General features: G+C 40.6%; 69 protein-coding genes, 11 long non-coding RNA genes and 1 pseudogene across 190 annotated transcripts; 45 read left to right on the plus strand and 36 right to left on the minus strand.

Annotated features, from left to right (window-relative positions):
• Positions 1 to 9,730: 9,730 nt before the first annotated feature.
• Positions 9,731 to 12,583, minus strand: LOC117246417 (C-type isolectin Sp-CL4-like). 7 transcript variants are annotated; one of them, XM_033610285.2, is made up of 7 exons: positions 12,445 to 12,583; positions 12,226 to 12,346; positions 11,745 to 11,860; positions 11,540 to 11,664; positions 10,340 to 10,495; positions 10,146 to 10,251; positions 9,731 to 9,936 (listed from the first exon to the last, which is right to left on the minus strand). In XM_033610285.2, the coding sequence occupies exons 3-7, from the start codon at positions 11,812 to 11,814 to the stop codon at positions 9,869 to 9,871; spliced, it is 525 nt and encodes a 174-aa protein (XP_033466176.2). In that variant the 5' UTR covers positions 11,815 to 11,860; positions 12,226 to 12,346; positions 12,445 to 12,583; the 3' UTR covers positions 9,731 to 9,868. The 7 variants fall into 7 exon arrangements, with proteins under 7 accessions (XP_033466176.2, XP_033466177.2, XP_078020156.1 ...); XM_033610286.2 differs by having other exon boundaries at positions 12,152 to 12,346; positions 12,445 to 12,582; XM_078164030.1 differs by having other exon boundaries at positions 12,152 to 12,365; positions 12,445 to 12,492.
• Positions 12,584 to 17,793: 5,210 nt separating this feature from the next.
• LOC117245797 (uncharacterized) lies at positions 17,794 to 35,073 on the minus strand. Its single transcript, XM_078163965.1, has 11 exons — positions 35,030 to 35,073; positions 34,146 to 34,209; positions 29,762 to 29,806; positions 29,233 to 29,466; positions 26,321 to 26,566; positions 25,603 to 25,734; positions 24,770 to 24,826; positions 24,373 to 24,447; positions 22,613 to 22,678; positions 22,382 to 22,479; positions 17,794 to 20,292 (listed from the first exon to the last, which is right to left on the minus strand). Coding segments are annotated over exons 2-11 (966 nt in total). The 5' UTR covers positions 34,147 to 34,209; positions 35,030 to 35,073; the 3' UTR covers positions 17,794 to 20,280.
• Positions 35,074 to 35,524: 451 nt separating this feature from the next.
• On the minus strand, positions 35,525 to 36,551 carry LOC117245798 (low affinity immunoglobulin gamma Fc region receptor II-like). Its single transcript, XM_078164735.1, has 4 exons — positions 36,521 to 36,551; positions 36,282 to 36,326; positions 35,879 to 36,112; positions 35,525 to 35,793 (listed from the first exon to the last, which is right to left on the minus strand). The coding sequence occupies exons 1-4, from the start codon at positions 36,549 to 36,551 to the stop codon at positions 35,525 to 35,527; spliced, it is 579 nt and encodes a 192-aa protein (XP_078020861.1).
• A 1,517-nt stretch (positions 36,552 to 38,068) lies between these two features.
• Positions 38,069 to 55,080, plus strand: LOC117245742 (butyrophilin subfamily 3 member A2-like). Of its 5 annotated transcripts, none has more exons than XR_013488468.1 (10): positions 38,069 to 38,301; positions 38,616 to 38,725; positions 39,586 to 39,927; positions 40,771 to 41,058; positions 47,658 to 47,753; positions 48,364 to 48,988; positions 50,546 to 50,656; positions 51,740 to 51,811; positions 52,874 to 52,903; positions 53,029 to 54,898. XR_013488468.1 is itself a non-coding variant. In XM_078163891.1 (6 exons), the coding sequence occupies exons 2-6, from the start codon at positions 38,617 to 38,619 to the stop codon at positions 42,145 to 42,147; spliced, it is 1,464 nt and encodes a 487-aa protein (XP_078020017.1). In that variant the 5' UTR covers positions 38,070 to 38,301; position 38,616; the 3' UTR covers positions 42,148 to 44,033. The 5 variants fall into 5 exon arrangements, 2 of the variants coding, with proteins under 2 accessions (XP_078020017.1, XP_078020018.1); XR_013488469.1 differs by having other exon boundaries at positions 48,364 to 48,509; XR_013488467.1 differs by lacking the exon at positions 48,364 to 48,988 and having other exon boundaries at positions 38,071 to 38,301.
• On the minus strand, positions 41,098 to 46,803 carry LOC144459657 (uncharacterized). Its single transcript, XR_013488498.1, has 3 exons — positions 46,552 to 46,803; positions 45,807 to 45,897; positions 41,098 to 41,234 (listed from the first exon to the last, which is right to left on the minus strand). It is a non-coding gene; the product is annotated as an uncharacterized LOC144459657 (long non-coding RNA).
• Positions 44,744 to 46,699, plus strand: LOC144459649 (uncharacterized). The gene is made up of 3 exons (XR_013488488.1): positions 44,744 to 44,791; positions 45,810 to 45,907; positions 46,562 to 46,699. It is a non-coding gene; the product is annotated as an uncharacterized LOC144459649 (long non-coding RNA).
• A 543-nt stretch (positions 55,081 to 55,623) lies between the features above and the next one.
• LOC117245799 (putative high affinity immunoglobulin gamma Fc receptor IB) lies at positions 55,624 to 64,670 on the minus strand. 3 transcript variants are annotated; one of them, XM_078163968.1, is made up of 9 exons: positions 64,468 to 64,529; positions 64,134 to 64,193; positions 63,001 to 63,261; positions 62,105 to 62,350; positions 61,450 to 61,602; positions 61,323 to 61,373; positions 58,049 to 58,123; positions 56,738 to 56,817; positions 55,624 to 55,992 (listed from the first exon to the last, which is right to left on the minus strand). In XM_078163968.1, the coding sequence occupies exons 1-8, from the start codon at positions 64,496 to 64,498 to the stop codon at positions 56,759 to 56,761; spliced, it is 936 nt and encodes a 311-aa protein (XP_078020094.1). In that variant the 5' UTR covers positions 64,499 to 64,529; the 3' UTR covers positions 55,624 to 55,992; positions 56,738 to 56,758. The 3 variants fall into 3 exon arrangements, with proteins under 3 accessions (XP_078020094.1, XP_078020093.1, XP_078020095.1); XM_078163967.1 differs by having other exon boundaries at positions 55,627 to 55,992; positions 63,001 to 63,267; positions 64,468 to 64,670; XM_078163969.1 differs by having other exon boundaries at positions 55,630 to 55,992; positions 61,450 to 61,581; positions 63,001 to 63,267; positions 64,468 to 64,665.
• A 3,098-nt stretch (positions 64,671 to 67,768) lies between these two features.
• On the plus strand, positions 67,769 to 80,398 carry LOC117245796 (butyrophilin subfamily 3 member A2-like). Of its 4 annotated transcripts, none has more exons than XM_078163900.1 (6): positions 67,769 to 67,856; positions 71,323 to 71,440; positions 74,529 to 74,870; positions 76,347 to 76,625; positions 76,721 to 76,837; positions 78,895 to 80,398. In XM_078163900.1, exons 2-6 carry the CDS (start codon positions 71,332 to 71,334, stop codon positions 79,443 to 79,445), a joined length of 1,398 nt encoding a protein of 465 aa, XP_078020026.1. In that variant the 5' UTR covers positions 67,769 to 67,856; positions 71,323 to 71,331; the 3' UTR covers positions 79,446 to 80,398. The 4 variants fall into 4 exon arrangements, with proteins under 4 accessions (XP_078020026.1, XP_078020027.1, XP_033465217.2 ...); XM_033609326.2 differs by lacking the exon at positions 67,769 to 67,856 and adding an exon at positions 71,040 to 71,060; XM_078163901.1 differs by lacking the exon at positions 74,529 to 74,870.
• A 13,238-nt stretch (positions 80,399 to 93,636) lies between these two features.
• Positions 93,637 to 149,071, minus strand: LOC117245824 (protein NLRC3-like). Of its 23 annotated transcripts, XM_078163844.1 has the most exons (12): positions 148,926 to 149,071; positions 143,302 to 143,451; positions 141,657 to 141,761; positions 141,409 to 141,455; positions 139,403 to 141,197; positions 137,845 to 138,018; positions 133,798 to 133,971; positions 131,329 to 131,505; positions 109,639 to 109,874; positions 107,633 to 109,424; positions 99,136 to 99,309; positions 93,817 to 95,274 (listed from the first exon to the last, which is right to left on the minus strand). In XM_078163844.1, the coding sequence occupies exons 1-12, from the start codon at positions 149,054 to 149,056 to the stop codon at positions 95,049 to 95,051; spliced, it is 5,181 nt and encodes a 1,726-aa protein (XP_078019970.1). In that variant the 5' UTR covers positions 149,057 to 149,071; the 3' UTR covers positions 93,817 to 95,048. The 23 variants fall into 23 exon arrangements, 22 of the variants coding, with proteins under 22 accessions (XP_078019951.1, XP_078019952.1, XP_078019958.1 ...); XM_078163825.1 differs by lacking the exons at positions 99,136 to 99,309; positions 107,633 to 109,424; positions 109,639 to 109,874 and adding an exon at positions 93,637 to 93,800 and having other exon boundaries at positions 95,101 to 95,274; XM_078163826.1 differs by lacking the exons at positions 93,817 to 95,274; positions 99,136 to 99,309; positions 107,633 to 109,424; positions 109,639 to 109,874 and adding exons at positions 93,637 to 93,800; positions 121,961 to 122,134.
• Positions 149,072 to 154,796: 5,725 nt separating this feature from the next.
• Positions 154,797 to 159,054, minus strand: LOC117245880 (uncharacterized). The gene is made up of 3 exons (XR_013488486.1): positions 158,404 to 159,054; positions 158,184 to 158,306; positions 154,797 to 156,715 (listed from the first exon to the last, which is right to left on the minus strand). It is a non-coding gene; the product is annotated as an uncharacterized LOC117245880 (long non-coding RNA).
• A 7,215-nt stretch (positions 159,055 to 166,269) lies between these two features.
• LOC117245894 (uncharacterized) lies at positions 166,270 to 171,277 on the minus strand. Its single transcript, XM_078163920.1, has 2 exons — positions 170,674 to 171,277; positions 166,270 to 168,648 (listed from the first exon to the last, which is right to left on the minus strand). The coding sequence occupies exons 1-2, from the start codon at positions 170,864 to 170,866 to the stop codon at positions 167,579 to 167,581; spliced, it is 1,263 nt and encodes a 420-aa protein (XP_078020046.1). The 5' UTR covers positions 170,867 to 171,277; the 3' UTR covers positions 166,270 to 167,578.
• Positions 171,278 to 172,385: 1,108 nt separating this feature from the next.
• Positions 172,386 to 195,402, minus strand: LOC117245955 (uncharacterized). The gene is made up of 4 exons (XM_033609587.2): positions 195,139 to 195,402; positions 182,396 to 183,792; positions 176,992 to 177,187; positions 172,386 to 174,836 (listed from the first exon to the last, which is right to left on the minus strand). Exons 1-4 carry the CDS (start codon positions 195,329 to 195,331, stop codon positions 173,104 to 173,106), a joined length of 3,519 nt encoding a protein of 1,172 aa, XP_033465478.2. The 5' UTR covers positions 195,332 to 195,402; the 3' UTR covers positions 172,386 to 173,103.
• A 1,235-nt stretch (positions 195,403 to 196,637) lies between these two features.
• Positions 196,638 to 205,304, minus strand: LOC117245716 (uncharacterized). The gene is made up of 2 exons (XM_078164737.1): positions 205,212 to 205,304; positions 196,638 to 200,194 (listed from the first exon to the last, which is right to left on the minus strand). Exons 1-2 carry the CDS (start codon positions 205,302 to 205,304, stop codon positions 198,731 to 198,733), a joined length of 1,557 nt encoding a protein of 518 aa, XP_078020863.1. The 3' UTR covers positions 196,638 to 198,730.
• A 6,577-nt stretch (positions 205,305 to 211,881) lies between these two features.
• Positions 211,882 to 214,886, minus strand: LOC117245957 (sialoadhesin-like). Its single transcript, XM_078164738.1, has 5 exons — positions 214,802 to 214,886; positions 213,339 to 213,602; positions 212,504 to 212,752; positions 212,140 to 212,241; positions 211,882 to 211,901 (listed from the first exon to the last, which is right to left on the minus strand). The coding sequence occupies exons 1-5, from the start codon at positions 214,830 to 214,832 to the stop codon at positions 211,882 to 211,884; spliced, it is 666 nt and encodes a 221-aa protein (XP_078020864.1). The 5' UTR covers positions 214,833 to 214,886.
• A 1,191-nt stretch (positions 214,887 to 216,077) lies between these two features.
• On the plus strand, positions 216,078 to 223,032 carry LOC117245714 (butyrophilin subfamily 1 member A1-like). The gene is made up of 5 exons (XM_078164002.1): positions 216,078 to 216,258; positions 217,444 to 217,821; positions 218,026 to 218,118; positions 218,299 to 218,402; positions 219,730 to 223,032. The coding sequence occupies exons 1-5, from the start codon at positions 216,150 to 216,152 to the stop codon at positions 219,769 to 219,771; spliced, it is 726 nt and encodes a 241-aa protein (XP_078020128.1). The 5' UTR covers positions 216,078 to 216,149; the 3' UTR covers positions 219,772 to 223,032.
• Positions 223,033 to 224,552: 1,520 nt separating this feature from the next.
• On the plus strand, positions 224,553 to 237,726 carry LOC117245986 (low affinity immunoglobulin gamma Fc region receptor III-A-like). Of its 10 annotated transcripts, XM_078163978.1 has the most exons (11): positions 224,553 to 224,678; positions 225,418 to 225,669; positions 226,734 to 226,982; positions 227,232 to 227,297; positions 227,495 to 227,620; positions 230,170 to 230,263; positions 231,302 to 231,637; positions 232,747 to 233,821; positions 233,931 to 234,024; positions 236,398 to 236,612; positions 236,809 to 237,726. In XM_078163978.1, exons 1-7 carry the CDS (start codon positions 224,648 to 224,650, stop codon positions 231,345 to 231,347), a joined length of 864 nt encoding a protein of 287 aa, XP_078020104.1. In that variant the 5' UTR covers positions 224,553 to 224,647; the 3' UTR covers positions 231,348 to 231,637; positions 232,747 to 233,821; positions 233,931 to 234,024; positions 236,398 to 236,612; positions 236,809 to 237,726. The 10 variants fall into 10 exon arrangements, with proteins under 10 accessions (XP_078020104.1, XP_078020108.1, XP_078020103.1 ...); XM_078163982.1 differs by having other exon boundaries at positions 231,280 to 231,637; positions 232,747 to 234,024; XM_078163977.1 differs by having other exon boundaries at positions 232,747 to 234,024.
• A 1,093-nt stretch (positions 237,727 to 238,819) lies between these two features.
• Positions 238,820 to 246,616, plus strand: LOC144459918 (butyrophilin subfamily 3 member A1-like). Its single transcript, XM_078164739.1, has 4 exons — positions 238,820 to 238,933; positions 239,046 to 239,151; positions 241,353 to 241,703; positions 246,495 to 246,616. Exons 2-4 carry the CDS (start codon positions 239,055 to 239,057, stop codon positions 246,614 to 246,616), a joined length of 570 nt encoding a protein of 189 aa, XP_078020865.1. The 5' UTR covers positions 238,820 to 238,933; positions 239,046 to 239,054.
• Positions 246,617 to 250,341: 3,725 nt separating this feature from the next.
• On the plus strand, positions 250,342 to 262,348 carry LOC117245997 (butyrophilin subfamily 3 member A2-like). Of its 2 annotated transcripts, XM_033609644.2 has the most exons (10): positions 250,345 to 250,499; positions 252,298 to 252,400; positions 254,355 to 254,693; positions 255,013 to 255,294; positions 259,540 to 259,620; positions 260,375 to 260,474; positions 260,565 to 260,692; positions 260,795 to 260,932; positions 261,745 to 261,847; positions 262,197 to 262,348. In XM_033609644.2, the coding sequence occupies exons 2-6, from the start codon at positions 252,304 to 252,306 to the stop codon at positions 260,392 to 260,394; spliced, it is 819 nt and encodes a 272-aa protein (XP_033465535.2). In that variant the 5' UTR covers positions 250,345 to 250,499; positions 252,298 to 252,303; the 3' UTR covers positions 260,395 to 260,474; positions 260,565 to 260,692; positions 260,795 to 260,932; positions 261,745 to 261,847; positions 262,197 to 262,348. The 2 variants fall into 2 exon arrangements, with proteins under 2 accessions (XP_078020118.1, XP_033465535.2); XM_078163992.1 differs by lacking the exons at positions 259,540 to 259,620; positions 260,375 to 260,474; positions 260,565 to 260,692; ... (1 more) ...; positions 261,745 to 261,847; positions 262,197 to 262,348 and adding an exon at positions 255,402 to 256,513 and having other exon boundaries at positions 250,342 to 250,499.
• A 2,712-nt stretch (positions 262,349 to 265,060) lies between these two features.
• Positions 265,061 to 267,349, minus strand: LOC117246023 (uncharacterized). Its single transcript, XR_004500672.2, has 4 exons — positions 267,278 to 267,349; positions 267,027 to 267,075; positions 265,735 to 265,881; positions 265,061 to 265,198 (listed from the first exon to the last, which is right to left on the minus strand). It is a non-coding gene; the product is annotated as an uncharacterized LOC117246023 (long non-coding RNA).
• A 2,181-nt stretch (positions 267,350 to 269,530) lies between these two features.
• On the plus strand, positions 269,531 to 278,510 carry LOC117245712 (uncharacterized). Of its 3 annotated transcripts, none has more exons than XM_078163988.1 (7): positions 269,531 to 269,673; positions 269,782 to 269,844; positions 270,959 to 271,222; positions 272,624 to 272,881; positions 272,977 to 273,096; positions 273,877 to 273,952; positions 274,371 to 278,510. In XM_078163988.1, exons 1-7 carry the CDS (start codon positions 269,643 to 269,645, stop codon positions 274,399 to 274,401), a joined length of 843 nt encoding a protein of 280 aa, XP_078020114.1. In that variant the 5' UTR covers positions 269,531 to 269,642; the 3' UTR covers positions 274,402 to 278,510. The 3 variants fall into 3 exon arrangements, with proteins under 3 accessions (XP_078020114.1, XP_078020113.1, XP_078020115.1); XM_078163987.1 differs by having other exon boundaries at positions 269,532 to 269,673; positions 272,977 to 273,111; XM_078163989.1 differs by lacking the exon at positions 269,782 to 269,844 and having other exon boundaries at positions 269,538 to 269,673; positions 272,977 to 273,111.
• Positions 278,511 to 278,651: 141 nt separating this feature from the next.
• On the minus strand, positions 278,652 to 293,389 carry LOC117245892 (butyrophilin subfamily 3 member A2-like). 2 transcript variants are annotated; one of them, XM_033609494.2, is made up of 7 exons: positions 293,268 to 293,334; positions 290,307 to 290,429; positions 290,084 to 290,198; positions 289,461 to 289,802; positions 288,687 to 288,974; positions 279,987 to 280,106; positions 278,652 to 279,779 (listed from the first exon to the last, which is right to left on the minus strand). In XM_033609494.2, exons 2-7 carry the CDS (start codon positions 290,349 to 290,351, stop codon positions 279,379 to 279,381), a joined length of 1,311 nt encoding a protein of 436 aa, XP_033465385.2. In that variant the 5' UTR covers positions 290,352 to 290,429; positions 293,268 to 293,334; the 3' UTR covers positions 278,652 to 279,378. The 2 variants fall into 2 exon arrangements, with proteins under 2 accessions (XP_033465385.2, XP_033465386.2); XM_033609495.2 differs by lacking the exon at positions 290,307 to 290,429 and having other exon boundaries at positions 293,268 to 293,389.
• Positions 293,390 to 294,590: 1,201 nt separating this feature from the next.
• On the minus strand, positions 294,591 to 304,397 carry LOC117245949 (uncharacterized). The gene is made up of 8 exons (XM_078163951.1): positions 304,355 to 304,397; positions 303,573 to 303,710; positions 302,027 to 302,134; positions 301,307 to 301,399; positions 299,800 to 299,892; positions 299,339 to 299,431; positions 295,368 to 295,460; positions 294,591 to 295,282 (listed from the first exon to the last, which is right to left on the minus strand). Exons 1-8 carry the CDS (start codon positions 304,371 to 304,373, stop codon positions 294,915 to 294,917), a joined length of 1,005 nt encoding a protein of 334 aa, XP_078020077.1. The 5' UTR covers positions 304,374 to 304,397; the 3' UTR covers positions 294,591 to 294,914.
• Positions 304,398 to 306,621: 2,224 nt separating this feature from the next.
• Positions 306,622 to 324,868, minus strand: LOC117245952 (uncharacterized). 3 transcript variants are annotated; one of them, XM_078163917.1, is made up of 12 exons: positions 324,751 to 324,868; positions 322,360 to 322,458; positions 321,045 to 321,118; positions 320,162 to 320,276; positions 316,687 to 316,743; positions 315,800 to 315,865; positions 314,729 to 314,794; positions 314,358 to 314,432; positions 313,874 to 313,930; positions 310,360 to 310,464; positions 309,839 to 309,904; positions 306,622 to 309,640 (listed from the first exon to the last, which is right to left on the minus strand). In XM_078163917.1, exons 2-12 carry the CDS (start codon positions 322,415 to 322,417, stop codon positions 309,117 to 309,119), a joined length of 1,263 nt encoding a protein of 420 aa, XP_078020043.1. In that variant the 5' UTR covers positions 322,418 to 322,458; positions 324,751 to 324,868; the 3' UTR covers positions 306,622 to 309,116. The 3 variants fall into 3 exon arrangements, with proteins under 3 accessions (XP_078020043.1, XP_078020045.1, XP_078020044.1); XM_078163919.1 differs by lacking the exon at positions 315,800 to 315,865; XM_078163918.1 differs by lacking the exon at positions 309,839 to 309,904.
• Positions 324,869 to 326,614: 1,746 nt separating this feature from the next.
• LOC117245711 (uncharacterized) lies at positions 326,615 to 343,587 on the plus strand. The gene is made up of 12 exons (XM_078163939.1): positions 326,615 to 326,646; positions 326,986 to 327,048; positions 327,557 to 327,786; positions 329,542 to 329,787; positions 331,215 to 331,412; positions 333,126 to 333,200; positions 333,397 to 333,471; positions 333,603 to 333,665; positions 336,249 to 336,329; positions 337,380 to 337,460; positions 338,511 to 338,591; positions 340,094 to 343,587. Exons 3-12 carry the CDS (start codon positions 327,627 to 327,629, stop codon positions 340,135 to 340,137), a joined length of 1,104 nt encoding a protein of 367 aa, XP_078020065.1. The 5' UTR covers positions 326,615 to 326,646; positions 326,986 to 327,048; positions 327,557 to 327,626; the 3' UTR covers positions 340,138 to 343,587.
• Positions 343,588 to 344,432: 845 nt separating this feature from the next.
• Positions 344,433 to 346,768, plus strand: LOC144459652 (uncharacterized). Its single transcript, XR_013488492.1, has 3 exons — positions 344,433 to 344,480; positions 344,893 to 344,962; positions 346,574 to 346,768. It is a non-coding gene; the product is annotated as an uncharacterized LOC144459652 (long non-coding RNA).
• Positions 346,769 to 346,889: 121 nt separating this feature from the next.
• Positions 346,890 to 401,115, plus strand: LOC117246012 (uncharacterized). The gene is made up of 3 exons (XM_078164008.1): positions 346,890 to 347,051; positions 397,028 to 397,147; positions 399,601 to 401,115. Exons 2-3 carry the CDS (start codon positions 397,039 to 397,041, stop codon positions 400,104 to 400,106), a joined length of 615 nt encoding a protein of 204 aa, XP_078020134.1. The 5' UTR covers positions 346,890 to 347,051; positions 397,028 to 397,038; the 3' UTR covers positions 400,107 to 401,115.
• Positions 347,169 to 360,090, minus strand: LOC117245916 (high affinity immunoglobulin epsilon receptor subunit alpha-like). Of its 7 annotated transcripts, XM_078163942.1 has the most exons (12): positions 359,923 to 360,081; positions 359,295 to 359,397; positions 359,124 to 359,186; positions 358,533 to 358,796; positions 356,972 to 357,226; positions 356,740 to 356,880; positions 355,685 to 355,747; positions 354,945 to 355,016; positions 354,769 to 354,837; positions 353,839 to 353,914; positions 352,187 to 352,242; positions 347,169 to 347,218 (listed from the first exon to the last, which is right to left on the minus strand). In XM_078163942.1, exons 2-11 carry the CDS (start codon positions 359,323 to 359,325, stop codon positions 352,224 to 352,226), a joined length of 1,053 nt encoding a protein of 350 aa, XP_078020068.1. In that variant the 5' UTR covers positions 359,326 to 359,397; positions 359,923 to 360,081; the 3' UTR covers positions 347,169 to 347,218; positions 352,187 to 352,223. The 7 variants fall into 7 exon arrangements, with proteins under 7 accessions (XP_078020068.1, XP_078020069.1, XP_033465417.2 ...); XM_078163943.1 differs by lacking the exon at positions 347,169 to 347,218 and having other exon boundaries at positions 351,056 to 352,242; positions 356,740 to 356,868; positions 359,923 to 360,084; XM_033609526.2 differs by lacking the exon at positions 347,169 to 347,218 and having other exon boundaries at positions 351,056 to 352,242; positions 359,295 to 359,345; positions 359,923 to 360,082.
• LOC117245895 (uncharacterized) lies at positions 360,864 to 378,687 on the plus strand. Of its 2 annotated transcripts, XM_033609499.2 has the most exons (11): positions 360,864 to 361,684; positions 363,828 to 363,882; positions 364,137 to 364,283; positions 364,410 to 368,388; positions 369,031 to 369,082; positions 372,300 to 372,446; positions 372,574 to 372,659; positions 373,596 to 373,635; positions 373,863 to 374,006; positions 374,098 to 374,244; positions 374,372 to 378,687. In XM_033609499.2, exons 5-11 carry the CDS (start codon positions 369,052 to 369,054, stop codon positions 375,025 to 375,027), a joined length of 1,251 nt encoding a protein of 416 aa, XP_033465390.2. In that variant the 5' UTR covers positions 360,864 to 361,684; positions 363,828 to 363,882; positions 364,137 to 364,283; positions 364,410 to 368,388; positions 369,031 to 369,051; the 3' UTR covers positions 375,028 to 378,687. The 2 variants fall into 2 exon arrangements, with proteins under 2 accessions (XP_033465390.2, XP_078020047.1); XM_078163921.1 differs by lacking the exons at positions 363,828 to 363,882; positions 364,137 to 364,283; positions 364,410 to 368,388.
• LOC117246008 (uncharacterized) lies at positions 379,557 to 383,962 on the plus strand. The gene is made up of 4 exons (XR_004500655.2): positions 379,557 to 379,877; positions 380,141 to 380,214; positions 382,110 to 382,256; positions 382,442 to 383,962. It is a non-coding gene; the product is annotated as an uncharacterized LOC117246008 (long non-coding RNA).
• Positions 385,593 to 393,204, plus strand: LOC117245945 (uncharacterized). Of its 2 annotated transcripts, none has more exons than XM_033609571.2 (6): positions 385,593 to 385,720; positions 385,903 to 386,065; positions 386,251 to 386,411; positions 388,422 to 388,536; positions 388,812 to 388,925; positions 390,125 to 393,204. In XM_033609571.2, exons 2-6 carry the CDS (start codon positions 386,005 to 386,007, stop codon positions 390,526 to 390,528), a joined length of 855 nt encoding a protein of 284 aa, XP_033465462.1. In that variant the 5' UTR covers positions 385,593 to 385,720; positions 385,903 to 386,004; the 3' UTR covers positions 390,529 to 393,204. The 2 variants fall into 2 exon arrangements, with proteins under 2 accessions (XP_033465462.1, XP_033465461.1); XM_033609570.2 differs by having other exon boundaries at positions 385,595 to 385,720; positions 385,965 to 386,065.
• LOC117245898 (uncharacterized) lies at positions 394,125 to 507,076 on the plus strand. Of its 8 annotated transcripts, XM_078163806.1 has the most exons (35): positions 394,125 to 394,223; positions 395,213 to 395,309; positions 396,109 to 396,450; positions 448,395 to 448,682; positions 448,790 to 448,918; positions 449,164 to 449,270; positions 449,897 to 449,980; positions 450,644 to 450,739; positions 450,869 to 450,952; positions 455,102 to 455,218; positions 455,937 to 455,999; positions 456,139 to 456,222; positions 456,341 to 456,424; positions 456,665 to 456,748; positions 457,156 to 457,239; positions 457,979 to 458,041; positions 458,197 to 458,280; positions 472,709 to 472,825; positions 474,104 to 474,187; positions 474,451 to 474,534; positions 474,653 to 474,736; positions 487,521 to 487,637; positions 488,916 to 488,999; positions 489,263 to 489,346; positions 489,465 to 489,548; positions 490,079 to 490,162; positions 490,864 to 490,926; positions 491,166 to 491,249; positions 501,875 to 501,958; positions 502,332 to 502,415; positions 503,231 to 503,347; positions 503,938 to 504,000; positions 504,264 to 504,347; positions 504,588 to 504,671; positions 505,139 to 507,076. In XM_078163806.1, the coding sequence occupies exons 2-35, from the start codon at positions 395,222 to 395,224 to the stop codon at positions 505,157 to 505,159; spliced, it is 3,387 nt and encodes a 1,128-aa protein (XP_078019932.1). In that variant the 5' UTR covers positions 394,125 to 394,223; positions 395,213 to 395,221; the 3' UTR covers positions 505,160 to 507,076. The 8 variants fall into 8 exon arrangements, with proteins under 8 accessions (XP_078019932.1, XP_078019940.1, XP_078019939.1 ...); XM_078163807.1 differs by lacking the exons at positions 394,125 to 394,223; positions 395,213 to 395,309; positions 396,109 to 396,450; ... (4 more) ...; positions 487,521 to 487,637; positions 488,916 to 488,999 and adding exons at positions 444,186 to 444,358; positions 445,716 to 445,818; positions 447,312 to 447,653; positions 458,868 to 458,951; positions 476,052 to 476,114; XM_078163812.1 differs by lacking the exons at positions 394,125 to 394,223; positions 395,213 to 395,309; positions 396,109 to 396,450; ... (5 more) ...; positions 487,521 to 487,637; positions 488,916 to 488,999 and adding exons at positions 444,185 to 444,358; positions 445,716 to 445,818; positions 447,312 to 447,653; positions 458,868 to 458,951; positions 476,052 to 476,114.
• On the plus strand, positions 401,857 to 412,349 carry LOC117245882 (butyrophilin subfamily 3 member A2-like). Of its 2 annotated transcripts, XM_078163902.1 has the most exons (11): positions 401,857 to 401,903; positions 402,372 to 402,448; positions 405,168 to 405,509; positions 405,637 to 405,924; positions 406,034 to 406,150; positions 406,363 to 406,520; positions 408,866 to 408,907; positions 409,034 to 409,138; positions 411,325 to 411,429; positions 411,530 to 411,643; positions 411,768 to 412,349. In XM_078163902.1, exons 2-11 carry the CDS (start codon positions 402,379 to 402,381, stop codon positions 411,798 to 411,800), a joined length of 1,374 nt encoding a protein of 457 aa, XP_078020028.1. In that variant the 5' UTR covers positions 401,857 to 401,903; positions 402,372 to 402,378; the 3' UTR covers positions 411,801 to 412,349. The 2 variants fall into 2 exon arrangements, with proteins under 2 accessions (XP_078020028.1, XP_078020029.1); XM_078163903.1 differs by lacking the exon at positions 408,866 to 408,907.
• Positions 413,191 to 422,911, minus strand: LOC117245710 (high affinity immunoglobulin gamma Fc receptor I-like). 2 transcript variants are annotated; one of them, XM_078163960.1, is made up of 7 exons: positions 422,868 to 422,911; positions 422,518 to 422,577; positions 418,869 to 419,123; positions 418,503 to 418,748; positions 417,959 to 418,204; positions 414,347 to 414,447; positions 413,191 to 413,738 (listed from the first exon to the last, which is right to left on the minus strand). In XM_078163960.1, the coding sequence occupies exons 1-7, from the start codon at positions 422,896 to 422,898 to the stop codon at positions 413,718 to 413,720; spliced, it is 960 nt and encodes a 319-aa protein (XP_078020086.1). In that variant the 5' UTR covers positions 422,899 to 422,911; the 3' UTR covers positions 413,191 to 413,717. The 2 variants fall into 2 exon arrangements, with proteins under 2 accessions (XP_078020086.1, XP_033465086.2); XM_033609195.2 differs by having other exon boundaries at positions 413,191 to 414,447.
• Positions 431,847 to 441,189, minus strand: LOC117245881 (low affinity immunoglobulin gamma Fc region receptor II-like). Of its 3 annotated transcripts, XM_078163933.1 has the most exons (11): positions 441,139 to 441,189; positions 441,001 to 441,045; positions 440,454 to 440,714; positions 439,420 to 439,665; positions 438,912 to 439,097; positions 438,362 to 438,397; positions 438,146 to 438,223; positions 437,757 to 437,825; positions 436,692 to 436,766; positions 435,900 to 435,994; positions 431,847 to 432,930 (listed from the first exon to the last, which is right to left on the minus strand). In XM_078163933.1, exons 1-11 carry the CDS (start codon positions 441,167 to 441,169, stop codon positions 432,907 to 432,909), a joined length of 1,146 nt encoding a protein of 381 aa, XP_078020059.1. In that variant the 5' UTR covers positions 441,170 to 441,189; the 3' UTR covers positions 431,847 to 432,906. The 3 variants fall into 3 exon arrangements, with proteins under 3 accessions (XP_078020059.1, XP_078020060.1, XP_033465361.1); XM_078163934.1 differs by lacking the exon at positions 431,847 to 432,930 and having other exon boundaries at positions 434,016 to 435,994; positions 438,912 to 439,034; XM_033609470.2 differs by lacking the exon at positions 431,847 to 432,930 and having other exon boundaries at positions 434,018 to 435,994.
• LOC144459635 (cell adhesion molecule CEACAM20-like) lies at positions 460,279 to 466,523 on the minus strand. The gene is made up of 6 exons (XM_078163959.1): positions 466,356 to 466,523; positions 466,228 to 466,272; positions 465,629 to 465,892; positions 465,211 to 465,456; positions 462,734 to 462,979; positions 460,279 to 462,633 (listed from the first exon to the last, which is right to left on the minus strand). Exons 1-6 carry the CDS (start codon positions 466,384 to 466,386, stop codon positions 462,479 to 462,481), a joined length of 987 nt encoding a protein of 328 aa, XP_078020085.1. The 5' UTR covers positions 466,387 to 466,523; the 3' UTR covers positions 460,279 to 462,478.
• LOC144459893 (Fc receptor-like protein 5) lies at positions 479,362 to 481,198 on the minus strand. The gene is made up of 5 exons (XM_078164696.1): positions 481,168 to 481,198; positions 481,040 to 481,084; positions 480,582 to 480,737; positions 480,164 to 480,409; positions 479,362 to 480,054 (listed from the first exon to the last, which is right to left on the minus strand). Exons 1-5 carry the CDS (start codon positions 481,196 to 481,198, stop codon positions 479,900 to 479,902), a joined length of 633 nt encoding a protein of 210 aa, XP_078020822.1. The 3' UTR covers positions 479,362 to 479,899.
• LOC144459654 (uncharacterized) lies at positions 494,178 to 495,630 on the minus strand. Its single transcript, XR_013488495.1, has 3 exons — positions 495,398 to 495,630; positions 494,980 to 495,225; positions 494,178 to 494,870 (listed from the first exon to the last, which is right to left on the minus strand). It is a non-coding gene; the product is annotated as an uncharacterized LOC144459654 (long non-coding RNA).
• A 1,768-nt stretch (positions 507,077 to 508,844) lies between the features above and the next one.
• LOC144459919 (low affinity immunoglobulin gamma Fc region receptor II-like) lies at positions 508,845 to 510,436 on the minus strand. The gene is made up of 5 exons (XM_078164740.1): positions 510,397 to 510,436; positions 510,255 to 510,299; positions 509,546 to 509,800; positions 509,100 to 509,345; positions 508,845 to 508,999 (listed from the first exon to the last, which is right to left on the minus strand). The coding sequence occupies exons 1-5, from the start codon at positions 510,425 to 510,427 to the stop codon at positions 508,845 to 508,847; spliced, it is 732 nt and encodes a 243-aa protein (XP_078020866.1). The 5' UTR covers positions 510,428 to 510,436.
• A 6,569-nt stretch (positions 510,437 to 517,005) lies between these two features.
• LOC144459632 (CD276 antigen homolog) lies at positions 517,006 to 535,593 on the plus strand. Its single transcript, XM_078163946.1, has 8 exons — positions 517,006 to 517,103; positions 518,241 to 518,582; positions 521,860 to 522,153; positions 522,258 to 522,389; positions 523,096 to 523,235; positions 527,590 to 527,703; positions 527,850 to 527,933; positions 533,654 to 535,593. The coding sequence occupies exons 2-8, from the start codon at positions 518,327 to 518,329 to the stop codon at positions 533,675 to 533,677; spliced, it is 1,044 nt and encodes a 347-aa protein (XP_078020072.1). The 5' UTR covers positions 517,006 to 517,103; positions 518,241 to 518,326; the 3' UTR covers positions 533,678 to 535,593.
• A 2,051-nt stretch (positions 535,594 to 537,644) lies between these two features.
• Positions 537,645 to 543,459, minus strand: LOC144459920 (butyrophilin subfamily 3 member A2-like). Its single transcript, XM_078164741.1, has 3 exons — positions 543,453 to 543,459; positions 542,934 to 543,275; positions 537,645 to 537,937 (listed from the first exon to the last, which is right to left on the minus strand). Exons 1-3 carry the CDS (start codon positions 543,457 to 543,459, stop codon positions 537,645 to 537,647), a joined length of 642 nt encoding a protein of 213 aa, XP_078020867.1.
• Positions 543,460 to 549,977: 6,518 nt separating this feature from the next.
• Positions 549,978 to 553,284, plus strand: LOC117245709 (cell adhesion molecule CEACAM20-like). Of its 2 annotated transcripts, XM_078163962.1 has the most exons (6): positions 549,979 to 550,326; positions 550,429 to 550,467; positions 550,775 to 551,038; positions 551,181 to 551,426; positions 552,021 to 552,266; positions 552,393 to 553,284. In XM_078163962.1, the coding sequence occupies exons 1-6, from the start codon at positions 550,296 to 550,298 to the stop codon at positions 552,545 to 552,547; spliced, it is 981 nt and encodes a 326-aa protein (XP_078020088.1). In that variant the 5' UTR covers positions 549,979 to 550,295; the 3' UTR covers positions 552,548 to 553,284. The 2 variants fall into 2 exon arrangements, with proteins under 2 accessions (XP_078020089.1, XP_078020088.1); XM_078163963.1 differs by lacking the exon at positions 550,429 to 550,467 and having other exon boundaries at positions 549,978 to 550,326.
• Positions 553,285 to 555,508: 2,224 nt separating this feature from the next.
• On the minus strand, positions 555,509 to 571,264 carry LOC117245829 (uncharacterized). Of its 3 annotated transcripts, none has more exons than XM_078163865.1 (21): positions 570,837 to 571,264; positions 569,520 to 569,622; positions 568,893 to 569,234; positions 568,384 to 568,671; positions 568,151 to 568,279; positions 567,774 to 567,844; positions 566,037 to 566,114; positions 565,662 to 565,736; positions 565,357 to 565,392; positions 564,896 to 565,009; positions 563,996 to 564,148; positions 563,548 to 563,649; positions 563,004 to 563,087; positions 562,290 to 562,355; positions 561,736 to 561,846; positions 561,352 to 561,459; positions 561,004 to 561,123; positions 560,237 to 560,392; positions 559,837 to 559,944; positions 557,874 to 557,993; positions 555,509 to 557,252 (listed from the first exon to the last, which is right to left on the minus strand). In XM_078163865.1, exons 2-21 carry the CDS (start codon positions 569,614 to 569,616, stop codon positions 557,211 to 557,213), a joined length of 2,400 nt encoding a protein of 799 aa, XP_078019991.1. In that variant the 5' UTR covers positions 569,617 to 569,622; positions 570,837 to 571,264; the 3' UTR covers positions 555,509 to 557,210. The 3 variants fall into 3 exon arrangements, with proteins under 3 accessions (XP_078019991.1, XP_033465277.2, XP_078019992.1); XM_033609386.2 differs by lacking the exon at positions 570,837 to 571,264 and adding an exon at positions 570,218 to 570,713; XM_078163866.1 differs by lacking the exons at positions 562,290 to 562,355; positions 570,837 to 571,264 and adding an exon at positions 570,218 to 570,714.
• Positions 571,265 to 573,404: 2,140 nt separating this feature from the next.
• On the plus strand, positions 573,405 to 579,353 carry LOC144459626 (Fc receptor-like protein 5). 2 transcript variants are annotated; one of them, XM_078163924.1, is made up of 7 exons: positions 573,405 to 575,284; positions 575,390 to 575,434; positions 575,672 to 575,935; positions 576,116 to 576,322; positions 576,914 to 577,159; positions 577,748 to 577,993; positions 578,120 to 579,353. In XM_078163924.1, exons 1-7 carry the CDS (start codon positions 575,254 to 575,256, stop codon positions 578,272 to 578,274), a joined length of 1,194 nt encoding a protein of 397 aa, XP_078020050.1. In that variant the 5' UTR covers positions 573,405 to 575,253; the 3' UTR covers positions 578,275 to 579,353. The 2 variants fall into 2 exon arrangements, with proteins under 2 accessions (XP_078020050.1, XP_078020049.1); XM_078163923.1 differs by having other exon boundaries at positions 573,410 to 575,284; positions 576,077 to 576,322.
• A 142-nt stretch (positions 579,354 to 579,495) lies between these two features.
• Positions 579,496 to 597,459, minus strand: LOC117245828 (uncharacterized). Its single transcript, XM_078163820.1, has 24 exons — positions 597,379 to 597,459; positions 595,275 to 595,377; positions 594,648 to 594,989; positions 594,222 to 594,509; positions 593,996 to 594,124; positions 593,663 to 593,790; positions 593,126 to 593,245; positions 591,287 to 591,385; positions 591,045 to 591,119; positions 590,725 to 590,772; positions 590,265 to 590,378; positions 589,608 to 589,760; positions 589,118 to 589,207; positions 588,720 to 588,803; positions 588,118 to 588,222; positions 587,711 to 587,818; positions 587,175 to 587,294; positions 585,961 to 586,119; positions 585,562 to 585,669; positions 585,216 to 585,335; positions 582,813 to 582,971; positions 582,412 to 582,519; positions 582,148 to 582,267; positions 579,496 to 581,066 (listed from the first exon to the last, which is right to left on the minus strand). The coding sequence occupies exons 1-24, from the start codon at positions 597,442 to 597,444 to the stop codon at positions 581,022 to 581,024; spliced, it is 2,991 nt and encodes a 996-aa protein (XP_078019946.1). The 5' UTR covers positions 597,445 to 597,459; the 3' UTR covers positions 579,496 to 581,021.
• A 2,919-nt stretch (positions 597,460 to 600,378) lies between these two features.
• Positions 600,379 to 623,091, minus strand: LOC117245708 (uncharacterized). Its single transcript, XM_078163878.1, has 17 exons — positions 623,039 to 623,091; positions 622,113 to 622,215; positions 619,975 to 620,316; positions 619,119 to 619,406; positions 618,890 to 619,021; positions 618,430 to 618,602; positions 618,029 to 618,139; positions 617,673 to 617,777; positions 616,646 to 616,684; positions 615,126 to 615,221; positions 613,617 to 613,715; positions 611,281 to 611,337; positions 610,861 to 610,974; positions 608,893 to 608,955; positions 605,726 to 605,809; positions 602,488 to 602,568; positions 600,379 to 602,235 (listed from the first exon to the last, which is right to left on the minus strand). Exons 2-16 carry the CDS (start codon positions 622,204 to 622,206, stop codon positions 602,533 to 602,535), a joined length of 1,833 nt encoding a protein of 610 aa, XP_078020004.1. The 5' UTR covers positions 622,207 to 622,215; positions 623,039 to 623,091; the 3' UTR covers positions 600,379 to 602,235; positions 602,488 to 602,532.
• A 2,286-nt stretch (positions 623,092 to 625,377) lies between these two features.
• On the plus strand, positions 625,378 to 631,148 carry LOC117245707 (high affinity immunoglobulin gamma Fc receptor I-like). Its single transcript, XM_078163941.1, has 7 exons — positions 625,378 to 625,412; positions 625,515 to 625,559; positions 625,680 to 625,943; positions 626,283 to 626,528; positions 627,000 to 627,101; positions 628,638 to 628,883; positions 629,010 to 631,148. Exons 1-7 carry the CDS (start codon positions 625,382 to 625,384, stop codon positions 629,156 to 629,158), a joined length of 1,083 nt encoding a protein of 360 aa, XP_078020067.1. The 5' UTR covers positions 625,378 to 625,381; the 3' UTR covers positions 629,159 to 631,148.
• On the minus strand, positions 630,947 to 648,372 carry LOC117245887 (uncharacterized). 9 transcript variants are annotated; one of them, XM_078163860.1, is made up of 20 exons: positions 648,225 to 648,252; positions 647,585 to 647,613; positions 646,390 to 646,492; positions 645,941 to 646,043; positions 644,023 to 644,364; positions 643,343 to 643,630; positions 643,122 to 643,253; positions 642,752 to 642,924; positions 642,351 to 642,461; positions 642,009 to 642,113; positions 641,225 to 641,272; positions 638,836 to 638,937; positions 638,155 to 638,199; positions 637,728 to 637,841; positions 634,615 to 634,722; positions 633,963 to 634,046; positions 633,063 to 633,149; positions 632,714 to 632,833; positions 631,803 to 631,910; positions 630,947 to 631,556 (listed from the first exon to the last, which is right to left on the minus strand). In XM_078163860.1, exons 3-20 carry the CDS (start codon positions 646,441 to 646,443, stop codon positions 631,416 to 631,418), a joined length of 2,265 nt encoding a protein of 754 aa, XP_078019986.1. In that variant the 5' UTR covers positions 646,444 to 646,492; positions 647,585 to 647,613; positions 648,225 to 648,252; the 3' UTR covers positions 630,947 to 631,415. The 9 variants fall into 9 exon arrangements, with proteins under 9 accessions (XP_078019986.1, XP_078019987.1, XP_078019984.1 ...); XM_078163861.1 differs by having other exon boundaries at positions 646,390 to 646,432; positions 648,225 to 648,246; XM_078163858.1 differs by lacking the exon at positions 647,585 to 647,613 and having other exon boundaries at positions 646,390 to 646,432; positions 648,225 to 648,358.
• Positions 646,958 to 661,548, plus strand: LOC117245910 (low affinity immunoglobulin gamma Fc region receptor III-A-like). Of its 2 annotated transcripts, none has more exons than XM_033609516.2 (12): positions 646,958 to 647,036; positions 655,206 to 655,351; positions 655,454 to 655,498; positions 655,823 to 656,086; positions 656,710 to 656,955; positions 657,296 to 657,430; positions 657,790 to 657,864; positions 658,006 to 658,083; positions 658,393 to 658,461; positions 658,569 to 658,643; positions 659,349 to 659,431; positions 660,761 to 661,548. In XM_033609516.2, exons 2-12 carry the CDS (start codon positions 655,321 to 655,323, stop codon positions 660,782 to 660,784), a joined length of 1,125 nt encoding a protein of 374 aa, XP_033465407.1. In that variant the 5' UTR covers positions 646,958 to 647,036; positions 655,206 to 655,320; the 3' UTR covers positions 660,785 to 661,548. The 2 variants fall into 2 exon arrangements, with proteins under 2 accessions (XP_033465407.1, XP_078020063.1); XM_078163937.1 differs by having other exon boundaries at positions 657,811 to 657,864.
• Positions 661,549 to 665,430: 3,882 nt separating this feature from the next.
• Positions 665,431 to 754,894, plus strand: LOC117245912 (high affinity immunoglobulin gamma Fc receptor I-like). Of its 5 annotated transcripts, XM_078163909.1 has the most exons (11): positions 665,431 to 665,509; positions 665,596 to 665,634; positions 666,000 to 666,263; positions 666,433 to 666,678; positions 671,363 to 671,608; positions 749,445 to 749,690; positions 750,781 to 750,888; positions 751,346 to 751,426; positions 751,531 to 751,593; positions 751,761 to 751,835; positions 753,541 to 754,894. In XM_078163909.1, exons 1-10 carry the CDS (start codon positions 665,479 to 665,481, stop codon positions 751,781 to 751,783), a joined length of 1,347 nt encoding a protein of 448 aa, XP_078020035.1. In that variant the 5' UTR covers positions 665,431 to 665,478; the 3' UTR covers positions 751,784 to 751,835; positions 753,541 to 754,894. The 5 variants fall into 5 exon arrangements, with proteins under 5 accessions (XP_078020035.1, XP_078020037.1, XP_078020036.1 ...); XM_078163911.1 differs by lacking the exons at positions 665,596 to 665,634; positions 666,000 to 666,263; positions 666,433 to 666,678; ... (5 more) ...; positions 751,761 to 751,835; positions 753,541 to 754,894 and adding exons at positions 709,346 to 709,369; positions 709,626 to 709,889; positions 711,105 to 711,350; ... (4 more) ...; positions 713,688 to 713,785; positions 714,787 to 715,471 and having other exon boundaries at positions 665,473 to 665,509; XM_078163910.1 differs by lacking the exons at positions 665,431 to 665,509; positions 665,596 to 665,634; positions 666,000 to 666,263; ... (6 more) ...; positions 751,761 to 751,835; positions 753,541 to 754,894 and adding exons at positions 709,205 to 709,241; positions 709,346 to 709,369; positions 709,626 to 709,889; ... (5 more) ...; positions 713,688 to 713,785; positions 714,787 to 715,471.
• On the minus strand, positions 680,364 to 699,286 carry LOC117245705 (uncharacterized). The gene is made up of 16 exons (XM_078163875.1): positions 699,247 to 699,286; positions 698,319 to 698,421; positions 696,972 to 697,313; positions 694,193 to 694,486; positions 693,982 to 694,104; positions 693,525 to 693,664; positions 691,008 to 691,085; positions 690,576 to 690,650; positions 690,241 to 690,276; positions 687,627 to 687,737; positions 687,274 to 687,381; positions 684,927 to 685,046; positions 684,101 to 684,259; positions 683,331 to 683,438; positions 683,056 to 683,175; positions 680,364 to 682,393 (listed from the first exon to the last, which is right to left on the minus strand). Exons 1-16 carry the CDS (start codon positions 699,253 to 699,255, stop codon positions 682,349 to 682,351), a joined length of 1,971 nt encoding a protein of 656 aa, XP_078020001.1. The 5' UTR covers positions 699,256 to 699,286; the 3' UTR covers positions 680,364 to 682,348.
• LOC144459659 (uncharacterized) lies at positions 715,976 to 719,190 on the plus strand. The gene is made up of 2 exons (XR_013488500.1): positions 715,976 to 717,616; positions 717,717 to 719,190. It is a non-coding gene; the product is annotated as an uncharacterized LOC144459659 (long non-coding RNA).
• Positions 718,415 to 722,860, minus strand: LOC117245959 (low affinity immunoglobulin gamma Fc region receptor II-like). Of its 2 annotated transcripts, none has more exons than XM_078164001.1 (5): positions 722,688 to 722,860; positions 722,517 to 722,558; positions 722,050 to 722,316; positions 721,670 to 721,915; positions 718,415 to 720,328 (listed from the first exon to the last, which is right to left on the minus strand). In XM_078164001.1, exons 1-5 carry the CDS (start codon positions 722,716 to 722,718, stop codon positions 720,180 to 720,182), a joined length of 735 nt encoding a protein of 244 aa, XP_078020127.1. In that variant the 5' UTR covers positions 722,719 to 722,860; the 3' UTR covers positions 718,415 to 720,179. The 2 variants fall into 2 exon arrangements, with proteins under 2 accessions (XP_078020127.1, XP_033465488.1); XM_033609597.2 differs by having other exon boundaries at positions 722,499 to 722,558; positions 722,688 to 722,859.
• Positions 728,985 to 745,677, minus strand: LOC117245850 (uncharacterized). Its single transcript, XM_033609424.2, has 6 exons — positions 745,419 to 745,677; positions 744,996 to 745,113; positions 737,749 to 738,090; positions 732,209 to 732,478; positions 731,989 to 732,108; positions 728,985 to 731,693 (listed from the first exon to the last, which is right to left on the minus strand). Exons 2-6 carry the CDS (start codon positions 745,105 to 745,107, stop codon positions 730,687 to 730,689), a joined length of 1,851 nt encoding a protein of 616 aa, XP_033465315.2. The 5' UTR covers positions 745,108 to 745,113; positions 745,419 to 745,677; the 3' UTR covers positions 728,985 to 730,686.
• Positions 754,895 to 763,333: 8,439 nt separating the features above from the next.
• Positions 763,334 to 766,809, minus strand: LOC144459894 (butyrophilin subfamily 3 member A2-like). Its single transcript, XM_078164697.1, has 6 exons — positions 766,777 to 766,809; positions 766,361 to 766,460; positions 765,655 to 765,993; positions 765,034 to 765,315; positions 763,684 to 763,829; positions 763,334 to 763,478 (listed from the first exon to the last, which is right to left on the minus strand). Exons 1-6 carry the CDS (start codon positions 766,807 to 766,809, stop codon positions 763,353 to 763,355), a joined length of 1,026 nt encoding a protein of 341 aa, XP_078020823.1. The 3' UTR covers positions 763,334 to 763,352.
• Positions 766,810 to 768,563: 1,754 nt separating this feature from the next.
• Positions 768,564 to 773,376, plus strand: LOC117246016 (uncharacterized). Its single transcript, XR_004500666.2, has 3 exons — positions 768,564 to 768,916; positions 769,148 to 769,249; positions 773,261 to 773,376. It is a non-coding gene; the product is annotated as an uncharacterized LOC117246016 (long non-coding RNA).
• Positions 770,911 to 776,520, minus strand: LOC117245943 (Fc receptor-like protein 5). Of its 6 annotated transcripts, none has more exons than XM_078163991.1 (11): positions 776,478 to 776,520; positions 776,280 to 776,336; positions 775,868 to 775,933; positions 775,230 to 775,348; positions 774,882 to 774,941; positions 774,116 to 774,376; positions 773,640 to 773,885; positions 773,227 to 773,358; positions 772,949 to 772,999; positions 772,098 to 772,137; positions 770,911 to 771,530 (listed from the first exon to the last, which is right to left on the minus strand). In XM_078163991.1, exons 4-11 carry the CDS (start codon positions 775,258 to 775,260, stop codon positions 771,503 to 771,505), a joined length of 849 nt encoding a protein of 282 aa, XP_078020117.1. In that variant the 5' UTR covers positions 775,261 to 775,348; positions 775,868 to 775,933; positions 776,280 to 776,336; positions 776,478 to 776,520; the 3' UTR covers positions 770,911 to 771,502. The 6 variants fall into 6 exon arrangements, with proteins under 6 accessions (XP_078020117.1, XP_033465460.2, XP_033465459.2 ...); XM_033609567.2 differs by having other exon boundaries at positions 770,913 to 771,530; positions 773,227 to 773,355; positions 774,116 to 774,382; XM_033609566.2 differs by having other exon boundaries at positions 770,914 to 771,530; positions 774,116 to 774,382.
• A 1,248-nt stretch (positions 776,521 to 777,768) lies between these two features.
• LOC117245702 (uncharacterized) lies at positions 777,769 to 782,561 on the minus strand. Its single transcript, XM_033609186.2, has 7 exons — positions 782,470 to 782,561; positions 781,995 to 782,054; positions 780,430 to 780,684; positions 780,087 to 780,329; positions 779,877 to 779,999; positions 779,699 to 779,740; positions 777,769 to 777,962 (listed from the first exon to the last, which is right to left on the minus strand). The coding sequence occupies exons 1-7, from the start codon at positions 782,498 to 782,500 to the stop codon at positions 777,922 to 777,924; spliced, it is 795 nt and encodes a 264-aa protein (XP_033465077.2). The 5' UTR covers positions 782,501 to 782,561; the 3' UTR covers positions 777,769 to 777,921.
• Positions 782,562 to 783,270: 709 nt separating this feature from the next.
• Positions 783,271 to 787,197, plus strand: LOC117245886 (butyrophilin subfamily 3 member A2-like). Its single transcript, XM_033609481.2, has 6 exons — positions 783,271 to 783,322; positions 784,697 to 784,827; positions 785,125 to 785,466; positions 785,666 to 785,947; positions 786,056 to 786,169; positions 786,321 to 787,197. Exons 2-6 carry the CDS (start codon positions 784,713 to 784,715, stop codon positions 786,821 to 786,823), a joined length of 1,356 nt encoding a protein of 451 aa, XP_033465372.2. The 5' UTR covers positions 783,271 to 783,322; positions 784,697 to 784,712; the 3' UTR covers positions 786,824 to 787,197.
• A 1,754-nt stretch (positions 787,198 to 788,951) lies between these two features.
• Positions 788,952 to 792,054, plus strand: LOC117245961 (uncharacterized). The gene is made up of 4 exons (XR_013488480.1): positions 788,952 to 789,075; positions 789,425 to 789,506; positions 790,586 to 790,717; positions 791,430 to 792,054. It is a non-coding gene; the product is annotated as an uncharacterized LOC117245961 (long non-coding RNA).
• Positions 792,055 to 792,238: 184 nt separating this feature from the next.
• On the plus strand, positions 792,239 to 798,437 carry LOC117245701 (uncharacterized). 5 transcript variants are annotated; one of them, XR_013488482.1, is made up of 5 exons: positions 792,239 to 792,774; positions 793,194 to 793,925; positions 794,090 to 794,388; positions 795,812 to 796,093; positions 796,191 to 798,437. It is a non-coding gene; the product is annotated as an uncharacterized LOC117245701 (long non-coding RNA). The 5 variants fall into 5 exon arrangements; XR_013488485.1 differs by having other exon boundaries at positions 793,789 to 793,925; XR_013488483.1 differs by having other exon boundaries at positions 793,792 to 793,925.
• Positions 798,438 to 811,285: 12,848 nt separating this feature from the next.
• LOC144459895 (protein NLRC3-like) lies at positions 811,286 to 836,499 on the plus strand. Its single transcript, XM_078164698.1, has 9 exons — positions 811,286 to 811,323; positions 813,020 to 813,169; positions 814,178 to 814,282; positions 814,962 to 815,008; positions 823,724 to 825,524; positions 826,438 to 826,614; positions 832,437 to 832,610; positions 833,602 to 833,775; positions 835,872 to 836,499. The coding sequence occupies exons 2-9, from the start codon at positions 813,039 to 813,041 to the stop codon at positions 835,879 to 835,881; spliced, it is 2,619 nt and encodes an 872-aa protein (XP_078020824.1). The 5' UTR covers positions 811,286 to 811,323; positions 813,020 to 813,038; the 3' UTR covers positions 835,882 to 836,499.
• A 1,545-nt stretch (positions 836,500 to 838,044) lies between these two features.
• On the minus strand, positions 838,045 to 844,872 carry LOC144459640 (uncharacterized). Of its 5 annotated transcripts, none has more exons than XR_013488472.1 (5): positions 844,783 to 844,872; positions 841,679 to 841,796; positions 840,489 to 840,742; positions 840,277 to 840,399; positions 838,045 to 839,697 (listed from the first exon to the last, which is right to left on the minus strand). XR_013488472.1 is itself a non-coding variant. In XM_078163993.1 (4 exons), the coding sequence occupies exons 2-4, from the start codon at positions 840,817 to 840,819 to the stop codon at positions 839,318 to 839,320; spliced, it is 834 nt and encodes a 277-aa protein (XP_078020119.1). In that variant the 5' UTR covers positions 840,820 to 841,796; positions 844,783 to 844,829; the 3' UTR covers positions 838,045 to 839,317. The 5 variants fall into 5 exon arrangements, 3 of the variants coding, with proteins under 3 accessions (XP_078020119.1, XP_078020120.1, XP_078020121.1); XR_013488473.1 differs by lacking the exon at positions 844,783 to 844,872 and adding an exon at positions 843,285 to 844,772 and having other exon boundaries at positions 840,489 to 840,784; XM_078163993.1 differs by having other exon boundaries at positions 840,489 to 841,796; positions 844,783 to 844,829.
• Positions 844,873 to 845,590: 718 nt separating this feature from the next.
• Positions 845,591 to 855,820, plus strand: LOC144459637 (putative high affinity immunoglobulin gamma Fc receptor IB). 4 transcript variants are annotated; one of them, XM_078163971.1, is made up of 9 exons: positions 845,591 to 847,757; positions 848,032 to 848,091; positions 848,909 to 849,169; positions 849,820 to 850,065; positions 850,568 to 850,720; positions 850,797 to 850,847; positions 852,616 to 852,690; positions 853,764 to 853,843; positions 855,210 to 855,820. In XM_078163971.1, the coding sequence occupies exons 1-8, from the start codon at positions 847,727 to 847,729 to the stop codon at positions 853,820 to 853,822; spliced, it is 936 nt and encodes a 311-aa protein (XP_078020097.1). In that variant the 5' UTR covers positions 845,591 to 847,726; the 3' UTR covers positions 853,823 to 853,843; positions 855,210 to 855,820. The 4 variants fall into 4 exon arrangements, with proteins under 4 accessions (XP_078020097.1, XP_078020100.1, XP_078020096.1 ...); XM_078163974.1 differs by having other exon boundaries at positions 846,506 to 847,757; positions 848,903 to 849,169; positions 850,592 to 850,720; positions 855,210 to 855,818; XM_078163970.1 differs by having other exon boundaries at positions 846,509 to 847,757; positions 848,903 to 849,169; positions 855,210 to 855,817.
• Positions 855,821 to 865,939: 10,119 nt separating this feature from the next.
• Positions 865,940 to 883,954, plus strand: LOC117245700 (uncharacterized). Of its 3 annotated transcripts, XM_078163958.1 has the most exons (16): positions 865,940 to 866,070; positions 866,265 to 866,309; positions 866,605 to 866,838; positions 867,418 to 867,663; positions 868,201 to 868,332; positions 869,124 to 869,180; positions 869,503 to 869,577; positions 871,295 to 871,360; positions 871,494 to 871,591; positions 880,487 to 881,233; positions 881,332 to 881,526; positions 881,818 to 881,933; positions 882,014 to 882,138; positions 883,190 to 883,345; positions 883,434 to 883,539; positions 883,749 to 883,954. In XM_078163958.1, exons 1-10 carry the CDS (start codon positions 866,040 to 866,042, stop codon positions 880,490 to 880,492), a joined length of 990 nt encoding a protein of 329 aa, XP_078020084.1. In that variant the 5' UTR covers positions 865,940 to 866,039; the 3' UTR covers positions 880,493 to 881,233; positions 881,332 to 881,526; positions 881,818 to 881,933; positions 882,014 to 882,138; positions 883,190 to 883,345; positions 883,434 to 883,539; positions 883,749 to 883,954. The 3 variants fall into 3 exon arrangements, with proteins under 3 accessions (XP_078020084.1, XP_078020082.1, XP_078020083.1); XM_078163956.1 differs by lacking the exons at positions 880,487 to 881,233; positions 881,332 to 881,526; positions 881,818 to 881,933; ... (2 more) ...; positions 883,434 to 883,539; positions 883,749 to 883,954 and adding an exon at positions 873,683 to 875,605; XM_078163957.1 differs by lacking the exons at positions 880,487 to 881,233; positions 881,332 to 881,526; positions 881,818 to 881,933; ... (2 more) ...; positions 883,434 to 883,539; positions 883,749 to 883,954 and adding an exon at positions 873,683 to 875,605 and having other exon boundaries at positions 871,497 to 871,591.
• Positions 881,864 to 883,816, plus strand: LOC144459921 (C-type isolectin Sp-CL4-like). The gene is made up of 4 exons (XM_078164742.1): positions 881,864 to 881,923; positions 883,190 to 883,345; positions 883,434 to 883,539; positions 883,749 to 883,816. Exons 1-4 carry the CDS (start codon positions 881,864 to 881,866, stop codon positions 883,814 to 883,816), a joined length of 390 nt encoding a protein of 129 aa, XP_078020868.1.
• Positions 883,955 to 899,177: 15,223 nt separating the features above from the next.
• On the plus strand, positions 899,178 to 907,829 carry LOC117245991 (ladderlectin-like). The gene is made up of 7 exons (XM_033609634.2): positions 899,178 to 899,310; positions 899,413 to 899,484; positions 899,563 to 899,598; positions 900,974 to 901,080; positions 901,231 to 901,365; positions 906,722 to 906,833; positions 907,431 to 907,829. The coding sequence occupies exons 2-7, from the start codon at positions 899,424 to 899,426 to the stop codon at positions 907,499 to 907,501; spliced, it is 522 nt and encodes a 173-aa protein (XP_033465525.1). The 5' UTR covers positions 899,178 to 899,310; positions 899,413 to 899,423; the 3' UTR covers positions 907,502 to 907,829.
• A 6,821-nt stretch (positions 907,830 to 914,650) lies between these two features.
• Positions 914,651 to 918,069, plus strand: LOC117245725 (ladderlectin-like). Its single transcript, XM_033609211.2, has 7 exons — positions 914,651 to 914,726; positions 915,320 to 915,416; positions 915,530 to 915,580; positions 915,658 to 915,767; positions 915,937 to 916,071; positions 917,264 to 917,372; positions 917,651 to 918,069. The coding sequence occupies exons 2-7, from the start codon at positions 915,356 to 915,358 to the stop codon at positions 917,716 to 917,718; spliced, it is 534 nt and encodes a 177-aa protein (XP_033465102.2). The 5' UTR covers positions 914,651 to 914,726; positions 915,320 to 915,355; the 3' UTR covers positions 917,719 to 918,069.
• Positions 918,070 to 922,892: 4,823 nt separating this feature from the next.
• Positions 922,893 to 931,073, plus strand: LOC117245992 (ladderlectin-like). Of its 2 annotated transcripts, none has more exons than XM_033609635.2 (8): positions 922,893 to 922,979; positions 924,805 to 924,858; positions 925,308 to 925,379; positions 925,458 to 925,490; positions 925,954 to 926,060; positions 928,619 to 928,753; positions 929,331 to 929,442; positions 930,697 to 931,073. In XM_033609635.2, the coding sequence occupies exons 3-8, from the start codon at positions 925,319 to 925,321 to the stop codon at positions 930,765 to 930,767; spliced, it is 519 nt and encodes a 172-aa protein (XP_033465526.2). In that variant the 5' UTR covers positions 922,893 to 922,979; positions 924,805 to 924,858; positions 925,308 to 925,318; the 3' UTR covers positions 930,768 to 931,073. The 2 variants fall into 2 exon arrangements, with proteins under 2 accessions (XP_033465526.2, XP_078020159.1); XM_078164033.1 differs by having other exon boundaries at positions 922,942 to 922,979; positions 924,762 to 924,858.
• A 15,586-nt stretch (positions 931,074 to 946,659) lies between these two features.
• Positions 946,660 to 957,301, plus strand: LOC144459638 (ubiquitin-conjugating enzyme E2 E3-like). Its single transcript, XM_078163975.1, has 9 exons — positions 946,660 to 946,772; positions 947,474 to 947,595; positions 947,712 to 947,809; positions 949,170 to 949,306; positions 951,402 to 951,526; positions 951,854 to 951,999; positions 953,160 to 953,262; positions 953,926 to 954,062; positions 956,391 to 957,301. The coding sequence occupies exons 2-9, from the start codon at positions 947,551 to 947,553 to the stop codon at positions 956,512 to 956,514; spliced, it is 915 nt and encodes a 304-aa protein (XP_078020101.1). The 5' UTR covers positions 946,660 to 946,772; positions 947,474 to 947,550; the 3' UTR covers positions 956,515 to 957,301.
• Positions 957,302 to 960,557: 3,256 nt separating this feature from the next.
• Positions 960,558 to 979,869, minus strand: LOC117245724 (butyrophilin-like protein 2). Its single transcript, XM_078164743.1, has 12 exons — positions 979,651 to 979,869; positions 977,882 to 978,208; positions 974,778 to 974,858; positions 973,836 to 973,985; positions 966,958 to 967,293; positions 966,620 to 966,679; positions 966,466 to 966,489; positions 965,796 to 965,888; positions 965,411 to 965,434; positions 965,024 to 965,071; positions 964,607 to 964,867; positions 960,558 to 963,928 (listed from the first exon to the last, which is right to left on the minus strand). Exons 1-12 carry the CDS (start codon positions 979,724 to 979,726, stop codon positions 963,819 to 963,821), a joined length of 1,590 nt encoding a protein of 529 aa, XP_078020869.1. The 5' UTR covers positions 979,727 to 979,869; the 3' UTR covers positions 960,558 to 963,818.
• Positions 979,870 to 980,461: 592 nt separating this feature from the next.
• On the plus strand, positions 980,462 to 991,636 carry LOC117245963 (low affinity immunoglobulin gamma Fc region receptor III-A-like). Of its 2 annotated transcripts, XM_033609601.2 has the most exons (6): positions 980,462 to 982,421; positions 982,548 to 982,810; positions 984,185 to 984,427; positions 985,541 to 985,801; positions 988,353 to 988,484; positions 990,040 to 991,636. In XM_033609601.2, exons 2-6 carry the CDS (start codon positions 982,780 to 982,782, stop codon positions 990,075 to 990,077), a joined length of 705 nt encoding a protein of 234 aa, XP_033465492.1. In that variant the 5' UTR covers positions 980,462 to 982,421; positions 982,548 to 982,779; the 3' UTR covers positions 990,078 to 991,636. The 2 variants fall into 2 exon arrangements, with proteins under 2 accessions (XP_033465492.1, XP_078020129.1); XM_078164003.1 differs by lacking the exon at positions 990,040 to 991,636 and adding an exon at positions 989,809 to 989,904 and having other exon boundaries at positions 980,462 to 982,810.
• A 2,639-nt stretch (positions 991,637 to 994,275) lies between these two features.
• On the plus strand, positions 994,276 to 1,095,178 carry LOC144459639 (uncharacterized). Of its 2 annotated transcripts, XR_013488471.1 has the most exons (2): positions 994,276 to 997,435; positions 1,094,764 to 1,095,178. XR_013488471.1 is itself a non-coding variant. In XM_078163976.1 (1 exon), the coding sequence occupies exon 1, from the start codon at positions 996,120 to 996,122 to the stop codon at positions 997,023 to 997,025; it is 906 nt and encodes a 301-aa protein (XP_078020102.1). In that variant the 5' UTR covers positions 994,276 to 996,119; the 3' UTR covers positions 997,026 to 998,421. The 2 variants fall into 2 exon arrangements, 1 of the variants encoding a protein (XP_078020102.1); XM_078163976.1 differs by lacking the exon at positions 1,094,764 to 1,095,178 and having other exon boundaries at positions 994,276 to 998,421.
• LOC117245872 (uncharacterized) lies at positions 1,000,678 to 1,008,879 on the plus strand. Its single transcript, XM_078163890.1, has 2 exons — positions 1,000,678 to 1,000,930; positions 1,005,942 to 1,008,879. Exons 1-2 carry the CDS (start codon positions 1,000,738 to 1,000,740, stop codon positions 1,007,231 to 1,007,233), a joined length of 1,485 nt encoding a protein of 494 aa, XP_078020016.1. The 5' UTR covers positions 1,000,678 to 1,000,737; the 3' UTR covers positions 1,007,234 to 1,008,879.
• LOC144459624 (uncharacterized) lies at positions 1,009,012 to 1,013,378 on the plus strand. Its single transcript, XM_078163915.1, has 2 exons — positions 1,009,012 to 1,009,302; positions 1,010,999 to 1,013,378. The coding sequence occupies exons 1-2, from the start codon at positions 1,009,110 to 1,009,112 to the stop codon at positions 1,012,084 to 1,012,086; spliced, it is 1,281 nt and encodes a 426-aa protein (XP_078020041.1). The 5' UTR covers positions 1,009,012 to 1,009,109; the 3' UTR covers positions 1,012,087 to 1,013,378.
• Positions 1,014,430 to 1,016,095, minus strand: LOC144459629 (uncharacterized; annotated as a pseudogene).
• Positions 1,046,186 to 1,060,531, plus strand: LOC144459922 (uncharacterized). The gene is made up of 2 exons (XM_078164744.1): positions 1,046,186 to 1,049,536; positions 1,058,799 to 1,060,531. The coding sequence occupies exons 1-2, from the start codon at positions 1,047,470 to 1,047,472 to the stop codon at positions 1,060,212 to 1,060,214; spliced, it is 3,483 nt and encodes a 1,160-aa protein (XP_078020870.1). The 5' UTR covers positions 1,046,186 to 1,047,469; the 3' UTR covers positions 1,060,215 to 1,060,531.
• On the plus strand, positions 1,061,159 to 1,064,910 carry LOC144459622 (uncharacterized). The gene is made up of 2 exons (XM_078163905.1): positions 1,061,159 to 1,061,466; positions 1,063,401 to 1,064,910. The coding sequence occupies exons 1-2, from the start codon at positions 1,061,274 to 1,061,276 to the stop codon at positions 1,064,573 to 1,064,575; spliced, it is 1,368 nt and encodes a 455-aa protein (XP_078020031.1). The 5' UTR covers positions 1,061,159 to 1,061,273; the 3' UTR covers positions 1,064,576 to 1,064,910.
• LOC117245849 (uncharacterized) lies at positions 1,066,777 to 1,072,694 on the plus strand. Its single transcript, XM_033609423.2, has 2 exons — positions 1,066,777 to 1,067,059; positions 1,070,379 to 1,072,694. The coding sequence occupies exons 1-2, from the start codon at positions 1,066,867 to 1,066,869 to the stop codon at positions 1,072,085 to 1,072,087; spliced, it is 1,902 nt and encodes a 633-aa protein (XP_033465314.2). The 5' UTR covers positions 1,066,777 to 1,066,866; the 3' UTR covers positions 1,072,088 to 1,072,694.
• Positions 1,078,432 to 1,088,054, plus strand: LOC117245884 (uncharacterized). The gene is made up of 4 exons (XM_078164745.1): positions 1,078,432 to 1,078,686; positions 1,080,542 to 1,082,135; positions 1,083,932 to 1,083,941; positions 1,084,800 to 1,088,054. Exons 1-4 carry the CDS (start codon positions 1,078,494 to 1,078,496, stop codon positions 1,086,084 to 1,086,086), a joined length of 3,084 nt encoding a protein of 1,027 aa, XP_078020871.1. The 5' UTR covers positions 1,078,432 to 1,078,493; the 3' UTR covers positions 1,086,087 to 1,088,054.
• LOC117245841 (uncharacterized) lies at positions 1,088,481 to 1,094,765 on the plus strand. Its single transcript, XM_033609407.2, has 2 exons — positions 1,088,481 to 1,088,739; positions 1,091,303 to 1,094,765. Exons 1-2 carry the CDS (start codon positions 1,088,547 to 1,088,549, stop codon positions 1,093,090 to 1,093,092), a joined length of 1,983 nt encoding a protein of 660 aa, XP_033465298.2. The 5' UTR covers positions 1,088,481 to 1,088,546; the 3' UTR covers positions 1,093,093 to 1,094,765.
• Positions 1,095,179 to 1,098,448: 3,270 nt separating the features above from the next.
• LOC117245918 (uncharacterized) lies at positions 1,098,449 to 1,106,588 on the plus strand. Its single transcript, XM_078164746.1, has 4 exons — positions 1,098,449 to 1,098,461; positions 1,102,216 to 1,103,329; positions 1,104,286 to 1,104,485; positions 1,105,082 to 1,106,588. Exons 1-4 carry the CDS (start codon positions 1,098,449 to 1,098,451, stop codon positions 1,105,969 to 1,105,971), a joined length of 2,217 nt encoding a protein of 738 aa, XP_078020872.1. The 3' UTR covers positions 1,105,972 to 1,106,588.
• The last annotated feature ends 955 nt before the right edge of the window (positions 1,106,589 to 1,107,543 follow it).

Here is a 1,107,543-nt window from a genome sequence, read left to right on the forward strand (position 1 = left end):
AGAAACACACTGCAAATAGCCTACAACCAAGGGGTAACCTCCGAAGCTGAAACATATAGCCCAATCCCATTTCTACCCCTTAAATCTTCCATTTGGTATTGAGTGCCCTCATTTGCTAGATAACCCTTGATGAGGGAAGTGAGAAATATCAGGGCAGAGATCTTTCCCTGAGATGAATTAACGGAGAACAACTGCTGAAAACAGGAGGTGCCTACAACTTCATCTAGTTCTGATCGGTTTTGTTCGGATAAGTTGATTTGTTTAAATATTTTGATGCTGTGTTCAACTGAGTTGCTCATGACTTTACGCTAGTCCAACCATCTGTTGTTTGTATAGTCTACATTTGGTAACAAATTGTAGTTCGCAAGGTGTTTCGTGAAATTTCATCTTCCACTTTGTTGAAAGTGTGGGTCGGGGCTCCCTTGGAATCTAGGGCGGGTTTTAAGTGTTGGAAACCACTTCCATTACCTCAGTTTTGTTTTGGGACACCACTAGCCTAAACGTGAACACGCACGACCAAGTGCAAGTGGGTATTTATAGGGGAAGTGTGGGTATTGGGACAGGCCCTTTGGTCAATGTGGAAGTGCTAAAAGCTGCAGTGACTCCAAGAGTGAGTCAATCCCCATAGACCCCCATGTTAAAATCAGGCCCCCAAGAAAGCCAATCAGCCTTACAGCAAATTTTTCCCAGTGGTCACTCATGGTATTGCAGCAAAAAATAAAAATAAAATCGCCTGCAGCCCAGAAGGCATTTTCCCCATAGACTGCCATCATAAAAGAAACATCTGTAAAACTGCTGACAGGACACCTCCAACTGCAAACCAGGTCAAATACAAATCTTTCTATGCTGAATTTTTGATCCATGGTGGTTTTATATTCGTAAAACATTTCTCAAGCCGAGAAAAGCAATTTAAAAACCTTGAAAATCTTCACCGACAATTAAAAAACCTGTGACATCATCACAATGTAAAGTCTGTGAGCCGAGCAGGAACTTGTGGTGGGGCCAGTGACCAAAACACTACTGCGTGTATTCAGTGGGCAGCATACTGCGCAAGTAAACCAAGAATTTAGAAAACCTTTTGGGCGTATGCACTATGTGAGCAGCTCCATTGCAATGAATAGGTGCTATCTTTGTTCCAGTGTCTATATTATTGAAATCTAACTGCCCAACTCTACAATAAAAACAAAAATCATATTTACAGCCTAGTGCAAAAAGCAGCTTTGGGTTCTATAGCTCATCTCTCCATTCATCATAACTGTAAGGGGGTGAATTTTTATACAACTCACAAGTTTGAATGTAATTAAGTCTTAAAGTTACACACAATTAAGGGAGTGGACACTTTGACTAAAGCTGAAAACTCACCAGTGCCACCACAGTGCCGCTCGTCAAGTGCTGCCCCTTGTACACACCTGAGGCATCGTGCTGCAGCTCATTCACAGACATATGCAACGTTATTACTACATTTACTGAAAGATCTGTACTTCTTCCACCTCTGCGATAGCTTAAAACCAGGTGTGGACACCCTTAATAAAAGTCCAAGACTGAAGAGCCGATCTCCAGAGCTATGACTCACCAGTGAGTATCTTTTTGGCCATTGTCTTTATGATGACAGGATTGTAGGTCGTATAGCTCTGGATATTTCTTGACCTCAACAACGTGTCTGTCCTCATCCATTCTTTATCACAGACAAGACACAGCAACAGCTTTAGAGTTCTCTTTATACATCAGTGGTGAGGAGAGGAGTCAAGCTGCCACAGGAGCAGAGAAACTGAGCTGCTATATGAGCTGGTATGTACAAGCAGAGAGTGAGTGGGGAAAAAGTGCAGTTAATTCAGGGGGCGGCGAGGCTGGAAATAGGACAGTAGTGTGAAGTACATTTGTAAGGAACATGCATTTGTGGGATGAGCAGCAGAGCCGAGTATATGGGTTGCGCCCATGAAAAATTTGCCAAACAGCTTTTTTATTGCTGTTGCTATCGACTCTTGTTTTGAGCTCCTGGTACCCCCCAGGTGCTGACAATCAGGTGCCTGATCTTTTTGTGCTTAGTTTATTATTCATGCTGGGAAATGGCAACTTGACTTGTTATAACTCAGTAAGTAAAGGTTCAGGGTCTAAGATTTAGGGAGATTTAGTGGCATGCGGTGGTGAGAACTGCAGATTGTGACCAGCTGAAACTTCTCCTGGTTAGAATTCCTTCATTGTTCAGTTCTATACAGGGAGCTGTATTACCCACAGACGAAAGAAACAGACCAGGTGATTTAGAGGTGTTTAACATTACGAATCAGTGTTTCACTGGTGCTGTTTGACAAGTTGGACACAGGCAGCTTGGCCACAAGGTGCTACTGTGTGCTCACTTATTTTCTCTGATAATTTAATGTGTGCTCACTTTTTCTGATCTGGGAGGTAAATTACCCGCAGAAGTCTCTTCCTCGACAAAACAAATGGACCCGGTCAGGCCCCCACATCAGGGGGTTCAAAGGGTACGGATGGTCCTGGCCCAAGGCCGAAGGGGGCCCATGTAAAGGTCTATGGTTGACCGTTTAATGGGATCAAGTGCAAGACCATACTTACTGACTTATATCACTGACAGTACAAGTTAGATGTATTTACATGCTAAATAAATGTATAGTCATCATGACAACACATTTCAACATCAGTGTGATGCTCCCACCCTGCAGCAGGTATTGTGAAATAGTGCAGACTGTCTGACAGAGAGGGTCAGATTATTCTTAAAGGAAAAGGAACAGAGAGAACAAGGACATTAAAGGAAAGGAGAGGCAATGGCCAAATGTCTGGCAAAAAATGTCAAGAAGCAACAGGTTATTATTAAAATCTATGGGTATGACAGGTGGAGCTGATGGTAAGAAGTGAGGCAGACTAATGTTAGCAAATAAAACTTGCTGTAGCAGGCTTAGTTTTATTTGCAGCTGTTTGCAGCTGTGTGTTGTCACACTTTAAATGTTAACCTTAATTTGCTTGTGTTGTGTCTTTATGCATGTGTTTTTCTTTTTTTTTTAATTTGCAGTGCAGTGTGTGACTAATTAACATCAGAAGATACATTTATCATTGTAACTGAATCAAATTGAAAAACTGGGGCTGACAAACTAAACTGCTCAGAAGTTGGAAGCTACAGTTCATATCAGTAGTGTTTGTTTTTCCATTAATATCACATTAATAAAACATCAGCAGAGTACTGTAAAACACATGCTGGTACACTGACTGGATTTAAAGAGCTTCCTCATATTTTTCTGTTGTTCAGTATAATATAGAAGAAAAGAGGACCTTCGAGGATGACTATGCAACATGCAAAACCTTCTTAAGTGACACAGTGCACTTTTATAAGATCATAAGAGAATTATGACTCTTATGCAACACTGCTACTTCTCTTTAAACACTCTGCTCATAAAGAATGAGGGTAGATTCAGTAGATAACCATTATAAGAACAGGACGCGTGACTTTGTTTTATACCTAATGTCATAATATCTATAAATGCTTTATAGAAACCTGACGTTCTTTTCAGACAGACATTGCTCCTGAAAATGTGAAGGAGATAAAGAGATATATCCATTGTGATTTATTTGTATTTAGGTGTGTTCATTAATTACACTGGATCTTGAGGAGCTGATGTAATTACACCAGTCTGCCAAAAAAATTAGAACGACTGTCTGGTGAAGTGAGTAACATTGATTATCTTGTTACTGTACAATGCAATGTTCCCCTGGGGAGCTTTTGGTCCAGAAATTCATGAGGTGCAGTTTTGCTCCTGATGGCAGCAGCACTCCCCAATGGCAGTGCCCCCCCAGCAGGAAAATGCACCAAGCTACACTGCAGAAACTCCTCAGGAATGGCCCAAGGAATGTGACAAAAAGCTAAAGGCATTGACCTGGCCTCCAAATTCCCCAGATCCAAATTTGATAGAGCATCCATGGGACGTGCTGGTACCCCAGAGGTACCCCTAATCCGTGGTGGGGCCTCCCTGGATCCAACTTGTCTCTGATATGTCAAGGCATGGACACATGACCTCTGGAAGGTGTCCTGTGGTGTCTGGCTTCTGATCATTTGAGACCTGTCAGTTGTGAGGTGGGGCACCAGCACTTCCCAAAGATGCTCAATCAGATTGTGGTGTGGGAGATTTGAGGCCACCTTGAGCTTTTTGTCACGTTCCTCAGGCCATTCCTGAGCACGTTTTGTGGTGTGGCATGGCACATTTTTCTGCTGGGGGGCCACTGCCATCAGGGAATACCATTGCCTTGAGGGGGGTTACTTAGCCCACAGCAGTGTTTGAGTGGGTGGAGGGTGTCAAGTGGCATCCACATGAATGCCATGACCAGTGGTCTCCCAGCAGAACATTGCATTGTAACAAAATGATCAATGTTACTCACTTCACCAACCACTGGTTTTAATGTTTTGGCTGACTGGTGTATATAGAGTCTATTGCAGCTACCAGACAGGTTTGGACTTACTGCCCTTTAACCTCAGTGTTTGTCATTAAGCCTTATGGTGTGTTTGGATGTCAGATGTGTCTTTTTCTTCTGCAATAATGACTTGGCATTAACAGAGACCTTTGTTTCACACAAAGCTGACACAGTAAAAATGAGGTGTTGAAGATAAAATGACAACAGTGATGAAGAAATACCTCAACTTCTCCACTGAAAGTTTTTTCAGAGGCTTCTACTTCTTCAAATGTCCTCAAGCAGCAAGAAGACCACAGCTGTTGGTTAACTGATAGTCATGAAAGTATCTGCAAGTCATGTTGGAAAACACATGATACAGCAGAGTTTTATACTGACCACCTCTTTTTAGCGATCTACAACATTAAAGCATTCACATTACCTTATTTGTCTGTTCTCACAGTAAACCACTGCCATGTGACAATATATTCCTGAGGTTTTGTTGTTGTTGGTGTTACGGTGCAGTTGCCAGATTTGGTTCCACTGTGCCTGCACAGAGACAATAACCAGAACCTGTGCTCACAGTCTGATCCCACAGAAGTGTTGTAACTTTACTGTCTGAGCCTTTCTCTGCAAATATGTATCATAGAGAATGCTTAACATATTGGAAACACAAAAGAATAATAAAGGATCACAAAAGCAGTTCATAGAAATAGTCCCTCCATAACCTTTCAGGGGCTCTGTGCTTTGTTGTATCTTTGACCATCCTGTTCTCACTCCCAAGTCATCAAATACCGCCGCTCTGTCAGTGGACCTCAGGGTCAGACACTGATGCACAGAGGCACCCTTTGCAGCAGTCCACATAGAGCAGTTGGGAGTGGAGGTGGATGGGTCAAACAGACTCTGGACTTTCACACAAAGACAGTTATTAGTTTCCCATGTAGACCAAAAGTCAATCGAGGTATTTCAATAGCAACATAGTGCAGTAGTCTGTGTAGCATGTTACGCTTGTGACTTATGTCACATGAAGTATTTCATGTGTTGCATTACTTTTGTAACAACCATACTTATTTTAAGCCAAACCTTGATTTGTTTTCCCCTAAACCAAACCACGTGCTTTTGTTGCCTAAACCTAAGGAAGTGAACCTAAAAACAACGTTTTTACCAATGTTGTAAGTTTATTTTGAAAGGGACTGTTTCATGTAATAAGCAGAAACTGTACATTTCCTGTGGAAACTGAGGTGTATTAATAATTATGTGTATAATAATAGTAAATGTATCCATCCATCCATCCGTCTGTCCGTTCATTGTCATCCCCATGTATAGGGCCGGGTCGCAGGGCAGCAGGCCAAGCAAAGCACCCCAGATGTCCCTCTACCCAGCCAACACAGTATCCCCCCGACCTTGTCACATATTGACGTTTGGTCATTGACTTTCCACATGCACATACAACGTCCAAGGTACCCTGTGTGCGTTGGTTGTTGACACTCTGGGACATCATGTCATGTTCTGCCTGTTACATGCATTGTCCTCTTTCAAGATGACAGTTTCCTGTCTTCACAGGAAATGTACAGTTTACATACAGTCTCTTTCAAAATAAACTCATTATGCCGGTACAACACTGCAAATTGACGTTTCTTTTCCTTCAACAACAAAAGCATGTGGTGTGGTTTAGGAAAAAAGAACAGGGTTTGGCTTTCGAATCTTACGGGACGTGAACACTGCCCTCTCTGGTGAAAATCAAACCCAGGATTCCTCCAGCATGTTCTGGGACCTCTCACCAGTGGGACATGCCCAGAACATCCTTCACGGGAGGCATCCAGAGGGCATCCTAATCAGGTGCCTGTACCGCCTCAGCTGACGACCAACAACCCAGGCGTAGCCATGATCTGATGGAACCTGCGAAAAATGGGAGCCCAAAGGCTCTGGGGAAGAAGCCAAGTTAGTAACATGTATTAATGGGGCAAGAATGTTAGTACATGGAGAGAGAGAGAGAAGAAAGAAGCTTAGTGTATCATAGGATGTTCCCCAGCAGAAGCTTATATCAGCCTAACTAGGGGCTGGTTCAGTGTATCATGCCAACGTTAACGGACGGCTATTTTCGGCAGGGTCGGACGCCACAAGTCACTGCCCAGGGCTGACCCTGTCACTGTAAGAAGAACGCTTCTTTTAACCAGTTGGATGTTAGCTCAGACAGCTAGCAACATGCACTACGGAACATGTACAAGAGAGCAAAACACAAACCATCAATTAATTTATCAATTACATCACATTGTATTTAACCCATATTATATATTCAAACTAAACAATCATGGTCAATGGTCAAACACAAAATGTCACAAAAATAAAATTCTGAATACAGTTCTAAAAATCAAATGTCATTCAGTAAATAAATCACATGAGAAAACCAGATAAACATCTCAGCTTCATTCAGTTCAGTGTACGTTTGTCAGAGGAGGAGATATGTAACTGAGAGATGAAGGGTAAAAATACATTATCTGGGAGAGCAGTCAAAGGTCCAGTGTGTAGGACTTGTGAGGGTGTACTGAAAGAAGTTCAATATAATTTATTAAGTATGTTTTTTCAGTGTAAAATCACCTGAAAATAAGAATCACTGTGATTTTGTTTCCTTAGCATGAGCCATTCATATCTACATAGGGAGCTATTTCGACTTGAAAACCTCCTGAACAATGAACACTTAAAGAATTCTAACCAGGAAAAGTTTCAGCTGGTTTCAATTTGCAATCCTCGCAACTAGATGCCACCAAATCCCCCCTAAATTCTCCACACTGGATCTTTAAAGGAGACTTATCTTAATGTCTGAACCACAGCCAGGAAGTTCACAGGTGTATCCAAACCGGTCTGAGATGTAGATGGAAGGTTTAATTCATCCCATCTGCTCCAGCAATCAGCCTTGGTGTCCAGGAAAGGTCACAAAATCCAGCTGGTTCCTGGATTAACTGCTGCTCTATTTACTTTTATCTTGCGTTCATATGTAGGCTACATTTATGTGTGTGTGTGTTTTTAGAGCATAGATGTACAGAAACTGAGGCAAACTTTGAATTCAGTCACTTTCACTCCTCTCTGTTCTCTCTGTGCTGCTTTTGTTTGTAGGGTTTCCCTTCCCCCGGCGCACAGGTGTGTCTCATTTCTCAGTCCCTGCCTGTCAGAGTTTAAGAAGGGCTGTTCTGTTTTTTTTCCCCTTTTCCTCTTTCTGCTACATCACCACAAGATGGTGCTCTTGCTTTAACGAGAAGGCTCAAGGAATGCAGTGTGCTTTCTACCCCTTGTTGAGCAGAGATCACCATCTGGTGGGCTCATTAAACAGAGACTGGTTCATGAGGCCTCATTTGGCGTATAATTTAGTATGTCCCAATACATAGTGTGTCAAATGCAGTATGCCACAAATACCAGGATGTTCTACTATATGTGGTTGAATATAATATGTTAGAATCTAGACTGTATGCAGCAGAGTTCTCTGGGTTGACCGCAAGCTTGGAGAATGGTTTTGTTTTATCTCCACAGTAACAGATATATGAACAAGAAGGTCAAAGTTCAAGGCACAGTGTTATGAAGAAGTAGTATGTCCCAACAGAACATATTGTGTGGGGTGCCCCAAGGGTCAATTTTAGGTCCAATTCTTTTTAATCTGTACATGCTTCCCCTTGGGGATGTCATCAGGAGGCATGGCATCAGCTTCCACAGTTACACAGATGACACACAGCTGTACATCGCCGTGTCTCCTGATGACACAGGGCCAATTGATGCCCTTTTTAACTGTATTTTAGATATCAAGTCATGGATGGCAGTGGATTTCCTACAGCTCAACCAGGACAAAACAGAGGTTGAAATTATTGGTCCTGAAGGCAAGAGAGAGAAACTTTTACCAAAACGACAAGATTTTAAACCCTCACAATGTGTGAAGAACCTGGGTGCCATTTTTGACTCTGAGCTTAGTTTTATTCCACACATAAAAAATGTAACAAAGACAGGTTTTTATCATCTTAAGAATATAGCCAGAGTCCGCCCGTTTCTCTCTCAGGCTAACACGGAGGTGCTGATGCATGCTTTTATCTTTTGTTGTTTAGACTATTGTAATGCCCTGCTCTCTGGTCTTCCCAAAAAGACCATCTCTAACCTGCAGTTACTCCAAAACTCAGCCACACGAGTGCTGACGAGGAACAGAGGGCGGGCGCACATTCCACCAGTTTTAAAATCGCTGCATTGGCTCCCCGTGTGTTTCAGGATCGATTTTAAGGTTCTTTTATTAGTTTTTAAATGTCTTAACAGTCTTGGGCCATCTTATGTATCTGACCTGCTTTTATCATATCAACCCTCACGGATCCTTTTAATTGTTCCAAGAGTCAGAACAAAAACCCACGGGGAGGCTGCATTCAGCCATTATGGCCCTCACTTATGGAACAGCCTGCCGGAGTGCATCAGGACTGCAGAGACTGTTGATGTTTTTAAAAGGAGGCTCAAGACTCACCTTTTTAGTTTGGCTTTTAACCGATTTCTTTTACTCTTTAAATTCTTCTATTATATGTTATTTTAATATCTAATGCTTTTAAATGATTTATTTTTAAATCTTTATGCATTTTATTATTATTAAATGTCTAAATCTTCATTTTTTTAATCTTTAAATCTTTAATTTCTCTAAATCCTTAAATTTTTATGCATTTTCTTATTATTTTATCTCATACTTGTTTTACCCTATCCTATTGCCTTTTAGTCTTTTAGTTTTTAGCTCCCTCATGGGGGGCCTCCACACTGGGAGGTGTGTCCGGTCTGCCTGCGGGGACGTCGTCCTGCACCATGTGTGGAGTCTACCCCAGTCTATCTGGGTCAGGGTGGTCTCTGTGGCGGCGCTCCCTGTGGCCGTAGTCTGTGACAATTCTCGGTGTGGATGGCTCCCCATAGGTGGATTTTTCCTCACCTGGTGCCTCAGTGTGTGTGTGTGTGTGTTCATATGTGGGGGTGGGAGGGGCTGGTTTTCAATATTTGTAGTATTTTTGTTGTATGTTTTTATTTTGTGAAGCACTTTGTGTTGCATTTTTAATGTATGACAAGCGCTATATAAATAAAGTTTGATTTGATTTGAAACGCAGCTGCAGAACCTTCTAAAAGTTAAAAGAAAAAGTATGCGGCTCAGAACACACACACATAGTAGATAATAAGTCATATCTCATAAAGACTTTAGTGCACACAGATCGCTGTCACGATCAAATCTGTTGCAGAATCTTTCTTAGATGTTTAAAAGAAATGCATCTGGAAGAGCTTAAACATTTCCACACTGATATTGCTAATCATAACCATAAATAAATGAGACACTGGAACATGAATGCTGAAGCGTTTATTGCAGTAAATTTAAAAGCTTGTGTTTGCAGTGTTATCATGAAACAAACTGGTCCCACTGCAAGACAGCTGATCAGCTGTCGATGTCGACACTGACTGAAAATGTGAAATCAGCTGATGATCACATATTCTTGGCGCACACAAAGTATTTCTTGTCTGAGCAGCGTATATCATTCCAGTATCCCCTGTCTGGAAAACACAACAGAAAACATCACATTCAGTGACATCAGGAGTTGAAGTGGAAACCATTATTTCAGTGGTTCATTAAACACAATGTCAGCATTCACAGACAGTTGGTTCTTGCACGAGGCCCAATGTTCTTCGGATTCACTAATAACTTTTTGGCGTCCATTCATTCTTAAAACTACAATCTTTCTTTCTCCTCTATTTTTCCTTACTTTTATAGTTCGACTCGACGCAGTGCTCCTTTCCATCGCTGTTGTTTGGCTCACCACGATGCCACCTAGTGTACTTGAATTCAGATCCATCAGTGTATCCAAACCTCTGAAAAACACAAAGATGAGGATCAGTGATGTGACACACACACTCCTCTATGTATCATAGAGTATCATCCATCAGTGAGGTTACGTACCCAGCCCACGTGTTGGTTCCCTGTTTTTCTGAGTCCAATCCAAAAAGAATTGCGAAGATAACGCATGGCACGTGAGGTCAAACAACGCACGTTCATCATCTCAGCCTCATTGTGGATTGAAACCAGATGACCCCCCTGGCTGTTGCGGCAGTAGTCCTGAATTCAACAGACAGGTGAGAAGTGTGAGTCTTCACCAGCACTTTATCTTAACTGTATGCACAAGATGAGGATACATTTACTATCTTTTTTTTCTGCTGATGCCTGTGTGTGCTGAGTTCCTGTAGATGAAGTGACAGCCTCATGAGCCATTTTCTTTATTTTCTAGGCCCACTAGATGGCGCTCTCTGTTCAACAAAGGGTTCAAATTACACTGGATTTTCATTCCTGGTGGGGTTGTAGCAATCCCTCACTGTTTGGTACGTACTGTTTTTTAAAGTTCACTTTTGGCTGAATGTCACAGTCTCCCTGGACGGTAATTCAGGTCCACCTGTTGCGCAGGGTGTGGGCACTGACTCCTGATTAAGAATGGAGAGCAGCTTGGTGCATTTCCCCTCTGGACCAATCAGGGTGTGATGACGCCCTCCCTTAAGGCACCTCTTTCATCTGTGATAATAATTCTATTTAATACCCCCATACATATTTTTGTGTATTTAATGATGCTCTGCCGCTCTGCACTGACTTTCTGTTGCCATTTTAAGCTCCTCCTCTCCAAAGCTCTAAAGCTCTAGGACCAGGCTACGTTGCTGACTCAATTAACTATTTGCCTCCAAGAAAACTGTGATCATCCAGTGTTGGTTTATGGGAGGTTCCCAGAAATAGCTGAAAGAAAATTTGAGGATGTGGCCTTTGTTAATTACACCCCAGAGTTAAGGAACACATCTTATTTGATTTTATGATTTATGGGATTTACAATTCATTTTATGATGTCATGATTTATTTCCTCTTTTGATTTTTTATGAATTTAGATCTGTTTCGTTATGTCTGTTTTCATGTGAAGCACTCGGTGCTTATACTGCCCTCATTGTAAAGCACTTTGTGCTGTATTTCTTGTATGAACGGTGCTAGATAAATAAAGTTTGTAATAATAATACTACTAATAATAATAATTGTTATTAGTATTAGTTGTGGTATATTGTGTCCTCGTTTTAATTGTGTGTGTGTGTGTGTGTGTGTGTGTGTGTGTGTGCACGCGCGCATCACCTGTGCATCATTGAAAGTTTTTTTACTCCAGACGAATTTAGCACAGTGTTTCGCACCAATGCGGCTCCATCCTCCACCGCATGGCTTGTCAGGATAGGATTTACATTTAAAGGCAGGATAAAACCCTTATGGAAGACAAGTACTTTAATCAACAACTCTCCTGGGTTTCAGTTCAGTAATATGGTGACAATGGCATGGTACTTGCTAAATCTGGCTGTCACAGTGTCCAGGATGCACACCAACAGCAGGACAGCAGTTACCACAGCTAGACGCATGGCTCAGGCCTCAATAACTCTCAGTGATCCACAGCAGAAATATCACCTGTAAAGATGAAGTTCAAAATGTAAATATTTGCCAGACTGTTTCTTGACCAGGTACAGTCACTTCCTGGAGTTTCTGCTCATGATGACAAGCAGAGTAATGGAAACAGTCTGGCACATAACTCCCTATAAAACCACAATTTATTTTGTGCAAACAAGATCTGAAGTTTTAGTTCTACATAGCTGATAACACTCTAACAACTACATTCAGGCAGAAATGTGTGTCAGTGCTAATTTGGTTTGCTTGTTACCCAAAGAAACTTTACTTCTCTGTGTCTTGTGGGAACTGTACCTCAAGAAAGGCTGATATAGTGTGTGGAGACACTCTTCATCTTCAGTCAGTGACTATTGCATTACCCTCCTTACCCGCCGTCTTTAAAATCCTGCTGGCTGATCACATCTTATTCAAAATGCTGAGGCCAGATTTGAGTTGGAAAAAGGAAACTTGATCACATCAAACCAATCCTCAGGTCTTTGCAGTAGCTGTCTGTCAATGTGAAAATGAGCTATAAAATAATTCAGGTCATATTTTGCATTGCATCAACTCTTCTGATATCCTAAAACATACAGAGAGAAGAAACTCACCACAGATGTCCTCTGGTTTCTAGTTGCTCCTCTGTCTGTCTGTCAGGTGGCTCTTCCTCTCACTGAAAAACTCACCACTCATGGTCTGTGGGCAGCAGTGTTCTACCAGTGTCAACACTGGCTTGGCTTCACATGATTAATTATAAGAACAAACATGGAATGAAGGCGTTGTCGTATGCCTCAAGAAAAACACACTCTTTTTTGTGGGTAAGAAAAGAAATCATAAAAAGAGGTGGTGAGACGCACATCCCAAATAAAATTTCATTTGGGTGCTGGATCAAAAAACTCAAGTGAAGACGAAAAAGAAAAAGATGATCCGCGCACCAAATAGAGCTCCCATTTCTTTATATTTTTTTAATTTGTCATTCGTGACGTTTCGAGCACGCAGGATCTTCCTCAGACTTGTTGAAAAAAAAATCAAAACTGTCTGATGTTAAAACTGTCACTTTCAGCGTGCTTGCAGCAACAATATTCTCTCAATACATACAATTATTAAGTCTTTTAAATATTTTCTGGACTGTCCTCAAGGTTATGTAGCAAGGTGATAGCTTCTTGTATTGGTGAGAAGCGTAAGTTGAAATCGAGAGTTGTGATTTGGCCTGAGCTCTGCGGTCAGTGAAGCCTCTGGCTGCACCACAGAGCTGCTGCTCAGAGGGTCTTTGAAGGGACCATATGTGAGCACCCTTGAGCAGTCTTCCCTGGTCCCACGTGCTCTAAAAAATGTCCAAGCTCTTGTGGAGTCAAATCTGGAACAGGCAAAAAGGACACAGGCTCATCACAAAGATGGAGACAGGGTCTGGACCAAGGCTATAATAATAATAATAATTATAGTTACAAAATAATAATAATCATTAATATAAGAATATTTAGAAAATACTTAGATTTAAAAAAAAAAAAAGATAGGGGAAAAACTACAACAATTGTAATATTACTATATATATATTAATATATTTTAAAATTATGTTACAAAATTATAATTTTTTAGCATTCTCTCTTCATTATTCTTTTTATTTTATTCATTCATATTTATTTTATTTTTTAGTCTATTCATTGTATTTATTTTACTTTTTTTTTTTATTAATTCTTTATCTAAATTTTCCTGTTTTCAATTGTTTTTTTTAATAATTTTTTGCTATTTTTTTTTCTTATTTTGGGTCATTTTGTCTTTTGTTGCTCAGTGCCTTCTTCCCATGTTTGTTGAAAGAAATAAAGCCAAGCTCAGGTCTTAAAGGGTTAATGTCAGAAACGTCTTTCTTGTAATCAGCTTGTAATCAGCTTGTAATCATCATTAAACACTGTGTAATATAACGTTAGCATACGTTACGTGTGCTGACGTTTGCAAGCTAGCAGCGTGACATTTAATCATTATGGACAGGCTACGTGGTTGTCTAAAAGGCAGTGTAAAATTTGCCTGACCCATCTGGAGCTCAGGTAATTTTGACCCTCAATCAGAGACCTGTAATTGCCGTTTTTCTGGTCATCGGAGGCCAGGCAATCAATAAAATATTCTTGAATACCTAAAACAAAACACAAACACGTGTTGTTGTTTTTAGTCACGTAGTCTGTCCATAATGATTAAATGTCACGCTGCTAGCTTGCTAACGTCAGCACACGTAACGTATGCTAACGTTATATTACACAGTGTTTAATGATACAGTCTATTATCTCCCTATTACTCTAATCTTTCCTGCTTATCGCTCAAACAAATGATTAATTTATAAATTAATATGGGTACTCATTTAAGATACCTTCATCAGTTACCGGAGGCCACTGTCTAACATCATCAGTCCAGCTATTCATGATGCTGTCATTGTAGAGAGTTCCACTGTGGCTTTTTTATTTGCATTGTTGCTTTTTTTTATTTGCGTCATTGCTTTTTTTATTTGCATCATGGCGTTTCTTTTTATTTGCAGCGTTTTTTTTATTTGCAGCGATGGTGTGTCTCGGCCACCGTATGGTAGAGATATTCATGGTTAAAAGAAAAACTCTGAATTTCCTTAAGTCTTACAATTAGCAGGATAAACTTGAATATTCACTGAGATTACAAAGTCACAAATTTGTGAGAAAAAAAAAGCAAAAATTTTTGGAAATTAGAATCAGAAATTTACGAGAACAAACTGGGAAAATAGAGTTCTATATTTTTTGTCAAGTAACTAAATCGCTTCACCTTGCAATGTTAGACTGACCTCATCTCAACACAATATTCAAATGTTAAATGAACATTTGACTTCTTCACTTTATTTGTCAGGAGCACATTCACACAGAGGAGGGAGTTCACCTTAAAGAAGGTTAGCTCCAACAACACTGAATATTTAAAGTTGGAGAGTGGGGGTGCCAAACTTGAGTCAACAGACTTAAGTCCCTGAGGGAACTTTTGCATAAAACCTTAGTATTTATACTAAGGTTATAACCTCAAAGCTTACATGAACCAAAGGATTATTCAAAAGTTCCCTCAGGGACTTCAGTCTGTTGACTCAAGTTTGGCATCCCCACCCTTAAAAAAATGTGTATGTAAATTTACACATTGAAATAACAGCTATAGTCTTATTAATCTGACAATTTATTTTTCACTGCCACCTGAAATTACTAATTTAAAGCCTAACTTATTGATTTGAATGTTGAATCTTTGAAGCGTGGAGAATGTGTCCTAAAATTGATGTGACAAGATGGTTAATTGTTGACAGCTCATAGCATCTTGGTTAGGTATGAAAGGGGCATCTTCAAAACTCTCAGTCACTCTGTTTTTCTCAAAGGGTACGTAAGGACATCAACAAAGGGTACGTAAGGACAACTTTGTGCCTCAATGCTGCATACAAACAATTTAGTAGAAATCAATATCTCATATCTCATATCAATATTCTTTTACTGATGTTATTGTTAATTTGTAGCCAACTGGTTAATTGGTTTAATTTAATAGGTATGCAGGGTGAATAAAAGATTCTGATCTGATCTGTGTTGTCCAAAAAAAGACAATAATGTTGGAATCGTTTATGCTGGTGACAAGCTATATATTCTGTCTAAACTATGAGATTCTCAGCCTTTTGAAGCAGTTTGAAATCACATGATATTGGAATTTATAAGTGTGCACACTCACTACTTTGCAGGGGTTTCTGTTTTTGTCATTTATAATATTTCTTTTTGTCTCTAGTGGGAATAGACTTCCATTCATATTTTTGCATGGATCTTATAGAAGTCTTTGATGGTATAATGACTTACTTTGCATGTGATACATCAGAGTTTTTATCATAGTTGTATATAATAGTAATATGCTATGAATATATCGTGGCATTCCGTTGGCCGAGACCCACCATAGCTGCAAATAAAAAGAAACGTTGCGATGCAAATAAAAAAAAAAAAGCAATGACGCATATAAAAAAAGCAACAATGCAAATAAAAAAGCCACAACAGAAGTGAATTACCGGGGACTATTTTTGCTGATGCACATGTTTTTTATGTGAAAGAAGAAGAAGAAGACGAAGAGAGAAAAGTAAGAAGAAGATGAAAAATAAGAAGAAAAACGAATGAAAAAGTAAGTGTGTTATATATGGTTAGGCCATGTAGCCCCAGGTTTGATATGAAGCTGAACTGGAGGATGCTGGTGTTCCTCCATCTGAATAGTACTGACGAATTCGGTGAGCGATTTGTGTATGCTGCCATCTTGCGGCGGCGCCATTGCTGCGGTGACGTGTCAGTCATCAGTTCATTATGCTGTCATTGTGAACCGACTCTCTACAATGACAGCATCATGAATAGCTGGACTGATGATGTTAGACAGTGGCCTCCGGTAACTGATGAAGGTATCTTAAATGAGTACCCATATTAATTTATAAATTAATCATTTGTTTGAGCGATAAGCAGGAAAGATTAGAGTAATAGGGAGATAATAGACTGTATCATTAAACACTGTGTAATATAACGTTAGCATACGTTACGTGTGCTGACGTTAGCAACCTAGCAGCGTGACATTTAATCATTATGGACTTTATTCAAATGTTATGGACAAAGTTCTTTGGTTTCGTATGGTTCCAAATGCCAGTGTCCTGGCGGAAAGTCCTATGTTTGTTTGACCCATCCACCACCCCAGCCTTCCTCCTTACATGGACTTTCACTCTTCATATTACTTCCTTGTTTACCCTCATCAGCACATTGATCACGTAATCACAGCCTTCACAGCAGTCATATTAATCCAACAGCATCACATATAATACCAAGACACTGATATGGAACATTTCATTGCACAACTATTACATTGTAAAAGTTAATATACTTAAATAGATATGTGTATATATATAAATACTAGTCCATACCCATTGAGTGCACAGTTGCCAACGTACAGTTTGACATGGTGTGTGTTTGGGATACAGGTCATAGGAAATTGCAGATGAAATAGTCAACTGAAGCCATTAAGAAGAGCAATGTATTCAGACAGAGTTTTGTGAATTTGATAGTACGTTTTCTTTATTGAAAGTACAGTAGTACCATTGCCAATAGTGGGATAGTTAGTGGGCTAAAACTGTACATTAGTAGTTGAGGTAGCACGTTGAAAGGCAGATAGTTAAAGTGTTTATATGTTGTATTGACTTAAAAGTGGGGCGCACTGGTAGAATGACTGACTGACAGAATGACACACTGACAGTTTCCATGTTTATGTACAGCATATCATACCATGACTTAGTCATACCAAAAATTAGAAAGAAGAAACAACAACATTGGTCCACAGGGGGAGCCACAGCGATCGGTCACATTTTAGCCATTTTGAAGCATTTTTCTGTTGTTATAGCGCCACCCAGTTGCCAATTAGAGTTAAATTTCTCCAGTCACCTTGAGGCATCCTGTTCTACATATCTACCAAGTTTAGTAAAAATCCATATGGCGGTTAGGCCTAGATAAGAAATGAGCTCTCTAGCGACCCCTTTTGTTTGATGGGGTCAATAATGGAGGGGTCCCCTCAGATAATGTGTGGTCATATGCCTACAAAGTTGCGTGGTGATGGGTGAAACCCTTGAGATGTTATACACCTTTATGTGATGAGCCACGCCCTCCGCAATATTCATTGCCTTATAGAAGCTCAGTTTTAGTAAGTTTTCCAACTTTTGCCAAGAGGGAACTTTAGATATTGGTCCCTAGATTATGTTCACCCAGTTTCATGCAGATCGCTCAAACTTCCTAGGAAGAGATCCATTTGAAGTGTTTTTCAAAAAATTCAAAATGGTGGAAAATCTATATAAGCAGAAGTTATGGGTTCTTGAGGCAAATGTGTTCCTCATGAGGAGAGGCATCTCTGTGCAAAGTTTCATGTCTCTACGTCATACAGGGCATGAGATGTGCCCATTCAAAGTTTGACATTTCAAGCGGTTGCTGTAGCGCCCCCCTTTGGCCAATTGATGTAATATTGCTTCATTGGCATCCTCCCATGACCCTCTACCACTGTGCCAAATTTCACATGGATTGACCAAGTCAGTGAGGAGAAAAACATGGAACAGACACAGAGTTTTCGTCATTATAAAGTAAGATATACACACATGTACTATGGAAATGCATACATATACACACACACACACACACACACACACACACACACACAGACACACACACACACACGAAGCATTGCTACCACTTCTGCTGTTTTTCAATGATGGTAGTGATATTATTAATCATTTTAGGGACAGCGTGTATACACACTGGCGATGAGATCAACAATAATTGCCAGTCTGCTGCTTTTCTCTGGAAAATGTGTGCTTGCGTCAACTTGTGTGATGTTTGCCAAAACATTGAGCAATCATTCAAAATGTAATACTGTAACACTAATACTGGACCACAGCACAACAACTATCTAAACAAACACTGACACTCCTAAAGGGAAAGGCACAACTGAGCCTGAGGGAGGCATGGGAATAACCCTATTCACTGACAGTTTTCCACAAGCCAATAAACTCCACTGCACCACTATCAGGTTGGCTGGGCCGAAATTGAAGAGGCTTTGCTATAATTTGTACAATACTTACATGGTGAAATGATTCATCTCTTAACCGAGGCACATGCAGCTTAAACCCTTCAACCATTAATGCAAGAATAGATTCTGTTAATACATCTGTACATCTATCAGCCCGGTCAAAATGAGTCAGTCAGTAACCTTTTCTCAAGACTGTGAAGATAGTACACTGTTAACCACAAACTGTGCTTCAGATAAAAATGACACCGTTAAGATAGCAGCTGACCACAGCGAGTGCATTTGAAAGCTGCAACAGACCAGTTCCTGTGAACAGAGTTCTCACGCAGAGATGGAGCGAGTTGGTTTAACTGTCAGACCATAATGAACTGATACTCTTTAAAAACAGACACAGAAATTCAGACGACTGCATGACAACATAAGTCCATGTTAAAATGCTTTGAGCTTCACATGAACTTACAACCATATCATTCCAGCTGATTAAAGTACACTGTTATTAAAATATGAACACAATGTTAACTGATAATAAAAATGTTCAGATGGCTGTCCTATCTAAGTGAATGTACTGTACACAAGCCGCACCATTTTTATCAACATGCTTATTAAAGAAACTGCATTGTCTCTCAACTCAGTTTGTTCCTCCATTATTTTGCTTTATTTATACATTATTTGTACAGAAATATATAATACTAATTTGTAATACAGTACAGTGCTAATTTCATTAACAAAAACTATGACAAAAATAATTCAAAAACCTTTTGTTTGCGGTGACAGAGACAAGAACCTGACAAGCTAAAAATAGATCTTGATAATAAAAGCTATGACAAAATCAGTGTTTCATATTTGTTGATGAGACAAGACAGGGTGAAAATGTCAGTGGTGGACTAACTTACATCTAAAATGTGAGGAGAGGAGAACAGATTGCTCAACAACTGCCACGCTAATGTCACATGAGTAGTATGAGCTCGGAGCGCCAACAGGCTGCTAAACTCCAGTAAATAGTCTGCACCAGGAGCAGCGTCAGCCATTGGTGCGAGTTGTGAGCTGAAATTCAGCAGTAAATAATCAGCCGTGTGTGGTGGAGCTGCTGAATGGATTTGTGGAGTCTGTTAGTTGCAGCGGTGGCTGTTAGCAGCTAACTAACTGCTTGTTAGCCGCTGAATGGCAGCAGAGCAAGCAGCCAGCCACCTGTCTTCAAATCTCTTCCCTGCACGTCTCCACTCAGTTCTGCACTGTCTAGAGAAGGTCAGCATTTGATTGCTGCATACAGGCACAAAGGCTAATTTATATGTGTTAACAGTGTGAACTCAGATCATTTGGAAGGTTTAGTTTGAAGTTTAAACCTCCAGACTGACATGTTGCAGATGAAGAAGGAAGTTATGTTTCTGCTTCTTAACAGTCACATGGATAAGTCAGAGTTTACACTGAACTTGGGGACAAATCCTAGTTGGCTCACATTAGTTATTTGTTGAGAGCATAAATAGAGAGATGTTGAGCTTTTCAAATGATTATCAGTAAGTGTGTGTTCGTAAATCAGCCCTTAAACCTGTCACACACTGCTGGAGACATGACACACACATTATTTTATACAACCTGTCACCTTGAGTCTGATTTATGATTCATCTATTAGCCTAATTGAATAAGTTTAAATAGAAAAATAAACTGAAAAATTCACTAAAATGTTTGTCGACTAAAACCATTAAAGATAAAAATGACTTAAAACATATAAGCATTTTTTGTCTCAAGACTGAGGCTAAACTTAGCTGCTAAAATGAACACTGATACAGTAACATATGGGGGATGTGTTAGTTCCTTGTTGTCACTCTGCACTCTGCACTGTGTGAAACCATGAACACACCTTTTTAAGCTCCGCCTTTAATTAGCAGTCACTCAGCAGGCTGTAAGACACATCCAACAACACAGAACAAACAGAAACAACATGTACACAAAGTATGTCAGGGTGGTGCAGACATTTTAAATTAAAAAATATAAAACATTTAAAGACTTTTTTTTCAAGACTTGAAATTGTCATTAATAAAATCAGAAAAATTAAAGATAAAACAAAAAACTTTTCTCACTGAAATAACTGAATGAAATGAGTAGGTTCATGACACAAATTTGACTATAAAGCTTTTTCCAAACTAAAAGGTGATGATTATATTTAGGTTACTTTCAGTGACGTGCCATCAGGTAGCCAAGGTAGGCAGTTCTTCCCCTGTCTCCTTTGTAAATTACATTTTCTAAACCAATAATATTTCCTGATATAAACTTTTATTAGTGATATAATTGTTTTTCTTTGGAATTCTACACTTCACTTGTGTATTTAATAGTTTTGATGTTACCATGAGAAATATAGCCGTTGCGCATCACTGAGTATAAAAATAATTGGGAGAACAGCAGTACCTTAACTTCCCATTCAGTGTGAATGCAGGCCAAAAAAAGAAAATGTGCATGTGCACGTCCATGCTGTGTTCTACACATTAATGTCACAAAGCAGAACTCTCCTGTGCCTTTTACATAACTATGCCAGAAATGACATTTGTCCATTTGTCATACTGGAAATATGGGCAGTTGGTTTTGGGTGTCACTATGTCAGAGCTAACTGTAGCTAACATATGTCAACATCAATGTTGTCATGGCGCAGACATCTCCAAACTGAACAATCAGTCATAGCAAGAGGGAGGACAACCTCGTTCTCTGTTCTCTGCCCCAGAGAGAGCAAGCCCTCCAACCACTCTCTGTATGGGGACCCCCGTCCCATGGGCCCCAGTATTGCCTGGTGTGAGCGTCCCTGCGCATGTGTGTGCATGCATAAAGTGCACAAAGATAAAAAATACTTTATAAGGTTTAAATGGCCTTCATAACTCCATGCTTACCCTGTTACTGACCTCATGGGACTGGTTACATTTAGAAATATTGATTTTATACTAAAATTCCCAAATTATTGTGAAACATTTTGTATACGACACATTAGTCTTCTCATTTTGAAAAGCTTGAAAATTAAAGTTGTGACAAATATGTACACGGGAATGCTGCTGGAATTGGGGCCGCATTCAGGTTATATTTAAGTTTACTACATTTATAAAATTCCAACCTAATCACCAGAAAAAAATATTTGATACTTTTGCAAACCATGGATATGTTACGTATGCACATTATGTATTAGATACATAGAAACTTCACATTTTAACAACACTGTAGTTGATGTATGGTGAGGTTTAGGTGCAAAAACAACTTAGCTAAAATTAGGAAAAGACCATGTCTTTGGCTTAAAATGCCCATTTTTTGGGCACAGTCCAGGCAGAAAATGCAGCAATATCTTTGTAACAAACAAAATTCTTTTCTTAGCACTATCTCTGCTGGAAAAACAGCAACAAATTGCAACAAAACACCCTATTTTGGTGCATAAAAAGCATCTGGAAGCACTCTGACTCACTAAATCACAACCAGGTTCATTATTTGTTGGTCTTAAACAGCGGTCTGCAGGTTGGCAGGGGTCTGGCAGGTGACACACCATCCACCATCCCCTCCACCTCAACATGACAAAGATTCACTTAAACATACCGTCGTTGATATAATATGTGAGAAATGTGCAAATGTAACATATTTATGGTCTGCAGAAACATATAATGCCACATTTTCTTCTGGCAAATGGGAGTTTCTGACTTGTAAACAGAGTTCACATCAGAATCTGAGTCATGATTACATCTCCGGAGCTTTGAAAACTGCAAATTAATTCAACTTGCCTGAAATTCAGACAGGCATGGCTGCCTATTTCCAGCAAAGTTTCTTATTTAAAATTGAATCAAACCTAAATTCATATATGTTGTAGTTTTACACAATCAAGGTACAGTATTTTACAACCCTCATATACGACCAAATTTGCATCATAAGTTTTCCAATGATGTAAGTTGTAAATATAGGAATCTTTCCAACCTCTACATCCATCCCATACAGTATGCTATGAATGTGAAAGAGAAGTCTTACCAGCTGGACTGTAGAATATAAGGCAATCCTCATTAAAGATGGGTTGGCACCTGCTGAGGGAACAGAAATTGCTGTGATGGTGGATACTCCTGGTTCTGCTTTGAAAACAAATAAAATGATGTCAGTATGTTGGTAAAATATTGACTTACTAGAACATTCAGTGACTTTTTTCTTTACAGTATTGGTGTTGTCTCTGATATTGGTTTAATCCCAACATCAGTTATGTCTCACCCAGTTGTTGAGTATCATCCGGGCCCAAGGTGTAGTAAATGGGTGTAGACACCAATGTATCCTCATCTGACAGAGAGAGACAGTGTTAGGCAGCTGATGAATGGATATATTTACATCTGTGATGATGCTGTGGATCAATTCAGAGTTAAACTGGAAATTGTGTTTGTTCCCTTGAATGGTTTTCATTGTATCCGGACTAGTTTCACATTTTGGGAAATGTGGGTATTTACCGTCTTGAGTTACCTTAGTGTTAAGTACTGATCTGGAACCAGGAGGAAATTATCTTAGATTATCTATATCTTGTTTGTTTTATTCATACACAAACAAAATCATAAAAATTCAAAATGTGGACTTCCTGAAGTCTTTGGTTGGCTTTTATTAGCTTACATTGGCTTAGCTTTGTGTTCTTGGTTATACTAAGCATTATGCCAACATCACGTCCTCGTTCCAGCTTCACGCTTAAAACACAGATATATGAAAGGTATCAATCAAACTCAGGAAGAAAGCAAATTAAAAAAAAAATTCAGAATATTCCTTTAAAATTCATTCAATATTATCAGTCTTGGACCTCACTCATCTTGCACTTCTCTGTCTTGTGGGGTACCCCAGGGCTCAATTCTGGATCTTATTTTGCTTTTGCTGTGCTCTGATTGTATTTTTTCTCATTACTAGGATTTTGTTTTCCCTTATTATGCAGATGACACCCAAATTTATATGTTAATTGAAATATCCACAAACCCAATGGTTGAATTCGGCCAGTGCTTTGTACTTCTCCTCTCTCATTATGATTTTTCAGTAAAAACAACCACTTTTCATAGCACTATCCCAGCTGGAAATGCAGTGATTCCACTGTAAAAAATAACTGCCTTTTTTGGCAGTATCACCCCTGGAAACACAACAACAAAAAGACCCACATTTGGTGGTAAAAAAAAGCTGCTGAAAAGGCTGCAATGACTCACTAAAATATAACCAGTTTTGTTATTTGTTGGTCTCAAACAGTGTTCTGCAGCTTGGAGGTGTCTCACCTCGGTGTCACAACATCCACAGTTGCCTTCACCTCAGGATGAAAAAGTCAGCTCACATACTGCATGACATTAAAGACGTTGATATGATGCGTATGAAATGAACAAATGTATCGTATTCGTGGTTTGCGGAAGTGCACAATGCCAACATGATCCTCTCGTGCCTGGGCTGCTGTGTTATGGCTGTGATTATTGCTTGTAAACTGAAATGTTTATACTGTTAAATCTCAAACATTCCCAAACTTGAGAAAACGTGTAATATTACAGAAATGTTAACTTTAAATTGAATGCACGTCTAAAGTGACCATTTTGTTCTGTGTAAAGCCAACTCATAACCTCTACTCCACATACACTGAGGGGCCCTTGTTTTCTCTGTGGTTGTCTTTTGTGGTTTGAAACCAGGAAGCTCAAATTACCACCAGCACATACACATTTATCACCAGCACCCAGCATCTCACAAAGACTGAGACAATGGCAAACATTTTTACTGTATACTTATAATGAAACTTTTAACGCTTGTTACACCATAGTCATATTTTTGCACTACAACTCTTATTAGTACTAAAGGGTGAGGCAGTGACTTTGTAAACCAGTCGATACATTCTAAAACAAAACTGAGCTTTTCACTAAACTAAATATACAATGTAGATACTGCTTGCTGTGGCAGGTATTTGACATGAGGTAGAAAAGTGTGTCAAGTAAGACATAAAGGAAAAATAACAATGTCTTTTGGAGTACCTTTCTTCTTCCTGTTTTTTGTTACAGCAGCATACATCACTTTGTCCTCATCAGCTGCACTGGCCTCTACAGAGACTGAAACAAATAACATATCACTTCACATAGCAGATACTGTAGACGGACAAATACCTAGACAGAATACAAACAGGAAATTCATGTTGCCTGTTACCTATTTTGTTTTCATATCACAACTGACATAACAATTATCAACAGTAATGACACCAGACAGGATGATTTCACTTTAGTTTTTTCAAACCCACTCTGTGGTTAAATAGGTTGTTGACATTGGCATTTAATACTTGATATTGAATTGTATAATTTAATTTGCTGCCTTGTTTGAAGTGCTTTGTTGTATGGGTTGTTGAAAGTGCTCTTGATTCGTAGTTCGTGTTCTTACCTGTTTGGTTCTCAGCTGAGCTTGAACGAAGAGTCACTGTGGACAGATAGTCCAATACTGCAGTACAAGAAAGGAAAAATAACAACATCAACAGGGAAAAAAGGAGGAGAAGATGAAGGTATTTGAGACATGATAGAGAAAATATTATTATTATTTTGTGCTTTATTTTATGACTGCAATTATCCAGGGTGCTCTTACACACTTGGTCCATTTTCCTGTGAAAAGTAATGCACCAAAGTTCATACATATCCCACATATTGGTTCATAACCCACATCTTTTGGAAGGCTGTGATCATGTGACCAGTGCACTGATGGGAGTAAAGAAGGAAGCAGTCCAGTTAGGAGGCAGGTTGGAGCGGTGGATGGGTTGCAAAACAAAGGACTTTCCCCCAGGACTTTGCTTGGAGACCAGCGCTTGTAACCGTGTGAACTTTGAGTCATTTTAAGGTACGTCCTCACCATGTTTCTTTTCCTTTACTTGCCTAAACCTAACCTCCATAACTTTACGTTAATTATGTAAATTTATGTCAGGAACATAACATCATTTATGGGCCTCTAAATTCATAGGAACATTTGAACTGTTGTGTGCATTTTCTTAGGAAATCATACAGGCCTTTGTATGAGAATATCTTGAATATAATAATGAATAGATTCATTTAAAAATGGGTAGAAATAGCCGACTATATAAACTAAATAAATAAATAGAAATAACACATTTTCAGAGTAAAAGCACAAACGTTACAAAAATTACATTAAGGGGATGTGCACCTTTCAGGACAACAACAACTATGAGTGCTTCAAGCAACAAAGTTATTGGAGGGATGTATCTGTACCTCTGTGCCCATACCCTTTGCAGAGGTGAAGTAGTCCCACCACCAACAGCAGAACCATCAATAAGAGAGTCGTAACAATCCATGGGGTAGGACCGGAGGAGGTGGGATTGGATGAGGTTGGAGTAGTCTCTTCTGGAATAACAATATAAGGCATTTTAACTTAGAATGTGCTGGGATATGGCTCCTGTAAGGACACTGATAGAGGCAGCAGCCTTGTAAACCATGTCCCTTGGTACTCTGAGTGCTCTCTCTCTTCATGCTCTTTCTTTAATTAAAGGTTTTCTGCCAAAAAGGTTTTGTCACAGCTCTTTGACAACAAAAGAGACACGGAGGAGAATGTGTCTGAGGCTTATAATAATGCATCCTTCTGTGAAGCTTGGGTTGGACCCTCCTGTTGGCTCCAAACCACAAGCAGATTCTGTTCTCTCTCAGCCTCCAAGAGTGGACACATTACCATCCAAAGAAGGGAAGTTAACATGGTTCCTCCCCCTACTTGGAACAACTGAGTAAAATCAAAACCCCACACTTTTTTCAGATATTTAAATCAGCCATTTAAACTTTGCATGATGGGAATCTGAAAGTATTTTAACAGGGGAATCATATTCAACAACTTTGCCTCAAGTACTGATTTGTAGTTTGTGTTCTCACCTGTTTGGTTCTCTTTGCCTCAAGTCTTTGGAGCTGCAGCAGTAATTTCTATCACATTGCAGTGACTCACCTCTGACAGCCATCCAGCTCTCTGGTGATCCTCCAGCTCCAGAGATGTGACACTTGTAGAGTCCTTCATCAGACTTGGAAACACTGTGGATGGGCATCTTTCCTGTAGAGCTGCTCCTGATGAAGAGGCCATCTTTGTAGAAACCAGCTGTCAGGTGTGAGGAAGTCGTTTTGTTTCTGCAGGTCAGAGTCACATCGTTGCCTTCTTCCACAGGGAGGACAGGACTCTCCAGGATCACTGAACCATCTGAACAAAAACATGTGTTTGATTTTTATCTCAAGTATAGCTGATGATAAATTTATGACAAAATCATGTTGTCTTAATGCAAACCTCCCCTGAAGTACTCCATGTCCTGTGTTTCAGATCTCTCCGAGTCTGTTTAGACCTGGAATTAACATGCATTTTGGGTGATCCAATCACAAGTAGGCTTCACTAAATATAATAACAAACAACCAGCAAGATGCAATGTAATCCGATCACTCAAACCACTTGCTGAGGTGGTCTGGGACACATTTGACCCGAAAAGATGCAGAAAAATTGGTCCACGCTTTTGTTAACTCAAGGCTGGATTATTGTAACTCTCTATTATCAGGTAGCTCTAGTAAGTCCTTAAAAACTCTCCAGCTAATTCAGAATGCAGCAGCACGTGTACTAACAGGAACTAAGAAACGAGATCATATTTCTCCTGTTTTAGCTTCTCTGCACTGGCTCACTGTAAAATCCAGAATTGAATTTAAAATCCTACTGTTAACTTATAAAGCTCTAAATGGTCAAGCTCCGTCATATCTTAGAGAGCTCATAGTGCCATATTATCCCACCAGAACACTGCGCTCTGAGAACGCAGGGTTACTCGTGGTCCCTAAAGTCTCCAAAAGTAGATCAGGAGCCAGAGCCTTCAGCTATCTGGCTCCTCTCCTGTGGAATCATCTTCCTGTTACGGTCCGGGAGGCAGACACCGTCTCCACATTTAAGACTAGACTTAAGACTTTCCTCTTTGATAAAGCTTATAGTTAGGGCTGGCTCAGGCTTGCCCTGTACCAGCCCCTAGTTAGGCTGACTTAGGCCTAGTCTGCCGGAGGACCCCCTATAATACACCAGGCTCCCTCTCTCTCCCTCTCTCTCTCTCTCTCTCTCTCTCTCTCTCTCATCCTATTACTGCATCTTGCTAACTCGGCCATTCTGGATGTCACTAACTCGGCTTCTTCTCCGGAGTCTTTGTGCTCCACTGTCTCTCAGATTAACTCATATCACAGCGGTGCCTGGACAGCGTGACGTGTGTGGTTGTGCTGCTGCCGTGGTCCTGCCAGATGCCTCCTGCTGCTGCTGCCATCATTAGTCATTAGTCATACTTCTACTGTTATTATACACATATGACTATTGTCACACAAGTATACTGTCAGATATTAATACATACTTTCAACATATTGTACCACAGTAGCCAGAACTATAACTATAATATTATTACTTTCATTAATGTTGTTGTAAGCTACTGTCATTACCTGCATCTCTCTCTCTCTCTCTCTCTCTCTCTCTCTCTTTCTCTCTTTCTGTCTCATTGTGTCATACGGATTACTGTTAATTTATCATGTTGATCTGTTCTGTACGACATCTATTGCACGTCTGTCCGTCCTGGAAGAGGGATCCCTCCTCAGTTGCTCTTCCTGAGGTTTCTACCGTTTTTTTTCCCCGTTAAAGGGGTTTTTTGGGGAGTTTTTCCTTATCCGCTGTGAGGGTCATAAGGACAGAGGGATGTCGTATGCTGTAAAGCCCTGTGAGGCAAATTGTGATTTGTGATATTGGGCTTTATAAATAAAATTGAATTGAATTGAATTTGACCACATATCTTATGTAGTATAAACACTAACGCTGTCCTGATGCATCCCTAACAAGGACTGCGCCATTGGTGCAGGATGTGGTGGTTCTTTTAGTGACATTGCGCCAATGCTCTACAACTTACCCATCTAATGTTAAGTTAAACAAAGTGTTGCGTGACCATCCTTAACATACTGTCACAGAGCAGTTCATGATATCCCCTGAAAAATATATGTACAACAGTGTGTATGATATCCTATGAATTTGCGCCCCATGAATGACGTTACAACCTTGATGTACAGTTATGTAATTAATGTAAAGTTATGTAGGTTAGTCTTGGGCAATAAAAATTACCATGGTTAGGTTTAAGAAAAGAAACATGGTGAGGACGTATCTAAATATGACTCAAAATTCACACAGATGCAAACACAGGTCTCCAGGGTTCCGGGCAGATTGTCATGTTTTTGTGACCCATCGACCAACCCAACCTCCCTCCTTACAAGCACTCAGGACTGCTTCCTTGTTTACTGCTATCAGCACATTGGTCACACGATCGCAGCGTTTCAAAATTCATGTGATATGCAAGAATTTGGGTGCACTGCATTTTGTAGGAAAACTTGTGATAAATTTGTGAGAACAGCATGTTATCCCTGATTTTGCCTTGTGGGAGGAGACATTTTGAGTTCTGCTGACAGCGATTTTTCCAGCTGTACTGACACAACCACTAACGTGAGTAGCAAGCATGCTACTGTATAGAGCAACTAGCAAAAGTGTAGACAGCATGGTGAGCAGGGCAGCGACAAAATCTGGACAAAATGTGAATCTGGAGATGCATGAAAGGGACAGGTGTGACCAGCATTGTGTCTTGGCTGTCCACGAGTGTCTGGATCACTGACACGGATGTTAGTACCAGGTCTAAATAGGGCCTCCCTGCTCCAACACAGCTGATTTTAATGATGAGCTTGTTTTCAAGCAGCTTCAGGACTTCACAATGAGTTGATCATTTGAATCAGCAGTGTTGGGGCAGGGAGAGATCTAAAACATGAAGGACATGGGGCACTCCAGGAGAGGTTTGAGAAATGCTGCTAATTCAAACGTACCAGTGACAGTGATGTTGACGCTGTTGCTCTTCTTCCCCCCTTTACCCTCACACCAGTACTCTCCACTGTCTTCCAGAAAAGCATTTCTAATGGCACAGGATGACCCTGATGATGGCAGCCTGCTAGAAGATTTACATGAGAGCTCCTCCTCTTTGAGCCCCTCACAGTGGAAAGTTACATTTTCATATTCAAAGAACTGCAGTCTGTTTGGTTCAATATGAAGAACTGCTGAATCTGAAAACAAAAAGAAGAGATTTGCTCTCAAATCACATCTGAACTACTGGAATATAGTTCTCCAGTAATAGAACCAAAATAAATCAAATGAATGTGTCTGCACATAAAAAGTAATGGAAACATCCTATCTTTTTCAAAAAGTCTTATACATTGAATGTCAGCTCACCAAAGTCACAGCAGAACATATTTTCCTCCTTTTCTTTCATACTCTACCACAAACACCTCCCAGCAGAAACTGTATCGTTACAACAGTTGATGATTTAAAAACATAAAGGAACATCTAACTGGTTCTTACCAACTTTCTGATCACGTGCACACAGCAGGAACAACACAGTCATCACTGAGGAGACAAAGAAGAACAGCTAAACATACAGAGACATGCTTATGAAGTCCATATGCTTTTTGCCTACAGCTGCTCCTCACAGTCTACGTATTATCTGTTAAATCTCATAACTGATACAGAAACATTAAGAGATCACAGAATTTCTGAACTTCTTTCTCATTTAGTTTTAATCAAACAGACTCAGTACTCACACAGTGTGATGCAGAGAGCTGTGACCTCCATGTTGTCTTGCTGCTGACTGACTGAACATCACACTGAAGTATAGGAAGCAGGTGAGAACTGGCCTCTTCCTGTGTGGCTTTTTTTCTGCTCTTGATGCAACACTAAATTTGGTCTTAAGACTAATAACCTTTGTCTCAGAGACAGAATTGCTGTCGTGGTAGAAATAACCTCAGTGGTTAAGTTAAATATCAGTGGGTGGAGCCAAAGAACAAAGACTTACATATGAGAAGGAGCTCAACTCTGAGAATCAGGAACTTTATTATATGTGACCACACTCAGGCCTGTGTAATCACTCTATTAACACGTAAAAATTACAAATAAAAAGCAAAGGGATCATCATCACTGTAATATCCTGAGCAACATATTTCCCCCAGTTTGAATAATTTCTCATTTTATTCTAATGCATGTGTAACAGAGTTAAAAAACGCACTTAATTCTCAATACATATTTCCAATCTATATTTGAGAATTTGTAATTATTTTATTTGAATATTTTATTGGGTATTTGTGAATTTTATCTCAATTAGTTGTTTTTATTTGTGGTTATTTTAATTTTCCTGTGGAAACTGCTTTTTTGCCCTTCATGGCTCCTGTACCTCCTGGGTTTCCGTAGCTCCCCCTTCTCTGTCCCTCACAGTGCTGTTTCGCATTGCTGAGGGAGCTGAGGTGCAGACAGTGGAACAGAGGGCAAATTATGTGATTTGTGTCTTCTGCAGACCAAAATAAATGTTGAAAACCAGTCCCAGTGTCGGTCCCCATACGTGCCTAGCTACATCTGTTACACATGCTTGCTAACATTTCCAGTTGCTGCTCTGTCGGCTCTGCTAAATCTGTGCTAAACTGATGCTCCTTTGTCTCTTTTGCAAGTGTTGGTAGTGCTTTTTGTGGTTGGCTTTGGAAGGTGGTGGTGTGTGACTGTGAATCACCCATCAGAATGAGTAAATCAACTCACTAGTCTGTAAACTCTCCTCCTCCCTCATCTGCTAGCTAGCCAGGTCGAGGTTTTCAAATGTAAACATCAGTTAACTTGAAGGAAAAGTAGTCTACACAATAGAGAGGATGGACACGACCAAATTAGCATCCTCCTAGCCATTATGCAGGCGTTGGACAATAAACTGCATGAACTGCAATATCCCTCGATTCACTGAAACTTGGCTAAATCCTAGATGGCGCTGTGCTTCACTGTGATTGGTCTGACAGTGTGAATGTGAGCTGCTGTCCTGTTCCTGCTGTAGATCACTGCTATACACCGTTTAGAGGTGGCTGCAGAGCGGCACTGCCTGTGTTCAAGAGGAATGACCATGCAGTTCTCTTGTTGGGGTTGGGATGTGGGGGCAGTTAAATCATTCAACCAGAAACTATGGATCACAAAGCCATGTGGATTCATGGACAATTATAAAGCAGCAGCCAACAATGTCAGAAGATGACAGTGAACAAGTTAAAGGAGCTGAAGGTATCACATTTCACTGTACCTTGTCTAATTCCATGTGACAAATAAATGGTTGATTGATGTTTAAAATTAGTCATGATCTTGTACCCACATCCTCCTGGAGGATGCTCAGTCTAACCCAGTAGTGCCCGTGGGACGAGAGCTTCTGCTCGGGGTGACTGGGTACAGCAGCAATGAAAGACAGGCTTAAATATTTGGTTGAAGTGAGGAAGTGAAATCATGACTATGTAGAACTGTCAGTTACAATTTGTGAACATCTCCAACCTGCCATTTCTCTCTAAAATACTGGAAAAAGCAGTGGCATCACAGGTTCAGGCTCATCTCTCCAACAATAACCTCTACGAACAGTTCTAGTCCGGTTTTCGCCCCCGCCACAGCACAGACATGGCCCTCCTTAAAAATCACAAATGACCTCCTAATGGCAGCTGATTCCGGACTATTACCCATCCTCATCCTCTTTGACTTGAGTCGACACCATATCACACTCCATCCTCCTTGACAGACTAGCTTCCATTGATATAACTGACACACCCCTAGACTGGTTTCACTCATATCTCTCTGGCCGTACTCAGTTCATCCAGTTGAAATCTTACACATCCCATCCATCCCCCCTCTCCTCCGGTGTTCCCCAGGGCTCTGTCTTTGGCCCTATCCTATTTATTATTTACCTCCTCCCACTTGGACTGATATTCCGTAAACATAATATCCATTTCCACTGGTACGCGGACGACACCCAGCTCTACATTTCCTCCAAACCAACTTCCACCTGCCTGCCATCCTGCCTCTGTGCCTGCCTGCAGGAAATCAAAGTCTGGTTCTCCTCAAATTTCCTCAAACTCAATACTGATAAAGCTGAGGTAGTCCTCATTGGCTCAAAGTCCACCCTCACCAAACATCCCAGTTTCACCCTCACCACAGACAACTCCTCGGTTTCCCCTTCCCCTCAGGTTAAGAGTCTGGGTGTCGTCCTCGACAGCACCCTATCATTCCACACCCACATCAACAACACCATCTGGTCCGCCTACTTCCACCCCCGCAACATCAACCGCCTCCGCCCTTCACTCACTCCCAACAGCGCCGCAATCCTGGTTCATTCTCTGGTCACTTCCCGCCTGGATTACTGCAGTTCCCTTCTCTCTGGTCTCCCACACAAACTCCTCCATAAACTTCAACTGGTCCAGAACGCTGCTGCCCGTATCATCACCAGAACACCATCCATCAGTCACATCACCCTCGTTCTACATCAGCTCCACTGGCTTCCCATCAAACACCGTATTAACTATAAAATCCTCCTCCATACATTTAAGGCCATCCATAACCTCGCTCCCTCATACCTCTCTGCCCTCCTACACATCAATACCCCCACCAGGGCTCTCAGGTCTGCCTCCTCCATCAACCTGACTGAACATTGACACTATTTTAGTTTTCAAGTCCCACCTCAAAACCTACCTGTTTAGGCAGGCGTATGAGTGTTAATGTTTCCTCTGTCTTTTAATGTTCTGCTGCAAACTTTGCACTGTTTTTCTGTTGTATTTTAGATGTATTTTAATTGTATTACCTGTATTTTTTGATTGTTGTACGGCGACCTTGAGTGCCATCAAAGGCGCCATATAAATAAAATGTACAATTATTATTAGAATGGAATAGAATAGAATAGAATAGAATGTCTTTATTGTTATTATTAACACTAAGGCCAAAAGTCAACTTTTGTGGTTATTGGGTGGTGTCAGTTTTTAATGGGGCCAGACATAACCTTTCGCAGTGTTATGATATGCCACCAGTTGGCCGGACAGCACCAGTTGCGGCAGTATAATATGTGGACGGGCAGCATTAGTTCATAACACGGACTGACAGCACTTATTGTGGCAGTATGATATGCCGCGGGAGTTTGATATGCTGCTGGATGATGTCAAGTTGAAAACACTGGGGATGATGGACAGACTTTCACCCAGGAGTCTGGTGATCACCTCCCATATGAATGAAGAGCCAGACCTTGATATTTTTTAACAAAACCTGACCTGACCTCGCCTGAGCACTCTTGGCGTACACACACATAAATATCGCAAAACATAGAATATAAGTAGTATAAGTGTTTTGTGCTTTTTAATGTGATGTATTTGTTGCTCTGTTTTATTTGTTTATTTATGTATTTACCTGCCCAGCAACAACAGATGCAAAATAGCTGCTAGCTAACTCTGGCGCAATAACTTTTGACTGAGCACTGTCCCTGCATAATAATTAAAATAGAATTAATGGCACCATGTTGGCAAGTGGCCATGTTATAAGCCAGATAAGACACTATAGGTTTGTTCATTCCATGATGGTAATGGTTTGCACTGACGGAAAGAAGCATTGTCATCCATTTCAGTTGTCAGGTAATACATATACATGTTTTTTTTAGGTGGTCCTCTTTTTCTTTTTAATCCAAATAGCAATACAGTCATCATACAGTTTCAGTTTTGTTTCTTTTTGCTGGTGGAAAATACAAGCAGGATTGAGACTTGGTGCATTTTAAAGCATTTTACAGCATTACACATTTCATATAGAGGTGTGGAGACGCCGTGGTGAATCTGGAAGGGTGTCATGAAGGTGGATTGTTAAACGTAGACAGACGTGAAAAAAACAAAACAAAAAAAAAATCTGCCCCCTGTTTGTATTTCCTTACTTGATTTCTGAGAATCTTCAAGTCTTGGTACAGTCACAGCACATGACACATCTGCTCCTGGACCCTTAGAAACAACAGAAATGTATCAGTCAGTCACTGAAAAACACGTCATAGAGCAGCAGGAGATTAAATTAACATTATCCATCAACATACTGTTAATTTCCTTTTCTAAATTGTGCTTTATTCAACTCAATCGGCAGAAAAAAGTTAACACTGCACATATCTGCAAACCACAGATGTTACATTTGTACATTATTATGTAGCAGATACAATGAAATTCAAAGTTTCTTTATGAATACCCAGCTCTAGTGGCACAATCCTCGCTGGAGAAGCTGTCAATGTCTTATTTTTAAAAAAAAACAAGTGCTCCTCATTGGCACTATCCTCACTGGAAAAACAGCAATGAGTTGCGAAAATATAACCAGGTTTTGTTGTTTGTTGGTCTTGAACAGTGGTCTCCACCATCCCCTCCACATCCACATGACAAAGTCAGCTTATCTACAATGTCGTTTTAAAAATGTTGATATGATACCAATGAAACATGCAAGTGTAACATATTTGTGGTTTGCAGGAATGTACAGAGCCAACATTGTCTTCTGGAGACTGGGCTGTTCATTGCTGAAGCAAAAAGTACTTTATGACCACTCGTTAGCACAATATGCACTGCACACAAACAAGACATTAGATCAAATGTATAAAATAAGATTTGTAAAGATGAAGAAGAAGGTTGTTGAGCACTCAGATCAAGCAAAGATGTTTACTGCATCAGCATCTTAACAACACAACCACCTTTAATATACTCTGTACTTTTCATTTACCCCATTGTATTCTTTCTTTTGGCAGTTAATTTCACCGCTGAGTGGACATGAGTTATTGTTGTTTACCTCCGAGTTTCCCACAGTGAAGAAGTCCCACCAGCAGCAGCAGCGGGGCCATCAACACAAGAGGGATTATGGTTCTTAAAATGAGGAACGTGTGATCCGAGGGAGGATTAGTCTCTGTGTGAAGTGCTGCAAAGATGTCATGAGACACTGGGGTGACTTAGTGTGTTACATGTGATCTAATAATCATTTTATGATTTAATTTCATGCAGATTGGCCGGATGCACAATGCTTCCTTGAAATATAACACACAATCTGTCAATATTGGTGGCCCCTGGCAACAAAAGCAGTGATTTTCCATTATCACAATTGCCTCATGTCATAACGATCTTAATCTGGCTGGTGGATGAATTTGTTTTGAACAAGGAACAACTACAAGGACCAAAAGTCCCCTGAAGCTGCTTTAACTAGATTCTACCTCCTTTAAAACAAACACACTCCATTCATCTGCCAAACATCAAATAGTTGTAATAACGTCAAAATACAATTTGAATTGGTTTAATAACCTTTCATAGTCTCACCTCTGACAGCCATCCAGCTCTCTGGTGATCCTCCAGCTCCAGAGATGTGACACTTGTAGAGTCCTTCATCAGACTTGGAAACACTGTGGATGGTCATCTCTCCTGTAGAGCTGCTCCTGATGAGGAGGCCATCTTTGTAGAAACCAGCTGTCAGGTGTAAAGAAGACATCTTCTTCCTGCAGGTCAGAGTCACGTTGTTGCCTTCTTCCACAGGGAGGACAGGACTCTCCAGGATCACTGAACCATCTGAACAACATGTGTTTGATATTTATTTCATGCTAAACCCAAGATTATTTCATGACAAAATCATGTTGTCTTAATGCAAACCTACTAATGACAGTGATGTTGACGCTGTTGCTCCTCTTCCCACCTTTACCCTCACACCAGTACTCTCCACTGTCTTCCAGAAAAATATTTTTAATGGCACAGGATGACCCTGTTGATGTCAGCCTGCTAGAAGATTTACATGAGAGCTCCTCCTCTTTGAGCCCCTCACAGTGGAAAGTTACAGTTTCATATTCAAAGAACTGCAGTCTGTTTGGTTCAATATGAAGAACTGCTGAATCTGAAAACAAAAAAAGAGAGATTTGTTCTCAAATAACATCAAAAGTCACAGCAGAACATATTTTCCTCCTTTTCTTTCATACTCTACCACAAACACCTCCCAGCAGAAACTGTATCGTTACAACAGTTGATGATTTAAAAACATAAAGGAACATCTAACTGGTTCTTACCAACTTTCTGATCACGTGCACACAGCAGGAACAACACAGTCATCACTGAGGAGACAAAGAAGAACAGCTAAACATACAGAGACATGCTTATGAAGTCCATATGCTTTTTGCCTACAGCTGCTCCTCACAGTCTACGTATTATCTGTTAAATCTCATAACTGATACAGAAACATTAAGAGATCACAGAATTTCTGAACTTCTTTCTCATTTAGTTTTAATCAAACAGACTCAGTACTCACACAGTGTGATGCAGAGAGCTGTGACCTCCATGTTGTCTTGCTGCTGACTGACTGAACATCACACTGAAGTATAGGAAGCAGGTGAGAACTGGCCTCTTCCTGTGTGGCTTTTTTCTGCTCTTGATGCAACACTAAATTTGGTCTTAAGACTGAAAACCTTTGTCTCAGAGACAGAGTTGCTGTCGTGGTAGAAATAACCTCAGTGGTTAAGTTAAATATCAGTGGGTGGAGCCAAAGAACAAAGACTTATATATACAAAACTAAAATAACTAATACTACTTTTTTCAGTGTCACCGAGGCTTGCAGAAGAGTTTCCACCCACACTAGCAGTTTAGTAAGACATATATAGGCACAAAAGTGCAAAAGGGGGCATAATTTTAACTGTATTCACCATCTTAGTTCAGCATGTTAGCATGCTAGCACGTGCTAATTGGCATTTAATTCAAAGTGCAGCTGAGGCTGGTGGGACTGCCTGTAGTAAAGCAGAAATGTTAACCTCATGGTGCTGGTACAGGGAGGTCAGGGTGTTATTCAAGTCATTAAGACTCATCATCTGGGAGTCATGAATATATGTTCACAGTTTTGTAAAATATATCCTCCCCAGAGACAAAAGACGTCATTATTGACTTCAGGAGACACTGTGAGGACCATTCTTCCCTAACAATCAGCAGACAGGAAGTGGACAGGGTCACCAGCTTTAAGTTTCTGGGGACTTACATCAGTGAGGACCTCACATGGATGATCAACTCCTCTGTCCTGGTTAAAAAGGCTCAACAGCGGTTCTACTTCTTAGAGACACTGAAAAAGAACAACCTGTCTGCAGAGCTGCTCAGAGCCTTTTACCACTATTTCATCGAGTGTTCTAGCATACTGTCTAACATCCTGGCAATCTAACCAATAACTGTCAAGACATTTTCTTTAAACCATAAATGTCTTGGTCAGAGACAGGGTGACAGCCCCCCTCTCCGTCAACATGTTCAAAAAATGTGAGGGTAACATTGCATAAGTGCCCCCTCGATGCCCCAGTGGTAGATAAAACATCATAAAGTGTCCTCTAGGCTGCCCTTCAAATGATGAAGTGCCCTTTAAAGTGCCCTTCAAGTAAAGAAACTTGATGCAGTGCCCTCTAGTGCAGTGGTTCCCAACTGGTCCGGAAACAGTGTCCAAATTTCTCCTTAGTCATTAATTCAGGGTCCACACAATTTAATACATTCAGTATCATACTTATATTTGGCCATGATGTTGAACTAGTGTGCTGTCTCTGTCAAGTAGCTCTCTGTTAATCACTCACTGCACAGCAGGAAACAACACTTCCAAATAAAAGCTCTGTGCCAGAAATGAACTGTACTTTAAAATAAAGTGTGTTTTTGACAAATGTGACATGTTTGCTACTCACATGTGGTCCATTTGGAAGGGACCGGCGCCCCACTTTTGGACCGCTACCCACCAGTTGGTAACTACTGCTCTGCAGTGCTCTTTGAGTGAAGAAAATGTCATGCAGTGCCCTCTAGTGAGCACTTTAAGTGAGGAAAACACAATGCAGTGCCCTTTAGAGTGTGCTTCAAGTGAAGAAAATGTCATGCAGTGCCCTTAACTTCAGTTAGTACTGTATGTTTCTGGCTGATGAAATGTATAGTTACAGTAGCTAACAATACACACAGAGTGCTGCTCATTAAAGATTAACAGATTACAGTTTACTAGAGCACATGTGATTTTAGAGGACTTTGAACATGACACTACTTCACTGACAACAAGGAGGTTACTGCCTGAACTGCTAAAAGGTAGGCTTAAAAATATATATATATATATGATTAATGCAAAACCAACAGTGCTCTAAATGTCTTATTTTAAAGTTAGATACCTGCCCTTCATATTAGTGAATAAAGACTGAGACTAAAACTCACTATTGATAGCTCTAAGACAGAATATATGTGTCATATGATCATGTGACTGACACCACAAGACTTGTGGTGTGGCTTAAACTAACCCAAATTAATGAAATCCAGTCAATCTGAGTATCGTGTTTAAGTGATATCAGGGTGCCTCAAATCTGATGCATAAATTAAAATTAAAATTTTAACTTTCAAAACTCTAGGATGCCTCTCATGATGGATGGATGGCCCTCTAAACCTCGACTCAATGCCATCTGCACAATGATTTACCATTTCACTGCTGCTGTCCTCTTCCTAACATGTCCTTGCAGAGGTAAAGACATCACTATAAACTATGACAGACTTAAAATGAAAACAAAACAAAACAATACATTTAATGGGCCAAACACAAATTCACTTGAATCGCTTGCCCACGAAACCATGGCTTTATAGTAGGTTAGTAAATTCACTATATCTCATGAGGAGGAGTCTCTCAAACTGTCTGTTAGACAATCCCTTTCTCCTCTGAGTCAGCAGAAGACTGCCCAAGATGGAGAGTGTTTTCCATGGGCACACTAGATGGCACGGCTGTTGTAGATAGATAAATATTTTTATTTGTGCCTGTTGGAAATTTGACTTGTAATATTGTGAATGTTGTGAACACAACATTAAAAGATCATCCTCTCATAAGTTTATATCATGAACTCAATAGCAATCAGTTTCTCATTTAGACATCCAGCAGTTGCAGAGCAATATGATCATTTATGTGGAATTGTGTTTGTGTCTTCATGATGAATGATGAATAATCCAAGTGTAAAACTAAATTTTATATTCAGATGTGAATCTATGTTGTCTGGTGAAATGCGGGATACCACAGGGTTCGATTCTGGGACCTATTTTTTTTTCTCTGCTGTGACACACCATCCACAGCTCTGGTTTGATTGTGTATTGTGTTTCTTTATGTGTCATTACATGCAGATGACATCCAACTTAACATTTTAGCTACAGACAATAAACTCAACTCCATTAAAATATTGCCTGGCACATTCATTTCCTATCGCATACACTTTAAATCGATAAAGCCACCTATTTTCTTAATCCTCTGAACCTTGACACATTTTCTGGCTGTTGAGCCTGATTATAAAGACATCAAATATATCAATCTGTGTTTGAACATTTTTATTCCCCTTTCAGGTCAGTCTCAGATGGTCAGTCCTTCACAGCCAATTGTGGCAACAGCCGGTCAAGACATCATGTTACCATGCCATCTGGAACCTGCTGTTAATGTCACTGACATGACTGTGGAGTGGACGAGACCTGACCTGAATCCTAGATTTGTTTATGTGTGGCGTGACGGTGTGGAACTAGAGATGAAAAAACATCAGTCCTATGTAGGGAGAACATCAGTGTCCATCACCAAACTGAAACATGGAGACATTTCACTGAAACTCTGCAAAGTAAAAATCTCTGATAAGGGGAAATACAGGTGCTTTATTCCCACACTGAGCAGAGAATCTACTGTTGAGCTTGTTGTTGGTGAGTGAATAAATTATTTTGGCTTTATAGGGCCGAACCACAATGTGACAGTTAATCAGTGGAAACACATTTATCTACAGCAGGAAAGTGAGATCTGACTTGTTGAAGAGCAGTTGATTGGTAGCTGTTCAGGAATGAGACAGCATTTGTTTTTAACTTTTCCTGCCTGGATTATACAAGCTGGTTTGAATTTCCACCCTGTTCTCATTCTGAAGTCGTCAAATACTGCAGCTTTGTCAGTGAGTTTGGTGTCAGATAGGATTGCCAAAGTAACCTATTGCAGCAGTATGATACACCGCCAGTAGGCCAGACAGCACCTATCGTGGCAGTATGATATGCAGATGCGTGGTGTCATTTCATAAGACAGCCAGATGGCACTGGTTGTGTTGGTATGATACACTGCTGGATGGTCAAAAGCGCTGTCAGTAACAATGTAATATAAGGAGCTGAAAAGTCTGTATAGCATGGGCAGCAGGGGTGGTGGATAGGTCCTACAAACCCCGGACTTTCACCCGGGAAGCCAGTGTTTGCTTCCGGTATGAAGGTAGAGCCAAACTATGATGTTTTTTCTAGACCTAACCACACATTTTTGTTGATGTTTGGTTGCTGGTTGCCATGTCCTTTTCTTGCCTAAACTTAACCACGTGATTTTGTTGACGTCCTGTCTGAGAAAATCAGCAGCAGACATTGATAGATATTGAGCAGGTTATATGCAGACATGAAAATCCATTGACAAAGTGGTGATATTTGATGACTTGAGGTGACAAATCGTTGGTATTTCCAATAATTTCAATCAAGACTTTTTAGTTCCAACTATTATGTGCAGTTTTCCTCTCTCATCAGGTGCAGTCTCCTCACTCACTGTTAGCTTTATGAGGACTGACAATGACCTCAGAGGAGCAGTGTTACAGTGTGAGTCTGCAGGCTGGTATCCAGAGCCTGAGGTGTTGTGGCTGGACGGTGAGGGAAAGCTCCTCTCTGCTGGACCTACAGAGACAGTCAGAGGTCCTGATGACCTCTATACTGTCAGCAGCAGAGTGACTGTGGAGAAGAGACACAGCAACAGCTTCACCTGTAGAGTCCAACAGAGGAACATCAACCAGACCAGAGAGACACACATCCAGGTTCCAGGTAGATAATGAGTTCTGTATTCATATGCTCACTGTTTTAGTGTCAAATATCTGTTGTTGAGTTGTTGATTTCCTTTGTTTTATCATTACAGATGATGTCTTCAATGCTGTGTGTAGTTCTGCTGCTCCTGTCGCCATCGGCTTGGCTGTGGTCTCCATGGTTATTCTTGCACTTGTCTTTGTTGTATGGAAATGGAGACAGAAACAAAATAGTAAGTGTAATTCATTAGCATACTCTGTCTGTAGTGATGGCCAAATGAAGCCTCATGAAACACTTTTCTTAATTTCCTGACCAGATGGCGATCTTGGTTTAAAGATAAAGGCTGAAGGAATGGCAGTGAAATGTGCTTTCAAACCTTTGTTGAACAGACAATGCCATCTAGTGGCTTCAGAAAATAAAGACAGTGGTTCATGAGGCCTCATTTGGCCATCACTATCTGTCTGTACTCCTCAATTTTACACTTTCTGTTTTTGTTTGACAACAGGCAACAACTTTATGAGAAAAAAAACAAAAGCAACAACATCAACTTTACGTAACGACACAGAACTTCAATCGCTTAATGTGGAGAAAAGAGAAACACTTCCAGTCATGGCTGAGAGCATGACAGTCAAGGATTTGGATCAGGAAAAGCTCGATGTAAAATTAAAGGAAGTTGAAGAAGAATGCAAAGATGTCGAAGGGCTGCATAAATTCTTAGTGGATCACAAAAATAATCTGTATGACCAGATGCATCACCTGGCATTACAACTGCATGATATAGAGATGCAAAGGGATGAGATTATGTCAGAGGTAGAGAAAATTAAACAGAAAGGAGTAAATAATGATAAAAATGACTCAGAAGAGAAACGGGTTGAAAAACAGTGCCTATATAAGAATACAAATCTTGAAACAGCAAAGAAAGAACTTGAGAAACGTAACCAGGAAACAGACGTATTTTTAAGGTCAATATTTTGTGGTGTAACCATGGTTACAGAGAAGAAGAAAGTGTTAGATAATCTCAGGGAGCAAATCAAAAAGCAACTGGAGGAGATAGAAGATCAGAGAGAAGAACCTGAAATAAAATTCCAGTCAAACCATTACGAAACATAAACACAAAAGAGGATTCGTTCATCTCTTTATAGATCTTAAACCGCTGCAGTAAGTTTTTCTGATGGATTATAAAACAGTGACAGGATGAGCTGTAAAATAGCATTTCTGACTGAGCATTTCTTTAACGGAAGGGAGCCTTTCATCACCAGAAGAAGGACTAGATTGGTCATTTGTTCATTAAAAGCCCATGGTAAATTTACATTTACCTGACAGGGACCTCTAATGGCCATGTGATGTATGACTGACTGTCAGGAGCATATGTAAAAGTAGTGCGGGTATAGGAGGCCACTCTTTGTTTCTTAATTTTCTTCCAGTAGTCAATGCTTGTCTCTTTAAACCCCGGCAATGATCTTAACAATTTTTAACACCTCAGGGCCCTGTTGTGTAAAAGAACTCTGGCAGGATTATTCCGACCTTTCAAAGGAAAAACAGGATTTTGTGATCAGATAAGATCAGGTAATTCAATCCAGTTTTTTATATGGGTCAAACCTCCAGTTTGTGTTGCTCAAAACATTTGAATAGGATAAGGATTACTCTGATCCAGAATATCAGGATTACCCTGATCCCAGCAGAAGGCTGGATTCAGACTGGATTACAGGGAGAAAATGAAAAAGAACTTGAGTTTTTTATTCATTAAAGTCAAGACATTAATTTAAAAGAAGGATATGAATTAAGAACGTTAAGGGTGATGACAGTAGATAAAAATGAAATCATTAAAAACTTAAATCTATGCATATGTTCTTATTGTTTGCTGCCATCTGCTGGTCATTTTTTAGTTTCTTCCTCAGTTACAAGTTAGACCCAGTCGTGTAAAGGCATAAAGACAAACAGTGCAGAAAATGTGTAACATTTCTTTTGAATGTTGAAATAAAAATGAATAATTTACCCCATGTCATGAATACTAGAGAAATGCTTCAATATGTTCAACTTGAATTATTGCATCTGTATCATTACAAAGTGGGTGAGGCAAACACGGCTGTGGATAAAATAATGAATTTATTGCTAATTGAATATTCAATGAAATAGCTGTTAATATCAAACACAATATAATTAATTAAGGATCTTTAAGTCCTGGTAATCCGAGAGTGATCCTATCCAGTTTTTTTTGAACAACCGGGACAAAAGTGAGTTGGATTACGTGATCCATGGAAGAAAAACAAAAAGTATTACCAAAACCAAATCATTTTTGTCTGGATTACAACATTTGAACAACCTTGCCATGATGTCTAGTTTTTCTAGACTAGTTATTCATTCTTTTATTACCTCTCAGCTAGACTATTGCAATTCTTTGTATGTGGGTGTAGATCAGTCGCCACTTTGTCATCTGCAGTTAGCACACACTACTGCTCGTCTTATAACTATTAAAAGAAAATAGGACCACGTAACACCAGTACTGGCCTCCCTCCACTGGCTCCCTGTCTGTTTTAGGATTGATTTTAAGAGTTTATTACTTGTTCTTAAGGTCTGGTCTGATCTTATCCAGCAGAACTACTGTATCTTAATGCTCAAGTTAGAACACTAAGGTCAACCGATCAGATGCTCCGAGCAGTAGACACAAAAACACTGGTAACCAAGCCTTCGCAGTGGCTCGCCCTAAACTCTGAAACAGCTTACCAATTGGTATAAAACTGCTGAGAGTACAGACACTCTGCCGCTGAAGGCCCACCTCTTCTCATTGGCATATGATTGATTTGAGCCCGACACCTTCACTGACTTCATCATCTGTTGTGCTGCAATTTTTTCTCTTTTATGTTTCTTATTTTCTATTGTTCTGATTTTTGTTTGCTTTTGTATTTATCTGTTTTGGTATTTCATGCCTGTTCAGCTCTTTGGTCAATTGCAGTTGTTTGTAAATGTGTTCTGCAAATAAAGTTTTACATGACTTACCTTTATGAGTATTATCTTGGTTCAACCCAACCCTACCATTTTGGTCCAGAATGAAATATCTCTAAAAGTACTGAGAGGACTAAACTGAAATGAAGTGCAGACATTCATGGTTACCAGAGGATAAATCCCGATGACTTTTCCTCCAGTACCACCATGAGGACAACATTTGTGATTATTAGTGACATGTCTACATGACTATCAGGTGGATTGCCATTGATTATATTTCTGTTTTTTTTCTATATATATATATATTTTTTTATCAAATTTATCTGACACAGATTCAACAGAAACAATAAGATTGACATGATAGCATATTCTGATTTTTTTTCTTTTTAAATTCAATTATGTTTTTCATAAGACCATAAACATACACAATACTGTACTTGATGAGGCCTGGCTATAAGTTGCCACGAGCAAAACTGATCCTTAAGAGGGCAGCATAGAGCTATAAAGAATCAGTGTGTTTGTGTTTCTATGGATTTAGATGTTTACCTCTTTGAAAAGCAAAAATAAAGTTTGTTTTTAGTTTGAGAACAGCAGTCTTAACAGAAACAATAAAAACAAAGCTGTCACCGCCATCAGGTATTTTTACAATACAGCATTTATATTCTTTGTAGGCTACTATACAAGTGCTAGTTGTATGTGTGTGTAAATTATTAACCATATATTGTAAGTTCATGGTGTGTTCAATAAAATAACACCAGTCCAAAGGTCAATTACATTGCTGTTAGGACAGCAGAGACATCTTTCTTTTCAAGTAAGTAAACATGAACTGACTTCTCAATCACAAATACAAAGGAATTGCTACAAAATTGTTGGGAGAAATATTGATATTAGTACTACCTAATATTTTTGCTTATAATGTTAAATACCACCAATCTTTGTTGCCATTTAATCAGCAGCTGATACGGTGTCACAGCTCTGTCTAATCAGGGGAGAAATGAGATACTTCTTTTGATTTTATTAACAGTTACATTGGGAAGTGAGTTAATATCTGTGCAAGTGAGAGCAAACAGAGCAGTTTGATCATGGTAGCTGTCACCTTTTCTATATAAGAATCACATAATTATAGCCTTTTATGGCATTTTGTTGTTCATGATACATAAGATCATCAACAATGTGATGTCATCTGCTACCACCACAACAAAGGCTGTTTGTGGGGCATCTACATGGCTTAATCACAAGAGGGGTCGACTAGTTTAGTCGCCCATGTACAGTGAAAAGAACCAGAAAAAGTCACAGAAGACAATTCATGAAAGACACTCTGTCCCAACGTTTGTGACACTTATGCAAACTAACCACGCTGCTGACTTGACAATTCCACTGACAGAAGAAAATACAGCTGTTGGATTGGTGGATGAGTCACAAGACACAGGACTTTCCACAGGTGACTAGTATTCAGAATTGTGTGAACTTTGAGTCTATGAAGAGCAAGAGTCATGATTCTCTCTGGATGAATAAACAGACTGCAGTGTTTCTAGCTCCAGAGGGGTGACGAAAACATAGGACGGAACTGAGCGGTTCTGTTGGTTTCATCCCCAACTTTTGATTGGAAATGCAAAAATAACCATTAGGATTAGGTGTGGCCTCTTGGCTGTAACTTTGAAAAATTGTTTAAAAGATATTTTTGGTCTTTTATATTTTTACTTTTTAACTTTAAAAGCCAGTGATACAAAAACTGACAAGGAAATGGAAAACATGTGAAGCTGCTCTGCAGCGTTACTTTGTGACGTGCAGAATTAATTTAATCTTAAATTGATGATGTTTCTCACCAGCCTGTTAGTACTCCACATTGGTCCACAGAAGAAAATGAGTCCGTGCAGCTGCTTTGGCATCTGGCTGTTTGTGCTCCACAGTCTCCCCCTTAACACAGGTAAACAGACACACTATAGATTAATATACTTGCATAATATAAGCTTTTGTGTCTTACTGTTTAGTCATTCAAAATAAATAAAACTAAACATAATGCAAAGGTCATTGAGAAACCACACAATGTTAAAGACAAATCAGTGCAAACCACATACTACTTTGTAGAGTAAAAAAACAGTCAGCTAGAAAAACAGTCATCACTCTGTTGTTTAGCCTTTTGCAGAGCGGTCTCAGCTGATTTGTTCACCTCAACCAATCATAGCCTTGGCGGGCGGTGATGTCGTTCTACCATGTCGTTTTCAACCTGCGACCAACGCCATGACAGTAGAGTGGACCAGACTTGTTCTAGTCCAAAGGTACATCCATGTTCGCCAGAAGGGACACCTTATTTTGCATTAGCGAATTCAAATAAAAACTGCATGGTTCTGTTTGGGGATCAGATCAAACCGGAAATGTCTGACTTAAAATATTCAGAGTGAAACCCTCTAAAACAGGAAAATACAAATGCTTTGATTGGAATAGGACGGGAACATTGATGCTCATTTGGCAGAAGGATCTAGATTGTCTGTTCTGCAACGGTGATCTACCCTGAAGCAGGTATGCAAAATCATGTGTGGTCTCTGTCATCACCGGGTGCCATCTCCTCACCTGTCATCAGTTTAGCAGGGATCGACAGAGACAAGGGGGGAGTGGTGTTACAGTGTGAGTCTGCAGGCTGGTATCCAGAGCCTGAGGTGTTGTGGCTGGACGGTGAGGGAAAGCTCCTCTCTGCTGGACCTACAGAGACAGTCAGAGGTCCTGATGACCTCTATACTGTCAGCAGCAGAGTGACTGTGGAGAAGAGACACAGCAACAGCTTCACCTGTAGAGTCCAACAGAGGAACATCAACCAGACCAGAGAGACACACATCCAGATTCCAGGTAGAAACATTATCTAGGGTGACGCATATAGCAGTCGAGTGTGGTTGCATAATTAACTGAAGGCATGTCAACACAATTTCATGTTTTTGTTAATTCCCTGACCAGGTTCATTCACGTGTATCTCGGATAGTCCCATTTCCTGAGTTATTACAATTTTGGTGTATTCATGAGCTTTTCGTTTTTATGTGGAAACAACATGGATGCTACAAAGATCTGCTCAAAGCATTTAAACAACATAATGAAAACTGATTGAAGGTTTATGTTAGTAATTTTGTCCCAGACATTACTACATTCCCAAAAACTATTAGATTATTACTTTTCCTGTATTTTTTTTAGGGTTACTGCTAATAAATAACAATTCTAAATAATCTAGGTGACTCTATGTAGACAGGAACTAACAGTTATAACCTAATACCATATTACAAATTACAAGTGATCAAATAATCACATGCTATATTTAAATTAATAAAGCATTTTTGGATTTGCTTAGTTGAGAGCTCACTTTTCTGATTAATATATGTGGCGCTAAAAAATTCCCCAGGTTTGATGACACAAATGCAGCTGGACATGCCTTGATGTGTCGCTAATGAAAAACTAGTTTTGCCATTTGTTGGTTCTGAATAGTGATCTACAGCTTGGCAGGTGTCTCGCCAAGGTATCACGCCATCGACCAACCCCCCCTCCCCACCTCCTTATGTCAAAGTCAGGTCACACATGTAATCGGAACTACGTCACTTAAGAGACACTTATTCGTAGAAAACATACAAACATAATGTGTCCATGGTTTGAAGACGTATACAATGCCTGAATAACAGAGTTTTTTATGATTTCAGCTGATTTCTTCATGGTCCCATCATGTCCTGCTGTTTCCCTCTTATCTATTGCCGCAGTTGTCTTTGTTGTGTTCAAGTGGAGACAACATAAAAAAGGTAAGTAAAAAGCTCCTTGTATATAACAGTTATATTAAAATTGTATTTTTTAAATTACATTTCATTGGTTTACATACTGTAAAACTTGACAGCTTCAGAAGAAGGGAGTCACCACTTCTTTTTCTTAATGCCAGTAAATCTGAATGAATTACGATACAGTTGTCTCTGGTGCTCATGGTTTCAGTAACATGAACTAAAGGATGTTACTGTGGAGAATCTATCTGAGCTGACCATGTGCAGCATCTCCATACTCACAAAAGTTTTAACATTTTTATGTGCGAGCTATCTAACATTAGCTCAAGTAGGAAGCCCAAAACCCACTTTTGTACATCCAAAGAACTTCTATAACACAGAACTGCTTGGCAACCAGACCAGGCCTCTAATTGAGACAGGCTTTTGTTTGTCAAAATGTGAAGTCACACCAGGCTAGGAAAAGGGATTGGGTGTTTTATCGGAACTAAACTTTTAATCGAAGTTTTACAGTATTTTGGTATTTTATTGGTGGTGAAAGAGCAATGTAATTAGACTGCAATGCCTCACATTCTGCCGTACCTTCTGAAAGCTCAACGTCCTACTTGCAGTAACTTCCATGCTTTAAGTTTTTACACAGAGAGTGAGAAAAAATAGGCAGATAAAATTGAGGGAGGAGAAAAGAAGAAGAACCAATCCAACAAACCTCTTTCTGAAACATTAACGGAGATAGAGACGCTCTTCGACACTTTGGAAAAGGGAGACAGAAAAGAAACACCTAAAAAGGCAAGTTAAGAAAGAGGACATTCATTTCCAGTAGAGATAGAGAGAAACAATAGCAGCTCATGGAAGAAGAGAAAGTAAAGTCTGATCTGAGCAAGAGCTCACCAGCCACTTTATTAGGTACACCTTGCTACTGCCAGGTTGGACCCCCTTGTAAATTCTTGGTGTCATAGACTCAACAAGGTGCTGGAAACATTCCTCAGAGATGACGGTCCATATTGACATGATGACATCGCACAGTTGCTGCAGATTTGTCGGCTGCACATCCATGATGAGAATCTCCCGTTCCAGCACATCCCAAAGGTGCTCTATTGGACTGAGATCTGGTGACTGTGGAGGCCATTGGAGTACAGTGAACTCATTGTCATGTTTGAGATGATGTGAGCTTTGTGACATGGTGCGTTATCCTGCTGGAAGTAGCCATCAGAAGATGGGTACACTGTGGTCATAAAGGGATGGACACGCTCAGCAACAATACTCAGGTAGGCTGTGGTGTTTAAACCATGCTCAGTTGGTACTAAGAAAATCTCCCCCACACCATTACACCAGCAGCAGCAGCCTGAAGCGTTGATACAAGGCAGGATGGATCCATGCTTCCATCTGAATGTGGTTTTTCCAATCTTCTATTGTCCAGTTTTGGTGAGAAAACCCGTGTGAATTGTAGCCTCAGTTTCCTGTTCTTAGCTGACAGGAGTGGCACCTGGTGTGGTCTTCTGCTGCTGTAGCCCATCTGCTTCAAGGTTGGACAAGGTGTTGTTGCTTCAGAGATGGTCTTCTGCACACCTTGGTTGGAACCAGTGCATATTTGACTTCCTGTTGCCTTTGTATCATCTTGAACCAGTCTGGCCATTCTCCTCTGACCTCTGGCATCAACAAGGCATTTTTGTAAAGGGTTTGGTTTGGACCCAATAGCAGCACAAAGACAGGCAGGTATCGTTGGTAACAAACTTTATTAGCACACGTCCAGGAAACAATGGCAGTAGGCAAAACAGTCTGTCTTCTGGCCACTGGCCTTTAACAGTCTCTAGTGGGGATTGGAGGTTAGGCTCAGCCGAACCAAACCAGGAAACTGGTGAGTAATGTCCGTGAAACTCAGTCTCGTACTCACTCAATGAAGGAATAATCAGAGTCACAGAACTACAGGAAGCCACAGAGGAGACGGGAGTAACACTCGCTCTGTAGAGCTGAATCAGGTAATCACCGGATAGCCAAGGGAGCAGACAGGCAGAATCCAGAAAGGGACAGGCAAGGATCGTGGTCGGGGACGGAAGGCTGAGATGATTTCCAGGAGATCGTTGAGGCAGGATAGTCGGAGGCAAGCAGAGTCAAAACCAGGAGATCAGGCAGAGGAACGCTGGAGAGTCCGGTGCAAGCATCGAGAACAATCTGGCAATGAATGAGTGTGGAGCTGGGTCTTAAATGCAGTCAGAGCAGAGCAGAGCAGGGAGCACAGGGGAGTGGAGTTGGCTTGATGAGAGGGGTGTGTCTGATTGGCAGATTGAAGCAGGCAGGTGCAGAGTGGTGAGGCAGAGATGAACTGTGACAATTTTGGCTCACTGGATATTTTCTCTTTTTGGGACCATCCTCTGTAAACCCTAGAGATGGTTGTGCTGAAAATCCCAGTAAATACTCAGACCAGCCCGTCTGGCACCAACAACCATGCCACATTCAAAGTCACTTAAATCACCTTTCTTCATCATTCTGATGCTCAGTTTGAACTTCAGCAGCTCGTCTTCACCATGTCTACATGACTAAATGCATTGAGCTGTTGCCACGTGATTGGCTAAGCTATTTGCCCTAATGACAGGTACAGGAGTACCTAATAAAGTGGCTGGTGAGTGTTTAATAAGTTAATGTGACGAAGCAAGAGTTTTGTTTCCAAAGAGGATAAAACAACAAGACTAGCTTATGATAATAAGGTATCAAATCAAACAAAAAAATCTGGACAAAGTGAAAGGAAAGTGATTTTTTGTGCTGGTAATATTTGTCAGCGTGTGTATTGCAGGAACTTAACTCTATAACTCTTTCTCTTCTCACAGTTTGTGTGGTGGCATGCCAAACAGCAGCTCAGGGAAGAGCAGCAAAGGAGGGAAGCAGCTGAGAGGGAAGTGGAGACCCTGAAGGAGCAGCTGGATGCTAAGAGGAATAAGGTTCTTATTTGTACTTGCAATGAAATGACAAGCCTTGACAAACTGTTCTTGGCATGCAGAGTGAAGCCAAGTTTAACTTTGGCAGCCCCATACTTCATCATATCCTCATATACTAAAGTGACATAGTTTTGACATAGACTTTGTCACTTAGAGGACGAGGGGATGACATTGGTGAGATACCTGCCCAGCTTCAGACCACTGCTTGAGACCAACTAAGAACAAAACTGATTGTTTTTAACGAGACATTGCTTTGTTTCCATTAGCTTTCTAGAAGCAGAAAAATAACTTGATTAAAGCCTGAATTCTTTCCTCATCTGCAACATGTTAGTCTGGAGGTTAAAACGCAATTAGACTGTTTACTTACAGCACAGCTACAGCACAACACAGCTTCTCCAGTCCGGACTGAGTGGAGTCCTGCAGGGTAAAGCTGTGAAGTCCGGCTGCCACTGGCTGCAAGCGGAGCTAGCTGCTAACAGCCACCGCTGCAACTAACAAACTCCACAAATCCATTCAGCAGCTTCACCATCCACAGTCAGACACACACAGCTAATTATTTACTGCTGAATTACAGCTCACAACTCGCACCAACGGAAACATCCTGGTGCAGACTATTTACTAGAGTTTACCAGCCTGTCGCTTATCAGGCATCTGAAGATAATTACATTCACGGTGATGTTCCATAGTCCACCACTAACATTATCGTCATGTCTCCAAAATGAAAATGAAACCTAGATTTTGTTGTTTTCATTGTCAAGATCTGTTTATAGCTCGTTGTCGTATTGTTTTCATCATGTAAAAAAGGTTGTTGATGAAAAATTTTCACCATAGTTTTTGTTAACGAAATTAATACTGCAGGAGACCCAAATGTTGTGTTTTTCAAATGAAAACAAAACAACTGTATGAGTTATTTAACCATCAGAGATCAGTTAGCAACAGCTGTATGTAAATTTAACAGCCATACAAATGGTTCTTGACATACCAAATACCAATTTTTTTTTACTTTGTTCATCCACACACCATAATCAGTAAACATATGCCTTGGCTTGTGTCTCATTTTCTCTTTTTCCATCCCTTTAACTGCAGAACCTGAAGGAGAAAAAGCACAAGTTGAAGAACAACCTGCAGGACCTGCACCAAGAGATCAAGGAAACAAAGGTTCGTATCTTCATCTTAAACCCATCTATGAGGTGCCGCCAGAGACATTATCCAGAATTACCTCTCTCACACACACACACATGTGAAATGCTCTTACATACACTACTTAAACACTCCCACACAAACAACTGAAAAATTATTTGTTCACATACACTACTGAAATGCTCTCACACACACTACTGAAACACTCTCACACACACTAACGCTTTTACATACACTACTGAAACGCTCTCTCACACACTACTGAAACACTCTTACATACACTACTGAAATGCTCTCACACACACACTACTGAAACGCTCTTACATACACTACTGAAACACTCTCACACACACTACTGAAACACTCTTACATACACTACTGAAACGCTCTCTCACACACACTACTGAAACGCTCTTACATACACTACTGAAACTCTCTTACACACTACTGAAACGCTATTACATACACTACTAAAACGCCGCAGCCGTTCACCTGTATGAATTGCGTATTTTATTCGAACTGGGAGCCCTTCTGGTTTTACTGAAACACCTTCCATTTTCACTGAAATGCTCTCACACATCATACTAAAATGCTTTCATATAATATACTGAAACACTCTCACACATCATACTGAAATGCTCTCATATAATAAACTGAAATGCTCTCAGTAGTGTGTGAGAGTGTTTCAGTAGTGTGTGTGAGAGTATTTCACGAGTATGTGTGAAAGCATTTCAGTAGTGTATGTAAGAGCATTCTACTTGTATGCATGAGAGCGTTTCAGTTGTTTGTGTGAGACTATTTCAGGTGTGTATGTAAAAGCATTTCACTGGTGTGTGTGAGAGCATTTCAGTAGTGTATGTGAACAAATAATTTTTCAGTTGTTTGTGTATATAAGAGCATTTCACATGTGTGTGTGAGAGGTAATTCTGAATAATGTCCCTGGCGGCAACCCATACAAACATCATCTCTTCCACTTTCTCTCTTCTGTTTAGCAAAGCTTTTATTTTTTCGCAGCCAATATGTGTGTTTAAGGAATTTTATTCATTTTATGAAATTACTTGAATATGTGCTTTTTTCCAGGTGGAAGGAACCAGGAACTTTTTAGATAAAGTAAGTTGTCATTGTATAAGGGCAGAAATAAGGTTTCCTCTGAATTTACTTACTTACAGACATTTTTAGATATTGCTTCCATATTTGGTGTTTTCACCTATCTCTCTCTCCTTTGTAAATTCAAGTTTCGGAAACCCAACTGACAGCAGCAGCTCCAGAACACAGAAGACAAGGATTAATTTTGAGACCAAGATGAGAAAAAGGAGCCACAACATAAAATCTGAGACACTAGTAATTATTTTCTAAACTGGATTGTTGTTGAATGCCACTGCTACACTGCTATCACCTACAGACATTGTAACTGCATGGTGGTGATGAAGTTGTAAATTGCTATACATGATGGTCCACATACCCCAGAGTTACACTCACACTGGAGCTTTCTGGCATAATGTAAATGCTTTGTCCAGTTGGTAGTGTACTGTCACTAAAAGGTGACAGACATTACCTCAGCTGGAATCACTCATGGACACTTTTAAAGAAATGTTGGTCAATCCTTGGGTTAGTACAGTGGCACAACACTGGGTAAACTCTAACCAGTTCTTATGGGTAGGAAACCATTGGGTCACCAATTAAAGCCGGGGTAGGCAGAAATCTGGAAAAGGGAAAAAACAAACAAACAAAAAAAAAAACGACATATGAAAATACCTTTGGTCAGCGGCTGCAGCAGCTCAAATTCAGCCAGCGCAGAATCCCTTAAAGTAAGTGTCAAGGAGAGCTACTGGCACTTCCTCTGAGCTGTGGTTTGCACTGGCTGATATATTGCTACTGCAGCTGCTGACAGGGGGCCAAAGTATCCCATCACAGGCAAGATTTTCTAAAGCCTGAAAACAGAGTCAAGAGGAGGTGCAGTAGTCTAGTTTTTTCTCAGTCCATTTAAAATCCAAAATACTCAAGGTTTATGGGATGTTCACCCACTGATGCCAAAGTCAAACTGCCTAACCCAGCTTGGCAATGGGTTGCTTTGACCCACTGTTAGCATTATTTCTTTATGTAACTACTGCGTTATTTACCTGTACCTAAGTTTTGTTGACTCGGTGTTCTAACTTAGAACCATCACAAATTTATTGTTAGTTGTACAAAACAACATGCATATGACATTCAAAATGGCAAAGGATATATTATTTAAGATTAGCAATAAAAGTGAGCAAAAATAGATTGACAATTTGCAACCATATTAGTTAGTAAGTAAATAACTCAACAGTAATGTAAAAAAATAACACTAGCTAGGGCCAGTCCTTTTGATACAGGGGCACATACAGATGATTTATCCTGGCTTCATATGAGCAGAGGAAATCTCCATTCATCACCAGGCTAATTTATAGTACAATGTAAAATGCCATAGGCTTCTGCTAACAAGCATGTCATATTTGGAAAAAGGGTTTAGTGTTTTGTCAGTGAACCTTGTGAGCTGTAATGGAGCCAAATTGTGTGCCGTTACCTTTGTTAAATGTAGCTGTTGTCCCTGGCTTCATATGAGTAGAGAGAAGTCTGCTAGCCAGTAGGCTAATTTATACAATGTAAAATGCCATAGGCTTGTGCTAAGAACATTAGCATGTTGTATTTGTGGGGAAAATGTGTCCAGATAAAGACAAGTGTTTGTCTGTGAATGCTGCGAGTTATAGTGAAGCTGATTTGTGTACTTGTGTTTGAAAATGACACTATTTAGCCATGTTTAATATGTGTTTAATGTGTGTTTTGAATAAACAAAATTTTACAGCACTTCACAGAAACCCCGCTACTGACTCGTGTTTTGGAGGTGTAACTGCAGAGTGACACAGACACACCACCGCCCAAGTATAAATCCTCATAACAGCTTAGGCTCTGCATACAGCTGCCGCACAAGTTTAAATCCTTTACATGTCATGTCCGTCACGCCTCTTAATTGTGTAATGCTGGCATGCTGTCTAAAATCACACACTGGAGCAGAATGGTACCTGTTGTTTTTTCTGTGTAAAAATGCAAAGGAGGCATAAAAAAGGGATGTCAGCTCTGTGTAAAAAGGTCTATAGTAGAAACTGGTCTCTTTTGGGGTTCAATTTACTTGTATCTCTGTTTGTTTCCTTGACATGATTAAAAAACATTATTTAACTGTAACTGTGTATATATAACAGTGACACAACCATCTCAGTTGTTATAATAAAGGGTGCCACTGAGTGGCAGCACAATACTTGAAATGTTTTTCAGTCTGTTTGTTGCCATAATCTTACTGGAAATCATATGCAGGCCAAACACTATAACAAACACTGTAACAACTCCACTGCCTTATTCTGTAACACAATCAGAAAGTTCAGAGACGTTGCTCTTTTAAGCGCTAAGAATACTGTCTGTCTGTGACTGAGTTGTTGCTTCTCTCAACCTTAACAATTGGTAAGCTTTATATTTGGTAAAGGTCTTGTGTTGACAGTATTTTTACATTCTTACTTAAAACTTGACAACATGATGGTTAACAACAGAAATGTTCAAACCAACTTTCAGATCAGCATTAGATCAAAATAAGTCGTGCAGTGTGACCACAGAAGTCACAGTGAGTGCATTTAAAGGCTGCAGCAGCTCTCTTCTTTTAAACAATGTCTCCAGATGTGAGAACAGAGCAGACAGAGCAATGTGGTTTGACTGTTAGAGACTCATATCTCTTAAAATAGACAATGAGGTGTTAGTTAGCCGAAGCTCTGACTCTCATGTGATGATGATGATGATGATGATGATGAGGACTCATGTGTTTTTAGGTTGTTTTTACTTCATACAAGTCAGTGATTGTCTGTAATTAAGAATCAACACATGCACTCCCTTTGCAAATGTACATAACCTAAATATCTTTAACTTTTTTTCTTAATACATTTCTTAACAGCACATAAATATGTCATTGTCTTTTGTCATGAACAAACACAACTCCCCAACCAATGCACTTAAGTGCATACAATTTGAAAACAGTTATGTTTAGAAAACAGACATAAAACCTTCATTCTGCAGTTGAGGTGATTAAAATTTGTAACAAAACAGCTTTGTGTGGTCACACGACCTGCACGCATTACAAAGCTTTAAATAGACTCTCCTTCCTTCTTCAGACATTAGTCTCTGCTCTCTGTAACCTGCAAGACACACAGGAGACAAAGACTACAGCTGTCAAGATGGTTAAGATATTAATACTCATGACTCTTTCTTGCATTTCACACGGCACTTAGAAAAAGTTTGAACATCAACTCCCACCTCCCTCCAAAGTCCCAACCCCCCCTCCTGCAACTCCACCTCCCTCCAAAGGCCTACTCCCCCCTCCTCCATTACATCCTCATTACGTCTATGATAGACGTAGGTGGTAACATTGGATACACGGAAGAGGAGAGTGAGTGGAACACGCCAAGAGTAGAGGAGAAGAGGAATCATATATAGCGTTATAGCCTATGTTACATTACAGACAAACTAAAAATAGCTAGCCAACAGAAAATCTGCTACCATCTTGTCCCTTTTTAGCTCAGGATGAAGCTGCATCAGTCCTCGCCATCGCTCGAAGGAGAGCCGATGTTGACCCGAGTTTTAACTCTTGCAGCATGGAGTTCTCTCATAGTGTTAGTTTTTTCTGCAATATTATTTCTTTTGCCAACTGATTTCCCTGTTGGAGCAGCTGGAGGTGGAAGCAGTGGTCCGCATTTGTCTGCCATTGTTACGGAGGAAAGTTTATATCCACAAACTAGCCTATTTGTTGTCTCACAGACTCACTCTTCCTGGTCGGAGGCGGGGGCATTTTAGTGTGCCATCAGCTTATTAATAGCATTTTAATCTAAACAAAGAAAAGCGTAAAATTTCCAGAACGGGAAGTGTTGCATTAAGTGATATTACCTTTCCATAGTGGACTGTGTGTCAAGCTGTCCCCAGGCTTAAGGTGTGGTAAACAGGCATAAATAAGGGCTCTTCATTATCTGACAGAGACACAGTTTCAGAAAGCTTGAGACATACATAAATACATATTTGAACAATAATTCAGATACAGTAATTATACCACTATTATGACTGTCCATGTCACTTAAATGTGGGGTACAATAAGCCTTGATAATTGGCCCATTTCTTTATCTATAAAATGCTTTTTTCCCCCTGTTACACAACTTCCATTGTGTTTTAAAATCATTTTTATGCAGACGATAACTGACTTAATACTTGTGTTAAACCTTTGTAATTTCTCATTTTTTTAAAATTCAATTTCATTTATAAAGCCTGTTATCACAAAGCACAATTAGCCTCAGAGCACTTTTCAACATATGACAAGCCCTCTGGCCTTGCACCCTCAGAAAATCAATTCAACAACTGCCTTCGCAGAGTTAAGGCAGATGGTAAAGCAAATCCTAAAAGAATATTGACACTTTTTGACCCTGTTCTCCACATTTTAAGGATGAATGAATGCTTTACCATTTGACTTTGACAAAACAAGTCAACATCTTCACTATCTTGTCATTAGACTTGCGAGTTAGAGTCAAATCTTTGATTTAAATGTAATTCCTTTCATAAAATATTAATATTTTTCATCACAACACATACAATTGTTTCCCTATTTGATCTGTTGGACTGATACACTTGTTTTCCGTCTGTGTTATTTATGGCAATGCAGGTGTATCTTGATCAAAAATGTCTGAAAACAGATTCACTACAGAATATGAGTGCTCTGATTAATGGCCTCTTTGTGTATTTATGAAATACTGACCACCCATTCACTTACCCATACAGCACATGGAGCTGCAAGGTGACATACTGTAAAATACTTGATGTCCTGCTATAAATAAACCTAAAGCATGCATTGCCTATTTAAATGGCAGCTACTTGACTTAACTTGACCTCTCCTGTGACTGTAAGTGCAACCAAAATAGGAGCTGCTACATGATGAACTGAGGGGCCCATCTACCTTTTTCTGTCTGTGGGTTTCTCGTGTGGTTTTTGTCTGGGTCGCTATAAAAGAATGATCACTGGGGCCTACAGCTCCTGAAGCAGGTGCAGTGTAACACAGTCTAAAATTGAATGTACATTCAAACAGAGTTTATAAACGTCAGACTAGTAATTCAGTGTCATTTTATAGTTGTGACACCAAAGTAATGTCTGCTCAGAGGCACTGCTGCAAACTTTAATCTAAAGGTCAACTTAAATACCACTATATTTAATTACCATACACCCTCCTGAGGTTTGTAATGACAGCATATGTTTCCCGGTTCGGAGCAGCTTCACTTTCCACTTCAGCCACTGAAACATAATAAAGTAGCAGGTAGGTATATGGGCAGACAAAAATAAAAACTGGCACATAATAAAATAATTTGTTTCCAAAGCGAACTAGCTAACTTACAAAAAAACTCTATAAATATATTCCTATAAATATTATGATATAAGTGAATGGATCCATATTTTTTAATACACTAACAACTGTTTTAACTTCCATGTTGTGTTTGTGGTTCTCGAGACCTTGGACTATGTTATAAACACAGTATTCATTGCTTTTTAAAAAAACAAAAAATGAACAATGTGTTTATTGTTGCTTTGGTAAAATTTAGTATGTTTCATGATGACAACCCTCCATCCTGAAAATGGTATGAGAAATTTCTGTGTATGCAACATCATAAAAAAAAAAAAAGAAATTTACTGATCTAATCTAGGAGAGAGGGAAGGGGGAAGTCCCACTTACTGGACCTTTTCAGAGTCCCAGTTATTTCTGTGTGGGCCTGACTGTATGTAAAGGTCAACAGGGGACTATGTCAGAGTGCAGATGGAGTCTAAAATGACTTAAATGATAAAGAGTTCACAGAATAAACATGTTCCTGCTCAGTAAGAGCTTTATACTGTATATAGCAGAATCTTTTTGGAATCAACTGGGGCTGGGTAGAACTGGACTGATAAACTCGCTCTCTCTTCTTGGTTAGTCTGTCTATGGTGCGTTTTGGAAGGCCTGAGGACAATGAATAACATTAGGCTAATATATTGTTTCTATAGGGCCTAACACCAGGGCTGCACAGCCTGCATGAGCGATGTGTGACAGCTACCTCACTGAACTGCTGTGGCTTGCACATGTGTGGTGTTCACACAGGCAAAGCTGCTGCAGAGCTGCCTGCTACTCTATCAGCTGTATTTGCACAATTTAAAGTCAGTAATTCACTCAGTTATGAACCTGAATGTTGAAGGGATTCTGTCGACAGAAACATTGTCAGAGGGATTTTATTTATTTCATTAAGAAAGGGTGAGTTAAAAATAAATATTTGTATTTTGTCATATCTTTGGCAAATAGTTAAAGGCCATTTTTACTATCTACCTTTACTGAAACTGTGCCTCATTAAGTAGAGCAGGCAACGCTCTTATTCCACAGATGTTCTGCAGCTGAGCAGCACTGCTCACACAGGCAGTGTGGCTGCTCTAAGGCCTGGGCCGCACTGCTTGCATGAGCTCCCCATGTGCACCACAGAACCTGTTTTTATTTCTGTGCCTGTGTTATACCTCCTTTCACTACAATGTCGAAATCACTCACAGACCTGAAGAAATATAAATAATTATGTTTTACTCAACCTTCCCTGTTTTCGTTTCAAAATTATAGCACCCTGACAAAGTTTCTGTGAAAAGAATCCCCTCTTTTGTTGACATGAGGCTTTTTACTGTGAAATATTTACATGACCATGTTGTTGACAATGCATTGGCTTGTGGAATTGTGTAAATGTATTGTGAAAATACAGTGGACCACACATATATATAGACCGCACATATACAGTACAGGCCAAAAGTTTGGACACACCTTCTCATTCAATGCGTTTTCTTTATTTTCATGACTATTTACATTGTAGATTCTCACTGAAGGCATCAAAACTATGAATGAACACATGTGGAGTTATGTACTTAACAAAAAAAGGTGAAATAACTGAAAACATGTTTATATTCTAGTTTCTTCAAAATAGCCACCCTTTGCTCTGATTACTGCTTTGCACACTCTTGGCATTCTCTCCATGAGCTTCAAGAGGTAGTCACCTGAAATGGTTTTCCAACAGTCTTGAAGGAGTTCCCAGAGGTGTTTAGCACTTGTTGGCCCCTTTGCCTTCACTCTGCGGTCCAGCTCACCCCAAACCATCTCGATTGGGTTCAGGTCCGGTGCCTGTGGAGGCCAGGTCATCTGCCGCAGCACTCCATCACTCTCCTTCTTGGTCAAATAGCCCTTACACTGCCCGGAGGTGTGTTTGGGGTCATTGTCCTGTTGAAAAATAAATGATCATCCAACTAAACGCAAACCGGATGGGATGGCATGTCGCTGCAGGATGCTGTGGTAGCCATGCTGGTTCAGTGTGCCTTCAATTTTGAATAAATCCCCAACAGTGTCACCAGCAAAACACCCCCACACCATCACACCTCCTCCTCCATGCTTCACAGTGGGAACCAGGCATGTGGAATCCATCCGTTCACCTTTTCTGCATCTCACAAAGACACGGCGGTTGGAACCAAAGATCTCAAATTTGGACTCATCAGACCAAAGCACAGATTTCCACTGGTCTAATGTCCATTCCTTGTGTTTCTTGGCCCAAACAAATCTCTTCTGCTTGTTGCCTCTCCTTAGCAGTGGTTTCCTAGCAGCTATTTGACCATCAAGGCCTGATTCGCGCAGTCTCCTCTTAACAGTTGTTCTAGAGATGGGTCTGCTGCTAGAACTCTGTGTGGCATTCATCTGGTCTCTGATCTGAGCTGCTGTTAACTTGCCATTTCTGAGGCTGGTGACTCGGATGAACTTATCCTCAGAAGCAGAGGTGACTCTTGGTCTTCCTTTCCTGGGTCGGTCCTCATGTGTGCCAGTTTCGTTGTAGCGCTTGATGGTTTTTGCGACTCCACTTGGGGACACATTTAAAGTTTTTGCAATTTTCCGGACTGACTGACCTTCATTTCTTAAAGTAATGATGGCCACTCGTTTTTCTTTAGTTAGCTGATTGGTTCTTGCCATAATATGAATTTTAACAGTTGTCCAATAGGGCTGTCGGCTGTGTATTAACCTGACTTCTGCACAACACAACTGATGGTCCCAACCCCATTGATAAAGCAAGAAATTCCACTAATTAACCCTGATAAGGCACACCTGTGAAGTGGAAACCATTTCAGGTGACTACCTCTTGAAGCTCATGGAGAGAATGCCAAGAGTGTGCAAAGCAGTAATCAGAGCAAAGGGTGGCTATTTTGAAGAAACTAGAATATAAACATGTTTTCAGTTATTTCACCTTTTTTTGTTAAGTACATAACTCCACATGTGTTCATTCATAGTTTTGATGCCTTCAGTGAGAATCTACAATGTAAATAGTCATGAAAATAAAGAAAACGCATTGAATGAGAAGGTGTGTCCAAACTTTTGGCCTGTACTGTATATGTGCGGTATATATATATATGAATGAAAATATATACCTACATATGAATGAAAGGTAATTCTCACCTGTTAGTGGAGAACAGAAAGACTGGATGGAGGGAGGAGAGGTTGGGATATCTGGAATTTAAAAGAAGCCCTCCTTTAGTATTTTGTCACAGTACTTAAAATGGTATCTTTATTTTATTCTCTGTACCTATTGTGATTGTTTGATGTTTCCAACATTGCAGTAATCCCATCAACAGCAGCAGAACCACCAAGAAAAAACTGACAGTAATGCAGAGCAGCAGAGGGAGCTGAAGGCCACGATGAGGCACCTTGTCAGCTGCTGGAGAGGTAACGGTATGTTCTGTACATGAGACATGATCCTAATGCTGTAAAATGCACTCTGTGATATCAATGTGATGGGATAATTTGCTGATTTTCAACCAGGTCTGTGTCTCCATGGTGTGGGCAGTGTGTGCAGATGAGTGGTGTTACTGTAAGGTGGCCCCTGTGTTGCCACCGATTTTCTGCTCACTGCCTGCACCATGGTGTCATAGAGCTGGTTTAATATTAGTATTTCTTTAAAATGAAACTTATTCCATACAGTTACTGTGTCCATTCCTTAATTTAATATTTTTCTGAAATTGTAAAGTTTAGGACATCCTCACACCTCAGCTTTACTTCTCAGACCAACAGGTCTTCTTGACTATTCTCAGTTGTAATACATATTAAGCTAGACTGCAGAGCAGGTTACAGTGAGTCACAAGAGTCATTTGTGATGAGCCTATCAAGCTTTAAACATGGAACTAGACATAGGTAAGGTACAAAGCATTGTCAGATTTATTTTAAACACTGGTATGTCTTACCTCTGACAATCAGCCAGCTCGCTGATGATTGTCCATCTTCAGGGATGCTGCACGTGTAGAGTCCTTCATCAGACTTGGAAACACTGTTGATGGTCAGGTTTGCCATAGAGCTGTTCTCCATTAAGTGGCCATCTTTAAAAAATGCAGCTGTGAGGTTGGAGGACATCTGCTTGTTTCTGCAGTGCAGAGTTACATCATCTCCCACCATCACAGGAAAAGCAGGACTCTCCAGGATCACAGAGCCACCTGAAGAATATGTGAATTAGACTGTTTGAAAGTCTCTGCTATGCAATGAAAAAGCCGCTCAATGTGGCAGACAGTTCTTGTGTTTTGATATGTTAACGTAGCCAACGTTTATGTGGGGGGCCCATGTGAGTAGCTAATGGGTGTTAAAATGGGCCTTATGTGGGATTGTCCATGGGATCCATTTGCCTACATGGATGGGTTAACCCAGATAAGATGCCCATTTTTGGCCCATACCCATTTGTTACCGAGGTAGTCCTACTATTACCTATGTGGGGCCCACTTGGGTAAACCCACCTATGTAGGCAACTGGCATGTGGCCAATAAGGAACCCATGGACAATATCACATATGGTCCATTTTCAGCACATTCACAAGTCACATGGGCCCCACACACAAACGTTGTCTGGGAACAAGTAATGTTTTATTGAGCATATTAGGTCATGCTATGTTGTGTCAGCACATATTGAGCAGTAGGTAAGGCAAAAGTGTACTTCCAAATCTGATACCAATATGGACACCAATACTTGATTATATTACATGGAATTTTATATAACATACTAGACACATAAATGAATAAATCTTCAAACTGAGATGTCCACAGACTAAAACTGTGACAACTTTGCACTACTTAGCGTTTTAGTATTTGCATACCAGTGACAGTGATGTTGACAGTGTTGCTTTTCTTTGCTCCTCCCATTTCACACCAGTATTCTCCACTGTCAACTGCCGCTAAGGCATTCTTTATTTTACAGGGTCCTGTTGACGTTGACCAGGAAGCAGCACATGTTTTAACATCACCTCCGATCCTCCTCACCACTCTCCATCCAGTCAGTCCCTCCAGACCCTCACAGGTGACAGTAATGGGCTCATATTCAAAGAACTGCTGTCGGTTTGGAACAACCTGAGGGAAACCTGCATCTGACACAGAGACACAAAGGATGAGATGCATTAAAGAGATAGTTCCGTGTTTTAAATGGGGTTGTATAAGGTCATTATGCATAGTCAGTGTATTACACAGTAGATGTCAGTCAGCACAGCCCCAGTTTGGAGAAGCAGGCAGGAGTCCGACACGAAAGCTAAGCAATGTACTGCTGTGGAGGGGGTTGGCAATAAAATAATATTTTAGCCATCTTGAAATCCATCATTTTCGTACTCGAAATAACTGTCTGACATGAAGGTAAACCTGTGAAAATACTCTTAATATAGCAAACACTTACAAAGATATTGATTTTTTTAGGTGGCTAAAATATGTGTTGTTGCTGACCCCTCCACAGCAGCACACAGCAGTATCTTACATGTCGCAGTCCAGCCTGCTCCTCCAAACTGGGGGCCTGTGGACTACCATCTACCTTACGTAATACACTGACTATCGATAAATATCTCATACATCGCACTTCCATAATATTTTTTAGGCATACATTTAAAAACATGTATTTCTCCTTGACAGCTTAAATGTAGCAACATTAAAATGTGCGCAGTTGGATTTGGACAAGCATGGCACGATGATGCACTCTTCAGATGCTTAAAAAGTTATCCTTAAACACAAATTCTGGCTCATGTTAACTTGAAACATAAGAAGCTGTAATATATTATATTTGTTATATATTTATTTCTATATTCAGGTATTATCAATTGTGAACACTAGATGAAATTTAAGTTTTTGTAGCCCGTGACAACTTGGGGATTATATGATGTATTGAAGCCTAAGATGATGTCAGAATGATGCCAGCTATGCATACATTTTTGTACTGTAAAGTATGTCTGATTATCAAAATGCTACTCACCAGCTCTTTGACAATCACTGAGGTCAACATGTGCAACCAGAAGCAACAACACAGTCATCACTGAAAAGATAAGAGAGCTGTTATAGCAGATGTAATGTTTAACACGTACGGTATAACATAACTGTAACATGTGAACATATCTAATATTTGGTCAATCATCAGAAAGTAGATTACAGCTCCCTTTATTATCTGTGCTTTAGTTCTTTCCAGAGAATACATGCAAAGAGTATCAGTGTATTTTAGATAAATCATATCTATTTGCCCTCAAACCCAAGAAACAAACAATTATTGTCTCAATATATTTGTGTGAACACTGGACAGACTCAGTACTCACACAGTCTGATGCAGAGCGCTGTGACCTCCATGTCGTCTTGCTGCTGACTGTCTGAACATCAGACTGAATTTGAAATATAATTGAAGTCAGAACTTCCTCTTCCTGTTGCTCTGCTGATGAGGAAACAGCAGACAGAGCTGCTCTGAGTTCAGAAAAATAATGTACAGTCTTAACAGGTGGCGCCACAGAGCTTAATTTTTGGAGTATATGAGAGGAATGCCAAAGACGAGACTCTAATGGACAGAAAAGAAAAAAATATACATATTGAGTTTGGAGATGAGCTGACTTTTTTAGTTTATTTTTTTAGCTTCACCACTTACAAACACTATCAGGACATCTCATTGGACATCAGGATGTTTTTCGTGCTGCAGTGAAATAATATTATACAACTACTAATAGTAGCCTCATGGTGGTGTAGTGGTCAGCACTGTCGCCTCACAGCAAGAGGGTTCCAGGTTCGAACCCCCCACCCTGAGTTTGAACCTGGAACCCTCTTGCTGTGAGGGGTGTGGAGTTTGCATGTTCTCCCCGTGTCAGCGTGGGTTTCCTCCAGGTGCTCCAGCTTCCTCCCACAGTCCAAAGACATGCAGGTTAACTGGTGACTCTAAATTGTCCGTAGGTGTGAATGTGAGTGTGAATGGTTGTCTGTCTCTATGTATCAGCCCTGTGATAGTCTGGTGACCTGTCCAGGGTGAAGCCTGCCTCTCGCCCGATGTCAGCTGGGATAGGCTCCAGCAAACCCCCCTTTCGTGGTGGTATGATACACCGTCAGGTGGTGTCAGGATGTAATGCGACAGTTATCAAGATCATAACATCCACATCTTACAAACTGTCTCTATTAAAATGACCTTTATAGCACTTAAAGCTCCAATAGGCAACATTGTTTTGGTATAACTGAGTAAAAATTTTATAATATCCTCTAAGCATAATGTAAATCAAGTGGTCTGAGACAAACAATAGGTTTCTGCACCTCACCATGGCTCTGTGTTCAGCCTCTAAAGAATCAGTATCATGCCGATGTGCATCAACCAATCAAAGGTCAGCTCAGACCACTGCGTTCCTATTGGCTGTTGTACTGCATATGCGCGTTCCTGTGCCGCCAGCAGAAGGGGAGAGCAAGTGGCAATGGCGAACAGTGCACCAGGTAAAATAGCTATTCCAGCATTGGCTACAACTGCCTACACGGCTAAACAACCCAAAAAAAGGAAGACAGAACTCAGTTCCCCGGAGCCCTGGAGGGAGGGGAAGGGTGAGGTGGGGCTGGGCCTGGCTGGAGGGCGTGAGGGTCGGCCGTGGGAGTGGAGCAAGGGCTCTCCATGGAGAGCGAGAGCCAAGGCTTGGGAGTACGTGCGGGTCCGCGGGGAGAGGGATGGATCAGGCTGCTGCTCCATGAGGGAGAGCCGAGGCTCCAAGAGAGGGAGAAATAGAACCAAGTAGGATAAAATACTCGCGTGCTCGTCTGGTAGGAGGGGCTCAGTGCGGAGACTAACGAAACCTAACTCAGATGAGACTCAAAAATCAACCGTTTTCAGGCTTTCTACCTACTGCAGCTTTAACAAAGCAGTTTTTACTATTCTGTACGTAGTGGGGTCTGACAGCACCTGTCGCAGTGGTATGATACAGCATCAGGTTGAAAGGCTACCATAATATAAGGAGCTGAAGGTCCCTATATAGGGTGGTGGATAGGTCCAACAAACCCAGGACTTTCACCCTGGAAGACGGTGTTTACTTCCTGTATGAATATAATAAGCTAAACCATGATTTAAAAAAACAAAAAACAAATCATGTTTTTTGTTCTTTATTAAGACAAATAAAATACACAACATATAGCAACACACAGAACAGTACACATATACATATCTGAGGATCATGTAGTCATGGCTCAGCCTCCCTCTGGCCACCAATTTAGACTTGCTGATTCCCCCAAACGAGTACCATAACATTTACACATATTCAGTACATACACACACCCACACACATCTCTGAAAATGATGTAATACTTAAACAGCCAAACACATGCTGACACACAACCTCACAAGCACACACCCAAATGTGCTTTACATAGGAGTATGTACAGAGGTGGGTGAGCGGGCAAGTAACAGCATAAAGTTTAGGATAATAAAATCATAATATTAATAGTTGTATTGATCGCAATAGTAATGAAAGAAAATATTCATATTCATCATTCTTCATCAGCATGATAATGTGGTCCAGTCTAGGCCAAATCTGATTCACTGGGAATAGGACCATGTGTTCCTGTTGACATCTGAGCGTTGGTTGCGGCGTCCAGGAAAGTTAACAGCGGACACATGAGGAAACCTAGTGCATAATAGTAGACGTGAAAGTCCACTGGCAAAGTGGGGATATATGACAGCTTGGGGTGAGAACCAGTGATGGCCAAATGAAGCCTCAGGAACCACTTTCTGTATTTTCAGGCACTCTTGGTTTAAAGATAAAGGCTGAAGGACTGGCAGTGAAATGTGCTTTCAAACCTTTGTTGAACAGACAGCGCCATTTAGTAGCTTCAGAAAATAAAGACAGTGATTCATGAGGCCTCATTTGGCCATCACTAGTGAGGACGTGTTGACAGAAAACATAAAGGTAACATATTTTCTCTCCTCTCAACCCATGTCACAACACCCCCACACTTTTTGACTCACACTAACTCACTCACACACAATATGGTTAAAAACAAGTCCCACTCTGCCCTCTGCTGTCAGTCAGCCTCATATCACACCATGTGCATGTTTACTTGAGCTGCCGAGCCACTTTGACAGAGAGATCTATTACTACTGTTCACATTTTCCTCTGACACAACTTCCTTGTTTCATCCACTTATGTGTCACTGTAGATAACAACAGATAACAGGTCCAAAGTTCAGGTCATAAGTACACAGACTGAAAGAAAACAAAAGTGCAATGCAAGGACACACAAACACACACATTTTTTATTCTCCATATATCAAACCAACATTGACCTTTGACATCAGACAGTAAAAATAAGTTATTGATGATCAGAAGTTGCTTTGATTGGCCCAATTTCACCCGATACGTCTTGGCTAGAAGGCAGGATGCAGATACTGACCGTGAATTTTAAACACTCTGTTTCTTATTTACAGTAGCTTAAAAGAAAACAGCTGTATCAATACAAAATAGTCTCATTCATAAAACAAATCATTTTAGGTTTGTAAAATTAATATGACTCTAAATGACACAAATGGCAACTTAAGTTTGATGGAAAGAAACACAAAGCCAAAGCACACGTTATCTATTTACAGAGGGTGTGGGGTAAAAGCACTGATGGTTTAGATTCAGGCTGTTTCATTGTGGACTTTGACCGTGCAGCCTGCTTTTCATTGCGTTGAAGCAGCTCTGAAACACACCGAAAAGGTACGTAGGATTCTAACATGAAAAAAATACGCTTTAATGGATTATTTTGTGATTTATTTTTTTACCATGCTATTACTGTTACTATTTATGGCCTGTTTTTAGATTGGTAGCCAAACTGCAATCTTTGTCTGCAATCATTTGATACCTATCTGTTTGTTCAGTCGCACCAATCAGTTGCTTATGACTTTAAACGAGGTTGATGTCTGTCATTATGTACAGTTATGAACTTGCCTATAGAAAGCAAATGTGATTTACAAAAACACATTAATGAATAACTGTATGATGAATATAAGGGCAAAATCAAATGAGACATAATGTTTTTGAGAATAAAGGAAAGAGTCCATATGATTTAGATTTTACACCAAATAAGCTGGACGATAGATTTAAACTCTGGATAAACATCCCCATCTAGTATTATACAGACAGATGACATTAGAAGCTAGTAAAGCAGCCGGTAAATATTTTATTTAACTATTTATGAATGCATTTAAATAACATATTAAAAGAGGGGTCATCTCTTGACTCTATAAATCTCTCCACAGTCTAAAAGTTTACTCAACAAAATATGTAACGGACAGATGGGGAAAGGAAGGAGACAGAGGAGTGGCAAGATACTGTGTATTTCAATGCAAGGGCACTTAATCTCATGCGTGATAAGAATTTCGCTGCACAAATGTTGTTCAGTTTTTAATCACTCCTTTTATAGACTCACAAGTCAGTCTTTAGACGCTTTGCTTAACTAAAGACTGATGGCTTCCTCCCTGATTTTGTGTTTGGATGGGCGGATACAATTTCAGAGTTTAAAAAAACTCCCTGAGTTGCAGAACCAATAGTAAATCCGCAGGGCGGTCCTTCGTTGGCTCACTGAACATAAACATAGTCCGACTGCATTAAAAGATTTAAAAAAAGTCCATTTCTATTTCCACAGTCTTGTGGAAATGGACACGTTTGATAAAATGGAGTTAAATCTCTTGGCATCCATTTTCAAGCTCTCTGTGTGTTTGTTTCCTTGCGGGCGAGAAAACTGGGAGCGCACATTTCCGGGAGGGCGTGTCCTTTTCAAAAATGCAAGAGGCGTTGCTTTGTTGCTGGCCATTTTCTCTGGTGTGTTAAACACACTTTAGAAAGGAGTGTCCCCAGACTATCGATAATGGTAGTTCTCAATGCTGGAGGAACGGTGGCTGTCAAACTGCAAACCACTACCATGTGCTCTGGGATTGCCAAAATATGTAGAATTACTGGTAAATAATGCACAAAGCAATACAATCCATCTTTAGTATTCATATACCATTAGATTTCAAAGTTCTATATTTAGGCAATATTCCCCCTTCAGTAAAAGGTATTGGCAAATACTTAATGAGTATATTGCTGGCAGTAAGGAAAAAGGCTCTGACCAGGAAATGGATGATGCACGTTGGCAACTTGGCCGTACTGTAAATGACTGAGTAGATGTAACAATGGAGATTTACATGATGGAGAAAGTTACTTTCTTTGGACACCTAAAGATGGACATCGCCATAACATCGGCAGTGACGGCACTGTCGTTGTTTACTCGCCTTTTTTATTTTTGTGCGAGTCGTAAGCAAATGGTGATCAATAAATACAAAGCAGACAAAGACTACTTACCTATTTGTAGTGCTAAATATTAATTATTGGAATAAATTTGTTGGAATAATCACTGGCGCACGAACCTGTCCAACCTGGGCTTTGGGTCCAAACTCACGTCTTCTTCTTTGGGGTTTATTTGGAGATTTGCAAACACGGTGCACTACTGCCACCAACTGTTCAGGTGTGGTCTGTATTTTGATGGGAGAGCTGCGACTGTTGCACGACGCGTCTGTTCAGTTTTGGTTGTGGTATCTCCAGCAGCGATTTTCATCCATTGCGCTACTTCACATTGAGAGCAACATCAAAACACAGCTGTCACCTGAGACCATAGTGGACGTATACGCAGGGCGCAAACACAGACATTTACTTCTCCACTTGGACATTTCGCAATGTAAGTTAAAATCTGCTTTGCAATTTAATGTCTGTGGTGTTTATTTAGCATTTATGAGTTTTAATGCACTGTTGTATGTAAAATTGTTATGCTTCACCCAGTGCGGCAGGGTCAGATCTCGAAACTGTCTCGGCCTGTAGTCGGATTTTTTTGCCCCCCCCGGCACCAGGGACGATTGCTCTGAGACAACAAGGGAGGCTGAACTTCCCCTAAAATTTCATAGAAGAAATGGTCAAATATGCACTATTGAATTTACATTAAAATAAGAATTTACATTGCATTAAACATGCGCTGGATGATGTTCAAACGTCAGCTGTTAATCACCAGTTTTCAAACGCAACCTCCCTGTCATACATTCTCGTGTCAGCACGGTGGACGCGGAGCCTTCAAGCATTCCTATGAGACAGCGCTGAGCAGGTTTTTTCATGCAGCAAAGCGAGACGGTCATTGGATAAATGCGACAAAATCGTCACTTCCAGGGAGGCTCAGCTTCCCTGGGACCTAATGGAGCGGTAGGCATTAGAGGATGCTCGGTGTCTGCATGATGATTGGAGGAACTGTCTAAAAGGCTGAACTCCCTTGTGATTGACAGCACTTTGGAAATACACACCGGCATCGTCGCATTTCGAGCTCAGTCCCATGCGGATATTTGCGAGTGGAGTCTCCTGACAGAGTGCCGTCCAGAGTTCCTTATTTCCATAAGCCATATAGCTCATTTTCACCATTTTAAACCCATCTTAAAATCTTTGAGGTGTGTGTTGCTGTGCTTCTATGGCATGAGTGTGGTTGAAAAATGGCTTCAACTAAATGTTCCTTTTATAAGTTACTGCCTCGCTACAATATGACACATTTTATGATGTAAACTTAAAGTGAGCTTCCCCTGTTTGAAAGTCCAGCAGCCGCCACTACCTGGCACCAATCTCAAACTCTGCCTATGCTCTGAAACCTGACTTTGTTAAGATAACTAAAGGAACATATTTAACTTTTTATTTATTAACTTTTCTTTTTTCTCTTCTGTGTCCTCTTCCATGTCCAGATATTGCATTGTAAATGCAATTTGCGAAGCCAAACTGCTACGAGCATTTTATTTCAGCCTTTATCTCTACTTCACTGGTTGTGTGTAGTTTTATTATGGCCCTTTTTTCACAGTCATCCTTTGAAAATGGACAGAAATAGTGAATGAGTAAATCTACATAAAAATGAGGGTGAGGGGCTTTTATTTATTTATTTATTATTTAATTTAATTTGATCTAATTTAATTTATTTACAAATCATTTGTTGGTTTTCTCTCTCTTTTTCTCTTAACTGCATGTTCATGCTGTTTTGCTTGCTTAAGTTACCAATACAATATTATATCACATTGTTAAGGAGTTAAAAAAAAAAAACACCACTGTGCTCACAGACAGAGAGATATTTTAGTTTAAACTGGTCCCACATACTTTACAGTTGCCTTATTTTCATTTCCAGCACTCCAAGATGATTCACATGAAGGACAGACTCCTTGTGACATCTCAGCTCATTGACTTCAGGAGATTGATCATGCATCCTGCTGTGGTCTTCTTTCTCCTAACACACTCTGGTGGAGGTAAATTACACACAAACAGACAGGAAATCATGATCAGAGTTTCAATATAATACCGTAAGAAATCATACAGTAAAAATAATGGTAATGTGATGCACTAAAATGTGAGATGCACCACAGAGCATGACAAGAAGTCATTCCTGCCTGTGGCCATCTTGATTTACTGGATATAGACTCGGGCTATAAGCCTTTCAGTGGCTGGTTATTTAAGCTGACAGTCAATCTTTTCTTTCTCTGCATGTGACCATCTTCAAAATGCATTTTGGTGATTCCAGAACATTCTCAAGCACTAACACAGCAGTGGAGACACACTGTAAACCTCAATCCATCCATGATGCTAAATTTTAATGCAAAGTCTACGCCAATGCCTGGATTGTCAAAATGACACAAACTTTATGATCACTTGACACAAAAACTCAAACCTTGTGAGCTTGACTTTTTTTTTATGTTAAGTGAACAATTTAACGTTAATTTGACAAAAATATATAAAGCTGATTTCACCTAATTAGTTTATGGCCAATAAACAAAACTATCATGGTGCATTTAACATATTGTGGTGTGTTGGGGATTAATAGGTGGAGTTTCCCAGCATGCCATGAGACAATGTGTTTAAGGGCATAAGCCGAAGAAAACTGTGTTTAAATATGTTCTAGATCACTCATGTTACCCATTAACCCACTGTGCAGTGATGTATTTCCCAGTGATTCTAATAGGTTATAGCTAATGTTGTGGTGAAAGTTATCGTGCGCCATGAATAAGTTGTGTACACAATCAGTGACCTCCCAAGGTCCAACTGCACTAGTGGCCATCAAACATTTCAGCTCCTCTCTCAGAGCAACACATCCTCACTCTGACCTTGTCAAATGTGGATGTTTGGTCGTGGACTTTCTATGTCAAGATATGATGTGCAATGAACCCTGGCTGACATTGAAAAAGTTAGCAGCAGGCAGTGACATTTAGCTTGTTTAAACAGATATGTTTTGAGGTTGGATTTGAAAGTGTCCAGGGATTGAATATTTCGGATATCAGGTGGGAGGGAGTTTGAGAGGTGGGGGGCTGAGCAGCTGAAGGCTCTGGACCCCATGGTGGTCAGGCGGGCTGGAGGGACAGTGTGGCTGATTGAAGAGGAGGATCTGAGAGACCTGCTGGGTGTGTGGATGTGGAGGAGGTCAGTAAGGTATAGAGGAGTGAGGTTATGGATGGCCTTGAATGTGAGCAGTAGGGTTTTGAATTGGATGCGGTATTGTGTGGGAAGCCAGTGGAGTTGATGGAGGACAGGAGTGATGTGCTGGATGGATGGTGTTCTGGTGATGATCCGGGCAGCAGCACATTTGCATTTTCCATGGTTAGGGTTAGAAAAACAAAGCACATGGTTGAGTTTAGATAAAAAGATAAAAAGATAAAAAATCCAACAACCACCGATTTATTATGTGATAAATCGGTGGTTGTTGGATCCATCCACCAGACCTCCTGATCACCTTAACCTTCGTTGATGTCCCATCACCATTAAACAGCTGCAACCGGCTGCATATCATGCCGATGGGAAAAGACAGCTTAGACAGCTTTTTTCGTCACTACTGAGCACGGTTACATGCGCACAATAATCAGATAACTGGGAATAATCAGGTAATGGTAATAATCCGATTTGATGCGTTTGTGTGCACTTCAATAATCTGATAATCAGAAAAACCTGGTTTACATGATTCAGTCCTTCAGTTGGATTTCTCCCCAAGTACATGACATAAAACTCAAACTTCCTGTTACAGTAGGTACTCATATCCTTGAAAAACCTCAAAAAGTACGCAAGTCATATATTTGCAGAATAAAGCACTCATCATGCTGAGAGCTTATATTCTTACAGTACTGTTTTTTGTTATCATTAACAAATACATGTGAGAGCATTCTAATGTGTAGTTTATCAATGTGGAGCCAATTTTACATACTTTGAGTAGATTCAGAGTAAAGGTACTGTAAAGCGCAATATACAAGTGTATTGTATATAAACTTGTCAAACAAAGTGCATAACATATACGTAAGATAAAATAAAACACTGAGAATATAAAAATATATTATTTGATGTAAAATCTTTATCTGAAAGGAAACAAAAGCTGTCAGATTAACGTAGTGGAGGAGAAAGTACAACATTTCCCTCTAAAATGTTGTGGAGTGGGAGTGTAAAATAGCAAAACCCAAAAGAAACCAGATTAAAGGGTATACATGCACCGAATAATCTGACTATTGGGGAAAAAGCTAGGTGTGTTTATCCGATTTCTCATAATCAGATAATGGCTTTTATCTGATAAAGCCCATCAGATTATGCTGTTTACATGACCACTTGAATAATCAGGTACCTCCAGAAATCAGATAATAATCGGTTTATTAGTGTGCATGTAAACGCGCTCAGTGTCTGACACTGGAAGTCACTGACCAAGCACCGGATTTCGACGATATCAGAGTGAGACCGGGCTGCTTAGAGTGTCACTCTGAATCAATAGATTTTGGGCCTTGGACTTATTTTACCCCTCAGCAGTAGCTAAAACAGCTACCATAGAGTTTTTTATGTGTAGCTCTATCCAGTCATGCTACTTAACATGTTTTTTCTGTTGCGCATTTTCCCTTTCCATCAAAGTGGCGAAATGGCTTGAAGATTTTACCCACCACTGCCAACAATTTACCCACATTTGGTGGGTGGCTGGTGCTAATATCAGACCCTGGCAGTAGTTACTGGTAATGCTGCCTACAGAAAATAGCCACACACTCGCACTCTCAAGTTGGATATGACAAATATGTAGAGTAATGGTTGTGGAATATAACAAAAATAGAGTATTGAGAAATAATGGGAAATTCAGTGTGCTGTTTCCTGTCATTTCTACCTGTGGCCACAGTGGCTAATGTACAAGGCAGTTAGTCAAAGCAAAAGCCAGTTACGTACTGTCTCACTTTTATATAGTTGTGTTAATCCATCAGTACTCACTGATTTAAAGAACACTGAGAGAAAGCTATTGCTGTACTAATGTTATATTGAACTCACAACTTTAAAAAGCAGTATACGTGGGAGTTAACAAAACAGAAATGTTTTTTGTCTCCTTAGGTCAGTCTCAGGTGATCGGTACATATCAGCCAATAGTGGCAATGGTTGGTGATGACGCCATTTTGCCATGTCATCTCAACACTGCTGTAGATGCTACTAACCTGACTGTAGGGTGGGTGAGACCTGACTTTGAACCAAGAATTGTCCATTTGAGGCATGACGGTGTGGAGCACCAGCTTGAGAAGCATAAACTATACATGGGGAGAATATCACTGTCTACCAATGAACTGAAGTGTGGAGACATTTCACTGAAACTCTCCAAAGTAGAACCTTCAGATGCTGGGACATACAGATGCTTTGTTCCCAAATTTAAAATAGAATCTGTGGTCGTGCATGCTGTCGGTAAGTTAACATATATTCATTGTGCACAACAAAAAGCTACAATGATCCATGAAAGGTATAAATGTGTTATACAGTGATGCAGTCAATGCTGGGGTAGGCAGAAATCTGGAAAATGCAAAAAATAAGGCAGAATTGTGGTGGGGAATTGAGGCTGCCCTGTACCCTTGCACTGGGGTTGTGCTGGCAGGATTGGTGCTGCTACAACAGCTGATTGGGAGTCGGCGTGATGCAGTGTGATTCAAGGCTCTCGCTAACTTTAGCTACAAAAAGAAGCCAAAGAAAAAAATAATATTGTATGGAGGGTTCAGAATGCCTGACAAATGCATATGTGGTAGATTGTAACCAGAAAGGAATAAAGAATGACAGCTGAAAAGAGATTATCTTGGTGTTTTTAAGCCCTCAGACAATGATGAAGTCGAAATCCTGGATCAGTAACTGCGCTAAATCAGATGCCAGCAGAAATTTGCATGGACGCTACTATTCACGTGATCAGAGAGAAGGTTATGTGCAGGTTTAGTTCTCACTGTGTATTGTTCCAGTGACACGAGTCGCCCAGATGCTATCCAGACCTAACAAGTTGTGTTGACTTCAGGGCCATATGTAGCAACCAGAATGGCACTTGGGTGGACCCCAAAGGGTGCTTGTGCTGATCAGAGAAATACTTGTCCTTACTAAAGGGATACTTGGAGTGACCACAGGATTATTGGTGATCACCAATCACTTGGACTGACGGCAGTGGCACCTGGATCGACCACACGGGTATTTGGGTCAAACAGAAAGGGAACTGGGTCAGCAAGAATAGCACTTTAGCTGACCAGAGCAATTGGGCCAAGAAGACTGACCAGAGGGACATTTTGACTGACAATAGAGTACTTTGATAGACCACAGGGACATTTATGCCCAAAGAAAAGTATTTTGGCCAATTGGTGCTGACCAGATGTGTACATGACCTGAACAGAATAGTCCAATGGCTGACCAGAGGAGAACTTGACCATAAGGGCCTTTGACCGATCAAGGCCAACCAGAAGGTTCTTGGACTGACAAGAAGGGTACTGTTTATGGCTGATCAGAGGGACATTTGGGCCAAACACAGTGGTACTCATGCCAAGCAGAGGGTACAGATTGGCACTTGAACAGACATGAGGAGGGGGGCTTGAAATGATTACAGAGGCATTCTGGTTCACCAGAAACCAGTACTTCAGCTGATCAAGGGGCATTTGGGCAGAGTATAGAGTCAGGGTACCATTGTAAAGCACTTGGGCTGTTATTTTAGGGGGAAATGGATGATTGCTGTGCCTTATCGGGGTATAAAGATCTTGGTTCAAAGATTCAACAAGGGCATTACCAATCAGCTGAGAATGGTACACATTTATCCTCACTAAGAATTATTTTTAGGTTGAAAAAGGTGTATAGACTGTATATTGAGTGACAGAAGCGTATCTTTATTGTTGTGACTTAACTTTTATTCTTTCTAAGGTTCTGTCTCCTCACCTGATGTAAGGATTTCCAAAGTCAGCAATGGATTGGTGTTACAGTGTGAGTCTGCAGGCTGGCATCCAGAGCCTGAGGTGTTGTGGCTGGACGGTGAGGGAAAGCTCCTCTCTCCTGGACCTACAGAGACAGTCAGAGGTCCTGATGACCTCTATACTGTCAGCAGCAGAGTGACTGTGGAGAGGAGACACGGCAACAGCTTCACCTGTAGAGTCCAACAGAGGAACATCAACCAGACCAGAGAGACACACATCCAGGTTCCAGGTAGAAAACATGACGTGTGAGTTACTAATGTTACCACTTTGTTACAGACAGTTAAAGTCTTCTTTTATAAACGTATCTGTGTTTTATGATTTCAGAGTATCTCTTCATGGCCCAGTCTAATGCTGCTCGCATCATCATCTGCTTGATTGTGTGCATCCTGTCTGTTGTTGCAGTTGTATTCATTGTTTGGAAAATGGGACAAATAGAAAAAAGTAAGTAACAAATGTATTCCTTTTTTCCATACCTCTAACTACGCAAATCTCTTTTATGGCATTTTTACATGAATTACAATTAGAGGCAACAAAAGCGTGTGGTTGGGTTTAGTACAAAGAACAGGGTTTGGCATTACAATCTCACGGGAAATGAATACCTGCCCCTCAGGTGAAAATCGGTGGTTGTTGGATCCGTCCACCACCTCTCCCACCTGCCCTATTCAGACTTCTGCTGCCTTAACTTTGGTTGTTGTCCGGCTGCATTCCCCCCTGATGCCACTGGGCACCATTAAACAATAACGGTGACCGGCATGCTAATGTGAAAAGACAGCTTTATTTGTCGGTGTCAAACGCCGGAAGTCACTGACCGGTGCCAGAGTTCTACAAATTTAGAGTGGGACTGGGTTAATTTGGTCATCCAGTTTCATTTATCAAACGCCTTTCAAATAAAACTTGGGTGGTTATCAGGTTAGCAGCTTCATTGTTGTTGGTGATTAAAACAATAATCCTTGCTCCAAGCCAAAAAAAAAAAAAAGAAAAATCAGAGGAAGCCCCCCATTAGCCCCCCATTGTTGTTGTTTTTGTTGTTGTTTTAATTTTGCTATTTATTTCTGCTGTGCTTCCCTGTTAAATTCAAATGGCAACCTATGCGGCTGAAAAATGAAGCCATCATGGAAGTGCCAAAACCTGCAGTTCCTCTAATGGCCACTGGAGGCTGGCTCCAACAGCAAGTCAATCCATAGACGCCATGTTAAAATGACTAACTAAATAGCAGAAATAAACATGTTTACATCCTGGTACAAAAGAAAAGATTTCAGTCTCTATAGCTAATTTCAGTGTCCATGATAAATCAACTCTGCCTCACTCCGAAGTCGTCAAAATCTGGTGCTTATATCATATCTTGATGTGCAAAGTACATGACCAAACATCAATACGCGATGAGGTTAGAGTTAGAATTGGTTGGACAAGTGTATGGGGGTGAACTTTAATATAACTCACCATATTACATTTTATTAAGGCTCAAAGTTACACATAATTCGGGGCGACACAGTTTCGAGTCTGCAAGGCGCTACCACAGTCTGTAGCCCCTTTTACACTGCCAGATTTCTGGCGAATGTTGGGCTGTTTTGCCGACAAGCTGTGAGCATTTAGACAGACAGAGCTGGATTGACGAGTTGATCCGAGGCGCCCAATTTTCCGCCTCGTAGGGTAGACATATTGGAGGAACCTTTTTGGTTTTAAAAGAACGAGGCGGCCTTTCCGCAACAAGAGAGAAGCTGTTGATGACTTGTGGGAGGAGCTGTTGATGACTTGTGGGAGGAGCTGTTGATGACACCGCACGTACGAGCCACTGGCGGTGGATAAACAGGAAACAGCTGATAGCAGGAATTAGTGAGCAGCTAGTAGCAAGAGGGAAACACAAACCTGACAGACACTGTAAAGATGAGCAACTGGGGAGACAAGGAATTGCGCGCCCTCCTTGTCCTCGCAAACGAAGAGGCCATTAACCGTCAAATGACGGGGACGGTGAAGAACGGGCCGACTTACGAGAGAATCGCTGAAGGACTGACCAGCCGCAGCTTCCCTTCCAAGTCACACGCTGAGCTACACGTTTTGTTACTTGCTCACGCCCCCCATTGCCCCGAAAAAGGCACATTCTGTATAAACAAAAGTAGGTAGGCGGCATTTTGCTGCACTCCCCGATTTTGTTTTCTACTGCCAATGCTGAAAAAAGACTGATTGGGCTTTCCTCCAAATTTGCACAACTCCTATTTACAAAGGGCTTATGAGTCAGATTCAACCCTCGCTCCTCCACAGCTCCATGCTCTCGTCCAAATTTGGTCACTTCTGGTTCCAAAAAACCAAGACGTCAACAATGCCAAACATGCCAAACTTTAAAACAGCAGTCCATAAACCAATGGACTGTGTAAAGGTGGTTATGTCCATTATGTTTATGCAGTCTATGGTTACAATCTTTGTCTCAGCAAAGGGAAACACTGCAAGAACAAAACAGGTTTTAACTTCAAACTTAATACATGTATCTTCTTTTCACACAGAAACCTCAGACGGCAGCACAGAACTTCAGCATCTGATGGGGGGAGGATTCAGAGAGAAGCTCATGACAGGAAGGGACAACGCAAAGGCAAAACTTGATGAAGAGTTACAAAAGAACAAGGGAGAACTGCAACATGTACAACAGGTGATTACAACACTGATGGGCCAGAAGGAAGATCTGAAGAACCAGAGAGAGAAACTCATCTCACTACTGCGGGAGGACAATGCAGAGAAAGAGGAGAATGAGAAGGACCAGGAAAATATAGGATTCATGGAGAAAAAGACAGAAAAAAAGAAGAAACTTGAAAAGATCAAAGACGATGTGGAGAAGAGAATGAAAGAACATGGTGACCTGTTAAAGAAAACACAAACACTACTAAAGATAACAAAGGAGATGAATATTCAAATGTCGGAAAGGAAGGAAAAACTACAGGCTAATAGGGAGCAAATAAATGAAAACCTGACAGAGAGAGAGAAACAGAGAGAACTTCAGTCAGAGCAGCCAGAGAGAGAAGAGGAAAGGAAAGATACAGTATCTGCTGATCAATCATGACATCATTTCCTGTTCAAATCACACAAAGTGTAAACATTCAGAAAATCCGAGACATTCTTTTTAGATCTGTAGTGTCATCAGTTTAAGCATCTACCTGGTTATTCCAAAGCAGATATAAACCCCATGCACTTCGGTCCATCTATTCTCTGAACACATCCTCCAGGTCATGTGACAAAAGAAACAGTAACATGTGTCAAAGATGAGCAGAGCAGGTTGCTGAACTTTTCTAAATTTTAGCTCAGCACTCAAAGTCTCTTTATAGGTATTATTGTCTTTCTCATTGTTGGGTTGCATGTTGTTGTCTTTTTTATTACACTGTGCTATAATCTTACTTTGGTATATTTGTTGTAACTCCACAGGAGGCTGTCCTTTACTGACGTAAATAAAACTAGAATTATACTTTGCAATTTTTTGTTCTACTAATTTTTTTTTCTGATGATTGCTGCTATACTATTATTTTTACTGCATTTGTTGTAAATTAATTTGTTGCTGTCCAGAAATAATGGGTTTGTACAACATGTGTAAACAATACTGAATAATTTATGAAACTTTAGATCAGTATTCTCCAAGAGTTTTTCTTTTATTAATGGCCCAAGTTAAGTGTTTTATTCTTAAAAAACATAGTTTGAGAGGACTTGGGACATTAAGGAATTTAATTAAAGCTGTGTTACCTAAGTTTTGTTGTTCAGTTTCCTTTGGATTAGTGTAAACTCTGCCCTCTGGTGGTGAGATCAGCTCACAGCTGAAACAGGAAGAAACCTGTTGACCTGCAGCATAATCAGTCAGTCAATCAGTCGTTTCTTATCAACATTCCCAAGACAACGGAAAATCAAATCAAATGTGCATATACTTTTTTTTCTTTTTGCAGACACAGGTGCTTGTGTTTTATAGTCTAGAAATATTTAATTTTATTATCCTGAAATTGTATTTAATAAAGAATTAGGTTAACTTTTTCTGTTTTGTGATGTTTTGTGTCTAAAGGAGGTTGATTAGACCTCATTGAATACATTACATTATAATGTTTGAAGATAATTTGGAATGAAGGGTCTGAATTATTGAATGTGATTTATTATTAAATTCTAGGCTGGCAAGAGTAATGCAACAACAACAACAAATAAATAGTAGGTGACACAAATGTGAGGTCAAGTGAATAAAGTGCTGCATAATGTAACAACATTATTTGATGTGGTTTAAGGCTTCAAGCCACTGAATAGTGTTCAGACAGATAGAGGGATGCTCTTATTGCCCAGTGCATTATATATCAAATACCCACCTCAATCAAATCTAGTGTACAACATACAGGTGCATCACCATCATTTAGAATATCATAATAAGTTCAATAGTTTTTGTCATATATATATATATATATATATATATATATATATATATATAGCCTGTATATATATATAGTTTCTACACCACCTAACCTCTTTGTAACTTTATTGGGTCATGAAACAGCCACCTGCATAACGTTAAATAACGTTACCTTGGGGAGCATGGCACTGACTTAATGAGCTCACATCATGCATGATTAGCCAGTAGCTTTCAACCCATTGTGTCACAGCTAAAGCTTCTAACATGAATGTTACTTAGCAACAACTTAACTTTTTTTTTCTAAAAAAATAATTAAAAAAAACTGTCATTCACACATCTCGTCTGTCAGCTAGCAGTATCGTCGTCTTCCTGTTAACTGAATTCAAGTTTTCTGTGTTCCGCTGATACATCAGATAACTTCCTGCGTGTCGTTTCAAAATAAAAGCTGTCCGGTGTGTTAATATGTTTACCATGCTGTTTGGGGCTTGTTCTGTTTTTTTCTCTTTGAAATTTTTACCGAGGTCTGGACCTCGGTGACCTCATAGCTGGCCATGAGAGCAAACTGCTTATAAAAGTAGCTTCTGTTCTTGCAGTTCCAACACTGTGTTTAATCCTTTAATATTTGATGTCTTCAAGCTTTGATACTTTTCACATGTAGTTAAGTTTATTTGTCTGTTTTACTAACTGTTTGAACTAAAACATTATTTTTCAATGAGCTATGTAAACAGTATAAACTGTGGTTGATCTACTCTCAGTGACCAGTAACCTCAGTTTATGTTAATACTTAGTCTATGTGCAATATTCTGAAGTCCACATCAGTGGTTGTTAAATGTTTGTGACTACACTGAACAAAATCACAGGATTTCAGAGGAAATTTAATTTGGGGAGACTGACTGTGTTGATAAAGCTTTGTGCGTCCTCTGTTTTGATTGGTTGCTAACATATTTTGACCATGTCATTTTTGTCATGAAACACAAAAAATAAATAAAATAAAATACAAAATATTATATTGATTATTTTGATTATATCTGAAACTTTTTTCCCCTAGAACTCCAAGATGATTTGCCAGACTCTGACTGATGGACTGCTCCTTAACAAGCTCAGTACTTTGGTTTCTCAGCGCACTGTGATCCTTCTTCTACTGACAGTCTTTTACAGAGGTAACAGACACATTTACAGCAGGACTGGATGAAGCCTGTATGAAAGAGGAAAAACGGCAAAAAAAAAAGTCGGGGAGTCAGGTGTGATTGCAAGATTTAAAGGGACAATTCATCCCAAATCAAAAACATATTTTGTCTTACTTTAAAGTGGAATTTATTGTTTTGGTGTGAGTGGTCGAGTATTGGAGATATCAACTGCAGAGACGTCTGCCTCCTCTCCAATAAAATGTAAATTGAAAGAAACTTGGGTATGTGCTCAAAATATATATATATACTAGTCCATACCCGTTGGTAGCTTTGTCACCTTCTACCTATGCCAATCCTCAATGCCTGTGTGCAGTTTCACATAGATTGACCACGTCAGTGAGTAGAAAAACGTGGGACAGACAGAATGACCTATTAAATCAAGCCTCACTATATACATTGTACTGTTCCTTCATACTTCCATACATCAGTTACTGTGTGGAGGTATGGGGGAACACTTACAAAACAAACACACATCCAGTATTCATCCTGCAAAAAAGAGCAATTCAAATCATTAACAAAACCACATACAGAGAACCTACAAATTCACTTTTTATCAAATTAAGAACACTAAAATTCCAAGATCTGGTTGATTATAAAATTATTCAAATCATGCACAAAGCAAGAAATCATCAATTACCTGTCAGTGTCCAAGAGTTGTTCCGACTGAGAGAAAGTAAACATAACATCAGAGGAATCCACATATTCAAGAAACCACCAATCAGAACAACTGCAAAACTTCATTGTCTTTCAACCAAGGGTATAAACTTATGGAACAGCAGTAACAATGAGATAAAAACATGTGAAACCTTAACTAAACTAAAAAACATTTTCAGAAAGAAAGTATTGCGTAAATATGAGATGGAACAGTGATATTTTTTTGTCTTGTTTTGTAAATTGCGTTTTGTATTGCTGTAGGTTGTTTGTTTGAAAATTCTAGTGTATTTGTCTGTTATTGTATTATATCTTGAAAATCGAACTTTAAGGTTGTTGTTTTTTGTGTTGTTTTGTATATATATATATTTTTTTTAACTTAAATTGCACATATAAAATATGAGGGGGTAGAACTAGAAAAGTTTTTTTTTACTTCTTCTTACCCCTTTTGAACATGACCAATATCATTTAAGTTGTTTATTATTTGATTCTGCTTTGCTTGTTTTGTTTTGTTTTATGTCGTATGCTTTATTTTGTTTGACTTTTTGTTCCTTTTAACATGTTCAATAAAATCGTTCAATTCAATGGCTGACTGACAGAATGACACACTGACAGAATGACACACTGACAGTTTCCGTGATTATGTACAGCATACCATACCATGACTTAGTCATACCAAACATTGGTCCACAGGGGGAGCCACAGCGATCGGTCGCATTTTAGCCATTTTGAAGCATTTTTCTGTTGTTATAGCGCCACCCAGTTGCCAATTAGAGTTAAATTTCTCCAGTCACCTTGAGGCGTCCTGTTCTACATATCTACCAAGTTTAGTAAAAATCCATATGGCGGTTAGGCCTAGATAAGAAATGAGCTCTCTAGCGCCCCCATTTTGTTTGATGGGGTCAATAATGGAGGGGTCCCCTCAGATTATGTGTGGTCATATGCCTACAAAGTTGCGTGGTGATGGGTGAAACCCTTGAGATGTTATACACCTTTATGTGATGAGCCACGCCCTCCGCAATATTCATTGCCTTATAGAAGCTCAGTTTTAGTAAGTTTTCCAACTTTTGCCAAGAGGGAACTTTAGATATTGGTCCCTAGATTATGTTCACCCAGTTTCATGCAGATCGCTCAAACTTCCTAGGAAGAGATCCATTTGAAGTGTTTTTCAAAACATTCAAAATGGCAGAAAATCTATATAAGCGGAAGTTATGGGTTCTTGAGGCAAATGTGTTCCTCATGAGGAGAGGCATCTCTGTGCAAAGTTTCATGTCTCTACGACATATGGGGCATGAGATATGCCCATTCAAAGTTTGACATTTCAATGGGTTGCTATAGCGCCCCCCTTTGGCCAATTGATGTAATATTGCTTCATTGGCATCCTCCCATGACCCTCTACCACTGTGCCAAATTTCACATGGATTGACCAAGTCAGTGAGGAGAAAAACGTGGAACACACACACACACACACACAGAGTTTTCGGCATCATATAGTAAGATATATAAAGTTAAAAGTAAAAAAATAACATAAAAAAGAATATCTCAACAGCAGAAATCATGAGCTGGTTACACAAGATAATCTGCAGACCTTGTTTTCTTTCTACTGAACAACACCTACCAACTGAATCACTGTGCAGAAGGAAGTGTATATCTAACCTGTAATGATTGCTAGGTAAGATGAGCTAGCAGTACCAATTTATTGGGAGGATGGACAATGAAATATAGGTAATCTGCATTTGTTTTTATTGAGTAACCGTGTCATGATGAGACATTGCTGTTGAGGGTATTTTTGTTTGTTTGTTTGTTTTTTGGCACTTTTAACACAACAAGCCAAGTGCCATCTAGTTAAACAGAATTATATAGCGCTTCTCTGGCCTTCCGACCATTCAAAGTGCTTTTTACACTACATTCACCCATTCGACCATACAAGGTGCTACCTCCTACTCAGTAACCATTTAGTGGCATTCACACACCGATTGAACAGCTATAGGGAGCAATTTGGACGCTTTGACCTGCAGGCTGGAGGAGCCGGGGACTGAACTTGTGATCATCGGATTAGTGGATGACCTGCTCTACCTCTAAGCAACAGCTGCCCCAAGATCCATTATATTAGAGAGAAGGCACACATCTTTACAGCTGATATCTCTAACACTCGGCAGCTCACACCAAAACAATCTAGACTGATACATAACGCTACAGGTAAAAGGAAAAATGTGTAAATCTGATTTTGGGGAGAACGGTCCCTTTAAAATGTTCCATGTGTCTCTGCAGGCCAGTCTCAGGGGGCTAGACCTTCTCGAACAATAGTGACATTAGTTGGTGAAGACGTTATCCTGCGGAGTGGGGGAGACTTGACCTGGAACCAAGATTTGTCCATGTGTGGCATGAAGGTCAAAACATTCTCAGGAACCAAAACCCGTCTTACAGAGGAAGAACATCAGTGTCCATTGAGAAACTGAAGCATGGAGACCTTTCACTGACACTGTCTGCAGCCAAACTCTCCGATAATGGAATCTATAGATGCTACTTTCCCCCACAGAGTAAAGAATCTACTGTTGAGCTTATTGTTGGTGAGTGAGCGGAAGTTTTTGTGGTGCACATTTTGCATCGTACTCCTACATATCTTTGTATTCCAGTGGCTACACTGGTGCAGGTTTAATGTCTTGTTTTAAGCCCAGAGGTGTAGAATTTCTATGCTCTATGCTACAGTGTCATGTTGTTGGCAGGACAGTGTCCGTTTCCTTCAATTTGAAGGCGTAAACACTTTGTATCCAATTAAGTGATGATGCAGTTCAGGGTTTTTTCTTAAAAACTGAGAGCCATTCTGCTCTGCCTGACCCACAAACACATATGTGTTAATCACTGACACAAAAGTGACCCATAAACCTGCAAACCAGACCTGAAAGTTCTGCTAATGACCATCGCTAATCAAATTGCCTCAACAGCTTCTGGCCAGCTGACTGGCAGTGTATCATAACACTGCAAAAGGTTATGTCCTGCCGCATTACAAACTGATGCTGCAATGGTGGCTTTTAGCATTGGTGTATGATGCCAGAATCACTGACAAAGAGGCGGTGTTTGATGACTTTGGACTGAGAATGGGCTGGAACGAGAGGGACAGAGAGAAAGCGATAAACCTAGGGGAAGAGAAGGTGGAAGGTGAAAAATTGCACAATATTTCTATAGGTTACTAATTACTTTTTTAACTTTTAATAACGCTGCTTTGCCCTCCTGAAATCTGCAATATTTTCCAACAAGCTTACCCAAACACTCGACCCGTGCATCAGTAATCCAATTAGTTGCCAATCTAGGACATAAAGATTTTCACTGGTCCCCGTGGCTCCTCACAGAGACATCCCAAACCAATTCAAAGAATGAGTAGGCTACAGGGGCCATTGCAGGCAAATACCTTAGTCTGCTGGTACCCCTCTTCTTCACCACAGGAGGACTCTACAGTGCAGAATTTTGCTGCATATATGAGTGAAAATGCATACTCATTAGCTCCACCTACTTAGTTCCTGCTTGGTCTACCATGTCTACCAACTGTTTGATAGTCCTGCCATCGTGATGTGAATGATAGTTGCTAAACAACCTTGCTTGATTAACCAAAATTGTGTGGCAGGTCACATACATTATATTTTGAAAGATGAGCTGTGGCCTTTCGGCCCTTGGGCCACGATTGGCCCCAGGCCTGGACTTTGGACATGCCTGAAGTAAGCTGAAAACAGGTCAAAATGAAACCAGTAATACCAGTAATTTAAGTCAAGGTGTTTAGACATAAATTTGATTAAAGATTTAGCTGAATACAAATATTGGGTCAGTCATGGCAAAGGTAATTTGTTTTACAGGGTTTGGATTAAGAACTAAGAAAAACATATTTGATCGGGACTTCTGTAGTCTCTACAGTGGTAACAAAGACCTGACCAAGGACCAAGTCTGGCTGGATTTAAATTCTATGCAACACAGTCAGGTGTGGTTGAGTCCTGTTGTTTTGCTGCAGGTCAAAGGTCACTCTTTGGGAAAAAAAACAAAAAACCAACAAGTAACAAACAGACAAAAACTAATTCTTTAATATCAGATTTAGGGATTTTCTAAGACCTCTAGTTTACTGTCACCACTGGAGTATTGGTGAGCCTTGTAACAGCTGTTAGATATGTTATCAGGAGAGGACATCTAACACTGGTTTTATACACCAGAATGGCATTGTGAGTTTTTATCTGTATGATGTAGAATTGTCCCTATGTAGTGCATTGTATATACACGTGTTAACATTATTTTTACTTTTCTTTCCTATTGTCAGGTTCTGCTCCCTCACCAATCATAGCAGGCACTAAATCAAACAGCAGTGTTGTGGTGTTACAGTGTGAGTCTGCAGGCTGGTATCCAGAGCCTGAGGTGTTGTGGCTGGACGGTGAGGGAAAGCTCCTCTCTGCTGGACCTACAGAGACAGTCAGAGGTCCTGATGACCTCTATACTGTCAGCAGCAGAGTGACTGTGGAGAAGAGACACAGCAACAGCTTCACCTGTAGAGTCCAGCAGAGGAACATCAATCAGATCAGAGAGACACATATTCAGATGTCAGGTGATATTTTTTCCCCTGAATATCCTAATTTTTCAGCCTGATATGTGTTTTTCTTTAACTCCTCTGTTGTGTGTTTTATCATTTCAGCTGATTGCTTCGGGGCCTCGTCTTGTTCTGCTGCTCGTGTCAGCATTCCCGTGGTTGTGTTCCTCATTTTTATTTTTGCAGCGGCCTTTGTCGTGTGTAAATGGAGACAACACAAAATCAAAGGTAAAATACTGCTGCTCTGTGACTGTGATGTGAACAGTCAAACACAAGATGTCACTGGTGACTACATGTTAACAAACTCATATTTGTAAGAGGAGAAAGTAAAGTCAGGTTGTGTTTCATGGGAAAATCAACATATTTCATACAATAATTAATACAGAAGTTAAATTATTAGTATTTAAGTATGAGTACACACTGGTGACCTGTGCTAGGATTAGCTTCAGCCCCCTGCAGGGTGAATGGAAGTACGTATATATGGTTAAGACAAAGTCTGACTGGCTTTGAGAATTTTGTCATGAAACACTGTTTATGTCAGTGTCAATGTCAAGTTTATTTATATAGCACATTTAAAAGCCTAAGGCCAAACCAAAGTGCTTTACAAGATGAAATCATCAGCACCAATAAACAATACAAGCAGAAACAATGCAGTAAAATCTTCATCTCTTATTTTAACAAATTATTGCTTTAAGTTTTAACTTCACTTATCTGTTCTTTCTATGTGTGTTGTTCACTTTCACACCTTCTCTCTACAAATTCAACTCTGCCTAAAACAACATTTAACACATTTTTATGTTCACACAGAGACAAAGATGAACCGTGATGCTGAGAGAGCAAAGACAGAGACAGAGCAGCTCATGGCAGAACGCAAGAAAATGGAGGATTTGGGGGAGAAAAAGGCAAAACTTGTAGAAATGTTACAGAAGAATGAAGAAGAAGAGAAAGACTTGGAGCTGGTGGTTAAAACACTGATGGAACAGGAGGAGCAACTGAAAGAACAGAGAGATCAAACAGAGCATCAAAAGAACCACATGGAGAGAAACATTACAGATATTGAGAACAAGCTTCAGTCAGTGGAGAAGATGGCAGAGAGTGACCGATACCATGAGATGAAGAGCATTGTGTTAACGGCCAAAAATCAGTTGAAGGGTAGGAAACAAGAAGATGAAAAACTTCACGTGGAAACACAGAGACTACTGACTAAAACACAAAGTGTGATAAATAGAATGACAGACAGGAAGAAGGCAGCAGAAAACTACAAGGAGAAAATCAGTGAGCAGCTGGAGGAGATAGAGAAACAAAAAGAGGAGATTCAGAGGAAATTGTAGTTTAGTTCATAGTTTATTTGATAAGGACATCACAGCAGCATTAGAAATGTATATTTATGTAACCCTCAGCCTTTAGAAAATACATGCACACAGAACAAACAAACAAAAACTAAACTGTAAATCTATTTACAAAATACATCCACCAATACTTTGCCAAAGATACAGCCAAAAAAAACACATACAATACATCCCCATATCCATACATAGAAGTACATCCACAAAAAATACAAAATACAAATGTTACTGCAGTATTTACTGTTGTTTTTCTTAACCATAATCTAATACCTCTATGACGAACATTAAAATTGGGCTGCACTTTTAATTCAGTTGGTACACTTTCACAGTTTTGCTCCTTGAACAGAAAAGACTGATTGTCCAAATGTAACGCAAACAGTTAGCGTTTGTTGAAGCTGTTGTGTTGACTCTGCTGGTGTGCTGGTGTCTTGTGTCAAATTCATGACGCAGAGAGGGAGCATGTTCATGGAGGCATTTCAAAATAAGCTTTAATTTGGAACAGATTATGAAACTTTCAGAGCTTAACATATTGTGTTTTTTAAAGATGCGACAATGGTGCCATCTTATTTTTTAGTCCATATTTTTTATTGTCTGAAAAACATTGGTATGAGGGGTTATATAGTTGATTGTGAGGCTTGTGATCAGGTGGTGATGCAGTATGATATATGTGAGGATATCATGGCATGCATACAGAGCTGGGCTGTGCTGAGGGAAAAATACTGACCTGTGAGTGTAAAAAAGTTTTGATTTGCTTTAACTTTTTTTTTTTTTTTTACTTTTTGAGCTAATTGATAAACAACTGGGGCGGCACGGTGGTGTGGTGGTTAGCACTCTTGCCTCACAGCAAGAGGGTTGCTGGTTCGATCCCGGGCGTGGGAGCCCTTCTGTGCGGAGTTTGCATGTTCTCCCCGTGTCAGTGTGGGTTTCCTCCAGGTGCTCCAGCTTCCTCCCACAGTCCAAAGACATGCAGGTTAATTGGTGACTCTAAATTGTCCGTAGGTGTGAATGTGAGCGTGAATGGTTGTTTGTCTCTATGTGTCAGCCCTGTGATAGTCTGGTGACCTGTCCAGGGTGAACCCTGCCTCTCACCCAGTGTCAGCTGGGATAGGCTCCAGCCCCCCCGCGACCCTCAAAGGGATGAAGCGGTTAGAAAATGAAGATAAACATCAGACAACAACTAATCTGATAAGGCTTTGTTTGTATTTTATGACATGAGTAAGAATAAGAGTAAAAAATCTTCATGCCAGTGAAGGTGGCAATGCTAAACATTGTAATGAAATTATTAAAATTATTATTTAAGATCATAACAATACCTATAAAGCTGCAATTTCTTTCTGATGAAATTACTCTCTTTTCAATAATGTGAGTATTGCCACTGATGTACTGTAATATTGGGATTTTTGTGTACATTTTGGGTATTCTTGTTTTTTGTCATTGATACAAGAATTAACAGTTTCTCATGCTAGATGTCCAGAAACCAAATAAATGTGAAATTCTGACTTTGGAGGTCTTTATTATTATTATTATTATTATTATTATTATTTTGTTTAACTTGACCTGAAACAGTTAATTTATTAAACAACGGCAACGGAAGTTATTTGAATTTCAGTAAATGGAAGAATATGAGTAATTAACTGATTTTATTTTTCATATTTATTTATACACATACCAATGGAGAGAGAGATGGACTCATTCCTTACTTAGTTTGGTGCAGAGAGATGTGACCTCCATGTTTTCTTGCTGCTGACTGAACACGAGACTGAAATACAACCGAAGTACGAAGCTAAGAGCCTCCCCTTCCTGGTGAGTGTCTAGAGATGAAGCCACAGCAGATACATTATCTTTGTCTTTTACAGAGTTTTCTTTTTATTCCTTTTACAGAATTACGTAAATAAATCACCACATTAACACACATAACAAAGAAAGAAGCTACTATAATCTTGTCAAAAGTCAATTGTGCCAACCTATCATATGTGTAGGCTTGCAGAGACAATGAACTTTAAGATGATTATTGCAGGGAAAACAGAGCTGCAGATTTGTAATGACGAACTAACGAAACGACGAAATGAACTAACACCAACATATCCTTATGCAGTGATTGCACACACAATGGTTTGTAAAGAACATAGCAACCCGCTGATGACATTATGTACATAAAGAAGTTACATAGGTTAGGTTAAGGCAGGTAAAGTTGATAGTTAAGGAAGAAACAAAACAAAAACATGGCAACGATATACCTTAAAATAACTCAAAGCTGACTTGATTTCACAAAGTACCGAACACTGGTCTCTTAAGGGAAAGTCATGTGATGAATAGTCTTGTGTTTCCTGATACATCTACCACCATGTCAAACATTTCCTTCCCATAGAATGCAAAATAGACTAAGAGATTAATAGTTTCTGAACTGATAAAGACAAAGCTTCATGAGGCTTCATTTGATCATCACTACTTGTCGCCTACTTTACTTGAGTATTTTCATTTTCTGATACTTTATAGGTCACTTTTTACTCCACTACATCTCAGAGGGAAATATTGGACTTTTTACTCCACTATATTTATTTGATAACTTCAGTTACTTTGTAGATTATTAATACAAAATACCATCAACTAATAAATGATATTATTATAGATTAAACTACGCAGCAGTTTATAAAGTCATTAAAATGAGCTCCATCTTTACCAGCTGCAACATTAAAGTGATGAACACATGAATGCATCAATAATTATACATCTACCACCATGTCAAACATTTCCTTCCCATAGAATGCAAAACAGACTAAGAGATTAATAGTTCCTGAACTGAACTGAAATGTTTAATTTCAACACGTCTGCAAGACAGCTACACAATGATGTACAAATGTAACATATGCAAACAGTTTTTCTTGTGACTGAGTCGATGACTACTAACCAGTTACAGTTAGTGACAATTAAAAAGGTCAAGTGAAGTTAAATGTGAAAAAAATAGCTCAATGATTTCTCTGCCATGGTGAAAATAAAGTTAAAGCACATAAACATTTTTTAGATAAGAAATCACATGTTTAAGTACGTTATCACTGAATAGTGAACCAGTGAAAGAACGTTTAAACTGCAAATTTGCCCTCTTTTTCAACTACATGTTTTGATCAAGTTATACTTCAGAATCAATGTAACTAAGGAAAAAGACATAGTCACTGATAGTATATAGACTTCATACTGATTAATTGTTATTATAGGATAAAAAGTTAAATGACATACACACACAGTTGCACTTCCTATGTAAAATTGCACATGCTTAAAAAAGAAAAAGAAAAAAAGATCACTCTACATTCTCTCTGTTCACCTCACAGTGGCAGGACTATCATACAGTTTGTAGACATGCACCAAGCAAGGAAAATATAAAAGAAGCAAAGGTCATGATGTCAGTGACAGCGTTCAATGAGCCAGACTTTGGTGTCAGTTCTACAGAGCGGGCACTGCAAATTAGGGGTGGTGGAAAAAAATCGATACAGCAGAGTATCGTGATATTTAGCGTGGCTTAGGGCTGGGCGATATGACCAAAATCTCATATCACGATATAGGTCATTTCATATCCCGATAACGATATATCCCAATATAGCAAATTTTAATCCAATGAATAAAAAGAAAGCTGGTGAATCAGATTAATAAAATGTTATTTTCTTATTGCTTCACAGCAGTTATGTTCTGCTCTTTCTCAGTGCTGTGGGGCTGAGCCCTCAGTGTGTGCAGCGCAGCAGAGACAGACAGCGGTGGAGCTGACAGCAACTAAACTCGTTATGTTACTGTAAGTGCCGTAAAAGCTTCACGAATTAAAAAGCCAAGAAGAGTAATTTATCAATGTGATCTGTGCAAAAGATGGACAGACTCCAAATGATGAAAAATATTGCCATAAAAAGTGTAATTTGCATCACAACGATAAAAACGATAGAGCAAAATATGAAACGGTAGACATTTTTCTCTCATCAAACGATATATATCGTCAAAGCATTGCATAGCATATCTTTACTTATATATATCATTAATTTTTGCAGATACACGTTTTAATACAACTTTTGATACTAGAATGATAGAATCAGTTGCTTTTTCGGTCCACTAGATGTGCTGATGTTTTTTTCCTGGTGAGGTCAGCAGAGGTTAATCAAGTTCATCAAAAAAAAAGATGGAGGCAGCAGAAAAATAAATTAGAAATATCTTTCAATGATTTTTACTAATTCCAAGACTTTTCCAGGCCTGGAAAATCTGAATGTCCACATACTTTTGTCCAGATAGAGAAGTTATGAATTGTTGAAATGTACTGATTTATTTTCTGAGCCCACTAGATGGCGCTCTTGGTTTAAAGGAAACAGCTCAAGGACAGACAGTCCAGTGTGCCTGTAACCCTTTGTTGAACAGAGAGCGCCATCTAGTGGGCTCAGAAGATAAAGACAAAGCTTCATGAGGCTTCATTTGCTCATCACTACTTGTCGCCTACTTTACTTGAATATTTCCATTTTCTGATACTTTATAGGTCACTTTTTACTCCACTACATCTCAGAGGGAAATATTGGACTTTTTACTCCACTATATTTATTTGATAACTTCAGTTACTTTGTAGATTATTAATACAAAATACCATCAACTAATAAATGATATTATTATAGATTAAACTACGCAGCAGTTTATAAAGTCATTAAAATGAGCTCCATCTTTACCAGCTGCAACATTAAAGTGATGAACACATGAATGCATCAATAATTATAATCCATAATATAAATGGACCATTCTGCATAATGAGCACTTTAACTTTTGGTACTTTAAGTGTATTTTGATGCTGATACTTTTGTACTTTTACTCTAGTAACATTTTGAATAAAGAACCAGTAATGGAGTATTTTTATAGTGTGGATATACTATTTTCACTTACAGTAAAAGATGTGAATACTGTGACCACTGGAAATATGGAACAGTATTCTGATGATTTAATGCTAAAATGTGGGTGCACCGTCATGAAACCAAAAAATATAAAGTTCTTCCTTTTGGATTGGAACGTCAATTAATGTTTAAGGAGCATCAAATTATCTCCATCTACTGGTGATTAAAAGTAACTACAACAACACTGTGTTTAAAACACACAATAACAACAAAGTACAGCAGTTGACAAAAGTCCTTTTGTAGCATTTATTTGAATCACCTCACTATTATACAGTATACACACACACACACACACACACACACAAAATGATGCTGCTGCTTCAACATCTCTGGATCATCAGGACACAGCTGATCCTCTCAACAGACCCATGAAAGTTTACCTCCATCTGATGAGAGAAGAAGACAAGAGAAGTTATAAAGCAGCTGTCAGTCAGTGATGCAGCACATCCAGTATAAAGACCAGTAGGGACTTCCTGTTCAGAGCAGAGTGGAGCGGCTGTGTAGCGTAGTCGGCTTCCTTCCAGCTCTCATGTTAACGTGTTGGAGTGAACACACTGAGCTGGAAGCTCACAGACCTGCAGAGACTTTGGGCATCAAGTCTGTTTACTCTGCAGATTTCACTCAAGTACAGTGTAAATAAACTGCTGAGAGTCCTGAACGCATCATGGCTGCACAAACAGAGGGATTCACTTTAATGATGGATTTACTGAGTCTGTTAGAACAAATGACTGATGGACAGATATATCATGTTAAATGTTCTACATGTTCATCCAAAGACTGAACAGCAACACATCAGCTGTGATTACTGGACTTCAGCAGAGCTTCTGCTCTGTATAAAGAACACATGGTTACTAAATGTAATGATGGTTCTATAAAATAAGAGCCAGTGATTTGTAGGCTTCAGTCAGACTGATCTCAGAGCTGTGACAAAGATGAAGACAACAAACACTTTAAAGAGGACATATTATGCTCATTAACAGCTTCATATTTGGATTCTGGGTTTCTACTAGAACCTGTTTACATGCTTTAATGTTCAAACTAGAATTACTGCCTCATAGTTGTATGCCTTATAAAGAAATCTTAGCTTCAGTAGAAAAAGCCGTTGAACACAGGGTATTCACAACAGTCTGAAGTCTGAGGTTTTTGTTCACAGGGATTACTTTTACATACATTTACCTCATTATCTGAAACTTTGGCCACATTTAATACCAACATCCTTCATTGTAACACTATAGGCTATATAAAACACACACACACACACACACACACACACACACACACACACACACACACACAGAAACAGCACAGAAAGCATAACAGGTCCCCTGTTATCAAGGTCAGATTTGATGGTGTGACAGTTCGATGAAGGAGGACAGCTGTCTCTATACATGTTGTGATGCTGTCAGCTGTAATCCAGCTTCACTTCCTGTAGACATGAAGACAACAACAGTCGTCTTCACATCAACTTAAACACATGATCTCAACAAGCTTCTTTCTGATCTGATTGGCTGACTGTTCTCTCTGTCTGTCTCTCTGTCCTCTCCTGAAGACTGTCACCATTCCCCTCTTTGAGCCACTGAGAAGGTCTGAGGTTTACAGGAAGTACTGGATCTTTGCTCTGATACTAACTGTGTTTAATATAATACTGCTGAAACCAGCATGGACCCACTCCAACCCTCTACTGACCTCAGAGTCTCCAGTTTACAGTGTGGACTCTCCTTCAGCTCACACAGCAGCTTCACATCTGAATCCTGCAGCTTGTTTTGACTCAGGTCCAGCTCTCTCAGATGGGAGGGGTTGGACTTCAGAGCTGAGGCCAGAGAAACACAGCTGATCTCTGACAAACTGCACCACCACAGTCTGAATGAAGAATAAATGATGTAGATAAAAATCATTAATAAAACAATCAGATGTGTTCAGGTGTTAAATGTGTAGCTCAACATTACTATGTCCTGATCAATGAGCTTTGCCCTAAACTGAGTAGAGTGACTTTGTCATTGTGTTATTGTGCTGATCCCAACAGGATGCAGGTTAAAGACTGGAAAATACAAAAAGTGAAAAACAGCTCTCATAAATATCATTGACAACGTGCTGCTACTTCAATAAAGATGTAGTGACTTCACCTCTTAAACTCTGCCAGCTCCACCAGTGGCTCCATCATCACTAACTCATGTTGTGCAGCCAAACACAAATCACTTATTTAAAGAATCATGAGGGTAAATTTAAGTTGAAATCAAGTGTTTAAAGCAGGGCTGTTCAATTACAAATTCATCTGGGCCGGATTTTAAACCAGAAAATGTTGATGGGCCAGACATTTTCAGCAGCAGGCAACCTATTGGAAACTTTTTTATGTTTTAGCTATCGGTGATGACAAATTTCTAAACAGGTGCAAATTACTGCAGTAAAAGTAGCAATGTTTTTAGTGTCACATTAGAAATAAACAAAAAGTAGTCACATATCTGACAGAGGAACATCACACAGTCACTATAAAAACTCAATCATATCTCACTGGAAACAAACCTAACATGTCAATAAAATAAATATTACTCCTGACATCACAACACTGAGTTACGTTATATAAGCATGAAGAACAGACATCAGTATCAGTCATTCATCCTGCTCTCTGTCCCACCTCTACTGAGGACACTCACTGTCCACAGGTAGGCTGTCTCAGGTACATTTTAAGATAAGTGACAAACTAAGTTAAACAGACTACATACACACAGCTTTCATTTTAGTTTGCTTTAACTATTTGCTATTGGTCCCACTATTGGTCCCAATAGTGTGATTGTAAACCATAACGGCGGTGAATGAGGGACAGAGCAGATTGAAATATGTCTTTCTACATGCTGAACACGTGTATTGATAAAGCACTGGCTTTTTACTGCTCAAGGTTTTATTGAGTCTGCAGCATGATGATACATGAAACCAAAACTTTACAAAGTAACAATGAAAGAGACGATAACAGCGGAGCTTATTAGTACTACAGTCTTGATTCATTTTGCCCCGGGCTGTTTAATACAGAGTCTCCACACCAATCCCTACCCAGCCACTCTGAGGTTGCTTCTGGTCCTGATATAGCCTGCAGGCCGCCAACTGAATAGGCCTGCTTTAAAGGTTAGGAGTGAATTTGTAACTCAGTTTTTCTACTTAAATCAAAGTTATACTATGCAGGATTGTTGGTTACAGTTTGTAAACACACTTGCCAGTGAAAGTGAAAGTAAAAGCCAACCCCAGATTCATTCTTGTTTGGCATTTCTTCTTGCTAAATTTGCATTTCTTTCAGTGTTGTATCTCTTTGATTCCTGCTGCTTACAGTCTGGCATCTGGTCCCCACCTTTTTATAAAGCCCTGAGCTCACCTGAGCGCTGTGGGGGTACACGCCCTGAAACTTCCCAAACACTGACAATAAGAAGAAAGTAAGAAAACACAGGCAGAGGGCAGAGTCTCTGCAGATAAATACACCAGCACACACTGAGAGTGGCTCATAAGTGATGATTGAGAGGGATTATTTCTGTATGAGTCTATACACTGTTTTTAAGGAAGATCCTGCAGAGTTTATCTTTAAGGTTTTAGCTCCACATTGCTCTGCCACAGTCAATGGATTAAACCACTGAACAAGACAAATAGACTTCATTGTGGATCAGTATAATATCTGATGTCTGTAGTTTAGTGTCAACTAGGGATGTCAGTTTTGGCTAATTTTGCTTTCGGTAACCGACACCCATTAACCGACGACTAACCAGTTAAAAAAAATGCAAAATGACGTGAAATACGCTCTAGTCCGGCACTCCCTTATCTCAGTGAGCTCTACTGCATTTCGAAGTGCTGTCCTTTAATGTTTTGCGTTGGAAATGTTCTCTCTCTAACAGGAACTAAGAAACGAGATCATATTTCTCCTGTTTTAGCTTCTCTGCACTGGCTCCCTGTAAAATCCAGAATTGAATTTAAAATCCTACTGTTAACTTATAAAGCTCTAAATGGTCAAGCTCCGTCATATCTTAGAGAGCTCATAGTGCCATATTATCCCACCAGAACACTGCGCTCTGAGAACACAGGGTTACTCCCCCCCATAATACACCGATCTCTCTCTCTCTCTCTCTCTCTCTCTCTCTCTCTTGCTCTCTCTTTGACCTTTGACCTTTTGGATATAAAATGTCATCATTCATTATTTTATCCTGTTAGACATTAGTGTGAACTTTTGTCATAATTAGTGAATGAATTCTTAAGTTATGGCCAAAAACATATTTTTGTGAGGTCAAAGTGATCTTGACCTTTAATCTTTGACCACCAAAATCTAATAATTTGATTTTTGAGTCCAGGTGGACGTTTGTGCCAAATTTGAAGAAAGTCCCTTGAGGCATTCTTGAGATACCACTTTCACTAAAATGGGACGGACAGACGGACGGACAACCTGAAAACATAATGTCTCCAGTCACGGCTATCTCCGGCACAGAGGCATAAAACATAGAATGTAGTTTCAGCTTTAGAATAAATAACACACACTGACCATTATATGACGCTTGTCTTGAGTTATGCGGCTGTAAAACAGTGGACGTGTCGTTTCCTATAAATTCTTCACAATAAAAGTCCCATGTTGTTTTGTTATTTTAGCTTTGTTTAGCTTTTATTGTGAAGCAGCCAAAGCAGAAAATATTGGCTTTTCATCTGCAGTGACTTCATACAAATCTTATCCGTCTGACAGCGAACATGAAACGGTAAAATAAGGCAGATATCTGAAAGTACAAACAGCAACGCAGGAGAAAAACTAAACTTCAAACACAGAGATTCAGTTAAAAGATACAAAACTTGTGAACACACAGACACTTTGAAAACTCTGGGCTGCTGCACAGACACCAGTTGAGCCTCAACACACGCTTGTTGGAGGGGGCGGAGCCTGTCAGCTTCAGCTCCACTAGTTTGGAGTCCACATGTGTCTGTCTTTGCTTTTAGGTGGATTACAATAAGAAATGACACGTTTGGAAGATTTTATTCCACTTACAGTGATGTAACCAGAGGCTGTTAACTCAAGTAACGTCACCTGTGTGGGTCGAGGAGGAGGGAGAGAAACGCAGCCCAGCGACAGGAAAACACAGTAAAGACTCTCACACTGAGCTCAAATCAAAGCAGTGCACATAAACAAGGTAAATAACATCAATAAAATATTTGCTTTCTTTCAGGGGGGTGGGGGATCCCACTGATAGAGGAAACACTTGATAGCAACTGGCATTGTTCCACAGCACATCAGTCAACACATGGATGCATAGGGAAACAGGAGCCAGTGAATGCTTGTCATTTAGAAATGAGATCACATAGACGTATGAATCCAGATCATTAATGGTGCAGTCCTAATGGGCGTGTGAGTGTGAAAGAATATCAACCTGTCCTTAAAGTCCAAGATGTTTCCAGTGCAGACTATTTATTTGCTTATTGTTGCAGTCTAAAGGTCTGTGACTTCAAATGATTATGTGACGTTAACATGAAAACAAAGAAACCTCAGAACCTCAGGAATCTTAAATTCTGTTTGGATAAATCTCAAACTTGATGGTGTCTAAATGTTCTAAATCATCATTTCTCTGCCTTTCATAACCAACTGTTCAGCCATTTGGAAAGACACAACATTTCTGAAAACACTGAAAGCTTTATAACCTCAGTCAAGGATTTATATTATATATATCCAAAAACAAACAAACAAACACCTACATAAGCAAGTGAACTGACCTCAGAGTCTCCAGTCTACAGTGTGGACTCTCCAGTCCAGCACACAGCTGCTTCACTCCTGAATCCTGCAGGTTGTTTCCACTCAGGTCCAGCTCTCTCAGATGGGAGGGGTTGGACTTCAGAGCTGAGGCCACGACTTCACAGTGAGTCTCTGAGAGTCCACACCAAGTAAATCTGACATGACAGATATATGAGAAAATCTGTTATTGTCAAAGAGACACTTTATATTTACTTTATGGATCTGATGATAAAACAGTTTGAAATATCCTGTTTTGATGGACTGAAAATAGTTAAGAATAAAAAAAGAACACAAAGAATTCAAACTAATTAAAAGCTGATTCATGACCAGAATTACTGCCTCGTGGTCGTATGCTTCACCAGTCAAGTTACACTTACAGTTTACATCCATGTCTGTCCAGACTCATATGTGTCCATGACAGCAGACAATGATTCAAACATGGCGGCGTGAGGAGGACGCCGTGAGCCAGAGCTCCGCCAAACTAAATCATTTCCCTGAACCAGTAAGCCACGGGGCTGTTTAATAGTGGTGAAATAGCGTGACGTGCCGCATTTTGAAAGAGGAGCTTGATGCCACCGCGCAGGAAAAAACAAATCAACCCTCGAATAAACAACACTTTACTAGAGCAGCAGCAGGCAAGTGCGGTGACACTGAGACAGAATCACACAGCATGGACAAAGATCCAATAACCATCGCAGCCCTGGATGCTCGGCTTGCAACCTTAACATACATTCTAACCCAAACCATCAAAGACTCTATTCGCGACGCTATTTTAGAGGAACTTAATACTAAAGTGGAGGAGTGTGTCGCGCTGGTGAGATGTGTGGCTGAGAACGCCGCCAGCAAGCCTGCAGCTCTGGAGATACGAGTGGCGAACAATGAGGCAAAGGTGGGGGAAAACTTCACCAAAATCAATGATGTAACGCCCAAAGTGACAAAACTGCAAGGAAAGATAGAGAGGATGGAGGAACAGTTGGAGGCTTTCTCCAGACGCGCTAACCTGAGAGTGTTTGGCATACCGGAGGGAGCTGAGACCCACATGGGTCCGGTGGCTTTCATGTCCAAGCTACTGAGGGACTTGTCTGGCACCGAGTTGTTCGAGATGGAACCAGAGCTGGAGAGAGCGCATCGTGTCGGCGACGGGCTGGAGGACAGGGGACCTCGCGCCTTCATAATGAAGTTCTTGCGGTACCAGGACAAGACCCGCTTTGAGAAGTGGGCCAAGGGTAAAGACCTCCAGTTCTCTGGGCGCCGGCTCAGATTTGTCCAGGATCTGACGAGAAGTAAGGCCAAGAGTCGAGCCGCCTACAAGGAGGTGAAACATCTCCTCTATGAAAAGAATATTAAATTCTTTCACCCAGAACCGGGGAAACGGCGTGTGATTTTTGAACAATGTGAGTAGACAATAATCAAATCAACCATTATGATTAATGTAATGTAGGTTACCTAAGGTTGACACTGGAATACAAACAGAATTTGCAAATTGACATGTATCTAGCCTATTTTGTGTTTGCCATTTTTTTTCTTTTCTTTTAACATATGCTATTATTTGTTGTGTGTGTTTTGTTTTTTTTTCTCCCTTAATTTGCCCTGGCCTACTGGTTGCTATAGACCATAATTAGGAGCAATAACAGCTCAAAGGCCTGCACTGGGAGCTATGCAGGTTTTTTGGTTGCCCCGCGTGATGCGGGGAGAGGGAGAGGGGTACATGTTTAAGTGTATTTGTATATTTTTATGTTTCACAACCACTGAGCTTCATATCTTATTTTTACTTTATGGGCATTCTCTCCATGTGTTGTCTGAAACGTATAATGTACCATGACTAGTCTTAACTTATCAGAAGGGCATTCAGTATGCTGCGCATCTTGGAACGTAAAGGGGCTGTATAAGCCTGAAAAAAGGGCCCGTGTTTTATCACATCTCAAACATTTACAGGTTGACACTGCATTTATTTAGGAATCGCATCTGGTTGATAAGGACCATTTTTTCATTCGGAAAGACTGGGTAGGACAAATATTTCACTCAAACTTTACACAGAAATCATGAGGGGCAGCTATTTTAATCAATAAAAAACTCCAGTTTAGCCCTTTATACATCAACGCAGACCCCTTTGGCAGATATGTAGTGGTTGCTGGTCATTTGTACGACATCCCAGTGATTTTGGCGAGTTTATATGCTCCTAACTTTGATGATGAGAAATTCTTTACCACATTTTTCTCATCTCTACCAGACTTGAATAAATATTATCTCATCGTAGGCGGGGACTTTAATTGTGTTTTGAATTCCAGCCTGGATAGATCAGCTACCTCTACCCAGCCTCTGACGAGGTCGGGCAAATGCATTAAGGCATTTCTCTCTACTTACAAAATCACGGACCCTTGGCGGTTTAAAAACCCTTCAGACCGAACCGACTCATTTTTTTCCCCAGTCCACCAATCATTTAGCCGTATAGATTACTTTTTGGTTGATTGTAAACTGCTTCCTCTAATTCAGGAATGCAAATATGAGGCCATTGTCATCTCGGATCATGCTCCCCATGTGATGAAAATGGCGTTCACCAATTTCAATAGAACCAGAACATGGCGCTTTAGTAATCTCCTGTTATCAAATAATTCATTTTCTGAGTTTATTAAAACACAATCAAAACAGAATATTTTATGTTGACAAATGATGTGGGTGGAGTCTCAAGCAGTGTACTGTGGGAATGTTTAAAATGTTTTATACGTGGTCAGATAATATATTATTCTTCCATGGATAACAAACGTAGACGGGAGCGCATTTCTAACATTACAGACCAAATTATTGGACTTGACAGCTGCTATTCAATTATGCCCAGCTCAGATCTTGCTGAGCAAAGGCTTGTACTCCAAACTGAGTTCGACCTTCTCCACAAGAGACACTGCCCAGCAGCCGTTGCGCTCCCGTCATAAATCGTATGAATATGACGACAAGACAGGGAAACTCCTGGCTTTGCAGATATGACAATCCGCCGCTTCTAAAATGATAACTGAAATTAAAACCAGCAATGGAGCAACCACTTTAGACCCAAGGGAAATAAACACTGTATTTACATTTACAATATTACTCTCAAATATATTTTTCATAATCTGTGGTAGACACCACTCAGGCGGAATCTTTTCTTAGCAAATTACCTATCCCACAAGTCTCAAACGGAAATAAGGCCATGCTGGATGAACCCTTTAGCATGGAAGAATTAAATCATTCATTTTCATGCATGCAGAGCTCTAAAGCCCCAGGTCCAGCTTTTCTTGACCAGATCTCTGCCCTATTGTTGGACGTTTTCAATGAATCATTTTCAGGGGCTGATAAGACACTCCCCCCCACCTTCTATATGGCCTCCATTTCTTTGATACTCAAGCAGGACAAAGACCCACTCAAACCAGGTTCATACAGACCCATCAGCCTTCTCAATGTTGACTCCAAGCTATTGGCAAAGACACCGGCCCTCAGGCTGGAGAGAGTTCTCTCGTCAGTGATCTCACAAGAGACAAACCGGATTTATTAAAAACAGGTTTTTATTTTCAAATATCCGTAAACTTTTCAATATCATTCACTCCCCTAGCCCAGACTCAACAATCCCAGAGATAGTGATATCAATGGATGCCGAGAAGGCTTTTGATAGGGTTGAGTGGGTTTTTTTTGTTTACTGCAATGAAAAAGTTTGGTTTTGGTGAACAATTCATTTCCTGGGACAAACTCCCGTATAAGGCTCCCCAAGCATATGTCTGGTCAATTTCAGGGTGTACACAGGGGAGGTAGAGAACATAGGGCTTCCCTATACGCAGATGATCTGCTCTTATATGTTCAAAGTCCGGTTGAGTCAATCCCACACATCTTGTCCCTACTGAAGGAATTTGGTAGAGTTTCTGGATATAAGCTCAACCTCTCTAAGAGTGAGCTATTTCCAATCAACATGCCTGCTCAGAGAATATTCTACTCCCAATTTCCATTCAAGGTGGTACAGGGCTCATTTAAACACCTTGGGGTGACGGTTGACAGAACATACTCAGACCTGTTCAAGATGAACTTTAAGACACTCTTGGAATGTACAGTTAGAGACCTTGGGAGATGGTCTCACCTCTCACTGACCCTGGAAGGAAAAGTGAATATTGTAAAATTGAATGTCCTTCCAAGGTTTATGTTTCTGTTCCAATGTATTCCCATTGTGCTAAACAATTTATTCTTTGGACAACTGGACAGTGAAATCTCAAAGTTTGTGTGGAACAAAAGAAAGCCAAGGATCAGGAAGGCTTTCCTGCAGTGCCCAAAATGTGTTGGTGGGTTGGGCCTCCCTAACTTTTGTAGGAGCATATTGATAAGTCCATCATCAGCAAGGCCAGATGTTTATTGCCCTGCCCCCGGACTGACCCCGGTCAGGAGCGATGCATCCTGCCTGTCTCCAAGAAGATCATGTGAGATAATTCAAATGACTTTGTAAGTCATTAACTTATGAAGGGGGTTCCCTTTTACACCCGGACGTAACGCTTTGATTACCAGCTCTACTTTGAAAAACAATGCACCCTTTGATAACCGCATCCTGTCACTTCATGTGACCCCAGGGGGGCCACAACGCTGCCGCTCGCTGAACAAATGTTTCATTGTAATAAGACTGAAATGTATGTTGCAAGTGATTATTCTTACTGTCCCTCTTTGTTGACCGTTTGACATGTCCTGACTTGTACATGCACATGATCATGTTTTTATATGAATGGTACTTTGCTTCAACCCTGTTAAAACAAAGTTTTGATATGTGTAGAATTCAATATTAGTTTCAACTCTCTAACATGGAGCCATACTGCCATTTTGTGGCGGAGTTAAGAAGAGTTACCATAAGGAAGTCAACTTTATATATTTTTAGTGAAGATATAATTAAGGATTATTAATCAACTTGTTGCATGACTATGTGCTCCTTCATTCTGCTTCTCATTATACATTGTCATTGAATTAATCAGAGTGTGTGTATTTGACGTAGGCTACCTGATATCATGGCATAATAAGTGTATTCTGATTTAATGTTAATCTGTATGTTTAATTGGATGTTAAGAAACAATGTTGACAATAGTGGGAAGAGTATACGTCCCTCGCGCGTAACATATCAAAGTATATGACCTCGTATCAGGAAAGCATTAAAGTTTCCTCTGATTATATCTCATGGGGATATATTTTTCATCACGAGGGAAACCCCCTTATCAGGGCCGCCGCCCACTTTTTGGGCCAGTCAAATACCCGTGTGCTTGACGCGGCTCGCCCTCTACTCTTTACTTGCCACAGTGGTCCTCCTGCCAGCCAACAGGCCTTCTGCAGCATGAACCGGCCCAGTGGGCACCCACAGGACATCGCAAATTCAACCGCTCTCCCTGCTGTGAAACAGCCATGCCAGTCTGCTGGAAAACCCAGGAGCAGCGGAGCGTCAGTCCAGGGGCCCTCAAGGAGCTTCACCTGTGATCCCCGCTGTTCAAAGGAGGGCAGAACTTCCATAACTTGAGTTAGCTGCTGTGCGGTGAAGAGGGAGGTCGAACACGAGGCTTAGTTAATTATCCTGATTTAATTTAGGTTTCATTAGGTCTAAGTGAATGGTTTTGCGCATTCCTGCGGTCCCCGTTTATCATATAGGCTGTCTCAGTGTTACTCTCCCACTATCGCCAAACTAAGTAAATCACACGAGTGTTACTTCTCATTTCATTCATATATATACTGTTCATTTTGTGTTGTGTCATATAATCATCATTTGCTATTCATTTATTCAGTGTTACCTATTTAGTCAAATAAATCTTCATTTATCGCCAAGTCATTGTCTGTGTATATCTTGTGGAGAGCAGCTGAGATAGAGAATCCATAACCCAGATATTGAGATTGATTCATTATTGATAAGCGTGCTTACGGAGTTATTAATTTGATTAGTCGCTTCCTGCGTTAGGAGGGTGGTGCCCCAAAATTTATTATTACAAGTGCAAATATTCTAAAAGAGCTATTTCCCCTACACTTTCAATATTATTATTGGGCTTGTAACATAAGAACCCTCTCGTTCTGGAACAGGTCCAGAGAGTTAGATGACCGGCCCGTTTGGCTCCTTATTGAGGAGGACTCATGTCGACCCACATCGTTGGGTACCCTGTTGTTCTCCCCCCTCCCTATACCTCACGACTATACCCAACAGAACCCCGTAGTGGCTCAGTTGCTGCAGATCTGGACCAAGATGAGACACAGTCTTGGTTGGCGGGAGGGATCCCTTTTGGCTCCCCTGTCTCCAAACCATCACTTTATCCCATCGCTGGAAAGTAACACGTTCCAACGATGGTCTGGTAATGGGATCAGTAGAATGAGAGACTTGTACATGGATGGTTTATTTCCCACCTTTGATCAGTTATGTAAAAGATTTAACCTACCACCATCACATTTCTTTGCTTATCTTCAGATCCGGAGCTACATCCAGTCCAACACAGTCACATTCCCAAATATTCCTGATCCTATTCAATTGGATGTATTGTTTTCTGTTGACCCCACGACTAGAGGAGTGATATCGTTTATTTATAACCAATTATCTGCACAGGCAGAGATCACTTTAGACCATCTAAAAACTGCTTGGGAGATTTGGGTTTAGAATTGTCAAACGACCAATGGAAGACAGAGGAATGTCCATACCTCCTCCATATGTGCTAGACATGGCCTTATACAGTTTAAGGTGCTGCATAGAGCCCATCTCTCCAAAGTAAAAATTAGTAAAATGTACCCCGATACAGATCCACTATGCGACCAATGCAAGGTCCACCCAGCCACATTGGCACACATGTTTTGGTCATGCCCAAAGCTGTCAGAGTTCTGGACCTCAATTTTCAAGATCTTTTCAGACTGCTTTGGTCATGCACTAGACCCAGACCCGGTGTTGGCTATCTTTGGAGTGGCAGGGGAGAACAGTCCCCTCAGGGGGTCTAATCTAATTGTGGCCAGATTTACAACCTTATTAGCCCGTAGGCTGATTATGTTAAACTGGAAACAGGCAAACCCACCATCTTACACAGTGTGGAGGAGAGATGCTGTGCAACACCTTGCACTGGGAAAGCTCAGATTTACCCTTCGAGGCTCTGAAGAGAGTTTCCACAAGACTTGGCGATCCTTATAGAGCTAGTTGCTGGGTAGCCTACGAACACTTATTGCCTTTTTTCAACTATTTCCTACCATGTAAACTGTACGGTTCTACTCTTACAAATGAATGAATGACCCATAGTAAAGAAATCATGTATAGGTAAAACTGTGGTTATTTTTATAAATAGCTCTTTTTTTTGGTTTGTTGATTATTTTTTATTTATTTATTTCTTCTTTTTTTTTTGTTTATATTTCTTGTCCGTGTGCTGTTTTTTTTTTTTTTTTTACTTTGTTACGTTCTTGTGGATTGTCATGTGAATCACACACATCTTCAACCCGACAGCACAGAAGATCTATACAATCAGCACAGTTTCAAGATCAGTGTCACCAACTCAGTCTCTGACCAAATGTCTCCCCTTCTGTTCCTGAGATATGACGTTTAATAATGACCAGAGAAGTGTTTTATGCAGAACATGATGATGTCACAGTGAAGGTGACCTTTGACCTTTTGGATATAAAATTTCATCACTTCATTATTTTATCCTGTTAGACATTAGTGTGAAGTTTTGTCATAATTAGTGAATGAATTCTTGAGTTATGGCCAAAAACATATTTTGTGAGGTCACAGTGATCTTGACCTTTGACCACCGAAATCTAATCAGTTCATTCTTAAGTCCAACTGGACGTTTGTGCCAAATTTAAAGAAATCCTCTCAAGGTGTTCTTGAGATGTCGTGGACAGACTGACAACCCAAAAACATGATGCCTCTGGCCACGACTGTCGCCGGCGCGGAGGCATGAAAAAAGAGATAGCAACAACTGGATGAAAGCAGTTTTTAGGACTTCAGAAATCTCCTTTGGCAAATGATACAGATCTTATTTTAAATGTTTAAGCATAGTGGTGAATAAACTCAGGTATTATCTGCATGTCTGATTCTATAAAACACCTTACACAATCTGTTTATGGAGTAATAACTTTACTGCTTTCACTCAGAACCATCAAATACTGCCATACTGTGATGAAATGCTGCTGTGATAAAACCTCAACAACAACCTCTGAAGTCCATCATTTGTTTTATCAGGTTCACATGGCGCCTCCATCACATAAAGCTGAAAAACTGTAAACTGGAACAATTATTAGAAATCAATAGAAAAACTGTGTTCATTAACTCAACACCTATAAACACAACCAACTGAAACATTTACATGTTTTGCACTCACAGCATTTGAAACAGCTCAAGAACATCTGTGACAAAATACAACAGACACATCATTTGAACATTTTATGAATAATAAGAATTTCATAGTGTGTATATTTGAAGAATTAAACTACTAATCTACAATGATTTATGATGTTAATCACATCTGGACTTACCGAGCCTTTCTGCAGTTCCTCACAGCTGGAATCAGTCTCCGTCGTCCAGCGTGTGATGTGTTGTATTTCTTCAGGTCCAACTCATCCAGAACGTCCTCTGACATCTGCAGCATGTAGGCCAGAGCTGAGCAGTGGATCTCTGAGAGTTCCTTCTTTGATCTGTTCTCTGACTTCAGGAACTCTTGGATCTCCTGATGTACTGAGAGGTCGTTCATCTCCAGCAGACAGTGGAAGATGTTGATGCTTCTGTCAGGAGAGATCTTGTTTGTGTTCATCTCCTTCAGGTTGTTGATGGCTCTCTGGATGATTTCTGGACTGTTGTCTGTCCGACCCAAAAGGCCTCCTAACAGTCTGTGGTTGGACTCCAGAGAGAGGCCATGAAGGAAGCGGACAAACAGATCCAGGTGACCATTTTTACTTTGGAGGGATTTCTTCATGGCTCTCTGTAAGAAGACATCCAGGGATCTGTAATTATCTTTGTTTCTCCCCAGGAAGTCCTCCAGTACCTTTGTGTTCCTGTTGGTGAAACAGTGGAACAGGTAGACTGCAGCCAGAAACTCCTGAACGCTCAGATGAACGAAGCAGTAGACTGTTTTCTGGAAGATCACAGACTCTCTTTTGAAGATCTCTGTACAAACTCCTGAGTACACCGAGGCCTCTGTGACATCAAGACCACAGCGCTCCAGGTCTTCTTGGTAGAACATGATGTTTCCTTTCTCCAGATGTTCAAACGCCAGCCTCCCCAGCTTCAGAAGAACGTCCCTGTCAGCCTCCGTCAGCTCCTGTGGACTGGTCTCATGTCCCTCATCATACTTGTGCTTCTTCCTCTTTGTCTGAACCAGCAGGAAGTGTGAGTACAGGTCAGTCAGGGTCTTGGGCAGCTCTCCTCTCTGCTCTGTAGTCAACATGTGATCCAGAACTGTAGCAGTGATCCAGCAGAAGACTGGGATTAGACACATGATGTGGAGGCTCCTGGATGTCTTCATGTGTGAGATGATTCTGCTGGACCGCTCTTCATCACTGACTCTCCTCCTGAAGTACTCCTCCTTCTGGGCGTCAGTGAAGCCTCGTACTTCTGTTACCCTGTCAACACATGCAGGAGGGATCTGATTGGCTGCTGCAGGTCGGGAAGTTATCCAGACCAGAGCCGAGGGAAGCAGCTTCCCCTCCATGAGGTTTGTCAACAGCACGTTGACTGATGACTTGTGTGTGACATCAGTCACAACCTCATTGTTGTGGAAATCCAGAGACAGTCTGCTTTCATCCAGGCCGTCAAAGATGAACAGAACTTTACAGACAGCGAGCTCCTCTGCTGTGACCTTCTGTAATGTTGGATGGAAAACACGGAGCAGAGTGAGAAGACTCAACTTCTCATCTCTGATCAAGTTCAGCTCCCTGAACGAAAGCAGAATCACCAGACTGACATCTTGGTTTTCCAAACCCTCGGCCCAGTCCAGAGTGAACTTCTGCGCTGTGAAGGTTTTTCCAACGCCAGCGACGCCGTTGGTCAGAACCACTCTGATGTGTTTCTGTTGGTCAGGTAAGGCTTTAAAGATGTGCTGACACTTGATTGGAGTTTCATGGAGGGTCTTCATCTTAGAAGCTCTCTCAAGCTGCTTCACCTCATGTTGGGTATTAACGTCTTCACTCTGTCCCTCTGTGATGTAGAGCTCAGTGTAGATCCTGTTGAGGAGGGTTTCACTTCCTGTTTCATCACTTCCTTCAGTCACACGTTCACATCTCCTCCTCAGACTGATCTTATGTTCATCTAAAACCTCCTGCAGACCACTGTCTGCTGAAAGAGAAGGAAACATGTCAGACTAAAGAAATAAATCTGGACTCTGATTATTTTCATGACCAACATTAAAACAAGTAACACAAACAAATGAAGGTTTTATACATTAGTTTTATAAAATCTTTCATGTCTACACTTTACAACACAAATAAACCAAGAAGAATCCTGTTTTCAGACATGATGACATCAGCAGACAGATGTACAGTCTTACTTTGTACAGTGCTGGTCTGACTGGCTGTCTGCAGTCCAGCTCTTGTTCTGGATCTTTTTCCACACTGGGGACAGGAGGAGTCTCCTGATGAAGCAGACTGGTCCCAGTATGAGCTGATGCACTGTCTGCAGAACCAGTGTCCACAGCTGGTAGAGACTGGATCCTTCAGGACGTCCTGACACAAACTACAGCAGGACGGCTGCTCCTCCACAGAAACATGACTCCTCTTCTTCTCTCTGTGGAGATGTACACATTATTTAGATCTCGTCCTGCAAACTGTGCTGAAAATTATTTGCTTTATTCACACACTCAGTCACAGGCAGTTCAAATATCTCATGGTGGAGCTTCATGAAAACCTCCTGAGTAATGTTGTGCTCCACTGTGAGACGACTTTCAAAAGGCAAAAAGCTCCCTCGTGTTTTTCAACAGTCTCTTACTTTGTGTCTGAGGGTCCAGGTTCATTACTGAAGTCTGGAACGTCACCTTTACTGCGGTCACTCTTCATAGACAGACAGCTGGACACTGGAGACTCTGCTCTCTGTCTGTGGAAACAACAAATGTTTGACACATATTATTAGTCCTTGTAAAGACCAGGTTCAAACAGTATCATCGTTGGCGCTGCCTGTGTTTTACCCACCAGCAGCTACGTGTCTCCTCTATCTGAACACCCTTGTAAATATAAAGGTAATTTAGTTTCCTTCTTATTTCTTCTCTCAGTGCTGCTCTTATATACTGTGTTCTATTTAACTGCACATTTTATTGTTATATTCTATTTTCAGTAGATAGCCAAATTTAAAGGACTCTGATCAGGGCCAAATAACTTGATCAGGACATCCCCGATGACTGAATAAAACAATACCTCATGTCATTATAAAAACAGTGTTGTGGTGCAGATTATCAGATAATAATAAAAACAGAATCATCTTCAGGTCAGTTTACAGTAGAAACAGTCTCTTACTTTGTGTCTGAGGGTCCAGGTTCAATACTGAAGTCTGGAACATCACCTTTACTGCGGTCACTCTTCAAAGACAGCTGACAGCTGGACACTGGAGACTCTGATCTGTCCCCGTCTGCCTCCAAATCATCCATCTTCCCAAATCTGAGAAAACTGTAACACACATACACAGTGTGATGAAGTCAGTAACTTCTTATTTATAGGACATGATTACATATTGGCTGGGTATTGTTATGACATACAGTAGGGGAGAGCGGGGTCAGTTGGGACACTTTTGTATTGACACTAAATAACCTTTGATTACTCACAGATAGGGATGGGAATCGAGAACCGGTTCCAACTGGTTCAATTCATCGACACCATTAGCCTTTATGCTGAACGATTCCCATATCGATTCTTTTCATTACGCCGAATCTATGCTCGTCAGTCAGCAGCACGTTCAACAACAAAGAAGACGTAATGTCGGAGAGACAGAAGCTGCCAAAGCCATGGCTTCACTTCACGCTGTTGTTAGCCTCCCTGGAGCTGCTAGCCCGCTGTGGAGCCTCGCCGCGTCCCCGCTCCAGGTAGACGGCGGCCAGCACGCTGTTGTCGGATTTCATGGGAACACCAAGAATGGTAAGATGAGGGCAGTTGAGTTGATTTGCATGCCATTTGTTGTTATAATATGCTGGGCTAGCTGCGTTAGCTGCCTCACCTGAGTTAGCTGTACTAGCTGCGTGGTGGTGACACACTCAGGCTGTGGGCCAGGATTTATCTCTAGATCACCAGCTAGCAGTAACATTAATGACAACTCACTGTGGCTGTTGTTGTGACACAGATAAGTGTATGCCAGTGCTGGCTTATGACTGTGAAAGCTGCTGTTAGTTTTTTGTGTGGTTAGACGGCGTCTAAACATTTCTATGCAGGTGGAGGTGTGTCGTTAGGAGGCTCCGAGCGGAGAGGGACACGAGCTCAGAGGGGAGGATCATGGAGCACAGAGGGAGGGGTGTGTGTGTGTGTGTGCTGGGGGGGGGGTGCTTTTTTTAAAAATCTTTCTCATCGTCCTCCTAAACTAGACCATGGCTTTAAGGTTCACAATAAAACGTTATGAAAGCAGATGTCTTGGGTTACAAACAACAAGAGGTGATATCATTAATTCACAGGAGGAATTGATAAGGGAATCGATAAAGAATCAGATCGATAAGCAGAATCGATAATGGCATTGATATCAATAAAATCCTATCAATTCCCATCCCTACTCACAGACTACTTGAACAGTAATGAAAATAATTTGATCTCTGAACAGATACAGGCGTCTGCTAACTATTGATCAGGTTTTTAGAGCCCAACCCAAACGTGAAAGGCACAGTTTTGTTAAATGTACAAGGAGTGCATTTTCCCAAAGTTCTGACTCCCTGGGACAGTTGGGACACCGTGTTCTGGGCTGGGCTTTAAATATATATAAGCTGGACTTACAGTTTACATCCATGTCTGTGAAAACATGGAAGCTTCACACACAGAAGATCTATACAATCAGCACAGTTTCAAGATCAGTGTCACCAACTCAGTCTCTGACCAAATGTCTCCCCTTCTGTTCCTGAGATATGACGTTTAATAATGACCAGAGATGTGTTTTATGCAGAACATGATGATGTCACAGTGAAGTTGACCTTTGACCTTTTGGATATAAGATGTCTTCAGGAAACTGTCAGACTTGACCGCAGCTTTTGTCAATAGGTTCGTTGGAGATGAAGTACGCCTCGCCTGGAGAGTAGACGAGATCAGAGCTGCAGCAGGAGGCGGTGACAAAAAGCTGCGGTCAAGTCTGACAGTTTCCAGCAGCCTTCAGTCTGTACAGGAAGTCACAGAAACACTCACATCCTGTCAGATATGATGGTGATTTATTCAAATATAATCAGACTCATATATCAGTTTGTTCTCAGTCTCCAGTTGTTTTAATTCTGATAGATTGATTTATTAAAATCTAACCAAAACTCAGTGTAACAAAGAGCAGGGAGAGCTGACTGTACACTCAACATCTTCCTATCCAACAAAACTGCGCCACAATCCCTCGGCAGAGTCCCCCTTTTCTCTCTGTGTGTCTATAAAGTGCCGCTGCTCGCGGTTCTAGAGCTTTTCACTGTGACGCACATTCAAAGAGTTGACACAAGAGCGCGCCCAAAGCACCGGAGCGCGCAGATCCGTAGCTGCGCGCAGGCCTCGTGTTTAACAGGAAAAGCCTGGTTGTAAAAACAGCGTCAGATGATGGTGGTGGTAAAAGCAAGTGTGATGATGAAGCTGTGAAGATGTGGCACTGACCCAACCAACCCTACTCTCCCCTAGAACACACTAAACAATGAATAAACATCAACACTCACCGTGTCTCACACGACCTGTCTTCCTCTCACTGCTCTGTGCACTTTCAAATGGAGTCTGAACACACTGACTTTAGACTTTCACTTTCGCTCTTCCTCTCTGTTGGCACCTCCCCCCCTTTGACTCGTGAAGTTATTTATTGAGAGTAACACAGAGACTTAGAGTCGAGCTTTGGGACTCCTCAACAGTCTCTGTTATTAGGATTATTATTATTTTGGTGCATTAACATCAGAAATCAACACAACAACAGCCAGGCTGCCTCTGTTCTCTTCTCTGTGACGCTGACTGTTTGCAGGGGGGCGGGGCTGTGCTGCACACACACACACACACACACATCATACGAGTTATTGCAAAAGATCACAAACACATGAGACAAACACAACTGTTTCATCTGACAGTAAAAAGTATTTAACTTAGAGTAGAATAAGACAGAATATCTTTATTGTCATTGTGCATGTACAACCACATTTAATGCAGCCTCCTCAGAGCAAACTCTCCATGGCTCCTGAAAGTGGTGGCCTTTGCTCTTGACTTGACTGTTCTTCACACAGCACAGTTGGGATGGGGGCGACCAAACACCGGGAACGTTGTGGAATGCTCAGAAAACATCTGTTTGGAACATCCATCATTTTTCGGACAGTTGATACGGACACTTTAGAGTCACCAGTTAACCTGCATGTCTTTGGACTGTGGGAGGAAGCTGGAGCACCTGGAGGAAACCCACGCTGACACGGGGAGAACATGCAAACTCCACACAGAAGGGCCCCCCCACCCTGGGTTCAAACCAGGATGGCTCCAGACGAACTGTTTCTTCAGTCGCAGCACTGTCGCCTCTGACTGGACATTTTAGGAGCACATTTTAAATCATCCTGCAATGCAGTTATTCACATTTTTGGCCATTTTAACTGCATCATAAAGGGTTAGTTCACATTCACCAAAGTCACACATGAACACAATAACGGCTTCAGTCCCCCGTAGGAAATCGCTGCTTGACAGCAAGCTAAAGTGGTTCAAGTTTACACACATATTGGTTTTATTTCTAGGTGGCTAAAATATATTTTGCCGCTGCCCCCGTCCGTACACGTCCCGTGTGTTGACCGCCATCTACTGCAGGTAATACACTGACTGTGGCTATGTGTTTCATACAGCCTCACTTCAAAAGATCCAAACTGTCCCTTTAATAGAAACTGTGTGTCACAGAAATGCTTTTTCTTTTTCTCTTATGGGTTCCATACCATTCATTTATCTTTAGTATTTATTCAGGGCAGTTTGGCTCCATGTTCTTTCACAGCAAAGCTCCAGAAACACAAACACACAGAATCAATACAACAAACAAGGTGCAGTTATTATAGGCAGGTTTTACCTTGGCTTTTATTTCTTCATGTGTTATTTATCATCTGTGTTTCATCTGCTTTACTTGTGACATAAAATTGGCCATTTTCAACATCAGTAAGTTTCACTCAAAGGGCTAAAAATGTTTAGCATTTGATGTGATATGATGAAGCAAAGTGACATTTCAGTGACATGGTTCTTTTTGTTTGGAACAAAATAAACCCACATTTATCACCTCTGTAAAAAACACATCAAATCCACTCTGACCTCAAAACTCAAAAAACAAAACTTCCTGACAAGTCGACATTTTGGACATTTCAAATGGGACTGGGCGAACTGTCAGTGTGACAGAAATACAGGAGGGATGTTAAATGTTTTGTCTAAACACGGATTGACAAACAACACTGCGACAAACCTCTCTGTATGTACAACATATTAATTTACATCCTATGTACACGACTGACGAGCTGACACACACATTAATACTACAGTCAACTCTAAAGCTCTGAAGTTACTGTGGATTCTCCGCTGGGTGTTGTCAGATGAATTCAGGGGGTTAAAAAATGTTTGTGTCCTTGAAGTCAACTTCATGGTGTTGGCTATAAAGCTCTGTGGTGTTTTTTTTTTTTTTTTATGTGTGTGTGAGTTTCTGCTGATGCTGTAGACGACGGTGGAGCTCTGATGTTTCCCCCAGGCTCTGAAAGGGACAACGATGATGGTGGCGTTGTCCTCTGAGCCGTACTGCAACGCCTGAAAAGAATTAAATCCTCTCTGGTTCTTCCGTGCTCAGCCTTATTTTTTTCTTCTTAGTTATTTATCAGTGGCGTTTGGATTCAGTTATGGCAGACGGACGGCAATTTGAAATAGAATGAAGCCCACAGACGGCAGACAGTAGCTACAAAACAGTAGTGGAACACGCCCCATCCGCCCACAGCACAACGCTCTTAAAGCCCTACGCTATCAAAAGCTGGCAAAATACATTGATTTTATTTCATGGCCTTGACATTAACCTGTCATATTGTTGAGTTATCAAGGACACTTTCATGTTTTTGTGTGTATACAGGAATGTTAAAGATATCACTGAGGAAAACCAGGTTGACGTGTCGTTGTTGAATCAGGGAATCCGTGTGTCCACCACAACAATGGATCCTAACTGACTTTACATTGGCATTGTTTCTGTGGTACCAGCACATAATTTCAACCCATTACGTGCTGCCGCCACGGAATGTGGTGTTAAGAGGTCGTGGTCATTTCACGTATTTCTGTGAGATCAGGTTGAGATAACAGGATAGAAACTAAACCCAGGATCATGACACTGTTTGGTCCAAGATAGCTAAATGCTACCTGCTGTTAGCGGCTACATGTATTTGCTTATCAATAACTAACTAAACTTTAAACTGTTAATGATATTTAATAATATTCAGGAGGGCTGACGTTAGATAATGTTTCCTAATATTGTCAGGAGGTGGCGCTAATCGCCAAATTATTATAAATCTGTACATAAATATTGTATTATGCATATATATGTGTTGTAAATTCAACAGTCTGAGTCTGAGCTTTAGTTAGTGCAGCTGTTCTCACCTCTTGCTCTGTCTCTGTAAATGAGTCCCAGTAAGATGGTGGACAGCAGGTAAGGAGCTCCAGCCACCAGGTGGCGCAGCAGAGCGGAGACAGACAGCAGAGGAGGTGGAGGATCACGGCCTGCAGGAGGCGCTGCAGAGAGAAACTGAATCTGAGAGACTTCCTGGTGCTCGTCAGCAGTCGCAGCTTTTTGGACTCGACTTTAAATCCCCTGAAAACTTGGGTATTTCTCTATAACAGTAAATATTCATGACTAAAACAACAGAGTTACATTTTATGAAACATTCTCAAGTTTTCTGCAGTGGTGAAAGAAGTACTCAGATTCTTTGACTTGAGTAAAAGTAGAAATACTACATTGTACAAAGTGTTATTTATGAGACATCTATGTCAAAGTGTTACTTTATTTCACAGTTACCAGTAAAACTTTTCTAAAATACTGATAACAGACTTAAATATTCTTCATTCAAAGATAAAAGTTGTAAAGTAAACTAGACTCAACTTAAAAAAAACAATCACACACATTTTCTTCTCTGGACTTTAAATTTGAAACGTCAGGATTTCTTCTTCTTTGTGTTTTCGTCACATTGCACTGCTGGTTTTATGTATGAAGAGCATGCAAACATTCAAAATCAGACTCAAATGATCAGATGACTCAAGATGAGGGAACAAAGCACTGTTAGATTTAAATATTAAAGTAAAGCTCATCAAAAACCTGAGAAGATGTACAGATGGTGAAAGGTACGTGGAATAAAAGTATAAAGTCAATGGAAAGTACAAGGAGCTCAAAATGTTGCTCAAGTACAGTACTTAGTTACATCCCACCACTGCTGTGTGAGGATGTCCACATACTTTTGTCCAGATAGAGAAGTTATGAGTTTTTGAAATGTAATGATTTATTGTCTGAGCCCACTAGATGGTGCTCTTGCTTTAAAGGAAACAGCTCAAGGACAGACAGTCCAGTGTACCTGTAACCCTTTGTTGAACAGAGAGCGCCATCTAGTGGGCTCAGAAGATAAAGACAAAGCTTCATGAGGCTTCATTTGCTCATCACTACTTGTCGCCTACTTTACTTGAGTATTTCCATTTTCTGATACTTTATAGGTCACTTTTTACTCCACTACATCTCAGAGGGAAATATTGGACTTTTTACTCCACTATATTTATTTGATAACTTCAGTTACTTTGTAGATTATTAATACAAAATACCATCAACTAATAAATGATATTATTATAGATTAAACTACGCAGCAGTTTATAAAGTCATTAAAATGAGCTCCATCTTTACCAGCTGCAACATTAAAGTGATGAACACATGAATGCATCAATAATTATAATCCATAATATAAATGGACCATTCTGCATAATGAGCACTTTAACTTTTGCTACTTTAAGTGTATTTTGATGCTGATACTTTTGTACTTTTACTCTAGTAACATTTTGAATAAAGAACCAGTAATGGAGTATTTTTAAAGTAAAGACCTGAACACTTTCACCACTGGAAATAAGTAACAGTGTTCTGATGTCAAAATTTGGGTTCACCGTCATGAAGCCAAAAATATTCTAAACATAGTGTCAACTGATTTTGATTTCTTGAGGTGGCTTAAAAACATTTTGTCTCTGACCGGTCCACCGCAGTACATCGCTTAGCTTTTGTGTCGGTACTCCTGCTGATTCTCCAAACTGGGAACGTGCCAACCGCCATCTACTGAAGGTAATACACTGACTGTGGAGAAGTAACTGATACAAACCCCACTTCCAAAAATCTGAACTATTCCTTTAACTGTCAAACTGTCACAGAACAGTTAGGAGTCGGTGGAGAACACTTTGAAATAGAGTCAGTCTGTGAAGCTGTAAAAGGTTCATTTCATGGTCACATTTACTCACTGTCTAATTGTTTGGATAGAAAGCTGCCTTCAGACTGTACAACAGAAACTGACTGACCTTTAGGTGAGCTCACTTAAACCTTATTAACTTGGCTCTTTATCATTGACACGGCCAGATGTACGACCTGCAGCAGCTGACTGACTGTGAGCAGGTCTTCAGAGTCCTCTGGATTGAATCAACTGAGAAACGTGTGGAATAATAAAAACATTGTTATTCATCATTTCTCTTCATGACACAACAAAGAAGCATTTCACTCACAATTTCATGCAGGTGGAGGCTCTGACATTTTATTACAGCCCCCACTCATTGATTTATTGTGTCAACACACTGGTTTCTGCTGCAGTCAGTTACAGAATAGAATGATTCATATGAAATAACCTGAACATACAGAAGAATAAAGAAGACGTTTACAGAAATATAATCTGACTCTGATGAGAATGATTCAACGTACATGCAGACTTGTGCACTCTGACATCAACCTCTGAGATACAGGAGAACAATAAAATGAACATCAGTTCTCCATCTTTCCAATAGGGATGTCACGATACCAAAAATTCAGTAGTCGGTGCTGATATCAGTAAAATTAGCTACATGATTCTCGATACCAAATTCGATACCACGGTAAAAAAAAAAAAAAAAAAAGATCCCATGTACTTAAACAAGAAATACTTTGTTAAAATGTTTGCATATAAAATAACATTTCTATCAACAGATTGATATTACTTATATTTTTTCTTTTTCTCTTTTCATCTTTACCTATTTTTTGTTGTAAAAACATTGATCAACGTCTGCAATAAACTCAATAAATATTTACTATTTAAATCAGCTGACAGCGTTTGAGCCAACCACAAGAATGCGTGGAATTTTTTGGTTTCATTAATTGTTTGTTCTGTCCCGGTGCAAACGGCGTTTTTTGATGTCCATGGTCCAGTTGTGGAAAAATCAAACGTCCCAGTACAATAAATCAAAAGCACCCCAACCGCTGTGTTTCGGAAGTAGACACGCATGCGCAGTCACGTCCTGCTGAGAGTGAAATCCCTGATCGTTAGCTCACATGCAGCTTGAAGCTGTTCTCTGTGTTGTTGAAATTAAACACAATAACATGGAACATATCTGCTTATTAGGCTACTGATTTTAATTGGGATATTTCTGATGAGCTGAATGACATTTAACGGAGTGTTGCCCGTCTTGAAGGCTGGGCTCATAGGAGACCACCGGACTCTCACCCAGGGGAGGGGCTGGGGGAGAGAGGGAGATGTCAGGAGTCCAGGCAAGGCTCCGCACGGAGCACGGACGGTTCAGAAGCAACTCGGAACGAGTTGAAAGCAATTTATAAACAGACAAAGTGGTGTTTAAAACTGCATATATTGCTAGCAGATCTATTTTCTGGCCTAAAGTGCATCCGAGACGGTGGGCTTTAGCAGGCAGCTGTTCTCTCCTCTTCCTCGTCACCCCCTCACTCTGAATGTAGGCAAGGACTGTAACGCTATATGGCGTATACTGCCCCCATCAGTTCCGGAAGAGTCATAGCACTGATTCTTACGCTGGTATCGGTTCTTCCGGTTTTTCAAAAAAAAAAGAGTATCGCCAGATTTTTTTCATCATGGTATCGAAAGGTATCGAGTATCAGTTCTCATGACATAACTACTTTCCACAGTGTGGCAGTCTCACAGAGTCACAGCGCTGTGTCAGCACCAGAGAAAGGTCTGGAATCATCCATTACATTTCTGATATATGGGAGGAAAACACTCCGGATTGCTTTTGTTTTTTTAAACCAATCACAGTCGTCCTGGGCAGACCTAAGCCCAGGATGCAGCGACGATGGTGTTCTTGTAAAATAGTGCTGGGGTGAACTTGTTCTGGTGGAACAATTGTACGTGAGAAGGAAAGCTCTGTCATTAAAATGGCCCCACAAAAATAAAAACATTAATACAGTACAGGAATATTTTGCGTAGCAATATTGTCAGGTGTCTCTGATGTAAAGACTAAAGAATTATAAGTAAAAATAGGAGTATGAAATAGAAGAATGTGAATATAAAGTAATACAATCCAATAAAATAGAAATAACAATGTTTAACACAAGTACTTAAAATAGTAAGAATAAAATATCTTCAGTGTGCTGAGTCTGTGAGTGTGTAAAAATATACAGATATGTGCACTGTGCTACATTACACTGTATAAACTAGTGTTACATTCAGAAATATAAAATACGTATTGTGCTATAATGGTTACTACAATATATACATCCATAGAATAAAGACAAGAATAAGAATAAGAGCTGTGGAGGTGAAGCCTGACGATATTCAGCTCTGGAGGAGCTCAGCGGTTAAAACCACAAATGATTTGCTGTATGTGGCTCCAGCAGATCGTCATGACAACAGTAGTCACGGTGACTGGAGCATGCTGCTACCAGAGTTACAAGACGTGACATATCAACTCTGACTGGCCGAGTCAGGAAACAGTTGTTAGAAAGTACAGCTGTTGTTTGATGAGTTGTAGATTTTTACAACAATTCCCTGAAACAACAAAGCAGACACGCCTTATTGCACAATCAAATCTTTGACACAACTCAACATCTTCAGTGTGTAAGTTGTTAGCTCGCAGGTTGTTGTTGTTTCCTGTAGTGAAGGGGATGTGGAAACGCTAACACGCAGATAGTTAAAGGAAGGGAGAATGATGGCTATAATCAGCGGCCTCATGGCAGGCTTGTAGTCAGGCTTTCTGGATGTAGACTGTGGCTAACAGTGTGGAGGCAGGCTCAGACTGGTAATCTGGCAATTCTGGCAAATGCCAAATGGACTGGACCACCAGCAAAGTGGGGAAAAACACTGTGGTGAAAAAATGGACGTGCTGGCCTCGGTCAACCTGCTGTTGGAACAGCTCATCTGATTAGAGGTTACATGGCCCCAAAATTGTCAGAAGGCTACCTATTCTGAAAGGCAGGTGCAGTGGTTCACACTGTTGTCATCTCCCCCCACCCTTTCAAGTGGTTCTGTCCATGTGGTGTCAGAGGTCAAGGAGAAATAAACAAATGAAATAAAGACAGAAAGAGCAGAGTTGAATCTAAAATACAAATTAAATGGATAAAGGAGAAAACTGCAAATGGTGGAAATTGCCAGGGCCGAATTTTGTTCCCAGTTCGACCCCATGTCGTCATTAACAGTAAAAATCTGCACTCAGATTCAGGTGAGGTCCAGGTGGAGGGTGGAGGAGGTGGTTGAGTGCAGAGCAGGAGGAGTGGAGGAGTTTCAGTGTAGGAGGACAGAGCAGTCATTGATACACTGATGATGATACTGTCAGATCAGAGGAACACACAGGGATGATGGTGGACTTCACATTGTGTCTGATAGTGGAGCTGATCTCAGAGCAGTTCAGGCTGCAGCACTGAGAGTCATCTCCACCTGTGATTCCTGTCAGTCACTGCTGGATGAAGCTCTCCTCTCCACTCTACCTCCCAGTAACACGGTCCAGTCAGAGTCTTCCTCTGGATCATCAGGACACAGCTGATCCTCTCAACACGTCCACCGTCCTGTTTATCAAACTGCAGTTTACTTCCAGCTGATGAGAGAAGAAGACAAGAGAAGTTATAACCCAGCTGTCAGTCAGTGATGCAGCACATCCAGTATAAAGACCAGTAGGGACTTCCTGTTCAGAGCAGAGTGGAGTGGCTGTGTAGCGTAGTCGGCTTCCTTCCAGCTCTCATGTTCACTTTAAAGAGGACATATTATGCTCATTAACAGCTTCATATTTGGATTCTGGGTTTCTACTAGAACCTGTTTACATGCTTTAATGTTCAAACTAGAATTACTGCCTCATAGTTGTATACCAGAAACAGGAAAGCATAACAGGTCCCTGATATCAAGGTCAGATTTGATGGTGTGACAGTTTGATGAAGGAGGACAGCTGTCTCTATACATGTTGTGATGCTGTCAGCTGTAATCCAGCTTCACTTCCTGTAGACATGAACACAACAACAGTCGTCTTCACATCAACTTAAACACATGATCTCAACAAGCTTCTTTCTGATCTGATTGGCTGACTGTTCTCTCTGTCTGTCTCTCTGTCCTCTCCTGAAGACTGTCACCATTCCCCTCTTTGAGCCACTGAGAAGGTCTGAGGTTTACAGGAAGTACTGGATCTTTGCTCTGATACTAACTGTCTTAATATAATACTGCTAAAACCAGCATGGACCCACTCCAACCCTCTACTTACTCCAGAGTCTCCAGTTTACAGTGTGGACTCTCCTTCAGATCACACAGCAGCTTCACATCTGAATCCTGCAGGTTGTTTACACTCAGGTCCAGCTCTCTCAGATGAGAGGGGTTGGACTTCAGAGCTGAGGCCAGAGAAACACAGCTGATCTCTGACAAACTGCACTTCTTCAGTCTGAATGAAGAATAAATGATGTAGATAAAAATCATTAATAAAACAATCAGATGTGTTCAGGTGTTAAATGTGTAGCTCAACATTACTATGTCCTGATCAATGAGCTTTGCCCTGAACTGAGTAGAGTGACTTTGTCATTGTGTTATTGTGGATCATCATGATGTCATTGTGTTATTGTGGATCATCATGATGTCAGCCTTCTACAGACATCATCCAAATGTCACCACAACATTCATTCACCTATTCATATCATAACAGATTAACAACATGCTGCTGATCTCAGTCAAGTCTGTATTTAGAGGATCAATATATCAAATCAGACACGTTGGACTAAAAACTGTTCATTCATTCATTTCTTACATGACCTTCACACTGTATTTGTATATGGAATAAAAAGGAGAGGGACACATTTGTTCAAGTTTGTTCAACAGCCACATGCACATTAAAAGAGTTATTGGTGGCAGTAAATATTCCTCCTGTCCATACTGAGTGTGAAGTGGTCTCTTCTTAACTCAGCTACACTGTAAGAAATGTCTTCATCAGTTCAGATGAAACTAATATGAAGCTTCAGCAGTCTGAGTTATCCAAATCAAGAGGGTGTGGACCAAAGTTACAGACTGTTTAGCACCAAACTCCCTCTTTGAGTTACTGTTCCTCCTCTGCAGCTCAACAAGAAAAACACTGTCAAACACTAAATACTGACTGTAACTCAAACATCAAAGTGGTCAAAGTGACCTTGACCTTAAATCTTTGAACACCAAAATCTAATAATATGATCTTTGAGTCGAAGTTAACATTTGTGCCTAATCCGAAGAAATTCCCTTGAGGCATTCTTGAGTTACCACTTTCACTAAAATGGGACGGACAGACAGACGGACAACCTGAAAACATAAGGGGCTCTAGTTTTCCGGCGCAGCGCAGGTGGCGCAGGGTGGCGAACCCCACGCAGAGCTAGTTTCGAGCAGTGCAACCCGAGGCGCGCTCAGTTTGGTAGTTTGGCAGACCGAGGTGTGCTGAGATGGGTGTGGCAGCGCAGCAGGGGGAGGTGTCGACAGATCCAGCTTGGCGCAGTGACAGTTTCGTGCCAAAAGGCTTCGCCGAAGGTGCGCTAAAAGTTCGCCAGCTGAAACCAGGTCTACTGTCAGCACAGGTGGAGCGCAGCCGGTGTAAGCCGAAGTTTGGCTGACTGGCGGACAGTGCGCACACGTCACCAAAACCTCACAGGCAGGTTTCCAGAATATCAGGCACATTAACAATGCAATAAATACCCACAAAAACCACGATTCAATGCAACTATCTGCAATCAGCACATAAATGTATCTCTATATCGACTGTCCCGTCACATCTGATGTCAGATCAAAGGGGATTGGCACCGTTTGGCACGTTTGGCACGCGTAATGGAAACCCAACCTGATTTAATAAACACAGCCTGCAAACTAATGAGTTCACATCCCTCTCAGCCAACCACAAACAGCCACAGCATCAGATAGGGAGTATATATTCAGCATCTGTCATCTTAGAAAAGTCAAAAGAAAAGAAACAGAGTGAGACTGTGAGAGAAAAAGAGAGAAACGCAACATTAATTTCCAATTGTGGTGACCTCCTCCCAGGCTACCTTTGCATCATCAGCCCGTGGAGGTCTGCTCGCAGTTCCGTATATTCGGACACTGCGAGCTTGGACCTCCCGGACCAAAACATCAGTTTCCTCCTGGGAGGAGTTTGGCCGTCTGACGCTGCTGCTCTCTTCTGCCATGGCGAATTGAGTAAACTCTCATTACGCCTTTGCGCGGCGCATTTAAGGGCGAGGAGAGGGGCTCATTTGATTGGTGTGATGTGTGTAAAACCCACTCCACGCCTTCTCTCCTCCCTCTTTCCGACTTGCGCTGGTAGGAGGGACGGAGGTGGGAAAGAGGAGTAGCTGCGCCAGGGCACACGGTGTGCCAAACTTCCAAAATCCGCCTGGCTACACCCAGTTGGCGAAGCGCAGGTGCGCTGCGCCTCCACCGCGCCCAGTCTGCGAAACTAGAGCCCAGTGTCTCCAGTCACGGCTATCTCCGGCACAGAGGCATAAAACATAGAATATAAAGTTTCAGCTTTAGAATAAATAACACACACTGACCATTATATGATACTTGACGTGTCACTTCCTATAAATTCTTCACAATAAAAGTCCCATGTTGTTTTGTTATTTTAGCTTTGTTTAGCTTTTATTGTGAAGCAGCCAAAGCAGAAAATATTGGCTTTTCATCTGCAGTGACTTCATACGAATCTTATCCGTCTGACAGCGAACATGAAACGGTAAAATAAGACAGATATCTGAAAGTACAAACAGCAACGCAGGAGAGAAACTAAACTTCAGACCACAGAGATTCAGTTCAAAGATACAAAACTTGTGAACACACAGACACTTTGAAAACTCTGGGCTGCTGCACAGACACCAGTTGAGCCTCAACACACGCTTGTTGGAGGGGGCGGAGCCTGTCAGCTTCAGCTCCACTAGTTTGGAGTCCACATGTGTCTGTCTTTGCTTTTAGGTGGATTACAATAAGAAATGACACGTTTGGAAGATTTTATTCCACTTACAGTGATGTAACCAGAGGCTGTTAACTCAAGTAACGTCACCTGTGTGGGTCGAGGAGGAGGGAGAGAAACGCAGCCCAGCGACAGGAAAACACAGTAAAGACTCTCACACTGAGCTCAAATCAAAGCAGTGCACATAAACAAGGTAAATAACATCAATAAAATATTTGCTTTCTTTCAGGGGGGTGGGGGATCCCACTGATAGAGGAAACACTTGATAGCAACTGGCATTGTTCCACAGCACATCAGTCAACACATGGATGCATAGGGAAACAGGAGCCAGTGAATGCTTGTCATTTAGAAATGAGATCACATAGACGTATGAATCCAGATCATTAATGGTGCAGTCCTAATGGGCGTGTGAGTGTGAAAGAATATCAACCTGTCCTTAAAGTCCAAGATGTTTCCAGTGCAGACTATTTATTTGCTTATTGTTGCAGTCTAAAGGTCTGTGACTTCCAATGATTATGTGACGTTAACATGAAAACAAAGAAACCTCAGAACCTCAGGAATCTTAAATTCTGTTTGGATAAATCTCAAACTTGATGGTGTCTAAATGTTCTAAATCATCATTTCTCTGCCTTTCATAACCAACTGTTCAGCCATTTGGAAAGACACAACATTTCTGAAAACACTGAAAGCTTTATAACCTCAGTCAAGGATTTATATTATATACAATACCGGCCAAAAGTTTGGACACACCTTCTCATTCAATGCGTTTTCTTTATTTTCATGACTATTTACATTGTAGATTCTCACTGAAGGCATCAAAACTATGAATGAACACATGTGGAGTTATGTACTTAACAAAAAAAGGTGAAATAACTGAAAACATGTTTTATATTCTAGTTTCTTCAAAATAGCCACCCTTTGCTCTGATTACTGCTTTGCACACTCTTGGCATTCTCTCCATGAGCTTCAAGAGGTAGTCACCTGAAATGGTTTCCACTTCACAGGTGTGCCTTATCAGGGTTAATTAGTGGAATTTCTTGCTTTATCAATGGGGTTGGGACCATCAGTTGTGTTGTGCAGAAGTCAGGTTAATACACAGCCGACAGCCCTATTGGACAACTGTTAAAATTCATATTATGGCAAGAACCAATCAGCTAACTAAAGAAAAACGAGTGGCCATCATTACTTTAAGAAATGAAGGTCAGTCAGTCCGGAAAATTGCAGAAACTTTAAATGTGTCCCCAAGTGGAGTCGCAAAAACCATCAAGCGCTACAACGAAACTGGCACACATGAGGACCGACCCAGGAAAGGAAGACCAAGAGTCACCTCTGCTTCTGAGGATAAGTTCATCCGAGTCACCAGCCTCAGAAATCGCAAGTTAACAGCAGCTCAGATCAGAGACCAGATGAATGCCACACAGAGTTCTAGCAGCAGACCCATCTCTAGAACAACTGTTAAGAGGAGACTGCGCCAATCAGGCCTTCATGGTCAAATAGCTGCTAGGAAACCACTGCTAAGGAGAGGCAACAAGCAGAAGAGATTTGTTTGGGCCAAGAAACACAAGGAATGGACATTAGACCAGTGGAAATCTGTGCTTTGGTCTGATGAGTCCAAATTTGAGATCTTTGGTTCCAACCGCCGTGTCTTTGTGAGACGCAGAAAAGGTGAACGGATGGATTCCACATGCCTGGTTCCCACTGTGAAGCATGGAGGAGGAGGTGTGATGGTGTGGGGGTGTTTTGCTGGTGACACTGTTGGGGATTTATTCAAAATTGAAGGCACACTGAACCAGCATGGCTACCACAGCATCCTGCAGCGACATGCCATCCCATCCGGTTTGCGTTTAGTTGGACGATCATTTATTTTTCAACAGGACAATGACCCCAAACACACCTCCAGGCTGTGTAAGGGCTATTTGACCAAGAAGGAGAGTGATGGAGCGCTGCGGCAGATGACCTGGCCTCCACAGTCACCGGACCTGAACCCAATCCAGATGGTTTGGGGTGAGCTGGACCGCAGAGTGAAGGCAAAGGGGCCGACAAGTGCTAAACACCTCTGGGAACTCCTTCAAGACTGTTGGAAAACCATTTCAGGTGACTACCTCTTGAAGCTCATCAAGAGAATGCCAAGAGTGTGCAAAGCAGTAATCAGAGCAAAGGGTGGCTATTTTGAAGAAACTAGAATATAAAACATGTTTTCAGTTATTTCACCTTTTTTTGTTAAGTACATAACTCCACATGTGTTCATTCATAGTTTTGATGCCTTCAGTGAGAATCTACAATGTAAATAGTCATGAAAATAAAGAAAACGCATTGAATGAGAAGGTGTGTCCAAACTTTTGGCCTGTACTGTATGTCAAAGTGTTACTTTATTTCACAGTTACCAGTAAAACTTTTCTAAAATACTGATAACAGACTTAAATATTCTTCATTCAAAGATAAAAGTTGTATAGTAAACTAGACTCAACTTAAAAAACAATCACACACATTTTCTCCTCTGGACTTTAAATTTGAAACGTCAGGATTTCTTCTTCTTTGTGTTTTCGTCACATTGCACTGCTGGTTTTATGTATGAAGAGCATGCAAACATTCAAAATCAGACTCAAATGATCAGATGACTCAAGATGAGGGAACAAAGCACTGTTAGATTTAAATATTAAAGTAAAGCTCATCAAAAACCTAAGATGTACAGATGGTGAAAGGTACGTGGAATAAAAGTATAAAGTCAATGGAAAGTACAAGGAGCTCAAAATGTTGCTCAAGTACAGTACTTAGTTACATCCCACCACTGCTGTGTGAGGATGTCCACATACTTTTGTCCAGATAGAGAAGTTATGAGTTTTTGAAATGTAATGATTTATTGTCTGGGCCCACTAGATGGCGCTCTTGCTTTAAAGGAAACAGCTCAAGGACAGACAGTCCAGTGTGCCTGTAACCCTTTGTTGAACAGAGAGCGCCATCTAGTGGGCTCAGAAGATAAAGACAAAGCTTCATGAGGCTTCATTTGCTCATCACTACTTGTCGCCTACTTTACTTGAGTATTTCCATTTTCTGATACTTTATAGGTCACTTTTTACTCCACTACATCTCAGAGGGAAATATTGGACTTTTTACTCCACTATATTTATTTGATAACTTCAGTTACTTTGTAGATTATTAATACAAAATACCATCAACTAATAAATGATATTATTATAGATTAAACTACGCAGCAGTTTATAAAGTCATTAAAATGAGCTCCATCTTTACCAGCTGCAACATTAAAGTGATGAACACATGAATGCATCAATAATTATAATCCATAATATAAATGGACCATTCTGCATAATGAGCACTTTAACTTTTGCTACTTTAAGTGTATTTTGATGCTGATACTTTTGTACTTTTACTCTAGTAACATTTTGAATAAAGAACCAGTAATGGAGTATTTTTAAAGTAAAGACCTGAACACTTTCACCACTGGAAATAAGTAACAGTGTTCTGATGTCAAAATTTGGGTTCACCGTCATGAAGCCAAAAATATTCTAAACATAGTGTCAACTGATTTTGATTTCTTGAGGTGGCTTAAAAACATTTTGTCTCTGACCGGTCCACCGCAGTACATCGCTTAGCTTTTGTGTCGGTACTCCTGCTGATTCTCCAAACTGGGAACGTGCCAACCGCCATCTACTGAAGGTAATACACTGACTGTGGAGAAGTAACTGATACAAACCCCACTTCCAAAAATCTGAACTATTCCTTTAACTGTCAAACTGTCACAGAACAGTCAGGAGTCGGTGGAGAAACTGACTGACCTTTAGGTGAGCTCACTTAAACCTCATTAACTTGTCTCTTTATCATTGACACGGCCAGATGTACGACCTGCAGCAGCTGACTGACTGTGAGCAGGTCTTCAGAGTCCTCTGGATTGAATCAACTGAGAAACATGTGGAATAATAAAAACATTGTTATTCATCATTTCTCTTCATGACACAACAAAGAAGCATTTCACTTACAATTTCATGCAGGTGGAGGCTCTGACATTTTATTACAGCCCCCACTCATTGATTTATTGTGTCAACACACTGGTTTCTGCTGCAGTCAGTTACAGAATAGAATGATTCATATGAAATAACCTGAACATACAGAAGAATAAAGAAGACGTTTACAGAAATATAATCTGACTCTGATGAGAATGATTCAACGTACATGCAGACTTGTGCACTCTGACATCAACCTCTGAGATACAGGAGAACAAGAAAATGAACATCAGTTCTCCATCTTTCCACAGTGTGGCAGTCTCACAGAGCCAGATCTATCTACACAGTGCTGTGTCAGCACCAGAGAAAGGTCTGCAATCATCTATTATGTTTCTGATATATATATATGTATATATATGGGAGGAAAACACTCCGGATTGCTTTTGTTTCTTTAAACCAATCACAGTCTTCCTGGTACGGACTTTCATCATCTCCCCCCACCCCTTCAAGTGGTTCTGTCCATGTGGTGTCAGAGGTCAAGCAGAAAGAAACAAATGAAATGGATAAAGGACAAAAACTGCAAACGGTGGAACACCCAGATGAAAATTGCCAGGGCCGAATTTTATTCCCAGTTCGACCCCATGTCGTCGTTAACAGTAAAAATCTGCACTCAGATTCAGGTAACGTCCAGGTGGAGGGTGGAGGAGGTGGTTGAGTGCAGAGCAGGAGGAGAGGAGGAGTTTCAGTGTAGGAGGACAGAGCAGTCATTGATACACTGATGATGATACTGTCAGATCAGAGGAACACACAGGGATGATGGTGGACTTCACATTGTGTCTGATAGTGGAGTTGATCTCAGAGCAGTTCAGGCTGCAGCACTGAGAGTCATCTCCACCTGTGATTCCTGTCAGTCACTGCTGGATGAAGCTCTCCTCTCCACTCTACCTCCCAGTAACATGGTCCAGTCAGAGTCTTCCTCTGGATCATCAGGACACAGCTGTTCCTCTCAACACATCCACCGTCCTGTTTATCAAACTGCAGTTTACTCCCATCTGATGAGAGAAGAAGACAAGAGAAGTTATAACCCAGCTGTCAGTCAGTGGTGCAGCACATCCAGTATAAAGACCAGTAGGGACTTCCTGTTCAGAGCAGAGTGGAGCGGCTGTGTAGCGTAGTCAGCTTCCTTCCAGCTCTCATGTTAACGTGTTGGAGTGAACACACTGAGCTGGAAGCTCACAGACCTGCAGAGACTTTGGGCATCAAGTCTGTTTACTCTGCAGATTTCACTCAAGTACACAGTGGAAATAAACTGCTGAGAGTCCTGAACGCATCATGGCTGCACAAACAGAGGGATTCACTTTAATGATGGATTTGCTGAGTCTGTTAGAACAAATGACTCATGGACAGATATATCATGTTAAATGTTCTACATGTTCATCCAAAGACTGAACAGCAACACATCAGCTGTGATTACTGGACTTCAGCAGAGCTTCTGCTCTGTATAAAGAACACATACTAAATGTTATCATGGTTATGTGCCGAGAGCAGTTGACCATATGAGGAAATTTTAGCTTAAGTAGAAAGAGCCGTTCATCTTCACATCAACTTAAACACATGATCTCAACAAGCTTCTTTCTGATCTGATTGGCTGACTGTTCTCTCTGTCTGTCTCTCTGTCCTCTCCTGAAGACTGTCACCATTCCCCTCTTTGAGCCACTGAGAAGGTCTGAGGTTTACAGGAAGTACTGGATCTTTGCTCTGATGCTAACTGTGTTTAATATAATACTGCTGAAACCAGCATGGACCCACTCCAACCCTCTACTGACCTCAGAGTCTCCAGTTTATAGTGTGGACTCTGCTTCAGATCACACAGCAGCTTCACATCTGAATCCTGCAGCTTGTTGCCACTCAGCTCCAGCTCTCTCAGATGGGAGGGGTTGGACTTCAGAGCTGAGGCCAGAGAAACACAGCTGATCTCTGACAAACTGCAGCCCCACAGTCTGAATAAAGAATAAATGATGTGGATAAAAATCATTAATAAAACAATCAGATGTGTTCAGGTGTTAAATGTGTAGCTCAACATTACTATGTCCTGATCAATGAAATTTGCCCTAAACTGAGTAGAGTGACTTTGTCATTGAGTTATTGTGGATCATCATGATGTCAGCCTTCTACAGATAATCCAGTTATTTTTCTGCTGAAATTAAAGTTATGTTATGCAGGATTGTTGGTTACCGTTTGTAAACATGTTCAACAGCTCCGGTGAAGGTAAAAGCCAACCCCAGATTCATTCTTGTTTGGCATTTCTTCTTGCCAAATTTGCATTTCTTTCAGTGTTGTATCTCTTTGATTCCTGCTGCTTACAGTCTGGCATCTGGTCCCCAAGTAAGAAAACACAGGCAGAGGGCAGAGTCTCTGCAGATAAATACACCAGCACACACTGAGAGTGGCTCATAAGTGATGATTGAGAGGGATTATTTCTGTATGAGTCTATACACTGTTTTTAAGGAAGATCCTGCAGAGTTTATCTTTAAGATTTTAGCTCCACATTGCTCTGCCACAGTCAATGGATTAAACCACTGAACAAGACAAACAGACTTCATTGTGGATCAGTATAATATCAGCCTGATGTCTGCAGTTTAGTGTCAACACAACTTTCACATCATAATAATCTCAGCACAGGTGTAAAAAATGGTGTCTGACCTCAGAGTCTCCAGTTTACAGTGTGGACTCTCCAGAAAATCACACAGCTGCTTCACTCCTGAATCCTGCAGCTTCTTGTTGTCACTCAGGTCCAGCTCTCTCAGATGGGAGGGGTTGGACTTCAGAGCTGAGGCCAGAGAAACACAGCTGATCTCTGACAAACTGCAGCCCCTCAGTCTGAATAAAGAATAAATGATGTAGATAAAAATCATTAATAAAACAATCAGATGTGTTCAGGTGGTAAATGTGTAGCTCAACATTACTATGTCCTGATCAATGAGCTTTGCCCTAAACTGAGTAGAGTGACTTTGTCATTGTGTTATTGTGCTGATCCCAACAGGATGCAGGTTAAAGACTGGAAAATACAAAAAGTGAAAAACAGCTCTCATAAATATCATTGACAACGTGCTGCTACTTCAATAAAGATGTAGTGACTTCACCTCTTAAACTCTGCCAGCTCCACCAGTGGCTCCATCATCACTAACTCATGTTGTGCAGCCAAACACAAATCACTTATTTAAAGAATCATCAGGGTAAATTTAAGTTGAAATCAAGTGTTTAAAGCAGGGCTGTTAATGTACTTTGATGCAGTAGAGATGCTTGATTATCAGGAATGGTGTCGTGTGAAATGTCCTGAACACAAGTATTTCAGATATTGTCAGGAATTATAGAGCAACTTTTCTTCTTTTTCTTTGTTTTTGATGGCACTTCCAGTTGTTTAGATTTTCAAGGTAGAAATGTGGGACTTTTACTCTGGAATATCTCAAAAATACTGATACAGGAAAAATACTTGAGTTCTGTGTCTGTATGTTGTCAGACATGTCCTCAACATCAGGAATAATCTTTTTCATTTTCATTTCCAACACAAAAAATCAAAGAATAAAGACATTTCCCTCACAAGTTAGTGGTATTTACTTTTTAATTTATAAGGGACACTGGTAATTAATTTGACTCTTATTCTGAATATAATTCAATTCATTGTATTTCTATAATATTTTGTATTTTATAACACCTTAATTTGAAAATCTAAAGTCATCATTCTGCTAACTTTGCTAAGTCTGTCACTAGCTCCCCCCATCAGCTCGATCTGGGCTGTTTGAAGGCATTATTCAATGTAACACATATTAATGTCAGTACATGGATGCACTACAGTTGTAGCATTAGCTGATGTCACCATGGAGATTAGAGTGACTGCCAGCTTGACTGTAGTTCACTCTGCTACATTATTAACTGTACTGACTAGCTGTAGCTGGGTAGCTACCTCGCTAACACTGCAAACAGATATGATAAACATGAGTAACATGACAGCTGTCAGCGGCAGGATTATATTTGACTTTTAATAAAACTTAACCAGTGTTTAACTTTTCAGCAATGTACCTCATAGTTTGCAACTATTACTGTGAGCACACCGCCTGACTCTGCTCCACCTTTTTAACTGTGATGCCTACCTTGGTGTCGGTGCTGAGAGTCTAGAAACAATGGGAGCGCCCTCATTTCCCATCATGCCTGTCTAGTGCTGATCTAGTGTTTATTTAGAAGTATTGTGTTTTCTGTTAGGCCTATATGCTCCAGAATGCAAATGTGACTGTGTATTAATACAAAGTCACAGTGTTTATAATGTGTCTGTTCAGAACATGGTGGCTTATGTTGCTAATTGTCATTTTTGTGCTGGTTTAGAGTTTCAACCAATAGAGAGGTGGCTGTTACATTTCTTGAGACCAGCTGTACTTTCTAACATAATCTGAACAAATGTAATGTTGGGACTTATAAAGAGCAACTATTGCATTAAGTATCAAATAAAACCCTGTAAGAATATTATGATGGGATATAAACAGCTGTTGACATTAGCTGACAAGAATATTGAAGGTATGATTGTCTCTTTCATTCAGCCAGCTGGAGAACCAGATGAGCTCCTCTGGTGTGTCGGTTTCAGCCCACGGGCAGTACGTTTGACACCCCTGGTTTACAGGTTAGGAGTGAATAATCCAGTCATTTTTCTGCTGAAATTAAAGTTATGTTATGCAGTATTGTTGATTGCTGGTTACCGTTTGTAAACACGTTCAACAGCTCAGGTGAAGGTAAAAGCCAACCCCAGATTCATTCTTGTTTGGCATTTCTTCTTGCTAAATTTGCATTTCTTTCAGTGTTGTATCTCTTTGATTCCTACTGCTTACAGTCTGGCATCTGGTCACCACCTTTTTATAAAGCCCTGAGCTCACCTGAGCGCTGTGGGGGTACACGCCCTGAAACTTCCCAAACACAGAAAATAAGAAGAAAGTAAGAAAACAGCTTATCTTTAAGGTTTTAGCTCCACATTGCTCTGCCACAGTCAATGGATTAAACCACTGAACAAGACAAATAGACGTCATTGTGGATCAGTATAATATCAGCTTGATGTCTGCAGTTGATTGTCAACACAACTTTCACATCATAATAATCTCAGCACAGGAGTAAAAAATGGTGTCTGACCTCAGAGTCTCCAGTTTACAGTGTGGACTCTCCAGAAAATCACACAGCTGCTTCACTCCTGAATCCTGCAGGTTGTTGTAGCTCAGCTCCAGCTCTCTCAGATGGGAGGGGTTGGACTTCAGAGCTGAGGCCAGTGAAACACAGCTGATCTCTGACAACCTGCAGCCACTCAGTCTGAATAAAGAATAAATGATGTGGATAAAAATCATTAATAAAACAATCAGATGTGTTCAGGTGTTAAATGTGTAGCTCAACATTACTATGTCCTGATCAATGAGCTTTGCCCTAAACTGAGTAGAGTGACTTTGTCATTGTGTTATTGTGGATCATCATGATGTCAGCCTTCTACAGACATCATCCAAATGTCACCACAACATTCATTCACCTATTCATATCAACACAGATTAACATGCTCAATATCTTTTAATGATAGTGAGCGCTTGATTCATGCTTTTATCTCGACCCGTTTGGACGACTGTAACACACTTTACACTGGCATTGACCAGGCCGCCCTCACATGATTACAGCTCGTCCAAAATGCAGTAGCTCGTCTTTTAGCAGGAACTTGCAAGCATGACCACATTATTCCCGTCCTCGCCTTCCTCCACTGGCTCACTGTTCATTTTAGAATTAATTTTAAGATTTTACTGTTTGTTTTTAAGTCGTAAAATGGGTTGGCACCTCAGTACATTGCGGACCTCATACATGTCTACACCCCCTCAAGAGCAGTGAGGTCTGCCGATCAGCTGTGTCTTGTCGTCCTGAAAACCAGACAAAAAAATTAGGGGCGACCGTGCCTTTTCAGTGGTAGCTCCTAAATTATGGAATGAGCTACCCCCCATGTCAAAATGGCCCCCACCCTAGAAACTTTTAAATCCCATCTTAAAACTTTTATTCCTTGGCTTTTAATCCAGCACGAGAGTTGTGTGGTCTCTGTCCTTGTTTGTCTTCTATTGTTTCTGAATCACTGGTTGGTTCCCTTGTGTTTTATGTATTTTAGTGCTTTTATTTACTTTTCATTTTATTGTGTTATTTATTTATATATTTATATTTTTTAACATATGATTTTTAGTTTAGTACCTGAACAGCCGAGCCTTGGCGGCACACAGGTTTGTGACGTGTCAGAGGAGAAATGAGCCGTTCACATTTCTCTCTTTGTGGCAGGTAACGGTTCACAAACCTCACCGTATCACCGGAGCCTCCTTTATCAGCTCACCTGGAGGGACGTCAGCTTACAGGCCTTAACTACAAAATGCAGCCCAAGGTTAGACAGCCAGCTGGCGGCAGACACTTCTACCATTTTCAGTGTTTGTCAGTGCTCCACAGTGACTGTTAGCACCCAGCCCACTGTGGGTCTATTAGGGAATGGACTAAAATATACCAACCGGGCTGCATGATGTGTCTGGTTTATGCACTGAAGGGACTGTTCTTAACTTATCAGAGGAGGAGGGTGGCTGGTTGATGTTTATGTTTTTATTTTATTTTGATCCCCCATGTAGCCACGAATATTTTTCCTTGAGCTTTTTGAAGTGACTGGCGGAAAATGCATGACCCTTCACCACGAATTAGATTTTTAAAACTTGGGTTCATCTGATGAACTCAGCTAAACGTGCCAGGCGACCCAACTACAAAAGCAAGTGGACTAAAGACATCCTTTGTGTCTAATAGTAGAGCAGTAGGCCCAGTGTAGCCTGTGCGTGTGTGTGTGTGTGCTGGGCCCTTACCACACACATGATGGAGGAGAGGGTGGCTCCAGAGGAGCCTTTGTATTTTGTTGTTTTCCTATTAAATGTGTTTATTTTAACTGTTTATTTTAATTTTCACTGCCCTCCCAAATTTCTTTCTGCGCTCCTAAATTTCTTTCTGTGCTGCTAACCTTTTTTGCTCCTAGTGTCCTGTCCTGTTTGAGCTCTGTTTTTAGCCTCATTGTGTCCTGTAGCTCTAACTGCCTCTCTGGGCACCGCGTTCACATGTGTGTGCTTGCTTTCGCTGGTCTCGCGCTGGCTGGTTGGTGCAGCCTGGACCCAAATGTTTTTGTTGCCATTTGCGGAGCCTGGGCTGCCTACAGAGACGGGACTTTTTCACAGCATATTCAGAGGACATGTAGCTAGCGGATCATCAGGAGATGTTTGCTGTATGTGACATATGACTTGACTTTTGACTTGCTTGACTTATAGCAGGGACTTGACTTGCTTGATTCCCACCACAGCTAACTTGAGACTTGCTTGTGACTTGCACATGTGTGACTTTCCCCCATGTCTGCTCCTGACTAAGATAACAAAACAAGGACTAAATCATCTCGTATTGTGCCAAACTTTAGTGGATCATAAGACATTATGTATGGAATTAATCTGTAGATGCTCCATTTTAAAATGAGACCAAAGTTTCCTATCAACCACAAGAGATCATTGAGCATACAGTCATAAATGTCACACAAAATATGAGGCCTTTAATTGATCGGACAGTCAAGCATGAAAGAGGGAGTGACATGCAACAAAGGGCCACAGGCTGGAGTCAAACCTAGGCCGCTGCAGCAACAGCCTTGTACATGGGGCGCCTGCTCTATCCACTAATCCACCGACGCCCCATGATCTTGACCTTTAATCTCTGACCACCAAAATCTAATCCGTTCATTGTTGAGTTGAACTAAACATTTGTGCAAAACTTGAAAAAATCCCCTTGCGGCTTTCTTGAGAAATCATTTTCACTAAAATGGGACGGACAGACGGACGGACAACCTGAAAACATAATGTCTCCAGTCACGGCTATCTCCGGCACAGAGGCATAAAACATAGAATATAAAGTTTCAGCTTTAGAATAAATAACACACACTGACCATTATATGACACTTGTCTTCAGTTATGCGGCTGTAAAACAGTGGACGTGTCATTTCCTATAAATTCTTCACAATAAAAGTCCCATGTTGTTTTGTTATTTTAGCTTTGTTTAGCTTTTATTGTGAAGCAGCCAAAGCAGAAAATATTGGCTTTTCATCTGCAGTGACTTCATACGAATCTTATCCGTCTGACAGCGAACATGAAACGGTAAAATAAGGCAGATATCTGAAAGTACAAACAGCAACGCAGGAGAAAAACTAAACTTCAAACACAGAGATTCAGTTCAAAGATACAAAACTTGTGAACACACAGACACTTTGAAAACTCTGGGCTGCTGCACAGACACCAGTTGAGCCTCAACACACGCTTGTTGGAGGGGGCGGAGCCTGTCAGCTTCAGCTCCACTAGTTTGGAGTCCACATGTGTCTGTCTTTGGTTTTAGGTGGATTACAATAAGAAATGACACGTTTGGAAGATTTTATTCCACTTACAGTGATGTAACCAGAGGCTGTTAACTCAAGTAACGTCACCTGTGTGGGTCGAGGAGGAGGGAGAGAAACGCAGCCCAGCGACAGGAAAACACAGTAAAGACTCTCACACTGAGCTCAAATCAAAGCAGTGCACATAAACAAGGTAAATAACATCAATAAAATATTTGCTTTCTTTCAGGGGGGTGGGGGATCCCACTGATAGAGGAAACACTTGATAGCAACTGGGATTGTTCCACAGCACATCAGTCAACACATGGATGCATAGGGAAACAGGAGCCAGTGAATGCTTGTCATTTACAAATGAGATCACATAGACGTATGAATCCAGATCATTAATGGTGCAGTCCTAATGGGCGTGTGAGTGTGAAAGAATATCAACCTGTCCTTAAAGTCCAAGATGTTTCCAGTGCAGACTATTTATTTGCTTATTGTTGCAGTCTAAAGGTCTGTGACTTCAAATGATTATGTGACGTTAACATGAAAACAAAGAAACCTCAGAACCTCAGGAATCTTAAATTCTGTTTGGATAAATCTCAAACTTGATGGTGTCTAAATGTTCTAAATCATCATTTCTCTGCCTTTCATAACCAACTGTTCAGCCATTTGGAAAGACACAACATTTCTGAAAACACTGAAAGCTTTATAACCTCAGTCAAGGATTTATATTATATATATCCAAAAACAAACAAACAAACACCTACATAAGCAAGTGAACTGACCTCAGAGTCTCCAGTCTACAGTTTGGACTCTCCAGTCCAGCACACAGCTGCTTCACTCCTGAATCCTGCAGGTCATTGTGACTCAGGTCCAGCTCTCTCAGATGGGAGGGGTTGGACTTCAGAGCTGAGGCCACGACTTCACAGTGAGTCTCTGAGAGTCCACATGAAGTAAATCTGACATGACACATATATTAGAAAATCTGTTATTGTCAAAGAGACACTTTATATTTACTTTATGGATTTGATAATAAAACAGTTTGAAATATCCTGTTTTGATGGACTGAAAATAGTTAAGAATAAAAAAAGAACACAAAGAATTCAAACTAATTAAAAGCTGATTCATGACCAGAATTACTGCCTCGTGGTCGTATGCTTCACCAGTCAAGTTACACTTACAGTTTACATCCATGTCTGTCCAGACTCATATGTGTCCATGACAGCAGACAATGATTCAAATATGGATGTTGCTGCAAAGAAGCTACTTATTCTAAAACACAGACGCTTCACACACATCTTCAACCCGACAGCACAGAAGATCTATACAATCAGCACAGTTTCAAGATCAGTGTCACCAACTCAGTCTCTGACCAAATGTCTCCCCTTCTGTTCCTGAGATATGACGTTTAATAATGACCAGAGAAGTGTTTTATGCAGAACATGATGATGTCACAGTGAAGTTGACCTTTGACCTTTTGGATATAAAATCTCATCACTTCATTATTTTATCCTGTTAGACATTAGTGTGAAGTTTTGTCATAATTAGTGAATGAATTCTTGAGTTATGGCCAAAAACATATTCTGTGAGGTCACAGTGATCTTGACCTTTGACCACCAAAATCTAATCAGTTCATTCTTAAGTCCAACTGGACGTTTGTGCCAAATTTAAAGAAATCCTCTCAAGGTGTTCTTGAGATGTCGTGGACAGACTGACAACCCAAAAACATGATGCCTCTGGCCACGACTGTCGCCGGCGCCGAGGCATGAAAAAAGAGATAGCAACAACTGGATAAAAGCCGTTTTTAGGACTTCAGAAATCTCCTTTGGCAAATAATACAGATCTTATTTTAAATTTTTAAGCATAGTGGTGAATAAACTCAGGTATTATCTGCATGTCTGATTCTATAAAACACCTTACACAATCTGTTTATGGAGTAATAACTTTACTGATTTCACTCAGAACCATCAAATACTGCCATACTGTGATGAAATGCTGCTGTGATAAAACCTCAACAACAACCTCTGAAGTCCATCATTTGTTTTATCAGGTTCACATGGCGCCTCCATCACATAAAGGTGAAAAACTGTAAACTGGAACAATTATTAGAAATCAATAGAAAAACTGTGTTCATTAACTCAACAGCTATAAACACAACCAACTGAAACATCTACATGTTTTGCACTCACAGCATTTGAAACAGCTCAAGAACATCTGTGACAAAATACAACAGACACATCATTTGAACATTTTATGAATAATAAGAATTTCATAGTGTGTATATTTGAAGAATTGAACTACTAATCTACAATGATTTATGATGTTAATCACATCTGGACTTACCCAGCCTTTCTGCAGTTCCTCACAGCTGGAATCAGTCTCCGTCGTCCAGCGTGTGATGTGTTGTATTTCTCCACATCGAACTCATCCAGAACCTCCTCTGACATCTGCAGCATGTAGGCCAGAGCTGAGCAATGGATCTGTGAGAGTTTCTTCTCTGATCTGTTCTCTGACTTCAAGAACTCTTGGATCTCCTGATGTACTGAGAGGTCGTTCATCTCCAGCAGACAGTGGAAGATGTTGATGCTTCTGTCAGGAGAGATCTTGTTTGTGTTCATCTTCTTCAGGTTGTTGATGGCTCTCTGGATGATTTCTGGACTGTTGTCTGTCCGACCCAAAAGGCCTCCTAACAGTCTGTGGTTGGACTCCAGAGAGAGGCCATGAAGGAAGCGGACAAACAGATCCAGGTGACCATTTTTACTTTGGAGGGATGTCTCCATGGCTCTTCTTAAGAAGACATCCAGGGATCTGTAATTATTCCAGTCTCTCCCCAGGAAGTCCTCCAGTACCTTTGTGTTCCTGTTGGTGAAACAGTGGAACAGGTAGACTGCAGCCAGAAACTCCTGAACGCTCAGATGAACGAAGCAGTAGACTGTTTTCTGGAAGATCACAGACTCTCTTTTGAAGATCTCTGTACAAACTCCTGAGTACACCGAGGCCTCTGTGACATCAAGACCACAGCGCTCCAGGTCTTCTTGGTAGAACATGATGTTTCCTTTCTCCAGATGTTCAAACGCCAGCCTCCCCAGCTTCAGAAGAACGTCCCTGTCAGCCTCCGTCAGCTCCTGCGGATTCGTCTTGCATCCCTCATCATACTTGTGCTTCTTCCTCTTTGTCTGAACCAGCAGGAAGTGTGAGTACAGGTCAGTCAGGGTCTTGGGCAGCTCTCCTCTCTGCTCTGTAGTCAACATGTGATCCAGAACTGTAGCAGTGATCCAGCAGAAGACTGGGATTAGACACATGATGTGGAGGCTCCTGGATGTCTTCATGTGTGAGATGATTCTGCTGGACCGCTCTTCATCACTGACTCTCCTCCTGAAGTACTCCTCCTTCTGGGCGTCAGTGAAGCCTCGTACTTCTGTTACCCTGTCAACACATGCAGGAGGGATCTGATTGGCTGCTGCAGGTCGGGAAGTTATCCAGACCAGAGCCGAGGGAAGCAGCTTCCCCTCCATGAGGTTTGTCAACAGCACGTTGACTGATGACTTGTGTGTGACATCAGTCACAACCTCATTGTTGTGGAAATCCAGAGACAGTCTGCTTTCATCCAGGCCGTCAAGGATGAACAGAACTTTACAGACAGCGAGCTCCTCTGCTGTGACCTTCTGTAATGTTGGATGGAAAACACGGAGCAGAGTGAGAAGACTCAACTTTTCATCTCTGATCAAGTTCAGCTCCCTGAACGAAAGCAGAATCACCAGACTGACATCTTGGTTTTCCAAACCCTCGGCCCAGTCCAGAGTGAACTTCTGCACTGTGAAGGTTTTTCCAACGCCAGCGACGCCGTTGGTCAGAACCACTCTGATGTGTTTCTGTTGGTCAGGTGAGGCTTTAAAGATGTGGTGACACTCGATTGGAGTTTCATGGAGGGTCTTCATCTTAGAAGCTCTCTCAAGCTGCTTCACCTCATGTTGGGTATTAACCTCTTCACTCTGTCCCTCTGTGATGTAGAGCTCAGTGTAGATCCTGTTGAGGAGGGTTTCACTTCCTGTTTCATCACTTCCTTCAGTCACACGTTCACATCTCCTCCTCAGACTGATCTTATGTTCATCTAAAACCTCCTGCAGACCACTGTCTGCTGAAAGAGAAGGAAACATGTCAGACTAAAGAAATAAATCTGGACTCTGATTATTTTCATGACCAACATTAAAACAAGTAACACAAACAAATGAAGGTTTTATACATTAGTTTTATAAAATCTTTCATGTCTACACTTTACAACACAAATAAACTAAGAAGAATCCTGTTTTCAGACATGATGACATCAGCAGACAGATGTACAGTCTTACAGCAGGACGGCTGCTCCTCCACAGAAACATGACTCCTCTTCTTCTCTCTGTGGAGATGAACACATTATTTAGATCTCGTCCTGCAAACTGTGCTGAAAATTATTTGCTTTATTCACACACTCAGTCACAGGCAGTTCAAATATCTCATGGTGGAGCTTCATGAAAACCTCCTGAGTAATGTTGTGCTCCACTGTGAGACGACTTTCAAAAGGCAAAAAGCTGCCTCATGTTTTTCAACAGTCTCTTACTTTTTGTCTGAGGGTCCAGGTTCATGACTGAAGTCTGGAGGCTGTTCTTTGGACCAGTCACTCTTCATAGACAGACAGCTGGACACTGGAGACTCTGCTCTCTGTCTGTGGAAACAACAAATGTTTGACACATATTATTAGTCCTTGTAAAGACCAGGTTCAAACAGTATCATCGTTGGCGCTGCCTGTGTTTTACCCACCAGCAACTACGTGTCTCCTTTATCTGAACACCCTTGTAAATATACAGGTAATTTAGTTTCCTTCTTATTTCTTCTCTCAGTGCTGCTCTTATATACTGTGTTCTATTTAAAGCAGCATTGCGGAACTTTTTACCATAAAACTGTCCCTAGTTCGTATCACCCCCCCTTGAAGATCCGCATATTTATTTGAACCCAACAGCGACAAAAAAGCCTTTCTCTATACGGCTATTTAGCGTAGCCTGTCTCGGGTCGGGCACAGCAGAAGTCAGCAAACCAGAATACGCCACCCAGAGGCGGAAGTAAGTCTGCACACCTGCAGCGGCCCGCAGCCATTAAACCACAGAAGAAGAAGGAGCCGTGTTTACGAGTAGGATTTAAGAAACAGGCTAAATGACATGTAGTAGGGAGTAGTGAATGATTTCGGACACATTGCACACTCTTGTACAGTAGGTGGTGGTATGCACTTGGAAGTTGTTTGCGATGCGCCAATAAATTGAGAGAAGAACAAGAGCCATGTTTACAGAGAGCTTTCTTCGAGTAAGCGGTACGCAGCGGGCATTGCTGAACACATAACAGTTTTACCAGATGTATCTATAGGGACTTGGTTGTACTTTCGATATCATGGCGGATAACGAAGGAGCACCATCTAAAAGAAAAAGAACAGAAGAAGGCTAAACGGGACAGTGACAGGGCTCGAGCCCAAACGTGTGTAAACCTCGGTCGGGCATTCACCAAGTGGAGAGAGCTGAGAGATTTGAAAGGTTTTAAAACTGATCCCGAGTTGGCCCTTTTCCTAATCCACAGGTATGTAATTTTTGTTTTTATTTAGAGAATATACCGCAACTTGTTAGACGTTGTTTCACTTCAATATATGACGACATGGAAGTTATAAGCAAGCTAAATGTAACGTTAGCTGATGTGAACCGCTTTTGTCTAGTAACGTTACAACAAACGCCACAAAATTATCTGTGACTGTGACCATGAACACAAATATACAGCAGGCAGTTGTCCTCAGTTTATAAGAAATTCAGAGCTACACCAGAACATTTATGATTTTCCTCTCGCTCTCCAAAACAAATGCATGCGGTAATTGCCAGTTGCAGTCGAGATTTTACGAATGAAGCTGAAGGCTGCAGTCGGAAATTTATGACACCAGGCTGTGGGTGTCATACCGCTTCGACCAAAACGGGCGCTATAATCAACGAAAACGGAAAGTTCCGCACAGCTGCTTTAACTGCATATTTTATTGTTATATTCTATTTTCAGTAGATAGCCAAATTTAAAGGACTCTGATCAGGGCCAAATAACTTGATCAGGACATCCCCGATGACTGAATAAAACAATACCTCATGTCATTATAAAAACAGTGTTGTGGTGCAGATTATCAGATAATAATAAAAACAGAATCATCTTCAGGTCAGTTTACAGTAGAAACAGTCTCTCACTTTGTGTCTGAGGGTCCAGGTTCATTACTGAAGTTTAGAGAAAGAGGTTTACTGCGGTCACTCTTCAAAGACAGCTGACAGCTGGACACTGGAGACTCTGATCTGTCCCCGTCTGCCTCCAAATCATCCATCTTCCCAAATCTGAGAGAACTGTAACACACATACACAGTGTGATGAAGTCAGTAACTTCTTATTTATAGGACATGATTACATATTGGCTGGGTATTGTTATGACATACAGTAGGGGAGAGCGGGGTCAGTTGGGACACTTTTGTATTGACACTAAATAACCTTTGATTACTCACAGACTACTTGAACAGTAATGAAAATAATTTGATCTCTGAACAGATACAGGCGTCTGCTAACTATTGATCAGGTGTTTAGAGCCCAACCCAAACGTGAAAGGCACAGTTTTGTTAAATGTACAAGGAGTGCATTTTCCCAAAGTTCTGACTCCCTGGGACAGTTGGGACACCAGCCGTGAGAACATATCATTTATATTGAAAAAAGAAATCAGTCTAAATTTGAACACCTTATATTCACAGCATCATTTGTTCACACATTTCTTTGAGAGAAAGAAAACATTTGTAAAACTAGAATTTCTGTCTCAAAGTTGTATGCCTTCAAACACCAGTTGAGTTTCTCTTACAACATCAGTTTAGTTAGTTTAGTTTATTTACTTTTATTAATCCCCCTGAGGGGAAATTCAATGTTTTCACTCTTGCTTGTCCGAAAGACACACACATGCACAAACAGGACCTATACATGCACAAAGTGGAGAGATCTCAGAGTGAGGGGGCTGCCCTTGGTCATGCGCCCCGAGCGGTTGGGGGGTTCAGTGCCTTGCTCAAGGGCACCTCGACAGTGCCCAGGAGGTGAACTGGCACCTCTCCAGCCACCAGTCCACGCTCCATATTTTGGTCCGGACGGGGACTCGAACAGGCGACCCTCCGGTTCCCAACCCAAGTCCCTATGGACTGAGCCACTGCCGCCCAATGTCAGATCAGATCGCCCAGATCAGTGTCACCAACTCAGTCTCTGACCAAATGTCTCCCCTTCTGCTCCTGATATATTATGTTTAATAATGACCAGAGAAGTGTTTTATGCAGAACATGATAATGTCACAGTGAAGCTGACCTTTGACCTTTTTGATATAAAATGTCATCACTTCATCATTTTATCCTGTGAGACACCTGTATGAATTTTTTTTCATAATTAGCTAATGAATTCTTGAGTGAATGACAAAAACTTCTTTTGCCAGATTGACCTTGAGCTTTGACCACCAAATTTTAATTAGCTCATCCTCTAGTCCAAGTAAACGTTTGTGCCAAATATGAGTAAAGTCCCTAAAGGCCTTCTTGAGATTTTGTGTTCATAAAAATGAGACAGATGCAAGGTCATAGTGACCTTGACCTTTGACTAGTGATGGCCAAATGAAGCCTCATGAACCACTTTCTTTATTTTCTGACCCCACCAGATGGCGCTCTTGGTTTAAAGATAAAGGCTGAAGGAATGGCAGTGAAATGTGCTTTCAAACCTTTGTTGAACAGACAGCACCATCTACTGGCTTCAGAGAATAAAGACAGTGGTCCGTGAGGCTTCATTTGGCCATTACTACCTTTGACCACCAAAATCTATGCATACGAATACGAATATGAAAACTTTATTGTCCACAGAGTGGAAATTTGTCTTTGGTTCCACCATTAACATGTCTCAAGGCAAGAGGACACACAAAACATAATAAAACACTGCAGAGCAGAGGATATAAAATATGAAAAAATTATGACTGCCTTTGCAATACAGTGTACAGTCAACACACATTTGTCCACATTCAAAACATACCAGTTCATAAAAGTACACAACGCAATATGAGTTAAATTAAAACACATAGGTCTAGGATAGGGCTGTGACAATAACCGCATCACCGCAATACCGCGGTCACGTGATGCCTACCGTGGTGAAGAGGTCATCACCGCACAAAAAAAAAAATAAATAAAAAAAGATGATTCATCATGCCAAGCCAAATGTTAAAAGAATACTCCGACGATTTGGGAGTTATGCCCTTTCGCTATCATTTTCATATTGAGACAACATGATGGATATCGTTTTTGTGTCTGTACGTCCAGTGGCTGGGTCTCCTAGCATACCTGTCCCAGAGCCAGCTGCAGCTATTGCTCACCGGTGTATCCCTCCGCGCAGGACGTAAACACACTATAGTTCTGTGTATCAAACTTCTTCTAAAACAACTAAAACTGACTCTCGGTTTTTGAATTAATGTTTAAACACGTTTATTTTAAATGCACATGCAGAAATGTGACGTATCACCGCCATACCGGGGTGATACGTCACTCTGTCACCGCTGTGAGAAAAAATACATACCGTCACAGAAACCCTCAGCAAGAGTAAAAAGTAGGAGTAAAGGTAAATATCTACCGCATTCTAGTTTTATTTATTGTATTGACAGCTTCTGGGACAAAGGACTTTTTATAGAGATTTTTCCTTGCCATCGGTAGTCTGTAATGCTTCCCTGAAGGTAAAAGTTCAAATTCACTGTACAAAGGATGAGAAGGGTCGTTAATGATCTTCTCAGCTTTGCGTCTGATTAATTCATCGTACAGACTACTCAGCTGCTTCTGTGGCTTCCCTAAGATCTTGGAGGCCATGTTCACTATTTTCTGCAGTTTGTTTCTCCATTTAATGTTCAGATTTCCATACCACATAATCATATTAAATGATAAGATACTTTTCACCAGGCTCTTATATACTGTTTCTAAAATAGTTTGACTCACTCCAAAAGTATTGAGCTTGCATAGCAGGTGGAGGCATTGTGAACATTTTTTAAAAATGTGATCCATATTTATTTGAAATGTAAGACTGCTGTCATTGTATGTGCCCAAATATTCAAAATCATCAACCATCTCGAACATTTGTCCATTGATGATTATTGGCTTCATTATATTTTTGTTATTTTGTAAGATTAGCTCCTTGGTCTTTGAGACATTTATTTCTAAGGAGCTGGTTGAACACCAATCTTGAAAGCTCAGTGCATGGTTAAAATACAAATTCTCTCTTTCAGTATCGCCCTCCTGCAGGAGAGCAATCAACACCATATCATCTGCGTACTTAAATAAACTAAAGTATGCATGATCAATATTAAACTCATTTGCGTACACAGAGAAAAGAGAGGGTGAAAAAATGGCAGCCTGTGGTGCTCCTGTGTTCAATACGATCTCATGTGAGACAATACCATTTACAAGGATTCTTTGTGGGCGGTCAGAGAGGGAGTCTCTGATCCAATGAAAAATGCCACCGTTAACCCCTAGATTGATGAGTCGCTGCAAAAGGATATGTATTTGCATGGTGTTAAAAGCAGATGTGAAATCAATAAAAATAATTCTAACATAGTGTATGGGGACTTGTAAATGTTTTGTTATGGTGTTGAGCAAGGTTACAGTCGCATCATCTGTGTCCCTCTTACTTTTATATGCGAACTGCAGGTGGTCAAGGCCGTTTGATATAGAAGCTGTCATATATGTCTACTTAAAACTCTCTCCGTGCACTTACCTAAAATGGAGGTGAGTGCAATGGGCCTATAATCGTTTCATTCTGAAGTCCCTGGCTTTTTAGGAATGAGCACAATGTTCGACATTTTCCAAATTTGGGGTACTGTACACAAGTCAAGCAGGAGCTGAAATAGTTTAGGCAAAACTCCTTTTAATTGTATAGTTCAATCTTTTAACACTCTCCCTCTGAGGCCATCAGGCCCTGGTGCCTTTTTGGGTTTTATTCATGCCAGACTTGAGGCAATTTCATGTACAGAAATTTGTCTTATCAAATTGGCTATAAAATAATTTTAATTCATTAGCCCAGGATGGAGAAAGGTGGATCACAGGGGCATGTTTCTGCTCCCTCCCCATCATTTGATTTAGACCTTCCCATGCTCTTTTAGCACTGCCAGAATAAAAGTGTTTCTCTACTTTATCCTTGTACTCTATTTTTGCTTTTTTCAATTTAGCTCTTAATTCACATGTCTTCTCTTTGACAAGTTCTGTATTCCCGTTAACAAAAGCAAGTTTTTTCTGATTTATACAATCCTTTAAGTCACTGGTTATCTATAACTTATTATTTGGAAATATTCTAACTGTTTTTGTGCGGATAATGTTACTTGCACAGAACATTATATAAGATGTGATAGTGTCTGTCAAATCATGTGGGTTATCACAGGAGTCAAAGAAGATCTGCCAGTCCGTATTGTCCTGACAGTCTCTCAGTTCCTCCTTACAATCATGTGACCATATCTGTATATCCTTAGTCACTGGCTTTTCCCATTTCAGCTTCGCCCTGTAACATGGGAGCAGATGTATGACGTTATATTCAGACTTTCCCAGGACTGGCCGACAGATGGATTTGTAGGCATCGGGTAAATCACCATAGCACCTATCCAGGGTGCACGTCAGACGGGTCGGGCAATCTACATACTGTTGTAATGCAGGTTGAAAAGATACCACCAGAATTTCATAATCGCGGGTGCAGACTTTGTCCCGAACAGTGTACTGTGTGGCCCATCGATTGTCAACAAAAAGACACATGCCACCACCAGCTGATTTCTGTGATAGTGTATTGTCCCTGTCCGCCCTTATCAATGTATAACCGGACAGGTTTGGATTCATCATCCCCTCTTTTAGCCAGCTCTCAGTGAGAGAGATGAGATTGCTTTGTCTAAAATCACTGTCATATTGGACTTTCGCCATCAGTTCATTAATTTTGTTCTTCAAGGAGCGGACATTAGAGAGAGTTATTACTGGCAGGTGATGTTTGCAGCCACGTTTCCTTAGTCTTTGTTTCACTCCTCCTCTCGAACTTCTTTTCTTTGCTTTAGACTTTCCTCTTGTCCAGATCTTCTTTTATTCAGGATAGGTATCCAGTGTGTCCAAGTTAAAAGCTCCCCCTGACTTTGCTGGGGGTTTGAGCGACAGCAGGCACTCACGTGTGTGAGTGACGACGCCGTGATTTTCTCCGGAGAAACCTCATCCTTCAACAAACAGCCATCCAAGAAGGCACACAGCCAGAGCCACAAAATCATACCAAGCATAATCTTCATTTTGCCTGCACAAATATCCACCTCCAATCACTTAAAAACTGAGCTGTGAAGATGTCCCTCAGACGTAGACAAACACTCCCGTTCTAAATTATTGCTGCCAGTGCCCCCCAACATTCTCTGAACACCCCTGTGTTAGCTCCCAACAAACATTCAGCTAACACTAGCACAGCCTGATAGGCCTGAAAATCAACTTTCCAACCATATGTTTTTGTATGTGGCACAACTAAAAACAGTATGGTAGAAGACAAATGACAAAAGAGCCAAAACATTTACTTACATGCTGTAGATTTCAAAACTGTGAATAAATTGTGAGCAATAGTCAGACGGTCTCCATTTTGAGGTTGAAAGTGAACAGGATGTGGCTGAGCATGGTGGATGACACAGTTTCTTTCTACCTTGCTAAATAGGCGGCACTGTCCGACCCCACTCTCCCCTATAACAGACTAAACAATGAATCAGAATAAAAATCAGCTGATTAATCAATAATGACAGTAATCATTATTTTTATAGTATTAACACTCACCGTGTCTCAGACGACCTGTATTCCTCTGACTGCTCTGTCCAGTTTAAAATGGAGTCTGAACACACTGACTTTAGACTCTCAGTGTTCCCTCCTGTTGGCACCTCCTCCCTTTTATTCATAGGAATTTTCATTTCGTCACACAGAGTTGCCTGAGATTCGTTCTCAAGACTTGAGACTGTATTTGGAGTCAAGACTTGGGACACGTGAACAATCTTTATCACTATTATTCTTATTATTAGAATTATTACTTTGATGCATTAAACTTTGGTCGGTGTGTTGCCTCTGTTCTTTTCTCTGTCGCTGACTGTTTGCAGGAGGGCAGGGCTGTACTACACACACACACACACACACACACACACACTCCCTGGTCCAGGTGTGTCCAAAGTCCCAGGGAGCGGTCTTTGCTCGCAGCTTATCATTCCTAATATAAATATACGTGGTCCACCTGTTTAACAAACAAGATCACTCTACATTCTCTCTGTTCACCTCACAGTGGCAGGACTATCATACAGTTTGTAGACATGCACCAAGCAAGGAAAATATAAAAGAAGCAAAGGTCATGATGTCAGTGACAGCGTTCAATGAGCCAGACTTTGGTGTCAGTTCTACAGAGCGGGCACTGCAAATTAGGGGTGGTGGAAAAAAATCGATACAGCATTGTATCGCGATATTTTGCGTGGCGATATTGTGTCTATACACAGACGCCACGTATCAATCTTTTATTATGTGCATCATACAATCAATCAATCAGTCAACTTTACTCAGGTCAAAGGTCCAGTAAAAAATATACAACATAATAAAATAAACAAAACAAAACAAAAACAATACATCACAGACCCCAATCCTTATTTGCATTTTTGCAGATACACATTTTAATACAGCTTTTGGTGCTAGAATAATAAAGCCAGTTGCTTTTTTGGTCCACTAGATGGTGCTGATGTTTTTTTCCTGGTGAGGTCAGCTGTAGACAAGATGGCGGACATGGGCGCCGCCATATATCCAATCCATACCGGAAGTTGGTCTGTGTGTGTATTATTCGCCAAAGAAGAAGAAGAGGAAGAAGACGACAGAGAAGACGAAGAGAAGAATGCGAACAATACACGCACGACTAAGAGAAAGAGCGGTAAGGGAACGAGTCTTTTAATTATTAGAATTAGACAACTTTATTGTCATTGTACATTGTACAACGAAATTCTATTCGGCACTTAGCACTAGCAGTACTAGCTAGTAGCTAGCACTAGCATAGAGTACCAAGCCGCTGCGTTTATACGCGCCGTCATCTTCATTATATTTTAACACGTGTGTTATGTTCTCTAAGATGCAATTCTACGTAATGTATCGAATCATTAGGGGGACGTCTATGTGAGGAATCTCGGCATGCACAAATTACTACCACCGTATGGTGGGTTTAGCTGCATTTGTTGTGTAAAAACGAGGGTATGATTGGAATTAACTTAACGTTAGCTGCTCAAGGTCTGTTGTGCTCCCTTTCATCAATGTCTGTGTGTGAACAGTGTTAATGTTGGCCAGAGACTATTACTGCCCTCTCTTGATGTGTTGGTTAATTTAGATGTGTAGTTTGCAGCGGGGTTAATATGTGTTCCTCTGCTTGTTGTGGTATAAAACATCTGTGCACACACTCACTGCACACAAGACATTTTTACCCCAATTTTTGGTTCGCCTGGTCTCCTTGTGTATTAATGCTTGTATAACCTCAACCCTGCGCTGCTCAATCAAGTTATATACAGCTTTTTTTTCCAGAGATATTCTAAAAATAGTAACGAGAGTTGTCTCATGTGGTATACGACATGAGCGACCCCCGAGGGTTAACAGGGTCAGATATCTAACGTATACATAGCCCCGGGTGTCTGCAAAAAATACATTTGTATTATGTTTTAGTAATGCAGAGCACTAATACACATACACATGTGGATGCATAAATAGCTGTAGTGCCTCCTCCACCATGAGTCCTTTAGATCGGTAAAATATGGTTGATGTTCAGTATGTTTTCCAGCTACCAATGTTGATTGACTTCTCCTTTTTTCAGATGCACCCCTTTATTGTGAGTGACGAAGCCAGTCTGGGGCACACTACCCTTTCACCATCCGAGTTTGGGTGTCCTCTCTGCCCCACATTTAAAACCAAAAATGAGAGCGCAATCCAGAGGCACCTGAAAAACCATACTCAGCGGCAGTCACCAGATTATTTCTCCAGAGACCCTGAGGGATGGAGCACTGTTAATAAATAAAGTTCCCGTTGCCCCACGTGTGCAGTGGCCCAGTACCCTCAGATTTGATCCAATACTTTAAATTATTGCAGTGTTCATGGGGCTCTTCCAACCCCTGTAAGGGCTCAGAGCGCTGCGTTTTAACCCCAACCTAACCTTAAAGGGGAACACCAACTAAATTAAGAATTCCAATATGTTATTTCCACGGCCTTGGAAAGTTCAATCAGTGTTTGTGAACATGAGCTGCTCTCTCTCAAAGCCTGAAACCAGAGGAATACATCTCAAACTTGTGATGTCATCAAGTATAAAGTCTGGAGCTGCTCCATAGACAATGACTGGGAGCCTGATTTGATTTGTTGCCTTTGTTTTAGACCCAAATGATCTTTATTCTGTTGTAGTGTTCTCAGATCTGGAACAGAAAATGTACCCATACAGGCCGAATCACTGTGACATTGTACAAACAACAACAATCACTTCCAGGTAGAAAACTGTAAATAGTTTACATCTGCAGAGATCTGTGACATCAGCAGACTTGTTGATTTCTGTTGTCATTTTCAGCTGAAACTGTAACGTTTAAAGATATATAGTTAAACACAGTGGTCTGACCCTTCTGATGTTTCTGCTCTGCTTATCTTATTGACTCTGTTGCTTTGCTTTCATCTTTAATAAACCAAATCTACCGGCACAGAAGCTCAACAATGTGCTGATGTGGACGGGGCCACTTTAAAGAATCACTATCAGTGTAAGTGTAGGTTATATCTGAATATTTGCTCTGCTTTACCTCACACATGAACCAATCGACTCTGCAGCAGAGCAGCAGCTCAGTGATCTGCTCAGTTAGATTTCTGTTTTTGTCAGTGGAGTCTGGTGGCTTTGATATAATGGCTTCAGTTCCACATGTCTGTGTGACAGCAGGGTAAAGTGGTGAAAACACTCTAAATATAACGCACACTTAAACTGCTATAGATGTATTGTGAGCCTTTCAAGGTGGTTAAAAACTAAAAACTAGCTCAGTCAGTTTGATTCATGGGTGTGACATGCCTGGAGGTTATTGTAAATAAACAGTGTGCTCAGAACATTCCTCTGGGTGCTCTCACTGTCATTTATAAGCTCCAGACTTTATACTACAGGTGGGAAAATCTGACACAGCATCGTATTGATCTTTTATACAAAATTAATTTTTTGCAATTTCACATTTTAATACAACTTTAGGTGCTGGAATTATAAAATCAGTTGCTTTTTCAGTCCACTAGATGGTGCTGATGTTTTGTTGTTTCTTTCCTGGTGAGGTCAGCAGAAGTCTCAGTCAGCAGCATTTGGCAGGAAGTTCATCACAACAAAGATGGAGGCAATGGAGAAAGAAGTAAGGAGCATGGTGTCAGTGTTAAAATCAAACGTCTGGACTTTTTTGGATTTTTTTAACACAGAGGGAAAGGAGGAAACTTCAGGAAGTTCAAAGGAGGGAACTGAGTGAAAACCTGGGGACAAAACTACAATGTGTATTCTAACTAACTCCGATACAAAAATGTACACTATGTTTCAATTGAGCACAGGCTCACCCAATTATTATTATTATTATTATTATTATTATTATTATTATTATTATTATTATTTTTTTTTTTTTTTTTTTTTTTTTTTTAGGTGTATAAGGTAGATTTTCTTAATTTTCTTTATGATGTATCTTCATAGTGCAATAAGGAAACAAAGGGCAGGACACTGCTCATTAATAAAATGTATTGTACAGATATTTATTTATGTATTGTCCTGGGGACAAACTCGGCACCGATTTAGCAGAATGGCCCCTCACATCAAAAGCCTACAAGAATAGATTATCCATATTAGATGGAATAATTAATGAACTTACTGATTTCCTGATGTTTCCATGTTCATGTAAAGACACTTACTGCAATGACGCTGACACTGACAGTCGCAGGAGAAGATCTTGACAAGAACATGATGATAAAATCTGATAAGATAGACACAAAATGCAGGACCACTTATATTTATATCCAGTGCAGTGCACTGAAAACTGTATCTACAGTAGATCTCTGTATATGTACAGTATTTCCCTGGAGATAGATTTATACACACATCAGGCAGACGGCTGCAGAAACACATTATGCCAGCAGCCAAGTAAAGATGGCGGTCTAGATATGGTTGATAGCGCGATTTTGCAGCCTATCTCCTCTTTTATTTCATGACCACTGTAATCAATAATTTGGTGCACAGAAAATATGAATTTTTGCATTCTTACTAGTTGCACGTTGAATGTAATATAATAACGTATGAATATAAAGTGTGAACTAAGTAGTTGTGACTGACAGACCACCTTTTGTTCAAGAAATGATTCATAAACCTTGTACAAAAAACTTCCAAGTAACAACAAAAATGGTCCATGAAATGTATAAACTCCCACACACCTGTAAATCACACCAAAGAGTGCAACATGCAGTCCAGTCACAGTCACACGTCCTCATTTGCCCTTATCAGCCCTGTAGTATATTTACCAGCCCATTTCCACCATTCTCTGCCAGGTTGTTCACTTTGCTTACACCTTAACTTTCCAGCCTTTAGTTCCACCCACCTGGCCTAAACTGCATGAAGTCCTGTCTGACTCTTAGACTCCTCCCTCTGTGCATAAATTCTTTTTGGATAAGTTTAACAGTTTCTGTTTGTCTGCCTGGTTTTACTTTTGCAGGCTTTTGACGACAAATAAATGTGAAGCCAACCTGCTCGTGTCATCTGGGTTCAAACATGGTTATCTACTGAGCCTTTACACAAATAACACTCTCTCACGGTAGCTGGCAGTTATCAGACAGTGTGTGTGTGTGTGTGTGTGTTTTCAAGTCTCAAGTATTAAGCACATGTTAGATTTCCAATGAAGAAGAGCAATTGTGTTTGCATGTCAGTTAACCTTGAGCCCTGTTTATATCTAAAAGTTGTATCTTTATATGTATATATTTATATATATATTTAAACACAGCATTTTAACACTTTGACCTCTGCAATGGAAATGGTCCAGCAGTGCTAACAGTTGTATTTGTTGCTCATTGTGATGTCAATTCTTGGAGTGTTTTCAGATTCTTCATATTCCTAACACACTAAAGTAAAAACACCAAACACAATGATCCAAAATGTTTTTAAATGTACAAACAGAAACTAAATATTTCTTCACACTTCCTAAGTTATTTGATCCATGTACAGTATGTAGCATTCATTCATTCCTCTGGCACCATGTGTGTGTGGTGCAGTGTTGTTATTATGAACATATGTACTGAAGACACACAAGACAGAAGCCTGAGTTTTCTACTGCAGAAAAAAGAAAGTCGTAGCTATTATGATTATTATTTTAGATTGATTTAAACGGTATCATTCAAACAACAAGCCCTGTGGCCCTCTGCAGGAAGTCAGTGTTTAAAGGGTTAATGCTCATGTTGTGAGTCACTTTGGATAAAAGCATTATCTAAGTAAATGTAATCTTATCAGTAACAAAGTCTTTTGCTTTGATGCTTTAACCCACCATGTGATGCTATAACTTCCCTCTAAACCCACTTTGTTATCAGCTGAATCATTTCCACAACTTTGGAATAAGTTTTAAGTAAAGTGTTATTTCCACTCTGAATAAAGGAAGAACTCCAAAGTGAAAGAATTTCAAGTTTATTCTGTTTCTGGACATCCAGCATGAAAAACTGTTCATTTTAACATTTATGGTACATCACACGTAAAATAAAGAGCTGAACATTTCTGTATCGTCTCAACCAAAACAGGAAAAGAAATATTAAAATAGACCTAAAGCAGGCAACTGTTATACAAGTGTATAAACAAGCACACACACACACACACACACACACACATACACACAATCTCATAAATCTGTATACAGCAAATATCTACAGTCACCCAGTGATCCAGGCAGGCCCGGCGCCACGAGGGGGCGAGGGGGGGCACTGCCCCCTCAGTTTGATTTTTTGCCCCTTCAGTTTAAGTTTTGTGTGCCATAGTAAATCTGCAAAAACAACAAAAATACTGGTCCAACCGACCAGTATTTTTGTTGTTGTTTTTTAACATAGGGTTATGGTGTTTGAGAGGAGAGTGAAACACCATAACCCCCTGTTATTTGCAGTAATTTCAGAACCATGGACAGCACGTTTGTTGTGTGTTGTATTAGGTTTGGCCTCACGGCGCACCGTACTATATGATTTAAGCTAGCTTGTTTGCGAAATAGTTTGGTCAACTTACTTTGCCATCACGTTAGTTTGTTCTTTGCCCAAAAAGCAGTTCAAGCCAAAGATGGATATAGGAACATGGTTTTGTAAAAAAAAAAAAAAAAAAAAAAAAAAACACTACAGCAGAGACTGCAGCTGAGGCCAGTGGCTCCTCGCTTACTCAGAGAGTTTAACAAACAAACAAGAAGGCTGCGACTCTACTGAGGAAAAGTAAGACAGAATCTAGCTGGTTTATTTTTCTATGTTCTATGTGACACACGTTTTTTTCTGCTGGATATGTCAGACATGCATCCAGACAGCAGGATGACTGATGATGAATGAGTTTTGAAATCGGGGGCATCCATCTTTGGATGACAGATTAGGCTAGTGGAAAAACTGAAACCTGAACCAGCTTTCATACCAATTTGCCGCTTGCTCCACCTGTCTGTCTGTCTGTCTGTCTGTCTGTCTGTCTGTCAGCTCCATCTGTCAGGAGACAAACTTGAAAGACGGCGACGAGCTGTCATTACGTGCGACAATTACGCACGGCTGCGCGCTCTTTATAACTCACTGTGAACCTATGTTGCATAATAAATATTTCCCCCTTTGTAATTTTTAACCGCCCCCTCAGTAACTTCATGGCGCCGGGCCTGGATCCAGGCAAAAGTCATGTAAAAGTTGTTCTGCATCATTAATGAGAGCTCTCAGATGATGATTCATAAATGAAGATGGGTTTTTAGTGCATTCGTATTACTGCTATAAACAAATCTGTATCAACACCAGAATAAGACTTTGATTAGCTGTTGTCTTTTAATAATCTAAAGTCTGCTCTGACTGAAGTTTCCTTTGAATCTCTTTTTTTTGTTTCTCTATCTCCTCCAGCTGCTCACTGAGTGTCTCCTTGTAGTTTTCTGCTGCCTTCTTCCTGTCTGTCATTCTATTTATCACACTTTGTGTTTTAGTCAGTAGTCTCTGTGTTTCCACGTGAAGTTTTTCATCTTCTTGTTTCCTACCCTTCAACTGATTTTTGGCCGTTAACACAATGCTCTTCATCTCATGGTATCGGTCACTCTCTGCCATCTTCTCCACTGACTGAAGCTTGTTCTCAATATCTGTAATGTTTCTCTCCATGTGGTTCTTTTGATGCTCTGTTTGATCTCTCTGTTCTTTCAGTTGCTCCTCCTGTTCCATCAGTGTTTTAACCACCTGCTCCAAGTCTTTCTCTTCTTCTTCATTCTTCTGTAACATTTCTACAAGTTTTGCCTTTTTCTCCCCCAAATCCTCCATTTTCTTGATTTCTGCCATGAGCTGCTCTGTCTCTGTCTTTGCTCTCTCACCATCACGGTTCATCTTTGTGTCTGTGTGAACATAAAAATGTGCTGAATTTAGTTTCAACTTGTTTATGTAGTGTTGCATTTTGGTTGTTTACTATTACAGTGCTTTAATCTCTGAAACAATGAAAAATCACAGTGGCATATATTTTTAGATACAATATATGAATAAAATTAGATATATGCTATTTAAAACAGTGAATGTATATTTTTTTAATTTAATCAAAATTGTGAATTTATTTTCTTATTTAACCATTCATGGCTTTAGACAGTTAAAAAAAATCATACTTATTATTTTCAGCATTTATATAATGGATAATGATGATGCTGAGCCTCACTGCCTTTACTATTAAAGGACAAATGAACCCTTTTGCCGAGCCTGTTTTTAAAAAAAATATTTGACCCTCATCAGATTAAATTTTTTTTTGTATGATGCTACATAAATCTGAGACCTCTGAAACTATCTTACTGAGTCATCATGTCTGGAGTGACTTTCTTTGTTACTAACTTCCTGAAGGAGGCAAACTGAAAAGGCACAGCAACATCTAGTGTTTTTTTTTTTTTTGTTGTTGTTGTTGTTGTTGTTTTTTAGCGTAACATTCCTAAACCAAGTGGTGAGCTCAATCAGGTTAAGTTCAACATATTTTTCATTGAGATAGTAACTAAAAATGTGCTCTCATGGTTGAGCAGGATGTCAAAGGGTAAAAAAAAGGTTAAAAAGCATATGCAGTAATTCATTATAAAAGTTTACATAATATATTTGTAACAGAAATTCATTTCTCAGAAACTGCCTAAAATTCAGTTGACCTTTGTATTCACTTTAAACTTTCATCCGTCCCTCCAGAGTCACAGGAGGCTGGAACCAATCACAGCACAGGTCACCAGCGTTTACTTATATTTCAGTTCTAATATTTTAACCCCTATGTTGACATTTTTAAGCATGAAATATAACCTTTACTTACATTATTTGTTGAAACAAATAAGATGTAGCAAGTTGTCACATATTGCCACTTTGTCAGTGGCCTTTCACATCTACATATTACATGCTAGGTATCCTCCTGTGTCTGTCGTTGATGTACCAGGACATGCTACCAACGCCGGAAAGTCAACAAAAGCACATTACTTGGGTTTAGGCAAGAAAAACACTCATCTTGATTTCGCATTTGGGACACAAACACTGGGCTCCCAGGTGAAAGTTCAGGGTTTGTTAGACGCATCCAGTACCCCTCCTGCTAGCCCTATAGGGCTTTTCCAGCTCCTTACATCACGTCAGTACTGGAAGCGTTTCAACCTGACACTGTCCAGCAGCGTATCATCCCACTATACCAACAGGTGCTATCCCAGCCAACCAGCAGCATTACTGACACTGCCTGGCTGCCAATCACTCTGCAAAAGGTGACTCTTAGTGTCAGGCATCTGACAACAAAATCACTGACAAAGCGGCAGTGTTTTACGACTTCAGAATGAGTATGATCACAGAGCTGTACTATTTTACCTTTGGTTTTGTGCTGTCTCCATTTCCACACAACATAGGCTGCTGCAAAAACAAAAATGAGGAAAATAAACACTAAAATGCCGACACGAGCAGCAGAACAAGATGGAGCCTCGAAGCAATCAGCTGAAATGATAAAACACACAACAGAATATGAGTTACATAAAACTGTCCATCAGCTGTTAGAAGAAACAAAAGTGATGTTAGAGGGGATAAAAATTACCTGAAAATTGAATCTCTGTCTCTTTGGTCTGGTTGATGTTCCTCTGTTGGACTCTACAGGTGAAGCTGTTGCTGTGTCTCTTCTCCACAGTCACTCTGCTGCTGACAGTATAGAGGTCATCAGGACCTCTGACTGTCTCTGTAGGTCCAGCAGAGAGGAGCTTTCCCTCACCGTCCAGCCACAACACCTCAGGCTCTGGATGCCAGCCTGCAGACTCACACTGTAACACCACTGCGCTGCTGTTTAAGTAAATTCCAGCTATGACCGCTGAGGAGACAGAACCTGATGATGAGAGAGAGGAGAAATGTGCGTGACATCATACTAAAGGTCTTCACAGAATAAAACCTAATTTACATAAATCTGATGTGAATACATTTGTTTGGGGGAAAAAAAGTGACCCACAGTGTTGAAGACATGAACAGGCCGAACAGAGAGAAGGCAGCGTGATGAGCTGCTTCCAAACTAGTTTTTAAACTTAAATTATTGATATTACATGAGTGACAGTTTAACTGGAAGAACACAACTCCTGAGACTGATGTGACTTGATCAGGAGACAAGCTGAAGAACAGTATCTTCTAAAGTGAGAAACACTGAAATCACAAGACAGCTTTCTTGCTTCACTGAACTTAACCACTAAATTCTTGGCTACACCTGCAAAGACATAATTACAACTCGTCTGCCACCAGTATACAGGCACATTTTGTCATTCCAAGTCGTCACATATCGCTGCTTAGTCAGTGGCCTTTCTCACTTGTCACATATCATTTTTGGTCATGAACTTTCCACGTTTAGATACAACTTTGAAGGTTAGCTGGTTGCGTTGGTTGTTGACGCTGTTCATGATGTCGTCTGTTAAAGCACTGCTAGTTGTACGGCATTGGTCTTGGTATATATTTTAAAATACACTGCTTTTCACAGGATGCATGTTGTGCAGTTTGCAGTCGTCTCTAGTTAATAGCACTAGATGCATGTACTGGATGGTTCTGTTATCGGTGTCTGTGTATGTGCCAATGCTACTATGGCTTGGATTCTGGCGCTTTGGAGCGTGTGCACAGGTCACTGCTAGCTAGGCAAGCCTGGATTTGGGCGACTTTATAGGAGCGAGGACCAGGTTAGGCATGGAAGGTAGGTTTAGAGAAAACATCATGTGTTTGGGTCTGAGTCATCATACGGAAGGGAACACCGAAGTCTGGTGGTCAAAGGTACAGGGTTGTTTAGAACCACTTATGACTGTAGATTGATGGTAATCTTAACAGTGACAAGTAGCATACAGTGCCAAAAGAATAATAATAAAACAAGACATCAAGCCGCTAAAAATCTGAAAATATGTAGGAGTAGAGTATGATGCAAAATGTGCATAAAATCTTATGCCTACTCACCAACAATTAGACTCAACAGTTGGATTCTTTATTCTGTGTGGAGTAGGATCTTGATCTATGTAGATTATTATGGCTGAGAGTTTGGCTGCAGACAGTGTCAGTGGTCATGATGAGTTCTCATGGACACTGTGTTCGTCTCTGTAAAGGGGACGGTTTTGGTACTGAGATGTTTTGCCTTTCATGCCACACAGTTGGACAATCTTGAGTTCCAGGTCAAGTCTCCCCCACTCCACACTCTTAGAAACAACATCCACTGCAGGTTCCAGGTGGCACGGCAGGATAACGTCTTCACCAACTAATGTCACTATTGTTCGAGAAGGTCTAGCCCCCTGAGACTGGCCTGCAGAGACACATGGAACATTTTAATCCTGCATTTGGAACTATTGCACAGAATTACTGCTTGCTTTGATCGGTGATATTTTAATTCAACAAAAACACCATGCTTTTATTATTTAGATTTATCCCCTTTCATGCTCTCCCTGCTGCTGTTTGTGTGTCAGTTACCTCTAAAGGAGTCTGCAAGTAGAAGAACGATCACGGTGTGCTGTAAAACCAAAGCACTGACGTATCCAAGGTTAAGTTTAAAGAGCAGTTCATCATTCAGGCAAAGCATCCTGGAGCTCTGGGGAAATAAAACACTTCTGAAATGTAAGTTGCCAGAAAGAAAAGGCTGTATGGATGTAAAAAGGATACATCTGCAAAAAGAAGTAATTCATAATTCATTCAAATCTCACTTAATAGAGACGATGCAAAACACTGTATAGGCAAAGGCAACAACAGTCTATATAGATTTTCATTATGTTGATGCTCAAAACTGATGCCAGAGAGTTGCAAGGACACTCCTGTCCAAAATATTCTTATGTGCTGAATCATAAAGATTTTCCCTCACTGGGATCAAGAGGCTAAACCAGGAAAACAGCAGCAGACCACTGTTCCTCCTTCAGTAAACGTTACAGTTTGTATAGCTGGAAGTTTGGTATTCACTAAGCCACATTTCTAGATAGCAAAGCATGATTCATCACTGCTCCAAAGCCCGATAGCAGCCATATTCTGTATCTGTCAGAAACTCATTTTCTAGACACATTTTGAAGTTATACATGGTTGATTAAAAGGCTTTACAAATATTTGACATGTTAGCAAAGAAAAAAAAACATGAAGTAGAAATGATGGTTTGAGATTCTGACTTTTAGGAGAAAAATAGTCAAAAGATTTTACACCTTGCAAAGCTTGATCAAAGGCTGACATTCAAATAAACAATGATGTGCAAATAATAACAACATGAAAACCATCTCTTCAGCCACTTGTACTTGCTTCAGTGTCACGCCCTTGTCACTGTGTGTTGGTGAACTGAAAATGCTGCAAATTAAAAGAGCTGGTTTCACTTACAGAGCAACAGCCACAATCGGGACAGTAGAACAGTTAGTTGTAAAGTCGGACTGCAGTCCAGCTTTTTCATGTAGATCATTTGGGCAATAAAGATAACTGAGATTAATTGATTTGATTGTATATATGTATGTGTATGCTGACCCCTAGCTCCAAGTCAAATTTCTCTAAGGAGACCAATAAACAAACTGAACTGAACTGAATTTCTTTTACATCATTTAGTAGAAGAAACTGACGGCATGTAATTTAACCATGAATGAATATGTGAAAAGCATCCAAGCTTGAAAACATAACAAATAAAGGAGCCAGCCTACTGGAAGAAATAACTGACAATTGACAGTGAAAGCACCAATACAATTAAAATATAAATATTAACAAAAGAAAACACATACCTGTTGTACCTCTGAGTCAGTTCTCCCCTGAGACTAAAAAAGCTGTGTGGGCAAGGTCCTTTGAAAATGTCGTTGGTTCCCATTCTAATGTCAATAATCAGCCTGCTGTGTTGGTGAGTTAATGAGTAACTGGGGAAAATTCAAGTGTTTGATATCAGAACATCCTCATATGTACAGACTTCACAGCAATGCCAAAAACATAATTTGTAATCACTTTATTTAAAGTTTAATAAAGAGGACAGACAGTTAGGCTACTTTGATTTACTTTCCATAGTTGTTAATAGAGTCTATAATTTTACATCGACTGTCATTTTTCCTTTTACTGTTTTCATAAAATACAAAAGTAAAAGCCTAAATTGGATTTACTGCTTTAATTCTGATGGAAAAAAGTATTCTGGACAGATAAAATCAGAGATTGAGATCACATTAATCTCTCTCTCTCTCACACACACACACACACACAATCATGTGATTTTTATTTTTTACAGAGGAATAAAGCAAATCACCATAGTATTACATTAATTCATTTTCCGTAACCACTTATCCTCTTGAGTGTTGCAGGGGGCTGGAGCCTATCCCAGCTGACACTGGGCAAGAGGCAGGGTTCACCCTGGACAGGTCACCAGACTATCACAGGGCTGACACATAGAGACAGACAACCATTCACACCTACAGATAATTGAATGGAATGGAGGATGTCCGTTGTAGCAGGAAAACCCTGAAAAAGAATCTAGACTACATGCAGCAGAGTTCTCTGGGTTGACCGCCGTCTCTGGCAAGCTTGGAGAATGGTTTTGTTTTATCTCCACGGTAACAGATATACAGTCAGGTCCATAATTATTTGGACAATGATACAGTTGTCGTCATTTTGGCTCTGTACACCACCACAGTGGGTTTTAAATGAAACAATGAATACCTGCTTAAAGTGCAGACTCTCAGCTTTCATTTAAGGCTTTTTTCCAAAAATGTAGTATGAACCGTGTAGGAATGACAACCATTTCTTCACACAGTCCCCCGACTTTAAGGGCTCATAAGTATTTGGACAAACTAACATAATCATCAATTAAACAGTCAGTTTTAATACTTGGTTGCAAATCCTTTACAGTCAATGACTGCCTGAAGTGTTGGACACATAGGCATCATCAGATGCTGGGTTTCTTCCCTGGTGATGCTCTGCCAGCCCTTTACTGCAGCCGTCTGCACTTCCTGCTTGTGTTTTGGGTGTTTTGCCCTCAGTTTTGGCTTCAGCAAGAGAAACGCATGCTCAGTTGGATTCAGGTCAGATGATATGACTTGGCCATTGCAGAACATTCCACTTCTTTGCCTTAAAAATGTCTTTGGTTGCTTTTGCAGTATGTTTCAGGTCAATGTCCAACTGCACTGTGAAGCATCGTCCAATGAGTTTTGAAGCATTTGGTTGAATCTGAGCAGATAATGGTGCCCCAAACACTTCAGCTTTCATCCTGCTGCTCTTGTCAGCAGTCACATCATCAATAAATACAAGAGAACCAGTTCCACTGGCAGCCATACATGGCCATGACATAACAGTACCTCCACCATGCTTCACTGATGAGGTGGTGTGCTTTGGATCATGAGCAGTTCCTTCCCTTCTTCCTTCTCTTCTCTTCCCATCATTCTGGTAGTTGATCTTTGTTTTATCTGTCCATAGTATGCTGTTCCACAACTGTACAGGCTTTTTAGATGGTTTTTGACAAACTCTAATCTGGCCTTCCATTTTTAAGGCTAACCAGTGGTTTGCATCTTGTGATAAACCCTCTGTATTTATTCTAGTGAAGTCTTGTCTTGCAGACAAGAGCAGCAGGATGAAAGCTGAAGTGTTTGGGGCACCATTATCTGCTCAGATTCAACCAAATGCTTCAAAACTCATTGGACGATGCTTCACAGTGCAAATGGACATTGACCTGAAGCATACTGCAAAAGCAACCAAAGACATTTTTAAGGCAAAGAAGTGGAATGTTCTGCAATGGCCAAGTCATATCATCTGACCTGAATCCAATTGAACATGCGTTTCTCTTGCTGAAGCCAAAACTGAGGGCAAAACATCCAAAACACAAGCAGGAAGTGCAGACGGCTGCAGTAAAGGGCTGGCAGAGCATCACCAGGGAAGAAACCCAGCATCTGATGATGCCTATGTGTCCAACACTTCAGGCAGTCATTGACTGTAAAGGATTTGCAACCAAGTATTAAAACTGACTGTTTAATTGATGATTATGTTAGTTTGTCCAAATACATATGAGCCCTTAAAGTCGGGGGACTGTGTGAAGAAATGGTTGTAATTCCTACATGGTTCATACTACATTTTTGAAAAAAGCCTTAAATGAAAGCTGAGAGTCTGCACTTTAAGCAGGTATTCATTGTTTCATTTAAAACCCATTGTGGTGGTGTACAGAGCCAAAATGACGACAACTGTAGTATTATTGTCCAAATAATTATGGACCTGACTGTATGAACAAGAAGGTCAAAGTTCAAGGCACAGTGTTATGAAAAATAGTATGTCCCAACAGAACATATCGTGTAAAAGCAGCTGGAGAACCTTCTAAAAGTTAAAAGAAAAAGTATGCGGCTCAGAACACACACCCATAGCAGATGATAAGTCATATCTCATAAAGACTTTAGTGCACACAGATCGCTGTCACTATCAAATCTGTTGCAGAATCTTTCTTAGATGTTTAAAAGAAATGCATCTGGAAGAGCTTAAACATTTCCACACTGATATTGCTAATCATAACCATAAATAAATGAGACACTGGAACATGAATGCTGAAGCGTTTACTGCAGTAAATTTAAAAGCTTGTGTTTGCAGTGTTATCATGAAACAAACTGGTCCAACTGTAACACAGCTGATCAGCTGTCGATGTCGACACTGACTGAAAATGTGAAATCAGCTGATGATCACATATTCTTGGCGCACACAAAGTATTTCTTGTCTGAGCAGCGTGTATCATTCCAGTATCCCCAGTCTGGAAAACACAACAGAAAACATCACATTCAGTGACATCAGGAGTTGAAGTGGAAACCATTCTTTCAGTGGTTCATTAAACACAATATCAGCATTCAGACAGAATCATCTTGTTACTTTACAGAGGTAGTCACATTACATGCTGTGAGCAGGCAGATCATGGGCCTCATCACTAAGCAGCCTTACACATCCGCTGATTAGCCGACCACATGCATTTTAAAGACAAGCCTACAGACCTGACGGCAACAGCCAGCAAAATAACAGAATACAATATAATACACTGAATATAGCTAAGAGAAATGTACAGGCGTTGAGCAGACAACAGATTCCCTCATTTTGCACAGTATCACATCAACATCAACAGTTAGGTATAAAAAATATACGGCAACAATATGTGACACAAAGCCCAACAAGCTGCTCCAATAAACAATAAAAAGGCGACATGAGCAAATTAAGTGGTATTCCTACCTATCTGAAGTTCATTCTGCGTCTCCCTGTTGCATCGGCCTCCGCATCAGATCCAATATCATGATGATCCCGGGGCTCATCACTTTGCAAAGAGGCTGGATCCTGAACATGTAGCTGGCTGCTAGCCTCTGTTGTATCGTTAATGCTAGCAGCAGTAACGTTAGCAGACTCGGTGCTCGTACTTTTACTCTCTGCATATTCTTCGCTGCTGAGGTTTGTTTGCTTTATTTCAAAAGCCTGAAAAATGCCTAGTTGTTTTCGTTCTCTCATTTCTAACTAGTTTTGCTTGCTAACACACAAGATAAATAACACAGTATTGCTAGCATCGTGATTGAGCCCCAGAAATGTTAGTTGTACACTGACCTCTGGCCCATGACGTGCACTAATCATCAGCATCCAAATGTATTTGCTTCATAGTGATTGGACACAGCCACAAAATGTATCTCAGGCACATTCAGTAAAAAAGAACCCAAAGACACGATCTACCGCTTTTGTCACAATTTTGTTTTTCAAGACAGGATGATAAATTGTTGGAAAAATCATACGCACAGTGCCTACAAGATTACAGCTGCTGGCACCACTGGCTACACGTACATGAGCTCAGTATGATTAGAAGCCCCATGACTGCAGTAACACACTGCTGGGAACCTCTGAGGCTTTGAAGCCAGTGCACAAGTGCCTAAAACTGCAGTTCCCCTAATGGCCACTTGAGGCTGGCTCCGAAACAGAGCAAGTCCCCATAGCAGAGTCCTGCACGGGGTCGGGTACCTGGTGGGTAACCCGCAAAAAGCTCTGTAATGAGTAAAAATATATATATATACACATGTAGATACATATATAAATATAAATGTACAGGTAAAATGAACTACACGCGGCGGGCAGTGGGTGAGAACAAAAATCTGTTTTGTTTTTCAGAATAAAACAAAGTAAAAAGACGTGCAGTACCTGTGTAATATTTTGACATCTAAATCACTATTATCAAGCTGCCTTTGACCCCCGTGGTCACCGACGTGGAGGACTCCAGCCATGAAACTTTGCAGCCGAGGACGAAGTGGCAGCCTACATGGAGTTCAAGACACCCAAGGAGGATCCTTTGGAGGTTTGATGGTGGTGGAAGGAGCATGCTAAAGGTTGCTGCAGTTAATTGTACGAACGATCATTGAAGAAGTCTGTCCTCCATTTTTTTGGTGAGTTCACTTGTTAATTTGTGTATTAGCCACCTGGGAATTAGCCTTGGGTTAGCACGATAATAAAAAAAATAGTGTACTGGCACGCACCAAAGAATTTATTCAACAATACATGAAACAAACACAAATGTCATGTTTTCCATGTGGTTTTTCAGATTTTGAAACCAAGTGAAACTTTGGTCACAAACACAGCAGCTGAAAGGTTTCTCTCCTGTGTGGGTTCTCATGTGATGAACTAAGGCTTGCTTGTGCGTAAATCTTATTTTCTTAAATTATTTTTTTTAAAGGGTAACTACACATCCTACAGAATTACAATACTTTTCCTTCCATTTTTCTTTTCTTTAACAGATCCATCTCCCACCCATCCCCCCACCCCTACCTTGAAACTCCATGGAGGTAAAGGTTCAACACATGAGTTTAATTCCATATAGAAAATAAAGCACAGTAGAATAATGGGGAACAAGTACATAAAAGAAAGGAAAGAGAAAAGAGGAATAGGTCTTTTAAACAACAGTGCACGAGAGTGAATAGTAATATTGTACAATGTACCTTTCGCTAAGCCCCGCCCCTTTGTGATGGTCCATCAAGCTACTGGAGTAAGCATGGAGCCCACTCTGTAACTAACTGCACTCTTCTCAAGTTTGAGATAAAATATAAAAGGTCTTTAATCCAGACAGAGGCCGATGGGGAATAGTGGACTTCCATTCTAGCAAAATGCTGCAACAACCTGATGGAGCCGTATACGCCACTGTATTGGCTTGTCAGGCGGTCAGAGTGGCGGAGTCTTCTGGAACCCTAAACAGTGCCATGAGAGTGCTGGGTTACAGGGGTTTAAGATTTCAGACAGGGTAGCAAAAATGTACCCTATGTTTTCCAACAGAGCAATTAAATGGTGTCTCTCCTGTGTGAATCATCAAGTGTAAGTGTTCACTCTCTGTAAAAGATTCCTTCCAGACTGAGTAGCTGAAATGGTGTGTGTGTGTGTGTGTGTGTGTGTGTGAGAGAGAGAGAGAGAGAGAGAGAGAGAGAATGAATGTCTGCTCTGTGTAAAGAAATTCATATGAGTTGAGTGTGAATGTTGCATTACGCTCATATTTTCCCCACACTCAGAGCAACTATATGGTTTCTCTCCTGCATGAGTTCCCACGTGTCCTCAGATTCCTGCACTGACCAAATCTTTTCACAAACTGGTTTCTCACCAGCACTACATCTCAAACCACTGACAAGGACTTAGTAATTTTCAGAGTTCATCCTGATTGAAAGGAGGCCAGAGAACCTCAATCATCATCAGTGTTCAGTCTCAGATTCACAGAGACTCTCCAGTCTGCTCATCAGAATGTGTGTCTGGATCTGAGTTCCTGCCTGGTTCTGGTCCTCCCCAGTCCTCTACTTCAACTGCTGTTTCCAGCTGTTCAGTGTCTCTTTGATGAAGCTGTGAGGACTGAGGTTGCTCTTCATCATCTTCACTCTCCAGCTGCTGGCTGGAGGCTCTGCCTCTGTGCTCTCCTCAGGCACAGTTTGATGAGGCTGTGGGGACTGACAACTAACACACTGATGGTTTCTGAGCTGGTGAAGCCAAGTGAATCTTTGGTTACAAACTGAGCAGCTGAAGGGTTTCTCTCCTGTGTGGATCATCATGTGTGTCTGTAAATGTCCACGTGATGTAAAAGATTTCTTACAAACTGAGCAGCTGTGAGGTTTCTCTCCTGAATGAGTTCTCATGTGTTTGTATAAATTTCCACTCTCTGTAAAAGATTTCTTACAAACGGAGCAGCTGTAGGGTTTCTCTCCTGTATGAGTTCTCATGTGTTTGTGTAAATTTCCACTCCTTGTAAAAGATTTCTTACAAACTGAGCAGCTGAAACGTTTTTCTTCTGAGTGAGTTCTTATGTGTTTCCTCAGATGCTGCCACAAGCTGAAATATTTCCCACACTCAGAGCAGCGAAATGGTTTTTTACCACCATTCAAGTCACTGACAGGGACTTGATCATTTTTAAGAGAGTTTAAACCTGACTGAGGTTCTCTGGTCTCTTTCCAGTCATCACTGTCATCAGTCTCAGGTTCAGAGGACTTTCCAGTCTTGTCATCAGACTCAAGTTGTAGATGTGTATCTGGTTCTGGTCCTCCCCAGTCCTCTACTTCAACTTCTATTTCCATATGTTCAGTGTGTCTTTGATGAAGCTGTGAGGACTGAGGTTTCTCTTCATCATCTTCACTCTTTACAGAGACAGGAGTGAAAGGGAACTTGATGATATCAACATCCTCCAGCCCTTGAAGCTGCTCTCCCTCCTGACTGATCCAGAGTTCCTCCTGTTCCTCTTTAATGTGTGGAGGCTCTGGGTCCTCCTGGTCCTCTTTAATATGTGGAGGCTCTGGGTCCTCCTGGTCCACACTGGAGCTCCACTCCTGCTGCTCAGGGGGAACCTCTTCTTTAACCACCAACAGCTGCTGGACGTCTGCAGGAAACAGGAAACACACAGATGTTACAGAGAAATGTTGTCGGCCCGGCGATGAATAAGGTTTTCAAGTATCGAGGATAAAACAGTACGTGCTCTTGGCGCTTATTTTTAAGGTGATTTAAGCTTCAAAGTGTTTGAATCTTTTACAGTGCTTTACATCATGCTCTCATTGTTTTCTCGACTCCATAAAATGAAACTTTGACTTAAGAGAAAAAAACATAATCCTGAGTGAAATTGTTATTTAAACACAATTGGTGTTCATAAATAGGCAATCACACTGATTTTTTTTTTTTTTTTTTACAAATTAATTAGGCTACACTGTGAAGAAATCACCAAAGAAATCATTCAGTGTAATTTCTTTCCTTGATTTAACAAGAAAGACATTTACCAATATTTTTTTTATCATTGTAAGATTTTTTAAGTTTGTTACTTTTTTTTTTTACCATTTATAGTACTTTTAAAGGTTCTTTTTTATTTCTATTTTTTATTTAAAAAGTCTATTTTTTTTATTATTTATCATATTTTCAAAGGTTATGTTTTTTACCATTTATATGTTTGTAAAGGTTCTATTTTTTTTAATTATTTAAAATTATTTTCAAGGTTCTGTTATTTTTTATCATTTATAATATTTCTTAAGGGTCTTACTTTTTTTTAACCATCTGTAATACTTTTAAAGGTTATTTTTTATTTATAATATTTTTTAAAGGTTCTGTTATTTTTTATCATTTATAATATTTTTGTTTTTTTCACCATTTATAATATTTTTGAAGGTTTTGTTATTTCTATAATAATAATAATAATAATAACAATAATAATAATAATAATAATAATAATTTAGGAACATGTCATCAATCTGATGTCGACTTTTCTTAAAACCTTCCACAAGTACAAACTGAAGAAAATGTATAAAATGCTGATTAAGGCCCGTCAGAAACTTAATGAGCAGTGCAATGGGACGTTGGAAAATAATATGCATCCTCTGAAACAAAACTGAAAAATATCTAGAAAATGTAGCGAAAGAGCCAAATGATGCTTTTTTTTAACCAATATGAAGACATAGCCTCATAATAATAAAAAAAATAGTTAGACTGAAAGCCATCACAATATGTGAAGACCCCTCTTCAAACACTGAAACATACTTATATTATTATCAATATATAATGTTACTATTGAACAACAACGTTCATAATAATGTGTTGTTATCAAACAGTAAGAACAGAATTAATACAAATAAAAGCTGAAAACTATGAAAATTAAATGTGTCATCCTTTATGACAAAAGTTTATCCAGGATGATAAAACTATTTTATTGACAATTGTGAATCACCACAACCACGAGAGGTCCTTGAACATGCTGTCATTAGTGTGAAGAAGATATGAGGCTGATTGGTCCAGTAGTTTGCTAAAGTAATGATATAAAACAAGTGTGACAACAAGTGTGTAAGATTTAAGGGATATCTGGTGGTGTCACTGAGAATTGCAGATTGCAACCAGCTGAAAACTTCTGCCAGCTAGAATTTCTTGCGTGTTCACTGTTCAGGAGGTTTTTACCAGGAGCTAAATCATCTACAGAGGTCTCTTCCTCTCCAAAACAAATAGACCAGATGATTAATGCCACTGAAAACACTGAATAAAGCCGCTTCATGTGACAAATCAAGACATCTCCGACCCCATTTAGCATCTCAGAGCCTGCCCACACCTTGCTATTGTGTGCTCACAATTTTTCTCTCATAAGTTAATGTGTGCTCACTTTTGTCTGATCTAGAGTTTCCGGACGATTTTACCTGAGCCAAATTATTCATTTCCTCTCCAAAAAAACCTGCCCCGGTGATAAAACCAGTAAAAACACCAGATAACAGAGTTTCTCTTTACAAATCTATGTCTTTCAGGCCGGGAGGAAGAATAGCTAACGGCGACACCAGAGGAGCTAACGCGGCGTATAAACGTCGACAGACCGAATATTTATTGAACAAACCTGCAGTTATGTTATTAATAATGAACTTGTAATGTGTAATGAACAAACCTGCTCCGTTTAACTGAAGCTGAGGGTTGAAAACAGCGTCCAGTAGTTTCCGTTGTCGCTCGTTCTCCTCTTTTGATCGACAAAGTTCCTCCTCATACTCTGCTATCGTTCTTTCAAACAGCCCAAATATCTCTTCAGCAGCCGCAGTTAGTCGCTGCTTCACCAACGATCTCAGCATTTGGACTTTAGACATGTTCACACTTTAAAAACACAACAAACACACTCTGCTAACACTTAGTTCTGCCAGACGCCATCTTGTCCAAGCTGCGGTGACGTTGGCCTGTGACAAACACAGCTTCCGGGTAAGATGAGTTGCAGAGCTTCAAAATAAAAGCCCAGAAGTTTGACAGAAATTACAGGACTAATTGGAAAAAACACAGGAAGACAAATGATGAAAAATACACGTTTAGAAGAAAAACTTTCACTGAGCTTGAAGGTTCATTGTTGAACTTAACAAAAGCTTTCAAACATTTCTCAACACAAGTCCCAAATAGGGACATAAAGGTCCCCTTAAAGACACAGACCTTCTCTTTTAAAATATGTTGCCCTGTTGCTCCAAAAGTTAAAGAAGCCCATTTTAAAATAGTATTAGCAATATACCCAGTCAGTGACTTTCTGTACAAAAGATTCAGTTTTTCTGTTGATCTTAGTGTCTTTTCTACACAAAGGCTGAAACGCTGAACTTCTTCTTTTTTTATATAAATGTTAACATGTCACTTTGTTCTGAAAGCCATAATTGGTCTTTGAAATCTTTGTACCTCCATTTACCAACAATGGTTTTATTTATTTTATGGACAACTTAACAACAAACATTTCTGATACTATCATTCTTGTGATTATTATGGGTAAATATCATATTCATACTTGTTAATGGAACAGAAGCTCTCTCTCATTCACAGTGTTCTTGAGTGATTTTACCATTTATTTTAGGCTGCTGGAAATTATGGAAAATGGCTGTTAACCCTTACACGTCTGCTGCTTGATCCTTGCTTTTCTATTTTTTTTTGTTCTTTTTTGTCTCTTTTTGTTTACTTTGCTTAAACCCTGTTTTTTGCAGTTTGACTTCTCTTTTGTTTTATGTTTATACTCGGTTGCTGCAATATCATTTCCACCATTGTTGTTTGATTTTTGTGTTTAAGTTTTCTATCACTGTCCCCATAATGATATGTACATTCTGAATAAAAGTGAAAAAAAAAAAGAAGTCCTAAATAGGGAACGCTAATTGTGGGGCATGCTGGGAGCGATGCCACCATCTTAGAGGGATAAGTAGTGATGGCCAAATGAAGCTTCATGAACCAATTTCTTTATTTTCTGACCCCACCAGATGGCGCTCTTGGTTTAAAGATAAAGGCTGAAGAAATGGCAATGAAATGTGTTTTCAAACCTTTGTTGAACAGACAGTGCCATTCAGTGGATTTAGAGAATAAAGACAGTGGTTCATGAGGCTTCATTTGGCCATCACTAAGGCTAAGTGTCTGCAGGTACCATTCTATGTGTGTTGCTCCGAGGGAATCGACTGAGAGGAAACAGAATGTTTTTACTAGAACTCCTGTTCCCTGAAGGAGAGAAACGAGGTACAACACTTTGTTACCCCGCTGTGCAGCTGGGCACGGTGAAGAGTGGCTAAAAATTCTGTCCATCCAGGGCTGCTTGAATCTCATCACAGTTCAATGAACATTCATAAACATACATATAAATAAAAATATAGGAAGTGTAAGAAATAACATTCATTTTTCTTTCTTGTAAATATAACCAAAATAGATTGATATACACAATATGCAAAGCCTATAAAAATACATCATATTATCATATAGAATCAGATCAGTCTGTGAAAACATTAACTTATCATCATTCAAACTTCAGCAACCAAGTCAACTGTATCATTCAGTTAGCATCTCATGCCTACAGAAAATAAAACCAAGCAAAACTATAAATAAGTTATGAGACATCAATAAAAACCAGGATCAGAACTCTAAATGCTGTTTGCTCACAAGAAAACTGTTCTCGTTTTAGACATGTCAACAACTGTTTCAGCTCTTTGTTACTCCAGAGTTTCATCAAAGCTAAAAGTTTCATCTGAACCAGCAGTTTTACCGCTGCTGCTGTCAAAGACACATTTATGACCTTTGACATGTGACTGCCTGGTGAAAACTATTGTGTAAAAATTTTCCCACACAGTAAGCAGCTGAAGGGTTTCTCCTGTGTTGATTCTCATGAGTGTAACAGTGTGGGCACTCAGTGTGAAATGTGTTTTACAAAATGAGCAGCAAAAGGGTTTCTCCTGAACGAGCCAAAATCTCATGTGACTCAATTTTTCTTCCAGAGGAATCTTGTATCAAAAACTGAGCAACTTAATGTATGAATCCTCAGATGCCTCTTCAGACCATAGTGGACAAATGTGTTGTCATACTCAGCACCTTTTTCCACTCATCACCAGTGTTCAGTCTCAGGTTGTAAATGTGTATCTGGTTTTGAGTTCCTGGCTGGTTCTGGTCCTCCACAGTTCTCTCCATCAGAGTCTATTTCCATCTGTTGAGCTGAGCTGCTGGCTGGAGGCTCTGCCTCTCTGTTCTCCTCCATTTCACTTTGATGAGGCTGTGAGGACTGACACCCAACACACTGATGGTTTCTGAGTTGGTGAGGCCAAGTGAATCTTTGCTGACAGACACTGCAGCTGTAAGGTTTCTCTCCTGTATGAGTTCTCATGTGTTCATGTAAATTTCCACTCTTTGAAAAACTTTTTTGACAAACGGAGCAACTGAAGGGTTTCTCTCCAGTGTGGATTCTCATGTGTGAGTGTAAATTTCCACTCTCTGAAAAATGTTTTTTACAAACTGAGCAGGTGTAAGGTTTCTCTCCAGTGTGGGTTCTCATGTGATGTTCTAAGGTTTCCTTGCGAAGGAATCTTTTATCACACTCAGAGCAGCTGAAAGTTTTCTCTCCTGTGTGGGTTCTCATGTGATGTTCTAAGGTTTGCTTGCGAAGGAATCTTTTATCACACTCAGAGCAGCTGAAGGATTTCTCTCCAGTGTGGATTCTCATGTGTGAGTGTAAATTTCCACTCCTTGAAAAATGTTTTTTACAAACTGAGCAGGTGTAAGGTTTCTCTCCTGTGTGGGTTCTCATGTGATGTTCTAAGGTTTGCTTGCGAAGGAATCTTTTATCACACTCAGAGCAGCTGAAAGGTTTCTCTCCTGTATGAATTCTCATGTGTGACTGTAAAGTTCCACTCTCCATAAAATATCTCGCACAAACCGGGCAACTAAAAGGCTTTTCTCCTGTATGATATTTTCTGTGGTCCTGCAGATGTGTCTTGCGGTAAAATCTTTGCCCACACTCAGAGCAGCTGAATGGTTTCTCTCCTGTATGAGATCTCAAATGTCGCTGCAGATTACCTCTTTGACTAAATCTTTTCCCACACTCAGAGCAGCTGAATGGTTTCTCTCCAGTATGAATTCTCATGTGTACTTTCAGAATTTGAAGATTGCCAAATCCTTTCCCACACTCAAAGCAGCTAAGTGGTTTCTCACCAGTTCTGCCACTGACAGTGTCCTCAACACTTTTCAGAGATTTTAAACCTGACTGAGGTTCTCTGGTCTCTGTCCACTGATCATCACTGTCATCAGTCTCAGGTTGTAAATGTGTATCTGGATCTGAGCTCCTGGCTGGTTCTGGTCCTCCACAGTCCTCTCCATCAGTTTCTGTTTCCACCTGTTCAGTGTGTCTTTGATGAAGCTGTGAGGACTGAGGTTTCTCTTCATCATCTTCACTCTTCACAGGGACAGGAGTGGATGTGAACTCCTGTTCCTCTTTAATGTGTGGAGGCTCTGGGTCCTCCTGTTCCTCTTTAATGTGTGGAGGCTCTGGGTCCTCCTGGTCCTCTTTCATGTGTGGAGGTTCTGGGTCCTCATGGTCCTCTTTAATGTGTGGAGGCTCTGGGTCCTCCTGGTCCTCTTTAATGTGTGGAGGCTCTGGGTCCTCCTGGTCCTCTTTCATGTGTGGAGGCTCTGGGTCCTCCTGGTCCTCTTTCATGTGTGGAGGCTCTGGGTCCTCCTGGTCCTCTTTAATGTGTGGAGGCTCTGGGTCCTCCTGGTCCACACTGGAGCTCCACTCCTGCTGCTCAGGGGGAACCTCTTCTTTAACCACCAACAGCTGCTGGACGTCTGCAGGAAACAGGAAACACACAGATGTTACACAGAAATGTTGTCGTTCATTCACATCACAGCAAGCGTCCAGCCTGTATGGGAGTAGCAACATAAGGGGGAGGTGAAGTGCTCCGCTGTGTTGTTTTAATGCCTCCAGCAGTAAAGAGCAACTTCTCTCTCGTCGAGTATCTGCGTAGATGATTTTGTTGCTCTCTATACTCTAAATGTGACACTTGCATAGTGTTTTATTCACAGACTGTACATAAACACACTTATAGCATGTTTTTTTAAATTATACTATTAATTATTATTCATATATTATGGAAAAATTATGCAACTTTCTTCCCCCACACCTCTGACTGAACAAACCTTTTAATCTGTATGCTCCGTATTTTGTGTTTTCATTTATGGCCTGCTTATGTAATGCTTTGGTTTAATACCATGTATTTGCGTTTGCATTGTGTCATATTATTATTTCATTGTCTGGAGAACATTTACTTTAAAATTTAAAAAAGAAAATAACAAAATAATAATAATAATTTACAACCTTTTGTTGTCAAAGGCTGTTTTACTTTGTGGTGTTTTAAGAAATGTGTAAAACAGATGTAAAATCTGTTTTTTAAAGCCCTGACGAAGACCTGCAGCAGCTGAAATATGTTGGCTCCATGACAATAAAGGCAATTTAATACTTCCCTCCTTGTTTTCCATATTTATGGAGTGTGTGGAACGCCTTCCTGTGTATCCTGCTTAGCGACCAATCTTCGGGGTTTTGTACCTTTTACTGTTGTGAAAGCATTTTAGACATTTTAGGTAAAGCCTCAATGATGTATGAAACCCACTTTCGAATGTGTGACACCTTTATTCCACCTTTTAAAATGCAAAAAGGGCATTTCACTACATGTGTCACATGTAGACCACATGAGAACAGTTCCATAACAAAAACCATTACACTTAGGCCACATCAGGACACTGTGTTGTAATATTAAGTCTCTCTGGGATCATCTAGTCCAGACAAGTCTAAGTATAGTGTTTTTTGATCTGGACCTGGTCCAGTGTGGTCTACATGTAAAAAATGCAGTGAAATGTCCCTTTCAAATGTTTCACAAATCTGAAACTGTGTTTTAAATAATATTTGGTCTTATACTGTAGATGACCTGACATGTGTCTGACCAAATTTGTTTATGTGAAGAGAAGCAATTGTTCCCAGAGCTGCTTATCTGAATAACAGGAAGCAGACGTCTATGTGACAGGAAGCCCCTCTGAATGGGAAGGCTTGAAGGACTGTCACATATCAGTGAGCTGATGCTTGTTTGTCAGACACTATAAAACATCATGATGTATCACTTCCACCCTCAAATGTCCAATCCTGTGTGTTTTCAGTCTCTCTGGGATCATCTCGTCCAGATATGACCAGTCTCAGTGAAGCAGTTTTTGATCTGGACGTGTCCAAATCAGTCTGTATGTGGATAAACACAGTGAAATGTCCCTTTATTTGCATATTCACAAATAGAATAAAGGTTTCACAGATCTGAAAGTGTTTCAGACAGAGCTGAGGCTTCACCCGAAATGTCTAACATGCGTTCACAAGAGTAAGACGTACAAAAATCTGAAGATCGGACGTTAAGCAAAGCAAGTTACTTTTCCCTTCTGCCACGTGGGAATCTGCAAACTTCTAGGCTATTCAGCGTCATTTAAAAAAGTAAGTTCTAACATTAATACAGAGTGAGGGTAGGGGCCCACGACGAATATCTACACATCATCGGTACTGGCTGATATTGTCTTTAAAATGAAATATCATAAATGCTGGTTTCTGCCGATATGACAATCCAGTATTTTTAGTAAAACAGAGATTACTCTGTGTGATCAAACACAGATCTAAACCTTGTGTCACGTGCTCATGGAGAGACGAGAAACAACAGCACACACAGGAAGGAACTGCAGAAGAATTAAAAAGCCTTTATTGTAGTAGCTAAATCATTGAAAGAGCCAACATGTTTCCACCCCTGCAGGTCTTCATCAGGGCTTTAAAAACAAGTTGATGTGAAAGGATCTGTCGCCCAGTAAGGTAATTTACATTTCCCCTTAACTATCGAATCGGAAGCAAACTTCAGCGTCTGAAGGTCTTTTGTGTTTTCCTTCAGTATGCCCGCTGTATAATGTTTAATGAACAAACCTGCTCTGTGTAACCGAAGCTGAGGGTTGAAAACAGCGTCCAGTAGTTTCCGTTGTCGCTCGTTCTCCTCTTTTGATCGACAAAGTTCCTCCTCGTACTCTGCTATCGTTCTTTCAAACAGCCCAAATATCTCTTCAGCAGCCGCAGTTAGTCGCTGCTTCACCAACGATCTCAGCATTTGGACTTTAGACATGTTCACACTTTAAAAACACAACAAAGACACTCTGCTAACACTTGTTTCTGCTGGACGCCATCTTGTTCAAGCTGTGGAGATAGTTTCCGGCAGCCTTCAGTGTGTACAGGAAGTCACAGAAACACTCCCTTCCTGTTTCCTGGTTTATTAAAATGCTATCAGACTCATATATCAGTTTGTTCTCAATTCACAGTTATTATGAACAACCATAAAAAAAAGTATTTCAATATGTCTTAGTATCTGTGTGTATAACAATGTATTAATATCTAAAAAAGAATTTATTCATTTATGGGTATGTGGGTGCAAACACAAGTATATATTGGTAGAAGAACATATATTCATACTGTGTAATTCATATGATCACTTATTTAAACCTAAAAAAGATAGCAAGACAAGTTGATGAAGATATATGTGTATTATGAATATTTATTTTTTCAGTAAGGCAAAGACAATTGGTAATATATCAATCATAAATTTGGTTTATACTTCATGGTTAATTTGTAATTTATATATACACTAAGATAGGTTTTTGTAAGATTGATATTTGGTACTCACTATCATATACATACACATTTTGTGTGACAAAGTTAAATGGCAACAACAATAGTATATTTAGGGAAGTCTTAGGTGTAAGTTTGTCTATATGAGAAAGCTGTCTGTTTCATTTCACTCCATGACTTATGGAGAAGGGGTGAGATTTCATAAGTTGTCGAATGTATTAAATCAAAGTAACTACACAGTGACAATTGCTTTTCATAATCTGGTCGAGGGCACTCCAGGTCGGGGGGGAGGTCCTGCCTCAGGTGGAGGAGTTTAAGTACCTTGGGATCTTGTTCACGAGTGAGGGTAGGATGGAGCAGGAGATTGACGGGCGGATTGGGGCGGCGTCAGCAGTGATGCAGGCGCTTAACCGGTCCGTTGTGGTGAAGAGGGAGCTTAGCCAGAAAGCGAAGCTCTCGATTTACCGGTCGACCTAGGTTCCAACCCTCACCTATGGTCATGAGCTCTGGGTAGTGACCGAAAGAACGAGACCGCGAGTACAAGCAGCCGAAATGAGTTTCCTCCGCAGGGTGGCTGGGCTCAGCCTTAGAGATAGGGTGAGGAGCTCGAACATCTGGGAGGGACTCGGAGTAGAGCCGCTGCTCCTCCACATTGAGAGGAGCCAGTTGAGGTGGTTCGGGCATCTGGTAAGGATGCCTTCCGGACGCCTCCCCTGGGAGGTATTTCGGGCATGTCCTAACGGGAGGAGACCTCGGGGCCACCCCAGGACACGCTGGAGGGACTACATCACCCGGCTGGCCTGGGAACGCCTCGGGATTCCCTCGGAAGAGCTGATGGAAGTGGCTGGGGAGAGGACTGTCTGGGCTTCTTTGCTGAGGCTGCTGCCCCCGCGACCCGGACCCGGATAAGAGGAGGACGATGAGACGAGACAAGACGAGACAAGACGAGACGAGACGAGACGAGAATTCGTAAATATTACTTTTTTCTGTTTCTGCTTGTTTGTATGCTCATGTCTTTTTTTTACATGTTCAAAATAAATATCAATATCAAATACATGGAATAACAAGGATATTTAATATAAACATGCACCCCTTTCTACAGAATACTGGTTTCACAATGATATTATGCATGTAGCTCAGTTCTTTAATAAGGACGGCCATCTTTATTCTCATGAGTTTTTGTAGAATATACTATCCCTGTTTCACGAGTCAAGAGTCTTTGATGCAACACCCTCTGGAGTCTGTCTGCCAGTGATGGCCAAATGAAGCCTCATGAACCACTTTCTTTATTTTCTCAGCCAAGGGTTAATATCCAACAATTATCCTTAGTTACCTCCATCACACACTCCAATAGGTAAAATCTGTTTTCCCAGTAATTCTAGTAACAACAACACATCAACAAGAGCTCTGCTCCAAAGAGATATTATTACTTTTCCATATGTGATCTCAGACTGGAATAAATCTGAAAGTCTGGTTTCTACCTAATCGATACTTAATCACCAATAAAGTTAAAGAAATGAGTATTAAACCATTAATAATAATAAATGCTCTCCTGCTAATGTTTGTGTTAAAAAAAAAAAAAAGATTTAAGAGACGCTGATGTGAACTGTAGCTTCTGCTTTAACTGTGCCGAGACTGTGGTGCATTTATTTTGATATTGTTCCTCTGTTAAGTTCTTCTGGCTGAACATTTGTTGTTATAAAAATTATGATCACAAGATGTAAACATGCCACTGTGTTGTGCAAGTGCTGGAATTTCCTGTTTAATGCTATAGCAACTGCAAGATCAGCAGGTGGTTAAGAGCAAAGGGAAGTCTGTCATTATATATGTAAGAGGAAGCGAGAAAAACAGAGGGTCAGAGACAGGACAAGGACAAGGTCACCCGGAGGACCGTGAGACAAGACGTCACACCAACTGACAACCATTGTTATCTAAGAAGTATGTACTTGATAGATTAGGGGAACTGAAACCTCCAAACTCCAACGCCCAAATATACTGTATAAAAGCTTGCAGTAGGTGCTCCTCAGGGAGCCTTTTCTCTGTAACCTCATCTTGTGTGTTGCACTGTGAAACGCTCCTCTTGTACAAGATAATAAATTCTGTTAAACTTTGATATTTCGGCTCCGGTCTCTATTTTCTTTAAAGGTCATTACAAAGAAATTCTTATGACATTTGTGATTTTATTTCTCATCATATTGATGAAGGTTTTGTCTTGCTTTGGAGGAATGTGCTGTTTGGTCTGCTGGAAAGTAACACACATGAGGAAAAACCTCACACGATTACTCTATTATCATTATAATGGGCAAATTCCATATTCATAAGTGTAAATTCACTGGTGGAAAAACAAGCTTTATTGCTTCTAACAAGTTCAAGCGATACATTCTCAGTTCAGCATGCTCAAAAATAAAAAGCTATCAAGCTTGCTCTGAGGTGGTGTCAAAAACACTATGACCTTTGACATGTGACTGCCTGGTGAATCTGAAACTTAAAACTTTTCCCACACACTGAGCAGCTGTAGGGTTTCTCCCCTGTGTGAATTCTCATGAGCGTCACAGTGTGGTGACTCTGTGTGACATGTGTCCTATAAAACGAGCAGTAAAAAGGTTTTCCTCCTGAACGAGCCTGAATCTCATCTGACTAACGATTATTTTCATTGTCGACTAAACTGTCGATTATTTTTCGACTAATCATTTTACCGAAAAATGTGTTAAAATGTCGGTCTGTCTCTCCCAAACCCCAAATTTATGTCATCTAATGTCTTCTTTCGTACTCACGTCAAAGGGTTTCAGTTCACCGTCATGGGAGAGTGTGTAAAGCTGCCAGTATTTGAACGTAAGAAGTAGGGCTGCACCCAAATAATTGGATATTCAAATATTCGTTTCTATGGGTAGGTATTCGTTATGAAAATTTGGTATTCTTTATTAATTTTTTTGGTGCTAAATGTAGTCTTTTTGTTGTTGGTAAATGTAGGTTATCAACAAAAATCAAAACTTTTAAATTGCATTGTTAAAAATGTGAAAATATAGTATAGCCTGCTAAGTTTGTGCACGGCAGGCTTGAGCGCATCCGTCTGAGGCTGTGGATCAATGTCAAGTTTTACCACTTTATCACTATTCCCTCTAACTTGTAGCTGTTTTTTCGTTATCTTTTGAATTTAATATGAATTATGGAACCGTTTTTGTCAACATTTGTTTCCCCCGTTTTGTACAATAAATTATTGTTTAAAGTTTCAACAAGTTTCTTTTGGAGTGCGTGACACAAGTGTGTTTTGAAAACGACCGCGGACTGTCACCTGCTCAACGCATCAGTACCTTCGGATGCCATGACAGTAATAGCCAATAATGTCAAAATATCATTTACAGACTGATTTAACAGACGATCACTGCCGCCCAACCCGCAGGTCCATTTGCGGGTCCCGCGGGTTACGGGTCGACCCGCACATCACTACTCAGCTCAGTCTATAAGGCTGTACACAAAAGTAAGGCTATAGACATTATATTCTATTCAGGCCGGCAGAACCAGCAGTGCATCGGCTCTACAGTGCACGGCACTGCTGATTAACCATTTCATTGCAGCACAGAGTGTCTGCCACCAACCAGTTACTTGCAGAGGCTTCCTACAACTTGTTTCAATGGTTCCGATTTAATCAGAAGACAAATTCAACAGGATGAAAGAAAATCTTGGGCGAAATCTTGAAATTGGCCTTTTTAGGTACACTTGTGTGCCTTGTTTGGCCCCCAAATAACGGAAAATTAATCTGATGTCACTTAAATGTCATTAGAAGTATTACATCATGTAAAAACAACAGTACTTGGCTTTATTTTGAAAACTCAATCAATCTGACCTCTGTATGTTTCCGCTCATAGAACCCCAGAATAAATACTGCAGCATAGTTTCGTGATATTTTTGACACCACGTGTCATTCTTTTATTATATAAATTAACATTACAAATACAGATTAGCATACTACAGCATACTAGAATAATATAAGCAGATGCTTTTTCAGGTACTGAATACATTTTGCTACAGCTGCTGCTGCAAAAAAAAAAGACTGAGGGAAGATGAACAGACGAACTACATGATTTTATTCGATAAAACTGTTGATGTTGACAAAGTTTTCCTCTGGGGACATAATTTGCAGCTGAAAAAAGGTAATAAATGGCAATAGATTTTACTGCAGTACTCAGCATATCGCAACGCCTTTTAAATCGCAAGATTGTACCATGACTTATTTACCATTACAATATTAGGCCCGTTTCCACCGCAGGAACTTTGGGGTAATTTTACAGGGCTGGGCCGTTGGTGCGTGTCTCCACCGCAGGAACCACCTCAGAAGGACAGAGTTCCGGAACTTTTACTGGGGCTAAACAAGGACCTACCTCGGGGTAGGTACTCAGAACGGCCCTGAAAGACTCCTGGCTGGGGCTTGGGGATTACTTGGTGCTGATTGGATATACTCAAGGCGGGATGTGTAGATTAGATGCCCTAGATGGCATCGTGGTAACCCCCCCCCCACCCCCCAGCGTTGGCTCTTGGGAAGAAGAGTATAATGTATGAATCCTTGTGTCTCTTCAGACTCCAGCAGCCAAATCTTTTAGCACACTCAAAACATCTAACTACTTTTCGTTAGTAATAAGTGTTATATGTAATACAGAGACTTCCAGAGTTTCAACAAGACTGAGATTCTCTGGTCTCCTTCCAGTCATCATCAGTCATCAGTCTCAGAAGACTCTCCAGTCTTGTCATCAGTCTCAGGTTGTAAATGTGTATCTGGATCTGAGTTCCTGGCTGGTTCTGGTCCTCCACAGTCCTCTCCATCAGAGTCTGTTTCCATCTGTTGAGCTGAGCTGCTGGCTGGAGGCTCTGCCTCTCTGTTCTCCTCAGTCTGACTGTGATGAGGCTGTGAGGACTGACACCCAACACACTGATGGTTTCTGAACTGTGTAGGCCAAGAGAATCTCTGCTCACAAACATTGCAGCTGAAAAGTTTCTCTCCTGTGTGGATTATCATGTGTGTCTGTAAGTTTCCACTCTCTGTAAAAGATTTCTTACAAACGGGGCAGCTGAAAGGTTTCGCTGCTGAATGAGTTCTCATGTGTTTCTGTAAATTTCCACGCTCTGTAAAAGGTTTTTCACAAACTGAGCAGCTGAACGGTTTCTCTCCTGTATGAGTCATCATGTGTCTCTTTAGATGTTGCCTTAGGCTGAATCTTTTCCCACACTCAGGGCATCTGAAAGGTTTCTCTCCTGTGTGGGTTCTCATGTGGTGAACTAAGGTTTGCTTGCGAAGGAATCTTTTCCCACACTCAGAGCAGCTGAAAGGTTGCTCTCCTGTGTGGATTATCATATGTTTCTGTAAATACCCACTCTCTATAAACGATTTCTTACAAACGGGGCAGCTGAAAGGTTTCTCTCCTGTATGAGTTCTCATGTGTGTCTGTAAATTTCCACGATGTGTAAAAGATTTCTTACAAACTGGGCAGCTGAACGGTCTCTCTCCTGTATGAGTCATCATGTGTCTCTTCAGATGTTGCCCTGAGCTCAATCTTTTCCCACACTCAGCACAGCTGAATGATTTCTCACCAGCACTACACCTCCAATCACTGACAGGGTCTTCATCATTTTTCAAAGCGTTTAAACCTGACTGATATTCTCTGGTCTCCTTCCAGTCATAATTACTGTCATCAGTCTCAGGCTCAGAAAACTCTCCAGTCTTGTCAACAGTCTCAGGCTGTAAATGTGTATCTGGATCTGAGTTCCCGGCTGGTTCTGGTCCTCCACAGTCCTCTCCATCAGCTCCAGTTTCCACCTGTTCAGTGTGTCTTTGATGAAACTGTGAGGACTGAGGTTTCTCTTCATCATCTTCACTCTTCACAGGGACAGGAGTGGATGTGAACTTGGTGATATCATCCTCCTCCAGCCCTTGAAGCTGCTCTCCCTCCTGACTGATCCAGAGTTCCTCCTGTTCCTCTTTAATGTGTGGAGGCTCTGGGTCCTCCTGGTCCTCTTTAATGTGTGGAGGCTCTGGGTCCTCCTGGTCCACACTGGAGCTCCACTCCTGCTGCTCAGGGGGAACCTCTTCTTTAACCACCAACAGCTGCTGGACGTCTGCAGGAAACAGGAAACACACAGATGTTACAGAGAAATGTTGTCGTTCATTCACATCACAGCTCAAAAACTCCTTACTGAACTTCTACAGATCTCTGAGCATCAAACAGCTTCACAGTGTTCACTCAGCTGTATATCAAATTCAGTGCTTCCTAAACTAAAAAACACCAGAGAAGCTAAAAACACTACAGAAGCTAACGACTCCAGAGTAGCTAACAACTCCTGAGAAGCTAACGGCACCACAGAAGCTAACGACACCTGAGAAGCTAAAAACACCACAGAAGCTAACAACACCTGAAAAGCTAACGACTCCAGAGTAGCTAACAACTCCTGAGAAGCTAACGGCACCACAGAAGCTAACGACACCAGAGAAGCTAACGGCACCACAGAAGCTAACGACACCAGAGAAGCTAACGGCACCACAGAAGCTAACGGCACCAGAGAAGCTAACGACACCAGAGAAGCTAACAACACCACAGAAGCTAACGACACCACAGAAGCTAACGTGGCTTTAAACGTCGACAGACTGAATATTTATTGAACAAAGCTGCAGTTATATTATTAATAATGAACTTGAGATGTTTATGAAACAAACCTCCTTCGTTTAACTGAGGTTGAGGGTTGAAAACAGCGTCCAGTAGTTTCCGTTGTCGCTCGTTCTCCTCTTTTGATCGACAAAGTTCCTCCTCGTACTCTGCTATCGTTCTTTCAAACAGCCCAAAAATCTCTTCAGCAGCCGCAGTTAGTCGCTGCTTCACCAACGATCTCAGCATTTGGACTTTAGACATGTTCACACTTTAAAAACACAACAAAGACACTCTGCTAACACCTGGTTCTGCTGGACGCCATCTTGTTCAAACAGTGTGAAGGTAGCCACAGTAAAGAATACAACTTCCGGGTCAGATAATTAATGGCGCTTCAAAATAAAACTACAGAAGTGATCCTGAAATTAGAGGTTAACTCAGAAAAACAAACTCAGGAAGACAAATGATTCAGACACAACCAAACACACCTTAAAGATTCATTCTTGAACTTTGAATCAAAAGCTTCAAAACATTTCTCAACACAAGGTCCAAATACGTTTGTGTTTCTGAAGCTTGCAAGCACAATCTGAGCCGTCCTCAGGTAATCCATTGCTCAGATGTCATGGAGGTGTCACGAAATGAAATGCCTCACCCCGCACTGGCCAAACTTAACGCGTGGTCACACACACACACACACACACACACACCGAATTTATCGTTCCCAAGATACAACTGTCTGCCATCTCCTCTTGGTTTAGATTTGTTGATAATTTGAATTGGAACAATATTTGTAATCTTCCATACCAATATCTCCTCATCAATATTATCCTGAAAGCCATTGTCTTAGATTAAATTAAGACATATTACTGTTTAATCTAACTCTGTTTACTGTTCATTTTGTGAGATGTTTCCAGAAACAATGCTGCATCTGTCCCTACACTAACCAAGTTTAGAAAGTTGTGTACCGGTGTGGTGTTGATAACACTGACTCAGGGCTTTGCCTTTACTGGGAGAATGTACTGTTTGGCATCTACTATAGCAATAATATAGAACTTAAAGAATTACATACATTACGTCCATGATCATTCTCGCAAAGTATCACTTATAAATCTAAATTAAGCCCTTTAAAACCGTTATTTTTAACATTTTTAAATAAAACTAAACAGCACATTCAGAAAAATAAAGGAGCAAAAATCATTTATTTGTGCTCCTTGTTTAATGTTTTCTTTAATGATTACCCTTGGCTCTGATGTTGTTTTCTCTGTATTAATGACTTGTTTATTTGTATGTTTTCTCTATTGACAATCCCGATTTCATTTAAAAAAAAAAAGAAAAAAAAAGCCCATCACTCCCACCTCCTGTGATCGGAGGTAGTGATGGCCAAATGAAGCCTCATGAACCACTTTCTTTATTTTCTGACCCCACCATATGGTGCTCTTGGTTTAAAGATAAAGGCTGAAGGACTGGCAAATTGAATGTGCTTTTAAACCTTTGTGGAACAGATAGTGCCATCTGGTGGCTTCAGAAAATAGAGACAGTGATTCACATGGCCTCATTTGGCCATCACATAGTCATAGTTCTGCAGAGCTATGAATAACATGGCAGTAGCACTCGGTTCTGAGTCTCTACGCCCACGTCCGAGGGAGTTATTCAGGAAAACACATTCAGGATGTTCATTATTCTCACTACCTGTGGTCGGGGGCGATGAGGGCTGTTACCATTGGATGTGATATCATGGATAATATGGGAGCAGGACTTCATTCCAAGTCTACACAACCTTCAGAACTTAAGTAGCTAATAAGCAAAAAAAAAAGCACAAATAAATGCAGCAATGCATTCTGGGAAATGGGCCATCTCATCAAGTATTATATATTTTGCTTGATTCTCTAAATCTGGGCTAGAGGATAAGACAAATGATGAACAGAGGAATGTATGAAAGAAATGAACTTCAATGTGTTCTATGCCTAGACTGATTTTAAAGGTTATTGATTAAAGACACCTAATTCAGGATCTTTTAGTTGTTATCATATGTAGTCCTAGTAGTCATACGTAGATTTCTTCGCATCACTGAAAGACTAATAAAACGAGACACTGGAACATGAATGCTGAAGCGTTTACTGCAGTAAATTTAAAAGCTTGTGTTTGCAGTGTTTACATGAAACAGACTGGTCCAACTGCAGCACAGCTGATCAGCCGTCGATGTCGACACTGACTGAAAATGTGAAATCAGCTGATGATCACATTTTCTTGGCGCACATAAAGTATTCCCATTCTTGGCAGCGTGCATCATTCCAGTTAGCCCCAGTCTGGAAAACACAACAAGAAACATCACATTCAGTGGTTTATTAAACATAATGTCAGCATTCAGACAGAATCATCTTCTAACTTTAGAGATTTTGGCACATTTTCTGCTTTGAGCTTCATGCAGGAAATTTCTGTCTTCAAGTTTTTGTTTCAACTGGATGAAGGCCACCTGTTCAGGAGTAGGTACACGTTCATGATAGACTATCATTAACATAGTCAACGCCCCTAAACTGCTATATAAAGCTACATGTTCCACTCTTTGAGCGAGATTCAATCCCTAAAATGTCACAGAATAGTAAAAACTGACTGATATAGAATCAGACAGGACATTGTCAAATCAACATGAGAAACATAAATAGACGGTATAATCCTTTACATTACAGGTGATGTTTGATGATGAGCCGATGATCTCACCTGGACAGTGACCTGCATAAAGACCCTGATGCAGCTCTCAGAGCAAGTAGTCATGTCATCTATTGTTAATTTAAAAATATTGATCACCTGTTCATAATTACAACAAAAATCTCAACAGAAACTGCTTGACGCAACAACTCCTCTTAAGTACTGTTTACACAGAAATCTGCTGATGCGACTGGTTCTTGCATGAGGCCCAATGTTCTTCAGATTCACTCATACGACTTTTTCATAATCAGAAGTAAATCTCTGGCATCCACCCGTTCTTAAAACTACAATCTTTCTTTCTCCTCTATTTTTTCTTACCAACAAAGTTCGACTCGACGCAGTGCTCCCGTCCATGATAGTTGCTCGGCTCACCACGATGCCATCTAGTGTACTTGAACTCAGATCCATCATTCTGATAAACACAAAGGTGGGGGTCAGTAATGACATCTGACACACATACTCCTCTATGTATCATGCATCAGAGTGTTTCCTCCAAATCATCCATCAGTGAGTTTACTAAGCCAGCCAAATCTGCGATGTGCCCCCACTACCTGGGCTCCAATCCAAAACTTATGGCGAACACCACCCATGGCACGTGCAGATATACAAGGCACGTTCATCATCTCAGCCTCATTGTGGATTGAAACCAGATGACCCCCTTCTTGTCTGACGCAGTAGTTCTGAATTCAACAGAAAGGTGAGAAGTGAGAGTCTTCACCAGCACTTTATCATAACTGTATGCACAAGATGAGGATACATTCATTATCTTTTTTTTTTCTGATGCCTGTGTGTGCTGAGTTCCTGTAGAAGAAGCGACAGCCGTGATGGCCAAAGATGCCTCATGAGCCATTTTCTTTATTTTCTGGGCCCACTAGATGGCGCTCTCTGTTCAACAAAGGGTTCAAAGTATACTGGATTCCAAATTCTTAAGCTTTTTCCGAGAGTGCAACCTAGTGGGATCAGAAAATGAAGAAAATGGTGGTGTGACTCCGTGTGAAGTTCAATGGAGTTCTGCTGGTGTTTAACGGGTGTTCACACCCAGCTTGTGTGTGTGTGTGTTTGCATCACCTTTGCATCCAAGTAATTTTTGTACACGTCGAAGAATTTGGCACAGCACTGTGCATCAGTGCGGCTCCATCCTCCACCACATGGCTTGTCAGGATATTTTTCACAGACATCTATGGAACACACATCCTTTAAGGAACAAGTTTCTTGAGTTTTAGTTCAATAATGTGTTGGTGATGGTGATGTATGATAGTTACCGCAGGCTGTCACAGTGTCCGGGATGCACACCAACAGCTAGACGCATGGCTCAGGCCTGAATAACTCTCAGTGATCCATGGTAGAAATATCACCTGTAAAGGTGAAGTTCAAAGTGTGAATATTTGCCTCACTAATTCTTGACAAAGTCACTTCCTTGAGTCTCTGCTCATGATGAGAGAAAGACATCAGGAAATAGTCTGGCACATAACTCCCCATAAAAAGAACAATATGTTGTTTTCACAATTGGGGTCTTCTGTGAATTAAACAAACAATATTTAATGTGTTAATTAGTTGTCAGTTCAACATCGTTGATGACATTCAAACATTTGAGAATTGTGTCTCAGTTCTAAATTGGTTTGCATCTTAACCAAAGGACCATTATTTGTCTGTGCTTCTTGGGAATTGTACCTACATTAAGGTTGATACAGTATGTGGAGGCCCCCAGGGTTCAATGCTTGGACCCGTGTTGTTTAGTGTGAGGGAACTGCCACTAAGGCACATCATGAAAACATAGCCACATCAAACACTATACATGTTATAGTGTACATATCTCTGACTCCTGGAAAACAATGTCCTTGTTAAAGACTAAAAGATATTTAGGGAAATTCAAGCACCTTATATCTCACTAATTAACACATCATGTCTTGTTTGGCACATAACTCCCGAAAAAAGTTTAGAAAAAGGAAATGTGATCACATCACACCATGCCTCAGATCAATTTCAGATTTCGGATCAAATATAATTTCTTGTATTCACGTCTTACTGTGTACAGCCTTGCATTAACTATGAGCCTGTCAGACTTAAGTCTTTACCATTCACCCAACCAGCTGTGAAATGACAAGCCACTTTCATAAACAGCAACCTTTCCCCGGACATAGAGGACAGATTGCTATATACAGCAGGTGCCCAGCCCAAGCAGCCACACATCAGCTCCAGAATCTCACTGTAACTCAGCTGTCTACTCCAAAGACCTCAGACTGCTGCCCTGTTCTGATACCCTAAAACATACAGAGATGAAGAAGCTCACCAAAGATGTCTTCTGGTCTCTCATTGCTCCTCCGTCTGATTGTCAGGGGGCTCTTCCCCTCACTTTTAAACTCACCACTCATGGCCTGTGGACATGTCAGTGTTTTACCTGTGTCACCAAATGACTCATTTTCATATACACATGATGAAATATAAGGACAAACACAGCAAGAAAGCATCTGCACGCCTCTGAGAGACAGACTCTTGTTTCAGGTGTGTGGGTGAAAAAAATTCAACCATAACGCACTTCAGCTGAGTTGAGTTGTATTTTATCCCTCAGTGACTTGATATCAATAAATCTTAACTGTCACTTAAAGCATATGTGCAGCATCAACATTCTCAATATAACTACACTATTACACTGGATGTCTACACACTTACTCACAACATAGTTCTATGCTGATGTTCTTGCACTTTGCACTTTACCTTTGTTACATGCCTCATCACTGTTTACATCCCTGGCACACTGTGAGAAACCTTTTTTAAGTGCAATACTTTGTCTGTCAGTGTCTATCTACATGTCTGTGTGTATGTAGTAATGCCTACTGTCTGTCTATGTTGTGTTTAGGTGAACTTGTTGCTGTCTGTGTGCACTACTTTTTATGTTCAATGTTGTTTTGTTTTAACAAACCAGCACATTGGAGTGTGGAGAAACGCAATTTCATTCTACTGTGCAATTGCTTCTGAATGACAATAAAGTTCACTTTGACTCTGACATCACCAAAAGTATGTCAATAACATTGAATACACAAAATTCACTCTAATGCACATTTTCTGACGACATAGAGCTGGTTCGGTTCTGGTTTCTGCACCTACTTATGAATCAAATATAAATTGGTTCAGAACCTAAAAAGTTGGGTCCCTGCTGGAACCAACTTTAAAGTTTAAACTTCAAAGAAGCTAAACTTACTGCAGAGTTAATGATATGCTGTATGAATGTGAATAATGTGAAAAGGAGAAGAAGATATATTTTATTAATCGCTGATGATTGTAATCGTGCCTAAACAAGCAGCAACAGCGGGAAGGCAGAACCGGACAGTAGCCTGAACGGAGGAGGAGAGAGAGAGAGGCGCAACAGGTAGAGGACGAGAGAGGAGGAATGGCTGCTGCGAGGCTGCGTAGCTCTGGAGATTGGTGGTGTACCTGTGAATGGTGTGCCCCAGTGCCCACAGAAGAGGAATGTCTCTGTTGCAAAGAATGGGACCGGTTGCAGCCTTATTTTCAAGGTCTGGATGTGACTGAGGATGAGACACCTCCACCTGGAGTAGTATCCAGCTGGGCTTTATCTAGAGCTCGCGAGACAAATGATTGCCCACATGGACAATTATGTTTACGATGTGATTCTATGTAAGCCTGAAAGACATTTATCAGTTCGCTGTCTTATCAACAGTCCATGTTGTCCTGTTGACGTAAACACTGGTCTTGCCACTGAAATTTTATGGCCGGTCCATTGGATCTGCCAGCCAGTGATGGCCAAATGAAGCCTCATGAGCCACTGTCTTCATTTTCTGAAGCCACTAGATAGCACTGTCTGTTCAACAAAGGTTTGAAAGCACATTTCACTGCCATTCCTTCGGCCTCTATCTTTAAACCAAGAGCACAGTCTGGTGGAGTGAGAAAACAAAGAAAATGGTTCATGACACAGGCGCAGTAATGGTGCAGACCTTGTGTTAAAGATTTCTACGAACTGAGCAAACAGGAACATTCTTCTCTTGTGTGAAGTGTAATGTGTCTCTTCAGATGCTGCCCGAAGCTGAATCTTTTCCCACAGTCAGAGCACATAAATGGTTTCTCTCCTGTATGAGTGATCACGTGTGTCTTCAGATTCCCACTATGAATAGATATTTTACTGCACTCAGAGCAACTAAATGGTTTCTCACCAGCAATGCATCCCGAATCGGTGGGTCACTAGGCACTATGCTTTTGGGTGGACCAAGTAGCGGAGACTGCACACCATCTGACAGTTCTCATAGCCGGCAGATCAGCTGGATCCGCTGCTGAATTTCAGTGGCAAGATCGGCATTTATGTCACCACGACCAAATGGCCCGTACAAACACAAACAAGTCAAGGGAGACTGAAGACCAATGACTGATGAATGTCATTCAGACTGACAGATTACACTCCTTTTTGACAGCTTTCCTGGCCCGCGCCGTTACATGTTAAGTGGTGCATCGGCGCATTGAAAATGGAGCAGACCCACTGACATGGCCTTCATTTTCAGAGTTTCATCCTGACTGAGTTCCTCTGGTCTCTTTCCAATCATTACTGTTCAGTCTCAGGATCATAACAGGAACCTGATCCAGTCTTGTCATCAGTCTCAGGTTGTAAATGTGTATCTGGATCTGAGTTCCTGGCTGGTTCTGGTCCTCCACAGTCCTCTCCATCAGAGTCTGTTTCCATCTGTTGAGCTGAGCTGCTGGCTGGAGGCTCTGCCTCTCTGTTCTCCTCAGTTTGACTGTGATGAGGCTGTGAGGACTGACACCCAACACACTGATGGTTTTTGAGCTGTGTAGGCCAAGAGAATTTTTGTTCACAAACACTGCAACTGAAAGGTTTCTCTCCGGTGTGGATTCTTAAATGACGGACTAAAGTTTGCTTGTGAGAGAATCTTTTAACACACACTGAGCAGCTGACAGGTTTCTCTCCCGTTTGGATTAACATTTGTGTCTGTAAATTTCCTCTCTCTGTAAAAACATTGTTACAAACTGAGCAGCTAAAAGGTTTCTCTCCTGTGTGTGTTCTCATGTGGCGGACTAAGGTTTGCTTGTGAGAGAAGGTTCTACCACACACTGAACAGTCAAATGGTTTTTCTCCTGTATGAGTTCTCATGTGTCTTTTCAGATCTGTCTTGGTGCCAAATATTTTTCCACACTCAGAGCAGTTAAAAGGTTTGTTTCCTGTGTGGATCGTCATGTGTTTCTGTAAATGTCCACTCTGTGTGAAAGAGTTCTTACAAATGGAGCAGCTGAAAGGTTTCTCTCCTCTATGAGATCTTATGTGTTGCTTCAGAATTGTCTTGCGGCCGAATCTTTTTCCACAATCGGAGCAGCTAAATGGTTTCTCTCCTGTGTGGGTTTTCATGTGTGTGTGTAAATGTCCACTCTGTCTAAATGATTTCTCACAAACTGAGCAGCTAAAACGTTTTTCTCCTGTATGCGTTGTCATGTGTCTCTTCAGAAGTGTCTTGCGGTCAAATCTTTTCCCACACTTTGAGCAGATAAATGGTTTCTCACCAGCACTACATTTAAAATCACTAACAGGGACTTCATCATTTTTCAGAGAGTTTAAACCTGACTGATATTCTCTGGTCTCTGTCCAATCATCACTGACATCAGTCTCAGGTTCAGAGCAGTCTTCATACTTGTCAAAAGTCTCAGGTTGTAGGTATGTATCTGGATCTGAGTTCCTAGCTGGTTCTGCTCCGTCAGATTCTGTTTCCATCTGTTGAGCTGAGCTGCTGGCTGGAGGCTCTTCCTCTTCGTTCTCCTCAGTTTGAGTTTGATGAGGCTGTGAGGACTGACACCCAGCACACTGATGGTTTATGAGCTGTGTAGGCCAAGAGAATCTCTGCTCACAAACAGTGCAGCTGTATGGTTTCTCTCCTGTGTGGATTATCATGTGTGTCTGTAAGTTTCCACCATGTGTAAAATATTTGTTACAAACAAAGCAGCTGTAAGGTCTCTCTCCTGTATGAGTCATCATGTGTTTCTTCAGATGTTGCCCTGAGCCGAATCTTTTCCCACACTCAGAGCAGCTGAATGGTTTCTCACCAGCACTCCATCTCCAGTTACAAACAGGGACTTCATCATTTTTCAGAGAGTTTAAACCTGACTGAGGTTCTCTAGTTTCTGTCCAATCATCACTGTCATCAGTCTCAGGTTGTAAATGTATATCTGGATCTGAGTTCCTGGTTGGTTCTGGTCCTCCACAGTCCTCTCCATCAGCCTCTGTTCCCATCTGCTCAGTGAGTCCTTGATGAAGCTGTGAGGACTGAGGTTTCTCTTCATCATCTTCACTCTTCACAGGGACAGGAGTGAAAGGGAACTTCTCATCCTCCTCCAGCCCTTGAAGCTGCTCTCCCTCCTGACTGAACCAGAGTTCTTCCTGCTCCTCTTTAATGTGTGGAGGCTCTGGGTCCTCCTGGTCCTCTTTAATGTGTGGAGGCTCTGGGTCCTCCTGGTCCTCTTTAATGTGTGGAGGCTCTGGGTCCTCCTGGTCCACACTGGAGCTCCACTCCTGCTGCTCAGGGGAAACCTCTTCTTTAACCACCAACAGCTGCTGGACGTCTGCAGGAAACAGGAAACACACAGATCTTACAGAGAAATGTTGTCGTTCATTCACATCACAGCTCAATGTGTATGTATATATATATATGTATATATATATATATGTATATATATATATATATATATATATATATATATATATATATATATATATATATATGTGTATGTATGTGTGTGTATATATATACACATACATACATACATACACACACACATATATATATATATATATATATATATATATATATATATATATATATATACATATATGCATATACATGTATACAGTGGTGGAAAAAAGTTTTCGGACACCCCATGCATTTGTGAAATATTGCATTAAGAATCACTCTTAGGTCTTCAAGTGCAATTTCTTTTAGTACAGTCACAGCCAAAATACTAAATAAATCCTAAAAAAGCCATTAAAAACTTAAAATTGATTGGTTCCATAAAAATACATAAGAAATTTTGAGTATTGGGTCATTTTGGCACCAGTGATGAAGATCGTTCTTTTTATTAAAAGACACAATTTTTGTTGTCAAGCTTCGTGTCTACATAAAGCCAGCACATTTGAATGTTCTTCAGACACAAAAATGGCTAAAACAAGGAACCTAACGCAGGAAACACGCCTGAAGATAAACATTCTCAGCCAGGAAGGGTACAGCTGCTGCCAGATAGCCAGGAAGTGCAGATGCAGTCCTTCAGCAGTTGGATACACTCTGCAGAAATACAGACGAACCAACAGCTTGGAGACAAACCAAGATCTGGGCGTCCAAGGGTTTCTTCAGCAAGAAATGACCGCATCCTGATCCGCATGTGCAGGCAAAACCGCCGAATGACATCACAGGAGCTTCAGCAGCAGTGGTCAAACCAAACTGGTGTCCAGTGTTCCACCCGCACTGTACGTGGCCGACTTTTAGATCATGGCTTAAGGTCCTACAAGGCTATCAAGAAGCCCCTGATCAATGAGAGACAGAGGTTAGCCCGGCGTCGTTGGGCCCAGGCACACAAGAACTGGACAGCCAGGAATTGGAAGAAGATTTTGTGGTCAGATGAGTCCAGTTTCCAGCTTTATCTTCCTCCTACTAATGTGAGGGGACGCAGAAGGCCAGGCGAAGCATTATCTCCAGCATGTACAGTACCTACTGTGTGTATGTATGTGTGTGTACACACACACACACACATATACATAAATATATATCTATCTATATACACAAATTTGCAATTTTGCTCCACATTTACCTGTTGCAACATAATAATGAACACATTAATGCATCAATAATTTTGATTCGAAATATATAACCGCTTAACCCTATATTATATTGACCTTTAGCATGAAGCTAACTGCACCAGAGAAGCTAACGACACCACAGAAGCTAACGACACCAGAAAAGCTAACGACACCACATAAGCTAACGACACCAGAGAAGCTAACAACACTAGAGAAGCTAACGTGGCTTTAAACGTCGACAGACTGAATATTTATTGAACAAAGCTGCAGTTATATTATTAATAATGAACTTGTAATGTTCAATGAACAAACCTGCTCTGTGTAACCGAAGCTGAGGGTTGAAAACAGCGTCCAGTAGTTTCCGTTGTCGCTCGTTCTCCTCTTTTGATCGACAAAGTTCCTCCTCGTACTCTGCTATCGTTCTTTCAAACAGCCCAAATATCTCTTCAGCAGCCGCAGTTAGTCGCTGCTTCAACAACGATCTCAGCATTTGGACTTTAGACATGTTCACACTTTAAAAACACAACAAAGTCACTCTGCTAACACTTGTTTCTGCTGGACGCCATCTTTGTTCATTGTGAAGTTAGCCACAGTAAATAATACAACTTCCGGGTCGATCAGTTACTGAGCTTCAAAATAAAAGTCAAAAAGTTCATGTTCAAACTGTTGGTTATATTTACAGTGCTGTTTATTTAATACAAAATATTGTAGCATGTGTCACAAGGTCCTCAAAGTGAAAGCTGTAAATATATTAGTATAACCTCTATGCTGCTATTGTTGTCATCCTAAACCAGAACCACTGAGAGCTTTTTGAGGTTTAGCAGGCGTTTAAAAATCAGTGATGGTAAAAGATGTTCAGAAAAGGTTCAAAAAGTTTTTTCACCGGTTATTGGAAGACGTTGATTGAACGGTTACATGTAGACCATATTTCACTGAAATTAGCAATACTGACTTTCAACTTAACAATCTGGATGTGATTTATACATTAGGCTCCAAAATGATGATAGGGCATCATTTGCACATTGCAGAGGTGAAAAACCCCACCATTGCAAGTCCCAGTGAGACACCTTCCCCTGAAAGTCCACTCTGAGATTACAATCAGAGGCTTGTCATGTGTCATGTTCAGTTGTTGAGGCGATTTGTCCCAATTCTCATCTCTCCATTTCCTCCTCATTTGTATTTACTTACGTCACTGTGATCAAAGGGATTCACCTTAGTTTCCTTATTGCAGGGGAAAGGACAGGTATTTACACTGGCGTTTTCCATAAGGCTCTCCAGACAGGCTCATAACATCATGAACCAGGGGTCGCGTTAACCGGATATTCTCGGTCATTGACCGTTTTTTTTACAACAATGACCGGACAATCTGAAGGCCGTCGGTCATTTTGACCGGTTGCAATTACCACCCCTGCCCACTTGGCGGCGGAGTGCACAGTCAGTGGTTTAAGTGGCTGCCGTTTTCACACTGTCTGCAGAGAAAAAGTCATTCATCTGCTTCATGTAGCGTTGTTGACATAACGCCCTGGACACACCGGACACGGAACCGAAGCACGGCGCCCAGCAGCGGAGGCAGTTTTCAGTCAGCGCCCATGTTAACCTATCTGACTGTCCACACAGGCCGCTGAGCAGAGCGGAGCGCCTGCGGAGGCAGCGCTTCAGTTCGGCGTCTGGTCTATTTTTCATGCGAGCCGCGAGCGCTTCTGTCAAGCTGGATCGAGCGGATCGTACCAAACAGGAAGTCGGACACAGAAAAGACGAGAGAATCCGGCCAATTTTCAAAATAAAATAACAACAGCACACACTGAGGAACGTGAGGAGAAAATACCGTGTTTATCATTTAAAATAACACAACAGTGCATAACCGAACACATTTTTCAATACCCTAATCACTTCATTACAATTTTAATTTTGTGTCACCGAGCCTACAGACATAACTACATAACGCCCTGGACACACCGGACGCGTTAGTGACGCATTAGTCCAAATAGTTGCTGAAAAAACTTGAACTTGGAAAGAAAAGCTTAAAAACATTTCTCAACACAAGATCCAAATAAAGTTGCTGTTTCTGAAGCTTTCAACCACAACCTGAGCCATCCTCAGGGAATCTATTACTCGGTTGTCATGGAGATGTCACTATATGATAGTGTTGTCACGATACCAAAATCTTTGTTTCAGTACCAATACCAATATGAATTTCGATACTTTGATACTCTTCGGTACTTTTCCTAAGGAAAAATCCTTTTGGATACAAACCTTTAGAACAATAAATAGTAGGGGTGTAACGGTACCAAAAAAATCATGGTTCGGTAAGTACCTCGGTACGGACGTCACGGTTTGGTTGCTCAAATGTTTCACCAAGTTGGTGTTGTCTCGTGTTGTCTCACTTTGCGAGGCAGACTTTCTCTTGTCTTTTTTCACGTGCGCCAGCTGCGAATGTTGATACAGGTGTTGTCATACACACCACTCGGGCAATCTGTGCTCCAATAGGAACAAGAAAGGCGTTTGTGTGCATAAATGAGTAAAATAAATTAACTAAATTAATGAATTGAATCAATTTCAAAGTACCGGTATTTTCCAAATGCAGTATAGTACCGTTTGGAATACTCTAGTACCGCGGTACTATTTTAGTACCGGTATACCGTGCAACACTACTATATGACATGTTATTAATGTTGTGGGACGGTTGAAGGCAACGTTAATGTTATGATTTTATTAGACAGTTTAATGTTGTGAAAGAGCGCCACCACCTGTGGACATCTGCACATACAGGGCTCCTTATATCTCACCACATTTCATAAACACTCATGGACATACAAATATATATATATATATATATATATATATATATATATATATATATATATATATATATACAGAAAAAGCATCTGTGTAGGGAAGGCTAACATTACTGTTGGAAATAAGCCCAAACCAGATCAATATACACAATATGTAAAGCTTATAAAAGTATATCACACGATCGTATAAAAATAAACAATCTACAGAAACCAGGTCAAATGTATCATTCAATTATCATCACACACCTCAAAAGAAAATAAAGCAGTTCAGTAAATGCTGTGAACGGCAAGATTCTTCTCAATTCAATCTATAAAAGAAGAGTTGTTTTGAAGAACTAATATGAGACATCAAGAAAAACCAGGATCATAATTCTAACAGTGAAATAATACCCAACCCTAAATGTTGTTTGCTTACAGCAGAAACTCTTCTCATCTCAAACATGTCAACAACTGTTTCAACTCTCTGTTGCTCCAGAGTTTCATCTGAAGCAGTAGTTTTAATGCCGCTGCTACTGATGACACACTTACGGCCGATGACACGTGACTGCCTGATTAATCTTAAATTTAAATATTTTCCCACACTGAGCAGCTGAAGGGTTTCTCTCCTGTGTGGTCACTGTGTCTTACAAAATCAGCAGCAAAAAGATTTTTCTCCAACTCAAAATCTCATGTGAAAGTCTCAATTTTTCATCCAAGGATTCTTGTATTAAAAACTGAACAATTACATGGTTTCTCTCAGTGTGACTTCCCATCTGATAGAGACCTGATGAATGTCATTCTGGCTGACAGATTACACTCCACTGACACAGACTTTATTTTTCAGAATTTTACCCTGATTGAGATTCTCAGGGGTTTCTCCTGAACGAGCCTAAATCTCATGTTACAAACTAATTTTTTCTTCCAAGGGAATATTGTATCAAAAACTGAACAATGTAATGTATGAATCCTCAGGTGCATTCTCAGACAATAGTGGACAAATATTTTACCATACTTAAAATGTTTTTCCAATGATCATCAGTGTTCAGTCTCAAGTTCAGAAGACTCTCCAGTCTTGTCAACAGTCTCAGGTTGTAAATGAGTATCTGGATCTGAGTTCCTGGCTGGTTTCATCAGCTTCTTGTTTCTATCTGTTGAGCTGAGCTGCTGGCTGGAGGCTCTGCCTCTCTGTTCTCCTCAGTCTCAGTTTGATGAGTCTGTGAAGAATGACACTGATGGTTTATGAGCTGGTAACGCCAGGTGAAACTTTGGTGACAAACACTGCAGCTAAAAGGTTTCTGTCCTGTGTGGGTTCTCATGTGATTATTTAAGGTTTGTTTGTGAGGGAAACTTTTACTACACACTGAGCAGTTGAACGGTCTTTCTCCTGTGTGGGTTCTCATGTGTTTCCTTAAGTTTCCTCTTTCTGTAAAAGACCTCTTACAAACCGAGCAGCTGAAAGGTTTCTCTCCTGTGTGATATCTTGTGTGATCCTCCAATTCTATCTTACGATAGAATCTTTTCCAACACTGAGAGCAGCTAAATGGTTTCTCTCCTGTGTGAAATCTCATGTGTCGCCTCAGTGTTCCACTCTGACAATATCTTTTCCCACACTCAGTGCAGCTAAAAGGTTTCTCTCCTGTATGAAATCTCATGTGGTCACTGAAATCTTTCTTACGGGAAAATTTTTTATCACACACAGAGCAACTCAATGTATTTTCTCCTGTATGAGATCTCATGTGTTCCCCCGGACCTGTCCGACTGTAATTTCTTTTCCCACACTCAGAGCCGCTTGGTGGTTTCTCTCCTGAATGAGTTCTCATGTGTGCCTTCAGATTTCGCCGTTCACTATATCTTTTCCCACACTCAGAGCAGCTAAATGGTTTTTCTCCTGTATGAGTTTTCATGTGCATCTTCAGAGACCCACTTTGACTGAATCCTTTCCCACACTCAGCGCAATTGAATGGTTTCTCTCCTGTGTGGGTTCTCATATGTGTCCTCAGATTTCCACCTACACCAAAACTTTTTCCACATACAGAGCAATTAAATGGTTTCTCTCCTGTATGAGGTCTCATGTGTGCCTTCAGATTTCCACGTTCACTAAATTTCTTCCCACACTCAGTGCAGCTGAACGGTTTTTCTCCTGTATGAGTTCTCCTATGTAGCTGCAGGTGTAGTTTGCGTTCAAATCTTTTCCCACACTCAGAGCAGCTGAATGGTTTCTCACAACCACGAAATCTCAAATCACTGACAGGGTCTTCATCATTTTTCAGGGACTTTGAACCAGACTGAGGTTCTCTGGTCTCTGTCCAATCATCACTGTCATCAGTCTCAGGCTGTAAATGTGTATCTGGATCTGAGTTCCTGGCTGGTTCTGGTCCTCCACAGTCCTCTCCATCAGCTCCAGTTTCCATCTGCTCAGCTGAGCTGCTGGCTGGAGGCTCTGCCTCTCTGTTCTCCTCAATTTGACTTTGATGAAGCTGTGAGGACTGAGGTTCTTCCTCTTCATCTTCAGCCTTCAAAGGGACAACAGCGAATGTGAAGGTGATATCATCCTCCTCCAGCCCTTGAAGCTGCTCTCCCTCCTGACTGTTTTCCTGTTGAAAACAGCGTCCAGTAGTTTCCGTTGTCGCTCGTTCTCCTCTTTTGATCGACAAAGTTCCTCCTCGTACTCTGCTATCGTTCTTTCAAACAGCCCAAATATCTCTTCAGCAGCCGCAGTTAGTCGCTGCTTCACCAACGATCTCAGCATTTGGACTTTAGACATGTTTAAAAACACAACAAACACACTCTGCTAACACTTGTTTACACCGGTGTTTCGGATTTACTCGCGACCCTGTTAACTGGCGACCTTCAGCCGAATGCGTCTGTGGTTGTCGTAGTGACAACAGCTGTTTTCAACCAGGAAGAGAACACGTAGCTGTCCTCGCGAATGCCTCTGTCTTCAATGTTTCATTACAGTGTCAAAACAGAACATACCTGAGTCGACTGTGGAGTTTTGTTGGAGGAACCCAGTCACGGACCGACACTCAGTCGCGGTTTGAATCACACTTGTTATGACGGAATGTTGAAAACAGGAAGAGGCCAAGTTGCATTTCCTGTAGGAATCTAACTCCTATCTCGAATAAATGTTCTAAATAGGCCTACACAGTTTCGTCTCTGGTGCCTACCTAAAGAAACATGTGCCATATTAAAGAACTGTTCAGCCCTGTGAAACGTAAAAAAGAATATTTTCACGGGATTCGAAGCTGCTTCATTATGAACAAACAAACTACAGGCGCACAATAAACAAGATGCACCACTATGACAACATCATTTTATAGACAGATACAATAAAAATCCGACAACATACAGCCAGTTGTGTCTTCAAATTGGGAGGTAGCCAGATCAACTTGTGACCTCACTGTCCATGCACTGAGGAACATTTTACAAACTCACTGCTTTCCAATACAAAAACCAGCAGTTTAAACACACTCAATTCATAAACCTAACGTTTATTGTTGTGCTACAGGTCGATAAAGCCAATATTCATATACTCACGTGGACATACTTTATTTTAAATTAAGCAATAAAGCAGCAGCTGTATAATAGATTTATCTCTAAGATAAATTATCTATTTATGTTGTAGCTTTAAGGCGATCAAAAGCGTACAAATATGACAAACACTAGGCTGTAGGAGGCTATGTGGTATGAAAGTCCATTAACTCCTGCAAAGCGTTATAGAGTGATGTACGATTAACGTTACCCACTCGCGTGTTGTAAGGATGTGATTTGCTGACAACAGGAAGAAAGCAAGTAGCATTTCCACTCCTTTGGAGTGTGATGTGTGAGTGTGAGTGTATATATATATACATATATATATATATATATATATATATATATATATATATATATATATATGTGCACTGCAGTGTTATCATCCTGAATAAAATAAACTTGACTAACCTGAACTGTGTTCTTTACTGACTTGTGAGCAGTGGAGGGACCTTAATGTTATGCAGTTTTGGTGTGCAATACTTAAACAAATTTTGAGGTATTTGCAAACAATGTATTTAAAGGGGGTGCACTTTTGGTTACATTACATTGAAACACTGAAGCAACACAGTAACAATTGTGGAAAAATGAGGTGGAATAAAACTTACTTGGCTAAATTATTTATACTTATTGAATATATTTCAAAACATGCAAGTTTAAAATCCTAATTGAGGATATATTGTGTGAGTGTAAACGGGGCAAAAAATGAGTACTATGTTACGTATAGGCAACACAAAACCGCAGAGGGTTAAGTGCACAGACGTTGTGGTCACAAGTTGATCCAACCACCTTTGTATGTGACTCAGCTGACTGTGTACCCCATTACAGTACAATACCTCAATGCTGGAGTTTGTAAAGAGGTGTTTTTAGTGTAGTGGTTAACGTGTTGGTTTCTTGTATCTCTTTCCCTTCGCGGAGTGAGTTCGAATCTCCGCCAAGACGTGTTTTAATATGTTGAGCTTAAAAAACAGGCTGAATTTAACGCATGTAGATTCAATCACACTCCAAAGGAGTGGAAATGCTACTTGCTTTCTTCCTGTTGTCAGCAAATCACATCCTTACAACACGCGAGTGGGTAACGTTAATCGTACATCACTCTATAACGCTTTGCAGGAGTTAATGGACTTTCATACCACATAGCCTCCTACAGCCTAGTGTTTGTCATATTTGTACGCTTTTGATCGCCTTAAAGCTACAACATAAATAGATAATTTATCTTAGAGATAAATCTATTATACAGCTGCTGCTTTATTGCTTAATTTAAAATAAAGTATGTCCACGTGAGTATATGAATATTGGCTTTATCGACCTGTAGCACAACAATAAACGTTAGGTTTATGAATTGAGTGTGTTTAAACTGCTGGTTTTTGTATTGGAAAGCAATGAGTTTGTAAAATGTTCCTCAGTGCATGGACAGTGTGGTCACAAGTTGATCTGGCTACCTCCCAATTTGAAGACACAACTGGCTGTATGTTGTCGGATTTTTATTGTATCTGTCTATAAAATGATGCTGTCATAGTGGCGCATCTTGTTTATTGTGCGCCTGTAGTTTGTTTATTCATAATGAAGCAGCTTCGAATCCCGTGAAAATATTCTTTTTTACGTTTCACAGGGCTGAACAGTTCTTTAATATGGCACATGTTTCTTTAGGTAGGCACCAGAGACGAAACTGTGTAGGCCTATTTAGAACATTTATTCGAGATAGGAGTTAGATTCCTACAGGAAATGCAACTTGGCCTCTTCCTGTTTTCAACATTCCGTCATAACAAGTGTGATTCAAACCGCGACTGAGTGTCGGTCCGTGACTGGGTTCCTCCAACAAAACTCCACAGTCGACTCAGGTATGTTCTGTTTTGACACTGTAATGAAACATTGAAGACAGAGGCATTCGCGAGGACAGCTACGTGTTCTCTTCCTGGTTGAAAACAGCTGTTGTCACTACGACAACCACAGACGCATTCGGCTGAAGGTCGCCAGTTAACAGGGTCGCGAGTAAATCCGAAACACCGGACGCCATCTTTGTTCAAACACTGTGAAGTTAGCCACAGTGAAGAATACAGCTTCCAGGTCTGATGAGTTGCTGAACTTCAAAATAAAAGTCTTTAAATGTGTCCGAAATTAGGCTTACTCAAAAAAACATAGAGGAAAGTATAACAAAGAATGACATCTATTGAGCTCAGGACTCAGGAAGAGGAGTGTTGATTGTGAAGTTGTACTGTAGTAGTTATGATCATCCAGATCATCTAAATCACTACCTCTTTTATTGGATATTTTTCCTCCCACTATTGAAGGCTCTTCTGTAGTCACACAGTTTATTTTTTTTTAAAAAAAGTATAAAGCTTTAGGAAAGCTATGGAACCTTCTTCCCCCAGATCCTCTGACTGAATATGATTGTTTTTCTTTCTCTGTATGTTTTTACCCCTGTAATGATAACAAAAAAACAGGTACTATTAAAAATAATATTTTTTATTGAATGTTAGATATATAACCCGTTCAAATATCTTCCATGCATCGGTTGGATGCATTTTTTTTTTTCAAATATATGCACTTCCATCTGTGTATGTATGGGCTGTTTAGTGCTTAGAGGGGTTTTTGATTTTTGTAAAATTCTGTCAATCATTTAAACTAGATTAAATGGTGCTATATCATTATTATTATCATTATTATTGAAAAGAACATGGAGAACATCTAATGGCAGAAAGAGATACACTGAATTAACTTGACAAAGAAAAGGAAAAATTTAAGAAGAAGCTTAAAGGGATAGTGCACCCAAAAATGAAAATTCAGCCATTATCTACTCACCCATATGCCGATGGAGGCTCAGGTGAAGTTTTAGAGTCCTCACAACACTTGCGGAGATCCAAGAGGAGAGTGGGTAGCAACACAACTCCACCTAATGGAGGCTGACGGTGCCCCAGATTCAAACGTCCAAGAACACATACAATCGCAATAGAAAATTATTCAACCCCCATTGCATATTAGGCTTATTGGCAAAATGTACAATTTTTTCAGCTGTTTGCAATAAACAAAGTAGACAAGAACAGTTGAAATAGTTTAATAAAACTATTATTACCATGGTTTTTATCCAAATTCAACACAAAATGCTACTTTTAATCACTACTGCAGTCTCAAAATTATTCAACCCCCTGTTTCAAGCACACCTGATGCAACTAATCAAGGGCTTCATTAGTTCAGGTGTGCTTGAGACAGAACACATAAATACCTGGACTGGCTAGGGTTTTGTTGAGAGTGACGTTTGATCGCATGTTAGAAATATGGCTAAGTCAAAAGAATTGTCCAAAAAGTTCAGAGAAGAAATCATTGCCTTGCACAAACAAGGAAAAGGATACAAAACGATAGCAAAAGCTCTGAATGTACCAAGAGATACAGCTGGAAGCATAGTTCGCATGTTCAAAGTTAAAGGAACAGTGGCTACACTACCTGGACGTGGCAGAAAGAGGAAACTATCAGCGGCTGCCACCAGATTCCTGAGAAGGCAAGTGGTCAAAAACCCTTGAGTGACTGCAAAACACCTGCAGCAAGACTTGGTGGCAGCAGGCACTGAGTTTTCAGTTTGCACAATAAGGCGCATACTAAACACTGAAGGGCTTCATGCCCAGACTCCAAGACGTACACTACTGACCCAAAAGCACAAGAAAAGTCAGCTCCAATATGCTCAAAACCATATAAATAAGCCACAGAAGTTTTGGAATTCTGTTCTGTGGAGTGATGAAACAAAACTGGAACTTTTCGGGCCTATGGAACAGCGGTATGTCTGGAGGATGAAGAATGAAGCATATGCTGAAAAGAACACCCTGCCTTCAGTGAAGCATGGCGGTGGCTCAGTGATGCTCTGGGGCTGCTTTGCTGCCTGTGGCACTGGAAACCTGCAGCGTGTGGAGGGCACGATGGATTCAGTCAAGTATCAGGAAATCTTAGGTGAAAACGTCGTGCTGTCTGTGAGGAAGCTGAAGCTTCTAGAGTGGCCGTCACAGTCGCCTGACTTGAACCCCAAAGAAAATCTCTGGTGGGATTTGAAGAAGGCGGTTGCAAAATGCACACCCAAGAATATTACTGAACTGCATAGCCAGACACCAGCATCAGACAGCGTTCCTGAGGAATCTCAGCCCATTCCTCAGGAACGCTCTCTGATGCTGGTGTCTGGCTATGCATCACGTTTGCAGCAGGTCATAACAGCAAAATGGTGCTCTACTAAGTACTGAAGATGCTTGTCATGAAGGGGTTGAATAATTTTGAGACTGCAGTAGTGATTAAAAGTAGCATTTTGTGTTGAATTTGGATCAAAACCCTTGTAATATTAGTTTCATTGAACTACTTAAACAGTTCTTGTGTAATTTGTTTATTGCAAACAGCTGAGAAATTGTATATTTTGCCAATAAGCCTAATATGCAATGGGGGTTGAATAAATTTGATTGCAACTGTAATTGAAACCACAAAATATCTCCATACTGCTCGTCCGTAGTGATCCAAGTGTCCTGAAGCCCCAACATAAAAAGTTGTTTAGAAAAACGTAATTTGAACTCTCATTGTAGCCTGTAGCTCTGACTGCTTCTGTGTACACCGAGCTCACGAGACCAGCGAAAGCACGTGATGTGACGAGCAGTGTGGAGATATTTTGTGGTTTCAATTATGTGTTTTTGGACATTTTAATCTGGGGCGCCGTCAGCCTCCATTAGGTGGAGCTGTGTTACTACCTCCTCTCCCCTTGGATCTCTGCAAGTGATGTGAGGACTCTAAAACTTCACCTGAGCCTCCCTCGGCATATGGGTGAGTAGATAATGGCTGAATTTACATTTTTGGGTGCATTATCCCTTTAAGATAAAAGACAGAGAATGGAAAATATCTGAAAAACATTTTTTCTAGACTTGAGGGGCAGATAAAGGATAAAGAGAATCAGATAAAGCAACTCAAACTGGAGCTGGAGGAGGTGAAGAGACAGAGGGAGGACACTGAGAGGAAGCTCCAGTCAGTGAACAGGAAGAAGACAAGATGGACCCCGACACACAGAAAGCAGCAGCAGAGAAAGATGAAGCCATCAAACTTCTTTTCAATGCCATGAATGATCTTGAGAAGAAGAGGGCAGAATGTCAGAAAAAGCTGGAGAGGAGTGAGACCTTACTGGAGAGCATGAAGAAGGAAGAGATTATTTTTGAAGAAAAGAAAACCAAAGTAGGGCTACAGCCGACCTCCATGGCTAAGGAGTGCTCACCTTTGGTGGGGTGTATTTCCTGGAGCTTCACGCTGTTGTGTTGTTGGTCGTAGTAGGTGTTTCAGACCGGAGGTTTGGGGATGTGTTTTCTTGCAGTGGAAAGTGTTTCAGTACAACTACCTGCAGAAACAGTGCTCTTATTGTCATCTTTTTTAAGATTTCAAGGTTGCCATCACCAAGTTTGTAAACCTGGTCTCGTCCTGTAGTGTCAGAGGCAAGACAATTTACCACAGACATAGGTATATGGTGAAATAAAATAAATATATGCACCTTTATTAAAGATACAAATTCATTACAACTATTAACTGACACCCCAAAACAGAAAATCCCCACAGAGGACAACTCTTAATGGGTACAGGAATCCATCCCAAGACTAAGCACCACACATCACAGCAAATGGGTATGGTCAATCACACCATAGAAGCTCATGTGATTTTTTTAATCCACTACCAATGAAGTGTGATCGAGTCCAACACTTCACAGGAAAGGAAAAAATAAGCAAGAATCACTCTTATGTTGTTCTTATTGTCTGCCGTTAGTGTTCTGGTAAGTGATGTTGTGTCAGTGCATGCTGATCATGGATTGTGCCTCTTGATTAGAACAATTAAAGTGTCTCAGAGGTCAAACAGGCTGCTGAGTCTCCTGGCTCCTCTTGATCAGTGGTCCAGTCTCAGGCTTTGTAAGTCCACACAGGGCTTGGTGTGTATTTACGCCTAACAGGGTAAGGTCTGTATACTGCGACAGAGAAGAGCATCGAGGAGTCCTTCCTCAGTGGCTCCCCTGAAAAAAAGCAAATCATCAGTGTCAAGAGATTCAGAATGTCTCATGTCTGAGTATGAGCTCATGTATTTCACTTGCTGAATCTAAAGTTAATTATTGATCCTTGGAAAAGTTTTCTGTTGAGTCAAAGTCTCACCAGCTTTTTCTGGAACTTTCAGGCACATCTCACAGTCCGTCACAGCAGATGGACTTTTCTACGTTATGTGATGTTATTATTAGAAGCCAACAGATACTGACACTGTCTGTTTTCAGTGAGTCTTCCATTAAACTTCAAGAGACTTATGCTCATTTCTTTCTACACCACATCCTGTTTGCTTCAGCAACCACAGACAAGAAGAGTGTCGTCACGAGGACCACAGTTTGATTCGAAATGTGTCACAAGTAACTGAATTACGCAGCTAGTTTTAGCTGCTCTGTTGACACTGTGTTTCCACTTTGATGCTGAATAATAAATTATGATCACAACGCAGCTTAGCTAGTTAGCCAGCGGGGAGGTACTGAGACAAAGACATGATAAAACCAGTTGTTTTCTAGTGAGACACTGATGTGTCTCCAGCGGTGATTGTGGCTCCAGAACCAGGACATGATCATGTCCTTACCAATGTATCCACTACATATTAACGTATAAATATAATGTATCTGTGGTTTGCAGAAACGTACAATGTCAACATTTATTCTGGCATTTAGTTTAGTTAGTTTCTGTGTTTGTGTTGTGTGTTTTTTGCACGTGTGTGTTTACCTTTGTGCTTGCACCTCTGCATGCTGGTGACATCAATGTACAATACAACTGAAGTATCAGTTTTACCTGCAGCACAACATGCAATACCGTTACCAGCTGGGTTTAAAAAATTGAACTGAGATACTTTTAGGAAAATTGAATTCTTTCTCATTTTTTATGGTTATCACAACAACCTCAATGCCGTGACCAAACCTGCGATTTAAAGGTCCAGTGTGTAGGATTTAAGAGGTGTTTTGACAGAAGTGGAAAATAATATAACTATTGTTGTTTTCATGAGTGTACAGTCACCTGAAGTTAAGAATGTTTTTGTTACCTCAGAATGAGCCGTTAATGTCTATGTACAGAAGAGTCCACAATATTGTTTCTACAGTAGCCCAAAAGGGACAAAGCAATCATTGGCTCTAGTTCGGGCCATTTGCCTTTTCATGTTGGCCACCAATGCCAAAAGCCACCTTTCATGGCGGTATGACACTAGGCTGACCAAACGTCCTCTTTTGCCCGGACATGTCCACTTTTCACGTCCCGTCCGGGGCGTCCGGGGGTTTTTATAAACTGATGATAATGTCCGGTTTTCCGTGTGTTTGTGTGTGTGTGTGTGTGTTAGAGTGCGGCACGGGCCGCATATTTCTGTCCAAACCCGAACCGAGCCCGACATTATTTAATGACCAAAGGACTGAGTTTGTGTCACACAGTGGTTACAGGCTATTTAACAGGCCGGGCGTGCTCTGCGGAGAGGGAGACCTCCGTGTTTGAGACGGGAGCGGGAGGCGGGAGGTCCGACGCTTCTAGCGAGAGGAGAGGGAGACATAAAACAAAATAAGATAAAATAGGAAAAACCCATCTCCCTCTTTTATTTTATTTTCAGCGTTTAATCAAGGCGGAGGCGGGCGGCTGGAGGTCCGAGACTTCCAGCGAGGGGAGTGGTAGAAACAAACAGCCAATGTGTGTCTGTGTGTGTTATGTTCAGGTGTTGTCACGTAAATAACAGCGCCCAAGCAATAAACAGGACAGACAATAGGATTTTATTTATTTTTACACTACATTTTCACTGAAAGCTGACCGAATCCGACCCGAGCCCGAATACTATTTATAGCTACATTTTTGACAAACCCGCCCAACCTGTCGGGACCCGTCGGGCTCAGATCGCCACACTCTAGTGTGTGTATGTGTCCCCTATTGGGGCCTATCTGAGTTTCTGTCTTTGAGAGATATTATTTTGTAATATAACTGAATTTTCTATCCATACATACAGTACAGGCCAAAAGTTTGGACACACCTTCTCATTTAATGCGTTTTCTTTATTTTCATGACTATTTACATTGTAGATTCTCACTGAAGGCATCAAAACTATGAATGAACACATGTGGAGTTATGTACTTAACAAAAAAAGGTGAAATAACTGAAAACATGTTTTATATTCTAGTTTCTTCAAAATAGCCACCCTTTGCTCTGATTACTGCTTTGCACACTCTTGGCATTCTCTCCATGAGCTTCAAGAGGTAGTCACCTGAAATGGTTTTCCAACAGTCTTGAAGGAGTTCCCAGAGGTGTTTAGCACTTGTTGGCCCCTTTGCCTTCACTCTGCGGTCCAGCTCACCCCAAACCATCTCGATTGGGTTCAGGTCCGGTGACTGTGGAGGCCAGGTCATCTGCCGCAGCACTCCATCACTCTCCTTCTTGGTCAAATAGCCCTTACACAGCCTGGAGGTGTGTTTGGGGTCATTGTCCTGTTGAAAAATAAATGATCGTCCAACTAAACGCAAACCGGATGGGATGGCATGTCGCTGCAGGATGCTGTGGTAGCCATGCTGGTTCAGTGTGCCTTCAATTTTGAATAAATCCCCAACAGTGTCACCAGCAAAACACCCCCACACCATCACACCTCCTCCTCCATGCTTCACAGTGGGAACCAGGCATGTGGAATCCATCCGTTCACCTTTTCTGTGTCTCACAAAGACACGGCGGTTGGAAGCAAAGATCTTAAATTTGGACTCATCAGACCAAAGCACAGATTTCCACTGGTCTAATGTCCATTCCTTGTGTTTCTTGGCCCAAACAAATCTCTTCTGCTTGTTGCCTCTCCTTAGCAGTGGTTTCCTAGCAGCTATTTGACCATGAAGGCCTGATTGGCGCAGTCTCCTCTTAACAGTTGTTCTAGAGATGGGTCTGCTGCTAGAACTCTGTGTGGCATTCATCTGGTCTCTGATCTGAGCTGCTGTTAACTTGCGATTTCTGAGGCTGGTGACTCGGATGAACTTATCCTCAGAAGCAGAGGTGACTCTTGGTCTTCCTTTCCTAGGTCGGTCCTCATGTGTGCCAGTTTCGTTGTAGCGCTTGATGGTTTTTGCGACTCCACTTGGGGACACATTTAAAGTTTTTGCAATTTTCCGGACTGACTGACCTTCATTTCTTAAAGTAATGATGGCCACTCGTTTTTCTTTAGTTAGCTGATTGGTTCTTGCCATAATATGAATTTTAACAGTTGTCCAATAGGGCTGTCGGCTGTGTATTAACCTGACTTCTGCACAGCACAACTGATGGTCCCAACCCCATTGATAAAGCAAGAAATTCCACTAATTAACCCTGATAAGGCACACCTGTGAAGTGGAAACCATTTCAGGTGACTACCTCTTGAAGCTCATCAAGAGAATGCCAAGAGTGTGCAAAGCAGTAATCAGAGCAAAGGGTGGCTATTTTGAAGAAACTAGAATATAAAACATGTTTTCAGTTATTTCACCTTTTTTTGTTAAGTACATAACTCCACATGTGTTCATTCATAGTTTTGATGCCTTCAGTGAGAATCTACAATGTAAATAGTCATGAAAATAAAGAAAACGCATTGAATGAGAAGGTGTGTCCAAACTTTTGGCCTGTACTGTATAAATTTTAAATATATTAAAATCATAAGGCATCTTTGAGTAAACTGCGAGTATCATTTAAGTAGGCTATGTCGTGGCCGGCCGAGTGTCCTCTTTTTTGGAAATCAAAATATGGTCACCCTATATGACACACTCAGTGTGTAACACGGTCGGACAAAACCTTTTGCGATGTTATGATTCAATGCTGGTCGGCTGGACGGCACCTGTCTTGGTGGATATGCCGGTGGACAGCAGAAATGCTACCAATAATGACAAAAAGAATTTTTTATTTTATATACTTTTCACTCCGTTGTCAATCAATTACACAAAGGTCTGAACACACGCACTAAGTACGATGCCTTGCTCAGGGGCACCTCGGCGGTGCCCAGGAGGTGAACTGGCACCTCTCCAGCTACCAGTCCACACTCCATATTTGGTCTGGATGGGACCTTCGGTTCCTAACCCAAGTCCCTATGGACTGAGCCGCCCGAGCAGGAAAGTCCATGTAGAGTGGGTGGGATGGGTCAAACAAACCCCAGACTTTTACCTGGGAGGCCGGTGTTCACTTCCTGTATGGATGTAGAATCAAACCATGGTGTTTTTTTTCCTAAAACCTAGCCATGTTTTTGTTGATGTCATGGTGTTGGTTTGGTCATTGTGGAACATAAACAGCAGACGCAGAAGGGTACCTACTGCAAAGCGGCTACATGTGACGACTTTGGAATGAGACCAGGTTGGTCACCACCACGGAAACAGGGCCAGTGTAAAGTTAGGATTCAGTGTCATGGTGTACACACAAATGACCACGAAATCAGCAATGGTTGATATTACGACCCTACTAGTAGAATAAAGAGCAAGAAAATCAGCATAGGGAGGAGGTCAGGGAGCAGAATGGATCAACAAGCACCAGACTTTGATCCAGGATGCCACTGTTTCTGTCCTGTGTGAAGCAAAAAGTCAATGTGGCCCTCTATTAACTTAACGTAGTTACATCCTCTATGAAGTAACATGTTATGTGACATATGTCACTTTAGTGTGACATATGCTTAGGCATAGTTATTTTATCCAAAGACATGATCTTTTTCAAACCTAACCAAGTAGTTTTTATGCCTCAATTTATTCCTGTGACATAATGTGAAGACATCACATGTGGTCGAAACCTCCTGCACAAAGAACACTGTTTCACCTGGGAGTTAAAAGTTTCAGCTGTTTGAAATCCACTAAATCCCTAAATTATACACACTGTTAAAGAACTACAGTCTGCTTGAACTCAGAGTTCATCTGGGACTGTGTTTTAATTGTTCTACTCCTTAAATTAAATCTCACAGTTTATTTACTTATTTATCTATTTACAGTTCTTTAAAGAAGAGTGTCATTTTATTGACATGAAAACAGGCTGACCTTTGCTGCTCCTCCAAAGGCAGACCAGCAAGAGGCAGGCGCCCACCACAGGAAGTAAAATGTGTGTGAGGATGTGGATAGGCAGCTCAGGACGCCTTGCTTCTAAAGAGAAATACCACAGGTTGACCTTGATGCAGACATGCTAATAGTTCTGTCTGCACTGGAGGCACACACAGCTACAGATTACATTTATCAATCATCTCATCAAACTCATGCTAAGATAGCAAACCAGCACAGTTACCAAAGCAGGGGAGGATGATTTTTATTTGATCATAACAATGAATTCTTAAAGGTGAATGTTTTTGTCCATCTTGGAAAAACAACACATAATGAAATTGTTAAAAAACATTTAGGTGTCCCTCACCTCTGACAGACAGCCAGTTGTCTGGTGATTCTCCAGCTCCAGAGACGCTGCACTTATAGAATCCTTCATCAGATACAGAAACACTGTGCATGGTCATGTTTCCTGTAGAGCTGCTCGCGATGAGAAGCCCATCTTTATAGAAGTCAGCTGTGAGACTAGAGAAGGAAGTTGTCTTGGTTCTGCAGCTCAGAGTCACAGTGTCTCCCTCCATCACAGGAAGGGCTGGACTGTCCAGGATCACTGAACCAGCTGAGTGGCAGAAAGACAAGAGGATAGTTTAGTATGTCAACACATGATCGTTTGAAGATCTCCAGCAACTCTTTTTTAGGAAAAAGAACAACTTAATTGTGAGACCAACGTGTTTTGGCTTGTGGTCGCAGAGATCTTTATGAGGGCTGGAAACCGAAAAGCACTGGTCGCACGAGTTTTACTGACTTACAGACTTGTCCCTTCTCTGTGCACATTGAAGTTACATGTTGCATGAAAGGGAAAAGTCGCCTCTCTGCTTGTTCAGATGATCATTTATAGAAAATGTTTTGTGACAGATTGATGCTGTCGAACACAGTGCGACCAAACAAACAAGAAAAAGTCAGTGGTAGTACAGTGGTGTTAAGACTTTTTGTGGCCTTAAAACAACATCCTGTTATGTCCACCTTTGCTTCTCAGCAATGGACAGACACTCTCTACTTCACCACAAGATGTTGGTTGGCGATTAAACATAAAACATAGGTTGTTAAAAGCATTTGAATAAAGCAGGAATGTGAATTTTAAGTCCAAGAAACTGTAAGCCTCCGCTAGCTGTGGTGACATCAACTTGTCTTTCTGTTAAACCCACCGGTCACAAAGATGTTGACGGTGTCGCTGCACTCTCCTGCTGAAGACTCACACCAGTACACTCCAGTGTCCAATGGGTAAAGGTCATCAATGAAGAGACAGGACTCATTTATACTATTCCAGGATGCTGAATGCTCTCGGTTTATGATTGTGGTTGTGTTCCTCTTAACTCTCCATTTAGAAGAGTTTCCCTGCTGCTCACAGCTCAGAGAGACGGACTCGTACTGGAAGAACTGGAATCTGTTGGGAAGGACTCTCAGAACAGCTGCAAGAAACAAACAAAAGCATCTCAAGAGAAAACTTTAAATTCGTAAACAAGCAGGAAAACTAGACTGATGTGTGGACACTCTGCAAGCTCACCACCTTCTTCACATTTTCTTGCTTGACCATGTTATTTTGAACTATAATGCCCAACTTCCACTGCTTGGTTTGACTCCAGTCAACTCACCTTTGGTACCATGCCTTTTTCTTTTATTTGTTTTCCTCTGCAGAGAGTACCCCCTTACTAGGCAGGATTATCAGACAGGAAAACACATAAAAGTGCCTTCCTTTCATTAGCAACTAAACAGGGGAAAGTCAACACTTCAGCTATTGTACAGCATAGTGTACAGTGTAGTTCTGCGGCTGACATTTATTCAAATCTGGGTCGAATTAATGAAAAATTGCAGCTGCTATTGATGGTAGCTTGGCTGTTTTAACACCACCTTTTGGTATTGGATCAGCTCATTAGGAACCTCGTTTGAGGAGGTACCAGGTACTTTCTGCAACTTTTGCTAACTGAAAAAAAAAACACTGAGTCAAGTTGAGTAGAGCTGTGTTGTACCCTGCAGCGGAAATGCAGCGTATAGAGCCGGTTCAAGCCACTCAAAGCTTCCTGCTTCTCTGCAACCTTCATGTGAAAACACAATGTTTAGAGAGCAAGAACATTCATTGTTGGGGCTGACTGGAAGCTGTGAAATATTTTTTTATTCAATTTAATACCTAACAAGTACTGGCAACCCGTCTACAGTAGTAAGAAGGTAAAACTAAATCCACTTTTCCTGCCATGTGCCTCTTCAAACCTCTGCAGTTGCAGGATGCAACAGTTTAGAAAGTATATGCAATCAAAGAAAATCAAACAACCGTCTAAAAAAAACAAACTTGCTCAGTTTACAATGTGAAATGTAAGAAAAGCAGAATTCTTCCTAGAAAAAAATGACTTATATCATTCATACATTATCAAATAGTTGGTTTTTGTTTTTCTGTCAAACCAACTGATTAATCACTTGTTTCAGCTCTACGATACAGTATAACTGAGTAAAAACAAATTAGCAAGTATCGTTTTGTTGATACTAAAATAAAACTCGATGTGATATCATCACAGACCAGGCTTTATTCATAATTTATGTCAAGGACAGATTCGACACATTCTTGAGTAATGAGTTATGAGTGCAGGTTAAATACACACAAATATACAGTACTCACCAACGACAGCGCAAAGAATTGTGATCTCCATGCTGCTCGGCTGTTTGGTCAACTGACTGACTAAAAGGCAGCGTGAGGGACTGAACCACACATCTGACTTCAGAGGCCACAACTTCCTGTTGCAACGATAAACTCCAGGTGCAAATGTGTGAAGACATAAGCAGCATACTGCCTCAGATGTAGGCGTTTGCAACTCCAGCCCTCAGTATAAATGTTCCAGGACCATCTGTGCCAAGTATGGACTAGAAGTCTTTCAGCCCTAATGGGACACACCACCGAAAGTGGAAGAGAACAACGGGGCTAAGATCCAGACTGACAAGCAGCTGCTGGCTAACCAACCAGACACAGTAGTGGTTGACAAGGAGCAGAGGAAGGCAGTTGTGGCAGATGTGGCAGTACCAGCCGACAGTAACATCAATGGCTGAGAAGTACCAGGAGCTGAGGAAACAGTTGAAACAGATGTGGAAGGTAAGGTCAAAAGTGGCGCCAGTGGTAGTAGGGAACACTCGGGACTGTGGCCCCCAAACTGGGAGAGTGGCTCCGGCAGACTCCAGGTACAACATCTGAGGTCTCTGTCCAGAAGAGTGCAGTCCTAGGAACAGCTAAGATACTGCACAGAACCCTCAAACTCCCAGGCCTCTGGTAGAGGACCTGAGCTTGAGGAACACACACCACCCCCACCAGGTGTGTACTTATGTTATTGCTTTGTGTGTTTTTTTAACTGATGCTTACTGTTTGCACCATCCCCTTTGCTGCTGTAATAATTTAATTTCCCCGCTGAGGGATGAACAAAGGATTATCCTATCTTATGAGCATCTGAAGTCTGGCCAGTGCAGCTGTGCATCACATTAACAGATGAACAGGTGTGCTAAAAATAGAGTCACAGCCACACGATCTGTGCCACCCTAAGGTGCATCGCGAACACCACCTGAAAGGAATGACGGTCCAGATTTGCTCCACAGTAGAGGGCACATATTGAGGCCAATTTTAAATCTGCTTCAGCTAAAATAAAATCACTAGCAGGAAATGGTCATGGGTCAAGGGTCACAAATTTGTAAAATGATTGGTCATACATGCTGTGAAAAAGGTTTTGAGGGACATTTTGTGTCTGTTTTGCTTTTGCTTGAGTTTGATGCACAGCTCTGATTTCAGACAGCGCAGCCTGCCTAAACACGCAAACAGATCTAGAACAAACTCGTCATTCCACTTTGTCTATTTTTATGTCTCAATCACACCCTGCAGAACAACCTGCAGAACACTGGTTACATCATGCAGTGGGAGCATTTATGCTGACTCATTTCATTTGGCGTCAGTGCAGTATCGATTCTCTCGGAGCTACCACTTTGAAATGAACTTTAAAGAGCTGACTGACACTTTTTCACTTTGGGCTTTTACTTTAAATGTACGCGTGACTTTTATTGTCTTTTTAATTCTGGTCACCTACTTTCCTGTTGACGGTAAGCATGTAAAAAATTTTTTGGTAGTTTGGTAGTTAATGAAGGAATGTCACAAAGTAAAGTAACTCAGGTACTGTTGCTTATTGAAGTACTTTCATCCTACTACTCTGTCGACTACAGTTTTTATTCGTACTAGACTCTTTGACAGTTATAGTTAATTGTTGCTCTGCAGTTGTGCACAGTATCTAACCTGCATGTTTTTGGACTGTGAGAAAAAGCCCTGCGGATGTGGGGAGAAGATTTTCCATCTTTCACACAGAGAGGTCGGCTCGTGCCTTTTTGTGTGTATAAATGACAACAGTCTCTGTGAGGTATTAGTTCAGTATGAGCTTTATTTATTTATTTTCAACCAGGACCTGTACACATGCAGTATGTGTGGAGATATGTCGGAGTGAGGGGGGCTACCTTGAGTAGTTGGGGGTTTGGTGCCTTGCTCAAGGGCACCTCGGCAGTGCCCAGGTGGAGAATGAGCACCTCTCCAGCTTCCACACTCCATACCTGGTCCTTGCAGGAACTTGAACTGGTATCCCTCCATTTCCTCAGCCAAGACCCAACAGACTGAGCAACCCGTTCTCATAGGTCATCAAATACTGACACCCCTCGGTGTCTGATAGCGATGCACAGGGAACCCTTTGGCGTCACACAGTTGAAACACATTTCAACACGTGGGTGATGTGAAATGGTTACAGTTAGGTTTTGGTGACAAAACAATTCAGTTAGGTTTGGAAAAAAAGATCATGTTTTGGGCAAAAATAAGAACGTTTGTTAAGAAATGGAATGTGACGTGATGTAAATCCCTCCCATGAGTGATGTCAGTGTGCAACAACTGTGTGTAACTTACATAACATTACATTTAAACAACACTGAATTCTGGTCTCACACGGAACATATGAACATAAGTTACGTAACTTTACGTTAAAACAACATTTACAGGGTCACAGACAGCTCACTTGGTAGAGTGTGCACCCCCTGTGGTCCTTAGCTGCGTGTCATCCCCTCTCACTCTCCCCTAATGCAAATCTGTGTCTGTGCCTGTGCTTTATTGAGTTGTGATGCATCCATGGGTGCAGTTTGTGAATTAAATCAATGATGCCAGGTAACATGCTGTTGTCTTATTCTTGAGAGACACATTGAAGCTGATCTGTGACTCTGTTCAGATGATTTAAATTTCCCTCCGTCTTCCAGGTCAGCCGCAGGTGATCGGTTCACCTCAGCCAGTCTTGGGTGCTCTGGGTGATGATGTAATTCTGCCGTGTCACGTGGAGCCTCGGCTCAACGTGGAGAAGCTGACGGTGGAGTGGTGGAGGCCCGACGTCCCGCCTGACCCTGGAGACCCGCTGAGCGAGTACAAGTATGTCCACCGCTACCATGACAACCACGATGAGGAGGGCATGAAGATGTCATCGTACACTGGGAGGACGACGTTGTTCACAGACAGCCTGAAACACGGCAACATGTCTCTCAAGATCCTGAAGGTGAAGCTCTCTGATCAGGGAAGGTACAGATGTTTCCTCCCACAGTTACAGAGCCGAGCGAGGGCGACAGTTATCAAGTTCGTTGTTGGTGAGTTGGTTTCTGTTCAAAAGGGTTTACCTTTAAACTTTAAAAGACTACACATGTTATCGATGTATAATCAATTATCCAGCTTCAGCTGATGGAGAACATTTCAAATGTTACTGAAAATCTGCTGAGATATTGTCACAGTAAAAATACCATAGTTTCCTGTTCAAACTTTGCAGCTTGTCATTTTAAAAAATGTTTTTTCAGAAACAAAGCCTGTTGAAATCAGGACAACAGAGACGCCAACCCATCCCACAATCATTCAAACCCCACAATCGAAGAACGAGACGGCCATTACAGGTGAGAAAATGATTGCTACAGTTTGAGGAGAAAAACACTGACTTTAAAAATATCAGCTGAATCTAGAGTTCCTGCACACATTTGGAAATTAGGTGCTTTTGTTGTTATCCTTCACAATAACGTCAGTGTTTTTGATTTTGTCTGATCAGAAACTAAATCATGTCCGTGTGTTTCCATCAGGTGGTCGGCCATGTCCACGCAGACTGATCCCACCTGTGCTTTTCTGTGTCTTGCTGATAATTGGAGGTGGATATTACATTAAACGGAAGTGTCACAAACAAGATGTAAGTCAGACCCTTCAGAGAACTAGTAGCGACGAAGGCCCCTTGCTGCGTCGCCTGATGTTGCCGTGTCTCGCCAAAAAAGTTGCACAAGAACACACCGCAAAGACTACAGCTGACGACAAACCAGCATGTATGTTCTGCACCTGCGTCAGAGGAAATAACTCTCTATACCAACAGACGGTGGTAGTCTGTAATCCTTACCAGACGACCATCTTGATGCTAGTTAGCCAGTTAGCACATTAACAACACAATCCAATGCTGGAAGAACAGAGTATATTTACCGTGCGCCACTGAACAATAACACAAAGCATCAGGAAACATTCCTGCTAAAGAGAAAAATAATCTGACCTCATGGAACAAATTTGTTTTTGTCTCACTTCCTCAGGACTTTAGCGCTTTGTTTACTTTCCTCACTTATGTTTCTCTTCTTGTGTGCTGAGCTGAACTGCCAGTCAGTGTGATTTCACTCACCAGCGGGTTCCGCCGTGTTGAACCACCCCCAAAGAAGCAGATAGGGGCCGACGAGGGTGGCAAACACTCACCAATGGCCCAACTAAGTGCTGGACAAATAAAGTAAACCAACGTATCATTGATAATTTTAGTGTAAACAATATCAGAGCTGAATAATTTGGTTTTTAATCAGCAGGGGCCAGATGCAAAAAACTCTTTGTGGATTCATGACTAAAACTGTGTGTATGCATAAAGACAGAAATATACATATGCATTCAATTTCAATTTTTCAATCAATTTTATTTATAAAGCCCAATATCACAAATCACAATTTGCCTCACAGGGCTTTACAGCATACGACATCCCTCTGTCCTTATGACCCTCGCAGCGGATAAGGAAAAACTCCCCAAAAACCCTTTAACGGGGAAAAATTATTTTCGTGAGATGAATAAAGTCATGTGTATGCCCGATTCTGCTTTATAAATCTGGGCACATGGGCACCATTCAAAATTAAGTTTATAAATGCGCCTTTGATTGACATTTCACAGAACACCGTGCAGCCTGCAAAAATAATAATACAATGAGTGAAACTGGCAAACAGCCTAAAAACAATGTTTTCCGTCTCTCAAATTTAATTTGCTACTAATCACCTGCAGCTGTCTCAGCTAAAACAGTGTGAACGCCCGCTCTGAACAGGGTGTGAGGTGCGCACATTCCAACCGCACATTCTTCCTTTTTAATTACCAGTCTGTGTGAGGGAACAGAAGTACGGTTTATGCAGCTGGGTGCAGATGATGTGTTACAGATGGATAATGGATACAAATCTTTCTGTTGATCGTTCACATTATCATAAATCTTGTGTTTATTCTTTTCTCAGTTTACAGAGTGTGACATTCCAGACAAACTCCTTCCACTTTAGAGGCCTTGCTCAAGAGCACCCCGGCAAATACTGTTAATGGAGATGAGTGTCATACATGTTCCTCTCCTGGATCTCCTTGGTAAGTTTTAGGATTCAAACCAACAACCCTTGCAGCCACAGGTGGACACAGAAGAAGCAAGGTTTTCAGCTTTGAATGACCCTTTAAACCGATGACCTTCTTCATCTGTCTGTTCAGACAGCTGAACACCTGAATGTTTCAAGGTGATGATGCCTCAGACTATTTGTTTATAATGAAGCAGATGTGAAGCCTTGAGGTCCACTTTTAATCTCTGCATAATGTTTGTCACTTGGAGCCAGGACCCAAATACTGGGCAGTGCAGTGAACAAGTGCAACCTGATTGGAAGAGACTGTCGAAAGATGTGATGTGTCAGCCAGGTGACAGGTGTTTTATTTATGCCAGGGCAGACAGAAACTCACCCAACCTGCACAGTGCTGAACTGGGAGTGGTTCTCATTCCATTTTCATTGCCGATTTGGTTCAATGGCTCTGTGCAGCAAGTAAACAAAATACAATCTGAACCAATATCACAACCATACAGACACAATCTGCACTGCGATGTTTGCCAACACTTACAAGCTATAAACCCACAAAGTGAAAGTTAATCACAGTATTGTTTCCACCTCTTGCTGTATGCTCACTAGCTCATAGAGGTACAGTGTCATACCTGAACGCTACCTGCACTTCCTGCTGCTACATGACAAACAACTAGGCTAAATTAGTCTACCCGAAAACTAGCTATGTAGTTTCCGTAAACTGCACCAGTGAGTGCAGACAGTGTTCATCATCTTTAGTTATCTACTGCATGTTCTCATTTTGGCCCCTAGCCTGAACTAACATCATCTTTAAGAGATCTTATTTATTAGAGTTTAATCAAGATAAATGAGATTTGAAAAATGTGTGTCGATCAAATATTTTGGTGCTGAAAAAGACCCTAAGAGGTGAAATTTGTTGATATCTTTATGCCATTGGTGTAAAAACACGCACCACTGAAGAAGTTTATTATCAGGTTGGTCTGAACACCACAGTTAGACAAGAAACTAGAACAGTCAACATGTTCTCATCCCAAGTCATCACATATCGCTGCTTTGTCTGTGGACTTTCACATCTACATATTACATGCCAGGTATTCTTTGGCATCTGCTGCTGACTTTTGACTTTAAATAGAAATACACATTTAAATTTTTGCATACATAATGTATCTATCAACCACGTGCAAGATGCCAGGCTCCTGAATTATTTAGTAAATATGGGAAATTGTATTTCTGTTATGCAAAATGTTTGACACAATACTCAACTGAAAAGGTGATTCCATTTTTAATATTGTCCAATCATGACTATTGCCCAGCAGGTCTAATGCTACAATAGGTAAGATAAAGAGAGAGAGACATATAACGTGCTGTTGTGAAACCAGGACAAATCTTGTTGCAGTGCATAACTGTGTCGCTTGGTTATTGTTAAGAACTCTCTTAATTACTTGTATTTATAAGAAATATTTCCGTTACAAAGACTCCATTTATTTTATAAAATAATTCACCATTTAGTTTAGATAGACATGACCGTTCTGCAAAACTATAGACAGAAATGTTACATTACCAAAAGTAAAGTCAAACAAATGATCAAGTACCGAGCTTTGAATGGAATTTTACTCCCATAACATATCACACAAGAGAACAGTAATCCTATTTAAATTTTAGTTAAACTGCATCTTGTGATAGAAACATTGAAATGATATCAAAACTAGTTTGGCTAAGTTTTAAACAAATTAAGGACAACTGTTGGTTTGATTATATTAATGTGTCGTGGGGCTCTGGAGGGTCTGTCTGAGTTTGTGGACCAGGAACACTGGAGTGAAACAGACTATTTCATGTATTTTTATTATTGTGCTGAATACTGGAGTTAAAGGGACAGTATTATGATGTACGATGTGTCGGAGATACTGATGTGAAACAGACTTTTTTCATGGACTGTGGGATAAAGGGACTATGTTTGAGTATTTTGACAAAGGTGAAGGGACTATCTTTATATACTTTGATAATTGTATTGAATAATAGGGTTTAAGAGACATTATCATGATTTACACTCTGTTGGAGTGACACAAACTATCTTAATATATTTTGAATATTGTATTGAATACTGAAGTGGACAGTATTATGATTTACAATGTGCTCAACGTACTGGGGTAAAACAGACTTTCCCCATGTATTTCAATTACTGTATTGATACTGGAGAGTAAGTGACAGTATTATGATTTACAGTCTATTGGAGATACTGGAGTCAAACAGTCTATCTTCATGTTTTTGATTATTGTATTGAGTACTGGAATGAAACAGACTATTTTCAAGTAACTGGGACATTGTCTTTAATGCTAGGTTAAAGGGACTATTTAAGTATTTTGATTACTGTATTGAATGAATAGGGTTAAAGAGACAGTGTCATTATTTACACTCTGTTATTCTGACCATTGTATTGAATATTGGAGTGTAAGTGACAGAGATACTGGAGTGAAACATACTTCTTTAATGTCTTTGGATTATTGTATTGAATACTGGCGTTGAACGAACAGTATTATGATTTACACTCTGTTGGAGATAGTGGAGTGACACAGACTGTCTTCATGTAATTTGTTTATTCTATTGAATACCCGAGTGGATTAGACAGTATTATGATGTACAATGTGTTGGAGATACTCAAGTGAATCAGACTATCTTCATGATTTTGATTATAAGATAAGATTTATTGTATTGAATATTAGGGTTAACTACTACTAAATTGATTATTGTATTGAACACTGAAGTGAATTGAATATTTTTATTGTTGTATTGAATACTGGAGTGAAAGGTACAGTATTATGATTTACAATATGTTGAAGACAGTGTTGTAACAAAGACTGTCTTAATGTATTTTAATTATTGTATTAATAGTAGAGTGACAGACCATTTTCATATATTTTCATTATTGTATTGAATACTTGCAGAATGGACAGTATAATGATGTACAACGTGTTGGAGATACTAAAGTGTAACGGACTGTGTCATATATTCTGTTTATTGAATTGCTGTATTGTCACTATGAAGTGTTCTGTTTTATGGACCCCGGGATGAAACGCTGCTGCAATGCTAATGATAATGGAGATCCTAATAAATGTATAAGCTGGTAAGCTAATGCTAATTAGCATTAAATATCTATAGCATTATCTTGTTCTGACTACTGCACTTTCTAAATAAATACAGTTGTATCTCATGTTTTTTTTTTTTTTTCTTCAGTTGTAAAAACACTGTACACATACCACTATGTTTTAATTTTACATGTGATAACAATCATTAATTTAAATGGCAATAGTCTTTTTTACAATTTCAAAATAATGTGGAAGGAAGATTGTATTACATATTAAAGTGTTTCTTATAGGGTACTTTGGAGAACTGCAGGGGGTACAAGATAAATTGAAAATTGATCATGCATAATTTTAAAATAAATTATACTAAAATGAGTTTTTAAAAAAGTAAATATAAGTTTGATAAACCACATTCTAAATCTAGTATTCCTATGATCATGTACTACTTCTACTACTACTACTACTACTACTACTACTAATAATAATAATAATAATCATATTCTATTAATATAAATTGTCGATATTCACTGGGCGGCATATTAATGACAGTATCAGGACTGTTAAGTCATGTGACTGGTGATTTGCTGGAGGCTGATTAGTTGACTTTTTCATGCTGTGCTGCCATCTTGTGGAGGAAGGTCAGTATCACAGTATCAGAGTTGTCAACTCTGACTAAGCAGGGTTTTATTTGTGCCAAGTTAAAACATGAAACAGAGATTCCATCAAGGTGTTATTCAGGGTTTTGTCAAAAACATATTTACCGCATATGTACTGCAGCTGCCAAAGTGGTGACTGATGCTGAGGCAAAGGTCAATTAACAGCAGGCCTCCAAGTCTGCTGAGCATTATATTTAAGAAATGTGTAATATTGTTTTGTGTTGTGAACACAGAAGAGTTACTGGCTTACTGGTATGAGCAGAAAGTCCAGGCAGCAGTAACTGAGAGACCACAGGTAAACTGGAAAAAGGTGCAGTCAGACAGGCAGGTGAAGGTCCAGATAATGGCAAAGTCTCCAGGGTAACAGGTAACAGAGACATGAAGGCAGAGGCGCAGAGCAAGAATCTGAGCAAGTGTAAATGAAAATGACTGATGAGTATGGGGAACAGGTGAGTGTGTGGGTGGGGAAGGTCAGAGGGGAGTGGCTGGATCTGGACTGACAGGACACTGAGACAGGTGGGGAAGTCTGAGGGCCTCTGGTGGATGGATGAAGAAATGCAGAAGGTTGAAGAGGAAGACTGAGGACATTTATATACGATGCTTGTGGTCCTTCTGCTGAGATTTTATCCTTCCACAAGGGGGTGCCACAGGGCTCAGTGTTGGGTCCTCCTTATTTTACATTGTGCATAAATAATCTCAAATAAAACTAATTTTAAGCTGTGGAACAATGAGAAAAGAGTGTCTCACATGTTTTGCTTTCATCATTTTTTCTTTTAGTTCATCTTTCTTTGAATGTTAATAAAATGTTTCTGTGACTTACAAACAACTGTGCTGCTTTTTTGGGGCCATGACTCAAGATAGAGATGTGAGACATGATGCGTGTGTGTGTTTTTCTGAAAACATGTAACCACAGAGACGGTATAGAGAGGATGTAGTTATTCTGCTCTTATGTACAGAGATCACGTGGTGTTCAAGGCTCACTCACTTTTAGAGCGTTAAGGCCAATACAACCACATGTTACTTATTAATAACCATCATTATGATGCTTCTTTATAAGGTCTGACAGTCAGTCAGCATCAGGACAGGATGGCGCTCACAGGTTTCCTCCTCGCTCTCTGTGAGTAACTTTACTTTTAGTGCACTTCTAAGTAATTTTTTTGTAATGCAGAAACTCTAGGGTAGAGTTTAACCTGTTAGCAAGCTTACTTGTCTACAAACATGATAGTCTGATATTACCGTCTCACTGTAGGCCATGTTAACGACATTCCCCTCGATGTTCTTCCCCTGTAATGCTTACCTCATGTACGTACCTATGAGAACCCTATCAACTAAGAACCCGGTTTAAAAGCAACAGCCGTTTTTCATCATTGTGAAACTGGATGCATTAACTTTTAACCTTTAAATTCCAATAATTTATCCGTAACAATGATGTATTAAGAGGATAATTAATGTACTGAATGATGGATTGTGATATGAGGTACTTCAATGGATCATCTGCAGCATATGAGGACCTCTAAGGGGTAAACATCTCTTCAAGATTTTTTGCTCTAAGTGTGAAAATTCAGGCATGACTTTCATCCTATTTCGTAAATATTACATTTTTAATGCTTAAAAACTTAAAAAACATTACATATGTTACAATACAGGAACAATTAGCATGACCCTTGAATCTGCACCTACTGAAAAATGTCCTTTTATGGTACAAAGTTCCTTAAGCATTGCAAAAAAACTTTAAAAGACCGTACCGACTACAACAACAACAACTTTGATTCAGATGAAAGTGTTTGGTGTCTTTTCGAGATAAATTCAGCTTTAAGAGGTGAAGCTGAGTAGTTTGTTGTTTGTCCTCTCTGCAGCCACCCTCTCAGTCTCACCAAACAGACCTCAGATCTTTAAGTACGAGACTTTCACTCTGAGCTGTGAAATGTCGTCAGTATGGAGAGTGAAGGCCAAAACAGTCCGAGGGGTCTCAGAGTGTGGACGTGACTGGGGCAAACTGGAGGCTTCCACCTGTGTCATCAAGGAAGCCTACCACTGGAACAGTGGAGAGTACTGGTGTGAGTCCACTTCAGGAGAGAGAAGTCCAGCTGCCAACATCACCGTCACTGGTTAGTTCATCACAGGAGGCAGATGGACTAGCATTTGTGTGTGGGGCCCATGTGAGTAGTGGTTGGGCTCTATATGGGATTGTCCACTGGTTCCATGTTGGCCCAGTGCCATATACCCACATGGGTGGGTTTACCCAAGTGGGCCGCACATGGGTTATACTAAGGCTATCTGGGTACCAAGTGGGTATGGATCCAAAATGGGCATCTCATCCGGAGCCCATTTGGATTAAACCACCCATGTGGGTATGTGGCACAGGGCCAACATGGAACATATGGACAATCCAGTATAGGGCTCATTTTTCAGCCCATCTACTATCCACTTGGGCCCCCCATACAAATGTCAAGTGCCTGCAAACAGAGACCCAGCTAATGAAACATTTAGTAAAATTCTTAAACTGTGTAAAGGCTACAGCTTGTGGGTTCAAGCACTAAACAGGACATAATTACTTGCTGGTTCTCTTTCATTTTACAGTTAGCCTACGTTTTTGATTAATGACCGCAATAACAAACACATATTTCCTGTGATTGCTTCACAACAAAAGCCACCCCATGTTTTGCCAGTTGAATGCTTTCGATGTGAGGCAGCAGCAGCAGCAGTAGGAAATGTTGGGTTAGCATTAGCAGTAACTTAATCCTGCTCTGACATGGCTGCAAAGTGAGCAGTGAAGCAGATATCAGTGAGATGAAATCACAAACAGTATCGCTGGATGACACGCTGCATCATTTTCCTGAATGCCTTGTGCATGTTAAGGCACTTTGAGGTAATAACAGATGTTTTTAAAAGTAGACCATAAATGGTTGATCAAAAAAGGGGCTTGACTTCATGAGAATCTTATGAATTATTACTTTAAAGGCCCAGTGTGAAAGATTTAAGGGGATTTAGTGGAATCTAGTGGTGAGGACTGCAAATTGCAACCAGTCTGAAATTCTCCTGGTTAGGATTACTTTAGGGTTTATCGTTCAGGAGGTTTTTACCAGAAGCGGAATTATCCACAGAGGTCTCTTCCTCGGATTTCTGTGGAGACTTTTTTCTTAATAAGCTGAAATTCTTCTGCATTTCAAAGACAGTAATGTGGCCCTGGAGAGTCCTGTGTTTCCTGTGACGGAGGGACAATCTGTGACTCTGCGCTGCAGGACCCAAAGCAACTCCTCAGACCAGCAAGCCAGCATCTTTCGAAAGAACAGATCTGTTGTTGGTGCAGCGATCACAGGGCAGATGACCATCCCTGCAGTGTCCAAGTCTGATGAGGGCCTCTACATGTGCATGATCCCTGATGTCGGGGAGTCAGCAGAGAGCTGGCTCTTTGTCAGAGGTGAGCTGAAGCCAGAAATATGGGGAAATATTACTGTGTGTTAATGTCAGCTTAATTTATGCTTTGTCTACATTTTCCAATGTGCACATTTTGCAACTCATAATGCATGTAGACCTAACAGCAGTGAAAGGAAATGTTCACAACGTATAAAGCCTGTCTGAAAACGTCTCTACTTTGTCACTGTTCTGGTGAGACTGCTGCACACTGTGTTATTTATACGAGACAGAAACAACTTGTGGTTTCACACAGAAGGAGCCACAGAGACAGAAAGGTCACGTCCACTGTCTGACGGCTTTACTGGAAATGTGACAGAAGGTGAGCGCAGGAAACACTGAGGTGAAACTAACCTGTTGAACATTATATACAGCTCATAAACATGTCCCCTTAAAGAGACACAGATGGTCCACATCCTGTCTCATGTGGCAGATACAGTATTTATGAATATTGTAGAAGAGGAGTTACACATGTTTCATGAGCTGATGTATAAAACTGATGCTGAGTTTTACCTCCAGCAGGTCCTGGTGCTCCTGCAGCTCCCCTCCTGTCCGTCTCCAGACTGATGTGTCATGTAGTGGTGGGAGTTCCGTACCTGCTGTCCACCATCCTACTGGGACTCATATGCAGAGACAGAGCAAGAGGTGAGTCACATCTTTCTCTGTGACTGTCCTGATGGAGGTAAACTGGGATGCAGGGGATGTTAACTGGAAGATGGGGGAAAATATATTTTTTACCTAGAATATGTGTTTATTTGTCACTTTCAGCTTCTTTTTTTATTTAACACACTGAGTATATTATATTATATGGTATATTATTTTTACAGATGTAGCCCTTTTTTGTTTAACTCCATCAGGACTTGTTTACTTATCTGCAGGAAAGACACTTGCCGTCACCACGGAGATGCCACAGCGTAGTGCAAGAGGACAGGGACTGGATAATGACTATGTTGATGCCACCACTGAGCATGACCTCTGAGCTCTGCAGAGACTGTGTGTTACAGTAAAGCTGCACTTATTTTTACAATGAAGGGATTTAAAGGAACAGTGTGTAAGATTTAGTGGCATCTAGTGGTGAGGATTGTACACTGCAGCCAGCTGAAACGTCTCCTGGTTAGAATTCCTTCAGTGTTCATCGTTCAGGAGGTTTGTACCAGGACTTGAATCATCCACAGAGGTCTCTTCCTCTCCAAAACAAACGGACCAGGCGATTGAAACCAGTAGAAACACTGAATAAAGTAGTTTCACATTAAAAAAATCTATGTTTTAACGACACTCTCGGTGCAGATGGGCTTCTAACTATGCAGGCTGATGCAAAAACGCGACAAGGGGAATGACCATATCTAAAGTCAGTGTTGGGCTTCTACTTGGCGGTGCAACATGGTGACCTCTGTAGATTCTTATTTTCAGGTGATTATACACCAAAGAAAACTACTTATTATATTATATTCCAATTCAGCCAATATATCCCCCTAAATCCTACACACTGGGCCTTTAACTACACTGCAGGAGGATTGTTAATTGTAATATTTTTAATTGTTGTATGATTAAGAATTATCCTTGGATTTGCAGTGTTTGAACACAAGGATATTTTGTCAGAAAGTAAACTTGTAGCTTTCTTTTAGCATGTGCATTCGAATTTGTTTTAAGCAGTTATTATGGGCTTAATACTGCTTAAAAATCAAAAAATGAGGAGGGTTAGCTTATCACCCTTGAGTGATAGGATCAGTGATGATGATGATGACTGTGCTGGTGGGTGGCGCCATGTTAATTGTTTGCCTGTGCCAATAAAGCATTGATGAAAATTTTCTTTTATGTTGATTTCAGGATGATAAATGAAGTTGTAATGCACTTAGTTGTTTTAGCCAGCATTTTCTATAATCTGAGATCAAGAACTTATAATTTTTTTTACACTGTTTGGCCAGCTGTCAGAGTCTGATTGAATTTAGCATGATGACCAGCTTAATTATTTCCCGGATCTTTGGTGTCAGCCTGGTCTTACTCCCAGAGCATCAAAATACACCGCTGCAGCACCTGTTAGCTTCTGTGTGCGACACACCAGGCTTTCCGCTAATCTCAATGTAAACCCAAACAAATAACATCAGTTGCAACATTTGTGCTACTCAAAGCTGGGTGTATTTTCAGCAAAACGCCGCTGCCTTTCCGGCACTCAAAGCCAGAAATGCTGTTGCCTTTCTCCTCAAAGCCTGTAGTTTTTTATGCACTCACTGCAACCCTGTGGGATACATTTGTGGCACTCAAAGCTGGGTGTTGTTTTAGCAACACGCTGCTGCTGCTCTGCTGCCGCTTTTCTAACCACATTCACAACACTTGAAGCCGGGTTCTTTTTCAGTGACACGCTGCAGCCCTTCCGGCTTAGTCTGTGGCGCTCCCGAGAAGGCCATGCTGCTGCCTTTAAAAGCAGGTGTTGTTTTAGCAACACGCCATGCCGTCACTTTTCTGGCCACGTTTGTGGTACTCAAAGCCGGGTGTTTTTGGCAACATCCTCAAACTTTTCCCCACTGCAAAGTAATTTAGTTGCCTAAACCCGAATCACTGACCCCTTCTGAGTCATGATACAACCCAAAAGGTTGCCTCTGGCATCATTTCAGTAACACCCAGGGCTTCTGCCCAAGCTGCAAAATATGACAAGTAGGAATTAGATCATGTTGTAAATGTATGTAGAAATGCAGGGAAATGCAGGAGATTCAAATGGCAATTTTTAGAAAAAAAAAATTAACTTTCTTTTTTGTGAATTTGAGGGGATGAATTACAAAACCATGTATGGATTTACAAATTAAGTTTTCTTTGGCTACCATGTGACCCCAGAGGGCCTCCGTAGATAAGAGTAAATATTGGCAAGTTAGTGTATCTTAGTCTGAAATGATGGAGCATGAGCTAAGAATTTACCCCCACACTGACTTTGTCTCTCTTTAGTTTCCCTTTCTGTCTTGTGGTTTCTGATTTTTGTTCCTATAACAGAACGCGTCACTTGATGTGGTCAGACTGAACACTAAACTAGAGAGTGCTGAAGTTCAACAGGAAGTTTAACAGGTGAAAAACAGCATAAAGAAACCTCCCCTCCCCAGAGTGAAGCTCATAACTGTCTCAAGTGTCAGTGCATATACTGGCTGATAACTTTTGTTCACTGATTCCTATTTTTGATTTTAGTTTATCTTGCTCCTGATCTTTAGATCTGCAGGATGGTTCAGCCGACGTCACCCAACATCAGAGCTTTGCTTTGCTGTCACACTGTGATCTTCCACCTCCTGATACTTCGCTCTGCAGGTAATATATCCTCACACAGCTATTATAGTTTACTGTTGCTTCTATTCTGTGTCAAATGTTATGCACGTGCTGTTAAAGTGATGCTCTGTGTTCAGACCCTGGGTCCTCTCTTTAACAGCTCAACAAACACACGTTACATTGTCTTATCAGCTTTATACAACATGACTTTGGTTAAATTTTAAAGTTCAGAGTTTTGCTATGAAAATAGAAAAAGATAAATAGAAGATAAAATAGGATAAAGAGAAAATACAAAAAAGTTTTCTATCAGAATTAGAAAAATATAAAATATAAAGTCCTACATTTAGACACAACTATACACTCAACACTGTTTACACTATATACACCTTTCACTTATGCACATATGGAGAAAGAATATGTACATATGAATAAATGTATGGGTATATATTGACAGCTGCACAAGATAATTGCACATTGGATGTAATGCACACATGATGTGTCATATTAAAAATGAAAAACAATAAAAAGAATAAATTAAATTAAAAGAATATTTAAACATATAATGATAAAATTACAAAACACAAATAAATACAAAAATACAGAACATTTACCCAAACAACAAAACCATAAAACAAACGCTACAAATCACCTCAGACATTATGAAAGGTGGAAGCAGTGCAACAGTTTAATCATTCCTATTACGTTCAGTGTTCGACCTGCAGGTGCACGAGGCCACTTCCAGTCGTACTCTGATTTAATAGGTATCACAGACAAACAATAGAGTTCCTCAACCTGCTCAGCTGAGCCTGTCGGACTCTAAATCTTCTGTGTAAAGAAAAAAACTTGACTTTGAACCACAACCTTTGAGCAGATGCGTAGAAGCCGAGCCAGTCTAGCTTTGAGCTAAACAGAGACAGCTGCAGCATGCACTGATTCTGTCCTGCATAACTCTCCGTACTAGAGAAACAAAACAGGATCTAAAGCACAAGGGTTAAGTTGCAAGCTCTCCCTGCCACCAGTGAAAAGACTTCACACTACACAAATTATTCTTGTAACAGGAATCAGATGTTTCCATCACAGGTCAGTCTACAGCGGTAAATCACCCAATAGTGGCGACAGCAGGTGATGACATCACTTTGCCATGCCTCCTGCAACCTGCCATGGATGCTGTCTCCATGACTCTGGAGTGGTCAAGACCTGACCTGAACCCCAAGTTTGTCCATGTGCAGCGTGATGGCAAGCATGTGCCCGCTGAGCAAAACCCAGCCTACACAGGAAGAACATCAGTGTCCACTGAGAATCTGAAGCACGGAGACCTGTCACTGAAACTCTCCACGGTGGAGCTGTCTGATAGCGGCACGTACAGATGCTACGTTCCAGAAGTGAACAAAACATCAGTCATCGGTCTTTCTGTTGGTGAGTAGATCTGTCACAATGTGCATATCAGCAGCACCTTAGATTTGTTAAGGTAAACTGAAGAATCACATTCATTAGTGCAGTTTTAAAGAGGTGTATGTTTTGCAGCAGCGTGACAAACATGAAAAAGGTGCATCAGTTCCAGTGTAGTCAGATATATAGTTACTGGATTTGTACGATCATTTTGGCCTATGTGTGATATGCAATCAAAAATGCCAGAAAGTGCCACATTATACAATTATTTGACCTTTTCACTGTAAAGCCCCTGAAAAAGGCTTGTGATTTGTGATATTGGGCTTTATAATTAAAACTGAATTGAACTGAACTGAATTTTGTGTCACTTAAAATTAGTAGTTGGTTTTAGTCTCATTTTAATTAATTTCCTGACATGATCAGGATTACTATCCTGATCATGTCAGGAAATTAATGAGGATTCTGCCTCGTTTTCTTGTGTGTAGTGATGGCCAAATGAGGCCTCATGAGCCATTGTCTTCATTTTCTGAAGCCACTAGATGGTGCTGTGTGTTCAACAAAGGTTTGAAAGCACATTTCACTGCCATACCTTCAGCCTTTATCTTTAACCCAAGAGCGCGTCAGGTGGAGTGAGAAAAAAAAAATGGTTCATGAGGCTTCATTTGGCTGTCACTACTTGTGCGATCTCTTTCCTGCCAATCATGCTTAGCGTAAGCTATGATGAACATGGCTCGTGAGCACGGCTGTCGTTCTGGAGCTTGAACTTTCTGTGTTCAATCAAGTGGTTTTGAAGGGACCAGTAGGTTCAGTTATTTATTTAATTAGCAGCCTGTTAAGAACCCAATTATGTTTCAAACAAACACACACAAAAAATCTTGTAGTGGTGGATTACTACTCTAAATGCACCCATAAGTCATTAGCAAAAACAAAAACAGAACAAAAAAAAAGAATATTCTGTGATCATAATTAATAGGATGTATTAGCTGATTGTATCATTAGAAAGTCATATCAGAACAGTATTTCCCCTGTTCATTTTCCACTGAGACTCAGATCTCTCGTCAATGACTGCACATTGACTTCAAACTCCAAAACAAATACATAAATACATACACTGTTTTATGTCTTTATCATTTCAGATGACATCCCTGGGACTCCTGTATATGGGATCGTTGTCTGGGTTATGGTCATGATTTTTGCCCTCATCATTCTCTGTGTGACCAAAGGCCAAATATGTATTTTAATCTGAAAAATAAATAAGTGTTATTATGTATCGCTGTTCACTGGAATCATGTTGTGATGATATGATTGTATTATGTTTTTATTGTGTAAAATTATTTCGCTCAAACTAATGCGTTACAGAAAAAGCTGACAAAAAGAGCGGCAAAGTTTTTTGTGCTGTATTACGTGTTGATTTTAAGGTCGGTGAAGATGATGATGATGTTGACGGTGTTGTTCTTGCCATGTAAATTGTTTGCTTGTGCAGAAGAAGCATTGGTGACATTTTTATTTTCTTACTTTCTTTTGATTCCATTACATAAAGTTGTAATGCACTTACAAAAGTTGTTTTAGCCTGCATTTACCATAACACCAACCTGTTCTCATTCCAAAGTCCTCAAGCTTGGTCGACGATTTCAATTAATAACGCAGCTGGTCGGCATCAGTTTGAAACACTGCTGGAAACAATGAAACTTAATGGGCTGGAAAGTCCCCATAGAGTGGGCGGGTGGGAGGGGAGGTGGATGGATCAAACAAACACCAGACTTTCACTCAGGAGACTGATGTCCACTTCCTGTATGAATGTTGATGTTGTATGCCTCTAACGAGCAGACGCACCCAGGACACCCTGTCCTTCTGTTCTCCTGTTTGAGTCCTTCAGTCTGATACGACGGAGCAACCATCTCTGAACACCTCCACCTTTAGATTTCCATTGTTTTTTTCCAATGCAGTACTTTCCCCTTAAATGTAAATGTCATAAAGTCCCCACAAATATAAATACTGTGGTAAGGCGCAAAAATCTCTGGGGTGTTGAGACAGTATGTGCACCATTACTGTGGTTTTCTGCGGCTTAACCTGAATGTCTCATCATGTGGTTGGAACCAACACGAGAATTCTATCGGAGTTCAACAGGAAGTCCAAAGACTGAGAGACACCATAAAGGAGGCCACGATCTTTCACTTGCCGTGTGACAGTTGACGTGTAACTGTCTTTAGGGTCGGTATATTGGACATTAGCTGGTGACTGTTTTAGTTGTTCTCTAGTTATTTAATTTATAATTGATCAGACAGATTTTTGATTTTCTATTTTTATTTCTAATCTCCAGATCCAAAGGATGGTTTACCGGACATCTCTGACATTCGGAGCTTTGCTTTTCTGTCCAACAGTGATGCTCTTTCTTCTGATATTTTCTTCAAAAGGTAATATATCCTGACACAATATCCAAGGCTATTACAATTTTCAGTTGTTTCTATTTTATTTGTGTGTCATTTCCATTTATTGCTGCTTCCTCCTCCAATAGTTGAGCAAGTGTTGCTGCAGTGGTTAAGTGGTTTTCTTGAACTCTATGAGGTTTTTGTTTGGACCCTGGGTCCTCTTTTTAACAAAAAACATATCTGACTTTTATTTAATTTTATGAATTTTAACTCATGTTTCAGACATCTGCTGGAGAAAATGATTTCATTACGTATTTACTTACACTGATGATGGCATCCTGTACCATTCTCTCTCTGAATGAGGATATAAACCATGACATATTTATTCATGTAGCATAATACCAGTGCATTGTGGTATTTCCAGATTTTCACCTACATCAGGAGCTCAGTGTGTGTCAAAGGTCACACTTCTCTAGATATTAGGTTTTTAATTATACAAGTAATTAACTGTGTTGTGGATGTTGAAGCTTTTGCTCATTTGAGCTCCTTTATATACTGTTGGGTAGTTTAATCGACAGTAATGCGTCGTATTCTGTAAGATCATCATGTGTTTGTGGCGTGGCCGTCCTGTTAAAGCCACGTGTCAATAAGAAATGTCCCTGGTGTCAGTAAAACAGCCTGTTTACGGCTTTGTGGCGATACATTTTCCAGCTCATCCAGGAGGGTTTTTAGAGTTATTTCAATCAGGAGAGACTCATTCTGAGGGAAATACTATTATATCATATAGTCTTTTGCTTATTAGACCCCATTGTGGTATTATAGATTTAAGGAGGCTGGTGAGGCCGTAGTAGAATAGAGAATCCCCTGTGGAGTCTAGACTCTGGCAGTGCTTTTGATGAGCCTGTCCTGGGCTCTGGATATGATGACTGGAGCTGAATGGGGTGGAGGAGGGCGCCATGACTGAGGAGGATGTGACGCCTAAAATGACAGCAGAGAGAAGAACACAATCTAGATTGACAGTAGCTAAATGATTGGCTGATAGAGATCGTAGCAAACTGTGATTGGTTAACTGGAGGAGCAAACGCACATGATCAGCTGAATGGAGGAAGCGGGGGCCGTGAGATGGAAGGAGAACTGTGAATGAATGGAGCCTGACTGAACGTACTGAGCCTCATTTAGCTGAAGGGGAGACACGAGGCTGCAGATGAATGCAGTTTTTTCATGCACTGGTCTATTTTGAGATATTGGGCTATTTTGTGTCCATAATGTCTTATTTCAGACGAGTGGAAAGAAAAACTACGACATACATATTTGTTTTCAGTCAAAAAAGTTCAGAGTGCTCAGAAGGTTCATCTAATCATGTGACGAAGGTGCTCTTTGGTGGGAGACGAAGGTGCTCTTTGGCGTTTCGGCACAAAAGCCTTCATCAGGGTGTGAAGAAGGCTTTTGTGCCGAAACACGTGGGCTGTAACCCACTTTCATCATGTTTTAACCTTTTCTATATGAAACAGCCATTTTTTAAATAAAGGCTTTCTATACATTTAACGAAGAGTGCCTTGGATTTCCCCTTTTTTGATACATATTTGTTTATTTTACTGAAGACTACTGTTCTGGTAATTTATGCAAAAAGCACGTAGTTAATTAGATAATGCCTTATTTGTATGTGTAAACATAAAATTTCAAACAAATTGTAATACCAAAAAATAACTGTCCTAATATAAATAATCAACTGAGGAAGTTTCATGGTAATATCTATTCCAAGTTTGACCCTTTTCACCTGTAGTGTCTTAGTTTTGGTCTAAAAGTGTATGGAATTTTACAATACATATCTTGCCATGTTCAGATTTTATGTTCTAGAAATTTATGCAAGGACATTTATGCAGGAAAAAACATTTTGAAGTTTATCGCAAATATTCAACATCAACACATCTGGAGATACATGGTTTTCATTGGACAGGAAGGGTATAACTTTAGGATGTAGTGGAGAAGAGGTATAAAGTTTCATAAAATGTAAAACTCAAGTAAAGTACAAGTGCCTTAAATTTATGCTTTGAGACAGAGTCAATGTACTTAATTACATTTCACCACTGATAATTACCATTTTACTCATACAGCAGTGGGGTCCATGGCAAATGTCAGTATATACACAAACCTTAAATTGTATTAAGCCAACACATTCTCACTCCAACCTTGTTACATATGTTTGGTCATGAACTTTCCATGTTGAGACATGACGTCCAGGGTACCCTGGGTGTGTTGGTTGTTGATGTGACACCATGGACACCATGTCATCATCAGCCTGTTACATGCATTGTCTGTTTTTAAGCGTCGGTTTTCGATGACTTTGGCGTGAGACTAGGTTGGTTAAGCCTTTGGTTAAAAGACTGTTGACACAAAGGAATTCTGTTTCTATTACAGGTCAGTCTCAGGTTATTGCTCCATCTCATCCAACAGTGGGAAATAGCATCATTTTGCCAAAGGACCTGAACCCTGCCGTGTCTCCTGTCTTCCTGTCCCTGGAGTGGTCAGGACCTGACCTGACAGACATATCACTGAAACGCTCCAGAGTGGAACTCTCTGAAGACGGCTCCTACAGGAGCTATAATAACAGCAGTTCATCTCTCTTGCTGCTGGTAAGTAGATATACGATAATGTGTGCCTTTAAGTAAACGCTCTCTGTAAAGTAAATCTGTAGGATGGTCACATCAGTTAGTCAGCTGTGTGCTGTGCACCGACATTACAAACACTGATACAATACACAAGACTGCACACTGACTCCAAAACTCCAAATGCATTTATCAAATGTTGCTTTGTGTTTTATCGTTTCAGCTTGCATCCCGTGTGGCTCTCACGTTTATGTGATCGGTTTTGGTGGTTACTGTCGTCGTCTGACTGAATGCCAAGTAAACCTTTGCCCTTGTGGCGAAATGTTCGCCTAATGTCCACCTCAAGGCCACGGACTGTATTAAAGAAGTGGACGTAGCCTCCGATCTGAAAGGTGAAGCCAATGCTTGGGTGCCTTTAACCTACATCATTTCTGACAGCCAGCAGGGGGCGACTCCACTGGTTGCAAAAATAAACTGGATTGTTTCGAGGTCTTTAAGAAAATGACCCAACTTCTCGTTTGATTTATTACAATATACATTGTCCCAATGAGTTTGCTTTCTCAGTTACTAATTTCAAGTCTTCTTCAACACAGCATGATGTTCATTTTGTTAATCATGGTCCCATTTAGACACCATCTGTGACACCTGTGAATTTTCATCGTCAAACTAATTTTCCTACATTCTGGTGAATGTTTATGCACAAATGTTTGCATTTTCTGCAACAACTTATGGTGTTAACGTTCTTAACTTTGTCAAAAAAAGTCCTCTGCTACTTTTGTGTTTTTGTTGGGGTGTGGGGGGATGGATGCTCTAAATATTGAGTCCCCCCTGAAATCTATGTTGTGATGTATAAGATTGCATATATGTTACACAGTAGATTTCACACTACCTCCACCTTACAAATGTCTGTCAGTCACAACTACATGAATTCATTGTTTGAGTTGGTGTGCAGACTGGGGATAAAAATGTCACTCTCTAAAAATGGTTAAACTCTTACTGTGGGTGGAATTGCTTCATATCCTGTAAGACTAATCTAGCTTATTTTATTTTTCTCAGTCATGTATTTTAAAGTTGTTCTGATGCGTTTCCTTTATCTGATGTGAACCATTTTGTGTTGTGTGTGTGAAAGTTTTAATAAAACAGTGCTATAAATAAAGCTGCCTATCTTGTTCAATCTCTAATAGGTTTCACTTCTGAGAATCTTGTTTCCTGTTTGATGATGAGACAGTCAGATACAACCACGCTGCTTAACCTTTATCTCTGACTTATTTTTGAGGTTTCCGTAATTACAGTCAAAGTAGAGTACAGTCAAATAAAGAATAAGGAGCATAATGACTCACAGTGAACAATGGAAACTCAGTCAGCCTGATTCTGGTCCTAAATTTGCTGTCAGCTCTCTGCCTTTGCCATACTGTACATTAAGTCTCATTTTACATCCTGACACTCCCTCCTGTCAGAAGTATTAACTGCATCAGGATGAGAAAATTCAGTTTTGGGAAGTTACATGTTTGAACATGAGGAAAAGAAGGGAAGTCAGAGGAAATGAAAACTAGGAACAAGAGATAAAGAAACAAAGGACAGACAATGAAACATAATAAAACACAAAGAAAAGGGGAAGTGGCGATTTAAGGAAGTGCAGTTATTGGCACTTCAGCGTTGACTTTATTTTTCAGTCGGGAGGTTGCAGCTTGGATAATCCTCTGGGGAAACACATTGCCTTATGTTCAGAAATGGGAGCATGGCAGTATGCTGAATGCAAATTGCGGCAATGCCCTGTCAGTGATTCTGAGTTGCTTGGCTTTGCACTGTGGTAAGAAGTACAAAAACTGACATGTTATGAGTCTGATGGTGATTCTATATGTGTGTGTGCAAAGTGAGAATATTTCTACGCACATACTAGTGAATGTGTCTGCTGGAGGAAAAAGTATGATCTCTGACATCACTGTGCAAAATTCTTCAGTTTCTATAAGTCTGAAAGCTTGCATTAAGTTTAGTAATGGAAATACAGATTTTTTGGTTGATTTATCTTCCCACTCTTGTCAACTTGTGGATTTAATACTAAACTGAGATCTCCCCTCAATATAACTGTTGAGTTGCAAACTTCCTTTTTCTTTATATTATTACCGCTCCCACCTGCCATAAATTACTTTAGTGAATGTGGCCCATTGTCTCTCTTTTATTTAGTTTCTCTTTCTCTCTGTGGTTTTCTTCTACTAAAACAGAACGTCTAACTTGACGAGGTCAGTGTGACTTCTGTACTCGTTAGAAACAGGACGTTCACAGCATCCTGTTCTTCAAGAGGGAAACAGCATCAAGAAACTTCACCTTGCAGTGTAACTGTCTTTCATGTGAGTATAACTGTATTGGTTTCCTTTGACCTGTTCACTGCCTCATTTCTGATTCATCATAGAAATATTATTGATTTTCTTTCATCTTACTTTGTTTTTTATTATATTTCAGATCTCCAGCATGGCTCTCCTGACTGATGAATGCTCTTTCAGGGACTTCATTGTTCCGCTCTTCCATCACTGCGTTATCTTCCTCCTCCTAGCGCAGTCTTCTGCAGGTAATATACATTTAAATAACTACTGATCTTGTTGTTTGCTTGAAGGCACATAGTCAGGCTTTTATGTATTGTTTCTATTGAAAACAGTTCTTGGGACAGTACCTTTGCTGAACTTTGACGGAGGGCTTTAATTTTCTTGAGATAATTCTTCCAATTAGCTTCCCAAAATGCTTAAATGTCCATCATGCATTCTTTTATCACATGAATTGCAGATATTTTAACATATATTGTGAAAACTTTGATTACACAGTGTAACTTTAAATCGTTGTGGGTGTCTCCATAAACAACACAAAGGGCTCATAGGGAGACCGAACATAAAGGACACCACACCGACTATTGCCAAAACAAACTCTTTATTTTTTTAATCAATAATACTTTAACTAAATAAATGCAAATCATAAACAAAAGAGGGATGGAGGTCCTGGCAAAAGAGAACCAAAAGTCGGAGCTGCTGGGCCAACCATGCAGTGGGCCGTCGCACCCAGCAGCTCCCACACTAACTACCTAAATTAAACATCTAATCTAAACAAAAAACAAACAACGAAAACTGAGCTACCGGAGACCTCCAACCCAAACTAAAATTACAGCTGCTGCACAGCGATGGGTCACGTCGGGGCATTTTTAGGCAATTCTGAGCAACAAGCAGAAGAATTGGAAGACATTTAGCAACACAATCTGCCTTTTGCATCAGCTGAGGCTTGAACTCACAACCTCTGAGCCTAAGAATCAATTTCTATCTCACTGAGCTAATTAGTCAGTGACAATTCATGTGTAGCTTCACAAACTGACTAAGCCAGATGTGCAGGTTTAGCAGCCGTCCATGCATGGAAAAGCAGATTTCAAACCACTGTAAAAAATTCAGTTATTAAGACAAAAATCTGAAAATACACATATTGCATCTAGACAGCACGGAGATGTTGGTAGTTTGTTTGTAACAATGATTGATTTGCTCCATAAGTGAAAAACTGATGTTTAAAATTGCCATTTTTGCATAGACTCCAATTGTTCACATTAGAGCAAAATTCAAAATGCTGTCAAAAATTCAGTTTTTGAGATAAAATTCTGAAATTTGCCACACATCATCTACCATGACTCTAGAATTTTGTCATTTTTTCATGAACATTGAAGATTTATTTAGCAAGTATATGTTTACAGTACTGTTGACAGTCAAACATTTTGATGCACTGTAGGCTCAATTTTTGATAAATCAAAAATCTGAGAAACATAGTTTGTGTAGGACAGTCTGAAGATGCTCTGTAACAAGTTTGGTGTCAATTGAGCAAAAATTGTGGGAGGAGATAGGTTTAAGAAGTTTTACAGTTTTTGAAAAAAACAGAGTGATGAACTTCATAATTTTTAATAGGTTTAAATGTACAAAAGTTTCTTCAGTATTGGGGCTACAGTTTGATGAAAGTTGTGAAGTTGTAGCACGTATGGTTGATTTGTTATGAATTTTCAAAGTTTTGAACTTTAGACACTTGCTGTAGCGCCACCATCAGGACTATTGGCTTGAGTTTACAGCTGAGGATATCTGGCATGAGACTGGACCTTTGTGCAAAGTTTGGTGAGTTTTCACCCATGGGAAGTATGATTTCCTCAGAAGAAGAAGAAGAAGAAGAAGAAGAATACCTAGGATTACAATAGTGTCCTGGCAGCTGCCCGGAACCTAATAAGAAAGGAGGTTGCACGCTAATCCATGCAACCCCCGCCTAACCAAAAGAAAGGCAACAAAAGACAGCTCTCCAAGCTGACTGGCGAATGGGTGTGTGTGAGACAGCTCCTCTCACTCTCTCGTGTGCTTTTATCAACTCCTCCCATCCTCGTCAGTCTCATAGGCTCCACCTGTCAGGAAAGTCAGATGACAGCACAGGAGGAAGAGAGAGAGAGAGAGAGAGAGAGAGAGAGAGAGAGAGACACACACACACACACACACAGACTGACACGTAACAGTGGGCTGTTGGTTTGATTTAACACTTTTAAAATTGTGATGTTTGGTGATGGAGCTGTGGTTTAATTCGTTAGTCTAAGAGGTCACAGCAGGTATAAATAAACTTGACTTGACTTGACTTTGCTGAAGCCAAATTCCTTTCCTTTCTACAAACACGCACTGTGCAGCCTCTGCATACAGCAGACAACCTGTAAACATAATCATACATGTAAATATGCAGGTACCGTCCTCAGCACAGTCTGTTTCTTTGCAGGTCAATCTCCGTTAGGCGGTCCAACTCTGCCAATAATGGCAGTTCTTGGCGGTGATGTCATTTTGCCATGCCACTTGATGCCTCCCATGAGTGCTGTTGCCATGACTGTGGAGTGGACAGGACCAAACTCCAGCACTGTCCATGTGTCTCATGATAATGTGGACCTCTTGGATCATCAAAATGCATCCTACAAGGGACGAACATCTATGTCAAGCGACAACTTGAAGTGTGGAGTCATTTCACTGAATATCTCCGGAGTAAAACTCACTGATGTTGGAGAATACAGATGCCACATTCAAGAACTTGATACAACCTATACTGTTCAGCTTCTTGTCCGTAAGTGGATTGTCTGTGTGTGTTAATTTTCCATGCACGTAAAGACTTTATGAACTGCACAGTAGTTGTATAGTAGCCAACTTTCACAGCAGTAGGATACGTCACCAGATGGCGTCAGTTTGTAATGTGGCCAGACAGAAAACTTTTTCCATGTAATGATATGCCATCGGTCAGTCAGACAGCAGCTACCGTGGCAGTATGATACACAGCTGGACAGTGTCAGGTTGGAACACTGCTGGTAACAACGTAACATAAGGAGAAGGAAAATCCCCATAGGGCAGGTAGTAGAGGTGGTGTACTGGTCAAACAAACCTGGGTTTTCACCTGGGAGGCCAGTGTTTGCTTCCTGTATCGATGTAGAGCCAAACCATGATGATTTCTAAACCTAACCATGTGCTTTTGTTGACATCCTGATGTTGGTAGCAGCATCCCAAAACATCTACAGCAGACACAGAATCTAGCGTGTAATTTATAGACATGAAAGGCTGCTGACAAAGCGGTAACATGTGACGATTTGGGATGAGAACGCGTTGGTTTACTTTGCACATTTTCAGCCAACGTGGAAAAACGTACCTCCATCTTGGCAGTGCACAGATCTCCTTGTTCATCTCTCAACTTAAAAATTCAGGCTCAGGCTGTTGTTTGGAAGTACAGATTGTAATTCTTCGTTTTCGTATTAAACATAAACCAAGATTCTGGGTTGCTGATTTCACTCCACAAATGTTATCATAAGCATATTTTAGCTGACTGATTAAGCGTGATACAAGATCATTTGCTAAACAGCCGGCCACCATGTGTGTTCATTAGTCCTGTGTGATGCAGTGCATTCTGGTTGTTATTGTTGTCGGTTTTCTTTTTTTAATCTCTTGAACAAAAGTAAATGCCACAGCCTTTTATCTCTTTTCTCTGGTCATATAGCACCATGTCTCAGTTTCGTGGGAAATCCACCTTTCCAACAGTGAAATGCTTTTTTAATGGTGGAAATGCTGCCTTGTGGGAGTATAAAGATTTTTAACCAAGCAGAATTTAAAAACAAGATCGATTTCTTCACAGGTCGCCCTAAGATGATTGGTTCATTACAACCAATAAAAGCAGTAGTTGGTGAGGACATCATCTTACCATGCCATCTGGAATCTGCCAATATTGTTAAAATGACAATCAAGTGGACATGCATCCGATGGAAGAGGAAGAACATCACTGTCCATCGACAAACTGAAGCACGGAGACGTTTCGCTGAAACTCTCCAAAATGAAACTCGATGATCAGGGAAAATACATATGCTACATTCCACAACTCCGTCGAGCCTCCTCTGTTCAGCTTGTTGTTGGTAAGTAGATTCTTATTGTCTGTTCACTGACTGACACGGTGCCCATTTATGCATAAAGATGTAAATAGTTTCATGAGACGACCATCTTTCCAACAGTGAAATGCTTCTTTAATGGTGGAAATGCTGCCTTGTGGGAGTATAAAGATTTTTAACCAAGCAGAATTTAAAAACAAGATCGATTTCTTCACAGGTCGTCCTAAGATGATTGGTTCATTACAACCAATAAAAGCAGTAGTTGGTGAGGACGTCATCTTACCATGTCATCTGGAACCTGCCATAGATACTGTTAAGAGAGTCGAGTGGATGAGACCTGACCTAAATAACCAAACTGTCCTTTTGTGGCAACATGGTGAAGACCTGAAGAATGATAAACATCCATCCGTCGAAAGAAGAACATCACTGTCCATCGACAAACTGAAGCACGGAGACATTTCGCTGAAACTCTCCAAAGTGAAACTCGCTGATCAGGGAAAATACATGTGCTACATTCCACAACTCCGTCGAGCCTCCTCTGTTCAGCTTGTTGTTGGTAAGTAGATTCTTATTGTCTGCTCACTGACTGACATGGTGCCCATTTATGCACAAAGATGTACATTTTTAAAACAGCCACAGCACTGACAGACCGGAATTTGAAATCTCTTTGTCATGTTTAAATCCCTCTCTGAAGTTTTGAGGAATTCCTCTGCACCTCTTTGGTCAGGATCTCTGACTTTAACTTCATTTTTCTCTCTGGAACTGTTCTGCTGACTGTGTTCCCGGTGCAAAGGCAACATTTCTACCTTGCCACATGGATATTTCAATTATGTGTCGAGAGAAAAATAGCAAAAATGACAAAATTATTGGCCAAGATAGTCTACATGTGGGCTTAGCTTTTTGAGAGAGAGATAGAACTCAAGGTGCTTTCATACCTTCATCTGTTTGGTTTGGTGAAAACAAACTCCATTCCATTTGAGCGGTTAGTACGGTTCGTCTGGGCTGGTGTGGAAGCTATCAATTGGAGCCTGGTGCAGACCAAACAACCAAACAGAGACAGTTTGAAAAGAAGGGTCTTGGTCTGCTTCCAAATGGACTCTGTTGCGATTCGATTGTGGTGTGATAGAAAAAGAACCAATCACAGGATTTTATGGTAGCATATGTGATTTTTGCAACAGCCAAACCAATAAAAAATCCATCTACTGATCCTGAAATCTGTCTGTGATCTCATCATAGATCAAGGTGGATATTTTCCCTGATTAAAAATCTGTTAAAACTTTCATTTTTTGTATCCAACTCCATATACTTTGTCTATGTAAGTCAATGCAACACAGTATTAAGCCCCCAATCATGACTGTGCAAGACGCCTTCTTTTCGTCCTGTTTCTATGTTAGTCATTATTCATGAAATGCAACTGATCTGCAGTCTAATAACAGTCCACTAATAATGCTTACAATCAGTTAGCTCTCGGAGCTCTCTGTGAAACCAAAGAACAGAAATACAAAACACTTCAGAAGCATTTAAGTGCTGCTGCATAAACTTCTGTCAGTCACCAGAATCTGATTTTCCTATGTAGGTCCTGATGATGCAGGAACACTAAAACTGTCCAATCATCAAGTTACCTGTTAGATTGTAGAACTTTATATTTATTCCTCTTCGTTCATTTGCAAAGAGTCAGTGTGAACAGGTAACTAAACAAAACAAAACTGTGGCGATGTATCATTTTTTCCCTCAGGTTCACACCACATGAACCAAACTACAGGTGTGAAAGCACCCTCGATCCCTCAATTAAAATTTGGCCAAAATTCTTCATGTACATTATTCAATCCATCCTCACATATTAAGTGAAGTGTGGGGCCCTCTAATGAACCACTGGCAGACATGTTGGGACACAACGCCCATTGAAAATTTTCACCTACGGTTTTGTAAGGAAATCTTTAAGGTCCACAGAAGCAGCCCAATTTACACATGCAGAACAGAGCTCGACAGGCAGTTTAATTTTAATGATAATTTTAGGATGCCAACATGTGGCCATTCAGAACAGCATAATTATATTGTTTACCTGGAAGTTGTTGCAATCGAAGATAAAATAATTGTGGACATGCTGACTTTCCAGCGTAAATCAAACCAAGTGTTTCAGTGTCTGATAAGCCTTGAGAAGCCTTTCACCTCATGGACCTGTGGTGCTTTCTGGGCTGTATTTCACTGCCATCAGTGCCATCATTGATTAAAACCTTGTATGGCTGAGGAACTGTACATTTCCATGTAAAGTGAATGCTGTTTTGTGTTTGTCATTTCAGCTGAAGCCCAGACTGGTTCTCCCTGGATCATTGTGGGTATTGCCTGCTCCATTGGTGTTGTGCTCTGCCTCGTGTGTGTATGCAAATGCTGTTGATTTGACTTCTTTTAGATTTTTTTATTTACTTTTGCAGTTTGGGACAACAGAAGAAAATAGAAGCTGATATTTACTTGATTTAAGCATTCTTTTTTTTTCTCCATGTAATGTAACTGTTATACTATGATGTAGTTTTCAGCATCATCATTCAGCTGTACTTGTAGGGCTTTAATGAACTGGTTCATTATTAAATATTTCACATACTGAGGATTAAAATAAAATAAAATGAGCCCTAACTCTTAGGTGTTTAAAGGATTTCATCTGAATGAAACTGCAGAACCTGCTACATGTAGAAAGACACTCCTCACAACAGCATAGTTAAAATACTGTATCAAATGTGTGCAATCATATTGCAAATACAATATTTTGCTTTTTGTCTGTTAAAGGTGAAAATGTCTCTTGCTTTCTGTTTTGCTCTGCAGCTGTGTCATTTTCAATATCACTTTACAAAAAGATCACATGGCATGGATAAAGAATAATGTGTTTCATCTGCTGCTGTGGAACTTAAATATCTCTGCGTGGGATCAGCATAGTTTTATCTTATCTAAGCATCTCATTTGATCTTTCTCTCTATATGCACACAGATGTACTGGCTATTGGTGATTAAATGATTAAACTGTATATCAGGATACCCTGTGCTGATTTCTCTTGATCATACAAACATGCAGATCTTTTAAGAAACATGCAGGGTGCACACTGTAGAAAGTCCCGTGAATGAGCCTGTTGAGTTAGGAAGTTAGGAGAGTTAGGAGAGATTAGATCATGACTAATTATGTCTCCTGTTGAAGAACAGTTAATAATAAAGTTAAAGTAAAACCAGCCCTTCACAATGAAGGATACCAGTTTCCCTAAAGACTGGACAATTAAGGCTCAGTTACAGCATCAGGAGCTGTCCACAGCATGAGCTGGTTGACACAATTTTAAATCATATCAAATCAGGTTTATTTATACAGCACATTTAAAAACAACTGAAGTTGAATAACGTGCTGTACAAAATAAAAGAATGACACACAAATATATAGCAATATAAAATACACACAAACACAAAACAGAATAACACCGGTAAGAACAGTTACACCTGTAAAAAAGGATTCTAAAATATATCATTTAGACTGGACAGCTATTCCAAAGCTTTGGAGCAGTGACTGCAAAGCTCCCTTACTCACCAGCCTCGAACGTGGGACAGTTAAAAGACATTGTTCTAAGGATCTAAGAGATAAAGAGTTAGAGTAGGGGCAGAGAAGTTCAGAAATATACTGGAGTGTCAGCCCATGTATGGCTTTAAAAACAAATAAAAGAACCTTAAAATCAATCCTGTATTTGATAGGGAGCCAGTGCAGGGATGCCAGCACTGGTGTGATGTTGTCACTTTTTCTGTCACCAGTGAGGAGTCTTGCTGCAGGCGAGACAAAGATGACTGGCCGACACCCAGGTACAGAGAGCTGCAATAGTCACGCCGAGAGGAGATTAATCCAGTGGTTACAGTTTTCATGTCATTGTGAGAGATGACTTGAGTTTTGCAATGTTTCGTAGTTGCGATTAACAGTCACTCTCTGGTAGGTGGTGACAGTTTCTCTTTGAGTAACAAAGACAGTGATATAATATCCACCCTTCTTCACTCTGTTCATGGCTCACATCAGAGTCTCAACTTTGTGACTCAAAGCCATTGTTACACTCAAGCAGTCTCGCTTGCTTAGCCAGACTTACCTCGACTGAACCCATGATAATTCTACAAAAACAAAAAAGCTTCGGGTTGTTTGTAATTCTTTTAACCAATCACCATCGTCTTGGGTGGTGCTAAGCCCAGGATGCAGAATACTTGTGGGGAGGCGAGCACTGGCATTAAAATGACAAAATCCCCTCAAAAGGAAACACCACATAAAACACTGTGGTTGCTGTTGTTTCATGCACAAAACAATGTCTGGAGATAGGTCTGGCTATGCAAGAGTACTTTATGTAGCGACAGGGATTTAAAAAAACAAACAAAAAAACACAATGGCCAAAAGGTAGGAGAAATCCATCTGAAATAGGCCAATGGGAGCCTGACACCAGCGGTCTTCAGTCTGTGAGTCAGACTAATCAATAAGTTACTTAAATAATAAAATTAATAGTTTTGTAAATAATAATTAAGTCATTACTTTAGGTTTAAAACAGTTTTTTAACTGTTTAAAATGATGTTAAGGTAATATACAACTTTAGAAAATTCATTTGTATTGAACACATTGTTGAACATAACAACGTGTCCTCATACAGTGGTTCAAAAATGCACACAAAATGTTTTTTGTCCTTAGAGCTATAGTGCGTAACTTCTACATGTCCGTAAATGTTCGTTTCACTCAAGCCACTACTAGAGGAGATGACACAATGCTGATTAAAGCAACACTTAACTTTCTGGAAATTTTACACTTTTCTTTGTTTAGGTTAAAATGCTATTAATACGCTGATGGCACACTGAAATGTAAGTGAATTCCACCAGAGATGAAAACTCATCATTATACCATTCTCATATGGTTCTAAGAAAACTCCGACCAATCATTGCATTCGGACCAAATGCAATGATTGGTCGGAGTTTTCTCCTGTCCTGTCTGTCTTCCCCACGTGGAGGCCTCCCGTGAGTCTGAGACAACAAACAGGTTAGTAACAGGGACCCTTGTGGATATGAACTAGTGACAGGGACCCTTGTGGATATAAACTAGTAACAGGGACCCTTGTGGATATAAACTAGTAACAGGGACCCTTGTGGATATAAACTAGTAACAGGGACCCTTGTGGATATAAACTTTTCTCCGTAACAAAAGCAAACAAATGCGGACCACTGCTTCCACCTCCAGCCGCTCCAACAGGGAAATCAGTTGGCAAAAGAAAGAAACGATGCAACAAGAAGTAAATTCATCAGTGCAATACAGTCGCAAGTTTCTAACAGACATTAGAAACTGCTGCAGAGATCTAACGCTATAACCAAGAGAGCTCAGGATGTGTAGCAAGCCTGGCCTGCTACGTCGAGCTAGCCCTGAGATGACCGTGGTTTCGCCTGGAGCTGTCCCGACGGGGAGACGCCAGCAGCGCTGTGACAGGACGCGGGAGCGGGGGAAGTGCAGAGGGGTTAGCTAGGCTAAGAGCTAACCCTATCAAACCAGCTGTTCCCAGTGTCCTTCTGGTGAATGTCCACTCACTGGATACAAAAATGGATTACATCCGACTATGGAGATCCACTAACTGAGGAGTGAGGGACTGCTGCGTCCTTGTGTTCACTGAGACATGGATGAATGGTAACATATCAGACTCCGGTGTTGAGCTAACGGGGCTTACACTACACAGAGCAGACAGGACGGCAGCATCATCTGGTAAGCTCTGTGGTGTATACACAAACAATTCATGGCGCTGTGACGTGAAGAGGATCTCCCAGTTCTGCTCTCAGTATGTGGAGTTTTTGACTGTGAAGTGTCGATTCTTTTCATCTTACTATTGCACGATATGTTCTTTCTTATATGTTGCACAAATTGTTTTTATATGTTTTGTTTCTGTTTGCTTGGGGTATGCAAAATGTCATTTCATTTTTGTGCTTGTTCAGTTCAGTTCATAACATGATGACAACACAGCATCCAGTTGCTAATGGCTAACATTAGTCTACTGTAGCGAAGCCTCTGAAACATTAACGTTGTCTTGCTTGTGCGTTTCCACTTACTAGTAACGTTAGCGCTACTATCTAACGTTAGCGCTGTAACCTTATTCTAAAACTCATCAGTCATCACTGACTCCGGTTGAGTTTTAAAACTCCGGGGTTGCATTTGACTGTCTTTGTTGTAATGTTACACTCTCTCTCCTCTTCTGTCTAACGTTACCTTGCCAACGGCTACGTCTATAATGAGGACGTAATGGAGGAGGGGGGAGTAGGCCTTCAGAGGGAGGTGGAGTTGCAGGAGGAGGAGGATGGGACTTTGGAGGGAGGCGGGAGTTGTGGATGTTCAAATTTTTTCTAAGTGCTGTGTGAAATGCAAGAAAGGTAAGAGTTGCTTTAAGCCGATCGTCTCCTCTAACATCTCGCGGTATTTTTCAATATATATCATTTTTAGTTTGCGTGTCGACTGGCGACAGTCCCGCCCTGGCGCACAGGAAATGAAAGGGAGGGGAAGGAAGAGCGGAGAGTCTCATAGCAAGAGGTAGAGTGCAGGTAGAAAGAGAAAGCAACATGGCGGAGAACCCAAAGAAGCGGCCAAGACACGGTTCAGAAGTGGATCCTACCACAAAGAAAAAGCCTGGACTGGCCTCAGCTGAAGGTCTATTAGCAAAGAAGGAAAGTGACCGACGGAGAAGGCAAACAAGGATTTGTACTGACATCTCTTTTCCTCGGTGGAGAGCCCTGAAGGAAGAAACTGGGCTGAGGGCAGACACGGATGTTGCCTTGCTGCTGTTGGATAAGTAAGTGACTTGGTTTATAATTATATTATGAGTAGTATGTGTTGCTGTTACATGTACTGGACCTAGTACTTTATTATTTTCTTGGAAATGGTGCTATGAACGTAATGTAATGTTAGCAGCCTGGTGTTCACCACGTTGTGTAGCGTTGTGTACACGGTGTGAAGTGAGTGTCACTCTGTGTACATGGAAGTGCCGGCTTATTTGTTGTAATAACGCATTATCTGCTGGGGGGCGACAGAAGTTACGCACTATAGCTTTAATATAAAGTTACATCATTAACAGAAAGTTACAGCTATGGCTAACGTACAGTTATGGTTAGGTCAAGGAAAATAAAACATGGTTCGGTGTTGTTAAGTTTAGGGCTAGGGTTAGAGGTAAAGTTACTGTGGTTAGGTTTATGCAAAGAAACATGAATGGGAAAATGACTCAAACTTCACTCAAACTTCACTCAAAGTCCACGCTGCTTCAAACATGGGTCTGCTGAGGAGATTCCCAGAAAAAGCTTTGTAAACCACTGCCACTTCATAAAAGATAGACACGGCACATAACAAATGAGAAGTGAGAGTGCTGTCAAGCATAAAGTTCTTCTTCTGGGACAGTATCATATCTGTCGACAACTCTGGTTCATGAGAGCTTAGTGGAAGGTTGTGTGCAACCGGTTACAAGAACATAAGGTGCAGCTAACCTTCTATTGCAGGTAGGAACTCACAATATTTTCATCATATATTTTATGTAATGCTCTTCTTATGAAATAGATGATTCTGCAGCCAACAATGCCCACAGTCAAATTTAGGATAGACTCATAAAAAGGTTTTGATTTTGATGTAATGGTTGATTATCATACAAACCTGACGGCACATAGAAGCACTCAGTCTCATTACCTGTAAATGTTGATGTATTGTACACTCTAGAATAACCCCAACTATTAAAAAAGAAAAGATGTATTTGATGTTTCATGAAGTATTTATGGATAATATGTACAGTACATGTAGAATTTGGGTATGCCAAGAAATTGCCCAAATTCATTTTATTAGAATTGTAAAGATGTCAGATATGACAGTTTATTACGGAACAGTAATGCACCTAATAAGTGACATCTGTGAGGCTTTTGAAGTATGACGCTGTGAGATCAGTGTCAATAAGCAATAAGCAGAGTGTCAGGGGAAGAAAGGAATTTAAAAAACATTTGACGAAGTGTTGCCTTTCTGAAAACCAACTTGGTCTCACTCCCAACTCGTTAGACACCGATGTTTAGTCAGTGATTTCGGTGTCAGACACTGATACCAAAAGCCACCTTTCACGGTGGTATGATACGCCGTTGGTCAGCTGGATTGCACCTGTCACGGCAGGATGATATGCTTCTGTATGGTGTCAGTTTGGCGGTAATGACATAATATAAGCAGGCAGGAGGGAGGGGTGGTAGATGAGTCCTGGACTTTTACCCAGGAGCTTGCTGTTTGCTCCCTGTATGAATGTAGACCCAAACCATGATGTTTTCTCTAAACCTAATCACGTGCTTTTGTTGCACAAGGAAATAAACATAAATACGAGGTGTTTTACTGGCATTGTAAGTTCATTTTTGAAAAGGGCTGTCAGCATCTAACGAGCAGAACCTGTACATTTCCTTTAAAATTAAGTGTATTTTGAAGAGACACAATGCAATTAAAAAGTGCAAATTGACATGGCGTCCCGGAACATCAACAACAAATGCAGGAGGACACCTTTTCATATGTAGATGTTAACGGCACTGACAAAGTGGCGATATTTGACAAGCTGAGATAAGAACGCATTGGAGGCGCCCTTAAAGCATCTGTATGAGACGCACTGGGCACTGTCACTTTTTGATGCTCCGAACTACTGCTGTAGTATAAAGAGCAAATTCCAGGAAAAGTTCAAGAGGTGGATGGGTCAAACAAACTCCAGACTTTTACCCAGGAGCCTGCTGTTCTTGTTCTGTGTGAAACCAAACAATATAACAGCAAATAAGCTAGTACATGTAGCACACTACACTAGTGATGTATTAGGTTAGTAGCAAACCTATTTCTTTTAATGACGTTTTTTTTCCTTAAATCTAACTGCATGATTTTGTTGCTCAAATCTAAGGAAATAAACCCATCCCTGGCATTTTAGTTTTACATGTGGGGCCGCTGTATTCAGTGTGCTGGGAGTGAGAATGTGTTACAAAAACAGAAAAGGAAGCAGTTTGAACTCGAGGTTGAAAGGTTTCATTTTCACACGCAGTCATCTTATTCAGTTCCTTTTTTATGACAGTCTACGTGACTTTTGCTGCATCAATCTGCAGAGAGAAGCATGTTTTCTTAGATCAGCTCCACGGTCAAACAGTGAGAAACATCAGACAAAACGACAAACGCGTGTCTTAAGTGTGTCTCTAGTTTTAGAATTTTTGGAAGAAGTTTCCTGCTGATTAATCATGTCACTTCTGACTAACTGAAGACAAATCTATTCTTTCATCTTATTTTTTCTCATTTTCCCAGAACACCATGATGGTTCACCTAAATGATTCACTGGGCTTTAGGGGCTTTGGAGCTTTGGTTCTCCATCTCACTGTCCTCCCCCTTCTTCTTGCAAAGACTGCAGGTAATAATCAAAGTGAAACCGTGGCACTAGCTTTTATTAAGCCTCTGGTGGTGTATTTGATGTTGTGGATTTGGTGAATGGCCCCCAAGCTTACAGTGGGAGAGGAGGTACTCAGATGTGTAATAAAAGTAAAAGTAGCAATACTACAGTGTAGAAATAGGCTACTCTGTTAGAAGTAAAAAGTAAAAGTCCTGCAGTCAAAATCATACGTATTGATTAATTGATTAACATTCAAAAAATGTTTTGTGACAGGGAGGGGGGTTATAACTTAAGAGGAGAATTCAGGCGAGCGGCTGAGGAAGGGGGCGGAGTGAAGATTGTCCCTCGCTGCGGGGAGAGAGGTCCCTCTCCTCCACTCCACACTTCGACTTATTTTCATTGTGCCAATGGTGGCTTGGAAAACCGCCCCTAACTGTGTCACACGGGCAGAAGGGAAGGCAGCTGCAGCTCGGCCTCTTTCCCCCTGTTCACCTTCTCCCCATCTCCACACTTAGACTTTTTTTCACCCTGCCGACAGTGGAGCTTATTTTCATTGTGCCGATGGTGGCTTGGAAAACCGCCCCTAACTGTGTCACACGGCCAGAAGGGAAGGCAGCCGGTTCTATTTCTCCCTCTCTGGCAGCCTGGGCTCACCGCACAGCAGCCCACCGCATCCATCGACCCCTCCCTCCCTCGCGGCCTGGCCGCACATACACCCCCGAGGCTCGGCTCTCTCTGCGGACAGAATGGTTTTATAGTAAGGGGAGGAGTAAAGGGAGGAGGGCACGCTTTAGCGTGGATGGTTAGTGACGTCATTCGCCTCGAAAAAGAATCAATCGCCTCCAATGTAATGTAATGTAAATTCAAATGTAGTAACCAGGTTTCAAGCTGTAGAGGGCGCTCCATACCACATTTTTAAAATAAAATGTAGATTTTCAACAGTTTGCACTAAACTGTCAAGATTTTGAGCAGGATCAGTCAGTAATACTACTATACAACCAGAAACAATGATTATCAGCTGAAAAAAATGGTTTTAGGGTTTAGTTACTCTTTAAAAATCTACACAAAAGATATTTTTGGCACATATATAAACGAGGAAAAGTTGTGTTAGGGGAGAGCATATTTATTTTGTAACACTGGGTGCTACTTGGTCTGTTAATAAACTGGATTTATCACCCTATAATTATAAATAAATTTGGAAATTTTGTGAAATAATATACGAGATAGTAGAAAAAATGAAAAAAAAGGGGTAGGGGCATGTAAGTTTTACTTCTACCTACTCCTTTTTGGACACTGTTGTAGTTGTCTTGTTTGTTTTTTATTATGTTGTTTTTTATTCTTAAGTCATTCATTCATTCATACTGAACAACGTATTTAGGAATTATTATATCATTGAATTATAACTACTAATGCATTAATGTGTTCATCACTTTAATGTTAGAGTTGGTATAGCTGGAACTAATTTTATTACTTCATATATTGCTGGGTAGATCAATCTTATACCATAATTTACTTGTTGATTTATATTTTCTATTAATAATTTGAAGATGCAAAGAAAAGCTTTTTAAAAAATGTAAGGCAGTAAAAAGTACAATAAATCACTGAGGTGTAGTGGAGTAAAGCATAAAGTAGCATGAAATGGAAACACTCAAGTAAAGTATCTCAAAGTTGTACTTTAGTACAATTCTGGAGTAAAACAAGTTTTAAAGGCATCAGCTTTTGGTTGTCAAAGCTGAAAATATGGTTGCTGGTTTTAGACGCTTCATAATTTGAGTAATTAAAGTGCGATGCAGTTTTGCTTCAGCTTAATAATGAAAATGTGACATAAGGAATGTATTAATTAATGAGTTAACGCTGACAGCCCTAGTTTTAAGACTACTGCTACACTTGTACTTTATTTAAATACATCATACATGTTCTTGTGTTGGTTACTTTGGAATTAAAATAAACAAACAAAAACCTGTTTCTTCCTCAGGCCAGCATCAGGTGGTTTGTCCATCTCAGCCAATAGTGGCAACAGTTGGTGATGACATCATTTTACCATGCCATCTGAGACCTGCCAAGAATGTTTCAGACATGACAGTAGAATGGGCGAGACCTGACCTGAACCCCAGGTTTGTTCATGTGTGGCGTGACGGTGTGGAACTGGAGAGTAAGAAACATCCGTCCTACAAAGGAAGAACATCAGTGTCCATCGACAAACTGAAGCACGGAGACATTTCACTGATGCTCTCCAGAGTGACACTCTCTGATGGGGGACAATATAAATGCTTCATTCCAGGACTGGGTCACTCTTTTATTCAGCTTGAAGTTGGTAAGGTACGGATCATTTTACATCCAGTTTTTGCTGGGCCTGGACGAATAAGATATATTTAAGTGCCAAAGATATGAAAAAAATGTGTAATGACTCTTAACATACTACTGAGGGTGCTGCCTTAAATGAACTGAAACTAAAGCTACAAGCTGAGGGAATAAAAAAGAAGACATTCATGACTAAGATAACAGATAATTTGCAAAAGTACCTTGATTGTACCTTGTAGTATGAGTTTCATCAGCAGGTCTGTTAAATGTGCATCAGTAACTATGTGTGTGTGCTCATTTAATTCTCAGGTTCTCCTTTCTTCCCTCTTCAGGTGCTGTTTCTCCACCTTTCATTGTGAGTATTAACATAACCAGCAGGAGAGTGATGTTAGACTGTAAGTCTGCAGGCTGGTATCCAGAGCCTGAGGTGTTGTGGCTGGACGGTGAGGGAAAGCTCCTCTCTGCTGGACCTACAGAGACAGTCAGAGGTCCTGATGACCTCTATACTGTCAGCAGCAGAGTGACTGTGGAGAAGAGACACAGCAACAGCTTCACCTGTAGAGTCCAGCAGAGGAACATCAACCAGACCAGAGAGACAACTACTCACATATCAGGTATACATTCTTCACAAGGTCCTGATCTGCTCACTTTGTTATCGTCATACAGCTGACGTACATTTCCACATGAATGCAATACTGCTTTTTTTGTTTTTTAATTCCAGCTGATGACAGCGAGGTGTCAACTGATGTTCGTGTCCACTGGATCGCTGCTGCAGTTTTCAGTGTTTTTGTAATTGTAGTCCTGCTCACTGTGCACATAGTTGTTGCAATTCATAAACAAAGTTAACTACGCTAAACATCAATGTAGCCATTTCACTCTGCGAGGTAAATTCACAGATCTGTGATACTGAATTAAAGTTCATAATTTAAATGGCTGAAGCTGCTACAGTCAGTATTTTTATGTTAATGGTTGATCGCATAACTACGATGAAAACTTGCTGCTCATATACGATCGCTACAGCGATGAATCCACAAAGAGCTGCCACCTGCAACATGGTATAAATAAAGAAAAATAAACTTGTGTGTTTAATCTGCTGCTGCTGCTGTGACAGTGTAAAAGTGCATAAATAAATCAATCTGGTCTCTTATGCCATTCAAACTGATGTTATCTCTCCAACTGTTATTCTATTTTAACTAAGTCTACCTCACCTTGTCTAATCCCTACACAATGCTCCCTTCACACCATTGGACACCAACTGCATATACTTTGAACCACCCAGTTCAAAGATCTGTTAATATGAGTTATGCCTTTGTACTAGGGCTGGGGACAGAACGAAAGAAAACAGACCTTGAAAGAACAACAGAACAGAAATTAAAAGGTGCATCAAAGGGACGTGGATCAAGAGAGGAAGGGCGCCACAGAGACTACTCATGCACAGGGCCCAGAATGTAGAAAATTGGCAAAGATTGTATTTTCACCAAAAGAACAAGGTGGTTCAGGAACACCAAAATAACCCCCAACAGTTCGCTCTGGTGTCCAAAGTTACAAACAGAATATTAACTCTTGGTCTGCAGACAAATAATGGACGTTTCTCTTTGGTAGCACAACATAATATTCCACCAAAACAAAAGGAGAGCATGCAATGGATTGGTTCAGACAGAGAGGAAAAGTCCATCCCATGCATCCATCATTTTCTACCACAAGATGTAAAGATTGCTCCACCGCATTTGTCCACGATGAAGGTGGTCTGGGTTTCTTTTTGTCCTGTACACTAATATTAGTATTGGCATTTTTTTAATGATTTTAAAATATTAAAAAAACATGTTTCATTGATATCGTTTGACTCTCTCTGCATTTCCTTTCTTTGAATATTCGTATCTTGATATGGCTTTAAGGGCATCATATATCCAGTATGTTCTTCATTATTGTTCCAGCACTACTTTGAAGATATATGAGGTTTATATTCAAACTCAAGATTATGTTCTTAATGGTTGCAATGACCCATGAAACAGAAATCTTGTAGATGTCTTGCACATCATATGAAACATCTGTGTAGTTTACAAAGACACTAACAATGCAAACTGTAAAAACAAAGAGTTCATTAAAAAAATGTGCATCCCCTCCTAAAATGTCTTATATTCAGTGTTGTCAAGGTAAACTTTTGTAGGTTCTCATGAGCATTGAAGTGCTCCAAGCTCTGAAATGTCTCCTCTTATGTTAACAGAGGTTTTATGATGTTTGTTAAACAGTTTGTAGACTGACTGCTCTCATTCAGCCGGATCTCTGTTTGTCTCTGTGTCTGAACTGAGGACACTTTACTGTACCTCCAAACAGATGGGCTTCAGGAGGAGATTAAAATGAACAAAAAACAAAAGATAATAGTAGCAATCATAATGACACACCCTAAAATCATCACGTTTTTCCTTAAAGGGAATATGCTGTGTGATTATGTCATGTAAACACTATATTTGTATACGTTTATCTCTTGTTCTTGGGCGTGTGCTTAACGTCAGACATTTACTTTCCCTTCACGTGTTTTTGGATGACAGTACTAAAGTAAACATTGAAAGGAGACGAGGCATGTCTTCAGATGTAGACCAAGTTGTTCAGCATTATCCTTCAAGGGCAATCCGTGTTGAAACTTGCCAAACATAAATGCAGTTCATGTAGCAAATGTATGTAAATGCCTGTGAGTATTGGCAATTGGCTCAAATGCCTTTTATTTGTTTTTGTTTGTTCATCGTCACACATACACAGCAAAGCGAGTTTGTAAAAGTTGATATATCTGGGTATGAAAAAGCACAGCATCAAAAAGAGATGCAAACGTGTATTTTTACTTGTAAAACATGAAAAATGACGGCAATTATAAATGTGGGGCTGTCTCTGAACTGTTTAGTGGATACTGGAACCAAGCCGGAGTCAATAAACAGGTTCTTATCCAAAGTCGTCGCTTTGTCTGTGGCCTTTCAAGTCTTCATATTACAGGCTAGGTATCGTACTGTGTCTGCTGTTGACGCACTGGGATACTGGTACAAACACTGGGATGTAAATGAAAGTACATGATTAGATTTAGGCAACAAAGGCATACAGTTAGATTTAAAAAGAACATCATGGTTTGGCTCTACATTCATGCGGGAAGCAAACATTGGGCTACTGGGTGAAAGTCCTGGGTTTATTGGGCCCATGTACCACACCTCCCTCCCAAACCCTACAAGGACTTTCCAGTTCCTTAAACTACATTGTTACTGGCATATCATACTGTTGCGACAGGTTAAATTGAGCATTACATTCTGACGCAGCCCAGCAGCATATCATACCTGTGAAAGGTGGCTTTTGGTGTCAGGTGTCTGACACCAAAATTTTCTTAATAACTCAAGTCAAATTTCGTGAAAATGCAAAGTTACTTGGCAAAAAAACATTTCTGATTCAAAATGGGCTCATTATTTAACTCAAATATGTGCCTAGAATTACATTACAGTAATACATTGTAAAGCATTTAATATATATACTGCTCTCCAAAGCTAAATAAGCAGGGGTAGGCTGCATTCAAAACAAGTCAGGTGTTACAGCAAAACCACCACTCATCTTTTGTCTTGGCTGACGCAGCGAGGTCATAGGGGATTCCAGAAAAAAAACCAAAAAGAAACACAACAGCCCCTGGTGAAAAGTTTACACAGAACAGGCTTTTAGAAAAAAATGACTCATCCTCACGCTGTGGTGACCAATTGTGTAGTCAGACCAGAAGACGCCCACAGTCCACAGGAATGAGCGAAACAGTCTCTATCTTTCAATATTATAGTAAGTCATTGAAATAAAGTTTGTATAAACAGCTGCATGTGCTTTGTTTGTGTGTGCACATACGTTTCGTTTGTGGCAGTAAAGACGCTACATGATGTTTTTCGGATAACAGTGTGATAATTAACTAATGATAATTAAAAGGAATTCTACAGATCTTTTAAGCAAAAATAAACAAACTTACCAAAGACAAATATTTAGTTACTGAGACAGGGAGATTAGCTCTCTAAAGCTGGTCTCTACCCTCTCCTCCCTCACAAATGGATCATTTAAGTGACACACCCACACAGATGTACAGCCCTGTTGTTGTAAGGCCTGACTTGAGAAGTGCATGTGTGTCATGGAATCCCTTTATTCTGGTGCCTGTATTAGCAGGTTAGAGCGCCCACGCTGCCCCCGTGAGCTCTGCTGCTGCGCAGGAGGTTATTCTGGAGGTTATTTTTTGCCTAGTTTTAATGTCTTTATCTGTCACAGATATTAAAAAAAAATAAAAATGAAATGCTTACTTGACAAAAAAAAAAAAAGAAAAACATTTCTGTGGACAGAATCTCTCCATTTGACACACACATTGTGAAATATTTGCAAGAGCGTGCTGTTGTGACTTGCATGGCTCCATAAATAAGTGGAGCACCAGCATTTAATTGTGGAAGTACAGTATTCATAGCAGCAGGCAGCTCTGCAGCAGCTCCACAGGCATGCAAGCTGCAATGAGGTAATTGCGCATGCAGGCAGTGTGGCCTGCAAGTTAAAGAAGTGATGGCCAAATAAAGCCTCATAACCTTTTTTTTTTTTGATGCGATGGTGGTGCTCTCTGTTTAAAGAAAAAGGCTCAAGCAATGGCAAATCAGTGTGCTTTCAACCCTTTGTTGAACAGAGAGCTGTTGAGTTGACTCAATTAGGCCGTCATTAATACAGTAAAGTCCCATCTCAGGTTTTTCCTAACAACCAGTTTATCTACCGCTCATGGCTATTTACTGAACGCCATCCATGTAGTTATTCCTCACCTGTTGTGATGGAAGACGGTGTTAAAGTAAACATTTTAAGGACATGCTGTGTGTCCCCAGGGCATCGTCAAAGGTTTAAAAGAGTGAAGACCAGCCATCGGACATTCAGAAAAAAGAACGACGACAGAGGTCTCATCTGTGGTGAGTTTTTCTCTGACTGTATGTTTCAGGAGATCAGGACAACACAACTATCAGAGCTATTCAGGGTACTATAAATGGGGGGGATGAAATAAAAATTTGAAGTGTACTAGAAAACGGCGTAAAAGGGTGTAATGACATCATTGTCATCCCCATTTTTTTTTGTTATTTGTTATTTTATGTGGGGACCGCAGATGGAAACTAGCTGTCAGCTAAATCTGGTGTTATGCATCTCTTCTTGTGATTCGAGATTAATGTTTATAACACATGGTCCCTGTTAAATAAAATTATTAAAAAAATAAATATAAAAATTGCGATACGTTTGGTGTGGTGCAAAACTGGGCGAAAATGCATGGTGGCATCAGAGGAACAAATGAACGCCTGTTTACTCTGCTCATAGAAATGAGCATATTTTAAAAACTAAATAATGTATCTGGAACAAATAACCTCTGGAGTGCTAAAAAAATATTTTGTTTCTACATCAAAAAAATCTTTTGGATCAACGTGTTATACATTTCTATTTTGTAAAATCTGATTTTACTGACCAAAAAAATGACATCACAATAACCAAAAATACCAGTGTAGGCCCTGGTGGACTGTTTCTATCGCAAGGTTCAAAGGGTTAAAGAAACTTAAGTTCCTTTGGTCAAGTGTCACACGAATGTAGAAACGTGTAAAGAAAGTTATTTAAGAAGTGAATTACGAGTCCATGTGGATTTTGTTAGCTTGATCACACTCCACTGTGTCACATTTCCAGGTCAGATTCCAGTTGTGTAAGAGACTTGGTGAGCCCTGAGCCATGCAGCCAGCTGTGGTAACTGCCGTCCTGCTGCTGGGGGTCCTGGTACAGGGGACATGTGAGTACAACACTGTCACTGATGCTTTGAAGATTAAGAACCCAGATCTCTGAAACCTATTTCAGTATCAAATCACTTGTTTTCTTACAGATTCTGCTACCATGGAGGAAGTGTGTGAGCACTACCCAAAGAGGTCATGTGGTAGAGGATGGGAACAGCTTGATGAGAACCGCTGTATGAGAATCTTTTGGGCTAAGAGAAACATTGTTGGTGCTCAGGTGATACAAGCACAGGAAGAATTCAGACAGTAAATGTATCCTCGGTCATGATGAAGTGCTGGTGAAGACTAATCTTTGTTCTCACATTTCAAACTATTACAGAAATACTGTGGCATGTTTGGTGGAACCCTGGTGTCACTTCACAACTCAGCTCAGATGCAACGAGTGACTTGTCTAGTCTGGCGTAGAAAGTTTTCAGACAGTAAAATCTGGATTGGAACCGCGCTAAGCGATAGAGAGGTAAGCACTTTATGTCTGCATGGAGTCGTGGTGTCTACAGGGCTGTTTATGGGCCAGATCAGAGTCCTGCATGGTGTCAGGTATTTTAACTTCCCGGTTCAGTTCTGGGAAACCAAAGAACATGTGGGTGTATTATATCAAAATAAAAAGAGCATCTTCAGTGCCACCCAGAAATTGAGAAGAGCTGTTTTAGTCAGGCGTGTTACTAACAGGCACGTGTTCAGTATTATGACCATGAACATAAAATACACATTCTCTGAATTACTTTTATTTCAAAATATCTTATCTTAGTTTCACATGTAAATGATTGCTTTAACCGACTGCCGAACCAAATGATCTGAACAGCACGTGGTTAATGTAAGATCTGCAGATGGGTGCATATTGCACATTGCAATGCCAGGGTGGGAGTGGATCTTGAGCAACGTGTCCTTATAGAATGTGTCATATGATGTCCTTCAGAAAAGCAGGCACAATTCGTGTGATACTCTAGATCAGCGCTGCACGTGGGATTTAAGGTAAACAGGCTATGGTACGGTGCTTATTGAGGTTGCTTAGCAACCTCAGACGCAACCTGCCACCAAAAATACGTGGGATATGTACGAATTTGGCTGCATTACTTTCAGTAGGAAAAAGTATGAACAGTTTGTGAGAACAGTCCGTCTTGAAAATCAGACCTGTGCAGCACTCTGGGCCAGACTTGTACTGGTGCATCTTGAGGAATTGATCTTTGCTTTGCCAAATGTCTCGTCTTCAATGAAAACTTCATCCCAGTGATTTTGAGTCAGCTTTGCTAATGTATGTTTTGTTTTCAGCGACAGTACCATAACATTGATGGGACTGCTGTGGATTATACCAACTGGTACCCCGGGCTGAGATATTCACGTTCAAAAGCTTGCGTTGAATCAAACTACAAGGGTAAGCAAAGATGATGAATGTACTTTTACAAGCAGGAGTGCCATCTGAGTAACATGTCAATATCCGTACGGGTGAAAAAAAGAAAAAATCCTGCTCCAGTTGTGTTGTCTCTTGTTATCAAAAATGTTCAGAAGCTCAATTTGTAGTCGTAAATGTGCTGAAAAAAAGGCCCCAAATGGGACTGTTCACAGGTTCTATATTGGCCAATTGCTCAAATGGACGGGTGTACCCAACCTGTGTGAGCTACCTCGGAAGTCACTCAGTCTGAATGCTGATGTTATGTTTATTAAACCACTAGAATTATGTTTTTCCGCTCCTGTCACTCATCTCAATGTTTGCTGTTTTTCAGTGTGGGGTAGGTGGCATAACACAGACTGCTCAGAAGTGAAGCACTTTGTGTGTACCAAGGCTCTGCGACCATGATCAGCTGGTGTATCTGCTTCATGACAGCCACTGCAAACACAAGCTTTTACACTTAAAGCAATAAAAACTTCAGAAACACTTTGTGCCTGTTTCACTTCTTGTTAACATTATGACAGTAGAGCTGTTGTGTTCTTTGAAATGGAAAGAGACGACTTTTGGCTCTGGAACAACATTTCCACCAACCTTCAATACCAGTGACTGGTAAATTGTCCAAATGTGTAGAAATCTTTGGTAATTTCAGTGATCTATGTTGTCTTGCTTGCACAGTATACAGCTCTGTTCCCAAGACAGTAAAAGTACAAACATGGTATTCAAACAATCAGCCTTCTCTGAATAATGCTCCACCTTCTCATCACCAAGGTGAAACAACATCAACAGAGTTTAAAGTCAAACCTACCAAGTGGAGTTTGGCTGGAAGTACAAATGCAGGCGAGAGGATGTGCCAAAATATTCTCTGGTTATGTCAACTTCAGAATTGTTCATTTACCCACAAAATAAAAATTGAGCTGCACATGACAGTCATTGTTTACTTTGGTATTCATGACAGAAACATTCAGTTGTTGCATCTTTGTGTTTGTTCATTTTTGAACTCCCCAACTGCAACTGTTTTTATGTTGAATTAATTTATAGGTAATATAGCTAATCAGCTAAATATACCTACTGAAAGATAGTGATGGTTAAATGAAGCCTCATCAACCATTTTCTTTATTTTCTAACTCCACCAGATGGCGCTCTTGGTTTAAAGATAAAGGCTGAAGCAATGACAATGAAATGTGCTTTCAAACCTTTGTTGAACAGACAGCGCAATCCAGTGGCTTTAGAAAATAAAGACAGTGGTTCATGAGGCTTCATTTGGCCATCACTACTGAAAGAGCCTCTGTTCTATCTGAGGTTTTCTCCTGTCGTTTCTAAGAGGATCCAATTATTATCTACATCTATAAGTCCTTGAAAATAAAACAGTCCTTATCAGTTTAAGCTCAGTGGGTCTCCATTGTTTCTCTTTTTATCATTATGTGACATTTATTCACACCCATTGATGTCATGAGACACGTGCAAGCTGGTGAAATTTAAAATCTTTTTTTCACATTATAACAACACGTAATAATTTTAGGCCTAGTTACAAGTAAAATTAAAAGAGAGCTACTGTGGTAATACTGACTTAGTTAAAAGAGAGACAGCAAATAATGGGGGTGTCTTAAATTCCCTTGTGAAACCACCAAATGAGAGCAATAAACGAAACTTAAATGTAAGCTTGAACACAATTTATTAAGATAACAACCCCCCTCCCTAAATGAGAGCGCAAGAAAAGTAAATGGACCCTAACCCCAACCCTAATCCTCTTTCATGAGAGTAATCCAACCAAAAAGATCTGTCCAGTGTCCGACTGAAAATTCAAAAATAAAAGCTAGGAAGAAGCAATGCATTGCACAAAGAAAAATGTGCAAAAAAGAATCAAACTCACAGGCTGTCGAATCAAGTAAAGAAATAATCCGGCCTTGGCTTGATGGCTTGTTGCTCAATCTTTAAGGTCCCCGACATGCACTGGTTTCACTGCTGCCTTCAGTCAGTCGAGGTACCATCAAAAAAGAGTCAAATGTAGTATTTCTCCATGGCAGGCTGCCACTTCACTCTGTTTCTCTGCTCCAGACAAAATCAAAATCCCTCCCCAAACAATTCCCTTCCTTTGTTCCCCAAGGCCACGCCCCCTTCACCTCTGTGGAACAGCACACCAGGGCTGCGTTCAGCCGCGACAAAATGAAGCAAAACATTGATTTAAACAGAAACAGAAGATCATCGAACACTTTGTTGTCTTACACAGGCACGCAGGCTTGTATTGGTTTGGGAATCAAAAGTTTACATTGACAAAGCAGGTGTATAATTGAAAAAAACAAACAAACAAAAAAAGATGCACAATAAGTAAAGATCTACCAGAATTTGGTTCATATTAATGTCTCTGCTGATTGGCTAACACCTCTGACACACTTGCCAAACAAGAGAAAACATACCTCAATGTCTGTTTGACCAGGAAACTGAGCAACTGAACGTTTTCGGACTGAATGTGCCACTCAACAATGTGGATTTGTGGCTGGCAACAAGTTAGAGGGTTAACCATACTATTGAACCTTCTCATACAGACATGTCCAGAGTCCGGTCTAGGTTTACAGAGATAATGAGTTTACAATGATGTAAAACAGAGAGACGCTGTAACTAATAACAGAAGAGCAGAATTAAGAAAAAGAAAATCTCAAAATAGTTGCTGATTATCTTCAACAATAGACGAACAGACTGACAATGTTTTTTTAGCCCTCGCCATCACATTATCTGTGGATTCACAGGACAGAGCCCTTATACCTTTATAACTATCTGTGGCAACATAACAACAAAAAAGTGAAGCTTCAGAGTACAGAGTGCATAATGTTTGGAAAAAAGACATTGAGGATTACATCAAGTACATACATATCGCCCAGTATTACAGCACACAGCACCCTCTGTGAGAATGTCTGTTCGTCTAATCAATCCAAAACTGATCACATCTCTTGTTCATTCCACTGACCTGGATTTCTGTTGGCTCCAGCACTTTCTCTATGTTCAGTATCTGTCTCTCTATGTTCCTCTTCGTCTCGTCCAGTTTCCACTGAGCCTGCAGTAGCTTTTCTTTTTCTCTCAATAATCCTTCTGGTTTGTCAAATAGTTTTTCTCTCTCTGTTATCTCTGCCTCCACTGCCTGAAGCTGCCTCTTGTTCTCTTCCCTCTCTGCCTCAACTCTCTTCAGTTCTCCTTTGACTTGATGTTTCTGTGCCTCCAGGTCCCTTATCAGTCCCTGTAGGCTGGAAACCACCTGTGCAATGTTCTCCTGTTCTTCCCTGTCCCTCTTTTGTAATTCATTTTGAAGAGATGTAATTTTCCTCTGCAAATCAGCTTTGTCACCTTTAGTGAAGAAAAGATGTGACATTGAACAACACAGAGACACACAGAGGAAGTGTAAATACACAGTAAATTAGAGTAATATTCCCTCTCCATGGAGCTATGGTAAGTTAGCTGGCCCGTTTGCATGTGCAAAGAGCAGCTGTGATGCTGCTTAAAATCAGGTTGTGTGTTGCCAGGTTTTCGTGACAGTTGGACCGAAAATTGTATGTTGTACAATTTTGGATTTGAGCTGGGGGATAAGCAGGGAGGTTTGGATGCTGATAAGATGGAGGGAAGTTTACCATCGTTCATTTATACTACCCACATTGTAATGCACTGTATGTGGATTATGTGTGTATTTCATGCACAATCTGGCAACTTGCATGATGTCAGATAAAAATACAAAACATATGGATCTGTGTATCATGACTATTCATAATAAAGTTTCAGACATTAAAGTCAATGAATTAATATTTAATATCATCAAAAGTAACACTGTGTTGGTGTTTTGCAGTGAAATATGTTATTACTGTAAACATCAAGGAGCTGTGACTTACTTCTCCATTTACAAATGACAACAGCGACGATCACACTGCCAATGGCGAGTGCAACCACGCTACAAACTTCAGCCATGGGAGCACAGTCAGAGGTAAAAATGGTTTGACTCATATTCGTTGGCATATCATCTGCTGAGGACGCAGCACCTGAGTGACAAAGAGCAGAAATGTCAAATTGTTTCCTTCTTCCACCAGAGCAGTTCCAACGTGTGCTTTTCCCAAACTGTCACATATCACTGCTTTGTCAGTGGACTTTAGCATCTACATATTACATGCCAGGTATCCTTCAGTGTCAACAGCTGCTAGGTGTCCTTCGATGTCAGTGTTTTACTGTTGCGTAATATATAGATGCTTTTGTTGAAAGTTCTTCCGGTATGTCAAAAAAAGCACATGGTTAGGTTTAGGCATAGGTTTAGGTGTTTGACTTCGAAGTCACTGACGAAGTGACTGTGTTTGACAACTTTGAAATGAGAACGGGCTGGCAGGTCTGACCCTTTAAAGTGTGGACAAATAAAACCCCAATACGCTTTAATACTGACAGCTACTATCACTTAATTTCGTGGATTTCTATTCTAACACTTGAAAATCCCATTTCGAATTTCAATTTAGCTGTAGTTTGATATAGACATTTAGGCTTTGTTTACACAGATAACCGATATAAATAAAAACAGATTTTTATTTATCCGGGTTTATACGATCAGTTGTGAAAAAATCCGTCCAAAATTTCTGTCTATCCTTAGTGTTTACACGTCTCCACAGAAACGGATATTTTTTTAAAAACTTTGATTTGGAAGCCGTTTTTGAAAATCTCCTTTTTCGCTGAGAAAAACGCCGGTTACGTGTAAATGATAGGTGCAAACGTAAAGATAAATACCTGTTTTCAGAAATATACGGAACCGTATAAACAGGCTCTTAGAAAACGTAGAGATCTAGATGAATAATTACACCTTTTGTCAAACAATAATTTGAAAATTGTAATTGAATAAATTAATTTAAATCCATAAAAAGTGAACACTTTAGAAGGAACACTGGTAATGTAGAAAAACATGCATTTAGTTTAATTTCATTTTAGACTTAATAGATCTGAATTCATAATTGAAGACATCACATTTTTGTAATACAAGTAAATATTAAAATGATGAAATGAAATCATATTGAATCACTTAAGAGAAAACATAAGGCTGCTGCACTGAAGCCAAATGCAGAAAAGACACACATCAGCATTTTAATAATGCTTGTTGGTTTTATGACTGATGCACCAATGTCCAGACAAATAAACGTATAATACTCACACAGATGATCTGTTGGTGGCTGCACACTGGAGTTCTGAAAAATTGTATTCTGTAAACCAGCAATCGAACACTGTTATTATATTTTCTCAAATAGACTACACAAAAACATGCAACATGCAATAAAAGCCATTACTGTAACTGAGAGAATATATCGACTCATGACGGCAGAACAGACGTAAGTTACAAATAGTTAATGATGAATATTTTGTAGTTTACATTAAAAAAAATAAAGCTATGTTCTGACAGCTCACCTGTGTGTAGAACAAGTCAGCTCCCCTCAGTGTGCATCAAACTTCAGGGACAAAGTCCTCACACTGTTTGACTGTAGTGTGTCCACCCTGTCTCCTGCCTGCTCGTTTTTATTGCACAATTGAACAATGATGTGTGCAGTTCTATTTACATTTAGCCCATAAATTTTTCAAGGGTGCATGCATGTCTTATCAGTTTACTGTCAAAGATGTTTTGTTTTTTTTTCAACTTTTGTGCGTGTCCTATCACAGGACTGTAAATCTCAAAGAAAAGAAAGACCCTGACACTTAACCCTGAATTAACGTTCACCAGGACAAAATGAGCTCAATTTAACAGTTTGTTCAGTTTGTTATTGAAATTACTCCAAATGATTCTGATGACAGTTTAACTTGATCTTTGTGTACTTTTCACCAGCTGCCTGGCAGTCCAGTCATATAAACTACCAGCCTGCAGGTGTAACTGTAGCTCTACCACACCTGTATTTTATAAAAAGGAAAGTCAGTCGAGTCAATAAAACATTTATGAGGTAACATCAGGTTCTACTTCATCTTCCATCATCTTGTGCAATGTAAAAGTCAAAGTGGCCGGCTGACTGCAGAGGGCAGAGTAACACCACTTTCAGACGGTTAGACGCAGATGAACAGAGGAAGCAGAGGAAAACACAATCCTTTCAAAGTCCTGTAGGATGGAAGATCAACTCTGGCTGGACTGATACAGAACATGACTCCATGACTCCATCCTGAGACTGAGAGAATCCTCACTGTTTATTTTTTTAAAAAATAAATTACTTCTCTTTAAGAAAAATGACACCATCACTCTTTTCTGCAAGACTTGTGCATACATTTGACAGACAAAGTGGTGGCTGGGTGAGTTATGATTAACAATGGTGTCAGTAGCATCACATTAAGCTTTGACCCTGAAGTCTAATAGCATTAAATGTGTAAGAGAAGAAGAAGCCGGTAACAACATGGAGAAATCTACATCCAGAGCCATGACTTTTTGGACGGACCAAATGTACAGAGCTGTAAAGCTGTCCACCATGGTACCAGTTAGCTGCTAGCTAACCGTAGCTAACTTGTTTGTCCATTGTTTGGTCTGTGACGTAATAGGTCAACAGGAAAAAGGTCCAATACTAACAAGCTGAAAGGGGGCATATCTCCACCTATCGTAGAGGAGTCGCACATACTTGGCTCAATAAATGGATTCCCTTTCTGTGCTTGTATACTGGGAGAGTAGTCCAATTAAATGTCCTGCCAAGCTGTTCCTGTAGTTTGCCTTAACTGTTCAGGTAACCATCCTGACTGTTACAGAGCCTCAACACTTTGTAGTGGAGAGGTTCGGGTGGATGGAGGCTTCGGCAAAATGTTCCCCACTATTTACCCACACATGGTACAAATCTGATTTTCAAAGCTGATTTGGAAGAGTTTCAAAGGGCAGATCAGAAAACATGTGGGTGATTTTGGAAATCACAGATGTTCAATTGGACACAGACAAATTAGAGATAAAACCTTTTATCTTTATTTATATTGTAAACCTTTATACAAGACAGAAATGTGGTCCTCAACACTCCATTGAAAGCTGTACAGTATTTGTACATTTCTGCAAACTTTTCAACTTCTTAGTTATGTCCAAACAACGTGGACCTTTTCTGCAATAAAAACAGAACTTTCTTGCACATTGGTCAAAACACTTTCATGAAATAAGCACTTTAAGATCTGTGTAAGGCTACAAAAAAAGTCACTGAGACAAGATAAGTGATATAGTCTTGATCCTTGACCTAGCCGGCCTTTAAAGCTCAAACTATAGTGATCTAGCAAGGCTAGTCAGCTAGCTCTCCACCTCCTAACATAAGACAGAGTGGGAAAAAAGACATTGTCATACACATATAGTAGTCATATAATTTATTTCTGTATGTATTTGTTTATTCAGTGGTTTAGAGTGTGGGTATCAGATGTGCGTACTGGAGGATGTGTTTCTTTGGCTCTGGGCATTTAGCATTTACTAAACCATCAATATTTCAAACTAAACAATATATTATTAAAGCCATAGATGTCGGTGCAGCTTTATGTTTTTAATATCACTACTGACTTTGTGTAGCTCTGAGGACAGCGGTGATGTCACTGACAGATTGGGTGGTGAACTGTCTTTGTCTAATTATTTTTAAGGTTCATCACTCGGCTTTTATCTGTGTCAAGCACACTTGTTGTCATTTTTGGGCTCAAACCAATGAGGTTGTCACCTCCACTATAGCAGCTCTGCCTCACATAGATATTTACAGATGCACAATTCAAACAGGAAGAGGAGGTTCTGACCTACATCAAGTCTCAGCTGTATTTCTGATGTGCAGACAGTCAGCAGCGAGACATCATGGAGGTCACAGCTCTCTGCGTCAGACTGTGTGAGTACTGAGTATTTTCTTACTCTATTACTCTTGTTTCTTTTTAAAGTCAGCAGACAAACATCTGCACTGTGTGTGAGGTACAGCTCTCTTCATTTGTGTCTGCAGGGATGGATGTGTTAGTGCTGCTGCTTGCACAAGTTAACCACAGTTACTTTGCTCAGAAAGCTGGTAAGGTGGATTTCATTAATTAGCTGTCTGGCTAATGTCCCTAACACTCAGTTTGTGCCGGCCATGTGACGTTCTGAATAATGGTCTGTAATGCTGCTATGTGCGTTTTTTATCATACCTTAGCAACAAATGAGACTACCATCAAAGGAGTTTAGAGACGAAAAAAAAATAAAGAAGTTGAAGTCTGTCACGGATATAACTACAGTTCTATGAGCACAAACCACTTTACCATTGCTGCTCCAAAACTGCCAAAAGTACCCTAATTCTATACTGATGAGCCTATTATATTTGTAATCTTGATTGTCTTTAAAATATGAATAAATGGATGTTTTTTTTTAATTACTGTGTCAGGCAAACAGTCACACCCAGCCTGCACGGGCTTACAGGACACTTTAAAATCAAAACAAGCCAAGACCAGAATCCAACGTACATATTTTCAGACAACATTGAAAAAATATAAGAAAACAGAGCAAAGCAGCAAAGGCATCGTACATGATCAGATTATCATTGTGTAGGACTGAGTTTATGGATCACTCACAAAGGCACAAAAAAAAAACTGAAACAAGTACTAATTAAACAAACTATCTTCCTTCTCTTCCAGGCTTTTGTGACAAAACTGGCAATCTTAAACACTTTCAAACTAAACCACCATTCTAGTTTTAGGTCGTATGAGCACCAGAAAATGTCAGGGTTTAGACGAGCCATGTCGTGGAACATTAACTCTCTTAAGTCTTAAGTTTGTATAGTATAGGAAAAAAAACGTGATTCACCCAAATCACACAAGTCACATATTATCTTTACCTCCTGAATATTGTTGAATCGCTTGATTCTGATGGCCAGAGGAAGAACAGCAGCTCTCAGCTGTGCAACTAAAGATCTTTGGCTCCCAGCTTGGTTCAGGGCCAAACTTCTGTTTTATATGCACATATGTCCTTCATTTAGGCACTCACAGGATGTTTTTGAACCATTTCTCTTCGCAGCAATAATGTTAACATTGCAGCATCAGTTATTCCTGTAAATATACACCATACCCACCTCCTCAAACACTGAGCAAACCTCTTTTTAAATGCTGAATATTTAATTAAACTACTCACTTGTTGTGTCTCTGTCTCAGGTGCAGCGTTTCCTCGTGTTCGTCCAGACAGACTGCAGTTCTTTGAGTATGAGAGACTCAGTGTAAACTGTGAGGAGTTCAGAGGGTTGACTGAATGGAGAGTGATGAGGAGGCTCAACACAATAAGTCCAACCGATTCTTACAACTGGAACACATCAGCACCATCCAGCACCATTTATCCTGCCTTTGAAATGTACAGTGGCAAATACTGGTGTGAAGATGGAGATGGGAAGACAAGCAGTGCTCTCAACATCACCATCACTGGTATGTTTAGCAAATAACGAATCGAGAGTTTTTATAACATTTTTATAAAAGTCACAAAAGACACAAATACTTTTCAAAAGTGGTGCTTCATGACCAGAAAACAGAGGAAAAGGGGCTGTGGCATTAGCTTTGGCTCAACAAGTACAAAACCTCCAACTATCAGAATGCACTGTGCCTCACTGGACTAATAAACACTCCCGCTGGTGTTTGACACACTGCGAGCTTGTCCGTGTTGACACAGAAATGAATATGGTGGCCAAGTGGTAACAAACGAAACATTTGAGGTGAGAAGTAAACAATGCAGTGACATAATCTTGATTTATATTTGATCAACACTGCTGAGTTCAACCTGGTCTCACTCCGAAGTCATTGAAAACCAGTGGTTGGTGGGTGACTTTCGGCGTCAGACACCGATGAAAAAAGCTGTCCTTACATATTGGCATGATACACAGCTGGCTGCAGTTGTTGTTTAACCGCACCCGGCAGCATCAGGTGAAACGTGGAGGGACAACAACGCAAGTTAAGGCGGCAGAAGTCTGAGTAGGGTGGGTGAGAGGGGTGGTGGATGGTGATTCACCTAGGAGGCTGGTGTTTGCTTCCTGTAAAATTGTAAAGCCAAATCCTGTTCAGTTCGAGGTGTTGTACTGACGTAGTGCTTTTATTTTGAAAGAGACTGTATGCAAACTGTACATTTCCTGTGAAAACTGAAGTGTATTTTGAAAACAGACAATGCATGTAACAGGCTGAAGTTGACATGGCATCCCAGAAGGTCAACAACCAACACACCCAGGGTACCTGAGAATGTGTTGCTTATTTTTACAGTTTGGTCTAAGTTTGACAGAGAGAGGGGGTCAGCTCTCTGTCTCGATCTGCTTCTTGCTGGTGGGCAAATGAAAATGTGGAAGTGCAATCTGTAGTTGGAGCAACAGCCCATTGATTTGATAAATGAGCAGGAAGATCTGGGCGCTGAGCTTAAGATGGAGGGACGTTTACCACAGTTGATTTACACTGACCGCCCACATTGTTATACAAAGCTGGTTGAGAGTTAGTAAGGTGTCCCTTTAAGTACTGTATGAACTGTATGACCTGACCGGCTGCAACTAAACATCTAAGGCTAAAATCAATTTACTCATTATTTGCTCAAATAACAATGTTTTGTAGACCAGAAAAGATTTACGTCACACCAGTCTCAGTCAAGGCTGAAATATGTTGAATTCTACCAAAGTGATATTAAAACAAGCTGACGGATCTACTGACAGCAGCCAGGTGGAACATGGAATGATACAGCTCAACAAAATGTCTTACATGCCAGAAAATGCATCTGATCTTGTGGAAATGTATTTATTTTATTAATTTATGAAGATAATGTTTAACATAAAATATCTTTCTCTCACTGTTCAGATGGTTCTGTGATCCTCAGAATTCCTGCCCGTCCTGTGGAGGAGGGAGACAATGTGACTCTTCACTGTAGTAGTAGAGAAACTCAATCAAAACCCATTGCTGATTTCTACAAAGATGGCTCCCAACTGGGGACCTGGTTTGAAAAAGACATGATCATCCAAAATGTTTCCAAATCTAATGAAGGACTCTACAAGTGCAGCATCGCTGGAGCTGGAGAATCACCAGAGAGCTGGCTGACTGTTTTAAATCGAACTAAAGGTGATTCTTCTTGTGCAAGCTCGTGTGTTTGAATTCTCTTTTTCTCTCTGGGTTAAAGACAGATGACGGAAACCTGTTTAATATCTTCTTTCCAGCTCCGTTCAAAGAGCCTCATCCCTCCTATAATCGCTCCCCTGATCTACCCTCCATGCTGTGGTTTGTTGCCAGTGGTTTCTTGGTGGCTCTGCTGTGGTTGGTGATGACACTGCTCCTCGGTAGGAAACTCGAAGGTACAGCAACACTTTCTGCTAGGAATTATATTTAAACAGCACTTGAGCGGCTGTGGCTCAAGAAGTAGAGAAATCTTCCTCTCATTGGAAGGTCAGTGACGATCTCACTCCTGAGTGAACGCTGACTTGTGATGTAATGTGCTATAGAAATGGTATGGTAAATGAACCAACCACTCACAGCACTGTTAGTCACATTCATCCATTTACTGCCACCCACTTGTGGCCGAGGCCAAACAAGATAATGTCTTGTACACTGGGAGTGATTTTAGTTTCGGTATCTTGCCATTGTACTTTGAGAGCTGGGGATCGACTGATCCTCTGATAAGTGGACGACCTGCTCTACCTCCTGAGTCACAGCCGCCCCACAGAAATGCAGTCCCTTCACCATTTACTTGTCTTGTAGCAGCTGCATTTTGTCACAGGCAATGTTTTTAAAATAATTTGACTAAATGTATGTACTGCATTGATGAGCATACAATGTTCACAACAAAAGCACTTTGGTTAAGCTCACAGACAGATGTGGTTTCACTTGAATCTTAGTTAATACGTTATGTGTAATGCAGTTTGTTAATAACCTACCCATCAGAAAATAAGTAACTTGAGTGTCCGTGAGTGAGTGTTTTCATTCAGACTGCTGTACTCTCAGTTAGTTCAACACCTTAGTACTGGTAATGCCACATAAATAAAAGTTTAAGCAGAAAGACATTTTGTTCATTATGTGACTCAGAGAGATAAGTTTTTTTTTTTTTTTTTTTCCCCAAACAGAACCTGACCTCTACAAAGAAGGTATCAAGTTACCTTCACCAGACGAGAGTGTTTTCTATTCCTCAGTGATCTACAGGTAAGACTGACACTGATACAGAATCACTCTTCTCTAATATTTCAGTTCATGTACCTGCATTTAACCAAGTTACATCACATGGTCAGCATTGCAATAATAAAGATTACGATAAGCGGTGCTCCACTAGAAAAAGCGGGGACGTTTAAACAAAGATAAACATCAACAGCTATTATCCTAAAAATCACGAGACAACTGTCTTTAGCTGTGCAGTGCATTTTACTGTATGCTGACCTGATGACCTATTTTATTCATCCTTGCTGCTGTTTTAAGCACAGTGAACCTGAAATGGATTTTTTACTCACACTATTGTGGAGTCTTAGTCAGAGAAGTCATGTAGACTTTTTTCAGTTTTGCACCCACTGTTTGTTTTAATCTTTTTGATAATTCTCATAGTTTTTCATTATCCTGTGTTTTACAGGCCACTTGCAGCTGAGGAACGGAGAAGATGATCTGTTCAAAGCTCTACCACAGAATGAATAATTCAAAATTTAAAAACTGCAAACATGTGCCACCATTGCTTTTTAACTCCCATGCATATGGACTATTTACAAACTGACAAATGCAGACTTGCTAGTTAGCGGGGGAGGAAGTTACACAGTCACATTCAGTGAAGGTTTTAAGTTTCTTATATATTTTCAAAGCTGTTAAAATGCTTTCAAAAAAAAAAAACCCTATAAAAAAGCAAAGTATGCTATTTTTTCCAGATTTTAAATGAATTACAAGAAACAGTTGGTTTTCTTTCCATTATCACAAGACATACTTGTTAAGTATAACAAATGTAGTTATTCTAAGCTGAAGCATGATCATTTTTCTAAATGTAACCAAGTAGTTTTGTTGTCTAAAGCCTAAACCACAGCGTCACTGTATGGCACATAGAGACAGGTATTGGAAGAGTTTAGAGTTTGCGCAGGATTTTGACACTGCATGGTCTAGAAACCATTTTGATAGCAGAAAATATGCCAGCTCCTTAAAGTTGAGTTTCAGGGACAGATTCTCAAAGGCAAAGAATAAGATCACAGAATTCACTGAAGAGGAGGAGGTGTAACTTCTACACTTTCAGAGGATGGTTAACACAATGTGGGGAAAAAAGAAATAAATTGCAGATTAACATGTACTCATTCTGTCTCAGCTTTTTAAATATATTAACTTGCTTTTTAATGGCTGTTTTTAATTGTATTAAATGTCCCTTAATTTGTTTCTTTTGCACATTGTCTCCATGTTTTGTGTCAAACACTTTGAGTCGGCTTGCTGTTGAAATGTAAAATAAACCTGCCTTGCACTTCCATCCACGACTGTTATGAGAATGATAAGAGTTGGTAAATGGAGATAAACAGTTGGTGTTAGTAATTCTGCAATTATCTGCCATTAAATCATTGCAGAAGAAGAGTACATCAATCAGTTAATCAATCAATCAATCGAACAATCGGACAATCAATCAATCTTTATTTATAAAGCACTTTTCATATACAGATGTAGCACAAAGCGCTTTACATGGTTTCAACATTCTCTGCAGCCCTCAGGTCCTCCGGCAGGCCGTTCTGCAAACGGAGGGCATTACTGAAAAGATGCCTCACCGTGAGTACGCGTTCTAACTTTTGAAATAATTAAGAGGCCAATGCTGGAGCACCTCAGGGTCTGCGAGGGTTCGTAGGGTGCAAGCATTTCTGTAAGATAAGAAGGCCCAAGACCATGAAGACATTTAAAAACCATTAAAAGAACCTTAAAATCAGCCAATGCAGTGATTTTAAAACCAGTGTAATGTGGGCCTGCCTTCTGGTCTTTGTCAGTACCCATGCAGCTGAGTTATGTAAAAGTTGATTACTTGATTTGATGGGTTTAAGGACAATGCCTGCAGTTTAGATAAGTGTTTCTCTCTCTGAGCCTCAGGACTGATCATTAAAACTTCAGTTTTGTCCTGGTTGAGCTGTAAAAAGTTTTCTGCCATCCAGGATTTGATATCTAAAATACAGTTAAAAAGGGCATCAATTGGCCCTGTGTCATCAGGGGACATGGAGATGTACAGCTGTGCATCACCAGCATAACTGTGGAAGTTAATACCATGTCTCCTGATGACACGACTTAGTGGGAGCATGTACAAATTAAAAAGCACGGGACCTAAAATTGAGCCTTGGGGCACACCACATTTAATTTCAGCAAGGGATAACATAATGAAAACACAGCCAGTCAGAGCTCAAACAATGGAAAGCCATGTAGAAAACATGATGGAAATATGACATTTCTGTTTGTTTCATGAATGAATGTGAAGAAGTTACAGTCTCCTTATCGCTTCACAAAGATAAAACTTTGTCACATTTTGCTTTTATTAATTCACCAACCTCGCCATCTCCACCAGGCATAAAAACTTTGCGATATTTCCACTTATTATCGAATTGATGTTGTTTTTTAATGCACAAGTTGAAAATGCACATAAAGACAGGTGCATGGAGATGCACTTACTGCCAGCTGACGTGAACTGATGGAACAGTTTGAAGAAGTGAAACAGTTTGCAGCATGTGAAAGTGTCGTGTGGTTCATCATCTCCTCAGTCTTTACCTGGGGCTTTTGGTTTAGTCACATCATTCGTGTTTAATCTTAAAACAAGTAGTCTTTAAGAGTGTGACAGTTAAACCACATCGTTCTATCTGCTGTCTGCTCACACGTCTGAAGACGCTGCTGCAGTTTTTAAATACACTCAGTGTGGTCGACAACCAACATGGTGCAGTTACAGCTGTTTGACCTGAAGCAGACGCACTGAGTTTACAGCCTCTTTTATATTTAGCTACCATTAAACCATAAACTCAAACAGAGCGCTACACTGTTCAACTGTCAAGGTAACCTTGACGCATTAAATCGCCCCAGTATTTTACTTTCAGTTACGTGCTTACAGTCCAGTTCTCGCTCCTCACCCACTCCTTCAAGTACACACCTGTATTTGCTGTAATAAAGTTTTACACATTGAGATAAGAAACTGGGTTTACAATAAAAAAATAACTGACTGGACAGTTTCAAACTTGTGCTGGCATGCTTGTGTGTACAGATTTTGTCCTCTTTAATGTATTCTTATAAATAAGATAAGATAATAAGATCATGTCTAATAATATGTTTACTCAGGTAATAAACTGGAAGCATGCAAAACCAGGTGTGGAGAAGTACTATATGTGAAAGAGCCATATGAAGCCTTTTGTGGATCCACAGTCACATCACTTGACTCTGTATCATGTTAAATAAACTTGTATATTGTTCATAATTTCATGAATGTGTAGTAATGTTTTGAGTGTTCCTTTTAAAATATTACTTCACTTGCATTTTGGATTTTAAGGCCCAATCCCAATATAATATTTGCTTTTGCCTATACATTCATGACTACCACTCAGACAGCCTTTCACTGTCACTGATCTGCAGCTTCTCAGGAACATGCAGAATATATGTATCTGAGGTCTAGCTCACAGCAGCAGTGTCTATTTTAAGAGGCGTCAGGTTTTGAGACTTGTTGCTACTGCAAAGTTATGACAGGATAGTAAACGCTGCTGTGACACTGAATGCACAGTGATGGTCCTTGTTAGTTCAGTGCTGCCCCCTGATGTTCTGATGCTGTGTCAAATCATTGCTCTGCCTTATGCAGTACATTATACAGGTTGACATAGAATGAGCACCTCTACAATCAAGTACCTTTGATAATTATTAGCAACAAGAATCTTATCATTTGTAATCTGAATTTGTATCATATATAAGACCATACCAGGAAGTTATTGATTTTACTCTGGCACATTTATAGGATGTAGCTGCTATAAAAAAATGGATGAGTTTTACACCTTGTTTACGGCGCCTGCAAAGCAGAAGCAGCTGCGTCAGTCCTCTGCCAGAGTCTGCACCATCTGTACACTGCTTTGCACTCAGAGGCTTATTGACAGTCAAATTCACAATCAATGTAGGTATGAGCAAAAATGAACAAGAGACACTTGAAGCATAAAAAGCAGAGTGCCTGAGTTAAATTGAATTAAGCAGTGAGCAGTGTTGATTGTACCTAAAAGTGTATCAGTTCACATCAGATGCATGTGAAACAAACAGCTGGAAAATACACAGCTGGAAGGTGTCTTGTATAAAAATGGACAATGTCATCGGGAGCTGCTGTTACATGCTGCTTCTCAGCTGTGAAGTCATCTTTGTAGCTGACATGTTTTGTCTCTGACCTGCAGCTTATCTACTCTACAAAACACTGAGCATGTCTTTGCAGAATAACTGCAGCTTCTCTGCACCTCTTCAGTGATTTAAGTCTCGACATGTACGCTGTGTCTGTTGCTAATGCTGGTGTAGGTGTGACCTTGGGGTCTATGGCTAGATGGGAAGTAGTGTGGGAGCAGCAGGTAAACTGTGTGTATGGGACAGTAATAAAAAAAAAAAAGCTCCGTTCACTCTAAAAAGATTTTTGACCTCTACATTTGTGTCCCATTAAAGGCAACTTTTTTTTTTTATTTATTTATTTATTTTTTTTACCAATAGTAATCCTATAAAGTGACGACATTAGGAGTGGGTCCCCATTTTGTTTGTAAAATGCACACACCAGTACATGGGCAACACACTTATCAATCCTGCTGATGGTTTCACACTATTCCACAGATCAACAGTTGAAGGTGGTAATGCACAAAGAAGCGTATATATGTAACAAAAGCAAAAAAGATGAGCATTGTTAGTGAAATAAAAACAGTTCACAATGTTTAATATGGAAGGAAATTCAGCAACGCACTACACACAGTTTGTTTTGGCGAGAAACACTAAATATAGACAGATATTTTCTTTCTTTTTTTTTTTTTTAAACAAGACATCTCCAGACACTGTGTTGTATTGGTGGGATACAACAAAGGACTCTATTTCTTTAATATTACACAATAGATATAGAAGAGAGATAGAAGAGATGTTAAGTTCAAAAATATAAAACTGAAACCAGGTTTTTTCTTTCACAAAAACATTAAAGAATATTTCAGTTCGATAGCCTACATTTAAATGAGTTTCCCAGTATTCCAGAAGGATTGATTTGGGTCGAGTTCTCGCCTTTTTGTTTTCAATGAAACTGGAAGTTCTTGATGCGCACAAGAGGGACGGTAAAAGAGAGAGTTTCTGCAAGGCCACTTGTTTGAAAGTATTTGGCTCTGCATCCCCAGCAGTGGGAGAGATGTTTAGTGTAACATACAGCAGAGAGCAGTGATCATTATCTGTGCGAGGAACACTGTGCACACTTGAAGATGAAGACGCACTGAGGGCGCAGCCCATAGCGCAGAACCTGTTGTGAGTGAGACTCAGAGCCAGTGACTGATGATGATGATTTTTTTTTTTTTAACAACAGGAATTTGTGTTTTTAATCAGGCTCAGGCCCAAAACTGCTGCTGTGTTGATAGTAAAACACTCTTTACCAGCTGTTTAACACCATGTTATTTTTTGTCCATGTGGTTCTCTGACTTTTCTGTTGTTCTAACAATCACACCTTCTGTCATCTCCAACAGTTTCTCAGTGTCCAGCACCAGTGTCTCAAGTTCCATCAGTCTGTCATTCAGGCTCCATTTATTCTGAGAGATTATTTCTTTGAGCTTTATGAATCCTGGTGAACTGATGAATCCTTTATCTTCATCCTTCTCTCTTAAATCTCTCTCCACTGACTGAAGCTTTGTCTCACTGTCCTCCACCAGTTCCTCCATCTTTATCTTTTGACTATTCAGTTTATCTCTCTGCTCCTTCAGTCCCTCCATCTGTTTCATCAGTGCATCCACCATGTTTTTATGTTCTTCCTCTGCCATGAGCCGCTGTGCTTCTCCTGGTGAGGTCATCTTGGTTTCTGTTAGCAAACAGAGACAATATACTGTTGAAGTGTGCGTCTATTTGTTTGATTGTGCATGGAAACAGTGTTGAAATTAAATGCGACAGTAATACTAAAATAATTACATTTTTTTCACATTTTATTGCTTCTTGAACCTTTTACCTACTTTTCCTATTACTTTAGCCAAAATAGACAGACAGTAGCATAAATACATTTGTAACTTACTGATTTTGTTCTGTCTCCATTTCCATGCAGCAAAACCAACTGCAGCAACACAAATGAAGCAAGCAACCAAACTGATGCTGATACAGGCTGCAGAACTACACGGGGCCACAAAGAGATCATCTGAAATAATAAAACAAAATTGCGTTATAGTTAAAACCCTGTTATATTTCACACACCACATCATACATATGGCAAGCCGTTTTAACATTTAATAGCTAGGTTGGATATGTATTGCAGATATCCTTAATTCAATTCTTCCTATTCAAAAATAACATTTCAGATATCCACAACTACATTTTTACTAGGACAAATGACATCACTTTTCTTGTGTATGGGGTTTCTCATTACAGATATCTACATCTGAATTACGACTATCCCTAATCCCAGTTAGAGATATCTACATCATATTTTCGACTAGTCGTAATTCCAGTTCAAGATATCTTCAACCCCCCCTTGATTCAAGATATCTAAAAATACAATTTAGATATCTTGAATTGAGTTTTACTTAGTCAGAATAACACTGTAGATATCTTGAAGTGGAATTATGACCAGTCAAAATGATGTTGTAGATATCTCAAACTAGAATTAGGGATAGTCGTAATTTAATTTGTTGTTTGTTAATTTTAATTTAATCTGTAATCAAGTTGTGGATATCTTGAAAATAATTCTGATAAGAGATATCTCAAATTGGAGATATCTTTAACTCTCATTCTGCCTAGGCAAAATGTAATTGCAGATATCTTGAATCAGGGTTTTGACAGTTATCTGTAAAAGTGGGAGCCGGGAGCGGCTTGTTATTCAATGAATCAAACCCATTCAAATCATCGACCACTGAAGCAGTATTTCTCCAGCCTAGCTATGAATCAGAATCAGAATCAGAATAACTTTATTGTCCTTATTTGTCTTGAACAACAAGGCGGCTGCGGCTCACAATTTAAAATACAAACAACATTCACAAGACGTAGAGCATATGAGGACAGTTCAGTGCTTAGATGGTATCTGGGAAGTCCATCCGGTTTTTTGCACATGACCCAGCAAAGAAAAGTGGTTTGTGCAGGAGTTCGAGTATTGCACATGACCCAGTAGAAATATATTGCACAAATTCGAGAAAAAGTGACCTGTGCAGGGATCAGTACACAGATAACATGGCAATGACATGACATAAAAAAAGAAAACATAAGATTATTGCACATGACCCACCAAGATTTATTGCACAAATTCAAAAGTGATCTAATGATCAAAGATAGGATAAGCACCCATAATAAAACCACAGGCAAGTGCAGTTTTTAAAATTAAGATTTTAAAACTGAGATTGAGCAGGTTGTTTGTTCAGAACAGCAATTGATGCTGGGAGGAAAGAGAACCTGTACCGGTTTGTTTTATACCTACAGGCTCTATATCTTCTACCTGAAGGCAAGAGTTCATAATCTGGGAACAGAATATGTGAAGGATCATTCAGGATACGATGAGATTGTTTGAGTACAGATTCTTCATAAGTAAGCTGAAGGGACGGATAATTTTTTGCACCGATCACCTTCATGGCCACTTTTATCATTTTCTCAATCTTAGATTTGCTCTGTGTAGTGAGGGAGCCAAACTAAGATGCTAAGCCGTATCTGATCAGGCTACCCAGGACAGCATTATAAAAAGTTAACATAATTTTACTGTCCACACCAAACAATCTGAATCAGTGGAGGAAATGCAATCTCTGAGCCAATTTGTTGCATAGAAAGTCCACATGTTCGTTCCATTTGAGTTGATTATCTATCATCACACCCAGATATTTGTAGGAGCCAACCTGTTCAATTTTGTAGTCATCTATGACTACAGGATCGTGTGTGCCCACACCTCTGGGGTCAAAGATCATTTCTTTAGTTTTTGTAAGATTAAGAGAGAGATGATTCTTTTCACACCAGATCTTAAAAGTGTCAGCTTCTTTGTGGTACACCAAGGGGGAAACATCTGCTCGTAGCAGGCTTAAAATTACAGTGTCCTCAGAGAATTTTATCATGAAGTTATTCGCCTGGTCACTTCTGCATTCATTAGTGTACACAGTGAATAAGAAAGGGGAGCTCACAAAGCCTTGGGGAACTCCAGTGCTGCAGTATTTTGTTTCAGATAAAGTTCCATTTATACAGACCTGTTGTGGTCTGTTTGTTAAAAGCGAGTGGAACCATTTGACCACAGAGGGATTCACATTTAGGTCTAAAAGCTTATCTATAAGCAGCTGTGGACAGACTGTGTCGAATGCTGACGTAAAATCAGCAAGTAAGACTCTGGCGTAGGCCTTAGGGTCTTCAAGGTGTTTGCTGATTAAGTGAGACACACTAATTATTGCATCTTCTGTACTATGCCCTGCTTTATAAACAAATTGGAGGGGGTCGAGACAAGAGGATATCGCAGGTTTTATCATGTTTATTATTATCTTTTCAAAACATTTCATAACCGAGCTTGTTAAAGATATACTGTAGGTCTGAAATGCTTATTCTCTGTAGGACACGTTACCTTTGGAACAGGAATGATTTTTGATTTTTTCCAGAGCTCAGGGACAGTGTGATTCTTTAAAGACATATTAAAAATAAGATGCCATGCCTCAGTCAGTTCAGATGAGCAATATTTGTACAGACATACAGGTAGGCCATCAGGGCCTGTGGATTTCTTATTGCATACATTTTTAAAGACTGACTGTACCCGTAGGGGATCGATTTCTACCCAATCAGATAGGACATCAAGAGAATCAAGCATGCCACACATTTCTGAAGGAGAGGAGTTTAGAGAGTCATGTCTTAAAAAGAAGTCATTAAGATAATTTGCTCTGTCCAAATCATTCAGCGTCATAATGTGCTTTTTACCAGAAGGCATATTGGTGACTTTTTTCATAGAGTTCCAAAGTTTTTTATTGTCCATTTTGCAGAAGCTCTGTTCAATTACTCTGCGATGTTTGTCTCTTGCCTTCCTCAGCATCATGTTCAGCTCCTTTTGTGCTACAGCCACGCCCATTTGATCCTTATTGTTGATGGCGAGCTTTTTTTTTATTGATGCAGGCTTTGACCTCTTTAGTAATGTGTGGTTTGTTGTTTGGGTAGTGGACCACACACTTTTTAGGGATGATGTTATCAACACAGAATTTAATATAATCTTTGGTGGTCTCTGTAGCCTCATTTAGTTCCAAGTGATGGAAAATGTTCCAATCTGTGCAGGAGAAGCAGCCTCTCAACGTGTCCACACTGTCCTCATTCCACTGCAGGATCGTCTTCTGTTGGGGTTTGCTCGATTTGAGTGCAGATTTGTATGTGGGCAAAAGGTGGACAGTCAGATGGTCAGAATTTGAGAGAGGAGGAAGGATCTTTGCTTTAAAAGCATCTTTAATGTTACTGTAGCACTTATCTAGTACCCTGTCATTTCATGTGCCCCGTTTGACAAATTGGTAAAAACCAGGCAGTGCAGGCTCCAGGCGACAGTGATTCAGGTCCCCTAAAACAAAAACAGGGGCCCCCGGGGTGCGTTGCAGTAGGATATGTACACTCTTTGCTATACCATCTGCAGCATTTCCACTGGGGGGAACATAAGTTGCACACAAAATAATGTTCCCAAATTCCCTGGGTAAGTAAAAGGGTCTCATGGATATACAAATCATTTCAAGGTCGGGGTCACATATCGTTTCTCTGATAGTTAGTTGACTGCACCAGCTGTCTCTAACATATATGCAAATACCCCCACCTTTAGTTTTCCCAGAGGAGGCCTCTCTGTCTGCCCGCACACATGAAAAGCAGCAGTTGGATCAAAAAGTCAGGAATATCTTTGCGGGGCCACGATTCCGTGAAGACCATGATACATGATTCTCTGTATTCATGGACGAATCGTGTGTTTAGTCTTAGCTCCTCCATTTTACTGCACAGTGATCTCACATTACTCAAGATGATTGAAGGAAGAGGTGGTTTATTACCGCTTCGTTGAAGATGTTGTCTGACACCTCCACGTTTGCCTCTCTTTTGCCGTTGCGGTCCACTGGCAGCCGGTCTCCTTATCACCTCCGAGGGCAAGTACTCCGGCGGTGAGTCCCCACTCCGCTGGCAGGCAAGCAGGAACTCCTTCGTGTAAACAAGGTGAAATGCATTATCCGTGGAAGGTGTAGAGGGTGGGAGCAGGCTCTTACAAAGTTCACTGATAGTCAGGAGAAGTAACAGTAGTGGTAGGAGAGTCTTCATAGTAAAAGACTTCAAGTGGTCCGCTTAAGTTCGCTGAGAGCCTCCGCTGCTGCAGTCAGTTAGCAGCTAACTAGCTGGAGGCTAGTGAGTGCTAGGTCCGAAGGCGGCGTCTGCTGGCGTCTCCCGGCGTCTCCCGGCGTCTCCCAAGTTTGCGGTCAAAAGTGTGTTTTTTCGAATGGACAGACTACCAGAGTTTGTGTGGACACACAAAGCACGACTCAGTTCTTGTGTGCCAAGTAAAACGTTAGTAAATACACATAAAAGTGGTTAAAACGAGCAACAAGTAGCCACAGCAGCACCGTGTCCATGTCGCCTGCAGTGCAGCGCCACTGGATGTGATGCTAAAACAAGTTTTTGACAGGGTTTTTCAGTGTTCAGTTGTATTGTTTCCTGAGCCAACATCCAATGGAAAGCTTGCCATAATGAGCAACAAATGGGATGCCTCGCATGAGCAATGTCTTGCACAATCGTCATAATTATGCTTGAGATATCTTTAACTTCCATTCTGCCTAATCGAAACTGAATTACAGATATATGTAAATGTAATTTAGGATGTGTGACGAGTCGAGTGTCGTTTTCAGTGACGTCATTGCTGATATCTGAATTACAGATATCTCTAACTGTCGTTTTGACTGGTCAGAATGAAGATGTAGATATCTTGAGTGACAATTCTTACTAGTCACGATGTAATCACGACTAGTCAAAATGAAGTTGTTGATATCTATAATGTTAATTAGTCAAGCATTTGGCGAATTCTTAGAACATAACTAGTCATGTGACAACCCCCAGACACTATGGGAAACAGCCAAGTGCTTCATAAGAGGCACATGCGTAGCCTTTGCCTCCAAGCTAAAATTTGAACGTGATAAACGACTTTCCGAAACTGAGGTGGAGATAGAGAAAGTGGAGAAGGCACAAAGAGAAACACTCACAGAAGCTGTGCTCGGTGCGCCAAGGGGAGAATATAGGAGTATATCCATAAGCAAGGCTGAATTTATTCTGCACAGAACAAAAGAGAGATATTATTATGATGGCGACCGGCCAAGTAGGTTATTAGCACTTTAGTTAAAAGAAAGCGAATCAAAAGCAGTGATAAATGCCATTCGAACAACGAATGGGGAGGTTGTTACAGACCCCAGCGCAATTAATGATGTCTTCAGGAATTTTTACAGCAGCCTTTACACATCCGAATGTTGTGCAGACACAGAGGACTGCACCTCATTTCTTCAAAAGTTGGTGCTGCCCAGTATAAACCATTCGTACGGCTTAAAACTAGAGGACCCCATCTCATTAGTAGAGCTTGAGACAGCAGTCAAAGCTCTCCAGAAGGGCAAGAGCCCTGGCACAGACAGTCTACCTCTGGAGCTGTATCTAGCTTTCTGGGACCAGGTTGGACCTCTCATACTTGGTTCTAGAAATTTTGCCATTGAACAGGGATTATTTCACCGGAACCAGAGAAATGCACTTATTACAGTTTTATTCAAAAAAGGCAAAGATCCGCTGGAGTGTTCAAGTTATCGTCCATTCATTCATTCATTCATTCATTCATTCATTCATCTTCTAACTGCTTCATCCTCTTGAGGTTCGCGGGGGGGCTGGAGCCTATCCCAGCTGCCATCGGGCGAGAGGCAGGGTACACCCTGGACAGGTCACCAGACTATCACAGGGCTGACACATAGAGACAGACAACCATTCACGCTCATATTCACACCTACAGACAATTTAGAGTTATCAATTAACCTGCATGTCTTTGGACTGTGGGAGGAAGCTGGAGTGCCCGGAGAGAACCCACGCTGACACGGGGAGAACATGCAAACTCCGCACAGAAGGGCTCCCACACCCGGGATCAAACCGGCAGCCCTCTTGCTGTGAGGCGACAGTGCTAACCACCACACCACCGTGCCGCCCAAGTTATCGTCCAATCTCGCTTATTTGTGCAGATGTAAAACTGTATGCAAAGGTTCTGGTCAGTCGCATGGATACAGTAATTGGGAAACTGATTCATTTTGACCAGACAGGTTTTCTGAAAGGGAGAGTAGCAGCTGATAATGTTAGGAGGCTTGCTCATGTTATTGAAGCCGCAGATATTATGCCAGATGATTGCTCTGTCCTGTCACTTGACACCCATAAAGCCTTTGACAGGCAAGAATGGAATTATTTGTGGTTAGTCATGGAAAGGTTTGGATTTGGGCAGAACTTCATATCTATGATACAAACACTATACAATCATGCGACAACATCAGTTCTCACGGGTACTTGTCAATCACGAGCCTTCCCCTTACATCACGGCACCAGGCAGGGCTGTCCACTTTCTCCTCTGCTCTCTACCCTGTCCCTAGAGCCGCTGGCGCAGTCAGTCAGAGAGAGCGACACAATATCTCCCATAACTATAGACCAATCTAGACACTACATTTCACTATATGCGGATGACTGCCTCCTGTTCATATCCAACATTCAGACATCACTACCACAAATTCAAAAACTCTTTGACTGGTTCAGAGAAATGTCAGGCTTTAAAATCAACTGGACTAAGTCTGCCCTTCTTCCATTAAACGTGGCTGCGAAAAATACCAACTCGGCTGTTAACATCCCTATTTGTACATCCTTTACATATCTTGGCATTAAAATCTACCCTACTCTTAGCAAAACAGTTTGAAAAAGAAAATTACAGAAGATCTGAAAAGATGGAGTTCTCTTTACGTTTCTCTGCAAGGCAGAGTCACGGCTGTCAAATTCAGTGTCCTGCCTCGGATCAATTTCTTTTTCTTTATGATCCCCCTAGCACCACCACCCAATTTTATCACGGAAATGCACTCTCTCTTATCCCACTTTATATGGGGAGGAAAGCGTGCACGAATCAAACTTAACACCTTACAGAGAAGCAAACTCACCGGAGGGTTGGCTGTTCCTAACCTAAATTTTTATTATTATGCCTTTCAGATTAGGCCATTACATGTCTGGAGGGACAGAGAATCTGATATCCCTTGGCGGGCCCTAGAGGCAGCACGGGTGAAACCCCATCGATTGGAAGACCTGCTGTATACGGGCAGGGGGTGTAGAAACATTAACTTGTGCTATGGGAGCATTATAATCAACTCAGTAGCAGCATGGCAAAAAGTTGAGCTGATGATGGGCAACATAAGTTCTTTTTACAAAACATCTCCACTTTGGAATAACTATCGCTTTCAATCAGGCGGGCAGCCCTTTACGTCTCCACCGTGGTTAAATAAAGGTGTTTCCACTTATGGTGACATTTTTAACAACAAGGGACTTCATACATTTCAAGATATTAAAGAGACCTATGACCTACCAGGCACCTCCTGTTTTCTCTACTTAAGACTCAGATCCGCCATGAAAGCATATGGGGTGCCCTGGGACAAACCCCTGCCAGAACACCCTGTGGAGAAGTGGATTGGTCCTGGGCAGAGCTCTCAACGGTTAGTCACGCGTATATATAATTCTCTGCTTGATCGATCTACTAATGCACTGGCAGTTGAAAAGATGCAGGAAAAAGATCTTCAAAGTACGGATTCAGAGCGTGATTGGGAACGGATATGGTCCAATCTAAACATTACTTCTAAAAATCTGGCGCATCAACTCATACATTTTAAGATGATCCATAGAGCATATGCCACTCCTATCAAATGCTTTAAAATGAAACTGATTACTAATCCTAACTGTACTCACTGCCAAGCTCAGATGCCGGGTACAACAATGCACATGTTTTGGGAATGCTCAGTGATCAATGACTTTTGGGTTCAGGTTATGTCGTCTCTGTCAGAGCTATTAGGATCCGCAATATTGCCTAGTCCCCGCCTTTGTCTACTCAATGATGACTTGTCGCTATCTCTCAATTTGAACCAACGTAGATTACTGTTAGCAGGCCTAACTGCAGCAAAAAAGGCTCTACTGTCATTGTGGTATCACCCCAATATATGCTTGACTCACAATTGGATGGCCTCCTATCAGAGTATAGCTTCTCTTGAGTGCACAACGGCATGGCTCAATAGAGCCAGACCCACTTCTGTACAGACATGGTCCGACATAGCTGTATCCATAAGAGACTACCTCAAAAGAAGAGCTACACCCCTCCCACACCTTACCACACAATAACATAAGACCTTAGACATTCCTGCTTTAATAGTTTAAAGAAACTGACAGATATGTAATACATGTATATGGAATAATGTCTTTTAATAATGTTTTTTTTCCCTTTCAGTCCACTTCTGCTTTTATTTGGTTTCATTCATTACTGACAGGATTATTTTTTTTTTATCATTCTATAAAATACATCTTGTGACTCTGTCTTGTTTTTCCCTTATTTTTAATTGTTAATGTGCTACCTTACTGTTGTTGTTTGTTTTGTCTGTCCTTTGAAAATAAAAAATGTTGATCACCAAAAAAAAAATTAGTCAAGAATTAATAGTCAAGTTTAGTTATAAAATGTTAAAACAGCTTGCCATACATACATACATGTATCAGTGATTTCTACCTGGAACCTGGATGTGTGTCTCTCTGGTCTGGTTGATGTTGTTCTGTTGGACTCTACAGGTGAAGCTGTTGCTGTGTCTCTTCTCCACAGTCACTCTGCTGCTGACAGCATAGAGGTCATCAGGACCTCTGACTGTCTCTGTAGGTCCAGCAGAGAGGAGCTTTCCCTCACCGTCCAGCCACAACACCTCAGGCTCTGGATACCAGCCTGCAGACTCACACTGTAACACCACTCCACTGGAGGATCTGTCGATTCCTGCTAAACTGATGACAGCCTGGGAAGCAGTCCCTGATGAGCAGAGTGAGACATTTCAACAGCAGCTTAATGAGTCAATGCCTTTCTGACATATGCACTTGATTCCTGTTGTAGGTGGTAAAGTTGTCCAGATTCAAGAAATGTAGGAACACATGCATGACTTGAATTGCAAGTTTATTTTTTGGGAAAACTTGTGAAATGCATAGTTGAGTTTGATATTGAAAAGCTACATTTTGGGGTGGGGGGGATATGCCCCTTTAATTCCTTGCAATTGCCATTTTCTGCTATTGGCTGGAGTCAAACCATACATTCAGTCCAGCATCTGCGGAGCATTGATCACTAATTAGTCTAAGCAGCAGTAACTAAGAATATGAAGCATGAAATAGGTTAACACCAGTGAAACACTTTCCTGTAATGGCATTAGAGTAGAGGAAAGCTTTAATGTCCACAAAGGGCGTTTTTTTCTTACAAACACAAACAGCTATCAACAGACAATAATATTAATCTGTGCATGCTTACCAACAACAAGCTGAACAGTTGAGTCTTTATCCAAATCTGGAAAGTAACACCTGTATGTTCCCCTGTCAGAGAGTTTGACTTTGGAAAGTTTCAGTGAAATGTCTCCCTGCTTCAGTTGGTTAACAGACACTGATGTTCTTCCTTTGTAGGACGGATGTTGATTAACATGAAGGTTTTGATGTTCGTGCCACACATGGACAAATCTGGGGTTCAAATCAGGTCTCGCCCACTCAAACGTCATGCCAGGAGCATCAACAGCTGGTTCCAGACGGCATGGCAAAATTACGTCCTCACCAAGCATCACGATAACTGGCTGGAGTGGTCCAACTACCTGAGACTGACCTGGAAAGAAACAGAAACAGTCAGACTCAGACCAGTCCAAGCCTTTCCATATCAGTGATGTTAAATATTTACCACCACTTTTTGTGTTTGTTGCGTGTCTACAGTCCCTGGATGGCAGTCAGATTACTTTATTAGCATCACTGATCAACATTTCTCAGTATCATAGCACAGAGAGCATCTCTTCCCACAGTAAATATACCAGCTTCAGTGTCTTGCCACACTTCATTGTTTTCAGTTAAACACACACTATTTTTTTCCTGTTGTGACTGTGTGTAAGTTACCTCCACAGCAGTGTGTCAGGAGAAGAAGGACAGCAGTGTTAAAAAAGACTGAAACACTGAGAGCAGTCAGCCCAGATTTAGACAGCCTCTTCTTCAGGTGAAGCATCATGAAGTTCTGTACAATTGAAATAAATACATGATAAATAGAATTAATGTAAACCAGCTACAAAATATGAACTCCAAAAGACAGACTGGGAATAGTGGGTATATGTGGTATCTGTACCTCAGCTGGTACAGGTTGGAAGGCTATGTTTTTGCCACTGGACATTATAAATTAAACCAGGTTGATGCAGGGAGTCCCCCAAGGTTTGATTCTTGAGCCTCCAACATTCAATCCCAATATGCCCTGTATAGGCCAAATCATGAAAGACAAAACCGATGAGCCGTGATTTGCTATTATACGATTTATATAATCTCTATGCAGATCACACCCAGTTTTACCCTGCTCTTTCACTGAGTCTATGTACTCTTCAAGAAGTGTATATAATATAGTTTAGTAGTAACATTGTTTGAACTGAAAGTAAGCTGTGTTTGAAAGGTGATATTGTAAAAAGGGAGACAAAACAAAAAAGGAAACAAAAAATATTTCTGACACAGTATTTACATATACAGTACAGGCCAAAAGTTTGGACACACCTTCTCATTCAATGCGTTTTCTTTATTTTCATGACTATTTACATTGTAGATTCTCACTGAAGGCATCAAAACTATGAATGAACACATGTGGAGTTATGTACTTAACAAAAAAAGGTGAAATAACTGAAAACATGTTTTATATTCTAGTTTCTTCAAAATAGCCACCCTTTGCTCTGATTACTGCTTTGCACACTCTTGGCATTCTCTTGATGAGCTTCAAGAGGTAGTCACCTGAAATGGTTTTCCAACAGTCTTGAAGGAGTTCCCAGAGGTGTTTAGCACTTGTTGGCCCCTTTGCCTTCACTCTGCAGTCCAGCTCACCCCAAACCATCTCGATTGGGTTCAGGTCCGGTGACTGTGGAGGCCAGGTCATCTGCCGCAGCACTCCATCACTCTCCTTCTTGGTCAAATAGCCCTTACACAGCCTGGAGGTGTGTTTGGGGTCATTGTCCTGTTGAAAAATAAATGATGGTCCAACTAAACGCAAACCGGATGGGATGGCATGTCGCTGCAGGATGCTGTGGTAGCCATGCTGGTTCAGTGTGCCTTCAATTTTGAATAAATCCCCAACAGTGTCACCAGCAAAACACCCCCACACCATCACACCTCCTCCTCCATGCTTCACAGTGGGAACCAGGCATGTGGAATCCATCCGTTCACCTTTTCTGCGTCTCACAAAGACACGGCGGTTGGAACCAAAGATCTCAAATTTGGACTCATCAGACCAAAGCACAGATTTCCACTGGTCTAATGTCCATTCCTTGTGTTTCTTGGCCCAAACAAATCTCTTGTGCTTGTTGCCTCTCCTTAGCAGTGGTTTCCTAGCAGCTATTTGACCATGAAGGCCTGATTGGCGCAGTCTCCTCTTAACAGTTGTTCTAGAGATGGGTCTGCTGCTAGAACTCTGTGTGGCATTCATCTGGTCTCTGATCTGAGCTGCTGTTAACTTGCGATTTCTGAGGCTGGTGACTCGGATGAACTTATCCTCAGAAGCAGAGGTGACTCTTGGTCTTCCTTTCCTGGGTCGGTCCTCATGTGTGCCAGTTTCGTTGTAGCGCTTGATGGTTTTTGCGACTCCACTTGGGGACACATTTAAAGTTTCTGCAATTTTCCGGACTGACTGACCTTCATTTCTTAAAGTAATGATGGCCACTCGTTTTTCTTTAGTTAGCTGATTGGTTCTTGCCATAATATGAATTTTAACAGTTGTCCAATAGGGCTGTCGGCTGTGTATTAACCTGACTTCTGCACAACACAACTGATGGTCCCAACCCCATTGATAAAGCAAGAAATTCCACTAATTAACCCTGATAAGGCACACCTGTGAAGTGGAAACCATTTCAGGTGACTACCTCTTGAAGCTCATGGAGAGAATGCCAAGAGTGTGCAAAGCAGTAATCAGAGCAAAGGGTGGCTATTTTGAAGAAACTAGAATATAAAACATGTTTTCAGTTATTTCACCTTTTTTTGTTAAGTACATAACTCCACATGTGTTCATTCATAGTTTTGATGCCTTCAGTGAGAATCTACAATGTAAATAGTCATGAAAATAAAGAAAACGCATTGAATGAGAAGGTGTGTCCAAACTTTTGGCCTGTACTGTATATATATATATATATATATATATATATATATATCAAAATGAATATCATAATCCAAGCAAAAGATCTCTTGAAGATATATTTGAAAATATCAAGGCAATGCTGAAGTCAGAGGCTGGTACAAAAGACACTTAGGAAAAGCAAAAGAAACGTCCTGACCTCATAGGCATTTAAATATTAAAACATGAATCTGAGGTGTATTTTATAATACATGTCACATACAGCCATTATACATGATGGACATTGCATAACAATAACATAAGCAAATCACCAGTGCACAGTTAAACGGGTGACAACCAATCCTCAGATGGCCATTTTGTGTGGTCCTCTACAAATATTTGTGTGGGAGTCTCTATCTCAACATGGCTGCCTATAACCGTTGGTAACAACTGTCAAAAGACAAACCTGCGCGCGGCAATAAAGATGATAAAACATTAACTAGTTGCATATAAACGTTCCACTCTGAACCTGATCCACCTGCTCACAATATCCAATGATAAAATGCTGGTTTATTACTGTTGTTTGAACAACTCTTATGTTGCACATGAAAACGAAGCAACCATTTTTATGCATTACAACATTATATATATTTTCTAAATATAGAGCAAATAATAGAATTGGAATTGGAATATCTATAAAAAGAGAACTTGTTTCTATAACTTTTTGTCAAAAGAATTAAAAAAGAAAAGCACAGTGCTGCACTTTGCTGCATCAGTGAAAGGGTTTCTAAGTAACAATGCAGTCAAGAAAATTACTTGTCAACTGATGAAATAAGTGCAGTAATAAAAATTACTTGTGCACAATTGTGACTGATGAATAAAACAAAGAAAAACAGATAATTGTGACGACAGACCTGCCTTTATTACAGGCAGTTAAGAAATTATTGCTAACTTCCGAAAAATAAAACATTAATGTTAGAAATTCAAAGATAAAACTGAATCTCTTACCTGTTTTGTGCCTCAGCGATGGTCTCACTGCAGTAAAGGAAGCTACACAGTCAAAGTCCTTAATCAAGGTACTCTGACCCTGGCTATCTGTAATAAGATGGGCGTGGCCACCAAGTGATTCTACATGTGTCTCACATCTCACAGCCATGTTCAGCCAACTGAACATTACTAAATGGTAATGCCCTTAATACTCAACTGCTCCAGTGGAGCTGCTTAGTAACCAGCAGATGAAACTGAGTGTGTGTAAGTGTGAGTGTCAGTTGCTCGTCAGTAAAGCTTTTTTTGTTGTTGTTGTATCTAGGCATCCAAGTAAATTTGTTTATATTTCACCACCATATAATTATATATTTCTATCTGTGTTCTGAGTGGTTTTGAGATATTGAGCTTCAAAGTTTTTGCATTCCAAATAGCAAAATTGATATGTGGATCAAACCTCTTTCATACACAATTTATCCAATTCATGGAATTATGGGGTTCTGTCTTGCAAAACATAAAAATACACTGTCCCCGTGGCAGGATAACATAGCTGTGGAAACATCATGGCCACCCCTGGTGTCCCTCCAGGTCTACCAGGTGACTATACAGCTAATTTTGAGCTGCAAAACCACTTTAACATTTTTTAAATGTTAGCACCACTAGCTGTGCTGCACTGCTAACTGTGCTAACAGAGCTAACAGCACTTAACAATACTAAATGGGGTTTGCTGCTTAAAATAATGGCCATGATGCCTCCACGGCAAAGCTGAATATCTCAATTTTGACAAAACTCAGATAGAACAATATATAGTGCTACTGTAAGGTGATGATTCACCCTGGTTTTAAATGTCTATCTCTTAAAAAATTGCTACCATTCTGCCACAATGTAGGACATTATGTCATATGGATTACTGTGATTTTATTTTGTTGATCTGTTTTGTACACACAATATCTATTGCACATCTGTCTGAAGATGAAAAAAAAAATGAAAAAATGAGACTTAAAATCAATGTGACTTTCTGACAGTCTGTCAGTTACTGTGAATAATCCACGGCCCTCAATGTCAGTAAAATGTTTGCCAATAAACCAAGATTTTACTCAGCAGGTTTACATGACTCTCTGTGTGACATGTGTCAGTGCAGTAACAATTATAACTTGCTCCCACAATGAAAAGATTGGTAATTCTTCTTATATCCCAATCCAACACATAACATTTCATATCCCCTACACAGTAAGTAAAATGTAAGTATTATTTATGTGACCCCACTGGATGTCTGTGATTTTGGTCTCAGTCAAATTTAAGCAGTGATGATTTATTATTTGAAAGAAAAAAACAACAACCCAAAACTGTTTTTTAAAAATGTTTTTCTTCATTTATATACAAAGCTTTTATGATTTGAATTCAAAGAAAACCATCACAAAGATACATCAGAAATAATCATATGCAACTGTTAATTTTTGGTATTAGATATTGGTCAGAAAAAACTTAAATTCATTGCCAGTGAGCATCAGATAGTTTTAGAAAAAATAGTATTTGGTAGAGTTGATAGACAGTACTGAAAACATCAAACACATAATCCAGCCAAGTTTTGCAATTCACTCTAAAATGTATTTGCTCCTGAAAATGATCTGTGCATGAATCTAATAATTTTAAATCGGTATTGTCCAGTAATTACTTCCACTCAGTCGCTGTACTGACTATAGTATTTATTTTCTGCAGTAACTGCTCCACATGCAGTACCAGTTTTTCCCGTTCTGTCTTGTGCTCATCTAGCTTCCATTTGACACCTAACAGGTCTTGTTTTTCTTTTAATAATCTCTGTTTCTCATCTGTCCTTTCTCTCTCACTCTCTGTTATTTTCCTGTCCACTGACTGAAGCTTCTCTTTGTTCTCCTTCTTCTGTCGCTCCAACTCTTCAAGCTGTGAAAGGAGTTGACCTCTGTGATTCTCAAGTTCTCTTCTGATTTCCTTCAGTGAATCCAGCACATTGTCTTTCTTCTGTATCATCTCATCATAGTTTGATAATTTCTGCTGTAATTCTGTCAAAGATAATTAACATTAAAAGATTTGTATTACAGACAAAATTAAGACACAATTCAGTTACAGATCAAGAGTCTGACTCACCTGAAACTTTCTTCTTCAGTTCTTCATTCTGTTTCATCACATCTGCCTTTTCTGCCTCTGTCCTCTGTAGCTGTTGCTTCAGTGCATTCAACTCTTTAGTCAAGAAGTGATAGAAGATCAAAGAGACATTAAAGCACAAATGAACTAAAAACAGTACTTAATTAAACTGACAGTGAGCACACAAGCTCAATAAGGGGCCCAGAGCAAGAATCATCTGACTCTGTGTGTATTCATTGTGTTTTGTGTCTTTCTGTGTGTTGATTATTTTGTCATGATTGGATTTAAGAGCATGAGATGGATGTCAGGCCACCTAGGTGGAAGGAAGTTCAGGAGGTGGTCAGGCGTGCAAAGGCTTCTTCGGCCCCAGGGCCTAATGGAGTCCCCTACCGGGTTTATAAAAGTGCGCCTGATACCCTTAAATTTTTGTGGAAACAGCTAAGAATAGTTTGGGAAAAACAAATTATACCAAGAGCATGGCGTAGGGCAGGGGGTGTCCTCATTCCTAAGGAGAAGGAGTCTGTGGACCTTAGCCAATTCCGGATGATTTCTCTCTTGAATGTGGAGGGGAAGATTTTCTTTAGTGTAGTAGCGCAGAGACTAGCTAGCTACTTAGAAAGGAATAGCTTAATAGATACCACGGTGCAGAAGGCAGGAATACCAGGTTTTTCAGGGTGTTTAGAGCATACTAGCATGATCTGGCACCAGATTCAGGCAGCGAAGATTAACAAAAGGGACCTACATGTAATATTTTTAGATCTTGCAAATGCGTTTGGTTCAGTACCGCACAGCCTCATTTGGAGTGCGTTTGACTACTTCAGAGTGCCACAGGTAGTTGTTAACTTAGTGAAAGCATATTTTCAGGATATTAGGTTGTGTCTAAGTACAGCAGGTTTCACAACAGGTTGGCAGAGGCTAGAAATAGGCATCATGGCAGGGTGTACAATTTCTCCATTAGCATTTACTTTGGCAATGGAAGTAATCATCAGGGCTTCTAAGTGGGTGGTAGGTGGGGAGAGACGGCAGAATGGGTTGCATCTTCCACCAGTTAGGGCTTACATGGATGACATGACACTGGTGACCACAACAATGCCATGTACAAAGAGGCTACTAGAGAAGGTAAATAAGAACCTCAAGTGGGCCAGCATGAAAATCAAGCCTAGTAAATCTAGAAGCATCTCGATATGTAGAGGGAAGTTAAGTGATAGGAAGTTTGTCATAGATGATGAGGACATCCCAACAATTAGGGAAAAGTCAGTAAAGAGCTTAGGTAGGTGGTACAATGTAGAGTTGAATGATAAGGAACAGGTGGTGAAATTTAGAAAAGATGTGGCTGAAGGATTGGATAGAATAGATAAATCAGAACTTCCAGGAAAGTTGAAGTTGTGGTGTTTGCAATTTGGGCTATATCCTAGGTTAATGTGGCCATTGTCAGTTTATGAAATTCCAATATCTGTTGTGGAGAGAATGGAAAGGTCGGTTAGCTCCTACATTAGGAAGTGGTTGGGCGCTCCTAGGTGCCTAAGTAGTGTTGCATTGTATGGAAAAGGGATACTTCAGCTGCCAGTATCTAGTTTAACAGAGGAATTTAAATGTACCAAGGTCAGGACAGAGCTCTTGTTATCTGGGAGTAAGGACGTGGTAGTTAGGAGTGTGGTTCCAAATCCAACCAAGGGGAGGAAGTGGAACCCAAGATCGGCAGTTCAGGAGGCAGAGGCAGCTCTTAGACATGCAGAGATTGTAGGTAATGTTCAGTTTGGCCGGGGAGGCCTGGGGCTTGGCTCAGGTAAACCGGTATGGAATACAGCAGGCCTCAAAGATAAAAGAAAGCTGGTTGTAGAACAGATACGCAGACAGGAAGAGATAGTAAGGGGTGCAAAGGTAGTGGCCCAGGCTAAACAGGGACAGTGGTTGAATTGGGAAAGTGTAGAGAAGAGGAAGCTTAGTTGGAGGGACCTGTGGAGTATGGAGGAGAATCGTATTAGATTCCTGGTAGGGGCTACATACAATGTGTTACCAACCCCCCAGAACCTAAAACTGTGGGTAAATGAGGACCCATCATGCCCATTGTGTTCACGTACCGCAACTTTAAAGCATATTTTGTCAGGCTGTAAAGTTGGCTTGTCACAAGGCCGATATACATGGCGACATAATCAGGTGTTGAAATGTTTAGCTGCAGGCATCGAAGGGAAACGAAGACAGGTGAATTCAGAAGGTGTTAAGGATAGGGGCTTAGTAATTCAGTTTGTCCGTGAGGGAGAGAAATACAGAAGGGATAAGTTAGTGAGGAGGCAAGGGTGTGGCCGCCTAGAAGGTGCTTGTGATTGGGAAATGCAAGTAGATTTAGGGGGAAAGCTTGTTGTTCCTCAGGAAATAGTCTGTACCAGGCAGAGGCCTGACTTAGTGTTGTGGTCAGTGAGTCAACAGATAGTTTATTTCATTGAGCTGACAGTTCCTTGGGAAGACTCAGTGGAAGAAGCCTATGAAAGAAAAAAGCTTAGATATGCAGACTTAGGAGCAGAAGCTGAGCAGCGAGGATGGAAGACTAGGATTTGTCCAGTGGAAGTGGGGTGTAGGGGATTCATAGCAAGATCAACTGTCTCACTCCTGGGGGAACTCGGAGTGCGGGGACAGAATTTGAGGAAGACAGTGAGGGAAATGTCAGATGAAGCAATTAAATGCAGCCAGTTTATCTATTACAGAAGAAATAATGTCAGCTGGGGGCCAGCAGGGGGAACTACTAAGCAGGGCACATAACTCCTTGAGATCAGGTGGAGAGATCCACTTCCTGTCAGGAGAAATCCAGGAAGAGGAAGCATTTAAGTGTGGGAGTGGCCTATTGGAATCCATTTTGTTTGAGGCCATGCGGCAAGGTGAGTGTGCTTGCTGATCCTGTAAGTCCAGTTAGCTCCTTTAACTTTAGCTTACATTGTAGTTATGCTATGTAGTGTGTGAAATAGAGTATGGTGAATGTGACAGGAAAGCTAGTATCAGCATTGCTTCTGCCTGGAGCTCGCATGTATGGAGCCTGGGTTTGGTTGAAGATGGCAGTGCTGTTTGGGCTGAGAAAGCCATGTGTAAGTAAGAAGGAAATCCAGGAAGAGGAAGGTTATTTAAGTGTGGGAGTGGCCTATTTGAATCCATTTTGTTTGAGACCATGCTGCAAAGTGAGTGTGTTTGCTGATCCTGTGAGTTCATTTATCTCCTTTAACTTTAGCTTACATTGTAGTTATGCTATGTAGCATGTGAAATAGAGTATGGTGAATGTGCTAGTAAAGGTAGTATCAGCATTGCTTCTGCCTGGAGCTCGCATAAACGGAGCCTGGGCTTGGTTGAAGTTGGCAGTGCTGTTTGGGCTGAGATCACTGTCCAGCCTCCTGGAGGTGTCATTGTTGTGAGGGCTCGTCCTGGGGAGGTAGACTGTACAGCCTAACCCGGCGGGGGAGTGTGATAGCCTAACAAGGCTTCCTTCCCTGGGTCTACCTCCTCTGTGGTAGTATAGGTAAGGTAAAGGAGGTTGTTCGGTTAGTGTGGGGAGCAGTGAGACCTGGCATTAGGGGAGTGTCTCTGGGACGCCAGAGATCACTGTCTAGCCTCCTGGAGGTGTCGTGGGACTAACTAGACGAAACACCGGTGAAAGGAGGTTCCCACCCGATGACCCCAAAGACATGTTAGTTATCACTGCTCACGGGTCTGTATAGTTAAGCCTTGCCATAATAGCTTATCGTAGGGCTTAGGAGGATTATTCACTGAGTGCTGATCCCTTTTTTTTTTTTTTTTTTTTTATTAGAGCACAAACTTCTTGTGTTTATTTGAATTAATACACATGTATTCAGGGGTATGCACCATGTAAGTCAACTTCTCTTCTCTAAGTATCTCTGTGACTGGGAGATAACCCGTTCACCTCCTACAGTCAGCACCACCCTGATTATTATACTGACACAATTCAGTTACAGATCAAGAGTCTGACTCACCTGAAACTTTCTCCTCCAGTTCTTCATTCTGTTTCATCATATGTCTCAGTTCTGCCTCTGTCCTCTGTAGCTGTTGCTTCAGTGCATTCAACTCTTTAGTCAAGAAGTGATAGAAGATCAAAGAGACATTAAAGCACAAATGAACTAAAAACAGTACTTAATTAAACTGACAGTGAACACACAAGCTCAATAAGGGGCCCAGAGCAAGAATCATCTGACTCTGTGTGTATTCATTGTGTTTTGTGTCTTTCTCGGTGTTGATTGTTTTGTTATAATTGGATTTAATACACATGTATTCAGGGGTATGCACCATGTAAGTCAACTTCTCTTCTGTAAGTATATCTGTGACTGGTAGATATTCCAGCAAATTTGCATCATGTAACATATTCACCTCCTACAGTCAGCACCACCCTGATTATTATACTGACACAATTCAGTTACAGATCAAGAGTTTGACTCACCTGAAACTTTCTTCTGCAGTTCTTCATTCTGTTTCATCACATCTCTCTGTCCTCCCTCTGTCCTCTGTTGTTGTTGCTCTGTTGTATCCAACTCTTTAGTCAAGAAGTGATATAAGATCAAAGAGACATTAAAGCACAAATTAACTAAAAACAGTACTTTATTAAACTGACAGTGAACACACAAGCTAAGGGGCCCAGAGCAAGAATCATCTGACTCTGTGTGTATTGACTGTGTTTTGTGTCTTTTTATGTTGTTCATTTTTTTTATAATTGGGTTTAATTATGGGTGTCGCGGACGCGGGGTAAATGCGGGACATGTCCCCCGCACTTCCCGTATCTGTGCCCTCTGTCCCAAGCACTTAACATGTAATAACGTGTTTTTCCGAGCCGTCTTTAAATGCACCATGAGTAGGCGGCGCCAGGCGGCATACACATGCTGTTCTGTTGTGATGTGAATCAATCGCACAGATGAGACGTGTGCTGCTGGGCAGTACTGCTGTGTGTTAACTATGTTCAGCAAACCAGCCAGCAAGAAGCAAAAACCTTGCACAGTTTCTTCCAAACAAACCGTGTAAGTTGAGTAATGCTGCTGCATGTAAATAATGTTAGCTAAATGATGACTAATTAATAGATGCCAATATATCAAGTTAAGCTAGTTAACAAGAACACTAATGTTATTGTTACCTATGTTAAATCGCTTGCTAGCTAGTTTTATGCTAGGAAAAAACCCACTCCTCCATAATAAGAACTTGTGCTCACTATTGCTTTGCACATATATTTTTAATCTTTATTGCCACAATATAAAGAGCAGGGTCAGGGAGGATACAGTGGACCAGAGGCCAGTAATGATGATCATGCAGGGTCTTCACAGGTAAGGAGAGATTATAACTGGCTGAGAGAAAATATCTATAGCATAAAAGTGACTTTGAGGTTAATTTCCACAGCTATGTCACCACTACTATTCTTAATTCTATTTATAAATTTTGCTTTGCACATTTATTATCTATATTATTGCAATAGATAGAAGAGGGACAGGGAGAAACCAGGCAGGTATCTGGCACTTAATTATCTGGCTACTTACCCTGTAGATGTTCGAGGGTCATTCTGTTTCAACTCAAACAGAGTTTGGCAGCTTAAACTTTAGATTTTGATAGTATATAATTTTAAAAAACCAAAGTCAGTCCCCTGGTGCTGTACTGTGGCTATTTGTGGTTATGTAGTTCTTTAGCCGCTAAGGAGAGGTGCAATTGAATGCGAGAGGATGATAAATCACTCAATAGGCCTCTGAACAATTTGTCCCCCTTACTTATGAAATGATGGCTACGTCCCTGGGTTTAATGCACATGTATTCAGGGGTATGCACCATATAAGTCAACTTCTCTTCTTATCTTCAACTGGCAGATATTCCAGCAAATTTGCATCACGTAACATATTCACCTCCTACAGTCAGCACCACCCTGATTATTATACTGACACAATTCAGTTACAGATCAAGAGTCTGACTCACCTGAAACTTTCTCCTCCAGTTCTTCATTCTGTTTCATCATATGTCTCAGTTCTGCCTCTGTCCTCTGTAGCTGTTGCTTCAGTGCATTCAACTCTTTAGTCAAGAAGTGATAGAAGATCAAAGAGACATTAAAGCACAAATGAACTAAAAACAGTACTTAATTAAACTGACAGTGAACACACAAGCTCAACAAGGGGCCCAGAGCAAGAATCATCTGACTCTGTGTGTATTGACTGTGTTTTGTGTCTTTTTATGTGTCGATTATTTTGTCATAATTGGATTTAATCATGGGCGTGGCGGACGCGGGGTACACGTGGGACATGTCCCCCGCACTTCCTGTATCTGTGCCCTCTGTCCCCCGCACTTAACATGTAATAACATGTTTTTCCGAGCCATCTTTAAACGCACCATGAGTAGGCAGCGCCAGGCGGCATACACATGTTGTCCTGTTGTGATGTGAATCAATCGCACAGACGAGACAGAGCAAGAATCATCTGACTCTGTGTGTATTCATTGTGTTTTGTGGCTTTCTGTGTTGATTATTTTGTCATGATTGGATTCAGTACACATGTATTCAGTGGTATGCACCATGTAAGTCAACTTCTCTTCTGTAAGTATCTCTGTTACTGGTAGATATTCCAACAACCCATTCACCTCAGTCAGCACCACCCTGATTATTATACTGACAGAATTCAGTTACAGATCAAGAATCTGACTCACCTGAAACTTTCTCCTCCAGTTCTTCATTCTGTTTCTTCACATCTCTCAATTCTTCCTCTGTCCTCTGTAGCTGTTGCTTTATTGTATCCAACTCTTTATTCTTCTTATCTTTTGTAAAAAGTGGTCAGTTTGAAGAAGACATCTAAGCTAATCAAAAACTAAAAACAGTATTTTATGACAAAATGACAGTAAACACACAAGCTAATAGAGAGGCCCACAGCCATAGTCAACTGACTCTGTCTAAATAAAGTTTTACTTACTTTACTTACTTACTTTACTTTCTGAGTGTCAATTATTTTGTCATAGTTTGATTAAAAAAAAAGAATTTGGAGTTGTTATGTTGCTGTCATCAGCCTGATGTGTTTCACTATGCTCACCCAGGACTGTATTTCTTAACTTATCTTTTAATTGTATTCTACTTCCTGTCATGTGAAACCTCATGAAACAATTAATCAAAAACCCTTACATACAGTAAACCATTAAGAAACTTTATGGTTATAGTATGGAAGTGAAGTTCAGCATAGATTACTGTTCTTTTTTTTTATAATTTGTTGTTACTGTTAGGTTTTGTACAATAACTGCTGAACCTGACTGTTCTTTAATAGCACATAAAAAGAACACTAAAAACAATAGAATATGCAAGGGAGGCAAAACGCTTGAAAGTCAAAGAACCTTAAACTGAATACACATTTGATAAAGTCAGTATTCTTAAGCAAAAAGTCACATACCAATACACGGAGGTGCTGATGCATGCTTTTATCTCTTCTTGTTTAGACTATTGTAATGCCCTGCTCTCTGGTCTTCCCAAAAAGACAATCACCAATCTACAATTACTCCAAAACTCAGCCGCACGAGTGCTGATGAAGACCAGAGGGCGGGCGCACATTACACCGGTTTTGAAATCGCTGCATTGGCTCCCCATGTGTTTCAGGATCATTTTCAAGGTTCTTTTATTAGTTTTTAAATGTCTTAACGGTCTTGGGCCATCTGATTTATCTGACCTGCTTTTATCATATCAACCCTCGCGGACCCTGAGGTCCTCCGGCACCGGCCTTTTAATCGTTCCAAAAGTCAGAACAAAAACCCAAGAGAGGGCTGCAATTGTTTTTATTTTGTGAAGCACTTTTTAATGTATGAAAAGTGCTATATAAACAAAGTTTGATTTGATTTGATTTGAATAAGAAAAGTAATATAAACCTACAAAATCATAAATAGAACAAAATAAGTAGAAGACTGTACATAACTTCAGTTTTTTTTTATAGTGACAGGGATTGGCCTGGGAGATGATTAACAGAGGGGACTGACTCGTGGGATGCACATGTGAGAAGAACACTTCTGATTAGAAACATACCTTAGTACTCATGAAGTCATTTAAGTACTGAGCGTTGAGCATCTTAGAAACTTAATTTGGTTTATAAGATTTAATGATTAACTGTATCGAATGCTTTTGAAAACCTCCTACTTTTATTAATCTATTAAGTAATCAAAGCTTTGACATCACTGTAACAGGTTATAAAGGTTATTATATATAATAAAGATTATTTACCTCTATATACATAGAAAGAGACGGCTGCCACAAAAGCACCCCCAGCCAAGGCGAGTTTCCAAACATCTGTCACATTCACCAATAGAACTGCCATGCCAGCAAAGACACAAAGAGCCAGCCAGAATGGGACCAAATGAGCTGAAATGATAAAGTACAGAAAAAAACATAATTTACATTACAGAAGAACCAGTTTTTTGGAACACTTTTTCTGCACAAAAGGCTTTTACAGGTTGTCTCCTAAAGACAGGCTGTAGCATTTAAGCTGAGGTATATCGTTCAGATTATTTTAAAAATCAAATAAACTTCTCATTTCCTCATTAAAGTCATCAATCTTAGATGAGTATTGTGGGACTGATGTCACAGTTTTTAATTGTGAATGAAAGTTATCTCCAAAGAATGTATCATCAACTAACCCACAGCAGCTCAAACCTTGTTCTGCATCATAACAGAAAGCAGAACTACACTGAACTAATTCAGCTTAGATTTTAACCTGTTGCATAATACAATTTACAGCAAATACAATTCAAGTTCTGCATCCCAGGTATCCAGCCTGTCCTTCAGATGTGTTCATTTTAATCAAACTCACTGAGCGTGGCCATTCATGGTTTAGAACATTAACAGGAACAGTTCAGTTATAGCTACAAAACATGTTCTTTAGTTCACAATGATCTGAAGTGAAAAACGTCATCATCTGATCTGTTACAGTTGAATAACCTGTGAAAGAGTTGTTTATCCACATCATCCATGAGCCTAAAACCAAACAGGTTAAATCCAGGACTTACCAGGACGGTGAAAACGCATGCCCTCAGCTGCCTCCGGTGTAAGTCAGTGAGCAGTGAACTTTAACCATGCACCAGCAGTGATTAAATGGTGTTTGGATAAGGTGCTCTGATTGGCTCACCTGTCTGGAGGAAGCAATTCCCTTCTGTGCGTCCAACAAGCTTAGTTATTTGACTTAGATATTTGAGTTTGATGAACAGTCAGACATCTGCTAACCCTGACCCTAACCAGCCTAATATTTCAATTCTCTGTATTCACGTTTAAGCCAAAAGCTAGCTCATGCCTCAGAGGCACCTGTTGGCTTTTAATATATAAGGAGATAAGTTTGTAATTGTTACATTATTTTATAACACAAGGGACATTATGTGCTAATGGTGGACATACAGAGCTTAAGCCCCAGCATTTCAGTAAAGTCTAGAACATTTAATGAACCACTTTAACAACACGACTCCAAGATCACTGTGCCCAGTTGTTGTTTGGCGGCAGCAGGCCAAGCAAAGCACCCCAGACATCCCTCTCCCCAGCAATGCTCTCCAGCTCCTCCTGGGGGACCCCAGCGCATTCCCTGGTGAGATAAGATTTGTAATCCCTCCAGCGTATTCTGGGTCTGCCCTGGGCCTCCTACCAGTGGGACATTCCGAGCACACATCTAACGGGAGGTGCCCAGGAGGCATCCTGATTAATTAAAGTATTTACATCACTATGCACATCTAACAATGTGCATAGTTGTGTTACAAATTAGGATTAATTTATTCTTAAAACATGCTCATTATTTTTAGCACGATAAGCTCTGGTAAGGTTAAAGTGATTCTTTCTGAGGATCAGTTGAACCATTGCAAGGTTGTGCATTAACACAAATATATGAATTCTTCTGGGACTATGCAACGAAATGAATTAGCTTTACAACAATCACATAACACTATCAATACTGAGTATTAAATGGTTCAAAATGGTACCTGGACAAAAGGACTTGACCAGCAGATAACATGTTTGAAATGTGGACTTCTTTATGTGTTATTGAAACTAAATTGCATTACTGTTTGTTGACAGATCTGCACCTCTAACAGAAGAGAGACATTTATGTTTGACTTTTCTTAAGTTCCTTGAAATTCCCTCATCTGTGCATATATCAGGAATATTTCTGTTTCTCTGCCTGCCCACACAGAGACATTCATAGCCTGATCAGTTTCTTTCATTTAAAACTTTATTTCCATAAAGCAGCAACATAACAATGATAGACAGATGTTGAGAACGACTGACACCCTGCTAATGTTTGTTGGCAGCTAATTAGCTGGTCAGCCCATATTGTTCCACACCACTGCCTGAACACTATCTGTCCATGACAACAGTTAGCAGTGAAAGGTTGTTCACTTTGTGCTGTGGTGCCCCCGGCAGGGAGCTGTCAATCAAACACATACACCCCAGCGCCCACTGACAGGCTTAGTATCAATAGAAATGTTTCTGATATATCCCCAAAGACAGCTGCTTCTAATGTTATCACTCTATTAAATGGCCATTATCTGTTATCATAAGCCTTATAAATATGGCTCAGTAGGGGCTGGGTGGTTCAGGAGATCATTATCAGCCCACTCAATGGCTGTTATCAGTTCCTTAGGTTTTACTTTACTTTTTTTACTAAATATGAGTTTCATGTGGGACTAAACCCAGTTTGATGGGTGACAGTCCTGTGTTGTGTGTTTTGGCCCTTTTCCTGCAGAAAGTGCAAATGGTCTTCTCAACCTAATAGTAGTTGTGGCAGGCCCCTTATAACCCCTTTGCTTTAGGCTAGTTGCTACTTAATGGAGTGATAACATTTAATCTGCTGTCAAATACCTTTTTCCATTTCAGTAATATTTAAGCTAAAATGAGAGATGGCCAAAAAACAACAACAACATGCTTGTACATACTTGTTTGTGACTGGAAAAGGATTTCTAATTGTTTTTGCATGTGGACCTCTAATTCTTTATTATGGATAATAATGCTAAAGCCCTGTGCACTGTTTGTATAAGCTGGTGTGTATGCCATGTTTCAGTAATAATGTTGAGTGTGTAACCTTGTAATTACCAATTTGTATATGAGCTAAACTACACAAAAAAGTCTTGCTCACATCTTGTGAGGCTGTACACTGGTGCTTACAGAGAGTTATAGAATATTACATACAAATAAAGTTCCTACTCACATTTGTAACAGTTGTTTATGTTTTCATCTGAGCGTAAGTCTTCACATACAAACACATACAATTTAAAACAGGCCACAAAAACGTTGCACAGAAGATCAGTCAGAAAGGAATTTATTTAAAGTGCCTATGATTAGTCCTATGATGAAGCATCAAATGACAGCGTGAAAACAACCTAACAATATAATCATATCAGCTCATACACAGACCCTTTGGATTGGCATAGGATCTATAATTATTACAGTAATTTTATAAATGACATTACAATTTAGCAATCATAAACAGCTGTCTTAAACTACACATCACAGTGTTGCTAATAATTCTTCCATGATATGTTTACAGTTTGGTCACGAAAAACTGTACGATCAGGAGTTTACTATCTGTGTAGTAATGAAATCAAAAACAAATTAGTTTTGGGTGAACAACACAAAGAATAAAATAAGCTCCTGCTTCACTGTGTTACACTAAGAACAGTATACACATTTTTATTATAGGTTACCAATGACAAATCATTATTATAAGCATACATATGTTGAAATAGCATATTCTCATCTCCAGTAATAAACATCAAATAATGTTAACACTCTCTTATACCTAAAGGATGATCGATTTCCACTGACTTCCAAAACAAGCGGCCCTAAAAATCACATATATGGTCGCAGGTTTAAACATGTCCTTAAGTGTTAGTGCTGATTCATCCCTAGCGGGCCCGGTTTGGGCCCTCGGTGGTAAGTTTCTCTGCTATTCCCTGGGTTGGACAGCTGTCATTTCACCGCTGCGGGCTCCTCTCGGAGCGGCCAACAGAAAACGCTCCATAGCCAAAAATCCAACCTCACCCACGGATTTGCTGTCCCCTCAATCGGCCCCCAAACGACCCTGTTAGCACTCCAGCGGTTGGAGCCAGACAACCTGCCTGGCTTACCTCCTCTCCCCCAGCACAACCACCTGCTGCTGGCCCGGTGCCTCCCCCTGCGCGAGCATCTAACCATTCACACTCCGCTGAGCCCGGCCCGGCGGCTCCTCGGTCCTCGCCTTCACAGTCAACACAGAGGTATCTCACTCACACACACAACCGCCGACATGCTAGCACTGCTACTAGGGTGCTAGCTGCCTACCGGGCAGCTGAACCCAAACTCGATGTCTACGGACACGGTGTGGACTCCCCAGACGCTCAACATGAAGTTCTGTTGCTTGGCGATTCAATGGTCAGATTTGTTGAACTTCCTCACACCATTACATATTGTTTCTCCGGTTTTAAAGTTGCTGATATGATTGAACAAGCCCTTGCTATTATCGATCTGCATCCCTCTGTCCACACTGTAATTGTTCACCATCAAAGACTGCTTAGTCCCATATGAGCCAAGGCGTAGCCCGAGAGCCTCCGGTAGGTCTCTATTAGAGATTCTAAGATCTAGATTAAAATCCAAGGGCGACCAGGCCTTTGCTATCAGGGCCCCGTCGCTCTGGAACGACCTGCCGGACGAGATCAGGCGAGCCACATCTCTGTCCTCTTTTAAATCTCTCTTAAAAACACACTTTTTTAAATGTGCTTTTACTTAATTGCTGTTGTCATCTAATAATGTCTGTTTTCTATTTTCTAATGTTTTATTGTTTTTTATGTTCTTATAATGTTTTTATATTATTGTCATTTTATTGGATTCTGCCTGGCACGTAACCTGTTCAAAATCTGATACTCACTGTTGTTAAATTAAATGCAACAGGTTGTCACCTCAAGTCGTCACATTTCGCCACTTTGTCAGTGACCTTTCACATCTTCATATTATGTGCTAGTTATCCTTCTGCATCTGCTGTTGGGTTTACGCTCTACATTCATAAGGGAAACCAACACCAGCCCCTGGGTGAAAGTCCAGGATTCGTTGGACCCACCCATCACCCCTCCCAACTGCCATATAGGGACTTTCCAGCTCTTTATATTACATTGTAATGGAAAGCATATTAACCTGACGCTGTCCCAGCGGTGTAGGCTATCATACCAACATAATCTGTGCTGTCCGGCTGCGTAATGACCTGATGCCTTCTGTCTGTATATCACACTGCCACAACAGGTGCTGTGCAGACAACTGGCTGCATGTCATAACACTGTGAAAGGATCCTTCTGGGCACGTTACAAACTGACGCTGCCCGGTGGTGTATCATATCACCATTGAAGGAGGCTTTTGGCTTTGGGTCTGACACTGAAATCACTGACAAAGTGGTGGTATCTGATGACTTCCGAATGAGAACAGGCTCAGAAATGAATATTCCAGTGATGCTTTTATCCCAGTTTTATTATATTCGAGATATGATGTTTACATGAACACATAGAAATTTGGTTATTCTTGCCCCGTATACGTGATAAATGGGTCTATTATTATAATGGTAACTGATTACTGCATGCTAATCACACATGAGCCTGTGATGTTTCCAAAAACAAACTAGCAATGTGAGTTTATGGGTTTTCTTCTGATGTCGTATCTTATTACAACTCATGTTATTATATATTATGATGGACTCAGCTGCTGAAATAAAGACACAAATACCTGTTAATGGATCTGTTCTAAAAACAGTCAACCTGAGACCTAGACTGTTTAGTGTTTACCCGGAGTATGTACTGCCTGCAGTAGTTTATCCATCAGTATCAGCACTTTCTCCTTTTCTCTGCACATCTCTTTCAGGGTCCATTTTTGCTTTAAACAATTTTCTTTTTCCCCTAATAATTTCTGCTTTTTGTCCAATGTCATTTCTGTGTCATTGTTGAGTTCCCTCTCAACGTCCTCAAGCTTCTTTTTGTTCTCCTCATGTTTTCTCTTTACCTCCTCCAGCTGTGACTGGAGTTCATCTCTTAGTTTTGCTGTTTCAGTCTGTGCTTCCTGAAGCTTCTTTTTGTTCTCCTCACATCTTTTCTTTACCTCCTCCAGCTGTGACTGGAGTTCCTTTCTTACTTCTGCTGTTTCAGTCTGTGCTTCCTGAAGCTTCCTCTGGTTCTCCTTTGGTTCTACTTCGTTGTGCGCTGACAAGAACTCCTCTTTTTGGTCTGCCGTTTCAGTCCTCTGTTCACTCACTGTAGAAACAGTGGTCAGTTTCTGTTTTGTTGTAGAGTGAGTGTCTGGTACTGGATGAGAAAGAGAATAATAACAGAAGTGTTACTGTTGTGAGCATCCAGCCTGGGTCAGGCCCGCTCCCCTTTTACTGCATCCATTCTCAACATGTGCAGGTAACTTAATCAACAACCAAATACATGCACCTCAACTGACAACAACCACAGTAGGCGTACTTCTTTACTTCCCTCACTGCCACTTTCTGTGCTCACCTGGTGTAACATCCTCAGGAGAAGATGACAAGAGTCCTTCTGCTGAGTCACTCTCTTTGTCTCTCTCTGAAAGTGAGGGTGATTCAGCTTTATTTATCTGTAATTTATTATGTTAAACACCATAAAACTGTGTTAGTAAGCTGATACTGTAGCTTCCTCTCTTAGACCTGTCTTTCTTTTCTCTTTTCACCTGAACCTGGTTTCACCTTTTTGGAGAGAACATATTGTTAAATAAAATCAATGTGTCTGTCAAAGTGTGTAGAGTAATCAGTTTTGACTTTAATAATGTGAAATTATACATTTGCAGATTTGTGAAAAACAAATCTAACTCCAGAATTCTTGAGGACTCTCTACATGTTGGGACCCCAGAGAGCTACTTTAATTATTTTCAACACTGGTTATGGTGAAACTTAAACAGTCACCCATTAAAGTGAAAACAAATAGAATCAATGACACCTGTAGGAAGATATTAAATAAGATAAAACAATTCATAGCACTTTGATTATGAAGCTGTGTCTTACCTGTATTATTCTTTCTCCAACAAAGACACCCAATAGTGGAAATAAGGGTAAGAACAAGGACACCAATCACTGCATACAAGACTTCCCGGGGGATACCCGGATCAGCTGAAATAAAGGATACAGAACAACACTGCATTTAGAAATCCAGGAGTAATCAGAGCAAAGTGCTGATGGCTGTCTCTGCAGTGGGGCTGTAAAAGTAATTTCAGACAACTTGCCAGTTTGGTCCACACTGTACAGACACAGCTGTGACCGCTTGCTTTATGAAAGCAACTTCACAATCATACAGAGAATCTGTTGATGAACAGAAATGTCATACTGAGAGTCTTTTTCAGATGAAAACTGATGGGGGTTGAATCAAACACTGTATTTCTGTATACAGTTGATGTTTTTTAAGGCTTACAATGTTTTGGAAAGAAATTTATTTGAAGATATTGCTTATTTAGGCTCAAATTTTTTGTTGATGTGAAAAATTCTCAATTGATTATAAATTTGACAGTGAAATGGTTATTTGAGCCCCAGTTAGTTGGAAATTAACACTGGTTCATTTCCTGAATTTCTGTGCTCTTGCCCACAGTGCAAAGTTTGTAAACTAAAATGTTTCATCAACAACTTTTTTTTTAATGACGATACCGATACAGTGATGAGCTCAAAATGCATCTTGATGTTAAAAAAATACGACAAAATTTCTGTTTAATTTTAGTTGATGAGATGAGATGTGACGAAAATGTTAGTGGTGGACTTTCAGATATATAAAGCCAAGAACGATCTTAAAAATGCAGCATGAGTGACAGGCTGGTAAACTTCAGTCTGTACCAGGATGTTTCATGGGCATTCTGAGAATGTCAACAAAAGCACATGGTTAGGTTTAGAAAAAACATTATGGTTTGGCTCTACATTTATACATGAAGTGAACACCAGGCTCCCAGGAAAAAGGCCGAGTTTTTTTGGACTCGTGCCACAACGCCCACCCCCCGAAGGGAATTTCTAGCTCCTTATACTGTAGTATGTTGTTACCGGCAGCATGTTTGAGCTGATGCCATCCAGCGGTGTATCATACCAATGTGACCAGTGCCGTCCAATGGCGATTTTGAGGGGTGGCCTGGGGTGGCCAGGGCCACCCCTGAAAACTCATTGGCCACCCCAGATCTGATAGGTAGTTGGTCAAGTCCGTCAACAAAAGAAACAAGAGAAATGCTGCCAATCAATGATGACAGGTAATCAGCTGATTTAGGGCCAGTTTTACATTTTTAACTAACACAGTAATGGTCGTACTGAGGCTGTGAGAGCTGATTTCTGCTCAGCGGACATTTGGCCAATGGCCATGCAGGTCTGATAGGTGAGCCATCAGCCATGAGATGAGCATGCTGCATCTGCTGCTGCTGCTGCTGCTAATGAAACAGGAGGACGGTCACAGTGACAACGTCAAATGCAGAACTGGTGGATAAAAACGGCACGCTGAACCAAAGCCAACATTTCAATTTATGCCTTCATCAGGGCCCTGGACATGAATACTGTCTGGGTTGAAAACCACTTTTTGCACATTTTCATACGGTGCCGTAGCATTGTTTCGACCTCTCATTGTTCCGACCTCTCATTAGTCCGACGTCCCGTTGTTCTGATATGTGATTATTACTGTATTTTTGTACCATAGAGGATCAGCAACGCAACAAAAATAGGCTACTGGTCAAGATACAAGTGTCATAGAGAGGAGAGAATGAAACACCACCGCGGTGCTGAACGGCTCCCGGCGGGCGTATTTCTACCTTGATGGTGCGCCGCGACCAATGGGATGTCGGAACAATGGGCTATCGGACCAATGGGCTGTCGGAAAAATGGGCAGACCCCTTTTCGTACATCATAAGGCATCATATATAATGACATTATTCAGTCATCAGGCCTTCAACTGTGTCACCTGTATTGTTACCTATGTTTGCTTTACTAATTTAGGCCCCATCTTGTGGTTACATAAAAACACACCTGGCAAAGAACAAACCAAAAAAATCAAATTCCAGTATCTCGAACAAATTATATCTAAGCTAAATAATACCATGAACTAAGCATGTAAAGAACAACAAATATTCCTTTTTTCCTTACAAGCTTATTTTATCTTTTGCTCACAGATAAACTTTTTAATAAGGCCTATCTTTAAGTATTAAGCTTTGATTTGAATTTTTTGGTTTGTTCTGTTGCCTGGATTGCTGTGTTTTTATGTAACCACAAGATGGCGCCTCAATTAGAGCAAACACAGGTAACAATACAGGTGACACAGATGATGAGCTGATGACTGATTAATGTTGTTCTATAGGATGAGTTAAGAGCAGTTGAATATTGCTACCCTAATCTAACTTGTGAAGAGATGAGGACTTTAATCCACTATAAGGAAATGGCTCTTAGAAAATTTGTACTCTATCCTGAACATAATTACTGATTAAAAATCGACATGTTAAAATAACCAGAGATTCCTGAGGACTGTGATAGGTGGAAATGGAATAAAAAAAATGACTCTTTTTTTTTTTCCAAATATTTTTTTACCTGCATAGACACCTTTATTTGACAGTTGCGAGACAGGAAATCACGGGAGAGAGAGGGGATGTGACATGCAGCAAAGTTCCTCCGGCCAGGATTCAAACTGGGGTTGGCTGCGTACGTGGCATTATACTTCGCTATGCCATGGCCACCCCACACTAGCTTTGTGTCCCATCTTGGCCACCCCAGTAAAAATGTCCTGGATACGCCACTGGTGCCATCCAGCCAGTCAATTTGCATGTCATACTGCTGCAACAGGTGTCATCAGCCGACCAGCAGTGTATCATAACACTGTGAAAGGTTTTTGCATTGGTGTCTGACACCAAAACTGTAGACAAAGGGATGGTATTTGACAATTTCAGGCTGCATACGCCAGTATTATTTGGGTTTCGAAGGCATTCTTTGGATATGAATACATCCCACTTAGAATGTGTGTCTCAGTTATTTTTACCGCAGCTTGCAACACAAGCCTCTTGTCTGTTTCCAGTCTGCTCTGTGCATTGTCATGGACACGTTGTAAACAAACCAACTCGCCAACAGTTTGCAAGGCTGTGGTAGAGGTGCAGGCCCCAAGATGAAGCCAATATTTCTGGTCAGATGAGGAAACACACCTACCATGACACGTTATGAAAGACGTGAATATCAAAAGGTTTCTAAATATGCACAAATATTACAACACAGACCTCTTATATGCCCTATATAGACTGTGCTGCAAATACTGAGCTTGAATACAGTTGATGATGTGTGACAAAAAGCATTTCTTAATTTAAGTGGAGATTGTGTTGTATACGTCTGCAGAGATGCAAATACAACAGCAGAGAATTGAGTTTAACAAGGTTTAATACGTCTTTTAGCTTTTATATATCACACAAACTGTAATTATCATTATCATCACCAGTACTGCATTTTGACTGAAGTTTATACACTTTCTGAAGAGAAACACCTGATAATGTCAGCAGTTAATAAAATACATCTACTCATTTACCTTTTGGTATTGTGTCAAACTCCAGATATTGGCAGTCATATGCAAACGTATCATCCTCTGTAAGAACAGGAGACAGAATAAATGGAAACACTGTGAGGTCTAACAATACAAATACAGCATCCAAATATCACTTTATACATTGTCCCACATATACTGACAATTGATAGGAGATGTAAAATTTTTAAGCTTAAGTGTTTCAAGTTAAATGTTTCCGTAAGAACAGAAAGTCCAATTCAGGTTTAACTTCAGGCTTACGTTCAGTAAAAGATCAACTAGAAAAAATTGTGTTCAAAATATCAAGCTGCTGTTATTCAATGTAGGTATTAGAGACTGAGTTAAGCTGGTTCAGCTAGTTGTGGTTGGCTAAAAGGGAATGTGTTGATGCTGAAGAGCTTCAAGACACTATCTTGCTGATACCTGCCTCCCCAGTTTGAAACTGTCGAATTAACTTCAAAGTCAAACACTGTTACATTCAATAGTGCACCTGTAGTTAAAAATTTGCTGGTTTCTTCTGTCTCCTCCTCCATCATTTCCTTTTCCTTTTCAAAGGCACGTTCACCTGTTGAGAAAGCATTTAACAAATCATTTTTATTGCTTAGCTGGGCATCAGATTAACCGGAGGAAATTAATTTCTTCTTTAAACTGAAAAATCTGAAAAACTCTGATGGGGCTCAGGCCTCATCCTGAAGATGTTCCCTACAAATGACTTCACTGAACATAACATAACACATAACGGGGTAGTCAGGTTACGCAAGCTTGGCATTTCCTTCCTAAAATACATGGCAAAATAAAAATAAATACTTTTATTTATACACAGATTTATTGTATTGACAATTTAATCCATTACTCATTTACCTGATGGTGGTGGTGGTGGTGTGGTGGTCTTTACTGATGGCCAATCAGATGAGGTCACGTCATCCCCTGTAAAAACAGCAGACAGTTAGTTTTAATCTAGTAATAATAATACAGTCCAATAGTTTTAATTTGTTATTTGATGCTATAAACACGGTCTGACCACCCAGGCTTTTATTTTGGTAATTCCGCTGACCTCCATTGTGAATTTGCATATTAGCTAAATATTTAGTTTCACCAAGCACATTTAGATTTAACATTTAACATTTCGATTTAACATTTATATTTCGATTTAAAATTTGGATTTAACATTTAACATTTCGATTTACATTTAACATTTCGATTTAACATTTCGATTTATATTTAACATTTAGATTTAGATTAAACATTCAGATTTAGATTAAACATTTAGATTTAATATTTAACATTTAGATTTAACATTTAGATTAGGATTTCTATTTCAATTTAACATTTAGATTTCGATTTAACATTCAGATTTAACATTTAACATTTAGGTTTCGATTTAACATTTGGATTTAACATTTAACATTTAGGTTTAACATTTAATATTTAGATTTAACTGTGACAAATTATATTTAACATATTTCAAATAGTGCTGTAAATGTGGTAAAAAGTGATTTTAAAAAAAAATCACACTACCTTTTTAAATGTTTGAAGCTAAATGTGGCAAAATGGTGCGGTTAATTTCAGTGTGAGCCACTTTACAAATGTAACCCCGTATGAACACAATAAAAACTACATATAGGTGAGACACTGTGATGTATTTATCATCTTAATGAAACAGCACAGAAATTGTGATCAACCAGTGGAAATTAAGTTCTTCTTCAAATTAAAAAAATCCTAAAAAACTGTGATGGGCATCAGGTCTCATCCTGAAGATGTTCCCTACAAATGACTTTACTAAACATAACATAACACATAACGGGGTAGTCAGGTTATGCAAGCTTGGCATTTCTAAAATACACGGCAAAATAAAAATAAATACTTTCATTTACACACAGATGCACTGTATTGACAATTTAATCTATTAATGAAATACATTTACTCATTTACCAGATGGTGGTGGTGGTGTGGTGGTGGTCTTTACTGATGGCCAATCAGATGAGGTCACGTCATCCCCTGTAAAAACAGTAGACAGTAAATGGAGGCACACTGATGCCCGAAAAGATATCTTTACTTTTAAATTTTTGTTTTCCTCCACCCCAACCCCCTAGTGTCTCCAAGTGGTAGCCTACTATTGTTGCAAGTCTCACAAAGATAACAGGATTGCATTCTGTTTTCCTCAGAGCAGAGCAAATATAACACAAATATATGGGTATTAAATATAAATATCAACACACTCACCTTTAAGCATTTATTCAAAGCAATCAACAAAGGTTGTAAAGGTGAGTGACAAAAACACATCCTAATATCAGCCACAACAAACCAAGGTGAAACTAAAGCTCTAGTTGCCTGCTTGTTAATACGACATCTCTAATTCAACACTTAAACACGTAAAACAAAGTAAATTACTATCAAAACAAAGCAAACAAACTTATGAAGCAATAGACAGGAAAAGCTATTCTCTTACATACTGCACATGGATACTATTGAGTGACTGGTGATAGCTACCATTAGCTACTGAGGAAAACAAAAGCACTTCTTTTGTGCCTTAAACTGAGCCTTCATTTTCACAGGATATCATACCCGGTGGGCTGGGCTCAGAATCAAATATTCTCTGCACTGCCTGCTGCTGGTTTTCTCTTTCAGTCCATGACAATGAGTACAAGATTAATGCTGCAGCCTGAGTAGGACTAGATACATTCAGTTTCATGTGTGATGGCAACTGGCTGTTAGCTGCTATTATGGATATTAATTGTGTCATATTATTTAACATTCCACTCAACTGGTCTACAGTGTATGATGAGATTGTAGTAGCTGATGTGTGTCTCCTTGTTTACCTGCTGATGTTGTGCTGAACCTGAATGATGGCCTGACAGATGAGATCACTTCATCCCCTTTAAAAACATAAGAATACACAGCATCCAAATGTTAATATATGTTGCCAGAGATAGGTGAATTAGGTTAGGTATGTTTCAGTGAACACTAAAATTCCAGTTCATGTGTGACTTTAGGTCTATCAGTAACAAAAAAATAAACTGTGTTACATATATCATCATCTGTTTCAAACAAACATCAGACTTTCAACCGAGAGGCCGCTGTTCGTTTCTCATGAGAAACAAAAAGTCGTTGTTGACATCTCTTAATTTGATGTCCTTTCATGTAGTTAAAGCACATTATGTGAAGTACTTATGTCACTTTATGACATCTAACATCCAGTATGTAACAAATGTAGTTATTATAACCAAAAACACCATTTTTCTTCTTAACCTAACCAAATAGTTTTGAGGCCTCAGCCCAACCGGGCCACCACCACGTAATTTCACTCCCAACTCTGCAAAGACCACAGTTTTGTCAGCGATCTTGGTGTCAGACATCAACACACAGAGACCCCTTCTGTGGCCTTATGACACCAAGTAGCAACCTCTGAGGCTGAGAAATGAAGTCAATGTGAAAGTGCCAAGAATTGCAGTTCCTCTAATGGCCACTTGAGGCTGGCTCCAAAATAGAGTAAATCGCCATAGGCCCCCATGCAGAAATAAGAACTGCGGAACAGCAGAAATACCTACCCCTCAAAAAAATAAAATAAAATACAAAGTACTGGTGCCAAAAATGTATCAAAATAAAATACATGTATTTTGTATTTTCAAATACAGTAAATACTTTTTTCTTTTTCTTTTTAGCAGCGAGCTGCAGCTCTATAGGTCACTCTGTCGGTCGGTTGGTCGGTCAGTTGGTTGGTCCACAAAGCTTTTCATGAATAACTCAAAAAGGCATTGCTTAAAATGCTTAAAATTTGCATACTGCAACTAGAGACCATGAGTAACTATACCAGAAAGAATGCCCACGATTCGTTCATAGGTGGCGCTATACTAACCGTTTCAAATATTTTTGTGAATAACTCAAAAAGCCTAAAGACACTGTTGGGAAGAGGAGGAGCTAAATATGATCATTGGCAATAATTCATAATTATTAATATTAATTATGGATTATTAAAATATTTGATTAATTAATTAATAATTAATTAATTATTACGTAAGCATAATAATCAAATTAGCTTACAGCGGGGCACCACCGGGAAAACCCGGGCCGATGATCAGACGTAAATTCAATCTCAAGAGTGTTCACTTAGGAAGCTAATTCTAGGGAGATATCAGCAACTATAAGATGAACAGGAAGGAGTGGAGCTCAGGCACTGACTTTGTCAACCAGCTTCATCACAGTATACAATGAAAAACCAGAGCAACCTCTCTTTGCAGTATAACAGGGTTTATTCACACTGATGACATTAATTTACAACCAACATCAACATTGCTCCATAAACCCTATCAACTATAAAACACTACTGAATCAACCAGCAAGCATCAAGAAGGGTGTGTGTGTGTGTGTGTGTGTGTGGGTGTGTATGAGGGTGTGGGAGAAAGTGGGTGAGTGAGCGAGAATGTGTGTGTGTGTGTGTATGTGTATGTATGTGTGTGTGTGAGAGAGGGTGTGGAAGAAAGTGGTCGAGTGAGCGAGAATGTGTGAGTGTGTGTGTGTGTGTGTGTGTGTCTGAGCGAGTGGGTGTGTGAGAGAGAGAGAGGTGTGTGAGCGTAGCAAGATGGCGGCTGTGACGCTGCAAGCTACGTCACGCAATGGTGGCTCGCCAAGAAAGCACGGGACTCAAAAAAAGGAGGGGAGCGGGTAGAGAGGGAAGTTCAAATTGCTCGGCTCCAAGTGTAGGTTAGTGGAAGAGAGGAAGAGAGAAAGGGAAGCACTCAGCAGTGTGGTCACGCAGGCGGTATCGAGATGCCGTAACCCGTCTGTGTTACGCAGAGACGCGCTCGGCTCAGCTGGTGAGCGGCGTGAATCTGGACATTGAACCAACACAGCCGAAGTACTGATCAATCCCGTGTGCGGGGCGACACAATAGCGGTCCGACGAGGTCGGATCACTACGTATTACAAGCAGACACAAACGGGCAGGAGAATAACAGACAGCACCAACACAGGCAATATTTTTACAATATCAATGCAGCCAAAATCGGACACGGCGGTCCGTATCAACAAGCCCTTACAAAACTTAAAAAGAAAACACACACTAACTAATATCTGCCCAGAGCTAAAGCCTCTTACTGTTGCAGAAGGTGGAGTGATGTGTCGGTCATTCCTCGTGCGTCCTTGTTGCTGCTGGTCAGCTGGGGTGCTGTGTTGGGGGTTGAATCAGCTGATTCACACAGAGAAAGGGGGTTGACTGATTCCTTTGTTCTTTTGGGCGCCAACATGTGGTCTCAGGCTTTGATTGTTACATGTAGGCCCAAAAGTTTATGGATAAAGTGTAGGCCTTTGTTAGAAATCCTTGTACGGCACAACAACACTGTAGCTACTGTAGCTAGTTAACTTGTTTGCTGTCTAATTTGGAGCCTTTGCAGCCCTGTGTTCAACTTTTTTCAAACAAATAAGAGAAAAAAAAAAGCTAGGGGCATGTAGGCTACCCTAAAATATTATCTATTGATTCAGATTTAGATTCAGACAACTTTACTGAGTCCACGTGAGGCAATTCATTTGTAGCAGACTCATCCCAAGCATCAACCACAACAACATATAGTTTCCTATGTCATGCACAGTCCAGTAAAACAGACCACTAGGTCACTGAAGGGCACATTGAATGGCCCAAGTTTCAAAAAACATATAGATACAAATATATACATATATACATATATACATATATATATATATATATATATATATATATATATATATATATATATATATATATGCATATAAAAAATATTGTTACATCCAATATTATAAGAATGTGTAGCCTATTATTTTTGTTTTTTGATTCATGGAGAAAGTATTTTGAGTATTCTAAATACAAAATTACTCCACTCATAAGTATTTTGTTAGAAATTACATTTGCTTTTTATCGGCCTTATCAAATAAGAATTACAAAATTCTCAAATGTAATTGAAATATGTATTTTATATATGTAAATATGTATTTTATACTGCCCATCCCTGCCCCTGACGCAGTAGGGTATCAGGTCCACTGACAAATGGTTGTAATTGAGAAATTGGGATGAGAGTATGCTGCCAACACATGATGTGTTGTTCGGAGGTCGTGGTCATTTCATCTATTTCTGTGAGATCATGATGGTATCAACATGCAGCATAATTGAAAAAAAAAAGTTTCTTTTTAAAGAAGTTCTTTCAGTAATGCTGTGGGGCATCCTGTCACCTCTTCACTGTACACTGCTGTCTAATGAAGACAAAAAAAAACAAAACAAAAAAAACACAGAGCTGAAACTGGTGTGTTTTTGTATAATTTACTGTACCTTCAGAAGTCTGTATGAGCAGAAGGAAGACAACAAAGGTGAGGGCGGGAAGGGAAAGTAATCCACTGATGGCACTGAGCACAGAATGAGGTGATAATTCGTACATCCTGGAGTTCTGAAAAATAAAACCAACTGTAATTTACAAAGAAAAATAAGAAAGAGCAGATACATGTCTGAGTTAGTATACAAAAGTATCAAGTGAGTGTTGTTGAATTGTCTTTGTAAAAATGCAATGCAGTTGATCAATCACTGTTAAAGGTTCAGACCTGAAGCAAGAGCCATGTACATGCCCTAACTTTTTGGAAGTGTGATACTAAGTTGCTGAAGGAACTGTTCAAGACATAATGGTCAAATATTTATGAATCAGAGGTGGAAATATCCTGATTTTTCCAAAAACACTGGATCTTACATTTCTCGTGATACAACTAAAAATCTTAATTTTTTAACCAAAACCACACAAAATAGCAGAGAAAGAAGAGGTGTATAAGCTGGTCATCCAGTGGACATCAGCACATCAGCTAGATAGGCAGGAGATTGTGTCTGGCAGCTGCAGTGCAGCTGAGTTTGGTGGACACTTTCCATGACAGTCAGCAGTGGCAAACCCCTTTTTCACCTGCTGGACTAAAATTAGCATGACACTTTTTCTCAAATATCCTCCAAGACAACTGTGAGTAACAGGAAAAGACCTTTTGTCTTTCCTCTGTGCCAACCTCATGAAAAAAATACAGTATATTATAATTTTTTTGGGAGGAAAAATATTGACAAGACATATCGGACAGGATGATAGTAGATAATATGGAATATATCTGCCAATTATGACTGCTTCAGTTTCCTGTGGTTGATATTCTATTCTTCTTATCCTCCTGTCTTTTTCTTTTCTTACCTTCACCGATTGCAGTTTTTGATTCCTCTGTTTCTTCAGACCTTCCAATGGAGGCTGTACCTCTCCATTGTCCCCTGAGAAGAAGAGTGTGAAATTGAACAAGACGCAGAAGCACAACAGTGTTTTGGTCAAACTAAAACTGAATTTCATAACAGTTAAAGTGAGCTTAAGGTATTTAACCATTTAAAAAATGAAAATAAACTGTTTTTATTAGTTCAGTTATATTAAAGCAAACTTTAAGTACTTCGTACTTCTATTACCATACTTCATACAAGGTGTCCCCCTCGGTTCAGTGCTTGGTCCCCTCCCATTCATCCTTTACATACTCCCCCTTGGCAACATCATTTGCAGCCATGGCCTCAACTAGCCATCCAGTGCTACATCTTCACTCCATCCATCACCACTGAAACTCTACTGTGACCACCTGCCTCAATGACATCAAGTCCTGGATGCAAGTAAACTTCCTCAAACTGAACTGTGAAAAAGTCTGACATGTCCATCATCCGTCCCATAACTGTCACCAAAACCTCTCACAACTTCTGCCTCACCATTGACAATCCCACTCTGCTTTCCTCCCCACACACCTGCAACCTCCGAGTCAATTTCAATAAAAACCTCTCTTTCAGAAAACATGTCATTCAAATCATCACCAGTACTGCCTTCTTCCACCTAAAAAAACGTAGCTGGTCTCTGCCCATAACTCTCCCCCTCTGCTGCTTAAACTCTCATCCATGCCTTCATCACTTACAGTACCGACTGTAACATCATTCTTTATGGTGTATCATCCAAAATCCTAAATAAACTCAAATACATCCAGAACTCTGCTGCCCGTCTGCTCACACATTCCTGCTCCTGCAATCACCCCTGTCCTTCAGAACCTCCACTGGCTCCCTGTCCCACAACTTCTCCTCACTTATAAAGCCCTCCATAACCAGGCCCCCTTCTACCTCACTGACCTGCTCCACCACCACGCTCCTTCCTGCACCTCTCAGGACCAAGCACTGGATCTGGGGCAACAGAGCCTTCTCCATAGCTGCTCCCTCCCTCAGGAACACTCTCCCCAAACACATTTGAGACTGCACCTACCTCTCCCAGTTCAAATCACCCATATTTTCAAAATGGTTTTTAATGTGTGATTGATGTTGTGCATATTCTATTGTAGCCTATTTTATGATCATTTTTAAGTAATGTAAAGTGTCTTTGAGTACTAGAAAAGCACTTTAAGAACAAAATATGTAATTATTATTATTATTATTACTATTCATTGAATTTAATGAAGTAATCCAAAATATTTAATAAAATTATTTTTACTTACTAGACCATGGAAGCAGAGTCAGTAAAAACGTCAAAGATTGCAGCATTCGAACATCCATGATTGAGATTTAGTATATTGGAGTGGATAAGACCAAATCACCTGGAAAAATAAAACACACAACATACCACTTATTGAACACTATAAGTAAATAATCAACAGACATGCAGAGGCACAGCTGAGTTGTATGCATTCAATTTAATTTGTTTCAAATTTCACAAAAAATGGTTAGGTGCCATTTGGACCTGTTCAAAACTTCACAGAATGACAGTCCTCCCAAGACAAACAACAGCAAAAGTTGTGTATTATAATGACTTATACAACCTATTTTTGCAATTTCAAGTATCTCAAATTTATAAGAAGTTTTTTTATATTGTTATTTCATTCCATGTTGATCAAACATTGTCAAATGTACACCTGGCAGAAACAGAAAGGGGTTGAAAAATAAAATCATGCAAAAGAAGACATGAATCACAAGATGTGAAATCATATATGTTTTCAGGTCTCTCTTGAGAACAATCTCGATGTCAACAATATTACCTGATTAAATAGAGTTTATAGAAGTTGGACTTTGAAACAGGAGACGACTACACACATCCTTTTCCTTATCAAAAGTCAACATTGTTTCATATTTACTATGACCACCGCCATCTTTCTCTAATCTTAATACAGTAGTTTTTTGTGCACAATTTAATAAAACCTTAACCAGTTGTTGACCAAGAAGCAGCAAAGAAAATGTGGTGTAACAAGAAAAAGAGGTGGAAACATAAAGAAGCAACATCCTTCTTGAAATCTTTCATAACACAGAGATGGTTATGTTAGTTTATGTAATAATGCACAACAGCAAGTACAGAAGAGTGCAATATAATAGTCACACAGTAAGTAACATTTCACAACAGGTCGCCGCAGTGCCAAATGCAAGATGCAGGCAGAAAGTGGCAACAACAGGGACATAACTTTCACGGAAAGTAGCAAGGGAGCAAATGTGTCTTTGTATTTTGTCCAACGTTGCACATTTTTGAAATGAAAATAACAATAATATGCTTCGGACTGAGTGTACAAGGTTTCTGTGAATAAAGATTTTTACCGGATGATAGATTAAAAAAGCGTAGGCTATACAAAAAACATGGACTTAGTGTGCAAGGACCTGAACATGACACGGTGTTAAACGTGTTATGTTCCCCTCTAAAAACCTGGAACTTTGAACAGAGAAAGTAAGGACCACCAGCCACAAATCACTTTGAGTGGCAGATTATAAATTCTGTTAATAATGCAAACATTATCAATAATGAATAATTTATATATATATATATATATATATATTTTTTTTTTTCATTTAACCTTTATTTTACCAGGCAGATTTGCTTGAGATCAAAAGATCTCTTTTACGAGCAAGGCCTGGCCAAAATTGCAGCAGTTTACAAAACATAATAAGACACACATAAAGAAAAAGCACAGACATGAGAAAAAGAGAAAAAGGCCCAGAGTCCTATGGAGGGGTTATAATCAAATATGATCAAATATGGTAACAGATTAAATAAACATATCCAGGAGGATTGATGATTTTTGATTGACCCTTAAATGCACACAAAATAGGTTATGGTGCGTTTTAAAGATACCTTTACATTTATGCATTATGACAAGCACATCAACAAACAACAACAATAAAAGAGAAGCTACGGCACTGACCCAAAATGTTAAGATAGTTCGTCCTTCAATAAAAGCCAAAAGGAAAAATTAATGAATAAATCAAAATTATATTATTCATTTTTCTTGTCCAACTCATGTCTGTTTGTCTTTCTGCTGGTTTGTGCTGGACAGGGTTTGTACGGTAGGTTTATCGAAGCTTTCTGTAAATGGATGCCAGCTGCTGCTGTAAAGATTGAACCATAAATGTGATCCTAAAGAGGTTAGTTACCTTTAAATTTTAATAGTCATTTGATTACTTTTTTTCCATTTGTTGCATAAATTGTGAATTAATGCAGCTTTAAGTTAGTCAGCAAATGGTTTACAAGTTGGTTCAAACTCCTTCAACCAAGTGTTAGGATTTTTTTTTGTGTGTGGGTATATGTCCTACAATTATAAAGGTACGCTTGTACCTGTCTGTGCTTTGCATTTGCAGTGAAAGGAATTTGAGAAGTACTTTAATCTAAAGTTTCAAGTACAGCCAGGAATTGACATTCAATCTATTCAAAATCTTTCCAAAATTACTGATGATTCACAATGGATAATATTCCATTTTTAGAAATTTCAAATGAGGAAACGCATTATTGCCATTCCAGTTACAGTTCCTGGTGCAATTAACCTCTCATATTTTGCAAAAACCTTGCTATGTAATTCCAACTTCTCACTAACAAATGTATAAGAGAATAATTTCTGTTTAAGTCTTCATACCTGTCGTGTGTATCAAAGCTTCAGCTCACCAACAAGCTGCTCAGTCAACGTCCTCAAATAAAATATGTTGCACTTTAACCATGGTCTAGAAATTAGATAGAGTGTGTTCACCAAGTTTTACAGCCTGTTATAGCCTCAAATCATGTTCATGTCTAAACTTTCACTTTGTGCTTGGCAGCAGCAACAAGTAAGAGAGTAAGAGGCAATGAGTCATAAATAATGAGTTGTAAAAAGCCTCGCAAGGACTTTGACCGTTCTGACAATGAGGTATATGGTTACTGTATCATAACATGTTTGGAAGTTACATCAGGTAATTTCCATGCCACCTTGGTTACATGGCATCAAAATCTTAATGAGATGTATGGAAAGTGTCTGATCTCCTGCAGAGGGCAGAGTAGGACCAGTTCAACTTAACCATGAGAAAGGAGACAGAAAAGGAGACATGGAGACAATTGGTGTCACAAAGATGAAATTATGACATTTTTTCAGTCCCTCCCATGTCCTGAATGCTCTGCAGGAGTGAATGCTCTGCAGTATATGTTACAGAGAGGTGGAATATATCACCTGGAAGCTGTAAACCTGAAGGTTAATTTGAGATGCAGCTCAACGCTGTGTGGCAAGTTTCTATAAATGTGTCATAAACACTGCATGACAAAAAGTGCATAGTTTGTGCCCGAACCTTTATGGGACTAACATAAAGTGGACATGTCTGTAAAGGAGAGATTCGTGGGTACCCACAGAACCTATATTCATTCAGATATCTTGAAGTTAGAGGTCAAGGAACCTCTTTGAAAATGGCCATGCTGTTTTTCCCTCTCCAAATTTTGAGCTTTTTTTTTCTCCTTTACTGTGAAGCTGGTATAACATGGTTGGTTTCATGTGGTACCACTGTCATCTCTTTAAAACTCAACCATCTATAGCCTCTGAAAGACTGACGGTGGCAAAAATAGCAGCATGAGAAAATTAACGAACCTTAATTGCATCACAATTAACACCTTAATGCTGACAACTCTAAATCTTACCCAACTGATATCAGCCTTACCGTTTACACTTTTACAACTGTATCAGAGCTGCAGCCCAACATTTCCTGTTGCTGCTGCTTTACATAATGTTGAGGATATGTAGCCTCACACACACTGACTTCCAGACTCAGTTAATCATTTAATACTCAGCAGATTTTGGCCAGGCAGGGAGCACATTAATTGACTTGTTTTAAACATTTCCTCCAGACATATTTTAAGTTATATAAAAATACTCAGCTTTGAAGAATAATGTGTGATAATGCTTTCTCAGAAATTGTGCAGTATTTTTTACTCCTTCTCCCAAAATGAAACATCCAGAATCTGTAAATATTTTTCCGTTTCAAAAGGTAAATTGCTGGAACATAAAATGTTACACATTGTTGACCTCCTTCCTCTTCACACTTTGTGGCGCCTTAATAACATCCTTCTACTTCCTCCTTTGCTTCTGATGCACCAGAGTCATAATTACTATGAACACTAGAGGGCTTTGATGCCTGAGTATGTTGTTTTGGGGATTTACAATGAAAGAGAAGAAGTCCCCTCTTGAGCATCTAAATGTGGAAACAGCCTAATATGTTGTTAACTCTGCTCATACTGCACACACCCATTGTAAAGATGAAAGGTCTTGGTACTTCACACATACTCAGGTTTTAATTCTGCACTGACAGCTTTTTATTTATATTTTGTGGCTTCACACTCACATGTCTCTTTGTCAGACATATATCAGACATGTCTATCTGTTGCAACACCAAAAATAAGCTGCACAGGAAGAGGAGGTTCTCACCTACATTTCACTTTGTCTGTCATTCAGTGTGATGTTCACACAGTCAGCGGCGAGACATAATGGAGGTCACAGCTCTCTGCATCGGACTGTGTGAGTACTGACTGTTTTCCTGTTGAGATTTCACAAAAAAGTAATTTATAAGCTGAATTTGGGAGCTATTTAAGCAATAGGTTTAATCAAGCAGAAATTCTGTAACTGATATGGATCTGTGACTGTGTCTTTTGTACACTTTTTGTTAGTGCTGCTGTAATTGTGATGCACAGTTACTAAAATCATTTGTATTTTCCTAACCGACACAAACATTCAATCGCGAGGGGCTGATAATATTTAACCTTATGCAGCACTGGTGCAAATAGTTTCCCAACAGAAATGATCTGACATGTAAAATTCATCTGTGTCTGACACACAGCTCTTTCTTTGTCTCTCCAGTGACAAATGTGTTGATGGTTGTGGTTGCACAAGTTCACAACAGTCATTGTCCTCCGAAAGATGGTAAGCTGCACTTTTTCATGAAAAATCTTCATGTTGATACAATATTAATAAAAACATATTAATTCAAATGCACTGTTGCTTTCATATTGTTAGCCACAGACTGGCCACACTCATTTGCAGAGCAGAAAACTGACGTTTGAATACATGTGCTCTGCCAATCAGGCTGTGCCTGTGAGGCACATAAAGCTGCAGTAGTTTTACTTTGCACTTAAAAAAAACAACTTTTGCACAAGCGACGCCATATGTCAAGTCTACAGACTGACTGAAGTGTGTGCGTAACTTTGGTCTCTCACCAGAGATTATACATGTTTGACACAAAAGGTGTTGCAGTATAAATGTCACGGAGTGTCACAATCCAGTTTAATAGCACATTACCATGGTAATAGCTATCTTAATGGAAAAGATACCAATATGTTAATTTTGTATGCATTTCTGTTTGAGAGTTTAAGAAGTTAACTTTTGCGTTCTGTGTCCTAAATGCAGGTTTTCCTTGTATTCTCCCAAACAGACTGCAGTTTTTTGAGTATGAGTCCATCAGTTTTACCTGTGAGTTTGACTGCGTGGCTGAATGGAGCGTGATGAGGACACTGGAGAATATCGTTCCAACAAACATCTCTAACTGGGTGCCATCAGCAGGATCTGGCACCATCAGTCCTGCCTTTTCATCAGACAGTGGAGCGTACTGGTGTGAGGCGGGAGATGGACTGAGAAGCAATTCTCTCAGCATCTCTATCACTGGTGTGTTTAGCTCATAAATCAATACTTATTCCACTCTATTTGTCTAAATCTGATCTTTTTGACATAGCAAGTATAACATAATACTGTAAGCAGCCCAAAGAAGAGTGATATTGCAACATGCTCTCACTCTCAACTTGTCAGGTATGGCAGTTTGGTCAGTGACCCTGTGCTTCAATCCCACATGCTCCATGTACCCCTCTAGCATCAATTTTGGATGTGCCAGCTTCTGTCCTATTTTCTGCTTCTTACTTGCAACATTGTCTTGTCATATAAACTTCTGTTTTAACAGGAAATGCAGGTTTTGGTACCAAAACTACTTTAGGTTTAAGCAACAAAACAAGGTTCAAGTGACAAACATAACTTGGTAAGGTTTAGAAAAGTGATCATGGTTTGGGTTAAAATAACCATTTTTTACAGTAGCTTAACAAGTATGATACTTGATGACTGTGTCACATTACATACGTCAGTAACTATGATACGTGGTTGAAAAAACTTTGAAAATCCAACTTGTTCTCAATCCTAAATTGTTAAATACCGCTGCTTGGTTTTTGATTTCCGCATGAGACACTGACGAAAAACAGGCATCTGTTCGCAGCGGTATGATACGTTGTCGGACGATGTCAGTAATTCAGTTCAAATTCAGCAAATTCAGTTCATTTGAAACACCATTCGACAACAATGTTATTTATAGACAAAGAAAGTCCCTCAGGGTTAGTGGGAGGGGTGGTGGATGGGTCCAACAAACGCTGTACGCTGTTTTAAGGTGCATTATTCACTGAGAACAGAAACAAATGGCCACATACCAAGCTGCCATATTTGATGCCCTGGAACTGAGAAGAGAAGAACCGATACAATAAACGGTGTAGGAGTAGATATTTTTGGAGAAAGAGAATTTTTGAAAAATTACATCTTAACTTGAAAGGGCAAATAGCTCACTTCCTGTTGGATTTAGGTCAGGGGTGTGATTTGTAGGTCTTGATGAGATGAACAAGCCAGTTTTGGTTTTGTCTTTCTACGACATTCCTACGGGTCGCAGCGGCCATTTTAGTGTGTCTAGGTGGCGCGAAAATCATCAGGAGGTTTTGTAACACGTCACCTGTAAGAGCCCATAAAATCCAAACCGATCGAGTAATGACAAAGTTATACAGAAGATCTGATTAGCAGCTGTTAGCTTCAAACACACATGATTAGCTGTCATGTGTGTTTGAAGCCGATAGGATAAATGGTGTAGGAGAAGATGTTTTTTGAAAAAGTTTGAAAAAGAGCATTTTTTGAGGCAAAATCTTACTTTGAAAGGGCAAATAGCTCACTTCCTGTTGGGTTTAGGTCAGGGGTGTCAGCGCGTGATTTGTAGGTCTTGATGAGATGAACAAGCCAGTTTTGGTTGGATCATTCTACGACATTCCTATGGGCCGCAGCGGCCATTTTAGTGTGCCTAGGAGGCTAGGTGGCGCTAGAGAGCCCATTTTGGCACTTCAGGGGTTATTTTTTTCATTTTATCAATTTTTTCACCCGTCCTGACATGCGTGCCAATTTTGATGAGTTTTTGAGCATGTTTAGGGGGTCAAATTCCAGCTTGTTGGCCGAGGTCCCTAAAAATATGCATCATTAGGTTAATATGACTGCTGAAATGTCAAAAAATATTAACCTGAAATGTGCAACTGCTATGAATCCAGCTAAATTTTGATTCAGTGCCCAACCTGTCCTCATCCTCACAGCCATGTTATGTTTAACATTAAATATCTCATTGTCCAGCTGGTTCAGTGATCCTGGAGACTCCTGTTCTGCCTGTGATGGAGGGAGACACTGTGACTCTGAGCTGTAAAAAGAAGAAAACTCCTGATGACCTCGCAGCTGATTTCTACAAAGATGGGCTCCGCATTAAGACCGAATACAAAGGAAAAATGACCCTCTATAATGTCTCTACATCTGATGAAGGACTCTACAAGTGTCACATCTCTGGAGCTGGAGGATCACCAGAGAGTCGGCTGGCTGTCAGAGGTGAGACATACCAGTGTTTCATATCTAAGTACCTAAGTATACACTTCATTCATTGTTTTTGCATGTTAGATGAAATAAAATAAATAAAATGCTTTATAACATCAGATAAATCTTTATTTATCCCAAGAGAAATTGCTTTACAGCAATTATTATGCAAAGTGAGAAGACTGCCAATACACTGCTCAAAAAAATTAAGAGAAGACTTAAATTACATATCAGATGTTGATGAATGAATTATTCAAGTGTAAAATCTTTACTGATGTATATTGTATAATTTGTTGAAAACAAAATGACGTAACAGTCAGTAGAAACCAAAATCATCAACCCACTGAGGGCTGGATTCAAAATCACACCAAAAATCAAAGTAAAAAATTAAAATCACAGGCTGATCCAACATGTGACTCAGTAGTGTGTACAGCCCAAGCCTGCCTGTATGACCTCCTGACATCGTCTCGGCATGCTCCTTATGAGTTGCCAGATGGTGTCCTGGGGATCTCCTTCAAGACCTGGATCAGGGCATCAGTGAGACAGTCTATGACGGTATTTGGCGGCGTCAGATGCACTGATACATAATGTCCCCCGCTCTGACAGTGTGGTCAGAAACATGCACACCAGTAGCCTGCTGGAGGTCATTTTGCAGGGCTCTGGCAGTGCTCCTCCTGTTCCTCCTCACACAAAGGAGCAGATACTGGTCCTGCTGCTGGGTTGATGCCCTTTGTGAGGTCACACACTCATACGAACGGGTACAGAGGGAAGGCAGTCGACTTAACGCTGTAAAATCTTTTATTCTCGCTTGTACATAGCACATACATATACACACAAGCCGGTTCCAGCTCCAGCTCCGGCTCGCTCTCTCTCTCTCTCTCTCTCTCTCTCTCTCTCTCTCTCTCTCTCTCGCTCTACCGTCCACTCTCTTCCGGACCCAGCCTACTGCAAGAGAGAAACCAGAACTAGGTTACCAGCATCCTTTTAAGGTTTGACTGTGATTACCTGATTCTGTCCCACTGTCTGATCACCGGCTGAGACACTCCCCCTCCCTCCTCCAGCAGCCGGCAACTCAACCATACCCCGTGCTACCGTGCTAAGCCTCATGCTACCAGTAGTGCCAAGGACACTAGTAGAAGACCAAACTAGAGCAGAATCAGTCAGGAAGGATAAGGAGAGAGCAACTGTCTGTGGACACCACATGTAAAACCATTCCCTTTATGGGGGGTGTCTTGCTTTTGCCTCTCAATTGCACCTGATGTCACTTTGATTTGCACCAAAGCAGCTGAAACTGATTCGCAATCACTTGTGCTTCCTAACTAGACAGATACTGTGACCATTAAGTTTTCCCTTAATGTTTCTGAGCAGTGTACAGAGAGTGCAAATACATAAAAGTTTTCCAATCAGGATCAAAACACTGCATAAGTATGTACTTTCTTTAGGGTTTAAGAATGTTTCGGGACCTGAAGAAAAGATGGACCCTCCCCCTACTCAACCCACCAGTCGCCCCCAGAGTCAGCCCCGGAATTTCCACACTCTGCTGTGGATTGTCGGCACTGTTTTACTGGTTGCCCTGCTGCTGTTGGTGCTGGGAGTACTATATTGTAGGATACACAAAGGTGAAGGGAGCACCACCAGAGGTAACTGCATTTAAAGTTATTTGAAATCAAAGCTGCTGCACACCTGGTAACCACACCTGGTTAAAGTGAGGTTTAAAGTTCAGTTTTAGAGAGAAGTCATTTTTGATGCTAGAAAAGCAAAAAAGGTGAAAGCTGAATAAAATGTTCTCAATCACCATTAAGGTATTAGGCAGAACCCTTCTTAATAACTTGCCTGTTGGCCAGCTTTTTTACTTACTAACTAAAGAATGTGACAGTTTAGTCATCCAACTAGTCCATACCCATTGAGTACAGTTGCCCACGTACAGTTTCACATGGTGTGTGTTTGGGATACAGGTCATAGGAAATTGCAGATCCAATAGTCAACTGAAGCCATTAAGAAGAGCAATGTATTCAGACAGAGTGTTTGTGAATTTGATAGTACGATTGCTTTATTGAAAGTACAGTAGTACCATTGCCAATAGTGGGATAGTTAGTGGAATAAAACTGTACATTAGTAGTTGAGGTAGCACGTTGAAAGGCAGATAGTTAAAGTGTTTATATGTTGTATTGACTTAAAAGTGGGGCGCACTGGTAGTTCACATGGGAAAGGTGCAGCTAGCCCTTGAAAAAAAAACACAAAAAAACCCATCATCAAACAACACAACACCAACATTGGTCCACAGGGGGAGCCACAGCGATCGGTCGCATTTTAGCCATTTTGAAGCATTTTTCTGTTGTTATAGCGCCACCCAGTTGCCAGTTAGAGTTAAATTTCTCCAGTCACCTTGAGGCGTCCTGTTCTACATATCTACCAAGTTTAGTAAAAATCCATATGGCGGTTAGGCCTAGATAAGAAATGAGCTCTCTAGCGCCCCCGTTTTGTTTGATGGGGTCAATAATGGAGGGGTCCCCTCAGATTATGTGTGGTCATATGCCTACAAAGTTGCATGGTGATGGGTGAAACCCTTGAGATGTTATACACCTTTATGTGATGAGCCACGCCCTCCGCAATATTCATTGCCTTATAGAAGCTCAGTTTTAGTTAGTTTTCCAACTTTTGCCAAGAGGGAACTTTAGATATTGGTCCCTAGATTATGTTCACCCAGTTTCATGCAGATCGCTCAAACTTCCTAGGAAGAGATCCATTTGAAGTGTTTTTCAAAAAATTCAAAATGGCGGAAAATCTATATAAGCGGAAGTTATGGGTTCTTGAGTCAAATGTGTTCCTCATGAGGAGAGGCACCTCTGTGCAAAGCTTCATGTCTCTACGTCATACGGGGCATGAGATATGCCCATTCAAAGTTTGACATTTCAATGGGTTGCTATAGCGCCCCCCTTTGGCCAATTGATGTAATATTGCTTCATTGGCATCCTCCCATGATCCTCTACCACTGTGCCAAATTTCACATGGATTGACCAAGTCAGTGAGGAGAAAAACGTGGAACACACACACAGACAGTTTTTGTCATTATATAGTAAAGATGATGACAAGAGTTTACATTACTGTCATTGATTTGCAATGGAGGCATGGAAAATGATTTTAATCCACCATTACTTTCTTATGAAATCCCCGAAAGACAAGGTAAGAGATACTATATCTTATGTACAAGATAATAGTGCACATGTACATACTGTACTTTCTGCCACGTAAACAACACCTTCCCTGTTGTAGGAATTTAAGTCTAGTATTACATTTTTGTCTTGATAAAATACAGCATCATAATACATTTTTTTTCCTTTTTTATGTTATAGTGCCAGGAAGTGAAAGTTCAATTGATCCACATCATGCAACATATGCTGTTGTCCAAAAAACAAGAAGGGGAAAAGGTACATTGTTATCTTAACTTGCTATCTACTTCTCTGGTATTTCCATTTTTGCAGTGCAAAACCACATCAACTCTGTGATGCAACACTTCTGTTTTTAGATATCTGAGAAATTCAGTTGTATGTGGAAAAGTATAATAAAATGCTTCATATGCAAAACACCTTAATTTATTTTTATTTCATTTTTTTCCTGTTTTAGTCCCGGGTGGTGATGATGTCGTTGATCCACACCAGGCAACATATGCTGTTGTCAAAAAACCAAAGAAGGAGAAAGGTATATGATTCTGTTTTGTTCCTCGTTCAAACTTTTTATATATGATCATATCAGAGGATGTAGTATGTGGTGCTGCTGAATGGTAGGAGTGTTTCTATTGTTTTGCCGCCCCTTGTCATTTTCCGTCACAGCTGGTAAGGATTTGGATGATCCACACGATGCCACATATTCGCTTTTGGAATGGAAGCAAAAAGGTACTTACTTATTTCTACTTAACATGTATTAAGATCCTTACTAAAGAAGTATACAGCAAGTTCATAGTGCAACATCTTCTGTCGTACCAGAAGATTCCAGATGACTCAGAATTGACATGAAGACAAAATTCACCATTACGTTCTACAGTTATTTTGCTGGCTGGGGATGGAAATATCCATCGGTCAGTTGGGCCACCATTTTGATCCAGACTGAAATATCTTAATAAATACTGGGAGCATCTGTAATCCTCTGACCTTTCCTGTAGCGCCACCAGCAGGTCAATGTTTTTACAAAATCCTGTAAAATATCTTCCAGCTTGAATTGGGAAAAAAAATGTTGAAAATATTTGTGTTTCCTGGACAATGTATCCTAGCGTCTCTGGTGATCCTCTGAGTTTCTTGTATCGCCACCATCAGGTTGAAATCTGTGGTATTTAGTGAAATGACTAAACAAAATTTGATGGATTGCCATAAAATTTGCTTCAGACATTTGTGACACTTTCTAAGGACAAATTGTTTTGATCTCCTAACTTCTCATCCTGCTCTGCCATCAGGTCAGAATATTGCTGTGCCCAATACTTTGCTTTTGTACTTTGTTTTGTGCTATCAGCATGTGTCAACATGCTAACTTGTGAAACGGTGAACAAGGTAAACATTATACATTCTCTGAATCAGCATGTTGATTGATATTGTGCTGCTAGCGCAGAGCTGCTAACAATGCTGTAGGCCAAAAAAGTTTTAAGTTTCACCAATTTCCAAGTTTCTCATGCCAAATGGGTGTGAATAGATTTCACATAATGCTGAAAAGAGAAATGATTGAGACTCATTGGGCTTAAATTAAGAAAATATGTTCCAGCTGTCTGTTGAAAACGGTTACTATCACGTACGTATAGATGCAAGTGACAGTTTGATCCTCTTACTTATAAACCACATGAGAAAACCACAGAGAGAAACGAAGGGCGTCTCTGTAGGCTTTATTTAGCCAACTACATACAAGACGTTTGACAGAACAAAGATGAAAGATTTCCGTTCAATATCTACATGTGCATACATGCGTGCAGTATTGGATTTTTTGCCGATATCTGATATGCCAATATATAACAACTCATTTGATCTATAACTGATACTGATATTGACATATCCACTTTTTTCCCCACCTAATTTTAGTGATCATCAAGTCTCTTCTGTAGTGGAATCAACATCATATTCTGCAGATGGAGAAATGAAATTCAGTCCTTTTCAATGTATGTAGTATTTATTCATGGTGAAAATTCAGAGAAAGCATGTCCTGATAGTTCATTTTAAAGCCGATATTGGCCGATACAGATGATGTACCAATATTATTGTTCATCTCTGATCAAAACATTTGGAGTTAGGGAGTGAGGACCCTGAAAGAACAATATACAAAGATACTGTACAACTGTTGTTGTAATGTGTAATGTTTTCATTATACTAATAAAGAAAACAGACTGTTTCTGTGAACCCAAATGTGGTGTACAGAGAGAGTGCAGTGTATGTTCTAATAAATGGCACGAGAGTAGGGTCAACTTGATCTTTTATAGATCGACTGCCACAGAGGGACCCTAAAGTAACTTATTCCAAGCAATTCTCATTCCAAAGTTGTCACATGTCACCACTTTGCTATTGCCTTTCACATCTATATATTACGGGCAAAGTATCCTTCTGCATCTGCTGTTTTTGTTCTGGGAGACCGTGACCAACGCAGTCTCACTTCAAAGTCCTTTAATGTCAGCATGATACGCGGCCGGTTGCTGTTATAGTTTAACGGTGCTCCATGGCATCAGGGGGAAAGGACAATAACGAAAGTTAAGGCAGCGAAAGTCTGATTAAGGCGGGGGTTTTTTACCCAGGAGGCCAGTGTTCATGTCCCGTAAGATTCTAAAGCCAAACCCCCTTCTTTTTTCCTCAACCTAACCATGTGCATTAGTTGCTGGAAGTAAAAAAATTTGTCACGTTGTTGTACTGACATAGTGCATTTATTTTGAAAGAGAGATGTAAACGGTAAATTTCCTGTGAAAACAGAAGTGTATTTTGAAAACAGACAGTGCGTGTAACAGGCTGAAGTTGACACGGCATCCCAGAATGTCAACAACCAACACACCCAGAGTACCTTGGACGTCATATTTGGCAAGCAAGCACCGGCCTCCTGACTGAAAGTCCAGGGTTTGTTGGACCCATCCACCACCCTTCCCACCCACCCTATGGGGAGTTTCGAGCTCCTTGTATTACGTCATTACCAGTAGCATTTCTGCCATCCACCAGCGTATCATATCGCTGCAACAGGTGCCATCCGGCTGCGTTACGAACGAGTGCCGTCCAGCTGACCAGCAGCTTATCATAAAACCATGAAAGGTTATGTCCAACTTCGTTGCACACTGACAATGATCGGCTGCGTATCATACCTCCACGAAAGATGTCTTTTGGCATCGGTGTCTGACACAGATATCAGTGACAAAGTGGACGTATCTGATGACTTCAGAATAAGAACGGGCTGCATATTCAGTTCACATTTGATTTCAAATGTATTTTTGTGAATAAACAATTTCTTTTTTTCCAAAACAGGACTGACAGCAGGAAGAAAGAAAGAAGCAAGGACAAAGCCAGGAGAGAATGTTGTCTATTCTTCAATTAACTTCACAGCAGGTAAGACGGAGGGCCCTATTTAGATGGTCTAAAGCGGACGGCGGAGGGCGCATAATCCATGTCGCAAGTGTCATTGCTATTTAGATGCAGGCACAGTTGTCATTTTCACGCCCTCGTCGTCTAACTAGCAAATGAACTTGCACCTCTCTGGGTGTGTTGGTCTAAAAATGAGGAGTTGTCAGGCGCAGTCATGGCGCGTTGCTAGTTAGATGACGTAAAAAGCAAATGCGCCAGTGACCAACAAAAACCTGGTCTGAAAGTCAACGGCGCAGTATTTCGGGTCCATGTCATTGGTCCGACAGCCCATTGGTTCGACATCCCATTAGTCCGACTGTCCGCGGTGCTGAACGGCTCGCGGCGGGTGTATGGTGCGCCGCAACCAGCTCTGGGTCAGCTGGGAAAGGCTTGAGGCGAAGCAGGCTCACGGCTTATGTGTTTGCCACTTTCTTTTTCATTTTAACCCACACCATGATCTTTTCCTGACCCTAACCAAGTGGTTTTTGTGCCTAAACCTAACCAGACCTTAACCACAGGACATCATGATGATTTCGGAACAACGGGACTTCGGAACAATGAGTTTAATATGGTCGGAACGATGAGCTGTCGGACCAATGGGCAGTTCCCCAAGCAAGCACCGGCCTCCTGAGTGAAAGTCCAGGGTTTGTTGGACCCATCCACCACCCTTCCCACCCACCATATGGGGAGTTTCGAGCTCCTTGTATTACGTCATTACCAGTAGCATTTCTGCCATCCACCAGCGTATCATATCGCTGCAACAGGTGCCATCCGGTTGCGTTACGAACGAGTGCCGTCCAGCAGCTTATCATAAAACCATGAAAGGTTACGTCCAACCGCGTTGCACACTGACAATGACCGGCTGCGTATCATACCTCCACGAAAGATGGCTTTTGGCATTGGTGTCTGACACAGATATCAGTGACAAAGCGGACGTATCTGATGACTTCAGAATAAGAACGGGCTGCATATTCAGTTCACATTTGATTTTAAATGTATTTTTGTGAATAAACAATTTCTTTTTTTCCAAAACAGGACTGACAGCAGGAAGAAAGAAAGAAGCAAGGACAAAGCCAGGAGAGAATGTTGTCTATTCTTCAATTAACTTCACAGCAGGTAAGACGGAGGGCCCTATTTAGATGGTCTAAAGCGGACGGCGGAGGGCGCATAATCCATGTCGCAAGTGTCATTGCTATTTAGATGCAGGCGCAGTTGTCATTTTCACGCCCTCGTCGTCTAACTAGCAAATGAACTTGCACCTCTCTGGGTGTGTTGGTCTAAAAATGAGGAGTTGTCAGGCGCAGTCATGGCGCGTTGCTAGTTAGATGACGTACAAAGCAAATGCGCCAGTGACCAACAAAAACCTGGTCTGAAAGTCAACGGCGCAGTATTTCGGGTCCATGTCATTGGTCCGACAGCCCATTGGTTCGACATCCCATTAGTCCGACTGTCCGCGGTGCTGAACGGCTCGCGGCGGGTGTATGGTGCGCCGCAACCAGCTCTGGGTCAGCTGGGAAAGGCTTGAGGCGAAGCAGGCTCACGGCTTATGTGTTTGCCACTTTCTTTTTCATTTTAACCCACACCATGATCTTTTCCTGACCCTAACCAAGTGGTTTTTGTGCCTAAACCTAACCAGACCTTAACCACAGGACATCATGATGATTTCGGAACAACGGGACTTCGGAACAATGAGTTTAATATGGTCGGAACGATGAGCTGTCGGACCAATGGGCAGTTCCCCAAGCAAGCACCGGCCTCCTGAGTGAAAGTCCAGGGTTTGTTGGACCCATCCACCACCCTTCCCACCCACCCTATGGGGAGTTTCGAGCTCCTTGTATTACGTCATTACCAGTAGCATTTCTGCCATCCACCAGCGTATCATATCGCTGCAACAGGTGCCATCCGGTTGCGTTACGAACGAGTGCCGTCCAGCAGCTTATCATAAAACCATGAAAGGTTACGTCCAACCGCGTTGCACACTGACAATGACCGGCTGCGTATCATACCTCCACGAAAGATGGCTTTTGGCATTGGTGTCTGACACAGATATCAGTGACAAAGTGGACGTATCTGATGACTTCAGAATAAGAACGGGCTGCATATTCAGTTCACATTTGATTTTAAATGTATTTTTGTGAATAAACAATTTCTTTTTTTCCAAAACAGGACTGACAGCAGGAAGAAAGAAAGAAGCAAGGACAAAGCCAGGAGAGAATGTTGTCTATTCTTCAATTAACTTCACAGCAGGTAAGACGGAGGGCCCTATTTAGATGGTCTAAAGCGGACGGTGGACGGCGCATAATCCATGTCGCAAGTGTCATTGCTATTTAGATGCATGAGCAGTTGTCATTTTCACGCCCTGCGCCCTCGTCGTCTAACTAGCAAATGAACTTGCGCTCCTCTGGGTGTGTTGGTCTAAAAATGAGGAGTGGTCAGGCGCAGTCATGGTGCGTTGCTAGTTAGATGACGTAAAAAGCAAATGCGCCAGTGACCAACAAAAACCTGGTCTAAAGTCAACGGCGCAGTATTTCGCTGTTAAACAAGTTAGTAATATGCGTCTCTAGGCGGGTGCACAACGCACGTGCACTCTGCTCAGACACACACGGAGCAGCCACACATATGCAAAAGATAACAAATAAAATGTGAAAGGTTATTATTGTGCACATTAAAATATTTATCAGAAACACATCTTAATGGTCAGTCATTAATCAGAATGATCTAATCGCAGTAATAATGATCATCATAATTTGTAATAATGACAAATGAAACTGTGAAATTATCTGACCAATCAATCATTTTTTTGAATAAAAACCAAAGCCCACACATTACATTTATTTTAACATGTTATACTAGGCTACATTATATTATATTATTATATTATCTGAGTGTAGAGAGGACACACATGCAAATAAGAGGCAGAACACAGCTCTAGGAAACATGTGAACACAATTAACAAACGTGGGTGGGGGAGAAAACGCTGAACAGGTCCTAGCTGCAGGATCAGCACCTTGGGGAGCTCCGCGGCAGTCCTGACAGCTGTGCTCTGTTACATGATGAAAACAGGTTTGAATAATATTGCACAGATATTAAGTAAGATCTTTCTTGTATTAGTGATCCCACACCTGCTTTACCTCGGGGAGCTTGGGTGCCTGTCTGCTGTCCCCGTAGATCTGGTTCTGACGGGCCTTCACCTCCCGCACGACGAGATCCGTCTCCTCAGCTGTAAAACGCTCATCTTTCCAGTTGGTAGGTCCGCCATCTAACTAGCTCTCCACCGTGCGCTCCAATCGCGCCTCTTTTAAAGGGAATGAGAGGTGACACTCTGATTGGCTTATTGAATGATACGCCCAAAACACACCCATGACTAATTCACAGAGTAAGTCCAACCCTTTTAGACTCTCCGCGCTGTCTAACTAGCAAGTGACTGGGACACACCCATGCGCTGCATGCCTGGCGCTTTGCGTTTTAGATCATCTAAATAGGGCCCGAAGTCTGGTACAACATGTTTCCCCTAATATTTATGTAATACTGTATTTATATAGTGTTCCTGCGCTTCCTATTTTACAACCAAAAAGTCAGCAGAACACTTACTTTTCTCTGAGTACCTTAGAGTCAAGTGTAGAAATAGCAGAGATGGTGAGCTTTCGACACAAGTCAGCAGCTGCTGACAGTTTAGCCTCCTGGATTTTTTAAACCTGTTGTTGAACATCTTTTGCTTGATTTTTCATAGATTTTGTATTTCCTCACAGGAGACGTGTCTAACAGGCCACGGAAAGCAGATGCACCTGACTAAAGGACAAGTAGGACAAGAGTCAATAAATGATGTTACAGTGACACAGTGTTTTATCTTTTTAAATGGTTGTAAAAAGCCTGAATCGTCTCTCCGTAACAGTATTTTTAATGGACTGGTTATTTTGATATTACATTTCAGGCTGTTGACATGCACTGTTTGTACATATTCCTATGAAAAGTAATGCACCAACATTTGTACATATCCTATGTAATAATGAGGCAGTAATTTGTGTATATCCTATGTATTTCGGAAGACTGCAATCATGTGACCAATGTGCTGACAGCAGTGAAGAAGGACGTGGTCCTGAGTGGTATAGTTAGGAGGCAGGGTGGGGTGATGGATGGGTCATAAAACACAGGGCTTTGAATCATTTCAAGGTATGTCGTCACCTTGTTTCTTTTCCCTCAACCTAACCTCCCTAACCTAATGTTAATTATGTAACTTTAAGTTAACGACAAATGTTGGGTGCTAATTTACAGGATATCAAACAAACCTTTGTGTGTGCATTTTCGTAGGATATCATGTACGTTTTTTATGATTTAAAAAGTTTAGCATCAGCAAATGTCAGCAGTGCATTTACATTTTTAAATACGATGCTCAGCTATTGTTGTTATGCTTTTCTGAGGCCATTTCCTGGTTTGATCTTGTGTTTCTCCAACACAGATGACAGGACATTGACACTCCACACATTTTGGTTTCTTGAAAATAAGACCAGATTCTAGTGCCAGTTCCTCCAAATCTTAAGACCTTGTGGGCAATGTAAAAAAACAAAAATAAAAAAAACAAAACAAGAATTTCTCCCCCTTACCATGCAGGGAGAAGGCCATTAAGGCAGACTAAGGGAAAGTGGCTAAAACAAAAACAAAAAACAAAAAAAATGAAAGCTGTTTGCAAGATTTGTACATTTAAGAACTTAATTAGGACTCTGTTTAACCAGACTGAAAGGGTTTGTCACATAATAGAAAAGATCAAAAGTATGTTGTTTATTACATATTTATGGCAGCTGTGACCATGCGTAACTGGCAAAGGAAAATCTCTGCATATTTCTATGCACAAATTGAAAATGCATGTCAAAACAGGTGGATGGAAATGCATGTAATGCCTATTGAAGTGGACTGATGAAACAATTTAAAATAGTCACTGTTCACAAAATTTGAAAGGGTTCACATGGTTCATTGTCCTCTTTTGTCTTCTTTGGTTTAGTCACACCATCAGTGTCTATTTTCAAAGTGAGCAGTTCATTAGAGCAAAACAGTTGTTTCATCCACATTAACCACAGTTTTATCTGCTGTCTGCTCACACGACACGTCAGCTGCTGCAGTTTTTAAATACACTCACTGTGGTCAACATGATGCAGTTACAACAGTGTGACCTGAAGACACACTGAGTTTAGAGACACATTTATATTTGGTTTCCCCTAACATACTAAACCACGGATATCTGTTTCCCACACCCCCTGCTATATGTTGGGCCCAGTCTTCATACAGACTGACTATATTTTTAAACCCAAACAGAGTGCTTGAAACACGTTCAACTCGTGGTAACTTTGAGATATGAACTCTTTCTTCTTCTTCTGTCTCACTTAATCCCTTTCGGTTATATCAAAGCAGAATGTGCTTCAATCAAGTTAAAAGTTTAGATCCAATAATACACAAGCCTTGCATTGCATGTGCACATTACAGAAAATTGACTGTACAGTATAACTAACATGTTCTCATCCCAAGTCGTCACATATTTTTGCTTGTTCTGGGATGCTGCTACCAAAGTTGGAGTGTCAACAAAAGCAAATGATTAGGTGCAGAGAAAAACATCATGGTTTGGCTCTACATTCATACGGGAAGCAAACACCTGGCTCCCCTGTGAAAGTCCGTCTTTTTTTTGACCCATCCACCACCCCTCAATTAACTCTGTCTGGCTGTGTATCATACCAACACACGTGCGTTATGAACTCATGCCGTCCATCCATGTACCATACTGCCACTACTGGTGCCATCTGGCTGACTAGCAGCGAAACACCATAAAAGGTTCCAGCCAGCCACATTACACACTGACGCTGCCCAACGACGTATCATACCACTGCCAAAGGTAGCTTTTGGCGTCAGTGTCTGACGACACAATCAATGCAAAGCAGTGATTTTTGATGACTTAGGAATCAGACCAGCCTGGCATTGCACTGGTAATGTTGCCATGTGCAGGGTACAGTGACAACCTTTTCTCTAGCTATTATGGTTATATGTGACTTTGCTGTCCCAGTTATGTTGTGGTGACAAACTTAATCACTTCCTGCATTATGTTACCAGGAGACATTTTTTGAGTAAAGCAAGTGCTAAATTTCTGCACCACATGCTGCATCCTTAGTTCTGTGTGCTTAGGTTCAAGCAACAAAAGCATTTCAGTTAAGGTTAATTACAGACTGTAAATCTGTTGTGTCTTGTGTAAGAAGTAATTTTTGACTTGTGCCGTATGTAAGGAAGACCATTTTCTTTCCCTAACCTGACTCTAGTGCTGTGAATGCCACAACATAACGATGACATCAAGCTTCAGCTGCTACACACAGATATTGTTTTACCACACTGGATACTGTATGGGAAACTGATGAGGCACATTTGACATTTTGCAACTTTGCAGATACCTTAACCGAAAATGTCTCCTTATTACGTTAATAAACAACAAAATTCTGGCAGCATTACATTTCCTTAAACATGTACATTATCTGTTGTTTAAAATGAGTTCCTGGAAGAAAAGGTTGATCTGTGACTCTATAAGATCCTGTAGAAAATGTATGTATATGAAATTGATGGATTTGTGTTAAACAGATGAATTCTTAATATATTCTGCATGCCTTACCGCCACCCAGTTATGAATATATAAATAAAATCATTACCTTTTGAACAAGATGTCAGTTCCAAACTTTTCCTCAAACCTCACCGAAATGCCTCACAGACATTGAAGAACCAAATTATGACAGATAATAAATGTCATTTGCCCTTTTTTTTAATTCAAGGGAATGTTAAGAGAATTTCAGTGTGACCACCTTTCCTTGTTTCGTGACTGCTGTCTGGATGCAATTTTAGTTACCTGAATAAAAAAGGCACTGTCTATTTTGGTGGTCAAGTTTTTGGCTTGGTTTGGACACCTTTACTGTGCCAGTTTGATGATTCATGCACCTTAATTTTAACAGTGACCCAAATTGTGTTTTCATTTTTTTAATCTTTTACAGAACAATGTTATTGCTCTTCATGGGTGCTATTATCTGCCATGTGCCTTTTTAGCCTCTTATTCATGTATTTTTTGTGCATATGTGATATTTTGTGATATTATCTGTCCTTGTTTGTACTTGTATATAAGACTTTTATTCTACTGCATGCCCATCTTACCAGGACTCCCCTGGTGAAGAGATTTTGCAGATTGATGTGACTTTTCTGGTTAAATGAAGGTTGAATAAATAACGTTTCCCCAGTGGGTCAGTGAGTCACCTAAAAACTGGTTTTATTGCATGTCTGTTCTTACTGCCTGCATTGTTACTCCGGGCACTATTTGCTTATCTCAAAGTATTGTTAATTAGTTGTGAAATTGCAGTGCAGAGTCCAAAACAAATTTCCCCATGAGGACAAATGAAGTTAACACATTTCCCATTCACATTATAAAGATCCTTAGTGATGAGGTGGGGATGGCTATCAGACACTTAGAAATGCACATCTACTTCAATTTCTCTACGCTGACCAATTATTGTAAATGCTAAATAACAACAACACCAAACATACAATATGTATATAATATTGAAATACTGTTGATATTGTAATATTACTTATTGGGATATAACATGATGTCTTTATGTGTTAAAACAAAGACACCTGATAGTACTGACTTTGCCAATATCAATATTTGCATATTAATTCTGTTTGGGTCCTGTGTCTAATGTAGTTTCACACTTATTTTTTCTAAAAGTACTGAATAACACTGTTTGTGTTTCAACACACATTTCAGGATACAAGTGAAGAGAAAAAAAAACAGAGAGAGACAGAGAGCAGCAGCTTTTGATGAAAGCAAAAAGAAGCAAAGAGCAGCTTATGACAGAAAACAAGAAAATGAAGGAGGAGTTACAGAAAAAAGAGAAAGAAGTGAAAATTATGAGACAGGCTATACTGAGTGAACTGAAGAAGGAAGAGAGCCAGAAAGATAAACTCAGTGCTGACCAAATGGAGAAGACAGAGAGATGGGAGAAGGATAATATACTGTGACCAGCTGCTGTCACAGTTTATGATCTATCTGGCAATAAAATCATAAACTCTCAGATAGTCTAAAGTTTCATCTCTACACACAACATGCAGCTTTGCGTCACGGTAAGCTGACTTTTGACTCACAATTTTATAAGTTCTTATGGTAACCAAATAATCAGACTTTCATCTGATACTTTCCTGAGGCTCGTGTTTTGTTATTACAGTTTGGTTTTACTGCTTTTCACCTGAAAATTATATGTGTAGCACTGCAACAGCAATCATGCGTGGAAGTGAAACCAGACAGAAATCTTAGATCATGGAGGCTGCTACGAATTCTACAACTGAATCAATATGTGAACAATCAGAATAAACAGATATCACCTGTTTCAGACAAATGTGATGCTGCTTCAATGTGATTAAAGTTAGTACTCCATGTACAGACTGTTAACAGCCAGAATTCCTCCCTCACAACAAAGCTGAAACTAAAGTGACCTGTCTGAGTCTCAGCAGCCTGATTTGTTTCTTTGGTTCACAGATGAAAATGCGTCTGTTCAGCTGGTTTGGATTTTGACTGTTTGTCCTCTGCAGCCTCCCAGTAACCACAGGTAACCTGACTCACTGCATTCATACATGCTCAGAAAATGTTTCCTAGCAGGAAACACAACGACGTGTGGAAAATAATCAGAATCCTAAACCTACCCCTTCAAAATCAATGAACAAATGTAAGCGATAGCCTCCTCACTACAAAACACACCACCATATAAAAATAACAATCTACTATTTTAGTTTTACTGCCAATAAATCTTTTAATATCGAAACCAAATTATTTTATCAAATGGTTAATAATCAAACATCTCTCGCTCACAAAATGCCCTTCAGATCGTCAGAGGCAGTGTCCAAGGAGGCAGTGGGCAGGTTGAGAGGTAGAGTATGGTTGAATTTGTCTGAGGGTTAAGGATTAAGTAGTTAACCTGAGGCAGGCGAATATGAGAAACCTGAAAAGCTGAAAGCTTAACTTTTTGTAGGTCAAAGACCAGGAAGACCACAGCTACATCTGAGCAGCTCAAAGGGACAATAGAACAAAACCCATCCAAACCTGCGCCAGGGATCAAACACTTACAGCAGCACTTTGTCGCCCACTCTGATTTTTTTTATGCACATCACTGCCATTCTCTTTGGAGCAAAGATGTCCAGAATGTATAACCTCTTGCAATCTCCTCTTTCAGCCACTTTTCTCTCTATTCTCCTTTCATGCTGATTTTGTTCCCCCTCCCCCAGCTCACAGGTGTGTCTCATTTATTTACTTCATGTCCTGACAGAGTTAAACAGGGCTACTCTGCACTTTTTCCTTTCTCCTTTTCTGCTCCATGCCAGTTACTATGACTGTGATTGACAGCTAACTTAGCCATGACTGTTGACAAATTAATGCTGATATGAGTTAACCAACTGCTCTTTAAAACAGTTTAACTGCTTTTTGGATATTAGATACATATTTAATTGGCCTAAAAGGCACAAAGACACATGAACTAGATCACTGAACTTAACACGAGTCTGTGTTATCAATCATTGTGCATTAATAAGATTAAAAAATTGGTCTGCCTCACCACATATAAAGAGGACAAAATCATTTAAAAGAGTGTTCCCCCAGCGTGGACATGGATTACAACAGTTTTGCTCCAGCAAGGCAGAGCAGCAGCAGGCCTACATGCAAATCCCAGAAAAACTCCACAAATTGCACTTTCTGCAAAATCCACTTGAGGGCCCCAAAGAGCAAAATTGGTGCAAGCTCACCTGTGACTGTTCTGGGGTCCTAAAGGGGACATTTGTGGGTTTAATGAACAAAGCAGAGGGGTTACATGGATCTGTCTATATATTAAGCACATGTCCACACTGCCCACGTAAAGCCCACAGTGGGCCTCCATGGACATGCTTAGAAACTCTCCACTGTGTATCAGCACCCTGAAATGTGCATGTGCCTGTTTGGTCAGGCACAACAAGGTTATAAACTGAGATTACCTGTTTAAGTAAAGGTTAAATAAAGACAAAGAAATAGTTGTTGTGACCTTACACAGGATCCAATTCAAAATGTATCTCGGCTTTAAATGAAAAACATATTTAAATCAAATGTGTTGAATGCCTGTGACCAACATACTGAAACTGTGAGTGCACACTGACGATTTCATCCTTTAGCAGCTACTTTGTTCCTCTCTTTACAGGGCAGTCGAACCTTCTTTGTTCACCTCAACCAATCGTAGCCCTGGCTGGTGATGATGTCATTCTACCATGTCACCTTGATCCTCCCACCAGTGCCAGCTCCAGGACAGTGGAGTGGACCAGACCTGGGTTATACCCAGAGTACGTCCATGTTCACCAAGATGGACGACTGGTGCATCAGAGTCAGAATCCGCTGTATAATTACCGCACAGTGCTGTTTGTGGATCAGCTGATCAACGGAAACGTCTCCCTGAAACTCCTCCTGCTTCCTTCCCTCATTACGGAAAGAAGCTTTCATCCAGCTTAATGTCGGTAAGTCAGACTTTGTGAGTTTTGGAAGATATGGAGATAAGTGTCAGTGTGACCTCTATACTGTCAGCAGCAGAGTGACTGTGGAGAAGAGACACAGCAACAGCTTCACCTGTAGAGTCCAGCAGAGGAACATCAACCAGACCACAGAGACACACATCCAGGTTCCAGGTAGAAATCACTGATACATGTATGATGTGATCACTGTCTCAGATTTTTACTTATATATATTTATTTTATTATTTCAGATGATCTCTTTGTGGCCACGTGTAGTTCTGCAGCCTGTATCAGCATCAGTTTGGTTGCTTGCTTCATTTGTGTTGCTGCAGTTGGTTTTGCTGCATGGAAATGGAGACAGAACAAAATCAGTAAGTTACAAATGTATTTATGCTACTGTCTGTCTATTTGGCTAAAGTAATAGGTAAATAGGTCAAAGGTTAAAAATAGGTTAAAAATAATAAAATGTGAAAAAAATATGTTTAAAATGTAAAAGAATCTGTCTTATCTATTAAATGTGCACTATAAAGTGTAATTGTTGTAATTGTAGTTTTATTGTCACATTGTCTTTTTCCACGCACAATCAGCACTGCATCAAACAAATAGACGGACACTTAAACTTCAACAGTATATTGTCTCTGTTTGCTAACAGAAACCAAGATGACCTCACCAGGAGAAGCACAGCGGCTCATGGCAGAGGAAGAACATAAAAACATGGTGGATGCACTGATGAAACAGATGGAGGGACTGAAGGAGCAGACAGATAAACTGAATAGTCAAAAGATAAAGATGGAGGAACTGGTGGAGGACAGTGAGACAAAGCTTCAGTCAGTGGAGAGAGATTTAAGAGAGAAGGATGAAGATAAAGGATTCATCAGTTCACCAGGATTCATAAAGCTCAAAGAAATAATGTCTCAGAATAAATGGAGCCTGAATGACAGACTGATGGAACTTGAGACACTGGTGCTGGACACTGAGAAACTGTTGGAGATGACAGAAGGTGTGATTGTTAGAACAACAGAAAAGTCAGAGAACCACATGGACAAAACATAACATGGTGTTAAACAGCAGGTAAAGAGTGTTTTATTTTTAACACTCAAGTTTAGGATGCAAGAGTGGAAACACAACATTAGGGGGCAGCACTGACCAATCAATAGCCTTTCACTTCAGGCTTGCAATGATTATTTGCATGAGAAAGGTTTCAAAATGTCCTCCTGGTGTCATATAATGTCACGGCATTGTACATATTTTTTTGTTCTTTGTCCTTATTCTTAAAAAGACAACACTCCTACTGCACTGTTTACATGGCAAATGAAAATGAATAGCCATGCATACTCGTGATCAACGTGCCCTGACATGTCGTTGATCACGTCAAAATATGGAACGGCTGGAGACGTTTGTGCCATTCTGCTTCAAAATAGGACTTTTTCAAAATTTCCTACTGGTAGCAAACTTGTCACACCATGCAAACACAACCTCCCTCCTTCATTCCTCAAACCGCCCTCTTGAAAAAGGTTGGTGTTGCGATATTTGCCCATATGCAAAAACCTGTTCATATCCAAATCTTTCGTGATGTTTAAAAGTAGGTGTGTTTCTACTTCTTCTGACCAGACATGTGGCTTTTCCTTTGGGCATGTATCTCTACGACAGTCTTGCAAACTGTTGGCGAGTTGGTTTGTGTGTAACCCACAGAGCCAACTGTAAACAGACAAGAGGCCGAGTGTCTCAAACTACAGTATGAACCCCAGCTGAGACGCATTTTCCTAACGTGCTGTATAATGTCCAGAGAATGCTCCTAAAACCTGAATAATACCAACATATCCCACATTTCTTATACAGAACACGCTTCATTCGGAAAAAGGCCTATTTCAAAATATCCAAACAGAATATGATGTTTACATGACTGCATCAAATTGAGATTGTCATGTTCAGAGCCTGATTTATGGTCCTGCGTTAAATCAACGACGTACCGATGTACCTCCCAAAAAATGGAACTACACGTCGAGGCGGCACAGACCCAGCGCAGACCGAGAGGGCTGTGATTGGTTTGCTTGGTAGCAACGCATTTCCGGTTCCGTATTTCCAGATTGCGCCATCCCCGCCATCTTTAAACATCTTCTGTTGCGATGTAGATGTTGCAGTATTAAGGCCCATTTATGCTCAACGTTCAATACGGATACGGACGGAGCCGTCTGTCCGTGCTCCGCGTTCATTTCTCTGTGACCGGAAAAGCCGGAAGCTAAACAAAGAATCAACTAGAGACGACGATAACCGTTCAGGAAAGGAACGCAGCCTCCTACCGCTCTGGCGATGAATTGCACCGCAACGAAATGGAGTGACGGAGAAGTTCGAAGGGTTCACGACGGCGTCATGGCAACGACGTAGGTACGTCGTAGGTACACCACAGGACCATAAATCAGGCTTAACAGTGAAATATTAGTGTGTATGTAAACATAGTCAGTGACCATCCAGCTTACGACTAGGTCCATGGTGCTGTCTGGCAGTCATAAAAGCATCTGAGGCACTCTGACTGCAAGTACAAAATCCTTTATTATACAAGGATAACCAGTGCGTTCTGACTTTATAAGTTGCACAAGCGTTAATTAAAACTCAGGATGTCATGACCTGTTACAACTACTACCCACTTAAAGAAAGCACTTGCAACACATGACCGTTAAAATGACAGAAAAAAACATACAGATGTACTATAGCACTCACACAATACAAGAAAATAAATAAAATCACAAAAGAAATTGCAGAGGGTCAAATGTTTACGTATCTGCCCTCGGTCTCACCTCTGTCTTGATGAACGCTCCTTTCAGCCATCCTTGTGCCAAGAAGGGGTAAAAAGGTCACTTGAGACCCCTCCAGGTCCCGGATGTCGACTAACATCTTAAAAGAATTCCGCTTGCGATACAAATGGACTCAGATTAACGGCCAGACCAGGAGCTGACCCTGCTTTTAAAGTTCACCACATCCTCTCTTACCAAGTCTCTTGTAACCAACTTGCAATGTCTGTTGGAAGTAAACTATACATTTCATCCATGTTCTAACATTGTAAATGTAAATAATCCTTGTTTGTTATCTGAATGATATATTCATTTTAATCCTGTAGGCCAAAGTATCAGCGAATTATGAGTTCTGGTTTTTAATCCCTCATTTAACATGGAGCCATCCTGTCATCTTATGACGATAGTTAAGGAAAGTTCTCTTAAGGAATCCCATATTATATTTAGAGTTAAAATATAGTTGGATTGATTAATCAGCTTGTTTTAATGAATATGTGCCTTCTCATTTGTTTTATTGCAACCGCTCCTCCACCACTGTGTTAAAGCTGGTTTCATTCTGCTGAAATCCGCCTGATTCACTGCTGCTAAGAAAGTAGGCAAAGAATTTCCCTCACCTGGTGCAGCCGCTGTGTTGTGGTAAGAGTTGATGTCGAATATGAGATTTAATTATTCTGACCTTAATTTAGGTTTCCTTAGGTAAATGATTTTGCGCATCCCTGCGTTCCCAATTTATCTATAGTCACATACTCTCTCTCACTATCGCCAAACTAAATAACTTACCTCTTGTGTTACCGCTTGTCTCAGTCCATTTATACATACTGTTGATTTTGTGTCATCTCATATTATTATCATTTGCTATTCATTTACTCAGTTGTTACACGTTTAGCTTAAATAAATCTTCATTTATCACCAAGTCGTTGTCTGTGTATATTTCTTTTGAGCAGGAACTAAGATCACTGTGTGGAGAATTCATAACCCAGATACTGAGACTGATTTATTATTGATAAGTGTGCTGATGAATTAATAATTGGTTTCCGGAGTTATTCATTTGATTACGAGTGCAAACATTCTCTAAAAGGTATTGCTCCTACAACAGTAAAAATAAAGTAAGTGCTGGACACATGTAACAAGCTCACACATGTGATGGCAGCAAAGAAATATATAATATAAAACAGAAAAATAGGGAGGACAGCAAAGGAGAGACTTCACTATGGGTTACACATGAAGTGAACATGGTGTCGAGTCTCTTCTTCCTCTAATGACTGGGCCCCACAGGGAGCATCAGCGTGAGACAATGTTTATGTCAGTGGTTTTATACGTTAATGGAAACTAATATAAATGTGTCTCTGAACTCAGTGTGTGTACCTCAGGTCAAACTGCTGTAACTGCATCGTGTTGTTAGTTGACCACAATGAGTGTATTTAAAAACTGCAGCAGCGTCTTCAGACGTGTGAGCAGATAGCAGTTAAAACATTGTGGTTTAACTGTTGCTCTCTAATACGCTGCTCACTTTAAAAATAGACCCTGTTGATGTGAATAAACTCGAGACCCCAGATAAAGGCCCAGGAGATGATGAACCACATGCTGTGAACAGTTTGTTCCATTGTGACAATGGTTTCCATCCACTTGTTCTTGTACTCATTTGTCTTTGTGAACAAATGCTTAAAAAAAGTCATATTTCCATCTTATTTTCCACATGAGCATCTCTCGTGTGAAATTTGTCTGGTGCTCTTTAATGACCTCATCTCTTCCTCTGCAGTGGTTGTTTACTGACTGTTAGTCTTGATGAGCTCAACTTCTAATATTCCCGTTAACAGTAGTGGATGGAAAACGCATCGGAATTTGCTTTTTTCAGTTTGTTTGTTTGTTTACCCTCTCTGACCCTGCCTTGTTCACCTCATTTTTTGTTTCCTACATGGTCTTGAAATCCTCTGTGGGTGTATATTTTACGCTGTGCTTCCTCTTCTTCGTTGGATTTCTCCCTCTGTGGTTGTGATGCTGCCACAGAAAGATTCAGAGGATCTGACACTGAAACCTGACTTTCACCTCTGACCTTTTTTAAAGAACTGAGACATTTTCTGCTCAGTCTGGTGTCTGGATGTGAGGTCCTCTTTTCACATTGTATTAAAAGCTGAGTGTAGCTTCTGCTTTATGATTATAGTTATTATTCACGTGTGAGAGATCAAATCACAAAAAAGACTTCTATAGACTGTTCTTTATACCGTACATGTCCCATTACTGCATTATAAACTTTGGTTATATTCATTACTGCTGTTTTTATGGTTTTAAAGCCTTTAAGAGATTTTAAAAGTTTGTAAAATATATCACTGATGATTTTTTTGATTAAATGACAGTAATGATGACTGAAAGAAAACAAACTGTAATTTTATATAACAAAATAATACATTTGTACAGACATTTTCACTTCTTTTTTTGCAAATTTAAAAAAATATTAAGAAATTAAAAAAGGTTTTGAGTTACTGTAACATCACTGAGTGTGACTGTTGTTCATTAACATACAGAAGTCGAGCTCTGAACAGACCATCTCCACAGTCCTTCATGCAGATGACAGTTGCCTGTAAAACAAACAGGATAAAGAAAAAAAAATGCAAATTAGTTGATCATTTATTTGGCCTCATCTTTGTTGAGATAACACAGGCTGTACGTAGGACCAGCTGATGCCACCATTCTCACTTTGACAGTGCTAACATGTTGCTGTCTCATGGGTTTTTAGGATTTGTTGAATTCCTGTTACAGGCCAGTGAGTAATCAAGGGACTAAACACAACTCCTTCACCTCTTGTGCCTTACTTTGTGCCGTTTAACTAGCAGAAGTGGGAGGACACACCCTAAATGCATGGGAAGCTTATGAGACAATGGGCCCTTGGGCACAGGTATGCAAAGGGCCCCACCACCTCTCCTATACAGAAGCACGGCACACAGACTTTGTGGTGTCTCTGTGGTCATTTTGAGCGTCTGCCTGGGTGGTACGTGTTAGGTCTTGTTTATACGACAACAATTTCAACTGAAAACGGTAAACTTTAGTTGCGTTTTGGCCGATCGTTTACACGACAGCGGCGTTTTGGGTGCCTGAAAACGCAGCGTCTTGAAAAAGGGTTGCAGAGCGCAACTTTTTGGAAACGGCAGCGTCTCCATTGTCATGTAAACGTGCAATATGCAGTTCCTCTGAAAATGGAGACTTTTCGCACATGCGCATTACGGTTCCAGTCACTAGGCATGCCGACCGTCGCAACAACAATGCCGAGCTCTGTTTGTGCTGCTCACCCTGTTGATTTGAAGTGAAGTGTAGATCTGTTACTGTAGCAACTCCACCTCGTCGTCCATCCAGACAAAGTTATCTGTGCGTGCTTTCGCCATTGTGTCTTCTTTGGTTTGGTTTGTAATCACCGCATTGTAGAGGAAGGCGCTTCTGCGCAGGCGCATGGCGTCATGCCGTAGTGTTGCTTTGCAAATTTACACTGCCACCCATTGACCTGGCGTGCATACTGCAGCGTTTCCAGTACATTTTGCGGCTCCGTGTGAACGGGCATCGTTTCAATAACGTTGTCATAAAAACACAGAAGTTTTTTAAAACGCAAACTGCAGACTTTTCCATTTTTACTGAAATCGTTGTCATCTAAACAGGGCCTTAATTTGACCTCTGGGCCTGTGCCTGGCCCGTTAAGTAATCCATGCGTAAATGCACCTGTGCAGTGCACTTCAGGCAATACGCTTTAAATAGAGCCCATAATACTGATCAGCCCCTTCAGGATGTTGCGCTGCTGCGATAGTAACAATTAAACCATATCCAACCAATCAACAAGAATTCTGCCCCACCTTGCAATTTGGGTCCACTCATCACAACTTTCCACACTTCATGGAAGGTATTGTTCACAATTAACTTTTGATGGGAAGGTGGTATAGGTAAGCTCTAACCCCCCGTTTTCGGCCCTTCCACGTCAACAGAGCCCTCACCCGACCTTCTAGGATGTCGGGAAGTGGGTGAACTCAACACTCGAGGAGTCAGGTCCACAAACGGGAGGGTATGTTTGCAAATAACTTTTGATAGAAAGGTCGTAGGGTCAGGGTACATTACCATGTGTTTGTAACTTAGTCAAGTGCAATTAGATAAACTGTTAGAGGAAACAGATTGTGTATCAGCGTCAGTCTTACCTGTAGTGGACTGAAGAATAGACGACACTCTCATCTGGTGAGCATGGCTCTGTACATCCTCCAGACATGACACGCTCTGGTTGAGAAACAAAAGGATGTTAGCCTCGTTAAAAACTGCTGGTTGATTTTACTGATTAATTGCTGAGCACTGAAACAACATAGGATTGGAAATGAACTCTCATTTTGACACAACTTCTTATGATGCATGACTGTAAGTTAAGAAAATCAAATGCTTCAGGCGTGACACATCACACAGCTGTAGGTTATTTTAATCTGTTTGGTGTCTTCATGTCAAATAGATTTTTTTTAACTTTCAATTTCAAAGTGTCAGACCTGACAGCCTTTTGTCCTGTAGACGATTATATTACAGCTGCTGAGGGGCCCTTTGTTTCTCACTGTGGTTTTCTTGTGTGGTGTAAAACTGAGAGGATCAAATTATCACCTGCAACTGTACGCAGCCCTCATGAATGTAGGTGTAGTAAAAAAGTGGGCTCCAATGCATCACCTCTCCACACTAATGCATGGAGAGTGGACTGGCAGCTGGAGAGGTGCCGGCTCAGCTCCTGGGCACCGCCAAGGCGCCCGTAACATAGCAGTGAACCCCCAATTGCTCAGGGTGCCTGACCAAGGCAGTCCCCTTACTCTGACCCTCCTCCATTTAATGCATGTATAGGTCCTGTTTGTGCTTGTGTGTGTATTTCAGGCCTGTGTGTGTGTATGACAATAGAGTGAAAAACAAAGAATTTCCCCTCGAGGATTGATAAAGTATATCTCCTTCATTTATACATTTTATACACATGATATCAACGTGTCCAGAGTGTTGTAGTGCATGAGTATTTGTCATCTAGAGCAGGAGGGAATGGTGGATGGAGTGACACCAAGATGAAATGAGACCAACAAACAACAAAGAGGTAACAAAGCACAACGTACCTTTCTTCTTCTTTTTGATTTCCACAACAGCATATGTCACAAGGTCTGGATCACCTGCACTCCCACCACCTGACACCGAAACATAAAAACAGACAGTTATCACATGGTGTTTTCGTTTTCAGGTGATCTGATCATAATTGAAGGCTTGAATGTGTCCTGCGTCCATTTTGTTGTACCTTTCTCCTTCCTTTGTTTTCTGACAGCAGAGTATGTCACATGCTGATCAACGACACTGTCCTCTCTTGAGACTGAATCATAAAAAAAGGGAAAACAGACATTAAACTTTAACAATCTGACCTCAAACATCAGGACAAATTAAATTCTAAGCTTTATTTTTCTCTATAAAGAACGTGTTAAAATAATCATACAAAATTCCAGATGCCAGAATATACAGTAAATAAATATAAATAAAAAGACGACATCACATAACAGCAGGTCTATAAAAATGGATGTTAAGAAGTGATTTTAAAAAAGATGTCACTAATTCTGTGAGCCTTATCCCCCCATAGGCAAGTTGTTCTGAAGTCGAGGGGCCCTGACGGCAAATGTACAAACACCTTCAGATTTCAGCCTCGACTTTCGAACAGCCAGAAGGGCCCCACCCAAGGCTCTAAGGCTGTGCTATGTAGCTTGGGTCCAGACTCAGACGAGCTTTAAAAACTGAACAGTAAAATCTTACAATCAATCAATAAATTGGGAATTTATAGGTGAACTTTTGAGATGGTTATCAGCTTTGTCGCTTGTAGAAACTTACAGAGACGATAAGAAACGATCGTGTCCCTGACAAGGAATTACAACAGTTACCACAAGGTCACTGACTATGGAAAAAGAAGGCTAATTATTGGTCTACTTTCCTTCATAACTTCCATGATGACAATAGTTCATCAGTACAGTGGTGTGTGTTTGGTGTTTTCACCTGTATGATCTTCAGGTGAGTGCGATCCTGGTGTTGGTTTTCCAGGTGAAAAACAGACCAGAACTGAAGGACATAGAAGAAAAGATGTTGTCAATAGAAACTAGAAAATTAGAGGAAATTGAGTGTTTTAGAAATGATACTTAAGTTAACAAGGTGCTGCATGGATGATGTTTTCCATTCACTTCTGTTATTGACATTCTGGGATGCCACTACCAAAGCCAGGACGTCTACAAAAACACATGGTTAGGTTTAGAAAGTTTAGTTTGGCTCTACGTTCGTACGGGAAGGGAACACCGGCCTCCCAGGTGAAAGTCTTTTTGTTTGACCCATCCACCACCCATCCTGCCCTGTAGGCACTTTACTGCTCCTTCTATTACGTTATTACCTGCAGCATTTTAACCTGACGCAGATCCAGTGGTGTATCGTACTACCGCGGCAGGTACTGTCAGGCCGAAAGGCTCTGTATGGCACATTGTAAACCAAAGCTGCCCAGCAGTGGATCATACTGCCGCCAAAGGTAGCTTTTGGCGTCAGGAGTCACTGACAAAGCAGCGATGTTTGGGATTTGGCGACTTTGGAGTGAGAACGGGCTGGCCAATGTGGAAGTTAGTGGCGCCCTGGCTCCCTCGTCACCAAGCCAATGGGATTTTTCCATTGGATTTTGGATTGTTAAAATATCTTTGGGGCAAACAAGGGTTTATGATACTTTATGACATTCTGTGTCTCACTGAACCACTTGTAAGCAACCGCGTTTTGAGCAACACATAAAAGCCTTCAAATTTCCAGAGTGGGGTATTTACTGACGTTGCAGGAAAAGACATGGAAATCACTCACGCTTGTGTTACGCACAGACATTATTTCAGACATCTAACCAAAAACCCTCTCAAGACAACCCCTGACTTTGCGTCAAGGGAACCTGAAGTTCAAAACTGCAAACTCATTCCTGCAGCACTGCGACAAGGCGTATAGCAGAGGTGTAGCAGCAGGCATCAGTATAAAGTCATTTACTGAAGTGAATATGTAAATGTAATTTCTGGGAGACTGTGTTGCCTTACTTTTGCGCATTTTACAGAGTAGTAGTCCCATCACCAACAGCAGCAGCAGCAGAGCCAACACTGAAACACTGACAATGATCCACAGCAGGGGGGGCAGATCAGAGGAGGGACTGTAGGAAGGAGGAGTCTCTTTGTGGGGTACTGGAAGGAAGATATCAGACATACTTTCAACACCTGTCTTTAACCTGGGAAAAGACAACTCAAACACACATACATGCAAAAGAAGAATCACCTTCAGTTTGATTTGAGACAGTCAGCCAGCTCTCTGGTGATTCAGCTCCAGCGATGCTGCACTTGTAGAGTCCTTCATCAGATTTGGAAACATTTTGGATGATCATGTCCTTTTCATACCAGGTCCCCAGTTTGGAACCATCTTTGTAGAAATCAGAAATGTGTTTCGACTGAGAATCTTTTTTACTGCAATGAAGAATCACATCGTCTCCCTCCACCACAGGATGGGCAGGAACCTCCAGGATCACAGAACTATCTGGGCAATGAGATCAAGCATTGTTTGTGTTTATTAGACAACATCAGTCATGTAATATACCTGCACAGGGACAACTTGGTGCACTTCTGTGTTGATACAATGTGCACAGCGTATTGCTGCATGTAACAGTAACTGTTATCAATCATAAATATTTAATGTGTGCAATATGTGATGGGTGCATCTTTGCTTTTTTTTGGACACACATTTTTTTACACTGTAAATTAAAACAAATGACTGTTTTTCAATGTTTATTGTGCTCTGAATCATCCCAGTTTGAGTCATCCTCCTCTACTGTATGCCACTCAGAAATAGCTTTAGGCCTGACATCAATATAACACAATCAAAATACAAATATTATAGTTCTGAGTGTGCGGCTCTTCTCCTAACACTAGAAGTTGAGAGAAAGCCTGGACTACTAAAGTTCTACCCATGCTGTCTCTATTATTTAGGACAGACACTGTACAGATTGAGCCCTATTTCAATCCCAAATTGGTTTCTCGTGACTAGTTCTAGAATCGAGCCAATTTAGTCTCAAGCCAGTTGTAGTTTGACGTGCCGTCTGACGTCACAACACTGGATCAATTGCTTGATCGGTAACTATCTCATTCCTTGGTCTGATCACCGACAAGTCTGCATTCAGCTCCAGCCAGGCTGAGGTGTAATTTCCACTGGGGACTTTCCCGTCTGTGTCCTCCCCACTTTCAAAACCCTTTTTATAAACCACAAAGATCATGCTTACACTGCTACTGAATGACCAGCCATCAGAATCTAGCAGAGAATGTGCACTGAGCTGCAGATTTTGCGCTGATATGCTCCAAAAAATGCCACAGAGGAGCAGCATGTTTTGCATGTTTAGTACACTGGCAGAATTTAGCATGATGACCAACTCCATTATTTCTCTAATGGTGTTTTTGTCACCACAATCCCTACATATATGAAGAAAGGCAGGGGATGCTATTCAAATCACTGTTTTTTTCTGGAGGAGAAGCCCAGACCCTCATTTTATTGTGTCACCCACTTCTCAAACCAAAGTTACACCCTTGCAGCCAAGAGACATGAAACTTTGAAAGCAAACTTTATCACAAAATTTTAAAAAGGAGACACTTACAACTGTTTGCCTTTTAAAAAAGTTAGGAGCAAAGATGGTTAAACAAAATGTGTGCAATTCTTAACACTATCTCCCTAACTATGTCCCTTGACTTGCATCAGAGTGTTACAATGTTGAAGTGTAGACGTTGAGTTAACCTCACTGTGTCAATGTGACGAAACATTTAAAAACTCTCGATTCGTTATTTGCTAAACATACCAGTGATGGTGATGTTGACAACACTGCTTGAGTTCCCGTCTCCATCTTCACACCAGTATTCTCCACTGTGTGCTTTAAAGGCAGGATAAATGGTGCTGGATGGTGCCGATGAGTTCCAGTTGTAAGAATCGGTTGGACTTCTTCTGTTGAGCCTCCTCATCACTCTCCATTCAGTCAACCCTCTGAACTCCTCACAGTTTACACTGAGTGTCTCATACTCAAAGAACTGCAGTCTGTCTGGACGAACATGAGGAAACGCTGCACCTGAGACAGAGACACAACAAGTGATCAATTTAAATACAAATTCAGCATTTATGAAACCAAGATAAATCCTTATACAATGGTATTAAAAAAAAGTTAAGTTACTTCTAGCAGCTTGAGGAGGAGCAGTGTAAGAGTTCTGCTAGAACGTACGGACTTTATTTATTCTCGGTCCCTAAACATTTTTTAAACTAATATGTTGCTAAGCTACAAACAGTAGTAGGCAGCCACATATTAGCAGTAAAATAATAATCAAGAACGTCACATGGCCGGCACAAACTGAGTGTTAGGGACATTAGCCAGACAGCTAATTAATAAAATCCACCTTACCAGCTTTCTGAGCAAAGTAACTGTGGTTAACTTGTGCAAGCAGCAGCACTAACACATCCATCCCTGCAGACACAAATGAAGAGAGCTGTACCTCACACACAATGTAGATGTTTGTCTGCTGACTTTAAAAAGAAACAAGAGTAATAGAGTAAGAAAATACTCAGTACTCACACAGTCTGACGCAGAGAGCTGTGACCTCCATGATGTCTCGCTGCTGACTGTCTGCACATCAGAAATACAGCTGAGACTTGATGTAGGTCAGAACCTCCTCTTCCTGTTTGAATTGTGCATCTGTAAATATCTATGTGAGGCAGAGCTGCTATAGTGGAGGTGACAGCCTCATTGGTTTGAGCCCAAAAATGACAACAAGTGTGCTTGACACAGATAAAAGCTGAGTGATGAACCTTTAGGGCCTCATCATGTTCGAAACACATAAATAAAATTAGCAGATTTGGCGATTTCTCCTTTTAATTCACTCATTAACCATAATCATTTTCTGTCCATTATAATGGATGGAGAATGTGGAGGTGAGTAACCACCTTTTCATGAATTGTTAACCACATCACTGAAAACAAGAGGCTGCTTTAAAATATGTTGCATATACATATTTTGCATTGTATTTGTCATCATGACTCAAAATATCCCCAATTTCTGAAGTATCTCCATTCATTTTCCATTGAATGAATATCTCTGAGTAAAAGCTATCAATCTTTCATGTGGTATCTTAACATGTGTAAGTAATGTTTACTTTAAACACAGTTATTTCCTTAAACAATAACACATGTGGATTAAAATGTACCTTGTGTTTCATTCTTGCCTCATGGTTGGCCTGCTTGTCAAAAAGGGGGCGTGGCTTCACTGCAGTCCACTTTAAATGATGTAGAACACTGTGATTGGCTCATAGACATCCAATCAAATACGACTGTGCATTTGGGTGGCGTCAGGTAAGAGTGGTCATAGATCTAGACCTCCTAGAATGGTTATGTTCATTGGAATGAGTGGAGGATCTGAACGTGTTAGAGATATAGAAAAAGGTGTTTCACTATCACAGCTGTCAGTGTGAGTCAGTGCCGTCCTCAGAGCTACCAGAGTCACAAGTTATGTGTAACACAAAAAGCATAAAGCCACTGTCTAGTTGGAAATATTGCTGGCTTAGTAAGTGCTGTAAGAAACAATCATTGGATAGACGATATGTGTATGACAAGAACTTTCCTCCCATTCTAGGTTATGATATCAGTTATAATATCAGGAAGTGGAAAGTCATAATTCATCCAGCCACTAGAGGTCTTTGCCAGTCAAATGTAAACACATGTCAGCCTCTGAACAATGACTGAAGGTGTCGGCTCTTTTTTCAAGGGGGAAGACAGAATTTATTTCAAAAACAAACAGGGAATGTTTTCTCAAACTCAAGACTTGTATTTCTTTCCACAGTTGGCACAGATTTAGTGTCTTGCTCAAGAACCAACTTTTTTCATTTGTATTATATCTACTATCTACTTTATATCGTTCAAGATAGATTATCAGGGTGTTTTCTTGCCAGATTGATTTGCAGCTCACAGAAAAATAGACCACACACCGAAATTAGCGCTGCAGATCACGAGCGGGCTGGGGCGCTCCGCCCCATGCTGTTTCCAGAGTCAGCAGCCCAATCAATTAACACTGACGTCAAAAGAAAGGGGGCAGCACTACATGGAAAATATGCATGCTTAGTGGTGCCTCGTGTCCAGTGAGAACTGGCTTGACTTGTGAAATACCAACACTTTCGGCGTTGGACAGTGGCGCACCAAGGTTTTACCGCAGCAGGTGATGCATCAGACAGAGGCACTTTTTGATGCGACTACCGTAGTATAAAGTGTGAGACAGTGCACAAAGGGTGGGTGGGAATTAGACTGTGTGCATTTAACAACCAGAAACTGTACAGTTCCTGTGAAAACAGAAGCTTTTTTGAAAAGACACGTTACATGTAACACGTTTAAATTGACAAACTGTCCCTGGGCGTCTAAAACTGAGCTTGGTATCTAGGGTGTTTGACATGTAGGGCCAAGTGTTGATGAGTTGGGAGTGAGAATATGTTGCAAGAACTTCACACTGTTGAGGGAATCAAACCTGTGATCTGAGTGTATGGAATGATAATTTTGTATTGATGATGGCAGGGTGTTTGGATTACATAGAAACATTTTTGGCAGCCTGGCCTGAATTGATCTTCCAGCCTGCAGGACTCAGTAATCTGACAGTAGTCCCACTCTGCCCTCTGCAGTCAGTCACTTTCACTTCTGAGCTGCTAAAGATACCAAAGATAGCACCTACAGTTACTGCTCAGTTTTTATTGCCTCAGTGGACTTGGAGCTACAATTACACGTGTAGGCTGATATTTTATCACTGCAGCTCACCTATCATGTAGCTGATGAAAAGCACAAAGGTCGACTTAAACTCCAGACTGAGAAGTGGACACACATGATTACAGTCGACCAGTGTCAACAGACAAATCATTTTATTTGAGGACTTTGTCCCTGAAGATCTCTGCACACTGAGAGGAGCTGACTCGTTCAGGCACACGACAGGTGAGCTATCAGAACATTACTTTTTATTCTTTAGTTTAATTATTCATCATGTCGGGTCTGCCAACATAAATGGATATATTCTCTTTATCATGGTTATTTTTAATTATTTTAAGTCGTAACTGCACTGCAGTACTGTATTTTAGAGTTAGTGTTAAAATGGGAAGTGAACACCTGCCTCCTGGCTGAAAGTCCAGGGTTTGTTGGATCTATCCACCAACCCTCCGGACCACGCTATAGGGACTTTTTTCTCCTTGTTTTTCTCCTTGTTTTGTGTTGTTTGCTGTATTTCGTGACTGCGGAATGAGAATGGAGTAGTGTCTCTGGGCAGAGAATACTGCTCATTTTAATTAACAATTTTGAAACCTTATTTTACATCCTTTGTGATTTTTAATCATTTAAATTTTGCTGGGTGTCAATGACACATTTTTTCTGTGGTGTGACAAACTCATTACACATACAGTACAGGCCAAAAGTTTGGACACACCTTCTCATTCAATGCGTTTTCTTTATTTTCATGACTATTTACATTGTAGATTCTCACTGAAGGCATCAAAACTATGAATGAACACATGTGGAGTTATGTACTTAACAAAAAAAGGTGAAATAACTGAAAACATGTTTTATATTCTAGTTTCTTCAAAATAGCCACCCTTTGCTCTGATTACTGCTTTGCACACTCTTGGCATTCTCTCCATGAGCTTCAAGAGGTAGTCACCTGAAATGGTTTTCCAACAGTCTTGAAGGAGTTCCCAGAGGTGTTTAGCACTTGTTGGCCCCTTTGCCTTCACTCTGCGGTCCAGCTCACCCCAAACCATCTGGATTGGGTTCAGGTCCGGTGACTGTGGAGGCCAGGTCATCTGCCGCAGCACTCCATCACTCTCCTTCTTGGTCAAATAGCCCTTACACAGCCTGGAGGTGTGTTTGGGGTCATTGTCCTGTTGAAAAATAAATGATCGTCCAACTAAACGCAAACCGGATGGGATGGCATGTCGCTGCAGGATGCTGTGGTAGCCATGCTGGTTCAGTGTGCCTTCAATTTTGAATAAATCCCCAACAGTGTCACCAGCAAAACACCCCCACACCATCACACCTCCTCCTCCATGCTTCACAGTGGGAACCAGGCATGTGGAATCCATCCGTTCACCTTTTCTGCGTCTCACAAAGACACGGCGGTTGGAACCAAAGATCTCAAATTTGGACTCATCAGACCAAAGCACAGATTTCCACTGGTCTAATGTCCATTCCTTGTGTTTCTTGGCCCAAACAAATCTCTTGTGCTTGTTGCCTCTCCTTAGCAGTGGTTTCCTAGCAGCTATTTGACCATGAAGGCCTGATTGGCGCAGTCTCCTCTTAACAGTTGTTCTAGAGATGGGTCTGCTGCTAGAACTCTGTGTGGCATTCATCTGGTCTCTGATCTGAGCTGCTGTTAACTTGCGATTTCTGAGGCTGGTGACTCGGATGAACTTATCCTCAGAAGCAGAGGTGACTCTTGGTCTTCCTTTCCTGGGTCGGTCCTCATGTGTGCCAGTTTGGTTGTAGCGCTTGATGGTTTTTGCGACTCCACTTGGGGACACATTTAAAGTTTCTGCAATTTTCCGGACTGACTGACCTTCATTTCTTAAAGTAATGATGGCCACTCGTTTTTCTTTAGTTAGCTGATTGGTTCTTGCCATAATATGAATTTTAACAGTTGTCCAATAGGGCTGTCGGCTGTGTATTAACCTGACTTCTGCACAACACAACTGATGGTCCCAACCCCATTGATAAAGCAAGAAATTCCACTAATTAACCCTGATAAGGCACACCTGTGAAGTGGAAACCATTTCAGGTGACTACCTCTTGAAGCTCATGGAGAGAATGCCAAGAGTGTGCAAAGCAGTAATCAGAGCAAAGGGTGGCTATTTTGAAGAAACTAGAATATAAAACATGTTTTCAGTTATTTCACCTTTTTTTGTTAAGTACATAACTCCACATGTGTTCATTCATAGTTTTGATGCCTTCAGTGAGAATCTACAATGTAAATAGTCATGAAAATAAAGAAAACGCATTGAATGAGAAGGTGTGTCCAAACTTTTGGCCTGTACTGTATTTATTTTTGTTTTCCCTGGACTTTATAAAATAACATTTTGTTGCTGGTTTACAGAACATCACTTTTCAGAACTCCAGCATGCCTTCAATGAAACATGATCCTGTGACAAGTGAGTACTTTAGTTTACTGTATTTTTCTGTCTCTGCATTGTTGTACCAGCCAAAAATAATTACTGTAGGACAAACATCAGTTAAATGTTTGTTTTACAAGTTTTGATCTCAAACTACCACTAGGAATCACTAAAGTCTAAAAGTTTCACATTCTACACAAAGAGGAAAATATATTTTGATAAATTTTAAACTGATTTAATAAGTGTTGATGCTGCCAGATGACTCTGACATTTCTGCTCTTTGTCACTCTCAGGTGCTGTGTTCTCAGCAGATGATATTCCATCTGAAGATGATCAAACTATTTTAACCTCTGACTGTGCTCCCACTGCTGCAGTTTGTGGCGTGGTTGCACTGGTTGTTTGCAGTTTGATAGTCACTGTCGTCCGGTATAAATGGAGACGTAAGTCACAGCTCCTTGATGGTTACAATATTAACATTTTACTGCAAAACACCATTGTCTGCTGTTTATTTACACTTCCTCTGTGTGTCTCTGTGTTGTTCAATGTCACATCTTTCCTCACAAAAGGGGCCAAAGCTGATTTGCAGAGGAAAATTACATCTCTTCAAAATGAATTACAAAAGAGGGACAGGGAAGAACAGGAGAACATTGCACAGGTGGTTTCCAGCCTACAGGGACTGATAAAGGACCTGGAGGCACAGAGAGATCAAGTCAAAGGAGAACTGAAGAGAGTTGAGGCAGAGAGGGAAGAGAACAAGAGGCAGCTTTGGTTAGTGGAGGCAGAAATAACAGAGAGAGAAAAGCTATTTGACAAACCAGAAGGATTATTGAGAGATAAAGAAAAGCTACTGCAGGATCAGTGGAAACTGGACGAGACAAAGAGGAACATAGAGAGACAGATACTGAACTTAGAGAGAGTGCTGGAGCCAGTGGAGATACAGTTTAGTAGAATGATCAGGAAGAGAGATGTCCAGATATCGATAGATTAGACAAACAGAAGGCAAATTAGAAATTAGAAATCACTTCAAATGCTTTATCCAGCTTATCGTGGAGGAAACAAACAAAAGATTGGATTGTGTTATTAGAGATGTAGAGGAGCTTAAGACCAGCTTAGAATTCACTCAAGATAAGTTGGAAGATATGAGAATGGGACACAAGCAGATGAAAAGAAAGATAAAGTCTTTTGAAAATAACGCCATGAGTTGTAAGCTGGGAGTGTATGAAAGGTTTGCCAAGCTGGACTACAGTGAAAATCAGTACAGGAGAACAAACATTTTAATTGATGGGATTGCTGACGAGAAAGGAGAAACCTGGAGTGACTCAGAGAAGAAGGTTCGACAAATCCTCTCTAGCAACCTGGGACAAGATGGCACAAATATTGATATTGAGCGTGCTCGGAGAATTGGCCTGTACTGGGAGGGGGGTATGCCCAGGAAAAAAGTTGTACAGCTTTTAAAGACAGACAGTGTATCCTTTCCCAAGAAATTAAGGGGCACAAACATCTATATAAATAGAGACTTCTCAGAGGCTGTGCAACGGAGGAGGAAAGAGCTGCTGCCCAACATGAAAGCTGCCAGAGAAAGGGGTGACAAAGCCAGCTTGAAGTTTGACAAGGTGGTTATCAGGCCCAGAGGTGGACAAACACAATCATGAGTTTAAAGCTATTGATGTTTTAGCATTTGATCTTAGAATTTTGCCTCATTTTAATTTTTTCATGCAGTTCTTATTTATTTTATGTGCTCAAATAATAACAGTACATCTTTGCCAAGGAAGGGTTTGGTTTTGGCTCGCTAAATACATGCAGCTTTAGAAACAAGGTTCATGAGATTACCAGAATCTGCTTCTCTGACAATAGTCATGTTTTAGCATTGTCAGAACACACCTGGACGATACTTTTGATGATTTTCAGCTAGCTGATGAAGGATGTAGGATATATAGAAAAGATAGGGACAAATATGGTGGTTGCATTTTATGTTTAGGGCCACATTTCGGCTTTTCTAGGAAAAGATGTGCTCTAAATTTTAACGGCTCATCTTGGGGAGGTAGACTGTACAGCCTAACCCAGCGGGGGAGTGTTATAGCCTAGCAAGACTTCCCTCCATGGGTCTACCTCCTCTGTGATAGTATAGGTATGGTAAAGGAGGTTATTGGGTTGGTGTGGGGAGCAGTGAGACCTGGCATTAGGGGAGTGTCTCTGAGATGCCAGAGATCACTGTCTAGCCTCCTGGAGGTGTCGTGGGACCAACTAGACGAAACACTGGTGAAAGGAGGTTCCCACCTGATGACCCCAAAGACATGTTAATTATCACTGCTCACTGGTCTGTATAGATAAGCCTTGCCATATTAGCTTATCATAGGGCTTAGGAGGTTATTCACTGAGTGCTGATCCTTTCTCTAGAGCACAAACTTCTTCTGTTTATTTGAACTAATGTTTACAACTTGGATAAAATATCTGAAACTCTTGATATGGTGACAGAAGAAAGTAAGGACACCTTCCTTCCTGGGGACCTCAACATTGACTGGTTTTCTTAAAATTGTCCATTATGATGCAATTATTGCTTTGACAGCAGAGGGATATCTTTTGGTGTTCCACAAGGGATTTGTTTGGGACCATTTTTATTTTCAGTTTTTATAAATTATTTGTCAAATGTTGATTGGAAGGCTGATGTTGTAATGTATGCTGATGACACCATTTTGTTCTGTGCATCACCAACGTTAGGAGAGCTGAGTGAGAGTTGCATACCATTACCAGTTGGGTGAAAATGAATACATTAAAACTAAATGCATTGTGTTTGGCAGTAGGAATATTCAAGCTAATGCTACTGCTCTCAGTCTGTCTATAGATGGGATATTAGTTGAGCAGGACACTAAAACTACATTACTGGGTGCTAAATTAGACAACTTATTGTCTTGGTCTTGACCAGATCGATCACATTGTCTCAGTGATGGGAAAGGGTATTGCCATGTCAAGGAAATGTTCTGGTTATGTTCCACCTTCTGTTATGAATGATGTTGTTCAGTCACTAGTTCTGTCACACCCGGAGTACTGCCCAGTCATCTGGTCAAGTGCTGCTCAAAAACACCTTAAAAAGCTTCAAATTGTACAGAACAGGGCAGCCAGATTAGTTATTTATTGTTCTTTCCATGTCAAAGTGTGTGAGATGCATAATCGACTATCTGGGCTCACTGTGGAGGCTAAACTAAAATCTAGTCTTTTGTTATTCATGCATACTGTCATCTTAGAAAATACACCTCAGTTCTTTAGTGATAAACTAGTATATAGTCTAGTCTAGTATAGAAGTCCACAAACAAATTTTATGATGACAACTGTTCTTTATAGAGGCGTCTCAGTTTGGAATTTGCTCCCTACCAGCATTAGATTAGATTAGAAATAGATATTCCTTCAAGACGTCACTAACACTAAAACTGATGAATCTCATGTACGTTTTGTGATGGCAGTTCTGGAACAGTTTTTGTGAATTTTATTTAATTTTATTTTATTTATTTATTCATTTTTACTCGGTGTAGTGAGTGTGTGACAGTTTTGTTTTTCTTCCTCTGTTTTTGTCCTAATTTTGGGTTGATAGTGAATTCCATTGTCTCATTGATATTGTATGGTTTTAAATTGCTGTACTTTTAATGTTGTTTTGTGAGTGGACCCCAGGAAGACTAGCAAAAGAATAAAGAATAATAGGCAACACATTCTCATTCTCAACTTGCCACGTATGACGCGCTAGGTATCCTGGGTGCGTCTGTTGTTGAGGTTTCAGGGCACTGTGTCAATTTAAGCCTTTTACATGCATTGTGGCTTTTCAAAACACAATTCTGTTTTCACAGGAAATGTACAGTTTCTGTTTGTTAGATGCATTTCTTATTTCACTGTCTGACATTAAGCTGAAACTGTGAAAATAATCTCAATTCCCAGAGGGAATGTACTGCCTTAATATGCACATTCAGCACATCCAATGCAACAAAACATTGTTTTCTAGTTGGAGCCGCGCCTCGTTTTCAAACTGTATGGTTTGACTAAAATGAACAATGACAGCAATATAGTCCACGATGAGCAGCGCTAAAATCAACCTGCGTAGTTGTCCCTCCATTGTGACATTAATGACTCAGTGGACTTGGAGCTACAATTACACCTGCAGGTTGATATTTTATGACTGCAGCTCACCTGTCATGCAGCTGATGAAAAGCACAAAGGTCGAGCTAAACTCCAGACTGAGAAGTCGTCCAGAAAAAAGCCTGAAACATTTAGAGTAGTTGGCTGTCAGGAAACAGACTGAGCTGAACATCAACAGTCAGCGTGTACGATTTATTGTTCCATGATAGGACGAAGCACAAAAGCAATCATTCAGTCAACAATGTGAGCACAGTAAATGTTCAGTGAAAACAGACAGAGCTGCAGCAGACAGGAGACATGGTGGACACACCTTTACCTGATTACAGTCGACCAGTGTCAACGGACGAATCATTTTATTCGAGGACTTTGTCCCTGAAGATCTCTGCACACTGAGAGGAGCTGACTCGTTCACGCACACGACAGGTGAGCTATCAGAACATTACTTTTTATTCTTTAGTTTATTCATCATGTCAGGTCTGCCAACATAAATGGATATATTCTCTTTATCATGGTTATTTTTAATTATTTGAGGGGTTTTGTTGCATAAAAAGAAAACAAGATGCATTAAGCTAAGATAAATATTTACTTGTTGAAAACGTGAAGAGACTGGGAACTGCACTGCAGTGCTGTATTTTAGAGTTACAGTGTTAAAATGAGAAATGAACACCTGCCTTCTGGCTGAAAGTCAAGGTTTTCTTGGATCCATTCACCACCCCTCCAAACCACCTTATAGGGACTTTCCTTCTCCTTGTTTTGTGCTGTTAATGGCCGTGTTAAATGATGCCACCCAGCTGCAAAATGTGGCTTTTGGGGTCACGTGTCTGACGCTGAAATCCCTGACAGAATGGCTGTATTTCGTGACTGCGGAATGAGAATGGGGTAGTGTCTCAGCAGAGAATACTGCATTTTCATGATTTTGAAACCTTATTTTACATCCTTGGCATTTTTTTTAATCATTAACCATTTTTTAATCAAAATTTTCTGTGGTGTGACAAACTCATTACACATATTTATTTTTGTTTTCCCCTGGACTTTATACAATAACATTTTGTTGCTGGTTTACAGAACATCACTCACAACTCCAGCATGCCTTCAATGAAACATGATCCTGTGACAAGTGAGTACTTTAGTTTACTGTATTTTTCTGTCTCTGCATTGTTGTACCAGCCAAAATAATAAAGACGAACATTAGTTAAATGTTTGTTTTACAAGTTTTGATCTCAAACTACCACTAGGAATCACTAAAAGGGCCAGTGTGTAAAAATGGTGAGTAACAGTGACATCAGCGGTCAAAATCAAGATTGCAGGGCTCACTCGCGCTCACTTGCTCAACCCTCCCGTCGGGTAAGTGATGGTGGCCTTTTTCAGGTTTTCAGGAGTAGGCCTATCTAGCGACGAGGTGAATATTTATTTAGGAATCTAAACCATGTTACGATATTGTAGCGACCCTGCAGTGAATGTTCTGTGAGTTAATGGCATGTTTGGGATTGAATGAGTATAGGTAGGGGGGCGGGGTGCGAGTGTGACGGAGATGAGAGCTGTGAGAGCGGGTGCTGGTGTGTGTATGAACGAGCTGGAGGAGAGAGTAGGAGTGCACAGTTGGAGTTACAGCTAAGTTCTTGTTTGTTGGTTGTTTTGGCGTGGTTACGGCCAACAGTAACCTGTACTGTTCAGTAATAAACGGTGGTTTGCAGAATAACTGTGTCATCCTTTCCACACGTCCTGGGGGGCGCTACAATATGTTATAGCTTACCAGTGAGATGTAGGTTATCTGTGATATATAACGTTATGTTAGGAGTGTTTTATTTCTAATTGTTTTGGTAACACGAGCAAACATTAGCACAGTTATGCTAAAATAACACGTTTTATGTGATAGTCACGGCACAGTGCAGCAAATACAGGTTGGTACGATTATAATATATGCGTCTCCAGAGTGTTCTTCCACAGGACACAGGGAGATGAGGAAGAGGGAGAGGGAGAGGAGGAAGACCAGGGAGAGGAAGGGGGCGAGGGGGTAGAGGCGGTGCAGGAACCCTTACCTAACCCTTACCTGTCCAGCAGAAAACATGCCACTTCAGCGTCGAATTGAAGCCCTTTGTCCTTCATGAACCCCCTCCATCGCTGAAAAACATCACCGATGTTTATTCTCTGCCGCCTCTTGTCCCATTTTCTTTGCCCCTCTTTGCGTCTTCTTTTCCTCACAGATGATGGTTCGGGTTCATTCTCTCCTGTTGCATGGTAAGTGTGGTCCATTCGCAAACTTTATAACTAAAAAAACTTTTCACTACTCTCTATCTACGAACTACTAACACTCTCTGCTGTTTCCTCCTCCTTCTTCCTTCCTTCCGCTGTCTTCGTTGGTTCATTTATACACGCGGCGCAAGATGGCGATCTCTCTAAAGCAAGGCCCTTGCTATATATATATATATATACAGTACAGGCCAAAAGTTTGGACACACCTTCTCATTCAAATGTTTCTTTATTTTCATGACTATTTACATTGTAGATTCTCACTGAAGGCATCAAAACTATGAATGAACACATGTGGAGTTATGTACTTAACAAAAAAAGGTGAAATAACTGAAAACATGTTTTATATTCTAGTTTCTTCAAAATAGCCACCCTTTGCTCTGATTACTGCTTTGCACACTCTTGGCATTCTCTCCATGAGCTTCAAGAGGTAGTCACCTGAAATGGTTTCCACTTCACAGGTGTGCCTTATCAGGGTTAATTAGTGGAATTTCTTGCTTTATCAATGGGGTTGGGACCATCAGTTGTGTTGTGCAGAAGTCAGGTTAATACACAGCCGACAGCCCTATTGGACAACTGTTAAAATTCATATTATGGCAAGAACCAATCAGCTAACTAAAGAAAAACGAGTGGCCATCATTACTTTAAGAAATGAAGGTCAGTCAGTCCGGAAAATTGCAAAAACTTTAAATGTGTCCCCAAGTGGAGTCGCAAAAACCATCAAGCGCTACAACGAAACTGGCACACATGAGGACCGACCCAGGAAAGGAAGACCAAGAGTCACCTCTGCTTCTGAGGATAAGTTCATCCGAGTCACCAGCCTCAGAAATCGCAAGTTAACAGCAGCTCAGATCAGAGACCAGATGAATGCCACACAGAGTTCTAGCAGCAGACCCATCTCTAGAACAACTGTTAAGAGGAGACTGCGCCAATCAGGCCTTCATGGTCAAATAGCTGCTAGGAAACCACTGCTAAGGAGAGGCAACAAGCAGAAGAGATTTGTTTGGGCCAAGAAACACAAGGAATGGACATTAGACCAGTGGAAATCTGTGCTTTGGTCTGATGAGTCCAAATTTGAAATCTTTGGTTCCAACCGCCGTGTCTTTGTGAGACGCAGAAAAGGTGAACGGATGGATTCCACATGCCTGGTTCCCACTGTGAAGCATGGAGGAGGAGGTGTGATGGTGTGGGGGTGTTTTGCTGGTGACACTGTTGGGGATTTATTCAAAATTGAAGGCACACTGAACCAGCATGGCTACCACAGCATCCTGCAGCGACATGCCATCCCATCCGGTTTGTGTTTAGTTGGACGATCATTTATTTTTCAACAGGACAATGACCCCAAACACACCTCCAGGCAGTGTAAGGGCTATTTGACCAAGAAGGAGAGTGATGGAGTGCTGCGGCAGATGACCTGGCCTCCACAGTCACCGGACCTGAACCCAATCGAGATGGTTTGGGGTGAGCTGGACCGCAGAGTGAAGGCAAAGGGGCCAACAAGTGCTAAACACCTCTGGGAACTCCTTCAAGACTGTTGGAAAACCATTTCAGGTGACTACCTCTTGAAGCTCATGGAGAGAATGCCAAGAGTGTGCAAAGCAGTAATCAGAGCAAAGGGTGGCTATTTTGAAGAAACTAGAATATAAAACATGTTTTCAGTTAGTTCACCTTTTTTTGTTAAGTACATAACTCCACATGTGTTCATTCATAGTTTTGATGCCTTCAGTGAGAATCTACAATGTAAATAGTCATGAAAATAAAGAAAATGCATTGAATGAGAAGGTGTGTCCAAACTTTTGGCCTGTACTGTATATATATATATAAAAGCATAATTATAAGGCTACGAAAACCAAACAAATTTTATTTTATAGCGATTATACACTTATATAAACATATTAATGGGTAGAATATTCAGATTCAGATTTGACAATAAACCATGCCAAAAATTACACACTGGCCCTTAAAGTCTAAAAGTTTCACATTCTACACAAAGAGGAAAAAATATTTTAGTAGATTTTAAACTGATTTAATAAGTGTTGATGCTGCCAGATGACTCTGACATTTCAGCTCTTTGTCACTCTCAGGTGCTGTGTACTTAGCACGTGATATTCCAGCCAAATTGGTTCAAACCATTTTAACCTCTGACAGTGTTCCCATGGCTGTGGTTCGTCGCGTCATTGGACTGGGCGTTGGTGGTTTGATAGCCGCTGTCGTCTGGTATAAATGGAGACGTAAGTCACAGCTCCTTGATGGTTACAATATTAACATTTTACTGCAAAACACCATTGTCTGCTGTTTATTTACACTTCCTCTGTGTGTCTCTGTGTTGTTCAATGTCACATCTTTTCCTCACAAAAGGTGCCAAAGCTGATTTGCAGAGGAAAATTACATCTCTTCAAAATGAATTAAGGATGAAGACTGAAGAACAGGAGAACATTGCACAGGTGATGTCCAGCCTACAGGGACTGATAAGGGACCTGGAGGCACAGAGAGAAGTCAAAGGAGAACTGAAGAGAGTTGAGGCAGAGAGGGAAGAGAACAAGAGGCAGCTTCAGGCAGTGGAGGCAGAAATAACAGAGAGAGTATCAGTATAATTTATTACGAGTACAATTTATTGTAATAATTATTATAATTATTAGGGACCTCTGCCTTCAGCCGATGCCTGATGCCAAAATCACTGACCAAGCAGCGATATTTCAGGACTCAAGTATTAGAATGGGTTGCACTAGATTCAGCTGAATGACCATAACGACTACAATTATGATGAATATAATAAGTCAACAACAATTTTGGTGTTTTACAATCACTAACATCCCTTTACCCAACCTCTAATACATTTTAATACATTTTCAAAACTCTGAACACACTCAGCATAACATGTCTGTGTTGTGGACCAGATCGTTAGCAGAAATCATGCCGTTGTCACAGAATATGCAGTCAGTTAACATGTTTCTAAAATGCTTACATTTTCTTTACATTGAAGCTCACCCAATACCAAAACTGTCTTGTATTATTTACGAATGTTTGCACAGGGAATGCTAGAAATTAAAACCTAATGTTCAAACCCTTAAACTAGTACAAAGCTTCTACTTCTGTAACAGCAGCAGCTCAAAACATTGAAACAACTGAAGATCTTTCTTGATCAACTCATTTCATTGAAACACTGATGAATTTAAAAGTTGTGAAAAACAAACCAACCACAGCTGATTCTAATCTCAACCAGAGACATTTTTGGTTTTTTGGTTGTTTGTTTTCTTTCGGGGCCTTTTCTACTAAAACTGACACATTTTTCTGTGATGTGACAAACTCATTACACATATTTATTTTTGTTTTCCCCTGGACTCTGAAAAATAACATTTTGTTGCAACATTACTTTTCAGAACTCCGGCATGCCTTCAATGAAACATGATCCTGTGACAAGTGAGTACTTCAGAATACTATATTTTTCTGTCTCTGCTTTGTTGTACCAGCCAAAATAATTAGGACAAACATCAGTTTTGATCTCAAACTTCCACTAGGAATAATTAAAGTCTAAAAGTTGCACATCCTACACAAAGAGGAAAAATATTCTGATACATTTTAAACTGACTAAATAAGTGTTGATGCTGCCAGATGACTCTGACATTTCAGCTCTTTGTCACTCTCAGGTGCCGCGTACTTAGCAGATGATATTCCAGCTAAAATGGGTCAAAGCATTTCAACCTCTGACTGTGCTCTCACGGCTGCAATTTGTGGTGTGGTTGGACGGGGTTTTGATGTGATAACAGTTGTCGTCTGGTATAAATGTAGATGTAAGTCACAGCTCCTTGATGGTTACAATATTAACATTTTTGACAGATGCTGCCAGATGAGTCTGACATCTCTGCTCTTTGTCACTCTCAGGTGCTGCGACCTCAGCAGATGATATTCCAGCTAAAATGCGTCAAAACATTTTTACTTCTGACTGTGTTCCCATGGCTGTGGTTTGTGGCGTCACTGGACTGGGTGTTGGTGGTTTGACAGCCGCTGTCATCTGGTATAAATGGAGACGTAAGTCACAGCTCCTTGATGGTTACAATATTAACATTTTACTGCAAAACGCCATTGTCTGCTGTTTATTTGCACTCCCTCTGTGTGTCTCTGTGTTGTTCAATGTCACATCTTTTCCTCACAAAAGGGGCCAAAGCTGATTTACGGAGGAAAACATCACATGAAAGTGAGACACAAAGGATGAAGATAGAAGAACAGAAGAACAGTGCACAGGTGGTTTCCAGCCTACAGGGACTGATAAGGGACCTGGAGGCAAAGAGAGATCAAGTCAAAGAAGAACAGAAGAACATTGCACAGGTGGTTTCCAGCCTACAGGAACAAATAAGGGACCTGGAGGCAAAGAGAGATCAAGTCAAAGAAGAACAGAAGAACAGTGTACAGGTGGTTTCCAGCCTACAGGAACAAATAAGGGACCTGGAGGCACAGAGAGATCAAGCCAAAGAAGAACAGGAGAACATTGCACAGGTGATGTCCAGCCTACAGGGACTGGTAAGGGACCTGGAGGCACAGAAACATCAAGTCAAAGAAGAACTTCAGAGAGTTGAGGCAGAGAGGGAAGAGAACAAAAGGCAGCTTCAGTCAGTGGAGGCAGAAATAACAGAGAGAGAAAAACTATTTGACAAACCAGAGGGATTATTGAGAGAAAAAGAAAAGCTACTGCAGGATCAGTGGAAACTGGATGAGACAAAGAGGAACTTGGAGAGACAGATACTGAACATAGAGAAAGTGCTGGAGCCAGTGGAGATACAGGTCAGTAGAATGAACAGAAAGAGAGATGTCTAGGTATCGACAGATTAGCCAAACAGAAGTCAAATTACTGTAGAAATCACCAAAAGTACAGATACAGCTCACAAACATTTTATTGGTGCACCAGGAACCAGCAAGAAAATGAAATGTCAAACTCCAGATGAATATATTCATGCCTGCTGGTATGGTTGAAAAATTAGATGTAAAGTGAAATTTTACGAAAAAAGGAAAGGTGTGAAATTGGGATTTATTATCATTAGGCAACACATTCTCATTCCCAACTTCTCAGATATTGCTGTTTGGTCAGTGGACTATGATGAGCTAGGTATCCTGGGTGTGTCTGTTGTTGAAGTGTCAGTGTGTCAATTTACGCCTTGTTACATGCATTGTGTCTTTTCAAAATACACTTTTGTTTTCACAGGGATTGTACAGTTTCTTGTTAGATGCATACAGTTTTTTTTTTTTAATTTATGTTTATTTTGTAGTGCAACAAAAGCATGTGGGTAAGTTTAGAAAAAAAAACCATCCTCCATCTCTCTTACCCACTCTATAGGGACTTTCCAGCCTCTTAAATTAGGTTGTAATGTCAAATGTCAGTTGAAGCAGCCAGAGCTAGTCAGTGGATTTGGATGAGAAAGAATAATGTCAGTTGGGGGGCAGCGGGGTGAACTACTAAGCAGGGTACATAACTCCTTGAGATCAGGTGGAGAGATCCACTTCCTCTCAGGAGAAAACCCAGGAAGAGGAAGGTTATTTAAGTGTGGGAGTGGCCTATTTGAATCCCTTTTGTTTGAGGCCATGCTGCAAGGGGAGTGTGTTTGCTGATCCTGTGAGTTTATTTATCTCCTTTAACTTTAGCTTATATTGGAGTTATGCTATGTAGCGTGTGAAACAGAGTATGGTGAATGTGCTAGGGAAGGTAGTATCAGCACTGTCTCTACCTGGAGCTCGCATGTACGGAGCCTGGGTTTGTTGAAGGTGGCAGTGCTGTTTGGGCTGAGACAGCCATGTGTAAGTAAGGTAAAGGAGGTTATTGGGTTGGTGTGGGGAGCAGTGAGACCTGGCATTAGGGGAGTGTCTCTGGGACGCCAGAGATCACTGTCTAGCCTCCTGGAGGTGTCGTGGGACCAACTAGACGAAACACTGGTGAAAGGAGGTTCCCACCTGATGACCCCAAAGACATGCTAGTTATCACTGCTCACTGGTTTGTATAGTTAAGCCTTGCCATAATAGCTTATAGGGCTTAGGAGGTTATTCACTGAGTGCTGATCCTTTTCTAGAGCACAAACTTCTTGGGCTCTAGTTTCCCGGCGCAGCGCAGGGTGGCGAACCCCGTGCAGAGCTAGTTTCGAGCAGCACAACCCAAGGCGCGCTCAGTTTGGTAGATTGGCAGACCAAGGTGTGCTGAGATGGGTGTGGCGGTGCAGCAGGGGGAGGTGTCGACAGATCTAGCTTGGCACAGTGACAGTTTCGTGCCAAAAGGCTTCGCCGAAGGTGCGCTAAAAGCTCGCCAGCTGAAACCACGTCTACTGTCAGCGCAGGGGGAGCGCAGCCGGTGTAAGCCGAAGTTTGGCTGACCGGCGGACAGTGCGCACACGTCACCAAAACCTCACAGGCAGGTCTCCAGAATGTCAGGCACATTAACGATGCAATAAATACCCAGAAAACCACTATTCAATGCAACTATCTGCAATCAGCACATAAATGTATCTCTATATCGACTGTCCCGTCACATCTGATGTCAGATCAAAGGGGATTGGCACCGTTTGGCACGTTTGGCACGTGTAATGGAAACCGAACCTGATTTAATAAACACAGCCTGCAAACTAATGAGTTCACATCCCTCTCAGCCAACCACAAACAGCCACAGCATCAGATAGGGAGTATATATTCAGCATCTGTCATCTTAGAAAAGTCAAAAGAAAAGAAACAGAGCGAGACTGTGAGAGAGAAAGAGAGAGCACGCACGAGAGAAACACATCATTGATTTACAGTTGTGGTGACCTCCTCCCAGGCTACCTTTGCATCATCAGCCCGTGGAGGTCCGCTCGCAGTTCCGTATATTTGGACACTGTGAGCTTGGACCTCCCGGACCAAAACATCAGTTTCCTCCTGGGAGAAGTTTGGCCGTCTGACGCTGCTGCTCTCTTCTGCCATGGCGAATTGAGTAAAGTCTCATTACGCCTTTGCGCAGCGCATTTAAGGGCGAGGAGAGGGGCTCATTTGATTGGTGTGATGTGTGTAAAACCCACTCCACGCCTTCTCTCCTCCCTCTTTCCGACTTGCACCAGTAGGAGGGACGGAGGTGGGATAGAGGAGTAGCTGCGCCAGGGCACATGGTGTGCCAAACTTACAAAATCCGCCTGGCCACACCCAGTTGGCGAAGCGCAGGTGCACTGCGCCTCCGCCGCACCCGGTCTGCGAAACTAGAGCCCCTTGTGTTTATTTGAACTGAATGTAAACTGGAAATATTTCAAAACTGACACCACCTGGCGGCGAATCATACCACTGTGAAAGAATGAGTCTCTTCATAGGTGCATGATGCCAAAATCACTGACCAAGCAGCGATATTTGAAGACTCAAGAATTAGAATGGGTTGCACTAGATTCAGCTGAATGACCATAACAACTACATTTATGATGGATATAATAAAATCAACAACATATACAATCACTAACATCCCTTTATCCAACCTGTAGTTACATTTTCAAAACTCTGAACACACTCAGCATAACATGTCTGTGTTGTGGACCAGATCGTTAGCAAAAATCATGCCGTTGTCACAGAATATGCAGTCAGTTAACATGTTTCTAAAATGCTTACATTTTCTTTACATTCAAGCTCACCCAATACCAAAACTGTCTTGTATTATTTACGAATGTTTGCACAGGGAATGCTAGAAATTAAAACCTAATGTTCAAACCCTTAAATTAGTACAAAGCTTCTACTTCTGTAACAGCAGCAGCTCAAAACATTGAAACAACTGAAGATCTTTCTTGATCAACTCATTTCATTGAAACATTGATGAATTTAAAAGTTGTGAAAAATAAACCAACCACAGCTGATTCTAATCTCAACCAGAGACTTAAGTGCATTTTTGTTTTTTTGTGTGTTTGTTTCTTTGCTGTTCCTTTCGGGGCCTTTTCGACTATATTTGTGTGTTTTATTGTTACACATTTCTTACCAAAGTTGATTAATGTTGGATTTTATTTTGTTTATCACTGCCAACAATATTATGTTGCTTTAAAATAAATAAACTATTTGGTGAAGTACAATTTGTTTTGCTGCTGCATATTCTATAAAGTAAAGGTGATTCATTCACCTTAAGACACACCTCTGAATAATTGGATGACCCTTGCTGTATAAAGTGCGAAGATGGAAATTAATGAGCAAAAAGCAGTTTTGAGCAAAATACAGAAAAAAAAGAAATTAACATTAATTGTATGACGTAGGTGTGTTATTGTGTTCAGAGTTTAAAGGAAGTATCTTAAACATCTGTAAGCAATTGTAAAAATCTAATTGGTTCCGTGGATGTAAAATTGTGTGTGAAGATTTGTATAAATGTTTGTATGAAATGCCAAATACATGATCTGAGCTGCTGTGTGATTTGTGTGTGTAATGTCACAATTTGATTCTCTTCAGAATTTGCTATTTTTGAGGACGTTTTGAAACTAAATTAAATTTTACTTAATCTCGTTTTGTGGAAGTTTTTGCTTTTTCCCACTTGAAACTTGATTCTACTGTAAACAACATGAATCTTTACTGGTCACCTTGAACATTCACTGTTCTTTGTTAAGGAGGAATCTGCCAACTCTTAAAGCTACAAAAAATAAAGTTCATAGCCCTGTCATAGCTCAGTCAGCACGGCCCCAGTCTGGAGAGGACACAGAAGATAAGATGTTGTACTGCTGTGGAGGGGTCGGTAACACCAAGCCACCTAAAAAAAGTCCCATCTAAAGTCCTATCTTATAGAAAGTGTTGTCACAGCTTTAGCTTTTACAATCGGACAGCTTTAGATCAAAGGCACCAGACTCCACTGATAAAAACAGTAATCTTAGCACGCTGAACACAGGAGCTGTTGGTTTACTGCTGCTTCAATCAGTTAGTTTATGTTAACGTGTGACTATGGTGAATCCAAACCAACCCATGCACTATGAATGTCAAAGTCACACAATAACACAAACAAGATAGCCAATGGAGACAGCAGTAGACCAACAGCTCCTGTGTTCAGGAATTTTTAATAACTGTTTTTCTCAGTGGAGTCTGGCTTTGAAGAGAACGACATCACAGCTTCACTTTCTTGGTTGAAGTCACTTGAAATGCACTTTCGGCACATCTGAAGCATCAAAACATTGTTTTCTAGTTGGAGCTGCGCCTCATTTTAAAACTGTATGGTTTGCATAACACGATGACAAGCGCTAAAATCAACCTGCGCAGTTGTCCCTCCGTTGTGACATTAATGACTCAGTGGACTTGGAGCTACAATTACACCTGCAGGTTGATATTTTATGACTGCAGTTCACCTGTCATGCAGCTGATGAAAAGCACAAAGGTCGAGCTAAACTCCAGACTGAGAAGTCGTCCAGAAAACATTTAGAAATAGTTGGCTGTCAGGAAACAGACTGAGCTGAACATCAACAGTCAGCGTGTACGATTTATTGTCCCATGATAGGACAAAGCACAAAAGCAATCATTCAGTCAACAATGTGAGCACAGTAAATGTTCAGTGAAAACAGACAGAGCTGCAGCAGACAGGAGACATGGTGGACACACCTTTACCTGATTACAGTCGACCAGTGTCAACGGACGAATCATTTTATTCGAGGACTTTGTCCCTGAAGATCTCTGCACACTGAGAGGAGCTGACTCGTTCACGCACACGACAGGTGAGCTATCAGAACATTACTTTTTTTCTTTAGTTTAATTATTCATCATGTCGGGTCTGCCAACATAAATGGATATATTCTCTTTATCATGGTTATTTTTAATCATTTTAAGTGCATGAAAAAATACAAGGTGCATTGAGGTAGAATAAAGATCTTACAGTAAAGATTTGACTTTATTTCATTATTGATTAATTATCAGACTATATCATGGTGATAACTGTTATTATTTTGCTTTGCTTCTCCACATGGTCTCTTCTTTAAAGTGTTTACTGCTGGTTTAAAGAATATCATTCTCAGAGGTCCAGTGTGCCTCCACTGCCACGTGATCTTGTGAACAGTGAGTATTTAAGTTGAATATTCTCTGTCTGTCTCTGCATTGTAAAACAAATTCAAACACACATCAGTGAAAGCTTTGGCTGGGGTCCAATAGACAAAACAGTCTCCTTTCCTGTACACTTTCATTGACCTTGATGGAAACCATCAAGAAAGAGGTAAAGGATAATTCATAAGGACTTAGGGCAACCGTGGTGCTTCGAGAATGCAACTGAACTTACACTGCACCTGCTGTAATGTTCTGTAGCTGGACGACTGCACCTTGTTATTGTATTGCTTTTTTTTAATACACCAAATTGTTTTTTTTTCCACTTAAAATCTGATGATTTTGTCACTTGTCAGTTTTGGTTTGCATCTTCTTGAAGAACTTTGTGACGTCGATCTTGAAAAGTTTGTTGTTATATTTATTGTTGTTGTTATCCTCGATACTTCGCTCTGTGCATTCTTACCAATGCATTCCAATCCCAACTCGTCAAATATCGCCACTTTATCAGTGGACTTTGCGCCCACATACTGTATGACGGGCTAGGTATCCTCCTGCACCCGTTGTTGCAACACGTTCTCATTCCGACCTCTTCACATAACGACGCTTGGTCAGTGACTTTGCCCATTTGTCCGTTTTCAAGATACACTTACGTTTTCACAGGACATGTGCCATTTGCACACAGTCTCGTCCAAATTAATCGCACTGTGCTGGTACTGCGAATTGACGTTTTTTTCCCCCCTTCTACAACAAATACACATGGTTATGTTTTGCAAAGACAGCTACGTGGTTGGGTGTTAGGCAGCAAAAGCATGTGGCTGGATCTTGGAAAAAAAGAACAGGGTCTGGGCATTTTAATGTTACGGGAAGCGAACACCTTGATCCAACAACCCCTGAAAGTCGGTGGTTCCTGACAGCCTTCCACCATCCCTTCCGCTCGCCCTACTCGGAGTTTCACTGCCTGAACTTTCATTGTTGTCCCACCACATTCGCCCCTATTGCCGAGGAAACCGTTAAACAGTAACAGCCACCGGCCATGTATCATTCTGACCTGAAGGGTCGGCTTTTTCTTCTGTGTCTGACACCGGAAGTTACTGACCAAGTGCAGGAATTCAACGACTTCCGAGTGAGACCGGGTTGGTTGTTGACGTTGCTGTTCCATGCATTGTGTCTTTTCAAAGTACACTTCTGTTTTAATTTTACAGTGTTCATTAGATGCACACAGTCTTTTTCAAAGTAAATGTACGTTAACAAAACATCTTACTCACATTTAATTTCTTGTGCAACAAAAGCAAGTGGTTGGAATTAGGGAAAAAAAAACAAAAAAACATCATGGTTTGGAACTCCATTCACACGTTAAGTGAACAGCAGGCTCCGCCATATGCCACCGCTCCCACCTGCCCCATCAGGACTTTCCCACTCCTATGTTGTCGTTAGCTGCAGCTTTTCAAACTGATACCCTCCATGGGCCTAATAAACTGACGCTGCTTGGTGGGTTATCATACCGCTGCAAAAGGTGTCTTTTTGCTTATTTGTCTGATGTGGAAATCAGTGACAAAGTGGCGACGAGTTGGGAGTGAGAATGGGCTGTTTAAATAATTTAATTTAAAAAATATTAGCTTAAGGTATTATTATATATCAAGTTAGTCATTAGTTGTCACATTAAGAACAGTTGCTCACACTCACCCTCCTGTTCACTCATATTAATTGCTATGAATCCCAATATAAGTGTATGACAATAATTGTTAATTTAAGCAAGATAGGCAACATGTGTTGGGCCTACAACTCTACTTCTGTACTTATAATTATTCTCAAGTTTCAAGCATGTTGATTAAAAAAAAAAGCACTGTAAACTGATTTAATAAGTGTTGATGCTGCCAGATGAGTTTGACATTTCAGCTCTTTGTCACTCTCAGGTGCTGCGTCCTCAGCTGATGATATTCCAGCTAAAATGGGTCAAACCATTTTTACTTATGACTGTGTTCCCATGGCTGCAGTTTGTGCTGGCGGTGTACTGGTTGTTTGCTGTGTGATAGCTGCTGTCGTCTGGTATAAATGTATACGTAAGTCACAGCTCCTTGATGGTTACAATATTAACATTTTACTGCAAAACACCAACACAGTGTTTCTCCTGATTGTATTAATGGAATTTTATTAGGTTTACCGAAATATTATTTGCTGTTTAATAACAGTTTGTTTTTTTGTTTTTTTTGGTGTTTCTGTGTTTTACATCTTTTCATCATAAAAGGTGCCAAACCTGATTCATGGAGGAAAACATCACATGAAAGTGAAGTACAAAGGATGAAGACCGAAGAACAGGAGAACATTGCACAGGTGGTTTCCAGCCTACAAGAACTGATAAAGGACCTGGAGGCACAGAAACATCAAGTCAAGGGAGAACTGGAGGAGGTGGAGGCAGACAGAGAAGAGAACGAGAGGCAGCTTCAGGCAGTGGAGGCAGAAATAACAGAGAGAGAAAAGGTATTTGACAAACCAGAGAGGTTATTGAGAGATAAAGAAAATCTACTGCAGGCTCAGTGGAAACTGGACGAGACAAAGAGGAACATAGAGAGACGGATACTGAACATAGAGAAAGTGCTGGAGCCAGTGGAGATACAGGTCAGTAGATTGAACAGGAGGAGAGATGTCTAGGTATGGATAGATTAGCCAAACACAAGGCAAATTAGAAATCACCAAAAGGTGAACAGATACAGCTCACAAACATTTTATTGATGCACCAGGAAACTGGCTTCAGTGTCAATATTCAGATGAGTTAAGTCATGCTTACTGGGATGGTTGAAAAAATTTGATGTAAAGTGAAATTTTAGAAAAGAGGGTTATCACTAAGTGCAACTGAATTACATTTTTTTTTTTTTTTTTACAATCATTAACTATAAACTCTAAACAACATTACAATAACAGCTGTCTGTTGTGGACCATACCATTAACAAAATTCACATTGTTTCCACAGAATATGCAGCCAATGATTTGCAGTTTCTAAACTGCTGAAGTTCAGGTCAAGTCCTTTTATTGTCATTGTAAACAAATACAATGGAATTCAACACACAGAATAAAACAGAACCCATTTAAAAGTAATAAATAAATGGGAAAGGAGGGGATAGTTTTCTTTACATTCAAGCTTATCCAAAACCAAATTTATGGATCTTTCTCGTCTTATTTAAAGTTAGTATAACAAACAACTGATAATTCTTCTTGACTGAATAATATCATAAGAATATCCGAGAAATGTATAAATTGTGTAAAGTAGACAATTCTGATTCCAATCTGTACTGCCTTTTCTACTATATTTGTGTATTACTGCAGCAATTTGACCAGTGTTTTTTTTTTTTTTGTTTGTTTGTTTTCACTCAATGCAAAAAACATTTTTTTTCATGCAGGTACAACTAACACATGACAAGTAATGCAGCTTTTGTATAATGCCATCAGATGTTTGTATTTTGATAGTCATTATTGATAACATGTTCGTCTTGGACAGAAAACAGCTAAAAAATTGAACTAACTGTGTGATGTCAGTGTGTTGCTGTGTTAAGAGTTTAGAAAAAGTATCTTGTTACTAACTGTAAAATAACAATACTAATTGAGTGTATGTAAAAATGCATTTAGGGATAAGATTTGCACATTTGCATGGTGATACAAAATGTTAAAGTCATGATCTGAGCTGCTGTGTGATTTGCATTTGTAATGTCACAGTTCAGAATTTGCTATTTTCTCTGATTGTGAGAATCAAATAAAATTTGATTTTAACATGTTTTGTGGAAGATTTTCTTTTTTCCAACGTGAGATTGCAGAAGAAAACAATGACAGAAGACATAAAGACAAGTGTACACATCACCAGATATTATTATAATACCAAGAAACACCAAAGAAAACAAGCTGCTTTTAAAGTGGTCATTGAGAGTTTTTGAGGTGGGGTTGCATGGGGGACTTATCTATAGTTAGTTACAGTAGATGTCAGTCAGCACGGCCCCAGTCTGGAGAAGCTGTACTGCTGTCAAAGGGTTGGCAAGAAAACATGAACTAACCCCTTACAACACCAAAGTCACACAATAACCCAAACAAAATAACCGATGGACGCAGCGGTAGAGCAGCAGCTCCTGTGTTCAGGAATTTTCAATCACTGCTTTTCTCAATGGAGTCTGGCTCAGAGGAAAATGACATCATGGCTTCATTTTCCTGGTGAAAATCCTGGTGAAAATTTAGTTACTTCAGTAACTAGTTATTTTATAAATTAAGTTTTTTTGCACACAAACCAGATGAAAATACAAAAATACAAAATGACAAATGTTTAAATTATTCTCCCTGCAAAAACAGTTTGTATTTGCAGCTTCTCAATTATGATGACTCACTGCTTTCCTTTTAATTAATTTATCAAGTAGATTTTTTCTGCATGAGCAGGCTCACTTTTACTTTTAACACTTAAACATATTTTCCTGAGTGTTCTTACATACTTTTACCTAAGTAACATTTTTAGTGCAAGACTTTTACAAGTAACAGTGTTTTTACAGTGGTGGTATTTGTACTTTTACTGAAGCAAAGGATTTGAATTCTTCCTCCACCACTGTGTGTTCAGTCCATCAGACACTGCTTCTGCAACTGTCATTGTTGTCTGCACTTTCCCCCACAAATAAAGCAATAAAAAAATAGATAAAGCCCTTTGAAGACCTGAGACCTGTCTCAAATGGATGGCACACCCTTTAAGTACAGAGCAAAAAATTTAAAACCAGCCCTAAAACTGTAGACTGTATAAAATAATGGACGCAGCCACCACGGCATCATCTATTGGTTTGTGGACTCCTGTTCTGAGGCCTCGAGTTGGTTCATTTTGGCCGTCACTTTCTTTGACTTTTGGAGCCATAAGTGATCATATTTAGACAAGAGAGGGGAGCTGTGAAGGAGCGAGGGGTAGATCTGACCACGAAAGCCAGGACACCATCTTGCTGGTGCGACACCCTAAAGCACACTGTATTATTGCCTATTTTACTTTAAATGGGAGCATCATTTCTGAAATGAACTTCATGCTGTGTTGAAGAAGACTTGAAACTATACTGGGACTATAAACTCATCAGGAAAATGTTCAGTTAAGTAATAAATGAAGTGAGAATGAAAGTAATTTACTTGATAACAACAATTGGTCTTCTTTTTTGTTAACAAGTGGAGCCTACCCCTGCTGGCCATTAGAATGAATGCAGGCTTCCACCTTACTTTTCAGACCTACAGATAAAACCCTTGCTGGAAAGTGAAAAGGGGCAATTAAAGAGCAGATAAAACTGGAGTAGAGTTTAAAACCTTGTTGTAAAGTGCAAAAGTTTTCACATTTTCAAAGATACAACATACAGTATATACATGTAGAAGCTGCAGCAGACAGGCAGGAACACACAAAGTCAACCGAGGTATCTGATTACAGGTGAATGGGATCAAAGTGCAAGTTATTTTAGTGGAGCATACTGGGTGCAGCGTACTGTACGTTTGTTTCTCTGAGCCGAGGAGACTTCACCGTACAAAGCAGGTATGTAACTCGTCTAAATTGCTCATTCTATTGTAGTGGTGCAACATTCTTGTAAAGGTTTGACTACATGAACTTATGTTTATTGGTGTGTCCTACTCTCTGGTGTTGTGAATTTCTAAATCAGGCGCCAACTCTGTTGATGTATCTAAACATTCTTGTTTGCCTCCACAATGATTTTGTAGATTTAAAACCAGATAGACAAAATACAACAGCACACACACTGTCTTGTGTGTCTTCACTGCAGCTGATTCAGCCTCATCCACTCCTACATATTCTGTATCATCATGATCAAGCAATTTATTCTACCTGTTGCTGCATTTGTCGCGGCGCTGAGCTCATGGAACTGTAAGTCACTGCTCTTATGATTAAATGGTTAAAATACTTCTGATTACGTGACAAAAGTCTGGTTGTATTCTGCTGTTTATGTTTCTCTTTGTCTTATTTGCTGTTATGGTTTTAGTATCGCTCACATGACGATTGACCTTTTGCTTTACTTTACAAAACTGCTGTGTGGTTTTGCTCAATTTTAGACTATTCCCAAAAATATGAGAAAATGGACCATAACGAGACAAAGTCACTGTTTCAGCAGTCACAGAAGGAGAAAGAATGGGAAAATGTGGTTGCTACATTGATGGAACAGGAGAATGAGCTGGAGAAGCTCACAGAGAAACATGAACTACAACATAAAAGGGTAAGTGATTGTTCATTGCTCATGAACACGAATATTATCACAGAAAAGTTGCATTAACAGAACAAATTCAACAAGTACCTGGTACCTATTGTAAGGTTCTCCTATCTGTCTAACTCTTACACCATAGTAACAATAAAGAATCAATCAATCAATCAATCAATCTTTTCTTGCACAGCTCTTTTAATACAGGTTAGTGCAGAGATAACTGACAATCTGATAATAAGACAGATCAATTGAAGACCATGAATATAATAAAAAGAAAAAAAGAAACTATAAAAATGATGAAAACGTAATAAAATACATTTAAAAGCTATAATAACAGTAACAGTTGTTTAAAAGAGTGATATCAAAAGAACAAGATAAAAGAGACCAAATACCACGAAATAAGAATGAAAATGATGACAATAAAATACAATAAAATAGACAAGAAGTTCAGTAATAATAATAATAAAAACAACTAATTGTTGTAACACAAAAGTTAATAATAAAAAAAAAAAAAATTGGTAAATTAGTAAATAAAATGATTTGATTTTGTAAATTATGTTTGTGAACCATTACTAATCATAAGCCTGGCTGTATAGGTTTAAATCTGAATGATGTAACACCTGCTTAGAGAAGGTATAAATTTCAGGTTATTTATTTAATCTTGCACTCCACCCCCATTTTGTGGCAAAAATGCCTAAAATGACATACCCAAATTAAAATGACTGTAGCATCTGAACCGCTCTGACGACATGCATGCATGAGGTCTTGCCAAAAAGAAAACTCTCTGAAGTTTCTTGTGAAAGTGTCAGAAACACTCTAGGTGATACAGAGACAGAGTAATGGGCCTCTGAATCAGTAAAAAATGAGTTTCAGGATGAATAACTGTCTGTGGCTTCACCTGAGCAGGTAAATGACACTGTGGGGCTGTAGGCACACTATCAATGAACATTTGTTTCAAATTTGAAGAAGACTGCTCAAAGTATGATCATTCTACAGTGTTTTTTCCATGAAAAGATCCAGGCGGAGCTCCAAATGACAAGTCGGTCACTCAGCTTCAAAACAGTACTGTCAGTGATCAAACAACACTCAGCCAGCTTCAAACATTGTACCTTATTGAAATCAGGTGTGATTATGATAGCTGATGTTGTTTATGACACAGACACACCATAAAATATCACCAAATAAAGCCATATGAAACGTGAAAGTTATGATCCCACTTTCTAGACGGTATATCTCAGCCAAAAATAGTGGTAGGAGTGAGACTCTTGTCTTTGATAAAACAGCTACGTGTCTGCTAACAGCTCCACATAAGATCGCGAGTAATCCTTTAACTTTTCCCATCGAAAAACGGCATGACATGTCTTGTCACCACTCATCACGATTTTGTTCTGGTGCAAAATACATAATAAATAAATAAAAGAAAAACAATGTTATTGTTGAAAAGTCGAGAGCTTCCTGAATGCGGCAATACCAAACATCACATGGTTTGATGACGTAGTGCGCCTGGGAGATACCATTTAACAGAGGAGGAGGGGAGCGAGGACGTCGGCGTCCGGGCGTAGTTAAAGAGGTTAAATTTACAAACTAAGTACTTTGTGTAATGACTAAAGCTTCATTTTGGATATATGTTTTCTTCATATTTGCGTAGTGTTTTGTGAATATGTCCTCATCCCAAGTCGTCACATAACACCACTTTGTGAGTAGACTTTTGTGTCTAGGGTTTTACACGCTAGGTATCCTTCAGCGTCTGCTGTTGACGTTCTGGAATGGGCACACGGTTTGGCTCAGGCAACAAAAGCATGTGGTTGTGTTTAGAAAAAAACAAAAAAACATCATGGTTTGGATGAAAGTCCAGGATTTGTTGGAGCCATCCACCACCCCTTCGCCCTCCCTATAGGATCAACCAGGGCTGCATATCATATGGCCAAAAGAAGTAGCTTTTGGCGTCAGTGTCTGATGTGTGTCTTTTTTCTGTATCCCACACCCTGCCTTTCTTGTATTTAAAGCCTGTTTTTTTTTCTTCAGAATTCCACAAAGCTGAACCTGAAGGACGAACTGCTCTTTGACTCTGCGCTCACCATCATGACAGGATCAATGCCCCTCAAAACTGTCTTTGTCGTCCTCCTTATACACACATGTGGTAACTTGCATTCTTATACTGAGCTCATTATATTATATTGTATTTCTAAATCTGTCTCCAGTAACATTTGTAGTTACATATATTCTCAGAGCACAGTTTTGCACATCACATGTTTTTAGCAAATTTTGGTTTCCAAAATTCCAAAGATGCATCTGAAGCAACAAGCTTAAAAGAACCGAAACATAAATCTTGATTTAAAGTCAAACATGGACTTTAAAGATAAGATAAGAGTTTTACTGTGAAGTGAATAATTTGTTGTTTTGCTGTTGTTTCAGCTCGGTTCGTTGGATTCGTTTCCTCTGTGTTTCCGAACATGAGCTTAGCTGCTATCCTGTTTGACTTGGCTTTCAGTTTGATTCTGGCTGTTTATGCCATGACCAAATGGAAATGTAAGTCACAGTTCTTTCATGTCTACCACAGCATTATATTACCTTTAGATCCCAATTTCTCCAGCAACGGTTTGTCCAGTTTGAGTAATTGTTCAGTCACAGAACATCCAATCACAGCTGATCAAATCAGACTGATGGATGAGAAAAGCAGCGAGGTGAAGGAGGGATTGAAAACGTTTAGACCCAGTGCTAAGAGAATGTGGTCCAATGCCTAAGAGTCAACACATTCTCACTCCGACCTCGTCACATATTTCATGTTGAGATATGCCGTCCAAGGTACCCTGGGTGTGTTGATTGTTGATGTTCTGGGACGCCGTGTCAGCTTCAGCCTGTTAGATGCATTGTCTGTTTTCAAAGTACACTAATGTTGTCCCAGGAAATGTACAGTTTGTATACAGTCTCTTTCAAAATAAAAGCACAACATTGGTACAACACTGCAAATTCAAGTTTTTTTCCTTCAAAAACGCTGGTTACATTTAGCCACGTGGTTGGGGTTAAGGCCCGAACATACTTGGGCATACTATAAGCGGAGCGGACTCCACGAGGAATGTCTACAGTCATTCGGGCTTCCATAGTCGAGCGCACTTCTGCGTTGTAGTTTCCTGTAAAAATGTCCGTGAAACACACTACATTACCCACAATTCTTGCGCGTCAATGTGAAAAATACATGCCGAGCAGTCACTGGAGTGTGGAGCGGAGTCCGCATGGTCGTAAAATCTGAGCTTTGCGCGCACAGGGCTTGCAGACGTCCGCTTTTGGTCCAGGCAGACCTCCGTGGAGTCCACTCCGCGTACCTTCCGCCCGAGTATGTTCGGGCCTTTAGACAGCACTATTAGAGTACATGTAAGGAGCTCCTAACGCAGGAAGTCTCTAACCAAGTGCTGGTTGTCTCCGACTTCAGTGTGAGTTGTAAGATTACATGCACTCTAATAGTGCTAATGGTTCAGCTCCAGAAGTAGAAAGCCTTTATGTAGTGACATATTTTAATCATGCCCACTTAAAAAAAACAAACAATTTTTTGCATGAAACCCTGATACATGGACTTCTCATGTCAGTGGTCAGTTTGTCCAAAATGCTGGAAATTTAAAGTTGTTTTTATATCATCTGTCATACATATAATGTCAGGTGCTATCACAGAAACACATGTTACATGAACTACATTTTGTTTGAATAACATTCCTGTCTCTGTTGTTGAAAAGGCCAGAAAGCAGAGCTGGAGAAGAAAAACGCACAGCTTGAGAAGGAGTCAGTGGAGAAAGACGAGGACCAGACGGATGTGGTCAACACAATGATGGAGATGAAGACTGAACTGGAGAACCAGAGGCATCGACTCAGAGTGCGCCTGGCAGAGGTGGAGGGGGAGAGGGAAGTTAACAAACAGAAGCTTCAGGAAGTGGAGAATGAAATAACAGAGAGGGAGCTGAAGTTTGACAAACCACAGGAGTTACTAACAGAAAAAGAAAACTTACTGCGAGCGCAGTGGAAACTGGACGAGACCAAGAAAGAAAACGAGAGACAGCTGCTGAACACCGAGAGACTGCTGGAGCCTTTAGAGATCCAGTTTACCAGAATTCTTCAAAAGAAGGAAGCAGACTTTAGGTAGAGTTGTCAGAGGAAGGAAAAGTAGTCAATATGTATGGTGGCCCTCCAAGGTTAACGCACTGCAAAGAGAAAATGCAAACAAATTAAGAAATGCACTGCAAGACGCTCAGAAACTGTCTCCAGTGGACACTAAAAAGTGATGCACTTGTTTTTGGCTGATGAAGTTGAAGTTGACTGTCCCTCAGTGGTGCTGCACAATGAGCTCGAATGTTTTTATGTTTTTTGTGTGTGTTTAACAGTATCTGCTGTCAACCTAGCGTTAGCCTTTGGCTCATTATGAATACACCAGGCTGTTCTCACAAACTGTTTGCATGTTTTCCTATGAAAAGTAATGCACCTAAATTCATACATACCCCACATATTTTGAAAGGCTGTGTTCAGTTACCAATGCGTTGATGGTGGTAAACAAAGAAGCAGTCCCGTGCTCGCTTGTAGGGGGCCAGGTTGGGGTGGCAGATGGGTCAAAAAAAGTGGACTTTCGGCCGGGACTTTCCCCTGGTGTCTCATGGTCACATCCATGTGAACTTGGAGTGAACTTAGAGACATTTTACGGTACGTCCTTACCATGTTGCTTTTATTAAACCTAACCACAGTAACTTTTAGTGCCTAAACCTACCCTCCGTAGTTTTACGTGAATTATGTAACTGTACATGAAGGACATAACGTCATTTGTGGGGTCACAAATTTGTACGACATGATATAAACCATTCTTTGAGAATATGTTGAATATATACACATATATTACGTGATTAGTGTTGGGAGGATAACCTCTAAAACCCTTTCCACTGCAGATTACTGAATACATGCCCTAAAATGTAATTTGTGTAACATTCCACTAGAGTACTCACACTAAGTAACATATGCCAAGTATTTGCTTGCTTGCTGAACTCATTTGTCTGGGTCTTGTATTTCCATGCGCAGAGCACACTCCCCTGCCACTGTCATTGAACAGGTGCACTGCACACATTTAAAAAAAATCTGTTTATGGGAAATGAATGCCTCTCTGTCCACACTAAATCTGCTAAATGCGCACTTCTAAAAAGACAAACCACCTACCTATCAGCTGTGCACTAAACTGGACAGATAACCTCTTAAAAGATAGGCAAGTACGCTCTATGTTTGTACTTTTTAAACAGAAAACACAAGTTATATTTTGTGATATTTACTGGAAATTTCATATGATGTAGCCAACAACAAGTCGATGTGCCAGAAATGTTCAGCTCCCTGCAGATCTCCCTTCAGGCAACTGCCACCTAATTTATGTTTTTGTATTTTTTTTTTTTTTTTTAGTTAGTTTTGTAGTGATCATGTAGATAATTCCTCATTTCAACTTAATGAATCAGTCATTCCTCTTCTATTGTGGAGCTTTTAAAGCGAGGAACAGGAATAAATAGAAACAGGATGTCTGACAAAAGTTCAGTTTAAAACAGCAGCGCTGCGTCGCTTGCAGCCAGTTAGCAGCCAGATAACACAATCCCCTCAAGTAATCTATTTTAAAAGACAGTAACTGTATTCAGAATGGCACCAACTGAAGCTGTAACTGTAACAGAATACAGTAACGTATACGTAATACGTAACTTAGTTACTTGTATTCAGTTACTCGCCACCCCTGATTATGAATACGTAGAACACTGCTTAGAAGAGAGAGTGAAAATAAAAAATAACTTTATTTAATGCTTGATTTATTACAAATGGGTGCAGCTAAAGTTTTACTTGACTGAGTGAGTACAGTGGTGTCATGTGTTACTTGTTTGACATTAACTGTAGGACAATCAGTTTGTTTAAACCTTTTTTAAGTATCTCCCAAAGTGTAAAGTGTTTGCAAAGCATCTTTGTGATTTTGTGTCAGAAACAGGACTTTGTTGAAATGTTTTCTATATAAAAATGTATTTTGCAGTGAATGTCTGCCGCCTTTATTTCTGTTTTGTCTGCTCTGTGGCCAGTTTTTGTTTAGTGTGTTACTTAGTTTCTCAAGCCTATGTCCAAATTGGAAATGTGTGCTCCTCCTCTGCTCCTCCTCTCCTATGGTGTTCCCCAAGGCTCCATTTTAGGCCCAATTTTATTTTCACTATACATGTTTCCATTAGGCTCTATACTGAGGAAATACAATATATATATAATATAGTATATATAATATATATTCCCAGTTGCACCTCCCTTGAAACCATTAGACCCTTGCAGCATTAATTCACTATTACTATGTATTAATGACATAAAATCGTGGATGGCACAAAGCTTTCTCCAGCTGAACCATGACAAAACTGAGGTCCTCATCTTTGGCCTTACAGACACTTATGCCGCTGTTACCACTGCTCTTGGTCCTCTGTCTTCCCATTTAAAATCTCATGTAAAGAATCTTTGACTCTGGCTTTAGATTTGATAAACAGATCAACTCAGTTGTCAGCTCAAGCTTCTTCCATCTTAGATCCATTGCAAAACTTAAATCATTTCTGTCCATAAAAGATTTACAAATTCTGGTTCATGCTTCCATCTCCTCCCAATTAGATTATTGTAATTCCCTCTACACCGGCATCAACCAGTCAGCTCTGTCATGCTTGCAGCTTGTTCAGAATTCAGCAGCAAGACTCATTACTCATTAGAAGTGATCACATTTCCCCTATATTGGCCTCGCTTCACTGGTTACCTGTAAAGTATAGGATTGATTTTAAGACTCTTTTATTTGTTTTTAAAGCACTGCATGGACCAGCACCAGATTATTTCAGAACACCTCACTCCCTATTCCACCTCTCGTCCCCTCAGATCCACTGACAAATCATTGCTTTCTATCCCACTTACAAAGTTAAAAAACAGAGGTGACAGAGCTTTCTCAGTTACTGGTCCAAAACTGTGGAACAGCCTGCCACAAACAGTTAGATCTTCACCCTCTTTAAATATATTCAAAACCCGGCTAAAAACCCATCTCTTTGCCTTAGCTTTTGGTGATTCATCATGAGAACATGTTTGTTACTCATCTTTTTCATTGAATTTACTCAAGGCAAACTCTACTGTCTTGGTCGATTATTTTCTTGTTGTGTATAATTTGTATCCATTGTAAAGCACTTTGGTTTGTTGTTTTTAAATGTGCTCTATAAATAAAGTTGACTTGACTTGACTTGGTTTCCTCCTCTAACAAAAACAGGACCAGGCTGCTGCTTGAGCAGGTGGTGAACATTCTGAACAAGCCTCCATCTTGTGAATGAAAACTAACTCCAGTTATTATCAGAAAGTGTTGTGTGCTAAACAGAGCAGACTTCAACTCCATTTTACTGTGGCAGTAGCCTGAGCTTAAATATTAATCAGTCAGTGTTGATCGATATAGTGCAATAAATCAGTGAGCAGGTTGTAAACTCTGACCTCACATCTGATGCTCTCTGCATTGTATTACAGTTTGCTTTCCACAATACTGTAAAGGAAAAACTTATAGCTTATTTTCTATAGCTCTGGACAAGGTTCAGTTAAATTTTGGTTTGTAATTATTTAGTTGTGGTTTGGAGGAGAGCTCTAGTGTCCACTGATGTTTCTTTAAATCCAACTGGTACAAAAAAAGTGCTGTCGTTTACTGGACTTTCATGCGCACCTGCATGTAAATGCTGCCATAAAAGTGAACACACCTCACCTTATGATACCAAAGTACACATCATTTTATGAGAGGACTTTTTCTGCAGTTACCGGAGGTGAGGTGAAACGCAACAACAGGTATGTCTGATTTTCAAAGTTTAATTCTATTTTTTTGTTCAAGTGGCTATCATGCTTTCAGTGAAGTTTATAACAACACATGAATAATTGTATTCATGTATGTAGAGAAAGAAAGCAGGTCTTCCGTCACAGCCGACTAACTGACAGGCTGGTATGCAAACACTTGATCGTAGCCGTAAACCACATTCAGACTGGATTTGTGTCATTAGGAGAGGTGATTTTAACATTACTGGCGCTGGACATTTATTTTAATTTTGTACAGAGTGCATATTTTGGGTAATTGGTCACCCCCTCCAGAGAAATATTTCCAGCTGCTATTACCAACTGATTTTCAGCAAGCTGGTCCTCACATCTCACGCAGAGTGACGGCCATTTTAAAATTGATCCCTGAGTTTTTCCCGCATATAGATGCTTGTCCTTACACTTTTTACCTCATATGTTTTCATGTGTGAAATTTGACTTTTACATGAAATTAGCAGAGGTAAAAAAATAAGTAAACAATTGCATGTTTCTGTGCAGATTAGCAGACATCACACGTATAGGCCTATCTGTAGCCAACATGACAACAGAAGGAATTAAAGCAGGTTGTCGTCTCTTCTCCCAGTTTTATCCTATTTCTTTACATTTTGCCAAATCAGCACCACTAAAAGAGTGCAAAATGACCCATTAGCAGTTCCTGTCTGCGGTGTACCCATATATTTACACACAACTGGATTATTTTGATAATGAAGAAAATTAAAAATGGATATTTTATTCCCCACCGCCTCCTGGAATGTTAATACATTCTGAATGGGACTTCAAATTAAAGCTGTGACAGGCAAATCTGAAATTAGGTTACCAGTGTTATTGCATGATATCGTAGATGATGCACACTTAAATATTTATACACGCATTATGCTGCAAAGTTAATCTTGTTTACATCATAAAATAATATTAAACCTTTTGTTTCCACTGTTTAATACTTCATTAAAGTGTATTTGAATTTTTAGCTCTCCAGGATGGTTCACTCTCAGGATGGACTTCTCAGAACAGTCAGTGTTTTCCAACACATCGCTGTCCTCCTTCTCCTAACACACCTGTGTGAAGGTAACTCACACACACACACACACACACACACACACACTGCTCATGAGCTGTCCCCACATGGTTCTCAACATGAAGGCAGCTGAGCCAGTGGCTAGCAGCTAAACAATGTTAAACAGTAGGAAGAAGTGAATATTTATCAAGTCGTAGCCCTTCTTACTTATATATGTGTATTTTTTAAATCAATAAATATAATATTAAACATGAATAATACTTTCCACCCCAGTGTTCACCAAACTCACCGCGATCAAATCAGTCAAACTAAAATAAAAGGTTCAAAACAAAACAAGAACAGGTCAATCATTGAGCATCTGTTGGTTGTAGTTTGGACATTTATTAGCACAGTTAGCTCTAGTCGGCCCACATTAGCAAAAGTTTTACTCCATGCATAAAAAGTAACGAGACTATGACGAAAAAATATTTAAGGGGCCAGTCTTTTATGTGTTAGTTGTTTGACCTGTCATGTGTTGAAATTCATCACTTCAGAAAGAATAACGTGGTGTCCTTGTTGAAGCATTTATCAGCATGCATTGTTTTGGATCAGATTGTGTTAAAAGGACTTTGATCAGCATTTTAGGTCCCAGAAGCTTCATTACATTACACTTATATTACGTCATTGTGTGATTTTGCCTCCAGTAAATGAATCACATTTTTTATTTCTGCCTCTGAAACAGTTTTGCTGCACATGCAAACTTTTTGTAGGTTAAACTCTGGAGATGCAGCAGAAGCTGCGATCAAGAGTTCATGTCTATGGTGAATACTGGGGAAAGTGAATTTAAAATACAGACCCTCTGTTTTCCAGGTCAGTCTCAGGAGATCAGTCCACCTCAGGCTGTCATGGTGATGGTTGGTGATGATGTCGTTTTGCCATGCCAGCTGGAACCTCCCATGGATGCAGTTTCCATGATAGTGGAGTGGGCGAGACTCGACCTGGTCCCCAGATTTGTCCATGTGTGGCATGACGGTCAGGAACTTCTCTCCGACCAAAACAAGGCCTACAAGGGAAGAGTGTCACTGTCGGTCGACAAACTGAAGCACGGAGACATTTCACTGAATCTGTCCAAAGTGAGGATCTCTGATAACGGGAAATACAGATGCTACATCCCAAAACTGAGCAAAGAATATTTTGTTGAGCTTCTTGTTGGTAAGTAAACTGATGACATGCACTACTTATGGAACTTTTATAGCTTGGTGGACAAAGTGCCTTAAATGTGTACAGTGTGGACACTGATGTGATGCTTGAGGTAGAAGCGGTGCTGTACATTTCATTTGAAGATTAGACCAATAAATTCTGACTGAAATTTCTCCTCTCTCACCCCGTCAGGTGCCATCTCCTCACCTGTCACCACTTTAGCAGGGATTGATAAAGCCACCAGAGGAGTGGTGTTACAGTGTGAGTCTGCAGGCTGGTATCCAGAGCCTGAGGTGTTGTGGCTGGACGGTGAGGGAAAGCTCCTCTCTGCTGGACCTACAGAGACAGTCAGAGGTCCTGATGACCTCTATACTGTCAGCAGCAGAGTGACTGTGGAGAAGAGACACAGCAACAGCTTCACCTGTAGAGTCCAACAGAGGAACATCAACCAGACCAGAGAGACACACATCCAGGTTCCAGGTAGAATCATTTCTAGCATTCAGCTTCCAGTTCATGACAGACACACACACCTTATGTATTTTTGTCTTTTAGTTGCTGATAAGTGTTTTTCTGTCTTTCATGATTTCAGAGGATTTCTTCATGGCTCAAACCAGCTGTACTGCTTCTACTGTTACTAGCGTGTTGTTTGGCCTCATGTTTGTTCTCACAGTTGTCCTTTTTGTCTGGAAATGGAGACAAAACAAAAAAGGTAAGCAAAAAATGGGCTGACTTTTTAGGTGTTCAATCATGGAACCTTATTGTTTTTATGTGAGTTTATTCAGAAATGTTTTAGCAAATTTCTGTGAGATGGCGCATTGCAGACACATGAAATGTTTACTAATGATTGGAAGTTGTGTGCAAATTAGGGATGTAACGATATGGAAAATTTGATATCTCGATTATAGTGACCAAATTATCACGGTAAACGATAATATTGCGATATTTGTTTAAGCGCTGTAAAATGTCCAAAAAATAGATACATTGAAATAACTTCACTAAATCTTGTAACTTCCTTATCATGCCAAAATGTTAACAGCCAACATCTTATATTAAATCTTATATTAAAATGAAACTTTCACATTAAAGGGGCAAGGGATTGGCACAGCAACAGAAAATTTTATTTTAAATTAACAAAATATGTAAACACATTACAGGAGCAAAGCTTATTTGTCTGGTGCATTTTAACAGTCAGCAAAATATGTAAACAATTTATATATTAATTATTTATTTATTAGCACGAGAGGAAAAATATATATAAAACAAAACAATGCACGAGTAGAACAAAAAACATACAATATGTAGAAGAGATATCACAAATGTGCAGGAGAAAACAAAAAACCCTAAGGGCAATGGTCATCATTACACAGAATAATTCACACATTAGAAGTGTGCATGTGAGAGGAGTGCCTGTATGAGAAAAGGAGTGCATGCTCTCGGTTAAAGGTTAACACGGCAGCGTTTTATGTTGTTTCCTTGAGCTTATGTCGAGAAAGCATAACTGGCCGTCTATATCGATTCTAGCTCACCATACAATAACCATAATCACAGTGATTCAATCATAGTTGATCTCAATTAGCGTTACGTTACATCGGTTTATATTCTGTCGGCTCCGCTCAGTGTTTTCAGCTCCGTTTCGTTTTGAAACACTTAACATTAGCAACATAGCTGCTAATACGGCTATTAGCTAATCAGCTAGTATTAGCTCCTAAGTGTCTTATACGAAAACGGAAAACCTCGTCGCCGTTTAGGAGGACAGATAGGGCTCAAATGTCCCGCATACGTCGAGAGTTACACATTATGACAATCTCAGTAAAACCAAAGTCCCTCACACAATAACTGACGTTTGCATAGCATAACTTGCATTGGCTGTAAAGCTGTGGATGACGGTCACGGAGATGAGCCAGCAGATTTGTAGTGTTGCTACCCTTCGCAGCAATTTTCTTTTTGCATGTTCTGCACACAGGATAGTTGTCCTCCACCAGCTGTCCTGAGTGCCGCTTCCGCCATGTTTTCATTCTCTGTGTTTACACATGCTACGCATTCACTCAGCGCCTGCATCGCGAGACTTGAATGAGGCTGTTATTACATGTCCTGATAATTCACCGCGATAATGCAATTAATTTAAACATAAACGGTAATTACTGTGTAAAAATTAACCGAAATTTACTGTAATATCGGTAATCGTTACATCCCTAGTGCAAATGCATCTCAACAATGATGACGCCAGTTGGCCAGTTGGAGGTGCTACAATTAAGGCCCAAATGTTTAATTTTGGGAAGGCCACACCTCTCATACTGTTACTCTGATTAACTTTGACCAAATTTGACACACAAGTCTGGATCAGTGTGTTCCACAAAAAGCCTAAAAAACAATTAAGGTCCGTCAACACATTTTTGACATCTCCTCCTAAACTGTGTCTCTTATTTATACCAAATTTTCTGTGGACCATCATTTGATAAAGGTTATCAATACTCATAAAAACCTTGTAGATATCTCATTGCAAATAGACCTAACTCCTTAATGGTTACTCCAATCATTATGACACTTGCTGGAAATGAAATATCTACGTAAGTACTAGCAACATACCCTAAATGTTTTAATCAGATCGACTGGTAGGGGGCACCACAAATGAAAAAACTGCATGGTTTAACACAAATTAGACTATAAATCAGAAATTGTTTGTCCAATCACTCCAAAACGTGCAGGGTATGTTAAATAATACTGTTGTTAATGTTAATGATGTTTTACATGTGTAAAATTATTTTGAAATTGCTTGATAGGGGGCGCCACCAGTTCCAACAAGTGCTGTGACCTTTTGCAAAATTTGGCCATAAATTAATGACAGTTTGACCCAAAACATCACTAACTAAACAATGTTTAAATTTCAAATTCTATTATTCAAAATGTATTCTCAAAGCATGTTATATGGGTAAAAAACTAAGTAGTGCTACATATTGATCTGTTTTTGCTTTCTGACAGGAAGGAAGGACTGATGTCCTTTTTTTTTTAATTTTGAAATGAATGCAGTGAAGATGTTATTTGCTATAATTTAAATGAAATAATGTTTCTACTGTCAACAAACTCTGTTTGGGTCCTGTGTCTAATGTAGTTTCATGCTTTATTCTAAAAGTACTCTGTAACACTGTTTCTGTTTCTACACAGGTTCCAAGACACAACTTGAGAGAAAAACAGAGGAGAGAGACGGAGAGGAGAACGCAGGGCAGCAGCTTCTGATGGAAAGAAGAAGCAAAGAGCAGCTTTTGGCAGAAATCAAGAACATGAAGGATCAGTTACAGAAGAAAGAGGAAGAACTGAAAACTATGACACAGGTTACTGATACACTGAGTGAGCTGAAGAATGAACTGGAGAAGCAGAAAGTTAAACTCACTGACCAAATGGAGAAGGCAGCGAGACGAGCGAAGGAGAATGAAGACAGGGTTGATTCAGTGGAGAAAGAAGTAACAGAGAAGGAGGGAGATAGAACAGCTAAAAAAGCTCAGGGATATTCAAAACTCAAAGAAATCATCACAGAGAACAGCTGGAGCCTGGAGGAGAGGAAGAAAGAACTCCAACAACTGAACATGGACACAGAAAATCTAATGAAAAGGACAATAGATCACTATATAAGAATTACAGGGAAGAAAATGGAGGAAAGGGAGGACAGTTAGACAACAGCACGGAGCAAGTTCACCCAAATAATCATGAAGGCTGTAGTCACTTGATGAATGTGCTGATGGTAATAAAAAAGAGGAATTACAAGGCAGGTTGAGGCAGTGAATGGGTCAAACAAAGACATGACTTTCACCCAGGAGGTCGGTGATTGAGCTCTGTGAGAAACCAAGTGAACTTTGAGTTATTTTAAGGTACATTGTCACTTTGTTAAGTGAATAACATGACGATGCCAAAATATGTGTTTTTTGCTCAACCTAACCTTTGTAACTTTATGATAAGTACATGACTTAATGTTGAGCATGTCGTGTGAATACAGCCAACCATGATTCTTTTCCTTCCTGCTTGGCAGCAAAACGCAGACAGACACACTTAAAGACTGGCTGGTGAACACAATGAAGCATTCAGCAGCTAAAGAGACAGATATTCAGGAACTGGAGGAGACCAAAAACAGCTGAAAGAGAGAAAATATTGGACTGACATTCATCCGGCGACACAAACACAGATTCTGAATGAACTGGCCAAAGTAAAGCTAAATCAGACATATGTATCTAATATTGTGTTTTTGTCTTAGGTATCATGTTTTTTATTCTTTCAAATATATTGTAATAACATAATCAGCTTATGTGTCTTTTTAAATATATTTTACATGATGCTCCCTCCCAGTGGAACATGTGTAATTCGACCTTTAGACTTTTATTTTGTGGGTGTACTTACATAATGTATATTAAATAACCTACAGAGCTCATATGACTGTACAATGTGTACTGATTTCTGCATTTTATTAGAGCTCTTAATTAAAACCAGCAGTGAAGTAAAACGACAGGACACATGGAAATGAAAAATGCAAACAGGAAAAACATTGCAGTTAAAATATTGTGGTTATAGTTTTTAACTTGGTATCATTAAATGTTTGTACCTGTAGATGTTTTTATTGAATATTGTAGTTTTTTTTATTCTTGAATATGTGTCTGTTTTTAATAAAGATATGTTTGTTTGGCATTTTCACATGTTTTTATTGGTTAAATTACTTTTGCATTTCAGTTAACACCAATAGAGCTGTAGTGAGAATAAAACAGTTGCAATTTATTAATAAACTTTATACTCACCATAAAAATATATTCAAATAATAAATGCACCAACATGTACATATAGCAGCACTCTGCCTGGTTTACTCAAATTCTATCTGACTGATAAATCACCAAACATCAGATCATTAGACAGAGAGTGAAACATAACAGCAGGCTACTTTAAACGTAGGAAACATAACGATTTTAGAATATATATTTCTCTGTATTTTATACACAAACATTCTGCTGGCAGGTTTTCCATATAAAAGATGAACACATTCAAATAAGTCCAGTGTGGAGTCTGTTTTACTTTATAGGGCTGAGTGAACAGTCAAAAATCGGGGACATAGAAAATGCTTAAATGCTGCAAATGTTCTCTTGAAGTGTTTTCCCCCTTGATGTTCACGTTGTATTCAAATAAACATATTAATTCACAAACCTTTGTGTATTAGATTTGCTAAAGTTGTAGTTTGTTTATTGGAAATAAACAAAAAGTCAAAATAAAGTGAACCAAAGTGTTTAAGAGACTGAAGTGCTCTAAATCATTAACACACTGCAGCCTGTGCAGCAAAGACACTCCTCATTGCAGCAGTTGGTCGAAGTGTTCGTATGAGGAAATGTTTCTGTAATGTAAAACCAGTAGCCCGCCCATCACAATAAAATCATACACTCCAAAATCGGCCAAAGTCCAATCTGACAACAAACAACGTGTAGCTTTGCTTCAAGGTAAGATGACTTCAACATTACTTTTGACTCACAATTTTATATGTTCTCTTAGTAACTAAATAATTACCTGATACTTTTCTGAGGCTCGTGTTTTGTTATTACAGTTTGTTTTTACTGCTTTTTGCCCTGAAAATAAATGTGTAGCACTGCAGCAGCAATTATGTAGGAAAGTGTAAGCAGACAGACATCTTGGATCATGGAGGCTCCTGCGTTTTCTGTAACTGAATTAAGTGACCTGACTTAGGAACATTAACTGTAAATATGTAAACAACCAGAATAAATAGATATCACCTGTTTCAGTATTGTATGATTTGACTACAAGAGAATGTGACGAATGTGATGCTGCTTCAATGTGATTAAAGTTAGTACTCCATGTACAGACTGTTAACAGCCAGAATTCCTCCCTCACAACAAAGCTGAAACTAAAGTGACCTGTCTGAGTCTCAGCAGCCTGATTTGTTTCTTTAGTTCACAGATGAAAATGCGTCCATTCATCTGGTTTGGATTTTGGCTGTTTGTCCTCTGCAGCCTCCCAGTAACCACAGGTAACCTGACTCACTGCATTCATACATGCTCAGGAACTAAGTCATGTGTTTATACAGTGTATAGTTTTAGGAGACCAGTAAGAATAATAAACAGTAATTAAAGTAATTCTTTCACAACAACTTAAGATTTTGAAAAAAATAATCACCATATTCATATTTTACAACCAGCGATCTGCAGCTGATAAGAGCATCTGGTTGGTAACAGGTGGTTTGATAGATCTGCCAAAATAGCAACTATCTAGCCTCTTAGTCTATTGCAATCTCAACAATAACTATATAAATTTTAGTCTGTTCTCAAGACAATCTCAAGGAAAATTTTGGCATGTTACCTTGTTTTGGTGGCACAATAATGGCTGAAGAAGACGTCGATGGCACTCTCCTGGCAGGAAATTTGATGTCTTGGTAAAGACAATCAGTTTTCATGGCACTATCTTGGCAGGAAACAAGAGCGATGCCTTGTTTCCTGCCAAGATTTTATTCTTTGTTGGTTCTCTTACTACAATCTGCAGCTTGGCAGGTGTCTTATTTAGGTGTTATGCCATTCACCATCCCTTCCACCTCCTAATGACAAAGTCAACTCATATATTACGTCACTTAAGAAACACTGATATCCATGATTTACAGAAATGCCGAAAATTTTCTTCTGGCAGCTGGGCTGTAATTGACTGACTTTCTTGTAGATTTTAAAACTGGAATTCACAAAATACCTTTCCTTAGCGTGAAGACAACTGTTTTCTCACATGTTTGTGTCCACGTGACCAACGGGAACAATAATATTGTATTTGTATTTGTATGTAATTTTTGTAGTCAAAACTGGTCAAAACTGGTCCAGTATTGAGTGAGAGGGCTGTAGCCGGCAGCAGTGAAACAGGCTGCATTGTAATTACTTATGGCATTTGTGCACCCTCAATATATGTCCATGAAAAACTGTTTTTATCACTGACAAGCTCAGACTGTTTTAAGTGTTTAACAACATTACGGAAAGGATCCTTACAGAGACAGACTCTTTGTTTAAAAGAGAAAATCCTTTCTGTACGACCTGAAACAGCCCTGAAATCGCCAACGCCACCAGACATTTAAATAAGCAGTAATGTTAGTGTATATAAAGCCGGCATTTTCACATCTAACTGGGTGAATAAGGTTTTATTTCAACCAAACCAGAGTTGTTGATCGTTGCAACAGTAGAAAGACGAATCAACACGGCTTTGGATTTTTTTTTTTGTGGACTTTGAATGAAGTGTGTTCTACGATGATTAAATTACTGTTATGTTAAATGGAGTCTGGTGGATTTGGCGATGGTGATTTCAAGACTGTTTAAACAAAAAGGTCTATCTGTGTAGTTATCCTGTCCATAATGTTGTCAGACACACTCAGTGGCTGAAACTAGCACTTTGAGTGGACGTTAATTGGTGATGCACAATTGCCCCAAATGGTTACATTGCAGCCTGTTTTGCTGCTGCCAGCTGTAGTGCTCTCACTCAACACTGGACCAGTTTCAAAAACTATTGTTGCCATTAGTCACTTGGAAAGATAAACATGAGAAAATGTTGTCCAGGTTGAAAAATACTGAGGGTACCCTTTAAATTGCTAGTAGTCCCCAATGGAGATTTGCTAAGTCTGCAACCAACCATTGTCGGAACCCATCGGCTGTATTCGATGTCTGACTTCCGGCAGACGGCGATACAGCCTCTGGGGGCAGACCCCCGATTTTTTGGCATTCCGGTTTGATTTGGGCGGAGGAGGCGAATTTCTGTTGGCACAATGGATTCAGAGTTTGCAGTGACGCCAATAATGTTCCGCCTCATTAGTTCACTGCACGGAGCGTTTAATCTGGCAACAACTGCAGCCGGCTCAAACATGATTGGTCAATATCACGCGGACTACAAACAGCCTACAACCGGAAACCAGGGCTCTTCCGCTCTTCATCCGGAGGCAAGATCTCCGGGGTTTGCCTACAGACTCTACATTCACTGAATGTAGAGTCTGTATATAGAGACTAACAACTAACTAACACGTCTACGCAGCTCTCTTTAGTGATTTAAAAAAAATCATATCATAATATTTGTTCAATGTTTTGTAACCAACAAAATTCCCTTTAAATAAACAATGTAAAAGGAGGCAGTGAGCAGAGTAAGAGGTAGTGCCAGGTTGAAGAGTTGAAGATAAAGTAATGCACGTTAACCTGAGGTAGGATACTATGAGGAGCCTGGAGAGCTGTAGACTTATCTTAACTTCTTTGTGTGGGTCCAACAAAGTCCACAGCTACACCTGAGCAGCTCAAAGAGACAGCAGAACAAACCGGCTGCAGGGATCAAAACACTTCAAGCAGCACGTAGTTACTCACTCTGATTACTTTATGCACATCACTGCTCTCTTCCACCTAGCAGCTTAAAACCTTCAGTAGTCTCCTGGTTTTGTTCCCCCTCCCCCAGCTCACAGGTGTGTCTCGTTTATTTCTACTTCATGTCCTGTCAGGGTGAAAAGGGCTGCTCTTTTCTTTTCTCCCTTCCTGCTACATGCTAGCATAGGCTAACTGTGATTAACATTAACATTACCTCATGTAGCTTGACGTTTTGCTTGAGCACTTTAAAGCAGGGCAAAATAATCTGTTTTGCCAGCATGAATCTGGCCTCCCACAGAAGATCCACTGGTGTATAACATTGCACACACACATGGTGAGGCCATCCATTAGCACCCAGGTTGTTTCTTCTCTTTACAGGGCAGTCGAACCTAATTTGTTCACCTCAACCAATCGTAGCCCTGGCTGGTGATGATGTCATTCTACCATGTCGCCTTGATCCTCCCACCAGTGCCAGTTCCAGGACAGTAGAGTGGACCAGACCTGGTTTGGACCCAGAATACGTCCATGTTCACCAAGATGGACGACTGGTGCATCAGAGTCAGAATCCGCTGTATAATTACCGCACTGCGCTGTTTGTGGATCAGCTGATCAACGGAAACGTCTCCCTGAAACTCCTCAGAGTGAAAATCTCTGATGCAGGAAAATACAAATGCTTCCTTCCCTCATTACGTAAAGAAGCTTTTATCCAGATCAGTGTTGGTAAGTCAGACTTTGTGAGTTTTGAAAGATGAGCATCAGTGTCCTCATCAAAATGCATTCACCATCAACATTTTTAAATATGCAGCACGACAAAAGGATATTAATCTCATAACTTTCTCATCACAAGGTGCCGTTTCTTCACCGGTCATAACTTTAGCAGGGATCGACAGAGACAAGAGAGGAGTGGTGTTACAGTGTGAGTCTGCAGGCTGGCATCCAGAGCCTGAGGTGTTGTGGCTGGACGGTGAGGGAAAGCTCCTCTCTGCTGGACCTACAGAGACAGTCAGAGGTCCTGATGACCTCTATACTGTCAGCAGCAGAGTGACTGTGGAGAAGAGACACAGCAACAGCTTCACCTGTAGAGTCCAACAGAGGAACATCAACCAGACCACAGAGACACACATCCAGGTTCCAGGTAGAATCATTTCTAAGAATCAGCTTCCAGTTCATGACAGAAACACACACCTTATGTTTTCTCATCTTTTAGTTTTCAATAAGTGTTTTCCTCTCCTTCATGATTTCAGAGGATTTCTTCCTTCCTACCAGCTGTACTGCTTCTATTGCCACTAGTGTGTTGTTTGGCCTCCTGTTTGTTTTCATGGTTGTCTTTTTTGTCTGGAAATGGAGACAAAACAAAAAAGGTGAGCAAAAAATGAGCCGACTCTTTAGGTGTTCAAACATGGAACCTTATTAGTTTTATGTGAGTTTATTCAGAAGTGTTTAAAGAAATTTCTGTGAGATTGGAGACACATTGGAAACTGAAAAAACAACAACATAGTATTGCATGTCTGCATCTTACGTTTACACAATCAGCTGTGTTCTGAACTATAATTCTACCATTGGTTTCAAACAGAGATTGAAAGGAGCAAAGAGCAAAAAACTGAAGGAGAAAAGAACACATCTCAAAGTAACAACACTGAGGGTCAGTCTCAAAGTGACCCACTTCTTAAATCAAAGACGGAGCACAACAAGGCTCAGGACATGGGGTCAAGAGAAAAGGGGACCACACATGTAAGTAACGAATGAAGACTTTTTTTTATAGTTATTGTTTTAAAGAGTTATAAATGACAATAACCATGCGTTTCTCATTGATATTTTCTCAAAAAATATGCCACAACTTGTTTAAGGATAAACAAGTTGTGGATGCATTTTCTGACTTGATCGACCTGATCTCATTATCAGTTTATCAAATACCAATGCTTTGTCATGCCCCTTGGCGTCTCGTACTGACGCAAAGGGGTTTGGCGATTCTATGTGACACACCAAAACGTTCTCATCCCAAATCTTCACATATCGATGCTTTGTTGTGGACTTTCATGTCTACATATTATGTGCGAGGTATCCTTCTGTGTCTGCTGTTTATTTGTGGGACAGAATGTCAATATGCGCTTTAGCTTTAGAGAAAAGCATCATGGTTTGGCTTTACATTCATGTCTGAAGCAAACAGCAGCCTCCCAGGTGAATGTCTGGGGTTTGTCGGACCCATCCACAAACCCCACAAACCCTAGAGACCTTCCAGCTCCTTATGATATGTTATTACCAGCAGCGTATCATAGCACCACAACCAGTGCCATCTATCCGTATCTCATACTGCTGTGACAGGCGCTGTCCGGCCGATTGGAGGCATATCTTAACATCGTAAAAGGTTCCATCTGGCCAAGTTACAACCTGACGCCACCTGGTAGTGTATCATACCGCTGCTAAAGGTAGCTTTGGGCATCGGTGTCTGACCCCCAAATTCCACCAGATGCATGTTGGTTGCGCCTGCGCTCCAGAACGGCAGTGGAGCCGATACGTTTCAATTCTAGTCAATGTGTGTGTTTCCACCGGCTGCGGCTGTGCTGCGTTCCGGCTCCGTCTCAGCTGCGGCGCTCCGGAGCCCTCCGCAACAGATAGCAGGACTTCTATTTTTGCCGGACGCCGGAGCACAATGCAGCAAGTCAGCACAGAGCAGATCATGCGGGGCAGGAAGTCGTGCACAGAACCAAAATAAAACATCCGGTTAATTTTCAAAATAAAATACACAGTGTTCACGGCGGGTCATATTTCCCTGCACTACACCTTGAAAACATCATAATGGGGGGAGGCAGGCCTGAAGTCAACAGGTCAGAGGTTTTCAGACGTCATTTCACCCCGTTGACACCATGGACGAGGAGATGTTAATCATGGAGGTGCACCCAGATGTCTTCCTACTACTCCTCTGGTTTTGTGGTTCTGTTTATAGAAACTACATCTTGTTATATTGCGCGATTATTCGTGAATTCGTGAGATCTCGTGGGTCCTCGTGACTCCCGCTGTCCGGCGGAGCTGCACTGCTCCGCACAGCAAACGCAGCCGGTGGGTGTTGACGGACGGCGGAGCATGCTGCGGATAACCAGCGCAGCGTGACACCGAAATCCCTGACAAAGCAGAGGTTCATGACAACAGAATGCGAACACAGTGGACACACAGCTGAAACACACTGTAACAAGTGGTCAGTGTTGTGGATCAGTCACAGTTAGGTTTAGGCTACAAAACTGCTCGGTTAGGTTTAGCAACAATATCATGTTTTGGGTTAAAATAAGTGTGTTTGTTACGTACTGTTGAGCAAGTCTGTTTTGTGAGTGACGACAGAGCGCAACAACCATAAGTAAATGGTATAATGAGACACAATGCACATGAACTGTGGTCTCCTGCATAAATGTCTGGTTTTGTTTGACCCACCCATCCTCACTCCCTCCAACCTTACACAGACTTTCTTGCTCTTTATACTATGTCAGTTGCTTTCAGCGTCAAGTATTGCTGTGGATGAGTTTACAGTGAAGTTACTTGACAGCTCGGTGTGTCTTATAAAGACAGTAAGAGGTGCCTTTGGCGCTGATATCACAAACTGAGGGCCGTGACAAAGCGGCAGTATTTGATGCCCTTGGAATGAGAACAGGCTGGATGTTATGCTCCTATTGACTGTTTAAAAAATAACACAACTTGGCTTAGGGTTATGGAAACTTCATGGTTTGGATTAAAATAACTACTTGGTAAAGGTCTGGTCAGATACAATGCAAAGCAAATTATTTAACTTGCAAGTCTCTCAAACGCAACTACAGTATGTTTTAGACAGTAGAGACATTTCCTGAAACGACACCATCACTATGTGTCACATATTAGACTGACCAATTTCTAAACTAGAGACTAGAGACTCCAGTGGTTTCACTTATTTCACCAGAATGTGTATCTACTTAAAAACAAAGCAACACAACAGGCTTTGGATTTGCCATGTGGACAATAGGAGGTCCAGTAATTTGCTTCCAGTAACACCAGACATATTTTAATTGTTTACAATAAACCATGAGTGAAATACTGCTTTGAACTGTAAATAGGTTTCTCCACTGAAGGAAGGGAAACAATTTCAGCTTGAGCAGGTATGTGTTTGCCACAGTTTGTGTTCATCTCTTGTTTCCATCTGCAAATTGATTTTTCACCACCACTTTACCTCCTCTTGGTGCTGTGGCTCAGTAACTGTGTATTTTGCCTGTCCCCTCCATCAGAAACCCAGCCCTGACAGCCAGGAGATAGCAACCAATAGCCGTGTCATTTTTGACGAGGTCGACCAGGGTGGCAAATTTGTTCGTCTCAGAAACAAGTCCAGTGAGGTAATGTTAATGTATGCATGCGAGAACCATTTGAAATATATAAGTATATAATGGAAGGAGAATCTGTCTGTCTGTTCTTCAATTTCATCGACATCTGTTCGTCCAATCAACTTCACACTTGTCCTCAGTGCCACAGGGACTACGATTTTTTAGTAGTGTGTTTCTACCATTAGAAGTACACATGACACAAATTTTCCACCAGCTTTGAATCATAATAATGTGGGTTGTACATGTGCATGAACTATGGTGAACATTCCTCCATCTAACCATTGCCTAGATCTCCCTGCTCCCCGACTAGTCAAACATTGCTAGATGACATGTATTCGATGGCATTTTGATGCCTATTGCTCAAATTGCAGGCTGTGCCTATGCGTTATCGTATTGCCTGTCACTCATGCTGCCACCATAGACATGAAGAGTATAAAATGGATCAAGTGACCCACTCCTCTCTCTCTCTGTCTCTCACACTCAGAACAAACTGGTGAAATTAGGCAGTGCTTATTTCTTGCCTAAAATGTTTTCAGAAACACATTTTAGTGCCCTGATTAGCTCTAATAGTGAGAGTTTGTGAACAGGAAATGGGCACCATAGCCTACTGTGTCCTGCATAATGAAAATGGAGGCAATCAACAGTAAAACTAAGCGGCACTGCTCAAATATAAACCAAGATTCTGTCACTGAGTTGCCTATTTCTCACATCAAATGTTTCCAGAAAAATGTTTACCTTATTGTTTAACTGTTATATGAGATTGCTTGTTACCAGTTAGCCGTCATTTTGTCAAACAATTGAGTTTGAATTTGGTCACCTACCAACGGGAGTGTTTCTTGGTTCGGTGCAGCGCTGTTTATTCTTGTAGGTGTTTTACCTTTTGAGCAAAAGCAAACACTACAGCCCCTTTCTTACTTCCAAACACCATGCTGGGTACAATTTGCTGTCTGTCACCTGCTACAGTGAGTTCAAGAAAAAGAGAAAGAGAAACTAGAGATGTCACATTGTGGCAAAGTCAAACATTTCAAGCATCAGTGATGTCCTCTAACTTTCGAAATAAACGCCTTTGTCGCCAGAAATAGCTGAGATTTGACTTAATTAAGGCTGTAAAGCAGGTGTACTCTAATACAAATCTTAAAGGTCCACAAAGGCATTTTTCAATGAGTCAAAGGTCCATCCTTGGTCAAGCCATAATACTGTCATATTCAAAACAAATTGTCCTTTTTATTCAAGACAACAAAATACTTACTAAAATTTAAATAAAATGCCATTTCCATTTTGACATAAACTCAAATAAATACTCAAATAAAACAAAACAAAACAAAACCCCTGCAAAGAATCTAAAACAAATATATCAGGAGGGGGGTTAGAGACACCTTTCCTTTTTCAATGTAGACACAAAGGACCAAGGTGAATCAAGGATCTCAGGAATTCAAAAATTAACATACATGCTAAAATAAAACAAAATGTCCCTTTCAATTTAACGATAAATCAACCCCTCCATAGAATCCTTTGGTAAACAAATGTCTCAAGAACTCAGGAATCAGAGTGCAATGAAAAACTTTTTTATATTGTGTCAAACACTGCATGACATCTTGTGTCTGTTGCCAAGACTTTGAACTTTGGCACAAATGGTGTGATGGCCAGGGGAACACACTGATGCAAGTGTTCATTTGTGAGCGTACTGCTTCAAAAGCTAAAGTAAAAAAAGCAAACAGCCTATCAGCGCATCGTTGGCATGGAGATGACAGCCCATTTACAGGTGCTGACCAAACCACACACACACACAGTGAAGGAGTCACGTGTTCAGCTTGCAGTCCGCAAATAAGCGGCTCGCGCTCCGGAAATAGGTGGCTCCGGACCGCGGGCCACCATTTGACGGCCACTGCTGTAAAATGTTTGTGAAATTTTCACACCCAGATGACATGTATACTGTAGCACTGCTCTGGAACGCAACTATGTCATGACAAGTGCCTTGCTGAGGACCAAAGGAAGTGCACTGACAAGTGTAAAGTCATTTGGATGAGGGGTTGTCGAGAAGGTTGCAAGCAGAAATACTGGAGGCCAAGCAACTGGCAATCTGAACCTATGCAGTCTGAATTTAGACCACTTCCCAACACTGGCTGATTCAGGATCTAGCTTTAGGCTGCAATCCTTCATGATCAAAAATGTATTCTTGGTCCGATGTTGTCTTTCAGAACCAACTGCTGGTTAACTGTAAGGTCAACATAGAGGTCAACGGGAGTACCATCTCCTATAAGTTTCCTGGGGGGTTCAGCCTTGAAGCTGGAAACATGGTTACAGTAAGTTTTACTTGAGATACACTGAATTAAAACATAAAACTCTGCAACTTTAATGTAAAGCTCTGCGTTTCTTCGCCAAGCTTGTACTGTACCTTTACAGATCTGGGCGTCAGATGGTGGAGGAAACCACAGCCCTCCAACTGATGTAGTTTGGGATCAACAGAAGTCCTGGAGCGCTGTCGAAAAAGTCACACTTACAAGCCCAATGGGAGAGGTCTGATATCATGTCACATCACACGGCCAAATATATGATTTCATCATGGCCATCTTATGTCATAATTTTGTTCATTTTAACCACAACACTGTCTTTTTTGTTTTTGCTTCTTCACCACCAACAGATGATGGACAGCAAGATAGTCAGCCATCCATGAAGCTGGACAAGCACGCTGATATAATAAACTGTGCTGGTATTTTTTATTTTTTTTTTTTTTTTGTACTTACTTACAAATACAACACAAAATGTGCCCATGGAAAAAAAATACAAAAAAAAAGATTAAAGATTTTTTAAGAAATGGAGGTGCTTGAACATGAAGAGCATGTCAGAGGGAATTCCAGTAATCTACCCTCTGTATTTAAACCTGAAAACCCATCATCCATCCTTCGCAGACTCCTCTTAGATTTTCAGATGAATACTTTATGATCATAACTTAATGTGACCAATAGAGTCTTTATACAAAACAATTCCTTGACTCTGTACCAGCAACATATTTTGTCATTTAAGTTTTGGAGAAGTTTTTGTAGCATTCTTTAATAGGGTGATAGTTTTGCTTTATTATTGTGTTGTTATAAAGTGGAATTAAAACAATATTTGTAAAGAATGTGTTCTGTATTAAAACTGTATTGTTTTATAAGATGTTGTTTACCATTTAGAGAAAAACATTTAGTGGAAATTGAATACTTTTCAAAATAAAACATGATGTTTGAATGTAAGTTGATTCGTTGTTTCTGTTCCCTACAATTAACACAGCATAAGACAAGTATGTACGCACATTTTCTCATCATTAATGTTTACATTTTGTCTTAGCCATACCCACAATCTGCATGACCATACCGTCATGCAATTTCTAGAATAAAAATTGGCAATGCACGTTTATGTTAAATTTGTATGTTATTATAAAGCAGATACGTTGAAACCAATGACTTCTCATCCCAGCTTGTCAAATACAGCAACTTTGTCACAACAAAATATGAAAATATGATGCGCTAGGTAGCGTCCTGTGTCAGTTTTTGACGTTGTGTCGGCCATCTTCAGATTTAATAGGAAATGTACCGTTTCTGCTCATTATATGCACACAGTCTTTTTTTTTTTTCAAAATAACCTACTACATTTTTGTTTATTTCTTTATGTTTAGGCAACAAAAGCATATGATTAGGTCTACCAAAAAAACAACAACCATGGTTTGACTTAAAATAAGTACAGTTCTTCCTAACGTAATGTCACTTCACGTGCGTTGCATGCTACTCATTCAGGCACACTATGTTGTTATTAAAATAACTCCACTGACTTTTGACTGGACTCCTGGATGAAAGTCCAGTGTTTGTTTGTCCCACAATGGTAGTAGCGGTGGTGTCAGCAATAGCTGCCGCCAGGTGCGTATCATACCACCTCAAAGAGTGTCTCGGTGCACCAGTATCTGAAACCAAAATAATTGACAAAGCAGCAGTATGTGACGAGTTGGGCTGTTGAAATTGTATACAAGCTTTAAGAGTAAAAACTACTGTGTACAGACTGTGTGATTCAAAAACATCAATTGTCTTTATTTCAGAACCATTATGTCTCAATATATTTACAGTGCATGACAGATCTTCTGCTATACCTACTTTATCATCATACATCATAATGAGGAGCACAAAGTCACTTTTCACTGTCCTTTCCACACAGACGACAATACAAAATAAAACAAAACAGTATAAAAACTTTACAAGATAAAAATGACATTAAGTACGATTAAGTGAGAGCAAAAAAGGAAGAACGCATTGGCTGAAATGCAATTCCAGAACCTGTGGTTATCGTCTGACGATGCGTTTATTGGCTTATTTCTAATTTATCTGCATTCAAAAACAGATAACTGTTTAATTAAGAGAAAGTGTTGGCATGGATATCCACTGGCTAAAACCAATCCTCTGAAATACTGACAAGCTTATTGTCATCAGTCGATAGTAATGGGTTCTGAGGCTGTAGTGGCATTGACTTCTCCTGGGAATCCCAGAGGAAGCCCATGACTCACAGGAGTCCCAACAAAATGTCAGCCTCTAACATCAAGCTGTGCATCACTGCTGGCCTCTCCTCAGGGACGGAGGGACCTGGGCTGAACAGAGCAGAAAATGAATTGACAGCTTCTGCAGTACAAGAAAGCAACCTAATTTACAACCTTTTGCCTTCATAGACAAAGTTAAATCAAACGTATTGAAGCATGATGATATACAACAAGGCAAGGAGAGAATGTTCTTGGGCCAAAATAAATGTAATGACGCTTCTCTCGTACAGCTCTCTGTAAAATCATTTCAACATTTGTTTCTTCAAAGCCGCTGAATGGTCACTAAATCTTCTGTCTGTTCTTTTCTCGTGTGAACTGTGTCTGAGAAGCTGAAATTATCACCTGCGTCTGTGGCATCTAAATAAAACCCAGAATAAGATGTATGGACACAGTTCAGAGCAGGCCTTTGAAAATAGGTCTCACATCTCTTTTTCTGCTCATGCGCTAGTCAGTGACCACAGCCTGCACACGTATAACTATGAAGAGCAATGAGTAATTTATTTATAATTTCTATGCTGTTTCATCTGATGAGACATTTTTTGCTAATATGATTTTAGTACCTTGAAACCAAAACAAACTATGTAAGTACGCGTCTTTATCTATGTTTGCCTGAGTTATTTTTGTGTAACTCTGAGTTTCCCACGGTGCAGCAGTCCCACCAGCAGCAGCAGCAGAGGCACCATCACTATGGTGAACACCGTCCTTAAGACGAGGACAACATAAATGAAGTCTGAGCAAACACAAGCCTCCCCGTGTTGAGCTGCAAAGAAAATAGAAAGAATATTAGCAGTTTCCCCAGGAGCTAGGTGTCACTTTGCAGCTATGTTGTCATTCTGAAGTCGTCAAATACCACTGCTTTGTCAGTGATTTTGGCGTCAGACACCAGCGGCAAAAGCCACTGATGACGCGCCAACGGGTGGTGTCAGTTTATAACATGCCAGACACAACCTGTCACAGTGTTATGATACGCTGCTGTTCAGCTGGACTGCATCTGTCGTGGTAATATGATATGCAGACGGACAGCGTCAGGTTGAAATGCTGCTGGTAACCATGTAATATAAGGACCTGAAAAGTCCCTATACGGTGGGTGAGAGGGTGGTGGATGGGTGCAACAAACCCCTGACTCTTAACCTGGAGGCCAGTGTTCACTTTGCATGAATGCAGAGCCAAACCATGATGGTTTTTTTGTACCTAACCACATGTGTTTGTTGTCTAAACCAGACCATGTGCTTTCGCTAACGTCCCGGCATTGGTTGCGGCGTCCATGAACGTCAACAGCCAATGCAGAAGAATACCTAGTATGTAATATATAGCCATGAAAGGCAAATGACAAAGCAGCGATATGTGATGACTTGAGATGAGAACGTTTGTATCAGTAGTTTGTCCTTTGCAATTACCAAAAACAAAACAGCACAACTGACAAAGTTAACACCATGTTTAACAATAACGTTGACCACAGTTTGTTAACCACACTTCTACCATCAGGCAGACGCTACAAGAGTGTGACATGCAGGACAACAAGACTGACAAACAGCTTGTACCCACAGGCCATCAGACTGCTGAATAACAGCATCAAACACTGCCTCACTCACTGACTGCTATAACCTAATCTGACTTGCTGCAACCTTTGCATAAGGCACAGTGCACTTTACATTTAAACTCAGGTTTTTAACTTAGTTCTTTGTTTCTGCTTAAAGCCCCTACAAGGAACTTTCATTTTGAGTTGATTTTGGCGACCCTGTGGACAAAAGCGGTACTGTTTTGCCAGAATGAAGCCTACATTTCCCATGAGCTCTAGCGCGTATTGTCGTAAAGACGCTTACCTGGCTCGCGCATGTGTTTGTTTTGGGGATGAATGAAACAACAAGACGGGAAAAATTTGCCCCCGCTCCTATCGGGGATCCCAGCTCACCTCTGCCGCGCCCCAGCTCCACCTCTGCCGCGTAAGCACCACCGCCAGGATTGGGCCGGTAAATGCTAGATCGCTAGCGAACAAAACGTTTATCCTGAAGGATTTCCTGACTTCCCGAGGATTGGATTTTCTCTGTGTGACTGAGATGTGGCTGACTGTTGGTGAGTCCAGTGCTTTCACAGAACTTTTACCCAATGATTGCTGCTATTTTAACTCCCCGCAGACGTCGGGTCGAGGAGGAGGAATAGCGACTGTTTATAAGAGTCACTATAAATGTAAGCAGCTAGGTAAGATGACGTGTGCCGTCTGAGTGCTGTAAATCGTTTCGTCCTGGAAGCGACCTGGGGTGGACCCGGAGACAGTTTCCTAAAGGTATGGATATACACTATATAGAAATAGCTTATCTTCACACCGATGGTCTCATTTGCTGTTGTAGGTCACGCACAGACATCAGCAGAAACAAGAGACTTTTGCATATCCAGTTAAAAGTTCCTTGTAGCGGCTTTAATCATTTATTTTATTTCAATTTTCTTAAAACCTAACCTTTCTTCTTTCTTGTATCTTTCTCCGTCCCGCTCCTTCCTTTCTATTGGTGTATCACATCCTTGATTTTTAACCAACAGGTCTGCGCATTAGAGAAGAGTCATTGGGCCTTTCCAAAACCGGACCCTGACCACTCCCACTTTGTTGTGGAGTGTAACTGCATTTGTTGTCACCCTCATAGCTGAATGAAGCACCTTTTCATCTTAGTTTGAGCCATTTTCTTTAAGGGTAATATAACTTTATTTGTACGGGGCGTCTTCCATGATGAACACAATATGGCGTTGCACATGGTCAGTAAGTCAGTGCAGGCTTGCTGTTGGAGGGTTTTACAACTCACTTTCACTCCCCACTAGTTGGTTTGGGATGGAACTTAATGTGGTGGACCCTCCACATGAACACGGATATGGAGTGAAAGTGGGTAGGAAGAAGATGTAAGGGGTGGTTGCATTAAGGCCCATCCTCTCACTTATCTCATTAGTGTACCATAACACAGGTGTGTAAGTTACAGCAGACAATGACCCCAATGAAGACAATGAGTTGCAATGCATTGTTTTTTGTTTTGTTTTTTTAAATCTATAATTCCATCTAAGACTGAAGACTGGTGGCCATCCAGTCCCTGTACCGAAGAAGTGTGAGTCTGGTTCGCGTGGCTGGCAGTAAGTCGGACCTGTTCCCGGTGAGGGTTGGACTCCGCCAGGGCTGCCCTTTGTCACCGGTTCTGTTCATAACTTTTATGGACAGAATTTCTAGGCGCAGCCGAGTGGTGGAGGGTGTCAGGTTTGGTGATGGGAGGATCTCGTCCCCGCTTTTTTGCGGATGACGTGGTCCTCCTAGCTCCATCGAACAGTGACCTCCAGCTCTCGCTGGGGCGGTTCGCAGCCGAGTGTGAAGCGGCTGGGATGAGAATCAGCACCTCCAAGTCTGACGACACGGTCCTCAGCCGGAAAAGGGTGGATTGCCCACTCCAGGTGGGGGGGGGGAGGTCCTTCCTCAGGTGGAGGAGTTTAAGTATCTCGGCATCTTGTTCACGAGTGAGGGTAGGATGGAGCGGGAGATTGACAGGCGGACTGGGGCGGCGTTGTGGTGAAGAGGGAGCTTAGCCAGAAAGCGAAGCTCTCGATTTACCGGTCGATCTAGGTTCCAACCCTCACCTATGGTCACGAGCTCTGGGTAGTGACCGAAAGAACGAGACCGCGAGTACAAGCGGCCGAAATGAGTTTCCTTCGCAGGGTGGCTGGGCTCAGCCTTAGAGATAGGGTGAGGAGCTCGGACATCTGGGAGGGACTCGGAGTAGAGCCGCTGCTCCTCCACATTGAGAGGAGCCAGTTGAGGTGGTTCGGGCATCTGGTAAGGATGCCTTCCAGACGCCTCCCTTGGGAGGTGTTTCGGGCATGTCCAACCGGGAGGAGACCTCGCGGCCGCCCCAGGACACGCTGGAGGGACTACATCGCCCGGCTGGCCTGGGAACGCCTCGGGGTTCCCTCGGAAGAGCTGACGGAAGTGGCTGGGGAGAGGACTGTCTGGGCTTCTTTGCTGAGGCTGCTGCCCCCACGACCCGGACCCGGATAAGCGGAGGACGACGACGACGACGACGACGACGACGACGACGACGACGACGACGACGACAACGACGACGACGACGACAACGATGAATTCCATCTAAAATAAAGGCAATCTAATTTTTGTGCCTGGGATTGTTTTGGAGGAGACTTTATTTCATATTTTTTGATTGAGAGTAGAGACCTCTGCAACAAGCCCTTCACAGGATGGAAATAAACATGTCAGGATTTTATTTTAAAACATATTTTGGTCTCACCTCTGACAGCCAGCCAGCTTTCCACTGATCCTCCAGCTCCAGAGATGTGACACTTGTAGAGTCCTTCATCAGACTTGGAAACACTGCTGATGGTCATCTCTCCTGTAGAGCTGTTCCTGATGAGGATGCCATCTTTGTAGAAACCAGCTCTGAGGTCAGAGGGAGTTTTCTTGTTTCTACAGCGCAGAGTCACAGCTTCTCCCTCAGTCAAAGGAAGAGCAGGACTCTCCAGGATGACATCACCACCTAACCAACACCATAACAATATTTATGGTAAATACTAACACATATTCAGTTGTTCATATTTTTTAAATTTCTGTGTTTCCTGTTTAGTGTTGCCTGCTCCCACACAAACACATTTCTCACTGAATCACTGAACAATGCAGCAGTTTGCTCATGTATGCAGTACACTGAATGATTTGTCTGAAAGCCCGACTGTTTTGTGCCTGCAGGGTTTGTGGTTACAACTCATATGTGGAGTTAACGTGCTAAAAACAACAGAAAAAAAATACATATTAACCTGCCTTCTTGTCTTTACATTTACCTCTGACAGCCATCCAGCTCTCTGGTGATCCTCCAGCTCCAGAGATGTAACACTTGTAGAGTCCTTCATCAGACTTGGACACACTGCGGATGGTCATCTCTCCTGTAGAGCTGTGCCCAGTGTAGCGGCCATTTCTATAGAAGACAGCTGCAAAGTTGGTGGATGACGTCTTGTTTCTGCAGCGCAGAGTGACAGACTCTCCCTCCATCACAGGACGGACAGGACTCTGCAGGATCACTGAACCAGCTGGATAACATGACCAAATGTTAAGAAGTGGAACAGACAGAATAGTTCAAAAATATAGAACTCGAGGCTTGGGAAATATCTGGTGGTTTGAGAGTTCACATCTACATTCAGTCAGCCTACCAGTGACAGTGATGTTGACACTGTTGCTTCTCCCTCCTCCACCTTCACACCAGTATTCTCCACTGTCTGATGTAAATGCACGGTCAATGGTGCAGGTCACTGTTGATGTCTCTGTGCCATTGGAACATTTTGGAATGAATTTCTTCATGTTCCTCACTTTGCCTCCAGCTGAGACATTAAACCCCTCACAGTTGAAACGCAGAGACTCATATTCAAAGAACTGCAGTCTGGTTGGAACGATACGAAAAGCTGCATCTGAGACACACAAAACACAAAATAAATAAACTTGGTTCACAGAAAGAAACAAGGTGCATACTATGATTAAAAAAAAAAGAAAAAAGAAAATTAATAGAATATTGCATACTGAAATACAGAATACTCTTCTGTTCAGTCACAGTGCAGAAAGTTAGCAGAATGTGTACACCCCAATACACAACAGACCTTAATGTTTTATGCATCATAAAAAAGAAGATTTGAAACAAACAAATAAGCAAGTTGGTGAGTGATCTATTCCATCAGACACACCTGAGATTATCAACTAAAATATATGACAGCAACATGTCTGGTGAAGACCCAAGAATGTTGTTTGACACAGAGAAGACAAAAGGTAAAAAAATAAAGGTCAGGATATTTGTAAGTGAAAATCAGAGGTGGAAAGTAACTAATTACATTTACTTACGTTACTGTAACTGAGTAGTTTTTTGTGTAATTTGTAATTTTTTCAGTAGTTTTTGAAATCTGTAATTTTACTTTTACTTAAGTACATTTTGACTTAAGTATTGTACTTTGCTACATTTGAAGTGTGTGGTGGAAGGTGTGTGTGTGTGTGTGTGTGTGTGTGTGTGTGTGCGCATTGGGGCCAAACTCCGCCGTGCGCGATACAGAGAGCAGAGGAGGATTGTAAAGGTGCGACCATGTAGAGACAGAAATGACATGCCGTCATGTAAACAATATAAGTCATCACGTTATAAAGTGAAACGTTTTAGCGTATAACACGATAAATAGTATATTATGTTATTATATGAAGCGTCTGTCACTCAAAATAATATAACTTTAGTTTATGAAGAGATCAGACGGAGCCCTCTCCTCTCCTCTTATATGCTTTACTCACAAGTGTGAATTGACCTGGATATGAAGCATCCGTAGCACCAAATAATATAACGGTAGTTTCTAAAGACCAAAAAAACTAAAAATAAATCAGCAGCGGTGGTCATATTTCAGCAGCGGAGCACCACCTGCTAGTTGCATATAGGGGAAACACTGTTGCTCAAGGGATTTGTTCTGTTTTGGAATACACAGTATTCTTCCAAATTAGTGTTAGTGTATTTTAATATTCAGAATTTCGCTTCGACGAGCTCTCTCTTTTTTGACCATGTTTGCATCCCCGAGAATAATGCCCAACAACATTGCTCAAAAAGTTGCTCTGTGTATCATCAGTCTAACAGTTGTGTTGGTGAGTCAAATTGAATGAGGGCTGTGCAATATTAGACAAAACTGACAATGCCACAATTTTGTATACTGCGATATGTATTGCAATAAATTGAATAGCTCTGTTTGGAAAGAAGTCATCATTTGGGTTTGGAAAGGCTGTATTTGCATGAAATATACATTTTACAATCAAACTGTCATGGAAACTCCTGCCAGGATTGGGCTGGTAAATGCTAGATCGCTAGCGAACAAAACGTTTATCCTGAAGGATTTCCTGACTTCCCGAGGATTTTCTCTGTGTGACTGAGACTGTTGGTGAGTCCAGTGCTTTCACAGAACTTTTACCCAATGATTGCTGCTATTTTAACTCCCCGCAGACGTCGGGTCGAGGAGGAGGAATAGCGACTATTTATAAGAGTCACTATAAATGTAAGCAGCTAGGTAAGATGACGTGTGCCGTCTGAGTGCCGTAAATCGTTTCGTCCTGGAAGCGACCTGGGGCGGACCCGGAGACAGTTTCCTAAAGGTATGGATATACACTATATAGAAATAGCTTATCTTCACACCGATGGTCTCATTTGTTGTTGTAGGTCACGCACAGACATCAGCAGAAACGAGAGACTTTTGCATATCCAGTTAAAAGTTTCTTGTAGCGGCCTTAAGTAGAATTTCAGCACAGTAAAGGTACTTTTACTTGAGTAGAATTTTTCAGTACTTTTTCCACCTCTGGTGAAAATGCTTGTGTCTGAAGAAGTGACCCGTTCTTCACGTTGAAGAAGAAGAAGAAGCAAGAATCAGGCAAGGAGCTGCGGAGCCCTGATGACAAAGGTATTTTCACCTTTAGTTGCCCCCCTGGACACAGGAACAGGGTTCAGTTAAAAAATGTACCTTGGGGGCGTCGGTGGCTTAGTGGTGGAGCAGGCACCCCATGTACAAGGCTGTTGCCGCAGCGGCCCGGGTTCGACCCCAGCCTGTGGCCCTTTGCTGCATGTCAGTCCCTCTCTCTCTCCCCATTTCACACTTAACTATCTTATCAATTAAAAAAATGCCCTGGTTGCCAGAGGACCCTGCAGTATATCGGTGTTGCAAAAATATACCTTTATTTAATTCACAGGGTTGTTCTTGCTCTCACTGTGATGAGTGTGATGGTAGTGTTGTCCGGTCCATTTGTCAACGCTGGCTCTAAAAGAAGCCTTCTATAAAACCACAGGCGGCATTATACATTAATTGTTTATCATCCCAATGATGTTTACTTGTAAATGAAATGCAGTAGAATTCTGTTAAACTATATGTGGCCTTCTGCCACATATACATAACGTTACCACTTGGAATTATGTTTTTATGCTTCATTCCGATTTGCTGAGGCCTGTTCTACACAGCTGTATGCTTTATTACAGTTAATAGCGATACAGATTAGAAAATGTATTAATCTATCGGTATTTGTCACAGATAGCTATTAATCAACTAGTAAAATACATTTCATGTTGATTTAGCCACAAACTAAAGTGATTTCCACAACTTCTTCATTATAGGACAGTGTCAGCATATATATATATATATATATAGAGAGAGAGAGAGAGAGAGAGAGAGCAGCATATAGCAGTTCTTAAGTATAAAGTTTAAATCTGCTGCGGTGGTAAATAAGTTGACTTATAAATTCACACAATATGTAGCCTACTGGTTTTTTAAATTCTTCAAGGGTGGAAGTAGGCGGCATGGATTGATGATTTTTAAGTCACTGAACGCGCCACTTGACTTGTTCTATAGGAACCTGAAGAAGAAAGTCTGGGTTAATAGAACAAGTTGATAACCACCTTCGTGGTACCCGTTATCACTGACTGAGGCTGACTGAGCCAGCTGAGGCAAAGATAGCGTGGCTCTACTGAACTTGTTCAGTTGTACTCAGGTTTTAAACCACAGTTTGTTGACTAGGGATCAGTTAATATCTCATATTTTATTGTCATTAGCTGTGGAAAAGTGATGAGACTGGCCAAGTCGCGAGGTTAGTACATTAGCTTAGTGTCATCAGCATATTAGTTGATTTTTTTCTTCTCTCTTTTTTTTTTATAGAAAAAGGCAAAAACAAACAAACAAACTTCCAAAACACAAACTTTCAATGGTATTTCTGTCGCACAGGTGTTAGATTGAAGCTGACTTAAAGTGTAAGGGTTAGGGTTTTAGAGTTAGGCTTAAGGGTTGGGAACAATGAATAGCTACTTACCAGCTGCCTGAGGATAACTTTGCTGCACATGTGCACCCAGCAGCATCAATACATTCACCACTGGAGAGACAAAGAGGAGAGCTGTGTAAATGGATGCTTTTATTTTGTATAATTAATATTTAATCACTAAAATATATATATGTATACAATCATTCCACAGACATCTTTCCTCAAAAAGTTGAAAATTAAAAAATGACATGCTAATTACAAACCAGTGGAGAGTTAAGATAATAATAACATAATCAGATAGATGCAAACACCACAGAATAAAAGAGATATGTTCCACTTGGTCATTTATCTTCAGAGCTTGTGTAGGATTAATAAACTGTGAAAAATAAATAAATACTCACACAGTCTGATGCAGAGTGCTCTAACCTCCATGGCGTCTTGCTGCTGACTGTCTGAGCACCAGGCTGATACAAAGCTAAATACAGCACAATTCAGTTGAGAGCTTCCTCTTTCTGTGCACGTAATTTCCGGTGGTGAGCAGTCTTTGTTTAACAGTTTAACAGACACTTCTGTCAGGTACGTGCACTCAGCACCAATAAATTATCTTAGATTTGGGCAAAAGGGGAAAAAACAAATCACTTGCAGCGCACCTCAGACTAAAGTCCCATTTGAGTTCTGCAACACCCTGCACCTCCAGCTCTGAGACTGCTCGGCCACTACTCATTCCCAGCAGGTCATCGAATACTGACATGTTCTCATCCCTAGTCAACGAATATCTCTGCTTTGTCAGAGGGCTTTCATGTCTACATATTACATGCTGGGTATGTGTCTGCTCAGAGATGGGCAAAAATACATCAAAATGTATTTTGATACAAAATACAAAATACCACTCAAATGAATGTATCAAAATAAAATACAAAATACCCCTCAAATAAATATATCAAAATAAAATACAAAATACTGGTGCCAGAAAATGTATCAAAATAAAATACATGTATTTTGTATTTTCAGATACAGAAAATACTGTTTTTCTTTTTCTTTTCAGCAGCGACCCGCAGCTCTATAGGTCACTCTGTTGGTCAGTTGGTCAGTCCACAAAGCTTTTCATGAATAACTCAAAAAGTCCTTGAACAAAAATGCTCAAAATGTGCATACTGCAACTAGAGACCATGAGTAACTATACCAGAAAGAATGCCCACGATTCGTCCATAGGTGGCGCTATACTAACCGATTCAAATCTTTTTGTAAATAACTCAAAAAGTCCTTGACCAAAAATGCTCAAAATTTACATGCTGCAATTACAGACCACAAGTAACTATGCCAGAAAGAACAACCATGATTCATCCATTAATGGCGTGATAATAGCAAATTTGGTCGCAGCTGTAAATTTGTGCTTATTTTCTCACAATTTTGTAGAGCAGAGTATTCAGGTTTGGGCTATAGGATATACACAAAGGTCTCCTCCCGGTTGGACATGCCCGAAACACCTTCCAAGGGAGGCATCTGGAAGGCATCCTTACCAGATGCCCGAACCACCTCAACTGGCTCCTCTCGATGTGGAGGAGCAGTGGCTCTACTCCAAGTCCCTCCCGGATGTCTGAGCTCCTCACCCTATCTCTAAGGCTGAGCCCAGCCACCCTGTGGAGGAAACTCATGTCGGCCGCTTGTACTTGCGGTCTCATTCTCTCGGTCACTACCCAGAGAAGGTGACCATAGGTGAGGGTTGGAACGTAGATTGACTAGTAAATCGAGAGCTTCGCTTTCTGGCTAAGCTCCCTTTTCACCACAACGCCGCCCCAATCCGCCTGTCAATCTCCCGATCCATCCTACCCTCACTCGTGAACAAGATGCCGAGATACTTAAACTCCTCCACCTGAGGAAGGACCTCCCCCCCGACCTGGAGTGGGCAATCCACCCTTTTCCGGCTGAGGACCATGGCCTCAGACTTGGAGGTGCTGATTCTCATCCCAGCCGCTTCACACTCGGCTGCGAACCGTCCCAGCGAGAGCTGGAGGTCACTGTTCGATGGAGCTAGGAGGACCACGTCATCCACAAAAAGCAGGGACGAGATCCTCCCGTCACCGAACCTGACACCCTCCACCTCTCGGCTGCGCCTAGAAATTCTGTCCATGAAAGTTATGAACAGAACCGGTGACAAAGGGCAGCCCTGGCGGAGTCCAACCCTCACCGGGAACAGGTCCGACTTACTGCCAGCCACGCAAACCAGACTCATGCTCCTTCAGTACAGGGACTGGATGGCCCTTAGCAAGGGGCCACCAACCCCATACTCCTGGAGCACCCCCCACAGCATGCCCCTGGGGACACAGGCGTAAGCCTTCTCCAAATCCACAAAACACATGTGGACTGGTTGGGCGAACTCCCATGCCCCCTCCAGCACCCTGACGAGGGTAAAGAGCTGGTCCACGGTTCTGCGTCCAGGACGAAAACCACATTGCTCCTCCTCAATCTGCGGTTCAACTCCTCCCACACCCAAGTTTTTGCCTCCGCGACTGCCGCTGCTGCGCTCCGCTTGGCCCGCCAGTACCCGTCAGCTGCTTCCGGAGACCCACAGACCAACCATGCCCTGTAGGCCTCCTTCTTCAGCCTGACGGCTCCCCTCACCTCTGGTGTCCACCAGCGGGTTCGGGGATTACCGCCGCGACTGGCCCCAGCGGCCTTGCGGCCACAGCTTGCAGCCACCGCTTCAACAATGGCAGAGCGGAACAAGGCCCATTCAGACTCAATGTCCCCCTCTGCCCTCGGGACGCAGTCGAAGCTCTCCCGGAGGTGGGAGTTGAAGATTATCTTGACAGGTTCTTCCACCAGGTGTTCCCAGCAGACCCTCACTGTTCGTTTGGGCCTGCCAGGTCTGCGCGGCGTCCTCCCCTGCCACCTGATCCAACTCACCACCAGGTGGTGATCAGTTGACAGCTCTGCTCCTCTCTTCACTTGATCAATCAATCAATCAATCAATTTTATTTATAAAGCCCAATATCACAAATCACAATTTGCCTCACAGGGCTTTACAGCATACGACATCCCTCTGTCCTTATGACCCTCACAGCGGATAAGGAAAAACTCCCCAAAAAAAACCCTTTAACAGGGAAAAAAACGGTAGAAACCTCAGGAAGAGCAACTGAGGAGGGATCCCTCTTCCAGGACGGACAGACGTGCAATAGATGTCGTACAGAACAGATCAGCATAATAAATTAACAGTAATCCGTATGACACTTGAGTGTCCAGAACATATGGCTGCAGGTCAAATGATACAACTACAAAGTCAATCATTGACCTGCGACCTAGGCTGTCCTGGTGCCACGTGCACCGATGGACATCCTTATGTTTGAACATGGTGTTATGGCCAAACTGCGACCCGCACAGAACTCCAATAACTGAACACCACTCGGGTTCAGATCGGGCAGGCTGTTCCTCCCAATCTCGCCCCTCCAGGTCCCGCTGTCGTTGCCCACATGAGTTGAACCCCTCTCAAGGACTTGGGTTCCAGAGCCGGAACTATGTGTCGAGGTGAAGCCGACTATATCTAGCCGATAGTGCTCAACCTCTACCACAAGCTCCAGCTCCTTCCCCGCCAGAGAGGTGACATTCTATGTCCCAAGAGCCAACTTCTGTAGCCGAGGATCGGACCGCCAAGGCCCCCGCCTTGCGGGATAAGCAGAGGATGACGGTATATATATATAGATATATATATATATATACATATATATATATATATATATATTATATTCATAAGAATGTGTAGCCTATTATTTTTGTTTTTTGATTCGTGGAGAAAGTATTTTGAGTATTTTAAATACAAAATTACTCCACTTAAAAGTATTTTGTTACAAATTACATTTGCTTTTTATCGGCCTTATCAAATACAAATTAAAAATCAAAAATGTAAAAATGGTAGCACATCTCAAATTGCCAAGTTAAGGAGGCGGACAATGTACTCACATTTGACTTCTTTTAATGGCTCACATCAAAAAAACAAAAGCTAACGCGTTTCGGCACATGGCCTTCTTCAGAGCGTTTGAAGACACATACAATCAGTCCAGCTATTCATACACAAGAAGGGCGTTACTGCACAGCTGAAGGTGGACCTTAATTACTTCAGCTGTGCAGTAACGCCCTTCTTGTATATAAATAGCTGAGTATCATCACTGTTGATGCGCAACCTCCTTTTTCATCTGTACAAATTATAAATGTAATTGAAATACGTATTTTAAATACAAGTAATAGAAATACTGCCCATCCCTGCATCTGCTGTTTACCATTTGGGATGCCACTACCAACACTGGCATGTCAACCAAAGCTCATGGTTAGGTTTAAAAAAAACATCATGGTTTGGTCTCCCAGGTGAAAGTCCACGTTTTGTTGGGCCCATCCAACACCCCTTCCACCTGCCCTATAGGGACTTTCAAGCTCCTTTTATATTACGTTGTTACCAGTAGTGTTTCAAGCCAACGCCATCCAGCAGTGTATCATAACACTGCAACCAACCCATTCTCATCCTAAGTCATCACATATCAAAGCTTTGTCAGTGGTCTTTGTGTCTACATATTACGGGTCAGGTATTCTTCAGTGTCTGCTGTTGACATTCCAGGACAGGAAAACAACAAAAGCATATAGTTTGGTTTAGGCAACAAAAGCACATGGCAACGGCTGAACGTCCACAAAAGCATTAGGTTAGGTTTAGAAAAGGAGAAGCGAACACCGGCCTCCCAGGCAAAAGTTCAGGGTTTGTTCGTCCCATCTTCCACCTCTGCCACTTGCCCTATAGGAACTTTTCCAGGTGTTACCAGCACATTTCCAACTGACACCGTCCAGCAGCATATCATACTAACGCAACCATTGCTGTCCAACCGCATTGTGAACTGACACCATCTGTCCGCATTTCATATTGCTGAAACAGGTGCTGTCCAGCCAAATAGCAGCATATCATAACACCGCAAATGGTTTTGTCCAGCTGCATCACCAAGCAGTCCACCAAGCAGTGTATCATACCACAGCGAAAGGTAGCCTTAGGCATCTGACACACAGCAGGGGCCAGTGCCCCATAACTCTGAGTCCGGCCCCCCTGTGGCCCCCCGCTGAAGAGTCAGAGGGGCAACGGGGAACGCGGAACGGCGAACTTGGAAGTAAATCGTCTCAACAGGTTACCGGTCAGACCACTTAAAGAGGCACACCCACCAGATCATGGGGAATACACCACACAAGGAGGAAAAGGACACAAGTTTTCCAGTGTACATATATATATATATATATATATATATATATATATATATATATATACAGTGTTTTCCATACACTGACTGATTTGCCCCACCATAGTCTCACAAAAATTGGCCAGATATAAAATGCCTCCGTCACTCTGTAGCACACCGGCTGGAGCGCCTACTGAGAATTCTTTGGCTCCCCCCTCCCTCCCCCTCACCCTCCCCAGCCTCACCACAGATGTTGCTTTCCTAGCGCTAGCGTGAGCTTGAGTTGATAGAGCAGAACGCATTTCTAAATGGAATACTGAGGAATACTGACATCCACTTCGCGAAGCATTCTTGGAAACACCCGGAAAACAGCAGTAGCGAATTGTGTGGCTGTGTTTAAGACAACTCTGAGCCTGCACGGCAACACACAGCACCATTGAAGTAACCTCTGAAAACTTTTTCTTTCTCATTCGGCTCATGGTAGTTACACATCACATCATGTTGATGTAGCGATGTGAAATACGATCCAGAGTTTTTATGGGTGTTTTATTTTGAAAATTGACTGCATACTCTGGTCTTTTCTGCGCCTGACTTCCTGTTTGACTCATTTGGTCTGTGCAAATTGACGCGCCATCACGCGGCATCCGTCAGAAATACGCTGGGTGCACAACCTATTTTTCCTGTTTTAACGGAGCGTTAAATAGTGAAGTCAAATGAAGCCTCATGAGCCATTTTCTTTATTTTCTCACTCCACCAGATGGCGCTCTTGGTTTAAAGATTGAGGCTGAAGGACTGGCAGTGAAATGTGCTTTCAAACCTTTGTTGAACAGACAGCACCATCTAGTGGTTTCAGAAAATAACGACTGTGGTTTATGAGGCTTCATTTGGCCATCACTAGCGTTAAATGCATTCCCCACCCCCAGAAAAATGCCGCGAGGTTCCGTCGTTGACGGACCTGGCCAGATGCAGGTGGCTAGCTAGTGTGCTGTCAGCGATAGCTGTTAGCGAAGTGATCTAGCAGAAGAGAGAGAAGAGCTAGCAATATCTTCCTGCAAAGATCTCTCATGTTGACTGTCACTGTACCAACTGAACTGAGACGAGTTGAGTAGTGTACTATTGAAAGAGTTGATATATAGGCGCGAAATGGGCTATGGAAATGAGTGCAAAATTCGAAAATATGGATTAATTATCAACCGCATACAAATCAACCTATGGTCAACAATCCCTTTTAATAGTGGAAAAAAAAAATTTATGCTTATTTTTCTTTTGCATAAATTTATTTATTTTATTTCCTACTTCTGGCACCGTAACGCTCCGTTTCGCCCATGTTGTCAATGCCCGAGTAGGAAAAGTCCAATGCCTCCACGGTCCGATGGTCAACAAAACCGCTGCTGTGCTGCACGCTAGTCCATTACTGTCCGTCATTTTCACCTCTATTGGAATGAATGACTCCGGTCAGCGTCAATCCATCAATGCGTTAGGTTGTGCACCTAACTATAGACCCCGCGCATATTTTTAGCTGAGCGCTGAGCCGCTTATAGGATGCTAGGACTGGTGGAGCAGCTTACATTGACTTGAGTGGTTGCTGTTAGCTTCAGCACCCACGCCTCGGCCGGATCGTGCATGCCACGGATCCAGTGGGTTGACATAAATGGGCCTGTCCCAGAGGCATTTAACTACCAGAAGGCTTTTGAAATCTTGTTTTCGAACCCACATAAAATTAAATGCTCTGATTCAGGGTGCCATACTTGCAAATCGTGAGGGAGGAAAGCAGTAATTTGTGTCTGTTTGTGTGTAATTGATTTGAGTCTCACCTTTTGTTTCCTTTCGTTATGGGTATTTTGTATTGTTTTGTGTATCTGTAACCGTGTTTGTGAGAGAGGGAATTTTAAAAGAATATTTTGTCTGCACATGATTTAAAATAATAAAATAGCCCTCCAGAGGCAGATCAGTAAGTTAGTCATTTTTCTTTTGATTACTGAAATGTTTAACCACAAATCCTTAGCCGTATTTTAACTGTAACCCTTCACCATAACATACCACTAGTGTTTTTATCAGTAAAAATAGAACATTTTTCACACATTAAAAGCACAAAGATGTTGAAATCTAGACATATTCTGCCATCATAACTTGACTGTCAAAATTCACCACACTGATGCCTTTAAATCCAATAGATACAAAATTTTGAAAGACTGAACCCGAAGGAAGAAAACTGGAGCACTCGATGCAATTAAAAGTTTAATGAGGGTGCAAAACGACTAACGTATCTACGCACAGCGTCTTCATCAGAGTCAAACAGGTACAGACAGATCAGGCAGGATAAATAACCTGCTACTCAAGAGGGCTGTCTCTCATTGGTTGAGAGGTAATTTCAATCTGCCAATACCATAGTGGCACTCATTCACAAAAAATAGGAGGAGGAGATATCGTTAACAAACCCCTTAAAAGAGAAGCCCACTGGATTTACACTTTGAACACAGTTCAACCACATGGACTTAATGATGAGCTGAGCCTGACATGTTTTCTTTAAGTTTCTATAGCCTGTTTCTATTATGTGTCCAGATCTAACAGGTGGATTGTTTGTATGATTCTGGTTATTATCCATTTCCTGTTATTTCTTATGACTGCCATGTTTTCATACTCCTATTTTTTGTGAATGAGTGCCACTATGGTATTGGCAGATTCAAATTACCTCTCAACCAATTAGAGACAGCCCTCTTGAGTAGCAGGTTATTTATCCTGCCTGAACCGTCTGTACCTGTTTGACTCTGATGAAGACGCTGTGTGTCAAAACGTTAGTCGTTTTGCACCCTCATTAAACTTTTAATTGCATCGAGTGCTCCAGTTTTCTTCCTTCGGGTTCAGTCTTTTTTGAAGTGACCCATCGGATATTGTTTATGGATTTTCTGTCCTGATCTGTAGAGCACCGACCTCAAATTGAGGAGAAATATCTGGCTGAAGCACAAGAGTTTCCTTCACTATTAGAAATATATCGTGTTGCACTCCCTACTCAGAGGGTATGAGCTCAGCATGGGTTCAGTTTGTATCAACTGTCGCACAATATTGCTATTTGTGGCACAGAGACATTTCTTGCCAGTTGCAGTTTAACCACAGTGGGGGGCGCTGCACTCTCACTGAAGTTCAGCTGTAAAAATGAAAGTGAAACTATTTCTTGTGTTTGATTGATATGACTTGTTGACTTTGGCAGGTCAGTTAGATAACTTGTTGACCTAGATAACGTCTGGATTATAGTGTTCAAGTTTATCATTAACTTGTTCCTGTGTAGCTGTGCAGGTTTTTATTAATGAAGTGCGGCTGGTTGACTTTGAGATATACAGTAGGTCTCGTCTACTGTTGAATACAACCATGAACTATTTATTGGAAACAAAGTATTTATTCATGTCTGCCAGCTCATGCTAAGTACACCACTTTGATCCAGACCGAAATATCTCAACCACAACAAGACGGATTACTATGAAACTTTAGTACAGACATTCCATTCAGCCTCAGGTGTACTTTGTGGGTTGCAGGGGGACATGTGGACAGTAGTAATGGCCAAATGAGGCCTCATGAACCACTGTCGGCATTTTCTGAAGCCAATAGATGGCGCTGTCTGTTCAACAAAGGTTTGAAAGCACATTCGTTGCCATTCCTTCATCCTTTATCTTTAAACCAAGAGTGCCATCTGGTGGAGTGAGAAAATAAAGAAAATGGTTCATGAGGCTTCATTTGGCCATCACTAGGACAGTAACTGATTATTATATAAAAGCACATCTGATATATAATAATCAGTTAATGTCCACATCAAACCTTCACAAGGATATCAAAACCAAGGTTTACTGTTTGATTGAACTTTTAAATCTAAGATCTAAGTGTGTGTGTGTGTGTGTGTGTGTGTGTGTGTGTGTGTGTGTGTGTGTGCTGTCCTGTGATTTCACATTCACATTGATTTACTTCCAAAATAAAAAAACATAAAAAAAATAAGAGCTGCCAATCAACAGTCTTTTTAAAGAGCAAGAGTAAGACTAAAATTTGTTTCGGTACAATTATGTTAAATGTAGAGGCATAACATTTTGTTTCATGTTTCAAAGCAAACAATTGTTGTGCAATACAATTATATATCTACAATTAAAGATGGGAAGAAAAAGGCGGGCGGTGGGAAGTACACAGGTAGAGGAATATAAGAGATAGCATATATATTTTAATTTGAACTCTTCACTGTGAAATTAAACATAGAAATAACAAATAAAAACAGACATACCTGTTATATAGTTCATATAGTCACCTGGTCTCAAAGAATAATATAATCTGAACGGTTAAAGTTCTTAAATAATAGCGTGAACTTTTAGCTCATATAATAAACAGCAATATTGTAGGATCACTCTGTGTTGTGCTGCAGACTAAAATAATGTGCATGACTATTAGATTGTAATGTAGCAGTTACAAGCTTTCAACACAACACTGTCAAAAAGTGTAACACAAGCAAAACTAAATAAATGTCCACATCAGCTTGTGCAGATGTTCTCCACTAACACAGTAAATCATAAATATCAGCATGCAAATTAAAATGAAAAATAACAAACACATTTTTTTTTTCTGTAAAAACAAGAGCAACAACATTCGTCTTCTTGGATGAAAAGTGTTTATGTTTATGTGAGATGACAGGTGTTTCACAGCAGGGGGCAGAGTGGATGCACTGTTCACATTATAGCACTGTGACAGTCAAAAGACTGCAATCATGTTATTGTTTTTATTTCTTTTGACTGCATGGCCTTATGGTTTACTCAGCCCCTTTTGCCTGAAAGAGATTGTTTCTGAATGTTACAACTGCAAATAACAATAGCAAATTTTCACTAGAAGCAAATTGTGTGTTGTATGTTCAGTTTATTCATAAATTACCAAGACAAAACCACCCCATAAGATTTCCAGGCTGTACACTATTCTGGGAAAAATTACAATCTATGTTAAAATATGAACTATCAGTTATCATTTAGTCTTCATACGTGTGAACACAGAAGATAGTACAATGTGGTTTAGCTTTCGCAGGTAGAATAATAGGAACTGATGCTGTGAGTTAAATATCTTTAAAACTGTCTGACTTATGAGATCAATTGAACTTCACTGTTTATAAAAAAAGGATACACATAAGTTAAACACAAAGCTGCACAACACAACAGTAATCATGATCCGTTTCTTCTTCCCTTGCACACATTAGCACAGAGTCTTCATTCAGTCAGGTGTCTCTGCTCTCTGTGGCCTGTGAGACAGAGCACATAGAGATATACCTATGGTAAAAGGTCCTAAACTCAAAGGTCTCTTACTCAGCTTTTTCAGGAGCTGTCAACAACTGGAGGGTATGACCATTTGACCTAGTAGTTGTGCTTTTGATACCTTAGAATGAGTCGTTTATATCTACATAGGGAGCAGAAATAGCCATGTTGCACCACCATCTTTCTACAGAGACAAACATCGACTCTAGATAGGGCTATATGCATTTCCATTTTGGCCACAGCACCTCCATGACAGGAGCATCAGGGTAACATTGTTTTATATAAACTGCATTATTCACTTATTTTACAGTTTTAAATCACCTTCTGAATGTCTGGATCTCAGAGAGAAAAGGTTAGTATGTATTAGTAGGTGCCGGGCTAGTGACCCGTTTCCAACATGCCAAACGGCATCAGAGAAACACTGATTTGCAACATGAAACTAGTTTATTCAGTGTTTTTACCAGTTAAAATCACCAGGTCCGTTTGTTTCAACACATTCTCACTCTGACCACGTTTGGTCATGGACTTTCCACGTTCACATACGATGTGCAAGGTACCCTGGGTGTGTTGGTTGTTGACGTTCTGGGACACCGTGTCAGCATCAGTCTGTTACATGCATTGTCTATTTTCAAAGTACACTTCTGTTTTCACAGGAAATGTACAGTTTGCATACAGTCTCTTTCAAAATAGTGTGCAGTGAAATTGATGTTTTTTTCCTTCAACAATAAACACACAGTTAGGTTTAGGCGACAAAAGGAAGTGGTTAGAGTTAGGGAAAAACAACAGCGTTTGGCTTTAGAATTTTACTGAACACAAACACCACTCTCTGTTGGAGACCCGTCCACTGCCCCACTTTGACTTTCGCCACCCAAACGTCTTGTTTCCCCCTGATGCTGCCAGGCACCATTACACCATAATGGCAACCAGCTGCATATCAAGCTTATGTTTAAGAACGCCCTTTTTTGTTGGTTTCTGACTCCGCAAGTAACTGCCCTCAAGCGCTGCTCATTTTAACAGGGAGAAATTTCAGCTGGTTGCAATCTGCAGTCCTCACCACTAGATGCCACTAAATCCCCCTAAATCTCACACAGTGGACCTTTAAAGTTACAATGTGTAATTTATGTGGTTGTTTATTAGCAAATATCAACTATTGCTTTCATAAATATATATTTACTAAAGTGTAATGCAATTCACATACAAATGGAAACTTTCTCATAGGCTTAGAATGATTTCTCTATATATACACAGGCAGGGCGCGGTCTGGTGGAGGCTGCCTTCTTGCATCGCCATATTTGAATACACTGGCCGAAAGGGATATACGCGCTTCGCCTTTCGCGTTTACCTAGAACTTGCCGTCACTGGAGACGGTTAAGGTGAAGATCAATCTGGGGCACTTCTGCATGAACCTGCTTTGTACTTTTATGATTCTGTCGCACTTTAAATGGAGGACCACACATGTGTTTTGCCCCGTAAGAGGGAAACCAAGCCACCAAATAAAAGAAAAAGATCAGATAAGCGAGGACGGGACAAAACGCGAGTGAATATCGGCGTTGCTTATTCCAGGTGGAAAGAACTCCTGAAGGAGAAGGATTTCACAAGGGATGCGGAGGTTGCCTGCTTTCTGCTAGACAGGTAATTCAATCTGATGTTTTAAAATCATTTTGGCTTCATGTTTGCAACTACTTTTCCCTCTCGTCTAAGTTTGAGTGACGGCTACGTTTACGTGCTAACGTTATGCTAGCCTTGGCTAACATTATCCCAGAGCTACAGCTAAATGGTTAGCCTAGCCTACAGCCTAATCTGTTGATTCCTGTCACGCTGCTGCGAAGGCTGCCACCCTCTCTCCTCCTCTTCCCTCTGGGTAGCCGAGACACACCTCTTCACCTGGCCGTTCCTGCACCGCCTCTACCCCCTCGCCCCCTTCCTCTCCCTGGTCTTCCTCCTCTCCCTCTCCCTCTTCCTCATCTCCCTGTGTCCTTTGGAAGAACACTCTGGAAACGCATATATTATAATCGTACCAACCTGTATTTGCCGCACTTTGCCGTGACTATCACATAAAACATGTTATTTTAGCATTACTGTGCTAATGTTTGCTCGTGTTACCAAAACAATTAGAAATAAAACACTCCTAACATATATCTCACAGATAACCTATATCTCACTGGTAAGCTATAACATATCGTAACATGGTTTAGATTCCTAAATAAATATTCACCTCGTCGCTAGATACTCCTGAAAAACTTGAAAACACACACAAGGCTTTTTGTCCTACGAGGCCACTGTCACTTACCCGACGGGAGGGGTGAGTGAGTGAGCGTGAGTGAGCACGGCAATCTAGAATTTGACCGCCGATGTCACTGTTACTCACCATTTTTACAAACTGAGGCTTTAAGCTCTGAATGTAGGTCATGTGACGACACCTGAACATGTTCCATTCACTGAAGAAGTCCATGAATACAGTCAAAAGCTTAGGAACAAGCTTTGCTAACGACACACAGATGTGTGTTTCCAAGGTTGAGTATGTAAAGAAATATAGTTCGAGTACAATGACTGTAAAGAAACAGAGCTCAGTCTGAAGTCATTCAGCTAAACTGAAGGTGTTGCCTTCAAGGTCACTTTGGAGATGTTCAAACAAACATCATCACTGCTCTGTAAAGTTATAGCCTGGAGCTCTGTCACTCTGCAACACAGGAGGGAATCTTCAAGGCATGTGTGTCCAACAAACCTTTATTTTATCATCCATCTATGGAAGCGGGATGGCTATTTTCAGATTCACAGTATCATGACCAACATTTACACTCATATACATTACATTCTGTGTTCTTGACTGATTTGTGACCACTTGAGTTCATATTCAGAGGAGAGCACTGCCATACAGCTGTAGTGTGAGGAGGTCAAGATCACTTATGAAGAGTGATTAGTATAACTGAGAGGAAGCTGCTGCCGTCAGTTTTACCTTCCGGACAGGAGCATAGAGAAGTTCCTGCTCTGTTGAACTTGGGTCTTTGGCTGCTGTGGGACTCGTGGTCCCCTTGGTGCTGGATCCGGGTTCTGTTTTACAGACAAGTACAATTCATATTTCATGTTAATACACAAGAAATCTGATCATCTAAACAGCACTTTTTAACACTGCAACCTTAAGGAAAGCTAACTGATGGTTACCAGGATACTGGTGTTTGGAACTGTGTGAGCCTTGAGTCATTTTAGGGTACGTCATCACCATATTTTTAGTTTTTTTGCTAAACCTAGCATTCATAACTTTACACGAGGCGTGTAACTTTACGATAAGTGACATCAATCATGGGGCAAAAAATTCATGGGGTATCATACAAAAAGTGGTGTGAGGATATGTTTCAGCAGCGCCTGTTTCATTGTACAGACAAAACCAAACTGCGGATGTAACCATGACAAACATCAGCTGCAACATGCTGCAACACTTCCAGATGTACCAGATGCTTTGGCAAAAAAAACAAAACAAAAAGGGAGAATATATTCTGGAAAAGATGAACCTGCATTAAGTTAATACTCCCAAAATCTGCATTTAACCCATTTATGTGCTTTTACACTGTAAATGTACATAACCACTAGTAGGGTAAGAAGTGGTTTTGTCGGGGTCAGAATAACCATAACTTCTCACTGAAGTCTACTTGTGGATCTTCAACCAGATTATAATGTAATGTGTGAACGTCTGCACAGCTTTTTGGAAAATGTGCAAAAGTGTCCATATGTTATTTAATAATATACTCACCTTGCTGGGGAGCTTGTGGAGTCTCACTTATGGTCAAAGCAGAGTAAACAGGTTGAAATGACGATTCATCTTCATCTGAAGGAGACGAACATCAGAATCAGACATGGATTTATTACCAAGGCGGTTTTCACTTACAAGGAACTTTCTTTCTTTCTTTATCTGTTTTTTGGTGCATACATTAAACATGTTTAGAACTAAAAAAAAAGGTCAAGTACTGCAACATGCAAGAACACAAATATAGAATACATAAATCACAATCAAAATATGATAATGATACTTTTTTAAAAAAAAAAAACATACTACAACTTCGGGGATGTTTCTAGAATTTGATGAGATTGGAGGTTTACCCAGTCCCCTCATGGGGGTCCAGGGGAATCCTATAGTAGGATGTTTTTTGATGAACAAGCTCTGGTGTGTTGCTTTTGTATGTACTCTAGCATCTTTTTTACCCTTAAAAATGTTTTTAAATTGCCCCGGAGCATTTATACATTGTCATTTTACAAATATTAGTAGTTGTTAGTAAGTAGCACTGGGTAGAAACAAAATACTCTGCAACTGCTGCTGGTAAAACTTAGAGCATTTTAAGGTAAGTGCACCTAAGTATTTGTATTTTATGCTACTTTATACTCCACTACATCTCAGAGGGAAATATTATAGTTTTTACTCTGCTGCATTTATTTGTCAGATTAATAATACAAAACGTATATAAATATATACACACATGCATGCTGCTTCAGATTAAGAGAGATGTATGTTTTATGCAGGATGGACAAAACTCAGTCAGGGGATGTGTAAAGTTAATGGCTGAGCAGGTATGTGCAGAGGTAATAGTACAAGGTGTGCGTTAATGTGATGCATGTAGACAGTGTCTTTGAGAGAGGGTATAAGAGTTCATGTCAGTTGGGGTCCTGGACCATGTTGATGAGGTCCACTGCTGAAGAAAAAGTTTTTGTGGTGTGAGGTTTTGGAGGAGCTGGCCGAGTAAGTGAGAGACTGATGGACTGATAAACTTAAAGAGCACATTATAAATACTCAAACTGACGCACTCGTCAAAGACCCTCTCACCTTCTCCTGTGCGTGGTTTTCTGCTGTGGTTTGACTTGAGGCTCAAATTATCAGCAGTGTCTGCAGCGTCTAAAACAAAGCACCATGTGTGACACACTGAGAGGCTGAGAAAATGATTCACACATCAGTCCTGCAGTTCAGCACGTCGTTACTGGAAACAACACCTCAACTGACACGTTCAACATGACAGACGGCAACACAAAGGAACTATTATTATTATTTTAATTGTCTCAGTGGTTTATCTGAGTAAAGAAGTTAAAACCACTCTGCCTCTCAAAATAAGCAGCGTACATGCTCATAATGTGTGCTATTAATTAGGAAATACGTTATCCGTTACAGTCCTCACACTATGTTTAACAAAAGAAAATTAAATGTAAAGTGAAGTAAACCTGTGTCCTCTCTCGGTTTTGTGACAACGATTGCATATGTCACACCGTTTGGATCGTCTGCAGCGTCCTCTTCACAGACTGAAACATAAAACATGTTAAGGATCATATTAAGTCTCAATTCTTTGGTCAACTGTTGGAGTTTAATTCAAACATTTTGATTAATTAAACTAACATGGAGCAAAGACTGATAATAAATATCTTTGTGACTGTCCTCACCTGAGCTTGATGCTGCGTCTGGTTTCTTTGAGGAAACTGATGGAGAGAAAAATAAAAAAATAGACATCCACAGGCACAGAGACACAGAAATGACAAAAAACAATGTAGAATATCATCCAACTACTCTGTGTGCTCCTTCCTGCTTTAGACAACAGACACAATTCAGATGTATAAGCTGTTCAGATGAGTACAACATTGTCAACTGTTTAAAAGCAAATTTAAAAGAAAAAAAAGAGTAAAGTGCATTTCTTGTTGGGTATACATGAAGAGCTTTGCCTCCATTATTAGGATATAAGCTAAAATGATATCCTCAAGGTTACCAGGAATTATAAGGTTTAAAGCTCAGTTGTGAACTAGACAGTTAGCGTGAGCAACATTAGCCGCCATGGCTAATCAGACAACACAGCATACAACAGCTTTAAAATGGAGAGGAAGGAGGGAGCAGCGTCAGAGGCTCTTGACACTAACATGGACAAGTTGCTTTCCTGTTTCAGTGTTTCTATGGAAGCTATTAACATGCTGTATATTAGAAGTAGTCACTTTTCTTTACCTTTGTGTTTCCTGATCTTAAGGAATCCAACCACCACCAGCACCAGAGCCAACATTAAAATGGTGACGGACATCCACAGGAGGATGAGGACACGAGGGGCACCAGCGTCATCAGAGTGGGGCTCTTGATGAGGTGATGAAGGGGTGACAGAAACGGTATGTGCTGTAACACTACAGATGACACTATCTGCGGAGTTTTAATTTTAAATAGAATTTTAAACATGAGTAGGTTGCAAAGCATAAAACAATGCATGAGAAGCAGTAAATATTAAAGATATGCAGCAGGAAACCCCCACGTGTCAGCCCAGGTGGCTCTACAGCCTGCCTTAATGCAGGTAATGGTCACAATTTTTATCACACTTCCTTTAAAAAAACACCTGTCATGCACAATTTGTGTGAAACAAGTAGACGTTTCATAAGTCACAGCACCATGATCATGTGTAATCTGCGGCCAAACTGGCCACACGACCAGCAAAATATCATCTTTATGTTGTTTCGTCATGTCTCACCTCTGACAGCCATCCAGCTCTCTGGTGATTCTCCAGCTCCAGAGATGTGACACTTGTAGAGTCCTTCATCAGACTTGGAGACATTGTTAATGGTCATCTCTCCTGTAGAGCTGCTCCTGATGAGGAGGCCATCTTTATAGAAATCAGCTGAGGGGTTGGTGGACACCGTCTTGTTTCTGCAGCGCAGAGTCACATTGTCTCCCTCTGTCACAGGAAGAGCAGGACTCTCCAGGATCACTGAACCAGCTGAGGAACAAGTCCGTAAAAGTTTCACTACACTATTATCATGGCCAAGAGAGTACACTTTGATTATACTGTTGCAATACAAAAATATAATGATGTTTTGTCTCCTTTTTTCCCCCAAGTGAAATACACTAAAAGTACGAGTGTAGGGAGGTGGAGAGAGAGAGAGAGTCTGTAACCATACATGTGCAGAATCGTACCACTGATAGTGAAAAGGCCAGATGGCCTTCAGGGAGGGAGACAAGGCAAAAATGGAAAAAAGTGGAGATGATTTAAGAGGCTCTCGATTTTACGTGACATTATCGTATGTGTATTAATATCACAATATCAATATTTTATGTTTGAATATCACGGGTATCGTCAATGACGGATTATTTCAACACCCCGGACTCATGTAAGCAATAATTTAATGCTGTGACAGATAGCTCAACCCTAGCTCAACATCTGGCTACCTAAGCTAACTTTTGTTAAACTTGCTTCAGAGTTATTATATATGTAGAGAGGAAGGTATTCCTGAGAGACTTTCACACACACAAAGACATTTTAGATTTCATAATGACAGAGACGAAACAAAGACTTTTGAAACTTCCCTGTACATTTTGCATGATTATGTGAAACATGCTTTGAATAACAATCTGTTAATGACCTAAATTTACAGTTTAAACCTGATCAACTTCTGATCGAAGAACAATGAATTTTATCAGTTGAGTGTCATACTGGATACACTGGATAAGAATCCTCAGACACCTATAAATTCAAAATAAATATTAAATGAATTAAAATAAACTTACCAGTGACAGAGATGTTGACACTGTTGCTTCTCTCTCCTCCTTCAGTCTCACACCAGTATTCTCCACTGTCTGATGGATAGACTTCTTCAATGGTGCAGGAGGACCCTGATGGCGTCCTCTTATCACATACTGGATCAGATTCCACATTATTCCTGATCACTCTCAGTTTAGTCGAGCCACCAGACCCCTCACAGTGAAAAGACACAGACTCATATTTAAAGTGCTGCAGTCTGTCTGGAGTGATACGAAGAAAAGCTGCATCTGAAACAAAGGCAGAAATTGTAGTGTCACTGAAGAAACATTCAGAACTGGATAAATATGATGTTTATGTTCAAACGGAATTGCCAAAAGCATTGCACAGTCGGTGTCTACACATTGTAACAAATTAAAATGGGACCTTTTGCAGGATAAATTATGTTTTTTGCTAGCGACATGGTTACTGATTAATTAGGAACTTAGAAACAGACAGATTTAAAACATACTTTAGATACAGAGAATGATGCCAAATGCTGAGGAGCATCTTTAGGATTTTATCTTTGTCACTCACCACTTCTCTGAGTAAAGCTGTTCAGCAGAGTGACTTCAAGCATCACTGGATAAAGAAAGGAGCAAAGTACAATATCAGACATAGAAGGTTTGTTGAACTGGATCTAAAACTTAGTAAAAATAAGAAAGAAGTACTCACACAGTCTGAAGCAGAGAGCTGTGACCTCCATGGTGTCTTGCTGCGGACTGAATGAGCATCAGACTGAAATACAGCTCAAGTACATAGACGACAACTTCCTCTTCCTGTTCAGTTTATTCTGGTGATGATGCAGAGGCCGGGGCCACATTCGCTTCACCATACTGTCCGTCACTTGTTAAGTATAAGCACCCAGTTAAGAGCCATGGCCGCCCCAGCTTAACCTGTGGTGGCTGCGGCTCAGTTGCCAGAGTGAGTCCAGTCAACTCTACAACAACTGAAGGGTAACACACCTGATCCCAACCCCCCAAAATGTGCTATTTGAAGAGCGTGATGTGTGATCTTGTCTGGTTGATTTCAAAGACTGGAGCTAGACATTTATATACCCAGTGATGATGAAGCCTCATCCTCTGACAGTCTGTAAAAAAGCAGTCAAACGAATGTTTAGATTCTTAGGAAATCGTAGAAATACTTTAATGAAAATACTTAATTAAAGGTGAGAGCATTACTAAAGACTGGGTTGGATAAGATTTAAAAAGACATTCAGGGTTAGTCACTAAACTCTCCCAGTACGTCATGCAGTAATGATCATGAATGGAATTACAAATGGAACTGCTGTGATGACTTGTGGCCACAAGATGTCCTCATAAAGCACGAGCATGGGATAATTAGGGAAAACAAGCAAGTTGTATCATCATAACTACAACTACCTACCAGTCTTTTAAAACATAAGCGAGGGTAATGAATGAAGTGTTGTTTTCCATGTGCTCTCATGAGGTGCATTCACTTTCCATTTCTGACTTGTGTGTGCATTCAGTAGATGGCAGATCATCATTAGGCAGCCATGTTCCATCTGCCCGAGCTGATCATGACCACTCTCAACAATTCTTGTAATTCCAGCAGACATGCCTGGAAGATATGTTATGATTATAAGAATGAATGTATTTTTATTAACTGAAACACAGCCACAAATCTTTGATCCATGTCATTTATAACTGGACATTAAACAGTATTAACTGTCTGTGGAAATATCATTGATGTATTATAGAAAAAGGATTTATCTTTTTCTAAATGACAAAAGGCACATCTGCCTCATTTTTGCTGTGGCATCGTGATACTACTCAGAACCATGATACTTTCACTGGTATCATACTTTCACTGGTATCATACTTTCACTGGTATCTGGGGGGGGGGGGCTCCAAGGTGCCTCTTGCCTAGGGCCCCCAGAGTGTCTTGAAACAGCCATGATCATGAGAGTATAAAAGCATAACTAAAACGTAAAAACAGAAGAGGCTAAGGTTTGAAAAAGAAACCAAGAAGAAGAGCACAAGAGAGCGAGACAACAGAGAGGAAAACAAGACTAGAGAGCGAGTGCACCACAGCACACATGTTTTGAAAGTGGGCGGATCTGATAAGGCGGTCTTCTTAGTTGTAAAACCGGCTGATTACTTTATTTCAAAAGAAACTTAATGCTTCTTATTATACCAGATCATATATATATATATACATATATATATATATATATATATATATATATATATATATATATATATATATCTCTTTGACATATACTTTGACATGTTACGCGCGATAGGCACATACTCTTCTCATTATGGTCAAAATCGGTCCTTAGCATCCAATTAACACGAATACAATTGAGACTAATCTATAGTTGCGACATATAATGACAAACAAAATGAGGAAGCACATATTCATGCAAACAAGTTGATTAATGAACCCTAATTATATTTCTACAACTCCAAACACATAATATGGATAAATGTATAATTTCACTTCCAACAGACATTTCAGTTTTGTCACACAGAAACATTTGGTAAGAGAGGGGAGGGCGTGATTTCCCCGGGACAATGCGAATGGACAGGATGTGGTTGAGAAAAGAAGCATCGTCTCACGACAACTAGTGGCTCGTTCATCACCGCATTTTGCCCCAAGGCTGGATACTTTAAGATGAAACTTGAGGGATCCCAAGTGACTTTCTACATCCTTTTGGCCGAAGGGTGCCTGAAAGAAGTGTTTGTCCAGTCGGGGGTAATACACAGGTTGTGTCCTAAACATTTGACCCCCGATGGTCTCTTGTTGTCTTGTTCATTGATAATACTGGTTTAAGGGAAGTCCAGAGAGGCTGTTCCTCTACATATCACATCTGGTAAAAAAAAATATATTTTGAGGGTAACATGCTCGGTTGCAAATAAATGGCTCAGGAGTGCCCCCTAAAAGATTGTAACAATGCAGCCCCCAAAGCTGGTATGACCTTTGTGTACAAGACTTGGCAGGCATATGGAACATCCCAAGACGTACAGAAAAGCCTCTTGGAGCCATTCTCTAAACCCAACAGGAAGTGAATTTGTGGCCATAGGCAGCAGTGTTAAGCCAGGCAGAGGAAAGCCAAATTCTCCAAAAAGGAGCAATCATCACAATTTTGGTTTTAACTACTCAGTTTCATCATAACCAACCCAGAAATGAGGCCCAAAGTGAAAATACTGGATTTCTCCTTTAAAAGCCACAGTCAGCATTGTAATACAGTACACTAAGGTCTGAACTCAGCAAAGCTTCTTTGGATTCTTCTCTTTAAATCAGTCACTCACTTTATAGAAAGAACTCATACTGTAGATTAGATAAGCTTCAACTTAATTGTCATTGCAGAGAGTAAACATGCTGTAACCATGACAACTTAATGCAGTAAACACATTGCACTGCAGAAACAACTGAACCACTAAACGGACTAAAACGTCCTGTTCTGCTCTCAGCAGTAAGATAATACACCTAACGTCCATTTGGTGAACGCACCCTTTTTCCTAAATTAAGAACAAAGAAACATTTTTATTATTCCTGATAGTTTTAATTGCAGCTGTAATATTTTACAGTGGTAATGAGTTACCTAGCAACAGGCTCAAAGTTCAGATGATACTCAAAGTGAAACTTAGTGTATAAAAGCAGAATCAAATCCTCTACTGAGTTTAATAATGTGGCTTACAACGTGACTTTGTCGCTGTTCAACTCTGGAAAAACACGTGAAAACACTGAGTGGCTCTTTTGGGAAGTTCAGCGGGAAATGCATGAGCTGTTAGGATATCATTTGTAACACAAACTAAATGTAATGCAGCCAGCAGACCGCCATAAACCATGGTGAGATAAGGTCATAGCTGGTCAATGATTTACAGACTTTGGCCGTTTAGTCTGTTCAACTGACAGCATGCAGCAGGTACGTCGTCTCCTGAATTTATGCCTATTTTACCTGTTTCAACTAATTTATATCATAAAATAGTATCACAGTTTACCGACAGTAAAAGTAGGTCTGCATTCAGTGTTATGGGCTCTGTGGTGATGTCCTGAAACAGATTATTAAGTCTTTTTTTAAACCTGCATAAAAAGTTGAAATCTATGAAATGTATTTCAAATTTTGAATATTTGTGATTTAATGATTTCAAATTTTGTCACCCTTTATTATGATTATTTTTTTATCTTTAAAATGCATCTGAACATGATGCTTGTTAGTTGAAAATTTTAAAATGTTTACAAGTTTAAAAAGAGTCACTGGTCTCTGTATCATAGAGAGGGCTGTGACGGGGTCTCAACTATTGAACAAGTCTGTAAGAATCAAAGCAAAGCATTACATTCACTAAGAAATAGTCTTTGACTATTGAGTTGTCAAGAAAAGTGAAATCATAACTGTCTGATTGCAACATACATGGATTTTATTTTGTGGCCAAAAGTGAAAGTTTAACCGTATTACATGGACATTACAGTGTCAGTTCTGAAGTTAACACTGAGGGTATTTCCACAGGTGCAGGACGGCTAATTATACACATCAATCAACTACAACATTAAAACCTGTGACGGGTGAAGTAAATATCATTGATCATTTTGTTACAGTGCTATGTGCTGCTGGGAAACCTTTGGTCCTGGCTTTCATGTTTTGCCACCTGACAACCTCCACCCACATAAACACCATTACAGACCAAGTACCCCCCCTCATGGCAACAAAACTCCCTGGTAGCGATGGCCACCCTAGAACCCAATCTAGCTGAGTAACCATGGGACGTGCCGAAACAACCATATCGTAACCCACAAGACTCAAAGAATCCTCCACCAATGCTGCAGTGCCAGACATCACAGGACGCCCCCAGAGGCTCTGTGTCCATTTCTCAACAGCTCAGAGGCCCCACTGTGGATCACACTAGGCTCTGACCTGTCTAAGCATGGACACAGGACCTCTTTGGTACCGCTCCATTCTTCAGATCCTCGATCAGATTGGGATATGCGGAATTTGGAAGTGGCTTGAGCTTTTTGTCATGTTCCTTCTGCCATTTTTGAGCAGCTTTTGCAATGTGTTGTGGCCATTGTCTGGCTGAAGGAGGAAGGGGTCTGCAACAGTGTTTGGGGTAGTGGTGTGTGTCAAGTGGCATCCACATAAATATCAGGACCCAAGGTTTCCCAGCAGAAGATTACATTGTGACAAGATGATGAACATTATTCACTTCAGCAGCCAGTGGTTTTAATGCTGTGACTCTAAAGCTTATTTTCCATATAATGTATTGCTGGTCTCTGCTGATTTTCAGAACGTCAAGATGCTTCGTCAGAGGAATGGACTGTCCCTTCAGTCTCCACTCAGACCCCTCAGTGTTTTGATTTTCCATATTCTCCTGACACACTCTTGTAGAGGTAACTCACACACAAATACAGGCTCAAGGACACAGTGAGGCCTTGAATCAAACATAATGACAGAATCACATCAATAAATGCCTGTAAATGAAAGGTTAAAGGCTGCTGTTGAGTGTTTTTGGACACTGGCACTTCAGTTATTCAAACACTTTTACTCAGATGGCAAAAACAATGTGTAAGTGAAAGACTCACTTCTGGCTCTAAAACATAATATACTTGAGTTGTTACAGGCAAATGTTTTAAGAATAACAAATAAAATTCATTGCAGTCAACATCTTGCAGATATGTATTATATTTTGTATTTCATGTCATTTCTAGGAGACGTATATATTGAACTTTGCACAACGTGTTGCATATATTGTAACAAGACTAATAGCCACTAAAACTAGTGAGGCTGTGCTAAGGTAAAGAAGAGCTTTGAGGTAACACCTTATGCAACACGTTCTCAATCCCAGACTCCTCGATGTCTTTTGAATGAAAACAGGTTGTACAACCACATATAAAACATTTCTACTTGTTGTCTACAGATATTGATGTCATTATGAACTGACTCTAAAACAACTTGACCCTGAGTTGTCACAAGTGAATACTGTTAGAATAACAAATGAGATCCACTGTAGTCAACATTTGTAGGTATGTTCAGTATGAACATTTTTGCAAGTTACATACGTAATTTCTACGAGACATGGTTAGTGGAACAGCTTCACACACTGAACTTTGTAAAACATAGGCTATCTCATATATTGTAAGAGGATAAGTCTACAGCCATGCTTACTGAGGCTGTAAATGGCAAATGGTAAATGGACTGCACTTGTATAGCATTTGTTTTTTTTGTTTTTTTTACTTCAGACCACTTGAAGCGCTTTTACACTTCACACACACTGTCACACACTGGTGGCCTAGGCTGCCATACCATTTATTTATACACACACACACACACACACACACACACACACACACATACACACACATGAAAGAACAGTCATCAGGAGCAGTTTGTGCTTCAGCATCTTCAGCAGCCCAAGGACCTGCTCTACCTCTGAGCTACTTGATAATATCAAATTACTAATACGCTAACAATGACTGGGCTACTATGAAGATGTTCTACAGCAGCTACGTTGATCAAAGTCTCAGTTAAGTATATTAACATATTAACATGCTAACATTTACTAATTACCACTGAGTACAAAGTGCAGCAGAGGTCGATGGGAATGGCTTTAGCTCTGCAGCTTTTTGGTCACAAACCAAAGTGTTGGCCACATTAAAATGGTGACCTGATGATTCACTAATGACGTGGCTTTAAGAAAAATCAGATGAAAAACATGAAAAGCAGTGACATCACAAATGCCTCAGTGTCAGCAGACCTTAATGCTCATTTATAACACATCTGCCATTACTAGCACAGCATCATGGTGCACAAACCCTCACAGAGATGAACAGATTGAATGAGCTCCTACTGCAGGATTTAATAAACATATTTATTTTCTTTCCAGGTCAGTCTCAGTTGATGGGTTCACCTCAGCCAATAGTGGCAACAATCGGTGATGACATCATTTTACCATGTCACCTGGAACCTGCAGTGGATGTTGCTACCAAGACATTGGAGTGGACGAGATCTGGCCTGAGTTCTGTTTTTGCCTTTGTATGGCGTGCTGGGCAGGACCTCATAGAGAATAAAGATCCATCCTACAAAGGAAGAACGTCTCTGTTCACTGATGAACTGAAGAGAGGAAACATTTCACTGAAGCTCTCTGATGTGAGACCTTCTGATGCAGGAAGATACAGATGCTTCATTCCAAGACTGAATATAGACTCTTTTGTTGAGCTTGTTGTTGGTAAGTGGACACATAGTGTATCTACAGTGTAGTCTGTGCATCCAAAGAGGAATTGTAGTGGGATCAACAGAGCTTTCAGCCACTCACACAGAAGGTCTGGCTTAAGGGTCCCTGGACCTTGTAGGCAAATTTGTGTGTCCTAAGATAGTGAAGGCATGACTCGCCCTACTCTCCCTCTGCTTGAATTCATTGCCTTCGTCGGATGAATTGGTCAGATTTAGGCAAGAGGAGTAAGACTGGTTGGGTTAAGGGTGAGAATGTCAGGTTAAGCTAATCAAAGGCAGAGTGAGGCTGAGCAGAGCAGGTTGTGCCTTTGCTAATTCACACCTGGTAGTCAGTTATATGTCCATACCTTAAGGAGTTTAACAAGCACATTACCTTATATGCAGTGATCCAGGACCAACTTTCAGACATGAACTGTTTTTGAATTTCCTACTCTACTGTAGCCGACAGTAAAAATCGTGACTTCATGCAGCTCCATCATGAGTTCAGGGACCAACTGTGATTGGTTGTCATACAGGAACCGTGGTTATAAGTGACAGGTTGATGTTCTGGCTTTGACAGCTAACTAGGGTCTGAGGAACAGAACGGTTTACACGAAATAATCAGACAGACAACACTTATGCAGAGGACATGTTTGATCATTAGGTTGGCAGTTGTTTATTTACATTTGTGCATCTTTTTATCATTGATGTGGTGACTGTATTGCTGAATACTGTTTTTCTTTTTGCTCATCATCAGGTGCTGCGTCCTCACCTGTCATCAGTTTAGCAGGGATCGACAGAGACAAGGGGGGAGTGGTGTTACAGTGTGAGTCTGCAGGCTGGTATCCAGAGCCTGAGGTGTTGTGGCTGGACGGTGAGGGAAAGCTCCTCTCTGCTGGACCTACAGAGACAGTCAGAGGTCCTGATGACCTCTATACTGTCAGCAGCAGAGTGACTGTGGAGAAGAGACACAGCAACAGCTTCACCTGTAGAGTCCAACAGAGGAACATCAACCAGACCACAGAGACACACATCCAGGTTCCAGGTTAACATGATTTATATATTTTTTTTGATGTTTGACTGTTTTAGTTTCAGATGACAGAGCTTCAGTTTTATATAAATGCCACATTTGTCTTTTTTATATAATTTCAGATGATTTCTTCAAGGTCCAGTCCAGTTCTTCTTCCACCATCACTGGTTTGGCTGTTAGTTTGGCTGTTTGCATCCTGTTCATTCTGTTACTTGTCTTTTTTGTGTGTAAACTGAGGAACAACAGAACCAGTAAGTCACAGATTCATTGGATTCAAGTCATTCTCAAGGATGGGGGATAGTGATATGAATTATGCCATTGTGTAAATTATTATTATTATCATTATTTTTTGCTTTATTTCCAATCCATAAAATTGTCGTGTGTCATATTTCGACAAAGCTCATTTTAGACTGAAATGTCTCTGTGCTGTCATACCTTTATAAAATGCACTTTAATGTGTTCAACAGTTTAACTCTGCTGCCTTTGTTTGACACAGAGACCAAGAGAAGCCCCTCAGATGAACGTGATACAGGAGGAAGGGAGAATCCCTCTGGAGAAGAAATGAAGCCTTTGAAGAGAAAAGAGGAAAAGAAGAGCAAACATGTGAGTTAACAAACAGGACACTTTCAGTGGAGGGAGAAAAGACAAGAGCAGGAAAATTACATTTTGATCTAAAAAGGCCAGAGGTATTGGTTTGTGTTTCCAAGCCAGAGAGCACATAGAAAGGTAAAAAAAGAATTGATAAATTAAAGCTTCAAAAAATGTACAAGATGTAAATGAAAGGATGAAGTAGAAGAATTAATATGTTAGTTATAATAAGATGATAAACCAACGTAGCTAATGTTAGATGGTGTTGCACACTGTTAGCACTGTAGCAGAGCTGAAGTGATGACGGCCCTCAGGACGCATCCTTTGGATGTTCCTACAAAACCTGTCCTGATTCCTTTACATAGACTCAGTCCACAGGTTGTTGCAGGCAACAGAGAATCCACCCACCCACTGGCAATAAAAAAAGAAATGATAACTTATACACAGTCCCTTTAAATAAGACGCACAAATAAAACCTAGAGGCTTGATAGTTTCTCTGTCTAGTTGTAATAAGGAGGAACCACTGTTAATATGTGAAGGTCAGTTAAACTTGACGAGTCGTTGTCTCTGACTCTGAAGTTACTGTTCAGACTCACTAAGAACACGTACCTTCTGGCTTTCTCTCCTCTCTCTCGTTCAAGTGGTTAGTTTCCAGGCAGAAGTTCCAAGAGGAGCAGCAGAGGAGGGAGGAAGCTGAGAACAAGGTTACAGTTCTGGAGCAGAAGGTATGTATTGTATTCTACTTCACTGATTTTTTTTCTTTCCAGCCACCCTGTTAGTTCTTATCAATTCCCCTTCAATTTTATTTTTCTACTGCACTTTGTTCTTGTCAGTCTTTGACTGTAACAACTATCTCACTGAAAGCTTGTATCACTGATTTTATTTTCATTTATTAACTATATGAAACAAAGAACAATAACAACGGATGTGTGTGTAATAAACTAAAAACAATGAGCAGTTAAACACATCTAAAGAAAAACAGAAGACAGCTTAATGTTTACAGCGTGTCACAGTCATGTCCTATATGTTGTCTTCCACTCATCATGTAGTCTGCAGACAGGGGGAAAGTCCTCTTTTAAAGCAGATTGTGTCCAAAGGCAAAAGTTGAAACCAAAACATGAAAGCTGAAGTCCCTCGCTGTTGTTTATGAGCTAAGAGAGAATAAACCAACAAATTAAAACATATCACTAATAAATACTTATGAGCTGGAGAGGCTGGAAAGGATTAAAATGAAAATGAATATATGTGAAACTATGTGAAATATGTGACTTTTATCTCAATGGAAAAATAACTACTGAAATAAATCTAAAGAAAACATCTGTCCAGACAGTACTGCATTGTACTTCATCAAATACAAAGTTTCTCTCCTTCTGTCTCTGACCTTTCAGTTGGAGAAGCAGCTCCAAGATGAGAAGGACAGCAGGATGAATTCTGCAGAGGAAGTCAAGACCTTGAAGCAGGAGCTGCAGAACAAGGACACAGAGGTTGATCTTTTATTACTTCTGAGTAACTCATAGAAATCAAATATGTGTGGAGAAAACATCTATCCAAACAGTAAGGCAGTGTACTAAATCAAATACAATGTCCCTCTTTATCTGTCTCCTCCCTCTCAGCTCCAGGAGGAGAAGAAGAGCAGGAAGGAGTTTGAGGAGAAGGTGAAGTCCTTGGAGCAGGAGCTGCAGAACAAGAACACACAGGTTCATCTTCTTACCTACTTGTTGCACTTCTTACTTTACATCATCCTGATTAACACAAATCACAATCAAATGAGACAACTAATAACCTTCAGTCATCCATGAACGTATCTGACATTGTTATCTTAATATAACTTTCCATCAACACATTGATTTGTTTCCAGCCATCTAGTTATTTAATTATTCAAATGTCTTTTTCTCTTCTCACATTTTGGCTGTATTATTGATTCTTTCCAAACATCCAGATACTTATTTTATTTCGGCAAATTCAATATGAAACAAACTGAAGTAAGAACATAAATGTGCACAATAAACTACAGAACAGGAAGCAGTTAAACACAGTTTACATGTAAATAACAACACAAGACAACTGAGTGTTTCCAGTGAGTCAGGTGTTACATTCAGGTCCTGTATGTTGTTCTTCATTCACATTATAGTCAGTAGAGTCCAGACTGAGAGCACAATGACCACAACACAAACATGCTCCACAAACCACATTACCATATGTATGACTATGTTGTATAATCACTCCTATGGTTAAAAACAGAGCTTGTTTCTCATCTAGTCTTCCTCCATGTCTCTCATCTAGTCTTCCTCCATGTCTCTCTTCTAGTCTTCCTCCATGTCTCTCATCATCTAGTCTTCCTCCATGTCTCTGATCTAGTCTTCCTCCATGTCTCTCATCTAGTCTTCCTCCATGTCTCTCATCTAGTCTTCCTCCATGTCTCTCATCTACTCTTTCTCCATGTCTCTCATCTAGTCTTCCTCCACGTCTCTCATCTAGTCTTCCTCCATGTCTCTCATCTAGTCTTTCTCCATGTCTCTCATCATCTAGTCTTCCTCCATGTCTCTCATCTAGTCTTTCTCCATGTCTCTCATCATCTAGTCTTTCTCCATGTCTCTCATCTAGTCTTTCTCCATGTCTCTCATCATCTAGTCTTCCTCCATGTCTCTCATCTAGTCTTTCTCCATATCTCTCATCTAGTCTTCCTCCACGTCTCTCATCTAGTCTTCCTCCATGTCTCTCATCTAGTCTTTCTCCATGTCTCTCGTCATCTAGTCTTCCTCCATGTCTCTCATCTAGTCTTTCTCTATGTCTCTCATCATCTAGTCTTCCTCCATGTCTCTCATCTAGTCTTTCTCCATGTCTCTCATCTAGTCTTTCTCCATGTCTCTCATCATCTAGTCTTCCTCCATGTCTCTCATCTAGTCTTCCTCCATATCTCTCATCTAGTCTTCCTCCATGTCTCTCATCTAGTCTTCCTCCATATCTCTCATCTAGTCTTCCTCCACGTCTCTCATCTAGTCTTGCTCCATATCTCTCATCTAGTCTTCCTCCACGTCTCTCATCTAGTCTTCCTCCATGTCTCTCATCTAGTCTTCCTCCATGTCTCTCATCATCTAGTCTTCCTCCATGTCTCTCATCTAGTCTTTCTCCATGTCTCTCATCATCTAGTCTTCCTCCATGTCTCTCATCTAGTCTTTCTCCATGTCTCTCATCTAGTCTTTCTCCATGTCTCTCATCATCTAGTCTTCCTCCATGTCTCTCATCTAGTCTTCCTCCATATCTCTCATCTAGTCTTCCTCCATGTCTCTCATCTAGTCTTTCTCCATGTCTCTCTTCTAGTCTTCCTCCACGTCTCTCATCTAGTCTTCCTCCATGTCTCTCATCTAGTCTTTCTCCATGTCTCTCATCATCTAGTCTTCCTCCATGTCTCTCATCTAGTCTTTCTCTATGTCTCTCATCATCTAGTCTTCCTCCATGTCTCTCATCTAGTCTTTCTCCATGTCTCTCATCTAGTCTTTCTCCATGTCTCTTATCATCTAGTCTTCCTCCATGTCTCTCATCTAGTCTTCCTCCATATCTCTCATCTAGTCTTCCTCCATATCTCTCATCTAGTCTTCCTCCACGTCTCTCATCTAGTCTTCCTCCACGTCTCTCATCTAGTCTTCCTCCATATCTCTCATCTAGTCTTCCTCCACGTCTCTCATCTAGTCTTCCTCCATGTCTCTCATCTAGTCTTCCTCCACGTCTCTCATCTAGTCTTCCTCCATGTCTCTCATCTAGTCTTTCTCCATGTCTCTCATCATCTAGTCTTCCTCCATGTCTCTCATCTAGTCTTCCTCCATGTCTCTCATCTAGTCTTCCTCCATATCTCTCATCAAGTCTTCCTCCACGTCTCTCATCTAGTCTTGCTCCATATCTCTCATCTAGTCTTCCTCCACGTCTCTCATCTAGTCTTCCTCCATGTCTCTCATCTAGTCTTCCTCCATGTCTCTCATCATCTAGTCTTCCTCCATGTCTCTCATCTAGTCTTTCTCCATGTCTCTCATCATCTAGTCTTCCTCCATGTCTCTCATCTAGTCTTTCTCCATGTCTCTCATCTAGTCTTTCTCCATGTCTCTCATCATCTAGTGTTCCTCCATGTCTCTCATCTAGTCTTCCTCCATATCTCTCATCTAGTCTTCCTCCATGTCTCTCATCTAGTCTTTCTCCATGTCTCTCTTCTAGTCTTCCTCCACGTCTCTCATCTAGTCTTCCTCCATGTCTCTCATCTAGTCTTTCTCCATGTCTCTCATCATCTAGTCTTCCTCCATGTCTCTCATCTAGTCTTTCTCTATGTCTCTCATCATCTAGTCTTCCTCCATGTCTCTCATCTAGTCTTTCTCCATGTCTCTTATCATCTAGTCTTCCTCCATGTCTCTCATCTAGTCTTCCTCCATATCTCTCATCTAGTCTTCCTCCATGTCTCTCATCTAGTCTTCCTCCATATCTCTCATCTAGTCTTCCTCCACGTCTCTCATCTAGTCTTCCTCCATATCTCTCATCTAGTCTTCCTCCACGTCTCTCATCTAGTCTTCCTCCATGTCTCTCATCTAGTCTTCCTCCACGTCTCTCATCTAGTCTTCCTCCATGTCTCTCATCTAGTCTTTCTCCATGTCTCTCATCATCTAGTCTTCCTCCATGTCTCTCATCTAGTCTTTCTCCATGTCTCTCATCATCTAGTCTTCCTCCATGTCTCTCATCTAGTCTTTCTCCATGTCTCTCATCTAGTCTTTCTCCATGTCTCTCATCATCTAGTCTTCCTCCATGTCTCTCATCTAGTCTTCCTCCATATCTCTCATCTAGTCTTCCTCCATGTCTCTCATCTAGTCTTCCTCCATATCTCTCATCTAGTCTTCCTCCATGTCTCTCATCTAGTCTTTCTCCATGTCTCTCTTCTAGTCTTCCTCCACGTCTCTCATCTAGTCTTCCTCCATGTCTCTCATCTAGTCTTCCTCCACGTCTCTCTTCTAGTCTTCCTCCACGTCTCTCATCTAGTCTTCCTCCATGTCTCTCATCTAGTCTTTCTCCATGTCTCTCATCTAGTCTTCCTCCACGTCTCTCATCTAGTCTTCCTCCACGTCTCTCATCTAGTCTTTCTCCATGTCTCTCATCTAGTCTTTCTCCATGTCTCTCATCATCTAGTCTTCCTCCATGTCTCTCATCTAGTCTTCCTCCATATCTCTTATCTAGTCTTCCTCCACGTCTCTCATCTAGTCTTCCTCCATGTCTCTCATCTAGTCTTTCTCCATGTCTCTCATCTAGTCTTTCTCCATGTCTCTCATCATCTAGTCTTCCTCCATGTCTCTCATCTAGTCTTCCTCCATATCTCTTATCTAGTCTTCCTCCACGTCTCTCATCTAGTCTTCCTCCATGTCTCTCATCTAGACTTCCTCCATGTCTCTTATCTAGTCTTCCTCCATGTCTCTCATCTAGTCTTTCTCCATGTCTCTCATCATCTAGTCTTCCTCCATGTCTCTCATCTAGTCTTCCTCCATATCTCTCATCTAGTCTTCCTCCATATCTCTTATCTAGTCTTCCTCCACGTCTCTCATCTAGTCTTCCTCCATGTCTCTCATCTAGACTTCCTCCATGTCTCTTATCTAGTCTTCCTCCATGTCTCTCATCTAGTCTTCCTCCACGTCTCTCATCTAGTCTTCCTCCATGTCTCTCATCTAGACTTCCTCCATGTCTCTCATCTAGTCTTCCTCCATGTCTCTCATCTAGACTTCCTCCATGTCTCTCATCTAGTCTTCCTCCATGTCTCTCATCTAGTCTTCCTCCATGTCTCTCATCTAGTCTTCCTCCATGTCTCTCTTCACTCACAGTTTGAGGGAACCCAGGCTGAAACCATCAAACAGCTCCAGGTGCAGACACAGTTAAAGGACAGAGCTCAGAGTGAAGTGCAGACCCTGAAGAATCAGCTGGAGACTAAGAGAAGAGAGGTTAATATGATTATTATTAACTTTGTGAATCTGACTGACATGTCTGCTCAACTCTTTCTCTCTGTATCTTCTCCTCATCACACTGATCTGTTTCCATCTTTAAATGTGTCACAGCTTCACTTTGTTCTTCTCACTGTTACTGATTTATTGTCACACTGTTAAACTAAGTTGGTTTTAAACATTATTATTATTATCATATGACATAAATTAAATTCCTTTATTTCCTTGTTGTCACCAAGCTGTGATTTAAAGTGCAAGAAAAGGTGAGAAATTAAATAATTGCAGGAAAAGAGAAATGTCATTTTCTCCATGAATAAAATATTTAACTCTGACCATAAACACAACAGATAAACATGTAAATGACTGATTTATAAACAGTCTGGTTTAATAATGTATTTCAGATTGCAGCATGTATCAGTCAGTGAGGCTCTAAAACAAACAAACAAAATAATTCATTAGCTTTATAAAAAAAAAATATGCTCAGTGTGTGTTAACAGAGAGCTAATAATGAGAATGAGGTGAGTCAGTTTTAAAGAGAACACAAAGGTTAGAAACATGTTGAACACAGTGTGAAGGTTCAACAGTCCAGATGTGTTCAGCTTCTCTGTCACACTGTCACTACACTTCCTGCTCTGACATCAACATCTGTCTGTCTGTCTGTCTGTCTGTCTGTCTGTCTGTCTGTCTGTGTCTGTGTGTCTGTCTGTCTGTCTGACAGGAGGCAGAGACCAAACGTCAACTGGATACAAAGACCTCAGAGTGGAGGAAGTTGCAGACAGAGGTACACACACACACACACACAGTGTCTTCTCTGTCAGTGTTGTGTTATTTCTCTCTTTATATTCTGCTGAGTCAGTAGTGATGTGTAAATGTTCCTCATCTAATACAATGTTTCTCTTCATCTCTCTCCTCCCTCTCAGCTCCAGGGTGAGAGGACAAAGAATACAAAGTTGGAGAAAGAAGTGACGACCTTGAAGCAGGACATAAAGATGAAGGACACACAGGTTGATCTTTTCACCTTCCTGTCACATTTCTCTCTTTATATTCTGCTGAGTCAGTAGTGATGTGTAAATGTTCCTCATCTAATACAATGTTTCTCCTCATCTCTCTCCTCCCTCTCAGCTCCTGGAGGAGAAGAAGACAAATACAAAGTTGGAGAAAGAAGTGACGACCTTGAAGCAGGACATAAAGATGAAGGACACACAGGTTGATCTTTTCACCTTCCTGTCACATTTCTCTCTTTATATTCTCCTGAGTTACACACATACAAATCAAATATGAGACAAATAACAAACTTCAACAATTATCTTTAGATGTTTGTTACAGAGTCTCAAACCTACAGTAGTAAGAGGAGCAGAGTGTGTGTGTAGTGATTGAAGAGTTCATGTGTCACTGTTGTCATGTCCCCTTACATGTCTTAATCAAAGATCATGTCTCTAAACTCAGCTCCAGGATGAACACACCAGGAGAGAAGAAGCTGAGAGACAAGTTCAGAGGAAGCAACAGGAGCTGCAGAAGAAGACACAAGAGGTTCATCACTTTACTTTCATCACTGTCACTGTATTTGTGACTGTCATTACTCTTTTTGTATATATTTCCATCAACATATTGATTTGTTTCCAGACATCTAATTGTTTATTTCCTCTGAAAACATTTTGAAAATGTACCCTTTCTTCTCACTGACAACATCCAGTTGTTTTACTTAATTTTTGAATAACAAACTACAACAACAACAGAAACATACAACACAGACTGTCCACTAACAGTGGTTGAAGAAAACACAAATACTGAGCAGGAGTCTCTTTCAGATAAACTCAAATAGTGAATGAATCAGAGCTTTAAGGAGAGTTAAGATTTACCATGTTTGATTATGTTATATAATCACTACTGTGGATAAAATAGAGCATGTCTCTCTTCACTGTCAAACCATCAAACAGCTCCAGGTGCAGACACAGTTAAAGGACAGAGCTCAGAGTGAAGTGCAGACCCTGAAGAATCAGCTGGAGACCAAGAGAAGAGAGGTTAATATGATTATTATTAACTTTGTGAATCTGACTGACATGTCTGCTCAACTCTTTCTCTCTGTATCTTCTCCTCATCACACTGATCTGTTTCCATCTTTAAGTGTCTCACAGCTTCACTTTGTTCTTCTCACTGATTTATCAGCCAGTTATTCATATAAGTTGGTTTGATGCAGAATGCAGAAATTAAACCCAAATATCACCACTGCTACTTTAATATAACTGATAACTTTCACCATAAACACAACAAATATCAACTTCAGGTAAATAATCCATTCTTAAGTCTTGTTTTATCATCCCTTAAAATTTTAGCATAAACTAAACAGTGATGTTTTCTCCAAAATAAATGAATAAATTATAAATAAACAAAACTGATTTGGAAACTTTAAAGTAAATGAGTTATAAAAAACAATCTCCAAATAAATGTGTGTAAATGTGTGGTAATTAATAGGCATAGAGTTGGTTTATCAACTCAAAACTACTTGAGATGCTCAGTGTGTGTTAACAGAGAGCTAATGATGAGAATGAGGTGAGTCAGTTTTAAAGAGAACACAAAGGTTAGAAACATGTTGAACACAGTGTGAAGGTTCAACAGTCCAGATGTGTTCAGCTTCTCTGTCACACTGTCACTACACTTCCTGCTCTGACATCAACATCTGTCTGTCTGTCTGTCTGTCTGTCTGTCTGTCTGTCTGTCTGACTGTCTGTCTGTCTGTCTGTCTGTCTGTCTGTCTGACAGGAGGCAGAGACCAAACGTCAACTGGATACAAAGACCTCAGAGTGGAGGAAGTTGCAGACAGAGGTACACACACACACACACACACACACACACACACACAGTGTCTTCTCTGTCAGTGTTGTATTATTTCTCTCTTTATATTCTGCTGAGTCAGTAGTGATGTGTAAATGTTCCTCATCTAATACAATGTTTCTCCTCATCTCTCTCCTCCCTCTCAGCTCCAGGAGGAGAAGAAGACAAATACAAACTTGGAGAAAGAAGTGACGACCTTGAAGCAGGACATAAAGATGAAGGACACACAGGTTGATCTTTTCACCTTCCTGTCACATTTCTCTCTTTATATTCTCCTGAGTTACACACATACAAATCAAATATGAGACAAATAACAAGCTTCAACAATTATCTTTAGATGTTTGTTACAGAGTCTCAAACCTACAGTAGTAAGAGGAGCAGAGTGTGTGTGTAGTGAAGAGTTCATGTGTCACTGTTGTCATTATCAATTTTAATGTAATCAGTATGAATGTAATTACCTGTCATTTCTTTCTTTGTATGTCTTCTCATCAACACACTGATTTGTTTCCAGACGTCTAATTGTTTGTTTCCTCTGAAAACATTTTGAAAATGGACCTTTTCTGCTCACTGACAAGCTGTTCATTTAATTTTTGATTATTAAAGATATGAAACAAACTACAACAACAGAAATATACAACATAGATGCTCCATTAATGGTGGTTTAAAAATCGGACATACTGAATGAATCAGAGCTTTTAGTTAGAGTTCAGTTTGGTACATATGATTGTGCTGTATAATCACTACCATGGCTAATAAACAGCATGTGTCCTATCTTATTTTCCTCCATGTCTCTCTTCACTCCCAAACCATCAAACAGCTCCATCATGAGAAACAGGACAGGGAGAAAGCTCAGAGTGAAGTGCAGACCCTGAAGAATCAGCTGGAGACCAAGAGAAGAGAGGTTAATATGATTATTATTAACTTTGTGAATCTGACTGACATGTCTGCTCAACTCTTTCTCTCTGTATCTTCTCCTCATCACACTGATCTGTTTCCATCTTTAAATGTCTCACAGCTGCTCTTTGTTCTTCAGATATTAAAACACTGTCTGATGTGACTGAGCAGCAGTTTGTCTGACTGTTGCTAATTTGACATTCAATGAACAACATATTGATTGATAGCAGCCTGTTATCAATCAATATGTTGTTAATTAAACATCACAATTGTTTTTAAAATGTTGCTAAATAATGTCAGAATCCATAAATACAATATCTGACTGAATGTGTAGTATTCCAGTCAAAGATATTTATATCATGAAACTATGAATGGACATTCATGCTCCCCAAAACCATTAATTCTTAATGTTAACCCTGTATTGTAGCTGGTCTCCAGTCCCCAGCATTCTCCCCATAATTAATTTGAGAAAACAAAATACTAATTTATGTGTTAAGATAAAAAATATAGAAGAAAATTTACACTCGACACCTTCGAGGTCATTGAACAACTACATTATACAGCAGCTGAGAACAAACATCATTTATAGGACAGTTACGATTGTTATTACAATTTGGAACATGCAGAGAAACAGAACAGCAAATCAAAATGTATATTTCATGACAGATTTAGACATCAGGTCACACTTAAAGGCTGTTTCTGGGAGAAAGGACAGCTGCCAACAATAACTGGTGTTTAACTGAATCCAGTTTAAACAGAATTATTAATTAAGTCATTTTTGGTTGCTTGAGTAGTTGATGAGACGATAAATCTATGTGCAGTGGTTGGTTGCTGTATATGTTCAAGATTTGATCATACCTAATAACAGATCAAAATGATATTAATAACTCCAATCATTTCCAGCAGGATTCTGCCCGAGATTCTGGGAGTGGCCGTGGATCAGTGAGCAGCATGGGGCGTTCACAGAGTGCTGGGTCCTCATAACCACCATATTATCGCAAGACTTAATGTGTTGTCTTTTTCCAACACATTGGACTTTAACCACACAATGGGACCAACTACATGTCACCACCATCTGCACTGCTGGAGATTTCCATCATCAGCTCACAACAAGTAACATCTAATCCTGATTAACACTGAGAAATGAGCATAAAGAAAGTTATTGTCTGTAGCAGTGGTTCCTAACTGGTCCAACCACAGGGTTCAAAGTCCACACAGTTTAATATATTCACTGTCATTCTTGCGTTTGAACATGTTGTGAAGCCAGCTGGCTGTCTCTGTCAGGTAGCTGTCCATTATTCACTCACTCTACAGCAGGAAATGGCCCTCCAAAATAAAATCTCCGCACCAGATATTCACTTTATTTAAAAACTGCTGGACCACGACCCACCAGTTGGGAACCACTGATCTAAAATGATACATGCTGAAATGTAAAATTTGACCATAAAAAAACTGATTTATATCAAAGTGTACTGTAGAGAAGTGGCTCTGCTGACGGGGCTGCCTTTAGTCGTGTTCACACTGAATGCAAAGCAAATTTTTGTGTCACGTTCATCACATGTATGGAGCCGCTGGAGTCTATTGTTGTATTTTGCAACTTGTGAATATTTACTCTGAGCTGTGGTAACGGTTGTTGTAGCTAACTAACTGGTCGTGGCAGCTAACAGCTAACTTGGTTTGCAGTAGAATAAAACTGACAGCTGGATGTAAACACAGTAAACATGGAGGCTCTGTGCTCTAAAGCAGCGTGAGCCAAGATGGCAGCACTCTTCTTTATGTTTCCATACTGTGGAGGCAGCACATTAGCTTTTCTGACTGATCTCTGAGCCCTGCTGTTTGTTGTGTCTCACACAGCTCTGTAGTTGAGTGGCAGAGCTCTGGGTGCTCACAGACGGTGACGCTGTCTGTCCTCCATGACTGATTCTCTGTAATGTCAGGAGAGTGTCAGCTAGATCTCAGTGCTGATAGGCTCTGCAACACAGCGTCACGTGAATTTCAACTTGTGGGAATGACCCAACACGATATCTGCATCTTCACGTCATGTGTCGCCCAGTGTAATATTGTGTCTGTTTGCTTCCTTGCACTGACTGTGTGTGTGTGTGTGTGTGTGTAATCTCACTGCCTGAAACATTCAGTGTGAACACACCATTCATGTTGTATATAAACTCCCTGAGTTGTTTTGAATCAATGTAGAGCACCACATTTCTTCATCCATTAACTCCTCTTCAGTTATCAAACCTTACACTGATCTAACACAGATGTCACTTTGATGAGGTCGTTTCACTGTTGTCATGTTTTTACTGATCAGATCTCAGGAAATGTTTGTTCACCACGCAACTTTGTAGGCATATGACCACACATAATCTGAGGGGACCCCTCCACTATTGACCCCATCAAACAAAATGGGGGCGCTAGAGAGCTCATTTCTTATCTAGGCCTAACCGCCATATGGATTTTTACTAAACTTGGTAGATATGTAGAACAGGACGCCTCAAGGTGACTGGAGAAATTTAACTCTAATTGGCAACTGGGTGGCGCTATAACAACAGAAAAATGCTTCAAAATGGCTAAAATGCGACCGATCGCTGTGGCTCCCCCTGTGGACCAATGTTGGTGTTTTCTAATGTTTGGTATGACTAAGTCATGGTATGGTATGCTGTACATAATCACGGAATCTGTCAGTGTGTCATTCTGTCAGTCAGTCATTCTGTCTGTCCCACGTTTTTCTACTCACTGACGTGGTCAATCTATGTCCTTGTTCTGTGTGTGTGTCATAGAGAGATTAACTGTCATAAGTCGGTGCTAACGTTTACAGTATTTGTCCTTAACCTTTAGAACTAATGAAGAAAAAAAAAAATAAAGATACAGTTCTGCATTTACACAATCCTTTGAAATGCTGCCTGTACGTTCCTTGACTTTTTGAACCATTTGCTGTGCTTCAAAATATGGTTGAATTAAAGTATTCTAACAATCATTCGTTGGTTTACAGCTCTGTGATATAATCTGTTCATTTTTAATAAAGATAAAAACAAGTATCAGGCTGCTTGGAATACTGATTAAGAAAATATTCCTCAAGACACAAGTTAACTTTTAAGGTATCAACCTGTACAAACTATTGTTGTTTCAGCAGAGCCTCCTGAACGCCTCTCTACACACATCACATGTATTGTCTCATGTGGTTTGTGTCTGAGAGGCTCAAATTATCACCAGCAGCTGTCGAGTCTAAAACTACACACAGAACAACATATACTTTAAAAACAGAGAGCTCGCCTTTTAAAAATAGTTGATGCATCAGTGCCTCTGTGGTTTAACCTTTTCTGTTTCTGAGAAAGTCCAACAGTCACTGCAGGTATGAACATGTGACACAGAGAGCTTTGATACCTCACAGTCACACACAACTTATACAAAAACTAAACAAGTGAAGATTAAAGGTGAACAACATCCTGATGACCTGCCAGATTCCTCAGACCGTGAGCATGATGGGACGCTCTGTGCTTCATTATCTTGACATGTTACCTTTTACATGAGTATCAGTTATGTTTGTGCAACTGTAACTCTGAGTTTCCCACAGTGCAGCAGTCCCACCAGCAGCAGCAGCAGAGGCACCATCACTATGGTGAACACCGTCCTTAAGACGAGGACGACATGTATGAAGAGGTCTGACCAGGGACAAGTCTCTCTGTGATGAGCTGCAGAGACAAAAGCATGTAACAGTATGTGACAGGTTGTCTCTGAGAGCTGCTGGAGCACAAGTTGAACACTGACATTTTAAACAGTGTCATGTCTCACCTCTGACAGCCATCCAGCTCTCTGGTGATCCTCCAGCTCCAGAGATGTGACACTTGTAGAGTCCTTCATCAGACTTGGAAACACTGTGGATGGTCATCTCTCCTGTAGAGCTGCTCCTGATGAGGAGGCCATCTTTGTAGAAACCAGCTGTCAGCTGTAAAGAAGACATCTTCTTCCTGCAGGTCAGAGTCACGTTGTTGCCTTCTTCCACAGGGAGGACAGGACTCTCCAGGATCACTGAACCATCTGAACAACATAAGTTTTATAGGTTGAAATACACTTGTTTGATCACTCTGTGGGTGTTCGACAGGAAAAGTGATGTCAGTTTAATCTTTTCTTTCAAAGACTACTTCACCAGCAAAATGATCATGTACATATCAGTTGCTCATCTGTGAAGAAAACTTTGTTTTTCTTTCATGCCTTCACAGTAAATACAAAATCCAAAAACGAGGAAAATTCTTGATGAACTGAAGTCATTTGTTGCCACATTTAACAACAGCAAAACTATGTCTAAATATCAGTTTACAAACTCTCACACAGCTTGTGCAGTACAATTCAAGTCTCATTTATGTAGTCGAAGGCTCAGTGCATCACAAACCGACCCTGTCTCACTTCAAAGTCACTGTTAAAACAGGCGCTTGGTCAGTGACTTCCAGCGTCAGACATCAATGAAAAAAGAAAAACGACACCATGATACACACCAGGGGAAATGAGGCAGGACAACAATAAAAGTTAAGGCGTCAAAAGTCTGAGTAGGGCAGCAGGAGGGGTGGATGGGACCAACAACCACGGACTTTCACCCAGGAGCCCGGTGTTCACTTCCTGTGAGAATGTAAAGTTAAACCCTGTTCTTTTGTTGCCTGAACGCAACCACATGTGCGTGCTGGCAAAACATAACCATGTGCGTTTGCTGTGACCGTATGTAAACGTTAAATTTTCTGTGAAAACAGAAGTGTATCTTGAAAGACGACAGTGAATGTAACAGGCTGACGTTGACACGGTGTCCCAGAACGTCAACAACCAACACACCCAGGGTACCTTGCACGTCGTATGTGGACGTGGAAAGTCCATGACCAAACGTGCACATGTAACGAGGTCACAGTGAGAAAGTGTTGCACAAACACATGCGTTTCACTAAAATTTTACAATATGAAAAACGTCTGCATAAACACTCAGGTGCAGTTTGTGCGTGTGTGTTTGACCTCTGCTCAATGCTCAAACACTTATCCAGACGTGCTGCTCATTTACATATTTTACATCGTAACATTTAGTGAAAATTCATGTGTTTGGGAGGTACTGAATGTACAGCTGGATAAATGAGACTTGGATTATACTGCAGGAGTTAAGTGAGAGTTTGTAAACAGATGTTTTAATATAGTGTTGCTGTTGTTAAACACGTCCGCCATGACGTCAATTCATCAGGAATGTTCACTTTTTTTGGATTGTTTGCTCGCTGCAGAGACAAACAACGTTTTCTTCACAAATTCAACATAATACACGCTGAGTCACTGATATGTAAGTGGTCATTTGGGGGGTTGGAGTATTCCTATTTGGAGCATTGATTACAAAAAGCTTATATAGATTCCCCAGGACACACGTTAACCTTTAAGTTATCAGTGAGTAGAAACCATTGTTGTTTCTACAGAGCCCTGTAACTGCCACACGCACGTTTAAGTCTCATGTGGTTTGTGTCTGAGGCTCAAATTATCACCAGCATCTGTAGAGTCTAAAACTAAACACAGACCAACAAACACTGAGAACTCGGACAAGTGGCCTTTTAAAATAGTTCATGCATCAGTGCCTGTGTGGTTTTAACCCTTCAGTGTGTGAGAAACTGCAAGCATGAATATGTACACTAAGGTCTGACACCTGAACGCACCAAAAGTACAAGTGAATTACAAACACACAGTGAGAGAAGAGGACAAAAAAAAAAAAATCAGTATGATGATGCTGTTCTTTATCTTAAAGACCAACTTCCTGTTTTGGTCATTACTCAGTCAGATACCTGAATATCAGTGATATGAACATAAATGTATTAACACTGGTAATTTGTTGGTATATTTAGTGTAACGAAGGTTCCAGAGGACATATAAAGCATCAAAATAGCACTTGTTTATTAAAAAAAAAATGGTGCTGCAGCTGGTCCCATTTTGCAGAAATGGCCCCTGGAGCAAGGCAAGTTGAGTATCTCTGCTGTACATCCAACACGTTCTCATCCTAAGTCATCACATATTGCGGCTTTGTGGCCTTTCATGTCAACATATAACGTGCAATGTATCCTCCTGCATCTGCTGTTGACGTTCCAGGACGCCGCTAACAACGCCGGCACATCAACCAAAGCACATGATCAGGATCAGGCAACAAAAGCATGTGGTCAGGGTTAGGAAAGAACATCATGGTTTGGCTCTGTAAACTGAAATGGGAACACTGGTCTCCTGGGTGAAAGTCAGTGTGACATAAACAATGTAGAGTCTCACCTCCGACAGCCATCCAGCTCTCTGGTGATTCTCCAGCTCCAGAGATGTGACACTTGTAGAGTCCTTCATCAGACTTGGAAACACTGTGGATGGTCATCTCTCCTGTAGAGCTGCTCCTGATGAGGACGCCATCTTTGTAGAAACCAGCTGTCAGGTTTGGGGTAGTTGTCTTTCTGTTACAGCTCAGAGTGGCATCGTTACCCTCGTCCACAGGGAGGACAGGACTCTCCAGGATCACTGGACCATCTAGGAAACAAAGGTTGTATATCTTACCCTGAAATTATCTGAGATGCAGCTGTTTGCTGACTTTGTGGGAGTTAAACAGTGAAAGTGTCATCATCTCTTCTTTTAGCTCTCTCTCATCAGAAGCTAATCTCATGGATTGGAAACATGACTTTTTATACACATTTAAACATACCAGTGACAGAGATGTTGACCGTGTTGCTCCTCTCTCCTCCGTCATTCTCACACCAGTATTCTCCACTGTCTCCTTTGTAGATTTCACCAATGGTGCAGGAGGACACTGTTGGCGTCCTCTTAATATCACAAACTAGATCCTGTTGCTCAGTATCCCTGATCATTTTCATCCTAATGGAACCAGGAATCCCCTCACAGTGAAAAGACACAGGCTCATATTCAAAGTGCTGCAGTCTGTTTGGAGTGACACGAAGAAAAGCTGCATCTGAAACCGAGACAGAAATTGTAGCGTCACAAAAGGAACTTTATAATCTACAAAAATATGACGTTCATTGTATAGTCTGTGTCCGCACCTGACAGATTACACTGGGAACATTTTGCATGATACATTTTGCTTTAGTTTCACATCAAGGACATGAATTCATTAAACTTATCTTTGCACAAAATACGAAATTGTTCAGAACTGTCGGAACATAAAGTACATCATAAGGATAGAGTCAGATTAAAGGGTTGTTTAAATGAAGGAATGATACCAAAAAGAAAAAAACTAAGAAACAAAATGTTGAAGAGGATCTTTAGGATTTTCAATTTGTCACTCACCACTTCTCTGAGTGTAAGTGTTCAGCAGAGTGACTCCAAGCATCACTGGATGAACAAAGAAGCACAGTGAAATATCAGACTGAGATGGTTTGATACACAGGAAGTAAAACCTGAGTGTTGGTACTCACACAGTCTGAAGCAGAGAGCTGTGACCTCCATGGTGTCTTGCTGCTGACTGTCAGAGCATCACTGAAACACAGCTTAAGCATGTAGGCAACAACTTCCTCTTCCTGTGCTTACAGCTCACCCACACCTTCTGTTCAAGTCCTCAGCATTGGGGCCTTCGAAGAAATCCTTGAGCGCTTCCTTGTGGACAAATACAATAGCATGGGTCAGTGAGTAGTTCTCATCTCACGTTGTCACATATTGCAGCTTTGTTGGTGGCCTTTCCTGTCTTTATATTACATGCTAGGTTTCCTCCTGTGTCTGCTGCTGATGTTCTGGGATGCAGCTATGAACTCTGGGATGTCAGCAAGAGCTCAAACATAACATGATATAAATGCTATAAACATGATGCACACCTTTCACTCACAGATTAAGTATGTCCATGTATAATGCTGGTTGCAGCTGTAATATACTAAGGATTGGTTACCATGGCAACAGTCTCAAAGTTCTCCTGTTCACACATATACTCAAAGTGAAACTAAGCGTAGGAAAGAAGAGCCAATCACCATGCTGTGTTTAAAGTTTTACTTATTCACGTATATGCTGTGAGCCATATGTACATATTCTAATTCAAGTATTTCAACAATGTGGTTCAAGGAAGTTTAGGGGGGATGAGTGAGCTGTTACTACATCATTTGTGATACAAACTAAATCTAATGCAGCACTCTGAAGATAAAGAGGTGAGCCAAGGCAACACCCTGTCAATGATTTACAGACTTAGGCTGGGCAGTCTGAAAGAACAACGCACCATGTAGCAGGTACGTCGTCTTCTTAATGTATTTTTACCTATTTTACACGTTTCAGTCAACTTATATTGTAAATCACAGTGTCACTTTACTGTCAATGACACGGGTCTGTAGTGATACTTGGTAACAGGCCGTTTTTGAAACTGGCGGTGGTGGTTTTGACACCAAACAGTCAAATCAGTTTCTCGATAATCTTTACAGGAGTTGTTGGACTTTGTATCAAGGAAAGCACTTGAAGGATACGACAAAAGTTGTTGCCGTGTCTGCAAGAAAAGTGAACGTATTTAGCATTTTACTTGTACCATATTTACATAATATTGTAAATGATGAAAGTGAAATTCAACTGCATAACATGGGCACATCGTCATGATATCAGTAGTGATAAAGTGCGCTGCCAGTGAAGGTGCTGTCACAGGTGTAGGGCTGTAAGGGATAAAGATTTTAACAGAGTGGACTTTATTAATTCCAGTGGGACATTGCTAGGTAAAGTTAGCCAAGTCTCCACAACCACAAAACTTGCCCAGGAACGACTTTATATTTGTCTGCACTAGTAATTTTGCCACAACATTAATCCCACAACATATTATTCTATCTAATGTATCACTGCTTTCATTTGATCCTCAGAGCTTCAAGATGCTTCGTCAGAGGAATGGACTGTCCCTTCAGTCTCCGCTCAGACCCCTCAGTGTGTTGGTTTTCCATCTTCTCCTCACACACTCTGTGACAGGTAACTCACACACTAATACAGGCTCAAGGTCACAGTGAGGCCTCAAATCAGACATAAATACAAAATCATATCAATACATACAACTTAACAAAAGGTTTAAGTACTTCTGGGCACTGGCTCTTCAGTTATTCAAACACTTTTCCTCTGAGGGCAAAATTAATGTCATCAATTGAGTTGAAGCACAAAGGGCAGAGCCTGAAAACAAAAGTGCTTGAGATTTTCAGTGGCATCTCCAACCATGTGTAAACATTCCTGCTTTGTCTACAGATAGGTATTACTACTAAGTGACACAATCTACACCTTCAGGTGGATGAAAGTTAGAGAAGAGTAAACATTTTTCATGCTTTAGATCAGTGTTGTTCTCATCCCAAGTCATCACATATCGCTGCTTTCTCAGCTGACTTTCACATCTACATATCACAAGCTAAGTATCCTACATCATCTGCGTATCTATCCATCCATGTATCATCCTGACACAACAGGTGCCATCCGACCAAAGGGCAGCGTATCATGACACAACAAAAGGTTCAGTTTGGCCACATTGTAAACTGATGCCACCCTGCGACGTATCATACCACCACTAGCTTTTGGTGTTGGTGTATGACATTGAAATTACAGACTTTGGAATGAGAATGGGCTGGGAGCAATGTCCTGATGACCTGCTGCTGTCATGTAGAAAATTCACAATTTGGGATCAGTTCCATCCACCCACCCATCCATCCATCCATCCATCCATCCATCCATGAAGACAATCTTTCCCTTAACCATGTGGTTGGAGTTGCCAAAACAAAATCATCAACACGTTAATCATGCTTTAGATGCTACCGGTGAATATATGGTTTTTAGGAGACATGTTTGTTTAGATGACTACACAGATTAAACTTTTCTAATTCCATATATTTGTCATCTTGGAAGCAGCATGAGGCTGTCCTTGGGTAAAGAACAGCTTTGAGCTAACTGATAATGTCAATATGACAACATGCTAACGATGACTATGCCAATGCGTTGATGTTTTGCAGATATGATTACAATGGTCAGAATCTTAGTTTAGCATGTTAGCATGTTTATAATAAGCAATGCCATTGGTTCTGCAGGTACTTTATCATGAATCTAAACTAAAATGTCCACCTCATGACGGTGCTGATGGTGTAGCTCACAAACAAAAACTTGATTAATTGTGACATTGCAGGTATTTCAGTGTCGGCTCTACATGGTCTGCCTCTATTAGCACAGCGTCATGGTGTACAAGCTCTTGTTGAGCTGAGCAGATTTAAGTAGTTCTTACTGCAGGAATGAATAAACACATCTATTTCTCTCCAGGTCAGTCTCCGTTGATGGGTTCATCTCAGCCAATAGTGGCAACGGTTGGTGATGACATCATCTTACCATGTCATCTGGAACCTGCAGTGGACGTTGCTGCCATGACGTTGGATTGGACGAGATCTGACCTGAATTCTATATTTGTCCTTGTGTGGCGAGCTGGTCAGGACTATTTACATAGTAAAGATCCATCCTACAAAGGAAGAACGTCTCTGTTCAGTGATGAACTGAAGAGAGGAAACATTTCACTGAAACTCTCTGATGTGAGACCTTCTGATGCAGGAAGATACAGATGCTTCATTCCAAAACTGAATATAGACTCTTTTGTTGAGCTTGTTGTTGGTAAGTGGACACATTCAGTATCTACAGTGTAGTCTGTGCATCCAAAGAGGAATTGTAGTGGGATCAACAGAGCTTTCAGCCACTGGTGCTGAGAGATGAAGAGCACAACCATGGTCATCAAACATCCCAGAATTTAACATCTAAACATTTAACATTTTTAAGAACAGCTCACAGATGCCATTGGAAAAACATTTTTTCTCAGCTGGTTAATGTAAATAATACCCAAAAGAGTTTAACAGACACATTGGCCCTCATTTATCCATGGGACGTACAAACCAGCACAGATCCGAGCGCAGAATTCATCTTACGCCAGGGTTCATGATTCATAAAATGTTCTTATCTCGCTGAACACTAGTGATGGTTAAATGAAGCCTCGTGAACCATTTTCTTTATTTTCTAACTCCACCTCCACGCTCTTGGTTTGAAGATAAAGGCTGAAGGAATGACAATGAAATGTGCTTTCAAACCTTTGTTGAACAGACAGCGCCATCCAGTGGCTTCAGAGAATAAAGACAGTGGTTCATGAGGCCTCATTTGGCCATCACTACCGAACACAGCAAACGAATGTTTGGGTGACGATAAATGTGGCAGCTGGAAACAATCATTATTTTAATATCCAGCTCCAATATATTCTGGGTTTAGAGGCCTCGCCAAAAGATACCACGACATGGATTTTACATTTGTGCATCTTTGTTATCAGTAATGTAGTGATTGTGTTACTGACAGCTGTTTAACTGTTTCCCTTTTACTCATCATCAGGTGCTGCGTCCTCACCTGTCATCAGTTTAGCAGGGATCGACAGAGACAAGGGGGGAGTGGTGTTACAGTGTGAGTCTGCAGGCTGGTATCCAGAGCCTGAGGTGTTGTGGCTGGACGGTGAGGGAAAGCTCCTCTCTGCTGGACCTACAGAGACAGTCAGAGGTCCTGATGACCTCTATACTGTCAGCAGCAGAGTGACTGTGGAGAAGAGACACAGCAACAGCTTCACCTGTAGAGTCCAACAGAGGAACATCAACCAGACCACAGAGACACACATCTCTATGTCAGGTAAACAATGTACATTTTTATCATGTGGTCACTGTTTCAGTTTCAAATAGCTCCAGCTCTATATAGATGTCATCTTATTTTTGTTTTATCATTTCAGATGATTTCTTTAAGGTCCAGTCCAGTTCTTCTTCCACCATCACTGGTTTGGCTGTTAGTTTGGCAGCTGTTTCCATCATGTTCATTCTGTTACTTGTCTTTTTTGTGTGTAAACTGAGGAACAACAGAACCAGTAAGTCACAGATTCATTAGAGTCAAGTTATTTTTACAGGTTGGAGATAGTGATATGAACTGTACCATCGTGTAAATGACATTTATTTGTTGTTTACTTTATATCCAATCAATGAAACCGTCACGTGTCTTAGCTGAGTTTAGACTGAAATGTCTCTGTGCTGTGATACATTATAAAATGCACTTTAATGTGTTTAACAGTTTAACTCTGCTGCCTTTGTTTGACACAGAGACCAAGAGAAGCCCCTCAGATGAACGTGATACAGGAGGAAGGGAGAATCCCTCTGGAGAAGAAATGAAGCCTTTGAAGGGAGAAGAGGAAAAGAAGAGCAAACATGTGAGTTAACAAACAGGACACTTTCAGTGGAGGGAGAAAAAACAAGAGCAGGAAAATTAAAATTAAAGAGGTATGTTTTTACAAAATGGCGAGGCTCGTCCTGGACTCAGCACCTTGATTGAACAGACAAACCCAAACAGCAGATCCATCAGGTCTGCACTGAGAGGGGACTGTAGTCACTTACAGGTCCACCTCCTTCAGCCAATCATACTTTTCTGTCAGAGCTTCTAAACTATCAAACACTGTCCCATCTGAGATAAGAAACTGTCTCACCTCTCACAGCTTCACACCAAGACTCAAGACGCTCATCTAAACACTGTTGTTGATATATCTGGCTGCTAACATGCTGCTAACTTGCTTTATGTCCTCTGCCCGTTGCCAGGCAACCGACTCTGCATGGGTATGTATGAAATATGTTTTCCTATCAGCATGGCTAACTGTGTGTTGCATGGCTTGTGTGTTAGTGCACGAGACCATACTGCGAACATGTAACTGCATCTGTTAACACTGTGTTAAGAACCACATGATGGCTAATGTGTTTTATCTAGGTTTACTCTTTATTGCTGCTCTGTATGTAATGCTTAGCTGTGTGCTGGTGTTTCATGTTGCATGTCTGTGTGTACACTCACACTCACACTCACACTCACATGCACACACTAATCAAATTGAGGAAATGCTTGATAAATTAAAAATTTTAATAGATAAGAAGTAACTAAAGGGATAACAGCCCAAAGTAGACAGATATGTTATACAGGATGAACACACCAGGAGAGGTTCATCTTCTTATCTAATTGTCCCATTTTTCTTACTTGACATCATCCTGATTAACGTACAAAGAAATCACATCAAACACAAATAATAACCTTCAGTCATTTGTGAATGAATTTGTATAACTTTGCGTATCTTCCATCAACACACTGATTTGTTTCCAGCCATCCACCTGTTTCTTCCCCTGAAAACATTTTCACAATGTGTTTTTCTCTTCTCATGTTTTGGCTGTATTATTGATTCCTGTCAAAGCCTCAAATTGTTTATTTTATTTAGGTCCTGTATGTTGTTCTTCATTCACATTATAGTCAGTAGAGTCCAGACTGAGAGCACAATGACCACAACACAAACATGCTCCACAAACCACATTACCATATGTATGACTATGTTGTATAATCACTCCTATGGTTAAAAACAGAGCATGTCTCTCATCTAGTCTTCCTCCATGTCTCTCATCTAGTCTTCCTCCATGTCTCTCATCTAGTCTTCCTCCATGTCTCTCATCTAGTCTTCCTCCATGTCTCTCTTCTAGTCTTCCTCCATGTCTCTCATCTAGTCTTCCTCCATGTCTCTCTTCTAGTCTTCCTCCATGTCTCTCATCTAGTCTTCCTCCATGTCTCTCATCTAGTCTTCCTCCATGTCTCTCATCTAGTCTTCCTCCATGTCTCTCTTCTAGTCTTCCTCCATGTCTCTCATCTAGTCTTCCTCCATGTCTCTCTTCTAGTCTTCCTCCATGTCTCTCATCTAGTCTTCCTCCATGTCTCTCATCTAGTCTTCCTCCATGTCTCTCTTCACTCACAGTTTGAGGGAAACCAGGCTGAAACCATCAAACAGCTCCAGGTGCAGACACAGTTAAAGGACAGAGCTCAGAGTGAAGTGCAGACCCTGAAGAATCAGCTGGAGACCAAAATAAGAGAGGTTAATATGATTATTATTAACTTTGTGAATCTGACTGACATGTCTGCTCAACTCTTTCTCTCTGTATCTTCTCCTCATCACACTGATCTGTTTCCATCTTTAAGTGTCTCGCAGCTTCACTTTGTTCTTCTCACTGATTTATCAGCCTGTTATTCATATGAGTTGGTTTGATCCATTATTATCATATGACAGAAATTAAACTTCATCATCACCACTGCTACGTTAATACAAGTGTTAACTTTCACCATCAACACAACAGATCTTAACTTCATGTAAATGGTCAATTTTTAACAGCCTGGTTTATCATCTCTTCAAAGTTTCTGCATAAACTCATCAGTGACATTTTCTCCAAATCTTTTTTTCTAATAGCTAAATAATGAATAGATAAATATAAACAAATCTTATACCTGATTTGGAAACCTTTAAAGTAAATGAGTCTCCTAATACATGTGTGTAGTGGTGTTTAATTAGTAGGAAGAGCTGGTTAATTGACTCCTTCAGCAGATGATGCTCAGTGTGTGATAACAGAGAGCTAATAATGAGAATGAGGTGAGTCAGTTTTAAAGGGAACACAAAGGTTAGAAACATGTTGAACACAGTGTGAAGGTTCAACAGTCCAGATGTGTTCAGCTTCTCTGTCACACTGTCACTACACTTCCTGCTCTGACATCAACATCTGTCTGTCCAGTCTGTCCGTCTGTCCGTCCGTCTGTGTGTGTTTGTGTGTGTGGGGGCTGTCTGTCTGTCAGCTGGAGACATCTACAAGATACAAAGACCTCAGAGTGTAGTGTTATGCCCAGCTCGTTTAAGAGCACAACAGAAGAGGAGAACCACACAGCAACCAGTTAGATTAACCAAAAATTTATTTAAAGAATAAGATTTAAGTGCAGATCAGTAATCAGTGGTGTGGTGAGAGGTGTTGGATGTATGAGGTGTATGTGTGTAATCATAAGGAACCAAAAGAGCCAACGTAACACAACCCAAACCAAACCAAACAACGCTGGGGTTGCCTGGAGGCCCCAGCCATCCAGGAAGGAGAGAGAGAGCCATCTTGGAATGGCCATGCCTTTATAGACAAGGCCACAGGTGAGGTGAATCCCCTGACGAGATGGGAGGGAGACAGGCAGGGTGAACCTGGGAAGGGAGGAGCACAGAGAGGCCAGCAAAACACAACATGGCCGAGGCCATCACAATAGGAAGCTGCAGACAGAGGTACACACACACACACACACACACACCTCTCACGTCTCTCTGTCTGTCTGTCTGTCTGTCTGTCAGCTGGAGACGTCTCAGAACAAGGAGGCTGTGACCAAACGTCTGCTGGATACAAAGACCTCTGAGTGGACGGACCTGAAGAGACAGGTACACACACACACACACACACACACACACACAGTCCTCTCTGTCAGTGTTGTGTTCAGTGTGCTGTGGTTGGTATCAGCTGTGATCAGTGTGATAATGTGTGATGTGTGTGATTCAACCAACCTGCTGCTGACAACAACTACTTCCTGACCTGTTCAGAGGAAAAACACATTTCTCTCTTTATATTCTGCTGAGTCAGTAGTGATGTGTAAATGTTCCTCATCTAATACAATGTTTCTCTTCATCTCTCTCCTCCCTCTCAGCTCCTGGAGGAGAAGATGAAGAATATAAACTTGGAGAAAGAAGTGACGACCTTGAAGCAGGACATAAAGATGAAGGACACACAGGTTGATCTTTTCACCTTCCTGTCACATTTCTCTCTTTATATTCTGCCGAGTCAGTAGTGATGTGTAAATGCTCCTCATCTAATACAATGTTTCTCCTCATCTCTCTCCTCCCTCTCAGCTCCAGGAGGAGAAGAAGACAAATACAAACTTGGAGATAGAAGTGATGACCTTGAAGCAGGACATAAAGATGAAGGACACACAGGTTGATCTTTTCACCTTCCTGTCACATTTCTCTCTTTATATTCTGCTGAGTCAGTAGTGATGTGTAAATGTTCCTCATCTAATACAATGTTTCTCCTCATCTCTCTCCTCCCTCTCAGCTCCAGGAGGAGAAGAAGACAGTTTTAATTTAATCAGTATGAATGTAATTACCTGTCATTTCTTTCTTTGTATGTCTTCTCATCAACACACTGATTTGTTTCCAGACGTCTAATTGTTTGTTTCCTCTGAAAACATTTGAAAAAATGGACCTTTTCTGCTCACTGACAAGCTGTTCAATAAATGTTTGATTATTAAAGATATGAAACAAACTACAACAACAGAAATATACAACATAGATGCTCCATTAATGGTGGTTTAAAAATCTGACATACTGAATGAATCAGAGCTTTTAGTTAGAGTTCAGTTTGGTACATATGATTGTGCTGTATAATCACTACCATGGCTAATAAACAGCATGTCTCCTATCTTATTTTCCTCCATGTCTCTCTTCACTCCCAAACCATCAAACAGCTCCAGGTGCAGACACAGTTAAAGGACAGAGCTCAGAGTGAAGTGCAGACCCTGAAGAATCAGCTGGAGACTAAGAGAAGAGAGGTTAATATGATTATTATTAACTTTGTGAATCTGACTGACATGTCTGCTCAACTCTTTCTCTCTGTATCTTCTCCTCATCACACTGATCTGTTTCCATCTTTAAGTGTCTCACAGCTGCTCTTTGTTCTTCTCACTGTTACTGACCACATTGTTAAATTGAGTTGGTTTTAAACATTATTATTATTATTATTATTATTATCATATGACATAAATTAAATTCCTTTATTTCCTTGTTGTCACCAAGCTGTGATTTAAAGTGCAAGAAAAGGTGAGAAATTAAATATTTGCCTGAAAAGAGAAATTTCATTTTCTCCATGAATAAAATATTTAACTCTGACCATAAACACAACAGATGAACATGTAAATGACTGATTTATAAACAGTCTGGTTTAATAATGTATTTCAGATTGCAGCATGTATCAGTCAGTGAGGCTCTAAAACAAACAAACAAAATAATTCATTAGCTTTATAAAAAAAAAATATGCTCAGTGTGTGTTAACAGAGAGCTAATAATGAGAATGAGGTGAGTCAGTTTTAAAGAGAACACAAAGGTTAGAAACATGTTGAACACAGTGTGAAGGTTCAACAGTCCAGATGTGTTCAGCTTCTCTGTCACACTGTCACTACACTTCCTGCTCTGACATCAACATCTGTCTGTCTGTCTGTGTGTCTGTCTGTCTGTCTGTCTGTCTGTCTGACAGGAGGCAGAGACCAAACGTCAACTGGATACAAAGACCTCAGAGTGGAGGAAGCTGCAGACAGAGGTACACACACACACCCACACACACACACACACACACACGCTGTGGTTGGTATCAGCTGTGATCAGTGTGATAATGTGTGATGTGTGTGATTCAAGCAACCTGCTGCTGACAACAACTACTTCCTGACCTGTTCAGAGGAAAAACACATTTCTCTCTTTATATTCTGCTGAGTCAGTAGTGATGTGTAAATGTTCCTCATCTAATACAATGTTTCTCCTCATCTCTCTCCTCCCTCTCAGCTCCAGGAGGAGAAGAAGAGCAGGAAGGAGTTTGAGGAGAAGGTGAAGGCCTTGAAGCAGGACATAAAGATGAAGGACACACAGGTTGATCTTTCCATCTTTAAATGTGTCACAGCTGCTCTTTGTTCTTCAGATATTAAGATATTGATCAGATATTAAAACACTGTCTGATGTGACTGAGCAGCAGTTTGTCTGACTGTTGCTAATTTTGACATTCAATGAACAACATATTGATTGATAGCAGCCTGTTATCAATCAATACGTTGTTAATTAAACATCACAATTGTTTTTAAAATGTTGCTAAATAATGTCAGAATCCATAAATACAATATCTGACTGAATGTGAGCTGGAATTATTCCAGTGAACAATATTTACATCATGAAACTGACCATTCATGCTCCCCAAAACCATTAATTCTTAATGTTAACCCTGTATTGTAGCTGGTCTCCAGTCCCCAGCATTCTCCCCATAATTAATTTGAGAAAACAAAATACTAATTTATGTGTTAAAGATAAAAAATAAAGAAGAAAATTTACACTCGACACCTTCGAGGTCATTGAACAACTACATTATACAGCAGCTGAGAACAAACATCATTTATAGGACAGTTACGATTGTTATTACAATTTGGAACATGCAGAGAAACAGAACAGCAAATCAAAATGTATATTTCATGACAGATTTAGACATCAGGTCACACTTAAAGGCTGTTTCTGGGAGAAAGGACAGCTGCCAACAATAACTGGTGTTTAACTGAATCCAGTTTAAACAGAATTATTAATTAAGTCATTTTTGGTTGCTTGAGTAGTTGATGAGACGATAAATCTATGTGCAGTGGTTGGTTGCTGTATATGTTCAAGATTTGATCATACCTAATAACAGATCAAAATGATATTAATAACTCCAATCATTTCCAGCAGGATTCTGCCCGAGATTCTGGGAGTGGCCGTGGATCAGTGAGCAGCATGGAGCCTCCACAGAGTGCTGGATCCTGGTACTCACGATTTTACAACTGAACTTAATGTGTTGTCTTTTTCCAACACATTGGACTTTAACCACACAATGGGACCAACTGCATGTCACCACCATCTGCACTGCTGGAGATTTCCATCATCAGCTCACAACAAGTAACATCTAATCCTGATTAACACTGAGAAATGAGCATAAAGAAAGTTATTGTCTGTAGCAGTGGTTCCTAACTGGTCCAACCACAGGGTTCAAAGTCCACACAGTTTAATATATTCACTGTCATTCTTGCGTTTGAACATGTTGTGAAGCCAGCTGGCTGTCTCTGTCAGGTAGCTGTCCATTATTCACTCACTCTACAGCAGGAAATGGCCCTCCAAAATAAAATCTCCGCACCAGATATTCACTTTATTTCAAAACTGCTGGACCACGACCCACCAGTTGGGAACCACTGATCTAAAATGATACATGCTGAAATGTAAAATTTGACCATAAAAGAACTGATTTATATCAAAGTGTACTGTAGAGAAGTGGCTCTGCTGACGGGGCTGCCTTTAGTCGTGTTCACACTGAATGCAAAGCAAATTTTTGTGTCACGTTCATCACATGTATGGAGCCGCTGGAGTCTATTGTTGTATTTTGCAACTTGTGAATATTTACTCTGAGCTGTGGTAACGGTTGTTGTAGCTAACTAACTGGTCGTGGCAGCTAACAGCTAACTTGGTTTGCAGTAGAATAAAACTGACAGCTGGATGTAAACACAGTAAACATGGAGGCTCTGTGCTCTAAAGCAGCGTGAGCCAAGATGGCAGCACTCTTCTTTATGTTTCCATACTGTGGAGGCAGCACATTAGCTTTTCTGACTGATCTCTGAGCCCTGCTGTTTGTTGTGTCTCACACAGCTCTGTAGTTGAGTGGCAGAGCTCTGGGTGCTCACAGACGGTGACGCTGTCTGTCCTCCATGACTGATTCTCTGTAATGTCAGGAGAGTGTCAGCTAGATCTCAGTGCTGATAGGCTCTGCAACACAGCGTCACGTGAATTTCAACTTGTGGGAATGACCCAACACGATATCTGCATCTTCACGTCATGTGTCGCCCAGTGTAATATTGTGTCTGTTTGCTTCCTTGCACTGACTGTGTGTGTGTGTGTGTGTAATCTCACTTCCTGAAACATTCAGTGTGAACACACCATTCATGTTGTATATAAACTCCCTGAGTTGTTTTGAATCAATGTAGAGCACCACATTTCTTCATCCATTAACTCCTCTTCAGTTATCAAACCTTACACTGATCTAACACAGATGTCACTTTGATGAGGTCGTTTCACTGTTGTCATGTTTTTACTGATCAGATCTCAGGAAATGTTTGTTCACCACGCAACTTTGTAGGCATATGACCACACATAATCTGAGGGGACCCCTCCACTATTGACCCCATCAAACAAAATGGGGGCGCTAGAGAGCTCATTTCTTATCTAGGCCTAACCGCCATATGGATTTTTACTAAACTTGGTAGATATGTAGAACAGGACGCCTCAAGGTGACTGGAGAAATTTAACTCTAATTGGCAACTGGGTGGCGCTATAACAACAGAAAAATGCTTCAAAATGGCTAAAATGCGACCGATCACTGTGGCTCCCCCTGTGGACCAATGTTGGTGTTTTCTAATGTTTGGTATGACTAAGTCATGGTATGGTATGCTGTACATAATCACGGAATCTGTCAGTGTGTCATTCTGTCAGTCAGTCATTCTGTCTGTCCCACGTTTTTCTACTCACTGACGTGGTCAATCTATGTCCTTGTTCTGTGTGTGTGTCATAGAGAGATTAACTGTCATAAGTCGGTGCTAACGTTTACAGTATTTGTTCTTAACCTTTAGAACTAATGAAGAAAAAAAAAAATAAAGATACAGTTCTGCATTTACACAATCCTTTGAAATGCTGCCTGTACGTTCCTTGACTTTTTGAACCATTTGCTGTGCTTCAAAATATGGTTGAATTAAAGTATTCTAACAATCATTCGTTGGTTTACAGCTCTGTGATATAATCTGTTCATTTTTAATAAAGATAAAAACAAGTATCAGGCTGCTTGGAATACTGATTAAGAAAATATTCCTCAAGACACAAGTTAACTTTTAAGGTATCAACCTGTACAAACTATTGTTGTTTCAGCAGAGCCTCCTGAACGCCTCTCTACACACATCACATGTATTGTCTCATGTGGTTTGTGTCTGAGAGGCTCAAATTATCACCAGCAGCTGTCGAGTCTAAAACTACACACAGAACAACATATACTTTAAAAACAGAGAGCTCGCCTTTTAAAAATAGTTGATGCATCAGTGCCTCTGTGGTTTAACCTTTTCTGTTTCTGAGAAAGTCCAACAGTCACTGCAGGTATGAACATGTGACACAGAGAGCTTTGATACCTCACAGTCACACACAACTTATACAAAAACTAAACAAGTGAAGATTAAAGGTGAACAACATCCTGATGACCTGCCAGATTCCTCAGACCGTGAGCATGATGGGACGCTCTGTGCTTCATTATCTTGACATGTTACATTTATACATGAGTATCAGTTATGTTTGTGCAACTGTAACTCTGAGTTTCCCACAGTGCAGCAGTCCCACCAGCAGCAGCAGCAGAGGCACCATCACTATGGTGAACACCGTCCTTAAGACGAGGACGACATGTATGAAGAGGTCTGAACAGGGACACATGTCTCTGTGATGAGCTGCAGAGACAAAAGCATGTAACAGTATGTGACAGGTTGTCTCTGAGAGCTGCTGGAGCACAAGTTGAACACTGACACTCTGACATTTTAAACAGTGTCATAGTCTCACCTCTGACAGCCATCCAGCTCTCTGGTGATTCTCCAGCTCCAGAGATGTGACACTTGTAGAGTCCTTCATCAGACTTGGAAACACTGTGGATGGTCATCTCTCCTGTAGAGCTGCTCCTGATGAAGACGCCATCTTTGTAGAAACCAGCTGTCAGGTTTGGGGTAGTTGTCTTTCTGTTACAGCTCAGAGTGGCATCGTTACCCTCGTCCACAGGGAGGACAGGACTCTCCAGGATCACTGGACCATCTAGGAAACAAAGGTTGTATATCTTACCCTGAAATTATCTGAGATGCAGCTGTTTGCTGACTTTGTGGGAGTTAAACAGTGAAAGTGTCATCATCTCTTCTTTTAGCTTTCTCTCATCAGAAGCTAATCTCATGGATTGGAAACATGACTTTTTATACACATTTAAACATACCAGTGACAGAGATGTTGACCGTGTTGCTCCTCTCTCCTCCGTCATTCTCACACCAGTATTCTCCACTGTCTCCTTTATAGATTTCACCAATGGTGCAGGAGGACACTGTTGGCGTCCTCTTAATATCACAAACTAGATCCTGTTGCTCAGTATCAGCTCAACTTTATAATCTACAAAAATATGACGTTCATTGTACAGTCTGTGTCCGCACCTGACAGATTACACTGGGAACATTTTGCATGATACATTTTGCTTTAGTTTCACATCAAGGACATGAATTCATTAAACTTATCTTTGCACAAAATACGAAATTGTTCAGAACTGTCGGAACATAAAGTACATCATAAGGATAGAGTCAGATTAAAGGGTTGTTTAAATGAAGGAATGATACCAAAAAGAAAAAAACTAAGAAACAAAATGTTGAAGAGGATCTTTAGGATTTTCAATTTGTCACTCACCACTTCTCTGAGTGTAAGTGTTCAGCAGAGTGACTCCAAGCATCACTGGATGAACAAAGAAGCACAGTGAAATATCAGACTGAGATGGTTTGATACACAGGAAGTAAAACCTGAGTGTTGGTACTCACACAGTCTGAAGCAGAGAGCTGTGACCTCCATGGTGTCTTGCTGCTGACTGTCAGAGCATCACTGAAACACAGCTTAAGCATGTAGGCAACAACTTCCTCTTCCTGTGCTTACAGCTCACCCACACCTTCTGTTCAAGTCCTCAGCATTGGGGCCTTCGAAGAAATCCTTGAGCGCTTCCTTGTGGACAAATACAATAGCATGGGTCAGTGAGTAGTTCTCATCTCACGTTGTCACATATTGCAGCTTTGTTGGTGGCCTTTCCTGTCTTTATATTACATGCTAGGTTTCCTCCTGTGTCTGCTGCTGATGTTCTGGGATGCAGCTATGAACTCTGGGATGTCAGCAAGAGCTCAAACATAACATGATATAAATGCTATAAACATGATGCACACCTTTCACTCACAGATTAAGTATGTCCATGTATAATGCTGGTTGCAGCTGTAATATACTAAGGATTGGTTACCATGGCAACAGTCTCAAAGTTCTCCTGTTCACACATATACTCAAAGTGAAACTAAGCGTAGGAAAGAAGAGCCAATCACCATGCTGTGTTTAAAGTTTTACTTATTCACGTATATGCTGTGAGCCATATGTACATATTCTAATTCAAGTATTTCAACAATGTGGTTCAAGGAAGTTTAGGGGGGATGAGTGAGCTGTTACTACATCATTTGTGATACAAACTAAATCTAATGCAGCACTCTGAAGATAAAGAGGTGAGCCAAGGCAACACCCTGTCAATGATTTACAGACTTAGGCTGGGCAGTCTGAAAGAACAACGCACCATGTAGCAGGTACGTCGTCTTCTTAATGTATTTTTACCTATTTTACACGTTTCAGTCAACTTATATTGTAAATCACAGTGTCACTTTACTGTCAATGACACGGGTCTGTAGTGATACTTGGTAACAGGCCGTTTTTGAAACTGGCGGTGGTGGTTTTGACACCAAACAGTCAAATCAGTTTCTCGATAATCTTTACAGGAGTTGTTGGACTTTGTATCAAGGAAAGCACTTGAAGGATACGACAAAAGTTGTTGCCGTGTCTGCAAGAAAAGTGAACGTATTTAGCATTTTACTTGTACCATATTTACATAATATTGTAAATGATGAAAGTGAAATTCAACTGCATAACATGGGCACATCGTCATGATATCAGTAGTGATAAAGTGCGCTGCCAGTGAAGGTGCTGTCACAGGTGTAGGGCTGTAAGGGATAAAGATTTTAACAGAGTGGACTTTATTAATTCCAGTGGGACATTGCTAGGTAAAGTTAGCCAAGTCTCCACAACCACAAAACTTGCCCAGGAACGACTTTATATTTGTCTGCACTAGTAATTTTGCCACAACATTAATCCCACAACATATTATTCTATCTAATGTATCACTGCTTTCATTTGATCCTCAGAGCTTCAAGATGCTTCGTCAGAGGAATGGACTGTCCCTTCAGTCTCCGCTCAGACCCCTCAGTGTGTTGGTTTTCCATCTTCTCCTCACACACTCTGTGACAGGTAACTCACACACTAATACAGGCTCAAGGTCACAGTGAGGCCTCAAATCAGACATAAATACAAAATCATATCAATACATACAACTTAACAAAAGGTTTAAGTACTTCTGGGCACTGGCTCTTCAGTTATTCAAACACTTTTCCTCTGAGGGCAAAATTAATGTCATCAATTGAGTTGAAGCACAAAGGGCAGAGCCTGAAAACAAAAGTGCTTGAGATTTTCAGTGGCATCTCCAACCATGTGTAAACATTCCTGCTTTGTCTACAGATAGGTATTACTACTAAGTGACACAATCTACACCTTCAGGTGGATGAAAGTTAGAGAAGAGTAAACATTTTTCATGCTTTAGATCAGTGTTGTTCTCATCCCAAGTCATCACATATCGCTGCTTTCTCAGCTGACTTTCACATCTACATATCACAAGCTAAGTATCCTACATCATCTGCGTATCTATCCATCCATGTATCATCCTGACACAACAGGTGCCATCCGACCAAAGGGCAGCGTATCATGACACAACAAAAGGTTCAGTTTGGCCACATTGTAAACTGATGCCACCCTGCGACGTATCATACCACCACTAGCTTTTGGTGTTGGTGTATGACATTGAAATTACAGACTTTGGAATGAGAATGGGCTGGGAGCAATGTCCTGATGACCTGCTGCTGTCATGTAGAAAATTCACAATTTGGGATCAGTTCCATCCACCCACCCATCCATCCATCCATCCATCCATCCATCCATGAAGACAATCTTTCCCTTAACCATGTGGTTGGAGTTGCCAAAACAAAATCATCAACACGTTAATCATGCTTTAGATGCTACCGGTGAATATATGGTTTTTAGGAGACATGTTTGTTTAGATGACTACACAGATTAAACTTTTCTAATTCCATATATTTGTCATCTTGGAAGCAGCATGAGGCTGTCCTTGGGTAAAGAACAGCTTTGAGCTAACTGATAATGTCAATATGACAACATGCTAACGATGACTATGCCAATGCGTTGATGTTTTGCAGATATGATTACAATGGTCAGAATCTTAGTTTAGCATGTTAGCATGTTTATAATAAGCAATGCCATTGGTTCTGCAGGTACTTTATCATGAATCTAAACTAAAATGTCCACCTCATGACGGTGCTGATGGTGTAGCTCACAAACAAAAACTTGATTAATTGTGACATTGCAGGTATTTCAGTGTCGGCTCTACATGGTCTGCCTCTATTAGCACAGCGTCATGGTGTACAAGCTCTTGTTGAGCTGAGCAGATTTAAGTAGTTCTTACTGCAGGAATGAATAAACACATCTATTTCTCTCCAGGTCAGTCTCCGTTGATGGGTTCATCTCAGCCAATAGTGGCAACGGTTGGTGATGACATCATCTTACCATGTCATCTGGAACCTGCAGTGGACGTTGCTGCCATGACGTTGGATTGGACGAGATCTGACCTGAATTCTATATTTGTCCTTGTGTGGCGAGCTGGTCAGGACTATTTACATAGTAAAGATCCATCCTACAAAGGAAGAACGTCTCTGTTCAGTGATGAACTGAAGAGAGGAAACATTTCACTGAAACTCTCTGATGTGAGACCTTCTGATGCAGGAAGATACAGATGCTTCATTCCAAAACTGAATATAGACTCTTTTGTTGAGCTTGTTGTTGGTAAGTGGACACATTCAGTATCTACAGTGTAGTCTGTGCATCCAAAGAGGAATTGTAGTGGGATCAACAGAGCTTTCAGCCACTGGTGCTGAGAGATGAAGAGCACAACCATGGTCATCAAACATCCCAGAATTTAACATCTAAACATTTAACATTTTTAAGAACAGCTCACAGATGCCATTGGAAAAACATTTTTTCTCAGCTGGTTAATGTAAATAATACCCAAAAGAGTTTAACAGACACATTGGCCCTCATTTATCCATGGGACGTACAAACCAGCACAGATCCGAGCGCAGAATTCATCTTACGCCAGGGTTCATGATTCATAAAATGTTCTTATCTCGCTGAACACTAGTGATGGTTAAATGAAGCCTCGTGAACCATTTTCTTTATTTTCTAACTCCACCTCCACGCTCTTGGTTTGAAGATAAAGGCTGAAGGAATGACAATGAAATGTGCTTTCAAACCTTTGTTGAACAGACAGCGCCATCCAGTGGCTTCAGAGAATAAAGACAGTGGTTCATGAGGCCTCATTTGGCCATCACTACCGAACACAGCAAACGAATGTTTGGGTGACGATAAATGTGGCAGCTGGAAACAATCATTATTTTAATATCCAGCTCCAATATATTCTGGGTTTAGAGGCCTCGCCAAAAGATACCACGACATGGATTTTACATTTGTGCATCTTTGTTATCAGTAATGTAGTGATTGTGTTACTGACAGCTGTTTAACTGTTTCCCTTTTACTCATCATCAGGTGCTGCGTCCTCACCTGTCATCAGTTTAGCAGGGATCGACAGAGACAAGGGGGGAGTGGTGTTACAGTGTGAGTCTGCAGGCTGGTATCCAGAGCCTGAGGTGTTGTGGCTGGACGGTGAGGGAAAGCTCCTCTCTGCTGGACCTACAGAGACAGTCAGAGGTCCTGATGACCTCTATACTGTCAGCAGCAGAGTGACTGTGGAGAAGAGACACAGCAACAGCTTCACCTGTAGAGTCCAACAGAGGAACATCAACCAGACCACAGAGACACACATCTCTATGTCAGGTAAACAATGTACATTTTTATCATGTGGTCACTGTTTCAGTTTCAAATAGCTCCAGCTCTATATAGATGTCATCTTATTTTTGTTTTATCATTTCAGATGATTTCTTTAAGGTCCAGTCCAGTTCTTCTTCCACCATCACTGGTTTGGCTGTTAGTTTGGCAGCTGTTTCCATCATGTTCATTCTGTTACTTGTCTTTTTTGTGTGTAAACTGAGGAACAACAGAACCAGTAAGTCACAGATTCATTAGAGTCAAGTTATTTTTACAGGTTGGAGATAGTGATATGAACTGTACCATCGTGTAAATGACATTTATTTGTTGTTTACTTTATATCCAATCAATGAAACCGTCACGTGTCTTAGCTGAGTTTAGACTGAAATGTCTCTGTGCTGTGATACATTATAAAATGCACTTTAATGTGTTTAACAGTTTAACTCTGCTGCCTTTGTTTGACACAGAGACCAAGAGAAGCCCCTCAGATGAACGTGATACAGGAGGAAGGGAGAATCCCTCTGGAGAAGAAATGAAGCCTTTGAAGGGAGAAGAGGAAAAGAAGAGCAAACATGTGAGTTAACAAACAGGACACTTTCAGTGGAGGGAGAAAAAACAAGAGCAGGAAAATTAAAATTAAAGAGGTATGTTTTTACAAAATGGCGAGGCTCGTCCTGGACTCAGCACCTTGATTGAACAGACAAACCCAAACAGCAGATCCATCAGGTCTGCACTGAGAGGGGACTGTAGTCACTTACAGGTCCACCTCCTTCAGCCAATCATACTTTTCTGTCAGAGCTTCTAAACTATCAAACACTGTCCCATCTGAGATAAGAAACTGTCTCACCTCTCACAGCTTCACACCAAGACTCAAGACGCTCATCTAAACACTGTTGTTGATATATCTGGCTGCTAACATGCTGCTAACTTGCTTTATGTCCTCTGCCCGTTGCCAGGCAACCGACTCTGCATGGGTATGTATGAAATATGTTTTCCTATCAGCATGGCTAACTGTGTGTTGCATGGCTTGTGTGTTAGTGCACGAGACCATACTGCGAACATGTAACTGCATCTGTTAACACTGTGTTAAGAACCACATGATGGCTAATGTGTTTTATCTAGGTTTACTCTTTATTGCTGCTCTGTATGTAATGCTTAGCTGTGTGCTGGTGTTTCATGTTGCATGTCTGTGTGTACACTCACACTCACACTCACACTCACATGCACACACTAATCAAATTGAGGAAATGCTTGATAAATTAAAAATTTTAATAGATAAGAAGTAACTAAAGGGATAACAGCCCAAAGTAGACAGATATGTTATACAGGATGAACACACCAGGAGAGGTTCATCTTCTTATCTAATTGTCCCATTTTTCTTACTTGACATCATCCTGATTAACGTACAAAGAAATCACATCAAACACAAATAATAACCTTCAGTCATTTGTGAATGAATTTGTATAACTTTGCGTATCTTCCATCAACACACTGATTTGTTTCCAGCCATCCACCTGTTTCTTCCCCTGAAAACATTTTCACAATGTGTTTTTCTCTTCTCATGTTTTGGCTGTATTATTGATTCCTGTCAAAGCCTCAAATTGTTTATTTTATTTAGGTCCTGTATGTTGTTCTTCATTCACATTATAGTCAGTAGAGTCCAGACTGAGAGCACAATGACCACAACACAAACATGCTCCACAAACCACATTACCATATGTATGACTATGTTGTATAATCACTCCTATGGTTAAAAACAGAGCATGTCTCTCATCTAGTCTTCCTCCATGTCTCTCATCTAGTCTTCCTCCATGTCTCTCATCTAGTCTTCCTCCATGTCTCTCATCTAGTCTTCCTCCATGTCTCTCTTCTAGTCTTCCTCCATGTCTCTCATCTAGTCTTCCTCCATGTCTCTCTTCTAGTCTTCCTCCATGTCTCTCATCTAGTCTTCCTCCATGTCTCTCATCTAGTCTTCCTCCATGTCTCTCATCTAGTCTTCCTCCATGTCTCTCTTCTAGTCTTCCTCCATGTCTCTCATCTAGTCTTCCTCCATGTCTCTCTTCTAGTCTTCCTCCATGTCTCTCATCTAGTCTTCCTCCATGTCTCTCATCTAGTCTTCCTCCATGTCTCTCTTCACTCACAGTTTGAGGGAAACCAGGCTGAAACCATCAAACAGCTCCAGGTGCAGACACAGTTAAAGGACAGAGCTCAGAGTGAAGTGCAGACCCTGAAGAATCAGCTGGAGACCAAAATAAGAGAGGTTAATATGATTATTATTAACTTTGTGAATCTGACTGACATGTCTGCTCAACTCTTTCTCTCTGTATCTTCTCCTCATCACACTGATCTGTTTCCATCTTTAAGTGTCTCGCAGCTTCACTTTGTTCTTCTCACTGATTTATCAGCCTGTTATTCATATGAGTTGGTTTGATCCATTATTATCATATGACAGAAATTAAACTTCATCATCACCACTGCTACGTTAATACAAGTGTTAACTTTCACCATCAACACAACAGATCTTAACTTCATGTAAATGGTCAATTTTTAACAGCCTGGTTTATCATCTCTTCAAAGTTTCTGCATAAACTCATCAGTGACATTTTCTCCAAATCTTTTTTTCTAATAGCTAAATAATGAATAGATAAATATAAACAAATCTTATACCTGATTTGGAAACCTTTAAAGTAAATGAGTCTCCTAATACATGTGTGTAGTGGTGTTTAATTAGTAGGAAGAGCTGGTTAATTGACTCCTTCAGCAGATGATGCTCAGTGTGTGATAACAGAGAGCTAATAATGAGAATGAGGTGAGTCAGTTTTAAAGGGAACACAAAGGTTAGAAACATGTTGAACACAGTGTGAAGGTTCAACAGTCCAGATGTGTTCAGCTTCTCTGTCACACTGTCACTACACTTCCTGCTCTGACATCAACATCTGTCTGTCCAGTCTGTCCGTCTGTCCGTCCGTCTGTGTGTGTTTGTGTGTGTGGGGGCTGTCTGTCTGTCAGCTGGAGACATCTACAAGATACAAAGACCTCAGAGTGTAGTGTTATGCCCAGCTCGTTTAAGAGCACAACAGAAGAGGAGAACCACACAGCAACCAGTTAGATTAACCAAAAATTTATTTAAAGAATAAGATTTAAGTGCAGATCAGTAATCAGTGGTGTGGTGAGAGGTGTTGGATGTATGAGGTGTATGTGTGTAATCATAAGGAACCAAAAGAGCCAACGTAACACAACCCAAACCAAACCAAACAACGCTGGGGTTGCCTGGAGGCCCCAGCCATCCAGGAAGGAGAGAGAGAGCCATCTTGGAATGGCCATGCCTTTATAGACAAGGCCACAGGTGAGGTGAATCCCCTGACGAGATGGGAGGGAGACAGGCAGGGTGAACCTGGGAAGGGAGGAGCACAGAGAGGCCAGCAAAACACAACATGGCCGAGGCCATCACAATAGGAAGCTGCAGACAGAGGTACACACACACACACACACACACACCTCTCACGTCTCTCTGTCTGTCTGTCTGTCTGTCTGTCAGCTGGAGACGTCTCAGAACAAGGAGGCTGTGACCAAACGTCTGCTGGATACAAAGACCTCTGAGTGGACGGACCTGAAGAGACAGGTACACACACACACACACACACACACACACACAGTCCTCTCTGTCAGTGTTGTGTTCAGTGTGCTGTGGTTGGTATCAGCTGTGATCAGTGTGATAATGTGTGATGTGTGTGATTCAACCAACCTGCTGCTGACAACAACTACTTCCTGACCTGTTCAGAGGAAAAACACATTTCTCTCTTTATATTCTGCTGAGTCAGTAGTGATGTGTAAATGTTCCTCATCTAATACAATGTTTCTCTTCATCTCTCTCCTCCCTCTCAGCTCCTGGAGGAGAAGATGAAGAATATAAACTTGGAGAAAGAAGTGACGACCTTGAAGCAGGACATAAAGATGAAGGACACACAGGTTGATCTTTTCACCTTCCTGTCACATTTCTCTCTTTATATTCTGCCGAGTCAGTAGTGATGTGTAAATGCTCCTCATCTAATACAATGTTTCTCCTCATCTCTCTCCTCCCTCTCAGCTCCAGGAGGAGAAGAAGACAAATACAAACTTGGAGATAGAAGTGATGACCTTGAAGCAGGACATAAAGATGAAGGACACACAGGTTGATCTTTTCACCTTCCTGTCACATTTCTCTCTTTATATTCTGCTGAGTCAGTAGTGATGTGTAAATGTTCCTCATCTAATACAATGTTTCTCCTCATCTCTCTCCTCCCTCTCAGCTCCAGGAGGAGAAGAAGACAGTTTTAATTTAATCAGTATGAATGTAATTACCTGTCATTTCTTTCTTTGTATGTCTTCTCATCAACACACTGATTTGTTTCCAGACGTCTAATTGTTTGTTTCCTCTGAAAACATTTGAAAAAATGGACCTTTTCTGCTCACTGACAAGCTGTTCAATAAATGTTTGATTATTAAAGATATGAAACAAACTACAACAACAGAAATATACAACATAGATGCTCCATTAATGGTGGTTTAAAAATCTGACATACTGAATGAATCAGAGCTTTTAGTTAGAGTTCAGTTTGGTACATATGATTGTGCTGTATAATCACTACCATGGCTAATAAACAGCATGTCTCCTATCTTATTTTCCTCCATGTCTCTCTTCACTCCCAAACCATCAAACAGCTCCAGGTGCAGACACAGTTAAAGGACAGAGCTCAGAGTGAAGTGCAGACCCTGAAGAATCAGCTGGAGACTAAGAGAAGAGAGGTTAATATGATTATTATTAACTTTGTGAATCTGACTGACATGTCTGCTCAACTCTTTCTCTCTGTATCTTCTCCTCATCACACTGATCTGTTTCCATCTTTAAGTGTCTCACAGCTGCTCTTTGTTCTTCTCACTGTTACTGACCACATTGTTAAATTGAGTTGGTTTTAAACATTATTATTATTATTATTATTATTATCATATGACATAAATTAAATTCCTTTATTTCCTTGTTGTCACCAAGCTGTGATTTAAAGTGCAAGAAAAGGTGAGAAATTAAATATTTGCCTGAAAAGAGAAATTTCATTTTCTCCATGAATAAAATATTTAACTCTGACCATAAACACAACAGATGAACATGTAAATGACTGATTTATAAACAGTCTGGTTTAATAATGTATTTCAGATTGCAGCATGTATCAGTCAGTGAGGCTCTAAAACAAACAAACAAAATAATTCATTAGCTTTATAAAAAAAAAATATGCTCAGTGTGTGTTAACAGAGAGCTAATAATGAGAATGAGGTGAGTCAGTTTTAAAGAGAACACAAAGGTTAGAAACATGTTGAACACAGTGTGAAGGTTCAACAGTCCAGATGTGTTCAGCTTCTCTGTCACACTGTCACTACACTTCCTGCTCTGACATCAACATCTGTCTGTCTGTCTGTGTGTCTGTCTGTCTGTCTGTCTGTCTGTCTGACAGGAGGCAGAGACCAAACGTCAACTGGATACAAAGACCTCAGAGTGGAGGAAGCTGCAGACAGAGGTACACACACACACCCACACACACACACACACACACACGCTGTGGTTGGTATCAGCTGTGATCAGTGTGATAATGTGTGATGTGTGTGATTCAAGCAACCTGCTGCTGACAACAACTACTTCCTGACCTGTTCAGAGGAAAAACACATTTCTCTCTTTATATTCTGCTGAGTCAGTAGTGATGTGTAAATGTTCCTCATCTAATACAATGTTTCTCCTCATCTCTCTCCTCCCTCTCAGCTCCAGGAGGAGAAGAAGAGCAGGAAGGAGTTTGAGGAGAAGGTGAAGGCCTTGAAGCAGGACATAAAGATGAAGGACACACAGGTTGATCTTTCCATCTTTAAATGTGTCACAGCTGCTCTTTGTTCTTCAGATATTAAGATATTGATCAGATATTAAAACACTGTCTGATGTGACTGAGCAGCAGTTTGTCTGACTGTTGCTAATTTTGACATTCAATGAACAACATATTGATTGATAGCAGCCTGTTATCAATCAATACGTTGTTAATTAAACATCACAATTGTTTTTAAAATGTTGCTAAATAATGTCAGAATCCATAAATACAATATCTGACTGAATGTGAGCTGGAATTATTCCAGTGAACAATATTTACATCATGAAACTGACCATTCATGCTCCCCAAAACCATTAATTCTTAATGTTAACCCTGTATTGTAGCTGGTCTCCAGTCCCCAGCATTCTCCCCATAATTAATTTGAGAAAACAAAATACTAATTTATGTGTTAAAGATAAAAAATAAAGAAGAAAATTTACACTCGACACCTTCGAGGTCATTGAACAACTACATTATACAGCAGCTGAGAACAAACATCATTTATAGGACAGTTACGATTGTTATTACAATTTGGAACATGCAGAGAAACAGAACAGCAAATCAAAATGTATATTTCATGACAGATTTAGACATCAGGTCACACTTAAAGGCTGTTTCTGGGAGAAAGGACAGCTGCCAACAATAACTGGTGTTTAACTGAATCCAGTTTAAACAGAATTATTAATTAAGTCATTTTTGGTTGCTTGAGTAGTTGATGAGACGATAAATCTATGTGCAGTGGTTGGTTGCTGTATATGTTCAAGATTTGATCATACCTAATAACAGATCAAAATGATATTAATAACTCCAATCATTTCCAGCAGGATTCTGCCCGAGATTCTGGGAGTGGCCGTGGATCAGTGAGCAGCATGGAGCCTCCACAGAGTGCTGGATCCTGGTACTCACGATTTTACAACTGAACTTAATGTGTTGTCTTTTTCCAACACATTGGACTTTAACCACACAATGGGACCAACTGCATGTCACCACCATCTGCACTGCTGGAGATTTCCATCATCAGCTCACAACAAGTAACATCTAATCCTGATTAACACTGAGAAATGAGCATAAAGAAAGTTATTGTCTGTAGCAGTGGTTCCTAACTGGTCCAACCACAGGGTTCAAAGTCCACACAGTTTAATATATTCACTGTCATTCTTGCGTTTGAACATGTTGTGAAGCCAGCTGGCTGTCTCTGTCAGGTAGCTGTCCATTATTCACTCACTCTACAGCAGGAAATGGCCCTCCAAAATAAAATCTCCGCACCAGATATTCACTTTATTTCAAAACTGCTGGACCACGACCCACCAGTTGGGAACCACTGATCTAAAATGATACATGCTGAAATGTAAAATTTGACCATAAAAGAACTGATTTATATCAAAGTGTACTGTAGAGAAGTGGCTCTGCTGACGGGGCTGCCTTTAGTCGTGTTCACACTGAATGCAAAGCAAATTTTTGTGTCACGTTCATCACATGTATGGAGCCGCTGGAGTCTATTGTTGTATTTTGCAACTTGTGAATATTTACTCTGAGCTGTGGTAACGGTTGTTGTAGCTAACTAACTGGTCGTGGCAGCTAACAGCTAACTTGGTTTGCAGTAGAATAAAACTGACAGCTGGATGTAAACACAGTAAACATGGAGGCTCTGTGCTCTAAAGCAGCGTGAGCCAAGATGGCAGCACTCTTCTTTATGTTTCCATACTGTGGAGGCAGCACATTAGCTTTTCTGACTGATCTCTGAGCCCTGCTGTTTGTTGTGTCTCACACAGCTCTGTAGTTGAGTGGCAGAGCTCTGGGTGCTCACAGACGGTGACGCTGTCTGTCCTCCATGACTGATTCTCTGTAATGTCAGGAGAGTGTCAGCTAGATCTCAGTGCTGATAGGCTCTGCAACACAGCGTCACGTGAATTTCAACTTGTGGGAATGACCCAACACGATATCTGCATCTTCACGTCATGTGTCGCCCAGTGTAATATTGTGTCTGTTTGCTTCCTTGCACTGACTGTGTGTGTGTGTGTGTGTGTGTAATCTCACTGCCTGAAACATTCAGTGTGAACACACCATTCATGTTGTATATAAACTCCCTGAGTTGTTTTGAATCAATGTAGAGCACCACATTTCTTCATCCATTAACTCCTCTTCAGTTATCAAACCTTACACTGATCTAACACAGATGTCACTTTGATGAGGTCGTTTCACTGTTGTCATGTTTTTACTGATCAGATCTCAGGAAATGTTTGTTCACCACACAACTTTGTAGGCATATGACCACACATAATCTGAGGGGACCCCTCCACTATTGACCCCATCAAACAAAATGGGGGCGCTAGAGAGCTCATTTCTTATCTAGGCCTAACCGCCATATGGATTTTTACTAAACTTGGTAGATATGTAGAACAGGACGCCTCAAGGTGACTGGAGAAATTTAACTCTAATTGGCAACTGGGTGGCGCTATAACAACAGAAAAATGCTTCAAAATGGCTAAAATGCGACCGATCACTGTGGCTCCCCCTGTGGACCAATGTTGGTGTTTTCTAATGTTTGGTATGACTAAGTCATGGTATGGTATGCTGTACATAATCACGGAATCTGTCAGTGTGTCATTCTGTCAGTCAGTCATTCTGTCTGTCCCACGTTTTTCTACTCACTGACGTGGTCAATCTATGTCCTTGTTCTGTGTGTGTGTCATAGAGAGATTAACTGTCATAAGTCGGTGCTAACGTTTACAGTATTTGTTCTTAACCTTTAGAACTAATGAAGAAAAAAAAAAATAAAGATACAGTTCTGCATTTACACAATCCTTTGAAATGCTGCCTGTACGTTCCTTGACTTTTTGAACCATTTGCTGTGCTTCAAAATATGGTTGAATTAAAGTATTCTAACAATCATTCGTTGGTTTACAGCTCTGTGATATAATCTGTTCATTTTTAATAAAGATAAAAACAAGTATCAGGCTGCTTGGAATACTGATTAAGAAAATATTCCTCAAGACACAAGTTAACTTTTAAGGTATCAACCTGTACAAACTATTGTTGTTTCAGCAGAGCCTCCTGAACGCCTCTCTACACACATCACATGTATTGTCTCATGTGGTTTGTGTCTGAGAGGCTCAAATTATCACCAGCAGCTGTCGAGTCTAAAACTACACACAGAACAACATATACTTTAAAAACAGAGAGCTCGCCTTTTAAAAATAGTTGATGCATCAGTGCCTCTGTGGTTTAACCTTTTCTGTTTCTGAGAAAGTCCAACAGTCACTGCAGGTATGAACATGTGACACAGAGAGCTTTGATACCTCACAGTCACACACAACTTATACAAAAACTAAACAAGTGAAGATTAAAGGTGAACAACATCCTGATGACCTGCCAGATTCCTCAGACCGTGAGCATGATGGGACGCTCTGTGCTTCATTATCTTGACATGTTACATTTATACATGAGTATCAGTTATGTTTGTGCAACTGTAACTCTGAGTTTCCCACAGTGCAGCAGTCCCACCAGCAGCAGCAGCAGAGGCACCATCACTATGGTGAACACCGTCCTTAAGACGAGGACGACATGTATGAAGAGGTCTGAACAGGGACACATGTCTCTGTGATGAGCTGCAGAGACAAAAGCATGTAACAGTATGTGACAGGTTGTCTCTGAGAGCTGCTGGAGCACAAGTTGAACACTGACACTCTGACATTTTAAACAGTGTCATAGTCTCACCTCTGACAGCCATCCAGCTCTCTGGTGATTCTCCAGCTCCAGAGATGTGACACTTGTAGAGTCCTTCATCAGACTTGGAAACACTGTGGATGGTCATCTCTCCTGTAGAGCTGCTCCTGATGAAGACGCCATCTTTGTAGAAACCAGCTGTCAGGTTTGGGGTAGTTGTCTTTCTGTTACAGCTCAGAGTGGCATCGTTACCCTCGTCCACAGGGAGGACAGGACTCTCCAGGATCACTGGACCATCTAGGAAACAAAGGTTGTATATCTTACCCTGAAATTATCTGAGATGCAGCTGTTTGCTGACTTTGTGGGAGTTAAACAGTGAAAGTGTCATCATCTCTTCTTTTAGCTTTCTCTCATCAGAAGCTAATCTCATGGATTGGAAACATGACTTTTTATACACATTTAAACATACCAGTGACAGAGATGTTGACCGTGTTGCTCCTCTCTCCTCCGTCATTCTCACACCAGTATTCTCCACTGTCTCCTTTATAGATTTCACCAATGGTGCAGGAGGACACTGTTGGCGTCCTCTTAATATCACAAACTAGATCCTGTTGCTCAGTATCAGCTCAACTTTATAATCTACAAAAATATGACGTTCATTGTACAGTCTGTGTCCGCACCTGACAGATTACACTGGGAACATTTTGCATGATACATTTTGCTTTAGTTTCACATCAAGGACATGAATTCATTAAACTTATCTTTGCACAAAATACGAAATTGTTCAGAACTGTCGGAACATAAAGTACATCATAAGGATAGAGTCAGATTAAAGGGTTGTTTAAATGAAGGAATGATACCAAAAAGAAAAAAACTAAGAAACAAAATGTTGAAGAGGATCTTTAGGATTTTCAATTTGTCACTCACCACTTCTCTGAGTGTAAGTGTTCAGCAGAGTGACTCCAAGCATCACTGGATGAACAAAGAAGCACAGTGAAATATCAGACTGAGATGGTTTGATACACAGGAAGTAAAACCTGAGTGTTGGTACTCACACAGTCTGAAGCAGAGAGCTGTGACCTCCATGGTGTCTTGCTGCTGACTGTCAGAGCATCACTGAAACACAGCTTAAGCATGTAGGCAACAACTTCCTCTTCCTGTGCTTACAGCTCACCCACACCTTCTGTTCAAGTCCTCAGCATTGGGGCCTTCGAAGAAATCCTTGAGCGCTTCCTTGTGGACAAATACAATAGCATGGGTCAGTGAGTAGTTCTCATCTCACGTTGTCACATATTGCAGCTTTGTTGGTGGCCTTTCCTGTCTTTATATTACATGCTAGGTTTCCTCCTGTGTCTGCTGCTGATGTTCTGGGATGCAGCTATGAACTCTGGGATGTCAGCAAGAGCTCAAACATAACATGATATAAATGCTATAAACATGATGCACACCTTTCACTCACAGATTAAGTATGTCCATGTATAATGCTGGTTGCAGCTGTAATATACTAAGGATTGGTTACCATGGCAACAGTCTCAAAGTTCTCCTGTTCACACATATACTCAAAGTGAAACTAAGCGTAGGAAAGAAGAGCCAATCACCATGCTGTGTTTAAAGTTTTACTTATTCACGTATATGCTGTGAGCCATATGTACATATTCTAATTCAAGTATTTCAACAATGTGGTTCAAGGAAGTTTAGGGGGGATGAGTGAGCTGTTACTACATCATTTGTGATACAAACTAAATCTAATGCAGCACTCTGAAGATAAAGAGGTGAGCCAAGGCAACACCCTGTCAATGATTTACAGACTTAGGCTGGGCAGTCTGAAAGAACAACGCACCATGTAGCAGGTACGTCGTCTTCTTAATGTATTTTTACCTATTTTACACGTTTCAGTCAACTTATATTGTAAATCACAGTGTCACTTTACTGTCAATGACACGGGTCTGTAGTGATACTTGGTAACAGGCCGTTTTTGAAACTGGCGGTGGTGGTTTTGACACCAAACAGTCAAATCAGTTTCTCGATAATCTTTACAGGAGTTGTTGGACTTTGTATCAAGGAAAGCACTTGAAGGATACGACAAAAGTTGTTGCCGTGTCTGCAAGAAAAGTGAACGTATTTAGCATTTTACTTGTACCATATTTACATAATATTGTAAATGATGAAAGTGAAATTCAACTGCATAACATGGGCACATCGTCATGATATCAGTAGTGATAAAGTGCGCTGCCAGTGAAGGTGCTGTCACAGGTGTAGGGCTGTAAGGGATAAAGATTTTAACAGAGTGGACTTTATTAATTCCAGTGGGACATTGCTAGGTAAAGTTAGCCAAGTCTCCACAACCACAAAACTTGCCCAGGAACGACTTTATATTTGTCTGCACTAGTAATTTTGCCACAACATTAATCCCACAACATATTATTCTATCTAATGTATCACTGCTTTCATTTGATCCTCAGAGCTTCAAGATGCTTCGTCAGAGGAATGGACTGTCCCTTCAGTCTCCGCTCAGACCCCTCAGTGTGTTGGTTTTCCATCTTCTCCTCACACACTCTGTGACAGGTAACTCACACACTAATACAGGCTCAAGGTCACAGTGAGGCCTCAAATCAGACATAAATACAAAATCATATCAATACATACAACTTAACAAAAGGTTTAAGTACTTCTGGGCACTGGCTCTTCAGTTATTCAAACACTTTTCCTCTGAGGGCAAAATTAATGTCATCAATTGAGTTGAAGCACAAAGGGCAGAGCCTGAAAACAAAAGTGCTTGAGATTTTCAGTGGCATCTCCAACCATGTGTAAACATTCCTGCTTTGTCTACAGATAGGTATTACTACTAAGTGACACAATCTACACCTTCAGGTGGATGAAAGTTAGAGAAGAGTAAACATTTTTCATGCTTTAGATCAGTGTTGTTCTCATCCCAAGTCATCACATATCGCTGCTTTCTCAGCTGACTTTCACATCTACATATCACAAGCTAAGTATCCTACATCATCTGCGTATCTATCCATCCATGTATCATCCTGACACAACAGGTGCCATCCGACCAAAGGGCAGCGTATCATGACACAACAAAAGTTTCAGTTTGGCCACATTGTAAACTGATGCCACCCTGCGACGTATCATACCACCACTAGCTTTTGGTGTTGGTGTATGACATTGAAATTACAGACTTTGGAATGAGAATGGGCTGGGAGCAATGTCCTGATGACCTGCTGCTGTCATGTAGAAAATTCACAATTTGGGATCAGTTCCATCCACCCACCCATCCATCCATCCACCCACCCATCCATCCATCCATCCATCCATCCATCCATCCATCCATGAAGACAATCTTTCCCTTAACCATGTGGTTGGAGTTGCCAAAACAAAATCATCAACATGTTAATCATGCTTTAGATGCTACATGTTAACATAAACATGTTTATAATAAGCAATGCCATTGGTTCTGCAGGTACTTTATCATGAATCTAAACTAAAATGTCCACCTCATGACGGTGCTGATGGTGTAGCTCACAAACAAAAACTTGATTAATTGTGACATTGCAGGTATTTCAGTGTCGGCTCTACATGGTCTGCCTCTATTAGCACAGCGTCATGGTGTACAAGCTCTTGTTGAGCTGAGCAGATTTAAGTAGTTCTTACTGCAGGAATGAATAAACACATCTATTTCTCTCCAGGTCAGTCTCAGTTGATGGGTTCATCTCAGCCAATAGTGGCAACGGTTGGTGATGACATCATCTTACCATGTCACCTGGAACCTGCAGTGGACATCACTGCCATGACATTGGAGTGGACGAGATCTGACCTGGACCCCAGATTTGTCTATGTGCGGCGTTTTGGTCAGGACCTCGTACATACTAAACATCCATCCTACAAAGGAAGAACGTCTCTGTTCACTGATGAACTGAAGAGAGGAAACATTTCACTGAAACTCTCTGATGTGAGACCTTCTGATGCAGGAAGATACAGATGCTTCATTCCAAGACTGAATATAGACTCTTTTGTTGAGCTTGTTGTTGGTAAGTGGACACATTCAGTATCTACAGTGTAGTCTGTGCATCCAAATAGATTTGTTTCATAATTACGCGTCTAATATCTGTGAGTATTAGACACGAGTGCATTTTCGTTCGGACCAGCGTAAAGTTTGTTTCAAAACTCTGAGTGTGTAAAAAGCAAATCCACACACGTAGAACTGAGATCCACAAATGTTTTTTTGATTCACAAATAAAAACTGAGTTCACAAATGCCTGTTCGAAAGTTGTAAAAGATAGGAAGATATTCACAAATGCTTTTCATTTTTTTATTTGTGGAATGTGTTTGTGTATTTGCAGATCCGTTTTATACTTGCAGAATATTTTTGTGAGTTTACAAATCTTTTTTTTGTGTTTGTGGAAGGTGTTTTCGATTTACAAATTATACATTTACTCACAGATTGTCAATCTGTTCACACACATAATTTTGAAACAAATCTATCTCCATATAGTGGGATCAACAGAGCTTTCAGCCACTGGTGCTGAGAGATGAGGAGCACAACCATGGTCATCAAACATCCCAACATTTAACATTTAACATTTAACATTTAAACATTTAACATTTTTAAGAACAGCTCACAGATGCCATTGGAAAAACATTTTTTCTCAGTTGGTTAATGTAAATAATACCCAAAAGAGTTTAACAGACACATTGGCCCTCATTTATCCATGGGACGTACAAACCAGCACAGATCTGAGCGCAGAATTCATCTTACGTCAGGGTTCACGTATGATTCATAAAATGTTCTTATCTCGCTGAACACTAGTGATGGTTAAATGAAGCCTCGTGAACCATTTTCTTTATTTTCTAACTCCACCAGATGGCGCTCTTGGTTTAAAGATAAAGGCTGAAGGAATGACAATGAAATGTGCTTTCAAACCTTTGTTGAACAGACAGCGCCATCCAGTGGCTTCAGAGAATAAAGACAGTGGTTCATGAGGCCTCATTTGGCCATCACTACCGAACACAGCAAACGAATGTTTGGGTGACGATAAATGTGGCAGCTGGAAACAATCATTATTTTAATATCCAGCTCCAATATATTCTGGGTTTAGAGGCCTCGCCAAAAGATACCACGACATGGATTTTACATTTGTGCATCTTTGTTATCAGTAATGTGGTGATTGTGTTACTGACAGCTGTTTAACTGTTTCCCTTTTACTCATCATCAGGTGCTGCGTCCTCACCTGTCATAACTTTAGCAGGGATTGATAAAGCCACCAGTGGAGTGGTGTTACAGTGTGAGTCTGCAGGCTGGTATCCAGAGCCTGAGGTGTTGTGGCTGGACGGTGAGGGAAAGCTCCTCTCTGCTGGACCTACAGAGACAGTCAGAGGTCCTGATGACCTCTATACTGTCAGCAGCAGAGTGACTGTGGAGAAGAGACACAGCAACAGCTTCACCTGTAGAGTCCAACAGAGGAACATCAACCAGACCACAGAGACACACATCTCTATGTCAGGTAAACAATGTACATCTTTATCATGTGGTCACTGTTTCAGTTTCAAATAGCTCCAGCTCTATATAGATGTCATCTTATTTTTGTTTTATCATTTCAGATGATTTCTTCAAGGTCCAGTCCAGTTCTTCTTCCACCATCACTGGTTTGGTTGTTAGTTTGGCTGTTTGCATCCTGTTCATTCTGTTACTTGTCTTTTTTGTGTGTAAACTGAGGAACAACAGAACCAGTAAGTCACAGATTCATTAGAGTCAAGTTATTTTCACAGGTTGGAGATAGTGATATGAATTATGCCATCATGTAAATGACATTTATTTGTTGTTTACTTTATATCCAATTCATGAAACCGTCACGTGTCTTATATTTATATACCTAAGTTTAGACTGAAATGTCTCTGTGCTGTGATACTTTCATAAAAATGCACTTTAATGTGTTCAACAGTTTAACTCTGCTGCCTTTGTTTGACACAGAGACCAAGAGAAGCCCCTCAGATGAACGTGATACAGGAGGAAGGGAGAATCCCTCTGGAGAAGAAATGAAGCCTTTGAAGAGAAAAGAGGAAAAGAAGAGCAAACATGTGAGTTAACAAACAGGACACTTTCAGTGGAGGGAGAAAAGACAAGAGCAGGAAAATTACATTTTGATCTAAAAAGGCCAGAGGTATTGGTTTGTGTTTCCAAGCCAGAGAGCACATAGAAAGGTAAAAAAAGAATTGATAAATTAAAGCTTCAAAAAATGCACAAGATGTAAATGAAGTAGAAGAATAAATTAATATGTTAGTTATAATAAGATGATAAACCAACGTAGCTAATGTTAGATGGTGTTGCACACTGTTAGCACTGTAGCAGAGCTGAAGTGATGACGGCCCTCAGGACGCATCCTTTGGATGTTCCTACAAAACCTGTCCTGATTCCTTTACATAGACTCAGTCCACAGGTTGTTGCAGGCAACAGAGAATCCACCCACCCACTGGCAATAAAAAAAGAAATGATAACTTATACACAGTCCCTTTAAATAAGACGCACAAATAAAACCTAGAGGCTTGATAGTTTCTCTGTCTAGTTGTAATAAGGAGGAACCACTGTTAATATGTGAAGGTCAGTTAAACTTGACGAGTCCTTGTCTCTGACTCTGAAGTTACTGTTCAGACTCACTAAGAACACGTACCTTCTGGCTTTCTCTCCTCTCTCTCGTTCAAGTGGTTAGTTTCCAGGCAGAAGTTCCAAGAGGAGCAGCAGAGGAGGGAGGAAGCTGAGAGACAAGTTCAGATGAAGCAACAGGAGCTGCAGAAGAAGACACAAGAGGTTCATCACTTTACTTTGAGTATATATTTCACAGTAGTAAGAGGAGCAGAGTGTGTGTGTAGTGATTGAAGAGTTCATGTGTCACTGTTGTCATGTCCCCTTACATGTGTTAATCAAAGATCATGTCTCTAAACTCAGCTCCAGGATGAACACACCAGGAGAGAAGAAGCTGAGAGACAAGTTCAGAGGAAGCAACAGGAGCTGCAGAAGAAGACACAAGAGGTTCATCACTTTACTTTCATCACTGTGACTGTATTTTAATTTCATTGCTCTTTTTATTTGTAAATATTTCCATCAACACACTGTTTTGTTTCCAGCTATCTCAGTGTTTCCTCTCTCTGAAAACATTTTTAAAACATGTTTTTTTCTTGTCTATTTGTGAACAGTAAAAACTATTTGTTTTAAAGCCTTCAGCTGTTTATTTTATTTTCATATATATCAGAAAGGAAAATGAACACATGTGAAACACTGATTTTTAACTGAATGAGAAAAAAAGCTATTGAAATGAATGTGGAGAAAACATTCATTTATATCCAGACATTAAGGCAGTGTACTTAATCACATGTAATGTCTTCATCTGTGTCCTCCCTCTCAGCTCCAGGAGGAGAAGAAAAGCAGGAAGGAGTTTGAGGAGAAGGTGAAGACCAAGGAGCAGGAGCTGCAGAACAAGATCACACAGGTTCATCTTGTCCCATTTTTCACTTTGCATCATCCTAATTAACACACATAAAAATCACATCAAACACCAATAATAACTTTCAGTCATTTATTAATTTATATGTCATTTTTCTATTAATATAACTTTCCATCAACACATTGATTTGTTTCCAGGCGTCTAATTGTTTCTTCCCCTGAAAACAATAATATTAATTTTTCAAATTCAATATGAAACAAACTGAAGTAAGAACATAAATGTGCACAATAAACTACAGAACAGGAAGCAGTTAAACACAGTTTACATGTAAATAACAACACAAGACAACTGAGTGTTTCCAGTGAGTCAGGTGTTACATTCAGGTCCTGTATGTTGTTCTTCATTCACATTATAGTCAGTAGAGTCCAGACTGAGAGCACAATGACCACAACACAAACATGCTCCACAAACCACATTACCATATGTATGACTATGTTGTATAATCACTCCTATGGTTAAAAACAGAGCTTGTTTCTCATCTAGTCTTCCTCCATGTCTCTCATCTAGTCTTCCTCCATGTCTCTCATCTAGTCTTCCTCCATGTCTCTCTTCTAGTCTTCCTCCATGTCTCTCATCTAGTCTTCCTCCATGTCTCTCATCTAGTCTTCCTCCATGTCTCTCTTCTAGTCTTCCTCCACGTCTCTCATCTAGTCTTCCTCCATGTCTCTCATCTAGTCTTCCTCCACGTCTCTCATCTAGTCTTCCTCCATGTCTCTCATCTAGTCTTCCTCCACGTCTCTCATCTAGTCTTCCTCCATGTCTCTCATCTAGTCTTCCTCCATGTCTCTCTTCACTCACAGTTTGAGGGAAACCAGGCTGAAACCATCAAACAGCTCCAGGTGCAGACACAGTTAAAGGACAGAGCTCAGAGTGAAGTGCAGACCCTGAAGAATCAGCTGGAGACCAAGAGAAGAGAGGTTAATATGATTATTATTAACTTTGTGAATCTGACTGACATGTCTGCTCAACTCTTTTTCTCTGTATCTTCTCCTCATCACACTGATCTGTTTCCATCTTTAAATGTCTTTTTCATGTGTAATAATCTCTTTTAAATTTCAGCATGTATCAGTCAGTGACGCTCTCTGAGTCTTTTCCTCCAGTAGCTTGAAACAACAGCAACAAAGCAAAACAAAATCATTAATTAAATGTTGTTAAAATAAAATAAAAGTCCTAAAATCAATATTCATGTAAATGTGTAGAACACTGTATAGTTGGTAAGGCTGTAGTTATTTATAGTATATAATGACTTAAACCAAATATAGCAGATGCTCAGTGTGTGTTAACAGAGAGCTAATAATGAGAATGAGGTGAGTCAGTTTTAAAGGGAACACAAAGGTTAGAAACATGTTGAACACAGTGTGAAGGTTCAACAGTCCAGATGTGTTAAGCTTCTCTGTCACACTGTCACTACACTTCCTGCTCTGACATCAACATCTGTCTGTCTGTCTGTCTGTCTGTCTGTCTGTCTGTCTGTCTGTCTGTCTGTCTGTGTCTGTGTGTCTGACAGGAGGCAGAGACCAAACGTCAACTGGATACAAAGACCTCAGAGTGGAGGAAGCTGCAGACAGAGGTACACACACACACACACACACACACACACAGAGTCCTCTCTGTCAGTGTTGTGTTCAGTGTGCTGTGGTTGGTATCAGCTGTGATCAGTGTGATAATGTGTGATGTGTGTGATTCAACCAACCTGCTGCTGACAACAACTACTTCCTGACCTGTTCAGAGGAAAAACACATTTCTCTCTTTATATTCTGCTGAGTCAGTAGTGATGTGTAAATGTTCCTCATCTAATACAATGTTTCTCCTCATCTCTCTCCTCCCTCTCAGCTCCAGGAGGAGAAGATGAAGAATATAAACTTGGAGAAAGAAGTGACGACCTTGAAGCAGGACATAAAGATGAAGGACACACAGGTTGATCTTTTCACCTTCCTGTCACATTTCTCTCTTTATATTCTCCTGAGTTACACACATACAAATCAAATATGAGACAAATAACAAGCTTCAACAATTATCTTTAGATGTTTGTTACAGAGTCTCAAACCTACAGTAGTAAGAGGAGCAGAGTGTGTGTGTAGTGATTGAAGAGTTCATGTGTCACTGTTGTCATGTCCCCTTACATGTCTTAATCAAAGATCATGTCTCTAAACTCAGCTCCAGGATGAACACACCAGGAGAGAAGAAGCTGAGAGACAAGTTCAGAGGAAGCAACAGGAGCTGCAGAAGAAGACACAAGAGGTTCATCACTTTACTTTCATCACTGTCACTGTATTTAACTGTTGTTGCTCTCTGTGTGTATCTTCTCATCAACACACTGATTTGTTTCCAGACATCTAATTGTTTGTTTCCTCTGAAAACATTTTGAAGAGGTGCTTTTTTTTCTTCTCACTGTTTTGCTATATTTTATTCCTTCTCAAAACCTCCTGTTGTTTATGTAATTTTCAAATATTAAATATATGAAACAAACCACAGTAACAACACAGATGTTCAACATCTATGCTCCACAAATGGTGGTTAGAGAACCTGAAAATACTGAGCAGGAGTGTTTTTGGGATCAGTTGAATTCCTGAATTAATCAGCTTTAAGTTGAGTTTTCACCTTAAGTGTGCTTGTGTTGTATAATAACTGCCAAGAGTAACAAAAAGAGCATGTCTTTTATTTTTAATCTTCCTTTTCTTTTCCTCTATGTCTCTCATCGCCCTCAGCTCGGGAAAAAAACAGGCTGAAACCATACAAGAGATCCAACTGAGGGTCTGGGCCATGGATCTGAGAACGGCACAGAGTGAGCACGCTGCTCTAATACAGAAGCTCTTAGGATGGAATGCTGATGTGTTGTCTTTGTTCTGCAGCACATTGACATTTAAACACACAGTGAGACCAACCACATGTTCCCCTCATCAGACAGCAACACTGCGGACAACCAACATAAACTCACATCACACACTGTAAGAAGTAACATTTAATACTGATCATCATCATCAAGAAATGAACATAAAGAGAGTTATAGTCTGTAATGATGCACGCTGAAACAATACATTTTACCATAGTCCAGAAAATTTGAAAATGCAAGGCACATTCTACATAAAGCACAACACAACACACTCCTCCTCTGAAGAAACCAAATACGTTTTGTAAGCACAAGGCAGCAGCACCTCATTTAATCGGAAGTCAAAAATTACAAATGTCAAAGATTAAAATGCCGATTTTTTATTTATTGAAAAAATATTATATTATATTATATTATATATAATATTTCGTATTTTGCTTCACATTGAATTTGTAAAGCATTACTTGACTTTTTAATGCAATATATATATATATATATATATATATATATATATTTTTTTTTTTTTACAAAGGATCCACTCTCAGTTTATCAGTAAGAACTTAAACATTTAGCTCTGAAATTCCCCAAACTCAGAATTATATCAATGTGTAGTTCCCCCAACCTAAAGGCACTTTTAGGTGTGGGACATGCAAACACTGCCACAATATGAAAAGAGACAATGCCTTCCTTGATGTTTTCAGTCAAAAGACATTTCATTGCTGCAGTTTTGCTAATTGTAACACTACATATGTTGTCTATCGACTGGAGTGTGAATGTGGCTGCTTCTATGTTGGCCGCACATAAAAGAAAGCTCAAAGAAAGACTGGCTGAACACAAATACGCCATACGAACTCAAAACCCAAACTACCCTACGGCCCAACATTACAAAACTGCTGGTCACACCAGTCCTGACACTTTAAAATGCATGGCCATTGAGGTAGTCCCCAGTAGCCTGAGAGGAGGGGACTTTTTGGATTTACACATTGAAGGCCACTGCTCATCCTGGTCTCAATGAAGAGACAGACTTTTCTCCCTTCTTGTAATATTGCTGGTAATAATTGTTTTCTGTTACAGGTATTAATATGTTTAACTATATGGACTACTCAATATATTTAAAGTGACAGGAATTATTTGTTTATTTGCAGGGTCACATGGATCATTCAGTCACTGTAGTCTTTGTTATGAAATGTTCAGTCTAAATATTTCATATATCATCATTTTGAATTTGCAGTCCGACTGTCATTTTGTCTCCCTTAATTTAGTCTCTCTGCCCTTTTTTGGCACTGAGTATATTTTGTGGGTTTTCTTGACGTACCAATGGCCTTTTACATATGTAGTGTGCTGACTGTCTTGTGATAGTTGTCTATATACACTCTGTTTGACAACCCTTTTGTGATGTTTTAACTTTGTTGTTGTACTTTTCCTGCCTGTCTCTACTTGTGGGCGTATTTTGAACGGCTGGTCACAGGTTCCTTTGATGCTGCTATTAATACGTTTCTGCATCAATGTCTTGTCATCCTTTGTTGTTGAAATCTGACAGTCACATGTGTATAAATTGTGTATTTGTATTTTTCATTATTCTGACGACGCTGTGATTCACACAATTGTTGTCATTTATATGTTTATTTACTTATTTTCTTTCTGTTTTCAGCATAGGCTGTTTGATCTGTCACATGATCCTGTCACATGATCTTTCACACGTTCCTAAAGTGATTTAAACACCTGTTTGTAATTTGACTGGTTCATATCCTGATGAAGACTCGTTGAGTCGAAACACGTTGATATCCCTGTGCTTATTAAAGGATTTTTAGTATTACCCCGGAGTGCCTCAGACTTTTCAGTTTGGACTGCATTTTTGAACATCTTTTGAAACTTTCAGTTAACAATCAGGACAGTCCTACTGTTTTTATTTTTATTTCAATGTGTGCTGTAGAAAAATGACTCCGCTGAGGTTCATGTAAGTTTCATTTTTTTTTTCTTGCATTGAATAACTCCACTTATGAAACCTTACACTGTAAAAAAAAAGAAAAAAACAGCAACAACAACCAAAACAAAACGAACAAAAACAAACAAACAAAAAAAGAAAGATGTAACACTAATGTAACTTTGATAACATCGTATCACTGTTGTCATGTTTCTACAGCAAAATAATCAGAGCTGAAGAGATTCTTGTTATTATGTGTTTTGTATCTAATGTTTACTGCTAATTTACATATCTTTACTCTGCTTATGTGTGTGAGTGTGTGTCGCAGAGAGATCAATAGCTTTATGTTGGTGCTCATAAACATATCAAGATTCAAAGTTATTTCTTATTTGTCCTGTAAGATTATGCTTTAAAAATAACATAGCTGTTGTGTGATATGATATGAATTGTATATCTCTTTTTTTATTTGCTGTGCTTCAAAATATGGTTGAATTAAACTGTTTCAACATTCTTTCTTTAGTTTACAGCTCTGTGATACAACATGCTCATTGTTAATAAAGATAAAAACAAGTATCAGGCTGCTTCGAATGCTGGTTAACAAAAGATGACAGAGATTCCTCAAGACACAAGTTAACTCTTAAAGAGGCAACAGATAGGATTCGGTTTTTTTTTAGCTTGGCGCCACCTGGCGTCAGCAGTGTTGTGTTGCACTGTCGCAACGACCAAATTGAGCGTGGGGATCAGAGATAATCAATAAAATGTAGGCTGTAAAGCCACCAGTATACCTCTATGGATATGTAGAATGAGAAGGTGTGTGGACGCTATACTAAATAAATGAGTAAAGAGACCGAGCAGCAATTATCAGATTTATCTGAAGACAAAACAAATAGTAATGCAAATAATTATAGCAGAATGTACAGTACCAGTACAAACAACAGTAGACACAGTGGAATTATACCAATATGCACATGTAAACAGTCTCCATTCTAGAATAAATGCCACCTTGTTGTTTTCTAATGTTTGGTATGACTAAGTCATGGTATGGTATGCTGTACATAATCACGGAAACTGTCAGTGTGTCATTCTGTCTGTCAGTCATTCTGTCTGTCCCACGTTTTTCTACTCACTGACGTGGTCAATCTATGTGAAACTGCACATAGGCATTGGGTATGGACTAGTTTATATATTTAGGAAAAGATGCTATCTGTTGCCTCTTTAAATTATCAACCTGTACAAACAAATTGTTGTGTCAGCAGAGCCTCCTGAACGCCTCTCTACACACATCACATGTATTGTCTCATGTGGTTTGTGTCTGAGAGGCTCAAATTATCACCAGCATCTGTCGAGTCTAAAACTAAACACAGAACAACATATACTTTAAAAACAGAGAACTCGTCTTTTAAAAATAGTTGATGCATCAGTGCCTCTGTGGTTTAACCTTTTCTGTTTCTGAGAAAGTCCAACAGTCACTGCAGGTATGAACATGTGACACAGAGAGCTTTGATACCTCACAGTCACACACAACTTATACAAAAACTAAACAAGTGAAGATTAAAGGTGAGCAACATCCTGATGACCTGCCAGATTCCTCAGACCGTGAGCATGATGGGACGCTCTGTGCTTCATTATCTTGACATGTTACCTTTTACATGAGTATCAGTTATGTTTGTGCAACTGTAACTCTGAGTTTCCCACAGTGCAGCAGTCCCACCAGCAGCAGCAGCAGAGGCACCATCACTATGGTGAACACCGTCCTTAAGACGAGGACGACATGTATGAAGAGGTCTGAACAGGGACACATGTCTCTGTGATGAGCTGCAGAGACAAAAGCATGTAACAGTAAGTGACAGGTTGTCTCTGAGAGCTGCTGGAGCACAAGTTGAACACTGACATTTTAAACAGTGTCATGTCTCACCTCTGACAGCCATCCAGCTCTCTGGTGATCCTCCAGCTCCAGAGATGTGACACTTGTAAAGTCCTTCATTAGACTTGGAAACACTGTGGATGGTCATCTCTCCTGTAGAGCTGCTCCTGATGAGGAGGCCATCTTTGTAGAAACCAGCTGTCAGGTTTGAGGAGGTTGTTTTGTTCCTGCAGCGCAGAGTGACATTCTTGCCTTCTGTCACAGGGAGAACAGGACTCTCCAGGATCACTGAACCAGCTGAACAACAACGGTTTTATAGGTTGTGATTCTTGTGATTCTAAGAAATACACTCATTTGCTGACTCTGTGGAAGTTAAATGGGGGAATTTATCTTGACAGAACCAACGTTTTTAAGATCTGTACATCAACATCTTCCTCACTTTCAAAAATAATCACATGGATTTCATTCAACAACTTTTTATTGAAACTTTTCCTTACCAGTGACAGAGATGTTGACACTGTTGCTCCTCTCTCCTCCTTCAGTCTCACACCAGTATTCTCCACCATCTGCGAGATAGGCTCTTTTGATGGTGCAGAATAGCACCGGCATCCGCTCATCACATGCAGAAATGAACTGCACAGTATTTCTGATCCCTCTCAGCTGAGTGGAGCCATCCAGACCCTCACAGTGAAAAGAGACAGTCTCAAACTCAAAGAGCTGCAGTCTGGTTGGAACGATACGGAAAGCTGCATCTGAGACGGAATCACATGGAAGAAAAGATTTCTCCAAAATGAAACTTACAATACTGCAAAATTCAATGTTAAATATCAAGACAAAGCCATGTACAGTATCTGCAGCTTGTGATGGACACAGTTTAAATTTGGTGGTGCACGCTTTAATATTCACTCTCAGTGTGGACGTTAATTTGAAACAGAGGTCAATTTCAGATTATTGTACGCAAGACAATTTTGTAACTTATACAGTGTTAGAATCAAAGCAATATACAATATTTAACTTAACTGATATCCAGGCTTTAGATCAGTGGTTCTCAACCTTTTTTTGGCCAAGCACCGCCAAACTGATACAAATTAGGTCACAGACCGCCATGTGATAAAATGTCATAGGCTTGATGCTGCCATCAAGAAAAATAACATATGATACAAAACAAAACATGTAAAATTACTGTGTTTCGTTAGTCATTCTTACTGTTGTTCTGAACATGAGCACTGAGCAGAATGACTACAGGCGTCACTGCAGAGACAAAGAATACAAACTGTTAATCACCCACACACTTGTCTACGATATATACAGGAATATGTAAGACTTAAAGCTGACACTCAGTACTCACACAGTCTGAAGCAGAGAGCTGTAACCTCCATGTTGTCTTGCTGCTGACTGACCCTCAGACTGAAATACAGCACAAGTTTAATGTAGACGAGAGCTTCCTCTTCCTGTTCAGTTTAGATCTGATGTTGAGGCAAAAGTTGGGGCCAACTCAACATACAACAAACAGCAGTGTGGTGAACCCTGTGGCTCAGAGGACAAGACGTTAACCTTGAAGAAAAGAGAAAAGAAAGACGAGTTGCACTTGACAAAGAGTTCTAGATATAAAAAGACCACGACCATGAAAGTCGTGTGTTGCTGACTGTGGGAGGCACACAACATACCTAGCAGAATGAGCATTCACTCTACACTGGTGGTTACTGTCTCTACGGACTCAGGTTAAACAAGCAGTGTGTGTCACGTCTGCTTCACCTCTGTTATTCTTACCCATTCTAACTCTGTTCCTTTTCGTTGCCCCAGGCCCACCTGTCTCAATCACCCGTTCTCCGTTTCCTTTCAGGAGGTTAAAAAGCGGGGAAGTCACAACATCATATTGTGTTAGATCATTGGGGTACAACACAAGGGTAGTTAAATCTGGGGCCATATTCACAAACATTCTGAGAGTCCTCTCAGAGAGCTCTTAACTTGGGCTAAAAATGTTCAGTAAGGAGTCCTGGCTGGAGGAAAGTTCTCAAAGCAACTCTGTGAGAGGAAGGGACAGCAACTTTTACCTCAGTGAGGAGGTGTGGTCGACCCTGTTGCTAGGTATGATGCAGTCATACAGATGTGATTGGTTGTCAGAGACACAGCCTTCTGTGAGCCCGTAAGCTGTGAGCACACCCAGTGGAAATTAAATGAACTGCTGCTACGCAATGGATAAATACAGGCTTCTCTCAATAAAGCCATTACCCAACTAAAGTGCTGGGGCAAAACAAAAAAGGAGGCCAGCTTTCTTCTTTCAATCCGAAAGAAACTATCAGGAAATATAACATTACCAACATTTTAAATAAAAAAAGAAAAGAAGAAGGAGAAGAAGAAGGAGACTGGTTATCTGAGTTAACAAACCCCCTTCTAATGGTCTGTTTTCACTTTCATTACAGTTGACACCAGTTTTTCTGTTGCTACAGCGCTGCCTCTTGTCATCGTGGGTTGCTTTCTTTGATGGTTTGCTCCAGTGACGACCACCTGTGCAAAGCTTCACCTGTGTGACAACTGATGATAAACAGAGGACTAGTTCCTCTATATAGCTCAATATATCCAGTCCCGATCCATCAAAAAATGCCTTGATCAGCTTCGATCCTGATCTTTGAGCCAGGATCGGAACATCCTAAGCTATTACTCTTCCTTTCCTTGTTGTTCTAAAGACGTCACTCCTTTAGCGCCTCGTTATTACCAAGCTGTAATGTAAAGTGCAAGAACAAACCTCAAAATCGACGACCCCTCTTCTCCCTGTCAAACCAGCACGTGTGTTGTGAGACCTTCCTCACCTCTGTCTGCAGGAAACCAGAGAGAAAGGTGTGTAGCTTCTAACTCCTAATACTCCTAACTTCTAATCTCTGTGGTTTGGAGTTTAGTTTCTCTCCTGCGTCCTGTTTGTGCTTTAGATATGCTTTATTTTACTGTTTCATGTTCGCTATCCACCGTATTAGTTGTGTAAAGTAGCTGCTCGAAAACAATATTTCCTTATTTTGCTGCTTCACAATAAAAGTTTTAAAAGAATACTCTGACGATTTTGGAGTTATGCCCTTTCTCTATCATTTTCATATTGAGACAACATGATCGATATTTTTTTTGTGTCTGTACGTCCAGGGGCTGGGTCTCAACGCTAGCATTGCAGCTTAGCTTAGCGAATACAATTGAAGTCTATAGGGAGTCAGTAGCCTGCTCAGTAAAAGTGAACAAATAAACGTTACAGAAACCCTGAAGCTGGTATTTCTACATGTGCATTCAAAATAAACATGTTTAAACATTAATTCGAAAAATGAGAGTCCTTTTTAGTCGTTTTAGAAGAAGTTTGATACACGGAACTATAGTGTGTTTATGCCCTGCGCTGTGATGCATGGAGGGATACACCGGGGAGCAGGCACAGGCACAGACGTAGCCTGTAAAAAAAACTCAGTTGTTTATTTAGCCTAACAATATCTCCAGACTATAGTAGCTGCAATGGACGACTTTGAACGCGATTTTGAAGAGTTCCTTGTAGCGGACACAGATCCAGAGCCCTACCTGTTTGAGCCGGAGCATACAGATGAGGAACTCCAGGTGTTGGATGCTGAGCGGGCAAGAAGAGAGGCTGAATCCTCCGAGGCAGCGGAACAGCAAGGGACCAAGGGGAGACGGAGGTCAGGGGAGGATTGGTGGTGTAGCTGTGGGGCTTGCCAACCTCTGCCTACGGAGGTGGAATCATTTTGCTGCACAGAATGGGATTTGGTGCTACCATCGTTGGGGAGATATATCATCAGGAGGAAAACTGCCGCAGAGAGTGCATCACAAGGAGTGAAAACTTTGCAGCAATCACTAATCCTGGCGTGATTGAAACTTTTTTTCATGTTCCTAATGTGACCTGACCAGAAGGAGGGCAAGGTGGCTTTAAACTACACCTTAACCTGGGTCCACCAAAGACTAGTTTTTCAAGGTACAAGTCATCACAGATAAGTGTAAAGGATTGGCAGAGACGTAGCTTCAAGTTCAATTGTACAATATTTATTACAAGTTAAAAAGAGTCAACATTTAATGTCCACTTAAAAAGATAAAAGTAGCATTTGCCAGCAATAAAATAGTTGACAGTGCAATAGGTCTAATGTTGGTTCTGCTTTGGAGCAGCTGGGGGGGGGGGCAAGCGGTCACCTTAATTAAAAGGACAAAAACACACAATTAACAATAAAGCTGTCTAAGGGTATAGGCCACTTATCCACTCTTACTTCACCATGTGCTTCCTGTAACCGGGGTGGTTTCACACGCACACCATCACAGCAATCACACACTGCAAAATTACTGTTTCACTGCAATCATCACCCAGAGTGTCAATAGCCTACTTCAACTGGGGCCCGTTGTTCGAAAGTAGAATTAACCAATCCAGGATAAGTGGAGAAGCGAGGCTGGACAAATTCCATTAAGTCCATCCTGGCTTAATTGGCTGTTGGAACACCAAGCCAGGCTGAGGAGGCGTGGCTTTGTCAAGCCAGGTATAACTTATTCAGGTGAGTGCGCGTCCACGGGTTTCTTAAATAGATCCCGAGATCGATCACAGATTCACCGATGCAGCAATGGAGAGGGCACGTGCTGCATACTTCTCACCCAGTGAGCAGGTCTCATCATGGACACTTATGAAGAGGTAAAGCATATAATCACAAAGAAAGGAAACACTGCAGCGATAATAAAGCAGAGAGAGAGCGCGTGGTTAACAACTGCGGACTGACTGAATGCTTAAGTAATCTAAAAATATACACTTGCGGCGCAAATGAATCTGTCATAATTACAATTAAAGTTCCTTCCACAAATTAACAGTTGTACACTTCGCCTTAAAGGTGAGCAGTGGATATAATATTACTCGGGAACCAGTTGCTGATTTCACACCAGCGGAAGAGCTCGTCCTGGATCAGAACCAGCTACAGACTCTGTCCCACCCACAAAAACCGCCCTCTTCATACAAGGTACTTTATTCCAGTATACTGTACATGGAATCAATCATTTTATTCATTCATTAATCAACCAGTGGTGTTATGTGGACTGTCTGACTTTGGATTGTCTTGCAGTGTAAGACAAATTGACAAATTAAAAGAAAAACCTTGAGGAAACTGGACTTGGAAATTAAGAAACTAGAGAAAGAAGTAAGTGATTTTAATGCACATTGTAAGCATGATGCAATGTATTAATCAACGTTATTTCTCTCTTTCTCTCCACAGCTCCAATCAGACAGTCTTTTAATGAGGGTTTTTTTTTTTGTTAAAAAAGTTGCCTTAAAATAGTTGCCTTTTTGCAGTTCTTATCAAATAGCTGCTCATAGCAGGGTTGTTGAAAATAGCTGCTTTTTGCAGTTTCATTAAATAGCTGCTTATATCAGGATTGTATTCATGTTTTGTTTTTATAAAAAGTATAAATCGCTTAAGATAAAAGCAAGTCATCTGAGGAAGCAGATAGCCCTGGCAGATGTCAAGCTCCAGTGTGAGAAGAGGAAGCTGCAGGACATGGAGCTTGACAGACAAATTAAAAGAGAGACCTTAAGGAAACTGGACTTAGAAATTCAGAAACTACAGACAGAAGTAAGTGACTTTAATGCACACTGCAAGCATGACTGTGATGCAATGTATTAATCAATATTATTTCTCTCTTTCTCTCCACAGCTCAAAGCAGACACTGACTGATTACAGTATTTTTCATTTAAATAAAATGAGGTCGAAGAATATTGTGGTTTCATCTTCATGTTTTCATTCATTGATGTAAAGTACACTGGAGTTATTGGTCCAGTTAACTGGGAATATAATTTGGGAAGGTCATACAGTTATGACACCTAATAACCACTAATTGTGTTAATGCCAAATACACCTACTTGTATGTTTATTCCAACAATTAATTCTTATATTGGTAAAGATATGTGCATGTCAAAGTATGCTTGGGCTATGACAAAAATAATGTTTTAATTTTTTTTTTTTTTTATTGTAGGCTTAATGTGTTTTGTACAAAAATGAGGCAAAGACGTACATAAGAACATGAAATGACGGTAAAACACACTTATTTCCGATCGCATTGACAGCTGACTGGACAGATAAGCCACCAGGCTAAACTAAGCCTGGTTGTTAGCCTGGTCGGGACCAGGCTTAATGCACAGAATAAATCTCCATGGCAACATATGTGCCTCTGCTTTCGAACAACCAAATCAACGCTAAATTAAGCCAGGATAACCAACATATCCCAGCTTAATCCCTTATCTAGGTTTGGAACAACAGGCCCCTGCATGCAAGTGCTCAGGAAACCACACCAAACCCAGTGGCCAGCGTCCCTGGACAGCCCAGCAAAATAAAGACAATAACTTTATCCACACAGATAAAGGTGAAACAAAAACAAGAGTAAATAATTGAGTACAGAAAAATAATTACCAAACAAAAGGATAATTTTAGGCAAAACAAACCACTAGGCACAACAGTGGCAGACAATCGTCTGCTGTCTATGAGAGCGAGTTGGCGTCTCCCATATATGGAAAGCGGAAGAGCATGACGCAGTGAGGGTAACCTGTCATGTAAATTTGCGGTGCAGTTACTGTGCAGGTAACAAATAGAGGCAGTAAGCAGCAGAGAGAAGGGACAGAGAGGGACACAAGCACAGCCCTGCTACACTAAGATAAACTGGAAAAAACGCCCCAGGCCTGCAGGAGCCGATGGACAGCTTTCAGTCGAGTGAGTAATATTGTCCGTGTTGTCTCTTTGTTTGCTTTTACCGAGTGACCCAGCATACCTGTCCCAGAGCCAGCTGCAGCTGTTGCTCACCGGTGTAACCCTCCACGCAGGGCGTAAACACTAGTGATGGTGAGATGAAGCCTCATGAAGCATTGAAGCTTTCCAGCAAATTGGTTTAGAAAATAACGGACTGGACCTGCCCACCTGCTGTGCCTGCCTTGGATTTTTTTGGTCAGCTGTGTATGTGTCTGCATTTAAGCCCCCTTCCTTTGTTGCCAAAATTTGTTGAATGTGATAATATCACACATTTTGTCCTTAGGTGAAGGTTGACATGATTGGCTCCGCCTCAGCCAACAGCAGAAAGACATTATGCTTTTTTGCAGCCAGAAATCTTTGGTGAAGAGCTCCTACAGGCAGATTTAATATTACATTGTGTAAAATCTGAGACACAGTATATTAATGCTGTTTGGCTTCAGACAGTGTGAACCTCAGAAACAAGTCCTGTTCTGCCCCCTGCGGTCACATTACAGACCCAACAACAAGCTCATGAAATCCCCCTTTTCCCAAGTTGTTGATTCTGATGGCAGCTCTAATATTTTAGTGATCAGTTACCTGGCAACAGACTCAAAGTTCAGCTGTTCACAAAGATACGCAAAGTGAAACTGCCTGTAGGAAAGCAGAAACAGTCACCTCACTGCCTTAAAACTTTAACTGATAAGTTAATTCTCACTTTTTCCAGCTTTAGACTTTAATCAACAGGTCTCTACCAGAGACCTATAGTCTTCTGTAGTTCTAAACTTTAATTTATTGCTGACTTATTTCTCCTGGTTCAAACTAGATCTGATGCAGCACCATTCAGTTGATAAAACAGAGTGAGATAAGGGCACACAGACGTACAGTCTGAAGAAATGACAGACACATCATGAAACAGGTATGTTGTCTTTTAAAGTTATTTTTGCCTATTCTACGCGATTTAACTTTTATTCTAAAAGACATTGTCACTGTCTGGAATTAAAGTCTGCATTTAAATCACAACTGTAGTTAATAAAAAAGGAACGAAGTCGATTTGTGTTGGTGGAAATGTTGAAGCCAGTGTGGCAGTGAAAGGAAAACAGTTTTCATTGCACCATGTGTGGGTTTTGTTGCATGTGCTGACAAATGTTAGAATCAAAAGAGTGTAATTTGATATAGTCAACCTATGTTAGTATTTTGATAATTCTAACAGGAAATATTGGTGTGTTTTCTTTGTTTTACCAGACAGACAGACTGTCCCTTCAGTCTCTGCTCAGACCACTCAGTGTTTTGTTGCTCCAGCTTCTTTTCACACACTTTTGTAACGGTAAGGTTTAAGCATTATTTTAAAAAAATTATGTCAGCAGACTGCTGACATTTTAGTTACACTTTGGGTACTGGAAAAATCATCATGTGGGTTCAGTGTTGATAAAGTAAACATATCCTGGCTTATAGACAACAGCAGATAAAGTGCTCATGTGGGTTGCAGTATCATGGTATCCAGGAAGGTGCTCTTTGGTCAGGAAGTGCAGTACATCTTGAAAAAACAAAATCCAAGGCAACTCTTCTCTGGTGCATAAGTTAAAAGGCCTTTATTAAATGGCTAGTTCATGATGAACATTAAAAACACCAACATGTTTCGGCCATGCTCACTGGCCTTCATCAGGGCATAAAGCTGCAGAGGCCCTACTTAAACATGGCATATAAGCAAAACAGAATTTTGCTTATATGCTTGCAGTTTGGCAAATGGAGTGTTGATTGGCTCCACCCATGTTTCAGTAGGGCCTCATTTAGGCCACCTGTGAACCCTGCAGCTTTATGCCCTGATGAAGGCCAGTGAGCATGGCCGAAACATGTTGGTGTTTTTAATGTTCATCATGAACTAGCCATTTAATAAAGGCCCTTTAACTTATGCACCAGAGAAGAGTTGCCTTGGATTTTGTTTTTTCAAGATATCCTGGTTTATAAATAATCTCTGCCTCTGTGTCTCAACAGCTTTAGACCAACATGACCTTTGCCTAACTAACCTAAGTGGTTTTAGTTACCTAAAATGAAACATAAACTATATAAAATGTAGGTTTTTTTGTTATTAATTTATCAAGTAGAAATAATGTTCATCATACCTCAGATGCTACAAGCAAACACTGTAGATGAAAGTAACTGAATACAGTGCAGCTTTGTAGACATGTTTATTCAAAAAAAATATTCTCATTACATTAAATGTAATTGGGTCATATTGCATGACTGGATGGCTGGATGTGTTCATTAATCTGACATTGCAATGAAAGACAAGTCACTGACTGTAAAATATGAAAAAATATGAGCTCCTCTCGACTTTCTGCTCCTATGACTGATGCTAGATGTTTAATTTCCTTTAAGAAAAATAGTCTCTATTATTAAAATAGTGTCTTGGCAACATCTTTCTATTGTGAGCAAATAAATAAACAGATTTGTTTCTTTCCAGGTGAATCTCAGTTAATTGGTCCACCTCATTCAGTAGTAGCAGCAGTTGGAGACGACGTCATTTTGCCATGTCACCTGAAACCTGTGATGGATCTTACTAAAGAGACGTTGGAGTGGAAGAGATTTGACCTCAGTCAAAGATTTGTCCATGTGCTGCGTGCTGGTCAGAACCTCGAGCATGTAAAAAATCCATCCTACAGAGGAAGAACATCACTGTTTACTGATGAACTGAAGAGAGGAAACATTTCACTGAAACTCTCCAAAGTACAACTCTCTGATCGGGGAATATATCACTGTGATCTTCCACTGATGGGAAAACAATCTTCAGTTAAGCTTGTTGTTGGTAAGTACACATACACTTCATTATTCACAAACTTCTTATCAGACATCTGAGACCTTTGGTCCATAAACCAGCTGCATTTCACAATGAATGACAAATAAAGTGGTTACATATCAACAGATATCTGCATTTGCACACAGAATTCGTAGGCGACGCAACGACACTTTGGTATCAGAAGTGCTCGGGTTTCTGTTTGTAGTCCATTTGCAGTCCAAATAGTATTGACCAATCATGTTTGAATGGCAGGTAAACAGAGTGCATTGGTTAAAATGCAGTCTTGGAACCAATCAGCTTTAGTTTGATGACAATTTAGCTTTATTTTAGCTTTTGTAAATTTATCTGCATTCATATGATGATATCTTCCTATTAGTGCACATAAGAGCTAGTTATGGCCCAGATATCTACTACCAGATCAGCCTGAAATACCGGCCCTCGCCCCGAGAGGCTTCAGCATCATCACATGATAGCTGATGGGTTCAGAGACTAACAAATAAAACACTGATGCTGTTAACTTCAAATGGTCGACTGAGGGTTTAAGAAACTGAATAATACTCAAATACATGATATCATATAAAGCTATAGTTTTTTCCATCATGCTAATGTCGAGCTGTTCTTATGTGCTGTTCACTCATTTACCTACGTAAAGTAATGTGCCAGAATATAAGCCATGTAATTGTAAACTAATAATTCATATATAACCTGAAGTATAATCCTGAAGGCGTGTCACGTGACAAATTCACTAATGGGAGTAAAGGAGTGAAGTCTGCATAAGGAGGCAGGTTGGGGATGTGGATGTGTTTAACAAACACACAACTTTCCCCCAAGAAACCAGTGTTCATGTCCCATATGGAACCAAATGAACTTTAAGTTATTTTAACGTTCCAAGCATGTTTCTCCTCATAATCCTAACCTTCTTAAGTTTACTTTCCTAAACCTAACCTACATCATTTTACATTAATTATATAACGCAACAATGCCCAAGCATGATTTTTGTTCCTAAACCTAACTGATGTAACTTTATTGTCCTGAACCAACCCACAAAACTTTGCATAAAGTGACTCATCCAACCATGATTAATCCTTAACCTAAATTACCTAACTTTACCTCTCTTAGCCTAGCCTGCATAACGAAATGTTAAGTTTGTATGTAATGCAATGATACCCAACCATGATTCTTTTCCTGAACCCAACTTAAGTCACTTTACTTTCCTTAGCGTAACCTAGATACCTGTACATTTCTTAACCGACCTACAAAACTTTATGTTAAGTACATAACATGATGACACCCAACCATGATTCTTGTATGTGATGCAACAATGCCAAACCATAACTCATTTCTAAACCTAGCCTAACCTCTTTTGTCTTTTTTTTAATGTCTTAAGATATATTAAGAACCACTGTATGCAGATACGTTGCTAGTGTAGAGCTCCTCCAAGTCTTTATTCTTGACAAACAGGAAGCTTTACAGATTTGCAGATTTACAGTCCTTGGTCCGGAGTAGGATATGTGAATTTTTTCCAAGATGCTTTTAATCATTAGCTTTGGAATTGCACACATTTCGAAACAGGTTATTTTTTAATTGTAACAATTTTGAGGTAACTGTCTTAAGTACACAATTCTCAAAAATTTTTGAAAAATTATTCATCCATAGACTTGATACATTTATTGAGAAACACAATATTTTAAGTGACAGCCAATATGGCTTTAGAGCAAAAAGGTCCACCTCTATGGCAGTGATGGAAATTGTGGAAGGGATATCTACTGCAATAGATAACAAGGGATATACTGTTGGTGTTTTTATTGACTTAAAAAAGGCGTTTGATACTATTGATCATGATATATTAATGAATAAATTAGAGAAATATGGTATAAGAGGGTTAGCATACATGTGGATGAAAAGTTACCTGGATGACAGATATCAATATGTGCACTTAAACAATGTTAAATCAGATCAATTGAAGGTCACTTGTGGGGTCCCTCAAGGGTCTGTGTTAGGCCCTAAATTATTCATATTATATATCAATGATATTTGCAGTGTTTCCAAACTGTTAAAATGTGTTTTATTTGCTGATGACACCACTCTCTACTGCTCTGGTAAAAATCTAGAACAGCTTCTGAGTACAGCTGAAAAGGAATTAAATGTACTGAAAAACTGGTTTGACATTAATAAGTTATCACTGAACCTAAACAAAACAAAGTTTATAATTTTTGGCAGCAAACAAATTAAAAAACAGGTTAAAATCAAGGTAAATTGCAGTGAAATTGAAAGAGTGTATGAAAATAAATTTCTTGGTGTGATAATTGATGATAAACTTTGTTGGAAGCCACATATAAATAATGTGAAAACTAAAATGTCAAAAACCATCGCTATACTTTGTAAACCAAAGGATGTCCTTAACAAAAAGTCATTATCCACGCTTCACTGTTCTCTGTTACTTCCATCTATGACTTACTGTGTGGAGATATGGGGTAACGCATACAAAACTAACACTCATCCTATTTTTAAGTTACAAAAAAGAGCTATACGAATTATAAATCGATCAAACTACAATGAACCAACTAACAAATTGTTTATTGATTTAAAAACCCTTGAATTTTATGATTTAGTTGAATTTAAAATGGCACAGATAATGTACAAAGTACATAATAATTTTCTTTGCTGCAGTACTCAGAGGCTGTTTGAAATCAGAGAGAGTCGCTATAATCTCAGGGGAACAGGGCTTTTAAAAAAAATCAAGATAAGAACAAGTATAAAGCAAAGATGTGTTTCTGTCAGAGGTGTCAACTTGTGGAATAGCTGTGAAGATTAATTAAAAATGTGTAGTTCACTTTCCACATTTAAAAATGTTTAAAACTGAAGTCCTAAAAAAATATAAAAATCAGTTATGAAGAAGAGTATGAAAATACTGAAACTCTCGGTTGTATTTGCTTGGATTTTTGTTATGGAACTTTATTTATTTATTTATTTCTGTTGGATGTTGAAAGCTTGTTTGTTCTGGAGCTTTATAGTCTAACTCAGATTATGAAGTTAAAGAGTTGCCTTGCTGAAGTTGTTTTTTTTTTTGTAAAAAAAGGGTAGGCATAATAAGCATGAGCTTCAGCCTACACCTTTTCGATTAGCTTCATCCCCTGTTGTTTGTGGTTGAGGTAAATCTTCTATGTATCTTGTGGAGGGTGATTTTTTCGGAATGCTAATCGAAATAAACTAAAACTAAACTAAACTAAAGTATCCATGTTTTCCGTCCACTGACACCACATTTTTAAACTTTCCTTTTGCTCAGCATCAGGTGCTGTTTCCCCACCTGTCATCAGTTTAGCAGGGATTGACAGAGAGAGAGGAGGAGTGATTTTAAACTGCGAATCTAAAAGCTGGTATCCAGAGCCTGAGGTGTTGTGGCTGGACGGTGAGGGAAAGCTCCTCTCTGCTGGACCTACAGAGACAGTCAGAGGTCCTGATGACCTCTATACTGTCAGCAGCAGAGTGACTGTGGAGAAGAGACACAGCAACAGCTTCACCTGTAGAGTCCAACAGAGGAACATCAACCAGACCAGAGAGACACACATCCAGGTTCCAGGTAGACCAAGTATCTTTCTATGATGCAGTCACATGTTTTAGCATCAGCCAGCTGAGGCCTAATTTTGTATCAGTGTCATGTTATTCTGTGTTTTATCATTTCAGATGATTTCTTTAAGGTCCAGTCCAGTTCTTCTTCTATCATCACTGGTTTGGCTGTTAGTTTGGCAGCTGTTTGCATCCTGCTTCTTCTATTCCTTTCCTTTTTTGCGTGGAAATGGAGACAAATGAAAATAAGTAAGTCAAACATTAACTGCAGTGCTCTGTGAATTGTGTAACTGTGTAAATTATTTTATCTTAATGTCAGTATTTTATGTTGTGGTGTTGGTATAAGTCAAATTGTCAAGTGTCTTATTTTCATAGAAACGTACCACTGTGCAAAGGTTTGTATGATATGTTACAAAAATGCACATAGAATGGTTTCACATTATATGCTATCAAATTGTGTCTCACAACAATGTTACATACATAATGTAAAGTTACACATTTAATGTAAAGTTACAGAGGTCAGGTTTAGGCAAGTAAAGTTATTGTGGTTAGGTTCAGGGGAAGAAACATGGTGACAACGTACCTTAAAATAACTCAAAGGTCACTTGGTTTTTACACGGTTCCAAACACTGGTCTTCTGGAGAACATCTTGCATTTTGTGACCCATCCACCACCCCAGCTTCCAACCTTATGGGCCTGCTTCCTTCTTTAGTCCCGTCAGCACATTGGTCACGTGATTGCAGCCTTCCAAAATATGTGGGTTAAACACAAATTGCTGACTCACGGTTACATTTGTTGAAATGCTGGTGCATTACTTTGTGTAGGAAAATGAGCAGTGCATGAGAACAGCCTGTTACAGATTACCTGGTTTTAGACTGAAACATCTTGTATGCTATGATACCTTCCTATGCAAATATCTGAAATACTTAAATTCTACTACTTTTTTTTTGCACAGAGACCGAGAGACGCCACAGGGATGAAACTGAAGAAGAAGGAAGGAGGAATCACTCTGAAACTAACAGAACTGAAGATCAGCTTGCTACTGAAGAGGAAATGAATGCTTTGAAGGGAAAAGAGGAAAAGATGAGCAAACATGTACGTAAAGAAACAGGACATTACTTTGAGTAGACCGAACAAAACCAAGAGCAGGAGGAGTAAAGTTTGATCTTAGCAAGAAGGATACAAGAAATAGGATCTGTGTTTCCAAAGACAATAAGATGAGTACAAGAGCACAGATGACACAGAGCTGAGCAAAGAATGAAATAATCTGGATAAAGGGGAAGGACAGAGTAAGAACGAATAACCCAACACCATAGGTCATTTGTACAAACAGCTTATTGTGACCATATTTTTGTCTACTATTGTGGACGACACCCGTAATTATGAGGAAGACAAAGGAGGAAGTCAAGTGACAAAGTGTGAAGAGCAACACAGTTCACATAGGGAGGTGGTCAGTGTGGATGAATGTGCCAAACAAACCCAGGACTTTCACCCAGGAGACCACTGTCTGTGTCCTGGGTGAAACCAGAAGTCAACCTTATTTTAAGTTAGATCTTAACTTTATGTTAAAGGGATAGTGCACCTAAAAATGAAAATTCAGCCATTATCTACTCACCCATATGCCGAGGGAGGCTCAGGTGAAGTTTTAGAGTCCTAATAGAGTCCCACCTAATGCAGGCTGGGTGCCCCAGATTAACCCTTAGATGCATAAGTGGGTCAAAAATGACCCGGTGAGGTTGTTTTCTTGTGATATCTTCGTAATGAAAAGTTGTTATCATTTCATATTCCAGCTATTCCTCAAAAAACTTGTTATTAATATCATGCCATTGAAATTTTTCACTTACCTTTTATACATTTTACAGAATTATAGTTTTTGTATTACTACCCCAAGCTTCCATAAGTGGGTCAAAAATGACCCGCATTCATTTCCTATGGAATTTCATGGTAACCTTTGAATCTTATCATCTGTGACTGTCTGGTATTTATATTTTGTGGACCACACAGACAATGGCCTCTAGTTTCGCAGTATACTCCCTATCTGGTGTGTGTGTGTGTGTGTGTGTGTGTGTGATTGAATATTGTGTGAAAGAGTATGTGTTTCTTATCATCTATCATCAAATTTGCCTATTTTATAGTTTGCGAAAATAGCTAGCTAACATTAGCTAGATAAATATATGTACTTTACTACATGTATTGCGCGCACGTGTGTGTGTGTGTGTGTGTGTGTGTACGCGCACAGATGCATGTGTGCATTTATTTATATAGCTACATATTGATCAATAGGTTTGCTTGTCATTCAAAACATTCCCTTCGTTTTATGTTTCCTCATCCAAAGTGTTATGGCTGCGAGGTATACAGCTGAAATGGTTGTAAGGATGCTGAATGAAGAGGCAGTTATGGGATTGGACTCAGAATCTAAAATATCAGACGATGAGGACCCAGACTATTATCCAGGTGGAGGTGTTGGTCGTCCACCTGGAAATCCAACTGAACAGGATCATACAGTTACACACACACACACACACACACACACACACACACACACACACACACGCATACGCATATACTCTCTTTCACACACACACACACACACCACACGCACAAAATGGATGTTGACATTGTTCTATTGCTGTTGTGTAATTTGCGTTTCCAATTTTCAAAATGTTTTAAAAATGTTAAAAATGTAAAAAAAAACCCTGAAAAATAAAAATATTTCAACCATGAAATCGTTCTTATGTGGACCAAAATATAATAAAAATGATTTTTCTTAACCAAAATGACAAAAGTGACATAAAAACACATTGATTCTAACACGGGTCATTTTTGACCCACTTATGGAAGAGTGTAGGGTCCACTCACTTGTGCATCTAAGGGTTAAAACATCCAAAGAACATATAATTGAAATCACAAAATATCTCCATACTGCTCGTCCGTAGTGATCCAAGTGTCCTGAAGCCCCGACATAAAAAGTTGTTTAGAAAAACGTCATTTAAACTCGTGAGCCCGGTGTACACAGAGGCAGTTGGGCTACAGGCTACAACGAGGCTCAAATGACGTTTTTCCAAACAACTTTTTATGTTGGGGCTTCAGGACACTTGGATCACTACGGACGAGCAGTATGGAGATATTTTGTGGTTTCAATTATGTGTTTTTTGGATGTTTTAATCTGGGGCGCTCAGCCTCCATTATGTGGACAGGGTTTCCCCAAGCATTTTTTTTTTTTTTTTTTTTTTGTGGGCTGTAGGGGAGGGGGACTGCTGCTGCCGTGGCAGCGAAAACATTTATGATTATGACAACTAAGAATGTTTATGAATAAATTATTTATTTGTTTTTCAACTGAGTCCACAACCAGCGGAACATGAACACTGAAAAAAAACAAAATTGCAGAACTGTATAGCTGTAAATCTAATGGTGTAGTTTGCAGCCTGGCTGAGAGCATTATTTTTCTCACTTTTTTGAAAAAGAGTTCTAATGCTCTGTGATATGGGAACTCAGCCAGAGGTGGCCTATTGATGCTGAGTAGGAGGCATGCTGCCAGATGGTCCCCCTGCAGCCTGTTCCTCAGGTCTGTCTTCACTAGGACTGACCCCCAAAAATTCGAAGCTTCGAAGCTTCATTCGATGGCATGGGATTCGGTTGTGAAAATTTTTTTTTGAATATTCAGCCTTTTTTTTTCTCCCGTTTTTTTGGGGGGACCTTGAACACAACACTAACCCCGCATCTCCGACAAGGAAATAGAAAGCCCAACGTGCAATGAATGGAGACCATTATCCTGCTTGAACACAGGCGACTAAATTCTTTCAACAATGTGACTCAAAATAATGATAAAATAGATTTAATTGATATAAAATAATATGCTGATGGTGACATTTTCCACCGGTCCGCTGCGCTCTGAGTGTGGTGTCAGTGACACATGCTGCTCTGAGTCGCGCATCTGTCTGCTTGCGCTGCAGTGCGTGCTGAGGGTTTAAATTGTTAGTGTTAAATCAAAAGTTAAACACTACTTATCAGCAAGCCTGAGCCTCCTTATCTATTGTTACCTGACTCTCCTCCTGGGGAACTTTCCTCTTCTTTTGAAAATAATTTAAAATACTACGGTGTCCTGTGCTAGTAGCTGCAGCACTTATGCAGACAGGCGATTCCGGTGAACATTTTTCAAAATAAAGCGTAGTGAAACATTTTTATGATATTTAAAATTGAAATTCAAAATAATTATGGTCAATATGTGCGTAAATAATAGGCTATATGTATCTATATAACCTATATATCCATTCATACAATTTTCTACTTAACATTGTTTTCACATTAAAAACAACAACAACAACAACAACAACAACTCATTTTTAAGGTGTGGCGGCTTTTATTTTGCCGTGGTGGTGCGCCACGATCAATTACATGTAGTGGAAACCCTGGTGGAGTTGTGTTGCTACCTCCTCTCCCCTTGGATCTCCGCAAGGGATGTGAGGACTCTAAAACTTCACCTGAGCCTCCCTCGGCATGTGGGTGAGTAGATAATGGCTGAATTTTCTTTTTTGGGTGCACTATCCCTTTAAGTAACATGACAACACCAAACTGATTCTTTTTCAAAACCTAACTAAGTGGTATATGCGTTAATTTAGGATATAATCAAGTGGGCCACATTCATAGATATATTTGAGAACAGGATACCAGACTCCAAGGTGGTGCCTCATAAGTTAAATGAGATTTGGTTGCCTGGCAGATTCTAGCTTCTGGGTTGACATCTGGGGTATGTGGCCCACTTAAATTCGGCAATACTGTTTCTCATGCTTGTTCCACCTGTGAACTCACTCAATGTCACAGATTTTTTTAATCGCCTTCCTCAGCTCGAGGGAATACAAATCCTCCATGGATCAAACATTCATAAAAGACAAGAGTCATAACTGACATTGGTCGCAGTTTGAAGGTTCCTATCAACAGTTTTACAGATGCTTCTTTTGTAAACGTGGTCTATGGGCAAAATGCTTTTGGGGCTAAAGGGGATTTTTTTTCTTACAAATCCACAAGTGGCCACTGGAAAAAACTGGAAGTGGCTTCCCCAGGAGCCTGGGTACAAACAGCATATGTGGTCGTATGGGAATGTAGTCAACATAGAACTTTAATTTTTGCTGGGACAATCACAGGTTCAAGAAAAACATGAGACAGAATTGGCACAATCCAAATGAAGATGACAACAAACATCAGAGGGGATTACATTAACAGAAAAAGAAAGAAAGCCTGACATACAATGAAAAACTAAATAGAAATATGTCATCGCCTGAATAATTTATATTCTAAATAGTTTGTATTTGATCATGACCAACTTTTGGGGTGTGATTAATAAAAGCTATATGTGTAGACATGAACTTAGTAATAATTTGTCCAGTCTTACTCCCTAATAAGGAACATGTGACCCACCTTTTCTCAAATCTCTGTCTCCTCTCTCTTTCAGTCAAAGTGGCAGCCAGTTTCCAGGCAGATGTTCCAGGAGGAGCAGCAGAGGAGGGAGGAAGCTGAGAACAAGGTTCAGATCCTGGAGGAGGAGCTGCAGACTAAAACCGCAGAGGTTCATATTTGTATTTATTTATTTTGATTTTTTTTTTAAATAAAAGAAAACATTACATAAATGTGTAACTTGACAAAATGTTTTTTTGGTCACTGTTGTCATGTCCCCTTACATGTGTTAATCAAAGATCATGTCTCTAAACTCAGCTCCAGGATGAACACACCAGGAGAGAAGAAGCTGAGAGACAAGTTCAGAGGAAGCAACAGGAGCTGCAGAAGAAGACACAAGAGGTTCATCACTTTACTTTCATTACTATGAAAATATTGCTTCTTCCCCCTATAAACATTTTTCAAATGTCTTTTTTCCTCTCACTTTTTGATGGTATTTTATTTCCTATTTTAAAACCTCTGATTGTTTATTTTAATTCTTGCATGTTAAATATGTGAAATGAACTTTACTAACAGAAATGTCATGTGTCACATTTATGTCCTATATTTTGTTTTTCATCCAAATTGTAGTCAGGATTATAGTTAGTGGAGCCCAAGCCTGAGAGCAGAATGACATGAGTTCTTTTCCAGACCAAAACACAAACAGTGGTTGACGAAACTTAAACTCAAACACTGAATGAATCAGAGCTTTAAGTAGAGTTAGATTTTTACCTTAGGTGTGATTGTGTTGTGTAATCACTTTCATGCAAGAGCGTTTCTCTCATCTAGTCTTCCTCCATGTCTCTTTACTCCAAGCTGGAGGGAATCCAGGCTGAAACCATCAAACAGCTCCAGCAGGAGACACAGGAATATGATTATTATTAATTTGTAAATGCTGTAATTAGATGGTTGACATGTCTACTCAGCTCTTTGTAACTTCTCTACATCACTCATTTGTTTCCAGTCCATCCTTAAATGTGTCACAGTCTCACTTTGTTCTTCCCACATATACCACTTTTTGTATGTTGATCCACCCCCTCCATCTGCAGAAGAAAAAGCTGTTTGTCGTAGCTCCAGCGTCCGGCTTTCCTCAGGAGCACGCAAGCTATATCCAGCCGGCTTGGGCCACAGTTGTAAAGCAGTCTTTGTGCAGTCCAAAGTCTGAAGGAGGCGATCCTTCCTTCAGACGGGGAAGGATCGCCTTCTCCTGATCCAGAGACACAACACCACAGTTCACATCATACACACGGCACACATCAATGACGTCTCTGATCAAGAAGACATTGTCCATTATTGTCCTGTCTGGGACACAGTAACTCTGGTCTCTGTGTATGATGGTCCCCAGAAAGTCCTTCAGCCTGTTGGACAGAGCTCTGGACAGTATCTTATAATCCGTGCAGAGAAGAGCTACTGGCCTCCAGTTTTTCAAAAGGGCGAGATCCCCTTTCTTTGGGAGCAGGGAAAGCACTGCTCTCTGACAGGACCCAGGGAGAGATCCTGTCCTCAGACTCTCCAGCAGCACTGCATGAAGATCCGGTCCCACAATGTTCCAAAACTTCTTATAGAAGTCTGCGGACAGCCCGTCGATCCCCGGTGCCCGACCTGAAGCCATCTGACCCACAGCATCAGTTAACTCCTCCAGGGTCAGCTCACAGTCCAGAGCAGCCGTTTCTTCTGGACTGAGCTGAGGTAGACCCTCCAGGAGCTCCACACGGCCCTCCAGGCTACAGTCCTCTGTCGCAAACAGGTCTGCATAGATGTCCACAGCGTGGCTCCTCATTTCAGCCGGATCAGTGGTTATCCTGCCATCTGGGAGCTTCAGACAGGACATGAGCTTCCTCTGCGCTGCCGACCTCTCCAGGTTGAAGAAGAAGGAGCTCGGGGCGTCCATGTCCTTCAGCTGGAGGAAGCGAGACCGGACCAAGGCTCCTTTCACTCTCTCCTGCAGGATCGAACTGAGCTCCATCCTCTTCTCCTGCAGCTTTGGGCCAGTGGTGGGATCTGGGCTCCGCTGTAACCCCTCTTCAATGGTCTTAATGTCAGCCTGCAGGTTTCTAACTGCTGCTTGTAGGCGAGCAGAGGAGTGAGCAGTGTACTGCTGACAGTACACACGGATCTGAGCCTTGCCAACCTCCCACCACAGTTTTAAGGTACCGAAGTCTGCTCTCCTCTTCTGCCACTGCTCCCAGAAAGCCTGAAAGCCCTGGCAGAAGATGCTGTCATGGAGGAGCTTGTTGTTAAAATGCCAGCAGGACTTAACCCGCTCACCTGGCGACAGAATTAATTCAATGTTGACAAAGTGGTGGTCTGTGAAGCCCACCGGGCTGATGGTACACTGAACCAGTTTAGGACTGAGGGTTTTGGAGAGGTAAAGCCGGTCCAGTCTGGCTGCACAGACTGTGTTGTTATGGACTCTGACCCATGTGTACTGTCTGGACTGAGGGTGTTTGATTCTGAAGGTATCTAGCAGGTAACAGTGGGAGATAACAGAGCTGAGAGACCGGGATGAAGGTGGGTGAGGTTCCTCTCCTATCCTGTCTGTGGTAAAGTCCAGGGTGCAGTTAAAATCCCCGCCAAGGATAATTTGGTCTTGATGGAAGACCATCAGCTCATCTTTCAGCCGGCTGTAGAAAGCCACCCTTTCTGATCCAATGTTAGGAGCATAGACATTAACAAAGCAGAACACACACCCATCAATTTCTGCCCTAACCAGCAGCAGCCGGACCGGCACCACCTCACTACAGGAGAGCACATTAGCATTAGCATTAGCTTTAAAACAAATAGCTACACCAGCACTGAAGTTAGTGCCATGGCTGAGCTTACAGAAACCGTCCCACCATAAACCCCAGTCAGTCTCGTCAGATGGATCACTGTGTGTTTCCTGCAGAAACAGCACATCAACCCTTCTCTGACCACAAACTTCAGAAAGAAGAGCTCTTTTATTTCTGTCTCTTCCACCGTTTATATTAAGAGAACCTATCTTAATGCTCCTCATGGAGAAGTGAGACAGGAGAAGCAGACAGACAGAAACCAGCAGGACTCTGTAGAGAGAAGACACCCTGTGATGCATGATCATTTTTATTTCCTGAGTTTACGGACAGTTTTACTGTTGACTTTTCTCAGAGTGGTGATGTGTTTTTTAAGTCTGAACCGTTTCTTTTCATCGAGGAGGTCAAAGCCGACCTGTTTGTTTAATGTGATGACTGACCTCATGAATTTCTCTGTGTCACTAAAGTAATCGCTCACCTTTACTGCTTTTTTATTGTATGTTTCATCCATGAACTGATTGATTTCCAGTAAAGAGTAAAGGTCTGTGCCCCTATTTGAAGCTTCAGTGTTATCTGAGTCATAGTCCTCCTCCATGTCCTCTACCTCACATGAAGCCTGACTGCACACTGCCTGAGCCTGACCTGTGACCTCACTGATGGGAGCTGCCTCCTCACCATTAGACTGTTCTTCAGCTGCTCCTGCAGACTGAGAGCTGTTCAGGTCTGCTGCAGCCCCAAACCCCTCACCAGACTGACCTGGCAGAGATTTCAGCTCAGCTGCTGCCGCAGACCGACAGCTGCTCAGGTCTGCCGTAGCTGAACTCTGAGCCAAATCCACTGTCCACGCAGCAGGCGCAGCCGCAGACGCCACTGCGGACGCGCACGCGGCAGGCGCAGCCGCGGACGCACACGCAGATGCAGCCGCAGGCGCGGCGCGGTTTGAGCCGCCCGCAGCGTCAGCAGCATCCCGCTGCTTATGCGGACAGGCAAAGCGTTTATGTCCCACATCTGCACATTCAAAGCACTTCATGCTCCCTGAGCTGGCGTAAACCATGTAAGAGCCATCTCCATGTTTGACCCTGAGGGACACCTCCAGAGTCTGAGAGGGAGAGTCTAAAAACATGAACACCTGTCTCCTCAGAGACTGCACGTGCTTCAGTTTAGGATCTTTACACCCCAAACTGATCGTTTTGAACCCGCTGGCCAACTTCCCGAACCTGCGGAGCTCAGTCTCCAGCAGCTCATTCGGGATGAACGGAGGCACACCGGAGACGGTGATGCGTGTGGACGGCACCGAGAGCGGTGACACCTGATGAAACAAATCACGGATGAACACGCTGCTTTCTATCAGCTTAAACACCAGCGGTTCAGCCTTCAGGAACACAACCACACCTTTGTTCATTCGGGAGGCAGAACACAGGTTCTCATGTCCTACCTGCTGACCTGCAGCCAGCAGAACCTCCTCCACAGACATGCTCACGTCTGGAGGGACGATCCGGACTCCCTGTCGGAGAGTCGGAGGAGGCGTCTCAGCGGACGCCATTCCTCCAAAAAAAAACCGACACTGACAGTCCGTCTGACCCAGTAAATACTCAAAAATAAAAACCACTTACCTGATCATGCAGCAAGAAACACAGAAACACAGACAGAAACACAGAAACACAGACAGAAACCGGTGAAAAGTTTGAAAATTAGCGCCACTCTCACGTCCACCACCTCCACTCACGCTCACACACCAGAGAGAGAGAGAGAGACCGCAGAGTCCCCCAAGGGTCCATCTGTGGGCCCAGAATTCATTCCATTATTTTGCTGACGATGTCCAGATTTACCTGCCACTAAGGTCTTTAAGCAAGGACGCAATGCAACCTCTACTGGATTGTCTGAGTGATATCAAATCTTAGTTGAGCTCTAATTTCTTAAATCTTAATGAGTCCAAGACAGAGGTTATCCTGTTTGGAGGCCACATGTCCCCATGCAGCTCCGCAGATTTCCTAGGCCCCCTGAACCCCAACATTCGTTCCTCTGTAAAGAATCTCAGGGTGGTTTTTGATAGCCAATTCAAATTTGACAAACAGATCAGTGCTGTTGTCAAAACTAGCTTTTTCTAGCTACGTCTTCTAGCCAAAACCAAGCCCTATTTCTCAGCTGCAGACTTTGAAAGGGTGATCCATGCCTTCATAACCACCAGATTAGACTATTGTAACTCCCTTTATGTTGGCCTGGATCAGTCCTCCCTCAGCCGTCTACAGCTCGTCCAGAACGCTGCTGCTCGCCTCCTCACGGGCAAGAAAAAGCACGACCATATTACGCCAGTCTTAGCCTCCCTCCACTGGCTCCCGGTCCGTTTTCGTATTGATTTTAAACTTCTTTTAATTGTTTTTAAAGCCCTCAACGGTCTAGCCCCTCTGTACCTCTCTGAGCTCCTTTTGCGCCACACCCCAACCAGAACCTTAAGGTCTTCGGACCAACTACTGTTGGTGGTGCCAAAAACCAGACTAAAGTCTCGAGGTGACAGAGCCTTCGCAGCGGCTGCCCCCAGGCTCTGGAACAGCCTCCCCCTTCACATTCGATCTTCCCAGTTCCTGGAGACTTTTAAATCCTCCCTAAAAACCTTTCTCTTCCACCTGGTGTATTATTCAGCCTGAGTGCGATAATCTCAAGTTCTTTTTTTTTTTTTTTAATTGCTATTTTAATGTTTGCACTGTTTTCTCTGTCCTTTTATCGTTGTTTTCTACATCTATTCTATTTTTATTATTGTTATTTTAACTCTGTACCCACCTATGTGCAGCACTTTGGTCGACTGCCTTCGTTTTAAATGTGCTTTAGAAATAAATCCTGACTTGACTTGACTTGACTTATATGATGCCTAAACATAACCATGCCAGCAAATGACAGATACCAAGTTTTTGACACTGCCACACAAAGAAGAATTTTATTTTTGTATTGTCCTGCGTGAACAAATGTTAACAAATGGTAGATTTTGTATTTTGGTTCACAGCAAAACTGAAACTAAAATATTAGCACTTATTTCCATTTCTGTAGTCAAAACACAGACACAATAAAACTTCTCATTAATAAATACACAGAAAAGAAAAGCCTGAACAGACAAGTTTAGTTTATTTCAGTCATTTTCCAACTTATAAAACTACAATGCACTGGTAGGTAGACAATGAATAAACACAACAAACGTGTATATAATGCTTACTTGATTCATTTTACAACATTAATGTGTGTGTGTGTGTGTGTGTGTGTGTGTGTGTGTGTGTGTGTGTATGTGTGTGTGTCCGTGTGTGCGTGTGTGTGTGTGTGTTTCAGAACAACAACTGCCTGATCAGCTGAATCTCGCCCAGAGGACACAACATGGATCAGGATAAACGGCGAGCAGCTCTGTCAGTCACAACAATGTGACCACAAGTTAGTGCCTTGTTCTCATGTGGAGAGGCACTATCACATACTCCCATACACTGACACTCTTTACACCCTATAGGTCAAAGCCACAGAACCACTGGAGCTTTTGGAGTTGTGCACTTTTTCTTATAAACCTGTGCTCTCAGTGCACCAGTGACTGTGCCACTTACACATAACTCCCCAAGACACCAGTTAAAGGGGAACTAATGTTTTTTTCAACCTGGGCCCTATTTTCTGATCTACTTTTGTCTAAATGAGTGCTAGGATGTTCAGTATGTGACATTTCTCCAGTATGAAGCTAGGACTGACCTGCCTGCAGCCCGTGAGCGCGCGCTATATTAAATAATAGGGCACTCAGACAGCGTCAAACAACGTCAAAATATGTCCACTAAAAGTGCATTTAAGTATTGGTATTGGTCCGAGGATCGAACCTTGCGGGACCCCCACTGAACATGTGAGAAGAGAGGACTTAACCCCCTCAACAACAACACACTGTTTCCTATTAGTTAAATATGATTTTATCCACATGGTCGCCTGTTCTGAGAAATTAAAAGAAGAGAGTTTGTTTAACAGCACTGCATGATCAACTGTATCAAACGCCCTTTTCAGATCCAGGAATACTGGACACACACTGATTTATCAAGAAACTGTCTAGTTTTCTCTAAAAATAAATTAATGGCTAACCCTGTCGAGTGGTGTTCCCGGAAGCCAAATTGTGCGGGGTGCAACGGAGTATGGCCACGGTTCAGATGCTCAGTAAGTTGTGTAAGCACACATTTCTCTATTATTTTGGGGGTGATTGGCAGGATGTTAATAGGCGTATAATTATTCATGTCTGTCCTGCTTCCAGACTTAAAGATGTGATTAACTATGGCAACCTTCCAAGAAGATGGAACAACTGAGTGTCGTATGGATAAGTTAACTCGATGTGTGATTGGTCCAACAAGAAAATCTTTGTGTAATTTTAAAAACATGGTGTCAAGACCGTAGATGTCCTTGGCCTTGGAGTTGTTTAGCGAGCCGGTAATGTTAGCCACTTCAGCTTCTGTGACCTGTTGTATGGTGAATACCGGCAGCGCATGATTAATAGGGACTGGGCCATACTCCGAAGGGGAAAAAAGTTTGGATATGTCCTCCACTGATTTAAAAAAAAAAAAAAAAAAAAAATTGTTTAGTTCGGTGGCGAGAATGTCTGGACTTCTCACCAGTTTATTATCAATAACAAGTTCTAGTTCGCAGTTATTTTGTTTATTCTGTTTTCCCGTTAGTTTATTAATATTATGCCAAGTTTTTTTTCCCATCACCTTAGCACTCTCCATGATTGCTATAAAAAAATTTGCTTTGGCCTTCCGCATTGCCTGAGTTACTTTGTTCGTTGCAGCAGTGAATTTTAACCAGTCCGTAGTTAAGCCGGACTTTAAGAAAATCTTAAGAATCTTAAGCACTTTCACAAAGTTTAGACAGTCAGGGGTTAACCACGGTAATAACGCTTTCCTTTTCTTCTGGCTCACCCTCCTGGAGAGAGATTCCATTATTTTTCTGATGTGTTCATGAAAGGAATCTGCGGTGCTAGCCCCCCGGCTAACGCCGCTGGTGGAGGAGGCCCCACAGGCGTCGGTTAACATGTGGCTTCTTGATGCTAAATATAATTTTGTTTTTTGTTTGTAATTCAATTATTATCACAACCCAGATCAAAATCTGTTACATTTTAACCCTTTGGAGTATTATTGTTTTTATTTGTTCTGTCAGATTCAATAATATCTAAATAAAGATATAATACTGTTCAACTAAAGTGAAGTATGTGCATTCTTTGTTGTTTTTCAACATCACTTGTACCAACAAACTTTTTTAAATGAAACCGCACAATCTTTTATTTATATGTTTTCTGTTCAGATGAACAGATGATATAATTCAGCATACTTTTCCTTTAATGTTTAAAAAAAACTAAAATAAATAAATAAAGGTGAAACAGTAAAAGAGTGTAGCTGCAGAATATGAACGTTTATCACCTTTCTAAATTGTTGTGTTTTTAAGCAGCTTATCAATCTGGATAAATTTTATTTTTATGTTAAAAGAAAGTGGTTCAGAAATCATGTTTATCATGTAAAATGATCCAGTGCTTCAAAATCAACCAACAGATAAATAAAAAATAAAGGAAATCTCAAATAATGATCCTTTGCAGCTACCAGATCTAAAGTGAGAACAGTGTGGTATAAAGGTTAATAAATTATTAATATGCTCTCAGGGCTCGAAACTAACGGTGTCCCGACGTCCCGGGACTATAAAAATTACTACTGGGACACAAAGATGATGTGAAGCAATATTGAAATGGTTATTTACACCAAAACACAGATTAGGCTTGCTTGTGTGTGTGTGTGTGTGTGTGTGTGTGTGTGTGTAGACGTAGTGCGAAAACAGAGAAAGTCAATGGAAAGACACATGAACTTTTTGCATATTCACTGTAAAGAAGGATTGTTCCTGAAACGCTCTCTCTAGAGCCAGTGTTTGGTTTGTCCGTTCTGGGCTACTGTAGAAACATGGTGGGGCAACGCAGTGGACACCGTGGAAGAACACCCGCTTTCTCGTTTTTTTTTGTTTGTTTGGTTGTTTGGTTGTTGTTGGGGTTTTTTTTGTTTTTTTTTTGTTTCATTTTATTTGATAGGGCCGATTTGTAATTTAACATAGTTCCAAACAGTGTAGAACAGAGTATGGGACTGATGTGTTGCACAGAGAGTTTATAGCTATTGCCAATTTTCAACTCTTGTCCCTAGTTGGGCCTTTACATACAGTATAGACCTAAAAATATACAGGTTAAATATTTTCAGGTGATTATACACTAATAAAAACATTACTATCATTGCTATATTCTATATCTGCCATACACCCCCCTAAATCCTACACATTGCACCATTAACCCTTAGATGCATAAGTGGGTCAAAAATGACCCAGTGAGGTTGTTTTCTTTTGATTATTCATAATGAAAAGTTGTTATCATTTCATATTCCAGCTATTCCCCAGAAAAACATGTTATTGATATCATGCCATTGAAATTTTTAGCTTACCTTTTATACAATTTACAAATTTCTAGTTTTTGTATTACTACCCCAAGCTTTGATAAGTGGGTCAAAAATGACCCGCATTCATTTCCTATGGAATTTCATGGGAACTTTTTAATCTTATCAACTGCGACTGTCAGGAATTTATATTTTGTGGACCACACAGACTATAGCTTAAGTGTCACCCCAAAAGAAAATTATTTTACACAGCAAGATCTGATACATGTAAGTATAAGCATAATCTTCATTTTTTACCTCAGAAATATGTGTCATTCATGACTACTGTGTTAAAGAGTATGTTTCTTATCATCTATCATTAAATTTGCTAACTAGATACATATATGTCTATAAGAAGCTATAAGACTAAATTTAAAGAAATAATTGAAAATAAAATTAGACATGATACCAATTTTGTTTCCAGCAGCATAACCCATTAAAATACTGTCAGTTCATCTAATGAAATTTAATTTACAAAACTGCACAATTCATATCACTGTTACCTGGCACTTCACATTCAAACAAGCATTGCAATTATTTTGTGACTTACTGATTATATTTGATCTCCATATCCACACAAGAAAGAGAAGTAACAGAATCAATATGATCCAAAAAGCCACTTTAACAGCCGAACCAACAGTGAAACCGATCCAAAAGGAATCATCTGAAATGATGAAACACAGATTTATGTGGCTTTTATTTAAAACCAGACCTCAGCTATTTGAAAGTGAAAAAGTGATCACAGAAAAAACATAATAGCAATCATAAAAATACAGATGTGTGTCTCTAACTACACACTAAAACAATGAAAACGTAAAAAAAAAAAAAAAAAAGTATAAATCATGTTAACCTGGAACCTGGATGTGTGTCTCTGTGGTCCGGTTGATGTTCCTCTGTTGGACTCTACAGGTGAAGCTGTTGCTGTGTCTCTTCTCCACAGTCACTCTGCAGCTGACAGTATAGAGGTCATCAGGACCTCTGACTGTCTCTGTAGGTCCAGCAGAGAGGAGCTTTCCCTCACTGTCCAGCCACAACACCTCAGGCTCTGGATACCAGCCTGCAGACTCACACTGTAACACCACTCCACTGGTGGCTTTATCAGTCCCTACTGCACTGATGACAGGTGAGGACACAGCACCTGATGATGAGCGAAAGGAAAATGAAAAAATAAATAAAACAGTAGTTAGCATTAGGCCACAATCAAAAAAGAAAAAAATGAACAATTACCCTATTCCTCTAAAGTGATTTGCTGTAGACCAGAGCTACACCCACAACCAGTCGCTAAACCTTTACACACCGTTAGCCCTGTACTGGCCTCCTGTCTCTCTCTGCTCCCCAGCCACCTCATCCATCACCCATGCCTCCACTCATCTCCATCCGGCTGTGTCAGCTGCACCTCTCTGGCTGAGAGGATCACAGACCCGGAAGGAAGAATATCCACACTCTACCAGATCCACAAAGCTGAGAAACACCTGGACACCGTCATCTTTGGCGCAGATGATGATGATGAACTGATGCATCCTCTGCCTGTGAAGTTGATGCCTCCGTCCCCTGTCCTGCTGCTGTGGAACTGCCTCTCGTCCGGAATCTCACGCCACCATTCACCGGCCCAATGCTGAGGTCCCTCCTCCGGTTCCCGTTCCCGATGAGTCCTGGCTACGGCTCGGAGCTAAGCCCAAAGCCCTGGTTAGCTCCACTCCATCCCAAGACGGGCCCTGGCTGCGGGCTGGTGCTTGCAGCAGGAGAGGGGGTCGCTCCTTTCATATACCTCCTCACTTTAACATCCCGCTGAAGAACAGTTATGATGTCCTCGGCCGGCAGGACCTGGCTGCGGAACCCCCTGCTGTCTTGTGGATCCCATGGCTCCCTGTCGCCACCGTTCCCCATATGTGGTCACCCCTCTCTCGCCAGAGCTCACCGCTCTATGCCGCTCTTCACCTTGGCGCCACGGCGGGTGTCTGCCCCCCTCTCTGCCTCCCCCTCCACCCCCACTCCATTGCCTCAGGTGAGGCCCCCCTCAACTGTCTCTTCACCATCACCAGCCACAGCGCTCCCTGATCGTGGGGGGTCTTGCTCCGAACACCCACTGCAAAATGTCCCCCACCCCCTGTTCTCCCCGTTCACACTGATCGTTGGTGATTCCATCATCAGACACATTCGTTTCTTCAATGCAGCAACACATTGTTTCCCCGGAGCCACTGTCCCCGATGTCCTGGTTAAACTCCCTCCTCTGCTGCAGTCTCTGCCGACCTCCATCCGGAGAATAATGCTCCACATTGGAATAAATGACACCACCCTCAAACAGTCCGACTTAACCAAAACTCATTTTAACCATCTTCTTAACCTTTTAAAAGACTCCGGCTTGTCTGTTTTTATCAGTGGTCCACTCCCGACGCATGGCCGTGGGTCCGTACAGTTCAGCAGAGTTGTCTATCTCCACACATGGCTCCAGGACGCGTGCAAGGCCCACGATGTCAGCTTCACTGACAATTTTAATCTGTTCTGGACCCGCTCCTCCTTTCCTGAAGCGGATGGAATCCACCCCAACAAGCTGGGTAGCCGTATGCTAGTGGCTAATGTGCAGCACACTGTTCAATCACGCCCAAGTCCACATGATTGACTGTTTACCCCCAGCTCACTGGCACCTCCCTCTTCCTCTATGATGCCTCCTCTGACTTTCCCTCTCCCCCTGCTGGCCCCACCTTTCATTAACACCTCCGACAGGTCTCCCTATTCAGACCATTGTTACAGCCAGGGCAGATTCAAAGCTGTAAACAAAAAATAACCTCTCATACCTAAAACATAATATCCATGCTTCCTTATCATCTGCCACCTTGTGTAATTTAGAGAGCAGAGCGGAGGTGGAGAAAAGACAGGCTCCAAGTGTCCTTTGACCTCTTGAGAACCTCTCTTGTCAACTACCAGCAGTCTGTCAAAGCAGTGAGAGCAAAATACTTACATACTTAAATACTGATATTATTTCCAGTAATTCTCACTCTCCAAAAATACTATTTGACACAACAAACTCAGCCCTTAAGCCAGTTGCCACTGCCTGCCATGTACAAACCACAGCCACTTTTGTGGTCAACACTCGTTGGATCTGTCTGCAGCTTTTGACACTGTTGATCATAGTATTTTAATTGAACTTCTTAAAAATTGGGTAGACATTTCAGGGTCGGTTTTAGATTGGTTTTGTTCTTTTCTGTCTGGAAGGTCATTCTGTGTTGAAATCGGAAATTGTCAATCATCTTCAATACCATTATAACATGGAGTTCCACAGGGTTCTGTTCTTGGCCCACTGCTGTTTTCAATCTACATGTTACCCCTCGGTCACATTATCACAAAATACAATATTAATTACCATTTCTATGCTGACGATACTCATATATATACCTTTCCTTTCGGAATCAACCTTCGTTTATTACTTGTGAAGACTTTCTGCACTTTTTCACAAACAAAACTGACAACATCAGATCTACCATTTCACCTCCTGTCCGTGGTCCGTACACTCCCTCTCAATGCTCTGCTGTCCTAAATAAGTTCAAGCCTGTGTCTCTTGCTCACATCAAAGCCATAGTCACGCACGCAAACCCAGTTCTTGCTCCCTGGACACTGTTCCTACACGCCTACAGAAGGAAGTGTTTGACACTGTAGGTCCGGCGGTATCACTCATCCTGAACAGTAGCCTGGCTAACGGCTCTGTACCCTCCTGTCTTAAACATGCCGTAGTACATCCCATTATCAGAAAGCCAAACCTTAATGAAGCCATCCTCAACAATTTCCGGCCCATCTCCAACTTACCAGTCCTATCTAAAGTAATGGAAAAAATAGTCTACGCCCAGCTCCTGCCGTTCATAGAAAACAACAATATCATGGAAAAATTTCAGTCAGGTTTTAGAGCACATCACAGTACTGAATCAGCATTACTCAAAGTCACAAACAATCTCCTCCTGGCTTTCGACTCTGGTAAATCAGCAATACTAATCCTGCTTGACCTCAGCTCCATGTTCAACACAGTTGATCACTCCATTCTCCAACACTGTCTCAAGCATCAAGTCAGCATCCAAGGTAGCGCCCTCCAGTGGTTTGACTCGTATCTTATAGATAGAACTGGTTTTCCTCCTCTGCTCCCATTACATGTGGAGTGCCCCAAGGCTCCATTCTAGGTCCAGTACTTTTTGCTTTATACAGGATCCCTTTAGGCCCAATCTTTCAAAAGCACAACATTTCATACCACTGCTACGCTGACGACACCCAGTTATATCTCCCACTTGAATCTGGTGACAACAACAACAGCTCAGTTCAGTCCCTCCTTGACTGTCTCCAGGAGATGAAACTCTGGATGTCGACAACTGTCTCCAGTTAAACAACAGTAAAACCGAAGTGGTCCTATTCGGTCCCTCAAACACCACCGGGGACATTACTCACCATCTAGGCTCAAGTTCAGAACAGAATTCAAAATCCTACTGTTTGTCTTCAAATCCCTACATTCAAGATTCAAGACCTTTATTTGTCCCCGAGGGGCAATTGATTCTGCCGCAGTAGCAATAAAAACAACTGCAACAAACAACAATGACAACAACAAGGTTGACACACACAAGGCAACAGTCACATAAAATCAGTTGTAACTAAATAAATAAAAACGCATACTTGAATAAAATATGAACTAATGATGATGCTACCTGTACTGTACAGAGTTAAGCAGTGAGATGGCAGAGGGTATGAAGGAGAATTTGTATCTGTTAGTTTTGGCTAATGGTTGTCTTAGACGGGAACCAGAGGGCAGGAACTTAAATTCTGAATGCAGGGGATGAGTGCTGTCGGACATAATGGATTTTGCCTTCTTTGATAGCTGGTTATTGTACAGTTCTGAAAGGGTTTTTTGCTGAGTGCCAATGATTTTACTGCTGACTTTTGTTATCTTGGTTAATGAGTTTTTCTGTTTCAGATTGAGTGATGCAAACCAGCAAATAAAAGAAAAGGTGACAACAGACTCAATAAAAGATGTATAAAACATTGTCATCAGAGATCTGTCGACCTGGAACTTTGCCAACTGCACCACTTTAAAAACGAATTTAAAACGGGACCATGGGACATTTCAGTGTCATTTAACAGGCTCACAATAACTGTGTCATCTGCAAATTTAACAATGTGATGGTTGTCAAATTTACTACAGCAGTCGTTTGTGTACATGATATAAAGGAGAGGAGAGAGAACACAGCCTTGTGGGGATCCAGTTGATGTTTTTGATAGAGTGGCATCCCAGTACATCTCTGAGCTCCAGTGTCCCCTCACCAACCCCAGACCTCTCAGATCCTCAGACCAGCTGCTCCTGGCTGTCCCTCATTCAAAGTCAAGGGGCAGGGGAGATCAGGCCTTTTCGGTGGCCGCTCCCAAGCTGTGGAACGCTTTACCTTTTTCTACCAAATGTGCCTCCTCTGTAGGTATGTTCAAGGCAAAACTAAAAACTCATATGTATTCCCTGGCATTAATTTGTCCTTAACTGGTCCTTGTTGCACTACATTATGCTGATTTTGTTGATTAATTGATATTTGACGTTGACTCACATGTTCTGTACAGCACTTTGGTAGCTCTAGTTGTTTTTAAATGTGCTTTATAAATAAACGTGATTTGATTTGATTTGAGGTCATCAAGTACAGATGCTTTGTCATGTCAGTGAGGTAAGTACATCAGTTAAAATAGCAAGGACTTTTGGTGTCACATGGGACACAAACTGTGGTCTCCTGGGGGAAAGCTGAAAGCCCAGCTGGTCTCATGAAGACAATGAAGAGCCATCTGTATTGCACAACAAGGGAAGCGACAAAGCACTGGTATTTAATGACCTAGGAATAATGCCGGGTTCAGACTACCCAACATTTTTGTCAGTTCCAACAGTCACTGTGTCAGATTAGGCGCTTGTTGAGTGATAAAATCATGCCATGACTTGGCCAACAGACATGACAGATTACACGTCATCACTGGTGGTCATTCACAATATGCACAATATACAACTTAACGGTTTTATAAAATGTTTAATCCTTTCATTTCCCGGCGTCAATGGCTGAAACCTGTGTTGACCACAACCTATCAATGAATGCACAGACCACAGGTAGATACACTATGTGTCCACTTACCAACAACAAGCTCAATGAAAGAGTCTACATTCAGTCTTGGAATGTAGCATCTATATCTTCCTGCATCAGAAGGTCTCACATCAGAGAGTTTCAGTGAAATGTTTCCTCTCTTCAGTTCATCAGTGAACAGAGATGTTCTTCCTTTGTAAGATGGATGTTTGTTATCTAAGACTTCCTGTGCATGAGCCCAAACATGGACAACTATCGGGTTCTGGTCATATTTCATCCACTCCAACACCATGGCAACAGCATCCTCTGCAGGTTTCAGATGACATGGCAAAATAATGACATCACCAACCGTTGCTACTATTGGCTGAGATGAACCAATCAGCTGAGATTGACCTGGAAAGACAAATGTGTTAATGTTCCTACAGGAAATAAATGATCCACACTCTTCTGGTCAGGGCAGCAGTAATCCTCAATACGTTGACTGAATAAAAAGGGAGAGAGGTTTCCTGAGACTGAAGTGTGACGTCAATTTTTTTGTTTTTATCCATAAACAAGCAATACTGTGCTTACACCCCATTTTGTAGCGAAAACGCCTAAAATGACATACCCAAATTAAAGTGACTGTAGCGTCTGAACCACTATGACTACATGCATGCATGAGGTCTTGCCAGAAAGAAAACTCCCTGAAGTTTCTTGTGAAAGTATCAGAAACACTCTAGGTGATACAGAGACAGAGTAATGGGTCTCTGAAGTCAGTAAAAAGTTGAAGATTTGACCTAAAAAAAAAAAAAAATGTGATGAATAACTGTCTGTGGCTTCATCTGAGCAGGTAAATGACACTGTGGGGCTGTAGGCACAGACGTTTCGACAGGTCTTCTTGCTGTCGAAAGTCCTGTAATACTTAACACACTGAAGAAGACCTTGCTGTCGAAACGTCTGTGTACTGGTGCTGCCATCCAAGCTAGTTTATTAAACTGTACTAAAAGGACATTTGAGAGTGCTGGCGTTTTTCCCTTTTTTTGATGACGTAGTGCGCCTGGGAGATACCATTTAACAGAGGAGGAGGGGAGCAAGGACGTTGGCGTCCTGGCGGAGTTAGAGAGGTTTTAACTAATGATGTTTTTGCTGCAGCAAAGTCCCTTTGTCATTGTATTAGAGCCAAAACATAACTTGGAATGTTCCTTAGCAAGTTAGCATCTTTGCCTTCATTGATCATAGACAGTCATGAAACGTGGTCGCTCTGATGGTCATCCTATATTTGTGTTTGTGTGTGAGTTACCTCTACAGGAGTGTGTCAGGAGAAGATGGAACATTAAAACACTGAGAGGTCTGAGATGAGATTTGAAGGTCTCGTCGTCTGTGTGGAAAAGCATCATGGAGCTCTGCAACACAGTCATTATAGTGTGAACTTAGATGGGAAAGGCTTTTTTTTTTTTTTTAAGTAAAAGCTGACGTAAAACAAATATTGATTAAGTGTGATGACATTATAATTTGTTGTTTGACATTCAGTTTGTTCTCTGCCTGTGCATAGTAGTAGTAGTAGTAGTAGTAGTATTCTTCCACATTTGTAGCTTCAGACCTTTATTAAAAGACAACAGTAAATTTAAAGCTATCATATCTGATAAATACTACATGTAAACATTAAACAATATTCCATGTTACAATATCTGAGGTGGGTGTCAAAGCTAACAAGCATCATGTTCAAATGCATTTTAAAAATAAAATAATAATCATAATAAAGGGTGACTGAGTTTGAAGTCACTGGTTGCAGTTACGTGATGGCTTCTCATTCAGAATGAAATAAATCTGAATGAAATCATTCGGAATTAAAGTCTTTCCAGGTAGTTTACATGGGAAATATTCATTCCCGATGAGGGTTTACACGGGAAATCAGTTTAATCGCCTTAATTCGGGTCCGCACAAGGTTTGGGGCAGGGGCGGATGTAGTGCTCGCTCCGGATAACAAGATGCTTGACGCCGCCGTTCTTAGTGCCTTTTTCGGGCTTGTTTTGCTTATATTCTTGAAGCAGCAGTACGACAACAACCTTGTTCTGCTAATGCTTCGTCTGTTGAGGAGGAGAAGGGAGGTAGAAGGTCGAAGAAGGGAGATAGATGACCGCTGAGTGCAACGAGTCCAACTGCTCTATCTCGTGCGCTATATACGTCATCGCGCCAGAAGGGCAAGGAAACAGGCATGCGCAGAAAGACCGGAATGAACTTAAAGAGGAATGAGTGTATACAAGTGCGAGAAATTCTTTTCTTTTAGGAATGAACTTTCATTCCAAATGAAAAGGGAATTAAACTGTCCATGTAAACACACTCACTGTGTCACTAATATTCCACCTCTGAATTACATTTCATAGATTTAACTTTTTTACACAGGTTTAAAAACAGACTTGATAAGCTGTTTCAGGATATCACTATAGGACCCACAACCCTGAAAGCACACTCACTTTTACTGTTGGTAAACTGTGATACTGTTCAGAAGACGACTTACCCGCTGCATGTCGTTTCCACTGATATCCTCCAAAGACACGTTGAACCACAGAGATATCAAGCCAAGACGAGAGCCAGGAGAGCACGATTCTGTAGAAGTAAATTCTGTTAGCTGTAATAAGGATTTGACTGTTATCCCAGCTCATTCTGCTGTCTCTGAGCAGTTTGAACCGGTCTCTTTTCCCTCCCTTGCTGATATAGTGAAATCCCTGAAGCCTACAAACTGTTCACTGGATGTTGTTCGTACCAGAGTGCTGAAATCAACTTTTAATACTGTAGGACCTAGTCTTTTAGTTTTACTAAACACCTGCCTTAGTTTAGGAACTGTCCCAACTGCTTTTAAACATGCCGTAGTTAGGCCCCTTCTTAAAAAACCTCTCTGACCCCTCAGTGTTATCTAACTTTAGACCTGTTTCTCACCTGCCTTTTCTCTCTAAAGTGTTAGAAAAAGCTGTTTTTAAACAATTGCAGTCTTTTCTAGAAAACAACTCTATTTTTGAGAAATTCCAGTCTGGGTTTAGGTCTCATCACAGCACTGAGTCTGCTCTGTTAAAGGTGCACAATAATATCGCATTGTCTGTTGACACCAAGTGTCCCGTTGTCTTAGTGCTGCTTCATCTCACGGCAGCCTTTGACACGGTTGACCATACAGTCTTCTTATCACGCCTGAACCACTATGTTGGCATTCATGGCACTGCACTTAAGTGGTTTATGTCTTATTTATCTGATAGAAGCTTTTCTGTACTGGTTGGTGACCTGTCCTCCTCTAGCGCCCCCCTCTCCTGTGGGGTCCCACAGGGTTCTATTCTTGGCCCTATGCTTTTTTCATTATATATGTTACCACTTGGGTTAATTATAGCCAGATACAATCTATCTTTTCACTGCTATGCAGATGACTTGCAAATCTATCTGCCACTGAAGCCAAAAGATAATGCACTAAGTTCCTTACTTGACTGTATTATTGATATCAAGAATTGGTTAACTCAGAATTTTCTTCATTTAAATGAGGATAAGACAGAGTGCATTGTGTTTGGGGATACTGGGATGACCAGCTTGGGTGACTTGCCTTCTATATGTAGCCCTACTATCAGAAATCTGGGGGTAATTTTTGACAACCATTTGAAATTTGATAAACAAATTCACAATGTTGTTAAGACAAGGTTTTTCCAACTGCATCTTTTAGCCAGAGTTCATGAATCTGTTGTGTGTTGTGTTTTTAATTTCTTGTGAAGCACTTTGATTCACCTGTGGTCATTGTAAAGTGCTATATAAATAAAGTACGTACATGACATGACATACAAACTCCTCCTCCTCGCCTATAAAGCTTGCCATGACCTTGCCCCACGGTACCTATCAGACCTCCTCACTGATTACACCCACTGACGGAGCCTGCGGTCCACTGACTTGGGTCTCCTCAACGTCCCTTACAACAGCAGGTGAACATTCGGGGATAGAGCCTTCAGTGTGGCAGCCAACACTGGACATTTTTAAATTTGCAATGAAAAGACACCTGTTTGCCCTGACTTTTGGCTGCTAAATTGTTATTTTTGTTGTTGAAAGCGTCCTTGGGTCTCTTGAAAGGTGCTATATAAGTCTAAGTTATTATTATTATTATTATTATTATGGTTTATGGCTTTCTGCTAGCTGCAGAACAGCCTCTGTTTAATTCTTAGACACTCAACACCTGTGAGAACATATTTGCTTTTCCTTCATTCTCACCTCTGTGCTGACAACTGATGAAGTGTGATGACATGATCTTTCACTTTGGTCAATTTATTCTCTGTCTGTGCATCATTTAGTAAAAACCTTTCACTTTTGTAGTTTCAGACCTTTATTGAGAGACAACCTCCCCCAGGTCTATACCCTGTCCTTTAATTAGACAAACTAAATATTCTCATTTACACCACAGCATGTCCTTTCTGTCTCTACATGGTCACCCTTTACAAATCTCCTCTGCTCTCTGTATCGCGCACAGTGAAGTTCTGCCCCAATGCGTGCGCGCGCACACACACACACACACACACACACACACACACACACACGTGCACGCACTTACAGGTGAGCACACAAGTGTGCAGCCCGGGCCACATTTTCCTGACAGAAGAGTCCGACACAGTTTGTTACCTCACATAGTTATTGTTATGGACAGCACAGCACTGCACACACACTCAATGGACCCTTTCAGAGCTGACGTCACAGTGATGTCAGTTTGTTAGCTGGAGGCAAAACCTGCCTCTCCCCCACAGGGCTGTAGGCTACATAGGAGTGTTAAAATGTGTTTGTCTTGTTGTGTTATTGGGAGCCAGAATAGAAGGAGTCATGGCTCAAAACCAGCCACCACTGCCCGTCAACAAAAACAAAGACAGCTATGGTTAAATGTGATAAGACCAAAGGACTGGACGGAGGCCATCATCAAAAATGTTCACATGTGCAGCGCACACTTCATATCAGGTTAGGGAAAAAGTATTTCCTGTTGTAGGGATGAATAAGGTTATGTGTATTAAGGGTTATCATGTCCACCTCATCAGAAACTGGGGAGGGATTAAGAGGAATGTTGGATTTCTCTGGAACGCTAACTTTTTAGCACATTAGCTAACGTTAGCTTCCATAGCAAAACAAACTGGAGGAAACCGTTTAAGTGTCGTCCTCCTTTGAAAGATTGGCATAGTAATCAACCACAAAGTCGGCCGTCCCACCTTCAGCAATCCTGTGACATCATCCATCCACTGAGTGAGAGCATACGGGTCGGCCAGTCTGGTCCCGTTGGTCAGTGTTTACTTATTCAAGTAACACTGGCGGTCCCGGAGAGTGAGTGACCTGACATGGTGTGTTGGTAAATTCAGTCTGACGCTCTACACTAAAATGAGAGCCCTGTTGGTGGAAGAAACGGAGTTTCATATTTCTATATGAATTAACACGCAGTTAAGTTTATCACACATTCACTCCGCTCGGCGCTCTGCTGCCCATTTGGCCCATATCAGGATCCACTACTGGTTTTGAAGCTATCATATCTGATATATTATGCATATTAACATGAAACAACACCTCGTGTTACAAAATCTGATATCCCTTCAATCATAGACTCTGTCACAGTAAACCGTTTGGTGTGACACTTACTAACAGGTGTTTTTATAAATGCTCAAACAATAAAAAATAAGAAGAAAAAAAACACTTAAAGCTGCTGAAAAACATTTTAATCATATCTGACTTACATTAGAAATACTATTTGTATCCATATGTATTTTCCCATTGACACAAAGGCTTTGAAAAAGACTCTGACTGTTATCTGTTGTAATCTAAAGTTGTGGTTGAGAAAGACCACGACTCTTTCTATTACAGATTCTTTTTATTTCCTGAAAGTTATTTTAGAGTAAATGTGAGGTGAAGACCACATACCTGATGAATGTTGTGGATCTCAGTCAACTCATCCGACTGCGTGGCTGAAGTCTGCAAATCATTAAAGTTACAACTGAATAGATGAAAACAAAATGAAATACAATGTAATATTCTAGTCAGACATGATGGGCTGATGATACGCAGACTAACAAAAGGCTAAAGCTGGAAATGAATTACAATTAATTAAAATGTAATCACCTTGTTTTCTGTGTATCTGTTATCCAGAGTGAGCTGAGTTTCACTCTGAGTGTCTCAGTGTAAGGACATCAGAATTTTAGATTGAGTCGCTAGGGTTACGGTTATAACAGGCTATAAAATAAAACAACAAAATCAGTTGATAAGGACCAGGCATTTCACTGCTGTGGCAAAGCAGATGTTCATTAAGGCACATTACAGGCCTGCTATTTAACTGCAGGGGAGTGGTGGAACAGGACTTCTCCGTTTTTATAACATCTATCAGTCGTGTTTTTATTATGTGTGTTTGTGGCCTGTATAGAGTCTGAAAGTAAATGAAAGTGACAAAAGTGAAAGTGTTTTTTTTGCCTCACAAGGTTTTTATCACAGCTCATTAGCAGTTTGACACTGATTAAACTCGAGCATCTCCATCTGATAATTAACTCTGACCTTCAGCTGTGGTAAATTTGAGATGCTGCTTATTTCAACATTTAATTGGTGGAAACGGTCACCTACTGCACCAACAATATCACATCTATAGCAGCGTTACTCTGCTGTTCATGATGCTGCACCAGTGAGTCATGGCTACACCTGGTCAACAGAAAACCAGGTTGTGATGTGGGTTAAAAAAACAACACTAAAAAGTCAATATCACCAATTACAGTCCTCTCATATACATCAACCTATTTGGTTGTGGGTGCTTGAAAAGTCATTTTGTACATTTTTCAAAACTTAAAAAATACTTAAATCAATCAATTAAGGTAAAAGTTGCAATGTTTTACCTATGTAGGATTCGTTAGCCATGAAAATGAAGGTATTTGAACTGAAAGCATGCAGATGATACACTTAAAAGCCTTAAGTAGGTTAATGTTTAATATGCAATATGAAGGTCACATGATCAGGTTCTCTATGAACCTGCTGCTGTCAGCTGTTCAGGTGACATCGTTATGGTTTCCTCCACCCTGTTAACCTCCAGTCACCTTATCCAGAGCCAAGAACGAGCTCATCAAAGGCCACTCCTCTTCACATATATATAGATCCTCAGCTCCCTCTTCATGTCATCTCACCAGCAGCAGTGTCTTGACTTCATAGGGCAGGTATCCCTAATCTACTTTGTCTTTACCACCCTCCTGGAATATATGAAATCACAATGAGGTCTAATCACCAAAGACTTTTCATACTTGTCATACGTCTCTCCAGCTCAACAGACTGTATGTTGAAGCCACTGTGACTGTGGCCTGTTTTTGCATCAACACCACAGACAAAACACACAGGAAGAGGAAGCTCAGGCTGACAGTATACTTGAGTTGTATTTTCAGTCTCATAATCAGTCAGCAACAAGACGCCATGGAGGTCACAGCTCTCTGCATCCGACTGTGTGAGTACTGAGTGTCCGTTTTCCTTTGTTTCTTTCTGTTTTACGTCATTTATATCAAACCATCTATGTCTGATATTCAACTTTGCTCCTTTGTTTATCCAGTGATGCTTGAGTTCACTCTGCTAAATACTCAGAAGTGTGGTAAGTGACATATACAAGTTTTTAAAGAATTCTTTAACATTTTGTTTTCTCCTCATTCTCTCCACTGAAGGACCAAAGTTTTATATTGACTTAAACCGTTTAAATCTGTCTGTATCACTATGATGTAATTTAGGTTTGTACATTGTTCAGTTTAACATTAATGCACACTTTGCCAGCTAATACCAGAATGTATCCTGCAAAAAGTCCAAATCTGTCACAAGGTGGAAGCACCGACAACGACTTTGGAAATTCTGTTTTAACATAAACATCATATTTATCCAGTTCTGATTTTTTTCCCTGGTTTCAGATGCAGTTCTTCTGCGCATCACTCCAGACAGACTGCAGCACTTTAAATTTGACGCTGTGTCTTTTGACTGTGAGGGCTCTGATGGCTCGATTCGATTGAGAATGATCACAAATACTGTGGAGTATGGTGCGGATTGTAAAGTTGAGAGGACGCCAACAGGATCCTCCTGCACCATTCAGAGAGCTTCTCCAGCCGACAGTGGAGAATACTGGTGTGAGACTGAAGGAGGAGAGAGAAGCAACAGTTTCAACATCTCTGTCACTGGTAAGGAAAAGATTTTGCGAGAAGTATTTGCTTCATATCTAAAACATTATTTTCTGGAATAAAATGAAATCATGTTGAGCTCAGAGGAGAGACTGATATCACCCCTAAAAGTCAGCAAACAAGTGTATTTCATCAAATTCAGATGGTTCAGTGATCCTGGAGAGTCCTGTCCTCCCTGTGGAAGAAGGCAACAACGTGACTCTGACCTGCAGGAAGAAGATGTCTTCTTTACAGCTGACAGCTGGTTTCTACAAAGATGGCCTCCTCATCAGGAGCAGCTCTACAGGAGAGATGACCATCCACAGTGTTTCCAAGTCTGATGAAGGACTCTACAAGTGTCACATCTCTGGAGCTGGAGGATCACCAGAGAGCTGGATGGCTGTCGGAGGTGAGTCACGACATAGTTAATAATGAAAGTAACTAGAATCAAATTATTTGTCTGCAGTGTTATTCATTGATATTTTTTTTTATCATAACATCTACTGATGGTTCTTTGCAGAGCAGAACACAAACCCAACAGATTTTTAATTTGTGCCAGAGTAAAGCTAAAGCATGGCATCACAGACAGCCTGTAACATACTGTTAATACTGTCATGGGTCTTCTCCTCTCAGTGACTGTTTTTACTAATTTAATGGTGGCGCTGCTGCTGCTTCAGGTGGGGAGACGGTGTCAGGAGTCCAACCTGTCTATGTTCATACTTCTAGTGACTGTCAGACTTTCTCACACACAGAAAGAGGTTAAAAACCACAGAGGCACTGATGCATAACCTATTTTTAATGGGCCAGTTGTCAGAGTTCTCGCTGTACGCTGGCCTTTGTTTAGTTTTAGACTCGATAGATGCTGGTGATAATTTGAGCCTCTCAGACACAAATGAGAAAATGTGTATAGTATGTAAAAGAGGTGTGCAGGAGGCCCTGTAGGAACAGCAATGGTTAGCACATGTTAATAACTTAAAGTTAATGGAAAACCTTTGTTGTTCAGCTGGTTCAGTGATCCTGGAGAGTCCTGTCCTCCCTGTGGAAGAAGGCAACAACGTGACTCTGACCTGCAGGAAGAAGATGTCTTCTTTACACCTGACAGCTGGTTTCTACAAAGATGGCCTCCTCATCAGGAGCAGCTCTACAGGAGAGATGACCATCCACAGTGTGTCCAAGTCTGATGAAGGACTCTACAAGTGTCACATCTCTGGAGCTGGAGAATCACCAGAGAGCTGGATGGCTGTCAGAGGTGAGACATGACACTGTTTAAAATGTCAGTGTTCAACTTGTGCTCCAGCAGCTCTCAGAGACAACCTGTTACATACTGTTAATACTGTCATGATGTTACAGCAGATATGTTCTCTTGTCTCTGCAGCTCATCACAGAGAGACTTGTCCCTGTTCAGACCTCTTCATACATGTCGTCCTCGTCTTAAGGACGGTGTTCACCATAGTGATGGTGCCTCTGCTGCTGCTGCTGGTGGGACTGCTGCACTGTGGGAAACTCAGAGTTACAGTTGCACAAACATAACTGATACTCATGTATAAAGGTAAAAGGTCAAGGTAATGAAGCAGTAAACCTCCCATCATGCTTTGGGTCTGGAAAACTTGGCAGAAAAAAAACAATTTAAAAGGTGATCACTGAGATTGTTTAACATTTTATTTCCATCTGTTTTTACCTCCTCTGTTTAAGAAGTCATGTTTAACTGTGAGGTGTCAAACTTCTCTTCATCACATGTTGATACTTGCAGCAGCTGTGAGACTTTCTCACACAGAAAAAGGTTCAAAACCACAGACAGCCTTTTGAAAAGCTGAACGTTTGCTCAGCATATGTAGTTCTGTGTTTTATTTCAGACTCGACAGCTGCTGGTGATGATTTCAGCTTCTTAGACACAAACCACACGAGGACACATAAATATGTGTGTAGAGGAGGTGGTCATCTATCTATCTATCTATCTATCTATCTATCTATCTATCTAGTTTAGTTACATATGTTTCACATGTAAAATCTGTCTCGCAAGAAAAAAAACATTTTTCAGGTTAAAAATTATTTTATATTTCAGCTGAGATATTATCAGATCCTTCATACAGATTTAACACTTGATTTAGCACAACAAATAACACAAGAAAAGAAATGTGTGTGTCGCTGAGTTGTTCGCAGACTTCTGCAGCTGCTTCTGCAGGATTACAAAAAAGACTTAATTTAAAGTGACACCAGACAAAGAAGCAAGCTGTAGCCAAAGACCTGACTCGACAAAGACAAATAAAAAAAATCACCTGTTTATTTTTGGTAATCTCCATTGAAGAAAGAAGTCAGTGAATGTTTGGTTAAAAAACAAAAAAGAATATGTGACATTACTCTTTTTTTTCCCAAAGTACAAATATGACTCTGTAAATACAAAATGATGTCTTGAACAAACAAAATAAAAACATTTTTGAAAGTTGATATTTCTTTAAGCAAATATTCTTTAAAGGGCCAGTGTGTAATATTTGGCATGGTTTACTGTCAATCTGAATCTGAATCTGAATATTCTACCCATTAATATGTTTATACAAGTGTATGATTGCTATAAAATAAAATTCGTTTGGTTTTTCGTAGCCTTATAATTATGCTTTTATATATACAGTACAGGCCAAAAGTTTGGACACACCTTCTCATTCAATGCGTTTTCTTTATTTTCATGACTATTTACATTGTAGATTCTCACTGAAGGCATCAAAACTATGAATGAACACATGTGGAGTTATGTACTTAACAAAAAAAGGTGAAATAACCGAAAACATGTTTTATATTCTAGTTTCTTCAAAATAGCCACCCTTTGCTCTGATTACTGCTTTGCACACTCTTGGCATTCTCTCCATGAGCTTCAAGAGGTAGTCACCTGAAATGGTTTCCACTTCACAGGTGTGCCTTATCAGGGTTAATTAGTGGAATTTCTTGCTTTATCAATGGGGTTGGGACCATCAGTTGTGTTGTGCAGAAGTCATGTTAATACACAGCCGACAGCCCTATTGGACAACTGTTAAAATTCATATTATGGCAAGAACCAATCAGCTAACTAAAGAAAAATGAGTGGCCATCATTACTTTAAGAAATGAAGGTCAGTCAGTCCGGAAAATTGTAAAAACTTTAAATGTGTCCCCAAGTGGAGTCGCAAAAACCATCAAGCGCTACAACGAAACTGGCACACATGAGGACCGACCCAGGAAAGGAAGACCAAGAGTCACCTCTGCTTCTGAGGATAAGTTCATCCGAGTCACCAGCCTCAGAAATGGCAAGTTAACAGCAGCTCAGATCAGAGACCAGATGAATGCCACACAGAGTTCTAGCAGCAGACCCATCTCTAGAACAACTGTTAAGAGGAGACTGCGCCAATCAGGCCTTCATGGTCAAATAGCTGCTAGGAAACCACTGCTAAGGAGAGGCAACAAGCAGAAGAGATTTGTTTGGGCCAAGAAACACAAGGAATGGACATTAGACCAGTGGAAATCTGTGCTTTGGTCTGATGAGTCCAAATTTGAGATCTTTGGTTCCAACCGCCGTGTCTTTGTGAGACGCAGAAAAGGTGAACGGATGGATTCCACATGCCTGGTTCCCACTGTGAAGCATGGAGGAGGAGGTGTGATGGTGTGGGGGTGTTTTGCTGGTGACACTGTTGGGGATTTATTCAAAATTGAAGGCACACTGAACCAGCATGGCTACCACAGCATCCTGCAGCGACATGCCATCCCATCCGGTTTGCGTTTAGTTGGACGATCATTTATTTTTCAACAGGACAATGACCCCAAACACACCTCCAGGCTGTGTAAGGGCTATTTGACCAAGAAGGAGAGTGATGGAGTGCTGCGGCAGATGACCTGGCCTCCACAGTCACCGGACCTGAACCCAATCCAGATGGTTTGGGGTGAGCTGGACCGCAGAGTGAAGGCAAAGGGGCCAACAAGTGCTAAACACCTCTGGGAACTCCTTCAAGACTGTTGGAAAACCATTTCAGGTGACTACCTCTTGAAGCTCATGGAGAGAATGCCAAGAGTGTGCAAAGCAGTAATCAGAGCAAAGGGTGGCTATTTTGAAGAAACTAGAATATAAAACATGTTTTCAGTTATTTCACCTTTTTTTGTTAAGTACATAACTCCACATGTGTTCATTCATAGTTTTGATGCCTTCAGTGAGAATCTACAAAGTAAATAGTCATGAAAATAAAGAAAACGCATTGAATGAGAAGGTGTGTCCAAACTTTTGGCCTGTACTGTATATATATGTATATATATATACATATATATACATATATATATATATATATATATATATATATATATATATATATATATATATATATATATATGTATGTGTGTATATATATATATATATATATATATATATATATATATATATATATATATATATATATATACATATATATACATATACATATATATATATATAAATATATATATATATATATATATATATATATATATATATCAAGGGCCTTGCTTTAGAGAGGTCGCCATCTTGCGCCGCCATGTATGTACGGTAGACTGAGCGGACAATCCAGCCAGCCAGAGAACGCGTTTTGCGTGTATAAATGAACCAACGAAGACAGCGGAAGGAAGGAAGAAGGAGGAAGAAACAGCAGAGTGTTAGTAGTCCGTCAATAGAGAGTAGTGAAAAGTTTTTTTAGTTATAAAGTTTGTGAATAGACCACACTTTCCACGCAACAGGAGAGAATGAACCCGAACCGTCATCTGCGAGGAAAAGAAGACGCAGCTTCACTCCTTGTGATGCACTCTCTGCAGCGCTTTCCCTCCTGATGATATATCTCCCCAACAATGGCAGCACCAAATCCCATTCTGTGCATTCAGCCTCTCTTCTCGCCCGCTCAGCATCAAACACATGGAGTTCCTCATCTGTATGCTCCGGCTCAAACAGGTATGGCTCTGGATCTGTGTCCGCTACAAGAAACTCTTCAAAATCGCGTTCAAAGTCGTCCATTGCAGCTACTATAGTCCGGAGATATTGCTAGGCTAAATAAACAGCTGAGCTCTGTTTACAGGCTACGCTGTCAGTCAGTGTGCGGGCTGGAGATTGGCGGAGCAGAGAGGGGAGGGGGGTCCCCCACTCAGCATGGTAAACGAGTATGTGTGTAAAGTTATGAAGTGTGTCTGTTACGCTAGAAGAGTCAGAGTTTGGGACGGAGTCTTTTACCCCCTGGAGTGTTACCGGAGTTTCTGGAGTGCTCAAATAAACTGGCCTTTTTCCCGAACGCTACTCTGGTCTCCTGCTCATGAGGGATTCATTACAATATCGTAACATGGCTTAGATTTCTAAATAAACATTCACCTCGTCGCTAGATAGACCTACTCCTGAAAAAGTCGTGCGCAAGGCTTTTTGTCCCTACGAGGCCACCGTCATTTACCCGACGGGAGGGGTGAGCGAGTGAGCCCTGCAATCTAGAATTTGACCACTGATGTCACTGTTTTCAACCCATTTTACACACTGGCCCTTTAAATATTCATCAGTATCATGACTCTGAAATAAAAATAAATAAAATACAAAATCAAACATGATTTTTTTGGCTTTTTATCTGTTGATGACAACAAGATGATATAGGGTGTTGGTTGAATTGGTTAGGCTGAGGCAAGAGGGGTGAGATTGGTTAAGTTTATGGTAAGAATGTCAGGGTAAGCCAATCAGAGGCAGAGTAAGGCAGGCCTATCCGTCGCCATCCTAGGATTCACAAATTCTCACGGAGGAAGAACTGCATGATTGAGTGGCAGCCAGAACAGAAGTTTGCTCCCACAGACCAGACCTGCAAGACCCACCATTCTCAGCTGAAAGTGTGTATCAGTCTTCTTGTGGTGTGTTTTATACAAGCACACACCTAAACTTTTACAGACACCTTTAGTTCATACATCACTTTTGACACAAGTACCATCTTTGGCTCCGAGCCAAGAATAAAAGGAGGAGTTGTAGCATACGAAGTAAACAGCCTAATCAAAGAAAACACCTTTACCCCCTGTCCACATCAGGAACTGAGTTGTGTGACTGTGAGACTCAAGCAGCTCTGAGGACCCTGACAGGAGATATAAGGAATGTCAGTGTTTTCCAGAGCAGCATTTTCCCACTACATGATGTCTTCAGGGAGATAAACGCTGGAAGATGACTTCGTGTTTTCAAGTTTTCTGGATTATCAATCAGAGATATTTGGTGTTTTCAATTTTGTGGCCATTTCCTGTAAATGATAGGAAATGAAACAGCTGTTATTGTTGTGCTGTTCCTGAAAGAGAAGAAAAGATTGTATGACAGCTGAGTTAATATTTGCAAACTATGGCCAAATATATGAGGACAACAGACAGTGTTTCTGCTGCTCTAACAGGCTTCAGGCTTCTGGTCTCAGTCTTCGACGAGGACCTATTGAACCTGCTGCAGGGATTTGCTCCCATTCAGATACAAAAGCATTACTGAGGTCGGCAGCTAATGTTGGTGACAAGTCCTGGCTCACAGCCAGCCTTGGAGGTCCTCAGGGGTCAGACCTGGGACCCTAATCAGACCAGACTGAAATTATACTACCAGGGCTATTGGAGTTGTTTTTTTACTGCTGCAGGTCTTTGGTGTATGACTCAGCATCTCTTCTATCAAAGTGGACTGGAATGATATGTGTGTACTTATCATCAGCTCTGATCACATCTTAATAAAAATAATCATCTTCCATCCGTTTCCCAGTCAGCTATAGAATGTTTCATGAATGTTAAAAGTGGAATATTTTATTGTGGGCAGATGTGTGTGTCCACATACTTTTGGCCATATAGTGTACAGTATATCTTCATGTGTGTGATGTGAGGTGATGTCAGACCTCTCCAGTGTTGCTGTAGACGGTGATCAGCAGTTCTTCTCCAGTGCCCCAGGACTTCTGGTTCTGCCACAGCAGGTCAGTGGGAGGACTCTTTCTGTCAGGATGATCTGAAGACCAGATCTGAAAAGAAGCAATGTCACAGGGTTTCAGGTGGACTACGATTGGATCATTGCAGTGCCAAAAAACATAATGAAGAAATACAGTGGACCTTTTCTTTTCTTATTTCAGTCACATTTGGTGATGTTTGAATCTGAGTTTCAGTCACAGTTGTTTTCATAAAAGATTATCAATCAATCAATCAATCAATTTTATTTAAAAAGCCCAATATCACGAATCACAATTTGCCTCACAGGGCTTTACAGCATACGACATCCCTCTGTCCTTATGACCCTCACAGCGGATAAGGAAAAACTCCCCCAAAAAACCCCTTTAACGGGGAAAAAAAAAACGGTAGAAACCTCAGGAAGAGCAACTGAGGAGGGATCCCTCTTCCAGGACGGACAGACGTGCAATAGATGTCGTACAGAACAGATCAGCATAATAAATTAACAGTAATCCGTATGACACAATGAGACAGAGACAGAGAGACAGAGAGAGAGAGAGACAGAGAGAGAGATGCAGGTAATAACAGTAGCTTACAACAACATTATTGAAAGTAATAATATTATAGTTATAGTTCTGGCTACTGTGGTACAATATGTTGAAAGTATGTATTAATATCTGGCAGTATACATGTGTGACAATAATCATATGTGTATAATAACAGTAGAAGTATGACTAATGACTAATGATGGCAGCAGCAGCAGGAGGCATCTGGCAGGACCACGGCAGCAGCACAACCACACACGTCACGCTGTCCAGGCACCGCTGTGATATGAGTTAATCTGAGAGACAGTGGAGCACAAAGGCTCCGGAGAAGAAGCCGAGTTAGTGACATCCAGAATGGCCGAGTTAGCAAGATGCAGTAATAGAATACGAGAGAGAGGGAGAGAGAGAGAGAAGGAGAGAAGGTGCCCGGTGTATTATAGGGGGGTCCTCCGGCAGACTAGGCCTAAGTCAGCCTAACTAGGGGCTGGTACAGGGCAAGCCTGAGCCAGCCCTAACTATAAGCTTTATCAAAGAGGAAAGTCTTAAGTCTAGTCTTAAATGTGGAGACGGTGTCTGCCTCCCGGACCGTAACAGGAAGATGATTCCACAGGAGAGGAGCCTGATAGCTGAAGGCTCTGGCTCCTGATCTACTTTTGGAGACTTTAGGGACCACGAGTAACCCTGCGTTCTCAGAGCGCAGTGTTCTGGTGGGATAATATGGCACTATGAGCTCTCTAAGATATGACGGAGCTTGACCATTTAGAGCTTTATAAGTTAACAGTAGGATTTTAAATTCACTTCTGGATTTTACAGGGAGCCAGTGCAGAGAAGCTAAAACAGGAGAAATATGATCTTGTTTCTTAGTTCCTGTTAGTACACGTGCTGCTGCATTCTGAATTAGCTGGAGAGTTTTTAAGGATTTACTAGAGCTACCTGATAATAGAGAGTTACAGTAATCCAGCCTTGAGGTAACAAAAGCGTGGACCAATTTTTCTGCATCTTTTCAGGTCAGGATAGGCCTAATTTTCGCAATATTACGCAGATGAAAAAATGCAGTCCGTGAGGTTTGTTTTAAATGAGAATTAAAAGACAAATCTTGATCAAATATTACTCCGAGGTTTCTTACGGTAGTGCTAGAGGCCAGAACAATGCCATCTAGAGAAACTATGTCATCAGATAAAGAGTCTCTGAGTTGTTTGGGGCCAAGAACAATAACTTCAGTTTTGTCTGAATTTAACATCAGGAAATTGGTGCTTATCCAGGTTTTTATGTCTTTAAGGCAGTTATGGAGGAAGAGTTGCATAAATAATAAAGGACATAAAGAAACAAAGAGAAAAAAATTAAACAAACGCAATAATAATAATTAAAAACTCACAGTGACAGTGTTTCCAGCCACGAGTATGAATGAGGAGGAAAATTTGTACACAGTGGGTTTTCTGTTGTTGACCTGTATATGCAATTCCCAGTCCTTCAATTCTTGGGCCTGCCAAAGGAACATGGAGCAGGAGAGAAAGGATGAGACAAAGAGATACTAATTTAATGTTCTATATGGGTCATTTCCACAAAATATCTACATGTAACATACAGTAGTTTGTACAGTATGTGACTCAGCATGTCAGAAGAGTTGTGCTTGAGTCCTGGCAGCATCACTATCTGGGTTTGAATGACCCGTTGGAGTATTCCTGTGTACACTTGGTTATTGTGTAGCTACAGAGCTTACTGTACATGCTAATATATAACTCACACAGTGTCTAGCTGCACATAGACAACATTACCTTATCGGACGTGTTGCTGAGACGAACATATTCGCCCTTCAGATCGACCTCATCCACAGTGATGGGTCCCGTTGCTGAATCCTGACTAGTCACGCAGATAATCTTCTCCTGGTACGTCTGAGAGCTCCCAAGCTCCAACATTTTGTTCGCCTCCACCTGAGAAAGAGACAACAACCTGGCAATAGAAGTCAAGAAGCCACAGGCTGATGCATTGAATCGACCCCCATTTAAAGTATAATTCTAAAACATGTTACATTAATCTGTTGCTCTAACAGTCTCTCCTTCAATCTGTCCACCAGATGTTGAACCTGCTGCAGGAACCTGCTCTCATTCATGTGCAAGAATATTACTGAGGTCCAACACTGATGTTGGGTGATTAAGTCTGGCTCGCAGTTGGTGTTCCAGTTCATATCAAATGTGTTAGATATGGGTTAGGGTCAAAACAGTAAGTTCTTCCGCATCAAAGTCGTGAAAGTCATTTATTCAAGGAACTGGCTTTGTACATGGGGACACTGTCGAGTTGAAACAGGAAAGGCTCTTCCTAAAACTGTTCTCACAATGTTGAAAGAACACTATAATCTACAGTGTTGTTTGCTGTAGCATTAAGATCTCCCTCAAAGGCAACTAAGAGGCCTTGACAAACCCCAGAAAAACAGACCTAGATCAAATGAACACTGAAGTAAGTGGACATGGATGCATGGCCACATACATTTGGCCATATAGCATATTTGTCAACATATGTGATGTGATGTGATGTGATGTCAGACCTCTCCAGTGTTGCTGTAGATAGTGACCAGCAGTTGTTCTCCAGTGCCCCAGGGTTTCTGGCCTGACCACACCAGGTCAGTAGAGCCCCCAAACCAGACACCACAACCATGAGCCCAGATCTGAAACAAGCAAACTTCACAAATTTACCATACAAGTAGATATTTACCACCATTTCACACAGTGTAATTTCTCCATTCAATGGCTGTTATTAGTGCTTATGAGCATCATACATATGAGTTAGAAGGGTCCTGCTACACTGACTAGTATGTTCAGAATGCAGTTATCAGCACAATAAGTGTCATCAGGAGCAGTGTTAGGTTTCACTTTCACAGTCATAAAAAACTCACATTAATAGTTGTCCCAGCCTTCAGTATGAATGAGGGCTTAAACTGGTATATGATGGGTTTTCTTTTGTTGATTCGTATATGTAATTCCCAGCCTCCCATTGGTTGGTCCTGCAGGAGGGAGATTCAGTGGGAGAGCGAAGATAAGACAAATATACACTAATTAAAATAATATTTTACATGTCTTTACAAAACATATTAAGTGTAACAGACAGTGGTTTATACAGTGTGTTGCCAGAAGTCTTTGTGGTTCTGTTTGGCCATGGCAGCATCACTGTCTGGACTACACTAGATCTAGATCTACACTTGCTTATTGTGTAGCTATAAAACATCCCCTCCATGCTCATATAGAACTGATAAGTGTTCATCCACACATAACAACATTACCTCTTCAGACTTGTTGCTCAGATGAACATATTTCCCCCCCAGGTCGACCTCATCCACAGTGATGTGTCTCTGGGCTGAGTCCTGGCTGGCCGGGCTGGTCAGGTTGTGATCCTGGGACAACACAACATACGTACGTTTACATGCACAGTTAAGTCAAGCTACAGTTATACCTTGACATAGCCATTTAATTTGACTACTGTCCTTATCCTAGTAAACAAGCATGGGAGGAAAATTGATTTATTGATTGAAGTAAGACCGACTCCTCTACGATAGGTGGAGATATGCCCCCTTTCAGCTTGTTAATACTGGACATTTTTCCTGTTGACCTATTACGTCACAGACCAAACAATGGACAAACAAGTTAGCTACGGTTAGCTAGCAGCTAACTGGTACCATGGTGGACAACTTTACAGCAGTGCTCATTTTGCCCTTCTAAAAAGTCACGTCTCTGGATGTAGATTTCTCCATGTTGTTACCAAAGTGACCTTATGTGTTTCTGTATGAGTGTGCAGATGTTTGTGATGCTGGTCGTGTTTGGGGCACTGTGTCCTTACCTGATCATTGTTCTCTGGCAGATCTTGATTGTTGTCACCTGCAGAAGGTTGTTGGATGTTCTCCAGCTAAAAGACAGACAGATGAATTTTAACCCAAATGTCCTTTGATCTGATGACATGTCTCAGTAGTCTGCTACTAAAATTGCATTTATTTGGATTATCATCTGCTGTGTATCTGTAAATGGTGTTCACAGGATCTTTTACATCCCACATCCCAAATGATTCATTCATTTTCCAGAACCGCTTATCCAGGTACAGGATTGCAGGTGTGCTGGAGCCTATTACAGCTGTCATTGGGTGTGAGGCACAGTACACCCTGGACAGGTGGCCAGACTATCACAGGGCTGGCGCATAGAGACGGACAGCAAGTCGCACCTACAGGCAATTTAGAGTCACCAATAACCTAACATGCATGTTTTTGGACTGTGGGAGGAAGCTAAATGACTTGCAGAAAACCCAGGCTGACACAGGGAGAGCATCCAAGCTCCACACAGAACCGCCCCAACATGCCGGTGGATTCCAACTAAGAACCATCTTGCTGTGAGGCAACAGTGCTAACACATGGCGCATGAGTAAATCTTTTAGTCAATCTTTATCTCTTTACTGTAGCATGTGAATATGCATTTTATATGCAAAAAAGAGTGAATCCCCCACCCCCCCATGAATTTGCCATCTACATCTACTAAGAGATGTATCTTTTTTGTTGATGTTCACCTTTTGGTTCATGGTCTGCTGGTTGTTCTCCATCCTCTGATTCTCATCCTGGAGCTGCTGGACTTCAGCTTGATTGTCTTCAGTCTGGGATAAAAGATGACAGACATGTTTTATTATTGAGGCTTATTTAAGTAAGTAAACTACAACATAGCGAGAGTGATGAAGAAACAATAAAGAATGTAAAAAGGCTGATTTCTGTGGGTTTTATTGTTAGTTTTGGGTCTTGGTATGAAACAGGACTCTGTTCTGGTCTCAGTCTGAACTTCAACTTGACTGGGTTTTGGATGCTACTTGGCATCAACTAACATTAACAGGTAATATCACTATTTTCATGGTGGCACAATGACGAGTGCAAGCAGCACCATAAATGTTTGGTATTTTCCTGATCTTGAAATTTGCTTTGTCCTTCGGCAGTGGTGTCGTGTAGGGTATACACAGGTATTTGGGGTATACACACCTATCAGCCATAAATCCACTGGAATACGTAGGAGAATAAACCCACCTCCTCCATGGTAACTTACCATCTTCCTTATAGTATACCCACCTCATCAACTACACCACTGTCCTTCGAGGTCTGAGCTTCCTTCTCAGCTTCCTCCTCGCTCTGCTGCTGCTGGAGATGTTGCTTATGTTTCAGCTTCTTTAACTGAGAGAGAGATGAACAGAGACAAGATGCAAGTCAGGATTTTATTAGGGCATGTGAATTAAGACACAGCAAAAAATACACAACAAAAATGAAGTACACCTGAAAAAGTAGAAAAATCTCAGCTATTTAAAGCGACTGGTTTTCCTATTGCATTGGAAAATACAAACAAGTCTTTCACCAAATTATTTTCAAAGTCAAGTCTTTCAGTTTAAACAGCTCTAAGTCAGCTGTGATTCATCCTGCCTGCAGTAACCCAAATTTCCCTCCTCTCCTGTCATGACTTTGACGACATTATCAATTTAAACATGCTCTTCTCTTGATCATAAAAGATTATCATTTTCCTGACCTTTAAACTCAGTTTGCCTGACAGTGTGGTGTTTTGTTGTTCAGCAGGGAGCACATGGGGCATCTGGACCTCATCCTCTTTGGTGTGCAGCTCCTCTTCCAGGGTCTTCACTCTTTTCTCAGCCTCCTCCCTCCTCTGCTGCTCCTCCAGGAGCTGCTCAGACAGAGGAGAGAGACCAACAGACAAACAATGGAACACTTTTTCAACATTCATTTCTATCCCTATTGTAGTAATAAACTGTCAAAAAAAATAACAACATACTGGTTTTGGTGTTATGTATTCACATCTTGCCACTCTGCACCATCCAGATTTTTATATTTTATTTGTCATGCTTTGCTTCACTGTGATTGGCTCTGCTTCTTTCTGAGCTATGATACCAGTGATGTGACTGGCTGAGAGTGCGTTTATTATTCATCACAACCTCCTCCTTCACCTGGCCCTTTTGCACTTTGCACAGCTGCACCTGTATATACAACAACAGCAACAACAAAAAGCGAGTGTGCATGGAGACAGCTACACAGCTCATGCTCCCACGACGTATCACTTCGCCCTGTGGTTGTGCTTGTGACAATAAAAAAAGAGATCTATAAGTGAACCCAAAGTCAGTGCATTCTCTTTTTATTTTAGTATTATTTATTATCTATTATTCTATTTCAGTATTATTTCCTTGTGCTTGCCTGGTTATTCAATCATTACTGTGCATTTTATTGTTGTGTTTTTATGTATAAAGCACTTTGTAATGTTAGTTTCAAGTGCTAAACAAATAAACTTTGTTATAATTTTTCTTTTTGCAATGACCATTTTAAATATGTAAATGAACTCCTCTTGAAGTGGAGAATCTGAAAACAAACAAACAGATAAAAGATGAAAGAATCTGTTAAAAAGGAACAAATTATGAACCTCTTTAATCTTGTCATTCAGTTTCTGTTTCAGGTCCTGGACTTGTGTCTCAGCTTGCTCTCTCCTCTGCTGCTCGTTCTCAAGCGTCTGCTTGGTGGTTATCTTCCAGTTAAACTGAGAGATGAGAGATATGAAAACAACACAATAAGACATGTTTCTGGAAGTCAAATGAGTGAAGACAACACATAGTGACATTTATAAAAACACTAGGACCATGTTCAAAATATAATTATATGCTGGAACTAGACATTCATTTAAATTATAAATCAACAGTTTTCTTATTTGAAGTTTAACTATAAAACAGTCTTTGATAACAGATCTTAAATACTCAATGCGGCATCCTGATACACAAAATAATGGTTATATTGAAATAATAGAATTACTTGGCTATGTTGATTTTTACTTTCTACAGGACACAGGTGTGTATTATTGCATTTAAAATCTATACCTTAAATACTTACCAAAGACACAGATTGAGCAGCTTTGTTTTCCTCCAACTGGTGTGAAGAAGACAGAGGTAAAGAGAGACATGTTCTGTTATTAAGGCTTGTCAGTAAATATACAACACACTGAGACATAAATCAGAATCGAACTTGAGAACTGGATCCCATTTTCTTGTAGCAAATCACTTTAAAGGGTCCAACTTGGTTTCTAAGAACTTTACACATTTTCCAAAACAGCCCTGTATTAGGAAACAGCTGCCTTTGGAAACAAGGAAGAAAAGGATGTTTAAGAGAAGGTGAGAGATTAATTTAAAGTGACAAACCTCCCTGGTCTTGGTCTCTAGCTCCTCCTTCAGGTTCTGCAGTTGTTGCTGGACTTCAGCTAGTTTACTTTCAAACTGGAAGGAGAAAGAGAATCATGAATATTTAGTATAGTGTATTTATACTACAAGAAAAGTAAAGTAAAGTGATGAACAGGAATTCATCAGCATTCTTTTTAAATGTGGCATTTAGTTTGGTTACGATGTGCAAAATGACTTCAATCAATGTAGTCTCAGTCTGGACTTGGTCAGATTCTCTCTTTGAATGACTTTATTTTGCGAAATGGTCTCTACGATCTACTGTACGTTTGATCGTGTCTACAGTATAGATGACATAAAGAAGGTGACTTCAAACTGAAATCAGTGTATAAGATGAACCTCAGTCCTCTTGGTCTCCAGCTCCTCTTTCAGGGTCTGAACCTCCCTCTCTGCCTCCTCCCTCCTCTGCTGCTCCTCCTGAATGTCAGAGAGATGAGAGACGAACAGAGACATGATGTGATTTTTATCAGGGCAGGTTAATAAAGATACACAATGAGACACGTATAAAAAAGCTTACCTCAAGTCTGATTGGTATCAAAGATACTTTTGGAGGGGACTGTAAATGTATGTATGTAAACTTTTAACAGAATTATTCAGAAGTTGTCATTGAGTTTGTCCCATTTTAGGTCTGCAGTGGTTTATATTGGTTTCAGTAAAGCGTTCCTCACATTTCAAGTCCCAGTTTTATCTTCAGCTGCCATTTCAAGACACCAAATGTTTGTCACTGTCAGATGAAAACTTTTGAGAATTACAAATTCTCCAGGTGAAAACATTTGGGGCTCTAGTTTTGCAGACTGGGTGAGGCGGGGGCGCAGCGCACCTGCGCTTCGCCAACTGGGTTTGGCCAGGCGGATTTTGTAAGTTTGGCACACCGTGCGCCCTGGCGCAGCCACTCCTCTTTCCCACCTCCGTCCCTCCTACCTGCACAAGTCGGAAAGAGGGAGGAGAGAAGGCGTGGAGTGGGTTTTACACACATCACACCAATCAAATGTGCCCCTCTCCTCGCCCTTAAATGCGCCACGTGAAGGCGTAATGAGAGTTTACTCAATTCGCCATGGCAGAAGAGAGCAGCAGCGTCAGACGGCCAAACTTCTCCCAGGAGGAAACTGATGTTTTGGTCCGGGAGGTCCAAGCTCACAGTGTCCAAATATACGGAACTGCGAGCAGACCTCCACGGGCTGATGATGCAAAGGTAGCCTGGGAGGAGGTCACCACAATTGTAAATCAATGTTGCGTTTCTCTCTTTCTCTCTCGCAGTCTCACTCTATTTCTTTTCTTTTGGCTTTTCTAAGATGACAGATGCTGAATATATACTCCCTATCTGATGCTGTGGCTGTTTGTGGTTGGCTGAGAGGGATGTGAACTCATTAGTTTGCAGCTGTGTTGATCAAATCAGGTTGGGTTTCCATTACGCGTGCCAAACGTGCCAAACGGTGCCAATCCCCTTTGATCTGACATCAGATGTGACGGGACAGTCAATATAGAGATACATTTATGTGCTGATTGCAGATAGTTGCATTGAATAGTGGTTTTCTGGGTATTTATTGCATCGTTAATGTGCCTGATATTCTGGAAACCTGCCTGTGAGGTTTTGGTGACGTGTGCGCACTGTCCGCCGGTCAGCCAAACTTCCCCTACACTGGCTGAGCTCTCCCTGCGCTGACAGTGGACCTGGTTTCAGCTGGCGAGCTTTTAACGCACCTTCGGCGAAGCCTTTTGGCACGAAACTGTCACTGCGCCAAGCTGGATCTGTCGACACCTCCCCCTGCTGCGCCGCCACACCCATCTCAGCGCACCTCGGTCTGCCAAACTACCAAACTGAGCGCGCCTCGGGTTGCGCTGCTCGAAACTAGCTCTGTACGGTGTTCGCCACCCTGCGCTGCCCTTGGTCTTACTCTGTGTTTTCCCTTTGTTCAGATTCTTTTAGTCCCTTGTCATCTTGATTCTTTTGGAAGCACAAATCCTGTTTTTTGATGTAAATGTTTCTTTCCTTCTTGTTTGACACAAATTTTACTTTTGCTGCTCTTGTTTTTTCCTCCTCCTTTACTGAAAGTAATGTTCTTTATCTTTACTTACGTGTTTGCTCTCTTCCTTCCCTTTTCCCTTGAGAGGCTTTATTTCTTCCTCACTGTGGCCTCTCTTGGTCTCTGTGTAAAAACAACAAAGGCAGGAGACTTATATCACAAGACACTTTCTTCTTTCTTATTTACTTCCATTTTGGGGAAACACAGTGCAGAATCATTTGAGTCTCAAATGATGTATTAAATAGGTAATAAAAATAAAACACCTGACAAGCTGACTTATTGGAAATAAATGTGGATATACAATCACATTTCTCTCTCATTCCATGATCCAAAGTGCTGGTATTTTGATAAGGAAGGGAGATTTCATGTACATAGTTACATCTTTAATATTACTTGACATTAATAAAGCACTGCTAGTTTGTGACTTACTGATTATGTTTTGTCTCCATTTCCACACAACAAAGAGAAGTAACAGAATAATCAGGACACACACAGCTAAACTAACAGCCAAGCCAGTTGTGACAGAAGAGTGAGTGGACTGGACCTGAAAGAAATCATCTGAAATAATAAAAGAAATTATTATGTAATTTACATAAAACTGGACCTCTGCTATGTGAAACTAATACAGTGATTTTATCGTACAGTTTAAAAATCATGTTAACCTGGAACCTGGATGTGTGTCTCTGTGGTCTGGTTGATGTTCCTCTGTTGGACTCTACAGGTGAAGCTGTTGCTGTGTCTCTTCTCCACAGTCACTCTGCTGCTGACAGTATAGAGGTCATCAGGACCTCTGACTGTCTCTGTAGGTCCAGCAGAGAGGAGCTTTCCCTCACCGTCCAGCCACAACACCTCAGGCTCTGGATACCAGCCTGCAGACTCACACTGTAACACCACTCCGCTTGTGGCTTTATCAATCCCTGCTAAAGTTATGCATGGTGAGGAGACGGCACCTGATGATGAGCGAAAGGAAAAATGCACAACAATGCAATTATTGGAAGTGACAGCTCATACGTACAAGTCCTGAATTCTGAGCTGCAAATGGCTTTTGTGTCAAAAGAGTGTCTTCTAAATAACCTCCCTACTTTTAGTATTTAAGATATGTTCATCTTTTTTCTGGAGGTAGAGACACTGAGCTAAACATGCACCATGAACACATACATTATGAACTTACCAACAACTAGTTGAACAAAAGTTTGTCTTTCCCCTGCTGGAATAAAACATCTGTATGTTCCGTGATCAGAGAGTTTGACTTTGGACAGTCTCAGTGAAATGTTTCCAAACTTCAGCTCATCGACGAACAGTGATGTTCTTCCCTCAAAGGACTTGTGTTTTTTACCCACAAGTTCCTGTTCAGAACGCCACACGTAGACAAACCTGGGGTTCAGGTCAGGTCTCGTCCACTCCAACGTCAAGCCAGCAACATCTTCTGCAGGCTCCAGACGACATGGCAAAATGATGTCATCACCAAGTGTTGCTACTATTGGCTGAGAGGAGCCAATCAGCTGAGACTGACCTGGAAGACAAATGTCTGTTTTAATGTTCACAGAGGAAGTACATTTGCTCAACTCTGTGAGGCTTCACCCACTCCTGTAAGACACAGCATTAGTAACACAGAATATTGTCTTCACACAGCAGTGACGTCTGTATTAAAACATAACTGGGACTCTTTCTTGTCAACACTTTAGCCTTCATTGATTGAAGGCAGACAGGAAACATGCAGTTCTGGTGGTCACCCCATAGTTTTGACTTATCAGTGACATAATAGTGACCTATGAGGATGTATCTGTGTGTGAGTTACCTCTACAGGAGTGTGTTAGGAGGAGATGGAAAACCAGAACACTGAGGGGTCTGAGATGAGATTTAAGGGGCCTTTCATCTGTGTGGAAGAGCATCATGGAGTGCTGAAAATGAACAGCAAACAGTGACGAAGGTGTTACGTTTCAGGGAAAAAGGCTTTTCAGTGGTTCTCAATGTTAAAAATTTTACTTTAAGAATTATATTATTCATCTAAAAATTATTTTATTAATTAATTAATACATTTTAAAACATGCCATCATGTCTGTATATGTCCTGTTCACCTTTCCTTCTTTCTCTGTGGTGACAACTCTTTTACAAATATTGACAGAGTCATGACATCATACTTTCACTTCTGGTGTATGTTTTTTTCTCCTCTGTGAGTCTGTCTGAACTTCTTTCAGTAAAACTCACATTTTACCACACATGTCACGTTTGTAGCTTAACACATTCAAACATCCCATAGTGAATTAAAAGGTGTTTTGAGCTTTGAAGCTTGTTTAATCATTTTGTTACACTTCAGCCTTTTCTATGTTACAAAGTCCAGGGTGTTCGGTACATTCATCACAGTACAGACTCTCTGTCACAGTTTGGTGTTAAAACAAACAGGTGTCTTGATTAGAAAAGACTCAGCATGCAGACACTGTTTTCAGAAAGTTTCTGATTTTTTTTTAGATTAAATGTGAAACAAAGACCACATACCTGCTGAATGCTGCGCGTCTCAGTCAGCTCACCTGACAACGTGGCTACAGTCTGTAAATCATTAATAAGCTCCCGACCTTTACTTACTTTGTTTCATCAGCAGCTCAGTGCGGTTATAAAGGCTTGATAAATGTAAGTGTAAATGTGTCTCACTGTTGCAACATTCATCAGCAACAAACTCAACATTCAGGCCATATTAATACACAGGCCTTCTGGTTCAACAGTTTAAAATGAATGATAATAACGATAAGAAGAAGAAGAGGAGAAGAAGATAAAATGCATTGTCAGAATCAAACCGGACATGACTGGATGATGACACACAGATGAATGAAAAATTAAAAAATTAGAAAAATTAAGGGAACACGTAAATCACACGTCAGATCTTAATTAGTAAATAATTCAAGTGTAAAATCTTTACTGATGTACATTGTCTAATTTGTGGACAACAAAATGACATAACAGCGGTCAGTTGAAACCAAAGTCATCAACCCACTGAGGGCTGGATTCAAAAACACACCGAAAATCAAAACACAAAAAATTAAATCACAGGCTGATTCAACGTTTGTGAATTTCATCACATCAACTCATCATGTGATTCAGTAGTGTGTACGGCCCCCACCTGCCAGTAGACAATCCCAAAAATGGCATATTCCTGATGAGTGGGCAGATGGTGTCCTGGGGGATCTCCTTCCAGACCTGGATCAGGGCGTCAGTGAGCTCCTGGACAGTCTGTGGTGATACTTGGTGGCGTCTGATGCACCGATACATAACGTCCCATAGGCAGTGATGGCCAAATGAAGCCTCATGAGCCACTTTCTTTACTTTCTGACAACACCAGATGGCGCTCCTGGTTTAAAGATAAAGGCTGAAGGACTGGCAATGAAATGTGCTTTCAAACCAGGGGCCTCTGCACCAGGAGGAACCCAAGGCCCTCGGCACCAGGAGGAACCCAGGGCCCACTGCACCAGGAGGAACCCAGGGCCCACTGCACCAGGAGGAACCCAGGGCCCACTGCACCAGGAGGAACCCAGGGCCCTCTGCACCAGGAGGAATCCAGGGCCCTCTGCACCAGGAGGAACCCAGGGCCCACTGCACCAGGAGGAACCCAGGGCCCACTGCACCAGCAGGAACCCAGGGCCCACTGCACCAGGAGGAACCTAGGGCCCACTGCACCAGGAGGAACCCAGGGCCCACTGCACCAGGAGGAACCCAGGGCCCGCTGCACCAGGAGAAACCAAGGGCCGCTGCACCAGGAGGAACCCAGGGCCTGCTGCACCAGGAGGAACCCAGGGCCCTCTGCACCAGTAGCAACCCAGGGCCCACTGCACCAGGAGGAACCCAGGGCCCACTGCACCAGGAGGAACCCAGGGCCCGCTGCACCAGGAGAAACCAAGGGCCTGCTGCACCAGGAGGAACCCAGGGCCCTCTGCACCAGGAGGAATCCAGGGCCCTCTTCACCAGGAGGAACCCAGGGCCCTCTGCACCAGGAGGAACCCAGGGCCCACTGCACCAGCAGGAATCCAGGGCCCACTGCACCAGGAGGAACCCAGGGCCCGCTGCACCAGGAGGAACCCAGGGCCCTCTGCACCAGGAGGAACCCAGGGCCCTCTGCACAAGGAGGAACCCAGGGCCCACTGCACCAGGAGGAACCCAGGGCCCACTGCACCAGCAGGAATCCAGGGCCCACTGCACCAGGAGGAACCCAGGGCCCGCTGCACCAGGAGGAACCCAGGGCCCACTGCACCAGGAGGAACCCAGGGCCCTCTGCACAAGGAGGAACCCAGGGCCCACTGCACCAGGAGGAACCCAGGGCCCACTGCACCAGCAGGAATCCAGGGCCCACTGCACCAGCAGGAATCCAGGGCCCACTGCACCAGGAGGAACCCAGGGCCCGCTGCACCAGGAGGAACCCAGGGCCCTCTGCACCAGGAGGAACCCAGGGCCCTCTGCACAAGGAGGAACCCAGGGCCCACTGCACCAGGAGGAACCCAGGGCCCACTGCACCAGCAGGAATCCAGGGCCCACTGCACCAGGAGGAACCCAGGGCCCGCTGCACCAGGAGGAACCCAGGGCCCACTGCACCAGGAGGAACCCAGGGCCCGCTGCACCAGGAGAAACCAAGGGCCCGCTGCACCAGGAGGAACCCAGGGCCCTCTGCACCAGTAGCAACCCAGGGCCTGCTGCACCAGGAGGAACCCAGGGCCCTCTGCACCAGTAGCAACCCAGGGCCCACTGCACCAGGAGGAACCCAGGGCCCACTGCACAAGGAGGAACCCAGGGCCCGCTGCACCAGGAGAAACCAAGGGCCTGCTGCACCAGGAGGAACCCAGGGCCCTCTGCACCAGGAGGAACCCAGGGCCCTCTGCACCAGCAGGAACCCAGGGCCCTCTGCACCAGGAGGAACCCAGGGCCCTCTGCACAAGGAGGAACCCAGGGCCCACTGCACCAGGAGGAACCCAGGGCCCACTGCACCAGCAGGAATCCAGGGCCCACTGCACCAGGAGGAACCCAGGGCCCGCTGCACCAGGAGGAACCCAGGGCCCACTGCACCAGGAGGAACCCAGGGCCCGCTGCACCAGGAGAAACCAAGGGCCCGCTGCACCAGGAGGAACCCAGGGCCCTCTGCACCAGTAGCAACCCAGGGCCTGCTGCACCAGGAGGAACCCAGGGCCCTCTGCACCAGTAGCAACCCAGGGCCCACTGCACCAGGAGGAACCCAGGGCCCACTGCACAAGGAGGAACCCAGGGCCCGCTGCACCAGGAGAAACCAAGGGCCTGCTGCACCAGGAGGAACCCAGGGCCCTCTGCACCAGGAGGAACCCAGGGCCCACTGCACCAGCAGGAACCCAGGGCCCACTGCACCAGGAGGAACCCAGGGCCCACTGCACCAGGAGGAACCCAGGGCCCGCTGCACCAGGAGAAACCAAGGGCCTGCTGCACCAGGAGGAACCCAGGGCCCTCTGCACCAGTAGCAACCCAGGGCCTGCTGCACCAGGAGGAACCCAGGGCCTGCTGCACCAGGAGGAACCCAGGGCCCTCTGCACCAGTAGCAACCCAGGGCCTGCTGCACCAGGAGGAACCCAGGGCCCTCTGCACCAGTAGCAACCCAGGGCCTGCTGCACCAGGAGGAACCCAGGGCCCTCTGCACCAGTAGCAACCCAGGGCCCTCTGCACCAGGAGCAACCCAGGGCCTGCTGCACCAGGAGAAACCAAGGGCCTGCTGCACCAGGAGGAACCCAGGGACCTCTGCACCTGGAGCAACCCATGGCCCGCAGCAGCAGAAGGAATCCAGTGCCCGCTGCACCAGGAGGAGCAGTCACATCTACATCAGTGGCAGGATGCCATTGGCTCCGTCGTGGATTGGAGAAGCTCTTCACGCGGGCAAGGATGTCCTTTAAGCCAGCCAAATCCAGATCCCTGGTCTTGAGGAAGGGGAAGGTGGATGTCAAATATCGCTTTCAAGTGGATAGAGCCCCAATCCCATCAGTGATCGAGAAGCCTGTGAAAAGTCTGGGGAAGATCTTTGATAGGACACTGACAGACACAACAGAAGTCCAGTCCACTCACAAGGAACTCAAGACCTGGCTGGCAGCAGCAGATATGTCAGCTCTCCCAGGGAAGTTCAAGGCATGGATCTATCAGCACGGGATCCTACCTAGACTTCTCTGGCCACTGCTGATTTAAGAAGTCCCAACATCCACCGTAGAAGGCTTCAAGAAAAGCATCAACCTTTGGAGGTGGCTCGGCCTGCCGAAGAGCCTCAGCAGTATTGCCCTTTACGGGCACACCAACAAGCTCCAGTTTCCATTCACCAGCCTAACAGAGGAGTTTAAGGTCACCAGTGCCAGGGAGGTGCTACTTTACAGAGACTCAGCGGACACCAGGGTTTCCTCTGCGGGCATTGCTGTGAAGACTGGTCGGAAGTGGCGGGCTCAGGAGACTGTTGAGCGTGCAGAAGCCAGGCTGAGGCACAATGTCCTGTGGCGGTCAGACGAGCGGGGCTAGGGACACACGCAAGACCACGCTTTGACAAAGCTCAGGGGAGAGAGAGGAGGCAGCTGATTCAAGGAGAGATCGAGCAGAGGTGGAGGAGGAGCGCTGCAGCAGGACAGTGGTCATGCGTCAGCAAGGAGCCTGGATGAACTGGGGTCAGGCATTGGCACGAAAGATCAACTGGACAGAGATCTGGAAGTGGGAACCAACAAGACTCGGATTTCTGATCCAGTTGGTGTATGATGTCCTGCCAAGCCCGTCTAACCTTTGGGGTCTTGCAGAAACTCCAGCATGCCCACTGTGTCAGGCAAGAGGTTCCCTGGAATACATATTGAACTGCTGCCCTAAAGCCCTGGGAGAGGGGAAGTATACATGGCGCCACTACCAGGTCTTGAAGGCAGTAGCTGATGCCATCTGCACAGGCATCCAGCAGACCAAACACCAGCTTCCAGCAAGGCGCAGCTTTGCCTTTGTCCGGGCAGGAGAGTGGCCTCCAGATCAGCTGAAGACCGCAACAGGCTTACTAGTCTTGGCTCGTGACTGGCAGCTGCAGGTGGACCTGGGGAGACAGTTGAAATTTCCAGAGCACATAGCCACAACAACACTCAGGCCAGATTTGGTTTTAACATCTGACTCATCCAAGCAAGTAGTGCTTCTAGAACTCACAGTCCCCTTGGAAGACCAAATTGAGGAGGCCCATGAGCAGAAGAAGGCAAAATACCAGGAGCTTGTGGAGATCTGCAGAGGAAATGGGTGGAGGGCCCACTGTGAACCCATTGAGGCGGGCTGCAGGGGATTCCCAGGGCAGTCTCTGTATCGTGCACTCGGCTCCTTGGTGTCAGAGGGTTGCAGGAAAGGAAAGCCACGAAGAACCCTCTTGTGCTTAAAACCCAAGACTAACAAACTGTATGTTGAACCAATGTGACTCTGGCTCCACTTTTTGCATCAACCTCCGAAACAAACTGAACAGGAAGAGGAAGTTGTCGCCTACGTACTTGAGTTGTATTTCAGTCTGATGCTCAGTCAGTCCGCAGCAAGACACCATGGAGGTCACAGCTCTCTGCTTCAGACTGTGTGAGTACTGAGTCTCAGCTTTTCTTATGTCTTTTACTAAGTTTTCCATCCAGTATATCGAACCATCTATGTCTGATATTTAACTTAGCTTCTTTCTTTATCCAGTGATGCTTGAATTCACTCTGCTCAACAGTTATGCTCAGAAAAGTGGTGAGTGACAAAAACTAAATAAATCCATTTAAAGAACCAAGGTTGAATACTGACCTCTTATTTTGTTCAGTTTAACATGATCGCACACTTTGCCAGTGAAAACCAGAATGTATTTTGCAAAAAGCCCAAATTTAATCTGTCGCAGTAATTTTGGCAATTCTGTTTTAACATAAACATCATATTTATCTAGTTCTGAATGTTTCTTTAGCGACACTACAATTTCTGCCTTGGTTTCAGATGCAGCTTTTCTTCGTATCACTCCAGACAGACTGCAGCACTTTAAATATGAGTCTGTGTCTTTTGACTGTGAAGGGCCTGACGGCTCGACTAAACTGAGAGTGATCAAGAACACTGAGGAGTTTGATCCAGCATGTCATATTACGCAGACATCATCAGGGTCCTCTTGCACTATTAGAAGAGTCTATCCATCAGACAGTGGAGAATACTGGTGTGAGACTGAAGGAGGAGAGAGAAGCAACAGTGTCAACATCTCTGTCACTGGTAAGGTTTTGCGAGAAGTATTTGCTTCATATCCACAACATTATTTTCTGAGATGAAATGAAAACATGTTGAGCTCAGAGGAGAGATTGATATCACCAAGTCCCACAAAGTCAGCAAACAAGTGTATTTCATCAAATTCAGCTGGTTCAGTGATCCTGGAAAGTCCTGTCCTCCCTGTAGAAGAAGGCAACAACGTGACTCTGACCTGCAGAAACAAGACAACTTCCTCAAACCTGACAGCTGGTTTCTACAAAGATGGCCTCCTCATCAGGAGCAGCTCTACAGGAGAGATGACCATCCACAGTGTTTCCAAGTCTGATGAAGGACTCTACAAGTGTCACATCTCTGGAGCTGGAGAATCACCAGAGAGCTGGATGGCTGTCAGAGGTGAGACATGACACTGTTAAAAATTAAAGCTAAAATTAGAATATTTATCTGCAGTGCTATTTATTGGTTATATTATATGATCTACTGGTGGTTCTTTAAAGAGCAGAACACAAACCCAACATATTTTTAATTTGTGCCAGAGTAAAGCTAAAGCATGGCATCACAGACAGTCTGTTACATACTGTTAATACTGTCATGTTTTACAGAAGATATACGCTCTTGTGTTGAAGCACTTCCCCTCCTCTAAATACCTGTTTTGACTGTTCTAATGGTGGCTCTGGTGCTGCTGCTCGGACTATGTTGGGACTATGGTGTATGCTAATAGCAGCGACTGTCAGACTTTCTCACACACAGAAAGAGGTTAAAAACCACAGACTCACTGATGCATGAACTATTTTTAATGGGCCAGTTGTCAGAGTTCTCGCTGTATGCAGGTCTGTGTTTAGTTTTAGACTCGACAGATGCTGCTGATAATTTGAGCCTCTCAGACACAAACATGAGAAAATGTATCTATTTAAAAGAGGTGTGCAGGAGGCCCTTGATATATATATATTGATAACTTAAAGTTAAAGGAAAACCTTTGTTGTTCAGCTGGTTCAGTGATCCTGGAGAGTCCTGTCCTCCCTGTGGAAGAAGGCAACAACGTGACTCTGACCTGCAGGAAGAAGATGTCTTCTTTACACCTGACAGCTGGTTTCTACAAAGATGGCCTCCTCATCAGGAGCAGCTCTACAGGAGAGATGACCATCCACAGTGTGTCCAAGTCTGATGAAGGACTCTACAAGTGTCACATCTCTGGAGCTGGAGAATCACCAGAGAGCTGGATGGCTGTCGGAGGTGAGTCACGACATAGTAAATAATGAAAGTAGCTAAAATTAGATTATTTATCTGCAGTGTTATGTATTGTTGAGGTTTTATTATATGATCTACTGATGGTTCTTTAAAGAGCAGAACACAAACCCAACATATTTTTCATTTGTGCCAGAGTAAAGCTAAAGCATGGCATCACAGACAGCCTGTTACATATTAACATACTGTTAATACTGTCATGGTGTTCCAGAAGATATACGCTCTTGTGTTGAAGCACTTCCCCTCCTCTAAATACCTGTTTTGACTGTTCTAATGGTGGCTCTGGTGCTGCTGATCGGACTATGTTGGGACTATGGTGTATGCTAATAGCAGTGCCTTTCAGACTTTCTCACACACAAAAGAAGATTTAAAACCACAGAGGCACTGATGCAGGAACTATTTTTAATGGGCCAGTTGTCAGAGTTCTCAGATTATGATTGTTTTGTGTTTAGTTTAGACTCTCAGACACAAACATGAGAAAATGTACGTATGTAAAAGAGCAGGAGGCTCTGTAAAAACAGCAATGGCTTGCATATATTGATAACTTAAAGTTAATGGAAAACCTTTGTTGTTCAGCTGGTTCAGTGATCCTGGAGAGTCCTGTCCTCCCTGTGGAAGAAGGCAACAACGTGACTCTGACCTGCAGGAAGAAGATGTCTTCTTTACAGCTGACAGCTGGTTTCTACAAAGATGGCGTCCTCATCAGGAGCAGCTCTACAGGAGAGATGACCATCCACAGTGTTTCCAAGTCTGATGAAGGACTCTACAAGTGTCACATCTCTGGAGCTGGAGGATCACCAGAGAGCTGGATGGCTGTCAGAGGTGAGACATGACACTGTTTAAAATGTCAGTGTTCAACTTGTGCTCCAGCAGCTCTCAGAGACAACCTGTTACATACTGTTAATACTGTCATGATGTTACAGCAGATATGTTCTCTTGTCTCTGCAGCTCATCACAGAGAGACTTGTCCCTGGTCAGACCTCTTCATACATGTCGTCCTCGTCTTAAGGACGGTGTTCACCATAGTGATGGTGCCTCTGCTGCTGCTGCTGGTGGGACTGCTGCACTGTGGGAAACTCAGAGTTACAGTTGCACAAACATAACTGATACTCATGTATAAAGGTAACATGTAGTTTGGCCATCAAGGTAATGAAGCAGTGAACCTCCCATCATGCGTTGGGTCTGGAAAACTTGGAAAGACAGAAACAAAAAACAATTTAAAAGCCATCACTGAGATTGTTTTAAATTGTATTTCTATCTGTTTTTACTTTTTTAAGAAGTCATGTACAGCTGTGAGGTGTCAAACTTCTCTTCATCACATGTTGATACTTGCAGCAGCTGTGAGACTTTCTCACACAGAAAAAGGTTCAAAACCACAGACAGCCTTTTGAAAAGCTGAAAGGTTTCTCATGTAGTTCTGTGTTTTATTTTAGACTCAACAGATGCTGGTGATGATTTCAGCTTCTTAGACACAAACCACACGAGAAGATATAAATATGTATGTCGATGAGGTGGCTATCTATCTATCTATCTATCTATCTATCTATACATACATGCAGACATACATAAAACAACACAGTGGGATTGTTAACAGTAATACAGTAGTGTTATGGAGCAGAGTGCAGAGGGTTCTGGTATAAATATGGAATTATAAGGTATGCAGTGATGCTCATATATTAATAGTAGGGTTGCAATGATAAAAGATTTTCATGGTACAATAACCTGATTAGAAAATACTGCGGTGTCACGTATCACAATATTACAGAAGTATTATTTCTAAGAGTCAGAATGACCCTTAAAGGAAAGGAAAGGTTGAACATTTATCGCTATAATTTAAACTTGAAACCATTTTTTTTATGAAAGTATGTGTAAAAACTCTTCCTTTTAAAAGATCTAAAATTAAGGTGAGATTTTTTTTCACTGTCATAGATACTGACACAGAAGTACACGATTTGATAACCATCAATTTTGAAATCATGGTATACCTTAAAGCTGTTACACTTCTGCAACTCTAGCTGATAACCTGGTGATTGGCGGTATCACAGTGTGCAGTTACCTGTAAATACTCATTAAAAAAAAAAAAAAAAAAAAAAAAAAAGATTGTGTGGTCTCAGTTGAGAAAAGTTTAACGGCATAACAACTTTTGCAAATCATCAAACAATGTACAAATGGCACTCTGTAAATACAAAATGGTTTCTCTTTTTAAAGTGTAAAGTTGTATCTCACTGACAAAAATAAATAAACATGTTTGGATGTTGATATTTGTGAATATTGTTATGATGTTCATCAGTATGAGGACTCTTGGAAATAAAATATCAAACATGTACTTTTGGCTCTTTATCTCTTTATTATGAAAAGATAATGTAAAAAAATCCAAAATGAATTACAAATGATACAAAAGGTAGAATGGCAAAACAATATATTCAGTGTGAAGAAGATCCAGAGGTCAGCTGTGACATGACCCTGCTGTAAATGTACATTTGTGTTCCACCTCAAAGGGCAGGAAATCAGTGGAGCTTTTAGTGATCAAATCAGATTTTAATATACATTTACTGTGAATATACTGATAAAATTTCTAAAGTTATGTTACCTAACTTTTATATTTTGAGCTTATTTTTCCCGTTTATCTTTATAACAGTTTTATGACATTTCAGAATGATATTTTGTTTTAATAATGACGCACCTACAGTAGGTTAGCACTGCCCTCTCCTGGCTCAAATCCTACCTCTCCAATAGACATAAGTTCATCAGCATAAACAACAGCAAATCCCTCACTGCTCCCCTCTCCCAAGGTGTTCCCCAGGGTTCAGTTCTCGGCCACCTCCTTATCATCCTGTACATTCTCCTCCTTGGTCAAATAATCCGACACCATGGGCTCCAGTTTCACTGCTTCACCAATGACATTCAGCTCCACAACTCCACCAAAGCCATCACTCCTGCCGCTCACTCTACCCTCACCAACTGCATCACTGAAATAAAATCCTGGCTGCAAACCAATTTTCCTTAAACTGTGACAATCAGAAATCATCATCATCATCAGTCCCAAATCTCTTATCAGACCCACCCATAATGTCTCCCTCTCCACTGATGGCTCCACTGTGCTCTCCTCCCCCATGTCTGTAACCTTGGTGTCATCTTTGATCAAACCCTCTCTTTTGACCAACACATCAAACACATCACCAAAACATCCCTCTTCCATCTCAGAAATATTTCCCTTCTCCATCCACCACTCTCATTTTCAGCTGCAGAGACTTTCATTCACACATTCATCACTTCCAGACTGGACTACTGCAACAGTCGCCTCTTCGGTTCATCATCCAAAGCACTTAAGAAACTACAATATTTTCACAACTCTGCTGCTCATGTTCTCACACACTCCCGCACCTGTGAGCACATCACTCCCGTCCTTTAAAGCTTCCACTGGCGCCCCATCCCCCAGCGTATCCACTTCAAACTCCTCATCATCACCTATAAAGTCCTCCACAATCTGGCTCCCCCCAATCCATCTGAGCTCTTCCACCGGCACACTCCCTCCTACTGCCTCAGGTCTGCTGACAGCAACCAAACACTGCACCTGGGGGGCAGGGCTTTCTCCATTGCTGCCCCCACCCTCTGGAAATCAGTCCCCAAAGACATCAGATACTCCCCCCTTACTCTCCACCTTCAAGAAATCCCTCAAAAGGAAAGTGTTCAATGCACCACAAAAACAAAAAAGTGAAAATGTTGGACGTCATATTCACAGGATAGGTGTGACTCATTTGGTTGATTCCAAATCAGATGACAAAGATACATTTTTTAGTGTCTTCAGATAAAACTTGGAAGATGACTTGGTATTTTAAAGTTTCCTGGATTACACAGCAGTAGTATCTGGTGTTTTCAACACCCTGGCCATTTCCTGTTAGTGATAGAGAAAAGTGGTGTTAATGTTGTTGTACTATAGGTACAAGATAGAGAGAGAAAATAACACTGTATAACAGCTGAGTTAATGACTGCAATTTATGGCCAAACGTATGTGAACAACAGAACAGAGTGTGTGGACACAGGGCAGAGTCCTGCACTTTTTGCGGGTACCCGTCGGGTAACACAAACACAAAATTTTGCGGGTTTTAGATAAACACATCAAACTAATCTTTTTAGTTAGTTCGGTAAACTACAGATAACTATTTTGGTCATTATTTACTCTCTGAGGATCGCTTCCGCTATTTTGCAACGGTCATTGGTTCAGCTGTTTACACGCGTTTCACCATCTAATAACACAATTTGTGATTGGACGAGAGAATCAACATGGCTGCCACCATCTAACAAGCGCCGCTTCCAAAACTGTAAATAATTATTTAGGTATTTGAGAAATAAGTGGATAAAATGTACAACTATCACTTTATAATGTTTCTGAAGTGTTTCCCTGATGGATTACTTCCCTCCTCGATGGATTCTAAAAACACGTGATGGCTCGTAACTGCTGAACGTCGCTCTGGACAAAAAGTAAGTCTATTATTACATATGTAAAGTTCCTTTACATAGATTAAAAGTTTTAAAGCATTAAACGTAACAAACGAGTGCTTTTACACTCGTATGGGAGAAGAACACAGAGGGTTGATGATGGAGCTGAAGTCAGGTTTTTATTGTGAGAGCTGCTTCATTCAGGTCGTTGTTTACTCACTGGCACCTTAACTGTCAGCATGAGAGGTCTTCACAGTTTCAGAGCTGGGACCCAAATCATATCTGGTTGAGATTATACTTGTCTTTTTTTCCTGCCTCAGTTCTTAGGTCTGTGTGTAAACATCTCTTTTATCAATGCAGATTGAAATGATGTGTGTGCACTTAGTATCAGCTGTGATCATGTGGAATATCACGATTAAATGATTATCTTCTACCTGTTGCCCAGTTGGCTGTAAAGTATTTCATGAATGTAAAATGTCGACTGATTTTATGTGGGCAGGTGTGTGTAATGTATTAAATGTGAGATGATGTCAGACCTCTCCAGTGTTGTTGTAGACAGTGACCAGCAGTTCTTCTCCAGTGCCCCAGGACTTCTGGCTAAACCACACCAGGTCAGTGGGAGGGTCGTTTCTGCCAGGATGATCTGAAGACCAGATCTGAAAGAAGGAAACATCACAGATTTACCACACAAGTAGTGTTTCACTCACAGCTTTCTCCATGCAGGGTTAGAGGGAGAGTTAAATAAATGACAAAGAACAAAGAAACAAAGAGAAAAATAAACACAATCATGAAACACTCACAGTCACAGTGTTTCCAGCCTCGAGTTTGAATGAGGAGAAAAATTTGTACACAATGGGTTTTCTGTCGTTGACCTGTATGTGTACTTCCCAGCCTTCCAATGGTTGGTCCTGACAATGGAACGTTGAGCGGGAGAGAAAGGATGAGACAAAGAGATACAAGGTACATTTACATCTTCTCCATCTTCACAAAACATCTTAAGTCTAACATACAGTAGTTTGTACAGTGTGTGACTCAGTTTGCTGGGAGTCATTTTGTTTTATTTGGCTGTGGTAGAATCACTCTCTGGGTTTGAATGACCCACTGGAATATCCCTGGATACACTTTCCTAATGTACAGCTATGAATCTCACTGCACATGCTCATATAGAACTCACACAGTGTTCATTCACACACAGCATTACCTTATTGGACGTGTTGCTGAGACGAACATAACTGCCCTTCAGGTCGATGTCACTCACAGTGATGTTTCCCATGGCTGAATCCTGACTGACCAGGTGAGTCTGCTGCTGCTGGAGATTACTCTGAGAGCTCTTAAGCACCAGCATTTTCCTTACTTCTAGCTGAGAGAGAGGCAACACACACAGATATTTTTATTAACTTCCCCTCAGATTGGATTTCTGCAGCTAACAGATGGATAACGTCAAATAACAGGAACCAAACAGTTGTAATAGTAATCCCTGATTTAAATGTAAGTCTAAAGTCTAAGTCTATCAAGAAGGCCCACCAACGCCCAGGGCTGCCCCTGACCAAATTGGGGCCCTAAGCGAAATTTTATTTGGAGGCCCCCATCCCAAATGTATCATAGGTACAAAATGACCGTACAACAACTTGCCATTTAACTTGACAACCTTTACTGGCAATAACAAATGTACTGTAGATACAGTAGTTTGGCTGTATGAGTCAAATAAAATAAAAAATTCAACCTGAAATAAATAAATAAATATTAAATAAAAATAACTTCAAACTGAAATAAATAAATAAACAAATCTGAGTCACAAATAGCCATCAATTACTCATCAAAAGAAAGTAACTTCCACCACCTCAATCCCCCACCCTTGATTAAACACTGAAAATAAAATAAAAGAGGGAGACAGGTTTTTCCTATTTAATCTTATTTTGTTATATTTCTCCCTCTCCCCTCTCTGGGAGCATCCCAGCCCCGCACACACCCCCGAGGCTCGGGTCTCCCCCTCCGTGGAGCCCGCCCGCTGTCCCTTGCGTGCACATACTCCCGAGGCTCGGGTCTCCCCCTCCGTGGAGCACCCCCGCCCGCCCTACCGTCCCCGCACACACTCCTGAGGCTCTTTTGGGCGACATGTCGACAACTCTTCACCTGTTGCAGCTCTGCAAGTGCCTGCCAGCGCACCCCTCTGATTGTTCAGATGTCGAGTGCTGTCAATCATTGCAGCGACGCATGGGCGGTCAGGTCCCTTCTCTACTTCCTCGAGCTGATTCTACGCGCGCCTCACGGTAGCGCATGTGCGCATCCATTGCGCATATGTGCAAATGCGTCCCCTTGCGCAAAATGTGGCCCCCCCATGGAAGATGAGGCCCTACGCACAGCGCGTGTTCTGCGTTTAGGGAGGGGCGGCCCTGCCAACGCCTCTACTTCCAGAGGAAGTAGAAGCAGTCTAGACTTGGAAGCTCAGCCATAACATCCTTCTACATGTGTTTGGCGGAGAGCATCCTTACCTCCTGCATCACAGTGTGGTACGGAAACTGTTCTGCTGCAGACAGGAAGGCTCTGCAGCGGGTGGTGAAGACTGCCCAGAAGATCGCGGACAGTAGCCTACCCACCCTGTCAGACATCTATGCCACCAGGTGCAGGAGGAAAGCCCTCTGCATCATGAAGGACTCCACCCACCCTGCCAATGGACTGTTTGCCCCCCCTCCCCTCGGGAAGATGGCTGCGCAGCATAAAGGCAAGAACCACCCGGCTGAAAAACAGCTTCTCTCCAGAAGCTGTGAGACTCTTGAACTCTTGAACTTTTATTGCTGCTGGTCCTTTTTTTATATTTCATTTACATTTTTTGTTTAATTTATGTTTTAAATTTATTTTCTTTCAACTATGCACTTAATGGGCATGTGCAATTATGGTGCTACATCCTCCCACTACCTCTACACACTTATTTATGTTTTTATTTATTGATATCTATTGCAATGTTATTAGTGTTTTACTGTTTCTTTTATCTTTGTTTCCCTCACCAGGACCTGAGTACAATTTTCGTTGCCTTCATGTACCAACATGTTCCGGTAATAACAATAAACTTCCTTGAATCCTTGAATTCTAAAACCATGATCATTAATCTGCTGCTGCTTCAACAGCCTCAACTCTTCTGGTTTCAGTCTTTCGATTAAATGCTGAACCCACTGCAGGGATCTGCTCTCATTCAGACTTAAAAAATTGTGAGGTCAGCTACTATAAGTGGTGATAGGTCCTGGCTCACAGCATGAAAGGTCTTCACAGGTTAAACCTGAGACCCAAATTGTACCTGGCTGAAAATATATTTAGTCTAATCAGGTCTGTTGGATTCTTTTTTTTTCCTGCCTCAGGTCTTAGATCTGTGTAAACATCTCTTTCATCAAAGTGGATTAAAATGATCTGTGTGTACTTAGTATCAGCTCTGATTACATGGAATATCGTGATCAAACTCAGTATCTTCTCCCTGTTGTCCAGTTGGCTGTAGAATGTTTCATGAATGTAAAATGTAGAATGTTTCTGTGTGGACAGGTGTCTGTGTGTCCACATACTTTTGGCCATGTACTGTATTTGTTAATGTTTTAAATGTGAGATAATGTCAGACCTCTCCAGTGCTGTTGTAGAGTGTGATCAGCAGTTCTTCTCCAGTGCCCCAGGATTTCTGTTTCTGCCACACCAGGTCAGTGGGAGGCTTGTTTCTGCCAGGACGATCTGAAGACCAGATCTGAAAGTAGCAAACATCACAGATGAGACATTTGCAGAGGAAACACTTCACTAACCACAAGTCAAAATATCTGTTTGGACCATGAGTTAGTTATTAGAGTGAGTTATTACAGTGTCCCAGTATAAAGTAAAGTATATGTTTGAAGCTGTGACAGCCTGCACTGAGTTTCAGTCACAGTTTTCTTCATGCAGAGAGGAAAAAATAAACACAATCATGAAACACTCACAGTCACAGTGTTTCCAGCCTTGAGTTTGAATGAGGAGGAAAATTTGTACACAATGGGTTTTCTGTCGTTGACCTGTATGTGTAATTCCCAGCCTTCCAATGGTTGGTCCTGACAATGGAACATGGAGCAGGAGAGAAAGGATGAGACAAAGAGATACTAATTAAATTAACATGGGCCATCTTCACAAAACATCTTGAGTCTAACATACAGTAGTTTGTACAGTGTGTGACTCAGTTTGCTTTGAGTCATTTTGTTTTAATTGGCTGTGGTAGAATCACTATGTAGGTTTGAATGACCCACTGGAATATCCCTGGATACACTTTCCTAATGTACAGCTATGAATCTCACTGCACATGCTCATATAGAACTCACACAATGTTCATTCACACACAGCATTACCTTATTGGACGTGTTGCTGAGACGAACATAACTGCCCTTCAGGTCGATGTCACTCACAGTGATGTTTCCCATGGCTGAATCCTGACTGACCAGGTGAGTCTGCTGCTGCTGGAGATTACTCTGAGAGTTCGGAAGCCCTAGCATTGTGTTTACCTCCAGCTGAGAGAGAGGCAACACACACACACACACACACAAAACTGATTAGATTTCTGCAGCTAACAGATGGATGTTTAGTGTTAAGCAGGGGAACTGCCCATTGGTCCGACATCCCATTGTTCCGACCATATTAAACCCATTGTTGTTCTGAAGTCAGTTCCGAAATCATCAAGATGCCCTGTGGTTAAGGTCTGGTTAGGTTTAGGCACAAAAACCACTTGCTTAGGGTCAGGAAAAGATCATGGTGTGGGTTAAAATGAAAAAGAAAGTGACAAACACATAAGCCGTGAGCCAGCTCCACCTCAAGCCTTTCCCAGCTGACCCAGAGCTGGTCGCGGCGCATCATCAAGGTAGAAATACGCCTGCCGGGAGCCGTTTAGCACCGCGGACAGTCGGACTAATGGGATGTCGAACCAATGGGCTGTTGGACCAATGACATGGACCCTTAAGCAATGGGTACAATCAAATAACAGGAACAAAACAGAAGTGACAGTAGAGGTCAGAGGTCATAGGCCTTTACAGTGAACCAACCCTAATTTAAATGTAAGTCTAAAATCATGATCACTAATCTGCTGCTGCTCAAACAGTCTCAACTCTTCTGGTGTCGGGTCTTTCCATCAGATGTTGAACCTGCTGCAGGGATCTGCTCTCATTCAGACCAAAGAACATGACTGAGGTCCAACACTGATGCTGAGCTCGCAGTTGGCGGTTGAGGTCAGAGCTCTGTGCAGATCAGTAGATTTCCTCCACATCAAACTGGTGAAACTCATTTCTTCATTGACCTGGCTTTGTGCATGGGGACAGTGTAAAGTTCAAACAGGAAAGGCTCTTTCCATGAGTGTTGCTACAAACATGAAGAATGTCATTATCTCCAGTATCATTGTATGCTATGGCATTAAGGTGTCTCTGAAATGGAACTAAGGGGCCTTGACAAATCCCACAAAGCAGACCAACATACACTATGTAGGTGGACAGGTGTGTGTGTGTGTGTGTGTGTCCACATACTGTTGGTCATATAATGTGTTAGTCAACAAATGTGATGGGATGTGATGTCAGACCTCTCCAGTGTTGCTGTAGATGGTGACCAGCAGTTGTTCTCCAGTGCCCCAGGGTTGCTGGCCAAACCACACCAGGTCAGTAGAGGTCTCACAGCTGACACCACAATCTGAAGCCCAGATCTGAAAAGATGAAATTTCACAGATTCACCATACAAGAAGATACTTGCCATCAATTTTGAATCTTATCACTCCATTAAATAGACATTATAAGAATGTATGTGTGTCAGATATGAGTTAAGATGTTCAGAATACTGTTATCAGATCAATTAATGCCTGTAAACATCAGGAGCAGTGTCGTTAGGTTTCACCTTCACTTTTGTTTGGTTTAGACACAAAGACTACATGGTTAGGTTTAATATAAAAACATACAAACATTGAGTCAGCTGACTCCTTCATCACCTCATCACAATTAGCCCAGCTGTTTCATTCGATAACAGCATTCTCACCAGTTGAGGTAGAGTGAGATTTGAATAAATGACAAAGAATGAAAAGAAACAAAGAGAAAAAACATCAACTAACAGTCATGAAAAACTCACAGTGACAGTGTTTCCAGCCTTCAGTATGAATGAGGGGTAAAACTGGTATTTGATGGGTTTTCTTTTGTTGATTCGTATATGTAATTCCCAGCCTCCCATTGGTTGGTCCTGCAGGAGGGAGATTCAGTGGGAGAGCGAAGATAAGACAAAGAGACACTAATTAAATTAATATTCTACACGTCTTCACAAAACATCGTGAATGTAACATACAGCAGTGCGGACAGTGTGTGAGTCAGTTTGCTAGAAGTCTTTGTGGTTCTATTGGACTATGGTAAAATCACTGTCTGGGTTTGAATGACCCCCTTTGGGATATCTATGGTTACACTTGTTTATTGTGTGACTATAAAACTTGAGATATGTGCTCATGTAGAATTCTCTAGGTGTTTATGAAGACATAATGAAATTACCTTTTCGGAGTTGTTGCTGAGACGAACATATTTGCCATCCACGTTGACCCCATCCACTGTGATGTCTTTCTTAGCTGAGTCCTGATTGGCTGGCTGATTGTGATCCTGAGACAACACAGCACAGGCAAAGTGACCTTATGTGTTTCTGTATGAGTGTGATGTACAGGACAAAAAAGGTTAAACACACCTGGTAAAATACAATGTATTTATGTATGTCATATGCTTTGTATCTGTAAATAGTGTTGACAGGTCTTCATACAGTGTTGAACAATATACCAGATCCATAATTAGTTTATCTGACTTTCTCTTATTGTAGTTTTAAAGGAGTCTGTTCATATGAGGTCTTAAAGGAAGTCGGACAAAATTAAATCATCTTATCATGTTGTTGGCCAAAGACAGAGCAGAGTTCTGAAAAGAAAAGTGTCAATGAACAGTGAAAGAGCTACAGATGTGTTGTGATGAGATGGAAATGTCTTCTCGTGCTCACACAGCATTTTTTCCTGATGGTAGTGAGCTAGTCTGAAACAACATTTCCCATCTTCCCAGATTTTCATGAACAGAACATTTACAGTAAAGACATTAATCTTTTTGTTGATCTCCACCTTTTGGTTCATGGTCTGCTGGTTGTTCTCCATCGTCTGATTCTCATCCTGGAGCTGCTGGACTTCAGCTTGTTTGTCTTTAGTCTGGGAAGACAGAAAAGATGAGAGACATATTTAGATGAGTATACTACAACACTGCACAAGTGACAAAGAAACAATGAAGAATTTTAAAGGGCAAATTTCTACATGTGTTTTGTTTTCATTTGGAAATCGCCAGTTTTGCTGGTTTATGAGTTTTGGTATGAAACAGGACTCTAATTATTCTGGTCTCAGTCTGAAATTCAACTTGACTGGGTTTTGGATGCTACTTGGTGTCAACCAATATTAAAAGTTATTATTTTCATGGTGGCACAACAACCAGTGTGAGCAGCGCTACAAACGTTTGGTATTTTGCTGACCTTGACATTTTTTTTGCCCTTCGGGGTCTGCACCTCCGTCTCAGGTTCCTCTTTGCTCTGCTGCTTCTGGATACGCTGCTTAAGTTGCTTCTTTACCAGACAGAGAGATGAACAGAGACAAGATGCAAGTCATGAGTTTATAAGGCCATGTGAATGAGGACATGACACCTGCACAAATATGTCAAGTACACCTCAAGTTTTGAATACAATAGAATTTGTCTATTACATTCAAAACTTGAGCTATACTTCAGTCTCAGTTATAAATGACAAGTTACCCACTTTGACCTCTAGTCATTAGAAAATACAAGCAACCCTTCACACTATATAGTTTCAAGGTGAACTTTTAGTTTAATCAGCTCAAAGTCAGCTGTGATTCATCCTGCCTGCAGTAACCCAATCCTTCCACTTCTCCTGCCTTTTTATGACTTTGACGACATTCACAATTTAAACACTCTTCTGGTGATCATAAAAAAATGTTTTTTTCCCTGACCTTTAAATTCCCTTTGCCTGTGTGTGTGGTATTTTGCTGTCCAGCAAGGAGGACACGGTGTTTCTGGGCCTCATTCTCTTTGGTCTTCAGCTCCTCTTCCAGGGTCTTTACTCTTTTCTCAGCCTCCACTCTCCTCTGCTGCTCCTCCTGGAGCTGCTCAGACAGAGGAGAGAGACGAATAGAAATAAGATGAAAGACATGATTTTAAATAGGGCAAAAAAAATTACACTTTTTAAAATTGTACTTATTTGTACTTATACTCATTATTCTCACGCCATTGTACTAATGTACTGACAAAAAAATGCTGAGTATTCAAGTCTTGCCACTGTGCACCATCCAGACAGCAACATGATTTTTATATTTCATATATCATGCGCCACTGTGATTGGCTCTGCTTCTTTCTGAGCTATGATACCAGTGATGTGACTGGCTGTGTTTATCATTCATCAAAACCTCCAGTCTATATTCCACTTTCCAACTTGTGCTGCTGCACCTGCATGAACACATAAAAGCAGGTGCATATGGAGACACTTGAACAGTTTATTTTTTTGTAATGAAAATTTCAGTATGTAAATAAACTTAACATAAAGCAGAGAATATAAAAAAAGCACATGAAGATACAAAGAAATCAGTTGTTAAAAAGGCAAATGTCAGAACCTCCTTAATCTGTTTATCCAGAATCTGTTTCAGGTCCTGAATTTGTTTCTCAGCTTGTTCTCTCCACTGCTGCTCGTTCTCAAGTGTCTGTCTGTGGATTATTGTCCAGGGAAGCTAAGAGACAGAAAAAATAGATACCAAAATCAACACAATAACACATTGTTTTACATCAAATGAGTGAAAACATACGGTGAAAAATAAAACAACACTACAAGTGTATTCTACAAATAATTATATACTGATTTATGGAAGATAAAATTAATAGTTTTAACATTAAGTGTAAACAGTCTTTAGTGTGTCATCATTTGTTCTCATTTACAATCACCTGCTCTAAGGTTTATATAGATCATAAAATACATAATGAGGCATCCTGATACACAAAAATAAAATAATCATCAACATTCACTTTGTGCTGAGTTTATTGCTTTCTACAGGTCACCTTGCATATGTGAATACTTACCAAAGACACAGACTGAGCAACTTTGTTTTCCCCGAACTGGGTTGAAGGCTAAAGTGGTACAGAGAGAGACAGGTTCTTTCATTAAGGCATATGAGCACATGTACAACAGAAAGACACCTAAATCAGAGTCAGAAACACTGCTGATCCTGGTCCCTTTTTTTTAATGGTTTTTAAGAGCTTAATCTTAAAAAAATCTTAAAAAGTTTCCCTCATTTCCCTAAACAGCACTGTGTCATAAAGCTGCTGCCTCGAGAAATGTGGACGAATAGGATGCTCAAGATAAGGTAAAGTGAAAGAGAGATTCATTTGAGGTGACGAACCTCCCTGTTCTTGGTCTCCAGCTCCTCCTTCAGGCTTTGCAGTTGTCGCTGGACTTCAGCTTCTTTACTTTCATACTGGGAGCAGGAAGAAGATGAAGGGAAATGCATGGAGAAACATGAATATTTGTAGTTATACTCCAAAATAAATGAAGGCAGCAGTTACAAACTGCTAGAAGCCTGATTGTGCCCACACTATCGATGACATAGAAATTGAAATTAGTGCGTTAAATGTAAAGACAAACCTCAAGCTTCTGGGTCTTCAACTTCTCTTTCAGGGTCTGAATTGTACTCTCAGCCTCCTTCCTTTTCTGCTGCTCCTCCTGGAGCTGCTGCTGCTGCTGCTGCAATATTTTATTTTGGCAGGTTAATAAAGATGTGAAGGACATATTTTAGCTCCATAAAACATATAAGTATCACTGTTTTACACACATTTTTTTCTGGTTGTTTATGATGATATTGAGGTCACTGTAACATGCAGTTTCATAATGTTCCAAAAACATCCCTCTGCTTTAGGGGCTTAATCTACCTAACCATACCTGTAGTAGAGCTAGAACCACTGATCGCTCACATGACATGAGGTTGGGGGCATACTATGCACGAGAGCTTTGATATTCCCCGTGACGTGAGAGCAGGGACATACAGTTCCCCTGAGGACACTGATAGTTCAGGGGAGGAGCAAACATAAAGATTTGCACAGCAGCCTTCTAAACGATTTCTCTCGACAATGTTGAGGAGGATCCTGATTATGAGGCATCTCCTAGTGCTCCTAGTCCTAGTGCTGCTGATGTCATCAAAATGGCTCCAGGCCCCACCTCATATGCTGTCAGCAATGTCCAAGACAATCAGCATATGTGCTCTTTATAATATTGTAAATTGAGAAAGATATACTTAAAATGACATATTTAGAGGGGAGGCGTGTGAATGTGGACAGTTAGAAAGACTTGGATGTGACTTGCAGACCTACATTGGGTTGCTCATTGTGGATAATATACCCCTGTGTAATATAGGATCATATAAATCCTGTACAACACAAATTTTAGTTCAATCAGTGAGATTTTATGGTAATTTGCATATTTTTCCATAGTCACATATAGGTAGTGATGTATAAGGGGGTGGGTGGGGCATTATTTAAAGGGATATTTAAGTAGTCGACAAAGAGACATAAAGTACCATAAAACTTCATTTAAGAGCCCAGGCTATTATTTGCTTAAATCACTGAACTCAATGGGCGTATATTAGGGACTGGCATCTCTATGGGACAGGCCTTTAATTCCTTTCACATAAAACTGTTGCTCAACAAAGATAGAAAAATACGATGAAATTGTTTATACAGACCAGTGTGAACGTTACTTGTATAAAAAAATTGGCTTCGAATAACATATCAAGAATGAGTCGTTCATTTGATCTAGATCCGACAGACAACACGTCAGAGAAAGAGAGACTTAACACATGCCGACACTTTAAACTGTTAGAACAATACTCACAACTTGGATTATATTTGATGCTAAAATCTTTTGAGTCTTTTGATCACTGGACCCTTACAGACTATAGGAATATGAATAACTCACAGGGTAAAGGAGGAATGGACACATATTCTGACTTTATGACAGCTTCAGAAGAAGGCAGTCACCTTGTTTTTGTCATGCTGGTAAATGTGAAATGACTTTTTTCTCTGCTGCTCATGGATTCAGTAAAATGAACTGAACGATTGAACGGTGGAGAATCTAACTGAGCTAACCATGTGTAGCGTCTCCACAGGGACACAAGTTTAAACATTTACGTGCGATCTAAACATCTAACTCATGTTAGCTCAAGTTGTTAGCCAACAACCTGTTTTATACATCCAAAGAACTTCTATAACAATGAACTGCTTGGCAACCAGACCAGGCCTCTAATTGAGACAGACCTTTATCTGTCAAAATGTGTAGCCACACCGGGCTAGGAAAAGGGACTGGGCTTTTAACTGGAGCTTTATGGTACCTGATTTTCTGGAGGTTAAAATTGCTAGGGTCGAATTGACTCCAAGGATAAACAATGTTAGTAAATTCAAGTATAACAGAAGGGTCATTAGACCAACTTACAGAAACCTTGTGTGAGTCGACCCCTGACTTCTCTTTCTGTCTCTCTGCCCCTCTCCCCCTCACAGGCGCAGCTGGACCAGCCCCATGGCGCTTGCCTCTGCCCCCAGTACTCTTGTGCATCTGTAATTTGATGGTTGAACACTTATTTTTAGCATTCCATGCATCTGTTTTTGTTATTTCTTATCAACTCCTGACACTACTACATATGACAGCTCATTTGGAATATACTCTCTGTAGCAGCACCTCCCTTTGAAAACACAGACCTAAGGTTTTTTTTTTAATGTTTGGAGTCTGGTGCTCCACTCTCTTCAATCTTCAGATTCTTTGCTAATTTCTCTCAACTTCTTTAGTTCCTATATGTACACATGGAACTGCAGTCTCATGTCTTTTTATAGACATCTGCAGGGCATTGACCTGTGCTAATAAGAATCAGCTGACAATGGGATTCGTCATGGTGAGAACACAGGTGCAAACATTCTGCTATTTAAGAACTACTTAAGATGTTGGTGACTGAGGCCAAATGTCCTGTTTACTTACCGGTTTGCTCTTCTTTTCCTCTTCTTCGTTCAAAGGCTTTATTTCTTCTTCAGTGACAAACTGATCAACAGGTTTATCAGTCTTCTTCTTTTCGTCTTCACCAGTTTGAAAGTGGCTTTTCTTGGTCTCTGTGTTAAACAAAGGAAGCAGATTTATGAGATATGACATTTACTTTCATTTTATGAGGTTATCACAGCATAGAGACATTTCTGTCTAAAATTACTAGAATGGGTAATAAAAATAAGACACTGGACAATCATCACCTTTATCAACACCCTAACCTATAAACTGAAAATAACATTCACACAGCACTTAAATTAATTTGAGACTTACTGATTATATCTTGCCTCCATTTCCACAAAAAAAGGAGAAGTAACACAATAAACATGACGATCCAAAAAGCCAAACTAACAGCCAAACCAGTGATGATGGAAGAACCTGACTGGACCTTAAAGAAATCATCTGAAATGATAAAAAACCAAATAACAAAACATTTACACAAAACTGAGCCTCAGCTATTTGAAACAATGACCACATTATACAAATGTACATTTTTTACCTGAAACAGAGATGTGTGTCTCTGTGGTCTGGTTGATGTTCCTCTGTTGGACTCTACAGGTGAAGCTGTTGCTGTGTCTCTTCTCCACAGTCACTCTGCTGCTGACAGTATAGAGGTCATCAGGACCTCTGACTGTCTCTGTAGGTCCAGCAGAGAGGAGCTTTCCCTCACCGTCCAGCCACAACACCTCAGGCTCTGGATACCAGCCTGCAGACTCACACTGTAACACCACTCCACTGGTGGCTTTATCAATCCCTGCTAAAGTTATGACTGGTGAGGAGACGGCACCTGATGACGAGAGAAAAGAAAAATGAATGACAGTGCAATTACTGGAAGTGACAGCTCGTGCATAGTGCATTAAGATATTATCAAAATGAGAGACACTGAGCTAAACATGCACCATGAACACATACATTATGAACTTACCAACAACTAGTTGAACAAAAGTTTGTCTTTCCCCTTCTGGAATAAAACATCTGTATGTTCCGTGATCAGAGAGTTTGACTTTGGACAGTCTCAGTGAAATGTTTCCAAACTTCAGCTCATCGACGAACAGTGATGTTCTTCCCTCAAAGGACTTGTGTTTTTTACCCACAAGTTCCTGTTCAGAACGCCACACGTAGACAAACCTGGGGTTCAGGTCAGGTCTCGTCCACTCCAACGTCAAGCCAGCAACATCTTCTGCAGGCTCCAGACGACATGGCAAAATGATGTCATCACCAAGTGTTGCTACTATTGGCTGAGAGGAGCCAATCAGCTGAGACTGACCTGGAAGACAAATGTCTGTTTTAATGTTCACAGAGGAAGTACATTTGCTCAACTCTGTGAGGCTTCACCCACTCCTGTAAGACACAGCATTAGTAACACAGAATATTGTCTTCACACAGCAGTGACGTCTGTATTAAAACATAACTGGGACTCTTTCTTGTCAACACTTTAGCCTTCATTGATTGAAGGCAGACAGGAAACATGCAGTTCTGGTGGTCACCCCATAGTTTTGACTTATCAGTGACATAATAGTGACCTATGAGGATGTATCTGTGTGTGAGTTACCTCTACAGGAGTGTGTTAGGAGGAGATGGAAAACCAGAACACTGAGGGGTCTGAGATGAGATTTAAGGGGCCTTTTGTCTGCGTGGAAGAGCATCATGGAGTGCTGAAAATGAACAGCAAACAGTGACGACGGTGTTACGCTTCAGGGGAAAAGGCTTTTCAGTGGTTCTCCATGTTAAAACTGGACCCAAATTATATCTTAACATGCTGAAAGAGGTATTTCACTGCAGGAAAGATGGTTTTCTCATAAACCTGGGCTGTCTCTGCAGCAGAAAGACACAAATATTTTTCAAAATGATGCTTCACGATCAGAGAAAACAGCGAAAAGGGCTGTGGCATTTGCTTTTGCTCAAGAGGTACAAAACCTACAACTACCAGAATGCAATGCAGCTCAATGGATTAACACTCCCGCTGGAAGGTGACATAATGACACAATGATCTCACGTTTAAACAGTGAACTAAAACATGTCTCTGAAAACATTTGAGGTGAGAAATAGGCAATGCAGTGACATAATCTTGGTTTAAATTTGATCAACGCTGCTTAGTTTTACTGTTTGATCTGTTTGTTTTTTTCCAGCCTTCGTCTTCACTATGCAGGAAACAGTATGGAGCCGACTTAGTGTTCACAAACTGTCCATACTACAGCTAAACGGGGCATTTAAATATGTTTCTGATAACATTTAAGGCTGCTTCTATAATCTTTGTGTCCATGGTGGCAGCCCACTGTTTCCCCTTAAAGGGCAGTGGCCTTGTGGGTAACTTGTGAGGATGTGACGTGTACTTCATGGTGTATGGAGGGAAGCAGCTCCCTCAGGGTGTCATGGTGAAGATATACACAAATAGTACTGACAGCAGCAGAATGAAGTGTCTAGATAAGCTGAGGGCTACTGTTTAACCTCATGAGAGGGCCATGTTTGTTGATTTGTGGTGAAGACTGCAATAAAGCCATTGCTGGTGAACGGCACTCAAATGCCTTGCCATACTTTCTTCTGCAGAGTGGTCTGCTAGATGTTAGTTACCAGCTAAAACCAAAGTTAATGAGCTAGCATGTTCCCAACTACAGTTCGGGGCTGTTAAGCTGTCATAGAGATAACACTCGGGGCTTGTCCGGGATTTACTCCGCAGAGAAGAGGAAGAGCAACAAGGGAGAAGTGAATGTGGCACACATGAGAGGAGTAACAACCTGTAGTTCAAGTAATAGCCGGAGAGCCAAATGACACGTTTTGTGTCATTTAGCGGAGTTTTGCTCAGCAGGAACCGGAAAATCCAAACTCTTTTACGTTTACCAAAGTTCATTTGCTATGATATAAAGCTGATTAAAAAGCAGTTAAGTGTCCATTTAAGAGAAAGCAGTCAATCAGAGGAGCTGTGTTATACACTGATTATTTCATTTGAACTTTGTTTTCTTTACTTGTCCTGGAGACTCCAACAAATGAAAATGTCTTTACTGCCACCTCCTGTGCTCTAAAGTAAGTTACACATGTTATACATCATTATAATAGATGATCTGACTGATTCCCACAAACTCAGCACCTGTGAGAACACATTGACTTTTCCTTCATTCTCATTCATTGTGGTGACAACTCTTGTACAAATATTCACAGTCATGACATCATACTTTCACTTCTGTCGTACAGTTTTCTTTCTCTTGTCTAAGTCTGTCTGAGCTTCAATAAATAAAACTCACATTTTACCACACATGTCACGTTTGTAGCATATTTAAACATCCCATAGTGAATTAAAAGGTGTTTTGAAGCTTGAAGCTCATTTAATATTTAAGTTACACAAAAGCCCTTTCTATGTTACAAAGTCTAAAATCTAAGAATATATAAAAGAAACAGGTGTCTTGATAAAGTGCTCAACATTCCAAATTATTTCAAGGCTGTTTTAAATGGAAAACATTTCACTTATACTTGACCTAAATTTGAAATACATTTCACACCTGCATGCAATTTTCCCTCGCACACAAAAGCTTTACTATAGACCTAATTATCTGTTCTTATCTGACGTTGTGGTTGAGAGAGATCATAACTCAGCATGCAGACACTTTTTTATTAAAGTTTCTACTGTATGTTAGATTAAATGTGAGACAAAGACCACATACCTGTTGAATGTTGTGCGTCTCAGTCAACTCACCTGAGTGCGATTGCGGCCAAAGTCTGTAAATCATTGATAAGCTCCCGACCCTTTACTGAGATAATTTTTATCAACAGCTCCATGTAGTTCATTAAGCAATAAGAGTAATTGCTCCTTCCAAATGTTGTGCCGTGTATTGTTTTTTGTGTGCAAATGTCTGTTGCAGTTGCATGTTCGATCAGCAACATATTAAACACTAAAACCACATTAAATCACAGGCCTTCTGGATAAGCACTTTAACAAAATGAAACTACTACTACTACTACTAAGAAGAGGAAGATTAATAATAATCACACAAATTGAAGAAGATTCAAACCAGATGTGACTGGTTGATGATATACTTTCTAAAAATACATGTCAATAAATTAGGTTTAAGTTTCAGTTCCAGTGTAAACACTATTGCTATCTGTGAGTTAAGTTACACTCTGACTGCCTCAGTTTATGGACATCTGAACTTTGAGCTCAGTTGCCAGGTTACCGGTTATAAAATAATACACTGCAGTAAAAGAAATTTATTAAGGCTTAAAGTTAGGGCATGTGAGGTGTCACATTTACACTGCTTGTTTAAGACAGAAATTCACACTGTTATTCTGCCACGCTGTTCCTTATAAAAGGTACAATTTTATCCCTCGTGAACTGTCTGTGCACGAGGGACAGGCAGCAGGACGGGACCATGGATGGGATGGGTGTGATGTTTTGATATCGTGCAAGAGCTAGCAGCTAGCAGGAGTTAGCAGCTAATGCAAAAATGAACTACAGTAACTGAAAATGTCCAAAAAATGGGGAGACGATGAGATTTGTGATCTCCTTTCTCTCCAAGCAGAGGATGAAATCAGCTGCCATATAATGCAGATGTTAAATGGTGGTTATTACCTTGTGATATCATTGTTATGGTTTATAAAGCGCTGCCTAAGTGTATGTTATATGTCACACTATCGGCTGACGCTGTTGCTTCCAGGATGCTGGGTGCCATCTAGAATAACACACTGGGGTGGCAATGTGCGGCCATTTGTCGGTTCTGTGTTAAAATTCAAAGGTGACACAATGAAGGCACTTTGTAGCACCCTCCACCCTGTCATCCAGGAAGATCACTCCTGGTTCCAAACATCCAAGATGGCCAGAATAGAGACTTCAAAACAGGAATCCACATTCGAATGAGTAAATGTTAAGATCATCAGCCAGCTGAAGAGTGATGAGGCCTCATCATCATCATCTGAAAGAATAAATATGTTGCTGACACAGACAAGAACCCACTGGCACAACTTTTAAACAGTCAAAATCCAAATGGTTTAATCAAGTAAACAGGCAGGATCAAAACCAGATGATCAACCAGAGAAGGCAAACTTAACCAACAGGGATCACACAGGGAATCAGAGTCCAGGAAACAGGCAGAGGTTCAGCCAGGCAGGATCAGAAATCAGTGCTGTTCAGCCAGGCAGGATCAGAAATCAGTGCTGAAGAGCCAAGTGTAACACCAAAGACAGTCTGGTAACTGACCCATGGAAGATGGCTGATTATACACTACTGAGGCAATCAAGCAATCAACCAATAGAGAAAGCTGATCAGGGACATGTTTGCAATATGTGGCATGCACAAGGCCTGTGTGTCTCTATTTTAGACAATAGTGTGCTTCCAATGTGGGGACACCATCTGCTGTTTCAGCATGACAATACCCACATGCACAAAGTCAGGTCAATCAAGGAAGGATTTTCCCAGTTTTGTGCGGAGTCCTGAGCTCAACCCTGTCCAACACCTTTGGGATGAAGTGGAAAACTGACTTCACACCAGTCCTTATCACACAACATCAGCACTGGACCTCATAATGGGAGAAAAGTCCTGTAGCTAGTTCAACATCTGGACTGAAACTAGATGAGTGGAGGCTGTTATGTGGATAAAAACATTGCACAACCACATATGGGTGTAATGTGTAGGTGTTGACATACTTTGGTGGATGTCCTTATATTTACGGCCATTATGTTTATATTATAAGGCCAACATTTACCAAAAGTTTTCGGATCACATTGAAGAAAATACTTTAAAAATTACATTGACCTCACAGACATTGGACTACATTGGAAAATATAACCACTGCATTTATTTGCACCCGGATAATTATGTACTACTTATCAAGTTAAGGTTTCCATTCCAAATACACGTTTCCCTGACTTGCGCCTCCTTCTCACATCTTAGCTCTGCCCTCATAAGACACCAAGAGACATGCGAGGAGAGAAGACACAAGGAAATGTCTTTACAAAAATTAGATGTTTTATCCTCTAAAGCGTCACATAAAGAAACATCCATTAATGACAGCGGCCGCTGATTACAGCTGGATCTTTTAATGGAGTTTGTGTTTGCGTACACATTACACACACACACACACACACACACACACACAGGATCAGTGTTCAACTTGTGCTCCAGCAGCTCTCAGAGACAACCTGTTACATACTGTTAATACTGTCATGATGTTACAGCAGATATGTTCTCTTGTCTCTGCAGCTCATCACAGAGACATGTGTCCCTGTTCAGACCTCTTCATACATGTCGTCCTCGTCTTAAGGACGGTGTTCACCATAGTGATGGTGCCTCTGCTGCTGCTGCTGGTGGGACTGCTGCACTGTGGGAAACTCAGAGTTCAAAATAATTGATACTTGTGCATAAAGATAGCTGACCGATAAATGACCAAACTGTTGGTTTATTAACTTTAAGGTGTCAAACCTCTCTTCACTCTTTAGTCTTTCTCACCGGCAGAAAATGATCTATATTTAAAAAGCCAGCTGACGTGTTGATGTTGATTTATTGTTTTTTTTTTTTTTAGACTTTATCAATCAATCAATCAATCAATCAATCAATCAATCAATCTTTATTTATTTATAAAGCACTTTTCTTACAAAAATGTAGCACAAAGTGCTTTACATGGTTAGAAGCAATGCCCCTCCCATCCACCCCCCAGCCACCCACACCCATCCAAACACACCCACAAACACAATCATGATGTAGACATAAAAACATGTGGCAGAGCGCAGAGCAGCCAGGTGAGGAAACAATACCGCAGGGAGCCGTCTGCACCGGGAGCTGATCACAGCCTGTGGCCACTAGGACACCAACACGGAGTCCACCTCAACATGGGCAGATAGAGAGGCCCACACCACCGCCAAGAAGGCAGAGTGCAGCCCCCACCAACCCAGTCGAAGCAACCCACGAGGCAGCGCCAACGCAGCCAGGGCCAATCACAGCCCCCAGTGCAGAGGGCCCCCACTGAGGAAACACTGGAGTTAAAACCTAAGAATACTGGTGATAATTTGAGATTCTCACATATAGACCACATGAGAAAAAGGATGTCAGTTTGTGGGCACTCAGGAGGCTCTGTGGAAACATCCAACAGTAGATGGTGACAGAGTCAACCTGAAGTGTTCACATTAGCACCTGTTCAACTGTGTTACTTCATCACATTTTGTTCAGCGTGTCCAAAAATAGCAGAACACATTCAAAACTGAGTATAATGTAATAAGAATAGTATAGTGAATAGTGAGCATGATAATACCTGGTAGCATGTTAGCGTATGGGTGTGTTAGCATTTTGACTTTAGCCTTTAGCTCAAAGCACAGCTGTGCAGCCTTACATGGCTGTTAGCATGATGATTAACAACTAAAAAATGTTACTAGAGTCGAGCTGTTGAGCTTCAGTCTGTCACATATTCCCATATTTCAGGAGAGAATCAGGCGACATGTTATTTGTGTATACTTTGTGATAATATAATGTGAACCTCACATTCAAAATGAGCTGTAAACGTGAATCCTTGTCTGGTTTTAGTTAACATTTAAGTATTTTTCCAGTACAAGTCTCATCTCACAGAAAGCAAAACAATATCATCAGATGTCTTTATCTTTTTAACTCTTTATTATAAGAAAGTGGAGCAGGTAATTCTAAATCTACAATATAAATTGAATTACAAACTATACAAAACATAGAATACCAAAAATCTGTGACTATCTAGTAAACATGCAAAATAAAAGTTCCTTGGTTAGCTCACACTTTGGTTCTGAGACTAATGTATTCACTTTTTGTCTGTACAACAGTTCAATAAATGAGCTTTCAGTAGCCTATGTTTTTCTTTAACAATTATTTAAGGCTGTTTCCTTTAAGTAAAATATATAAATAGTAAAAATAAAACAAATGCAGATATTCACCACGCTTCAAACAAATAGCTAAATATACAACAAGAGAAAAACAGAATAATGTTTGAATTGATATTCATGAAAAAGATTTTGTTGATCCCAGATCAAGAAGTCATTTAATGTTTAATAAGCATTACTACAATGTGGAGTTTTAAGATCTGATTCATGATGTCCCTGATGTTGATTGTATATTGTCAACACTAATCTGCCTAAGGACAAAGGATGGACATTAGCCACTGGCTATAATTCTGCATACTTACATGAAAGTATTTATTAATATGTGCTGTCCATGATTATTTCAAAAATAAATAAATCTACAAATCTACAATGTATTTTCTTTTCTTTTTTTATGTGCTAACTTCCTGTCATGCTCGTTTCCCTGTTGCCGATAAAAGGAGCTAAATGGGAGACTACTGTGTTTAAAAGGAGCAAAAAGTTAAGATAAGAAAAAAAAACTATGACAGCATGTTTCATCTCATCTGTCAGAGGTTATAAACTAGTTGATGTTGATTCTCTCCAGTGTTGCTGATGAGAGTGATCTGCAGTTGGTCTGTAAGGCTCCAGGTCTTCAGCTCTCTCCACTCCAAATTGGTGGAAGCATAATACTGACAATGACCTGGTGATGGGGAGGTGGAGGGAGCACAAAACTGCAGCAAGAAAGAACACGGCAGAGAAGGAACCATATTTAAAATGAGGTGCAGTAAGATCGTAAGCTGACAAAGAAGGTGTGTCGCTGTGCTATTGGTCGATTGTGAATCAGCTGAAGAACAGTTGATGACTCAATTGACAGACCCAGACAATGACACCCAGACATAGTGAGTGAGCATGCATGCAATGAGTGAATGGCAGGGTGTGAGAGAAACTTACAGCCTGAACAAGAAAAGTATTGTCTTCCTTACCAAACTTTCACTAGAGCTGTGCCTCCCTCAGCTCTTTCTCTGTTGTCATCCACTGCCAGCGGTTTGTTTGTTGCTCTCCAGCTGACAGACAGACAGATGGATGTTGATTTAAATGTTTATAAATCATAATCAGACACAGATGCTCTAAACATTCAGCTGTTAGTTTTCCTTGTATTCTAAGAAGTCTTTGGCCCTGGAGACTCTGGGCTCTTTAACAGCTGAAAGAAACACTGAAGTGTTTTATCATCTTGATAACTGGTGACTTTTCATCATTTTAATAAAATTGTTAACAGACATGCCTTTGACATTACTTTTGCTGTTAAACCTGGCTAAATACAATGTATTGCCATCTGCTCTGTTTCTGTGAATGGTGTTGACTTTTAAAGCCTCAGTGTGTAAAAATGGTGAGTAACAGTGACATCAGCGGTCAAATTCTAGATTGCAGAGCTCACTCGCACTCACCCCTCCCGTCCGGTAAGTGACGGTGGCCTCGTAGGACAGAAAGCCTTGCGCAGACAGAGATGGCATCATCCATGAGTTTTTCAAGTTTTTCAGGAATAGGCCTATCTAGCGACGAGGTGAATATTTATTTAGGAATCTAAACCGTGTTACGATATTGTAGCGACCCTGCAGAGTTAATGGCATGTTTGGGATTGAATGAGTATAGGTAGGGGGGCGGGGTGCGAGTGTGACGGGGATGAGAGCTGTGAGAGCGGGTGTTGGTGTGTGTATGAACGAGCTGGAGGAGAGAGTAGGAGTGCACAGTTGGAGTTACAGCTAAGTTCTTGTTTGTTGGTTGTTTTGGCGTGGTTACGGCCAACAGTAACCTGTACTGTTCAGTAATAAACGGTGGTTTGCAGAATAACTGTGTCATCCTTTCCACACGTCCTGGGGGGCGCTACAATATGTTATAGCTTACCAGTGAGATGTAGGTTATCTGTGAGATATAACGTTATGTTAGGAGTGTTTTATTTCTAATTGTTTTGGTAACACGAGCAAACATTAGCACAGTTATGCTAAAATAACACGTTTTATGTGATAGTCACGGCACAGTGCAGCAAATACAGGTTGGTACGATTATAATATATGCGTCTCCAGAGTGTTCTTCCACAGCAGTTCTTTCCACCTGGAATAAGTAACACCGATATTCACTCGGGTTTTGTCGAGTGAATAAATATAAGTTTCAGTTTCTCTTATTGGAGTTGTATAACAGTTTGTTTAAAAGAGGTCTAACAGAGACTTTGACCTCTAACACAAAGTAACGTCATTGTGCAATACAGGATACCCTGTCTGTGAATGACTTTTAGACAATCAAAGGAATATAATGTGGTATATCAGTTAAAGGTCCAGTGTTTTGGGTTTACAGAGATATAATGGCAGAAATGGAATATAATATAATTCTTTAGTGTATAATCCCCTGAAAACAAGAGTGAGTATGTTTTGTTACTTCAGAATGAGCCATTTATATCTACATAGGGATTGGGCCTTCATTTATGAAGATCACCATGTTGCATCGCCATGTTTCTACACCAGTCCAGAACAGACAAACCAAACACTGGCCATTCATGTTTCGCATCAACCACTGTAGCAAGAAGCCCTCGTAAAATGTGCAGTGTCCGAGGTAAACTAATATGTAACGTGAAACTGCTTTATACTGTGTTTCTAGCGATTTAAATCATTTCGACTGTTTGATTTGGAAAGAAAGAGACCTCTGTGATTAAGTCAGCTTCCTGTAAAAACTTTCTGAGCGTCCAGATCTTATATTATCAGAGAACAATTTGCATGTGTTGGACAAGCGACGGAAATACATAGATTTGTAACATGACATTGTGTTATTCAGTGTTTTTACCACTTAAAATCACTGGGTGTGGTTGTTTTGGAGAGAAAGAGACCTCTACGGATAATTCGGCTCATTGTAAAAATGTCCTGAGCATCTGAATCAGAAAAAGGTGAGCACACATTAGCTCATGAAAGAAAAGGGGTGAGCACACCATACTATGTTATGGGCAAGCCCAGAGATGCTGAATGTTGTCAGAGATGCACTGATTTCTAATGCGACACAGTTTTGTACAGTGTTTTTAGTGGTTTTAATCATGAAATATTAGATATAATATATAATAGATGAAATATTTTTGATTTGATGTAACACTGCTTCATACTCATTATAATACTTAAACACTTTTACTATATATATATATATATATATATATATATATATATATATATATTTAAGTGGCAGCTGCTGGTCTTTCAGACAGGGGAAGCTCACTTTAAGTTTACATCATAAAATTTGTCATATTGTAGCGAACATTTAATTGAAGCCGTTTTTGAACCACACTCATGCCATAGAACCACAGCAAAGCACACCTCAAAGATTTTCAGATGGGTTTAATGGTGAAAATGAGCTATATCACCTATGAAAATAAGGAACTACGGACGGCACTCTGTCAGAAGACTCGACTCGCTGATGCCGGTGTGTATTTCCAAAGTGCTGTCAATCACAAGGGGGTTCAGCCTTTTAGACAGTTCCTCCAATCATCATGCAGACACCGAGCGTCCTCTCCTGCCTACCGCTCCATCAGGTCCCAGGGAAACTGAGCCTCCCTGGAAGTGACGATTTTGTCGCATTTATCCAATGACCGTCTCGCTTTGCTGCATGAAAAAAACCTGCTCAGCGCTGTCTCATAGGAATGCTTGGAGGCTCCGCGTCCACCGTGCTGACACGAGAATGTATGACAGTGAGGTCACGTTTGAAAACTGGTGATAAACAGCTGACGTTTGAACATCATCCAGCGCACATTTAATGCAATGTAAATTCTTGTTTTAATGTAAATCCAATAGTGCATATTTGACCATTTCTTCTATGAAATTTTAGGTGAAGTTCAGCCTCCCTTGTTGTCTCAGAGCAATCGCCTCTGAAATATATATATATATATATATATATATATATATATATATATATATATATATATACATACATATGTTTTTTGTTGTTTTGTTTTATTTTTAGTAATAACAGTGGAGGTCTGTGATCCCAATTAATGAGGAAGTAAAGCTAACCTCAACAAAACCCAGTAGCTTCAATTTATTTTGCAATACTTTGACTCTTTGTGTGGTTTGTTTATTTATTCATGATATTTAAATTAGCTAAAGATAGAATAATGCAGAGCTTGTGAGATACACAACTAAAAACAAACAAACAGGTGAAAACAAACATCAATTTAAAAAGAAGCTGAACCTCTTTTTGCAGCTGCTGCCGCTCATTCTCAATCCTCTGTTTCTCCTCTGTGAGCTTCTTGACATCAGCCATTAGTTCAATTTCCTGAGAGGAGAGAGAAGATGAAGACAGAAGATGAATGAACTGTTCTCTCATTAAAGTGTGTGAGTTGAGACATGACAGGAAGGCATTTCATGGTCTGACTTGTTCAGTATTTTAATTAAAGTCTAATGAGAGATGAACTCTTCATGTTAAAGACCCCAGCAGGTTTCTAGCTGGACCTTTAGATGAAACAAAGCAACAGCTGTGTTTTTGTTAATAAGTCAGTGGAGAGAATGAATGAATGAATGACCAGCAGAGAATCTGTCTGTCTGTCTGTCTGTGTTTCTTCATTTACAGTCAACTGGTTAAAAACTTTCTGTAAGTGCCAATACATGATGAAGTTTACTGATTATTTACTCTGTGTTTGCTTGTGTTTATCCAGCAGGTCACTAATGTTCTCCACCATCACATCTGTCTGTTATGTTTTTTATAACATGGACACTGAGAAAGAGAGGAGCCAGTTCTTAAAGCTGAAACAGCTGATCTGTTTTAGGCCACAGGCGGGCAGCAGAGACAAGTTACAGACACAACGTCAACACATCATGACTGTTTATGTCAATATGTTGAATTGTACAGTTGCTTTTTTCCATATCTGTCACAGAGCAACATGATGATTCATTAGAAGTCTTTCTGTTTGTGTCACCTGATGAACGTCAGTCCAATTTCTCTCTTTTTGCTCTGTTTTGGTCTCCTCCACCTCCTGAGGGAAATATCTGTCTCTTTAGACAACTTTAAATGCTCCACTATGTTCACCAGCTGGTTATGGGGTGCCGTTTGTAAAGTGGCTCACGCTGAAAATAACATCAATATTTTGCCACATTTAGCTTCAAACAATGTTTAAAAAAGTATTGTGAATTTTTTAACATCACCTTTTACCACATTTACAGTAATATTTGTTAACTTAGAAATATATTACATAGTTAAATCTAAATATTAAATGTGGCACCTAAATGTTAAATGTTAAATCTAAATATTAAATCTAAATCTAAATGTTAAATCTAAATGCTAAATCTAAATCTAAATATTAAATCTAAATATTAAATCTAAATCTAAATGTTAAATCTAAATATTAAATCTAAATCTAAATATTAAATCTAAATCTAAATGTTAAATCTAAATATTAAATCTAAATCTAAATGTTAAATCTAAATGCTAAATCTAAATCTAAATGTTAAATCTAAATATTAAATCTAAATCTAAATGTTAAATCTAAATATTAAATCTAAATCTAAATGTTAAATCTAAATGCTAAATCTAAATGTTAAATCTAAATATTAAATCTAAATCTAAATCTAAATGTTAAATCTAAATGCTAAATATAAATCTAAATGTTAAATGTTAAATCTAAATGTTCTGGGTGAAACTAAATATTTAGCTAATATGCAAATTCACACTGCCGGTCACCAGAAGTACCAAAATAAAAGCTCGAGATGGTCAGACTGTGTTTATAGAATCAAATAACGAATTAAAACCAACTTATCGGGGGAAATGAACACTTGAACATACGTTAGCGTGATAATAACTACCTAAAATAACAAGAAATATGTTTGGAGAAATTTTATTTGACGTGTACTTTGAGTTGTTAGTGTCCCTTCAGAGGGACTAACAACCTAAGCTAAGCTAACAACCGTTAGCTCTTAGCCCCATTACCAGTGTCTGTAATGACTGATTAACTCTTAAACGGTCCGTGAAAAAAATATTTTTTCCAGCGGATGTCTTAGTTACAACATGATTGAGCTAGCAAAGCAGTTTTGTGTTGCGATGTGTGGTATTTATTCAGTTTTGGGAAATCACAATGTCTAGAAAGCATCAGTGGCCGCAGCAGCAGCAAAGCTATCAGGACGTCATCTGTTAAAAGCCTCCCGTTGTCGGATATGACATGAAACTACTCCAGTTAGCTCAATCATGTTGTAACTAAGACACCCGCTGGAAAAAAATATTTTTTTTTCACAGACCGTTTAGAGTTAATCAGACATTACAGACACCGCTAACGGGGCTAACAGCTAACGGTTAGCCCCGCTAATCTACGATAACAATGTTATTAATTTCAGAACGTGATAGTAATGTTTGTTCAGTCATTGTGTTTATAGACTTTACAAACACCAGATTAGTCTAAACAGTGACATAGTGACGTGAAAAATGTGAGATATGCATATATATATGTAGCTAAACTCCGCTGGTTTTCTACCCAGAAGTATTTGTAAACAACCAGGCGATTCCCTCTGAAGGGACACTAACAGCTCAAAGTACACGTCAAATAAACTTTCTCCAAACATGTTTTTTTGTTATTTTAGGTAGTTATTATCAATGTAATAACTAATGTATGTTCAAATCTTCATTTCCCCCGATCAGTTGGTTTGAATTTGTTATTTGATTCTATAAACACAGTCTGACCATCTTGAGCTTTTATTTTGGTACTTCCGGTAACCGGCAGTGTGAATTTGCATATTAGCTAAATATTTAGTTTCACCCAGAACATTTAGTTTTAACATTTAGATTTAGATTTAGATTTAATATTTAGATTTAACATTTATATTTATATTTATATTTATATTTATATTTATATTTATATTTATATTTAGCATTTAGATTTAACATTTAAGATTTAGGTGCCACATTTAATATTTAGATTTAACATTTAGATTTAGATTTAGTATTTAGATTTAGATTTAACATTTAGATTTATATTTATATTTAATATTTAGATTTAACATTTAGATTTAGACTTAGTATTTAGATTTAGATTTAACATTTAGATTTAGATTTAGATTTAATATTTAGATTTAACATTTAACATTTAGGTGCCACATTTAATATTTAGATTTAACTATTTAATATATTTCTAAGTTAACAAATATTGCTGTAAATGTGGTAAAAGGTGACATTAAAAAATTCACAACACTTTTTTAAACATTGTTTGAAGCTAAATGTAGCAAAATGTTGATGTTATTTTCAGCGTGAGCCACTTTACCGCATTTCATTAATGTGTGTATGTAGTGAGTTTAAGGTTTTGTGTGTGTATGCGTGCGTGTGTGTGTGTGTGTGTGTGTGTGTGTGTGTGTGTGTCTTCATGCGTGCATACATACATGTCTCTTAATGTGGCTGATCTCTTTATTCTTGTTCTCCATCAGCTCATAGTTCTTCTTCCACTTCATTTACACAGACAGAGAGACAGACAGACAGATGGATGTTGATTATCTGCAGGAAGTGACATTCTGACACAAAACCTGAGACTATCTGGACTGTTGAATCTAATGTTGTGTTTCCTCTCAGAGCTGATTGGCTGAATACAACTGTTTGTACATCACAGTCAAACACAGACGTACAACAAATATACATTTAGCTGTTAGAATTTCTTGTATCTTGTAAGTCTTTTACCTAGACATTCTGTATAATGTCCTGCAGACCCTGAGCTCTTCAACAGCTCAAAAACCTACTTAACACGCTTCATTACCTTGATACTTACGATTTTTGAACTGATGATATGATATTTATTATGCTGATCTGTTCTGTACGACATCTATTGCACGTCTGTCCGTCCTGGAAGAGGGATCCCTCCTCAGTTGCTCTTCCTGAGGTTTATACCGTTGTTTCCCCGTTAAAGGGCCAGTGTGTAAAATGGGTTGAAAACAGTGACATCAGTGGTCAAATTCTAGATTGCAGGGCTCACTCGCTCACCCCTCCTGTCGGGTAAATGACGGTGGCCTCGTAGGAACAAAAAGCTTTGCGCACGACTTTTTCAGGAGTAGGTCTATCTAGCGACGAGGTGAATGTTTATTTAGAAATCTAAGCCATGTAACGATATTGTAATGGATCCCTCACGAGCAGGAGACCAGAGTAGCGTTCGGGAAAAAGGCCAGTTTATTTGAGCACTCCAGAAACTCCGGTAACACTCCAGGGGGTAAAAGACTCTGTCCCAAATCGTTGGGGAGATATATCATCAGGAGAAAAAGCACCGCAGAGAGTGCATCACAAGGAGTGAAGTTGCGTCTTCTTTTCCTTGCAGATGACGGTTCGGGTTCATTCTCTCCTGTTGCGTGGTAAGTGTGGTCCATTCGCAAACTTTATAACTAAAAAAAACTTTTCACTACTCTCTATCTACGAACTACTAACACTCTCGGCTGTTTCCTCCTCCTTCTTCCTTCCTTCCGCTGTCTTCGTTGGTTTATTTATACACGCGAAACGCGTTCTCTGGCTGGCTGGATTGTCCACTCGGTCTGCCGTACATACATGGCGGCGCAAGATGGCGATCTCTCTAAAGCAAGGCCCTTGATATATATATATATATAAAAGCATAATTATAAGGCTACGAAAACCAAACAAATTTTATTTTATAGCGATTATACACTTATATAAACATATTAATGGGTAGAATATTCAGATTCAGATTCAGACAATAAACCATGCCAAATATTACACACTGGCCCTTTAAAGGGTTTTTTGGGGAGTTTTTCCTTATCCGCTGCGAGGGTCATAAGGACAGAGGGATGTTGTATGCTGTAAAGTCCTGTGAGGCAAATTGTGATTTGTGATATTGGGCTTTATAAATAAAATTGATTGATTGATTGATTGATTGATTGATTGATTGATTGATTCATTCATTCATTCATTCCAAATAAGTCTGTTTTGATTTCTCTAACTAACATTTTATGACAGTTGGACACCCCATTTCTGTATTTTGTAACCTTCATCAAATGTTCAGTTTGAGGCAAACAGAATGCTCACCACCTCAACACTTTTCAACATTTTGAGGTCAATGTGAAAAATAAAAATGTTGATTTTGTAATTATTCAATTATTCACATAATTTTTGCACTAACAAGCCCAAACAATGAGTAAGTAAAGCCAAACTTCTGTGGTTTATGTTGCTGTACAGTTTAAACGCTAAGGATAAAGTGAAGCAGAAATTGTAAGACTTACAACTAAAAACAAACAAACAGGTGGAAACAAAAATCAGTATCAAGAAAAGATGAACCTCTGTGAAGGGAAACTGGAAAGATGTTAAGTGGATGGTTGGAAAGACAGAAATCTTTGGTGGAGAATACAAATACAAACCTCCTTGATCTGAGTCTGCAGCTCCTTCATCAGGTTCTTCACCTTGTTCTCAGCGTCCTCCCTCCTCTGCTGCTCCTCCTGGAACTTCTGCCTGGAAACTATCGGCCACTTTGACTGAAAGCAAGAGAGAGGAGACTGATTAGAGACATTAGACATCCTTATTAAGGGATGAGAGGTAGGTAACACAATATGACAAATATCAAGCACATCTCAAGATCAGATTGTTGTAGATTATGTATTTTATGTTCAGATGAGAGCACTTGGACAGTTCTGTGTTAGAAACTCTGCAGTTCCACAGTTTGACCAGTAAAACTAATCTTTAACCAAATTACTCTCAGTGAGCTCAAACATCTTCTACTGCCAGTGAGTTTAAAGGAAGCTTTATGTTCATTAGGAAACCTTAAAGTGTATCAATTGTACCTGGCCACTTACAGCAGAGGAGGAAGAGTGGGCTGGAGTGACTCTGCTTCTTTCCAACTGGGGAGAAAGAGGAAGATTAAGATAGCCATGTTCTTTCATTCAAGATATATTAGTGGTTTATGATGTAAACCAATAAAGACAAACTTAAAATACTTAGAAAATCAGCTCTGCAAATGTTTTATGGCAAAGAAAATGCACAGGTTTGTAAAACCTCAAGAATACACACTATTTCATGAGTAAAAGTGAACTAAAAATAACTATGAGCCTCCACAAGCAGCTTTAAGTTCAAGGTCTGAATTGTTAAATACATAAAGCAATCCAATCTCCAGAAAAATGTTGGTATTGAACATTTCTAAAAACCAGGGATACATTACTTTTGCATGTTATTATGCAGCAGATACATTGAAAAGTTACATTTCAACAACACTGTGGTTACCCTGTGGTTAGGTTGAGGTACAAATTTCTCTTGGTTAATGTTAGAAAAAGATCATGTTTTGGCTTAAAATACTCTGTTTTGGGGGCAAAGCAGCAGGAAAACTAACCAGGAGTTGGCAAAAAAACAAAAAACAAAAACACAATCAAACAGCTTTTCGTGGCCCGATACAGGCCTATGTGTGGCTACAAAACTCCTGCATTTGGAGTTTAAAAAGCAAACGAAAATACCTGGGCTGCTACAAAATATCCATCATTGGGGTCTAAAAGTACATGGAGAACCAGACAGGCTGCTATACAACACCCATGACTGGAAAAAGTCAGTGGAAAAACATTGATGGGTTGCTAAAAAACCCATACAATACAAGCCTTAAAAATCGGATGAAACCACACTGATGGGTCCTTATTAACGCCTATGATTGGATCCTAAAAATTGATGGAGTGACATTGACTGACACTGACAAGTCGCAATTCAACACTGACGATTAGAGCCCTTCAAAGCCGATAGAAACACACCAACGGGTTGCGACAATACACTCATGTTCAGAGCTTTAACAGCAAATGAAAAACACCGGAACAACCAGTTTTGTTGTTTGCTGGTCTCTGACAGTGGTCTACAGCTTGACAGGTGTCACACCATCTGCCATTCCCTCCACCTCCAGATGACAAAGTCAGCCCATACCTTACGTCACTTTAGAAACATTGACATGGTACATATGAAGCGTACCAACAGGGCCGCCCCTCCCTAAACGCAGAACACGTGCTGTGCGTAGGGCCTCATCTTCCATGGGGGGCCACATTTTGCGCGAGGGGACGCATTTGCGCATATGCGCAATGGATGCACACATGCGCTACCATGAGGCGCGCGTAGAATCAGCTCGAGGAAGGAGAGAAGAGACCTGACCGCCCATGCGTCGCTGCAATGATTGATAGCACTCGACATCTGTACAATCAGAGGGGTGCGCTGGCAGGCACTTGCAAAGCTGCAACAGGTGAAGAGTTGTCGACATGTCGTCCAAAAGTATGTGCGGGGACGGGAGGGCTGGCGGGCTCCACGGAGGGGGAGACCCGAGCCTCGGGGGTATGTGCGGGGCCGGGAGGTCGGACGCTCCCAGAGAGGGGAGAGGGAGAAATATAGCTAAATATCATGAAAATTGAAAAGAATGTCTCTGTATTTTATTTCTGTTTTCAGTGTTTAATTAAGGTGGGAGAGGCGGAGGGCTGAGGGAGATCGGACGCCTCCAGAGAGGGGAGAGGGAGAAATATAACAAAATAAGATTAAATAGGAAAAACCTGTCTCCCTCTTTTATTTTATTTTCAGTGTTTAATCAAGGGTGGGGGATTGAGGTGGTGGAAGTTACTTTCTTTTGATGAGTAATTGATGGCTATTTGTGACTCAGATTTGTTTATTTATTTATTTCAGTTTGAAGTTATTTTTATTTAATATTTATTTATTTATTTATTTTAATTTTTTATTTTATTTGACTCATACAGCCAAACTACTGTATCTACAGTACATTTGTTATTGCCAGTAAAGGTTGTCAAGTTAAATGGCAAGTTGTTGTACGGTCATTTTGTACCTATGATACATTTGGGATGAGGGCCTCCAAATAAAATTTCGCTTAGGGCCCCAGTTTGGTCAGGGGCAGCCCTGTGTACCAATTTGACATGTTCACGGTTTGAAAGAATGTATAATTAACATTTTCTTCTGGCAAATGGGCTGCACAGAGTCATGATGACCTTTAATCTGTGATGAGAAGTTATAGAGGATAAGTGTTGCTGAATTTCCCCACATTATACTTGATACTAAATGTTAGTGTAAATACTTTGTTGTTTTTCATGTCTTTGCAGACCTAGACTGGAAACCTTATCAGACACAGCAGAGTTAAGAAAGAGAGATGGACCTCCATGTTTTTGGACAGAGTCTCCATCAGGATCTGCAGGTTGGACACCATCTGAATCTGATTCTGGAGCTGCTGGACTTCAGCTTGTTTCTCATCAATCTGGTAGGAAAGAGAAGATGAGACACATGTTTTCTGATTGATGCATATTTGAATGTATGTGATACAACATGAAACAGCAACAGAGAATCATTCAAGTCTATGTAATGGTTGTATCTATATGTCTAATTTAAGCTGCTGTGAACAGATAAACATTTCTGAATGTGTGTTTTTTTAATAACTCCTTTTTCTCCTTTTTCTCCTTTTTCACTGGCACAACTGCAACAACCAGTCAAAAACATAAACTGTTCCCCAACATCAGCATCTGTCATTTCAGCAAGCGTCCAAAAACAATATTAATGTTCAAGTGACACTGCTCTGTAGAGGCCGTCGTAATTAAGACAAGAGCAAGGGAGGAAGTCAGGTGAAGTTGTTATAGAGCGACAAAGTCTGCATACAGAGCAGATTGAGATGGACTGATCAACAAAATATTAGACTTTAACACAAGAGACTGCTGCTCATTTTCAATTTTAAACCAACAATGATTTTCTTTTCTTAATGCTTGACCATGATCGTTCCATAAGATTAAAGCCATCAGGCTAAAGCCATGAGGCCTGGAACCTCTATGAAGGTCACAAAATTCGCCAGATTTCACAAAGTACTTGATTTAACCCAAACTATGATCATGACAATAAAACATGTATATGACCTCATCAATCCAATCCTTTCAGTATAAGTTCACATCAAATCATAATTTAAAATAGAAATCAATAATAAAACATAAAACACCATTTTTGACAACAGAAGAAGACCATGACACACAGGAAAAAGAGCCTAGTGTCCATCCAGTGTCTGCATCAACAGGCTCAATACTGAGTCATTATGGTAAATGGACTGAATTTTTTTTAATGCTTTTTCAAAAGAGTTTTAGAATGTTGGCTTACTGTTCACCCATTCAAACACACCATCTTGCCCAAGAAAACTCTGACATGTGGACATCCTTATGTGGACAGGAGGAGCCAGGGATCAAACAGCCAACTCTGTGATCAGTGGACAACCTGCTCTGTCTCCTGATCCACAGCTGCCCCAAGAATTATACCTGACCAGTCTCATCTGTGCAGAGGTGTTTCAAGAACAGATCTGTCGACTGTCAGTGCAATGTTGAAGATACATTTTCACCAAATTACCATCAACTCTCGTCATGTTGCCTCATGAGGAGAGTTGAAACCTGCTGTGTGTGTCTGAGAGGTAAATACATGTAACTACAGCCTCTACAGTCATATTCTTAAACTAGAAACTTTGGGTTATTGTTTGAAAATGACTCAAATCATTTTAGTCTCAAGCTCTCTTAGATCTGTTCTTTACCTGACTTGGTTCTGGAAGTGACTTGGACCCAGACAGAGAAGCTAAACTGAAAACACACTGGTAGGTAATTGAAAAAAAATCTTAAGAGGAAAGGAAACAAATAAAAACCTTTTTGATTTTGGAGTCTACTTCCGTCTGTTTAGTCTCCAGCTTGATCTTCAGTGTCTCCACTTCCCATCTCTGGTGTCTAAACCTGTGGTGCCTCTGGATCGTATTAAGACATGTGACTCAACATGTTGCACAATGACACATATGGCAAGAAAATTAAGCATCAGCACTTTTTTTCTCCACATTGCAGAAATTCTGCGTTTCAGCAGCAAAGTTTCCTGTGTAGCTTTATTTCAGGTGTGTGGGTGGTAAAAGTGGCTATGGTTACATGATGGCTTCTCATTCAGAATGAAATAAATCTGAATGAAATCATTCGGAATTAAAGTCTTTCCAGGTAGTTTACATTGGAAATATTCATTCTGAATGAGGGTTTACACGGGAGATCAGTTCAATCGCCTTTATTCAGGTCTGCGCAAGGTTTGGGGCAGGGAAGGTTTCTGATTGGATAGGGGGCGGGGCAGATGTGACGTGTTTACATTTACCGGAAGAAAACACTGTAGCCCTCGCCCTCGCTCCGGATAACAAGATGCTTGACGACGCCGTTCTTAGTGCCTTTTTCGGGCTTGTTTTGCTTATATTCTTGAAGCAGCAGTACGACAACAACCTTGTTCTGCTAATGCTTCGTCTGTTGAGGAGGAGAAGGGAGGTAGACGGTCGAAGAAGGGAGGCAGAAGACCGTGCTGTGGCGAATGGAAACCGGTGAGTGCAACGAGTCCGACCGCTCTATCTCAGCCTGTTGCTATGCAGCCCGTTGCTATGCGCGTTATATACGTCATCGAGAGAGGAGGGCAAGGAAATGAGCACGCGCAGAAAGACCGGAATGAACTTAAAGAGGAATGAGTGTATACATACACACAAAATTCTTTCATTCGGAATGACAAACGGAATAAACCATCCCCTTTAATCGGATTTAATTTTCAATCGGAATGACTGTTTACATGACCACTTTTAATCAGAATGGCCTTTCATTCCGATTAAAAGTGGAATTAAACTGTCCATGTAAACGTACTGATTGTTTACTCTCAGTATGTACTGTATGCAAATTAGAAAATCCTAGAAAGGTGAAGGAATGACCTGCCCAACTCTCCCTATAGATGGCGAGTACTCATTGCCTTTGTTGGTTGGATTGGTTGGGTTTAGGCAAGAGGAGTGGGATTGGTTAAGATCAGAGTAAGAATGTCAGGGTAAAGCAGTCAGAGGTGGAGTAAGGCAGGCCATTCTTTCATCATCCCCGGGTTCACAAATCTGTGCACTATACAGATATGGATTCTCCCTGCTGCTCTTCTGCTTTTAATAAGTTGTTTGCACAGTTTTTTTTCTGTCAATTAAACCACTATGTTTATCAGTGTTGTCATTCAAAAGCCACAATCTGGTGGTTATATAAACTGATAAATTACTCTGATAGACACACTTTGTCTTGTGGTGGCACTGTTTTTTTTTTTTAATATTAGGAAACAACATATATTTTTCATACTTTATCCATATATTTTATATATTATACTTATATAATGACCACTTACCCGAGACAAGAAGCAATGGGTTTCTGGAATTGTCTCCAGCTGAGGAAATGGAAGGACATACAGAGACACATGAGTACCACATTAAAGCATCTGAGTAATTATTGAACATTTCCTTCATATACATTCAAGTGTATTTTATCTGCCACATGTTAAGTGTAAATAAAGTTTATCAAGTAAACGTAGTGTACATTGATCCATTTCCTGTGCCTCAAGCTGCAGAAATGCCAACACATTCTCATCCCAAGTCGTCACATTTTGTTGCTTTGTCAGTGGACTTTTGCATCTACATATAGAGCACCAGGTATCTTTCCACATCTGCTGTTGACAAACTGGCTCAATGGATGTGACAAGTAGGGAGTCCACACACACAAGATTTAGAGAAAACAACATAATTTATCAAACCAAGATTAACTTAAATCACCATTGCAGTATGTAGGTCAGCAAAGTCAGTACTGAAAGCCATGCATGGATGTGTGTCAGGTGTGTTGTGGAGGTGCTGAAGGTACAAACCAAAAAGCAATGATGCAGGGTGGATGACTACTGCAGGAAGAGAGAGAGCAAGTGAACACATGAGGCAGCTTTTAAAGCGCGGGGGGCTAAGGTGAGCTCAGTCAAGGCTGAAACATCCTCCAAGACAGTGGGAGGGACGTCACAGTTGGCAAACACCAGTGTAACATCAACACAATCACGTGGTTAGGTTTAGAAAAAAAACATCATAGTTTGGCTCTACATTCATATTCATAATCAGCTCCTTATATTACATTGTTGTAGGCCGCGTTTCCAACTGATGCGGTCTAGCAGCATATCATAGCAATGCAACCAGTGGCGTCCAGCCAGTAATGAACTGACGCCACCCAGCAGCGTATCATACCAGTGCAAAGCATAGCTTTTGGCATCAGTGTCAAACACCAAAATCACCAACAAAGCGATGGTATTTGACGACTTCTGAATGAAAACAGGCTGAAAATGTTGAGTCATGACAGCTGACTCTCTCTCTCTAGAGAATGATGAAGATGAAGATATGAACCTCTTTGTTTTTCTTCTCCAGCTCTTCCTTCAGTGTCTGCAGCTCGTCCTCGTTCCTCTGCTTCTCTTCATGGAGCTGCTGCAGCTCACATTGTTTAGTTTCAACCTTCAAGGACAGAGAGAAGGTGATGACAATGAGAGACATGTTCACTGTATTAACATTTAAAAAATAAAGTCTGTCTGTATTTGGACTGGTCTTTAAATGTTGAAAAATTAAAATTTCTTAAAACTGAAATTTATTTTGTGAATACCTCAAACAAACTCCTGTAAGTTTGACCTCATCTACACTATGGATGACACCAGGAATGTGACTTCACACTGAAATCAATGTGTTATATTATGAAAGTAAAGATGGACCTCCTTCCTCTTGGTCTCCATCTCTTCTTTCAGAGTCTGAACTCCCTTCTCAGCTTCCTCCCTCCTCTGCTGCTCCTCCAGGAGCTGCTGCTGACATCTCTGCTTCTCAATCTGACAGAGGAGAGAAATGAACAAAGACCAGATGTGAGACATAACTTTATTACTGACAATACCAAATACTGACATGCATTTATGGCTTATCTCTCTTTTGCTGTTATCTCAGTCTCCACTGATATTTGCCTTCACCTTCATCCCTCTGTCTGTCTCAGCTGTGCCTCATCTGTCCCATTTTTCTTGAGCCTCTGATTGTCCACACATCAGTAATAGTTATCTGTCTGTCACAGCTGCTCTTGTTGTCTTCTTAATTCCTTTCTTAACACAGATTCTGTTTCTCTACTTACATGTTTGCTTTTCTTTCCCCCTTTTCCCTTTACTACCTTCATTTCCACTGTTTCAGTTGTCATGAGGTGCTCTCTTTCTTCAACAGGAACAGACTGATCTTCAGTTTTGTTGGTTTTAGAGCTGTTCTTCTTTTTTCCTGTCTCAGTTTCATCACAGTGGCTTCTCTTGGTCTCTGTGTAAAAGCATAGACAGTAGAGTTTTAGGAAGGTTTCACAGCATAAAGACCTTTCAGTTTAAAACGAGGTATAAGATGAGCTATAAATGTCAGACACCTGACAGTTGGACTGATTGGAAATGAAAGTAGATATTTCACCACATTTTTAATCAACACCATAACCAGCAAAATACTATATTTTGATCTAATGAAATTTAATGTACACAATTCATATCATTTCTCCCACAAATCCTGTGAGAATAACTTCACATTCACAAAGCACTGCAAATTAATTTCAGACTTACTGATTATGTCTTGCCTCCATTTCCACAAAAAAATGAGGAGTAAGGCTATAAACATGATGCAAACAGTCAAACTAACAGCCAAACCAGTGATGATGGGAACAGCAGAACTGGACTGGACCTTAAAGAAATCATCTGAAATGATAAAACAAAAATAAGATGACATCTATATAGAGCTGGAGCTATTTGAAATTGAAACAGTGACCACATGATAAAGATGTACATTGTTTACCTGACATAGAGATGTGTGTCTCTGTGGTCTGGTTGATGTTCCTCTGTTGGACTCTACAGGTGAAGCTGTTGCTGTGTCTCTTCTCCACAGTCACTCTGCTGCTGACAGTATAGAGGTCATCAGGACCTCTGACTGTCTCTGTAGGTCCAGCAGAGAGGAGCTTTCCCTCACCGTCCAGCCACAACACCTCAGGCTCTGGATACCAGCCTGCAGACTCACACTGTAACACCACTCCCCCCTTGTCTCTGTCGATCCCTGCTAAACTGATGACAGGTGAGGACGCAGCACCTGATGATGAGCAACAAAAAATTAAAACACCAGTCAGCAATGCAACCGCCATATTAATTATTATAAAGATGCGCTACTGTTCAACTGTAAAGCTAAGAAATGACTAAAGTAAAGAATATATCCTCTGCATTCGTGCAGCCTTTGGAATTATTTGGTGTAGGCCACTCCCTCAGTTTGTTGTTTCAAGACAGAAGATTAGCCTTTTACTTGATACAATAGTTTCTATATCAACACAGATGGTCCCTGAACTACTGATGAGGCTGCTTTAATGTAAAGGGGTCACATATTTACTGTCACCAATAATAGAGTTAGAAATTCAAAACTAATTCACAACTGAATGTTGGTTCTGGGTTACGAAATATCACATAATGTGTTTGTCAAACTCTTTTAGGTATTCTACTGCATCAACTTAGTGAGAAAATATTTCTTTCCATAATATTTATAACCAAAATGTTCTCAGGAAAAGTGTCAAATCATTGTTTACACTGATGTTTGATGACTGTAGCTGTACTCTTCATCTCCCTACACCAGAAGAAAGCTCTGATGACCTAATTCTGTGTCCACTTACCAACAACAAGCTCAACGAAAGAGTCTATATTGAATGTTGGGATGAAGCATCTGTATCTTCCTGCATCAGAAGGTCTCACATCAGAGAGTTTCAGTGAAATGTTTCCTCTCTTCAGTTCATCACTGAACAGAGACGTTCTTCCTTTGTAGGATGGATCTTTACTATATAAATAGTCCTGACCAGCACGCCACACAAGGACAAATATAGGATTCAAGTCAGATCTCGTCCACTCCAACGTCATGGCAGCAACGTCCACTGCAGGTTCCAGGTGACATGGTAAAATGATGTCATCACCAACTGTTGCCACTATTGGCTGAGATGGACCCATCAACTGAGACTGACCTGGAAAGAAAGACATCTGTTTATTCCTGCAGTAGGAACCACTTAAATCTGCTCATCTCTACAAGGCTCTTCATACACCATGATACTGTGCTCATATAGACCTGTAATCTGAATAAACAACATATTTGTCATAAGTTAACTGGAAACCTGAACGAGGGAGAGATGTTTGCTGACAACAAAGAATCTGTGATGTCACAGTTATAAAGTTTTTCAGAAAATTATTTATTTTCATCACATCATCAGGGCCATCATCAGACTGACATTTCAATGTGGCCAGTACTTTATACATACACCTAAGAAAACATATTCTCACTCTGACCTCGTCACATGTTGACGTTTGGTCATGGACTTTCCACGTCTTCATACGACGTCCACGGTACCCTGGGTGTGTTGGTTGCTGATGTTCTGGAACATTGTGTCAAGCTCTGCCTGTTACATGCATTGTCTTCTTTCAGAATACACTTCTGTTTTCACAGAAAATTTAACATTTACATTCAGTCTGTCAAAATCAAGGTTTTAGGGAAAAAACGGCAACTGGCTGCATATCATGCCGACGTCAAAGGATGCCTTTTTTCACTGGTTTCTGATGCTGCAAGTCACTGCCCAAACATTGGATTTCGATGACTTCGGATTGAGACCAGGCTCCTAAAGACTGTATGAAATAATAGATGTAGTACCATGAGAACACCCATTGGTGTGTTGACTCCCTTTCTGAAACCCGGAGGTTGGTATTTTGGCTGTTGTCATTTTGGCATTTGGAATCAGAAGTCACCATATTTGAACGAGAGGGTGGAGACCATTTTAATACTAGCTGCTTTATCAAAACAGTTTATTTACAGCGATGGTTATCTATGATACCCTTGTGCTGTTTTTTGTACCTGTGCAAAAAACAGGCTTGAAAGTCGAGTGCAAGGTCAACAACTACATTTGTAAGGTACGCTTACCGGAACCTGATCAGTAATAAGGCGAAAGATGGATTTAAATCTATTTAGTACCTGAGGCTGAAAAGGTCATATTGGGGGTCTCAGTTGCTTTTGGCATTGATCCAATATAGGATGGTTAAAAACACTAGATATCCTCAATACTTTAATGTATTTTTTTCTTAAACACATCTTTTGAATCAGTTCATATTCTGGGGGCTGGCTGGAAAGCTTTGGCAGGCCAGATGTGGCCTACAGGCCTCCAGTTGACAAATACTGGTCTTGTGTGTAGGATTCAGTGGCATCTTGAGGTAGGGTTGCAGACCTGAAACTTATCCTGTGTGTCAAATGTGCAGGAAAACTATGGTGGCTGAGGCAACATCACAGGAAATGTAAATGGCCCTATCTGGAGCTCGTTTTTGGTTTGTCCACTCTGGGCCACTATAGAAACAACATGGCAGACTCTGGAAGAGGACCTGCTCCCTAAAAATGTCTCATTATGAGGTCATTAAAACACAATGATTCTTATTTTCGGGTGATTATATACACTATCTAAAGTGTAGTAATGAATACCTATTATATTCCATTTCTGTTAGTGGACACCTCTAAATCCTACAAACTGGACCTTTTAAACCACTTCAAAATGGAAAATGAAAAAACGACCATCTGACTCCTTAGAAGGTCTGTTAGTACAACCAAACACTGAACAAGACTTTTTAGGTGAACAAAAGTTCCCATCAGCCTCAGCTGCATGTAGGATCTACCAGCACCAGTAGTTTTTAGCCTTTCATCAATTGGTATGTTAATAAAATTTTGTAATCATGTTTGATTTGAGGCCTCACTGTGGCCCTGAGGTTGTATTTGTGTGTGAGTTACCTCTAACAGAGTGTGTCAGGAGAAGATGGAAAACCAAAGCACTGAGGGGTCTGAGTTGAGACTGAAGGGACAGTCCATTCCTCTGAGGAACCATCTTAAAGTTCTGAAATTCAAATGAAAGCAGTGATACATTATATGGAAAAATATGCTTTTGAATTGATGTCAGCAACAATAAATAGTGCAGACCTAGTCCTGAACAAGTTTTGTGGTGTATGTGACTCTCTGACTTGATTTAGGAATTTCCCAAAATTGATCATGTGTGGAGTTTTTTAGATTTTTACCAGTGTTTGCGACACTAAAAAAAGAGCCCTTTAACACCATTTGTGTTCTACTAGTACATTATCATATCATAAATACATATTGAGCGGTCCTTTACCTTTGAAAACACTTGGCAGTATACTTTATTACTACTGATGTAATGTCAGAACAGACGTGTTCATGTAATGCAGTTAAACTTTCACTTTTGCCATATGCAATAAGGTGCAATGAGTTATACTTTCGCTTTTCATGCCAACATGGCAAAGACTGTTTTTTAAATGAATTTAAAACGTAAATAGATTTTGACAGACTTGTTCAATAGTTTAGACCTCATTAAAGTCCTTTCTATGATACAAAGTCTAATGACTCCTATTAACATAATAAACAAGTTAGTCTCAAGGCTTATTATGTTTCTGCCCATATCATCAATTATATCTGATTTTTTCTCACCATTACTCAACATTTTGATATAAGTTTCATCGATGGTTTCGATGTTTCAGTTAAAGTTTTCAAAACAGACTTAACTCTCTGTTACAGAATATTACTACAAAGTCCAAAACTCTGAAAGCAGACCCACTTTTACAGGTGGTAAAGTGATACTGTCTTTTGGAATAAAATTTAATTAAAACATGTAAAATTGGCAAAAATGCACTTAGAAGACGACGTACCTGCTACAATGTGTGTCTGGTCATCAGACGGCACAGCCAAAGTCTGTAAATCATTGACAGACTGTTGAGCTTAACATGCCCTGTTTAATCAACCACAGAGTGCATTAGATTCTGCCTCAGCTCAGACCACTTGACTTTATAACAATGTTTGTCATTATTATAAACATAACAAAATACATATTGAAACCTTGATTGGTTCTGCTTCTCTACACTCAGTTTTTACTTTGAGTATCTTAGTTATGAACTGAACTTTGAACTGATTATAAAATATGACAGCTGCAGTCAAAGTCATCAGGAAAGAAAACAGTGTTTCTTTGTTGCCATAGTAATTTAGGAAAAGGGGAACAGTAGTTGTTTGCACGGGCGTTTCCTGCACTTGAGGACATTTGGGGCTGAGCCTGGACTTCTGTAGGGGGATTCCGGGGGGGTCCTCTCCTGGGGAACATTTTTTATGAACAAACTGTATTTTCATGCTTTTTTATGCACTCTGGTGCCCGATTTGCAATCACAGTACACAGCTTAATCATTGTATTACCAAAAAGTATATCTTAAAAAGTCTCCTTTCAGCAGAATACTTCAGTATTATGATTACAGTGGTGGAAAGTAACTCAGTACAATTACTCAAGTGCAGTTGTAAGGTATGTGTGCCTTTTTATTGTGTATTTACATCTCTTGCTACTTTATACTTCTACTCCACTACATCACAGAGGTAAATATGGTAGTTTTTACTCCACTGCAATAATGTGACAACATTAATTACTTTGCTGATTCAGATAATGAATACAAAATATACATTAACTAATACAGTGATATTATCATAAAGTAAGCTACCTGGCAGTGTGTAAAGTGCTGAGAATGAACTCCTCCTTAACCAGCTGCAACATTAAAGTGATGAACACATTAATACATCTATAGTCCAATAATATTTTATACATATATATAGCATGCCTCTATCAAAAGCAGTCATAAGTCACAACAGCTCACCTTAGATTAATGTTGATTTATTTCAACATATCAATTTTTGGTCATTTGCGTTTTTTGGTTGATTTTAAATGAAGTCTCTGCTTTCAGAATATGAATCTCTTATCACCATGTTCAGACGATAAATACAGTTTTGAAGCTTATAAAGGATGAGAAGCAGTGAGTACTTGTCAGCTCCACTCTGGTCCTACTCAGCATCTCTCCCCACAAGCTGCAAGACAAGCCTTAAATAAAGCTGTTACATCTGGCAACTCAACCAGGTACTTAAGTATCTAGGAGCTATGCTAAGGAGCACATGGGCAAGCGTCAACGCACTGCCTCCTCTGTCATCCCATCCTGCATCTCCAAGAGAGTTTGTCCTTAAAGGTGCAAACTAATCTGAGGCCTTTAAAAACCAAAGGCTAAGTAGCTGGAAGTGGCACAGGACTGGAAGTTACTTTGCAGACCTGGAACAAAGTCTCTGCTTCCCAACTGAGATCACTACAATTAACCTCAGATCTGACCATGTGCTTTGGTCCACCTCACTTTGTACCATCTACATCATAGAGCTTATAGTGCCCTGGGAGTGTGCTGTGGATGTGGCATACAAAGCTAAGAAGCTTAAGTATACTGTGCTGGAAGCCAAAATTGAACAACATGGCTGGAAAGCTAAGGTTTGCCCAGTTGAAGTTAGTTACAAAGGTTGCGTAGGCATGCCAACTACTCGGCTGCTTAAGGACTATGCACAGTTAGACCCTGTCTGCTGCTGGTGAGGGCAAGGGCACACCTGAGCTGTCACTTTTGGAAAGCCAATTAGCCTCCATAGCCGACTCAAGTAAATAAATGTGAATGACAGCCACAGTGGAATTTGATTTGAGATTTGGGCTGTCTTATATATTTACAATTAAAGGTGCTGAAGAGGTAGTTATGGCTTACTGCTGGTTTGAATATTATGATGGATTGGATCTACAAATAACATGTAATATGAAGTGAAATTAAATGTGTGAGAGGCATCATCACACTTACAATGACACCTCTCAGATTTAACTTTTACAATCTGCTTTCAATTCACCGTCTACAAGCTACAGTGTCTCTGGCTTCAACTCTTTCATCAGCATTACATAACATTTGTTTAGCTAACGCTTTTACCAAAAGCAACTTACATTAAGTGCATTCAACCATCAGTGTACAGCAACAAAAGTGCAAGGATCATGCAAGTACATCAGCTTCATCAAAGATGCTGATTTCATATGCTACATTTAGAGGCAGTGAGAGACAGAGGAAGGTTTGGTTAAGAGGTAAACTGAACAGGAAGAGGAAGTTCTCGTCTACATGCTTAAGTTGTATTCAGTCTGATGTTCAGTCAGTCCGCAGGAAGACACCATGGAGGCTACAGCTCTCTGCTTTAAACTATGTGAGTACAGCAACTCAGTTTTCCATCTTTTACTAAGTTTTGCATTCTGTACTTTAAAACCATCTCAGTCTGATATTTCACTTTGCTTCTTCGTTTATCCAGTGATGGTTGGATTCACTCTGCCGAACGGCTTTACCCAGAAAAGTGGTGAGTGACCAATAGGAAATCCAATACATAATGATTTTGTTGATTTTATCATGACATAAACATATTGTTCCAGTTCTGAATGTTTCTTTTGGGACACTACGATTTCTTTGTGGGTTTCAGATGCAGCTTTTCTTCGTATCACTCCAGACAGACTGCAGCACTTTCAATATGAGTCTGTGTCTTTTGACTGTGAGGGGATTCCTGGTTCTACTCGATTGAGAGTGATCAGGAACACAGTGGAATTCAAACCAATATGTGATATTAAAACGACGCCAACAGGGTCCTTCTGCACCATTGATAAAATCTATCCAGCAGACAGCGGAGAATACTTGTGTGAGACTGAGGGACAGGGAAGAACCACAGTCAACATCTCTGTCATCACTGGTAAGTTTCTGTAAAAAGTCCTTGCTTTGATTCCATGAGATTTTCACCTGAGAAAGAAATGTGAGAGAGACTTCAAAGACCACTCATAATATCTCACTTGGCTCAGGCAGCCGATTAAATCAAGCAAAAGGCAGGTTTTTCTACTGTTCAACTGATTGCACACACGGCTGAACTTCTGGCACACCATAGTGTTTGGCCTGATGCACTATGCCAAGGTGTTTTTAAAGCAGCCGCGCCTGTAGCAGTGTGTTTTTGGTGTAATCGAAACCTTACTCCCACAAAGTAAGCAAACAATTGAGTTTCATAAAATTCAGAAAAGGTGTTAAACCTTTGTTGTAGCTGGATCTGTGCTCCTGGAGAGTCCTGTCCTCCCTGTGACGGAGGGAAACGATGTGACTCTGAGCTGCAGAAACAAGACGACTTCTTCAAACCTGACAGCTGATTTCTACAAAGATGGCCTCCTCATCAGGAGCAGCTCTACAGGAGAGATGACCATCCACAGTGTTTCCAAGTCTGATGAAGGACTCTACAAGTGTCACATCTCTGGAGCTGGAGGATCACCAGAGAGCTGGATGGCTGTCAGAGGTGAGACAGTGAATTCAATTAAAGAAAATTGTCTAAATTGAGATTATTATCTACAGTGTTACTTATTGTTGAACTTTAACTATTATTTTATGCTCTAATTTTTCTTTAAATAGCAGAACACCAATGTAAAATCTTTTTAGTTCATGCCAGAGTAATGCTAGAGCAAGCCTTTAGAGACAACCTGTAACATTCTGTTAAGAAGGTTATAGCATGTTACACATGTACATGGCACTTCGTCTGCCCCTCTGAAGGACTGTTGTACTATTTTTAATAGTGGCTCTGCTGCTGCTGCTTGTTGTGCTGTGGTGTAAGGCGTCAAACCTGTCTGTGTTACATGGTCATACTTACAGTAACTGTTAGACTTTTTCTCACACAGAAAAGGTTTAACCACAGAGGCACTCGTGCATCAACTATTTTTAAAAAGCCAGTTCTCTGTTTTTAAAGTATATGTTGTTCTATGTTTTGTTTTAGACTCGACAGATGCTGGTGATAATTTGAGCCTCTCAGACACAAACCACATGAAGTGTTTGTCTGTTGAAGAGGCGTTCAGGAGACTCTGTAGAAACAACAATGGTTTGTACAGTTTGGGTGCAATTAGTCTTTCATCTCGATCAAGGAAAAATAATGTCTGTTACTGTCCATATTTCCAGGAAAGCAAGCTCAAATTTTCTGAAGTGTTGACCAGTGTTTGCTTTGACAGTCTAATGCAGAACTGACTGACTGACTAATTCACACAATTTATTTAACATGTTACTTTGGGATAAGTCTCACTTTCTATAGCCCTTTATTCACAGAGATCACACTATAGGGCCACTACGAAGTCCCTTCTTTATGCCACCTTTGCATTGTTATACAGAACCAATCGACAGCAGCATCATGTCGCTCCAGTGTGTGATTGGCATGCCGGACAACACATTCTCACTCCGACCTCGTCACATATTTACATTTTGGTCATGGACTTTCCACATCGACATACAACATGCAAGGTATCCTGGGTGTGTTGGTTGTTGATGTTCTGGAACACTGTGTCGAGTTATCTTCTTTCAAAATACACTTATGTTTTCACAGGAAATTTAACATTTACATACAGTCTCTTTCAAAACAAATGCACTACGTTGGTACAACACCGCTAATTGATGTGTTTTTTCCTTCAACAACAAAAACACGTGGTTAGGTTTATGAAATAAGAACAGGGTTTGGCTTTAGAATCTTATGGGATGCAAACACCACTCTCTCAGGTGAAAGTTGGTGTTTGTTGGACCCATCCACCACCCCTTCCACCCACCCCAGTTGGACTTTCGCCACCATAACTTTCATCGTTGTCCTGCAACATTTCCCCCAGACATTGCAAGGTCCCTTTAAACTATAACGGCAACCAGCCACGTATCATGCGACTTTAAAGGATGCCTTTTTTCTTGGGTTTCTGATGCCGAAAGTCACTGCTCATTGTTTATTGATGTAAAGCACTCCGTGCATTCGTGCTGTCAAGAGTGCTATATAAATAAAGTTTTACTTACTTACTTACTGCACAAGGGCCAGATTTCGACGGCTTCGGAGACAGACCGTGCTCTCCCAGATGCAACAGAGGCATGACGTACGTGAGGTCAAACGCAACAGCATCAGCTTCTAGTGTGACATGTAACAGACCCTTTGGCAGTGATTCATAACAATACCAATGACATAGCGTGTCCTCTCAAAAAACAGCGTCCTCTGCTCAGAGGGTGACAAGCTCCTGGACCTTGTTGTTTTCCAAGGTTGCAGACAGTTTCAGCCACTGAATTTCTTCTTTGTGTTAGCCACTAAGTGCTGTTCGCTGCATTTTAAATCTCCTTCAGTGGGTTTCACACATGATACATCTTCAAAATGTCACCATCTGTGTGTACCACCACCATGGTCCCGTCCTGCCAGCTGTCCCTTTTACACATACGTCAATTTATCGCTGTTTCCACCTTCACTGCTGGCTTTAAGGTGAGACAAACCTGTCCCCCCATTCCGCGATCGTACCATTTATACAGAGTGGCGAGGTGGGATAACGCCAACGATTCAAGAAGGGATTCAACTAATATCACTTTCACCATCTAACTCCTCTTTTTTTGGGGGGTTGTTCAGCTGGTTCAGTGATCCTGGAGAGTCCTGTCCTCCCTGTGGAAGAAGGCAACAACGTGACTCTGACCTGCAGGAAGAAGATGTCTTCTTTACACCTGACAGCTGGTTTCTACAAAGATGGCCTCCTCATCAGGAGCAGCTCTACAGGAGAGATGACCATCCACAGTGTGTCCAAGTCTGATGAAGGACTCTACAAGTGTCACATCTCTGGAGCTGGAGGATCACCAGAGAGCTGGATGGCTGTCAGAGGTGAGACATGACACTGTTTAAAATGTCAGTGTTCAACTTGTGCTCCAGCAGCTCTCAGAGACAACCTGTTACATACTGTTAATACTGTCATGATGTTACAGCAGATATGTTCTCTTGTCTCTGCAGCTCATCACAGAAAGACATATCTCTTCTCAGACCTCTTCATACATGTTGTCCTCGTCTTAAGGACGGTGTTCACCATAGTGATGGTGCCTCTGCTGCTGCTGCTGGTGGGACTGCTGCACTGTGGGAAACTCAGAGTTAAAAACAACTGATACTTGTGCATAAAGATAGCTGACCGATAAATGTAGGTAGGTAGGCGTTAAACCTCTCGTCACTCTTTAGTCTTTCGCACATGCAGAAAATGATCTATTTTTTAAAAGTGGACGTGTTGATGTTGATTTTTTGGTCTGTTTTATTTTAGACTTTATAGATACTGGTGATAATTTGAGATTCTCACATATAGACCACATGAGAAAAAGGATGTCAGTTTGTGGGCACTCAGGAGGCTCTGTGGAAACATCCAACAGTAGATGGTGACAGAGTCAACCTGACGTGTTCACATTAGCACCTGTTCAACTGTGTTACTTCATCACATTTTGTTCAGCGTGTCCAAAAATAGCAGAACACATTCAAAACTGAGTATAATGTAATAAGAATAGTATAGTGAATAGTGAGCATGATAATACCTGGTAGCATGTTAGCGTATGGGTGTGTTAGCATTTTGACTTTAGCCTTTAGCTCAAAGCACAGCTGTGCAGCCTCACATGGCTGTTTGCATGACTGCAGATCAGTGGCTCCCAACAAGAGCTCACCAGATGATTAACAGGAAGCAAAAGCAGGAAAAGAAATAAAAATATTCTATCACAGACACTTGTGAATCTTTTCGGATTTTCCTGCATTTTCAGTGGAAATTCTGCTTTAGATGTAATAAGTTAAAAGTTAGAATCATTATTATTTTCATAATCAGAAAAAAAGTCTTTTAGTTAAACAGATTTCCAATAAAAGTTCTGACCTGGCTGTTTTGATAAATAAATATAAAGATTTAGTTCATTATTCCCATTATTAGACACAGTTGTGATCATATTTCATCCACATATCAGTCTCACATGAATAAAAAAAACATCCAGGTTAAAGATTTGCAGCTGAGATATTATCAGCTCCATCATACAGATCAAACACTCACTGGATTTAACACAAACAGCAAAAGGAGAGAATAATATTTTAGTTGAACTGGTCCCAGCTGGTAGATGTATACGTGTCCCCTGATGGAGGGTCTTTGTCTCAGTGTAAGAGGCACAAGTCCACATGTTGAGAAGCCCCGCTGTAAACTCTTGTTTTCATCTGTTATTTGTTTCATGACCAACAATCATTAAAGTAAATTAAACTATTATAGATCATAATTTTAAAAGCAAGTTCTTAAATGCTAACCAAAGCCAAATATTAGGCTCTACTGGGCCAAGTGAGAGAGAGACATATCAGGTTTGTTGTTTGTTGTTTGAAAACTGCTTTTTAACCAGTGTAAAATCAGTAACTGTTTCGATAAAAACAGAAAGATGTGTACATGAAACTGAATGTTGCACATGACAAAAACTGTTTGGTAAAGAGACAGACTTGAGCATTAAATGATAATTGTTACTAGAGTCGAGCTGTTGAGCTTCAGTCTGTCACATATTCCCATATTTCAGGAGAGAATCGATGACTGTACTTTGTGATAATGTCATATGAACCTCACATTCAAAATGAGCTGTAAACTTGTGCATCATATAATATCCAGAGGTTCACTTAGACTTACGATCAGATTTAATCAAAACATCAAAAATGTACAAATAAAAATACTCTGTAAATAAAAAAAAGTTTTTATTTATAATTTGTAAAGTCTTATCTCAGAAAAAAATATCATCAGATGTATTTATCTTTTTATGTCTTACAGATAACTTGAGTAAGTAATTTTAAATCTACAATGTAAATTGAATTACAAACTATATAAAACATAGAATAGCAAAGATCTGTGAAGATCTAATATAAATATTCCATCTAGCAAACATACAAAATAATGGTTCCTGGGTGACTCACACTTTGAGTCTGAGTTTATTTCACATTTTGTCTGTACAACAGTTAAGTAAATGAGATTTCAGAATATTTTTCTTTAACAATTATTTAAGGCTGTTTCCTTTCAGTAAAATATATAAATAGTAACAATAAAACAAATGCAGATATTCACCACGCTTCAAACAAACATACAAATATATAACGAGAAGAAAATACTATAATAATGTTTGAATTGATATTCATGAAAAAGATTTTGATGTGATAGTAAATGATGTCATTTAATGTTTACTAAATATTACTACAATGTGGAGTTTTAAGATCTGAGTCATGCTGTTCCTGATGTGGTAACTTCCTGTCATGCTCATTTCCCTGCTGGTGAAAAAAGGAGTTAAATGGGAGACTACTGTGTTTAAAAGGAGCAAAAAGGTAAGATAAGAAAACAAAAACTATGACAGCAGGTTTCATCTCATCTGTCAGAGGTTATAAACTGAGTTGATGTTGAGTCTGTCCAGTGTTGCTGATGAGAGTGATCTGCAGTTGGTCTGTAAGGCTCCAGGACTTCAGCTCTCTCCACTCCAAGTCACTGTAAGTATGATGGTGACGATATCCTGGGGACCATATCTGTACAATGCAAAGGTGACACAATCAAAGTAACAAACAGGTAATCAAATTACTAATAGATTATTACTGTTCCACTTGCTTATAATAACAATAATAATAATAATAATAATAATAATAATAAAATAGTTATTATTGTTATTATCATCATTATTATTATTATTTCAAATGTGACTCAACAACAGAGGTGAAAGAATTAAGAGAAGGACAAATGCAACAACAGAAATTCAGAACTCAACAAAGACTCACTCTGACAGTTTCTCCAGACTGGAGTCTGCGTGGGTGGTCAAATTGATATGTGATAGGTATTGTCTTGTTGACCTGAACATGTAATTTCCAGTCTCTCAGCTGTTGTTCCTGCAGGAGGATAAATTCAGTGTGAGGATCAAAAGAAAAAAAAACTAACAAATGAATGTTACAGTTAAAGCCACGGTGATTCTTTCTTTACACAAACCAAAAAAATGATTCTGCTAAACATCAGGTCATTAGCTTAGTTTAAAATATGCCTTTATACATTTGGTTAACATACTGCTCTACATATTGCACTAATGCTCCTTTCCCACTGCACAAAAAACCCACTAACACCCACTAACATCTGGCTTTTTCATTTCATGGGAAATGTTATAATTAGCATTCACACCTGGGTCAAACTACTCTGCAGTAGTCACAGGTATGAAACAGCTCCAACTCTGACTGGCAGTGATGGAAATACAACACCTGGGTGGACGCACTAATTTAAATCCTTTGCCAGCACGATACACTGATGCTCCACCACAAAATACAGTCTGTCTCCACCCGAGCAGCGCTCAGACATCACTCCAAATTTGAAAGAGAGACTGAATAAATAAGAAATATATAAAATAGTAGTGATAACCGTAACATTTTCACCTGCTGCTTTCTACTGTTTACTAACCTGATTTATGGCCTGCCTGTGATGTTCAACATGACACATCAGAAAACAAAACACACACAGTAAGACATGCTTGTCTGCAGCAGAGCCGTGTACACAGCTCTGGTCTACTTCAATGATAAAGCAGTCTGTTGCCTATTTTATCAGGCTTTCCTGTGTTTAACAAACCTGCATACACACACACTCATTTTGGTGGAAAAAGGGTATAAAAACAGTCATACAGTGTTCATCCACACCAAAACAACATTACCATATTTGATCTGTTCTTTAGACGGATATATCTGCCATATGGGTCGACCTCAAGTACAATGACAGGTCCTGTGGGTGAGCTGGCTCCGTGCTGCACTGGCACAGATTCATTTGTCTTTGGCTGAGAGGGAGACAAGACACACAGTCATTTAAGGCTAATCAAGTGTGTGAGTGTGTGTGTGTGCGTGTGTGTGTGTGTGTGTGTTATTTGGTGAATTTAATTTGCTCTAATGGCTCGTTTTCATTTCAGACAAACATCAATGATTTATGAAGATTTATAACAGACTGAGTTAAAAACACTGATAAAGGAATAAACAATGCTTCAGGTAAATAAAAACAATAATAATAACCTTAGTCGTCAGCTCCTTCTTTAAGGCCTCAACTTGTCTCTCAGCTTCCTCCCTTTTGGTCCTCTCATCGCTGAGCTTCTTCTGCCACTGAGAGGAAAAGAGAGAGAGATTTTATTGTATTTAGCACTACTTTATTTAGTGCACATAATATTCTGGTCTGACTGAAAACTAGTGTCTGATTGGCTGGGGCTCATTACATTTTAATGTGCACATAGTTTGGCTCAAGTATGACCTGTTTACTCTGAGCACATTGAGACAGTAAATATCATTGGTATTAATCAGCACACCACTTGACTGACAACCTTCACATGTAATTAGTGATGAGACAACCTGTTGTCATTCTGTGAAGTCATCACATATCACCGCTTTGTCAGCTGCCTTTCACTTCTATGTGCTAGGTATCCTTCTGCATCTGCTGTTGATGCTCTGGGACGGCGCAGCTCCTCATATTACGTTGTTACCAGCAGCGTTTCTGACGTCCACCAGTATATCATAACGCTGCAACAGGTGCCGCCCAGCCCTGATATGAAGTGACAGCGTCTGTCCGTGTATCATAATGACACAACAGGTGTGGTCCAGCTGACCGGCAGCATATCATAACACCATGAAAGCTTTCATAAGGCTGTGCCAAAATCATTGGATGGATCGCTGGATATGAATATCAAACTGAACTAAACAAACTGAATGTCTCAAAGTTTGAAGTTCATCAATAAAATCTAATTTCATCATATTTTCTCTCACAGGACAATAAACAGATTTACTGTTGCACTCTATACTATAATGTTTCAGTTATCTGGAGTCTCAGATTTGCTCTCATGGATTGTTTGATCTCCTTGGTCTCAGCAACAAATCAGTTTCATATGGAGGAGATTAAAAAAGGATTAAAGTGAAAAGATGAACCTCAGTGTTTTTGTCAGTCAGTTCCTTCATGACTCTCTCAGCTTCCTTTGCCTCCTGCTGTTTACGCTGGAACAGCTCCTGCATCTGTGAGGGAGCAGAGATGAAGACAGACATGATTTAATAAAGTAAATGTTCACATCACATTAATATCTGAATGAATTCTGCTGGATGATGTGATAAGAATCTGCTCATGCACAGTTTGGCTCAGGTTTCATCTCACTGAGTGGATTTATACTGGAAACACTAACACACAGTTTTCATCTGTCACACCAAAAACACTCCAGACACTGATGCTTCTGCTTTACATTAACAAAATATGATACTGTGTCAAATATATGTTGATGACTGTGTACTGTATGAAGCTGTTTACCATATTTACTACCTGCTGGAAGAATGTTACTGTGCTGTTAGTGCAGACTGAACTGATGCTGATATACTGTATATTTACTGTTAGATTCTACTGTGGACTCTACTTTAATGGAGAAAGAGAAACATTCTCTAATGAGGTCTGATATGAGTCTGTTATGAAACATGAATGAATATACTGTCAGTGATTTTTCCTCCTGTAATAAACATCTGAAAAGAGAACAGAGGTTGTTCAATTAATGTGAATTGTGTGTCTGTGTGTGTGTGTGTGTGTGTGTGTGTATACATCTCTCTTTAGCTCGCTGATTTCTGTATCCTTGTTCTTCAGTTGACGCTCCGTCAGGTCTCTCTCAGTTGTCCTAAATTTGTCAGCTGCTTGTTTGTTGCTCTCCAGCTGACAGACAGACAGACAGACAGACAGACAGATGGATGTTGATTTAAATGTTTATAAATCATAATCAGACACAGATGCTCTAAACATTCAGCTGTTAGTTTCCCCTGTATTATAAGAAGTCTTTGAGTCTGATGGTCCTGGAGACTCTGGACTCTTTAACAGCTGAAAGAAACACTGAAGTGTTTTATCATCTTGATAATTGGTGACTTTGCATCATTTTATTAAAATTGTTACAGATACACTTTTGAGCTAATGATGTGTTTCAGTCGTCACATTACTTTTGCTGTTAAACCTGGTTAAATACAATGTATTGTTATCTGCTCTGTTTCTGTGAATGGTGTTGACTTTCAAACAATGCAGCCTCCTTCATCCCAAAAGGTCTGTTTGAATTTCTATTATTGGAGTTTAATAACAGTCTGTTTGAGAGATATTTAACAGAGAGTTTCACATCTTACTGACCCCAAACATATTATCACTGTGTATGATACAAAACTTTTGTATTGTAACCGTCATCAAATGTTCAGTCCAGTTAGTGAACACAGTGCTCACCACTTCAATACTTTCTTTAGATTTTAAGGTCAGAAGAAAAGAAATATCCAAAGATTTTTTTTCTTCAGAATTATTAATATTATTTCCACACCTACAACAGTGGAGGTCTGTGATCCCAAATAATGAGGGAGTAAAGTCAAAGGCAACAAACCCAGTGGCTTTAATTAATTTACAATCTTTACATATTTTGACTCTTTTTGTGATTTATTTATTTCACATTTAAGATAAAATAAAATATAGCTTGTGAGATGTATAATTAAAACCAAACAAATACATGGAGACAAAAATCAATATCAATAAAAGCTGAACCTCTTTTTGCAGCTGCTGCCGCTCATTCTCAATCCTCTGTAGCTCACAGAGGAGAAACAGAGGATTGAGCTGCTGCCGCTCATTCTCAATCCTCTGTTTCTCCTCTGTGAGCTTCTTGACATCAGCCATTAGTTCAATTTCCTGAGAGGAGAGAGAAGATAAAGACAGAAGATGAATGAACTGTTCTCTCATTAAAGTGTGTGAGTTGAGACATGACAGGAAGGCATTTCATGGTCTGACTTGTTCAGTATTTTAATTAAAGTCTAATGAGAGATGAACTCTTCATGTTAAAGACCCCAGCAGGTTTCTAGCTGGACCTTTAGATGAAACAAAGCAACAGTTGTGTTTTTGTTAATAAGTCAGTGGAGAGAATGAATGAATGAATGACCAGCAGAGAATCTGTCTGTCTGTGTTTCTTCATTTACAGTCAACTGGTTAAAAACTTTCTGTAAGTGACAATACATGATGAAGTTTACTGATTATTTACTCTGTGTTTTGACTCTTTACCCAGCAGGTCACTAATGTTCTCCACCATCATATCTGACAGTCTGTTATGGTTCTGATAACATGGACACTGAGAAAGAGAGGAGCCAGTTCTTAAAGCTGAAACAGCTGATCTGTTTTAGGCCACAGGCGGGCAGCAGAAACAAGTTATGAACACAACGTCAACACATCATGACCGTTTATGTCAATATGTTGAATTGTACAGTTGCTTATTTCCACATCTACTACAGAGCAACATGATGATTTATTAGAAGTCTTTCTGTTTGTGTTGCCTGATGAATGTCAGTACGATAATCTCTCTCTTTTAGCTCTGTTTAATATCTGTCTCTTTAGACAACTTTAAATGCTCCACTATGTTCACCTGCTGGACTCTGACTGTGTCTGTCTGCTGTTTGCTGCAGAGCAGGTAGAGAACAGAGGCTTCTCTCAGACAGATAAACAATGAGCTGAAACTCATTATGAAGCACTGTAAAGCAGAGGGGAGCTCATCATCCACTGAGGGTTCACAGACTCATGTCATTTTTACATTGTTATTACAAAGTTTTAAATTAGAACCTCTTTAAATCATTGTTTCATACATTTTTAGTGTTTTTTTTAGTGTTTTTTTTGAGTGTGTGTGTGTGTGTGTGTGTGTGTGTGAGTGTGTGTACATGTCTCTTAATCTGGCTGACGTTTGTACATCACAGTCAAACACAGACGTACAACAAATATACATTTAGCTGTTAGTTTTACTTGTATTATAACAAGTCTTTTACCTTTTACCTTCTGTATAATGTCCTGCAGACCCTGAGCTCTTTTACAGCTCAAAAATATACTTTACACGCTTCATTACTTTGATACTGAATGACTTTGCACTGATGATATGTTTTTTTTAGTCAAATTACTGTTTCTATAAAACCTGTTTAAATACAATCCATTATCTTTGGCTTTGTTTCTGTGAATGGTGATGACTTTTTAAGCAGTATGATGTCCTTCATCCCAAATAAGTCTGTTTAAGTTTCTGTTATTGGAGTTTTATACAGTTTGTTTAAGAGATGTCTAACAGGGAGTTTGACCTCTAACTGACCCCAAACATAAGTAACATCACTGTGTAGGATAGAACACTTCAGCCAAAGGAATACACATGAAATCATGTATGGACCTGACACATATAAAACATGAAACTTTCTGATCTGGTGAAATTACAATGCCTTATGTACATTCCTGTATTTTGTAACCTTCATCAAATGTTCAGTTTGAGGCAAACAGAGTGCTCACACTTCAACACTTCAGTTTGTATTTTGAGGTCAATGCAAAAAATAAAAAGGTTGATTTTACAATTATTCAATATTCATATAATTTCTGCACATCCAACAGTGGAGGTCTGTTGAAGCCCGAACAATGAAAAAGTAAAGCAGAAGTCAACAAAATTCTGTGGCTTCAATTTAATTTTACAGTCTTAAAACACTTTGACTCTTTGTGTGGTTTATGATGCTGTACAGTTACAACAAGATTGAGATGAAATAAAGCAGGAATTGTGAGACTTAAAGGTGGAAACAAAAATCAATATCAAGAAAAGATTAACCTCTCTGTAGGATAACTGGAAAGATGTAAGTGGGTGGCTGGAAAGAAAGAAATCTTTGGTGGAGAATACAAATACAAACCTTCTTAGTCTGAGTCTGCAGCTTCTCCTCCAGGATCTGAACCTTGTTCTCAGCGTCCTCCCTCCTCTGCTGCTCCTCCTGGAACTTCTGCCTGGAAACTATTGGCCACTTTGACTGAAAGCAAGAGAGAGGAGACTGATTAGAGACATTAGACATCCTTATTAAGGGATGAGAGGTAGGTAACACAATATGACAAATATCAAACACATCTCAAGATCAGATTGTTGTAGATTTTGTATTTTATGTTCAGTTGAGAGCACTTGGACAGTTCTGTGTTAGAAACTCTGCAGTTCCACAGTTTTGACCAGTAAAACTAATCTTTAACCAAATTACTCTCAGTAAGCTCAGACATCTTCTACTGCCAGTGAGTTTAAAGGAAGCTTTATGTTCATTAGGAAACCTTAAAGTGTATCAATTGACAACTTACAGCAGAGGAGGAAGAGTGGGCTGAAGTGACTCTGCTTCTTTCCAACTGGGGAGAAAGAGAAATATATTTAGAAAGCTGTGTTCTTTCATTCAGGATATTTTAATGGTTTCTTGTGTAAATCAATAAAGAGAAACTTAACTTAAACTTCACACACTATTTCATGAGTAAAACTGAACTAAAAATAATGATGAACCTCCACAAGCAGCTTTAAGTTCAAGGTCTGAATTGTTCAACACATACATCAACCCAATCACCAGAAATAATGTTGGTATTGAACATTTCTGCAAACCATGGATACGTTACTTTTGCACGTTATTATGTAGCAGATACACTGAAAAGTTACATCTCAACATCACTGTGGTTAATGGAGGTACAAAATCCTCTTGGTTAAGTTCAGGAAAAGATCATGTTTTGGCTTAAAGCACGCTGTATCCTGACATCATACATACGAAACATACCAATTTAACATGTTCATGGTTTGAAGACATGTATAATGCTAACATTTTCTTCTGGCAACTGGGCTGCACAGAGTCATGAGAAGTTATAGAGGATAAGTGTTGCTGAATGTTCACGCACTCTACTTAATATCAAATGTTACTGCAATTGGATGTTTTTCATATCTTTGCAGACCTAGACTGGAAACCTTATCAGACACAGCAGAGTTAAGAAAGAGAGATGGACCTCCATGTTTTTGGACAGAGTCTCCATCAGGGTCTGCAGGTTGGACTCCATCCTCTGAATCTGATTCTGGAGCTGCTGAACTTCAGCTTGTTTCTCATCAATCTGGTAGGAAAGAGAAGACGAGACACATGTTTTAATATTGATGCAAATTTGAATTTATGTGATACAACATGAAACAGCAACAGAGAATCATTCAAGCCTATTTAATGGTTGTATCTATATGTCTAATTTAAGCTGCTGTGAACAGATAAACATTCCTGAAGGTGTTTTTATAATAACTCCTTTTTCTCCTTGGGTCCTTTTTCACTGGCACAACTGCAACAACCAGTCAAAAACATAAACTGTTCCCCAACATCAGCATCTGTCATTTCAGCAAGCGTCCAAAAACAATTGTTACGACTGTTGTCGTAATTTCTTTTGTTTGTGTATGTTTTCCTGCATGTGTTCTCTGTGTGTTGTATTTTCTGTATGCAAATAGGTGTGTGCCACAGCCCGGCGAGGATTGGTGGATTGCATCTGCCCTCATTTGTGATTGGCTGCAGCTGAGGGCGTTCGGGTTTTTAAAGGACCAAGATGGCAGTTGCGTCGAGCTAGCGGGCAGACCTCACCTTCCTCCTCTCCCAACCGGCCACACATATTGTTGTTGTAGTGAAACAGCATTGTTGTAAATATTGTGAATAGGGGTGGACTGCCTCATTTTCAGTTTCCTACTAACAGTGTTTTTCTTTTCTTAATGCTTGACTATGATCGTTCCATAAGCTTAAAGCCATCAGGCTAAAGCCATGAGGCCTGGAACCTCTATGAACATCATTTCAACCAAAATTCCCCAAACTTAACAAAGTACTTATTTTAACCCAAACTATGATCATAAAGATAAAACGTATATATGACCTCATCAGTCTAATCCGCTCAGTCTAAGTTCTTTATCACATCAAATCATCATTTAAAATAGAAATCAAGATAAGAAAGATAAAACATGAAATGACATTTGTCACCACAGACGTTGGAAAGACGACCATGACACACAGGAAGAGAGAGCCTAGTGTCCATCCAGACTCAATACTGAGTCATTATGGTAAATGGACTGAATTTTTTTTAATGCTTTTTCAAAAGAGTTTTAGAATGTTGGCTTACTGTTCACCCATTCAAACACACCATCTCGCCCAAGCAAACTCTGACATGTGGACATCCTTATGTGGACAGGAGGAGCCAGGGATCAAACAGCCAACTCTGTGATCAGTGGACAACCTGCTCTGTCTCCTGATCCACAGCTGCCCCAAGAATTATACCTGACCAGTCTGATCTGTGCAGAGGTGTTTCAGGAACAGATCTGTCGACTGTCAGTGCAACGTTTAAGATCCAATTTCAACCAAATTACCAACAGCTCTCCTCATGTTGCCTCATTTGAATGAAACCTGCTGTTTGTGTCTCTCTCCACCATCTGAGGGGTAAATACATGTAAATACAGCCTCTACAGTCATATTCTTTAAAACTAGAAACTTTGTCTGAAAAGGTTTCAAATCATTCTAGTCTCAAGCTCTCTTAGACCTGTTCTTTACCTGACTTGGTTCTGGAAGTGACTTGGACCCAGACAGAGAAGCTAAACTGAAAACACACTGGTAGGTAACTGAAAAAAAATCTTAAGAGGAAAGGAAATAAATAGAAACCTTTTTGATTTTGGAGTCTACTTCCGTCTGTTTAGTCTCCAGCTGTGACTCAACATGTTGCACAATGACACATATGGCAAGAAAATTAAGCATCAGTGTTTTCCTTTCTGAGAAAGCTCAGCTCTCCACACTGCAGAAATTCTGTGTTTCAGCAGCAAAGTTTCCTGTGTAGCTTTATCTCAGGTGTGTGGGTGCTAACATGGTTTACTCTCAGTATGTACTGTATGCAAATTAGAAAATCCTAGGATGGTGAAGGAGTGACCTGCTAATCTCTCCCTATGACTGGCTAGTACTCATTGCCTTCGTTGGTTGGATTGGTTGGGTTTAGGCAAGAGGAGTAGAACTGATTAAGGTCAGAGTAAGAATGTCAGGGTAAAGCAGTCAGAGGTGGAGTGAGAGTAAGGCAGGCCATTCCTTTACCATGTTATACGATTTTCAAATTCATGCACCATATAGATACAGAATCTCCTTACTGCTCTCCTGCTTTCATGAAGTTTTTGGGGGGGGGGGTGCACAGTTTATCACTAATCCCAGTTAATGAACCCTTAATGCTTATCAGTGTTGTCATTCAAAAACCACAATCTGTAAGTAATATAAATAGACATATTACTGTAATGGATGTGCTTTATGTTGTGGCGACACTTTTTAATATTAGGAAACTGCATGCATTTTTTATATTTTTCATATTTTTTATGTATTGTATTTATATAATGACCACTTACCTGAGAAGTTGAGTAAAAGCGGCTTTGGGTTTTTTTAATTGTCTCCAGCTGAGGAAATGGAAGGACATACAGAGACACATGAGTACCACATTAAAGCATCTGAGTAAATATCCAACCTGAGGGGACAGTTACACTGGGTACAGTATTGAACATTTCCTTCATATACATTCAAGTGTATTTATCTGCCTCGTGTTATTGTCATTTGTGGAAGTAGACTTAAACAAGGAAACATGGTTTATTGTGATCCATTTCATGTGCCTCAAGCTGCAGAAATGGCAACACATTCTCAATGATATTATCATTGCTTTGTCAGTGGACTTTTGCGTCTACATGTAGAGCACGCTGTATTTTTTTGCATCCGCTGACAAACTGGCTCAATGACTGTGACAAGTAGGGAGTCTTCACACAAGATTTAGATAAAACAACATAACTTCAACACAATCATGTGGTTAGGTTTAGAAAAAATAACATTATAGTTTGGCTCTACATTCATATTTATATATATTAGCTCCTTATATTATGTTGTTATAGGCCGGGTTTCCAACTGATGCGGTCTAGCAGCATATCATAGCAATGCAACCAGTGGCGTCCAGCCAGTTATGAACTGACACCACCCAGCAGCGTATCATACCAGTGCAAAGCATAGCTTTTGGCATCAGTGTCAAACGGCAAACTCGCTGACAAAGCGACAGTATTTGACGACTTCTGAATGAGAACAGGCTGAAAATGTTGAGTCATGACAGCTGACTCTCTCTCTCTCTCTAGAGAAAGATGAAACACTAACCTCTTTATTTTTGGTCTCCAGCTTTTCCTTCAGTGTCTGCAGCTTGTCCTCCTTCCTCTGCTTCTCTTCATGGAGCTGCTGCAGCTCAGATTGTTTAGTTTCAACCTGGAAGGACAGAGAGAAGGTGATGACAATGAGAGACATGTTCATATTATTAATGTTTAAACTGAAAACATTTAAATATAAAGTCTGTCTGTATTTGGACTGGTCTTGGAATGACTTTATTTTGTAACTGCCCTGAACAAACTCCTGTAAGTTTGACCTCATCTACACTATGGATGACACCAGGAATGTGACTTCACACTGAAATCAATGTGTTATATTATGAAAGTAAAGATGGACCTCCTTCCTCTTGGTCTCCATCTCTTCTTTCAGAGTCTGAACTCCCTTCTCAGCTTCCTCCCTCCTCTGCTGCTCCTCCAGGAGCTGCTGCTGACATCTCTGCTTCTTAATCTGACAGAGGAGAGAAATGAACAAAGACCAGATGTGAGACGTAACTTTATTACTGACAATACCAAATACTGACATGCATTTATGGCTTATCTCTCTTTTGCTGTTATCTCAGTCTCCACTGATATTTGCCTTCACCTTCATCCCTCTGTCTGTCTCAGCTGTGCCTCATCTGTCCCATTTTTCTTGAGCCTCTGATTGTCCACACATCAGTAATAGTTATCTGTCTGTCACAGCTGCTCTTGTTGTCTTCTTAATTCCTTTCTTAACACAGATTCTGTTTCTCTACTTACATGTTTGCTTTTCTTTCCCCCTTTTCCCTTTACTACCTTCATTTCCACTGTTTCAGTTGTCATGAGGTGCTCTCTTTCTTCAACAGGAACAGACTGATCTTCAGTTTTGTTGGTTTTAGAGCTGTTCTTCTTTTTTCCTGTCTCAGTTTCATCACAGTGGCTTCTCTTGGTCTCTGTAGGCAGTAGGGTTTTAGAAAGGTTTCACAGCATAAAGACATTTCAGTCTAAAATGAGCTATAAATGTCAGACACCTGACAGTTGGACTGACTGGAAATAAAAGTAGACATTTCACCACATTTTTAATCAACACCATAACCAGCAAAATACTATATTTTGATCTGATGAAAGTTGATGAACACAATTCATTTACTGATAATGTTTTGCCTCCATTTCCACAAAAAGAAGAGAAGCAGGACAATAAACATGATGCAAACAGTCAAACTAACAGCCAAACCAGTGATGATGGGGAAAGCTGAAGCAGACTGGACCTTGAAGAAATCATCTGAAATGATAAATATACAAAATAACATGACACCTCAGTTACTTAAAGCTAAAACAGTAAACTATCGTAAAAAAAAAAAATATTTTCACCTGGTATATAGATATATGTCTCTGTGGTCTGGTTGATGTTCCTCTGTTGGACTCTACAGGTGAAGCTGTTGCTGTGTCTCTTCTCCACAGTCACTCTGCTGCTGACAGTATAGAGGTCATCAGGACCTCTGACTGTCTCTGTAGGTCCAGCAGAGAGGAGCTTTCCCTCACCGTCCAGCCACAACACCTCAGGCTCTGGATACCAGCCTGCAGACTCACACTGTAACACCACTCCCCCCTTGTCTCTGTCGATCCCTGCTAAACTGATGACAGGTGAGGATGCAGCACCTGATGATGAGTAAAAAAAATTAATTTAAAAACAGTCATCAGCAATACAAACACTGCATTAATGATTAAAAAAGGTGCATACATGTAAATGTACTACTGTAAAGCTAATATAATATTAATATCTTAAAATGTTGCTCCTGAATTATTATTGCATATCTTACTCTTAAGTATTTTACTGCATTACCCAACTGAGAAAACATTTTATTGCATAACATCAATTAGTGAGTTATCATAAAAAGTGTTTAATCTTCATTTACCCTGATGTTTGATGACCATGGCTGTGCTCTTCAGCACCCAAATCAATGGCCAAAAGCTGTATTGACCATAATTCTTCCTTGGATGAACACACTGCACCAATTAGCACTATGTAGATACTGTATGTAACCACTTACCAACAACAAGCTCAATGAAAGATCCTTTACGCATGTCTGGAATGAAGCACTTGTATCTTCCTGCATCAGAAGGTCTCACATCAGAGAGTTTCAGTGAAATGTTTCCTCTCTTCAGTTCATCACTGAACAGAGACGTTCTTCCTTTGTAGGATGGATGTTTAGTATGTACGAGGTCCTGACCAGCACGCCACACAAAGACAAATTCAGGGTCCAGGTCAGATCTCGTCCACTCCAACGTCATGGCAGCAACGTCCACTGCAGGTTCCAGGTGACATGGCAAGATGATGTCATCACCAACTGTTGCTACTATTGGCTGAGATGAACCCATCAACGGAGACTGACCTGGAGAGAAATAGATCTGTTTATTGATGGGCAGTAGGAAGTTGTTCAGTCTGCTCATCCTTACATGGCTCAATGGTCACCATGATACTGTGCTAATAGTGACAGACCTTTTATCTGAAAGAGGGAGAGGTTTGCTGACACTGCAGCATCTATGATGTCACAGTTTTTCATTAATATAGCCTCACCATTTCTGTCAATAAATCCTGTCATTAGAAAATATTATCAGGCTTACATTTTAAACAAAGACTTTCACCATTATGAACATACATGCTAAACATCAACATATTAGCATGTTCATTGTGAGTATGTTAGAATATTGGCATTATTAGCTAGCTCAAAGCATCTTTGCCTAGTCATAGCCTCAGAGAGCTGCTAGCATGACTGCAGACTCCTACACGTGGTTTATATTTGGTGTCATGTTCCTTGTGCAAGTTTTGCACCCTCAGCAAAGACGTCATCACCCCTTCTGCGTTGAGCGCTAAGGCTCCGAAAGTTGTCGAGGCACTTAGTCGTCCACTTCTGAATTTGTGTAACTAGGTGTCCAATATGTGTGTGCTGTGTCTCTCAGTTCAACACTGGCCGAGACGGTTCACCTGTACAAACATCTCTACGACTCTTCATTGCGAGAACACAGGGACAAATGGCTTCAGATTCTTGGAGAGCAATAGCCACCACACTGGGTAAAGAAGAGGCTTTTTGGCGCAAGGTATGGAGACACACGAGGGATCAGCAAACAACAAAAAAGAAAAAAAAAAAAAAGGAGAAACAACTTTGTAAGTAAGCGCAAGTAAATGCAATGTTTAGCAGTGTGTCAGTGTGTATACAGTTGTCAGGTCGACTACTTTTTTGGTAATATTCTTCCAATTATCCTCATTGACTTTGTGTTTATCCACAGAATTTTTTGTGTGTGCTCTTCAGAGTATCTAGCATATAATAACACATAATGCTTTAAGCATAAATGCCTCTGTATATGCTCATAGCTCATGTGCCATCAACGGAGGCCCATGTCATGTTGTCTTGCATGAGTAAAGCTTTGATCTTATGATATGATTACATAATATGGAATAAGAAAAGCTTTACACACTTGAATGTGTGTCGCCATCCAACCAAACGTCTCCTAGAAATGACATATAAAGGCTATAAGTTACAAAATACTGACCATATCTGCAAAATAATCACTGCAATGTTTTTCTTTTCTTATTCCTATGATAGTCACTTCAAGTAATTAAAGCTTTAGAGAGCTGCTTTAGAGCAAGAAGTTTCTTTCACTTTGTAATGACTAAAAATATCTCTATACGACAACTTGGGATGTTTTACATATGGTTGTAGATGTCCCTGAAAAGCTTAAACACTTTGCTGTTCAGGCTCTGCCCTTTGTGCCTCAGCTCAGCCGATGACATTATTTTTGCCTTCTGAGGAAAGGTGTTTGCATAACTGAAGTACAAGTGTCTAAAAACACTCAACAGCAGCCTTTAACCTTTAATTTAATGGCATATAGACTACTGGTATGATTTTGTAATTATGTTTGATTCAGGGCCTCACTGTGGCCTTGAGGCTGTATTAGTGTGTGAGTTACCTGTCACAGAGTGTGTCAGAAGAAGATGGAAAACCAACACACTGAGGGGTCTGAGTGGAGACTGAAGGGACAGTCCATTCCTCTGACGAAGCATCTTGAAGTTCTGAAATTCAAATGAAATCAGTGATACATTATGTGGAAAAACTGCTGTGATGTATGCCAGCAAAGTAACTAATGCAGTCAAAAACAAAGTCATTCCTAGAGAGGTTTTGTGGTTTGCGTGACTTGGCTAACTATGTTTTATATCAGGAAGTCCGACCCCTGTGACACTTACACTGACACACAGGTTTTAGGATTGACAAAACAATCTGTTGAAGAGTGTTACTAAGGAGCCAACAACTATGAATGCAGACCCACTTTTACTGTCAGTAATGTAATGCTGTTTCGTAGAATATAAGTTAGTTCTAACATGTAAAAGAGGGAAAATATAAATTCAGAAGACGACGTACCTGCTGCATGCCGTGTCGAATCATCAGGCTGCACAGCCAAAGTCTGTAAATCATTGACAGGCTGCTGACCTTGGACTCACTCTGGATTATCCACGGCAGAGTGCTGCATTATATTTAGTTTAAATTACAGATTATGTCTTAGCAGCTCGTGCATGTTAGGAAAGTCATTCAGTGTTCTCACATGTATTGTTTTTAGTGTAGAATAAAAGCAACAAAGTCATTATCAAAACCAAATTATTAAGAAAGCTTTCAGGTTTTGCACGGCAATCAGTTCAGTTAACAGTTGACTTAAAATGAATTGTGTTTGCATATAAAAACAAATGTCAGATTTAAAAATGGCAATATATGTGTTTAATTAAAGGCTTAAGCTAACAATATATGAATTCACAAGTTGATCTTTAAACACAGGTTGGTGATTGAGTCTGCTTTCCTATGCTTAGTTTCACTTTGAGTATATCTGTGAACATCTGAACTTTGAGCCTGTTGCCAGGTTACTGATTACTGCTATCAAATATTACAGCTGCAATCAAAACCATCAGGAACATAAACAAGGATTCTTTGTTGTCTTAGTAACTTCGGAAAAGGGGAGCAGTAGTTGTTAGGTCTGCTGTTTTACTGCAGAGGGCAGAACAGGACTGACAGGACAGGTCAATACAGACTGTGTTGTCATTTTGTTTCACGTAGTTCATTAGTTACTGTTGTGTATGTAGCCTGTATTTTGTATTTGATATGATGATACAGATATCATTCTACCAGACCATCTTCTGTCCACAAATCGTCACTGCAGTTTCTAATTTCATTAATGAATGATTATTACTGAATGACATAAGGGAGAATTTAATGATCAACCCTAAATGTCTTTTTAAATCGTATCCAATCCAGCCTCTACTGATGCAGGGTTCTGTACAATTTTGGGCGCAGGAAAATTAAATTGTAACTTTTTAATGTTAGAGTACTGCTTCTACTTCCTAAATAAAGGATCTGAATACTTCTTCAGCCGATGCTTTGCACACTGTCAGAGTATGAAGTTTCACCATCATAAATGTTAAGCCCCAGCCTTTGAAATCAACCAGACAAGACCACACACAAACACACACTTTACTCTAAATGTTTTGGGACACTGAGACCAGAGGCCTGTACTACGGAGCCAGTTTGACTTACCCAGGATATAATTTCGTTATCTGACTTGACTTACCCTAACAGTGGCCGTCTGGATAACCGGTACTACAAACAGAGATGGGCAAAAATGCATCAAAATGTATTTTGATACAAAATACAAAATACCCCTCAAATAAATGTATCAAAATAAAATACATGTATTTTGTATTTTCAAATACAGAAAACACAAAATTGGGAAACGTGTCTGCTTGCATACGCGTTCCCCAGGCCCCATGGGCTAGGAAACCTAATAAATATAATAACTCCGGCCACGGCTATTTCCTGCACAGAGGCATGATTATTATATTTTCATAAATTACTGATATATGGAATTTGGCTGTCCTCTAAGTCTTCATTTCAGGATCAGCTCAATGTGGTTACCACATGTAGCCTTTAGGTTTATGTAGGATATTGAGTTTGTTTATTTATTTCGTTAAAAAACCAACAAAAAGTCAATAACATCAACTTGAGCGTTAAAAAAAGTTCAATAGTTGAACTCATTCAAAATATGTTCAGGTGAGCATGGTAGATGACACAGTTTCTTTCTACCTCGCTAAATAGGCGGCACTGTCCGACCCCACTCTCCCCTATAACAGACTAAACAATGACTCAGAATAAAAATCAGCTGATTAATCAGTAATGACAGTAATCATTATTTTTATAGTATTAACACTCACCGTGTCTCAGACGATCTGTATTCCTCTGACTGCTCTGTCCAGTTTAAAATGGAGTCTAAACACACTGACTTTAGACTCTCAGTGTTCCCCCTTGTTGGCACCTCCTCCCTTTTATTCATAGGAATTTTGTTTTGTCACACATAGCTGCCTGAGACTCGTCCGTCCAGTTTATGTCTTCACTATGGATTATTCATGACTTTCATTACACACTTAAAATAACACTAATAAACACAGTCATATAGCCTTTATGAGTCTTTTATTACATGATTTTACCCTCCTGTTGGCACGTAGGACCATTGAGAAATGTAATTGGTGGTAAATAAGCAGGAGCTCATGGATCGCATTTTTGGAAGCCTCCTTTGTATTGTATCAGTGTATTTGCTGAGGAAACGCAGGGCCCGGAGCCGTCGGGCTGTCTGGGTCCATATAGTCCTGCAAACCTGGCAACCCCACTGGGAATTTCACCGGCTGGTACAGCTTCAGGAGAGCCCAGGCCGTGCTGATAAGTTTCTCCTCCATATTCATCTTCTCTTTCAATTTTTCCCGGCCTCGCTGATTGGCTGCTGCTTCAGTGGCGGTGCTGCTCATTCGCATAAAGTTCAGCTTCTCTCAACTTCTACTTGACGCTCTGGTCGCTGACATCGAGCCGCTCACTTCAGCCGACGCCCCTGACGCCCTTCATCGCCAGCGAGCATTGAAAATGAATGGCTGCCGGCCGCTTATGACGCTCATGAAGCTTTTGGTGGGAAAGCACAGTTGGCGCCTGCTTTATCCACCAGTACTCTGTTAACAAGGATTCTGTCGGCTCAAGTTGACATGCGGTCTTGTCAAACTGTTAGGTAAAAGCTGATATTCCCTGAGATCAGCTCTCATTGTTTTCCTTTGTGCAACAAGTCATTTCATTCAGTAGGCTACAACATCAAATGATGACATGACTGACTGTACACATGTGATAAGGCACCCCCGTCTTGTGTGTGCACCCTCTTCTTGTTGCAGTCAGATCACCTGTATCTCACCCGGATACAGCAATGCTATTTTCTGATTGGCTGATAGGTAGCTGTGTCTTATTTTTATTGGCTGGAGCATTACAAGCGCCTGTTGAGCTCTACAGTACCCACAGCGTCTCGCAACACGTCCCACTGCATATACAACAGTGTAACTTGGCGGGCGTTATCATAATATTTTTTTTTTATGCATGAGAAATACCAGGTGTGGCGGGTTAAAGTGTGAAAAGGGTAAATTGCGTGTGTCACACTCTCAAAGAGTGAGACTTGAGAACCCTGCTACATTCTGTCTGTTCACCTCACAGTGGCAGGACTATCATACAGTTTGTAAACTGTGTTGGAGTCACACTATAATCCATCACGCCTTTGTAGTTTCAGCTTTGACTGAAAAATCCTTCCACCAGATTAAAAAGCACACCTCATGTGATGCTTCCTGATGTTTTATATCTAAATGTGTGTGTTTGTTTAACTTGTTATTGGTCTCCAAACAGATCATGGCTCTGTCTCAAGCCCCTGTTTGTCATATATCAGTTCAGGAAGGACCCAAATGCAGAGCAGCAGGCAGGTTGAAGGTTGAAACAGGAAACCAGCTTTAATGCTGATAAAAATAAAACATCCAAAACAGGTAATTAAAAGTCCAAAAGAAAGAAGAACCAAAAACTAAAGTGAAAACCAACCAGGATAACATGATGAACACAGAGACGAACTCAGGAAAGAAATCCAAAACAGAACACAAGAGACCAGAGGCAGGAAACGGAGCAGGGAACAACACCATGAACACGGAGATGAACACGGACGTACTGATGAGGAATAAAGTGAAACACACAGGTATATACACAGAAAAGTAATCACAAGAAGGAGACACAGCTGGAGTAGGTGGACACAGGCAATAGGAGGAGGGAAATGGGGATTGGCTGACAACAAGGGTGTGGTGGGAAACACTAGGGTGGAGCAAGCAAGACTAAAGCCGTTTCTCAATACTAAAGTTCAGCAGTTCAGACTTGTGGACTTGGCAAGTTCGGACTTGGCAAGTCCACGCAAGAGTCCAGACTTCCCAAGAACATGAGGATGGGAGTACAGTCATTTCTGCTTTTGGAACAGCAGCAAACTTGATGATGTCACCACCTCCGCTCGCCTTGGCTGTTGTACTGTGTTGTATACATGCATTTAGAATAAAACAATATAACCACAGCCCAGCCCTGCGGCTTTTCATAGACATTGTAAGAAATTAATATGCATATGTTTTTAACGTTTCAACATATATAATTGACACACAAAAACATATAAATAGCCAAAATATTTTCATAAAATGTCTCATAAAACCTTTTCCCCACAGCTGGCTTTTCATCATATTTAATCTATATCCAATTCCCACACCTGGCTTCTGATTATGTGTCATCAAAAGCCAGGTGCGAGGGGAAAGTTTGTGGTGAGTTGGTGGTTATTAAGCATGAGCATTGGCGAGTTAAATCAACAATTGACATGGATCGGAGAAGGCGTCTTCGTACAGTTATTGCAGCAGGATTGCTGTAACTGCAGGCTGAGGAGGAGGCTGCCCAGCTGAGGGGGCAGATGCAGTGGAGAATGAGGCGGAGGATGAGGATTGTCCAGTTGTGGACAAAGTACCCAGGAAAAGTAGTAATATCACAACAAAGAACAGAAACTCAGTCACAAGTCAAAGTGCTGCATACCAAATCTGACTTGAGTAAAAGTATCTGGGTATTGTCAGCAGAATGTAGGACTACTTCAAATGAAGAGTTCAAAGTACTCATGATGCAGAGTGACCCAATTTCAAGTGTTGTGATCATCATATACATGAATATGTATTGAGTATTATTGATCAGCGTAGGCTACATGTGAGCAGCATTTAAATGTTGTCATGGTAAAACTAATTTTAACACCTGTCACTGGTGCACTAGTCTGATCTATAACAACACACAGCAACTTGTAAATATGAAACAACAACATATAAAACAAACTATCTGAACAGTAACTATAGCTATCAAATAAATGTAGCTGGAGTAGAATGTACAGTATTTCCCTCTAAGTAAATGGAAATACCCAAAATACATCAAATTTGTACTTAAGTACAGTAGCTACTTGAGTAAATATACTTAGTTACTGTCCATCACTGCATTTGTCTCATCATTATGCTTTCATTATGCATTTTTATGGAGACTTGACAGTTTACTTGGTACACCTAGAAAAAACAAAAGCAGTACAACAAAACATTAATACAATTTCTATAGAGCATAAATAAAATGAACAGCATGATCAACATGGTCAAGCATGAATTGAAATGATTGTATAGTGGTTATATATTTTTTTCCTAATCATACCTGTAATGATACAACATGTGACAGCGACTGCATCAGTTCACATCCTTCTCTCCTCTCAGAATACTGTAAAGGATGCATAAAATAACAAAGTAGGACAAATGACAATAATAATTAAAGCTGCAAGCAGCTGTGATCGGGCCCTCGCTCTACCGCGCCATCGTGAGGGGCCAGCAGCATGCTGACTTACACTGTGGAGATTCATCAACTTAATAAATACGTGGCCACAAAATGTAATTGAGTATGAGGTTGGTGTTTATCAATATAAAAATATGGCATTTCCTGTTTCCACAAGGGGGCGATATGAGTTAGAGTGAGTATGAGAATAGGAGGCGTGCAGGGCAGGGCTCTTGTCATTTACAGAAATTTTGAAGCAGTTAGGATGAAGTATGTGGAAGAGAGAGTTGCTCGAATATGCGATGCATCAAATATGGCAGCGCCATAGAGGCCACGCCCCTTGACATACAGAAAAGCTTTTAATAACTTTTGATCAGCATGATCTATACCACATCTGAAGTTGATTGGACAAAATCTCTAGGAGGAGTTCATTAAAATACAAAGTTGTCGAAATCACAAAATCGGTGCCAAAATGAAAGGTTGAAATCAAAATGGCCGACTTCCTGTTTGGAGTAGACCAGTTGTGGCAAAGACTTTTTTGTGTGTCTGGGCAACATACACATGTGTACCAATTTTCATCTTCCTACTCCAAAAAACCCCTCTGGGGAGGGGTTTTTGAAAATTTCAAGGGGGCGCTATAGAGGCATTTTGTACCCCCCATGGGCAACGCCCCTATCAGATGTAAGAGCTCACCATTTTTGACCTGTGTATCAATTTTCATGAGGAGATGAGGTCGTTGAAGCCATCAAAAGCCAAACGTATTTAGTGGCGAGAGATCGATAGTCGCCACGCCGCCACACGGAGGCCATTAGACATAGCTTCACAGCGTTCATAAGGTAGCTTCACCAACTTGTTCTGCATGCATTAGAAGTGGAATGAAGTTGATGGGGTCAGGTTTGTGTCATCAGTACATGTTAAAGTAAAACCTGGTCACTTCCTGTTACCACCGGGGGGCGCTATGAGTAAGGTGGGATATTAATATATCTGGTCGTTCGGGGCAGAGCCATCATCATGTTCAGCAAGTTTGAAGCTGCTGAGATCAAGTATGTGGGCGTGAGAGCCGTTTGAAATACGATGGCGAGAAAACGAAGTTGGCAAAATTTGTTACACCCTAGCGGCCACGCCCTTTGACCTACTGAAATTCTTTTAATAACTTTTGATCAGCATGTTCTCAGGATGATCTGTACCAAATTTGAAGTCGATCGGACAAAATCCCTATGAGGAGTTTGTTCAAACATGTCAAAAATTCAAATCAAAATGCCGACTTCCTGTTGGGTTTACGGCATGGGTCCAAGAGGATTTTTTGTGCGTCTTGGCATGTTCTATTAGCCCACTAATTTTCATGCGTGTAGGTGAAACTCACAGGCGGGGCTCAAGGTACCAAATTTTCTAGGGGGCGCTATATCGCCATTTGGCCCTGTCCACATAGAACACTGCCGAAATATCAAATTTTTTGCCAGACCAAACGCATGTGCCAAATTTGGTGAGTTTTTGACTTTGGGAAAGGGGCCAAATTGGGGATTAAATGTTCGTAATAATAATAACTAGAACTGCAAGCAGTTATGAACGGGGTCCAAGCCTCCCCGCGCAACTCGGCCTCCACGCCCCATGGAGCCCACGATAGTCAGCCCCAAAGGATGACAGGCTCAGGGCGAGCGTCAGGACACAGGCCAAAGTCTGAGCTGCAGTATTCACCGAATTGGGAAGTGCATTGGTAGAACTAAAGGCTGAATGTGTTTGTTGCAATAAGTCACGCCCACTTTGACCAATCATTACCAAATTTTGCAGCTCGCCTCAGGACTGTCCCCACATCACCCTCACCAATTTTTGTCCAAATCCGATTTACTTTTATAAACATGATATTTCTGGGTTTACAGCATCCACTAGTGGCCAATTTGGGCCAAATTTGGCACAGAGCCTCTGAACGACTTCTGTGTGTGTTAACTGTCATGTCGATATAATTTAGTCTGACAAAAATATGCAACAATATGTATATTTTAGCTACCAAATATTTTTTTGGTCGATAATAATTCGCAAATTTTTTGACCAGACAAAATTCTTTTGATAACTTTAGATCAGGCCCATCTCGAGAGTCGACATGCCAAGTTTCATGCAGTTTTGGCAAAATCTGTAGGAGTTTGAAAAAGTAGGTTTTGGATGTGTAGCGACTTAGAGAAGGAAATGTGTGGCAGAAGTGGGCGGGGCCTCTGTCAGAAAGTCCAGCTCAATTTAGGGAACATGTTGATATAAAGCTTATGAATGTGTGATTTAAAATGTGAATTTACAGGAGAAAATGCATTTGCATCTGTTATAGCGCCACCTAGTGGAGTATATGCGCAATTTTTGGTATGGTAGGTCTGTTTCCTATTTTACATGTACTCTATAAATTCACAGCGCTTGTTTTTTATCTTGTAATAAGCCACGCCCACTTCGACCAGTCATGACTTCCTTAGACATATGGCCTCAGGAATGGCCCTACATCATACCCACCAAATTTCCTAAAAATTGGTATAGCCGTTTAGGAGATATAAATTTCCCATGTTTATAGCGCCCCCTATTCACTTCTGGCGGTGCCCCCAGGGAATCGCTGTGTTGTTTACAAATACTTCGGGTAGAAAACCAGTTTAGCTATATATCACATTTTTCACGTCACTATATCACCGTGTAGACTAATCTGATGTTTGTTAAGTCTATAAACACAATGACTGAACAAACATTACTATTTCTGTGTGCACGTTTTGTAATTACCATGGTTATCGTAGATTAGCTGGGCTAACCGTTAGCTGTTACCGTTAGCCATTAGCGGTGTCTGTAATAACCATAGACTGTATAAAAATAAGGTAATAACTCAATAAACGGTCCGTGAAAAAAATATCTTTTCCAGAGGATATCTTAGTTACAACATGATTGAGCTAGCAAAGCAGTTTTGTGTTGCTATGTGTGGTATTTATTCAGTTATGGGAAATCACAATGTCTAGAAAGCATCAGTGGCTGCAGCTGACAGGGACAGCTAATACTAGCAGCAAAGCTAACATCAGGACGTCATCTGTTAAAAGCCTCCTGTTGTCGGATACAACATGAAACTACTCCAGTTAGCTCAATCACGTTGTAACTCAGACATCCGCTGGGAAAAAAAAAAAAAATCACATTGACGAGACGGCGTTTTGGGTGGAGCGGTCGCTATGGTGGCGGAGCTTGCTGTTTCTGTAGGTACACATTTCCTGGGGACACCTGCACGTCTCGGCCACGCCCCCTCCGTTGTGATTGGCTAAAGTGCAGCATCGTTCAAACTCAAGGCCCCGCCATCCCCCCCTCTCTAGTCGTCTTTCACACAGGACTGCCAACAGATTCTACAATGTAAATTGCAGAATCTGTCTTGAGACATTAGGCTAACACTAATGCTCCAAAGAAATTTAGAATAAGTGCATTCAACCATGTGGAGACAACAAGAAAATGTGCAGGAATCATGCAAATACATCATTTTAGTCGAATATGCTGATCTTCTTCAAGTGCTACATTTACAGACCACAAGAGACAGAGGTATGGTTCAGAAACAAACTGAACAGGAAGAGGAAGTTCTCGCTGACATGCTTAAGGGGTATTTCAGTCTGGTGCTCAGTCAGTCCGCAGCAAGACACCATGGAGGTCACAGCTCTCTGCTTCAGACTGTGTGAGTACTGAACCTCAGGCTTCTGTCTTTTTTCTAAGTCTTAAATGCTGTACATAAAGCCATCTATGTCTGATAATTGACTTAGCTCCTTTGTTTATCTAGTGATGCTTGGATTTATTCTGCTAAATGGTGACACTGAGAAAAGTGGTGAGTGACCCATATAAAATCTTAAAGACACTTGCAACATTTACATAATTTTTTCGGTCTGAAGGACGTCTAAAATATGTCTTTGTGTCTGTGATTTAAGTTCCCACATGTTTATTGTTGTATTTGTGAAAAGTTCAGTTTAATTAATCATTGTCCATGTCGCTTGCAAATATCAAAATACATCTTGCAAAAAGCCCCAGATTAATCTGTCACAAGGTGAAGGAAGCTACAAAGATTTTGTTAATGTTGTAATGTCACGGACATCATATTTGTCCAGTTCTGAATGTTTCTTCAGTGACACTACAATTTCTGTCTTGGTTTCAGATGCAGCTTTTCTTCGTATCACTCCAGACAGACTGCAGCACTTTAAATATGAGTCTGTGTCTTTTGACTGTGAAGGGCCTGGTGGCTCGACTAAATTGAGAATGATCAGGAACACTGAGGAGTTTGATCCAGCATGTCATATTTCGCAGACATCATCAGGGTCCTTCTGCACTATTAGAAGAGTCTATCCATCAGACAGTGGAGAATACTGGTGTGAGACTGAAGGAGGAGAGAGAAGCAACAGTGTCAACATCTCTGTCACTGGTACGTTTACTGGGTTTCTAAAGCCACTATCTATTTTGAATTTGTAATTATCTGAGGTTTCTAATCCAGGTCATCCAGTAAGAGACGCAACTGACTGATTTCAATTTATTGTTCTACAATCAACAGATTCCAGATGAGCAAGTTTATATTTTTTTCAGAACAATGCAAGACATAAAAGCACTGGTTATATCTGAAATGTTTTTAAGCATAAAATAACTGCTGAACTTTGGTACTGATGCTTGTAAATCTTTGGCTGGGAGGCCTTTTCACTCTTCCTGTAAATACTTCAAAGCATACTACGCTTGTAAAATATCAGTATTGACTGATTTAACAAATTTTAGTTTTTGTAGCCAGATATTGTTCTTGTATGTGTCAGGAAGTTGATATATCTGTCACAGTATTAAATTATTCTTTGTTTGGGGTGACCTCTAGCTCAGTGAGTAGAGTGTGCACCCCATGTGGGCTGAGTCCTCAGCAGGAGCTGAAAGGTGATAAGCCCCCCAAAAAATCTTAAAAAAAAGAAATAATAATATTCCTTGTTTGATTTTATCAGTTTACTATTGTGAGTAACTCCAGGTGTGTACATGAAACATATGGCTAACATTTACGGACATGTTCCTCAGCTGGTTCAGTGATCCTGGAGAGTCCTGTTCTTCCTGTGATGAAGGGGGATGCTGTGACTCTGCACTGCAAAAACAAGAAGATGTCCACCAACCCCTCAGCTGGTTTCTACAAAGATGGCCTCCTCATCAGGAGCAGCTCTACAGGAGAGATGACCATCCACAACGTCTCCAAGTCTGATGAAGGACTCTACAAGTGTCACATCTCTGGAGCTGGAGAATCACCAGAGAGCTGGATGGCTGTCAGAGGTGAGACATGACAGTAAAAATAAAAAACAACATAAAGATAAAATGTTCGCAAATAATATGTATGGGTAGGATGTGTGCGGATTATATATTTTGATGGCACTGGGAACAAGGAATGGGACAAGGAATGTGCTTGCAAGTGTTGTAAAAACTGAAAATATCAGCTGCTAAAGCTAAAAACTCTAGATTCATCTGGGCTAACATGTAACAGCTCCCTGTTGCAAATCTTTCATATTTCCAGATGTTAATGCATGTTTAGATATGAATGTTTTGCAGCTTTGCATGTTTAAAATTTCTTTTTGAAATTAAAGTCCCATAAGTAGTGTAATTTGTAATGTTACAGCACCTCATCAAGGTACTCTCTCAGATGACTCCAACGTCCCTCACGTCCCCATCCTGCTGTGGATTGCTATCACCATTTTAATATTGGCCCTGGTGCTGGTGGTGGTGGGATTCCTTTATATTAGGAAACACAGAGGTAAAGAAAATAAACTACTTTTATGTAAAATAACTCCAAAGATGTTTATCTAGTAATCTCTATACTTAGGATTTTAATATCAAGGAGCATCAAAGTCATACAAGAGGAATAAAATGCTGAACTGTCCTGAATAAAGCCTCTGAGACAGTTACCTGGTGGACAATTACTCAATATTGATGTTCCCTTTGTAAGCACTGCTCCCTCCTTTACTCTCCATCTTAATGCAGTTGTATGTTGTATTTTTTGATTGGCTATGGCATTTGTCCAAAGCTAAGGAAACAGTCATCAGAGTTGTTAAGGAATATTGTCAGTGTTTTCAAAAGACGAAATTTTAAATGTCTTCTTTTCCTTGTCTCTAGTTTTGCTTTTCTGTCCATCAGTTTCCTCAAAGACACCAACAGCAGCATCACGCGCAGTTAAGGACAATCAAAAATGTGAGTGCAACTTTGACATTGTAGTTATTGTTTACTATGCCTCAGATTTTATTGCTTTGTGCAAGTTTTGATTTTCTTTTTTTAACTAAGTGACTGAAGAATGGAGATGAAATATCACCCTAAAGGTGTTTTATGTTTCAGTCAATGGAGAGGACGCTGCAGACGATCTAGACGGTGTGACGTATGCAGTCGTTTTCACAAAATCGAGACAACACAAAGGTTTACTTTACTTTTTATTTATATATCTATGTTATTTTTGTTTAACATGATGTGAGGAATACAAGAGGACTGTAGCAGACAACTGATGTCTTCATTAGTGGTACTTTGAGAGATAAAGTGGAACTTTAAAAACTTTAATGAGGTTAACCGAGGAGAAAATAAGAACAACAATAAGGGCTCTTGTTTGTTGCTGTCCTTCATGTTGAAAGTGGCAGTTGACATGTTGGTTGAGACGTGCTGAACCACAAGACTGATGTGTGAATTATTTTTGTGTCCTCTCAGTGTGTCACACATGGTGTTTTGTTTTAGACGCTGCAGACGCTGCTGATAATTTGAGCCTCGGGTCAAACCACACCAGAAAACCACGGGCTGAAAAACGTGAGTGGCTCTGACTTCTTCAATCTGTCAGTATTAGTATTTATAACGTGCTCTTTTAAGGTTATCTGACTGTGTGTCCGTTACTAACTGATGTTTGTTCCCATCAGATAAGGATGAGTCTTCATTTCAATCTGTTTATTCTACTTTGACTATAAGTCAGACTCCAAAAGCTCTCCAACATGGTGCGTATGTTATTACAATGTATTTGGACAATTTTCTAAGAAAATGTCCATACACTTATTGATGCTTGCAAAATCCTCATGTACTGAAACACAGCTACAGACATTTCAACATTATCTTTATCTGGAGAAAGATCAACATGTAGACTTAAATAATGATTTATGGTTATTTTGACCCCAACAGAGAGACCTCTGCTGTCACTTACCCCACTGATGGTCACATACATTTGCAATACAGTCAAAGTATATGCAATAATTGTAATAAACACATGAAAGATTTAAAAACAATGCACATCACACTGTGATAAATGCAGATTTTTGAAGCAATACCTCTATATTAGATCACCTTCAGGGTGAATTTTAATCTATTCATGGAAAAAAAAACACCCACAGAAGTTAATGACCCTACACCCACTAATATCATGTACTGTAGAGGTTTTTCTTACACCTCATAATATCAACATGCTGTACAAAAGAAAACATAAATAAAAAAAAAACCCTGAATATTTTAGTATTCTTTATAAGAGGGAGGCGGTGGAGCTGAAAATGGAAAGTTTGACTTGAAGGTGTTTGTCCAGATGAAAGATCAGGACAGTTTTTACAGAAACAAGGGATTGCCCTGAAAATTACATGAGTTTTTAGGCAATTTCATTAAAATTGTTGTTGAGATGATCAGATTTCTTGTGTCTTTCCCTGTCTGTAAAGCAGAATCCACAGTGAGCAGGCATCCCACAGCAGCCAAAGACTCCAATTCAAACAAGGAAGAACTTCTCTATGCACCTGTCCAGAAGGTAAGACTTACAGCAACAATGTCCTCTTAAGGCCCTGTCACACCAGGTCAACTGTTAGTTGGCCATTGGTGGGCCGTTGGTCGCCCTTGTTTTGCGGTGTGTCCCCCACTGTTGGCACTAGTCGGCCCTGTGGCAACTTTCTGGGCATTTGAGCATGTTGAATCAGAGTCAGACCCCATTGGTAAATGAAATCACTCTGATTAGCAGTTCAACTCAGTGCATAAGAAGAGAAACAGAGGTGAGGAAAGCAAATAAACAGCTCAAGACTTGTCAGATAACTTGTTAGATAAGGTAAGGTTATTAGTGCCTACCTACCAATGTCAACAAAAGCACCTGGTTGGGTTCAGAAAAAAACATCATGGTTTGGCTTTACATTCAGGAAGTGGTTTGTTGGACCCATCCACCACACCTCCTGCCAACCCTACAGGGACATTCCAGCTCCTTATATTATGTCGTTCCCGGCAGCGTTTCAACCTGACACCATCCTATGTCATATCATAACACCATGAAACTGTTGCCACCCACATGTCATACTGCAATGACAGGTGCTGTCCAACTAACTGGCACCGTGTCATAACACCACAAAAGGTTTCATCTTGTCTTGGCTTTTGGTGTTGGTGTCCGACACCAAAATCGCTGACAAAGCAGTGGTATTTGACGACTTCTTATTTCTTCTTATGCAGGCTCAGAATGTATGTGGGTAACTGGCTCTCGGCTGAAGTCTTTGCAAAGTGTTCAAGTGTAACATTGTGGCCAAGACACAGATAACATGAGGCGACACAACTGTCAGCCTCCTTTGCAACTAGTTCATTGATGTCCGTTTGGTGTTTCTGGGCCTTAATCTGACTAAATACTCTCTCTAAGTGATCTTGATTCCCCACATGATAGCTGCATTGATTGTGTGCTCCTCTAAATGTGAATTCAATTGGTCAACACAGAATATCATATATATTAGGTTTCATTTGAAAATGTAAGCCATGATGTCATGAATCTAACAATAGCCACCCCTCCTCCATAGATGGATGATAAGATAATGGTTTGCTGAACACAGATGCCCTGATGAGCCCCTCCTGTGTTGCAAAGTCAAACTGCCTGGTGACAGAGCTCCAGACTTTAGCATTACCAGCTTCAAAGTAACCTTGAGGCACCACCTTTAGTTTAACTGACTGACGTGAGACTCATACATACATACGAACTTAAGAACAGAACTTAGGTCAGGTGATCACACCTAGTTGGGTTTGTTTAAAGCTTCTGAAAAACCTGAGTGAGTGGCCCTTGAGTTAGAAATATTTTTACCACAGATATATCTTTGTGTGTTCTGTCTTACAGGCCACAAAGACCAGAGACACCTGACTAAATGAAGACTTCCTGCTAATGTGCGCAACGGAAGAAGTAAAAATTCAGTCATCTCCTTTGAGTATTGTTGTGGAATTCAATGGCTAACAAAACAAACAAACAAAAAAACAGCTTCAGCAAGCCTTTCATGTTTCAAGATGTTGCATCTGTATTTTCTTTTTACTCCGTAACAAAGCAAATATGAGGAACATATATGCACTTAAATAAATGATATAGTCATGCACTTTTCCACTTTGTGAATTATGATTTAAGGCAATACTGTTTATGTTTATTTATTAATGCAATTAACTTGTTTTTTTTTTTTTTTTTTTTTTTAACTTTTTTTCACAAATAATTAAAGTCCAGCTGGATGAACTGATCGGACAGTTTTGAGGAGACGTCACTCACAGCATTGTGTTTATTTTCATCAGAGTGTAACAGTTAAAGAAGATGCTGCTGCAGCTTTTAATACACTTGTGTTCAACCACCAACATGATACTGTGACATCAGTTTGACCTGCCTCAATCAACTTGAAGCCATATTGATGCATTTATTTCGTTTTCATAAGGTCACAGGTTCAGGGGGAAAAATGTCAAATCTCTGTCTGACTAAATGATAGCTAATGATATATTGATATTTAACACTGACTGTCAATTTCTTGATGAGTAGCCTGATGTAATGTGTATGTGCAAACGTGTATATGTAGAAATATTTTCCTGTCAAAGGGTTTTAAACACAATACTGATATAATTCTGTATTGATCAATAAATCTTTATTATGCTTGTGTGGATTCTTTTTTTCCACAAAAATGAAGGCATATATTGTGTTTATTCATCACACACTAAGGTTTATGTTATGATGCTATAGGAAATAACTTTAGACCATGTAACATGTCAGCGCAGACCAAAAATGAGGGCACTGTCAATCAGTTCACCACTTTGATTTAGACTGAAAAATCCCAACAGCTTTTTGCTTTCCATAAGACCTGAGGGTTCTTCTTTTCTAAACCCATCACCTTTTTGAAAATAGTTCATGCATCAGTCAGACCCTTTGTGGTTTTTAAGTGTAACCTTTTCTGCTAGTCTAACAACAGTCACTGAAGGCGTAAACAAGTCCTTACATGTTATATCACACTTCAACAGCAGTGAAAGTTGCACAACAGAAAACTTATAGTAAATTGGAATAAAATAAGCAATGACCCACTAATGTAGCTCTGACAATGTGACCAAAAAGGAACTCTACAAGTGTGGAGAGTTAGAAAAAATGTTTTTTTAAACTTCCCATCCAGCTGAGTCATTAAAATTCTCACAATTAAAAGAGACAGACTCATATTCAAAGAGCTGCAGTCTTTATGGAACAATATGAGAAAAAGTTGTATCTCAGATAAAGACGGAAGAAAGATTATGCACAAAATGTGGCTTTTGACATCATTTTTGTTAAAAGGCTGTTAATCTGAAAGAAAAATATTGTATGGCTACAATAAGGCTAATTAGCAGGTGTCAAAGAAATTTCTCTTAATTCTAATTTTGTGAGACTTATTTAGATAAACATCAATAAATAAATAAATATTAAAATATAAAAAAAACAGGAAACTACTTACCATGCCCCCCCATTCCCTCCACCTCCAGATGACAAACTCAGCTCATACTTTACATTACTTTAGAAACACTGACATGATACATATGAACGTACCAGTTTAACAATGTTCATGGTTTGAATAAATGTATAATGCAAACATTTTCTTCTGGCAACTGGGCTGAACAGAGTCATGATGATCTTTAATCTGTGATGAAAAGTTGTAGAGGAAAGGTGTTGCTGAATGTCCACACATTATACTTAATACTAAATGTTACTGCAATTATTTGGTTGTTTTTCGTATCTTATTGCCTTCATTGGTTGGATTGGTCTTCTTGGGTGTCCAAAGAAGATGGCACACCAAGAAGACCATTTCCTCATACTGTCAGCACTTAGGAACCGTAGGCAGTCTTCTACAGATTTGCAGTCAAGGTTTGTTGGACAATATGGCCGACGGCTCTCTGCCCAGACAATCCAGAACAGACTGCATGCAGCCAATCTCCAGTCTCATAGGGCTGCCAGGAGGCCTGTCATGACTGCCCTTCACCGTCAGGCCCGTTTGCACTGGTGTCAGCAACAGGTGCACTGGAACCTGAACATGTGGAGGAACGTTATGTCCAGCGATGAGTCCAGATTCAATCCACCAAACAACACCAAACAAGAGTCAACATCAAAAAAAAAAAAAGCTGTTTGGCATTGGCAGAGAAGATTTGGCAAATTTTTCATTGGCGCAACCCACATACTCAGCTCTGCTGCTCATCCCACAAATGCATGTTCCTTACAAATGTGGCGCCATTTAAAAGGGAAATAAACAGGCTTTCCAATGGCATAAGAGTTATTGCTAAGAAGCATTGTTACAACAAAGAAATAATCTACCAAACACAAATGTCCTTACTTTTTGTGCTTAGTTTAGTTAAACAGTAAGCTAAAATATTTTACTGCAAATATTTGAGGTGAGAAATAAGCAACACAGTCACAGAATCTTGGTTTGTATTTGATCAGCACTGCTTAGTTTTACTGTTTGATCTCAGTTTTTTTGAGCCTCCATCTTCACTATGCAGGAAGCTGTATGCCGCCCACTTGCTGTTCACAAACTCTCGCTATTACAGCTAAACACGGCACTGAAGTATGTTTCTGAAAACATGTCAGGCGAGAAATAGGCAATGCAATCTTGATTTATATTTAATCGATACCATCTAGGTTTACCGAGTTTGGACCGAGTTTCAAAGAGAGGGGAGGGTCTGTCTGTCTTTATGTGTCTGTGGTCTGTGCATGGGAGGCAGGCAGTACAAAAATGTGACCAGCCATGGAAAAACCAGGACAAGTCTCCCGAGAGGCATTTTGAGTTATTTACAGATTCTGAAAGTGTAGTTTCTAAGCTTTCCAACAATGTCTAACACATGGAAATCTGAAAATATTCGGAGAAGTTGTGGCCATTTGAATGCAGGCACTCCTCAAACTACTTTACTGAGAAATCCAGCCTGAACGATTTTGAATTCTCAAGTGCCAGGTAACACAATGCTGCTCATTTGCATCTCATGTAGATAAGCCCTACCCCCTACTGGTCTAGCTCTCAGTGACATCTGGTATCTGTTAGCCTGCAGGGCAGAAACTATTGTAGTAGTTTGAACAATGTAGTTAATGTTGGTGTAGTGTTATTTTCCTTAATCACTTAAGTGGACTGATCAGAATCAGAATGTACTTTATTGAAATGGGAATGCTTTTGTTACAAAAAGCCCCTGAATAAAGTTGATCATTGGGGGTGTACTATTCTGTATACAAACGTGTGTTTTGTGTTCCTCTGTTTGTGCGTACGTACGTTTAATCCACAGTAAATGCCCTAAAACTCAAAAATACACGATCGGCCATCCGGTCAAAGTACACACATTAAACAGTTAGAATTTTAAATGTAGGTCTTGGGTCAGGGTGGTTTGGATCCAGTAGAAAGTGGGACTTACCGGCGCGGGCCCAAGCACTGGGCCCGTTGAGATGAATGGGTGTCCACTGTCCACAGCTGCAGTCAGTCTGGTGTCCAGAAAACAGCACAGAAGGTGTAAAAATGGGTTCTGGGGTGGCCGAAGTGTTCACAGGGTCTTTCCCTCTCAGGCGGGCAGTATCGTTGTGGTCGATCCGGTTGTAGAATGGAGAAAAAACTAGTATATTGCTAAAAGTTAGCGAAATGCTAAAGTAGTTTGGTGTGGCTGTGTCAGCACCAGTCACACAGGTGTCCCAAAAAGCTGAAAATCCGCCGGTCAAAGACACAAAATCAGCCATCCACCATCCGGCCAACGTACAGACTTTAAGGCAAATAAAATCTTCAGAAGTAGCAGTTCCTTATGCAGGAGCGGCTGGCTGCATAAGCACTGGGCCCGTTGAGATGAATGGGTGTCTGCTGTCCACAGCTGCAGTCAGTCCAGTGTCCAGAAAACAGCACAGGTCATTCATCCATTACTTTGAAATGTCTAAAAGTGGAAAATCAGTCTGAGCTGGACAAAGGTTTTCGAGTGACATGTTACTTTTTGTTTTAGGACTAAGAGTAAAAGCTTTTTATTAACTTTCCTAAATTGTGAAGTGACTGGTATCTCAGCTGAAATGTCTTCGAGCTGCAGAGGAGTTTGAACCTCTCAGCAGCTGCTGATGGAACTCATTGATGTTCTGGGAATGCTTAATTAAATGTATTCAATGATCTTTTAGACTAAACACAACTTTGGGCTGAATCCTGCACAGAATTTTTTGTTTCGTTTTTAAGTATAGGGTCATTTTACATGGTCACCATGATTTCTGAGCTTGAATCTTCCTTCTGCATTTAATTCACTGATATTCATTGAGCTATATGACCAACTTTTGTTGACTCAATTTAGAACAGTGATTAATGTTCACAAACAGCAGCTACAGTTTTAAACAGTTTTACGTCCCATTTAAACCAGCTATGTACTTGAGCCAACCAGAGTGGCGGAGATGGCCGACCTTCTGGTGCTTAAAACTCAAGACTGACAAACTGTATGTTGAACCAATGTGACTCTGGCTCCACTTTTTGCATCAACATCCAAAACAAACTGAACAGGAAGAGGAAGTTGTCGCCTGCGTACTTGAGCTGTATTTCAGTCTGATGCTCAGTCAGTCCGCAGCAAGACACCATGGAGGTCACAGCTCTCTGCTTCAGACTGTGTGAGTACTGAACCTCAGGTTTCCTCCTTTTATCTGTTTTATATGCTAACAGTCTAACATTCAACTTTGCTCCTTTGTTCATCCAGTGATGCTTAAATTGACCCTGCTAAATACTCAGAGAAGTGGTGAGTGACAAATATAAATTTCTAAGGAACTCTTCAATATTTTTTCCTCCTCATTCTCTCCACTGAAAGTACCACAATTTTACATTGACTAAAACCTTTTAAATCTGTCTCTGTTTTATTTTTATTTTAATATAATTTAGGTTTGTACAGTTTTCGTAAACACTGTAGTTCCTGACAGGTTGAGTTTAAAAGAAATATCAAGTTTTGCAAATGATACCAATCTTGCAAAATAAAGTCCAAGTTGAATCTGTCACCGGGTAGAGGCACTGACAGTGATTTGGTGATTTTGTTATATCATAGAAATCTTTTTTTTCCCAGTTGTGAATGTTTCTTTTGTTACACTACTATTTATTTCTTGGTTTCAGATGCAGCCTTTCTTCATATCACCCCAAACAGACTGCAACATTTTGAATATGAGTCTGTGTCCTTTAATTGTGAGGGGATTGCTGGTCCCACTCGCTTAAGAGGGGTAAGGAATACTCAGGAATTTAATCCGGTATGTGATATTAAGAGGACGCCAACAGGGTCCTCCTGCACCGTTGACAAAATCTATCCAGCAGACAGTGGAGAATACTGGTGTGAGACCGAAGGAGGAGAGAGAAGCAACAGTGTCAACATCTCTGTCACTGGTATGTTTAAGTTTCTCAAAAAAAAAAAAAAAATCATCATGTGACGTTAAAAAAGATGTCAGAAGAGAGCTAATAAAAAGAGATTGAACTGATACCAACTTTTCCATGTTACTCAGGTAAACAAGTGTATTTCATTAAATTTCAGTGTAGGAAAACCTTTGTTTTTCAGATGGTTCTGTGCTCCTGGACAGTCCTGTACTGCCTGTGATGGAGGGAAACAATGTGACACTGACCTGCAGAAACAAGACAAATTTTCCCCACCTCACAGCTGGTTTCTATAAAGATGGCCTCCTCATCAGGAGCAGCTCTACAGGAGAGATGACCATCCACAGTGTTTCCAAGTCTGATGAAGGACTCTACAAGTGTCACATCTCTGGAGCTGGAGAATCACCAGAGAGCTGGATGGCTGTCAGAGGTAAAATAAAGAATTGGATAAAATAAAACTTGCTAAAATTAGAATAGATTATTTATCTTCAGTGTTATTTATTGTTGTAGTTTTCTTATAATAAGATCTACTGATGGTAAAGCATAACAAAAAATAACACTAAAGCAAGCGCCTAGAGACAACGTGTAACATGCTGTTTACAATGCTGTATTGTTAGAGCAAATATATTCTCATCTTTGAAACACTTCCTCTTGATGACTGTTTTTTTCTATTTTTATGGTGGCTCTGTTGCTGACTAAGATGTAAGGTGTCAAACCTCTCTGTGTTCATTTTTGTCCAGACTGTCAGACTTTCTCATGTACACAAATGGTCAAAAACCACAGAGACACTGATGCATGAACTATTTTCAAAAGACCAGTTTTCAGAGTTGATAGTGTGTGTTGGTCTGTGTTTGAGACTCTTTAGATGCTGGTGATAATTTATGCTTCTCAGACACAAATATAAGAAAATATATGGATTCTATATGGACCTTCTACCTATGCCAATCCTCAATGCCTATGTGCAGTTTCACATAGATTGACCACGTCAGTGAGTAGAAAAACGTGGGACAGACAGAATGACTGACTGACAGAATGACACACTGACAGTTTCCGTGATTATGTACAGCATACCATACCATGACTTAGTCATACCAAACATTAGAAAACACCAACATTGGTCCACAGGGGGAGCCACAGCGATCGGTCGCATTTTAGCCATTTTGAAGCATTTTTCTGTTGTTATAGCGCCACCCAGTTGCCAATTAGAGTTAAATTTCTCCAGTCACCTTGAGGCGTCCTGTTCTACATATCTACCAAGTTTAGTAAAAATCCATATGGCGGTTAGGCCTAGATAAGAAATGAGCTCTCTAGCGCCCCCATTTTGTTTGATGGGGTCAATAATGGAGGCGTTCCCTCAGATTATGTGTGGTCATATGCCTACAAAGTTGCGTGGTGATGGATGAAACCCTTGAGATGTTATACACCTTTATGTGATGAGCCACGCCCTCCGCAATATTCATTGCCTTATAGAAGCTCAGTTTTAGTAAGTTTTCCAACTTTTGCCAAGAGGGAACTTTAGATATTGGTCCCTAGATTATGTTCACCCAGTTTCATGCAGATCGCTCAAACTTCCTAGGAAGAGATCCATTTGAAGTGTTTTTCAAAAAATTCAAAATGGCGGAAAATCTATATAAGCGGAAGTTATGGGTTCTTGAGGCAAATGTGTTCCTCATGAGGAGAGGCATCTCTGTGCAAAGTTTCATGTCTCTACGCCATACGGGGCATGAGATATGCCCATTCAAAGTTTGACATTTCAATCGGTTGCTATAGCGCCCCCCTTTGGCCAATTGATGTAATATTGCTTCATTGGCATCCTCCCATGACCCTCTACCACTGTACCAAATTTCACATGGATTGACCAAGTCAGTGAGGAGAAAAACGTGGAACAGACACACAGACAGAGTTTTTGTCATTTTATAGTGAGATAAAAGAGGTGTTAAGAAAGCTTTGTAGAAACAACAATAGCTCGCACAAATGGGTAATTTAAAATTAAAGGAATATTTCACCCACAAATTATTATTTTTTGTATATGAATTTGTATTGCTGTGTTACCTTCAATGTATTCACAAGAGTTGTTTTTCTCAGCATGCCTTCATGGAAAACAGTAAACATATTGATTTATTGATTGACTGGGAGCCGCATTTAGCAACAGCAAAACTATATCAAAACATCTGTTTACAAACTCTCACACAACTCATGCAGTATAATACAAGTCTCATTTATCCAGTTGTATGCTCAGTACCTCACAAAATCATGCATGTTTACTAAAATCTTACTCTTCAAAACTCTTACTAATCAAACGTATCTGTGCTCTCATCAAAACCAGACTCAAATACATTTTCTTTTTCTTTTCTTTTCTTGAGTGTGAATTCACATGTTTTGGAAGTACTGATCATATGACTCGATGAATAAGACTTGGATTATACTGCATGAGTATTTTGAGAGTTTTTAAAATGGATGTTTTGATATAGTTTTGCTGTTGTTAAAGCTGAACCCCTATGACTTCAATTCATTTCTCCATTTTTGATTTCTTGGCTCACCATGAAGGCATGCAAGAAAAACAAAAAATCCTTAAGGTGAGACACTACAGGTGAATAGGGTAACATTTTAAAATAATAGATATCATCATGAAACTTCCTCAGTAGATTACTTACAATAATGTGAAAAAAAAATGTATTACAAGTTTTTTTTTTTAAATTTTAATGTTTAATTATAGCTGCTGCGCAGCGATGGGTCGGATCCGGGCTATTTTTGGCAAATTCTGAGCAACAAACAGGAGAATAGGAAGACAAGACAGTTGACAACAATGTTCATTTTGGACCACTTGAGGCTTGAACCCACAACTTCTGGAACCAAAGACGGTCATCTATCGCTCTGAGCTAATTGGCAAGTGGCAATACAACAGTGGCTTCACAAATTGAGTAAGCCATTCACTGTTGTGCAGGCCAATTTGAAACCACTGTAAAAAATTCAGTTATCAAGACAAAAATCTGAAAATACACATATTGCAGCATGGAGATGTTGGTAATTTGTTTTTAAAAGTGATTGATTTGCTCCATAAGTGAAAAACTGATGTTTAGCTATGTCATTATTGCATTGACTCCAATTGTTCACATGAAAGAAAAATTTAAAATGCTGTGAAAAATTCAGTTTTCGAGGCTCAATTTTTGATAAATCAAAGGAGGAGAGAGGACATAGGTTTAAGAAGTTTTACAGTTTTTGAAAAAAAAACTGAGTGATGTACTTCATAATTTTTAATAGGTTTAAATGTACAAAAGTTTCTTCAGTATTGGGGCTACAGTTTGATGAAAGTTGTGAAGTTGTAGCACGTATGGTTGATTTGTTATGAATTTTCAAAGTTTTGAACTTTAGACGCTTGCTGTAGCGCCACCATCAGGACTGTTGGCTTGAGTTTACAGCTGAGGATATCTGGCATGAGACTGGACCTTTGTGCAAAATTTGGTTAGCTTTTGCCCATGGTCCGGTCCAAGCTATTTGTTTTTATTTAATTTAGAGGCTTGCTGTGATGCCCAGTCAGGACAATTGTCTTGTGTTTCATGTTGAGGACATCTGACATTTTGATCTGTCATCATCATCATCACCCTTGTTGGGTCTTGAACCCACAACCCCTGACACCGGGAACCAGCTCCTAACTCACTGAGCTAATTGGCTGGAAGCGAAACCTGCTGTGTAGCTTAATTTGTCGACTCAGGGAGTCACTGTCCGGGCAGCTGTTGTCAAGGCAGATTTCAAAAATGTTCAAAATGTCAGAAATTCTGTTACCTGAACAAAAATCTGATAATACATAAATTGCATCTTGACAGCATGGAAATGTTGGTGATTTGTTTTTAACTCTAAGTGTTTTGCTTCATAAGAGAAAATCTGATGTTTAAAAATGCCACTCTTACATTGACTCCAGTTGTTCCCATGAGAGCAGAATTCAAAATGTTCTCAAAAATTCAGTTTTTGAGATAAAATTCTGATATTTGCCAAACTTCATCAACCATGACTCCAAAATATTCTCAGTTTTTTTCAGGAAGATTGAAAATGTATTTAGCAAGAATTTGATAGTATATGTTTACAGTCAAACATTTTGATGCACTGTAGGCTTAATTTTTGATAAATCAAAAATCCGAGAAACAAGTTTTGTGGAGGACGGTCTGAAGATGCTCTCTAGCAAGTTTGGTGTCAATTGAGCAAAAATTGTGGGAGGAGATAGGTTTTATAAGTTTTACAGTTTTTGAAAAAAACTGAGTGATGGACTTGATAATTTGTAATGAGTTTAAGTGGACTAAAGTTTCAGCAGTATTGGGGCTACAGTTTGGTAAAAGTTTCAAAACTGTAGCATGTACTGTTGATTTTGTAGGTATTTTTAAAGATTTTTAAATTTAAACGCTTATTGTGCCCCCCCCAGGAGGAATATTGACATGTCCTTGGAATTAAGTAAATCTGGCATGGGGCCGGACATTTCTGTAAAGTTTGGTGAGTTTTCGCCCTTGGGAAGTATGACTTCCTCGGAAGAAAGAAAGAAAGAATCCCTAGGAATACAATAGTGTCCTGGCAGTTTAGCTGCCCGGACCCTAATAATGAAAATTAGGCATAACATAAATCAGGCTAGGAATGATTTATTAACAAATCCCTCTGTAAATACCTTCAGAATATAGCTAGGTGTATAACTGGAAAGTTCATAGTACATAGGTGCTACAGAGGCTGAGATGTTTGACTTGGAGTATGACAAAAAACTCATTTTGAGAAAAGGGCATCCAAAGATAACATAACATTTACATGTAGACAAAATGTAATAAAATAAATGTCTAAATGTATAATTTGAATGTTTTCTTCATAGCAGTTTGAAAGAATACATATTCAAGGAGTAAACTAGCCCAAAATCTCAAAATTGACCCCTGCATGAAAAATCGATGTTTTTGCCTGCCATGTCTCACCTTAAGGAATTGAAGGTAACACTGAGTGACTAATCAATACACCAATGATCATTTTGCAATTGATGTATTCCTTTAAAGAAGATAAAACTGACATCAAAGTCCCACAAAGTGAGCAAACAAGTGTATTTCATCTTATTCAGAAAAAAACCTTATAAAACCTTTGTTGTTCAGCTGGTTCAGTGATCCTGGAGAGTCCTGTCCTCCCTGTGGAAGAAGGCAACAACGTGACTCTGACCTGCAGGAAGAAGATGTCTTCTTTACACCTGACAGCTGGTTTCTACAAAGATGGCCTCCTCATCAGGAGCAGCTCTACAGGAAGGATGACCATCCACAGTGTGTCCAAGTCTGATGAAGGACTCTACAAGTGTCACATCTCTGGAGCTGGAGGATCACCAGAGAGCTGGATGGCTGTCAGAGGTGAGACATGACACTGTTTAAAATGTCAGTGTTCAACTTGTGCTCCAGCAGCTCTCAGAGACAACCTGTTACATACTGTTAATACTGTCATGATGTTACAGCAGATATGTTCTCTTGTCTCTGCAGCTCATCACAGAGAGACTTGTCCCTGGTCAGACCTCTTCATACATGTCGTCCTCGTCTTAAGGACGGTGTTCACCATAGTGATGGTGCCTCTGCTGCTGCTGCTGGTGGGACTGCTGCACTGTGGGAAACTCAGAGTTACAGTTGCACAAACATAACTGATACTCATGTATAAAGGTAAAAGGTCAAGGTAATGAAGCAGAGAACCTCCCATCATGCTTTGGGTCTGGAAAACTTGTCAGGACAGAAACAAAAAACAATTTAAAAGTGATCACTGAGATTGTTTAACATTTTATTTCCATCTGTTTTTACCTCCTCTGTTTAAGAAGTCATGTTTAACTGTGAGGTGTCAAACTTCTCTTCATCACATGTTGATACTTGCAGCAGCTGTGAGACTTTCTCACACAGAAAAAGGTTCAAAACCACAGACAGCCTTTTGAAAAGCTGAAAGGTTTCTCAGTATGTTTTATTTTAGACTCAACAGATGCTGGTGATAATTTCAGCTTCTTAGACACAAACCACACAAGAACATGTAAATATTGTCACAACCCAGGTCATTATCTTTTGGTATTGATGTGTTGTATAAGGGGCTGTTCACACCAACGCGGGTATTTATAAAACCGTGACTCTTTGCTCACGGTTTGGCCTTTCATCCACACGTCACCGCAGTTTTGGGCCCCTGTAACCGGAGTTATTTGTAACCGGAGTCCAGGGTGAACTTTTTGTAAAAGTCCGGTGTCAGTAGTCATGTGTGGACAGGATAACTGCAGTTATTTTTTCTTGTCTCCATTGTATGACAGCTGTGTTATTACCCGATCCAGTGTGTGCGAGAGACGATTTGAGGATGGACCTAAACAAAATACTGCTGCTATTTAGCAGCATATCAGCACTTTGTAGCTGTATCATACAACTTACGCCAGGGCCACACTGCCAATGAAGTGCTGCGAAGTGCAGTGCACTGAAATTCTTGCACGAGCCCGTTCACATCAGACGCGCATTTCTCCACGCCGGTCGACAAGTGCTTCTGCTCCCAGCTGTTGTCTCTGTCACATTTGGGGCTGTTTTTCCATCTTGGTTATCTCTCTCTGTTTGCGTGTGTGCCCCAGCCCCCACCCCCTATAGCCGGCCCACACTCTCTCTCTCTCTCTCTCTCTCTCTCTCTCTTTCTTGTGTGTGTGTGTGTGTGTGTGTGTGTGTGTGTGTGTGTGTGTTCATCTCTCTCGCACTCTGTTTAGATACCACTGATTAATATGTATATAAACACACACACATATATACATCGCATTTGTCAAACGGGGTGTTTTATTTTGAAATTTGTTTTATTCTGAAAATTGACGGGATGCTGTTGTTGTTCCTTTGTTTGACTTACTGCCCGGCTTGACACATTCGCTCGCGTCTCGCACAGAAAATAGACCAGACGCCGAAACGATCGCTGCAGCACCGGCCGCGGAGCTGGAGGAAACTGGCTTCGCTTCGAGGCTATTCGCAGTGCTTCTGCGTCCGGTGTGGCCCTGGCGTAGATTTTTTAAAAACTGGAGGCCAAAAAAGTTCGGTTTTAAAAATACCCATGCTCGTGTGGACTAGGCCTTAGTCTGCAGTGATCTGTCAGATGTTATCTCTCCTCCCCTCAGAGTGGGTGCATGTGGTGGTTTGTGATTGTATGTTGCAAGGCAGGTGTGTGCTGATTGGGCTGTTGGAGAAGCTTGCTGTCACTGGATCGGTCCACTGCAAGACAGAAGATTTTTAAACCACCAGCTGACAGAAGCTCTTCCCTCCTTTTCACTCTTCCACCTCCAACAGAGCCAGAACTAAGACTGTGATTGTGAAATTGTTTGTGAGTACCTGCAGGTAGTGATGGTGAAATTGAAGCTTCATGAAGCAGTGAACCACTTTGACACACCTGCTTCAAGAATGACACACTGCTTCGAAGCATTTCATACAGTCAGAAGAGTGACATCTGCTGGCTGTGTGTCAGAACTGCATCTAAGTGGAAGACTGGAAAAGCGTCAAAGACTGCCTGTAACGAGTCCTCGCTCCCGGTGGTCACTTGATTGTGGGCGTTCCGAAGCAGGGATTGAAACGCTGCCTTGGAACACTTGCGCTTCAAAAGATCGACACTGTGCCGAGCAAACTGGCTCGAGCGTAACATCACTACCTGCAGGCAAAAACTTCTCATTCTGATAAGCTAGTGTGTATAGTCTGATAACCTTGTCATTTAGTAAAGTTATTTGGTCAGTTTTGAGTAGAGTTAAGTTTTGTCCAACTGTTAGTTATTAGTAGATTTTCTTGTATTCTTTTGTTGAACACTGTAAATAGAGCACTTTGAGCAGTTTTACTAAGAGTAAGAAGCCCTTTTTGTCTGGCATTGCCATGATTTTCTTTCTTGTTCTGAATGGTAGGAGTGTAGCTTAGCAATTTGCCTTTTGTTTTACATTTGTTTTGCCAGGTAACTTGAGGGACCATGAGTATATTTTTGTTTGTTGTTTTGGGCACTGCTCACTAGTGATGGTTAAATGAAGCCTCATGAACCATTTTCTTTATTTTCTCACTCCACCAGATAGCACTCTTGGTTTAAAGAAAAGGCTGAAGGAATGGCAATGAAATGTGCTTTCAAACCTTTGTTGAACAGACAGCGCCATCTAGTGGCTTCAGAAAATGAAGACAGTGGTTCATGAGGCCTCATTTGGCCATCACTACCTCACCTCTGAAGCCAAATAAACTGTTTGCTTTGTTTAAAAGGCTGTGTAACAGGCCTATCTTGGGAGTGGGAAGAGTGGGGAGCCGCAGTTACAATATGTATGTAGAGGAAGTGGTCAGGAGGCTGTGTGGAACCAGTATACACAAACACTGTAATCTATCTATCTAATCAAACATACAGTTATGCTCATAAGTACCTTAAACATAGCAATAAAGAAAATACTTTCATGATCCCCGTTCAAAAGTTCACATAATGTAGTTTTATAAACTAGGATCAGGAACAAAGACCACACCTGAAACAAATCCCATTTCTACCCAAAAGAATTTATGCACAACTGATGCATTCTCTTTCTCTTCAATACATTTTTCACACCAACAGACCGTGTGCGTCACATGTAATCACAGGCTTACCTCAATCTAAAAGTAAGACAAACGCTAGCTTTGATTGTGTCAAATAATCAATTCACCATGAATCCAGATCTGCAGATCAATCTTTCTGATCCAGACAAAATCCACCCAAAAACAATTATCCTCGAGTTATTATATTCCCGCGGCAGAGCCACAAGCATTCCACAGCTCCCATTACTCGGTCTCACCAGCTCCTCCATTGCATCTGCCCTACAAAGTCTCTCCAACTCCGGATCGACCCCCTCCTCCATCCACGAGGGCAAAGAATTGTGGTTGCCATTGGTATGGCTGCGCCTGCATGTTCTCCAATTGCTCCTGACAGTTGATCGCTGCGCACTTGCGGCGCGGCCTCCATGCAACAGCATTCTTCACATCACAATCACAACCAGACATCAGAGACCAGACAGTGGACAAGGAATTCCCTTCAACTGCAGCCACAAGCCAGACTGTAACTTCATGCCTACGGAACTTCCAGCATCTAGGGACCCCCGCCAAAGACATCCACATCTAGGATTACCGTCTGTGATGTCACAGTGACTCCACCCCCTCAAGGAGAGCAGCCAGTACAGTTAGTTCCCACAAGCAAGGAGCCAGGTTGTATGGTTTGTTGTTTGGCAAACAGTGATTTCAAATCTCAGGTTCCTTCTACAAATGCTCATTTAGTACGTATTAAAGGAAAGTAGCCATTGTCAGCTTCAAAGAAAGCTATCTGTAACGATCTTGTCCAAAGCACACCCTCAGCCCATCTTACTCGTCAGTGTCAGCTCCCCTTTTCCTCTCTAGATGTCCATTCGCAGTTTCACCATCTATTGTATCCATATAATAATAATACTAAAGAAAATTTCATTTTCTACCCATAACTACTTATTGGGAACCAGCTTTCCATTAATCTAGCTACTGGCAGTTACAAACTGCTACATACATTCTCACGTTAACCAGCACTTGCAAAAAGGTTTCTGCTCTTATGGCAAATGCTTGTCACCCACTTCTGACCCTCTCTGCACTGTGTCCATTCTCGTTCAGGCTACTCATCCCCCCAGTCAACCTCTCTGTAGCATCTGTGGTCCTGCATATTTTTTGGCTTCCTGCAGTGCTCCAAATATGCCTGAATTAAGTAAATCAAAACTAGGGTTGTCAAAAGTATCAATACTCTGAAAAGTATCGATACTCAAACGCTGTATCCGGACACAATACTAATTTACAAAAGTATCAATACTAACAGTGCACGCCACCTCAGCGCCTGTCGGGTGCATGCGACGGGTCCGACGGACACACGCTGTGTAGGCAGTGTCTGGCAGGCACAGAGCCCTCGCTGCAACCCAGCTTGTTGTCATCGCTGTGCATGCATGCACACATTTCTGTTGCTGTAACATGGCCAGCACGGCTGCAGGAGGATCAGAGCAGCCAGTTTTGGTCAAAAATGATAAAGGAAAAAGCGCTCTTTGGAAATATTTAGTGAAGTGATCACAGCACACTGCAGACGGCAGGTACAGCCTCTCCCCTCACTAGCAGCTGAGCAGCTGGTGTCGCCAGCATCAAACTAAAATATAACTTCTAACGTTAATGTGGGAGCTAAGCAGAAAACTTTATCAGCCATGCCCGTCTGTAACATTAATAGACAATGTACAGGACAACACAATTATGTATGTCTGAAAGGTTATGTTAACTGTATAGCACAGATTGAAGCTGAAAAAACGTTTGGTTTCTCCCGTGACCCCTGGTTCTCTGATCACATAGTGAGGTAGAAACAGGAGCGTCCTGAGCCTAAACTACCAACTCTATTTGATCAGCAATGAAAATATGGTGCCAATTCACCAGAAACACAGAAAATAAACAGGGCTGTAGATAAATACATTTGTATGGACAGATCTTGTTTCTGGTTGTTATTTATTTTGGGGGGATTTTTTGTTGTTATCATTGATGTTACTGTTCTGATCTTTATTTAAAAATGACATGCCTCTTAATTTTTTGCTGCTGTATCAAAAATGGTATCGAGTATTTAATATTTTCCTGGGTATCGATATCGAGTTTGAAATTTTAGTATCGTGACAACCCGGCGACCTTCTTTCGACTGTTTTACCTGGGTTCTCTCTTCACATGGAGCCACCTTAACCACTTATAGGCAGAAAATTCTAGACCACCTTTAACTTTCAGGGCACTGTTTTCTTTAGTCAACATTACACATGTATTACAATCCAAATGACATCCAAACATCACATCTCAAAGCTCTCTTGTGGGCTCTATCCGAAGCTGAGTTCATGAGGAAACAACTCCCCCACTCAGTCTCACTCCCGGGATCCCTCCTGCGTCCCATCCTTTGACCAACACATCCATCCCCAGACACCCAGCCTTCATCCCTTAACCCACAATCTGCCATCTCTTCATCCCTCACTCTTCATCCCTTGATCCTCATCCTCTCATCCCTAACCTTTCATCCATTCATCCCTTGACCCTCATCCCTTCATCCCTCAGCCCTTCGACCCTCATCCCTCATCCATTTGACCCTCAACCTTCATCCATTCATCTCTCAACCCTTCATTCCTCAACCCTTTGACACTCATCCATTCATCCTTATCCTTTCATTCTCTAATCCCTCGATCCTCACCCCTTCACAATTCCCCTGAACCCATAATCCATCATATGCAGTACACCATTCGAAATCTATATCTTATTGGTGTGGTCTTTGTTAGTGAATCCTTAGTTGTCAATACTATGTATTACACCCTTCAGCATCAGTGACAGCTTGCAGTCTGGTTTGTGGATAGGACCCTTTATATGACCTTCTTACCCCTTATACCCTCTCAGCTCTGCTATCAGCTATTTTTTTAGTCCCCCAGGCAAGATTTAAGACAGAGGGTGGTAGGACATTTGCCAAATTTTTTGTGTGTCTTTCTTTCTTTGTTTTATGCTTTCATTAATTTTCTTATCCTATAATTTTTTTCGTCTCTTTCATTTGTTTCCGTTTTTAGCCGCATTGAACTTACTCCAATCTTGTAATTGCACTTTGTATTATGTTTTTATGCCTGTAAAGCACTTTGTAAACTTTTTGAAAAGTGCTATATAAATAAAGTTTATCATTATTATTATTATTAATTCATTAATTTATTCATTTATTTCTGTATTTATTTTCTCAGGTGGTAAAGCTGTCCATTCTTCTTTGCAAAAAGCCTCCAGGTCCTGTAAATTCTTGTCTTGTCTTGCATGAATTGCACGTCACAGGTCCTTCAACAGTTCTTTGGCTTTCCCCATTGCTCAGTATCCTGCAAAGTCAGCGAAGCCCTTGCTGAAATGAACAGGGGTCTTTTAAAAGCTAAGCAACTCTGACTATTTATACACAGACACTTATTACAATCAAACAAGTCACAGTCGTGGACACTTCCCCTTGAAAGCCTTTTGGTTGATTTCAGTTATTGTTATGATTGAAAGTGGACACACATAATTGTGTGATGGCTTCCCCTGACCACTATCCTCAAATAAAAGAATAGTTTTCTGCATGATAATTAATGATCATAGTTCTGAACAAATGGACAATTTTCAAAACTTTTGCCTAAGGTTTGTACATTTATGAGCACGATGTACATAAAACAAGACAATGGAACTGTTAACAGTAAGACAATAGTGTTGTGGAGCAGAGTGCAGAGGGTTCTGGAATAAAGTTAAGAGAAGTTTGATGGGATTACCAATTCTGCAAATCATCAAACAGTGTACAAATATCACGATGTAAATACTCACTGAACAAACAAAATAAACACAGTTGAATGTTGATATTTGTTAAAGAAAATGTTATAAATGTACATCAGCATCAGGACTCTTGAAAATAAACATATATATATATATATATATATATACAGTACAGGCCAAAAGTTTGGACACGCCTTCTCATTCAATGCGTTTTCTTTATTTTCATGACTATTTACATTGTAGATTCTCACTGAAGGCATCAAAACTATGAATGAACACATGTGGAGTTTTGTACTTAACAAAAAAAGGTGAAATAACTGAAAACATGTTTTATATTCTAGTTTCTTCAAAATAGCCACCCTTTGCTCTGATTACTGCTTTGCACACTCTTGGCATTCTCTCCATGAGCTTCAAGAGGTAGTCACCTGAAATGGTTTCCACTTCACAGGTGTGCCTTATCAGGGTTAATTAGTGGAATTTCTTGCTTTATCAATGGGGTTGGGACCATCAGTTGTGTTGTGCAGAAGTCAGGTTAATACACAGCCGACAGCCCTATTGGACAACTGTTAAAATTCATATTATGGCAAGAACCAATCAGCTAACTAAAGAAAAACCAGTGGCCATCATTACTTTAAGAAATGAAGGTCAGTCAGTCCGGAAAATTGCAAAAACTTTAAATGTGTCCCCAAGTGGAGTCGCAAAAACCATCAAGCGCTACAACGAAACTGGCACACATGAGGACCGACCCAGGAAAGGAAGACCAAGAGTCACCTCTGCTTCTGAGGATAAGTTCATCCGAGTCACCAGCCTCAGAAATCGCAAGTTAACAGCAGCTCAGATCAGAGACCAGATGAATGCCACACAGAGTTCTAGCAGCAGACCCATCTCTAGAACAACTGTTAAGAGGAGACTGCGCCAATCAGGCCTTCATGGTCAAATAGCTGCTAGGAAACCACTGCTAAGGAGAGGCAACAAGCAGAAGAGATTTGTTTGGGCCAAGAAACACAAGGAATGGACATTAGACCAGTGGAAATCTGTGCTTTGGTCTGATGAGTCCAAATTTGAGATCTTTGGTTCCAACCGCCGTGTCTTTGTGAGACGCAGAAAAGGTGAACGGATGGATTCCACATGCCTGGTTCCCACTGTGAAGCATGGAGGAGGAGGTGTGATGGTGTGGGGGTGTTTTGCTGGTGACACTGTTGGGAATTTATTCAAAATTGAAGGCACACTGAACCAGCATGGCTACCACAGCATCCTGCAGCGACATGCCATCCCATCCGGTTTGCGTTTAGTTGGACGATCATTTATTTTTCAACAGGACAATGACCCCAAACACACCTCCAGGCTGTGTAAGGGCTATTTGACCAAGAAGGAGAGTGATAGAGTGCTGCGGCAGATGACCTGGCCTCCACAGTCACCGGACCTGAACCCAATTGAGATGGTTTGGGGTGAGCTGGACCGCAGAGTGAAGGCAAAGGGGCCAACAAGTGCTAAACACCTCTGGGAACTCCTTCAAGACTGTTGTAAAACCATTTCAGGTGACTACCTCTTGAAGCTCATGGAGAGAATGCCAAGAGTGTGCAAAGCAGTAATCAGAGCAAAGGGTGGCTATTTTGAAGAAACTAGAATATAAAACATGTTTTCAGTTATTTCACCTTTTTTTGTTAAGTACATAACTCCACATGTGTTCATTCATAGTTTTGATGCCTTCAGTGAGAATCTACAATGTAAATAGTCATGAAAATAAAGAAAACGCATTGAATGAGAAGGTGTGTCCAAACTTTTGGCCTGTACTGTATATATATCAGATTATATCAGACTTTTATTTTTTGACTTTTTAGCACTTTATTATAAAAACATGACATATAAAATTCTACATGGAATTACCAATGATACAAAAGGTAGAATAGTTAAACACTTTGAAGAAGATCCAGAAGTCAGCTATGACATGAATACTCTGCTGTAAATGTACATCTGTGTTCCACTTTAAAGAAATCAGAGAGATATTTAAATATACATTTACTGTGAATATACTGATCAAAGGTATATTGGCAGCCTGTTTTAATTTTAGTTTTAGTCTATTCTTTGTGTCAAACAGTCATTTTAGTTTTTATTAGTTTTAGTCACGTTCATACTCTTTTTGTCTAGTTCAGTCAACTAATAGTCTGAGCATTTTAGTCTTATTTTAGTCAGAATAATCCATGACTATTTTTGTCTCGTTTTAGTCGACGAAAACTGATGACATTTTAGTCTAGTTTTAGTCAATGAAAATTGTATTTTAGTTTCTTTTTAGTAATGCAATTCTGTTACCCAGTCAATATAGTATAAGTACCTAGTATAGTATAACCAAACCAAAATTTTCTTTTCTAAATTAACTCCCAGTTAGAGCTAAATATATATTTAATTATACAACAGTTAGTTCCGACCGAGTAATTTGATTGGACGAGAGGCATTCCGTGAGTGCTGATATAGAGTATAACATCACTGGGACTTGTAGCAGTAAAATCACTCCGCTCACAGGTGTTATAAATATAAATACAACCGTTAATTAACCAACTATCACACTCGCTACATTGACACAAACTGACACTATAGCGTTACACCAAGAAGATGGATATTTTCCCCAAAATTACATTTGAATTAAATTATGAGTGGTCGTCAGGAGAGGACGAGGAAAAGGAAAGCCAGGACTCTTCTGTGCAGACCTCCAGGTGTGTTTGTGTAACATCAGCCGACCTCGACAAACTGGAGAGGAGCAAAAATGAAGTGAACACGGTCAGGAATGATCAATGATCATCTGATGAGGTACTGATGAGGATGAGGGAGACAGGAAGCTGAATCTGGCCGTGCCAACATCCAGGTTTGCCAACGTCTCATCAGCCGAACTGGACGAAGTTACACAGTTGCAGATCAATGTAAATACAAAGTAGCTTGTGAGTTCCTGGCGTGTGTGCTGCGTTGCCGGGCAACAGACTGGGGGAACTGTTTTTTTTTTTTTTTTTCGCGGAGCTACATAACATACTTAAATAATTTATTTTATCACCTTTTGTTAACATTTCCTTCCTCAGCATTGCTGTTTAAGCTGTTGTTGAACTGTTGTATAAAAGCAATATCACATGAGAGCGAGTGATGTTGTACTGTATATCGTCACGGCTGTAATCTGTCTGCGCAGTGCAATGCACAGCCTAGGAAACAGAAATACTGCAAAATAATAATAATAACGCGACTAAACATTATAACGTTATTTCATCTCATCTCGTTTTGGTCAACAAAAATGAAGAGACATTTTAGCAGAGGTTTTATTTTGTAAACCACGTTTAGTCTCGTTTTTATTCGTCAACAACGTTGCATTATATATTTAATTATAGTTATGGTCACATGACCACCATTTACGTTGCGTCTTGTTTTCGTCATGTGATAAAGGTTCGTTGACGACAATATTTAGTCATACTTTTCGTTGACGAAAGCAACACTAATAAAAGGTTCTGAGTTATATTAACTAAATTTTGACTTTTTTTTTTTTTTTTTTTACTTTTTTTTAGCCTGTATCTTTATAACAGTTTCATATATCACATGTCAGAATGCTATGTTGCCTAAAAATGAATAAAATAAAACTGAGCTACAGCACTTTAGGTGATTACAAATTTTGAACAAAACATTTTGCAAACTGTTAAATGCACCACAAAAACAAAAAAGTGTAAATGCTGGATTTCATATTCACAGGATAGGTGTGACTCATTTGATTCCAAATCAGATCCAAGAGACAGAATACATTTTCAGCGATTTTAGATAAACACTGGAAGATTACTTGGTGTTTTAAAATTGCCTGGATTACACAGGAGTAATATTTTCTGTCTTCAACTTCATGGCTATTTCCTGTTAATGAAAAAAATGGTGTTAATGTTGTTTTACTGTCGTTAAAAGATAGAGAGAGAAGTTATCACTTGCAAATTATGGCCAAATGTATGTGGACAACAGAACAGAGTGTGTGGACACAGGGACATTATGCAATGATGTGCTGCTCTAACAGTCTCTACTCTTTTGGTTTCGGTCTTTCCACTAGATGTTAAACCTGCTGCAGGGAATTACTTGCACTCAGACACAAATGGTGAGGATGGCAACTAATGTTGGTGACAAGTCCTGGCTCACAGCCTGCACTAGAGGTCTTAACAGGTCAGACCTGTGACGCAAATCATACCCAGTTAAAATCATACTCAGTCTAACCAGGTCTGTTGGAGTCTTTTTTTCCTGCCTCAGTTCTTAGGTCTGTGTGTAAACCTCTTTTTTTAGTAAAGCGGATTGAAATGATCTGTGTGTACTTAATATCATCTGTGATCATGTGGAATAACATAATAGAAATCATTAACTTCTACCTGTTGCCCATTTGGCTGTAAAATATTTTGTTGATGTAAAATGTAGAATGTTTTTGTTAATAAATACAGTATATGGCCAGAAGCATGTGGACATACACATCTGTCCACAAACTTTTGGCCATATACTGTATTTATTAGTGTTTTAAATGTGAGATAATGTGAGACCTCTCCAGTGTTGCTGTAGACGGTGATCAGCAGTTCTTTTCCAGTGCCCCAGGATTTCTGTTTCTGCCACACCAGGTCAGTGGGAGGATTGTTTCTGCCAGGATCATCTGAAGACCAGATCTGCAAAAAGGGTCACAGATTTAGATGACATACTCCACTCTAATATATATATATATGTATATATATATATAGCCTGCATGGAATTTCAGTCACAGTTTTTTCAGTTAGAGGTAGAGTTAAATAAATGACAAAGAACACAATCATGAAACACTCACAGTCACAGTGTTTCCAGCCTCGAGTTTGAATGAGGAGAAAAATTTGTACACGATGGGTTTTCTGTCGTTGACCTGCATATGTAATTCCCAGCCTTTGAATGGTTGGTCCTGACAAAGGAGCATGGAGCGGGAGAGAAAGGATGAGACAAAGAGATACTAGGTACATTTACATCTTCTCCATCTTCACAAAACATCTTGAATGTAACATACAGTAGTTTTTACAGTGTGTGACTCAGCTTGTTCAAAGTGTTTGTGGTTTACTGAGTCATGGCAGCATCACTGTCTGGGTTTAAATGACCCTGAATGCACTTGGTTTTTCACTTACTGTACGTGCTTATATAGAACTCACACCGTGTTCATCCACACATAACAAACTGACCTTGTTAGATACATTGATGAGACAAACATAATTGTCCTTTAGGTCAGCCTCATCCACTTGCACTTGATGACATCAGTAATTTGAGTTTGAGCACTCTAGTTTTTGAATTTGGAAGAGAGTTGTTTATCTTTCCTAATATTTATGTAATAACATGTATGAATTTTGAAAATGGGTGTAGTTCCCCTTTAAGTTTAACATACAGTAGTTTGTACAGTGTGTGACTCAGTTTCCTGGGAGTCATTTTGTTTTAATTGGCTGTGGTAGAATCACTATGTAGGTTTGAATGACCCACTGGAATATCCCTGGATACACTTTCCTAATGTACAGCTATGAATCTTACTGCACATGCTCATATAGAACTCACACAGTGTTCATTCACACACAGCATTACCTTATTGGACGTGTTGCTGAGACGAACATAACTGCCCTTCAGGTCGATGTCACTCACAGTGATGTTTCCCATGGCTGAATCCTGACTGACCAGGTGAGTCTGCTGCGCCTGGAGATTACTCTGAGAGTTCAGAAGCGCTAGCATTCGCCTTACTTCTAGCTGAGAGAGAGGCAACACACACACACACACACACACACACACACACAGATGGGTGTTAAGTGTTAAGCAATGGATACAATCAAATAACAGGAACAAAACAGAAGTGACAGTAGAGGTCAGAGGTCATAGGCCTTTACAGTGGACCCACCCTAATTTAAATGTAAGTCTAAAATCATGATCACTAATCTGCTGCTGCTCAAACAGTCTCAACTCTTCTGGTGTCAGCCTTTCCATCAGATGTTGAACCTGCTGCAGGGATCTGCTCTCATTCAGACCAAAGAACATGACTGAGGTCCAACACTGATGCTGAGCTCGCAGTTGGCGGTTGAGGTCAGAGCTCTGTGCAGATCAGTAGATTTCCTCCACATCAAACTGGTGAAACTCATTTCTTCATTGACCTGGCTTTGTGCATGGGGACAGTGTAAAGTTCAAACAGGAAAGGCTCTTTCCATGAGTGTTGCTACAAACATGAAGAATGTCATTATCTCCAGTATCATTGTATGCTATGGCATTAAGGTGTCTCTGAAATGGAACTAAGGGGCCTTGACAAACCCCACAAAACAGACCTACATACACTATGTAGGTGGACAGGTGTGTGTGTCCACATGCTGTTGGTCATATAATGTGTTAGTCAACAAATGTGATGGGATGTGATGTGATGTCAGACCTCTCCAGTGTTGCTGTAGATGGTGACCAGCAGTTGTTCTCCAGTGCCCCAGGGTTGCTGGCCATACCACACCAGGTCAGTAGAGGTCTCAATCCATACTTTATAACCTGTAGCCCATATCTGAAAAGAGGAAACTTCACAGATTTACCATACTAGAAGATAATGTGCTAGATATCGACATGTATTAGAGTTTGACAGTGTAAGAACAACTTATACCTTATGTTAGAGATGCTTGGAACTATTTTATTGTGAAGTAACTTGAGTTATTGATAAACATGCCCTGATCTGATTACTGTCTTTAAACAACCGGAAAAAAATTTGAAGATTTACAGGAAAACTCACGATCCCACTGCCTGGGAGAAATATTGATCTTTAAGGAATTAATGTAAGACAAAATAATGCTCAGACTTTCATACATATATATATATATATATATATATATATATATATATATATATATATATATATATATATATAGTACCAGTCAAAAGTTTGGACACACCTTCTCATTCAATGCTTTTTCTTTATTTTCATGACTATTTACATTGTAGATTTTCACTGAAGGCATCAAAACTATGAATGAACACATGTGGAGTTATGTACTTAACAAAAAAAGGTGAAATAACTGAAAACATGTTTTATATTCTAGTTTCTTCGAAATAGCCACCCTTTGCTCTGATTACTGCTTTGCACACTCTTGGCATTCTCTCCATGAGCTTCAAGAGGTAGTCACCTGAAATGGTTTCCACTTCACAGGTGTGCCTTATCAGGGTTAATTAGTGGAATTTCTTGCTTTATCAATGGGGTCGGGACCATCAGTTGTGTTGTGCAGAAGTCAGGTTAATACACAGCCGACAGCCCTATTGGACAACTGTTAAAATTCATATTATGGCAAGAACCAATCAGCTAACTAAAGAAAAACCAGTGGCCATCATTACTTTAAGAAATGAAGGTCAGTCAGTCCGGAAAGTTGCAAAAACTTTAAATGTGTCCCCAAGTGGAGTCGCAAAAACCATCAAGCGCTACAACGAAACTGGCACACGAGGACTGACCCAGGAAAGGAAGACCAAGAGTCACCTCTGCTTCTGAGGATAAGTTCATCCGAGTCACCAGCCTCAGAAATCGCAAGTTAACAGCAGCTCAGATCAGAGACCAGATGAATGCCACACAGAGTTCTAGCAGCAGACCCATCTCTAGAACAACTGTTAAGAGGAGACTGCGCCAATCAGGCCTTCATGGTCAAATAGCTGCTAGGAAACCACTGCTAAGGAGAGGCAACAAGCAGAAGAGATTTGTTTGGGCCAAGAAACACAAGGAATGGACATTAGACCAGTGGAAATCTGTGCTTTGGTCTGATGAGTCCAAATTTGAGATCTTTGGTTCCAACCGCCGTGTCTTTGTGAGACGCAGAAAAGGTGAACGGATGGATTCCACATGCCTGGTTCCCACTGTGAAGCATGGAGGAGGAGGTGTGATGGTGTGGGGGTGTTTTGCTGGTGACACTGTTGGGGATTTATTCAAAATTGAAGGCACACTGAACCAGCATGGCTACCACAGCATCCTGCAGCGACATGCCATCCCATCCGGTTTGCGTTTAGTTGGACGATCATTTATTTTTCAACAGGACAATGACCCCAAACACACCTCCAGGCTGTGTAAGGGCTATTTGACCAAGAAGGAGAGTGATGGAGTGCTGCGGCAGATGACCTGGCCTCCACAGTCACCGGACCTGAACCCAATCGAGATGGTTTGGGGTGAGCTGGACCGCAGAGTGAAGGCAAAGGGGCCAACAAGTGCTAAACACCTCTGGGAACTCCTTCAAGACTGTTGGAAAACCATTTCAGGTGACTACCTCTTGAAGCTCATGGAGAGAATGCCAAGAGTGTGCAAAGCAGTAATCAGAGCAAAGGGTGGCTATTTTGAAGAAACTAGAATATAAAACATGTTTTCAGTTATTTCACCTTTTTTTGTTAAGTACATAACTCCACATGTGTTCATTCATAGTTTTGATGCCTTCAGTGAGAATCTACAATGTAAATAGTCATGAAAATAAAGAAAAAGCATTGAATGAGAAGGTGTGTCCAAACTTTTGGCCTGTACTGTATATATATATATATATATATATATATATATATATATATGATATGCATAGTCTAAAAAAGTTGTGGAAAAATATTAATACTATTCTAAACAAGTAAAAAAAAAAAAAAACAGTATACAGATATTACTCAAATTTGGTCACAGTAATCTTCATGTAGGATTAGAGTGAGTTGAAAAAATAACAAAAAACAAAATTAAACTAAGCCAACCAAAAAAAAAAAAATCAACAAACAGTCATGAAACTCACAGTGACAGTGTTTCCAGCCTTCAGTATGAATGAGGGCTTAAAATGGTACACAATGGGTTTTCTTTTATTGATCCGTATATGTAATTCCCAGTCTCTCATTGGTTGGTCCTGCAGGAGGGAAATTAGTCTTCACAAAGCATGATGATTGTAACATTCTGTAGTTTGTACACTATGTGACTCAGTTTGCCAGAAGTCTTTGTGGTTTTATGAAGTCATGGAAGCATCACTGTCTGGGTTTGAATGACCCCCTTTGAAATATCTGTAGTTACACTTGGTTATTCTGCAGCACTAAAACATTTTGTACATGCTCATATAGAACTCACTACATGTTTATTCACACACACCAAAGTTACCTCTTCAGAGTTGTTGCTGAGACGAACAAATTTGCCATCCACGTCAACCTCATCCACAGTGATGTCTTTCTTAGGTGAGTCTTGATTGACTGGACTGGTCAGGTTGTGATCCTGGAACAACACAACATAGACACATTTACTTCATGTGCTTCTGAATGAGTGTGTACATGTTTGTGATGCAGGTTGTGCTCACTGTAAACCTGGTTATATACAATGTATTTCATATGCTTTGTATCTGTAAATGGTGTTGACAGGTCTTTTTACACAGTGCTGAACAACATCCCAGATCCCAAATTAGTTTATTTGGATTTCTCTTATTGTGGTTTTAAAAGAGTCTGTTCATATGAGCTCCAAAAGGAAGTCAGACCTCACATGAACAAACAAGACTTGTCTACATTAAACATCCCAATCTAGCCGTGGAGTTAGCAGGCCGGTCCCTCCACTACACAGACTGCACAGCAGACTCTGCTAAGACAAGAGGAGGAGGTGTGTGTGCATCAGTGTTGGCTGCTGGTCTTTCAAACAGGGGAAGCTCACTTTAAGTTTACATCATATAATTTGTCATATTATAGCGAGGCAGTAACTTATAAAAGGAACATTTAGTTGAAGCCATTTTTCAACCACACTCATGCCATAGAAGCACAGCAACACACACCTCAAAGATTTTAAGATGGGTTTAAAATGGTGAAAATGAGCTATATGGCTTATGGAAATAAGGAACTCTGGACGGCACTCTGTCAGGAGACTCAACTCGCAAATATCCGCATGGGACTGAGCTCGAAATGCAACAATGCTGGTGTGTATTTCCAAAGTGCTGTCAATCACAAAGGGGTTCAGCCTTTTAGACAGTTCCTCCAATCATCATGCAGACACCGAGCGTCCTCTAATGCCTACCGCTCCATTAGGTCCCAGTGAAGCTGAGCCTCCCTGGAAGTGACGATTTTGTCGCATTTAGCCAATGACCGTCTCGCTTTGCTGCATGAAAAAACCTGCTCAGCGCTGTCTCATAGGAATGCTTGAAGGCTCCGCGTCCACCGTGCTGACACGAGAATGTATGACAGGGAGGTCGCGTTTGAAAACTGGTGATAAACAGCTGACGTTTGAACATCATAGTCATGATATGAAACGCATCCTAGCGCACGTTTAATGCAATGTAAATTCTTATTTTAATGTAAATTCAATAGTGCATATTTGACCATTTCTTCTATGAAATTTTAGGGGAAGTTCAGCCTCCCTTGTTGTCTCAGAGCAATCGTCCCTGGTGTGCATACATTCACAATAGTTGGTGCACAGACAATACTGTCATCGAGAGACATTGTTATCAGGATGTGGAGTTTTTAATACTGAAATGACCTTTTTATCGGTCCTGAGAAATCTCAGCAGTCTTTATTACTGCTGTCTATGTCCACCATGATGCCATCTGCAAACAACAAAACAGACGCCCGATCTGCACTGCAGAAGCCTCTTCAGCCCTCCGGGATTGTTCTGAGGACACCAGATGGGAGCTATTTGAACACCCAGACATTACGCACTATACCACCATAGTCCTTTTTTTTTTGTACCAACCTCCACAGAGTCATTACATTTGCAAAGCCGGAATACAAACAACACATTGAGGACAGAAAACAACCCCTGTACCATGTGGCAAGGTGTAAGGAAAGTTACTGAGTACAAAGAGAGCAACAGCAACCCCACCTCAAATGTCCCCTCCTTCCCAGACCAGCTAAACACATTCTTTGCTCCCTTTGAGGACAGCTCCAGCTCCAACAGTGGACCAGACCCACTCTCATCAGGCTTCCCAGGTTCTCCAACTGCTGACGCGGACCTTGTTAACCCATGCAAAAAATAAAGCATTTACTGTGATTGGCTCTGCTCTTTCTGAGCGATGATACCAGTGATGTGACTGGCTCAGAGTGTATTTATCATTCATCACCCCCCCCCCTTCTATGTTCCACTTTATCCAACCCTTTGCACTTTGCACTGCTGCACCTACATGAACAAAATAGCAGGTGCACATAGAGACACCTGGACAGTTTATACTCCTAAGACCTACTGCTTTATACATGTGGTAGTGCTTTTGTGATTAAAATAGAGCCCCATGGGTGGTAAAAGGCTTGAAGAGCTCGGCTTCAACACAAAATCAGTGCAGCCAGTATCTGTTTTTATTTATCTTTTTATTAAACTGTACATTTCCTGTGAAAACAGAAGTGTACGTTGAAAACAGATAATACATGTAACAGGCTGAAGTTGAATCAGCAACCCAGACTGTCAACAACCAACACACCCAGGGTACCTTGCACGTCATATGTGGATGTGAAAACTCCATGACCAAACATCAGCATGTGATGGTAATGGAGTGAAAATGTGTTGGACATTCATGCAAGTTAAAAATCTGTAGTTTTCTTGTTTGATGCTTAAGTGTAAAACTTGTGTCATTATTTGATCTGTTTCACGATCACCTACTGGAGGGTTTATGTGAATGTTCAAACACATATCGCCATCCTGATACACAAATGGTTACAGTAAAATAATAGTATTACTTTGCTATGCTGAGTTTTTGCTTTGAACAGGACACATCCGAGCACATTATGTGATTTATGCTATGATTACTTACCAAAGACTTGGACAGGGCAGCTTTGCTTTCTTCCAACTGGTATGAAGGAGACAGAGAGATATGGTCTTTATCAAGGCATGTGAGTACATATACAACATTAAAACACATAAATCAGACTCAAAAATACTTGAGATCTGGGTCCTGCTTTACTTCAACAAACAATTTTAGAGGTCAAAATTGATGTCTAAGAGCTTTGCATTGAACCCTCTCAGAGTTTTACACATTTCCCTGAAGAACACTGCATTAGGAAACACATGCCTTAGGAAATGTGGGTGAACTGGATGTTAAAACTAAGGTAAAGTAAAATAGATTAGGATTAATTTAAAGTGTCGAACCTCCCTGTTCTTGGTCTCCAGCTCCTCCCTCAGGCTCTGCAGTTGTTGCTGGACTTCAGCTAGTTTACTTTCAAACTGGGAGGAGAAAGAAGAGGAAGGGGGAAAAAGAGAATCATGAAGATTTAGTATTGTGTATTTTTACTACAAGTACAGGCAGCAGTTACAGCTTCTGTAGTAAAGTGATTAACAGGAATTCATCAGCATTGTCTTGTCGTCATATTTGTAAATGTGGCATTGAGTTTGCTTTTGATGTCCAGACAGACTTTAATCAACCTGGACTCAGTCTGGACTTGGTTTAATCCTCTCGGCCTAGTCTTGGAATGACTTCATTTTGTACATTTATCTCCTTAAAGTTTTATTGTTTTTACACTATAGATGACATAAAGAATGTGACTTCAAACTGAAATCAGTGTATAAAATATAAAGATGAACCTCAGTCCTCTTGGTCTCCAGCTCCTCTTTCAGGGTCTGAACCTCCCTCTCTGCCTCCTCCCTCCTCTGCTGCTCCTCCTGAATGTCAGAGAGATGAGAGACGAACAGAGACATGATGTGATTTTTATCAGGGCAGGCTCATGAAGACACCAAACAATGACGTAAAAAATAAGCTTGCCTCAAGTCTGATGTCAACAGTACTTGAATGTCACTGCAAAAGACCCTCTGCTAAGTCCCGCCCCTGGACACAGACCAGCCAGTCATAGCATAGCACTGGGCCGGCTCAGATCAAAACACTGTTCATCTGCACACACTGTGATGCCACACAGCTGGTTCAATATCAGCAAAGTTTCCCTTTATATTCATTGTCTTGTGTGGCGATCAGCAGTGATGTGGTGGTTCACTTTTACACTGTGATCTGTAGCCTATAGTTGGGCTTTAGCTTCTAACTATCTTTGTCTTTTTAACCTGTTGTTGCTGCTGAGTCAGTCTGACATCCTGGATATATCCTTCAAACACAGACTGTAGACCCCTCTGTCTGCTTCTCTCTGGAATCACTGTTTAATTTTGCCAAAAATATGATCATATTTCTTCAAGGGAGTGCAGTTAGTTACAGTGTGGGCTCCATGCTTACTCTGGCAGCTTGTTGGACCACCACAAAGGGACGGGGCTTAGCAAGATGTCAACTGAGAAATTTCAGCTACCGTAAGAAACCTCAGAGTAATATTTAACCAAGATTTGTCTTTTAATTCTCATTTAAAACAAACCTCACAGACTGCATTTTTTCATCTGTGTAATATTGCGAAAATTAGGCCTATCCTGACCCGAAAAGATGCAGAAAAATTGGTCCACGCTTTTGTTACCTCAAGGCTGGATTACTGTAACTCTCTATTATCAGGTAGCTCTAGTAAGTCCTTAAAAACTCTCCAGCTAATTCAGAATGCAGCAGCACATGTACTAACAGGAACTAAGAAACAAGATCATATTTCTCCTGTTTTAGCTTCTCTGCACTGGCTCCCTGTAAAATCTAGAATTGAATTTAAAATCCTACTGTTAACTTATAAAGCTCTAAATGGTCAAGCTCCGTCATATCTTAGAGAGCTCATAGTGCCATATTATCCCACCAGAACTCTGCGCTCTGAGAACGCAGGGTTACTCGTGGTCCCTAAAGTCTCCAAAAGTAGATCAGGAGCCAGAGCCTTCAGCTATCAGGCTCCTCTCCTGTGGAATCATCTTCCTGTTATGGTCTGGGAGGCAGACACCGTCTCCACATTTAAGACTAGACTTAAGACTTTCCTCTTTGATAAAGCTTATAGTTAGGGCTGGCTCAGGCTTGCCCTGTACCAGCCCCTAGTTAGGCTGACTTAGGCCTAGTCTGCCGGAGGACCCCCCTATAATACACCGGGCACCTTCTCTCCTTCTCTCTCTCTCTCCTGTTACTGCATCTTGCTAACTCGGCCATACTCTATGTCACTAACTCGGCTTCTTCTCCGGAGCCTTTGTGCTCCACTGTCTCTCAGATTAACTCATATTGCAGCGGTGCCTGGACAGCGTGACGTGTGTGGTTGTGCTGCTGCTGTGGTCCTGCCAGATGCCTCCTGCTGCTGCTGTTATCATTAGTCATACTTCTACTGTTATTATACACATATGATTATTGTCACATATGTATACTATCAGATATTAATATTTACTTTCAACATATTGTACCACAATGGCCTGTAATGTTAATTATAATATTATTAATTTCATTAATGTTGTTGTAAGCTACTGTCATTACTGTCTGTCCTGCATCTCTCTCTCTCTCTCTCTTTCTGTCTCTCCTTCTGTCTCATTGTGTCATATGGATTACTGTTAATTTATCATGCTGATCTGTTCTGTACGACATCTATTGCACGTCTGTCCGTCCTGGAAGAGGGATCCCTCCTCAGTTGCTCTTCCTGAGGTTTCTTCCATTTTTTCCCCGTTAAAGGTTTTTTTGGGGGAGTTTTTCCTGATCAGCTGTGAGGGTCCAAAGGACAGAGGGATGTTGTATGCTGTAAAGCCCTGTGAGGCAAATTGTGATTTGTGATTTATATACTTTATTAATCCCCGAGGGGAAATTCAATTTTTTCACACAGGTCCGAACACACACATGCACAAACTGGACCTATACATGCACTAAGTGGAGAGATGTCAGAGTGGGCTGCCCATGACAGGCGCTCCGAGCGGTTGGGGGGTTCGGTGCCTTGCTCAGGGGCACCTCGGCAGTGCCCAGGAGGTGAACTGGCACCTCTCCAGCTACCAGTCCATTTAGGTCTGCAGTGGTTTATACTGGTTTTAGTGAATCAGTCCTCCCATTGCTGTCATTTCAAGACTTCTCAACACCAAAAGCTCTCTATCATAGCTGCTCTTTTAGTCCTTCGAATTTCTTGTCTCTTGATGTAACATTTTCTTTCCTTCTTGCTCAGATCAGACTTCACTTTTCCTGCTCTTGTTTCCATCTCTACACTGAAAGTAATGCCCTGTTTCTCCCCTTACATGTTTGCTCCTTTTTTGCCTCTTTCCCTTCAAAGGCTTCAGTTCTTTTTTAGTGCCAAACTGATCTTCTGTTCTGTTAGTTTCAAGGTGGTTCTTCCTTTCTCCTGTATTGGTTTCATCCCTATGGCTTTTCTTGGTCTCTGTATAAAAAACAAAAAAGTACAATGAAAATACAAAAGACATTTGATGTTATTTTAGGAAATTATTTCAGCATATCCAACATTTTAGTAAAACAATGTATAAAATGGTTTATAAAATTAAGACAAAAAAATAATAATTTCAGTGAAAATTAAAGTAAACATTCCACCACATTTTTATCAATACCATAACCTGTGAAATACTAACATTTTGATCAAATCAGATTCAATCCTCAAAACACAATTTTAATCATTACTTCCCCTAAAAAAGTCAGAATAACTTGACATTTACAAAGCTCTGAAATTAATTTGTGACTTACTGATTTTGTTTAGTTTCCCTTTACACACAACTGCAAACAGAAGCAGGATGCAAACAGCCAAACTAAAAGCCAAACCAGTAACAACTGGAGCAGCAGAACTGGACTGAATCTGAAAGAAATCATCTGAAATAACAGAGAGTTTAGATAAAATTGGAGCCTAGCTATTGAAAACTAAAACAACGATTTCACCATAAAACCTTAACATTTTTACCTGAGATATAGATATATGTCTCTCTGGTCTGGTTGATGTTCCTCTGCTGGACTCTACAGGTGAAGCTGTTGCTGTATCTCTTCTCCACAGTCACTCTGCTGCTGACAGTATAGAGGTCATCAGGACCTCTGACTGTCTCTGTAGGTCCAGCAGAGAGGAGCTTTCCCTCACCGTCCAGCCACAACACCTCAGGCTCTGGATACCAGCCTGCAGACTCACACTGTAACACCACTCCACTGGTGGCTTTATCAGTCCCTGCTAAAGTGAGTATGGGCAAGGATACAGCATCTGATGCTGAGCAAAAGGGGAAAAAAGTATTCAGTAAAACAATCTATATCATTAATTTTTTTAAAAAAAGTAAATGTACAACATCGTGTTTATGACCAAATGCCTTCAAAACTACTAACATTGCCCTGAGCCTCAGCTGTGCTTTGCGTTGCTAATTAGCAAATGTTAGCATGCTAACAACTTTGATGATGACAGCATGGAAAATGTACCTGCTGAACATCAGCATGTTGTGATTAACATTGCAAGTATGTTAGACTTTTAGTATATCCACTGACCATTTTCTAAACCCCTTCCCAAGCAGAGATTGTCCAGTCATAGCTTAGCAACTATAACTAGTCCTAGGATTCCCTATCGAGGATTTTTTTTTTTTTGTTATTTCTGGCAATTGTGTTGTTTTGCCAAGCTTGAGATATCAGTGTCTTGAGTCAAGAACACTGTCTTATCCTCAAATTTGAGGGTGTAGGATTAGTATAACACCAATGGGCTTTTAGCTGTTCGGTGGGTTATTTTCTATAATTTTTTATGGGTGATTTTTTTTTGTGAGTTACATGGGAACATGTAGCACAAAACAAGTGATCAACACATAGGGCCGGATCTACTAATATCCCAATTTGCGTGTACTAATTTGCCTGCGCAATCTAGAATTCTGCGTGTGGGGCTGAACCGCGCTTTGCGGTTGATTTACTTGCTTGCGCAAATGACACCAGGTGCAAACGTGTTGGAGACAACCTATTTATATGAGGGTTTTGCGTGTTTTATGGTTTGCAGCATGGCAAGTTTGGAGAGAAAGCTCAAAGTGAAATTCGACCCTATGGAATTAGAGGTGTTGGTAGATGAGGCCAATAAACACTTAAATGAGCTACAGCAAAGAAACATGACTGTCTCACAAAGGAACGCTATATCACTAGGACCGCCAAGACTACAGCGCCCCTCCAAGCGCAGCAATGGTCTGCCAGACCGTTATGTTACTTCAATGTTTATGCTGCCCATGTGCTTAGAGGCACATAAAAATGCATTTTTGAGTAGGCCTAATTTCTGAGAAGTTATGATAAAATAAAAAAATATTATAGACTATAGAATAGGACTGACAACCTCTCCGATGTCTCATGTCAATTAATTAACACTATTTGTCGGCTTTTTATGATGCCTTTTTTTTTTTTTTTTTGCTGCTGCGCTGTGTCTCCAGTTGAAAGTGGTGATTTGCTAAATACATTCTACAATAATAAATTAGATTAACTTTTGGTCTTTTTTAATTGATGCTCCTCCTCTGTAACGTACTAACACACACACACACACACACACTGAACACGCGATTGAATGAATGAATCAACATTGGAAGCGCCGGCCCATTAGGGATAGTGGGAGTTTATTCCATCGGTTCAGGTCCTCTTTGATGTTATGTAGTAGTGGCGTGAAGTTAAATTTGAATATGTCCTTTGGGTTTGTTGAGATATGAATTCCGAGGTATTTCATGGGTTGAGTCGCCCGTTTATAGGGTAAGTCCCCAACCTCAGCATCCCAGTCAATATGAGTAAGAAGCAGAATCTCAGATTTAGTCCAGTTTATGGAGTAGCCTGAAACCTTGCCAAAACTGTCGATAAGCTTATGGACTGATGGAAGGGAGGTGGCAGGAGCTGTTAGATATAGTAGGATATCATCTGCATATAAACTGATTTTGTGGCAATGTGAAATGGTTTGAATACCTGAAATGCTATTGTTCTGTCAAATGGCGGAGGCGAGTGGTTCTATAAACAATGCAAAAAGTAGTGGTGATAATGGGCATCCTTGTCTGGCACCTCTGTTTAGGGTGAAAGATTTGGATATTATTCCGTTGGTGTCATCTTTGATCAAACCCTCTCTTTTCACCAACACATCAAACACATCACCAAAGCAGCCCTCTTCCATCTCACATGCGTCGCCCTGCTTCATCCATCCCTCTTTTCAGCTGCACAGACCCTCATCCACGCATTAATCACTTCCAGACTAGACTCCTGCAACAGTCACCTGCAGGGCCTTTTCCATTGCTGCTCCCACCCTCTGGAACTCACTGCCTAAAAACATTAGAGACTCCCCCTCACGCTCCACCTTCAAGAAAACCCTCAAAACGCATCTGTTAAGAACTGCTTACAACCTCTAAATTCAGTGTACTTTGCCCACCCTACCTCCGTGTGGATTTTTTTTTTTTTTTTATTACTGTTGTTGCTCTTTGTAAAGTGTCTGTGAGTATCCTCAAAAGCCCTATGTGAATCCAATGTATTATTATTATTGTTATTATTAAAGAATAACCAACTGGTAGAATGTTTCCTCCCAGAACATCTCCAACCAAACAGTTTTCCTAAAAAGCTTTTGTCCCACATTTGCATCAATGTTTGAAGACCCTGCTTATATTCCTCAGCTACCAACATCATTGGCTAAAGATTTTGTTAATAAAAATCTTCACTGGATGCAGACCAAAGTGCACTATGTACACATACAATATGTATCTACTTACCAACGACAAGCTCAACAAAAGAGTCTGTTTTCAGATCTGGAATGAAGCATCTGTATCTTCCTGCATCAGAAGGTCTCACATCAGAGAGTTTCAGTGAAATGTTTCCTCGCTTCAGTTTATCAGTGAACAGAGATGTTCTTCCTTTGTAGGATGGATGTTTAGTATCTATGAAGTCCTGACCAGCACGCCGCACAAAGACAAATCTGGGGTTCAGGTCAGGTCTCGTCCACTCCAAAGTCTTGGCAGCAACATCCACTGCAGGTTCCAGGTGACATGGTAAAATGATGTCTTTGCCAACCGTTACCACTATTGGCTGAGGTGAGCCGATTAACTGAGACTGACCTGGAAGGGGGAAAAAAAATGTGTTTAATAGCTGTCCTTGCAATGAGAACTAGCTACGTTAATTCAGCTGCATAAAGCAGAGGAACACATGAATGTCTTTGCGAACCTATGTAGACAATGGTGTCATGGGCAACCCAACATATACACCTCCCAAATCTCAACAAGGCAAAGTACAGACCTAGTTTTTAAGCAATCTGATTGCTTCATCCATTAAGTTATCAGCTAAATCCACAATCTTTTACGTTTCCTCGGAGTGTGTACAGATTTGTTTACCATTTCTGATTCAATTGTGCTTTGCTTAATATGACACTGCTTACCAGTGACCATGTACTGTAGGCAGTACAAGTATATAGAAATACACACACAAAAGTGTCCTGAACACCACCCATGTGTGGTTTTTTATGTGCAGTACAGAGAAGTGTGATTCCAACTTAAAGATCTATTCGCAATGAAAGCTGATGTTTTGTTTTAAGTGTGATAGCTGCCTCTCTTATAAGGTTTATCAAGCGTATATGCTTTTTTTGGCTATGACCAATGTGCTTTAACCTTTAACCTATTAATTATTTTTTTCACTGTTTTATTAACTAAAAAGACCAAAGCCCCAAAACCTCTTTCTTTCTTTCTTTCTTTCTTTCTTTCTTTTTCTTTCTTTCTTTCTTTCTGTATTCATTTAGTCCTTTTTTTCTTTGACATTTGGAAAGGGCAACAGAAGCAAGCCCCCTAGGGTCAACCCCTACGACTCTGCAAGGGTTCCCACCCACACAGGGTTTAAAGCCTGCAACTTCATATCAGTCATTTAGAACTGAAGAAGCTTCTTGGATGAGAGGCAAAATGTCTTCAAGAAACCCAAGCAAGTCCACTTGCCTACAATTAGCACTTATGATTACCATGACCTAGATGACTAATTTTCACTGACAAAATATGAAAGAGAAGTTGTTATGTTATTTGTTATTTCATCCAAAGCCTTACTGTGACCTTATATAATTATGTTTGTGTGTAAGTTACCTCCACCAGAGTGTGCTAGGGAAAGAAGGACAGCCAAAACACTTAAGGTACTGAGCGGAGACTGATGGGCTGGTACAGCCACCTGGGGAAGCATCCTGCAGCTCTGAAAATGAAGAGACCATGATACATGGAAACCATTACTATAAGATACTTTTGAACAGGTGTTAAAGCAAAATGGGTAGTCCAGTCAAATATAAACTCATTACTGAACAGACATCAAATTTGAATATATTTTCCTTATCTAGTGGCTAATTTTACCATGTGATTCTCCATTGGAATTTATGAAGTAGGCACATTTGTGGACTTATGTCATTTATACATGCTATATTATATATGATATATATGATATAGTATCAAATCATATTATTTTCTTTGTGTTAATTTAAACAATGTCATACAGCTATGGGAACACCTCACTTACAGTGTCCTCTTTTTAACTAAAACATGTTCATGTAGTTATACTTTCTATTTTGTCAAAATTGACTGAAAGAGAGTTTTGGAATTGTATAAGCCTGTATGTTCACTTTTGGTAAGGCATAGATCATTCCTTAATGAAGCTAAAACATGTTCTCATGCTGTCAAAATCATTACATATTTTACCCTACACTAGAACAGTTAGAACAAAGTCCACGTCTGTAATAATTCATGTACAATGATAAAGACTCAGTATCTGACAGTCTGGTGTCAACCTAGCAGGCTTGTTTTTCAAATAAATAATAACTTAAAATGTAATTAACTTTGAAATGACTGATAATAATTCTTTTAAAAATGCATTCTATGTAAAGATACATTTCCACGTATAAACTCTATTATAAAAATAAAGTTGTCAAAATGCAGACCTAGTTTTATTCCATAATGTGATAGTGTCTTTTGAAATAGAAGTGAAAACATGTTAAATAGGCAAAAATACTTTTTTAAGACAACGTACCTGATGCATGGTGTCAACTGGTTCTTCAGAATGCAGGTCTGTGAAGTCTGCAAATCATTGATAGGCTGTGACCTTAACACACTGCTTATCAATGCAGGGTGCTGCTAAGCTTAGATTTAGTTTGCAATGAATAACGTAAAACTTCTAAATTTCTACTCATACCAATGCAGTGTTTGGCCTCTGTTTTTTAATTGTTTTAAGTGTGGATATATAACAACAAAGCCAACATTAAAACACTGTTATAAAACAAGATCAGATCAGATAACAGTGGCCCTCATTTATCAATCTTGCATGGAAACGGGTGCAGATCTGAGCGCAGGATTCATCTTACAATAGGACAAACGTGTGATTTATGAAACGTTCGTATCTGTCCAGTCCCAGCGTATGAATGATCAGGCCTTGATAAATGCGGCAGGCTGAAATCGATCGTCATTAGCATATTACGCCCTTAAATATTCGTGGTTCAGAGGCCTCGCCCTTTGAGGTCACAACATGGAGAGGAGAAATATGGCTAAGAAGAGAAACTTTTCTGGGCTGGAAATCGACACCCTCATGTCTGAGGTGGAGGTAAATAAAGATGTGTTTTTTGGAAGTTTAAAAACTGGCATTAAAGGAGCCCATAAAAACGCTGTCTGGAAGAAGATCATGGAGGCAGTCAACAGTGTCGCCGTTGACAAACGTACTCTGGCTGGGGTTTGAATAAAATTCTCAATAGGTAGCCTATGCCAAATGATGATGATAATAAAAAATTTTTATCTTTTATTCATCCATAGCCTAATAGCCTATGCCTGGTAGTTGATCAAGTCACAGTTCTTTACGTTTAGGTCAAGAAAAAGTGGTCAGACTTAAAGCTGGCAACAAAAAAGTGTGTTGCTGCCCTTAGCCACAGCAGCACGCAGACTGGAGGAGGCCAACTAGACCCCAGCCTGACCCTGATGGGGACCAAGGAAAGAATACCCTCACTAATTGGGTCAGAATCTATCTCTGGCATAAGTGGTGGTGGTGGAGACACAGACACACTTGCGTCGGAGCCGGAGCAGAATGGTAAATAACAGCCCTCCTTTTGCTTGCATTACAGTTAATTTAACCCTGACAGTACACTGTTGTCCAAATAAATAGGCTTACACATGTTACACTGGTACGCATTTTTATTGTTTCATTTAAATGCTGTTTCAGAGCCAGGCACCAGCGGCATGGCGCCCAGTTCTCCTCCCCAGAGCAGTCCCAACGAGCCAGGCAGGCGAGGGCGAGCGCAAGCCCTCCGCCTCCCATGCTGGGCCAAGACCAGCAATCATCACGGCAGAGGTCCTGGAAAGGCGGACAGAAATATGCCGTTTATTGGCTTAAAGGGAAATTTCGGTTTATTTCAACCCGTCTCCTATCGTCCTAAATTTGTTTCAAGTGACTAGTGACATAGAAATAATAGTTAGCATTTTAGCTGTTAGCCTAGATAAAGCCGTAGCGTCAGACCTGTTAAAACGTAAGTGAACGGGCATCCTTTCAAGTACAAAGTTAGTCCACTAAACAAGCTTTTTTTCCACAAAGACCGCCTCATATCGTTAGGATAAATGTCAGAGAACATATAGAAAATGACATGTAAACGTGTTGTCTTACCTTACCGGTGTGCTGCCATGTTTGTTGTTTACCATTTAGCTAAGGCTGCAACCGGTCCCATTCCTTGCAACAGAGGTATTCCTCTTCTGTGGGCACTGGGGTACAGCATTCACAGGTAACGTTACATCACCAATCTCCAGAGCTAAAGCCTTCCAGCAGCCATTCCTCCTCTCTCGTCCTCTAACGTTACCTGTTGCGCCTCTCTCTCTCTCCTCCTCCGTTCTTCAATTTCACAAAGCTCTTTGTCAGTGTATTCTGGCTCAAATAAATAAGGGCGGCCATCAAACTCTGCAAAATCAAATTCCTCCTCCACAAAGTCGAAGTCTGGCAAAAAGTCAGCCATTATTCTATAAATCTTTCATAAAATAAATGAATGAACTTTTCAGGCTACTGTCCGGTTCTGCCTTCCAGCTGTTGCTGCTTGTTCTCGTGAGATTTCAGGCACGGTATGAGATCACTGCTTGTTCTCGCGATATTTCGACCGCGCTTTGGGAAGCAGTGGTAAATGGTAAACACACAGGTAAGGTAAGACAACAACTCTGAAGACCACCTAAATGTGGAATGTTAGTATATAGGCTTTCCATATCAAGAGGCGATGGCCGCCCTTATTTATTTGAGCCAGATTACACTGACGAAGAGCTTTGTGAAATTGAAGAATGGAGGAGGAGAGAGAGAGAGGCACAACAGGTAACGTTAGGGGACGACAGAGGAGGAATGGCTGCTGCAAGGCTTAAGCTCTGGAGATTGGTGATGTAATGTTACCTGTGAATGCTGTACCCCAGTGCCCACAGAAGAGGAATACCTCTGTTGCAAGGAATGGACCGGTTGCAGCCTCAGCTAAATGGTAAACAAACATGGCAGCATACCGGTAAGGTAAGACAACACGTTTACATGTCGTTTTCTATATGTTCTCTGACATTTATCCTAACGATATGAGGCGGTCTTTGTGGAGAAAAAGCTTGTTTAGTGGACTAACTTTGCACTTGAAAGGATGCCCGTTCAATTAAGTTTTAACAGGTCTGAAGCTACAGCTGTATCTAGGCTAACAGCTAACATGCTAACTATTATTTCTATGTCACTAGTCACTTGAAACAAATTTAGGACGATAGGAGACGGGTTGAAATAAACCGAAATTTCCCTTTAAGTTGTTAGCACACTTGAGGCAGTTAATAACACGCTAAAAGAAATGAACGAGAATCTAAAACAAAGACCTGAATAAAATGTTTAAATGACTAAATGTTGTCCATTGTCTGTATTAGCTAATAGCCCCTAGGCTATACTTGCATTACATTACTGATTAAATACTGTAGAACACTTACACAGCTTTAAGGTATACTTTACATTTTAAAAGCGATGAATGAGGTCCTGTCTCTTCCGTATAGCCGTTTGATGTGGCTGTCCCGGCACATCAAACGGCACAGATTTCTGTTTGTATTATGTCAAATTTTAGAGTATAATAATGTATAGATCTATCTATTACATGTATAGTTGTCATGTTTAGGCTGTTTAGCCTATCATATTATTTTCCAAAAAAATTAGTAGGGCCTATCAGTAACAATGTAGAGGTCTACTGAATATGTGGCTGCTTGTGCTTAGATGACAAGTTTGAGGTTTGTTTAATAATTATTTTCAGACTCAGCCAGGTTTTGCTGTGCTGCACTGCAAATCCACACTGACTCAAACTTGCGTACACGAGCTGAGACCTGACGTGAGATTTGATCGTAGCGTCCGCCCATGTCCAAATTGATAAATGCCGAGCTTTGAGTGGAAATGGTCGTGTGCAGAGTTTTCTGCCGTACGTTCATTTGATAAATGAGGGCCAATGTGTCTTAGTGGTTGTTTACCCTTGTGTTTAGCGTTGTCCACTTGTGATCTGATCACCCAAAACAAATGTTAATACCAGGTCTAAATAGGCTCTTTGAGTATCTGTGAACATTTGAACTTTGAGCCTGTTGCCAGGTAATTGATCCCCAGTAAAAAACAATAAAGCTGCAATCAAAGCCATCAGTGATAATAACAATGTTTCTTTTGTCTTTCTCATGTGTACATGAGATATTTGTTAGGTCTGCTATCTTGCTGCAAGGGGCATGACAGGACTTTTTTGCATTTCCTATAAACATTTGTCTAAAATGTGGAACAGGTGGCAGTGTACTGTGTATTATGTCCAGCCTCCTGGAGGTGTCATTGTTGTGAGGGCTCGTCCTGGGGAGGTAGACTGTACAGCCTAACCCGGCGGGGGAGTGTAATAGCCTAACAAGGCTTCCTTCCCTGGGTCTACCTCCTCTGTGGTAGTATAGGTAAGGTAAAGGAGGTTGTTCGGTTAGTGTGGGGAGCAGTGAGACCTGGCATTAGGGGAGTGTCTCTGGGACGCCAGAGATCACTGTCTAGCCTCCTGGAGGTGTCGTGGGACTAACTAGACGAAACACCGGTGAAAGGAGGTTCCCACCCGATGACCCCAAAGACATGTTAGTTATCACTGCTCACGGGTCTATATAGTTAAGCCTTGCCATAATAGCTTATCGTAGGGCTTAGGAGGATTATTCACTGAGTGCTGATCCCTTTTTTTTTTTGTTTTTTATTAGAGCACAAACTTCTTGTGTTTATTTGAATTCAGAACTAGCCCAGCTAGTGACTGCTGTGAATAGGGCAGCTGACAACAAGGGAAAGACCATGTGACCGCTTGGAAAGACAGCTGACAAGGAGGGAAAAGACCCCAGCGGTGCTGGCATGGGTTAGCAACCCATGGTAGCAGTGGTGAGGCCTAGCAGCCTTATTACAACCAAAATTAGCTACAGCCAACATAGGGAAAATACCCCAAGAGTCAGCGAGAGCAGGGGTGGAAGATGACTCACAGGTGGATTACACGGTAACAGACATTGGAAAGGACACGACTATGACTTGGACTGGTGACTCAGTGAAGGATAGGGGCACGGACCTATCCACCAGTGCTAGAATTAGCAGCACTCAGGGCAAGGTGAGCGCATCTGTAGAGGGCAAAAGTAGCATAGTTGAGAACAAGATGCTTCAGGTTTGTCCTTGCGGCTGGCAGAAAGTAACATCAGTGAAAGGCCTCAGAACTCATCAGGGAAAGAAGAAGTGTGTGGCAAAGAAAGGGCAGAGTAGCCGCATTGATCAGTACTTCCTAAGAAGTCAGTCGAGTCAGTCGGATGAAGTCCAGCGGCAGGTAGAAAACCACAGTTCGCAGGATATCAGTAACGCTGCCACTGAGGAGGAGGGGGTAGTAAGAGAGGATGCAGGTGACACTGAGGCCAGTATGCTAGCCAGAGAAAGAACTATGGAGCAAAAGGTTAGAGTTAGATGGCCTAGAGCAAATGACAGTAAAGAATGGGAGATAGTTAATAGAGACTTGTCAGTAATCTTGAGTAGGCTTAGAGGAAATGCAATACAAAGGTTAGAAAAGATGGGAGATATAATGTATTCATATGGTGTAGAGAGGTTTGGTGTGCATGAGAGAAAGAGGAGTGAGAGGGTACAGTCAGGTAAGTCTAGGCGGCAGAGAGAAATAGAGAAGTTAGTCAAGAAAAGGAGACAGTTAAGAAAGCAGTGGAAAAAGGCTACAGAAGAAGAAAGGGAGGGAATTAAGGTGTTGCAAGAGGAGTTGAGAAGCAGGCTAGCAGTTCTTAGAAGGGCGGAGCATCTCAGGAAAAAGAGGAGGAAGAAGGAATATGCTAGGACAGGTTTTTTCAGGGACCCTTTTAAGTTTGTTAAAGGATTGTTCAGCCAGGAAAAGGGAGGGCAGCTTAAAGCAGAAAGGTTAGAGGTTGAAGAATATTTGAGAAACATGTATTCAGATTTGGAGAAGAATAGGATAGTAGGTTTCCCACCTGATATCCCTCCATTAGGAGGGATAGAGCATGAGATGGATGTCAGGCCACCTAGGTGGAAGGAAGTTCAGGAGGTGGTCAGGCGTGCAAAGGCTTCTTCGGCCCCAGGGCCTAATGGAGTCCCCTACCAGGTTTATAAAAGTGCGCCTGATACCCTTAAATTTTTGTGGAAACAGCTAAGAATAGTTTGGGAAAAACAAATTATACCAAGAGCATGGCGTAGGGCAGGGGGTGTCCTCATTCCTAAGGAGAAGGAGTCTGTGGACCTTAGCCAGTTCCGGATGATTTCTCTCTTGAATGTGGAGGGGAAGATTTTCTTTAGTGTAGTAGCGCAGAGACTAGCTAGCTACTTAGAAAGGAATAGCTTAATAGATCCCATGGTGCAGAAGGCAGGAATACCAGGTTTTTCAGGGTGTTTAGAGCATACTAGAATGATCTGGCACCAGATTCAGGCAGCGAAGATTAACAAAAGGGACCTACATGTAATATTTTTAGATCTTGCAAATGCGTTTGGTTCAGTACCGCACAGCCTCATTTGGAGTGCGTTTGACTACTTCAGAGTGCCACAGGTAGTTGTTAACTTAGTGAAAGCATATTTTCGGGATATTAGGTTGTGTCTAAGTACAGCAGGTTTCACAACAGGTTGGCAGAGGCTAGAAATAGGCATCATGGCAGGGTGTACAATTTCTCCATTAGCATTTACTATGGCAATGGAAGTAATCATCAGGGCTTCTAAGTGGGTGGTAGGTGGGGAGAGACGGCAGAATGGGTTGCATCTTCCACCAGTTAGGGCTTACATGGATGACATGACACTGGTGACCACAACAATGCCATGTACAAAGAAGCTACTAGAGAAGGTAAATAAGAACCTCAAGTGGGCCAGCATGAAAATCAAGCCTAGTAAATCTAGAAGCATCTCGATATGTAGAGGGAAGTTAAGTGATAGGAAGTTTGTCATAGATGATGAGGAAATCCCAACAATTAGGGAAAAGTCAGTAAAGAGCTTAGGTAGGTGGTACAATGTAGAGTTGAATGATAAGGAACAGGTGGTGAAATTTAGAAAAGATGTGGCTGAAGGACTGGATAGAATAGATAAATCAGAACTTCCAGGAAAGTTGAAGTTGTGGTGTTTGCAATTTGGGCTATATCCTAGGTTAATGTGGCCATTGTCAGTTTATGAAATTCCAATATCTGTTGTGGAGAGAATGGAAAGGTCGGTTAGCTCCTACATTAGGAAGTGGTTGGGCGCTCCTAGGTGCCTAAGTAGTGTTGCATTGTATGGAAAAGGGATACTTCAGCTGCCAGTATCTAGTTTAACAGAGGAATTTAAATGTACCAAGGTCAGGACAGAGCTCTTGTTATCTGGGAGTAAGGACGTGGTAGTTAGGAGTGTGGTTCCAAATCCAACCAAGGGGAGGAAGTGGAACCCAAGATCGGCAGTTCAGGAGGCAGAGGCAGCTCTTAGACATGCAGAGATTGTAGGTAATGTTCAGTTTGGCCGGGGAGGCCTGGGGCTTGGCTCAGGTAAACCGGTATGGAATACAGCAGGCCTCAAAGATAAAAGAAAGTTGGTTGCAGAACAGATACGCAGACAGGAAGAGATAGTAAGGGGTGCAAAGGTAGTGGCCCAGGCTAAACAGGGACAGTGGTTGAATTGGGAAAGTGTAGAGAAGAGGAAGCTTAGTTGGAGGGACCTGTGGAGTATGGAGGAGAATCGTATTAGATTCCTGGTAGGGGCTACATACGATGTGTTACCAACCCCCCAGAACCTAAAACTGTGGGTAAATGAGGACCCATCATGCCCATTGTGTTCACGTACCGCAACTTTAAAGCATATTTTGTCAGGCTGTAAAGTTGGCTTGTCACAAGGCCGATATACATGGCGACATAATCAGGTGTTGAAATGTTTAGCTGCAGGCATCGAAGGGAAACGAAGACAGGTGAATTCAGAAGGTGTTAAGGATAGGGGCTTAGTAATTCAGTTTGTCCGTGAGGGAGAGAAATACAGAAGGGATAAGTTAGTGAGGAGGCAAGGGTGTGGCCGCCTAGAAGGTGCTTGTGATTGGGAAATGCAAGTAGATTTAGGGGGAAAGCCTGTTGTTCCTCAGGAAATAGTCTGTACCAGGCAGAGGCCTGACTTAGTGTTGTGGTCAGTGAGTCAACAGATAGTTTATTTCATTGAGCTGACAGTTCCTTGGGAAGACTCAGTGGAAGAAGCCTATGAAAGAAAAAAGCTTAGATATGCAGACTTAGGAGCAGAAGCTGAGCAGCGAGGATGGAAGACTAGGATTTGTCCAGTGGAAGTGGGATGTAGGGGATTCATAGCAAGATCAACTGTCTCACTCCTGGGGGAACTCGGAGTGCGGGGACAGAATTTGAGGAAGACAGTGAGGGAAATGTCAGATGAAGCAATTAAATGCAGCCAGTTTATCTATTACAGAAGAAATAATGTCAGCTGGGGGCCAGCAGGGGGAACTACTAAGCAGGGCACATAACTCCTTGAGATCAGGTGGAGAGATCCACTTCCTGTCAGGAGAAATCCAGGAAGAGGAAGTATTTAAGTGTGGGAGTGGCCTATTGGAATCCATTTTGTTTGAGGCCATGCGGCAAGGTGAGTGTGCTTGCTGATCCTGTAAGTCCAGTTAGCTCCTTTAACTTTAGCTTATATTGTAGTTATGCTATGTAGTGTGTGAAATAGAGTATGGTGAATGTGACAGGAAAGCTAGTATCAGCATTGCTTCTGCCTGGAGCTCGCATGTATGGAGCCTGGGTTTGGTTGAAGATGGCAGTGCTGTTTGGGCTGAGAAAGCCATGTGTAAGTAAGAAGGAAACCCAGGAAGAGGAAGGTTATTTAAGTGTGGGAGTGGCCTATTTGAATCCATTTTGTTTGAGACCATGCTGCAAAGTGAGTGTGTTTGCTGATCCTGTGAGTTCATTTATCTCCTTTAACTTTAGCTTACATTGTAGTTATGCTATGTAGCGTGTGAAATAGAGTATGGTGAATGTGCTAGTAAAGGTAGTATCAGCATTGCTTCTGCCTGGAGCTCGCATAAACGGAGCCTGGGCTTGGTTGAAGTTGGCAGTGCTGTTTGGGCTGAGATCACTGTCCAGCCTCCTGGAGGTGTCATTGTTGTGAGGGCTCGTCCTGGGGAGGTAGACTGTACAGCCTAACCCGGCGGGGGAGTGTGATAGCCTAACAAGGCTTCCTTCCCTGGGTCTACCTCCTCTGTGGTAGTATAGGTAAGGTAAAGGAGGTTGTTCGGTTAGTGTGGGGAGCAGTGAGACCTGGCATTAGGGGAGTGTCTCTGGGACGCCAGAGATCACTGTCTAGCCTCCTGGAGGTGTCGTGGGACTAACTAGACGAAACACCGGTGAAAGGAGGTTCCCACCCGATGACCCCAAAGACATGTTAGTTATCACTGCTCACGGGTCTATATAGTTAAGCCTTGCCATAATAGCTTATCGTAGGGCTTAGGAGGATTATTCACTGAGTGCTGATCCCTTTTTTTTTTTGTTTTTTATTAGAGCACAAACTTCTTGTGTTTATTTGAATTGAAGTTTGTCCTTCTTCACAATGTCTTCTTCTCTGCTATGTATGATTAATTTAAAACTGTTATGTTTTATCTAAATCACGTTATTTAAAAAAAAAACCTCATTATTCGGCAGTGGACACATTAGAAAGTGTAAATTATGAAGTTTCTGTCAATATTTTTTTCATGCTTGGATGATAAAAACTCGTGGAGACATTAATCCAAATAAATGACATATTAATCTAAATCCTGCCGAGCTCCGCTGGCTCAGGTTTCATTGAAGAGGCCCCGTCCTCACTTCCAGCAAATCGTGTACTGTGCAAAGCATTGTGGGGATTTTATATCCGCGGAGGATCCACACATGCATCCTTCGAATTTCTCTGAAAGAAGGACTTTGTGAAACTCAGAAGGTTCCTTGACACTGGAACAGTCCTTTGGCGGGGGTCGATGACATAGTATCCTCCAAATTCGGCCATTTGAGGATCCTTCCTTGACACTGACAAACACTTTATGACTTGCTACACGGTCATCCACCACCTTCACCTCCACAACCTCACATCCTGCATTTGAATTGTACCAATATTTGTGTGATAAAATAGAATTGTCAAACCAAATCTGTCTTAGACAGTGTTTCCAGAGACACAGGAGCCAAACAATCAGGTCTACAGACTTTCTCCCCATCTCTAACATTAAAAATGCAGTGTTAGAAAATGATTTTTTTTCTTTGGCTAGTATAAAAAAATAAATAAATAAATGACTGAATAACTGAATAATATCAAATACCTAAGTGAAAGCTGTTTCAGTGTAAAGGAGATATGAGCAATGCATCAATACAAACTTGAGAAATTGTGAGCCTGTCATATGGCTCCAGCTTTTGCATCAGCATCTGAAAGTAACTGCACAGGAAGGGGAAGTTCTCGCCCACATACAAGTTGTATTTCAGTCTGATGCTCAGACAGTCAGCAGCGAGACAACATGGAGGTCACAGCTCTCTGCTTCAGACTGTGTGAGTACTGAGTCTCCGATTATTATTTTTTTTCTGAGTTTTATATCTTGTACAACAAATCGTATATGGATCTGATATTCAGTTTTGCTCCTTTGTTTATCTAGTGATGCTGGAATTCATTCAAATTGGTGAGTCAACCTGGGAGACCTCAACCTGATAATTATACCTCTATGTCTATGATATCTTTATTTGGTGTCTTTCTCTTTTTGTCATAAATGGGCCTGATCTCAAATTCAACTTGATGCCCAATTGCTAGTAAATACCAGAATGTATCTAAAGCAAACAAACAAAAACAAACAAAAAATCACTGATTTATTTTTATATGTCACAGTCATAGTGCATTTAGGACAGTTTTTTTTTAAACAATACATTTCTCACTTTCAGATGCATCTTTTCTTCATATCACTCCAGACAGACTGCAACACTTTGAATATGAGTCTGTCTCTTTTAACTGTGTGGAGATTTCTGGTCCCACTCACTTAAGAGGAGTAAGTAATACTCAGGAATTTAATCCGGTATGTCATATTAAGAGGACACCATCAGGGTCCTCCTGCACCATTGACAAAATCTATCCAGCAGACAGTGGAGAATACTGGTGTGAGACTGAAGGAGGAGAGAGAAGCAACAGTGTCAACATCTCTGTCACTGGTATGTTTTTGTTCTATTCTTTTCTAAAACAACTTTTTTTTGTTTTTAATTATTAAAACATTACATTTATGAATAACACAAGCCACAGCGAGTGGGTCAGGGTGCATGATACAAGGAGCAAGACTTTGATACCAGAGACACAGGTTAGCATCCTGAGTCCTGTGTGTGGTTACTTTTGGATAAGAACTTTTGTCAGGGTTAGGGGACTTTTTTCTGTTTAAACACATGACCATGATTTTTCCCTTAATTCGAGTCACTTGAGTCTTAATTCTCAAGAGTTGTAAATGTCAAACATTCAGTCACTAAAAGTGGATACTGTGTTGCGATATCAGATATTTTGGTGGAAAACAGATGAAATACATTTCTTGATATTTTCAGCATCAACGTTTTTGCAACTAACCAGATAAATACATAAATCATTTCCTCATTACATAAATAGAAAATACAATCCAGCTGGCATTACGTTACCATTAAACCTTCAAAAAGACATTGCTGTGTAATTTTACCTGGGGAAAAAAAACTCAAAACTATGGTACAGATGTGTGTTAACACCTGCTCGTAATGCCATTTTCTCAATAAAGGCAACACTCTTAATACTTAACAGTCTCGACCAACTTTGAATATTTATTTAAAATTGTAGATCAGTTAAAAGCAGTTATAAAATGGTTAGTCTTAAATCAATTTTAACCATATTTATGTTTAATATTTTTTTTTTAAAAAAATCATCTAGCTTTTATTGTTAGCTGATGTACATTTGCATACACTTAAGATAATTGCTGATGTATTTGTTACAGTGTTCAGTTACTTACTTACATTTACATCTGGTTGAAAGTGATTAATATTCACATATTAAAGATAAAGATAATAAAGATCCCTTCTAACAAACAATGCATGTGAGTTAACTTTTAATAATGCCATTGGGATATATTGGGGGACATTTAGTAAATATCTGTCACTTTGCATATGATACACTGTTATATATCAGTATTTTATATCTGCTTTATTCGTGGCGTGTCTCTTTTTATATTTCAATTTTTGTTTAATTGACTGCATTATCATTCAGACCATAGGCTACATTCTTATGTGTGCCTATGGTTATGTCTGTATTTTTTCCTTGCCTATTAAAACTATCCTCAATTTTATCTATTGTATGTAACTGCAGTATTGTACATAAAATAAATGTCTAATGGTTCATATTTACAACTTGTTGTTTAGTTGATGGTGTGATCCTGGAGAGTCCTGCTCTTCCTGTGATGGAGGGAAAAGCTGTGACTCTGCGCTGCAAAAACAAGACAACTTCCCGCAACCCCTCAGCTAATTTCTACAAAGATGGCCTCCTCATGGGGAATAGTTCTACAGCAGAGCTGACCATCAACAGTGTTTCCAAGTCTGATGAAGGACTTTACAAGTGTCACATCTCTGGTGTTGGAGAATCACCAGACAGCTGGCTGGCTGTCAGAGGTGAGAAATAACAGTGATACAAAACAATATACAGCTAATATGTAGCTATAGGATATGTATGGGCATGCTAGATGCAGATTACCACTTATAATGACACTGCTATGTTTGAGATGAAAGGTGTTTTGCCAGGGCCAAATAAGTTGAAACCATCAGCTGCTAAAATAATTGCTAAAAACTCTACATCCATCTGGGCTAACATGTGACAGCTTCCTATTGCAAATCTTTCATATTCACATCTGTTTATGCATGTTTAGATATGAATATTTTGCAGCTTTGCAAGTTTATTTTTTATTTTTTTATCTAAAATTATAGTTCCATACATAGTGTGATTTGTAATGTTACAGCCAATACCAGGTCTACCATCTCATCACCACCTCATAAAGACCATCTGTCCAATAACTCCGACATCCCTCACGTCCCCATCCTGCTGTGGATTGCTATCACCATTTTAATATTGGCCCTGGTGCTGGTGGTGGTGGGCTTCCTTTATATTAGGAAACACAGAGGTAAAGATAATACTCTACTTTTAACATAATGAATGTAAAATAACTCCCAAAGAAACACTAAAGTGAGAAAAATAACTCTAGCCATTTAAGTTAAACAGCACATAGCATCCTTTTAGACACTGGGTTTGGTGTTTATCTAATAATTCCTATACTTAGTATACTAACATGAAAGTCATACAAGAGGAATGCTGGTTGCTTTGTTAAGAGGAAGGTCCTCCTTTTCTCTGCAAGACTCAGCTCAGAGCAAAAATGTTTTTATTGTTTTACCTGGTGGACAATTACTTAATATTGATGTTTCATTTGTAAGCACTGCTCCCTCCTTTACTATCCATCTTTATGCAGTTGTATGTTGTATTGTCTGATTGGCTATGGTGCTTTTCTGTCCCATAGCAGCATCACATGCAGTTAAGGACAATCAAAGAGGTGAGTGCAAGCTTGTCATTGTAGTTTTTCTTTTAATTTTTTTTTAACTATGCTTCAGATTTGCATTACTTCGTGCAATTTTTGATCTTTTTTCTTCTTGTTCTTCTCTGTAAAAAAAAGTGCCTAAAGAATGGAGATCAAATATCATTCTAAATGTGTTTTATGTTTCTGGGAAGACAATGCTTCAGATGATGCCGACGATGTGACATATACAGTCGTTTTCACAAAACCAAGAGAAGACAAAGGTATACATATATTTATATATGTATATATATATGTAAAGAAAAACTTTTGTGTGAGGAACACAAGACTATAGCAGATAACTTATATCGTCATCATTGGTACATTTCATAAGCCCACATATACAGTACTCCTTACTCTGAGAGATAAAGTGGAACTTTAAAAACTTTAATGAGGTTAGCCGAGGAGAAAATAAGAGTAACAATAAGAGCACCTATTTGTTGCTGTCCCTCATGTTGCAAGTGGCAGTTGACATGTTGGTTGAGACGTGCTGAACCACAGGACTTATATGTGAATTATTTTTGCATCCTGTCAGCGTGTCACACATGGTGTTTTGTTTTAGACGCTGTAGACACTGCTGATAATTTGAGCCTCAGGTCAAACCACACCAGAAAACCACGGGCTGAAAAACGTGAGTGGCTCTGACCGCTTCAGTCTGTCAGTATTAGTAGTCAGTATTATAATTTATAATGTGCTCTTTTTAAGTCATCTGTCTGTGTGTCCGTTGCCAGAGTTCGTATGTTATTAAAATGTTTTTGGACAATTTTTATGCATTTTCTAAAAAAAAAAAAAAATGCTCACATACTTATTGATGCTTCCAAAATATTCTCAGAGCTACAAACATTTCAACAGTATCTTGATCTGGTATAAGATCATCATGTAGACTAAAATAATGATTTATGGGTTTGACCCCAACAGAGACCTCTGCTGTCACTTACTCCACTAATGGTCATATACATTTTCAAAAAAAAAAAATCAAAGTATTTTCAGTATTTAAAAAAAAAAAGAATAAATAAATAAATGGAGGATTTAAAAACTATCCACATAGCACTGTGGAAAAAAGCATGACCTTTTCTAGAGTACATTATCAAACTTTATGCTTAGAAAAAGCAATAAAAAAAGAAAAACAAAAGTTAATGACCCTTCACTAACCAACATCACAAAAAAAGCAAAGAAAAAGATACATTTTTAGTATTCTCTAAAATAAGGAGGTGGTGGAGCTGAAAATGGAAAGTTTGACTGAAGGTGTTTGTCCAGATGAAAGATCAGGATGTTTTTTACAGAAACAAGGGATTGCCCTGACAATTACATGAGTGTTTAGGTAATTTAATTATTATTGCTGTTTAGATGATCAGATTTCTTGTGTCCTTCCCTGTCTGTAAAGCAGAATCAGGATTATCCGGCTCCACAGTGAGCCTGAGTCCCAAAGCAGCCAAGGACTCAAGTACAACAGAGCAGAAACCTATCTATACAACTGTCCAGAAGGTAAGACTTACAGCAACTACTTCCTCTTAAGGCCCTGACACACCAGGTCATCTGTCTGCCATCAGTCAATGTCAGTTTGTTAGTGAGCATCTGTTGCCCTATAGTTGTTGCCCTGTGTCCCGCACCGCTGGCACTTGTCGGCTCTTGTCAGCAACGTTTCGGTGAATATTGAACATGTTAAATCAGCGCCAGAGCCCGTAGGTGAGTGAAATCATTCTGATTGGTATTTCAACTCAGTGGATGTGAAGAGAAACCCAAGTACAGAAGGCAAACACAGGACTGAGGTCAAACTGGTGTTAGATCAAAACAAGTTTGAAGCAAAAATTGATTGATTAATTTGAAACCTTTTTTTTTTTTTTAATGCCGTTAAGCACTTCACTTGAGCACATAACAGTTTGTGTTATTGTTTCTTGGCACACAGTAAATATCATTTGTTCTTTCAACAGTTTGTGTTGTGAATGTACTAACTGGCCAAGTAATGTCTTGAATCTGCCGTGCTAGTTTTCAAGTTTCCCTTTTTGAATGATAAATACAGACTGTAGCCACCTGCTGCTATGGAGAGCTTTCTTCCTCTCATGTAGGTGCAGAATGTATGTGCTAACTGACTGTTGGCTGTCGTCTTTGCGATGTGTTCAAGTGCAACTTTTTGACTGAGACACAGGCAACGTGAGGCAACAAAACAGTCTTCGTCTCCTCCAGTTCTTTGATGTTGGTTTGATGTATTTGGGCCTTTAATTTGCCTAATTACTCTTCATAAGTGATCTTGAACTCCTCACACTAAAGCTGTATGGCATGTGTCTTCCTTTAAATGTGAAACCAAGTGGCCACAAGTCAGTCAAGAACACAAAATATAATGTATATTAGGCTTCATGTCTAAATGCTGAAGTGAATCTGAAAATAGCCATCCCTTTTCCACTTATTTTAGTTTAACCGTTTTGTTTTGTGACCCTTGAGTTTAGGATATTTACCACACATTTATCTTTGTGTATTCTGTCTTACAGGTCAAGAGCAGAGATGCCTGACTGAGGAAGACTCCATGTGCAAGAGAAGAAGAAATAAATCACAAATACTGTCATTTCATTTGAGTATACTATGTATCAATCAAATTTCACTTTCACTGAAAATAGCAAGCAACAAAAAGTCGCTTACCAACAAAACAGCTAAAGTTGTAAAACAAAAAATGACAGCTTTTGTATGCTGGATTTAAATGCATTACCAATACAGTATCAATACATTCTCACTCCAACCTTGTCACATGTTGATGTTCGGTCACGGACTTTCCATGTCAACATATGACATGCGAGGTACACTGGGTATGTTGGTTGTTGGCTTTGTCAACCTCTGTGACATACATTGTCTGTTTACAAAATACACTTCCTCTTTCACAGTAAATTTACAGTTTGCATACAGTCTCTTTCAAAATTAACACACTGGGCTCTAGTTTTGCAGACCGGGCGAGGCGGGGGTGCAGCGCACCTGCGCTTCGTCAACTGGGTGTGGCCAGGCGGATTTTGCAAGTTTGGCACACCGTGCGCCCTGCCGCAGCTACTCCTCTTTCCCACCTCCGTCCCTCCTACCGGCGCAAGTCGGAAAGAGGGAGGAGAGAAGGCGTGGAGTGGGTTTTACACACATCACACCAATCAAATGAGCCCCTCTCCTCGCCCTTAAATGCGCCACGTGAAGGCGTAATGAGAGTTTACTCAATTCGCCATGGCAGAAGAGAGCAGCAGCGTCAGACGGCCAAACTTCTCCCAGGAGGAAACTGATGTTTTGGTCCGGGAGGTCCAAGCTTGCAGTGTCCGAATATACGGAACTGCGAGCAGACCTCCACGGGCTGATGATGCAAAGGTAGCCTGGGAGGAGGTCACCACAATTGTAAATCAATGTTGCGTTTCTCTCATGCGCGCGCTCTCTCTTTCTCTCTCACAGTCTCGCTCTGTTTCTTTTCTTTTGACTTTTCTAAGATGACAGATGCTGAATATATACTCCCTATCTGATGCTGTGGCTGTTTGTGGTTGGCTGAGAGGGATGTGAACTCATTAGTTTGCAGCTGTGTTAATCAAATCAGGTTGGGTTTCCATTACGCGTGCCAAACGTGCCAAACGGTGCCAATCCCCTTTGATCTGACATCAGATGTGACGGGACAGTCGATATAGAGATACATTTATGTGCTGATTGCAGATAGTTGCATTGAATAGTGGTTTTCTGGGTATTTATTGCATTGTTAATGTGCCTGATATTCTGGAAACCTGCCTGTGAGGTTTTGGTGACGTGTGCGCACTGTCCGCCGGTCAGCCAAACTTTGGCTTACACCGGCTGCGCTCCGCCTGCGCTGACAGTAGACGTGGTTTCAGCTGGCGAGCTTTTAGCGCACCTTCGGCGAAGCCTTTTGGCACGAAACTGTCACTGCGCCAAGCTAGATCTGTCGACACCTCCCCCTGCTGCGCCGCCACACCCATCTCAGCGCACCTCGGTCTGCCAAACTACCAAACTGAGCGCGCCTCGGGTTGCGCTGCTCGAAACTAGCTCTGCGCGGGGTTTGCCACCCTGCACTACCCTGCACTGCGCCGGGAAACTAGAGCCCACTATGTTGGTACAACGCCGCAAATTGATGTTTTTTTTCCCTTTAACAACAAAAACGTGGTTGCGTTCAGCCATCAAAAACACGTTTGGGTTTAGAATTTTTAAAAAAGAACACGGTTTGAAGCAAACACCAGCCTCCCGCGTGAAAGTCAGTTGTTGACCTATCCACCACCACTCCTGCCCTCCCTACTCGGACTTTCGCCCTTTAACTTACATTGTTGTCCTGCTGCATTTTCCCTGACGCTGACGCATTAAACAAAAAATGGCGACCGGCAACGTATCATGCCGACGTCAAAGGATGGCTTTTTTTGTTGATGTCCAACGCCAGAGGTCATTGCCCGACTTTGGAGTGTGACTGGATTGACAGTTAACGTGCATTTCTTAATCTAACCTTTCGAATAGTGGAAGTTTGGCTGGATGATCTAGTCACACTGACAGTTGTAAGGAGACTTAAAGCATCAGCGTCTATTTTTATTAGAGTGGAACAGTTAAGCCACATTGTTCTCTCTGCTTTAGTCACATGCTTCAAGATACGATATATAAAGAGGTAAAAAAAGAGCTGCTGCAGCGTATACACTCACTGTGGTCAACCACCAACATGATGCAGTTACATCAGTTTGACCCTGAGCAACCAGAATGAGCTTGAAGCCACACGCATGCATTAATTTGGTTTCAATGATAAGGCCAGGGGTTCAGGGGGAAGGAACAGTGAACTCCTTTTCAAACTAAATGACAGCTTATATTACATTTGTATTCTAACATATACTGTTATTTTCTCCCTGGGTGGTGTAATGTAGACGATGATGTGCATGTGCATACATGTAGTCTTTTGTCCCCCAGGCTATAAGGCTATTCAATATATCTTAGCAATGGCAGGTTGGAATGGACTGAACTGAACTGACTGAATACTCACCTGCTCACCTGTCTTCAGGCTGCTGGACTGTTGCTGGTTATGTTGGCTTCAGTTGCTGGTTATGTTAACCTTGCAAAATTTGCATTTACATTTTCTTTGGATATTTACACCCTATTTGCATTTACATTTATTTAGATACCCACCTTCTGCTATGTCATGGTCCTCCTAGGTTTTATGTTTTCTATTGTGTAACTTCTACTGCTGTTGAAGTGTGGTATAACATGTAAGGACTTGTTTATGCTTTCAGTGACTTATATCGCAGGCAACTGGACTTGCTTGAGTTTCTTCAAGCCCTTCAACTCTCATTCAAGAGGCTTCTTCAGCGCTAAAGAAACGTAAGTTAAGAGGTGAAACATCTCCAAAAAACTCAAGCAAGTCCAGTTGCCCATGTTATAGCACTTCATTGCTGTGATGTCATTGCTGCTCCATTTGCAGGGCTACTGTCTGCTGTCACAGCAAAGACAGAAATCTTTTGGGAGCAGATCAGCTGAATGGACACTGGATGTTGCTCGTGACTGCTGTGCTTTCATTACAGTTGACTTTGTAGGCTTGAATGTGACTGTGTAGTCAACCCTATGTTAATGTTGTGTTGCATTAGCTCCCTAGCTAACATCAGTGTCAACTGGACACAAACTCTTTCAGACTCTCCCCTCTGGCAGGAGGCTGCGGTCCATCACGACCAAAACCTCACGCCACAAAAACAGTTTCTTTCCATCTGCAGCTGGCCTCATCAACAAGACCAGAGACCCCCACCTACTCTGCCCCCAACCCCCTCTGTAACACACAGTCGGACATCTCTTCATCATCTTGGTCATTCACCTGTCACACACTGCATTCTTTTGATTTTGCATATCTGTACTTTGCACAACTCTATTCATGTTTACAGTGTACATATGTTTTATATTTTTTTATATTACTATTATTGTTATTTGCATTCAGATTTTATATTTAATTGTTTATAGTATTTGCTTTTTATACGTATGCTTCTAATTACTCTATATTTTTATATATTTTATATTCTTTGTTATGCACCAATACACCAAGCCAAATTCCTTGTATGTGAAAACCTGCTTGGCAATAAATCCGATTCTGATTCTGATTCTCTTAAATAAATGAAATCATCCAGGCAATGGGAAACTTAACACAATAAATCTTTAATGATTAGATGACAGAGAGCAACATGTCACTACCAAAGTAAGACACACTGTTTATACAAAACTTTTTGTTTCTTTAACAAAAAAATATTGTAATGTTTTTAAAAAAAAAAAAAAAAAAAAAACCTGCTCTTGTGAAACAGTTGATGATGAATATGTCTTCAGAAAAAGTCTTCATATTGCAACAAATTTTGAAAAAGAATATTAGGGGATGGGTAATGAACCAGATGACATGGTCTCCTTCATCACAACTTCCTGTCTCTCCAGCAGACCTGCAGGAACACACATTCAATCCTTCACGATGCATTGTGTTTACACCCAGTGGCCACATTATTGGGTCTCCAAGTGAATGAAATACAGTATAACAGTCCAAACGTATATTAAACATATCTTAACCAAGTTTATAATGTTTACTTTTTGGAATAGTTAAAAGGTGACGTTGAGCCTGCACTATATTGATAATTGTTTCTAATTAGTGGAAACACCTCTGAATATAAAGCAAACCAGTAAAACACAATCACTTACTATGACCTCTGTGCTAAAATATAAATTTTGATTAAGACCGACAGTGTCAACAGTAGCTGAAAGGAAGACATTGTGTTAACCAGAAATGACTACATTAATAGATTTTCGTAGATTTTTGTTGTCCTCAAGTCTTGTATACATCAATTTTGTTTTACACATTTTTATATTTTTATAGTTCATAGTTCATATTCAGTGCTTCTAATTGTATTGAATAAAGTACTTTGAATTTATTTGCTTTGCCTTTCTTTGGTTAAAGAGATTTGTTTAATAGATGATGGGGAGTTCTGCTGCATATGTGGAAAAGTAGTAATAAGTCTACAGTTGCCTTAAGTGATGTCACTTGAGTCAGCACCAGTTGGGGCTGAAGTCTACCATCTTGAAAAAAATCTGGGCATGTGGAGTTTAGTATAGTAAGTCATTTTATTAGACCTCTGCAGTACATTTCTCATCTCTGCTTGAGCCTAGCGGTTTGAGGCTTCCTTAGCTGTTACCAGCAAAACACATTTAAATCTCAAACTGGTCAAATTACACTGCGAGTTATGCATGCTTTGCCAATAGAGAACAATGTAGAATAAAAAGTCAATACCTGTAATTCATTTATTTTAATCCCTGATCCTGTTTTTACTGTTGTTAAAACAACCCTGTTGTGCTAAATAAGTAAACTTCTCTTAAATTGCCTGTAGATTCCTGATACATAAGGTGAGCTGTAAGTCTCTCTGTCAAACTGTACAGAAAACCAGCTTTTTTTTTGTTTACTTGATACTTGAGCTTCATGACACATGCTTTTTTACCTGTTACTTACTCTTGTGGTTTGCGTTTGACAAGCTCAAATTCACCAGTGCAAGTTGTGTCTAAATAAAATACAAAACACGACGGACCGCCTTTTTGAAAATAGTTCATGCGTCAGTCAGTACCTCTGTGGTTTTAACTGTAACCTTTTCTGCTGGTGACACAGTCTAACAGTGGCTGAAAGAATAAACAAGTCCTTACATGTTATATCACACTGCAACAGCAGTAGAAGTTACACAATATTAAACTTATATTAAAATATAAAATAAGTGACTCCCCACTACTGTAGCTCTGACAATGTGACCAAAAAGGAACTCTCCACGGGCAGAGGGTTGGAGAAAAAATAACATAAAATTAGAAAAAAAAGACAGCTTTAATTCTCCATGAGATCAACTGTAAAGTGATCTCTTTACATTTAAGTTTGTGTGTATTATTTGTATGTGCTTCCAGGGTTCCAACAGTGAAGCAGTCCCAGCAGCAGTAGTAACAGAGCCACCACCACAATGGTGAACACCATCCTTGAGAAGAGGTAACTGTGACAGGAGTCATCTGAGGAGGGACGAGGCTCTCTGTCAAGTTCTGCAAAGACAACAGAGTATGTGCCATAAAACTAGGGTGACCATATTTTGATTTCCAAAAAAGAGGACACTCGGCCGGCCACGACATAGCCTACTTAAATGATACTTGCAGTTTACTCAAAGATGACTTATAATTTTAATATATTTAAAATTTATATGTATGGATAGAAAATTCAGTTATATTATAAAATAATATCTCTCAAAGACAGAAATTCAGATAGGCCCCTATAGATAGGGGACACATACACACACACTAGAGTGTGGCTACCCGATCCGAGCCCGACGGGTCCCGACGGTAGGCCTACCTGACGGGTCGGCCGGGTTTGGTCAAAAATGTATTGTATTCGGGCTCGGGTCGGATTCGGTCAGCTTTCAGAGAAAATGTAGTGTAAAAATAAATAAAATCCTATTGTCTGTCCTGGTTATTGCTTGGGCACTGTTATTTACGTGACAACACCTGAACATAACACACACACACATTGGCTGTTTGTTTCTACCTCTTGCCTCGCTGGAAGTCTCGGACCTCCAGCCGCCCGCCTCCGCCTTGATTAAACGCTGAAAATAAAAGAGGGAGATGGGTTTTTCCTATTTTATCTTATTTTGTTTTATTTCTCCCTCTCCTCTCGCTAGAACCATTGGACCTCCCGCCTCCCGCTCCCGTCTCAAACACGGAGGTCTCCCTCTCTGTGGAGCACCCACAGCGCACGGCCGGCCTGTTAAATAGCCTGTAACCATGACAACTGTGTGACACAAACTCAGTGCTTTAGTAATTAAATAATGTCGGGCTCGGTTCGGTTTTGGACATAACAAAACATAATGACTGTTGGGTTCAGACAGAAATATGCGGCCCATGCCGCGCACACACACACACACACACACACACACACACACACATAAGGAAAACCGGACATTATCATCAATTTATAAACACCCCCCGGATGCCCCGGACAGAACGTGAAAAGTGGACATGTCCGGGCAAAAGAGGACGTTTGGTCAGCCTACATAAAACTATTAATACATATGCAATGTTTGTCAATGTGTCCCTGATGGATTGTACAAAGGAAAAATTACTTGTGCCCCCAAATATTCTGCAACTAATCATCATCCAGAGCTTTGTAATTGCAAAACCAAAACAATAGCTTTTACGTAGAAAACTGTAGGGTGTCTTATGAGTATGTGCCCTTGTTTAAAACTGGCTACGTTTCTGTTTAAGGTCTGCTCTCATATGAAGGTTATTTTAAAAAAAATAGATAAAGAGACAAGCAAGACATACAACACCATATTCCAGCTGGGCAGATGTCAGGCTGTGGGGAGAAAATAAATAAACATATGTATGTCTCACCTCTGACAGCCATCCAGCTGACTGGTGATTCTCCGACATCAAAGATATTACACTTGTAGAGTCCTTCATCAGACTTGGAGACACTGTGGATGGTCATCTCTCCTGTAGAGCTGCTCTCTGTGAGGCTACCATCTTTATAGAAATCAGCTGTGAGATTGGAGGAAGCTTCTTTGGTTCTGCAGTGCAGAGTGACAGCGTCTCCCTCCACCACAGGAAGGACAGGACTCTCCAGGATCACTGAACCAGCTGAACAACAAAGGCATGCTATCATTTACTGAAAGAATACTGTGTGAAGATCAATATAAGTCTTATCTCTCTGGTAAGACTTTATTGAAAGATAATCTGATAGATTTAGACATTTTACAGAGACTTAAACTTACCAGTGACAGTGATGTTGACACTGTTACTTCTCCCTCCTTCTTTAGTCTGACACCAGTACTCTCCACTATCTGATGGATAGGCATTTCTAATGGCACAGAGGGATCCTGAGTACATCCTCCACTTGGCAGCACATGTGGTAAATTCTCCCTTCACCTTTCTTACAACTTCCCATCCAGCTGAGCCATTAACACTCTCACAATTAAAAGAGACGGACTCATATTCAAAGAGCTGCAGTCTGGATGGAACAATACGAGAAAAAGCTGCATCTGAAACAGAAACAGAAGAAACAAAGATTTTGAAAGGTGTTTGTATTTTGAAATTATATTTGTTAGTGGGCTGTTGTTCTGAAATTAATATTTTTAATGAGGCTACAACAAGGCTAGATAGCAAATCTCAAAGAAATCTTTCTGAATTTGATTTTGTAGGAAAGATCCAGAAAAAAACATACCACGTTTCCAAGCATTACTTGCATGAAGTTGCGCCACCAGCAGCATCAACACATTTGTTGCTGAAGAGGAAAAGGAAGACAGCAAAAAATACTTCCGTTAGAGCTGTTATTATGGCTGGTAGATCGAGTTTCTAATTTCCAACTACTTTCTGGAAAATTACAGAAAACAGAGTGACACTCAGTACTTACACAGTCTGAAGCAGAGAGCTGTGACCTCCATGTTGCCTTGCTGCTGACTGTCTGAGAAGCACGTAGACTTACGATGTAAGTTAGAACTTCCTCTTCCTGTGTAGTGTATTCTGGTGCTAATATAAGAGTTGGTTTGACCTTTAATGTTAGAAACAGAGGCAAAAGTGATCTGAGGCTAAACAAAAAGGTCATAGGTATGTGAGGGAGGGAAATTCTGTTGGCTTCCTACCATAAAGCATGGTCATAATAATGCTGCTAGTGGAGTTGTTGCGTGATGGAAAGTGTACAGAATAACAAAATGTGAAGATTACCTCACAGTTCTGAAGGACAATATCAAGCTATCAGTCTTACTGCTTGCTACAACAGAACAATGACCTTGAAAGATTGGGTTTGGGGTGGCTGTATCTACGTTGAATGTTGGTACTATGAAGCACACAGTCAGATAATGATGTCTGGGTAGCAGTTGATGAGCTAAATTCAGAATAAATCTTGTGAACAGTCTATGTGAGTGTTCATACTGCAATACATACATACATTATAAGATATACAAAAAAATTCTCCGCACACTGACATAGACTTTACTATCGAAATTTAATGAAGGGAACAACGTGTTTCGTGTTTAGCGTCATCAGGTTCACCTCATCAGGTCTGACCTAAGCATTCTCAGGTGTGTTTAAATGCTTGCTGGTCACATGACCAATTTCGTTTTTTTCGTTTTTTCTCTGTTTGTCTAAGCAAGACTCAAAAAAATATACAAAAACAATACAATTACATACATCATGAAGTTGAAAAAGTATGCATCAACCATGGTATAAGTTAAAAACATAAGAATTTCAATGCATGAATAGCAAAGTCTACTTACATAATCAATATTACACAAAGCGAGGATAAGAGGTAGAATTACTACAAAGTACTCTATCCTAGCTTGAGACCACCAGTACCTATATACAAATACCTTTATGCAGAGGAACCATATAACAGGACATGAATAATATACATTAATAATATACATCCTGCAAGTCTATCCTTTACTCACTACTCCGCAGATAGTGCAGGCTCGACTTTCCCTACATAGGACAGTACAGCTTTGCTGAGCTTTCCCTTTATGTATCCTACAGGGCAAAAAAGAAGAAAAAACAGGTTAAAGAAAACAACTCAAATCCTGTGAATCATTCATTCCAAAAGGTTCAGCAGTAGACAGTTCATTAACCAGCACCTGACGATCTGTGGCTGTGCAAGGAGATTCCATTGATTTCTTTGCACACCCCTCATACCACTATGGATGAACAAAGTGAGCATGAGATTCAAGCGTCTTGCTTCTCCTTCGATGATGCGGAGGCACAACATATTATTTCTCAACTATCCCTCTTTGATGACGGCCAGAAGGATATTCCGACAGTAAGTCTGACAAATGAGAAGTCGAAGATGACGTACCTGGAGAAAAAAGAGATTCGCCTTAAATGGCACGGCATAGCACTGTCTGAATATTGGTGCAACAAACAAATCCCCAGAGGACTGAGAATTAATAAGAAATTCATAAAGAAATGGGACCAGATCCTTAATAAGTGCTCACTTGATCTGACTTTACTTATTATTGAACAAACTAAGCAAGACTCAGAAAGTGAAAATTGATTTGCAAGAAACAAAAACTACTCTGAAGAACAACATGAGCCTAGCTGACTACTCAACTATGGAAACTGACCTAAAAGAGGAATTGACTAAGTTTGAGAATGAACTGAAAGCCTACAAAATAAAGAAGTACCAGCGAGACGCGGAGGATTATAAAAGAGGGATAGTCTACAACTGGACAACCAGCGCACAGCGCAACTGGAGACCCTGCACGCATGGAGGTACACGCGCACCAGGCACATGCGCACCAAGACGACAGGAAGGCAGCCGTCAGACCCAACGTCCTAATCTTCTCCTCACCAGTGAGGAGGGGACAAGTGATCAGGACCGCACCAGCGCATCCTCCACTGATGAAGCTTTTTTAGACCCCATACCCAGAAGAAAACCAGGAGGGGACAGAGGACGAGGAGCGCACCCGTCATCCAGCAGGGAGTGGAATATGGTAACACGGAATCGCAGCCGGAGGTAGAACTCTCAGTAATTAACATCTCTGATTATCCACTCACTACCCTCCAAAGTAATGTTTTGAGTCGTGGGCTATCTTTTGTTCCCACTAATAAAGTTAATGCTTTCAAATTGAAAGTTGACTCTTACAAATTTTTCAGACAGCTCCATTTGAAACATTTTTTTCACAAAAGAGTGAATGAGACTGACGTGGGACTCCGTGACCCTTTGAGTAAGTTTAAGAAAAAATCTACCTTTATGCCCCCGGGTGTCCCCAATCCTACTCTGGTCACATTTAGTAAACTTGTGGAAAGAGACATTGAAGCTGCTGTTAAATCTAAAAACAGGGTCATGAATCATCACATCAGCATATTAGAGAGAAAGACCCTCAATGAACTACAGAACAATCCTAAAATTTTGATAAAAGCAGCCGATAAGGGAGGGGCTGTAGTTGTACAAAATACTAAGGATTATACAACTGAGGCCTTTAGACAACTTGGTGATGCCTCTTTTTACAGAGAGTTACCACATAACCCGGTGGAGATCTTTGTAGAAGAGAGGGATTCTATTCTGAACAGAGCCTTGGAGAACCAGTGGATCACTAAAAAACAATTTCTGAAAGTGGAATACCCAATGACTCCTGTGTTCTACTTATTGCCCAAAATACACAAGAGATTGGTGAACCCTCCGGGCAGACCCATTGTAGCAAGTAAGAACTCATTGTCTGAGCCTTTAAGCCAATTTGTGGACTTTTTCATTAAAGACATTGTGAAGACTTTACCATCATATGTGGCGGACACCACTGATGTCTTAAAATTACTGACTCACATTACTATGCCTGAAAACTCTTTTCTGGTTACTTTTGATGTTGAAGCCCTTTATACCAACATCCCACATGAAGGTGGCCTAGAAGCCATGGACTTTTACTTGGAACCTAGAAAAGATGCTCTCCCTGCCGAACTGCTGATGATATTGACAAAGTTTATTCTGAAGTCTAATTACTTCATGTTTGATAAAAAATATTATTTGCAATCTCAAGGCATGAGTATGGGGTCACCTTTTGCCCCTAACTATGCAAATTTGTATATGGGACTGTGGGAAGAAAAGCATATATTTAATAACAATCCATTTTCTGGTAACATTTTGTTTTTTTCACAGATTTATTGATGACATTGTGATGGGATTTGTAGGCAGTGAAGATGACCTGAAGGCATTCAATGTTTACATTAATGGGACATATCCTAACTTGAAATTCACTATGGAATATAGTCAAAAAGAGACTCATTTTTTAGATCTACTTATTTCTGTGAATGACAACAGGAGATTGGAGACATCTATCTATCGTAAAAACACTGATAGAAACACTATTTTACATTCTACTAGTTTCCATCCTGACGACCTCATTAAAAATATCCCATACGGGCAGTTCATAAGGTTGAGAAGAATATGCAGTAATGAAGAGGATTACATCATTAAGACTAAAGAAACGGCTGAACGGTTCAAACAAAGGGGATATGACAAATCCCTTATTGACAGGGCTATTGAGAAGGCTAACAAGAGGGAGAGGGATAAATTATTATATCCTCCACTTTCTCAGCGTGAAAATGTAAACAGAACCACCTATGTGTCAGAATATTCTACAGCTTCGAGGCAAGTCAAACAAATTATTAATAGACATTGGAAAGTACTAGAATGTGACCCAAGCCTAAACCATCTATCTGCCTCCAGACCTCTATTTTGTTTCAAGAGAGGCAGAAATGTGAGAGTCACTGTTGTCAGTTCCATGTATAGTGAACCAAAACAAACCAACTGGCTTTCTCAGCAAGTTTATGGGAATTATAGATGTGGAAAATGTGCACATTGTGCCAACACATTTGATACAAAAACATTTAATCATCCCCATTCCGGAAAGAAATATAATGTAAAAGAATTTATCATTTGTCTTTCCACTCATGTAATTTATGTGCTTATTTGCCCATGTGGCTTGATGTATGTTGGCCAAACAAAGCGTAATCTGAAGTTGAGGATTGCTGAGCACAAAGCGGCTATCAGAAATAATAATTTTGATTACGCCATCGCAAGACATTATAAAGATAAAAATCATGGTTCTACAGCTTCCCTTAGATTCATTGGAATTGAAAGAGTGTTGCCTAATCCGAGAGGGGGGAACATCATTAAGCAGCTCCTGAGAAGGGAAGCGTTTTGGATTAATGAACTGTCTACTGTTGAACCTTTTGGAATGAATGATTCACAGGATTTGAGTTGTTTTCTTTAACCTGTTTTTTCTTCTTTTTTGCCCCGTAGGATACATAAAGGGAAAGCTCAGCAAAGCTGTACTGTCCTACGTAGGGAAAGTCGAGCCTGCACTATCTGCGGAGTAGTGAGTAAAGGATAGACTTGCAGGATGTATATTATTAATGTATATTATTCATGTCCTGTTATATGGTTCCTCTGAATAAAGGTATTTGTATATAGGTACTGGTGGTCTCAAGCTAGGATAGAGTACTTTGTAGTAATTCTACCTCTTATCCTCGCTTTGTGTAATATTGATTATGTAAGTAGACTTTGCTATTCATGCATTGAAATTCTTATGTTTTTAACTTATACCATGGTTGATGCATACTTTTTCAACTTCATGATGTATGTAATTGTATTGTTTTTGTATATTTTTTTTGAGTCTTGCTTAGACAAACAGAGAAAAAAAGAAAAAACGAAATTGGTCATGTGACCAGCAAGCATTTAAACACACCTGAGAATGCTTAGGTCAGACCTGATGAGGTGAACCTGATGACGCTAAACACGAAACGCGTTGTTCCCTTCATTAAATTTCGATAGTAAAGTCTATGTCAGTGTGTGGGGGAATTTTTTTGTATATCTTATGACTTACGTTCCTGCTGCCTACCAGCACCTGACGATCTGTGGCTGTGCAAGGAGATTTCATTGATTCCAGTTTTACATACATACATTAGGTGAGACATACAACATATATATTTGGATCCTAAGAGTGATTTGTATTTTCCCACTCATGATGCTTCTTTAAAATGTCTTCTTCTTGTAAGTAACCTATAGGGGACGTAACATTTTACAACTGTCTGCTGTTGACTCGAATCAGTGTTTTGTTTTCTTTCTTCTGTGAATTGACTTTTGTGGAGGTAAGATTTGGAAAAGTAAAGGTCGGATTTGGGTTTAATATCAATCACGCAAGTCGATAAAAAGAAAGAAGAGTAACACCTGAGACAACAAACTGCTTTCTGTGGTATTTGGTGTTCCACAAGGGTCAATCCTTGGTCATCTGCTTTTTTGGAATAGCTTTGCCCTCGGGACACATTATTAACCATCAGAGGTTTAGTGGTGGATACCACCAATTTTTTCAACTTTATTAACCATAACCTTTGTATTTAGATCCACAAATTTCACCAGTAACCAAACTCTTTAGTTATTTCAATCAATGCCTTTAAAACCATCCATAATCTTTTTTGGGTGTGAATTAGGACCATGAAAAGTCATGCTGCATTGGTTAGTAGCAATCCCTATTTGTGCACTGTAGTCACACTGATTTCAGGAGTGTATCATTTCTGTGTGTTCAGATTTGAGTTGAGTTTTTACTCTGAGAAGAAGAGATGGGTGCAAAGCACAAAGGTAATACTTTTAATTCTAATCCACGTAGAGCACTGGCATGCTGGTTCCAAGGAAATTACCAACCAGCAAAAGAGATTGGGTCAGTGCTGGGTATAATGATATAAACCACTGTAGCAGGGGTCAGTATTACTACGGGTTCTACTCAGCACAAACAGTGGCACACTTTTCTATCAACTTAGATTTTCTTTGCTCATAAACTTGCTTTCACAACACAAACATTCTTCTAACTCTTCGCTCCTCTGCCACCTTGCTGGGTGATTCCCACAGGGTCTATAGTCCAGTTAATAACACAAACTCAAAGTACAGCTTTCCCATTCTCCTCAAGCTCCAGCATGTGTGTGCCTTCCTTTGGTCCAGCATGCTATTGCATATGAAGAGAGAATATAATTAGCCAACAGGTAAGACCTACACCAATTAAAACCTTGGCACTGCTCCCACAAGCCACTCCCACCCATCATTCCCTTGCAGCTAAGCCCCAACTACACCCCAATAACCTTATTAACTGACTGATAGTCATCAGTTTCTTGTGAATTAAACTATAGAGAATTTGATTTCCAATTTGATCCAAGAAAAGAGTGCAGGGCAGACAGGGATCTTTTGGTTTATTTCATGAAGGATATATTGTACAGACGAGTATTCACTGGCAGATAATGGCAGAAAAGAATCATAAATTAATAGAAAATAATAAAAAAAAAACATCTTAAAGAACAGTTCAGGAATGTTAGTATGACAGAAAAGGAAAAAATATACCATAAAACAAACATTCAAAAATGTGGGAAAAAATCAACTGATTTAATTTAGTTTGAAGAAAGGTGAAAATTTCGACATTTAAATTCTACAAAACTTGTTTGTTATTAATCCTTTTTTTTAATCAATCAATCAATCAATCAATCAATCAATTTTATTTATAAAGTCCAATATCACAAATCACAATTTGCCTCACAGGGCTTTACAGCATACGACATTCCTCTGTCCTTATGACCCTCGCAGCGGATAAGGAAAAACTCCCCAAAAAAAACCCTTTCACGGGTGAAAAAAACGGTAGAAACCTCAGGAAGAGCAACTGAGGAGGTAAAGTTGATAGACAAGTATCTATTAGGGAGAGGCCAACTTCAGATGATCCTCAGCTGAGGTCATTGGCCTAATTTCATTATTGCCTGGGTCAGATAAAATGCAGGATGTATCTGTTGCTGAATAAACTGGTCAATTCAAAGACAACCTCCTGTGTTTTTAGGTCCATCTTGTCTTCATCCACCTTCTCTTGCTGAAATGTCTTCTTATTGTCCTCTCACTGACTCCTGACCTTCTACAGCTGCAGTTTAAGTTGGTCCATCTGTTCTTTATGATTTTTTTTTTTTTTTTTGCTCCTGAACTTGTTTCTTCCTCTCTATCACCCATCACCTGCTGTACTGGCTGTCCAGTACTGGCTGTCCGTTAATGAGCTGTTTTTCATGTTTCTTGCTCCATTTGACATGGGGGTCCTGTTTTGTCACTCTCTTCTTGTATCTTCCTCACATCACTCTGTACATCTCCTGCTGGCGGCTGGCCTGGTTTTCTTATTTCATCCTTAACTGACGGAGTGCTTGAGTCTTCTTCTATGGTTGGCGTATCCTTCTCTCTGTCTCTGCCGTTGGGATTGTTTTCTGGCTGAACTTCAGTTTGCTGCTGGGCATGCGTTTCTCTGTTTGGTGGACAGGAAGGTTCTGTTTTTTTAATCATCATGTCAGTCTCTTCCTCAGGTTTTCTCCCTCCTGCTGCCTGTGGTTCATCTTGTTTTGGTTTTCCCTCAGTTGGAGCCTGATCGGCTGTTTTGCTGTTTGTAGATTTTGTGTCCTTACCTCCATTTTTCTGGTTCAAATTATTCTGTACCTCTGCTTCTGAGGGCTGACCTGTTTGTCCATCAGTGTTTACTTTTACATGTGTTGTGTCCTCCCCTCCTTCTCCCCTGTTATGATTCTGTCCTTTGGGTCGTTCTCCCTCTGCTGGACCCTGAGTTTCTTTTTCTATAAGATTGTTCTCATCGTTTTCTGTCTTCTCTGAATCATTCTCTGTCCCTCCTCCTGCTGCTGTCGCTTCATCAGTTGCTGTCGAATGACTTTGTTTTTGGTTCTTCATCAGTTGGACCTTCACCATCTGTTTTGTTTTTTGTGAGTTTTGTTGTGTCCTCCACTTCATCTCCTCTGTTACTGTTCTGTACTTGGTGTCTCTCTTCCCCTGCTTGACGTGGAGTGTTCTTTTCCTCAGTTATAAGTTTTTTCTCAGTCTCCCCCTCATTCTTTTTCCCTCCTCATGCTGGGAGATCCTTGTGTTGTGTTGCTTCATCAGTTGGAATCTGATCTGCTGGATTGGTATTCGCAGTTTGCTCTCTATTTTCTTGCTTGTCTGTGTCACTGTTTGCTTCTTTTTCTGCCCTGACCTCCTGTTCATCTCCATCCATCTGAACCTTGACTTGTTTTTCTGTATCAAGTGAGTTTGGACCCTCTTCTTGATTTTTCTTGTCCCCATTTTCGTCAGGTTGTTCTTGGTGGGTTTCACTCTTTGCTGGGCCTGGAGTGACTTTTTCTTTTGTGTCCTTCAAATCATTATTGGTTTCTCCTACTGCTGTAGGATGACTTTGCTTTGGGTCTTTATCAGCTGAACACTCACCCTCTGTTTCGTTATTTGTAGAGTTTGTGTCTTTGTCTGCATCTTTCTTGTTCAAATCACTATGTGCAGGAGCTTCTGGGAGCCGATTTGTTTGTCCATTCCCCGGAGACAGAGATGCTGTGTTTTCTTTTGTAGTTGTTGTGTTCTCCGCTTCATCTCCTCCGTTACTACTCTCTTCTTTCTTGGGCTCCTCTCTCTTCTCTGAATCATTATTTGTCCCTTGTCCTGCTGGGGGATCATTGTGTTGTGTTTCTTCATCAGTCTGATCTGGTGAATTATTATTTGTAGTTTGTGTTTGCTCTTCATTTTTTTCCTCGTTAGTATCATTCCTCGCCTGCCCTCCTGCCATGATCTGTTGTTGTCCATCTCCATCCAGCAGACCCTGAGCTGGTGTTGCAGTACATACAGGCTTTGTTGCCTCTGTCTTCTCTTGGTGTGTTTCCTGTTCTACCTGACATGAAAGTCCTGTTTTTTCAACTGAACATTCAATGTTATTTTCTTTTTCCATCTTGTTCTGATTCTGTTTTGTCCCGTTCTCTGTTGTGAGCTTCTCTTTGTCTGTTTCTCCCTCTATCAGACTCTCCTGCTCTGAGGCTGATCCTGTATCCACTCTCTGAGTTTCTTCATCCACAGAATATTTCCCACTCTCTGTGTGCAGAAACAATAAACAGTAAAAATAAATGTGCATGTTGCTGTAAAGATGTAAAAAAAATATAGTTTACATATTGCACAGAGCATAAGAGAGAAGCTAAAATATATTCCGCCTTAAAATGGCTAAAATAATTACTACTTATACAGAAGAGTTAACTAAGTAAATAAAATACAGATTTAAATTTTAAACAGTGTACAAAAATGTAAAATGTTATGTAAAAAACTGATGTAAAACCTCTTCAGTATGTCAATATAACCATGTCAGAGTTACAATAGCAGATTACTGACTTACTGATTGTGTTCTGTCTCAATTTCCACGCAACGAGGAGAACTGCAAGAATAAACATGATGCCAACAACCAATCCAATGATGGTAGAAGCAGTTGAGTGAGATGAGTCCATGATAAAATCATCTGAGAGGGAAAAATAACAGCAAGAAATTGATTTAAACTGCACATCAGCTGTTTGAAACAAAAACATTGAACATATGATAAATATATAACTCATATCTACCTGGAACCTGGATGTGTGTCTCTGTGGTCTGGTTGATGTTCCTCTGTTGGACTCTACAGGTGAAGCTGTTGCTGTGTCTCTTCTCCACAGTCACTCTGCTGCTGACAGTATAGAGGTCATCAGGACCTCTGACTGTCTCTGTAGGTCCAGCAGAGAGGAGCTTTCCCTCACCGTCCAGCCACAACACCTCAGGCTCTGGATACCAGCCTGCAGACTCACACTGTAACACTCCTTTGCTAACTTTGATTATCTCCACGACAGAATGTGATACTGAGAAAGAGAAAAGCCAGAAAATAATTAGCACAAGTTCATTATGGTAGCCTGGTTCCAGACCATAGACCCCGCCCACTCAACTGAGTAGGCTTGCATCTCTGGTCTGGCATACTTCAATGAATTTGCGATTTATCTCGTCCAAACGCTGGACGGACCAATGAACGCCGGGGGTGGGGGCGGGTCTAGCGATTAGCCAATCAGCGCCACGCTGATGTCAAGCTGTACGCCGGTGGGTAACTGGTGAGGATAGCAACAATGGCGACCGCTACAGATCCTACAGACCACATTAACGATGCTATCAAGGTATTTCGCCACTACTCGCGTTAATGGAGGACCAAATTAAGGAAGCTGCTAAACTGGATTTAACAGCGATGCAACTGGGCGTGCACGACGATGGAGACATTTTTAACGGGCAATGCTCGCTTGTTTTCAGCACCCACGAGACATGGATACTAATGACGTCAGATTCTGGGTGAGTCGTTGATGTCTACTGATTGGTTAGGGAAAAATCAAATTCCCTCCCCCTTGTAAATCGCCTTCAATGGAGGCCATGTCAGACTGAAGATTCTGGGAGCTTCAGTCTGACACTCAGGCTATCATTATGGTCATTTTGTAGTGATTATGACTGTACAACTGTGTTGCATATGAGAAACCCTCCTTGGACAACATATTCTCACTCCCAGCTCATCACATATTGCCACTTGTTAAATGGAATTTTGATATCTACATATGATGCACTCGATATCCTGGGTGCGTCTGTTGTTGATGTTTGCAATGCCATGTCAATTTGTGCTTGTTACATGTATTGTGTCTTTTCAAAACCAGCCCTTGCTCATTACTAAGTCGTCAAATACTGGCACTTTTGCAGTGATATGCGTCAGACAGACACCCATGCCAAAAGCTACCTGGTGATATGACATACATATATGTATATATATATATATATATATATATATATATGTATGATATGCTGCCGGACAGCATCAGTTAGAAACGCTGCCGCATAACAATGCAATGTAAGGAGCTGGTGAGTTCCTATAGGGCAGTTTGGAGGGGTGGTGGATTGGTCCAACAATTCCCAGACTTTCACCTGGGAGTCTGATGTTTGCTTCCTGTATGAACCATGACATGTATGAACCATGATGTGTATGAACCATGATGTGTATGAACCATGACGTCTTTCTTTTTTTTTCTCAACCTTACCACATGCTTTTATTGCCAAAACCTCAACAAGTGCTTTGTTGACGTCCCATCCTGCAATGTCAACAGTAGATGCTGAAGGGTACCTGAAGGCATTTCTAGCACCTTAAAGGGATAGTGCACCCAAAAATTAAAATTCAGCCATTATCTACTCACCCTCATGCCGAGGGAAAACTCTGGTGAAGTTTTAGAGTTCTCAGGCTTGCCTTGTACCAGCCCCTAGTTAGGCTGACTTAGGCCTAGTCTGCCGGAGGACCCCCTATAATACACCGGGCACCTTCTCTCCTTCTCTCTCTCTCTCTCTCTCTCTCTCTCTCTCTCTCTCTCTCTCTCTCGTATTCTATTACTGCATCTTGCTAACTCGGCCATTCTGGATGTCACTAACTCGGCTTCTTCTCCGGAGCCTTTGTGCTCCACTGTCTCTCAGATTAACTCATATCGCAGCGGTGTCTGGACAGCGTGACGTGTGTGGTTGTGCTGCTGCCGTGGTCCTGCCAGATGCCTCCTGCTGCTGCTGCCATCATTAGTCATTAGTCATACTTCTACTGTTATTATACACATACAGTACAGGCCAAAAGTTTGGACACACCTTCTCATTCAATGCGTTTTCTTTATTTTCATGACTATTTACATTGTAGATTCTCACTGAAGGCATCAAAACTATGAATGAACACATGTGGAGTTATGTACTTAACAAAAAAAGGTGAAATAACTGAAAACATGTTTTATATTCTAGTTTCTTCAAAATAGCCACCCTTTGCTCTGATTACTGCTTTGCACACTCTTGGCATTCTCTCCATGAGCTTCAAGAGGTAGTCACCTGAAATGGTTTCCACTTCACAGGTGTGCCTTATCAGGGTTAATTAGTGGAATTTCTTGCTTTATCAATGGGGTTGGGACCATCAGTTGTGTTGTGCAGAAGTCAGGTTAATACACAGCCGACAGCTCTATTGGACAACTGTTAAAATTCATATTATGGCAAGAACCAATCAGCTAACTAAAGAAAAACGAGTGGCCATCATTACTTTAAGAAATGAAGGTCAGTCAGTCCGGAAAATTGCAAAAACTTTAAATGTGTCCCCAAGTGGAGTCGCAAAAACCATCAAGCACTACAACGAAACTGGCACACATGAGGACCGACCCAGGAAAGGAAGACCAAGAGTCACCTCTGCTTCTGAGGATAAGTTCATCCGAGTCACCAGCCTCAGAAATCGCAAGTTAACAGCAGCTCAGATCAGAGACCAGATGAATGCCACACAGAGTTCTAGCAGCAGACCCATCTCTAGAACAACTGTTAAGAGGAGACTGCGCGAATCAGGCCTTCATGGTCAAATAGCTGCTAGGAAACCACTGCTAAGGAGAGGCAACAAGCAGAAGAGATTTGTTTGGGCCAAGAAACACAAGGAATGGACATTAGACCAGTGGAAATCTGTGCTTTGGTCTGATGAGTCCAAATTTGAGATCTTTGGTTCCAACCGCCGTGTCTTTGTGAGACGCAGAAAAGGTGAACGGATGGATTCCACATGCCTGGTTCCCACTGTGAAGCATGGAGGAGGAGGTGTGATGGTGTGGGGGTGTTTTGCTGGTGACACTGTTGGGGATTTATTCAAAATTGAAGGCACACTGAACCAGCATGGCTACCACAGCGTCCTGCAGCGACATGCCATCCCATCCGGTTTACGTTTAGTTGGACAATCATTTATTTTTCAACAGGACAATGACCCCAAACACACCTCCAGGCTGTGTAAGGGCTATTTGACCAAGAAGGAGAGTGATGGAGTGCTGCGGCAGATGACCTGGCCTCCACAGTCACCGGACCTGAACCCAATCGAGATGGTTTGGGGTGAGCTGGACTGCAGGGTGAAGGCAAAGGGGCCAACAAGTGCTACACACCTCTGGGAACTCCTTCAAGACTGTTGGAAAACCATTTCAGGTGACTACCTCTTGAAGCTCATGGAGAGAATGCCAAGAGTGTGCAAAGCAGTAATCAGAGCAAAGGGTGGCTATTTTGAAGAAACTAGAATATAAAACATGTTTTCAGTTATTTCACCTTTTTTTGTTAAGTACATAACTCCACATGTGTTCATTCATAGTTTTGATGCCTTCAGTGAGAATCTACAATGTAAATAGTCATGAAAATAAAGAAAACGCATTGAATGAGAAGGTGTGTCCAAACTTTTGGCCTGTACTGTATGACTATTGTCACACATGTATACTGCCAGATATTAATATATACTTTCAACATATTGTACCACAGTAGCCAGAACTATAACTATAATATTATTACTTTCAATAATGTTGTTGTAAGCTACTGTCATTACCTGCATCTCTCTCTGTCTCTCTCTGTCTCTCTCTCTCTCTCTCTGTCTCTCTCTCTGTCTCATTGTGTCATGCGGATTACTGTTAATTTATCATGTTGATCTGTTCTGTACGACATCTATTGCACGTCTGTCCGTCCTGGAAGAGGGATCCCTCCTCAGTTGCTCTTCCTGAGCTTTCTACCGTTTTTTTTCCCCCATTAAAGGGTTTTTTGGGGAGTTTTTCCTTATCCACTGCGAGGGTCCAAAGGACAGAGGGATGTCGTATGCTGTAAAGCCCTGTGAGGCAAATTGTGATTTGTGATATTGGGCTTTATAAATAAAATTGATTGATTGATTGATTGACATCCCTTGCGGAGATCAGCGGGGGGAGCGGCTAGCACACCTAATGGCTTACGGCACCCCAGACTAATTTCCAAGAACATAAAATTGAAACCACGAAATATCTCCAACATGCTCATCTGTAGTGATCTAAGTGTGCTGAAGCCTCGACATAAAAAGTTGTTTGGAAAAACGTCATATGAACTCTGTTTTTAGCCTCACTGTAGCCTGTAGCTCTGACTGCTTCTCTGTGCTCCGTGTTCACGTGCGCGCTTGCGCGAGACCAGCGAAAGCACACCCATGTTTACATCACGTGACACGTGCACAGCAGGGAGAGACAACAGTAACCACAGTAGCTAAAAAATAATTTGCACCATGGTCTTTTAGCAAAGGACAGCCCAACATGTCTGAAGACTTTGAAATTGAGGAGGAACAGCATTTCTTTGTTGAGCCGTATTTGTTTGAGCCCAAGTATACGGATGGAACTCAGGCTACTGGACGAAGCAGCCGCCGCAGCTCATGAGCCTAACCCTCAGCCAGCCGCAGAATACCGGAGTCGAGCACTGGAAACTTGGTGGTGTAGTTGTTTCAAATGCAAAGCAATGCCAACGGATGAGGAAAGTCTTTGCTGCTCAGACTGGGAATTGGCGATGCCTGCACTTAAGAATCTGGACATCAGTACTGACGAGACTGCTGCTCTTCAGAGACCGTGCATCACCGATCACCCTGAGTTTCCAGCACTACTGACCCGTGGTGTTCTGGAGACATTTTTTTACTTTCCCAAGATCAACTGGAAGAAAAGGCAGAGGCCCGCAGGACCAGATGGCAGGCTTTCAGAGGAGTAAGTCATTCATTTCTACCGTAGTTCAGGCGGACAATGGCGTTGGTCCCAGATATGTGGTTACTGTTGTCTCTCCCTGCGGTGCACATGTCACTTGATGTAAACACGGGTAAGCAAAGCTTGTGCTTTCGCTGGTCTTGCGCATGATGTTTTTCGAAACAACTTTTTATGTCGGGGCTTCAGGACACTTAGATCACTATGGATGAGCATGTTGGAGATACTCTGTGGTTTCAATTTTGTGTTCTTGGACGTTAGTCTGGGGCATCGTCTGCCATTAGGTGTGCTAGCTGCTCCCCCCGCCGATCTCCGCAAGGGATGTGAGGACTCTTAAACTTCACCAGAGCCTCCCTCGGCATATGGGTGAGTAGATAATGGCTGAATTTTCATTTTTGGGTGCACTATCCCTTTAAGTTTCTTGTTTTCCAGTGGCATTTCAAACTGACAGCATCTGGTGACATTATAAACTGTCAGGCTTTTCTCGTCTGTGTCTAACATGGAAATTGCTGACCAATTAGTGGTATTTGACAACTGGGTGATAAGAATTCATTCTAAAAAAAGGTTCTCCATCAACATGTATGTTCACTTACCAGCAACAAGGTGAAGATGAGATTCTGTGTTTATACTTGGAACGAAGCATCTGTACTGTCCCTCATCAGAGATTTTGACGTGGGAAAGCATCAGTGAAACATCTCCATATTTCAGTCCATCAGAGGACACTGATGTTCTTCCCTTGTAGGCTGGATTCTGATCACGCAAATGGTCTTCACCAGACCGCCTCACATGGACAAATCTCGGGTTCAGGTCAGGTCTTGACCACTCCAGCATCTCGTTAACGACATCCGTGGCAGCTTTCACATGGCATGGCAAAGTGATGTCATTACCGACTATTGCCACTATTGGCTGAAGTTGACCAATGGCCTGAGACTGACCTGAGGAAGAAGCATCTGTTTGTTAAAATTCCTACAGTAGTAACAGATGACTAAACTTTTTAGTTAACAGGCTAACATTTTGGTGATCTAAGCAGATATAATGTTTACCATGGTCAGCATGTCACAGTGTTAGCATGCTAACACAGCATTTTTTTTTTTTACATTTTATTTTTCATTTAAGATTGTTGTAAGTCTCAAGGAATTATGTATCTATGTGCCACCCCAAAAAATATGTTTAGACATTTCATGAACTAATTTGTACTAAAATGTGCATCACACATCTTTGGCCTCACCTTTCACTCAAAATGTTGTTAAACCTCAATAGCAATGGTTTGTCTTGAGTGCACTTAGCTTGGCTTGCTTCTAAATCCAAAAAAGTAAGTCTTGGAGAAAAAATAGAGAATTCAAAAGTGTGCTGACAGATTCATTTGCTTTTACTGCCATCTCTGCAAAGTTAGAGTTTAAAAAAAAAAAAAAATCACAAATAGCCCACTGCAACAGAGCCATCTTGTGTAAACCCTATTAATGAACGCCCATTTAGAGCATTTAGTGACTCTAATCAGCAGATAGGCTTATTTAGACTTGAGAATCTGTGTTACCTGCACAAACAAGCTCAAATAAGTTTTGCGGCTCTAGGCAGATACCTTTCCCTTGATAGTTAAGGTTGTCAAACCCCTGAGTTAGAGGACCACTAAAGTCATTAAGAATCATCCTTTTGGAAGTTTGGATATCTAAACAAACGTCATGGTTACCTATCCCATAGTGGTTGAAGTATTTCAGGTTAGATCAAAGCGGTGGAACGACCAACTGGCTGACAGACTGACATTACCATCAATCTAATCATTCCATGGCTAGAAAAAACAACTCTGAATCCATAATTTGTTTCCAACACAGTCTAAGTATGTATTCAACAGTAGACTCCAGCCACTGCACATCTGAAAGGACAACCAACAGCTCTCCACTCCAATAAACTGCACAGCTTCACACTGGAAAAAGTCAATGACAAACTTGTACACCATAATCCAGTCTTTCTAGGGTTATCTTATCTAACTGACCTGCCAAAGTCAAACAAGCCATATCAATCAAACACACAAGATATTTTCACTTTCATTTTCACCACTGAGCTTCAGTGATAATGTGGTGCCCTCCAGTGTGGCTGAACTGCAACAGATGAGATTGTGTCTGAGTTTAAGTTTGGAGAAATGTCTTTTTGTGCCAATAAAATGGCAATATTGTGCAACAGTTGTTACACAGAGTGCATGGAGCACAGTACTGAGCACAGCACTATGTGTTTAACATTGTAAATAATATAAGAAAGTTCCAAAGTATCATCCCTACAGAGTCAAAAAGCAGTGCTGGTATTGATAAATATAATAGCACTTACATTTACCATTTTGTATTCACCATAAGCAATAATAAGGATTTTGGTGCCTGCATACATTGCCAATCATAGTGTCATGATAACATTTAAATTAAAAGGTCAGAACTGGTATCAATTAAAATCCAAATGCCTCAGATATAATCATCTGCTCTGTTTACGTCTGTTACGTCTGTTTTGACGTATTGCGGTAAGCGAGTTGTGTCATTTCCGGTGTTTCTGTGACAGTGTCTCTGTACTGCTCTGGTGAATTCTGCTAGCCTGCTTTCTCACCTCAGTTGCTTTAACGCTGCTTTAACGTCTACTTCAAGTCATAACCCACACTGGTTCTGTTTAAGCACTTATAGCTCTCCTTCTTTCTACGACTTTCTCGCTAATCTCTTAGCTGTTGTTTGCACGCTCTTAGCCTTGTTAGCTACTTTAGCTTAGCCATGGCTTCTCCTTCTCCTGCTCTTTCTTGCCCGGTGTGCCAAATGTTCAGTTATGCCTCTGCCTCCTTTAGCGACAGTGGTAATTGTAATAAGTGTAGCTTATTTGCTGCGTTGGAGGCGAGGCTTAGTGAATTAGAAGCGCGGCTCCGCACCATGGAAAACCATTCAAAAGCTGCGGTAGTTAGCCAGCCCCCTGTAGCCGGTGCGGAGCCACATAGCATAGCCTTAGCCTCTGCTAACTGTCCTCCGGTAACTCCCGTTCAGCCGGGAGGTTGGGTTACGGTTCGCCAGAAGCACAGCTCCAAGCAGAAGCCCACGGTTCACCACCAGCCTGTTCACGTTTCCAACCGCTTTTCCCCACTCAGCGACACACCCGCTGAGGATAAAACTCTGGTTATTGGCAGCTCTATTCTGAGGAACGTGAAGTTAGCAACACCAGCGGCCATAGTCAAATGTATCCCTGGGTCCAGAGCGGGCGACATTGAATCAAATTTAAAACTGCTGGCTAAAGCTAAACGTAGATTCAGTAAGATTGTTATTCACGTCGGCGGCAATGACACCCGGTTACGCCAATCGGAGGTCACTAAAATTAATATTGCCTCGGTGTGTGAATATGCAAAAACGATGTCGGACTCCGTAGTTTTCTCTGGACCCCTCCCAAATCTGACCAGTGATGACATGTTTAGCCGCATGTCATCATTTAACCGCTGGCTGTCCAGGTGGTGTCCAGCAAACGATGTGGGTTTTGTTAATAATTGGCAAACTTTCTGGGGAAAACCTGGTCTTATTAGGAGAGACGGCATTCACCCCACTTTGGATGGAGCTGCTCTCATTTCTAGGAACCTGGCAAATTTTATTAGTAATTTAAATCCCTGACAACCCAGAGTTGAGACCAGGACAGAGAGTTGCAGTCCTAAACGCCTCTCTGAGCTTCTAGTTCAGTTACCCAGCCATAGTTTTCATAGTTTTATACAAACGGTGTCTGTCCCCCGACCACCTAAATTATTTAAATCTAAAATTAAACAAAGAGGAGTTGTGCATAACAACCTCATAAAAATTAAAACCTCTTCTGTGACAGAAAGACAAAACAGGAGAATTAAATGCGGACTGTTAAATATCAGGTCTCTATCGTCTAAAGCAGTGTTAGTAAACGAATTAATATCAGATAATCATATTGATTTACTCAGTCTCACTGAAACCTGGCTGTGTCAAGATGAATATGTTAGTCTAAATGAGTCCACTCCTCCCAGTCATAATAATACCCACATTCCTCGAGGCAGCGGCCGAGGAGGGGGAGTTGCAGCCATTTTTAACTCTAGTCTGTTAATCAGCCCTAAACCTAAAGTAGATTATAATTCATTTGAAAGCCTCGTTCTTAGTGTTTTACATCCGACCTGGAAAACCTCGCAGCCACTTTTATTTGTTATAGTGTACCGTGCTCCTGGCCCGTATTCTGAATTTGTATCTGAATTCTCAGAGTTTTTATCCAGTTTAGTTCTTAAATCAGATAAAGTTATTATTGTGGGCGATTTTAACATTCATGTCGACGTTGATAATGACTCCCTGGCTACCGCGTTTATCTCATTAATAGACTCCATTGGCTTCAGTCAGGGTGTACATGAACCCACTCATTGTTTTAACCATACCCTCGATCTAGTTCTGACGTATGGAATTGAAATTGATAACCTAAAAGTCTTTCCACAGAATCCCTTGCTATCAGATCATTATCTGATTACTTTTGATTTCTTTTTACTCGATTACACGCCACTTAGCAACAGTTACTATACTAGATGTTTATCAGATAGTGCTGTCACAAAATTTAAGGAAAAGATTACTTCGTCGTTAAATTCAATACCAATACCTTCAGTAACAGAGGTTTCCCGTGCCGACTTTAACCTCTCCCAAATTGATCATTTTGTTGATAGCGCCGTAGGCTCGCTGCGAACAACGCTCGACTCTGTAGCTCCTCTTAAAAAGAAGTTAACAAAGCAAAGAAAGTTTGCTCCTTGGTATAACTCTCAAACCCGTAGGTTAAAACAAATATCGCGAAAATTTGAAAGGAATTGGCGATTAACCAAACTGGAAGAATCTCGTTTAATCTGGACAGACAGTCTCAAAACTTATAAGAGGGGCCTCCGCAATGCCAGAGCAAACTATTACTCAGCATTAATAGAAGAAAACAAGAACAACCCCAGGTTTCTTTTCAGCACTGTAGCCAGGCTGACTGAGAGTCAAAGCTCTATTGAGCCTTGTATTCCTTTAGCCCTTAGCAGTAATGATTTTATGAGCTTTTTTAATGACAAAATTCTAACTATTAGAGGCAAAATTCATGACCTCCTGCCCTCGGACGGTAGGCCTACCTATCTAACCTCAAACACAGCTGTAGAATCTAATATATATTTAGATTGCTTCTCCCCAATTTCTCTTCAAGAATTGACCGCAGTGATTTCTTCATCTAAATCATCAACGTGTCTCTTAGACCCCATCCCAACTAGGCTACTTAAGGAGGTCTTTCCTTTAGTTAACACTCATATATTAGATATGATCAATATATCCCTATTAACAGGCTATGTACCACAGTCTTTTAAGGTAGCTGTAATTAAACCTCTCCTAAAAAAGCCCACCCTGGATCCAGAGGTGTTAGCCAACTATAGACCAATATCTAATCTTCCCTTTATGTCAAAGATCCTTGAGAAAGTAGTCGCAGACCAGCTGTGTGATTTTCTCCAGGATAATAATTTATTTGAGGAATTTCAGTCAGGATTTAGAGTGCATCATAGCACTGAGACAGCTCTAGTTAAAATTACAAATGACCTTCTGATTGCTTCAGACAAAAGACTCGTCTCTGTTCTTGTTTTATTAGATCTTAGTGCGGCGTTTGACACAATTGACCATCAAATTCTACTGCAGAGACTGGATCACTTAATTGGCCTAAAAGGTTCAGCACTAAGCTGGTTTAAATCTTATTTATCTGATCGTTTTCAATTTGTTGACGTTCGTAATGAATCATCCTTACGTACCAAAGTTTGTTTTGGAGTTCCGCAAGGTTCTGTGCTCGGACCAATCCTATTTACTCTATATATGCTTCCTTTAGGTAACATCATTAGAAATCACTCTATAAATTTCCATTGTTATGCGGATGATACACAGTTGTATTTATCGATGAAGCCAGAAGAAAGTAATCAATTAACTAAACTCCATAACTGCCTTAAAGACATAAAAAATTGGATGAGCACCAATTTCCTGATGTTAAATTCAGACAAAACTGAAGTTATTGTTCTTGGCCCCAAACAACTCAGAGACTCTTTATCTGATGACATAGTTTCTCCAGATGGCATTGCTCTGGCCTCTAGCACTACCGTAAGAAACCTCGGAGTAATATTTGATCAAGATTTGTCTTTTAATTCTCATTTAAAGCAAACCTCACGGACTGCATTTTTTCATCTGCGTAATATTGCGAAAATTAGGCCTATCCTGACCCGAAAAGATGCAGAAAAATTGGTCCACGCTTTTGTTACCTCAAGGCTGGATTACTGTAACTCTCTATTATCAGGTAGCTCTAGTAAGTCCTTAAAAACTCTCCAGCTAATTCAGAATGCAGCAGCACGTGTACTAACAGGAACTAAGAAACAAGATCATATTTCTCCTGTTTTAGCTTCTCTGCACTGGCTCCCTGTAAAATCCAGAATTGAATTTAAAATCCTACTGTTAACTTATAAAGCTCTAAATGGTCAAGCTCCGTCATATCTTAGAGAGCTCATAGTGCCATATTATCCCACCAGAACACTGCGCTCTGAGAACGCAGGGTTACTCGTGGTCCCTAAAGTCTCCAAAAGCAGATCAGGAGCCAGAGCCTTCAGCTATCAGGCTCCTCTCCTGTGGAATCATCTTCCTGTTACGGTCCGGGAGGCAGACACCGTCTCCACATTTAAGACTAGACTTAAGACTTTCCTCTTTGATAAAGCTTATAGTTAGGGCTGGCTCAGGCTTGCCCTGTACCAGCCCCTAGTTAGGCTGACTTAGGCCTAGTCTGCCGGAGGACCCCCTATAATACACCGGGCTCCCTCTCTCTCCCTCTCTCTCTCTCTCTCTCTCTCTCTCTCTCTCTCCTTCTCTCTCTCTCTCTCTCTCTCTCTCTCTCTCTCTCATCCTATTACTGCATCTTGCTAACTCGGCCATTCTGGATGTCACTAACTCGGCTTCTTCTCCGGAGCCTTTGTGCTCCACTGTCTCTCAGAATAACTCATACCGCAGCGGTGCCTGGACAGCGTGACGTGTGTGGTTGTGCTGCTGCCGTGGTCCTGCCAGATGCCTCCTGCTGCTGCTGCCATCATTAGTCATTAGTCATACTTCTACTGTTACTATACACATATGACTATTGTCACACAAGTATACTGTCTGATATTAATACATACTTTCAACATATTGTACCACAGTAGCCAGAACTATAACTATAATATTATTAATTTCATTAATGTTGTTGTAAGCTACTGTCATTACCTGCATCTCTCTCTCTCTCTCTCTCTCTCTCTCTCTCTCTCTGTCTCATTGTGTCATATGGATTACTGTTATTTTATTATGCTGATCTGTTCTGTACGACATCTATTGCACGTCTGTCCGTCCTGGAAGAGGGATCCCTCCTCAGTTGCTCTTCCTGAGGTTTCTACCGTTTTTTTTTTTCCCCGTTAAAGGGTTTTTTTTGGGGGAATTTTTCCTTATCCGCTGTGAGGGTCTTAAGGACAGAGGGATGTCGTATGCTGTAAAGCCCTGTGAGGCAAATTGTGATTTGTGATATTGGGCTTTATAAATAAAATTGAAATTGAATTGAATTTATGTATTGCACTGTAAATTGTAACAGGAGTTGTTACCCACCTTTACAAAACCTGTACATCTCCCTGACACTGTCAGAGAGATGTTGATTGAACTGTATGTTTAATACTGAGGTCATAGTCAGTGTTAGTTTTGTATTGGGCTGCATTTTATTTAAAGACCACCATATTTAGTACATACATGAGGGAGGTAGAAGCAATAAATCTGAAATCCACAATTTAATTCTACAGTATTGACCTTAATCATCATATTAATGTATATGTTACCTCCTTGAAGGTGTGTTAGGAGAAGGAAGGCAACAGCATGATGGAGGATCAAAGCACTGAATACACTGAGTTGAGATTTACGGAACAGTCTGTGCACCTGCTGAGGCATCATGATGTGCTGGAAATTAAAATAAACCACAAAATAAATTCATAAAACGATCATGTACAGAAAATAAACATATTGATATCTCCAGTCAAAAATGTTATCCTTCCCGTTTAACCTTCAAACACTTATAAAAGGCTACTAATTAACTTCTTCCTTTTGAGATATATAGATGATGAACAAGACATGGAAGACATTTTCGCTACAGTTTTGAAGTGCTACATCCGCCCTGTGCTTGATAGAACCAAAAAATTATGGTTTCCTCTGAATTAAAAATCAAATCTCACCAGGAAAAGTTTAATTCGAAAGGAATGGCTTACCTTTAGTGTGTTTTCTTAGTCAGCGAGCGGCTTCACACACTGGGCAAGGTCCTTCCTTCAATCAAACAAACACTCTACTGTGCCTGCTCTGTCTTATTTACTGCCGCCCCTACACTCTGCCTATTAGACTCCAGTCTGTATGACCTGTTGTTAAACGGCTTAATGCACATCAACATTAATGGTTTTTACAACCAGACTTCCAAATATTCAGGAAAACACTTTACTTTGCTTGTTCTCAGGATGGGGAAGCCTCTAAAACAGCAATTAATCCAATAAATGTTGTCTCTTCAGGGTTAGCAGTATAACCTACAGATGTAATTACTGCACAGGTTAAACATAAGATTTCAACCTGCTATATTAAATTGTCAAACCAGTGATTGATGACCATCCATACTGTATTTGTCAGTATTATATTTGTGTTGCAGTATTTAGTTTGCTAACTTGTTTTTAGTGTCTTTTACTTAATATGTTACATATAAACAGGAGGCTGTACTTTGATCCGGTTGCCAGGTAGACGATCACCAGCAATATAAAATACTACACATAGTGAAATATGAAGCCAGAGGAACAGTATTAGTTTCTTTATTGCTTTGGCAACTTAATATGAAGCATGAGATGAATGACAGGTCTACAGGGGGCAGAGTAGGACCTCTTATTTATGTTCACACCATCTGTCTTAGATAAATGCTGCAGAAGTTTAAACAGGAATATATTTGACTCTTTTTCCACCCACTCCTGTGCAAAGTTACGCTCTAGCTCTTCCCTCTTTCCTTTACTGTCCAATCAGTGAAACATTTGGTTTGAATCATCCAATCAGAATGCCCAATGTTGCCACTTTTTTGTCCCATGTTTTAGGCACATGAGCAGCATGGCTCTGTGGTTGCCAGTGTCTGTCAGTACACCACTGTGTCGATGTTTACTGATGTTTACACTTGAAAACCTCAACCTGGCAAGCTAGCAGCTAGCTAGCAAAGGTAATCAGGAGGAGAGTTTATAGACCAGTGAGTTGACTTCCTCATCCCAATGAGTGACTCGCAGCCACACACCACCACTATCCAAAGCCAACCACAAAAAGCCTCAAAACAGACATAAGGGTCTAAATGTAGCAAAGATTTACCTGAGGTGACAGAGAGGTAATCATAAATGTCCGCACCATGTCACATTGTCCTGATGGCGCAAGTTTTTAGTTTGTTGGAAATTCAGTCAGTCCTAGAAACTAACACCACTATAATGTGTTTGTACCTCCCACAATGGGGATTTTTTTAAACCCTATCCTCTGCTTGACTGAATGCCTGTATCTTTTTGGACTATAATAATAAATGAAGAAAAAGCCAAGCTGCAGCTGCAGAGTGTTGCAGAACCTAAAGGGAATGGAAGTGCACACTACACATGATTTGTTACGCCCCTTTTGAGATAATTTATTATTCTAGAATACATCTGCCTCACTAGTACAAAAGCCACAATGTGCACAGGAAGAGGAAGTTCTCAACTGTATTATACTGTATTTAGCCTTGTATCAGCCTGATGCTCAGACAGTCAGCAAGACACCATGGAGGTTAGAGCACTCTGCATCAGACTGTGTGAGTACTACATTTGTCTTTTTTTCCCAGTGTCATATATATACAGCAACATTTAAGTTTTAAAGATAAATGAATAAGTTGAAAACATCCCTTTTGTTGTGTGTGTGTTTTTTTTTTATCTATCTGATTATGTACTTAATGAATTATAGAAGTTACTTTGTAAGAATCTACCCATTAAACAGATATCGCTTACAGTCAGTACTCAAAAATATAGCAACTTTCTACTTATTATAATTAGCATTTTAAGGGTCGTATAGCTGCACAAACTGCAAGTTAAGTTGTCCAACAATGATTAAGTATGTTTCAGTGATTAAATATTACTACAACATACAAAATAAAAACATCCATTTACACCACTCTCCTATTCTGTCTCTCCAGTGATGAATGTATTGATGCTGCTGGGTGCACAAGTGCAGCAAAGTTATCCTCAGACAGCTGGTAAGTAGCAGTTAGTTGTTCTCTACTGTTATCTTAGCCCTAATCCCCAAACCCAGGCCCTAACGCTAAAGCCAGCTTGACCTAAATCTAATGCCTGAATAACTCAGATACCATTAAAAGTTTATGCTTTGAACCCAAGAAGTTCAAGTTCTCTTCCTTTTTCTGTTAAAGGAGAAAAAATGGAGTAATGCAAATTACTCTTTCAATTATTTAGAACACCCAGGAACTTGCTATTATGCTGATGATGCTCTGCTAACATGCCAGTGGAAGGAGCAGGTATTTTAAACATTTTAGAAAACCCAACACATTCTACAAAGTAGAGGTCTGCATACTGTCTCTTTCGAAATATACGCACTACGCCTGTACAACACCACATATTGATGTTTTTTTCCTCCAATAACAGAAACATGTGGTCAGGTTTAGGAAAAAAGAACAGGGTTTGGCTTTGAAATCTTACGGGACGCAAACACCTCTCTCTCATGTGACAGCAGGTGTTTGTTGGACCCATCCACCACCCCTCCCGCCCAGCCCAGTCGGACTTGGCAGCCTTAACTTTTGTCCTTGTCCCGTCGCGTTTCCCCCTGGCGCCGCCGGGTGCCGTTTAACTATAATGGCAACCGGTCGTGCATTATTCCAATGTTAAAGGACGCCTTATTTCATTGTTTTTTGACACCACAAGTCACTGCTCAAGTGCCAGATTTTAACTTTGGAGTGAGACCTGGCTCAAGAAAACACAACACCCCTTCCTTTTTTTTTCTTAAGTGGCTTAAAATTTTTGTTCATGACTAACCAGTATCTGGCCCCATAATACATCTCTGAACTTCACAACCTGGGTTCAGCGATTCAGAATCTCCTCCGTTTTCCTCAGTCCAATGTATCAACCAGAGGTGAAAGAGACTTTGTTATCAGGGTTCCCTGGCTTTGCAACACCTTACCTGATTCTTCTTCAACATAAAATACAAATGCCTTCATAAAACACATTTCTGCAAATGTGTTTTTGGATTTTCTTTTTTATCATAGTATGCACCTTGTTTCTTTCTGTGAACCAAGTTTATTTATTTTGTGTTTTGTGTGTCTCAGATGCAGCTTTTCGTATTGTTCCAACCAGACTGCAGTTCTTTGAATACGAGTCTGTGCATTTTACCTGTGAGGGGTTTAATGTCTCAGCTGGATACAAAGTGAGAAACTTGAAGGAGTTCCTTCCAAAATGTTCCAATGGCACAGAGACATCAACAGTGACCTGCACCATTGACTTTGCATTTACATCAGACAGTGGAGAATACTGGTGTGAAGGTGGAGGAGGGAGAAGCAACAGTGTCAACATCACTGTCACTGGTAGGCTGACTGAATGTAGATGCGAACTATAAAATATAGACCATCATTTTTGATTTCTAAACTACTCGGCTTATTCCACTTCTGCTGTTGAACATTTGGTCATGTTGTCCAGCTGGTTCAGTGATCCTGCAGAGTCCTGTTCATCCTGTGATGGAGGGAGAGTCTGTCACTCTGCGCTGCAGAAACAAGATGTCATCCACCAACCTTCCGACTGTCTTCTTCTATAAAAACGGCAGCTACATTGGACACAGCTCTACAGGAAACATGACCATCCACAGTGTCTACAAGTCTGATGAAGGACTCTACAAGTGTTACATTTCTGGAGCTGGAGTATCACCAGAGAGCTGGATGGCTATCAGAGCTAAATGTAAAGATTATATACACACACATGTATACATATATATATATGTAGAGAGAGATAGATAGATAGATAGATAGATAGATAGATAGATAGATAGAACCCTACAGGCAAAAAACATTCAGGCTTCTGGGCAAATCATTCAGTGTACTGCACACAAGAACAAACTGCTGAATTGTTCAACGATACAGTGAGCAATTTGTTTGCTGTGCAAGGATAGGCAACACTAAACAGGAAACACATAAATTAAAAAAAAAATGAACAACTGAATATGTGTTAGTATTTAACATAAAATATTGTCATGGTGTTGGTTAGGTGGTGATGTGATCCTGGAGAGTCCTGCTCTTCCTGTGACTGAGGGAGAAGCTGTGACTCTGCGCTGTAGAAACAAGAAAACTCCCTCTGACCTCAGAGCTGGTTTCTACAAAGATGGCATCCTCATCAGGAACAGCTCTACAGGAGAGATGACCATCAGCAGTGTTTCCAAGTCTGATGAAGGACTCTACAAGTGCAGAATATCTGGAGCTGGAGAATCAGTGGCAAGCCTACTGGCTGTCAGAGGTGAGAAAATATTTTACTGAGTTAGTATTTCACTGCAGCCAAGGTGTTAGTAGGGCTAAAATATCCTAGAATGCTCTACAGGCAAGAGGGTGAGTCAGTACAAACTCATTTACTTCAGCCAAACACTGAACTCACAGAACTCTATTTTAAATTCTGGACGTGAAGGCTAAAATCCAATTTCTTACGACGTGGTCAAACAACATGTTGTATACTGTAAACTAGGGGGGCAGAAACAATCAGTTGATAAGCAAATTGTGGCAACCCCACTATGATCTGGTCCATTACAAGCATACTGAACTTGTTTCTGGCTAGGGGAAAAATAACAGAGTAACAAAGATGCAGAAATCCATTGGATCAAATTATATAAATGAAGTATAATTAAATGTGACATTCACAGTGTGGAATAGGATGTTTTTAAAGCTTTAAAATGGCATTTTCGGAGTATTTAGCTTCAGTTTAATGATGTATTATCAAGTAAAACAGGAGAAGCAGGCAAGAAATGACACTGGAAGAAATTTGATTTGACCATTAAAAAATAGACGTGTCAAAGCAGACATTGAGAGGCCCAGGTGGTGGACACTGAGGGGATAGCAGGACCTGTCAGAGAGAAAGACAGTGTCCTTGTTATGCTCCATGCAGTTGCTAAAGCATTGTAAAATGCCTTCTGGAGCAATCTGGAGCCGTCACAGGCACTTTCCTCAAAGTACATATATTGTAACCAGTAGACCTGTAACCATGGTGTTTTGGGGAAATGGACTGTAACTTTTGAGGTAACGAATACCCAAAGACACACTGACATACCAAGATGTTGCTAGCAAGCTAACTTAATCTCAGCTCTGTACAGCTAAAAGCTGCAGATTAATTGATGTATGGATGTATTGATGTTAGTGGTTGAAACTGCTTGTGTGTACGTCATATTTTGTTTCACAGGAAGAAAACATGATTGGATTTTGAAATAAAAGTCTTCAAAGTTTTTTTGCCATATATTGTTAAATATGTGCACAATATTGGCTTCAGCACCTTGTTTCACAAAAACAAAGCCTTTTGTTTAAGAAACTATTTTCTGTGATCTTTCCAACATCTGACACAGAGATTAATTTTTCCCGCCTCTACTACATCCTGCTGTGGGTTGCTGTCGCTGTCATATTGTTCCTGCAGCTGCTGGTGTTGGGACTACTCTACTGGAAGAAACAGCTAGGTGCTAAAATTCTCCTTTAAACAATGTGATTCTGGTGATTGACTCTGAGCTCTGAAGGTCACATCACCTGCCACCAAGTACTATTAACTGTGTGAGTAACTTGACAAGAGGCCCAAACTTGGTTGTTGTCGGGTTTATGTGCTCTCTGAAGTCGGGGTCTGTACCCTGCTGTTTTTAAAGATCATTTTTTGGGGCTTTTTGCCTTTAATGGACAGGGCAGTGGGAAATGGGGAGAGAGGGGCGCCGGCACTATCCACTAAGCTACTGACGCCCCTACCCTGCTATTTTTAAACAATACATTATCTTGGCTCACACTTTTTTTAATGATCAATATGTAGAAATAAGTTTTCTCCTACTGTACCTGTGTGTGTCTACCTACCTACCTCACTTTAATTATTTTATAAAATCATACTGCTGAAATAGCCTACAGGGTGAAACATTTTGCTTTATGTTTCAGTCTTACTGGAAGCAAAGATGTATGACACAGGACCTGCAGACTGTCATCAAAAAAGACAAGAAGACAAGAAGGAGAATAAAGGTAATCAATAACAGTAACTAGGTAGATGTTTGCGGTTGTAACCAGAAAAGTTTGAGAACTTCTGTTTGATAAATTCACATCTGCTAAGCGTGCCTTTATTTTAGACGCTGCAGACGCTACTGATAATGTGAGCCTCAACCACGGTGCAAAACCAGAGACGGAAAAAGGTAATAGGGCCCCTCAACCCCCTCAGTCTGCAGTCTTCCACACGACCAAAGTAGCTTTCTGATATCATGTCAAAACCACACTGTGTTTATATGAAGTTTCAGCATGCTACAGTGTAATGTAATGCTGACTGTAAATTACCCTTCATGACTCTGTGTCTCTTTTACAGATGAGGGTGAAGCTTTGCCTTAATCTTTTCATTCCACTTTGACCTGTGATGGCACTTTGCAAGCTCTCCATTATGGTAAGTATAACATTTTAGTCATTTAGAACCATGCAGTAGATTTCATTAATGTTTTAAGACAGTACCTGCAGTACAGCAGACTTTTTTTTTTTTTTACCTTAACCATGCACCTCTAGTTGCCTAAACTTGGTCATAGCCTTACCACAGAGGTTTCAGGTTAGAGACCACTCTTATGTGACACATTCAGTGAGTACAGGCAACGAAGGGAGGAGGACCCACACAACAGACAAGGCCAGCAGGTAGGATGAAAGGAAAGGCAGACCAAAAAGTCAAAAAAATAAAATCCAGATAAGGTTCAGGTTCTGTTGACTTGAAAGCAAAGGCATCAGCAGCATTCATAAAACTGGTAACTGACCAGGGCCAAGTGGCTGGCGCATGTACTGACAGTGCTAATTAGGGGCATTGGAAACAGGTGAGCAGGTGACAAAGGGGATCCAGCTTCACAGCAAGGAATGAGAGTAACTCTGGTCTTTTATATATGTCATCAAAATCTGTAAGTTGATGCCCAGTGGGATATCAAAGACACTTTATCTCACTTTCCTTCCACGTTGCCTTCCCCTAGTGGTAAACTACTAAACACTCTTCTACTTGTGACCAGCTGAGATGTAGCAATGCACTATTCTGCACTGAGTAAAGTGTGGTCAGTGCATGTAGCAACCACCAGATGGCAGCAAATGCATCATTAATATCCTGGGCGTAATTACTCTTTAAGGTCCAGTGTGTAGTATTTAGGGGAATATGTTGGCCATTAACAAAAGATCCAGACATTCAGGAATTTTCACTGCAAGCTGTATTATCCATAGAGGTCCCTTCCTCCCCAAAACCAAATGAGCAGTTGATTTAAACCGCTAGAAACACAGAATAAAGTAGTTTCATGTTACAAATCAGTGTAACTCCAGTGCTGCTCGTTGCAGTTTGGCTTCTTACTACAGTGGCTGATGCAAAAACACAGATGGCCCTATCCAGAGGTAGTGTTTGGTTTGACTGGTCAGGGCTAATGTAGAAACATGGCAGCACAACATAGCAATCTATATAAACAGAGATCTGCCTCCTATGCAGATATAAATGCCTCATTCTAAAATAAGGAGAACACAACAATTCATATTTTCCAGTGATTATACACTAAAGAAAACATACTTATATTATATTCCATTTCTAACAGAGAAAAAAATGTGACTATGCATAAGCATGTGTTGGACGAGACGCCAACAGCAACTGGCTTAACAGTGTCGGAAATACATGGATTTGTAACGTGAAAATATGTTGTCCTTTTTTTCCTGGTTTAAATCACCGTGTCTGTTTGTTTCGGAAAGGAAGAGACCTCTAAGCATAATTTGGCTCACTGTAAAAAACCTCCTGAACGTCTGAATCGGAAAAGGTGAGAACACATAAACTTACGAGAGATAAAGGGTTAGCACACAATGGCATGTTGTCATGTGAAACTGCTTTATTCATTTAGTGGAAATAATCACCTGGTCCATTTATTTTGGAGAGGAAGAGACCTCTGTGGATACTTCAGCTCCCAATAAAAACCTCCTAAACAATAAACACTTAAAGAATTCCGACTCAGAGAAGTTTTAGCTGGTTGCAATGTGCAATACACTGCTAGATGCCACCAAATCCCCAAACATCTTAAACACTTCACATGTAAAATATAGTCTTGTGCATTTACACCTTTTATCTCTGTGTTTCCTATGTCTTTTAGATCACTGAGGAAGAAACACTTCACTGAAGGAGCTGGAAGGACTGCTTACACCATGCTATATGTCAAAGGAACTTTAAAGACTTTTAGAAAAAGTCTTTAAAATGAACTTTGCTTGAAATAACTTAAGTATTTAGGGCTGCAACTGGTACATATGCAACATATGCTTGGTTGAATATTATGCAGGTTTTTTTTATAATAAATCTTCTAGTCACTATTTGTAAAAATAATAGCAAAGGAAACAGCAACATGTAACAATATTGTCATTTTTAAGTGATAAATTAAGTAAAGAAATGAATAAAGAAATAAGATAAGCAATGTGGGACAATGGATTGTTAAGCCCCGTCTTATCAGGCTTTCAACCACCTCTCATGTAAACTCATCTGCAGCAATAACTGACACCAAGAGCAGCTGATGTAGTTTAAAGAGAGATAAAGTCTGTGTAGGGTGGAGAGGAGGAGAGGTGGATGGATCAAACAAAACAAGACTTTCACAAAGGAGACCGCAGTTTGTGTCCTGTGTGAAACCAAAATCCATGCTGTTGCTGTAATTTACGTATGGTTATTGTACACAGATGTCACTCACAGCATGTACTTCCTTCACGCTGCATCGATGTTACGTAACAGACATGCTTATTTGATCCGAAAACATAATCTTTAGACCTTACTGTAACCATTTCATAACATTAACCACATGTTACAGGTAGTGATGGCCAAATGAGGCCTTGTCTTCATTTTCTGAAGCCACTAGATGGCGGTGTCTATTCAACAAAGGTTTGAAAACACATTTCACTGCCAGTCCTTCAGCCTTTATCTTTAAACTGAGGCTGCGAATAGTCGAATAGTCTTTTTTGCTTAGGAAGGTTCCTAACTGAGTGAAATGACCCGAAAGTATCTAAGTGGCAGCCACAATAAGCGCTGGTCGAATTCTCTAAATTTTAAGGAAAGGTGCCTCAATGCTTCCTCTCTTTTCTCCTTTAACATAGGATACACTGGACTATCCTTTTGGCTTGGAGAAAAGCAACATACTGTCAGATCAGAAGGCAGAGTCGGCTGTGCCTGTGAAGCCACAGTCCACCATGCAGTCACCAGAGACTTATTTCACCGGCTGCACAATTAATGGAAACGTGCAGATAAATGTGTATAAAGAGTAAGTGCCTGGCACACCATGTCTGCGTTACATAGCAACGGTGACAGGGGAGTCCTGAGGGAACTATTTTTGTTGGCGGAAGACAAATAAAATGCTTAAATTATCTATTTTGTCCTCATTTTTCAACATTTCTTAATCAGCCTTGCTTATTTAACTGTTGAACTGTTGTATAAAAGCAGTATCACACTCGAGCTTGTGATGTTGTACTGTGATATCGTCACGGCTCCCTCTCGTGTGATATTGCTTAATTATACATCTTATGCCCTAACTTGTTCATATGCTATATGTTTTGAACTTTCAACAAACGGAATTTAAATTCTATGTTTCTTTGTGGGATTGAAGAAAGGGATATCATCGACGTTGTAAATAAGTTTAAGAACAAAACATCAACTGATGTAAACCTTATTGATATGTGTACACTTAAAGAGGTCATCCATAGCATTGTAAAACCTCTAACCTATATATGCAATCTTTCTTTCCAAACAGGCATCTTCCCACAAGACATGAAACTAGCCAAAGTAGTACCCATCTTTAAAAACGGTGACAGACACAATATGGACAATTATAGGCCAGTAGCTTTACTACCACAATTTTCAAAAATTTTAGAAAAGCTCTTTATAAAACAATTAGATAACTTTATTGAAAAATATAATATTTTAAATGAACAACAATATGGATTCAGAAAGAATAGAACAACCACATATGCAGTAATGACGATGGTTGAAGAAATAGCTAATGCCATCGACAATGATCTTCATACAGTAGGTATTTTTATAGACTTAAGTAAAGCTTTTGATACTATCGATCATAACTATTTACTGGAAAAAATGGAACACTATGGATTTAGAGGGACAGTTCACGCATGGCTGAAAAGTTATTTAGAAAATAGACAGCAATATGTTCAAATAAACCAAACAATGTCTGAACTTAAACCGGTCACCTGCGGATTGCCTCAGGGCTCCATCATTGGCCCCAAATTGTTTATTCTTTTTATTAATGACATATGCTGTGTTTCTAATAAGTTAATGTATTATATTTGCTGATGACACAAATTTGTACTCCTCTGGGGGAAACTTAGAAGAACTTTTGCACACTGTTGAACAAGAGCTTGGAGTGCTTAAAACCTGGTTTGATGTCAATAAATTATCTCTTAATATAAAGAAAACTAAATTTATGATATTTGGAAGCCAATCTGGAAGTGATAGTAAATTAAAAATCTCTAACATTGAAATAGGAAGGGTTTGGGAGACCAAATTCCTCGGGGTTGTGATTGATCACAAATTAAATTGGAAGAAACATGTTGAGTATGTAAAAGGGAAAATCTCAAAATCAATTGCAATCATGTATAAAACCAAAGACATGCTAAATCACAACAGTTTATATTTAATTTACTGTTCATTGATACTTCCTTATTTGACTTACTGTGTGGAAATATGGGGATCTACGTTTAAAACCACAATTGATAAAATTGTATTACAACAAAAACGAGCCATACGCATCATATACAAAGCCGGTTACTATGATCATACTAATCCATTATTTTTAAATTCCCATGTTTTGAAGTTTAGAGACTTGGTTTATTATAGAACAATGCAAATCATGTTTCAAGTAAATAATAAAACACTACCAGACAGCGTGCATAAGTTCTTCATAGTGTCTCAGAGTAAATATGAGTTGAGAGATGGAAGCAAATTTATGTTACCAAAAGCTAAAAAAGAAGTTAAAGGAAGATGCATTTCTTTTAAGGGGGTTCAGCTGTGGAACAGTGCTGATCTCAAACTAAAGCAATGTACTTCCTTTGTTATGTTCAAGAAATCATTATGTGCATTTATATTTAGGAGTTATGGCTGTAATTGAAAAACAAAAAAGGGAAAAGAGTCATGTATGTGCATGAGTACGTATGTATGTGTGTATATATGTATGTATTTTTTTGTTTGTTTGTTTTTTTTTCTTTTCCCACTTGACATCAAGAATTGTGTAGCTCAAGATGCATAGCAGGCGGGCATTAATAAGCTTCGCTTCTGCCTGAGCCTTTTTCAGTCAATTTTGTATTGTTCTTTTCTTTTGCTGCTTTGAAGTATATATATGACTGAAATAAACTAAACTAAACTAAACTAAACTAAACATTATGTTAAACTTAGACGTGATCTATGAACGTTTCGTACCCTCTGTCCACAGCTTTGTTTAACTTGTTTTATAAGAGGATAAACAAATACACAATGCATTATTTTAATTTTCCGATTTTCGTGTGAATGAGAAAAAACGGAAATCCACGTGCTTTTCCCATTTTCATCTTCAAATGGCTAATTAAAATATAAAGGAAACCAAAACCACAAACCTACTTGTTTTTCGCCTTGATAGTTATATCTATATTATCTGCCCCTACTGCATCTCAAAACATTGGCATCGGCTATGCTTATGCCCTAGATGATAGATAGATAGATTCAAGAGTATTATCTAGACCTGCTCTATGTGGAGATGACCTTTGTTGTGATTTGGCGCTATATAAATAAAATTGAATTGAAAACAATAGATCAATAATCAATGAAGTAACGTTGCGGTTCCCCACAGCAGAAACTATCACTGTCACTTTTATTATTATTTTTCACTTTTATTATTTATCTGTCTATCTATGCAGTAGGGGCACATAATATTGATATAACAATAAAAGTCAAACACAAGTTGGTTGTGGTCTAATTTCTATTCCAATTGCCCATTTGAAGAAGAAATGAATATGGATTTCCATTATTTTTTTTTATTCACACAGGAAAACAAAATAATGCATTTAATATTTGTTTATCCTGTTAAAACAAACAAGTTGAACACAGCTGTGGACGGAGGGGACACGCACCAGTAACATATGCTCAGTTTGCATCAGTCAATTTATTTGTTTGAGCGTTGTTGTATTGTCAGCCTCTAGTAATATCATTAATTAATTTTACTAATTGGGATCTAGATGGGTAAGTGTGAGCAAACATTCTCAGTGTGACAATTTCATTTCAGTTTGTGGCTGGTAGCCGATATTCCTTTTTTTAAATTCAATTCCGACCTTGGTAATTAAATAATATCTTTCACCGTGTTGTCCACGTTTATATATCCTGCATGAAACAACACGGTGAGAACGTAAAGGGCGCATTATCTAAGATGGGCTTTTTGTAGTCCATCTTTAGAACATTGTAGTTTCACCACAGCAGACCCACGCCAATAACATCCGCCGTCGCATAATTACGTAGCCCAGTGTAAGTGCTGTTGGATTCTCTCAGCACCGCAGTTGTCTTTTCCTAAGTCCTTATGAATTCTCCTTGACATCTTCCCTTGACCTCATGACGTTTTCCATCGAGGTCAAGGAAAAGTGTTTAGGAAAAGACGATAGGAGGGACTTTTCGACCGCAGCCCAAGAGTGCTATCTGGTGGAGTGAGAAAATAATGAAAACGGTTCATGAGGCTTCATTTATCCATCACTAGTTACAGGGTGTTTCAACAGTGCATCACATAGAGACACCAAGGGGCAACACAAAGCATCAGTATTTGATGACCTGTGAATGAGAATGAGTTAGATACTTACTGTACTTACAACATGCATATTCTGTCACTTAATATTTGCACCAACATTTGACCTCCACAAACTTCACTTAAATACCTTCAGGCGTGGCAATGGCAATGCTCAGATGTTACGGTGTGGTTTGGGAGAGATTTTGGGCTGCAAATGTGTAATTTCAAAAGGACCCTAAAAGTTGCTGAACACATTAAAAAACACCGTATTCCAAGAAATGAACCAGTTTAAGTGTTGTGCATACTGACTCACTGAATGTCTGTGGAGGGGCACCAAGATTTGAAATCAAGACCTTGGGATCTGCAATCAAGTGCTCTACCAATGAGCTATACCCACAAGAACACAGGTCTTGTCTTTCCACCATACGTTTTTGTTGGAAAAGTTATAGTATACCAAAACTCAGACGTTGCTTGAGTTGTTGCTGTTGCATGTCAAAGCATATTTGCATCATCTAAAAAAGTAAAAAAACATTCCAACATTTCTGTCACCAGAGCAGGTAAGGACTCTGCAGCATTTCATGGCTGTTGACAGAAAGAAGAAGACAGACTGAAAAGATTGATGGGAGCCAGAGTACTGTTTGACTTTTCACCTCCTTCAGCATCTCATAACATCTGACATCAAAGAGGAAAAAGGACCTGACCACATTAGGAGGGCAGCAACTCCCTAAGCCACCCACATATGCAAACACATGCACATACAACAGTACACATAAAACACGGCTGACAAGCCAGTGTACCAAAAGAGAAAGAGTGCCAGAGGAATCAGTCATTAGTTCAACTGATATGAAGAGGATTTGGTTACAATCAGAATGTGACAGTACAGTTGAGTTAAGGACCTCTTAGGATTTCATGTATGCTCTGTTTGAAGGCAATTCTGTCTTATAAAGTTATGTTGTTTGTTGATGTCCGATGTTCCTCTTTTCTCAAAATTATAATCTACCCATCAAAAATGACAGGAAATGATAAAACGAAAAATTGGGGTGCTGTAACATACAAATCAAAGTGTAGTTACCTGTTGTTTTGTTTTAATCCAAAAGGTTTTGCCTGTCGAGCTAGCTACTCTAGCTAGCTCTACCCCCAGGGCTCACATGGACTTACCTTTCTTGTGGGTCAGCGGTGGAAATTCGGAAATGAAATTGACGCGCAATTGCAACGAACGACGTTTTTGAACGCAAGGTTTGAAATTTGACTCCCACAATCACACTCAACACACTCTCCTGTGTAACATACCTCGGGCGGGATTCGAACCCGCATGTTGGCAGCTCTCTACGTTGGCGGTCGGCATCCTTCCACTCTGGACCATCTCTGGCGATGAGCAATGCAGCAAACAACAGAGAGCAGGAAGATCAGACTGAAGCTACATCAGCTTCACCTTCATCAGCCTTCAGAGAAACAACGTTTACTGGCCGAAACATGTCCTGGTGTTCTCTGAGACTGTTCTAGACATTCTTTGGTGGTTCTGGTGTTACTTTGGCAGTCACTGAGGAGGTAACAAAGGTCCTTTGGGAGGTTCTAGGGGCTCTGTAAGATGTTCCCTTGGTCACTGAGGAGGTTCACGAAGCCTTTTAACACAAACAGATTCAAATGGACAACTAAGAAACCTTACTTCTTGTTTGTGGGAGACTCACTTGCCATGTTGTGGTCTTCATAGCTCAGCAGGTAACAATCCAGTTTCACTGTCTGGGGGTTGTGGGTTCAAATCCCACTTGTGCTCTTTGTGGTATTCTTCTGTCAACTCTCAGGGAACCATTTCATCAAGATGTATCTTACTGTGGATGCTCTGTTTCACGAAGACACAGGACTCATCAGGGATTAGACTGATTTCTGTCTGTTTTAATCCATTTTCAATTAAGGTGAAAATTGTGAGTTGGCTTTAGTGCTATTGAGGGCGTCAACCTCAAGAGCTGGAAGGTCCCCAGTTGCGGGGGAGGGGCCACCCTCTTGTAAGCAAATGCACCACGGGGCATTTTAACTCATGAAGACATAGTCAGGTTGCAAACTGTTTTGAGCTGAAGAGGCTTGAGTGGCGAGCTAGCGTAACCATGTCTACCTGAGCAAAACCGAAATCAAACACCAAGGAACAGCAAAAGCATTCTCTATCTGTGCATAGTGCATGCCAGCATAACAGCGCCCTGGCTATCTCTCATGTTGTGCCATCTAGGAAATCCACACCTCAGATGAATCCTGAGAATCCACCGATCCCAGCAGTGTAACACCTATCAGTGTACGACCAAAACTTATTGCATAAACTGTCGAAGCAATGAGGAACAATCCTCCCATCGTACATGTAAGACTGCAAATTGTGTCCTACCTTTGCTGTGCTTGTTGTCAAAAGTTGGTCGAGTCGTACCAAAGGGCCACTGATGTGTACTCCAATGCCTTCAGGTCATTTTAGTAGATTGCAGCCGTTGACATGGTCTGTCTTCATTTGAATGGTGAGAGCGAGGTTTTGTAGTGACCTGACACCAAAGAGTTCAATCCCCAGCCTTTGATTTCATGGTCTGTGGCTCCATCTATTGGCTGAATCTGGATAATTTGCTCTATTTCACTTTGATAGCTTCAGGCTTGGCAATGGCAATGCTCAGATGTTATGGAGTGGTTTGCTAGAGATTTTGGGCTGCAAATGCATCATTGCAAAAGGATACTCACTCTAAAAGTCACTGAACACATTTCAAACCACTGCATTTTATGAGGTGAGTCAGTTTCAGGGTCACAGTATTGTGCATACTGACTCCCTGTCATGGCGTACTGGAACCTTTGGTGGAACTTAGCCACCGTAAACAACATTTCTTTCACCTGTGCTTTCTCTACCAAGGGAAGTCAAAATGTCTGATGTGAAAATGATCTATTTCAGTGGCTTTAAAAACTAAGCAGTTTTGTCTCACATACTTAAACTCAAAACAACTTAACCAGACACCAACGCTTGTAGGTGGAGATCAAAGACAACCATTTTCATGAAGTAAAAGCTTTCTGGCAAACATGAGTGTAGGGGATTCTCAGATTTGAGCCAGGGACCTCTTGAGCCACAGTCCAATGCTCTAACACAGAGCTAGTCCCTTGACACACAAGTACACACACAAAAAAAGGCTTGTGATACGTACTAATGGCAAAGCATCCGTGCTAGATTGTAACAAACTGTTTGACTGCTGATTAGCCAGCAATACACATCGAGACACAAAAAAACTCACCTGGCTTATCTACAAACACTCATGTTGCCTTTCTCTCATTTGCACTGTTTTTTTCTATGGAGGCCAAAAGGGTGTAAATTAGGTTACTTTTCTCTTATAGTGCAAACAGCTGATAACCATCCTTTTTCCAGTGACTGCTGTGTTCACCTCATTTCCATCTGTTCCTGGGCAGAGGCCACAATGCACAGGCTGTTGTAGTAAAAGATCAGTTGTACAGAACATATTCATCAGTATTACAAACCTGACCCATGGAATCCTGTTCATGACTTTATCCATCTTCATAACTATACTTGCTTTTAGTGACTGTTTTTGTATGCATTGTATTGTATTGTCCTCTGTGTTGAAGGGAATGGTGTTAAGAGTTTCAGTTGATCTCATCAATCAACATCTATTTTGTGTTCCTCATTGATAGATGACGCACGTCTATGAGCAGCTTTGTGACAGTTCTCAAAAATCAAATAAAGACAATTGATGTTTTTATACCTCACAGTCTGTATGTGGTTGTCTTTATTTAAATTCAGTGTAAATACAATATCCATTACATTGTCTTATTATGCTTTGTTGTCTCATTATGCTTGTCTGCATTTAACCATGACAAAATCACTGCAGAATAAGGGCTTTTTGGAAGCTATTACAATTCAAAATCACAAGAAGAAAGCGGACTAACTCTCTGTGGAGAGTTAGTCCGCTTTCCTTCTATAAGTCAATGACTTCAACATTTTTTAGCAACTAACAAATGATCCTGGTACTTCATTGCCTCCTTTCCCTGGCAGTGCTGTACTTTTTTTTTTTTTTTCTTTAGTGCATTTATTTCACACCAGACCACAGCAACCAGACAGAACAAACTACAGACACCAACAGAGCAATACAGCGAAAACAACAACGCCTGGCCTGAAAAGGGGATGGACGAAGCATAGCTTGTCTTCTTCTTGTTCCACCAGGCCTTGAGTTACAGGGTTTGTTTCTGTGTGCACACAGGAAAGACATTTAAGTTATATTTAAAAGTTATAAAAGTTGCTGCTTAGCAACCTTTTTATATATACATTAGGGGTGTAACGGGTCACAAAATTCAAGGTTGGGTTTCGTGCGATCCACAGTACGGTACGTTTTAGATGTTTGTTTTTTTTTCAATTTATGTTATTTAAATTAATTTATTTATGAAAACATCTTAAAGATAGATATTTTTTGCCTTGAACAATAATGGAGCTATACTTGAGTGACTCATCTTCTTAGGTGTCTTCTTACCAGCACATAAAACCAAAAACAGCTTCTTATGAAAAATAATATGTATTATTGTAGTTAAAAAAAACAAATACAAACCAGGGATGCACCAGTTTTGAAGTTCTGGACTGATACTGATGTTTGGAATGACAATTTGGCCAATAGCCAATACCAATGTTTTTGTTGATGATGTTTATTTAGTTTTTGTCATTTATTCCCCCTTTTGTTTTTAGGGAAACAAAGAAATCTACATTATAAAAAATTTACCTAATTACCTTCACCCAGTACTCATTGTTACCCGTCAGAGCTTGATTGCATGATAATGTAACTCAGTGCAACCTCTGTCAGCTGTTAGTTGCAGCCACCAGCTGTTTAGAGCTAACATTATCTAGCTCTCCTCCTGCTGATTTTAACATGGATTCATTCTTCACAATGTAACATTATCAGGGAAACAATAGGTGAGTTTACGGTCTTAATCTATGTTCGTCCCAAACATGTTTTACTGGGATGCAAGCAGCCACAAGCGAACTCATCACACAACAGTGAGATCACACAGCCCATTTGCCATTTATAATCATTGTATTCTTCTTCTACCTGCTCATTAATTTAAATTTATGACCGTTAGTCTTGAGCCCTGCTTTTTAGCCTGCACCAAACTAATGTGACACAAGATAAAAACATTGGCCACTGACATCTTACGATGAGCTAGCTAAGTGTGGTGTGCCTCCCAGTGAGTCTTGCTGGAGTAGAATGTTCTGGTGTGGGGGCTGGATGGGCAGACAGCATGTGGCCTGTTTCATCATGTGGGCTGCCTTGTTGAGCGCAGTGGCACTGAGAACAAAACACAGCTGAAGTCGTACATTTTATTTTCCAAGTGGTAAAAGCACAGTTCACCGCATTGTTCAGTTCATAATGCAAACCCAAATGAAAGCCTTGTACCTATATATATATATATATATATATATATATATATATATATATATATGTGTGTATGTGTGTGTGTGTGTGTGTGTAAATGAATTAATTTATGACTTACTGATTTGTTTTGTTTCCATTTCCACCAAGCGAAAGCAACTATGAGACTGCACAAAAAGACAACAACCAAAGCAATGACACATTTGTTGATACATGATGATTTGTTGTTGTTTGTAGATGAACTTGGTGGAGTCGTAAAGAAATCAGCTGAAATGACAAAACACAGGACATGACATTAATGTCAAACTATACCTCAATCCTTTGAAACTAACAAAGACAGAATTTTATTCAGTTAGACCATATTTGTGTCATTAGCAGTTTACAAAGTCATTATTTTTAACCAGTGCAGGATAACGTATACAGTATGGTCTGGTGTAGATATTCATGCCCCCCAGAGGATTCATCCATGATGACCCTTTGACCAGTTCTCATATGCCACCATCTAATTAAAATCTCTCACACACGAGAAGTTGAAGGTTGCCAGGATCTTTTAATTAGAACATGAATGCTCGTCGGAGGGTGTTCCCATCACATTTCTGACACTACAGGCTAAGTTGCCCAATTTTTTTTTTTTTTTAAGATGTATGGCCCCCAGCCCCTTTGTCAGTGAGTTTTACATCCGACACCAACGCAAATAGCCACCTTTCGCAGTGTCATGATACGCTGCCGGTCAGCCAGACATCACCTGTCGTGGTTGTATGCAGACAGGTGGTGTCAGTTGATAACATGGCAGGACAGCATTTGTCGCAGCATTATGATAGGACATAATGCGTCAGGTTGAAACTGCCAGAAACTACACTACAAGGGTGGATGGAAGGGTCAGTGGATTGGTCCAGCAAACCCCGGACTGTCACCCAGGAGCCTAGTGTTTGCCTCCCATTTGTTTGTTGAGCCAAACCTTGAACTAACTAACTAACTTTTCTTAAACTAAAGCAAGCACCAGACAGGAGAGCTGCATACTGTATTAAAAGCACCCAATGGTTTGATTGTGAAACGTTTTCATCCAGCAGAAATCGATTTCAAAATGCCTGACAAAGATCTCTGTTAGATCAAAACATTGTACAGTTGCCTAAACCTAACCTAACCTGCGGCGTCCTGGGACAGCAACAGCAGATGCAGTACAGTCTCAAGCGCATAATATGTAGATGTGAAAGTCCACTGACAAAGCAGTGATATGTAACAAACTTAGGATGAGAATGTGTTGGCAATTTACATTGTAATTAACGAGACACCATCTTGGAGCATGGTATCTTCTTTTAATACTTTCCTCATGCACCACGCTCAAGACAAACTACACATTTTCAGTCCCACGACTGGTCAAGATTTAAGAATAGCTCAATCTAAATGTAATTTGCAGTCCACAGAATAAAGGGAGCCTGCTAATGGGACCATAGGCCATTGGTTTATTTACCTGATATGTGAGTAGTTGTTTCTGTGGTCCGGTTGATGTTCCTCTGTTGGACTCTACAGGTGAAGCTGTTGCTGTGTCTCTTCTCCACAGTCACTCTGCTGCTGACAGTATAGAGGTCATCAGGACCTCTGACTGTCTCTGTAGGTCCAGCAGAGAGGAGCTTTCCCTCACCGTCCAGCCACAACACCTCAGGCTCTGGATACCAGCCTGCAGACTTACAGTCTAACATCACTCTCCTGCTGGTTATGTTAATACTCACAATGAAAGGTGGAGAAACAGCACCTGAAGAGGGAAGAAAGGAGAACCTGAGAATTAAATGAGCACACACACATAGTTACTGATGCACATTTAACAGACCTGCTGATGAAACTCATACTACAAGGTACAATCAAGGTACTTTTGCAAATTCTCCTTGTCAGAAATCATTTTCCTGTTATCTTAGTCATGAATGTCTTCTTTTTTATTCCCTCAGCTTGTAGCTTTAGTTTCAGTTCATTTAAGGCAGCACCCTCAGTAGTATGTTAAGAGTCATTACACATTTTTTTCATATCTTTGGCACTTAAATATATCTTATTCGTCCAGGCCCAGCAAAAACTGGATGTAAAATGATCCGTACCTTACCAACTTCAAGCTGAATAAAAGAGTGACCCAGTCCTGGAATGAAGCATTTATATTGCCCCCCATCAGAGAGTGTCACTCTGGAGAGCGTCAGTGAAATGTCTCCGTGCTTCAGTTTGTCGATGGACACTGATGTTCTTCCTTTGTAGGACGGATGTTTCTTACTCTCCAGTTCCACACCGTCACGCCACACATGAACAAACCTGGGGTTCAGGTCAGGTCTCGCCCATTCTACTGTCATGTCTGAAACATTCTTGGCAGGTCTCAGATGGCATGGTAAAATGATGTCATCACCAACTGTTGCCACTATTGGCTGAGATGGACAAACCACCTGATGCTGGCCTGAGGAAGAAACAAATCTGTTTTAGCTTCAGCAAGAAGAAATGTGTTGTGGTTTTTGCATTTTCTTTGACTCAACTAATAACCTTTATCATTCAAAGTTCAGTGGCTGAGGCTCAGTTAAAAAAAAACAGGTAGGCAGTAACATTATGGGCCGTTCATTTTAACTGCAGTGTGAGTCATTAAACTGTTAAAATTTGCATGTTCTATCAGCAGTTAAAATTTGTATAGCAGACATCTTGTCACTTGTGCAAGACAGAGTTGGTCTAAAAAACACATGACTGCATGTTTTTCAACTCTTGTTAGACATTACATGTATTTTTACATTCATGAAGCTGTTACTAATTGATCTGTGTGTACAGTATGTTACCTTCAAGACATGATGCTCGGAAAAGGAGGACAAACAGCAACAGTGAAAGAGATTTATGATATGGACCATCTTTCACAAGGAAATACTGGACTTCTGAAAACTGAATAATTTGTCAAATGTTACTTTACAAATAGGAATATGATAGGATAACAGTGTGAATCACAAAATAAAGAAATATAACTGTAGTGTTTGTTATTAAAGTGTTCCTTTATGACATGCAATATAACCAACTCTCTGTGCCCAGTGTCTTTTATTAGACAGTAGCAAGCACCATCTGTTTACAGGTGCTGGTGCTCAGCAACAAACTTTAAAATAACCTGCAAACCATTGTAGGATTAAATGTTCAAATCAGATATTTAAAGTTATGTACATCTACTAAAGCTCAGTTCTGAGAGCCATAAGCTCATACAACATACCTGCCCGTCCTCCAGCTCAGGTGTGGACTCCATCATCAACTGGCAGTTTGTGTATCACTAAATATTTCCATGCAATCTCTCATGGTTTGATTACCTGCATTTTTCATATCCATCAGAGCGTTTAGAGACGTTTGACCAATAATCAGTGAAGAAATTGTGGCGGCAGGACACAGCTGCAACAAGACAGAGGAACAGGTTGCACAGAATCATTTCATAACTGAGATAGTTAACATTTAACAGGTGACACTGCACACATAATGTGGAGACAGGGAGGGAGGACAGCTCTGCCTCCTCATGCAGCTGCTGTGCCAAATGAAAGACAGGGACGGAGTGGTGACAGATAGATAACTCCAGTGGAGAGAGGCAATATTTCTGGTTCTTATTTTTCTTTGTTGACCCTGAAGATGGTGCAGTTGGGATTGACACCAATAATCTGTTGCTGTGATGTCGAGACGTGGGTTTAAATCCAGCCTGAGGTGCTTCACAGGGTGTCTGTAGCAATGGCCAAAAGAAGCCTCATGAACTATTTTCTTAATCACCAGAGCCCACTAGATGGTGCTCTTGGTTTCAAGAAAAAGGCTCAAGGAGTGGCAATTCAGTGTGCTTTCAAACCCTTATTGAAAAGAGCAGCCATCTAGTGTGTTCAGAAAATAAAGAAGATGGTTCATGAGGCTTTGTGTGGCCATCACTAGTGTGTGGTTTTGTCTGCTCCAAACAAATGCTAAAAACTTCAAACGTGATGATGTTGCTTCAATTTCAACTTCCATACTCCCAAATTTTTACCATCGACGTATGAGGACAGAACAAAAAACAATTAAGTCCATGTAAGCCCACATGCGTCAAAGTAGCTAGCTTAGCAAGCCACTTAGCTTGACAGGCATTTTGGCTAACTTTATCTGCAGTGTTTTGACTTTGCAGGTGATAGAGCTGATCATGTGACCTTCACCTGCATATTACAGATCATATGGTAAACCTGCCTTATCAAGGCTTTTTAAAAGATTAAAATTCCTGCCTTATTTAACTAGAATTACTGCCCCATGGTTGTATGCTTCCATGCACGAGTCAAGTTTTTCTCACAGTTCACATCCTTGTCTGTAAAAAGATGGAATTACCACCAATTACATATCTGACCAAATATTTTCTGAGATAAGATGCTGAGTAATGGACAGAAAAATGTTTTATGCACAACATTATGATGTCACAGATGATGATGATCTTTGACCTTTTGGCTAGAAATTGTCATCACTTCATTCTTTCATCTTGTTAGACTTGAGATATCGTTTTTACATGAATGAGACCGATGCAAAGTCACACTGACCTTGACCTTTGACCACCAAAATCCAACAAGTCTGCATGAATGTTTGTGCCAAATTTGAAGACATTCCCTTAAGTTATTCCTGAAATATTGTGTTCTGAAGGATGGGACTGAAGGATGTACGGACAGATGGACTGACAACTCGAAAACAAAATGCCTCCAGCAACAGCAATCACCAGTGCAGTGGTATAAAATTGTATATCATTTTAATATAAGACGTGTTTACAATAGGTCAGAGGTGGACTCCAGGAACAATCACTGCTCAGGCAGCCTAAATCTGCTGCTGCCAGCTCACGTTAAACTGTCTATCTCCAGCTATTTGTCACTTCCCCCAGGCACCGTAACTCTCTGGACTTGCCGTTCCTTATTCATCCACCAGATGTCCTCAGACTTTTCCTCAAGTACCAGTCACATGACCTTGCATGCTTTGTTGTTTTTTGCAATTGCTGTTGAGCCTCTGATTTCCTGCATCCAGTATCCTGTACTCTCTACCCTGTTACCTGGAACCTGTACTCAACTGCCTGGCCTCCTCCTCCTTCTGAGATTGTTGACTTTTTGGCCTAACCCTTTTGAATAAGTTTGCCTGTTTGGGCTGCCTAGGAGTGTCAGCAGCTTGACCTTTCTCACCTGAGCTGTCCAGGCTATCAAAGCTGTTCCATGTGCTCCCTCATCTCTCCCTTCCTACAGCTGGCATTCACCCTGCATCATCGCCTCATGGTTTTGCACCACAACACCTCCACAGACGTCCATGCACTGCTTTCATTGCTGATCTACCCACCTAATTGTTTGTTTTGTGCCAACCTTATTCCAAAACAAATTTTCAAGGTAAACCTCAATGTAAAACTTTTCTCTGTGACATGCATGGAAATACTGAGCAGTTGTCCACCTACTGAACCTGATTAACGTAGCTAATTAATGCTTCTTTTGGTTTACATGCAACAGCAAAACAAATCATCAATGCACATGGGGAGACTCTGTGACTCTGAGCTGCAGAGACAAGATGTCACTCACCAATCTTCCAGCTGGCATATATAAAGATGGTCTCCTCTTCTACAGGAAACAAGACCATCCATATTGTCTACAAGTCTCAGGAAGGCCTGCAGCAGTGTAACATCTCTGGAGCTGGAGAATCACTGGGAAGCTGGCTGGCTGTCAGAGGTGAGACCCAAATACATTTAAAAGTAAAAGTTCTACGTTAGATGCATGGCATAGAGTCAGCTTAAAATAAAAGTATTTTCACCTGACGGTAATTCAGTTGCAGTTCCGGCTGGATAATATTAAGAATACCTGACTTAATCAAATCTCATGTTATATGATGCAACAAATTTTCACCACATTACATATCAGCGTTTCCTTTTGACTGAGATCACAGTTCAAACACGAACATACCTTTACAGACTTAACCCACCCTCTTCATCTGAAGTTTTTAAGCAGTAACAGGTCAAGTGGCAGAATCCTGCAGAGGAAAATTAGGACCACAAGGTATAGCAAGTCTTTTGTGCCTACAGCAATTAGACTGCACAACAATAGATTTAAAAATTCCTAAGCACTTTAAACTATGAGCATATATATGTGAGCATCCCACTATCTTATTTAATCATACATGCTTGTCATGTTTCCTCAATGTTCTTACTGTTTTGTCTGTTTTGTCCCTGTTTTTCTTTTCTAATGTTTTGTATTTATTGTTTTTAATGCTATACAGTAGGCTGTATAACAATGGAATGTGTAATGGTGACCACATGAATTTCCCACTTGTGGGATAATAAAGTTTACCTTGACCTTGACCTTGACCTTGACAGTCGGTGCTGAAATCGTACCCAATGTGATTAATTAGCCAAGGTTCCTCGATTGACATCATGCTGGGCCACGGCTAGAATACTCTATATGCATGCTTTTGTTCAGCTGTTGACAGTTTGGGGCCACTATAGATAGAGATATTGTTTACAAAATGAAGCTTTACCATTTGGAAATGTATATTTGACAAGAACAGGGTACATTTTTATGTTTCATCTTTGTTGTCGTTAACCAGTCTCTTATTAGAAATCGTGTACAACCCAAGTTTTATAGCAAGAATGTGTTTTTGTGGTAACACAGAAAGTAGTTAACATGTTGTTCTTTTAAAAGCTAAGATTATTGTCAGCTTTTGTTTGAAATGTTTTTGTAGTCATGTTCAAATGCAGCATTTACACAATATCATTGCACTCTGACTTGTTAATATACAGCATGTTGATGGTTTATAACATTAAAGCAACATTCAGATCAGTATTAACATATGTCAGGCAGTGTGACCACAAAGGTTCACATCAGGCTCTTGTTGGTTTTCAGAGATAGTGACAGAGTGAGAGCTCTTACTGCTCTGTGGTGTGTCAGCCTATCTGTGTTTCCTCAGTTTTCATTGCCAGCTTAGCCGCTTGTCTAATGTTGATCACTGACAGCCAAGAATTGTTTCAAAAAAATGTTATTAGTACTCTCAGTGCTGTACATTATTGGTCTGGATTAGCTGATGACTTGAATTGGAAAAAAATAGTTGGAATCTTCCACACAAATGTCTCCTTTACAATAAAGTTAAAAGAAGTTTCCTTCAAAATGTTTGTGAAATGTATTCAGTAACAATGCTGCAGCTGTTTTGGCAATGTCTCTACACCAAGCAATTTTTGAAAGACGTGTCCTGATTGATTTTAGTGACTCTGGATTTTCTCTTTTGGTTTTTACAGTGACAATAACACTTAACTTAACGAACTATATATAACCACTTTGATGATCATCCTAGCAAAGTAAATTATTCATAAATCCAAAGTATTGTAAACCTTTATTTTTAGTATTTGAAAATGAAATTAAGCAATACATTAAGAGCATTTTTGGTCTTATACAGTATATTACAGCTTTATATGTTGGTAAAAACAAAACAAAAAACCAAATCGAGACTTTGGTAAAAATACAGGAGGCACACTTTGTGTGTTTATTGGAGGACTTTTTGGATGTTAACTAGCTGTTTATCTTTGCACAAGATCATGTGCTGCAAGGGCAGTATAATCACAGCGAGTATATTTAAAAGCTGCAGCAACTTTCTTTTTGTAAATCCACTTTAAATGTAGATGTGTGAACAGAACAAACAAAACAATGTAGTTTAACAGTCACAGACTGATACCTTTTAAAACAGGCAGTTATGCTGTGAGTTATCTGATGTCTTGCTGCTGCTGCTGATGATGATGATGATGTCTTTTTATGTCATTTATCAAGAATTAAAACCTGTACATTTTTTACAAATACACACAACCTGCAATATTTTCTTATGAACACAAATCCATCATTGTTTTGTCACGAATATACACAACTCCTTCACCAATGCTCTGAAATGCATATCATTACAAAATTGTTGTGTTGAGAGAAACACCATATCACATCCCTTCTTCAGTCGGGTGTCTCTGGTCTCAGCAACCTGTAAAACACCCAAGGACAGACACACAGTGTAACTGTGAGAAAACAAGGCTCTAGATTAACATCAGTTCATGAGTCTCGTCATTACTGGCCCCATTGTTTATTTATATAGTACTGATCACCCACACAAGACATGCGGCTGCAAGGTGTCTGTGTCCTGATAAAAATAATCTAACACGTGCATCGTCGTGAAGTATTTTTATGGTATAGACCATCAGTCTAAGATCAGCCAACACAAGGTGCCACATGGTAAACTGAGAGGCCCATCAACCTTTTTCTGTCTGTGGGTTTGTCGTGTGGTTTTTATCTGAGATGCTAAAAAAGAAGACCTAACTGTCTCACGGGCCTAAAGCTGCTGAGGCACACAGTGTAAAACAGGTTAAAAATGATTTAAGTTTCAAAAATTTAAGATTAATAATTCAATAATTCACAAGATTAATGATTCACTGGCTCTCACCATTTTCTGCAGAAGCACTGCTTCAAACAATATATTTTATACATATTTTCCTTAACTTTTACTAAGGTATTACATGTTGCATTCTGTGTTTCTCAGTGTTGAGTTACTTACCGCTCTTCCTGCTGGGTTTTGACGACAGTATACGTTGTCACTGAAACATAAAAGTATAAAAATACAACACTTTAAACAGTCAGTAGCAGGCAGGTATAGGCAGGCATTTTTTGACAAAATGGATACCTGGATTATATAAATCTATTTTATATCAGCAAATGGATGCACTGTTTTTAGCCCAATGTTGTGTTCATGGTTCATAGATGTAGAGTTTAAAACATGATATTCCAAAGTCGTCAAATACTGCCGCTTTGTCAGTAATCTCTGCATCAGATACTGACGCTAACAGCCACCTTTTGCGGCAGTAAGAAAGGCCTCCAGGCAACGTCAGTTGGTAACGCGGATGGAATCAACCTTTTGTGGTGTTATGATCATTACCGGTCAGCCGTACAGCACCTGCTGCCACAGTATGATACCTTTCATACAGGTGGCGTCAGCTCATGATGCAGCTGGATGGCACCTGTCACAGTGGTATGATACACGTCTAGACAGCATCAGTTTGAAACGCTACTGGTAACAACAAAACATAAGGAGCAGGACAGTTTCTATAGGGCAGGCGTGAGAGGTGGCGGATGGGTCCAGCAAACCTGGACTTTCACCCTGGAGCCCAGTGGTCACTTCCTGTATGAATGCAGAGCCAAACTATGGTGTTTTTTCAAAACCTAACCATGTGTCGTCATCCCGTAACATCGGCAGCGAATACAGAAGAATACCTACCACGCAATAGGTAGACATGAAAGACAAAGCGGCAACAGGTGACGATTTGGGATGAGAATGCATTGATAATTTCAATGGTGACCAAATACACGCTTATACAGTAGTTGTGTTGAAAGGAGGTTGGTGTTTCTCACCTGATTGTATAGAGGTAAAAGACTGGAAGCAGAAAGGAGAGGTCGGGGTATCTGTTTGAATGAATAAGAAAAACCACCAAAACAAATTGAGTGAACAGTGTGATGGCTATCAGGAACCCCCAGAGCAGCTTTGGTTCTTACTGTCGGCTATGCTACTAGTTTCAAACACATGCAGAATAATTGTATTGTATTGTGTCACAATTGTCACATTCTACAATGAAGATCCCACTTTTAGCACTTTGTGACAGTAATTACAGTGGTATCTTTATTCTCTGTACCTGTGGTGATTGTCTGATGTTGCCCACATTGCAGTATTCCCACCAACAGCACTAGAGCCACCAAGAAAACACTGACAGCAGTGCAGAGCAGCAGAGGGAGGTGAAGGCCACGATGAGGCTCTTCACCAGCTGCTGGAAAGAAGAAAATGGTATGTTCTGCATATGAGACATGATCCTAATGCTGTAAATACATGTTAGGTATGAATATAATACTTAAAACATAGTCCATGCAATTACACTGTTCATTCCTTAATTCAGCACTGATCTGAAAATGTTAAGGACAACCTCAGACCTCAGCTTCAGTTCTTGGACATCAGTCATCATTTTCAGACCAAAAGGTTCGGACAAAATGTGGCCAGATACCGTGGAAAGCAAAGAATTTCAGGTTTATTTTAAACACTGGTATGTCTTACCTCTGACAATCAGCCAGCTCGCTGATGATTGTCCATCTTCAGGGATGCTGCACGTGTAGAGTCCTTCATCAGACTTGGAAACACTGTTGAGAGTCAGGTTTCCCATAGAGCTGTTCTCCATTAAGTGGCCATCTTTAAAAAATGCAGCTGTGAGGTTGGAAGACATCTGCTTGTTTCTGCAGTGCAGAGTTACATCATCTCCCACCATCACAGGGAGGGCAGGACCCTCCAGGATCACAGAGCCACCTGAACATATGTTTTGAAAAATATGTTAATTAAGCAGTTTGACAGCCTATTGAGGGAACAAAGCTGGCCAGCATGGCAGATGTTTCCTGTGTTTTAATATCTTAATAAGTAATGTTTTATTGAGCATATTAAGTCAGTTAACAAATAAATCAATTGATATTCAAACTGAGATGTCCACAGACTAAAACTGTGACGACTTTGCACTACTTAGCGTTTTAGTATTTGCATACCAGTGACAGTGATGTTGACAGTGTTGCTTTTCTTTGCCTCTCCCATTTCACACCAGTATTCTCCACTGTCAACTGCCGCTAAGGCATTCTTTATTTTACAGGGTCCTGTTGACGTTGACCAGGAAGCAGCACATGTTTTAACATCACCTCCGATCCTCCTCACCACTCTCCATCCAGTCAGTCCCTCCAGACCCTCACAGGTGACAGTAATGGGCTCATATTCAAAGAACTGCTGTCGGTTTGGAACAACCTGAGGGAAACCTGCATCTGACACAGAGACACAAAGGATGAAGAATAATTTGAAATTCAGCATTATTTATGTACACATGCTATACTGAATACATATGCACAGTACAAGCGTCCTTTTAGGGAAAATTAAAAAAATGTGTATTTCTCTTTGTCGAGATAACTGCAGCAACATCAAAACAAAAATGTTTGCCACAAAATATTGAAATTATTTTAACATGTGGACACAGTTGTGCCAACAGACCTGACTTTTGACAAGCGGTAAGAGTGTTGGCTCATGTTTGAGTAAAACATGAGGGAACAAATGTATGTTTCCTTTGCTTTATAACTAGTATGCCATTTCACACGTACTAGTTTTAAGGTGTTATCACTTATACAGTTGACGTTTAAAGTTTCAGCATGTTAGTTGTTAAACTTGCAGCCCTTGACTATCAAGATGAGGTGATATGATTCATTTGGCACTTATTTAAGATGTTGGTATACATTGTAAGGTTTGTCTGACGATCAAACTGCAACTTACCAACATTTTTAGAGTAACTGCATTCAACATGTGCAACCAGCAGCAACAAAACAGTCATCACTGAAGAGACAAGAGAGGTGTTACTGTATCCAATATAACCTATAACATGTATTACATAACTAACATGTAAATGTCTGTAATATTTGATCCATCATCAGTGAGCAGATTACAATTCTCTTTATTCCCTGGGCTTTAAATCTGCCAGCTTCCTGAAAGAATACATGTCAGCACATTTTGGATGCTTAATATCTTTTTGCCTTTGAGCCCAAGAAATGATTCAGTTCCACATAAGATATTTCCCAGTGACTGACTCGATATATTTCTGTGATCATTAGACTCAGTACTCACACAGTCTGATGCAGAGCGCTGTGACCTCCATGATGTCTCGCTGCTGACTGTCTGAAAATCAGACTGGATTTAAGATGTAATGTAAGTCAGAGCCTCCTCTTCCTCTTCCTGTTGCTCTGCTGCTGAGGAAACAGCTTTGAGTTTGAAAAAAAGTACATCTATAATCTCACCAGATGGCGCCAGAGAACCCAGTGTGACGAGAACATAATTTTGGCAAACAGGAATGTTAAGGAAAGAACTCAGGTGAACAGAAAAAAATAGATAAATAATAAAAATGATAATAACAACAACATCAAAAATAACAATTATTGTTGTTATTGTTATTATTATTACAGTAATGTAGTCTGAAGCACAATTTAATACAAAATATTTTATTGAACATCAGTATTTTTTAGTACTGTATTAAAACAAAAACATGAAAAGAAACAGATGATAAAACACTAACAAAAAACATGTTGTGTAAAGGTACCGTCTTTTCTAATTTTTGCTGTATTTTGTTGTCTCTGTCCCTCACACACACACACACAAACTCACTCACTTGTGAAGTCAAATAGTCTCACTCTGCCCCCTGCAGTAAATCAGTCTCATATTACACCGTATAAAAATGTACACTGACAACACGTCCCTGTTCCACTAACCTGTTACTGTAGTATTTGATACAGCTGCCAACTACTGCAGATAACAGGTCCAGAGTTCAGTTTCAACTGTAAAAACAGGTCATAAATTAACAGACTGAAAGGAAACAAAAGTAAAATTTAATTTAAAGCAAAACTGATAATTATTAAATTAGATATCTCATTGTTGTAAAATGATATTACAACGCAGCAGCAACCACAACATGTAACTTTTGTCTTGTCTCTCAGAGCAAAATGTAAGTTTTATAGGCCAGACCTTCCAGATTTTAAAGATACTAAATGATACACTACAGTATATTTCATTGCTTTTTTTCCATAACTGGATATAAGATAATAATGTTGAGTTAAAGTCCAGTATATTTGCACCATGCTTGCATCTATGGGAGACCTCCAATCCCAAATCATGTTGACTTACCAGCATTGTGAGAATAGCTGTCCTTGACTTGTACAAGCAGCAGCAGAACAACTGTCACTGGAAAGACAAACGTTTTTTTTTTAACATTTCAGATACTAACACTGTTTTAATGTAAATGTATGCCTGTCATTAAAATAATAATTAAACAATAATATTATGACAGTTATTGTTACAATGCTGCACAGACTCAGAACTCACACAGTGTGATGCAGAGAGCTGTGACCTCCATGTTGGCTTGCTGCTGACTGTCTGAACATCACACTGCATTACAGTTCACATACAGTTCAACATTGGTGAGCACTTCCTCTTCCTGTGCAGCTTATTTCTGGTGCACGAGCCTCTCTGTGAGACAGAGCTGCTCTGACAAAACTAACAGTAAACCTTTATTAATAACAGATTTTTTGTTTGTTTGTTGTTTGTTTTAAACCCTTGTTTTCACGTGAAATCTGACCATATTATTTATTCAGTTAGCATGTTAATACTGTCATTGTTAACATGTTGCTATGTGGATGTTTATAGCATTTAGCTCATTGCACTTCACTACCTACAACGAATATTGTTTGGTTACATTGTAACCTTGGTTCTCTAAGTGAGGAGATTATTTCCCCATCCAGTAGTTATATCATAACTATGCGAATTATCCCCATCTGGGATAATCGACATGGAAAATGAATAATCTTTATTAGTAAAGCTGCAGCAGTCGGCTCATCTCACTGGGTTTCAGAACAGAGAGTTTCAGGAGATCCTTCGTCCCCACGGCAGTAAGACTGTTTAACACCACCTGAATCCAGTCACACACACTCACACACACTCACACATGTCGCATTAGCCACAACTGGACTGGGCTGTGGAGTGAACAATTTTATTTTAATTTAATTTCTATTTGTGCACAACACACTACTGTGTTGCTGTTGATGAGGGGAAGTGTGGTTGTTTTTTATAAGCTGCTGGACAGCTGAATTTCCCTTTGGGGATAAATAAAGTTCTTTCATTCTATTCTATTTTATTCTATTCTATTAAATATTAACTGTAAGCCAATTAACGGTTTAATACATCCATGTGACAGTTCAAGTAAGAGCGTTAACATTTTTTAGGCCCTGCGGTTGTAAACTGTGTGTGTCTGCTTCAAGTCAAACAGACGTACTATAAAATAATCATTGCAGTAAACCACAGTGAGTGTATTTAACATCTGCAGCAGCTCTTTCCTCATAAACAGCATCGTTAGACGTGTGAATAGGCAGAGCAGCGAGAACAATGTGGTTTAACCGATACACCATAACAACACGCTCCCCCTTAAAAATATACCTCGATGCTGTGAGTTAGCTGAAGATGCAGATAGGTTATAATACTTTAAATAGCCTGCAGTACTCAAAACTGTGCAAACTGTACAGCTTTTTAACAACTAACTGTGAGCCGTACTGTGCATGATCATAAATCAAGAAACTCACACCGTGTTATTCGGTTATTGACTTTTTTTTGTGTATTTGTTTTTTGAATATTTTCTACAGAGGTGTCATGAATATACAGAATATTTCAACTAAGAAAGTTTAACATTTTAAAAGAGAGGTAATTTGTAACATAATGAAATACTTCAAGTGAAATACTGCAAACACTTCTGTTGCAAGTGTTGTTCCTCCCTTATTCAGTATCTGCTCCATCTGTCACGTGCAAACGCCAGCCGACCTGGAAGACATACAGGTTGGAAATTTATGTCAATACAGTGATAAAATAAGCCTACTTAAAGAAATCCCTTAAAATGAAATATGTAACTTTTTGTTGTCTGGATAAAGTACTGTGGTATTTCACTGGCACAATGCGAAATAACTTAGTCCAACCAGAGTCCTGCAAAGTAAGTATTATGTCATTGCAGTATCTGCATCATCCCCAGCCCTGTCGTGCACCTACTGCATGGAAGTCAGTCTGACACGCTTCTCATAGAGAAGCTTTGGCCCTGCAAAGCAATTTTTTCCCCATCTGAAAATGCCGAGCTTGGAGCATTTGAGAGCGCTTTGGGGGCACTGCGTTGTTGTTGTTTTTTTAGCTGGGATGCTTTGGTTGTGTCTGGTTGCTATGATACAGAATACATGATACAGAAACATGTTGGTCCAAGCTGGAGTACTTCAGTTCAACTCAATTAAATTTATTTGTTACATGAAATCATAAATATGATTTCAGTAAAATGACTGGTTGTCAGCTCCTTCAATATTTAGAAGTGGTAGGAATAAATAAATGTCAAAATTGAGCACGGTCACACTCAGAAGTTGTCAAAATCAGGCTCTTGGGCAGTGACTTACAGCGTCAGAAAGCAACGAAAAAGGCCTCCTTTAATGTCGGTATGATACACAGAGGGAAACACGACAGGACAAGAACAGAAGTTAAGGTGGCAAAAGTCCAAGTGGGGCAGGAGGGGTTGTGGAATGGGTCCAACAAACACCAACCTTGACCTGGGAGAGAGGCGTTCACATCCTGCAAGATTCTAAAGCCAGACCCTGTTCTTTTTTTCCTAAACCTAACCACAGGCTTTTGTTGCCTAAACCCAAAAATGTGTTTTTGTTGTTGAAGGAAAGAAACATCAATTTGCAGTGCTGTACCAACGTAGTGCTTTTATTTTGAAAGAGACAGTATATAAATGCTGAATTTCCTGTGAAAACAGAAGTGTATTTTGAAAGACAATGCATGTAGCAGGCTGATGTTGACACAATGTCCCAGGGTACCTTGCACATTGTATATGGACGTGGAAATTCCATGACCAAACGTCAATATGTGACGAGGTCGGAGTGAGAATGTGCAGGATCATTCAGTATTGAGTTATACTTGCTGTGGATGAGGGAAAGGCTGGAGCGTGCAGGGAGAGACGACAGACCCACGGTACTGTGTTGGCTTATGAAAGGAAACATCACACATACAGTACATTAAAACATTTCTCCTCCATTGTTATTGTTGTTTGACACTTGTATATGCAAGATGCTAAGGTTTGTCTTCACAGTAGGCGATTTGTCCCTCTTCCATTGTGATTGAACCGCTGAAGTCACAGTGATGAGCGCAGCTTTTTACCCGAACATTTTTCAACTTTTGTGGTTATGGTTTTGGGAAAAAAGAACTGGGTTTGGCTTTATGATTTTAGGGTTCACAAACACTGATGAAAGTCTGTGTTTGTTGGACCCACCCAGCACCCCTCATACACACCCTACTCTGACTTTCAGTGCCTTAACTTTTTTTTCTTGTCCCACCGTGTTTCCCCCTGACGCCGCTGTCCACCATTAAACTTTAATGGCGAACCGCCGTGTATCATGCCGTTAAGGACAGCTTTTTTCATCATTGTCCAATGCGGGAAGTCACTACCCAAGCACTGAATTTCAGTGACTTCAGAGTGAGTCCAGATTTAAAAAGCTGACTGTATACCAATATGTGTTCCTTACCTGATTGTGCAAGAAGAGATCGCCAAAAAGAGGTCAGGGTACCTGCCAGAATTGACAAAACAAAAACATTATGTGACTTAAGAAGGTCATGGTCCAAAAGGTAACATCAGAACCGCTCTGTAAAATCTACTGAGAACATAACAACTAATTTATTTATTAATTTATTTTTCCTCAGTACCTTTCTTCCAGTGAAGCAGTCCCAACACCAACACCAGAAGCACAAATGAAATGATACCAACAATCTGTAGAATGGTGCTTTTAGAGCAGCATTTATCATTTGATTGTAGGTCTTTGTGGAACCCTGGAAGAAAAATCGTTATCATTGACACAGGAAGCTGCATATTAAGAAGAATTTTTGGCTACATGTGTGACATTGTTTATGTCTCACTTCTGACAGCAAGCCAGCTTTCTGCTGATTCTTCAGTTTGAGAGATTCTGCACTTGTAAAATCCTTCATCAGACTTAAAAACACTCCGGAGAGTCAGGTGTCCTGCAGAATTACCCTCGATAAGGTCGCCATCTTTATAGAAATAAGCTCTAAGGATAAAGGTCTTCTTATTTCTACAGTGCAGAGTCACAGCATCTCCCACCATCACAGGGGTGACAGGACTCTCCAAGATCACAGAACCAGCTGAACAACACAGATGAAAAAGATATTATTAAATGTCCCAAATATGTTTTGTGCACTCTCAGAATATAACCATAAATACAATATGAGTTCCTAATCATACCAGTGACGGTGATGTTGACAGTGTTGCTTTTCTTTTCTCCAGTCTCACACCAGTATTCTCCACTGTCTAATGAAAAGGCAGGGTTAATTTTGCAGGATCCCGTTGACGGCTTCTCTTGAGCAGCACATATTGTGATGTTTCCCTTGATCTTCCTCATCACTTTCCATCCATTCACCCCATCCAGCCCCTCACAGTTGACAACAAAGGAATCATATTGATAGTGCTGCTGTCTGTTTGGATCAACACGAGGGAAAACTACATCCATAGCAGAGACACAAAGAATGAGATGTGGTCAATTACAAGTATCTTTTAACATAAAAAAATATGTTCTAGTCCAACAAAATGATTTTAGTACAAAGTTAAAACACTGCCGAGGACATTGCATGTTGAGAAATTGCTAATTGTTAAGTGTCCACTGGATGTAGCCACAGAACAGGAAAACATGCCCCTACTGGAGAGGAACTGCTGCTTGTCCAGCCGCCAGCCAGTATGCCAGTGTACACTGGACAAGTGAGCTGATGGTGGTGTCGATAGTAGCTATGGCTTTCACAGGCTCGTGATAGGAAGTTAGTACATGGTTGCTTGATGGTTGCTCTGTTGTTAAGGGTGGTTGCCAGGTTGTTCCTAGGGTGTTTTGGACGAGAGAGTGCTGCATGATTGCCAGGGCTTTGTATGTGTTTGTAGCAGTAGTAGGGGGACGGGTCATTGTTCTGACAGCTCATATTTCCATGGCACCAGTTGAAAAAATGGAAAATGGACCACTGGACCCGAAGCACAGTTGTCTGACAACCTGGTATTCTGAAAACAAACGTGCATTGCTCTGAAGGATATACACTCTCCCAAAACAGAAGCACATGGCTATTATTATGCGACATGACACCATCGGACTCATCCCAGGTCGTCACAAATCGCCACTTTGTCTGCGGCCTTTCACATCTACATATTACATGCTATGTATCCTTTCTCTGTCAGCTGTTGAATGCTAACAAAAAACACATGGTTAGGTTAGGATAAGGCAACAAAACCATGTGGTTAGGCTTATATAAACAAAAAACATCATGGTTTAGCTCTACATTCATACAGGAAGCAAACACTGGGATCAAGGGTAAAAGTCCAGGGTTTGTGGGAGCCATCCACAACCCCTCCTACCCAGGAGAGAGGGAGCCAGATTAAAGTTGGGTCATACCTTCCGCGCAATGAGCATTTGTTTTTGATACTGGTCTGTTGGACAAATGGCCTTCAGTTCACTGGGACATTTTACAGACTGTTGGGGCTTGGTAATTGTGAGCCCTTGGAATAATGTTATGGCACCAACAGCAGTATGCAGTAGTAATTTAGTAGTAGACTGACAAGATGAGAAGCAATAGTAATTTTCAGTGGTTCACAGGCCTTTGTCCGAACAGGCAGCTTGACATGTGATAACATATGTTACATTTTGTTTGCAGTTATAATGGAGGTGAGTGGGATAAATGTCATCTGCCATTTGGATGGTCATATCTGAAGAAACACCTTTCTTTGCAGTTTCTTTCACAGGGTAAATCACAAAGTAATTAATTACTACTTACCAGCTTCCTGAGAAAAACAAAGGTGCATCTGAGCAACAGCCAGCAGCAACACATTTATCACTAAAGACACAAACGAAGTGAGTCGACATACAGCAGGAAACAGATGCTTTTCTATTCAGATTCTTATCATTTAGTTTGTACTCCATATTATGACGTTTTGTAATGTCTTAACAGCAGCTTAATATCTCAACCCTGCCTCACGTTCAGGCAACAAAACACATTGGTTGGCAAAGTGGTAGTTTGGATCGAGCCGCATGAAGGTAAATATGAGCAGTCTCGTGCTTCAATTTTTCATTTTCAACCAAAATGCTAACTTTAACTCAACTTTTTACAGTGCTTTGATTTATCTAAACAACCACAGATATACTAATTGTGCTCATTGATCATTGTTACATTCTCTTTCCCAATCTGACAGCACATACTGCAGAGAGAAGTACAACTGTATTAATCATATTGGAGACCGTCCCGTACTCACACAGTCTGATGCAGAGAGCTGTGACCTTCATGGTGTCTTGATGCTGACTGACAGACCAAATAGCAGCTGGAATGTGATGTAGGTGAGAACTCTCTCTTTCTCTGCAGCTTGTTTCTGGTGACAGACGCAGCAGCTGGTTTGTGGTTTCTGCAAGAGAGTGGCTGTGTGTGACAGTCTGAAGCACTCTTCATTGTTAATATTTCTAAACTTTCATGGCCATGCTGACATCATCTAGGAAACTAGCTAGGATCTACAAAAGCAGATTTGGGAATCTCTTTATCAAACTGGGGTTTTTTTTTTCACTTTTGTCACCAGCAGCCACTGCGAGGAGAGTCTTTGGGACATGGTACTTTAGTTTTTCTCACTCTGCAGCAGAACCATCATGTCCACTCTTTACCTCTTGCAGCAGGAATAAACTGGGCTCCTCTGCTCTCTTTGTCGCCATGTGTGCTGTTGAAGACAGTCTCCTACTGTCCACACTGTGCTGAACTCACTCGTGATCAGTCCCACTCTGCCCTCTGCAGTAAATCAGCCACTTAACACACCATTGTCACAGGCTTCTCTTTTAACTATTTTCCCCATTTGGCTCAACAAACATTATTTTAGCGCCATGGCTTCCTTATTTCATAAAACATAAGTGCAGCTGGAAGTATTGTACTTTCATTTTATTACTTTAGTAATACAGAAACTAAAGTGTGCTGTCCCAGTGTATCCAGCCAGTGCTTGCTTTAGAATAATATCAGATTTCACTCCGTCTCTCACGCGGTGAGAGGTTAAAGTACACAAGATTTTATTGGTGGACTTCGACTGTGCATTTTTTCCACTAAGGTGAGGCGACTTCCACTTACAACAGGTATGTTATACATATCATTTTCAGGGTTTAATACTTTTTGATAAGTTCTCAGATGTGTCATGTGGTGTGTTTTCAGAATAAACCAATCGGCCATCGCTCATTCCTTTTGAGGGATCTTTTTTTTTTTAATAATGGTGACTCATAGGAATAGACAGTAAATAACAGCGAGCTAGTGGTGCATTAATCCTAAAAATATTGTAACTTTGAAAAATTCAACAGCGTTGGAATTTAAACAATCATGCAAGTCACTGTGTGTTAACCAGTTTATTATGAAGTCTTTTGCTTCTGAGCTTTCAGTGACTAGCACTTTGAGATTATTTTATAATGTAAAGTGCGTTACAAATAAAATGTATCATTATTATTATTATTGATTACAGTCAACATGTAGTTATATTTATGGAAGAGACTGCATAGATAAAGTACAGGGAAGTTACATTTATACAGTAAAGAGTAAAACTGGACACAGATCAGGGCATCAGTGGTTTAGTGAATAGAGCAGGCGCTGCATGTACAAGGCTGTTGCCGCATTGGCCCGGGTTCGACTCCAGCCTGTGGCCCTTTGCTGCATGTCATTCGCTCTCCCCCCCCCTTCACGCATACCTGTCCCAAAAAATATCTTTGGAAAATGAAATAAACAGTTCTTCACATTTGTGTGTGAACATGGACATAAAAATAAAAAAAGAAATGAGCTGCAGAGGAGTATGAAGGTGGGGGTTGCTGCTACCTTATAACAGTCCACAGAAAGTGTTTCAGTCATGTTTTTCAGTCGTCCGTCTCACACATATCTGATGGAACAGATATGCTTATATTTCAGTGAATTCAGTACTTGACACATGCTGTGACAGCTCGCATTTCACTCCTGTTATATATGTAAATGTGACCTGGAGTGTTTCTTTTTTAGATGTTAGGTCTATTTTCTCCATTTTATATGCATAACTACGATGATTGTGTTCGGGCTCTTGCTGCTGCCAAAATGCAGATGACCTCCATTCGATACTGTGCCAGAACTCATCCTGTGTAGACACATATGATGTGCCAGAAATGCCAACACATTCTCATCCCCATTCCATCAAATAGCACCACTTTGTCAGTGGACCTAAACATCAAGAAATAATGTGCTAGGTTGCCTCCTGCTTTGGTTTTGGGTGTTCACAGACGTTGCCATTGGCATCAGAAATCGCCGGTGCTCTGTATGATGGTATCTGATGTGGAAATCATTGCCAAGACAGTGGTATTTTGGAGTGGGAACAGACTGGAAATGCATGTGGTCACTTAAAGACAAATCAATTTGAGCAAGTAGACTGCCTTCAGTTTTTATAGCTTCAGTTTGAATACATATGTCAATTTTGACCGATCTACTCTTTTGTCTTACAGTTACAGTCTGAAGAAAATGAAGATGATTCACCTGATAGACGGACTGTCCCTCAGGTCACAGCTCACTGAGTTCAGTGCTTTGGCTGTTCATTATGCTGTTGCCTTCCTTCTCATGACGCACTCATGTATTGGTATGTTACACACAGATACATCAGTTTAGCCTTGGTGTAAAATAATAGTCATACAGTGACATCACAGTCATGTGAGGACAAAAGACTCAATTTCTGTAGCCATCTTTTTATATGAAACAGAACAGTGGTAAAAATACACAGCTAAACAAAACTCAGCAATTTCTTTGCAGCATTGTTTGTGTTATGTCACAACAAACAATAAATTGTTGTTCAACCTAACAAAAAAGACAAAGTTGTTCATATCACATTGACAGACAATGAGCAGGACATTATAAGACAGAGGTGTTTCTTCCTCAGGTCAGTCTGGGATGATTAGTCTGTCTCAGCCAATAGTGGCAACGGTTGGTGATGACATAATTTTGCCATGTCGTCTGGAACCTGCCATGGATGTGGTATCTAGGGCTGTGGAGTGGGCAAGACTCGACCTGAACCCCAGGTTTGTCCATGTGAGACGAGACGGTGTGGAGCTTTTGATTGACCAGAATCCGTCCTACTTGGGGAGGACATCGATCCCAGTCGACAAACTGAAGTGTGGGGACGTGTCATTGAAACTCTCTAAACTGAAACTGTCTGATAATGGAACATACAGATGTTACATTCCTGAGCTGAAAAAAGGCTTTACTGTTCAGCTTATTGTTGGTAAGTGAGCACTGATCATTTTGGACTACCTCTGGACATTTTTTACAAAATTCTTAATGTAGGTCTAATGGTAATGGCTATTTATTTTAATATTTTTTGTGCACAATATTTGATTAAATATTGACATCATTGATTTTACTGAAGCCGTTTTGTTATGTGGATTTATGTGGAAACTTCACATCTTCTGTTTCCCTTCTAGGTGTTTTCTCTTCCCCAAGCATCAGCATTGCCAGAGATAGCGGAGCTGCAGTGATGTTAGACTGTAAGTCTGCAGGCTGGTATCCAGAGCCTGAGGTGTTGTGGCTGGACGGTGAGGGAAAGCTCCTCTCTGCTGGACCTACAGAGACAGTCAGAGGTCCTGATGACCTCTATACTGTCAGCAGCAGAGTGACTGTGGAGAAGAGACACAGCAACAGCTTCACCTGTAGAGTCCAACAGAGGAACATCAGCCTGACAAGATACACACACATCCATGTTGCAGGTAGACAAATAATAATAAAATCAGGATTTGATTACTGGCCTAATGTCAAACTGTTGAAGCTTAGTATGAACCAACAAGTGCTGTGTTTTGCCTTTTTAATCATTCCAGATAATGTCCTCGTGGTCCCATCTTGCTTCACTGTTCGTGTCAGCATTAGCCTGGCTGCTTGCTTCATTTCTGTCCTCACAGTCATCTTTATTGTGAAGACATGCGGACTGAACAGTAAGTCACTGTTGTCTTTATTAATTTTGATTTTAATGACAACTGACTGTCACCACTATTGAATGATGTTAATGTTAAAATTATAATCTGTAAAAAAATTAATAAATACATTTTAAAAAAGAGAATTTGATGCATGCTTTTATGTATACAGAGACCAGTGCGCCCCATGAGAGCATACAGACTGAACTTGGAAAAAGAGAGAAGATCCCAGCATCCAGAACCACCACGGAGCGTCAGTCCATGACTGAAGGAACAAACAGAGAGAAGCTCATGGGAGAAGGGAATGAGAAAGCTGATGGTTTGGACGAGACGGACACAGACCTCAAGGGAGGCTTACTGGGGGCACATTTAGACCAGGTAATTAGGAACTTGGAGGACCAGAAGACGGCTCTGGAAAAACAGATAGATAAACTCAAGTCAGGACAGCTGGAGGTGCAGAAACAGATATGGGAGAGCGAGAAGAAGCTTGAGAATCCTGCCTCATTTGACAGAGAGAGAAAACGACAGAAGCGTGAAGCAGCAAAAAAGGAACTAGAGAAGAGAAAACAAGAACATGACGAACTGCTACAGACCATGGAGACTCTACTGGAGACAACAAAGGAGGTAATTACTAATATGAAACAAATAAAGGAAAAACTAGAGAAGGATAAGTAACAAATAAATAAACATCTGAAGGAGAAACAGACAAATTTACATTGAGGAAATAATTAAGGCTGAGCAGTCAAACAAAAAAGCAACAGACAGACCAAAAAGGTCATTCATCAGGTACAAATATTGATTTTGTATTTCTTGATCTACAACTAAAAATCAAACTGTTAAAAGGCATAAAAAAGCAAAACAAAACCAGGAGAAGGCTATTCAAATGTGTGATTTGTTTAGATACATTGTAAACAGGTTAAAGCCGCTTTTTTGTTTCTTCTTTTCAGATCAGACAAAATCTCTCAGTTTCAGTAACTAACTTGTCAGAATATATTGTTAATCAGATTTTTACTCAGATTTTGATTTTGTAATAACCAAGTATGCTAACACTTCTGTCTTTTTCAACTGTATAATATTGCTCAAAATGTGAGAATAAAGTTTTGTATTTCCTAAGAGAGAATCTGCACTCTTGATTTTTGTAAGACAGTCAATGTTTCAGTATACCATTAGCATCAACATGTTTGTTCAGATTTGTTTATCAGGTGATTACAGGAGCAGACCATCTCCAAGTAGGAAGATAGGGCATGCTTAAACAAGTGATGAAATTGATCTAATATTGACAGCTAAGTTATTCCAGTCTGCTGGGGCTGTTAATGTAAAAGCTCTTTTACCAAATCTGAACACTCAGAATAGACCTGATGGTATGAGGTAAAATGCACAAGATACAGTTTTAGATGGTGGGGATAATTGACATAAATACATATGAAAAAAAAGTGGAAGCTGGTGAATGTGTTCTCTTACATTTAGAGATTGCCATTTAAGCGCATTATACATTGTACAATGATGAGTGAGAAAAGGACAACAATGTATGCTGCGTTAAGTGGAACAACATCTGATTTAAATGCGTTCTGATAGACAACATCACAACTGTCGAGAATAAGCAGTATGGGTTGAGAGGCAAGTTTTGTGTGTGAAGTAGTTTCAAAAACCATGTAGAACACTGAACACATGGGCCGACTACTAATAAATGCATAAATGATAATAGTCATTTCTATGTTCTGCTCAGGACAGATTAAAACATATAGGTTTTTCCTTTAGACCAAACAATACGGCCATTGTTCAAAATCACTCACTACTCACTATATAGTGAGTTTGCCATTTTGTATTTCTGTTCTTAAGTGTAGTGGGATATATTGTACCCTATATAGTAGACTCAAAGTATCACATTGTGCATCTTGAAAAGTAGTGTCTAAACATCAATTTTTAACTCAAACATGAAAATTATAATTCAATATCCATGTCTGAACTGAACTTAAGGAAGGTGATAATTTGCAGTTGGATCAGCTGTTGTTCTTAATGGTGCATGTGTCTTGTAATACAGTTTTTCACATGTATATTTTTATTACAATGTTTGGTCTCTGGAGGGCAGCATTGAGCTACAAATGTCCCCATGCTTGAGGACATATAGACCCATTAGGAATGGACGTCATGGTTAAGATGAAAGTTTTAGAATTCAATGTTGAGTTGAAGCATCAGCACAATATACATCATCATTAGTGATGATCGAGTCCTGTGTTCTTTTGAAGTTGTGACTCTGAGCCAACAGTTGCATGTTCTTGTAGTGTAAAATCTAAGCTGCACATCAATGATCTAATGGAAGGGAAAGAAGACACAATGTGAACAGACCTTAACTATCTACAGACTGGATGAAAAAAACATTTTATTGAAGGACTTTGACCGAGCAGCTTTTGAGAGAGATACAAAGGGTGTGAGGACATTTTGGTGAAAGTGAAAGAAACATGTTGTTGCAGCATATCTAGCTGATACTTGGATTAAATATTAACATTTTTACTCTTATGGGATAGAAAAAACCAACAGTCTGTAAAATGCTTTCATGAAATTTGATTTTCTTTGCTCATTTTCTTTTTCAGTTGTGCTTTCTGTCTATCCAAGCAGCTGACAATAATTCACTTTGGGTTTTATTTGAACATTTCAGGGTGTTATAGGTCAAAGCATAAAAGTAAAAAAGACACTCATGCAGTTAACAGAGGCATGCATATTCCCTTTGCATTGAGATTATGAGCTAAAACCTTGTTCCTCTCGGATAATTCTTACTTGATTAATTAATCATTAATCCTGGCTGCAGCAAATACAGAGAAAAACAAATAAGGTGAACAAACACGTGAACAAAGACTTTCCAGGAGGGTGCTGAGCAGGAAGCCGACTTTCTGCTGCGATGAACTGACTTGTTGACGCACTCCACTGAGGTATGTGAGCTTTGGAAAACAGTAAATACCTGTTTTTGAGTTTCTTGTTTCGTGTCGAAAATAAATGAGTCATTGAAATTTGTGAGGAGACGTTCTAGTGACAGTTGTATCAGCATCGTTAGCTTTAAAACGCCAAAGACACAATATATTTACATAGTAAACTCGATTCACCCTGGTGGTGATTCACTTAAATGTTAAAATATTGCATGTTAGGTCATAGGGTTATTATTGAGTGGTTGATGGATGTGATTACAACGTTAATGATGAATAATGTTGTATCAGTGTTGCATGCATACCTTTTCAGAAACTTTTTTTTCTTTAATTTTAACAACTTTATTTCTGTTTTCAGAACTCCAGGATGAGGAAGGACAGACGGACCCATATGATGTGGTTACTTTTACTTTGCATATTGCTCCTAGACTCATGTACAGGTAACAAACACAAAACCATACGAAAACATTTAAAAGTTCTCACCAGTGGGCTACTTGAAACATCTATAATGTGTTTCTGAGAATATGCTTTGTTTGTTTTAAATGGCAAGGCTATTTTTAAGTGCAAAGTTTAGTTTAAATATCTGGTTCATGCTAATTGCTCCCAGTATTTAAATCATGCAACATATATGTCATATGCACTATCAATACCTTTCATATTGATTTATTTTACTGCTGCAAAACTCCTTTTATCTGTAGCAGAATGACATTACTTGTTCTGCAGTTCTTAAGTTTATTTAATCAAAAATATAATGCAGGTAATAGGTTAGTTCCCAATCACACTCTTGCCTACTAAAACTGTATCAACTGTACATTCATATCAAGGCCTACGTGAAACCTACACAATTTAAGTCCTCCTTAATTATTGTGTTTCTATCCCTTCTTCCCCTCATGCATGTTTTACCTCACTGAATATCACTTTGGCATCTAAGTGCCTCACTGTGCTACATACTCTAGATCGATAACACAAGCATATATGTTCATGCAATTTCGAGAAATTATAATGTCTGAAGACAGAGGAAGAACTCAGAAAATGCATGCAAATAAGCAAAACCAAGGTACAAGGAATCTTCACCCATTGAAAGCAGATGCATGGCATTAAAGACAACAACAGAACCTCAGTCTTCCCCTTAGCTTCATCAAAGAGCTTTTGGTCCCTCCCCAGCTGGCACTAGATGTCAGTATGACATCAGAAAGACTTTTTACGTTAAACTAGACGTTAAACTATTGAATGAAAATCATGTTGACTACATCTTAATTATTTAATGACATTAGAATTTCATTTTTGTTAACATGTTGATGTTAACATTGTGAGGTGTAGCAGACATTGGGTTTTGTTCTCCATACCTTACGACTATATGATGTCATTCCGTGTTAGGATGGCGTTGGCATGACACGTTTGGAAGATGTTGGATTTTGGTTACTACAACACAACTTAAAACCAACAAAATATCAATGTCATCTGTCGTCAGTATTCAACGTCAAATTGACTTTGACTTTTCTGTGTTTTATCATTACAGCCACTGAGTCCTGCACAGCTACGTCTTATTGGTCTGACTGTTTCCTTGTTGGCTTGATTGGTGGCTTAGCTTGTGGCCTGCCATTGATTATAAGTGTCCTTATTGTCTTGAGATGCAAAAATTCAACAATCAGTAAGTTAAAAAAAATACATATATTTGATATTATTTCTACCAAAACATAGTTCTGATGGTAATATCAAGGAATTCCTTGCTAAAACACAGCTAATGTCAAAATCCTAGCTTTGCATTTAAGCGCAGTGAGCAGAGGAAATTGTTGACATTGTTCATTTCTGCAAACCATTTGTTCATACATTTGTGCATTTCATACATATGATATCAATGTTTCCAAAGTAACTTAGTTTGGATTGCATGCCTAAGGTAAAGTAAAGTAAAGTCCCCCTGATTGTCACTTATTGTGTGTGAAATCTTTTTTTCCGCATTTGACCCATCCCCTCAGGGAGCAGTGAGCAGCAGCGGTGCTGCGCTCGGGAATCATGTGGTGATCTAACCCCCCATTTCCAACCCCTGATGCTGAGTGCCAAGCAGGGAGGCAATGGGTCCCATTTTTATAGTCCAATTGTTTTTCGTACCTAAAGATAATCACAAGTTCACTGGTGTTGCTATAATATAAAGAAACATAAAGTTTCAACATATTTGCCACATGATAACATACAAGTGTTACCTAGCCATGGTTTGCAGAAACCTACAAAACCAACATTTATTTTGATGATTGGGTTGTGCTCTTTCAAATTGTAATTGTCTTATTAAAGAAGGACTACTTTTAGCTCCCTTTTTTAAGAGCTGGTAAATTTTTCATTTAGTATTATTCTAATGTTTCCCTCAGGGTCGTATATTTTCTCTGCAAAAAGGGAAGATCTGAATGAAAAAAAGGCTCAGCTGCAGAAACAATCCCAGAAGACACAAGAAGAACTGGCTGCATGGGTGGTGGTATTAACTCCATTGATGGATCTGAAGAGGGGACTGTGGGGTCAAAGGGAAGAATTCAGACTGCAGCTGGAAGAGATAGACAGAGAGAGGGAGGAGAGCAAGGAAAAGCTTCAGTTAGTGGAGAAGGCAATAGCAGAGAGTGAGAAAGAAAAGGCAACTGACAAAACAGATGGATACTTGAGAGAAAAACAAAGCCTGTTAAAGGCTCAGTGGAAACTGGAGAAGAGAAAGGAAGAACTGGAGAACCAGCAACTGAACATGGAGAAACTGCTGCAGAAAACAGAGGGTACCATAGCAACAATAACAGAGAGACAGAGGAAAGTAGAGAACCACATGGAGCTGATTAACTTGCACCTGGAAGAGGTAGAAAGTCAGGATGATAAAGCTCATCTAAACAGAGAGTAGTCAGAAAGTTTATCACGTATACCTGTACAGTCAATACTGTTTCCTTTCTGCTGGGTCATTATTAACACTTTTAATACTAAGTGACCCTCACAGACATTTTTGTTTATACTGAAAAAGACAGCTACAGCTACAATTGGCATCCTCCAGACTTTGGATTTAAGCACCTTTATTATTATATTGTGTGTGTCATAACTACATTGATAAGAGCTATCTTTTTTGAATATATTGTAATGCTGGCAGCACGGTGGTGCCCCCCCCCCCCACCCCCCCCCCCCCCCCCCCCCCCCCCCCCCCCCCGCCAAGAGGATAAGCAGTTATGGAAAATGAATTAATGTAATACTATGGTGATTACCTCTGTAAAAAAAAAAAAAAAAAATCACATATGACTGTGTGTGTGTGCGAGAGATTAATGTGATCTCAATCTTTGATTTTATCTGTCCGAAATAATTTTTTCCATCAGAATTAAAGCAATAAATCCAATTTAGGCTTTTACTTTTGTATTTTATGAAAACAGTAAAAGGAAAAATGACAGTCGATGTAAAATTATAGACTCTATTAACAACTATGGAAAGTAAATCAAAGTAGCCTAACTGTCTGTCCTCTTTATTAAACTTTAAATAAAGTGATTACAAATTATGTTTTTGGCATTGCTGTAAAGTCTGTACATATGAGGATGTTCTGATATCAAACACTTGAATTTTCCCCAGTTACTCATTAACTCACCAACACAGCAGGCTGATTATTGACATTAGAATGGGAACCAACGACATTTTCAAAGGACCTTGCCCACACAGCTTTTTTAGTCTCAGGGGAGAACTGACTCAGAGGTACAACAGGTATGTGTTTTCTTTTGTTAATATTTATATTTTAATTGTATTGGTGCTTTCACTGTCAATTGTCAGTTATTTCTTCCAGTAGGCTGGCTCCTTTATTTGTTATGTTTTCAAGCTTGGATGCTTTTCACATATTCATTCATGGTTAAATTACATGCCGTCAGTTTCTTCTACTAAATGATGTAAAAGAAATTCAGTTCAGTTCAGTTTGTTTATTGGTCTCCTTAGAGAAATTTGACTTGGAGCTAGGGGTCAGCATACACATACATATATACAATCAAATCAATTAATCTCAGTTATCTTTATTGCCCAAATGATCTACATGAAAAAGCTGGACTGCAGTCCGACTTTACAACTAACTGTTCTACTGTCCCGATTGTGGCTGTTGTTCTGTAAGTGAAACCAGCTCTTTTAATTTGCAGCATTTTCAGTTCACCAACACGCAGTGACAAGGGCGTGACACTGAAGCAAGTACAAGTGGCTGAAGAGATGGTTTTCATGTTGTTATTATTTGCACATCATGTCAAGTATTTGTAAAGCCTTTATAATCAAACATGTATAACTTCAAAATGTGTCTAGAAAATGAGTTTCTGACAGATACAGAATATGGCTGCTATCGGGCTTTGGAGCAGTGATGAATCATGCTTTGCTATCTAGAAATGTGGCTTAGTGAATACCAAACTTCCAGCTATACAAACTGTAACGTTTACTGAAGGAGGAACAGTGGTCTGCTGCTGTTTTCCTGGTTTAGCCTCTTGATCCCAGTGAGGGAAAATCTTTATGATTCAGCACATAAGAATATTTTGGACAGGAGTGTCCTTGCAACTCTCTGGCATCAGTTTTGAGCATCAACATAATGAAAATCTATATAGACTGTTGTTGCCTTTGCCTATACAGTGTTTTGCATCGTCTCTATTAAGTGATAATATATTTGAATGAATTATGAATTACTTCTTTTTGCAGATGTATCCTTTTTACATCCATACAGCCTTTTCTTTCTGGCAACTTACATTTCAGAAGTGTTTTATTTCCCCAGAGCTCCAGGATGCTTTGCCTGAATGATGAACTGCTCTTTAAACTTAACCTTGGATACGTCAGTGCTTTGGTTTTACAGCACACCGTGATCGTTCTTCTACTGGCAGACTCCTTTAGAGGTAACTGACACACAAACAGCAGCATGGAGAGCATGAAAGGGGATAAATCTAAATAATAAAAGCATGGTGTTTTTGTTAAATTAAAATATCACCGATCAAAGCAAGCAGTAATTCTGTGCAATAGTTCCAAATGCAGGATTAAAATGTTCCATGTGTCTCTGCAGGCCAGTCTCAGGGGGCTAGACCTTCTCGAACAATAGTGACATTAGTTGGTGAAGACGTTATCCTGCGGAGTGGGGGAGACTTGACCTGGAACCAAGATTTGTCCATGTGTGGCATGAAGGTCAAAACATTCTCAGGAACCAAAACCCGTCTTACAAAGGAAGAACATCAGTGTCCATTGAGAAACTGAAGCATGGAGACCTTTCACTGACACTGTCTGCAGCCAAACTCTCCGATAATGGAATCTATAGATGCTACTTTCCCTCACAGAGTAAAGAATCTACTGTTGAGCTTATTGTTGGTGAGTAGGCATAAGATTTTATGCACATTTTCCATAATACTCCTAGATATCTTCAGATTTTTAGCGGCTTGATGTCTTGTTTGAAGCTTTACATGTGTAGATTTCTGTCTTTTTTTTACACTGTATGCTGCTGTGTCATTGTTAAGATTACCATCAATCTCTGCAGTCATAAATGGCTGCTAGCTGTATCCACCCATCTTTTTGAAATGATTTTGAAACTGTGCTACCAGCTGTTCTCATTCCGAAGTCATCAAATATGTTGTTTTTGTTTTGTGATTTCAGTGTCAAACACCTGATGCCAAAAGCCACCTTTCGCATTATTTGATATACCGCTTGTCGGCCAGATGGCACCTGTTGTGATAGACAGCTAGATGGTGTCGGGTTGAATTGTCATCAGTAACTGACATACTACAGTGTAAGAATAGGAAAGTCCCTATAGGGTGGGTGGGAGGGAGGGGTGGTTTCAACAAACCCTGGACTTTGACCCAGGAGGTCGGTGTTCCCTTCCCGTATGAATGTAGAGCCAAACCATGATGTTTTTCTCTAAACCTATCCATGCAACCTGGTCTCGCTCTAAAGTCACCAAAATCCAGCACTTGTGCAGTGACTTGTGGCGCCAGACACAGATGAAAAAAGCCGTCCATTAGTGTTGGCATAGTACATGACACAAACACAATACAGTACATGCACATAGTGCTCTTATTTTGAAAGAGACTGTATGCAAACTGCAAATGTCCTGTAAAAACAGCAGTGTATTTTATAAACAGATAATGCATGTAACAGGCTGAAGTTAACACAACATCCCAGAGCGTCAACAACCAAATCTAAACGGGGAAAGTCCATGACCAAAAATGATATGTGACAAGTGAGCTTTTGTTGACATCTGGGTGTTGGTGGTGGCATCCAGAAACATCAACAGCAGATGCAGGAGCAAACCTAGCACTCAGTACGTAGACGTGAAAGGCCACTGACTAAGCAGCAATATGTGACGACTTGGAATGAGAACATGTGCCTGTATACTGGTGGCAGATGAGTTGTAATTATGTCTTTGCAGGTGTAGCCAAGAATTTAGTGGTTAAGTTCAGTGAAGCAAGAAAGCTGTCTTGTGATTTCAATGTTTCTCACTTTAGAAGATACTGTTCTTCAGCTTGTCTCCTGATCAAGTCACATCAGTCTCAGGAGTTGTGTTCTTCCAGTTAAACTGTCACTCATGTAATATCAATAATTTAAGTTTAAAAACTAGTTTGGAAGCAGCTCATCACGCTGCCTTCTCTCTGTTCGGCCTGTTCATGTCTTCAACACTGTGGGTCACTTTTTTTCCCCCAAACAAATGTATTCACATCAGATTTATGTAAATTAGGTTTTATTCTGTGAAGACCTTTAGTATGATGTCACGCACATTTCTCCTCTCTCTCATCATCAGGTTCTGTCTCCTCAGCGGTCATAGCTGGAATTTACTTAAACAGCAGCGCAGTGGTGTTACAGTGTGAGTCTGCAGGCTGGCATCCAGAGCCTGAGGTGTTGTGGCTGGACGGTGAGGGAAAGCTCCTCTCTGCTGGACCTACAGAGACAGTCAGAGGTCCTGATGACCTCTATACTGTCAGCAGCAGAGTGACTGTGGAGAAGAGACACAGCAACAGCTTCACCTGTAGAGTCCAACAGAGGAACATCAACCAGACCAAAGAGACAGAGATTCAATTTTCAGGTAATTTTTATCCCCTCTAACATCACTTTTGTTTCTTCTAACAGCTGATGGACAGTTTTATGTAACTCAGATTCTGTTGTGTGTTTTATCATTTCAGCTGATTGCTTCGAGGCTCCATCTTGTTCTGCTGCTCGTGTCGGCATTTTAGTGTTTATTTTCCTCATTTTTGTTTTTGCAGCAGCCTATGTTGTGTGGAAATGGAGACAGCACAAAACCAAAGGTAAAATAGTACAGCTCTGTGATCATACTCATTCTGAAGTCGTAAAACACTGCCGCTTTGTCAGTGATTTTGTTGTCAGATGCCTGACACCAAAAGTCACCTTTTGCAGAGTGATTGGCAGCCAGGCAGTGTCAGTAATGCTGCTGGTTGGCTGGGATAGCACCTGTTGGTATAGTGGGATGATACGCTGCTGGACAGTGTCAGGTTGAAACGCTTCCAGTACTGACGTGATGTAAGGAGCTGGAAAAGCCCTATAGGGCTAGCAGGAGGGGTACTGGATGCATCCAACAAACCCTGAACTTTCACCTGGGAGCCCAGTGTTTGTGTCCCAAATGTGAAACCAAGATGTTTTTTAGCGAGTGTTTTTCTTGCCTAAACACAAATAATGTGCTTTTGTTGACTTCCTGGCATTGGTAGTGTATCCTGGAACATCAACAGCAGATGCAGGATACCTAACATGTAGTCATGAAAGGTCACTGACAAAGTGGCAATATGTGACGACTTGCTACATCTTATTTGTTTCAACAAATAATGTAAGTAAAGGTTATATTTCATGCTTAAAAATGTCAACATAGAGGTTAAAATATTAGAACTGAAATATAAGTAAACACTGGTGACCTGTGCTGTGATTGGTTCCAGTCTCTGGAGGGATGAATGGAAGTTTAAAGTGAAGACAAAATTCATCTGAATTTTAGTCAATTTCTGAGAAATTAATTGCTGTTATAAATATCTTAGGTAAAATTTTATAATGAATTACTGCATATGCTTTTTTTTAACCTTTAAACATCCTGTTCAACCATTAGGGCACAGTTTTAGTTACTATTTTAATGAAAAATATGCTGAACTTGGTTTAGGAATGTTACACTAAAAACAAACAAAAAAAACAAATAAAAAAACACTAGATGTTGATGTGTCTTTTAATTGTTTGCATTTTCAGTTTACCTCCTTCAGGAAGTTAGTAACAAAAGAAGTCACTCCAGACATGATGGCTCTGGGATTTTTTTAAGGTAATTTAATTTGACATGTTAAAGTTTCAGAGGACTCACTGACCAGATTTAATATCACACAAAATACAAAATCTAGTAAAGGTCAAATAGTGTTTATGAAGATAGTGCAGCTAAGCTAATGAAATTAAAGTTAAATATTTGCAAAGAAATTTAAAAAGAATTCTGACAAAGATGAACCGTGATGCTGAGAGAGCAAAGACAGAGACAGAGCAGCTCATGGCAGAACGCAAGAAAATGGAGGATTTGGAGGAGAAAAAGGCAAAACTTGCAGAAAAGTTACAGAAGAATGAAGAAGAAGAGAAAGACTTGGAGCAGGTGGTTAAAACACTGATGGAACAGGAGAAGCAACTGAAAGAACAGAGAGATCAAACAGAGCATCAAAAGAACCACATGGAGAGAAACATTACAGATATTGAGAACAAGCTTCAGTCAGTGGAGAAGATGGCAGAGAGTGACCGATACCATGAGATGAAGAGCATTGTGTTAACGGCCAAAAATCAGTTGAAGGGTAGGAAACAAGAAGATGATAAACTTCACGTGGAAACACAGAGACTACTGACTAAAACACAAAGTGTGATAAATAGAATGACAGACAGGAAGAAGGCAGCAGAAAACTACAAGGAGACACTCAGTGAGCAGCTGGAGGAGATAGAGAAACAAAAAAAAGAGATTCAAAGGAAACTTCAGTCAGAGCAGACTTTAGATTATTAAAAGACAACAGCTAATCAAAGTCTTATTCTGGTGTTGATACAGATTTGTTTATAGCAGTAATACGAATGCACTAAAAACCCATCTTCATTTGTGAATCATCATCTGAGAGCTCTCATTAATGATGCAGAACAACTTTTACATGACTTTTGCCTGGATCACTGACTGTAGATATTTGCTGTGTACAGATTTATGAGATTGTGTGTGTGTGTGTGTGTGTGTGTTTATACATTTAACATGTATAACAGTTGCCTGCTTTAGGTCTATTTTAATATTTCTTTTCCTGTTTTGGTTGAGACGATACAGAAATGTTCAGCTCTTTATTTTACGTGTGATGTACCATAAAGGTTAAAATGAACAGTTTCTCATGCTGGATGTCCAGAAACAGAATAAACTTGAAATTCTTTCACTTTGGAGTTCTTCCTTTATTCAGAGTGGAAATAACACTTTACTTAAAACTTATTCCAAAGTTGTGGAAATGATTCAGCTGATAACAAAGTGGGTTTAGAGGGAAGTTATAGCATCACATGGTGGGTTAAAGCATCAAAGCAAAAGACTTTGTTACTGATAAGATTACGTTTACTTAGCTGATGCTTTTATCCAAAGTGACTCACAACATGAGCATTAACCCTTTAAACACTGACTTCCTGCAGAGGGCCACAGGGCTTGTTGTTTGAATGATACCGTTTAAATCAATCTAAAATAATAATCATAATAGCTACGACTTTCTTTGTTCTGCAGTAGAAAACTCAGGCTTCTGTCTTGTGTGTCTTCAGTACATATGTTCATAATAACAACACTGCACCACACACACACGGTGCCAGAGGAATGAATGAATGCTACATACTGTACATGGATCAAATAACTTAGGAAGTGTGAAGAAATATTTAGTTTCTGTTTGTACATTTAAAAACATTTTGGATCATTGTGTTTGGTGTTTTTACTTTAGTGTGTTAGGAATATGAAGAATCTGAAAACACTCCAAGAATTGACATCACAATGAGCAACAAATACAACTGTTAGCACTGCTGGACCATTTCCATTGCAGAGGTCAAAGTGTTAAAATGCTGTGTTTACATATATATATATATATATATATATATAAATATATACATGTAAAGAGATATATTTAACTTTCAGATATAAACAGCATATGGTTACACTTGCAAAAGTTGGGGCTCAAGGTTAACTGACATGCAAACACGATTGCTCTTCTTCATTGGAAATCTAACATGTGCTTAATACTTGAGACTTGAAAACACACACACACACACACACTGTCTGATAACTGCCAGCTACCGTGAGAGAGTGTTATTTGTGTAAAGGCTCAGTAGATAACCAGGTTTGAACCCAGATGACACGAGCAGGTTGGCTTCACATTCATTTGTCGTCAAAAGCCTACAAAAGTAAAACCAGGCAGACAAACAGAAACTGTTAAACTTATCCAAAAAGAATTTATGCACAGAGGGAGGAGTCTAAGAGTCAGGCAGGACTTCATGCAGTTTAGGCCAGGTGGGTGGAACTAAAGGCTGGAAAGTTAAGGTGTAAGCAAAGTGAACAACCTGGCAGAGAATGGTGGAAATGGGCTGGTAAATATACTACAGGGCTGATAAGGGCAAATGAGGACGTGTGACTGTGACTGGACTGCATGTTGCACTCTTTGGTGTGATTTACAGGTGTGTGGGAGTTTCTACATTTCATGGACCATTTTTGTTGTTACTTGGAAGTTTTTTGTACAAGGTTTATGAATCATTTCTTGAACAAAAGGTGGTCTGTCAGTCACAGCTACTTTGTTCACACTTTATATTCATACGTTATTATATTACATTCAAAGTGCAACTAGTAAGAATGCAAAAATTCATATTTTCTCTGCACCAAGTTATTGATTATAATGGTACATGCCATGAAATAAAAGAGGAGCTAGGCTGCAAAATCGCCCTATCAACCATATCTAGACCGCCATCTTTATTTGTCAGTCTTTTTTTTGGGGGGGGGGGGAATAAATCACCTTAAAAGAATACTCTGACGATTTGGGAGTTATGCCCTTTCTCTATCATTTTCATATTGAGACAACATGATCGATATCTTTTTTGGGTCTGTACGTCCAGTGGCTGGGTCTCAGCTGTTAGCATTGTGGCTTAGCTTAGCGAATACAATTGAAGTCTATAGGGAGTCAGTAGCCTGCTCGGTAAAAGTCAACAAATAAATGTTACAGAAACCCTGAAGCTGGTATTTCTACATGTGCATTCAAAATAAACATGTTTAAACATTAATTCGAAAAATGAGAGTCCTTTTTAGTCGTTTTAGAAGAATTTTGATACACGGAACTATAGTGTGTTTATGCCCTGCGCTGTGATGCATGGAGGGATACACCGGGGAGCAGGCACAGGCACAGACGTAGCCTGTAAAAAAAACTCAGTTGTTTATTTAGCCTAACAATATCTCCAGACTATAGTAGCTGCAATGGACGACTTTGAACGCGATTTTGAAGAGTTCCTTGTAGCGGACACAGATCCAGAGCCCTACCTGTTTGAGCCGGAGCATACAGATGAGGAACTCCAGGTGTTGGATGCTGAGTGGGCAAGAAGAGAGGCTGAATCCTCCGAGGCAGCGGAACAGCAAGGGACCAAGGGGAGACGGAGGTCAGGGGAGGATTGGTGGTGTAGCTGTGGGGCTTGCCAACCTCTGCCTACGGAGGTGGAATCATTTTGCTGCACAGAATGGGATTTGGTGCTACCATCGTTGGGGAGATATATCATCAGGAGGAAAACTGCCGCAGAGAGTGCATCACAAGGAGTGAAAACTTTGCAGCAATCACTAATCCTGGCGTGATTGAAACTTTTTTTCATGTTCCTAAGATGAACTGGAAAAAACGCCCCAGGTCTGCAGGCGCTGATGGACAGCTTTCAGTCGAGTGAGTAATATCGTCCGTGTTGTCTCTTTGTTTGCTTTTACCGAGTGACCTAGCGTACCTGTCCCAGAGCCAGCTGCAGCTGTTGCTCACCGGTGTATCCCTCCGCACAGGGTGTAGACACACTATAGTTCCGTGTATCAAACTTCTTCTAAAACGACTAAAAAGGACTCTCATTTTTCGAATTAATGTTTAAACATGTTTATTTTAAATGCACGTGCAGAAATATCAGCTTCAGGGTTTCTGTAACGTTTATTTGCTAACATTTACCGAGCAGGCTACTGACCCCCTATACACTTCAAATGTATTCGCTAAGCTAAGCCGCAATGCTAACTGCTGAGACCCAGCCACTGGACGTACAGACCCAAAAAAGATATCGATCATGTTGTCTCACTATGAAAATGATAGAGAAAGGGCATAACTCCAAAATCTATTCTTTTAAGGTGCTGGAATACCCACCTATTTAAGAGGCAAACATTATTTAAGCATGACATGTTTCTGTGCCTTTTTAATGTCCTCTTCAGTAGGCAAAAAATAAAGAAACTGAAGTTAAAACATGACATGCAGACGTGGTTCAGTAACTGCATCCTTGAAAAGATTAGTTCTTATGGTACAAAAACATGCCTGTATTTACCTTAACTTAGACTAAGGTAAACCAGTGAGAGATTACAGGTTATTTAGTGCTTAAAATTACAAGTGTTCTGCTTCAGATTTGGCTATAAATGTATTTCTGTTTTGTGTTTGATTGTTTCAGATGATTTGTAGACCTGTAGAGATTTTCTTCTTGTGTCATTGTTGGCTCTTTTTATTTTTCTGGGGCTGTCTTTGGTGCATATATATGGAGATGTAATAATCAGTGAGTCACTTCTTCATTTCTTTTTATTCCCTTCTTTTAAAAAGGGGATAATTTGAATGGTCTTTTTTTTAACTGTGCTGATTATGCCGCCATCTTGACCAGGACTCCCTGGAAGAAGAGATCTTGTATCTCGATGGGGTCTTCCTGGCAAAATAAAGGTTACACTGGATATATATAAGTGGTCCTGCATTTTGTGTCTATCTCATCAGATTATATGTTATGATTATATTATGTTCCTGTCAAGATCTTCTCCTGCGACTGTCAGTGTCAGCATCATTGCAGTAACTGTCTTTACATGGACATGGAAACGTCAGGAAATCAGTAAGTTCATTAATTTATTCCATCTAATATGGATAATCTATTCTTGTTGGCTTTTGATGTGAGGGGCCATCATAGGACAATACATAAATAAATATCTGTACAAAACATTTTATTATTGAGCAGTGTCCTGCCCTTTGTTTCCTTATTGCACTATGAAGATACATCATAAAGAAAATTAAGAAAATCTACCTTACACACTTAAAAAAAAATAATTTGGATGAAATATATTGATGAGAATCCTTCAGATTATGACTTTTTTGTTTTTATTTTTATTTTATCAAGTGGGTGAGCCTGTGCTCAATTTAAACATAGTGGGTCTCATTCATGAAAAGTTAGTAAATCTGTGTCCACAGCTAACACCGTGGACCCGCCGGCTCCTGCCAGGATTGGGCTGGTAAATGCTAGATCGCTAGCGAACAAAACGTTTATCCTGAAGGATTTCCTGACTTCCCGAGGATTGGATTTTCTCTGTGTGACTGAGACTGTTGGTGAGTCCAGTGCTTTCACAGAACTTTTACCCGATGATTGCTGCTATTTTAACTCCCCGTGGACGTCGGGTCGAGGAGGAGGAATAGCGACTATTTATAAGAGTCACTATAAATGTAAGCAGCTAGGTAAGATGACGTGTGCCGTCTGAGTTCCGTAAATCGTTTCGTCCTGGAAGCGACCTTGGGTGGACACAGTTTCCTAAAGGTATGGATATACACTATATAGAAATAGCTTATCTTCACACCGATGGTCTCATTTGCTGTTGTAGGTCACGCACAGACATCAGCAGAAACGAGAGACTTTTGCATATCCAGTTAAAAGTTCCTTGTAGCGGCTTTAAGAATTTTTTTTTGTTTTCCTCAGTTAGTAGTGGTGTGACAGGCAAAGCGAAGGCCTGGAGGGAGGTAACAGATGCTGTTAATGTTGTCTCCGTAGTACAAAGAACCATGTCAGAGGTGAAGTGTAAATGGTTTGATATGAAACTGGAGGCAAAGAAACACATAAGCACACACAAAAAAAATACAGCAGCCACAGGAGGAGGAGGCTCATAGTCACAACTATGTGCAACAGACGAGCGCATCACTGGCATAATTGGGGAGACCTCTCTGTCTGGAATTATTCCTGACGGAGACAGCAACATGCCTCCACTGGAGTCAACATCAAACCCAGACGGTAAGGTGTTCTATCATAATACATTCTGAAAACCATCACTGATAGCGTAGTGGTCACCAAACAAATTTGTGGTGTTTTGAATGAAGTGGGAACGGGAAACCAGAGATGTTTAGTGCGTAATGGATAAACTCTAAATCGGTGATGGCTGTCGGAATGTAGAGCTATTTAACATTTATTTTAACAAATGATACGGATAACATATAGCCTACAGCAGTTTGTATGCATCGTCTTCAAATTATTTGAATCTTAATAGTCTAAAGCTCTATTTAATACAGCTCCAAATAATTCAGTCTGCAGCCAACGTAAATTAAACATTTTTCAAATCAGATTTATTCATTCAAATGATCAAAAAGCCACAAAAAACAAACAAAAAAAACATGTGTTGTCTCAAATAATTCTTTCAGCTGGCGCGTGCTCCTTCGTGGCTCCACCACCTGCTGCTCCTGCTGCCCCTGCTGAACCCAGGCACCGAGGCCGAAGAGGCTGTGATCCGGCTGTCCTTACGGATATTTTTATTATCATCATTCAACATGTAGAAAGCATGTGCAATCTACTGAGTCGATTTACATAGATAATTCACAATCATGAACCTAATCTGGATCTTAAACCTGCTAATTGCCAACTAATTGAACTAAATGTGTTATATTTTTAATATTTTGTCATGTTTAGAGTATGTGTTTCAAAGGCATCTGTGTATTGTGTACATAACAGAGCGCAATACAAATCAAAATTGTAATTTCCAATAGTGACAAGCAATATTTATGTGCTTTACTAAATTTACACAAGCACTACGAGTGGTCAGGAGCAGGAGTAGATTTTGTTAGTAGCTACGAAAAGATCGGAGCTACTAAAATATTGATGAATGGGGACATGCATGTAAATTTCCATCTGCAAACAGTTTACACACAAATTCCTTCTGCTCACGTTTCATGAATGAGACCCAGTGTGTGTTTTCTTATTGGAGTAAGTTAAAATACACATTGTTATTTTGTCCCCAGGTTTTCACTCAGTTGTGTTACCCTGAGTCTAATGTCTCGTTTTTGTGATTAGTTTTCTGTGTATATATACCTGTGTGTTTCACTTTGTTCCTCATCAGTATGTCTGTGTTCATCTCCGTGTTCATGGTGTTGTTCCCTGCTCCGTTTCCTGCCTCTGGTCTCTTGTGTTCTGTTTTGGATTTCTTTCCTGAGTTCGTCTCTGTGTTCATCATGTTATCCTGGTTGGTTTTCACTTTAGTTTTTGGTTCTTCTTTCTTTTGGACTTTTTTTTTTACCTGTTTTGGATGTTTTATTTTTATCAGCATTAAAGCTGGTTTGCTGTTTAAACCTTCAACCTGCCTGCTGCTCTGCATTTGGGTCCTTCCTGAACTGATATATGACAAACAGGGGCTTGAGACAGAGCCTTATCACATGTGTACAGTAAGTCATGTCATCATTTGATGTTGTAGCCTACTGAATGAAGTGACTTGTTGCACAAAGGAAAACAATGAGAGCTTATCTCAGGGAATATCAGCTTTTACCTAACTATTTGACAAGACCGCATGTCAACTTGAGCCGACAGAATCCTTGTTAACAGAGTACTGGTGGATAAAGCAGGCGCCAACTGTGCTTTCCCACCAAAACCTTCATGAGCGTCATAAGCGGCAGGCAGCCATTCATTTTCAATGCATGCTGGCGATGAAGGGCATCAAGGGCTTTGGCTGAAGTGAGCGGCTCGATGTCAGCGACCAGAGCATCAAGTAGAAGTTGAGAGAAGCTGAACTTTATGCGAATGAGCAGCACCGCCGCTGAAGCAGCAGCCAATCAGCGAGGCCGGGAAAAATTGAAAGAGAAGACGAATATGGAGGAGAAACTTATCAGCACGGCCTGGGCTCTCCTGAAGCTGTACCAGCCGGTGAAATTCCTCGTGGAGTTGCCGGGTTTGCAGGACTATGTGGACCCAGACGGCCCGATGGCTCCGGGCCCTGTAGACTCACAAGTCAGTCTTTAGACGCATTGCTTAACTAAAGACTGATGACTTTCTCCCTGATTTTGTGTTTAGATGGGCGGATACAATTTCAGAGTTTAAAAAACTCCCTATGTTGCAGAACCAATACTAAATCAGCGGGCGGAGGGCGTGTCATTTTCAAAAATGCAAGAGGCGTTGCTTTGTTGCCGGCCGTTTTCACCGGTGTGTTAAACACACTTTAGAAAGGAGTGTCCCCAGACTATCAGAAGGCGGAGATCTCTGATTGTCTGGTGGAGAGACTACCGGGCCCTGTGCTTCCTCAGCAAATACACTGATACAATACAAAGGAGACTTCCGAAAATGCGATCCATGAGCTCCTGCATATTTGCCACCAATTACATTTCTCAATGGTCCTACGTGTCAACAGGAGGGTAAAATCATATAATAAAAGACTCTTAAAGGCTATATGACTGTGTTTATTAGCGTTATTTTAAGTGTGTAATGAAAGTCATGAATAATCCATAGTGAAAACATAAATGATAGTATATTTGTTCATCCTTGTAAAGTGCACTGCCGGTCAGCCTAGATAGACGCATCTGCAGCGCCTGGCCCCGCCCCTTTTATCACTGCAAGCGCCTGCTGGAGCTGGCAGTGTGTGAGCGATGTCAGAGTGACCAGAGCGCCCGGAGGCGACTATGAAGCTTTTGGTGGGAATGCACAGTGAGGTAGTGATGGGCAAAGCAGTTCTTTAGATGTTACTAAATCTCTAGAATCAGTTCATTAAAAAGATTTGTTCAAAAGATTAGTTCACCTGACTGCCCTGACTGTGTACTGCGTAGTCCGACTCAGTCTGTCTCCGTTGCTGCTGCTGCGTGTGCCCTGCACTGGTGAGTCTCATTACTGGTCAGCTTAACGTTTTAAGTTTGTTCATCTGGAAACTAAGTCTGTTAAAACAATGGGGAGGTGTGTGATTGTGTTCATGTGGCTTGACTCCTGGCTACATTAACCGTTAGCTTGGAGAAAACGGTCCCTATGAAAGTGTATCGCTGAGAAGAAATGATTTGAATCGCTCAGGAATCAAGGTTACGTCATTCACAGAGTGATTCGTTCACCGAGTGATTCATTCACCGAGTGATTCGTCATGCGGTAAGCAGTCCCTCCCTGCACCCTGGCTGCCTCGCGACTCGTGAGTGATTCATTGTACGCATGTACTGAATCGGCAGTTCCACTCCCAGCCTGCATGCTCGCTGCTGAGCTCAACTGAACTGAGAAATGAACGAATCAGCTCCGGAAGTGATTCAGTTCAGTACGTTCACTCAACAGATTTGTTCTTTTGAATGATTCATTCATGAACGACACAACACTACAGTAAGGCTTTCGCCACAGCAGCCCGGGTTTGACTCCGGCCTGTGGCACCTGGCTGCATGTCACTCCCTCTGTCTGTCTCCCCCTTTCACGCTTAACTGTCTTGTCAATTAAAGGCTAAAATGTGATCTTGTTTGATTTAACCGGACGGACGAGTCTCAGGCAACTCTGTGTGACAAAACAAAATTCCTATGAATAAAAGGGTGGAGGTGCCAACAGGAGGAAACACTGAGAGTCTAAAGTCAGTGTGTTCAGACGCCATTTTAAACTGGACAGAGCAGTCAGAGGAAGACAGGTCGTCTGAGACACGGTGAGTGTTAATACTATAAAAATAATGATTACTGTCATTATTGATTAATCAGCTGATTTTTATTCTGATTCATTGTTTAGTCTGTTATAGGGGAGAGTGGGGTCGGACAGTGCCGCCTATTTAGCGAGGTAGAAAGAAACTGTGTCATCCACCATGCTCAGCCACACCCTGTTCACTTTCAACCTCAAAATGGAGACCGTCTGACTATTGCTCACAATTTATTCACAGTTTTAAAATCTACAGCATGTAAGTAAATGTTTTGGCTCTTTTGTCATTTGTCTTCTACCATACTGTTTTTAGTTGTGCCACATACAAAAACATATGGTTGGAAAGTTGATTTTCAGGCCTATCAGGTTGTGTTAGTGTTAGCTGAATGTTTGTTGGGAGCTAACACAGGAGTCCAAAGTGTGTCTGCTCTCCCTGGGACAGTTAGGACTGTATTGTTTATAGTTCCTACCTTGTTACAAATCAATAACAAGTAAACAAAAACAAGACAAAGGCTTTTCCTAATAGAATCTATTGACTTTGCTTTAGCTTAGAGCCCATGGTCTCTGTTTTAGGGTCTGTTGAGAATATTAAGAGATGCTGAACTTCAGACAGACCTACATTTCAACCCCTGAACATATTTTGAATGAGTTCAACTATTGAACTTTTTTTTAATGCTCAAGTTGATGTTATTGACTTTTTTGTTTGTTTTTTAACAAAATGAATTAACAAACTCAATATCCTACATCAGGGGTGGCCAACCCGCAGCTCGCAAGCCGCATGCAGAACTTTGCCTATCAGTGTGCGGCTCTTCGATCCATTGATTAAAACCATCGGCGTGCGGCTCTTCCGTCACAAAAAAATCAATTTATAGTAATGAGTACGTATGGCCCTTTAAGAAATGTAACAGGCTTAAGTGGAGCGAGTGAGAGAGAGAGGAGTGCGCATAGGCAGGATTTGGGGGAGTACAGGCTCCTTCAGGAGCTACAGCTCCATGGTGACCGCTTCCGGGTCTACTTCAGACTCTTCTCTGCTACTGGACACGCCGAGGTGTCATCACAGCGCGTTGCGGTGAAATTAAAAAAATGTTCAATTCGAGCGCAGGCTGGCGGCGCAGACACCGCGCTATGCGCCCTCTTGCTCGCCGCTCAGCTTGGCGGCAGAGCGGTGCGCTCTTGCGCCGCGGTAGCACATACACAATGAATGGGTTCGTTGGCGGAGGTCTGCGCTTTGCGTGCTCTGTGTGAAAAGGGCTTTAAGTGGAGCGAGTGAGAGAGAGAGGAGTGCACACGGGCAGGTGAGAGGGTGTGGAGTTCGAGAGGAATGCAGGACGGCAGCGCGGTAGCGATATCACACAACAAAAAATGGCAGGGAAGAAATGTCTGTGTGTGTGTGTGTGTGTGTGTTTGTGTGCGTGTGTGGAGAGAGTATGAGAGAGGGAGAGACTGTGTGTGGATGTGTGTGGAGTAGTGTTGCACGGTATACTGGTACCAACAGTAGACTGCAGTAGGCTGCTACTTAAACACCATGGTACATGACCTCATGGTGCCACTACTGTGGGATAAGTTCAAAGTCCAGTCAAAGGAGGGTGAGTGTCCACAGTGGCCATAGTGCTCCGTGGTGCAAGATAACGGCTTACCGGCAACCGAGAGGCCCGGTTCCAGGTGAATAAAATGCTGTCATGACTGCCCAGTAGTACCTGGACAGCCGAGCCGTGGCAGCACACAGGTATGTGACGTGTCAGAGGAGAAATGAGCCGTTCACATTTCTCTCTTTGTGGCAGGTAACGGTCCACAAACCTCACCATACTTTAGGGACTGTTCTTTACTTGTCAGGGGAGGAGGGTGGCTGGTTGATTTTTATTTATTTATTTATTTAATTAATTTTGATCTCCCCTATGTTAATCACGTATTGTTTCTGTTTTTGAAGTATGAATAAGTCAATAAGTAATTTATTCCATTGAGTATCATTGATGTATTATAGAAAAGTGATTTATCTTTTTATAAATGACAAAAGGCACATCTGGCACATCGTTTTTTTTTCCCCCGTTAAAGGGTTTTTTGGGGAGTTTTTCCTTATCCGCTGCGAGGGTCATAAGGACAGAGGGATGTCGTATGCTGTAAAGCCCTGTGAGGCAAATTGTGATTTGTGATATTGGGCTTTATAAATAAAACTGATTGATTGATTGATTGATTGATCTGCCTCATTTTTGCTGTGGTATCGTGATACTACTCAGAACCATGATATTTAAAGGCTACATGTGGTAACCACATTGAGCTGATCCTGAAATGAAGACTTAGAGGACAACCAAATTCCATATGTCAGTAATTTATGAAAATATAATAATCATGCCTCTGTGCAGGAAATAGCCATGGCCGGAGTTATTATGTTTTTGGGTTGGTCGTCCATCCATACGTACATCCGCCTGTCCCATTCTTGTCAAAGTGATATCTCAAGAACATGTTAAGAGAATTTCTTCAAGTTTGGCACAAACGTCCACTTGGTCTCATGTTGAACTAATTAGATTTTGGTCGTTGTGGGCCAAAGGTCAAAGTCACTGTGACCTTGTCTGTCTCATTCTTATGAATGTGATATCCAAGAAGACTGATGGAAGCTTTTCACACTGAGCACAAAGTCCACCTGGACTCAACAATGAGCAGGTTATATTTTGGTAGTGGCCAAGGTCACTGTGGCCTTGCATCAGTCTCATTCTCGTGAACACAATATCTCAAGAAGGCCTTGAGAGGCTTTCCTCAAATGTGGCATAAACATTAAACCATGTGGTACTAAGAAAATCTCCCCCACACCATTACACCAGCAGCAGCAGCCTGAACCGTTGATACAAGGCAGGATGGATCCATGCTTCCATGTCGTTGACACCAAATTCTGACCCGATGCTGTATCAGTTTTCTGGAGCTGCTCCACAGACAGTGAATTAGGAAAGATGTTATAGATGACAGTGAGAGCACCCAGAGGAATGTTCTGAGCACAGACCCAATCACAGTGTTTATTTACAAGAACTTCCAGGTAGAAAATCCTTGTGTCACGTCCATGAATCAAACCGACTGCGCTAAACAAACTCTGCCTCAGTTATTAGTTTTTAACCACCTTGAAAGGCTCACAATACATCTATAGCAGTTTAAGTGTGCGTTATATTTAGAGTGTTTTCACCACTTTACCCTGCTGTCACACAGACATGTGGAACTGAAGCCATTATATCAAAGCCACCAGACTCCACTGACAAAAACAGAAATCTAACTGAGCAGATCACTGAGCTGCTGCTCTGCTGCAGAGTTGATTGGTTCATGTGTGAGGTAAAGCAGAGCAAATATTCAGATATAACCTACACTTACACTGATAGTGATTCTTTAAAGTGGCCCCGTCCACATCAGCACATTGTTGAGCTTCTGTGCCGGTAGATTTGGTTTATTAAAGATGAAAGCAAAGCAACAGAGTCAATAAGATAAGCAGAGCAGAAACATCAGAAGGGTCAGACCACTGTGTTTAACTATATATCTTTAAACGTTACAGTTTCAGCTGAAAATGACAACAGAAATCAACAAGTCTGCTGATGTCACAGATCTCTGCAGATGTAAACTATTTACAGTTTTCTACCTGGAAGTGATTGTTGTTGTTTGTACAATGTCACAGTGATTCGGCCTGTATGGGTACATTTTCTGTTCCAGATCTGAGAACACTACAACAGAATAAAGATCATTTGGGTCTAAAACAAAGGCAGCAAATCAAATCAGGCTCCCAGTCATTGTCTATGGAGCAGCTCCAGACTTTATACTTGATGACATCACACGTTTGAGACATACTCCTCTGGTTTCAGGCTTTGAGAGAGAGCAGCTCATGTTCACAAACACTGATTGAACTTTCCAAGGCCATGGAAATAACATATTGGAATTCTTAATTTAGTCGGTGTTCCCCTTTAAGGTGAGGGTAAGGGGCGAGGGCAGGAGTGTCCAAACTGTTTTGAATGGAGGCCAGATTAGATCATGTGAAAATACCTGTGGGCCAGCTGCTTCTCACATCATATGAGTTACTAAATAAATCAATAAATAATCACATACAAATGAGAAACACAACAGTTTTCCATCTTTTTGTGCAAAAGTGTTCAACGTGTCCCCGTTTGCGAAAGTGGCGGCTCTCGCTGTTAGACTTTATGCTTCTTTGCTGTGGCTGTGTCAGCTACCAAGCAGGAAATGTCTGCTGTTAGGGAACAGAGGCAGCCTGGCTGTTGTTGTGTTGATTTCTGACGTTAATGCACCAAAATAATAATAATCCTAATAACAGAGACTGTTGAGGAGTCCCAAAGCTCGACTCTCAGCAGAGTCTCAAGTCTCTGTGTTACTCTCAATAAATAATTTCCCATGAGTCAAAGGGGGGAAGGTGCCAACAGAGCAGTGAGAGGAAGACAGGTCGTGTGAGACACGGTGAGTGTTGATGTTTATTCATTGTTTAGTGTGTTCTAGGGGAGAGTAGGGTTGGTTGGGTCAGTGCCACATCTTCACAGCTTCATCATCACACTTGCTTTTACCACCACCATCATCTGACGCTGTTTTTACAACCAGGCTTTTCCTGTTAAACACGAGGCCTGCGCGCAGCTACGGATCTGCGCACTCCGGTGCTTTGGGCGCGCTCTTGTGTCAACTCTTTGAATGTGCGTCACAGTGAAAAGCTCTAGAACCGCGAGCAGCGGCACTTTATAGACACACAGAGAGAAAAGGGGGACTCTGCCGAGGGATTGTGGCGCAGTTTTGTTGGATAGGAAGATGTTGAGTGTACAGTCAGCTCTCCCTGCTCTTTGTTACACTGAGTTTTGGTTAGATTTTAATAAATCAATCTATCAGAATTAAAACAACTGGAGACTGAGAACAAACTGTTATATGAGTCTGATTATATTTGAATAAATCACCATCATATCTGACAGGATGTGAGTGTTTCTGTGACTTCCTGTACAGACTGAAGGCTGCTGGAAACTGTCAGACTTGACCGCAGCTTTTTGTCACCGCCTCCTGCTGCAGCTCTGATCTCGTCTACTCTCCAGGCGACGCGCACTTCATCTCCAACGAACCTATTGACAAAAGCTGCGGTCAAGTCTGACAGTTTCCTGAAGACATCTTATATCCAAAAGGTCAAAGGTCAACTTCACTGTGACATCATCATGTTCTGCATAAAACACTTCTCTGGTCATTATTAAACGTCATATCTCAGGAACAGAAGGGGAGACATTTGGTCAGAGACTGAGTTGGTGACACTGATCTTGAAACTGTGCTGATTGTATAGATCTTCTGTGTGTGAAGCTTCCATGTTTTCACAGACATGGATGTAAACTGTAAGTCCAGCTTATATATATTTAAAGCCCAGCCCAGAACACGGTGTCCCAACTGTCCCAGGGAGTCAGAACTTTGGGAAAATGCACTCCTTGTACATTTAACAAAACTGTGCCTTTCACGTTTGGGTTGGGCTCTAAAAACCTGATCAATAGTTAGCAGACGCCTGTATCTGTTCAGAGATCAAATTATTTTCATTATTTTGGCCTGAGACACCACCTATCCCCCATTTACAATGCGGCCCTTGCTGCTGTACCTAAGAGATTGAACAACAAAGACTGCCCGAAACTAATCTCAAGTGGCTCAAAGAAACTCAACGACAGTCGTCCACTGGTAACCACACATCATGCCTAACGACTGTTGCTCACTAGTGTGACTCACCTGATCCAAACAATGGTCCAGTGAAACTCCACTAACGAAGTATTATCTTATGAGGGTGGTGGGTGTACACCTCCACAGAGGTTAAAAACCTGAGTCTTACTCCACTGTTTGTCAGACTAGTGAGGACTAGTCAGACTGATGCGTTGAGAACTGATGAAGCCGCTTGGATAAGAGGCGAAACGTCTTCTAGACAAAATCAAAGTCCAGTTGCCTACGATTTAATTGTTGCCAGAATATTTTCATTACTATTCAAGTAGTCTGTGAGTAATCAAAGGTTATTTAGTGTCAATACAAAAGTGTCCCAACTGACCCCGCTCTCCCCTACTGTATGTCATAACAATACCCAGCCAATATGTCATCATGTCCTATAAATAAGAAGTTACTGACTTCATCACACTGTGTATGTGTGTTACAGTTTTCTCAGATTTGGGAAGATGGATGATTTGGAGGCAGACGGGGACAGATCAGAGTCTCCAGTGTCCAGCTGTCAGCTGTCTATGAAGAGTGACCGCAGTAAACCTCTTCCTCTAAACTTCAGTAATGAAGCTGGACCCTCAGACACAAAGTAAGAGACTGTTTCTACTGTAAACTGACCTGAAGACAAAACTGCGTTTCTTTTTTTTTTTTCTTTTTTTCATATTTCAAAGGACTACTTTAATTTTTGGGGTGGACTTTTATTTCATAATTTCACATTTATTTCCAGCGCTCTTTATGTTCATTTCTAATCTTCAAATGAATGGGGCGTGGTCAACTCAGAGTCAGACCGAAGTTTCTGTCAAGTTTGACCAGTAGCTTGGAGTCTAGCTATATGGAGCACTGGATCTGGTGATATACTGTTCAGACCACTGATGAAACAAGAATGAGCTAACTAGAGCACCCTGTGGTCCCTCTGCCTCACTCCACACCTCTAAGAGACTAAGTTAACTGGGAGAACAGCAGACGAGCTTTTGAGATAACCATGCCCTCATTGATTTGAATATAGAATGCTCCAGGAGTGAGTCCAAAAACATTAGTGAGCATTTTAGCACCCCTGGTTCCCTCATCTTGAAGTCAGTGTTTTTTTTTAGTAGGTTTTTGGTTAGATGTCAATAAAATATAATAAAATAAGGTCTGTGGTTAACACAAGTGAAAGAGGCTCTCATGTTTTGTTCTATGGCATAAAATGTGTTAGTAGAAGTTAGTTTAAGCTTTGATGTGTTTAAAAATAAACGGTTGCTAACAAGTGGCTAAATGAGCCCACTGATAATCATCGTGCCGAACACCGCTTTACAGTTAACTTCTGTGCCTAAAAACATGGGATATATATATATATATATATATATATATATATATATATATATATATATATATATATATATATACATATATATATATACATATCAATTCCACATTTTTTTAGGATACTTTTATGTCACAATGTCATATTTATTTTGAAGCTCTTTTATTTCCACTGAGTTCCATGTCTTTCAGTAGGTGGGCACAGAAGTTAGTGTTAGCCTTGTTCCCTTGTATATAACACCTCTGGTCTTTACAAGGACTAATAATATGTGTCAAACATTTGTTGTTTCCACAGACAGAGAGCAGAGTCTCCAGTGTCCAGCTGTCTGTCTATGAAGAGTGACCAGTCCAAAGATTATCTTCTAAACTTCAGTAATGAAGCTGGACCCTCAGACACAAAGTAAGAGACTGTTTCTACTGTAAATTGACCTGAAGACAAAACTGCGTTTCTTTTTTTTTTCTTTTTTTCATATTTCAAAGGACTACTTTAATTTTTGGGGTGGACTTTTATTTCATAATTCCACATTTATTTCAATCTCTTTATAACCATTTCTAATCTTCAAATGAATGGGGCGTGGTCAACTCAGAGTCAGACCGAAGTTTCTGTCAAGTTTGACCAGTAGCTTGGAGTCTAGCTATATGGAGCACTGGATCTGGTGATATACTGTTCAGACCACTGATGAAACAAGAATGAGCTAACTAGAGCACTTTGTGGTCCCTCTGCCTCACTCCACACCGCTAAGAGACTAAGTTAACTGGGAGAACAGCAGACGAGCTTTTGAGATAACCATGCCCTCGTTGATTTGAATATAGAATGCTCCAGCGTCAGCCTTGTTCCCTTGTATATAACACCTCTAGTCTTTACAAGGACTAATAATATGTGTCAAACATTTGTTGTTTCCACAGACAGAGAGCAGAGTCTCCAGTGTCCAGCTGTCTGTCTATGAGTGACTGGTGGCTCAGGAAAATACTCAAGAGGTTTTCATCATTTTAATTGCCAGTGTTCATGTGTTAATATATTTAATAATTTTCAGCACGTTTTGCAGGACGAGATCTAAATAATGTGTTCATCTCCACAGAGAGAAGAAGAGGAGTCATGTTTCTGTGGAGGAGCAGCCGTCCTGCTGTAAGACTGTACATTTGTCTGTTGATGTCATCATATCTGAAAACAGGATTCTTCTTGGTTTATTTGTGTTGTACAGCACAGAAATTAAACTTTAAAAATGTATTTATTGCTATAGTCTAAGACAGTCCAAAAGTAGTGGTAAAATAAACAACTGTCCTCCAAATCCAGAAGCTAGAGTGCTTAAACTCTAATTTGTGATGTCATAGGATGTAAAGTCTGGATCTGCTCCACAGACAATGAATGTTGAAAGATGCTCTAGACGACACTGAGAGCACCCAGAGGAATGTTTTGGTTATCATAGCTTTTGGTACACAGCGGCTACCGTTGTTGCGATTCGCGTTTGAAATAGTGAGGTGCCAGAGTGCGCTATCCGTTTGAATGCAATATTCGATTTCAGCGTTAGATGGGAGAAATTTCTACACACTGTGTGAGAGTAGGTGTTACTGTGATGATCTGGAGAATGCAAGGATGAGGTTGATCACAGAGTTCTTTCTTAATGCACATTTATTACGAGCTCAGATCAACAAGGGCTACATGCAGAAGCTATGTGTGAAACATGAACAGAGAGAGACACAGCCTATATACTAGGATGGTAGCATGTGTGCTGTTACCCACATGGTGCTTTGCCAAATTTTACTTGGCCTTAGGCCAACTAAAATTAGTCTAACTTGGAGCTGTCCTGGCGGAACATGATCCTCAGGGGTTCCTTGACCGAGTATCCACTGGTCAGTGAAGATGGAGAATAGAATAGAATATGCCTTTATTGTCATTGTATAAGTACTACAACGAAATTACAGGGGGCTCATCACAGTGGCATAGCAACATACACACATACACATACACATAATGCACAAAGAAAAAGAAAAAAAAAGAATAAATAGAAACATTAAGTGTCAAGTGCATGTTTAAAGCAATATAATAAAACCAGTAGGATAAAAACATTATTGTACAGTCCCTATTTATATTGTACAGTAAAAATACATATGAACACTGTGGCTTTAAAAGTATCAGTGAAAGAGCCGATTACTATGAGAGGCCCTTTGAGACATAATTCATACTTGGTTTCACATGTAACATCATACTCTTATACATACACCACTAACTCTCACACAAACACTACTATACTCTCTTATATTTATCATCATGTTTTCTTTTCTTTATGCTCATACTCTTAGTGTAACAGAGGATAATATTATATGTATGTAAGTATGATAGTATGTACATGAAAGTAACAGTATATGTAAAACAAAGTTCTAATATATGTATGAGAGAATAATATTATATTTGAAACAGAATAATAGCATATGTAAGAGAAATTAGTTGTACATGTGAATGCAAATAATCATGTGTAAGGAACAAAATGACAGTGAATGTAAGACAGAATGATAGGGTGTGTGAATGAGAATAGTTGTTTGTGTGAGAGAGTTTGACTGGAACGGAAGGGAGTTTGATTGAAACGGAAATAAGACTGAATTCTCAGTTCCTGATTGGTTATTTTTGATGAAGCGAGAAGAAGGCCCGCCTTCCCAATCATAATATGAGAAGATGACAGACCTTGAGCAACTCAGTGAAGCTGTCGGCCTCTGACTGTCCACACAGGCTTCTGAGCAGAGCGGAGCGCCCGCGGAGGCTCGCGCACTGCAGCGCTTCAATTCGGCGTCTGGTCTATTTTTCACGCGAGCGCTTCTGTCAAGCTGGATAGAGCGGATCGTACCAAACAGGAAGTCGGACAGAGAAAGACGAGAGAATCCGGCCAATTTTCAAAATAAAATAACAGCACGCACTGTGGAACGTGAGGAGAAAATACCCTGTTTATAATTTAAAATAACACAACAATGCATAACCGAACTCATTTTTCAATACCCTGATCACTTCATTACAATTTTAATTTCGTGTCACTGAGCCTACAGCCATAAATAAAATGGTGAGAACAATATGCCCTATTCATTCAGTGTGTGGACAGTCAAGGATACCGATTGAAAACTGCCTCCACTGCTGGGCGCTGCACTTTGGTTCCACGTCCGGTGTGTCCAGGCCATGAAGCGCTGCAGTGCGCGAGCCTCCGCAGGCGCTCCGCTCTGCTCAGCGGCCTGTGTGGACAGTCTGAGGCCAACAGCTTCACCTAGTTGCTCAAGGTCCGCCATCTTCTGATATTATGATTGGGAAGGCGGGCCTTCTTCTCGCTTCATCAAAAATTACCAATCAGGAACTGAGAATTCAAACTTATTTCGGTTTCAATCAAACTCCCTTCCGTTAGGCTGACCAAACGTCCTCTTTTGCCCGGACATGTCCACTTTTCACGTCCCCTCCGGGGCGTCCGGGGAGTTTTTATAAACTGGTGATAATGTCCGGTTTTCCGTGTGTTTGTGTGTTAGACTGCGGCACGGGCCGCATATTTCTGTCCGAACCCGAACCGAGCCCGACATTACTTAATGACCAAAGCACTGAGTTTGTGTCACACAGTTGTTGCGGTTACAGGCTATTTAACAGGCCGGGCGTGCTCTGCGGAGAGGGAGACCTCTGTGTTTGAGAGGGGAGCGGGAGGCGGGAGGTCCGATGCTTCCAGCGAGAGGAGAGGGAGACATAAAACAAAATAAGATAAAATAGGAAAAACCTGTCTCCCTCTTTTATTTTATTTTCAACATTTAATCAAGGCGGAGGCGGGCGGCTGGAGGTTCGAGACTTCCAGCAAGGAGAGAGGTAGAAACAAACAGCCAGTGTGTGTGTGTGTGTGTGTGTGTGTGTGTGTGTGTGTGTTATGTTCAGGTGTTGTCACGTAAATAACAGTGCCCAAGCAATAAACAGGACAGACAATAGGATTTTATTTATTTTCACACTACATTTTCACTGAAATCTGACCGAATCCGACCCGAGCCCGAATACAATTTATAGCTACATTTCTGACCAAACCCGCCTGACCCGTCGGGTACCGTTGGGCTCGGATCGCCACACTCTGTGTATGTGTCCCCTATTGGGGCCTATCTGAGTTTCTGTCTTTGAGAGATATTAGAGAATTTTCTATCCATATGTATAAATTTTAAATATATTAAAATTATAAGGCATCTATGAGTAAACTGCGAGTATCATTTAAGTAGGCTATGTCATGGCCGGCCGAGTGTCCTCTTTTTAGGAAATCAAAATATGGTCACCCTACCTTCCGTTTCAGTCAAACTCTCTCACACAAACAACTATTCTCATTCACACACCCTATCATTCTGTCTTACATTCACTGTCATTTTGTTCCTTACACATGATTATTTGCATTCACATGTACAACTAATTTCTCTTACATATGCTATTATTCTGTTTCAAATATAATATTATTCTCTCATACATATATTAGAACTTTGTTTTACATATACTGTTACTTTCATGTACATACTATCATACTTACATACATATAATATCCTCTGTTACACTAAGAGTATGAGCATAAAGAAAAGAAAACATGATGATAAATATAAGAGAGTATAGTAGTGTTTGTGTGAGAGTTTAGTGGTGTATGTATAAGAGTATGATTGTGCATGTAAGAGGGTATAGTAGTGTTTGTGTGAGAGTATAGTGGTGTATGTATAAGAGTATGATTGTGTATGTAAGAGGGTATAGTAGTGTTTGTGTAAGAGTATGGTGGTGTATGTATAAGAGTATGATGTTACATGTGAAACTAAGTATGAATTATGTCTCAAAGGGCCTCTCATAGATTACAGCGGAGCTTAGTACTACGGTCTTGATTATTTTTGTTGTTTGTTGTTGTTTGATACCTGGTCTTGGTACCAATCCCCACCTGGGCACTCTTAGACTGCCTCTGTGCTAGATTTGGCCTATGGGCCAATAACTGAATAGGCCTGTCCTATGACATCACAAGTTTGAGACTTACTTCTCTGGTTTCTGGCTTTCAAAGAGAGGAGCTCATGTTTACAAGTATCGATTTAACTTTTCAAGATGGTGGAAATAAGATAATGTCATTCTTATTTTAGGTGGTGTTCTGCTTTAAAGACTGCATAAAAATAATCACATTCAATTTCAATCAATCAATTTTATTTATAAAGCCCAATATCACAAATCACAGTTTGCCTCACAGGGCTTTACAGCATACAACATCCCTCTGTCCTTTGGACCCTCGCAACAGATAAGGAAAAAACCCCTTTAACGGGGAAAAAAACAGTAGAAACCTCAGGAAGAGCAACTGAGGAGGGATCCCTCTTCCAGGACGGACAGACGTGCAATAGATGTCGTACAGAACAGATCAGCATAATAAATTAACAGTAATCCGTATGACACAATGAGACAGAAAGAGAGAGAGACAGAGACAGAGACAGAGAGATGCAGGACAGACGGTAATGACAGTAGCTTACAACATTAATGAAAGTAATCATATTATAGTTATAGTTTTTATTTTATTTTATTTATTTATTTAACCTTTATTTACCCAGGCAAGCAATTAAGAACAAATTCTTATTTACAAATGCAGCCTGAACCAAAGAGCAAAGGCTCTCTGGAGGGAAAGGGGGAGTGGATGCTAAAAATAAAAAATAAAGTTATATAAAATAGACAATAAACAATTAATAAACAATTAATAAATACAATACAATAAAGGTGATAAACAGTACAAACATGACAAGTAGGCCTACTCAACAGGTGCAAGAGTCAACTATAATTTGTTGCAAATTTTGTTTAAAGACTATGAGTGATGTGAGGACGGTAAGTTTGAGGGTGTTTTGAATGGTGTTCCAGTCATTAGCTGCAGCAAAGCGGAAAGTGTTGCGTCCAAAGACTGTGCGGGCTTTGGGGATAGAGAGTTTAATGAGTTTACTGGACCTTAAATTGAGGGCAGAGTGGGAGAGGTGCAGGAGGGAGGAGAGGTAGGGAGGTGTCATACCAAGTATGGTTTTGTAAATGAGCTGAAGCCAGTGGCGGAGTCGTCTGGTGTGGAGGGATGTCCAGTCTACTAGGTTGTATAAGTCACAGTGGTGAGTACTGAAATGTGCACCTGTGGCAAAACGGATAGCAGAGTGGTGGAGAGGGTCCAATTTACTGAGGGTAGAGTGAGATGCCATCCTGTAGATGGTGTCGCCAAAGTCAAATATGGGCAGGATGGACATTTTGACAAGTGTGTGTCTGGCTAAACAGGTGATAGTTCTGGCTACTGTGGTACAATATGTTGAAAGTATGTATTAATATCTGATAGTGTTCATATGTGACAATAATCATATGTGTATAATAACAGTAGAAGTATGACTAATGATAACAGCAGCAGCAGGAGGCATCTGGCAGGACCACGGCAGCAGCACAACCACACACGTCACGCTGTCCAGGCACCGCTGAGATATGAGTTAACCTGAGAGACAGTGGAGCACAAAGGCTCCGGAGAAGAAGCCGAGTTAGTGACATCCAGAATGGCCGAGTTAGCAAGATGCAGTAATAGAATACGAGAGAGAGAGAGAGAAGGAGAGAAGGTGCCCGGTGTATTATAGGGGGTCCTCCGGCAGACTAGGCCTAAGTCAGGGGCTGGTACAGGGCAAGCCTGAGCCAGCCCTAACTATAAGCTTTATCAAAGAGGAAAGTCTTCAGTTTAGTCTTAAATGTGGAGACGGTGTCTGCCTCCCGGACCGTAACAGGAAGATGATTCCACAGGAGAGGAGCCAGATAGCTGAAGGCTCTGGCTCCTGATCTACTTTTGGAGACTTTAGGGACCACGAGTAACCCTGCATTCTCAGAGCGCAGTGTTCTGGTGGGATAATAAGGCACTATGAGCTCTCTAAGATATGACGGAGCTTGACCATTTAGAGCTTTATAAGTTAACAGTAGGATTTTAAATTCACTTCTAGATTTTACAGGGAGCCAGTGTAGAGAAGCTAAAACAGGAGAAATATGATCTCGTTTCTTAGTTCCTGTTAGTACACGTGCTGCTGCATTCTGAATTAGCTGGAGAGTTTTTAAGGACTTACTAGAGCTACCTGATAATAGAGAGTTACAGTAATCCAGCCTTGAGGTAACAAAAGCGTGGACCAATTTTTCTGCATCTTTTCGGGTCAGGATAGGCCTAATTTTCGCAATATTACACAGATGAAAAAATACAGTCCGTGAGATTTGTCTTACATAAGAATTAAAGGACGAATCTTGATCAAATGTTACTCTGAGGTTTCTTACGGTAGTGCTAGAGGCCAGAACAATGCCATCTAGAGAAACTATGTCATCAGATAAAGAGTCTCTGAGTTGTTTGGGGCTAAGAACAATAACTTCAGTTTTGTCTGAATTTAACATCAGGAAATTGGTGCTCATCCAGGTTTTTATGTCTTTAAGGCAGTTATGGAGTTTAGTTAATTGATTACTTTCTTCTGGCTTCATAGCTAAATACAACTGTCATCATCTGCATAGCAATGGAAATTTACAGAGTGATTTCTAATGATGTTACCTAAAGGAAGCATATATAGAGTAAATAGGATTGGTCCGAGCACAGAACCTTGTGGAACTCCAAAACAAACTTTAGTACGTAAGAATGATTCATTATGAACGTGAACAAACTGAAAACGATCAGATAAATAAGATTTAAACCAGCTCAGTGCAGAACCTTTTAGGCCAATTAAGTGTTCCCGTCTCTGTGGCAGAATTTGATGGTCAATTGTGTCAAACGCCACACTAAGATCTAATAAAACAAGTACAGAGACAAGTCCTTTGTCTGAAGCAGTCAGAAGGTCATTTGTAATTTTAACTAGTGCTGTCTCAGTGCTATGATGCACTCTAAATCCTGACTGAAATTCCTCAAATAAATTATTATCATGGAGAAAATCACACAGCTGGTCTGCGACTACTTTCTCAAGGATCTTTGAAAGAAAGGGAAGATTAGATGTTGGTCTATAGTTTGCTAACCCCTCTGGCTCCAGGGTGGGCTTTTTTAGGATAGGTTCAATTACAGCTACCTTAAAAGACTGTGGTACATAGCCTGTTAATAAGGATATATTGATCATGTCTAATAAGTGAGTGTTAACTAAAGGTAAGACTTCCTTGAGTAGCCTAGTTGGGATGGGGTCTAAGAGACACGTTGATGATTTAGATGAAGAAATCACTGCGGTCAATTCTTGAAGAGAAATTGGGGAGAAGCAATCTAAATATATGTTAGGTCTTACAGCTGTGTTTGAGGGCAGATAGGTACTATCTGAGGACAGGAGGTCATGAATTTTGCCTCTAATAGTTTATAATAGTTTTGTAATTAAAAAAGCTCATAAAATCATGACTGCTAAGGGCTAAAGGAATACAAGGCTCAATAGAGCTTTGACTCTCAGTCAAAAAAACAGAAAAGAAATCTGGGGTTGTTCTTGTTTTCTTCTATTAATGCTGAGTAATAGTTTGCTCTGGCATTGTGGAGGCCCCTCTTATACGTTTTGGTTAATCGCCAATTCCTTTCAAATTTTCGTGATATTTGTTGGGTTTGAGAGTTATACCAAGGAGCGAACTTTCTTTGCTTTGTCAACTTCTTTTTAAGAGGAGCTACAGAGTCGAGTGTTGTTCGCAGCGAGCCTACGGTGCTATCGACAAGATGATCAATTCGGGAGAGGTTAAAGTCGGTACGGGAAACCTCTGTTACCGAAGGACATGGTATTAAATTTAACGACGGAGGAATCATTTCCTTAAATTTAAAATAATGAGTGGGTTCATGTACACCCTGACTGAAGCCAATGGAGTCTAATAATGAGATAAACGCGGTAGCCAGGGAGTCATTATCAACGTCAACATGAATGTTAAAATCGCCTACAATAATAACTTTATCTGATTTAAGAACTAAACTGGATAAAAACTCTGAGAATTCAGATACAAATTCAGAATATGGGCCAGGAGCACGGTACACTATAACAAATAAAAGTGGCTGCGAGGTTTTCCAGGTCGGATGTAAAAGACTAAGAATGAGGCTTTCAAATGAATTATAATCTAGTTTAGGTTTAGGGCTGATTAACAGACTAGAGTTAAAAATGGCTGCAACTCCCCCCCCTCGGCCGCTGCCTCGAGGAATGTGGGTATTATTATGACTGGGAGGAGTGGACTCATTGAGACTGACATATTCATCTGGACACAGCCAGGTTTCAGTGAGGCTGAGTAAATCAATATGATTATCTGATATTAATTCGTTTACTAACACTGCTTTAGATGATAGAGACCTGATATTTAACAGTCTGCATTTAATTCTCCTGTTTTTTCTTTCTGTCACAGAAGAGGTTTTAATTTTTATGAGGTTGTTATGCACAACTCCTCTTTGTTTAATTTTAGATGTAGATGATTTAGGTGGTCGGGGGACAGACACCGTTTGTATAAAACTGTGGGTGGGTAACTGCACTAGAAGCTCAGAGAAGCGTGGAAGACTTCGACTTTGAGTCCTGGTCTCAACTCTGGGTTGTCAGGGTTTTGAATTACTAATAAACTTGGCCAAGTTTCTAGATATGTGAGCAGCTCCATCCAAAGTGGGATGAATGCCGTCTCTCCTAATAAGACCAGGTTTTCCCCAGAAAGTTTGCCAATTATTAACAAAACCCACATCGTTTGCTGGACACCACCTGGACAGCCAGCGATTAAATGATGACATGCGGCTAAACATGTCATCAGTGGTCAGACATTAACATGCTTTATTTATTTTTCTTTTTTAATGTGTTACTTGTTTTAATGTTGATCATGAAAATAATCAGATTCCAGATTTATTTCTTTAGTCTGACATTTTTCCTTCTCTTTCAGCAGACAGTGGTCTGCAGGAGGTTTTAGATGAACATAAGATCAGTCTGAGGAGGAGATGTGAACGTGTGACTGAAGGAAGTGATGAAACAGGAAGTGAAACCCTCCTCAACAGGATCTACACTGAGCTCTACATCACAGAGGGACAGAGTGAAGAGGTTAATACCCAACATGAGGTGAAGCAGCTTGAGAGAGCTTCTAAGATGAAGACCCTCCATGAAACTCCAATCAAGTGTCACGACATCTTTAAAGCCTTACCTGACCAACAGAAACACATCAGAGTGGTTCTGACCAACGGCGTCGCTGGCGTTGGAAAAACCTTCACAGTGCAGAAGTTCACTCTGGACTGGGCCGAGGGTTTGGAAAACCAAGATGTCAGTCTGGTGATTCTGCTTTCGTTCAGGGAGCTGAACTTGATCAGAGATGAGAAGTTCAGTCTTCTCACTCTGCTCCGTGTTTTCCATCCAACATTACAGAAGGTCACAGCAGAGGAGCTCGCTGTCTGTAAAGTTCTGTTCATCTTTGACGGCCTGGATGAAAGCAGACTGTCTCTGGATTTCCACAACAATGAGGTTGTGACTGATGTCACACACAAGTCATCAGTCAACGTGCTGTTGACAAACCTCATCAAGGGGAAGCTGCTTCCCTCGGCTCTGGTCTGGATAACTTCCCGACCTGCAGCAGCCAATCAGATCCCTCCTGCATGTGTTGACAGGGTAACAGAAGTACGAGGCTTCACTGACGCCCAGAAGGAGGAGTACTTCAGGAGGAGAGTCAGTGATGAAGAGCGGTCCAGCAGAATCATCTCACACATGAAGACATCCAGGAGCCTCCACATCATGTGTATAATCCCAGTCTTCTGCTGGATAACTGCTACAGTTCTGGATCACATGTTGACTACAGAGCAGAGAGGAGAGCTGCCCAAGACCCTGACTGACCTGTACTCACACTTCCTGCTGGTTCAGACAAAGAGGAAGAAGCACAAGTATGATGAGGGACATGAGACCAGTCCACAGGAGCTGACGGAGGCTGACAGGGACGTTCTTCTGAAGCTGGGGAGGCTGGCGTTTGAACATCTGGAGAAAGGAAACATCATGTTCTACCAAGAAGACCTGGAGCGGTGTGGTCTTGATGTCACAGAGGCCTCGGTGTACTCAGGAGTTTGTACAGAGATCTTCAAAAGAGAGTCTGTGATCTTCCAGAAAACAGTCTACTGCTTCGTTCATCTGAGCGTTCAGGAGTTTCTGGCTGCAGTCTACCTGTTCCACTGTTTCACCAACAGGAACACAAAGGTACTGGAGGACTTCCTGGGGAGAGACGAGGATAATTACAGATCCCTGGATGTCTTCTTACAGAGAGCCATGAAGAAATCCCTCCAAAGTAAAAATGGTCACCTAGATCTGTTTGTCCGCTTCCTTCATGGCCTCTCTCTGGAGTCCAACCAGAGACTGTTAGGAGGCCTTTTGGGTCGGACAGACAACAGTCTAGAAATCATCCAGAGAGCCATCAACATCCTGAAGAAGATGAACACAAGCAAGATCTCTCCTGACAGAAGCATCAACATCTTCCACTGTCTGCTGGAGATGAACGACCTCTCAGTACATCAGGAGATCCAAGAGTTAATGAAGTCAGAGAACAGATCAGAGAATAAACTCTCAGAGATCCACTGCTCAGCTCTGGCCTACATGCTGCAGATGTCAGAGGAGGTTCTGGATGAGTTGGACCTGAAGAAATACAACACAACAAACGCCGGACGACGGAGACTGATTCCAGCTGTGAGGAACTGCAGAAAGGCTCGGTAAGTCCAGATGTGATGTAGATTAGTAGTTCAATTCTTCAAATATACACACTATGAAATTCTTATTATTCATAAAATGTTATGCGCAAATTAAGAAGCTTTGAGGTCAGCCAGTGCACTTAAACAGAGTATATCAATCTTTAATTGAAAGTATTCTCTGTTTTGACATTGTGTCCTAGTTCGGAAACCTGACTGTTAAAAACAAGGCAACAATTTCTAAAATAGTCAAACTGGGTAAGAACTGATCGGATATCGGTGGTCAAAGGTCAAGATCACTGTGACCTCACAAAATATGTTTTTGGCCATAACTCAAGAATTCATTCACTAATTATGACAAAACTTCACACTAATGTCTAACAGGATAAAATAATGAAGTGATGAGATTTTATATCCAAAAGGTCAAAGGTCAACTTCACTGTGACATCATCATGTTCTGCATAAAACACTTCTCTGGTCATTATTAAACGTCATATCTCAGGAACAGAAGGGGAGACATTTGGTCAGAGACTGAGTTGGTGACACTGATCTTGAAACTGTGCTGATTGTATAGATCTTCTGTGCTGTCGGGTTGAAGATGTGTGTGAAGCGTCTGTGTTTTAGAATAAGTAGCTTCTTTGCAGCAACATCCATATTTGAATCATTGTCTACTGTCATGAACACATATGAGTCTGGACAGACATGGATGTAAACTGTAAGTGTAACTTGACTGGTGAAGCATACGACCACAAGGCAGTAATTCTGGTCATGAATCAGCTTTTAATTAGTTTGAATTCTTTGTGTTCTTTTTTTATTCTTAACTATTTTCAGTCCATCAAAACAGGATATTTCAAACTGTTTTATCATCAAATCCATAAAGTAAATATAAAGTGTCTCTTTGACAATAACAGATTTTGTAATATATGTGTCATGTCAGATTTACTTCATGTGAAATCTCAGAGACTGACTGTGAAGTCGTGGCCTCAGCTCTGAAGTCCAACCCCTCCCATCTGAGAGAGCTGGACCTGCGGTACAATTACGACCTGCAGGATTCAGCAGTGAAGCAGCTGTGTGCTGGACTGGAGAGTCCAAACTGTAGACTGGAGACTCTGAGGTCAGTTCACTTGCTTATGTAGGTGTTTGTTTGTTTGTTTTTGGATATATATAATATAAATCCTTTACTGAGGTTATAAAGCTTTCAGTGTTTTCAGAAATGTTGTGTCTTTCCAAATGGCTGAACAGTTGGTTATGAAAGGCAGAGAAATGATGATTTAGAACATTTAGACACCATCAAGTTTGAGATTTATCCAAACAGAATTTAAGATTCCTGAGGTTCTGAGGTTTCTTTGTTTTCATGTTAACGTCACATAATCATTTGAAGTCACAGACCTTTAGACTGCAACAATAAGCAAATAAATAGTCTGCACTGGAAACATCTTGGACTTTAAGGACAGGTTGATATTCTTTCACACTCACACGCCCATTAGGACTGCACCATTAATGATCTGGATTCATACGTCTATGTGATCTCATTTCTAAATGACAAGCATTCACTGGCTCCTGTTTCCCTATGCATCCATGTGTTGACTGATGTGCTGTGGAACAATGCCAGTTGCTATCAAGTGTTTCCTCTATCAGTGGGATCCCCCACCCCCCTGAAAGAAAGCAAATATTTTATTGATGTTATTTACCTTGTTTATGTGCACTGCTTTGATTTGAGCTCAGTGTGAGAGTCTTTACTGTGTTTTCCTGTTGCTGGGCTGCGTTTCTCTCCCTCCTCCTCGACCCACACAGGTGATGTTACTTGAGTTAACAGCCTCTGGTTACATCACTGTAAGTGGAATAAAATCTTCCAAACGTGTCATTTCTTATTGTAATCCACCTAAAACCAAAGACAGACACATGTGGACTCCAAACTAGTGGAGCTGAAGCTGACAGGCTCCGCCCCCTCCAGTAAGCATGTGTTGAGGGTTAACTCGTGTCTGTGCAGCAGCCCAGAGTTTTTGTTGTGTCTTGTAAAAGCTGTTACCTTACCTACTTTGAATTCATTTCACTAAATTTCACCTTTCTGGCAATAGCTCAATTAATGTAGTGGGTGTATACAGACCGCCGTCAGCCATCTCCAGTTCAGTTTCTGATTTAGCTGATCTTATTTCTCAGCTTAACAGCTCAGAGATGCTGGTCTCAGGTGACCTCAACCTCAACTGGTTGTCAAATTACTCAAACAATCTTAAGGACTTGTGCGACAATCTTAATCTTGTACAGGTTATAAATGAGCCAACCAGACCTAATTTAAAGGATCCTTCTAAATCTCCATTAATTGACCTAATTTTGTGTAGTAGGATGGACAAAGTTACTGCTTCTGTAGTTTTTGGTCCTGGCATGAGTTATCATTGTCCTAAAGCCTGTGTCAGAAGTACCAGACTCGGGAAATCAAAAGCTGGGACTGTATCAAAAGAAATTCTAAAAATTTTAATGAACAAGACTTCCTTCAGGACATTGTTGACAGCAACATACATCATACTTCTGAACTATTAAATGTAGAACAGGCTTTTAAATATACTTTTCAAATTCACTGCTTACTATCATCGACAAACATGCACCCTTTAAAAAGCTTAGGATAAAAAACAGAACTCTCAATGCCGTTTAAGGCAAGAGACAAAGCATGGGCTTTGGCAAGGCACACTGGTAAGACAGCACATTGGCTGACAGCTAAGAAATAAATGCTCTTCGTCAGTGAGAAAAAAAACAAACAAATTATTATATAGATTTAGTCTCCAGCTCTTTTACAAACCCATCAAAATTCTGGAAAGCTGTTAATGTAAACAAAAGTAACCATTCTTCCTCCATCCCTTTATATATCACATCTAGTATTTGCTTCATAGATAATCCAGAACAGATTTGCTATGCCTTTAACACCCATTTTGCTACTGCTTGAAATCAATTTGCTATCCTCCATCCTGGTTCTGCTTTGAGTAATCAGCCACTGCCTCATGTACCCTTCTCAAACCCTACCTCTCAGTTTAGTTTGCAGGCCTTTACTTCCTCTGCAGTTAGGAAGGCGCTAAAATCTATAGACTATAAAAACAACCTGGGAGGATGAACTTCATCCTTACTTCTTAAAACTATGTGCTCCATTAATTGCTGAATAAGTTACATATCTGTTTAATCTGTCCATTTCAACAGGGGTTTTTCCCCAGGCTTGGAAGACCACACATGTAATCCCATTGCACAAGAATGGAGATAAAACAGATATTAATAACTACTAACCCATTTCCAAACTTTCCTGTCTTTCCAAACCTCTGGAATCGTCAGTCAAAAATCACTATAGTACTATCACTGCAGTCACCTCTGTTACAAATGATATTATCTCCTCCTTGGACAAAGGGAAATATTGTGCTGCACTGTTTGTAGACTTGACAAAAGCATTTGATACCGTTGACCATTCTTTGCTCCTTCAGAGGTTAAGTGAAGTTGGTTTAATTCTGAGTCTTGCAAATGGTTCCAGGACTACCTGTCACAGAGGCAGCAATGTTTTGTCTAAGGTAATAATCGTTCTAATTACCTGACATTGTCAAAAGGAGTTCCTCAAGGTTCAATACTGGGTCCTGTTTTATTTACAATATATATCAATAATATTACATCCACCATCACAAATTGTAATGCCCATCTTTTCGCTGATGATACAGTTCTGTACTGCTCTGCTAACACCATACTTTCAGATATTCAAACCCTTCAGCAAGCTTTTGATCAATTACAACATACTCTGTTTCACTTGAAACTGGTTCTGGTGCTCAGAGACATTAAACCATGCAGGGGATGTTTTATGCTCAAAGACAAAAGGAGACTTTAGTTTTGTTTTTGTTTTTCTATTATAAGAGACTGAGGTTTACATCCAGAACTTTAATATATGTTATATGTAAGTCAAGAACTTTTATATGTTCTATGTTAATGTCATCTGTTTCAAGCCCTGTGTAGTGTGTATCCATCTATCTATCTGCATCTCTAATCTCACAAACTACTGGACCATTCAGCCTCATATTTTGTATGACATTTATGACTGTATGTTCAATGATCTCTCGTGGTGGATAGGAAACTTTGGTCTCAATTTGAAATGAAGCATCTACAGATTAATTCCATACAGGATATCTTATGATCCATTAAAGTTGGTCACGATACAAGATGATTTAGTCCTGTGTTTTTGTTGTTGTTTTTTATCTTAGCCACCATCTTGACTGTAAGGAAGTCAGGAGGGACAACTCAAATGGTCACAGCTGAGCAGCATGTGTTGTTGTCTAGATTCAAAGCTGTAATGCAATCGCCTGGCAGAGGTCTGCACTCTACTGAGTGCACTTTGTAGTTGATGTCTGTAATCATTCCTTTTGTCCATACTGTCTGTGAAGCAGTCCCTTTATAACCTGACTCCAGTGTTACCAGATGGAGGACAAAATCCACAGTCTTGTTCTGTGTAAAAGTTCAGTTTAAACTAATATGAGGCTTCAGACATCTGAGTTACAGTCAGTATTTAGTGTTTGACAGTGTTTTTCTTGTTGAGCTGCAGAGGAGGAACAGTAACTCAAAGAGGGAGTTTGGTGCTAAACAGTCTGTAACTTTGGTCCACACCCTCTTGATTTGGATAACTCAGACTGCTGAAGCTTCATATTAGTTTCATCTGAACTTATGAAGACATTTCTTACAGTGTAGCTGAGTTAAGAAGAGACCACTTCACACTCAGTATGGACAGGAGGAATATTTACTGCCACCAATAACTCTTTTAATGTGCATGTGGCTGTTGAACAAACTTGAACAAATGTGTCCCTCTCCTTTTTATGCCATATACAAATACAGTATGAAGGTCATGTAAGAAATGAATGAATGAACAGTTTTTAGTCCAACATGTCTGATTTGATATTGATCCTCTAAATACAGACTTGACTGAGATCAGCAGCATGTTGTTAATCTGTGTTGATATGAATAGGTGAATGAATGTTGTGGTGACATTTGGATGATGTCTGTAGAAGGCTGACATCATGATGATCCACAATAACACAATGACAAAGTCACTCTACTCAGTTTAGGGCAAAGCTCATTGATCAGGACATAGTAATGTTGAGCTACACATTTAACACCTGAACACATCTGATTGTTTTATTAATGATTTTTATCTACATCATTTATTCTTTATTCAGACTGAGTGACTGCAGGTTGTCAGAGATCAGCTGTGTTTCACTGGCCTCAGCTCTGAAGTCCAACCTCTCCCATCTGAGAGAGCTGGAGCTAAGCATCAACAAGCTGCAGGATTCAGGAGTAAAGCTGCTGTGTGATTTTCTGGAGAGTCCACACTGTAAACTGGAGACTCTGAGGTCAGACACCATTTTTTACTCCTGTGCTGAGATTATTATGATGTGAAAGTTGTGTTGACACTAAACTGCAGACATCAGGCTGATTTTATACTGATCCACAATGAAGTCTATTTGTCTTGTTCAGTGGTTTAATCCATTGACTGTGGCAGAGCAATGTGGAGCTAAAACCTTAAAGATAAACTCTGCAGGATCTTCCTTAAAAACAGTGTATAGACTCATACAGAAATAATCCCTCTCAATCATCACTTATGAGCCACTCTCAGTGTGTGCTGGTGTATTTATCTACAGAGACTCTGCCCTCTGCCTGTGTTTTCTTACTTCTGGGCGTGTACCCCCACAGCACTCAGGTGAGGTCAGGGCTTTATAAAAAGGTGGCGACCAGATGCCAGACTGTAAGCAGCAGGAATCAAAGAGATGCCATAAGATACAATGCCATAAGATACAAATATAATGAGAAGAACTGCCAAACAAGAATGAATCTGCGGTTGGCTTTGACTTTGAGTTTAGCTGGCAAGTGTGTAACCAACAATCCTGCATAGCATACTGTGAAACTTCAATGAAATCTTTGTCCCTTTAACTAGTCCAATAAGACTACACATTTTGACAAATAAACACGTGTCTCAATTAGAGGCCTGGTCTGCTTGCCAAGCAGTTCATTTCTGTTTTTTTTTTTAGAAGTTCTTCAGATGTATAAATCTGAGTTGCTGGCTACTTCAGATTAGGTGTCCATTCCTCAATTACCCAGTAAGTTATTCATATGCTTTTAGTCCATCCTCCAATCATAAGAATCAAAAGGTTTTTTTTAATAAAAATTAATCTAAGTTGTGAGTATTGTTTTAACAGGATAAAGTGGTGTTGTGTCAGTGTGCCAGGTCCTGTAATCCTCGAGTGCTGTAACTCTCCCTGATGCACTCTCTGTCAGAGCTACATAAAATGAAAGATTCATAATTGATATATTATCTGAATCCTAATTTTTATACAAGTAATATTCATACTAGTTTAAATAGTTTGATTGTATTTCCCATCTTTGCTGAGCAACAGTTTTACATGAAAGGAACTAAAGGCCTGTCCCATATAGACACCTGCTGCTTTCAGTAATTTAAGCAAATAATAGCTTGGCTACTAATTGAAGTTTTACGATAGCTTAAATTTAAGTCGAAAAATGAGTTGAAAATTCACTCCTAACCTTTAAACACTTGATTTCAACTTAAATTTACCCTCATGATTCTTTAAATAAGTGATTTGTGTTTGGCTGCACAACATGAGTTAGTGATGATGGAGCCACTGGTGGAGCTGGCAGAGTTTAAGAGGTGAAGTCACTACATCTTTATTGAAGTTGCAGCACGTTGTCAATGATATTTATGAGAGCTGTTTTTCACTTTTTGTATTTTCCAGTCTTTAACCTGCATCCTGTTGGGATCAGCACAATAACACAATGACAAAGTCACTCTACTCAGTTTAGGGCAAAGCTCATTGATCAGGACATAGTAATGTTGAGCGACACATTTAACACCTGAACACATCTGATTGTTTTATTAATGATTTGTATCTACATTATTTATTCTTTATTCAGACTGGAGAACTGCAGCTTGTCAGAGATCAGCTGTGTTTCTCTGGCCTCAGCTCTGAAGTCCAACCCCTCCCATCTGAGAGAGCTGGACCTGAGTGACAACAAGCTGCAGGATTCAGGAGTGAAGCAGCTGTGTGATTTTATGAAGAGTCCACACTGTAAACTGGAGACTGTGAGGTCAGACACCATTTTATGTGTTCATACCATTTATAGCCATGACCAGAGAATTATGTGTTTGGATGTCCGTCAACCCTTCTATCTGTCTCAGTCTTGTTAAAGCAATATCTCAAGAAAGCCTTGAGGAAATTTCCTCAAAATTGGCGCAAATGTCCACTTTGACTGAAGAATAAACTGATTTTAGCGGTCAAAACTCAAGGTCATGGTTTTTGGCCATAACTTAAGAATTCATTTGCTAATAATGTTAAAAAAAAATTCACACAAATGTCCAACAGAATAAATTGAAGTGATTTCTTTATCTATCCAAAAGGTCAACTTCATTGTGACATCATCATGTTCTCCAAAAACATTTTTCTGGCCATTATTCCACATCATATCTCAGGAACAGAAGGGGAGACATTTGGTCAGATACTGAACTGATGTGTTTGAAGCATCTATGTTTCCACAGACATGCATTTCAACTGTAACTGCAACTTGACTGGTTTGTGGAGGCTTACAACTCATGGTGGTAATTCTAGTTTACTCCTGTGCAGAGATTAATATGAAAGCTGTATTGGCTTTGAGTTTAAGATTCAACCATGCCTAAAAGATATATTGGAAATGTCTTTAGCTCACATTACCCCTAATTTATTGTGTCATATTTGGCACCTTTGGGATCTTAAGTCAACTTTTAAATCAGTTTCTGTTGGTTTTTATTTGTGTTTGGCTGCACAACATGAGTTAGTGATGATGGAGCCACTGGTGGAGCTGGCAATGTTTAAGAGGTGAAGTCACTACATCTTTATTGAAGTAGCAGCACGTTGTCAGTGATATTTATGAGAGCTGTTTTTCACTATGTTGCCGTTTTTAAATCTACATCATGTTGAGTTTTCAGTTTCTATTCTCTAAACTTGTACATTTTAAACCTTACTCAGCTCTGAACTGATTATCAAACATGAAATTATTTCAAGAACGAACATTGTTTTCTAAAGTGACATCATTCTTTATTCAGACTGAGGTGGTGCAGTTTGTCAAAGATCAGCTGTGTTTCTCTGGCAAAAGCTCTGAAGTCCAACCCCTCCCATCTGAGAGAGTTGGACCTGAGTCACAACAATCTGCAGGATTCAGATGTGAAGCTGCTGTGTGATCTGAAGGAGAGTCCACACTGTAAACTGGAGACTCTGAGGTCAGTAGAGGGTTGGAGTGGGTCCATGCTGGTTTCAGCAGTATTATATTAAGACAGTTAGTATCAGAGCAAAGATCCAGTACTTCCTGTAAACCTCAGACCTTCTCAGTGGCTCAAAGAGGGGAATGGTGACAGTCTTCAGGAGAGGACAGAGAGACAGACAGAGAGAACAGTCAGCCAATCAGATCAGAAAGAAGCTTGTTGAGATCATGTGTTTAAGTTGATGTGAAGACGACTGTTGTTGTGTTCATGTCTACAGGAAGTGAAGCTGGATTACAGCTGACAGCATCACAACATGTATAGAGACAGCTGTCCTCCTTCATCGAACTGTCACACCATCAAATCTGACCTTGATAACAGGGGACCTGTTATGCTTTCCTGTTTCTGTGTGTGTGTGTGTGTGTGTGTGTGTGTGTGTGTGTGTGTGTGTTTTATATAGCCTATAGTGTTACAATGAAGGATGTTGGTATTAAATGTGGCCAAAGTTTCAGATAATGAGGTAAATGTATGTAAAAGTAATCCCTGTGAACAAAAACCTCAGACTTCAGACTGTTGTGAATACCCTGTGTTCAACGGCTTTTTCTACTGAAGCTAAGACTTCTTTATATGGTCAACTGCTGTGTTTACATTACGTGGCGTTCACTGCTACATGTAGCTACATGCTAACTTCAGGGACTTCAGGGCTGGAACATCAGTTTTGTTTAGAAGCTTTTATTGATGATTGTTCACAGTAGAACGTGCTGATATTCTCTGTTACAGTCATTCATTGGCTGCAATGATGATGAAGAAATGCTGAGATATGGAAGACCTGGAGATGCTGACCAATCAGAGCAGAGTGGGCTTTTTTTGAAAGAGGTTTGAAGAGACAGGGACTAGAGCGGAGTGTTTCAGACAGAGGGTGAATACAGGTGTTCCAATGTAGACAGTGCGAGGAAATTAAAGTGTTTTTATGTCTCGACACCCACGATCGCTGTGACTAGAGGTATTACGTTTTTTTCTGATGGTTTGTTGGTACATTCATGTGATTTCTCAAGAATGCCATGAGTGAATTCTTCAGATTTGGAACAAACGTTCACTTGGACAATGAACTGATTAGAGATTGGTGGGCAAAGATCACTGCGGCCTCACAACACATCGTTTTGGCCATAACTCAAGAATGAATTCGCTATTTGTGACAAATCTTCACACTAATGTCTAACAGGATAAAATAATGAATGATGATATTTTACATTCAAAAGATCAAAGGTCAACTTCACTGTGACATCATCATGTTCTGCATAAAACACTTCTCTGGTCATTATTAAACGTCATATCTCAGGAACAGAAGGGGAGACATTTGGTCAGAGACTGAGTTGGTGACACTGATCTTGAAACTGTGCTGATTGTATAGATCTTCTGTGCTGTCGGGTTGAAGATGTGTGTGAAGCGTCTTTGTTTTAGAATAAGTAGCTTTGTTACAGCAGCGTCCATATTAAAAGCATTGTCAGCTGTCATGACTTCATATGAGACTGGACAGACATGGATGTAAACTGTAAGTGTAACTTGACTGGTTGGTGAGGCATACAGATCAGTCTGACTGAAGCCTACAAATCACTGGCTCTTATTTTATAGAACCATCATTACATTTAGTAACCATGTGTTCTTTATACAGAGCAGAACCTCTGCTGAAGTCCAGTAATCACAGCTGATGTGTTGCTGTTCAGTCTTTGGATGAACGTGTAGAACATTTAACATGATATATCTGTCCATCAGTCATTTGTTCTAACAGACTCAGTAAATCCATCATTAAAGTGAATCCCTCTGTTTGTGCAGCCATGATGCGTTCAGGACTCTCAGCAGTTTATTTACACTGTGTACTTGAGTGAAATCTGCAGAGTAAACAGACTTGATGCCCAAAGTCTCTGCAGGTCTGTGAGCTTCCAGCTCAGTGTGTTCACTCCAACACGTTAACATGAGAGCTGGAAGGAAGCTGACTACGCTACACAGCCGCTCCACTCTGCTCTGAACAGGAAGTCCCTACTGGTCTTTATACTGGATGTGCTGCATCACTGACTGACAGCTGCTTTATAACTTCTCTTGTCTTCTTCTCTCATCAGCTGGAAGTAAACTGCAGTTTGATAAACAGGACGGTGGACGTGTTGAGAGGATCAGCTGTGTCCTGATGATCCAGAGGAAGACTCTGACTGGACCGTGTTACTGGGAGGTAGAGTGGAGAGGAGAGCTTCATCCAGCAGTGACTGACAGGAATCACAGGTGGAGATGACTCTCAGTGCTGCAGCCTGAACTGCTCTGAGATCAACTCCACTGTCAGACACAATGTGAAGTCCACCATCATCCCTGTGTGTTCCTCTGATCTGACAGTATCATCATCAGTGTATCAATGACTGCTCTGTCCTCCTGCACTGAAACTCCTCCTCTCCTTCTGCTCTGCACTCAACCTCCTCCTCCACCCTCCACCTGGACCTCACCTGAATCTGAGTGCAGATTTTTACTGTTAATGACGACATGGGGTCGGACTGGGAACAAAATTCGTCCCTGGCAATTTTCCACATTTTACAGTTGTCCTTTATCCATTTCATTTGTATTTTAGACTCAACTCTGCTCTTTCTGTCTTTATTTCATTTGTTTATTTCTGCTTGACCTCTGACACCACATGGACAAAACCACTTGAAGGGGTGGGGGGAGATGATGACAGTCCGTACCAGGACGACTGTGATTGGTTTTAAAGAAACAAAAGCAATCCACAGTGTTTTCCTCCCATATATATGTATATATATATGTATATATATATATATATATATATATCAGAAACATAATAGATGATTGCAGACCTTTCTCTGGTGCTGACACAGCACTGTGTAGATAGATCTGGCTCTGTGAGACTGCCACACTGTGGAAAGATGGAGAACTGATGTTCATTTTCTTGTTCTCCTGTATCTCAGAGGTTGATGTCAGAGTGCACAAGTCTGCATGTACGTTGAATCATTCTCATCAGAGTCAGATTATATTTCTGTAAACGTCTTCTTTATTCTTCTGTATGTTCAGGTTATTTCATATGAATCATTCTATTCTGTAACTGACTGCAGCAGAAACCAGTGTGTTGACACAATAAATCAATGAGTGGGGGCTGTAATAAAATGTCAGAGCCTCCACCTGCATGAAATTGTAAGTGAAATGCTTTTTTGTTGTGTCATGAAGAGAAATGATGAATAACAATGTTTTTATTATTCCACATGTTTCTCAGTTGATTCAATCCAGAGGACTCTGAAGACCTGCTCGTTTGGGCCCCAGTAAAGGAGGGAGGGCCACACAGAAAGCTTAAGTTCTCATGCACTGTTTGAACATGTACTTATGAAAATGAATGTACCACAATTTGATTTTGGTGGTAGATGTATCAAAAAACACAAGACTATTCATCACATGACTTTCCCTTAAGAGAGTGGTGTTTGGTACTTTGTGAAACCAAGTCAGCTTTGAGTTATTTTAAGGTATATTGTTGCCATGTTTTTGTTTTGTTTCTTCCTTAACTTAGCCACATCAACTTTACCTGCCTAAACCTAACCTATGTAACTTTCTTTATGTACATAATGTCATCTGCGAGTTGCTGTGCTCTTGAGATATCATACAAACCATTGTGTGTGCAATCACTGCATGAGGATATGTTGGTGTTAGTTCGTTTCTGTCATAACAAATCTGCAGCTCTGTTTTCCCTGCAATAATCATCTTAAAGTTCATTGTCTCTGCAAGCCTACACATATGATAGGTTGGCACAATTGACTTTTGACAAGATTATAGTAGCTTCTTTCTTTGTTATGTGTGTTAATGTGGTGATTTATTTACGTAATTCTGTAAAAGGAATAAAAAGAAAACTCTGTAAAAGACAAAGATAATGTATCTGCTGTGGCTTCATCTCTAGACACTCACCAGGAAGGGGAGGCTCTTAGCTTCGTACTTCGGTTGTATTTCAGTCTCATGTTCAGTCAGCAGCAAGAAAACATGGAGGTCACATCTCTCTGCACCAAACTAAGTAAGGAATGAGTCCATCTCTCTCTCCATTGGTATGCGTATAAATAAATATGAAAAATAAAATCAGTTAATTACTCATATTCTTCCATTTACCGAAATTCAAATAACTTCCGTTGCCGTTGTTTAATAAATTAACTGTTTCAGGTCAAGTTAAACAAAATAATAATAATAATAATAAAAATAATAATAATAATATAATAATGATAATAATAATAATAATAATAATAATAAAGACCTCCAAAGTCAGATAATTTCACATTTATTTGGTTTCTGGACATCCAGCACGAGAAACTGTTCATTCTTCTGTTAATGACAAAAAACAGGAATACCCACAATGTAAATGTAAATGGTGATGTCACCAATCTGTGAGAACATTTCTTACATTTATGCACTAATGATCACAAAAATAAAACAATATTACAGTACATCAGTGGCAATACTTACATTATTGAAAAGAGAGCAATTTCATCAGAAAGTGTTTTTTAAAGAGTAATTGCAGCTTTATAGGTATTGTTATGATCTTAAATAATAATTTTAATAATTTTATTACAATGTTTAGACCTGGCATTGGGATGTCTTACTCTTATTCTTACTCATGTCATAAAATACAAACAAAGCCTTATCAGATTAGTTGTTGTCTGTTGGTAATCATTTAGCTCAAAGTAAAAGTTTAAAAAAAAAAAGTTAAAGCAGAACAAAACTTTTTTACACTCACAGGTCAGTATTTTTCCCTCAGCACAGCCCAGCTCTGTATGCATGCCATGATATCCTCACATATATCATACTGCATCACCACCTGATCACAAGCCTCACAATCAACTATATAACCCCTCATACCAATGTTTTTCAGACAATAAAAAATATGGACTAAAAAATAAGATGGCACCATTGTCGCATCTTTAAAAAACACAATATGTTAAGCTCTGAAAGTTTCATAATCTGTTCCAAATTAAAGCTTATTTTGAAATGCCTCCATGAACATGCTCCCTCTCTGCTTCATGAATTTGACACAAGACACCAGCACACCAGCAGAGTCAACACAACAGCTTCAACAAACGCTAACTGTTTGCATTACATTTGGACAATCAGTCTCATCATAGAGGTATTAGATTATGGTTAAGAAAAACAACAGTAAATACTGCAGTAACATTTGTATTTTGTATTTTTTGTGGATGTACTTCTATGTATGGATATGGGGATGTATTGTATGTGTTTATTTTTGGCTGTATCTTTGGCAAAGCATTGGTGGATGTATTTTCTAAATGGATTTACAGTTTAGTTTTTGTTTGTTTGTTCTGTGTGCATGTATTTTCTAAAGGCTGAGGGTTACATAAATGTACATTTCTAATGCTACTGTGATGTCCTTATCAAATAAACTATGAACTAAACTACAATTTCCTCTGAATCTCCTCTTTTTGTTTCTCTATCTCCTCCAGCTGCTCACTGATTTTCTCCTTGTAGTTTTCTGCTGCCTTCTTCCTGTCTGTCATTCTATTTATCACACTTTGTGTGTTAGTCAGTAGACCCTGTGTTTCCACTCTTGTTTCCTACCCTTCAACTGATTTTTGGCCGTTAACACAATGCTCTTCATCTCATGGTATCGGTCACTCTCTGCCATCTTCTCCACTGACTGAAGCTTGTTCTCAGTATCTGTAATGTTTCTCTCCATGTTGTCCTTTTGATGCTCTGTTTGATCTCTCTGTTCTTTCAGTTGTTCCCTCTGTTCCATCAGTGTTTTAACCACCAGCTCCAAGTCTTTCTCTTCTTCTTCATTCTTCTGTAACATTTCTTCAAGTTTTGCCTTTTTCTCCCCCAAATCCTCCATTTTCTTGCGTTCTGCCATGAGCTGCTCTGTCTCTGTCTTTGCTCTCTCAGCATCACGGTTCATCTTTGTCTCTGTGTGAACATAAAAATGTGTTAAATGTTGTTTTAGGCAGAGTTGAATTTGTAGAGAGAAGGTGTGAAAGTGAACAACACACATAGAAAGAACAGATAAGTGAAGTTAAAACTTAAAGCAATAATTTGTTAAAATAAGAGATGAAGATTTTACTGCATTGTTTCTGCTTGTATTGTTTATTGGTGCTGATGATTTCATCTTGTAAAGCACTTTGGTTGGCCTTAGGCTTTTAAATGTGCTATATAAATAAACTTGACATTGACACTGACATAAACAGTGTTTCATGACAAAATTCTCAAAGCCAGTCAGACTTTGTCTTAACCATATATACGTACTTCCATTCACCCTGCAGGGGGCTGAAGCTAATCCTAGCACAGGTCACCAGTGTGTACTCATACTTAAATACTAATAATTTAACTTCTGTGTTAAATTATTGTATGACATATTTTGATGTTCCCATGAAACACAACCTGACTTTACTTTCTCCTCTTACAAATATGAGTTTGTTAACATGTAGTCACCAGTGACATCTTGTGTTTGACTGTTCACATCACAGTCACAGAGCAGCAGTATTTTACCTTTGATTTTGTGTTGTCTCCATTTACACACGACAAAGGCCGCTGCAAAAAAAGAAGTGAGGAACACAACCACGAGAATGCTGACACGAGCAGCAGAACAAGACGAGGCCCCGAAGCAATCAGCTGAAATGATAAAACACACAACAGAGGAGTTAAAGAAAAACACATATCAGGCTGAAAAATTAGGATATTCAGGGGGAAAAAAATATCACCTGTAATGTGTATTTCTGTCTCTCTGGTCTGGTTGATGTTCCTCTGTTGGACTCTACAGGTGAAGCTGTTGCTGTGTCTCTTCTCCACAGTCACTCTGCTGCTGACAGTATAGAGGTCATCAGGACCTCTGACTGTCTCTGTAGGTCCAGCAGAGAGGAGCTTTCCCTCACCGTCCAGCCACAACACCTCAGGCTCTGGATACCAGCCTGCAGACTCACACTGTAACACCACTCCATTGCTGACTTTGGAAATCCTTACATCAGGTGAGGAGACAGAACCAGGGTGCACGTCATATCTTGACAAAGAAAGTCGACGACCAAACATCCACATTTGACAAGGTCAGAGTGAGGATGTGTTGCTCTGAGAGAGGAGCTGAAATGTTTGATGGCCACTAGTGCAGTTGGACCTTGGGAGGTCACTGATTGTGTACACGACTTATTCATGGCGCACGATAACTTTCACCACAACATTAGCTGTAACCTATGAGAATCACTGGGAAATACATCACTGCGCAGTGGGTTAATGGGTAACATGAGTGATCTAGAACATATTTAAACACAGTTTTCTTCGTCTTATGGCCTTAAACACATTGTCTCATGGCATGCTGGGAAACTCCACCTATTAATCCCCAACACACCACAATATGTTAAATGCACAATGATAGTTTTGTTTATTGTCCATAAACTAATTAGGTGAAATCAGCTTTATATATTTTTGTCAAATTAACGTAAAAATTGTTCACTTAACATAAAAAAAGTCAAGCTCACAAGGTTTGAGTTTTTGTGTCAAGTGATCATAAAGTCTGTGTCATTTTGACAATCCAGGCATTGGCGTAGACTTTGCATTAAAATTTAGCATCATGGATGGATTGAGGTTTACAGTGTGTCTCCACTGCTGTGTTAGTGCTTGAGAATGTTCTGGAATCACCAAAATGCATTTTGAAGATGGTCACATGCAGAGAAAGAAAAGATTGACTGTCAGCTTAAATAACCAGCCACTGAAAGGCTTATAGCCCGAGTCTATATCCAGTAAATCAAGATGGCCACAGGCAGGAATGACTTCTTGTCATGCTCTGTGGTGCATCTCACATTTTAGTGCATCACATTACCATTATTTTTACTGTATGATTTCTTACGGTATTATATTGAAACTCTGATCATGATTTCCTGTCTGTTTGTGTGTAATTTACCTCCACCAGAGTGTGTTAGGAGAAAGAAGACCACAGCAGGATGCATGATCAATCTCCTGAAGTCAATGAGCTGAGATGTCACAAGGAGTCTGTCCTTCATGTGAATCATCTTGGAGTGCTGGAAAAGAAAATAAGGCAACTGTAAAGTATGTGGGACCAGTTTAAACTAAAATATCTCTCTGTCTGTGAGCACAGTGGTGTTTTTTTTTTTTATATTAACTCCTTAACAATGTGATATAATATTGTATTGGTAACTTAAACAATCAAAACAACATGAACATGCAGTTAAGAGAAAAAGAGAGAGAAAACCAACAAATGATTTGTAAATAAATTAAATTAGATCAAATTAAATTAAATAATAAATAAATAAATAAAAGCCCCTCACCCTCATTTTTATGTAGATTTACTCATTCACTATTTCTGTCCATTTTCAAAGGATGACTGTGAAAAAAGGGCCATAATAAAACTACACACAACCAGTGAAGCAGAGATAAAGGCTGAAATAAAATAAAATAAAATAAAATAAAATAGATTAAATAAAATGCTCGTAGCAGTTTGGCTTCACAAATTGCATTTACAATGCAATATCTGGACATGGAAGAGGACACAGAAGAGAAAAAATAAAAATTAATTAATAAAAAGTTAAATATGTTCCTTTAGTTATCTTAACAAAGTCAGGTTTCAGAGCATAGGCGGAGTTTGAGATTGGTGCCAGGTAGTGGCGGCTGCTGGACTTTCAAACAGGGGAAGCTCACTTTAAGTTTACATCATAAAATGTGTCATATTGTAGTGAGGCAGTAACTTATAAAAGGAAGATTTAATAGAAGCTGTTTATCAACCACACTCATGCCATAGAAGCACAGCAACACACACCTCAACAATTTTCAGATGGGTTTAAACACCTGAACTGAGTACAAACAGTGAAAATGAGCTATATGGCTTATGGAAATAAGGAACTCTGGACGGCACTCTGTCAGGAGACTCAACTCACAAATATCTGCATGGGACTGAGCTCGAAATGCAACAATGCTGGTGTGTATTTCCAAAGTGCTGTCAATCACAAAGGGGTTCAGCCTTTTAGACAGTTCCTCCAATCATCATGCAGACACCGAGCATCCTCTCCGCTCACCACTCCATCAGGTCCCAGGGAAACTGAGCCTCCCTGGAAGTGACGATTTTGTCGCATTTAGCCAATGACCGTCTCGCTTTGCTGCATGAAAAAACCTGCTCAGCGCTGTCTCATAGGAATGCTTGAAGGCCTCGCGTCCACCGTGCTGACACGAGAATGTATGACAGGGAGGTCGCGTTTGAAAACTGGTGATAAACAGCTGACGTTTGAACATCATCCAGCGCATGTTTAATGCAATGTAAATTCTTATTTTAATGTAAATTCAATAGTGCATATTTGACCATTTCTTCTATGAAATTTTAGGGGAAGTTCAGCCTCCCTGGGCAAAAAAATCCGACTACAGGCCGAGACAGTTTTGAGATCTGACCCTGCCGCACTGGGTGAAGCATAACAATTTTACATACAACAGTGCATTAAAACTCATAAATGCTAAATAAACACCACAGACATTAAATTGCAAAGCAGATTTTAACTTACATTGCGAAATGTCCAAGTGGAGAAGTAAATGTATTTGTTTGCGCCCTGCGTATACGTCCACTATGGTCTCAGGTGACAGCTGTGATTTGATGTTGCTCTCGATGTGAAGTAGCGCAATGGATGAAAATCGCTGCTGGAGAGACCACAAGCGATGTATTTGCGAAGCAGTCCACAAGCATAGCAGGAGCATATGTGTGACCCAAAGCCCAGGTTGGACAGGTTTGTGCACCAGTGATTATTCCAGCGCTTGGAGAATTAATATTTAGCCCCACAAATAGGTAAGTAGTCTTTGTCTGCTTTGTATTTATTGGTCACCATTCGCTTCATGACAAAAAATTGGCATCTCTTTTATTTTCAAGCTTGCTCACGAAAGCAGTGTGACTCGAGCAGTGCATAGTTTGCAGAGCTGTATAAAACTGTCCATCTTTAGGTGTCCAAAGAGAGTAACTTTCTCCATCATGTAAATCTCCATTGTTACATCTACTCAGTCATTTACAGTACGGCCAAGTTGCCAACGTGCATCATCCATTTCCTGGTCAGAGCCTTTTTCCTTACTGCCAGCAATATACTCATTAAGTATTTGCCAATACCTTTTACTGAAGGGGGAATATTGCCTAAATATAGAACTTTGAAATCTAATGGTATATGAATACTAAAGATGGATTGTATTGCTTTGTGCATTTCTTACCAGTAATTCTATATATTTTGGCAATCCCAGAGCACATGGTAGTGGTTTGCAGTTTGACAGCCACTGTTCCTCCAGCATTGAGAACTACCATTATCATAGCATGCGGTCATAAAAGGAGTGATAAAAACTGAACATTTGTGCAGCGAAATTCTTATCACGCATGAGATTAAGTGCCCTTGCATTGAAATACACAGTATCTGGCCACTCCTCTGTCTCCTTCCTTTCCCCATCTGTCCGTTACATATTTTGTTGAGTAAACTTTTAGACTGTGGAGAGATTTATAGAGTCAAGAGATGACCCCTCTTTTAATATGTTATTTAAATGCATTCATAAATAGTTAAATAAAATATTTACCGGCTGCTTTACTAGCTTCTAATGTCATCTGTCTGTATAATACTAGATGGGGATGTTTATCCAGAGTTTAAATCTATCGTCCAGCTTATTTGGTGTAAAATCTAAATCATATGGACTCTTTCCTTTATTCTCAAAAACATTATGTCTCATTTGATTTTGCCCTTGTATTCATCATACAGTTATTCATTAATGTGTTTTTGTAAATCACATTTGCTTTCTATAGGCAAGTTCATAACTGTACATAATGACAGACGTCAACCTTGTTTAAAGTCATAAGCAACTGATTGGTGCGACTGAACAAACAGATATGTATTGAAGATGATTGCAGACAAAGATTGCAGTTAGACTACCAATCTGAAAACAGGCTATAAATAGTAACAGTAATAGCATGGTAAAAAAATAAATCACAAAATAATCCATTAAAGCATACATTTTTCATGTTAACATCCTACATACCTTTTCGGTGCGTTTCAGAGCTGCCTCAACGCAATGAAAAGCAGGCTGCACGGTCAAAGTCCAGAATGAAACAGCCTGAATCTAAACCAACAGTGCTTTTACCCCACACCCTCTGTAAATAGATAATGTGTGCTATGACTTTGTGTTGTCTTTTAGAGTCATATTAATTTTACAAATCTAAAATAATTTGTTTTATGAATGAGACTATTTTGCATTGATACAGTTGTTTTCTTTTACTGTAAATGAGTGTTTAAATTAAAGTATCTGCATCCTGCCTTCTAGACTAGACATATCGGGTGAAATTGGGCCAATCAAAAACTTATAATCATCAGTGACTTATTTTTACTGTCTGATGTCAAAGCTCAATGTTGGTTTGATATATGAAGAATAAAAAATGGTGTGTTTGTGTGTCCTCGCAATGCACTTTCGTTTTCTTTCAGTCTGTGTACTTATGACCTGAACTTTGGACCTGTTATCTGTTGTTATCTACAGTGGCACATAAGTGGATGAAACAAGGAAGTTGTGTCAGAGGAAAATGTGAACAGTAGTAATAGATCTCTCTGTCAAAGTGGCTCGGCAGCTCAAGTAAACATGCACATGGTGTGATATGAGGCTGACTGACAGCAGAGGGCAGAGTGGGACTTGTATTGAGTCAAAAAGTGTGGAAGTGGGTTGACATGGGTTGAGAGGAGAGAAAATATGTTACCTTTATGTTTTCTGTCAACACGTCCTCACTAGTGATGGCCAAATGAGGCCTCATGAACCACTGTCTTTATTTTCTGAAGCCACTAGATGGCGCTGTCTGTTCAACAAAGCACATTTCACTGCCAGTCCTTCAGCCTTTATCTTCAAACCAAGAGTGCCTGGTGGGGTCAGAAAATACAGAAAGTGGTTCATGAGGCTTCATTAGGCCATCACTGGTTCTCACCCCAAGCTGTCATATATCCCCACTTTGCCAGTGGACTTTCACGTCTACTATTATGCACTAGGTTTCCTCATGTGTCCGCTGTTAACTTTCCTGGACGCCGCAACCAACGCTCAGATGTCAACAGAAACACATGGTCCTATTCCCAGTGAATCAGATTTGGCCTAGACTGGACCACATTATCATGCTGATGAAGAATTATGTATGAAATCTTTATATGAATATTTCCTTTCATTACTAAACTTTATGCTGTTACTTGCCCGCTCACCCACCTCTGTACATACTCCTTTGTAAAGCACATTTGGGTGTGTGCTTGTGAGGTTGTGTGTGTGTCAGCATGTGTTTGGCTGTTTAAGAATTACATCATTTTTGGAGATGTGTGTTGGTGTGTATGTATTGAATATGTGTAAACGTTATGGTACTTGTTTGGGGGAATCAGCAAATCATAAATTGGTGGCCAGAGGGAGGTTTAGCCATGACTACATGACCCCCAGATATGTATATGTGTACTGTTCTGTGTGTTGCTATATGTTGTGTATTTTATTTGTCTTAATAAAGAACAAAAACATGCTTTGGTTTAAAAGAAATCATGGTTTAGCTTATTATATTCATACAGGAAGTAAACACCGTCTTCCAGGGTGAAAGTCCAGGGTTTGTTGGACCTTTCCACCACCCTATATAGGGACTTTCAGCTCCTTATATTATGGTAGCCTTTCAACCTGACGCTGTATCATACCACTGCGACAGGTGCTGTCAGACCGGGCCCTCCCCATCTCTCCCTTGTGGCCCCGCACATATACCCCCGAGGCTCGGCTCTCCCTCTCCATGGAGAGCCCTTGGCTACGCTCCCATGGCTGACCCTCACGCCCTCCGGCCGGGCCCGGCCCCACCTCACCCTTCCCCTCCCTCCGGGGCTCCGGGGAACCGAGTTCTGTCTTCCTTTTTTTGGGTTTAGCCGTGTAGGCAGTTGTAGCCAATGCTGGAATAGTTATTTTACCTGGTGCACTGTTCGCCATTGCCACTTGCTCTCCCCTTCTGCCGGCGGCACAGGAACGTGCATATGCAGTACAACAGCCAATAGGAACGCAGTGGTCTGAGCTGACCTTTGATTGGTTGATGCACATCGGTGCGATACTGATTCTTTAGAGGCTGAACACAGAGCCATGGTGAGGTGCAGAAACCTAGTGTTTGTCTCAGACCACTTGATTTACATTATGCTTAGAGGATATTATAAAATTTTTACTCAGTTATACCAAAACAATGTTGCCTATTGGAGCTTTAAGTGCTATAAAGGTCATTTTAATAGAGACAGTTTGTAAGATGTGGATGTTATGATCTTGATAACTGTCGCATTACATCCTGACACCACCTGACGGTGTATCATACCACCATGAAAGGGGGGTTTGCTGGAGCTTATCCCGCTGACATTGGGCGAAAGGCAGGGTTCACCCTGGACAGGTCACCAGACTATCACAGGGCTGATACATAGAGACAGACAACCATTCACACTCACATTCACACCTACGGACAATTTAGAGTCACCAGTTAACCTGCATGTCTTTGGACTGTGGGAGGAAGCTGGAGCACCTGGAGGAAACCCACACTGACACACGGAGAACATGCAAACTCCACATAGAGGGGCTCGTCCACCCCTCACAGCAAGAGGGTTCCAGGTTCAAACTCAGGGTGGGGGGTTCGAACCTGGATGAGATGTCCTGATAGTGTTTGTAAGTGGTGAAGCTAAAAAAAAAATAAACTAAAAAAGTCAGCTCATCTCCAAACTCAATATGTATATTTTTTTCTTTTCTGTCCATTAGAGTCTCGTCTTTGGCATTCCTCTCATATACTCCAAAAATTAAGCTCTGTGGCGCCACCTGTTAAGACTGTACATTATTTTTCTGAACTCAGAGCAGCTCTGTCTGCTGTTTCCTCATCAGCAGAGCAACAGGAAGAGGAAGTTCTGACTTCAATTATATTTCAAATTCAGTCTGATGTTCAGACAGTCAGCAGCAAGACGACATGGAGGTCACAGCGCTCTGCATCAGACTGTGTGAGTACTGAGTCTGTCCAGTGTTCACACAAATATATTGAGACAATAATTGTTTGTTTCTTGGGTTTGAGGGCAAATAGATATGATTTATCTAAAATACACTGATACTCTTTGCATGTATTCTCTGGAAAGAACTAAAGCACAGGTAATAAAGGGAGCTGTAATCTACTTTCTGATGATTGACCAAATATTAGATATGTTCACATGTTACAGTTATGTTATACCGTACGTGTTAAACATTACATCTCCTATAACAGCTCTCTTATCTTTTCAGTGATGACTGTGTTGTTGCTTCTGGTTGCACATGTTGACCTCAGTGATTGTCAAAGAGCTGGTGAGTAGCATTTTGATAATCAGACATACTTTACAGTACAAAAATGTATGCATAGCTGGCATCATTGTGACGTCATCTTAGGCTTCAAATACATCATATTATCCCCAAGTTGACAATCACGGGCTAAGAAAATATAATTTCAACTTAAACTTTTCAGTTTCTTTTCTCTAGTGTTCACAATTGATAATATCTGAATATAGAAATAAATATATAGCAAATATAATATATTACAGCTTCTTATGTTTCAAGTTAACATGAGCCAGAATTTGTGTTTAAGGATAACTTTTTAAACATCTGAAGAGTGCGTCATCGTGCCATGCTTGTCCAAATCCAACTGCGCACATTTTAATGTTGCTGCATTTAAGCTGTGAAAGAGGAATATATGTTTTTAAATTTATACCTAAAAAAACATTATTAAAGTGCGATGTATGAGATAGTTATCGATAGTCAGTGAATGACTTTAAGTAGATGGTAGTCCATAGGCCCCCAGTTTGGAGGAGCAGGCTGGACTGCAACATGTAAGATACTGCTGTGTGCTGCTGTGGAGGGGTCAGTAACAACACATATTTTAACCACCTAAAAAAATCAGTTACATTTAATTTTAGGTGGCTAAAATATTATTTTTTTGCCAAACCTCCCTCTTCAGCAGAACATTGCTTAGCTTTCATGTCAGACTCCTGCCTGCTTCTCCAAACTGGGGCTGTGCTGACTGACATCTACTGTGTGTAATACACTAAGGACCTCATACAACCCCATTTAAAACACGGAGCTATCTCTTTAATGCATCTCATCCTTTGTGTCTCTGTGTCAGATGCAGGTTTCCCTCAGGTTGTTCCAAACCGACAGCAGTTCTTTGAATATGAGCCCATTACTGTCACCTGTGAGGGTCTGGAGGGACTGACTGGATGGAGAGTGGTGAGGAGGATCGGAGGTGATGTTAAAACATGTGCTGCTTCCTGGTCAACGTCAACAGGACCCTGTAAAATAAAGAATGCCTTCGCAGTAGCTGACAGTGGAGAATACTGGTGTGAAATGGGAGGAGCAAAGAAAAGCAACACTGTCAACATCACTGTCACTGGTATGCAAATACTAAAATGCTAAGTAGTGCAAAGTTGTCACAGTTTTAGTCTGTGGACATCTCAGTTTGAAGATTTATTCATTTATGTGTCTAGTATGTTATATAAAATTCCATGTAATATAATCAAGTATTGGTGTCCACACTGGTATCAGATTTGGAAGTACACTTTTGCCTTACCTACTGCTCAATATGTGCTGACACAACATAGCATGACCTAATACGTTCAATAAAACATTACTTGTTCCCAGACAACGTTTGTGTGTGGGGCCCATGTGACTTGTGAATGTGCTGAAAATGGACCATATGTGATATTGTCCATGGGTTCCTTATTGGCCACATGCCAGTTGCCTACATAGGTGGGTTTACCCAAGTGGGCCCCACATAGGTAATAGTAGGACTACCTCGGTTCCAAATGGGTATGGGCCAAAAATGGGCATCTTATCTGGGTTAACCCATCCATGTAGGCAAATGGATCCCATGGACAATCCCACATAAGGCCCATTTTAACACCCATTAGCTACTCACATGGGCCCCCCACATAAACGTTGGCTACGTTAACATATCAAAACACAAGAACTGTCTGCCACATTGAGCGGCTTTTTCATTGCATAGCAGAGACTTTCAAACAGTCTAATTCACATATTCTTCAGGTGGCTCTGTGATCCTGGAGAGTCCTGCTTTTCCTGTGATGGTGGGAGATGATGTAACTCTGCACTGCAGAAACAAGCAGATGTCCTCCAACCTCACAGCTGCATTTTTTAAAGATGGCCACTTAATGGAGAACAGCTCTATGGCAAACCTGACCATCAACAGTGTTTCCAAGTCTGATGAAGGACTCTACACGTGCAGCATCCCTGAAGATGGACAATCATCAGCGAGCTGGCTGATTGTCAGAGGTAAGACATACCAGTGTTTAAAATAAATCTGACAATGCTTTGTACCTTACCTATGTCTAGTTCCATGTTTAAAGCTTGATAGGCTCATCACAAATGACTCTTGTGACTCACTGTAACCTGATCTGCAGTCTAGCTTAATATGGATTACAACTGAGAATAGTCAAGAAGACCTGTTGGTCTGAAAACTAAAGCTGAGGTGTGAGGATGTCCTAAACTTTACAATTTCAGAAAAATATTAAATTAAGGAATGGACACAGTAACTGTATGGACTAAGTTTCATTTTAAAGAAATACTAATATTAAACCAGCTCTATGTCACCATGGTGCAGGCAGTGAGCAGAAAATCGGTGGCAACACAGGGGCCACCTTACAGTAACACCACTCATCTGCACACACTGCCCACACCATGGAGACACAGACCTGGTTGAAAATCAGCAAATTATCCCTTCACATTGATATCACAGAGTGCATTTTACAGCATTAGGATCATGTCTCATGTACAGAACATACCGTTACCTCTCCAGCAGCTGACAAGGTGCCTCATCGTGGCCTTCAGCTCCCTCTGCTGCTCTGCATTACTGTCAGTGTTTTCTTGGTGGTTCTGCTGCTGTTGATGGGATTACTGCAATGTTGGAAACATCAAACAATCACAATAGGTACAGAGAATAAAATAAAGATACCATTTTAAGTACTGTGACAAAATACTAAAGGAGGGCTCCTTTTAAATTCCAGATATCTCAGCCTCTCCTCCCTCCATCCAGTCTTTCTGTTCTCCACTAACAGGTGAGAATTACCTTTCATTCATATGTATGTACATATATTCATTCATATACATATATATATATACATATCCATCGTTGTAAAGTTACCCTGGCTACACTGTCTGCTTGAGCAGCACATGTGCATGGTTGCCTGTTACTGAGACCACTGTATTTTCACAATACATTTACACAATTCCACAAGCCAATGCATTGTCAACAACATGGTCATGTAAATATTTCACAGTAAAAAGCCTCATGTCAACAAAAGAGGGGATTCTTTTCACAGAAACGTTGTCAGGGTGCTATAATTTTGAAACGAAAACAGGACAGGTCAAGTAAAACATAATTATTTATATTTCTTCAGGTCTGTCAGTGATTTCGACATTGTAGTGAAAGGAGGTATAACACAGGCACCGAAATAAAAACAGGTTCTGTGATGCACATGGGGTGCTCATGCAAGCAGTGCGGCCCAGCCTTAGAGCAGCCACACTGCCTGTGTGAGCAGTGCTGCTCAGCTGCAGAACATCTGTGGAATAAGAGTCTTGCCTGCTCTTCTTTGTGATGCACAGTTTCAGTAAAGGTAGATAGTAAAAATGGCCTTTAACTATTTGCCAAAGACATGACAAAATACAAATATTTATTTTTAACTCAACTTTTCATTTTCATTTTCATTTTCATGTTTATTTGATAGGGACAGATACATATACACAGAGAATTGCACAGCAATTAACCAATGCGATGTATCACAGCATTTATAGCTACTGCTAATTTCCAATGCCCGTCCCTAGAAGGGCCTTTTCCTAAAGAGATAAATAAAAATCCTCTGACAATGTTTCTGTCGACAGAAACATTCAGGGTCATAACTGAATGAATTACTGACTTTAAATTGTGCAAATACAGCTGATAGAGTAGCAGGCAGCTCTGCAGCAGCTTTGCCTGTGTGAACACCACACACATGCAAGCCACAGCAGTTCAGTGAGGTAGCTGTCACACATCGCTCATGCAGGCTGTGCAGCCCTGGTGTTAGGCCCTATAGAAACAATATATTAGCCTAATGTTATTCATTGTCCTCAGGCCTTCCAAAACGCGCCATTGACAGACTAACCAAGAAGAGAGAGCGAGTTTATCAGTCCAGTTCTACCCAGCCCCACTTGATTCTGCTATATACAGTTTAAAGCTCTTACTGAGCAGGAACATTTTTATTCTGTTAACTCTTTATCATTTAAGTCATTTTAGACTCCATCTGCACTCTGACATAGTCCCCTGTTGACCTTTACATACAGTCAGGCCCACACAGAAATAACTGGGACCCTGAAAAGGTCCAGTAAGTGGAACTTCCCCAGATTTGCTTTATATTGACGCATGCATATGCTCACTCTCTCCTAGATTAGATCGGTAAATTTCTCAGTTTTTTTTTTTTTTTTTTTTTACGATGTTGCATTTCTCATACCATTTTCAGAATGGAGGGTTGTCATCATGAAACATACTAAATTTTACCAAAGCAACAATAAACACCTTGTTCATTTTTTGTTTTTTTAAAAAGAAATGAATACTGTGTTTATAACATAGTCCAAGGTCTCGAGAACCACAAACAAAACATGGAAGTTAAAACAATTGTTAGTGTATTAAAAAATATGGATCCATTCACTTATATCATAATATTTATAGGAATATATTTATAGAGTTTTTTGTAAGTTAGCTAGTTCGCTTTGGAAACAAATTATTTTATTATGTGCCAGTTTTTATTTTTGTCTGCCCATATACCTACCTGCTACTTTATTATGTTTCAGTGGCTGAAGTGGAAAGTGAAGCTGCTCCGAACTGGGAAACATATGCTGTCATTACAAACCTCAGGAGGGTGTATGGTAATTAAATATAGTGGTATTTAAGTTGACCTTTAGATTAAAGTTTGCAGCAGTGCCTCTGAGCAGACATTACTTTAAAATGGCACTGAATTACTAGTCTGACATTTATAAACTCTGTTTGAATGTACATTCAATTTTAGACTGTGTTGCACTGCACCTGCTTCAGGAGCTGTCGGCCCCAGTGATAGTTCTTTTATAGCGACCCAGACAAAAACCACACAAGAAACCCACAGACAGAAAAAGGTAGATGGGCCCCTCAGTTCATCATGTAGCAGCTCCTGTTTTGGCTGCACTTACAGTCACAGGAGAGGTCAAGTTAAGTCAAGTAGCTGCCATGTAAATAGGAAATGCATGCTTTAGGTTTATTTATAGCAGGACATCAAGTACTTTACAGTATGTCACCTTGCAGCTTCATGTGCTGTATGGGTAAATGAATGGGTGGTCAGTATTTCATAAATACACAAAGAGGCCATTAATCAGAGCACTCATATTCTGTAGTGAATCTGTTTTCAGACATTTTTGATCTAGATACACCTGCATTGCCATAAATAACACAGACGGAAAACAAGTGTATCAGTCCAACAGATCAAATAGGGAAACAATTGTATGTGTTGTGATGAAAAATATTAATATTTTATGAAAGGAATTACATTTAAATCAAAGATTTGACTCTAAATCACAAGTCTAATAACAAGATAGTGAAGATGTTGACTTGTTTTGTCAAAGTCAAATGGTAAAGCATTCATTCATCCTTAAAATGTGGAGAACAGGGTCAAAAAGTGTCAATATTCTTTTAGGATTTGCTTGCTTAAAAAATGAGAAATTACGAAGGTTTAACACAAGTATTAAGTCAGGTATCATCTGTATAAAAATGATTTTAAAACACAATGGAAGTTGTGGATGGTGTAACAGGGGGAAAAAAAACATTTTATAGATAAAGAAATGGGCCAATTACCGAGGCTTGTTGTACCCCACATTCAGTCATAATAGTGGTATAATTACCTGTTTCTAAATTATTGTTCAAATATGTATTTATGTATGTCTCAAGCTTTCTGAAACTGTGTCTCTGTCAGATAATGAAGAGCCCTTATTTATGCCTGTTTACCACACCTTAAGCCTGGGGACAGCTTGACACACAGTCCACTATGGAAAGGTAATATCACTTAAAGCAACACTTCCCATTCTGGAAATTTTATGTTTTTCTTTTTTTAGGTTAAAATGCTATTAATAAGCTGATGGCACACTAAAATGCCCCCGCCTCCGACCAGGAAGAGTGAGTCTGTGAGATAACAAATAGGCTAGTTCAGGGGCGGACTGGGACAAAAAAACAGCCCTGGACTTTCACTCGGCCCAGCTCACAACAACCGGTGCGCGGAAACTCATCAGCCCCAGACACGGGTGTCAAAATACTTGAATCTTAACACATGAAACTATACCTTCCAAATTAAAGCAATAGCACCGATGTTGACTAGATGTTGTGTTAAGAGCATAGTGTAGAATACTCACTGAGAAATAAACGACACAGTCCAGATGTCTCTCTGCTGAACAATACAAAGCAGGTGACTGCCTGAAACACACAAGACATGGTATGAGTTATGATAAATCACAATGTAAAGAGGATGTAAGGTCTCTCCCATCTGCACCTGCTGCACACAGCTGCTCGATTTGCGGGACGTATGCGCTTCCTTCTTCTTCAATTTGATTGCCGGCCGGCCGGCTCATAGATATCTATGGGCCGGCTGGCATCCAATTTAAAGGCTGCCTCCTAGCGGACTGGATGTGGAACAGTAGATTATCAGTGAGAAAAAGGGAAAAAAAAAAAAAAAAAAAATGGTAATGACTGCGTGGCGGCCACCGGCCGTCCTGGAGTACCAGCTGTTCTGTGATTCTTCAGAACCTCCAGATGGCCAGTCCGCCCCTGCGCTAGTTTGTGGATATAAACTTTTCTCCGTAACATGGCAGACAAATTTGGACCACTTTTTCCACCTCCAGCTGGTCCAACAGGGAAATCAGTTGGCAAAAGAAATAATATTGCAGAAAAAGCTAGCACTATGACAGAACAAGTCAGCCGATGTTGACCCAAGTCAACATCGGCTCTGCTTTTGAGCGATGGCGAAGACTGACGCAGCTTCATCCTGAGCTGAAAAGGGACGAGATGGTTGCAGAGTTTCTGCTGGCCAGGTATTTTTAGTTTGCCCCTAATGTAACATAGGCTATAACGCTATATATGATTCCTCCTCTACTCTTCTCTTGGCGTGTTGCACTTGCTCTCCTCTTTCGTGTATCTAATGTTACCACCTACATCTATCATAGACGTAATGAGGACGTAATGGAGGAGGAAGGAGTAGGCCTTTGGAGGGAGGTGGAGTTGCAGGAGGGGGGGTTGGGACTTTGGAGGGAGGTGGGAGTTGATGTTCAAACTTTTTCTAAGTGCCGTGTGAAATCCAAGAAAGAGTCATGAGTATTAATATCTTAACCATCTTGACAGCTGTAGTCTTTGTCTCCTGTGTGTCTTGCAGGTTACAGAGAGCAGAGACTAATGTCTGAAGAAGGAAGGAGAGTCTATTTAAAGCTTTGTAATGCGTGCAGGTCATGTGACAACACAAAGCTGTTTTGTTACAAATTTTAATCACCTCAACTGCAGAATGAAGGTTTTATGTCTGTTTTCTAAACATAACTGTTTTCAAATTGAATGCATTTGAGTGCATTGGTTGGGGAGTTGTGTTTGTTCATGACAAAAGACAATGACATATTTATGTGCTGTTAAGAAATGTATTAAGAAAAAAAGTTAAAGATATTTAGGTTATGTACATTTGCAAAGGGAGTGCATGTGTTGATTCTTAATTAAAGACAATCAATAACTTGTATGAAGTAAAAACAACCTAAAGACACAAGTCTTCTTCATCATCATCATCATCATCATCATCATCACATGAGAGTGAGAGCTTCGGCTAACTAACACCTCATTGTCTATTTTAAGAGATATGAGTCTCTAACAGTCAAACCACATTGCTCTGTCTGCTCTGTTCTCACATCTGGAGACATTGTTTAAAAGAAGAGAGCTGCTGCAGCTTTTAAATGCACTCACTGTGACTTCTGTGGTCACACTGCACGACTTATTTTGATGTAATGCTGATCTGAAAGTTGGTTTGAACATTTCTGTTGTTAACCATAATGTTGTCAAGTTTCAAATAAGAATGTAAAAATACTGTCAACACAAGACCTTTACCAAATATAAAGCTTACCAATTGTTAAAGGGGAACTAATGTTTTTTTCAACCTGGGCCCTATTTTCCAATCTACTTTTGTCTAAATGAGTGATAGGATGTTCAATATGTGACATTTCTCCAGTATGAAGCTAGGGCTGACCTGCCTGCAGCCTGTGAGTGTGAGCTATATTAAATAATAGGGCACTCAGACAGCGTCAAACAACGTCAAAATACGTCCACTAAAAGTGCATTTTTTTCACACAGATAGGCTCAGATTGTTAGTATAATTATCTGACAACATAACGGAAAAGAGAAATGAACGTCTGTGTTTACCTTTAGCTGGATTCAGACATGTTTCTCTGCCTGTTGCTGCTCCCTCTCTCTCCTTGTCCACTCTTCAATTTCAATTTTACCTGATTTTGACCAACTGGATCTGGATGAGCCATTTGAATTTGATAACCGCCCGTATTTATTTGAACACGGAGTACACGAACGTACATGGACACTACTCATTGAAAAGTGTTGAGAAGAGGAAGCTTAGTTGGAGGGACCTATGGAGTATGGAGGAGAGTGGTATTAGTTTCCTGGTAGGGGCTACATACAATGTGTTACCAACTCCCCAGAACCTAAAACTGTGGGTAAATGGGGACCCATCATGCCCATTGTGTTCACGTACCGCAACCTTAAAGCATATTTTGTCAGGCTGTAAAGTTAGCTTGTCACAAGGCCGATATACATGGCGACATAACCAGGTGCTGAAATGTATAGCTGCAGGAATCAAAGGGAAACAAAGACAGGTAAATTCAGAAGGTGTTAAGGATAGGAGTTTAGTAATTCAGTTTGTCTGTGAGGGGGAGAAATACAGAAGGGATAAGTTAGTAAAGAGGCAAGGGTGTGGCTGCCTAGAAGGTGCTTGTGATTGGGAAATGCAAGTAGATTTAGGGGGAAAGCTTGTTGTTCCCCAGGAAATACTTTGTACCAAGCAGCGGCATGTGTACTAACAGGAACTAAGAAACGAGAACATATTTCTCCTGTTTTAGCTTCTCTGCACTGGCTCCCTGTAAAATCCAGAACTGAATTTAAAATCCTACTGTTAACTTATAAAGCTCTAAATGGTCAAGCTCCGTCATATCTTAGAGAGCTCATAGTGCCTTATTATCCCACCAGAACTCTGCGCTCTGAGAACGCAGGGTTACTCGTGCTCCCTAAAGTCTCCAAAAGCAGATCAGGAGCCAGAGCCTTCAGCTATCAGGCTCCTCTCCTGTGGAATCATCTTCCTGTTGCAGTCCGGGAGGCAGACACCGTCTCCACATTTAAGACTAGACTTAAGACTTTCCTCTTTGATAAAGCTTATAGTTAGGGCTGGCTCAGGCTTGCCCTGTACCAGCCCCTAGTTAGGCTGACTTAGGCCTAGTCTGCCAGAGGACCTCCTATAATCCACCGGGCACCTTCTCTCTCTCTCTCTCTCCTCCAACTCGGCTTCTTCTCCGGAGCCTTTGTGCTCCACTGTCTCGCAGGTTAACTTATATCTCAGCGGTGCCTGGATAGTGTGACGTGTGTGGTTGTGCTGCTGCTGTGGTCTTGCCAGATGCCTCCTGCTGCTGCTGTTATCATTAGTCATACTTCTACTGTTATTATACACATATGATTATTGTCACATAATCAGATATTAATATATACTTTCAACATATTGTATCACAATAGCCAGAATTATGATATCATTACTTTCATTAATGCAGTGCTGTGCTGTTTGGGCTGAGACAGCCATGTGTAAGTAAGGTAAAGGAGGTTATTGGGTTGGTGTGGGGAGCAGTGAGACCTGGCATTAGGGGAGTGTCTCTGGGATGCCAGAGATCACTGTCCAGCCTCCTGGAGGTGTCGTGGGACCAACTATACGAAACACTGGTGAAAGGAGGTTCCCACCCGATGACCCCAAAGACATGTTAGTTATCAGCGCTCACTGGTCTGTTTAGTTAAGCCTTGCCATAATAGCTTATCATAGGGCTTAGGAGGTTATTCACTGAGTTCTTGTGTTTATTTGAATTGTTAAAACAAAACTCACAACTTTGGTTAATTTTTATGAAAAAACATTCTTATTCTTTTGATCAGTGGACCCTTACAGACTAAAGGAATATGAATAACTTACAGGGTTATCCAGGAATGCACACATATTCTGACTTTATGACAGCTTCAGAGGAAGGGAGTCACCACTTCTTTTTCTTAATGGCAGTAAATCTGAATGAATCACAATACAGTTGTCTCTGGTGCTCATGGTTTCAGTAAAATGAACGGAATGATCTAACTGTGGAGAATCTAACTGAGCTAACGATGTGTAGCATCTCCATATTGACAAAAATTGTATATTTTTATCTGTATGTGCGAGCTATCTAACATTAGCTCAAGTGGGAAGTCAAAAACCCGCTTTTGTACATCCAAAGAACTTCTAACACAGAACTGCTTGCTAACCAGACCAGGCCTCTAATTGAGACAGGCCTTTGTTTGTCTCTACAAAACAGTTAAATAAAAAAGCAAACAAAAATCAGAACAATAGAAAATAAGAAACATAAAAGAGAAAAAATTGCAGCACAACAGATGATGAAGTCAGTGAAGGTGTCGGGCTCAAATCAATCATGTGCCAATGACAAGAGGTGGGTCTTCGGCAGCAGAGTGTCTGTACTCTCAGCAGTTTTATACCAATAGGTAAGCTGTTTCAGAGTTTAGGGCGAGCCACTGCGAAGGCTTGGTTACCAGTGTTTTTGTGTCTACTGCTCGGAGCATCTGATCGGTTGACCTTAGTGTTCTAACTTGAGTATGAAGATACAAGAGTTCTCCTTAAGAGCAAGTAATTAACTCTCAAAATCAATCCTAAAACAGACAGGAAGCCAGTGGAGGGAGGCCAGTACTGGTGTTATGTGGTCCTATTTTCTTTTAATAGTTATAAGACGAGCAGTAGTCTGTGCTAACTGCAGATGACAAAGTGGCGACTGATCTACACCCACATACAAAGAATTGCAATAGTCTAGCTGAGAGGTAATAAAAGAATGAATAACTTTCGAGATCTTTGGTGGAGAGACAGATGGGCCTTTACTTTGGCTAAAAGTCTAGAAAAAACTAGACATCAGGGCAAGGTTGTTCAAATGTTGTAATCGAGACAAAAATGTTTTGGTTTTGGTAATACTTTTTTGTTTTTCTGCCATGGATCACGTAATCCAACTCACTTTTGTCCCGGTTGTTCAAAAAAACTGGATAGGATCACTCTCGGATTACCAGGACTTAAAGATCCTTAATTAATTATATTGTGTTTGATATTAACAGATATTTTGTTGAATATTTAATTAGCAAGAAATTCATTTTTTTATCCACAGCCATGTTTGCCTCACCCACTTTGTCATGATACGGATGCAATAATTCAAGTTGAAAATATTAATACATTTTTCAAATATTCATGACAACAACAGGTAGAACAGGGAGCATGGGTAAATTATTCATTTTTATTTCAACATTCAAAAGAAATGTTACACATTTTCTGCACTGTTTGTCTTTATGCCTTCAACCCACTGGGCCTAACTTGTAACTGAGGAAGAAACTAGAAAATGACCAGCAGATGGCAGCAAACAATAAGAACATATGCATAGATTTAAGTTTTAATGATTTAATTTTTATCTACTGTCATTTAACGTTCTTAATTCATATCCTTCTTTTAAATTAATGTCTTGACTTTACTAGACAGCTCACAGTTTATTGTATATTTCATTTCTTTATGATTTTAATAAATAAAAAACTCAAGTTCTTTTTCATTTTCTCCCTGTAATCCAGTCTGAATCCAGCCTTCTGCTGGGATCAGGGTAATCCTGATATTGTGGATCACAGTAATCCTTATCCTATTCAAATGTTTTGAGCAACACAAACTGGAGGTTTGATCTGTATAAAAAACTGGATTGAATTACCTGATCTTATCTGATCACAAAATCCTGTTTTTCCTTTTAAACAACAGGGCCCTGAACTAATTTGTTTTTCAAATTTGAGGGAGGTGTTAAAAATTGTTAAGTAAGATCATTGCCGTGGTTGAAAGAGACAAGCATTGACTACTGGAAGGAAATTAAGAAACAAAGAGTGGCCTCCTATACCCGCACTACTTTTACATATGCTCCTGACAGTCAGTCATACATCACATGGCCATTAGAGGTCCCTGTCAGGTAAATGTAAATTTACCATGGGCTTTTAATGAACAAATGACCAATCTAGTCCTTCTTCTGGTGATGAAAGGCTCCCTTCTGTTAAAGAAATGCTCAGTCAGAAATGCTATTTTACAGCTCATCCTGTCACTGTTTTATAATTCGTCAGAAAAACTTACTGCAGCGGTTTAAGATCTATAAAGAGATGAGCGAATCCTCTTTTGTGTTTATGTTTCGTAATGGTCTGACTTGAATTTTATTTCAGTTTCTTCTCTCTGGTCTTCTGTCTCCTCCAGTTGTTTTTTGATTTGCTCCCTGAGATTATCTAACACTTTCTTCTTCTCTGTAACCATGGTTACACCACAAAATATTGACCTTAAAAATACGTCTGTTTCCTGGTTACGTTTCTCAAGTTCTTTCTTTGCTGTATCAAGATTTGTATTCTTATATAGGCGCTGTTTTTCATCCCGTTTCTCTTCTGAGTCGTTTTTATCATTATTTACTCCTTTCTGTTTAATTTTCTCTACCCCTGACATAATCTCATCCCTTTGAATCTCTGTATCATGCAGTTGTAATGCCAAGTGATGCATCTGGTCATACAGATTATTTTTGTGATCCACTAAGAATTTATGCAGCCCTTCAACATCTTTGCATTCTTCTTCAACTTCCTTTAATTTTACATCAAGCTTTTCCTGATCCAAATCCTTGACTGTCGTGCTCTCAGCCATGACTGGAAGTGTTTCTCTTTTTTCCACATTAAGCGACTGAAGTTCTGTGTCGTTACCTAAAGCTGATGTTGTTGCTTTTGTTTTTTTTCTCATAAAGTTGTTGCCTGTTGTCAAACAAAAACAGAAAGTGTAAAATTGAGGAGTACAGACAGATAGTGATGGCCAAATGAGGCCTGATGAACCACTGTCTTTATTTTCTGAAGCCACTAGATGGCATTGTCTGTTCAACAAAGGTTTGAAAGCACATTTCACTGCCATTCCTTCAGCCTTAATTGTTAAACAAAGAGCGCCATCTGGTGGGTTCAGGAAATTAAGAAAAGTGTTTCATGAGGCTTCATTTGGCCATCACTACAGAGTATGCTGATGAATTACACTTACTATTTTGTTTCTCTCTCCATTTCCATACAACACAGACAAGCGCAAGAATAACAATGGAGACCACAGCCAAGCCGATGGCGACAGGAGCAGCAGAACTACACACAGCATTGAAGACATCATCTGTAATGATAAAACAAAGGAAATCAACAACTCAACCACAGATATTTGACACTAAAACAGTGAGCATATGAATACAGAACTCATTATCTACCTGGAACCTGGATGTGTGTCTCTCTGGTCTGGTTGATGTTCCTCTGTTGGACTCTACAGGTGAAGCTGTTGCTGTGTCTCTTCTCCACAGTCACTCTGCTGCTGACAGTATAGAGGTCATCAGGACCTCTGACTGTCTCTGTAGGTCCAGCAGAGAGGAGCTTTCCCTCACCGTCCAGCCACAACACCTCAGGCTCTGGATACCAGCCTGCAGACTCACACTGTAACACTGCTCCTCTGAGGTCATTGTCAGTCCTCATAAAGCTAACAGTGAGTGAGGAGACTGCACCTGATGAAAGATGAAAACTGCACATAATAGTTAGAACTAAAAAGTCTCAATTGAAATTCTTGGAAATACCAACAATTTGTCACCCCAAGTCATCAAATATCACCACTTTGTCAATGGACTTTCATGCCTACATATTACTTGCTCAATATCTATCATCGTCTGCTGTTGGTTTTCTCAGACAGGACGTCAACAAAATCACGTGATTAAGTTTAGGCAAGAAAAGGACATGGCAACCAGCAACCAAACGTCAACAAAAACGTGTGGTTAGGTTTAGAAAAAAACATCATGGTTTGGCTCTACCTTCATACCGGAAGCAAACACTGGCAAAAACATCATGGTTTGGCTCTACCTTCATACCGGAAGCAAACACTGGCTTCCCGGGTGAAAGTCCGGGGTTTGTAGGACCTATCCACCACCCTTGCTGCCCATGCTATACAGACTTTTAAGCTCCTTATATTACATTGTTACTGACAGCGCTTTTGACCATCCAGCAGTGTATCATACCAACACAACCAGTGCCATCTGGCTGTCTTATGAAATGACACCACGCATCTGCATATCATACTGCCACGATAGGTGCTGTCTGGCCTACTGGCGGTGTATCATACTGCTGCAATAGGTTACTTTGGCAATGCTATCTGACACCAAACTCACTGACAAAGCTGCAGTATTTGACGACTTCAGAATGAGAACAGGGTGGAAATTCAAACCAGCTTGTATAATCCAGGCAGGAAAAGTTAAAAACAAATGCTGTCTCATTCCTTAACAGCTACCAATCAACTGCTCTTCAACAAGTCAGATCTCACTTTCCTGCTGTAGATAAATGTGTTTCCACTGATTAACTGTCACATTGTGGTTCGGCCCTATAAAGCCAAAATAATTTATTCACTCACCAACAACAAGCTCAACAGTAGATTCTCTGCTCAGTGTGGGAATAAAGCACCTGTATTTCCCCTTATCAGAGATTTTTACTTTGCAGAGTTTCAGTGAAATGTCTCCATGTTTCAGTTTGGTGATGGACACTGATGTTCTCCCTACATAGGACTGATGTTTTTTCATCTCTAGTTCCACACCATCACGCCACACATAAACAAATCTAGGATTCAGGTCAGGTCTCGTCCACTCCACAGTCATGTCAGTGACATTAACAGCAGGTTCCAGATGGCATGGTAACATGATGTCTTGACCGACTGTTGCCACAATTGGCTGTGAAGGACTGACCATCTGAGACTGACCTGAAAGGGGAATAAAAATGTTCAAACACAGATTGATATATTTGATGTATTATAATCAGGCTCAACAGCCAGAAAATGTGTCAAGGTTCAGAGGACTAAGAAACTAGGTGGCTTTATCGATTTAAAGTGCTTGCGGTAGGAAATGAATGTGCCAGGCAATATTGTAATGGGGTTGAGTTTATTGTCTGTAGCTAAAATGTTAAGTTGGATGTCATCTGCATGTAATGACACATAAAGAAACACAATACACAATCAAACCAGAGCTGTGGATGGTGTGTCACAGCAGAGAAAACAAAATAGGTCCCAGAATCGAACCCTGTGGTATCCCGCATTTCACCAGACAACATAGATTCACATCTGAATATAAAATTTAGTTTTACACTTGGATTATTCGTCATTCATCATGAAGACACAAACACAATTCCACATAAATGATCATATTGCTCTGCAACTGCTGGATGTCTAAATGAGAAACTGTTTGCTATTGAGTTCATGATATAAACTTATGAGAGGATGATCTTTTAATGTTGTGTTCACAACATTCACAATATTACAAGTCAAATTTCCAACAGGCACAAATAAAAATATTTATCTATCTACAACAGCCGTGCCATCTAGTGTGCCCATGGAAAACACTCTCCATCTTGGGCAGTCTTCTGCTGACTCAGAGGAGAAAGGGATTGTGTAACAGACAGTTTGAGAGACTCCTCCTCATGAGATATAGTGAATTTACTAACCTACTATAAAGCCATGGTTTTGTGGGCAAGCGATTCAAGTGAGTTTGTGTTTGGCCCATTAAATGCTGTATTGTTTGTTTGTTTTTTTCATTTTAAGTCTGTCATAGTCTATAGTTTAAGCAGCAATTTGAGATTTTGAAGTGTTTAGTGATGTCTTTACCTCTGCAAGGACATGTTAGGAAGAGGACGGCAGCAGTGAAATGGAAAATCATTGTGCAGATGGCATCAAGTCGAGGTTTAGAGGGACCTCCATCCATCATGAGAGGCATCCTAGAGTTTTGAAAGTTAAAATTTGAATTTTAATTCATGCAACACATTTGAGGCACCCTGATATCACTTAAACACGATACTCAGATTGACTGGATTTCCAACAGACACCCTCTTTTGGGTTAGTTTAAGCCACACCACAAGTCCTGTGGTGTCAGTCACATGATCATATGACACATATATTCCGTCTTAGAGTTATCAATAGTGAGTGTTAGTCTCAGTCTTTATTCACTAATATGAAGGGCAGGTATCTAACTTTAAAATAAGAACTTCAGAGCACTGTTGATTTTGCATTAATCATATACGTATATTTTTAAGCGTACCTTTTAGCAGTTCAGGCAGTATCCTCCTTGTTGTCAGTGAAGTAGTGTCATGTTCAAAGTCCTCTAAAATCACATGTGCTCTAGTAAACTGTAATCTGTTAATCTTTAATGAGCAGCAATCTGTGTGTATTGTTAGCTACTGTAACTATACATTTCATCAGCCAGAAACATATAGTACTAACTGAATTTCATCAATTCATCGTGTTTTCTTTACTTGAAGTGCACACTAGGGGGCAGTTCATGTTTTCTTTACCTGAAAGGCATTTAAGGGCGCTTCATCACATTTTCTTCACTTAAAGGGCACTGCATTGTGTTTTTCTCACTTAAAGTGCTCACTAGAGGGCACTGCATGACATTTTCTTCACTCAAAGAGCACTCCAGAGCAGTAGTTACCAACTGGTGGGTCTGGGTCCAAAAGTGGGGCACAGGTCCATTCCAAATGGACCACATGTGAGTAGTAAACATGTCACATTTGTCAAAAACTACTACTACTTGACAGAGACAGCACACTACTTCAATATCATGGCCAAATGCAAGTACGACGCTGAATGTATTAAACTGTGTGGACCCTGAACTAATGACTAAGGAGAAATTTGGACCCTGTTTCCGGACTAGTTGGGAACCACTGCTCTAGAGGGCACTGCATCAAGTTTCTTTACTTGAAGGGCACTTTAAAGGGCACTTCATCATTTGAAGGGCAGCCTAGAGGACACTTTATGATGTTTTATCTACCACTGGGGCATCGAGGGGGCACTTATGCAATGTTACCCTCACATTTTTTGAACATGTTGACGGAGAGGGGGGCTGTCACCCACCAGTGACCAAGACATTTATGGTTTAAAGAAAATGTCTTGACAGTTATTGGTTAGATTGCCAGGATGTTAGACAGTATGCTAGAACACTCGATGAAATAGTGGTAAAAGGCTCTGAGCAGCTCTGCAGACAGGTTGTTCTTTTTCAGTGTATCTAAGAAGTAGAACTGCTGTTGAGCCTTTTTAACCAGGACAGAGGAGTTGATCATCCATGTGAGGTCCTCACTGATATAAGTCCCCAGAAACTTAAAGCTGGTGACCCTGTCCACTTCCTGTCTGCTGATTGTTAGGGAAGAATGGTCCTCACAGTGTCTCCTGAAGTCAATAATGACGTCTTTTGTCTCTGGGGAGGATATATTTTACAAAACTGTGAACATATATTCATGACTCCCAGATGATGAGTCTTAATGACTTGAATGACACCCTGACCGCCCTGTACCAGCACCATGAGGTTAACATTTTTGCTTTACTACAGGCAGTCCCATCAGCCTCAGCTGCACTTTGAATTAAATGCCAATTAGCACGTGCTAGCATGCTAACATGCTGAACTAAGATGGCGAATACAGTTAAAATTATGCCCCCTTAACATCAGCATGTCCTTGTTGGCCTTGGCCTTGTTATTGTGAGCATGTTAGCATGCTGACAATAACATTTAGATCAAAACACTTTTGTGCCTATATATGTCTTACTAAACTGCTAGTGTGGGTGGAAACTCTTCTGCAAGCATCGGTGACACTGAAAAAGTAGTATTACTAATTTTAGTTTTGTATAAGTCTTTGTTCTTTGGCTCCACCCACTGAAATTTAATTTAACCATTGAGGTTATTTCTACCACAACAGCAACTCTGTCTCTGAGACAAAGGTTTTCAGTCTTAAGACCAAATTTAGTGTTGCATCAAGAGCAGAAAAAAGCCACACAGGAAGAGGCCAGTTCTCACCTGCTTCCTATACTTCAGTGTGATGTTCAGTCAGTCAGCAGCAAGACAACATGGAGGTCACAGCTCTCTGCATCACACTGTGTGAGTACTGAGTCTGTTTGATTAAAACTAAATGAGAAAGAAGTTCAGAAATTCTGTGATCTCTTAATGTTTCTGTATCAGTTATGAGATTTAACAGATAATACGTAGACTGTGAGGAGCAGCTGTAGGCAAAAAGCATATGGACTTCATAAGCATGTCTCTGTATGTTTAGCTGTTCTTCTTTGTCTCCTCAGTGATGACTGTGTTGTTCCTGCTGTGTGCACGTGATCAGAAAGTTGGTAAGAACCAGTTAGATGTTCCTTTATGTTTTTAAATCATCAACTGTTGTAACGATACAGTTTCTGCTGGGAGGTGTTTGTGGTAGAGTATGAAAGAAAAGGAGGAAAATATGTTCTGCTGTGACTTTGGTGAGCTGACATTCAATGTATAAGACTTTTTGAAAAAGATAGGATGTTTCCATTACTTTTTATGTGCAGACACATTCATTTGATTTATTTTGGTTCTATTACTGGAGAACTATATTCCAGTAGTTAAGATGTGATTTGAGAGCAAATCTCTTCTTTTTGTTTTCAGATTCAGCAGTTCTTCATATTGAACCAAACAGACTGCAGTTCTTTGAATATGAAACTGTAACTTTCCACTGTGAGGGGCTCAAAGAGGAGGAGCTCTCATGTAAATCTTCTAGCAGTCTGACATCATCAATGTTATCCTGCGCCATTAAAAATGCTTTTCCGGAAGACAATGGAGAGTACTGGTGTGAAGGTAAAGGGGGGAAGAAGAGCAACAGCGTCAACATCACTGTCACTGGTACGTTTGAATTAGCAGCATTTCTCAAACCTCTCCTGGAGTGCCCCATGTCCTTCATGTTTTAGATCTCTCCCTGCCCCAACACTGCTGATTTAAATGATCAACTCATTGTGAAGTCCTGAAGCTGCTTGAAAACAAGCTCATCATTAAAATCAGCTGTGTTGGAGCAGGGAGGCCCTATTTAGACCCGGTACTAACATCTGTGGCAGTGATTGAAACACTTGTGGACAGCCAAGACACAATGCTGATCACACCTGTGCATGTCATGCATCTCCAGATTCAGATTCTGTCCAGTATGATATCAAACAAACTGTTGTACATGTATTTTTCGGGGGATATCGTGAACTGCTCTATGGGAGTATGTTGAACTTTGTTTAACTTGTTTACATTTGTATTTTGTTTAGCCTATGTGTGATCGGATCACCCAAAATGCGTGTTAATTCCAGGTCTAAACAGACTCGCAGAGATCTAAAACACAGGACATGGAGTACCTCAGGGGAGGTTTGCATTAAGACAACATGATTTTGTCATAAATTCATCATCAGTTTCATTTGAGATAAAAATCACGTGTTTTTTCAGCTGGTTCAGTGATCCTGGAGAGTCCTGTCCTCCCTGTAGAAGAAGGCAACAATGTGACTCTGACCTGCAGAAACAAAACGACTTCCTCAAACCTGACAGCTGATTTCTACAAAGATGGCCTCTTCATCAGGAACAGCTCTACAGGAAAGATGCCCATCCACATTGTTTCCAAGTCTGATGAAGGACTTTACAAGTGTCACATCTCTGGAGCTGGAGGATCACCAGAGAGCTGGATGGCTGTCAGAGGTAAGTCACTGCAATGTGATAGAAATTACTGCTGTAGCTCCAAAGACCTGAGGCAAAGTTGTTGAATATGATTCCCTTGTTAAAATACTTTAAGATTACCATCATGCAAAGTTTAAATGGCTGATTTAAATATCTGAAACAAGTGTGCTGATTTTGCAAGATCAACATCTTTTACAGTAGGGGGAGGAACCATGTTATCTTCCCTTCTTTGGATGGTAATGTGTCCACTCTTGGAGGCTGAGAGAGAACAGAATCTGCTTGTGGTTTGGAGCCAACAGGAGGGTCCAACCCAAGCTTCACAGAAGGATGCATTATTATAAGCCTCAGACACATTCTCCTCCGTGTCTCTTTTGCTGTCAAAGAGCTGTGACAAAACCTTTTTGGCAGAAAACCTTTAATTAAAGAAAGAGCATGAAGAGAGAGAGCACTCAGAGTACCAAGGGACATGGTTTACAAGGCTGCTGCCTCTATCAGTGTCCTTACAGGAGCCATATCCCAGCACATTCTAAGTTAAAATGCCTTATATTGTTATTCCAGAAGAGACTACTCCGACCTCATCCAATCCCACCTCCTCCGGTCCTACCGCATGGATTGTTACGACTCTCTTATTGATGGTTCTGCTGTTGGTGGTGGGACTACTTCACCTCTGCAAAGGATATGGGCACAGAGGTACAGATACATCCCTCCAATAACTTTGTATCGTGAAGCACTCATAGTTGTTGTTGTCCTGAAAGGTGCACTTCCCCTTAATGTAATTCTTGAAACGTTTGTGCTTTTACTCTGAAAATGTGTTATTTCTATTTATTTATTTAGTTTATATAGTCGGCTATTTCTACCCATTTTTAAATGAATCTATTCATTATTATATTCAAGATATTCTCATACAAAGGCCTGTATGATTTCCTAAGAAAATGCACACAACAGTTCAAATGTTCCTGTGAATTTAGAGGCCCATAAATGATGTTATGTTCCTGACATAAATTTACATAATTAACGTCAAGTTGTGAAGGTTAAGTTTAGGCAAGTAAAGGAAAAGAAACATGGTGAGGACATACCTTAAAATGACTCAAAGTTCACACGGTTACAAGCGCTGGTCTCCAAGCAAAGTCCTGGAGGAAAGTCCTTTGTTTTGCGGCCCATCCACCACCCCAACCTGCCTCCTAACTGGACTGCTTCCTTCTTTACTCCCATCAGTGCACTGGTCACATGATCACAGCCTTCCAAACGATGTGGGTTATGAACCAATTACAGGCTCATCATTATGTGGGATATGTATGAACTTTGGTGCATTACTTTTCATAGGAAAATGTACCAAGTGTGTAAGAGCACCCTGGATAATTGCAGTCATAAAATAAAGCACAAAATAATAATAATATTTTCTCTATCATGTCTAAAATACCTTCATCTTCTCCTCCTTTTTTCCCTGTTGATGTTGTTATTTTTCCTTTCTTGTACTGCAGTATTGGACTATCTGTCCACAGTGACTCTTCGTTCAAGCTCAGCTGAGAACCAAACAGGTAAGAACACAAACTACGAATCAAGAGCGCTTTCAACAACCCATACAACAAAGCACTTCAAACAAGGCAGCAAATTAAATGATACAATTTAATATCAAGTATTAAATGCCAATGTCAATAACCTATTTAACCACAGAGTGGGTTTGAAAAAACTAAAGTGAAATCATCCTGTCTGGTGTCATTACTGTTGATAATTGTTATGTCAGTTGTGATATGAAAACAAAATAGGTAACAGGCAACATGAATTTCCTGTTTGTATTCTGTCTAGGTATTTGTCCGTCTACAGTATCTGCTATGTGAAGTGCTATGTTATTTGTTTCAGTCTCTGTAGAGGCCAGTGCAGCTGATGAGGACAAAGTGATGTATGCTGCTGTAACAAAAAACAGGAAGAAGAAAGGTACTTCAAAAGACATTGTTATTTTTCCTTTATGTCTTACTTGACACACTTTTATACCTCATGTCAAATACCTGCCACAGCAAGCAGTATCTACATTGTATATTTAGTTTAGTGAAAAGCTCAGTTTCGTTTTAGAATGTATCAACTGGTTTACAAAGTCACTGCCTCACCCTTTAGTACTAATAAGAGTTGTAGTGCAAAAATATGACTATGGTGTAACAAGCGTTAAAAGTTTCATTATAATTATACAGTAAAAATGTTTGCCATTGTCTCAGTCTTTGTGAGATGCTGGGTGCTGGTGATAAATGTGTATGTGCTGGTGGTAATTTGAGCTTCCTGGTTTCAAACCACAAAAGACAACCACAGAGAAAACAAGGGCCCCTCAGTGTATGTGGAGTAGAGGTTATGAGTTGGCTTTACACAGAACAAAATGGTCATCTATACCTATAACTTTAGACTTGCATTCAATTTAAAGTTAACATTTCTGTAATATTACACGTTTTCTCTTGTTTGCTCAAGTTTGGGAACGTTTGAGATTTAACAGTATAAACATTTCAGTTTACAAGCAATAATCACAGCCATAACACAGCAGCCCAGGCACGAGAGGATTATGTTGGCATTGTGCATTTCTGCAAACCACGAAAACGATACATTTGTTCATTTCATACACATCATATCAACGTCTTTAATGTCATGCAGTATGTGAGCTGACTTTTTCATCCTGAGGTGAAGGCAACTGTGGATGTTGTGACACCGAGGTGAGACACCTCCAAGCTGCAGACCACTGTTTGAGACCAACAAATAACAAAGCTGGTTGTATTTTAGTGAGTCATTGCAGCCTTTTCAGCAGCTTTTTTACCACCAAATGTGGGTCTTTTTGTTGTTGTGTTTCCAGGGGTGATACTGCCAAAAAAGGCAGTTATTTTTTACAGTGGAATCACTGCATTTCCAGCTGGGATAGTGCTATGAAAAGTGGTTGTTTTTACTGAAAAATCATAATGAGAGAGGAGAAGTACAAAGCACTGGCCGAATTCAACCATTGGGTTTGTGGATATTTCAATTAACATATAAATTTGGGTGTCATCTGCATAAAATGGGAAAACAAAATCCTAGTAATGAGAAAAAATACAATCAGAGCACAGCAAAAGCAAAATAAGATCCAGAATTGAGCCCTGGGGTACCCCACAAGACAGAGAAGTGCAAGATGAGTAAGGTCCAAGACTGATAATATTGAATGAATTTTAAAGGAATATTCTGATTTTTTTTTTTTTAATTTGCTTTCTTCCTGAGTTTGATTGATACCTTTCACATATCTGTGTTTTAAGCATGAAGCTGGAACGAGGACGTGATGTTGGCATAATGCTTAGTATAACCAAGAACACAAAGCTAAGCCAATGTAAGCTAATAAAAGCCAACCAAAGACTTCAGGAAGTCCACATTTTGAATTTTTATGATTTTGTTTGTGTATGAATAAAACAAACAAGATATAGATAATCTAAGATAATTTCCTCCTGGTTCCAGATCAGTACTTAACACTAAGGTAACTCAAGACGGTAAATACCCACATTTCCCAAAATGTGAAACTAGTCCGGATACAATGAAAACCATTCAAGGGAACAAACACAATTTCTAGCTTAAGTCTGAAATGATCCACAGCATCATCACAGATGTAAATATATCCATTCATCAGCTGCCTAACACTGTCTCTCTCCGTCAGATGAGGATACATCGGTGTCTACACCCATTTACTACACCTTGGGCCCGGATGATACTGAACAACTGGGTGAGACATAACTGATGTTGGGATTAAACCAATATCAGAGACAACACCAATTCTGTAAAGAAAAAAGTCACTGAATGTTCTAGTAAGTCAATATTTTACCAACATACTGACATCATTTTATTTGTTTTCAAAGCAGAACCAGGAGTATCCACCATCACAGCAATTTCTGTTCCCTCAGCAGGTGCCAACCCATCTTTAATGAGGATTGCCTTATATTCTACAGTCCAGCTGGTAAGACTTCTCTTTCACATTCATAGCATACTGTATGGGATGGATGTAGAGGTTGGAAAGATTCCTATATTTACAACTTACATCATTGGAAAACTTATGATGCAAATTTGGTCGTATATGAGGGTTGTAAAATACTGTACCTTGATTGTGTAAAACTACAACATATATGAATTTAGGTTTGATTCAATTTTAAATAAGAAACTTTGCTGGAAATAGGCAGCCATGCCTGTCTGAATTTCAGGCAAGTTGAATTAATTTGCAGTTTTCAAAGCTCCAGAGATGTAATCATGACTCAGATTCTGATGTGAACTCTGTTTACAAGTCAGAAACTCCCATTTGCCAGAAGAAAATGTGGCATTATATGTTTCTGCAGACCATAAATATGTTACATTTGCACATTTCTCACATATTATATCAACGACGGTGTGTTTAAGTGAATCTGTGTCATGTTGAGGTGGAGGGGATGGTGGATGGTGTGTCACCTGCCAGACCCCTGCCAACCTGCAGACCGCTGTTTAAGACCAACAAACAATGAACCTGGTTGTGATTTAGTGAGTCAGAGTGCTTCCAGCTGCTTTTTATGCACCAAAATAGGGTGTTTTGTTGCAATTTGTTGCTGTTTTTCCAGCAGAGATAGTGCTAAGAAAAGAATTTTGTTTGTTACAAAGATATTGCTGCATTTTCTGCCCGGATTGTGCCCAAAAATGGGCATTTTAAGCCAAAGACATGGTCTTTTCCTAATTTTAGCTAAGTTGTTTTTGCACCTAAACCTAACCATACATCAACTACAGTGTTGTTAAAATGTGAAGTTTCTATGAATCTAATACATAATGTGCATACGTAACATATCCATGGTTTGCAAAAGTATCAAATATTTTTTTCTGGTGATTAGGTTGGAATTTTATAAATGTAGTAAACTTAAATATAACCTGAATGCGGCCCCAATTCCAGCAGCATTCCCGTATACATATTTGTCACAACTTTAATTTTCAAGCTTTTCAAAATGAGAAGACTAATGTGTCGTATACAAAATGTTTCACAATAATTTGGGAATTTTATTATAAAATCAATATTTCTAAATGTAACCAGTCCCATGAGGTCAGTAACAGGGTAAGCATGGAGTTATGAAAGCCATTTAAACCTTATAAAGTATTTTTTATCTTTGTGCACTTTATGCATGCACACACATGCGCAGGGACGCTCACACCAGGCAATACTGGGGCCCATGGGACGGGGGTCCCCATACAGAGAGTGGTTGGAGGGCTTGCTCTCTCTGGGGCAGAGAACAGAGAATGAGGTTGTCCTCCCTCTTGCTATGACTGATTGTTCAGTTTGGAGATGTCTGCGCCATGACAACATTGATGTTGACATATGTTAGCTACAGTTAGCTCTGACATAGTGACGCCCAAAACCAACTGCCCATATTTCCAGTATGACAAATGGACAAATGTCATTTCTGGCATAGTTATGTAAAAGGCACAGGAGAGTTCTGCTTTGTGACATTAATGTGTAGAACACAGCATGGACGTGCACATGCACTTTTTTTTTTTTTTTGCCTGCATTCACACTGAATGGGAAGTTAAGGTACTGCTGTTCTCCCAATTATTTTTATACTCAGTGATGCGCAACGGCTATATTTCTCATGGTAACATCAAAACTATTAAATACACAAGTGAAGTGTAGAATTCCAAAGAAAAACAATTATATCACTAATAAAAGTTTATATCAGGAAATATTATTGGTTTAGAAAATGTAATTTACAAAGGAGACAGGGAAAGAACTGCCTACCTTGGCTACCTGATGGCACGTCACTGAAAGTAACCTAAATATAATCATCACCTTTTAGTTTGGAAAAAGCTTTATAGTCAAATTTGTGTCATGAACCTACTCATTTCATTCAGTTATTTCAGTGAGAAAAGTTTTTTGGTTTATCTTTAATTTTTCTGATTTTATTAATGACAATTTCAAGTCTTGAAAAAAAAAAGTCTTTAAATGTTTTATATTTTTTAATTTAAAATGTCTGCACCACCCTGACATACTTTGTGTACATGTTGTTTCTGTTTGTTCTGTGTTGTTGGATGTGTCTTACAGCCTGCTGAGTGACTGCTAATTAAAGGCGGAGCTTAAAAAGGTGTGTTCATGGTTTCACACAGTGCAGAGTGCAGAGTGACAACAAGGAACTAACACATCCCCCATATGTTACTGTATCAGTGTTCATTTTAGCAGCTAAGTTTAGCCTCAGTCTTGAGACAAAAATGCTTATATGTTTTAAGTCATTTTTATCTTTAATGGTTTTAGTCGACAAACATTTTAGTGAATTTTTCAGTTTATTTTTCTATTTAAACTTATTCAATTAGGCTAATACATGAATCATAAATCAGACTCAAGGTGACAGGTTGTATAAAATAATGTGTGTGTCATGTCTCCAGCAGTGTGTGACAGGTTTAAGGGCTGATTTACGAACACACACTTACTGTTAATCATTTGAAAAGCTCAACATCTCTCTATTTATGCTCTCAACAAATAACTAATGTGAGCCAACTAGGATTTGTCCCCAAGTTCACTGTAAACTCTGACTTATCCATGTGACTGTTAAGAAGCAGAAACATAACTTCTTTCTTCATCTGCAACATGTTAGTCTGGAGGTTTAAACTTCAAACTAAACCTTCCAAATGATCTGAGTTCACACTGTTAACACATATAAATTAGCCTTTGTGCCTGTATGCAGCAATCAAATGCTGACCTTCTCTAGACAGTGCAGAACTGAGTGGAGACGTGCAGGGAAGAGATTTGAAGACAGATGGCTGGCTGCTTGCTCTGCTGCCATTCAGCGGCTAACAAGCAGTTAGTTAGCTGCTAACAGCCACCGCTGCAACTAACAGACTCCACAAATCCATTCAGCAGCTCCACCACACACGGCTGATTATTTACTGCTGAATTTCAGCTCACAACTCGCACCAATGGCTGACGCTGCTCCTGGTGCAGACTATTTACTGGAGTTTAGCAGCCTGTTGGCGCTCCGAGCTCATACTACTCATGTGACATTAGCGTGGCAGTTGTTGAGCAATCTGTTCTCCTCTCCTCACATTTTAGATGTAAGTTAGTCCACCACTGACATTTTCACCCTGTCTTGTCTCATCAACAAATATGAAACACTGATTTTGTCATAGCTTTTATTATCAAGATCTATTTTTAGCTTGTCAGGTTCTTGTCTCTGTCACCGCAAACAAAAGGTTTTTGAATTATTTTTGTCATAGTTTTTGTTAATGAAATTAGCACTGTACTGTATTACAAATTAGTATTATATATTTCTGTACAAATAATGTATAAATAAAGCAAAATAATGGAGGAACAAACTGAGTTGAGAGACAATGCAGTTTCTTTAATAAGCATGTTGATAAAAATGGTGCGGCTTGTGTACAGTACATTCACTTAGATAGGACAGCCATCTGAACATTTTTATTATCAGTTAACATTGTGTTCATATTTTAATAACAGTGTACTTTAATCAGCTGGAATGATATGGTTGTAAGTTCATGTGAAGCTCAAAGCATTTTAACATGGACTTATGTTGTCATGCAGTCGTCTGAATTTCTGTGTCTGTTTTTAAAGAGTATCAGTTCATTATGGTCTGACAGTTAAACCAACTCGCTCCATCTCTGCGTGAGAACTCTGTTCACAGGAACTGGTCTGTTGCAGCTTTCAAATGCACTCGCTGTGGTCAGCTGCTATCTTAACGGTGTCATTTTTATCTGAAGCACAGTTTGTGGTTAACAGTGTACTATCTTCACAATCTTGAGAAAAGGTTACTGACTGACTCATTTTGACCGGGCTGATAGATGTACAGATGTATTAACAGAATCTATTCTTGCATTAATGGTTGAAGGGTTTAAGCTGCATGTGCCTCGGTTAAGAGATGAATCATTTCACCATGTAAGTATTGTACAAATTATAGCAAAGCCTCTTCAATTTCGGCCCAGCCAACCTGATAGTGGTGCAGTGGAGTTTATTGGCTTGTGGAAAACTGTCAGTGAATAGGGTTATTCCCATGCCTCCCTCAGGCTCAGTTGTGCCTTTCCCTTTAGACGTGTCAGTGTTTGTTTAGATAGTTGTTGTGCTGTGGTCCAGTATTAGTATTACAGTATTACATTTTGAATGATTGCTCAATGTTTTGGCAAACATCACACAAGTTGACGCAAGCACACATTTTCCAGAGAAAAGCAGCAGACTGGCAATTATTGTTGATCTCATCGCCAGTGTGTATACACGCTGTCCCTAAAATGATTAATAATATCACTACCATCATTGAAAAACAGCAGAAGTGGTAGCAATGCTTCATGTGTGTGTGTGTGTGTGTGTGTGTGTATATGTATGCATTTCTATAGTACATGTGTGTATATCTTACTTTATAATGACGAAAACTCTGTGTCTGTTCCACGTTTTTCTCCTCACTGACTTGGTCACAGAGATGCCTCTCCTCATGAGGAACACATTTGCCTCAAGAACCCATAACTTCTGCTTATATAGATTTTCTGCCATTTTGAATTTTTTGAAAAACACTTCAAATGGATCTCTTCCTAGGAAGTTTGAGCGATCTGCATGAAACTGGGTGAACATAATCTAGGGACCAATATCTAAAGTTCCCTCTTGGCAAAAGTTGGAAAACTTACTAAAACTGAGCTTCTATAAGGCAATGAATATTGCGGAGGGCGTGGCTCATCACATAAAGGTGTATAACATCTCAAGGGTTTCACCCATCACCACGCAACTTTGTAGGCATATGACCACACATTATCTGAGGGGACCCCTCCATTATTGACCCCATCAAACAAAATGGGGGCGCTAGAGAGCTCATTTCTTATCTAGGCCTAACCGCCATATGGATTTTTACTAAACTTGGTAAATATGTAGAACAGGACGCCTCAAGGTGACTGGAGAAATTTAACTCTAATTGGCAACTGGGTGGCGCTATAACAACAGAAAAATGCTTCAAAATGGCTAAAATGCGACCGATCGCTGTGGCTCCCCCTGTGGACCAATGTTGTTGTTTCTTCTTTCTAATTTTTGGTATGACTAAGTCATGATATGGTATGCTGTACATAAACATGGAAACTGTCAGTGTGTCATTCTGTCAGTCAGTCATTCTACCAGTGCGCCCCACTTTTAAGTCAATACAACATATAAACACTTTAACTATCTGCCTTTCAACGTGCTACCTCAACTACTAATGTACAGTTTTAGCCCACTAACTATCCCACTATTGGCAATGGTACTACTGTACTTTCAATAAAGAAAACGTACTATCAAATTCACAAAACTCTGTCTGAATACATTGCTCTTCTTAATGGCTTCAGTTGACTATTTCATCTGCAATTTCCTATGACCTGTATCCCAAACACACACCATGTCAAACTGTACGTCGGCAACTGTGCACTCAATGGGTATGGACTAGTATTTATATATATAAACATATCTATTTAAGTATATTAACTTTTACAATGTAATAGTTGTGCAATGAAATGTTCCATATCAGTGTCTTGGTATTATATGTGATGCTGTTGGATTAATATGACTGCTGTGAAGGCTGTGATTACGTGATCAATGTGCTGATGAGGGTAAACAAGGAAGTAATATGAAGAGTGAAAGTCCATGTAAGGAGGAAGGCTGGGGTGGTGGATGGGTCAAACAAACATAGGACTTTCCGCCAGGACACTGGCATTTGGAACCATATGAAACCAAAGAACTTTGTCCATAACATTTGAATAAAGTCCATAATGATTAAATGTCACGCTGCTAGGTTGCTAACGTCAGCACACGTAACGTATGCTAACGTTATATTACACAGATACAGTCTATTATCTCCCTATTACTCTAATCTTTCCTGCTTATCGCTCAAACAAATGATTAATTTCTAAATTAATATGGGTACTCATTTAAGATACCTTCATCAGTTACCGGAGGCCACTGTCTAACATCATCAGTCCAGCTATTCATGATGCTGTCATTGTAGAGAGTCAGTTCACAATGACAGCATAATGAATTGATGACTGACACGTCACCGCAGCAATGGCGCCGCCGCAAGATGGCGGCATACACAAATCGCTCACCGAATTCGTCAGTACTATTCAGATGGAGGAACACCAGCATCCTCCAGTTCAGCTTCATATCAAACCTGGGGCTACATGGCCTAACCATATATAACACACTTACTTTTTCATTCGTTTTTCTTCTTATTTTTCATCTTCTTCTTACTTTTCTCTCTTCGTCTTCTTCTTCTTCTTTCACATAAAAAACATGTGCATCAGCAAAAATAGTCCCCGGTAATTCACTTCTGTTGTGGCTTTTTTATTTGCATTGTTGCTTTTTTTTATATGCGTCATTGCTTTTTTTTTTATTTGCATCGCAACGTTTCTTTTTATTTGGAGCTATGGTGGGTCTCAGCCACCGTAATGCCACGATATATTCATAGCATATTACCGTTATATACAACTATGATAAAAACTCTGATGTATCACATGCAAAGTAAGTCATTATACCATCAAAGACTTCTATAAGATCCATGCAAAAATATGAACGTAAGTCTATTCCCACTAGAGACAAAAAGAAATATTATAAATGACAAAAACAGAAATGGCTGCAGCAAGTCCAATGTTGACTTGGACTCAATGATGAACTGATTAGTTTTTGGTGGTCAAAGGGCAAAGGTCAGTTTGACCTGGCATCTGTCTCTTTCGCAGGAACGCAATATCTTTCACTTTGCATGGTAGAGTCTTCACTTGCATATATAAATGCAAAGACAACCTTCTCCTACCCCTGCAAAGTAGTGAGTGTGCACACTTATAAATTCCAATATCATGTGATTTCAAACTGCTTCAAAAGGCTGAGAATCTCATAGTTTAGACAGAATATATAGCTTGTCACCAGCATAAACGATTCCAACATTATTGTCTTTTTTTGGACAACACAGATCAGATCAGAATCTTTTATTCACCCTGCATACCTATTAAATTAAACCAATTAACCAGTTGGCTACAAATTAACAATAACATCAGTAAAAGAATATTGATGAATCCCAGATTTCTACTAAATTGTTTGTATGCAGCATTGAGGCACAAAGTTGTCCTTATGTACCCTTTGTTGATGTCCTTACGTACCCTTTGAGAAAAAGATGCTATGAGCTGTCAACAATTAACCATCTTGTCACATCAATTTTAGGACACATTCTCCACGCTTCAAAGATTCAACATTCAAATCAATAAGTTAGGCTTTAAATTAGTAATTTCAGGTGGCAGTGAAAAATAAATTGTCAGATTAATAAGACTATAGCTGTTATTTCAATGTGTAAATTTACATACACATTTTTTTAAGGGTGGGGATGCCAAACTTGAGTCAACAGACTGAAGTCCCTGAGGGAACTTTTGAATAATCCTTTGGTTCATGTAAGCTTTGAGGTTATAACCTTAGTATAAATACTAAGGTTTTATGCAAAAGTTCCCTCAGGGACTTAAGTCTGTTGACTCAAGTTTGGCACCCCCACTCTCCAACTTTAAATATTCAGTGTTGTTGAAGCTAACCTTCTTTAAGGTGAACTCCCTCCTGTGTGTGAATGTGCTCCTGACAAATAAAGTGAAGAAGTCAAATGTTCATTTAACATTTGAATATTGTGTTGAGATGAGGTCAGTCTAACATTGCAAGGTGAAGCGATTTAGTTACTTGACAAAAAATATAGAACTCTATTTTCCCAGTTTGTTCTCGTAAATTTCTGATTCTAATTTCCAAAAATTTTTGCTTTTTTTTTTCTCACAAATTTGTGACTTTGTAATCTCAGTGAATATTCAAGTTTATCCTGCTAATTGTAAGACTTAAGGAAATTCAGAGTTTTTCTTTTAACCATGAATATCTCTACCATACGGTGGCCGAGACACACCATCGCTGCAAATAAAAAAAACGCTGCAAATAAAAAGAAACGCCATGATGCAAATAAAAAAAGCAATGACGCAAATAAAAAAAAGCAACAATGCAAATAAAAAAGCCACAGTGGAACTCTCTACAATGACAGCATCATGAATAGCTGGACTGATGATGTTAGACAGTGGCCTCCGGTAACTGATGAAGGTATCTTAAATGAGTACCCATATTAATTTATAAATTAATCATTTGTTTGAGCGATAAGCAGGAAAGATTAGAGTAATAGGGAGATAATAGACTGTATCATTAAACACTGTGTAATATAACGTTAGCATACGTTACGTGTGCTGACGTTAGCAAGCTAGCAGCGTGACATTTAATCATTATGGACAGGCTACGTGACTAAAAACAACAACACGTGTTTGTGTTTTGTTTTAGGTATTCAAGAATATTTTATTGATTGCCTGGCCTCCGATGACCAGAAAAACGGCAATTACAGGTCTCTGATTGAGGGTCAAAATTACCTGAGCTCCAGATGGGTCAGGCAAATTTTACACTGCCTTTTAGACAACCACGTAGCCTGTCCATAATGATTAAATGTCACGCTGCTAGCTTGCAAACGTCAAGAATTAATAAAAAAAAATTAATTAATAAAAAAATAAATAAATAAGTAAAATAAATACAATGAATAGACTAAAAAATAAAATAAATACGAATGAATAAAATAAAAAGAATAATGAAGAGAGAATGCTAAAAAATTATAATTTTGTAACATAATTTTAAAATATATTAATATATATATAGTAATATTATAATTGTTGTAGTTTTTCCCCTATCTTTTTTTTTTTAAATCTAAGTATTTTCTAAATATTCTTATATTAATGATTATTATTATTTTGTAACTATAATTATTATTATTATTATAGCCTTGGTCCAGACCCTGTCTCCATCTTTGTGATGAGCCTGTGTCCTTTTTGCCTGTTCCAGATTTGACTCCACAAGAGCTTGGACATTTTTTAGAGCACGTGGGACCAGGGAAGACTGCTCAAGGGTGCTCACATATGGTCCCTTCAAAGACCCTCTGAGCAGCAGCTCTGTGGTGCAGCCAGAGGCTTCACTGACCGCAGAGCTCAGGCCAAATCACAACTCTCGATTCCAACTTACGCTTCTCACCAATACAAGAAGCTATCACCTTGCTACATAACCTTGAGGACAGTCCAGAAAATATTTAAAAGACTTAATAATTGTATGTATTGAGAGAATATTGTTGCTGCAAGCACGCTGAAAGTGACAGTTTTAACATCAGACAGTTTTGATTTTTTTTTCAACAAGTCTGAGGAAGATCCTGCGTGCTCGAAATGTCACGAATGACAAATTAAAAAAAATATAAAGAAATGGGAGCTCTATTTGGTGCGCGGATCATCTTTTTCTTTTTCATCTTCACTTGAGTTTTTTGATCCAGCACCCAAATGAAATTTTATTTGGGATGTGCATCTCACCACCTCTTTTTATGATTTCTTTTCTTACCCACAAAAAAGAGTGTGTTTTTCTTGAGGCATACGACAACGCCTTCATTCCATGTTTGTTCTTATAATTAATCATGTGAAGCCAAGCCAGTGTTGACACTGGTAGAACACTGCTGCCCACAGGCCATGAGTGGTGAGTTTATCAGTGAGAGGAAGAGCCACCTGACAGACAGACGGAGGAGCAACTAGAAACCAGAGGACATCTGTGGTGAGTTTCTTCTCTCTGTATGTTTTAGGATATCAGAAGAGTTGATGCAATGCAAAATATGACCTGAATTATTTTATAGCTCATTTTCACATTGACAGACAGCTACTGCAAAGACCTGAGGATTGGTTTGATGTGATCAAGTTTCCTTTTTCCAACTCAAATCTGGCCTCAGCATTTTGAATAAGATGTGATCAGCCAGCAGGATTTTAAAGACGGCGGGTAAGGAGGGTAATGCAATAGTCACTGACTGAAGATGAAGAGTGTCTCCACACACTATATCAGCCTTTCTTGAGGTACAATTCCCACGAGACACAGAGAAATAAAGTTTCTTTGGGTAACAAGCAAACCAAATTAGCACTGAGACACATTTCTGCCTGAATGTAGTTGTTAGAGTGTTATCAGCTATGTAGAACTAAAACTTCAGATCTTGTTTGCACAAAATAAATTGTGGTTTTATAGGGAGTTATGTGCCAGACTGTTTCCATTACTCTGCTTGTCATCATGAGCAGAAACTCCAGGAAGTGACTGTACCTGGTCAAGAAACAGTCTGGCAAATATTTACACTTTGAACTTCATCTTTACAGGTGATATTTCTGCTGTGGATCACTGAGAGTTATTGAGGCCTGAGCCATGCGTCTAGCTGTGGTAACTGCTGTCCTGCTGTTGGTGTGCATCCTGGACACTGTGACAGTCAGATTTAGCAAGTACCATGCCATTGTCACCATATTACTGAACTGAAACCCAGGAGAGTTGTTGATTAAAGTACTTGTCTTCCATAAGGGTTTTATCCTGCCATTCAATGTAAATCCTATCCTGACAAGCCATGCGGTGGAGGATGGAGCCGCATTGGTGCGAAACACTGTGCTAAATTCTTCAGGAGTGAAAAAACTTTCAATGATGCACAGGTGATGCGCACGTGCACACACACACACACACACACACACACACACACACACACGCAATTAAAGCGAGGACACAATATACCACAACTACTACTAATAACAATTATTATTATTAGTAGTATTATTATTACAAACTTTATTTATCTAGCACCGTTCATACAAGAAATACAGCACAAAGTGCTTTACAATGAGGGCAGTATAAGCACCGAGTGCTTCACATGAAAACAGACATAACGAAACAGATCTAAATTCATAAAAAATCAAAAGAGGAAATAAATCATGACATCATAAAATGAATTGTAAATCCCATAAATCATAAAATAAAATAAGATGTGTTCCTTAACTCTGGGGTGTAATTAACAAAGGCCACATCCTCAAATTTTCTTTCAGCTATTTCTGGGAACCTCCCATAAACCAACACTGGATGATCACAGTTTTCTTGGAGGCAAATAGTTAATTGAGTCAGCAACGTAGCCTGGTCCTAGAGCTTTACAGCTTTGGAGAGGAGGAGCTTAAAATGGCAACAGAAAGTCAGTGCAGAGCAGCAGAGCATCATTAAATACACAAAAATATGTATGGGGGTATTAAATAGAATTATTATCACAGATGAAAGAGGTGCCTTAAGGGAGGGCGTCATCACACCCTGATTGGTCCAGAGGGGAAATGCACCAAGCTGCTCTCCATTCTTAATCAGGAGTCAGTGCCCACACCCTGCGCAACAGGTGGACCTGAATTACCGTCCAGGGAGACTGCGACATTCAGCCAAAAGTGAACTTTAAAAAACAGTACGTACCAAACAGTGAGGGATTGCTACAACCCCACCAGGAATGAAAATCCAGTGTAATTTGAACCCTTTGTTGAACAGAGATCGCCATCTAGTGGGCCTATAAAATAAAGAAAATGGCTCATGAGGCTGTCACTTCTTCTACAGTAACTCAGCACACACAGGCATCAGCAGAAAAAAAAAGATAGTAAATGTATCCTCATCTTGTGCATACAGTTAAGATAAAGTGCTGGTGAAGACTCACACTTCTCACCTTTCTGTTGAATTCAGGACTACTGCCGCAACAGCCAGGGGGGTCATCTGCTTTCAATCCACAATGAGGCTGAGATGATGAACGTGTATTGTTTGATCTCACGTGCCAGGCGTTATCTTCGCAATTCTTTTTGGATTGGACTCAGAAAAACAGGGAACCAACGCGTGGGCTGGGTACGTAACCTCACTGATGGATGATACTCTATGATACATAGAGGAGTGTGTGTGTCACATCACTGATCCTCATCTTTGTGTTTTTCAGAGGTTTGGATACACTGATGGATCTGAATTCAAGTACACTGGGTGGTATCGTGGTGAGCCAAACAACAGCGATGGAAAGGAGCACTGCGTCGAGTCGAACTATAAAAGTAAGGAAAAATAGAGGAGAAAGAAAGATTGTAGTTTTAAGAATGAATGGACGCCAAAAAGTTATTAGTGAATCTGAAGAACATTGGGCCTCGTGCAAGAACCAACTGTCTGTGAATGCTGACATTGTGTTTAATGAACCACTGAAATAATGGTTTCCACTTCAACTCCTGATGTCACTGAATGTGATGTTTTCTGTTGTGTTTTCCAGACTGGGGATACTGGAATGATACACGCTGCTCAGACAAGAAATACTTTGTGTGCACCAAGAATATGTGATCATCAGCTGATTTCACATTTTCAGTCAGTGTCAACATCGACAGCTGATCAGCTGTCTTGCAGTGGGACCAGTTTGTTTCATGATAACACTGCAAACACAAGCTTTTAAATTTACTGCAGTAAACGCTTCAGCATTCATGTTCCAGTGTCTCATTTATTTATGGTTATGATTAGCAATATCAGTGTGGAAATGTTTAAGCTCTTCCAGATGCATTTCTTTTAAACATCTAAGAAAGATTCTGCAACAGATTTGATAGTGACAGCGATCTGTGTGCACTAATGTCTTTATGAGATATGACTTATTATCTACTATGTGTGTGTGTTCTGAGCCGCATACTTTTTCTTTTAACTTTTAGAAGGTTCTGCAGCTGCGTTTCAAATCAAATCAAACTTTATTTATATAGCGCTTGTCATACATTAAAAATGCAACACAAAGTGCTTCACAAAATAAAAACATACAACAAAAATACTACAAATATTGAAAACCAGCCCCTCCCACCCCCACATATGAACACACACACACACACTGAGGCACCAGGTGAGGAAAAATCCACCTATGGGGAGCCATCCACACCGAGAATTGTCACAGACTACGGCCACAGGGAGCGCCGCCACAGAGACCACCCTGACCCAGATAGACTGGGGTAGACTCCACACATGGTGCAGGACGACGTCCCCGCAGGCAGACCGGACACACCTCCCAGTGTGGAGGCCCCCCATGAGGGAGCTAAAAACTAAAAGACTAAAAGGCAATAGGATAGGGTAAAACAAGTATGAGATAAAATAATAAGAAAATGCATAAAAATTTAAGGATTTAGAGAAATTAAAGATTTAAAGATTAAAAAAATGAAGATTTAGACATTTAATAATAATGAAATGCATAAAGATTTAAAAATAAATCATTTAAAAGCATTAGATATTAAAATAACATATAATAGAAGAATTTAAAGAGTAAAAGAAATCGGTTAAAAGCCAAACTAAAAAGGTGAGTCTTGAGCCTCCTTTTAAAAACATCAACAGTCTCTGCAGTCCTGATGCACTCCGGCAGGCTGTTCCATAAGTGAGGGCCATAATGGCTGAATGCAGCCTCCCCGTGGGTTTTTATTCTGACTCTTGGAACAATTAAAAGGATCCGCGAGGGTTGATATGATAAAAGCAGGTCAGATAAATAAGATGGCCCAAGACTGTTAAGACATTTAAAAACTAATAAAAGAACCTTAAAATCGATCCTGAAACACACGGGGAGCCAATGCAGCGATTTTAAAACTGGTGGAATGTGCGCCCGCCCTCTGTTCCTCGTCAGCACTCGTGTGGCTGAGTTTTGGAGTAACTGCAGGTTAGAGATGGTCTTTTTGGGAAGACCAGAGAGCAGGGCATTACAATAGTCTAAACAACAAAAGATAAAAGCATGCATCAGCACCTCCGTGTTAGCCTGAGAGAGAAACGGGCGGACTCTGGCTATATTCTTAAGATGATAAAAACCTGTCTTTGTTACATTTTTTATGTGTGGAATAAAACTAAGCTCAGAGTCAAAAATGGCACCCAGGTTCTTCACACATTGTGAGGGTTTAAAATCTTGTCGTTTTGGTAAAAGTTTCTCTCTCTCTTGCCTTCAGGACCAATAATTTCAACCTCTGTTTTGTCCTGGTTGAGCTGTAGGAAGTTCACTGCCATCCATGACTTGATATCTAAAATACAGTTAAAAAGGGCATCAATTGGCCCTGTGTCATCAGGAGACACGGCGATGTACAGCTGTGTGTCATCTGTGTAACTGTGGAAGCTGATGCCGTGCCTCCTGATGACATCCCCAAGGGGAAGCATGTACAGATTAAAAAGAATTGGACCTAAAATTGACCCTTGGGGCACCCCACACAATATGTTCTGTTGGGACATACTACTTCTTCATAACACTGTGCCTTGAACTTTGACCTTCTTGTTCATATATCTGTTACTGTGGAGATAAAACAAAACCATTCTCCAAGCTTGCGGTCAACCCAGAGAACTCTGCTGCATACAGTCTAGATTCTAACATATTATATTCAACCACATATAGTAGAACACCCTGGTATTTGTGGCATACTGCATTTGACACACTATGTATTGGGACATACTAAATTATACGCCAAATGAGGCCTCATGAACCAGTCTCTGTTTAATAAGCCCACCAGATGGTGATCTCTGCTCAACAAGGGGTAGAAAGCACACTGCATTCCATGAGCCTTCTCGTTAAAGCAAGAGCACCATCTTGTGGTGATGTAGCAGAAAGAGGAAAAGGGAAAAAAAACAGAACAGCCCTTCTTAAACTCTGACAGGCAGGGACTGAGAAATGAGACACACCTGTGCGCCGGGGGAAGGGAAACCCTACAAACAAAAGCAGCACAGAGAGAACAGAGAGGAGTGAAAGTGACTGAATTCAAAGTTTACCTCAGTTTCTGTACATCTATGCTCTAAAAACACACACACACATAAATGTAGCCTACATATGAATGCAAGATAAAAGTAAATAGAGCAGCAGTTAATCCAGGAACCAGCTGGATTTTGTGACCTTTCCTGGACACCAAGGCTGATTGCTGGAGCAGATGGGATGAATTAAACCTTCCATCTACATCTCAGACCGGTTTGGATACACCTGTGAACTTCCTGGCTGTGGTTCAGACATTAAGATAAGTCTCCTTTAAAGATCCAGTGTGGAGAATTTAGGGGGGATTTGGTGGCATCTAGTTGCGAGGATTGCAAATTGAAACCAGCTGAAACTTTTCCTGGTTAGAATTCTTTAAGTGTTCATTGTTCAGGAGGTTTTCAAGTCGAAATAGCTCCCTATGTAGATATGAATGGCTCATGCTAAGGAAACAAAATCACAGTGATTCTTATTTTCAGGTGATTTTACACTGAAAAAACATACTTAATAAATTATATTGAACTTCTTTCAGTACACCCTCACAAGTCCTACACACTGGACCTTTGACTGCTCTCCCAGATAATGTATTTTTACCCTTCATCTCTCAGTTACATATCTCCTCCTTTGACAAACGTACACTGAACTGAATGAAGCTGAGATGTTTATCTGGTTTCCTCATGTGATTTATTTACTGAATGACATTTGATTTTTAGAACTGTATTCAGAATTTTATTTTTGTGACATTTTGTGTTTGACCATTGACCATGATTGTTTAGTTTGAATATATAATATGGGTTAAATACAATGTGATGTAATTGATAAATGAATTGATGGTTTGTGTTTTGTTCTCTTGTACATGTTCCGTAGTGCATGTTGCTAGCTGTCTGAGCTAACATCCAACTGGTTAAAAGAAGCGTTCTTCTTACAGTGACAGGGTCAGCCCTGGGCAGTGACTTGTGGCGTCCGACCCTGCCGAAAATAGCCGTCCTTTAACGTTGGCATGATACACTGAACCAGCCCCTAGTTAGGCTGATATAAGCTTCTGCTGGGGAACATCCTATGATACACTAAGCTTCTTTCTTCTCTCTCTCTCTCCATGTACTAACATTCTTGCCCCATTAATACATGTTACTAACTTGGCTTCTTCCCCAGAGCCTTTGGGCTCCCATTTTTCGCAGGTTCCATCAGATCATGGCTACGCCTGGGTTGTTGGTCGTCAGCTGAGGCGGTACAGGCACCTGATTAGGATGCCCTCTGGATGCCTCCCGTGAAGGATGTTCTGGGCATGTCCCACTGGTGAGAGGTCCCAGAACATGCTGGAGGAATCCTGGGTTTGATTTTCACCAGAGAGGGCAGTGTTCACGTCCCGTAAGATTCGAAAGCCAAACCCTGTTCTTTTTTCCTAAACCACACCACATGCTTTTGTTGTTGAAGGAAAAGAAACGTCAATTTGCAGTGTTGTACCGGCATAATGAGTTTATTTTGAAAGAGACTGTATGTAAACTGTACATTTCCTGTGAAGACAGGAAATTGTCATCTTGAAAGAGGACAATGCATGTAACAGGCAGAACCTGACACGATGTCCCAGAGTGTCAACAACCAACGCACACAGGGTACCTTGGACGTTGTATGTGCATGTGGAAAGTCCATGACCAAACGTCAATATGTGACAAGGTCGGGGGAATACTGTGTTGGCTGGGTAGACGGACATCTGGGGTGCTTTGCTTGGCCTGCTGCCCTGCGACCTGGCCCTATACATGGGGATGACAATGAACGGACAGACGGATGGATGGATGGATACATTTACTATTATTATACACATAATTATTAATACACCTCAGTTTCCACAGGAAATGTACAGTTTCTGCTTATTACATGAAACAGTCCCTTTCAAAATAAACTTACAACATTGGTAAAAACGTTGTTTTTAGGTTCACTTCCTTAGGTTTAGGCAACAAAAGCACGTGGTTTGGTTTAGGGGAAAACAAATCAAGGTTTGGCTTAAAATAAGTATGGTTGTTACAAAAGTAATGCAGCACATGAAATACTTCATGTGACATAAGTCACAAGCGTAACATGCTACACAGACTACTGCACTATGTTGCTATTGAAATACCTCGATTGACTTTTGGTCTACACGGGAAACTAATAACTGTCTTTGTGTGAAAGTCCAGAGTCTGTTTGACCCATCCACCTCCACTCCCAACTGCTCTATGTGGACTGCTGCAAAGGGTGCCTCTGTGCTTCAGTGTCTGACACTGAGGTCCACTGACAGAGCGGCGGTATTTGATGACTTGGGAGTGAGAACAGGATGGTCAAAGATACAACAAAGCACAGAGCCCCTGAAAGGTTATGGAGGGACTATTTCTATGAACTGCTTTTGTGATCCTTTATTATTCTTTTGTGTTTCCAATACGTTAAGCATTCTCTATGATACATATTTGCAGAGAAAGGCTCTGACAGTAAAGTTACAGCACTTCTGTGGGATCAGACTGTGAGCACAGGTTCTGGTTATTGTCTCTGTGCAGGCACAGTGGAACCAAATCTGGCAACTGCACCGTAACACCAACAACAACAAAACCTCAGGAATATATTGTCACATGGCAGTGGTTTACTGTGAGAACAGACAAATAAGGTAATGTGAATGCTTTAATGTTGTAGATAGCTAAGGTTCATTACAAATTGTAAAGCACTGACTCATCACTGTGAGTTGTACTCTCGGGTAGGATGGCCCCCCCTGGCGACCCATAGGCTCCTACATTGGTACACCTTTATATATAAGGCAATTCTTGGTCTGCTTCCATATTACCTGTGTGTTTTCATCACGCAAAAAAACACCGGGCAGTATTCACTGCGTTCTCAGGACCTCTTTATGCTCTCTGTCCCAAATGCTCGGACTGAAATTGGGAAAAGGGCTTTTGGGTATTCTGCACCCTCAGCCTGGAATTTGTTGCAGAATGATTTAAAACTGAAGGAGCTCGTGTCATTACATGTTTTTAAATCTAAACTGAAGGACTTGGAAGCAGTTTCTATGGGATGTCGATGTTTTTAGCTTGACTGTTTGTTCAAATTACTCCCAGAAACACTCGTTTTGATTTATTGGTAGTTTTTCTTTATGCAAATTTTAGTGCTTGTGAATTGTACTTGTTCTCCCTGTATGTCTCTGTCTGCAACTTTGTGTTTTTGCTGCTGACCGTCTTGGCCAGGTCTCCCTTGAAAAAGAGATTCTTAATCTCAACGGGACTAACCTGGCTAAATAGAGGTTAAATAAAATAAAAATAAAAGCTAAAAGGAGGTGGTCAGTATAAAACTCTGCTGTATCATGTGTTTTCCAACATGACTTGCAGATACTTTCATGACTATCAGTTAACCAACAGCTGTGGTCTTCTTGCTGCTTGAGGACATTTGAAGAAGTAGAAGCCTCTGAAAAAACTTTCAGTGGAGAAGTTGAGGTATTTCTTCATCACTGTTGTCATTTTATCTTCAACACCTCATTTTTACTGTGTCAGCTTTGTGTGAAACAAAGGTCTCTGTTAATGCCAAGTCATTATTGCAGAAAAAAAAGACACATCTGACATCCAAACACACCATAAGGCTTAATGACAAACACTGAGGTTAAAGGGCAGTAAGTCCAAACCTGTCTGGTAGCTGCAATAGACTCTATATACACCAGTCAGCCAAAACATTAAAACCAGTGGTGGGTGAAGTGAGTAACATTGATCATTTTGTTACAATGCAATGTTCTGCTGGGAGACCACTGGTCATGGCATTCATGTGGATGCCACTTGACACCCTCCACCCACTCAAACACTGCTGTGGGCTAAGTAACCCCCCTCAAGGCAATGGTATTCCCTGATGGCAGTGGCCCCCCAGCAGAAAAATGTGCCATGCCACACCACAAAACGTGCTCAGGAATGGCCTGAGGAACGTGACAAAAAGCTCAAGGTGGCCTCAAATCTCCCACACCACAATCTGATTGAGCATCTTTGGGAAGTGCTGGTGCCCCACCTCACAACTGACAGGTCTCAAATGATCAGAAGCCAGACACCACAGGACACCTTCCAGAGGTCATGTGTCCATGCCTTGACATATCAGAGACAAGTTGGATCCAGGGAGGCCCCACCACTGATTAGGGGTACCTCTGGGGTACCAGCACGTCCCATGGATGCTCTATCAAATTTGGATCTGGGGAATTTGGAGGCCAGGTCAATGCCTTTAGCTTTTTGTCACATTCCTTGGGCCATTCCTGAGGAGTTTCTGCAGTGTAGCTTGGTGCATTTTCCTGCTGGGGGGGCACTGCCATTGGGGAGTGCTGCTGCCATCAGGAGCAAAACTGCACCTCATGAATTTCTGGACCAAAAGCTCCCCAGGGGAACATTGCATTGTACAGTAACAAGATAATCAATGTTACTCACTTCACCAGACAGTCGTTCTAATTTTTTTGGCAGACTGGTGTAATTACATCAGCTCCTCAAGATCCAGTGTAATTAATGAACACACCTAAATACAAATAAATCAGAATGGATATATCTCTTTATCTCCTTCACATTTTCAGGAGCAATGTCTGTCTGAAAAGAACGTCAGGTTTCTATAAAGCATTTATAGATATTATGACATTAGGTATAAAACAAAGTCACGCGTCCTGTTCTTATAATGGTTATCTACTGAATCTACCCTCATTCTTTATGAGCAGAGTGTTTAAAGAGAAGTAGCAGTGTTGCATAAGAGTCATAATTCTCTTATGATCTTATAAAAGTGCACTGTGTCACTTAAGAAGGTTTTGCATGTTGCATAGTCATCCTCGAAGGTCCTCTTTTCTTCTATATTATACTGAACAATAGAAAAATATGAGGAAGCTCTTTAAATCCAGTCAGTGTACCAGCATGTGTTTTACAGTACTCTGCTGATGTTTTATTAATGTGATATTAATGGAAAAACAAACACTACTGATACGAACTGTAGCTTCCAACTTCTGAGCAGTTTAGTTTGTCAGCCCCAGTTTTTCAATTTGATTCAGTTACAATGATAAATGTATCTTCTGATGTTAATTAGTCACACACTGCACTGCAAATTAAAAAAAAAAGAAAAACACATGCATAAAGACACAACACAGGCAAATTAAGGTAAACATTTAAAGTGTGACAACACACAGCTGCAAACAGCTGCAAATAAAACTAAGCCTGCTACAGCAAGTTTTATTTGCTAACATTAGTCTGCCTCACTTCTTACCATCAGCTCCACCTGTCATACCCATAGATTTTAATAATAACCTGTTGCTTCTTGACATTTTTTGCCAGACATTTGGCCATTGCCTCTCCTTTCCTTTAATGTCCTTGTTCTCTCTGTTCCTTTTCCTTTAAGAATAATCTGACCCTCTCTGTCAGACAGTCTGCACTATTTCACAATACCTGCTGCAGGGTGGGAGCATCACACTGATGTTGAAATGTGTTGTAATGATGACTATACATTTATTTAACATGTAAATACATCTAACTTGTACTGTCAGTGACATAAGTCAGTAAGTAAATTCATGCACTTGATCCCATTAAACGGTCAACCATAGACCTTTACATGGGCCCCCTTCGGCCTTGGGCCAGGACCATCCGTACCCTTTGAACCCCCTGATGTGGGGGCCTGACCGGGTCCATTTGTTTTGTCGAGGAAGAGACTTCTGCGGGTAATTTACCTCCCAGATCAGAAAAAGTGAGCATGCATTAAATTATCAGAGAAAATAAGTGAGCACACAGTAGCACCTTGTGGCCAAGCTGCCTGTGTTCAACTTGTCAAACAGCACCAGTGAAACACTGATTCGTAATGTTAAACACCTCTAAATCACCTGGTCTGTTTCTTTCGTCTGTGGGTAATACAGCTCCCTGTACAGAACTGAACAATGAAGGAATTCTAACCAGGAGAAGTTTCAGCTGGTCACAATCTGCAGTTCTCACCACCGCATGCCACTAAATCTCCCTAAATCTTAGACCCTGAACCTTTACTTACTGAGTTATAACAAGTCAAGTTGCCATTTCCCAGCATGAATAATAAACTAAGCACAAAAAGATCAGGCACCTGATTGTCAGCACCTGGGGGGTACCAGGAGCTCAAAACAAGAGTCGATAGCAACAGCAAAAAAAAAGCTGTTTGGCAAATTTTTCATGGGCGCAACCCATATACTCGGCTCTGCTGCTCATCCCACAAATGCATGTTCCTTACAAATGTACTTCACACTACTGTCCTATTTCCAGCCTCGCCGCCCCCTGAATTAACTGCAATTTTTCCCCACTCACTCTCTGCTTGTACATACCAGCTCATATAGCAGCTCAGTTTCTCTGCTCCTGTGGCAGCTTGACTCCTCTCCTCACCACTGATGTATAAAGAGAACTCTAAAGCTGTTGCTGTGTCTTGTCTGCGATAAAGAATGGATGAGGACAGACACGTTGTTGAGGTCAAGAAATATCCAGAGCTATATGACCTACAATCCTGTCACCATAAGGACAATGGCCAAAAAGATACTCGCTGGTGAGTCATAGCTCTGGAGATCGGCTCTTCAGTCTTGGACTTTTATTAAGGGTGTCCACACCTGGTTTTAAGCTATTGCAGAGGTGGAAGAAGTACAGATCTTTCAGTAAATGTAGTAATAACGTTGCATATGTCTGTGAATGAGCTGCAGCACGATGCCTCAGGTGTGTACTAGAGGCAGCACTTGACGAGCGGCACTGTGTTGGCACTGGTGATTTTTCAGCTTTAGTCAAAGTGTCCACTCCCTTAATTGTGTGTAACTTTCAGACTTAATTACATTCAAATTTGTGAGTTGTATAAAAATTCACCCCCTTACAGTTATGATGAATGGAGAGATGAGCTAGAGAGCCCAAAGCTGCTTTTTGCACCAGGCTGTAAATATGATTTTTGTTTTTACTGTAGAGTTGGGCAGTTTAGATTTCAATAATATAGACACTGGAACAAAGATAGCAGCTATTCATTGCAATGGAGCTGCTCACATAGTGCATACGCCCAAAAGGTTTTCTAAATTCTTGGTTTACTTACGCAGTATGCTGCCCACTGAATACACGCAGTAGTGTTTTGTTCACTGGCCCCACCACAAGTTCCTGCTCGGCTCACAGACTTTACATTGTGATGATGTCACAGGTTTTTAAATTGCTTTTCTTAGCTTGAGAGATGCTTTACAAATATAAAACCACCATGGATCAAAATTCAGCATAGAAAGACTTATATTTGGCCTTGTTTGCAGTTGGAGGTGTCCTGTCAGCAGTTTTACAGACGTTTCTTTTATGATGGCAGTCTATGGGGAAAATGCCTTCTGGGCCACAGGCGATTTTTTGTTTTGCTGCAATACCGTGAGTGACCACTGGGGAAAATTTGCTGTAAGGCTGAATGGCTTTCCTGGGGGCCTGATTTTAACATGGGGGTCTATGGGGATTGACTCACTCTTGGAGTCAGTGCAGCTTTTTTTCAATCAATCAATCAATTTTATTTATAAAGCCCAACATCACAAATCACAATTTGCCTCACAGGGCTTTACAGCATACGACATCCCTCTGTCCTTATGACCCTCGCAGCGGATAAGGAAAAACTCCCCAAAAAACCCCTTTAACAGGGAAAAAAAACGGTAGAAACCTCAGGAAGAGCAACTGAGGAGGGATCCCTCTTCCAGGACGGACAGACGTGCAATAGATGTCGTACAGAACAGATCAGCATAATAAATTAACAGTAATCCGTATGACACAATGAGACAGAGAGAGAGAGAGACAGAGAGAGAGAGAGAGAGAGAGAGATGCAGGTAATGACAGCAGCTTACAACAACATTATTGAAAGTAATAATATTATAGTTATAGTTCTGGCTACTGTGGTACAATATGTTGAAAGTATGTATTAATATCTGGCAGTATACATGTGTGACAATAGTCATATGTGTATAATAACAGTAGAGATATGACTAATGACTAATGATGGCAGCAGCAGCAGGAGGCATCTGGCAGGACCACGGCAGCAGCACAACCACACACGTCACGCTGTCCAGGCACCGCTGTGATATGAGTTAATCTGAGAGACAGTGGAGCACAAAGACTCCGGAGAAGAAGCCGAGTTAGTGACATCCAGAATGGCCGAGTTAGCAAGATGCAGTAATAGAATACGAGAGAGAGAGATAGAGAGAGAGAGAGAGAGAGAAGGTGCCCGGTGTATTATAGGGGGGTCCTCCGGCAGACTAGGCCTAAGTCAGGGGCTGGTACAGGGCAAGCCTGAGCCAGCCCTAACTAGCTTATAAGCTTATAAGCCTAACTAATAAGCTTTATCAAAGAGGAAAGTCTTAAGTCTAGTCTTAAATGTGGAGACGGTGTCTGCCTCCCGGACCGTAACAGGAAGATGATTCCACAGGAGAGGAGCCTGATAGCTGAAGGCTCTAGCTCCTGATCTACTTTTGGAGACTTTAGGGACCACAAGTAACCCTGCGTTCTCAGAGCGCAGTGTTCTGGTGGGATAATATGGCACTATGAGCTCACTAAGATATGACGGAGCTTGACCATTTAGAGCTTTATAAGTTAACAGTAGGATTTTAAATTCAATTCTGGATTTTACAGTTTCGTTTCTTAGTTCCTGTTAGTACACGTGCTGCTGCATTCTGAATTAGCTGGAGAGTTTTTAAGGACTTACTAGAGCTACCTGATAATAGAGAGTTACAGTAATCCAGCCTTGAGGTAACAAAAGCGTGGACCAATTTTTCTGCATCTTTTCAGGTCAGGATAGGCCTAATTTTCGCAATATTACGCAGATGAAAAAATGCAGTCCGTGAGGTTTGTTTTAAATGAGAATTAAAAGACAAATCTTGATCAAATGTTACTCCGAGGTTTCTTATGGTAGTGGTAGAGGCCAGAGCAATGCCATCTAGAGAAACTATGTCATCAGATAAAGAGTCTCTGAGTTGTTTGGGGCCAAGAACAATAACTTCAGTTTTGTCTGAATTTAACATCAGGAAATTGGTGCTCATCCAAGTTTTTATGTCTTTAAGGCAGTTATGGAGTTTAGTTAATTGATTACTTTCTTCTGGCTTCATCGATAAATACAACTGAGTATCATCCGCATAACAATGGAAATTTATAGAGTGATTTCTAATGATGTTACCTAAAGGAAGCATATATAGAGTAAATAGGATTGGTCCGAGCACAGAACCTTGCGGAACTCCAAAACAAACTTTGGTACATAAGGATGATTCATTATGAACGTCAACAAACTGAAAACTATCAGATAAATAAGATTTAAACCAGCTTAGTGCAGAACCTTTTAGGCCAATTAAGTGTTCCAGTCTCTGCAGTAGAATTTGATGGTCAATTGTGTCAAACGCCGCACTAAGATCTAATAAAACAAGTACAGAGACGAGTCCTTTGTCTGAAGCAATCAGAAGATCATTTGTAATTTTAACTAGTGCTGTCTCAGTGCTATGAGGCACTCTAAATCCTGACTGAAATTCCTCAAATAAATTATTATCATGGAGAATATCACACAGCTGGTCTGTGACTACTTTCTCAAGGATCTTTGACATAAAGGGAAGATTAGATATTGGTCTATAGTTGGCTAACACCTCTGGATCCAGGGTGGGCTTTTTTAGTAGAGGTTTAATTACAGCTACCTTAAAAGACTGTGGTACATAGCCTGTTAATAAGGATATATTGATCATATCTAATATATGAGTGTTAACTAAAGGAAAGACCTCCTTAAGTAGCCTAGTTGGGATGGGGTCTAAGAGACACATTGATGATTTAGATGAAGAAATCACTGCTGTCAATTCTTGAAGAGAAATTGGGGAGAAGCAATCTAAATATATATTAGGTCTTACAGCTGTGTTTGAGGTTAGATAGGTACTATCTGAGGACAGGAGGTCATGAATTTTGCCTCTAATAGTTAGAATTTTGTCATTAAAAAAGCTCATAAAATCATTACTGCTAAGGGCTAAAGGAATACAAGGCTCAATAGAGCTGTGACTCTCAGTCAGCCTGACTACAGTGCTGAAAAGAAACCTGGGGTTGTTCTTATTGTCTTCTATTAATGCTGAGTAATAGTTTGCTCTGGCATTGCGGAGGCCCCTCTTATAAGTTTTGAGACTGTCTGTCCAGATTAAACGAGATTCTTCCAGTTTGGTCAATCGCCAATTCCTTTCAAATTTTTGCGATATTTGTTTTAACTTACGGGTTTGAGAGTTATATCAAGGAGCGAACTTACTTTGCTTTTTTTAACTTCTTTTTAAGAGGAGCTACAGAGTCAAGTGTTGTTCGCAGCGAGCCTACAGCGCTATCAACAAAATGATCAAAGTCGGTACAGGAAACCTCTGTTACTGAGGGACTTGGTATTGAATTTAACGACGGAGTAATCTTTTCCTTAAATTTTGTGACAGCACTATCTGATAAACATCTAGTATAGTAACTGTTGCTGAGTGGCGTGTAATCGAGTAAAAAGAAATCAAAACTAATCAGATAATGATCCGATAGCGAGGGATTCTGTGGGAAGACTTTTAGGTTTTCAATTTCAATTCCATACGTCAGAACTAGATTGAGGGTATGGTTAAAACAATGAGTGGGTTCATGTACACCCTGACTGAAGCCAATGGAGTCTAATAATGAGATGAACGCGGTAGCCAGGGAGTCATTATCAACGTCGACATGAATGTTAAAATCGCCTACAATAATAACTTTATCTGATTTAAGAACTAAACTGGATAAAAACTCTGAGAATTCAGATACAAATTCAGAATACGGGCCAGGAGCACGGTACACTATAACAAATAAAAGTGGCTGCGAGGTTTTCCAGGTCGGATATAAAAGACTAAGAATGAGGCTTTCAAATGAATTATAATCTAGTTTAGGTTTAGGGCTGATTAACAGACTAGAGTTAAAAATGGCTGCAACTCCCCCTCCTCGGCCGCTGCCTCGAGGAATGTGGGTATTATTATGACTGGGAGGAGTGGATTCATTGAGACTGACATATTCATCTTGACACAGCCAGGTTTCTGTGAGACTGAGTAAATCAATATGATTATCTGATATTAATTCGTTTACTAACACTGCTTTAGACGATAGAGACCTGATATTTAACAGTCCGCATTTAATTCTCCTGTTTTGTCTTTCTGTCACAGAAGAGGTTTTAATTTTTATGAGGTTGTTATGCACAACTCCTCTTGGTTTAATTTTAGATTTAAATAATTTAGGTGGTCGGGGGACAGACACCGTTTGTATAAAACTATGAAAACTATGGCTGGGTAACTGAACTAGAAGCTCAGAGAGGCGTATAGGACTGCGACTCTGAGTCCTGATCTCAACTCTGGGTTGTCAGGGATTTTAATTACTAATAAAGTTTGCCAGGTTCCTAGAAATGAGAGCAGCTCCATCCAAAGTGGGATGAATGCCGTCTCTCCTAATAAGACCAGGTTTTCCCCAGAAAGTTTGCCAATTATTAACGAAACCCACATCGTTTGCTGGACACCACCTGGACAGCCAGCGATTAAATGATGACATGCGGCTAAACATGTCATCAGTGGTCAGATTTGGGAGGAGTCCAGAGAAAACTACGGAGTCCGACATCGTTTTTGCATATTCACACACCGAGGCAATATTAATTTTAGTGACCTCCGATTGGCGTAACCGGGTGTCATTGCCGCCGACGTGAATAACAATCTTACTGAATCTACGTTTAGCTTTAGCCAGCAGTTTTAAATTTGATTCTATGTCGCCCGCTCTGGCCCCAGGGATACATTTGACTATGGCCGCTGGTGTTGCTAACTTCACGTTCCTCAGAATAGAGCTGCCAATAACCAGAGTTTTATCCTCAGCGGGTGTGTCGCTGAGTGGGGAAAAGCGGTTGGAAACGTGAACAGGCTGGTGGTGAGCCGTGGGCTTCGGCTTGGAGCTGTGCTTCTGGCGAACCGTAACCCAACCTCCCGGCTGAACGGGAGTTACCGGAGGACAGTTAGCAGAGGCTAAGGCTATGCTATGTGGCTCCGCACCGGCTACAGGGGGCTGGCTAACTACCGCAATTGAATGGTTTTCCATGGTGCGGAGCCGCGCTTCTTCTTCTAATTCACTAAGCCTCGCCTCCAACGCAGCAAATAAGCTACACTTATTACAATTACCACTGTCACTAAAGGAGGCAGAGGCATAGCTAAACATTTGGCACACCGAGCAAGAAAGAGCAGAGGGAGAAGCCATCGCTAACTGTAAAGCTAATGTAGCTACCAAGGCTAGTAACGTGCAAACAACAGCTAAGAGATTAGCGAGAAAGTCGTAGAAAGGAGGAGAGCTATAAGTGCTTAAACAGAACCACTGTGGGTTAAGACTTGAAGTAGACGTTAAAGCAACTGAAGTGAGAAAGCAGGCTAGCAGAATTCACCAGAGCAGTACAGAGACGCTGTCACAGAAACACCGGAAATGACACAACTCGCTTACCGCAATACGTCAGCACGTCAGGCACCTTCAGAATGACTTTATGTTTCAGCTTCGGAGGTTACCCCTTGGTTGTAGGCTACTTGCAGTGTGTCTCTCTGTTTGCAGTGTTTTTTTCTAAATGCTGTGTCTGTGTTGTCTACTTGGTGAAGATGTTTTAATAGTTTGCTTGTTTTGTGTCTCTGCAGTGTGTTGAGCTCTCAGGGCCACCGTGGAACCTCCTTAGCTAGTATGTGTTATCTGCACCTGAATAACTAGCCCAGCTGCTGCATACCTTTCCATTACATCAAACACTTTCAAAGGTTAATCTAATTGTCTGCATGTATGTAGACATAAAATAATAAATGGAACATGACAGTGTCAAAGTGCAGTGGTGACCCCAGCAAGGACGACAGCACAGCAGGAAACACTGTGCGGTTTGACACGTGCATGTTTCTTAACTGATAAGTTTCTGAGTATTCTGAAAATGTTGCCTCTGTTCATGAGAACAGACACATATTTCCCCTCAGTTCCCTGTTTTTGAGAGATGTTAAGATAAGTGGCTGTATATAAGAACTGGTCATCCTCTCAATCAGCACCTCCTCACAGGGTCCGCTGAATCTACAGACACTGCGAAGAGAAGACAAGAAGAAGATTAGAAAGTGCTGCAGCAGGTTTGCACCAAACTTTATCATCGTCTGACATTTATTCACAGGACTGACAGTCAGTACGGCTGTTCCCTAAACAAGTCTCACTAACACGTCTGTCTCTCGTAGTCATCGTCACCATGAAGGCACTGATTGTGTCTGCACTTGTTTGTGCCATGGTGGTTCTGACCAGAGCTGCTGGTGAGTATAATACATACGGTACACATGTTAATAAACACAAACAGTCCAAGTCAATAACTGCAGTGTCAAACTTTCCAGCTCCTCCAGAGGAAACACCCCAAAGTGGCCAAAAAGGTGAGTGGCGTTAAGATTTTCACCTCAACAAAATGTGATTGTTATGATGTGCTTTGTGTCAGATGCTAATGTAACTTTAATTTATAATTACTGCCAATATTATATAATCATAGTTCTATATTGTATAATTTAGTGTTAGGCTGTTTTTTTTTTATGCAGTGTGTTATATTAGCCTATATTCTGTTTTACACTATGAAATTCTGTAAATTATGTTGTGTTGTGTGATCAAACACTGTGTCATATCAAGTAATATTAACTTATGTAATATTATTATATTAATATTATTAAATTAATAACGTTAATAATATGTAATATGTTATGTTACTGGAATTTTTCAATTGTGGGATCAATAAAGGTGAATCTTATCTTTTCTTTTTTTTTGTCATGCACTGTTTTGTGATGTTACATTGTGTTGCTTAACTTATGTATATTTTGTATTGAGTTTTTTTTTTTATCACACACCGGTTTATGTTATATTGACTTATATTAACGGATTAATTATTATTATCATTATTATTATTACATTTCTATTTATTCATTTCGGGTTGTTTTTTTGTTGTTGTTGCTGTTTTTTTGTGGGGGCGGCATGGTGTTGCAGTGGTTAGCATTGTTGCCTCACAGCAAGGGGGTGGCGGGTTTGAACCCAAGGGTCGGGGAGCCCTTCTGTGTGAAGTTTGCATGTTCTCCCCGTGTCAGTGTGGGTTTTCTCTGGGTATTCCTTTTATATACTTTATTAATTATTTTATTTTTTTATTCTTTCTTCCATGCAGGTTAATTGGTGACTCTAAATTGTCCGTAGGTGTGAATTTGAGTGTGAATGGTTGTCTGTCTCTATGTGTCAGCCCTGTGATAGTCTGGCGACCTGTCCAGGGTGTAACCCGCCTCCCGTTCAGTGTAAGCTGGGATGTCCCGGGACCCCTATCCCCCCTCCCCTTCGTGACCCCCAAGAGGACAAGTGACTACGGAAAATGCATTTGCATTGCGTTGTGTTACATGAGCTTAATTTATGTATATTATTCTATCTTGCGTTATCTTATAATGTGTGTCATTATTTTATATCCTATTATGTTAGATGGATTATTTATATAATGCTATGCTATGTATTTTAATTTGTATGTATTGTGTTGCAATTTTGTTTATTTATGTTTATGTTGTATTAAATAAATTTATGATGTGTTATTTTACACATGCTGTTATTTTGTCTTGTTACGTATTATTGTGTTATGTTAACTCAAGTTTATTATATTTATGTTGTGTCATGTAATATTATGTTATGTTGTAGCGTCTTCGTGCCATCAAAATGAATCTATTTAATATAGTATGTAGACTTTCCCTGGAGACCCTACATTAACCAAACTCTAATGGTTCTCCACAGAGAGTCACCTGGTCAAGAGGTGGACAGCTTGTCCCTGGGGCTGGTCTTTGTTAGGTGGTCGCTGTTACCGCTACGTTCCAACACTTATGACCTGGGCTAGAGCTCAGGTAATGTTGGTGACTTTGACTCAGGAGGTTTCTACAACAAGCTCATTTTGTTTGCATACACATGGACATTTGGTGACCTGGGGCCTTAATTCTTACTTTCCTTGACAACTCCTCTCTGTCCGTCTGTCTCTCTGTTTATCTCCACTGTAGAGATACTGTCAGGCCCTGGGTGGAAACCTTGCGTCTGCTCACAACTACATGCAGTACTATTGGATTCAGAGGATGATTCTCAGTGCCACTCATTCGTATAGACAGGCATGGATTGGAGGCTCTGATGCACAACAGGTATTTTATTCATTATTGCATTTATTTAATGATGAATTATACTATTTATTTATTTATTCATTATATACTATATGATACTAGACTCATTCTATATTGCATTTCATGTCATATTGCTGTGCTATGCTACATATTGTTATACCACATTTCACCTTATATTGTATTTTAAATTCCATAATATATTATACTACATTATTTATCTATTATATTTCAGTTTAACCCTTAGATGCATGACCTACCAATACATAGACTCTTCCATAAGTGGGGTCAAAAATGACCCCAATTAGAATCAATGCGTTTTATGTGATAAACTTAAGCAATTTCTTTCATTTTGGTTAAAAATGATGATTTGTATTATATTTTGGTCAACAAAAGAATGATTTCATGTTTGACATGTTCATTTATCTCTTTTTATTAACATTTTAACAACTAATGACATCACTGAATAATCAATAATAGTATAATAGGCTACCAAACGGATTAGATTTTATTACAAGGAAGCTATAAATATCATAGTAAGTCTGCTTATCTCTACACAACAAATGCAGTAATGTAACTACACACACACACACACACACACACACACACTTACTAATGACATCACTGAATAATCAATAAGAGCATAATAGGCTACTTAACATGCACACACACACGCACACAATAATGGTTAGATTTTATTACAAGGAAGCTATAAATATCATACTACACAACAAATGCAGTAATGTTAGCTAGCTAACATTACAGTACTAACATTACATAGTAGTTAGCTAACTAGTACCTACTTTGTAGTTAGCTAACACTAGCTAACTAAGTTAGCTAGTGCTAGCTAACTACAATATAGGCTAATTTGATGACAATAATACTATACTTTATCACACAAAAGTCATGGATGTGGAAAATGAGTTCATATTTTATAACGTCATATATATTCCAAGATATAAAACAAATATAATACTAACATGTATGTTGCCATATAAAAATCCTCCTGGGTGGTGAGACCGCTGTTATTAGATGAGTAAGTGCAACAGTAAATGTATACAGTACAGGCCAAAAGTTTGGACACACCTTCTCATTCAATGCGTTTTCTTTATTTTCATGACTATTTACTTTGTAGATTCTCACTGAAGGCATCAAAACTATGAATGAACACATGTGGAGTTATGTACTTAACAAAAAAAGGTGAAATAACTGAAAACATGTTTTATATTCTAGTTTCTTCAAAATAGCCACCCTTTGCTCTGATTACTGCTTTGCACACTCTTGGCATTCTCTCCATGAGCTTCAAGAGGTAGTCACCTGAAATGGTTTTCCAACAGTCTTGAAGGAGTTCCCAGAGGTGTTTAGCACAGCCGACAGCCCTATTGGACAACTGTTAAAATTCATATTATGGCAAGAACCAATCAGCTAACTAAAGAAAAACGAGTGGCCATCATTACTTTAAGAAATGAAGGTCAGTCAGTCCGGAAAATTGCAAAAACTTTAAATGTGTCCCCAAGTGGAGTCGCAAAAACCATCAAGCGCTACAACGAAACTGGCACACATGAGGACCGACCCAGGAAAGGAAGACCAAGAGTCACCTCTGCTTCTGAGGATAAGTTCATCCGAGTCACCAGCCTCAGAAATCGCAAGTTAACAGCAGCTCAGATCAGAGACCAGATGAATGCCACACAGAATTCTAGCAGCAGACCCATCTCTAGAACAACTGTTAAGAGGAGACTGCGGGCGGTGTGGCCCAGGTCGGGACCACTGCGGGGGCCCGACGTTGCAGTTGCCAGGGGGGCGGGGTTAGGTGGGGGCCCGTTGGGTTTCCTTGGGGCCCGCCTGGCCCGCTGTCCATGGGCACTGGGGGCCTCGCGGCGCCGGGGTCTGGTTGGCGCCACCTCCTGGCCCCTCCCATCCATCCCTCCAGCCCTCGGGCCGGGCCTACACTGGCCTGGCCTCCTAAACCACATTTAGTTCACTCACCACACATTGCACAGTTTTAATGCACCACATACACTCACTCTTCGGGGTGCAGACCACGGATGGATTGGGGGGCTTCATAATGGGGCAGGCTATGGGACAGTAATGTCCGGTAGCCCTCCATGCTGCCCCCCGGCCCATCCTTATCTGTTCTCCAATTTTAAAGCACCACATACACCTACATCTTGGGGGACAGATGGGAACAGGTTCCAGGTGCCTTATGGCTGCACGGGCTGCAGGACAGCAGTGTGCTGTAGCCATCAGCCTTGCCCCCACCTGTCTTTTATGTCCCTCAATTTTAATGCATCACATCACACTTATGGGCACTCACATTCACATTCACGGTGTAGGGTTAATGTTTCTCCGTCAGGGATCGGAGAATCATAGTAAGAGGGGGGGTGGTGGGTTTACACACACTGTAGATACGCATGGCGTGGCTAGTGGGGCCCGGCCCTCCTGGGCTGAGGGTTGGAGCCAGGGAGCCCATTTACATCATGGTGGTTTGGCTGGGTTCCCGGTGTCGGGGGGGGTCCCGTGGCCCTGTGGCGGGTGGGCCGGGTGGCGCCCTGGGGGCTCTGTGGGTTCCTGCCGGGGTTCTGCCTCCTGACCGGCTGTGGTTTATGGGCCCTCTGCTAAGGGGTCCCGATGGGGGATTGACTGCTCGTGGCAGTCCGCTCTCTCCTGTGTGTTGGTGGGGGTCCATCCTGGGGGGTTCGGGTGGGTGGCCCTTCGCGGTCCCCTGGTTCCCGATGCGCCGGGGACATATGCCTTGCAGTATCACCGCCTCCTTGCCTCCCTCGTCCGCCTGGGCCTGGGTGGGCTCTCGTTACTGTCCGATCCAGCGTCTGCTGGTGGCCGGCGCCTGGTGCGGGCCCGTCCGGTGCGGTGCTGGTTCTCTCCCCCGCCTGGCTCCTTGGGTCGGGGGCGGTCCCTGGGTGCGTCCGTGGGTGGGGGATGGGGGTGGGGGCGGGCGGGTGGTCGGGGGCGGGCGGGTGGTCGGGGGCGGGTGGTGGTTGGGGGGGGGTGGGGGCGGTCCGCGTCGGGCGGTGGGTGGGCGGGCCCTCCTGCTCCGCCTGTCTGGGGTGAGTCTCTGGCTCTCTGGGGGTGCCGGCCTTCACCGCCCTGGGTCCTTGGGCCTGCGTGGTGTCCTGCAGCCTCTGTGGCTCCATGGTCTTGGGGTCTGGGCGCTCCTGCGGTTTTGGGGTGCCATACCGCCCCCCTTCCCCCGCAGGGCTGGCCCTGGACCCTGGTGATGGTTCTCATAAACACATTGGAAGGGTTCAAATACACGCATGCATGTTTGATACTTCAGCTCCATGACGCATCGCAAAGAACCGATGGGATCACTCCAAAGGGGCCCACTTGCTTCTCAAACTTACCACACCGCGCTGGCAACTCTTCTCTGCAATCGGGCTTTCCCCCTCCACCAAGACTCTCACATTTTTGGTGTTCAGTATAGACTTCTCTTTTGTTTTTGTTTTTCAGTACAGTATAGTAGACATGTATATGTTTATTTTCGATAATCTGCATGGAGCACAACCACCTCAAGGCCACAATACATCAGCTACACTGCCTGTTTCTCCCCTGTTTTTTTTTTTTTTTTTTTCGTTTGTTTATTTGTTTGTTTTTCCTCCTTCTTCTCCGCATGCACTGTCACTATATAACTCAGGACTTAAGCACCTGCCCCCTCCCCCTTGCTTGTTTCCTTACTTTCCCCCTGACACACTTTGGTGTATCACGGCCCTCTCTGACTCATATTAGGAAGTTTTTCCAATAGAGGCTGTTAGGCTAGTCTCCAGTGAGGGTGGGTGACGGTCACAACCACGCATTATGGGTATAAAATACTTGACTGCAAGATTAACAGTGCATCAATCTTCACAAGAAGCTTACACCCTTTTGTGGCGCTAAGCTATGAAGACCAATGCAGACAAAAAAAAGAAAAAAAAAAAAAAAAAAAAAAAGAGGAGACTGCGCCAATCAGGCCTTTATGGTCAAATAGCTGCTAGGAAACCACTGCTAAGGAGAGGCAACAAGCAGAAGAGATTTGTTTGGGCCAAGAAACACAAGGAATGGACATTAGACCAGTGGAAATCTGTGCTTTGGTCTGATGAGTCCAAATTTGAGATCTTTGGTTCCAACCGCCGTGTCTTTGTGAGACGCAGAAAAGGTGAACGGATGGATTCCACATGCCTGGTTCCCACTGTGAAGCATAGAGGAGGAGGTGTGATGGTGTGGGGGTGTTTTGCTGGTGACACTGTTGGGGATTTATTCAAAATTGAAGGCACACTGAACCAGCATGGCTACCACAGCATCCTGCAGCGACATGCCATCCCATCCGGTTTGCGTTTAGTTGGACGATCATTTATTTTTCAACAGGACAATGACCCCAAACACACCTCCAGGCTGTGTAAGGGCTATTTGACCAAGAAGGAGAGTGATGGAGTGCTGCAGCAGATGACCTGGCCTCCACAGTCACCGGACCTGAACCCAGTCGAGATGGTTTGGGGTGATCTGGACCGCAGAGTGAAGGCAAAGGGGCCAACAAGTGCTAAACACCTCTGGGAACTTCTTCAAGACTGTTGGAAAACCATTTCAGGTGACTACCTCTTGAAGCTCATGGAGAGAATGCCAAGAGTGTGCAAAGCAGTAATCAGAGCAAAGGGTGGCTATTTTGAAGAAACTAGAATATAAAACATGTTTTCAGTTATTTCACCTTTTTTTGTTAAGTACATAACTCCACATGTGTTCATTCATAGTTTTGATGCCTTCAGTGAGAATCTACAATGTAAATAGTCATGAAAATAAAGAAAACGCATTGAATGAGAAGGTGTGTCCAAACTTTTGGCCTGTACTGTACCTGACAGTCACAGTTGATGAGAATCAAAGATTCCTAGGTCTAACCCTTGATATTCCATAGGAAATGCTTGGGGTCATTTTTGGAAGAGTGGGGTAGTGATACAAAAACAACAATTTCTTAAAATGTGTATATAAATATATTTTTAAATGCAAATGGCCTCATGTCAAAAACATGTTTTATGAGGAATACCTGGAATATGAAATGATGAAAACTTTTAATTCCATAGATATTGAAGAAAAACAACCCCTGGGGTCATTTTGACCCGACTTGTGCATCTAAGGGTTAATGTGAGCAAACACTATCATTACTTATTATCATTTATTATTATGGGCAAGCTGTTATAAAAGATGGTATCACATTACTCTTACATGAACTATACTTTTGTGACTTTTCAGTGACTAATCACACCACTATGTGTGTGTGGGCACAGGGTGTATAGAATATTTTTGTTAATGTTCTTTTAAAAAAACAACAACTTTTGTCCACATTTTCTCAATTTTCTCAATTTTATGTAATGTTTTGTTTTACTCTTTCTTCCAGGAGCATTACTGGTTCTGGAGTGATGGCACATCTTTCAACTACCAGAGATGGTGTCATGGACAGCCTAATAACCATGGCGGCAGGCAGAATTGTCTGCAGATGAATTTCTCAGGTAAAACAACATCGTGCTAACTGTAGCAGTGATGCTAATGATAAAATAGGAAGGAATACAGTGAGTTAACTCAGAAATATATTGTGCTGACATCTTCTAGTTGGTTGGTTGATGTGCTCTTGTCCCTCCAAATTCTCATTGGTCAGACAGTCACTGGTGTTACTGTCATAAGACTGTGTGTCGACCAAAGCATTTTTATGGCTCTGTGCCAGCAATAGCCACATAATTAAGAGCCGACCACTTTGAGTGACAGACTGCTGAAAATGATAGATTTTTTTTTAACACTTTCCAAATACGTTTTTATTTTGTTAAAATTATTCATGATGAATTTCAGACAAACAGCTCAGACATAAATGTCTTGAGCAAAGAACGTCTTTCTGAGTCAGATATTCTTTGGTTTTATCAGATCAGTTGGTGGTTAGCAGTTCACAGTATTACACCATTTATGTTTTGACAGTGATTTGTATCTTATCAGTGACCATAGTGTTGTGTCACCTAAACGTATCAGTTAGGAGTCACTGATCACAACAACAGTCTGAGGTTTTTGTTTGTGTCACATTCACTGACTCAACAAACTCTTGATTTTTTTGCTTGCAGCTGGGAGGTGCTGGAATGACCTCCAATGCTTCTCCCTGTTACCGTCTGTCTGCGCCAGGAAAAGAAGATGATTCCCGGTCTGACACAGAGACATGAAGAACCCATTTAAAACACAAACACTTGTGTTGTGTGCATGCTTTCATATTCATCTTTCTTTACACCCTCAGTCTCACATGTGAGCTGAGTTTTTCTTTGCTATCGCTGTAACGCTACTGAAGGAATGAAGCGACAAGTGACATAAACAGGAGCTGGACTGTCTCTGAGGCCTTGTGCCTTTAATGAGAGCAGACTGAATGTGTTATGAAAAGAATGCTTTTAGCACAAATCTACATATATTCTGCAAAGTTAACTCTTCTTTCTTGTCTTATGCAAAATTAAAGGCTCAAGCATCAAAACAAACTGGTCTGTCATAAATCTATCTATTACCATAGCGTGGCTGTACATACTGCACCTTATACATCTCAGAGCACTAAATAACAATGTTGGTCCGTCACCAACAGAAAAAAGGAAACAGCACTAATGCTACATCATCCTAAACGTTCAAAGAGCTTCCTGTTTGCAACAATGTGTCACCATTTAGTTGAGGTCAATGCCTAACTAATACCTCTTTTCCACCAAAATTAGCGTGTGTAGACGTTTTGTTTTTTGTAAACACTGGAAAACCCAGCAAAAATAGGCTATAGACTCCTCTCACATTGCCAGTAGGCCAGCTCTGTGTACACAGCTCTGCAGCAGACGAGTATGCCTTTCTGTTTGTGTTTTTTTTAATATAAATCTCTTATTTATTCAGTCTGTCTTTCAAACTCGGTGCAGACTCATGTGAAGTGATGTTTGAGTGCTGCTTGGGCGGAGACAGACACTGTTTTGTGGTGGTGTATTGCTGCATCTTGCCGGTTCAGGGACTAAAATTAACGTGTTTACCTGGGTGTTTCCGGTGTCCATGTCATAATTCCAACATCCCATTATTTCAACATCCCATTATTCCGAAAATTACCCATTGTTCCAAAGTCCCGTTGTTCCGAAATCTCAATGTTGCAATGCAAAAAGTTGAAAAAGCAAGCAGTAACAGACCGTGTTGTCGTGTTGTTTGCTGTTGCCATGACAACAACGGTCGCCCTGTTTTGAGGAAGTAGAAACGATGTTGAAAGTTATAATTTTAACCCAAACCATGATCTTTTCCTAACCTTAACCAAGTAGTTCTTGTGCCTAAACCTAACCAGACCTTAACCATGAAACAGTTATTTTGTAACAATGAAAAATGAGATTTCGGAACAACGGGACTTTGTAACAATGGGTTTAATATGGTCGGAACAATGGTATGTCGAAACATTGAGATTTCAGGACAATGGGTCACTTTTGAAACAATGGGATGTCAGAATTATGAGCGGACCCCGCTGCTTCCATCAATGCCGATCGAAGCTGGAGCCGATAAATACCCGTTACTACTGCAGAGACGTTTAACTTAGGTGTGAATGATGATTGTAACTGTAGAGACAGTCTGTGCTCAAACACTGTGCTTGTTTTAATATGATAAAACATTTTACTGGGAGCAGCTTAACTGTTGCCACTCTTTTGGGAGAAACATTTTGAGAACACAATTGTTGTTTTACAAACACAGTTTTGGGGTTAGTTTTTAGGTAATCTTAAAACCGGGCTTATTGTTTAAATAAATGCATCCAAATGATGGAGTACAGCTGTCACAACGAGCAGGATGTTGATGAAATTGAAGTTGGTTATCAATAGTTGCTGTCAGTATTATCTTTATGATCCTCATTTATTATCTGTACTGTGAAACTTATACCGGAGCTCCTGTAAAACTGTGGAACAGATCCAGAACAATGAAGTAAGAGAGCCAAGCGTCCACAGTAAAGTGACAACACTAGGACGCTTACTGAGCCTGAATATCCATACTGAATAGTTACAAGTGAAGCTTAGACATATATGAATTAACATACACCAATGAAATTTAATTGTGATCAATTGCTGAATGTCAGTAATTAAACATGATTAATCACACTTTTAATCACAGGTTTGAAATTTTATACTTTTGTGTTTCAGAACAGTTTTAAAATCCATATTAACAAGGTGAGTTTTGATTGGGAACCAATGCAAAGAAATTTACTCCATGATCCTGACTTTTAGATTTATATATTTCAGATCAGTGCTGTGCTGCTACAACAGTGTGGTCCAAGAGACAAAACAGCAGCACTCAATTAACCCTCTGAGACCCACAAGACCTATTCTTGTCTTTTTTTAGAAGGGGCAGTAGATCTTTTGGGGGAGACAGTAGGTCAACTGTATATGCTATGTAGAAGTAGTAAATATCACCTGAGAGATGGAATCCTGAGGATTAATTTAAGACGCAGCTCAGTGCTGTGTGTCCAGCTTTTCTAATCAAAAATTTGCAAAAATTTGAAAAAAAGTGCATATTTTGTGACCAAAGCTGTATGGGATTAACATGGGATGACCTGAACACAAGCTATATTCACAGAGCTGTCAATTTCTGTTCAAGAGCTTCGCCGTGAATTGGAAAATTACGTGGTTAAAGCAACCAGAACAATGGCCAAGGAGGAAGAAAACACTGAATTTGTCAGGAGAGGCCTATGAAGTGTGTAAAAAACAAATAAAAAACAATTCATTCTGTGTTAAAAGTTACAGACAGGAAAACTCATCCCTGATTTAATATTCACAAACTTCCTGCAGTTATTGTGTTCAGTATTTTGGTTAATTCTTTGAGGAACAGCTACTGTACACGGTGAATTGCTCTCTTCAGACAGGTGTCTTCCCGGCCTCCTTGAAAACGGCGGTGGTGAAGCCCCTTCTGAAGAACAGCAATTTAGACCCCAACATTCTTAATAATTATCGACCTGTATCCAACTTACCATTTTTAAGCAAAATTTTAGAAAAACTGTTTTTTAACCAAGTAAATGATTTTTTAAATACAAATAACACTTGAGAAGTATCAGTCTGGTTTTAGGATGAACCACAGTACCGAGACAGCCCTTTTAAAGATTTTAAACGACATCAGGTGCAATTTAGATAACCATAAACTCACAGTCTTGGTACTACTGGATCTAACCGCCGCCTTCGATACAGTAGACCATCACATTTTATTAAATAGACTGAGGCACCTGGTCGGCCACTCTGGTACTGTTTTTAACTGGTTCGTCTCTTACCTTACTGATCGACACTTCTTTGTAAGTATGGATACATGTTCCTCAGGAACCCATGAGTTAAAGTGTGGGGTCCCCCAGGGGTCAATTTTAGGTCCAACTCTTTTTAATGTCTACATGCTTCCTCTGGGGGACGTCATCAGGAGGCACGGCATCAGCTTTCATAGTTATGCTGATGATACGCAACTGTACATCGCCGTGTCTCCTGATGACACAGGGCCAATTGATGCCCTTTTTAACTGCATTTTAGATATAAAGTCATGGATGGCAGCGAATTTCCTGCAGCTCAACCAGGACAAAACAGAGGTTTTAATTATTGGTCCTGAAGGCAAGAGAGAGAAACTTTTACCAAAACTACAGGATCTTAAACCAACACAATCTGTAAAAGATCTGGGTGTGATTTTTGACTCTGAGCTCTGTTTTATTCCACATATTAAAAACATAACAAAGACAGGTTTCTACCACCTTAAGAATATAGCCAGAGTCTGCCCGTTTCTCTCTCAGGCCAGCACGGAGGTGCTGATGCATGCTTTTATCTCCTGTAGGTTAGATTATTGTAATGCCCTGCTCTCTGGTCTTCCCAAAAAGAGTATCTCAAATCTACAATTATTACAGAATTCAGCTGCACGAGTGCTGACGAGGACCAGAGGACGGGAGCACATTACACCAGTTTTAGATCATTCTCTGTTTTAGATCATTCTTACCTAGCTACTAACTCAATTTTATGAGCTAAATAGCTTTTTGTTTATTTGGTTCTTTTTATACCTTTTATCCTATCTTACTGTTTTAGTCCCTCAGCTTTTAGCTCCAGTGTTTCCTCATGGGGGCCTACCACACTGAGAGTTGCTCCTGGTCTCCCGATGGGGATGCTGTCGGGAGACCGCTCTGACCTGGGTGGCTGTAGGGCACTGCACCTCGGTGTGGGGCCTCATGTCTGGCCGGGTCGGGGTGTCTCTATGGCGGTGCTCCCTGTGGCCGTGGAACATGGGCCTTGTCGGTGTGGACGGCCCCCGGAGGTGGCTTTTTCCTTGCCTCGGGTCTCGGTGCTAGGCCATGTCTCTTTAGTGATAGCTTGTGTGTGTGTGTGTGTGTGTGTGTGTGTGTGTGTGTGCGTATATGTATATTTACGTATCTCTATGTGGGGTGGGAGGGTTGGGTTTTCTCTTTTCTTTTTGTTTTCTGTTTTGGATCTTTGTTGTTTTTAACCTCTGTGAGGCACTTTGTGTTATTGTCATATGAAAAGTGCCATATAAATAAAGTTGATTTGATTTGATTTAATTGTACAGTTGTTCTGTTGTTGTTAAACATTGAATATAATAAGAAATATCCATAAATATGTCACTTAGTCAGGGGTGGTTCAGTTTACTCAATGATAGAAAAGAAGTCCCTGATGGAAAAGGTTGGGAACGCCGGGGTTAGATGGCCAAAGCAACTTCTTCTGATTCTGGTTCACAGCCTCCACTTCCTCTACTCGGTTTACCAGTGTATTACAGCCATGTGTGAAGCGCAGTATAGGCTGCCAACTTCCAATAAAACTATGCTTTGCATATGTTCACTGGTTTGCTCAAAATTTTATTTACATTTCTTTTTATCAGTATTTCAAAAGTGTGTTTAAAATCGACAGTTGAATGGAAACATGACAGCTGTGAGCAGTTTCCATTAGGACTGCTTTCTATGAAAAAAAAAAAAAGTATTTTAAAAGGATGCCAGCATGTCTGTGTATCATCTGGATTAACAGAGATGGAAGTGCTGCTGTTTGTAGTTCTGAGTCCCAAACATAACACTGTTTGTCATGGGGTGGCAGCAGAAATTTCAGCGATCACAAACCTGACGCTTGACACAACTGAAGGAATGTGAGAAGTTGTTTTTGTGTAATTCTGGTGAACTGACCCTTTGACCCCTCCTGTGGAGCAGATCAGGGCATTGAGGTGCAGATGTGCAGAACTGTGTCAGTGTGCAGGGTGTAGCTGATTAAAGGGTGCTGATGATATTTACTCTGTGCAAACAAAAGTTAAAATATTAAACAAGGATGTTGTCTCAATGGGTTTCATCTCCTCTTTGACAATGTTCTCAAAGCTTCAGTGCAAAGCCAGGGAACAGATCCAAAACAATCAAACAAGTGAACCATGTGTCAGGACATTACCATCATCATACCACAAAGTGTAGTGTCAGGGCCATATCCAAGGCTTATTAGTGGTGAAGTGGAACAGTTGTAAAACAATACACAGGAAACAATGACAGGATCATCATTAGTCAAGTTACATTCAAACATAGAGCAAATTTTAACTGAATGTCCAAAAAAACCAGCAACAGAAAATACAAATTAATGTTCGTTTCCATCCATTAGTGTTGTGTGAATATAAGAAGTTGGTTAGTTTGACTCACAGGATGTAGACTGTGGTTATCAGCCTGCCATTAGCTGCCTATTTCAGACACAATTTACCTTCCTTTCTTTTTGCGTGTTACGGTTTTTAAAATCCCCATCACTATGTGAAACAATAATAATCCGAGCTAACAACCTACACACCAGTGACGGCCAAATGAAAGAGCTACAGGCTACAATGAGGCTAAAAACAGAGTTCAAATGACGTTTTTCCAAAAAACTTTTTATGTCAGGACACTTGGATCACTATGGATGAGCAGTATGGAGATATTTTATGGTTTCAATTATGTGTTTTTTGGAAGTTTGAATCTGAGGCACCGTCAGCCTCCATTAGGTGGAGTTGTGTTGCTACCTCCTCTCCCCTTGGATCTCCATAAGTGTTGTGAGGACTCTAAAACTTCACCTGAGCCTCCCTTGGCATATGGGTGAGTAGATAATGGCTGAATTTTCATTTTTGGGTGCACTATCCCTGTAAAGACATGGAAACAAGCCAGAGCATTTTTTCCCTATAGCAGAATGATACTCTGTGATTCCAGACCTTTGTCTAGTGCTGACACATACAGCGCTGTGGAGATAGGTCTAGCTACGTGACACTGCTGCACGAGAGACAGGTCTGTGTTTTCTGATGGAGCTGGTAAAGTTGATGGTTTTTGCCCTTATTCCAAAAAAAGACAATATTCCTTCTAAGCTGTTTACATGACTAATGAAAATTAATATTCTCCTATTACTCAGGTTTACATGTCTTTATCACATTCCTTTATCACATCAATCACGTTGCATCTTGGCATCAAAACAGGATTTTTTAAAGTTTCCAACCTGTAGTGGACCTGTTGGACCGTGCGAGCACAACCTCTCCCTTTCAATTCTTCAGCCATCTTCTTGAAAAGCTCATTGTTGTGATATTTGCATATATCCAGGAACCTGCTCATATCCAAGTCTTTTATAATGTTATAAAGTAGGTGTGTTTATTCTTCCTACCAGAAATATGGGCTTTTCTTTTGGCAATGCATTTCTACACTAACCTTGGAAACTGTCGGTTTGTTAACCGACAACAGGCCGTGTGTCGCAAACTGCAGCAAAAATCCCAACTGAGATGCATATTCTGAATGTGTTGTTTACATGTCCAAAGAATGCTCTTAAAACCTGAATAACAGCAGCAAATCCCACGTCTGAATCGGAAAATGCTTAATCTGAAAAGACACCAAATTTAGAATCTCTAAGAGGATATTCTGTTTACATGACTCGCATCAAATTCAAAATATTCTAGCATTACAAATAATAGTGGAATTTTAGTAAGCATGTAAATGTACCCAGTGTCTTCCATATTTGCCAAATTTAAAGGATTCCTTCCATTTTGTCAAAGCGAAACAAGTTGTCCTGTGGTATTAATTGTAATTTAAGACAAGTCCTAAAACGTTTAGCTGTATCTGTTAATGTTATCCTTTAATATTTAACTGTTCATAGCTTGCAGGTGGCAAACTGTCACCCTTCAAGCCTCCAAAGTAAATAGGAGATTGAGAGGTGATGCCAGTTGATGCACTGACCAGCTGTGAATCTAATAACCTTTTACAGATGGTTAACCCATCATCATTTAGGGTGGAGTAAACTGATGTACTTTAAACATATTTTATGACTGATGGATAGATAATTCACTGTATATAAGAGCTGGTCTTGGGCTTGTTCAGCATCAACGCTCAAGCTGACACTGAGAAGGAGGAAGAGAAGATAATCCACCAGAAGGTTTGCTTTGCTTTATTTCTTTACCTCTTTTTATGCCTTCGTGCCGGCATGTTATGTTTTTGGGTCCATCTGTCCATCTGTCTGTCTATTCTCATGAATGCAATATCTGAAAAACACCTAGAGGGAATTTCTTCAAATTTGGCACAAACGTCCACTTGAACTCAAGGATAAAGTGATTAGTTTTTGGTGGTCAAAGGTCAAAGTCTCTGTGACCTTACATCTGTCTCATTTTCATTAACATAATATCCTGAGAATTTCCTCAAATTTGGCACCAACATCCACTTGGACTCAATGATGACCTCATGAGAATTTGGTGGTCAAAAGTCAAGGTCACTGTGGCCTCACAAAACATGTTTTAGTCAAGGGTTCATACGCTAATTATGACAAAATTTCACACAAACGTCTAACACAATAAAATACCAAAGTGATGACATTTTTAAATCCAAAAGGTCAAAGGTCATCTTCACTGTGACATCACAATTCAAAATTCCAGTTTTATGTTTCTTTTTTCTCTCATTCAGAAGAGGACAACAGTCACTACAGCTCAGCTGTTTCAGAAGTTTTACTGACATGTCTGTTTTTCTTTGTTGAAGGTAATTATCAACATTGAGATCTGCATCATCTCCAGGATGAAGACGCTGACTGTGTTTGCACTTCTTTGTGCTATGATGGCATTGACCACAGCTGCTGGTGAGTGTTAACAATGTGTGTGTGAGAAAAAAGACAAAGATCAGTTCTGTGCATCTGTTTATATCCAGCGACGCGATGGAAATAATCACTAACTGCTGTGTTTAACTGTTCAGCTCTGTCCGAGGTGAAGGATGAACACGGGACAGTGGAAGTAATTCAAGAAGGTGAATACATATTTCCTAACTGCTTTACACTTTGTCTGGAGACTCAATATTACCTTATCTCTATTTGTCTTGCTCAGGAGAGCATCACGTCATTGAGAGATCAGCATCTTGCCCCGGTGGTTGGAATCTGATTAATGGCCGCTGTTTCCTCTTTGTTCCACGAGCCATGACTTGGGCTCGAGCTGAGGTATAAGATGATTTGGATTTGTTGCAGAATGCCTCTAAATTAAGTTTATTCTGTTTGTTTGCACTTTTACACTTGGTAACTTGGCATCTTCTTGTAGTTTTGGTGTTTTATTATTACTCATGTTTTCTTTCTGGGCAGCTATGTTTTACCTTTTTTCTCTCCTCTGTAGTTAAACTGCCAGTCCATGGGTGCAAACCTTGCGTCTGTACATCTAGCTGAGGAGTATCATGGGATTAAAAAGATGATAGAAGATAAAACTCATGGGCATCCACAGACATGGCTTGGAGGTTCTGATGCTGAAGAGGTATGTCATGTATCACTCCAAAAAAGTATTGAGTTTGAATGTTCGTTCTCTAAATCGAGATCCCATTACAACAAAGAGAAGGGCACTTATTGCATGGGTTGTGCTGCCTCACATTATAAGTCACAGAAATCAGTATTCAGTAAATATCAGCAGAATTCCTAAAGTCAGTGGAAGATATGAAGGGCTGGATAGAAACCTTTGTGATTACAATGGTGTGGGAGATGAGTATCATATTCAGTATGAATGTCAGAATGTAAGCTTAGGGTGTTTTCACATTTAGGACTTTTTAAACGAACCAAACTCAGTCCTCTTAAAGTGCACCAAAAAGTGGACCAACAGAAAAGGGACTCAGTTCTTTTTGTGGTCACATTGTCAGTTAATTTGAAAGAGGACTCAGTTCTCTTTCTGGTCAACTTCAGCTCTCATGGTTCCTCAGTCCTCTTTCTATTCACACTATAGCCTGTATACAGTATATATTTACATACTTTTGTTTTCACTGCAGTGCTGTTATGACACCCCTCGCTTTCAGATGAACTTAAAATTGAAGGAAACCCGTCATGTTTCTGTGCACTGTAGACTGTTGCCATTTGATGTATTCTACATCCCACATCTGGAGATGTGCAGTATCTTCTGTGGACCAAACCACTCCTTGTCCTGCATTCTTGCAAGCGTTACAGGTCGACGTGGTTTTGTCTGTTTTTTCAGGCGTCCCAGTGCAACAGCTTGTGATCTAGATGGCTAACTACAATGGCAAAGAGAACCGGGAGTGCTTTGTGCTCACAAGGCACAGGTTAAGTAAACCACACCGCAAACTTGAAGTGAACCAAACCCAGTCCACCTTGGGAGATTTCACACTTGGTTTTTTTCAGACTCAGAGTGGTGACTCTGCATTTTTTGCGCATATAGGGAACTCAGACCCCTCTGAAGCAAACTGAACCGCGGACTTGAAGCGAACCAAACTCAGACCACCTCCCGAGGTGGTCATAAGAGAGAAAGATGTGGTCATTGAAAGCAGTGAACAGTGAACCACAGTTTTGTCCAGTGTCATCTGTTGTCTCAACTGTATGAAGATATTTGAAATAAATGAAGTCAGTAGTGAGAAATGCATTTTGCCAAATGGTAAAAAGAATTTAATTTAGTTTACATGGTGTCTTTTAAAATTCATCATATTCTAATCTGTTCTGTTTTGCAGGAGGGTGTTTGGCTCTGGAATGATGGTACACGTTTCAGCTTTTCATACTGGTGCAGGGGGGAGCCGAACAATGATGGGTGGCAGCACTGTATACAGATGAGTTATGGAGGTAACTCATTCAGATGATAAAGTACTCGTGGTGTGGATGATAACAGCTATATACATGTCAAAAATGAGATGAATATAAAAAATGCATCCATCAATTCTTGTGAGTTTTGTTGAATCATTAAAGGACAGAGAGAGCACATAACTCTGCAAAGGCTGAACATCCCTCTCCATTTGTTATCTTAACAGATAATACAAAATGTTTAGGAAGTTGTCGTCTGCTTCAAAATATATACAGTGCGAAACAGTCACACTCATGTCCTGTGTTTCTATCACATGCAGATAACAAATGCTGGGATGATACAAAGTGTCACTATCACCTATCTTCTGTCTGTGCCAAGAAAATCTAACAATTCCTGGTCTGACACGAGGCATGAAGTCCCTGTAAGCAACACAAACTGGAGGAGTGTTTGAGTATGTTTGCAGACTCATCTGTCTTTATGCCATCAGTCTCATGTAACCTGAAGGCTCTGTATCACATTTCTTATTTGTCTTTGCTATCGCTTTAACACTACTGAAGGAATGAAGCGACAAGTGACATAAACAGGAGCTGGATTGTCTCTGAGGCCTTGTGCCTTTAATGAGAGCAGACTGAGTGTGTTATGAAAAGAATGCTTTTAGCACAAATCTACATATATTCTGCACAGTAAACTCTTCTTTCTTGTCTTATGCAAAATTAAAGGCTCAAGCATCAAAACAAACTGGTCTGTGTTTTTAGTCTCCTGTTTAAATCAAAGATGTCCGGATCCTCCGGGCTGATCCAAACATTGTTTCATGGTTTTCTGTCAGCTAAACAAATGAACCTTACTGAAATCTGCAGTTTTGTCCTCCTCAGCCTGCTTCTGTTGCATCACGGCTCTCCTTCACAACAGCATACACTGCAGCAGTTCGCTGCATATGCAAGTAGAAATTAGTGTGTGTGAGTGTGAATAGTGGTGTGGTTGTGCTGAGTTTTGACCTATCTCCACAGCGCTGTACGTGTCAGTGCTAGGGGAAGGTCTGGAATCACAAATTAACATTCTGCTTCAGGGAAACAAATGATCTCGCTTGTTTCCATTTCTTTAAACCGATTACAATTGTCTTGGGTGGCACAAAGCCGAGGATGCAGTGATGGTGCCCACTAGATGGCGCTCTTGGTTTAAAGAAAAAGGTTAAAAAGGCAACAGACAGCATCTTTTCCTAAATACAGTACAGGCCAAAAGTTTGGACACACCTTCTCATTCAATGCGTTTTCTTTATTTTCATAACTATTTACATTGTAGATTCTCACTGAAGGCATCAAAACTATGAATGAACACATGTGGAGTTATGTACTTAACAAAAAAAGGTGAAATAACTGAAAACATGTTTTATATTCTAGTTTCTTCAAAATAGCCACCCTTTGCTCTGATTACTGCTTTGCACACTCTTGGCATTCTCTCCATGAGCTTCAAGAGGTAGTCACCTGAAATGGTTTCCACTTCACAGGTGTGCCTTATCAGGGTTAATTAGTGGAATTTCTTGCTTTATCAATGGGGTTGGGACCATCAGTTGTGTTGTGCAGAAGTCAGGTTAATACACAGCCGACAGCCCTATTGGACAACTGTTAAAATTCATATTATGGCAAGAACCAATCAGCTAACTAAAGAAAAACGAGTGGCCATCATTACTTTAAGAAATGAAGGTCAGTCAGTCCGGAAAATTGCAAAAACTTTAAATGTGTCCCCAAGTGGAGTCGCAAAAACCATCAAGCGCTACAACGAAACTGGCACACATGAGGACCGACCCAGGAAAGGAAGACCAAGAGTCACCTCCGCTTCTGAGGATAAGTTCATCCGAGTCACTAGCCTCAGAAATGGCAAGTTAACAGCAGCTCAGATCAGAGACCAGATAAATGCCACACAGAGTTCTAGCAGCAGACCCATCTCTAGAACAACTGTTAAGAGGAGACTGCGCCAATCAGGCCTTCATGGTCAAATAGCTGCTAGGAAACCACTGCTAAGGAGAGGCAACAAGCAGAAGAGATTTGTTTGGGCCAAGAAACACAAGGAATGGACATTAGACCAGTGGAAATCTGTGCTTTGGTCTGATGAGTCCAAATTTGAGATCTTTGGTTCCGACCGCCGTGTCTTTGTGAGACGCAGAAAAGGTGAACGGATGGATTCCACATGCCTGGTTCCCACTGTGAAGCATGGAGGAGGAGGTGTGATGGTGTGGGGGTGTTTTGCTGGTGACACTGTTGGGGATTTATTTAAAATTGAAGGCACACTGAACCAGCATGGCTACCACAGCATCCTGCAGCGACATGCCATCCCATCCGGTTTGCGTTTAGTTGGACGATCATTTATTTTTCAACAGGACAATGACCCCAAACACACCTCCAGGCTGTGTAAGGGCTATTTGACCAAGAAGGAGAGTGATGGAGTGCTGCGGCAGATGACCTGGCCTCCACAGTCACCGGACCTGAACCCAATCGAGATGGTTTGGGGTGAGCTGGACCGCAGAGTGAAGGCAAAGGGGCCAACAAGTGCTAAACACCTCTGGGAACTCCTTCAAGACTGTTGGAAAACCATTTCAGGTGACTACCTCTTGAAGCTCATGGAGAGAATGCCAAGAGTGTGCAAAGCAGTAATCAGAGCAAAGGGTGGCTATTTTGAAGAAACTAGAATATAAAACATGTTTTCAGTTATTTCACCTTTTTTTGTTAAGTACATAACTCCACATGTGTTCATTCATAGTTTTGATGCCTTCAGTGAGAATCTACAATGTAAATAGTTATGAAAATAAAGAAAACGCATTGAATGAGAAGGTGTGTCCAAACTTTTGGCCTGTACTGTATATCATTATGAAAATAATGTGGGTTGCACAGGGTAGTGGCCACAGTAAAATCAGACTATCAGCATTTACATAAGTTACTTAGTGGCTTTCCGATCTTTGTAATAAGCTTCTGCCAAAAAAAAATCTGCTTTACGGCAGGAAACGCGTCATGTATTGCGAAACTGGTTGGTCAGCCAATCAGGGACTGGAGCGAGTCCTTATGAGGAGTTGGGCATGAGATAGTTGAGTCATGAGCACAATGGCAGACGGACAAAGTTTGGAGATAAGTGAAAAACAGCTTAGCGAAAGAAAAGGAGCTCCTCTGTGTGAGGCAAAGAAGAGCAAAAAGGAGAGTGATAAAAGAAGAGGAAGAGTAAACCTCAGTCAGGCGTTCAAGAGATGGAGGGAGCTCCGTGACCGAAGAGGCATCAAAACCCATGTCCAGCTAGCTTTCTTTCTAATGGATCAGTAAGTAACACGGCTTAATGTTAGCTAGACCAGAGAGGACTGTACTGTACTGGCTGCTAGTTCATTCCTAGCTGGCCAACATCGCACATCGCCGCAACGAGGGAGCGGGTAGCGAGTGTTGGTCGGCTGACATCCTGGTTGCCATTCTACGGCAGCCATCGGACAGTGATTCCCCCCTCCCTTCCATCTGTTCTCTTCTCACGGAGGCAGCTATCCACGGACATCGTCCAGATAAGTTACGCCCAGCTAAGTGAACACTGGACTTTTCACTGCAACGGCCTTAGACTGAGTAGCATCAAAATCAGTTAACGTTATTCCACACAGCTCCCCCAAGCGGGCCTGGAGGAGCAGGGAGATCATGTGAGGGCAGCCTTCGCAGTGACTGGGCATCCAGCATCTCCGACCGGGAGAAGTGGAGTAAAATACTACTGGTACTGTGCTATAATTATTTGCATTACTATTTGTTTTTTCTTCAGATAAATCTGATAATTGTTACTCGGTCTCTTTACTCATTTATTTAGTAGAGTGTCCACACACCTTCTCATTCGACATATCCATAGAGGTATACTGGTGGCTTTCTCTGATCCACAGTGCGAGCAACACCGCTGACGCCAGGTGGCGCCAAGCTAAAAAAAAAAAAAAACAATGCTATCCGTTGCCTCTTTAAAGGAATGGCAATTTAGTGTGAATTCAACCCTTTGTTGAAGAGGGCGCCATCTATTGGACTCAGGAAAAAAAGACAATGCTTCACGAGGCTTCATTTGACCATCACTAGCAAGTAGGTTGATTCTGAACACACAAATAGAAATTGAGGTGAATTCTGTCTGAAATAGGCAGCTAATGGCAGGCTTATAACCACAGTCTACAACCTGTGAGTCAAACTAACCAACCTCTTATATTCACACAACACTAATGGATGGAAACAGACATTAATTTGTATTTTCTTTTGCTGTTTTTTGAACATTCAGTTAAAATTTGCTCTATGTTTGAATGTAAACTTGACTAATGATGATACTGTCATTGTTCCTTGTATGTAATTTTACAACTGTTCCACTTAACTACTAATAAGCCTTGGACAGGGCCCTGACACTACACTTTGTGGTATGATGGTGGTAATCTCCTGACACGTGGCTCACTTGTTCGATTGTTTTGGATCTGTTCCCTGGCTTTGCACGGAAGTTTTGAGAGAATTTCCAGAGAAGAGAGGAGACTTATTAAGACAACATCCTTAGTAAATATTTGCACAGAGTGAATAGCATAAAAACCCTTTACCAGCCACACCCTGCACATCGACACAGTTACGCACCTGGAAGCCTCTGAACAGTTCCACAGAAGAAGAAGAATAACGTTATTCATCCCCAAAGGGTCACTTCACATGAACTCTTTTTCAAGTAGGACAAAAACCACGTCACACGAGCTTAAAAACTTTTTTGTGCAACTTAGGAAGTTTTATCGAATTTCGCTATTTCCATACGTTGTAATGCGATACTTCAAAATGCAAGTAAAAATAGGTTTATGGAAACATCACTGGTGAGCCATTTGGATCCTTTGTAAAGGAGTGTGAGCATTCCAGGAATAAAAAAACCATGTTGATCAAATTGGTTTGTTAATAACCATTAGCTATTTTGCGACCCTATTTACTCCATGACTGCAGTAACATTCAGTGACGTTGATAACGTGCTATTTGATTGGTGTCAAGCCAAAGGATGGCTGGCTTCCCTTGGCATAGTCCTGACTAATCACAGTTTGACATTGGCATGACGATAACCTCATCTGATTGGTTAATATTTCATTTTTTTTTCACCAAGGGATGCCAACTTGGCCTGGCTTCCCCGCAGACAAGACAGTCTACCGGAGTGCAATATAAAGTGCAATACTGTGTTTCACCACACATTCATTTAGAGGGGCGCTATTTCACTCATTGTAAAATACTCAGAGAAGAGATGACAGCAACAGCACAGAAGAATTACCGAAACTGTTAAACGAAGTGTTTTTATTAAAATGACAATTACAGTCTGAAAAAACAGAGGAAGCTTGGCTTCCCTTGGCCTCCGGGAGAAAATGCCACTGGCTTGCAGATGGCAAACCGTCATCCTTCAAGCCTCCAAAGTAAATAGGAGATTGAGAGGTGATGCCAGTTGATGCACTGACCAGCTGTGAATCTAATAACCTTTTACAGATGGTTAACCCATCATCATTTAGGGTGGAGTAAACTGATGTACTTTAACCATGTTTTATGATTGATGGATAGATAATTCACTGTATATAAGAGCTGGTCTTGGGCTTGTTCAGCATCAACACTCAAGCTGACACTGAGAAGGAGGAAGAGAAGATAATCCACCAGAAGGTTTGCTTTGCTTTATTTCTTTACCTCTTTTTATGCCTCTGTGCCAGCACGTTATGTTTGTGGGTCCATCTGTCCATCTGTCTGTCCATTTTTATGAATGCAATATCTGAAAAACACCTAGAGGGAATTTCTTCAAATTTGGCACAAACGTCCACTTGAACTCAAGGATAAAGTGATTAGTTTTTGGTGGTCAAAGGTCAAAGTCTCTGTCATCTTACATCTGTCTCATTTTCATTAACATGATATCTTGAGAATTTCCTCAAATTTGGCACCAACATCCACTTGGACTCAATGATGACCTCATGAGAATTTGGTGGTCAAAAGTCAAGGTCACTGTGGCCTCACAAAACATGTTTTAGTCAAGGGTTCATACGCTAATTATGACAAAATTTCACACAAACGTCTTGTGAAACTGACTGTTGTCTTCTTGTGAATGAGAGAAAAAAGAAACAAAACTGAGAAACAAAGATGACCTTTGACCTTCTGGATTTTAAAATGTCATTACTTTGTTATTCTATTGTGTTCAAGCATCAAAACAAACTGGTCTGTGCTTTTAGTCTCCTGTTTTAATCAGAGATGTCCCAATCCTCCGGGCTGATCCAAACATAGTTTAATGGTTTTCTGTCAGCTAAACAAGCAAACGAAAATCCTTACCTTACTGAAATCTGCAGTTTTGTCCTCAGTACAAGTACATTGTTATGGAGGGACAGGTACTTCCTGGATATTACTTTGGCTGGCTGAGTAACCCTCTAGATATCACTTAGAGAGTATGGTGGAGACTTAAAGCATCTATGTTGAGAGGAAAAGGTTCATGTCTCTTTACCGATGATGGAATGAGTAGTGTTACCAGTGGTCAATGGGGTAGATATTCACACATGGCATCACTCTTGAACAGCCACCGTACACGAAGGAGAGAAGGGAAAAAATCAGAAAACTCAAAACAGGTTCCACACCGTTAGTAGGCAGGGTTTCCTGGTCTGGTCTACAGGGGCTGTGGTGTATTCCGCCAACCTACAGTGCAATGGTGTATCATACCCATGTGGTGTCCAGCCGCTTTATGAACTATAAATTGTCCGGCCGCATATCATACTGTCATGATACAGTAGGTGCCATCCGGCCATCGGGCAGAATATCATACCTCCATGAAAGGTAGCTTTTGGTTTCTGAGGACGTTGATGACTTCAGACTGCAGTTCAGTGTGCTTTCAACCCTTGGTTGCAGAGGGCGCCGTCTAGTGGGTTCAGAAAATAAAGAAAATGGCTCGTGAGACTTCATTTGGCCGTCACTAGTGTGTAGGTTGTTAGCTTGGAGATTGTTGTTGTTTCGTGTAGTGATGGGGATTTTGAACACGGTAACACAAATAGAATGTGAGGTGAGCTCTGTCTGAAATATGCAGCTAATGGCAGGCTGATAACCACAGTCTACACCCTGTGAGTCAAACTAACCAACTTCTTATATTCACACAACACTAATGGATGGAAACGGACATTAATTTGTATTTTCTGTTGCTGTTTTTTGGACGTTCAGTTAAAATTTGCTCTACATTTGAATGTAAACTTGACATATCATGATACTGTCATTGTTTCCTGTGTGTTATTTTACAACTGTTCCACTAAACCAGTAATAAGCCTTGGATATGGCCCTGACACTTTGTGGTGTGATGGCGTGTCTTGATGTGGCTGACTTGTTTGAATGTTTGAAGCATTGAGAGAATTTCCAAGGAAGGAGTGACAGTTATTAAGACAACATCTTTGGTAAATATTTTAACCTTTGTCTGCACAGTATATAAGAACTGGTCATCATCTTCATCCGCACATCCTCACAGGGTCCGCTGAAGCTACAGACAGTCTGAAGAGAAGAGAAGAAAGTCCTGCAGCAGGTTTGCACCAAACTTTATCATCTTCTGACATTTATTCGGGAACTGCCCATTGGTCCCACAGCCCCTTGTTCCAACCATATTAAAACCATTGTTCCGAAGTATGTTCCGAAATCATCATGATGCCCTGTGGTTAAGGTCTGGTTAGGTTTAGGCACAAAAACCACTTGCTTAGGGTCAGGAAAAGATCATGGTGTGGGTTAAAATGAAAAAGAAAGTGACAAACACATAAGCCGTGAGCCTGCTCCGCCTCAAGCCTTTCCCAGCTGACCCAGAGCCGGTCGTGGCGCACCATCAAGGTAGAAATACGCCTGCCGGGAGCCGTTCAGCACCGCGGACAGTCGGACTAATGAGATGTCAAACCAATGACATGGACCCCATTTATTCACAGCACTGACAGTCAGTACGGCTGTTCCCTAAACAAGTCTCACTAACACGTCTGTCTCTCGTAGTCATCGTCACCATGAAGATGCTGATTGTGTCTGCACTTGTTTGTGCCATGGTGGTTCTGACCAGAGCTGCTGGTGAGTATAATACATACGGTACACATGTTAATAAACACAAACAGTCCAAGTCAATAACTGCAGTGTCAAACTTTCCAGCTCCTCCAGAGGAAACTCCCCAAGATGAAACAGGTGAGTGGCTTTAAGATTTTCACTTCAACAGAATGTGGTTGTTATGATGCTCTGCTGTGATGACTTCACCTGTGTTTAATGTCAATGAGCAGTTTCTCCTGATAAAAGCTTTGTGTCAGATGCTAATGTAACTTTATCTTATTTTATATCCTACTACGTTATATTGCTTTTTATTACTCATATAGGGCTATGTTATGTATTCCAATGTTTGTATTCTGTTGCAATTTTTTTACGTTTATGTTGTATTTTATATTACATATATATTAATTGATGATGTATTGTTATTTTGTCTTGTTATGTAATATTGTGTTATGTTAACTCACGTATATTATATTTATGTTGTGTCATGTAATATTATGTTATGTTGTAGCTTCTTCGTGCCATCAAAATGAATCTATTTAATATAGTATGGAGACTTTCCCTGGAGACCCCACATTAACCAAACTCCAATGGTTCTCCACAGAGAGTCGCCTGGTCAAGAGGTGGACAGCTTGTCCCTCGGTCTGGTCTGAGTACGGAGGTCATTGTTACCTTTACGTTCCAACACCTATGAGCTGGGCTAGAGCTGAGGTAATGTTGGTGACTTTGACCCAGGAGTAGTGTTGGGAATGTTACTTTAAAAAAGTAATTAGTTATAGTTACTTTCCCCAAAAAGTAACTGAGTTAGTAACTGAGTTACTGCACTGTTAAAGTAATTAATTACCTGGAAAAGTAACTATTGCATTACTTTTTTTATAAAATGCTCAAATATGTCAAATTGCTTGGACAGCCCCCCTTAAAGGGCCAGTGTGTAATATTTGGCATGGTTTATTGTCAATCTGAATCTGAATCTGAATATTCTACCCATTAATATGTTTATATAAGTGTATAATCGCTATAAAATAAAATTCATTTTGGTTTTCGTAGCCTCATAATTATGCTTTTATATATATACAGTACAGGCCAAAAGTTTGGAAACACCTTCTCATTCAATGCGTTTTCTTTATTTTCATGACTATTTACATTGTAGATTCTCACTGAAGGCATCAAAACTATGAATGAACACATGTGGAGTTATGTACTTAACAAAAAAAGGTGAAATAACTGAAAACATGTTTTATATTCTAGTTTCTTCAAAATAGCCACCCTTTGCTCTGATTACTGCTTTGCACACTCTTGGCATTCTCTCCATGAGCTTCAAGAGGTAGTCACCTGAAATGGTTTTCCAACAGTCTTGAAGGAGTTCCCAGAGGTGTTTAGCACTTGTTGGCCCCTTTGCCTTCACTCTGCGGTCCAGCTCACCCCAAACCATCTCGATTGGGTTCAGGTCCGGTGACTGTGGAGGCCAGGTCATCTGCCGCAGCACTCCATCACTCTCCTTCTTGGTCAAATAGCCCTTACACAGCCTGGAGGTGTGTTTGGGGTCATTGTCCTGTTGAAAAATAAATGATCGTCCAACTAAACGCAAACCGGATGGGATGGCATGTCGCTGCAGGATGCTGTGGTAGCCATGCTGGTTCAGTGTGCCTTCAATTTTGAATAAATCCCCAACAGTGTCACCAGCAAAACACCCCCACACCATCACACCTCCTCCTCCATGCTTCACAGTGGGAACCAGGCATGTGGAATCCATCCGTTCACCTTTTCTGCGTCTCACAAAGACACGGCGGTTGGAACCAAAGATCTCAAATTTGGACTCATCAGACCAAAGCACAGATTTCCACTGGTCTAATGTCCATTCCTTGTGTTTCTTGGCCCAAACAAATCTCTTCTGCTTGTTGCCTCTCCTTAGCAGTGGTTTCCTAGCAGCTATTTGACCATGAAGGCCTGTGATAGTCTGGCGGCCTGTCCAGGGTGTACCCTGCCTCTCACCCGATGTCAGCTGGGATAGGCTCCAGCCCCCCCGCGACCCTCAAGAGGATGAAGCGGTTAGAAGATGAATGAATAAATGAATGAATGAATAAAACATTGTACACTTAGTTACACTACACTGCATTGTTGTGCATGTGTGTGTGTGTGTGTGTGTGTGTGTGTGTGTGTGTGTGTGCGTGTAAGAACAGCCATTAATCGCACAATTTAAATGTGAAAACACTCATTGACTGACCGTCAGCTGTTTGTATGCGGAGAGGGAGAGGGGCGGAGGGAGCGTGGCTGTGGAAACGTCCTGCTGTCCGAGATACTGTCATGCGTTTGAAGTTTAGAGAGCAAGCCCAAATGAGCCCAAAAAAACGCAACCCGTGACTACCAATATTTGTAAGCGACTTTACAAAAAGACAAGCCCAAAGTCGCGGATCTGACAAACCTGCTTGTGAATACCCGCCCTACTCTGCCTCTGATTGGTTTATGATGAAATTTTACTCTCCCTAAGCCAATCATCATCACTTATGCTTCTCCCTCACCTGCCCACACCTAGCCTCGTGTCACCAGACTCTTCACATAAAGTGAAGAGCCTGGTATTTATTTACTCTGAATTTTGTCTGGATTCTGGTTCCGGTCTAGAGAGCGGATGCGGTATTCACCAAATTCACCAAACTAAAAGTGTTCACCAAAGTAAAACTTTAAATTCTGGCGCACCATCGATTTGGGGTGATGAGGGGTGTAAGAACATCGATTAACTTAATGGCTTGGGGCTTTTCTTGTAAATTATATTCTTTAAATTAAAAGTTTCACCACATTTTTTATTAGCTTGGTGCTTTTATTTTTACGGAAAGGCACATCCATCGAATTCCGGATCCTGTCTCACTCGCCCTGGTTCCGGTTCCTTACCAAAACGGCCACTAACGGCCCCAGACTAGCCCACACCAAAGAAGAAACACTTTCGAGCTCCACTGAGAAGCAGCTGGTCTGAGTGAAAGCAGCTTCAGTGAACTCAAGTAAAGCCGACTAACGGCGCATTTTATTGTGAGTACCCATAACGGCGTTATAATGGGGGAGACAGTAACTTTTTTTGATTACTCGTTACTGAAAAAAGTAGCGCCGTTAGTAACGCCGTTATTTATAACGTTATTCCCATCACTGCTCAGGAGGCTTCTACAACAAGCTCATTTTGTTTGCATACACATGGACATTTGGTGACCTGGGGCCTTAATTCTTACTTTCCTTGACAACTCCTCTCTGTCCATCTGTCTCTCTGTTTGTCTCCACTGCAGAGAAACTGTCAGTCCCTGGGTGGAAACCTTGCGTCTGTTCACAACATCCAGGAGTACCAAGCCATTCAGGATGTGATTTTCAGAGCCACTCATTCGACTACACTGACATGGATTGGAGGCTCTGATGCACAAGAGGTATTTTTTTCATCATTGCACAACTTGGAAATATTGCACACCAAATACATATCTTACTATATAATGACGAAAACCCTGTCAGTGTGTGTGTGTGTGTGTGTGTTCCACGTTTTTCTCCTCACTGACAGGATGCCTCAAGGTGACTGGAGAAATTTAACTCTAATTGGCAACTGGGTGGCGCTATAACAACAGGAAAACGCATATAATTACATTTTACACTACATTATATATCTATTATATTTCAGTTTAATGTTAGCAAACATTATCATTACAATCATTTATCATTATGGTCAAGCTGTTATAAAAGATGGTATTGCATCACTCTTACATGAACTATACTTTTGTGACTTTGCAGTGACTAATCACACCACTATGTCACTTCACTTGAGACAGTATGTACAGGGTACTGTGGGCACAGGTGTCTTGTAATTTTGGTGTGAATTGCCTTTGTATAGTTTGTTGTTTCTATTTATATTCTTGGTTTTATTTATAGAATCTTTTTTTTTTTTTTTTTACTTTTTTCCCACATTTTCCTCCTTTAATTTTATGTAATATTTTGTTTTACTCTTTCTTCCAGGAGCATTACTGGCTCTGGAGTGATGGCACATCTTTCAGCTACCAGAGATGGTGTCATGGACAGCCTACTAACTATGGCGGCACGGAGCATTGTCTGCAGATGAATTTCTCAGGTAAAACAACATAGTGCTAACTGTAGCAGTGATGCTAATGATAAAATAGGAAGGAATACAGTGAGTTAACTCAGAAATATATCGTGCTGACATCTTCTGGTCAGTTGGTTGATGTGCTCTTGTCCCTCCAAATTCTCATTGGTCAGACAGTCACTGGTGTTACTGTCATAAGACTGTGTGTCGACCAAAGCATTTTTATGGCTCTGTGCCAGCAATAGCCACATAATTAAGAGCCGACCACTTTGAGTGACAGACTGTCTGCTGATAGCGTCCTCGGCCTCTCAGTCAGATCCACGTACCCCTCACTCACACAGCGCCAGCCTCTTGCCCAACTATGTTCACCTCTGGCTCCAAAAAACCAAGATGGTGACGGCTGATGTGTCAAACATGAGGCTTCAAAACCACAAACAAGTGGGTGACGTCAATGTAGCCACGTCCATTCTTTCTACAGTCCATGGTAAAAACTGACGAGGGCAGCGTTTTACCCAAAGTTAAACATTTTTCAAATCTCTGTGACCAGACAGAAAACAGCAACATGCATGGCTTAGTGAAGAAAAGTGAAGACGCTCAGGGCCTCATAATGACACTGAGGTTTGTAGCAGAGTGTAAACACACAACACTCCTGAGTCTCATTACAGCGCTGGCCTCAGAAAAAACAAGCATGAATTCACGATAGCTGCAACCTCCACACCGAATTTCAGCCTCCTAGGACAAAAACTGTGACCACCAAACAGTGGAGACATTTTGTGAAACCGACAGAGCGAGATAGAGCTGCTGGTCGCAGCTTCAAAATGCTTTGGATGACACACAACACTGCCAGGTAGATTTAGTTCATCTAGAGATAACATGAAGATTTTCTTCCCAGCGACCAATCAGCTGGCTGAAGAATAAGATGAGTTTAGTTGACCAAGATTTTCTTTGACTGACAGCAGCCCTCTCCAATTAATAAAGTTCAATTTTTATTGTTAAAATTATTCATGATGGCTTTCAGACAAACAGCTCAGACATAAATGTCTTGAGCAAAGAACATCTTTCTGAGTCAGATATTCTTTGGTTTTATCAGATCACTTGGTGGTTAGCAGTTCACAGTATTACACCATTTATGTTTTGACAATGATTTGTATCTTATCAGTGGCCATAGTGTTGTGTCACCTAAATATATCAGTTAGGAGTCACTGATCACATCAACAGTCTGAGGTCTTTGTTTGTGTCACATTCACTGACTCAACAAACTCTTTATTTCTTTGCTTGCAGATCAAAAGTGCTGGAATGACGAAATATGCTCCAACAACTTCCCATCTGTCTGTGTCAGGAAGAGAAGATGATTCCAGGTCTGACACAGAGACATGAAGAACCCATTGTGTTGCGTGCATGCTTTCATATACATCTTTCTTTACACCCTCAGTCTCACATGTGAGCTGAGTTTTTCTTTGCTATCGCTGTAACGCTACTGAAGGAATGAAGCAACAAGTGACATGAACAGGAGCTGGATTGTCTCTGAGGCCTTGTGCCTTTAATGAGAGCATACTGAATGTGTTATGAAAAGAATGCTTTTAGCACTCCTTCACATATATTCTGCAAAGTAAACTCTTCTTTCTTGTCTTATGCAAAATTAAAGGCTCAAGCATCCAAACAAACTGGTCTGTGTTTTGTCACCTGTCTTTATCAGAGATGTCTCGATCCTCCAGGCTGATCCAAACATAGTTTAATGGTTTTCTGTCAGCGAAAAGAAAACAGCTAAATCCTTTCCTTACTGAAATCTGCAGTTTTGTCCTCCTCAGCTTGCTTTTGCTGCAACAAGACTCTCCTATATGACAGCATACACTGCAGCAGTTCACTGCATATGCAAGTAAAAATGAGTGTTTGGGTGCAGAGAGTTTAGACACTGAGGTTAGAAAAATGCACCGACTTTTTAAACTCAGTGAGCAATAGACCCAACACTCATGCATTCCTCAAACCTGACACTGTTTCATGTGCACGCATCATTGAGCTGGGTTTACATCTGTCTCAGACAACCTTTTATTCAAGAAGCAAAAGTCTCCCGTTGTGACCAGAGATGCAGTGGTGTCATGGAGGATATACACAAGCACACCAGGTATACCTTTTTATTGTCATGGTGTTTACACGATACCACCTATCAACCAACTAAATTCTTTGACCAGCTTAAAACATTCCTTCATATCTGTGAGCATGAGGACTGTATGGAGTCAAACTTTAATGGTAAAGAAAAAAATGGAGGAGTAAAACGAAAGGTATATGTATATGTGTATATATATATATATATATATATATATATACACATATATAATGAGTGGCAGCTAATGTTAACTTTTAAATATGAATAATAATAATTAATTGAAAAGTACATCTGAAGAACGATCAGTTTTTTATTTTAATTTTCCTTGTGAGAACAAACAAATTCCACCAGCGGTCTAAACCTGTAATATGAGTCATGTACAGATTCAAAACAGTAAAAACACTTGACTTACTGGAAATAAATTGGTAGTTTAAAGCTGCTGTATCAACATATTCTTTATTTAACAATGGATTAAATGTTTAATTTTAGATGAAAGAGGTTGCTCATGGTGACGAGCCCACAGGAAATACTTACCTGACTCTGCAGTTTAGCTTTATGGAGCATTTCAGTCACAGTAACATGACAATGACAGTTATGTTGTTTTTCATTAACTTTTAGGACCACTGACTCTGCTACATTTGATTCTGCAGATTTATCTGGCGTGAAACATTTTTGTGAAAGAAACTTGTCTATAAACAGAGGTAGATGTTATACAGTAATTCAGGGGCTTTGACTATGCCTATGATAGTCCTGAACAGGTGGCCTTCGTTCAGTTGAGACACGCACAGAGAATAGCTTTTAATTGAACTGCAGTAAACGCTTCAGTATTCATGTTCCAGGGTCATGTTATATTTGTGTTAAGAAATATGAGCGTAGAAATCTTTAAGCTCTTCCAGTTCAGTATTCTATGTACTGTGTGTTCAAGACTGTGGTGAGACAGATCATGCAATGTCCAGTAAGTCCCGCCCCTGTCATGAACTCTTTGGGAGCGTTCTGAATTGCATACCTGTTCTTTTTACCCTTCGTAGGTGCTGTATGTCCTGTTGCATGCAGGATGCATACAGTCAGGGCAGACTACTGTCTCATAACATTACGCCCTGAACTTTGACCTTCTTGCTCATACTGTATATCCATTACCTTGAACAACCTGGGGAGCTCTGGATCCAGGGTGGGCTGTTGTAACTCTGTGACGTATGAAGTTTAACTCATAACTGCATACATTGTAGATTCTGACATTATGTTCACAACAGTAAAATACAATTTGCATTTCCCTACCAGTGCTGTTTTCATCGGTATGTCCTTTTGTTGTGTTGGTAATCTTTATGATTTTTTTTGTTCACCTAAACAATTAATATTGCTGTTGTTATGATTTGACTGGGCATCAGTTAGTAGAACATGCTGGTATTTCTGGCATACTGCATTTGACATACTATATTTTGGGACAAACCAAATCTTTTTCTGGCATACTAAATAGTATGGCAGTATGGGTACTGTGTGTGGCTGTAGCTCTTTAGTGACCAAGTTAATGGTGTGAAAGATGTTGAACACCACGTTGATCAGTTTGTGAGTGCCCTCCAGGAAGCTCATTAAGTTCTCTTATTAAGTTAATGTAACCTTCATTATATCAACTGGGAACTGGGAAACCAGAGAAAGACACCAGTGTGGCTCCACGAGTGACGTATTTCATCCTGCACGACCACATGGAGTCCATCTCTGTTTTATCAGTTTGTTCATGTTAGCAATAAGTCGTTTTCTTTAATACTCAAACAGAAACTATATGAAAGAGTCTGCTAGATAATACAATGTTACATAGATATTTATAGATCAGATAATATTAACATATCATAGTTCTATCTCCACTGACATAATAGTATGAAAATAACTGACAGTACGACAGCAATAATAGCAAGTGTGTTGCTCCAAATCCAGCTAGAAGAGAGCAGATCCATGAAGTAATCATCTGAAATGATAAAACACAGAACAGAATGACACGTTTTAATCAAACCAGACCCAAACTGTGTAAACCAGTGACGATATATTTTATTCAGGAAGAACTCTTTGTAACCTGGAACCTGGATGTGTGTCTCTGTGGTCTGGTTGATGTTCCTCTGTTGGACTCTACAGGTGAAGCTGTTGCTGTGTCTCTTCTCCACAGTCACTCTGCTGCTGACAGTATAGAGGTCATCAGGACCTCTGACTGTCTCTGTAGGTCCAGCAGAGAGGAGCTTTCCCTCACCGTCCAGCCACAACACCTCAGGCTCTGGATACCAGCCTGCAGACTCACACTGTAACACCACACTTCCATTGTAATATGATCTGATCTCTATGATGGACGTGGAGACAGCACCTGATGATGAGAGAGGAGTATGTCACTGTTGGAGCGATGGTGTTTTTATTGAACTGGGCTGCAGAAGAAAGACACAGTTTGGTTCTGTATGACCAGAGAAAACAGAGATAAAAGGGCTGTGGTATTTGCTTTTGCTCAAGAGATATAAAACCTACAACACCAGACTGATAAATGCTCCAGAGCTTTGGTGTTATTCCTCAGGAAAAAATATGGTGGCCTGCTGGTAGCAAACAATTTCACTGGAAACACAGCAATGGGTTGCCACAAAGCCCCCCCATGTTTGGTGCCTTAAAGCTGCTGAAAACATCAATGGGTTACTACAAAATACCTTAAAAGCTGCTCAAAATTCAACGATGTGTGCTAAACAAAACTGCAAAGGGTTGTTAAAAAACACCCACATTTGATGCCTAATTATCCACTGGAAAAACAGTGACGGGTCGCTACGAAACACCAACTTTTGATGCCTAAGAAGCTGCTTGAAAAATAGTGATGGGTCACTCCTAACTCCTCCTCCTCTGACTTTATATTGCAGCTGCTGCACAGCAATTTCCTTTGATTTCAATCAAGTTCTATCATATCCTTTCTGTCTTGTCTAAAAAGCTCCTAAAAAAACACCCACATTTGTGCCTCAAAAGCTGTTGGAAATTCAGTGACAGGTGCTGAAGGTGCACTGCATTTAATGTATTATTATTTACCTGCCTGTTGCCTTTTATTATGATTTATGATTTACAAGCTCTTATTTACCTGTGGGCACTTGAACGCCACACCGACGAGCCCGGTACACTTGGCAGACTTTGCGGGTGCTCCACGTTTCTAAGCAACATTCTGCTATCGGAAGGACTCGTGTTTATGTTTGATCCTTGCTGTGGCTGTGAGACCTGACTGAGAGATATTTTCCTGTGTTCACGACCAGATACTGTATATGCCAATAAAGCAGCATCAGAGTCTGGCACTGACTGTCCCTGTCATCTGTGAAACTACACAACGCATGTGATAGTACCAAACGGCTACACTAGCTGATGCATAAAAAGCCACTGGTAAAACAGTGACTGGTTGCTACAAAACGGCCACGTTTGTGCCTTAAAAGCTGCTCAAATTCAGTGATGGCCGCTGAAAAAGCTGGAGAAAAATGGCAAAGTGCTGTTACAAAACATCCCTAAAAAGCCACTGGGAAAAAAAAGATTGATGTTTAAAAAGCTGCTGGAAGAACAAAAATGGGTCGCTCTATTTCTGCTCAAACTGTGTGCTCGCACTCAGACACCATGTTGCTTGCACAGATTTCCTGCTCCAGCTTCAGCTCTTCTCCCCGCGCTCAATCTGCTTCTGTGCGCTGGTGGAGTTTCTGCTCTTGGATTTTTTTGTGTAACAACCTCATTGTTTTAACCATACCCTCGATCTAGTTCTGACGTATAGAATTGAAATTGATAACCTAACAGTCTTTCCACAGAATCCCTCACTATCGGATCATTATTTGATTACTTTTGATTTCTATTTACTCGATTACACGCCACTCAGCAACAGTTACTATACTAGATGTTTATCAGATAGTGCTGTCACAAAATTTAAGGAAATGATTCCTCCATCGTTAAATTTAATACCAAGTCCCTCAGTAACAGAGGTTTCCTGTACCGACTTTGATCATTTTGTCGATAGTGCCGTAGGCTCGCTGCGAACAACACTTGACTCTGTAACTCCTCTTAAAAAGAAGTTAACAAAGCAAAGAAAGTTCGCTCCTTGGTATAACTCTCATACCCGTAAATTAAAACAAATATCGCGAAAATTTGAAAGGAATTGGTGATTAACCAAACTGGAAGAATCTCGTTTAATCTGGGCAGACAGTCTCAGAACTTATAAGAGGGGCCTCCGCAATGCCAGAGCAAACTATTACTCAGCATTAATAGAAGACAATAAGAACAACCCCAGGTTTCTTTTCAGCACTGTAGCCAGGCTGACTGAGAGTCAAAGCTCTATTGAGCCTTGTATTCCTTTAGCCCTTAGCAGTAATGATTTTATGAGCTTTTTTGATAACAAAATTCTAACTATTAGAGGCAAAATTCATGACCTCCTGTCCTCAGATAGTAGCTATCTAACCTCAAACACAGCTGTAAGACCTAATATATATTTAGATTGCTTCTCCCCAATTTCTCTTCAAGAATTGACCGCAGTGATTTCTTCATCTAAATCATCAACGTGTCTCTTAGACCCCATCCCAACTAGGCTACTTAAGGAGGTCTTTCCTTTAGTTAACACTCATATATTAGATATGATCAATATATCCTTATTAACAGGCTATGTACCACAGTCTTTTAAGGTAGCTGTAATTAAACCTCTACTAAAAAAAGCCCACCCTGGATCCAGAGGTGTTAGCCAACTATAGACCAATATCTAATCTTCCCTTTATGTCAAAGATCCTTGAGAAAGTAGTCACAGACCAGCTGTGTGATTTTCTCCATGATAATAATTTATTTGAGGAATTTCAGTCAGGATTTAGAGTGCATCATAGCACTGAGACAGCACTAGTTAAAATTACAAATGATCTTCTGATTGCTTCAGACAAAGGACTCGTCTCTGTACTTGTTTTATTAGATCTTAGTGCGGCGTTTGACACTATTGACCATCAAATTCTACTGCAGAGACTTTGTTGACGTTCATAATGAATCATCCTTACGTACCAAAGTTTGTTTTGGAGTTCCGCAAGGTTCTGTCCTCGGACCAATCCTATTTACTCTGTATATGCTTCCTTTAGGTAACATCATTAGAAATCACTCTATAAATTTCCATTGTTATGCGGATGATACACAGTTGTATTTATCGATGAAGCCAGAAGAAAGTAATCAATTAACTAAACTCCATAACTGCCTTAAAGACATAAAAACCTGGATGAGCACCAATTTCCTGATGTTAAATTCAGACAAAACTGAAGTTATTGTTCTTGGCCCCAAACAACTCAGAGACTCTTTATCTGATGACATAGTTTCTCTAGATGGCATTGCTCTGGCCTCTAGCACTACCGTAAGAAACCTCGGAGTAACATTTGATCAAGATTTGTCTTTTTTTTGTCTCATTTAAAACAAACCTCATGGACTGCATTTTTTCATCTGTGTAATATTGCGAAAATTAGGCCTGACCCGAAAAGATGCAGAAAAATTGGTCCACGCTTTTGTTACCTCAAGGCTGGATTACTGTAACTCTCTATTATCAGGTAGCTCTAGTAAGTCCTTAAAAACTCTCCAGCTAATTCAGAATGCAGCAGCACATGTACTAACAGGAAGTAAGAAACAAGATCATATTTCTCCTGTTTTAGCTTCTCTGCACTGGCTCCCTGTAAAATCCAGAATTGAATTTAAAATCCTACTGTTAACTTATAAAGCTCTAAATGGTCAAGCTCCGTCATATCTTAGAGAGCTCATAGTGCCATATTATCCCACCAGAACACTGCGCTCTGAGAACGCAGGGTTACTCGTGGTCCCTAAAGTCTCCAAAACTAGATCAGGAGCCAGAGCCTTCAGCTGTCAGGCTCCTCTCCTGTGGAATCATCTTCCTGTTACGGTCCGGGAGGCAGACACCGTCTCCACATTTAAGACTAGACTTAAGACTTTCCTCTTTGATAAAGCGTATAGTTAGGGCTGGCTCAGGCTTGCCTTGTACCAGCCCCTAGTTAGGCTGACTTAGGCCTAGTCTGCCAGAGGATCTCTCTCGATATCTATCTCTATCTCTCTATATCTCTCTCTATCTCTCTCTATCTCTCTCTATCTATCTCTCTCTCTCTCTATCTATCTCTCTCTCTCTCTATCTCTCTCACATTGTGTCATACGGATTACTGTTAATTTATCATGTTGATCTGTTCTGTACGACATCTATTGCACGTCTGTCCGTCCTGGAAGAGGGATCCCTCCTCAGTTGCTCTTCCTGAGATTTCTACCGTTTTTTTTTCCCCCGTTAAAAGGGTTTTTTTGGGGAGTTTTTCCTTATCCGCTGTGAGGGTCATAAGGACAGAGGGATGTTGTATGCTGTAAAGCCCTGTGAGGCAAATTGTGATTTGTGATATTGGGCTTTATAAATAAAACTGAATTGAATTGAAATGAATTGAATTAAATTGAACATGGTATCTGAGTGCGAGCACACAGTCTGAGCAGAAACAGAGTAGATCTAAGCGCAAGCAGAGGCTATTTGAGTGTGAGGGCAGGGTTTGAGGGACAATATTACAAAATCTTGAAATCAATAAATAATGCTCTCAAACTGATAGACCACTCTCTTGAATAAAGATAGGAAAAAATCTCCATATGTGTAACGGCATTATGACAAAATCAGCTCATACATCACACCACTTTAGAGACGCTGATGTGAAATGTTTGACACATTAATGCAACATATTTGTGATTTGCAGAAACAGTGTCACATTTTCCTCTGACGACTGGACTGTTGTCTCACAGAAAAGGTAAAGCTCATAAAGACGTTCAGTTCCTTTCTTTTGATGTGTTTCTGTTTTCATTTCTGCCCAAGTCTCACAAATAATAAACCATGTGCACCTCACATACACTAGAGGGCTCCCTACTCCATTTCGTCTGTCCGTCCTGGAAGAGGGATCCCTCCTCAGTTGCTCTTCCTGAGGTTTCTACTGTTTTTTTCCCCGTTAAAGGGTTTTTTGGGGAGTTTTTCCTTATTCGCTGCGAGGGTCATAAGGACAGAGGGATGTCGTATGCTGTAAAGCCCTGTGAGGCAGTTGTGATTTGTGATATTGGGCTTTATAAATAAAATTGAATTGAATTGTGATACTGTGTGAAGTCCTTGGCCTCACACAATACCCACACTTACTGATGCCATACTGTTACTTCAAGCAAGTACACATCCCAGGAATGTGCACCCAAATTTAGATTTAGATTTTGATCTTTCTAATAATATTTCTAATAACATACTTTGACGTTCTATACTTGACTGTTCTCTTTTTGGTTGCAACCAAAGCCATTTCACACGAGTTGGCACATCCTGTTCAAGCTGGCAGGTGTTCCAGTCTTTTGCTCGGACAGTAAATTCAGATAAATAAAGGTCCTACGTGGCGAAATTACAACATTATTTCATAGAGAGTGTGAGTCTCTTCCTTGTTTTTGGGAAGAGACCTGTAGCTGTCTTTCAGTTTGTGTTCAGATTTTTGTCTCATTACTGAAAGTCTTCGTAATGTTTCTGTGACGTAATGTAATTTGTGTTTTCAGTGAAGATTAACAGGTTTTGTTTGGATGTTTTCCAGTAAGATTAAACTACCACAGAGCCAGGAATTTGTAGTCATAAATAGTTTAACACAACAGGTGTCTCCACTAACTGGTCTCACTGGGCTGCTTCATACAGATGCACATAATAAACCAGCAGCTCTGCGTTACTTCAATCATAATCAAATAAAAACCTCACTTTAAAGATTCAGGAGACGTGTTCAGATGTTAAATGTGTTTTAGTAACACTGACTGGCACCAGACAATGTGTGTCAACAGTCCTGGACACTGTCTTCAGTCTCTCCTCTGACCAAAGCACGGCTGTCACAGGGATGTATAGAGGGATTATTCAGCAGCTGAAGGTGTGTCACGTGTAAGTTACCTGCAAATGACTGCAGCAGGAGAACACAGATTACAGCTTCATGGAAAACTGAAGCGATGATTTCACTGACGGACAGTCCACTGTTGGACGGCATCGCTGAACGCAGCATCCTGGATTTCTGGGGGGAAAAATTCAAGTTGTAGTTATGCCAAGTTATCAACATGATGACACTGTATCTGTATATTGTATGTAGTGTTTTTCGGATACTTGCTTTTGATTTTACGTACTTTCTATCCTTCTTCTTATTTTCTTATAATCTTGTATTTATAGTTTTTACTTTCGGTGTTTCATTGTTTTTTTAGGGACTGTGTTTCCTGCTGCTTTTAATCCCCAAACTTGGGGTGAGAGTGATGTTTTTTGGACCTGTGGCTGTTTTTTCTCATAGCTTATCAGCCCCAGAATGTGTGTGTGTATTTAGAGACCTGTCACTGTGTTTCCTGCAGCCCTTGAGCCCCTAAATGTTGCTGTTTCATAGCAACTCGTTGCTGACTTTCGAGCGGGGACAATGGCAGGAGAAGTGGTTGTTTTTTACTGAGATATCACCCTTCAGCCACCAGATACTTATTTTTAACTGTGATCTCATTCAGGCCTCGGAAATCAATAAAGGGGCGAAGGGAGGAATCTTTCTTTTTAACGAAAAAAAAAACAGCACCTAGTGGGGAAGAGGACGGCCGGATGAGTCCTGAAGCTAAGGAGTCCTGAATGTAGGACTCCATGGCCTCCCTCTCAGGACGGGACAGATTGTAGAGACGGCTACAGGGAAGGGTGGTGCCAGGAAGGAGGTCGATGGCACAATCATAGGGGCAGTGAGGGGGTAGGGATAAGGCCAGTTCCTTACTGAACACAGTAGCTAGGTCATGATACTCTGAGGGAACATTGGAGAGAACAGGTTGAGCTGGGGTTGCCATCTGTCGGCAGGAGAAGGGATTGGCGGATCTGAGGCAGTGGGAATGACAATGAACGCTCCAGTTGGTTATGGTGGCAGATTTCCAGTTAATTTGCGGATTGAGGAGTTGTAACCATGGGAGACAAAGAACTATGGGGGATAGAGGAGAGGGAATGACGTAGAGCTGGAGGTCTTCACGATGATTACCGGAGATGATAAGAGTTAAAGGGGCAGTGCGGTGGGTGACATTGGAAATAAGGCGGCCATCTAAGGCGGTGACTCTCTTGGGAGAGGGAAGAGGCTCTAACGGGAGATTGAGTTGTTCAGCTAACTCACTGTGAATGAAGTTGTCGTCCGCACCAGAATCGATGAGGGTCTGCAGGGGTAGAGAGTCCCTCTCCCAGAGGAGGCAGGAGGGCACAGAGATCCGTTGAGGAGAGCTGGAGGGGGAGGAGGTGTGGCTCACCAGTGTGCTCTCACCTACTGATGAGCCTTGTCGTTTAACTTATGAGGGCAGGTGGCGAGGAAATGGCCAGCTTGGCCGCAGTAGATGCAGAGTCTCTGAGTGATGCGTCTCTGCCGCTCATTAGGGTGCAACTTCACCCGCCCCAACTGCATGGGCTCCTCCGGGGGCACAATGGAGCTGGCAGGAGAGGGTGGCGAAGCAGAGGGTCTTGTCAGGCCGGAAGAGGGAGCCAAGCTACAGGGTCTGGGTAATCTATGCTGAGTTCTCTCCCTGTGTCTCTCCCTCAAGCGATTATCTATGCGAATCCCTAGGGAAATTAACTCCTCGAGTGAGCCTGGCTCATCTCTGGAGGCTAGCTCATCCTTAAGCTCGTCGGACAAGCCTCTCAAAAATACCCCCTTTAATTCTTGCTCCCCCCACCCGCTCTCTGAGGCTGCGATACGAAAATCAATGGAAAATTCAGCCACTGACTGAGAACCTTGAGTTAGGGAAAATAGGCGCTTTGCTGCCTCCTGGCCCCCAATAGGGTGATCAAAAACTCTGCGAAGTTCTTCAGAAAAACAAGAAAAAGAACTTAAGACAGGTGACTGCTGGTCCCAGATGGCTGTGGCCCATTTAGCTGCCTTACCCCGTAACAAATTAATGACATAAGCTATCCTGGCTTTATCGGTAGGATAACTACAGGGCTGCTGGTCAAAAACTAAGGAGCAGCGTAACAAAAAACTCCTACAACTACCTATCTCCCCAGCGTAAGGCTCAGGAGGGGGAACATAGGCCTCTTTGGGGGAAGAGGGAGAGGGTGAGGTGGCTGAGGTGTCGGGGAGGGGAGCCGTACTCACAAGGGGAGTGGAGCCGGATGGCTGGGGAGGCAAGCGGGCGACGAGTTGCTCGGAGAGGAGGGAGACTTGAGCGCGGAGGTCCTGTAAAGAGTCCATGAGACCTTGCAACATGTGCTCATGCTGTCCGAGCCGAGTTCCTTGGTTGGCGAGAGCTCTCCTGACGGGGTCTGAATCTGCTGGGTCCATGATTGGCCAGAGTATTCTGTGATGGCAGTGAGGAATAGGACCCAAAATGCAGACACAGAGGGAAGAGGGTTAACAGGTTTATTGTGTCAGAATTGTGCAGAGAACTGAGGAGATCCGGAATCGAGGTGCAGAGTGAGGAAACCAGGTGAGAGTGCTGGGCTGTGGGCTGCTGAGAGGCACGGAGGGAGACACTGGAACAAAAAAGGCAGGAGAACGAGGGTTAACACACGAGGAGCAAAAAACACCATCAAACTTGCAAGATACTTAATTCACTGGAGGATCAGAGGAGCCGAGATACCACTGCGTGCAGAAGCGAATACTCTGGCACTGAGGCTAGAGACGGTGGCAGTCTTAACAGCCCGTTGATTGCCGATGAGTCACAGGTGTGCGCACTCAGCCTCAGTGCAGGGCGGGGGAAGGGAGAAGCCTCTGGAGACAGGCAAACACAGCAGCAACCAACCCACACAGGAAGTAGACTCCGGAAATGTTCATAAAATAAAAGCCAAAAGTCCATGCTCACCACACTTTCCCTGAGATACCAACATGTATTTAGTTGATTAATGAGGATGGAGAGATCAATGGTGTCAAAAGCAGCACTCAAGTCCAGTAAGACCAAGATGGAGAGTTCCCCCTTATCAGCCTGCATAAGGATGTCATTCATGACTCGTAACAGAGCAGTTTCAGTACTACAGTTTTAAATTTATTTCCTTCAACAACTTGGAGAAGCTACTTAGCAACAAGTTTATCCAGTATTTTGGAAATGAAAGGTAATTTTGAGGTGGGTCTGAAATTGTTCAAAATGGCTGGATCAAGGCTGGGTTTTTTTTAGGAGTGGCTGGACACTCTTAAACTGATCAGGGACATAACCAGAGGTGAGGGACATGTTTATAATAGTGAGGACAGCAGGGCCAATGACAGGAAGGACCTCTAAAATGAATTTGGGGGGTAAGATATCAAGATTGCAGGACGACAGGCGCAGATGAGAAATTGTCTCTCTAAGGTTTCGCATGGTAATGGGGGCAAAGTGGATTAGTAAATTTGAAACATTACAAGGTGGATCAAAAGTGGTGGATGGGAGCACAATGGTGGATCTAATTCTATTGATCTTGTTGACAAAAAATGATAAATGCAATTCACAGTCTACAGTTGAGGTGGCAGAGATAGTAGCGGGAGTGGGTTGTACAAGCTGACTGTGCAAAACAGAGCTTGGGGATTGTGTTTATTAGCGGTAATTAAGTCTGAGCAATAAGCTGATCTTGCATCCTTGATTTTTTAATTGAGTAAAGTTAAAAGTTCTTTCATGTGGTGAAAGTGGACATTGAGTTTTGTCTTTTTCAATCTGCACTCAGCCCCCCTGCATTCCTGCTTACAGCTACAGATAGCATCATTTATCCATGGTGATGATTTGGTAGCTGCTACTGACCTGGTTGTAAAAGATGCGATGGCATCCAACACAAAGGAACACAGATTATTGAAATTATTAACCAAATCATTAATGTTAGAGGGTTGAATATGGCCATTATATAAATCAGAAAAAATAGATGAGAAATTTGAAGCAGACTGGTTATTAAAAATGCGGGAACATACTGTTCGCTTCTGACTTTGAGCAGTTGCCTGAGTGTAGGAGTCAAATAGAATACATTTATGATCGGAGACTAGATCAATCAATGAGAGGGGGTTAATAGTCAGGCCAAGAGTAAAAACGAGGTAGGGTGTGGCCTCGGTTATGTGCTGGACCAGAAACATGCTGCACCAGATTGAATGAATCAGTAATGTTTAGGAATTCAGTAGCAAAATGGTTGGATGTATCATCAAAATTGGGGATGATGATGATGATAGAAATTCAGAGAACTCTGCCAAAAAGCTGTTGTTTGGTTTGGGGGGATGGTAGATTGAGATACAGCAGATAGGGTTTTGACAGCTGATTTTGAACATGAGCATCTTAAAACTCTGAAAATTATCAACAGTGATATATTTACAATTAAAAAGGTTGCTGTAGGCGACCACAAGGCCACCACCATGGCCAATGGACCTTGGGGAGTTAAAATAACTGTATTCAGGAGGGCAGAGTTCGATTAGATGGCAGCAGTCCCCAATTCTTTAGCCATGTTTCTGTCAGAATCAGAAAATCCAAATTATGCGATGTGATCAAATCATTCAGGATAAAGGTTTTGTTTGACAGAGATCTAGCATTGAAGAGAGCAAACTTAGGAGTGATGGATTGCACAGACTGTTTATGATTGTAGATAATATGGATCAAGTTAATACTTGTTAGCTCTAGTTGTGTGAGCAGGGAGGCATTTCTTGGGCCTAAAGTTTGTGATGACAGGAATCAGTGAGACCGGGTCAAAAGATGGGCTACTGTTAGGTGCTCGAACTGCAGGCAAGCATTTAACATTCCTGTTCAGAATACCTTCAGGATTTACACAGTATGTGGCATTTACAGTCACAGGAGTATCACAATTAAGAGCACAGTTATTAATATAACGGAACGGACCAACCCCATGTCAGTTGCACAAGGATTTGCATGATTTTAGCGTCAGTGCCTTGTTGGTAGCTAGCAGACGAGAGCCAGACCAGTTGAGGTGAAGACCACCATACCTGAAAAGCGTGGGTCTGTCCAGGTAGATGTCCAGATCCCTATTCAGTTCAGTACTGTAAATGTGAGTCCTAAGGTCGAAACAGACAACTTTTTTGCTTTACCTTATGATTTGTAGTAAAAGTTGATTATACAATGTAATGGCAGTAGAATATTGACACCGTCTGTGTGCATCAACTATCACACAACCAAAACAGGAAGAGGATAGCCCTTCTGTTTTCCCTGATAGCTATCCAGTAGAGAATGTTAAGGTATGTTACGCCATGTTGGACATGTTGGATACAATACACACTCTGTTATTTCTATTACCAAATTGTATTCACTCAGTTCAAAAGCCAGATATTTTACATTGTCTGGGTTTTTGAGTGGAGGGAGTGCATCAGTGTCTGTAATCCAGCCTTGGGCTTTCAAGTCATATGGATTTATGTTGTGTATCCTGATTACTTTGTCCAATTAACCATTGCTTGACCATTGTAGTGGGCACAGGTTACACAGTAAGATCCTCACAAGATGGTACCCTAACCAAAACATTTAACACAGTGCGACATTAACTTCACAACCTCTATAAAGAGTTTGCCACCTTGGTTCAGACTACGGAACATCTTTGCTATTAATTAACTACCTTCATAAGTACAGGCTCATAACCGTATCAAGGAGGGTCTGTTTCCACTTAAAACTATTTTAGTGTCAGAAATATAATGCTGAAAGTTAAGATGTGTTCTTTAGTGATTGCCATTGTAGCACATTAAACATCTGGTTTCACTCCCAATTTGTAAAATACCAACATTTGGTTGGTGGCCCTCTGCATCAGACACTGACGCACTGTTGCACCCTTTGGCGGTGGTATGAGGCAGTATTTTATGACGTTCTGGGGAACCACTGCAGTATGAAGAGTGAGAAAGTCCGCATAGGCTAGACAAGAGGGGTGGTAGATGGGTCAAACAAATTCCAGACTTTCACCTGAGAGACTGTTGTTTGTGTTTCATACAAAACAAAAATTTAATTGAGATATTTTCATAACAATGTAGTGTCAGTATGTGTAGCATACTGTGTCAGTGATTGATGTCACATGACGTTACATTGCATTGCAAATGTATTTATTTTAAGTCAAACCATGATGGGTTTTTTTAAAACCTAGCCATGTGTTTTAGTTGCCTAAGCCTGGTGGAAGTAAACCTGAAAACTAGGTATTTCACTTAACATAAAGTCTTTGAAAAGAGACTGTGTGCATTGAATAAGCACAAAGCAATGCATGTAACAAGCATAACTTGACATGCTGCCTCTGAGTGTCCAAAACTGATACTAGAGGTTTACCTAGCACGTCATATTATGATGTGTAGGGCCACATACCGATTGTCGATATGAGATGAGTGGGAGTGAGAAGGTGTTGTCATGAACCCTTTTCTTTATTTTCTGATCCCACTAGATGGCGCTTTTGGTTTAAAAAATTAAAATGGCTCAATTTGGTGCTTTCGACACTTTGTTGATCAGAAAGAGCCATCTAGTGGCCTCAGAAATTAAAATGGTTTCTGAAACTTCATTAGGCAATTAGTTTTCTGTCTGTATGTCATATAGCATCAGCCCCTGAGCCGCCATGAAACACAAGGTTAATAAACATAAATAGACAGAGTTGTTATTTTTTATTTTTTACCTTTTTAGGAGCATGTGCACACCCTTAAGGCAGCAGGACGCACTCTGCTGTATGATGCCCTGCAGCATGGACTACTTGAGTTAGAAAAAGTCAAGAAGTTTCCAGACTGTAAACTTCGCATTCTTTGTCTCACTGATGGACATGATGTCGGGTAATATTACTCTCTTTGCTACTTTCCTATTTCATTATTGCTAATATGATGTAGTTAGGTGACTATAATGTATTAGTCAGTCTAAATATTCTGTTCCCAATCAGCCATCCTGCAGGTCCAAACTAATTTAAAGGACTCTTCTTCAAGAGCACCTGCGTTTTTTTCTTGAGTATCACATGATTAAGACGGTCCTCGAGCACACTACTATCTTGTTCGTCAAAGTGTAATTTAAAGGACTATTTGAAAGTTAAAACTTTTTGTTAAGGTTAAGCAGAGAATTAGCCTCAGATGTAGCTTGGGTTGGATTTAGGCATTAAGGAAGAAGGTGTATTCATTTAATTAGTTGTCAGTTGTCATCAGTGTCCCCAAGAAATATGAAAAACTACGAAATATGTCTCTTGAAAATGTATTCTTTGTGCATAGATCCTCAAACCAGCCAGATGTTGTTGCTGCCAACCTGATAAAGTCCAACATCATTGTGGATTCAATTCTTCTTGGGAAAGTGGAGAACGATATTCTGCGTGGAATCAGTAATGCAACAGGTACAGTATTAAAATCTCAATAGACTAGTAGTAGTAACTTTTTTAGTATCTTGACTTGGGTCATTTGAGTTTTCCATTCGAACCAGGTTCAACAATCCTAAAACACTATGTAACCATGCTAAAGCATGCCTATACAGAGGGTTCAAAATGTTTCCTTATATTATCATAAGCCACTGTCAAAGACACTCTATAACAAGACGTCACATTACAAACTATGCTAGTGGTATGAAGTAGTATACACTTCTGGTCTCATAAACAGGTGTGGACATCTCTACCCCCACATACCCCTACCTTGTTTAAAAGTGTGGTGAATTTTGCGTGGATGGATGAAAGCAGATTTAGAACACTACAACACTATATACAGTACAAAGTTAATGTTTGTTCCTCATTTTGCTGCTCGTTTTTGTCCGATATCAATCCAGTACAAGATCACGCCAGTTGTTACCAGATCTCGCAAGAGTGTGTTGCTGAGACAGAGACGTGTATCAAAGAAAGATCATTTTATTCTCATATGTCCATCTGAAAAATGTTATTTGCTATTGCTGTAGTCTATGCTCATGTTGACTTCTCCCATTGGAATGAACAGAGTCAGGACTGCTGCTGATCTCCCAAGGTCATAGGCTGACTAAACATTTGCCTTTTCAAGTTACTGAGAGCAAAAAGTTTAAAATGCTTTTCTTCAATAATCTGCATTGCTCCAGGGGGTTGCTGTTTCAAACCAGAGACAAGCAAGGATGGTCTGAAGCTTTTTGAGATCGAGACTGTTCTCTCTTTGGAGATGAGGAAGCCCAAGAAAAAAGCGGACCCATCTTCCATCACTAAAGTTAGTGTCTACAGTTCTGTTTGAAGTGCTCTGAGTAGACACCATCAGAGTTTAAATCAGGCATCAACTCCACATTGTAATGACGTGCTTGTTCAATTCTACTTCATATTTTTCAGAGTTCTTTGATAGCAACCTCTGCTGCTCATGGGTATGATACATTCCCTGAGGCTATCTTACCAACCCAGATGAACAGTAAAGTGACAGTGACAGAGAGGTAAGCAACGAATTCCTTGTATACATTTTCTTGCTTAGAATTTCAGATCACATGATTTTTATTCAGCATTGTTAAACACTTTTAAGTGAATTTACTGAAAAAGTCCCAGCAAGATTTGGCTGTGATTCAGCACAAGAATTGGCTGAGAGATTAGTTTTTGGTGGTGACTGGGCAGCTCCAGCATGATGCAATTTCTGCTTTATATTGTGCATTAATGTGTTATTTTTGTGAGAAACTCATTTCTGACATTTTCATCTTTTCGGCAACCTCTGAAACAGCATTTACACTTTTATCACCTTAAAATATATTACCATGTTTTTAGGAAAATAAAACTATGACTGTTTATTTAAAATGTAACTTAATTTTTTGAATTTAACGCCAATAAGCAATAATGCAATATTTTGACATTGCTTTCATGCCCAGTTTTAAAGTGTAACTTCAGTTATTGCACTTGCAAAGTTTATTGCATGTTTTATAGACTGTGGATCTATTTTTGAAGAGCCTTGACCGTTGAAGGTGGAAACACTCAAAGTATGTATTCAGTCCGATCTTATGGTCGTCAAATACCGCCCCTTGGCATGTGATAGCAATGCCGAAGGCACCCTTTACCGTCTTTATGAAATGCACCAGGCTTTCAGTTAACTCCAATGTAAACCCATCCACAGACATACTTGATACTGAGAGCACCTGACATTGTAGAAAGAGCGGGAAGGTCTGTACAGGGCAGGAGGTAAGGGAGATGGATGGGTCAAACCAAAAGACTTTCACCTAGGAGACCATAGTTCTTGTCCTGTGTGAAACCAAAAGTTAGTGTTGTTTTAATGTAACATTACGTAACTTATAGCCTACTTACCCATGTTTTGTGTAGAACCAAAAGTCAACATTGTTTTAATGTAACATTAAGTAATTCACTTAGGCCTGTCACACACTCACCTGATGTATTCACGTCACATTACATTACAAAACAGACACTTATCTTAACCCAAACCGTGATATTTTTCCTAAACCTAACCACCTAGTTTTGTTACAGAAACCTAAATTTAACTGTTTCTCAACATTAACCGCGTGTTACATTGTGTTTCATCTGTGCGTCACATAGAGAAGTGAAACCGTACCCTGTGACTCGCTATGAGATGCCAAGGGGTGCGACCCTTAGTATGGTAGCAAGATTCATTTATAAAGAATCAACCTTGAAAAACAAGTCTTCTCAATTACACAATACCAAATGAATATGATATAAAGTAATTATTTCCTAATGATATTTAAAATAATCTCTGGGTAACAATAACGTAGTACAAAGCCAGAAACCTAGGTTATTTAGGAATACAAATCTTATTGAGACAATAATCTTTCACACTAGCACTCTGAAAAAGAAGATCAGAGATGCCAAAGTTGGTCAACTGATGGAAAAGGACAAACGTATCCTGGAGGAGCTGAGGAGCCTGCATTGTGACCCACATCCCTACTTCAGTATCTTCCCATCAGAGTCGGACTTCAGTAAGTTGAATGGATTTAAATGTAAACAGCTTAACCTTTAACAAACATTCAAGTCGTGCATGCAAAACATGATGCGTTGTCATGATGGGTAATTTTTTATTTTATTTTATTTAGCCTTTATTTAACCAGGAAGTCCCATTGAGATTAAAAGGCCAAGGTAGCAGCCAATCAAAACACATTTAAAATGCAACAAATACAACATATAATACAAAAATCCACAATAAAAGAACAACTATTCAAACATAGTGGCCTCTCAAGAAAAACAAGCACATGACTATATCACCACATGTTTCATCTTTATGATGCCTTTAAATTCATTGATGGATATAAGTGTTTCTAATTTGAGATCTTTTTGGAGATTGTTCCATGTCCATGGTGCAGAGCAGGAAAATGCAATTTTGACCAATATTGCTTTATAGATAAAAATATACCAGTGCTGTTGTCGGCGAGTGGTCAATGACGTCCAACCCACCAAATCATTTAGAATGCAGTGATGAGTAAGTGACTTAGCATTTGTAATAAAACATAGAGAAGCATGGTAGACTGAATCAAGGCTATGTAAAATGGTGGACATATGGACATTTTCAGCTTTCAGCCATAGTCAGGAATGGGTTGATCATATTGTAGGTGGTGCATGTGTTCTGGGAGAGTGCTTAACATAGGTGATCTTATTATCAGTTATCAATAGTTAAATCTCTGACAGCATGTCTGACAGCTGTTGTCCTTCTCATTAAACCAATAATAAGCACACAATAACAAATTGAGCTGTCGTAAACCAGACCTCACTCTGCGACTGGCCAGGGTAGCTGAGGAAGTTTCTGCATTGATAATAATAATGACAGTAATACTAATAATTATAATTATTATCATTGTTATTATTATTATGCATTTTAGTTATAGGCTCTTTTCAAAGCACTCAGGGCATTAGAAAAGTGAGTGGCTGTTTCAGTTGTATCAGTTAAGACTGACCTGCCCAGACCAATTGATTCCTTCTTCCAACATCCGTGTATTCAGCAGTTGCTTTGTTTTTATTTTTGTTTTTGTTTTTGGCCTTTTGCCTTTATTTGACAGGACACACTTGAATGCGAGAGGAGGGGAGAGAGGGCGGATGACATGCAGTAAAGGGCCACAGTCTGGAATGGAACCCAAGGCCACTGTGACACTGCTCTAACCACTGAGCTACTGGGCACCCAGTATTCAGCAGTTTAAAAAAAAAAAGCATAAGTGGCTGGTTGGTTCTAGCCTTGGGACCACTCTCTCTCTCTCTCTCCCTCTGTTTCCAGCCTGCTATGTCAGTTATCAAATAAAGGCACCCCAAAAGAAAACCATTCAGCTAAAGGTTCATCCGCACCTATTTTACATAGAATCCCAGTGCGTAAACTGTAACATGCCCATGAGTAAGCCCAGTGATTCTATATAAAGATGGACGACATGTCTCCACATCTTCCTACAGTACACAAATAAAGCCAAAATATCCAGGATATGGCTGCTGCCATCTTGTGCTAATGACATCACTTGGAGCAAGAGTCTTTGCAGTAGCAATCTCTGTGGTATCGAGTTCCCGCCACTTGACCAGTCGCGAGATGTACCATTATATGCGAGCAAATCCATTTTGTTGTTATTAAAGTGAAATAACTAATTATAACCTAACTTGTCAGAAAAACATTGGGGTGATGAAACTACCTTAAATGACAGAAATCATATTTGGGGAGAAATTTATTGGATGTGTTTTTAGTTTGGCCCATGTCCCATCTGCTGACATCATAGGTCATTGGCTTATGACCTGTACTGCAGCCAGTCTCCAGGGGGAGATCGAGACACTTTGGCTTCACTTTTGGGGAGCTGTCACGTCGTCCATCTTCACCGTACAGTCTATGAGCAAGCCCAGTAAACAGATTGAGGAACAGCCAACTGTTGCTTCAGAAACTATACCACCCCAACATAATGCATTAAAAATATGTTAATACACTTTTGTTAAGGCTCAAGCTATTTTGTACAAGCTCTGTTATATGTCAACAGTCAGTTCATTTAAAGCAACACTGGATAAAGGGCAAACCTGGTGTCAACTTTTCAGTCTTATTTCTAAATGTTTCAGCATTCTGGAAGATTCTCATGGAAGGACCCCCTGACACACCTTATGAGAAAGGAACCTTTGAGTTGTTCTGCCAGTTTGGTGCTGACTACCCAGTGAAGCCTCCACTTGTTCGCTTTGTCACACCTGTATCCTGCCAAATAAATACACAGCTTCAAGCATTTGGCTGCACTGTAACATTGCCAGATGGAGTACATCAGTAATGGCATCAAAATCAAACTCTGTGCATATTTAGAAAATTAGATGTACAGTTTTCTTAGTCTTCTCATTTATTTGCCATGAGCAAATTTAAGATATCATAACAATGACACATCTGTAACTGAGGCGCATGGAGTGATTCTTTGATCGTGTTTCCAAATTATTGCTTTCAAGAAATATAAAAGTGCCTAAATTTAAATAATTGTAAATATTATATGCACTTTAATTGCAGTGTCACTTTCTTAACATGAACAAAGGTGTACCACTGTAATATCAACAATGTGGGGCGCATCTGCCACAACATATTTGACCGGAACTACAATGCCCAAATCACCATGAGAGATATCCTCAATGCTGTATATGGACTGCTCATCATCCCTGAGCCTGAGGATCCACTGGACAGGTTAGATTTAACCCCCAGCACACTCACAACACACCCATACTGTACATACACACACTTATGTTTTTAACTAAAGGCCTTATCATAGGATAGAGGGGACATTCACTGTCCATGTTTGTTTATTCAACCAGTGTAAGGGGTTGCTGATTCAAACTGTCAACCCCCATCTCACATTGTCTATTGGATGTGTTTTTTGTTTGTTTGCTTGCTAAAAAAAACATGAACAATTAATACACAAATAAGCAAATGCTTCACATTAATGTAACTATGGTAAAGACTGTAATCAATAATTCACGAATTACATGAGGAAAAGCAAGCAAGACAACCACAGGTGGGGGTGAAGGGCTTCATCAGGTATCTCTGTAACACTCATGCCGCTTATAGTTTGTGATCTTCACGGCCTAATTAGACAAAATGTGTTGTTTGTGCTTGTGCATGTAGTAAGAAGAGAGATACAGGGCTTTACATTCAGGGTGGTCGACTTACAGAAATGGTTTGTAATGAAAAGCATTTTAATTAGGTGATACATGCAAAATCAACAGCCAATCACCAAACTGATCTTGAAATGTTGCTACAACACTTCTTGACAATTAGCAGTAGTTTGGATTGGTCTGACATCTTCAGAGAGGGTGTGGTCTGTCTTTACAGTAAGTCTGCAGGAACTGTACATTACCTGTGAAAACAAGTGAATTTTGAAAAGACACAATGCATGTAACCGATGGAAATTGACACGATGTCCCAGAACGTCAACAATAGGTGCACCCAGGATACCAACTAGTCATATGTAGATGTAGAAGTTCACTGACCAAGCAGTGATATGGGATGAGTGGGGGTGAGATTTTGTTTTCACCCGACTGAGTCGCTGACACTCATTAGGACACATTGTTGATGAAATTTAAGTAGGTAACAGTCTGTACTACTGGATAATAAGGAAGTGGTTAGTACACAATGTGCCAACCAGCCACCCATCCCCATCCCAGCTCACCCCCACTTCAGATCATTATATGTAATAGACACTGGGGCCCACAGACTAAAAACTTTTAGTGCCTTGGTACAGCAGAGTGGGGCAAAATAAAAGTAATGTCTTTTTGCAGCTGAGTTGCATGTAGTTTCATTTGGTAAATGAAGCATTTGAGTTAAAAATGTGTCTTTTTCTGTGAAAGCATTCTGGCTGAGGAGTTCTTGAGCAACCGACAGACGTATGAACAGGAGGCCAAAAAACATACAGAGGAAACTGCTGCGCAATCACGGGATGACATGGAGAAGGTAAATGAATGATGTTGTTTTGAAAAGTTCCACAGGTAAAGAAACACTTGACAATATAAAGCTATTCAGTGCATGAGCCCTGCAATAATCTAAAAAGTACATTACATGTCAGTATAAGGCAATGCATTACTACCTTTGTGTACTATATACTACCTTTGTGAAGCATACAGATTTTTTTTGGGTTCAGACTGTGTCAGACAGGAGTTGATTCTGTGGTCATTTTGAGGCTGTAGTTTATAATGTTGTGATACAGTTGTATTGGCCTTAATATACAGAAGGTGCTTTCTCATAACAGAATCAGTCTAAGCATGTGCACAGTCTGTTGTAGAGACTTTTTTGTTATTAAAAGACTGCCAAAAAGGCAATGGAGGATCATAGTGGTCAAATCAAATCAAAGAATGATTATCAGGTTTTAACAAGGAAGGAGATGGTTTGCGAATCACTGGCAATGCACAGTCAAAGCTCTGCACTGGTTTTGTTTCTAGACAGATAATTGACAGCCTTAGGAGAAGTTGTTATAAGCCATATTAAATGGCTCCAACTATAGTATGTTTTTAAAAAAAAAAAGTTCATCGTCTTTTTTTATGATGTATCACATTTTTGGCACACATTTACATCATCATGCCATATTAATATTTTCTGTCTTTACTTTTGATTTGAAAGAAATTGGTGGATCCTGAGAAAAAGCTTGTGCCCCCACATCTGATCTGTCCACTCACCAAAAAGATGTTTGTTGATCCAGTGAAAACAAAATTCGGAACAGTGTACGAACGAAAGGCCATCGAAAAATTCCTCAAAATGTAAGTCTGTCTATTTTGGTATTCATTAATGTAATTTTCATCCTTCAGGTATCCTTCAGCATCTGCTGTTGATGTTCCAGGATGAAAGATCAACAAAAGCACATGGTTAGGTTTAGGCAAAGCATATGGTTATGTTAGGAAAAAACGCCTGGGTTTGTTGAACCCATCCACCACCTCTCATGGCCACCCTATACTGACTTTCCAGCTCCTTATATTACGTTGTTATCGGCAGTGTTTCAATTTGATGCTTTCCAAAGGTGTATCATACCAACACAACCAGTGCATCCAGTTGTGCTATGAATTGAAGCTGTCTGTCCACATATCATACTGCCACATCATACCATCACGAAAGGTAGTTTATGGCATTGGTGTGTGGCACTGAAATCATTGCAAAAGCGGTGGTATTGGACAACTTCAGTATGAGAAAAGACTCCAACAACTTGCTGTAGACCCAGCAGTGTCTTCTTAGTTTCACTTTCACCAGATGTCGACAGTCGGAGGACGGTAAGGCACCCTCCCAGCCCCCCGTTTACTGCCATGGGCTGGCACAGACTCTCAATTGTATGAATAGTACCGCATGCGCTTCTGTGTGACCATAGCTGTCCATTGACATTCAATGCAGCAAGTACGTCAGAGCCTGACTGCTTTAATTTGATACATAACAGCTGTGATTGCTTAATGAAAGAGGAAATAAACATGAGAAAGACAACTTGGAGCTACAGCAGAAAAGAAGGGAGGAGGAGAGAAACATCTCAGCAACCAAACCTTTGACACAGAGACAGAGTTCACTGACAGAGTCTCTTTCAAGACGGACATACAAGGAATATACAGGTATATAGTTGCCTGATGAAATGAATATTTTATTCAAATCAGATCTTCAGCATTGGTTAATGTTACATTTTCAGACTGTAATTGACCATCATATACAAATACTCACACAACTCACGCAGTATAATCCAAGTCTCTTAATGATTTAAAAAAAAAAAAAGTCAGTAAAGTAAAATGTTACCCACGTGATTAAAACTGCAACCATTTCACAATGTTCAGTTCTAGTTACTGGATGTAACTCCAGTTCTATGAGTATGCATGTCTGTTGCTGGTACTCTCTAATGGTCAAATACCATGTCATTTGAGGAGTCCTTGATAAACAACCTATGCTGTTGTTTAGGTATGATGAGGTGTTGTAAGAATTATATATTGAGGATAGTTCACAATTTTGCAGTTTAGGTCATAATCCTTAAAGGGGCAAAAAGTGAAATCGTTTCACCGCTAGGTTTGCTGTTGTGCACTGCCTGTAGACCAAAACAAAGTGTGTCATGAGCCACTCCTCCCTCTACCTCTGCTCTCCACCTCCCACTCGCCTCGTCTGTGCAGCCGAGCACCGCAGCCTCTCCACGGACTATCACATCCAGACGGTCCCGGTGTTTCTTCCGCAGGCTCCGCTTCACTCAGCTTCACTCAGCTGCCTGATATACCCACTGCTTCTTCCCACTTTAACCTGAATAACAAACCAGGGCTCGGTGCTCCGGTTGGATCCAAACGGAGAGCCGGGGCTAACGTTAGCTGGGAGGCTAGCGGAGGCTAACTGGCTATGTTAGCAGCTGAGTGAAGTGGAGCCTGAGGAGGAGGCACTGGTTAACCCCGGTTTCACTACTGCAGATTCACTCGCCACAGGGGCGAGGAAATAAAACCTGAACAGCCAACTTAGTTTGGCTTAGGTTACACATTTTACATTTTATAATGCTAATTGCAAATGTTAGCTGGGCTGCCGGGCTACTCACCTAACACAACCGTAACGCCTGACCCATTGCTGGGACAGAGCCGCTAATAACTCAAGCTCCGGACATTAACCCATGCTACGATTGTAACATTAGGTTTAACTGAATCGACATAGCGACATGTGCCTAACGTTACTGTAACATTAATTAAAACAGACATCTGACTCCGCCATTTCACTTCAAAAATACGCGCTGCCATTGCTCACTGGCTGTAGCCTTTTATAGGGAGGGAGGGCCAAAGGCTCCGAGAGGAGGAGGAGGAGGAGGAGGAGGCGATTCACATGAACGTACATGAACGCGCAGCCAGACCAGCTTGTAAACAAGGAGCTGGAGATCAACACAGAGAGAGGGTGTGTGAGGTCATGCTGTACTCCAGATGAAATTACACCTCTAGTTCTTCACATAGCAATTTTTTAATTCCTTCAATCTATAAATGATGAATTTCGCTTATTGCTCCTTTAAACTTAAAAGCATTTTAATAATACAGCCCACAAGGTTAAAATCTGTCATGATTCCTTGTATTTTCTAGTAACTGATCATTCTTTTACAGAAGCAAACGTGATCCCATGGGTGACCCAGCAGAACTGCTCACCAAAGCTGATCTCACATCAGCCAATGAAATGAAGAAAATGGTGATGGATCATCGTGCTAGACAAATTCAGCAAAAGCTTTAGAGAAAAGTTGGAGCTACAGCTGTGGTGTTTTACATCAGTGTCACAGTAAATGAGACGGGAAACTATGGGAAGTTCATGTTCATTTATCACATTTTTTTAATCACATTAAGAGATGCACTTGCAATATTCAAAATTTTTGATTTTAATACATACACGTAGTTATAAACAAGAATGCTAGTTATAACAAACTAATACGACTTTGAACTGCTTTTAGCAAGGATGGATTACTTACTTACTTAATGGACCGACAATAGAAAAGGCGCTCTATATACTGTGCAACCATATTAAGTACAATCCCCCTTTCTATTGTATGAAACAGCCTTCTCACACAACAGAAATGGGCTGATTTATACAACTCAAAACTTTAAATGCTCAGGCTAAATACACTTCTTGATATATGTGAAAACAGACTGTTTACAGGTTCCATGGACGCACAAGTCACCCTTGACTTAGGACTAACAACTACTAACACAGGCCATAAACTATAACCTTGGCACTTCTGTCTGAACAGGTGCTCTTTGTGCTGTTGCCAAGCCTACTGTGCTGCTTGGCAGAATACAAGAGGTGCGCCCTCTGCTGGCTACTGATTGGCTACTCAGTCCCCACAGTCTTGAACCAACAAGCAGCCTTTATAACAAATATTGTACAACTAATTTTTAATTACTTAACATTCAAGGTCAGAAGAGGGATGCTATAATCTGCTTGCTGTCAACTTGCTTAACAGGTCCTTTAAAACATAGATGATGCTTCTGATGCTGTCAGAAATAAACATCTAACACAGCAATAAGCAGGCCTATATTTAATCATTCATGAATGAGAAACACACAAATGATCATCATGGTCATGCGTCATGATGTTTCATGTGGAATATAGATACTTTGATCCCTGCAATAAATTAAATTCTTTTTCATGTTATGTCTCAGGCACAAATTCTCTGTTTTAGCTTTTGCTGTTTTCTGTTGATTGATTTCCTTTGAGTTTTAATTGATTTTAAAGTTTCATGCTGTCTTTTGAATTTGGACACAGTTGATTTTGGGTAAAACCCCAAGTTAAAGAAAAAGTGAGCTTCATTGTTTCTCATGCATAAACATTTGCATATTACTTTTATTTCTTTTACTTACAGGATGGAAACGCTTTTCATAAAATAAAAGCACATGAGAAAAGTACTCGTGTTCAGATCACTTTATTATTTTAAAAAAGATCAAATCTGCAGTGTTTGCAGTGCAGAGCTGTAGTATCATAGCACCTGGTCATCTGTCATCTCTCTCTCTATCTCTCTATCTATCTCTCTCTCTCTCTCTCTCTCTCTCACTCACTCACTCACTCACTCACTCACTCACACACTCACAGTTGCAGTCAAGGACTAGCGGGGCATGCTTTGGTTGTTTATCAGACAGACTACTCCTGTAGGTTAACGTTAGTGTTGACATTGCCTCTCCAGCCTCGTAGGTACAGACTCATGTTCAGCCCTGACAGTCTTATAGTGGTGGAAAGGTTACTTTGAAATGTCAAGATAAGTAATGTAACTATTTCAGTTACTTCATGTAACATGTTACTTTTGATTACATTTGATTACTTTTCAAACAAATGCTTTAAACTGGGCGATAATGTCCTAAAAACTAAAGTGCATTGCAGCACATGTTCTGGTTGTGCCCAAGATGATCCAATTTTCTTATTATCTATAACTTTGTCTTTCACTTGTTTAAGCACATAGATTAATTCTACTGAAGTAGAAACAGGTACAAGCTCCCACTTACACTACATTGATCAAAGATGTTATGCAGCACTTTATACTGGAAAAACTCTATTATACTCGATACTTTGCTAAAATCCTAAATAATAGCTATCATGAGATCATAAAGCAGCTGTGTACCTTTGGTAACAGTAGTTTAATTTACTGTTCATGTCCTTCTGTTCTTTAAAAATACAGGTACACTTGAATTTGTTACTGTACATCCCACATTTCTAAGTAACAATACAAAGTCTAATAAATAACATAGAGAATAGTCTAAATAGTCAAAGATCATGGAATTCTGAATAATTATTAAACATTTAACACACAAGTTTTACTTTAATAAGCAATTCTTACCTACAGTATGATGAATTAAAACTGTCTTGTGTGAAAACCTCTGTCCTGTTTTGGGGTTCACGCATGAAATGAGGAAGTACAAGTGCTTCACCTTGTGAGGTTTCACTATGCATGCCCTCTGCTGAGAATAAACAAACAAACAATAGTCTATCTTCACCTCTCAGTGTGTGTGAGTTTGGATCACAAGCCTCTCAAATGTAATGGAAACGTGGCTTCACAATTAAAAAATAAGTAGTTTGTTACTGTAGCTTTTGCTATGAAGCCCTGTTTATGTTGTGTTTAAAAAAAAGATTAAAAAACAATAATTATAATAATTAAGATATATATGAGTAAGAAAACAATACAAAGATACCCAGCCAACATATCAGGCAAACAGCATATTCAATTTCTGAAAAGATGCAGGATGAAGTGAAACTTACAAAGTCTTACCCCTTTTTTAATACTTTATCAGTAAACTTAATATTAAACATGAATATTCCCAAAAAGGAAATTAGTGCTATATCGTAGGCAACTGGACTTCCTTGAGTCTCTTGAAGGCGTTTCGCCTCTCATGCAAGAAGCTTCTTTAGTTCTAAATGACTGCTACGGAGTTGCAGGCTTTAAACTCTGTGTGGGTGGGAACCCTTACAGGGTCGTTAAGGTCACGTGTGAGTCATTGAGCCACCTGACAATCTTGTGTGTCGTTCGGGTCAGATGGAACCAGGTGTGAATGGGTGTGAAGTAATCTGGGGAGGGATCCCAAGACTGCATTGTAGGTGGGTGGTAAGTGGTGTCGTAGGCCACCTCCTCTGTTTAACGATGGTCGTTGCAGTTTGATGTAGATGGCTTCTTTCACGCCTCTTTCAAACCATCTTTCCTCCCTGGCCGTGTGCACATTGCTGTCTTCAAAGGAGTGTCCCTTCTCCTGTAGGTGGAAGTGGACAGCTGAGTCTTGACCCGAGAAGCTGGCTCTCCTGTGCTGTGCCATGCGCTTGTGGAGCGGTTGTTTTGTCTCCCCAGTGTATAAATCTGTGCATTCCTGGCTGAACTGCATACACTACATTACTCTGCTTCTGTCTGGGTGTTTTGTCCTTGGGGTGGACACGTTTCTGTCTCAGTGTGTTGCTGGGTTTCAAGTGCACCAGGATGTGGTGTTTGTTGAAGATCCTCCTGAGTTTCTCAGACACTCCTGCGACATAAAGAATGACGATGTTGTTAGGTTTTTGTGTCCCTTCCTCTCTGTCTGCTCTGGGTCTGTCTGAGGTTTTTGCAAAGACCCAGTTGTGGTAGTCACGGGTTTGAAGTGCTTCCCCGATGTGTTTCTGTTCCTTCACCTTCCCCTCTGTCCTAGTGGGCACGTTTTCAGCCCGATGGTTCAGGGTCATGACTCCTAGCTTGAGCTGCAGTAGGTAGTGCGAGTCAAACAGCAGGTACTGGTCCGTATGTGTAGGTTTTCTACTCACCTTGATGTTGAGGCTTCTGTCCTCTTTAATGTGTAGTGTGATATTGTCAGCCTTTCCTCCTGTGGGTCAGCTGTGGTGGGTTTGTTCATTTTCAAAGTAGGTCAGTGTTATCTCTATGAAGTGGAGAGTGGACTTTTTAAACCCACGCACCAAGGCCAGGCCAACAGTTGTGCTACATTAATCTGAACTAAAATGTTGTAAATTGACTTTAAGTACAATGAAAACGGGTAAATAGTTAAAAGTATGTGTTTTGACAGCTTTAATTTAAAAATATCACTTACATTTTGTAAAAATCTGGTGAAAGTCACTGTGAACAGAGCGTCTCTATCTTCCCTGGTATATGTTGTTGTGTTGCTGTGCAGTTTAAGGTAAATGGATAATCATGGTGCGGACAGTGGCTTATTGTTGGAAACAAAGAGAAACAAACAATGCATAAATGTGTTCTCTGTCTTCAAGTGTTTTAATGCTCTCAACTAGATGTGTTAACATTGAATGAGGGCGGAAACATTGGGTTTAATTTGATTTTTTTTAATTATCAATCACAGTTTCAGCATCTCTGCCTCTTAGTATCCACAGTGCTTATTTATGTGTGTGTGGGATCCATACTAAAAACGTATGTACAGACAACAGCAAAATATGACATGCACCAAAAAATATTTGACAGTTTCTAGAATCAGGCCTCCACCTTACCATCTTAGTTGCCAATTTCCTGTCTCCAAAACACTGGTAAGCATGGGTAAAAGCTTCTCCCATCAAGTCTGTTTTTATAGATCACACGCCTCTTTCAGGCCTCGTTTTGTGCATACACAGTTGGTGTGTCTCAAATCACATACTTCCGTTAGTACTATGTACCAAATCATTACAGACTGCTAAATGACCCCAATAAACATACTGCTGGCTTACACCCAACAACAGAAAAAAAAAAAAACACTTGTATTTGTACAATGCAGTGACGTTCACGTTCGCACAGTCCTTGAACGCTATTTCCAGTGTGAAAGTGGTACCTCCCCTTCCGCTACGTAGCCAAGATGGCGACCATTGAGGGCGAGAAGTGTCCATAGTTCGTTTTGAGTGCACCATCCAGGTACTCATAGCGCACTGCATTTTTCCATACTTCTCAGTGTGAACGCACTTATGCACTCTAAATATTAAGTGTAAATACAGAAGTACGTGATTTGAGACACAGCAAGTGTTTATAAATGAGACTCCAGGTGTTTCACAGCTTACAAAACAAACTACGTCCATGTGGGATTTCAGTTGTGAATAAAAGTATGAGCAAATCAAAATGTTGTATAGAAATAATAATAACAATAATAATAATAATAATAATAATAATAATAATAATAATAATACACTTTATAGACAGCACAGTGCTGAAAACAGAGGAGCACAAGAAAAATTAAAACACATTTAGTGGTAAAATGGTAAAACAATGTCGTAACAGTATAAAAACATGCATCAATACATTATATATATACACACACAGCAACTCTGTTACCATGCCACCCTAAAGTAGAGAGTCTTTGAAAGATTTTTAATCCTCTGGTCGATCAGTATAAGAAGACACTGGACAGATTAAATCCAGTCAAGGACAGGACCTGAGACAACAACTCTATCCCTGATATGATTTATAAAATGATGATCCAGTGCATCAAAAGCCACACATGTAAAAAACGTACAAACTTCGGCCTGCATCTGTGTTTTCATCAACTATATTACAAAATCGATGTTCACATATCAAGGATTTTAGCACCTAACAGTTTATCTGGCACATTATTTTTATATCTGTGTTGGAAATTCTGGATGGAAAGTTGGCACTCATTTGACTCTAACCCTAACATTATGTTATGCAGATGATCCCAAATAATAAAATTATATTGTTCATAAACTTTTCAGAATATCTTTTAAATTTCATGTTTATCCTTTGTATGTTACATATACGGTATAACCTGCTGTAACCTCTCAAAAGATCACACTTTTTAAACCCAAATCAGTCAGCATATAATCACTAATCACAATCACATGTTTAGGGTCATGACAACATGGTTTGTGCACACTCAGAGCTGCTGTCATCAAAACCCTCTAATAACAAAGACAATGCCACTCTGTATGAAACCTGACACCCATCACGTCACTGTGACTGTGATTTAACATGCACCTGTGTGTATTCATACATCAGACAACAGTGCCATCATGAGGTCAAACACCTGCTACACTATATTGCATCCATCATACAGTAAATGAATGATGTAGCACCCTTACCTACATTTAATTAATGAATTCATTAATTAATTAATTTGCATCTGCATATAACCTTAACAAGTCATAACCATCTTCTGAATTCATTTTAGAGGGTGAAAGTAGGTTGTTTAATGCACTTACTGACTCACCATGACACTATTATATTCATATAATGTTAATATGGCTCTCTTATGTTGCTCCCCTCCTGTTCTTCGTTCATTTTCAGGTTGTGGTTGACTGCTACCAGGGCGTGCTTTTAATTGTTTACTTCTCTTGTAATTTAACGTAAGTGTTATCAATACTTTTCTGGCCTTGTGGCTCCGAACTGTAGATGGGAAACCTCTGGTTTCTTGAAGCTAACTCAGTTAGCTTTAGCCTGTCTCGTAGCTAGTAACTAGCTTTTACAGTCCTGTAATTCTGCTGTGAAGACTGATCGGGAAATGTTGCGATAAAGTTGTGTCAAACAGGTGCTTTATTTCTCTTGCGCTGTGAAAGCAAAGCACAACTCTTTTTACAATTGTTACACAGGAACCTGAGTTTATCAAGTCACTCTCTTGTGACTGCTGTAGCTTTGGAAAGCAGGCGCTTCACTGTGTCTGCGGCACTTGCCTTCCCTGTTACAGCACTTTACTATACACACACAAGAGAGTCTTATAATATATATATTATTTCTTGTAACAAATGCCACCAGACTACCTCACATATACACGTAACCATTCTCGGAACCCATCGGCTGTATTCGGCGTCTGACTTCTGGCAGACGGCGATACAGCCTCTGGGGGCAGACCCCCGATTTTTTGGCATTCTGGTTTGATTTGGGCAGAGGAGGTAAATTTCCGTTTCCTACTTCCGTTTATATGTAAGTAAATATGCTGAACCATTGCGATGGATTTAGAGTTTGCAGTGACACTAGTTATGTTCCGCCTCGTTAGTTCACCACACGGACCGTTTAACCTGGCAACAACTGCAGCCAGCTCAAACGTGATTGGTCAATATCACGCGGACTACAAACAGCCTACAACCGGAAACCAGGGCTCTTCCGCTCTTCATCCGGAGACAAGATCTCCGGGGTTTGCCTACAGACTCTACATTCACTGAATGTAGAGTCTATATATAGAGACTAACACATAACCTGTCTTAAAGGAGAAATGAGAACTGTGCAAGTTTTCCCCTTGTATCAAGCAGCAAAGAGTCATAGCATGAAGTGTGTGAATTAATTTACTTTATATTGCACATTCTGGGATGTGACTGTTATGCATGCACACATCACAGTGTTGATAGTGGACCAATATATTGTGCAGCGCTGACCCGGGTCTTTAACTGGAGGCACCTGATGGAAAATATTTGTATAGAATAACAGTTATTTTTTGAGGTAAGTGGGTAATCTCTATAAAATGAAATCTGCACATGTATGCAGAATCTTTGGGCAACAGAAGCTTATTGTTTTCAGACTGATAGCAGATGGGTTTCGAGATTGGTAGCTGGGTCAAAAAAACAAAAGCTATACTAATACGTACTAATAAGTCGCTGTGTCACTGTTGTTTCCCATGTTCTTCAGACTCATTGTCCTGGGTTTGTCCTTGTTCTTCCCCTTGGTTGTTTCGTTTGTTGTGTCCTCTCCTGTATGGACTGACGCTCATACCTATAGGACACAAAACAGTTTAGAGATTAGGTTTAGGTTAAAGCTTAGCTAACGAGTTTGCTAACTGACCTTAAATAACTATGGTAATGAACAAAATGCCAGGAGGAAGTTAAACATTAGCAGTAAGCTTGCCAGCTGTAGCGAGTCACTAATGAGCTCTGTGAGTATAATCACTACACCACCAGGTTTCCAACACCCAATATTTGCAAAAATGCACAAATTTATTTTGCTGCACTGTTATTGACATCACTAAGTAGTAGCCTTCAGCGATATCATAGTATTATATTACACCAGGGTATTTAGAAATCCAGACCACACGATTTCCAATTCTGTCAAAAATACAGACGTTCATCTTTGTATTGAACTCATATGGAGGGGCTGTTTTGAGGTTGTGTGTAGTGCACATCATGCACCACCAAAGGTCAGTCTCTGGTGGAACAGGCAACTGAGCTGACAAACATTGCAACATTTGGAGTTATTGATTCATAGATGGTAGACTGTTTATAATTTTGCAGTCATATGAATGTTGATAAAGGTAAAACTGTGCTGGCTGAACAAACTCAACAACCCTCCAGCAGACGGAGCACCTGACTTCAACAGTGTGGAATGAAGGATGTTACATCTGCATGTGAGCCTACGTCCTATAATACAGTAAAGACAGAACTTGTTTTTATTTACCATCATCATGATTTGGCCCTGGCACAGGCTGTGCTTCTGGCTCTGGCTCTGGCTCTGGCTCTGGCTCTGGCTCTGCCTCTGGCTCTGGCTCTGGCTCTGGCTCTGGCTCTGGCTCTGCCTCTGGCTCTGGCTCTGGCTCTGGCTCTGGCTCTGGCTCTGCCTCTGGCTCTGCCTCTGCCTCTGGCTCTGCCTCTGCCTCTGGCTCTGCCTCTGCCTCTGCCTCTGCCTCTGGCTCTGCCTCTGGCTCTGGACACACCATGTCTGTGGAAAAGAATGAAATAAAATATTAGAATACATGTTAAAATTCTGAAAAGGAAGAGTAGCTGTTATTATCTTACATTAACTGCTGCTCTTCCTTTGGGTCAGAACATTGTGCTGCTGTCGTGCTGGTGACACCTAATGTCGATATTTACTTACCAGAATCTCTCTGATTTTCTCCGTTCCTTTCCCTCAGTGGTTCTAGCTCTGAAAATTTGTATTAAATTGTAATTGTGTAAATTGTCTTTAAGAGCTAAATACGTAACAAATATATAACTTCAGTATCTGTTTATATGAAGCGTTGACATGGCTGCTAGATGTACAGCTGAAATGTTATTGATGAAAAACATTAATCACTTAATTATCACTGATGATCACAGCCAGACAGTGGTAGTTTGTCAAAACTGCAAATGTGTCTCATTCTTTTCTTTAAAATGTGTTATGATTATGGATAAACATATTTGAGAAACTGTGTGAATGAGGAATGAATGATACAGGAGTTATATCTGCATGTTCATTATAAGATACAGTCCTTTGGTTACTTACCATAAACCATATTTGGTGCTGCATCTGTGGGAGAAATGTAAAAAAGTAAAAGTGTTATAATGTGCTCTAATCACAAGTAAATATAACCGATCTTGAATAATTCAATAAACATGTGCAACATTGTGAATATAGCATGCAATTCTAACAAACACTGTTTATTCTAATATGAATCAGTTTTGACCCCCTTATGGTTTTATTGACCAAGTGTTCAATTATAGGTTTACATTTTTTTTAAGTCGTTCTTCTGGCAATAGTGACAAATCACAAAAATCTGTCACACTGTGTATATGGGCATTTCACTGTTGTTTTAAGACAGGCTTAAACATTGTGAACCTATTCTTTTAATTGGGTTTAAAAAAGAAGAGAGGAGAAGTTTTTGACTTACTGTTATTACGTCTCGAAAAGCCAACGATGGCAATGACAATGGCAATTCCTCCAATGACAGCAATGACTACATATACTATGTAACCATACTCTTCTGAAAGAACAGAAGAAACATGTCAAGATTTGTTTTTTACTGTGAGATTCCAAGATAACACTGGTTCATTCATTTTTCACACCCACTTCTCCTGCCTAGGGTCACAGTTCATACTCTGTCCCACCAAAACTGTCCATTAGAATATCTTTAATTGCAGCATTACTGTTTAGAGCAGGGCTATTCAGTTACAAATTATATTGGGCTGAATTTCCTAGCCTAAAGCTTATTCAAAGCTTTTTTTAATTTTTAGCTTTCAATAATGACAAATTTTAGACAAACACAAATTAATGTCATAAAAAATAGCAATGCTTGACCTGACCTCCAGAGGAGACTGTCCTATAACGTACAAGTCAGGAAAGCAAAAGCAGTATAACACAGGATGAACCCATTTATCATCTCGAACCACAATGATGAAGAAACACTGTCCAAGCTCAGCAAGCTCAACAACCCTCCAGCAGACGGAGCTTTAACAGCTGGCTTCAACAGTTTCTTGTAGGAATGAAGGACACATGATGCAGGTGTTGCATCTGCATGTACATCACAGGGGACAGCATAGACAGAACTTGTTTTTACCTACCCCAAAACGTTGTTAGCTCTGGCTCTGTGAAGAAACATTAAATAAAATGTAAAAAAAAAAAAAAAAATGTGATAAAATTCAGACCCAAAGAAAGACCAGCGTTTATGCTGGTGACAGCTAATGAGGATAAAATTAACTCAAGATATTTACTTACCAGCTTTATTCCGTTCTTCTGTGTCACTCTTCTTTTCTGTTAAATTGTAATTGTGTAATACTAGTCCATACCCGGGGATGTGTTATGTATAGAGGAATAAGAAATCAAAAACAGTATATTAGAGGAGATGCAAAATCAGAGCACTGTAAATGCACTGTGTAATAAATATTAATGTAAGACAAAGAATGCACACTGTATTTAGAAACATGCTTTATGGTAAAATACATGGAGCATAGTTTTGGCTGATGGCAGGGAGGCACGCAATATATCCCCCTAAATCCTGCACACTGGAGCTTTAACATGTTACAAATATTGGCTTTCATTTTAGAAATACTCACCAACATTGAGGAGAATGTTGCAGTGTGGGTCCTGACTTAAATCGACACGGCAAGTGTAATTTCCCTCATCCTGTTCATTTACTTTGCTCACTTTTAGTGAAATATTTCCCTTGGCCATTTCATCATGGAAGAGAGCTGTTCTACCTTTAAAATGCTTATCCTGATGAGTTAGGTCATTCTTCCCTTGTCGATAGAGGTGCACATCTTTGTCATTGCGAGTCCACTCCACTTTTTGAGTCTTCTTGTCAAATGGGGTTTCCAGTTGGCATGGCAGAATGGCGTCATCACCAACTTTGACTTTAACTGTTTTATGTGAGCCAGTCACACCAGAGTCTCCTGGGGAAACAAACATTGCATTAAGCCCTACTGTTGTAATATTACAGAACACTTTGTTTCTCAATATTGATTAAAACACAGCTGGTCTTTTATTACAGTACACAGGCCTCCATAAAAAAATATTCAAATATAGCACAAATTTTAACCAAATCTCCTGAAAATCAGGAAAATACAAAATAATGCACATTTCCATCCTTGAGGCTAATCTTATGCTAATAAATATCTAACCGAGTACCAGACTCAAAGATGACACCCATTCACTACAACAAAATTAACTAATTTCCCTTTCAGACATGGCAGCAGCATGAGACACAAAAGAGCACACATATACAAAGGAACAGCAATAAGATACACTCTAAAAAAAAAAGCTGGCAAAAGACACAAAATTAAAAACCACCACGAAATCTGCCTGTCTTGCTCCAATGTATGTCAAGACATCACGCAGCAAGTTTAGAAAATAAAGGAATCAAACGCAAAATCACTTCCTCTTAATCTGTTGCAGCTGTTGCATTATCCTGCTGTGGTTACGCAAACACCAGCTGAGCCAGTTAATGTTACAGCAGCTTTATCAGATCAGCAGGAATTACAACCAGATTTGTGTTCAGTGTCTCAAACCAACACTTTGGAGATTAAAATACACCATGAAGCCGATTCAGCAAACCAGTGAGTCAAAGTCCTCCTGAAGCTGACATTTTAAACTGATTTAGGCGTTTGTTATCACTAGAATTAAAACACACCACAATATTTCGATCCAAGTTGCTTCTCTCATCATCAAGAAACTGCAAACACTCTACATGAGAGTGCGCAAAGTTAGCTGAGCCTGTCTATTAAGGCCTAATTTAACGCATCTTAACATAATGTGTGTCAAATGGTCCGAACTGAATAAAGACTCATCAGCTGAGTAAAAGTTTATCAGTAAGTGAAGGGCCTGTGGTTTGCTGTAATGGCGTTTACCTGTTCACTCGACAAGTCAGAGAAACTTACCTGCAGCGCTCGCCACAGCGAGACAGGACAGCGAAATAAGATGTATTAAGTTCATGGTCGCTGGATGAAGAACGGACAGATCAGCTGAAGATGATTTGACGCGTTATGACGGGTTAAAAAAAAAAAACCAGACGAAACATTCGTTCGTCTGTAGGGCGTCGTCTCACCGTTTATTACTTTCACTTTGGCATTTCATAATTCAGGAAGTGGCTTTAACAAACATTCACATATTTATTCAAGGACTCCCTCTTTTACTTCTAATTTAATTTTATTACTGTATTACCTGACGCTATTATACACACAGACTGTCCAACAACTGCATTTTCTTTTTTTCTGATTCACATTCTTTAAAAAAAACTGTCAGCTGTTATTAACTCAGTAATGAAGGAGACATTTGCAGGCCAATCATTAAATATTGCAATATTTTCAGTGCATGACTTCATTCCCACAAACACCTCTTGAATGCATTTATTTATTCAACATACAATGCTGTACATATATCATATGTTTGCTCTTATTCTATTCTTGCTTTATTCTGCTGATGCATGTATAGTTAAGATTTCACACTTAGAGCCTCGGCACAGTGGCAATATATATTTTATTTTTATTATTTTTAATATCTTCAGTACTGGTGTCACACACTGCAGCATAATGCACATTTATTTATTTTTAATGCACATCTTTATTTCTATTGATTTTACTGCTTTATATTCACATACATCTATGTTATACTCTTATTCTTACTTCTTATAATGCTCTATTCTCTGCATCAGCGCGACTGTAATGATCCACAGTTTCCCCTCAGAGATCAATTAAGTATTTCTGATTCTGATTCTTAAGTGTTTCATTGATTCTAAACAGTCAGAAAAACAGCCTGTTTTCAGCTTTGTGATGACGACTTTTCAAACTGATCCAAGAGGGTGTTTAATAGGTTGATTTAGTTTAAGAAGATGGAGAATTTTCTCAATTCATAATTCTCTTCTCTTTTTCTAGAGCTAGAAATGTGTGGGGAATACTGGTACAGGCCACCACCAGGGATGTCTGGACAATGCCACAGGTTTGTTGTTTTTTTTTGTTTTTTTTTGCTGCACTTGTGCTATGTGCACATAGTGCAAAAAGGTTAATCAAAATCAAAAATTTGATAACATGTAGCTCCAGCAGTGTTATTTACCTTCTTGCATGTGGCGTTCAATTTGTCGGTAAAACAAGAAGACAGCTAGATTCAGGATCAACAAACAAAAGTGCCATTCACTGTGCTGATCCTCAATCAGCTGTTGACAGACACTTTTCAGATGGAAATCATTCTATATCAAATTTGGCATTCTGTGGCATTGACATGATGGAAGTGAGTCGCTGTGGGGTCATACACGCCAAATTCTACTCCAATGTGAGTGCAGATACACTTACCACTTACCTGATACCACCATATCCCAGTGGTTTAAATGAGGAATGTGACATGACCTGTTTGAGACTTTGCTTTGTAGTGCTTGCTAATGGACTTGTAACAATGTGGCCTGTTGGTAATTTTCTTCATGTGTGCTTAATCAAGCTGCTGGTGACTGCCTAGGTGCACCTGTAAGAGTGACATCTGTATATGATGAAGCAGGTATGCATGCCTCGTTCTGCACTAAGTGTAGGTCCAACATGGACTGAAACGTGCACTTTTTGCACTCTATGCACATTTGCACAATTTTTCACTGTCTGTGCAGCAAGCCCAGTTCTAGGCAGGCATATATGAGGGGGCAGTTATAAATGTGAAGGGGGCATCATGCTCCAGCACATTTTTGCCATAGGTAGAGCTGACAAATAAAGGTCACTCACACACTCACTCACTCACTCGCAGAATGTGGGGACGCTGTGTGAGTGCCCTATAGAGGGTGTCAAAGCACTGTGGTCTCAAATGTGCTCGCTGCTTGTTTTGTTGTTGTTTAACAGTGTTTTCTACATGGAATTGGGTTGGTGTTAGCTGTGTGTCCAACCCCCAACCTAAAGAAATGGATTGCACTTTGTCAGGCCTCTGCCCTAAGACCTGTCCAACTTGGGTGTCCCACCTGAAGACTAAGCTCCTGCTGGTATAGCTCTTAGGGTCACTGAGGCACGCAAACCCCCTGACCACAATAAAGTGGCAATCCCTCAGGGAGGAGAACTGAAAAATAAAATAAACAAAAAATAAAATAAAAATTAAGAAAAAAATAAAATAAAAATATCCTTCATCCAGGCACAACCAACATCTTAGAACTCTCAGAACTAACAAAAACAACAAATATAGGCTAGAGCAGAACATTTTATATTTTTTTGTTTTGTTTTGGTTGTTTTTTGTTTTTTCTTTGTTAGCAATTTAACAGATGTCTCTTCACTCCACTCTCCTTTGAGCTGCTGAAAGCTGCAGGAGTGAAAAGTTAATAAAAGCTTTGTAAAAAAAAACAAAAAAGCTGTGATTATCAAAAAACAGCGTGCAGAACTAGAGGCTGGGCAGGGCTTTACGTAGGGGTCTGGCACACACAGGGCATTTGTCCTCAGTATGTGACATGCAGCAGGCACTCATCTCTCGCTGTGCTTGTGTGATTGAAGAAACGTTCGCACTGACAGGCTCACACTGCTATATTTACTTTTGTTTTTTGTTGTTAACTATATATTAAGTATCTCACGACACGAGACACTACGATGAGTTTAACGGAGCTTCACTTTACTGCTGCATTCTCACTGAGACTGAGAAACCTGACGCTGATGCAGCTTGGCTCATTTGCATACTAAACAGTGATTGGGTGTTTACTGGGGGGAGGGTCTCTGCCGACTGCAGACAGTAGATCACACACAGCCGGCACACAGTAGTGATGGGATTTCTCGTTCACTTGTGAGAGCCGGTTCTTTGGCTGTCGTTCACTTTGAAGAGCCGGTTCAAAGATGCAGTTCGTTCGTTCGTTTTTTGTTTTTGTTTTTTTTTTGGGGGGGGTTATTGCTGTGTGTGTGTGTGTGTGTGTGTGTGTGTGTGTGTGTGTGTGGAGGGCCGGTGTTAGTGGGTTCAATGACGAATCGCATTGCTGATTTATCACATCACATGATCTGGATATTGTAACGTGGACCCAGAATAGACCCTGCACATATAAAGTTTGGTGTAGCCATAGCAACGTCCTTTACAAGCCTGCCAATACAAGCAAGTGCTGATAGTGGGTTAGCTTCCTACCTTTCATTTCTAACCGAGGGGGGTCATCAACACAACGTGAATTAGGGACTGGCTCGTTCACTCTAAAGAGCCGGTTCACTCGTTCACTTCAAAGAGCCGGTTCAAAGACTCGGCTCACATCACTAGCACACAGCGCTGAGTTAAGTGGAGACAGATGAGAAAACTTTTCTGTTATTTCAAGCTGCACGTAACTGTAAGTAATGAGTCATTGCTTTTATTACGGTGTTTAATCTTTCCATGTATCTCTTTCTTGCACAATTCCTGAGGATGAACTGCATGAGTCTTGCGCAATCTGGTACTTTCCTTTCTCTGAACTGGAATAACAGATATGTGACAGTGTGTAAACTGTGTGTGTGAGATATCGACCCGCCTCTCGTGTGTTGGAGCTGGTCTGGGGCACTTCCTGTGTGGTCTGTTACAGCTGGATTGTGGGCTGTCTGTGTCCTGGAAAGATTGTCCTCTGTGACGGTCCTGTTCTGGGGTGTCCAGTTTATCATTGATGAATCTGTGTCTCTGTTAAAGGGTTTTATATTGTTATACCAAACAAAACTATCATAAGCCCTAAAATATTGTTCCTCTTCAAATGTATAATTACTCTGTTGAGTTTTTGACGACGACTGATACTATGGAGCTATATTTTGATGAGGGGCTGACTGTTTTGTTAGTGTCTCTAACATGAGCACAAGCATGATCATTACGTGATAAATATTCCTGCTGTGCTGCAAGCTAATGGACATTCCTCAGCTTCATGCCAATCAGACAGTCGGAGGCGGTAACTTGCCATTAAATGTAGTAATGCACCGGCAAATAGCTTTGCAAATGTTTTGAAGTCAGGAAATGCAGTCACCAAATTTGTAAAACGCTCGGGCCACACTGCCTGCATGAGCTGCTTGTACCTCACTGACCTGCTGCAGCTCACACACATGCAGTGTTCACACAGCTATGGCTGCTGTATTTCCACAACTGTGAGACGGTACTCCGCTCATTCATGGAGCAGTGCAAGCCACTGCATATGATGTCAGTATCATTATTGAAAGACCATTTTCATCGTCTTTTACTTTCTAAAAAAAACAAACGCAACACTGCTCACACAGGCAGTGTGGTCCGGGGGTTAGGTTTTTTTGTAGTGATGGGCATTACAGCTCTTTGAATTGCCTTTTTCAGTTGTTTTAGTATTCAGTATTTAGTATCAGCATATGAACAACCAAAAGAGTGAGGACATTTTGGCCAGTCCTTACTTTTTTAAAGGCCTGTTCAAGGGTTAAGATTTGTTTTTAAGGTTCAGGTTAGAATTAGGTTTAGGTTTGGGCAGGGGGGCCTGATTAGATGATATGAAAACACGTGGGGGCCAGCTGCTTCTCGCATTAAACAGGTTATCGGAAAAAAATAATCATTAACAAACAAGACAAACGCAACTGTTTCATCTTTCAGTAAATTTGTATTTAACTTTCCACCACTCCTGAAAGTCAGCGATCCTCACTGTTTACTTTATGCTTTTGCTTGTCTTATTTCTCTGCACCATATTTATTCGCTAAGCCCCTTGTTGCCCATAGAAAAATACTTCAGGTGTTCCTGCCAGACATGGGGGAAAGTCACACATGTGCAAGTCACAAGCAAGTCTCAAGTCTTTATCTTCAAGTCTCAAGCAAGTCCCAAGTTAGTTGTGGTGAGAATCAAGCAAGTCACAAGTCAAGTCACGTGTCACATACAGCAAACATCTCCTCACGATCCACTAGCTACCGGTCTCTGTCGGCATGGGCTCCGCACATGGCAACAAAAACATCTGGTGTTTGATAACACTGTTGAACGTAAACTGAGGTGACGCCCAACGGTGCTTAGCGTGCCTTTAATACTGAATTAAAGCCAAGTCCTTTCGAGTCATCTGTCTCCATCTCCTGGAGCGTTTGGGTACGCAATCCTTCTCATCTCTTCTTCATTCATGTTTTGGTTGTTCTGTTCTTTTCCTGTGAAAATATGAGGTGAGGTGGTTCATGAGGCAGGTAATGAATCCCAAATCATTGGAACATCAGTCTTATTTATAGATGATCTTTTTTTTTTTTTTTTGTACTCAAAATGGGTGTTTTAAAATTGGAGAGATTTTAGTCCATCATCATTTCATTTCCATTTACTCAAGCACTTTCTTCTGTCTCTTTTTAAATATTTAATTTACGTGACATTTAAAATGGGAGAAAGACAAATTCTGCACCTGTGCATGATCCAGTTTACTGACCACACCTGACAGTGATATTTGTTTAGATCAGAGGTGCAGTGAGGTTTGAATGAAAAAAGGTCAGTGAAATAATTACAATGTCTTTAACAGGAAAGTCAACAGGTTAAGGGTCAATTGTAATAATTTGAGAAATGTAAGACTTACTGGACTTTCTACATTTCCAGATCACCACAGTGATGATGATGATGATGATGATGATGATGATGATGGGGATGACGACACTGGCACTGATGGCACCAATTTTAGGTGGAGTAAGAGCAGAGGAGGTGTCATTGCCAGTCTTGCCATCACCACCTGAAAGAATGTAGGTGAGATGTTAATGTCAGTGTTTCACTGCAGACTTCTAATGTTTCACTGATCTCTTCTTCTATCCATTTTCCCTACCAGCTTTCAGGATTGGTGCTGCAGCATATTCCTGAATGCTTTTGGCAAGAGGCAGGAAAGCGTGCTCAAGGTGTTTGAGCAACTGTAACCATTCAAGCCACACTGACAGGGTGTGTATTTCTACGGCACCTCAAAATAAATGCTGTTAACAGTGTGTTGGTGGTTTGCTGGTAGCTGCTCTTAAACTAAGAACTTGCTGTGGCTTTTTCTGTTTCAGTCACCACCACACTCACAGATCATTAAAGGAATTCTGAAATCAATCCTTAATTTGACAGGAAGCCATTATAACACATTACTTGTTTGTCATCTGTGACGACCCCTTGCCATGCTCTGGATGGCTCTGTTGCTGGTTCTTGTTTGTTGTTTTGCAGGAGCTGAGAGGAGGCTGACTGAGCCATACCTGGGCCACCAGGCACACCAGTGTGCTCCAGTCCAGTCCAGTGTATATTCAAGTGTTGAATATACACCTCACTGATACTCAATACAACACAGTCTCTGGCTTTTGTTTGATAAATTGAAGATAGGTCAAAGGGGAATTGCAAATTAATTCTGCTTTTACTGACACTTTAACAGCATCCCAACTTTTTTGGAATTGAGGTTGTAATAAGTTTAATACAGTTATATGTCCACTGCGAATGTTAACTGCAGATAGACAACACCCGGGCCCTGTACAAATCAAGTTCAACTTAGTATTTGGGTTACCTGTCTGTCCTGAGCCTGAAGAGCTGGCATCACGAGGCTTGTTAATGAGTCCAGAAGAGTCAATTTTTACACGTTCATGGACTGTTAGAAAAGAAAACAAAATAGGTATTAAAAATTGTTCCAATAACTCAGTGCAGGCATTTATTACATCCGCTCCGAGGAAAGAAACATTTCTGTGTGCTTAGTTTGTTTCAAGATGCAACTGACTGCAGATGAAATATGTCTGCTTAAAAATCTAGCCACATTTAGGCACTTTAGGCATTTCTTTTAATTATCAGTGGCCAGTCAAAACAGTAACTATGTCATTAACATAGGGAGAGCGGGTATGGTTGGGTATTCTTGTGTTAGAGCTGTAAAATTTTGACACAAACAAATTACTACAAATTGTTTCCAACATCTACATCACAAAATGTATAAATCGTTGTTGAATGCAAAGAGTTCCACTGTTACAAGTTGCCCCACTACCAGGGGAAAACACTAATAATCAGTTCCTACTAAGATCTAACACATGGCAGCTTTGTTAGTCTTTCTCTGGGGATTTGTAATTTCCTGCACTATGTACCATCTGTCACCAGGCGTATTCTTTAGAGACAGACCTCACTGTCTTTATCTGCCCCACCTCTTCTCATGTGGTTTATAGTGTGTGCAAGCACACCCGTGTTGCTTTTCTCACCAACTCTCCTGGCATGCTGAAAAAGGAGTAACTCAGAGGCCGTTTACACGTGGCTGGCTATTTTCATAAACGGACATTTCACCGTCTCCGTTTTCAAAAAGATCTTCGTTTACACTTACCCGTGTATATATACACAAGAGCATGCCAAACCTGTAGGTGGCAGTGTAACGAGAAGCTCAAGCCTTCCATGTATCCGTTGTCACCATAGCAACATAGGTCGCACTTTTGAGGCGCAAGTTCCGGCGCATACTGTGACATCGACTGCCTATAACTCCGTTTATCTCCGATTATCTCAGTTTACATGCAAACGCGCAACCGGAGTTTTCCAAAATCTCCACTCTGGCCGGAGTTTTTAGAAAGACTCGTTTTCAGAGGAGAAATCTCTGTTTGCATATAAACGAAGGGCACAAACAAAGGAAGATGTCTCCGTTTATCAAAATCACCGTGTACGTGTAAACGGCCTCTCAGGCCCCGTTTATACGACAACAATTTCAACTGAAAACGGTAAACTTTAGTTTATGTTTTGGCCGATCGTTTACACAACAGCAGCGTTTTGGGTGCCTGAAAATGCAACGATTCGAAAATGGGTTCCAGAGCGCAACTTTTTGGAAACAGCAGCATCTCCATTGTCATGTAAACGTGCAATATGCAGCTCCTCTGAAAACAGAGACTTCTCGCACAAGCGCATTACGGTTCCAGTCACTAGGCATGCCGACCGTCGCAACAACAATGCCGAGCTCTGTTTGTGCTGCTCACCCTGTTGATTTGAAGTGAAGTGTAGATCTGTTACTGCAGCAACTCCACCTCGTCGTCCACCCAGACAAAGTTATCTGTGCGTGCTTTCGCCATTGTGTCTTCTTTGGTTTGGTTTGTAATCACCGCATTGTAGAGGAAGGCGCTTCAGCGCAGGCGCATGGCGTCATGCCGTAGTGTTGCTTTGCAAATTTACACTGCCACCCATTGACCTGGCGTGCATACTGCAGCGTTTCCAGTAGATTTTGCGGCTCCGTGTGAACGGGGATAGTTCCAATAACGTCGTGATATAAACGCAGAAGTTTTTTTAAAACGCAAAGGACAGACTTTTCCATTTTTACTGAAATCGTTGTCATCTAAACAGGGCCATAGTCTATAGAGAAAATGTGTTTAGTCTCATTGGGGTTAGGTGTAACACTTTTTTTATAAGGTGGAATATCAATATTTAACACTGTAAATAATTTCACTGTAAAATAACAGTTGAGAGCTGGCAACACACACACCAGCAATATACTGTCATTTTACAGTAATAATACTTTGAAATGACTTTACAACTCATTACTGTAAAACCAAGATATGGCATATTTCTGTATTCTACAGTGTACAGTAAAATACTGGCAGCACAGATGCCAATAATATATTTTAATTTTACAGTATCCATACTGTTTCATGTTTTCACAGTCTATTACTGTAAAAAATATGTTTAAATTTCTATGAATATTATCCGTATTGAGCAATAAAAACTTAGGAGAGATTGAAATTAAATACATTCATTTAAAAGGGCAGTGTCGACATGAACACTGCTACCATCACTGTTGGACAACTCGGGGTAATGAGCCGATAAGATTTAAAGAAGCAACCACAAGCAGCCTGCTAGCGTTAAATTCGGCTTGTCAGAGACGTCCTCTAACCTTGACCAAACCTGACAACACCTGAGATGACAGCCTCAGCGATTTGGCCCCGATGCCAATATTAGTAAGTAAAAAATTCCAATATCAATTATATGTTAACGAGAATGTCCTTCCCTTAGATGCAGACCATTATTTTAATGCTGCCAAAATAAATAGACAAAAAACACCCGTAAATCTAGGATCACTGTTTGAGCTATTCTGTCTCACTGAAATTACCAGCCGGACAGTCTGTTGAGCATCAGTTTGATATCAAGTATTCTTGGCAATATGAACCAAATACCGGCAAAGAAAATAAGACTTTAATTATCGTCCACTTAGCAGATGCAAGACCCGATTGATGTTGATGAGGAAGGCCGATGTGCAGCACGTCTATTTTTCTTAAAGGAAATTGACCGAGAAACAGAAAGCATGTGCCTAATGTTAGAATAACAAGACTAATGTTTTATCAGACTTTATCAAATTTTCCATGCAACACCCAGTTTGCAAAAATACGGTAGTGTCCTGTAATTCAAGACAGCAGCAGACTGTTAAGAGCCTTTGTCCTGTTGCTTCAAGTGGAGCAGCCCACAATGCATTGCTAATTACAGTATCAAACCTTTGTACACAAATACAGTAATTTAGCGTCGGAGATTCTAAATTAACAGCAACTGCTTACAGTGAAGCTTTTTGGTGGTTTTAAATGAGCAAAGATGAAATGCCTCACATTTTGTACATTTTAGTAAAATAAACTTCATGATGAAAAATGTGATGAGCCTTGGAGAACTTACCAGAGAGGTACGTAAAACAGGAGAGAATTTCTTCTCCAATAACAGAGCAGCGATATCTCCCACTATCAGACATCTGTACTGTGAGGCGCAGTGAACAGTTCCCTTCAGGAAGTTTGTTGTCGAAGAGAGATGTTCTTCCTCTGTACTCCTTCATCTGATCATCAAGTTTCTGTTTTCCTCCGCGTTGTGCATGAACATGGTGATCTGTGTCATTAACAACCCACTCCACTGTCATGTCATTGACATTCATTTGAGGCACACACAAACACCGTAGAATCACTGTCTTGCCGATTTCTGCGTCCACTGAGGTATCTGGGCACTGTAACACTGGGAGAAACACAGCAAAAAGATTTTGACCCAATTCAGCCTTTGTATCCTCAGCAGCAAAATACAAAATGTACCAGATTTTAAATGATTCAGAGCCAGAGAGCCCCCGCCAAGCTACATTCAAACGTGCTCATGCTAGGGTCGTCAGTGTGAAAAAATCAGGGACACCTTCCTCATGGCCCCATGCCCAGGGGACAAAAATCAAGTTAGGCAGTGTTAGGCACTTAATTTCCTGCATTCTGGCTATTTTTTATGCATCGATTTATGTAAGAGTGACTCTGTGGAGTCAGTTATATTAAGGATGAAAACATCAGATCACAGACAGGCAAAATGTTTGGTACTTTGGAAGAAGACAGAGGAGGCTTTATGCAGGAATCCTGAAGTTAAACCTTTGAAGAACTTTTGAAAGAAACTTTTCAGCCTACATTTTAAGACCTCATCACCACTTGGACTTCTAACTTGTTACATCAGCCAGACAATTTAACTTCCACTTACTACTGCTAACTTTACACTGACTGTAAGAAAGCACAACTAAACAGTCTAAACAGTTCCTGATAACTGCTCGGACCACTGTGTCCATGCAACATAATTCAGATAGACGGGGTAGGGACAATGGGATAAGGTGGACATGAAATATACAGTGAGAGATTTAGAGTTAGGCCTTGTTTGTAGGTTTGCCAATATTAGTGATCATGTTATTATTTTGCAGTCCACACTGTGTTGTCTGAAATATTACCTGCACTGCAAAAATCAATCAGGTGGTTTCACTTAAATATTGAAGTCAAATCAACTGCATTTATTAGTTGTTTGAAGTGATTCTGTTGAGTTGAGTTTAGTTTAGCTTTGGATTGATAGCTGTAAGTTGACTTGATTGTGTCGTACCTGATTACAATATCAGCGTGATGATGGTATATAGGTACATGTGATGAATTAGTGGAACGGGCGCTATTGATAGCCACCGCCGTGCGTAATGGTTGCGCGTAATGACAGCCGCTCTGTGTAACGACAGACTGTCTCTCAACTGACAGGTCTAAAGAGTTGTGGGTGGGCACACATACCGATAAGCAAGCAGATTTGAGGGTGGCTCTGCATACATTCATGTCCCACTGTGGGAGTGGAAACAACGCTCGTGCATGTGCGCCCAGCTCCACAATGACGCATGCAATGTATTGCCCACTCCTATCCCAATGTACATATATATGTCTCGTTAAGGTAACAAGGTCCACGTCGCACAGTGTATTGCACTAAGCTTTTAAATTGCAATATAATCTCAGTCTCTCGGAGGCTGGTGTTTTCAAACAGTCAGTTAAGGTTTCCTCCTTTGTTGCTATGACGAAGCTCTGGTCGGAGCTGATTGGAGGAGGCTGACTTCCCGCTGGACTTGTCTTTTTATATATAGTGACATAATGGGAGATAGCAGCACACAAATGTGGTGAGCTCACCTGTGTTTGAGACAACGTCCGTGGGCTTCATCCATAAAAAGACCAGCAGAATTCCCAGCAGAACTTCACAGTCCATCCTCGTAGTCCACCACGAGCTGAATGAATGAGCTGCAACTTTTCTGTAGCTGCGCAACCTTTCCTGTTGCGGGCGGGACCTCACGCTGTGATGTGAGTCAGATGTCTTCCTTGTCGATAATTGCAGACATGTTTTCAAACCGAATTTTCAGAACTGTTGACTGACGTTGTTTGAGAGTGTTTGTGCCCCGTATGTACGACTTGCTTCCTTAATAACTGTCGCACAGAAAACAAAGATGATCCACAGTTCCCAGACATCACAGTTTGTGCTAAGATGTCTTCCACTGATGCGCAGAGGTAAATTTAGTGAAAGTATGTCGCAATCTAATCCTGCTAACCTCTTCTTTCCTGTTTTTCCCAAGTGACCTTCCCACTCCTATGTCTTGCTGTATCTCACGTGTTAGTAAAATTTCAATGACAGGAAGTAAGGGGTGTGTGTGTGTGTGTGTGTGTGTGTGTGTTTTGGGGGGGGCTGGCAGATCCCCCCTCCAAAGTAATTTTTTTATCCATTGTGCACAGTTTGCACTGGTTCGATTACCTCCATCCACTGTAGAGGAAGTGAGATTGTCATCAAATATTCTTTGTCACCTTAAAGGGATAGTTCAGATTTTTGAATTTGGGTTGTATGGGGGACTTATCCATAGACAGTACATTACAAAGAGTGGATGTCAGTTGGCACGCCCCCAGTTTCGAGCAAACAGGAGACACAGAAGCTAAGCTGTCTGACACAAAGGTAAAGCAGTGAAAACATTCCAAATATAGTGTATTTTTTTTAGGTGACTAAAATACCTTTTGTTACCGACCTCCTCCACAGCAGTACAGTGCTTAGCTGCTGAATCAGACTCCTGCTGCTTCTCCAATCTGGAGGCGTGCTGACTGATATCTACTGTAAGTAATGCTCTGAAGTACCCCATAAAACCCCATTTCAAAAAGTCCAAACTATCCCATTAACTTTTAACCCCAGGACATAAAATGCACTACTTGTTTTTCCGTTATCATGATTTTTTTAGACCCATCTGTAAATACACGTGCATAGTTCCATTCCTTTCTATTTTTTGTTTTTATTCTATTGTTATTTCAGTACAGTTTTTTAATATACATGTTATCATTTATTTATTTACTTTACTTTCTCTATTTATCTATATTTATCTCTGTCTTTTCTCACTACTGCAACAACCAAATTCTCGTCTGGGGATCAATTGAGATCTTATCTGATCTGATCTTACCTTGCCTCGCTTCGCTTCGCCTCGCCCTGTCAGAGCAACAAATATTTTTTCCTTGAGCCTCCCTGAGTGACTGGGGGGAAAAACATGACCCTCCCTCCACCATAAATAATCATGTTATATTTATATTTACACACAGCACAGAGGGAGTGAGAGTTATCACCATTACAAACTGCTGATTTCTTCAGCAAAATGCCAGAAAGTGTGCACACGCAAGCATTAGCAACGTTAGCACATAGCCTAATGCTCATTTTTCCAACTAAACTATACACAACAGTGGCAGGAGTAGTGGCCAAAATAATATTAGTAACTTGGTGTGGCGGCAGATTGGATTTTAAAAACGTACCCTTTGATGATCGAAAGTTGAAAATTGAAAACAAAACTCTAGAGTTGGAAAAGGCCTTAGTTTTTAACTATTGTCTTACTTGCAGGAGTGCAGGATTTAATGTTTGTTTGTTTTTTGCAGGATCTGTTTCCTGCGGTGAAATGTTAAATAAGACATGTAGAGTGAAGTGATTTTGATAGATTAGGTTATTTTTTCCTGGTGGGAGGTGTTGTTGTACATGATGTGTTCAAGGCTCATTTCTGTTTTCACTGTTTCTGATCATGATAAATGTGTAATTTTGGCAAGTTTTAAAGAAAACATGCCTTTTGGGGTTCAGATTGTGTTTAAAATCAGTACAAAATACAACCTGCTGTAATTGTATGTCCCTCCGCTAAGCCAAAATAAAATACAAAAGACTTGGGAGCCATTGCTAGTCTGCTCTGCAGGCAGTGAGTCCCAAGGACTAATTAGGTGGACAAAAAGGCAAAACAAGGACAATAATGCCAACAGGAACATGAATAGAGAACTGTTTGCTGAAGAGGATCATAACAGCTTGACTGATCAGTGTTATGTGGAAAAACCCAAGACGTGTTGAACAAGCATATTTTCTTCTACACATCCACATTACTGTCATTGCTTCCTGTTTAAAAGCTTAATAAAAAGAGTCCAAAGGCCACAGATACCACCCTAATGACACTGTTGTTGGCTGCTGAGCTGTTAACCACATACACTGATTAGTCATAACTTTGGAATGAGCTGAATAAAAAACCAACAAACTAAATGTCCAAGTCAGTTTAAGACGGTCAGAATCAGTACTGAATGGGACGGCCGACCCAGGGCCCACATTAGATCACACCGTGCTTTCTTTCTTCATCTCTTTTGACATAAATTAAACTGAGCTGATTCAAAACACCTTCATGTCATGGTCTGCCCTGTCTCCATCTGGCCACCAGGTGTCCCCAGACAACCTTACCTTGTTTTCTATTTACTCACCTGGGCCTCCTTCCCCCATTCACATACCTGTTTCTCGTTGCCTCATCAGCCCACTCAGTATATAAACTGGCCATTTTCCCCTTTGGTTTCCCTGTATCTGTTTTATTCCTGCTGATTCTTCCTGTCCACCCACCAGGTTATCTTCTCATCTGCCTGTGAGCCTGTTTTTGTCTGTTTTTTTGGTTCTTTTCAATTAAAGCAATTTTATTGGATCTGTCAAAGACTGATGTCCTGAGTTTACCCAGGTTAATAATGTGTCTGTTTCATGTCCCGTTTCACAGATATGTGACTCATAAGGAGCAAACCTTTGTCACCAGTTGACAGTTTCACTTGGTGATTTTTTTTTTCCACTGGTTAAGACGAAGGGTTGTAGCTTGATGTGTTGAGTTGGATTCTTCTACATGTTGTACTAGATGGTGCAACCTGTCACAAGGGTTGTCATGATTTCCTTTGAGCTCAGGATGTGGGTAGAGTGTTGGCTGTAGCTGAGACCGAGGACAGCATCGATGCAGTATGGAGATCACCTCACTCTGTCTACTACTTTGTAAGAAATGTTACTTTTTTCAATAGTTTCAACAGATACAATTTGGTTTGATCACTCGTTTTTGTTTACTCATTCAATTGTTATTTTATGGCTGTTGTTTCTTAGTAACTGATAACTGCACTGACATAGTTTTACTGTCATTGCACAGTTACAGAGACAATTAAATACAGTTAAGCACCAAATTGGAAGTGCAAAAAGCAGTACAGTGCACAGTATTGTAAATTGCAATACTATACAGCGCAGGTATAAGTGCAACTAGGATGCAGCAGTTAGAGCTTTGATTGTCTGTCCAAACCTGACTGGGCGTTAACTGACCCACTGGGTTCAGGCTGGGCTGTAATTTCTCATCAAGCCCCCAGGCTTGAATCTGTTTGGGCTCTCACCAGTTTCCTGGTGTTGGATCTGTCTACTTCTGTATCAGGGTCCATTTTGTGCCAGAATAGACTCTGGTGCTCAGAGTGGCTATTTACAAACGCATCTTGTGTCACAGATGTCTGCTAACACGCTGAAAAGACTTGAGACGACTTTAGCTTGCAGTAAATGTTTTTAATAGTCAAAAATATGTTATTTTTTACAGTGGAAACTGTTCTTGTTTTTATCAGGCTCTGGCCCCAAACTGCTGCCACCATTAAGGCTCATGTCAGACTTGGGCAGATACGATGTAGGTTTAGGCCTGATTTTTCGGGGGGTCCAATCAAAGCTCAAGTTTTTTTGTTTTTTTATCTGGACCCCATTCCAGTTTGTTGATAAGTGAATTGCCTTAATTGATTCTGACACAAGTCTATATTTTGGTTCTTTGAAGCTGGCTTAAATATATATCTGAAGCTGTTATCCTGGCAGAAAGTCCTTAAACCGAAGCTGCAAAAGTGCAGCCTTGTTAAAGGTCCAGTGTGTAGGATTTAGGGGAACATATTGGTAGAAAATATAATAGGTCTGTTTTCTTTAGTGTATAATCCCCTGAAAATAAGAAATGTTGGGTTTTTGTTACCTTACAATGAGACGTTTATATCTACATAGGGAGCAGGTCCTCGTCTACGGAGATTGCCATGTTGCACCACCATGTTTCTACAATAGCCCAGAATGGACAAACCAAACACTGGCTCCATGTAGGGCTGTTCTCTTCTTATATCAGCCACTGTAGTTAGTAGCTCCTCCATGATCATGACCGGATCGTGACCAAAGCCTTTGATATAAAATCCATTTTTTAAATAAATCCTTTATAAAGATGAAAATGTTGATTCACCTTGATTCATTAAATTGGTGCAATAAGACCAAGAGCACAGGGTTTGATGTCTCTGTTTTTAATCAGGCACAAAAACGTGTCAAACTTTTGTTCTTAAAATCATGTCTTTCATTTCCTGTTTGAACCACCAGCAGCCACACTGAGCATCCGTCCTGACAAATCTCAGTTCTTTCGGTACGACCGCATCTATCTGAGCTGTGATGCACCGCCAAACTCTACCGGCTGGACACTGAGGAAGCACAACTCCTCTGAGACGCCTGAACCCTGCGAGAATGGCTGCATGCTTGACGACGTCTACCCGTCAGACAGCGGAGTGTACTGGTGTGAGTCTGAGCAGGGCGAGTGTAGCAACACCATCAACATCACAGTGACCGGTATGTCCGCTAATGAGCTTGTGTTTTGTTTCATATTGTGTTTATGTTTAGTGTGACAAAAGAACCTCCCAACTCCCAACTGGTCAATACAGCAGCTTGGTCAGTGGCCCTTCACATTATGACACTCATATATATGAGTAGGCCTACCCCCCATCACTGCCTGATCGGTACCTGAAACCCGATTTGTTCAGGTCCTATCCCCTGACCAGTGGGCAGGGATGGCTTACTGAACATGCCTACCAGGCACAGGCCCCTCGGCCCAAAGTGTCAGGGCCCCCCCTGGCCTGAATGTGCAAAATCGCCCCGAAATAAACACATACCAATCAGGAAGAGACCCAAAGACCACAACAGGACACAAAAAGACTACAAAGCGATGCAAAGTAACTGCAAAGAGACGCAAAAACAATCTCCATAACATTACCTCAATAAGACACAGAATTATCTCAAAGAGACCCAAACGATTACAAAAACACACAAAATGAACCACAAAAAGATGCATAATGACCACAAAGTCTGTGTGTCTTGGAAGTGGAGAGGTGGTGGGGCCCTTTGCCTGTGTCCACGGGCCCATTGTCTCATAACCCGCCCAGTGGGTTATTCTGACCCTAACTATTCAAAGTCTAAAACCAAAACATTGTTCAATGGTCACAGTTTGTTTAGGTTTGGAAAAATGTCACAAGTTAAAGTAAGTTAAAATATCTAAGTGTTGACTTGGGACACAAACAGCAGCCTCCTTGGTCAAAGTCCTGTGTTTGTTTGACCCATCCATCCACCTCAACTTCTCCTTACACGGACTTTGTCGCTCTTTGTACTGCATCACTTCACTTCCTACTGCTGCCACGTAGAGCGTCGTGGTTTGAAGTGTAGGGCCTCTGACCAAGCTGTTTGATGAGTTGGGAGTCAGAATGTCTGTGCCAGCCAACAAATCAATAGGGTACACAGATGTAATCAAAGGAAAAAGACCGGCACAGGTTGGTCAGGTGAGGCTTTATGACCAAAACAGAACCTCAGTAGCATGGCTTACAGATTAAATGTAGAGATTACAGTAAGAACTACTCTACTTGTCTTTAACAAAAACAACAGTGACACCGTGTTTGCTCTTCTATATTTCAGCTGGTGTCGTGATACTGGAAAGCCCTGCACTTCCTGTGAGGAAGGGAGATGAGGTGACTCTCAGCTGCACCCACAAGGAAAGATACTCAAATAATCCTACATCAAATTTCTCTGCCGCATTCTACAAAAACAGTGTTTTCATTGGTACCGAGCCTGATGGAATCCTGACCCTCCGAGCGGTGTCCATGTCTGACAAAGGATTCTACAAGTGTAAACACCCGACGAAAGGAGAGTCGCCGCAGAGCTGGCTGGGTGTGACAGGTGACACGCACTGCTCTCTACATACAACTCTGAATTATATTGAAGCGAGCCTCGCATTTGTTGAGCTACTGTGAATATGTTCAATACAGGTTTCCCACTCTTCATCTCTACATAGTACCCAATTCTTCCTGCCATTTTTCCTTAAATGGTTTTGATGATGGGCATTTTAACTTTTGTAAAATGTAGTAAAAATGAGACACAGCACCTTTTAGTATATGGTTTAATAGCCAAGAGACTGTCTAAAGCAGCATGATGAGGTTTCTGCTCATGGAGTGGGGAATGAGCCTTTAAAGAGTGCTGCAATTTTAGACAACAACCTGGTTTCACTCTGAAATCTGGCCGTTGGGCAGTGACTTGCGGCATCAGGCACTGTTGAAGAAAGTCGTCCTTCAACGTCGGCATGATTCGCGGTGGGTCGTCATTGTAGTTTAATGGTGCTCTGTGGTGTCGGGGGAAACAGGGTGGAACCAGAGCAAAAGTTAAGGTGGCGAAAGTCCAAGGAGGGTAGGCAGGTGGAGCGGTGGATGGTTCCAACAACCACCAACTTTCATCCAGAAGAGTGGTGTTCACGTCTCCCAAGAATATAAATCCAAACCCTGCTCTTTATTCCTAAACCATTCCACGTGTCTTTGTTGCCTAAACCCAATCACATCTGTTAGTTGTTGGAGGAAAAACCGTCAATTCGGGTTGTTGTGCTGACATAGTGCTTTTATTTTGAAATAAACTGTATGCAAACTGTACATTTCCTGTGAATACTAGTGATGGGCAAAGCAGTTCTTTAGATGTTACTGAATCACTAGAATCAGTTCATTAAAAAGATTTGTTCAAAAGATTTGTTCACCGAATCGTTCAGTGCTTGGCGGGAGGAGCCCTGACTGTGTGCTGCGTAGTCCAACTCACTGAACTGATACACGGCTGAGCTGCTGCTACGTCTGCCCTGCACTAGTGAGTCTCATTATTGGCCAGCCTATCGTTTTAAGTTTGTTTATCTGGAAACTAAGTCTGTTAAAACAATGAGGAGGTGTGTGATTGTGTTCATGTGGCTTGACTCCTGGCTACATTAGCCATTAGCTTGGAGAAAACGGTCTCTATGAAAGTGTATCGCTGAGAAGAAATTATTTGAATCAGGGATCGGGGTTACGTCCCTCACCGAGTGATTCGTTCACCGAGTGATTCATCACGTGTTAGGCAGTCCCTCCCTGCACCCTGGCTGCCTCGTGACTCGCAAGTGATTCATCGTTCGCACGGACCGAATCGGCAGTTCCACTCCCGGCCTGCACGCTCACTGCTGAGCTCAACTGAACTGAGAAATGAACGAATCAGTTCCGGAAGTGATTCAGTTCAGTACGTTCACTCAACAGATTCGTTCTTTTGAATGTTTCATTTGTGAACGTCACAACACTCATGAAAACATTTGTGTATTTTGAAGGAAGACAGTGCATGTAACAGGCAGAACTTGACATGGCATCCCAGAAAGTCAAAAACCAACACACCCAAGTACCTTGCACGTCATATGTGGACATGGAAAGTCCATGACCAAACTTCAATATTTGACGAGGTCCAAGTGAGAATGTGTTGTCGAAAGCGGAAGAAATGGGGGGTAGAGATTGAAAGGTCTGCTGCAGTTGCTGAAACGAATCAATGTGATCACGAATATACAAATCTCCCTCCAAGTTGTGTAAATGCATGATTGAAGCATATAGGAGTGTCCAGGTATGTTTTAGGAGCCTTCAAATCCAGTAACACCTGAGACCAGATTGTCAAAGAAGTGCAGAACTAAGGGTTTACTATGGTATGTCTTTCTTAACCTTAGTTGGGCTGTTAAGGACTGCTGGGAGACAGAAACACTTGCAAGAAAGATATTTAATCTGTAGCCATGAAGCCATCTCTTCCGGGTTGTGGCTATGTGGGCAGCCATGCCAGAGGGAAAAAATATTTAACTGGATAGCTAGATAGTTCAGTCTAAATTGGGGGAGACCAAATCCACCTTTACTCCTACCTTTACTTAAATGCTTCTTAGAAATTCGAGGTACTTTGCTAGACTAAATAAAAGATGAAACAACGTGGTCCAGCTTTTTGAAGTATAACTGGGGCAATGCTTACTGGAAGTGACTGAAAAATGTATAAAAACCTTGGTAACACTACCATTTTTATGGCATTGATTCGACCCACCATTGAGACAGGCAAAGTTTTTGAAAATTTTATGTATTCCTCCAGCTGTTTCATTTTCCTAACCATTTTCAACATTTTTATCTGACATTAAATGACCCATAATAATTTGGCCCAGTGCAAGGTTTCTGCTTGCATGTATTGTTTTTATAGTATTTTGATATCAGATCTTGTTTATTTGGGTATTTGGGTTCATCTCACTTGCAGTGAACCTGTGCATAAGTGTCTTTGTTCGACTATCCTCTTGTTGTGCTCTTTGGTGAATATTCATATGCCCCTCTGTAATTGGATTTTTTTGTTAATTAGTGTTGAAAATTATTCATAATATTTGGATAAAAACATAACTGATTATTTGTCATGTTTGAAACTGTCCTCCTCACAGTGAGAGCTCAGACTCCAGGTGTCCCTCTTCCTGACATGCCTTGGTACAGACTGGTGTGCTCCCTCCTGCTGTTCCTCCTCTACAAAGCCAAACTCATATTGTGTTTTTACATGTGCTGCAGGCTGGCTCTAGGTAAGAACACCTCTGAAAATATACAATAATATGATATATTCATCTCAGTATGTGTTATATTTTCTGTTGGCTTCCTCCAAAAGGGGTCAGAGGTCAGAGCTGACCTGAGAGCTCTTAGAGATGATGAGAGACGCCACAAAGACACCTGAATGTCAAATACTAGTGGTGAACTAAACCATCTCAGAACATATAATCCTGAATTCTAATCTTGAGACTTGAATAACCCCAATTTTACTTAAAGTATTTGCTTCAGGTTGAGCTCGTTTGAACTCCTTTGTATACTGTTTAATCTCTAGTAATACATCATATTCTATAAGATCATCATATGTTTGTAGCGTGGCTGTCCTGTGAGAACCATGTATCTCGAAAAAGCTTTGTGACGATGACTTTTCCAGCTGATCCAAGAGGGTTTTTAAAGAGTTTATTTAGCATAAAGAAAAACTTCCACTAAAAAAATGACCATTCATACGTCATTACTCACTGCGTGTTGAATTTGTGAAGAAAACTCTCTCACATACCTCCTTGGTGAATGGGGAACCCAAAAAAGCAGACATTCTTTATGAATCCTTGCCCTCGCAAACAAAGAGGCCATTAACCATCAGATGACAGGGACGGTGAAGAACGGGCCGACTTAGGAGAGAATTGTCGAAGGACTGACCAGCCGCGGCTTCCCTCCCACGTCACTGTTTACGTCACACGCTGAGCTACACGTTTTGTTGCTCACGCCCCCCGTTGCCCCGAAAAAGGCACATTGTGTATGAACAAAAGTAGGTAGGCGGCATTTTGCTGCACTCCCCGATTTTATTTTATACTGACAGCATTTATTGGTCAATGTATACCTGAAAGTCATGTCGAAAACAAAAGTATGTAAAAAGGGGAAGTACTGACTTGGATTACACTGCACGAGGTGTGTGAGAGTTTGTGAACAGCTGTTTTGATATTGTGAAGCTGATGTTAAAAACGGTCCCCCTTTACTAACGCTCGTCAAGAATGTTTGCCTTTTTTGGATTCCCCGTTCACCACGGAGGCATGCAAGAAAAACAATGATTTCTTCACATATTTAAGGCGAGTGATTTACAAATGATTATTTTGCAGCTGAAGTGTTCTTTTAAGAAGTAGGGGAATTTTCTCAACACATAAAGGAACACTTCATCCTTCATCAACACATCTGGAGACTCACAGTGAGGAGAATCCAAATATTTCAAAGTCTGTGCCTTCAAATCCAACCAAAAATCATTACTGGTGTATCTGTAGATCAGATGTAACCCAGAAACAGTTTCCACTCTGAGTGTGTTCGACTCTTTTGTCTCTGTTGTTCATGCAGCTACTTCACATCCTCTTTCACTGAAATGAGATGGACAGGTGTGATTCTGTGGTTTCCTGTGAGAAAATCAACAGTCAAAGTCACGTGTTTGGAGGTACATGGTTTCCACTGGACAGGAAGTTTGTGAGCTGGTTGTCATAGTAACACTGGTAGAAAGCAGGTAGTGAAAAAAAGAAGAAGAAGCTACACACACTCCTCTTAACCCTCTCTCTTCTCTGGTTTTACCTGCAGCTCGAGCTGATGCTAAAAGGAGAGCGTCTGATCATTGAATACTGGAATGAAGAAGAGGAAGAGCTGTGAGTGTTTATGTGCTGACTAATCTGACTGGGAAGAAGGCAATATACTTATTTTTGTAAAGTAGCTTTTTTATTAGCTTCCCTTCACTGGCTCCTGTACAGCAGGCAGTGATGGCCAATGAGGCCTCATGAACCACCGTCTTTATTCTCTGAAGCCACTGGATGGCACTGTCTGTTAAACAAAGGTTTGAAAGCACATTTCACTGCCATTCCTTCAGCCTTCATCTTTAAACAAAGAGCGCCATCTGGTTGGGTCAGAAAATTAAAAAAAGTGGTTCATGAGGCTTCATTTGGCCATCACTAATTTAACATGGTTGGTATTTTTTTTTCACCGTTATAATCATTAAAAAGCAAAAGCAGCATGTGTATACATTCAGTAGGCTATATCTTCAGTAGCTAGCTAGCTAACCCTACACTTTTCAGGGTTTGAGTTTGTAGTGTCTCTCCTTTGAATACAGGACTTTTATTTGTGACATTATATATTCACAGTGTGGTAGCAGTGCTTTTACCAAAGTAAAGAATCTGAATACTCTTTCCACCGATGACGATGCCTTAGCACAGCAACACACCTGGAGCCACAACATCATTTCTACTCTTGTCCCAAGAGTACTTTAATTTTTCATACTTGAAGTACATTTTGTTGATAATATTTAGGATGCAGTTTTGAATGCAGCTGCTACTTTTATTTGTAGTGCAGGACTTTGTGACACCCACTGTTTTTCAACAAAAGTTGTTAAAATTTCTTTAATTTCTAACATAATATGTGTCAATATAAATTATCTGAATTGGACTGGTCTAATAAAAACAAATGTCTGATTCATTAGTAAGTCTTTCCACAACAAGGGGACAAGGAAAAAAACTTACCTCTAACGCTCCTTTTAGTGAGTGAGTCCAAAATAATAAATACAATTAACTTGAGGTTTGCTGGATGAAGAGCTGAAGATCTCACCGCCATTATTTCATTACTTAATGAATGATAGATAAAACAGTCAATGCTGGTCGGGTGTTGTCAAAAGAGGCATCTGCTGACTCCTCAATGGTACTTTGGCTTGAGTGAGCCTGTACTTGGTCATGCAGGAAGTAGCATGGTAGACATGGGTGAGCTTTGAGACAAAGGGCCCCACCAGCTCGCCCACACAGGAGCAAGACACATTGAGTTAGTACTGGTTTTGTATCTCTTTGTCGCCTTACACATCTTTTGGTAGGTTTGTGTCTCTGTTTTTATTTTGTGTCTCTGTTTTTATTTTTTGTCTCCTTGTGGTTATTTTGTATCTCTTGGAGGTCATTTTCTGTATTATTCATTTAATCATTTTTGCCATTTTGTGTAATTTTGTATTCATTTTGTGTCTCCTTGTGGTCTGTAGTTGTTTAGTCATTTAGGTTTTTTTATTGTGTGTCTCTGACTTAACTTTATATGTCTTTTAGATAATTTTGTGTCTTTTTGAAGTAATTCTTTATCTCTTCTGGGTAAATTTGTGTCTCTGAGGTGATGTTGTGTCTTACTGGAGTAAATTTGTGTCTCTTGGAGGTAACTGTATGTGTCTTTGAAGTGATTTTGTGTCTTATTGGGGTGATTTTGTGTCTCTTAGTCATTTTTGTAGTCATTTTCTGTCTCCTTGTGGTTGTTTGTTTGCAGTTATTTTTGTTTTGTTGCCGTATGGGTCTTTTTGAAGTAATTTTGTGTCTCATTGCAGTACTTTTATTTATATTTTGGTTGTTTTCTGTCACTTTGTAGTCATTTGTGTCTTTGAGGTAATTTTATTTATTCATGCATTTTCCGTAACCGCTTATCCTGTTGGGGGTCGCAGGGAGAGTGGAGCCTATCCCAGCTGACACTGGGTGAGAGGCAGGGTTCACCCAGGACAGGTCGCCAGACTATCACAGGGCTGACACATAGAGACAGACAACCATTGACACTCACATTCACACCTACGGACAATTTAGAGTCACCAGTTAACCTGCATGTCTTTGGACTGTGGGAGGAAGCTGGAGTACTTGGAGGAAACACAGGGACATGTGGAGAACATGCAAATTCTGTTCTACCCCGGTGTACCATGCCACTGATTGGCTGGTTCTTTGGTCATTTTGTGTTTCTTTGCAGTTCCCTTGCATCTCTTTGTGGCCTTCCTGGTGTATGAATCTGATATTTGACATTTTGCAGAGGAAGGTCAGGGCTCCCCCAACACCTGGGACCCAAGGCCTTGTCCGGTAGGCCACTTCAGTGATCCATCCATGATCGCATGCAAATGCATTCAATCAGATGTAAGGATCAGCCATTTATATTCAAGGACTCCCCATGTTACTGATTTTTGCCTCATTCATTTAATTGTTATGACATTATCTGATGCTATTTTTTTGAAAGCACTTTTTTGAAAGTTAGGTTAAATTTTGGTGAGGGTAAAACAGCATGCCATTCATTTTTTTGCAGTATAAATGTGTTATTTTTGCTTCTTGTATTCAAATGTTTATACAGATGAGTCCCTAAACAGTCTTGAAGTTGCTACCACCTATGAGCTGACCACACAGGTGCAGCTAATCAGGCTGATGTCTGCAGGCAACCGCACCACCAAAGCCAGCAAAGCAGACCTATGGATGAAACTAAATCGATGAAGTTAACTACAGTGTTCTCTAAATTTGTGGAAACTGACTGCAGACCAATCAATATGGTGGAAGACTCAGGTCTAAGTGATGTCCTCAGGTTGACATGTTGTGACCAGTCATTTGCCTTACCCTCTTGGGTTTAATGCACACAGGACCTTTATGAATCATCGAAAGCAACTAAACTGGATCTCCTGAAAAGTGACATGGTGTCATTTGATCCCCAATCAAGACACTCTGGTAAGAGTTGCTTTGCTTTGTTAATACGGGCTTCAAAATGAATCGTCGGACAGTGTAGATAAGTTTCACATTTAGTTCAGCTTCCAGTCATAAAGTGCTGTCTGTTTGAGAAGTACTGAGCGTATGACTGGATAAATGAGACTTAAGCGTGGACCCCTATGACTTCAATTCATCAGGATTTTTCTCCGTTTTTGGATTCCTCATTCACCGTATAGGCTGCAACATAAACAGATGTTCTTTTTATTAAATCAGTGTACTTTGGTTTGAGTAACTGACATACGAATGATCATTTGGAGGGTAAAGTATTCCTTTAATAATTTTTCTGCACGCACTGAACCATCTGATCAGTTTTATGTTTAAAGAACAAAATATTATTGTCAAACTGATAATAAGCTTAATGCTACATACATTATATTATTTGTACTTCTTATTCCTCTATAACAGTGTTTATCATCTGTGCTGCCCGTGTTAAATACCTTTTGTTTTCCAGTCACGAGGCTCTGTTGTACAGCACTGATCTCAACCAGTTTTTTTTGGACATTTCTATTGATCAAAAAGCTAAATGCTGACATCTGTGTGTCACTGGATAAGAGGCAGCTTTTAGTAACTGATGGTACCAGGTAGAAAGTTAGAAGTTTATCAAAGTTATAACATGTCATCCTCTGCTGTTCATGACTGTAGATTTTTTTATTTTATTTCTGGCACCAGAGATATTGATGACACTACTTTTTGCGCCTTATTTGCAATTTCAGTATCACTTCCGGACTTTTATTTTGAAGCTCAGCAACCGATTTGCCCCGGAAGCTGTATTCTTTAGTGTGGCTAACGTCACATTGTGTGAACAAGATGGCGTCTCGCAGAAACAAGTGTTAGCAGAGTGTGTTTGTTGTGTTTTTAAACATGTCTAAAGTCCAAATGCTGAGATCGTTGGTGAAGCAGCGACTAACTGCGGCTGCTGAAGAGATATTTGGGCTGTTTGAAAGAACGATAGCAGAGTACGAGGAGGAACTTTGTCGATCAAAAGAGGAGAACGAGCGACAACGGAAACTACTGGACGCTGTTTTCAACCCTCAGCTTCGGTTACACAGAGCAGGTTTGTTCATTAAACATTACAAGTTCATTATTAATAATATAACTGCAGCTTTGTTCAATAAATATTCAGTCTGTCGACGTTTCTCTGGTGTCGTTAGCCTCCTGGGTGTATTTCCTCCAAGGCGGAAATGCTCTAAACGTCTATTTTGACGTCTGTGTTAATAAGTCAAAAGTTTGTCTTAACGGGTAAAAATATAACGCGTTCAAACGACAGAGAATGCCCTGTTAACAAGAACATTTCTAGCGTCTTATGACGTTCAATAATGGGCGCAGCCATTTTATCAGTGAAGGAGAAGGAACTGATGAAATAGTTTCCGGTATACGTTGTGTTCTAATAAGTGTCCGCACAGATGAGACCAGTGGTTCCACCTGGTTCAGCCACGAAGGTTCAGGTTTAGTCATCAATTCATGTTACACTAAGTTTGATATATTCAGCATCACACTGGAGTTTGGCCACGTGTGTGAAGTAGTGTGCTGTCTGTCCGTTAGGCACTCACTCTACAGCAGGAAACGGCACTTCAAAATAAAAGCTCTGTGCTGGAAATTCTGGAGATTCATTTTACATGATTTATACTGGATGAAACACACACAGGATGGTCCCAAAAAGAGAAAATATCCAGTGAGCCAAAATGCCTTGTTGATGCCAGAGGTCAGAGGAGAATGGCCAGACTGGATCAAGATGATAGAAAGGCAACAGGAAGTCAAGTAACCACTGGTTCCAACCAAGGTGTGCAGAAGACCATCTCTGAAGCAACAACACCTTGTCCAACCTTGAAGCAGATGGGCTACAGCAGCAGAAGACCACACCAGGTGCCACTCCTGTCAGCTAACAACAGGAAACTGAGGCTACAATTCACACGGGTTTTCTCACCAAAACTGGACAATAGAAGATTGGAAAAACCACATTCAGATGGAAGCATGGATCCATCCTGCCTTGTATCAACGCTTCAGGCTGCTGCTGGTGGTGTAATGGTGTGGGGGAGATTTTCTTAGTACCAACTGAGCATGGTTTAAACACCACAGCCTACCTGAGTATTGTTGCTGAGCGTGTCCATCCCTTTATGACCACAGTGTACCCATCTTCTGATGGCTACTTCCAGCAGGATAACGCACCATGTCACAAAGCTCACATCATCTCAAACATGACAGTGAGTTCACTGTACTCCAATGGCCTCCACAGTCACCAGATCTCAGTCCAATAGAGCACCTTTGGGATGTGCTGGAACGGAAGATTCTCATCATGGATGTGCAGCCGACAAATCTGCAGCAACTGTGTGATGTCATCATGTCAATATGGACCGTCATCTCTGAGGAATGTTTCCAGCACCTTGTTGAGTCTATGACACCAAGAACTTAAAAGGGGGTCCAACCTGGTACCAGCAGGGTGTACCTAATAATCAGACTTGACTCACAGCAAACTCTGGCATCCCATGGACAGTCATTCTCACATAATTCACATAAGCCTGAACAAATGAAGAGCTGCACTGGAGCCTCCCAACATGACAAGAGTCTCAATGGATGTTAATGATTGCTGCGAAAATGAAAGCTTAGCTCAACCTCACTCACTCTGACACAGCTGAGTGAACACTGTGAAGCTGTTTGATGCTCAGAGATCTGTAGAAGTTCAGTAAGGAGTTTTTGAGCTGTGATGTGAATGAACGACAACATTTCTCTGTAACATCTGTGTGTTTCCTGTTTCCTGCAGACGTCCAGCAGCTGTTGGTGGTTAAAGAAGAGGTTCCCCCTGAGCAGCAGGAGTGGAGCTCCAGTGTGGACCAGGAGGACCCAGAGCCTCCACACATTAAAGAGGACCAGGAGGACCCAGAGCCTCCACACATTAAAGAGGAGCAGGAGGACCCAGAGCCTCCACACAGTAAAGAGTACCAGGAGGACCCAGAGCCTCCACACAGTAAAGAGGACCAGGAGGACCCAGAGCCTCCACACATTAAAGAGGACCAGGAGGACCCAGAGCCTCCACACATTAAAGAGGAACAGGAGTTCACATCCTCTCCTGCCCCTGTGAAGAGTGAAGATGATGAAGAGAAACCTCAGTCCTCACAGCTTCATCAAAGACACACTGAACAGATGGAAACAGAATCTGATGGAGAGGACTGTGGAGGACCAGAACCAGCCAGGAACTCAGATCCAGATACACATTTACAGCCTAAGACTGATGACAAGACTGGAGAGTCTTCTGAACCTGAGACTGATGACAGTGATGATTGGACAGAAACCAGAGAACCTCAGTCAGGTTTAAACTCTCTTAAAAATGATAAAGTCCCAGTTAGAGGTTTGAATGGTAGTAAAAAAAAACTATATAGCTGCTCTGAGTGTGGGAAAAAATTTGGTCACAAGGGAGATCTGACGAAACACATGAGATCGCATACTGGAGAGAAACCATATAGCTGCTCTGAGTGTGGGAAAAGATTCAGTCGAACTGGACATCTGAAGAAACACATGAGAACTCACACAGGAGAGAAACCATTTAGCTGCTCTGAGTGTGGGAAAAGATTTTCTCAAGTTGAAAATCTGAGGAAACATATGAGAACTCACACAGGAGAAAAACCACACAGCTGCGCAGAGTGTGGGAAAAGATTTGGTCAAAGGGGAGCATTGAAGATGCACATGACATTGCATACAGGAAAAAAAACGGTGAGCTGCTCTGAGTGTGGGAAAGGATTTGACCACAAAGGAAAACTGAAGATACACATGAGAAGTCATACAGAAAAGAAACCTTTCAGCTGTTCAGTTTGTCTGAAATCATTTATGAATGTTAGACGTTTACACATTCACATGAAATCGCATACCGGAAAAAGCTGCTTCAGCTGTTCAGTTTGTCAGAAATCTTTTATACTGAAAGGGAACTTGAATGCACACATGAGAACTCACACTGGAGAGAAACCATACAGGTGCAATGTTTGTATGAAATCTTTTGCACAGAGTGGAACTTTACATAATCATATGATAATCCACACAAGAGAGAAACCTTAAAGCTTCAGTGGTTGTGACCAAAGATTCACTTGGCCTAAGCAACTCAGAAAACATAAGTTGGTTGTTCATGGGTCTTCACAGCCTCATTAGAGTCACACTGAGGGGCACAAGAAGGGAGATTTTATTGAACCTGAGACCAATTACTGATGATGATTTGAAGGAGACCAGAGAATTTCAAATACAACATGCTAACGTTATTAGCGCCAGCCTATGGCATTTTACATGGTATACATTAGCTTAGCGATGAGCGAAGATTTCCTCTGCTCATATGAAGCCAGGATAAATCACACACAAGATGTGTGTGTAATGAATATTTTACACAGATAGGCCTCACTGTAACACACCTGAGAGTCCATATAGTGGGGGGACTCTTCAGCTGCTGAGATCCACCAGGCAGTCACATGTCAAAGGTCATAAGTGTGTCGCTAACAGCAGTGATGAAACTCTGGAGCAACAGTTGTGAACATGTTTAAAATGAGAACATCACAGAGTAAGTGTCAGTCTTATGCTGTGAGCAAACAGCATTTAGAGTTGAGTATTGTTTCACTTTCAGAATTCTAATCGGGGTTCTTACTGATGACTTGAAACAGTTCTTTATATCTAGTGAGCAAGAAAAAAAACCTCATCAGTTAAGTTTCATTAACAGTTCTCCCTGTTTCATTATGTGTGACCGTAAGTTGAGAGTTCTTCTTTTGTCCTGATCCTACCTGGAGTGGAAATTCTCATAGTTTGACATGAGAAGAGTCTCCCAAACACTTTTAAATTCAGTCATTCACAGCGTTTACTGATTTATTAAACAACTTATTTTGGCCTTGTGTTGTAAAATGTTTTGAAGTGAAGAATAAACCCCTGCATGTGGCATCTCAAATGTAGCTTTGACTTGCAGCTGGAAACATGTCGCCCATTAATAGAAACAAAAAATGGAGATATACATTGTGTATCACCAGTCAGCCTGTAAATACAGAGATATGAATTTTTGTCCATATCACCCAGCCCTACTCTCTATAGAACAGGGAAGCATCATATTGGACTGTGTTCACACTGTAACAAACTGGAAACAGTCAAACATGTATGAATAGATTGCAACAGGTGTGAAGAAGAAAGAAAGGAGTTCATAAGAGGACTAACTGAAGAGAGGCACAGTGTTACATTAGAGGATCTACTTGGAAAGACATCAAGGAATAAACATAAGCTTCTGTTTAATTATTTACGTGGAACAGGAATAACAGAGAATTTAGTCTTTTTATTGTTTTGTTTTGTTTTCTGCCAATCTACTGCTCCACACTCCAGTCCAGTAGGTGGCGGTAATGCACCTGAAAATTGTTTTGAGAAATGTTTTGAAGCTTTTGTTTCTAAGTTCAAGAATAAACCTTCAAGTTTTTTGGATATCATTCTTGAGAAGGTGTATTGTAATCATTTATCTTCCTGTTTGTGTTTTTCTATGAAAGCCTGTAAATTCCAATAACACTTCTGAGCCGTTTCTCAATACTAAAGTTCGGCAGTTCGGACTTGTGGACTTGGCAAGTTCGGACTTGGCAAGTCCACGCGAGAGTCCGGACTTCCCAAGAACATGAGGACGGGAGTACAGTCATTTCTGCTTTTGGAACAGCAGCGAACTTGATGATGTCACCACCTCCGCTCGCCTTGGCTGTTGTACTGTGTTGTATACGTGCATTTAGAGTAAAACAATATAAACACAGCCCAGCCCTGCGGCTTTTCATAGACATTGTAAGAAATTAATATGTATATGTTTTTAACGTTTCAACATACATATATATAACTGACACACAAAAACATATAAATAGCCAAAATATTTTCATAAAATGTCTCATAAAACCTTTTCCCCGCAGCTGGCCTCTGATTATAATCAAAAGTCGAGTGCGGGGAAAGTTTGTGGAGAGTTGTGAGCATTGGCGAGATGGAAATCAAAAATCAATAACGGATCGGAGAAGGCGTCTTGGCGCAGTTATTGCAGCAGGACTGCTGTACCTGCAGGCTGAGGAGGAGGCTGCCCAGCTGAGGAGGCAGATCCCAGAAAGACAGCGGAGGATGAGGATGAGAATGAGACATGTGATGCTTGCATGTCTGTTCGATACGTTTGTCCAGTTGTGGACAAAGTACCCAGGAATATCACAACAAAGAACAAAAACTCAGTCACAAGTCAAAGTGCTGCATACCAAATCTGACTTGAGTAAAATTATCTGGGTATTGTCAGCAGAATGTAGGACTACTTCAACTGAAGAGTTCAAAGTACTCATGATGCAGAGTGACCCAATTTCAAGTGTTGTGATCATCATATACATGAATATGTATTGAGTATTAATTGATCAACGTAGGCTACACGTGAGCAGCATTTAAATGTTGTCATGGTAGAACTATTTTTAACACCTGTCACTGGTGCACTAGTCTGATCTATAACAACACACAGCAACTTGTAAATATGAAACAACATATAAAACAAACTATCTGAAAAGTAACTAACATCAAATTTGTACTTAAGTACAGTAGCTACTTGAGTAAATATACTTAGTTACTGTCCATCACTGCATTTGTCTCATCATTATGCTTTCTGTCTACATTTTTATGGAGACTTGACAGTTCACTTGGTGCACCTAGAAAAAACAACAGCAGTTTAATATTCAGTCTGACATTTTATTGAAGTGTTGAGTTGTAGATTGTGGTGCTGTTGAACTGTACTGGATTACACTGACAGCAGTTTCTCATTTAGTCTGTCCTCACCAATATAAATGGATCAAACAGGTCAGATGTGAAGAGGAAAAATTTATTCACTTCAGACATCAGGTATACAATTTATATCAGATAATCAATATTTAAAATGCTGTTGAATAAATACTACAATAAAGACAATTAATCTTTAAATACAATAAATAAATTACAATAAATTCTTAAAATCATTACTGAATGGTAAAAACACATAAACAAGCAAAAGAATACAAAGAACAATAACATGTTACAACATTTAATAACATAAGAATATATCTTACACTGAGACTGAATGTTGCCCATTAGACATTCCCCAAATGAATTACATGTCATTTTTAACCACTACAGAGATATCAGCCACGAGTTTCAAAAGGACTACCCAAGAGAGGCTGCTCTCGGTGGGCCAGCCTGAGCGCTCATACACACGTTTATTATCTATGAGCGCTGACACCGCTGTCATCTAGCGAGACCTCAGTCACATTCAACTCGGCTCTATATTAAAACATCGAACACGGGTCTGACGTTTTATCTACGCATGAAAACACTACGTTCTGTGACAAAACAACAGTCACATATCGGTAATTACGACTGACAATTGTGCGCCTTTCCCTCACTCACCATTTCCAATGGTTTGTTGTGAAATGCATGCTGGGATACCTGGCTGTCTTAAGTCCACACAAGTCTGCTCCGATGCACCCCCGGTGAAATGGGTGTGGCGAGAACACATCCGGGAATTTGGACTGAACTTGGCTAGGTGTGAACTTTGAATTAGAACAGTACTTGGGCTGTGACTGATGACGTGTCACAAGTCCGCACAAGAACGCATGTTGAGAAACGGCTCTGGACTTTTATTTTGAAGCTCAGCAACTCCTCCGACCCGGAAGATGTATTCTTTACTGCCGCTAACTTCACACTGTTTGATCAAAGATGGCGTCTCGCAGAAACAAGTGTTAGCAGAGTGACTTTGTTGTGTTTTTAAAGTGTGAACATGTCTAAAGTCCAAATGCTGAGATCGTTGGTGAAGCAGCGACTAACTGCGGCTGCTGAAGAGATATTTGGGCTGTTTGAAAGAACGATAGCAGAGTACGAGGAGGAACTTTGTCGATCAAAAGAGGAGAACGAGCGACAACGGAAACTACTGGACGCTGTTTTCAACCCTCAGCTTCGGTTACACAGAGCAGGTTTGTTCATTAAACATTACAAGTTCATTATTAATAATATAACTGCAGCTTTGTTCAATAAATATTCAGTCTGTCGACGTTTAAAGCCACGTTAACTTCTCTGGTGCCTGAGAGACAGTGGAGCACAAAGGCTCCGGAGAAGAAGCCGAGTTAGTGACATCCAGAATGGCCGAGTTAGCAAGATGCAGTAATAGAATACGAGAGAGAGGGAGAGAGAGAGAGAAGGAAAGAAGGTGCCCGGTGTATTATAGGGGGGTCCTCCGGCAGACTAGGCCTAAGTCAGCCTAACTAGGGGCTGGTACAGGGCAAGCCTGAGCCAGCCCTAACTATAAGCTTTATCAAAGAGGAAAGTCTTAAGTCTAGTCTTAAATGTGGAGACGGTGTCTGCCTCCCGGACCGTAACAGGAAGATGATTCCACAGGAGAGGAGCCTGATAGCTGAAGGCTCTGGCTCCTGATCTGCTTTTGGAGACTTTAGGGACCACGAGTAACCCTGCGTTCTCAGAGCGCAGTGTTCTGGTGGGATAATATGGCACTATGAGCTCTCTAAGATATGACGGAGCTTGACCATTTAGAGCTTTATAAGTTAACAGTAGGATTTTAAATTCAATTCTGGATTTTACAGGGAGCCAGTGCAGAGAAGCTAAAACAGGAGAAATATGATCTTGTTTCTTAGTTCCTGTTAGTACATGTGCTGCTGCATTCTGAATTAGCTGGAGAGTTTTTAAGGACTTACTAGAGCTACCTGATAATAGAGAGTTACAGTAATCCTGCCTACCTAGAGGTAACAAAAGCATGGAACAATTTTTCTGCATCTTTTCGGGTCAGGATAGGCCTAATTTTCGCAATATTACGCAGATGAAAAAATGCAGTCCGTGAGGTTTGTTTTAAATGAGAATTAAAAGACAAATCTTGATCAAATATTACTCCGAGGTTTCTATGTATGTACTGTACTTCAGTAGAAATTTTAGGCCCTTGTACTTTAGTATTTCCATTTTCTGCTACTTAACTTCCACTCCACAACATTTAAGTATATTTGAAAAATTTAAGTGACTTATACTTTTAGCAAAGTAATATATTTTTTTCTTACTTTTGCTACAGTAGTACTGTTTGATACTTTGTAATTTATTATTTTATAAATAACATCACACGTCACACAAATCAGGAGGAAAGAAAAGAAAAGAAAAAAAAAATGTCTCACCTATGGCCAAGTGGAGTCTGTGCCCGAAGCACTGCAGCCTTATCCAGCCATTGAGTTCAGCTGCCCACTTGACGTTAGAAGCATTGTCTGTAGTTAGGCACACAAGGTTCTCCTCCTTCAAATCCCATGCAGCCATAGCTTGCTTCAAACCATCAGCAATGTTTCTACCTGTGTGGTCATCAGGGAAAAATGCTGTTTGAAGACATTTTGTCTTCATGTTGAAATCTGCATCGATGTAATGCACGGTGAAGGATATATATGGCTCCATAGTGCGGCTTGACCACAGATCCATTGTGGTGGCAAAATACTCAATGATGGAGACATCTTTTGCAACTTCAGCACGACATTTATCATACCGGGTTGGCAGTGCAACTCTGCTGAAATGTTTATGTGATGGCAACACGTAACGCTTGTTCAAAGTCTTAACAAGTGTGTTGAATCCTTGGTTGCTTACGGTACTGATGGGGCACGTGTCCTTCGCTAGCATAAATGTGGCAGCCTCCGTTATCTCTTGATGTCTGCGGGAGGTGGTGGGATATGGGATATAATCGTTTTTCTTCAATTATAATGTTTTTTTGATTGTGAGAAGCCAAAATCGAAATCATGATTAAAATTCGATTAATCGTCCAGCCCTACAAAAGAGCCATTTTTGGCCAAACATTAAAAAAAATCTATCTGGAGCCGCGAAACATAATAAACAACGTACTGTAATAAAGGTAATACAGTCTTTTAAGTTGAATTTAGCCCATCAATATTACTAACTTTACATCTAAAATCTAAATGAGCCTTCATCAATACGTTTTAGCACAAGATAGCTACTTTGCAGTGGGCTAATTTTTTTTTTTTTTTTGGAACTTTAACTTTTTAGCATTGTCGATTAAAGCAAACAAATATGTGCACACGCTATTCAATTCTCTACTTTTCCCCTGAGTCTTTACCCTTTTTGGATTTGGAATCCACAGCTAGCCTAGCTCGGGAGACTCAAGAATAGTGTAACCATCGCTAGTGATGTTTTTAGAGGTAAAGGCGCCAGGCTACAGATGATGCAGATTTTAGTTGAGTTTAGTTGAGTATTTATTAAAACAGGCTATGCATTTTTACAGTTGAAGAATGTAAGACTCACTTTGAGCCTACAACAATAAATGAAAATTAAAATAACAAAATAAGTTGTTCACTTCCATATAATTTTCTGTCAAAGCCACAGGGAGCCACTGGAGATGGGCTAAAGAGCCACATGTGGCCCTGGAACCGCAGGTTGCCTACCCCTGGTTTAGACTAACATATTCATCTTGACACAGCCAGGTTTCAGTGAGACTGAGTGAATCAATATGATTATCTGATATTAATTCGTTTACTAACACTGCTTTAGACGATAGAGACCTGATATTTAACAGTCCGCATTTAATTCTCCTGTTTTGTCTTTCTGTCACAGAAGAGGTTTTAATATTTATGAGGTTGTTATGCACAACTCCTCTTTGTTTAATTTTAGATTTAGATAATTTAGGTGGTCGGGGGACAGACACCGTTTGTATAAAACTATGGGTGGGTAACTGCACTGGAAGCTCAGAGAAGCATACAGGACTGCGACTCTGAGTCCTGATCTCAACTCTGGGTTGTCAGGGATTTGAATTATGAATAAACTTTGTCAGGTTTCTAGATAAGAGAGCAACTCCATCCAAAGTGGGATGAATGCCGTCTCTCAGAGACGTTCTCACAGAAAACACCGGAAATGACTCAACACTTTTACCACCAGTGTTGGGGAAGTTACTTTTAAAAAGTAGTGTTTGCTCGTTACTCGTTACTTCTTAAAAAAAGTAATCCCTTACTTTACTTAGTTACCCTCTGTGAAAAGTAACTTTTTACATTACTCGTTACTTTTACGTTACTTTTATGGTGCTTGACTTTGGGTAGAACCCCATCTCATTTCCTAAATGTGAAAAAATCCGAGTTTCCCACTGGTATTTACCACTTTGGTGATAAAATAAAGATTAAAGAGTGAGAGTTAATTTGTGTTAACTAGGCTACATGAATTTGTTACATGACAGATTACTACTACTAATAGCCTATTTGCCAGACCTACTGCATCACTGAATGAGGAAAATATTAATGTTCACACACACTATCTTTGAACATATAGTGTCATATTCATGAATAAATCATTTTCTGTTCTGTTATTACGTGTGTAACTGTGAGACTGTGTTTGTGTAACAGACACATACTTTGCAGTAAGCTACAGACCTGCACGAATAAATTAATTCATTTTCTCTTCTGGTATGGTATGGTGGGTACTTTATTAACCCCTCAGGGGGAAATTTCAGTGTCACAGCAGCAATTTAAAATACACAAACTAGGAGCTGCTGCAACAGGCTGCCATTCACACAGCGCCAGGAAGGTAGGCAGGTTATGATTGTTCTGTTTTCTGTTAACACAATGCTGCATTTTATTGATGTTTTCGGGGTCGTTTTGATTTCCTTTGAGGTTCCGGGGTCATATGTTGCCCATGTCTGAGGTCTGACTAGAGAGGTTAACGTTACATTAAACAACACTTACCCAGCCATACAAGTGCAGTTCGCTGTCAGTATATAGTTGGTCGACTTGTTCAGAATCGCCCAGCTCTTGTACATTAGTTAACATTACTGTTTTGTGTCCTTGTCGCTGGCTCGGCAGTACTTCGGTCCGTAGAGCACAAAAACCATCAGATAAATCCCGGTGTTCAATATCTTGGACATGACCGCAAAGTACAAAATTAAACACATCAAGGGATTTATATGCCTTGAGTTTTTCATCATGCGTATAAATGCTGGGTTTCTCCACAAGATATAAAAAAATGTCCGGCCACTGTAGCTTAGGCCATTTCTTTCGTTGGGTCAGTGACCCACTGACCCGACATTAAGTACGGGTCAGGAAACCTCACTCCGTTGCTAATTGTTAACTTATTACAATAAGCTAACCTGTCTTCGGTTGACAAACTGTTAAAATAATCCGAGGAGGCGTGTGTATCTTCCATATTCCCCATACGATTCTTGATTTTGGTGCTCCTGTCTGTACTGTTGACATGGCAACTGTCACAGTTCCTGCCTAGTGCACAGCTAAGGCAGACAGGCAGTGTCACCGTCAAATCTGTCCCTGGGAAAAGTAACGTTGTGCCCAACTGACAAAGTAACTACGTTCCGTTACCATATTTTTAGTAGTAATGCGTTACACTACTTTTTACCCAATAAAAGTAGTTATGTTACCACAATACATCAACACATCAGCCAGTGAGTTCACTGTACTCCAATGGCCTCCACAGTCACCAGATCTCAGTCCAATAGAGAACCTTTGGGATGTGCTGGAAAGGGAGATTCTCATCGTGGATGTGCAGCCGACAAATCTGTAGCCAAATCTCATCATGTCAATATGGACCGTCATCTCTGAGGAATGTTTCCAGCACCTTATTGAATCTGTGACACCAAGAATTAAAAACGGGGTCCAACCTGGTACCAGCAGGGTGTACCTAATAATCAAACTTGACTCACAGCAAACTCTGGCATCCCATGGACAGTCATTCTCACATAATTCACATAAGCCTGAACAAATGAAGAGCTGCACTGGAGCCTCCCAACATGACAAGAGTCTCAATGGATGTTAATGATTGTTGCGAAAATGAAAGCTTAGCTCAACCTCACTCACTCTGACACAGCTGAGTGAACACTGTGAAGCTGTTTGATGCTCAGAGATCTGTAGAAGTTCAGTAAGGAGTTTTTGAGCTGTGATGTGAATGAACGACAACATTTCTCTGTAACATCTGTGTGTTTCCTGTTTCCTGCAGACGTCCAGCAGCTGTTGGTGGTTAAAGAAGAGGTTCCCCCTGAGCAGCAGGAGTGGAGCTCCAGTGTGGACCAGGAGGACCCAGAGCCTCCACACATGAAAGAGGACCAGGAGGACCCAGAGCCTCCACACATTAAAGAGGACCAGGAGGACCCAGAGCCTCCACACATTAAAGAGGACCAGGAGGAACTCTGGATCAGTCAGGAGGGAGAGCAGCTTCAAGGGCTGGAGGAGGCTGATATCATCAACTTCCTTTTCACTCCTGTCCCTGTGAAGAGTGAAGATGATGAAGAGAAACCTCAGTCCTCACAGCTTCATCAAGGGCACACTGAACATATGGAAATAGAAGTTGAAGTAGAGGACTGGGGAGGACCAGAACCAGATACACATCTACAACTTAAGTCTGATGACAAGACTGGAAAGTCTTCTGAACCTGAGACTGATGCCAGCGATGAATGCAAAGAGACCAGAGAACCTCAGTCAGGTTTAAACTCTCTTAAAACTGATCAAGTCCCTGTCAGTGACTTGATTGGTGGTAAAAAACCATTTAGCTGCTCTGAGTGTGGGAAAAGATTTGGTCGAACTGGATATCTGACGGAACACATGAGAACTCATACAGGAGAGAAACCATTTAGCTGCTCTGTGTGTGGGAAAAGATTTTCTCTCTCAAATACTCTGAAGCAACACATGAGAACTCATACAGGAGAGAAACCATTTAGCTGCTCCGAGTGTCAAAAAGCATTTAGATGCAAGTCAGCTCTGAAGGAACACATGAACACCCACACAGGAGAAAAACCATACAGTTGCACTGACTGTGGGAAAAGATTTGGTTACAGGGGAGCAATGAAGATGCACATGACATTGCATACAGGAATAAAACCAGTGAGCTGCTCTGAGTGTGGGAAAGGATTTGACCACAAAGGAAAATTGAAGGTACACATGAGAAGCCATACAGGAGAGAAACCTTTCAGCTGTTCAGTTTGTAGGAAATCATTTATGTGCAGTGGACGTTTACGCATTCACATGAAATTGCATTCTGGAGAAAGCTTCAGCTGTTCAGTTTGTCAGAAATCTTTTATACAGAAAGGGAACTTGAAAGCACACATGAAAACTCACACTGGTGAGAAACATTTTTGCTGCAGTGTTTGTATGAAATCTTTTACACAGAGTGGGACCTTGAAAGCACACATGAGAACCCACACTGGAGAGAAACCTTTTCACTGCAGTGTTTGTATGAAATCTTTTACACAGAGTGGGACCTTGAAAGCACACATGAGAACCCACACAGGATAGAAAACGTACAGCTGCAGTGTTTGTGACCAAAGATTCGCTTGGGCAGAACAACTCAGAAAACACAAGTGTGTTGTTAATGAGTCAGTCTCATTAGAATCACACTAAGGGGCATTAGACGGGAGATTTTATTGAACCTGAAACCGTACACTGATGACAATTGGAAGGAGACCAGAGAATTTCAGTCAATATAAAACTTTCTGAAAAATAAGTAAGTCCTAGTATGTTGTTTGAGACTTATTATGACCCAAAAATAGTTCAGTTGTTCTGAGAGTTGTAAAAGAGTGTTCGTCTGGGGTCTGAAGGAACACATGAGGATCCCTATAGGAGAGAAACTATTAAGTTAGTGAAACAAGATTCTCGCTGAAGTAAAACTTAATTTGTCACACGAGCTTTAGTTCAGGGACAAATCTTTCAGCTGTTGTGTGTCTGTGTGTGTGTGTGTGTGTGTGGGGGGGGGGGGGGGGGGGGGGGGCTCTGTGCCCTGTGCCCAAGTTCTTCATCAGCAGTCAGAGAGACACAGAGCTGCTCCTCTATTTCATCTGTCTGTTCATTAGTCTACAGTGAGACATTGGTCTGTATGTTACACGTGCTACACTACATCAGTTTGTGACTTTAATGAAATTACCTCAGTTGCACACATGTGACACAGACGTTTCATATACAAGACGTATATAACGAGGACAAAGTGTCTCTGTCTCCGTTCCTCCCTCGGCCTCTCTGTTGATGCTCTGTGCATAAATAAGATGAATAAAATAAATAAATAAAAAGATTTAAAACATTTTTCAGCACTCGATTCATCTGAAAGGCCAACAGATAGAAAATGATTTTTCAACTCCTCCCACAAAGACTTTTAATTGTTCCAAACTACAGTGGATTGAGATCTACTTGATATTTTTATACTCATGTTATAGTTTAGTGTCCTGTGCTGCCACCCTTTAAACTGCTGTAGCTCCAGTGTTGTGTGCAAAAACATTCATGTACAGCTCTGCTGTTTATTTTACATAGTTTTTCATTTACCTGTTGTGCAGCTGTATATTTTAAAGCAGATTAAAAAAAAATCCCTGTCTCTGCCTTTTATTTTGATCACAGTCTGTTTTTTTTAAAACTGCTTGTGGCATCTCAAATGTGGCTTTGACTTGCTGCTGGAAACATGTCGCCCATTAATAGAAAAAAAAATGGAGATATACATTGTGTATCACCAGTCAACCTGTAAATACCGAGATATGAATTTTTGTCCATATCACCCAGCCCTACTCTCTATAGAACAGGGAAACATCATATTGGACTATGTTCACACTGTAACAAACTGGAAACAGTCAAACATGTATGAATAGATTGCAACAGGTGTGAAGAAGAAAGAAAGGAGTTCATAAGAGGACTAACTGAAGAGGGGCACAGTGTTACATTAGAGGATCTACTTGGAAAGACATCAAGGAATAAACATAAGCTTCTGTTTAATTATTTAAGAGTAGCAGGTACAGAGAGAATTTAGTCTTTTATTTTTTGTTTTTGTTTTGTTTTTTGCCAATCTACTGCTCCACACTCCAGTCCAGTAGGTGGCGGTAATGCACCTGAAAATTGTTTTGAGAAATGTTTTGAAGCTTTTGTTTCTAAGCTCAAGAATAAACCTTCAAGTTTTTTGGATATCATTCTTGAGAAGGTGTATTGTAATCATTTATCTTCCTGTTTGCGTTTTTCTATGAAAGCCTGTAAATTCCAGGAACAGTTCTGGACTTTTATTTTGAAGCTCAGCAACTCCTCTGACCCGGAAGTTGCATTCTTTACTACCGCTAACTTCACACTGTTTGAACAAAGATGGCATCTCGCGGAACCAAGTGTTAGCAGAGTGACTTTGTTGTGTTTTTAAAGTGTGAACATGTCTAAAGTCCAAATGCTGAGATCGTTGGTGAAGCAGCGACTAACTGCGGCTGCTGAAGATATATTTGGGCTGTTTGAAAGAACGATAGCAGAGTACGAGGAGGAACTTTGTCGATCAAAAGAGGAGAACGAGCGACAACGGAAACTACTGGACGCTGTTTTCAACCCTCAGCTTCGGTTACACAGAGCAGGTTTGTTCATTAAACATTACAAGTTCATTATTAATAATATAACTGCAGCTTTGTTCAATAAATATTCAGTCTGTCGACGATTAAAAGCCACGTTAGCTTCTGTGGTGTCGTTAGCTTCTGTGGTGTCGTTAGCTTCTCTGGTGCCGTTAGCTTCTTTGGTGTCGTTAGCTTCTCTGGTGCCGTTAGCTTCTCTGGTGTCGTTAGCTTCTCTGGTGCCGTTAGCTTCTGTGGTGCCGTTAGCTTCTCTGGTGTCGTTAGCTTCTTTGGTGTCGTTAGCTACTCTGGTGCCGTTAGCTTCTCTGGTGTCGTTAGCTTCTGTGGTGCCGTTAGCTTCTGTGGTGCCGTTAGCTTCTCTGGTGTCGTTAGCTTCTCTGGTATCGTTAGCTTCTCTGGTGTCGTTAGCTTCTCTGGTGTCGTTACCGTCTGTGGTGTCGTTAGCGTCTGGTGTCGTTAGCTTCTCTGGTGCTGTTAGCTTCTGTGGTGCCGTTAGCTTTTCTGGTGTCGTTAGCTTCTCTGGTGCCGTTAGCTTCTCTGGTGTCGTTAGCGTCTCTGGTGTCGTTAGCTTATGTGGTGTCGTTAGCTTCTCTGGTGTCGTTAGCTTATGTGGTATTGTTAGCTTCTCTGGTGTCGTTAGCTTCTGTGGTGTCGTTAGCTTCTGTGGTGTCGTTAGCTTCTCTGGTGTTAGCGATTTTCTGTTGGGGTTCTGTGAAGTGTTATAAAGTTTAGTTGATTCAAAACACCTAAAACACACTTTAAACATGGCTTAGTAGGAACAGTTTCAAACACAAGTACACAAATCAGCTTCACTATAACTCGCAGCATTTACAGACGAACACTTGTCTTTATCTGGACACATTTTCCCCACAAATACAACATGCTATGTTTTTAGCACAAGCCTATGACATTTTACATTATATAAATTAGCAGAGTGGTTAGCAGAGATTTCCTCTGCTTATATGAAGCCAGGGACAACAGCAACATTTAACAAAGGTAACGTTACAAAAAAACGGTTCCATTACAGCTCACAGGGTTCATCGACAAAACAACTTTCTTATACTAAAAACGTTTTCCGAACAAATCCAACATGCTAATGTTTTAGCACAAGTCTATGGCACTTTACATTGTATAAATTAGCCTAGCGAATAGCAGAGATTTCCTCTTCTTCAGTTTGTTGTTTCTTTTCTGTGAAATTAAAGTAAATAAAAGCTTTGTTTCCACTGAGGGAAATGGTTTCAGCTCACAAACATGGATAGTGGTTCTATGCATAAGTATTAATTCCGCTTTAACACTTTCTGCAGTACTTCAGTGGTTTGAGCACAGCACCTCGGGGGTTAGCTTCCTGTTAATGCATGCTTTGTTTGCTGTTTGGGCCGGGACAGTGTTAGAGGAAACAGATCTTGGGCAAGCAAACTCTGGCATCCCATGGACAGTCATTCTCACATAATTCACATAAGCCTGAACAAATGAAGAGCTGCACTGGAGCCTCCAAACATGACAAGAGTCTCAATGGATGTTAATGATTGCTGCGAAAATGAAAGCTTAGCTCAACCTCACTCACTCTGACACAGCTGAGTGAACACTGTGAAGCTGTTTGATGCTCAGAGATCTGTAGAAGTTCAGTAGGAGTTTTTGAGCTGTGATGTGAATGAACGACAACATTTCTCTGTAACATCTGTGTGTTTCCTGTTTCCTGCAGACGTCCAGCAGCTGTTGGTGGTTAAAGAAAAGGTTCCCCCTGAGCAGCAGGAGTGGAGCTCCAGTGTGGACCAGGAGGACCCAGAGCCTCCACACATGAAAGAGGACCAGGAGGACCCAGAGCCTCCACACATTAAAGAGGAACAGGAGGACCCAGAGCCTCCACACATTAAAGAGGAACAGGAGGACCCAGAGCCTCCACACATTAAAGAGGACCAGGAGGACCCAGAGCCTCCACACATTAAAGAGGAACAGGAGTTCACATCCACTGCTGTCCCTGTGAAAAGTGAAGATGATGTAGAGAAACCTCAGTCCTCACAGCTTCATCAAAGACACACTGAACAGATGGAAACAGAATCTGAAGGAGAGCACTGTGGAGGACCAGAACCAGCCAGGAACTCAGATCCAGATACACATTTACAACCTGAGACACATGACAAGACTGGAGAGTCTTCTGAACCTGAGACTGATGACAGTGATGACTGGACAGAGACCAGAGAACCTCAGTCAGGTTTAAACTCTCTTAAAAATGATAAAGTCCCCATCAGTGATTTGAATGGTGGTAAAAAAAAACCATATAGCTGTTCTGAATGTGGGAAAAGATTTCCTCAACGTGGAAATCTGAAGCTACACATCAGAACTCACACAGGAGAGAAACCATTTAGCTGCTCCGAGTGTGGGAAAGGATTTTCTCAAATAGGTCATCTGAAGAGACACATGAGTACTCACACAGGAGAGAAACCATATAGCTGCTCTGAATGTGGGAAAAGATTTGGTCGAACTGGACATCTGAAGAAACACATGAGCACTCACACAGGAGAGAAACCATATAGCTGCTCTGAGTGTGGGAAAAGATTTGGTCAATCTGGAAGTCTGAAAGTACACATGAAAACGCATACCGGAAAAAGGTGCTTCAGCTGTTCAGTTTGTCAAAAATCTTTTATGCAGAAAGGGACCCTGAAAGCACACATGAGAACTCACACTGGAGAGAAACCTTTTCACTGCAGTGTTTGTGACCAAAGATTTGCTTGGCGTAAACAACTCAGAAAACACAAGTGTGTTGTTAATCAGTCTTCTCAGTCTCATTAGAATCACACTAGTTGGGAGAGTTTATTCGAAGGAGACCAGAGAATTTCAGTCAATATAAAACTTTCTGAAAAATAAGTAAGTCCTAGTATGTTGTTTGACACTTGTTATGAACCAAAAATAGTTAAGTTGTTCTCAGGGCTCAACTATAAGGATTGCCCGATTGCCTGGGGCAAGTAAAACTCAAGGTCAGGCATGTAAACTAACAACTCACTTGCCCGATCGGGCAAAAACCATCAAGCGCTACAACGAAACTGGCACACATGAGGACCGACCCAGGAAAGGAAGACCAAGAGTCACCTCTGCTTCTGAGGATAAGTTCATCCGAGTCACCAGCCTCAGAAATGGCAAGTTAACAGCAGCTCAGATCAGAGACCAGATGAATGCCACACAGAGTTCTAGCAGCAGACCCATCTCTAGAACAACTGTTAAGAGGAGACTGCGCCAATCAGGCCTTCATGGTCAAATAGCTGCTAGGAAACCACTGCTAAGGAGAGGCAACAAGCAGAAGAGATTTGTTTGGGCCAAGAAACACAAGGAATGGACATTAGACCAGTGGAAATCTGTGCTTTGGTCTGATGAGTCCAAATTTGAGATCTTTGGTTCCAACCGCCGTGTCTTTGTGAGACGCAGAAAACGTGAACGGATGGATTCCACATGCCTGGTTCCCACTGTGAAGCATGGAGGAGGAGATGTGATGGTGCGGGGGTGTTTTGCTGGTGACACTGTTGGGGATTTATTCAAAATTGAAGGCACACTGAACCAGCATGGCTACCACAGCATCCTGCAGCGACATGCCATCCCATCCGGTTTGCGTTTAGTTGGACGATCATTTATTTTTCAACAGGACAATGACCCCAAACACACCTCCAGGCTGTGTAAGGGCTATTTGACCAAGAAGGAGAGTGATGGAGTGCTGCGGCAGATGACCTGGCCTCCACAGTCACCGGACCTGAACCCAATCGAGATGGTTTGGGGTGAGCTGGACCGCAGAGTGAAGGCAAAGGGGCCAACAAGTGCTAAACATCTCTGGGAACTCCTTCAAGACTGTTGGAAAACCATTTCAGGTGACTACCTCTTGAAGCTCATGGAGAGAATGCCAAGAGTGTGCAAAGCAGTAATCAGAGCAAAGGGTGGCTATTTTGAAGAAACTAGAATATAAAACATGTTTTCAGTTATTTCACCTTTTTTTGTTAAGTACATAACTCCACGTGTTCATTCATAGTTTTGATGCCTTCAGTGAGAATCTACAATGTAAATAGTCATGAAAATAAAGAAAACGCATTGAATGACAAGGTGTGTATATATAAGAATATATTTGTGTTTCTTGTGGCTTGATTTATGTTATATTTGTAAAGATTTAATTTAGTTTTGTTTTAGTTAAAGGGGTATCGTTTAAAATACATGAATTTGCAGATTATTATTTTTGATTAATTGATTACGTTCATGTTCTTATTTTACAAATAAATCAGACATTACTCAACAGTTACTCAGTACTTGAGTAGTTTTTTCACCAAATACTCTTTTACTCTTACTCAAGTAATTATTTGGATGACTACTTCTTACTTTTACTTGAGTATCAATACTCTTACTTGAGTACAATATTTGGCTACTCTACCCACGTCTGGTAGATACATAGAAACATCCCAGCAGGCTGTGCTTTGCAAGCATACAAAAATCATTTTCACGCATGTGAAAATTATTTTTCATGCATGTGCTTCACCTCCGCTGCTACAACTCCATCCTAGGGGAAACACTGCTGTGTGCGTTTTGTGCAACAGGTGGATGTGGTAGTCTACTGGTAGAGTAGAGAGAGAGCTAAGTAGCGTTGAAGTAGAGTAGAGCAGGGCAGAGAGATGGAGGCAAAATATATTAAACCCGGTGTTAATACAGCAGAACTGGAGAGAGGGGTGAAAAATAAATAGAGGTGGGCATGGCTCAAATAGGGCGCAAAATTATAGACGGAGAACGATTGACAAATTTTTCACTTTAAGCCCTGACACTGTCATATCTGTGTAGGAATAAAGCTACAATACATGACATATGTTGTTTTAATTCATAAATACAGTGTGAATAAAGATTACATAACATAAAAATAACTGCAGTCTTTGTTATTTGATAGCCGCTTAAATTAATCAGTTTTTATAGGGCAAGTAAAAACTGACTTCGGGCAAGTAGATCTCTGACCAACTTGCCCGACCGGGCAAGTGAAAAAAAACCTTAGCGTTGAACCCTGCTTCTACTTCTCTACTCTGTTATTCCATCTTCGCTTTTCTTTTCTCAGGCATTCCTCTTTTAACTCTGCCTCACTATGTACATTTTCTCTCTCCACTTCTTTGAGTATTCCCTCATTCTTCTTGTTCACTCCTCCACTTCAGTCAGCTTTATTGGGAAGCATATGCTGGATATGTTTTTCCTCTATGAAGTCCATGACTTCAGCAGACAGGTGGTAGATCTCCCTCGTCCTGCTTGCACAACTCGGTGATGTCAGTTTGACAAGAATATGTATAACTGGTATGAAGCACATATCCTTTTCTGGTTTTGGATGGAATTGCGTGTTGGAACATCTTGATGTTGAGCATGAACATCTTGATGTTGAGCATCCACAGTGACAGCCTTTGCTAACCACCAATGTTGGTCATATATGACTGCAAGCCAATCACCACAATTAATCCCCCCAGCAGGTATATCTGTCATAATCCCATCAGGACCACTCTTGGGTTCTTGCTCCATTTCCTCTCGCTCCATTTCCTCCACCAGCATTGCCAAAGGCCCCCTCTTCTTCCTCATTGCAATAGAGCCATCATGTTCCTCAGCCTGGACCCTGGCATGTGTGTTTTCAGTCAACTCAAATATTGTTGGGCTGAAACACTGGCACATCTGTGGCTCACTGCAGAAACATGACAATGATCTGCAGTGGATGCCGTTTCCGTAAGGTGTGATCTGATGGATTTTCCTCGTTGCTGGTACAGGTTTTAGTGTTTGAGAAAGGAGTGCATCATATGTCTGCATGTCAGCTTCAGTAATATGATAGAGTTGAGTACTGCACAGGCTTTTCCCAACCAGCTCATGAAAGATCTTGCCCTCCACAATGTCATTCCCCTGTAGTAGAAGGCGGTCTGCAGTCCTTTTCACAGTTCCCCCAATGCCATCTGGAGCTCCCTTCCCATGTGAGGCGGCGAAGAAGTTCCAGGTTGTTCGAGGGACACTGCAGAGGAGAAAGAAGTTTTTCTTGTTTTTGTATTGCTTGCTGGGGCCATTTGACCAAAAGTGAATGGTATCAACATTTGTAAACTTTAAACGAATATCCCTGAGGACTGGTTCCATGTGTGTCCAAATGGCAGACGCATCCTGTCGCTTGGATTCTGATACTGTACAAAACCCTGTTGTCACTTCTTTTGTGTAGTACAGTACAGGCCAAAAGTTTGGACACACCTTCTCATTCAATGCATTTTCTTTATTTTCATGACTATTTACATTGTAGATTCTCACTGAAGGCATCAAAACTATGAATGAACACATGTGGAGTTATGTACTTAACAAAAAAAGGTGAAATAACTGAAAACATGTTTTATATTCTAGTTTCTTCAAAATAGCCACCCTTTGCTCTGATTACTGCTTTGCACACTCTTGGCATTCTCTCCATGAGCTTCAAGAGGTAGTCACCTGAAATGGTTTTCCAACAGTCTTGAAGGAGTTCCCAGAGGTGTTTAGCACTTGTTGGCCCCTTTGCCTTCACTCTGCGGTCCAGCTCACCCCAAACCATCTCATTTGGGTTCAGGTCCGGTGACTGTGGAGGCCAGGTCATCTGCCGCAGCACTCCATCACTCTCCTTCTTGGTCAAATAGCCCTTACACAGCCTGGAGGTGTGTTTGGGGTCATTGTCCTGTTGAAAAATAAATGATCGTCCAACTAAACGCAAACCGGATGGGATGGCATGTCGCTGCAGGATGCTGTGGTAGCCATGCTGGTTCAGTGTGCCTTCAATTTTGAATAAATCCCCAACAGTGTCACCAGCAAAACACCCCCACACCATCACACCTCCTCCTCCATGCTTCACAGTGGGAACCAGGCATGTGGAATCCATCCGTTCACCTTTTCTGCGTCTCACAAAGACACGGTGGTTGGAACCAAAGATCTCAAATTTGGACTCATCAGACCAAAGCACAGATTTCCACTGGTCTAATGTCCATTCCTTGTGTTTCTTGGCCCAAACAAATCTCTTCTGCTTGTTGCCTCTCCTTAGCAGTGGTTTCCTAGCAGCTATTTGACCATGAAGGCCTGATTGGCGCAGTCTCCTCTTAACAGTTGTTCTAGAGATGGGTCTGCTGCTAGAACTCTGTGTGGCATTCATCTGGTCTCTGATCTGAGCTGCTGTTAACTTGCCATTTCTGAGGCTGGTGACTCGGATGAACTTATCCTCAGAAGCAGAGGTGACTCTTGGTCTTCCTTTCCTGGGTCGGTCCTCATGTGTGCCAGTTTCGTTGTAGCGCTTGATGGTTTTTGCGACTCCACTTGGGGACACATTTAAAGTTTTTGCAATTTTCCGGACTGACTGACCTTCATTTCTTAAAGTAATGATGGCCACTGGTTTTTCTTTAGTTAGCTGATTGGTTCTTGCCATAATATGAATTTTAACAGTTGTCCAATAGGGCTGTCGGCTGTGTATTAACCTGACTTCTGCACAACACAACTGATGGTCCCAACTCCATTGATAAAGCACGAAATTCCACTAATTAACCCTGATAAGGCACACCTGTGAAGTGGAAACCATTTCAGGTGACTACCTCTTGAAGCTCATGGAGAGAATGCCAAGAGTGTGCAAAGCAGTAATCAGAGCAAAGGGTGGCTATTTTGAAGAAACTAGAATATAAAACATGTTTTCAGTTATTTCACCTTTTTTTGTTAAGTACATAACTCCACATGTGTTCATTCATAGTTTTGATGCCTTCAGTGAGAATCTACAATGTAAATAGTCATGAAAATAAAGAAAATGCATTGAATGAGAAGGTGTGTCCAAACTTTTGGCCTGTACTGTACATGCCAGTGTGCAGATTGAGCTGTGGGAGGTTCTGACCAAAATGACATGACTGTATCTCAGAACTATATTTGCATTTCCATGCCTCAGAAAAGTCCACATGCACAATTACTGTGCTTTCATTACAGCTCTGTATCATGCGCCTGTATTCCCTGGACTGGTTCTGAACCAAGCACACATGTGGTGTTATTTCACTCTTTAGTTTGTCCTCATACAGTTTGATGAGCTCTGCGAGCGTGCCACTGTGTGTCACAAGTCTTGTATTGTAGTAAAGTCCATCTGCTGTTTGGTCCTGAACTCGTTCCCACTGCTGCCATTCAACATCGATGCACTCCTGCTGTGGTGTGGGACGTGTTTGCTTGTGGAGACGCCGGGTGCAGGAGCGCAGAAGACATGCCTCGCTTGTCTAAGAACAACACACAAGTTCAAAACTATCCTCCAATTTACTAGACTTTACAATACCATTTGCTCTTAGGACTTCAAGCATCAGCTTTGCATTTTCATGGTGCTGGCATTGGCATGTCTTGCGATCTGATGGTCTTGGTGCTGTGACATAAAATGGATGATATGCACAGAATGATGAGTAACTAAGGTTACAGTTGGTTCCTTCTTGATGAACTCCCTGTGGAGGTTGAACATTGTGTCAGTCAGAATCATGATGCTTTACTTTCTTCTGTGTTATTGTGTCCTGTTTGTCAGTTGTCATTCGTGCAGCATTATGGTAGAAATCCTGAACCATCGGAGTTATTGTTTGAATGTAAACAGGTTTTTTGTCAGTAGTCTTCCTCTTCCGCAGTGTGTTATACGTTAGGCCAAACTGATTTAAGATAAGATAAGATACACCTTTATTGATCCCACAATTGAGAAATTCCAGTGTTTATTTTGTGTATTAGGCGATATTTCTTCAGAACCCTGCCTGACAGCATCAAGTTTTTGTTCTTGTGAGCAGGCTTGTTTTGATTAATTTCTTGAATGAGAGCATTGTGGAACAGCAGGGTTTTCTTGACAGAGGGGTTTTTCAGTTGGCTTCCCTGTAACATTTGCTCTGTTTTTTTTCTTGGTGATTCTTGTGTTTTTTTATTCCTGGTTTGCTCACGTCGCCAACGCTTTTTCAGTTTGTTCCTATCCTTTATTACCCCTTCAAGTTTATTTCTCAATTCTTTCATCTCTCTTGAGTATCTTGCTCTTGTTTTCTTTCTTTCCCTTTCCCCTGCTATGGCTTGCCTACTCCGACCTGGCTCTTGTATGTCATGATCCCCTGGACTGTGTGGGGGAGTTTCTGGGTGATCTGGGTCCTTTCTTTTACGTTCCCTTGATTCTTGCTGCTTACGTCTCCAAGCCTTTCTCTTACTCCTCCTTTCCCTTTCAGTCATGTCACTGATAGTTTTTAGCTTCCCATCCTCTACTCTCTTCTTACATCTTTGCCTTTCCTTTATCAGGTATTCTTCCTTTAACTCTGCCTCACTATATATTTTCTCTCTCCGTTTTTTTTGTATTCCCTGTTTCTTCTCCTTCGTTCCTGCACTGACAGCTGCTGCCTAGCCATAGCATTCTAAAATACAGAAAAGTTAAGTCAGAGTTTAATGGAATTATTATGAAATTGGGGGAAATTTCTATGAATGTAATGTTTAATCACAGTCCTAAAAAGCATATATAAATGTAATTCATTATTATTATAATTATTATAATTTGGTTACCTGTAAATATGGGTTAAATGAGGTTTTTGTCAACACCGTCAAACTATATGTCACCACAGTCAGACAGAAAACCTGACGGTGTTGACGTCTGACGGTGGTGACAAAAAACTACTCTTTTACATAATGTTCCGTTAGCTTTAGCCATAGCCATCTTGTTTTCCCTCTATGGCTAGCTACCACTGACCTTTACTTAAAATGTATGCATTCATGTCATAATTTAATATAATATTTTCTATACAAAAGAGGCGGTGTTGACATATCATGGTTGTGACAGTCACAGTATCAATAAATATGTAACAATATTGGAAAAAATTGCAAACTTACAGGAACCTGAGTGACCTTGCTGCATGTCACAGATTTGGAGGGAAGAAGAGGGGGTCCTCAGGAATATAGTTGATCATGTGGTTGCCTGATTTTATTGCTTTGAATATATATCTGACGGTGTTGACAAAAACATGGGACACATTTTGACAAACCACAAAATAAGAGTAAATATTGCTGAAAATTCACTACTTTTAGTTTGAAAGAGATGTTTCACTCTATTCTTTCATCTGGGGAGTATATTATTAATTTGAAAACATTTTTTCATATTTTTTAGCAAACTGAACTGACAATCTCTTGTCTGACAACAACTGATTTTGCGGGTAATGAGGTGACATATAATTATATAATTCATTAAATTAAAATTAAATTCATGAAATAAGTTTATATATGTGTAAAAGACCCTGAGATGATCAACTCTGATTATTTTATTCATGAAAATGTTATTTTTTTTAACAGAATTAGCACTTTTCTTAGTGGGACATGTTTTATCCAAATTCTCAAGAATCAGTGATATATATGTGTGTATATATATATATATATATATATTTCTATATATATATATAACTATATACAGTACAGGCCAAAAGTTTGGACACACCTTCTCATTCAATGCGTTTTCTTTATTTTCATGACTATTTACATTGTAAATTCTCACTGAAGGCATCAAAACTATGAATGAACACATGTGGAGTTATGTACTTAACAAAAAAAGGTGAAATAACTGAAAACATGTTTTATATTCTAGTTTCTTCAAAATAGCCACCCTTTGCTCTGATTACTGCTTTGCACACTCTTGGCATTCTCTCCATGAGCTTCAAGAGGTAGTCACCTGAAATGGTTTTCCAACAGTCTTGAAGGAGTTCCCAGAGGTGTTTAGCACTTGTTGGCCCCTTTGCCTTCACTCTGCGGTCCAGCTCACCCCAAACCATCTCGATTGGGTTCAGGTCCGGTGACTGTGGAGGCCAGGTCATCTGCCGCAGCACTCCATCACTCTCCTTCTTGGTCAAATAGCCCTTACACAGCCTGGAGGTGTGTTTGGGGTCATTGTCCTGTTGAAAAATAAATGATCGTCCAACTAAACGCAAACCGGATGGGATGGCATGTCGCTGCAGGATGCTGTGGTAGCCATGCTGGTTCAGTGTGCTTTCAATTTTGAATAAATCCCCAACAGTGTCACCAGCAAAACACCCCCACACCATCACACCTCCTCCTCCATGCTTCACAGTGGGAACCAGGCATGTGGAATCCATCTGTTCACCTTTTCTGCGTCTCACAAAGACACGGCGGTTGGAACCAAAGATCTCAAATTTGGACTCATCAGACCAAAGCACAGATTTCCACTGGTCTAATGTCCATTCCTTGTGTTTCTTGGCCCAAACAAATCTCTTCTGCTTGTTGCCTCTCCTTAGCAGTGGTTTCCTAGCAGCTATTTGACCATGAAGGCCTGATTCACGCAGTCTCCTCTTAACAGTTGTTCTAGAGATGGGTCTGCTGCTAGAACTCTGTGTGGCATTCATCTGGTCTCTGATCTGAGCTGCTGTTAACTTGCGATTTCTGAGGCTGGTGACTCGGATGAACTTATCCTCAGAAGCAGAGGTGACTCTTGGTCTTCCTTTCCTGGGTCGGTCCTCATGTGTGCCAGTTTTGTTGTAGCGCTTGATGGTTTTTGCGACTCCACTTGGGGACACATTTAAAGTTTTTGCAATTTTCCGCACTGACTGACCTTCATTTCTTAAAGTAATGATGGCCACTGGTTTTTCTTTAGTTAGCTGATTGGTTCTTGCCATAATATGAATTTTAACAGTTGTCCAATAGGGCTGTCGGCTGTGTATTAACCTGACTTCTGCACAACACAACTGGTCCCAACCCCATTGATAAAACAAGAAATTCCACTAATTAACCCTGATAAGGCACACCTGTGAAGTGGAAACCATTTCAGGTGACTACCTCTTGAAGCTCATGGAGAGAATGCCAAGAGTGTGCAAAGCAGTAATCAGAGCAAAGGGTGGCTATTTTGAAGAAACTAGAATATAAAACATGTTTTCAGTTATTTCACCTTTTTTTGTTAAGTACATAACTCCACATGTGTTCATTCATAGTTTTGATGCCTTCAGTGAGAATCTACAAAGTAAATAGTCATGAAAATAAAGAAAACGCATTGAATGAGAAGGTGTGTCCAAACTTTTGGCCTGTACTATATATATATATATACACATATATATAGAGATATATATATAGATATATATATACATATACCCACGAAAACTGGCATATTAAATTGATGTTAAAACACTTTAAAACATACACCTCAGGAGTTCTTACCTGTCGGGATCCTTCGGGAAACGGTGGAAGGCCAGGTGCGGGGTCTTCAAAAGATCGACACTGTGCCGAGCAAACTGGCGGTTGACGCCGGTTTTTGGAGGGAGTTGTAGTGGATCCAACGTTGTATTCAGAGGAACGCTGAATTGCTCCGTGAGGAGCTTAATTCAATTAAATTGCACAGCTTTAAGCAAAGGAAGTGAACGACTGTTGATGTTAAGAAATGGATGAAGAAGAAGGGAGATGGGAGACAAAGGGAAAGAACAACAGGAAGAGATCTAACTCAGAGTGTAAGGATGAAGATGGAAGACAAGTTGCAAAGACAATGAGAATGGACAGTAGTCTAATCAGAAGAGTTTAAAGTTATCTTTAATTTGAAGGGGGAGCAGTCAGGGTTTAGGTCTCTCAATCCTATAAAGCTTGCTCAGGCTTTGAAGGGAGAGCTGGGTGAAATTGGTGGTGCAAGAATTTTGGCAGATGGGAAATTGCTTGTTCTGTGTAAGTCTGCAGCCCAGTTGGCCAAAGCTGTTTCTCTGCAGTTGATAGGGAAGAAGCGAGTTGAAGGATTTGTCCCAGGAAGTAGGGCTGGTGGATTGAGGGGAGTTATCTATGGGGTTTCGGCTGTAATCTCCATGGCGGAGCTAGTCAGGGGAATTGAAGGGGTGGATGTCGGTGATGCATATAGGATAAGGGTCTTCCATGATGGAGAGAAGTGTGATTTAACAACTGTGGTGTTAACTTTTAATGAAGAAGCTGTCCCAGAGCGTGTGTTTCTGGGTGTTTGTCCTTTAAAGTGTACCCATATCGAAGGCCACCCTTAAGGTGCTATAAATGTCAGCGATATGGCCATATTGCAGCTGCTTGTCGAGGAGTAAGGAGATGTGGTGGCGAACATGAGATCTTTGACTGTAAGGAAAGGGAAGTAAAGTGTGGTAGCTGTGGTGGAGGACACATTGCTGGGAGCCGAGATTGTGAGAAGTATAAGCAAGCTTAGAGTGTGGAGCAGCATAGGGAAGTGAACAAAGGGGTGTCTTATGCTGAGGCTCTCACGAAGGTCAGAAAAGGTGGTGAAGATGGTGAAATAAGCAAAGAAAGAGGGGGGCCTCCACAGGTTGTATATGCTACAGAGGAGACAGTGGTGGTGAGCAAGGTGAATTTCCTGGCCTTCATTGTAGAGGTACTGTGTGTGGTCAAGCAGACCAAAAGTAACTCTGATGTGGTGAGAAGTGTTGTGCAGGCTGCAGAGAAGGTTCTTGGGATTGGAGAGGTCGATCTGTCTGCTCTCCATAGTCAAGTTTTCTCAAGAGAGACAAGGGATAGAGTTGAGAGGGAGCAAGAGATAACTGCAGATGATACATATAAAGTATTCATGTTTTTTATCCTCCAGTGGAACGCAAGGAGTTTAGAAGGAACTCAGCATAGGAGAGTAAATGTGAAATCAGACTTTGAGTATATGGTGGTGGAAACATGGAGCTCCTCAGGTAGGTTCTCAGTGGTTAATTTCTACAACCCATGTCTCCAGTTGGATTTGGAGAAATTGGAAGGGTTAATGGGTCAGGTGCGCCCTCCAGTGGTGTGGACAGGAGATTTTAATGCACATAACCCTCTGTGGGGCAGTAAAAGAAAAGATAGGAATGGTGCAGTAATTGAAGACTTTTTGGATAACCACTCTCTTGTGATGATGAATGATGGTAGAGCGACTAGGTTTCAGGTTGGAAATGGGAGTCTGTCATGCTTGGACCTTACTTTTGCATCATCTGAGTTAGCCAGGTGTGGAGAATGGGAGCTTATGGATTGCTATACTATGGGGAGTGATCATTTCCCCATTTTAAGCCGGTTTGGTAGAGACTTGCAGGTGGAGGAGAGTAGCACAGTGAGAGGGTATGACTATCATAAAGCTGATTGGGACAAGTTTCAGAAAGAGCACACTGCAAGTTTGGGAGATGTGATGAGTGAACACAGTGTAGAGGAATGGAGCAGGTCATTCTGCTCTGTAGTGACAGAAGCAGTTAGGAAGGCAGTGCCAGTGAAGGAGGGTAGGAAAAAGAGGAGGATAGTGCCGTGGTGGAACAAGGCTTGTAATGAGGCAGTGAGGGCCCGCAATATAGCGTATAGGCAGCTTAGGAGAAGCCCAGATGAGAGCCATGTTATTGAGTACAAGAGGCTGAGAGCAAAGGCCAGGAAGGTTATTAAAGAGGCTAAGAGGGATAGTTGGCGTAAGTTTTGTGGCATTATAGGTGCAGAAACAAGTGTAGGGCAAGTCTGGGGCATGATTCATAAAATGGCTGGGAATAACAGAGGAAAGTCAATGCGTGTGCTGGTAGAAGGGAGTGAAGAAAGTGTGAGCAATAAGGAGAAGGCTGATCTGTTAGTCAGGACCTATCAGAGAGTGCACAGTGATAGCAATGCGGGAAGGGAAGGACAGTTGAGGAGAAAACAGATGCTTGAGCAGGAAGGATATAAGTTGGGGGTAAATATAGATAATAGTGATGTGGTGAATGTATTCTTTTCTATGCAAGAGTTGAAGCGTGCAATAGGGCGAGGGCGAAACACCACCCCAGGGAGAGATGGTTTAGGGTATGAGGTGTTTAAGCAAATGGATGATGATGCATTAGATGAGTTGTTAGCCTTAATAAACACAGTATGGGAGGAAGGAGTTCCAGTAGAGTGGAAGCATGCAGTGGTCATTCCAATATTGAAGCCCGGAAAGGAAGCCAGCAGTCCTGGATCACACAGGCCTATTGCTCTTACAGCACTTGTATGTAAGATAATGGAGAGAATGATTACTGATCGGATAGTGCACCGTTTAGAGCGGAGAGGGTACTTTTCCCCACATCAAAGTGGTTTTAGGCTGGGTCAGGGGGAACCATGGATGCAGTCCTGGTATTAGACAGAGATTAAGAAAGCACTGGTGAACAAAGAGGTGGTAGTTGCTGTATTTTTAGATATAGAGAGGGCATATGACATGTTATAGAAGGAGGGACTGGTGATTAACTTGTATGATGCAGGAGTCCGGGGCAGGATGCTGAACTGGATCAGGGAGTTTCTGGTAGGTCGTACTATTCAGATGAAAGTGGGAGAGAGCTTTTCTAGTGTTGTAGCTGTGGATAATGGAGGGGGTGTAGTGTGGGGTTCATGTGGGTGCCAGCACATGTAGGTGAAGAAGGAAATGAGATGGCAGACAGGGCGGCCAAGGAAAGTTTGGGTAGGAATGAGGTGGATGTTAGGGTGGCGTTGGGGAAATGGAGTGCCGTAGCATTATTTATGAAAGACTCCATCGGCAATGGCAGCAGGAGTGGGAGGGAGACAGGAGGGGGAGAAAACTGTTCAGCATCCAACCATCAGTGCGATCTAGCAAGAGAGTGAGCATGCCACGAGTAGATGACATCAAGCTGACAAGGCTTAGGCTGGGGCACTGTGCTCTTGTGAGTGGGATGATATTGGTGGGGAAACACACAGATGGCAAGTGTGAACACTGTGGAGTCTCAGAATCAGTGCTCCATGTCATGATGCACTGCCCAGCATATGCTGAGCAGAGAAGGACTCTGTTTCTAGAGCTAGAAAAGTTGGGAATTAAAACATTTTCACTTGCAACTGTGTTGGGTACTGGATTGGGTGAAAGGGAGAGCGCTAGGGAAGTAGTTCACTTCCTTTTAACAACAAACCTGTATGGTAAAATATAGGGAATAGTGCCTGAAGCTGCAATGACGAATAGACTCCAGTGTGAGGCAGCAATGCATTAAACCGTGCCTAGTCTGCCGGAAATTTAACAAAAGAAGAAGAAGGAGCAAACTGGCTCGAGCCAGAGATACTGGATGAAGCGAGATACCCAACTCAGCTCACTTCCTGATTCAGTGACGTCAGCGCCACACCCCCGTAGGAGACTTGGGGCAGTGTAGAAGCAAAAAAGTCAAGGTCCTGAGCCGGGCCAGTTAGCTCGCGACCTCGCTCTTCTCCTCTCAAACAGACTTTCTTTATCTTCCATTAGATATCAAAAACTCAAATACTCAGAGGTCAAAAAAAAATCACTGGAGACACGTAGAATCAGATGCAACTGAGTTTAATGTGCTCGCAGGCAACAAACACATCACAACCCAAATGAGCCAAGCTCTGGAGCAAGGCTGGAATTTCTTTGTTTGCGCTCGCTCTTTTATCGTAGAATTTCTGCTGAGTAATGTTTTTCCTAGATCTAAGACCGCCTCCTCTTACTAGGGTCATTCTCAGGACAAGCTGTAATTCCCCTAATTTTCCACTAGTGTTTTCTGAACCCATCCTCATGCTATTTTAGAAATGATTCACAGTGAGTCCTAGGTACTTCTCCACCACAATGCTTAAGTGCTCAATAAGTGTGTGTCATAAGAATACATGAAATATTAAACCAGTGTGTAATTTGTCAGTTGCACAGATTATATTCCTTCAAGACATATCTTTTAAAGGTCAGCTAAAAGGTACAGTATATGTCTTCAGTAAATCAGTACATTACACTACATTCCCCCCTTTGGGGCTCCATAGTCCCATATAATATCTTAAATCACAGCAAGGGGGAGAAAATATATATATCCCCCCTTTGGGACTTTATAGTCCCATACCATTAAGATTTAGATTGGCTATTATCACACACGAATCATTTTCCAGTAATCAAGATCAGTAGAGCTGCACATAAGTCATACTTCATTGATTATCAGCAGTATCTGTCACACCTTTTGTCATCCGTAGGTATCACACACAATTCATGATTATCAGCTCGAATAATTCGTATGTATATAGAGTATAAGAGCTAGCCTAATAATGTCTTTGTTTTTCTTGTTGCATGATTAATCATAATGACATTCTTATACAGTGGTTGTGACTACAGTCGTTACTGGTATTTTCTTCAGTGAATACATGATAACTTCACATATACCGGGTACAGTAAGCAAGGTACATAGTTATCTTTGTTGTTAATGCTGCCAAGTTACTGTCCGTCGGGCACATAGGCGGATGTACCAGTCATCCGCAGGCGCCAGTAGGACGCCACCTGATCCCCTTAGCATCTCAATCTTCTGTTGCAGCACGTGGTGGTTGACCAGTTGCCGCTGTAGGTCATCCCTAGCCTGGGCTCAAATGGGGCTGGTCCTCTGACATGGCTGGGCGCTCTTGGTAGGCCAACCCTGGATTCTGCTGCTTTGGATACAGGGATCTCCACATGCTGGCCATGCTCTGCACCAATCTGTGTGTTAGAAAGGACATTGTTTAGTTCAATTCACTTCCCTCCTTTTCCTCCTAATTGCCCCGTAGTATAGATAACCTATATATGTTAATCAGTCGATTGTTAGTATGGGTTTGGTAACAGCAAGGTTTTTCCTGAATCTATTGCCAATTATTTGGTTATTTCTTAACCTGAATCGGCTCTCCCTCTCTCTCTCTATACAACCTCGTATTCCCCTTCCAGGTTCCCCTTCATTGGCTCATATAAGTTTATATTGTCAGCCATATTCTCACATATGTCCGTATTGTCAATCATGGTTTCATATAAATCGTTGTTCAATCTTTTGGGTGCATAGGATCTTATCCACGGTTTATCTAGTTTCCACAATTCGCCTTTCTTGGGGAGCTATTTCTGCTGTTGTATCAGCATAATAAATTGTCCCGTGGCCGTTCTCATGGCCCTTCTTATCAGGATCTGTACTAGGGGAAGGACGCCGAGTCCAAATATTACTCCTATAGTCTGTAAGATTTTTCCAACAGAGAACTTTTCTAACCAATCAAGAATTGATGAGGTTTTTAGTGTTCCAATTGGAATGTTGTACTTGTTGGTCTCTGTCTACATACGTATGTAAACTTGAGTCAGGTTACCATCTTCACCTGTTTCTGAGCTGCTGCTTTCTTCTCCCTGCTCTCTTTCTGTCTCTGCTCTCTCTCCTCTCTCTGTTCTCTCTGCGCTTGGGCCCTCATCCTCAGCCCTGTGGCTACCAGGTGGCGACTGAGGAAGGGGTGTTTTCCTCTGAGGTGCTCTCTGTCGACACCCTCTCTGGGTTGTTAGCTCTGCAGCAGTGGTTAAGGTGGAACCAAACGTCCTTACCTTCAACTTTCAAGGCAGTTGGTGTAGCTAATATGACCTTGTATGGACCTTCTCTGCATGGCTGGTCCCACTTCCTTTTGAACACCTTGACGTACACCCACTCTCCAGGAAGTATGCGTTGAAGGTCTTCTGGGATTTCGACCCTTCTGTCCTCAGTGGCACCCTTCACCCGCCGGGAGATAGCCCTATGGATACGGGTTAGACTTCGTAAATAGTCAAACATTTCACCTTGCAACTGTTCCAGGGACGGTCCCTCATGGGGACCTCTTAAGTATGGTAGCGGCATGGGCCGGCCCGTAAGCATTTCATGCGGTGTTAGATGCGTGACTCCGCTGGCTTGTGAACGCATAGACATTAGTGCAAGCGGTAAAGCATCCACCCAATTAAGCTTATTTCCACTATCTACTACTATTTTTGCTATTTTGGTTTTCAAAATACCATTTGCCCTTTCTACAACTCCCTGTTATTGAGGGTGGTAGACTGTGCCAAATGTGTGTTTTAGTCCCAATGCTCTCTCTACTTCTTGTAGATCTCTGTTTTTGGAATGGGTTCCATTGTCGGATCTGATTCTTTCGGGAAACCCATGCGTGGGAATGTATTGATTGATCAGAAATTTGATTACTGTCTTTGCATCCTCTGATTTGGCAGGTATGGCTTCTGGCCAACCAGTGTATCCATCCACTGCCACCAGAAGACACCTGTATCCTCCCACTCTCTCTAGCATGTCTGTATAGTCATTAATGACCTCTTGACCTGGGAGTTTGGGGAGGGGAAATCTCCCCTGATGTGGTTTCACCGCGGGTCTAACATTGTATTCTGTATATATCTTACATTCTTGGATGCGATTCTCAATCACCGCTGGCAAAAACAGGTGCCACCAATGAGTGAGATATCGCGCCATTTGCGTTTTCCGACAGTGAGTCACACCATGAGCTTCTTGAAGGACTGATCTCCTCAGCCCTGGGTGCAGTGCAGGTCTCCCGTCTGGAGACCCCCACATACCCTCTGTCTTTACTGCTCCTCTTTCTCTCCATACTGTGAGCTCCTCTGGAGAGGCTTTCTGCTGTTCTGCTATTAACATATTTACATCACAGGGCGGCAGGAGGTCATGCACTGTTCTCTCTGTTTGTAGCATTACATACTGCTGACTGTATCCTGCCTTTCTTTTGGCTGCCACATCTGCTGCGTCATTCCCTCTGGAGACAACTGTCCCTGCTTTGTCGTGACCCTTGCACTTAATCACTGCTACCTGTGCCGGCTTCATCAGAGCCTCCCGTAGTCTCCTCATGTCCTTCTCATGCTTAATGGGGGTCTTTGCTGCTGTTAAAAAGCCAGATCTGATCCACTGTGTCATTTCCACATGGATCGCTCCTACAACATAGGCAGAGTCTGTGTAGATGTTCACTCTTTTCCCTTCAGCCCATTCTAATGCTGCAATCATTGCTTGGAGTTCAGCCAATTGAGATGATTCTTTTCCTGTTACACTTTCTGTAATCACTTCCTCAAACCCTGTCTCTGTCTGTCTTACCACTGCATATGCTGCTTTCAGTCCCTCCGTTGGATGTCTAAAACAACATCCATCTGTGAATAATGTTTTTTACACATAGGGCCCAAGTCTTTGGCTTGATGTTTGATGTACTGCCAAAGATATGTGAGGGGAGGCTTCCTCCGCCGCCTCATACCACTGCAATTGCTCTGAGGTCAGTTCAACAGCTGCAGCCACTCCCCCATTTCCCACCAGTATGCAGGTGGATGTTATCTCCCACATTTTCCCTTCTATCTCATTATAAAATGCCTGTTGATACAACTCGTTGCCATTCCTGTCATAATAAAGAGTTACATGGAGGGGATCGGGAGGAGGCGTGTAGGGATTTAATGACTGAACCCAGGGACGCCAAGACTGATAGAGAGTGCCAATGCCAGGCGTCTCCATGGTTTCTGGCTCGAGAAGGCCCCAGTAGATATCAGCTCAATGTCCTTCAGCCATGGGGGAGGTATCCGCTGATAACAACATTTGCGAGGAGGAATGCACAGTTGTTAACGAGCAGTTCACAGTGTAGCCATTTGGGAAGGTCACTATCAGCCCATCCGGGTGCAGAGTATGGAAGCTCCACACTTCAGCAGCACATCTCTCCCCAATAGATTCACAGGGCATGACAAAGAAGAAACATATCTGCGTAAAAATGTCTGTTCAGCCTGGAGTATGGTGGTAGTGAGTGGTTTGGTGAGCAGCAGATTTTGTGGTTGTCCCGAGAACCCAGTTAGTTCAACTGCTGAGGATGATATTTGGTGTTTAGACACAGGGAGATTCAAGGTGGCTCCACAAATAAAACACCCTCTACCGCCCTGACCCCCTCTTGGGTCGCCACGACCCCCACCCCTGCCTCTGAATCCTCCTGTACCTCTTCTCGAGCCACTCCAATGGGGAGGGCGAGGATTAACCCACTCTGGGGTCGGAAATAGATCTGGAGTGTGTATGGGGAAGGGCGGAAGCTGCCGAACCATCTGATTGGTTGATTTTTTCTCTGCTTTTTTTTTTTTTTTTTTTTTGCATCGTTGGTTTTACGTCGTGCATCTTCCAATTGGAGTTTTAACAGCTGAACCCGTGCTGACTCTGTACTGTCCTTCTCTGCCTTTTCCTGATGGCATTGTATATGACTTCATTAATCCTGTAAGCTTCACTGCTCTCTCCTCGTATTCTTCCCTTGAGTCTGTGTCTGACCATATCTGATCTCCCTCGTCGTCTGCTTCCTCTTCTGCATCATACTGACCTGGTTCTTGCGTCTTATTCTCACTCTCCCTTCATTTCCCTCTTCCATCTATTTCAGGTGTTCTGTGAGTTATGTATAACCTCACCTCTTAACCTGTCACTGGTGAAATGTATGTGTTTGCCTTATTACTCTCCCTATTTGTGTTATCTCTGGTCCACAATGTTGTACCAGTGAAGTCAGCCTAATTTGATCTCCCAATGTTGCAGCAGCGAGCCCGTGTACTTGATTTATTTAACAGCTTAGTTTGATTCTCTCTATCTGTTCACCCCCTTCGCTGTCTATGTAGCTTCTTTCCAACCCGAAATGTGTTTTTTATGCCTCTAGTGTCCACTGAACCATCAGTCATGCAATATTCTTCAGCCCAAATTTCATTACTACTGCTGTCACCCTGTTCCATCCAACTCTTAACAGCTTGATCTCAACTTCTTTTTTCTTTATTTTATTACTTATTGTATTTATTATAAAACTATACATATAAACTAAAACTACTTATCATTTATAATTTATTTATAATTTTATTGCTTATTCTATTCATTTATGAGACTATACTTACTCACTTATTTTATTTATCTATAAAATTAAATTAAAATAACAGATATTTCTTTTTTATTCTCCCCTTAACAGCCAACCAGTTTGTATGGAGTTCACCCGAGCAACTGGTTCAATCAGTGAAACATGTGGACTTTTTGGTGGCACCATTAGGTTTCCAGTCCCCAGACAATTTGTTGACACCGTTAGGTTACCCTTGTCTGGTTTTGTTTCACTGAGACACTGTTAATAACTACCTCATGTAACAAAACTGTGAAACAAATCACATAAAACAAACACACAAATACCAGATTATGATAAAACATTCAGGCCCCAAAATGTCTTTTTTTCTTTGTAATGACCTTTAACCCAATAGAGGTCAGAACCAAACTATCAAATTTTAACAAAGCTTTGTTTTTTGTATAAGCCCACTTCTGTTGGCTGTGTTCCTCACTCTATGCTGGCTGCATGCCTCACCCCCTCCTTTTGTGCTCTCTGTTTAGTCAGTCTCCCAATGATTTGTCAGTCTTTTTACAGTTACATTTTATTTAACACTTTACTGTATTTACAACACTTTATACAACGCTTCGTGCATTACTCTAAATAGATTATACTGTGTTTACTACAACTTACTTCTAAATATACTACAATGTACAGTACAGGCCAAAAGTTTGGACACACCTTCTCATTCAATGCGTTTTCTTTATTTTCATGACTATTTACATTGTAGATTCTCACTGAAGGCATCAAAACTATGAATGAACACACGTGGAGTTATGTACTTAACAAAAAAAGGTGAAATAACTGAAAACATGTTTTATATTCTAGTTTCTTCAAAATAGCCACCCTTTGCTCTGATTACTGCTTTGCACACTCTTGGCATTCTCTTGATGAGCTTCAAGAGGTAGTCACCTGAAATGGTTTTCCAACAGTCTTGAAGGAGTTCCCAGAGATGTTTAGCACTTGTTGGCCCCTTTGCCTTCACTCTGCGGTCCAGCTCACCCCAAACCATCTCGATTGGGTTCAGGTCCGGTGACTGTGGAGGCCAGGTCATCTGCCGCAGCACTCCATCACTCTCCTTCTTGGTCAAATAGCCCTTACACAGCCTGGAGGTGTGTTTGGGGTCATTGTCCTGTTGAAAAATAAATGATCGTCCAACTAAACACAAACCGGATGGGATGGCATGTCGCTGCAGGATGCTGTGGTAGCCATGCTGGTTCAGTGTGCCTTCAATTTTGAATAAATCCCCAACAGTGTCACCAGCAAAACACCCCCACACCATCACACCTCCTCCTCCATGCTTCACAGTGGGAACCAGGCATGTGGAATCCATCCGTTCACCTTTTCTGCGTCTCACAAAGACACGGCGGTTGGAACCAAAGATCTCAAATTTGGACTCATCAGACCAAAGCACAGATTTCCACTGGTCTAATGTCCATTCCTTGTGTTTCTTGGCCCAAACAAATCTCTTCTGCTTGTTGCCTCTCCTTAGCAGTGGTTTCCTAGCAGCTATTTGACCATGAAGGCCTGATTCACGCAGTCTCCTCTTAACAGTTGTTCTAGAGATGGGTCTGCTGCTAGAACTCTGTGTGGCATTCATCTGGTCTCTGATCTGAGCTGCTGTTAACTTGCGATTTCTGAGGCTGGTGACTCGGATGAACTTATCCTCAGAAGCAGAGGTGACTCTTGGTCTTCCTTTCCTGGGTCGGTCCTCATGTGTGCCAGTTTCGTTGTAGCGCTTGATGGTTTTTGCGACTCCACTTGGGGACACATTTAAAGTTTTTGCAGTTTTCCGGACTGATTGACCTTCATTTCTTAAAGTAATGATGGCCACTCGTTTTTCTTTAGTTAGCTGATTGGTTCTTGCCATAATATGAATTTTAACAGTTGTCCAATACGGCTCCAGGCTGTGTATTAACCTGACTTCTGCACAACACAACTGATGGTCCCAACCCCATTGATAAAGCAAGAAATTCCACTAATTAACCCTGATAAGGCACACCTGTGAAGTGGAAACCATTTCAGGTGACTACCTCTTGAAGCTCATGGAGAGAATGCCAAGAGTGTGCAAAGCAGTAATCAGAGCAAAGGGTGGCTATTTTGAAGAAACTAGAATATAAAACATGTTTTCAGTTATTTCACCTTTTTTTGTTAAGTACATAACTCCACATGTGTTCATTCATAGTTTTGATGCCTTCAGTGAGAATCTACAATGTAAATAGTCATGAAAATAAAGAAAATGCATTGAATGAGAAGGTGTGTCCAAACTTTTGGCCTGTACTGTATGTACAGCAACTTTATAGCTTACAGTTAGGTTTTTACAATTTTTACACTTTGATCGATCTGTTAACTGTTTTGACTTGTTTTTTGTCTTTTTTACTTTTCCTTTATCTCTTTGGTTGCAACATTTTAAGCGTTCTGCCCGTGTCAGACCTGTTCTGTCTACGGTGACTCCCCTCCTTCTTGGCCGGGAGGTCACTTTCCTCAAAACAGCGGTATCCACAGAAGCTTTTTTACTTTAGGCCTTTTCTTAATCTCTATCCCCTAAGCTCTCCGTCTAAGCTGTCCCAACGGTTGACTCACACACACCTGCCCCTACAGGCTTAAAGGTGTGCGTGGCAAGTCGCTAGCGGTATCCACGGATTCGCTTTTGAGTACCTCTGACTCTCTTATTTTTGCATTCCGCCCGAGCAGCCTATTGGTTGGCTCAACGCCCCTGCCTTCACAGATTTAAAGGATGCGTTTGTCAAGTCAATAGCGGTAACCACGGATATGCTTTTGAGTATCTCTGACTCTTTTCTTCTCTTATTGTGCACTTTTGTCTCTTTAAATACTTTAAATACTCTTAATACTTTAAATACTTTACTCTTACTACATTCCTCACTACATTTGTTACCATACATTCAGCACACACACGTTCACTCTTTCTTTTGCCTGCTTGGTTTCTCTAGCTCACTCCCCCACATTCCACACACACATACACACACTCACTCACTCCCTCCCACATTCACTCTCCATGTTTATCTCTCTAACTTCCACACACACACACACACACACACACACATACACTGTGTTGCATTAGATTCAGTTGTCTCCAGCAATATATCAGCTATGTTCCAATGTTGTGTTATTAGTTAGTAATTTTTACATCACATTTTAGGTTCTTTAGGAGAGGAATTTGTCAAATACCTCCGACCTGGGCGGCTCCCAACTGCACCTCAGACGCACCCGGTTTAGGCAGAAAAAAGGCTCTGCTTACCTTATCTGGTGGCCACCTGTACGTCTGACGTGCAGCCAAGCGCCCCCGATCTCAGGATCCGACCTCCTCGTCCTCCTACGCTGGCTCGCCAAATAATGTAGAAGCAAAAAAGTCAAGGTCCCGAGCCGGGCCAGTTAGCTCGCGACCTCGCTCTTCTCCTCTCAAACAGACTTTCTTTATCTTCCATTAGATATCAAAAACTCAAATACTCAGAGGTCAAAAAAAAATCACTGGAGACACTTAGAATCAGATGCAACTGAGTTTAATGTGCTCGCAGGCAACAAACACATCACAACCCAAATGAGCCAAGCTCCGGAGCAAGGCTGGAATTTCTTTGTTTGCGCTCGCTCTTTTATCGTAGAATTTCTGCTGAGTAATGTTTTTCCTAGATCTAAGACCGCCTCCTCTTACTAGGGTCATTCTCAGGACAAGCTGTAATTCCCCTAATTTTCCACTAGTGTTTTCTGAACCCATCCTCATGCTATTTTAGAAATGATTCACAGTGAGTCCTAGGTACTTCTCCACCACAATGCTTAAGTGCTCAATAAGTGTGTGTCATAAGAATACATGAAATATTAAACCAGTGTGTAATTTGTCAGTTGCACAGATTATATTGCTTCAACACATATCTTTTAAAGGTCAGCTAAAAGGTACAGTATATGTCTTCAGTAAATCAGTACATTACACTACAGCAGCTCTGAATGTATTGTCGTCAATGAGGAAAATGAACGTGATCACAATTTATGGTCAATTCTTTCGCCCTGTAGTCACTAAAGTAAATACTGGGTTCATTTTCCACAAGCCACACATCTTACCAACATTCTGACACTAAAGCTGCATTTTTCATCTGCACAGATCAAGAGAAAGTTAACTTTGTTTTGAGCCCTGTCCGTCTCAGAAAACAAGTTCTCGCGAGATCTTGTGATCTTGATAAACAGGCGGTAAAATCACAGTTAGCTTATAAACAGTTATTTACCGCTAGTAATAAATAAAAAATGCCCAAGCTTTGTGCAACAATAGGCTGCAATAATAGGAAGAATGTATTTTCATTCCACCTGGTTTTTGAAGAGGGGGCTTGGACCCGCAGAAATCTATAATCATTTCCTTGGTCTTTGAGGTGTTCAGTAGGAGACAGTTCTTGTGACTCCAGTCACTGAAGGCTTTTATCAGTTCCCTGTATTCAGATTCCTGCCCATTCCTGATACATGCCACAATAGCAGTGTCGTCCGAGTATTTCTGGATGTGGCAGGACTCAGAGTTGTATTTGAAGTCTGCTGTGTACAGTGTGAACAGGAATGGAGCCAGGACAGTCCCCTGTGGAGCCCCCGTGCTGCTCATTAATGTCCCAGAAGCACAGTTCCCCAACCTGACATACTGTGCGCTTCCTCTCAGGTAATCTGTGATCCAGGAGATAAAGGAAGGATCATATGATTAATGCATAATGTCTGGGCAGTACAACCCTTACACTGTACCACCAATGATTTAGAGTGCCTTCTTTTTTACTGTTAACATAAATTAATATTAACCATATGCTAATGTGAAAGTAAGTATGACATTTGTTGTGACCATGTGTGCATGTTGCAACTGCAGCCTAATCTGAAAGTGCTGTTTATTTGGTTGTGTAAATTCTCATTTTTTTATTAATTCTCAGTTTATTTAATCTGAGAATTCAGTTTATTTATTATTCGTCAGTCCTATTGTGAATGTGTGTGTGTATGTGTGTGTGTGTGTGTGGCCACCACCACACAAACATAATATTTACATTTGTATTCATAACGTTGATATTAAATTTAAATCCATGAAACGTTAGCATTATAACTTAGTGATATTATTGTAGGCTTTTAACTAACTTCTGAGTTTTACAGTAGCCTATAAAGTCGTGGCGAGACAATTAACTAGTCACTTATACCGTTACGATAAACATGTAACTGCACAAAATGCATAAAATTATGTTATGTGTAAACGTACGTGTTTTTTAAGCTTTTATTTTTGTTTTAGGTCGCTCATATTTCCGGGATCGAGTGGCGATTAACCAACTTCCGGTTGTGACTTCCGGCATGGATTGAATGTATGGCGGCGCCTTGTCGGCCATCTTGACTGCAGCAAGGTTTTTTTTTGTTTTTTTTTCCTTCTCAGAGGTCATTGTAATTTTTTTCTTTTTTAGTTAAAACAAATCTGATAAGCAGTGAACATGCACAGTTACGTTTTAGACTGAGCGTAAACGAGTGTAACATAAACAGATAACTAGGAAACCATAACCAAATAACAAGAGAAAGCCATAAAATTAAAGGGTAAAAAATAAGTAAATAAATAAATAAAAATAAAATAAAAAATTTCAATTATCACTTTCTGGGGTCAGATTGAAAGACAAAACAGATAACACACTGTAAAGGCATTCAGCATTCTTAGATCCAACTTCTTTCAAAGAGTCCAAAAAGATAGCAAGCTCCTTCAACAGAACATGAAAATGAGGTGTGACAGACATGAATTTACATTTATGTATAAAGTATTTTGCAAGTATAATGATATTGTTTAATAGAAACTCAGTTTTTGCGTCCTCCAAGACAAGACCAAATTGAATATTTTCATAACTTAGGGGTGACAAAGACAAGTTATTTTCCAAGAACCACTGATAAAGATCTTTCCAAAACCTATCAGAGATGTTACATGAGAAGAAAAGGTGTTCCTGAGTTTCAATGTTATTTTCACAGAATGTACATTCATTAACATCAACATTAAATCTAAGGCGCAATAGTTCTTTACATGGATAAATCTCATTCATTGTCTTAAAGTGCACTTCTTCAGCTTTCGGTGGAATAGAAAATTTCAAACAGTTACATCTAATTCTCTTATCGGTGGATGCAGCAGTAGTGTATCTTTCTAATATGGATCTTCTTTTTAAGGGCGATGGGAAACATCCTTTGGAAAGTAAAGATCTTAGAAATTGATTTTTGCTACATTTATCAGCTGAAAAAAGACAGTCTTGAATGAATAAAGGGTACATTCGAGGTATTGTTGATTCATAAAATAAATATCCTTTGATTGTAGCTATAAGAGCTTGAGGTATTGCTTTAATCACATCACTAAATAATTCTCTGGTACAGTTTAAGTTGTACTTGTTCCTGAATTCTGTAAATTCCAATATATTGCCTCTGTCATCCAATAAATGTAAGATAGACCAGATTCCCTGGTCTGACCATTCTTTGAAGTAAAAGGACTTCTTTTTTTATCAAAATATATCTATTATTCCATATTGGAGTATTGTGGGGGGAGAAATTATGTTTGAATATTAATTTCCAATAATGGAGGACCTGTTGGTGAAATTTGGAAAGTTTGACTGGCAGTTTACTTATTTCAAAATCACACTTCAATAAAAATTCCACACCCCCAAAATCCAGAAACAACTTCGTAGGAAGATTAAACCAAAAATTTTCTTACTGTTTGATAAAACTCTGCAACCACTTCAGCTTTAGTGAGCCATTCATGGGATCGAAATCAATTGCATTCAAACCTCCTTCTTCCAAAGATTTAATGACATCATTCTTCCTAATATAATGATGTCTATTTTTCCAAATAAAATTAAAATTGTTTTGATTAATAATCTTAATTATATGATCAGGGACATTCAAAGAGTACGCTGGGTAAATCAATCTCGATAGACCTTCCATTTTTGAAAGCAAAATTCTTCCGAAAATAGATAGGTCCCTTTGTAACCATGTATTCAAAATTGTTTTACTTTTTTTCAGAATGTTCTCAAAGTTAGCCCTCTCTCTATCTTTCAAATCCTTAGACACTGTAATTCCTAAATATTTGACTTCTTTTTTGATTGGAATGCCTTCAATAGATGTTAGAGGTTGGTCATGAATCGCCATCAATTCACATTTATTTAAATTCAACTTAAGACCAGAAGCTTCTGAGAAGGAGGAAATAATTTTTAGAGCTTTCGGTATTTGAGCGGCATTTTTTAGAAATAAAGTTGTATCGTCCGCTAGTTGGCTTACAACTAAGGGACAACCCATAACATTTAGCTGCTTGACATCCTCACTAATTTTTAACATAATAGCTAAAATCTCCGCCGCCATAATAAAGAGTAGAGGAGAGGCAGGGCAACCTTGACGGATACCCCTTCTCACCTCAAATCTACTGCAGGTGCCAAATGGTAATGATACTGAACTATTTATGTCATTATAAAGCATATTGATGATCTCTCTGAAGCCATCACCAAAACCGAAGTGTTGCAAAGTGTCCAAAATAAAAGGGTGTTCCACTCTATCGAATGCCTTGCAAAAATCTAAAAATAAAATGAAACCATCATCCTCAATTCTGTCACTATAATCAAGTAAATCCAACACTAGCCTGATATTGTTATGGATGGAGCGTTCTTTAAGGAAGCCAGATTGTGTTTCACTGATAATTTGTGCCATACCTTCTTTTAATCTGTCAGCAATAACATGGGCAAACAATTTATAATCGACATTAAGTAGTGTAATAGGTCTCAGATTCTCCAAGTATTTTTTATCCTTGCCAGGTTTGGGGATAAGGGTTATTAATCCTTGCTTCATTGTGGGCATTAGGGACTTGTTCATGAAGCATTCACAAATAGCAAAAAATAACAGTTCTTTTATTTCATTCCAAAAAAATTTATAAAAATTTGACGATAACCCATCTTGTCCAGGTGCTTTCCCTAAACTAAGTTTTTTGATTGCATTATCCAATTCATACATTTCAATTTCAGCATCACATAGTTCCTTGAAATCAGTGCTGATTCTGGGGATGTGATGTTTAATACTTTGGAAAAGGGCATCAGATTTCTCTTTAGAATGAGACGAGGAATATAAATCTTTGTAAAATCTATGGACTTCATTAGACAGCTGTTTAGAGTCCGTGCATTCGACATCATTTATCATAAGCACATTAATTGCATTTCTTTCTTGTCTTTTTTTTCTAAGCCACAGAAGTATGCAGTATTTTTCTCCCCCTCTTCTAACCATTTGGCCCTGGATCTTACATAAGCCCCTCGTGCTTTCCTCAAGTACATTTCATCTAGTTTCGATTGGAGGTTTATGAATATATTTTTGTCTGACTCTGACATAGGTGTCTTTTTACAGCAGTTATCAATATCTTGTACTAGCTTAAATTCCTGTTCCCTGAGAGCTTTGCTTCTTTTTTTCCCAAATTTGATTGAGATTTGTCTGACCCTGTACTTAAAAAACTCCCACCTATTACAATAGCTACCTATTGTTGAGTCAAATTTTATCTCTAATATCAAATCTTTAATTAAATTACAATATTCATCACATTTCAGAAGGTCACCATTAAATTTCCAGTGTGTTTTTCTTTTGTTATTGTGTAGTGAAGGTTGTAGCACAAGAGATAAAAGGCAATGATCAGTTAGGGGTGCACTTGACATTGATACATCTGAAACAAAATCTACTAGTTCAAGTGTTGATAACCATAAGTCAATTCGAGATCTGGCATTTCCATTCGGTTTTATCCATGAAAATTAACTGATATTCATATTCCTACTTCTCCATATGTCAATAAGTGCATGAGTATTACAGAAATCAAGTAGAGTTGTATTATAATGATTATAACTGAATTTAGATGGACATCTATCAAGCCAGTCATCAGGAGCTAAATTAAAATCTCCTCCGAACAAGATCAGGTTTGTGCTGTAAACATTTCTGTATTCAGTGACAATATCAGAGATTTCTGATAACATAAGCTTATTTAGATTGAGGGTACTATAACCATAAATGTTAATTAGAATAACAAACGAACCTTCAATGTTTAAAACAACTGCCAACCAATGACCATTTTCATCAGCTTTATGTGTAATTACGTTTCCATTACGGGGGGGGGTTTGAGGGAGAACAGGCTCTGATTGGAGGGAGAGCTAACCACGCCCACTTAGGAGACAGGAAGAGTAACCGTTTTCTTAACATTGGATAAGCCTACAGTTGGGAATCTCCCTTCATCCAATATCTCTGCTCGAGCGTAACATCGCCACTACAATCCATACTACTGAGCCTTTCGGACGCAGCCCAGGTGTTAGCAGAGTGTCTTTGTTGTGTTTTTTTAAAAGTGTGAAAATGTCTAAAGTCCAAATGCTGAGATCGTTGTTGAAGCAGCGACTAACTGCGGCTGATGGAGAGATATTTGGGCTGTTTGAAAGAACGATAACAGAGTACGAGGAGGAACTTTGTCGATTAAAAGAGGAGAACGAGCGACAACGGAAACTACTGGACGCTGTTTTCAACCCTCAGCTTCGGTTACACAGAGCAGGTTTGTTCATTAAACATTACAAGTTCATTATTAATAATATAACTGCAGCTTTGTTCAATAAATATTCAGTCTGTCGACGTTTATACGCCGCGTTAGCTTCTCTAGTGTCGTTAGTTTCTGTGGTGTCATTAGCTTCTCTGGTGTCATTAGCTTCTCTAGTGTCGTTAGTTTCTGTGGTGTCATTAGCTTCTCTGGTGTCATTAGCTTCTCTGGTGCCATTAGTTTCTGTGGTGTCGTTAGCTTCTCTAGTGTCGTTAGCTTCTCTAGTGTCGTTAGCTTCTCTGGTGTCATTAGCTTCTCTGTCATTAGTTTCTGTGGTGTCGTTAGCTTCTCTGGTGTCGTTAGCTTCTCTGGTGCCATTAGTTTCTGTGGTGTCGTTAGCTTCTCTGGTGTCGTTAGCCTCTCTGGTGTCATTAGCTTCTCTGGTGCCATTAGTTTCTGTGGTGTCGTTAGCTTCTCTGGTGTCGTTAGTTTCTGTGGTGTCGTTAGCTTCTCTGGTGCCGTTAGCTTCTCTGGTGTCATTAGCTTCTCTGGTGCCATTAGTTTCTGTGGTGTCGTTAGCTTCTCTGGTGCCATTAGTTTCTGTGGTGTCGTTAGCTTCTCTGGTGTCATTAGCTTCTCTGGTGTCATTAGCTTCTCTGGTGCCATTAGTTTCTCTGGTGTCGTTAGCTTCTCTGGTGTCGTTAGCTTCTCTGGTGTCGTTAGCTTCTCTGGTGTCATTAGCTTCTCTGGTGTCGTTAGCTTCTCTAGTGTCGTTAGCTTCTCTGGTGCCATTAGTTTCTGTGGTGTCGTTAGCTTTTGTGGTGTCGTTAGCTTTTGTGGTGTCGTTAGCTTCTCTGGTGTCATTAGCTTCTCTGGTGTCGTTAGCTTTTGTGGTGTCGTTAGCTTTTGTGGTGTCGTTAGCTTCTCTGGTGTCATTAGTTTCTGTGGTGCCGTTAGCTTCTCTGTCATTAGCTTCTGTGGTGTACTTAGCTTCTCTGGTGTGGTGTCATTAGCTTCTCTGTCATTAACTTCTCTGTCATTAGCTTCTGTGGTGTCATTAGCTTCTCTGTCATTAGCTTCTGTGGTGTCATTAGCTTCTCTGGTGCACTTAGCTTCTGTGGTGTCGTTAGCTTTTCTGGTGTCGTTAGCTTTTCTGGTGTCGTTAGCTTCTCTGGTGGCTGAAAGTATGTCGATTGCTGCTCAGCAGCATATACCGATCCCCAGACTGGCATAAAGATCCCTAGACTGGTATATACACCGATCCCGAGACTGGTATATACCGATCCCCAGACTGGCATAAAGATCCCTAGACTGGTATATACCGATCCCCAGACTGGTATATACCGACCCCCAGACTGGCATAAAGATCCCTAGACTGGTATATACCGATCCCCAGACTGGCATAACTGGCATAAAGATCCCTAGACTGGTATATACCGATCCCCAGACTGGCATAAAGATCCCTATACTGGTATATACCGATCCCCAGACTGGCATAAAGATCCCTAGACTGGTATATACCGATCCCCAGACAGGCATAAAGATCCCTAGACTGGTATACACCGATCCCCAGACTGGCATACAGATTCTCGGAGTGGTATGCTGCTATTATGCCGCTGTTATTCCACCAACACACGACGACATGTGCCGCTTGAGATTGTTATGGCACTGAGAGACGGTTGGATGGGCACCGCCCCCTGATGAATATGCAAATGTAATGCCACTGGGCTGGTTTGACGACAAGTACTGCCGTTACTGTATACGTTTTTTTTGTCTTTATTGACAATGCTAACTTAACACTTTACCGCAAGTAAAGGAACGTATGTATGTTAATGTCTAAATGTCCGTCTATAAACTACTTAAAGCTAATGAAAGCGCTAGCCTTAGCTAACATGGCTAATGTTAGCCCAGCCACTGTAGTCAGTCTGACTAATCAATAGCAGAAACTTTGAGTCAACCAACAAAACAATACTTAGTGACAGGTTTTCATTATAAGGAGAACACAATAATACATTACTTCATATAATGTAACTTCATACAGCATATGTCCTTGAATATCACAAGTCTCATTCAGCCAACACTGCGCCCCTACTACGTACACACCACTCCTGCTTCAGCACCATATGATGTCCTGCATCGACACACTGATCCAGCGTATGAGCCTTTGGGCATCGATATACCAATTGATCCAGCGGCATAAGCCTTTAGGCATGGACATACCGCTACTCTTCCAGCGGTATAAGCCTTTGGGCATCAATATATCAATTGATCCAGCGGTATAAGCCTTTAGGCATGGACATACCACTGATGAGCCAGAGGAATATGTTGTTTATATGATGCCAGTGGCCACCAACTGGGATGCAAACGTTGATTTTAAGATGCGGTTATGAAATGAATGTGTCACAAGTCACCATTAAATTTGTTCACTCATTTTGACAATAGTTAGAAAATATCTCCATGTATAGTAAACATGATACATAATATGCCACAATGGTTAATGTTCTGCAAAGTAGATTTTATATGAAGTAATGTATTAGTGTTCTTCTAATAATGAAAACCTGTCACTGAGTATTGTTTTGTTGGCTGGCTCAAAGTTTCTGCTATCGATTAGTCAGACTGGCTATGGTGGCTGGGCTAACATTAGCCATGTTAGCTAAGGCTAGCGCTTTCATTAGCTTTAAGTAGTTTATAAGCGGAAATTTAGACATATTACTTTACTATCATATCGTAAGAGTCCCACGTGTAATTACTGTCTATATGCGTACATCCCAACAACATAACATACATACGTTCCTTTACTTTTGGTATAGTGTTAAGTTAGCATTGTCAATGAAGACAAAAAAAATGTATACATTAACGGCAGTATTTATCATCAAACCAGCCCAGTGGCTAGGGATGGGAATCGAGAACTGGTTCCTGTTAAGAACCGGTTCCAACTGGTTCAATTCATCGACATCATTAGCCTTTATGCTTAACGATTCCCTTATCGATTCTTTTCATTATGCCGAATCTATGCTCGTCAGTCAGCAGCACGTTCAACAACGAAGAAGACGTAATGGCGGGGAGACAGAAGCGGTCAAAGCCGTGGCTTCACTTCACGCTGTTGTTCGCCTCCCTGGAGCTACTAGCACACTGTGGAGCCTCGCGCATCCCCGCTCCAGGTACACAGCGGCAGGACGCTGTTGTTGTTAGCCTCACTGGAACTGCAGGCCCGCTGTGGAGCCTCGCCGCGTCCCCGCTCCTGTTGTCAGATTTCATGGGAACACCAAGGATGGTAAGATGAGGGCAGTTGAGTTGATTTGCACGCCATTTGTTGTTATAATATGCTGGGCTAGCTAGGGTTGGGTACCGAAACTCGGTACTTTTTCTACTTGGTACCGATACACGTCGGTACTACCGAGTACCGATTCACTTAAAATGAAACGGTGCCAAATTTCGGTACCTGAGGTGGAGGCGGAGCGAGAGCGCATGACTCGCACCTCAGACTCAGCAACAATGGCGACAAAAAGAATGTGCAGACAAAGGTTAACGTGCAGCACTGTTCCTAAATGTTCTCAATAAAATGTTGAAACTGAGAAGTTTAGACTATGGGCCCGAACGACGCATAGTGCGTCCAAATTCACACCCGTTCTTCTCTGTGGATTTTCTCCGTAACCGTGCGTCATAGCGAGAAGCCACGCATATCAGCGGAAACAGCAGAATTGTAGCTTTCCGACAAGGCCAAGCACTTGTCGGTAATCCAATGTTTTCACAGCGAAAAATTACAAAAAATGATGTATAACAGAGCTTTCATACAGCTTTGCACACACATTACTCTTGGATGGATTACTCGCCAACGCAGGCTCACACTGAAATGCCACGCATATCACATGAAAGCGCAGGACCACACACATTGTGCTGTCATCCCATCACGCTCTAAATACAGATCAATTGTCCACAAAATAAAAACTTGACGAATTTCTTTACAATCCATTATACAGATCTTGTTATCAGTCACTTCATATAGTGAGGAATATCGTATCTTACCACGTCTTAGGCTTGCGTGTGTTTCTCCCTGTCTATCCACATTTGTAGTCCAGCTTTCAAGATGCAAATATCTGCATATTGTCCAGTTGACACTCCATCAAACTTTGTATGACAAGACCAGCCACTTCACCTTTGCGCACCCAGACAACTGCAGCCTAACTATACATGCTGACAGGGCTGTAGTCACCATATACATTGAGGAGGACACGTGCCCCCCCACCAATGCCCAAAATGTCTCCCCAATATATAACTGAAACTGAAAAACAAATATTATCTTGGAGGACATCATTGCACTTGGTTGACTATTTTTCAATAATCTTAGATGTAAATATTGCATGTTTCTTTCAGATAAAACACATTTTTGACTTGTGAATGAGTCAATGGAATTTCTTGCAATAATGAAAAAATACTGGCAATCATGTCCGCCTGGCACAAACCACATGTTTTGGACAACTGTGAAGTGACAGAATGTCCCACCATCATGGTTCTTATATTGCCAAATTCCAGAGAGTCTCCCCTCTTCATATATGGCAGAATATGTCAACTTCCAACTTGCTATGGTGAGATACATGTAAAAATGTAAGAATTTAGGCACATAGATTTGTTTTTTTTCATTGATATAAAAATTAATATAAAATACAGGCACATAGAAGGACATAAAATGAAATCTGGTTAGCCCAGATTGTCCTGAAAAAAACAAGATATAGCATGTGTATGTAGCCTTTATAATGACTGTGATATGAGCTTAAAAGTAAAGGCAGTAAAAATACCCCCAAAAAAGGCCTAGGGCCCATAGGGTTAAAAAGTACCGAAATAAGGTACCGTTTGGTACCGGTACCGAATTCCAGATACTGGTACCGGTACGGGGGGGGGGGGTTCAAATCTTTCTCATCATCTTTCTAAACTAGACTGTGGCTTTAATGTTCATAATAAAACGTTATGAAAGCAGATGTCTTGGGTTACAAACAACAAGAGGTGATGTCATTAATTCACAGGAGGAATCGATAAACAATCGGATCGATAAGCAGAATCGATAATGGCATTGATATCAATAAAATCTTATCAATTCCCATCCCTACCAGGGGCATTACATTTGCATATTCATCAGGGGGCGGTACCCATCCAACTGTCTCTCAGTGCCATAACAATCTCAAGCGGCACATACCGTCGTGTGTCGGTGGAATAACAGCGGCATAATAGCAGCATACCACTCCGAGAATCTGTATGCCAGTCTGGGGATCGGTATATACCAGTCTAGAGATCTTTATGCTAGTCTGGGGATCAGTATATACCAGTCTAGGGATCTTAATGCCAGTCTGGGGATCGGTATATACCAGTCTAGAGATCTTTATGCCAGTCTGGGGATCGGTATATGCCGCTGAGCAGCAATCGACATACCTTCAGCCACTTTTCGATCTCGGCGCTACTGCTTTGGTGTCATAAGCTTCTCTGGTGTCATTAGCTTCTCTGGCGTCGTTAGCTTCTCTGGCGTCGTTAGCTTCTCTGGTGTCGTTAGCTTCTCTGGTGTCATTAGCTTCTCTGGTGTCATTAGCTTCTCTGGTGTCGTTAGCTTCTCTGGTATCATGAGCTTCTCTGGTGTAGTTAGCTTCTCTGGTGTCGTTAGCTTCTCTGGTGTCATTAGCTTCTCTGGTGTAGTTAGCTTCTCTGGTGTAGTTATCTTCTCTGGTGTCGTTAGCTTCTCTGGTGTCATTAGCTTCTCTGGTGTCGTGAGCTTCTCTGGTGTCGTTAGCTTCTCTGGTGTCGTTAGCTTCTCTGGTGTGGTGCCGTTAGCTTCTCTTGTGTCATTAGCTTCTCTGGTGTAATTAGCTTCTCTAGTGTTGTTAGCTTCTCTGGTGTCGTTAGCTTCTCTGGTGTCATTAGCTTCTCTGGTGTAATTAGCTTCTCTGGTGTAATTAGCTTCTCTGGTGTCGTTAGCTTCTCTGGTGTTGTTAGCTTCTCTGGTGCCGTTAGCTTGTCTGGTTCAAGATGATAGAAAGGCAACAGGAAGTCAAGTAACCACTGGTTCCAACCAAGGTGTGCAGAAGACCATCTCTGAAGCAACAACACCTTGTCCAACCTTAAAGCAGATGGGCTACAGCAGCAGAAGACCACACCAGGTGCCACTCCTGTCAGCTAACAACAGGAACCTGAGGCTACAATTCACACGGGTTTTCTCACCAAAACTGGACAATAGAAGATTGGAAAAACCACATTGAGATGGAAGCATGGATCCATCCTGCCTTGTATCAACGCTTCAGGCTGCTGCTGGTGGTGTAATGGTGTGGGGGAGATTTTCTTAGTACCAACTGAGCATGGTTTAAACACCACAGCCTACCTGAGTATTGTTGCTGAGCGTGTCCATCCCTTTATGACCACAGTGTACCCATCTTCTGATGGCTACTTCCAGCAGGATAACGCACCATGTCACAAAGCTCACATCATCTCAAACATGACAATGAGTTCACTGTACTCCAATGGCCTCCACAGTCACCAGATCTCAGTCCAATAGAGCACCTTTGGGATGTGCTGGAACGGGAGATTCTCATCATGGATGTGCAGCCGACAAATCTGCAGCAACTGTGTGATGTCATCATGTCAATATGGACCGTCATCTCTGAGGAATGTTTCCAGCACCTTGTTGAGTCTATGACACCAAGAATTAAAAAGGGGGTCCAGCAGGGTGTACCTAATAATCAAACTTGACTCACTGCAAACTCTGGCATCCCATGGACAGTCATTCTCACATAATTCACATAAGCCTGAACAAATGAAGAGCTGCACTGGAGCCTCCAAACATGACAAGAGTCTCAATGGATGTTAATGATTGCTGCAAAAATGAAACCTCAGCTCAACCTCACTCACTCTGACACAGCTGAGTAAACACTGTGAAGCTGTTTGATGCTCAGAGATCTGTAGAAGTTCAGTAAGGAGTTTTTGAGCTGTGATGTGAATGAACGACAACATTTCTCTGTAACATCTGTGTGTTTCCTGTTTCCTGCAGACGTCCAGCAGCTGTTGGTGGTTAAAGAAGAGGTTCCCCCTGAGCAGCAGGAGTGGAGCTCCAGTGTGGACCAGGAGGACCCAGAGCCTCCACACATGAAAGAGGACCAGGAGGACCCAGAGCCTCCACACATTAAAGAGGACCAGGAGGACCCAGAGCCTCCACACATTAAAGAGGACCAGGAGTTCACATTCTCTCCTGTCCCTGTGAAGAGTGAAGATGATGAAGAGAAACCTCAGTCCTCACAGGTTCATCAAAGACACACTGAACAGATGGGAACAGAATCTGATGGAGAGGACTGTGGAGGACCAGAACCAGCCAGGAACTCAGATCCAGATACACATTTACAACCTGAGACTGATGACAGTGATGATGATTGGACAGAGACCAGAGAACCTCAGTCAGGTTTCAGAGCTCTTAAAAATGATAAAGTCCCCGTCAGTGATTCGAATGGTGGTAAAAAAAAACCATATAGCTGTTCTGAGTGTGGGAAAAGATTTTCTCGACGTGGAAATCTGAAGATACACATGAGAACTCACACAGGCGAGAAACCATTTAGCTGCTCCGAGTGTGGGAAGGGATATTCTCAACTTGGAAATCTGAAGATACACATCAGAACTCACACAGGCAAGAAACCATATAGCTGCTCCGAGTGTGGGAAAAGATTTGGTCAATCTGGAAGTCTGAAGCTACACATGAGCACTCACACAGGAGAGAAACCATATAGCTGCTCCGAGTGTGGGAAAAGATTTTCTCGATGTGGAAATCTGAAGACACACATGAGAACTCACACAGGCGAGAAACCATTTAACTGCTCCGAGTGTGGGAAGGGATATTCTCAACTTGGAAATCTGAAGACACACATGAGAACTCACACAGGCAAGAAACCATATAGCTGCTCCGAGTGTGGGAAAAGATTTTCTCGATGTGGAAATCTGAAGATACACATGAGAACTCACACAGGCGAGAAACCATATAGCTGCTCCGAGTGTGGGAAAGGATATTCTCAACATGGAAATCTGAACATACACATGGGAACTCACACAGGCAAGAAACCATCTAGCTGCTCTGAGTGTGGGAAAAGATTTGGTCAATCTGGAAGTCTGAAGCTACACATGAGCACTCACACAGGAGAGAAACCATATAGCTGCTCCGAGTGTGGGAAAAGATTTGGTCAATCGGGAAGTCTGAAGCTACACATGAGCACTCACACAGAAGAGAAACCATATAGCTGCTCTGAATGTGGGAAAAGATTTGGTCAATCTGGAAGTCTGAAGAAACACATGAGCACACACACAGGAGAAAAACCATATAGCTGCTCTGAGTGTGGGAAAAGATTTCTTCAAAAACCTCATCTGAAGAAACACATGAGCACTCACACAGGAGAAAAACCATATAGCTGCTCTGAGTGTGGTCAAAGATTTGGTCATCTTGGAAATCTGAAGGAACACATGAGCACTCACACAGGAGAAAAACCATATAGCTGCTCTGAGTGTGGGAAAAGATTTGGTCGAACTGGACATCTGAAGGTACACATGAGAATTCACACAAGAGAAAAACCATATAGCTGCTCTGAGTGTGGGAAAAGATTTGGTCACATTGGACAATTGAAAGAACACATGAACATGCACACCGGAAAAAGGTGCTTCAGCTGTTCAGTTTGTCTGAAATCTTTTACACGGAAAGAGACCTTGAAAGTACACATGAGAACTCACACTGGAGAGAAACCATACAGCTGCTCCGAGTGTGGGCTTGGATTTTCTCACTTAAGTCATCTAAAGAGACACATGAGAACTCACACAGGAGAAAAACCATATAGCTGCTCCGAGTGTGGGATAAGATTTGGTCAATCTGGAAGTCTGAAGAATCACATGAGCACTCACACAGGAGAAAAACCATATAGCTGCTCTGAGTGTGGGAAAAGATTTGGTCAATCTGGAACTCTGAAAGTACACATGAATATGCATACCGGAAAAAGGTGCTTCAGCTGTTCAGTTTGTCAGAAATCTTTTACACAGAAAGGGAACTTGAAAGCACACATGAGAACTCACACTGGAGAGAAAGCTTTTCGCTGCAGTGTTTGTGACCAAAGATTTGCTTTGCGTAAACATCTCAGAAAACACAAGTGTGTTGTTAATGAGTCAGTCTCACTAGAATCACATTAAGGGGCATTAGAAGGGAGATTTTATTGAACCTGAAACTATACACTGATAACAATTGGAAGGAGACCAGAGAATTTCAGTCAATACAAAACTTTCTGAAAAATAAGTCAGCCCTAGTACGTTGTTTGAGACTTATTATGACCCAAAAATAGTTCATTTGTTCTGAGAGTTGTAAAAGAGTGTTCGTCTGGGGTCTGAAGGAACACATGAGGATGCCTACGGGAGAGAAACTATTAAATTAGTGAAACAAGATTCTCGCTGAAGTAAAACTTAATTTGTCACATGAGCTTTAGTTCAGGGGACAAATCTTTCAGCTGTCTGTGTGTGTGGGAGGGTTGAAGCTTTTGTCTCTGAGTTAAAGAATAAACCCTCAGGCTCAAGTGTATTTGAATCATTTATCTTTCTGCGTGTGTTTTTTGAGGCAACCTGTAATTTCAGTAACTCTTCTAGACTTTTATTTTGAAGCTCAGCAACTCATCTGCTCTGGAAGCTGTATTCTTCACTGTGGCTAACGTCACAATGTTTAAGCAGGATGACATCTCTGTGGGCTCCTGCTCATGCAGGGTTGAAAGGAAATGAAAAAGCAAACATATTGGCTGAACAATCATTAAAACAACATTTGAGCGATGTGCAAGTGTCACTAAGGAATATTCAGTGCAGGTAGATTACAGAGTGGGATCCCAAGGGAAGAGATGATCATTACCCATCTGAGGAGAGGATGTAGTGTAAGAGTTAATCCCTAATCAAGTAAAAGTGTTACACTGCATAAGTTGATTAAGAAACAAAACCATATAACCATCATATAACCATGTTTTATGTATAAGATCTTATAAAACCGATTGAAATGCATCTATATGTGTTAAAGCATTGTTATACATGTTAAAGTGTTCACAAATTAGAGTTATAAGTCAACATTGTATTCACACTACAGAGCACACACGTAACCTATCATGTTCTGTATAACGATAAGCACACACACATTCACATGTCTGTACTACCTGATGCACATTTAAAAGTTTATATTGTATAAGAGCACAAGGGACTGCATAAAGAAAGTCCCTAAGATTCACATGTTTTTTTAAAAATAAAGTGAAAGCAAATCCAAAGCTAAGGGTGGAAAATTTGGGAACTTCCAGACTCAAAATGAAAGTGATACACCATTAAAATCAGGCCTGTTCACGATTGGACAAAAAGAAAAAGCTCACCACCAATAGCTTTGCATTGAAGTGGGATGGATTAGCAGAAGAAGGTGGAGACTCTCTCCAGTCTCCACCAGCATAAAAGCAGACGCACTGAAAGTAGATTTTCAGTCCAGCTCCGGGGCTTGACTCGATGAGTTGTATGTGTTGTGGCTTGTAAACACATTAAACTCGATTGCATCGGACTCTGCCTGTCTCCAGTGTTTCTTTGAGTATTGATTAGCTGAATCCAAGGTACCAGATCGACATCAAAGGATAACTGAGAAGTCAAGTGGAGGACAAAGTTGGGAGCCTACAGGCCCAATTCCAGGCACCGATTTTTACCTCTACAAGGACATACTGGATTATATGACACCCTCTCTTAGGGCTGGCCGATGTAATGACTGTGTTCGATATATTGATGTATTTTCAATCAAGATATGAATTTAGATAATACCGTTTAAATCTATATAGAGTCAAGCTGTGTATCATAACGTGTACCAGTGTGCTTCTCTCCTCTCTCACACTCCCAGCACAGCTCTGTCCCCTCACTCACAAGTTCTTCATCAGCAGTCAGAGAGACACAGAGCTGCTCCTCTGTTTCATCTGTCTGTTCATTCGTCTACAGTGAGACATTGGTCTGTATGTTACACGTGCTACACTACATCAGTTTGTGACGTTAATGAAATTACCGCAGTTGCACACATGTGGTACAGACATTTCATATACAAGACGTATGTAACGAGGAAAAAGTGTCTCTGTCTCCGTCCCTCCCTCGGCCTCTCTGTTGATGCTCTGTGCATAAATAAGATTAATAGAATAAATAAATAAAAAGATTTAAAACATTTTTCAGCACTCGATTCATCTGAAAGGCCAACAGATAGAAAATGACTTTTCAACTCCTCCCACAAAGACTTTTAATTGTTCCAAACTACAGTGGATTGAAATCTCCTTGATAGTTTTATACTCATGTTATAGTTTAGTGTCCTGTACTGCCACCCTTTAAACCGCTGTAGCTTGTAGTGTAAAAGTCAAAACCCTCATCAGGTGTTAGACCATATAAGTTGGATAAGATACAAATAGCTATATAACCATGTTAGTGTGTAAACTGTTGCAAAAAACTAATTCTGCATTCATGTGTAATATGCAATATAACGGTGTGAACTCTTAGTGACATCTCAGTTGTGAACTCTTATTGACACACACAACCTATCACGCGCTGTGTAATGATATAATGCACTAACCTACACTCACATGATGTTGTGAACTTATAGTGACACTCATACAAGTTACCACGTGCTGTGACAGCACACTCACTTGATTGTACTGCCTAAATGCATTTAAGAGTTTATATAACACGGGAAAAGGTCACACACACACTCAAATGATTGTAACACAAGGGACTGTAGCATGTGAGTCCCTAGAGATCACGTTTTTCAAAAATAGAGCACGAGGGACTGTAGCATGTGAGTCCCCAGAGATCACATGATTTTTTAAAAAATAGAGTGAGAGCGATTCCGGAAATACTGGTGGCAGATTCCAGTTGAGCAGGAATAAAGGCAAAAGTCTGCTACCAGTAAAAACGGATCAAAGTGGGAAGGACTACAGAAATGGGTGGAGATCTCTTCGACCTCCACCAGCATATAAGCCAGAGCGCTGAAAGCAGGTTTTCAGTCGTCCTCCGGAGGCTGACTCGTGAGTTTGTCTGTGTTGTTGCCTGTGAACACAATAAACTCGATTGCACCAGATTCTGCCTATCTCCAGTGTTTTCCTAAGAACCTAAGATACTGAATTGACAACAAAAGACATTTTAGAAGAAACAAGGAGGACGGGGTCGGGAGCTGTCAGGCCCAATTCCAGGCACCGATTTCAGTCACCTGAAGCTCCAGTGCTGTGTGCAAAAACATTTATGTACAGCCCTGCTGTTTATTTTACATAGTTTTTCATTTACATGTTGTGCAGCTGTATATTTTAAAGCAGATTAAAAAAAATTCCCTGTCTCTGCCTTTTATTTTGATCACAGTCTGTTTTTTTAAAAACTGCTTGTGGCATCTCAAATGTGGCTTTGACTTGCTGCTGGAAACATGTCGCCCATTAATAGAAAAAAAATGGAGATATACATTGTGTACCACCAGTCAGTCAAGTGACGAGGCTCTGTTGTACAGCGCTGATCTCTAACCAGTTTCTATTGATCGAAAAGCTAAATGCTGACATCTGTGTGTCACTGGATAAGAGGCAGCTTTTAGTGACTGATGGTACCAGATAAAAAGTTAGAAGTTTATCAAAGTGATAACATGTCATCCTCTTCTGTTCATGACTGTAGATTTTTGTATTTTATTTTGGGCACCAGAGATATTTATGACACTACTTTTTGCGCCTAATTTGCAAATTCAGTAACACTTGCGGACTTTTATTTTGAAGCTCAGCAACCAATTTGCCCCAGAAGTTGTATTCTTTACTGTGGCTAACTTCACACTGTGTGAACAAGATGGCGTCTGGCAGAACTGGGGCTGCATTCGAAAGGCCCACTGGCATACTGCATACTACTACTACTTACTACCACTAGATACTCCTCCTACCTACGAAACAAGTTGGGTCCATTCGGACATACTAAAAAATTGGTGGGAAAACACCCCATCTGCTGGCAGAGCAGAGGTACTGCCTACGAAAGCACCCCATCTGCTGGCTTGGCTGAGGTACTGCACCAAAATCTGAAGCACCTGTGACTATTGAAATTGCCCAAAAATGAAGCTGGCCACTCTTTACCCACCAGCAACATTTCTGCAAGCTCTCTCATGCTTCTCAACATGCAAAATGCGAGGCGTAGGCGAGCCAGAGCTCGCAGACGCCTCCTTTTGCACACAATAATTAATTCACTGCCACAGTAAGCAATGACATGACATGCCACACTCAAAAACTTAAACTTTGAAGATCCTTTATATTGTTTTTGAAATAATCCAACCTGTTATGGTGATGACAACCATCATCACTTCTCATAAGTGTCACAACGCTAACATGATGTGTCAATCAAGTGATTAGTTCATTGAATATCAATATCTAGATACAGCATTTCCACCAGCACATTCTGTCATGTGTGTAGGCTGAGTCACTTTGAACACCTGTCACCTCACACAGTACAGTGACAGTCAATAAAACTGCTCTGCCATGATGTACTTTCATTATGCCAAACTTAATCATCATTTGTTTTAACAGTACTAGTATTTATTATTATCATTACTTATTTTATTATTGTTGTTTGTTGTTGTCTTTTGAATGTCAAACGAATGTGAATGTCCAATATCAAACTAATACCGGTATAAAACAGACGGCTTTGTTCATAATCATATTCGCAGAAATACATTTTTGACCAATGAAAACTGTGTGTGTTGATAATTGTATATTTGTGCAACTTAAATCTTTAGCTTGTTGCACATAATGAAGGAGGCGTACAGACCTGTGCAGCCACAACAATGGGACATTATACATGAAAAGGTCAAACAGATTATATATATATATATATATATATATATATATATATATATATATATATAAATATATATATATATATATATATATATATATATATATATATATGTAGTAGTGTATATATGTATTAAATTGATATTAAACCGCTTTAAAACTTACACCTTAGGAGTTCTTACTCACAGTTCTTACCTTCCTTCAGTTGTTGCAGTTAATTGCACTACACTGTTTTCTTTTACTTTTTTATTCTCCTCTCTCCTTGACATCTTGCATGTTGTCTGGGCCCAACAGTCCAAGCTCAACAGTCCAAAATGGCGGCAGCGCCCCTAGTGGCTGTTGGCAGAAATTTAACGGAGCTTCGCCCCTTGGTATCCATGCTCTTTGGTAACCCTTCTGGACTTTTATTTTGAAGCTCAGCAACTCCTCTGACCCGGAAGTTGTATTCTTTACTGCCGCTAACTTCACACTGTTTGATCAAAGATGGCGTTTTGCAGAAACAAGTGTTAGCAGAGTGTCTTTGTTGTGTTTTTAAACATGTCTAAAGTCCAAATGCTGAGATCGTCGTTGAAGCAGCGACTAACTGCGGCTGCTGAAGAGATATTTGGGCTGTTTGAAAGAACGATAGCAGAGTACGAGGAGGAACTTTGTCGATCAAAAGAGGAGAACGAGCGACAACGGAAACTACTGGACGCTGTTTTCAACCCTCAGCTTCGGTTACACAGAGCAGGTTTGTTCATTAAACATTACAAGTTCATTATTAATAATATAACTGCAGCTTTGTTCAATAAATATTCAGTCTGTCGACGATTAAAAGCCACGTTAGCTTCTCTGGTGTCGTTAGCTACTCTGGTGTCATTAGCTTCTCTGGTGCCGTTAGCTTCTCTGGTATCGTTAGCTTCTCTGGTGCCGTTAGCTTCTCTGGTGCCGTTAGCTTCTCTGGTGTCGTTAGCTACTCTGGTATCGTTAGCTTCTCTGGTGTCGTTAGCTACTCTGGTGTCGTTAGCTTCTGTGGTGTCGTTAGCTACTCTGGTGTCGTTAGCTTCTGTGGTGTCGTTAGCTTCTCTGGTGTCGTTAGCTTCTGTGGTGCTGTTAGCTTCTCTGGTGCCGTTAGCTTCATGCTAAATCAGTGGGAATCTTTGGTTATTGCATTAGATTCAAATGCAAATCGGAGAACAAAAAATGAATTATTTAAATAAAGGTATCACTACAGTGGGCCTACTAAAGACAAATCACATTAAAATACCTTCACACAAGAAGTTCATACATTAATAAAGAGTACCCGTGTCAGTCATATCTGATCAATGGATGGGCTGTGTGATCAGCAATCACATCACTTATTTACTAACTGTTTCTCTCTGCATCCAAAAATGTGGCGCGCAACAAGTGAAACATCTGTTACATGAGTCTGAGAGTTGACAGCCTATTATCCTGAATTTTTGTTCGGTATGCATTTAAAATTTCTCCTACCTATTTTGGATGAGCAGGACCTGATAAGTATAAAAAAACGAAACATAGTCAATGATAATAAAGTCCCAGTGTCTTCAAATGAGTACTTTCTAATTAACAGTGTCTTGTTACTGTTGCTAAAATTGGTCAAATTTGTTGCCATATCAAACTACAATCATTGTTAATCTTAAAAAAACAAGTTTCAACTATAAAAGGTGATCAGGTTTTGGACCTTGTCCACTTTTGTGTCGGGATCAGCTGCAGACTGACTCGGCAGAGATGGCTGCCATCTTGTTTTTGGATTAGAGTATTGCACTCTTACTACCACTAGATGGCACAAAAAAAGTGTCCACGAACGAGGACAACAGGTCTGACTTAAGCAGAAAGACGCTGAAGGTCCAGTAAACCCAAAATGTAATGTCCTCATTTGAGGACGCAGGGTCTCGAAAACGATCCACTGAAAACAGAATCGTTACTCTTTTTCGTTTTGAAAAAAAGTTCCGCATTTAGACGACAATGTTTTGATAACAATCGCCGTGCACATGGATCTCCAAAAATGACCAAAAACACTACAGTATACACGCTAGGCCAGTAGTTGGCGGTGTGATGCTTACGCTTCCTTCAACAGAGCGGCGATGTATAAACAAACAAAATGGCAACCGCGTGAATGTTTGTCTGGACGGACTCTCTCCGTTTTCAGAGGAACTGCAAATTGCAAGTTTACATGACAACGGAGACGGTGCTGTTTCCAAAAAAATTGCACTCTGAAACCCATTTTCAAAACTGTGTTTTCAGGCACCCAAACTGCCGATGTCATGTAAACAATCGGCCAAAACGCAACTAATGTTTACCGTTTTCAGTTGAAATTGTTGTTGTATAAACGGGACCTCAATTTACATGTCGATCCGTGATCTGACCCTCACCTATAGTCGTGAGCTTTACGTAGTGGCTGAAAGAATTGTATAGCGGATACAAGAGGCCCAAATGAGTTTCAGCTCAACCTTAGAGATAGGGTGAGGAGCTCAGACATGCAAAGGGAGCTCGGAGTGGGGCCACTGCTCCTTTGTTGATGGGATTCAGCTGAGGTGATTCGGGCATCTGATCAGGATGCCTCCTGGGCGCCTCCCATAAGAGGTTTTCCGGGCACGTCCAACCGGTAGGAGGCCCCGGGGTAGACCCAGAACGTGCTGGAGGGGTTGTCATAGCTCATCTGTCCTGGGAACACCTCAGGATACCCCAGGAGGCTGTCACACAGCAGTGTGGGAGCGGTTGAGTCTGCGATGTCCTGCAGGTGGCCTCAAATGTCGTTTCCCTTGTGCTGCAGAGAGTCTTTGGGTTTGGCACAAGAACCGTGGTGATGAGTGGCTGGCAGCTGCTTGTTCCGATGAATATGGGGCGAAAAGTTTGGTCGGCAGGTGCTGGTCTACTTCATTATGATTACTCGCTGATAATAATGGTGAAAACAATATCGTTGGCCGTTTGATATTGTTGTCAAAGTTATTATTAACGTGCATAAAAATGTTGAAAACACTGGAGATAAAAGAAAACTGGATAAGCAAAATTTAAAAGTTTAAAATAATGAATAAAGAGTTATGCATGAACCAAACGTAACTGGTTAAGACATAAGATACGGCAAAAGCAAGTAGATAAAGTAAAAATGAAAGAGCGTACGCAAAACATAAAAGCAAGAGACTAAAATGAAGAGGAGCAAAAGAAGAGAGTAACAGAAAACAAGAGAGCGTAAAAATAGAAGTGGACAGAAAATACAAGAGCAAGCGCACCAGGGTGCACATGTTTGGAACAGGCCAAGTGGGCGAGTCTGATAAGGCAGCCCCTTAATTAAAAAAAAGTATAAGCCCATTATTTATTTATTTATTTATTTATTTTTTTTTTTGAGGAAACATATTGCTTTTCTTATACGAGGTCGTATACTTTGATATGTTATGCGCGATGGACACATACTCTTCCCATTATGGTCAAAATTGATTCTTAACATCCAATTAAAAGTGCAAATTAACATTAAATCAAAATACAATTATTATGCGGCGTACTGTATAAACTAGGCTACTTTTACAAGTTAATGACTTGAAAAGCATTTAAACCCAGTGCTAATTAGAGTTAAGTCGGTTCTCTGTAATACCAGTTCAGTTCGGTACTCCGTCTTGGTCTGTTTTTTTTTTTTGTTTGTTTTTTTTTGAGACCGACCGGACTGCATACGTCATTTTACAGCCATACTCGGGCGGAACGTACGTGGAGCGGACTCCGCGGAGGAGGTCCGTAAGCCCTGTGCGCGCAAAGCTCAGATTTTACGACCGCGCAGACTCCGCTCTGCGCACCAGTGTCACACAAAAGACTGCTCGGCATGTATTTTTTCACATCGCAGGGATTTTTCACAGATATTTTTATAGGAAACTACAACACGGAAGTGCGCTCGACTATGGAAGCCCGACTTCCTTGCGGAGTCTGCTCCGCTTATAGTACGCCCGAGTGTGTGAGCACCTTGTGTGTGCCCCTTCGCCAAGCGCACAGCGAGCAGGAGAGAGAGGGGGGTGGGGGTGGGGGTGGGGCGGGGACTGAGCTAGGGGTGCGAGTGCGCATGCGCCGAGGCCTCGACTGTAGCCTGGAGTTTGTTTAATAGTGACGGGGAGTCGATAATGGCGGACAATTTAGTCTCGAAGAAATCAAAGAATGTGCCACTATGGCAACACTTTGGCTTTGAGCCAGACGAAGGAGGCAACCCTTGTTTGCACTGATTGAGTAAGCTGCAAAATTTATTTTTAAGGAATAACGTGCTACTCTCACTCTGTTGTCCTATGGTCATTTTTTTATTTTAAATGAGTCAATTGCGACCCCAAGTGGTGAAAATCCGGTATTACCGACTTGATGCGGTTTTTCACAAAAACCGGACCGTTTTTTTTTCTTCTCATACCCACCCAACCCTAGTGTTAATGTTGAAACTGCTAACATTAATGTGGGAAAAGGAGTTGGTTACACTTCTAAGTAGTTGAAAATGTGCAGCTCTTCACTTCTCTCTAACAGTATCTACAGGTGACCCTTTGTGCCACAGGTTCACTAAAAGTCTAAATTCAGAATTAAAGCTTTGTGATTTTGCAGATACTCTAGTGTGAAGCTGTTTGATGCTCAAAGATCTGTAGAAGTTCAGTAAGGAGTTTTTGAGCTGTGATGTGAATGAACGACAACATTTCTCTGTAACATCTGTGTGTTTCCTGTTTCCTGCAGACGTCCAGCAGCTGTTGGTGGTTAAAGAAGAGGTTCCCCCTGAGCAGCAGGAGTGGAGCTCCAGTGTGGACCAGGAGGACCCAGAGCCTCCACACATTAAAGAGGAACAGGAGGAACTCTGGATCAGTCAGGAGGGAGAGCAGCTTCAAGGGCTGGAGGAGGCCGATATCACCACGTTCCCATTCACTATTGTCCCTGTGGAGAGTGAAGATGATGAAGAGAAACCTCAGTCCTCACAGCTTCATCAAAGACACACTGAACAGGTGGAAACAGAAGTTGAAATTGAGGACTGTGGAGGACCAGAACCAGCCAGGAACTCAGATCCAGATACACATTTACAACCTGAGACTGATGACCAGACAGGAGAGTCTTCTGAAACTGAGACCGGTGACAGTGATGATGATGATTGGACAGAGACCAGAGAACCTCAGTCAGGTTTCAACTCCCTAAAAAATTATGAAGTCTCTGTCAGTGATTGGAGATGTGGTGTTAGTGAGAAACCATTTATCTGCTTCGAATGTGGGAGAAGATTTGGTAAAGCTGCAAATCTTCGGGCACACATGAGCTCTCATACAGGAGAGAAACCATTCAGCTGCTCAGTCTGTAAAAAGACCTTTACACAGAGAGGTTATTTAGAGAAACACATGAGAATCCACACAGGAGAGAAACCATTCAGCTGCTCGGTCTGTAAGAAAGCTTTTACAGAGAGTGCACTTGTACGGAAACACATGAGAGTCCACACAGGAGAGAAACCTTTCAGCTGCTCAGTTTGTAAGAAATCTTTCACTGCAAATGGAAATTTACACTCACACATGAGAATTCATACAGGAGAGAAACCTTTTAGCTGCTCAGTTTGTAAGAAATCTTTTACACAGAATGGACATTTACAGAAACACATGAGAACTCATACAGTAGAGGAACCTGTCAGCTGTTCAGTTTGTGAGAAATTCTTTACACAGAGTGGACATTTACAGAAACACATGAGAGTCCACATGGGAGAGAAACCTTACAGCTGCACTGTTTGTCACCAAAGTTTCACTTGGCGTTACCAGCTCAAAAGCCATCAGTGTGTTGGTTGTCAGTCCTCACAGCCTCATCGAACTCATACTGAGGAGAATAAAGAGGCAGAGACTCCAGCCAGCAGCTCAGCTGAACATATGGAAACAGAAGCTGGTCGAGAGGACTGTGGAGGACCAGAACCAACCAGGAACTCAGATCCAGATCCATATTTACAACCTGAGACTGATGATAAGACTGGAAAGTCTTCTGAAACTGAGACTGGTGACAGTGATGGTGAGTGGAAGGAGACCAGAGAACTTCAGTTATGTTAAAAGTTACTGAAAAATGTACATGTACATTGTAAAACATTTATGGCTCACCAAAATAGTTTAGTTGCTCTGAGAGTGGTAAGAGATTTGTCCGCTGTAGTCCGAAGGAACTTATGAGGATTCATAAAGAGAGAAACTATTTAATTGCTCAGTTTGTGCTGCAAGAACCCCACTGAAGGTGAACTTTGTTTGTCACATTAGATTTATCTCAGGAGAAAAACCTTTCAGCTGCTTGCATTTTGCAAGAAACATTTTACCTCTGAATTTGGTTCATTGTTTACTGAGATGTCTGAAAATGTAATAAAAATATGTCTTTCTGCAAACTGAGTCGTTTAAATATGGAAAAAGTGTTTTCTAAATCAGTGGTTTTGAAACTTTTTGTGAAGGTTTTTTTTTTTTGTTAGTTAAATTACATTTTTTTTAGCCAGACTTTGCCTCTTTATTAGGAAATGGGTGCACCCAGCATACTGATACAGTCAAACAAAATTTCATTCATGACTTTTTGTATAGGCCCAGCTGAATATTTCAATAATAATGTGTGGTTATCAAAATCTCATGGCACACCATGTGAGATCCACTGCTCTAGACTGACAGGACTTAATTAAGGCAACACGAGAACTGAAAAGCTGCTTCAGTAATTCCATGTATGCCTCTACTCTTTAAAAAGATATCACATCATAGTGTTCCACAACATTAGTGACATTTTAACATGTCGTTTAATGACATCTGACCAGATATAGAATGGATCATCTGAGGATGGCTCAGGTTGTCGTTGAAAGACTCAGGAACAGCAACATATTTGGAGTTGAGGAAGGAATGTTTGATCTCATAGAATACCAGTCTTTCCAAAGTGTATTTTAATCATTTATCTTCCTGTGTGTGCTTTTCTGAATAAGCCTGACATTTTGGTAACACTTCTGGACTTTTATTTTGAACCGCTACAACTCATCTGACCCGGAAGCTGTATTCTTTACTGTGGCTAACTATCCTGTTTGGACAAGATGGCGTCCAGCAGAAACGTGTGTTAGCAGAGTGTCTTTGTTGTGTTTTTAAAGTGTGAACATGTCTAAAGTCCAAATGCTGAGATCGTTGGTGAAGCAGCGACTAACTGCGGCTGCTGAAGAGATATTTGGGCTGTTTGAAAGAACGATAGCAGAGTACGAGGAGGAACTTTGTCGATCAAAAGAGGAGAACGAGCGACAACGGAAACTACTGGACGCTGTTTTCAACCCTCAGCTTCGGTTACACAGAGCAGGTTTGTTCATTAAACATTACAAGTTCATTATTAATGATATAACTGCAGCTTTGTTCAATAAATATTCAGTCTGTCAACGATTTAAAGCCACGTTAGCTTCTCTGGCGTCGTTAGCTTCTGTGCTGTCGTTAGCTTCTGTGGTGCCGTTAGCTTCTCTGGCGTCGTTAGCTTCTCTGGTGCCGTTAACTTCTGTGGTGTTGTTAGCTTCTCTGGCGTCGTTAGCTTCTCTGGTGTCGTTAGCTTCTGTGGTGTCGTTAGCTTCTCTGGTGCCGTTAGCTTCTGTGGTGTCGTTAGCTTCTCTGGTGCCGTTAGCTTCTGTGGTGTCGTTAGCTTCTCTGGTGCCGTTAGCTTCTGTGGTGTCGTTAGCTTCTCTGGTGTCGTTAGCTTCTCTGGTGTCGTTAGCTTCTCTGGTGTCGGTTAGCTATTCTTCCATCCGGCCTGTGTGCATTGGTTGTTAGGATGTTAAAAATGGAGCCAAAAAATTCTGCATGCAGGGCCTCTCATTCAGGTGTCACACTATCCAGGCACCGCTGCGCTATGAGTTAACCTGTGAGACAGTGGAGCACAAAGGCTCTGGAGAAGAAGCCGAGTTTTTAACATAAAGTAGAGCCAAGTTTGCAAGATGCAGTAACAGGAGGTGAATATTAGCAAATGAAGAAGAAACAACTTTTCGGAAACTAAGGAGAGAGAGAAAGAAAGACAGGAGGGGCTCAGCGTATAGGAGGTCCCACACAGACTAGGCCTAAGTCAGCCTAACTAGGGGCTGGTACAGGGCAAGCCTGAGCCAGCCCTAACTATAAGCTTTATCAAAGAGGAAAGTCTTAAGTCTAGTCTTAAATGTGGAGACGGTGTCTGCCTCCCGGACCGTAACAGGAAGATGATTCCACAGGAGAGGAGCCTGATAGCTGAAGGCTCTGGCTCCTGATCTACTTTTGGAGACTTTAGGGACCACGAGTAACCCTGCGTTCTCAGAGCGCAGTGTTGTGGTGGGATAATATGGCACTATGAGCTCTCTAAGATATGACGGAGCTTGACCATAAAGCTTTGTAAATTAGGAGAAGGGTGTTAAATTTAGTTTACAGGGAGCCAGTGCAGAGAAGCTAAAACAGGAGAAATGTGTTCTTGCCTCGAAGTTCCTGTCAGTACATGTGCCGCTGCGTTCTGGATCAGCTGGAGAGTTTTTAAAGACTTATTTGAGCTACCTGATAATAGAGAGTTACAATAATCCAGCCTTGAGGTAACAAAAGCGTGGACCATTTTTTTCTGCATTTTTTTTGAGACAGAATGAAAAAACGCAGCCCGTGAACTTTGTTTTATATGGGAGTCAAAACACAAATCTTGGTCAAATATTACTTTGTGGTAGTGCTAGAGGCCAGAGCAATGCCATCTAGAGAAACTGTATCGTCAGATAGAGTAGTAGTAACTGCACAATAACTTCTTTATTTCTCGAATTTATCATAAGGAAAGCCTTGCTAGCCTTGCCAGGGAGATTTAAAACTAGCAACCACTACTGGGCTGTTAACATAGTTGACAAAATTTTTTATTTTTTTTTTAAATGTAATTCTTTGTAGAGGCTACGCAGTTTTACAATTAGAGAATGTTAGAATTTCTTTAGGCCTACAACAATGATAAAGCTAAGTAACCCAATTCAATAGGGTTATTAATCATAGACTTGCATCATTCACTTTATGTACTGGTGGCTAGTTTGTGAATTTCCCCCTGGGGACCAGTAAAGCCTTACTGATTTAATAATATAATCATTCATTTATTGATTGATTATAAGTTTTATTGATAAAATGAACAAACGTAGTGGAGTAAAAAGGACAATATTTGCCTTTCGCATTTGACTTGCAAGAACTTCTATCTGAGTGAATACTGTCGAGCTGTTAGATGCTCGTTGACAGTAACATCTGTGTGTTTCCTGTTTCCTGCAGACGTCCAGCAGCTGTTGGTGGTTAAAGAAGAGGTTCCCCCTGAGCAGCAGGAGTGGAGCTCCAGTGTGGACCAGGAGGACCCAGAGCCTCCACACATTAAAGAGGAACAGGAGGAACTCTGGATCAGTCAGGAGGGAGAGCAGCTTCAAGGCCTGGAGGAGGCTGATATCACCGAGTTCACATTCTCTCCTGTCCCTGTGAAGAGTGAAGATGAAGAGGAAGAACCTCAGTCCTCACAGCTTCATCAAAGACACACTGAACAGGTGGAAACAGAAGCTTATGGAGAGGACTGTGGAGGACCAGAACCAGATGCATGTTTACAGCCATATACTGACGAAAAGGCTGGAGATTCTCCTGAACCTGAGACTGATGTCAGTGATGACGAGACAATTGAATATCAGTCAGTTTTGAACTCTCTGAAAAATAATGAAGTCTCTGTCAGCGATTGGAGATTTACTGCTGGTAAGAAACCATTTAGCTGTTCCGAGTGTGGGAAAAGATTTGGCCGCAAGCAAGAGCTGAAGAGACACATGAGCACTCATACAGGAGAGAAACCATTCAGCTGCTCAGTTTGTAACAAATCTTTTACACAAAGTGGACATTTACACATACACATGAGAGGCCACACAGGAGAGAAACCATTCAGCTGCTCTGAATGTGGGAAAAGATTTGGCACCAAGACGCCTCTGAAGAAACACATGAGCACTCACACAGGAGAGAAACCTTTCAGCTGCCCAGTTTGTAGCAAATCTTTTACAGAGAGTGGAAATTTACAGAAACACATGATAATCCACACAGTGGAGAAACCATTTAGTTGCTCCGAGTGCGGCAAAAGATTCCCTCGCAAGGGATACTTAGCTCATCACATGAGAACCCACACAGGAGAGAAACCCTTCAGCTGCACTGTTTGTCACCAAAGATTTACCTGGCTTACACAACTCAGAATTCATCAGTGTGTTGGGTGTCAGTCCTCACAGCCTCTTCAAACTCAGACTGATGAGATAAGAGAGGCAGAGCCTCCAGCCAACAGCTCAGCTGAACAGATGGAAACAGAAGCTGATGGAGAGGACTGTGGAGGACCAGAACCAGCCAGGAGCTCAGATCCAGATACACATTTACAGCCTGAGACTGATGACAAGACTGGAGACCCTCTTGACCCTGATAATAAACACTAATGATGAGTGGAAGGAGACCAGAGAACCTCAGTCAGGTTTTAACCCTCTTAAAAATGATAGTTCCAGCACATCATATGACATTAACAATAAACAGTTACATTTTAAGTGTGGTAAAAAAGTTTGTCATGGGAGTCTGAGGAGACATATAAGGAGTCATACAGAGAGAAACCATTTAGTTGCTCACTTTTTGATACCTTTAAAAGGAAAACTGAGTTTGTCATTGTTGTGGTTTTTGTGAACCTGAGTGATGTTATTTCAGTTAGAATGAAGAGTGAAGCTCTTTAACCACTATAGACAACAAATCACGTATTAAATCAGATGTTTCATCAAATGTACTGTATTTGAGTTGTATCTTTATTATGTAAATTGACCGTTTGCTAAGCCCCGCCCCTTTGTGATGGTCCAACAAGCTGTCGCAGTAAGCATGGAGCCCACACTGTAACTAACTGAAGAAATATGATCATATTTTTTGAGAAATGAAAGAGTGATTCCAGAGAGAAGCAGACAGAGGGGTCTACAGTCTGTGTTTGAAGGATATATCCAGGATGTCAAACTGACTCAGCAGCAACAACAGGTTAAAAAGACAAAGATAGCTTCACCCCCGTGTTGCTGCCAGCACCTGGACCTCTGCCGCCGAATGGGGGATGTCAAGCAACGTTCATCTGCACACAATGCGTTGACACACAGAGCTGGTTGAATATGAGCAAAGTTTCCCTGCTTCCCTTCACTGGTTCCTGTACAGCAGGGTCGGTCTTTGTTTCACTGTTATAATCATTAAAAAGCAAAAGCAGCATGTGTATACATTCAGTAGGCTATATCGTCAGTAGCTAGCTAGCTAACCCTACACTTTTCAGGGTTTGATTTTGGAACAGGGAAGAAACGTATATCTTTTTCCAACCTCTCCAGGTAACAACAGACAAGACAGGGCAGTTTGACCCCATGTGGTAATACTTTATAGAGGTTGACCGATTCATCTGTTTGTCCAATTAATCGCCACTGATAGGACTTAATAAAAACTATTGTTAATGGCAGAACGGGGCTCAGATGGTGGCCGATAGCTGTAATCTCCATTTGTCTTGTGTGTAAGGACGTAAGGCTTTTGCAGGAGTACCCCACCTACAAGTACAAGGTAACGTGCGCTTTAAATAATTCGTGTGATTTAAATGAAAGTTGACTAAATGCAGGACAGCTTTACTTCTGCATTAGGGGCATAATAAGGATGCTGGTTTTAGAAAGGCATTGTGTGCTTCCTCTGTTTTGCTAAGCATGGCCAGTATAATTTCACTAGAATTGAGTAGCAAAGCACCAGCAAAGCAATGTGTGTGAAGTTAATGTCTGATAATCTGAAGGACTGTTAACTGATAATTACTTTGAGAGTGGGAACAGCCGGCATTCAGTGTGCTCCAGCCATAAATGCACAACAAACTTTCAGTCTTTTTTACTGTCCATTAGATAAAATTTTCTCAGAGAGCAGTTATCCCCACATTTTTCTGGCAATATAGAAATGTGACTTTGTCCCAAGGAACAGTTGAGTTTACTGCAAGGCTGTTTCAGGTCATAAAAGACCTGTTTTCAGTCAGTAGTTGTCTCTCGAAGCTGTTCTATGATTATCTGCTTTGCTGGATTCTGAGTAGGCCACATTTAAGCTCTTTGTAAACCTACACAAGACAAGGATAAAAAAGAGTCTCTGTGAGAGTCCACACAGAGGAGAAACCCTTCAGAGGCTCAGCATGTGGGAAAAGTCTTAAACAAAAGATTCACCAGGCAGTCACATGTCAAAGGTCATAAGTGTGTCGTTGACAGCAGCGGCAATAAAACTGCTGGTTCAGATGAAACTTTCAGCAGTGATGAAACTCTGGAGCATATGAAATAAAAACATGAGAGTAAGAATGTCACTCTTCTGCTGCTGTGAGCAAACAATATTTAGAGTTGGGTGTTGTTTTGCTTCTTTGTTTTTTAAATCCTGGTTCTTATTTATGTGTCACAATAGTTATTCATATCAACTATCTTTATAGTGCGACACAAGAATAATCTCCCAAACAAATTGAATTTGCGTAATTCACAGTGTTTACTGGAGTATAAAACAACTTATTAAAGAACTCTTGTGTGTTTTTCTGAGAAAACCTGTAATTTCGGTAAAACTTCTGGACTTTTATTTTGAAGCTCAGAAACATATATGCCCCGGAAGCTGTGTTCTTTCCTGTGGCTAACTTTATCCTGTTTGGACAAGATGGCGTCCAGTAGAAGCAGGTGTTAGCAGAGTGTCTTTGTTGTGTTTTTAAAGTGTGAAAATGTCTAAAGTCCAAATGCTGAGATCGTTGGTGAAGCAGCGACTAACTGCGGCTGCTGAAGATATATTTGGGCTGTTTGAAAGAACGATAGCAGAGTACGAGGAGGAACTTTGTCGATCAAAAGAGGAGAACGAGCGACAACGGAAACTACTGGACGCTGTTTTCAACCCTCAGCTTCGGTTACACAGAGCAGGTTTGTTCATTAAACATTACAAGTTCATTATTAATAATATAACTGCAGCTTTGTTCAATAAATATTCAGTCTGTCGACGATTAAAGCCACGTTAGCTTCTCTGGTGCCGTTAGCTTCTGTGGTGCCGTTAGCTTCTGTGGTGCCGTTAGCTTCTCTGGTGTCGTTAGCTTCTGTGGTGCCGTTAGCTTCTGTGGTGCCGTTAGCTTCTGTGGTATCGTTAGCTTCTCTGGTGTCGTTAGCTTCTGTGGTGCCGTTAGCTTCTCTGGTGCCGTTAGCTTCTGTGGTGTCGTTAGCTTCTGTGGTGCCGTTAGCTTCTCTGGTGCCGTTAGCTTCTGTGGTGTCGTTAGCTTCTCTGGTGCCGTTAGCTTCTGTGGTGTCGTTAGCTTCTCTGGTGTCGTTAGCTTCTGTGGTGCCGTTAGCTTCTCTGGTGTCGTTAGCTTCTCTGGTGTCGTTAGCTTCTGTGGTGCCGTTAGCTTCTCTGGTGTCGTTAGCTTCTCTGGTGTCGTTAGCTGAGTGTTTGTATACGCTCTCTTTTAAGTGTACAATATCACTGATGACATGTTTTCATATATTACTGAGGGCGATGCCGTATAAAGTTTTTCCTGCCTTTGAATATTTAAGTTTAAATCCTTTTTCAGTTATCACGAGCTATACACTTTATACATATTTCAGCGTTATAAATGTTTTGCGTTTGTTGTCCGTTCACACATTGTTTAATGTCTTTGTCATACAGTTCTTATATTTTTCAGTTTCTGCCACTTTATGTGCAGGTTTGTCACAATATTTAATAATTCTTATTTTATTTCACTGTTTCTTTTTTCTTTATTTGACATTGAATCTTTTTCCTTGTTATTAAGCATGTTAATTATTTATAGGATACATTTATGTCATTTTTATTTGCAATTTCTGTCAGTGTGTTGTTTTTTTGTCTAGTAGGGCTACACTAACATATCATGTGACCTGTGTAACATGACATGAGCACTTTAATTGCACACCTGTTTCCAATTCATTTTACACCTTGATGAAGACTCTCTCGTTGGAACGTGTTGGTTTACCGTGTATTAATAAACTACAGTCAGAGTGCCTCAGGTGCATTTTTGGACTGCCTGCCTGTACTGTGGACTTTTACACTGAGTCAACTGGTCGGGTGTTTGTTTTATTTTTAAGTGACTCTTTGCCCCATCCGTGAAGAGCACCTAATTTTTTTACAACTAACTATACTTACTCAGTGCAGCACTCCCTATTTTATCTTCATTATATATTGAGTATATTCTCTGTGTCAAAACCTTATTTTGAATGCAGATATAGCCATTTATTGAAGCATTAATGTGTCTATTGCTTTAAAAGGATAGTGCACCCAAAAATGAAAATTCAGCCATTATCTACTCACCCATATGCCGAGGGAGGCTCAGGTGAAGTTTTAGAGTCCTCACTTCACTTTCGGAGATCCGAGGGGAGAGGAGGTAGCAACACAACTGCACACCTAATGGCTGATGGTGACCCAGATTAAAACGTCCAAGAACTCGCCGTCAGCCATTAGGTGGAGTTGTGTTGCTACCTCCTCTCCCCTTGGATCTCCGCAAGTGTTGTGAGGACTCTGAAACTTCACCAGAGCCTCCCTCGGCATATGGGTGAGTAGATCATGGCTGAATTTTCATTTTTGGGTGCACTATCCCTTTAATTTTACTTAAATAAAATTATTTAAAGTGAAATTTTAGGTCTAAAGTAAAATTTTACTTAAGTAATTCAACTTAGCTGCTTTCCACCACTGGTGACTGAGTTGAGAAACAGCATGAAGTTAGCTAATGCTGGAAACTAACATTACATACACTAGCATGCAAAACTTTGCGCACTCCTGGTCAAAATTTTGTGTAGTGTGAGTAGTTATGTAGAAGGTGAACTGATCTCTAAAAGGCAGGAAGTTTAAGATGAAACATTTCTTCAGTATTTTCAGTAAGATTACTTTGTAATTTCAATCTTCTACAGTTTCAAAATGACAAAAAAGGAAAAGGGCCTGAAGCAAAAGTTTGAGCATGGTCAGTACTTTGTAGCACCCCCTTTGGCAAGTATCACAGCTTCTAAACACTTCTTGTAACCAGCTCAGAGTCTTTAAGTTCTTGTTTGGAGGATTTTCACCTGTTCTTCCTGCAAAAGGCTTCTAGCTCTGTGAGATTCTTGGGCTGTCTTCATGCTCTGCTTTTTGAGCTCTATCCACAGATTTTTAATGATGTTTGGTCGGGTGGCTGTGAGGGCCATGGCAAAAACTTCAGCTGGCTCCTCTTGAGGTCGTCCATTATGGATTTGAAAGTGTGTTTAGGATCATTGTCCTGTTGTAGAAGCCATCCTCTCTTCTTCAGCTTTTTTACAGATGCTGTGATGTCTGATATTCAACTGAATCCATTCTTCCCTCTACCTGTGAAATGTTCCCCGTGCCACTGGCTGCAACACAAGCCCAAAACATCATCCATCCACCCCCGTGTTTAACAGTTTGTTCTCCAAACACACCTTTGCTCATTTTGTCTAAAACGTTCTATTTAAACTTCATCAGTCCACAGGATTTGTTTCCAGGATTTGTCAGGCTTGTTCAGATGTTCCTTTGCAAATGTCTGAGGCTGAATTTAGTGGTGAGGACACAGGGAAGGTTTTCTTCTGATGACTCTTCCATGAAGGTCACATTTGTCCAGGTGTGTCTGCACAGTAGAACAGTGCACCACCACTCCAGAGTCTGAGAAATCTTCCTGCAGGTCTTTTGCAGTCAAACAAGGGTTTTGATTTGCCTTTCTAATAATCCTACGAGCAGACCTCAGCTTGACCGTCCACAGTTTCTGTTAACTGCCATTTCTGAATGAAATTATGAACTGAGGAAACAGCTATCTGAAAACACTTTGCTATCTTCTTCTAGTCTTCATCAGGTCTTTTAGTTTTCAGAGTGCTAGGCAGCTAGAGGAGCCCATGGCTGCTGATTGTTGGGACGAGGTTTCAGGAGTCAGACTGTTTATAAGTTCATCGTGTACTTACTTAACTCTTTATAGTAAATGAAATTTTGACCCGGGGTGCCCAAACTTTTGCATGCCACTGTATTGGGAAGGTGGCTTTAAATGGTCCACAACATTAATTATGCTGGGTTGTTCTGGAGCTGGGCAATATATCGATTTCATGGCCAGCACTTTATTTAATCAAGCTGCCAGTTGTCACACTTGTGAACGAGTGAACACTGTGAAGCTGTTTGATGCTCAGAGATCTTTTTGAGCTGTGATGTGAATGAACGACAACATTTCTCTGTAACATCTGTGTGTTTCCTGTTTCCTGCTTCCTGCAGACGTCCAGCAGCTGTCAGTGGTTAAAGAAGAGGTTCCCCCTGAGCAGCAGGAGTGGAGCTCCAGTGTGGACCAGGAGGACCCAGAGCCTCCACACATTAAAGAGGAAAAGGAGAAACTCTGGATCAGTCAGGAGGGAGAGCAGCTTCAAGGGCTGGAGGAGGATGATGTCATAAAGTTCACATTCTCTCCTGTCCCTGTGAAGAGTGAAGATGATGAAGAGAAACCTCAGTCCTCACAGCTTCATCAAAGACCAACTGAACAGATGGAAATAGAAGTTGAAATTGAGGACTGTGGAGGACCAGAACCAGCCAGGAACTCAGATCCAGATACACATTTACAACCTGAGGCTCGTGACATCACTGTAGAGTCTTCTGAACCTGAGACTGATGAAAGTGTTGATGATTGGACGGAGACCGGAGAACCCAAGTCAGGTTTAAACTCTCAGAAAAATGATGAAGTCTCTGACAGTGATTGGACATGTACTGGTTGTGAGAAACGATTTTGCTGCTCTGAGTGTGGGAAAAGATTTGGCCGCAGGACAGATCTGAAGAGACACATGAGAACTCATACAGGAGAGAAACCATTCAGCTGCTCAGTTTGTACAAAGTCTTTTACACAAAGGGGACAATTACAGAGACACATGAACACTCACACAGGAGAAAAACCTTTCAGCTGTTCAGTTTGTAAGAGAGGTTTTAATGAGCGTGGAGGTTTACAGAAACACATGAGAATCCATACAGGAGAGAAACCTTACAGCTGCTCTGTGTGTGGGAAAAGATTTCGCACTAAATCACCTCTGAAGAGACACATGAGCATTCATACAAGAGAAAAACCCTTTAGATGCTCAGTTTGTAAGACATGTTTTACAGAGAGTGTAGATTTACTGATACACATGAGGAGTCACATCGGAGAGAAACGTTTTAGCTGCTCTGAGTGTGGGAAAAAATGTTCCACCAGGTCAGATCTGAAGAGACACATGAGCACTCATACAGACGAGAGATCTTTCAGCTGTCCAGTTTGTAAGAAATCTTTTAAACAGGGTGGACATTTACGGGTACACATGAGAAGCCACACTGGAGAGAAACCATTCCGCTGCTCATTCTGTAACAAATCTTTTTCACAGAGTGCAAGCTTACAGAAACACATTGGAGGCCACACAGGAGAGAAACCATTCAGCTGCTCAGTTTGTAAGAAGTCTTTTACATATCGTGGACAGTTAGAAACACACAATAAAACCCACACAGGAGAGAAACCATTCAGCTGCACAGTTTGCAAGAAATCTTTTTCACTGAATGGAATATTACAGAAACACATAATGATCCACACAGGAGAGAAACCTTACAGCTGCTCTGAGTGTGGCAAAAGATTCCTTCGCAAACAAACCTTAATTCATCACACGAGAACCCACACAGGAGAGAAACCTTACAGCTGCACCGTGTGTGACCAAAGATTCACTTGGTCTAAACAGCTCAGAAACCACCAGTGTGTTGGATGTCAGTCCTCACAGTCTCATCAAACTCAGACTGAGGAGAACAGAGAGGCAGAGCCTTCAGCCAGCAGCTCAGCTGAACAGATAAAAGCAGAACCTGATGGAGAGGACTGTGGAGGACCAGAACCAGCCAGGAGCTCAGATCCAGATACACATTTACAACCTGAGACTGAGGACAAGCCTGGAGACTTTTTTCAACTTGAGATTGAACACTGGTGATGATTGAAAGGAGATCACAGAACCTCTGTCAGGGATAAACTCTCTGAAAAATGGTGAAGTCCCTGTGCGTCGCATGACACCTGCTACTGGCAAAAAAAAAAAAAAAAAGAGTTAGTTAAGGGAGAAACTCTTTAGCTGCTCAGTGTGTGGGAAAAGGTTTAAACAAAAAATTCACAAGGCAGTCACACATCAGAGGTCATAAGTGTGTCAGCAGTGGCAGTAAATCTGCTGGTTCAGATGAAACTTTTTACAGTGATGAAACAGTTGTAGACATGTTTGAAATGAGAAATGTCTTTCTTCTGCTGTGAGCAAACAGCATTTAGATTTTGGTAATGTCTTACCCTGAAAATGTTGATCCTGGCTCTTATTGATGTCTCGTAACCTTTTTTTATAGTTTGACATTAGACTATCCCAAACATCTTTAACCTGAGACGGCTCTTATTTGTATACAGGAGTTGATAGTTGACTTCAATAGGTTTTGCATGTTTTGCATATTTATCTATTTTAGGTTATATTTAAACCATAGATAAGTTAATATTCTCCACTACACTGCCCCTCTTTCTTTTTCATTTATTCATATATATATATATATATATATATATATATATATATACAGTACAGGCCAAAAGTTTGGACACACCTTCTCATTCAATGCGTTTTCTTTATTTTCATGACTATTTACATTGTAGATTCTCACTGAAGGCATCAAAACTATGAATGAACACATGTGGAGTTATGTACTTAACAAAAAAAGGTGAAATAACTGAAAACATGTTTTATATTCTAGTTTCTTCAAAATAGCCACCCTTTGCTCTGATTACTGCTTTACACAGTCTTGGCATTCTCTCGATGAGCTTCAAGAGGTAGTCACCTGAAATGGCTTTCCAACAGTCTTGAAGGAGTTCCCAGAGGTGTTTAGCACTTGTTGGCCCCTTTGCCTTCACTCTGCGGTCCAGCTCACCCCAAACCATCTCGATTGGGTTCAGGTCCGGTGACTGTGGAGGCCAGGTCATCTGCCGCAGCACTCCATCACTCTCCTTCTTGGTCAAATAGCCCTTACACAGCCTGGAGGTGTGTTTGGGGTCATTGTCCTGTTGAAAAATAAATGATCGTACAACTAAACGCTAACCGGATGGGATGGCATGTCGCTGCAGGATGCTGTGGTAGCCATGCTGATTCAGTGTGCCTTCAATTTTGAATAAATCCCCAACAGTGTCACCAGCAAAACACCCCCACACCATCACACCTCCTCCTCCATGCTTCACAGTGGGAACCAGGCATGTGGAATCCATCCGTTCACCTTTTCTGCGTCTCACAAAGACATGGCGGTTGGAACCAAAGATCTCAAATTTGGACTCATCAGACCAAAGCACAGATTTCCACTGGTCTAATGTCCATTCCTTGTGTTTCTTGGCCCAAACAAATCTTTTCTGCTTGTTGCCTCTCCTTAGCAATGGTTTCCTAGCAGCTATTTGACCATGAAGGCCTGATTCGCGCAGTCTCCTCTTAACAGTTGTTCTAGAGATGGGTCTGCTGCTAGAACTCTGTGTGGCATTCATCTGGTCTCTGATCTGAGCTGCTGTTAACTTGCCATTTCTGAGGCTGGTGACTCAGATGAACTTATCCTCAGAAGCAGAGGTGACTCTTGGTCTTCCTTTCCTGGGTCGGTCCTCATGTGTGCCAGTTTCGTTGTAGCGCTTGATGGTTTTTGCGACTCCACTTGGGGACACATTTAAAGTTTTTGCAATTTTCCGGACTGACTGACCTTCATTTCTTAAAGTAATGATGGCCACTCGTTTTTCTTTAGTTAGCTGATTGGTTCTTGCCATAATATGAATTTTAACACTTGTCCAATAGGGCTGTCGGCTGTGTATTAACCTGACTTCTGCACAACACAACTGATGGTCCCAACCCCATTGAGAAAGCAAGAAATTCCACTAATTAACCCTGATAAGGCACACCTGTGAAGTGGAAACCATTTCAGGTGACTACCTCTTGAAGCTCATGGAGAGAATGCCAAGAGTGTGCAAAGCAGTAATCAGAGCAAAGGGTGGCTATTTTGAAGAAACTAGAATATAAAACATGTTTTCAGTTATTTCACCTTTTTTTGTTAAGTACATAACTCCACATGTGTTCATTCATAGTTTTGATGCCTTCAGTGAGAATCTACAATGTAAATAGTCATGAAAATAAAGAAAACGCATTGAATGAGAAGGTGTGTCCAAACTTTTGGCCTGTACTGTATATATATATATATATATATATATATATATATATATATATATATATATATATATATATATATATATATATATATGTATGTATATATATATATATATATATATATATATATATATATATATATATGTATATATATATATATATGTATATATATATATATATATATATATATATGTATATATATATATATATGTATGTCTATATGTATGTTCATTAATGTTTATTGACATGTGGCGAGACACAAGGAGCCCTGTGTGAACAGGGGTCTGTTTCAGAAACGTTAACAAACTAAATGAAAGGCCGAAGCTCCATTTTAATCAGTTGTACATAGAAATATTAATGCATAAATAAGCACACTGCGTACATTTATCAAAAAAAGGGTCTGAGTCAGAGTGTGATAAAGTGTCAAAAAATAAATACAGTTAAGTTTTATTCAGTATTATTTATCCATCAATTTATTAGGGCTGTACCCAAATATTCGGATATTCGAATATTCGTTTCTATGGGTAGGTATTCGTTATGAAAATTTGGTATTCGATATTCGTTATTTACTTTTTTAATTATTATTATTTTTATTTTTTTTACGTATTTTTTTGGTGCTAAATGTAGTCTTTTTGTTGTTGGTAAATGTAGGTTATCAATAAACATCAAAACTTTTAAATTGCATTGTTAAAAATGTGAAAATATAGTATAGCCTGCTGAGCTTGTGCACATGGCAGGCTTGAGCGCATCCGTCTGAGGCTGTGGATCAATGTCAAGTTTTACCACTTTATCACTATTCCCTCTAACTTGTAGCTGTTTTTTCGTTATCTTTTGAATTTAACATGAATTATGGAACCATTTTTGTCAACGTTTGTTTCCCCCGTTTTGTACAATAAATTATTGTTTAAAGTTTCAACAAGTTTCTTTTGGCGTGCGTGACACAAGTGTGTTTTGAAAACAGCCGCGGACTGTCACCTGCTCAACGCATCAGTACCTTCGGATGCCATGACAGTGATAGCCAATAATGTCAAAATATCATTTACAGACCGATTCAACAGACGATCACTGCTGGCCGACCCGCAGGTCCATTTGCGGGACCTGCGGGTTACGGGTCGACCCGCACATCACTACTCAGCTCAGTCTATAAGGCTGTACACAACAGTAAGGCTATAGACATTATATTCTATTCAGGCCGGCAGAACCAGCAGCGCATCAGGTCTACAGTGCACGTCACTGCTGATTAACCATTTTATTGCATCAAAAGAAAGCATAGAATAATGTACTGAAGGAGACTGTTGTGCCATCACATTTTTTTGTGGTTTGAGAGCAAAGATCCAGTCGCCGCTGTGCAAAACTCCGCAATACAATCAAAAAATGGCATTCAGGACAGCCCTACAATTTATTATTACGTCATAGCCTACATTATGTTTTAAATATATTTGTACAGCTTTAATCTGACAGACATAATGCAGGGGACGGCAACTGAAGATGAAAAATATAGTCGATGATTCACCCCATATTTAACCAAGTAAGTCCCGGCTCTTTTTCAAGGGAGACCTGGCCGAGACAGCAGCACACAAAAAAATTACAGCCAACAGCCACACAATATAAAACATCAAAACAATTAGGACACCTATGCACATTGACGAGACCCAACCGCCTCTTTCGTCCTTGTACTTGCAAGGAGTTTAAAATCAGACAGGGAGACCAGTTCATGTAGCTGTAACTCTTTTTGAAGGTAATTCCAAGTGATAGGAGCAGAGGACATAAAAGTACAAAGGGAGTTTACTCAGTGTGGCTTATTAAATGAACAAATACCAGTGACTGAGCCTACGAAAGGTTGAAGATGGCGACCAGCCCTGGAATAAAGCGTACAGTGACGAGTGAGGGCTTCACAGTTTGTTTGTAACAGCGATAACTACGGATAGTCCTGAGTAACAAACTAATGTCCTAATGCCCTTTCAATCTGGCCTTGATATGAACTGAATCAATGAGGAAACTAGTTTTCACTAAACCTGCTTTCTGACACAGGGCCCAGATCTCCACAGGTGGCGGTGCCCTTTTACAACGTTAAACTGTAATAAAAACATGGACTCGGGGGGCGTCCGGTGGCTTCGGCAGTGACCCTGCTCGGGCTGCAGCTATCAGTTATTTTAGTAATCAAGTATTCTATGGATTATTCTGGTGATTTATCATGTGATTGGATAAGTAATACTGCATGTTTTCATGTAATGACTCTAGCTTTATTTAAGGGTAACGTTAATAAATACAAGAAGATAAGATAAGTCAGAAATTAGATAAATGAGCAGCACATTTGCTCTTGCGAGTAAGGGGTGCGCATGTGTTAACGTGTGCGTGACTTACAATATGAATGAAGCTCAGGCTTAAACAAATTGACGACAGCATTTTATTTTCCATGTGTTGCTGTATTCGCGAGCAAATTTTGGCGAATACGCGTAATACATCGCCAGGTAACGTTAGCCATCGCATTGATTTCTGTTATTAATCAGCCATTTTAAAGCCATAATACACATGCATACTTCACACGCATTATGAATCTCAACCAACAATAACCGATTAAATGCAATTGAACATGACGTTAACGTTGTGTCGGGTCGCTCAGCGAATCGATGCACACACTGAATGTTTTCCACTTAGATGGTGTAGCATTGAGGACGTGCTGTTGTGGTATGCTAACTCTTTAACTTGGAATGATCCCACGCCCTTGTCACTGTCGTTGTCTTCGGGGTGTCTCTCGCTCTTTTCTTGTTGCTCTTCCTTCGAAGTTTTGCAGTCCGCTCAGGCTCAATTCCAGCCTGCAGCCCTTCACTGCACGCCATCCACCAAAAAGGTCTAAAAATGTCACCTTCAGACTAACCAGTTTGTCAGCGAAAAACAGATGAAGTATCAGATTTTAATTCCAGACTTTCAGCTTCCATTTTAAACCTAAAGGAAAGATAAACAATCTCTCATCATCTCTTGAATTTGGTTCATTGTTTACTCAGGTCTCTGAAAATGTATTAAAATGTGTCCGTCCTCAAACTGAGTTGTTTAGATATGTAAAAAGCATAAAGTGTTTTCCAGATTATTTGAACTTAATAAAGGCAACACAAGAACTGAAAGCTGCTTCATTTATTACATATGTTTCTTTTATCTCTCCTCCTTGAAAAGAAATCACACCATAGTAAAAGACATTTTAACGAGTCATTTATCGACATCTGAGCAACAGATTCCCCTGGTTGGGGTCGAAAGCTTCAGAAACAACAACCTATTTGGAATTAAAGGATGAAAGTTAAAGCTCAATAAATGTCATTCTTTCAAAAAGTGTATTTTATTCATTTCAGTAAGGCTGTTACTTTAATTTCTGGGCTTTTATTTTGAAGCTCAGAAATCCATCTGAGCCTTCAAGCTGTATTCTTCACTGGTAAATGCTTCAAAGAGTTCAAACAACAGAATGGGTATTTCATTTATAATTCCAGAATAAAGGTGGCAAAAGCAGTGTGAAGAAGAAGGAACAGGCAGATGGTTTTATAGAATTCAAAGAAAAGTAGGTGTGATGAGAAGGATGGTGAGATCCTGAAGAGGGGAAACTATAATATCAAGACTGTGATTTGATCATTCAGGACACATTGTCTTGTAATTACGACATACGTTTTTGTAATTATGAGATCTTATCAGCGCGCTTCATTGAATGCAATGCACTTCATTGTCTACCCATATAATGCTTTTATTCTGAAAAACATTGACCGGAAGTATCGTTTACTACGGAAGGGCACGGCATCCACTGAATGAATTTAAAAAAAATCGACACATTATCTCGTAATTACATAGAAATGAAGTTGAGTTTTGATTAAAGAGATATTTTACAGAGAAGTTCAAGTCAGAGATGTTATCAAGCATTTTTACTGGATCTTAGGAGAATGAATCTGATTGGGAGAATATAGTTTTGTTTTATTTACTGTCTACATTTTCTGCATGTTAAGATCCCCCCCCCCCCCCCCCCCCCCTTATTATCAGCGAGAACATTTGAGATAGAGTCCCGATCCACACTCCACACCAGTTGGTGGCGGTAATGCACCTTATCGTTTTTGACAACCGCTATAAAAAGCCAAGAAGAAGAAGAAGAAGAAAGACGATGGCGTCCAGTAGACACTTGTCAGTAGAGTGACTTTGCAGTGTGAACATGTCTAAAGTCCAAATGCTGAGATCGTTGGTGAAGCAGCGACTAACTGCGGCTGCTGAAGAGATATTTGGGCTGTTTGAAAGAACGATAGCAGAGTACGAGGAGGAACTTTGTCGATCAAAAGAGGAGAACGAGCGACAACGGAAACTACTGGACGCTGTTTTCAACCCTCAGCTTCGGTTACACAGAGCAGGTTTGTTCATTAAACATTACAAGTTCATTATTAATAATATAACTGCTGCTTTGTTCAATAAATATTCAGTCTGTCGACGTTTATACGCCGCGTTAGCTTCTCTAGTGTCGTTAGTTTCTGTGGTGTCATTAGCTTCTCTGGTGTCGTTAGCTTCTCTAGTGTCGTTAGCTTCTCTGGTGTCATTAGCTTCTCTGTCATTAGTTTCTGTGGTGTCGTTAGCTTCTGCGGTGCCGTTAGCTTCTCTGGGGTCGTTAGCTACGGCGGTGCCGTTAGCTTTTGTGTTGTTGTTGTTGTTGTTAGCTTCTGTGGTGTCGTTAGCTTCTGTGGTGTCGTTAGCTTCTGTGGTGTCGTTAGCTTTTGTGTTGTTGTCGTTAGCTTCTGTGGTGTCGTTAGCTTCTCTGGTGCCGTTAGCTTCTGTGGTGTCGTTAGCTTTTGTGTTGTTCTTGTTGTTGTTGTTAGCTTCTCTGGTGCCGTTAGCTTCTCTGCTGGTTGGTTATGTTGCATGGTCTTACATTCCTTTTGCATGTTTGATATACCATATACCATGTGTTTGTTTTTTATGAACCCTCAAATTCTCTGATTATTTCCGGTTTACATAAAACATATTTGACTGACCCCAAATGACTTCCACATTTTGGCTGCATCTCTGTCAAAGCGAATGATGTTAAAACCATCCACATGAAAGTCCACATCCTCAGAAAGCCATGTCTCTGTGAAACACAAAAGGCTGGTTTGTGCATCATTTCGCTTGTGTTCCCAAAGTGACTCCAGAGGTATGTTGTTAGTGTGGAGGGATAGCTGCGCCGACTCCGCCTGAAGGCAGCTCAGCTCCAACAGGTAGCACAGTGAGTAGACGAGCCTACCTGGGTCAATGGTAAATGGCTGCGCTGGTCATGAGCAGAGTGCAATAAACTGGTGATTGGAGCCAGAGGCAGGCCAGATGTAGCATTGTTGCCGTTGACATTCTGATAAAACAAGACAAGGCAGGAAAATATGCAAGAAAAACACGCAACTTCATGATGTTGACAAAGTCAAGCTTCTGGAATAGTTTGAGGTGACTCTCAAAAAGTCGAGTGGCAGGTTTGCCAAAGGAAACTGGCATATCACAAATCTACAACCATTTTAACAAATCACCTGAAAACTGTAAGTAACAGTTTAGCCGCTTAGCAATTTTTTTCCCAGCTATTGCGGCTGCTGTTACTGTGGAGTTGCTAAGACCACCAAATACTGACTGCATTTTTCCTCATGCTGCTTTTGTTCCGATTAAACTAATCTCAATTTTGTCTTCATTTAGCTTTAAAAAGTTTTTACTTATATTGTTTCCAAGTGGAAGCATATATAATAAAAACAAAAGTGGGCCAAGAATGCTTCCTTGAGGAATACCACTCTAAGCTGTAGCGGAGATGTGCTGTCTTTTCAAGCGAGATCAAATAACTAATTTCGAATATATATGTTATAGCCGAGTTTATATACAAATAATATTATTTCCCATCTTTGCTGAGTAAGAGTTTTGTGCCTGTCCCATACAGTCAGGGTTGAGTTCAGTGAGGGATGCAAATTAAAGATTTGCTAATTGAAGTTGTACAGCACTATAGGACAACAAACTCTGAACCCCATTCTCATAGTCCTTTCTCAGCCCAGGCCTTTGCACCGAAAGTCTAAATTCAGAAGTACAGTGTAGTGATACTGCTGTTACTTACAGATGTCATATAGAGACCTGACACAGCTGAGTGAACACTGTGAAGCTGTTTGATGCTCAGAAATCTGTAGAAGTTCAGTAAGGAGTTTTTGAGCTGTGATGTGAATGAACGACAACATTTCTCTGTAACATCTGTGTGTTTCCTGTTTCCTGCAGACGTCCAGCAGCTGCTGGTGGTTAAAGAAGAGGTTCCCCCTGAGCAGCAGGAGTGGAGCTCCAGTGTGGGCCAGGAGGACCCAGAGCCTCCACTCATTAAAGAGGAACAGGAGGACCCAGAGCCTCCACACATTAAAGAGTACCAGGAGGACCCAGAGCCTCCACACATTAAAGAGGACCAGGAGGAACTCTGGATCAGTCAGGAGGGAGAGCAGCTTCAAGGGCTGGAGGAGGCTGATATCATCAACTTCCTTTTCACTCCTGTCCCTGTGAAGAGTGAAGATGATGAAGAGAAACCTCAGTCCTCACAGCTTCATCAAAGACACACTGAACAGATGAAAACTGGAGCTGATGGAGAGGACTGTGGAGGACCAGAACCAGCCAGGAACTCAGATCCAGATACACAGATACAGCCTGAGACACATGACAAGACTGGAGAGTCTTCTGAACCTGAGACTGATGACAGTGATGAATGGAATGAGACAAGAAAATATCAGTCAGGTTTGAATATTCTGAAAAATGAAGAAGTGTCTGTCAGTGATTTGAAATGTAGTGCTGGTGAGAAACCATTTATCTGCTCTGAGTCTGGGAAAAGATTTGGTAAAACTGGATGTCTGAAAGCACACATCAGAACTCATACAGGAGAGAAACCATTTAGCTGCCCTGAGTGTGGGAAAAACATTGGCGACAAGTCACTTGTAAGGCAACACATGAGCACTCATATGGGAGAAAGACCTTTTAGCTGCTCAGTTTGTGAGAAATCCTTTACACTGAATGGAAATTTACAAAAGCACATGAGAATCCACACAGGAGAGAAACCATTCAGCTGCTCGGTTTGTAAGAAATCTTTTAGACTCCGAGATGGTTTAAAGTTTCACATGAGGACCCACACAGGAGAGAAACCATTTAGCTGCTCTGAATGTGGGAAAAAATTTGGCGACAAGAAACTTCTACGGCAACACATGAAAACTCATACAGGAGAGAAACCGTTTTGCTGCTCTGAGTGTGGGAAAAGATTTGGTAAAGCCGATCATCTGAAGACACATATGAGAACTCATACAGGAGAGAAACCATTTAGCTGCCCTGAGTGTGGGAAAAAATTTGGCGACAAGTCAATTGTAAGGCACCACATGAACACTCATACGGGAGAAAGACCTTTTAGCTGCTCAGTTTGTGAGAAATCCTTTACACTGAATGGAAATTTACAAAAGCACATGAGAATCCACACAGGAGAGAAACCATTCAGCTGCTCGATTTGTAGGAAATCTTTTACACTCCGAGGTAGTTTAAAGTTTCACATGAGGACCCACACAGGAGAGAAACCATTTAGTTGCTCTGAGTGTGGGAAAAAATTTCCCACCAGCACAGATCTGAAGAAACACGTGTATACGCATACAGGAGAGAAACCATTCAGCTGCTCAGTATGTAAGAAATCTTTTACACAGAAAGGACATTTACGAGTACACATGAGAAGCCACACTGGAGAAAAACCTTACAGCTGCTCAGTTTGTGAAAAATCTTTTCCATATAGTTGCAGTTTACGAAAACACATGAGAAGGCACACTGGAGAGAAAGGGGGAACCTCCAGCCAGCAGCTCAGCTGAACAGGTGGAAGCAGAAGCAGAGGGAGAGGACTGTGGAGGACCAGAACCAGCCAGGAACTCAGATCCAGATACACATTTAGAACATGAGACTGTTGATAAGACTGGAGAGTCTTCTGAACCTGAGACTGAACACTGATGATGACTGGAAGGAGACCAGAGAACCTCAGTCCGGTTTAAACTCTCTGTAAAGTGAGGAAGTCCCAGTACATTGTGCGAAAGTTATTACGGTAAAAAAAACTAGGTCCAGGTGTTCTGAGTGTGTTAAAACATTTCTTATTCTAATCCTGGTTCTTCTTGATGACTTGAAGATAGCTGATGACATTTCCTCATCAGTGAATCATGAATCATTAACACTGCTGCCATTCATAATGTGAAAGTGCACAAGCACAGAATGACAACATGTTGATGTGATGTTTACATGCTGTAGGTTAAGTGTTTTCCTGGATATTAATTTGATCCATGCAGCTGGCTCAGATTAAACCTGAAAATGAAGGAGGGAGACCTCAGGTCTGATGTTTGTTTTAGGGTAATGGTTTTCTTTTTCCTCCATTGTCCTGATCTTACCTGGTAGTTTGACATGAGAAGAAAAAGCAACAACTTATTTGGAGCTTTGTGATGAGAAATGTTTTGAAGCTTTTTGTTTGTAAATAAATATTATATTTAAAATACAAATAAATAATCAGTAATAAAGTAAGTTTAGTTCATGTCATTCTTCTGAATTTTAATCATTGAACTGCCTGTGTGTATTTCTGAGTATATCTTGAATTTCGGTAATGCTTCTGGACTTTTAATTTGAACCTCAGAAACTCACCTATGCCGGAAGCTGTATTCTTACTGTGGACAACGTCACACTGAACAAGATGGCGTCCGATAGAGAAGAAAAACAGCAGAGTGTCTTTGTTGTGTTTTTAAAGTGTGAAGATGTCTAAAGTCCAAATGCTGAGATCGTTGGTGAAGCAGCGACTAAATGCGGCTGCTGAAGAGATATTTGGGCTGTTTGAAAGAACGATAGCAGAGTACGAGGAGGAACTTTGTCGATCAAAAGAGGAGAACGAGCGACAACGGAAACTACTGGACGCTGTTTTCAACCCTCAGCTTCGGTTACACAGAGCAGGTTTGTTCATTAAACATTACAAGTTCATTATTAATAATATAACTGCAGCTTTGTTCAATAAATATTCAGTCTGTCGACGATTAAAGCCACGTTAGCTTCTCTGGTGCCGTTAGCTTCTCCGGTGCCGTTAGCTTCTCTGGTGCCGTTAGCTTCTCTGGTGTCGTTAGCTTCTGCGGTGCCGTTAGCTTCTCTGGTGTCGTTAGCTTCTGTGGTGCCGTTAGCTTCTCTGGTGCCGTTAGCTTCTGTGGTGTCGTTAGCTTCTCTGGTGCCGTTAGCTTCTCTGGTGTCGTTAGCTTCTGTGGTGCCGTTAGCTTCTGTGGTGTCGTTAGCTTCTCTGGTGTCGTTAGCTTCTCTGGTGCCGTTAGCTCCTGTGGTGTCGTTAGCTTCTCTGGTGCCGTTAGCTTCTGTGGTGTCGTTAGCTTCTCTGGTGCCGTTAGCTTCTGTGGTGTCATTAGCTTCTCTGGTGTCGTTAGCTTCTGTGGTGCTGTTAGCTTCTCTGGTGTCATTAGCTTCTCTGGAGAACTTGGTGTGTCACACCAAAACCATAAAGTTATATCTGAACAACAAGAATTTACTTATATAGTTGAAAATTATGTCATTATGGAAACTTGAGGAATCACATACTGATGTACTTTAGTTTCTTATTGTACAGTAATTTTCTGATGTGTGCAGACTAATACCAGTACAGTTATCACTTTGAGTTCTACAGTTGTCCTGTTTAGATGTGTTTAATATCTATCCATGTTAAGTGATTCATTGCTGTGTCAATAGCCTGAGTGTCCTCTTCTTCAGAAAGACAACATTTTGAGGGGTATGTTGATCGCAAAATAAACATTTGTCAAATACAAGCCTTCTCAAGTTCAGGGGAGACATGTGGGTACCCGCAGACCTTATGATATCTTGAGGTGAGAATTTAAGGGACTCCTTAAATTGCCCATGTCAGTTGTCCTCTTCCCAAATTTTAGCCTAACTTTTGAGCTATATTAACCCTCTTACCAACAAGCTATACCCTCATGGTTCATCTCAGGTTGTCTTGTTTCACAACCTTTGTGCTACCTTAATAAATAAGCACCCCCACAGTAAGGTCACACTCTAACTATTTCCACTAGGAGGGCCAGTGGGGATCTTATTTCAGGCATCTAACCAACAACCCACTCCAACAACCCACTGAATTCAAGACAAGTGTAAAAGTACTAATTCTTTTCTGGATGGAAGACTGATTTCTGCAACACTCTATATACATGACAAAAACACTGTTCTTGGTTCTGTTTGGTTCAAATCAACAGCTCCAACCATCTGGTTGTTTTGTCATGTGACCACTCACAGCTGGTAGCACATCTACTGTGTATTACTTTATTACTCATCATGTTTTTCTTATTAAAATAATTTAATTAAATTATTTTGCTTCCTTTCATTTGTATGGTAATGAACTTGTATGTTCTGCAGATGTTTATCAATAACCTTTGTATTCCATAAAGTGAGGGAAAAAGCTCTTTAGTGACAATACCATCTGTGTGTGTGTTTCCTGTTTCCTGCAGACGTCCAGCAGCTGTTGGTGGTTAAAGAAGAGGTTCCCCCTGAGCAGCAGGAGTGGAGCTCCAGTGTGGACCAGGAGGACCCAGAGCCTCCACACATTAAAGAGGACCAGGAGGACCCAGAGCCTCCACACATTAAAGAGGAACAGGAGGAACTCTGGATCAGTCAGGAGGGAGAACAGCTTCAGGGGCTGGAGGAGGATGATATCACCAAGTCAATATCCACTCCTGTCCCTGTGAAGAGTGAAGATGATGAAGAGAAACCTCAGTCCTCACAGCTTCATCAAAGACACACTGAACAGGTGGAAACTGGAGCTGATGGAGAGGACTGTGGAGGACCAGAACCAGTCTGGAACTCAGATCCAGATACACAGATACAACCTGAGACACAGGACAGTAACAATGATTGGACTGAGAACAGAGAGTATCAGTCAGGTTTAAATATTCTGAAAGATACTGAAGTTCCCGTCAATGATTCAAGATGTTGTGCTGGTGAAAAACCACTCAGCTGCTCCGAGTGTGGGAAAAGATTTAGCCGCAAGACAGAGCTGAAGAGACACATGTGCATTCATACAGGAGAGAAACCATTCAGCTGCTCAGTTTGCAAGCGATCTTTTACACAAGCTGTAGATTTGCAGAAGCACATGAGAATTCACACTGGAGAGAAACCATTCAGTTGCTCAGTCTGTAATAACTTTTTTACGCAGAGTGGCGATTTGCAGAGACACATGAGAATCCACACTGGAGAGAAACCATTCAGTTGCTCAATTTGTAAGAAATCTTTTACACAGAGTGGACATTTACAGAAACACATGAGGATTCACACAGGAGAGAAACCTTACAGTTGCTCAGTCTGTAAGAAATCTTTTACACATAATGGATATCTTTATAAACACATGAGGTGCCACACAGGAGAGAAGCCTTACAGCTGCTCTGAGTGTGGGAAGAGATTCCTGCGCAAGGAAACCTTAGTTGTTCACACGAGAACCCACACAGGAGAGAAACCTTTCAGCTGCCGTGTTTGTGACCAGAGATTCACTTGGCCTCACCAACTCAGAAACCATCAGTGTGTTGGGTGTCAGTCCTCACAAACTCATCAAACTCCGACAGAGGAGAACAGAGAGGCAGAGCCTCCAGCCAGCAGCTCAGCTGAACAGATGGAAACAGAAGTGGGTGGAAAGGACTTTGAAGGACCAGAACCAGCCAGGAGCTCAGATCCAGATACATGTTTACAACCTGAGACTGATGACAAGACTGGAGAATTTTTTCAACCAGAGACTGAATACTGGTGATGACTGGAAGGAGACCAGTAAACATCAGTACTGTTAAAACTTTCTGAAAAATTATTAAGTCTCTCTTCAGCATATGAAAATTATTACAAGCATAAATGTCAAGGTTTTCTGATTGTGGCTAAAGTTTGTCTGCTAGACTCAGAAGTAGCACATGAGAATTCACACAGTGGAGAAACCCCTCAGTTGGTCATTGTGTGGGGAAAAGCTTTAAACAAAAAAATCACAAGGCAGTCACGTCAAAGGTCATAAGTCTGTCTTCGACAACAGCGGCAGTAAAACTGCTGGTTCACATGAAACTTTCAGCAGTGATTAAACTCTGGAGCAACAGTTGTTGACATGTTTGAAATGAAAACATCAAAGGAAGAATGTCTTTCTTCTTCTGCTGTGAGCAAACAGCATTTAGAGTTGGTAATGTTTCACAATGGTTAACAACACCCAACCATCTTTAAACTGAGTCATTCACAGTGTTTACTCTTTCACTAAACTGCTTTTATTTGTATTGACTTCAATAGGCTTTACATGTTTTGCATATTTGTCTATTAGGGGCGTAATTACAACATACATAAGTTAATATCCTCCACTACACTGCCCCTCTTTCTTTTTCATTTATATACATGTTCATGGATGTTTATTGAAATGTGGTGAGACACAAGGAGCCCTGAACAGCTGATCAGAATCAGTTTAATCAACCCTGAGTTAAGCTCAAGTGCGGTGAATGAAAACAGCCATCATCAATGGAGCTCCGATACTATGATTCACCATGGCAACAGGTAAATAAAAGGCAGAAGCTCCATTTTAATCAGATGGATGTAGAGATATTGATGCATGAATTTGCCGACTGTGCACAAAAGGGGGTCAGTCAGAGAGGGGGAAAGTGTTAGTAAATTAATACAATTAAGTTTTATTCAGTGTTATCCATTTATCCATAAATGTATTATTAGGTCATATCCTACATTGCATTTTAAATGTATTTGGACAACTTTAATCTGACAAGGACAAAGCGCATGGGACAGAAACTTTTAATTTAATTTAATTTAATTTAACCCATATTGAACCAGGATAAAATTCTGGCTGGTTTACAAGGGAGACCTAGCTGAGACGGCAGCACGCAAAAAGTTACAGCCAACAACCTATTTGGAGTTTAAGGACTAAAGTTCAAAGCTCAATACATGTCAGTCTTTTGAAAAGTATATTTTAATCATTTCTCTTCCTGCGTGTTTTTCTGAATAATAGGGAATTTCTATTTCTGCGTTGAATCGACACCATAGCTACAGGGTCGGCTCCATGTCGACGTAGAGCTGACGCCATAACCTGACGTGCACCTCCCCAGAAATGTAACTACACATTGCGGTCACACAGACCTCCTGTCTGTTTCTGTAAGCTGACACCATTTCCCTCAGTGGAAACAAAGCTTTTATTTATTTTAATTTCACAGATAAGGAAACAATAAATTGTGAAGACAATAAAGCCTCCACAAAAACAGCATTTTTAGTCTGGTGGAAGGGGGAGAAGAAATCTCTGCTAGCTGCTGGGCTAATTTATACAGTGTAAAGTGCCATAGGCTTGTGCTAACAATGTTAGCATTTTGTATTTGTTTGAATAACGTGTTAAGTATTAGACAGTTGTTTAGTCAGTGAATGTTGTGAGTTGTAATGGAGCCAAATTGTGTGCCGTTACCTTTGTTAAATGTTGCTGTTGTCCCTGGTTTCATATGAGAGGAGGGAAAGATTGCTAGTTGCTAGGCTAATTTATACAATGTAAAATGCCATAGACTTGTGCTCATAAAGTTAGCATATTGTATTTGTGGGGGAAATGTGTCCAGAAAAAGACAAGTGTTTGTCTGTGAATGCTGCGTGTTATAGTGAATTTGTGTACTTGAAACTGTTTGAAACTGTCTCTATTAAGCCATGTTTAATGTGTGTTTAATGTGTGTTTTGAATCAACTAAACTGCACTTTTAAGAAACCTCCACCGCTGACTAGTTTTTTGGAGGTGTAACTGCAAGTAAAAATGCTCACAACAGCATGGGCTCTGTTGCACAACCATAAATGCTGCTTCACTATGTTAATTATGGTAACACTTCTGAACTTTTATTTTGACGCTCAAAAACCCATCTGCCCTGGAAGCTGTATTCTTTACTGGCTCACGTCACACTGTTTGAGCAAGATGGCGTCCAATACAGATGCTTCAAAGAGTTCAGATAACAGAATGGGTTTTTCATTTATAATTCCAGAATTCACCATTAAAGTTTGCAAGAGAATCAGTGACGAGTTGTCCGTCTATACAGAGGAAGGTGATGGCTATATCATCAGCTGTACAGTGACTTTTATTTTGAACCTCAGAAACTCAGCACTTCCGGAAGCTGTATTATTTACTGTGGCTGACTTCACACTGAACAAAATGGCGTCGAGTACAAACGACTGTTAGCAGAGTGTCTTTGTTGTGTTTTTAAAGTGTGAAGATGTCTAAAGTCCAAATGCTGAGATTGTTGGTGAAGCAGCGACTAACTGCGGCTGCTGAAGAGATATTTGGGCTGTTTGAAAGAACGATAGCAGAGTACGAGGAGGAACTTTGTCGATCAAAAGAGGAGAACGAGCGACAACGGAAACTACTGGACGCTGTTTTCAACCCTCAGCTTCGGTTACACAGAGCAGGTTTGTTCATTAAACATTACAAGTTCATTATTAATGATATAACTGCAGCTTTGTTCAATAAATATTCAGTCTGTCGACGATTAAAAGCCACGTTAGCTTCTCTGGTGTTGTTAGCTTCTGTGGTGCCGTTAGCTTCTCTGGTGCCGTTAGCTTCTGCGGTGTCGTTAGCTTCTGCGGTGTCGTTAGCATCTGTGGTGCCGTTAGCTTCTGTGGTGCCGTTAGCTTCTCTGGTGCCGTTAGCTTCTCTGGTGCTGTTAGCTTCTCTGGTGTCGTTAGCTTCTGTGGTGTCGTTAGCTTCTGTGGTGCCGTTAGCTTCTCTGATGCCGTTAGCTTCTCTGGTGCTGTTAGCTTCTCTGGTGTCGTTAGCTTCTCTGGTGCCGTTAGCTTTTCTGGTGCTGTTAACTTCTCTGGTGCTGTTAACTTCTCTGGTGTCGTTAGCTTCTCTGGTGTCGTTAGCTTCTCTGGCAATCTCGGGGTGTCACACCAAAACTAAAAGCTATAACTGAATTCCAAGAATTTACTTACACTGTTGAAAACAATGGCATAATGGAACTTTACGGATCGCATATTGATTTACTTTATTGTAAAGTAAATTATTTTTTGGTGCATATGGACTAATATTAGTAAAGTTCATATTTTGAGTGAGCAGCTGTCTTGTTTAATGTTAAATATCCATATATGGTGATAAAGTGATTCATTGCCCTTTTAGTTGCCTGGTTGTCCTCTTCTTTAGAAAGACAAATACAGTTTCCATTTTAAGGAGTACACTGACTGGAAAAGAAACATTTACTGAGTACAAGCCTATTCAAGTTTAGGGCACCCTCCTGGGTACCCATAGACCCCAATTAATTCCAATATATCTAAGCCCAGTTTCCACCAAGCAGTACGGTATGGTTCAGTTCGGTATGTTTTTTTGTTTGTTTGTTTTTTGTTTTTTCCACTGTGAAAAGTTGTGGATGGTACCAATGGACCTGTTCCCTAACGTCCCCATGTTTGGTCCCCCCTCTGTTGGGGTACCTAGTACACAGATCTGGTACTAAAAGGTGGAGCTGCGAACACTGCAGTCTGATTGGTCAGTAGAGGACGGTCACTCTGCTCAGGGCTGAGTTGTGTCTGATTATGAGGCTCATGTAACCACTGTTCATACTGTGGAGAGTTTTATTAGTAAACTGTAACTATAAAATGAAAGGATGTTTTGCTACCTCTCACAGCAGCTGGAGTCTGAGAAAAAATAACTTCATTCACTGGGCCGACTGCCGGCAACTTTTAAGGTGGAACATTAACTTGTAATGTTACTCAATTCATGAGTTGATGACGTGAATCCATCAGCACACCTTAAATTTCACTGTGACAACTTTGACCATCACTTTAGTTTTTATATGATACACACTTTTTGTAATGAGTTTCAAGTGTTTATATATATATATTAATTTCAGCCAGGTTATGTGAATTGCATATATTCTAATCTTCACTTGGAGAGAAAAAGGGTTGCGTATTGTCGAGCTACACAACACTAAACCCCTGAGCTTGCCTGAGAAGGACTAAAGGCACAAAGCTGCTATTTTTAAATATCCCATGGAGAGAGACTCTCACTGCAGCCTGTTCTGTTTTCTGCTGAAAATGTGGGCGTGCAGCCTCATTCTGTGGACGACAAACCAGGTGCAGACTTCCATCTGTGTCACCGCTGATGAGGAAATACAGCGAGTGCTGAACGGAGCAGTGAGTGACAACAACCCCGCCCACATTTAAGGAGTGGAAATGCCACGGTCTAGGTACCATGTTTGAAGGGTTACTTTCGATCAAAGGTACCATACTGTTTGGTGGAAACGGGGCTTTAGTTGGGAGCCATTGGAAAATGGCCTTGCCAGTTGCTCTCTTGCCAAATTTTTGCCAAAACTTTGGGCTATATTTAGCCCTCTTACCAACAAGCTATACCCACATGGTTCGTACCAATGGATGATGAATAAGCATCCCACAGTAAGGTCAGACTGTAATTATTTTCACCAGGAGGGCCAGTGGGGATCTTATTTCAGGCATCTAACCAACAATCCATTCAGTCAACACGAGGGATCCAAAAGTATAAAAATGCTGACTCATTCCTGCAGCACTTCATTGTGCATAAACATTGCAAAAACACTGTTCTTGGTTCTGATTGGTTAAAATCACCAACTCCAACTACCAGTTGTTTTGTCATGTGACCATTGATGACATCATCACAGCTAGTACATTGTATCTGTACAGTTTGTGTCCTTCTGGGTTCAGCAGTCTGTTTGGTCACTGTGCACAGGGAGTTTAAGAGGGAGTAATGGCTGGAAAAGCAGCGTATGTGTCCTAATGAGTATTACTTTTTTCTATACACTAAAAAATTATAAGACAAGACAATTTATAAGACATGTTTTGCTTTTTGAAAATAATTTAATTTAATTATTTTGCTTCCTTTCAGTTGTATAGTAATGAACGTATATGTTCTGCAGGTGTTACAGATAAATTTTGTATTCCATCAAGTGAGGAAAAAAGCTGTTAAGTGACAATACCATCTGTGTGTGTTTCCTGTTTCCTGCAGATGTCCAGCAGCTGCCGGTGGTTAAAGAAGAGGTTCCCCCTGAGCAGCAGGAGTGGAGCTCCAGTGTGGACCAGGAGGACCCAGAGCCTCCACACATTAAAGAGGACCAGGAGGACCCAGAGCCTCCACACATTAAAGAGGAACAGGAGGAACTCTGGATCAGTCAGGAGGGAGAGCAGCTTCAAGGGCTGGAGGAGGATGATATCATCAAGTTCACATTCACTCCTGTCCCTGTGAAGAGTGAAGATGATGAAGAGAAACCTCAGTCCTCACAGCTTCATCAAGGGCACAATGAACAGGTGGAAACAGAAGTTGAAATAGAGGACTGGGAAGGACCAGAACCAGTCTGGAACTCAGATCCAGATACACATTTACAACCTGAGACTGATGACAGTAACGATGATTGGGTGGAGACCAGAGAGTATCAGTCAGGTTTTAGCTCTCTGAAAAATGATAAAGTCCCTGTCAGTGATTCACAATGTAGGGCTGTTGAAAAACTATTTCGCTGCTCTGACTGTGGGAAAAGATTTAGCCGCAAGACTGAGCTGAAAAGACACATGTGCATTCATACAGGAGAGAAACCATTCAGCTGCTCGGTTTGTGAGAGATCCTTTACACAGACTGTAGATTTACAGAGACACATGAGAATCCACACAGGAGAGAAACCTTTCAGCTGCTCAGTCTGTGAGAAATCTTTTACGCAGAGTGGACATTTACAGAGACACATGAGAATCCACACAGAAGAGAAACCATTCAGTTGCTCACTTTGTGCAAAATATTTATTAGAGGGTGGATATTTACAGCAACACATGACGACACACACAGGAGAGAAACCTTTCAGCTGCTCAGTTTGTAAAAAGTTTTTTACACAGAGCGCTGATTTACACAGACACATACACACTCATATAGGAGAGAAACCATACAGCTGCTCAGTCTGTCAGAAATCTTTCACACATAGTGGGTATCTTCATAAACACATGACCTGCCACACAGGAGAGAAACCTTTCAGCTGCTCCGAGTGTGGTAAAAGATTCCCGCGCAAGGAAACATTAGTTGTTCACATGAGAATCCACACAGGAGAGAAACCATACAGCTGCTCAGTTTGTAATAAATCTTTCACACTAGGTGGAACTTTAAATATGCACATGAGGAGCCACACAGGAGAGAAACCATTTAGCTGCTCTGAATGTGGGAAAAAATTTCCCACCAAGACAGATCTGAAGAGACATATGAACACACATACGGGAGAGAAACCTTTCAGCTGTCCAGATTGTAAGAAATCTTTTACACAGCATGGGCATTTACAAGCACACATGAGAAGCCATACTGGAGAAAAACCTTACAGCTGCTCAGTTTGTAAGAAATGTTTTCCATATAGTGGAGGTTTACTAAAACACATGAGAAGCCACACTGGAGAAAAACCTTATAGCTGCTCTTTTTGTGAGAAATCTTTCACACAAAATGGAATTTTACAGAAACATATGAAAATTCACACAGGAGAGAAACCTTACAGTTGCAGTGTTTGTGAACAAAGATTCACTTGGCTTACACAACTGAAAATCCATCAGTGTGTTGGGTGTCAGTCCTCACAGCCTCATCAAACTCAAACTGAGGAGAACAGAGAGGCAGAGCCTCCAGCCAGCAGCTCAGCTGAACAGATGAAAACAGAAGCTGATGGAGAGGACTGTGGAGGACCAGAACCAGCCAGGAACTCAGATCCAGACACACATTTACAGCCTGAGACTGTTGACAAGACTGGAGAGTTTTCTGAGCCTGAGAATGAACACTAATGATGATTGGATAGAGACCAGAGAATCTCAATCAGACAGAAATTCTCTGGAAAATAATGGAGTCCGAGTGCACTGTATGAGAGTTATTGTCATCAAAAACTAGGCCCAGTCACTCTGAGTGTGTTAAAATATTTGTCTACTCGTGTCATAAGTAACAGCTGAGGAAAAAACTAAACTAAGCACAAAAAGTAAGGAAATCTGTGTTTGATAGATTATTTCTTTGATACAATGTTGTAACAATGCTTCTTTGCAATAAATCTTATGCTGTTTACTGTTTATTTCTCTTTTAAATGGTGCCACATTTGTTAGGAACGTGCATTTGTGGGATGAGCAGCAGAGCTGAGTATGTGGGTTGCGCCCCTGAAAAATTTGCCTAACAGCTTTTTATGCTGTTGACTGTTGTTTGGTGGATTGGATGATTGAAGTCTGAAGAAACAAGACATATGAGCCATTTAACAATTTATTCATTTAACAAACAGCAGCCTCAGTGGCGTGTGAAAGAACCATACACAGCCACAACAGCCTGGCACCTCCTCCTCATGCTGGTCACCAGCCTGGTCACACACGGCTGTGGGATGGCATCCCATGGTTGTGTTGGTCACTCTGGCACGAACAGCACGCCCAAGCTGATCCCACAAGTGTTCAATGGGGTTGAGGTCAGGACTGCTGGCAGGCCATTCCATCCTCTCCACTCCCAAATTTTGGAGGTAGTCTCTGATAAACCTCGCTCTGTGGGGGCGAGCGTTGTCATCTTGGAGGATAGAGTTCGGCCCCAGACTGTGAAGATGTGGGATTGCCACTGGCTACAGAATTTCATCTTGATATTTCTGCATTGAGACTGCCTCCAATGATGACAAGACTTGTTTTTCCAGTGAGAGAGATGTTGCCCCACACCATCACACTGCCTCCACCAAAAGATGTTACTCTATCGGTGCAGCAATCAGCAAAGAGTTCTCCGCAATTTCTCCACACTTTGACCCTATGATCCAGCTGCTATGAGACCAGAGATTGGCTGTGTGCACTCTGTTCCGGATTGTCTGGGCAAAACTTGACTGCAAATCTGTAGAAGACTGCCTACGGGTCCTAAGTGCTGACATGATGAGGAAACGGTCTTCTTGGGGTGCCGACTTCACAGCCTGTCTTTGACACTCCCCGTAAAATGTAACTTGGCCTTTATTTTGCAGATGGTACGAGGGCTCATTCCAAATAATGTGGCAACTTGGTTTTGCGGAACACCAGCTTGAAATTGCCCTATCGCATGGGCCCTATCCAGATCAGTCAAACGTGGCATGCTGATTCACACCTGACAGTCACACCTGATTGTCAGCACCTGGGGGTACCAGAAGCTCAAAACATGAGTCAATATCAACAGCAAAAAAAGCTGTTTGGCATTGGCAGAGAAAATTAGGCAAATTTTTCATGGTTGCAACCCACATACTCAGCTCTGCTGCTCATCCCACAAATACATGTTACTTACAAATGTGGCCCCATTTAAAAAGGGAAATAAACAGGTTTTCCAACTGTATAAGGATTATTCTCAAGAAGCATTGATGCAACAAAGAAATAATCTACCAAACAAATTTCCTTACTTTTTGTGCTTTTTGATCATTCAGCTGCTCAGTGTGAAAAAAGTTTTAAAGTAAAGATTCACAAGGCAGTCACATGTCAAAGGTCATAAGTGTGTCTTCAACAGCAGTGATGAAACTCTGGAGCAACAGAGAGTTGAAACAGTTGTGAACATGTTTAAAAATCATCTTCGCTCACATGCTGTATGTAAAGTGTTCTGCTGGATATTAATAATTCATCCATGCAGTCGGCTCAGATTGAACTTTAAAATGAAGGAGGGAGACTTCAGGTCTGTTATTTGTTTTGAGAGTTAATGCTTTACTTTGTCCTCTTTTGTCCTGATCCTACCTGAAGGGGAAATTGCCATACTTTGACATGAGAAGAATCTCCTTAACACCTTTTAACTGAGTCAGTCAGTGTTTACTGATTTATTAAACAACTTATGTCGACATCGTGGTGTAAAATGTTTTGAGGCTTTTGTTTCCAAGTTCAAGAATAAACCCTCAAGCTCAAGTGTATTTCAATCAATATTTCCCTGCGTGTTTTTCTGAGGCAGCCTGTAATTTCAGTAAAACTTTCGGACTTTTATTTTGAAGCTTATTAACCCCTCCTGCCCCGGAAGCAGTATTCTTACTGTGGCTAACTTTACACTGAATAAGATGGCGTCTTTCAGAACCAGGTGTTAGCAGAGTGTCTTTGTTGTGTTTTTAAAGTGCGAACATGTCTAAAGTCCAAATGCTGAGATCGTTAGTGAAGCAGCGACTAACTGCGGCTGCTGAAGAGATATTTGGGCTGTTTGAAAGAACGATAGCAGAGTACGAGGAGGAACTTTGTCGATCAAAAGAGGAGAACGAGCGACAACGGAAACTACTGGACGCTGTTTTCAACCCTCAGCTTCGGTTACACAGAGCAGGTTTGTTCATTAAACATTACAAGTTCATTATTAATAATATAACTGCAGCTTTGTTCAATAAATATTCAGTCTGTCGACGTTTCTCTGGTGTCGTTAGCTTCTGTGGTGTCGTTAGCTTCTGTGGTGCCGTTAGCTTCTCTGGTGCCGTTAGCTTCTCTGGTGTCGTTAGCTTCTGTGGTGTCGTTAGCTTCTCTGGCTTCGTTAGCTTCTCTGGTGTCGTTAGCTTCTCTGGCTTCGTTAGCTTCTCTGGTGTCGTTAGCTTCTCTGGTGCCGTTAGCTTCTGTGGTGCCGTTAGCTTCTCTGGTGTCGTTAGCTTCTGTGGTGCCGTTAGCTTCTCTGGTGTCGTTAGCTTCTCTGGTATCGTTAGCTATGTGACCTCCCTGCCTTTTGATGCAGCTATAATTGCATTTCAAGAATGATGCTTATTTACTATTACTTTGCTGTTGAAATACCCTGCTCAAAAATTAAAGGAACACTTAATGGTCACAGTTTAACACCAAGTCAGTTAAACTGCAGGGATATCAGTCTGTAGGAAGCACAAGTGATTGTGAATCAGTCAGTCCCCTGACCTAAAGGCTGCCTAGTATTGCCACAGACTGTCCAGGAGCTCACAGGTCCAAACAGGCCGTACACAATACTGAGTCACATCATGAGCTGATGTGATAAAATTCACACAAGTTGGATCAGCCTGTGATTTCAATTTTTGACTTTGATATTCAGTGTGATTTTTTTTAATCCAGCCCTCAGTGGTTTGATGACTTTGGTTTCCACTGACTGTTGTTACGTCATTTCTTTCCCAACTTATTATACAATGTACATCAGAAAAGATTTTACACTTAAGTAATTCATTCATCAAGATCTGATGTGTGTGTGTGTGTGTGTGTGTGTGTGTATGGCTTGTTGAAAATGAGGTCATCATGGAAACTTGAGGAATCACACAATGTAAGTGTAAGAATGACTATGCATTTCTGCAGCACTCTATTACATGTTATAGAAAAACTGTTTGGTTCAAATCACCAGCTACAACCATCTGTATCTGTACAGTTTGTGTCCTTCTGGGTTCAACAGTGTGTTTGGTCACTGTGCACAGGGAGTTTAACAGGGAGTAATGGCTGGAAAAGTAGTGCATGTTTATTACTGTGTATTATACATTAAAAAAAAGCTGTAGTGACAGTCACATCTGTGTGTGTGTTTCCTGTTTCCTGCAGACGTCCAGCAGCTGTTGGTGGTTAAAGAAGAGGTTCCCCCTGAGCAGCAGGAGTGGAGCTCCAGTGTGGACCAGGAGGACCCAGAGCCTCCACACATTAAAGAGGACCAGGAGGACCCAGAGCCTCCACACATTAAAGAGGAACAGGAGGAACTCTGGATCAGTCAGGAGGGAGAGCAGCTTCAAGGACTGGAGGAGGCTGATATCACCAAGTTCACATCCGCTCCTGTCCCTGTGAAGAGTGAAGATGATGAAGAGGAGGAACCTCATTTCTCACAGCTTCATCAAAGATACAGTGAACAGATGGAAACAGAAACAGAAGGGGAGGACTGTGGAGGACCAGAACCAGGGAGACATTTACAACCTGAGACACATGACAAGACTGGAGATTCTCCTGAACCTGAGACTGATGACAGTAACGATGATTTAAAGGAGACCAGAGAGTATCAATCAGGTTTAAACACTCTGAAAACTAATCAAGCTTCTGTCAGTGACACAAGATGTATTGCTGTTGAAAAACCATTCAGCTGCTCCGAGTGTGGGAAAAGATTTAGCCGCAAGACGGAGTTGAAGAGACACATGTGCACACATACAGGAGAGAAACCATTCAGCTGCTCAGTTTGTAAGCGATCTTTTACACAAGCTGTAGATTTGCAGAAGCACACGAGAATTCACACCGGAGAGAAACCATTCAGTTGCTCAGTCTGTAATAACTTTTTTACACAGAGTGGGGATTTACAGAGACACATGAGAATCCACACGGGAGAGAAACCATTCAGTTGCTCAGTCTGTAAGAAAGCTTTTACGCAGAGTGGACATTTACAGAGACACATGAGAATCCATACAGGAGAGAAACCATTCAGTTGCTCAGTTTGTACAAAATATTTTACAGAGAGTGGATATTTACAGAAACACATGAGGATTCACACAGGAGAGAAACCTTTCAGCTGCTCAGTCTGTAAGAAGTTTTTTACACAGAGTGGAGATTTACACAGACATATACATACACATATAGGAGAGAAACCTTACAGCTGCTCAATCTGTAATAAATCTTTCACACATAGTGGGTATCTTCATAAACACATGAGGTGCCACACAGGAGAGAAACCTTTCAGCTGCTCCGAGTGTGGTAAAAGATTCCCGCGAAAGGAAACATTAGTTGTTCACATGAGAATCCACACAGGAGAGAAACCATTCAGCTGCCGTGTTTGTGACCAAAAATTCACTTGGCCTCATCAACTCAGAAACCATCAGTGTGTTGGGTGTCAGTCCTCACAGACTCATCACAGTCAAACTGAGGAGAACAGAGAGGCAGAGCCTCCAGCCAGCAGCTCAGCTGAACAGATGGAAACAGAGGCTGATGGAGAGGACTGTGGAGGACCAGAACCAGCTAGGAGCTCAGATCCAGATACACATTTACAACCTGAGACTGATGACAAGACTGGAGAGTCTTCTGAACCTGAGACTGAACACTGATGATGATTGGACAGAGACCAGATAATCTCAGTCATGTTTTTGCTGTGAACTTGTAGCTTCCTGTCAGTTGTTAGCAGTTAGCAGAAGGTTAAACTGTTACCACGGTACCTTTAAACATGAGGATTTATTCACTGTAAGCTGGTAACAAACACACAGTTCTCCAGTTCATGTATTTATAGCATCTGTAAGTCACAATGGAGCTCCATGGTCACAAAATGCAACTGCGAGTCACGGTTTGGAGCCCAATGGATACAAAACACACAAGTTGCACTGGTGCTCCGTGATCACAAAATGGTAGCGGTCTGGGGCTGTGATATAAAAACATGCATTACCTCTCCTGCTTACACGCGAGAGAGAATGACCTAACGGGAAGAGTGTGTGGGGTATCATGTTTGTGAATCTCTGGCTTGTGAAACAAAATGCTGAATCGTGTCTCAGCCCATGGCTTTAAAAAATCCTGTGACAATTTATACACAATGTTCACGACAGTCGCTTTATATATTGCATGGAATAAGCCGTGATTCATCGACTGTATTCAATATATCGCCCACCCCGAACTCCAACGCCACTGATTTTACAATAAACTGAATTAAATATACTATCTTACCAGTATCTGGAGAATGCTGTCATGCTACATCACAGATCCCTCACTGACCACAGAATCCTTCCAACGTCACATATTTGCCTCTTTTTTTCTTTTCTTCACAGGCTGTCCCCTGTAACTTATCTGTGCCTTTTTATTTGATGTAAACCAGTAACATCTGTAATAATAAATCACAATGAAGCAGCAGGTAGTGAAGCAGCAGGTAGTCAGGGCGTGGGAGAGATTAAAATTTTGTAACATAAATATTCAGTCAGAGTGTGTGAGCCAAGGCCATTAAGGTGAAAGCCATCACACTGGAAGAAAGCTGGGCGTTTCCAATAGTCTAATAAGACGGTTCATCAAATTTCATCCCTGCTGGATATTTTACAGGAAACTGTAAGTGATATTATTAGAAAAGCGAAGCGTTTAGGAACAACAGTAACAAAGGGGAAGATCGTGGAAAATCACAGAGCAGGGTCAACGACTGCTGAGGCACGTGGTGCGCAAAAGTCGCCAATGCTTGGCTGGTTCCATAGCTGAAGAGTTTCGAGCTTCCACTGGCGTTCATGTAAGACAAGAACGGTGCGGCAGGAGCTTTCTGGAATTGGTGTCCATGACAATCTTAATGCTTCAGCATACCAAGACATTTTGGACAATGCTATGCTTCCAACTTTGTGGCAACAGTCTGGGGAAGGCCCATTCTACTTCAACATGACTGCGCCCCAGTGCACTAAGCAAGGACTATAAAGACATGGTTTGATGAGTTTGGTGTGGAAGAACAGACCCCTGACCTTAACACCATCAAGCAACTTTAGGATTAACTGGAACGGAGATTGCGAGCCAGGCCTTATCGTCCAACATCAGTGCCTGACCTTATAAATACTCCACAGAACGAATGGGCACAAATTCCCACTGAAACAGAACCTTGTGGAAAACCTTCACAGAAGATTGGAAGCTGTTACAACTGTGAAAGGGGACCAGCTCCATATTAAAGTACATGTATCTGAATACACTGTCATTACAGTCTCTGTTGGTATAATGGTCAGGTGTCTGAATACTTGTGTCTACATGTGTATGCACTAATTGATGAATGAAAGATTAAAAAAAAAAAAAGACAAAAGAAAACCTTCAGCTGCTGATTTTGTGAAAAATATTTCATACGGTGACAGAGCTGAGAATCCACTCAGCGGAGAAACCCTTCAGCTGCTCAGTGTGTGGGAAAACTTTTTAACAACAGATTCATCAGGCAGTCACACGTCACAGGTCAGCAGTGTGTGTTTTTGTAACTCTGGAACAACAGAGAGTTGAAACAGTGCTGGATATGTTTGAAATGAGAACATTAGAGTGTCTATATTTATCTGTTTGCGGCATATTTGCAAGAGAGCAAAATGATTGTCCTCCCAGGCTCACAAAAGGGTGTGTCTGTGACAACCAATCACATCTGTTAAAAGAAAGCATCACACCTAGCAACAGGGTCAACCACACCCCTCAGTAAGATAAAAGTTTCTGTCCCTTCCTTGCTCAGAGTTGCTCTCAGAGCTTTCCTAAATCACTCCTAAGCTAAGACTATGTTCACACATCAAGGAATGTACGTAATCTTCCATTTAATTACTTGAGATTAACAGGAATCACAAGGGTATTTACATCTATTGCTCCAACTCCAGTCCAGTAGGTGGCGGTAATGCGATTGAAAGCTGGTTCGCCAACTGCCATTAAACCTCATTAAGAAAGAAAGAAGATGGCGTCTTTCAGAACCAGGTGTTAGCAGAGTGTCTTTGTTGTGTTTTTAAAGTGCGAACATGTCTAAAGTCCAAATGCTGAGATCGTTAGTGAAGCAGCGACTAACTGCGGCTGCTGAAGAGATATTTGGGCTGTTTGAAAGAACGATAGCAGAGTACGAGGAGGAACTTTGTCGATCAAAAGAGGAGAACGAGCGACAACGGAAACTACTGGACGCTGTTTTCAACCCTCAGCTTCGGTTACACAGAGCAGGTTTGTTCATTGAACATTACAAGTTCATTATTAATAATATAACTGCAGCTTTGTTCAATAAATATTCAGTCTGTCGACGTTTAAAGTCACGTTAGTTTCTCTGGTGTCGTTAGCTTCTGTGATGTCGTTAGCTTCTCTGGTGCCGTTAGCTTCTCTGGTGTCGTTAGCTTCTGTGGTGTCGTTAGCTTCTGTGGTGCTGTTAGCTTCTCTGGTGCCGTTAGCTTCTCTGGTGTCGTTAGCTTCTGTGGTGTCGTTAGCTTCTGTGGTGCCGTTAGCTTCTATGGTGTCGTTAGCTTCTGTGATGTCGTTAGCTTCTCTGGTGCCGTTAGCTTCTCTGGTGTCGTTAGCTTCTGTGGTGTCGTTAGTTTCTGTGATGTCGTTAGCTTCTCTGGTGTCGTTAGCTTCTGTGGTGCCGTTAGCTTCTCTGGTGCCGTTAGCTTCTGTGGTGTCGTTAGCTTCTGTGGTGCTGTTAGCTTCTCTGATGCCGTTAGCTTCTCTGGTGTCGTTAGCTTCTGTGGTGCTGTTAGCTTCTCTGGTGTCGTTAGCTTCTCTGGTGTCGTTAGCTTCTGTGGTGCCGATAGCTTCTCTGGTGTCGTTAGCTTCTGTGGTGTCGTTAGCTTCTGTGGTGTCGGTAGCTTCTCTGGTGTCGTTAGCTTCTCTGGTGTCGTTAGCTTCTGTGGTGTCGTTAGCTTCTGTGGTGCCGTTAGCTTCTCTGGTGTCGTTAGCTTCTGTGGTGTCGTTAGCTTCTGTGGTGCTGTTAGCTTCTGTGGTGTCGTTAGCTTCTGTGGTGTCGTTAGCTTCTCTGGTGCCGTTAGCTTCTCTGGTGCCGTTAGCTTCTGTGGAGCTGTTAGCTTCTGTGGTGCCGTTAGCTTCTCTGGTGCCGTTAGCTTCGGTGGTGCTGTTAGCTTCTGTGGTGCCGTTAGCTTCTCTGGTGCCGTTAGCTTCTCTGGTGCCGTTAGCTTCTCTGGTGTCGTTAGCTTCTCTATCTGTGCCTCAGTTTCCTGTTGTTAGCTGACAGCTGAGGTGTTTTGAGTAGAACTAAGAAGTTTCAGGAAATAGTTAGAAATACTCAAAGTACAAGTATCTCAAATTTGTACTCAAGTGAGTACAGTGATTGAGTAAATATACTGAGCTACTTTCCACCACTGGTGACTGAGTTGAGAAACTGCATGAAGTTAGCTAATGCTGGAAGCTGATGTTACATATCAGGAAGGTGGCTTTCAGTGGTCCACAGCATTATTTATGATCGGTTGTACACTGAGTGAACACTGTGAAGCTGTTTGATGCTCAGAGATCTGTAGAAGTTCAGTAAGGAGTTTTTGAGCTGTGATGTGAATGAACGACAACATTTCTCAGTAACATCTGTGTGTTTCCTGTTTCCTGCAGACGTCCAGCAGCTGTTGGTGGTTAAAGAAGAGGTTCCCCCTGAGCAGCAGGAGTGGAGCTCCAGTGTGGACCAGGAGGACCCAGAGCCTCCACACATTAAAGAGGACCAGGAGGACCCAGAGCCTCCACACATTAAAGAGGACCAGGAGGACCCAGAGCCTCCACTCATTAAAGAGGAACAGGAGGACCCAGAGCCTCCACACATTAAAGAGGACCAGGAGGACCCAGAGCCTCCACACATTAAAGAGGAACAGGAGTTCACATCCACTCCTGTCCCTGTGAAGAGTGAAGATGATAAAGAGAAACCTCAGTCCTCACAGCTTCATCAAAGACACACTGAACAGATGGAAACTGGAGCTGATGGAGAGGACTGTGGAAGACCAGAACCAGCCAGGAACTCAGATCCAGATACACATTTACAACCTGAGACTGATGACAGTGATGATTGGACAGAGACCAGAGAACCTCAGTCAGGTTTAACCTTTCTCAATGATAATAAAGTCCCTGTCAGTGACTTGACATGTAGTATTGACGAGAGACCATTCAGCTGCTCTGTGTGTGGGAAAAGATTTGGCCGCATGACAGATGTTAAGAGACACATGACGACGCATACGGGAGAAAAACCATTCAGCTGCTCTGAGTGTGGGAAAAAATTTACCACCAAGGCAGATTTGAAGAGACACATGAGCACTCACACAGGAGAGAAACCATTCAGCTGCTCAGTTTGTCAGAAATCTTTTTCACAGAGTGGACATTTGCAGAAACACATGACAGTCCACACAGGAGAGAAACCATTTTGCTGCTCTGAGTGTGGTAAAAAGTACCCTCGCAAGGAATACTTAGTTCATCACATGAGAACCCACACAGGAGAGAAACCTTTCAGCTGCACTGTTTGTCACCAAAGATTCACTTGGCATTACCAGCTCAAACACCATCAGAGTGTCTGTTCTCACTCCTCACAGCGTCAGAACAGAGAGGCAGACCCTCCAGCCAGCAGCTCAGGTGAACAGATGGACACAGACTCTGATGGAGAGGACTGTGGAGGACCAGAACAAGCCAGGAACTCAGATCCAGATACACATTTACAACCTGAGACTAATGACGACACTGGAGAGTCTACCTAACCTGAGACTGGTCACTGATGATAACTGGAAAGAGACCAGAGAACCTCGATCAGGTTTAAACTCCCTAAAAAAATATGATGACGTCCCAACTGACATGTGGCATTAAATATTAACCAAAAATAAATGAGATTTTCTGAGTGTGGTAAAAGATTCGTCTGCTACAGTCTTTAGAGACATGAGGATTCACACAGAGAGAAACCATTTTGTTGCTCAGTTTGTGGGAAAAGTTTTTAACAACAGATTCACCAGGCAGTCACACGTCAAAGGTCAGCAGTGTGTGTTTTTGACAGCAGCTGCAGTAAAGCTGCTAGTTCAGATGAAACTTTACTAAATCATTCCTAAGCTAAGACTCCTTCCTAAAAGTTTTTAGTCTAAGTTAGGAGGTCTCTTAGAGCACTCTCAGAATGTTTGGGAATACGGCCCCTGGAGTTTTATTTTGAAGTTCAGCAACTCAACTGCCCCTGAAGCTGTATTATTTACTGAGGCTAACTTCACTCTGTTTGAACAAGATGGCGTCTAGCAGTAGTAGTGGAGCATTTAAAACATCACCAGTATCTGCGTTACAAGTTGAAATGGGGGAGATGCCTCTACGAATGAGAAGGGTCAAGCTTTTGTTGCCATATTGGGTTAATTCTCAAGGGGAGAGTAGATCACACCTACAAAATCCATTCTACATGATTGTTGGGAGCATCAAGGAGCATCGTGAAGCATCCTACTGGACTATGTTCACACATCAAGGAATGTACGTGAGCTTCCATTTAATTACTTGAGAGAAACAGGAATCACAAGGGTATTTGCATCTATTGCTCCAACTCCAGTCCAAGAGGTGGCGGTAATGCGATTGAAAGCTGGTTCGCCAACTGCCATTAAACCTCATTAAGAAAGAAAAAAGATGGCGTCCAGCAGAAACAAGTGTTAGCAGAGTGTCTTTGTTGTGTTTTTGAAGTGTGAACATGTCTAAAGTCCAAATGCTGAGATCGTTGTTGAAGCAGCGACTAACTGCGGCTGCTGAAGAGATATTTGGGCTGTTTGAAAGAACGATAGCAGAGTACGAGGAGGAACTTTGTCGATCAAAAGAGGAGAACGAGCGACAACGGAAACTCCTCGACGCTGTTTTCAACCCTCAGCTTCGGTTACACAGAGCAGGTTTGTTCATTAAACATTACAAGTTCATTATTAATGATATAACTGCAGCTTTGTTCAATAAATATTCATTCTGTCGACAATTTAAAGCCACGTTAGCTTCTCTGGTACCATTAGCTTCTGTGGTGTCGTTAGCGTCTCTCGTGCCGTTAGCTTCTCTGCCCGTGTGAATTCTAGCCTGAGTTTCCTGTTGTTAGCTGACAGCTGAGGTGTCATGAGAGAAGTATAAAGTGTCAGGAAATAGAAATACTCAAAGTACAAGTAGTGATTGAGTAAATATACTGAGCTACTTTCCACCACTGGTGACTGAGTTGAGAAACTGCATGAAGTTAGCTAATGCTGGAAGCTGATGTTACATATCAGGAAGGTGGCTTTCAGTGGTCCACAGCATTATTTATGATCGGTTGTTCTGGGGCTATATGTTATATCTGGGATTATATAACAACATCATTACTGGCACTTCATTTACACTGAGTGAACACTGTGAAGCTGTTTGATGCTCAGAGATCTGTAGAAGTTCAGTAAGGAGTTTTTGAGCTGTGATGTGAATGAACGACAACATTTCTCAGTAACATCTGTGTGTTTCCTGTTTCCTGCAGACGTCCAGCAGCTGTTGGTGGTTAAAGAAGAGGTTCCCCCTGAGCAGCAGGAGTGGGGCTCCAGTGTGGACCAGGAGGACCCAGAGCCTCCACACATGAAAGAGGACCAGGAGGACCCAGAGCCTCCACACATTAAAGAGGACCAGGAGGAACTCTGGTTCAGTCAGGAGGGAGAGCAGCTTCAAGGGCTGGAGGAGGATGATATCATCAAGTCAATATCCACTCCTGTCCCTGTGAAGAGTGAAGATGATGAAGAGAAACCTCAGTCCTCACAGCTTCATCAAAGACACACTGAACAGATGGAAACTGGAGCTGATGGAGAGGACTGTGGAGGACCAGAACCAGCCAGGAACTCAGATCCAGATACACATTTTCAACCTGAGACTGATGACAGTGATGATTGGACAGAGACCAGAGAACCTCAGTCAGGTTTAAACTTTCTCAATGATGATAAAGTCCGTGTCTGTGACTTGACATGTAGTATTGACGAGAGACCTAGCTGCTCTGTATGTGGGAAAAGATTTGGCCGCATGACAGTTGTTAAGAGACACATGAGGACACATACAGGAGAAAAACCATTTAGCTGCTCTGAGTGTGGGAAAAGATTCAACACCAATTCACATCTGAAGAGACACATGAGAACTCACACAGGAGAGAAACCATTCAGCTGCTCAGTTTGTAGGAAATCTTTTTCACAGAGTGGACAGTTACAGAGACACATGACAGTCCACACAGGAGAGAAACCATTTTGCTGCTCTGAGTGTGGTAAAAAGTACCCTTGCAAGAAATACTTAGTTCAGCACATGAGAACCCACACAGGAGAGAAACCTTTTAGCTGCACTGTTTGTCACCAAAGATTCACTTGGTCTTACCAGCTCAAACACCATTAGAATGATAGACACAGATGTTGATAGAGAGGTATGTGGAGGACCAGAACCAGCCAGGAGCTCAGATCCACATACACATTTACAACCAAAATAAATGAGATTTCAAATGTAGCTCCTGCCATCTGGTCGCGCTTTTTACGTCACTACAACAACATTTGGCTGGCACACGAACAGACACAGTGACTGAAATAATAGCAATAATAGTAAAAATCGGACAAGAATAATCCCATGATGACATTCTTTAAAACGCGAGTTTTAATCATTTATCATCTTGTGTGTGTTTTTCAGAGTAAACCTGTAATTCCAGTAGCACTTCTGTACTTTTATTTTGAAGCTCAGGAGAGTCGCTCCGGAGGCTGTATTCTTCACTGTGGCCGACTGAGCATGCTTCTCAGAATCAAGGATCCTTCCCTGGTAGGATGAGTCCTTCCAGGGAAGGATCCTCCAGAGGCAAGGCAAGAGTCCTTCCTAACATTTGGTGAACACACATTAACAGGCGAACAAGTGTCCCCAGGTGCGCATCATTAACCCTCAGCAGACTGAGGGGGATTCAGTTACTGTTATCATTTTGGTACTTTCTAATGTTTTGAAGTTTGAACAAATAAAAGCAGTATTTCCAAGTTGTGACTTTTAAGGAGAATATTTTTCTGGATTATACTTAAAAAACATGCGTTCATAATGACGGTCAAGTAGCCTGATGTGGTGGCAAATAATAATGACAGAGCAATCAATACAGTTCAATAGCACATTTATTATGTATACAGTGATGTTACAATAGTTGGAACAAGCAGGTTGGAGGAACTGAGCAACAGAGACAGATGGCCTGGAGAGAGGACAGAGAGAAGCCCCAGAGAAGTCTCTGCCTGTGTTTCTTCGAGCCCAGTTCGACCCCCTATCTCATATGTTCAGTGAGGACCTGACTTCCTAATAAGGCAACATTCAGTGGCCGAGTCAAGCACCACATTCCACACATTCCATCTGTCCCTGACTGCCAAGCCCTGAGGCAATATTAACCCAATAAGGAGTGACTGAATGGGAATATAACAATGTCGTAGATACTAATGTGAATAGTATAATCAACGTAATATTATGTATGATGTACGTATGTATCATATGTATTATAAATCACTACACTGACCTGGAGGCCTCTTTTGGGCCTTCTGCTGACCCGCCTGTTACCTTAAGCATAACTATCATCCATTTCCATCAGTGATCGAGGCTAAAGGCTGGAACACAACAAAATGCCTTCACAGTATTGATAAAGTGTCTCGGTCAGAGAGAGGTGGCAACACTGAAACAATACTTAGCAGATCTATCTATCTCCCAAAGGATTAAATGATGAGGTATCATATCATGCTATAAGGGATTTGGGGATCTTGTCAGGTTTTGGAGTTGGAGAACCTTTACAAACACGATGAACCCAGAGGTGTAAAGCACGATGGAGAGATGAGCCACATCAGTCCAGCAGAGGGTTAATGCTTTTCTTTTCCCCTTCCTCTGGAGCCAGCTTTCAATGTGTGTGTGTGTGTATGTGTGTGGGTGGGATTTCCTGCTGTTTCCCAAAACATAAAAAGT

The sequence above is a fragment of the Epinephelus lanceolatus genome, chromosome 22 (genome assembly GCF_041903045.1).
Source record: "Epinephelus lanceolatus isolate andai-2023 chromosome 22, ASM4190304v1, whole genome shotgun sequence".
Taxonomy (NCBI): Eukaryota; Metazoa; Chordata; class Actinopteri; order Perciformes; family Serranidae; genus Epinephelus; species Epinephelus lanceolatus.

Bases quoted from the DNA above. Each gene is read 5' to 3' on its own strand.
- LOC117246417 (XM_033610285.2), bottom strand. From the start codon at position 11,814: ATGCGTCTAGCTGTGGTAACTGCTGTCCTGCTGTTGGTGTGCATCCTG. The intron at 11,665-11,744 runs GCAAGTACCATG...GTCTTCCATAAG, and splicing joins CACTGTGACAGCCAGATTTA to GGTTTTATCCTGCCTTTAAA. The intron at 10,496-11,539 runs GTGATGCGCGCG...TGTTGAATTCAG, and splicing joins AAACTTTCAATGATGCACAG to GACTACTGCCGCAACAGCCA.
- LOC117245797 (XM_078163965.1), bottom strand. The intron at 25,735-26,320 runs GTGAGTCACTGC...TTGTTATTCCAG, and splicing joins GAGCTGGATGGCTGTCAGAG to AAGAGACTACTCCAACCTCA. The intron at 24,448-24,769 runs GTAAGAACACGA...TATTTGTTTCAG, and splicing joins CTCAGCTGAGAACCAAACAG to TCTCTGTAGAGGCCAGTGCA.
- LOC117245798 (XM_078164735.1), bottom strand. From the start codon at position 36,551: ATGGAGGTCACAGCTCTCTGCATCACACTGT. The intron at 36,113-36,281 runs GTAAGAACCAGT...TTTTGTTTTCAG, and splicing joins TGCACGTGATCAGAAAGTTG to ATTCAGCAGTTCTTCATATT. The intron at 35,794-35,878 runs GTAGGTTTGCAT...CATGTTGTTCAG, and splicing joins CGTCAACATCACTGTCATTA to ATGGTTCAGTGATCCTGGAG.
- LOC117245742 (XM_078163891.1), top strand. From the start codon at position 38,617: ATGCCTCTCATGATGGATGGATGGCCCTCTAAACCTCGACTCAATGCC. The intron at 38,726-39,585 runs GTAAAGACATCA...TTCCCCTTTCAG, and splicing joins CCTAACATGTCCTTGCAGAG to GTCAGTCTCAGATGGTCAGT. The intron at 41,270-41,542 runs GTAAGTGTAATT...GTTTGACAACAG, and splicing joins ATGGAGACAGAAACAAAATA to GCAACAACTTTATGAGAAAA.
- LOC117245799 (XM_078163967.1), bottom strand. From the start codon at position 64,498: ATGGAGGTCACAGCGCTCTGCATCAGACTGT. The intron at 62,351-63,000 runs GTATGCAAATAC...CATATTCTTCAG, and splicing joins TGTCAACATCACTGTCACTG to GTGGCTCTGTGATCCTGGAG. The intron at 61,603-62,104 runs GTAAGACATACC...TCTCATGTACAG, and splicing joins GAGCTGGCTGATTGTCAGAG to AACATACCGTTACCTCTCCA.
- LOC117245796 (XM_033609326.2), top strand. The intron at 74,871-76,346 runs GTAAGTTAACAT...ATTCTTTCTAAG, and splicing joins TGTGGTCGTGCATGCTGTCG to GTTCTGTCTCCTCACCTGAT. The intron at 76,838-78,894 runs GTAAGTAACAAA...CTTTTCACACAG, and splicing joins AATGGGACAAATAGAAAAAA to AAACCTCAGACGGCAGCACA.
- LOC117245824 (XM_078163844.1), bottom strand. From the start codon at position 149,056: ATGAAAATTCCTATGAATAAAAGGGAGGAGGTGCCAACAGGAGGGAAC. The intron at 141,456-141,656 runs GTAAGAGACTGT...TCATCTCCACAG, and splicing joins CCTGGACCCTCAGACAAAAA to AGAGAAGAAGAGGAGTCATG. The intron at 141,198-141,408 runs GTAAGACTGTAC...CTTCTCTTTCAG, and splicing joins GGAGGAGCAGCCGTCCTGCT to CAGACAGTGGTCTGCAGGAG.
- LOC117245894 (XM_078163920.1), bottom strand. From the start codon at position 170,866: ATGTCTAAAGTCCAAATGCTGAGATCGTTGGTGAAGCAGCGACTAACT. The intron at 168,649-170,673 runs GTTTGTTCATTA...TGTTTCCTGCAG, and splicing joins GCTTCAGTTAAACGGAGCAG to ACGTCCAGCAGCTGTTGGTG.
- LOC117245955 (XM_033609587.2), bottom strand. From the start codon at position 195,331: ATGTCTAAAGTCCAAATGCTGAGATCGTTGTTGAAGCAGCGACTAACT. The intron at 177,188-182,395 runs TGATGATGACTG...TTTTAAAGTGTG, and splicing joins AGTCTTCTGAGACTGATGAC to AACATGTCTAAAGTCCAAAT. The intron at 174,837-176,991 runs GTTTGTTCATTA...TGTTTCCTGCAG, and splicing joins GCTTCGGTTACACAGAGCAG to ACGTCCAGCAGCTGTTGGTG.
- LOC117245716 (XM_078164737.1), bottom strand. From the start codon at position 205,304: ATGCATAGCCAGACACCAGCATCAGAGAGCGTTCCTGAGGAATGGGCT. The intron at 200,195-205,211 runs GTTCAGTAATAT...TGTTTTCAACAG, and splicing joins TGCTGGTGTCTGGCTATGCA to GAAAACAGTCAGGAGGGAGA.
- LOC117245957 (XM_078164738.1), bottom strand. From the start codon at position 214,832: ATGGAGATCACAATTCTTTGCGCTGTCGTTG. The intron at 212,753-213,338 runs GTGGGTTTAACA...TCTGCCACTCAG, and splicing joins CGTCAACATCTTTGTGACCG to CTGGTTCAGTGATCCTGGAC. The intron at 212,242-212,503 runs GTGAGGGACACC...ATTTCTCTTTAG, and splicing joins CAACTGGCTGTCTGTCAGAG to AAGCAAGGCGTCCTGAGCTG.
- LOC117245714 (XM_078164002.1), top strand. From the start codon at position 216,150: ATGAACTTTAAAGAGCTGACTGACACTTTTTCACTTTGGGCTTTTACT. The intron at 216,259-217,443 runs GTAAGCATGTAA...TCCGTCTTCCAG, and splicing joins CACCTACTTTCCTGTTGACG to GTCAGCCGCAGGTGATCGGT. The intron at 218,403-219,729 runs GTAAGTCAGACC...TTCTTTTCTCAG, and splicing joins GGAAGTGTCACAAACAAGAT to TTTACAGAGTGTGACATTCC.
- LOC117245986 (XM_078163977.1), top strand. From the start codon at position 224,648: ATGGCGCTCACAGGTTTCCTCCTCGCTCTCT. The intron at 226,983-227,231 runs GTGAGCTGAAGC...GGTTTCACACAG, and splicing joins GAGCTGGCTCTTTGTCAGAG to AAGGAGCCACAGAGACAGAA. The intron at 230,264-231,301 runs GTAATATATCCT...TTTCCATCACAG, and splicing joins CCTGATACTTCGCTCTGCAG to GTCAGTCTACAGCGGTAAAT.
- LOC144459918 (XM_078164739.1), top strand. From the start codon at position 239,055: ATGGCTCTCCTGACTGATGAATGCTCTTTCAGGGACTTCATTGTTCCG. The intron at 239,152-241,352 runs GTAATATACATT...GTTTCTTTGCAG, and splicing joins CCTAGCGCAGTCTTCTGCAG to GTCAATCTCCGTTAGGCGGT. The intron at 241,704-246,494 runs GTGTGTGTTAAT...TATATCATTTAG, and splicing joins TGTCCGTAAGTGGATTGTCT to ACTGGACAGCTATTCCAAAG.
- LOC117245997 (XM_078163992.1), top strand. From the start codon at position 252,304: ATGATGGTTCACCTAAATGATTCACTGGGCTTTAGGGGCTTTGGAGCT. The intron at 254,694-255,012 runs GTAAGGTACGGA...TTCCCTCTTCAG, and splicing joins TTTTATTCAGCTTGAAGTTG to GTGCTGTTTCTCCACCTTTC. The intron at 255,295-255,401 runs GTATACATTCTT...TTTTAATTCCAG, and splicing joins GACAACTACTCACATATCAG to CTGATGACAGCGAGGTGTCA.
- LOC117245712 (XM_078163987.1), top strand. From the start codon at position 269,643: ATGGAGGTCACAGCTCTCTGCGTCAGACTGT. The intron at 269,674-269,781 runs GTGAGTACTGAG...TTGTGTCTGCAG, and splicing joins AGCTCTCTGCGTCAGACTGT to GGATGGATGTGTTAGTGCTG. The intron at 271,223-272,623 runs GTATGTTTAGCA...CTCACTGTTCAG, and splicing joins TCTCAACATCACCATCACTG to ATGGTTCTGTGATCCTCAGA.
- LOC117245892 (XM_033609494.2), bottom strand. From the start codon at position 290,351: ATGTCCAGTGGCAAAAACATAGCCTTCCAACCTGTACCAGCTGAG. The intron at 289,803-290,083 runs GTAACTTACACA...GTTTCTTTCCAG, and splicing joins CCTGACACACTGCTGTGGAG to GTCAGTCTCAGGTAGTTGGA. The intron at 279,780-279,986 runs GTAAGTTACAAA...GTTTGCTAACAG, and splicing joins ATGGAGACAGAACAAAATCA to AAACCAAGATGACCTCACCA.
- LOC117245949 (XM_078163951.1), bottom strand. The intron at 302,135-303,572 runs GTAAATAATCTT...TTTTTACAAAAG, and splicing joins CTCTTTCTATGTATATAGAG to ATAAGAAGAATAAAGAGTTG. The intron at 295,461-299,338 runs GTGAGTCAGACT...TCTTGACTAAAG, and splicing joins ACTGGAGGAGAAAGTTTCAG to AGTTGAATGCACTGAAGCAA.
- LOC117245952 (XM_078163917.1), bottom strand. From the start codon at position 322,417: ATGGATGTTCGAATGCTGCAATCTTTGACGTTTTTACTGACTCTGCTT. The intron at 320,277-321,044 runs GTAAGAAAAGAA...TTTATTTTTCAG, and splicing joins AAAAACTGCAATCGGTGAAG to AACTCCAGGATGTACGAATT. The intron at 314,795-315,799 runs GTAAATGAGTAA...CTGTTTTTACAG, and splicing joins CACACCACCACCACCATCTG to GGGATGACGTGACCTCATCT.
- LOC117245711 (XM_078163939.1), top strand. From the start codon at position 327,627: ATGAGGACACTGGAGAATATCGTTCCAACAAACATCTCTAACTGGGTG. The intron at 327,787-329,541 runs GTGTGTTTAGCT...CTCATTGTCCAG, and splicing joins TCTCAGCATCTCTATCACTG to CTGGTTCAGTGATCCTGGAG. The intron at 331,413-333,125 runs GTAACTGCATTT...TTTATGTTATAG, and splicing joins TGAAGGGAGCACCACCAGAG to TGCCAGGAAGTGAAAGTTCA.
- LOC117245916 (XM_078163942.1), bottom strand. From the start codon at position 359,325: ATGGAGGTCACAGCTCTCTGCGTCAGACTGT. The intron at 355,017-355,684 runs GTGAAAACACCA...TTTATGATTCAG, and splicing joins CTCACCTGAAGATCATACAG to TCTCAAGAGAGGACAGTGTC. The intron at 353,915-354,768 runs GTACGTTGTGCT...TTTCTCAACCAG, and splicing joins AATCAAAAAGAAGAAGAAAG to AGCGTGTCATGTCTGGAGGA.
- LOC117245895 (XM_033609499.2), top strand. From the start codon at position 369,052: ATGCCTTCAATGAAACATGATCCTGTGACAA. The intron at 369,083-372,299 runs GTGAGTACTTTA...TGTCACTCTCAG, and splicing joins GAAACATGATCCTGTGACAA to GTGCTGTGTACTTAGCACGT. The intron at 372,447-372,573 runs GTAAGTCACAGC...TCCTCACAAAAG, and splicing joins CGTCTGGTATAAATGGAGAC to GTGCCAAAGCTGATTTGCAG.
- LOC117245945 (XM_033609571.2), top strand. From the start codon at position 386,005: ATGATCAAGCAATTTATTCTACCTGTTGCTGCATTTGTCGCGGCGCTG. The intron at 386,066-386,250 runs GTAAGTCACTGC...GCTCAATTTTAG, and splicing joins GGCGCTGAGCTCATGGAACT to ACTATTCCCAAAAATATGAG. The intron at 386,412-388,421 runs GTAAGTGATTGT...TTTTTTCTTCAG, and splicing joins ATGAACTACAACATAAAAGG to AATTCCACAAAGCTGAACCT.
- LOC117245898 (XM_078163806.1), top strand. From the start codon at position 395,222: ATGGTTCACTCTCAGGATGGACTTCTCAGAACAGTCAGTGTTTTCCAA. The intron at 448,919-449,163 runs GTAAGTCACAGA...TGTTTGACACAG, and splicing joins ACTGAGGAACAACAGAACCA to AGACCAAGAGAAGCCCCTCA. The intron at 450,953-455,101 runs GTTCATCTTCTT...CTTCACTCACAG, and splicing joins TGCAGAACAAGAACACACAG to TTTGAGGGAACCCAGGCTGA.
- LOC117246012 (XM_078164008.1), top strand. From the start codon at position 397,039: ATGGCTCAAACCAGCTGTACTGCTTCTACTGTTACTAGCGTGTTGTTT. The intron at 397,148-399,600 runs GTAAGCAAAAAA...GTTTCTACACAG, and splicing joins ATGGAGACAAAACAAAAAAG to GTTCCAAGACACAACTTGAG.
- LOC117245882 (XM_078163902.1), top strand. From the start codon at position 402,379: ATGAAAATGCGTCCATTCATCTGGTTTGGATTTTGGCTGTTTGTCCTC. The intron at 408,908-409,033 runs GTATGTGTTTGC...CCCCTCCATCAG, and splicing joins AACAATTTCAGCTTGAGCAG to AAACCCAGCCCTGACAGCCA. The intron at 409,139-411,324 runs GTAATGTTAATG...GTTGTCTTTCAG, and splicing joins TCAGAAACAAGTCCAGTGAG to AACCAACTGCTGGTTAACTG.
- LOC117245710 (XM_033609195.2), bottom strand. From the start codon at position 422,898: ATGGAGGTTAGAGCACTCTGCATCAGACTGT. The intron at 418,205-418,502 runs GTAAATGTAAAG...GGTGTTGGTTAG, and splicing joins GAGCTGGATGGCTGTCAGAG to GTGGTGATGTCATCCTGGAG. The intron at 414,448-417,958 runs GTGAGACCAAAA...TTTTCTTTGCAG, and splicing joins AAGCTGGCTGGCTGTCAGAG to CTCAACACGGGGAGGCTTGT.
- LOC117245881 (XM_033609470.2), bottom strand. From the start codon at position 441,169: ATGGAGGTCACAGCTCTCTGCTTCAGACTGT. The intron at 441,046-441,138 runs GTGAGTACTTCT...TTCTTTATCCAG, and splicing joins AGCTCTCTGCTTCAGACTGT to TGATGCTTGAAGTCACTCTG. The intron at 439,666-440,453 runs GTAAGTTTATTT...CTTGTTCCTCAG, and splicing joins TGTCAACATCTCTGTCACTG to CTGGTTCAGTGATCCTGGAG.
- LOC144459635 (XM_078163959.1), bottom strand. From the start codon at position 466,386: ATGGAGGTCACAGCTCTCTGCTTCAGACTGT. The intron at 465,893-466,227 runs GTGAGTGACAAA...TCTCGGTTTCAG, and splicing joins CACTTACACTCAGAGAAGTG to ATGCAGCTTTTCTTCGTGTC. The intron at 465,457-465,628 runs GTATGTTTAAAT...TTTGTTTCCTAG, and splicing joins GGTCAACATCTCTGTCACTG to ATGGTCCAGTGATCCTGGAG.
- LOC144459893 (XM_078164696.1), bottom strand. From the start codon at position 481,198: ATGGAGGTCACAGCTCTCTGCTTCAGACTGT. The intron at 480,410-480,581 runs GTATGTTTAAAT...TTTGTTTCCTAG, and splicing joins GGTCAACATCTCTGTCACTG to ATGGTCCAGTGATCCTGGAG. The intron at 480,055-480,163 runs GTGAGACTATGA...TTGTCTCTGCAG, and splicing joins GAGCTGGATGGCTGTCAGAG to CTCATCACAGAGACATGTGT.
- LOC144459919 (XM_078164740.1), bottom strand. From the start codon at position 510,427: ATGGAGGTTACAGCTCTCTGCTTCAGACTGT. The intron at 509,346-509,545 runs GTAAGGAAAAGT...GTTGTTGTTCAG, and splicing joins TGTCAACATCTCTGTCACTG to CTGGTTCAGTGATCCTGGAG. The intron at 509,000-509,099 runs GTGAGACATGAC...TTGTCTCTGCAG, and splicing joins GAGCTGGATGGCTGTCAGAG to CTCATCACAGAGACATGTGT.
- LOC144459632 (XM_078163946.1), top strand. From the start codon at position 518,327: ATGGATCTTACTAAAGAGACGTTGGAGTGGAAGAGATTTGACCTCAGT. The intron at 527,704-527,849 runs GTTCATATTTGT...CTCTAAACTCAG, and splicing joins TGCAGACTAAAACCGCAGAG to CTCCAGGATGAACACACCAG. The intron at 527,934-533,653 runs GTTCATCACTTT...TGTGTGTTTCAG, and splicing joins TGCAGAAGAAGACACAAGAG to AACAACAACTGCCTGATCAG.
- LOC144459920 (XM_078164741.1), bottom strand. The intron at 537,938-542,933 runs GTAAGTGGACAC...GCTCATCATCAG, and splicing joins TTTCATTGAGCTTGTTGTTG to GTGCTGTGTCCTCACCTGTC.
- LOC117245709 (XM_078163962.1), top strand. From the start codon at position 550,296: ATGGAGGTCACAGCTCTCTGCATCCGACTGT. The intron at 550,327-550,428 runs GTGAGTACTGAG...TTGTTTATCCAG, and splicing joins AGCTCTCTGCATCCGACTGT to TGATGCTTGAGTTCACTCTG. The intron at 552,267-552,392 runs GTGAGACATGAC...TTGTCTCTGCAG, and splicing joins GAGCTGGATGGCTGTCAGAG to CTCATCACAGAGAGACTTGT.
- LOC117245829 (XM_078163865.1), bottom strand. From the start codon at position 569,616: ATGATGCTCTTCCACACAGATGAAAGGCCCCTTAAATCTCATCTCAGA. The intron at 567,845-568,150 runs GTAAGTCACAAA...GTTTTTACACAG, and splicing joins ATGGAGACAAAACATAATCA to AGACCAAGAGAGGCCACAGT. The intron at 563,650-563,995 runs GTCAGGAAAATG...TCTCTCTCTCAG, and splicing joins CAGGCAAACTGAGTTTAAAG to TTAAAGAAGCTGAAACATAA.
- LOC144459626 (XM_078163923.1), top strand. From the start codon at position 575,254: ATGGAGGTCACAGCTCTCTGCTTCAGACTGT. The intron at 575,285-575,389 runs GTGAGTACTGAG...TTCTTTATCCAG, and splicing joins AGCTCTCTGCTTCAGACTGT to TGATGCTTGAATTCACTCTG. The intron at 577,160-577,747 runs GTGAGTCACGAC...TTTGTTGTTCAG, and splicing joins GAGCTGGATGGCTGTCGGAG to CTGGTTCAGTGATCCTGGAG.
- LOC117245828 (XM_078163820.1), bottom strand. From the start codon at position 597,444: ATGATTTACAGACTTTGGCCGCAATCGCACTCAGGTGAGTTGACTGAG. The intron at 595,378-597,378 runs GTATGTGGTCTT...GTTCATTTTCAG, and splicing joins AGACGCACAACATTCAACAG to CACTCCATGATGCTCTTCCA. The intron at 588,804-589,117 runs GTCAGCAAAATA...CTGTCTTCCCAG, and splicing joins AGGGCAAAAAAAATGTCAAG to ACTAAAGACAAACAAGCTGA.
- LOC117245708 (XM_078163878.1), bottom strand. From the start codon at position 622,206: ATGGTTCCTCAGAGGAATGGACTGTCCCTTCAGTCTCAACTCAGACCC. The intron at 615,222-616,645 runs GTAAGTGGTCAT...AATACGATCCAG, and splicing joins CCCATTGCTTCTTGTCTCGG to AGGCACCACAGGTTTAGACA. The intron at 605,810-608,892 runs GTATGTATGCAC...CTCTCCTCTCAG, and splicing joins TCAGCCACATTAAGAGACAT to GAAATTGAACTAATGGCTGA.
- LOC117245707 (XM_078163941.1), top strand. From the start codon at position 625,382: ATGGAGGCTACAGCTCTCTGCTTTAAACTAT. The intron at 626,529-626,999 runs GTGAGACAGTGA...GTTTTGTTTTAG, and splicing joins GAGCTGGATGGCTGTCAGAG to ACTCGACAGATGCTGGTGAT. The intron at 628,884-629,009 runs GTGAGACATGAC...TTGTCTCTGCAG, and splicing joins GAGCTGGATGGCTGTCAGAG to CTCATCACAGAAAGACATAT.
- LOC117245887 (XM_078163857.1), bottom strand. From the start codon at position 648,343: ATGAATAAAAGGGAGGAGGTGCCAACAAGGGGGAACACTGAGAGTCTA. The intron at 642,462-642,751 runs GTAAGTAGAGAA...CTCCTCTGTCAG, and splicing joins GGGGAAAGAAAAGCAAACAT to ATTAAGAAGCAGAGATGTCA. The intron at 642,114-642,350 runs GTCCATCTTTAC...CTGTCCTTCCAG, and splicing joins TGGAGACCAAGAGGAAGGAG to GTTGAAACTAAACAATCTGA.
- LOC117245910 (XM_033609516.2), top strand. From the start codon at position 655,321: ATGGAGGTCACAGCTCTCTGCTTCAGACTGT. The intron at 656,087-656,709 runs GTACGTTTACTG...CATGTTCCTCAG, and splicing joins TGTCAACATCTCTGTCACTG to CTGGTTCAGTGATCCTGGAG. The intron at 657,865-658,005 runs GTGAGTGCAACT...TTTATGTTTCAG, and splicing joins AGTTAAGGACAATCAAAAAT to TCAATGGAGAGGACGCTGCA.
- LOC117245912 (XM_078163909.1), top strand. From the start codon at position 665,479: ATGGAGGTCACAGCTCTCTGCTTCAGACTGT. The intron at 665,510-665,595 runs GTGAGTACTGAA...TTGTTCATCCAG, and splicing joins AGCTCTCTGCTTCAGACTGT to TGATGCTTAAATTGACCCTG. The intron at 751,594-751,760 runs GTAATAGGGCCC...TCTCTTTTACAG, and splicing joins AAAACCAGAGACGGAAAAAG to ATGAGGGTGAAGCTTTGCCT.
- LOC117245705 (XM_078163875.1), bottom strand. The intron at 690,277-690,575 runs GTTCGACACTTT...CCTTCATACCAG, and splicing joins TGGAGACCAAGAACAGGGAG to TTGGAAGAAAGCAAAGCTGC. The intron at 682,394-683,055 runs GTCTCACATTAT...TTTCATTAACAG, and splicing joins TCTACAGCAACACTGGAGAG to GAAATAGCCATGAAGTTGAA.
- LOC117245959 (XM_033609597.2), bottom strand. From the start codon at position 722,718: ATGGAGGTCACAGCTCTCTGCTTCAGACTGT. The intron at 722,317-722,498 runs GTATGTTTTTTT...TTTCTGTTTCAG, and splicing joins AAGTAATGCTTGGAAACGTG to ATGCAGCTTTTTCTCGTATT. The intron at 720,329-721,669 runs GTGAGACATACA...TTGTCTTTGCAG, and splicing joins CAGCTGGATGGCTGTCAGAG to AACTTGACAGAGAGCCTCGT.
- LOC117245850 (XM_033609424.2), bottom strand. From the start codon at position 745,107: ATGATGCCTCAGCAGGTGCACAGACTGTTCCGTAAATCTCAACTCAGT. The intron at 738,091-744,995 runs GTAACATATACA...CTTCTTCCTCAG, and splicing joins CCTAACACACCTTCAAGGAG to GTCAGTCTCAGGCCATTGGT. The intron at 732,479-737,748 runs GTAAGTGAACAT...TCTCTTTCTCAG, and splicing joins TCATCTTCACCTTGTTGCTG to TATCACATTCTGTCGTGGAG.
- LOC144459894 (XM_078164697.1), bottom strand. From the start codon at position 766,809: ATGGAGTCCACACCTGAGCTGGAGGACGGGCAG. The intron at 766,461-766,776 runs GTATGTTGTATG...CAAATTATTCAG, and splicing joins CTGAGCTGGAGGACGGGCAG to TTTTCAGAAGTCCAGTATTT. The intron at 763,830-765,033 runs GTAAATAAACCA...TTGTCATTTCAG, and splicing joins AACAACTACTCACATATCAG to CTGATTTCTTTACGACTCCA.
- LOC117245943 (XM_033609566.2), bottom strand. From the start codon at position 775,260: ATGGAGGTCACAGCGCTCTGCATCAGACTGT. The intron at 774,383-774,881 runs GTAAGTTGCAGT...TCTCTGTGTCAG, and splicing joins CAGTTACTCTAAAAATGTTG to ATGCAGGTTTCCCTCAGGTT. The intron at 772,138-772,948 runs GTGAGAAACACC...TTTATGTTTCAG, and splicing joins TTTTACCTCTATACAATCAG to TGACAACGTATACTGTCGTC.
- LOC117245702 (XM_033609186.2), bottom strand. From the start codon at position 782,500: ATGAAGGTCACAGCTCTCTGCATCAGACTGT. The intron at 780,685-781,994 runs GTAAGTAGTAAT...CTATGGATGTAG, and splicing joins TTGTTTTTCTCAGGAAGCTG to TTTTCCCTCGTGTTGATCCA. The intron at 780,000-780,086 runs GTGAGACATAAA...TTTTTCTTCCAG, and splicing joins AAGCTGGCTTGCTGTCAGAA to GGTTCCACAAAGACCTACAA.
- LOC117245886 (XM_033609481.2), top strand. From the start codon at position 784,713: ATGAAGATGATTCACCTGATAGACGGACTGTCCCTCAGGTCACAGCTC. The intron at 785,467-785,665 runs GTAAGTGAGCAC...TTTCCCTTCTAG, and splicing joins TACTGTTCAGCTTATTGTTG to GTGTTTTCTCTTCCCCAAGC. The intron at 785,948-786,055 runs GTAGACAAATAA...TAATCATTCCAG, and splicing joins CACACACATCCATGTTGCAG to ATAATGTCCTCGTGGTCCCA.
- LOC144459895 (XM_078164698.1), top strand. From the start codon at position 813,039: ATGGATGATTTGGAGGCAGACGGGGACAGATCAGAGTCTCCAGTGTCC. The intron at 825,525-826,437 runs GTAAGTCCAGAT...GTGTCATGTCAG, and splicing joins AGGAACTGCAGAAAGGCTCG to ATTTACTTCATGTGAAATCT. The intron at 832,611-833,601 runs GTCAGACACCAT...TTCTTTATTCAG, and splicing joins TGTAAACTGGAGACTGTGAG to ACTGAGGTGGTGCAGTTTGT.
- LOC144459640 (XM_078163993.1), bottom strand. From the start codon at position 840,819: ATGTGGATGTTTGGTCGTCGACTTTCTTTGTCAAGATATGACGTGCAC. The intron at 840,400-840,488 runs GTGATATTTTTT...TTATCATTTCAG, and splicing joins GACAGAAATACACATTACAG to CTGATTGCTTCGGGGCCTCG. The intron at 839,698-840,276 runs GTAAAATACTGC...ATGTTCACACAG, and splicing joins GAGACAACACAAAATCAAAG to AGACAAAGATGAACCGTGAT.
- LOC144459637 (XM_078163970.1), top strand. From the start codon at position 847,727: ATGGAGGTCACAGCGCTCTGCATCAGACTGT. The intron at 850,066-850,567 runs GTAAGACATACC...TCTCATGTACAG, and splicing joins GAGCTGGCTGATTGTCAGAG to AACATACCGTTACCTCTCCA. The intron at 850,721-850,796 runs GTACAGAGAATA...TTTAAATTCCAG, and splicing joins ACATCAAACAATCACAATAG to ATATCTCAGCCTCTCCTCCC.
- LOC117245700 (XM_078163956.1), top strand. From the start codon at position 866,040: ATGGAGGTCACAGCTCTCTGCATCACACTGT. The intron at 866,071-866,264 runs GTGAGTACTGAG...TTGTCTCCTCAG, and splicing joins AGCTCTCTGCATCACACTGT to TGATGACTGTGTTGTTCCTG. The intron at 871,361-871,493 runs GTGAGACATAAC...TTGTTTTCAAAG, and splicing joins GGATGATACTGAACAACTGG to CAGAACCAGGAGTATCCACC.
- LOC144459921 (XM_078164742.1), top strand. From the start codon at position 881,864: ATGCGTCTAGCTGTGGTAACTGCTGTCCTGCTGTTGGTGTGCATCCTG. The intron at 883,346-883,433 runs GTACGTAACCTC...TGTGTTTTTCAG, and splicing joins GGAACCAACGCGTGGGCTGG to AGGTTTGGATACACTGATGG. The intron at 883,540-883,748 runs GTAAGGAAAAAT...TGTGTTTTCCAG, and splicing joins CGTCGAGTCGAACTATAAAA to ACTGGGGATACTGGAATGAT.
- LOC117245991 (XM_033609634.2), top strand. From the start codon at position 899,424: ATGAAGGCACTGATTGTGTCTGCACTTGTTTGTGCCATGGTGGTTCTG. The intron at 901,366-906,721 runs GTATTTTATTCA...TCTTTCTTCCAG, and splicing joins GAGGCTCTGATGCACAACAG to GAGCATTACTGGTTCTGGAG. The intron at 906,834-907,430 runs GTAAAACAACAT...TTTTGCTTGCAG, and splicing joins TCTGCAGATGAATTTCTCAG to CTGGGAGGTGCTGGAATGAC.
- LOC117245725 (XM_033609211.2), top strand. From the start codon at position 915,356: ATGAAGACGCTGACTGTGTTTGCACTTCTTTGTGCTATGATGGCATTG. The intron at 915,768-915,936 runs GTATAAGATGAT...TCTCCTCTGTAG, and splicing joins TGACTTGGGCTCGAGCTGAG to TTAAACTGCCAGTCCATGGG. The intron at 917,373-917,650 runs GTAACTCATTCA...TATCACATGCAG, and splicing joins TATACAGATGAGTTATGGAG to ATAACAAATGCTGGGATGAT.
- LOC117245992 (XM_033609635.2), top strand. From the start codon at position 925,319: ATGAAGATGCTGATTGTGTCTGCACTTGTTTGTGCCATGGTGGTTCTG. The intron at 928,754-929,330 runs GTATTTTTTTCA...TCTTTCTTCCAG, and splicing joins GAGGCTCTGATGCACAAGAG to GAGCATTACTGGCTCTGGAG. The intron at 929,443-930,696 runs GTAAAACAACAT...CTTTGCTTGCAG, and splicing joins TCTGCAGATGAATTTCTCAG to ATCAAAAGTGCTGGAATGAC.
- LOC144459638 (XM_078163975.1), top strand. From the start codon at position 947,551: ATGAGGAAGCCCAAGAAAAAAGCGGACCCATCTTCCATCACTAAA. The intron at 949,307-951,401 runs GTAAGTTGAATG...TAAATGTTTCAG, and splicing joins CCCATCAGAGTCGGACTTCA to CATTCTGGAAGATTCTCATG. The intron at 951,527-951,853 runs GTATCCTGCCAA...ACATGAACAAAG, and splicing joins TTGTTCGCTTTGTCACACCT to GTGTACCACTGTAATATCAA.
- LOC117245724 (XM_078164743.1), bottom strand. From the start codon at position 979,726: ATGGACTGTGAAGTTCTGCTGGGAATTCTGCTGGTCTTTTTATGGATG. The intron at 978,209-979,650 runs GTGAGCTCACCA...TGTTTCTCCCAG, and splicing joins GGACGTTGTCTCAAACACAG to TGTTACAGTGCCCAGATACC. The intron at 973,986-974,777 runs GTAACCCAAATA...ACATTCTTTCAG, and splicing joins TTCAGGCTCAGGACAGACAG to GTGGTGATGGCAAGACTGGC.
- LOC117245963 (XM_033609601.2), top strand. From the start codon at position 982,780: ATGGAGATCACCTCACTCTGTCTACTACTTT. The intron at 984,428-985,540 runs GTATGTCCGCTA...TCTATATTTCAG, and splicing joins CATCAACATCACAGTGACCG to CTGGTGTCGTGATACTGGAA. The intron at 988,485-990,039 runs GTAAGAACACCT...TTTTACCTGCAG, and splicing joins GTGCTGCAGGCTGGCTCTAG to CTCGAGCTGATGCTAAAAGG.
- LOC144459639 (XM_078163976.1), top strand. From the start codon at position 996,120: ATGGAAACAGAATCTGATGGAGAGGACTGTGGAGGACCAGAACCAGCC.
- LOC117245872 (XM_078163890.1), top strand. From the start codon at position 1,000,738: ATGTCTAAAGTCCAAATGCTGAGATCGTTGGTGAAGCAGCGACTAACT. The intron at 1,000,931-1,005,941 runs GTTTGTTCATTA...TGTTTCCTGCAG, and splicing joins GCTTCGGTTACACAGAGCAG to ACGTCCAGCAGCTGTTGGTG.
- LOC144459624 (XM_078163915.1), top strand. From the start codon at position 1,009,110: ATGTCTAAAGTCCAAATGCTGAGATCGTTGGTGAAGCAGCGACTAACT. The intron at 1,009,303-1,010,998 runs GTTTGTTCATTA...TGTTTCCTGCAG, and splicing joins GCTTCGGTTACACAGAGCAG to ACGTCCAGCAGCTGTTGGTG.
- LOC144459922 (XM_078164744.1), top strand. From the start codon at position 1,047,470: ATGAAAGAGGACCAGGAGGACCCAGAGCCTCCACACATTAAAGAGGAC. The intron at 1,049,537-1,058,798 runs TAAGGGGCATTA...AAAGATCTGTAG, and splicing joins CAGTCTCACTAGAATCACAT to AAGTTCAGTAAGGAGTTTTT.
- LOC144459622 (XM_078163905.1), top strand. From the start codon at position 1,061,274: ATGTCTAAAGTCCAAATGCTGAGATCGTTGGTGAAGCAGCGACTAACT. The intron at 1,061,467-1,063,400 runs GTTTGTTCATTA...TGTTTCCTGCAG, and splicing joins GCTTCGGTTACACAGAGCAG to ACGTCCAGCAGCTGTTGGTG.
- LOC117245849 (XM_033609423.2), top strand. From the start codon at position 1,066,867: ATGTCTAAAGTCCAAATGCTGAGATCGTTGGTGAAGCAGCGACTAACT. The intron at 1,067,060-1,070,378 runs GTTTGTTCATTA...TGCTTCCTGCAG, and splicing joins GCTTCGGTTACACAGAGCAG to ACGTCCAGCAGCTGTCAGTG.
- LOC117245884 (XM_078164745.1), top strand. From the start codon at position 1,078,494: ATGTCTAAAGTCCAAATGCTGAGATCGTTGGTGAAGCAGCGACTAACT. The intron at 1,078,687-1,080,541 runs GTTTGTTCATTA...TGTTTCCTGCAG, and splicing joins GCTTCGGTTACACAGAGCAG to ACGTCCAGCAGCTGCTGGTG.
- LOC117245841 (XM_033609407.2), top strand. From the start codon at position 1,088,547: ATGTCTAAAGTCCAAATGCTGAGATTGTTGGTGAAGCAGCGACTAACT. The intron at 1,088,740-1,091,302 runs GTTTGTTCATTA...TGTTTCCTGCAG, and splicing joins GCTTCGGTTACACAGAGCAG to ATGTCCAGCAGCTGCCGGTG.
- LOC117245918 (XM_078164746.1), top strand. The intron at 1,103,330-1,104,285 runs GTCTACCTAACC...GTGTTTTTGAAG, and splicing joins ACTAATGACGACACTGGAGA to TGTGAACATGTCTAAAGTCC. The intron at 1,104,486-1,105,081 runs GTTTGTTCATTA...TGTTTCCTGCAG, and splicing joins GCTTCGGTTACACAGAGCAG to ACGTCCAGCAGCTGTTGGTG.